The sequence below is a fragment of the Papio anubis genome, chromosome 7, assembly GCF_008728515.1.
Source record: "Papio anubis isolate 15944 chromosome 7, Panubis1.0, whole genome shotgun sequence".
Lineage (NCBI taxonomy): Eukaryota > Metazoa > Chordata > Mammalia > Primates > Cercopithecidae > Papio > Papio anubis.
Genome location: NC_044982.1, coordinates 152,810,352 through 153,683,087, shown reverse-complemented (window position 1 = coordinate 153,683,087; position 872,736 = coordinate 152,810,352). Strand labels below are relative to the sequence as shown.

General features: G+C 41.8%; 6 protein-coding genes, 4 long non-coding RNA genes, 1 other non-coding gene and 1 pseudogene across 26 annotated transcripts; 5 read left to right on the top strand and 7 right to left on the bottom strand.

Moving 5' to 3' along the window:
- Positions 1–30,130: 30,130 nt before the first annotated feature.
- Positions 30,131–34,056, bottom strand: LOC116275968. Its single transcript, XR_004185435.1, has 3 exons — positions 33,530–34,056; positions 31,529–31,713; positions 30,131–30,369 (listed from the first exon to the last, which is right to left on the bottom strand). It is a non-coding gene; the product is annotated as an uncharacterized LOC116275968 (long non-coding RNA).
- A 326-nt stretch (positions 34,057–34,382) lies between these two features.
- On the top strand, positions 34,383–604,117 carry RYR3 (ryanodine receptor 3). 15 transcript variants are annotated; one of them, XR_002523591.2, is made up of 107 exons: positions 34,383–34,527; positions 38,911–39,007; positions 39,658–39,829; positions 207,529–207,648; positions 237,945–238,052; positions 265,496–265,570; positions 268,188–268,266; positions 273,990–274,102; positions 275,458–275,557; positions 278,290–278,383; positions 282,789–282,863; positions 284,807–284,963; positions 297,690–297,863; positions 301,885–302,006; positions 316,448–316,616; positions 317,960–318,095; positions 320,822–320,917; positions 322,428–322,546; positions 338,814–338,947; positions 340,516–340,757; positions 350,659–350,851; positions 361,157–361,373; positions 365,802–365,906; positions 367,289–367,392; positions 368,551–368,634; positions 370,894–371,053; positions 372,536–372,683; positions 373,564–373,769; positions 374,323–374,497; positions 382,018–382,226; positions 384,322–384,497; positions 385,396–385,432; positions 387,054–387,217; positions 390,688–390,853; positions 397,703–397,789; positions 398,178–398,404; positions 400,104–400,899; positions 401,495–401,695; positions 406,436–406,538; positions 407,448–407,585; positions 429,859–430,132; positions 431,537–431,651; positions 433,779–433,908; positions 435,119–435,222; positions 441,044–441,179; positions 457,944–458,124; positions 459,249–459,360; positions 461,229–461,349; positions 463,736–463,905; positions 466,956–467,176; positions 471,937–472,027; positions 474,142–474,282; positions 475,521–475,684; positions 477,706–477,784; positions 481,434–481,523; positions 483,767–483,913; positions 484,120–484,182; positions 485,619–485,694; positions 485,802–485,925; positions 491,279–491,394; positions 492,538–492,605; positions 493,609–493,730; positions 503,651–503,700; positions 504,105–504,165; positions 506,973–507,211; positions 508,589–508,670; positions 517,216–517,346; positions 522,670–522,990; positions 525,575–525,815; positions 537,292–537,379; positions 538,394–538,486; positions 544,100–544,114; positions 547,158–547,328; positions 547,657–547,716; positions 549,220–549,351; positions 549,819–549,931; positions 553,551–553,647; positions 555,305–555,411; positions 556,464–556,515; positions 557,460–557,516; positions 559,144–559,243; positions 559,397–559,476; positions 561,391–561,467; positions 563,924–563,997; positions 564,565–564,582; positions 564,989–565,069; positions 565,518–565,606; positions 569,269–569,397; positions 573,233–573,337; positions 575,146–575,227; positions 575,871–577,198; positions 579,076–579,134; positions 580,137–580,308; positions 581,753–581,839; positions 583,133–583,333; positions 587,201–587,331; positions 591,918–591,960; positions 592,393–592,520; positions 593,254–593,314; positions 593,630–593,776; positions 596,494–596,628; positions 598,324–598,480; positions 599,144–599,208; positions 599,586–599,686; positions 602,297–602,348; positions 602,570–602,740; positions 603,170–603,256. XR_002523591.2 is itself a non-coding variant. In XM_021941701.2 (106 exons), exons 3-106 carry the CDS (start codon positions 39,722–39,724, stop codon positions 603,263–603,265), a joined length of 14,667 nt encoding a protein of 4,888 aa, XP_021797393.2. In that variant the 5' UTR covers positions 34,383–34,527; positions 38,911–39,007; positions 39,658–39,721; the 3' UTR covers positions 603,266–604,117. The 15 variants fall into 15 exon arrangements, 14 of the variants coding, with proteins under 14 accessions (XP_021797393.2, XP_021797392.2, XP_021797391.2 ...); XM_021941701.2 differs by lacking the exon at positions 602,570–602,740 and having other exon boundaries at positions 387,057–387,217; positions 603,170–604,117; XM_021941700.2 differs by lacking the exon at positions 602,570–602,740 and having other exon boundaries at positions 459,252–459,360; positions 603,170–604,117.
- On the top strand, positions 583,736–585,700 carry LOC108586679 (cytochrome c oxidase subunit 7C, mitochondrial-like). The gene has a single exon (XM_017960495.3). The coding sequence runs from the start codon at positions 585,189–585,191 to the stop codon at positions 585,378–585,380; it is 192 nt and encodes a 63-aa protein (XP_017815984.1). The 5' UTR covers positions 583,736–585,188; the 3' UTR covers positions 585,381–585,700.
- Positions 604,118–604,244: 127 nt separating the features above from the next.
- AVEN (apoptosis and caspase activation inhibitor) lies at positions 604,245–789,846 on the bottom strand. The gene is made up of 6 exons (XM_017960494.3): positions 789,444–789,846; positions 753,718–753,895; positions 613,427–613,497; positions 608,606–608,701; positions 605,510–605,870; positions 604,245–604,732 (listed from the first exon to the last, which is right to left on the bottom strand). The coding sequence occupies exons 1-6, from the start codon at positions 789,690–789,692 to the stop codon at positions 604,617–604,619; spliced, it is 1,071 nt and encodes a 356-aa protein (XP_017815983.3). The 5' UTR covers positions 789,693–789,846; the 3' UTR covers positions 604,245–604,616.
- LOC116275969 lies at positions 715,428–719,004 on the top strand. Its single transcript, XR_004185436.1, has 3 exons — positions 715,428–716,329; positions 717,301–717,374; positions 718,243–719,004. It is a non-coding gene; the product is annotated as an uncharacterized LOC116275969 (long non-coding RNA).
- On the bottom strand, positions 770,227–770,330 carry LOC116275996. Its single transcript, XR_004185460.1, has one exon. It is a non-coding gene; the product is annotated as a U6 spliceosomal RNA (small nuclear RNA).
- A 22,485-nt stretch (positions 789,847–812,331) lies between the features above and the next one.
- Positions 812,332–814,876, top strand: CHRM5 (cholinergic receptor muscarinic 5). Its single transcript, XM_021941713.2, has one exon. It carries the CDS (start codon positions 812,409–812,411, stop codon positions 814,005–814,007), a length of 1,599 nt encoding a protein of 532 aa, XP_021797405.1. The 5' UTR covers positions 812,332–812,408; the 3' UTR covers positions 814,008–814,876.
- A 910-nt stretch (positions 814,877–815,786) lies between these two features.
- On the bottom strand, positions 815,787–816,594 carry LOC103885727. Its single transcript, XR_648979.4, has 2 exons — positions 815,972–816,594; positions 815,787–815,892 (listed from the first exon to the last, which is right to left on the bottom strand). It is a non-coding gene; the product is annotated as an uncharacterized LOC103885727 (long non-coding RNA).
- A 9,490-nt stretch (positions 816,595–826,084) lies between these two features.
- On the bottom strand, positions 826,085–831,638 carry LOC108586681. 2 transcript variants are annotated; one of them, XR_001904262.3, is made up of 4 exons: positions 831,592–831,638; positions 829,146–829,186; positions 828,162–828,237; positions 826,085–827,677 (listed from the first exon to the last, which is right to left on the bottom strand). It is a non-coding gene; the product is annotated as an uncharacterized LOC108586681 (long non-coding RNA). The 2 variants fall into 2 exon arrangements; XR_001904260.3 differs by having other exon boundaries at positions 826,085–828,237.
- Positions 831,639–834,696: 3,058 nt separating this feature from the next.
- On the bottom strand, positions 834,697–853,453 carry EMC7 (ER membrane protein complex subunit 7). Its single transcript, XM_003900721.3, has 5 exons — positions 853,114–853,453; positions 847,098–847,217; positions 841,412–841,550; positions 839,163–839,243; positions 834,697–835,159 (listed from the first exon to the last, which is right to left on the bottom strand). The coding sequence occupies exons 1-5, from the start codon at positions 853,437–853,439 to the stop codon at positions 835,007–835,009; spliced, it is 819 nt and encodes a 272-aa protein (XP_003900770.1). The 5' UTR covers positions 853,440–853,453; the 3' UTR covers positions 834,697–835,006.
- Positions 836,280–837,295, bottom strand: LOC110743665 (annotated as a pseudogene).
- A 39-nt stretch (positions 853,454–853,492) lies between the features above and the next one.
- Positions 853,493–855,803, top strand: PGBD4 (piggyBac transposable element derived 4). The gene has a single exon (XM_003900722.4). It carries the CDS (start codon positions 854,034–854,036, stop codon positions 855,789–855,791), a length of 1,758 nt encoding a protein of 585 aa, XP_003900771.2. The 5' UTR covers positions 853,493–854,033; the 3' UTR covers positions 855,792–855,803.
- Positions 855,804–872,736: the final 16,933 nt, after the last annotated feature.

Below are 872,736 nucleotides of genomic sequence, written 5' to 3'. Positions count from 1 at the left end.
TGATCACTTTGAAGAACCAACATTCTAAATATTCCCATTTGCTTTAGTTTGATTAAAATAGCCATTTTCATTCCTTAGGAAAGGTCTCAGTCTTTAAGAAATCATACTTGTCATTCTTATGCAATGCTTTTGTGCCATGATGCTAAGGAATACAACAGTTCTAGAGCTAGAACCAGAAGTATGTCAGCTTGTGGGAAGTCTAACTGGATTCAGACCAAGAGGCAGACAGGCTCAGAAGTGATCTGTTAGATGCAGATGGAACTCCTGCCTCTTGCCATCTCCTCTGAGTAGCAGAGGTAAGGCCGGGCCAATTTTCAAATTTTATTTATGAGACAGTGTTAGACTCTTTTTAGTACATAGAATGGAGATGCAGTCAACGAGTTAAGAAAAATAAAGCAAGTCATAAGGATACATAAGAGCCAGTTCTTGAAGGTCTTCAGGATTTGAGACAAGTCTATAGAGCATGCAGTCTTTGCTTTCACTCTTGGCTGATGGAACCTACCTCTCCCAAGGTCTTGCTTTACTAGACATCTCTATTTCATCTGCTTGTTTCCTTGTTTGTACATTGGGAGAGTAGTTTCTACTGCACAGGGCTGTCATAAGGATTAGTGAATTAATTAGTGCAAAGCACTTAGAGCAAGCCTGGATTTCTTTACCCCATTCATCTCCCTTTCTCCTCCAAGTGCTTCTCTATCTTCAAATGTCCCACCCTGCATGCCCCATCCTTATTCTCAGATGATGATTTGCTTCATATTTCACTGAGAACACAAAGGGATTTTCACAAATTCCTACCACCACCTTAACTCAATGACAAGTGTCTGTGCCCGTGTACTCTGTTTCCCCTCCTGCGACCATGCATGTCCATGTGTCCGCCTAAGGTCCACCTCTCCACTCATGCACTAGGCCCCTTACCCTTTCTACCCTATGAGCACCTCTCACCAGGAGGGTTTCTCTCTTTCGTGTTTCATCATTTTCCCCTTTCGAATGGATCATTCCCATCAGCATATAAACTCCGATTCTTCCTATTAGGAAAAAGTGAAAACAAAAATGCCCTCTCTTGACTCTCATTCCACCTCTGGCTACCACTCCATTTATCTCTTTCCCTTTAAGAGAACAACTTGCAGAAAGACTTGTGTATTCTATTTCCAATTTCTCTTCCTCTTCCCTCACTATCCTGAAACCATTCCCATCAAGCGTTCATCCCCGTCACTCCACCAACACTGCCATTCTTGAGGCCATTGATAATTTCCACAATACCAAATGCATCTGCTCACCCTTGGCCTGTCTGCAGCATTTGACACAGTTGACCATTCTCTTCTCCTTCACTTTGACTTCCCACTCCTGGTTTTCCTCTCACCTTACTGGGTTCTCATGTTCAGTTTCATATCCTGGCTTTTCTTCATCTTTCAAATCTCTAAATAATAGAGTGGCCCAGGGATAATCTTTAGATCCCTTTTCGTGTCTGCCTACTCTTTCCCTGGGTGATCTTCTTCCACTTCACATGCTGGTAATTTTCTTTCTTTCTTTTTGTTTTTGTTTTTGTTTTTGAGACGGAGTCTTGTTCTGTCGCCCAGGCTAGAGTGCAGTGGCACGATCTCAGCTCACTGCAAGCTCCACCTCCCGGGTTCACGCTGTTCTCCTGCCTCAGCCTCCCATGTAGCTGGGACTACAGGTGCCTGACACCACGCTCGGCTAATTTTTTCTATTTTTAGTTGAGACAGGGTTTCACCGTGTTAGCCAGGATGGTCTTGATCTCCTGACCTCGTGATCCGCCCGCCTCGGCCTCCCAAAGTCCTGGGATTACAGGCTTGAGCCACCGCGCCCGGCCACAATTTTCAAACATGCCTGTCCAACAGTTAACTCCACTTTTCTATAAAACAGGCATCCCAAACTTGCAATGTCCAAACTGGACACCTGTTCTTCTTCCCATAACCTGCTTCTCCCTGCAGTTTTCCTTAACGTGGGAAATCGTAAATATATCCTTTAGTTTTTTGGCCAGCCATGACTCCTCTCACTGAGAACATCACTTCCAATCTGTTAGCAGTCCTGAGAGCTTTACTTTCAAAACAGATGCGAACTTGCCAGTCACTTCTCATGACTTCCATCACTACTGCCTTGGTTCAACCCACCATTACCTTTCACCGAGTGTCACAAGAGGATTCCGTCTACCTTAGGCCCCTAGTCTGCACTCAACCCGGTAGCCAGAGGGATCTTATTAAAAAGAAATAGGAATATGTCACGCTTCTACTTCCCACATCCAGGGGTTTCCCATTTCACTTCAGAGTAAAAGTTTAAGTCGTTTGAGTTGAGCCTTGTTTATAAACCAGGACGGACACAAACTGGTCCTTCCCTTCGCCCATTAACTTCTGACCTCATCTCCTCTATTCTCTTCCTTACTCATAGCCACACTGATCCAGCCATTCTGGCTGCTCAGAGCCTTGACACTAGCTGCTTTCTCTGCCCAGAATGACCTTTTTCCATGTTGCCATGTGGCTCATGCCCTGATTGCCTGTGGTGCTTATTAAATGTCATTTTGTACCATAAAGCCTCTCTAACCATAGTGTTTAAACCCTACTCTCTAGCTGGTTCCCTTTTCCTACCTCATACTCTCCATAGCATTTATCACCATCTAATAGACTATTAATTTTACTTGTTTAAAAACTGCCCCCATATGAGAATTAAGTTTCATGAAATCTAGTTTTTAAAAAATTATTGTTATTTATCTATTTATTCTTGTAGAGACAGGGTTTTGCCATGTTGCAGAAGCTGGTCTCAAGCTCCTGGACTCAAGTGATGGATGTGCCCACCTCGGCATCCCAAAGTTCTGGGACTACAGGCATGAGCCACCTTGTCTGGTCAGTATTTTTTTTTTTTAACCTTTATGTCTTCTGTGTGTAGAAGAGTACTTGGAACAAAATACACACTCAAGAACTATTGCAACAGTGATTGACACAGGGTCAATGCTCTATAAGTGCTAGCAATAATTTTCATCTTTCTCTCATCTGATCAGTTCTGCTTTCCTGAGCAGGGGGCAATTCATGGGGAAATTTATTTCCTTTTGAAACCCACTTCATTGAGGTATGATTGACATACAAAAAGTTGTGCATATTTAATAAATACAACTTGATAAATTTAGAAATAAGTATATACTGTGAAATCATCACTGCAATTTAGGCCATAAACTATCCATTATCTCCAAAAGTTTCTTCCCACCCTCTTTATTCACTATTATTATGATCCTTATTGTAGGTGTATGTGTGTTTGTGTGTGATAACAATACTTAGCATAAGATCTACTCTCTTAGTGAATTTTTAAGTGTACAACACAGGATTGTTGTCTATGGTTACAATGCATGGAGGAGATCTCCAGGACTTAGTTTATCTTGCATAATTGAAACCTTGTACTCTTTGACTTATACCTTCCTATATCCCCTGCCCCCACAGCCGCTGGTAACCACCATTCTATTCTCTGCTTCTATGATTCTCTGCTTCTATGAGTCTATTTTAGATTCATCATAAAAATGGTTTTGTGCAGTGTTTGTTCTGCTGTGTCTGGATTGTTTTAATTAACTTAATGTCCTCTAAGTACTCATGTTGTTGCAAACAGCAGAATTTCTTCATTTTTTTTAAGGCTGAATAATATTCCACTGTGGCCGGGCGTGGTGGCTCAAGCTTGTAATCCCAGCACTTTGGGAGGTCGAGGAGGACTGATCATCTGAGGTGGGGAGGTCGAGACCAGCCTGGCCAACACAGGGAAACCCCATCTCTACTGAAAATACAAAAATTAGCTGAGTGTGGTGGTGCATGCCTGTAATCCCAGCTACTTGGGAGACTGAAGCAAGGGAATCACTTGAACCCAGGAGGCAGAGGTTGCAGTGAGCTGAGATGGCGCTACTACACTCCAGCCTGGGAGACAGAGCAAGACTCCGTCTCAAAAAAAAAAAAAAACAAAATAAAATAAATAAATAAATTCCATTGTATGTTTATACCACATTTTCTTTATTCATTCATGTTGACTGACATTTAGGTTACTTCCAAGTCTTGGCTATTGCGAATAATGCTGAAGTGAACATAGGAGTGCAGATATCTCTTCTAGATCCTGATTTTAATTCCTTTGGATATACAACCAGAAGTAGGATTGCACGATCATATGGTGGTTCAATTTTTAACTTTTTGAGGAACCTCCGTACTGTTTTTCATAGAGGCTGCACCAATTTCTGTTCCTACCAACAGTGTACAAAGGTTTCTATTTCTCCACATCCTCACTAACATTTGTTATCTTTTATTTGTTTTGTTTCTGTTTTTATAATACCTGTCCTAACTAGGGTGAGATGATACCTCATGTGGTTTTTCATTTTCTTGATAATTACTGATTTTGAGCACCTTTCTGTATACCTATTAGCCATTTGTATGTCTTCATTGGAGAAATTTCTATTCAGTTCCTTTGTCCATTTTTTAATCACGTTGTTTTTAAATTTTTTATTGTTTTCACTACTGAGTTGTAGGAGTTCCTTATCTATACTGTATATTAACCCTTTATCATACATATGGTTTGCAAATATTTTCTCCAATTCTTTTGGTTGCCTTTTTATTTTGTTCATTGTTTTTGGTTTGATGCAATTCTATTGTCTATTTTGGCTTTTGCTGTCTGTGCTTTTGGTATCATTTTCAAGAAATCATTGCCAAAGCCAATATCATAGAGTTTCTCCCTTTGTTTTCTTCGACGAGTTTTATGGTTTTAGGTCTAACGCTTAATTCTTTAACGAATTTTGAATTAATTTTTCTGTAGAGTGCAAGATAAGGATCAAATTTCATTCTTTTTATTTTTTAAATTTTTAATCTTTGTAGGTACATAGTAAGTATATATATTTATGGGTTATATGAGATGTTTTGATGCAGGCATGCAATGTGAAATAAACACATCATGGAGATTGGGGTATGCATCCCCTCAAGCATTTATCCTTCATGTCACAAAGAATCCAATTACACCCTTCAAGTTATTTAAAAATGTACAGTTAAGTTATTATTGGCTATAGTCACCCTATTGTGCTATGAAATAGTAGGTCTTATTCATTCTTTCTAACTATTTTTTTTTTTTGGTACCCATTAACCATCCCCACCTCCCTGCCAGGCCCGCACTACCATTCTTAACCTCTTTTAACCATCCTTCTACTCTCTATGTCCATGAGTTCCATTGTTTTGACTTTTAGATCCCACAAATAAGTGAGAACACGTGATGTTTGCCTTTCTGTGCCTGGCTTATTTCACTTAACATAATGATCTCCAGTTCCATCCATGTTGTTGCAAATGACTGGATCTCATTCTTTTATATTTTATTTTATTTTATTTTGTTTTATTTTATTTTATTTTATTTTTGAGACGGAGTCTCTCTCTGTTGCCCAGGTTGGAGTGCAATGGCATGATCTCGGCTCATTGCAAACCTCTGCCTCCCGAGTTCAAGTGATTCTCCTGCCTCAGCCTCACCACACGTCCAGCTAATTTTTGTATTTTTAGTAGAGACAGTGTTTCACCATGTTGGCCAGGCTGATCTTGAACTCCTGACCTCAGGTGATCCACCCCCCTCAGCCTATCAAAGTGCTGGGATTACAGGCATGAGCCACTGCGCCTGGCAAGGATCTCAGTCTTTTTTATGGCTGTGTGTAAGTATCACATTTTATTTATTCATTTATCAGTTGATGGATACTTAGGCTGCTTCTAAATCTTAGCTATTGTAAACAGTGTTGTAACAAACAGAAGTGCAGATATCTCTTCAATATACTGATTTCCTTTCTTTGGGGGCTATACCCAGCAGTGGGATTGCTGGATCATAAGGTAGCTGAATTTTTAGTTTTTTGAGGAAACTCCAAACTGTACTCCAAAGTGGTTGTACTAATAGTTTACATTCCCAGCAACAATTTACAAGGGTTCCCTTTTCTCCACATCCTTGCCAGCATTTGTTATTGCTTGTGTTTCAGATATAAGCCATTTTAACTAGGGTAAGATGATATTCATTGTAGTTTTGATTTGCATTTCTCTGATGATCAAATGCAGTTCTAATAGTTTTCTTGTGGAATCTTTAGGCTTTTCCAAATAGAAGATCGTATCATCTTCAAACCAGGATAATTTGACTTCTTCCTTTCCAATTTGGATGCCCTTTATATCTTTCTTTTGTTCTAGCTAGAACTTCCAGTATTATGTTGAATAATAGTGGTGACAGTGTGCATCCTTGGTATGTACAAGATCTTAGAGGAAAGGTTTTCCATTTTTTCCCATTCAGTATGATACTAGCTGTGGGTCTGTCATATATGGTTTAATATGACAGACCCACAGCTAGTATCATACTGAATGGGGGAATTTGTTAATTTCTTTTAGATTTTCCAATTTATAGGTATATATTTCCCATAATAGCCACATATGTCTTGTATGGCTTTTGAGGTATGTTTCTTCTATCTGCAGTTTTTTGAGGGGTTTTATCATGAAAGGATTTTGAATTCTATCAAATGCTTTTTCAGCATAAACTGAAATGATCATATGGTTTTTATCCTTCATTTTGTTGATACGATGTATCATATTGATTGATCTGTGTATGTTGACCATCCTTACATCCCAGGGATAAATCCCACTTGGTCACGATGAAATGATCTTTCTAATGTATTGTTGAATTCAATTTGCTAGTATTTTGTTGAGGATTTTTGTATCAATATTCATCAGAGATCTTGGCCAGTAGTTTTATTTTTTATGTGTCTTTGGTTTTGGTATCAGGGTAACTCTGGTCTCATAGAATGAGTTTGGAAGTATTTCCCTCTCCTCTATTTTTTGAAATAGTTTGAATAGGATTGGTATTAGTTCTTCTTTAAATGCTTGGTAGAATTCAGCAGTGAAGCTGGTAGGTCCCAGGCTTTTCTTTACTGGGAGACTTTTTATTATAACCTCAATCTTGTTACTGTTATTGATCTCATCAGGCTTGAATTTCTTCCTGGTTAAATCCTGGTTAGGTTGCATGTATCTAGGAATTTGTTCGCTTCTTTTAGATTTTCCAATTTATAGACATATAGTTGTTCATAGTAGCCACTAATAATCATTTGAATTTCTGCAATATCAGTTGTAATGTCTCCTTTTTCATTTCTGATTTTATTTATTTGGATCTTCTCTTTTTCTTAGTCTGGCTAAAGGTTTGTCAATTTTGTTTAACTTTTCGAAAAACCAACTTTTTGTTTCATTGATTTTTGTATTGTTTTTTCATTTTAATTTCATTTACTTCTGCTCTGATCTTTATTATTTCTTTTCTTCTACTAATTTTGGGTTTAGTCTGCTCTTGCTTTTCTAGTTCTTTAATATGCATTGTTAGATTGTTTGTTTGAATTTTTCTCTCTTTTTGGATGTAGGCACTTATAACTATAAAATTCCCTCTTAGAACTGCTGGATCCCATAGGTTTTGGTATTTTGTGCTTCTATTATCATTTGTTTCATGAAACTTTTAAATTTCCTTCTTGATTTCTTTATTAACTGGTCGTTCAGGAGCTTATTGTTTAATTTCCATGTTTTTAAAAATAGTTTCCAAAATTCTGCTTGTTACTGATTTCTAGTTCTTCTAGAGAAGAAACTCGATATGATTTCAATTTTTTGAATGTTTTTAAGACTGTCTTGTGACCTCAAATATGGTCTATACTTGAGACTGATCCATGTGTTGAGGAAAAGAATACGTATTCTGCAGCTCTTAGATGAAATGTTCTGTAAATATCTATTAGATCCATTTAGTCTATAGTGCAGATTAAGTCTGATGTTTCTTTGTTGATTTTCTGTCTGGAAAATCTGTCAATGCTGAAAGGGAGGTGTTGAAGTATCCAGCTATTATTGTATTGGGCCCTATCTCTCTCTTTAGCTCTAATAATAGCTCCTTTATGTATCCAGGTGTTCCAGTATTGGGGGTGTGTGTGTGTGTGTGTGTGTATTTATATATATATATATATTTTTTTTTTTTTTTTTTTTTGAGGCAGTCTTGCTCTGTCACCTAGGCTAGAGTGCAAGTGCAGTGGTGCAATCTTGGCTCACTGCAACCTCCACCTCCTGGATTCAAGTGATTCTCCTTTCTCAGCCTCCTGAGCAACTGGGATTACAGGCACACACTGTCACACCAAGCTAATTTTTGTATTTTTGGTAGAGAGGGGTTTTCACCATGTTGGCCACGCTGGTCTTGAACTCCTGATCTCAGGTGATTCACCCACCTCAGTCTCCCAAAGTGTGAGCCTCACAAAGGTGTGAGCCACCGTGCCTGGCCGGGTGCATATGTATTTAAAATTATTATACCCTCTGGATGAATTGATTCCTTTGTCATTATAGAGTGACCTTTGTCTCTTGTTGTTTTTATCTTGAAATCTATTTTGTCTGTTGTAAGTATAGTGACTCCTGCTCTTTTTTGGTTTCCATTGTCATGCAATATCTTTTTCCATCCCTTTCTTTTCAGTCTGTATGTGTCTTCATAGATGAAGTGTGTGTCTTGCAGGCAACAGATCAATGGGTCTTGTTTTTTCATCCATTTAGTTGGTCTATGTGTTTTGATTGGAGAGTTTGGTCCATTTGCATTCAATGTTATTATTGGTAAGTAAGGACTTACTCCTGTCATTTTATTCTTTGTTTTCCAGTTTTGTGGTCTTTTCTTCCTTTTTTCTTTCCCTCCTGTTGTCCTCTAGTGAAGGTGATTTTCTCCCGTGATGTGATTTAGTTTCTTGTTTTTTTTATTTTTTATGTATCCATTGTATGCTTTTTGCTTTGATGTTACCATGAGGCTTGCAAAGATTATATTATAACCTACTGTCTTAATGTGATAACAACTTAGCATTATTTGCATAAGCACACAAACAAGCAAAAAGAAAACTAATAACTACATGTCTTAATTTCATCCCCCACTTTTTAACTTTTTGTTGTTTCTATTTATATCTTATTGTACTATGTCTTGAAAAGTTGTTGTAGATATTATTTTTGACTGGTTCAGTATTTAGTCTTCCTACTTAGGGTAAGAGTAGTTTATACACCACAGATACAGTGTTATAATACTCTGTGTTGTTCTGTGTACTTACTATTGCCAGTGCGTTTTGTACCTTCAGGTGATTATTTATTGCTCAGTAATGTCCTTTTCTTTCTGACGGAAGTATTCCCTTTAGCGTTTCTTGTAGGACAGGTATGGTATTGATGAAATCCCTCAGCTTTTGTTCATTTGGGAAAGTCGTTATTCTCCTTCATGTTCGAAAGATATTTTCACTGGACGTACTATTCTGGAGTCAAAGTGTTTTTTCTCCTTCAGCATATTAAATATGTCATACCATTCTTTCCAGGCCCATAAGGTTTCCACTGAAAAATCTGCTGCCAGATGGATTGGAGCTCTATTGTATGTTATTTGTTTCTTTTCTCTTGCTACTTTTCGGATCCTTTCTTTATCTTTGACCTTTGGGAGTTTACTACTTAAATGCCTTGAAGTAGTCTTTTTTGGGTTAAATCTTCTTGGTTTAAGATGTGTTCCATAACCTTCCTGTACTTGGATATTGATATGTTTCTCTAGGTTTGGGATATTCTCTGTTATTTTCCCTTTGCTTTGTTTGTTTGTTTATTTGTTTCAATGGAGTCTTGCTCCGTCGCCCAGGCTGGAGTGCAGTGGTGCAATCTCAGCTCTCTGCAACTTCCTCCTCCCGGGGTCAAGCGATTCTCATGCCTCAGCCTCCTGAGTAGCTGGTATTACAGGCACACACCACCATGCCCAGCTAATTTTTGTATTTTTAGTAGAGATGGGGTTTCACCATGTTGGCCAGGCTGGTCTTGAACTCCTAACCTCAAGTGATCCACCTGCCTTGGCCTCCCAAAGTGCTGGGATTGCAGGCGTGAGCCACCATGCCCAGCCAGTTATTTTCCCTTTGAATAAACTTTCTACTCCTACCTCTTTATCTATCTTCTTTTTAAGGCCAGTAACTTTTAGATTTGCCTTTTGAGGCTATTTTCTAGATCCTGTAGGTGTGATTCATGGTTTTTTATTCTTTCTTGTGTCTCCTCTGACTGTGTGTTTTCAAATACGCTGCCTTCAAGCTCACTAATTCTTTCTTCTGCTTGATCAGTTCTGCTAAAGGACTCCGACGCAAGTATGCCAATTGCGTTTTTCAGCTCCAGATTTTCTCCTTGATTCTTTTTAATTATTTTAATCTCTTTGTTAAATTTATCTGATTGAACTCTGAATTCCTTCTCTGTGTTATCTTGAATTACTTTGAGTTTCCTCAACACAGCTATTTCGAATTATCTCTTTGAAAGATCACACATCTCTGTTTCTCCAGGATTGGTCCCTGGTGCCTTATTTAGTTCATTTGGTGCGGTCATGTTTTCCTGGATTGTGTTGATACTTGTAGATGTTCTTTGGCATCTGGGAATTGAAGAACTAGTTACTTATTTTGATCTTCACAGTCTGGGCTTATCTGTGCCCATCCTTCTTGGAAAGGTCTTCCAGGTGTTTCAAGGGACTTGACTGTTATGTTCTAAGCTGTAGCTGCTTTAGGGGGAACCCCAAGCTCACTAATGTTGTGATTCTTCCAGACTGATAGAGGTACCACCTTGATGGTCCTGAACAAGATCCAGGATAATTCTCTGGATTACCAGGCAGAGGCTCTTGCTCTCTTCACTAACTTTCTTCCAAACAACGTCTCCCTCTGTGTCCTGAGCCACCTGAAGCTAGGGATGAAGTGACAAAGCACTCCTGTGGCCACCACCACTATGACTGTGCTGCATCATACCTGAAGGCAGCACAGCACTGGGTCTTGCCCAAGTCCTGCTGTAACCACTCCCTGGCTACTGCTTATGTTCACTCAAGGCCCTGGGGTTTTATGATCAACATGTAGCAAAGCCAGCCAGACCTGTGTCCTTCCCTTCAGGGTGGCAAGTTCTCCTAGGCCCTGGGTAGGTCAGCAGATGCTGTCTAATAGCCAGGGACAAGAATCAAAATCATTAGAAGTCCTCCTGGTGTTCTATTGTACTGTGGTTGAGCTGGCACTCAAACCACAAGACACAATCCACTCTTTCCTCCAGTTTCCAAAAGTAGAGGAGCCTTACCCATGGCCCCTGCTACCACCCCACTGAAATACTGTGAGATTACTGGTGATGTTTCCTTAAGGCCCAAGGACTTTTCAGTCAGCTTATGGTGAATGCTGCCTGACCTGGGACTCACCCTTCTGAGCAGCAGGCTCCCCTCTGACCCAGGGCAGGTAAAAGAATGCTTTCCAAGAGCCAAGTCCTAGAATTGAGGATGCCAAGAGCCCACTTTGTGCCCTACGTTCCTATGGCTGAGCTGGTACTTAAGATGCAAGACAAAGTCCCCTTTACTTTTCCCTCTGCTTTTCTCAAATGGAAGGAGTCTTGCTCAGAGTCAGCACATCTGGGAATGTGCTGAGTCTCACCTGAAGCCAGCAAGGCTCAGTATCTTGCCCAAGGTCCTTGACTTAGTAGCTGGGTATTGCTGCTGGTTATCCAGAGCCTAAGAGCTCTTTGTTTAAAAGGTGATGAATGCTGCCAGGACTGGGTTCTTCCCTTCAAGGGAGCAGGTTCCCTTTTGGCCTAAGATGTGTCTAGAACTGTGGATGAGCTAGGACTGAAAAGGGGGCCCTATGCTTCTCACCCATGCCCTATCCTGCTGTGGCTGAACTGATATCCGAGATGCAAGACGAAGTCCTTCCCACTCTTCCTTCTCCTCTCCTCTCCCCGAATGGGTGGAAAGGTAGCAGGTGCCCTCTGGCTTAGGGTGTGTCTAGAAATGTCAATGGGAGCTAGGGCCTGGAATGGGGACCTCATGACTCTGGCCAGTGTTTTATCCTGCTGTAGTTAAGCTGATATCCAAGATGCAAGACAAAGTACTTGCCACTCTTCTCTTTCCTCTCTTCAAGTGGAAGAAGGGGGTCTCTTTTGGAGCCAGAAGCTGTGCAGCTTGGAGTTAGGGGAGGGATGATGCCAGCACTCCTTTAGCGGCCCTGGCTGGTGTCTTAGTATGACACATGCCCCCTCCCAGGCTACTGTTTCTGTGCCTAGTTCAGCACTAGGATTCACCGAAGAGTTGCAGTCCTTATAGCTTAGACTGCGTTTCAAGTTCATTTAGCAATACAGAGCTCTGTAGCACACACTGGCGAGGTTTGCAGGAACTCAAGTTCAGACTGCTGGGATCAGTGATTTCCCCTGGCTGGTGCTGGTGTAAATGCTCCTTTGGTGGGCAGGCATCACCTGAATTCGGTCCAGTTTTCCTTTCTGCTCTAACAGGACAGTACTGAGTTCAATGCCTCACAATTGCTGTGTTCTCCCTCCCCCAGTGCCCAGACACTCTCTCTTCTTTGCACCATTCTGCCACCGCAGGGGGTGGGGAGGGGTTTTGTTGGCAGTTCAGGACTGTTTTTTTCTGTCTTTTCAGTGCCTCTTTCAGCAATATGAAGTTAAAACCAGGTACTATGAGTGTTCACCTGATTTTTCATTCTTATACAGATACTTTTTTCTACATAGATAGTTGTTAAATTGGTGTCCTTGAGGGGGCAGTAATGGATGGAGCCTTCTATTCTGCCATCTTGCTTCATCCTTCTCTCAAATTTTATTCTTTTGCTTTGGGATATTCAGTTTTCCAGTACCATTTATTAAAGAGACTATCGTTTATTCATTGGGTATTCTTAACACCCCCGTCAAAGATTATCTAACCATGTATATATGAGTTCATTTCTGGGCTTTCTATTCTGTTCCATTGGTCTATATGTCTGTTTTCACACCAGAACTATACTGTTTTGATCACTGTAGCTTTGTAAGATATTTTGAAAAAGGGTAGGATGTGTGACACCTCTAGCTTTGCTTTTCTTGCTCAGTATTGCATTGGTTTTGGTGTCTTTTGTGATTCTATACAAATTTTAGGGTTTCTTGTATTTTCTGAAAAATGTCATTGAAATTTTACTACAGATGGCATTGAATCTGTAGATCACTTTGGGTACTATGGGCATCTTAACAATATTGATTCTTCTATCTATGATTATGGGATGGAAATTCATTTATGAGGAAACATGGGCAAAGCAAACTCCCAGAGTGTTTTTCGTGTTCTAGTGGAGCACTCTGCTGGCTGCTCAAACTGCTGCCATGGTCTTTAGCACATGTGAATCATGCCTCTGAGAAGGTGCTGAACTGTATGCGCTGAGTGCCTCCTCTGCCCTTTCCCCAGGCCCTCACCCAGGGCTGGGACCCACACTTGATTGGGGATGGAGATTGGGGTGACTGAGTGCAGAAAAAGTCAGAACGACAATTGATGAAAACAGAAGAGTCTGAAAGAATGCCCAGGATCTTAACTGTGGTTGTTTCTGGGAGGGTATTTTTTATTTTGTTGTATTTTGCTTGTCTAAGTTTTCTGAAAACAAACAAATAGGAGGGAAAGGTTGGAAATGGTTGTTTTAATATATACAGGAAAGAAAAGTTAGATTCAGAGACACTTATGACAGCAGTGTATCTCCAAAATGTTGAGGAGAGAAAGTACCCCGCCCCAGGGGTAGCTGTGTCCCTAGAGGGGCTGCAATGGATCCACCCCAATATCAATGTGCATTAGGATTACCCAACTAGTTCCACTTGCTGTAATGCTGTGCTCGCCAAACAACATTCTGATGATAATTTAGTATCCCAGGAAAATTGTCTTCAGGGAGAAGCTGCACTCACTGAACATGAGCATCCATCCTCCTGTGAGTTACATTTTCTTCATTAAAAATTAATACATTTGCTTTCTGTATTTGGTTTTTGAGATGATGGATTTTTTTCAGATCCCAGCTGAGAACAACAATGCTCTCCCTGTCTAGCTAATGTGTTTGCCCTAGTGTGTCCTGGGGCAGATGCAGGCTCTGCTTTTCCTCTGGTAGTGGGAAGGGAATTTGAATTTCAGTGAACAACTGTAACCAATTATTGGAGTCATTGCAGAAGATCAGAAATTTTATTGAAATGATGTCAGAGAATAGAAAGGTTTAATTAGACAGGGTTATGGACCCCTTTTCATTGAAATCATATTTATTCAAAGATTATCTGTAGCATTTTGAATTTAATTCCTTAATATAACAGTGGAGAGAAATACAAACCTGCAAAACCAATTATAACAGTTCATCAAAGCATCCAAGAAGGATATACAGCTGATCAAAAGGCTTCTATAACCTGTATTTCCTATCTTGGCAATAGGGCTGCACTGTACCCTGTCTAATTGGGTAGGTGGTGGGATAACTCCATGTGTCTCCAGTCATTCCCCGTCATTAATTCTGACCACTGCCCTAATCCTGTTTTTCTGTACTGTGACTAATCAAATAGATTTTTATATATACATAAAATTGTATATTATATAGTTGTGTGTGTATATATATATAAAAGATATAGATAGATGGAGTTGATTTGTTGTCACTTTTTCCTATAATCTAATACTCAGTGATCTCCTACCTCTAAGCAACCTTGAGGCTCATTGTACCACACAAGAAAAAGGTAGTCCTGCCTAAAAAAGTCATTTAAATTTCAATTCTTAAGGGTTTTTGCTCAACCAATTTTGTAAGTTTAAAAGTATTTAAAGGCAAACTTGATGGAGATGGAGATGGTATATCTAAATTCGAAAGCTCTTTTCTTTCACAGATCAGTGCTTAACGGTATTTACCTTAGAGTCTTAGGTGGGAGGAGGCCTGGGAAAAGAGATGGGAAAATGAGAAGCCTAACATTTTCAACACTTTCAAGTTTGTGAAAAGAACAAGGGAACCAAAAGTAAGTTCTAGAGGCTAAGATCTTCATTTTCTTCCCTTCTGAAGCTCAAGCCTTGAGCTAATGGGAGCACAGGAACATAAAACTGAGTCACTATTGAGGCATCCACAACCTTCAGGCTCAGGGCTGCTTTCCCAAGAGAAGCTGGCAGAGGCAGAAAAACCTTGTGGAGCCTGGCACTCTGCTTGGCTCCATGTCCAACATGGCATCAGAGTAATGGAGCAGGGGGAGCTGATGCGACAGGTGAGCCTGGGGCAGTGCTCCTGGCTCCCCCAAAGCCTCAGCCTGCCTGCAAGGATGTCTGTGTGTCCTGTTCAAGTGATGCGAAGTGCTGGGAGAGCCAGAGCACCAGCAGGATGAAGAGGCTCCCATGAGAGGGGTCTTTATAAAGGTGCAGGTAGCTGGGACCCAGACTCCGGAGATGAGTACCAGTGCAAGACCTGAGAAGGTTATAGGGGATGGGCCATAACATAGTGGTTACCGGTGAAGGGCATAGATCAGATGAGCCATCCTATAGCAGCAAGCGCCCAGAGGATACCCACCGCAGGAACACTGTAGGCGCCCGATCCATTTCTTAGGAAGGAGAAAGACAGTAGAGCAGCGCTCTTGAAGGCTGAGGATTTACCCAGAGACTGTGTCATCCAAAATGTATGAATTATGCCAGGCCCCACAGGAAATGGAACTTTGAATAATATGATTGTTTAACAAAAAGGAGACTGTTTAAACCCTAAGAGACAGAAACTTTAATTAGCAAGTTAATTAGCAAGTACCTAGAGGGGGTGGAGGCTTATAGGAAATTAACGATATCTTCTTTGTACATATGAGTATATAGTCTGAGTTATTTGTAACCCTGCTACATTGGCTAAGTAAACACACATGAACCCCAAGGAAAGTTCTTTATTTTAGCTTTGCTTTGATTGCAAAGTGTGCTTGCTTAGTCAGGGAGACAAAGGGCTGGGTGGACCCAGTCTACCCACTTACCCTACCCCATGTCCATGACCTCCGTCACTGTCCACCCTTTCAGATTGTGCCTGTGAATATTCCCTTCCCCCCACAGTGAATCATTCCCCTAGACCTCTTCCTCTTCCCCAACTCACAGTGGCTAAAACAATCAGGAAATGCATTACCTTCCCTAACTGAAAGTCCAGAGGCTTCAGGCTAAATTGATTCAGTGGTTCAGCAATGCTACCAAGGCCCTGATTTTGTTCCGTCTCTCGAGTCTGTTATTATTAGTGCTGTCTCAGCTCTCAGCCTGGTGGAAGTTGGCTGCAGCAGTTCTAAGAGCCGCATGCAGACACCGTCTTAAGGAAGCTAGACCATTTCCTCCTGTGTGTCCCCAAAGCTCTCATCAGACTTCTTCCAAGTCTCATCAGCAGAATTTTGTCACTAGCCTTTTCTAAGCCAAATGCCAGCAAGAGTAATAGGATTATGAAGATAAAATTAAACTCATTATCTTCAATAACATTGGTATTATGACATCAACAAGAAATATCCATTGCCCCTTCCCCATTTTCCTGCTCCAGTAATGGATGATTAATTTATTCCTCCTCCTTGAAGTCTTGGGTTATTCTAGGGGCAGGGAGGGGCAGTGTGTGTGGCATGTTCCTCAACCTCTTTCAGAACCTTTGAGCTGTTAGCATCCTATTCATTCTCCGTGTTGAAGTGACCAGTGCTGAGTGGGGAGGATGGAGGCACTTTAGATACTGTTGAGGGTACAGCAGACCTGCTCATGAGTAGGTCTGAATTTCAGACAGTAGCTCATCATAATTCTCTTTTTCTCTTAATGTCACTTTTTACAACTTTTAAATTTTTATTTATTTATTTGAGACAGGGTCTCGCTCTGTGGCCCAGGCTGGAGTACAGTCGTGCACTCTTGGCTCACTTCAACCTCTGTCCTCCCAGGTTGAAGTGATTCTTCCACCTCAGCCTGCCTGGTAGCTGGGACTACAGGGACACGCCACCCTGCCAGGCTAATTTTTGTATTTTGTTGTTGTTGTTGTTAGAGGTGGGGTTTCACCATGTTGGCCAAGCTGGTCTCGAACTCCTGACCTCAAATGATCTGCCTGCCTTGGCCTCCCAAAGGGCTGAGGTTACATTCGTGAGCTACCATGCCCGGCCTCCCTTTTTTTTTTTTTTTTTTTTTTAATTAAAAAAAGAAACATCTCTGTGTTAGAGCTAACCTTTCACCTAGCTTTTGAAGCTTATTGTGCCAAAACCTTATCTGCCTCCTTATCTGGATTGACAGTACCAAGTTGTCTCCTATGAGCTGCAGTTGCCCTTGCTCAATCTAGTTGTAGGTTTCCATTTTGCCTTACCAGCTTGACTGAAGCTGGCTGATGATAGAATGAAACTGTCCCACTGCTTGTTAAATATTTACAGGAGTGAAAGATGCAAAGGCTTCCACAATGGGCCGGGAAGAAGCAGGATCTGTGTTTGAATGAAGACCACAGAGATGATCTCTCAGAAGGAGGGCGGAGAACAATCCTCTGGCAGTAGCTTGCACAGTTTCATAGTGCCAGACTCAGTGGGGCTTGCCTCTAATTATCACTGGAAGCGGAATTCCAACAATTTGGAATAAAATAGGAAATGACTTGCACTTTATTTGCACGGAGTATAGCTCATTTGATAGCCACCAAGTTCCAATATAGTCCTGAATGGTCAACTATCATTTTAATTCCAATTATGTAGGTATGAAATATTAGCCCTATTAGAATGTACATATATTCATTTAATAATCAGAAGAAAACGTTAACAAGATTTTTTTTTCCAGTTAAAAATGTAAAATCTGTACTTTACTAAAAACTTGTAAGAATAAAATGGTAGTCATTCCAACACCACCATTGAGAATAATTGCTTTGTCTTAGTGTGGTAATTTTTCCATATGTATGAAATGTGTCTATAACACACACATATGCAAACATAGATATACTTTGATTGCAAAATGTGCTTAGTCAGGGAGGCAAAGGGCCTCCCGTATGTTTATGTGCAATTGGTAATACACGGCATACAATTTGTAAATTGCTTTTTGTTTTTCATTTAAAAGTATATCATGAGTACTTTCACATGCCCCTGCATACTCATAGCTTAGTTCCTGTCATTAAGTATTTCTCTATTGACATGTATTTTGGTTTTTTTCTTAAAAACTCTTAATCATCCTTGTGAACATAGCATGCTGGAGGGATCTGGAAGGAGAGCTGGAGGGATGATTAGAGACCCTCTTACTCTCTTCTCTTGCTTGCAGATGAGAAAACAGTGACCCAGGCAGACTTGTAGTCTGCCAAATAATTCGTGAAAAAACCAGTCTAGAACTCGGATCTGTAGGCTCCTAGTTCCCAGTCTAACAGACAGTTATACCAGATACTTCTCATCTCAAATTTTCCGACCTTTTATATGAAATTGGAGCCACTGACCTGTCATATAGCAATGGTTATAAGCAAGTTGCATAAAGCAATGGTTAATTTTGATTGCTCAAAAAATGTCTTTCGATCACAGTTTGAAAGAGAATTCCTCTTTACAAGGCTTTCTTTGAAGGAGCATTTTTTAAATCCCTCTAGGGTTGTAAATTCTGTGGGCCCACAGGCCCCTTTCTGCCCAGTCTCACCCTGTTGCCCCCAGCACTAGATGGGAAGCACCAGTATATATGAAGAGTCCCCCCGTGACCAGTGACATGAGTGAGAAAGACACCTTTGGTAAGCCTGCGGTGAAATCTGTGGGCTTGGGCTAGAATGGAGCTGCATGCTGGAATTTGGCCAAAAACTTGAACTTCACCCTCAAAAGCTGCCAACTCTCTGGCCTAATGTATCTCAGTGTTCCTTCTGTTAGAGTATTTTCATCTTGCTGTCACAGTTGTAATGCAGATTCCCTCCTGTGGAAAGTTACCTGCATGGGAACATTATCCACTTAACGAAAGTATACTGGGAGTTGGCTAGTTGCCAGGAACGAAGGGACCAATGATGCATTCAGTTGATGTGGTACCTGCCTTCGAGGGGTTAGAGGGCAGTGACGGTGCCCATCCCTGGACGGGTGAGTGTAGTAGGCCATGTGGTAGGTGGCAGAGAGAGGGGAGAGGGTACTGTGGCGGTACTAGGGGATACATAACTTCAACTAGGAGGGGGAAGCAGTTGGGGAGAGCTTCCCAGAGGATGTGAATGAGAAAGGATGAGAAGCAGTTGGCCCGTGAAGACCACAGGGTTTGGAGGTGTGAGGAGATTTATTACAAAAGAGGGAATGGCACATGGAAAGTCATGGAAGTTGGTAATAACCCAGGATTTCTCCCTCCTTTTCCTTCCTTCCTTCCTTCCTTCCTTCCTTCCTTCCTTCCTCTTTCTTTCTTTTCTTCTTTCTTTCTCTTTCTTCTTTCTCTCTTCTTTCTCTCCTTTCTTTCTTTCCTTTCTTTCTTTCTTTTCTTTCTTTTCTTTCTTTCTTTCTTTCTTTCTTTCTTTCTTTCTTTCTTTCTTTCTTTCTTTCTTTTCTTCTTTCTTTCTGTTTCTTTCTTCTCTTTCTTTCTTTCTCTCTCTCTCTCTTTCTTTCTTCTTTTTTTTTTTTGAGACAGAGTTTCACTCTTTTGCCCAGGCTGGAGTGAAGCTGTGCGATTTCGGCTCACCACAACCTCCACCTCCTAGGTTCAAGTGATTCTCCTGACTCAGCCTCCCAAGTAGCTGGGATTATAGGCACCTGTCACCATGCCCTGCTAATTTTTGTATTTTTAGTAGAGACAGGGTTTCACCATGTTGGCCAGGCTGGCCTTAAACTCCTGACCTCAAGTGATCCAGCTGCCTCAACCTCCCAAGGTGCTGGGATTACAGGTGTGAACCACCGTACCCAGCCCAGAGTTTCTTTTACTTAATGAAACCACAGAGTATTGCTTGTTGTTTTACAAATGTTTAGAGAGGTACACTGCAGCCTGTCCTGATCCCCACAACTGAAACCCAGAAATAAAATATGTAGCATTTGTCACTTCGAGGGCATGCAATTAAACAGAATTTCATTTCTGATGTTATTAATAGCATTTCTAAAAAGCTCACCTGTACATCGACTTTTAGATATTACTAACTTGAGAGCTTTTTTCCCCATAAGACAATTATATTGAAATAGCTAAATGCTGATTTAAGAAGAAAGTCCCAGCAATTACTTTGATCGATTATACTACAGAGAGGTCCTATTGTATAGGGATATTTACCACTGGGCTTTTTGTTTTCTCTTGTGTGCCATTATAATAGACTTTTTCTCCCCTCTTCCTCTCAGAAAGTCAGCTTCCCCATCTGACTGATACTGGTGTTCCTGACCATAGCACTCCATCTCTTCTCCTCCAATCAGATGTGGGCTTGCAAACTGTATGACCACGTGTGTTAGAAGTGCATATGATACAAAATCCATTGATTTTGAGAGAGGAGCTCTTTTCTGAGTAATACATGTCTGTTCACGGGCATCAACGTTGGGGACCTTCATGATTCTTGCTATTCTCAATCATTTCCCCTTCTTTCTTTTCAGGTGTGTTCTAAAAAGGAAAGCTTTCTGAATAACTGACTTTCACATAGGTCAGGACCTTTACACTCTGAATACAGAATATAAAATTTCATGTCTATTTCCTGTTTTGCAGGCCTGTAAACATTAGTGGGGATGTAAGCAATAGGGTACACCCATGATGGGTCATAGCTGTAGGCAAGGTGACCAGAAACCATATTATTCACAGAGTAAGAGTGGGTTACAAGGGAGACCTTAGGGGCCAGAAAAGCCAAAGTGCAGTTCCAAAGAAGGCTTTATAAGCCTCAGACTCCAGGGGTGAATAAAAACCTGAAAACGAAAACCAAATAGGCAAGAGACTGGTGAATTGTCTTTTGTTGTTGTTGTTGTTGTTGTTGTTGTGATATTATTGTGTAACAAACCACCCCAACATTCAGTGGTTACAACAATGAACATTTATTTCATCATCATATATCCATTAGGTCAGCTGTGGCTCTGCTTGGCTTGGCTGAGATTGGCTGGGCTTGTCTAGACTGGCTCTAGGGGTTGGAGTCACATGGACCCAGCAGAAGGAACAGCCATTACCTAGGATATGTGGCTTTCCGGGCAGAGGACAGGAGGACAATAGTGGAAGCAGCAAGTGATGCTTCTGCTCAGAGCTTGCACCTGCCATTTCCTCTACATGGCCCAGTCTACAGTCAATGGGGTGGGGAAGTATTGGTGAATAAGGGCAGGGAGGGAAAACTGTGAATAAATAGTACATTCCACCCCAATAGCAGATAAGAGAATATGTTTGTTGGAAAAAGCAAAGAGGGTGGAAGGTTAACATTTCAGGATACCAAAATGAAAACAAGGGGACATCAGAAAGCTCTGGTTGGCAGAGGCCTCTTTCATTGGGCCCTTGTCACATGAGTGGTCTGAGAAAGACAGAGCTGGGATGGACACCAGGCTCTAACGAGAGGGGCTGTGTATCTGAGAGTGATGGTCAGTCAGGCCCAGCATCTGCACTCTTTGGAAGGCTTACCTTATAGTGATGTTTTTAATTTTAGATTCAGGGGGTACATGTGCTTGTTTGTTACATAGGTATTAAATGCACAATGGTGGAAGTTGGGCTTCTAGTGTTCTCATCACCTAAGTTTTGAACATTGGGCTTGTTTGTTTTCTGTTTTTTTTTTTTTTCTTTTTAATTTACCTTTTTTTTTTTTTTTTTTTTTGAGACAGAGTCTCATTTGTTGCCCAGGTTGAGTGCAGTGGTGTGATCTCCGGGCCACTGCAAGTTCTCGGGCCTCCTGGGTTCACCATTCTCCTGCCCAGCCTGGGACTGAGGCATCCGCCACCACACCCAGCCAATTTTTGTATTTTTTAGTAGAGACGGGTTTCACCATGTTAGCCAGGGATGGTCTCAATATCCTGACCTCGTGACCTACCCTCCTCAGCCTCCCAAAGTGCTGGGATTACAGGAGCCACTGCGCCCAGCCTAATTTACCTTTTAGCATTCAGCACTCTTTTCATCTCACTGAGGATTGATGTAATTCTTTTCTGGCTGGTTGCACAAATAAAAATTTACCAACTGGACCACAATTATGTTTAATTGAATACTTTAACAACAACAAAATATTCAACTGACCTAGTAAGCGTTCAGTAGTTCTAGCCTTGGCCCGTGTTATTTTGTCACTCCTCTTTCCTAAAATTTTAGGATTTATTTTGAAATCTCATCAGGAATGCTTTAGCATGATCATTAAATAAATGTTCCCAGATGTGAAGGTGATGCCATTCTTGGACACCTTGACTTAAAAATTCCAAGTCGTCTGGAACAGGCTTGGTCCTCCTCTAGGAGTGAACCATACAAGATCTAAAATTGCTTTGAGTTACTTTTCTGAAATCTACCTCTGAAACCTGCTTTTTTATCCTTGTCTGTCCCTTATTGAAGGCATTTCACTTTGGCTCTTAATATTTAACTTGACTTGCTCCTCAGATGATTTGTTTTTAGTTCTCCCTTGCTTTTGGGCCTACCTTCAACTTGGAGTTCGTTTTTCATTTTCTCCTCAGCCTGGGCCCCCAAACCCAGGACAAGGACTGGCCTGTTCACTCGTCTGTCCACATGCCCAGCTTCTGTTCCTGAGACCCAGCAAGGACGAAAGGCATTTCCTCGACTAGCCCTGTCCTGCCCCCTCTATCCTCCCAGCACGCACCGTGCTCTCTTTGGCTAGGATGATGGCTGCAGCAGCAGGGCCTGGGGCTTTAGTCGACTTCAAGTATAAGACAAGCGATCAGCGTGCTATAGCTGCAAGAAAAGCACATGCTTTTGCATAATTCACGAGTAGAGTATAATAAATACCATGAGAGGAAGTGACTCCATTATACTCTAAATAGATAGATCCAATTCAGGCATCACATTTAAGAATAATACAAATTTAGTTCCTCTACAGAAAGCAAACCAGAATGCAGAAAGATTTTCAGGCCCTATTCTGGAAAATGGATAACCCAGGGGTACATGAGTTCAATATAAGAATACCTGTTATAGAAAAAAGGTGTTAGAAATAGCATAGCTTTCTAAGTAGAGATTAAATTAAGTAAAGATTTTTGCTTAGTATCACAGAAATTTCCTCTCAATAAGAACTATTCAAATGCAAATGGACTGTTTTAATAGATTATAGTCCATCATTTTATATGTATATTTAAAAAACATAATATGTAATCATATATAATTTATAATATATACTTTTATATTTATATCATATATTATGTATATGCTATATTTTTTAAGAGTGTTAGGAAAAATTCCTGGATACTAGATATTCTACAGAATATTTATGCACTCTTGAGGGAAATTGGACTACATAACCTCTAAGATCCCTTTAGCTTCTGAAATTCCAATCCTGTGAATGTATAAAGCACCCATGTCAGCCTATTTTCTAAATTTATACATGTCTTATTGGTCCTACTATATTGCAAGCTCCTTTTATACAGAGATATTATATCTAATTCACCTTTGCTACCCTTGTAACAGTACATATATATTATACAGACTTGCTCAATAGGCATCTGATGCATAAATGTATGAATGTATGAATGTATGGATGGATGAATGGATGGATGGATGAATGGATGGATGGATGGATGGATAGATGAATGGATGGATGAATGGATGGATGAATGGATGGATGGATGGATGGATGGATGGATGGATGGATGGATGAATGGATGGATGGATGGATGGATAGATGAATAGATGGATCAAACAAAAACCATGTGGACTTCTCTAAGATATTTTATGTGATCTTGGGAAATCCCTCAATTCCTTTCTCCAGTTAATGAAATGAACATTAACTAAGGATCCTACTACCTGCAGTGTTGGAGGAAATAGTAAATGTGTGAATTTAAAGATGCTGGAAATGTACAAATGTTAGGCAAAAACAGTAAAACAGTATTTTGTTAATGATATTTGTTCCTGTCTCAAATCCTTCTATTAAAATTTAATTTTTTTTTCAAATTGTGGAATTTTGTAGCTGACATTGAAGGCTCAGATGCATTTTTATCTGAGATTAATTTTTTTTACTATGCCATATTCTTTGTAAGAAATCTTTACAGAGCCATAAAATCTTTTTGTGGCATGGGTTAGAATACATTAACTCAATAATATGGCTTTAGTTATACTGCCTAATTACAATGTGAGAAAAATATCTACTTCACTATTAATTATTAACAGTAGCAGAAGTAGCATAAACACATATTTGTCAGGGCTCAAAGCAAGAAACTATTCCATTTTTTTCCCCCTAGGATTGATGAGTTTGTCCTTGCAGTTCACATCTGTTGGGTTACGTGCTCCAGCCTCAAATCCCACCTGATTTACCCTATTCACAGCTACAGTAATACCAGGGTGAGCTCCTGACCAAAGCCAGATCCATCACAGCCAGCCCTTTTCCTCAAAATCTGAGCTTGAGATTAAATATCAGCCTCTCTTCTCATAGCTGTGCCTATTACGTGTTAAATTTGATGCTCACTTTTGCCATGTTTCCCAGTGTATCCCGAATAATTGAGGAAGTCTTCCTGGGTATTCATTGTTTAAATTGCCTTTATAATGTATATGTATATATTACTGGGTCTATGCTGATTGTAGTCTTCTGGGGAGCATTTATTAATTGAGATTCTTTGAGTTACAAGTAACATTTTAGGCAGTTTAAGAAAAAATCACAAATTTAGCTTCAGGCTATTGGTGCATCTGATGGAATCCAAGACCATAGAGCTAGATAGTGACGGTATCAGCACTAGCACCCTGCCTGCTGATTAAGCCTGTTGCTTGCACTATTTTCAAAATTCAATTATTCACTTATTAAATTTTTTTCTCACCTCCTGTATATTTTCAGTGATTGTTGGCCCTTTTTATTTTTCAAGTTCACTTCAAGTAGGTTTATGAAGATTGCCCTGGCTGAGGTCCTCTCTTTATGAGCCAGAGTGTTTTATTTGCCATTAACAGTGAAAGCATATTTATCAAACATGCTATCAATCTCAGTAACACAGAATCCCTATTAATGACATATTTCTGATAGGACAGTACAGTCAATATTACCTAAGTTCTTCAAGATTCCAAATTGCTTCCTGAAGTCTTTACAAGAAATGAAACAGAAACTGTAATTAGGTTTTTATTGTTTCTTCTTTCCATTAAAAAGTGTCAGTTTATATTTGCTACATATGAAAGCATTAACAGAATATTTAATTAGCTCAAATCTAAGGCATTGCATTGCAGAGAATACACAGGCTTTATCAGAAGCTAGATTAGCTCTGTGCCACCAGAGGGCGACCTAACCTAATTATGTGGAAGTGTGAGACTGGAGGGGTTAAAATCTAGTTAGCCCTGAATGGTTGAGGGGCGGGAAGGGAATTACAAACAAAAACATAAACAATGGAAAATTAGAATAAGCACACACAAGCCTACAATTTTCCAAGTCTTCCTAGTCATAGGTCCTTGCTTCCAAAAAACTTGTTTCGTTCATTAAGGACTGTTTGCTACCTGATATTTTAATGACTTGCCTTGGCTATTTTTAATCCTTGCTATTGCCTCATTGCAGGTGGCGGTCATCATTGAAGTGTTTCTTTAGGTTAAATAATTATGTAGAAAGTAACACACTGCAATATTTGCAACTTACTGCTGAAGATGGAAAGGAGGCCCTGAGCCACTCCAAACACACAGGGACTCTCATGAGGCATTGTCCCATTACCATCCCTGTTTGCTTCCCCACTGTTATTATAGCAATTGCTCTCATGGTCTAACCCAAATTCCTAGGAGTAGAGTACAAACCACTTTCTCCCCTTTTGTCTTCAGTAGTGATGGGAACAGCTTGTGACACATACAAAAAGTTTTGTTGTATCTTTTCCTTGGACTTTTCTTCTTCCACTGAAATAATGTGCATTCTTTTTAGCTTATTTTCAGACATTATATGACATTGCTACTTTCCAATTTTCCTGTTATTTTGATGTTCCCTTTTAAAACAATAGAGTTGCTTGTTTTGCAATTATTATAACTAATAACAAAATTAGTTATTCTGGCTGATTTCATTTTTAGTTTTCCTCTTGTGGTGTCAAGCAGGGGTCCATCTGTGTGCCATTCGTGAAATGGTGGTTTGGTTTTAATTCAAACACATACCAGAGCCAGCCATTCAGTCTGAGTTCATGCTGCCTTCTATTCCTTCAGCACGAGAACATGAAAGCAGTCTCCACACCTGTCTCCAGACACACAGCCTATCGCTGCCTGAAATCGGTGCTTTGATTCTCAAATGCAGTTACTGGGCAACTCACAGTCCCCTGTATACTGAAGGCCGTTTCCTAGGCAGACCACTGGCACAGCCCAGACTGCAGGGGCCTGTGCGAGGACGATCCTCTGAAGTTAGGTGGCTGCTGTCCTGAGTGGTGTGCACGTTTCTTACAGCATTCATCCCTAAGAATATCTCATGAAGACAATCTTTCCTGGGACACAAGTCAGGCAGCAGCTGCAATAGGTGTGGCAAGCTTCCAAGCTATGTGTCACACTGCAAACATGTGGGCATTAAGGAATGTGTTTTCCTGGCTCCAGACCTGAAAAGTAACTCTGCCCAAGATAACTAGCTGCCCCAGGACTCAGGGCAAACAAACACACATGCTGCCTGGCCACTGCCGTGTCCTTTCTGCTCTAGTGAGAGACGCTCCTGTTAAAACATAAACACAATCTTGTTGGATGCAGGGGATTGTCGCAAACTCACACACAGCAGGTGGTCCAAATGGAGGCATATTTTCTTCAGTAAATGAATGATTCTTCTCCTCCTTCTATTTTCATTCCTTGGGCTTTTGATGAGGATGAAAAAGAAGCAAGACATGATCTGCTTTTTTCCATTCCCATTCTTACCAAGGGCAGTGGCAAATAACTGGTCTCTCTAGAGCTTAGCATATTAAATATTAACGACCAAATAAGAACAGAAAGTCTCTTTCCAGCCCTATGATTCTGCCTCACACAAAAAAGTACTTAACATTTCTTCAGATCTTTTGCTGTGTCAGGCACCCATGCTAAGTACTTGGTATACATTATATCATTTAATTTTCACCACAACCTTTTCAGGTGGTATTACTGTTATTCCCATTTTACAGATAGGGAAGCTGAGGCTGGTCGAGTATAGGAAATTTGCTCAAGTTCTCACAGCTGGTAAGCTATAGAGATGAGGTTTGAGTCAGCATTTGTAAACGTACTCTAGTCAGGACTTAAAGAGTGTACTAGAATAGAGCACGTATACAGGGAGGACACATTGAGTTCTATGTCAACGGTCGTAAATCTTCACTGAAGAACTTATGTTGTAAAACTAGGTGTCATATCCTGCCAGTTTCTCTAACTGAAGGAAAATACCAGAATCTGATGGGCTTTGTGGCTCTACAGACCAAAGAAAGGCTCCAAGTTGCAGAGAACAGGTTCCAGCTTGAATGGTGCACGGACCTTTCTCCTACCTCTATCCCTCACCCAGTGAACTCACATGGCAGCTGCAATGGCCTGAGGGAGGGTGGGCCTCCCAAACTGCTCAGGTTTTAGCCTTCGAGTGGACATTAATCTTCTTGAGCTGTAAGATAGATGCCCCCTTATTCTAAATTAAAACATTTTGCAAAATTGAAGATTAATAAACATAAATCAATCGATACCTACAGAGTATGTATCCGGCATTCAAAATCTTGCTGGGTTCTGTAGAAGATAAAAAAATACATATATACAACATGGCTTCTGGTGTGAATTTAGCTATTAGCAAGAGGGAGAGGACTCTAGGTTCCATGGCCACTCTAAGCTGTTCCCAGTTCCTTGGACCAGTCACCCCTAAAGGCACATTCTACTTTTTGTTTCAGCAAGACCATAATCAGTGGTCTACAGCAGTGGTTACTCAACAAGCTTTATGCTCTTAGGATTCCTTGGACTCTTAAAAGTTGTTGAGAACCCAAAGAGCTTTTGTTTATGTGGGTTATATCTAATAATATTTACTACCACATTAAAGATTAAAACAGGCCGGGCGCAGTGGCTCACGCCTGTAATCCCAGCACTTTGGGAGGCCGAGGCGGGTGGCTGGGTCACGTTCTGTGGTTTACAGCGTTTGTTTTCCCGCTCTTTGCAATCAATCATGCTGCTGCTCAGTGTTTGGGTCTGCGTTATTTTTATGAGCTGTAACACTCACCACGAAGGTCTGCAGCTTCACTCCCGAAGCCAGTGAGACCACGAACCCACGGGAAGGAAGAAACAACTCCAGACTCGCCACCTTTTAGAGCTGTAACACTCACTGCGAAGGTCTGCGGCTTCACTCTTGGAAGTCAGCAAGACCATGAACCCACCAGAAGGAATAAACTCCGGACACATCTGAAGAAACAAACTCCGGACACACCATGTTTAAGAACTGTAACCACCGCGAGGGTCCACAACTTCATTCTTGAAGTCGGCGAGACCAAGAACCCAGTGGGAGAAACCAACTGCAGACACATTACCAAGGCCTAATTCAGGCCAAACTAGAGGTGGCCAGCGTGGCATGACTTGAGGGATATCTGGAATTCTACTCTGGGGAAAAATAGTATCTTTGAAAACACAAATGAGAAAACTCATTTCAAGTGATTCAATTCTTTTAAAATGAAAATATGCCTCCCCTCTCCCTATTAGTATAAAGACCACTCTCAGAACGATTGGATATTCCTGCCAGCTGTGTCATTCAGGACTCAACAGAATATACACACACATGCACACGCCCACGTGACACACACATCGATTTACTGCGGGAAATTATGTAACAGGGAGGCTAGGCACATACAAATCTGTAGGGCCGGCTGTCAAGAAGGGCAAGCTGGAAACTCCTGGGCAGGAGATGGTATTGCAGCCTTCGGACAAAATATCTGCTTCTGCAGGGAACTCTCAGTTTCAACTAATTAGATCAGGCCCACCCAGATTATCCAGGGCGATCTTCCTTACATTAAATTGACTGTAGATATTAATCACATCTACAAGATGCTTTCACAACAATACCTGGATTAGTGCTTGGTTGAATAACTGGGGACCATGGCTTAGCCAAGTTGACACATAAAACTGACCAGTGCACTACTTTATTGTAAATTTGTCTACTTTTCCCTTCCTAAAAAGTTTTGTAAATTAAAAAAATTCAACACCTAGGAACTGAAAAATGAAAAGAAAAATACAGAGCAGTAAGATAGAGAAAGCTGGTCAAAAGGTGGGGAACAAAAGGAAGATAGACAAAGAAAGCTCAGAAACTGCCACAGAGAGACATGCAAAATTAGAGAGGCGTGAGGACAAGGGACAGGAACACATAGGAAAGGGGTGACTGTTCCGGAGTTTAACTGCTCTTATCACTAACTTTAAATTAGGAATTCGAGAAATAATCATCATTCGTAACCCTTCATTTTCCTTATTCTTGGTGTTGAATGGAATCGCTGTCTGAGTTTGCCAGGCAGGAAAATATAACTCTTGGAGCTCAAGTGACTGGAAACTCATTAACTTGAAACCCTAGCTGGAGCTGGCCTCTGCGATACAACTTCCCCATTCCTGCGCTCTCTGTTGAGGTAGGTTTGGTTGTTGCAAGTTTGCCTAGGGAAAATGTGACCTGTCTCTTCTTTTGGTCAAGGTCTTGGGCTCTGTCGTCAGACCGTGTGGAAGGAATCCTTTAAGATGGTCCCAGTGAACTCCACCTCTTGATATTCATGCCCTTTGTGTTATCTCCTCCCGTTAGTGTGGGCTGAGGCTAGTGATTTGCTTCTTATGAATAGCATATGGCAGAGTGATGTGATGTCACTTCTGCAATTAGGTTACAAAAGATAGGCTTGCATCTCGCTTTCACCCTCTGTCTGTCTGAATCTTCCCACATACTTGTTCTAGTGAAGCAAGCTGCTATGTTCTAAGTCACCTTATGGAGAGGCCCATGTGATAAGGAACTGAGGGTGGTAAGTGACTTGAGTTGTGTGCCTCAGTTAACTCATTCGTAAAACGTGGACAATAATAATAATAATAATACTGATGGCATAGGGACTAAATGACTTAATACATGTAACCAGAATAGTGCCTGGCACACAGGAAATGTTAACTTAATATTACTACTACTACAGGTACTGGTCTACTCTTATCTTTTAAAGTTCAGAGAAAGATCACTATGTATCTCCTTCTAGAGAAAAGCACAATGTTACTGCTGGGGAATTAAGAATAAATGCTGCCTCTTAGGGAGTTAGTCTTAAATTTTCAACATCAGCTTCCCAAGCTTCTGCTAGTTTCATGCAATTCTAATCTTGAGATGGCAATGTCCTTGTCCATAGATGGCTCCTGAGAGCCCAGTGCCTTGCTGAGCCCAGAATATTCAAAAAGATTTCCAAAGTATTTGGAAAATATCCTCCACAGATATCTTTTCCCATTTGTTCTTCTTTTTTTTTTTTAATCACTTTGTGATTTTTACCCACAGATTTTCAGTACCTGGTCAGGGAGTTACCTACTAAAAAAAGTAGAGAGGACGTCTGGCCTCAGAGACGGCGAGGAATCACTTAACTGGAATGCTGAATAGAGACTGCACCTGCCCTGTCAGGGATCTACTCCAGAATCCTGCAGGGCTTTTTCCTCAAGGGATTCTGACTGGGCTGCAGGGAGTGGAGGTGTCTGCAAAAGGGAAAAACCAAACTGAAGGGTCATTATTGGTCATGTCTCTTCCCTTAACTGTACATCAAGGCTAATATTTCACACTCTCTACTTTTATTTATTTATTTTTTTGAGACGGAGTCTCGCTCTGTTGCCCAGGCTGGAGTGCAGTGGCGCAATTTGGGCTCACTGCAAGCTCTGCCTCCCGGGTTCATGCCATTCTCCTGCCTCAGCCTCCTGAGTAGCTGGGACTATAGGCGCCCGCCACCTCACCCGGCTAATTTTTTGTGTTTTTAGTAGAGACGAGGTTTCACCGTGTTAACCAGGATGGTCTCGATCTCCTGACCTTGTGATCTGCCCGTCTCGGCCTCCCAAAGTGCTGGGATTACAGGTGTGAGCCACCGTGACTGGCCCACCCTCTCTACTTTTCTAAGCTGTCTTATTGGGAATGAATGAATGAATGAATGAATGAATGCCTCAATGATATCTTTAACACACCTGTTATAGTGAAAGGAAGCTTCAGGTAACGAATATATTTGATTTTTTAAAAACCTGCCAAAAGGTAACGGATGGAATGTTAAGTAATAGCTAAATAAGCCTTGCAATTTGGCGGAAATGGACCTGAACTCAGATCTCAAGGAATTCTTCTACTTCTAGAGATCCAAGAATGCCATAAATGTACCGTCTGTTGACCAAGGCAGGGAAATCGTCACTCAAGTGGATTTCAATCTATTCTCTTTTGTCCCTTCCCAAACTGCTCTCCATAAGCTTGCAGCAGTTGCTGTGTGGCCTTAGAAGTAGTACCCGTAGCGGTGTTGATAATGAGGAAGAATAAACAACCTCTGAATACAAGTGCTTTGGATCAATCTGTAGGATCTAATTTGACTATCTCAAATCTAAAGTAATTAAGAGTTTTTTTTTCTTCTCTGCTTGAACTGGAGGCATTAAAGCAGTTATTTGGTTTGGCTTTAAAATTAGATAGATTAGGGTTTAAATCCCAGTTTAGCTGAGAACCCTTAGGGAGATTTCTTAACCCTGACCCTCAGTCTCCTCATCTGTAAAATGGCAGTAAAAATGCCTATTTCACGGGGTTGTTGATAGCTATTATGATGACTTGAGAGAGAACATTTAAGATGGAAGGGCAGGGCAGGGGTGGAGAGAGGCTGAAAGCTGGATCTACCTCTGGGAGTGATGATTTCTGAAGAATGGCATCGCCACTCAGTAAAGCACTTTGCGTAGTCCAGTATAACTGAGGGGTTGCGTGAAGCAGCAGTCCGGGCCCCAGGCCTTCCACATGACAACCAGCATCTCAGTCAGGGGAGCTCTCGGGTCCAATCAGTGTATTGTTGCCTCTGTTCTGCCAGTCTGAAAAGAAATCGTCCCATAGGGTTAAGCCTAATCCTATTTCCTCATGGGAGCTGCTTCTGACCACCCCAGCCAGTGGCAGTCTCGCTGGACACTCAACTTCTACTCCACTCCCTGGACACTAAACTTCATTGCTGCTTACCTTACTGTACTATGTTCTTTTTTTTTTTTTTTTTTTTTTTTTTTTTTTTTTTTTTGTGAGACAGAATCTCACTCTGTCGCCCAGGCTGGAGTGCAGTGGGGCGAACTCGGCTCACTGCAAGCTCCGCCTCCGAGGTTCACGCCATTCTCCTGCCTCAGCCTCCCAAGTAGCTGGGACTACAGGCGCCCGCCACTACACCTGGCTAATTTTTTGTATTTTTATTTTTAGTAGAGACGGGGTTTCACCGCGTTGGCCAGGATGGTCTCAATCTCCTGACCTCTCGATCCACCTGCCTCAGCCTCCCAAAGTGCTGGGATTACAGACGTGAGCCACCGCGCCCGGCCTTACTGTACTATGTTCATATTTTGTCTTTGAAACTAAGTTGTAGCTCCTTGAGGGAGAGACGTAGATTTTTATCTCATTTGAATCACTCCCAGTGATAATATACTCATTATCTGAAGCTTCCTCTCCTTATAACAGGTGTGTTAAAGATACCATTTTTATCTTCTTTGAATCACTCCCAGTATTCACAGATGCTAAGAAGTGTGCTCCCCAACTTGGTCTGCGAATCCCTAAGGTTCTGTAGAGCTGACTCAGGTACCTCACCTACGATGAGATCACTGGGCACCCAGTGCCAAATCCTGGGACCACCATCCACATCTCTCCTGCAGCTTCAGCCAGAATAGCCCGTTTTCATAGGTTTTGCCTTTGGATGTCAGTGGTGATGATGGCCATAGCGTATTTGTTGAACACTGGGTTTCCTCCCATTGTTGAGTATTTGGCAGCCCAATTTCCAACCGCCCAAGGGCTTTCTCTGGCAGCTGGAGCCAGCTGAAACTGCCAGAGAATTAACACCCTGGGAGCAGCCTTCACCCAGTGACTGACCAGAGTTAGCGTGTAAATACCCCAGCTTCCTTGTTTTTCTGAGGGTGACTCTGAAGTGCATGTTCCTCACTGGTTCCCAGAGTTCCCCAGTGAACTGGACTCCTCATGCACAGAGGTAACTGGCTTGATAACTTGCTCCTTACTGGCTTCCTTCCCTTTCCTGTCTCACTTTCTCACTCTTACTGGTACTTTCTGGGATCATCTCCCAAATCAGGGTCTGCTTTTGGAGAAACCAGATAGTAAATCAGCATCTGCTCATTGCCAGTCACTGTTCCAAAAACTTTACAGATGGGCCGGGTGCGGTGGTTCACGCCTGTAATCCCAGCACTTTGGGAGGCTGAGGCGGGTGGATCATGAGGTCAGGAGATCGAGACCATCCTGGCCAACGTGGTAAAACCCTGTCTCTACTAAAATACAAAAAATTAGCTGGGTGTGGTGGTACATGTCTGTAGTCCCAGCTACTTGGGAGGCTGAGGCAGGGGAGTCGTTGGAACCCGGGAGGCGGAGCTTGCAGTGAGCTGAGATCGCACCACGGCACTCCAGCCTGGCAACAGAGCGAGACTCTGTCTCAAAAACAAACAAACAAACAAAAAAAAAACAAATAAAAACAACAACAACAAAAAATAAAATAAAAAATAAAAATAAGTAAATAAATAAATTAAAAAACCCCAAAACTTTATAGAGATGTTGACTTTTCAATTCTTCAATCATCCTCTTAAATTTGTTTTTAAATTTTGCTTTCCTTTTTTAAATAAGAAAATTGAGACACGGCAAGGTTAGGTATCTTACTCGGGTTCACAAAGCTAAACAGTGCTGGTGCCAGGATTCAAAGCAAAGGGCTCCAAATTGACGAGACTCTGCAACGTGCTGATCCAGGTAGGTACTCTGCCCATTGGACGAGAATCATAGCTTCTTTGCAGAAGTCCTTGGCAAAGCTCATTTCCTCTCATTAACTCCTGAATCCTGTCTGTGTTGAAGTGTTTCAGGTCTAGATAACCTTTGTCTGTTGTTTGAAGGCATCTCTTTGTTAGAGGTGTCAGTTCTTTTCTTTTTTCTTTTTCCACACACCAAACTCAGTTGTGGAAGCCAGCACAGGGTCAATGCGGCAGGGAGAAGTGTGTGTCCTGATGTCTTGACTGAGTGACTCATTATTTCTGCTGGTTCCCTTGCCAGTGTCAGTTATTGTTCCTCCAAGGATGGTGGTACCAATAACAGAGATAGAAAGGTTGGGAGGAAGGAGAAGCCAGTAGGTCTGGAAAAGGGGAGCTCATGGGGAGGGTCCTTACTTACAGGATAAATTCTGTTTTAGTCATGTTGCATTTGAAGAAATGTGATACACTCAGTTGGAAGTCTCCAACATATAGTTAGAAAAGTAAATCTGTAACTTGGAAGACCTGGCAATAAAGATCTGAGCATAGAGGCTGTGGTGGCTAAAGTCATGAAAGAGGGTAAGATGAGTCTGCAGAAAATGAAGGAGGTTCAGATTTGGAATCTTAGAGAATGTCCATTTCTGATGTCAGAATGAGAAAGAGAGGTCATCAAATGAAATCAAGAAGGAAGAGTCAGAGATGTAGAAGAGTCTGGATAGTGCTAGGACCTGGACCCCAAGGATGGGGAGTAGTTCCAAGAAATAGTAATGAACCAACAGGGCCAAATACTGAAAGGGTTGAGAAGAACAAGAACCATAATTAAAGGGTGCTTAAGGTGTCTCAACGTTTGAGGTCATAGACTATAATGTTGAGGTAGAAACTAAGAAGTGGAAGGATATGAAAATTGTGAAGTGACGTGTAAGTCATTGATAGGGTTTGGCTGTGTCCTCACCTAAATCTCATCTTGAATTGCAACTCCCACAATCCCCACATGTCATGGGAGGAACCTGGTGGGAGGTGACTGAATTATGGGGGCAGGTCTTTCCTGTGCTGGTCTCATGATAGTGAATGAGTCTCATGAGATCTGATGGTTTTAAAAATGAGAATTTCCCTGCACAAGCGCTCTCTCTTTGCCTGTTGCCATCCATGTAAGGCGTGACTTGCCTCTCCTTGCCTTCTGTTATGATTGTGAGGCCTCCCCAGCCTCCTGGAACTGTAAGTCCATTAAATCTTTTTTTTTTTTTTTTTTTTTGTAAATTGCCCAGTCTCAGGTATGTCTTTATCAGCAGTGTGAAAAATGGACTAATACAGTCATGCGATTTAGTAAATTAATATTTTACATTTGTAAAGGGCTATTCTAAAACCGCCTTGACATGAGATTCACCAATCCCAAAACCTCCTCAACACAGTGTTTTACATGTAATAAGTACTTAAGTGAATGAAGTGATTAAGCTCAATCTTAATTTTCTTTTCCTTTTTTTTTTTTTTTTGTTGTCTGTTATTATAGTTTCAAAGAATAGTCAATAATCCCTTAAGGAACAAGCACTCTAGGTGGTCACTAGCAAATTCTCACACATGTGTTAGCCATTTTTAAAAGAATTCGACTACAGCAAATTCACTAAACATTATAACTTTATAGAGGACAATATTTGATGATTAAGAAGACACTCCAGGATCTTGCTCTATGTCTGGGTCATTACACTGAATTTAATTATGAAGAAAGCAGGGAAAATAAATACCAGACAAGGAGCCCAGAGATCTGGGCTTTGGTCCCAGTTTTCATCAATTCAGTTCACAGTTCACCTTAGGGGGCCTTAGTTTCATCATCTGCAAGTAAGGGGTTGACTCTATTGGTGATTCCCAAATTAGTGCTGGTCTTGATGAGGTTTTCATCTCCTTTGCGGGAAAAGGAGAGAGTGAGTGATAAAGAGAGAGAGGCAGAGAAAGAAAGAGATTATGTAGTGAGTTATTCATAAAATCAAATTTATTCTTAATTCTAAGATTTGTCCTTTTTACTGTCTTATGTTAAAAAGTCCTTTCTTTTATACAATGGTAATAGCCATTAATTAGCAGTTTGATTATCAATGTGCTTAAAAGCAACACAAAAATATGGCAACCCCATGATACAGCTGAAAATTGTCTGTAAATTTTTGCTGGTCTATGCACCCATTGAACTTAGACTCTACATTCTCAATTCCAGATTGTATGATAAGGTACAAATGTGGTAGTTTAAGATCTCTGACTTCTGTTTGGACCCCAGATGAGAGCAACAGGAGCCACCCAGCAGCACTGCAGGCCTCCTGAACTCTTAAGAGTCCACAGCATTCTGCCATGCTTGTTGGCGACAACAGCAGCATTCTGACAAGGAATTGCAAAGCAGAGCTCACATCCTAGGACACTGGAGCTCTGAATACTAAGAGAAATTGCGTGTCCTTTAGTGCAGAGAGAACGAAGATTTGCTTTGTTAGATTCGTTGGATTATTTTAAAGGAAATTTCACCAACTCAAAGATACTGGAAATGAGATCTGCTCAGAACAGGGTATAGGGACAAGTTGAACCTGGGAGTTGGCCATATAATTACTACCCTGGAACCAGCACGAAAGTCAATTACCTACATTTTTACCTACTGAAATGTGGGTCTTAGCTTGGCACCTGAAATAAATGACACAAAACTGTGTTCATCTCCTTACCCACTGTGTGCCCACCTATTTCAGCAGGAACTATTAAAACTGCGGCAAATCAGAGCAGATTGTTGCTGGCAGAAGCTTCAATAAATCTGTGCCACTGAATTACAGGAAGAATTAAAATGCAGAAATTAGAAGTCAAAGGCATTGAGTTTAGTGTGAGACTTATCTGATTAAGTGTAGTTTCATAAGCCACTAGATCTCAATCTCATAAAGCCCAAGGGAAAACCTGAGGGGGGTGGAAGGTGACAATTCCACCTTCCAGAGGAAGTCATAAATTTCAATATGCCATAGCAACAGAATACATTTCTCATTAAAGATGCAAACATAATACAGCTCAGAACAAGCTCCCTAGGAAACAAACAGGGAAAACCAGTGTTGGTGTTCATCATTAACTTGCAACACATGAGATCTGCCCAGAATGTTTTGCTTATTGGGGCAGGAAATCATTTGCTGAAATCAGAAACATTGTGTCTTTTTTTGTGAGTAAAGGCCTCAAAAAAAAAAAATCGAATGAGAATAGAACTTTAAGAGAGGCAAGAATACAAACAGACCGGAAAGGCAGGCATTGGAAACCAACACAAAGGAGGAGGACAGGGAGAGATCTGCAAGAAATATCTAGGTGTTTTGTGCTGAGCACTTGTACGAGATATTCTGCTGAACATTCTAATCACCCAGTCATTTAATCTTTAAAATACACCCAAAAGTGGATATTTTCATAAAATGCAAACAGGCTTTGAGAGTTTCAATTATTTGCTCAGAATCATGCAAATGGTAGAGTTTTGCCCAGGACTCAAACTCTTGTGTTTCTAATGTCAAAGCTGTTGCTATACACAATGATTACAGTATAAATGTACTTTTAAACAGAGGCTGACCTGCAGGAAAATGCAAATAAACTACTATAATGCTGGTGGCTTAATCTATTGCTTTAACAACCCTTTCCAACTGGCGACTCCTTGAAGATGAATCAGCTCAATGGATGGAACCTTGCAAGACGATCTGCCTCCTAGGCTTCCGCAAGTGTGCTCAGCGTGCCTCCATCTCTGCAGTGCCTCAGAGGTTGTCCCAACCCTCTGGAACAAAACCCCTTGAGTGATTTAGTTTCCGGAGCCTTTCACCAGAATGGCATATTAACTTTGGCCTCATAATGTAATCCTCCAATCTTAAAATATCAAAAAGAAAAAGAAGGAGAAGGTGAAAAAGAAGGAGTAGAGGAAGGAGAAAAGAGGAAGAAGAAGAAGGGAGGAGGAGGAAGAAGAGGAGGAGGAGGAGAAGGAGGAGGCGGTGGCAAGGACGACATTTCCATGTGTTCAGCTTCAGGAAGGTATCAGTGACTGGATCCTTGCCTGTGTTAAGCAGTTGCGATGTCTGTGGCTTTTATAAGCAAGATAATGCACATATCATCAGAAAAAGAAAAAATTTTTTTTGTACCTGTCCCCTCTCTATTGAAGAAAGGAATATGAATCAAGGATTTTGGTATGGCTTCCAAGTTTTAGGACAAAGGTATATTAGTATACCAATTTAGTAGCTTATTATAAAGATCTTGGAAACTAATGATAATTTTTTCTTAACATTAAAAAATGACTTCTATAAAATGTATATACCGTCATTCCTACTGGCACCAAATCAAAAGCAGGTGTAATCTCAGGAGTTATTTCTTTCTGTTCACAGGCTTCCCTGGCGACAATATCTTCTTGCCTTATCACCAGTAAAAGAGCTTCACAATTTGAACACCTGAACAAAAAGCAGGGAAAAGTGTTTTTTTTTTTTTTCTTTTTGCTAATGAAAAACATACATAAATCTTCAGTCAGTATATAGATAGTACTTGTGTATACGGTGAGATATTTTAAAAGATGGTAGCTAGCAGAGTCAGCTCCCTCAGCTCTACAGTTCTTTCCATCATTTCCTTTTATACTTTCCTTAGGCAAAACCTGAGTCAATGCAGACCGAAGCCATGAATGCAATTAATGGAAGAAATGCATTTTCAGCAAATGGATGATGACTCCTATAGTTAGGAAGTGAGGCTGAAATGGAGAAAGATTTAGTGTTGTGTAGAGTTTAATATATTGCTAATAACATGGGTGAAGGCTATCTTTATCAAGTGTGACCTCTTAGCTTCCGTGTCTCCAAGCATGGGAAGTCCTAGCTAGTTAAAGCTGAAGCCTACCTCCCCTATGGCTAAATGAACGAAGATTTATGAGGCTTTTAACCAGAATGAAGGGGCCAGGGTCTTTGGACAGCAAATAGAGTGGAGCTAACTGGGCTTCCTACAATTGAATCCGTGTCCTTGGCCTCATTGAGACCACCTGGGCAACTGGCTACCATGAATAATATGATATAGCAAATGAGATACTGACTTATATGAGTGTGGACATTTTCATTAGCATTTTAAAACTATAGCAGTATTACTGTTAAGACACAAATAAGAGGCCCTCTTATGTGAGAAAACCCTCAAGACCAATACTTTGAGAACCTGCCAGAGGAGAAAATAATACATGAATTTTATTTCAATAATCAGGCTTCAGATTTTGTCAGGCCTTTAAAATTATGTATGTAAATGGTATAAAAGTGCTATAATGATAAAAATGAAAAATTTCTGGTTTGGCCCCCACTACAGGCTTTCCACCTGCTGTTGATATTGGCCGCACAGTGCCCCAGCATTCAAAAACAGCAGGCTTTGAGGTCTGACTTTGAACCATGCCAGCATTCCAAAGGTACTTCATTTCTCTGTGGTGTGCACCTAATTGAAGTCATAATAATGGCTGATAGCTTTCTCCAGGGCTTTAGAAACCTGGGGCGCTTTGGGTTTTTCTTTAAAAATGTAGTAGCTACAATACCCTCTAAGACCTAAGGTCCAAATCCTCTGGCTCTCTAATAAGAGTAACTGGTTTTGAGAGAGACTCAGTTTAAAATATAGGCTGTGTGGAAGCAAACCCAACATGTATGGGGTATGGGGGGCATGGAGGTGGTGTATGAACCTGATGTTTTCCACTTTGCTATTCTAGAAGCAAGGCAGTATAGTGGAGAAAGTACTGAAACGTATTGAACTTGGAGTCAAACAATCTCCTCTTACTTGGAGAAGGTACTGAAAAGTATTGAGACTGTTTTACCCCAAGTAGGAGGAGATTGTGTGACTCCTTTTACTAGTTGTATGAATTTAGACAAGTAACTTACTATTAGTTTATTCTCTCCCAGTCTTAATGGGTGAACTAGTAGCAAAACAAGTATCAACGCAGTGTCTGAACTACTATTTATCTACACCTATATGACGACAGCATCATTATTGGTGCATCTTTGAGAAATCTTAGAGAATGGAAGAAGTACCAGTAGATTTCGAATAGAAGTAAATGTCCACCTTCCCCAGTTTACAGGCTGAAACAACAATCCGAGACTCTGCATGCTGAACTCCAGAACAATCTTAGATTTTGATGATTAAACAGCTTACTTTTGGGCACTCTAGAGGAACACAAAGACCATCAGGGATCCAAGTGGATGCACCAATGGTGTTACAGAACTCCATTCTTCCTTCTTATGTGGTAGGTTGTTTGACTGATACAGGAAGTGGTGTCCCAGGTTACATATCTGTATTTTAGTAAAGTATGTAAAAAAGGCATTTGTAGTAGCCCCTATGAACAAGAAGAAATTTGGGCTGCAAAGTCATATATTTATGTAGGTTATTTTTAAACTATAACTTTTATTTTAGGTTCAAGGGTATATGTGCAGGTTTGTTACATAAGTAAACTGCATGTCATGGAGGTTTGGTGTACAGATTATTTCATTACCCAGGTCATAAGCATAGTACTCAACGCGTATTATTTTTCTGACTTGGGTAATTTCTTGACCATTAAATAAGCATAATCAAAAGTATGAAAGTTAATCCAAGAGGGCCTCTATTAGTATTCTGAAGGTATGCTATATTGCAGGTTAGTAATAATTAGCACCGTGCATGGCATACTCTAGCTTTAAAAATATCTTAAAGGTTCACATATAGAGACATCAATACATGATTGTGTATTATAATTGGAAGGAATATATATATACACACTGTATATATATACACACACAGTATATATATACACTATATATATACACACACTATATATATATATATATATATATATATATATATTTATTTTGAGATGGAGTCTCACTCATGTTGCCCAGGCTGGAGTACAATGGCGTGATCTCAGCTCACCGCAATCTCCACTTCCCGGGTTGAAGCGATTCGCCTGCCTCAGCCTCCCAAGTAGCTGGGATTACAGGCAAGTGCCAGCACGCCCGGCTAATTTTGTATATATATATATTTTTTTAAAGTAGAGACGGGGTTTCTCCAGGTTGGTCAGGCTGGTCTCGAACTCCCGACCTCAGGCCCACCTTGGCCTCCCAAAGTGTTGGGATTACAGGCTTGAGCCACCGCGCCCACAGGTACTCAAGCACTTGCACATGATCAAGATGGAGAAGAGTTGACTTTTGCAGTTCACGTGGGAGGAAAAAAAAAAAAAGTAAATCTAGAAATTCTAGTTAACTCCAAACACAGTAAGTGTCATTGATTGTCTCCCCAAAAGCCAATCCAATATTAGGCTGCACATAAAGACTGCCCAAAACAAGGATGGAGAGCACAACAATTCAGGAAGAAGATAACCTGCAATGCTTATATGGCCATCAAAGATGACATAGGCTCTGGAAACTATACTACAGGGAAAGTTGGGGGTAAGAAGAACCTTAGCCAGAAGAAAAGAGTGGATGGTGGGCCATAGAGACAAGCATGGCAGATGTCTTCTAAGAGATGAAGGGCTACAATGTAGAGATAGTTTGACTTGTTCTAGGCAGGTTTCAGAAGAGGCACAAGACCCAAGCTGCAGCCTCTGGAAGGTAGCAGTTTGAGTACAATATAAGAAAAAAACATTGTTTTTCTTAGCATTTCTGATGTTCATCAGAGATTGTGGGACCGAAGCTCAGGAAAGAGATCTTAAGGTAGAATCAAGAGAGAGAGGTCGTCCACAAGGAGGCGGTAATATGAAGCTGTGGAATGGCTTGGGGTTTCCAGTGTCTTCCACCACCATCAGCCCAGAATTACCACCTTCCCAGTTGCACTTCCTCCTAAATCTACATCTCCTGTCTGGTGCCTTTTGCCTTGAACAGTCTCTTGCCTCGGAGCTTCTCGGCCATCAAACAGAAGGGGGCACCCTGCACCGTCAGTCTAGACAAGGACCAATCTGACAATCCCCAACCATGGAAAAGGACCTAAGGCTGGGTGGGATGTAGGAGCCTTCCAGGACCTGGAAGGGAACCTCCTGTAACTGTGCTCCTCTCTACCCCCGTTGGAGTCCACAGGGCTGGAACTCTAAAATGCAGAAGAAGGTTAGGGGTGGGCAGACAGGAAGGGTTGTGATGCCACCTGACTTCCAAACTGAGGATGGAACAGGAGCTCCCTGGGGTACAGAGAAAAGTCATAGCAACCCTGGACAATCCAGCGGTTTGGTAAAGTGTACTTACCAATTTTGAAGAGGGCAAGGGGTTCTCTTAATGTGTAGAGAGGACTATCTAGGGAGTTGCAAACTTTGTTATGAGTGGACAATCACCCTGGCTCCTCACTGCACCGTTTTCTCCTTGCCCAACAAGGCACGCGGGTCCCGGCAAGGGATTCGAGTCCAGATCTCTCTCTCTCTCTCTCTCTCTCTCTCTCTCTCTCTCTCTCTCTCTCTCTCTCTCCCCCCCCCCTTCTCTCTCGCTCGCTCTCTCTCTCTCTCACACACACACACACACACACACACACACACGCGCACACGCAAAGTGGGCAAAGCGAGCAAAGCGAAGAGGGTTGGTACCCAGTCTGGGCGCGCTGGAGCTAAGCAACTGGCCTTTGTTTGTGAATCGGAGCAGTTTAGGGGACATCCTCCGGTCGCCGCGGGGCGCGCGCCTCCGCTGAGTGTGCGGTGCGGTGCCCAGCGGTGCGGGGGAGGCTCCACCGCGCCGACCCAGGGCCCCCGCACCGCCCCCGCCGGCTCGACGCGCCCGGCGTTGCGCTCTCCACCGAGCGGGCGGCCGCAGCGCACTTGGCTGGGGCGAGAGGCGAGAGGCGAGAGGGGTGGGCGGACTGCTTGGTTGGCGTTGGCGCTCTGCAGTGCAGTGGAGTGTTAGCCCAGCTCCCTATATGGTCGGGGATTAGCTAGGCGCTGCTGAGGCTGAGGCTGAGCCAGGAGCCGGAGGAGGAGGAGGAGGAGGAGGACGAGGACGAAAAGGAGGAGGAGGAGAAAGAGCGCAGCAGCAGTCAGCGCACGCCGAGCGGCTGCCGCCGGGGGAAGCAGAGGCGCCGGAGGCTGGGGCACCGCCGACGCCTCGGGAGCCATGGCCGAAGGGGGAGAAGGAGGCGAGGACGAGATCCAGTTTCTGAGGACTGTGAGTCTCCGCGGCGGGGGCGAGGCCGTGGGCAGGTGGGGAGGAGCGCGGAGCGCGGCGAGGAGGGGCTGGCTGCGCTGCGCCGCGCCGCGGTGCCGGGTGCCCGGTGCCGGGCGCTTTATCCGCACCCGCGGGCTGCAGAGGCGGACCGGCCACCTACCCGCGGGGCCGCGAGGGGCTCGTGGAAAGGGGCACCATCTCCTGCCTCTCCCTTGTTCCCCTACTGCCACCCCTGCCCCAGACCCTCCACCTAGGACCGCTCGCTCTCCAGGCAACTTGCTACTTGGTCTGAAACCCTTGATGCCCAAACTTCAGCCGGGGTTTGTTCGTGGTTGTCCTGACCCAAAAGATCGGCGTTGGAAGCCCTCGCCCCGGGGTCGGCCCTCTGACACCTCCACACTCCACGCCAGCCCCATTCCTCTTCCAAGGCGCCCCCACGCACCGGGAAACCGTCGGGAAGGAGCCAGCGGGGCAGGGGGGAGCCTGGAGAGCCGAGTCGGAGAAGCGGGCGCAGGCGCTAGGTCCTAGCCCTGGGATCACTCAGAGGGGAATTCACCCAGCGCTGCCCTTCTCGTGTGTAGCCTCACGCGGGCAACTGCTGCTGGAGCCTGACTGACTGCCTGCCGTGGGTTCGAGAGCTGTGGCTTCTGTTCCCCGCTCCCGCGAGCCCCGCAGGACAGGGAAACCCCAGTCAGTGGCTCCGCGTCACTCAGGTCCCCTCCTTGGCACCTGAGGGCGCTGCTCCATCCCAGATTTGGGGGTGAGGGGGTGAAGTCTGTTGCAGCCACACCAGCCTTGCGCTATAGGAGATAATGCAAAGACTTTCAAGGTGGACGGCCACCCGGAGGGGTGGGGGCATTGGGGATGCATCCTGGCGCTGATTTCAGCCAAGTGACCTTGAGCAAGTCGCATAATCCGCCCTACTTAGCCTCAGTTTCCTCGTGTGTAAAATAAAATATAGCCAGCGTTTCAGGGTGATAAGGATTAAATGATATTGTGAATGTCATAATGTTTGGTAAACTGTAAATTGGTCTGTAAATCTTAGATAATTTTATATGCACTGCTTAGCTCTCAGGAATTAGAATGAAATTCTTTCTTTCCCTCTCTCCCTCCCCTATAAGGGTGCCCCGCCCCCACCATGACCTGGTCTTCGAAGATCACAACTTACCTCTTGTCCATCTTTTGAACCACTCTCCTCCTGTCAAAGTGCTTCCTTCCAATTCTTTTCAGTTTCTCTTCCAAACGTGGTTCTTTTGTCAAAGCTAGGACTTGGGTCTTATTTGGGTGGGGGGGCATGGAAGTGCCTGGCACCCTGCTGGTACTACTGAGAGGCTACAGTATTCATCTCTTCATCCTTGGTCTGACCTGCAGACCCAGACTCCATTCTCATCTCTCACACTGCACACAAGATGGCCCCGTAGTTGCAATTCATGACAACCCTATTTTTATAAAGCTGCCTGCTCCCCTCAAAGCCCCATGAAATCCTTTGCTTGTCCCTCTGACAGGTGTCTTTAGTAATGGATGGGTGGCAGCTCAGGTTCTTTCTGCCTTGTGTCCTCCATGATCAGTAATTTCTTCTGCTTATTATTAATGATCTTTTGGGCATTATTGCTTGAAAAAATTATCTTCAGACCGATAGGGTCAATGTTGAATAGATGTCCCAGGGAGTTGAGGCTTACGAAGGTGGTGGTTTTCGTGAGATCCTTATCTCATGCTTTTCTCTTGGCTTCTGAGCCATCTTCCCTGACTTTTCCTCTCCATCTGGCATTGTAAGTGTTTTTGTTTTTGTTTGTTTTTGGTACACCTGTAGCCAAGGTTTATTATAGTAGTGGTTCTTAAGTTTTGTGTGCTGGGCTTCCTGCCCTAGAGATCAGAGCTGGTGGACCTCTTTTAAAGTACACCCATGACAGCCTGTGGGGTTCAAGGACCCAGGTTCAGAACCCCTGTTGCAGAGAACTACATATCACTTATGGCTTAGAGCGAGTGCTGGAGGTAACCATAGGGGCAGTGATTCAAATGTGGCATTATTGATTCTTTTCCTTCTAGTTATCACCTTATGTATTTTTTAAGGTGTGTTCCTCATTTCTTCACCCTATGAGACACCTTAACATCTTAATTTTTAGTTCACTGGGAAGGAAATAGGTGATGAAACTGAAGCACAGAAAATCAAGTGACTTGGCCATAGCTGTTGACAAGTTATTGGTAATTTTCATTATACAATGTTAAATTACATTCCCGCTAGAGCTTGGCATTGAGCGTTACGCCAGATGTTATATATAGTCTTAAGAATATACTTAAGAATATAAGAGGAGTACTGCAGCTTTCTGAGCTTGGCATCCTCCTTCTTCATCCGTGAATTTGACAAAATGATTTATTGGAATCCAATAGCCATAAGCTTTTGATCTCTGCACAGAATTTTGACTTTAGGGTAGTTGGGAACACCAGGCTTGTGCTAGCGGTGGGATTTGTCTCTCCTTTGGATATGTCTGGGTTAGGGAAGTTATTTCACTTTGAACTCATTCAGTTACCTTTGCCTTAGGCTTTCTTTCTCCTCCTCAAACAACACTTTTAAAAGCATTTTGGCAATGTATTAGTTATATATAATGCTTCCTCAGATTGCCATGGTCCTGGATGTAAAGGTGGCTGATACTGGACCACGGAATAGAATAATATCTTTGTAACCATGAACTTTAAAGGATTGCCATCCCAGAGAGCAGAAGCTTTTAACCTACTTACAAAAAAAGACCATACAATAGCATTATGCCAAGGATCCTAATCAAATTGTTAGTGGTTGTAGCGTCATGTTTGTTATAATAGTGCCAAAAATGAAAGCAGCTAGAACTATTGATAGTGTGAAATGAGCCAGAATTACTGCAGTAAGCACTATAGGTGTGTGTGGTGTGGCTTTAAACACTTATTTGTGGTAGTGTTCATTTTGGTTATAGCCTCTGATACGTTTGGAAGCTCACCCTCTCCTAAGTAGAGAACAAGACCTAAACAAGGGCTTTGGAAGCTTAAACACATGCTAACTAGATGCTACTGTACCCCAAGCCTTAAGGAGGCAGTCTAAAACTATATACCCTCTTCTGGCCTTCTGAAATCACTGACAGTCATGTATGCCAGTTAGAATCAGGCAGCTAGACAGATAGAATCTTGAAGGCTAAAATGTTCCCTCCCACTGCTCTTGGCAGTGGCATCCTCCTCTCTTCCGATTGCTCTTGCTGACGTAGCCAGTGTCATTGACGTGGCTCTGAAGCTGCTCTGAAGCAGATAAACCTGCCAGCCGCTGATCTGAAAGCAAGAAGTTATGGTGAGAAGTGACAATTACCCCATCTTCAGACAGTCGGTGGAGCGGCTGGCACCACATTCTGCTTCGAGAGTGCCAGGAGAAAACTTTTCTCTCCTACTTTTCCTCTTAGACTACAGTATCCATTTAAAAAACAAAACACGACAAAACTCTAATCCTTAGCTTATTGTTTTTAAAATGTCACAGTGTTCTCCTTGCCAACTGCCTTTCCCCCACAATGTTAATTGAAACAGAACTCAGAGTGAGATAGACATTTGTTTGCATTAGTTTCAATTAAAGGTTGGTCATAGACAGCCTAATTTAGCCCTCCCCATAGAAAGTTGTCCTCCTTCATCTAAATTTGCAGCTCTCGAGGGATAAGAAAAGGCACTTGGGCTGAAAATCAAGGATTGCTCCCTTATCTTGGGTTCCTGCCTACAGGGTGCCTAGGACAAATTCCTGAATTTGAGCTGTAGCACTCACGTGAGCTTGTGTCTCTCGTCCCTCCCCAGAGCGCGTTGTCTTGGGTTGGAATGACAGTGAACTTGTACCTGGTGGTTTATGGATGCCTGCTTTCTTCTCCCCGCAGAAGGGACCATTTACATAACAGCTGCATGAAGCCTGTGTTTTGGTAGATTTTCCTTAAGGAGATAAGGGAAAGGAGGTGGACACCTTCCTCCAGGCTGTAGGTGCTAGTGAGTAGCAGTGGAGGTAGTGATAAAATGCAGACCTCAGATACCCAGACGTGCGGTGTGAGTTGTTGCAGAGCTGAAATATAAGCTCTCCTGCTGAGTTAGGTTTGAGGGTTAAAATGACACCACTCAGAATATTCCCACACTCTGGGCCTTCCAAGGTCACTTCAGGGCTTCCCATCTTCTCAGTCTCTCCTTCCTTGGCTTCTCAAGCTGATCTGATTAAAGACCCGTATCAGCCGACTGGACACACAATATCCCCCCCTTTCCAGGGAAACGTTCCCGTTGATGTGAGAAGGAGGCTGGATCCTTTTTTCCAAAGCGATGAACTGAAATCAGAAAGGCCGCATCCGCAGTAGGGGGGTGGTGGCACACACCTTCTCTGCTAAGACCAGATTGCCCTGTCCAGGGTTGTCCTAAGGATTTTAAGCTGCTGAGCTCCTGGGGAAGGAGGTGGTGATGACTGCAAACTGGGAAATATTTGGAATGCAGTGTGGCCCACTTTAGAAGGACTGAGGTCAAGGGATAGGTCTGCAGTTGAAGAATGTGTGTCTAACATCTGTGCATGTGTTTTTTTTCTTATGCTACTGTGATTATTAAGCAAGGAATAGTTATTAACTATGTTAAATAACATATTTCATAAGTGTAATCCAGTGAAATATTCACAAGTGAAATATGTTATTTAACAGTCTTTAGTTTCTAATATTGGTTTCTCCAGCTCCTTAGGGTTGATCTGAGGGCAAAAAAAAAAAAAAACGGTGAAAAAGAAAAGAGTGGGAGGAATGTATCTGGAGAGAAAAATACTCTGATGATTATTTTTGAAGGATTTGTATTTAAATAAGGCGTAGCTATCTGTGCTTATTTGCCTCTTTGCTTTGTGTTGTTTTTACACCTTCATGGAAAGGAAACTTTATTTTATAATTTGTCTTTTTCTTTACCTTACTACTTAAAGAATTTTTAATTTAGAAGCCATCAACTCCATCATCTTCTAATTGACTTGGCATTCTTCTGAATATCTTTACCAATCTCAAGTGCAGACCCAGGCGGTCCTAGGTCTTAAGAACCCAGTACTTCAGCTAATTTCCCACAAGTTCATATCAGTATAAACCTTTCTAAATTAGATCCTATGTTCCTGAAGCTACCCTTAATACAAGATTTATCCAGTAGGAGTGGGATGCTGTAATAAAAAAAAAAGAGCTTAGAGGCAAGAATTCGTATTTTTAGGTCTAGATCACTATGACCTTCAACGAGTCATGTAAGAAAATTGAGGTTTCATTTTTCCCACTGTATGGAGATAGAACCTGCATTAACAGAAGTGTTGTGAGAGGAAACAGTCATTCCACTTGAGAGACGTATTACCGCAAATGAGTGAATAGGTTGTGTTTCGTAGGACATTGTCATTGTGTCTCTCCTGTACTAGGAAGTCGACCCTGCTTATCATCAGATCTTGCTGGAAAACCAGCCCAGTCGCCCCCATCTCTAACGTGGTCTTTGTTGCGGATCCTTCCCTCCATCCCAGAGCTGTTGGACAGCCTCCGGTGTTGGGCTCACCCCAGGATCTCTGGGCAATTCCTTCCCTAAAGCCAACTGCAACTGTTCTTAAGGTATTTGATTAAAAGACTTGAGAAGTCAAGTCAGTGGGTGTGATAATCTTCAAAAGGCCAGGTAGGCTCCTGCCAGGGTCCTCGCCACCAAACAGAACATTCAGAGTTGTTTTCGTCATCTCAGAAAATTACCAAAGCTACCGTTTCCCATAGGACCGCCTCTTCTTATTGAATCCCGTAGCTCTTCCTTTCGTAGCTATTCTTCCTATTCCCCCTTCTGTTTCTTTTATGAGCCCATTTTTTTCTTTCACTCAAAGCACTGGGGACCTGCTTTCCTGTAAAACCAGGGCGGCTTTTCCTCCCAGGGATTCTGCTGCTTTAGTCATGTCTACTCAGGGTGTTGGGGCCTTTGAACAGTTCCTTTTGGCTGCACCTGGAGGAAGCAGATGCTTCTGGGGGTGGGGAGCCCAGCCAGTGGTGAGGCTGTAGGGCCACAGTTCTCCCTGGGGAGCCACGCTGGGTCCTCCAGGCCCCAGGCTGGTGTCCTCTCAGCCATCTTCTTGCTTGGAAGCCAGTGGGGGTGTTTTAGGGACAAAGACATTTCCAGTCACTGCAGTTTCCTTTGGTTCAGTGAATTTTGCCATCATAGCACCTCTTCAATTCAGAGAGAGGGAAGAAAAAGTGCTGGCACCTCAGCCCTGATCCTGCTACAGGGATGAGCCTCTTGAGATGCCAAGATTTTTTTTTTTCTCTTTATGTCATTTCTGATTCCCAGTTGTTAGAATTAGAAAACAAAGTTCAGATCATCTCTGAGACTGATGATGCAGTATTCCAGAATAAAAGAGCTATACCTCCTCTCCTCACACGCACTTCTCCCCTCCTCTGGCTTAGAGTACATTGCTGACTCTACAGTCATACACTGGGCTATTGTCCTTTGAGGTGGGACATAGCGTTACAAGGAGGAGGCACTGAGACACCAGGGCCTTCTTTTTTCACCCTCCACACCCTATACAGTAAATTCCCCATTGATTTCAGGTCTCTCTGCTCCTGCACAGGCTTGTCTACTTGAGGAATCCTATTATTATTGGATTCAATGCCCAAGAAGAAGGAAAGCAAACACTCTATCCTAAAATCAGATTACAAAGAGATTCAGAAATTATACTCAACATGAACTCTTCCCTCTGGGGTGACAGCTGCTTGCTGCCGCTTACTTCAGAGTGCAAAGGAGGCAGAGAGAGCTCTGGAGACAGAGCTGCTGCTGTCTGTGCAGAATTGTACAGGCCATCAACAGTTTTTCTACTGAGTTCAGTTTGTAAGTAGTTTTATGCTATAGGAACCAGCCAGTGTGATGAGCAAGGCAGCACACCTGTTGTAAAAGTGTAGGGATGAAAGTCTGGGTCGGTGTCAGTGTCATGGTGACCCATGCAGATACCCAGAAGGGTATCTTTCTCCTTGGTCTGTCTTTGGGATAAAGCAGTGTCTCAAGAAATTCCCCATATTAAAATGCTAAAATGCAAGATTGTTAGCTCAGCAGGTACCATTAATGATTAACATCATTAACAGCTGAGCAGAGCCAGTTCCTGAAGGAACAGGAATTGGATTGGAGAAAGGTGAGAGCACATGGGAGCGTTGCTGAGAGTGGGCAAGCCTGAGTAGGGCTCTGCATTGGTTCTTGGGGAACCCTGAGCAGGAAATATACATCAAAGCACAGGAATCTGGGTTCTGGAGATGGTGGTTCAGACTCCATCTTTATTTAGACCTTTGAGCAGAGGAGAAGAAGCCTTGAGTTACCTGGGAGAGAGTGGCCAACCTTCAGACATTCAGAAGAGCATTATTCACCATCAGGACTGGTGCTAATACATACTTTGTTTTAGATAATTCATAATCAGAGAAAACAGTAAGATAAGGTGACTCTACATCAAAATGAGAACTAAGGTGCCTTCTTCCTGAAGTAGAAAAGTGTTTGAGAGACAAAACCTCATTATCAGTTATTGTATTCATTGACATGTCACTCATACTAATCCCAAGCAAATGCCCCAGAGACCCTGAAACCATTTCAAAGCAATTCCTACAGCAAAAAAGGGAAAGTGCTAAGGGGAGCTGCTTATCCCCTAACAGAGCAAATAGGAAAAGCTCTTACTGGAAGGTACAGGCATTTCACCCCACCAGTGACAGGTACTGGCATCAACTCTGAAAATTTCACGGTTGAATTCTCTAATGGGGCTAGGCAGAGAGAGCTAGTCAGCGGGACTACGGGAAGGAATGGAAAGTTCTCCATCAATGGCACATAAATGTCCGCAGTGGGAGAAGTATTGATTTGAATCATGGTGCTCTATACCATGGACCAGATCCAGACTGTAAATAATACTAGGGCAGAAAGAGAGATCCCATTGGCTAGAACCAGAAGCTGAATCCAAGAGATCAGATCAAAATAGGGCAGCTGGTCCTGGAGTAGCATGAGCCCCTCCTAAGTCCCTTCTCAGTCACCCAGGACACTTGGCTGTTGTTCCAATTTATGTTAGTGGTTCTCGTCCAAGTAATCCTCTCTTCTCTCCAGGCTGGCTAGAAGAGAACAGTTCAAGAATAAACTATAGTGAGGTCTTGAACAGATCTCATCTCTTTGCAAGAGGCATTTTAGGAGAAAAACATAGCAAAGAACATACCAGTCAAATGATGGGTAAAGTCAGAGGTAAAGCATTTGCTTTATTTGGCAGCATTTCTATCGCCAGATGCCTGTGAGATTGCCTGCCCTTCCCAGGTCCTAGTTCAACCATTTGTAAAGGCATGATAATAATGATTATATCTCAGAGATGGCTTAAAGAAACTCCAAGTTTCCTCCAGGAGAACTAGATATGTAAATATGGAGAGAGTAGCTTGGAATAATAGTTGCCCTGTTCCGTGAAAATGTTTCTGTTAGCCTAAAGTATGAGCCATACATTATGAACTCCAGGAACGCAGAGGTCTTACATTTGGTTTATGCCAAGTCCTCAGGTACCTATAGATTGGAAAGTTCACAAATCTAAACACTTTGGGGTCAAGCAGGTAGCTAAATGTGTAAATCGGGCTTTATTTGCAAATAGAGGCAGGTCTGATCTGTACATTCAAATTAAAAAAATTCTCAACACTGCCAGTCAAGCAAAACACATCTGCAGCAGGATTCTGGCTGCCTGCCAGTGGGCAGCTGCGAATGAGCACTCAGAATCTGTCTGAATGAATGCACTCCCTAGAATGCATGAATATTTTCATGATAGGATCAGGCTCACAATACACATCATGGTCCTTGGATAAAAATGTCAACCTTAAAGACAGTGTATCATTGATCACAGAGTGTAAAAGAGAGATTGGCAGGCAGACAGATTAATGGGCTTAATAGATGATAGACTTTATCATCAAAATGAATTCAGATTTTGCTAGTCTTTAAAACACCCTTTAAAGTTGTCATATGGATGTAGACATCATGATATTTAAAGAAAGCAGGGCGTGCATTCAACATGTATTGACCAACTACTCTCCGCCCAGTCTTAAACAAGTTACTGGAAGTTACGTAGATGATCTCCGCCCAGTCTTAAACAAGTTACTGAAGTTATGTCGATGAAAAAGACATCTTAATGTTTGTTGTTTTTGACAGCTCCGGGTCAAGAGGGAGCTGAGACTTCTTTTGAGGTAGCAAGGATATCAGTCACTTCAGATGACTTCATAACAATTAATTTAACCTTTCCATGCTTCTGTGCTATACAAATTTTCCTGTTGAAAGGTTTGACCTTGGGGAAGTTTCCTTACTTCTGTTCTTGTTTCCTCGTGTTAAATGAGGGTAATCATAGTGCCTATCTGAGAGGGTTGTTGCAAGGATTAAATGAGTTAATCCATGTGAGGTACTTGGAACAGTGCTCAACGTATCGTAAATCCTCAATAAATATTATTTATTATTGTCTCAACAAAACAGTGTAAACATTGACATTAGTCACACTAGCTATTCCAAATGTCATTGCACAGTCATTTTATTGTTGGAAAGTACAAAGGGACAATCCCCTGGGATTATTCCATAGTCTTGATGCCTGACATTCTGCTTAACTCTAAATATGAGCGGGCTTTGTGAATGGAAATGAGCCTGCAATGTTCATGGCCTTGGGAGTACAGATTGGCAGGTCAGTTCTGAGTATCTGCTTTGCAAAGCCTCTTGATGCAAATGCTGATTGACTTTTCCCTGGGCAATTTTAAATTACGTCAATAGATGGGCAACATGATTTGGAGAATCCTCAACTACACAAAAATTCATCGTCTTTGGTTTGGGGAGACATTTTTTACAACTTATGTCTTAAGTGTAGAAATTAACCACTCTGGGAATTTACTGTATTTCTAATAACACAAGGTCATCCTGCTGTAAAGATCTGGCTTTTCATATCTAAGGATACAAACCATGGACCTAAAGCAAAGCTTGATCCTTGCTACATACTTCACTGCCCTCTCCCCAAGAGGTCCTGCTGGGGCAGTTGTCCAAGCCTCTGATTCTTACTCTCTCCTCTCTATCAAACCTTATTCCCATCTTTTTTCCCTCTGCTTTCCATGGAATTAAACTGGATCATATTGATTATTTAACCCTATTAAGAATTTTCCTTCCCTGGTTGAGAGTAGATGTGTATTAAGCTAAACTGCTATGCTCCTTAAGTGACAGGTGTGTAGAAAGGCACATGGACAGGCTGATGGCACCTTGTTTTTGATTAGTGTGGATCACCCTAATTGATTCTTCATTTCACTCAGAAATCTGGCCCCAATGACTGAAAGCTTAATTGAACTTAATAGATGGGAAATTTAATAATAATTAAAAAAAACCTAAAGCAAGATTTCTTCAAATAATAGAGAATGGGTGGCCTTTTGATTTCCTTAAAGAAAGGAGACTTCTTCTGGTGCTGAATCTGAGTGTTTCGCTAAGTAGCAATAGTTTAACATTTTAAGTTGTAAATAGAAAAGTGAACCCTATGGATGAATTGTTTCATTAACGCCAGCCTCGGTTTCCTAATCTAAAGAAAGGTGAAAATTGTAACTAATTCACAGAGAAGGGGTCAGGGTGAAATGATCAGACTTGAGATCCTCCAGAACAAGGCTCTATTTTATTACCATTTGCTGCTTCCTTCTCCCCAACGTCTAATTATGCCCAGCACTTGAGACTGCCCTCAGAAAGTACACTTCATAGAGTATAAAATGCTACAAAGATGTCACACATGCTTGTTAGAACTTGGACAACATTGACATCTGATGACATATTATGTTAGGCCATTCTTGGGTTGCCATAAAGAAAGGTATATCTGAGACTGGGCAGTTTATAAAGGAAAGGGTTTAATTGGCACGTGGTTCTGCGGCTGCACAAGCATGACACTGGCATCTGCTCGGCTTCTGGGGAGGCCTCCAGGAGCTTTTAGGCATAGTGAAAAGGAAAGCAAGAGCAAGCGTGTCACATGGCCAGAGTAGGAGCAAGAGAGGGAGCGGCAGGGGGAGGTGCCATATGCTTTTAAACAAGTCACAAGAACCCTCTCTGTCATGAGGACAGCACCAAGGCATGAGAAATCCACACCCATGACCAAACACCTCCCACAAGGGCCCACCTTCAACACTGGGGATTACAGTTCAACATGAGATTTCGCGGGGACATATAATCAAACGATATCCCATATACAGAGAGCCCACTGTTCTAATTAGATACATTTTAGATCAAAGTTGCTCTGACATATTTATTTTTGTACATAAATTTTATTATATTGGCTCATAATTAGGCATGATGGTACACAATTCACAAAAATGACTACAACCTATGTAAGTTTTGTCTATCCAGAACAACTCTTCTTCCATTGAATGTCCTAGTTCTCTCTTACTATTGATCTTAAAGTCGATGGTTTCTCTGGAACCACATCATTTTCAGGTCACCATTGTCACTGCGCTTATTGCAGCTCTACAAACGTAAATGACAAATTCAGAATTCACACTCTTGTCTACCTTACTGGAAGCTCTTAACCACTCTTGTCGAACAATGTATCATCTGTGTCAGCACCACTATCAGGTGCAGTCTCTGACAACAGAGTGGTTAAGAGCTTCCAGTAAGGTAGACAAGAGTGTGAATTCTGAATTTGTCATTTACGTTTGTAGAGCTGCAATAAGCACAGTGCCTGGCTTGTACTAGGTGTATTTTCTCTCCTGTGTTATAATATATGATATGATATTTAATACATCTTTTAATGGCAGAGCCTACTCCCCAGTGGCTGAGGATTCTTCCTGCCAGAGCCCCAGCACCCATGCTCAGACTATACTTTGATGAGCCACCTGGGATCCTGAAGCAGCTGCTCTTCAATGATATGGGGGGGTGGAAGATGTACTTAAACTGTTTATTTACTACAATTTCTAACTCAATTAATTGAGAAAAAAATCTAAATAGCTCTCCCACCTGCACCCTGGAAGCCTTAGCCAAGTGAAAACCTGTGGGTGTGCATGCATTTTTACTTGATTTTCTAAACGTGTAAAGGTTGCAATCCAAGTCATACTTTTAACTCAACCACAGCCTGTGCTTGACTCCCAGCTATCGGGGAGGTGATAACTTTGACTGTCCCCTGGGCTTTGCTCTGGTCTCTGGCTGTGCTAAGTGCATGCCACTTGTTCACATGCTGGTGAGGCCCGTGGAATACACATAAGTGGGCAAATAACTCACAAAGCTGGAAGAGGCTCCCGGATGTAGTCTGAACTGCCCAATTAAATGCAGATTAAAAGGCAGGTTTATTGAGGTTTTGAAGTAAAGGAGAGTTAGGGTTAACCTTCATCTAGCCCACAGGTTAGGTATAATATGTCACTGGGCAGGATATGACCCCTTGCCCAGACTTCTTTATCATCATATGACATGGTACATGGAATTCCTGACATTCAAGATACTCTTTTGGATTAAGGTTTTATCTCCAAGGCAAATATATTGTCTGCGGGTGGGAGGAGTGAATTTAGATGTTGGTATACATCCTCTTGGATTATGACATTATCTTTGATAAAACTTTGGTCTGGTAATGTGGCATTTGGGATATAAAGAATCATTACTAAGGCAATGGCAGATTCTGCTCACCATAAGTTATCCTGTATCTTCTGGGGAAAGGGGGGAAGGAAGGGTACGCTAAAAAAGTGGCATCTTAAGGAGAAGGAGTAGGAGCACAGAATCCAAACATCACTCATGTCACCATTTTTATCCCAATCTGATTTTGTAGATGCTAATACCTTAGATAAAACTCAGTGCTTTCTATCAATAGAGGAGGGTTCTGATGTTAAGTGTTTCTTTCTTTACCGCCTACCTTTCTTCATCCTTGGTGCTTGTCACCATCCAGCAAGCTGTGTATGATACTGATTTATCCTGTTTGTCTGTCTCCTACTTTGCAAGCATTCAGGGGCCAGAATTTTGTTTTTTTTTTTTTTCTTCTTTGCTATGTTCTTTGTACTAAGGATGGTGCTTAGCATGTAGTAGGTCTCTGTAAAGAGTTGTTGAAAGAATTAGTGAATCCTCATCTGCTACTCCTCCAGCCCAGGTGCTCACCTCACTCAGCTCTCTGCTAAGTTCCCCTCTCTGTGCACTCATAGTTGTTGAGACTGAAGTATGTGTTGACACAAAGGTAAAAATCCAACCATATTATGGAATGATCCACTGGGGATCTGGGGACTAATGTCTCAGTTTCTGATCTCAATGACTTACAGGAAGCCAGCTTGCGAAGACTGAGAAATCAGGAAGGCATGGACATCACATATGCATTTGCCTGATTCTCAGGACTAAACACACATATGGGATATTTCTAGATTCTTCTAAAAATGGAAAATAGATATAGGACAATTCTATATTTATGGGACATATGTCTGCTGTACATATTATTGATACCAGTTTGAGGACTGTTCATATTTTTGTATTTCCTTGTGTTTGCAAACTGATGCTTGTTTGAGAAACTGAAGGTTATTTGATGTCAGTGTACCTTGGACAAAATTTCTGTATGCTTTTAAATCCTACAATCTGTACCAGATACAAACCAGTAACCACTCCATAGGACCCCTTTACTCCCATGAGATTCTTGAGCACCACCAACAGCAGATACCAGCCCCCTCCACTGGCATGTGTACTTGCCGATTAGGAGCATAAGCCCAGCCGTCACTCATATCTAAAGATGAAGGGAAGACATTTATTGATAGTTGAAGTTATTGAAAGGTCCAAGATTAATTTTTGTTTGGCTTTGAAATGTACTTTACTACTTTTGTGTTGCTTAGCTTGTTTCTACTTTTGTATTATTCCTGTTTCCTTCTAGTCCTCATCTTCCTTTAGAATCTACAGCTTCTTCTGAGCCTTCTGAGATTTCTCCTGTAGGGTCCTGAATTCCCAGAGGATTATGATGAGGTTCTTTCTTTTCTTTCTTTTCTTTCTTCCTTTCTTTCCTCCTCTCCTCTCCTCTCCTCTCCTCTCCTCTCCTTTCCTTCTTTTTGTTGTTGTTGAGACAGGGTCTCACTCTGTTACCCAGGCTGGAGTGCAGTGGCACAATCATGGCTCATTGCAGCCTCCATCTCCCAATCTCAAGCAATCCTCCCACCTCAGCCTCCCAAGTAGCTAGGACTACAGGCATGTGCCACCATGCCTCGCTAATTTTTGTAGTTTTTGTAGAGATGAGGTTTTGCCATTTTGCCCAGGCTGTTCTTGAACTCTTAAGCTCAAGCAACCTGCTCACCTTGGCCTCCCCAAGCGCTGGGATTATAGGTGTGAGCAATCACGCCCGGCCTATTTCTTACACGAGTCTGTTGAGGTTTTTGGTTTTTTGTTTTTCCCCCAATGTCTACTGAACTGAACCAAAGCTACTATCTTTCTAAAAGAACTATGGGCATTATAGATAGGAAAAGACCCCTGGCAATCATCTCTTAACTATTGTGTTAGGAAAGTGAGATGCTATCCCTTATTCATCCATCCACCCACCCATTCATCCAACAAGCATTTGTTGAGTACTTACTACGTGAAAGGCATGTGCTAAAGATTGGAGAAGATTTAAAAGTGATCAAAATACATAATCCCATTTTCAAGGATCTTAAAGTGTGGTCAGAGAGTTAGACATCTAAGGAACTAACAATAAAGCAGAACAAAAATATGTTAAATAAAGGTAAAAGTTATACATCTTAGAAGGATTAGTTAATTTTGACTAGGGAGTCAGGGAAGATTTGAAAAGAGAGGCAACATTTGAACTGGGGGGTTCTATAGGTTGTTGATAGGTTGCAAATGGGGTGAAAGGGGCATTTCAGACAGAAGATTGATCATAAAGAAATACTCAGTGGTATAAAAGTATGTGACATGTCCAGGGAACTATAAAGCCTGGAGTATAGGGAGGTACATGGAAGACTGACTGTATTGGGAGATAAGGCTGGAAAACTGGGGAGTAAATCAAGACAATCTGGCCTTACTTCTTTAGGTAATGGCGAACTAGCTAACACAAGTGAAATTAAGTCTAAAATATTTTGAACATACTTATGTTAATTTACTACTGCATGGTTTTGATAAGGTAGACTATATAGACATAGATTATGAAGGATGCTTTTTCTATTAGTTTCTTCAACTTATTGTTACATATCTGATGCTAGATCATTTGTGCAATTACAACTGTAAATAGTGTACTTGATAAGCCTTAGGGTTTAATTAAAAAAAAATCTCTGCTGACAGAGAACTGGCCTTGCCCCTTGAATGGAAGTGAAAGACGAGATGCATGTTACATCTATACTTTTCTTCATGGAATGAGAGGTGTTATACAGCTATAGAAGGTGATTCACCTTCTCAGGCCAAAGGATTAAAGGTGACAAAAAAAAAGTAGGTACTTTGAGAACATGTAGAAAACAGATGCTGATGAGCAGTGAAGGGCTATAGTCTTATTAAAGGTGTTACTGAGGACTCTGGTTGTTGAAAGTTGAGCATCAGCAGCATCCCTCATATCTCACACTGTTAAGTGTGTATGGATCCTCCACTTCTGACAGAAAGCCATGAGTTCGTGGGACACAGGGGCTCTCTTAAAGCCACCGGGGATAGTGTGGTGCAGCCCTTGTTTGAATCACATTTATAGACCTTGCTACCCTCGCTCTGATCTTTTGAAGCTACCATTTGGTTACATCTAATAGTGAAGAAAAATTAGAGAATTCAAATCAACACAATCAGATTGTTTAAAATTTTGCTAAAGGTTTAGTAAGGACTATAACTGGAAAGTGATTGTTAATTACTGTTTTCTGAACTAAACAATCGGGTGCTTGATCATATTGTGCAAATTTTACTTCATGTTATGAAAATCTCCTTTCCTCCACTAGACTGAATAGCTCCCTAGAGGGGAAGTTGCCTGCCTGCCTGCTTTCCTTCCTTCCTTCCTTCCTTCCTTCCTTCCTCCCTCCCTCCCTCCCTCCCTCCCCATCTCTATCTGTCTCTCTCTTCCTTTCTTTTCCTTTATCAGCGCTCTTAGTTGTGTATACAGTGACTCAGTGATTACTTGAATGATTTTCCATTAATCATTTCTGCATGACCTCATTGATTAGACTAGATATTCAGCAAGTATTACTTCAGATCCCTCTAAGTGGTATTTTCTTACCTAGTTACTTATGAAAATCCACATTCAGAAATGGCAGGTTATATTCTGAGTTAGGCAATGTGAACCTCTAATGGGAATGACTCTTTTTCAATAAAATTTTAAAAGGGGGTTGTATGTGTGTGTGCCCCTGAGATTAAGTCCAAGACTCTGAGTTTTTGTTGCTGTGTTTTCTAATATAGCCTTAATGGCCAACACAGCATTTCACCCATAGCATGTGCCAAATAAACATATGCAGAACAACCTAATAAAATGAAATGGAGGAAATGGGAAGAAACATAAGTTTATTGAAATCTGACATCTCATGTTCCAACTAAACTCTATATCCATCCTATTTCCACCTATGTAGTATCATGAGTTCCCTGTGTGGGCTGTTACCGCAGCTCTGCCCACACTGTCCTTATCTTTCTGGAGTGCTTTGTCTGTTCCTTTTCAAGCTTCCTATTGTTCCCTTTAAGTGTGCTTAACTAAGTGGGCCACCCATCGTAGCTCCTTTCTTTCACCTAATCTTCCGTTATTCCTTCTCAGGTTCCTTTCTTCAGGTCTAATGTCCCCTGCGACATTTTCAGATGGGCCCCTTCTCTATCACTAATCTATATGGGGTCATTAAAGTGAGTGCCCCATATAATATTCGCTGTGCTTTCATCAAGAGCTTCATTATACTTTTGGGAACATTACATATAAGCAATTATAAGTGCACATATTTCGTGTTCTTCAGTTAAGATCGATTTGTAACCTTCCTTTCCAGATGTTACAGAGGTGTAATTGTTGTCTTAGACTTTGGTTTGTAGATCTAATATGGTCATTTGAATGCCTGAATCATTTTGTAGCCTTTTAATAAACCCAGACTTAGCATTCATTCAAATATGTCTAAACTTGAAGAGTACTTTCTCCTCTTCCTTCTCATGCTTATTCATTCTCGCTTCCTTCTTCCTTTGCTTGCTTTTTCTAGCTTGTGGTTTTATTTTCCTCTTTCTCTCCCTTTTCCCTTGTTTTCAGATGCGTCTCTCCTTCTTTATTTCTTGCTTTCCTTTTTCAGTCTTTCTCTGGAAATATCAGTAAGCACAAGTAAAGTTTAGCTATGGAATACTAATGTAGGCTGAAGTACTCCAGTTAAAGGAAATTTGTGGTTAGAGTAACGGCAGTTACTCCCTGCTTAATGAACTTCTGTAGTTGTCTATCAAGTCTGGTCTGCAAGCGGAGGGACAGTTTCCTGCTTCCTCTTCTTCTCCCATCCCCATTTACAGAAGGTTTCTGGAGGATGCCTCAGGCACATGGACTGGTGATTCTTTCTTCTCTGTTTTACATATGGGTAAGAACTGGTATGTAATGCTAACCTGAGTTTCAATGAGTGGTCAGCATGAAATATTTAATTTTGTCTTCTAAGAAATGAAAATTTTCATGTCTCCAGAGAAGTCACTTACAAGGAACATGAATACTGCTAATAAAACTTATGAAAGATGTATATAAAAACTAGAACTCAGGCTTCAAATTTACCAGGATATACTTGGCTCAAACCGATGATCTGTGTAGGGTTTTAAAGTTCATTAAGTTGTCTGATGAGTGTGGAACTGATGGAGACAAAAAGAAATTGATGTTCCTGAAAGAAGCATCAGGCTCACTCATTTCAGTGTGTAGAGCGATTACACTTTTGTGCATCTTTATCGAAAGAACTGGAACAGAATATGTACCAGAAGCTGGAGCTATGTTGGTAAAAATGCTTACTCACCAGTTCTCAATGTTCTCAATACTCCTTAACATCAAAATCTTTGGCCATCTCAACATTATCTGTTCTTACAATTTGACAAAGGATAGTCTGTTTTTCATTTGATGCCTGTATATAGGACTGGTCTATGCCCAAATGAGCAGCCTACAGATAGTACCCAAATATAGGAGACTCCAGACTTTGTGCGAAGGAGAGATGGTTACTGTTGTATTTGTCTGTGGCAATGTAATGCCAAGGAGATAGTCATCAAAATACAGGAAATGGAGGCAAAAGTTGGGAGTCGGGAAGGCAATATTTGGTAAATCAAGAGGACAGTATGAATGGGTCAAAGGGGATGATCTTGGGTATAAGTACACAAACCCTGAGGTCCTTCAGGGAAGTTTTCTTACCCAGGCTTATGGCACTCTGGGCCAAGAACAGTCATAAGTCAGACTGGACAGTTTTTCCTTGGGTTACATTCTATGGAGGCACCATCCTAACCAATGAATCTCGTGAGTAACTTAGCTCAAAGTGGCGGTGCTTGTAGGCTTCAATTTTAGGGTATATTTTCTTTGTCCCAAAATCATCAGGCTACACCTCTTTATCGGCTTCACTGTCTTCTATTCAGCAACCACTTGTGTTCCTTCTTCGTGTCTTCTGTTTATTCCCAGAACTCATACTAAGTAAAACAAACAGAGGAATTTCTTTGTTTTCTCTGTCTTTGCATCCCCCTCTCCGAAGTAGTCTCTTCATTGCAGCAGTTGCCATGATGCCATTTTTTGCCTCCCAATTTTCCTCAATCAACCATAGCTTTCTACACATATGCCCGGAGGCACTGTCCACAGGCTGGTTCATCCAGGAGGCTCTCTCTCCTGTGCTATAACCCTCCCTACTCTTCCTCTCCTCCAAAGTTTACCTGACTAGTGTTCCTTCATATCGTGATTCTATTTGGTATCTCTACTGCTTTTATGAGTTGATTTGAATTAGGGTATTAAAGATAGAATACGATGTTCCCAGATAGTTCTATTTTAAAATCAGTCTTTGGTGTCCTAATTCATGTAAGTGAGCAATAACTGGAATTCTAGGCATGCTAGGAGCAGGGTGCCATAGGTTGTAGCTGCTACTCAGAGCTACCCTAGTCCCAGGGTTATCAATCCTCTTCGTCAGTCTTACAGATAGAGTGTATAGCATTAAACTTAGGACTTAAAAGCTGTGAAATGTTAGTTTTCACAGGATTCTCTTAAACCCCCCGTTTAGCATTTGTGTTTTAGTATTAGCTCTGCTACTAGCTCTGCAAACTTGGTCTATCATTCATTCATCTCTGAAATGAATGCTCTGTAAATGCAGAGTACCTCACCTTGTAGCTGCTTTCCCCAGGAGCAGTGTGCTCCAATGACAGAGCTTTTTTTGTTTGGTTGGTTGGTTTTTGTTTTGCAATTTTATGAACAGAGTTGAGAGAATATATTTTAAATGCTGGTTTTCAGAACGGAGCCTCTTCATCCTACCATATATTTCTAAACATATTAAAGTTAACTTTTTTCTCGACACATATACTTTGGACCTTCTGAAAGAGTAATCTTTGAAAACTAGTTCATTCTCTTCCAAATACTAATTCTAAAATGTTCTTGATGTCTCAGTACTTTAGGGTGTAGTCACATAGTTAAGAAGGCAAAGAATTTGTTCTTAAATCCGTTCCACCTATTATCTTATAGCTGTTGAATTCACTAATGTTCTTGTAAGGTAGATCGCTAGCTAATTCTACATTTTATAAGTATGCACTGAAGCATAGTTTGGTTTAATTAAGTAATTTTTGGTAGCAAATTAATTGTTTTACTAGAAATAGGCTCTTAGATTTTCTTGCTTCACTTGGTAATGACAATGCCTCTAGCTCTTCTTCTGTGATTAAAAAATATATACATGAAAATATATTTATGCATTAAGTGCTGAGAGAAAACAGAATATTCAGTGAAATTGTCTTCCAAGAATAAAGACTTAAGAAATTTTTCAGAAAAAAACAAACCTAAGAAAGGTTACCACAGACAGAACTTAGCTACGGGATGTATTTCAGGAAGAATAAAAATGATCATAGAAAGAGGGTTTAAGAAGAAAGAAGAAATGGTAAGAAAAACAGAATTAAATTAAAACAAAGTGATAAATAAGTCTATGGGAAACAGTTACAATATGTGTAAATTATGCGGTTAATAAAACCAGTTATGTATCCAAAATTTTGGATAATAATTGCATGTAAATAGCATGAAAAGTGGAAGGTGATTGATGATAAAGAATTCTTAGATCCTTTTATCATTGTAGAAGGGTAAAGACAGTAATTTTAGACTTTAAGTATAATATGGAAATTAAAATTTCTAGACTATCCAGGAAGAAAGGAAGGAAGGAAGGAAGGAAGGAAATAGTACATAACTTTAAAACAAGTATAAGAGTTAAAGTGAGGGAAATTTTAATCAATCTGAAAAAAGCAAAATTAGAAGTACAAAATCAATCAGTCAAATATCCAGATATAGCAATAATGACAATCAACTTAAAGGGCTTATCCTCCAATTAAAGCTAAAGATTCTCAAAATGGATACATAAAGAAATTCATAATTATTAGAGATGAATAGGGACAGTGCTTATCTTTGTAAGTGGTCCAGTTTATCAGGAAGTTATAAAATGTTTAATTGGCATGCATCTGAAAATACAGAGCAAAAATGGTCAGTGCTGCAAGAAGAAATTGTTAAATCCACTGTTTAATGGGAAATTTTAACATTTATCTCAATAATTGATTTGTTAAGCAATCAACAAGGATATAAAAGAGTTGAAAGATACAATTAATAAGACTGCATTTAACAATTATAGAATACATACTATTTTTAAGCACACACACAAAAATAATAAAAAGTAATCATGTACCAGGCCAAGAATAACATTTCTAAAAATTTTAGGTAATCAGTATCATATAAATCATACTCTCTCATTACAGAACAATTTAGATTAGAAATCAATTACAACAAAGATACCTTGAAAAAACCCTGCATTTGGAAATTTAAAAATTACACTTTCTAAATGACCCAAATAACTTCCTTAAGTCAAAGAAATTATATCTGATAGTAGAAATAGCTAAGTTCAGAAGAGTTATGAAAATACCATATAGCAAAATATATGTGTTACAGCTCCGGCAATACTTAGAAAAAAATATCTATTTTTAAAGCGGGGTGGGCAAAATTTTCTGTAGCAGAACAGATAATAAATCTCACTATTTACTGTCAGAACTCTGTTGCAACTACTCAACTTTGCTGTTGTAGCACGAAACCAACCATATCCAATAAATATGAAAGTAAATGAGTCTGTCTGTGTTCTGATAAAACTTTATTTACGAAAAGTCAGTGCCAATAACGATTTCTGAAATTGAGGCAATAATAAATAGCCTATCAACAACAACAACAAAAAGCCCAGGACAAGATGGATTCACAGCTGAATTCTGCCAGATGTACAAAGAAGAGATGGTGCCATTCCTACTGAAACTATTCTGAAAAATGGAAGAGGAGGGACTCTTCCCTAACTCATTCTATGAGGCCATCATCATCTTGGTATCAAAACCTGGCAGAGATACAACAAAAAAGGAAAATTCAGGCCAATATCCTTGATGAACATCAATGTAAAAATCCTCAACAGTATACTGGCAAACCAAATCTAGCAGCACATCAAAAATCAAGTAGGCATCATCTCCAGAATACAAGGTTGGTTTAACAACGCAAATCAATAAATGTGATTCATCACATAAACAGAACTAAAGACAAAAACCACATGATTATCTCAATAGATGTAGAAAAGACTTTAAATAAAATTCAACATCCTTTCATGTTAAAAATTCTCAATAAACTAGGTATTAAAGGAACATACCTCAAAATAATAAGAGCCACATATGACAAACTCACAGCCAACATCATACTGAATGGGCAAAAGCTGGAAGCACATCCTTTGGAAACCAGCACAAGATAAGGAGGCCCTCTGTCACCACTCCTATTCAGCATAGTATTGGAAGTTCTGGCCAGGACAATCAGGCAAGAGAAAGAAATAAAGGGCATTCAAATAGGAAGAGAGGAAGTTAAACTATCCCTGTTTGCAGACAACATGTTCCTATATCTCGGAAACCCCATAATCTCAGCCTAAAAGCTTCTTAAACTGATAAGCAACTTCAGCAAAGTCTCAGGATACAAAAATCAATATGCAAAAATTGCTAATATTCTTATACACTAACAACAGTCTAGCCAAGAGCCAAATCATGAACTCCCATTCACAATTGCCACAACAAGAATAAAATACCTAGGAATACAGCTAACAAGGGAAGTGAAAGATCTCTACAAGGAAAACTATAACCACTGCTTAAATAAATCAGATATGTCACAAACAAGTGGAAAAACTTTCCATGCTCATGGATAGGAAGAATCAATGTTGTTAAAATGGCCATACTGCCCAAAGCAATTTATAGATTCAATGCTAGGCCCATTAAACTACCATTGACATTCTTCACAGAACTAGACAACACTGTTTTAAAATTCATATGGAGCCCAAAAAGAGCCTGAACAGCCAAGGCAATCCTAAGCAAAAGGAACAAAGCTGGAGGCATCATGCTACCCGACTTCAAACTATACTAAAAGGCTACAGTAACCAAAACAGCATGATACTGGTACAAGAACAGACACATAGACCGATGAAACAGAATAAAGAACCCAGAAATGAGACCACACACCTACAACTATTGGATCTTCCACAAACCTGACAAAAATAAGCAATGGGGAAAGGATTCCCTATTCAATAAATGATGCTGGGATAACTAGGTAGTCATACGCAGAAAATTGAAACTGGACTCCTTCCTTACACTTTATACAAAAATTAACTCAAGATGGAATAAATACTTAAATGTAAAACCCCAAAACTATAAAAACCCAGAAGTCAATCTAGGCATTACGATTCAGGAAATAGGCACAGGCAAAGATTTCATAATGAAGGTGCCAGAAGCAATTGCAACAAAAGCAAAAATTGACAAATGGGATCTAATTAAACTAAAGAGCTTCTGCACAGCAAAAGAAACTATCAACAGAGAAAACAGACAACCTACAGAATGGGAGAAAGTTTTTGCAAACTGTGCTTCTGACAAAGGTCTAATATCCAGCCTCTGTAAGGAACTTAAATTGACAAGAAAAAAAAAAAAAAAACCATTAAAAAGTGGGCAAAGGACATCAGAATGGTTATTATTAAAAAGCCAAAAAATAACTTATGTCAGTGAGGTTGCGAAGAAAAAGGAACATTTTTACACTGCTGGTGGGAGTGTACATTAGTTCAACCATTGTGGAAGACAGTGTGGCAATTCTTCAGAGACCTAAAGACAGAAATTCCATTCAACTCAGCAATCCCATTACTGGAATATAAAGGAATATAAATCATTCTATTATAAAGACACATGTATGTGTATGCTCATTGCAGCACTATTCACAATAGCAAAGACATGGAATCAACCTAAATGCCCATCAGTGATAGACTGGATAAAGAAAATGTGGTACATATACACCATGGAATACTATGCAGCCCTAAAAAAGAATGAGATCATGTCCTTTGCAGGGACATGGATGGAGCTAGAGGCCATCATCCTTAGCAAACTAACACAGGAACAGAAAATCAAATACTGCATGTTCTCACTTATAAGTGGGAGCTATATGATGAGAACACGTGGACACATAGAAGGGAACAGCATGCATTGTGGCCTATCAGAGCATGGAGAGTGGGAAGAAGGAGAGGATCAGGAAAAATAACTAATGGATACTAGGCTTAATACCTAGGTGATGAAATAATCTGTACAGCATGAAATAATCTTTACAGCAAACCTCCATGACACATATTACATATGTTACAAACCTGCACTTCCTGCACCTGTACACCTGAGCTTAAAATAAAAGTGAAAAAATAAAGAAAGAATAATTTAAAAAAAAAAAGGTCAGTGGATCAGTTTTGGCCCAAGCTTCTTGGTTTGCCAACCCCTACCTGCTATTTATTTATTTGTTTATTTCATTTAATCATCCTTCATAGAACAAAACTCTTATCTTTTAAAGGCTGGTACTAGAAGAAGAGAAAGGTTGGAATAAATTAACTAATCGTCTAACATAAGATCTTAATTTAAAACCTAAAGAATAAACCTAAAGAAAGGAACAGAAAGGAAATAAATGATAAAACAAGAGCAGCAATAAATAAAAGAAAAAATTTCATAAAACAAAGCCAAATTCTGATTATTTTAAAAGACTTTTTAGCCTGCGTCCTCCAAAAAGTAGAAACTTAGGTATAAAGTTTCTAATGTTTTTATTTAAGAGACATATGTCCAAGGCTATGAAAGTGAGATAAAAAGATCAGCAAAAAGCACTATGAGCCTGTAATCCCAGCACTTTGGGAGGCTGAGGCAGGCAGATCCCTTGAGGTCAGGAGTTTGAGACCAGCCTGGCCATCATGGTAAAACCCTGTCTCTACTAAAAATACAAAAATTACCCAGCCGTGGTGGCACATGCTTGTAATCCCAGTTACTCGGGAGGCTGAGACCGGAGAATCACTTCAACCTGGGAGGCTGCAGCGAGCTGAGATGGTGCCACTGCACTCCAGCCTGGGCGACAGAGCAAGACTCTGTCTCAAAAAGAAAGAAAGAAAGAAAAAAGCACCATGAACTCTCAAGGGCACAACATGTTGCCCAGCAGGGCACATTGGCTCAGCAGCATGATCTTTCATCCACGTGTGAAAGTAGAGGTATGATCCAGCATAGGTGAACTCCGTGCAAAGGAGAAAGAAACTGTACAGGGGAATCTTAAGAATGCCCGTGAGGTTTGTGTTGCAATACGAAGACTAATAAAGTTTCTAAAACTCTGAGGAGACTGATAAGAAAAACAGAAGGCATGAGTAATCAATATTAGGAACAAAAAGAGTACATTACGGATGCAGCAGAGGTTTAAAAGATCAGAGATATTTTGAACTACTTTATGCCAATAATTTTGAAAACTTAGATGTTAGGTCAAATTCCGAGAGGAATATAAATTATCAAAACTGACTCACAAAGAAAAGAAAATTAGAATGCTCCTATAAATTATTAAATAAAATGAAAAATATATTACCAAGAAGTTTTCTCCAAAAACACAGAGCCTAGGTAATTTTATAGGCAAATTCTACAACAACAACAAAAAATCAAGCAACTGATGATTCCAAACTTGCAAAACCTTTTAAAACAGTGGATATGGAAGAAACACTCCCAAATTAATGTATGAGGCCAGTACAAGCTTTAAGCCAAGATCAAAGATTATTTCAGAAAGGAAAATTACAATTCAAGTGTCATTTTTTTTTCGCATGTGTTCACTTTTGAACATAGATGCAAAAGTCCTAAACAAAATAACATCAGACTGAATTTATGAATAGATGAAGAAAAGCTATTTCATCATGACTGTCAACTGGTACAGTCACTTTGGAAAATAACCTGATAACATGGTGAGGTTGAATATGTACATATCCTGTGGCCCAGCAGTTCCTCCAAGTGGAGCCTCTAAACTCATGCCCATGTGCACCAGGTATGTGTTCCAGTGTGTTCAACAACACACATGCCCATCAACAATAGAATGGAGAAGGTGTGTACATTATACATATGTCAGTAGAGGAAAATGATGAGACAAGTCTCAATCATTTTAGGATTTTTTTTTTTTTTTTTTTTTTTTGGAGACGGAGTCTCGCTCTGTCGCCCAGGCTAGGGTGCAGTGACGCGATCTCGGCTCACTGCAAGCTCCACCTCCCCAGTTCACGCCATTCTCCTGCCTCAGCCTCTCGAATAGCTGGGACTACAGGTGCCCACCGCCACACCTGGCTAAGTTTTTTTGTATTTTTAGTAGAGTCAGGGTTTTGCCATGTTAGCCAGGATGGTCTCGATCTCCTGACCTCGTGATCCGCCTCCTCGGCCTCCCAGAGTGCTGGGATTACAGGTGTGAGCCACCGCACCCGGCCCATTTTAGGAGATTTATTTAAGGACACACCTGGGAGACAGGTCTATGACTTTCCCCAAAGATGATTTTGAGGGCTCCAAATTTAAAGGGGAAAGGGCGGGATATTGAGAAGTACATAGTTTTCTTGTAAGTGAATCCGCATTTTTATGTAAGATGACATAAACAAAAGGGGCAGAGGAAGAATGCGGGAAATCTGCATTTTGCATAAGAGAACACAGACAAAACGGGGTAGGGAACAATCAGATGTGCATTTGTGTCTGGTGGGCTGGGTGGCTGCACCTGTAAAGACAAGCGATCAATTTGCATTGCCATGGTGAAATTTTAACAGCTCACTAGGAATTTCCTTGTGGGCAAAATATGAGGGAGGCACGTAGCTTTTCATCTTGTAGCCATCTTATTTAGGAACCAAAAGCGGGCGGCAGGTTTGCGTGACCCAGTTCCCAGCTTGACTTTTCCCTTTGGTTAAATGCATTTCGGGTCCTAAAATTTAATTTCCTTTCACACACATATATTCATATATATTTATAGAAGGAGCAGTGAAATGAAATAGCTAGTTACCTGCAACAATGTGGGCAAATTTCATCAACGTAATGGTGAAAAAAATAAGTCCTTGAAAAATACCAACATTTGTTTTCTCTTAAAAACAAGCAAAACTAAACAATATGTTATTTATGTGTACATACACACTGTAAAACTGTAACGGAGAGCGAGAGACTGACGAAACTGCAGACTAAGGATAGCTGCAGCTTCTGGCGGATGGAAGGGAGGTGGGGGGTCAGAGGGCTTCGGAAGATTGGTCCTATTCTCTTTCTTATATTGGTGGTTGGAACATGAGGACTGTTAATATATCATGGATGACATTTCACACACACAGGAGAAAGCAGACGTTTTCCAGTAGACATTACGACTACTGCACAATCGGGCCCACAGGACTGAAGGCACTTACGTGCTGGGCCGTGGGACTGGAGAGGTGTGGCTGCTACTGGAGCCTGCTGAGGTGGCGGGGCTGTGTCCCCAGGTCAGACTGGAAGGGCTGATGGGCTCATGAGGAGCTCTTTCTGAGATTTATGTTTTGGAAGGAAGACTTCTGCCCATATTTTGGAGAGGATGAAAGAGTCAGGCCAGTGACCAGGGAACGAGTTACGAGACTTTTAAGTTTAGTCCAGGCAAGAGATGACACAAGTGTCTTCCAAGGTTATGGTGGCCAGGATGAAGAAGAGAGGAAGGATTTGAACGATATTTCAGATGAACGGGATCGGGTGCTGCCTAGTGGATATGGAAGATGAGGGAATCACAAAAAGTCAAAGATGGCCTCAGAAGGCAAGGATTTCAGCTGGTGTCCCTAGAAGGTTAAAATTGCCATTACCTGAGTTATGGGACACCAAAGGAGGAATATTTTTGTGCCTTAAAAGAGAAGAAAGGAAGATGATAGATTGAGCTTGAGGTGTATAGGAGTCACTTTTCAAAGGGCGTTTGGCCCCTGCCCGTCCTACAGACCCATCCTGATCCTACTGCCTGCTTCTCCCCCAAGGATAAACGCCATGTACTTTGTGTTAGTCAGTCTTCCTTAGCTTCTTCCAACTTAGTGGCTCCCTTTGAATGCTTTAAGGAAGGACCACAGCTCTCACGTCACCATGGCACGACCATTGCACACGTTGCAGATTAGGAGAACTTACCTTTTGAGCAGGGCCAGACCCGTGCACAGGGTCAGGGGCTCCAGGATGTCCTCTTCTTACTGTCGATCATGTTGACAGTGCAGCCTTCCTAGAGTTGCATTTGTTTCTTTTGATGTTGGAGGCTTGATCCAGATTTCCAAAATCATTTAATTAAAATTTAAAGATTCCTATCCAGAGAATCAGAAGACATAGCGTATTACTCTGCTAGGGATGCCATAATAAAATACCATAGACTGGGTGGCTTAAACAGCAGAAATTTATTTTTCAGAGTTCTGGAGACTGAATGTCCAAGATCAAGGTGTCGGCCGGTTTGGTTTCTCCTGAGGCCTCTCTCTTTGGCTTGCAGATGGTCCCATTCTCACTGTGTCCTCATGTGGCCTTTTCTCTGTGCACACAGGTCCTTGGTGTCCCTCTTCTTATAAGGACACTAGTCCTATTGGATTAGGGCTCCACCCTTATGACCTCATTTGACCTTAATTGTCTCTTTAAAGACCCTATCTCCAAATACAGTCACATTGTGGGTTAGGGGTTTATGAATTTTGTGGGGAGACACAATTCAGTCCATAGCACTTGGAATCTAATCATGGCCCACCCATACCCTAGAGGTTTAGTCTTGGGCAAGTGACTTTTCCTGTACTCCTGTGTTTCTCATCTGAAAATAAAGATCTAGAGACTAGAATGGTGGTTCTCAAATGTTAGCGTGCACTGGAATTACCTATACCTGTAGGGCTTGTTGAACCACACACTGCTAAACCCCATCCCCAGAGTTTCTGATTCAGTGGGCTTTGTTTTGTTTAGTTTTGAGACAAAGTCTCACTCTGTCACTCAGGGTGGAGTGACGTGGTGTGATCTCAGCTCACTGCAACCTCCTCCTCCTGGATTCAAGCGACTCTCCTCCCTCAGCCTCCCGAGTAGCTGGGACTACAGGTGCGTGCCACTGCATCCAGCTAATTTTTGTATTTTTACTAAAGACAGGGCTTTGCCATGTTAGCCAGGCTGGTCTCGAACCGCTGACCTCAAGTGATCCACCCACCCCAGCCTCCCAAAGTGCTGGGATTACAGGCGTGAGCCACTGTGCCTGGTCTGATTCAGTGGACTTTGCATTTGAACAGGTTTTCAGGTGCTGCGGCTGCTGCTGCTGCTGCTCTGGGAACACCACACTTTGAGAACCACTGGAATAGAGTGATCTATGTAGTTCTTTTAAGCCTTATCATTCTAATATGACATTGATTGGAAAGTAATGTCTTGCATCCTTTCTCAACTGGAGTTCCTCATCTGAACCACAACCTGGAAATAGATCTGAGTGACTGTTTTCTGAATTCTCCCAAAAATGGAATATAAATCGTACCATCTACCATCTAGAAGCAGAGGGGGAAGTTCATTCATCATAGAGAGTGGGTGTTGTAGGATGTTAAAGCCTAATTCTCTCGTGGAACCCTTGTTGAAAGAGGCTGATATTAGAGGCTCAGTCAGGAGGAAAGGACTCCAGTTATGAACTTTACGTCCCTCAAAGTGGTGTCCACAGCTTGCAGGAGAGCAGAACCCCTCTCTTAGATGTCCCTTCCTTCTGTCCAAAAAGGTTAAAAAAAAAATTAAAAAATAATTAGAGCTCAAAGAGATTGTAAGTCGTTTCTAGACCAGAAGTATAAATTTTCAGAAGAGGAAACTGAGGCTGGAGGGTGATCTATGCAAAGCCACACAGCAAATTAGTGTCAGGACCTGAACTGGAATTTAGGGTTAGTGATTCACCTGTCCAGACCAGTGCTCCATACCTACTTAGCACGGGGAACGAATGAGTCAGCAAGAGAAGTAAGAGAATGAACATGGAAGTGGGTGGGCAGGATTTCTGCTTTCCACCAGGAGCAGTGAGTCCTGCCCCCACAGCTGTGGTGGGTGTATTACCTCAGCACTTAGGAAGGTGGCAGATGTCACATCAGCACTCCTGCTGGGAACCTTTGCTGACCTCTGGCCCTTGCCATCTGCAAATTTCCATAGCGTGGGGCTTAGAAAACTGATAATTTGTTGCATTGCCTTAATGCTCAGTTTTTACAAATTAGGAATAAAATACAAGATGACAGAAGTTGTACTCATAAAAGAAGTTTATGTCCATTGGAAGTTAAGCCATGTTCATTCTTCTCAAATGATTTGGGATTTAGCGTTATGTTAGTTTCCTGATCACAGCCCTTGATGCCAGTTTTCCTGTATGTATCTGTTTGATGCATTGATGTCTATTGACTAAGTATTGAAAATATATTAATAGGTAGGGTTTCCATAACCTGCAGTAGTATTAAAAATCATTTTCAAGGAAAATGGGTCTCTATTTTCACGTATATGTTATCCAATAATCAATCTACTTTAGTATAATTAAAGCCAATTTGTATTATTCAGTTGTCTTTTTTTTTTTGAGACGGAGTCTCGCTCTGTCGCCCAGGCTGGAGTGCAGTGGCCGGATCTCAACTCACTGCAAGCTCCGCCTCCCGGGTTCAAGCCATTCTCCTGCCTCAGCCTCCAGAGTAGCTGGGACTACAGGCGCCTGCCACCTCGCCCGGCTAGTTTTTTGTATTTTTTTAGTAGAGACGAGGTTTCACCGTGTTAGCCAGGATGGTCTCAATCTCCTGACCTCGTGATCCACCCGTCTCGGCCTCCCAAAATGCTGGGATTACAGGCGTGAGCCACGGCGCCCGGCCTGTATTATTCAGTTTTCTACCTCAAAATCCTTCTCCCTTCCCCTAAATTCAAAAACAGAAGCAAGATGCTTCTCTTCAAAATGGCATGATTTCTGGTCCCCATTGCTCTTGCCATTAGACTGTAAATTTCCCTGCTGTACTCAGATAATCAATCTCAAAACCATTTCCAAAAGAAAAAGACATTTCTTATTAACTCACAGCCCAGAAGTTTTATTCAAACTGTGTGCCCTAGATCCTTCCCAGTGGTGGAGGACAAACTGACATATGACCTGTGAGGTATCTAGACGCCATGGGGGTCTGCAGGGCAGAAGTATAGAGCTTTGAAAAAACTCTATACTCAGAGTTGGTTGTTTTAAATGTTCTGTCTCACTGCAGTTAATTAAGACCGAAATGAACATCCTTAAACAATGCTATTTCTGATAATGGAAATGAGAAAGTGGAATCAGGGAGTACCATTTTCATACCTTCTCACCTCCCCATCATCAAAAAGGAAAAGCAGCCATTGAGCAAAGGCACAGAACTCTCTCTACTAGGAGTACAGTACTTCACAGCATCGTCATGGAATAAGTACAAGAATCTGTTTCTGGGATGGCTGGGTCAAATGGACCATTACTGGGTATATACCCAAAGGATTATAAATCATGCTGCTATAAAGACACATGCACACGTATGTTTATTGTGACACTATTCACAATAGCAAAGACTTGGAACCAACCCAAATGTCCATCAGTGACAGACTGGATTAAGAAAATGTGGCACATATACACCATGGAATACTATGCAGCCATAAAAAAGGATGAGTTCATGTCCTTTGTAGGGACATGGATGCAGCTGGAAACCATCATTCTCAGCAAACTATCGCAAGAACAGAAAACCAAACACCGCATGTTCTCACTCATAGTGGGGAATTGAACAATGACATCACTTGGACACAGGGTGGGGAACATCACACACTGGGGCCTATTGTGGGGAGGTGGGAGGGGGGAGGGATAGCATTAGGAGATACACCTAATGTAAATGACGAGTTAATGGGTGCAGCACACCAACATGGCACATGTATACACATGTAACAAACCTGCACATTGTGCACATGTACCCTAGAACTTAAAGTATAATAATAATAAAAAAAAAGAGTGCTTATTATACAATAACTATAAGGCTGGAAAAAAAAAAAAAGAATCTGTTTCTGCCAGTCCTTTGGAAGTTCTGAGTTCTTTAAAAGCTGAGGGTAGCTCTTTGCCCTTAAACAATCTCCCACTTTGCCTAAGTGGCCCTTCATTGTCAAATGCAAAGTTAAAAGAAAAATAATTTTAAAAAATCCTTTCATCTTCTATTCCCTATCTTTTTTTACAGTCTAACGAACACCTCCCTTTGTGTTTCCCTCTGAACTGTCTTCTTCGTGGCACCTCCTGCTGAATCACACAAGAGAATCTATTTTGGGTTATTTTGTCACTATTTTATGCCTCCTCCCATCCTCCGCAGTTTGACTTCCCAGATGCTCTCGCTTTACTGTCTTTTGAATTTTCCTGCGCTTTCCATCTTCAGAGTGATTTATGATCATCCTTGCCTATTTTTTACTGTGTCAGGAAAAGAGATTGTTGTTATCAGTGGAAAAACACTTCTTTTCCTTTAGCATTATGTCTTGTCTACACATCTTGATCTTTTCAAAATACTTTGCCAGCTCTTCTTATTTTCAGTTCCTATTGTTTTGGTTTCGTTTTTCAGATGAGTTAAGATCAAAGTGGGAGGTGTCCCATCCCAGGAACGGAAGCAGACTTTTGCTTATTTGGCCTATTTATTTGGCCCAGTTGCTGCCAGCTTGAGAAAGATGTCTTGGGCATTTGCATTTTTTCCTATATAGTAGTAATTCTTGGTGTCTTCTGGCTTTGGAGCAGTGATGAGTGGAATGGAGAAAGGTTAAGATTTTGAAAGATGGCAACTTCTAGCAATCTTATTTGAAGATTAAGAAAAAAATCGCTGCCAAAGAAATAGTCCCGAAATGCTGTTGCAAGCTTAAATTCAAAAACGTACATTCACTTGCTGGAATTGTTGTTGTTGCTTTTTACAAAGCAGTATTAATGCAGAGTAATGAGATACAATCTGTCTGTACCAGCCAAAGCAAGTGAAAACTCATTGCCCTGGTTGAAGGTGAGGTTTCAGTTCATCCATGTAAACCTGCACCGAAAATGGAAACTCTCTTGCTGACTTCATTAAGGAGTTGCACCTAATACTGAAATCTGCCTAATGGTTGAACAAATGTGTTTTGCTGACATTGGGTTGAGTCATGAAAAGTAATTTCTTCCTAGACAATATTTGCTAGTACTGTCCATTTGCCAATGTAAAATGAAATTTGGAAAATTAGACCCTGCCATGGGTGTATATACACATTGACAAGTGGTTTTCTTTCTTTCTCTTTTCTTTTCTTTATTTTTTTTTTGAGACAGAGTCTCGCTCTGTCGCCCAGGCTGGAGTGCTGTGGTGTGATCTCCGCTCACTGCAAGCTCCGCTGCCTCCCGGGTTCATGCCATTCTCCTGCCTCAGCCTCCCGAGTAGCTGGGACTACAGGCGCCCACCACCATGCCTGGCTAAGTTTTTTGTATTTTTAGTAGAGTCAGGGTTTCACCGTGTTAGCCAGGATGGTCTCGATCTCCTGACCTTGTGATCTGCCCGCCTCAGCCTCCCAAAGTGCTGGGATTACAGGTGTGAGCCACCGCGCCCCGCCAACAAGTGGTTTTCTAATAAAGTTTTCAGTTCCCCATTTGCTCGTTTTTGTATGTTCATGTTTAGTGGACCATATGTATTTTTTTCCAGAAGACGTTTTGAAATCATCTATTCATATAGAAAAAATGTGTTTATTTTCTCAGAGTGTTTTTTTCTCGGTGGTTCTTAAGACTGCCATGTTCAAAACATTTCTCGAGTGTTTCCACTCGACTTGAATTTCAAAGGCTGGTTCTGGGCATGAAACTCCTGATGAGTATAATGACAGAACCATTGAGAAAACGGTTTCTTGAAACAACCAAGGCCTACTTTCTGGTCATGTAAAAATGAGTTATCACCTCTTCAGCCACTACCAAGCTCAAAGTAGGGGAGGTGACTTAACATAAAAATTAAGAGGCCAAGACTAAGAAGATTATGTTTAATAAATATAATTGAAAAGTCTTGAGCTTACGCATGACAGAGGGATAGCAAAAGTTCAAAATGTTCAGAATGTTGTTGCTGAAATCCACTTTCCCAATTCTCCCACATTTTGCAGGTAGGAAAAAGGCTTGTGTAGATGTGAAATCACTTTCCCAAGTTTGCACAGCTGATAAATAACATAACCAGAATGAGAACTCAGGTTTTCTGGTTTCTAGTCCACTGCTTTTTTTCTTCTCTTCTCTTTTCTTTCATGGCAAGTTCAATATGAAGTAACTGAGATATAGTTGCCAAAATCTGTATTACAAACTCAGGAAAAAGAAGAATAGAACAGAGCATAAGCCTACCTCCTTGTCAGCAATCAACTTAAGCACTAAATAAATATTTATTGAGTAGCCACGATGTGCCAGACATGGAGCTAGGCACAGCGTTACAAAGGACTATATAAGGTATCATCGAACAGCTGTTTTATAATTTTCAGCAGCTATTGTTATTATTATTATTATTGTTGTTGTTTTGAAACAGGGTCTCCCTTTGTCACTCTGGCTGGAGTGCAGTGGTGCGATCACAGCTCACTGCAGCCTTGACCTCCCGGGCTCTTAGGTGGCCTCTTAGGTTCTTTACTGGTCTAAAGGCCCATGGTTCCTGGAAAAGCTTCTATAAATGTTTTCATGATGAAGTTTTATACATAGATTCCGCACAGGAGTAACAGTGTGTATTAGACCAGCCGTAAGACTGAGGAGAGGGTCCCAGACTTTGTACTCTGCCATGCATGGGTCCAGCCTGGGTCCCAGCAGAGCAGAAGCAGAAGGGTGTGCTGCTCCCCACTGAGTTGCCAGCACTTCATTGCACCAGGCTACACAGTGGTAACGAGAAAATACATAGTTTTTAATATGGAAAATTTTCCAAACTGCAAAATGAATATGCTGTGTTTACAAAAGTGTAACCATTACTGAAATCCTTACATGAAAGTGAAAATCCTCCATCATTCCACCCACCCAGTAAAGCGGTTTGGCGTACACTTCTCTAGATGCTTTTTTGAATATATTAACATATGTCATTTCTTAATAAAAATCTAGTTATGTTCTACTTAGTAACTTTGTTTTGTTACTTAATTATCTTAGGCATTTTAGATGTTACTGTATTTATTTGAAAAAGGCTTATACAACATTTCATTGAATGGAAGTATCGTTTTAAACCATCATTATATATATTTTTCCCTTTTTTTTTTTTTTTTGAGGCGGAGTCTTGCTCTGTCACCCAGGCTGGAGTGCAGTGGCGTGATCTCAGCTCACTGTAAACTCTGCCTCCTGGGTTCATGCCATTCTCCTGCCTCAGTCTCCTGAGTAGCTGGGACTGCAGGTGCCCGCCACCACGCCCGGCTAATTTTTTTTGTATTTTTAGTAGAGACGGGGTTTCACCGTGTTAGCCAGGATAGTCTCGATCTCTTGACCTCGTGATCCGCCCGCCTTGGCCTCCCAAAGTGCTGGGAGTACAGGCTTGAGCCACCGCGCCCGGCCATTTTTTCCTATTTTTAAAACAATAATACTATAACAACTTCCAAAGGATATTGACCTTTGTGGTTGCAAAATAAAGGTGACAGGTGACTCTTGGAAATGAGAGAAATACACCACTAGATTTTTAGATGGCTGCATGCGTGTTTGTGTGGGAGACAGAAGGACATAACAGAGGGAGTTGGTCATAAAAATGTATTGAATTTGTAGACTGTAATTTCTCTGCAGAGAACATTGTGACATTTTATTGTGTCTACATACTGACCTCAGTGGTTTCAAAGCAGTGCTACTGAAGTTAATGGAGAAAAAGTCTCCTATTTACCTGAATCCTCCAATACAACTCGCACCCAGAGTGTGGCAGTAACCCAGGGAGCTGCAAGACCAGGAACCCTGGAACCATTTGGAAGGAGAGCACAGTGGTTTATGTATGGCTTCGCCTTTGATTCTGGGCATTATCCAGAGAAATAGTTCAAATATTGATATCCAAATGTAAGAACTGGTATTCTGTATCTACTGTTGAAGTTCAAAATTCTTCAGAATGCCCTGTTGTGCGGGGGGCACCTTGTAGTAATTAGAAATCCTCTTGATATCAGAAAAAATGGTAGGCGAGGTTTTCTCCTGAACTTTGCTTTATAAGTAAGTACATAGGAAAAGGGGGCCTCCAGCATAATTGTGCTTGCTTTATTTGTAAAGGCCCTAAAAGCACATTAGAATACAAACTAATGTTATTGATCTTTTAAATTACTAGACTTTATTTTGGATTTAAAAAAGAATTGAAGGCTTAGGTGGGAGGATTACTTGAGGTCAGGAGTTTGAGACCAGCCGGGGCAACATAGCAAGACCCTGTATCCAGAAAAAATTTTTAAACATTGCTGGGCATGGTGGTGGACAGACATGCGTCTGGTGTTTTTCGTATGATTAGGCTGGGATTATGTGTTTTGGGGAGGAAGATCACAGATGTAAAATGCCATTTTCAGCATGTCATATCATGGGTCCATATTATCAACATGTTGACTGTTGATGCTGACCTTGATCACCCGGTTGACATAGTACTTGTTGGGTTTCTCCACAGTAAAGTTACCCCCGTAATGTCCCTTTCAGAAGGAAGTCGCCATGCACAGCCTATGCTTAAGGAGTAAAGAGCTATGTTCCACTTATTTAAGGGCAGAGAATCTGCATAAATGATTTGGAAGACTCTTGCATGGAGGATATGTCTTTTCTCCTGTTCTATCAATTTATTCAATCATTGATTTATATCATGAATGTAAATAAATGGAATCATGGATATTTATTCTATACCTTGACTTACAGTCCAATATCACTTCATCTTGTTGCTCAGGTTGTGTCAGCTTTGGACATTGGGAGCTCTTTGAATTAACTCCTGTGCCCCTTTGTCATAGCCCATCAATTAAAAAAAATTGTTTTTAGGATTTCTTACTTTCTGACACTAGAAGATATTCCAAGCTCATCTTGCATGTTTTCTTCCCCAGTCCTAGAATCAGCCATTTCTTCCAGGAACCCTAGTTCCTTTCATTGGAGAGTGGTATCAGAAACCAACTTCAGGTACTATGTACCCTTGTTGCTATTGGCATTTTTGGTTTTTTTGGTACTTTTAACTGACAGAGCAAAGAAAGATATGTATATATATTAAGAGTAGTGTATACACATATCTATAAACATTCCTATATGTAACAATCTATGTCTCTAGTAAGCTAAACTTGAGTGCTGATTGATATCTTCAACTCTATGCAGCATCACATGGATTATTCTAGCCTTCTCCCCTTGCTTAGTTATAAATTCTACTCCCACAGTGAGAAACCTGTCTCACACCATCTGCCCTCCATTTACTTAGTTGTTCGGTTCCAGTATACATAGATAGCAGTGTCAACATTGTTAGCCTATAACCCCTGTGGGAAACAACTTAACTGTGTTTACATGCAGTTCCTATAGCCTGTAGTCTTACAGACTGCATTCATTTCCACAGTTACTTAGGTTAGCATCTTTTCCTCTCTCACTTCAGTGACGTTGTTTCATACATGGTAATACAGTTAGATTCTCCTGTCATTGTCTTCATTCTTTCCTGAAGTCTCCTGACCTAAATGATTTTATTTTATGTATTTAATTTTTTTGAGGTGGAGTTTCACTCTTTTTGCCTAGGCTGGAGTGCAATAGCATGATCTTGGCTCACTGCAACCTTTGCCTCCCAGGTTCAAGTGACTCTCCTGCTTCAGCCTCCCGAGTAGCTGGGACTACAGGCGTGTGCCACCATGCCGGGGCTAATTTTGTAGTTTTAGTAGAGACAGGGTTTCAACTCGAGTGATCCACCCACCTCGGCCTCCCAAAGTGCTGGGATTACAGGCATGAGCCACCGCGCCTGGCCTAATTAAAAAAAAAAAAATTGCATGCATTAAGTTTCACTCTGTGCTGTGAAGTTTGGCAAGTTTTGACAGATGTGTAGTGTCATGTATCCGCTATTACAGCATAATACAGAATAGTGTATCACCCTAAAAATCCCCTGTGTTTTATTTTTTTCTCCTCCCCCGACACCCTGGCAGCCACTAATATTTTCATTGCCTCTATAGTTTGCCGTTTCCAAAAGGTCATGTAATTGGAATCATACAGTAGGTAACCTTTACAGACTGGCTTCTTTTGCTTAGCAATGTGCACTTAAGATTCCTCTATATCTTTTTGTGGCTTGATAGCTTGTATCTTTTTTTTTTTTTTTTTGCTAGATAATATTCTACTGGGTGGATGTACCACAGTTTGTTTATCCAGTTACCTACAGAAGTACATTTTAATTGCTTCCAGTTTTGGGCAATTATGACTAAAGCTACTACTAATGATTCACATGCACGTTTTGTGTAGACATAAGGTTTCAGCCTAACTGGGTAAATTCCTAGGAGCATGAATGCTAGATTGTATGGTAAGAGCAGGTTTAGTTTATAAGAAACTGCCAAACTGTCTTCCAAAGAGGCTGCGCCATTTTGAGTTCCCACCAGCAATGAATGGGAGTTCCTGTTGCTTGCCATCCTTACCGGCATTGAATATGTCAGTTTTGTGAATTTAGCCATTCTAATAAATGTTTAGTGGCATCTCATTGTTTTAGTTTGCAATTCCCTAATGACAAATGATGCCAAGCATCTTTTCATATGCTTTTTTCCCCCCATTTGTGTACCTTCTTTAGTGAAGTGACTGTTCAGATCTTTTGCCCATTTTTAAATCAATTTTTTTTTAATTGTTGAGTTTTAGGAGTTTTAAAAAATATTTTCAGTCTTTATCAGATCCTTACATAGATGGTCCTTAGTTACAGGTCCTTTATCAGATATGTGTTTTGCAAATATTTTCCCCTTTCTGTGTCTTATCTTCTCATCCTCTTACCAGCGTCTTTCATGTGTTTTTACATTTTATTGCCATTTTCTTTACTCTCAGAGAGTAGCTGTAGGGTTGAATTCTTCTGGTGGTAGGCAAGATCAATTATTTTGATACAGTCAGTGCTTTCTTCCTCCCCTTTCTATATTGATAACCACTGGTCTAGATTCCCACTGCTGAGCCAAGCCCACCACACTTTGGAGCCTGCCCTTGTTGACTTAACTAGATAGAAGCAATGAAGAGGTGCACAAAATCCTGGGAGACTTGGTGCTTAGTTCTGTCTCTGCTCATTATCAGCTGCATGGCTTTGAAAAGACAGTGGTATTTCTCTGTGCTGCAGTTACTTTGGATCTGATACTCTTTAAACTAACAGTGCATAGAATATGATTCACGAGCATAAGTTTTACTGGCAAAGTATTTGATTACTCTTACTGAGTGTCAAGGTTGACTACTACAAATAGCTTTTAAAACAGATGCCTATGCCCACTTCTGTTTACTCATGGTCATTTAGGGAGCTAAGGTTAAAGCTGTAACTGGGTGATTTCTAGGAAATAGGTTCAAGCAGTTCTAGATATTTCACTTAACACACGAGGATGTTGGGGACCTGTTTGCTCTTCTTTTAATATATCATGTTTACTATGCACTTTGAAATCTACCCCGGACCTAACATGAGCTCTCCTTTGGAAAGTGCTTCCCAAAATGGAGCAACTACTCTATGAAACCTTCTTCTGATATTTATTAAAGTAGAAAGGTTTAGAGCAGCAGTTCTAGTGTTGTTTCATCTTCTTCATTCCTCTTCTCTAATGTATATGAATGCATTTTTTATATTTAGCTTGAATTTCAATTAGAACAGCCTAAGTCAACTGTGGGGAAGATAGTAATATACAGCCAAGTCCGATTTTTGCCTTGGTAAGATATTTCTGTTATTCTATATGCCAAGGAAAGTTACTGAAGAATTTTAAGGAGAATAATGATGTGATTTGATAACTTTTTTGTTTTTTGTTTTTGGAGAGGTCACCCTTGAAGGTGCATATAAAAGGGATTTTAGTTGGACATGAGCAAAAGCAGAAAAACATATTAGGGAGTGATCACAATAGGCAAAGCTACAAAATACCTTGGACCATCTGGTGGCAGTGGAGTTGGGGAGAAGGCATCAGATTTGAAGCTTCTTTGGGAGGTAAAGCTAACCAGATTTGCTGTTAGATTGGATCTGAGTGGAAAATATGACAACGAACCACACTGGTTTGCCCAAGAATGTCTTGATTTAACCACTGAAAGTCCCACATCCTAGAAACCCCATCTGGAATGGATGGTCGCCCTGGTGGAGGAACACCCACACTTCAAAATCAGGGGTTGGATCCACGGATCATAAAGTTTCTTTTCCCTACTTCTCAAGTTCTTTGTTGCTGTGATTCTGTGAAATATTCCTGCAGAGCCATTTTCCCTCAATTAACAGACAGTCTAAGGACGATTGTTTTTTTCAGGTAGGTCTAGGGCAGATATTGCAGAAGAAGGCATCCTGTATAAGAATAACACATCCCATCCTTTGTAACACCTGTGTGAAAGAAAATTCTCTATGGTGGGAGAAATTTAGTTTCCGTAAAAGAAATAATGTTTGAACTCTAGAGTCTGGGGAATGGAAAACTGTGACTCCATCCTTCTGAAAGATCCTTGAAGAGGCCAGGCACGGTGGCTCATGCCTGTAATCCCAGCACTTTGGGAGGCCGAGGTGGGCGGATCATGAGGTCAGGAGATCGAGACCATCCTGGCTCACATGATGAAACCCTGTCTCTACTAAAAATATAAAAAATTACCCGGGTATGGTGGCAGGCTCCTGTAGTCCCAGCTACTTAGGAGGCTAAGGCAGGAGAATGGTGTGAACCCGGGAGGTGGAGCTTGCAGTGAGCCGAGATTGTGCCACTGCACTCCAGCCTGGGCAACAAAGCAAGACTCCATCTCAAAAAAAAAAAAAGATCCTTGAAGAGCAGATTGGACATTCATTTATCTGACATCTGCCCAGAATCAAAGGAAAGCTTGGCATGACTTCTTGGGGTCACTTTTTTGATTTTTTGACAAGTGGTTTGGGTTCTATAGCAAAAGAAGTTGGAATATGCAAAATTTAGTCAGTACTTATTGTTACTGCCCAACATAAATGTTTAACATTCCATTTTCTCAGATACAGGTGGCATCTATGAGAATTTCTTTGAGAGGCAGTCAACCTACAGCTGTTAAATTCAGCCTCTCTGCAGCATCTATCAAGAGACCACTGGTAAAGAAGCATGTAGTAAGATGCCCATTTCTTAGTGTTCCTATCCACTCAGCTTTATTTCTCACGTTGGAATCTGGTCTGCCCTCCCTCATTTCTGGTAGAGCATTGCTTCTTGTTTGCTTTCTTTCTGCAAACTGCACACACAAGTGCAAACATTTTGACTAATGTCACCTATGAAGCCTTGAACCTACCCATGGGGAAATACTCAAAGTCATTTCAAAATCCTGTAAATGAGAGCATCTTTACAAGAAAGAGAAACTGCTAAGTGTCAAGTATCACTTCATAATGCAGCTCTTGACTTGTTATTATTCAAGAATGCCAAGCCTTTCATCTTCTTTGCAAGCCTGCCCTGGAATTGATTTAATCAGCTTTCTGTGCTTGGTGGGAAGTTGTGGTGTGGGAGTAGTTTCTCACCAACTCTCACATATACTCTTTATAAAATAAGTACATCTTTCTTTCAGGAGGTGGTTTATCAAGGTTGATCTGGAAGCTTACTATTTTCCGTGATGCTCCATCTCCTTAGCAATTCACAAGTAAAGTAGTTGGACTGTATTGGCCTGTCTCTGACACGATCACTTGAAAACAACCTTTCGGCGGCATTCATCATGTATTATTCCCACAACCAAAATCATGTATTAGTTGGGGCCAGGTGCGGTGGCCTCATGCCTGTAATCCTAGCACTTTGGGAGGCCAAGGCGGACAGATCACTTGAGGTCAGGAGATTGAGACCAGCCTGGCCAACATGGTGAAACCCTGTATCTACTAAAAATACAAAAATTAGCCGGGCATGGTGGTGCACATCTATAATCCCAGCTACTCAGGAGGCTGAGACAGGAGAATCGCTTAAACCTGGGAGGCGGAGGTTGCAGTGAGCTGAGATTGTGCCATTGCACTCCAGCGTGGGGGACAAGAGCGAAACTCCCTCAAAAAAAAAAAAGAAAAAAAATCATGTATTAGTTGGCTTGAGATCAGGCAAAATTATGATTTCACTATTTAAATGTGAAGGTTTCTAACTTGCAGTTATTATTTAATGGCCAGGAGAATAAGACTCATGCTTATGGTAATTAATATTTATTTAGCATCATATGGTACCTACAGCATCATATAGCAGCCTTCCGAGCAACCCTCTGAGGTGTGTGTTATTATTCCTACTGTACATGTGAGGAAACGGAGGTTGAAAAACTTTGAGGTGTTTGTGAAAGCTGACATCGCTAATAAGCATCAGAAATAGGTTCGCAACTGCTGTGGAAGCCATAAGACAATCAAAGCCATGATTTTATCTTTAGGCTTCTCTTCTGCCATATCTTCTCAGGTAATTTTAAAGAGCCTTTAATCTAGTCATGAGACATCCAGAGTGTCTAAAACCTTCCAGGCTGGTGTTGCTTCCATTGTAGCTGGCTATATGGAGGCCCTTTGTCACTTGGGCCACCAGGAGAAGATGGCTGCTTCTCATCCCAGATCCTCTAGCTGGGTATAACTGGTGCCAGTGATATTCATCTTGGGTGGAGAGGATGAGAACTTAGTATCCCTCTGGTCCCTATACTGCCCAGGTTCCCACCACACAATTCAGCTCAGTTATTGGCTTCTTTCTCCTTTTTCCTTTGAAATATGTCATTTGTCTATTCAAGACTTGTTAAGTCCCTGCTTCATATAGAACCCTGTAGTAGATACTGTGAGAGAAACAAAAGAGTAAGACCTTCAGCTGTAGGACATTCAGGTAGAGATTTCCTGCAGATGGATGACAGGGGGATTCTCCGTTTCAGAGATAGATAAGAACTGTGAGTATGGATTTGTGAATCATGCGTATAATGAGGTTCTATGAATCGAAGTGAAGCAGCAGCATGGTTATTTGGAAAGGAATTTGGAGTGAGAAGGTCTGGGTTAGTCTCATTTCTGACTATTACTAGATACCTCTGGCAATCTTTATAACCTCAACTAAACCTAAGATCCCTTATCTATAATAGTTGTATTATGTATATAGAAATAAGTGTGTATTACACATTGTGGTTTTTATATATATTATATATTTATATAAGTATACATATATATAAATATATATATAATACCAAATATAATATTTTATTTATATATATATATATAAAAAAAACCCAAAGCTCTCCACCAAAGCTCTGGAATCTGGAAGGCAGAAATTTCTTTGTATTTGTGTATCTGTGGTTCCATATATATATATATATGTGTGTGTGTGTGTGTGTGTATATACATATACAGATGCACACAAAGTTCCTTGATTAGTCCCTGGCACATACTAATCACTCAAGAAGTTGGCCTAATTACTATTTAAAAGCAGCCTAGTATTATAGTCAGTAAGCCCTGCCATGTGCTTTGACCAGTTACTCAAGTTTTCTACTCTCTGTTCCCTCATCTGTAGATTTTTTTTGTATGTGTGAGTGTGCCTAACACATAATAATCATCCAATAAATGGTAGGCATTGTTAACATTGTTAACAATTAGTTGATATAAGAGTTAGTGGGTATAGATGAAATTCATGGAAGCTTCATGTTTAGATAGATGGGCCCCAATGGGAATTTCTCATCTGTTTTTTCCATTAGTCGGAATCAATTGTCCAGACTGGTAGGAGAGTCTGCTCCTCACCATTCTGATATTCAACAGAGATAGAGACAGGGACCTAGAAAAGACAGGTGATGGCTGGGCGTGGTGGCTCATGTCTGTAATCATAGCACTTTGGGAGACCAAGAGAGGTGGACCACTTGAGGTCAGGAGTTCAAGACCAGCCTTGGCAACATGGTGAAACCCCATCTCTACTAAAAATACAAAAATTAGCCAGGCATAATGGCACGTGCCTGTAATCCCAACTATTTGGGAGGCTGAGGCAGGAGAATTGCTTGAACTGGGGAGCAGAGGCTGCAGTGAGCTGAGACTGTGCCATTGCACTCCAGCCTGGGTGACAGAGCAAGACTCTGTCTTAAAAAAAAAAAAGACAAGTGAACTGGAATTGCCATAGGTGACCTATTTGGAGATAAAGGTGAGAAACAGAAGTAGAAGCAAAAACTAGCTAAAGTTTCAACACTGTGTAGGGAAAAGGTGAGATCAGTTTATTTTATTAATTTAAAAGAATATAACCAAATAAAATAACAAATTTATAGGCTTACAGATTCATTAACTTCAGTAAGCATCGTAGTTTGGCTGTCAAAATAGCAAAAGCGGCTAGCCCCGTAACAATAATTAGAATGATGGATGGTTCTAGAAAGTCACAGTTCATCAAAAATAATTTCCAAAAGCTGTTGTTATAAGTTTATGTAAGTAGTCTTTAGTTGTACACATTATCTAAGAAGCCCTAATATCTTTGAGGGGGACTATTAGCAGATTGGAGAATGTTTTTATTAAAATCTGGTGATTAGGTGATTTCTGAAATTTAAGTGTGTGAGAAATAGTCAAATGGAATTGAACTGAGTAAATGATAAAAACGTGAAACTCTGTAAGTGTAATCTGTTTGTAAGAGGTATTATCTTAGACTAGATTATCAGCTCTAGCTCATCCTTGACTGAAAGGAGATTCACTTTAAAAATGAATTTAATAATAGCTCCACATGCTTTTTTGGCAATGCCAAGTGCCAACGTCTGTGATTATCTGTCATTACCTACATAGCAGAGCCACCCTCATGGGCAAGCAGGGTCAGGGGCTCCAGGCTCAGCCTTGTTCCTGGGGTCCTGGGCTATAAGGCCGGGGTCAGGCAGGGCTGACCACCAGACATAGATCAAGGTGATATAGGCGATCCTAGGAGTGAAAATCCCAATCAGACAGCCCCTCTGAAGAGGCTCCTAGTGAGGACCAAGAGGCAGGACGGAGGCTGCGAACACAGGTTCACATGAGGAGAGGGTACAAACCTGGATAGGGAATGAAGGAGGAAGTGCTTCTCTGAGTCACTGGGGTAGGGTCTCAAGTACATCTAAGGTGATACTTGCAAGCCTTCACCAAAGCTCTGAAATCTGAAGAGCAGAAGATTTTTTCCCAAACCCTAAGAAAGTGATTTAGTAAGGTACAATTGAGGTTTGCTTTCCGAGAACCAATTTAGCATTTAACTCTCCTCTAACGTGGCATATAGTAAGAATCCAGTAAATCACAGGTAGTAATAGTTATAACATGGAAAAACCGGCCTTTGGGGGCCATAATTGAGCAATGCCATTTATTACTAGGCAATGTATCCTGGATGCTGCTTTGGAAAGGAGTGATTCCTTGTGGCTGGTGACTCATGCTGTGTTCTCTTGGAAGGGTCTTTAGGAAGTGGAAGATGTGGTGTCCCATCCTTCCCTTGTCTGTCCCACCTGCTTGCCCTGCCTGTACGCCACCTCTGACTTTCCTTTCCTACCACGTGGCCTGGTCCTGGACATATGTGGTGTTTGCAGCAAACAGAAGTCTAAACATTTTGAAGGAGGGCCCAGCCCCACTTCGGCCACTTATCAGACCTGAATTATGTGGACACCGCTGGGTTTCTTTAAAATAACTTCAGATCTAGTCTTGAGTGGATCAAGAAAGATTTTCTTAATGAAACAAACAAAAACAGCAATCCCGTCCTTTATGAATTTACTTGTTTTGGAAAACGTAATTTCCACATTGGACAAGAGAAAAGGTGAATTCCAGTAGGTGACAGCACAACCTGGGTATCACTCCCCTCTCTAGTGACACATGGGTCACTCTCTGTCACCCTCATCTGTCAATACCCTTCTACATTTTAGAATTTCTCTGGCATTCAAAACCTTCAAATTTTAAAATCAGAACCTTGTTTTCCGGCTAACCCGTCCAGATTTTCCAACTTCCTGCATTTTTGTCTTATAGGTTATTATACAGTGCCTATTTAAAACAGGCAATACTCTACAGATATCATAGAAAATTTAGAGTTTGATTGCTCTGCCTATGAAGTAGCCATTCTTTATTCCTTTACTTTCTTAATAAACTTACTTTCACTTAAAAAAAGAGACAACTCAGCCTTCATTTATAAGTATTTTAAGAAACAACCTGTTCCTTCATTAATTGGACATTATTGACTATTTTAAAACAAACATACAGGGTGATCTTCCCCCCACACTGCCCCCAGCAATCACCAGCGAGCCTAATCATGTTTTGGCTCTTTTACACAGAAGTATTTTACAAGAATGGCAAACTAACGTTGGATCAGATGGAAAAACTTTCCCAGAAGGAGGGCGGTGTCCAAACTCTTACAGCAGTGTAGCCAGTAAGTGATACTGTCCTTGCAGTTGCCAGGGCAAAAGCATACATCGCTGCCTTTTACCTGAGCAGCATGTGTCAGGGCACGCTCTTAACCTCTAATTACTTCCTTCTAAGATGGCAGACTAGAGTGATGGGAAGCGTATGGAGTCAGGTTGGGTCCAATCCTGGCTGAGTGACCACTGGCAAGTTGTATATCTCCTCAGAGCCTTGCTTTCCTCCTTGGTAAAGTGAGGATAATAATGCTGACTTCATGGACTTATTGTCCAGATTAAGAACAAGCTGCCAGGCCCCCAGAAAGTGCTTAGTGGGGTGCAGGGTCTGCCCTTGTGCTGGCTACTCTACCTACTGGGGCACTGCTACCCATCTGGAATCTCACTCTATCAACAATAAGTGAAACTTGCCTTTCTCCACTGACAAATTCTCTCAGCCTCTATTTGGCTTACTTGAAATTTGACAGTGTATCTGTCTGACCCATAAAGAGAGGAATTTAGACAAGCTTGAAATGCATCATATTAAGTCCTGTCTCCACAAAGAAAACACTTTTTTTTTTTTTCACTTCTGTGAAAAGGCTGCAGAGACTTGGTGACTGGCCATGAGTCAGCCCAGGACTGACTGTGATGTAGCTGTGGTCCTTAATCCCTTCCCCACAAAAGATTTGATTTTAAATGCCTTGTCACACTTGTTGAAATATGGGAAGTGGTATTGTGAGAAAACAAAACAAAACAAAACAGGACTTGGTTTAAACTAATTTTAATACTCTGTTAGATTTTGCTTCTTTTGCAGTACCTAGCACCTTAGCAGTAGTTAAGTTTATAAAAATGAGACTCGCAATCTTTTGGCCAAAATAATGAGCCACTTTCTTCTCCTGAGGGACGATGAGTGCTCTTTTACCAAAGAAGAGTGACAATCCTAGATCACATGGCTGAGGGCTTAACTAGGTGCTAGGCACTATTCTAAGCTCATTTTCTTTCAAATATTCTAAGTACTTTTCTAAGCACTATTTCATGTGCATTGAGTATTTTAAGTATTTTTCAGGTGCTTAGAGCATTCCAGATACTTTTCAGTGTTTCTTCAGAGCCAACCTATGAAGTAGACACTCTTTACTCTCCAAATTTACCCTGATCACATTCTCCACTGTTACACCCTAGTTCAGGCCCCTGGCATCTCTTGCTCCAATGGTGTGATAGTCTCATAACTATTGCTTCCATCTTTACCCACTTCCACCTCTTCTCTTCATAGCAACCAACATGATACTCTTAAAACACAGATAATATCAAAGCATTTTTCTTCTCATTCAGAAAAAACACAACAATAACACAACAAACAGACAAAGGCCTCCACTCACTTTCCAGCGTACTTAAATTCCAAATTCCTCACCGATAGTCTTCCTACAGTCTTTAAAGCCCCTGTGTGTCTGTATTTTCCCGACTCTTCACCTTCCTCCCTTGGCTTCAGCCTCAGCAGCTTCCCTGCTGTTTCTCAACTACACCAGACACCACTCTGCCCCAGGGCCTTTGCACGTCCTGTTGTCAGTACTTGAGATATCTTTCCCCAGATAGCCCTATGACTCAGGTTCTCTCACAGACTTTCACTTCACTGAGGTTTCTGCTCAAACACAGTCTTTTTAGAGAGGCCTTCCCTGACCCCTGATTTAAAAATAGTGCCTATGATACTCTCCATACCCTTACCCTGCTTTGTCTTTTAATGGCATTTATCATTATGAATGGAATCTATTTTTATGCATTGATTATCTGTCTCTTCTCTTTAGACTGTAAGTTTCACAAGGGCAGTGACTTTGTTTTGTTCATATCATATTCCAGCACTTAGAACAGTATTTGACTCGTGGTGGTGCTCCATATAAATAAATTGTGAGATATTATTTGAATGCAAAAATAGTGCCCATTTAAATGAATCATTTGACAAGTAGACCTGTATAATCACTCTTACAGTCGTGAGATAGGACAGTTTCCCCCACCCTTCCACAGTCAGTCCCTGCCCACCTCCCACTCCCAGCCCCAGGCCGTCACTGACCTGCTTTCTATCACTGCAGTTTAGGTTTGTCTTTTCTAGAATTTTGTATACGTGGAATCCTACAGTATGTGCTCTTTTGTGCCTGGCTTCTTTTTCTCAGCATAATGTTTTTGAGATTCATCTATCTTATTGCATGTATCAGAAGTTTATTCCTTTTCATTACTGAGTACCATTACTTTGTATGGATATATCATAGTTTACCAGTTCACCTGCTGATACGAATATTTGGGTTGATTCTGGTCTTTGGATGTGATAAATAAAGCTGTCCTGAATGTTTATACATAGGTCTTCCTGAAGACACACATTTTCATTTCTCTCTACTAAATACCTAGATGTGGCTTAAAATATATTTTGAATGAATTTTGGAAGTGAAGAATTGGAGCCTTAGAGAGGGTCAGTGACATTCCCAAGAACACACAGCCAGTGTGTTGGAGTGGAGTTCCCACCTGGGTGGCTTAACTCCTAAGTGCCTGAGTTTTGCGTCTTTCACTGAAGGTAAATTATTTTCTATAGCCCAGGCAGCGAAGGAGTCTGGCCCATGCTTTAGTGTGGCCAGCCCTCTGCTCCTGGAGACAGGACAGTAGACAGACCTGAGCAGAGGTTGCACACCCACTTCCCCATTGATTCCCTTCTCCCTCTGCCCCAATCCCGCTGCTGTTCCCTGGCTTTCTCCTCTGAGCACAGAGCAGTCATGGCTGTATTGAGGGAAAAGCAGACGTTGCAGCTCCTATTCTGATTGAAGCACATGGTGTGCTCCCCTCTAGCTGGAGGCTTCTCAGCCTGCATACAGGCTTGCTTTCACATCTGGGACTCTCCACTGGGCACTTGCTAAACATGTGATGCAGAATTATTATAAAGGATAGAATCCCTCAGCAGATTACAGCCTAATTGAAAGGATGGCAAACAAATTACATGAATACAGTTTTTATAAAAGGTTGCAGAAATACAACTATCTACCCATGCATGGGCCGTCTCCATTTTAGCAATGTAGAAAGTGGATGGCAGCAGTAAATACTTTATACCAACAGGATAAAGGAAGAGAATGAGGGAGAGTGAATTTCAGGGGTGTTTAGCATTGCACCTTTCAAAGAGTAGTCAGAGTAGAGAAAGGTAAAAGAGACTGCAAGGATTACAGGTACCTGGGCCTCAGGCAGCATCACGAGTGTAAAATAGGGGCTAAATAAGCAGCAGAAAGGACTTCCTTCACTGTAACTTCCTTTACAAGTTCTCCAGCCTTGAAGAGATTCTATTTTATATTGTTCCCTTCTGCACTGGGAGCATCCTGGCTAATATACGGGCCAGTGATACCCAAACCCTAGTGTGTGAGGAGTACCTGGTGGTGTGTTGAAAGCATAGATTCCCACAACCTATTCCCAGCAACTTGAAGCTAATTGATCTGGGATAGGGTTTAGGAATCTGCATGTTTAGCAATTCCTAGATGATTGTGATGTGTGTTGTCAGGAAACCATACTTAGGAGAAAGAGTGATCCAAGCCCAGCATCTTCCTCGGTGAGCAAGGTTCAGTGAGAGCCCAGGAAGGTAACTGACTGGAGGCCAGCTGAGTTGCCTCATTCCCAAGGTGAGCCTCCTGACCAGTGGCCACTCACCCATCGCCAGGCTTGATCTTCATGGAATCCCATAAGAGGTGAATGCAAAAGATTAATGTGTTATTTAGAACACAGCACCCTGTCCCCTGCAGTGTGTTGCTTCTTCCTTTTTGTGCTGAAAGCTCTATAGCTCTTGTAAATAGAATTCCCCATTGGCTTGTGTTATTGCGCTAATTGCTTGGTATTTTTGTCTTCTATTGTCTTTTCCTTTCCTGTGTTCCAAAATGAACAGCCTGATGTTGACCTGTCTCCTCTACATCATAGGGTTGTGGGGAGAATTAAATGAACTGATGTATGTAAAGCATGTAGAATAGGGCCTGGCACACAGCAAGCACTTGGTAAATGTTTGTTGTCATCATCATCATCACCACCACCATTTCATGGGTATAAATCCGCACATTTGTATTAATATAGATCCACACATATGATTAAATCTTCTGTTCAAATGCTTTTATTGGTTCCCAGTGTCCTACTTAAGAGGACCCAGCTTCTAGCCTGGAAGCCACGGTTGGCCTCAGCCTTCCTGGTCAGTCTCAGCTTTTCCTTTCACCTATACAGTGTTTGAATTGAGCTGGATGGCTATCTGTTCCCTCCCATCCTCTTCCACATATTTTCTTCTACTAGACTTCAGGCTTGGAGAGCCCTTCCTTGAAATATCCTACACCACAACTGTCCTTCAGTACCAGAGCAAAACGTAAAAGTCATCCTCTCCCTTAAGGTTTCTCCAACCCTCCCAGATAGTATTAACATTTTCTTTCTGTGAAATCTCAGGGGGTTACCTGTATCCTTTATCTGCACCTCCCTTATAACACCTGACCCGTTGTTCTCCCATGTGATGGAAGCAGTTGAGCTTGGGTCTGTACTCTTCTAGAGAACAACAGGGAAGTGGCTTTTGGACATGGCTGTGTATTATATACTTCTTCATATCCTCACCCTGTCCTGACTGCTGCTTCCCCAACACAGCAACCTTCATCTGGCATCTCCATTGGTTGATGAATAAATAAAATACAATGAACACTGCAAGGGTGCCATGTGTACCAGTCAGTCTTGGGTAGAGGAGAGAAAGCAGAGAACTTATGTAGGTAGGGTGCTATTTTTCTCTCTCTTTTCATCTTTTTGCAGAGGCTCACTTAGCTGGTGTAAACTGTGCTCCAAAATTTCCCTCTTAGCCTCCCTCCCTCACTCCAACTAAAACATCTTGGTTCCTCATGGAATTGTTGGCTTGCTAACATTTGATAACTAATTTTTGTGAGTATGCCAAAGGTTGATAATGGCTTAAGAGCCTTCTCTTCTGTTTTAACCAGTACTGATTTCTAATGCTCAGTTTTGGGACACAGGGGATCCTTTGGCTAAGAGATTCTAACTAGTGGCATGGAAGCTCCTAGGATATGGCAGAAGTTAATACAGTGGTCTTTCAAATCCACATATGTGAATATTAAAAAAACCCTATTTTTAGATATTTATATCAGTATTTTTTTCCAATATATGTAGATGCTGTAATGAGTATGCTGAAATTATTTAAAGGAATTACTGAGTACAAACTTTTTGTCAATTTGCAGGTTGTCAATCATGAGATGTTAATAAAATGACTATTATGTGTTGAGCTCAAGAAATTTTTGTTAACAGATGGGTTCTCACACTCAGAACTTTCTGTGTCTCTAGATTGTGCTGTTCAGTGTGACAGCCACCAGCTGCATGTGGGTCCTGAGCATTCAAAATGTGGCTGATGCAATGGAGGAATGGAATTTAAAATTTTATTCAATTTTAATTAATTTAAATTTAAAAACTGATACTGGATCCAGTTACTGGAAAACTTTTTAAGTACGTTTGAAACTACTTAGATATATGAATCTACTTTTTCAACTCTAAATTTTATGAACTCTAAATACAGATCAAGTATTTCCAATGAAAATTTAGCTTCTGAATTGAGGTGTGCAGTGAGTGTGATAGACCAGGTTTCAAAAACTTATAATATCTCATTAGTAACTTTTTATATTGAATACATTGAAATGACAGATATCTTGGATATATTGGGCTAAGTAAAATGTTATTAAAATTTACTTCACCTGTTTCTTTTTTGTTTTTAAAATGTGGCTAATAGAAAATTTATATTACATAGGTGCCTCATTATATTTCTGTTGGACAGGGCTGCACTAAACCACTTCTCTCCGTGGTTAACTGATTCCTTCCATCACAAACCTGTTCACTCCCCTTTTCTCTGAGTTTTATATGGAACAAAAGGCTTCTATAGTTACTTTAAAATAAGTGGTTATGTTTTGCCGAGGCAGCATGCACACCTCATGAGCAGTCCTTTGCAGGGTCCTTTTGTTCCCCATCTATCCCTTTCCTCTAAATCTTCATTTTACCCAGATCATGGTATTTGCTAGCAGCTTGCAAAACCATAGGCACAAGGCAGGGAGAAATACAAGATAGACTAATGGTGGGAGACTTCAAATATTTGGGCCTGTAGAGGCAGATGCATTCAACTGAAAAGCAGAGTACCAGACAATGCATTGTCTGGCCTTGCTGAAAGAGTCATCTCCTAAGATATAGACGTGACAAGGTAGACAGACTTGTGTCCAACAAGGAAGACCCAGGTTGATGTGCTGGAGAAGAAAGGGATCTGAGAAGAAAGGGTTTCTATCTAACGTTCATCAAAACAAAATTAAAGATGACGAGGCAGAAGACCCTTAGATTTGGGCAAGGCAGGCTTCAGAAACGTTAGCAAAGAGTGGTAGATGTGATTCCATGGCATGAAATTCTAACAGGAAAGAGGGCTCATGAATGTGAAGGAGGTCTCAAAAACTAACTCTGCCACTTGCAAACAATCTCAGGAAGGAAGACAAGAAGATATATAAGAACAGCTTTCTCAGGAACTGAGAGGCAAAAAGGACACATACCGAAGATGGACAGATGGACGTGTAACCAAAAGGAATATGACAGGGTAGCAGCAAAGTGTAGGAGCATTACCCGGAGGGCTGAGGGCTCAGGTCAGCTGATGCCTGTGAAAAATAATGGCCACATTAAGAACTAGTTTAGTTCAGCTGGTGCAGAAAGAGTCAAAATGCAGGACAGTCTGGATAACCCTCCTCCTTGGGGGCTACAGTGTTTATCCATGTCCTGAGATTGGGAGGATAAACATAAATTAATTATGTGGAATTGAGAGCTCATGACTTCTGGACTGGATGAATTCCATTCCATGGGACCAAAAGGCAGTCAGTAAAATCACTGAACTTCTGACAGAATCTTTGAAAGAGTGGAAGGACAAGAACAGTGCTCAGGACTGGGAGGGGCAGAGGAAGGGAGGAGAAGGCGTTTCCAGATTTAAAAGTGAAGTCAGTGGATGGTAACGACTCCAGGATAGTGAGTGCCATAATTCCCAGATAAGACACTAGGACAGATTATGAAGAGTGTAGTTTGTGGACATTAGAAAAAACTCAAAAAAGCCGTCAGTGATTGGTAGGAGCCAGCTTAAGTTCAGCAAAAATAAGTCATTTCATCTACTATACAGCACAGCACCAATAGCTAACAATGCTGTATTGTACACTTAGAATTTTCTAAAAGGATACAGCTCATGTTAAATGTTCTTACTATACAATTAAATAAGTAGTAACAATAATAAAGGGGATAGGAGAAAACTTTGGGAGATGATGGATATGTCTGTGGCCTTGGTGGTGCTGATGGTTTCACTGATGTATACTTAGACCCAAGTCATTGAATTGCATTTATCATATATATACAGCCTTTTACATATCAGTCATGCCTCAGTAAAGTGGCTTTTAAAAAAGTTATCTTTGAGTAGTTTTATTTAAAAAGTTATCTCAGAGTAGTTTTATTTTTCTTAATTCATTAGCTTATTGGACTAGAAGATAAGATTAGTGTTTTACATGTATATCACCAGTTCATAAGGCACTTAATAAGGTCTTTCCTAAAAGTCTTGTAAACCAAATTGAGAAATGTAAACTGAATGATATCAGAATTGTGCTTGGAAACTAATGCCCATAATTAAAGAACACTGATCATTTCTTACTAGAATGCAAATTCTGAGTGAGCAGTCTTTGTTCTGTTTTCTCCTGTTTCTGCAGCACCTGTTTGCTTCACATGTAGTAGGTAATTGGCAAATGTGTTTTACGAATTAATTAACTTGAAAAATATAGGTTGATTATTTTCTATTGATTGTCATAGATTATCCATTTTCTGGTCATGTGTCATTTATTCTCTTCTTGGTCTTGTCTGTTCAACAGTTTTATCAATGAATTAGGTAAAGTTCAAAAAGATATGCTTATCAAGTTGCAGATGTCATAAAGCTTTCAAGAGTAGTTAATATATTGAATGGCATAATAAAAAAAACTATCTGGATAGTTAGAAATAATGGGGCTTATCTAAGACGATAAATTTAAATGAAAGTGTATGTGAGGCCCTGCACTTAATTTAAAAAAGCCAAGAGAACCAGCAGCATTGGTACATCATGAACAAGAATTAAGGGTTTTAAATGGACAGTCAACTCAATATGAGGCAACAAGGTGCTGTGCCTATTGAGGAACTCATGTGCACTTGGGAAACATTGAGATGGACAAAGATAAATCAGAGGAGCGGTTTGCTAGGAAAATGATGGATGGTGAGGAGCCTGAGTGTGCTAGGAGAAACCACTGCGCTCATGGGAGCATGGAGCCTGGAGACACAGTAGATGGCTTTACTCAAAATACAAGAGAATTCTACTACTTACAAGAGACTTGTTATACGTAGTCCAAATGGAGAACAATGAGACCAGTCAATAGAAAATTAGAGGGATTAATTTGAGCCCAACAAAAGGAAGGATTTTCTAACAGCTAGGATGGAATACCACACAGGAGGAAACAAGCTACCCCATTTCTAGAGGAAAACAGGGATGTCTGGATGACATTGGGTGTATCTGATATTAGCACAGTCAATTTAGCCCTGGGATTGTAACATTTTATTCATCTATTTATTTAAATGCTACCAAAGGCATTGCCAGTGATTGAAGAACTATGAAAAACAAATTACAAAGCCTATTTTTATTACTATAAGTAAATTATTTTCAGTAGCCAGAGGCTGTGATACCTCCTAGTGGCTATGTCATCAAATCAGAAAACATGTAGTTTATTACCAGATGTTAAATTCTTTCACATTGCATTTCTGAAAAAAAGTTCAGAAAGTATAAAGAAAATGAGTAACCAAGAAAAGACGATAGCGACCTCAATCTTTATTTCCTCTGAATTATCTCTTTAGTCACTTCCTTCCTTTTTTTCCTTTCTGCCTCCCTGCTCTTGCCGATTTTCTCCTGGATAATCTTTGACTCTGTTGTAGTCTTCAGAGTTTTTAAAATACAGTTGGTTTAGTTTAGGCGATGGAGAAGTCAGACTGAATTAATGAAAACATAAGAACAATGGGGCAGTCTATGTAACCTTCACACAGTTTGTCCAGTCATGAGAATATAAGAGTACCCTGTGGTTAGAAAAAAGAGAAAACAGGGCTCTAGAATCCTGCCCAGGCTTTGTCTAGATGAGAACCATTTCTAAGGAGCACAATTATTGGTTGTATACCAGGTGTGCCGGTAAAGGAGTTCGTTCTAAAGAAGTTAGGCTATGATTTCAAAACAAAACAGCAAGACCCATTTTTGTAGTACAGTGTGACTACAAATTTCTGAGCTGTTCCCATATCGCTGAAACTAATCCTGGTAGTGGTGCTGGTTGATCTAGTGATAACATATTCTCCTAAATTCACAAGGATTGTCAAGAATCCCAAGAGATTGTCAGTCCAGCCTTACTATTTTGCAGATATGAAGATTAAGGCCCACAGAGATAATGTACTTACATGAAGTTGTGGGTCTTCTCTGCAATGAATAATCCTCTCTATTAATCTTCATCTTGCCTCTGTGACAATTATTTTCCATATCTGATGAAGTATTGTTAGCACTGTAAGTGGGAAGGAAGGGAGGAAGCTGGAAGGGAACTCTAGTTTTATTCATATTTTGTTATCCTGTCAATAAATTGCAAAAGCTCTTTAACTTTCCTCACACAATTTAGTCATTCCTTTTTGAAAAACCAGACCGTTTTCAATTCACAAAGGTAAATCACAAAAAGACATAAGGACTCAGTATAAAGAACACCACCACAAAAAATCCCTACTGAGTTGGACTTGGCTCAGCTCATCCAAATATATAACATCGGAGTAGATTCTGCGTCATTGCCTAGTTTTGCAGCTTGAAAACAGGAGTTTTGTTTCTTCATCGTAGCCCTCCTCTCTCTCTCTCTCTCTTTTTTTTTTTTTTTTTAACCATGCTGGTTCCTTATTACAAGGTCTGGATAACTAGTCTGCTTCTCTTCTCTTAGAGTCAGCAGGGCTTTGTGGCTTGGGGAGACACAGGGTTCAGCAGCCCCACATTAGTCTGTGTGGCCCTCATCTAGTGTTGGCTTTGCCTTTGTGATCTTCCCAAGGCTGTTGAAGCTGAGATTTCTGGAAAGTGGTGAGATGGATGGATGAGCCTCCTGGTCCTGTGTAAGTGGTGTTCAATTCAGTGATTATGTTCAACAAAAAATGATTGCACCTTTCCAGGTGAGGCACATGGCTCCCAGAAAAAGTGTAGTGAGCAGTCTCCTTCCCATCCACCTTGTAGGAGTGCCCTGGAACCTCCTCGCCTGCAGTCTCTTCAGCGTTCCACCCAGTCAGCAGGGAGGGTGATGGAGAAGGCCTCTTTCATGGGGTGGGTTCTAGTGCCCTGAGATTGGAGAAATAGCCTCCGAAACTTATAGTAAGGTCCAGGAGAGAGGGTTTCAATCCGAAACAAGACAGTGTCCTGAAAACTTCACCTGCCTCAATCCACCTTAAAATAGTAGGGTTTTTAAGTCATCATTAGGGATGTTTCCCAAGATTAGGGAGGGCCTCAGGGAGCTCTTGCTGTGCACCAGCACTGACAGAAGGACTTTTCCTGGACCAGTCACTCTCTGCTTAATCATGACATATATGACTATATGCCAGATACATCTTAAACATTTGTATTTTAAGACATCACTTTCTGAAACAACTCTATAATCCCCAGTTCGCAAAGAAGGAAACTGAATCACCAAAAAGTGGTCATTTGCCAAAGGCCACACACCTAGAAAGTGGCAGAACCAGGCAGCCTGTCTCCAGGACCAAACCCTAGCCAATGCACTTTGTCGTCCTAACATAGAGCTTGTTCTTCTCTCCTTCAAGCTCTCTTCCTATAGCCTAGCCAAACCCAGCCATTCAGCTGTCCACAAATGCCATTGACACTCCTCCACCAAAGTGCCTTTGTTCGGTCTGTGGTCCTTTGATGCCCTTGGTCCTCTCCCTTTTGTTAAAAGCCTACTCATCATCCATGGCCGAGCTCACATGCTGCCTCCTCCGTGAAGCCTACCCTTCTCCTTCCATCTGTAGTTTCTGTCTCTGTGTTTGAGGAGCTCCTTTACCATAGGATTCTCTCTGTTACCTTCATGGCAGGTGTCAGTTTGTAATTCCTCTATCTATCTATCTCTCTCTCTCTCTCTCTCTCTCTCTCTCTCTCTCTCTCTCTCCCTCTCTCTCCCCATCTATCCATCTGCGTCATTTATCTAATTTATTATCTGTTGCTCAGATCCTTCTCTGCTCTAGACTTTAAAGGAAGATACCATGTCCATTTTTTCTGAATATTAGACACCCAGCACCTATAACAGAGCTTGGACTGAAATATTTTCTGAGTGAATGAGGAAGTAAGTTAATAGATGTGTGTACCTCTCCTGTAGTAGCTGTCACATTCTACCTTATGTGTTGGTCCTCTTTGTGAAATGTCTCTTCCAGACTTGATTATAATCCCCATGGACTCTAAGGCTTAGATCATGGACAGTATCCTATTCATCCAAACAGTCATCCCATACCTAGTGTAATGTGCTAGTGCCTAGCACATGGAAAATGCTCATCAATGTATATTTATTCACTTGAATTTAAGGGACAGTTTCAGCCATCACACTGCCACTTATTTAAATGTTTCTGTGCTACCAACAAGTGTTTGAAAATGCATCTTTTTCCCCCTGTAGGAGCCTTGGTACCATGGCAACCACATTGGTTTGACTTGGAAGTATGTCTTAGGAGCTGAAGGCTTTTCCTTACCTGCTGCTATAACAACCATGCACTGAGACACTTTCCAAAAAAGGCTATTATTTCCGTCTGAGCAGATTTGAGTAGGTAGAGCCCTTTGCTGTACACACTCTGACACGGTTTCCACATGGTCTGCCCCACCTCTACCTCTCAACCTGTTACTGATGAGTTATTTCGAGGTCTGTAATGATCATGTCAGAAAATCAACAGCAGACATTCCCTTGATACTCTTACTGGCTCAGAACACTGAAGTTCCGAGCTCTAAAGCCAGCTGTGCTAAGAAGAGCAGCTGGCAAGCTATGCTGCTTACCGACAGGACCCAGCTGGCCATAAAGAATGCTGACTCCCAGTTCTTGGCTGTGATTCTGATCTTTCATGTAGGTAATCACTTTTGTGGCCCAGATACAAAGTAAACTTTTGGACATATTATAGGTGCCCAGGTTTTCATTTTATAGCCAGGCATTTTAAGAAGATTGTCATGCCAAGATGTTGGCAGCTTTGGTGCAAGACAAGCAAGGCTGTGAGCCAGGGTACAGAAAGTCAAGTAAAGCATCCAGGTGAACCAGAAAGAAACTGGAACCAGGGCGGGGCTCAAGGCAGTCAGCTTCAAAGCAGTTTTAGGCAAGCAGGGAAGACAGACATAAGGAACTGGAAATAAAGATGACTCATATCTAGAGCAGTAGCATTTAGAGATGGGTGCTTCGCCATACTGTCTACTGCCTACCTCCTAGGGAGATATAGACCCAAGAATGGAAATATCACAAAGCAGGGATTTTAGTCTGTTTTGTCCCTTACTTGATCCTCCGCTCCAAGAACAGCAGTTTCTGGCACAAAGAAGATGCTCAGTAAACATTTGGTGACTGAATGAATGGGCACAAGACAAATCATTATTTTTATTTCATATTTATTTTGTAACATATTTAGCAAAAGCATTCACACACAATCTCATGTAAACCTTGTAACAGCTCTTTGAGAGAGAGCCTATTGCCCTGTTTTATGAATGAGAGAACAGGTAAGGAGGAAAAGTGGCTGAGAAACAGGGGGTTGCTCAGCTGGAAACTGGCATCGCAGGGCTTCAGCCTCAAATCTGGAGCTCCTGCTGCTGCTATTTGGAGCAGGTAGAAGGGAAAGCCTTCAGCTCCAAAGCATACTTCCAAGACAAACCAATGCGGTTGCCATGGTATCAAGGCTCCTGCAGGAGGGAAAAAGATGCATTTTCAAACACTTGTTAGTAGCACAGAAACGTTTAAATAAGTGGCGGTGTGATGGCTGAAAGTGTCATGAGACCCTTTAAATTCAAGTGAACAAACACACATTGATAAGCACTTTGTATGTGCTAGGCGCCAGCACGTGATACTAGGTATGGATGAATGTTTAGAGAAATAAGATTCTGTCCATGATCTAAGCTTTATTGTCCATGGGGTTTATAATCAAGTCGGGCAGTAGACATTTTACTAGTCTACTCTCAGCAGACGAGACAGCAGCGAAAAGTTGGAGCTAGGGATAGACAGACACCTAGTGGGAGGATCATATTCATTTTCTGGGAACCAATGACTGATTCTCCAGCTGGGGCAGCACAAGGCTGGAGATTCAGCAACTCCTGATGTCTTGCTGGCTACAACAAGCACATCCTGTATCCTAGATAGCTGCCTACAAGTCTAAGTCCAGGGCCTGCTGTCAGATGGGAGTTCGCAGAGGACGGTGGGCTAAGGCAGCAGTGATGGCTGGTTCTGCTGGAACCCTTATGAGCACCAGCCAACTTGTTTATCTGGCATTTCAGCCAAGACACTGAGGCCTGGAAGGCCTCAGCCGAAGGTTATTCACTCCAGCCAAGTAGGCATACTGCTTTGCCAATAATAGCTGCCACTTGTTGATGCCCTGTGTGCGAGGCATTGTGCTGACAACATGAATTATTCTGTTTAGTCTTCACAGCACTGCTGTGAAGCAGACTGGATTGCTATTCCCAATTTATAGATGAAGAAACAGGTTTTGATATTGTCACTGCCTGGCTCATAAAGCATTTTTCTTTTCTTGAGACAGGGCCTTGCTCTGTTCCCCAGGCTGGAGTGCAATGGCATGATCTCAGCTCACTGCAACCTCCACCCTCCACCTCCCAGGTTCAAGCAATTCTCCTGCCTCAGCCTCCTGAGTAGCTGGGACTCAAGGTGCACTCCGCCATGCCCGGCTAATTTTTTGTATTTTAGTAGAGACGGGGTTTCACCATGTTGCCCAGGCTGGTCTCGAACTCCTGAACTCAGGCAATCCACCTGCCTTGGCCTCCCAAAGTGCCAGCATTACAGGCATAAGCCATCATGCCCTGCCCATAAAGCTTTGACCCTTTAGGGTTTCACTGAAGTTTCAGCTCCTCACCAACCTTCCTGACTGCCTCAGTGTGTGTCAAATTTTGCCTTCTCCAAAGTCATAAGAATTGTAATATGGTGCCCAACAATAGCTAGCCTGGTAGCTAGCCTGGCAGTGCTGAGTGTCTTGGTGTTTAGATTGGCAGCCAATCTAGATTATGCATCCTTTGCAGGCAGGGACACCATCTCATACTTTCCACGTGTCTCTTGCCCATTTCTCCTATCGGTGAATTTGTTGAGTGATCAATTCACTTTGAATTAGGTTTTCCGGAATGGTGGATTCATGCTGATCAAGTCTTCTCCTTCCTGTTCTCTCTTGAATTTACCAACAAGCATCTGTGAATGCTGACCCTGACCAGGGAATCCTAGTTCATCAACTTCTATTTTAGGAATACATCTCCGTGTGGTGTTACAGCCCTTGCTTCCTTCCTCTTCCCTTTTCTACCATCTCTATATAAATGCCAGAAAAGATCCAGATGATGTGATGTATTTATTCCTAATTCACCTACCAGATGACAGACTTTCCACAAGTTACATAGCTTATTTAAATCATACTTCTGTATCTGTAAAATGGGCTAATGCCTATTTCATAAAACTGTTACAAGGTCTAAATGAAATTACGTATGCAAAGGGTCTGGCACAGTAGGTGATCAACCTATGTTTAGAAAAAAATAACTTGTTATTGGAAGACACCACAGAGTGGAACCTCAATATATATTTCTAGACATTTTTCTGATATTGATACAATAGCTACCTCATATTTTGGAGGTTTTTAAAATTAATTGTTTGTTTTGTCCAGGGTACATTTCCAGGAGATAACTTGATTTTTATGTTCTGATGTGTTTTAAATTGTATGTAATCTTAGTGAAAGGCATCACAATGCTTTGTTCTGCTGCAGACCTACAATAATTAAATTGGATGCCCTCAAATAGCTCCAAAATGATTAAATTGAGGGCTATTGGAAGTAGCAGGTATGAATGAGAAAAAGGCAGTTATTTTATAAAAGTATAAGACGGATAAAATGAAAGGTAAATGCATTTTTTTTTTAAGTATGTTGTGGTAGGAATAGAGAAAAAGAGACCAGGAACTATAAAGAGTAATTGAAATGTACAGATAATTAAGAAAAAGAAATCTTATTTTAGGTGATAGTTTAAAATCCCTTCCTCACAATGCCTTTAATCAGAGATGCTGTCAGAAAACAAAATTGGCTGGTTTTAATTTGGCATATTTTTATTTTCCCTGTTAAATCTCTAACAAAGCATCTAAAAAGCAGTGAATTGCTAAAAAAGATAGGCAATTAAGAGGGAGGAAGATGAATAACAAAAATATTTTTTTTAAAGAAAAAAAAAAGCCAACTTTAGACTCTCCATCCTCAGTATCTGAATAATGGAGTATCAACTGTGCCTGCCTCCTCAGGGTGACTGAGATGCGACAGGCTCTAAGCTCATCTCTCATTTAGCCAGTAGCCTCCATAGTATCCTTGTCTCCTTGCTCTCTGTGTCTCTAGCTTTTTTCTTGTACGAGTATATATATATGTGTGTGTGTATATGTGTGTGCATATATATCTCCACCCCTACCCACACACACCCACACACATAGATGTATACGTCAGCCAGATCTCATTTTTCCTCAATTATGGTCAGTGCCAACTATGCCTTCTTTGCTTTGAACAGTCCATAGCAAAGGGAAGTGAAAAATATGCAGAGCTTAATGGTACCAAGAAAATTTCCTCAGCACACCCGATCACACTTGCCCCTTTGGGACAGTTTGAAGTTGTATCTGGAAGCCTGAATTTAATCTCACTGGGGTTTTTAAAAAAATGACAACACATTTGTGCTCTGAATGGTAATGAAATGGTAATGTTATAATTGAGAGCAGATGAATTACATTGCACTAAACATTCAACGAACAGAAATGTAATTGTGAGAGCATGTGTTTGGAGCATTCTGGAAGTCTTCTGGAGCCCCCCAGGACACTCAGCAGCTGTATTCAGCTGCTCCATAGCTGTGGCTCTGGCTAGGCTTTACCCAGGGTAACTCAGAGCTTGCAAATTGGTGCTCCTTGCTTCTAAATTTAAAAGTGCTGTTATTTACTTTAAAGAACTGTCTTGAATATTTATTATAATCACTGCATTATTAATAGTATAGCTATTTTTAAATTCAAGCAAGTGATATTTTATTAAACATACATTGAAAGCAAATAGTGTCTAGTGGAGAGTATCCAGCCTTTGAGACCAGATAGAGTTCAGTTTGAGTCCCGAGTTTTTAAATTATTGCTCTATAATTAAGGATAAATTGCAAAATTTCTCTGTCAGTTTCTTTCTCTGTAAAATTCAGAGGTGAAGCCGACTGAGCTTCTGAGTTGGGTGGGGACTTGGAGAACTTTTCTGTCTAGCTAAAGGATTGTAAATGCACGAATCAGTGCTCTGTGTCTAGCTAAAGGTTTGTAAATGCACCAATCAGCACTCTGTAAAAATGGACCAATCAGTAATCTGTAAAATGGACCAATCAGCGCTCTGTAAAATGGACCAATCAGTGCTCTGTAAAATGGACCAATCAGCAGTATGTGGGTGGGCCCAAATAAGGGAATAAAAGCAGACCACCGGCGTTAGCAGTAGCAACGTTTGCAGTTTGTGGAGTTATTGCAGTGTTCTTTGCTGCTGCTGGCTGTTTGGCTGCGCATTAGAAAATGTTGCTGTTAATTCATTGCGTCTGCGTTACGTTTACTACTTTTATGAGCTGTAGTACTCTTCGCGAGCATTTGCGGCTTCACTGGTGAAGTCAGGGAGACCACAAACCCACCCCGAGGAGCAAACGATTCAGGACTTGCTATCTTTGAGAGCTGTAACACTCACTGCTAAGGTCTGTAGCTTTACCTCTGAAGTCAGTGAGACCATGAACTCCCCAGAAGGAAAAACTCTGGTCAGATCTGAACATCGGATGGAACAAACTCCAGACACACCAGCTTTAAGAGCTGTAACACTCACTGCGAGGATGCGTGGCTTCATTCTTGTAGTCAGATCAAGGACCCACATGCAGGAACCGATTCTCAACACAAAATGAGAGTGGTAATATCTAGGTTAACGGTTTGCCTTAAGTTTTTAAGTGAAATAATACAAAGCGCTTAGGACACTGAGGCGTGGTAAGCGCTCAGAAATAGGAATTATTGCTATTGCTGTTAAGTCCCCGGTGATCTGTGTACGGAGGAGATGATTCTTTAGATGGCAAAATAGCGAGCCTAGTTGTCTGGAATCAGCGGATTGAAAGCGGGGGAGAGATGGGGAAGACACTTGTCACTTCCTTTAAAGATCCGTAAAGCTTCTAAAAGAAGGGAAATCCAGATAAAATAGAGAAGCTGAGTCTGGATAAAGCCAGATAGAAAAATATTTTGAGGTTTGGAACTCAAACATGGGCGTTGTACTATGAACCATTCTTAAAATTCACTGCACCGGGATTGACAGTGGTAGAGATCGCTGTCTACAGATAGGGGCGGTCAGAGCAAACTCAGAAGGCAAACATTTTTTATTGAAGTGTAATTTTTACGCAGTAAAAGGCGCAGATCTCAAATCTACACTTTGCCGAATTTTGATAATTGCGTACATCACTGTGTAACCACCAGTGAGATTAAGATATAGGATATTTCTGGCTGGGCAGGTGGCTCATGCTTGTAATCCCAGAACTTTGGGAGGCTTAGTTGGGTAGATCACGAGGTCAGGAGATCTAAACCACCCTGGCTAACACGGTGAAACCCCGTTTCTACTAAAAATACAAAAAATTAGCCAGGCGTAGTGGCGGGTGCCTGTTGTCCTGGCTACTCAGAGGCTAAGGCAGGAGAATTGCTTGAACCCGGGAGGCAGCGCTTGCAGTGAGCTGAGATCGGGCCACTGCACTCTAGCCTGGGCGGCAGAGAGAGACTCCATCTCAAAAAAAGAAAAGAAACAACATTTCTGTAAACCCAAGTTTCTTGTCCGCTTTCAGGCAACGTTCTCCTCCCTGCCCCAGAGACAACCGCATTCTAATTTCTAGCACCAAAGTTTTATTTGATCTGGTATTTTATATAGATGAATTAATATCATATATACTTGTTTGTGTCTGGTTTATTTGACTCAGCCTAATAATTTGAAGATCATTCGTGATATTGAGTATATCAGTAGTTCCTTTTTATTGTTGAGTAATATTCCTTTGTATGAATATCCAACAACTTGCTTATCCATTCCCCTCCGATGGACATTTGGATTTCCTGTTTATTACTGTCATGACTAAGGCTCCTTCAGACATTCAGGAATAAGTCCTTGTGGACATGTGTTTCATTTCTCATGGGATAATTTTCAAATTTATCTCAAATTGAGGCAAGGGAACAGGGCTATGTATACACAGTTTGACTAGTCGTTGGATGAGGGTTACCCCCTGGGTGAGGCAGATCCGTTTTGCTGAGGGAAATGTTTGAAGAGACACAGCTGTGACCATAACAGTCAGCACTTGCAGCTGTGGGAATGGGGTCTTGGTCTGAAGGGGGAACCTGGGTAGTACTCCACAACATCCCCTTCATCTGTCGAAGGTCATGTTTTTCCCTGTGTTCTCTTCTAGAAGTTTTATGGTTCAAACTTTCACATCCATGTCTGTTAGTCATTTCACATTTATTTTCGCATATGGAACGGGTTCAGTGTTGAAGTGTTTTTGTTTTTACATACAGGTATCCAATTGTTCTAGCACCAGTGGCTGAAAATTTTTCCTATCATTATTGAATTCCTTGGTGCCTTTATTGAAAATCAATTGACCACATATGTGTGGGCCTGTTTTTGGACCCTCTGTTCTGTTTCATTGATCTAATTATCTGTCCTTACAGGAGGCAATGTTCTGAAGGAAATCTGGTAGAAACAATGTAACCCTTTGTGTTCTGGAAGGTAATTTAGTAGCTTAGGGAGGCAAGGCAAGCAGCATATAGCACCATTTAGGCAGATGTAGACAATGGGCCCTAAGAAGTTAATGCCTAAAGGTAATTGGGTATTATAGGCTCTGAATTGGCTAGGCTACGCCATGGTTATAAACCAACCCTGAAATCTCAGTGTCTTAACCCAGTAAAAGTTTGTTGCTTGCTCACGTCACATGAGTTGGGTGGCTCTTCTGGGCAGCTCTTGCTAAACAATGACGCAGACACCCTGGCTGCTTCCATTTGATATCTGTGCCATCTGGAACTTGTGCCTTCTGAGACCACATGGATGGGGAAGAGGACACTGAAGGATGTTTTAAGTGTCTGGCCTAGATATTCTCACATTATGTCCACTCATATCTAACCATCCAGTACTCACATGACTCAACCTAACAGCAAGGAAGGCTGGGAAATGTAGTCTTTGATAAACATGAGCATTCTCCACAGGTGGGATTGGAGCGAGTCTGTCTGATAACTTTCGTATGCGAGGCATTATAGCAGAAGTGTTAAACGCATGAGCTCCAATTTTTGTGTTTTTTTGTAGAGATGGGGTCTCACCATATGGCCCAGGATGGTCTTGAACTGGACTCAAGTGATCCTCCTGCCTTGGCCTCCCAAAGTGCTAGGATTACAGGTGCAAGCCACTGTGCCTGGCCTGCTGTAAGAATTTAAAGAATATAGTATATATATGGCCCTTAGCATAATGCTTGGCATAGAATAGCATTTAATTAGTAGTTATTATTACACCTACACAAGCCCATAGGCATTACTTGGAATTCGGATGTGGGGGAGCCAGTCCAGCCCGCCTTCTTTGCATTCTATTCAGCGCTTTCTTCCACAGATCTTGGGGACTCTTGATGGGACCAGAACATCCGAACTGAAACAGCTCCATGTCCCCTCTGCCTGTCCCAGCCTCTTATCATTTTAAACCTAACAGTGTTGCTTCCTGGGAGAAGTGTTGTCAAGTGGTCAGAGGCTGTACACAGCAGAAACTTTAAAGGGTTCCTCATCCCAGACATCTGGTGGTGTAGGTATTTTGAGGCTTCCTCTTCATCTGTGATGAGGCTAATGTGGTTGGTAATAAGTTGTTTGCAATGACGGCCAACGAAACCCAAGTTGTTTAAATAAGAAGCAAATAAGGAGAGGGGATCTAGTGTTTGTTTATGGAATAACCAGAAAAGTGTTTGTGCCTGAGTGTTTGTTTCACTCATCAGAAGTTATTAGGACAGAAAGCAGATTGAAAATATGTTTTAAGGCCATGTGCAGTGGCTCACACCTGTAATCCCAACATTTTGGGAGGTCAAGGCAGGAAGCTTGCTTGAGGCCAGGAATTCAAGACCAGCCTGGACAATATAGCATAGCAGGAACCCCATCTCTACCAAAAAATTAAAAGATTAGCCAGGCATAGTGGTGTATGCCTGTAATCCTAGCTACTCAGGAGGTTAAGGAGGAGGATTGCTTAAGCCCAGAAGTTCAAGGTTAATGTGAGCTATGATTGTGCTACTGCTCTCCAGCCTGGACAATAAAGTGAGACCTCATCTTAAAAAAAAAAAAAAAAGTATGGTTTAATATTACACTTAGTCCAGGTGAAAATCTTACCTATGTTACCACAAAGGTTCTCTTTTTCTCCTTCTAAGCGACTGTGGATAAACTACCTTATCCTCTGGGTTTTGATCTTTCCACACCCACATAAAATGGGTAAAAGCCAGAAAATTCTGATAGTCTTCTCATCAGGAAAAAAATGAGTACAAGCAGTTCTGGCTACTGGTTTGTAATCATATAAAACTGATTGCCTGTGATGCTGTCACACACTGTGGTTTTAAAGAATTTGAGAGGCTGCTGATGTAATATTCATAAATAAGAATAGATGTGACACTTGACTCTTAGTGACTGGTCATGTGGCTCTTTCTCGTTATGCTCTAGAAGGAGTGGAAGTGAAGGGCCATGCTGGGGATTGGAACAAAATGGACATTGCAGCCAGGCATTTGGTTACAGTTTAATGCCTGTGAAAAAAAAACCTTTTGCCATTGTTCTGTTTGCAAAGTTCATCTGACTTTGACTTGAACTGTCCTGCTACCTTAGATTTCATTACTCTTCAATGTGTCCGTTTTTCACAAATAATGGAATTAATAAGTCAAGAAGAATGGAACTGAGGTTGAATCTGTATTAGGGTTCTAATACAGAACCAATGGGATATATTTGTGTGTGTGTGTGTGTGTGAGAATTTATTAGGGAGAATCGGCTCACACAATGACAAGGCAAAGTTCTACAATAGGCAGTCTGCAAACTGGGGAAGAGAGAAGCCAGTAGTGGCTCAGTCCATGTTTGAAAGCCTCAAAACCAGGGAAGCCGAAAGTGCAGCCTTCAGTCTGTGAACGAAGGCCCCAGAGCCCCTGGAAAGCCCCTGGTGCAATTTCCGGAGTCCAAAGGCTGAAGAACCTGGAGTCTGATGTCCAAGGGCAGGAGGAGCTGAAGGAAGGAGCCAGCATTAGAGAAAGAAGGAAACCAGAAGACTCAGCAAGCAAGGTTATCCCACCTGCTTTGTTCTAGCTGCACTGGCAGCCAACTGGGTGATACCCATCCAGATTGAGGGTGGGTCTCCCTCTCCCAGTTCACTGACTCAGATGTCAATCTCCTCTGGCAACATCCTCACAAAGACACCCAGAAACACTATTTTACCAGCCATCTAGGCATCCTTCAATCCAATCAAGTTGATACCTAATATTAACCATCACAGAATCCTTGAACTCTGTCTAATTTCTAAATTGGTAACTCTAGGGACCTTTATAAAGGGGCTCCCAGTGCCCCAGGCTTAGCGAAGGGAATGGATCAGAGGCCTGTTCTTGGAGGCAGGAGGTGGGACTGGGGATGGGGGATAGTTAGGTAAATGCCTATTACTCACTGCAAGGAAACCCTCATAGTATTCTATTTTAAGACATTTTCTGGCAGGGGACATTTATCTTTGAGTGACTTCTGAAGTTCTTTTAGCCATGGGAAGGCTGAACTAGAGATGGCTGAGCGATTAGCTACTAGGGTGATAAGCACTCTAGAATTTTCAAGGGAGAGGGCTAAAGATAGCAAATTCCACAAGTGGCACTTAGTATCAGAATGCCAAGGGAGACAACTGATGTTACTTGGGTTTCATGCATCTTCCAAAGTACAGCCAGTCACATTTACACATGGTGCTAAGCCATGCCCTGGGTAGTGCTTTTCAGCTGGTATGGGCTGTATGGTATTCCTCTGACAGATGGGACATTCCTTCAGAGCTCACGAATCTGCACACGTATGTACACTTCAGCTGAGCCTTACACAGAGACCCAGAAATGTCTTTACCTTGCAAAGCTCTCCTCAGTTCTCTCTCTTGGTCAGTATCATGGCAATAAAGCCTTTATAGCCAGCTATTTAATAAAACAAATATTTTAAAGAAGGACCTTATTCTTGGTGTATCACATCTGTGCTGTTCACTCATGATTTTGGTCTTAGGATGTATGGCCAAGCCTTCATCACCTCGTAAGGATCAATAATCTCCTCAGTTGTTTCCAATTTCCAGTCTTCTGTCTTCTATCTTTAGTCTATTAGCTCAATCTTCCTAAACCTCTACTTTGAAAGTGTTCCCTGTTAACAGATCCACATAGGCTTCCTACTGCCAAGATGAAGGGGTCCAGGTTCCTCAGCTTGCTATCATCTGGTCCGCCAGTGTTTCCAACGCCTTGCTATTCATCTTAGAACACTGGAGAGAAAAGTGATCTTAGAAATGCCCAAGACCCGTATGTTACGGATAAAGAGGCAGATCCATATCAGTGAGGTGATTTGCTCGAGGTGACACCAGGAATTAGCAGCTGAACCCCTGGAAAGGAAGTGCTACGAGGTCAGGGATTTTTATTTTGCTTACTGCTGTGTCACCAGTGCCCCAAACAGCAGTTGCTCAATAAACGTGTATTGAATTAATTCATGAACCTTGAGCATCTCAGTTCAGCCTTCTTTTTTTTTTTTTTTGATACGGAGTCTCGCTCTGTCGCCCAGGCTGGAGTGCAGTGGCCGGATCTCAGCTCACTGCAAGCTCCGCCTTCCAGGTTTATGCCATTCTCCTGCCTCAGCCTCCCGAGTAGCTGGGACTACAGGCGCCCGCCACCTCGCCCGGCTAGGTTTTTTTGTTGGTATTTTTTTAGTAGAGACGGGGTTTCACCGTGTTAGCCAGGATGGTCTCGATCTCCTGACTTCGTGATCCACCCATCTCGGCCTCCCAAAGTGCTGGGATTACAGGCTTGAGCCACCGCGCCCAGCCCAGTTCAGCCTTCTTTCCATCTCTCTGCTGTCCTCCACTCTCCTCTGCTGTCCCAGCCTGATGGGTCAGCATTCCGTCCTCAGGTGTTTCTTCATAGCCTTCTTCCTACCCTGACCACTCCTCTCAGTTTAATTTTTCCGTCAGGGCTCAGTTCAGTCCTACCACTCCTTGAAATCATTCCTGACAGCCCCAAATCTCAGCTTCCTCTCCTTTCATTGGCCTTTTGTGGTTCTGCAATATGCATGGCTGACTTGCCCTACGCTGCCTTGTATTGATGTTGTACTCCAGGAGCACAGTCTGTTGGTCACCCACTTCAGCGTCCTCTGTCCTGCAGGTGCTCTGTTCATTAGTATGAGCGCGACAGTGCTATGGAGTATGATGTTGATTTTCATTCAGACTCGCCCCATCTTCTTTTCAATCCTGTAAGTCTTTATTATTTCACTTAGTTATATGCCTCCATCTCCTGTTTTGAGTGCAGGGGCAGTGGTAGGTACAACAGTTATTTCCAGAGCCCATGTAGCATAGTGTAGCACAGGAATCAAGGGAGTTCAGAAGAGGGGTGTCAAAATTAGACTAGAATTTTAGTACTTTTAAAAGATGATAATTGGCCAAAGAAAGGCCAAAGAGGGCACTGCAGGCAGATGTAACCTAGAATGATGGTGTTTTGAGGAACTACGAGAAGCTTGGTGGGGCTGGAAGGAAAACTGGATATGGGGAAGTAAAGGAAAATGAAGCAAAGTGTGTAGGCAGCAGCCAGATCATAAGGGACTCATCTGCTGAATTTAGGTGTTAAAACTTGATTGTGCTTTAGTATAGTTACCAATATAAATATCCACAGGATCTGCTAATTTTAAAAGTGGATTTTTTTTTTTTTTTTGAGACAGAGTCTCGCTTTTTTGCCCAGGCTGGAGTGCAGTGGCACAATCTTGGCTCACTGCAACCTCCGCCTCTAGGGTTCAAGCAGTTCTCCTGTCTCAGCCTCTCGAGTAGCTGGGACTACAGGCGCTCGCCACCACACCTGGCTAATTTTCATATTTTTAGTAGAGATGGGGGTTTCACCATATTGGTCAGGCTGGTCTCAAACTCCTGACCTTAGGTGATCCAGCTGCCTTGGCCTCCTGAAGTGCTGGGATTACAGACATGAGCCACCATGCCCACCCCCAAAAATGACATTTTACACTGTAAATATTGCACAAAATAATGAAGTAGATCTATGTACGTTCATATGACATAATATTCAATATGAATTACATAAAATGCATTTGTGTAAAATGTTATGTATGACATATCTGTTAATATAACACATATATATGCATAGAAAAATTCTGTGGTACTGTTAATAGTAGGAGCCCTGGGGGTATGGGTGGGTGAACAACTTACATTTCATGAAAATGATACTTATATTTTAATGACAAGTCATTTCATACCCTTTGGTAATATTTGAAATTTTAAACATGTAGCTGTATTACCATGACTAAAAAAAATTTTTTTTCAGTTAATAAATGAACAAATTTTCATACCTAGAGTGACTTAGCACCTCTGACAGATTTGAAATAAGAAAACAATGTAATCATATTTCAAAAAGACCGTTAGGCCATAGTGAAGAAACAAAGATGGAAGAAGCGCCTTATGGGGGCAGGGAGGTTAGGTGATTGTTGGAGACTGTTACAGGGATCCCAGACAGAAGTGATGGGGGCGGGGGTGGTGGGTAACAGTGAAGATCAAGACCAGGAGGGGATCGAAAAGTGAATGATGAGCATGTCAGAGCGCCAGGATATGCATATGAGAGAGGAGTGAGGAGGCTGGGCGCGGTGGCTCATGCCTGTAATCCCAGCACTCTGGGAGGCTGAGGCGGGTGGATCACGAGGTCAGGAGATCGAGACCATCCTGGCTACCATGGTGAAACCCCGTCTCTACTAAAAATACAAAAAATTAGCCAGGCGTGGTGGCGGGCACCTGTAGTCCCAGCTGCTCGGGAGGCTGAGGCAGGAGAATGGCGTGAACCCAGGAGGTGGAGATTGCAGTGAGCTGAGATTGCACACTGCGCTCCAGCCTGGGCAACAGAGCGAGACTCCGTCTCAAAAAAGAAAGAAAAGAAAGGAGGGAGGATTGTGGCATGACTGCCAGCTTTGTATTGTGGCAACTGGCCATCTAGTGTTGCCGTCATGAGAGGAGAAAATAGAATGCCAAAAAAAAAAAAAAAAATGCAGTTTTGAGATATGTCCCACTTTGGAGATATGTCACATTTGTGGTACCTCTGACTGGTGATCCCTGTTGGTGTCTTCCAGAAATTGCCTTCTGGATTTCATACTCAATAACATGAGTTAATGTCCAGCATTTTCATGGGGTCCACAGTACCTAAGTCTTATCTTTCAAACCACTAGAGTCCACCTTAGTCTCTAGTTGGTGTGACCATTTTTTTAAATTGGGTGTACATTTGCAGGGTTGTTGTGTGGATATATTGCATGATGCTGAGGTTTGGCACACAGATGGTACCAACACCCAGGTGGTGAGCATAGTACCCAGTAGGTAGTATTTTTGGCCCATGCCCCTCTTCTACCCTCCCCCATCTAGCAGTCCCCAGGGGCTACCATTTGACCCAGCAACCCTATTGCTAGATATAGACGCAAAGGAAAATTATTCATTCTGTCAAAGAGATACATACAGTCGTATGTTCACTGCAGCCCTATTCAGTTGTAAAGTCATGGAGTCAACCTAGGTGCCCATCAACAGTTGATGGGATAAAGAAAATTGGGTACATATACACCATGGAATGGTATGCAGCCATACAAAAGCACAAAATTATGTCCTTTGTAGCAACATGGATGCAGATGGAGGCCATTATCTTATGTCAAGATATGTTCTTAATGCAAGAACAGAAAACTAAATACTGCATGCTCTTTACTTGTAAGTGAGAGCTAAACAAAACAATGGCTTTTGTCCTGTGCACTCTGCCCCCATTTGATAGGCAGGTAAGTCCTGTCCCCTAGGTTTAAAGCTAGGTCTCCCTTTGAGAATCTTGCCATTATGAATATGTAAGATACAGCTTTTGGACCCAGTCTGAGGAAAGATGCCTTGACTGTTCCTCTTTTTTAAGCCTTCAGAGAGGATGGCAACCTAAATCTTCTGCCTTCATCAAGGCACATGAAAAGGTAAAGTGGATGAAGGGGCAATTAGTCTACTAAAATAATGCAGGCCAGAGGCATCTGGGTTTTGCCTGAATTATCTGAAAAATTCCTTGACTCCTCTGATTATAATTGAGTTTTGTGGACACAAATTGGGTACTTTGTACTTGTTTTTTGGGTCGTTATTATTTTAATATTGTATATATTTATGGTGTACTATGTATGTATATGTGTATACACACACACACAAACATTGTGGAATGAGTAAAAAAATTACTTAACCTATCGCTTCATATACTTACCATTTTTTTGTGATGAAAATATCTAAACTCTACTCTCTTAGCAATTTCCAATAATACAATTATTGTTGTTAACTGTCATCACCTTGTTGTATAATAGATCCCCTGAACTTATTCTCCTGTCTGCCTGAAATTTTGTGTCCTTTGACCAACACCTCCTTAACATGCCCCCGACCTCAAATTGACTGCATTTGTTTTGACTGATGATTTTCTAAAGGTTGACTGGAGGTAGTGTGGAATTTCCAAGACTATAGCAGAAGCATTTAAAGGATAACAAAGAAGCAGTAAAATATGACCGTAATATTTTAGCCTTGATGTTTTTCCCTTCCACCCTTAGATGTGCCAGCGAGGTATAGGAAAAAGAAAGCTAAACAGTTTCCTGCGAAATTTGATGTGAAATCAGCCACTCACCATAGCTTTTTCCTTATTCCCCATTTTTTCATATACATTAAAGGGTTATTTTCTGGATGTATACAACACTCACCATTTCACTCACGGAAACGAGATGCCGCATGATTAGTTAATAAGTGTTTATTGATTACTTCTGGGCCTCTTGGCAGAATTGAATTAGAGCCAGATATTATCCCCTTGTGCTTAATAGTACTTTTTTTTTCCTTGTAGAAGATGTAGAAATATGTTTTCTTTGCTAACAACAGTGAAAATGGAATTTTTCTTTTTTATCCCTGAAAATGCCGTGATAGTTCGGTTCGACTGATTATTTTTAGCTGAGTAATGGGCATTATGATTCAAGTCATTCTTAGTCCGTAGCTACTTCTACTACTGCTTTTATATAGAGAGCTATGAGACTCCAAAGTTAAAAAGTACTTACCTATTGTCTTACATTAAAAACAAACAAACAAAAACCTCATAGTTTAAAATCTGAATGGTAAAGCTAAATACTCATCCTCATGTTAATACTGACTTTGGACAGTAGTGACTTGGCTCTATATTGAATATTTTCAAGAAATATGCTGACACTTCTGCTCCCTGTTTCCTTTCCTTTCCTTTCCTTTCCTTCCTTCCTTTTCCTTCCTTCCTTCCTTCCTTCCTTCCTTCCTTCCTTCCTTCCTTCCTTCCTTTCTTTCTTTCTCTTTCCTTCTTTCTTCCCTTCCTTCCTTCCTTCCTTCCTTCCTTCCTTCCTTCCTTCCTTCCTTCCTTTCCTTTCCTTTCCTTCCTTTCCTTTCTTTCCCTTTCTTCCTTTCCTTTTCTTCCCTTTCTTTATTTCATTCCTTCCTTCCTTCCTTCCTTCCTTCCTTCCTTCCTTCTTCCTTCCTTCCTTCCTTCCCTCCTCCCTCCTCCTTCCCTCCTCCTTCCTCCTCCCTCCCTCCTCCTTCCTTCCCTCTTCCTTCCTTCCCTCCACCCTCCCTCCCTCCCTCCCTCCCCTCCTGCCCACTCTGACAGGGTCTCCTCTATATGGGCTGAATTGCAGTGGCATTATCATGTTTCACTGCAAACCTCCATCCCATTCAGCAATCTCCATCAAGCCTCCCAAGTAGCTGGGATTACAGGTGTGTGCACCACCAAGCCTGGCTAATTTTTTAAAATGTTAGTAGAAATGAGGTCTCACTATGTTACCTAGGCTGGTCTCAAACTCCTGTGCTGAAGTGATCCTCCTGCCCTGGCCTCCTGCCTTGACTGGGTTAACAGATGTGAGCCACTGTGCCCAACCTCTTTTCTTCTTTAAAAACATGTTACTGTTATAAAATGAAAACAATCCTTCAAGAAAGTAGAATTTATGGATTTAAAAGGCTAAAAAGAAAACCTTTTAACCTTCTATATCAATTTGTCTTAAGGTGGTAGCATTTCATTTGATGCTGAAATTCTTTTCTTTCCAACAGCACCCCTCTTGCTTGCTTTATATATTCCTAGAAAATTTGTACTAAAGATCAGAACTCCTGTGTTCTGAGCAGTTTAACTCATTGCCATTTCATTCCTTGCTGTGTCATAATTAAGACCATTTCCAAATACAGAACAACTCATGTCATTGAGTCCATATCTTGGAGAAAAGTGTTCATACAAAAATGTATGTTGCTAATATTGATTACTTTCCCATCAAAAATTTAAAACATTGCCATGAACTGGTGCACTCACATCAAATTGGAGTCATGCCAGCATGAGCTGAAATTGTCATTTGCTGAGAAGATAATGGGTCATGCCCCAGTGCTTCTGCTACAGCTCCTTGTCAGGTTCTTCTCCTCTTTTTAAAAAATCATCGTAACCATTTTCAGGTGTACCATTCAATATTGCTGAGTATATTCATATCGTTGTGCAACCAACCTCCACAACTTTTTCATCTTGCAAATCTGAAACTCTCTATCCATTAAACAACATCTCCCATTCCCCCTTCCCTCGGCTTCTGGCAACCACCATTCAATTTTCTGTTTCTGTGCATTTGATTACTCTCTAGATATGTTATAGAAGTGAAATTGTACAGTGTTGATGGCTTATTTCACTTAGCACAATGCCTCAACATTCATGTTGTATCATGTGTCAGAATTGTTTTCCTTTTTAGGCTGAGTAATATTCCGTTGTATGTACGTACCATGTTTTGTTTAATCTCCAATCCGTTGATGGACAATTGGGTTGCCTCCACCTTTTGGTTATTGTGAATAGTGCTGCTATGCACATAGGTACACAAATATTTCTTAGGGACTCTGCTTTCAATTCTTTGGGGTAGATACCCGGAAGTGGACTTGCTGGATCACATAGCAATTCTACTTTTCTTTTTTTTTGAGAAACTGCCACACTTTTCCATAGCAGCAGCATCATTTTACATTCCCAGCAACAGGGCACAGGGGTTCCAATTTCTCCGTATCCTCACCAACACTTATTATTTTCTATTTTTTTTTGAGAATAGTCATCTTGATGGGCATAAGGTACCTGTCAGTTTTTTGTTGCTTGATCCTTAAATATATGCAACTGAGGCACCAGGTATTTGAAGAAAATCTGAAAAATGAAGAAAAGAACACAAGATGAATAGGCAGGAAAAATGACCTCACACACCACACACACACACATACACACACACAAAAGCAGAAATAAATCAGAGAAGAGATTAGATTTTTTTCTTATGATTCTCAGAAAAATGTACGCAGGCACTGCATCCATGAAACAAAATGCTCTGAAAAAAGGAACAAGGAACCAAATATTTAATATATGACTGTATAACGTTTTTTAAAACACGGAAAGGGTCGATGATTTTGAGGCAGGTATAATAGAGAAAAGCAGTGATGGAGAATGTGAGAGAAAAGATAAGTTATAGAGAATAAATCTAGGCAGACTATAAAGAGAACAGGGAAAAGACAGAGGAGGAAATTATAAAAAAAATTAATTTCATAGCACTGAAAAACAAGAATGAAGAGATCTACTTAGATCTACTTAATGTCTAGCACAAATAAATAAAACATGATCTACAGAGAAAACACAGTTTCTGAATGTTCTGAACACCTGGGAAAAGACAAACATTTATGAGTTTTTTGAGGAAGAAAACAACAAAACAAAATAAGAAAACATGAAAACAGGCCACCTGTAAAAGATCAGGAACCATAGCAACAAAGGATGTGATAGGTTGATGAAGTAAAACTTCAAGTTTTTGAATGAAAATTATTTTCAATTTAGATTTCTCTTCCCAGCAAAACTATCAGGCAAGTATAAGAATAGAATACAGATACTTCAGATATGTTCTAAGTGGGAGAAAAAAGTAAAAGAGAAGATGGAATAGTGGAAATAATAATTTCAACCCAATAGAGTAAGGAAGGAGAATCCCAGGATGACAGCTGAATTTTACTGACAGTTAGTTATTGTTGGAGCAGGAGACATGATTTCTTTGGGAAGGAGATATCAGAGAGTAGGAATAGGCCAGGAAAAGCGATTCTATAGATACATTACTACCTTTAATTTTCTAGATCATATAAGGAAGCAATACAGACATTGCAAGAAGGAAGACAAGGACAACTATAAATTCCAGAAAAAATAAAATGCTATACAATAAAGGAAATATAGCAACGCTATACCATTTACTTCCACGAGTGAACAGTAGTTATGGAATCATCATTATATAGACACTGTTGATTGATTTCAACTTTTAAAATTCACCTATGGACAAAGTATGGAAGACAGACATGGCTACAGAGCAGCATGTAAGTATTATCCACCTCCATGCTATAAAAGTGTAAACATGAACAACAGAGCTTCAGAGTGAAGTTGGGGAGGAAAAATGAAGGGGAAGATGAGGGCAGTCATCACTCTTCACTCCTATAGAATGGGGAATTAAGAAAATTCCACCCATCATAGATGGAACAAGAAATGAAGGGATAAGTAATTACAAAGGAAACCAATAAAGAAACCAAAGGTAGCAATCAGTAGATCATACCTAAAATCAATACGTTAAGAAATCATAGTATAAGTATGTTTTTTAGTGATGTGGAGATGATCAGTAGAAAATTAAAAATGGACATTCAAATAAAAGCGGTTGCTACTAGGGAATAGCAGCTGGCATGTGACTGTGACTTTTCATTTAAAGTAATTTTTTGACTATTTTGTTTGTAACAATGGGTATTGATTACTTGGATTAAAAATTAAGAATTTAATACACAGATTAAAAGTAAAACTGTCTCCTGCAGCAAGTAATGTAATGGAGTGGTAATTATGACATCTGTGGAGAAATAGGAAAAATATTTGTCCTCTGTTTAAAATCTGAGCATTGATGCACAATATGATCATAAACTTCTAAAATATATATGATCTGGACAGAGTCTGAAAGGTAACATGCAAAATAGGCATTTTGTGTGAAATCGTGAATAATTTTCTCTTTGCAAACTTTTATTTAGTATCTTTTCACTGCTTTTTCAAGGATGCAGTTTAGTATTTATGAGTTATTATTACATGCAGCGATTTCACCTTTCAGTAATATTTATGAAAATGTAATGTGACAGTGAATTACATGAGAAAATAGCATCCTATAAATATGCTACCTTGCCACTAAGAAAGGTCACTTTGGCTATAAAAAGTTACAATGAAGAGGGCCATGTATTTAGGCTATGCTGATTAGTTTCCAATTTCTGTCATTTCAGATATGTAAATTATTGCTGAAAACATGGTTTATGTTTGTGGTAAATGAAATTTATGTCACCGGATGAGTTGGCCTCATTGCTGGAAATCTGAACTGTTATTCCAAGCAGAGTCTTGCTGCTGGGAGACAAGAAATGAAATCTCAGTTTTTAATATGCTTTTCAAATGAAGGCAATCATTAAATATAGCCCATCGATATTGTCTATTTAAAGCTAACAAAGTAAGAGTTCTTTTTTATTGGTTTGGTTTGTTCTTTTAGCCGGGCCCACATGGGCCTCAGTACCAGTATACCTGGGGGGGTCTCTAAATTTCACCTGAGCTATCGAACACTGATATTTCCAAACGGGTATTTGCAGGACCAAGCCACTGCAAAAGAGAATTCCTAGAAAGCCTCCTATGATGTTGCTTCTCTTTATCTGCTGATCTTATGATGCTGAAAATAGGGGAAAGTTCGACGCCTTTTCACAACTTCTTCATGGGGTAAAGTGGAGAGAAGAGTTAACAAAGCAGGCATGAGTTTGCTATGTTTAGAAGGGTCTGTCTGCAAGGGTGGGGGGCTTTAGCTGACACCTGGGAATTGGTACTTGTCCCATTCTCTAAGAAATCAGAATGGTTCACTCTGCTTAAACTGTTCGCACAAACAACGTGATTTATGCCGAACACCTGCTTTCTTCTGGGAATCTAGAAGACTGGTCCTTGCTAGTCAGAGGGTGCCTCTGTGACCATACCCCAGGAAAAACCTTGGATGCTGAGTCCATAATGGGATCCCCAGGCAGAAACATTGCACACGGTACTGTACTTTTAGTTGCTGGAGAAAGGAACATGCTCAGGTGTGCCCCGTCACTGGAGGGAGTGGGTATAAGGAAGCCTGGCATTGATTTCTCTGCCTGTGTCTTTCCCTTATGATCCAGCTGTATATTCTTACTATGTGGCTATAATGAACTCCAGCTTTGAGTTCAACTGTTTGCTGAGTCCCGTGACTCCTTCTAGCAAATCTCCGAAAGTGGGAGTAATCTTTGGGATCCCTGAAACAGTAAGACGTAGAGTAGTCCTGCCTCTTTCCCCTCATCCCTCCAGCCCCACCACTCTGCACACAATCAATGATTTGAGAGTAATTCTCAAACACAGACCTGGTTTTCTAAGAGAGGCCTGGAATTCCAACCGTTCTGAACTGGTGTGCCTCCGTTGAGGCTTCACTCTCATGCAGTCAAGTAATTTTACTTTTGAACAAGTGCAAGATTGCATGTTTTTAAATGGAGTTTAAAAGTAGATAAAATTTGGGCTGGGTGCAGTGGCTCGTGCCTGTAATCCCAGCACTTTGGGAGGTCGAGGGCGGGCGGTTCACAAGGTCAGGAGATGGAGACCATCTTGGCTAACACGGTGAAATCCCATCTCTACTAAAAAAAAAAAAAAAAAATTAGCCGGGCGTGGTGGCGGCGCCTGTAGTCCCAGCTGCTCGGGAGGCTGAGGCAGGAGTATGGCATGAACCAGGGAGGCGGAGCTTGCAATGAGCAGATGGCGCCACTGCACTCCAGCCTGGGCAACAAAGCGAGACTCTATCTCAAAGAAGTAGTTAAAATCTGAAGGGCTGGACCAAATAGGCAGAATTAATAAATCATTAGATAAGTAAAATAATAGTGTTGAGTTTTTAACTCCCAAAAGAAATTGTCTAGTCCTTTCCATTTCTTTAGGGTTCTTTGCCCAATTTGATCATTTAGGGGGGATTGGAAGAGGGTGTAGGACTCTTCCACAATGCTTCGGCCATGTTTTTCTTCTCTCTGCAACACTGTAACCTTATGCCTCAGGGCTTTTATACATGCTGTTTCCTCTGCCTGGGACAATATTCCACCCACTCTACTTGCTTACTCCTACCCATCCTTCAGCCTTTTACTAAAAGCTGCTTCTGAAGGGAAAGCTTTCCTGCAAATGTGGCTAGATGTCCTTATTTTATATTCTGCTTTTATTCCGCACTTTGTCTTCATAGCACCCATCAATTAGATGCTTACTTGCTTAATGTCTGTTTCCCCCATTTGATCATAAATTTGCTGAGAAAAGAATAGTGTCCGTCCTCTTAATTGTTGCATCCCTAGAACCTAGCACAGAGCCAGGCACATGGTAAGCCCTCAAAAAAAATCTAAGTCAAATAAAGGAATGAAGGGACTGTCTGGGTCTCATTGCATGCATCAGCGTCTTAGGGTGAACCTTTCCAAATATACGACTTGTGCTCCAATCAGGTACCCATGATTGTACCTGGAAATAAGGCTGCAGCACAAGTCGTTTATTTGGAAGGATTCCAGGAAGCACCGTAGGGAAGTGGGGAAGTGAGGAAGAGAAGGAAAGGAAGCCAACCTTGGGAGGGTGAGTGGCAGGTCACCCTGTGGGCAGCTGGGACTCGATCCTGCTTCAGGCTCTGAGAGACAATGGAGAATGTGCCTCAGAGTTGTTCTAACTGAGGGATGAGGAATTGGGTATTTATTCACTAAAGCTCTTTTATTTTAGTTGAAGGCTACTCCCTGCGTCATTAACTGTCTGCCACTTCCAGCCTGTGCCACTTGCAGGCCTAACAGGCTCCTGTGGGTAGAGAAGCCCCTTACGCAGAAAGTAGAAAATGCTTGTAATAGTAGGAGATCAGACACTACTGGAATGGCGTTGAGGGGTTATGAGTGGGTCCTCCACAGTATCTACTATGGTCAGAAACCCAACTGGATGAAATCGAAGCAAGGAGAGTATAGTATAATGCCAGTATAATTATAGCACATGTTGGAAAGACAGGAAGAAAATAAAACCTATGCACATATGCAGTTGTAATTATTGTTCAAGTATGTTTTAGGAAGCCTACAAGGGCACGGAATTGCACAAGAAGCTAGCACACTACAGATACATAGCTGTGGCAGGAAGAAAGCTCATGTTGGCCATAGATTTGGAAATTCTGAGAACAGGCTCCTCTAAGAGCCCTGAATGAATGGCTGCTACCACCTCATCTCTGTCACATGGAACCAGTTCTATCAAGAGAGATATTGCCAACAGCATTTGTCTTTGACTCAGTTTTTGTGTAACTGCTTAAACATTTTTCAGGGAACAGTTCTGCAAGGCTGATATTAACAGGTAGAATCTATATAACAGCTGACTTGAGTTAAATGAGGAACTGAAACTTCCCAGGACTGAAAGAAACCTGCTGATTATTGTTGCATAATCATGATTCGCTTTCAGAACTTCCGCATAAAAATCAAGTGAACTGTTTCCGTACCTATTGACCCTCTCCTCAGTGTAGTGGTTATATTTCTGTTTTTCTTTTTCTTTTCTTTTTTTTTTTTTTTTTTTTTTGAGACAGAGTCTCGCTCTGTCACCCAAGCTGGAGTGCAGTGGCGCAGTCTCGGCTTACTGCAAGCTCCGCCTCCTGGGTTCACGCCATTCTCCTGCCTCAGCCTCCCGAGTAGCTGGGACTACAGGTGACCACCACCTCGCCCAGCTAATTGTTTGTATTTTTTTTAGTAGAGACAGGGTTTCACCGTGTTGGCCAGGATGGTCTCGATCTCCTGACGTTGGCCCACCTTGGCCTCCCAGAGTGCTGGGATTACAGGTGTGAGCCACTGCACCTGGGCAGTATAGTGGTTATATTTCTATAGAAAGGTTGTTAGAAAGACCACAGGAACCATGCTGAGAATCTACATAACATGTATGAAAATGCAACATGCTTTAAGCCATTTCTGGGAAGAAAGGGAGCAAGACTCACGTATTTAAAAATAGGGGGAGGAAATAGAAAGAGCTTATTATTTATAGGGAGGGAAGCAGGGTTCTGCAAACTTTGAGAATGAGCCCACTTGAGCCCATTATCGTTGAGAAGGAGCAACTCAAGGGAAATTCGACAACAAAGGGTGATTGTTTGCTAGGACTCAGGACTGGGAACTCCACTGTGTATTTTAGGCTTTGCATGTTGCCAGTTTGGTAAATTATCAGAGCTGCTATTGGATCCTGCTGGTGCAGGATAACAAGCTTGAATTCTAAGCCAGGCAAATTCACAGTCTTGGACCCTTGAACTGCAACGTGGCATTTCCTGTTGGTTTTTCTGATCTACTTCAGGGACAGAAAACAAGCAGCTACTGAGCAAGGACTGTGTGCCAGATACAACGCGAGGCATTCTATGATACGATATCTCAATTAGCACACCCAGCAGCCCTGTGAGATAGATGTTGATATCCCCTTTTCAAATGAGGGCACGGAGACACAGGAGGATCAAACAATTTGCCTATTGTCATCCACCTGGTAAATAACAGAGCCAGGCTCAGTTATGTCAGGCTCCAAAATTTGTGTTCTTTGCACCATCTTGCGTGGCACAGGTTGCCACTCCATTCTCTTGTGACCCTGGGAAGTTGGTTCAAGGGTTACTATCCTCATTTTCCATGTTGGGAAATGTGGAAAGTAAGACATTCAACACTGCATGGCAGTAACTCCTACCCGTAGTAAACTGGTCCTTTGTAGTGGCATGGTGCCAACCCTGTGATGGGCTGAGACAGTAGGGAAGAAAGGAAGTTATTACAGGGTACACAAGCTTTTCGATAGAATTCAACGTTGTTTAAAATATTTTCTGTACAGCCAAAAAGAGAGATCAGAGAATCAGAAAAATCAGAGTATGTAGTAATCTGAGTCCAGTGATCTGAAAGAGAGGGACAATTTACATCTTATGTTCCAACTTTCCACGTGATTTAGATTGGCCCAGACTGTATACCTTTGGTGTTCAGGTGTGGGAGCAAGGGATATGGAACACCCTGTTTTTCCATCAGGTTGAGTCACAAGTTGTCACTTTGGTTGCTAAGCTGATTTTCTCCTTGGTATCTCTTTGAAGTGTTATCCTGTGAAAAGAACTGTAATTTCAGGGGAAGAATTCTTTCCTCCATTCTATGAGATTCTTGGCTGAAGCCACAAACTAATTTGATTCTGAAAGGATGCTGTAGAGAAGAGCTCATCTCTTAATCTCTGAGGCTTTCACCAACCAAACATGTGCTGATTCTGGTTTTCACAAGTCAAACTAATTTCTAAATAATGTAGCAACCAGTTAGGACAATCACAAGAGGGAGAGAAACTGATTTGGAAAGCCAGTTCTGAGAGATGAATGGAAATAAATTTGGAATGTGAAAGGTAAGGAGAGCCAGATGGACATACAGTATAATGCCAGACATGAGGAGTTTCAACAAACGCTGATGCAAAAAAACACCTGCTGATACCCAGGACCCAACCTTAGAGGGTCTGACTAAATTGGTATGGTATGGGGTGCAGTCTTGGCATTGAGGTTTTGTAAGCTCACTGAGGTTTGAGAACCTCTGGGCTAGAAAATACCATGCGCTATTCCAAGGACTGTGAACTTTAGAGGAAAATCAAGAAAATGTGCTCAGTTACACAAAGATGGTGGGTGATTTTAAAATTTGATTGTGAAAAACTAGCACCCACCCTTATAGCTGTCTACACATCAAGGTGTGACTTCTCGTGTCAGTCACAAACATGGGGACATAGGTGGAGCCTGTTCCTTCAGCAGTGGCCTGATCATGGGAAGACATTTCTAATGCAGAGATGATGCCTTACGTTTTATTCTTTCTAACCCGCCGTCCCTGGAGCACTGCTATGTTTGTGATAGTTTCTTAAAACCGAAACTGAAAATGGAACCACTTGGGGTCTTTTATTTTCGTCATCTGCTACATGACGCAAGGCACATACGTACCTCGACACTGGGCATTTCTGAATGTCAGCCTGGACTCTAGGATGACTGACAGGCAGTCCAGAGAGACAGAGCCTAAAATTTGAGCTGGTGATGAATCTCGGCCAGACCCAGTGACTGACAGCCTTCCCGTGACACAGGCAGGCGCTCTGCTAAGTAAGTCCTTCCACTGTGCCTGGAGCCCCATGTTCGTCAGCCATCCTAGAAATCATATCTGGGTGCTCTGTGTGGTGATGAATGTGGACGTGGTTCACTCTGGGGCTTCTCCGTTAAATCCTCTCTGATTAGCTGAGTGATTTATCTTAGGGACTGCTTGCCTTGAAAGTGACTTCATTTAGCCCTCTGTAGTTGAGGAGCATTAGTTCCAGGACTCTCACAGATTCCAAAATCCATGGATGCTCAAGTCCTTTACATAAAATGGCATAGCATAGTTGACCCTCAGTATCCAAGCGTTCTGCCTCTGCAGATTCAACCAACTGCAGATGGAAACCCACGCATACAGAGGGCCGACTGTTTTTATCTGTCCTGCTGTGCCTGCCCACTTTGGATATCTGGCCTGAGTGAGTGGTGAGACTTCATCCACCTGTGCTGTCATTCAGGGACACAGACACTTCGGATTCATGCCGGTGACTTTTCCATAGTGGCTGGAGAGGAGTAGGTGTTGTCTGAGGGATATTACATTCAGGGGCTGGTCCACTTGAGTGATTATGAAAGCTTGACCTATTCTTGTCCAGAATAGCATACTTCATTGAGAGAGTCCTGCACAGGCCTTCTTTACAACTGCCGAATTTAGATTAAGAGCCACAAAATACATCCCGTCTGTGTGAGTGAGGTGAAGCACCTTCCAAACCCGTCAGTGTTTTGTGGTTGACACCCTGCATGTCATCTCCCACCTGTGCCCAACAGTGACAATTGTGGTTGTCACCTGAATGATCTTCTGGCCTCTGCCTGCCCACCCGAGGGACACTTCCTCTGCTCTTCTGTGAAGTAATGAGACTTATCCCAAGTTCTCCAACTCCTAATCTTCTCGACTTTTCTGTGTTTAGGTTAGAGATCTCAAGCCCTGGGGATCCCTTGGCCAGAGAGATATTAGGTTGGTGCAAAGGTAATTGAGGTTTTGCCATTGCTTTCAGTGGCAAGAACTGCAACTGCCTTTGCGCGAATCTAATGCATGGGTGAAACAGACCGGCCTCAGAGACAGTGGGTGTGCTGAAGAGTGTGACGAACGGGAGGGCTGGCGACCCATCTGCAGAGGATACTTGCCACTCAGCTCCAGCCAGTTGGTGGTTACCATCAGTGAGATAACAAGTGACCCAGGTCTCGGGAGGTTTTACCTCTCACTCATAGATATCCTGTGCTACAGGAAAGGAGATTCAGAGAGGGCCGTTTCTCCTTCAACCCCCCCTTTGTAGACTGAAACCCAGAAGAGTTATGCTTACATGACCAAAGAAGACAAGCCAACCTCTTTATTTTTCTGGTAATGAAACAAAGCCCGTTATATTTTATTAATACTACTGTAATAAAGGCAAAAAATAATGTCTGCAGAAAAATGGGAGCTTCTATATGCCAGAGAAGGCAACAATACATTTGATTTTTGTTATATATTGTGAACGGAAAAAATTACAATGTATAAATGTAGAAAAGGAGAAGTAAAGAGAGCAAATTTATTTCTTAGAAAGGGTTACAACCTGTAAGGTGCCCATCCCCCAGGCTGGGAAAACATACCTGCAGCCAAGACCCGAGACAGGAACTTTGAAGGAGGAGGGTAGGGGTAGGACTTTATGCTGAACAGGTTGGCTAAACATACATATTCAGCAGGTTACAAAAGGAGCTATGAATATTCATAAAGGTGATACTGACACAGGCATCTTGAACAAACAAGCATGTTAACATATGACCCATGTTCACTTTGGAGTGGAGCCTTAACATTTAAATGTATTACAACTACGCCCTGTGCATCCAAAGGTCTTTTCAGGACACAAAGACGCACAAGTGCAAAATCTCTGTAAACTGGCCTAGACGGGTGCATGGTCAGGGGTCTCTTTTCAGGAGAAAGTTAGTGAAAGCAGTCTCTTGTCCAGTCAGAGCTGTAGTCATGGCTGGTGGAACAGGGACATCGCCTGTGAGTTGGTCAGCATCTGTGAGCTGGATGAGCTGTCATTGTTCTCATATTGCTTATCTGGAGACCAGTTCTTGTTCTGCTGCCAGAGAAAAAGACAAACCTTTTGGCAGTGAGAATCATAGTTTATTCTTTAGGTGTGTTGACGGGGGAGGCGGGGGTGTGACTTAACCCTTGCCTGGCCTTAGGTCTTGTTTATAACTTGGTAACTTACTGCCACTGAGAGGCTATTCTGTCAGTCTTATGATCTGCATTTTCATATTAATTCTGGCCAGTTGTTGTGTCTAAACCACAGAAGAGAGGGGCTATCTCTTCCCATCTGAGGCCTATCTGACTTCCCATCCCATCATGGCCAGAAATTCAGTTTATCTTTTTTCTGGGCTCCCTTTGTCCACCAGGGGGTCTGTGGCCCATCGGTTGGTGGGAGCTTAGGATTTTAGTTTTAGTTTACAAATATCAAAAGCCTGATATATGAAATATAAAATCTATGTAATAATATATTTCAATTATTTTTCTACAGTCCCAGCGAGATAAAATACTCAACTTGGGGTTTCTTTGAAGAATGATCTGATACAAATTTAAAGTAGCTTTAAATAAAATAATGAACACACAACATTGACAGAAATGAACTGCCTTTTTCCAAGGATTTTTTTCAGAGTTATAAAGATCATGTAAGGTCAATGGTCAAAGCAAAGTTGCTAAGTTTTTATTATTAGAAACCGTCAGGGTGGCCGTCCATCCACAGTGCTGTGGGTATCCGGCGCACCATTCTTAGTGCGGTGAGCAGTGAGAGGAACTCCTGACTTGGTCGCGTCTTTCCTCTAAAGAACATACACAGTGAACTCTGAGCGGGGAAAGGGAATGGTGTTCGGCAACTTTGCAGTCAGAAATAGGAGATCTGAGAGAGACGGGTTAATGATCAGGTCACAGTGAATTTTGGCAGCATTAAAATGGGCTAGTCTGACAGAATGTCTTCAATTAGTCAGTGTGTCTACACTTATTTCACTGTGTGTAAAACAAGACATTTCTCCACACGTGGGATTTCAGGGAGTTTCGTTTTGCAGAGGGATTTTTCCCATGCTCTTCTCTCCCAGGCGGGTGGAGCTTTGGTCTCCTCCTGTGAATGGTGTCATGTGGTTAGGCACACAGCAAAGCAGCGGAGGTGGGAAGGGACCGGAGGTTGGGGGGTGATGGGTGTTGCAGACGACAGTGCAGAGCTGAGTGGCATTCCTGGCTCTGAGGAGAGCGAGGCCCTGGCCTGCAGGGACTCGTTCACACAGCGAGATGAGCACGTCTCTGGCAGCCTGGGTACCTGGGTGCGGGGTGCGACTGCCAGCTGTCATCTCCCAGGGTGTGCCCAGAATGGGCCTCTCAGATGGTGGGGGCATTGCCTGGTTCTCTAGGTTGAATGTTTTGTTTCCCCAAACGGTAGCATTAGATGTTAATCCAGAATCCTGGATTTATACAAGGGCCAGGATTTAGACAGAGGACCAAGACTCCCAATGGCAGAGACACCATGGTAAAGAGAACAGGCTTAAGAATCCGTCACACCTAGGGCCAATTCCTGGCATTACCTTTGACAAGTGACCCTTTTTTTAAGTCTCTGCCTCTTCATTTGTGAAATGGAGCTAAACCGTTGTAAGACTCATATGACATAATTTGTATTTGCCTGCTAGCCAATTTAAAGGATAGCATTTATAGCGCTATTAAGTTCTGCATTGTTACATTTCCATAGACTAGCTGAACCAGAACCAAGCTCTCTTCTCCTAAATTAAAAAAATGAACCCTGAGGCCGGGCGTGTGGTGGCTCATGCCTATACAATCCCAGCACTTTGGGAGGCCGAGGTGGGAGGATCTCAAGGTCAGGAGTTCGAGACCAGCCTGGCCAATATGGTGAAATTGTGTCTCTACTAAAATACAAAAAAATTAGCCAGGTGTGGTGGCCCGTGCCTGTATTCCCAGCTATATGGGGGAGCTGAGGCAGGAGACTCACTTGAACCTGAGAGGCAGAGGTTGCAGTGAGCTGAGATTGTGCCACTGCACTCCAACCTGGGCAAGAGTGAGACTCCGTCTCAAAAAAAAGGAACTCCAGAATTGTTCATGGGCGACAGCTGCTTTACCTGTACCTCCTCAACCCCCCCAGGCAAGAACAATGATACGTTAGCTGATACTAAAATAAGCCTGAAAGAAAGATAGGTCTGTATCTATAGTTATAGCTGTAGCTGTAAATAAATATGTGGAAATATGTGTGTATACATATATGTATATGTATATACATACAATCAAATCCTAAGGCTCCTTTTTAAGAACTTCTAAAATCTAGGTAGGACAGCCATAGAAGTGCACGTGCCACAACAGAGCACCTCAGTGAATTACCACACAGTCCCTACTGCACTCAAGAAATGGAATGTTACTGGAATCACCAAGCCCTTCCATGCCCCTCCCCTCTTCTTCTGACTCCTTTCTCACAAGGAAAACACTGAGCTGACTTCTTATCTCTTGGATAAATTTTGCATGTATTGAAATTTATTTAAATAAAATCATGTATATATCCTTTTGTGTCTGGCTTCTTTCAGCCTTATATTTGTCAGAGTCAAGCATATTAATGCATGTCCTAATACCACGGTCACCGTATGTAAACTGGGACATATTAATGCATGTCCTAACACCATGGTCACCGTATGTAAACTGGGACCATCCCGGTTAATGCTACCATTTTGGCATAATTACTGATGGCACACCTTTTCATTGTTGAAAGTGATGGAGTGATCAACCCTACCTACCACCAAGGAAAAGAGATGGACTCCTTTCCCCCACCACACACACCCTATAGGCTGCTGTTTTCTACCTTTTCCTTTAAGGCCTGTTCCTACTGATGAAGCTAATTGAGGATACCTGAGTCTTTTTGCATTCACATGCTGGGGGAAAAGCAGGTGAGCTCCTGAGTGATTTCCCTATTTAGAGGTCTGTGAAAGCTGCAGAGGGCTGAGTTCTATCACTGATTTGAACTTTCTTCATGGAGACTTTCTTCCTTCGTGGTGAGTTTTATAGAACAAGATAAAGCAATGGGGCAATTTTGTAAGGTACTAGAGTAGGGGTGCTTGCTTTTTTAGAGTCTTAAAAAAAAAAAAACTAGCTTCCGTAGCAAGATGCCTGAGCTGGCTTCCAGTGGGGAGTGGCATTACTAAAGATATTATCATGCTTTCCCTTTCTTCCACCAACTCATAATCCAATGCATTAAAACTATGACTTGAATAAGAAAAACACTCAACCTTCTTTGTAAGTATTTAGTGCCGTTTCTTTACCTGTGCTCTTTGAGCCACTGGGTCAGTCATACTGACCTAAAGTCAAGACAGCCTGGACGGGTAAACAACAGCTTGCCTTAACCACCCACTGTGGTCTGGTCACCCTGAAATGACTGTTGGTTCTGTAACAGATATTTTTTGGTTACTGGAATATGTGAAAGGCATTAGTAGCCCAGGGCCAAATATGAGCGAATGCCCTTCTTCATCTGCAGCATGGGAGGTGTCCGCCTTGAGAGTGTCATTTAGCAGTCCCTTCTGCTCGGCTATTATGAGGTCTTAAAAACAGTACTGCTTTGTTGGGGCAGAGTCATCCTGAAGGGCAAGTGAGCTAAGAAATCCTTGAATGTATCGTCTCCAGATAGCAGCACTGTTTACACTCATAGAGTACTTTTAACTTCTCAGCTCATTTAAAAAATTACTAATTTTATCCTTGCAATAGCCCTGGTCAGGCTAGGTGGTAACCTTGTTGTCTCAGGACTCTGATTTCACAGGTGCACTGTATAATGCATGAATTTAAGTCACCTGGTAAAATCCTGTGCTAAGTCTTCCAAATCTTCCATTCAGCACCATTCCCTTCCTATCACTGCCAGCTGAAAACTGTGTAGCCATTAAGATGATGCTGTAGAAATTCTAGAATTTCTGGCCTGTAGAATAATTTTTTACGTGGAAAAACATTTGTAAAAATTTGCTTGAGGAAACAGATTACAAAACAGTATGTTCAGTGTGATGTCATGTGGAAAAAGGTATGTCATCTTTAAGACGGGGACAGATTTTTCCACCATTTAACAGTTTTGAAATAAGGATACATCTCAAAATGTGAGTGCTCCACCCCTACAAATGTTGTTATATGGATGACAAATCCCATATTTGACAGTATCTTAGAATAAATACCATCTCTCTTTTCCTCACATCTGTACCTATATAAGTAATGTAAAGAATGTCTACCAAAATGTTAACGGTGATTATCTCTGGGTGGGGGCAATGAGTGATTTTGTGTTTTCCAAATCTTTTGTGTTTTCCAAATTTGAGTATGTATTAATTTCAAGAATGGCTTTTTGAAAAGAGAATATACAAGGCCAAGGACCACAAAGTAGTAGACTAAGATGAGGTTCTTCCCATGATTATTATAAAACAATAGATGGAGAAGCCAAACATCTAAAATATTCTGCAAGAATGGTTAAAAGCATCTACAGGTTGATTTGGGGGAAAGGAAATAGAAATTAATTTAAATGTTGTATTTCAACATTTAAATTGGTCACAGATATTTTTGTACAATGTAAGACTATCCGATAGGAAAGAAATTATAAGACACTAATAAATTTATGCCTGCATCTATGGTTGATTCATTTACAAGAGTGTTCCTGATAGAATTGGGAGACTCACAATTTACAGGTTACAGACAAAGAAGAGCCATGAATAACACAGCTGAAGCGGCATGATTAGTAAATGGCAGTGGAATTTGAGTCTCCCAATTTGATCTTCTCTCCCCAAATACTTGAGGCACACAGGAAAAAACAAAAACAAAACAAAACAAAAAAAACCCAGTTGTATCAAATATGGGAAAAGCATGAACCAGGTGCTTGTTGTTTCTGTCACACTTTTCATGTAAATTCACCGTCTGCCTTGGATAAATATTCTTTATTCATCAGCTTAACCTAGAGCACTATTTGGAGCTGATTTACGATGAAAATGTAGACAGGCTGTTTTTGTTAATACTAGGCTGAACTTTACATATTAAACAGCTTGGCTAGATTTAAGCACCAGCTTTGAAGATGATCCATTCAGCATAAATCCTGCACAGACTAAGAGCATGTCAGTGAGAACTGCCCTCAGCAGAGGGGCCCTGGGACGATGATGACTCAAAGGGCTCAGAAGACTCGCTGCTGGGATATCAAATTTGTGTTTTGTCAAGTCTCAGTAGGACTTGGTGCTATTTGTTGTGAGATCAAATGCCTTACAGGGCCAGGACTAATTAGGTTGACCATGGTGTCAGCTGCAGGGATGCAGGCGGTTGGGAATCTGACCACAGATGGATGTGGATGGGCAGTGCCTGCCTCACTGCGTCAGCCACAACTCTGCTATGAGCAACCAAGTCCACCATCAAATGGCTAGAGACATATTTAAGTGAGCATTTAATGGACTTTACTTTGATATTTTATTTTAGTTTGTATCTTTAATAAGAGGCAGTAGAGAAATGAATGGTCAGGAGAGCTGCTTTTGGACATGAGGAATCTTAAAGACTTCATTTCTGAACCAGGACTCTATAAAGAGGTATGAAACTCAGTAACTGAGGAAAGCTCTCTTCAGCATGTTTTAATTATTTTCTTTTTTTCAACCATGTATGGATAGAAAATTAAGGCAATGTGCAATGATGCTCTTTTTCTTTTTAAACTCTGGGCCAATACCTTTAGTGAAATTAACAAAATAGTTGGACTTTGTGAAGAGGAGCAAATCTAGACTCCAAATGATAAGATACATGTTTAAAGCCGTGAAACTAACTTCATAGTATACAGAGAAGTGCTGACTGTGTGGGGGGCAGTGGGTGGGTGGATGTCTGATGTTTTTAGTAATCAGAGATGAATTGAAATACTTTTGAAGTGTTAATAGTACATTTTTCCAGTAATGTGTATGCCCAATACAGATTAAATATAAATATCCTTAATAGGTAAATATATCAGAATCTAAAAATTATTTTCAAATGATAAATTTCACTACAGAATAATCTGTGACAGCTCTTCAGTAAAAATGTATGGTTCATTAAATTAATGTAATTTTAGAAAACATAAAATGAATCAGATTTTTTCCAGTGAAATAGTCATAATTTTGTCTCCCATTTGCTTCATAGCTGATAATTCAAGTATTTCTAAAAACACTGATCCTTAAACGGTTAATAAGTAGACTCTGCGCATGTTCCTTCAGTTCCTTTGAAATATCTTTCCTCTTAGTTGGGTTTGGCTGAGTTTATCCTTTAACTAGATCTTGCATGGTTTTCAAATGGAAGCCACAAGAGAGATTCTTAGCCATAATTTTAGAGGAGTGGTAAAAAAATGCAATTGCCAAAAAGCATATGGAATATCTTGTCAATCTGAAGATAAACAGTTGTTTGTATGGGTACATCTTGCTTATAATAGCAAGCCACATGTTACTGTTCTTTCAGAAGTGTTTTTGCCTCTCCCTTTGAGGGATGAATTTGGTAGTAAAATAACAGTTAGCTTACATCTGGAGTGGTGCCTTTTATTAGCAGAAACGATGACAGGATGTAAAATCAAAATATTGCTTGTGCTGTTGCTTTTTAGCTTTCCCTGATGACTAGAAATGATGAAACATCTTGGTGATGTTTAGAGGGAGAAAAAATTCACTTTTATTGAACGTGTATGTGTTCATGTGCTCATTTAATCTTTACAATGATTCTAAAGGATAAACACATTCATCCCTTTTTACCAACTAAAAAATGGGCCTCAGAGCTGTTAAGTAACTTGGCCAAGGTCACACAGACTGGGGTGGCTGTGACCGTGAGAGCAAGCTTATCTGCCCTCAAAGCTCAGGTTCTTCTATACAGTTCTCTTTAGCCAACTGGTTGTTTATGGCAGAACTACTGTCATTGAAATAGCTAATCCAACTAGCATATCAATAATATAGGGACCTGTTTATAATTTTAAATGAGGAATTACTATTTACTACTGTGTGTGTGTTTTAACTGTTGAAACTGGAAAACACAGGCTTCAGTCACTTTTCAAAGTATACAAGTCAAGAAGCTGAGAAGCATTAACCACTACAACAAAGTCTTAATACAAATGAGAATGGATAAAGTTCATAATAAAAGTATAAACTGGACTGAAATGATTTAATTTGCTTTTTGAAGACTATAAGCTAATTTTTCTTTCAAGACAGAATGTATTCCTTTCATTTGTATACATAACTTTTATTTTAAAAATTTGGCTTTTTGGTATCAGGTGTCAAGTATTTTAGGGGCTGTCTGCTGGAGAAACTTGGAAATATAATGAAAAGAGCATGTATCCTCTAGTCAGATGACCTGAGGTTAAGTCCTGGCTTTGCCACCAATTGGCTGTGTGACCTTGGGGAACTGGTAACCTTGGAAAGCCAGGATTGTCTCATTTGGTAAATTGAAATAATACTTAACTCCCAGGTGCTGTGAAAGCCCCATTGAGATAACATTTATGGAAACATTAGAAATACGTAAAGTATTATTTGAATCAAAGGTGATGGTAATTTTTGTCAAACATATAAAACTTTGGTTTTCTTGCGTGAGTATTTTTAATGCAGAAGTTGGCTTAGTGATCTGATCTAGCAACCATGAGTGGTTTTCATTCCTCGAGGCCATGGTTCTGGCATTGGAGACTGAGGTTATAAGCCACTCTCCTGATTCCCTTCATTAAGAATGTGTCTTGGAGTTTAACTGGGGTAAGATGTGACCTTATAAACTGTCCTGTGTCCCTTCTCTAGGGATTTTCCCTGTGCCTTTTCACTGAGTATGTGGCCAAGATTCTAGGCTGCTAGCACCTGGGACTATGGGAGGTTTTGTCTTGCTTTGATAGTAGAAAGAAAGAGTTGAACAATTCTGGACAACCATGAAACCTCCTTGGCATGCTGATGTATTATTTTAACCCACATGTAGTATCGTGTTCAAGAAATACTTTTTTAAAAATATAAAGTGTAGTAGTTGAGTCACTTGACTGGCTGATGCTTCACTGATACTTACAAGCAAGTGAGGCATGTTGATAGTAATGATGTATATTAACCAAGGCTTATTCAGTTGCAAGTGTCAGAAACCCAACTCAAATGAGCTTGCAAAGAGGGAAACTTACTTGTTAATGTAACTGGGTAGTCCAACTGTTGGTGCTGGCTTCAGACCCAGTTAATCTAAGGATTTAGACAATGTCTCTTGCTTGGCTCTGCTGTCCTCTGCTTCATTCTCAGGCAGCTTCTCTCTGGTGGTGGGGCAAAGAGGCCCACAGTGGCTATAGGCCCATAGCATCCTCACAGGTGTATATCATGGAGAAAAGAATGTGTCACGCCCTTCTCTATAATCCATACTGATTCCTTAAAAGGACTCTCAGTGGCTCTGCTTAGTTTATACGCCTACCCTTGAACCAAGCAGTGTACCCAGAAGGACATGTTATTCTGGAGATCCAGTCTGAGTTACCTGCTAACCCCTGTGGCTGGAAAGGGTGTCTAATGGCAGTAGGGAGGTGGGAGGGAAGGGATATCACAGTAGTTCCATAGAGTACCTTCTGTGCTCTGTCATGGATACATGGAAATTGGAATCCCATTGGATGCCAAGGAGATGCCTTCTTTTACCACCTTCTCTGATTAGACAGGTGATGAGGGGAAAAAAAGTCCCAAGGAGTGGGTCTATTGATGAGAGATGGCTAGCTCCCTTTGACCAAATGTTTGACCCTCACAGTTTTTCATTTCCCATCTCAGGAATCTTTCAACTCTCTCTTCCACATCTCTGGCCTCACTCCACTTCCATAAAATGTGATCTTTCCCCGTCAGCATGACAGTGAAAATATTGACCCATGATATTTAGTTGCCTCTCAAGAACATTTACACTGGAGAATTTTTCGAAGATGACCTTTTAAGAGCTGAGGAATAAAGAATTGCCATGAAACAATGGTCTCTATTTGGGGGTCAGGTTGTCTGCCCTACAAATCCTCAAATAACACAGCAGAGGAAGCCGCTTAGTTGGCTTTGGGATATAGGCTGAAGCCTTGTGTACTGTACAATCGGTTTGAACGTAGCTGAAAGCAGTCAGAGAAGGGCATGTCAGTCAAAGAGTAAATAACTATCCCAGGCCATTTCATTGGTTCTTCTAACAAATGTTTGTTGAATTCTAAATACATGCGAGATCCTAGTCTAGATGCTGAGGATACATCAATGAACAAAGCAAAGTTCCTACCTGAATTGAGTGTTTACTCAAATATATACAAGCAAGGGGGTATCTTAGTGAATTTGTGCTTCTATAACAAAATACCGCAAACTATGCAATTTATAAACAAGAGAAATTGATCTCTCATGGTTTTGGGGCTGGCAAGTCCAGAATCAAGGCACTGGCAGGAATGGTATCTGGTGAAGATTGCTGTCTGCTTCCAAGATGGCAGCGTGTTGTTGGATTCTCTGAAGGGGGGAGGAACACTGTGTCTACATGTGGTGGAAGGGACAGAAGGTCAAGAGGGGTCTAAGCTGGTTTTCCTCAGCCCTTTTATAAAGCACTAATCCATTCATGAGGGCTTTGCCCTCATGGCTTAATCACCACCTTAGAGGCCCACCTCTTAATACCACCACCGTGGGGATTAAGTGTCAACATGAATTTGGAGAGGGCATAATTGTTCAAACTACAGTAGAAGGTGATGAAGAAGTAAATATATCATGTGACAGGAGAGAGGTAAAACAGGGTAACAAGGATAGGGTATAAATGGGGAGCAGAGTAGCCTTACTGGAAGAGACCTGATGGAGATGTGAGAGTAAACCACAGATCTGTGGACAGAGTTCCAGGCAGCAGGAACAGGAAGTCCATGTTCCTGTGGTGGTTCATGCTTGGTGTGACAGAACAGCAGATGAGGCCGTGGGAGCCAGATCACCTGGGGCCTTGGAAGTCACTGTGAGGATGTTGATTTGTACTCTAAGGGAGATGGAAAGGCACTACAGGGGTGATATGCCATTTCATCCAGATACCAAAACCTGAGAGTTGGATAGCTTTGATTTTGTGTCATTGGATGGAGTTGAATGGGATTCACATAGCTTCAAAGTACTGCAGTAGAAACCTTCACCCATGGTAGTGGAAGAGAGTGAGTAAAGAGAAAATAGAGGCATCTCTAGGAAACAGGAGCGTAAAATCTGGAGAAAGACATTTATTCCGGGCATAGACAGTGGATTCCCAGCTAACCATGGGTTGTTAGGGTTAGTTAACATGTGAGCATTTCCTGTGGCATGTATATATTACTTGTTTCCCCTCTACTCACTCAAAAGAGTTAAACCTGATAGTGTTCCTTTGTACAGCATTGCTTGAGGGTAGGGTTGCCTTACTTGGGAAAGGAAAACAAAATGATATCCCAGTTAATCTTGAATTTTTTTTCCAATTTTCATTTTTAGATTCTGGGGGTATGTATGCTGGTTTGTTACCTGGGTGTATTGCATGATGCTGAAGTTGGGGGTGTGAATGATCCTATCATCCAGGTAATGAGCATAGTACCCAATAGATTTTAAGCTCTTCCCACACCCCCTTTGCAGTCTCCAGTTGCTACTGTGGGCATCTTTATGTCCGTGAGTACCTAATGCTTAGCTGACACTTGTAAGTGAGAACATGTATTTGGTTTTCTGCTTCTGTGTTAATTTGCTTAGGATAATGGCCTCCAGATGCATCCATGTTGCAGTAAAGGACACGGTTTTGTTCTTTATTGTGGCTCTGCCATAGTCCATGATGTGTGTTCCACCTCATCTTTATCCAGTCCACCATTGATGGGCACCTAGGTTGATTCCATATCCTTGCTATTGTGAATAGTGCTGTGATAAATATGAGTGATTGTGTCTGTTTATTAGAACAATTTTTCTTTTGGATGTACACCCAGTAATGAGATTGCTGGGTCGAATGGTAGTTCTGTTTTAAGTTCTTTGAGAAATCTTTAAACTGCCTTCCACAGTGGCTGAACTAAGTTACTTTCTCACTAATGGTGTATAAGCATTCCCTTTTCTCCTCAGCCTCACCAGCATCGGTTTTTTGACTTTTTAATAATAGCAATTCTGACTGGTGTGATATGGTATCTCATTGTGACTTTTGATTCAGATATACAAATATTTTTAAAGTATAAATATGTCCCAAATATTGCATGCCATGCTGTATTTTATCTGGCAACCCTGATAGGCAGCAGAGGACATAACATTGTAATATTTTGTGTCTCAACTTCAGTTGCTTCTCCTATAGAATAGAAAAACAAATGGATCTTTAAGATTTATAGTCATCTAGTTACTCAGAGTGATCTATGACTAGAAAACTGCTCCTCACAAACCTGTCAGAGGTGAAGTAACATGAAATCGATTCTCTGTGTATGTGTATTCAGATGAGGAGAAAAACCCTCTAGATCCTAAATACCACTTTCACATAATGTATTAGGGGTTTGCTTTTTGATTGCTAATCAGTGGCCCTTCTGCCAGAGAGTGCTGACAGGCACAGGATTTCTGTAAACTTTCACTATCTAGTTGGCTTGGCCAGTGGCCTGGGTAATTACAACCTAGGTACTCACAGTTAAGAAATAGGCCTTCTCGGCTGGGCACGGTGGCTCACACCTATAATCCCTGCACTTTGGGAGGGCTACGCGAGTGGATCATGAGGGCAGGAGATCGAGACCATCCTGGCTAACATGGTGAAACCCCGTCTCTACTAAAAAAAAAAAAAAAATACAAAAAATTAGCCGGGTACGGTGGCGGGCGCCTGTAGTCCCAGCTACTCGGGAGGCTGAGGCAGGAGAGTGGCGTGAACAACCCAGGAGACGGAACTTGCAGTGAGCCGAGATCTCACCACTGCACTCCAGCCTGGGCGACAGAGTGAGACTCCGTCTCAAAAAAAAAAAAAAAAAAAAAAGAAAAAGGCCTTCTTGTTCTCAGAGACACTACCTAGATTCTGCTCTCTCTGCAGCTGTCTGCTCTGTGATACTCTGTCCCATGAACTCTGGCTGTCTTGGGCTCCCCAGATGCTCAGCTCTATCTCTTCAACTGAGGCTCCACCTGGGTTTCTCCTCCCTGTGCCACAGCCTGGCTCTCACAGACAGAAAGTGGGACAGTGGTTGGGCCCATTGTTCTCCAGTGTCTGGTGTCCAGTGTCTTGGAAAACCATTGTTCCATATCCAGTATTTTGTCCTTTTAAAATTTTCCCTATTGTTTGGAGTGGGAGGGTCAGTCTGATCCTTCTGCTTCATCTTGGCCAGAGGTGGGTTTACGAGAGAGTGTCTTAGGAGCTACCCACTTCTGGAGTTCCAGCTATGTCTGAAAAACAGCTGAATTAAAACTTGTCTCTCAGAGGGAATCAAGAACTTGTCTTGAAGACTAAAAAGGCACAAGATTGTCTAAGGAGTCAGAAAATGCTGGTTCCTGTTCTCTTTCTCCCTTAGACCTGGATTAAAGAAGAATTGTAGTCTGAGGAACTCCTGAAAACACCGGGGCCTGTGATCCAGTGATCCTGGAATTTATTTCCCTTACTTCGAGCAGCCCAAAGCAGGTGTAAAACCCAAAGAATGTAGAAGTCAATTTGAAAGAGACTATTTCTGTTCCCTTATTGTTTGCTTCTGAACATAGAAAAACCATATATTCCACTGTGTAAACATGGCTTGGGGCTGTGTGCACAGTGATAAATGATAGTGGGAAGAACAGTATAACTGGCCCAGCTAATGCTACCACCTGGGGAATATATGCCACAGCACTGATTAAGCAAATCCTTGGGGCTGATCTGCTAGCTCATCACCCTCAGTGGCGTTATTGCTCCTCATGTATTTTTAAATAACTGAACATGAGCCTTTGATTCTTGAACACTTGGTTTGACAGGCCCAGGGCTCCCTAATTTGGAATCATTTGAGTTGAATTGGAATGAACAGGCAGGTAGCCTCCATAGTGGAAACCAATTATTCACTATGTGTCAAGATGTTGAAAATGATTTGTTACAAGTTTAGACAAACTTTTTGTCACTAAAGGTTCATCCTCATTATTCAAACTCAGGACCAGCCATCCATAATAGATTTGAGAAGAAAATTTGTCAGGTGGTGAAAGCCGATGTCTCAGAAAGCAATGAGAAGTCTGTGTGTACTTGATTGCCTTATTTTAATGTAATTGTTGGGGAGAGTTGGAATTGAGGCATAAATGTCTTTTAGAGGATTTTATTCCCCACTGTAAGTTCTTTCAGTCTCAGAATGATATGAGTGGCATGGGCCCCGCACAGCATGGCACTGGGTGGAAGGCCACAAGAGGTACCATGGACACTGTATTACTCTGTTCTCTTGCTCCTAATAAAGATATACCCAAGGCTGGGTAATTTATAAAAGAAAGAGGTTTTATGGACTCACAGTTCCACATGGCGGGGGAGGCCTCACAATCGTGGCAGAAGACAAAGGAGAAGCAAAGGCACATCTTACATGGCAGCAGGCAACAGAGCTTGTGCAGGGGAACTCACATTTATAAAACCATAAGATCTCGTGAGACTTACTCACTACCATGAGAACGGTATGGGGGAAACTCCCCCATGATTCAATTATCTCCACCTGACTCTGCCCTTGACACATGGGGATTATTACAATTCAAGGAGAAATTTGGGTGGGGACACAGACCAACCCTATCAGCTACCCTCTCTCCCTGGCTGAGAAGCTGGCTTCTTGCTGGTGCCCACTTCTAAGTGCCCCCTACCTGGATTTGTCTTGCTCTGGCTGTTTGAAAGTCTGCTTACCTAGGGCTGAAGTTGTCTTGCTGAGCCCCTGAGAAAAGTTATGAGCTATTCACACTAAATTTAAGTAATGTATTTTCCTTGTCTCTACACAACCCTCAGCCATCACTGACATCTTCAGGGTATTAAGTAAGAAGTCTGATGGCAGACATCTGTCATGGCAAATATTGAAGCAAACAAATCTATATGTTCTATTCATATTTACATGGAAGAATTTCTGTGGCCACATGGATATGAGACAGAATGAGATATGAGGATGGTTCAGATGGGAGGCACACGGTGAAGAAATTGTGCCACCTGTTCCTTGGGCATGTGGAATCTTCACAGTCCACCCGCTGACTCTGCTGAAGATTATTATTTCGAGTTATTTACTAATTTGACAAAGCTGCCAAAATCTGAATCACAAATTTACCACCACTTCCACTTCACCTTAGGAGTTAATTTTCCTGACTGCCCACACACAAAAATTCATGAGGGTATCTGAGGTTTGGAGCTTTCTAAGAGGCTGTGTCTTCATATGAAAATCATGGTCCTGTGCTGGTCTCTTCCCTCTGGTTGCACGGTAATGGCTTTTCACATACCTCACTGATGGCCATTCCTCAGCAGCAAGCCTCGAGAAAATAGGGACAGGACTGTCAGACACTTGGCAAGGGTCTAGCCTATCTTTCCTGTGTTTTTGGATGTTCTCTGTAGTAATAATCAGCTCCTTGAAGACATTTTAGGGCCAAGTTAACCCCCAAGAAAGAATTTGTCACAGTTGTCTGTCCAGAAATCTCATATTACTGTGAAGGTAATTTGGGTTCCCAGTGTGTCAGCCACACCTGTTGCTGCCATTCAGTAGGCTACTTTGTGTGTAGTTTCTTAGTTACTTAGAATAACTACTTAGGCGAGTGAGAGATTAGAAATATTATCATTGAAATGAGGCAGGCTTATTTTCTTCTCAGACACAGTTGTGGGCTTGTGGATTCAGTAATTTCTGGTGAAGGCACTCCTTTGGCTTGAGGCTGGGAAGGCCATGGGTTGTTCTTGGCACGGACTTGCTAGTGACCTCTTCCAAGTGCCAAAGGTATGTTCTCAAGCTGAATTTGGGCTTTGAGGCCACTCTTCTCAGTGGGAGACAAACTGACAGCGGAAACCCTGGCTCTATTTAAGGCTCTGGAGAGGCAGCAGGTGGTGATATGTGGATTTCCATCAAATAATTTGGTTGTCACCAGTAGGATCACTTTGAAGCCACCCCGGCCATGTGCGTTGGCAGAAGCCTCCCTGCTCTCTGGGGAAAGGAGAGGAAAACCCCATCGTTTCTCTTCTGGGTCTAGGGTTTGTCACCAGCCCAGAAAGATGGGACTCAGGCCTTTTCCTGCAGCATTGGAGATGGGCTGGTTTGGTTGTAACTCTCGGAGGCTGAGTACTGCGGCTAAATCAAGCTCCCATTCCACTGCTGCCTTTTCAGAACTGTCCTCCGGTTTGCCTGTTTCACACCCTCCCACTTCTACAGCTTCCTGTTTGCAAACAGATTTGCTTGTTAAATGGAGAAAACCAAGTTTGTATGCATTTGTGTCAGGCAAAGGAGGAGGAACACCCGTCTTCCTGGGGGAAGGCAGCTGGGGTTGAGTGGTGATGGTGAGAAAAAAATTCTGTTCAAGAAACTAGCCTATGTACTCCATCTTTCTCTTTCTGTGCTCTTTGAGAATGAGAAATGGTCTACCCATCTCTGGGCCTGAAAGACAAGTGTACCATCCTGATAATTAGGATGGTGTAATTCCAAGGATATTGTTTCATGGATAAAATGACTCTCCTCTTTTGAAGAAATAAAAATGAGATGTTCTTCCAACCTCTGGAATTCTGGCATGTATGCTTCTAGGAGAGGCCTTGTTATGCCCTTTGAGAAAAGGGAGGGAGCTTGCATTTCCTGGAAAACCTAGTAAAAACACATTTGTATTGGCCAATAAGTCTTCTCACTGACTTGGATTCTCAAAAGATTTACGTCTTGGGCAAGAGTTTGTCATATTTGAGAACCTTCTCAAAGACTGAACATTAGAAAGATATGCTATCACAAGTCTGACTTCCAAAAGGGTGTGAAGAACTCTTCAACCAAAGCACAGAAAACAGTCCAATTCCTAGTGGAAGCATCATGTGAGGAAAGGTGGGGAGAGCAAACCAGACAGTCCTGTCATTGCCACTGAGAGCTTTCTGAATGCTTCCGCAGAGCTTTCTCGGCAGGTCAAGGAGATATCACTGTTCTGATTTAGGGACAGGAGGAGTATGGCCAGCAGGGACTGTCATCCTCATGAACGGAGGTGTGTGGTCTGCAGACTGACTTCTGATCTAAAACTGGTCAAAATTGCAAAGTGGGTCAAATGGATTTAAAGGGCCTGTGCACTGAGGCCCTTACCTGGTGAATGGTGCCTCCGTGCTGTGCAGCAGCCCCGTGGTCCTGTTCCCCGCTCAGCTCTGCGCTGTTTCTGGGCCCCTGAGGCATTCTTTGCCACCTTTCCCATCAAAGTTTACCTGTCTTGTTCCCTATGTGTTTGGGATTCATTAACCTATTAACTTTTTACCATGATTGGTAATAGTCTTAATAACTTAGAATATTGTCATATTTATATTTCAAAAAGCTCTTAGTGGCTATTTTTGCAAAGTAAGGAGGGGGAATTCCAAGGACCATGGCCATGGCAGGCTATCAAAGAGGTTTTTTCAGGATTAATGTCATTTAAACATCTCTCAGATACATTTAAAATGAATGCTACTATATTAATAAATTAAAATGTATATCAAATTACCTAATGAATCTTTCTATTTCCACTTGTTATACACTCATACCTTCAGGAGTCCCAGATTCTACTTCACCCCCATGTTAAAAAACAACAGAAATTAATTAGACATACTATAAAATTATAAAAATTTTCTTTGACTTAAAGTATTACGTGATAAAGTTACAAAACTAGTATTAGAAAAGAGTATGTGATTAAAAAGAGGCAAACAACTAGAGACTTCCTGGAAAATAGGGACTTTGAGCTGAGATTTTCAAATGGTTTGGAGAGTGGTATTGTCAGCTAGTGGTAGAAAGTTGTGTTGTATGCTGGGTCCATATAGCTAAAGTTCTGGAGACCAAAGAGAAAAAAAGACTGTGCTGACCCAAAGTATGTAAGATCTGGAGGCCTCCATGGGTATCTTGCTTACAGTTCTAAATATAAACAAAACAACTCTGGCTCCCAGACCAAGAAAGACAGCTTTCTCAACATTTTGGGTATGAGTGAATCTAGGCAATATTTGAATCTTGACTCAGAAGCAGTGACAGGATGTGTCATGCCTGAGAGGCACCTTGAAGTTTTAATAAGTAATTTTTTTTTTTTTTTTTTTTTGAGACAGAGTCTTGCTCTGTCGCCCAGGCTGGAGTGCAGTGGCACAATCTCAGCTCACTGCAAGCTCCGCCTCCTGGGTTCACACCATTCTCCTGCCTCAGCCTCCCAAGTAGCTGGGACTCCAGGCACCTGCCACCACCACCACACCCGGCTAATTTTTTTGTATTTTTAGTAGAGACAGGGTTTCACCGTGTTAGCCAGGATGATCTCAATCTCCTGACCTTGTGATTCGCCCGCCTTGGTCTCCCAAAGTGCTGGGATTACAGGCGTGAGCCACCGTGCCTGGCCTTAATAAGTAATTTTTGTGGTTTATCAATTACCTGCCAATCATCTTTATGCCTGATAACCTCTGGGTTACATATTGGCACCCCCTCAAATATGTGAATGCGTTTGGATTAATAAGCCACTCTGTCCAGTATGGTAGCTGCTGGCCCCCATGTGGCTGTTGAGCACCTAGACTGTGGCCAGTCCAAATTGAGATGTGGTAAATATAAGAGGCACGTTGTGGATTTCAGAGATTTAGTATGAAAAAAGAATGTAAAGTATCCCAAGAATGACAACATCTTATTGATTATAAATTGAAATAATGGTATTTTAGATATATTGAGTTGAGTGAATATGATTGAACTACTAGTCCTTTTTACTTTTTATTAATGTGGCTACTAGAAAAGTTAAAATTACATATGCGTCTAGCAGTGCATTTCTATAGGACAGCACTGGCATGAATATTCATGTGCATATACAGCTGTCAAAATTTTTCAGGTATTTCCGTAGTTTACCTTTTCTCTTTCATTTAATAATTTGCTTGACTATAAGGGACCTGAATTACAAAGGTGAATAAAGATTCCATATGTTCCACATATTCAACAGCTTACCATTTGGTGAAAGAGATACTCTTTTTTTAAAAAAAAATAATTACAGTGCAGTATGTAAGGACTGTAATAGAGAAGTGTACCAGTGCTGTAGGAGAACAGAGGAGGAAGACCGTGAGAACACCGCAAGTCAGAGAGTGAGTGAAGGCTTCTGAGAGGAGTTCACATTTGAACTAGACTTAGTTTTATTTAGTTTTTTACAAGACATAATTTATTTCCTTTTTCAAAAAATTTAGATTTGAGGGTACATGTGCAGGTTTGTTACTTGGGTATATTGTGTGATGCTGAGATTTGGGTCTCGAATCATCCCATCACTCACGTAATGAACACAGTGCCCAATAGGTAGTTTTTCAACCCTTCTCCCCACCTTCCACCTGCCCTCCCTCCTTTTGGAATCCCCGGTGTTCATTGTTCCATCTTTGCGTGTAGCCAATGTTTAGCTCCTACTCGTAAGTGAGAACATCTGGGTTTCTGTTTATGTGTTAATTCACTTAGGATAATGGTCTCCAGCTGCATCCATGTTGCTACAGAGGACATGATTTCATTCCTTTTTATGGCTATGTAGCATTCCATACATACTATATATATATCCCACATTTTCTTTATGTAATCCACCAGTGATGGGCACCCAGGCTGATTTTATATCTTTGCTCTTGTAAATAGTGCTGCAGTGAACATAACGAGTGCATGTGTCTTTTTGGTAGAACGATTTAATTTCCTTTGGATATATATCCAGTAATTGGATTGCTGGGTCAAATGGTAATTCTGTTTTTAGTTATTTAAGAAATCTCCAAGCTGCTTTTCACAGGGGCTGAGCTAATTTGCATCGCTACCAATAGCGTATAAGCATTCTCTTTTCTCCACAACCTTGCCAGTATCTGTTATTTTTTGACGTTTTAATAGTAGCCATTCTGACTGGTGTGAGATGGTATCTCATTGTGGTTTTGATTTGCATTTCTCTAATAATTAGTAATGATGAGCATTTTTCATTATATTTGGCTACTTGTATGTCTTTTGAGAAGTGTCTGTCCTTTGCTTACTTTTTAATGGGTTATTTTATTATTCTGGATTTAGGCTCCTTATAGATTCCAGATGTTAGTCCTTTGTCAGATGCATAGTTTGCAAATATATTTTCTCCTATTCTGTAGGTTCGTTATTTACTCTGTTGTTAGTTTCTTTTGCTGGGCAGAAGCTCTTTAGCTTAATTAGGTCCTAATTGTCAATTTTTATTTCTGTTACATTTGCTTTTGAGAACTTAGTCATAACTTTTTTGCCTAGGCCAATGTCTGGAACAGTATTTCCTACATCTTCTTGTAGGATTTTTATGGTGTGAGGTCATGCATTTAAGTCTTTAATCCATCTTGAGTTAATTTTTATATATGGTGAGAGGTAGGAATCCAGTTTCATTCTTCTGCGTATGGTTAGACAGTTTTCCCAGCACTGTTTATTAAATAGGGTGTCCTTTCCCACTTGTTTGTTTTTGTCGACTTTGTTGAAGATCAGTTGGTTTTAGGTGTGTGGCTTTATTTCAGTAGTCCCTATTCAGTTCTATTCGCCTGTGTGTCTATTTTTGTACCAGTACCATGCTATTTTGGTTACTGTAGCCTTGTAGTATAGTTCGAAGTCAGATAATGTGATGTCTCCGGCTGTTTTCTTTTTGCTTAGGCTTGCCTTGACTATTCAGGGCTTTTTTGGTTTCATATGAATTTTAGAATAGTTTTTTCTAATTTTGTGAAAAGTAATATTGGTAATTTGATAGGAATAGCATTGCATTTGTAGATTGCTCTGGGAAATACGGACATTTTAATGATATTGATTCTTCCTATTCATGAGCATGGAATGTCCTTCCATTTGTTCGTGTTGTTTATTGTCCCTTTCAGCTGTGTTTTATAGTTGTCCTGTAAAGATCTTTCACCTCCTTGATGAGATGTATTCCTAGGTATTCTGTGGTTTTGGTGGCCATTGTAAGTGAGATTGTATTATCTATTTGGTTTTCAGCTTGAACATTATTGGTGTGTAGAAATACTACTGATATTTGTACGCTGATTTTTGTATCCTGAGACTTTGCTAAAGTTATCAGGTCTAGGAATCATTTGGCAGAATCTGTAGGATTTTCTAGGTGTAGAATCATGTCCCCAGTGAAGGGCGATAATTTGACTTCCTCTTTTCCTATTTGGATGCCTTTTATTTATTTCTCTTGACCGATTGCTCTGGCTAGGACTTCTAGTACTATATTGAATGAGAGTGGTGGGAGTGGACATCCTTGTCTTGTTCTGGTTCACAGGGCACTTGCTTTCAGTTTCTGCCCTTTCAGTATGACATTGGCTGTGAGTTCGTAATATCATTTTATCATTTTGAGGTATGTTGCTTTAATGCCTAGTTTGTTGAGGGTTTTTATCATGAAAGGATGTTGGATTTTATTGAACATTTTTTCATCTATTGAGATGATCATATGGTTTTTGTTTTTAATTCTACTTATGTGGTGAATCACATCAATTTGCGTATGTTGAACCATCTTTGCATCCCAGATATAATGCTCACTTGATCATAGTGAATTAACTTTTCAGGGTGCTGCTGGATTCAGTTTGCTAGTATTTTGTTAAGGACTTTTGTGTCTACATTCATGGGGATATTGGCCTACATTCATTAGGGGATAGTTTTCTTTTGTTATGGTTCCTTTGTCAGATTTGGGTATCAGGATGATACTACTTTTATAGAATGAGTTAAAGAGGAGTCCCTCATCCTCACTTTTTTGGAATAGTTTCAGTAGGATTGGTATCAGCTCTTCTTTGTAAGTCTGATAGAATTCGACTGTGAACCCATCTGGTCCGGGGCTTTTTCTCGTTGGTAGTTGTTTTTTTTTTTTTTTTTTTTTACTGATTCATCTTTTATTACTGATTCAATTTCATTACTCATTATTGGTCTTGAACTGGACTTTACATGAGAGTAGAAATAGACCAGGTAGAGAAAATGGCAAGAGCATTTTTCAGGTAGAGAAAAAAGCATAAGGGAAGATGGTGAGAAATGGAAGAGTTGGACAGAGTGGGTTTCAGTAAGAGTTGAAGGTGGCCAGACAGGTAGCAAGTGGAGGAAAGATGACCCTGGAAGGGTAGTTGGAGAAGCTGGACTTTATCTTATAGAATAAGACTAACCTATAGTGTTATGTTGATAAGGTTTTTCAACAAGCAGTGACATCAAATTTGTGTTTTAAGACAACTACCCACTGGAAGCAGTGTAACTAAGGAACTGGGGAAGGCAAAGATAGACACCACAGAAAAACCAAGCCCTAACTTTATACACCGGGAGTAGAGATAGAGCCAAGGGGCACATTCACAAAATATTTAGGTGGTATAGAAGACAGGATTTGGAAGTTGAATTGCTTTGGAGAATCAAGGCAATAAGCTAGCATGAGGACAGGAGAAACCAGAATGCAGTGAGTTAAGCAATTAGTGGAAGTAAGGAAGAGGCAGTATGAGGATAGATGGCTTTATTTCCAGAAGTTTGAAGGTGCAGGCAAACACAGAAAGGTGAGCAGCTTTTGATGGGAGGGCAAGGAGCTGTGGTGTGGTGTACAGTCATCCTGCTTATGTGTTTTTATACATAACTGCTTTATATGCAGTTAAGCCTTTGGGCAGGGGAGCAGGACCAAGTAGAAAGAAAGACATTAGAGAGATAAAAGTGAGGGAATAATGAATGGAAAAAGCTTCCTGAGGAAGCCTGGGCAGGGACTGAGAAGCAAGAATTGTTAGGTAAAGGAGAATCAGGTAAATTTGAAAAAGCCACTGTGAGAAACTATGGTTGGTGAAACCCTCAGTTCTGTCTCTTTTAGTAATAGAGGCCCAGCATATTGAAATTCTTCAAATCATTTTAGAGGTATCGGTCCAGTTCCTGCTTGCCATTGACTTTCTGGAAGGGGTGGGAAATCCATTTCAGGTGGAAAAGTTGGCTTTTAGAGGTGCACTGTGTGCCAGGAAGTAATCGGTCAGATGTTAGATTCTATTGCCTCTAATCATAAACTTTTGGCTCCCGTCCTTCCTTCCTTCCATTTGTCATTCATTTACTTTTCATCTGTATGCTTTCATTTGGAACTTAGTTTGAAAAGATGTAAAGAAAGTACCTTTCTGGTGACAGGCTCTGTCAGACCTAAGGCACAAATAGTACCTTTCATTTGACAGTGTGAACACATACAATTCTCATGCTTTAGGGGCTTCATTTTCTTTATCTCTAAAACTTAGCGTTTGGATTATTGCTGAGGCTCCTTTTAATTCTAAAATTCCATGGTGGTATGGTACCAAGTTGAATTCGTGCCCACTTACAAGATGTGAAACAGAAGGAAAAAGTGATGCAGTGTGTACTCATCAGTGAGGGCGCTGGTGTTGATGTACCACATATGTACAAAATCCCCATGTAACTTTACCAGGCATCTGCAGTACAAGGACATTTTGCCTGCATAAGCAGCGTATGCTTCAGCTCAGAATATATGCCAAGCACACTTGAGAACTTTCGTATTTTGCAGCTGAAGTACAACACAGCTGGCCTCCTAAATGATTTAAAGTCTTCCTCTCCACCAGCAGAATTAAAAACTAAGACTGTTATGATGCCTCTAAGAGAACGGAGATGCAACCTATAATTATGAATTTATCAGACAATAGGTGACTTTTCACAGCAGTTCTTAATGTGTTACCATAATCACACTTTCTCCTTTGGAGAATCAAGCCTTGTTTTGAGAATTTGCATTGCATACAGAGTGGGAGAGGGGAAATGGATGTGTTGTGCATCCAGCAAAGCTTAAAAAGAAAATATAATTGGGTTCCTCCTTATCTGCTGCAAAGCAACCAACAGAAGAATCAGAATGTCAGGGGTTTGAGTGTTTAGCAGGTGACCATGGAGTCTCAAGTCCAGGGCCTGTTTATAAGTCCCACAAAACATAATAACATTTGTTTGTGATGTTACTTGTAAGTTGATTAATATTTTTGTATTGACATAGAAGAGCAAGGTGAATCTACTGGATTTCTTGTAGACCATTCCATTCAGAGTGGAGGTACCTTCATGTCATGTCTTATTTGTTCTTGCAACATCCTGATAAAGTAGAATCTATCATTATTTTGCAGACGAAGTTAAGGCACAAGAAGTCAGTTTCAGCAAAGCAAGTCAGGGACAGATGGAACACTAGAAGCAGATCTCTAAATTTGCAGCATGTTCTTTTCCTTCCATTTAAAAAAAAAACCACAAATTTTAAAAACTGAGCTGCTGTTTGTTTATCTGGTTCTTTGTGTACCTTATAAGAAGCAAAGCCATTGCTTTTGATAAGGCCCCTTGATGAAATATGCTGATATAGAAGTAGGAAAGCAAAAATAATCTAGATCAGAACCTACCGTTGGTAAAATGAAATCCCATCGTGTCCATTACCTACCTGCTGTGATGGTGAGCAGTCATTCTGCAAATATTTTTGAGTACCTGCCCTGTACCATGCAGCGTGCTGGAGACTGAGGAGGTGCTCCTAAATTTTTCTTGGGGGTCTTGCTTCTTTAGGGAAAATTACCTTACAAAGATGACTGAGTCCTGAATGGGTTATCCAGGCCAAAAAGGTCGATTTGGGGAGCCAGGAGAGTAGGGATTTCACTTACTATTCATTCATTCTTTCTGTAATAAAGGCCTGGAATTAGGAAAGATCCTGGCGAATTGGAAGAGAAAAGAAATGAAGCTGAATTTTAGATTTGAAAGGGGTGCATGAGACTAGAGAAAGAGGCAGAGGACAGATATTAGAAGATGTCAGTGGTTGTGTAGAAGATCAGTGGTTGTGTAAGGTATTTAGAAGAATCTCATGCAAGGGAATTATCTAATTAGAGCTGCTTTTGCAATCAGTCTGAGCCTAGAGATAGGTTGAAAGGAGACAAGACTAAAGGCACAGAGGCCAATTTGGAGTTGTTGCATGAATCCAGGTGAAAAACCAAGGCCTGGACTAGGATAATGACATTGAGGATGGAAGTAATCTAATCTGTATGGTTTGGGAAAGATTATTGGGGTTTGGTGATAATTGGATGTGGATAAAAAGGCGAAGGAAGCTTCCAGGATGATGTTTAGGTTTCTGGTTCCCAAACAAAGGTAGATGGTGTGAAATAAGGAATGCTGGCAGAGGAGGGGGTTTCCAAAGATCAGTAGGAGACAGTGAGCTTACTTTTAGACCTCCAACTTCATGAGGAATTCAAAGAAAGATGCCCAAGAGGCAGTGCCTGTTGAGAGATCTAGGCTGGAGATAAAGATCAGAGACTTCAGCAGAGGAGTGAAAGCCTTTGGAGGGGAGAGATTACCAAGGCAAGAAGTGTAAAGAGTGGAATGAACAGAGGACCTGGAAAAGAACCCTAAGGCATGTGTACCGTATTATAGGGGAAGGATAGAGGAACAAAAGCATATGGAGAGGATTGGAAAGGAACTTCAACAGCCAGTCACTGAAGGACAAATACTGTGTGTTTCTGTTTATAAAATGGCCAGAATAGGCAAATCCATAGAGACAAAGTAGATGAGTGGTTGCCAGGGGCTGGTGGTAAGGAGGAATGGGGAATGACTGCTAATGCATATGGTGGTTCTTTTGGGAGTGGTGAAGTGTTTAAAAATCAGATGGTAGTAAAAGCTGCATAACTCTGAACATACTGAAAACCCCTGACTTGTACTCTTTGAAATAATGACTTCCATGAAATGTGAACTCCATCTCAATCTATACTATAAACAAAGATTCGGCCAGGCGCGGTGGCTCACGCCTGTAATCCCAGCACTTTGGGAGGCAGAGGCAGATGGATCACAAGGTCAGGAGATTGAGACGATCCTGGCCAACATGGTGAAACCCCATCTCTACTAAAAATACAAAAAATTAGCCGGGAGTAGTGGCAGGTGCCTGTAGTCCCAGCTACTCGGGAGGCTGGGGCAGGGGAATCGCTTGAACCCGGGAGGTGGAAGTTGCAGTGAGCTGAGATCATGCCACTGCACTCCAGCCTGGAGACAGAGCAAGACTCTGTCTCTTTAAAAAAAAAAAAAAAAAAAGATTCAATCATCAAACACCCTAATGGGGCAGGGTGAGAGGCTAATGTGAAATGGGGGTGAGGGAGTGACAGGGATGTTGTAGAGTGGTCTCAACTTTCACCTGATTTTTCTCTAGGCCCTTCAGGGGTCAGGCTAGGCCATCCTTTCTCTCAGAGTTGCTAGTGCCCAGAGGTTTGTGTTTACAGTTCAACAAATTAAATTAAAAACAACAGACCAATATGAGAGGGACATCTCAGTTCCAAGCCACAGGACTGTGAAAAGTGTTTTTCTTGGTACAATGAGCACAAAGCAGCCACAATGTAAAAGGACTCAGAGGCATCCAAGGCTTTGAATTACCATCATTTCTCACATTACCCCTGAATGAACAGTGTTATCATTTTTATTTTTTATTTAACCGCCAAATAAACAGAGCCTATTTTTGCAAAAATGGCAATTTAAAATCTTCTGATTTTAAGCCAAGAGTGGTTTTTTCCATTATAGCTTCTGTGGGCTTGGCCTCAGCCCTCAATCTTTCCAGGACCCTGCTGAGCTGCCGCCTCCTTACTGCTTCAGTTCCCCCAGAGCTTTCAGAGGGAGTTAAAATGGTTAAGTTAAAATGGAAGGGATGCATGGAGAAGCCAGCCCAGCCAGTAGAGAGAACAGGTATGTGGGCAGCATATTAGAGGGAGCCAGGCTCATGAATCAGTCTCAGTAATTAGTAAAGAACAAGTTTCTGTCCCTCATGTTTGTAATGATCGGTTCTCAGCAGTACTGTCTTTTGGCCAGCTTTTCAGACCTCAGGATTCATATGTGATGCACCCATTAAAGCTGAGAACACAAAGACTCAAAGGGAATGAGTAACAATCCCAGGTTTGTGCATGGGCCTAAGTCGGGGAACAGGAGTTGAGATCCAGGCCTAGGCCCTGCTGCTCACCGCTCTCGCTGTAGCATCAGCTTCAACATAGGTTCAGCCCTCAGGTGTGAGATGAGGAGCATGAGTGAGGACTTACAAATTGGACTTGTTGAAGGGCGTGTGCGAGCCTTCTCTGTCCCTGAGCACTTAGGACGAGGCCAAGCCACGTCCTTCTGAAATGAGCATGTTAAAGCTTCTGTGAGGTTCTGATGACATGTGTCGTAACCTTTAGGTAAACTACTTACTAGGCCATTGGGGACTGCATCACAGCAGAGTTCAGTTTGTTTCTTTTTGGAATGCCTTGAAGACCAGCAAGACACCTGCTGTGGCGTCAGGTTGTGCCTCCATGAGGTCAGATCCAGAACACATGGTCATCTCAAAGTGTCGGGCAGGGCTCCAGGCTGCCCGCTTGGCTTCTTGATAAGCTACCAAAAAGCAGAAGGATGGGGTATTGATATGTGTGTCTAATTGGGTAAGGATCCAGCATGCTGGTAAAAAAGGGTCTTGTTAGCAGTAGCACAGAAATTCAATGGACACATCATGAGTGACTCCCATCCAATCTGGCCAAAGGCAATCCATAGACTCCAACTTAGAAGTGGTCAAAAAGTTTGTTTTCAAGCTGGCTGTTGGGGATGTGCAATGAGTTTTCCAAAAGAAACAATGGTATAAATGGGAGTTATATATAATAAAAATTGAGTGGAGCTCGATAGCTAATGATGGAAGGAGAAATCTAGGGACTATAGCAGCCCTCCAGCCTGTTAGAGGGGAGGAAGAAAGGTGACCGGGACAAAGTCTTGCTTCAGATAACCCTCATGTTAGCCACCAGGAAGAACCGTAAGCCCTGAAAGACATCATTACTCAGGATGTGATTCCCAGTGCCAAAGGACCAAATGCCCCGCTTTTAATTATGTTTGTGTAGTGCTGATGAGGCCGTAATTCATGGTGACCAAACTCACAGGAGTTGATAAATCTGAGTATTAGCTTGTTAATTTTTATTTAGAGGCATTTATTTCCTGATGTCTGGAAAATCCCCTGTTTATATCAGTTCTATCTGTTAGGTGGAGCTTCAGAGTAAGCCAATTATCAGATGTAGAAGCAGAACAAAGAAACAGGGATGGATTTTAAAGGTTTAATGTAGTCCCATAAAATGTGGAAGACCGTCTGCTTGGAAACAGACATATTTAGATAAGAATCGTCAAATTACCCATTTGAGGTTGGTAGTAGTGGGTGATTACTAACAGTTTTACTCTTCACCTTAAGATTTTGCTTCCCATGGCCTGGCGCAGTGGCTCAAGCCTGTAATCCCAGCACTTTGGGAGGCCGAGACGGGCGGATCACGAGGTCAGGAGATCACGAGGTCAGGAGATCAAGACCATCCTGGCTAACACGGTGAAACCTCGTCTCTACTAAAAAAATACAAAAAACTAGCCGGGCGAGGCGGTGGGCGCCTGTAGTCCCAGCTTCTCCTAGGTGAGGCAGAATGCGTAAACCCGGGCCGGAGCTTGCAGTGAGCGAGATCGCGCTGCCTGCACTCCAGCCTGGGCGACACAGCGAACCTCCGTCTCAAAAAGATTTTGCTTCCCTTCACCACAGTGCTACTTCAGTTCATTATTATAATTGAACAGTTCTGTTTCACATGGAGCAATTTTCAATAAACTGCTTCCCACCTGCCTTCTCGGAACTTCCTCAGGTTCCAGGTTGTGTGGATCGCCTCACTGTGCGCGTGATCCTTTGAGGCCTTTCTGACTGATTGTTTTTTTGTGTTTGTTTTTTTACTTGACACCTGGTATTCACACTTAAACTTGGTGTCCATTGAAGGACAATGAGGCAGCAGTGGTGGGTGACTGAATGCAGGTGATCAGAATCTTCACTCTCCAGCTGAGTGCTGGGCTTACTCTTGCTCATTTATTTAAAAACCATTTATGGAATACTAGTCCTTGTAGAGAAACATGGAATGACATAGTTCCTGTTCTTAATAAAGTAACAGTCCAGCAGATTATAGACATGCAGGTGAGGAATTGGAATATTATGATTGCCATCGCGGAGGGATAAATCAAGGTAATGGGCCATGGGTAAAGGAGCTTCAGAAGTGTAGGGAAGGCTTGATCATGGATTCATTAGGCTAGATGATAAGAGTTGGGGTGGGGGGTATGTGAGCCCCTTCTAAGTACACAGAACTGCGTGGACAAGCAGAGAGAGATGAGGGAACCTGGCACGTCCTGGGACTCTTCTGTATTGTGGGGCCATAAATTTACAGATAGCAGAGGCAGTATGGGAGATGAGCTTGGGCTTGGACAGGTAAGTAGGAACCAGATCAGCAGAGGCCTTGTATCCCCTGTAAAATAGTTTAGATATTAGCCTGCAGGAAGCCACTGAATTGTTTTGAATAATATATTTTAAAGGCATCTAGTTCTAAGCATATTTGCATTTGACATAGACCTAAAGACAAGATAGGCTGCATTTATTCCCTCTTGTAGTAGTTGAGGCAACTTTGCACATGAGTGTTTTTATTTTGCTTCAAGGAGGTTTAAATTGTAACATATATATAACATTGAATTTGCCAATTTAACAAGTTTTAATTTTAATGGTTAAAATTCAGTGGTAGTAAGTACTTACACAATGTTTTACAACCATCACCACTAGTTCCAAAACATCTCCATTACCACAAATAGAGACTTTGCAACCAGAGTTAAGCAGTAACTCTCCATCCCTGCCTCCAGCCCCTGGTCATCTCAAATCTACCTTCTGTGTCTATGGATTTACCTATTCTAGAAATTTCATATAATTGAAATTATACAATATTTGTCTTTTTGTGTCTGACTTATTTCCCTTAGCAAAATGTTTCCAGAGTTTATCCATGTTGTAGTATGTATCAGAACTTCATTCCTCTTTTTTTTTTTTTTTTTTGAGATGGAGTCTCGCTCTGTCGCCCAGACTGGAGTGCGGTGGCCGGATCTCAGCTCACTGCAAGCTCCGCCTCCCGGGTTTACGCTATTCTCCTGCCTCAGCCTCCCGAGTAGCTGGGACTACAGGCGCCAGCCACCTCGCCTGGCTAGTTTTTTGTATTTTTTAGTAGAGGCGGGGTTTCACCGCGTTAGCCAGGATGGTCTCGATCTCCTGACCTCGTGATCCGCCTGTCTCGGCCTCCCAAAGTGCTAGGATTACAGGCTTGAGCCACCGCGCCCGGCCCATTCCTTTTTTATAGCTGAATAAAACTCAATTGTATGTATAGGCTGTATTTTGTTTATCCATGTATCTGTTGACAGATACATTGGTTGTTTCCATCTTAGGTGATTGTAAATTGGCTTTTAAGTATCTGTTTGAGTCCCTGCTTTCAGTTCCTTTGGATATATACCTAGAAGTGGAGTTGCTGGGTCACGTGGTAATTCTATGTTTAACTTTCTGAGGATCCACCAAGCTTGTTTTCCACAGAGGCTGTACCATTTTACACTTCCACCAGCAATGCACAAGGATTCTGATGTCTCCACATCTTTATCAACACTTACTATTTTCCAGTTTTTTTTAATATTGTCATAGCCATCCTAGTGGGTGTGAAGTAGAATCTTGTGCTCTTATGCACCCTGGATTTGGAAAATGCAAAAATGTTTTACAGTGAGTAATAAGCTTTGAGAACATTTTTGTTCATGAGGTTTCTTAAGTGTTCCTGTTTTTTGCCATAGAAAATAATTGATTATAGAGTTTTATTTCCAAGTTAAGGCTTGTAAGTTGAAACATTCTTCTACAAATTTTGAAGAACACCCTTTGCTCTGAAATATCCTCCAGTGCACCAGGATCAGCTGCTAAACAGCAGCTCTGAGCCGTGTCAATGTGTCTCGCTAGTCCTCCTGCTGAACTCTCCTTGCCCTGGTTCAGATGTCCCTCCTCGCTGGGCTAGGCTAGTACAGTGGCTTGCACACTGTGCTCTCATTTCCTGGTCTCCTGTTTTTCTCATTCCTCCAAATACTGCAGGCAGTAGAGTATAGTGCTTAAGCGCACAGGCATCAGAGTGAGAACCTGGTCTGAGTCCCAGCTCTGCCACTACGAGCCATGACACTTCAGACAAGTCAGTTAATCTCAGTGAACACCCGTTTCTTTACCTATAAAAGAGGACAACATTGCCTACCCAACAGGGCTATTGTGAAGACGAGGCACGCCAAGCCCTTAGTACATTGCTTGGCACATAGACAAATGGGGTTAGTTGGGGTGCTGTTATACTGCCTGCAGACTTATTTTTCTAAAAATCTGATTATGGAACTTCTCTGCTTGAGCCACTTCAAATTTCCGTTTTCTCAAAACAAACTTCAAACTGTTTGGTACTTTGTAAGAGGCCCTTTGCAGCGCAGGTCGCTAGCCTTGTCTGCTGCCCTCCTAAGCCACTGGTCAGTATAGACCAGACAAGCATGTGACTAATAGCTCAGTGCATGCTCTCCCATCTGCCTGATTGAGCCACATATAAGGAAATTGTCTTTTCTCTGAAGCCTATAAAAAGATTCCTCTCTCTGAAGCCCCGCCTGGCATATTGGACTGGGTCTAGGCTCACTTATCTCTGTTAGAGTGATTATCTGTCATCACATGGGGGTTTTTGTGAACTCTTCTGTGTCTTATTTTCTCATTTATCATATCTTATTTATATGAGGAGCACTGTAGGGCCTCTATCAAGATGCAAAGATGGGAAGCTGGGCATGGCGATGTGTGCCTGTAGCCCCAGCTACTTGGAAGGCTAAGGCAGGAAAATCACTTGAGCCCATGAGTTTGAGTCCAGCCTGGCAACATTTTAAAAAAACAACAAGAAGAAAATGTCAATATGGGAATGACTTTACTTACAGAAATCAGCCCCGTTCGCTTGTTTTCTAGCTTGGCATGGTTAGGATTGTGGGAAGAGTTTCCACATCTTAAAATTTACCTCTCCTTTCATGTGGCCATACAGTCAACAGACTCCTTAAAAGTGCACCATGGATGAATCCTGTGTGCTAGTGTTGATCTCCACCGTGTTTTATTTATTCAGCAACTCCATTGAATACCCAGTTGGTATAAGTCACTTTAATAGCCCCCTAAGGGAGATAAAGAATTGCATAAGATGTTTTTGTTAATGAGGCTTTTCAAGATAAATGTTCTGGCTTGTCCTGTGGCTTTGAGGAATGTAAAATCTAGTTGGAGCAATTGTAGTCTGTCTGTTTTCTGGAGAGGCTGTGGGAAATTCTGACTCCTCCTGTCATGATTATATTGCCAAAACAGTTCAGCCTTCTTGCTTGGCAGATGGGACCACATGTAGTCCTGACTCAGCTTCTGAATTTCTGGTGAAATCTAAAACTATAGAGAGAAGAGAAATCCTGCTGTTTGCAAAGGATTCGAGAGGGAGACCACAATAGGTAGCAATTCAGAAATAAACACCAACTGTGTTGTCTGCTATGGTCTACAGTCTGTTTTTTGACACCATTTGGTCTGAAGCTTCTACTAGGTTGAGACTCACAATTTTGTTGTTTTTTTAATCTTTAAATCTTTAAAGAAAATGTACTGATATGGTCCTACATTGTTTGTAATTGGTATCCCTGACTCTCTGATCTTATGTAAAGATCAAAAATCTTAATTAAAGCTACAAATCAGTAGCATTATTTTGCAGAGGTATTTAATGTGAGAAGGAGGCAGTGTGAGAAGAAAAGTTACAGCAAATACTAAGCATGTACTTAGCATATACTAAGCATTCTTTCTAAAGTAGATGTAAAACTTAGTTATGAGATTCTTGACAGGTGAAGCGAAATAGAAAAATATCAGGAATTGAATTAATACTTTAAAATACTTTGATTTCAATACTTTGAAATTACTGAGTTGAAACATGTTAATTTTTTTTTAAGAAAACGTGGTAAATGTGGGCACCCCCTGTGGTCCTTTGGTGCTCTTCAGCCTGGCTTCCAGATTTCAGATGATGATGGATCCAGGCTCAGAAGTGAGGATGGGCCTTTCTTCCTGAGTTCAAAAGACTGCAGGCTACAGGCACTATTCCCTATTTGTTAGCTAGTTGTTAAAAAAAAAAAAATGTTGCTCCTGGAAGGTAGTACTTTCCCATCCTTTTAGTGGTAAGGGTGTAACTTTTTGTACTAAAGGCAGTTCAGTTAGAAAAAAAACTACACAAGATACATGGTTTATTAAGTGCTTTTATGTACATATAACCCTTTTGGGTATTCTTATCATCTGGATTTAACAAAGATATAACTGAGACTGGTAGTTAAGTATATTACCAGCTGATTAGTGGCAGAACCAAGGTTGGAACTGCGGTCTTATTTGCTGGCATCTTAGTTTATTCTGGCTGCTATAACAAAATACCATAGACTGGGTGGCTTATAAACAACAGAAATTTGTATCTCTCAGTTCTAGAGTCTGGAAGTGTGGGATTGTGGTGCCAGCATGATGAGGTTCTGGTGAGAGCCCCATTCTGGGTTGCAGACTGCTGGCTTCTCTTGTATCCTCACATGATGGGAAAAGAGAGCTCTAGTCTTTCTGTCTACTTATAAGGGCACAAATCCCATTTATAAAGGCCCCACCCTCAGAATCTAAATATCTCCCAAAAGCCCCTCCTCCAAATGCCATCACATGAGGGATTTAGACTTCAACTTATGAATTTGGGGGAAGAGAGAGATGCAAACATTTAGTTCATAACAGCTGGGTTCCATAGTTGCCAGCTAGAGAGGTCTCTGATGCATACAGGGATCCAGGAGGATATGCAGAAAGGCACTGCACAGTGTATAGAAGTGTGTGGGTATGTGAGTCTGTGGGTATGCACTCTAAAAGTACAGTAGTATCAAAATTTAATGTTCTACTCTTTGTTCAATTTGGCCCCAATTTTATTTTACGAATGGATGTTAAGATATTTCTGACTACAGGCCACAATGATTCCAAGCTGGGCACAATGGTGTGCACCTATAGTCCCAGCTACTTGGGAGGCTGAACCTGGAAGATCACATGAGCCCAGGAGTTTTAGGCAACATAGACCTCATCTCTAAAAAACAAATGAAAAATATTCAAACTCTGATTGGTAGTAATAAAGAACTCTGCTCACAATTACATTTTTTGTGTGTGTATGTTGTGGGTATTCTCTTCAGTGCAGATTTATGACTAGTATTCTCTTTTTGAAAAATACTTTTTGGGATGACAATCTCTTTTCAAACTCTTGACTTTATTTTCTGGAACTGGATGTTGTATTACATCACTAGAAGTTTATTCGTGGCTCTCTCTGAAATGAATATTTATGCACCTGTGCAAAGCTCCCCTCACATCTCCGAGCAGAACCAGTCAATGGTAGCACAATGAAAGCCAGAGGTAGAAAGAGCAAGTTGAGATTGATGAATATAAAACACGAAACTGGAGTCTATTAGTCAGACACTAAAGGAGCCTCATGGCTGTATCTCTTTTCCCCCATTTCCGCTGGGCAGTCTTATTTCTGGGTAGAAGCTCTGATCCGAAGAGAATAGCAAAGAGCAGGCCTTAAGTGGACAGTAAATAGTCATGTGGGGACTACTGTCTTGCTGAAGTCTTTCTGAAATCCCTTCTTCTCCCAGAAATGGAGATCTCTCTGACTAACCTCTTTCCCCTTATCCCTATCATGGGTGCCATGCATTGTCTGTTATCTTTGTATTGTAAGCTCCTTGAAGGTAAGGCTTGTGTCTTTGTCTTTGGTTTGTGGTAGTAGAAGGCCACCCCAATACTGAATGATCTAGAATTTCCAGATAAGCTTATTGTTCATCATATAGATAGTGCACATTTCCTTCTTTTTCTACCTGTCCCCATCTCTTGTATTGCATTCGAGTTAATGAGCTAATTCCATATCAAATGGCACAATGATCCTTAACATGTGTACCATTCAGTTATTAGTGATGATAGGTGCTCTCTTGGGTTTAAAAAACTCTGCTCAAAGAAAGGTTTTGCTTTCTCTCTGTTTTATGAAGTCTTCGTGTGCAGGTAGATATTAAGTTTTGTGCTTTGAAGATTTTAATAATCCTCACTCAGATAAACAAAATCCTCTTGTTGAACAAATAATAAAAACAAAATACCTTAGACCTACATTTCTGGGTTTTCTTATATCCATTTAAGGCAACATAAATACCCATGTAGAAACAAAACCTTGATTTTAGCTTATTCAGGATGTTTTTTTCTCTCTCCTCCAAGAGGAAGATGAGCAAAAAAACAAAAACAAAAAAAAACTTTTCAGGTGTGTTTCAATCTAAGCTTACTAGATTCCTTATTTTCTAGCATTCACATCATGAGACCCAATTAACTTAGAGGATTTTTCCCATGACTTCATATTTTTAAAATGAGTAATAAACAGTTATAGTTCAGGGGATACATGTTAATGAAGAAAAGTCAACGTTGTTAGCATAATTCTGTAGGGTACCATGTTAAGTTTTTCACAGAACTTTTCAAATACCTGAGATAACACAACATACCAGGTACCCAAGTGTGACTTGAACATCCCGTGACTTCTGTTTCCTGAAGCTGCTGAGATTCTTCACTGTTAGAGCTTGGGAATTTCAGGAACGGCACTTCCACAAGAACCTACTTGTCAAGTTGCCCAGTGGCTGAGACATCTTGGAGGAAAAATGACACTTTGTTTAGTGGGCGGGCACTGCAGGAGTTTGTTTTCCCTTTTCACATCCTTCGTTTTCTCATACTCCCTTAGAATAATCGTTGAAACACGATGCAGGAGGCCTGGGAGGGATCTTTCAAATGTGTCTAAGCAATTTTAAGAGTTGTTCCACCAGGATCCCCAGAAGACTTACGATTTTATCTCCACTCAGTTATGAGCTGGTAGGGAAATTTGGGAAGAAGCAAAGGAACTTGTTTGCAGCCTGATGAGTACCCTACATTAGCCAAGTATAGGTGTCACTAAGGATTGTCACGTAGCTCAAAGAGATGTATGTTTTTTTTCTTATAGACTACCTTCCTTGTAAAAGTCGGCCTCTTCTGAGAAAGATTTTAAAATCTGAGATAATAGCAGGAACACAGAGCTGCAAGATTCCTCTTTCTTTCTCTGGGCTTCTGAAAGGCAGACGCTGATGATCGGATTTGCGCTTTCAATGGTGCTCTAATTGACTGGTTAAATATGCCATTGCTGTCTCTAATGTTTTCATTGTGCTTTAATGAATCTCTTAGAGGACACACAGCTCAGCACTCTGAATGCATCCACACCAACGGTCCTCTTTATTATCCCCTCCCAAAACACTATTTTGAGGGGACTTCTTCCTTTATACATTTTACTTAAACTTACTTATTGAGAACTCAAGCATGTATAGGAAAATCACAAAAAAATGGAATAAATAATTTAGGAAGCTCATCTAAGTGACTGGGTAGCTCTGACAGTAGGCTTCTGGAAAGGCAGAGCTCTGTTAAATATTGTATAACATAAACAAGATTTCTTTTCAAAAGATGGTTTATTATTAGCGTTTCTTTCGGAAATAGGAATAGCAGCAGTGGGAAAAAAGGCTTTGTTTTGGTTCTCTAGTGTACCTTCAGCCAGCCAGTCGTCTAGGGCCCACAGGGCCTTCTGGCTGGGTGTGCTGGTGGTTGGTCTAAGATGAGGGGGAAGGAGGGCACGTGAATGGGTGCAATTTCCAGCCAACATCAGCAAAAAACAGGAAGAGGAGGTGTACACTATTTGTTTTGAGAGAGATAACTGTTAGTATTATCCCGTCCACTCACCCAGTGCAGCAAAGCCAAACACTTATATCAAGATTGCAGTGAGTAGCCAGGCGCGGTGGCTCACGCTTGTAATCCCAGCACTTTGGGAGGCTGAGGCAGGTGGATCACCTGAGGTCGGGAGTTCAAGACCAGCCTGACCAACATGGAGCAACCCCGTCTCTACTAAAAATACAAAATTAGCCGGGGTGGTGGCACATGCCTGTAATCCCAGCTACTCGGGAGGCTGAGGCAGGAGAATCGCTTGAACCCGGGAGGCGGAGGTTGCGGTGAGCCGAGATTGCGCCATTGCACTCCAGCCTGGGCAAAAAGAGTGAAACTCTGTCTCAAAAGATTGCAGTGAGTAAAAATGAGGCATTTATTGTAGGATGCCAAGCAAGGAGAATTGGGCAGCTAATGCTTAGGACCCAAACTCCCTGATGCCTTATAGATAAGGGTTTTTAAAGGTAGGGAGGCAGAAGTTACAGGCAAAGTGATAAATCGGCACATCAAGGCTACACATTGGTTTGACTTGAAAAGGGAGGGCATCTCAAAGTGGGGACCCACAGATCCATAGACGGATTTGAAGATGTTCTTATTTGCAATTGGTTAAGGAGGGAGAGCTTTATCTAAAAATTTAGGGTCAGCAGAAAAGAATGTTAGCACTGGCTTATGGACGTGACCTCCTCCAGGCCCCTTACAAAGAAATTTAGAACAAAGAACAGTGGTGAGAATTCTGTCCTCAGTTTCCCCCTTATCTGAGGTCGACGTGCCAGAGGATCCATTCGTTGGAGGTGTGGGTTTCCGAAAAACAACTCAGGGACATGGGTTAAGATGTTATCTTCAGTTTCTATAAGGAACAAAACACTCAACTGACTCTACCTTCCTTGGCTACTGTTTTAAGCTACTACTACCTTCTTGCTTCTCATGTTGCTCATTTACTTCTCAAGGCTGGCTAGGTGCCAGGAATTTCCCTTGAAGAAATTTAAGATTTTCCTTTATCTCCATGCTCTGGGGGTGACAGATGTCTGGCAGGCCCCCAAGAATGGGTCCCTGTTCTGTCTCAGTAAACTCTCCAACTGCCGGCAGCCTCAGAAGAGAGAGTGTAAATTGCCTTCTTACCCTTTATTTTTTTTTAGGCCCATCTTACCTATTACTGCCTAGAGGAACAACTAGACTTAGGGGCTCAAAAAAGACTTGTCAAAGTGAATTACTCTAAACGTTGTAATATCAAGAATGGGTGAAAGTGTGGAGTAACTGACACATTGCTGGTGGGATTATAAAGGGTACCACCACTTTAGGAGGTAAGTTAGAAGTATCTATCCAACCCAGCATTTCTACTTCAGTATAACTAGCAGGAGGTAAGCATCAGAATATCTACTGCCACATAACAGAAGCAAAAGTGCTCCCATATCCACGGGAAACCACCTATGGAGCAGCTAAACAGAATGAGTTAGATCTGTATCCAGCTCAACACAGAGGGATCTCTAAGATGCACTGAGTGGGCGGGGAGGAAAAAAGTATCACATACCCTTTATGAGACACCCTATAGTTTCTGTAGCTACATTTATGTACAATCACACATACATATAAGTGTGTGTATATGTATGTATAGATATGTCTGGAAGGAGATAAACTTAATAATTTCTACTTCTGAAAAGGAAGAGAGGGGCTGGGCACAGTGGCTCACACCTATAAACCCAACACTTTGGGAGGCTGAGGTGGGCGGATCGCCTGAGTCCAGGAGTTCTAGACCAGCTTGGGCAACATGGCAAGATTCCCTCTCTGCAAAAAAAAAAAAAAAAAAAAAAAATATATATATATATATATATAAAACAATATATATATATATAAGTATATATGAGTATGTATATGTGTGCATATATATACACACATACACATATATACACATACACATACACACACACACACACACACACACACATATATATATATGAAAAATGTAACCAGGCATGATGGTGTGCACCTGTAGTCCCAGCCACTAAGGAGGCTGAGGTTGGAGGATCGCTTGAGACAAGGAGGTTGAGGCTTCAGTGAGCCGAGCATGCATTACTGCACTCCAGCCTGAAAAAGAAATGAAGAGGGGGACAACGGAGATAGAAGATGGAGGATAATCGTAGAGGATTTATCCTTCTTTGAAATGGTCAGAAAAGTATGTGTTGATGTATTACTGATCTAATTTAAGCCTAAACCAAAAAGTAAGGCATTGCCCCTTTTGTGGTGATACCGGGTAGTTTGTGGGGCCAGAGGACATTTTTGCATCATCAGTTAATCTGTTAACATATTTCAGATAAGAAACAGCAAGACTTACTGGAATAGACAGGAATTATTTCTACTAGTAAGTCACTGGGTTACCCTCACTCATTGCTTACCTTGCCTTACTCCAGATTTGGCTACTTATAAAACGCTGGCTCTTGTTTAACTCACAGATGTCTTACAAATATTAATTGTGCAGTTTTGGATGAGAATAAATACCTGTTCCCTTCATGGCTGAATAGTTTTTTAGAGAAAGCCAAGATAAGCATCACAAGCAGGGGCTTGTGAGGATCATAAAAATCATAGGTGCTGATGTAAAAAGATGTCTACTACAGGAGGGAAAATACCAAGTGTCTGCATTTAGTGAAAAGGAAGAACAGTGTGGTATCTGGGGAACACAAAGGATGTTATTGAACTACATAAATGTAGTTTTCAAAACAGCACACCTATGTTAACCTGCCAGCCCTCACCCTGTAGCCTCATCTGTTTGGGGAAAATTTGCTGTTCCAAGACTTTTTCTTCTCTTAAGATGCTTGCTCCTGAGTTTTGCAACACTGCTGCGTTTAAATCCTGTTTCCAGGTGACTATGAAACTATTCTTGAGATAGTTGACCATGTTTTCCAAATTTTTGACCACAGAGACCCACTTATATTTCATTAGATGTGAAGATTTTTCTTTCTTTTTTATTTTGAGACGGAGTAACTGGGATTACAGGTGCCCACCACCACGCCTAGCTAATTTTGTGTATGTAGGTGTGTTTTTGTTGTTGTTGTTGTTGTTGTTTTTTTTTTTTTTTTTTAGTAGAGATGGGGTTTCACTATGTTGGCCAGGCTGGTCTCAAACTCCTGACCTTGTGATCTGCCTGCCTCGGTCTCCCAAAGTGCTAGGATTACAGGCGTGAGCCACCGTGACTGGCCAAGATGAGAATATTTTTCTAGTCTCAATAATTCCACATCGAATTAGTTTTTCAATGTCTGGCTTATATGAAGTCAGGATAGAAAAATCAATAGAATCCAACTCTTTGGCCTAAATTAATCTAGTCTTACAACCGTGTAAGTAATGTCCATTGTGTTGGCTGAATCAAATTAGTGTATTGATCAATTCTTCAACTGGTCTGTCCATTACCTAAGGCCTATATTGACCTTTTCCTTCATGGATCTTTGACTCATGCAGACACTTTAGAGGAAGATAAAATGGGACTTTCCAAATCATTATTATCTGCTGCATAGAGATGTATTTTATGCTGTATATATTCAGGTATGTATTTTTTGTTAGTGTGTAGTAAGCATACAAACTGCCACCTGGGGTTGGACCCAGGGGTCCCTATACTGCTTCACTTGTCTCCCACAGGAAAGTCGTTGTTACAGAAGAGTATCTTTGTGTGATTTGGCTTTTTCAGGCATTAGTATCAAAAGTTAGGCATGTCCCCCCAGATCCTTTATTTCATTAGCAGACCATTAATGCATGTTTGGATTTGCATCTAAAGCTATTTTGGTCATTCAACATTTTATATAATAAGTACATATTATGTTCACTAAACTTCTTGGGTATTGTGTGCTGGACATATAAGATGAAATAGAACTAATGATACACTCAAAGAAATTAAAGGACAATTAGGGAAGATAGATTAGTAAGTAAATAAATGCAGTCATAGGAGCATGAACAAGGGTAAGAAGTAAAAATATAGAAGTAGCCAATTTATATATTGACTGTGTAGCATCTTTTGAAGTGACAAGTTTCACATGATTAGCCTATACAAATTACCTTTAGTATTAGAAAACTAAACTGGTGTGTGAGAAAGCACCTTACAGGGTAGCTAGTACATTTCAGGCCAATGTATTTGCTTCCCCTTCCTTACCTCAAGCTTTGGGATGCCCCACTCCACAAGCAGGTGTTTACCTCATCCATACCTTTAAGTAAACTGATGCATTTTAGTGGTATTTCCTTTAAAATCCCATTTTCCAGATTGGCAGACTCTCATATTTTAGTGTGACCTCATTGGACACAACTTTATCCACCTAATCATTATACTTAATCTTTTTGCATCTCTTTCAGCTCCATTACATTTTTCTTCAAGTGCCACAACTTGAACTTCACCCAGCATTCCAACTGTGGAAGCACCCTCATTCTCCAAAATCCCAGGATAATATTTTGCACCTTTTCTGATGGTAGCAGACATTTTGTTGGACGTTTTTCTAGGTAACAGCACAGTGGGTCAATGTCTTCAAAAATGGTTTATGATATCATCAAGGTCTCTTTCCTAACTTGTGCCTGAGAGAGAACCCATCAAACCAGTAAATGTAGATTGTATTTTCAGTAAAAACACTGTCCATTTGCCCATGGTGAAATTCACCAGCTGTTTGTTGGTTGTTTGCCAGTTACAGTGTCAGAAGTTTGCTCCGCAAATCCCCTCCGGTGTCTTGGTGGTTCCTGTCCTTATAGTTTGTATTAGCTGCAAGAGTTTTTGTCATTTGCACATTAAGAGATTTCAGAGTGTGTTTACTCCAGAATGTGTTAGAACTCAGTTGAATTCATTGATTCCTCTCCATGTTTCCACATTTCTAAAACTATCTTCTCTCTGTAATATAGAACAGTATTAACCAATTTCATGGCAACTTTTTTGAAAGTAGAGTTTTTGAAGCCTTGGTAACTTTATGAAATATTTTATGCAAGTAAAAATATCTAGTACCCATATGTAAGGTACAAACAATAAAGATAAACTGAACACTCACATACTTGCTATTCAGCTAAAGCAACAGGGCATTACCAACAACTGTGTTCCCCTCCCCAATTGTATTTCTCTCTCTCCTCTTCAGAGATAACCTCTAACGAGAATTTGTCATTCTCTTGCTTCTCTTTAGTGTTTGCTATAGATATTTCTCCCAACACTAATAAAAGTATTTTTTATTCAATTTTTTTTTGTTGTTGTTGTTGTTTTGACACAGAGTCTTGCTCTGTCGCCCAGGCTAGAGTGCAGTGGTGTAATCTTGGCACACTGCAAGCAAGCTCCACCTTCCGGGTTCACACCATTCTCCTGACTCAGCCTCCTGAGTAGCTGGGACTACAGGTGCCTGCCAGCATGCCCGGCTAATTTTTTTTGTATTTTTAGTAGAGATGGGATTTCACTGTTAGCCAGGATGGTCTCAATCTCCTGACCTCGTGATCTGCCTGCCTCGGCCTCCCAAAGTCCTGGGATTACAGACTTGAGCCACCACGTCTGGCCATTTACATTTTTTTAAGTTCAGGGGTACATATGCATGTTTATTATACAGGTAAACTTGTATCATTGTTATACAGATTATTTCGTCACCCAGGTATTAAGCCTAGAACCACCCATTAGTTATTTTTTCTGATTCTCCACTCTGATAATTGTAATTTTTATATAGCTGTGTCACACTCTATATATTTTTCTGGAACTTCTTTTATTAATATTGTCAGTTTCACTTATATGGTTCTCATCAATGTTCAGCTGTTCTGTGGTATTCCCGTGTATGCATCTATCATTATGCTTTTTTCCCTGTCAGTGGATAGTTTGGGGCTTTGAGTGTGTTTGTGTGTGTGCTATTTCATATGCTACTGTAATAAACATTCTTGTGCTGGTGTGAGAATTTCTTCAGGATTTATACTTAGAAATGAAATTTTTGGGTCAAATGGGGTATATGCTTCTTCCTCCATATTGTGTCCGGAATTTATTCCTGCTGGTGGGTTCCTGGTCTGGCTGACTTCAAGAGTGAAGCCAGGGACCTCAGTGTTACAGCTCTTAAAGGTGGCATGCCCGGAGTTGTTTGCTCCTCCCAGTGGGTTTGTGGCCTCACTGACGTGAGGAATGAAGCTGCAGACCCTGGTGGTAAGTGGTACAACTCTTTTTTTTTTTTTTGAGACGGAGTCTCGCTCTGTCGCCCAGGCTGGAGTGCAGTGGAGCGATCTCGGCTCACTGCAAGCTCCGCCTCCCGGGCTTACGCCATTCTCCTGCCTCAGCCTCCCGAGTAGCTGGGACCACAGGCGCCCGCCACCTCGCCCGGCTAGTTTTTTGTATTTTTTAGCAGAGACGGGGTTTCACCGTGTCCGCCAGGATGATCTCGATCTCCTGACCTCGTGATCCGCCCGTCTCAGCCTCCCAAAGTGCTGGGATTACCGGCTTGAACCACCGCGCCCAGCCAAGTGTTACAACTCTTAAAGGTGGTGCGGAACCAGAGTGAGCAGCAGCAAGATTATTATGAAGAGTGAAAGAACAACCCTTCCCCGGCCAGGAACGGGACCCTAGAGAGTTGCCAGTGCTGGCTGGGGTGGTGGTTTTTATTCCCTTATTTGTCCACGCCCACATCCTGCTGATTGGTCCATTTTACAGAGTGCTGATTGGTCCATCTTACAGAGTGCTGATTGGTCCATCTTACAGAGTGCTGATTGGTCCATCTTACAGAGTGCTGATTGTCCATTTTACAGAGTGCTGATTGGTCCATCTTACAGAGTGCTGATTGGTCCATCTTACAGAGTGCTGAGTGGTCCATTTTACAGGTGCTGATTGGTCCATTTTACAGAGTGCTGATTGGTCCATACACAGGTACAGTTGGTCCATCTTACAGAGTGCTGAGTGGTCCATTTTACAGAGTGCTGATTGGTGCATTTACAATCCTCTAGCTAGACAGAAAAGTTCTCCAAGTCCCCGCTGGACCCAGATGCCCAGCTGTTTTCACCTGTCAGTATTATATGTAACAAGCTATATTTCAAGGTTGTGCTCATTTGAGTTGTCATTGCCACCATAAGTATATGAGCCTTCCTTGTTCAGTATCTTTGCCATTACTGATTTTCTTTTATTTCAAATCTGATGGAGTGAAATGGTGTCACACTGTGTCTTTAATTTTACCATTAAGATTGAGTATCTTTTTCATATATTTATTATATATTGGTGGTGGTGTTTTTTTCTTTGAAATACCTGCTTATGGCTTTGGGTTACTTTCTTTTCTAAATAATTCATAGTAGTTCTTTGGACATTGCAACTGTTAACGTGTTGGTTATGTGTTACAAAGATCTTCCAGTTTGTGGCTTATGTGTTACTTTATCTGTCTTTTCATGAAACATATATGTGTAGAGAGCATATATATATATATATATATAGTTTTTTTTTTGAGATGAGGTCGCCTCCAGCACCCAGGCTGGAGTGCAGTGGCCATCTCGGCTAGTGCAACCTCCGGGCCCCGGTTCATGCCGCTCTCCTGCCTCACAGCCTCCCAGGTGCTGGATCATAGGCCTGCCACCTCAGGCCTGGCACTTTTTTTGCATTTAGTAGAGACGAGGTTTCACCATCTTGGCCAGGCTGGTCTTGAACTCCTGACGTTGAGATCCACCTACCTTGGACTCCCAAAGTGCTGGGATTACAAGCATGAGCCACTACGCCCAGCCAAAACCATATTGTTAATTTCAATGCAATTTGAGGTATTAACCTTTATTTATTTTTTGTTTTTTATTTAAGTGGTCCTTATCTACCACAATGTCAAAGATATTCTTATTTTCTTCTAACATTTTCAAAGTTTTTCTTTTTACATTTAAATGTGTAATCCACTGGAATTGGTTGGTGTGTGAGTTGTGAAGTGGGGATTCAGTTTTATTGTTTATGCATGTGCTAACTAGTTGTCTTAGCAGCACTTATTGTAATGATTTATACTTTCAACTCTGTCAGTATCAAGATTCCATGTGTTTGTGTGTGTGTGTGTGAGAGAGAGTGTGTGTGTGTGTGTGTGTTAAAATTCAATTGATTGCAAAAAGTAGAAAAAAAAAAAATAGTGGCCTATTAAGCATGGAGTTTGTCTCATGCAATAAGTGGTCTGTGGCCTGGAGCAGAGTCATTGAGGCTGGCATAGGAGCTCAGCGGTGTCCTCAAGGACCTAGGCTTCTTTTACGTTACATCATTGCCATCCTTAACATTTTCCTCATGGTTACAGCATGGCTGCCATACTCCCAGGTTTTATATTTGTGTTCAAGTCAGGAAGAAGAGAAGTATAAAGGACAAAGGCCTGATCTTGTCATGATTTACCTTTTAGTTTTTCAGGAAGGGAAAATCTTTTTTAAGACCTTATCCCTAAATTTTATTGTATAAAACTGTTTTATATACCACTGTTAGCTGAAAGGAGGCTGGGAATTAAAATAGAGCATTGAATTGAGTAGTTGCCACTGTAGAAGAAAACAAGGAAGAATGGAGTTGGGATAACTGTTGAGTGAGCCAACTTAGTCTCTGCCACAGTGGGCTGTTTCTGGGCTCTGCTTTTCCACTGGTCTGGATATTTATGTCTTCTCCAATACCACGTTATCTTACGATAACTTTATTTTTTATTTTTGAGACAAGGTCTTTCTCAGTGTCCAAGGCTGGGGTGCAGTGACACAGTCATGGCTCAGTACTGCCTCAGTCATCTGGGCTCAAGCAATCCTCTCACCTCAGCTTCCCAAGTAGTTGGGACTACAGACCCATGCCACCCCACCTGGCTATTTTTTTTTAATTTTTGTAGAAACAGGGTCTCGCCATGTTGCCCAGGCTGGCCTTAAAGTCCTGGCCTCAGCACTCCACCTGCTTCAGCCTCCCGAATATCTATTTATTGACAAATGATAAATTGTATATATTTGTTGTGTATTGTTGTATTTTTCTCTCTCCAGAGATAACCTCTAACCAGAATTTGTCTGGTTAGACAGAAACGATGTGATGTTTTTTGACCTAAGAAAATTTACACAGTCATTACTTCACCTACTTTTTTGCAGTGAGAACATTTAAAATCTCTCTTGGCAATTTTCAAGTGTATTATACATTACTGTTAATTATAGTCACCACGATGTATGGTCGATCTCCAGAACTCATTCCCCTTGCCTGACACTGTGTACCTGTAACCAACATCCCCCCATTCCCCCTTCCCTCCCCATGCTCCACCTCCAGGCCCTGGTAACCACCATTCCATTCATTGCTTCTATGAGCTCCTTTTTAAAAAAATTCCATATGTAAGTGAGATTATGCAGTATTTGTCTTTGTGTGTCTGGGCCTGGCCTCTCTCACTAAGCATAACTTTAAAAATGTCTTTTTGTGTGGTGTGGAAAGCCCCCCCAGTCCCAACCCCATTTCCTATTATTCTTTTTTCTTCAACTGTCTCAGCTATTCTTGCTCCTTTTATCTCCCGTATAATTTTTAGGATTAACTTACCAAGTTACACACACATGAGCACCAACACACAGGGTAGTTTCACCACATTGTGTTGAATTTATAGATTAATTTGAGGATAACTGACATATTCACAATATTTTTTTTCCACAATATCTTTTTTATCTTTGAGTGTGGTACATTTATTCAGGTCTTCTTCGATGTCTTTATAAAACTTTCTCCTGAAACTGATAGAGTTAACAACATAATAACTAAAAGAATGGAATCTATTGCACATAATTATTTACATCACAGAAATACACCTGCATGTAAAACAGTAATCTACACTTTACAAGAACTCATACAAACAAAAGGATACGTAAATACATTAGGATGTTTTTCTGTGGTCGCTGTGGAATGGAAATAGGAATGAGAGAATGGGCCGATAAATGACCCAAGAGTCGAGCAGTATTAGTAACTTGAAGTTCAAAATGTTAAAAAAAAAAAAAAAAAGTTCTGTAATCTTTTAATATAGTTGTCTGGTTTCCTTTTTTATTAACTGCTGGTTAAAATTTTTTTTAAATTTTGTTTTATAAACCTTTACTGCTGAGATATAGAAATGCTTTGGCTTTTTAACATATTGATCTTGGAACTAGCCATCTTGTAAAATTCTTAATATTTTATCTTTGGGTTTATTTGGCATTTCTATAAGAGAAATTACACTGTCTTCATATGACAGTTTTTTCCCGTGTTGCACAGTACAATGTTGAATGGAACCAACAAGAGTAAATATACTTGATTTGTTTTAATTTTTAAAGGGGCTCCGTCAAGTGTTTTATCATTGTACACAAGTTGAGCAAGTTCCTGTAAATTCCTGTTTCTTGGTGAGTGGTTGTTCAAATGCTTTTTAAAAGGACTGTATATCTTCTTCGTACTCTATCTGATTCAATTTGCCATCATGTTGGTTTTTTTTAATTGATACTCATAAATGAGAACAGTCTTTTAATTGTCCTTTCCTATATTCTATGTGGTTTTAATCTCATAACATTAGGGAGTATTTCTTATTTCTAATCTTTATTCAAAATTTTTGAAGACTAAATTGATTACAGCCATAAAATAGTTTTGTGATCATGGACAGGTTACTTAATCCTAAATCTTCACTTTCCTTATGAATAAAATTAGAATAATAATACTGATGCTATGGGGTTATTAAGAGGATGAATTGAAATAACCCATATGAAGTACTTAGCTCATTGACAAACATATGGCAAATATCCAAAAAAAAAAATCATAGCTGTGGTAATATTATCTATCATTAGTCTTTTTTCATTCATAAACATATGGGCTTGTTCTTATGGAAAAAACCGCCTTTTTTTATGTGTTGTAGGGATACAAGCATGGATTTTAAAAACCACTGAATGCAGTATGTTTAATTCTAAAGCATTATTAGAATAATCAAGCATCAGAGATCAGGTCTATGGAAACAGGGGCTCCTTGGCTTAAAATTCATTTGTTCTGCTTTGATGTTAGAGCTGCTAGCGACAGGTAGACAGAAACAAATTTGTTTTAAATTCTTTAGTTACAATTTTTCATTTTAAAATTGAATCTAGGCTGGGCATGGTGGCTCATGCCTGTAATCCCAGCACTTTGGGAGGCTGAGTTGGGAGGATCGCTTGAGTCTAGGAGCTCAGGACCAGCCTGAACAACATAGGGAGACCCCGCTTCTATTGAATTTTAAAAATTAATGGGGCATGGCGGTGTGCACCTGTAGTCCCAGCTACTTGAGAGGCTGAGGTGGGAGGATCACTTGAGCCTGGGAAATCAAGGCTGCAGTGAGCTGTGCTCGCACCACTGCACTCTAGCGTGGGCAATAGAGTGAGACCCTGTCTCAAAAAATTAAGTCCAACTTCACATGGACGGCTGAACCAAACCCATTTAAACAAGGAAGTACATAGGTAAGCACTTGAGAACCACATCTTTGAGGCAGTCATCATAGCCTCTGTCCCATGGGTGTTTTAGGATAGACTAGTTCAGTGGCTTCCAACCTAGTGTGATTATGCCCCCAGGGGGCATTAGGTAGTGCCTGGAGATGTTTTTGGTTGTTTCAGCTGGAGTGCTATTGGCATCTAGTGGGTTGAGGCCAAGGATGCTGCTTAACATCATGCAGTGCACAGAGCAGCCTTCGTAACAAAGAATGATCTGATCTAAAATGTCAGTAGCGCTAACTTAAAAAACCTGCATTATCAAAGTGATTCTCCAACGTGTCATTTCTGTGTATGTTGGGGGTTCCTTATTCAAAATTCCACAATTCCAGGCTCTATCCTGGAGGTTAGAGGTTCTGAAATAGAACTGGAGGTTCTATTTCAACTTGGTACAGTCCTAAAACCTGGCTCTTTAAATATGCAGATGAGTTTGATATATATGGTCCAGAAAGTTCATTATAAGACATAATGAAATAAGCAAATAGTGAAAACATGTTAATAAAGGCATTTTCCAAGTACATAGCAACAAGGAAAAGAATTGTCAGCATCAAGAGTATTTGTGCTAAGAGCTGTGGATTTGGGAGCAGTCGGACTCTTCACTGGCTGTTTCTTGTGGTGGTAATGATGATTTCTTGAGTCACTTGTCGTTGTGCGACAGTAGTTTCTTACCCAGTTACATACACAGCCCAGCTGAACGGTTTCTGTCATTATCAAGCACTTTGTGCTCAGCCAGCCACATTTTCAGGGTCACTTCAGTGGTGAGAATCTGCCATCATTCTAAGCAGGCTGAAAACAGAGCTGTGAGTGAAATTCATTTCTTGCAATTCTGGTTGCAGTTAGGGTTAAGAATGCTTAGAGGAAACTGCCTTTCCAAGACAAGGGTAAAACCAAGTCTTATCCTTGATTGCCAAATTGTTCAGTCTGATTTTCTGACCATCCTTTTCAGCCACAGTATTAACTAATGTCACTTTGATTTAAAAAAAAAAAAATTTTAGGGTTAATATTTCTGTAATGGGTGCTTTTTAGTCAGTGCCTGTATAGCACTTATAATTTTCCAGGAATTGTTCTGAGTTCTTTAAATATATTAGATGATTTAATTTTCGTGACAGCCTAATGACATAGCTTCTGTTACTATTCCCAATTTTTAGATGAGGGAAGTTAGGCAGGGAGTTGGGGGAGGCAGATAAGTAATTTTCTCGTGGTCTTACAGCAGGTGGAAGTGGGGACTTAAAGCTATTTATTCTTGTTTCAGGGTCTAGGCTCTCAGCCACTCGAACAAACTCACGTGCTTTCTGAAAACTCTGTGATCTTAACATTAAGTTTGCAAAATGTTCATTCCCTAGAAGTTCATTGTTTAAAAGATCTCAGCTTTTAAGTGAATACCCTACTTTATATATTTGGATAGTTACTTCTACTTTATTTCTGCAAATGTCTTAAGACCTTACTGCTCTTGAACGTGAATTACCTGTCCCAGATCCTTACATAGTTGCCATATTGGATTCCATGAGAGCCTCTTGATGGTGACTGAATTATTTCCTCGAGAGTAGGAAAGAGAAGACACAAGATAAGAAGAGAAAAAACATGTTCATTGTAATTTTTTGGACATATCATTGGAGTGTCATTCAGCAAGTTATCAATCACTTTTTGGATTATCCATAGGAATTTCCAAGTTTCATTTTGTCTACTGTGCAGCTGGGTCATAGTCTGTCACCTATAACATGAAGCCAGAGAGACATCAAACCCAGAAACTGGTGTTAGTGTCAGTGAGTGATTTCTGAGTGTGTGCCAAGCAAATAAAAACAATTTTCAAATTCTCAATTAGGTATTATCTATCCCTTAAATTTGTATGTGAAAGTTGGCTCCAGTGATATATTAATTAACATAATAAATTGCCTTTTTTCTAAGAGAAGAAATATAGCTAAAAGATGGTTGTAAAAACAGTATTTCAGTCAAGCAGTTGAAATTTCCACCATGAATTAATTACATTGTTTTATGCCACCTCACTTTTATATTCTCTGGGAACTACAATTTACCTTTGAACATGTTTGCTTATTTTTATTTTGATTAATATTAGGTAGTTTAAAAATGTAAGTGTATTTAATGCCTCTTTGCTTCTAAAATTTGAAAAGAAACAACTTCAAAGAACTACATTTGAGAATTTCAGTGTGTAATGGTTTTCTGCTTCTAGCAGAATTAAGTAGGGGAGCGAGTTTGCAAAGAAGTGCCGTGTAATAATGGTGATGCTGATAACAAAGACAGTTAAAACCACAGGTTATAGCCACTTGACCATATCAGCAGGTTGCACATGGCCTGAAAATGCCACGTGTTGTTTATATGCCTTTCTCAAGCCAAATAGCCTTTAGATAGAAATTTCAACCATAGCAATACTTCATTTATCTGGAGGTTACTCATCCAGTATCTGTAAACATTCAAAACATAGTTAATAATAATAAGCAAAAGCCTCTGGACAGCCAAAATAGATGCTACAAAGCCAAAACACTAAATCCATGTATTTGTCCACCGCAAGGGGCTATAACAAAGCATGTTTGCTCTTCCAGTAGAATACAGTTGTTCTACTTGTCCTGATAATGGTGATTTCCAGACACATTAGAAGGTAGGAGAAGGAAGGGAGTTACAAACTTCATAACCGAGGCCAGGCACAGTGGCTCACGCCTGTAGCCCCAGCACTTTGGGAGGCTGAGGCGAGTGGATCAGTTAAGGTCAGGAGTTTGAGACCAGCCTGGCCAATATGGTGAAATTCATTTTTCTACTAAAAATACAAAATTAGCCAGGTGTTGTGGCACATGTCTGTACTCCCAGCTACTCTGGAGGCTGAGGTGGGAGAAGTGCTTGAACCTGGGAGGAGGAGGTTGCAGTGAGCTGAGATTGCACCACTGCACTACAGCCTGGGTGAGATAGCGAGACTCCACCTCAATACAAACAAAAAAAACTGCATAAACAAAAGTGTGGCATTTCTAGTTGACAGCTAAAAAATAAACTAAACCTTTGAAGTCAGAAAAATGGAAAGAGCAGTGTGCCCTGGAACTGTTAAGACAGGTTACCAGCAACATTAAGAGCACAACATAATTTGATTATGATGAGCCTACATTGTAAACAATGGCTAAATTTTATTTAATATAGGAAGTTTAGTAAAGCAAAGTTTGCAATGCATTTAAAGAGATATTAAACACTCTTTTCCACGCAAGAAATTGGAAAACAGCCCCTAATGACATGACAATATCCTGTTGTGTGTTGCTTACCTAGGACAGTCAAGACATGGCTCCTCTGACACTGTTCAGAGTAGTAATTACCAGGTTGTCAGGTCTTTTATTGTTTTACAAGACATGGGGCACCTGCGTCTGGAAATGATGGAACAGACACAAAATAAATGGCCCGCTTTGCTCACTCATCAGGAATTCACTGGCTGTGCCTTTGCCGCATGCCCAGGAAGTGGGAAGCTCTTTATCACATTTTCCTTATAACCCTCCTCTTGTTTTCTGCCATCATCCTTAGCTCCTGTTATCATTTTTGGAGATTTCAGCCTCTGTGTTGACAATTCATCTAGGGTTCCCTATGTGACAGCTTGAAAATCTGTTCCATTCCAACACACCATAGATATTGCAGGAGGCAGCCGCCGTGTGAAATCGAGTTACCCACACCCTGTAGGTTATATTGGAATGGTGATTGCAAGGTGTCCAGTGTGCCTGACATGAATTTGAGGGCTTTGTGGTTCAAAGTTAGAAATTTCCAATTCTTTGGAAATTAAATTTTTAGTCAGGAAAACTAAATTGAGACCCATAGTAAAAAAAATTTTGGTGGATTTTTTTTTCTCCATTTAATGGGTTCCTTGTGAGATTCGTATACAAAGCTAGGGCCAAGAGGCTGTCACAGCACTGTTGTAGACAGATGACACTAATTATTCTCTGGGAGCAAAAAGCGTGTTAGAACAGGAAGTTTTCTAAGCAGCCCCCTCAAGTTCAGTCAATTTGCATTTTAATTTGCTTTCTGAAAAATCAAAGGTTTAAGAGATATTTATTTTGCTGACTTCATTTATTGTTTTCAGAGCAACAGGAAAATGTAAGTAGTGCCTTTCCATGTGATAAAACCATAGACCCTACTCCTTGGTTCTGTTTGTTCAGTGGCTGTCAACTGAGCCCTAGCTGTGCACATAGCTTAGCGCTAGACATATGGGGATGAAGGAGCTGGAGCCTCCCTGCCCTCAGGAGTTTCCATACTAGTAGAGAAGTGACAAGTAAGCTCATGAATAAGTAAGGATTGTGGCAGGTGCTCTGATACCTATTAGCAATGGTGTGAGGAAGAATAAGGGCAAAGAGCTGTCTTAGTTGGGGCCATTACATTGGAGGTTTAGACCTGAGCGGTGAGTCAACTAGCCACACAGCAAAGCTGGCAAAAGAGCATTGCAGGTGGAGAGCACAGTAAGTTCAGCAGCCCTGAAAGGGAAAGGCTTGTCACATTCAAGCAGCTGACTAAAAACTGGTGTGAGCCGGCCCTGTGACCTGAAGGGAGAATGCGGATAGCTGAAGTGGAAATGAAGACCATGAGTAGCCTACGTAGGGCCTTGTATGGCACTATAAGGTGTTTGGATTTATCCTAGAAGGACACTATCAAAGGATATTTAGCAGAAGAGTGGTATGATTTCATTTACATTTTGCAAAGATTCCATTCTTGGCCAAGGCAGCAGGCTGGAGGGACCAAGAAGAGAAGCAGGAAGATGAGTTGAGAAGCCACTGCAGTGGTCAGAGCAGAGGTGGTGAGAGCTTGGGCTAGAGACTCACCAGTGAGGGGGATGTGAAGGGGGCAGATGGGATATGTCTTGGAGTTGGCAGTGATAGGAAATGCTGATGGATTGGATACTGAGGAATGAGGATGAGGGAGGAACCAAGAAGGAATCTTAAGTTTGAGGTTTGAACAACTGGGTGAATGATGGTATTTTCAGAGATGGGGGAGACAGGAGACAAAAATGACAAAATCTGCTTTTGACAGACTCATGTTGAAATGCCTGTAAGCAGTCAGCCCGGTAGAGACACATTTCTGATTTTTCCTGATCTAGGTCCTCCCTAGGGAATGTAGCAGAGACTTGGTGTAGACCTTGGATTTAGTAAATGTCATTAAATTCTGGGGAACCTGCACTTCCGTTTTCCAGTCTCAGATGATGAATATAAATTCCTGTCCCTCCTCATCTCATTTTTCTACAAGAATAAATACCACCCTTTCTCCACCAACGCGCACACACACACACACACACACACACACACACACACACACACACGAAAGCCATTTGAGATTCTAGGAAGCAACACAAGGGAATAATTCAATGGGATTTTTTTTTTTTTTTTTAATGAAAGTTAAAAGTCAACTTAGTTCATCCTTATTAGGTACTGGATTTGTACATTTTACAGACAGAAGAAAATCGATATGATTTTTGTACTGTTACAAAGAGCAAAAGAAGCTACTTCACGTTATGTAATAGACGTTCACCTTAAAATCCTGAATGTTCTGGGACCCTGAGGCACCTTAATAGGAAATGTTGTAGACTTGCTTCCTTTAAACCTTTACATGAACTCTCAGGAGTGGCTTAAGTGTGATTGTCCAGATTAGATTAGAGTCCTGAGGATAAGGGAGGCAATTTCTTAAAAGTAATTTCCACATTTAATATTTACTTTATCCATGGTGAGGTGCAGAATGAGAAGTAGGAACTATTTCTGCCACCTGGAGAAAATTCCTTTAATTACCACTGACCTCACTAACTTCTGCTTTTCTGTTTCTCTTGCTCAGATTAGTGTTCTCACAAGGACCAGGCAAGAGATTGAGATTTTCTTTCTAAATTGAAGACTTAGGACAACTGCGCTTTTCCCTGTCAGCTATGGAAGCTTTAGAATAAATACTAATATTTCTTTACATGGCTGAAAGTTGGGTATGAAAATAAGCTTAATGTATTTGCATTTGTTTGCTAGAGCTGCCACAATAAAGTCCATAGACTGAGTGACTTAACAGAAATCTATTTTCCCACAGTTCTAGAGGCTGGAAGTCCAAGATTAAAGTGTCAACAGATTTGGTTTCTTCTGAGGCCTCTCCCCTTGGCTTGTAGATGATGACTGTCTTTTCCCTGTGTCTTCACACGGTCGGCCCTCTGTGTGTGTCCGTGTCCTGATCTCGTCTTCTAAAGACACCAGTGAGATTGGATTAGGGCCCACCATATGACCTGATTTTACCTTAATTACCGTTTATAAAACGCTGTTTCCAAATACGGTCAATTCTGAGGTACTCTGGGTTAGGACTTCAACATACGAATTTTGGAGAAACACAGTTCAGCCCATAATAGTATACGATTCTTAATCAGTTCCACCAGAACACTCTAGTGCAGAAACTTACAACTTCCTTTTAGCACTTTAGTATCATTAACAACAGTTGTTACTCTTCCTTCTCTTACATATGTTGTAGAAGGCAATTTCTCCAATGCCTTGACCACCTTGCTCAGTTGCCTCTTGCTCTCAGAAAACTTTTTTGCTGCTCTTTCCCCAACAAATGGAGTTAATTGCAGACTCTTTTATGCCATTGTATAGTACGTCTCGCCCTGCACCACAGTTCTTTACTTGCATCTGTAGCCCTGATTAGAATGAGAGAAATGAGGTCAAAGGCTGTTTTCAACTTTGCGTTCTATTGTTTAGCCTGGCATAGAATAATTGCTTAGTAAAAGAAAAGGTGGGATGTATATGTGTTAGTATTAGTTTGGAGACAGCTTACATTTCATGTAGTGTCAATAAAGGTAATCTTTTGTTCATTGCTTACAACTTGGTATTCATGATTATAAGTTCCTGTACTCTAATTACCTTTACACAGAGAACCCCCTGACTTCAGTCAGTAGCCATTAGGGTGACTAGTTGTGAAGGGGGATAACTGGGTATGAACTGGGCAGTCTTCAAAGCAACAGGAGAACTGGACATTCTGTTAATGGTAGATCAGAAGCATTCTGTCTTCCTGGAAGGACTTCCTTCCCCACCCCATGCCCACTCACTTTCCTCCAAGCAGTACTGGGATTTTGGACTTCTTAGGAGGTTCGAGATTGTATTTTGCAGTACTCCAGTCAGAGCAGGCATTGGCTTGTGCCCCCTCTGGGAAGGACATGAGATGGCGGGCCTTTTCACAGGTAAGATTGTCCTTGAAAGCTGCATTGTCTAGGATGGAGGCCACTAGCTGCATGTAGCTAGGCAAAGTTAAATTAACTAAAATAAAATAAAAATTCAGTTCCCCAGTGACATCTGACACATTTCAAGGGCTCAATAGCCACAGACGCCTAGTGACCACAGAATATGGACCATTTCCATCATCACTGAAAGTTCTTTTGTTCAGCGTAATTCTAAAGCTCAGCTCATAACTTTGTGTTTACTTCAATAGATGATAAAGTAATAAGTACCATTTAGCATGAACTTACCATGTGTTAAACTCAACTCTCTCTTTGAGGGTGTGGAAATGGAGGCTCAGTGAATTAAGTAATTTGCCCAAGTTGGGTCCCCCAAATGAGAAAGTAGCAGAGACAGGATAATAATAAAAATAAGATATTTTCTAAAATTACCAATGTAAGAGGTATAAAATGGTCCTGTACCGTAATTTCAACTTACATGCCTTTTACAATGAAGTTAAATGAGAGCAAAGCAAGTATCTGAGGTTTTGTTTCAGACCAACCTGGACTCAGTTTCTTCTCTGTCATGTTGGTTCCCAGTGACTTGAGGTGGCTGAGTCTTCCAGCATGGGCCTCCGTGAGGATGAGAAGCCCCTCTCAGGAAAGCAGAAGTCTGGCCAGCTGCTGGCCTCGAGAATATGGAGGCCGTTTGTGTTTCATGACTGCTTTTTGCTCCTCTCCCTTTTCCAGATGAGAGTCATGTTTCAACGGGACTAAGAGTAGGATAATACCTTTTGCCCTGAGGCTACCCAATCTAGCAGTGAACAAGAATAGGGCCCTGAAAGGGTGAAGGAGGCCAGTCATTTGTTCATGTTTCCCTGTGAGTTATAAAACACCCCCATCAGGGGAGACTATCGTAGACTTCTCAGAGAAACGGGCATTTCTGAAGAGAAAAACAAAGGCAAAGGCTTGAGAACGAGATTTGAAGGTGGCCGAATAGTAACAAGAAAATGTGCATAAATAAAAAGTATGCACAGGTTTCCACAGATGGTGACAAAGTAATTGAGGGTCTTTTGCTGCTAGACCAAAGGTGATGTTTATCCAGAAATCAGTTGTAATCTGTATTTTCACTATTTCAGTGCAGTTGGGTTCCTGGAGAGAAAACAATCAGAGTAAGAGAATCACGGTTCTGGGAAGCGGGTTCTGGCCTCATGAGGTGAGGAGTTGGACAGGTGGCAGGACCTTTCTCCTGCGGTCAGCTCCTGAGGGTGAATAGCTCTGTCTCAGTTGCCCATTGCAGTGATTGGAAGTGGCTGCAGCTGCCTGGAGTGTGGGGAGAGCACGTGGTCACTGATTATCCTCATCTTCCACAGGTTTAGAAAGGGAAGTGGTGCCACAAATGTCAGGTATTCGTGTGACGCAAGGGCCTGAGAAGTAGTCCCGGGAAGAGTTTCCCTACTCAAAACTTGTGGCAGAGAGAGTAATTGTCTGTTGCTGAGTGGCAAATTATCCCCAAATTTAGCAACTTCAAGCAACAAATATTTATTATCCCAGTTCCTGTAGTTCTGGAATGTGGATGTGGCTTGGCTGTGTCCTCTGGCTCTGGTTCTCCCACAGGGCTGAATCAAGGCGTCAGTGCGAGCTGTGGTCACCTCAGTGTTCCACTGGGGGGGAGATCTACTTCCAAGCTTACCTGGCTGGGACAGATTCCTGGTCCTCATTGGCTGTTAACCAGAGACATCCATTCCTGACCACATGAGCCCCTCTGTAAGGCAGTGGATTCCACAGTGATCAAGCGAGAGAGAAAGAGGGGTCGTGCAATGTGAAACTCAGTCTCCTTGTAACATAATCTTGGCAATGACATCATGAATCAAACCACTAGGTCCAGCCCATACCCACCGGGCAGGGATTGCACAACAAGGTGAGCCCCAGGAGGCAGGAATCACCAAAGGCTATTCCAGAGGTTTCTACATAACATAGTGTGAATGGGGGGCAGCATATTAAATATATTATAGAAATACATTTGTTTTATTAGTAACATATTTTAAAATGTAACTGTCGTGTGTTGTCCCATGCTGAATATAAAAGTAACACAGATGCCATAATGAAACCTGAAAGAATTCTGATTGTTCCCTGAAGTGTAATCAGATTGCTTTTTGCAATAACGTCAAGAGAACGGAAGTTTCGGCAAGGTGTATAGGGTAGGTCAGTCATTTTCAAGCATGGATCTCTTTGCTTCAAAGATGGTGTTTATGCTGGTGTGAAAGGAAGGTATTTAACCAGAGGGAAGCATAAAGATCCCCCAAATCCTGGGAGGGACTGGGAAGAGGGGGACAAAGGCAGCTGAGGAAGTAGAATAGGGTCTGGAGGAGGTAGAAAATACCCAAAAGGAAATTTAAACCTAGTTTGAATTATTGCTTAGTGGCAACCCTGCCCTTCCCGTCTAGAGGCAAAGTATCCATAAATTATCTCTGTTATCTCAATCCCACTTTTTCTTGTCCTTACTGCGGCTGAAGCATTAATACTTTAAAAAAAAAAAAAAAAAGCCAGTAACAGTGATCATTAGCAGTCCCACTTCTCAAATGGGAGAATTCCAGGGGCATCCACACCCCGCCTGGCTTCACCCAGACACACAGCTTTGTGGTCTCAGATGTCTGACCAAGACTCTGAGTTTCTGTGATGTCCTTAGAGACAGAAATCCTGCTAAATAATTAGTTCTTGAATCTAATGGCTGTACTTTATTTGGGAAAACGAGACTCTGTTGTGAGTTGATAACCATAATGGATTTCTAAGGCTAGAAGGCAGAGAGGGCAGGGACTGGATGCCACCAAGCCCCAGGCTGTACACCCTGTAGCTTTGCAAGCAGCAAGACACTCCTGCCTCCCGCTCTCTTCTCAAGCTTCTCTGAGTCAAAGTTTTCCACACAGCAGTTTACAGAGTCCAGGGGGCTGAGATGAAATTGTTTGGAGCAGAGTGACGTCATGTATTCCTGGGCAGAGCTCCTTGAGCTCCTTGTACCCCCTGCTCTTGAATTTTTTGATTTTTTTTTTTTAATACAGTGTCAGCTTACGGGCTACGTATGCAGCCTTTATTTACACTGCAGACCTTGCAGGATCCTTATTTTGCAGAGCACTGAGTCCTAGCTTCGTGAATTTCATGTCAGGTAAATGGGTTTTAGTCATCCCTAGTTCATGTGCATGTGCCAAGAAAAAAGGGGGGCTTCTGGAACATGTGCTGCAAACCACAGGAAACAGCGCAATCCTGTGTGTCTCCTATTCCACTTCCTTCTCACAGCCCCAAGGTAGGATGCATGTTTGGTGGCTTTCTGGCTTACAAGTTACGGTGCCTACTCCCAGAGGTTTGCTGTGATCACTGAGGGAAGCAGAAATGGAGCATCCTGTGGTCCTTACTGGAGACTCCTTGCAGCACTTGAAACAACCCAGTGTTGGCAGAGGCAAATCTGTGCCAGCAGACCTGGATTCTCATTTCATCTCTACCACTGTGTAGCTTTGGGTAAATGACAGATAGTCTGAGCCTTATTAGTTTTCTCACATGTAAAATGCAAATGAGATCATTGTCAGTGTTTAATAAAGTACTGTTTATGGAGTGCCTGGCACAGAGCTGGTACATGACAGGCACTCCACAAATGATGGCTTCCTTCCCCTTTCCCCCAGTAGATAGCAGTGGCCTGTAGTTCCCTCTATTCAAACAGGCTCCCTGTTCTGCTCCTTTCTCTCTATACCCCTTCCCCACTTATCTTTCAGGATAGTAACAGTTTCCATTAGCTTAGCCTGATAGAGGCTGGACAATATAAAATGAACAGATGGGAGTGACCACTGGCTGCATAGCTCTTATAAATTGTCAAGATTGTCATGGAAAACGAACCTAAATTTTGAAAAAAACAAAAAACTTGGGGAAAAATGTGCTCTCCAATCATGTGAGTGAAGCAGACAAGCAGGTTATGTTAGCTCCAGAATCAATAATGCGTCAGTGACGTCTGCAGCAGCCTGCCAGAATGTGCCAGGGCGGAAAAGAGGCTGGAAGATCTTCAGGTCACATTCAAGTCCAGAGACGAGCCTAGTCCTGTCCAGACAGGAGTCAAGTCCAGAGTGACATAGCAAGGAAGACGGAATCCCGTGCAAATTGAGAGACTAAAAAAGTTGAAGGCTGAAACTTTGAGTTATTAATATTTCTGCTTTATAGTTTATAGGATACATCTTCATGTATGACTTATTTTTACAGTAGTCTTTGACTTGGTCATTATTAACTTCACTTGATAAATCTCATAAAATTAAGTGATTTGCTCAAAGCCATGCAGCCAGTGAATAATCTAATCAGTACTCAAACCAGAGTCTTTGGAATTTCATTCTGGTGTCTTTTTAAAAATTAAATCACAATCACAGACTTAATCAAACTGTCTAAGGTACTGAAGTCTAGTTGAAGGCCAGGAAAGGGCCTCCATGCTCCAACAACTGAATAGACGTCATAGTGGGAGAAGACTCTGGGGCCAGCCCATGTGTGTTTGCCTCTTTCAGAATTTAAATTGGTTCTAACGGCTGCGGTCCAGCCTTTCTTTTAGAGTAAGCTCAGTTAGGGGGTACAAATCAGAGTTGAAAGGGAATATTTCCTGCTGTTGGTTCAGCCCTGGTGATCACCCAGAGTGCTGCCAGTTCATTGCAGGACAGAAACAAGATATTTCTTTTTAACTTCCAACTTTCCAAAGCAGGACTGATATTGTGGCTTTGGATCAGTAATCTATGGAGGATAGTTTATATTGCTTAGATTTAAAGCAGCATCTCAGTTGCCAGAAAAGCAACCGAAGAGAAAAAAATCAGTCCCGTTTCTTCTAAATCATGGCTGCAACTTTGGAAATAATATGTCTATGAAAATCAGACTATTTCTATTGTTATAAGGAGATATAGCCCATTGAGTTATTCTTAAAGGGCTTCTTAAATATAATGATAGTAAGAATATTAACACAATGCCAATATCTATTGAGTACTTGTTAGATACAAGTACTGTTTTGGAGGTTTTATATTTACCAACTCATTTACTCCTCAAACAATGTGCGAATAAATTATTATTTCCATTTCACAGACAAAAAAATTGAGGTGTGAGAGGTTAAAAAAATTGCCAAAAGTCACATGGTGAGGTTCAGGGAGAAGATTCCAACCCAAAAGGTCTGATTTCAGAGCCTGGTAGTTTTCACTAGTCTTCTATAATGTATTTTATATGAAAATTAGCAAAATTAATCAATGAACAAGACAGACTTTAAAAACATAATACTTTATTCCTAATTACAGAAAAACCTACGGCAATCTGTTAGGGTCAATGGAGGCTCACTCTCCAAACGTTTGACTTGTCTGCAAGCAAATCTTCATACCAACATTTGCCAGAAGCTTCCTGGCTCCAACCTTTTTCCTTCCTTGGAAGATTCCAGTGAGGTTTGCTGCACTTGATACTAGGGGTTTTTATTCCTTAGGGGCAGCAGCCTGAACTGCAGGCCAAAGCTCCAAAATGGAATATAGTTAAGCAACAAGTTCTATCTCAAAGCTCAAAATAAACTAAGACCTTTATTAAATCATCCATTTGTTGGCTTAAGAACATTTGAAAGGTTAAGTGCTATATTAAAGTAAGATTTGTAGAAAAAAAATAAACCTTAATTACTATTAAGATGGCTTTTAGGCATTCTGTGTGGATTTACCGCTGATTCTGGCCCAGATGTAGTCGATTTTACCAGCATTTTTCAGCTTTAAAAGTACTTTAGCTGCTTGGGGACTTTTGTATGTTCTAGAGCAATCTCTGCATAACATTCCTACCATTGTATGTGGCTGAAGGAAACATTTGCTTCCATGGTCGCCTGGGTGAGAAAGTCTTATATATTGATTGCTTGTCCACACAAAAAAACAGAAACATAAAATAAGACCTACAACAGTTCTGTAGGTTTGATGCAAAAAGAAACAACTGCTGTAGTTATAGTGATAATTCTCCCTAAGAATGTATATCTGTATACAAATGTGAACTGTCTATTGTGCCACAAATCCTGGTATACTTGGAAAATATGCATGTGGAGTTACATTGTCTTTGTGTTTCTGCAACAGTTGACACACAGTTTCCTGATTTTTCTATGAAAAGAAAAATAAGGATGTTGTTTCTAAAAGAAGGATGAGGGAAATAATACTAACGTCTTCCCGTGTTTTCATATGAAAGAACGTTAATTTACAATCAAGGAACCCAGACTGCACACAAATGATGAACCCTTTGACTCTGTTGGAGAGGAACAGTGAGTCAAACAGCCTTTTCATTGGGTCCTTTCCTAGGGTCCAGTGGGTAAATGATTGACTTGTTTTGAATGAGGAATTATTGAGTTCTTGCCAGGTTGAGGCTTGGAGACTGGTACTGGACCTGAAAATTGGCAATAGCTCAGAACCTAAGCAGACATCAAAAGAATTCTGCCTGAGCCTGGAGGCTGTCCCTCTGGTCTGTTCCTTCAGTGATTTGTGAGGTGGGAGGCTTCCTTGACAAAGTCCTGCGAAGATGCTAGAGTACTGGAAAGCATGGCTCCTGTTGACATGGAGCATCCAGTAAAGAGAGAAATTGAAGGCTAAGAAGGAGTAATGGTTCTCTGGCTGAGTATCCCCAAACTAAAGTAACTGGCCAGAGGAGACAGTTAAGGTGTTTGCTTGTAAAACTGTTAAAACCTGACCGTTATCCCACTGCAGGTAACATTGGCCTTTTCTTTCTACCTACTTTCCCCATACAGTAGCCTGGACTAAAAATAAAAACTAGAAGTTAACCTGTGACTATATTGGTGGTAACATGCTGAGTTTAAACTTAAGATCCTGGCCAAGCTAAACTCAGTCATCCAGTCATTAAGCATTTACTGAACATATCCTCTCTGCTAGGCCTTATCCTCAGCACGGAGATGAGTCAGACACGGTTGCCATCTCCAAGGATCTTATAACCAGGAGAAGGAGGCAGACAAGCGAAACAGCAGTTAAGGTGAAAAGGTAATAAATGTAGTCCCAGAAGTATGCAGGGAACACTATGGATGCACAGTGATGGACCCTCCCAGATTAGATGATGTATATGATGTAAGTCTTAGAAAATGAGGAGTGTGGTAGAGACTTGCATCCTAGGCCAAAAGAACAGCTTATACAAGGGCTCAGAGACAAGAGTAAGTGTGGCACTGCAGCAAGTAGCTCCATACACCGAAGCTGAGCATTTGGGTCAGAGTTGGTGAGGGCGAGTAGGAACTGAGGCTATAGAGAAGGGGACGGGAACCAGATGAGGAGGAACTTGAACTTCAGCTATAAAACCTGAACGTTACTGGCAAACTACAGAAGAGTTTTAAGCAATCTAGTGAGCTGCTGAGATTCATCTATTTAGGATATCACCGTGTCGGGAGCCGAGAAGAGAGAAACAAGGCTGGGCTCAGAAAGGAAGCTACTGTAGAAATCCCAGGTGCCTAAACTGGGGAAACAGCAGCGGGAGCGGAGAGAGGCAAAGGAAATTCTAATTGAATGTGTAACACCGAGCAGCTGTGGATGACTTCCAGGTTTCTCCATGGGTGTGTGGGTGAATGCTGACACCTGTCACCATGTAGGGAGGGCAGAAGAAACACCTGTGGGAAGGAAGGATTATGACATGAGTTTTGGATGAACTGACTTGCAGTGTGTCGGGGCATTCAAAGGAAATGACCGGCAGCCTGCAGTCTAACATAGGGTCTAGAGGTCAGATAAGATGTTTTAGAGTCATAAGAGATTTGAGTTAATTGTCAACTTGGATGAAGTCACTTGGTAAGTAGTGTGAGAAGAGCACGGACTGAGGACAGAGCCTGAGGAATTCCAACTCTGGAGGCACAAGAGGCTGAATGAGAGGATGGAAAGCTTTTCAGGAGAGGGGTATGTGTCTTAGAGGCCAAAAGAAAAGATGGTTTCCAGAAAAATGAAGAGATTCACAGTGTCCCTTGCCACATAGAGAGGTCAAGTAAGACAAGGTCAGAAGATGTCCCTCAGGACAAATTGGAAGTTTCTAGCAATCTAAAGTGAAAGCAGTTGGCTGCAGGGAACAGACAATATCACACATTGTAGAACAAACGGATGCAGCTTTGTCATAGAACAGAGCTCAAGAACCTTGGTCTCTGGATATTGGTCCTAGAAAAAAAAGTATCAGACACGGATGTCTACCTTGTTAAATAAAGAACAGGAAAAATATTTCCTATTTACTGCACATAATCCCACACTAAACATAATGGAGGCAGGCTTAAGTGTACATGCAGCCACGAAGGCCAAGTCCATCAGTACACAAGCATCAATACTCTAAAATTGGATAAATTGACCAAATATAACCTTTTGTTAATGACTATTTCCTTAGATTGTATTCTTACAGAATACTAATTGCAAGACACTTTAAATATCCCGGAGAAGATAGTTCTGTATTCTGTGTGTAAATAACGGTAATCCAATCTTGATAATTTATGGTGGTGTTTAACCCTCACTTTCAGCAAGTCCTTTCTCATATCTCATTTCAATCTCTTCTGCTATATTTTTAGGGCTAGTCTGTCTCATTCTCACTTCCCTTGATAATGGATGGTTACCATCTTCCATATATCAATCCTTCCCATAGTTGCAGATGAATAATAAATTTCTCTTCTGCTTAGAATGCTCCAGGCTTAATAACTTCAATAGAACCCAAAGAATTGATTGTACAGAATGCCCAGAGGATTAACTAGTTAATGGACACAGATGGTAGGCAGAGTGGGTAAGCACATGACAGAGGAACTTTTTAATCAGAAAAAGAGTGGACAAAGTAGCATTACATCTGTTTTTTATAAGCCCTGCTGTGTGACTGGTTGGTTTGTACAGGTTATCTTTTGGTGCTTTGCATGTGAATTTCTTCCCTTGCAAAGGGAGCAGTTTGAACTTCTGTCTTGAATTCCTGAGAGGTTTGGATTCAGTGGCCCCTGGGGTGCTTCACTCCTGAACACTGACTCCACTTCCACGTAGACCAGTTTTCCTTCCCTTATCTTGGTTTGGAGGTTACATTTGCACAAAAGAACTTGATAATGACAAAGCATGAGAAGTGAGGCCATGAGCACCTTCTCAGGGTTTTGCTAGAGATGAGTGTTATTTTTACCTGTTCCTGGTGAAGTCTCTTGCTGTGTTGTTTCAGTGGCTCAATGCTGAATCAGAAATCATCAGAGCAACAATTAGTTACAGTTGTATGATAAAATAGGGGCCATTCTATATCATTAATTTGCTTTAGATAAAAGACGTGACTTAGAGAATTACATTCCAAAGTGATAAAGTCTCTCAATTCCTGAGACGATAAATACTGTATAATGACTAGAATTTTGTTTTTGTTCAACAAATAGGTAGCTACCTGTAGATGAACTATGGTTTTTTAAATGTTTGGAATACATTTACATGTATTATTTGACATTGTATAATTCTATTGTGTAACTATGTTTTCCCCACATTTGGGGAAGAAGATTAAAATTTATTTCCCTATTTTCAAATGGAAAAAAATGTGCCAAAGGAAAAATTAAGATACATACATATTAGCTTTGGAACATTGTTTAGGTATTCTGACTCCTGCTGCTGAGAAGGAAATGTGTTATTGTGGGGAGAGAGACCTTGATTCTTCTTGAAATCAGTATGTCAAAGAGGTATCTGTACTCATATGCAGCACTGTCTACAATAGCCAAGAAATGGAATCAGCTTGTGTCTGTCAGTGGATGAATGGATGAAGAAAATGTAATATATATACACACAACGGAATACTATTCAGCCCTAAAGAATAAAGTCCTGTCATTTGCAGCAGCATAGACGAGCCTGAAGGACATTATGTTAAGTGAAATAAGCCAGGCACAGAAAAACCAGTATCACGCATATGTGAAATGTAAAGAAGTTGATCTCACAGAAGTAGGGTATGGAATAGTGGTTACCAAAGGCTGGGAAGGGGAAGGGGAAAGAGGATAAGAGATTGATCAGTGGGTAAAAAGTTGTAATTAGGAGGAATAAGTTCTCCTGTTCTGTGGCACAGTAGGGTGACTGCGATTCACAATATCGTATACTTTAGCTAGAAGAAAGGATTTTGAATGTTTTCATTGCTGAGAAGTGATACATGTGTGAGGTGGTAGATACGCTAAATACCCTGATTTGATCATCATACAGCATATACATGTGTTGAAACATCACACTCTACCCCCAAACATGTGCAATTATGTGTTCATTTTAAAAGTTAAAATAGTTTTACTTGCTGTCCTTTGAAGCTATCAGAAAGTCATTCACACCTTGTCATGGAGCAGTTTGGGCGTGGATTGGGGAAAGGAAAATAAGGATCGACAAGTTGCCTGTTATCAGTAGTGCCAGGTACATTGAGAACATTCCATAAGTTCTTGCTGGTTGCTTGGCTAGTGTGATGGTTAATTTTATGGTGTCAACTTGACTGGGGTAAGGGATGCCCAGATAGCTGGTAAAACATTATTTCTGGGTGTGTCTGTGAGTGTGTTTCTGGAAGAGATGAGCACTTAAATCGGTAAGCGCAGAGTAAAGAAAGAAGAGTGGTTACCAGGGGCTGGGGAGGGTTAGACAGTGGGATAGGAGGACATCAATTACACTGTGTACTCACCCTCACCAATGGGAGGGGGCATCATCCCATCTGAAGGCCTAGATAGAACCAAAAAGTGGAGGAAGGGCAAATTCTCCCACTCTGTCTGTCTTTGAGCTGGGACGTCTATTTTTGTCTGCCCTTGGACGTTGGTTGGTGCTCCTGGTTCTTGGGACTTTGAACTCCAGGATTACTTGTATCACCAGCTTTCCTGGTTCTCAGTTTGCAGAGGCCACATCATGGGACTTCTCAGCTTCCATAAACACGTGAGCCAGATCTCATAATCTGTGTGTATATTTGTGTGTGTATATCTCCTATTCGTTCTGTTTCTCTGGAGAACCATGACTAATAGAGGTGCTTTTTTTGTTTTAAACATCTCAGTTCATTGTAAGTTCACGATTCCCTAGTTCTGGAAAAGTCTGTAAGGTAATTAGTTTCTCTTGATGATTCACTTAAAGCTGACCTATCATCTTCCTACCTAGTCCCTGTAGCCAGGGGAGAAGTCCTATGAGACAGTATTATAAAGGCCTTGAGAAAAAAGAAACCAGGCTCTGTTTTGGAGTAATGTACCCAGTGAGGGACCTGCAAATGATAGCCTTTGGTGACTGGCATTTTCTGGGGTCAACAGTGGCCTAGCCTTTGGATTCTTGATTGAAAGGAAATGAGGACCCAATACCTGATCTTTCCCACCACTCTCTTCCTTTTGTCACACCCAGAACTCATTTATTTTCCCCTGTAATGTCATGCCTGTGTTAGTATATATCTACCAACCTTCTCTAACTTCCCCAGCTATCACTTCTGACCTGAGTCAGTGGAGGAGTCCTCCGTCCTCACTGGTGTCAGTCGCCTGGGAAGTGCTTCAATACCCAACCCAGCATCCACCCCTCCCCAGAGATTCTCATTCATTTGGATTGGGCGAGGGCCCAGGCATCAGTATATTTTTACAGGTGCTCCAGGTGAGTATGATGCTCACATATGGTTGAGCCCCACGGCTTCACAGCAGAGCTAAGTTTGTTCTTTTCCTGTAGACTCATCAAAAGGAGAAAAATTCTGGTAAAAAAAGTACAGAATAAAAATGAGTTATATCCCCTGTCCCTTCCTCACCCGGACAAGCAGGGATTTGTATCCTGGAGACCTGGGGCTCCTTTTTGCCCTGGGATAGAGCTGATACTTAATTCTCAAAGTCTCTTGGAGATTAAAAAAAAAAAAAAAATTCAGGTGGTATTAGTAAGATGTCCCTGAGGCTTGGACAAGTTGAGACCAAATGGTCAAACCTGGGAAAACTGTGCTTTCTGGTTTAAGGCTGGTGTAAGAGCATACCAGGGCTTAATAGGTGGCAGAAACCTGCAACCCTGACCATCATTCTCTCCAGAAGACATAGGGTCTATGAGGGCCAAGATGCTAGAGACCTGGGCACTGAGCCTGAAGCCACCAAGACTTTGGGCATCATAGTCTGTGGCCGAAAATGGTGATGAAGTGGTAGACACCTGCCATCATATGGACCATGCAGGCTTGGACAATGGGTATCTTGTTGACAGCAATCTGTTAACTGAAGACCAGCTGCCTTGCTTTAAATTTGTATACTATATAATTCTCCTGGAATTATTAAACATCTCTAGGGAGGGGAAAGCTTCCCCAAACATGACTGAGACTGAAATTATTGCAAGTGAGGATTCAAAGCCAGTCATGATTATATTTAGAGGGAAAAAAGCAATATAAGGATATGGAACAAAGTCTAGTCTCGGTTACAAAAGGAATCAAGCAGTCATGCTTAAATAACTCTATCTCATATGCTTCTAATTTTATTGGTTTTTAAACTAGATTTTGGTTTGGCTAAGCACGCTAAGAACTTTGGCTGCAGTACAGGTGCATTTTCTGAGTCCGTTGTTAGAATATGCTCCAGAAGTTTTTATGGCAGGGAATATGGTCAGCAGGTCAGCAGAGTGATTGGACATGGTAGGGGATAGAGAGAATGGCCCCTAGGCTTGAAGCTGTGTTTTCATTAGACTTAAGGTGGAGAAACAATTGGTTGTTCACATTTTATTTCTGAAAGGGAAGCTGCTCCTTTAAAGCATTCCAGCTGCAATGCCCACCACTACAGTATGAGTAAGAAGTTGAAAAAGTAGTATCACTAAGTGGGAGTGGTGAGTGATGGACAGATTGCAACTCTTACATTTGGCATGCAACTGACTGAAATGCTTTCTTCACAAAAGAGCCTTGTGTAAATTGGGAAGAACTTGAAGTTTGGAGTCACACAGAACTGGATTTACACCACTTCTTACTAAATTTGCAGCTTTCTTGTATTCTGAGGACCTACCAGTGCATGGTGTGTAATGGGCACTGAATAAATGCATGATACATTAAGGAATAATTAACAAAAGAAATCGCTGTCTCGCTCTGAGCAATGACTTAATACGCCTGAGCCCAGGCTTAAGTGCCTTTACCTGTAAAATGGGTGTAATGACAACTATCTGAAACAGAATTTTTAGGAGTTTATGAGCTATGAAGTACTCAAAGCAGTACCTGGAGGGGTCTTGGTAAATTTGTTCCTTGCTTGGCCCACCCCATCCCTAAGTGCTGTTTCTTCTGTGATTTGTGATAGGAAGAGCCCCACTGTATCTATCGCAGCCTTCAAGTGTGGGGATTTGTGGCACATAACATCCAACTTTTAACCACAGACTAGACCCTGGGAACTAAACACTGAGTCCCACCACAGGAGAATGACTTGACGAGAATTCTGTTAGCAGAAATGGGCTTCACTCCGGTTTCACGGGTACTTTGTCTCTTCATGAGGCATGTCTTATAACCCTGGACAGTGTCTGGTTTTGATTCTACTTTCGGATACTTTAGGTCCACACCTTTTTCTTCTATTTGACCCACAATTTTTTTAAATTTTTATTTTATTTTATTTATTTATTTATTTATTTGTTATTATTATACTTTAAGTTGTAGGGTACCTGTGCATAATGTGCAGGTTTGTTACATATGTATACTTGTGCCTTGTTGGTGTGCTGCACCCATCAACTCGTCATTTACATCAGGTATAACTCCCAGTGCAATCCCTCCCCCCTTCCCCCTCCCCATGATAGGCCCCGGTGTGTGATGTTCCCCTTCCTGAGTCCAAGTGATCTCATTGTTCAGTTCCCACCTATGAGTGAGAACATGCGGTGTTTGGTTTTCTGTTCTTGTGATAGTTTGCTAAGAATGATGGTTTCCAGCTGCATCCATGTCCCTACAAAGGACACAAACTCATCCTTTTTTATGGCTGCATAGTATTCCATGGTGTATATGTGCCACATTTTCTTAATCCAATCTATCACTGATGGACATTTGGGTTGATTCCAAGTCTTTGCTATTGTGAATAGTGCTGCAATAAACATACGTGTGCATGTGTCTTTATAGCAGCATAATTTATAATCCTTTGGGTATATACCCAGTAATGGGATGGCTGGGTCATATGGTACATCTAGTTCTAGATCCTTGAGGAATCGCCATACTGTTTTCCATAATGGTTGAACTAGTTTGAGACTGAGTCTCGCTGTGTCGCCCAGGCTGGAGTGCAGTGGTGCGATCTCAGCTCACTGCAAGCTCCGCCTCCCGGGTTCACGCCATTCTCCTGCCTCAGCCTCCCGAGTAGCTGGGACTACAGGCGCCCACTACCATGCCCGGCTAATTTTTTGTATTTTTAGTAGAGACGGAGTTTCACCGTGTTAGCCAGGATGGTCTTGATCTCCTGACCTTGTGATCCACCCGCCTTGGCCTCCCAAAGTGATGGGATTACAGGTGTGAGCCACCACGCCCAGCCTATTTTTTTTTTTTTTTTTTTTTTTGAGATGGAGTCTCAGTCTGTCGCCCAGGCTGCAGTGCAGTGGCGCGATCTGAGCTCACTGCAAGCTCCGCCTCCCGGGTTCACACCATTCTCCTGCCTCAACCTCCCGAGTAGCTGGGACTGCAGGTGCCCGCCACTATGTCTGGCTAATTTTTTTGTATTTTTAGTAGAGACGGGGTTTTACCATGTTAGCCAGAATGGTCTCCATCTGCTGACCTCGTGATCAGCCCACCTCGGCCTCCCAAAGTGCTGGGATTACAGGCGTGAACCACCGCGCCTGGCCTGACCCAGAATCCTACTCTATTACTTCTCCTAACCATTGTTTTAATTCAATGAGTACTTTTAACATGTATTCCCTATGGTTGGTATTAGGCATACAAGATAAACAGATGGAGATGGTCAGGATATGATCCTTGCCTTCTAAGCCTAAACGTTCTGGTGAGGGGAATTAAATAAGAAATATAAAAGTTGTAACATAAAGGGATAAGTTTTCCAATGGAAACATTTACTTACAGCAGCCCAACCTAGGGCAGAAAAGTTGTCAGGGAAGAGAAGGAAGTAGCCCAGACATCCCTGTGTTCTTCTTGCTGTCTTACTCAGATTCTTCTGGTCCTGAATTATGTCGTCATCTCTGCAAACCAGTGCAACCCCAAGCCTGTGTCTGAGCTAATGTAAAAGCTGGGCTCTTTATCCACCTGGAATGTGACCTCCATGAAGGTGGATGCCATGTCTGCCTTGTTCACCACCATATCCAATACCATAAAACAAATATTTCTTGAATGAATGCATGATTTAGTTCTGAATGGAGCTGGAAAAAAAAATGGAAGTTTTATGTTTTTTAGTCAGTTTAAGAAACTAGTCCTGGACAGGACAGTTCAGAGGGCTTATATGTATGATTAAATTATGAAAACACTTACTTTGCCTATAGGTGACTTGTTTTCAAAGATTTAACGTTCTAAAAGTCAGCCCATAAATTTCATTAACATCTACTAACTTTATAGAGCATGTTTTTTGAAAAAGTAGTGTTCTCTGGTTATTAGATTTTATATGGAAATTGCTGGATGCTTTGTTCTTGCTTTCAGATTTTATAACATCTGTCAGTAAATTGCAGTAAGTATGGACCTACAGGATATTCAAAGAGTATCCTACATGCCGAGTGTTTTAGTTTTGTTTACTTTTTCTACAAAGTAAAAATCAAAGGGGGAAATTCTAGAAGGCATCCTGTATGAGGCACTACAAGTAGAAAGAATCTCAATAAGTTAGTTATTTCCCAAAAACAAAAGTGGATGTGCTGTGGCCCTCTCCCCTGAGGATAAGTATTGTTAGAAGATCTTGCTAAAAGTAGATGGGTTGTCTTCAGTCAATTGTATGGCTTAGGGAAGGCATTATGTCTTAACTCCGTAGCCGAGGATTCCAGAACCAACGGTAAACAGGAAAATAAGTTGAATTAAAAATAAAGGATATATCTAATGACATACAAATGCAGATACCACAGATTTGATAACACACAAACACAGATACCCTTGCACAATTTGTCACAATTTGTCAGGGTCTCTATGCTACTGCCTTGGTAGCCTCAGACTTAGATGATCTTCTGTCTCTCTGGGGCCACAGTGCTTAGAGTGCATCATATGATGGAGACACAGCCACGAACTCATCAACATTTATGATAGGAATGTGAAAAGTTAAAGTGTCCTGGTCATATGTCCTTTTTCAAATAAGGTTTTGAGGCATGGTGGGTCATGCTTGTAATCCTAGCACTTTGGGAAGCTTGAGCCCAGGAGTATGAGACCAGCCTGGGTAACATGGCAAAACCGCATCTCTACAAAAAAAACACAAAAATTAACCAGGCACTTGCGTGTAGTCTGAGCTACTCAGGAGGCTGAGGTGGGGGGGATTGCTTGAGCCCAGGAGGTCGAGGCTTCAGTGAACTGTATTCACACCACTGCATTCCAGCCTGGGTGACAGAGTGAGACCCTGTCTCCCCACCTCCCCCCAAAAAAGATTCAGAGTAATGTTAGAACCAGAGACAAAAATTTGCCTGCCGTAACTATATGACTGACCCTTGCTACCTCTGAGGTAGAGAGTGAAAATGACGATTTGCTATAGTATTTTAGATTTTTCCCATTCATTCTTCTCCATGGCTGTTGTATCTAAAGAAGAATGAAACCAAAGGAGTGTGTGCGTACATTTGGGTGTGGTCCCTCACCTGCTGTGTTCTGATTGGGTGGGAGAGATGTATCTAGAATATCAGTGTTCGTTTTATAGAAAATCCTTCTGTGGGGCATGAAATTCCCTGGGTAGCAACTAGATCATTGTTTCCTTCCTATGAGAATAGAAAACTTAAACAAATTGATTATTATTTCTGGAGAAAATGTCATAGGTAATAGGTCACTGCGTTCTTCCATGTTACATAGCAGCATGTTCTGCCTGAGAGAGAATTAATTGCATATGTAAACCCTAATGCCTGTATGCTGCTACATCTCCCTCATCAACTCCGGGAAAGGCTTTCTCCTTCGCTCTCCCTTGCAAGTTTTATAAGCGATCAAGCCGTGGGAGGCTGAGTGGATTTTATGGTCAAGCTCCAATCTCTGCCTTCTTGGTAATGGGAAAAGTTGTGAAAGGGAAATACAACATTCCTCCCTGTTGCCGGAGCCCAAAGGATCCTATAAGCTGTGGGTGCCTCTTTTGTCAGTCCCCGTAAGCAAACGATTCCAGCTGAGACCAAAGACTGGACACTTTCAGCAAAAAAAAAATAAAAATAAAAGAATGTAATGAATTCCCAGGTTTTTGTGGGGACACTACTTGATGAGAACTAAAATGACTAATCTTTCATTCAGCGACTACCTAAGTGCCTACCATATGCCAGGCACTGTTTCAGGCATTGAGTGTACCAAGATGAGCACAATCATGTGCATGAAGGTTACATTCTAATGAGGAGGAGAGAGATTAGATATAAATCTATATTCTTAGGAGGTAAACACTAGTTGGAAAAGAATATTAAGCAAGATTGGAAGTGCAACATGAAAATGGAGTTATAATTTTATATGGGGTGATCAAGGAAGGCCTTTCTGACAAGGTGACATTTGAGCAGACACCTAAAGGAAGTGAGGGAGGGAGCCCTGCTGGTATGTGGGGGAAGAACATTGTACATGAAGGGAACAGCAAGTACAAGGTTTTGAGGGAGGATAATGCTTCAAAAACTTGAGCTCTAAGGAGAGGGCCAGTATAGTTAAAACCAAGCAAGCAAAAGAGTTACAGAAGAGAGATTGTAGGGAGGTGGATACATATATATGTATATACACACACATTTATATGTATGTATAATATATAAATATAGATAATATGAATTTAATATATAATGTATATAATGTATTTCCTATATAATATAAATAATATATTTAATTTATATATTTTTATTTAAGGCATCAACTTGATGTTTTGATGTACATTGTGCAGTGATCACCTACAATCAAGCTAATGAATATTTCCATCACCTCACATACTTCCCTTTGTGTGTGTTTGATAACACTTAAGCTCTATCCTCTTAGCAAATCTCAATTATAAGATACAGTATTATCAACTAGAGTCACCATGCTGTACATTACAGCTCCAGAATTTACTTACCTTGTCTAACTGAAACTTTTTACCCTTTGACCAGCATCTTCCCACTGTCCCCATCCCCCCGTCTCTGACAACCACCATTCTACTCTGCGTCTATGAATTTGACTATTTTAGATCCCACAAAAAGTGAGATCATGCAGTATTTGTCTTTCTGCGCATAGCTGATTTCAGCTAGCATAATGCCATATAGGATCCAATAACATCTGTGTTATTGCAAATGACAGGATGCCCTTCTTTTTAAGGCTGAATAATATTTCATTGTGTGTGTGTGCCACATTTTGTTTATCCGTTCATCTGTCTGTGGGCATTTAGGTTGTTTTTGTATCTTGGCTATTGTGAATATGCTGCAGTGAACATGGGAGTTAGATATCTGTTTGATATACTAATCACATTTTCTTTGGAGATATATATATATGTGTGTGTGTGTATATATACATGTGTATATATATGCATATATAAGCATATATAAGCCGTGGGAGGTTGAGTAGATTTTATGGTCAAGCTCCAACCTCTGCCTTCTTGGTAATGGGAAAAGTTGTGAAAAGTTAATACAACAAATGATTGCTATTTAGATCATACAAGTAAGTGACCTTGTCATTAATTCTTGTGAAATAATCTGTGTGTGGTCTTGTCATTCCAAAAAGCCTATTTATTTTTCATTTAAGAAAGGCTTTTGGGTAAAGTCTTAGAATAAGCACACACCCATATCTTTCATATATTTAGAAAGTAGCTTAACTTTATCAGTTCCCTAAAATAGTGCCTGATGTTTAAGATCAGTAGGTAGGAAACATCTTCCCTTTTAAAGCAATACATGGTGATGGATTTTCCTTTGCAGTAATGTCTGCACTTGAACATGAAATCTGCTGGATGACACTCTGTCCCACATGCTCCTGGTCACGAGCTGCTCAGTGCCGGTGATTTGCAGATCTAACTATAGGGCTGTCATCAGCTGCCTGGTGATCTACCTTAAATAGGGCTGTCAGCCATTTTGTTTTGTTCCAGAGAGTTCTTCCCAAGTGACCCATAGAGAACCGGGAGAGCCAAGGAACCCCAGCCATCAGCTCAGAGCCAGCAGAGATGGCTCTCTATTGTTCTGGCCCTCAGACTGCGAGCCAAGGTATAAGAAAGAAAGCTGTAAGGATAAAATAGGCAAGCTCCATCCATTTTCAAGTTCAAAGTTCTTTGGCCAGAGGACGATTGAAAGAACTTGACTTTGTCAGAGATGACCTGTGACAATGTGAAATCTAAGCGAAGAGAGCCGAAGGCTGTATATCCTTGTTCAGGGACAATCACTCAACACCACCACAAGCTGAATCTATGACAGGAATAGCTGGCGTGTGTGAACCACATGGCTTGGAGGGAGGCTGACATATGATATACCTTGGATTTTCATTTTTCTGCCTTTGCAGCGAGTTTTGGGCTGCTGCTTGCCCCTTCCAGTGTTGCAATCATGGGGAATAGAGAAATCTTGTTTTATTTATTTATTTATTTATTTATTTATTTATTTATTTTAGCACTCTGGCTGCTCTCTTTGGCCTTGTGCTCTGTGATGTGGTTATGTTTCAATGTGGTTTGATCATGTGACAGGGCTGGGAGCATCTATTTTTGTCAACGCCATCACCGTGGGCTTTAGAATCAGACAGACATGAATTCATACCTATTGCTAAGGTCAGTCTCTTAAGAGTAAGAGAGCCAGTTTGGCACCATGGTAAAGAGAACCGACTCCTGATTCAAACAGTCCAGGGCTTAAGGTCTAGATCTGTCACTTACAAGCTGTGTGGCACTGGGCAAGTGACTTAACCTTTCTGTGCCTCAACCACTTTATCAAATAGAGAGCATATTAGCACCTACCTTACAGGATGATTGCAAGGATTAAACTGAGATACGATAACATGGTAGCACATAGTGACTGGTCATTAAACATTCACTGTTATTAAATTTACCTAACCCCTCTGAATTTTGGTTTTCTCATTCTGAAAGTGGTTGTGTTGTTGTGAAGCTTAATTTAATCTGGGAGGAAATGTCAGCATAGTGTTTGGCATAGAAGTCCAGAATGAATAGTTGATATCATTATCAATAATAATAATTAAGAAATAGAAGCTATGGAGTCCAAAGCTTCATTGTTTTATTTTAAATGCCAGCATCTGTTCCCTTTTTATTCAATTATTCAGTTCTGACTCATCGATGAAAATGACCCTGTTATATGGTGAACGTAGGGAAATTTCTTGTAATCTGAGTCCATATCCCAATTAATTAACACAGTTTTACAAGACACGTTATGTTTCCAGCTTGGATGAGAAAGCAGGAGTTTTCTGCTCTAATAGAGTTTATAATTAAATAGGGTTACAAGGTAAAAACATACCCATTCTGTAAATTATAATTGGGTACATAATATGCATCAGATGCCACCATGGTGAGTATCATGATAGGCAGAAATGTGAATCAGATGTGGTCCTGCCTTTGAGGGGTACAAAGTCAGCTGGAAGTAGTGGTAGCAAGTGCATCAATATAGACTGCTTGGATTAGATACCAGGCTTTGCCCCCTGCCACCGTGAGACCTGAGGCAAGTTACATAACTGCTGTATACAGGCTTCCTCATTTGTAAAATGGAGACAGCAATAGTGCTTACGTAGTGTTGATGTGAAGCTTAAATGGGTTCTTGTGCGTAAAGCATGGTGCCTGTCACATAGGGATCAGTAAATGTTGGCCATTTAAAAACATATAGTGGGGGAGAAGACATGCACATAAGTAATACTGCAAAAAGTATGGTGATATTGCTATGGAAATTCAGAGACCAGAGAGATTACTTGGGCTTCATAAAAGAATGTGGCATTTAAGCTAAGCTTAGAAGGATAGGTAATATAGGAACATGGAAAACTAGGGCAAATTAGGGCAGCTTTAATATTAGAGATTTCATGACCAAAGGCGTGGAAATAGGGAAACCCAAGGCTACAGGGAAGAAGTTAGGACAATAGTTTGGAAATGTGGAAGCTTCAGATACTAGTTCAAGAAGTTTTTGTCTTGTGAACAGTAGAGAGAGCGCCATTGAGGATTTTCAGCAGGAAAATAAGGTCAGAGCTATGCCTCTGGTAGCAGACTAGGGACGAATGCTTCGGGTCAAATAATAGCCTTGTCTTGGTCTCAAGACCTCCGGTCTCTCCTTCTACTGGCCCATTTGCTGTGATACAGGAAAAGGGGAGGACCCAGAGATATGAGATAATGATGTGTAAGCTGAGGTTGCCCAGAGGTTGGATGTGCTCTTAACAAACTTGGGGAATATAAAAGGATAGGTAGACTGCAAAAGAAGCCTTTTAGTGCACTGGGAGATGTTGGTTTGAAGTATTGGCAAGTCCGCAGATAAAAATAGATGGAGGTTTGGAACCCTAGAGTGCCACCAGGTTGGAGGTACAGACTGAGTAACAGCTCCTCAGAAGTAAAGTAGGAAGCCTGAAGAATGAATGAGATTGCCAGGGGAACATGACAAAGACCAATCATTGAGCAGTCCCTTTTATTTAGGGATGGCAGAAGAAAATAGAGACGGGAAGGATCCATCAGAAAGGTGGGAGCACTAGAAGAATACAGAGATGAATACGGGAATGGAGGGGTTTCAAGAAGGAGCATTTTAGGGAGCCTGGGCATGACTTATTTGGGAGACAGTAAGACAATAGGAATGAAGGAGAGACAAAGCTAGGGGTATCAGGTAGAATTCAACTGTGGGGCACCTTAAATCCAGGCAGAGACATTTTGGCTTATTTGGTATAAAGCAGGAAGCCTTTATGTGATCTTAAAGACATTATTTCCCGGCAACTAGAAAATCATATTCTTTAAGACAGAGGCTGGGTTTGAAAGGTCTTAGTGTCCCCCCAGTCCCCACCACCATTACTTATTATTGCACCCTCTCACTTAGTACTTTCTTCTCTTTATTTTGTTTCTCTTTCTCTTAAAGATGGGAGGTATGGTTATTTTATATTGACAGAGTTGAATCTGCTGTGAAGCCTACAAAAAGGGAACATTTTGTAGTCTTGTTCCAGTGAGATAGAGTTGAAACAAGCTGAAAAGAAGTTACCAGGAAATCATAAATTTATAGTGGCACAAAACCCCAGAGTTGTGTTATTTTCTCTATCAAAAAAAAAAAAAAAATCAACAGTTCTCCTTGAGAAAGAGGAAATAATGGAGATGAGAGCCTTTCTAGGAACTGAAAGTCTTGATAAAGTAGAGCAAATCTAGTAAAAGTAAGGAATGTGAAAGCAAGAGAGAAAATGGGTCTGTAACATTGGATAGTCCAGTTTTGGATTTTAGAAGTGGGATTATTCTAGGTTATGGCATGGAAGGTTCATCATAGTGTGTTACTAAAACAGTAGAAATCATTAGGTCCAGGTGTTCACTTTGAATAGATGTCTGCATAAACCCTAAAGTTACTCGGGATGGCCTTCCAACCCACAATTCCATTATTACAGTATTAATGGGTCTTGTCTTATAAGACCTGTGTGTCTCATAGTATCCCACCTGTCATTGCAAGATGAATAAATAAAAAATAAATGTATATTGAATTAACACAAAATTTTTCAGAGTTTCTGATTGTCAGATAAATGATGGGAAATGATGTGGAAAGTGGCTATCACATACTTCAAAACTGAAGAGTTTTTGTACATGGGAAGAATAGTAAGGTCCAAATTTGGCATCAGGACATGCGAGAAGAAGGCAGGCTTCTGGGGAAAGGAGATAGAAAATGTGGAAGAATTTGCAGCCTTCGGGTAAGGGGGCTTCCTTGGAAATGACATCTTTTAGCAATGCCCAGATCTGATTTAAAGCAAAGTAAGAAAAAAAGAGGGAGGATAATTCTAGAGGAGAAAGTGCAAACCAGTACAGGGATGAAGAAAGGCTTGGGTTCTAATTGGAGAGCTTGTGTTCTGTATTTCACTCAGGAGCAAGAGGAGTAATCAGATGGGTTGAATTAATTCATCTCACAATCCCAAATGGAATTCAGTGCAAAGATTTCAGTGTCAGGCACTCATTGGCTCCAGATGTCTGTCTATTGAAAGTTTATGGAAATAATTGCTACTATATGGAGCAAAGGCAGATGCTGCAGGCTGCCACTCCAGGTGGTGTCTGCAGCCAGGTCAGCATGGTTGAGCAGAAGGTTCCAGACAGAATGTGGGAAAGAGTAGAAATCCTTTGGAGAAGTATCAATTTGGCCCAGAGTCCCATACCCATCTGTGTGTCACCAGAACCCCAACCTAGGAACACATGGGTGCAGGGCTGCTGTTCTACAAATGGCTATTAATTAAATCAGGGCAGGTTATTGCATTAGTTTCTTGGCAGCTTGGGATGTGACTTATGGGATGGGGAAATTTCAGAAGACAAATAGGGAGACCCCAAGGCAGCTAGTGCAAGGTCAAAGCCTTGGTGGTTCAGGCACCTGGGAGATAGAAAGGGAATTGAGATCTTGAAAAGAGAACCTCAGAGGCACACATTGACAGGAAAACTGTCAACTTTCATGCCTTTGTTTAAAAAAAAAAAATCCATAATTCTATGATTTCTGAATGCCTGAGTTTTGTTGTTGCTCTAGTTTTTTGGGGGGTTTTAAGTTTTGTTTCTTTCTTTTTACGTGGTTAACTGTGGGTGGGGGAGATGTATAACTATTTCCCAGTAGGGGGTATTCTTGGTTTAAGTGTGAAAGTTAAGTTTTGAGTATTGCCTCTTGCATTGCTGATGACTTAACTCCCATGGTCCGTGCTTTCCAACACAAGCAGCATGTCTCCGTCGTCTTGGCAATTAAGAGCACCTCACCACCCGCCCTTGTCCCACCCGCCAATGCCATTAGGAAGATCCTAACGCCTTGGCTGATGTGGGATCTAGGGGCACGCTCCACCTGGGGAAAAATTTCATTCTCTTCAGAGATTTCACTAAACCCCCACTTTCAAAGCAGTGATATTCTGGAGTTTTCTTCAGTCTCAAAGAAAATGAAGACCATCAGTTCTGATTTTACTATAAGCAAAGATTCCCAGATTTGTTTCTGACTCACTTAGATAATGAACAGTGACATTTCAGTGCTAGTAAAACTGTGGAGCTATATTTTCCCAGTCTTCTTTCCATACATCTACAGTTTGTGGCTTCTCACATTCCCCTGTAGCCCCTCACCTATCTCTGGGCACAAGCAGACATCTTTGTAGGGGTCTGTTAATAGTGGATTGCTTCACACTCTTACCAGGTAGGACCATTGTATTTTTTCATTTCATAGGCACATTCTAGACACAGTTTAAGAAGAATGACTTCTACTTAATCTGCTTTTCCAACACTCTGGTGACACTTTCCAGCAAGACAGTCTCTGAGACTGAGGGACATGGAGGTGAGATGGGGCAATGGATAGCCAGATGCCCAGAAGCTCCAGCTGGCTCCCCCAGGTCACTTCCGTAACTTAACCACACCTGGAAATCGGTTTGCTGCTTGAAATCCAAAGCCATGTGGTGGTGACTAGGGAGCATGGCCTGACAGATAGTGGGGGCAGGAATGGAAGAATTGGTAAGGAAACTGTTTTCCTCTCCACTTCAGGACTTCAGGGAGGATTGTGCAAGAAGTGAACGTATCAGTATAGATGGAGGACTGCCTCTTTTCCAGGGCCTCTGAAATTTTAGGAGGGCTGCTTTTGAGATTGATATTTAGGAAAGAGGTCTACTCTTTGGGAATTCAGAGCACTTCTTCTAATTGACCTTCAATTCTTTCTCCTTCTACCTGATCTCCAAGGCTGCTTTAATCGTCCTTTTCTGTGAGTCCAAAACCCACCTCATCTTCCTTTACCGTCTCTGGCACATATGTGGCCCACCACATACTCTCCCTTCCTCCAACAGAACACACTTCGCCTCTTCCACAACCTGAAACCCCAACACTTTCCCTCCACTCGTCCCACCTTGCACGATCTCGTCTGCATTCTCTGTTCCCCTCAATCATATCCTATTGTTTTATTCTGTATTTGGAGAGATTATATAAATTTGCTTTCATATTTGCCCAAGTGTTGAAATCATCAGCTCACCTAGACCATATGCTTTGCACAGCTCTCAGAAGTGAGGCCTGCGCTGTATGTGCACTTGCCCCCACTGACCTCACCCCAGGATTAAGTAGAGTTCTGACTCATGGTAGATGCTCAGTGATGTCCTGTGAATAAAAAATCTCCTTCCATAATCAGGTTTAAAAATAAAAACCAAAAGCACGTGGCTGTCAGGGATTGGTGGCTTAACTGACCCAGGTACAGGAAGGTGACTCGGGGCCTAGCTCAGCAGTTTCCCATACTCATGTTTGGGTCTCTCTTCTCGCCGCAGGAGGATGAAGTGGTACTCCAGTGCATCGCCACCATTCACAAGGAGCAGAGGAAGTTCTGCCTGGCAGCCGAGGGACTTGGGAATCGCCTGTGCTTCTTGGAACCCACTTCAGAAGCCAAGGTGAGATTGGTTGTCCACCCTGCACCTTCCTCCAACTTGGCGTCTGACATAGTCATTTAGGGGAGATAAAACTGGGAGATGGTGATGAGGATGACATTTGAAAGGACACATTGATTTTTAAAACAGGAAGCAGATCTGGTTTAAACCGTAACTCTCCGCAAGCCTAGGAATTGTTGACGTAGGAACCCAGAGCACTATGAAGAATTAGAAGTGCTTTGCCTGTCAGTGTTGTCCAGGACCCTGGGGAGGCTTTGAGCTCACCGTCAGCGCTGACCGAGGAGGTCCTCTGAACACTGCCAGAACGCCTTTCTGTTGCTGTTAATTCCTAGAAATCTGAGTGCATGTTCTTTACTCCCTGCTGTCATTTTACTGCTACAGAGACTCACAGATGCCTGAACCTATGTTTCACAGTGAGCACACCCCTTTCACTTCTGACTGCGCTGAGATTGTTGCAACTGTCTGCCCACTGTGACACGAGGGCAGAGAGTAATGTTTGCACTGGTCTCTGCCTGCATGGTGGCAATAATGCTGTGTCTCTTCAGCAGAACTTTTCTGTCTCCGTTTTCAGGCTGTTTCTGCTTTTCAGGATTTGTGTGTCAAGTGGATCTATGTGCTCAGCATTCTTGCAGTGCTTTTCAGTCCTGGGAGAACCTCTGTATCCGTCAGGGTTCTCTAGAGAAACAAAGTCAACTGGTTGGATGGATGGATGGATGGATGGTGGACAGATGGGCAGAGGGGTGGATGGGTGAGTGCATGGGTGGGTAGGTAGGTAAGCAGGTAAGTGTATAGAGATTTCTTTTAAGAAATTAGCTCATGCAGTTGTAGGGTCTAGTGAGACTGAAATCTGTAGTTAACATCAGTAGGCTGGAAACTCAGGCAGGAGTTAATGCTGTAGTCTTAAGGTAGAGTTTCTTCGTTTCCAGGACATCTCACTTGTTCTGAAGGCCTTCATCTGATCGGATGAGGCATACCGAAATCATCAAGGCTAACAGTCTTTATTTAAAGTTAACTGACTGTAGATGTTAATTACATCTACAAAATGCCTTCACATCAAAACCTATAGTGCCATTTGACTGAATAATGGCACTATGGCCTAGCCAAGTTGACGTAAAACCCACCATCACACCCTCTAAGCTCAGGTTTTCTCATAGAACCTTTTTTAAAAAAAAACCAAAAATCAGAAATTGGTAACATTTTCCAAAAGACCCACCTATTGGCATGCCATTTTCCACATAAACGTATACAACAGAGACATACACAGAGAGTTTGGCTAAAACCTGGAACACCAGATGTCCAGGGTGATGGCCACGTCCCCCAGACGCCCCTTTTATACATCACTGCTTCTCCCTCCCCCATGTAGGTCACTGATCCATCCATGAGGATGAGCGAGAGCCAGAGTCCCATTAAAATATATGGGATAGAAGAGAGACAAGGAAGATTTTTATCTTTTTAAAGATCTTTGACTTGATTTTCCTAAGGCCTTTTCTCATTTGCTTTTGTTCTTAGCTAGGTTTTTTTTTTGTTTTGTTTTGATTCCCAGCAGTCTGGGATAACAGGAAGTTCATTAGATTAGAAGTCAAGAAGTTAATTCTCAACCATGAGCTACTCATGTGACCCTGAACAAGTCAAGTCAGTCACTCATGCTTGCAATTTTTCTCATCTGCCAAATGAGACGCAGGACAATCCAATGGGAAGTGTATTGACCTAAATTAGAAAACAAGTGGTATCCTTTCCTAGTCATCCATCCAGTAGGGTATAGGGCAGTGCTTTAGGGGAGCAGTTCCCACCCTTTTTTGGCACCAGGATCCAGTTTTATGGAAGACAGTTTTTCCACGGATGGTGGGAGATGGTTTCAGGATGAAACTGTTCCACCTCAGATCATCAGGCATTAGATTCTCATAAGGAGCGTGCAACCTAGAACTCTTGCTTGCACAGTTCACGTTAAGGTTCATGCTCCTATGAGAATCTCATGCTGCCACTGATCTGACACGAGGCAGAGCTCAGGCAGTAATACTTACTCACCTCCTGCTGTGCAGCCTGGTTCCTAACAGGCCACAAACTCGGTCTGTGGCCCCGGGGGTTGGGGACCCCGCTTTAGGGCACAGGCTCTGAGCCAGACTGTCAGAGTTGGAATCGTGTCTCTACCACTTGCTGGCTAAACCAGGACCTTGGACAAGGTACCTCACTTTTCTGAGCTGAGTTTCCTCATCTGCTTAATGGGAATTTAGTAGTAACTACCTTATAAGATTGCTCTCAGGATCAAATGGGTTAGTAAATTGCCTAGTGCATTGTAAGCTTGATAAAACCATTGGTTATTATGATTTCATATTGCACAAGATATTTAAACTAGGATTTATTTTCTTCTTTAAGGAAAACTAATTATCTTTCAGAAGGACTGTGAAAATAAAGAGAAATAATAATATATATAGCACATAGTACTGAACTAATACAGTGTACTTAATAACTAGAGTTGATAATAATGCTAAGTATAAAGTTATCCCTTTTGACTTGCAAGGTCTGATTTTGTGTAAAAGACAGAAAGATTACGGATCAGCCCCTGAGCTTACTAAATCTTGAGTTTAGAATGAAAGTCTTGGAATTACAAATTCATTTAACTATCAAATTAGATAATTCTATAAACATGGCTCTGGATTTATCGTTGTTTTACCCAAGCTAGATTAGAAACAACTGTGTGTTGTAATCTGAGAATGCTTTGTATCCCTCAGGCCATAGAAATGATAAGTCATACACTCATAGATGAATTGGGGATGAGGAAATGTCTTTCCTAACGTCCACTTAACTAAGTGATTGTTCTTATTTTAATATGTCATTCTAAATTTCAAACAAGCCTGAAGAATTTTAAAAAGAGATATGTCTCATCCATATTTTTACCACTTTGTCGCAACTATTTTCATTTGTTTTTCATTCTAGCCTTTGTCCACGTATACCTGTCTGTTTTCAAAGTTGGACTTATACTGGTTATTCAGACATTCTGTGTTTTGGGTTTTTTTCTTTAGTATTTCAGCCAGTTCCATATTGCTATATGGTCTTCATAAATCGTCAAAAAATGATATGCATATGGTTTTTTGGTTTATTTTGGCTTTCGGGAGTAAATATCCAGGAGTAGAAGCATGAACACTATTAAACTGCTTTCCCAAAATGATACACAAATTGTTTACAGTTGACATACCCACCAGCCTTGCATGAGTGTGCCTATTTTATATGTAGTATGAGGGAAGTGCACCATCAGGGTTCTCACAGAGAAACAGGGTCAAATTCACGGTAAGGACAGAGCAGATATTTAGAATTTCTTGTCACCATTCCTGGGAGCAGCCTGCTAGATGAACCCAGGTTCCGAGAGCTTCATTCTTTCCTGCAGTCATTTGCAACTATGCAAGCCTCTCTTTTGGCTGGCTATCTTCTCCCTTATTACTAAATAGTTGCCCTAATTCTCTACCATCAAATTTCTCAACGAGCTGTACCATTCTTAGGTTCTTGGATCCTAATGTAAGTCATGCAGTGAGGTGAGGAGGTATGTTTCCGAGCTTGGCACTGGGCATGAGGCATAGACATCAAACACCATTCTTCTCAGCTGGCTACAGAGCCTACTGGTGACCTTGGGCATTTCTAGTCAAGGGTATTTTAAGCTGATCGAGACTCAGAGAAAATTGAGATGAATTCTATGGAGAAGAAAGACTTCAGAGAAAAAAGAGATAAAGTGCTCAAAAACTATTCTTAGTGTTTGACCCTGAGAAAAGGAGATCATATGGAAGCAAAGGAGTGAGAGGATAGAAGAATAAGGAGCACGAGTATAAGATAATTAACACTTGCTGTAGACATGAAGACTATTTAGCACTAGGGAACTCTCCCAGGACTTTGATTCCTCTATGCCATGGTCCACCCTTCCTTGAAGGTCTCCTGAAACTGCTATTAATTGATGGAAGCACTATTATTTAGCTCCCTTTCAAACAAGCAAAGGTTTAGGAATTTAAAGGTATCTTGTTTTGTTAAAAACAAAAACAAAAACAAAAAAAGTCTAGGGGCTATAACCAGAGACCCAGAAAAAAGAGAGAGGAAATGTTTCTTGTTCATTTTATCATAGCAAATGTTTATTTCCTTTCCTTTTTATTCAATAGAAAATGTGTTCCTAGGCACTAGGAATTTAATACTATCCCTCTGGTCCTTCATATAATATCTCATCTATTCTGTATCTGCAGTGTCCACTTGAAGGGGTGGGGAGGGTCTTTGGTTCAACTTTACATCCATACTCATAAGACACTCATAGACCACTTGGCATCAGTCTTCTCAGAAGGACATAGGATAGGAACCATGGCTTGCAAGCTTAGATGTGTCAAGCACTGCATTTCGGCAGAAACCCCTATAGCAATTCAGGAGCTGGCTTCTGGATTTCCAATCCCCAGATGACAGCTCAGGTGCAAAGAGATGAGAGGGTCCACATCAAGTATGTGTGAGAGTTACCATGGCTTAAAAGCCTCATAGACCATTGGAGCCAACATATCTGCGATGATTCCATGGGCACAGCTTTTGAGGACTCCACAAAGGCAGCCCCAGCTACAAGAGTCACTGCACTCCAAGGATATGCCTTTCTAAAATACGTATTGATAGTCTTCCCAATCCACATGCAGCTATCAATCAGGGATCATTTTCACCACAAGCAATGTACCCTGGTAACATAATTTACATACAAGTTGTAGCAGGTGACCATGGGAACAAAACTGGAGAGTTAACTGAAGGTCAAATTCTCATGCAAAAGGATACAAAAAAATGTCATAACACTTATCCCCCAGTAATCTTCAATGATGACAATTATTTAACTACTACGGCCTTGTTAGATATACCCAGAACCCCAATACCCTTCCAAATCAATCCCAGCTTTCACCTTTCTTAATAGTAGATCATCATCAAGAAATGGGAGGAATATGGGAACTATTTTTTGTTTAAAATAAGTTTCAGGACAGGCACGGTGGCTCACGCCTGTAATCCTAGCACTTTGGGAGGCCGAGGCGGGCGGATCACGAAGTCAGGAAATCGAGACCATCCTGGCTAACACGGTGAAACCCCGTCTCTACTAAAAAATACAAAAAATTAGCCAGGCGTGGCGGGCACCTGTAGTCCCAACTACTCGGGAGGCTGAGGCAGGAGAATGGCGTGAATCCGAGAGGCGGAGCTTGCAGTGAGCTGAGATCGCCCCACTGCACTGCAGCCTGGGCGACAGACTGAGACTCCGTCTCAAAAAAAAAAAAAAAAAAGTTTCAACAGACCAAGGTTTGTTTCATTGATTTTAAGGAAGCAGAAACTAAAATAGGTGGAGTAAAACAATTTACCTTAGTGCCCTTTAAAAAGCCAGTGGCATGTCTAGAGTCTTGGGGCTCTAGGTATTTAACAGTGAAGTCCCACCTCTTTTTTGAGGAATACTTCTGGTCTTACTGATCATGGCTTGTTCAAACTGAAAAATACAATTTTGAAATCCAATGGAAATTTTCATTTTACTGTTTTCATCTCCTGTTTGGAGAATGAAGGGGGGAATAGTCTACTATTGCTTCTGAGAGTTATGTAGGCTCTCAAGACCCAGGATTAAACATTAGCTGTTGTGCAAACATCATTATGTGGATGACATAAATTAAGATTGCATCTTTGGCTAAAAATAACTTACTTTCTGTTATTTTTAGATTCTTTAGCTGAGAAAGAGATTACTGTTTCCTCCTAAAAAATTAATTCTGTGAAGATTTGCAGAGACAGGCTCATCCTAAGGTTGTACACCCTTCTTTGAACTTCTGATGTATGTTAGTACATAGTATTCTCTATGGACCTGAGATCTTATGAAAGACCAAGCTATTATAAAACTTAGTTTTTTTAAAAAACTCCCTTGTCATGTAATTTGAAGAGATGTATAAGCTGAGATTTTGACTTTTTTTTAACATTTATCAGACATCATGTGCTATGTCCCAAGTAGTGCTGTGGGTGACAACTGCTTTCATTTACTCTTTATGACTCTACAAAGCAAACATTGCCTTCATTTACAAAGAAGAAAGGTATAAGAATTTAAACTGAGTTAAGTGACTTAATGAAGATTGTTCATTCCAAACCTGAATCACTGTCTAATTTCTGTAATATTCAGAAATAAAGAGTATCGTGGATCCAACTTACATAAGGGTAAAGAAGGCATATTACTCCATGTAATTAGACTTCAGAAATGCCTGAGCATATCTCCATACCCCTCCCACAACTTTTCTACATCTGTCCTATGACTGTCTGGCATTCCTAAGTTAGAAATATATATTTTGCTTAAATCAAACAGGAACTAGTAAAATGCAAATGCTCTGAGTGTGTCATAAAGCAGTGTTAAATTTTTTTACAGCTAATATTTTACAATATAAATGAGACTATCATGTATTTTCTTTAAAGTAAGTTTCTAAAGGGATCTAAGGCAGATTACTATGTGCCTCTATATTGTGATAGAGGTACCCAGACATGGTAAGACTGGGGAGGAGGGGTGCAAAACATCTACTGCATTAATTTATGATAGTTTATCTGACTTTTCTTCTGCCTTTCCACCAGTCTGTGAGCACTGAAATCAAGGACTTTGTATAGCTGTGTATAGCACAGTGCTTAATAAACTTGACCCTGGAGTCTGACTACCTGGACTGGTAATTCTGGCTCCAACACTTAGCTGTGTGACCATGGGCAAGTGACTTTATCTCTCTCTGCCTCAGTTTCTTCATCCTTCAAACTATACCCATCTCATAGGATTATTATGAAAATTCAATGACACAGGTTCAGAATAGTAATATGCTTTACAGCAGTTCTTAACACATCAGAAGTGCTATATTTAAGCAGTAGCTTTTAGTATCAGCACAGGGTCATACACATATTAGGTCCTCAGAAAATGTTGATTGGCTTAGTTAAGTTGCCCATGTACTGAATTAACTAATCCAGTTTTTGAAAGCCTAGATGTAAGGATCAGGAGGATATTTGTGACTTTAAAAGTAAAATATTAAGGAGAGTCAGAGGGAGTTAGATAAAAAGTGTTAATCAGTGAGTGGATGTTTTAAACAATGAATTAGTGAGATATCCATTTTAATTGTTACTAATTTTTATTTTAATTCTGATGTGCTCAGAGAACATTCTGTGTATCACTCCAATCTTTTCCAGTTTATGGAGACTTATTTTATGGCGCAGCATATGGTATATGTTGGTGAATGTTTCCGATGTCTTGAAAACATGGTGTGTCCTGTGGTTGTTGGATGTAGGTTTTATGGATGTCAAGATGGTCAATAGCGGCGTTCAAATCTTCTGTGTCCTTACTGAAATGTATCTACTTGTTTTATTAATTACTGAGAGAAAGGTGTTAAAAACTATGATTGAGGATTTGTCTCTGTTTAGTTCTGTCACTTTTGTTTCATGTATTTTAAAGCTCTGTTATTAGGTGCATGTGTATTCAGAATTTCTGTTTTTCTTGATGAATTGATCCTTTTGTCATTAACAAATTGTCCTATTTGTCCTTGGTCTTACAATACACTTTGATACTAGTATAGCCATAAGCTTTCTTATGCTTACTGTTTATATGGTACATCTTTTTCATTAGTTTGTTTTACCTTATGTATTTATATCTTTACATTTAAAATGTATCCCTTATAAACAACATATAGTTAAGTACTGTTTTCCTACCCCATTTTACAGTCTCTGGTGTTTAATTGGAATGTTTTATTCATTTACATTTATTGTAATGATTAGATACTTGGGTTTTAGTCTACCTTCTTGCTATTCTTTTGTCTCCTCTGGATTTTGTTCTTTTTCTACTTTTTTGCCTTTAAAGAAAATAAAGTTATGTCATTTTATCTTCTCTGTTGGCTTTTTAGCTCTACCTCTTAGTATTATTTTTGAATACATTTATTTATTTATTTATTTATTTATTTATTTATTTATTTTGAGACAGAGTCTTTCTCTGTCATCCAGGCTGGAGTGCAATGATGCAATCTCAGCTCACTGCAACCTCTGCCTCCTGGGTTCAAGCAATTTTCCTGCGTCAGCCTCCCAAGTAACTGGGATTACAGGCACCTGCCACCAGGCCCAGCTAATGTTTTGTATATTTAGGAGAGATGGGGTTCCGCCATGTTGGCCAGGCTGGTCTCAAACTCCTGACCTCAGGTGATCCACCTGCCTCAGTCTCCGAAAGTGTTTGGATTACAGGAGTGAGCCACCAGGCCTAGCCTTGAATACTTTTTTTTTCTTTTTCTTTTAGCAATTAAAATATAAATCATTAACTTATCACAGTTTTCCTTGCATTCATATTTATACAAATTTCCTTATATCTTTTGTGCTGCTATTGTCAGGGATTTTATTTCTACCCGTTATAAAATGTGTAACACATTTTTATTTTTGTTTCAAAATGTCAATAGTCTTTTAAAGAAATTAATAAAAGGGAAGAATAGCCTTTTATAATATTAATGTATTTGCCATTTTCAGTGCTCTTTTTTTCTCTCCTCTAGATCCAGATTTCTATCTGGTAGCATTTTCCTTCAGCCTTAAGGATATGCCTTAGTGTTTCTTATACTTCAGGTCTACTGGAGACAAACTGTCCAAGCTTTTTTTTCACTGAGAATGTCTTTATTTTGTCCCTGTTTTTGAAGGATTTATCTCTGGATATAAAATCATTATTTAGTTTTTTTTCTTCTTGCAGCACTTTGAAGATGACATCTTATTGCCCTTTTGCCTCCATTGTTTATGATGGAAAGTTAGCTCTCATTTTTATCATCATTCTTCTGTATGTAACAAACCTTTTCTTCTGGAAAGTTTTAACATTTTTTTCTTTATCTTTGATTTCTAGCAATTTGGTTTCTGTAGTTGTTGTTGTTTGAGATGGAGTTTCACTCTTGTCACCCAGGCTGGAGTGCAATGGCGCAATCTCAGCTCCCTGCAACCTCCACCTCCCAGGTTCAAGCAATTCTCCTGCCTCAGTCTCCTGAGTAGCTGGGATTATAGGCTCAAGCCACCACGCCTCGCTAAATTTTGTATTTTTGTAGACAGGGTTTCACCATGTTGGCCAGGCTGGTCTTGAACTCCTGACCGTAGGTGATCCTCCCACCTCAGTCTCCAAAAGTGCTGGGACTACAGGTGTGAGCCACCATGCCCAGTCAGGTTTCTAGCAATTTGAATGATGCGTTTGAGGGTAGTTTTCTTTAAATTTATCTTGCCTGAATTTTGATGAGCTGAGCTTTATGGATCTCTTGGTTGTTTTCATTAACTATAGAATTTGGGGGACATTATTTCTTAAAATATTTTATCTGCCATGTTTACTCTCTCCTGGGACTCCAACTACTTTGTGTTACATTGTTTTATATCGTTCCACAGGTCACTATGACTCTATCCATTTTTCTTCAAGTATTTTTTTTAATCTATGCATCTGCCTGAATACTTTGCATTAACCTATTTTATATTTATTTCATTTTTTAATGTACATATGCTATTACCTTCCTCCAGTGAATTTATTTCAGGTTTTATTTTTAAATTCTAAAGTTTCCATTTGTTTATTTCTAAGGTTTTTGTTTATTTTCTAAGGTTCTTCTCTCTCCTCTATTATTCTTTCTCCCCTTCCATTATCTCTCTCTTCTCCCATTATTCCTATTTTCTTTTTTTTTTTGGTAAATTCATTAATAAATTTATAATCATTATTTAAATCCTTGACTACTAATTCAACATCTTGAATGTCTATAGGTCTGCTTCTAATGACTGATTTTGCTCTTGGTTATAAGTCACATTTTCCTGTTTCTTTTAATATGTAGTATTTTTAAATTTTATATTGAACATTGTAGATGATATTTTATAGTTATTCTGGTTTCTGTCATCTGCCCCCTGAGGAATATTGTATTTTGTTGTAGCAGGCAGTTAAATTACTAGTGTGCTGCTTTCATCTGGTGCCAGCTTGCTCCATTTTAGTTTTGCCCTTAGTTCTAAGGTGTACTGTTCCTGGTCTCCAGATGTAGTCTTTTGGAGTTTTAATGAAAAGCCTGCAGTATTTCCTAAACCCCTGTAAATAGCCAGACTTGGAAACCAAATTTTGCATTCCAGAAATAAGTAGCTATTGAAACTTTTGCTTATTCTAAGCATTTTAGCTGTTGCTTTCTAGCAACACTGTCTTATATAGCTTATGAGTTGGCAAAGAAATTGAGGGGAATTTGTATACTGATCTTGGGTTTTATTCATCTGTGGTGGTTTCCTCCTTTCTAACATTTCTCCTCTTCTATTTCCAGACATTCTGGTAGCCCCAGACTCAGATCTCTTACTTCCTTCAGGCCTTTTTCTTGACATCTATTCCCCATGGATCCTATGAACAGGAGAGTACCCTTAGAAGAAAATTTAATTAAATGTGTGTAGCACCTGATTGGATTCTCATCTTTAAAAAGTAATACTCCTTTCAGTTCTAGATTGCTCCCTGGTGGTTTCAAACAGTTATTTATTTAAATATTTATCCAGAATGTATAATTGTTATTAGCAGGAGGATTATTTTGCAATAAGTAGTTCCACTGTTACCTGAACCAGAACCTCATCAGTGAGTATTTATTGCTCTTTAAAAGAAGTTGAGTATTTAAATGAAGAAGAGAAAAAAATTGGTGATTGAAGCAGAATTGAAGTTTTATAAAGAAAAAGTTTTGCCAGGCATGGTAGCTCGTGCCTGTAATCCCAGCACTTTGGGAGGCTGAGGCGGGTGGATCACGAGGTCAGGAGATTGAGACCATCCTGGCTAACATGGTGAAACCCTGTCTCTACTAAAAATACAAAAAATTATCCAGGTGTGGTGGTGGGTGCCTGTAGTCCCAGCTACTCGGGAGGCTGAGGCAGGAGAATGGCGTGAACCTGGGAGGCGGAGCTTGCAGTGAGCCGAGATCGTGCCACTGCACTCCAGTCTGGGAGACATAGCGAGACTCTGTCTCCAAAAAAAAAAAAGTTTTAAAGTTGTAAAGCAAAAGTTTTCATAAGAGACACAAGCATGTTTCTATGGAGAGAGGAAAAGGGCCCTGGAAAAGGAGAGAGAAGGTTCCAAAAGATAGAACGATAGGCATATGCAAAAGATAGAACTTTCTTTTGCTTATGCCAAAGCTTCACTCAATTTAATTCCTTCTCTAATAGATGGGCACAACTAGAGAGGGAATTAAATTGTGTATGGCTTTGGCATATGCAAAAGAGAAGATAGGTGATGAGATGTTGAAGTAGCAAGGATGGGAGCTGAACATGTATAGGGACTTACTGCTGAAGGAAAACGTAGACTTGTAATCATTGTATAGATTCCTCATGTGAATAGGCTTGGATTACATTGAATTCAGGTATGGATAACAGAATTCATGGGGTGGCAAAGGGATCAAGGTAGGAGGAGTCAAGTATGATGCTAGAGTTACAGGTTTTAGCTGCCTGTAACTGGCTGGCATATCATTGAGTGAAATGGGGCATATATTGGGGAGGGATAAAGGAAGACAGGAGGAGGTGATGGAATTTATTAACTAAACTTTAGTCATGTGGAATTCAAAAAGTCTGTAAGACATCCAACAGAAAATTTTGGTAGGCATCTGTATATATGGCTTAAGAGTTCAAAAGAGTTCAAAACATTGCATGGAAGTAATGTTCAGGAGTTACTGGCTTAAGTAACTCCTTAGTAAAGGAGTTAGTAAATCACACTATGAGAGTGAATACAGAAAATATGTATTAAAGAGAGAGGAGGGTCTGGGAAATGCCAATAATTAAAAATGAATGGAGAAAGATAAACGATAAGGAACATCCCAAGAGATCAGAAAAGAAATAGGCATGTGTGTCATAGAAGTCACAGAAATCAAGAGAAGAGTGTCAAGAAGGAATATAGTCTTAGGGTAGAATGCCACTCGGAGAAGATGGCATGTCCATTAGATATAGTGACATGGAGGCCAGTGGAAACTTTGGAGGGAGCTCTTTCAATGGCATTTGGTGAGGACAGAAGCCTATTTAGAGAACTTGAGGGATAAGAAGAAACTAAGAAAATAAAGACAACCAGTGAGGCATCTCTGAAAGAGAATGATAGCAGGACAGGGTCTTAGAATGGAAGGATTTTTGTAATAGGAAAGACTTCAGAATGTTTAAATGCTGAGGGGAGAATATATGTAGAAAAGAAGAGAGGGGAGATACAGGAGAGGGGAGAGGTGGTTAGTGTGCAAAATTGCTGATATGGTGGAAAGGCCTGGTGTTAAGAACATAGACAAGCAACTGACTTTCAAATAAATGAGGAACTCACATTCCATTGAAGAAGAAGGAGAATGTCAAGGATGAGGGTGGATCTGTAGGTTTTTGTGCAGAAAGTTTTGGAGTGAGCTGCCTAGAGAAGAGTAATGACATTTCCAAATAGTGTGAGAGCATAGGGTTGAAGACCACTTGAGGATGGTGACCATGAATTTTTAGTGCTACCTGTTTTCTAGATGGTGTCACTCTCTGCAGCAGTCCCAGCACAGGCATGAAGAAAGTGGATAGTTAAATTCAGCCAGGATCAAAGTGTTGCCAGGCAAGTATGATAAACAACAAAGGGGCAAAAGAGTTTAGGAGATTGGACCATGGAATCTTGGAATTTAAGCTGAATGAGGAAAGAACCAAAGATAGGAGTGAAAATGTATAAAGGGATATAAATAGTCGGGAGAGTAGTTTAATGAGTGAGCAAGCAAGTTGGAAGATGAGTAGATGGTTAGACAGTGGCCCGTCTCAATCAGAGGTCTCAGAGTAGAGGAGTTTCATGGAAACAACCCCTACGTGTATGACTATCAGAGGGTGTGACTGACGTGGAGTGTGGAAGATCGTTGATAAAAAGGAAGCCAAATAACTGAGGAGTTGTAAGATGGAATATTCATTCATTAGGAGGTCTACTGTAACAAATTGCTGCAATCTAGATGGCTTAAAACAACAAATTATTCTCTTGCAGTTCTGGAGGCTAGAATTGGAAATCAAGGTGTTATCAGGACCATGCTCCTTCCAAAGTCTCTAGGGCAGGATACTTCCTTGCCCATTCCATTTTCTGGTAGCTTTAGGCATTCTTTGGTTTGTGGAAGCAGAACCCCAATCTCTGTCTCCATCTTTACGTGGCTTTTTTCTCTGTGCATGTCTTTGCCTGTGCATAGCATTTTGTTCTTCATATAAAGGACATCAATCATCTTGGAAGAAGGCCTCCATCTCAACTTCATTATATCTGATAAGGTCATATTCACAGGTACAGGGGGTTAGGAATTCCACATATCTTTTTGGGGGACACAAAACCGTATCAATATGAATGTTCAAATCACTAGGAGCAGAAATGAAGAGAAGACAGATTTCAGTACAAGAATAATAGGTCAAAGTACACAAACATCAAAGAGGAAGGGAGTGGAGGGTGATGTTGCCAGGTGTGTAAATCTTAGAGTTAACAGTTTGTGGAAGAATAATGATCTGAAACCACTGCTGAGCAGGAGAAGAACATAGGCCCCACCTTGTGAGCCTGAGTTATTTGGTGAGAGAATGAGTATCCTGTGATTGGGAAGTCCCCAAGGGAAGCAGGGTCCTTTGGGAGGAGCTGAGTTTCATTTGTTCAGGCTTGGAGTGAGAAGTGGTGCTCAGGGAGAACTTTGGGACAGATGGCTGGGTGCAATGGGTCATGACTGTAATCCCATAACTTTTGAGAGGCTGAGGCATATGGATCACATGAGGCCAGGAGTTCAAGACCGCCCTGGCCAAAATGGCAAAACCCCATCCCTACTAAAAATACAAAAATTAGCCAGGTGTGGTGGTGGGCATCTGTAGTCCCAGCTACTCGGGAAGGCAAGGCATGAGAATTGCTTGAACCCAGGAGGCAGAGGTTGCAGTGAGCTGAGATCACGCCACTGCACTCCAGCCTGGGGGACAGAGCAAGACTCCGTCTCAAAAGAAAAAAAAACAGTGTGGTGTGGATGATGGAGGATGGAGCATATTGATCACGGAGCAGGCATTCCAGCAGGAGGTTTGCAATGGGCAAAAGGCTGAGTCAGGTGAATGGAGGGTGAGGGAATTAAGAAAATGAAAATACAGAAGAGGAAAAATGATACAGCAGAGGATTTAGATAGTGACAGTTGCCGAAAGGAAACAAAACAAGGGCATGAGACTTATAGGTTTAATCCTGCTGTCTTCTGGAGCATGGTGGGCATGTAGTGGCATGTAGGAAATAGAGGCTGGATCGTCATTCTGTTTGACCTGGACATTCTTTTTTATCTTAGCTACCAGAGTGCCTGTTTACAAATTCAAGGCTTGCTGCCCAACATTTTGGGTGAACAGAGTTCACTAAGAATGTTCAGTATTATGCACATATGGTGGGCTGGCCCTGTGGTGAGGTTCTAGGGGGACCACGGTGGGCACTGTGCACTGAGAAACTGGCCTACATCAGGCTGTTGTTCCCGTTGGGCCAGGGATTATTGCTGTCACATGCAGGCAGGGCAGAAAGGCTCATTTCGTATTGGTCCATATGCAACTTCAAGGTGAAGGGTTGGGATGCAATCCTAACTATGTTCAGATTCTGAAAAACATGGCTCCACATTCCAGTTCTTCCTGATCGGCAGCTGAACTGTTTTCTTTCAGGATGTTCTCTTCCCATTTCTACGTCCACATTGCTCCTCATGCTCTGCTATTTCTAACAGTCAAGGAATGGAGAAGGGAAACAGATATCTAAAGAAATAGCATAGAAGTCAAGTGCAACACATGTTAAGTTTATTAATGCATTTGTCATCTGTTGAACCCATAGTAAAAAAGAAAAAAAAATCCACCTTTTAACTCTGAGATCTCTCCTCATCTGTATTGTCCTCCTGCCTACTTGAGTTATTAATGCTGTCTTGATAACTTATCTGCTTGAGGCAATACCAAACCCCTATTCTTATTTAAAGGCAATCTGCACCTCAGTGGTGGGAATCTTCACAAAGAATTTATTCAGTGTGTAAAGTAGCACCGTAGGTCTGCTGTTCATTTGTCATTTACTTGCTCACAGCAGGCCAGTGGCCCCAGGTGAATTATGAACAGGTATTATTCATACACGAGGCACCTCTGCCACGCTTAGTACTTTGCTCTTTAGACCTAATAGCTGCTATTTTGGTCTCGATTAGCAGTATTTTTTTCTTCCTCCACCGACTCCTGAACTTACTAATTAGATCACAACCTTGCCTTTTTTTTCTGTCATTAGAACATCTCTTTTCTAGGTGTTGTTTTTACATGGAAAAAGAAATAAAATGGTATATTGTGTTTGTGTTAGAACTTGACTTTTAAGACCCAAGTCATGGCCGGGCACAGTGGCTGACGCCTATAATCCCAGCACTTGGGAGGCCGAGGCAGGCAGATCACGAGGTCAGAAGATCGAGACCATCCTGGCTAACACAGTGAAACCCCGTCTCTACTAAAAATAAAAAAAAATTAGGGGAGCATGGTAGCACATGCCTGTAGTTCCAGCTACTTGGGAGGCTGAGGCAGGAGAATTGCTTGAACCCAGGAGGTGGTGGTTGCAGTGAGCCAAGATTGCATCACTGCACCCCAGCCTGAGCAACACAGTGAGACTGCATCTCAAAAAAAAAAAAAAACAAAACAAACCCCAAGTCATGTTACATCTATCATGTTGATTCTTCATGGATATTTTAAAACCAGGAGGTAAAACCTAAGTCATGGTTATTGACCTTTTGTGTTGTATTTTGAAGTTATGTGCATGCTCATAATTCACAAATCATACTACTGTTTTGGGTAGTGATTCAAGAGATCTGGCTTTCCTCTCCCTCTAACTTACTGTAAAATATGATGCAAAATGACCTCTCAGGCCTGAGTTTTGCTACCTGTCACACGAGGACCTGTTTTATGAAGGAAATGCCTACAATTTTTTTAGAAATTAAGATTTTCAGACATTTACATAAGCAGCTTTATGTTCCTTATGTTTTTAACTTTTAAGTTCAGGAGTACACTTGAAGGTTTGTTACATAGTTAAACTCATGTCACAGGGGTTTATTGTACAGATCATTCATCATCCAGGTATTAAGCCCAGTGCCCAATAGTTATTTTTTCTGCTCCTCTCCCTACTCCCACCTTTCACCCTCAAGTAGACTCATGTCTGTTGTTTCCTTCTTTGTGCTCATAAGCTCTCATCATTTAGCTCCCACTTTTAAGTGAGAACATCAAGAATGTGATTTTCTGTTCCTGCATTAGTTTACTGAGGATAATAGCCTCCAGCACCATCCATGTTCCCACAAAAGACATAGCATCGCTCATTTTTTATGGCAACATAGTATTCCATGGTGTATGTGTACCACATTTTCTTCATCCAATCTACCATTGGTGGGCATTTAGGTTGACTGCATATCTTTACTCTTGTGAATAGTGCTACAATGAATAGTCATGTGGAATAGAATATTCTAGAATGATTTCTATTCCTCTAGGTATGTACCCAGTAATGGGATTGCTGGGTCAAATGGTGGTTCTGCTTTTAGCTTAGGCATCACCACACTGCTTTCCACAACAGTTGAACTAATTTATACTCCCACCAACAGTGTATAAGTATTCCTTTTTCTCTGCAACCTCACCAGCATCTGTTGTTTTTTAACTTTTTAATAGTGGCCACTCTGACTGAGATGGTGAGATGGTACCTCATTTGCCTCATTCCTTAAAGTTTCATTCTTTTTAAATAATGACCTGACCAAACTCTATGAACTGAAACATTTTGAACCACTTACAAACAAAAAACTTTTTTATTCTTAACTTCCTGACATAGAGCAAATAGTTGATTTTTAAATAATGTATTAACAAACCACTATTGGGAATTTGTTTTTCTTCATCTAAATTATTTCAGGGAATAATTACAAAGTGTTCCTAACTCAGTCATTCCAGGATTTTGCTGCTTTCTCTATAATAATGTCTTCAAATCACTTTTCTTCCATTTAATTGAGCTTTATCCAAAGCTTTTAGAGGATGAGAACAATTGGTACAAGAAAGCTGTTTGTAAGCCTCTCTCAAACAGCTGCCTTTGGGCCACTGAGCAGTTGACAAAATTAAGAAACTCTTGACCTAATGATCTGTTTCTTCTTGGAGCATTTTCATCAAGGATTTTTGCTTTAAGCCCTACTTTAGTACTTCACTGTACATCCCAAGATATTTCCACTTCAAAATAGAACAGAATATCATCTCTTTGGGGTGATTCAGGTGCACTGCTGCCTAATAGCACTGAGGGTGGAATAATTGATCTCAGCCTCACCTCTTCAATTCCAAGAGTAGTCACTTCAGACTTGAAATCTGAATTATTACCCTAATAAGCCATGGCATTTAGGTTCAAACAATTTAACTTCTTTTACCTAAAGGTGAAGAGAGTTTTTAGAATTTAATACAAGCTGTGAAATGGAGTGAACAGAGGAAGGCTTAATATTATCCTTCAGAAACTTTTAAGTAAACAGCTGAAGAGTATTACTCTTTTGTTTAAAAAAAAAAAAAGTCAAGAAAGATGAGAACTTTTTGATGTTTATGAGAATTTTTACAACCTTCTCTGGTCAATTTTTGACTTGAAAAATGAGCCCTGTGGTTTTGCTCACTACTCAATTTCCTTGGCAAATTGTGTCAAGAATGCTTCTCCATAAAGATAAGCCTGGCCAGTATCCATGGGGCTTGGCACGGAGCTCTCTTGGAAGGGTGGTGGCTCTCAATATTGAATGAACATATCCATCAGTTCCCATTTTTGTATTGGATGGGGCCAGAAACTGGCTTTTACTTTTTTAAAATAAACTCCCAACAATTCTTATGCAGGTGGTCTACAGCCTGCACTTTGAGAAATTGTTGACAGGGGTAATTTGTAGTCATTGACCTTATACACCTGTTTTGTCATTTGACTAATATCTTCAGTGACAAAGGAGCTAGCTAGTTAGCCAGGTTAGGTGTGCTGGTGTCATCACAAAATAAAGCAAAGCTATGATCTCGACTTCATTAGCATCACATTCAAACTTACCCACATTCTGTCATAGGTTTCCAGTTGCTATAGTAATACATAGACTTGCTTCCTTTCCAAAATATACAAGTTTAATAGGCAGCCAAACATGGCTTTCATCTGTGTCTAGTTCACTAAGAACATAAGGATGAATGCCACAGGAGAGCAAATGGCTAATTTGAAGCATTTGTCTTCATAGGGTCTGACAGACCTTGCTTGGGTTGCCGTGAGCAAGGACTTTGCTTTTTGAGGTGTGGCATTGCTCCATCAGTTTCTATCAATGCATTCATTCTGCCTAGTGCTGCCAAGTGAACTCAACCATTATGTATTGGAGATAACTCTTAGTTATCCAGGAGGGAAAAAGAAAGGCCATAATTTGTCATGCAACACCCCTTCCCTGTCTTCATTGTTGATGGAGAACCTCAGTAACCCTGGTTGATTACTCAGCAGAGCAGAGGAAGGGAGCTCAAGATGAAAGCCCAGTCATGTGAACTTGGATGGTTGGACAGACGTAGCATTAGATGTGGTATTTCCTGGCCAGTCCCCCCAGATACTGAGTGATGGGTTGGATTCAAGTAGGAGGAGACCGAGTCTCCTAATGCTTTCCCTGTGTTTATCAGACACAGCTCATGCCCTGGGTGAAAGATGTCAATGACTTCAACCGGGAAAGATTTGGGGAGAAGGAGATCCAATAGATCACCACAGTTCAATGAACACTTTCATTTTACCCAGCCTCCATACTTAAAATTCTTCCTGGTAAGGATGACATGATTGAAGAAGATATGGTCTGAGGAGGGGATCGGTCTTTCTATTACCATTCTATTCAAACACTGCTAAGTGAACATTTGATCTCCTGTAGCCTCTGCCACATGCCCAATGTATATATTTTTAAGTGTCTGTGATGAGTGTTATGTGCTTTCTTGCACTGGGGATGTATAGTACAAATCCTTGCAGATGTGAACATCTAGTGGTGGTAGTTCAGCTCAGATAGTATGAGACAGTTGGAGGGGATGGGGTCTAGTTCTCTGTGGAGAAATAAGAGAACTTTTTCCATTTTGGAGAAAAATATTTAGAACATTTATTTCCACAGAGGTTTTTGAAAACTGCACATTTTTGAATATCTGTCCATGTACTGCTGCTAATTATTTTTTAAACCTAGAATTTGGTTTCCAGAGATATTATTTCTCTCAAAGCAAAAAAAAAAAAAAAAAAAAAAAAGAGCCACGTAGGAGCAAAAAATAAAAACTACATGTCCACATTGGAATTTGGATTCAGTTTGAGAGTAGGAAGAAGGCATTGGGGAGAAAACTCAAAACCATTTGGCAGCCAAGCTGTTGTCCTTGCCTTTCGTTGCCCTGAGCTTTATATTCACTTCCCATCCTGGGTCCATGAACCTCACGCAGCTAATACTGCAGTCCAGGCGGGACCCCGTAGACTAGAGTGCTCCGAAGGTGATAAATGATGCTGATGCCGATTGCACCTAAGGAGACAGCTCAACCTCTGGCTACTCAGTGTCTCTGTTCTGTCTGTCAGCCTTCAGTTCCAGTTTGGCATTTCCTCAGCTCTCGTGGGCGCTTAACAATGCTTTTCTCAAGCTTCCGCTTCCTGTTATGCAATGAAAAGGCCAAGAGACACAAATTCTCCCATCCTGCAGCTGCTAGATACCACTGCCTTGGCAATAGAGAAAAGCCTCTCTATGGTTTATAAATTCTGTAGCAACTATATCATCATTCCAGAGGGAGGAGAGTGTAAGTGGGATGGGAAAGGAATACATGGGAGAGGCAATCCTCGTTTGTGTTCTTCCCACCAAAACTACAGTGAAACTAAATTTGAGACAAAAACCTGAACATTAGCTTGAGACTAGACCTTCCTTCTCCCCTCTCCCCTCAACCTTCACCCCATCTCTCTGTGTTTCTGCCGCTCTTACCTCATCTTAGCTGCACCATCGTGTACCCTGCCTTCCTCCCCCAACCGATGCTTACATCCCTAACTTATTGATGGGACACTGTTGTTGATTTTTATCTTCTGTCTGACATTCTGCCTTGTCTCCCTCCTGGCCTCTGCTATTTTTCTGATATGCAAGCTCTTTGGAATAACATCTTCACGGTTTCTCATCACAGCATCCATTAAAAGCTAGAATGCCAGGGATTGTACGTCCTCATTAAGTTTCCACAGCTCATTGTAGTACCTGTGCTGCTCATTAAGTGGTGGTTTATTTATGGCTATATATTTTGATGACCATGGAGAGAGTCAGTGTTTCAGGTATTTCTGTCCATCAACAGTAGGTGTTAGTTGCTGCTCCTCACCACAACTTGTTTTTCCAGGTGCAAGTGTTCCAACTTTTCACCTGTTGGCACCTTAGCTCTGTAACATGCCGACCATGTGCTGTCAGGGAGATGGAAAAACTGGACTTCATTGAGAACTAAACCAACCATCCAACCTGCCACTTACCGCTTTTTCCCAGCAGACAGTTTTGCAAGCCAGCTGTCCAGCATTTTGTCTCTGATTCTTGGCTGCCCCCTCTTCCTAATTTTAAAGACATAAGCTCTATCACACTAATTTTCACCGGGTTCTTGGCAATATTCTTCCTAACTTCCAGAAACAACTTATGCTCGGCAGAATGTAGGTGTCCAGGGCACCACAGCATTGCTTTTGGTTGGGGTCATGTCAAGCAAAATAACAAAAATAAGAATCATGTAGATCTCCGGTTATTGGATTATTTATTTGAAAGAAACTCTTAATGAATGGAATTCCATTCAATCCATTTTAATGAACGGATATAGAGTGAGAATCCCTTATTCTCAGAGTCCCAAATTTGCTTGTTTGGTCTGGTTGTTTGAGTCTCTCTCAAGCAGGTGTCAGAGACCTCCTGTTTAACAATCACCTGAGACAGGCTTTTAATGTACACACCTGGAGAAGGGTTCGAGGAATATGAAATTTTGCCAGTCCTGTCCAGGAGTTTCTTGGGCTCGCCATGTTTCTGCATTAATCCTTCTAGAGCAAGCTTATAGATATGTGTTTTAGCTCTTAGGAGAAATCTCTGAGCACCACCAAAAGAATAATTAGCTGGGCACTGTGGCACATGCTAGTAGTCCAGCTGTTTAAGAGGCTGAGGCTGGAGTCTCTTGAGCCTAGGAATTGGAGTTCAGCTTAGGCAACAGAGAGAGACCTTGTCTCAGAATAAATGATGATGGTGATGATGATGATGATGATGATGATTGATGCAGGCGTTGTTCTCACTTGAGTTAATAAACATTCCCCCAAGAGAGGCTAGACTTTAATGGATCTGTTGATCAGTATTAATTAATAGCTATATATCTGGGCCTTTGAGGAACAGGCAAAGAAACAGTGATTGTGGGTATTTTTTTTTTTAGCTCTTTATCACATTAGGTTGGCATTTCTCAGCAAGTCTTTTGTCAAAGGATATTTGTCCTGCAGTTTGGATTCCCTGCTTCTAGGCAGTGGTGATGCCTCCCTTACATGAGAAATGTTTCAGCAAGCGTTTTTCTTAAGTAAATATTTATTTAAGCTTTCTAGACTGAGCTTTCTATTCTATTCAATAAATAAATTTGATAACCTTCTCCAATTTCCTTGTACATGATCAACTTATTCCATCATTTTCCTTCTGAATATTCCTGTGGTGTTGGAATAAACCTCAGGCCAGCACGGTGCCTAGAAACAGCAATCATTCTGCTCATGGCTGCGAGTGCTTCTGCTTTACAAGTCTCCTGGTGCTGTGGTAGCGTTTTTCCGCCACTGTCAGTCCTCCTGGGGCAGCTCACTCATCCCTAGAATGAAGAAGCACCTAGAGAGAGTCTTTGTGCTGAAAGCATTGCATTTCTGTGGTTTATTCCTCAGACATCAGAAGGGGTTTTCTTTACTTCCTTCTTTTAAAAGATACTGACATCTTCCTCCTCACTTCCCCCACCCCCCAAAAAAGAATATTTTCCAGCAATAAGTATAAATTTTCTGCGTCTTACTGTGTGCATATAATTGCTTTTGTTGGCAGTGTCTAAGCAACATTACAGCTCAAATGTGAATAGCTTCTATAGTCTTCTTCAGAAAAACTTTCCATCTTTTACCATAATTTAAGAAAGGTTTATACGTTTTAACTTTATTTTATAATAACAGCTCTTAATACAAACAGGCAAGCTCTCTTTTCTCAAAATGTTTAAAATCTGAATATATATACATTTAAAATCACACATGTGGTCCATAGTTGAAACTTGAACCATCATGCCCAGAGTTAAATTGTGTTTTGGAAGAAAAAGCTTATATGGTGAGTCAGTCTCAGATTTTTAGAACTGCATAAAATGAAAATAATCCCACCTGCCTAAGTTGATAAAATATAGATTTTGTGAGCTCTTGAGCCCTGATAGTCCCAGTAACTTCAGTCCATAGTCTTTACATTCTCAAAGGTTATTCTAAAATAGAGAATGCTTTCTGAGAGATACACTCAGGAACCTGGTATAAAGTCCTTAACTTTCATTTAAGGCACAAGAGTTGGGAGGTAGGTAGCCTAGTGGGATTGTAATTCGACAACCTTGGGATAGGGATGGGAATGGGAACCCTATCTCCAGAGATACTGATGCAGTATGAGTCAAAAAAAGCTGGGTCTGAAATTTAGGGTTTAAATGTTCATCCCAGCGATGTGATTGTGGGGAAGTGTTTCAGCCTTTCTGAATCTTTCTCACCTGCAAAATGGCTAACACCTCTTCTCTAAAAACACTGGTGTAAGGGATAAATGACATAGTATTTATAAAGCATCTTAGTGCAATGCCTGGTACAATTATATAGTTTCGTAGACACATTTAAAATGTATATATGGATTCTACTTTCTCTACTTGCCCATATAAGTTTTACCAAGTTCCTTTGTATTTCAGTTGACTCAACTCTGATATGGTTATACAACTATTTATTATTTTTGTAGAATTTAATTTGAGGAATTGAGAGAAAAAGTAAAGGGAGGCAAGGACAGAGATTCTGCAAAGCCTGTAATTTTAAAATGCTACTTCAATTAATGAAATTTTAAACAGAAGGGAAGAATGCATACATATAATACAAAAAAATGGAAAGAATAACTCCCCCGTTTGGATCATTCATTAAATGAAAATTTGAGATCTTACTGGGTGCAGGAACTCCTTCTTGCCCATATATGAATAAATCCTCTTCACCCCTCAGGCCAAGCTCCTGCCTGGGTGTACTTGTCTAATCTCATCATCCCTGAGAAAGTTCCTGCACGACTTTATATGCCAGACCTCTCCATTTAGCATTGAATTTCCTTTGTGTGTGTGTGTGTGTTGTTTTATAAAGCCTCATGTACTGTAGATCTGTCTCTTCAAATAGGTAAAAAAAAAAAAATTCTTTGAAGGACAGAAACCGTGCCTTACTTTGTTTCTTTGTCCCCGGAGCAGCTGGCACAGGACTGACTGTGCATTGTTGCTTTCTCTAAGTACTGACTAGCCACATGGCTGATACGGGAAAGGACAGTGAGGTTAATTGGGCTAACTCTGGTTGCCCAGCCTCCACTAATTCTCCTTTTGTGGAGAGTACGCTTTCATTCCCCAGATTCCTCCTCTTCTCCCAGAGGAGCCTACCTCTGCTGACATCTGCAGAGATGCCTATACATCACCACAGAAATTTCTCCACTTTCCCGTCACCTTTCTGTTGGCCCAAATGAGAGGTCCCAGTGGGCCATCTGTCAAGTTTAAACACTGTCTGCATGCTCTTTCTGACACTTGCCATGGCTTGTTCTTGCTGAGTCCTATCCTTTTTGCATTCTGACCCATCCAGTAGAAATCTGCTCATCTCCCACTCTTGCTCTATCATCTCCCATATCCACTTAGTCACCAGGCCTCATCTCTCCTAACTTCTCAAGATTTTAAAAATCCATTCCCTTATCTCTATTCCTGCTGCTGCTACTTTAATTTAGGCCATTGTCACCTCTTACCCAGTTGACTGCAAAACCTCCTAATTTATCTCTCTGCTTCTGCCTGGCCTTCTTTATCTCTCTTTTTTAAATTGGCCCATAAGAATTGTATATATTTATGGAGTACAGTATGATGTGTTGATTCATTTATACAATATGTAAGGATAAAATCATCTGTTGCCTCAAACCTTTATCATTTATTTGTGTTAGAAACATTCAAAATCTGCTTTTGTGGCTATTTAAAAATATACATTAAATTATAGTTAACCATAGTCACCCTAAGTGCTATAGAACACTAGAATTTTATTCTTCCTAGCTAGCTGCAATTTTACATCCATTAACCAACCTCTCTCTCCCCACCCCTTCCCAGATTCTAGTAACCACCATTCTACTCTCTACATCTATGAGATCAACTTCTTTTAATTCCACATGTACATGAGAATATGCAGTATTTTTCTTTTTGTGCCTAGCTTATTTCACTTAACATAATGTCCTCCAGGCTCACCCATGTTGCCACGAATGACAGGATTTTAGTCTTTTTTATGGCTGCATAATACTCCATTGTACATATATAACACATTTTCTTTATCCATTTATTTGTTGATGAACACAAATTGATTCCATATCTTGGCTATGTCATGCAGTAAGCATGGGAGTGCAGATCTCTCTTCAATATACTGATTTCATTTTCTGTTCAGTAGTGGGATTGCTGGATCATACGGCAGTTGTGTTTCAAGGACCCTCCATACTGTTTTGCATAATAACTGTACTAATTTACATTCCCACCAACAGTGTGTAAGAGTTTTCTCTTCTATGCATCCTCACCAGCATTTATTTTTTGTCATCTTGATAGTAGGCATCTCAACTGGACTGCTATCATTGTGGTTTTGATTTGCGTTTTCCTAATTAGTGATATGAGCGTTTTTCAAATACCTGTTGCCCACTTCTATGTCTTCTTTTGAGAAATGTTTATTCAGACCATGTGCTCATTTTGTCGTTGAGTTTCTTTTTGGGAGGGTGGGGAGGGGGCTGTTGAGTTGTTTGAGTTCCTTGTCTATTCTGGATATTAATTCCTTGTCGGATGAATAGTTTGCAAATATTTTCTCCCATCTTGCAGGCTGTCTCTTTACTCTGTTGATTGTTTCCTTTTCTGTGCAAAAGATTTTTTGATATAATCCTATTTATTTTTGTTTTGTTGCCTGTGCTTTTGAGATCTTTCTTACTCATAAAATCTTTGTCCACACCAATGTCCTGAACCATTTTTAGATGTTTTATAATTTTTCAGTTTTATAATTCCAACAGTTTTATAATTTCCAGTCTTGCATTTAAGTCTTTAATCCATTTTGAGTTGATTTTTGTATATGGTGTGTGGGGGGTATTGTTTCATTCTTCAGCATATGCACCTTCAGTTTTCTCAGCACCATTTGTTGAAGAGACTGTTCTTTGCCAGTGTATGCTCTTAATGCCTTTGTCAAAAATCAGTTTAGCCTTCTTAACACTGGACGTGCAATTCTTTCAAAGATGCAAATTTGATTATTTCATTTCCTACATAACTTGCCTAATGGCACCCTATTCTCTGAAAATGAAGCCCAAACTCCTCCTTGGCAAGAGTACTCAAGACCCAGTCTAATACCTACTTCTTCCTCAGCCTCACTTCTAACCTCCCCATGCTTACTCCCCTCCCTCTCTCTCTGTCCCTTTCCTCTCCCTGTCTTCCTCTCTCTCCCTTTCTACCCTTCTTTACCTCTCTTCCCTCTGTTTCCCTCCCTGTCCTCCATCCTTTTCTCCCCATCTCTCCCCTCCCTCCTCCCGCTCTTTCTTCCCCTCTATCTTGCTCTCTCCACTCCAGCCATCCTCAACTCCATGTGCTTCCTCACATGTTTTCTTACCTCTGGGCCTTTTGTCTCATAGTTTGAAAATTATTCATTTGCTTCCCTGACATTCCACTAAATCACACAATCCTGTAAAACAGGGATTTTGCCTTATTCTTACACAAATAAGAACTTCAAAAATACATTAGTGAACATATAAGTGAGTTACTGAGTTTTGATTTCATTGCTCTTTGTTGGATATGCTTGACATTTATTATTTACTGTATACATCAGATCCTATTTTAAGCTCTTTAAATATAAAACCTTAGTTTATTCTAAGAAGTAGGTACTATTATATCTCCATTATACAGATAAGGAAACAAAGGCATGTATAACAGAAACTAAGTTACCTGCATAAGGTCATTCAGCTAGTGAATAGTCGATCAGAGACTTGACTTCAGGTAGTCCTACACTAGAGTGTTCACTCTTCACCAGTATCTCCTATAGTACCTTCAGAGCCATTGACACACCTACAAGGTGTATCACTGAGGCATGACTGTGTAGGAACCAGTCGGATTAACAGTAGTGAAAGGGGCTCATGACACTGGGAGAAGAAAGAAGTGTTGAATAACAGGAAGGAGACTTGAAGAGTCATTGCAGTCTGTCTACAGCCACAGCCATAATCAGCAACACACTCCTGGATGATAGTATTGAAGGACAGTCTGTTCAAGAAGACTTGAGTTGGGTGCTTACTATTCTATGTATTTGGGATACCAACAGTAGAATAAGGCACAGATTCTTTCAGAGGACCCACAGTCTAGTGAAACAGACAAACCTCAGTGCATCAAGAACTATATAAGCCAAAACAGACTGCAGTTAACAGTACAATGGAGAGGTGACCATCTTCCTTTGTGTAATTAACTCCCCACCTCATTTCCCTGAGGGCTTGGCTTGTGTTTGCTAGTACAGTGCAAAGGGCCTGTTGTGGATTGCCAGATAGTGAAATGCTAAATGACTACAAAACTGGGGCAGCAGATTCCTACTAGCCAGGATTCAATAAGCCCCAGAAAAATATGCTATTATGTAGATTTATGGAGCATGGAGGATATATAAACCTTGCCTCCTACTATTTTCCACATAGTGAGGCTAAGTGAATCCTAGTTCCTGGCTTATTCAGGGCCCTGGCATCTCAAGGTTTCCTGTAGGACATTTGGAAATGTAGTGCTTCTCTAGGCTCAGGACAGGTCTTGGGGAGAGTGATGAGGAGCTATTTCAGAACAGATGTCAACAGAGCCCTTCTCTCCGTGCTGAGAATCATCAAACACTTGCCCCATGCCTGTCAGGTAGAGTGACTGAGGCACAGGTTCCACAGCACAGACACAATGAGCTGGTCTCCTAGGGGACTCTCACGGCTGCAAACAAATTAGCTTTGATAGACCAGTGGCCTTTGCTTATTCTTCAGGAGGAGGGGCGTGGGAGTTCAGGCCAGTTTGGAGTTTAATTAAGGATGGCAGCTGGCATAGGTCAGATGGCTCTGTGCTCCATTCATGTCACAAGTTTTTAGTTGTTTTGTTTTTCTCCAGACATTCCAGTTGCTCTGTTCCGTCCCTTACCACTGCCCACACGTTGTTCTGTGTGCTATTGGAGTGGCATGCTCTTATTCCCAAGTACAGAGAGTCCAGGCAGGGACCACACTCCAGAGATACAGAAACTAAGCTGCCGGGAAACTTTGTAAGCCAGTGGCAGGTACAGTGCTCCCATTTGAGAGGCTTCCTCTTCATGCACGCCGTTGTCCTGTTTAAACATACCCATTCAAACCAGTAATGAAATTGTGACCACCTGGGACTTTCAATACCCGGATTGAAAGGACAGCTATAATGATAGCATGGCTAGTGTCCCTATTATCTATTAGTGCTTCTCCTTCAAAATGGTTGATGGCAGAGACAAGGAGAGCTCCTGTCTCCTGTCTGAACAAACCAGACACAGGAAGGAAACCAAGCTGATTTAGAATGACATGATGTCGTGTAAGGGCAGAATCTCGAGCATTTGGAGCTATGAAGGTTTCTGTCTTAAAGAGAATAGACCGAATAGGTTTATTGTAAAAATGGGCATGAATGTTGTGACCATTTAATTTGCCAAAAAACCAACCACAACTGCAGACATTCTTCCATGGGAAATCTCCAAATCATTCATTCTAATGAATTGGAAGAGGAGGAAACAAGCAAACTATGGCTTTTATGCTTCCTATTCTGGGAACATGAAATTCAGGTAGGCAGAGTGATAGAAAAATCTCTCTAAAATCTCCTGAGATAGCATCACCTTTTGGAAGGTGAAGTTGGACAATATATGTTTATGGTAGAAGGTCTTAAGGAAATGCTTTATCATATAAGTGTATGCTACTTGTAATAATGCTGTGTGTACTGTACAAACATCTCCTGGATATGAAGCTCTGCCCTGCATCACCCGCCGCCTGCTTGCTCAAGTCCCATACAAATGAGTTAATTACCTGCTTTGGGAACAGACTTTGAAAACAAAGTGAACAACATAAAATAAAGGCGGTAGTCCTCCTCTGTTACCATCTCTTCTTAGTTAATTGTTTTAATAAAAAGGACTGGGCAAATTCCTGTATTGCCAGAATTCCAAGACTAGGTTTTTAGGATTTCTCAGCATAGAGACTTTGAGTAGAAAAGTATTTAAGTAGAAAAGTACTCACTCAAGGCCGGGTGCGGTGGCTCACGCCTGTAATCCCAGCACTTTGGGAGGCAGAGGCGGGTGGATCACGAGGTCAGGAGATCGAGATCATCCTGGCTAACATGATGAAACCCCATCTCTACCAAAAAATACAAAAAATTAACCGGGCGTTGGTAGCGGGCACCTGTAGTCCTAGCTACTCGGGAGGCTGAGGCAGGAAAATGGAGTGAACCCGGGAGGTGGAGCCTGCAGTGAGCCGAGATCCCGCCACTGCACTCCAGCCTGGGTGACAGAGCCAGACTCCGTCTCAGAAAAAAAAAAAAAAAAAAAAAAAAAAAAAAAAAAAAAAAGAAGAAGTACTCACTCAAATCCTTAGTTGAAAACTACTTGAAAATGTACATTACCCAGAACCAGCAGCCTTTGGAATAGGATTATCCATTCCTGGCTCACAACTTTAATAAAGGAAAATTGTAGGTAGGTCCAGCAGGCTGATTATCTTATTTTTTAGAATATTGCAGTTGGGAGAGGAGGAAGAATAAACAAACACTCGGAAATTAAAGGGAAGTTAAAGATGGTCAATTCCATTATTTTTATTTTAAAACTAAATGCTGAAGTTAGAGAGGTTGTCGGAGCCTTAGCAGCAGACTTGGTTTAGCTTTTAAAGTGGAGCTCCATGGAAACAGCTTTACCTGTTTTGAAGTGTTAGGCATGGCTGTCGGTGACTTCTGGCCCTCATTCCTCATTCCTGTTCTCACGGTATTGATATTCTGCCAATATCATGTAGGAAACACAGGATTGGTACACAGGTGATCACAAACTGTATTCTCAAGGAAAATGGTATGTCATCGAAATGGGATTGTAAACTCCAGAAAGGCCGTGATTTAGCTTTGTATTTCTTTGTATCTTTTCCAATATCAAGCCCTGCATAAATGAAATACTTGAATATTTGCTGATCTAAAATGTTCTCACAGTGAAGAAAAACTTTAATATTTTTATTAGTGGCAGGAACAGTGTAGGGTTAAGTGCATGGACTTTGGAGACAGACTGTCCGGATTTGTATCTGACTCAGCCAAATGTAACACTTGGGCAGGCGACCTAAACTCACTGTGCCTTCGTTTCCTTGGCGAGAAACTGGAATATTAATAGTCCCTATCTTATAAGGTGGTTGTGAAGATTAAATGAGTTAACATATGCAAAGCCCTTAGAACAGTACCTGGCATAAAGTACTCAATGAAGATTAGCTACTGTTAGTATGCAAAGAAGGCTATCTTTAACTGTTAAGAAGTGTCCCAGAATAGGCATGAATGTCATGATGTTAACTGGTCACTGTTAACTGATTCTAATAAATTGGAATTATAGGGATCATCATTTCTTAAAGTTCTGGACATTTCTTTGATTATGCTATATTTATATAGCTCTTAACCCCCTCTATGGCCTCTTTTTATACTATATCCAGGTTTTCTTAACAAATCAATGGATTCTCTATTAGGGTCCCTACTGTCTAGAGCCACATTATGGTCTGTCCACTGCCCTTTTCCAGATTATTGTGGAGGAGATCCCAGTGGCTTGCTTTCTCTGGTCTCACCCAGACATGGCTGTAGATAGATCAGCCTTCCCTTCCTCTCCCTTCTTTGGCAAGGCTATGTCTGTGTTCTTCCATATGTACCTTCCCTCAAGTTGATCCTGACATGTTGGAAACTATTCCCTTGATATATGGGGCTTTTCTTATTCTTTAGAAACCAGCTTAAAACCCATCTTGAATAGGAGAAAGCCACCTTTTTGCATTCCAATTCACCCATCCAACTGTCATTTTGATTCATAGGCTCTTTGCCCTTGGGATGTTGTTGCGTGACTGATATGAGTAGGTATCCTCATTCTGATTTTATTTCCACAGTACATTCCTCCAGATCTCTGCGTCTGCAATTTTGTGCTGGAACAGTCCCTATCTGTCAGAGCCCTGCAGGAAATGCTTGCCAACACAGGTGAAAATGGCGGCGAAGGGGTGAGTACCTGAATTGTGTCCTGGGTTGGGATTGGGATGTACCACATCCCCAAAATACATTCTACATTTCATCCAACTTTGAACTGAAAAATTTAGGACTGTTCAGATGATTCATATGGAGATAGTAAATCTTTCTCCCGGAGTTTAGTTGTTATTCAGCAACCCAACTTCTGCTTCCTTTGAGTTAATAAGCTTCCACCAGAAAATAGACCACCACTAATGCTACCCGAGCAAGCCATAGGACGCTGAGCCTACTCCCCTCTCTTACCCCAGAATTCACCAGCGAATGTGGAGAGACTGAGAGGGTCTTGAGATTGAGGGTGCCTGTGAGCTAGTTTCTTTGTCCTTGGAGAAATCTCACTGGGGAGTTAGGACTGCTCCAATGGAGCACAACCAAGGTCGAACATGATTTCCTGCAGAATTCTGAGTCTTTGACAGGTGTCTAGAACTTGATGGTTTCACTGATGATGAGCAAGTACAGAATTGTCTTGAGTTTCCATTGTCAGTAAAATGATCCTTGTAACTAAGAGACAAGCTCCATATTGCCCATGTCAGAAGGCTTTTGGGCAAGACTTTGCCCAGATATTTCAAAATAATTTTTGACTCTTCCCTTTCCTAATGACTCACATTCGTTTTTATATATTTATCATCAAACACTTTAATTCTACTGCCTGAATATCTCAAATTCAACCATTTCTCTCCACTACCCTTACTCCCCCATACTCCATTAGATGACTATCCTCTACCTTTCGGTTACTGCAACAGCCTATTAATTGCTTTGATTGCTTCTATATTTACCCCCTCTCCCATTTTTCCACTCAGCAGTTCTTCCAAAACGCAAATACAATTATTACAGTTGCCTGTTTTAAAATCCTTTGTCTTCCCATTATTTTGAGATAAATTTCAAATTCCTAAACGTGGCATAGAGTCCTTTAGGAGTTGGTGAGCCCTGTTCACCTTTCCTGCCCCATCTACATCCCACCAAGTACTCAGTGTCCCAGTGACATTGAATTCCTCTGTCTGCCTCAAATATGCCGGTTCTCTCTTGCCTCTGATCCTCCATATCAGCTATTCCCTCCACATGGAACAGCTTTCCTCCTCCTCTCTCACTTCCCTTATGTAATCCCTATGTATCCTTCAAGGAACCAGTTTAGTTATTAGATCAGTTGAGAAGCCTCTGCAGACCCCACAAGTCTGTTGCTGGGACAACATTAGGTACTTTTTCTATCATAGCTCTTACCACTCTGTACTGTCATTGCAAGTCTTTTTTTCTTCTCACTGGAGAGTACACTGTCTGTGGGTAGAAACTGTTCACAGTTACCTAGTAGCACAGTTTGTTCTTACTTGAAGTCGTGCATGATACGGACATGTCTCATTTGTAGTAGAAGAGACAATTGACTGTAGGATCAAGAGAATCGATGTTTACATTTCGGTCATCCTGCAGCCCTTAATTAGATGTACCCAAGGGTACATCTAGTCTCTTGGGGCCACAGTGTTCTGTGAGTTAGATCTCTAAGACCCTTAATACCAAATATTTGTGTTTTTTCACTCTCTTGATTTATAACAGTATGCTGTAGGAAGACAACTGAGAATAGTTTGCTTTGTGCCTTAGATCATTAACACAGGTGAGATTTTTGTTCATTTAATGTTTGCCTCAGTCTGGGTTCACTTCCCCGTTCCTTGCATTGACCTCAGCATCTTATATCTTCCACATACCCTCAAACACTTCCAGTTTAGGGAGACTTTTTTTTTTTTAATTGATCACTCTTTTTCCAAGATGCATCATATACAGAAAGCTTTGATGAGGGAGACCTAGCTGATTTTAAATATCACCACTTTTTCAGTGTCAAAAAAGATCTGCTACACCCAACCTACTCTATGGTCCCAGGTTAGAAATTAAGGAGACAAAGAGATACTCTGTTAATTGGGGAATTATTTCTTGGCTATTCTCTTATCCTGTTTTGTTTTAAAAGTATATTTCAAAGGACTTCTTTTTCTTTATCATTTAGCTTGAGTGGTTCAGAGTCCTATAGATGAGAAAGTAAATTCAAAAGTTCTGGTTCTTCTTTGTTGCAAAGAACTTAAGTCTTAACTTGGTTTGTCTTAAGAGGAATAAGTAATCATTCATGTTCCAAATAGAATGGTAGGACTCACTTTAATAAAACTGAGCTCTTCATTTTAGAATATATGAATAAGACCTACCTTAATTACCAGGCATGTTATAGCAGAAGTTTGTTTAATATAATTATATATTTCAGGAGCCATTTATAAGTTACAACATTTAGAAACTAATACATTCCATCTTATTTGAATAATCTACTCTTCTTTAAAAACTCCACGTTCAAAATAAATGATCCGTGACATTTTTGTTAATATCTATAGAATCATCATCATCGTCATGATGTTGAGTCAGACTCTGAAATTTTCCATATTGCCTTTTGTTCTATTTTTGCCCAAGATAAGAGAGACCTAATAGTTATTTCCCATCTCGACACATTTATCACTATTATTATAAGGAGTAGTATTCACTGGAGATCTCAGAGAAAAGGGATGTGAGAAGAGAGATGGAACACAGATGGGAAGGTACAGTTTTCAAGTCATATTATTTTACTATGCATTGGTGACTCCATGGAATAGTTACCTGAACAGCAGCTTCGGGTACCAGAACCCTCTTGGAACTTTCTCACAATTCCATCTGGGCTCTCAGTCTTTCATATGAAAAACACGAGTTTTATATCATCTCTTGAGTCTGATTATTTTGCTTTTCTGAAGTAATTACTGTGCACATTTACTATTGGTACTTTATTTGGTTTTAGAAGATAATATTCAGCAGGGAAGAAAAAGGAAAAATAAGGAAGTGAGTTAACATGACAGAGCAGAATGATTCTCTGGAGAGCCTGGGGATGTTTGAGTGGGATGAAGCCTTCTTTGCATGCCATTCCATTCTGTTTGGAAATAGCCATTTTCTGCTCTTAAATAGATATTGCTTTCACTAATGATCATGACTGCCACCAAATGGGAGGCTTTGAAGAGTATAATTTTTCCTTCTAGTCAAAAATTGGTCCTGGTGTACTGTGTCTGTTCACTGCTGTGTAGCAACTGGACATTTTTAAAAATGACCAGCTGTTTTTTTACTCACGTGTTGAGTGTACAGAAGTCTTGTTGCAAGGATTTACAATTCTGCAGCAATTTCTCTTGCTAACAAAGAAAACAAAAATGCCCTAATTTAACAGCAAAGAGGTTTCTTTATTGTTTAAATATCCTTAGCTGCAGCCAGTAGTACATGGGAGCCAGCTTTATATTGAGAAGGAGAATCAGTGATGAGGAGGACCTGGAGCAGAGAACATTTTGTGCCTCTCAGAGCCTGCCCTATCTCACCTCCTCCTTGGATCACTTTACCTCTGATCTAATCCGATGTAATTTTATTCTGGGGAAAATTACCAAGGGATAGATGCTTGGCACTGTGGCCAATTTTATGGCTACAGTTTGAAGTAAAATTCCTGCAATCAAATATTATTTTCACATTTTCAATTGATTTAGACCTATAGTGTCTACCAACCTTGGGCCGGACACGGAGCCGAAAGAGATGTCCCCATCTCCCTCTAAGCCCTCAATCTCCGTCATCCTATAGAAATGACTTTAAAGTGAGAGCAAACAGCATTTGTGATGAAAAAAATGCTCAGTCTTCAGTGTCAGGCAGATGTGTTTTTCAGTCCAGCCTATATTGGACCAGATGTCCTCTGGGGCAGATTATTTCTCCTTTCTGTACCTTAATTTCCACATCTTCAAGATGCAGTCTGTCTCATAGAACTGGGTGAGAATTAAATGAGATCACTGCCTACAAGTGCCTGTGAGTTTGAAAAGAAAAGTATTTTTTCCTCTCTTCATCCCTGGTCCACATCCTCCTGTTATATGGATCCTTCAGGAACATTCAAACTGCCTCAAAGGAAGGAGAGTCCTGTGCTACACAACTAGGTGCATGTTAAACTTAACTCCAAATGGGTTCTGACATGAACTGGCATAATGCTTCTAGAAATGAAAGGCCTTGGTTAACACAATTACCAGCTGCACTCCTTCCGATAAGGGCTCCGGTTTTCTCTAAAAGTTGACTTCATCAATGTCAGGTCCTTACAACTACAAAGAGAGATGAAATATAAATATAAAATGAATTATATAAATGATATATATAAATATCAATATTAAACTAATTGTATAGTTGCCACGTGAACGTAACACTTTATCCATGTCCAGAACACATAAGATTATGCCTGACTTTGGATGCTAAAATATCTGGTATGCTGATACACAAGCAGCCTTTTAACCTTGATGGGGCCAGGCGCGGTGGCTCAAGCCTGTAATCCCAGCACTTTGGGAGGCCGAGACGGGCGGATCACGAGGTCAGGAGATCGAGACCATCCTGGCTAACACGGTGAAACCCCATCTCTACTAAAAATACAAAAAAATTAGCCAGGCGTGGTGGCGGGCACCTGTAGTCCCAGCTACTTGGGAGGCTGAGGCAGGAGAATGGCCTGAACCTGCGAGGCAGAGCTTGCAGTGAGCTGAGATCATGCCACCGTACTCCAGCCTGCGCAACAGAGCAAGGCTCCATCTCAAAAAAAACAAAAAAACAAAAAAACAAAAAACCTTGATTGGGAAATGTGACCTGGAAAGATATTATTTCTGCAAGAACCTTTATAACAGATGTCCTCACTGAGAAGTTCTTCATTTCCCTGTATTGTGTGATTTGATAGTCCCGTTACTCTGAAAGGAGATTTTGGCTACTTTGATTTATCCTTGTCTTTACAGTAGAAAATACCACACACAGCATGGTTGCTAGTGAAATGGTGTGGCACATTTGTCATATGTTACTGCTTCCTGAGGATGACATGCCTGTGACTGCTAGAGGCTGTCTCCTGGTATCATGTGACCTTGGAAATGGCCAGTGAAGCGTAAACATACATTATGCTATATTCATATAAAGGTCCTTACAGTGCATGTCATGAGATATATGAGATATTTACCTTGCAACCAAGTTCAGGACATTCATTCATCTCATAAAGTCACAGAAAATTTAGTGACAAGTGGCAACATCATTAAAAAAGAATCAGCTAACAATGCGTCTGCCCTGACACTGCTAGGTGATAAATACAACAAACAATGATGAAGGGAATTATTAGAAACCCCCTTGTTTACAGTCTGAATTGTTGTTGTGCCGAGATTTCGACATGTTGTTGCAAACTCATCTGGAATGAAGAGGCCTAATAGGATCCTTACTTCTTGCTTCCTGGGTTCCTGCGTAACCGCCAACACTTTTATATCATAGAAGAAAAGGGGAGCCACCATCATTTAGATTTAGCATTTCACTCTAAGGTTTTTATCTTCCCTTTATAACTGTTAGAAAACATTAGTAATATAATTTATTTTGTATGTATGTGAGGAGGAAACATGACTGATGGAGGAACTGTGTCCACAACTCTAGACCTCATCCTCATTTACATGTTTTAATATTACAGTTTTAAAAATACATAATTTAATGAGTCAAATCTAACAAGCATTGATTACACTTCAGGAGAGTTCATAAGATTTCCTTTAGAGAAAAAGTACTAAGTCACTCATGCTTATATTGTGATTTAAGTCCGAGGTCTTGCCTGTAGAAGTGTCAAGTCCCTACGGTCAGAATAACCACGCTAAGTGTCGAAAGCCCGAATTTCCTTTGTACTCATGCGTTAAATAAGCCTCTGCCTCAAGCTGTCCACAAATGTCCTTGGTGCCCTCACTCAGGACCTCCCCACCCCAGTGCCGATGCCTTTCAGGCTGCTAACCTTGGGGACACTCCCCCTCCCTACACCTAATTGGTGAGAGCAGGATATCACATCATTAAATTTTTAACTTGCTTGGCTTGACTCTGCTTTTTCTTTGGAGAGGGAGAAAGATAACATTCTGGTTTCAGATGCTGGTCTTTCCTTTTTTTAATCTATGGCTGTCCATCCACACCTGCTACAAAAATAATGTTTTTATACTCGCAAAATAACAAAACGACTTGGCAGAATTGCTCTCACATGCGAAAGCTTGTTGAAACCTACTCTTTAAAAGCTGCCCTGTGTTAGAGTTCATTTTACAGATGTACTCATGGCAGGCAGCCTGTTTCGGTGACAAAGCTGGGAGTTTGGAGGTTTAGATTTGGTCTTAACACTGCCACCAACTGGAAATTTAACTTCAAGTAAATCTCTTACCAACTGGGCTTTAAGTTCCCCATCTCTATATGACATCACTTAGATGCAAAATCCTTTCCCAGGTCTGTAATGGTTGCAATGTACCAAGTTAAAATGGAAAAGTGTCATCACATCACTTCCTCTGGTGTGTCCTATGGGCTGTAGCCCATCACTGAGGAGCTGTGGAAATGTTCACCTTTTTGTATTAACCATTACTTTTGAGACCTTGGCTCCCATTTATTTAGGTAGAATGAATAAATGTGTTTTTCTCTTTTTTTCTTTGCTGTGGACAAGGAGAATTTTACAAAATCCATCCGGGACAGCAACCCTAAAGCACTAAGCATTGACTACATAATTTTATTTTATTTTTTTTGAGACAAGGTTCTCCTGTAAGTTTCCTTGTGGAATTATAGGAGACATATTGTGTATGTTTGACAGGTTTTCTTTCCTCAAAGAGCTAGGAATTATTTTGACAAATTAAATATTATTATAAATGAGAGGCCTTCGAACTAAAGTTTCGATGTGTTTTTTTTCACAGACCAAATTGTCGTTAAACATATGTACATCCTCTTCCCCCTTTCCTTTCCCCTCCTTACTGTTCTTTCTCATGTTATGCTATGATTTTAGGATTTTATGCTGATACAATGGATTTTAATGTTTCCTTCATAAGCTGATATTTATGAAGGTATGTGTAAATAACCCACATTTCATTTTTGGACTGGCCTTTTGATGACGTGGTTTTTAGTTAAAATATGCCATCTGGAAGACCTTACTTCATGGTAAGAAAGCACCTTTCTTGGTCTAAGCAAAATCTGAGTGATTGATTAATTGATGGCAATTCTAAGAGAAATTCCAAATTGCCTGATACAGGTATTGACCATTTTTCTTGGGTGGATTTTCTTATGTAAATGTAGTTATAAAAAGGTGATACAGCTGACTTAGGTGACAGCACATTGCTTGCTTATAGTTTGTTAATGACATCAGCACTGTACTAGAAAAAACAGGAAAAACAAACTTTTACATTTCACGCTCTTGCAAACCTCTAAGATAACAAAATATTTACCACGTAGGAAATCCACCCTCTTTATTCTGTTTTTGTTTGTTTGTTTGTTTTTTAACTCTGTAGTAAGCATCAGTAGACTCCTCAAATAAGTTGAAAGCTTTCGGCAAAACCTGTGCATGCTAAAATATCCATTTACTGTTTTGTTTTTGATTTTGCTAGCTCAGTGATCTCTCGGAATGGGTATGTTATTCATTCCTTCAATATACATGTACTTTGCATGGACAGCTGACTCAAGCTGTATTTGTCATGAACTGGGCCTTTCACTTGTGAGTGTTCAGGGCAGTTTCCATTCTTTGTGTCTGTGCAATTAAAAAAAAAAAAAAAAGAAACCACTAGTGCACCTCACCCTTCAGTGTTGTGAAATTAGAGGTGGCTGCACACTTAGAAATTTGTCGCCAGGCAGTTTGTTTTCCCACTGCTCTCCAATTAGAATGACTTGCCTGTGGACTCATTTTTTTTATTTCTTCAAAACATTCCAAGTTTTTTTTAAAGCCTCTCTTGTTTGCTCTGAATATGGTCTAGACGGCCTGTGATCCTAGGTTTCAGTCTGGTAAGATGACACAAGTGTGCAGCTTTGCCTTCATCTCAGCTTCTCGACGCTTCAGACCTCTTCCAGTGCTATTATGCAACTCCAGCTCTGCTATTCCATAAGGCTGGAATTCATGATAAAAATGGAAAAAGCTAGTTTGATATTTTCTTTCTCCTGCCGTATCTCCAAAGTGAACCAGCAGAAGAATTAAATGTGAACTTCAACAATTAAGAATAACCGTTCAGGTTAACTAGCTTTTTACATTTCTTCATATGCTGAGTAGAAGCCTTTTCAAGTGAAAGAACCCACAGAATGAATTTTTAAAGCTCCAGACTCTCTCAGATCCCCTCATTTATTGAATCTAGTGCTTCAGCTTTACTGTGACTGTCTTTGGTGAAATTGGGCATATTGTGAAGTCGGCACCTCGTGTTTAAGATCAATATATGCCTGTCTGATGTTGGCGGTGTTTTTGCAAATGTGTTAACATTTAGCTTTGCTAATGTTACACAAACTGGAATTCTGTTCATCCTTGCTGTGGACATTGAAATGCTCTGTTGAAATAACCTTGTCATAATGATATCTGTCATCTAGAAAGCCTGAGCTGCTTCTCCGTGGCTGGACTAAAGATATTTGTTGGTGGTGGTGGTTGTTTTTATATTTTAATTGCAAAAAAAAATTAAATATCTTCATTAAAGTTTCTTAGAGGCATGAGGGTGGATTGGGGGTGTCTCAGCTTTCTCCAGGACACAGTCTGTACGTAAATAGTTTATTATTCAGGGAGATGTTTTGATAAGAGATTTTGCTGAGAGTTTTTAGAGAAATAACTGTTTCATGGTGGGGCAGGAGTAGAGTTTTACGAAATTCGTAAAAACGAATTTCAGCTGCATTTCTGGGAACGTGTTTTAATTCTTAATTGTACAATATTTGAATTTTGGGGAAATCTTTTAAAAAACCTGCTTACCTTTTGAAAATAAAGCACATTTGCAATTTTTTAAATCCTAGGAGAATAGAAACTCTTCAGTTTACTTATTAGACTTTTCCTTTGATCATGTACTTCACTTTTTAATAGATACCTGAGTTTAAATGATATATTTGTAGGGAGAATGGAATGAACTAGAGCAAACTCCAATTTATTTCCATTTCATAAAAGTTTAATAAGAGCACCAATCTGGATATTCTGTTAAAGAAAAGTTAACTTGGTGCTAGAGAAACCCTGATCTCAGCTGGCATCTTCATCCTTACTTGAGTAAAAACACTCCAGTCCTATGATGGCCACTATCTGGTGTTAGAATGGAAGGAGCTAAAATGATGACGTGGAATCGGTGGAAAGAAAGTGGGATAAGATCAAATGTATTTAGGTGAAGCATGGTGTAAAAATTGCTTCCGCTCTGCAGAGGGCTGAAATGGTTCCCCACAAAATAAGAGGAAAGCTGAAGGCAGAGTGCTTGTGCTTCCACCTTGAGTTTCCTCCTGTGGGTACTGCACGTACTTGGGCTTGTAGTGAGGTGGGAGAGTGGAAAGTGCTGAGCCGTGATTCTGAGTTCCATGATGTTGCTCTGGTGTGAGGGAGGAAAAGTGCTGGACTAGGCAGGTGGGGTGGACATTCTGGCCTTGGTATTCCCACTGTCTGGTCCTTGCTGTCCCACCTGCAAAACATGGACTCTGAACTAAATGAGTGGCTCCTAAACATCTATCCCAGGATCAATGTCTACCCATGATGAAGGATTCCTAAGTCATCAGGAAAACGGGAAAAACTGTTTTCTAGTACCCTTCCTGTATTGATGATCAGTTTCATTCCTGTGGTTGGAATCGTACTGGTTCTTGAACTTGTTCACTTGTAAGGCCTGTTCTTGCCTACAGCTCATGCATTCCATGTACTAAGTAGTTTTGCCCAAATACCAGATAGGTGTTTTTTGTTTTTTGTTTTTTTTTTTTTTTTAAAAAAAAAAAAAAGCCTTAAAAAAGATTCTTAGTGAAACCTGGAGAGTCAGGTCCCTTGTTGGTTGTGGTTATTCACCTCTTTCTTTGTGGATAACTGCCTCTGTGATAAAAGAGGAAAGGCACTTGATTTTAGAGTTTTTAGGCACCAGTTACCCCTCCTTTTGCTTTTGTCCTCGAGAGAGAAACACGCATTGGCACCAGCACTGGTAAGAATCACCTGGTGCCATCCTATTAAGGATGTGCAGCTGGAGGCTTGGTGCGCCACACCCCATTTCTCTGCTGTTCATCTGCCTCGAAAGGTGGAGGATAGTAGCAGGAGAAGTGGGATGTTCCGAAAGAATGAACTGGGAGCTGACCCAGTGTAAATGAGGCCCGCTCCACAGAGGTTTCTTCTAAGGAACAGCCTTTGCGTGCTTGCTTTTAAAGGCCCTTTTCTCTGCTGACTCCCCTGAGTCCTGCTCTCTGTGTGGGGCCAGAGGTGGCAGTTATTCGTGGTGGAACCATTCCTTAAAATACTCATTTTCATGTCTTTGATGAGCTATTTGAAAGGTAAGTTGAATGCATTACTTTTTTTTTTCTTTATATCTTTATAGTTTAGTTTCTAAAGTTATGACTTGGTTTTAGGAATTTTCAGAATTACTGCTAGGGTATACACATCTCCAGTTATTTTAAACCATTTTTTAATTGATACATAATGTACCTAGTTTCAGAATACATGTGATAATTTAATACACTCATGTAATTTATAAAGACCAAATCAGTGAAAATCTCCAGAATTTATGTTTTTGGTAGGTACAAATAACTGAGTTGTAATTACTGAGGCATCGTTAGTTGATGAAATAGAGCTATGGAGCCGATTCTGTACAACCTCACCTCCACAGTGATACTGTCTAAGCCATAGAAGCCACAATTAATTATCTGACCTCAGGCAGCTGACCCAAGTCACCAGGAGAATGAGCAACTGCTGTTCCCAGGCAACCACTTGGACGGTGCAGGGCAGGTGAAGCAATAGGGATACGCAAATCCGTGCTTTATCAGCTACGCAGATTTCACTGAAAGTCAGTGGGAGAAACCGTAGGTTTGTCTGCAGCTTTCCCAAACTCTCAATAATAGAGTCTCAATCTGTTGTATACGGAACTCCAATTCCTCTTCTCATAACTTCAGTCTTTCCTATGGCACAAATCCCTTCTGAACTTCCTACTATGTCTTTCCCCAAGTGGGGCTACCTAGGCCTCTGCTAACACTATTTATTGCATTTGCAATTTCTTGTGAGATTTTATTAAAATGAGCTGTTCCCAGGGTAACCAGGAACGGTAAGTTCACTGGACTGAACCCCTGGTCCAAACAGATCCAATTCAAACTGGTTTAGTCTTTCACCTTAGGTGTTTTGCTTGCAGGAATGTAAAACATTCTTCAGTTCTGCCAGTCTCTTTCCCCATTTGTCTGTCTATACAAATTCATCAATGTGCACTTTTTACTAAATATATTAACTTCATTTTAGTGCTATTAACAAAACTTAGTATTTTCTGTGTGTGTGCATAATAGGTACCACTTCGCACTTCCTCACATTTACACTTGTCTTTCCAAACATATATCCCTGTATAAAAGGAATTTCTAGGGTGTCTATTTTGGACTTCACTTCTTTTTCCCACATGGTACACCTTGTTACTAAGATAAAATTCTAACAGGAAAAAAAAAGCCTTTATTACTATGATTTTTTGTATTAAACTATATTTAAAAATTGGTTGCTTCGATCCCTTTTTCTGAAGAGTAATGTCCTAGTTGCTGTGTCTTACAAAATATGCCAAAATAATCAAGAGGTTTCTGTATTCCAACTTCTTCCATGTTTTATTCAGTAAAGTCTACTTTAATTTATCCTCAGGTTCTAGCATGAAATAGAGGCATGCCCACTCCCAAATGATCCTGGTATTAACATATGTGTGTATCCCTCTAAACCAAAACACTCATATCTGTAAGACCTGCTTTTTTTTTTTTTTTCCTCCTCCTGAGATGGCATCTTACTCTGTCACCCAGGCTGGTGTGCAGTGGTGCAATCTCTGCTCACTGCAACCTCTGCCTCCTGTATTCAGGTGATTTTCCTGCCTCAGCCTCCTGAGTACCTGGGATTACAGGTGTATCCACCACCATGCCCAGCTAATTTTTGTATTTTTAATAGAGACAGGGTTTCACCATGTTGGCCAAGCTGGTCTTGAACTCCTGACCTCAACTGATCCACCTACCCCGGCCTCCCAAAGTTCTGGGATCACAGGCATGTGCCACCGTTCCCGGCCTACAAGATCTATTTTAAATGCACTCACTTGATCTAGGAAAAGAGTCTCAGGCCAAATCCAGTTTCTTCTTACAAATCTCAGTGGGCTTCAGAGAAAGGGGGATGCTGAGTCAGACAATATGCTGTCCCTAATGTTCCCAAACCTCCCTGGAGCTGGGTCGTGCTGGCCCAGACCATCCAGTTTGTAACCCATGAGACCTTGCACAGCATTCTCTCCCAGATGGAGCTTCTGCAGTTTTTCAGATTGGCTTAAAAAAAAAAAAAAAAAGGAACCAATAAAGAACAACCTGGGTTACCATGTTAACAGAATTGATGGCAAGAGCCAAACACATTATCCAGTGTTCTTCTACCTTTTATTATTTTATTATTATTATTTTTGAGATGGAGTCTCACTCTATTGCCCAGGCTGCTGGTATGCAATGGCACAGTCTTGGCTCACTACAACCTCCTACTCTTGGGTTCAAGCGATTCTCCTGCCTCAGCCTTCCAACTAGCTGGGATTACAGGCATGTGCCACCACATCTGGCTAATTTTTGTATTTTTAGTAGAGACGGGATTTCACCGTGTTAGCTAGGCTGGTCATGAACTCCTGACCTCGTGATCCACCCACCTCGGCCTCCAGAGTGCTGGGATTACAGGCGTGAGCCACCGTGCCCAGCCTCTTCTACCTTTTAAATAACCTTTCTAATTATGTCTTTATAATCCAGTGATTGAAAAATAAACTTCAATATGGGACTATTATAATCAGAACTAAGAATTCACTGCTGTAACGCTACATTGGAAACTCACTGTAATGTAACGTAAATGTACATTACAATGACCATTTCACACAATGTGTCACCAATTCCTGTTTTAGTATCATCTTAACTTCACATCTCTTTTAAAATACCCAACATGTTCCAAAATACAGTTGTCATTTTCTCTCAGATACTGAGATCCTCCTTGCTTGGTCCAAGGGAATACATGTTAACCTTTGCAGCATCATGGCTGGTATCTTTGAGCAAACCCCTGCTTTCTTGCAGCAACAAGGTGGCCCAGTCTCATCTTAATTTTTCTACCCCAGGACATGACATTGTACAACTCTTTAATATCCCTGGTTCTGTTTCATAGCGAATATTAAAGATCAAACTCTGGCTCTAGGGATATATATTTGTTACCCCCACTGTGACCCATCACAAGCTAAGCCAATTGGCCTGAGATTGGAGGAGGTATTAGTATGATACCAGCAGAGAGGTTAAATCACATTCATGACAGCATGATTTAATAATAGAGTGAGACTTTATTATTTTTATGAGGAACATGAATTGAAAGTTCACCATGGTTACTCCAATATACTTCTAGCCTCCTTTTTATTTCCTGCCTTACTTAAATATAAAAACTTTTTGAAATAACTTTTAGGTTCGGGGGTACATGTGTAGGTTTGTTATATAGGTAAACTTGTATCATAGAGATTTGTTGTACAGATTTCATCACCTAGTACTAAGCCTAGTACCCAATAGTTATTTTTTCTAATCCTCTTCTTCCTCCTACCCTCAATCCTCAAGTAGGCCCCAGTATCTGTTGTTTCACCTCTTTGTGTCCGTGTGTTCTCATCATTTAGCTCCTGCTTATAAGTGATAACGTGGTATTTGGTTTTCTGTTCCTACATTAGTTTGCTGAGGATGATGGCTTCCAGCTCCATCTATGTTCCTGCAAAGGACACCTTCTCATTCTTTTTTATGGCTGTGTCATATTCCATGGTGTATATGTACCACATTTTCTTTATCCAGTCTACCATGGATGGGCATTTAGGTTGATTCCATGTCTTTGCTATTGTAAGTAGTACTGCAGTAAGCATATGCATGCATGTGTCTTTACAGTAGAACAGTTCATATTCTTTTGAGTATATACCCAATAATGGGATTGCTGGGTCGAATGGTAGTTCTCTTTTTAGCTCTTTGAGGAATCACCACACTGCTTTCCACAATGGTTGAACTAATTTACACTCCCACCTACAGTGTATAAGCTTTCCCTTTTCTCCACAACCTCACCAACACCTATTTTTTGACTTTTAATAATAGTAGCCATTCTGACTGGTGTGAGGTGGTGTCTCATAGTGGTTTTTATTTGTATTTCTCTAGTGGTCAGTGATGTTGAGATTTTTTTCACATGCTTGTTGGTCACATGTATGTCTTTTTTTGAAAAGTGTTCCTGTCCTTTGCCCGCTTTTTAATGGAGTTTTTTTTTTTTTTTCTTGTAAATATGCTTAAGTTCCTTATAGATGCTGGATATTAGACCTTTGTTAGAAGCATAGTTTGCAAAACTTTTCTCCCATTCTGTAGGTTGTCTGTTTACTCTGTTGATAGTTTATTTTGCTGTGCAGAAGGTCTTAAGTTTTATTACATTCCATTTATCAATTTTTACTTTCGTTCCAATTGCTTTTGGCATATTTTTTCGTGAAATCTTTGCTCATTCCTGTGTCCAGAATGGTATTGCCCAGGTTGTCTTCCAGAGTTTTAGTTGATTTTCATATACAGGGTAAGGAAAGGATCCAGTTCCAATTTTCTGCTATGACTAGCAAGTTATTCCAGCACCAGTGTATTGACTGGGGAGTCCTTTCCCCATTGCTTGTTTTTGTCGGCTTTGTCAAATATCAGATGGTTGTAAGTATGTGGCCTTATTTCTGAGCTCCATAAGAGCTTTTTTTCCCCCACCTTGAGGTAACAGAGTTCCCGTGGCCCATAGCTATATTGTACTATGCTGTCCTTTCTCCATTATTAACATGGCACTTAGGGAACACCTACTGTATGTCCTTTCCATCCTCTGGATTCATGGCACAATTTTCTAGGGTTTCTAAATCATCTTTTGGTTCTTCAAGCTGTGTAAACAGCTGAGGATGTATATTGATGACTGGACAATGATATGGTTTCCAGGGATTTATATAACCTGCCTTGGCTCAAGTCAGTCAGTTAATCTGTCTGTTTCTCTGGCACTTCCTCTCACTGTTGGCCATCACAAACTTCTTATCTTAGATAACATGTTTCCTCCTTCAGGCTTCTGAAGACCATTCCCAGTCAGCAGTGGTCTCTCTTAGTGGAAAGCAGAAATCAGCAGCAATGTTCATTTCAGTACCTAGCTGTCACATTACATTAATGGTAACCACTAACCTTGCTGCCAGTGGATTGAATTATTATTATTTTTTTCATTGGAAGAGGCAAACAACACAACTGATATTAATTTTATTAATTTTGTGGAGTTGTTTTTTTATTTTTTTTTCAATTTGTGAACCATACTTGGTGTTTTGGAGCTGGCCGCTCCTCCTCCTCTCACAGGAGCTCTGCAGGTGCTACTTTTAATATGCCTTCTTTCTTTGCTGCAAAGCCTGCCACAGTGTCTTGCAGCTCACGGGAAGTCAGGTTTTACTGTCAGCCCCGGTAGGTTACCCTCCCATTGTCAGTGTGATAAATTTGCTCCCCGCACAATGGGAGAAAATAGATCAGATGGTGCTCGCTCTGTCCGGGTCCCAGCTTCCATGCATAGATAAGCAAAGGAGCTTTTTTATTTAACTATTATTTTTCCAGTTGACAGAAGAGCTCGTGGATGAGAAGAATGCTTGGACCTAAGCCAGCCTCTGAAAGGTGGGCTTTGGAAAGCAGCCATGCGAAAAGCACTGTCCAAGCGTTAGACAACTCAAAACAACTCTGAGACACACTAGTCCTGCAGATACAGAGAGAAGTGTAGAATGCTGTACTAAGAATGCACAATGAATGCTGAGGCATACCCTTAAGGGCTAGGGGTCTGCAAAGCACAGAAACCGGAGTGAGAACATAAGATCAGAGGTGACTAATTCCAGAGGAAAGTGACCAAGTAGTAAGGGAAGCAGTACTGCGAGTCCCTTTCCCCAGCCTGCTTTGTGCTTTGCCATTAACTGCATCTCTTTCCAGGCCCTGCAGCGTCCACACTGGTGGGGAGGGAGTTCTACAAGGCATGGGAGGCAGTTAAGGAAGTGTCCAGCTGACTTTTGATGTGGTGAAGACAGGTGGATCTGGGGTTGACCATGGTGGGCCTGAAACCCTTTTTCTGAGAAGCTTATCTAGAGTCTTCACTACATGTAGATTTTGTAGTAGAGATTTGTGTCTTTCTATCTATCGTATATATAGAAGCAGAGTGGAGAGAGAAGCAGAGAGAGTCAAACATTAGTCTTAAAGTTAGCAAAGGCAATCAATCATGTTTGTTCTTTGCGTCTTTGGGGTTCTGGAGAAATATTAAAAGGAAAGTCAATCACTGGTCCAAAAGGATGATTCCGAGAACAGAGAAGTGCTTGCTGACTGCATGCATCATACATGAAGGGTCCTGTGTGGCTAAGTCCCAGAGGGGTGACTGTCAAGCCTGACTGTGCATTTGAATTACCTGGGAGCTCAGACTTCACCGTGGGCCCACCAGATTGGAATCTTATGAAAATGACCCAGCTTTTATGTTGTTTATTTTTTTCTTCTTTGTATTTATTTTTAAATCTCCACTAGTTATTCCAGTCTCTAGCTGGGATTAAGGGCCACTTTTCTAAAATGAAATCATGAGAGGTTCAGAAGAATGATGTCACTGCCTTCAGAACAGCACCTGGTCCGTGCACAGGTACTAAGTATTAGGAGCATCTGTTCTGTCTGCCCCCAGGCCCACATACACAGGACCCCAGAGAATCAGCCTCTTCACCCAAGGCCGCTTTGTATACTTTGAGAATAAAGCAAGTTCGCTGTTGGTTTTGCTTGGGAATATAAACTTGCCCCCATGCTCATTATGTGGATATAGAGAAAACAGGATGAATCAATCTCCATCTAGCAAAATCATAGTTGAGACCAGTACAACAAAGATAGAGAGATTTAAAAAAATAAAGGTTGGTTGTTACAGGACATCCAAGGGGAAAAAAAAACCCCATGTAAGTTGAAGGAGTGCAGGAAAGGGAGAGGAGGATCAGATAACAACATAGAATCCAGTTGACTTTCTGCTTTATAGCTTGTGTAGGTAAAGGTGTTACACACAGTAGTAGTCAGCAGGGTTTTATGATAAAAAAAAAAACTTACTCCTATTTTGTTATCTATAAATCCTCAGGATGAACAGCGAAATTTTTATAGAGAAACAGTAGATTAGAAACAGTGTTCAAATTTTCATGTCAAGGTAATCGGACCTTTTGAATGTTAGACTCTTTGTTGGAAATACTCATTATACTACATTTGGTGAATGGAAATAATTGGGCAGAGCTCTTAGTATTGACCCTTTGTGGTCACTGGTCCACCGTTTCATCTGAAGCCTGATGAGGAGGAGGAGTATGGGTGGTTCAAATAGAAACCAGAGCAGTGACTGGAAAACAAATTTGGCTGACAGATTCCTTTTATGCAAAGAATGAACTTGGCAACATCAGATTCTTAATCTATTAGCTACAGGAGAAGGTGGGGGGAATAATTCGGAGAAAAAAAATAATAGCCTCACCTCTTTCCAAAGCATACTTGTCATCAATCTAAATGTCATTAATACCCTGACAAATATCTGGCGATTTGCTCTTTTAAAAGACACCATAATAAGAAACATGTGTTAGGGCTGCCATTTTGGCTCTCTGTTCGCTCCATGACATCTGTGTTCAAAGAAAAGCACAGATGTATCCAGGATGACCCTGCCCAATTTGGAGGCATCCCAGTGACCACCTTTTCCCCCTCAATGGAAAATGCTCATCCGTCTGTTTGAGAAGCAGTGTTTGAAAAGTATCCAGACTAGTGGGAAAGTCATTTAATTTGCTCCTCAAGCATTGTGGATTGGCACAAAAGGGCAGGAAAATGGTAGCAGAAATCTACATCAATTCTCATAGGGCAAAGGCTCTTAGTTTTAAAGTCTTGGAAGACAGGAGGTTCCCCAGTTGTCTTCAGTTGCACATTTGGAGTTTAAGTCTGCACCACCCAGGGGATCTTCCTACAGTTTTAGGTGCCCACAGGAAAGAATCAGCTCTAGGTCACCATAGCACCTCCTTTGCAGTCTCCAACCCATCTGAGCCATCTCGCAGATTATACCTATTCCATGTGCCAAACTTGTGCGAAGCAGAATCTAAGTAGGTGTTTTCCTGGAAGAGACTACTGGGGTACAGGTTCTTGCTGCAAATGATGCCTGTGACTGAGCATTTACAGCTTCTCAAATTGGGCTCTGGCCTTTCATCCTTTTGTTCTGAAATCCTTCCATGTGGCTGTGAAACTAATGACATGAACAAAAAGGAGACTGCACAACCTTCTCATCCAGGAAGAATAATTCTAGGCACTTCCAAGAGAGAGGGTTAGCCGGATTCAGTAAATTATAAACCATGGGAATGGTAAATTTGACATGCAGTGGTGGGCAGAGGGGATGGATTGTTTGATATTGCCTCTGTTTTCCTTGCTTAGTGACAAAGTTTATGTATTTAATAAATCAAAGGATTGCCTGTCTGTGCACTGCTTTTCAAGTATTCTTCTCTTTTGTCCTGTGATATGAGGAGATAGGAAGAAGGCAGTACTGTGGGTGTCGAAGGTGGGGCTCCCTGGAGTCAAGGTCACTCTACAAGAGCACAGCAGCAGACAGAGTGACTGCCATAGGTCCTTCTGCCACCAGAGGCAGCCGACTTTCTTTTCTGGGGTGAGGGCTGTCCTATTGTGCATTGCAGCCTTTCACATTTGGTCCTGTCTTTTTAGTAAGGCAACTGCTAGCTGACCAAGTAAGACTGCCATGATCACTGAATTTGGGGGCAGTAGTGCTATCAGATTCTGTGCCTTCCACCTGTTTTCTGAACTTCATTAAGATTCTATTTCACGGCCAGGTGCAGTAGCTCATGCCTGTAATCCCAGCACTTTGGGAGGCCGAGGTGGGCAGATCACATGAGGTCATGAGTTCGAGACCAGCCTGGCCAATATGGCAAAACCCCATCTCTACTAAAAAAAAAAAAAAAAAAAAAAAAAAAATTAACCGGGTGTGGTGGCGTGAGCCTGTATTCCTAGCTACCCAGGAGGCTGAGGCAGGAGAATCGCTGGAACCCAGGGGACAGAGGCTGCAGTGAGCCGGGATTGTGCCACTGCACTCCAGCCTGGGCAACAGAGCAAGACTCCATCTCAAAAAAATAAAAACCAATTCTGTTTCACAGTTTCAGTTTTCACTGATTGCTCAAGATGCCCATGAAAGATGCCAGGGACGTTGCCGCCTTTCGAGCATGTTTATGTGAAGGACCTGTTCTGCTCTGGCTGAGTTGGTCCAGGCCCACTTGGAAGATTTCTTAGTAGGGGAAAAACCTCTTCACAGAGTGTCCTGAAGTCAGTGGCTCAGGCACCTCTGACTGTCGGCTTTAGATTCATATGAATCACACCATTATGAGTTGAAAATCAAGGTGTCAAAAGAATGACACCTTACACTGTCTAGTGTTTTATACTCCAAGGTTGAGAGCCACAGGAGGTAGGTAGAATCTTTGTTCGGGTCAGGAGAAGGAGGGTTTGGCAGTGAGCCAGTTGAGGATTGAAGTATCTCATCCAAAAAAGGTGGCGAAGAAACAAGTGTCCCACACTGGGCTCTTCGGGGTTTCACACCAGTTTCAGGGAGTTAAGATGCCTACGTGTACTTAGCGAGCTCCTGTTGTCTCATTCTCTGGCTGTGACTCCTCATCACAAGCCATACTCATCTGTGCATGTGCCCCTCCCACCCCTGGGTTATACTGTCTAATTCCTAGTCTACTACCACAAAATCCTTCATTAACTATTAATATCATCAAAGAAGAAAATAAAGTCCCTGTTACCAGATGTTTACAGTTCAAGGCCTGTTTGGAAAATGCCCCATCAGTTCCTTTGGTGTCATTTGAGCTGGAGAGGTGTTGTCTAGCCCTATTGAGAGGTGAAACCAGGTGGGCTTCTGGGTCCAGTGGGGACTTGGAGAACTTTTGTGTCTAGCTAAAGGATTGTAAATGCACCAATCAGTGCTCTGTATCTAGCTAAAGGATTGTAAATGCACCAATCAGCACTCTGTAAATGCACCAATCAGCATTAAGTAAAATGGACCAATCAGCAGGATGTGGGCAGGGACAAATAAGGGAGTAAAAGCTGACCGCCTGAGCCAGCAGGGAGCCAGCAGCAGCCACCCACTGGGGTGGCGTTCCATGCAGTGGAAGCTTTGTTCTTTGGTTTTTCACAATACCTCTTGCTGCTGCTGACTTTGAATCTGCACTACCTTTATGAGCTGCAATGCTCACCAGGAGGGTCTGGGGCTTCATTCCTGAAGTGAGCAAGACCACGAACCCACCGGAAGGAATAAACTCCAGACACCCACCCTTAAGAGCTTTAATACTCACCGCGAAGTCCGCAGCTTCATTCTTGCAGTCAGCGAGAGCAAGAACCCACCAGAAGGAACCAATTCCGGACACACTATCTGTCCACCCCTCCTGGAAGAGCAGTTTGCTTGAGTAGGATCTTTTGGGTTTGAGGAGAAGGGAGTGATCCACTAGCCTGTAGTGGTAGGACAGGGTAGACCTAGAATCTCACAGCTGAGTGAGGCAGCCTTGAGAAACAGGGAATGCACCAAGTCCCCAGAAATAAGGATGGGGTCTAAAGTGAAGAGTCCACAAGGGGCAGTTAGAGGAGCCAATGGCTTTGGGACCTAAACTGCAATGCATCCGTGCAGCAGGAGATGTTTACCATGGAGTCTAGAGCTGAGCCTGAGGGAGCTATGGGGAGAGGCTCAGGTATCTTCAATAAAGACCGCCTCTCTAGCGTTTCCATGTAACACCAAGGGTAAAGAAAGACTGTGGAGTTAGTGTCTTAAAAGCAGTGATGCTAGTTATGTGTCCCCATCTGCCTTTCAGGTAGGTAAAGTCGTTTCCTGAAGATCCTGGCAAAGCAGTCGCACCCACAAGCAACTGAAGGTATAGGGAATAGACAAAATACTTTAAAAATGCCGTGTTTCATTAAGCACATGTACCATGTTGCACTGCCACCCACACGCTCTCTACTTTTGCCCAAAATGATGATACAGTAATAGTGTTAAAGAAAATTTAGAAGAGGAAAAATTCGGTGGTTCTGCAACCAGCCAAATGGTTATTTCATTTTCATAGGTTTCCTTATTCTTGCCTATGTGTAATATTTGAAGGCATTTTATTTTCTGCTTTTCTCGTGGTGGCATATCATAAACGTTCTTCTGTGTTTCCACATAACCTCTATAATTGCCTTTAATAAAGCATAGAACGTCCTGAAGAAGCCTCATAATTTACTAGATAATACTTTTCTTTGGTATATTTAGGTTCTTTCCAGGTTTTTTGTTTTGTTGCACCTATTATAATGCTCTTATCACAGCTGGGTGCACACTTGTCTTTGCTTGTCTTGAATTGCTCCCAGAAGTAGAACTACTAGAGAAAAGGTTATGGACTTCTTTATGGCCCTTTTCATGTATTTCCATATTGCTTTGTAGAAGGGTTGTACTCCGTACCACCTTTCCTGGAATCGCATCGACTAAATTGCAATTCTGACAGCATTAAGTTTTTTTCCCACTGATGCAAATTTTGCAGATGTAAAATGATATATCAAAGTTGCTTTAAGTATCATTCCTTTCACTACTAGAAAAGATAGAATCTCTTCCATATGTTTGAATTTTCTTCTAATATGTGTCATTTATTCATATTCCTTGCCGACTTCTATGAGGCTTAGTTTTTTTCCCTACATTTCACTGAGATAGTAGCCCTTTTGTTACAAAGTCTTTCTGTAGTCTATTAAATGTTGGTGTTTCCATTGTTCTGAATTTCAGTAATTTTGGTACAATCATATCTGTCTTTTATTTCCTTTGTGAGTATATCTGATGCATCAAAGCGTGGATAAGTATTAGGTCTGTAAAGAATGTGGAGTCTTCTGTTGCATGCTAGTTTTAGAATTTAATTTTAAAATGAAATATTTAATTATGTTATCCATCCATAACTTATCTTTTTGTTTCCTGTGGATCTTACTGAAAGCTTTTCTGATTTGCCGTCCACATCTCACAGAGGCTTGTGCTTGATAACCCTGCCTTTCTCCTGTTGTACTGAAATCTGCCTTGTCATACGCTACACTTTCATATAGTCAGACCTATTTACGGACTGTCTGTATTGTGCCACGTTTCTCTCTTTGAATCAGAGTATCAGAGTGAATTAATGAACTTGGCTTCATAACATTTCCTAAACCTTGGTTCTTTTCAGAATAAAAAATCCTTACTGTTTATATTACCAGATTAGTTTTGTAGCAGTTTGTGAAACTGCAAGATATCCTATTGGAATTGTAATTAAAACCATATTAAATCTGTAAGTTAAATTCAGGGGAATAAGCAGTTACAAATATTAACGTTCTCATCCTGTAACAAAGTACACCTCTCCAGTTCATCAAATCAAATCTTATTTTATACAATAAGGTTTTGTAGTTTGATTTTAAAGGTTGCATTCACCTAAGCAGATTTCTAAAAATTTAATATTTTGTGGAAACCATGAGTAGAATCTTTCATTATGCTTTCTAACCGAATATACTAGGTGACTTGCTTTTGTTTATTTCTACTGTTAAGTATTATTGTTTTCTACTTTATAGGACATCATTACTATTTAGTTGTCACTTGTATCAAAGGAAATGCAAACCTCCCAGGCAATGTAAAAGAGCTTCATCCTGTTCAGGAAATATTGTTCTGTGACCTTCCAGAAAGACTTCTTTCTTCTCTAGCCTAAAAGAGGGGAACTGAAGTGAGGTGTGAAAGGAAGAGAAAATTAAAGTGCACACATCCATGTTTGGAAAATGACTTCATCCCGTCTAAGACCTCCTAGGAATATGACCTTCCAAACAAGCTCAGCGAGGAGCCTTCCTGGGGCCTTGGAATATTTCTTATTGCCTAGGACTCCCAAAGTGGAATTTAGGGTTCAAGATGTTAAAGGAAGTTGGTTTGGATCTCTAACAATATTGAAACATTTGTGTGTGGCTGGATAGAAGCATAGTCCCCTCCCCTCCTTAGTTGCCGTATCTGGTTTATCTGACTGGGAAGCAGTATCCTCTGGGAACTACTAGAAGAAATGTCAGTAACGGAAATTAATTCTGCAGTTATGGGCAAGAGGATTGAGTTAATGAGCTAGTGGAACATTTTTCGTCTGGACATGGCATCAGGGCCTTTTACCAGCATTTCCCTAATCCACCTCCATCCTGTGAGATGTCCTTCTGCCAATGACAATAACCAAGGTCACTTGTGGCAGGGACAGGACTGCCATCCTGATAAAGCCTCCCAGTCTTGAGGTCTGGACATCCTTCGTGAACAGACCCACACAATCTTCTATGTAGGATATCACACCTTTCCTGGACTGTTATTCCAGAATTAGTATCAAACAATGAAAAGAGTTAGTAGAATTTGTAGTTAGACCCAAGTTCAAATCCAAACATGTTGCTTACAAGCTCATCACGGGACTATTTCTTAAATTCTCTATGCCTCTTTTTTCCCCATCTGTAAAATGAAACCAAAAGCACCACCTCCCCTAATTACTTACTCATTCAGGAAATATTTAATGCATGCCTCCTATGTGCCGGGCACTGACGTGGGCACGGCAGAGGATACAACATACTCATGGAGCTTATATTCTAGGGGGAGAGAGAATAAATTCATATTAAAAATAATAAATACCACATGAGAAAATAAAACAGAAAATGGGACAGAGTAAGGGTGATTGTTCTTTCAGAAGGGTTGACCAGAGGAGACTTCTCTCATGAGATGATTGAGCACAGAACTGAATGAAGGGTGGAAATTAACCATGAGAATATTGGAAGAGAATTTCAGGCAGAGGGAAACACACATGTGCAGAGGCTTTGTGGTGGGAGCATGCTTTCTGAAAAACAGAGGAAAACCAGTATGATTGGAGCAGAGGATGTGATGGAGAGCATGCTGCTGGTAGGTGAAGTTAGAGAGGTATGAGGGAACCAGGTTGTACAGGGCAGTGATTTGCAAACTACAGCCAACAGGCCAAATCCAGACTATGGCCTGTTTAGGTACAACCCTTTAGGTAAAGGAGGTTTTAAAATTTTTAGAAAAATGTTTTTTAAAAGTTTTTTAAAGGGCAAATTCTTTAAAAAATAAAATAAGGCCAGGCATGGTGGCTCACTCCTGTAATCCCAGCACTTTGGGAGGCCGAGGTGGGTGGATCACCTGAGGTCAGGAGTTCGAGACAGCCTGGCCAACATAGGAAAACCCCATCTCTACCAAAAATACAAAAATTAGCTGGGTGTGGTGGTGCACACCTGTAATCTCAGCTACTCAGGAGGGAGGCTGAGGCAGGAGAATTGCTTGAACCTGGGAGGCAGAGGTTGCAGTGAGCCGAGATTGCACCACTGCACACCAGCCTGGGCAACAGAATGACACAACTGTGTCTCAAAAAAAAAAAAAAAAAAAAAAAGGACAGTATCATATTTGGCCCACAAAGCCTAAAATATTTGCTATCTGCCCTTTTACGAAAAAAAATTGCCTGATGCACGGCCTTAGAGACCACGGTGAGGACTTTGTACTTGTATTTTAAGTATGGTAGGAAGCCCCTGGGGGTTTTTGAGCAAGAAAGTAACGTGACGTAGTTAACAGTTTTTAAAGGATGTCTCTGGCTGCCATGTTAGCTCAGACTGAAAGGAGGAAGGACAGAGCAGGGAGCACAGTTGGAAGGTCAGTCATTAGCACAACCCTGATGAGACCTGGTGGCAATAGAATGGACTAGACTGGCAGGCACAAGGTGCTGAGTAGTGGGATAGAGTATATTTTGGAGGTGGCACCAAAAGATGCTTTGAACTAACTGGGGGATATGAGAAGAAGAAAGGAGGGAAGGATGACACCAAGATTTCTGGTCTACTCACCTTTCGTAATGCTCTCATGGAAACGGAATGAGACAATGATTTTTTTTTCTACCTCTGTGGCTTGATCCTTCCATTTCTTCCACCATTTTGCAGTCAGGGTTTCCATTCTGCGGTACAACTTTGATTGTGACACTGTCCTTTCAAAAATCTACTCCAGTATCCTGTTAGCTGTGGAACAAAGTTCATCCATTGAGCCAGTCAGTCTGAGCCCTCCGTAATCTGGCCACCCCTCACCTACATCCTGTGTCACGTCCTGTCACTCCTGTTCATCCATCCCACCACAAACCAGCAATGGTCTGCGAGTCCCCATATGTGCTTTATTCTTTCCGCGTCTGGGCCTTTGCCCACATGTGCTCCTCTCTCTTACTATGGAGGTGTGTCAACAGTCCTACTAGAATCTTGTGGTCTACTTTTACAATAAGGTCATTACATGATACCTCTTTATCCTCCTAGTCTATTTCAATATTCTTTGCCTTCACCTATTTTAATAGTTATTTCCATTTGTAGCATGATTTTTATACACAAATCTTATCCCCCATCATCAAACTTCAGAAAAGGAGACGGTATAGCACATAGTTAAGTGCCCTCACCTTTGTTAAATCCTGACTGTGAACTTGGAACCTGTATGACTTTGAGCAAGTTACTCAATCTCTGTAAGCCTCAGTAGTGTGTGCCCAATGGTAGTAATCACCATGATGATCATTATCAAAAGCTCTGTAGGAAAACCACTTCTGCCGTTCTAGCACTTGAGGCTTGCTTGTTCCCTGAAAGCAATGGTTCTCAAAACATGACCCCCTTGCCCCGCCCAGCTTTTGGGGATCAGTGACTCTTAATTCTTCTTATGATTACAGAGTTGGTAGGGACAAAGACGAGTTGGAGGAAGGTAGGAAGTATAAGCTGGTCGGTGGATCTGTTGGAGATGTAGGACTGTTTGGGGAGGACACACCCATAGTGTAAGCCACCAGGAGCCGTCAATTAACTTGTAATAATACAAGTGGATAAGATCAATTTTTGTTAGATTGACAAGATGTGAAAATTATTTGGTATGTCTAATTTTAACATAAGGTGTTGACACATTTGTAAATAGAGAAACTAAAGTTAGTGCAAATGATTTCAAGAAATTTTAAAATGTTGTGAAGAGCATTATAATTCCACGCAGTATTAAAACCTGGAGAACACTTAAGTAATCTCTGTAGCTGTGGGAAAAAGCGCAGCCGCATTTATATTTAGTTACCGGCTTTTTTGGAACATGATACCACGTTTATCTTTTTTTCTCTTCTTTAGGTTCATTATGTGACATGTAAAACCATCTCTTTGACAGAGTGATTCTGTTAATCCAAATAGAGTTGAAATAAAATTACTCCGGGCCTTGTCCTCCACACTACCTGATTCCCCTTCCTCCATGTTGCTCACTGGTGTGGTTGCAGGTGGACCTGGGAGAGGGGCAGAGCCTCAAACCAGTCCTTGGGCTGCCAGTCTGTAGCTCTGAATAAAATGGACTGCATAAGAGATGTCCTTGAAGAAAAATGCTAGAATTATCTTCATAATTAATTTTTATCTCAAGCTTTGGATTCTCTTTCTGTGCCTGTTTGGGGAGGGGAGGGCCTATGCTCAAATATTTTCTCCTAGAAGGGGCGTGTGATCAAAAACTTTATTGTTGGTTAGCATGATGATACTTAGGTGAGAAGTTGGAAATGTTGATGCCAAAAAATCCTAGAATTTTCTGTAGATTTCCATTTTCCATGCGACCTACTCACCTCTAACTATAATAAATTACAGTTTTGTCTCCTATCATGTGCTGTTCAGTTCAGCATGTTGACGTGTGAATCAGATTCAGGGAAAGAGTAAGAAACAGACACCATTGGCTTTATGTCGGGCCATCTCTCCCTCTCATGCCTACCTCTCCCACTGTTTGGGCAGCCACTGAGCAAATAGCCAAAGTGGAGCTGCCTGCTGAGGCAGAGAAGATACCTAGATGGTCTCTCAACTGAAGCATCTATTTCTGCATAACTGGTTACCCTTTTAAAGTCCTGGATTTCAGAGCCATCTCGCGTTGGTGAGATCTGTATAAGAAGGACCCATTTAAGGGAGTGGGCAGAAGGCCTAAGTGCCTCGAAGGGAAAAGACTGCATGGCACAGAATGTGACCATGTGCCTGCCTGCCACGCTGCCTTTGTGTTGTTAGGCTATGGCTACATCACATTTGTTTCTCTCTCTCACTCTGAACGCTTCTGAGAAGTTTCAAAGGAAGGTAAGCAGTACCTGTGTCATTTACATGCTTCTCTGGTAGAACAGCTCTGGGTTTCTGCTGATCCTGGGCAGAGGCCATTTCTGGGAATAGATTTGTCCCCACACACCCTCTCCCAAGGATGTTGCATGGCTGTGGTCACACGTCTCTTTCTGCCCGTAGACCGGCCACTTGCTTCTGGAATGAATTCCTTAGGAGCTTTGCAATGGGTCTTTTCCTGGTAGTCTGTCTCCCAGAATTGTTGTGCTGCTTGGCTTCCAGAGAAGCCACAACTGCCCTGTGCTGACCTGATTCTTCCTCATTCCCACAGGCAGCACAAGGAGGTGGCCACAGGACCCTGTTATATGGCCATGCAATTCTCCTGAGGCACTCTTTCAGCGGAATGGTAAGCAGCTCGGGTGTCCACTCTCATCATTCAAAGAGGAGGGAAAACTGAAGAGGGGAGAAGTACAAGAAGCCAGCAATAACAACCTAACAGCAGGAACAATTGGAACATAACTAATTTTAGCACATTATCCTCTTGACATTTCCTTCATATGACCTACCTCAATTTGCAATAATTGCAATTATGTTTTTTGTTTCATCAATGTCTGATACCCCACCTCCAACTCCATGAGGAAGAGGGCCATGTATCTTTTTTATTTTGCTAAACCTATAACCCCACCAAATACAGTGTTTTGATATACTAGATGCTCAATAAATATTTGTTGAATTGACGAATGATCAAATGGCTTATGGAGTAACAGATCTCTTTAGTATACAAGGATAACCAGTATAGAAGAAAAACCAATAAAATGGAAATTTTGTGACAGTTCTCCTCCTTTACCTATCTAAGAGAAATAGAATGATACTCACTGTTTTTTCAGTCCTGGGAGAACTTGCAGGTGTTATGCTAATTCAGAGACAGGAGGAAGACAAGAGGCAAGGTAGTCACAGAAAGCTTGCATGGCTATGACTAATCAGAGATCTAGAGCCAGAACTGACAGAAGGATGGTGCCTCAATGTAACTTGAAAAAAATGCTACATTTTAAATGAATATAAGTTATTTATAATTTACAAAATTATAATTTTACAATATTTAAAAATACAGATATTGTAGTTTTTGCAGGAAGTATTAAGGAGAATATTATTACTCAATCAAGTATAATGTATGCCACACCAATAGTGTATCATCCTCACTGTCTTTCAGTATAAGGAAGCCTTGTTATTTTCCTTTAGCCTTAGTGGAAAACTGATACATTAATTCAAGAGTATTTCCACACATTTACACCAGCAGCATGACGCAAAGTTCATCTCAAGGCTTGAACTATCAAACTGACAACAGGAGCAACAGCTGCCTCTTAAATAATTCATTTGCTGCAGCATTTTTTTTTTTTTTTTTTACTGAGCACTGGTAAGAAGCTGACCTTTTCAGCCTGAACATTCGTCTGCTGTAGTCCTTCATGGCAAAAGACGAAAAACAAAAATGGCCAAACAGAAGTGTGTCCAAGTAGGAGATGGAGACGTTATTGAGAGTAGGGAAACTTTTGAACCCTGATAATATCTGGAATTGACAGGTGATACTATCTTTCAGAATCTGAGATTTATCTATAGGGTAAATGAAACTCCAACATTTTTCTTTATTTAAATGTAATAAACAGAACTTCAAAAGCATACTTCTATGGCTTCACAAACAGGCTAATATCCTGGTAGTGACACAAAGACTTGCATTATTTATCATTAAGTTTACCTCTCCTAAAAAAAAGTTCTACTCACAGTGAACATATACTCTCTACTGGCGAGTTCCTTTGAAGCACAGCTCTGGGAATAAAGCCTGTAGGATACGACTTTGTACATTGCAATGATTTTCCATCTTCCTCTTGCAGAGAACTAGAACTGTGGTTCAGAAAGCACATCCCAAGAGCTTACCTGCCTCTCAGTCTAATTCTAAGATGAGCTGCTGTGCCCATCAGTGAAAGAGGCCATGGGATTCTTTATTAAGTTAGTTTAACGATCATTTTTAAGTTTTACCTGCCCATGTATCTTTATAATGAGAAAAAAAAAACATTATTTTGAGAAGCTTTAAAGCTCCTAGAAAATTTGAAAAACCAAAAATAGAAGTGGGAGAGTCATTCATGGCCCCCGACACTATCCAAAATCAACTTCTGTTTCATTTTTGTGTAATTCCTTTTAGTCTGGTTGCTACACATTTAGATTTTTTGAGTACATGTTAACTCATAAGTGTACTATTTTATATATTACTTTTTAGCTCAATGTACTGTAAACAATGTTCCAGGCTATTAAACACTCTTGATAAATACTCTTAATAACGTAATATTATATAATATAGAAGTATCAAAGGTTATCTAGCTTATTATTGTTGATCATTTATGTTCCATTTGTATTGTTCCTAATTTAAAAGTTTCTCAACATCTTTAATATTTCTAACTCATTTCTGTAACATACAGTTCTATACATTAAACCACTGAGTCATCAGATAAGAGCATCTTTGAGGTTTTATGTGTATCGTAAAAGTATTTTCAGCTGGGCATAAGGTGGTTCACACGTGTAATCTCAACACTTTCGGAGGCCAAGACAGGAGGATCACTTGAAGCCAGGAGTTCAAGACCAGCCTGGGAAACATAGCTAGACCACATCTCCACAAAATTTATTTTAATTAGCTGGGCATGGTGGCACACACCTGTAGTCCTGGCTACTTGGGAGGCTGAAGTAGGAAGATTGCTTGAGCCCAGGAGTTCGAGGCTGCGGTGAGCTAGGATTGTGCCACTGCACTCCAGCCTGGGTAACAGAATGAGACCCTGACTCTAAAAGTAATAAGAAGAATAATTTAAAATGAAAGTATTGTATTAAGGCGTGTACCAATTAACTTTCCAATGAGCAAGATAAATAGAGCTCTCTTCACAGTAGCTCATTGCTGAACTTAACTGGAAGCTAACTAGTGGTAAGATACCAAGACCCAATGGAAGAGTGTGACTTCACTAGTATTCGCTCTTCTTTCACAGTATCTAACATGCTTGACTACATCAAGATCCCAGACAGACAAACTTGCCTTTGATGTAGGTCTACGGGAACATGCCACAGGTGAGTCAACATTCCCAGGTTTATTGAGTTCAGTGGGGTTCTTGGGCTAAGGGCTTTTGAGAGGGACCCTGCATGTGTTCCTCATTTGGGATTCCAAACCAACCTGGTTAAGAAATAGGTCTAACAAGATTGCAGAATAATGGACTAGAGAGAGGATGTGTAATGGAAACACAGAAACTAGGAATGAAGGAGAACGTAATATTTTTACCACAGTCAGCCAGAATCTCAAAGAAAAACAATTAACATTGTTAGATACTGAAAGTAAGCGAACAAGTCATTCTTGATAAGAACCGATGATACTAAATGACTGCCAAAAAATAAAGGTAGCATAATAAAGGCTTAAATAATGAAATATAGTGTCCAGATCAAAGGAGTAGTCCTATTTTGTTCTGCAGTGAACAGGCTATGTCTAAAGTAGTGTTTTCCAAATGTTAGTTGTTGGCATCTATAATTATGATTTTGCCATTCCAGTGTATCCTTTTTAATATCATTTACTTTATGATTTTATTTAAATTTAATTACTTTTGTACTTAAAATTTTTACAGACAAAACTTATTGCCATAAGTATAAACTGTTTTTGCTTGCCAAAAAAGTAAAATAATGAAAAGAAAACCATGTCATTAAGTAATTGAAGAGATGTTGACAAATATAATAACGTGTTAATGATACACTAGTTCTAAATGTAAAACTTCATTTGAAAGCATCAGAAGGCTTAAAAGGGTAGTAAAAATGAAAACAAATTTCTCACTATATTTGTCAATGTCATTTAATTGCCTCCCACCAATGATACACATCATATACTTTGGGAACCACTGGATTATTTTTTTTTAGTATAGTCAAAAATACTGACAGTCAAGAGGTGAGTACTGAAGATGCTGACCAGGATGACACAGGTTCTTACTGGAAACCAGAAATAAAGAACAGAGGACTAAGATAACAATCTACAGATATTCAAAGTTATAGTATCAAACAAGATGCTGACTTGCTGGGGTTCTTCCAAAGGCCAACAGAGCAGTGGGTAGGAGTTGAAAGGAGGCACATTTCACGTCAATTGTGAAAACTACTTTGGAACATCTGCAATTAATGAGTGGAAGAACAGCTGGCCTTGGGATATAGGGTGCACCCTGTGGCTAAAAATATTCATTAACAATCTGACCATCTGTCAAGGGCATTACGTATGGAATTTCTGCTCCATTTAGAGGTTGGACTAGGTACCAAACAGGATTCTTTGTTGCAAACGAGAGAAGTTGATTCAGGTTAACTCAGTAAGAAGACGAACTTACTAGAAGGATGTTGGGTAGAGCCTGCACTAAATCTGGAGCCTCAGGCTTGAAAATTGGTTAGGAACAGAGACCAAGGAAGAGAAAACAGGTTAGAACACACTACAGGAAAAGTCTAATTTGAATACAGTCTATAATATGATGTTCTCCCTTAAATAGGAAGAGGGCTCCAATGTTGAGTAGCCAAAGAAAGACAAAAGTCTATGTTATTATTCTAAAGCTAGGTCAGTTCATAATGAAAGGATCCAGGTTGTCTACTTTTATAGAACTAGAAAAAAAAATCCAGCATCCAAACCTTGTGTACCTGCTGTTTCCATGTCTTGCACAATGGTGTCCTAAGAGTGCCTGAGGGAACCTCTTTCTCTTTTCCTCCTCTTCCTGTTTTTGTACTAAGCAAAAAAGTGACCCTGCCTTTGCCCATTATGGTTTTTTTTTCCTAAAATAAGATTAGATTTGAATTTGATTTAAAGTTTCTTTGTTTTCAGCCAAAGTGTTAGTCTTAAAATATAATTTCCTCTAAGGTGTTGTCAACCTTGCTGAAAATTACAAAGTGAGTGAAGTGCCACACTCTGAATATACACTTCTTTCTAAATATAGACCAGCTGTCAATCCTGAAGAATATAATCAGAAAAGTCAAATATGGTCACTGTATTTAATCAGTAAAATAACTTTATACTATTTGAGATTGGAAAGAAATTGAGAAACACCACTTTCTAGTCAAGTGTTCAGACAATTATTTTAACTGTTAGAGCCTTTAATAAAAATAAAGGGAAACCACAGCAGACAATATTACTCTTTTCAGCAGTTTTTAAAAATTTCTAAAATCAGACTAGGTAAGAATTCTGTTGACAGACGGGGCAAACACATAGAACTAACCCAAGTTCAGGCTAGCTGATGAGAAGCTACCTGTGGCAGAAAACGGAGAAAAGGCTTCAAGTTGGCTGATGAGAAGCTGCCTGTGGCAGAAGACAGGGAAAATAGGCTTGACTAGGTCTTCATGAAAACCTAGAGCCTAAAATAACTTACATTTGTTTTGCCTCTCTCACCCAAATTCATGTGCTATTCTCCTTGAAGAAAGCTAGCTGGGGTTTGTGAGGGTCAAGGAGGATGCACCTCCAACTCAGATGAGGTTCACCTTTACCTGGAGATTCTCCTCACTGCAGGAGGAGGTTCATACGGAATCCCACAGAACGGTACCCTGTTCCTGTCTGGCTAGTTCTTTGAATGCACTTCTGGCTCAGAAACCCCTTCAGAGTTGTAAACAAGGAAACTGCCCAGTAGTGGAATTGAAACTATAGGAGAATATGAGGAGAAAGTTTGGGGGCAGTTTCTTGAACAATTCTGGCATTTTCCCCCAACACATTGAATTGTACATTCTCACACTTAACACAGAATTGATGATCATTTTATCCTTGATTTTGGGTAAAATTACTTAAATGTATTCTGGTCTCCTTTTAAAGTTGTTTAATTGCTTTGTTTTTAGGATTTAGGCATAGCTTTAGAATTTAGACTTAGGAGGAAATACATGTTTAACACATACCCACACTAAAAGTGTTATTTTGTATTTTGGGGCTGTGGACTGGCCCATCCCGTTGCTTCAGGGCCAGCTCCATCCCTGGTTCCAGAGCGTGGGAGAGAGCAGGGAAACAAAATACTCTTTCTGTGTGTTCCTCTTCAGGACCCCCTTCATCCTGGATACCCTTTGGTGGTCCTCAGAGAACATTAAGGATGCATACAGCATTTTCCCCTTCAAATGTAGAGTTCAACCTCTTTGTCATGTCATGTTTAGTTTAATTGAAGTAATACTCACACATAGATTAAAGAGAGAAATAGTGCTCCTGAGCTTATTGTAAACACCACTCTCCTGCCCTCCCTCCTCTGGATGCCTGCCTCTCTGGGGCATCTACTTTCAGCTCTTTTAGTATTGTTTACCACTTGTTTGTAATATACATATTAATACAATGCTTTTTAAAATTATTTCTAGATTATGCATTAACTATTGCCGTCCTGATACTAATTTTGCTTTTATTTCACTCTTCCCTGTCTTTTCTTCCACTCTTCCGTGTCTTGTCTTCCCATCCTTCCAGTAGATTTTCATCTATTTTATTTAATTGTCAAATCAATATTAACTACTTCCACTGCTATAACTGTAACTTTTATTTGCAAATGAGCCACATAATATATTCTGACCAGGTAATTTATTGTATTACTTTGGGGTTTTCCAATAGTTAATAACTGCCTCATTTGTTGGCTGAATTTTTTGCGACCCAATCATTTATTCATTTTCAAACTTTCGTATAGAACTGAAAATCTCTGGCTAGATTCGATCACATGATCTGTTCTCTGTTTCGTCGTCTTAGAAACGTCAGCCATCTAGGGAATTTCTGTTGCCTTGCCCTAGATTCCATGTTTATTAGATCTTATAGGATTGGTTGGTGTTTGTTCGTTTGTTTGCTTGCTTGCCTTCTTGGTTTACCACCTCATTTTGGTGGAGCACATTATCTAGTCACTTTTACAGAAAAGACGCATGTGGATTAAATTTTTGTCTGAAAATTTCCTAATTACAGCTTCACAAGTCATGCACACTTTACTGTGATTCTATATTGGAAATATTTTTTTTCCTCAGCTTCCTGAAGGCTTTCTACTAGCCAATGGTCTGACTGTTGAGAAGTCTACATTCTGATTTCTTATCCTTTGTGTGTGACTTGTTTTTATTTTCTGAAAGCAGCTAAGAGCGTCTCTTTTGCCCTGGTGTCTGAAATTCCACAGCGATGTGTCTTGGTGTGGCCTCTTTCTGTTCTGACATCTCACAGGAATGCACCTTTGAGTGGTTTCTAATCTCTACTGTGTTAGGGACTCTGTAGGTTCTTTCAATCTGGAAAAACTCATTTTTCAGCTTTGAAAAAACTTTAATAATATTTCTTTGTTAATTTCCTCTCTCTGTCTTTTTCAGTTCTTGTTCTCTGGAATTCCTCTAGGTTGGTTTTTTGATACTTCTAATCTGTTTTTTGTCTTTCTTCCTTCTGGAATAATTTTTCAGCTTTATCTTACAACCTTCTTCTTTTTTTTTTTTTTTCTGGGATGAATGAATATTTTTCTTATCCTTGGAAGGGATCCTTCATAGATACTAATATAACTGTTTCATGAATGTTAACTGATCTCTGAGATTATTAATTATAAGATTTTTTAAGTTTTTTTTTTGTTCTCTGTAATCTTCGTTTTCTCCAAGTCCCTTTCTTCCCTTTTCGCTTCATTTTTGTAGTTCCTGTTAGAGACCTTCCTCAGTTGTCAGGTGGTCCTTGGTCTTCATTTGTGTTCTGATCCAGGCAGTAAAAGCTGGCTGGAAGCTGACTGAGGCTTGTCATCTGTTAAGCCTCACTTTTAGGTCATCTGGCAGAGACCTGAGCATTTCACTGGTGACCTCAAACCACAGTATGTTTTATCTTAGCTAGTTTGGCTTCCCTAAAGAGTGATCCTCATATTTGGGTGGAGGGTGGGAGGGAAAGGAGCTGGGGTTTTACTAATCGGGGTATAAAGTTTGAATTCTGTTTTTAGCGAGACTATACTTCTTTGTTTGACAACGTCTGGTATTTCCAAAACCAGACCCTTGGTAGTTTGCCTTTCCATGGATTAAACTTCTAATCTTCTATAGTGTGGAGGAGGACAGGTCTTCTGGCTGTGCAGGGCAGGGAAAGGAATCAGGGATTTGAATATCCTTTTAAAGCTTTCCACCAGTCCTGTTTTCAACCCATTTTCTGCCTTCGTTGGTAGCTGCTACTTCCAATTCCAGGGACGTTCTTGAGATTCTGCAGCAGGAATTGGCTTTTCATTGATGGTTGTTTCTTCTCCATTTTCTTACTCAGAGACCTGGGTTTTAATTTTTTATTGGCGAAAAGCATCCACCTGCTTTCCTTTTTCCAAAATATCAGTTTATCCTCTTTGCTATCAATTGCTCACTTATTGTCTGAGTCCTTGCAGATGTAAGCCTTTTTTAAAAATTCCCTTAGGAAAGGGGGAGACAAAGATGAAAGTGTATAAGTGTTCAGTAGACCAATGAAATCGATTCTTTTTATTTATTTATTTGTTTATTTGTTCTTGGTGCTCTTGATTGGAGTCAATTCTTAAAACAGAAATTTGAAAGACTATAAAAAGCATTTTTCCTATTTGCATTAAAAATAGTCGAAGGCCACTACAGTTTCTGGCCTCCAATACTCTATTCCAAACAGTGCTTTTCTGTCTCTAGGGAAAATGAAAATGACAGACATAGTCAAGAGCAGATGGGGGGCTGTCTGGAACGGTTAGAGACCAATAGAAGTTGAGGTCTGGAGTATGTACTTGTTGTGTGCATGTGTAGGGTTGTCCTAGGAGGAAGGAGAACAAGGGGCAAAATTAGGGACACTAGCTTCTGTGAAGCAATGACTAACTTGCAGAGCCTTCATGTAGGAGAAGCCTGTTGGTGGACTATACATCCTGCTTCCAAACAGAGGTCCGAAGGAGAGAAAGTTAGAATTGGCGATGACCTCATCCTCGTCAGCGTGTCCTCTGAAAGATACCTTGTAAGTACCTCATAATACAAGAGTCTTTTGTTTTCAGAAATTTTTCCTTTAGGAATAGATGTCCATGAAGAACTGAGCCACAGCAGGTTGGATAGAATAAGATGCTCTTACCCCTACAGAGTTGACCCTTAAAGAATGTAGGGGTTAGGGATGCTGACCCCCTGCACAATAAAAAATTAGTGTAGCTTTTGGCTCCTAAAAACTTAACTTTTGACAGGAAATAGCCTACTTTTGATGGGAAATAGCCTAGTTTTGATAGAAAATAGCCTACTTTTGGTGAGAAACCTTACTGATAATGTAAATAGCCTGCTAAAGCATATTTTATATGACATACATATTATGTATTGCATTCTTACAATAAAGTAAGAAAATGTTAAGGAAATCATAAGGAAGAGAAAGTATATATACTATCTATTAGGTAGAAGTGGATCATCCTAAAGATCTTCATCCTTGTCATCTTCACATTGAATAGGAGGAAGAGAAGGAAAAGGAGGGGTTGATCTTGCTGTCTCAGGCGGTAGAGGTGGAAGAAAATCCATGTATAAGTGGACCCGTGTAGTTCAAACCCTTGTTGTTCAATAGTTAACTGTACTTGAGGGATGATTAAATACCCTCCCCTGCCACATGATCATGGTGCCTGGAACTAATCTGTTATTCTTTTAGATTATGGTGCTGTGTCCAGCAAACTGTTAAAATGCTCCAAGCACTGTTTGCACATTAACTCCCATTATTCTGAATTTATTACATTGTTTAGCTCTTGTTTAAGGAAGAACAAGAAAGGTTGGAATCCAGGAAAATAAGTTTATGTTGGAGACAGAAATGTACAGTGTTTCAGGACATGGGGTATCGCAGAGAGTGGAAGATGCTGGTGAGATTTTGCAGCTGGGGATGGGTAATAGAAAAGCACCATTTGTATCAGGCACTTGGCTGGGGGTGGGGATGCCTGAAGATGAGAGAAACGTCAGAGAAGCTTCTCACGGAGCTAACTGAAGTTAAATCTGTGGGCAGATTTTACTTTGCCTAGGCCAAATGTTGGGTAATTTTTCCCATTTGTGAGTTGTCTTATCCTACAAAGAATGGACATTTTATGAGTTGGTGTTGAATCAGCTCCAGCTGAGGGGATGAAGTCAACACATGTCTACCATCTCTGTAGCTGAATAATTCCTCACCCCAGAATAAAGTGTCCCACTTTGAAGCTGCTTCTAGATCAGGTGGAGAAATCTCCCACAGGCTGTATAGGAAGAGCCAGATGACAGTAAGGCTGTTTAATTTAATCCTTGAAGTTCTAGGTGAGCTGTTTCTGTCAGTACTGGACTGGTGATTTAAAAGATGTCTCGTTTCTGTTTCTGCTGCAGCATCTCTCACTATCAAATGGTAACATACAAGTGGATGCCTCCTTTATGCAGACCCTCTGGAATGTACATCCTACGTGCTCAGGAAGTAGCATCGAAGAAGGTGTGCTTCTTTATATGCGTTTAGCCCTGAGCCTGCCTGTCTCTCTTGTGCTGTATATATTGATGTTTTCTGCTACTTCCCAGATCTCACCTGAATGTCTTGGTGCACAGGTAGCCTGATTTTAGCTCACTTGAGTTTCTTTCTCTGAATTCAGTACAGATTATTTTCTATCCTAACTTCCAGTTACATGAGCATCCCTGAACTTAACTTTTTTAATCCCTTGGAGCCCACTATTATTTTAGCACTACATGTATTCAGGACTTGGATATGCACCTTTGCTCTCTCTCTGAGTTTCCACATTTTTATTTTTGCTTAGTAGTCGTAAGTATAAAGACCTCAGCACCTTCAGTTTTAGAAGAGATTATTTGCCAAGAAGGTGACATTGTTTATATTTCTCCCTATGCGTCTCTCCATGCAGGTGGAGCACTTACTCAATCATAAAAGTGTTTGGTCATTTGTTTTTACTTGTATTTATGGAAGGCCATTTTAACGTAAGAGGTGAAATTATTTTTCCCTTGGAAATAAAGTCGTCCAACGTTGTTCAACATATTTTATTTCACAGAATCAGGCAAAGTCAACACACCTTTCAAGTTGTGTAATAAATATACGGGCCTTACCTCACTGATAGGTAATACCACAGCTGAGAAGAATAATCAAATGTCAGTGACCTACGGGCTTTTGTGTTACATTTTGGCACATTATAGCAAGATCAGAATTTTTAAAACTACTCATCACAGGCTTTAGCCCTATTAAAGTCTAGTACTTTCAAACTGGGAATGTCCTTCTATGCTGTGATGTTTGAAAAAAGAGGGAAAACAGAGTTGTCAAGGTGATACCCCAGTTTTGGAATGCATGATAGTTAAACTGAATACTCAGGAAAACACAAATTCTTAACTCTTTTGGCAACAAGTGGAAGGCTTTAAAAGGTAGGATGTGTTTAGCCCTCTTCCTTTGTGCCAAAATTAACCCACCCTCCTAAGTCTATGGTCAGTCAATCCCTTTCTACTAAGAATCAAGAAGCTCTGGGTTTAAGTCTTTCCCAAGACAGTTTTGGCTCAATCTTCTCCATGTTAAATGTTTTATTTTCACCGTAGGAATAAAATTATTTCCTGGTCCCAACAGAGGGCTTGTGGAGATTAATTAAGGCATGTTTGCAAATCATGTCAAAAGGTCCTTATAGAAATGTTGAGTGCCCTTGTAATATAGTCTGGATAACTCATCACTTGAGTCATCTGGCTCTGTAGAAAAATGTCCTTCCAGCATCCACTGGTGAGAAACCCACTTCAGCCCTTAAGAACGTAAGTGATCTTCATCATGATGCTGCTTTCCTGACTATGGCCCTGATAGATTGCAATTAAGAAAAGTCGTGATGCACCAGCACTTGGCAGTGTTCTCTGTGTGAGTAGGATATTGATTTGAAGGAGCCCAAGAACTGTAAAGGATAAACTCCAAATAGGGCATGGCCTCTCCATCATGAGATGAACAAGAGCTTAATCAAGAGCTTTGTCATGGAGGGCTTTAATTTTCTAAATAAATTAGCTATTAAGAATCCCCCTATAATATATCATGAATCATTTTTAATGCAAAGAAGGTTATAACTCAGAATATCAGTACAAGAAGATACAGGAAAGTTGGAAGGAGGCTTCTGAATATTTGAGGGAATTTTAGAAAAACTTGCCTTGTCTAGGTGAGAAAACTGAACTCATATCAGACTGTCACTATACAAAATTCACTAATAATACCCTTTTCTCCTCTGGCATGATTGCTCATTCTTACTGTTTTAATCCAGCACCCAAAATAGTTTAAGACAGCCCCTAAAGTGATCTAATTATGTGATATTTTTTCCTTTAAAAATTCTGACACAGACATTGGGTATATTAAGTTCATATGTTTCCTGAGAACAGACTAGCCTGGAGAATTTTTTAATTCAGAGGAATAACAAATCCCATTTCTTGGTGCTAGGTAAAGCTCGGACTGGAGCCCCTCTCCTGCTACTATGTTCTTTGAATTAAGGCTCAGCATTTATTTTGAAGACAAATGGATCATCATGTCCTTGAAGTTCATTGTTTCCTTTCCATGTCTGAACTCCATGACTATTGCGATTCCTTTCTTATTCTGAAGGCTAAGTATTTGTTGATAAAAGCATCTACACTTGTTCACTCAGGGATGTTAGAGAGTAATTCTGTTTTCCCTTTGTGCTGTAGAAGTAGCAACCAGATTTGATCTGTTTGTTAAATGTATTTGAATGTTGCCTTCTCCTAAAGGGTCTTAAGAATGGTCTGCTACTCCCTTCTCAGCACCTTTCTTTCCCATGATTTGGATCTTTTTGCAAAGTATACACAGTGAGATTGTGGATATTTATCCAGCAATTTGGTATTAGGTATATTTACATCCTAAGTAACTGGAAACTCCTAACATTAGCAACTTAATTTTCCTTTTGATTTTTAATGATATCAATTGGCACCCTATTTTCACCTTACCTTTTGATGTTGGACTGGCTCACCTCTGAAGCCCTGTTTCACTTTCAACATTAGAATTGTTTTGACTTTCCTGTCTTTTCTGCCTGAGGCCTGCATTCATGGAATATGTAGTTATCAAAATGTGTCTCTCTCGGTATTTTCTGTAACTGGTCCAGACCTGTGTGAATTTACCCTTTTTAAATATGCCATTCTCTAATGAAGAGTTTAATGAAAACTTGCCATCATTCACAGTAGAATATAATTCTCTTCCAGGATACCTACTTGGTGGGCACGTAGTGCGTCTTTTCCATGGTCATGATGAGTGTCTGACGATACCATCTACAGACCAGAATGATTCCCAGCACAGGTAAGTCAATAGCTTCATTCTTCCCCTAGCTGTTTCCAGTCTCAAGTGACTCAAACCAAAGAGTTTACATTTGTATTTAGCCACACAGGAACTCTGTACATGTCGGTCAATTGACAAACCTTCCTCCAGCCATGGGTTCCAGTTTGTAAAGCAGGAATGGCGGTTCCGCTTGCTCACGGGAGGAACTCTGTACACATGCTGTACTTAGGCGGTTCTGTAATGCTTCCAGATCCCTTCATTTTCTCTGGCTCTGCACTTAAACAAATTATTCACCAGGCTCTTCAAAGACAGATCATCTCTATTCCCATTTCATGTGCTAAGTAAATAAGGTAGACTTCATTGATTTGGTTTTATCACTAAATAGCATTAGAGAAACTGATGTCCAGCTGGAGCTGGATTTAGCAGGGGGTGGTGCCAAGGGTGCATTAAGAGGGCGCTGTGCTGAGGACAATGTGTTCTTGTCCTCATACTTGACCCCATCATGAATGCTTTTCAGAATTTCAAAACCATGAGATGGAGGATATGAATCCAAGTCTTAAACGCATACTAAAGAGTTTTTTTTTTTTTTTTTTTTTTTGGTATTCTATCATCAAAGGAACAGAACATAAAAAGCTTGGCCTTGTAACTATAGAAATCTGATATTTTAAAAAAATCAAACCTCAGATCCAAACTAGATTGAATTTGGGACAGCAGTGAGTCTGATCCGGTGACAATGTTTTCTTTTCTTTTGTGTAATGCCTACAGGATCCTTGTCAACTGCATTTTTTGCTTCATTAGAAACACAGGCTCACAAGTCTTCACATCTTGGAGACTATGTAGGTCAGGTTCCTGCCACAGATCACACACTGGCTGATTTCAGATGCAAGCGTAGAAGCCAGAGCTGCTGACTCTCCATCAGGGACCATTTCCTGTATTTGATGTATTCAAGGACCACCCCCCCAAAGCAGTGTGCTTGAATTTATTAGTATGCACCTTAGAAAGCACCCATTGGCAATGTGTATCCCTTGTAGTTCTTAGTCTCTTCCTACTTGCTATCTACTCTGAGTACCCCTTCATAGGAACCAGATGTGACCCAGAAGGGTGCCTAGGACACATAAAGCACAGACCTATGTAAAGCGCCTTGCTAAATTCACTTGCTGCCTCCCTGGCACTGGGCCAGCGGTTGACAGTTACCTCTGATAGGGAAGTTAGGTCCCCCTGATTTTCCTTAGAAGTAAGGATTCTCTACCCTGTCATGTGATCCCGTTCACTTGTGGTTTGCCTTTTATTCAATATTGAAACTATACAATAGCCCATTTACTGTCTCTTTGATATCATATTCTGCTGCCTCAAGGGGAAGGTTTGCAGGTGGATGAATAACTGAGATTTTTGTGAGGTTTGCAGGGTTGTCTGTATCTAAGATGGAATACATCAGAACTTTCCTAGTTCATTCTCTCTATTCCTGTTCTACTTTTAAGGATGGAAATTTGGAAAAAGATGAAGTATTTACCGTGTGCATACCCCCACCCACATGCACATACCTGTCATCAAAATTAGAGCCAAATTAGAAACAGCTGGACAGAAATTATGCTACTTAGTCATTTGGTGGGCATTTCGGTCAAGTGATTCAGCAAAATTCTGCTTGCAAGGAAAGGCTCAGCAAGTGTTTGAAAGGATGTGATGGGGAGAGTGAAGTAGCTGGAGAGGAGTTTTCACAATGGGCACACTGGAGCAGACATGCATGCCATCGTTTAAATAAACATGAAGGTGGCCTTTCTTTAGCCCAGGATTTCATTGGCTCTAATTTGTGTTTTGGAAAAAAAAATTCATCCATAAAAATAAGAAGGCTTATTTTATAAGGAAGCCTGAAGGGTTTAAGACTGGGGAAAGTGAGCAGCTGTTCAGCGCAGTGGAACTTGAATTTTTATATCAACTAGTCTCAATCAAAACAGAATGCCTTGGTGTTATTTGATGTCTAGGTGAAGCAAGTGATAAGCCTTGTCTTAGTCTTCTATTGTCAGGTAAATCCTCAGAACTGGCCAACATGGCCAGGAACATCAAAATCGGGGGAGCATGATAGAATAGGAAACAGCACACTAAAAGACTCTTAACAGCTACGGAGGCATGCAGGTGTTCCATTGCAATGGTGCTGACTCTCCAGAAGAAATCGTTTTCCGTCCCTATAAATCCTGAGAGCAGCCAAGCTATGTGGAAAGACTCTGACCCAGAGTGGAAACCCAAGACTCCCAATCTAACATCTTGAGCTCTGATCCTTGGCTTTGCCTCTGGCTTGTCAAACACCCTGGGATAAGTTACTTAACCTATTGAAGCTAAGGCTAAGCTGTCAGCCAAGCTTTCAAAAGCACCTCAGCTTGCCGCCCACTCTACTCTCTTTGGAATTGTTTTAGAGAACAAGAACAAGTTGTTTCAACCTCAGTAACCTTGTGAGATTAAATGGAGCAGGCCGCCCAAATGTCACAGGTGGGAAGAACAAACCTTCACAAATCCTTCAGATGTCAGGGGTAGAGAATCTTCTAGTTCCAGCTCCAGCGCTGTTTCACCTGTGACCTGGGTGAGCCACTTCACCCTCTTCTGAAGGGATCTTTGCAGCTTGCACTAGAGGAGGAGAAGCATCAGTGAGAATCTTAGCAAATGTTCCTAAGTGGCTAGGAGGTTGGTGCAGTATCATTTCTGTTCTAGGCCTCGTACAGACACACCTGGGGTGTAGGAACTCGAAAGCAATATCGGATTTTCTTTCCTAATATTTACTGGGCATTTCCCGATAACATGTACATTAGAGAAAGATTGAGAAATAGCCTTTATATTCCCACCTTCCAGAGGTAACCACTGTTGATGTAATGTTTCATTGATTGCTGTCCAATTAATGTGTCCCTCTATGCATGTTTATAAACATTTATAAAAAACACTTTCTAAACATTTTTTAAAAGCCCTTTAAATTTTCACAACCTTGTTATATAAGTACCCTGATTAGATAAGCAAACGGAGACACAGAGAGTTGAAGGGGCTTGCCCGAGGTCACACAGCTACCAGATTCAAACCCAGGTCTAACTTCCAGGCTCATTTTGAATTGACTCATAATTATGATACTTTTCCAGGAAAAAAAATAAGTATACATTTTCTTTTTACCACTATTGATTAACTCTTGTCTCTAAAATCTAAATCCAGATTCCTCTGGGGTTTGATCAATTCAATTGTGATACATACAAATTCTCTCTGGTGGAGGTAGGATTTTAAGTTAGTGAATGTAAATGCAGTTAAATAATCAGTTTTGATTAAAGGTCACAAGATTCTCAAAAAGTGACTGGATTCAGTATACCAGGTAATCTGGGGACCGCTGTTCTTGAGACATGCTCTTAAACTGTGAATTTTGTACAATGTGGACCAGCCTGCCCCAATCACAGGTTATACAGAATTTATTTAAAATAAAACTTTAAAAACTGAGGCTTTGTTAATCACTGGAAAAAACATCAGGCAAACCCAAGTTGAGACACATTTCACAAAATGCCCAACCAGTACTCCACAAAACTGTCAAAGCCATGAGAAACAAGGCAAGACTGTTTAGAAAGCATAACAGATCAGAAGAAACGGGAGACATGGCAGCTAAATGCAGTGTGGTATCCTGGATTATATCCTGGAACTGGAAAAAAAGTTTGCGGGAAAAATTAAGGTGAAATCCAAATAAAGTCTTGAGTTTAGCTAGTAATGACATACTCATGTCGGTTTCTCAGGTTTGACAAACGTACCTTGGTAATGTAAGATGATAACATTGGGAGAAGCTGAGTGAGATCATGCAGGAACTCTCTGGACTATCTTTAGTAACTATTTTATAAACCTAACATTTTTCTAAAATAAAAATTTTATTTCAAAACACATTAAAAGATGATTCGTAACACAGGAAAGGAAGCAAGAGTACAGTAATAAAATCGTGAACACTGTAACAACTGAGGATAAAGTGCCCTAGAACGATGGAAATGAGTTCACACTGTGTCGAATAGGTGTTTTTAAAGTACAAATACATTTTTTAAAGATATAAAACTACATCAAGGAGCTTGACCTGAAGGAACTGGAGCATTCTGTGTCTGCCGTCATGGTGTAACTGGGCTATCGTGACTCCTGATGTAGAAATGGAGATGTTCTTTTTCCTGCCTTTTCCTTGTGTACCTGATGATGCATAAATGTCCATGATATGGATATGGTGAGCAGTTCCCTCCCCTCTAGCTGCGTTGACCCTTTCTGAGAGAGTGAGACTGTGAAACCATCCTCCTTATTCTGGCTTTGCATTCTGCTGACTCCAAAAGGGCTTAGACAAGCTGGGTGCCTGAACAGCCTCTGCAGGGAGCTGTTCTTCACCCGGGTGCTGATCAGTGTCCTGCAAGTAGGAGCTGATCTCCAACTCTGCTCATAGGAGGATATTCTACGAAGCTGGGGGAGCTGGGACTCGAGCCAGGTCTCTGTGGAGAGTGGAACCACTTCGGATAAGGTAATGGAGGGCCTGGGAGTACCCTTTTCAAGATTGCTTTCTTTTTCAATAATAGGCCGTTCTCTTAAATATTTCATTCATCCCGTATCACCTGGCAAACTCCTTCAAGTCCTTTGTCTAGAGCTAAGTTCTGATATTTCTGTGACTTTGTTTTTAAAGAACACACACACACAGTTTCCAAAGCCACTGTGTTGACTCTGAGGCTGGCAGGCTCTTCTGCCCTTGCAGTAGCTGACTATAAAAGGAAAGCTCAGACAAGGCCACTGAAAGCCATCCAAGTCCTCCCATTTGTTTTCTTAAACAGGTTCTCTGGAACCCAGATAAGTCTTCTCTCTCCTCTTAGTAGCTTTGTTGGCTCCAGTGGACAGGTAGCTTTAAATGGCACACAGACAGGTAGTCACGATGGCATAAGATAAGGAAGATGTAAACGTCACTGGGAATGTAGGTGTGAAGAAAAAGGTACTTACTAGAACTTTTCAGAGACAGTTTTGTCCCTTGGTGGAAGGAACAGGAGGCTGAGACTTTGCAGCCACAAGCTTGAATAACCACGGGTGGTCGCTTAACTTCAAACCACTGAAGGGGGATCACTTTCAATGCAGGACCTTTATATGGGCTGAGAGGGTCTGCAAGTTAGGCTAGAGCTAAACTGCTTGGAGTGAGAGAGGAGGATTAAGTTTCGCCCTCTGATTTTCCTTCTCTGCCTTTGCCTCTAGTTCTTTCTGTTCAATCTCTCCCTGAAAATATGTTCAAAATAAGTCTCTGTCATGCAGGGTATATGCCCCAAGGGGCCCTGAAGATAATCCATTGGCAATCAGAAGGTAATATTAGGACTTCTCTTACACCATACACACACATGCACACATTTTTTTTCTGAGAAATTGGCAGCTGATGGTTTAAGGAATACGAAGGAGCATGCACTTATTAACTGACTTGAGTCATTTACATCCTCTTTCCAAACCCATTAAAAATCTGAGAGTAACATACTCTTGTTCTCAGGATATTAGCCCTTAGTTATTGCTTAATGGACTTTTTAAGAGGTCAAGATAGGTATGTATATGTACTTCTGGTTGTGATTGCTTGCTCATTTCCCCAGAGAACTAAACATGAAGAATTTAAGCCTTTTATCAATGTGATTTGGATTTATTGATGCTTCAAAAAGTTGGACAAAGTGCAGAGTGGTTTTAAAATGTCACACATATATCTCTTAAACCTTATATTCTTAAGAGATAAGTATTTTGCATATGAGCAAATATTTTAAAGAGATAAATTTTGAGTTAGATTATTCAGTGGATAATTTCTCCATAACACTTAATGTAACTTTTGCTGAGTGCTAATCTTTTGAGGAAGGACCACTAAGAGGACAGTATTCAATATGAGTTCTCACTTGTCTTAATCCTTTTATCCTGCTTTACTTATTTTCCACAGAATTTATCTCCTTTTAACATAATTCAGTGTTGACTCATTACGCTTGTTTATTGTCTGTCTGTGGCAAGTCTAAGCTGTGCAGGTATTTTTACTATTTCCCTTGAAGATAGGACTCTTTGTGTAGTAATACGTTTTAGTTCAGATGGCAGGTTTGGAAAGGCTTTTCCAGAAACAAGTTTCCATTCAAAGACAAGCTTCCCATTGATTTGTGATTATTTGCATCAAGACCTTTCAGTGGAGTGAAGGAAAAATTGGAAACCTGGGACTTCCAGTTGAATGAAGCCACTGACCTGCCTTTGAGATCATTCCTTGTTGATGTTATCAAGAGCGAGCACTAGGCTGGGTTGTAGGCAGACATGAAATCCTACAGCAAGCCAGGAACCTGGTGCATTTTTCTCTTAAGGATGGACACCAGAAGGGTTATAAGTCTGCTAGCATGTGTAAGAAAGCGCAGGGTAAATACTGAAAAGGACTTATTTTTGTGTAAATGCAATTTCTTGTCTGTTTCATCTGCCCAGTTGGAGTGGCAGTAACATCAGATGGGGCCAGGCTTTTCGACTCCGGCATCTCACCACAGGCCACTACCTGGCCTTGACAGAAGACCAAGGCCTTATACTACAAGACCGGGCAAAGGCAGACACCAAGTCCACAGCTTTCTCTTTCCGGGCATCAAAGGTAAGGTGTGATAAAGTGGACTTCGACCCTGTTCTAAAAGTGAAAACTCAGACACCTCCAGGTAGAGCTATAACTGGGAAAGAAAGTAGGCTGGAACAAAGCAGAGTTGGAAATTTGACCTAAGATAGATAAACACTTTCTTCTTTTATCTTTTGAATTGAGTTCATGGAGGAATGTGTACCTTGGATGAAGGTTGAAGTCTTGAGCAAAAGGAGAGTGTGGACAGTCCTGGAAAATCCAAGGATCATAGGAATGGACATTGTTGCTCAAAGGCTATTGGAAACTATTGTTGTTTAGTGCATTCTGAGTTGTCTTTAATAACTTCCAAGTTATATTCTTCACTCCTTTAAAGCAATAGAAGCATGGAGACATGAGTTTCAGAGCTACATTTGTTTAAATAAAAAGGTAATTTGTTAAAAAGGTTTAAATTTAAAAAGCATGAGTTTCAGTGCTTTATTTGTTTTAATTTTTTAAAATGATGCAGAGAACACATTCTGGACATGACATCATCTTGCAGTTATTAATATTTATATGATAAAATTTACTACTACCTTCCCCATTCTTTCCCTTAGCTATTCCTACTCCCCAGTCTCTCAGCTCTCTCCTATCCATCCCAAACCTTCATTAAGAATGGATCCTCTGGTAGTTAGGTTAACCTTGAATTAATGGCTTTACCATTTGATGTGTATGTGGACAACTATTCTTTTTTAATGTTCAGCCACCTTTAATGTTCAACTAGGCTTCGACTCTCTCTAACTCAGAGCTGGATCTAGTTGAACGGTCAGAATTGCATGCTGAGCTAACTTCTGACAGACAGTTGGATGGTCTGTCACTTTATGAGTGTTCTGGAAAGATCATCCAAGCATGAGAAAGGCTCTGCACAGATGTGGGCACAGTTATCAGGAAGTCTGTGCTTCCTAAGAGTATAGCTCAATATCTCCTTTGGGAGCTTCACCTTTAGTTTCATTCTTTGCTCTTTTCCAGAAATAAATCTTGATGTGTGTTCTCACCGTGATTTCACTCAAGGGTTGTTGAAGATTCTGCTTGTGTAGGACTAGGGGTGAGGCTGACAGCTGAATTTTCTATGGGGGCATCTCTGCTTCCTAATGCACCTGAAGAAAATAGTCAGCACTGCCCTTCTTTGGTGCAGAGGTTCAGAGTCTGTTTTCCCCCTCATTTTGTGCTCCTATGGTCTTTTTAGGCAGAGAAACTCTTTGGCATGTAGTTTTTTTCTCTTTAATATTGCCCTGTATCAGAATTGGGCTTTTTTCGTATCTTTATTCCAAATATTAAAAGACATGATCTTCCTGTTCATATCTTCCTAACCATCTCTCAGATGTTATCTTCCATCTGCTTCTCTTCCAATGGCTATTGACTCTGGTTTCTGAGCACATCTTCCTCATGTTGCTATCATTTTTCCTTTTTTTCTTAGATTGCCAGCACAAGAGGGATTCTTTAAATTCAAACTGATACCTATTTAGTAAACATTTTTGCCTCCAGGAAGTGATTTAGAGCAGTGCAACTTTCTGAAAGAATCAGTGAAACAAAGCAACAGAAGTCGTAAGAACAGAGACTGGAACGTGGAGTGGGGGCTGAAGGTGGGTGGGAGTAGAAGAGGGAGGTGGAAAACAAGAAATGACTCATCACGGCTAATGACCAAGCAAGTGTTTTTCTAAGAATGCCAGTTTGGCGCTTTCTGTATTTGAGCATTCTCCCCCTTTCTCCTTGACCCACGCGGGGTATGCTGCCAAGGATAGAGCAATGACCTCGGGGTCTTTAGCATTTCAAAAAGGGGCTTTTCTTCCAGCTCAGGATCGGGCGGCCTTCCAGGCAGCTGGCAGGGTCCTGTTCCAAGGGGACTCTTCCATTCTATTCCGTTCTTGGCTCAGCCTTGTGGAGCGTGGCTCAGCACTGTGCCGTGGTCTCTGGGGGAAGCAAGGAAGGCTCAGAGCCCCATAGAGACCTTGTCACACTCCTTCCACTTGGCATCACTTCTGGCCTCTGAATACATTTCCCTTCAAAGGGTGCACTGCTTATCTCCTCAAGTTCCTCCATTTCCATGTATGGGGAGGCAAGCAGCGCATGGCTGGAAAGTTGTCACGGTACCGTGGGGGCCGTCGGCATAGCAGAGCTGGAGGCAAAAGTCACCCGTGAGTCACACTGTCCTGTGCACTTGGCAGTGTGGTGACATTTCACTGGAGTCACTATGCTGGAGATTTTAAATAAGTCTCCATGCAGTGGTATTCAACCCAGCTACCTTCATTTCAATTTGAAAGGAACTGAAATTAAAATGGCCTAGGCTCTATGGCAGGCCGAGATATGGCTGTGTTCCCACTGGATGTCAGGGTTTCTTTGGGACGTTGTGTGGGCAGGGCTTTGGCACCTTAGACTGTGAAGCTGCACAAAAAGAAAGAACATGTGGAGAACACATAACTCTCTCATACACCATCCAAATAACTGTGCAGGGAGAGCACTGGAGAGGCCCTGATTTTCCTGGGCTTCCATGTGCCTGCCTAGTAAGCGTATTCTTGCCTTGCTGGGCACAGGTTTTCCTTAAATGCACTCTCTGTGCTTCCCATCGCCAGCCACCAGTGACAATACCCAGCAGAAAGAGGTTGGGGTTCTGTTTCTCAACAATGTAAGGACATTGAATCTTCTGGCCAGCCCTTGCCTGTGACAGGCATTATGTGACAGAGCAGGCGGCAAACAGTAGCCTGAGATAGCGGTTCAGGATCTATGTGGTGGCACAGGAGTTGGGAAGGCTGAGGGAGAGGTGGAGACAGTCAGCTGTCTCCCATGGGACTGGGGCAGAGGGTGAGGAAGCAGGGTGTTCATCTGATCCTCTCTGTATGTTGGAGAATCTGCAAAAGAGAAAAAAGAGAGTCTTGGGAAGATCACTGCTGGGGCTTTAGTCATGTGTTTTGGGAGGACATCGGGTGTGCTGGGCTGTGAGTCATTTGGTAATGATGAGCTTCCCAGCCCACATTTTCTGTCAGGTTGCATTAGCCTGCGACGGTTATGACTACTAAATTGGGGGCCACTGGACAGCTGCAGGTGCGTGCTAACATCCTTAGCAGCCTGCCATTACCAGGAAGATGGCAGGTGCCCCAGTGCATCTTGTATGTGCATAAGGTGGAGGTGTGATTGAGCCTTGCTGAAAGGTGACCAAGTCCGAGAACCAGCTGTAGTTATCGGCCCGGGCCTGGCTCAAATGGAATCAGACTGAAGACTTGGAGCAAGCTATACAAATCACATAGAATAAAGAGCAGGATGTGATCTTGATCAAGGTCCTCCTTCCCCCACTTCAGCAGATGATGCAACTCAAATTGGAGGGCTAGGATGTAGTATTACTTCCAAAACACAGCATCCCAGCCTTATCCCTTTGATCTGAGAGTGGTGTTGTGTAAGACACAGCCTGGCTTCAAAGTTAGCCTAGATTGGGCCTTGATTCTCATCTGCCCTCTGTGAGACCTGGAACACAATTCTTCATCAATTTGCACCTCATTTGAAGTCTTTCATAAAAGATCATTCAGACCTGACAGCTGCCTGCCCTTCCATTGTGTCTCTTGCCACTTGCCTGAGGCTGCCTTGAGCCCCAGCATACTATTTCAGTCTTGGAACATGCTTGTTTTTTTCTAATCACCACCAGACTTGTGCCTGGAATACCTTTTGCCCCTCTGCAGTCTACCACAGTGAGCACCTTCTCATGCTTTCGGGCAAGTGTTAAGTGCTCTTTGTGAGAGGAAAACCTGCTCATGCGTTCTTAAGGCCGTCACTTCCTTGACTGGGAGGCGCTGGTTGACAAGGACCACACATACCCCACCCTGCTTTATTTTTGCATCCTAGAATCTCTTGTAGTAAGTTTGAAAAATGCTTGCTGAAGGGTTACATCAGGTGGTCATACCTTGAAATAGAGTGAAATCCATTTCATTCTAGCCTCCATTGTCGTCATAGAAACATCCTGCCATCCTTGTGTAATCATTTTGCTACTGTAATCTCTTCCCAGTACACACCCAATGAGAGAGGTTCATTTTATTTTGAACATCTAAGACAAATTTCTATGAACTTGATTTCACATCATTTTTCCATGGTCTTGACATTGCAAGGCCATTCCCACAAGGATTTCAGATAATGTGATTTAATATTTACTCTGGCATGGCAATATTGTCTGTTTAGATGTCATGACTCAATGTCAGTTTACATCATTGAATTTTTTTCAGGGAAGGGTGAATTAATAATGTTAAAGCAGACCTTATGTATAGCCACTTACTGTAAAGCCACTTTAAAAGTGCTTTAAAAAGCCATTTTAAATGACTACACCATACGTCTTGAATGATTGGGCTAGAATCTCGAATGTTGCCTATTTCATAGTGTAAGGGTATAGAGCTATCCCTGTTCCCAATTAGAGGAAATTTTTCCTGACTGTATAAAAACATTAAATTCAGTTTAGTAAACATTTATGAAACATCTGTGTGCTGAGCATGGTGTTCTTAGCCAAATGTGACTTCCCTGCCTACCTTTCACGTGCCGTTTAACCTCGGCAGCCATGGCACCCCTAACCAAGGTGACAGCTGCGCTCATGGTTCACCTGTCTCTGAAACCCTGGTGCAGAAACAGCGCTCTTTTTGCCGGTTCCCTTGCTTGCTCCATTTTCTCACCAAGTTATCCACTGGGGAAAGGGAGGGTATGGAGCAAAGGAGGGAAGGGGAGAGAAGAAAATATGGATAGTAAGATTCAAATGCCTAAAGACAACATCACTTACTGCAGCTTCATTTTCAATAAAATCTACAAAGGATTTTTAAACTTTAAACTGATGTGCTTTCTCTAGAGTTTATTGTTCCAAGTAGACCAAATAGAGAGTCAGTCAAGGAAAACCTGGGGCTTTGAAGTGGAAGAAGCCTGGGTTTGAACCCTGGCTCTGCCATATGCTATTCATATGTTTTGTGAAAAATACAGATTTTTTTTTTTAAAGTGTGTCTTGAAAGATTGCTGTGAAAATTAAATGAGACCAGGAAGATGACCTGGTAGTTTTCTTATCCATAAAATGGAAGTAGTGCTGCTTATCTCAAGGTGGTGGTGCCAAGGGTTAAATGAGAAATACGGAGAAAAGAGCCCAGTACAGTGACTTCTGCTAGAGAAATATGCCTTCCCCAATAAGGCAGATGAATCTGCTTCCCAGCATGTAGTAAACAGAGGAAGGCGTTCCTCCTCTTCCCACACAAAGCTTGGAGTCAGCTAGACTCTTATCAATGTCCTGCAGTGTGTGGTTTTTAAGGGCAATACGAAGATCTCAAATTCTAGATGAGAAAGTCTTAAGGGGGCTATGTTGATATGGAAACAAACCCAAAGGTGGTTCCTCAAGGTTTCTCCAGAGACACCTGGAAATAGTGGGCTAACCAGGAGTTTCTTGAAGGCTCACCCCAGCATCCATGAATGGACGCCGCCTTCCCATATCTACTTTTCCTCTGAAACATTTCTGGGTGTCTACAGTCCTGTATTGTAAAAGGTACTTTCTTGTCATCTGTAAACACAGGTGGCTTAATTATATTAAATAACACATTTCACTCTAATTAATAGGCGTGAATTAGAAGCTACTCCATTCCACGTATCATCCTAGATACTAATGGTGTCACCTACAACTCAGCCATCTCCAGCCATATGTCTTTTCAGCCCATCATTCACATGGATGCCAGAATGGTTATTCTAAGATGGAACTCTGTGTTTCAGTGGCTTTCCATTACCTACACTAGCTTTTCCCAAAAGGTATTCCAAACAATGATAATAGTGGGAGGAAATAAACAAAATGCTGCATTCGAGTTCAATAGGTCATTTTGATTTTTTCATTGATGATGATGTTTCGTTTTTACCATAGGACAAACAAGAGCTTATACAATCACAGTATTCCCTTTGACTCTTAGAAGAAGATTCGGTATTTGTCCACAGTCGTCTTTTTCCCATACGAAGTCTGTTAACAATATGAGCTTCAGAAATATGAACCTGTAGAATAGAGTTCAGAGTCCTTAATTTTTGCTCTCATCTCTTTCTGGATTCCAGCATTCTGCTTGCCGTGGCGTGCCCCTTTACTAGAAAGCCAATCCCTTCCTCATTACCCCTCACTCCTCTCTACCCTGGCTGCACTCATGCCATGTAGAAATTCTTGTATAAAACCATCCCTTACTCCCCTGGTAGAGTTGTTTTTTCTTCCAAACTGCAATTGTACTCTGAATATAGACCATACTTTGTTGTGCTTGTTGATTTATATGTATAACTCTTAAAATCTGTATGAACCTAAAGCCATTTTCTTTTTTTCTTTTTTTTTTTTTTTTTTTGAGACGGAGTCTCTCTCTGTCGCCCAGGCTGAAGTGCAATGGCACCATCTCAGCTCACTGCAAGCTCCGCCTCTCGGGTTCACGCCATTCTCCTGCCTCAGCCTCCCGAGTAGCTGGGACTACAAGCACCCACCACCACGCCTGGCTAATTTTTAATATTTTTTTTAGTAGATATGGGGTTTCACTGTGTTAGTCAGGATGGTTTCGATCTCCTGACCTCGTGATCCACCCATCTCGGCCTCCCACAGTGCTGGGATTACAGGTGTAAGCCACCGTGCCTGGCCTTTAATAGTATATGTTTTCAACTTTTTCTTCATATTAACCTTTAAGCAACTAAACTATTGGTACAATTAATTACTTAACTGTGCTGCTGGTAATGGTAACCATTCAGATAATTCTGTTCAAATGAATTATACCTGGCTTTGGAATTGTACCTGATTTTGGATTATGTTCTATTGCTTACAACTATGTGGCTTTGAGCAAGTTGCTCAAACTCTGCAAGCCTCAGTGTTATCATCTATAAAGTAGGATAATAAAAGCCATAGGGCTATTGAAAGATTTAGAGAAAATGTAAAGTGTCATGTATGATACATACCACTTTGTAAGTCCTTGGTAAATTCACGTGATGGTGTTTTCATTGTAAAGTACTTAGCACAATACCTAGTTTGAACCAGGCACTGGGCAACTATTGGTTCTAGTTTCTTTCTTTATTATTTATTTATTTGTTTGTTTGTTTATTTTGAGACAGAGTCTCACTCTGTTGCCAGGCTGGAGTGCACTGGCACCATCTTCTAGTTTCCTTCCTTCCTTCCTTCTTTCTTTCCTTCTCTCTCTCTCTCTCTCTCTCCCTTTCTCTCTCCCCCTTCCCCCGCCGTCTCTCTCTCTCTCTCTCTCTCTCCCCCCTCCCCTCCCCTCCCCTCTTCTTTTCTTTTCTTTTCTTTTCTTATTTATTTATTTTGAGACGGAGTCTCACTCTGTTGCCAGGCTGGAGTGCAGAGGCACGATCTTGGCTCACCACAACCTCCAACTCTCTGGTTCAAGCAATTCTCCTGTCTCGGCTTCCTGAGTAGCTGGAATTACAGGCATGCACCAACACACCCAGCTAATTTTTGTGTTTTTAGTAGAAACGGGGTTTCACCATGTTGGCCGGGATGATCTTGATCTCCTGACCTCATGATCCACCCACCTCTGCCTCCCAGAGTGCTGGGATTACAGATGTGAGCCACCATACCTGGCCTAGTTCTAGCTCCTTTCTTCATCCTTCCAGGAATATTAAACTAATCTTAGCAACTTGATCATCTCCAGGCAAACATTTAATATTCCAGGAATATTAAACCAATCATAGCAACTTGATCATCTCAGCCAAATACTAATATGACAATTATGATGTGGTCATGAGCATTTCCTTAATAAGGTGTCAGTGGAGGCAGAGGATAATGATTACTGCCCTTCAACACATATTAGGCCAGATAACCTCTTCCTTCTTAGGATCAGCTTATCATCTAACATAAACAAGGTTGATGCAAATAAACAGATATAGATTGAATGTCTGCAGAACAGTAAAACAATAACAAATGATTTGCAACCAGTTTTAAGCAGAGCATTGTATGAAATACAAAGACAAAGAAATCCCAGTTTTACACCTTTGGCATTTTCAATCTGCCAGGGGGCAGCTAATATCCCAACAACAATACCTGTTTTTAAAATGTAGATTTTATTATTCAGGTGTGATGAAGCCAACAAATCAGGAGACAATCAGCATTGGAAAAGAACACTTGTTTGACTCCATTCCCAAGAGGAATGGACACGCCATACCACACAGGGCCACACAGAGAAGCACCATCCTCCAGGAGGAAGAGAGTGAGGGGAAGCTGGGGGAAAGAGCCTTTTCGTGGTTTCCATAGAAAGAGATGGGCTAGGCAGGATAAATAGGCTTAGGGTTGGCTACTTTGAATAATTCAGCAGCCTCTGGAGCATGGGAGTTGCTATTGGTTGTCTGGTACCAGCCCTGGGGAGATTAGGCTACGGGAATGGGGGTCCAGAAGGTAAAGGAGGAGGTTGCCTTTATGGGCTTTGGATTGGTTTGCATATAAAAGGTGTGCTCCCAGATGAGTACTTTACCATTTTTAGGAATTGGCTAGCCCTGGAAGGACAGTCCCTGCAGGGTCCACAAAACCATGAGATCAGAGAATGTGTACAGGTATCCTCCGGCTTTGGCTAAGTAGAGAAGGCTTGATGGATGAGATGTTGTGCTGTGTTCCTTTATGTGATCATCAGTCAGGTGCAGCCGTGTGAGGAGATGCAGGAGAGGCTTAGGAAAACAAAGTTTATTATACTCACAGGTCCTAGCAACAGGAGACGTGCCACGCCACGCAGGGTCACATAGGAAAGCACCAGCTTTGGTCAGGAGGCAGACAAGGGGCATAAGCAAGGTGACAACCTTTGCTACCACTTTTGTTGGGGTTTCCATGGTTAAGGCAAGGCAGGGCTGGGTAAACAGTTTGGGATTTGCTAGTTTGAGTAATTTCAGGGGACTCTAAGCTATAGAGGTGGTCCCTATCTACCTAGTACCTGGCCTTGGGAAGGCAGAGGAATATTGCCTCCTGGAATGTGTGAGCCAGCTAGAGGACGTCTGTTTGTGAATTGATTAGATTGCATATCAAAGGCGTGCAGCTGAGCCCTTTGCTATCTCTAACCAGAAAGGCAGTCTCTCCCCAGCCAGAAAGTTTTAAAAATATCGAAATACCAGTTTAGCAGGTTTTTATAAAGTTAAACATATACTCTCCAGTGACCCAGTAATTCTACTCCTAGACATTTACCCAAGGGGAATGAAAAAGTTATGTTCATAAAAAGCCTGTACCTGAATGTTCATAGCAGCTTTCTTCATAATTACCAAAAAGTGAAAGTAAACCAAATGTCCTCTGTTGAATGGATTAAAAGCCTGTGGTATATCCATGCCATGGAATACCACTGAGTAATAAAACAGAACAGACTACTGGTATACATACTAAATGGATAAATCTTAAATAGATTATGCTAAGTGAAAGAAGTCAGAATCAAAAAGCTGTATATATTATTGTGTTCCTGTGACAGTTTAGAAAAGGCAATGCCACAGGAACAGAAAACAGATCACTGGTTGCCCAGGAGAGAGGAGAGCTGACTTCAAAGGGAGAACCTGGGGGACTCTTTTGGGATGATGAAACTACTCTATATTTGTCTAAAGGGGTTGCAATATGACTTACGCACTTGTCAAAACTGGTAGAACTGTACACCAGTAAAAGCAAATTTTACTGTCTTAATTTTTTAGCAATAAAAAATTAAAAACAAAACAAACAAACAAAAATATATCGAAATACCACAATATACAGAAGATATGAAATATAAACAATACAGATGTAGAGATGCCAAGATGAAGCAGGGGAATTCCAAACAGAAAGTATAATGTCAGTAAAGGCCCAAAGAAGGGGAATATTTGGCACATGAATATAAGTACTCTTAGTCCAATTTGGTTAGAGCATTTGGGGTATAAGAACTTTAGAGATAACAATTGTATTCCATAGAAACCTGGGAGTTATTGAAAGAGAATGATTGGATTAGCTCTATTTTTTAGAACGTTTCCATTTCTAGCAGTAGGGTGGCTGCAGCTGGGGCCATATTCAGGTAAAAACAGAAGGGAGCATTAGTTCATACTCAAGTCAAAAGAAAATCACCAATGTGCTGTCAATAAAATCAAGCCTCTCCATCACCTAGCTCTTTAATTTCCTTTACTGATTTATCATTACTGTTTAAGGTTGAATTGGGTTGTTTTTCATATGGATTTTGTCTCTAGATCTTCGTTTGTTGCCGCCATTCTATTAAATTAGAAGTGGCCACTGCAGCGACTACCATAGAATTTAGAAGCCGATGCTGTTTTGTAAAACAAAGACACAGAAACACTCCTTTCTATACAGAATCATGATTCGTTTATTTCAGTGACTCCAGAAAAACAGATCTTTTTTTTTTTTGGCAAAGCCATGTTTAAGTGAAAGGCAAGAAAGTAATGAAGTTACCATATTCACTGATAGTTGGGTAATATGAATTGTTTTAATCAGGAGCTATTAGAAATCAATGTAATTATTCATATTTAACAGTTGTGGTGTGCATAATTTTAACCCCTGCATTGGCTACGGTTAGAGAGCAGACTAGAGATGAGAATTTTGGCATCTTTTCAGTTCTGTTACTGGCTCGAGTGTCTCTAGAGCTGTGAATATTGCTGCAGTGAAAATCAAGTATCCATTGTTTTATAGAATAAATGCATTCTTGATGAATTGCCTGTAAAGAAAATCCCAATATATCAAATACTATTATCCTATTAGCTAATGTTACAAAATCAGAAATATATTTTTCTGGCAATAATCTTTTTGCAAAAGAAAAATTCATGCTTATCCTTGGATGTTATCTTGCTGCTTGAAAAAGTAAAGAAGTCATATTTAATAATCCAGCCAATGTTTCAACACACACATTTAAAAGAAAAAGAAATTTCTTGTACTAATATTGCTCCAAGTGATCCTTTAACTGTTGTGCGAAATAATGAAAGCTTGAAGGAAAATAAGAGCTGAAATGAAAAATAAACGTAAAAGAAAAAATTGCTCAGCTATATATATTCTCTCAGTATATGTCCATTAAGTAATTGATAGGTGTTGAATTTTCTGTTATAAATCCAAAATTAATTGAAATTTGGCCTGTGCCCTTGATTTTTTTCATAGCCTGACAAAAAGAAAATGTCGTATAAAGAAACACATTTTACATGATGATGTGCTAAGTGCCCAGTAGAGCAGTGAGACTGTGCTGGGGAAGAAGAGCAGGAGAGACTGACTCTGCCTTTACAGAGGTAACCTCTGAGCAGGGTTTTGAAGGGTGAGGAGTAGTTTAGAGTAGGAGAAGAGCGCAGACTCTGGAGCTGGACTTCCTGTCATTACTTCCGGAATGATCTTGGGCAAATTTACCTCCTTCATTTTCTCATCTGTAAAACTGGAATGGCATTTGTAGCTACATCAGAGGCCACTATGGAGAGTTAATACGTGTAAAGAACGTAGAATATTATATTGAGCGTGGTAATGACTCAATACATGTGCTGCTGTTTGTTCCACTATTAAGAAGGAGAAAAATGTGGAGGCCGAGGTGGTGGATTGCTTAAGCCCAGGTGTTCAAGATCAGCCTGGGCAACATGGGGAAACCCTGTCTCTGCAGAAAGCAAAACCATAAATAAATAAATAAATGAACAAACAAAAGATTAGCTAGGTGTAGTGGCCTGCACCTGTAGTCCTAGCTACTCAGGAGGGTAAGGTGGGAGGATCACCTGATCCTGGCGGCAGAGGTTACAGTGAGTCAAGATTGTACCACTGTACTCCAGCCTGGGTGACAGAGTGAGACTCTGGGCTCAAAAAGAAAAAAAAAAGAGAGAGAGAGAGATGGGAGGGAGGGAGGCAGGGAGAGGGAGAGACAGAAAAACGTTTTTGCAAACAGGTAACAGCCATTTTTTATTCTGTAAAAGTTCAAATTGCTTCCTCTTTAATGGCTTTTACAAATGAGCAATTTAATGCAAGATGTAGAAAAGAAATGGAAATAGGGTATAACCATTCAGAATAGAACCGCAGAGGCCCTGATTGATGAGGTGGGGAAGAAGTTACCATGCATCAGAGGGCTACCTCATGACACGCTATTGTGACAGGTACTTCAGATTGTCACTGTGTTGTTACCTGATGCACAGGAAGTCCCTTTTCCACACTGGAGAATAGGCAGTGAAACAGTGACAGCTGAAGAATGAAACCGCTTGACTACAACACACCACTGAGGAGGCCCTAAGAGACTGATACACAAATTACTACATTAGCTTAAGCCATGTTAGTAACCCCTGTCTGCTCAAAGGGTCTCCTTTCTCTGCAGATTTTTATAAGAAATTTTTATATGAAATCAATAGATAGGATGAAAGCCTCTGAGTGAGTGCTTTGTGACAGGTAACCATTACAATTATGGAAGATGTCATTTGCTGGAAATAAGTTAATTGGCTAGTAACGGGTTACTTATTAAGGTATATAAATCAGGATGAGGAAAGTAGAAAATATGGTGAAGAATTACACAAAATCAGAACAAAAGAGAGGGCTTACTAGGTGCCCCCTTTACCCGTGGATTTAAGTAATCACTGAAGTAACCGGAACTCGAAAGCCATTGATTTTACAATTAACAAGAGATAAGGGAAGCAAGTCTTTCTGAAATCCTGGCTTGGACAGGCACATCGTGATTATTTTGGTAACCAGTTGCCTGGCTTACAAATTTCTCACAGGTGATTCGTTTTGTATATTGAGCTTCTAATTTAATCAGTAATGCCTATGTTTGTTTCTGTTTGTGTATGAATTAGGAACTCAAGGAGAAATTAGATTCCAGTCACAAGCGAGACATAGAAGGCATGGGAGTTCCGGAAATCAAGTATGGAGATTCTGTCTGCTTTGTACAGCATATAGCCAGTGGTCTGTGGGTGACCTACAAAGCACAAGATGCCAAAACTTCCCGCCTGGGACCTCTGAAGAGAAAGGTGAGAGTCAGAATGTCTGTCTACAGTTGTTTTACCCTGAGTTGGAAGCAACTAGGCAATAGAACTGATTCTGAGAATCAGGTGGAGGTGATTGTGATTTACTTCTTACTATTCAGAAGAGTTATTTTGTGATAGATTATGCACAGTTTCTTCCATACTTCAGCCTAATGTGGATACTTTGACCCCATATTCAATGGGGGAAAAAACCAAATACACAGAAAATCTGTAAGGAGGAGATGGTGTGCTTAATGCACTCTGAAACCCTATCTAAATGGCTTTTGGTGATTTGCTGTCTTGGGATTATCCACATCATTGCTCCCTTCATTTCAGTGGATAATTGAGTTATTGTGCAGTTTTCATAAAAGACTAAATAGATCTCTACAGAGAAAACGCAGATTGCATAATAACAAGCCCACAGGAACCCACTGGCAGAAAGAAGAGATGTTGTGGAATGACAGTATCCACAGATTGTATCTTGATTTGGGTGGTGCATCACAGCCTGCTCCAGTGAGAAAAACTAGCTTGGGTACATGCAGCATCTTTTCACCAGAAAGTCAATTGCCATAACAGTGTTTCTTTTGGTGGGAACCAAGTAATGGATGTCAAGGATGTGATGCTTTTATCCCTGAAAAACCCTTATAAAATATGGGTTTAAATAGTCAACTAGTCCCAGAATAAGGTGCTAGAAGGTACTGTGCTCTGTAGTTGAGGTTTAGCAGCCTAAGGTAGTCATGATGAAAAGTTTTCCAGAATGCAGGTTATGGTAAGAAAGGATGTTGAGAATGAACATAAGGTAATATCTTAATTTTGTGTAAGGCAACACAGACTAGGAAGATATCTAGAAAACGGGAAATGAAGTGATCAAGAGGGGATAGAAAATACAATAAATAAGAGGCCACATAATCTGGCTTGTATGAGACCAACCCTTCCTCTGAAAACAGCTGCACAGGCTGGATACAGTACCTTCAAAAAAAAATGGAAGGTTTCAATAACCAAGCCAGCCAAAACATACGCACAAAATATTGCACACAGAATGTAAGTGCACTGAGGTGAGCCCACCTTCGTCTTTGTTTTCCCCCTCAGCACATTTGCTGATTTGCAGAACTAGGGAATGGGATCTTGCATTAGCTCAGTTGTGCTAAAGAGTCAGATTAGACATAGGTTCAGCCAAGGCTTCTGGAACTCAAGGGTCCAAGAGTCCAGAGTAGAGAGAACTGCAAAAACATGTGCCTAAAATTCTACATGCGGTTTCCTCTAGAATCCTAAGCTGACCGTGGATGGGGTGTGAAGCCAAAATAGTAAACGCAAAACTGCTGTGATCATGAAGAGCAAAGCAGAGATGTTGACATTATGACAGTACTAGGGATATACAAGTCAGGGTTCAGGGTGTGACAAGTTGGAATGACCCTGGGAAATACAGTAGGCTTTCAGTTGATCTTCAGAAGAGCTACACCCCGGGAATGAGGGCTACACGCTGGAAATAAAAACAAATGGAAAATAAATGCCAAAAACTCATCCTCTACTCTTACCAGCCTATCAGAAGAAAATTCAATCCTCAATCCTCTGTAGAGTACAGTAATACCGTCTAGAGCCTCTGCAGTTTTTGAGACCTACTAAGGCATTGGTAGCATTTAAAGAAAGTAGAATTTGTGGATCTGGGCTGTAACTCTGGGTGGGCAGGGACACACTCCAAGGACTCTGCAAATGTGGAGAGATCTCATTTCGCATTGTTGACTTATTGTACCTGTCCATGCCTTTCTCTTCTAGGACCATAGCCCGCACATTCATTTAACTGTTAGAATGTATGTGTGAATTGGGGAGGTGCTTTTATGAACTCTCCCCAGCTGGTGCGATACTGCTCAGCCCTCGACAGGGCGACGCTGCTTCTTTTCCTAGGAAGCATGTTAAGTGCCCTCTCTAAAAATACAAAGGATGTCTGAATCTGTGCCATGTTTTATGAAATGAACAAAACAGTAATCAACAGAAACCAATCAAGCACAAACACAATGAAACACCTGATGAGTAGCCACTTTAAAGCACCCTCTTTCCTATTCCCACCTTAGGCTTCTTCTCCCTGCTCTTCAGTTGTAAGATTTCTCCGAGAGAAAGAAGGACCTTAGGAACTGGGCTGCTGAGATCAGTAGGGTTCATAATAACAACATTCTAGCAACTGCATCTCCCCCCAGTTCTCATTACTTTCTCATTTGGCTGTCCAGTTTAAAGGTGTTATCTGAACAAGCAAAACCTAAGAATTTTGGTCTTTAAGGACCAGAAATCTGGGACCCAGGCCAAAGTAAACGTAGTGGCAATGTATTACTAAACCCAAATGCAGCATTGCTAACCAGTTGCTGAGGTGTTCTGACAAAGGAATATTTTCTAACAGTTAGTGATTCCAATGGTAACAGTGTCCTTTGCTAATGCGCACACTGCAGTATACAGATGGGATGCAAAGTCTTGTTTCAAAAATGAACAAGCCTGAATTCTAATTCATCATATCAGGAAGTACCTTCAAAATAATAAAAAGCAAGGAAAAGATTTTTCACATGGAAAGGAAAATAAGTTGCTTCTTTAAGCTAAAAATGAGAGAGGCCAACAATCTTTATTCTATAGATACTTTCTAGAGCCACACGTTTTGTCCGTGTTGACATGTAGACTTCCAGGATCTACACATTGTCTGTCTTTGCTTACTTCCGTCAAGAGGAAACCATGTCAAGGAACTTGGATCAGGATTTGACCTCGACTTGAACCAGGATCAAACTGTCTCACTTAACACACTTGATCTTTTTTTTTGTCGTTGTTGTTGCTTTTTTTTTTTTTTTTTTTTTGGAGACGGAGTCTCGCTCTGTCGCCCAGGCTGGAGTGCAGTGGCCGGATCTCAGCTTACTGCAAGCTCCGCCTCCCGGGTTTACACCATTCTCCTGCCTCAGCCTCCCGAGTAGCTGGGACTACAGGCGTGTGCCACCACTCCTGGCTAATTTTTTGTATTTCTTAGTAGAGACGGGGTTTCACCGTGTTAGCCAGGATGGTCTTGATCTCCTGACCTTGTGATCCGCCCGTCTCGGCCTCCCAAAGTGCTGGGATTACAGGCTTGAGCCACCGCGCCTGGCCCACTTGATCGTTTTAAGGGAAAAAGCCAGTGACCTCCACATAAAAAGTGGGTAGCCCCTCCCAAAAAAATTGTGTCATGGTGTCCTTAGTGACAAGTACATATGCTTAGCTTCCAGATAACTGGTCTAACATCAGTACTATACTGCCTCTGATAATAAACACTCATTGAGCACCTATTAGATTCTAGGTACCATGCCAGTTGATGACATGTAAATCATTGAATCCTGCAAACAACCCTCTAAGATAAGTCCGTTTGCAGATGGTGAAATCCAAAGCAAATGGGGGTTAAGTAACTTGCCCAAGGTCACACAGCTGGTAAGTGGCATAGCAGGACTAGACAAAGGTCTGCTGATATCAGAGCCCATGCTTTCAAATTGGCTCTCTATCCTCCAAGAGAAGCCAGCTACCACCTTGAACTGCTTTCCCCAGCCCTACAGTTAACTAACTCAGTGTAGTTGGCCTTCAGTCGAGAAACCAAGCCTGATCCCAGTACAGGGTTTTGCTTTACATTGTCTTTTTCTTCAATTCATCTCTGGAGGAAGAGACTTTGAACACAGTGACTGTTCCCATTTCCAAGGGTAAGATTCCATGTTCATTTTAAGAGAAAAATCGATTATGAGATATGTTGTCACCCTTTCAAATCTAGGCCTGAGGAATGTGTCATAACTCATACCACGGTGGCACATAAAATTTCATTTTCATCAAAGCACTGTGTCTAAGGAATGATGCACATGTCACTAACAGGGCATATGGGTGCAATAACTTTGCTAATGTCCCATTCTCAAAATGGACGCAGGGGAGCTTATTTGGAGACAGGAATAAGAGGGATGAGGGAAATACTGTGGGAAATGTTGACTGCCCATATGTGGAATAATTGTAACCTTAGAGCTTCTGTCCCTTGCCACGTGGGTAGGTCATACTCCATCAGGAAGGCCACATGGATGATGGATTAACACTGCAGAGATGCCAGCGTGAGGAGTCCCAGGCTGCTCGGATCATCCGGAACACTACAGCCTTATTCAGCCAGTTTGTCAGGTATGTTAGCTCCTTTCCTCCTCTACCTGGTGAGTTTGACTCTGTGGCCTTCCAACACCACCACCCACCTCTTTTTGATACTGTGAATGTTTTCAGGAAATAATGATACACCAGCAAAGAGTTTTACCATCAAGAGCTTGAGGCTGAAACAGATTTCCTACACAGGTGAACTCCTACTAGCTTCACCCTTTGCTCAACAAATGCCCAAGCTCCATTAGTTATTCAGATTGGAGGGATGAATATCCAAGATCTTTGCATGACAATTAAGTGAAAAGAGCTGGAGTGCATTGGTCCATTTTATATTTGTGTGTAAAGAGAAAAACAGCAAAGAGGAACTGATACACTCCCCATGTATTATGTAGGAAGGGTTTCTCCATCATTCAGAATTGCTGCTATGGTTTGGATCAAAGTAGCTTTGCACTGGAAGCCTTGGGTTACCCAACTGTGGCTGTGGCTTAAATGAGAAAATTAACTGAACTGCCTGCTTGGATCGTAATCCCTCCAGTCTAAATAATGCTTCCAAAACAGAACTCGGTGGATTGTTTTCACCAATTACCATGAGAAACTGATTCTGTTGTAAACTGTGCAGTGTTCCAAGATCATTCTTCTCTTGTAGGAAAATCTCTCGAAAGCCAAGGGGTGTAAATTACATGTGTGAATTTGCATGAAATGAGAACTTTGTTTTAGATCTTGACTTTTCTTGCTGTTGAAAGACTGCAGTCCAAGGGATGTGTATTAGGAAACAGGCTGGGCTGCCGTTGCAGTTCAGAGTAAGCTTTTACTTCTTGTTTAGGTAATAATATAAAAGTAGGTAGGTGGTTTAAGGAAAATAGGTGGCCTAGCTACTGGGGCTCAAGTTCCTTCCATCTTGCTGTTCTGACATCTCCCAAGATTCTTAAAGTGCATCCCTGGACCAGAGCATCAGCATCACTTGCAAACTGGTTAAAAAATGCAGATTCTCAGGTTTTACCTCAAACCCACTGAATCAGATACCCTCAGAATAAGATCCAGCAACTCATAGTGTTATAGGCCCTCCAGGTGATGCTGATGCATACTAAAGTTTAAACATGACTGCCCTACCATAGAGATCTTAACCTTGGCCACATGCTAGATTTATCTGGGGAGGTTTTAATACCCTGATGCCCAGGCTACATCTTAAACCAATTGCATCAGAATCTGCAGATGTTGGATCCAAATGCCGGTATTTTACTGAAGCTCCCTAGGTGATTCCGACATCAGCCTCAGTTGAGAACTGCTATCCTGGGATGTTTTTCCATTCACATGGTCAAAATGTCCAGAACAGGCCGGGCGCGGTGGCTCAAGCCTGTAATCCCAGCACTTTGGGAGGCCGAGACGGGTGGATCACGAGGTCAGGAGATCGAGACCATCCTGGCTAACACGGTGAAACCCCGTCTCTACTAAGAAATACAAAAAAGTAGCCGGGCGAGGTGGCGGGCGCCTGTAGTCCCAGCTACTCGGGAGGCTGAGGCCGGAGAATGGCGTGAACCCAGGAGGCGGAGCTTGCAGTGAGCTGAGATCCGGCCACTGCACTCTAGCCTGGGCGACAGAGCGAGACTCCGTCTCAAAAAAAAAAAAAAAAAAAAAAAAAAAATGTCCAGAACAGATAAATCTACGAGGAAAAAAGCAGAGGCAGAAGTAGGAAGAGTTACCTTCTTTCTACCTAGAAGTAGAGAGAAGTAGAAAGAGGCAGACGCTGGGGTGTCTTGGGGGAAAGGGAGAGTGATTGCTACTGTGTAAAGCTTTCTGGAGAGCTGATGAAAACGTTCTGAAACTGATCATGGCAAAGGTTGCACAACTCTGAATATTCCCAAAGCTACTGAACCTTTGAATTGTACCCTTTAAATGGGTGATCATATGATATGTGAACTGTATTTCAATTAAGTTGTTATTTTAAAAAGTCAGTGGGAGTTATGTGCCTGACAATGGGGAAATTATTTTTAAACATCTCTATTGAGGTAGAATTTACATATTACAAAATTCATCCTTTTAAATGTACAGTTCCATGAGATTTTGTTTGTTTTTTGTTTGAGATAGGGTCTCACTGCAGCCTTTCCGCCATCTGAGCTCAAGCAATCCTCCCACCTTAGCCTCCTGAGTAGCTGTGACCACGCATAAATACCATCACACCAATATTTTTTTAATTTTTTGTAGAGATGGTGTCTCACTATATTGCCCAGGCTGGTCTCAAATTGCTGGGCACAAGGGATCCTCTCACCTCAGCCTCCCAAAATGTTGGCATTATAGGCATGAGCCAGCATCCCTGGCCAATTCAGTCAGCTTTCATATATTTATTTGCAGAGCCTTACAACTATCACTGCAGTTCAGTTTTAGAACGTTTCCATCCCTCCAAAAATATCTCCTCATTGCAGTTTATTCTAGTTGCCACCTACAGCCCTAGGCAACCACTAATCTGCTTTCTGTCTCAATTTAATACATTAATAAATCATGAAATATGTTGTCTTTTGAATCTGGCCTTTTCACTTGGCATTATATTTTTGAAGCTTATTATTTTGTTTCTTCACTTATTTATTGCTGCAGAGTGTTCTCTCTGTGTGTGTGTGTGTGTGTGTGTGTGTGTGCGTGTGTGTGTGTAGAGGGAGAGTTCTATATAGATAGAGATGCACATATATCACATTTTACTCATTTAGTTGATGAACAGTTGATAGTTTCCATTTTGATTACTAAGAATAATGTTTTTTGGATATTAGTGTAAAAGTTTTCAGATATGGTTTCTGTTTCTCTTGGGTAAATAGGAGTGAAATTGTTGAGTCATATATAAATTTGTATAATGTTTTGATATATTTTTATTGTGGCAAAATATGTATCACATCCACCTTATCATTTTAGCCATTTTTAAGTTTAGTGTCATCACCACTATCCATCTCCACAGTTTTTAATCATCCCAAACTGAAACTCTGTATTTATTAAACGAGACTCCCTATTCTCCTCTCCCTCAGCCCCTTATGACTTCTACTGACTCTTTGCTTCTATGAATTTAGCTATTCTCAGTACCTCATATAAGTGGAGGCACATAGTATTTGTCCTTTTGTGTCTGGCTTATCTCACTTAGCAAAATATCTTCAAGGCTTGTCCATGTTGTAACACGTAACATGATTTCATTCCTTTTTAAGGTTGAATAATATTCCATTGTATATAAATACCATGTTTTATTTATTCAATTGGGTATGTTTAACTTTATAAGAAACTGAAAAATCTGTTTTCCAGACATTTCTCTTAGAAATGTCTGAAGTTTCTTTTCATTACATCTTTTCCTCCATTTGTTACTATCTGACTTTTTGATTGTAGCCATACTAGTAGCTATGATACTAGTAGATATTATCGTGGTGGTTTTAGTTTGAATTTCCAGAATGCATAATGATACTGGACATCTTATCATGTGCTTATTAGCCATTCATGTATCTTCTTTGGTAAAATGTAATTAAGCATTTTGCCTTTTCAAATTGGGTCATTTGTCTTAAAATTAAAATTTGAGAGTTGTTTGTATCTTCTGATTATGAGTTTTCTGCCATATTTATGATTTGCACGTATTTCCTCTTGGTCTTTGGCTTTTCTTCTCATTTTTTTAAAATGGTGTCTTTTGAAGCACAAATGTTTTATTTTTGATTAAGTTCAATTTAACATATTTATGGATTGTGCTTTTGGTGTCATACCTGAGAACTCTCTACTCAAATCATCATGATTTTCTCCTCTGTGTTTTTCTAAAAGTTTCAGAATTTTAGCGTTTACATTTAGGTCTGTGATCCATTTTTAGTCTATTTCTGTGCATAGTATGAGGTAAACGTTTCAATTAATATTTTTGTATGTGGCCATATGGATATCAGATTTCTCCGTGCACGGTTTTCTGGAAAGACAACATTTCCCCATCAAGTTGCCTTGGCACTTTTGTCAAAAGCCAAGTGATCATAAATGTAAGAGTTTCTTTGTGGGCCCTTAGTTCTGTTTCATTGATCTGTATGCCTGTCATTATTCAAAAATAACACTGTCTTAATTAATGTACCTATAGTAAGTATTGAAATAATGTAGAGTGAATGCTCCAATTTTGTACTTCTTTTCAAAATTATTTTGGTGCTTCTGGGTCCTTTGTATTCCCATGTGAATTTAAGGGTGAGTTTATTTTTGTCCGAAAAAATTCTGCTGGAATTCTCATAGGTATTAAATTGAATCTAGAGATCTGTTTTGGAGGACTGTTAGCCTCATAATATTAAGTCTTCCAATCTACAAACATAGTATGTCTATTTATTCTTCTTTAATTATTTTCAGGAAGATACTGTGGTTTTTATTATATAAGTCTTGCACTTCTTTTATGAAATATATTCCTATGTATTTGATTCTTTTTGGTGCTACTACAAAGAGAATCATTTTTTGATTTCATTTCAGATTATTTTCTGCTGGTACATAGAAATTAAGTTTTAGAAATATTGGACTTATGTCACTGACCTAATTGAAATTATTTATTCAGTGGGCTTTTTGGAGAGCAGGTGGATTCTTTAGAATTTTTTACATACAGGATTGTGTCCTCTGTGAATAAAAAGATATTTATTTTTTTCTTTCCAATAGGGATGCCCTTTATTTATTTTTCTTACATGATTGCACTGGCTAGAATATCCACTACAATGTGGAATAAAAGTGATGTGAACAGACATTCTTGTCTTGTTCCTGATCTAAGGTGGGGGTGGGGAGAGGGCAGGAAACATCAGTTTTTCACCATTAAGTGTGGTTTTGACTGTAGGATTTTTGTAGATGCCCTTTATCAGGTAGAGGAAGTTCCCTTCTATTCCTAGTTTGTTGAGAGCTTTTATCTGGAATGAGCATTAGATTTGATCAAAAGCTTTTTCTTGGTCTATCGATATGAACATACAGTTTTGTCCTTTGTTAATATGGTTTATTACATTAACTGGTGGGAAATCGGGTATTGGTGTTTCTGTTACTGTTGAATTGTTATCTTCTACTTCAATTCCATCAGTTTTTGCTTCACATATTTTGGTTTCTGTTAGGTGCTTATATGTTTATAACAGATGTATATTTCTGATAAATTTGCCCTTTTGTAATTTTAAACTCTTTTCTTTTCTTCTCTATGAACATTTTTGTCTTAAGTCTATTTAATAGAGCCATTCTAGGTGTCTTATGTGCAGATAATGTTTTTTGTTTGTATGGCATGTTGTCGTCAGTCCTTGTACTTTTAACCTGTTTGTGTCCTTGAATATAAAGTGTGTCCCTTGTAGACAACATATATTTGATTTTTAAAAATAGTCTGACAATCTCTCCCTTTCATTGGTATGCCTAATCCATTTATAAGTAATGTAATTATTTAGATAACTGGATTTATGTCTGCCACTTTGCTATTTATTTCTTATGTCTCTTTTATTTATTTATTTATTTTTTGGTCCTCTGTTCCTCCCTTACTACCTTTTTTTGTGTTAAATATTCTCCAGTGTAACATTTTAATTATTTTGGGTTTTTAAAAATACTTTTTTGAGGAATTCTTTTCTTTTTTCTTTTTCTTTTTTCTTTTCTTTTTTTTTTTTTTTTTTTTTTTTTGAGACAGAGTCTCGTTCTGTGGCCCAGGCTGGAGTGCAGTGGCGCAATCTCAGCTCACTGCAAGCTCCACCTCCCGAGTTCACGCCATTCTCCTGCCTCAGCCTCCCGAGTAGCTGGAACTACAGGTGCCCGCCACCATGCCTGGCTAATTTTTTGTTTTTTGGTAGAGACGGTGTTTCACCGTGTTAGCCAGGATGGTCTCGATCTCCTGACCTCGTGATCCGCCCACCTTGGCCCCCCAGAGTGGTGCGATTACAGGCGTGAGCCACTGCCCGGCCGAGGAGTTATTTTCTTAGTGGTTGCTCTAGGGAATTTAATATATATTTAACTTGAAATAATGCACTTCAAATTAATACTAACTTAACAAATAAAGCAACTTTGCATTAACATTTTTCCATTCTTTGCCTAATCCTTTGTGATAATATTGCTACTTGTATTACATCTTCATAAGTTATAAGCTCAGCAACATGGTTTTATAATTATTTTATGGAGTTTTTTAAAATCAATTACAGGAACAAAAGAGAAAGATATGTATTTTTATATTGCTTCCAGTATTTACCTGCATAGTTACCTTTACCAGTGTTCTTTATTTCTTTGCGTGAATTCTAGTTACTGTTTGGTGTCATTTTCTTTCAGCCTGAGGGACTTCCCTTAGTATTTCTTACAAGACAAGCCTGTGACCATTTGCTGATGGACCTGTGTGTGTGGCTGGATTTTGTTTTCTGCTTGTGTGGGAAGCAATAGATAGCTAGGGTCCTCTCCAGTTTTTCCTGAGCATGTGTGTGGCCTTGCACATTGCCTACTCTGCCCTATCAGAGCTGTTTCGCCATGAGGCATTGGGGGGAGGGACATGGAAGCATCAACAGGCTGAAACACTGAAATTAAAAAAAAAGAAATTAAAAAAAGAAATTAAAAAAATATATGTATAAATACACACACATACATACACACACACACACACACACACATACATATATAGACACACTGGGCCGGGTGCCGTGGCTCGCTCCTATAATCCCAGCACTTTGGGAGGCCAAGGCACGTGGATCACCTGAGGTCGGGGTTTGGAGACCAGCCTGACCAACATGGAGAAACCCGTCTTTAATAAAGATACAAAAATAGGCCAGGTACAGTGGCTCAGGCTTGTAATCTCAGCACTTTGGGAGGCTGACGGGCGGATCACATGGTTAGGAGATCGAGACCATCTTGGCTAACACGGTGAAACCCAGTCTCTACTAAAAAATTCAAAAAATTAGCCAGGCATGGTGGCGGCACCTGTAGTCCCAGCTACTCAGGAGGCTGAGGCAGGAGAATGGTATGAACCTAGGAGGTGGAGCTCGCAGTGAGCCAAGAGCATGCCACTGCACTCCAGCCTGGGCGACAGAGCAACACTCCATCTCAAAAAAACAAAAAACAAAAATAGCCGGTCATAGTGGCGCATGCCTGTAATCCCAGCTACTCAGGAGGCTGAGGCAGGAGAATCACTTGAACCCAAGAGGTGGAGGTTGCAGTGGGCCAAGATCGCGCCATAGCACTCCAACCTGGGCAACAGTAGTGAAACTCCATCTCAAACAATAAAATAAAAAATAAAAATAAAATAAATATTTGATTTTTTGTATGCCTTTAGTCAATTTCCAGAGTCCAGAGGTTGTTGTTTTGAATGGTTTTGTCCAATTTTATTATTATTTTGTGAGAGAAAGGATTTACTGAGCTCTTTACTCAGCTATTAGGTCCCACCCTCAAGAGGAAAATTCTTGATTCTTCCAGGCACAGGATATTTTAGAAAAAGAGGACTAATGAAAAAATATCAATGCTGAGGGGGTGTGGGCTGCGAAAGTTATAGTATATTTGGATTTTTTAATAGCTAGGCAGTAAAGGAGAAAAAAACATTTTGGAAGTAGATTCTTCTTCCCCATCTCTTTTGAGAAACCAACTTTGTATGCTGTGTGCACACGGAAACCAGGAGGGGAGGGGGTGGTCTTCTGGGAGCACATTAAGGCTAAGGGAATAGGGAAGGAACAAGAAAGAAAAATGAAGAAGAGGTTAAAGTTTCATCATGCTATCTCATCATCCTCTGTAGAGTTGCTGGGAACTGTCCAGTAGAATGAACAGTGTGATCGATTAAGGAGTCTGAAAAACTCTGCCGAGGAAAAGATACTGTCAGCTGTCCTCTAAGTTTAACCTTAGAAGAGAGACAACAAATAAATCATTATGTTATGATAAATATTCAGAATCACCTGGGATCTCACTTGAATTTAATAAAAGAATTCATTGGCAAAGGCCCAAGAATATAGTGGGACAGGCTATAGGGAGTTGAAGAAGGTGGGGAGGGATAGGTGCCAGTTGTAGTTATTTCTGAATTGAGGCTCTGACTTATCTCTGGACATTGGGCTTTTCTCTCTGAGGTTCTTTTAGAGTAGAATATGAACACCATGATGCTTTCCAGAAGTAATGTCTGTTTTCACCATTGCTTCCCATGCCAAGCATGTGATATGTCTTATTTTTTGAGGAAGGAATGAATCTGCCCTAGACTAGTAGAGGACTATAATATTCATGTTTCTTCAAGGGACAAGATGAAGTAGTCCAGCAATGAGAGCCCAACAGACAAAAAATTAGACCTGGCAATCAAAGAATGCACCTTTCCTATTTTCCAGGTGCTAAATAGAAGCATAAGAGGCCTAGCAGCAACCCAAATATCACACTGATAATGGCAGTGGCAAAGCTGAGACCTGAAATGTCCAACTCCCTGTATGGTGCCTATGCTGCCTCAGTGAGCTACAAAAAATGTCTATAAACCTCTTGCTGTCATCTTTTCCAATCATATAAAGAATTATTCTTGACCAGCCTCAGTGTCTCTAGTAAAATGAAAGTGTTTTTTTGCCGGGCGCGGTGGCTCAAGCCTGTAATCCCAGCACTTTGGGAGGCCGAGGCGGGTGGATCACAAGGTCAGGAGATCGAGACTATCCTGGCTAACATGGTGAAACCCCGTCTCTACTAAAAATACAAAAAAACTAGCCGGGCGCGGTAGCGGGCGCCTGTAGTCCCAGCTACTTGGGAGGCTGAGGCGGGAGAATGGCGTGAACCCGGGGGGCGGAGCTTGCAGTGAGCCGAGATCGCGCCACTGCACTCCAGCCTGGGAGACACAGTGAGACTCCGTCTCAAAAAAAAAAAAAAGAAAGTGTTTTTAAAACAAAAAGCAAAAAGCAAGCTCTGGAGCTGGCCCGAAATACTGAGGAAAATGTGTTCATTCCTTCACTGAACGCAGAAGTGGGGAGTCATATTGAATTGAGTTTCATACTGCCAAGGCTTCATCTCATGTACTCATGGCATTGTCTTCCCTCCTATTTTTGTGTCTAATAATATCCCAGGTAGTCATTTGCAAACACTAACTGAGAACTTGCAACATGCCAGGCACTGCCAGGAGTTGAATACACACTGATGTGCCTCCCTGCCTATAATAAGCTTACAGTCCCCCATTATTCCTTCCCCATTGCGTGCATTTGGCATTTTTAATACAAAATTGGAATTATCACCTCACAGCCTGATTGCTTTCAGAATTTTTTGAGTCTTTGTTTGGGCCTAGATGAAAATCTTGCCTTAGCATGTATGCAAATTAATATATAGCAGTTGGTGAATAAGCAAATATACTATAAATGCCTAGGAGAGATCATTAGAAATTGGCCATCAAGAAGCAGCCATGCTAAATGCTCCAGTTAAAAGACACAGAATGGCAAGCTGGGTAAGTAGTCAAGACCCATTCATGAGCTGTATTCAAGAGACCCATCTCACGTCACGTGCAAAGACACACATAAGCTTGAAATAAAGGCCAGAGGAAAATTTACGAAGCAAATGCAAAGCAGAAAAAAGCAGGGGTTACAATCTTGGTTTTTGACAAGACAGACTTTAAACGAACTAAGATCAAAAAAGACAAAGAAGGGCATTACGTAATGATAAAGCATTCAATTCAACAAGAAGAGCTAACTGTCCTAAATATATATGTACCTAATACAGGAGCACCCAGATTTATAGAACAAGTTCTTAGAGACCTACAAAGAGACTTAGACTCACACACAATAATAGTGGGAGACTTTAACACCCACTGTCAATATTAGATCATTGAGATGGAAAGTTAACAAAGATATTCAGGACCTCAATATCAGTTCTGGATCAAGTGGACCTGATAAATGTCTACAGAACTCTCCACCCAAAAACAACAGAATATACATTCTTCTCAGTGCCACATGACACTTACTCTAAAATCGATCACATAATTGCAAGTAAAACACTTCTCAGCAAATGCAAAAGAATTGAAATCATAACAGTCTCTCAGACCACAGCAAAATCAAATTAGAATTCAAGAAACTCACTCAAAATCACACAACTTCATGGGAAGTGAACAGCCTGCTCCTGAGTGACTCCTGGGTAAATAACGAAATTAAGGCAGAAATCAACAAGTTCTTTGAAACCAGTGAGAACAAAGAGACAATGTACCAGAATCTCTGGGATGCAGCTAAAGCAGTATTAAGAAGGAAGTTTATAGCACTAAATGCCCACCTCAAAAAGCTAAAAAGGTCTCAAATTGACATCCTAACATCACAACTAAAAGAACTAGAGAACCAAGAGCACACAAACCCAAAAGCTAGCAAAAGACAAGAAATAACCAAGATCAGGGTTGTGGAACTAAAGGAGACAGAGACACAGAAAGTCCTTCAAAGCATCAACAAATACAGGAGCTGGTTTTTTGAAAAAATTAATAAAATAGACTGCTAGCTAGACTAATGAAAAGAATCAAATAGACACAATAGAAAATGATAAAGGGGATATCAGCATTGACCCCACAGAAATTCAAACAACCATCAGAGAATACGATAAACACCTCTATGCAAATAAACTAGAAAATTTATAAGGAATGGATAAATTCCTGCACATATACACCCTCCCAAGACTGAACCAGGAAGAACTTGAATTCCTGAATAAACCAATGATGAGTTCTGAAATTGAGGCAGCAACAAATAGCCTACCAACCAAAAAAAGCCCAGGACAAGATGGACTTAACAGCTGAATTCTACCAGAATTCTACCAGGTACAAAGAGGAGATGGTACCATTTCTTCTGAAACTGTTCCCAACAATTGAAAAGGAGAGACTCCTCCCTAACTCATTATATGAGGCCAGAATCATCCTGATACCAAAACCTGGCAGAGATGCAACAAAAAAAGAAAACTTGAGGCCAATATCCCTGATGAACATCGATGTGAAAATCTCAATAAAATACTGGCAAACCAAATCCAGCAGCACATCAAAAAGCTTATCCAGCATGATCAAGATGGCTTCATCCCTGGGATGCAAGGCTGGTTCAACATATGCAAATCAATAAACGCAATTCATGACATAAACAGAACCAAAGACAAAAATCACATGATTATCTCCATAGACACAGAAAAGGTTTTTGACAAAATTCACCATTTCTTCATGGCTAAAACTCAATGAACTAGGTATTAATGGGAAATACCTCAAAATAATAATAGCCATTTATGACAAAGCCACAGCCAATATCATACTGAATGGGCAAAAGCTGGAAGCATTCCCCCTTGAAAACCAGCACAAGACAAGGATGCCCTTTCTCCCAGCTCCTATTCAAGATAGTGTTGGAAGTTCAGGCCAGGCCAATCAGGCAAGAGAAAGAAAGAAAGGGTATTGAGACAGGAAGAGAGGAAGTCAAACTGTCTCTGTTTGCAGATGACATGATCCTGTATCTAGAAAACCCCATCGTCTCAATCCAAAAGCTTCTTAAGCTGATAAGCAACTTCCACAAAGTCTCAGGATACAAAATCAATGTGCAAAAATCACAAGCATTCATATACACCAACAGCAGACAAGCAGAGAGTCAAATCATGAATGAATTCCCATTAATACTTGCTACAAAGAGAATAAAATACCTAGGAATACAGCTAACAAGGGAAGTGAAGTCCTTCTTCAAGGAGAACTGAAAATCACTCCTCAAAGAAATTGGAGATGACCCAAACAAATGGAAAACATTCCATGCTCATGGATAGGAAGAATCAATATCGTGAAAATGGCCATATTGCCCAAAGTAGTTAATAGATTCAATGCTCTTCCCATTAAACTACCATTGACATTCTTCACAGAATAAGAAAAAACTACTTTAAAATTCATATGGAACCAAAAAAGAGCCCATATAGCCAAGACAATCCTAAGCAAAAGGAATAAAGCTGGAGGCATCACACTACCCAACTTCAGACTATGTTATAAGACTACAGTAACCAAAACAGCATGATACCGGTACAAAAACAAACACATAGACCAATTTAAGAGAATAAAGAACTCAGAAATAAGACCATACACCTACAACGATCTGATCTTTGACAAACCTGACAAAAACAAGCAATGGGGAAGTGATTCCCTATTTAATAAATGATGCTGGGAGAACTGGCTAGCCATATGCAGCAAATTGAAACTGGACCCCTTCCTTATACCTTATACAAAAATTTACTCAAGATGGATTAAAGACTTTAATGTAAAACCTAAAACGATAAAAACCCTGGAAGAAAATCTAGGCAATACCATTCAGGACATAGGCACAGGCAAAGATTTCATTATAAAAACATCAAAAGCAAATGCAACAAATGCAAAAATTGACAAATGGGATCTAATTAAACTAAAGATCTTCTGCACAGCCAAAGAAATTATCAGAGTGAACAGACAACCTACAGAATGGGAGAAAATTTTTGTAATCTATCCATCTGACAAAGGTCTAATACCTAGAATCTGCAAGGAACTTAAACAAATTTATAAGAAACAAAAACTCATTAAAAAGTGAGCAAAGGATGTGAACAGACAGTTCTCAAAAGAAGACATTTATGTGGCCAATAAACATATGAAGAAAAGCTCAACATCACTGATCACTAGAGAAATGCAAATCAAAACCACAGTGAGATACCATCTCATGCTAGTCAGAGTGGCGAGTATTAAAAAGTCAAACAACAGATGCTGGCGAGGCTGTGGAGAAATAGGAATGCTTTTAAACTATTGGTGGGAATGTAAATTAGTTCAACCATTATAGAAGACAGTGTAGCAATTCCTCAAATACCTAGAACCAGAAATACCACTTGACCCAGCAATCCCATTACTGGGTATGTACCCAAAGGAATATAAATTATTCTATTATAAAGATACAGGTGCACAGGTGTTCACCGAAGCTCTAGGCACAATAGCAAAGACACAGAATCAACCCAAATGCCCATCAGTGATAGACTGGATAAAGAAAATGTGGTACATATACACCATGGAATACTATGCACCCATAAAAAGGAATGAGATTGTGTCCTCTGCAGGGACATGGATGTAGCTGGAAATGATTATCCTCAGCAAACTAATGCAGGAACAGAAAACGAAGCACCACATGTTCTCAGTTATAAGTGGAAGTTGAACAATGAGAACACATGGACCCAGGAAGAGGAACAACACACACTATGGCCTGTCGAGGGGTGAGGGGTAGGAGGAGGCATAGCATCAGGAAAAATAGCTAATACATGCAGGGCTTAATGCTTAGGTAAGGGGCTGATAGGTGCAGCAAACCACCATGGCACATGTCTGTGTAACAAACATGCACATCCTGTACATGTATCCCAGAACTTAGAATAAAATAAGATACAAAAAAAAAAAAAAGTCCTTGTGATGTTACTTGCACATTGAGCCAATTCTCAATCACTCAGGGCCTAATGATGCAAACCCACAAGAGGTGGGTCCATTTCCCCTTCCTCTTCATAGCCTTTGCCCTCTGAGAGGCTCCCAGGTGTACCCCTCAAGGAGATGGGGAAAAGAAGGGTCATTTTGTTATCTGTAATGCTTTGTATTCTCTCTCTGTTGAAGGGGTTTAATTACAAAAATTGGGGAGAGATTAAAACAGAAAAAGAGAGACACTTGCAGAAAAGGAATACAACAGGGACAGAGAGATGGGAGGGCAGGTAACGTGGGGTTGGGGAACACCAAGAAACAAAGAGAGACAGACCTCAAGGCAGAGAAGAAGGATGTTTGAGAGATAGGGGACACTGAGAAAGGAGGGTGATAGAGAGAGAACACAGAGAGAGGAAAGTCAGATGAAAGGACCACAGATCCAGAAAGCAAAGGAACCATCAACAAATGGAGTGAGGGAAAGCAGGCATGTACACAGAAACGTGATGAGAAAAACACATGCAGAGATCTCAGAATACACACAGAGACGTGGACGGGGTGCAAGAGGAGAGACAAAGAGAAAACTAACATGGAGATAGAGGCAAAGACCCAGTGATAGAAATCCTTTCAGCCGTATGATTAATCAATGCCAAGAAGGTGTGATTGTTTAAAAGAATCATGGGTTAAGTTTATTTTTTTAATGTTTTTATTTAAAAGAAAAAAAAAAAGTGTGACAGACAACCAGGGGTAAATGGAAGGGGAAGCATCTGCTGTAGATAGAAGAGTCACTGTCACAGTCACCATTGAAATTACCTCTTTAGATTACAGGGAAATCATGATTACACATTCAGTGAATACCCATTGATGCTATGAGCTGAAATATTATGGTAACATTAACAGGATGAGTTATAAGTTGCTTGAAAATAAATGTGCTAAAAGGAGTCATTTCCCTTTGTTTGTGAAAATAGCTTTAAACTTGAATGTGAATATTTCCTTCTGTTGCTCTGTTAGCTGGGAAGCTTCATTTTGTAGCTGCTGGTACAATGGCCGCCCAAGGAAGCAGCCCATGGTGCACCATGGGGGGCTGTTAGGCGTGGGACCCAGTGGGTGTTCATCAGGGCGCTGCTGCTGGCTGGTGCCTAAACCATGTCAATCTCATGGTTTTTAGCGGAAACAATCGCACAGCTGCCCCCATCACCCTGCCTATAGAAGAAGTCCTGCAGACCCTACAGGACTTGATCGCCTACTTCCAGCCCCCGGAGGAGGAGATGCGACATGAAGACAAGCAGAACAAGCTCCGCTCACTCAAAAACAGACAAAATCTTTTCAAGGAAGAGGTAAGTCAAAAAATGAAAAGTTGAAATTCACTTTGTGTCCAGAGCTAAAATATTCCTATGACTGCAACTTAGCTTTGTCTTTCTGCATGCACGTGTTTATGAGAGAGCCAGAGGACAAGAGAGATTTGGAAGCTGGGAAATTGGAAGCCAACCTTCCCTGTCCGCCAAACCTGGTTACATTAGCAATGGCTGGCACGTTCAAACCAGATTATGTTTTAAAGCTTCAGTGCCACATGTGTATCGAAAATACATTTTCAGTAAATATCAGCTGTGAGAGCATGACATTGGCTGTGATTCCCAAGTTTTGGGGCATGTTAGAATTACCTGGGAAACCTGTTTGAAAAACACAGATGCCTGGATTCTACCACTTTTAGAATACCTGAGAAGCTGGTTTAAAAGACACAGAATATGTTAAGTCTTATGTCAGAATTCAGCATCTGAGTCACTGGGAGTGGGACCTGGCCATGAGGAAAATGCCAGCTGGGGCTTAAGAGACCCAGGGCCTCATTCTGGCTTCATCTCTGGCTGTGTATGACCACAGACAAGTCACAAGCCTTTTCCAAACTCGGAGACGTGATGATTTAGTGCCAACAGGCCATGGTTGTACTTCTGGGCCTGCCATACGTGGGCACAGGGCTTGTCGCTTGGGCATTTCCAAAGTTAGTGGTATGGAATGTAAACCATCCCTGCTCAGTCTTCTGATCTAACCAGACTTTGGTCCCGGGGACATTCTCAATGCCTTAAAGGCTACTGAAATTCCATTTACCATCTCCCTCCTGTGTGCTAAGAACAGCTAGCACAGATTTTTACTGGGTGGCGTAGTATTTCAAATTAGCTAGAAAAGTGGTGATAGTGTTATTGTCTCTAAATCCCACCTTTTTTGGGGGGTGGGGAGGTAGGAAGCAAGCATGGTTGTTTTGTGCATCTGAATGGAACTTGAACTTACTTGATATTTAAGAGAGAAATAGGTACTATATCTAGAGCTGTTTCTGGGTGAGTCAGAACCACTTCACACCAGACCAAAAGCAGGTTTTTGTGAAACTCATTCACCCTCCCTCTTCCTAAGTATGTCCTTGGATTGAGTTAAGCACGTGGGGGCAACCTGTCAGAAGAGGCTGCTGACTCACTCTCCAAATGGATGCTATTTAGGTCTCTCAGGCATAAAAATGCATATTTTGTTTTTAGGAGGGAAAAAAAACAAAACCCAACTGGCATCATGAAGGTTTATTTGCATATTGGCATTATCAGCTTTAAAAGGTGAATGATACAGGAAGGGAAAGAGCAAAAGGGATTCTGCTTTCTTAATCAGTAATGTTTATATTTTCCTCCACTCTCCTTCTCAGGGAATGTTGGCTCTTGTCTTAAATTGCATTGACCGCTTAAATATCTACAATAGCGTAGCACACTTTGCAGGGATTGCAAGGGAAGAGAGTGGCATGGCCTGGAAAGAAATTCTGAACCTCCTCTACAAATTGCTGGGTAAGTACACATACAGTGCCTTCTCCCTGGGACGATTTCCATGTGAAATCCCAAGATTGTCTTTAAGTTGCCATTAACCCTGTGATATTTCGACTGCCTCATTTCTTAGAAGCCTTTTGTTAGCCATTCAGTTTTAACCCAGCTGTTCATTCTGTTAACTAGTAGCAGCCAGTAGAAGCAGATGGTAATCAGTTTCACTGCAACTACCTGGGAAACTCTTGACAGTCACCTACGCTCCATCAACCTCTATTCCTTACCTTTCATGAGGAAACAAGACTAGAGCACATTTACGATGTCTTCCAGTTTTAAACTTCTGCAAAGATATCACCTGCACTTTAAGAATTGTTATTCTCTTAAATCTGTGCCCTCTCACTTGTCCACTTGTTAGTCATGATTCCCACTGCTTTGGCCTGTTATTTATTTCATTTTAGTGAAAAGAAAAAGGTGGGAAGTAAGAATATTCCAGCAACAAGCTTATCTTCTCGCAGTATGGAGTGTGTAGTGATGTTCTGGTGCCTGCTACAACAGGTTCCATCCAGAAGGCCTAGGCCACCTGCCTATGGGTGGGAGGCAGAGAGAAGGCAGTATGAGCCTATGCAAGAAGGTGGCCGCCAGGAGTTACCCAGACACTGTGATAAGCTAGTACTTTAGGGCTTTGCTCTGTGTATGTCCCACTGAGAGGAAATCTATCATAGAAAGTTCACTAGGCCAGAAGGGAGCCCAGAGAAATCAGTCTGGACCTATTCCCCAGCTTAGGGTTCAAGCTGATTGGATAACCACAGTACTGATTGATTGTCACTTTATGACCGTGTAAAGTGTCTTCAAACTCTAATGTTTTGTATTGACCCAGTAAGCATGATTTTAACAATAATACCTAACAATTATTAATCTTTGTGTGAGTGGTGAAATATCTCTTTTGAACCCCAGAACAACACTTTAAGGGTTTGTTACTATTGTCATTTCGCTGATGAAGAAACCGATGTATGTGATGCTCATAACCCAAGGTTACACATCTAGTAACTGATGGAGCTATGGCTTGAGACTCAGCAGTGTAACTCCAGGACTCTTGTGCTTAACTTCCTTGTTGCAACTGACCTGAAAAGGAGGTTAGGAGCTCAGACTTGAATTGTGTCCTCTACTGACTGAAGATACAAAGCTGAGGCCCTGGAGGAGGCCTTTCTTTATCCTAAATTTGCCATGTAGCAGCCTCAGTGAAATTCCAATTCAAACCTATCATGTGAAGGGCAAGCTACTTGGGGGCTAATCAGTTTACATGGACTTCTTCCAGATTTGCATCTACTCTTTTTTTGTCCTGTGGAGAGAAGGTTATTTGGTGTAGATTGGTAAAACTCAATTGACAGCAAATTCTCTCCCTTTCTTTGCAATATCGTCTGCCAGTGGCTTTCAAGTAGGAACAGGCATCAGGATCCGGGGGTGGGCTGGTTACAATACAGATGCCGAGGCCCACCCCCAGAGTTTCTAAATCAGTAAAGCTGGATGAGGCCTGAGAATTTGCATTTTTAACAAATTCTTAGGTGATGCTGATCCAGGGACCATGCCTCAAGAACCACTGTCAAATAAGGATATATTTTAGATATTTTATAGTTACATGCTGCTATTATGCATCCATTAGTGTATAGCCGACCTTTCCAGCTGTGTTCATGGGGTGCCTTCCTTTAGCACTGAAGAATAATAAATCTGTAGCTAAATTTAAGAAAACATTGCAAGAAGTTGAGTTCTTAAGTCAGTAACCAAGCCAGTATTAAATTCTTGCTTATCACAATGAAGTAATTTCATTACTTTATGCATTTATTGTCTCCATTGCCTGCTTGATGCAGGCAGGGAATCTCCCTCCCTTCCCCATTGCTCTAGTCTGAACAACTGGGCAGGTGTTTGGTACATAGCAGGCTCTCTGGAAATACTTGTAAAGTGAGCCAATACTAGATTTTTATTTTTCTAAGTATAGAAAGAGGTGGGGTGTGGTGGTTCACGCCTGTGATTCCAACAGTTTGGGAGGCTGAGGTGAGGAGGATCGATTGAGTCCAAGAGTTCAAGACTAACCTGAGCAACATATTGAGACCCCCATCTCAATTAAAAATATTTACGCCAGGCATGGTAGCTCGCTCCTGTAATCCCAGCACTTTGGGAGGCCAAGGCGGGTGGATCACTTGAGGTCAGGAGTTCGAGACCAACCTGGTCAACATGGTGAAGCACCATCTCTACTAAAAATACAAAAATTAGCTGGGTGTGGTGGCACACGCCTGTAATCCCAGCTACTTGGGAGGCTGAGGCAGGAGAATCACTTGAACCCAGGAGGTGGAGGTTGCAGTGAGCTGAGACTGCACCACTGCACTCCAGCCTGCGCAACAAGAGTGAAAACTACATCTCAAAAAAAAAAAAATTAAAAATTAAAAATTAGCTGGACATGGTGGTGCATGCCTATAGTCTTAGCTACTCTGGAGGCTGAGGCAAGAGGATCACTTAAGCTCAGGAGTTCATGGCTGCAATGAGCCACTGTACTGCAGCCTGGGTGACCGAATGAGACTGTCTCTAAAAAAAAAAAAAAGAAAGAAAAAAGAAACAGAATTGTGTCAGAGGGCTAGGTAGAGTAAGACTGGCATTCAGTTCCTTTTAGTTGCTAAGCGAAGTGTTCAACAGCTTTCCAAGTTCTCATGCCCATCATTATATCCTTTAACCTCTGTGATCAAACATCTCCTTGTTTGCAGCTGCTCTCATTCGTGGAAACAGAAACAATTGCGCTCAATTCTCCAATAACCTTGATTGGCTCATCAGTAAATTGGACAGACTAGAATCTTCCTCAGGTGAGAGTTGACAGGAAACTATAACTAGAAAAGATGAAGGGTTTTTTTTTTTTCTTTCTGTAAAAAAGAAAACAAAGTTGAATCTTTTCCAATGGATTGTAAACAATCCTCAAATCATTACTTCAAAATTAAGAAGAAATAGTCTTCAAGCTTCCTGGCACTTGTACAACTTTATTTAACAACTCTAACCCAGACTTCAACAGTCCGTCCTTTTTAAATTTTTTACTCTGTGCCTTCACTGTTATTCCATGCCTTCATTTTAGTCCTTGGGTCCATTAATAACCCCTCCGCAACCCCACCCACCCACCTAGTGATCCTTGTCTCCTTCTAACTCCTATTATATTCTTATTCTCTGGGGTTTTAAACCCTTTTCAGTATTGTCCAAACTATTTCTTATAGTTCTAAAAGTGGGAGTGAAGAGTGACAGGGATGAGAGGAAAAATGATCCCCACTCACCCCTCTCTCCTGGCTCACCCTTCACATCATATCTATAGTCCTGCCTCATGACTTACGGAGAATCTGAGCCAAGAGTGTGGTCATCATTGGGAAGTGACCATGCTGCAGGGCTTAGCAGTTTGCTTCCTCCGAGATGAGCAAACATGGCAGTTGTAGGCCTCTCATGGGGAAGCTGAAGCTGGAGGGTTTTGATGCTTTTCTCATAGTCTAGACATGACAGGTGTTTTAACAGACCGGCCAAGAGAGGTTTCCCCAAGGATCATCCACCTACACACATCTTCCTAAGCCTCTCTTTTCTTCAGTGCCTCAGTCTCATGGGCTAGATTACATTTCAGGCTAATTTATGAAAACATTGAGTAAAAAACAGAATCAAAAGGAATTTTCTTAATAAAACTGATTAAGCTATTAGCCAACTACTTCCCTTGAATTTCCATCATGATGTTACCATGTATGTGCCAGGCTGTAGAGGCACTCGTTTTTCTTAAGCCTTCACTTACATAACTTATCCAGTGTACCAAAAAAGGGGGGGAAGCCAAATCGACTTTATTGTGTGAGTTTACAATTTGTTTGATACATGAGTAGACCTAAAATAAAAATAATTTCTAAGGTAGTTCCTAGAAAAATTCTTATTTGAGAGAAACTCAGAATATTTTCCAAATTACTTGAATGACCTTTAGAATTTATAGTAAACTGGGTATCATCTTTTATATCTATTTTTAAATGAAGTGTTATTTAGTTTGATCAAATGAAAATTTTTATTTTGTAGCTGCTTCTCTATATTTTAACATACAAAGATCATGTATTTGTCCAGGAAGCAGAAGATAGGGTTTGTGCTGAATTAAAATCACCAGTAAATTACAGCCTGGTTGGCCTCGGGGGGCTCTGAAGTCTGCCGGAAATGAATGCATTTTTTCTGGCTGGAAATATTTGATAGATTCAAAGAATTGATGATATCCTGTCCCCTCAGGAAGGTCTGTTCACACTCAGGTTTCTAAATTATGGTCACTTCTGCAGGGCATTTAATGTCCAAATGATGTTTGTGGCATTCATGTAGGTATCTTGGAAGTTTTGCACTGCATCTTAACTGAAAGTCCGGAAGCCTTAAATCTGATAGCAGAGGGCCACATCAAGTCCATCATCTCCCTGTTGGATAAGCACGGGCGGAATCACAAGGTAGGTGTGGAAAGAACAGTGATTGACTTTGCCTGGTGTTTCCCTTCGTAACGTTCATGACCATTGTGTATTACTGAGAGTATGTTGATTAGTCTCTTTCTTTTTTTTTTCTTAATTTATTTATTTATTATTATTATTATACTTTAAGTTCTAGGGTACATGTGCATAACGTGCAGGTTTGTTACATATGTATACTTGTGCCATGTTGGTGTGCTGCACCCATCAACTTATCAGCACCCATCAACTCGTCATTTACATCAGGTATAACTCCCAATGCAATCCCTCCCCCTCCCCCCTCCCCATGATAGGCCGCGGTGTGTGATGTTCCCCTTCCCGAGTCCAAGTGATCTCATTGTTCAGTTCCCACCTATGAAAACCCACGGAACCATCCAAAGACCAGTGCGGCTGCCCACCTTGGAGTGTGCTTGTATGCAGGGAAAGTCTTTTTCCAATTTCCCAAGATTTTTACCACAGTCAAGAAAGAGACTAGGATTAGAGCTGTATGGAAAAGAGACTAGGATTAGTCTCTTTCTTGACTGTGATAAAAATCTTGGGAAAATGAGCTCCCAACACACTAAGAGTGAGCATGATCTCTTGACCACTCATTATCATTAACCCTTAACACCGGCTCACTGTGGGACACTCAATAGGCCCTGTCTGCACAAGGCCAACCGTACGGGACTGGTTCAGGAACTTAGTAGTGAAACAGCTTATACCAAGCTGTATAGAAAAGATATGAAGACATCAGATTTAAAACAGTGTAGAAAGTCTTAGCAACGTGGTTTGTTATTAAACAAAATCAGATTTACTGTGAGTGAAAACAAATGAAGTAAATGAGTCTGTGCATGTGCAAGCAGGAGAACTGAAGCCACTGGTCCCTCCCTTTTATACAAAGCAGCTATAGGAGTTGGGGCCTCAGTTATGTCATCTGTAAAATGGAGACAGTGGCATCTCACTAAGTGGAATGCTATGTCATTTTTTTGAGATCTCACAGTTCTGACATCTCTATTTTTATGAAGTTATATCTCTAAGACACAGTGATCTATGGGGAAAGTGTACTAAAATACGGAGAGTTTTTTTCCTGACCCTTCAACATCTGCACACACATGGGGGCTACTGTGCTAATTAGTGGACAGATGCAATATTCAACAGCCCAGGAGGTATATTTCAGAGCAGAAAGCATGATGGGACATGTGGGACTGCAGCTGTGCTTCCACAGAGCAGAGAGAAGTAGGCTTGGTCACTGGCAGTCTCTGCTTGTCATCATCGGCGGGGACTGCATATCTGAGACAGCTCAGTGTGTCCGGGAGATCGAGACTCGGCAGCATAGACTGACATGCATCCGCCTTGGGCAGCAGAAAGCCGTGGTCCTTAGCATGTGTGAAATTGTTTGACAAAGAATAAAAAGAAATACGTGGGATCTGAAATTGCTTTTCCAAATGGGGTAAATGAAAGGCAAGCATGAAGCTTCAGCTTCAGTCCAGATGCTCTGCGTTCCAACACGTTCCTTCCTGTCTGGGAAGTATAATGAGAAGGATCGATAAGCACCTGAGCAACGCGTGCTAGGAGCCATGGGCTACGTGCAAATGTCAGAGAAGCCTTTTCACAGGAAAGCTGCTCTCGTCTCATTGCCTCAGAGGTTTCTTTATTATTAGAACACATAGTGTACTTAATAAATAACCAACTTTGTTGTGGCTTCTTTCAGCCAAAAGTCACAAAGCATTTGATGCATGTCACTTGGTGGCAAGTTGATTACTATTCTACCCTTTCCACAGTTAGGAAAATTCAGGCCCACCAAGCTGAAGTGTTTTGCTAGAAATCAATGCCTGATCTGATATGTTATCAGAGTAGCCTTTAATCTTCTAGAACCAAGACATTGTTAGAGAAATTCTGGTAATGTAAAAGTTGAAGCAATGTGATCTTGATACCTAAGAGTCTTTTCAAAGATGTTCCTTTTCCATTTTTGGATAGATTTTTGGGTAAAGGTTTGTCATGAATTCAGGTCCTTCCTTAGGTATTACTCCATTGGATAGCTTTTATTTTCAAAGAGAAAAAACAGGTTCAAATCATCACTAATGTATTTGTGGTCATTTTGCAAAGAATGTGCGGAGTGGAGGCCAGACTTCCATGCAACACTTCATCTTGGCTTGGAAAATGTCAAGGTAACGTTTTTCTGTCTGGGCTGCATTGTTGTCTCCAGTCCTAGAATTTCAGGAGTCTCTGACCAATCCACTTAGTTTTCGGTGAAGACAGTGACTCAAAATATGCAGAATTTTAAAGGCACAAGGGACCTCAGAAGTCCTCTCACAAGAGCAACAACAGTAATGATAACCAACATTTATTTTGCACTTAACAAATGCCAATTATTGTGTGTCTTATTCAGGTCTCATTATGACCTTACAACATAGCATCATTATTATTTGTACATGACAGTTGCAGAAAGAAGGGCGGGGCCTGGGTCCTTGGATGTTAAGTGGTTTCCCAGGGTCACACAGCTAATTAATAATTAATGACACACTAGGAGCAGAAATTGAATATTCTTTCCAGTGTTTTTTTTCAAGCTGCAGCCTGTGAACATGTTCTTCAGAATCCAAATGTTCTGTGAGAATATATTTAATTTTGTGATTTTATTTTTATAATTATCTAAATACAAAACTTCTGCAGTGAAAAATTTACCACTAGAAATCATTTTATTTGCTTTTTTATTTATAAAAAATAAGGGGTACAAGTGCAATTTTGTTACCTGGATATATCACGTAGTGCTGAAGTCTGGGTTTTTATTGTAACCCCAACCCAGATAATGTACATTATACTCATTAAGCAATTTCTCATCATTTACCCCCTTCCACACTTCGAATTTGCCGGTGCCTATCACCCCACTCTCTATGTCCACATCTCCACATTATTTAGCTCCCACTTAATCGTGAGAATATGCAGTATTTGACTTTCTGTATCTGAATTATTTCACTTTAAGATTATGGCTTGCAGTTCTATCTGTGTTGCTGCAAAAACCTGATTTCATTCTTTTTTATGACTGAACAGTATTCCATTGTGTTTGTATATACACCACATTTTCTAATCTTCCCTTGATGGATATGTATGTTCATTCCATGTCTTTGCTATTGTGAGTAGGGCTGTGATAAACATACAAATGCAGATATCTTTTTGATATAGCAATTTATTTTCCTTTGGGTCGATACTCAGTAGTGGGATTGCTGGATCAAATGGTAGATCTATTTTTAGTTCTTTGAGAAATCTTCATACTGTTTTCCATAGGGGTTGTACTAATTTACATTCCCATCAATGTGTATAAGCATTCCCTTTTCTCTGTATCCTCACCAACATTTGTTATTTTTTAATCTTTTTCAATAATGGCCATCCTGACTAGTGTTAAGATGACATCTCATAGTGGTTTTAGTTTGCATTTCTCTGATAATTAGTGATGCTAAGCATTTTTTCATATGCTTTTTGGCCATTCATGTGTCTTCATTTGAAAAATGTCTGTCCATGTCCTTTGCCCACTTTTTAATGGGATTATTTGTTTTGTTGTTGTTGTTGTTGAGTTGTTTGAGTTCCTTGTAAATTCTGGATATTAGTCCTTTGTTGGATGCATAGTTGGCAAATATTTTCTCCTATAGGTTTTCTGTTCACTCTATTGATTATTTATTTTGCTTTGCAGAGCTTTTTCATTTAATTCAGTCCCATTTATCTATTTTTTGTTTTTGTTGCTTGTGCTTCTGAGGTCTTAATCATGAATTCTTTGCCTAGATCAATGTCTGGAAGAATTTTCCCCAGGTTACTTCTAGAATTTTTATAGTTTCAGGTCTTACACTTAAGTCTTTAATTATATCTTGAGTTGATTTTTGTATATAGTGAAAGAGAGGGATCCCATTTTCATTCTTCTGCATATGGCAATCCAAATTTGCCAGCACTATTTGTTGAAAAGGGCGTCCCTTCCCTGGTGTATGTTCTTGTCAACTTTGTCAAAGATCAGTTGGCTGTAGCTCTGTGGCTTTGTTTCTAAGTTCTCTATTCTGTTCCATTGATCCATGTGTCTATTTTTATACCAGTACCATGCTATTTCGCTTACTATAGCCTTGTAGTATAATTTGAGGTCAGGTAATTGTGTCACGCGTGTCTGTGTGAAGAGACCACCAAACAGGCTTTGTGTGAGCAATAAGGCTATTTATTTCATCTGGGTGCAGGCGGGCTGAGTCTGAAAAGAGAGTCAGCAAAGGGAGATGGGGTTGGGGCCATTTTATAGGATTTGGGTGGGTAGTGGAAAATTACAGTCAAAGGGGGTTTGGGTCACAAGGTGCTCAGTTGGGGAGGTTTTGAGCCAGGAGAAGGAATTTCACAAGTTTACTCAGTTAAGGTGGGGCGGGAACAAATCCCAATGGTGGAATGTCATCAGTTAAGGCAAGAACCGGCAATTTTCACTTCTTTTGTGATTCTTCACTTGCTTCAGGCCATCTGGATGTATCTATGTGCAGGTCACAGGGGATATGATGGCTTAGCTTGAGCTCAGAGGCCTGAAAGTAATGTGATGCTTCCAGCTTTGTTCTTTTTGCTCAAGATTGTCTGGGCTACTCAGGTTCTTTTTTGGTTACATAGGAATTTTAGGATTGTTTTTTCTAATTCTGTGACTGACACTGGTATTTTGATAGGGATTGTATTGAATCTATAGATTGCTTTGGGCAGTATGGTCATTTCAAAGATACTCATTCTTCTGATCCATGAGCATGGGATGTTTTTCCATTTCTTTGTGTCATCTGCAATTTCATCAATGTTTCATAGTTTTTTTTAGAGATCTTTCACCTCCTTGGTTAAATATTTTCATAGGGTTTTGTTTTTTGGCAGCTATTGTAAATGGGATTGCCTAGAAGGCATTTTCATATAAGTTAGTGTTTGGCAGACTGGAATTGGAGGGCTCCTATGGGTTCATGAAGGTAGCCTTTAGGGTATGACATTTTTCCTTTAAATATAATCTTACATCTTATGGGTTTGAGATGTTAAAGTTCTTTCTGTACCTTGCCAATTCCAATCATATGCTTAGAATTGAGACTACATATAATGGTAGCAATTATTATACCTTTACTTCTTTGCTGAAATATTCAAGTTGTTAGCTTTGTCCCTTTCATGGAAATAACTGCCACTCATCAAAAGCATGATCAGATTTGAGGTCAAAAAGTTATAGGGAAAGAACACAGTCTTTGGAGTGAAAAGGACAGGAGTGTGTTGCAGTGCTCACTCCATATTTTCTGAATGCACTTAACCCTTTGACCTCTCAGTGATTTCACTCTTGTGGATCCTTCAGCAGCTCCTCACTTCCTACTTTTCCAGGACTCATCAAAGTTCTTCTCTGATCAATTAATAAATAAATAAAAATAAATAAATTATTGTCTGCTCTTTGAAACTTAGTTCAAACGCCACTTCCTTCATGAATCTTTTTCTGATTCCAGTTGGAATTCGTCTCTTCTCTTATGATTTGTTCTCTGCTGTAATGATTGTTCTAATCTGCCTCCTTTTATAGTTATTTTTACATATCTATTTCTCTTACACCTGTAAGTTCCTTTGTGGTAGGGACTGTCTTTGTAATCCTCATAGCACCCAGCTAAGATGTTGTACGTGGCAAACATTCATACATGTTTGTTAAAGGTTTAATAAATGAATAAAAGGAACAAATGAGTGAGCTAGAATCTACTCCTGTTTCACCTTGAACTAATGGAAGCTCACATATATGTACAGGCCTCATCTCATCCCACAGGTGCCTTATCAGTGGCAAGAAACCCACTATGTTAGTAGCACTAATTTTGTTATTTGGTAAAAAGAATGATGAAAATTCTAACAGTCACCCTGTAGTTTTTCCAGAGTAAGATTCTGCTAATATAAATAAAATACGCATTTTCTACTTGCCCCTGAAGCTGCCTTAATCCAAACCTGCTCAAAGTTGTCATAGATAAAGACTTTTTATTATCTTTGTTTTTCAAGGATTTGGGGCTACCTTTGAGAAAAATATATGATAAAATAGTAATATCATTGATTCTCAGAAAGTATCAATCAGGAATCAAAGGTTTAGCCTGGGGGGATCTGAATAGCACTTGTTTCTCAAATATAGGACTTGATATAAAAATCTCAGAATAAATATAGTTAGCATTTGTTTAGTAAGACTGTTTTTACAGATGAAATCTAATGATAAAAATGCAACAGCCAAACAATGTTTCCATAGATATTTATCTTCAAAGTATAATTCCCATATAAGCTTGTGTTTGGGATAGACAGTAATAGAGATAAAAGCAAAATGAGAGGCTCTCGAGTGAAATGTGGTATCAGTGATGAGAATGAATACAACCAGAAACAAATGAACCCCACAAATGGGCCATTGATTAGGGAGGCCTAACTCTGATGACACACAACCCCATATTGTCAGTGGCTTAGCGTAGTCAAAATTTATTTTTGCTCATATGACTCTCCAAGGCCAGTGGGAGGGCTCCAGTGAGTGTGGTTATTGGCTTCACCATCCCCTAAGGGCAGAGCCTCACAGACAATAAGGTGTTTACAAGTTTCCTGGGGATCATGTTAACATGAAGGCTCTGATTCAGTAATTTGGGAGTGGGGCTAGGGCTAAGCATCCGTATTTCTAGAATGGTAGCACTATGGCTGATGATCTAGATGGTACCAGTGCTGCTGTTCTGGGGATCACACTTGAAATAAGGAGATCTTTGGGCTTTGGAATCCCTTGTTGGATATCTGTATCCAGTGGAAGGAAGGTAAGGTTGGTGGGGCCCACTCCTGGGGCCCACCCACTTCCTATTGGCCAGAATTTTGTCAGATGATCCCCTATCCCTGCAAGTGAAGGCTGGGATATAAAGCCTTTGTATGTTCAGAAGGAGAAGAAAATGGAGTCTGGTGAATACTCAGCAGTACCTGCCTCTGCAGTCAGGTATTCCAGAGGTCACCAAGATGCCCCCTGTCTGTCAGAAAGTACAGATGGCCTCTAGCTGCAATGCCTGCATACCCCACCCCCCCCATGGTGAACTGGACCTGTCTGCACTCCCTTTTCTTTTAAAAGAACCTGTGAACCCAGAAAATCTGAGACAGGTCTTAGTTAATTTAGAAAGTTTATTTTGCCAAGGTTGAGGACATGCCCGTGACAGAGCCTCAGGAAGTCCTGACGACATGTGCCGAAGGTGGTCCAGGCACAGCTTGGTTTTATACATTTAGGGAGACGTGAGACGTGAGACATCAATCAGTATATGTAAGAAGTACAATGGTTCAGTCTGGAAAGGCGGGACAACTTGAAGCAAAGGCAGGAAGACTGGAAGCTAAGAAGGAGCTTCCAGGTCACAGATAGGTGATACACAAATGGTTTTATTCTTCTGAGTTTCTTATTAGCCTTTCCAAAGGAGGCAATCAGATAATGCATCTATCTCAGTGAGCGAAGGAGTGACTTTGACTAGAATGGGAGGCAGGTTTGCCCTAAGCAGTTCCCAGCTTGAGTTTTCCTTGGTGATTGTGGGCGCTAAAGACATTTTCCTACACATTTCCCCACTTTTCTTTTTTTTTAATCTTTTGGAGACAGGATTTTACAAGAGAATGAGTCTCTGGTCTCGGGTTTCATCTGGTCTCTCATAGCTAGAAGGGTTTATTCCTAGATGGGTAGGTCCCAAAAGCTCATTTTTAGGAGGTTGTGAAGTCCCACATCCTGTGAAGAGAAAACAGCGGGGAGGAAGGGAGAAAAAAACAACAAACAAAAGAACAATCCTGGAAAAATCCATATAGGCCATGTTACTCCGAAGTCCGTACATTAGTAGGCAGGTATGAAAGTGGCTTATGTACGTAAACAGGTTGCTGTTACTTTCTTCTGAAGTTTATTTAAGTTGTCTGGCTTCAGTACACAGGGTTTTAAGAAAGCACAACTTAGTTTTCAGTGACTCCAAATTAGGAAAAATGGAAAAAAGAAGGAAAAAAATTTGAAAACATTATTTTGAAGACTTGTAACCAGGAAAAATTAGAATTCGGTCCCAAACTGTAGAAAACAATAAAATTGAAAAAAATATCACGCAGACCAGAATCTAACAACAGGTCTACTTGAAACATAATTTTTCTCTCTGCAGTTTCCCATTTTCACTACAGACAAATCATGGTAGGACTGGTTTGCTTTATTATACTTGGACTAATATTTGTATACAGTGCAGCAAGGGTAATTAGTTTTTACATAGACTTTTAAATGGGCTTTGATGGAACTTTGCTGCATAGCAGGAATCTCAGATATGACTTTTTAAAGCTGAGCCCAGCCATGGATTTGTGCCATCAAATACCTATGAGGTGGGTGAATTTCCTCTCCTCTGGAGGGTCCAAGATAAACCTAGGGCTTCTGCACATGTCAGAAAGTGACATTCTTTACTTACCTCAGAAACCCTGTATATGGACTGTGTACACAAAATATGAGGCCATTTGTTCCAAGGGCTTTATTGGCTCCGTAAGTCAAGTTTGATTCCTTAAAGGAAAGCACACCATTCCAGTCAAAGCCTTGGTAAAATAACCAATGTATCTCACTGTGCCCTATTACAAAAGAAAACTGATTTTTACTGCACTTACGCAAATAACTCTATTGCCATAAACTGAGACTACTCACGAATAGGTTCCAAATTCTGGAGAAGTTAGGTAGAGAGAAACAAATATGCTCCAGATTTTGTTCACAGGAGTGTTCTTCACTCAATTGTTAAAAGCCACAAATAGCTTAAAAGTTTTCTTAACTCTCTAAAACAAAACAAAGTATCAGCAACGTTTGAAGCAAAGAGTCAAAAAGATTACTTCAGTTTTTTGTTGCTTCAGTTAATTCAGTTAACTTCTGTTCTGTTTGATAGCCATGAACATTTTAGCTCTCCATGAAAGTTCTGAAAGTTTTCCTTTATTCCAATGTCATAATTTACAAAGTTATCAGAAAACCTGCATTTAAGTGCACCTGTTAGAGTCCTACAGCTGATTATAAACCCACCTTTTAGAGAGGGTTTAAAACAAGATAAAACAAGACAATTGTTTGTGGATGACAAAAAGTTTTAAGGCAGCCATAGTTAAAAGAAATAATTGACAAGGAAATTTGTTACCTCTGTGGCACGCAACAATTTTAACATAACAATTACGATTATTACTGATAATGTACACTAAGGTACATCAGAATTACAAGAGTTTCCCATAATTTTGGAATACATACCACTAACACATTTATACAAATATAGCCCAAAGAAACCAAGTACCATTTCATATTTGACAATGCTTCCTGTATAATTTTTATACCAAATAAGCTAAGTTACATCATTTTTGGACTTTAGGGAACCTAATGTCTTAAAAGATTAATTAGGTTAGAAAAAGGCATAATTTATAATTTGATTTTGGAAAGTTTGTCAAATATAAAAGGTTTAAAACACTTGATATTACAAAATAGGATTACAGGTCATTGTAAAGTCATTCATTTAAGTGATAATTCAAGCATTTCAAAAAGCAAACACCTTCATTCTTTGAGAGAGAAGACTGAATTTTCTAAACAAGAAGCCCTAATAAAAACAGCATGAAGTCAATTACATTTGCTTTTCAAACTTTGGTAAACAATTTATAAAATTTAATCTTGATTATAAAATACAACTTCAGTAAGCCTTTTATAACCTTTATAATCTTTATTAAGAGGTTGGTCAATGCTTCAAGAAAACCTTGTTAATCTGACATAAGGGTCCATATATTGGTTTTACATCAGTGTACCTTTGACATTGATAATTAATTTATAGAGGAACTGAACCTATTTTATCTTTCAAAATTGGCCCTTACAATCTTACATACCCACCTCTTCGGTGACAGTCCCTGGGCCTTGAAGAGTTGAATAGCTTTAATTTCTTGCCCTCTGTCTCAGGAATGCAATTTATTTTGATTGACATCTTCTACAGGGCCTGAAGATAAGCCTTTAATTGCTGTCAATGTTTAAGATTTAGCAGGACTTGGTGTTCTTTTTAGACCCAGGAGTTAGAGCCCTGTAACTCAATGTTACAAGAACTTTAAAAGCACATACAGGAAGATATGTGGATGTAATGAGGTAATGACCTTAATTAATAAAAAAAAAAATTATCTCAGTTAATTTTTTCCTGAGCAAACCAAAACTTAATATGACAACTTGATTGTGTGAATTTTTTTAAATATGTAAATCCTCTTATTGTGACTTACACTGACTGCTCATGACATGGTTGGACTTTCTGATTTCTTGTGAACATCCCTCCTTTTTATAAAAGCAGTTATTTTATTTTAGGACTAAATTTACCATACAAGATTCTTTCTTATATAAAATTATTTCTCTGTAAGTTTTTCACCTCAAAAAAGATAGAATAAAATCTCTTTATTTTTATAACTTTCTTTACATCTTTTTTATTCCTGGTTCCTTTCACCTTGTTCTATACATAACCTTTAAGCTTTGAATTAGACAAAACTTGTTCACTTTTTTTTTAAGGACACGCTTCTTTTTTCTTTAGCAATAATGTTTTCCTACAATGTGTATTTATTGGAAAATACCCAAATAGTGAAATATCTATTATTTAATTTAATATAGCTTTATAGTCTAAATTATGACAAGTTTGTCTGCAAATATTTATGTCATTACATTTACCTAATTGTTTTAATTGTTTACCTAGATTATTCATGAAAACTGTGATAGTCATTATTTAAAGTTATAAAACTGCCATTGCAAACTTATAACTGAGACACTGAAAAGAGATTTGATCTAAGCGACTCAATGTCACTCTTAACCTCCCAGCTGTCCTTGTTCATTCCTGGGCATAGGCTGAACTAACATTGGGAGGAACGTAATTTATAGTTTGGCTTTGAAATAGACAATAACAGTCCTTTCCCAAAACAAACCTCTTATTGCCTGTGGACTAGACTGCCTAAAGCCACTGGATTAGAAGTTACAGTAGTCTTACTACATTCAAGATGCAGCTATTTTCATTAAATCCTTATCAATGTCTTATTTATTACAAATTACAAAAGCAAAGATTATTCTATTTTGGGCTGGGCTTATAGTTTTGTAACCCCTATGCCACATTTTGACACCTTACAGTATTTGGCAGGGATAAGTATGAAATTGCTTGATTAATAAATGCAAACAAAAATGTCTGCTGGGCAATTCTTAAGGCATTTCTAATAGTAGTTTACCAGTAATTTTAAAGCTAGCTTATTTATTAAAGATTTTACTGGCCAGGTGCAGTAGCTCACGCCTGTAATCCCAGCACTTTGGGAGGCCGAGGTGGGCGGATCACAAGGTCAGGAGTTCAAGACCAGCTTGGTCAACATAGTGAAACCCTGTCTGTACTAAAAATACAAAAAATTAGTTGGGTGGTGGGCGCCAGTAATCCTAGCTACTCAGGAGGCTGAGGCAAGAGAATAGCTTGAACCTGGGAGGCGGCGGTTGTGGTGAGCCAAGATTGCACCATTGCACGCCAGCCTGGGCGACAGTGCAGCAATGCGAGACTCTGTCTCAAAAAAAAAAAAAAAGATTTTACTTAAGTTACAGGTACTTTAAAAAGCATTTAATCTTTTCTTATTATATAATTTAAGAGCTTTTATTTTTTGAGCCAATTAATTAGAGCTCTTTTATATATTGTTAGTAGTAAAACATTCTGTACACATCACATGAATACATATAAAAACTTATGAGGCATGCCAATGGAAGTACATTTTATAGATTTATAAAGACTCCCCCCCGCCGCTTTTTTTTCCTGTCTTAGACTTTCAGATTCTTGATAACCTGTTTCACAACCCTAGGCAGTTGTCAGCTAAATAGCCTTATGTTTGCACATTAAGGGAAACAACTCAAGTGAAAATCAAATAGCAAAATTTACATCATAAAGTACAGAGAGAAAAAGTCTGGTGGTGCTAGAGGGAGACACTGTCATTTTTCTTTGAGCCAAATTAAACATAAAATTAAAGTACACTCTTCCTTAAAAACTGAAGAGTAGCCTCTGTTGCAATAATTGTTTTAATTTTAAAAAAATCAGATGAAAACAGAATTCAGTTAACTGAGAAGAAAAAAAACAAATTTTTGCTCCAAAAAAAAAAAAGGACAAGGCCTTAGGAGAGAAAAACAAACAACCAAAACCATGAAGACCTTTCAAATACAAACATGCACACATGCACACACACACCCCCATCTTGGATGTTAGCCTTTTGATTAAGCTGACTTTTAACCATTGAGCTCCTTTAAAAAATTTTTTAATCTCATTACCATATTTCTACTAGGACAAAAATGCTGCTAAAGCAACAATGATCACACAAATTGTACGACTTCTGAGCACTCTAAGTGTAAGCAGAAATTAACACCAGCTGGTTGTTAAATGCTAACTTTAATCGTTTAAAAGGAATTTGCAGGACAGAATCCCAAATCAGTTTCTTACCTAGTAATGGGTCTCAGGCTGTAGACTGCTGTCTGCCAGCCTAGAAGCAGGACCAAAAACAAAAAAAAAAAAACAAAAAAAAACACCTCATCTTCCCTGTTGGAAGCAAGCTCAGACTCCATAAAGGAGTTACCTGTCTTCCGTCATCATGGAAGCAGGAAAACTTGCCTTCCTGTTGGAAGCAAGTAAAACTAAAAAAAAAAAAAAAAAAAAAAAAAGGAGTTGTATAGCAAAATAGACTTTAGAGCTCAACCTAAAGTTCTGGGAGATCAGGGATTCTCTGGAGGGGGTACTCTCAGACCTCAGCAAATTGTCCTATTTGTTTAAGCCATAAGGTTAGCTCATGCTGGTACCAAGCACCGATAGGAGATTTGTCAAAGGTCAGGGGCATCTCCACTCATAATCCCCCCCGTGGTTACCAAAATGTGAACCCAGAAAATGAGACAGGTCTTAGTTAATTTGGAAAGTTTATTTTGCCAAGGTTGAGGACACACTCGTGACACAGCCTCAGGAAGTCCTGCTGACATGTCCCCAGGGTGGTCCGGGCACAGCTTGGTTTTATACATTTAGGGAGATGTGCGACATCACTCAATATATATAAGAAGTACATTGGTTCGGTCTGGAAAGGCGGGACAACTTGAAGTCAAAACAGGAAGACTGGAAGCGGACAGGGAACTTCCGGTCACAGATAGGTGATACACAAATGGTTACATTCTTCTGAGTTTCTGATTAGCCTTTCCAAAGGAGGCAAATGAGAGATGCATCTATCTCGGTGAGCAGAGCAGTGACTGAATAGAACGGGAGGCAGGTTTATCCTAAGCAGTTTCCAGCTTGAGTTTTCCTTAGTGATTTTGGGGGCCCAAGATATTTTCCTTTCACAAACCCATTTGAACTATTTTAGAAAAGGAAGTTTAGTTCCATATGAACTTTAAAGCAGTTTTTTCCAATTCTGTGAAGAAACTCATTGGTAGCTTGATGGGGATGGCATTGAATCTATAAATTACCTTGGGCAGTATGGCCATTTTCACGATATTGATTCTTCCTATCCATGAGCATGGTATGTTCTTCCATTTGTTTGTGTCCTCTTTTTATTTCACTGAGCAGTGGTCATAGTTCCCCTTGAAGAGGTCCTTACATCCCCTGAAGTTGACTCTAGGCATTTGATTCTCTTTGAAGCAATTGTGAATGGAAGTTCATTCATGATTTGGATCTCTGTTTGTCTGTTGCTGGTGTATAAGAATGCTTGTGATTTTGCAATACTAATTTTTGTATCCTGAGATTCTTGCTGAAGCTGCTTATCAGCTTAAGGAGATTTGGGCCTAGACAATGGGGTTTTCTAAATAATATACAATCATGTCATCTGCAAACAGGGACAATTTGATTCTCCTCTTTCTTTCCTAACTGAATACCCCCTTGATTTCTTTCTTGCCTGATTGCCCTAGCCAGAACTTCCAACATTATGCTGAATAGAGTGGTGAGAGGGCATCCCTGTCTTGTGCCAGTTTTCAAAGGGAATTTTTCCAGTTTTTTGCCCATTCAGTATGATATTGGCTGCGGGTTTGTCATGCAAATAGCTCTTATTAGCTCTTTGAGGCACGTTCCATCAATACCGAATTTATTATTGAGCTGCCTTTAGCACGAAGGGCTGTTGAATCCTTTGGCCGCGACCCAGCCATCCCATTACTGGGTATATACCCAAAGGATTATAAATTATGCTGCTATAAAGACATGCACACGTATGTTTATTGCAGCACTAATTCACACAGCAAAGACTTGAATCAACCCAAATGTCCATCAGTGACAGATTGATTAAGAAAATGTGGTACATATACACCATGGAATACTTATGCAGCCATAAAAAGGATGAGTCCTTTGTGGTGTGGACATGGATGCAGCTGGAATCCATCATTCTAGCAAACTATCACAAGAACAGAAAACCAAACAATCAAGATACCTACCTGTGGGTGGGAACTGAACAATGAGATCACTTCTGGACTCCAGGAAGGGGAACATCACACACCGGCCTATCATGAGGGGGAGGGATTGCATTGGGAGTTATACCTGATGTAAATGATTTGTGCTGATGGCGCAGCACACCAACAAGGCACAAGTATACATATGTAACAAACCTGCACGTTATGCACATGTACCTACAACTTGCTGTGCATAATAATAATAAATAAATTAAAAAAAAAAAAAAAGAAAAGGAAGTTTATCCCTGCCCCAGTTTTACCTGAAGGAGTGTTCCTAAAGCAAAACCGAAACAATGTCAACTCTGATTCTTTAAGTGGCATCATTTTTTTACAGATGAGGCACTGCTCTGTTCGGCTGTGTGCTTTTCACAGAGCCTTTTTCTCTTTGCTGTTCTTACCGTATGTGGATTAAGCCCTGCTTTCCCTCTGGCTGTGACAGCAAGTCTCCCGCAGCCATCACTCCAAGGCAAAACAGATGAAATGTGTAATAGGCCGACTGAAAAGTATTTCATTTCCCGGCCATCTATGGCTCTTTTCTTAGGGTGAGAAATTATCCTCTGGATTTCAGGTTTCCACAGTTGAAATCTTTCACAGAGTGCTAATGGTAAGAGTCCCCCACAAAACTGCATTTGGGATTCTTTTCTGCTTGTCCCGTAAATGTGCTTTGTATTTATCTGGAACAAAACTGACATTCAGGGAGTCAGGTAGAAAATTGGTTTGTGAGAATTATGGATACAAATGCCACAAACACCCTGAAGCTATCAAACCCCACTAAGCATTGAGTCTTCAGTGGCCACTTTGAGAGACTGAAGTGAGGCTGCCTGCCTCTCTGTTGGTACAACCTGCCGTATCGTGGCTGTTATTTATCGACTGCTATTTGCACATTCCTCTCTGTGAAGGAGAGCGGGAGGACCAGAGCCTGACTGGCCCAGCACAGTTCGCTTTGCCATGATAGGAACAAAAGGTCTGAATGGAAGAGGATACAGTGCAAGGAGAGGTGAGCGTGCAGGACGAGGCAAACAGAGGCTGTTCCCACTTCCTAGGCAGCTGGAAAACAAGGGGCAGAAGCAGTTTAATGACGGGTCTCTTCGATTCCTGGGCCACGTGGGCTCTTGTCAGTTTGTTCTCCTTCTAGATGGGAGAAGGAGAGCGAGTTAAATATTTAGAATACCAGTTTCCAGGAATTAAAGGGTATCTTCATGAGTTTTGATGGTATCACAGCAACAGACCGAAGAACAGGAGTCTGCCCTACCATCACCCCACCTACACAAAATGCCATTCCCAAGCTTGCTACATGCAACACCTTGGCCAGATGGGAATCTTACGTGCCTTTTTATTAATAAGTAGCCACTGATACTCAGCGCCAAGCACCATCAGGGCTGGGTGAGAGTGTGCTGCTCGAGTTGAAAGTCCATGGAGGGCCTTTTATCCTTCTGCTGTGTGTTTTCAGAGCTGAGACTGTGAGCAGGGCCTAGATTTTGTGCCTTAGATGCCTCACTACACCTTAGTCCTGGCCTGGCTGGGATAATATCTTAGACAGTCTGTCTTGAGAGCACAGCCTCTTACTTACTGTAATAGAACAATGGCTACTGATGTTATGCACAGTTTGGGGGGAAGGGGCATAAGACTAGAGCAGAGGGGCTAGAAAAAAGCCCAGACTCATTTTCCCAAGAAGCAGCAGGCTCTGAGGCATCACTCGTTCCTTCTGGGTAAGAGGCAAAGCGTCCTTGGCTCTGAGCTAGCTCTCCACCCATCACCTAGACCCCACCCTTTATGACTCCTTCCTTCATGCCCTGTGGTGGTCCTGCTCACTGTGCCCTCCTGGTGGTCCTAAAGTTTGGTGGGTGTGTCCTGCTGCAGGTTCTGGATATCCTGTGCTCCCTCTGTCTCTGCAATGGGGTTGCAGTGAGAGCCAACCAGAATCTGATCTGTGACAACCTGCTGCCCCGGAGAAACCTGCTCTTGCAGACACGACTGATTAACGATGTAACCAGGTAAGGCCACCACCGTCATTCCAGATGCCAAGCATAGTTCTGCCTGTCTTGTCTCCAAGCAGGAAAAGAGGGCTGATCTGAACTCCAGCGTTGCCTGCCCATAGTTTCCATGGCGATCAAAGTACATAAGACAAGCCCAAGCAAACATGTACTTCCTATGACTAGGGCCTCCAACCCCTTTAGCACAATTTTTCAAACTTTTCTGTTTAAGTAGCTGAGGACAAAGTATATGTGGCATCTGAGTGCTAAAGAATTTGACCTGAGATGGCGTACCATGTTTTCTTTTCAACATTAATGCAACTCTTATAACTTCATAATATAGTCATATTTATTTTTATATACCAACTTTTTTTTTCTATAATCTTTTTATAGAATGGATGTCCCAAGTGAGACTGTGGCTTCTTGAATCCTCTGGCACATGGCCACGTATCTCACTGCTGTCTGCGAGGATCAGGGTGAAGAGCAGGGGCCCCTGCAGGACCCCTAGCTTGCTAGTCCATACATGTGGCTGCACGTGACTCATGTGAACTCACTGGGCTGGGACTAGGCAGGTTGCGGTTTTCTAGCCACTTTCTACCTAGGCCTACACGCGAATCCACAATGGCAAGAATAGAGTCTTCCCTCTGAAGTGCAGAGTGGCCCAAAGACCTGAGCTGTCACACAGACTTACTTTCTTCATGGTGCCAGCCTGGTTTTTCTTTGCCTACCCAAAATAGGGCACAGCTCCAGCCCAAGAACAGTTCGTCTCTGAGAGTATGATTCCTGACATAAAAACTCTAAGTGGAGTATCTTAAGCTTTTAACCACTTTGCCGGATACATTAAAACCTCTTTTCCTTAACGGGGTTGCCTAGTAATGACTTCTTAATGGTTTAAAGAGACCAGTGTTATTAATAATGCTTTGGTAACAAAGCTGCTGTTCTGAAAATAAGGGTGCTTATACCAATTGACCAGAAAATGGAATTCAAGTAAAAATTTTTTTAACTTAAAGAAACAAAGGTTTGTAATCGTACAAATCTGTATAACATTTTCAACATCGTTGCCCATGGTTGGCACTCAGTAAACGTTGGTTGCCTTGAATGGAATGTTAAAAGGAACATCCTTTATATTTTGTAATGAAAATATTGTCCTGATGTGTCACGCTAAGAACTTGATCCAAATGTTGAGGGTCCTAAGCTTTTTCTAGTCTTTTTTTTTTTTTTTTTTTTTTTGAGACAAGGTCTCACTCTGTTGCCCAGGCTGGAGTGCGGTGGCGTAATCATGGCTCACTGCAGCCTTGAACTCCTAGGCTCAAGCAATTCTCCAACCTCACCCTCACAAGTAGCTTGGACTATAGGTGTGCACCACCATACCCAGCTACTTTTTGTAGAGACGGGGTCTCACTTTGTTACCCAGGCTGATCTCAGACTCCTGGCTTTTAGAGATCCCTCCCATCTTTTGAGCAATATGAAAAACACAGCATTGTTCTTGTCCTCAGTGTAAATGGGCCATTGCCTCCTATGGCCTGGTTCCACTTGCTTTCTCAGTTTTGAAGGGTCTGTAGATGCCACTTGCCCATGTTTAATTTCAGTATCCGGCCAAACATCTTCCTGGGAGTCGCGGAGGGCTCAGCCCAGTACAAGAAGTGGTACTTCGAGCTGATTATCGACCAGGTGGACCCCTTCCTAACAGCAGAGCCCACACATCTGCGGGTGGGCTGGGCCTCTTCCTCAGGCTATGCTCCATACCCAGGCGGTGGAGAAGGATGGGGAGGCAATGGTGTTGGCGATGACCTGTACTCCTATGGCTTTGATGGACTTCACCTTTGGTCAGGTGAGTACCTTGCTAAAGCTTTGGCTCATAATCTCACTGGAAATGATGGAGGCTCAAATTATTCTAGCTGAAATTACCACTTTCAGTTGAAATGATAGAGACTCAAGAGTCTCAACTAATTAAACGGTTAGATGGAAAAGAGTGTCAGGTTAAAATAAGACTCATTTATACCATTACCCAGACAGTTCCCAGCTACACGGTCTAGTGCAGATCACTTCTCTCAAGCTCATTGTATCTGTAGGAGCAATATTTTACGGAATCGTTAGGATTATATGAGCAGAGACTCGGCATGTATTCACTGGGCAGTGAGTTACATACTTTTTGTTCATTTTTCTCTTATTTTATCCTCACAATGACCCCTTAAGGTAGAAAATACTGACCTCACGTGACAAACGTGTGACCAGAAGCATAAAGATGGTTCAGTAATTTATTCAAGGTCACACTAGGAAGGATCTAGACCTGACTACAAGTCCGTAATCTTGTCAACACAGCCTGTTGCTTCATAATACAATTTATAAAATATCTGGATCCGTGCCCAACACACAGTAGGTGCTAACCTCTTTAAACGAATTCAGGGCTTCCTTTTTTTTAGATAAATAATTGATGCTTTTCCCAAGCATGTCCATGGCCCGTGCCTGTGGAGGAATGTCTTGGCTTCCGCCTGGGTGAAAAACGCAAGATTAACTCTCAGGCTTTCGTCGGGAAGAAGAGCCCCACCTCTCCGGTCTGTTGTCCAAAGCATGTATTTTCTGTATCTTTTGCAAAACTGCAATTGGAGACATCGTGTCCTTATAGAAATTCCTTACGTAAGCATGGTGCCACGTGTCCATTACATAAGTAACCATGACACACATTCTTCCTCAAATCCAGTACAAAGGAAAAGTTTATCTCTACAGGACAAACCTCTATATTTTCTTCTGTAACTGGTAACTACGTAACCCATCACATTTTCCTCCTTCCCTTAGCTTTCTAGTTACAACCTAATTGCCTGATACCAATGATTAAGTCAGCTCAGGTCCCAGTGATATGCTTCTTTTAATTGGTCTTTATTTTCAGTTGGTCCATGTGAATTTTTTTGTTGTTGTTATTTTAGGAGCTATGTTGCATTCAGCTTCAACACTTTAAAACTTTTAGGAATAGGCTGTACATATTTATTTGTATACCTATTTATCCTGGATCACTACCATGGGGGGAGAATGTAAAAAAAGCCTTTGTTCATGTTCTGTGTGTCCCAGAGGACAGTGTGGTCCTGACATAACTGGATTCCAAATGGCAGGATGATGGGGTCATGTGAAAGGAAAGTCTTACCTTGTGCTCTCCTCCTCCCAACTGAACCTTCCCTAATTCTTCATGGGAGGTGGAGCTTCCCTTTGTTCTCATAGTGTTATCATGGAGCCACTGAGCCTGTGGCTATGAAGTAGTGACCTTAAGCTTAGGTTATCATCAGGTATCATAAGGTTCTCAGGAAACTGTCTCTGAATAAATGATCTGAGGAGGAAGAATCCTTGTGCTCATGCACCTTTGCAGCTCCTGAGTGTGGCAGGATTAAGTCTGTGAAGGAATTGACAAGACTGACTTGAAAAAATTGTTTCACACTCCTGCTGACTTCTGCCTGTCTCCCGCCCACTTGGCACCGTAGCCCAAGAACATTCTCTGGAGCCCAGCTACACCTGAAGAGGGCTCTGCGTGGAGACTGGCTGAGGAAGTATGAAGCTCACCTAGACCCTGGGGTGAAGCAAACTGGACCCTTGTTTCAAAGAGAGACTAATCACTCTCAAGGGAAAAAATTTACTTAGTCTTTTTCTGACTTCACAGCACTGCGTGGGGCACTTACTTATTCCTGTATCCCTCGGTAGAAATTTGAGGAATGAATACATCAGTGAGTCAGGAGGCATGGAACCCATTCATGGTGCATCCATAGAGGGCTGCTCTGTGCAGTTCAGGACCTGAACATCCTGTCTGATTGTGTATCATTCCAGGAGTGTGCAGTTCCCCACCCTCTCCCTCACCCCTCCTGTCTCCTCCGAAGCCAAGGAAGCTGGGTGCTCCAGGCTCACGCCGAACATCACTAGCAATGGCTCCTATGATTGGCGAAGTGGGAAGAAGTCTGGTGACCCAGCTTTTCAGAAACTGATTGTGACTCTCTGAAATGACCCGCACTTGATGGTGTATTGCTGTGTACATTTAGGTGCACTCCAGGGATTTCATCCCTCAGTCTCCAGCATCTGATGAGATATGGAGAAACCAGTGTCTACAAGTTTTTGTACCTTTCATTCTCACCAAAACCCAAAGCTTTCCTGGGTCTGGGCATCATTCTGACTTCTCCAACCAGCATGCAGGGAACATGTATCTTGCAGAAGGGATTGGAGTATGTCAGGAATATTTCTTCAGCTGAAGAAATAAAGTTTCTGTTAATGACTCCCACCAGGACAGCCGTGAATTTCAGACTATCTGATGAAAGGTAATTGTCTGATGAAGAAATGAAACGGAACTAACACTCCAGCTTACTACAGGAGAGAATGGTGGGTAGATAGGGGGGTATATTAGAAAGTGGTCATGATAACTTATTCTCCTTTTATTTGAGATCTAAATGCCCAGGTCATTACCTTTAAAGTTATTCATGTGCATAAATTAAGCCACTGCCTTGAATTGGTCTTTAACATACTTTTATTAAAGTACAATAGATTTTGCAGTAGTTGGAAAGAATTACAGTGCCTCTAACACTTTGTCATTGGAAAGTCGAGAACAAACAGCATGGCTCTGGAGTTATGCCTGGGTTTGAATCCTAGCTCTGCCACTTACTGTTTCTTTTGTGTTTTGTTTGTTTGTTTGAGACGGAGTCTGGCTCTGTCGCCCAGGCTGGAGTACAGTGGCTCGATCTTGGCTCACTGCAAGCTCCGCCTCCCAGGTTCATGCCATTCTCCTGCCTCAGCCTCCCAAGTAGCTGGGACTGCAGGCGCCCACCACCACGCCCGGCTAATTTTTTTTTGAATTTTTAGTAGAGACGGGGTTTCACCGTGTTAGCCAGGATGGTCTCGACCTCCTGACCTTGTGATCCGCCCACCTCAGCCTCCCAGAGTGCTGGGATTACAGGTCTGAGCCAGCATGCCTGGCCCATGTTTCTTTTTTTACACTGGACAAATTACTTAACCTCTCAGAGACTTAGTTTTCCTCTGATAAAATGAGGATAATATAAGATTCTTATGATATTTAACTGAGAAATACGAAGTTCCTGACACACATTAGATACACAGTAAATATGAGCTACCTTCCCTCGTCATCTGTGAATTCCACTGTAGTTATAAAGACCAAATCCAGAGTCCTTGGTACTTCACTCAAGACCATGAGAATAGCCCAGTTAGAGCTACCCCAGTAATATCTAAGGGAATAAAGAACCCCAGTTCCATGCTGAATGAGAAGAGAATTCTCAGAGTGACATCCTGGAAGTAAGAATGAGCTTTTTCTCTGTGTAGGGGAGAAGACAGCCTTAATAGGTCTTTTTAGCCATGGAAGCCTGGGAAGTCATTTTCAGGCATCAGCTGTGGGAACATCTCCCGCCTCAACTCTGTCTAACCCCTCCCTACAGAGTCCAGGGTCAACTCAGATGCTGTGATCTTCTCTTTGGAGGGATGGCTCTTTTTTGTGATGGTATCACTTTCCCTCTCTGGATGGATCCTCGATGGGGCTTTCAGGACAGCAGTTGGGAGTGAATTCTGCTCGGAGCAGCCTACACAGTATGTTACTGGCTGGGGGAGGTTTCGTAGGAGAAATCATGTCTTCCCTTTAACCACTTTTTCCTCCTCAGAATTGAAATAAGCAAAAGAATTCGCCATCCCAAGAGACGAGTAGTGTGGAAGCGAATGAATGGAGTAAAATTGTGTTTCCTGATTTATTAAGACTCCTCACGATAATTTACCTCTGCAGTCAGATTTGCACAAGGGGACTTCACCTGTCTCCCAGCTAAAATGAGTCCCAGGGTATTTGTTTATAAAACACAACCCATTGTGACTCAGACCTTTCCAACGCCAGTGCCATGTGGACAAGATCCGAGGAGTAGCTGCAGAAGAGCGGCGCTTTTCTGTCTTTGGATCCCCTCTCATTCCAAATGGCTCAATATTTGTGCTTGGATTATAATGCCAAACGCTGCAGTGCCTGGACCTGTGCAAGTGCTGAGCGTCGCTGTTTCCAGTTGCCTCATTACTCATCAGAAGGGACTAAATTCTGCAGTAATACACCCTGAGGTTAACTGAAGATGTGCAGCATCTGATTAAGTGGCCTTTAAAAAAAATCTTATTATCAGGTTTGGAATGGCCTTTCCGAGCTTTCTGGGCCCTTCAGGTGGGCCTGAGCCTCCAAACCAGGGGACAGTTTTTCTTCTTCAGACTGGCAGAGATAAGAACCACTGGGCTTTTGCAGTGGATGGTCTCTAGAATTCCTCAGAGTTCCTAATGTCATAAAAAGCACTTGAGGCTGCTCTTCGAAAAGCGCTTTGAAACAAGTTTGATTTTTCATTCCACAGTGTCACATTTCTGCTGGTTGTTCTAAAAGGGTCAAATACATTAAACATACTTTAAAATGTGCATATTTTTCAGTACTAGCTTTCAATAAAGAGAGTAGGTTTAAAATCACTTTTTAGATTCAGCCCTCAATGCTGTAATTTCCCATATTGTTACTTTTTTCTAGTATTATAAAAGGTATAATATTCCTACAGTGTCCCGGCAAACTTTTCTACTGTTAGCCCAATGATTAAGGTTCCTGGAGTTGAAAAAACACAAACAGTGATAGCATTTGCTATGGGTTACAGTGTGTGAGGCACTCTTCTATTGTGCTATATAGACTAATTGATTTGAAACTCACAGCAGTCTCATGAGGTAGACATTATTCCTGTTTGACAGATTAGGTAACTTGAGTCTACCAAGGTGAGTTACTTGCCCAAGGTCACACAGTAAGTGACAGAACTAGAGGCCAGGCAGTCTGGTTCCAGAAACCCCTTAACCGCTATGATAAACTGCCTCTTAAGTGGTACACAGGACATCATTTATTTGTTTCATTAAAGTCAAAAGGATAATAATGGTACCTTACAAATAAGTCTCTTTACAGCATCCCTGTGGGCACCACTGTGCCCATTTTACAGATGGGGAAGTTGAGCCTCTAGTAAAATCATAGGTCCTGGTTCATGCAGCAGGTAAGGGCTTGGGATTTGAACTCAGTCCTGTGTGACTCCAAGGCACCTCCGACCTCCCTTTGCTGCCTCATTGCAGCTCAGTTGAAAGGATTTGCATCTTGTTTAAATGTGGAGTACAAGACCCTTCCTAAATGATTAGGAAGCCATGAAAGCCCTCACAGGGGTGGAGATTACTTTCTCTGCATGTGAGGAGATTTATAAAACACAGTATGGAAAAGCAGTGCCACCATTCCATCATTTTCCAATTTCAAACTCTTCGTAGTACTCACATTTTAAAGTGAGGTATACTTCATCAGATGACCTTTTACAGTGTGAATATTATATGAAATGGGCTCTCTAATCCAAATAGTCTTCCCATTACATTGCTGTAAGCACTTGCTAAGTATATACTTCATATCCAGTGATTATCAACAGTTACCTTTTCATTTCTAGATAATATTAGTCTCAACTCTGTTCCCTACTGTACAACCTTTAAAAATAGGCCCAGCCTATGAATTCAATTTGTTTATAACTTTTCTTAGCAAGTGTTCCAAAGGAAACTTCTACTTTGAGCCCAGTCTATTAGAAGAAAAGGTGGGAAAAGACAGTGCTTTTACCACGAGGGCATAATTGCTCCTCCTGGTGGTGATTTTCAATGGAAAGAACAAGCCAGACAGGAGAAGTTCTCCCAGCCGTATTTCCTCTGGAGGGCATATGGCAGCTCTGGCTAAATAAAGTTCAGAGCTCAGCTCCTGTTGATATCAAAGCCCTGCTGCGGATGAAGAGCATCACCCACAAAAGCTGCTCTTTGTCTTATAGTGGCCGAGCCTCAGGCCATTGTAGAAGCCAACAGTGAACCCTCAGAGGACGTGAGCGAGGACACCAGAATCACGAATCAACATTTGGCAGTTTTGTCCCAGTTTGTATGATTCTTAGAACATTAAAGAACCTTGGAATTTGTATTTTTATCCAGCAAGGATCTGAATACTTTTAAAGACAATTGTCCAGTGTAGCATTTCAATTATTTCCTGGTCTTCCTCAGTTCACAAATATTCGTTAGAATTTGTTCAAGTAGGCTGGGTGCGGTGGCTCAAACCCGTCATCCCAGCACTTTGGGAGGCCGAGGTGGGAGGATCACTTGAGGCCAGGAGTTCAAGACCAGCCTAGCCAACATGGTGAAATCTTCTCTCTACTAAAAATACAAAAATTATCTGGGCAGTGACGTGAGCCTGTAGTACCAGCTACTTGAGGGGCTGCAGTGAAAGGATCACTCGAACCTAGGAGGTTGGGTTCAAAGGATCACTGCAGAGGTTGCAGTGAGGCGAGATCGTGCTGTTGTACTCCAGCCTGGGTGACAAAGTAAAACTCTGTCTCAAAAAATAAATAAATAAATAAAAATTAAAAAGTATTTGTTCAAGTAACTATAGTGATATTTTCCAGAAGTTAAACTAAAAAAAAAAAAAAAAAGAAAATTATGCAGGAAAGATTGTTTTTAATGGTAAGATAAATCTTAAAGGTGAGACAATTACTGCAAGCTTTGCTGAATTTTAATAGATTTTTTTCATAACAGACTTGAACAGGAGGAAGAAGAGATCCTGGGAGCTGGCTATCTATACTCCACACAATGAGCTAAGGGTACTCAGTGTCCTCAAATGGAGAAATTTGGAAGAGTCAAACCTACACGCTTCAACCTGGGCTCAGTTTTGTTTTGTTTTTAAATAATTTTACCTGTAGGCGCTACGATGAGGAGCTTGTTCCTCTTTCTCAGTGGTGAAGCCAGGTATTAAAGTTATAAAACAGAGTCTAAGGCCACCCCAGACTATTTGCCGATACGCACTGAGTACATTGTGTGGAGCAGCACTCTTGCTGTGCAGGTGGTCCAAGCTCCATGTTCCTGTCCGGCTTTATTGCCTCGTCCTATCTCCCTCATTCAGCCTTCATTAACCCTCACCTTCCAGCCTTACCAAACTCCAGCCATTCTGCAACTATGTTAGACACTTCTCTTGCTTCTTCCTTTCTCATTTATCTAGTGAGCTTTTTATTCTCCAGGTATCAAGTTGTCCCATGCTCCCAGACAGATTCCCAGACGTCTTCCTCTCCTTCTAGAAGGCAACACATACATACCTTCATTCCAATATTTATATTGTATATTTTTTATTTAATGTCCATTTCCCACCAGACTATGGGCTTCTTAGGAGCATGAATTAGGTCTTCTGTCTTTGATCCCCAGCCCCAGGTGTAGTATCTGGCACAGAGGAGAGCCTCGTTACTGCTTGTGGAACAGTGGGAGGGAATGCAATATGGCTTTGTCAATTACCCAAAATAATTAGAGGGATGTACCTAATCTTTTTTATTAATTAAAAAGAGCACAGTGATTTCACCATTTAAAAATTCACCACTTAGTTTAGAATCTATTACAGATTGAGTATCCCTTATTTGAAATTCTTAGGACCAAAAATGTTTCAGGTTTTAGAATTTTTTGGGTTTGGGAATATTTGCATATGCATAATAAGAGACCTTGGGGGTGGGACTCAACTCTGAACACAAAATTCCTTTATGTTTCATAAATACCCGTAAAGCCTGAAGGTAATTTTATACAAAATTTTTAATAATTTTATACAAAATTTTTAATAATCTTATACAAAATTTTTAATAATTTTATACAAAATTTTTAATAATTTTGTGCATGAAACAAAATTTTGACTTTTTTGACTGTGACCCATCACATGAGATTGAGTATGAAGTTTTCCACTTGTGGCATCATGTCAGTGCTCAAAATGTTTCAGATTCTAGAGTATTTTGGATAAAAAGTGGATACCCCAGTTTGAATAAAAAGTGTGTGTGGGGGGCCAGGCGTGGTGGCTCACACCTGTATCCTAGCACCTTGGGAGGCCGAGGCAGGTGGATCACGAAGTCAGGAGATCGAGACCATCCTGGCTAACACAGTGAAACCCTGTCTCTACTAAAAATACAAAAAATTAGCCGGGCGTGGTGGCGGCACCTGTTGTCCCAGCTACTCAGGGGGCTGAGGCGTGAACCCGGGAGGCGGAGCTTGCAGTGAAGCCGAGATGGTGCCACTGCACTCCAGCCTGGGCGACAGAGTGAGACTCTCTCAAAAAAAAAAAAAAAGGTGTGTATATGTTTAACTCCATAAAATACATATAACTCCATCAAACTAGAATGGGTGTGTACATATATATTTGAAAGCATTTTTATGGAGTTATATTTTTTCTTTTGTATTTATTTGAGACAGGGTCTCGTTCTGTCGCTCAGGCTGGAGCGCAGTGGCATGATCTCAGCTCACCTCAGCCTCCACTTACTGGGTTCAAGCTATCTTTCCACCTCAACCCCCTAAGTAGCTAGGACTACAGGTGCATGTCAGCACGCCCAGCTAATTTTTGTATTTTTAGTAGAGACAGAGTTTCACTGTGTTGACCAGGCTGGTCTCAAACTCCTGAGCTCAAGCGATCCACCTGCCTTGGCCCCCCAAAGTGCTGGGATTATGGGCATGAGCACCCAGCCTTTTTGTATACTTTCCTGTATAAGTGGTGACCATTTATAATGAATACATATTACTTCTGTAATCAAGAAACAAGGTATCTTTTTATCTTTTGCTGGAAACCCTATTTTAAAACCTAACTTCCCTTTTGTTGCTCTCTTTCTAGTAGAAATGTAAACCCAATAGGGGAGGGGTGGGTGGTTATAATTATTAATATTTACTTTTAGAATTTCCAGAATAAGATGATGTAAGATAGGAAAGCAGAGAGGTGATTTTCCTCACTCCTTTAAGTCAGGAAATGATAAATCATCTTATGAAAGAGATGTGAAGAAAGGATTTTAATCAATTCAGAATATAACTGGCAATGTGTTTTCCCACTTACCTGAAATAATAAAGTTCTTTAAAACAAATAAGCAAACTGTATAACATAGTTTTTTTTATTTGTTTTTTGAGATGGAGTTTTGCTCTTGTTACCCAGGCTGGAGTGCAATGGCACGGTCTCGGCTCTCCACAACCTCCACCTCCTGGGTTCAAGCGATTCTCCTGCCTTAGCCTGTAGCTGGGATTACAGGCATGTACCACCACACCCGGCTGCTTTTGTATTTTCAGTAGAGATGGGGTTTCTCCATGTTGGTCAGGCTGGTCTCGAACTCCTGACCTCAGGTGATCCACCTGCCTCAGCCTCCCAAAGTACTGGGATTACAGGCGTGAGCCACTGCGGCCAGCCTATGTAGCATAGTTTAATGGCTACTAGCCTTGCCATTCTTCTGTCTGATGGCTTCTCTATTCAACACTAGAGTGACCTAATCTTTTTGAGGAAGTAGAAGACAGAAAGGTCTTTCGGCACTTAAAACTAAACACACACACCCCCCAGCCACCTCTGAAGCGCTACACCAGCAAAAGCATTTTGTCTGCTACTTCGGACACCAGGCCACAGTCTGAACACACATTGAACAGGTTAAGTTTTTGTTCTTTCTCATTCTTAGCACCTTGAGCATTTCCCCTGAGACTCATCTCAAATCGGGCATGGAGTCTGCCCACTCGCCAGCTTAGGAATTCATTTCTCATTGCTCATCTTACACAGGAAAAGCAAAGTTGCATTTCAAATGTAGTAGTACCTCTGGACCTCTTGGGTACCCATCACACCTCCCCATCTCCCCCAGAGGCCTCTGAGCCTTTCTCAGCCTCGCAGGTGCCTCCAGAGTTCCACAGCCTTCTTCCTGTTCTTTCCTCACCAGGCCGGATACCCAGAGCTGTGGCTTCCATCAACCAGCACCTCCTGAGATCAGATGATGTGGTAAGCTGCTGCCTGGACCTCGGGGTGCCCAGCATTTCATTCCGCATCAATGGACAACCTGTGCAGGGGATGTTTGAGAACTTCAACACAGACGGGCTCTTCTTCCCTGTGATGAGCTTTTCAGCAGGTGTTAAGTAAGTGATGGTTGTGATTTCACGGAGAGTAGCAGTTACCCCACCTCCCCACCACCACTCTGAGCTGCGAAGCCAGCAGTCTCCTTCAGCGCTTCAGTCCTGTGAACTAAGTTCCCCAGGACAGTGATGGTGCTAGGGTGAGAGTTCACCACAGTCATTTGCTCCATCTCTAGTGGTAAAACCTCCCCCAGGGGTTGTATTATGTACTCAGATAAACAGTAAGATTAATAGGATAAATCCTGTATGGAAAATTAATAATTATAAAAGTATTACATGCTCATTATAAGAAAAACTTCAAAGACATAGTTATGAACAATACAGTAAAAATCACCTATGATTCCAGTGGTTAGCTATAATCTCTATTAGTACTTTGGCGTATTTTTCAAGTCTTTTGTTCTACAAATATACATCTGTTTTTTAATTGGTATCACACCAGATACGAAGTTTATGTCTTTTATTCAACAATAAATAATGAGCCTTTTCCTGAGTCATTGAGTATTCTCAAAATGATTTCATGGCCATATAATAGCCCTTTATTTGACTGTTTCATAGGGCAGCCATTACTCTGCTGTTACAAGTCTGTGCCAATTTCATTTTTATTGTTGTAAATAAAATTCTTATGAATATCCTGAAGTATAACTCTTTGTATGTTTCTATTTGGTTCCTCCTTGAAATTGGTCAAAATGCATGTACCTTTTAAAGTCTAAATTTATAATTATGTGGCCAAATTGATTTTGAGATTCTATGAACAGTTCAGAATTCCTTATCAACAACTTTAGACTCTAAAAAGCTCTGAAAACCATACATTTGTTCCTAACTCATTTTGTAGTAAAATCTAACCTGAACTCATTTTGTAGCAGAACTGTCATCAGCAGAAATGAGGCTGTTTTCAGTCTTTCATTTATTCTACTTCTTGTGAATATTTGTATGTTCAACTGCAGAAATATTAATGTGTCTGATTATGATGTACTGCCCCTCGCCTGGCTGCAGTTTCTGCTTAATGTACATAACAGGTAACTTTTAAAAAAATTCTAAAGAATTCCAAAGTCTGAAGCACATCTCTAACGATTTCAGATAAAGGACTTGGGCTTGGGATATCATTTAAAGCAACATATGGGAATGTCCAACTGATTGGATCCTTATTCATTTTTACTGTTATTGGTTATTTCAAATCTTTGCTGATTTGGAAAAATTGTACCTTAGAGGATTAATTTTTGATTTTTTATTACTAATGTGGCAAAACATGTTTTATGCTTATTTTTATGTACTTTTTTCTACACAATATTTTTGCTAATTTTGTGTTCTCAGCCTTTCTGATGCTCATTTTTTTGGTAGACATCTTACATATTTTGTATATATTGACTTCATATAGTATATGTAATATATTTACATAGTTACATATATGTCATATATTTACATATTACTTTAGTATATGTAATATATTACATATTTACACATACTTATGTGTAATAATTTATATTTATTAAGGATGTTAAACTGTTTCTTATTGGTTTCAAATATTTCTCCCAGTTTCTGATTTATACTTAAAACTTGGATTTTTTCCTACTGTTTTTTGTTTTTCTATTTCACAAAAGGACTATAAGTCAAAGAAAATACCAGGAACCCATAATAGTACCACCCAGAGATAATCATATTAGCTTTTTATATACACAGTTAAATATTGTTCATTCAATTGGGCTTGTGCTATGCATGCTGCTTTCCTATATACTATTGCTATTTCTCTGCCTCTTTCCTTGTACCTACCAGTTGGATGCTATTTTTAATTATTTTAACCACGTTATACATTTTAATGTCTGTAAGGCAAAACCGCACAATAACCCTTCTTTCCCAAACTTTTCCCAGCCATTCTTCATCCCTGTATTTTAAAGAGATCACAATCAATTGAGCAGGAGACTGGAGTCAATGTAGAATCATCCTAGTGTCCATGGAAGCCCCTGGACAAGGGTCATGGCAGGAGGAGAGTTGTGGGAAGCAGGAACTGAGATCTGGGATCACAAAGAAACCGTTTCAGGGATCCAGGTCCAAGTGAGGGGATTTTTGGGGTGAAACCACTCTAGTAGGCCTCAGCACCTCATGTGGGTTGGTAAACCAAGACATGTTCATACGTTTTCCAAAGGAGGATTTTGGTTCTGTTTCAATTATACAAACTATTTAGAAGTAAAGAATTGTCCTTTGCAAATGGTACTCAACCTTTGGAATTTGAGATGGATGTGCGTGTATGTTTGTATATATACACAAGCATATTTACAAACATATTGATATAAATGGATGTAATATACTAAAGTTACATATTGGCATTGTCTGAGGTTCTTGTAACAAATGGAGAACCAGTAGAATTAAGCTTTACTGAGGCTGAAAATCTTCTCATCACATATTCAAGCCAGGGAATCTTATACTATCTGCGGACACTGTATTCTAAGAGTTGAAAGTTCTTCTGTGCTGAGGATATTTCATCTCAATTCTTTCTTTTTAAATATGTGAGGATACCACATAGAGCTATTATCATTGGTAGCCATAAGAAGTGTGTGGAAAACGAGGAGTGTTGTTGACAAGAGAGGCACTGTAAGCCCAGAAAAAACTGATTGGAGTAAAGGCCTTCTGGAAGAGGGAAAGGACCTTCTAGCCCTATTTTCCATCTTCCCCACTCCACTCTTTAGTGGAGAATGGGTACAAATATAAATACAACACAACAGTGTTGGGGTCTTCCACCCTTTGACTCAGGACCTTCCCTGAAGAACAAGGTTACTCTGAGCAGTCAGTTCCCAGGACTGCATTTGCCTGTGTAGCTGGTGGCCTTGGTCACCCACCATTAATACTCCTCCCACTTTTACTTATTTTGCCCATGTCCCACTCATTGTTTTTTACCAATTTTCAAAGGGAGTATGTCTATTTCACAAGCATGTCATCTGAAAAAACTACTTAGGCAAATTTAGGTCTATGAAGAAGGGATCTTCTCCAGTCTGCTGGCTAATGGACTTTTCCACGTTTTGTGTTTAGAGAACAGTATATCTGTTTTCAAATATTGCGTAATTATTCTTAATCATTACTTCATCCTTCCTGTCTCCCTCAGAACAATGAGATAGGATTTTTGTGTCTGTGATTTTGTAGACGGTAGTGGGAGGATTTTTTTGGAATCCTCTCTTGACAAGAACTGCAGTTAGCAGGTGAAAAAATAGTTGACTCAAAGGTATCCACATGTAGAAGACGTTTCTAGCATCTGGTGTCTAGGTCAGCAGATCACGCAGCCTTCTAAGTGCACAGATAAAAGAGAAGCAAAGTTGCAAGAGAAGAAAAATGAGATGACTAATCATTTAGGAGGCACATCTGCTGAGGAAATTTAAGAAACTGAAGGGTCCAGATGTGTTGACTTGAAGAACCAACAGCTTAGCTCTGAGAGCTTTTTGCTTGTAGCAACTGAACAGGTGGAAGGCTGAAAAGCAGTGCCAGTGGGGTGTGAAGCGGGGCTTGAAGTCACTCAAGCCTCCTGTCTCTCAGGAAACTATCAGCTCTGACATATTCCCGGCTTCGGATCTCACAGCATGTTGTGATTTGAAGAGAGGTGGAATCACAGGGCCTGCATAGTTGGGAAATCCATTTTACTGAAATGCCTCTAGCGCATCACATGATGACCTTGGTCAGGGTCGGTGCAGGACCTGTACTGGGGGCTAGCCAGTTGCTCATAAATCAAAATAAACCAATTGACTATTCTACAACCCAGGTGTTATTCTTACGTCAACCGGTAAAGTATGATTTGGTGCTGAAACCCAGCAGTTCTTCTCTGTACTACTTTAGTTCAGTTGAACAAAGAGCTAGAAAGAGAAACCACAATATGAATTCCAAGTTAATTAAAGTATCTTATTGAAAAGAAATGTGTTTTATAATGAAATTGAAAAGAAGTTATTGTTTCCGCCAATACTGTAGAACACATGCCTGGTTTTATAGCATCTCTCCCAGCAAGATGCAAAGTGTTATGCCGGTCTAGAAAGAGATTCTTTTTCTGCCATCATACAAGTCTTCAGAGTTGTTGCTCGTATTTATTTTTAACTTCTGTATGGCTTCTAAATTAGATTTCTCTTTCACAGGCCTGTTTCCTCCTTTTTAATGGTCTTTACTGAGATCCTTGTCTTGAATTTTTTAAATAATTTTTATACTTACAAACAATGTTGTTAATAATACCTGATTAGGATGTCCCTGCCAGCCATCATTGAAGAGCAAAGCTACATGAAGAGCAAAAATCTTTTTCAATTAGATTTACCCACAGTGAAGTCAAAGTTAGTGTGAGTAATTACTGACAAAACCCACAAATCAATGTCATAGCCTCTTTCCTCTTCATGAGTATTCCTCCGTAGTTTTCTTCTCAGTGTGGTTTGTTTATAGACAGTATTATTAGTGCAGTAGGCCCCCAGTGTAACAACCCTATTCATTATAGAATAGAATTTGGGATGAGGTATATGTACCTTATAGCCCACCGAAAAGGTTGAATTACTTAGATGCCAGGAAGCTCTTACTAAAAGTGATCTTATATCCACCCCACAAATGGCATGAATCAGATAGAGAGCATTATACAGAAAGCCATAGTATATAGTGAAATTTGGGTGCTAATTTTTTTTGCAGAAAATTAATGAGTTAGTTATCATAGTAGAATATATTTTATGGCTATAGTTAAACTCCCCATAAATCTTTTTAATCATCTTACATAACCTTTTTGCCAGCTCTAATTTATAAAAATAACCATATCCAAAGATAGTATTTGTGGTTGCTGTTTGTTTTCTGTTGGTATTCTCCAGACTTGGCTAAAATTCAGGTAACCAACAGCTTAGCTATTTCCAGCTTGCTGTGGTCAATGCTATGGAAATTATTGCTGAGATAAATATACTTCTGCAGAGAACATGATGGGCACTGGCTGGATTGCCCTGAGCTTTCATCAAACACTAGCCAGAAAGAAATATGAATGTGGGAATGTCCATAACTCAGATCGTTCTCCAGTCTTAGCGATATGGGCTAAAGATGCAATTATGAAGCGTGACTTACGAGTTGAATTCAGGTCAGCAAAAGCTGGCGAATTCTTTCTCCTCTTAACCACAGCTTGTATCCTTTACTTCTGTGAAACACTATCGCAGCTCTCTGGGAGGAATTCAATAGCAGATAACAGTAATAAGACATCTAGTAAGACTAAAGTAATTTTACACGTTTGCTAGCAAGCTCTGAATAATAATACGATAGCCCAACGAAAGGAATGTCAGTCACCCCTTTGAGCACAGCACAGCTCTGCCATGATTTTTTCTGTTTTTTTTTTTTTTTTTTTTTTTTAATTACTGGGTCAATCTTTCAAATCTGGGAATTTGTAATAGGTAGTCCCATCTCTCCTGCAAATTAACAAGCAAAAATGCACAAATCTCAAAGACAAAGTTGAAAATGCTGGCAGAGATTTTTCAATATAATTTGTCCTGTGTTTTCAAAATGAGTCAAGTAAATAAACATTTCCTCTACACATCCCAAAACTTCACTACTCCCAGGCAGCTCTTACTGAAGCTGTTGCTCATCTTTGAGGCGAAAGAATCTAAGGACAGAGTCGCTTACTGTAAACACTTTAAGAAGGAAAACATCTTTGAGAGCTGATGGAACATCTGAGTTACAGGAAGAACCCCAGAAAATGACACAAGAGCTGTGGTGGAAAGGATTCAATTGATGAATGAATTTGATTTTTAAAATCCATTAATGTAGAGAAAAATCTGAGGATAAAGAGGAACTAATTGTAATGAAATCCATTCCTAAATTCTCTTTTTTATGTTAAATTTAACATTTCGGGGATGCTGGGTGAGCCCATGGCACTCAAGGAGTCAGGGAGGAAAACATGTAGAGAGGGGAGATTCACACTCTGATTGGACATTTCTCGTTTGTGAATGAGGCAAAGGATTTAAAAGGTAAACATTAAGTGCCAGGTAACCCATTTACTGAGAGAAGTGGACGAGGTAGATTTAACTTTATTGTTTCTTCTACCCTTGTAACTCCGTGCTCTGGACTTCTGGCCCTGGGTAAGTTCGTGGGTAGGTCCTGAAGTTTTTATTGCTACTTTTAGGAACAAGAACAATCTTGTCAGTCATTTGAAAGTTCTGTCTATTTGAATCTAAAATCAAAATCTGTGTCCAGTTTACAGCTTGAGCCCTCCCCCAGCTTGGGCCTGCAGTATGAGGCAGCTACTTCTCCACATTGGTCTGCTCCTCCCTGATTGGCCAGCTCTTATTGCAGACCCCCTTAGAGTTGAGCCGCAGGGAGAGAAGACTGGAGAAGAAGCGTGTCTGATGGAGTCAGTGCTGTTGTCAGGTAGCATTGAGTGTTTGCGTAGCAGTTGTACAGTTGCTGCCTCTTTCTTTTCTGGGACCCGTTTGTAGTTTTCTTAGCCTCAGGCTGGGAACTTCTGACCACAGTTCTTTTGACACAAGCCTTACTGCTTCTGTTGGCTGCTCCCTCTGGCTAACCCTAAACCTCCCTCCAGATCCCCTTTCCCACGTCCCCCAGCCCCTGGGTTTCTGACCTCTACTCAGACGTTTGCCTTTCTGGGAAGTCCCTTTTTAAGATGGCGGACAGTAGGCTCATTCATGGAGTCCTTAAACAGCCTTCTAGGGAGCACAGTCCTTGGCGTCACCCTGAACGGAAGGGCAACTCTTTTCCATGCAGCCCTTTCTCACGCTGTCGGCTCTGTCACCAGGAAAATGTGTCCCTCAGTAAACTCCAGAGGACACTTGTCAAGCTTCTACATGGGTTCTTGAAGCCCTAATCATTTGGCTTCCAAAAAGGGAGGACACTTCACCCTTTCTCCCTGAAAGTTCTCTCCAAAGGAATTGTTTCCTTTATCCGTCTAGAGGTGTGTGATAGGCTGTGGCTGTTAGAATTGGTTTCACAGGTTTGTTTTTTGTTTTTTGTTTTTTTGTATATCCTACATAGTTGACTCAGCACTTCACTTTAGAATGTGAAAATATTTAGCATCCTATGAATTATGGATTCATACCTCTAACTTTGGGACCTGAACCAAAACTCTGAGACAGAGGGGAGCCCACTTTCATATACTCAGATAATTGAAGCGAGTTTCAGATACTTTGTTTCCTTCTTTGGTGGTTCCCTTCAAACCTAAATTTTATATCCCTAGTTATTACCTTTGATCTCATCAATCTGGATCTAGTAGGGCAAGTTATGAGGGGGACCTTCAATATTGGTGGCGGTTTGTTGGATCCCTTCTCACAGACTCTGGGCAGTTTGTTCACAGGCAGTGAGGGGAGGAGCCACAGGTGGTGGGTGTGCCTGGGACCATAGTCTGTTCAGTCTGCCTGCTGAGGGCACAGGGATTCTCATCTGCAGGACTTCTGAAGCAATCCAGGACCTTTTCTTCTACCCACTGAAGTACAGCACGATGATGTTTGAAGACCAAAGCTTCAGTATGCCATAAACACTGATTCCTGCCTGTGTTAATTTATTTTACAGTTTATGTGGCCATTAGAGGACGTAAGATTCAGATTTATAACCAAATGATCAGTCTGCTTTTAATAACTGAATATAAAAACTAAGCATTGTTCTCATTATATACTACCTGAAACTCTACCTTTCTTGATTTGTTATCTTATCCAGCAGATTTTAAAACCTAAGATAAATTTTGAAACTCAACAATTAGCAAGAGAGCTCATGAATAATTAAATTCCTCTAGAAATCCTCCTAAGAGGTGATTTACTTGTTCTTGGAATCCATATGCTAGTGAGTAATGGAATACGCTTACTTGCTGTACAAGCTACTAGGCATTCAGCTCCTCGCAGGAAAGATGCTCAATGAGAAGAGAGAGGCAGAAAATTTCCCACACCAATTCTTTGCCCAGAAAGATCCAATTTTATCCCATGGTTTCCATACGTCAGTAACACAATCTGTTATGTTGCAATTGAATTGGGAAGTTCTCAACAAATAATGTTAAGATTTAGTCATTATTTCCTGAGGTTCACTAAATTAGTAATACTGCAGGCTCATGACTCAATTTTGTTTTAATTTCATTGTTCACATTGTTAATACACATAGATCGTGCCCTATTACATAACACTTAATGTAGGAACATTCACAAGGGACAGTTGTGATTCTAACTCTATATCATTATTATTGAGTACCTTAAAATAGGAAACTGGGAGGTTTTGTATGATTTCTATAATTAATTTTAAAACAGTATTTTGTAAAATGCTTTTCAGATAAAGTGTTCTTATTGGGAAGGAAGAAAACCTTAGCATCTCTTTACTTAAAAGAAGCTTTATTTTCCTGTTTCACAATTAGGTTTCCACTATCACAATTAGGCAGCCAACACTGAGAATATCTTGCAAGGCTGACCTACCAAAACGTTCCAGTGAAAGGAAGTGAGGCCCATTGGAAAGTATCCTGTTGTGAAAGTTTTGCCAAATCATAACTTTTCTCCATATACCTCATCCCCCTCCACTCATACACACAGTCCATGAGCAATTCCGAACAAGCCTAATTCCAAAACAAAACTGGGTATGGCTGCTTGGATCACCTCGGTCCAACCCACCATTATCTCCCTGTGACTGTTTCAGGAGCCTCCCCACTGGTCCACAGATCTATCTGCATAGGGCAACTAGGAGAATCTTATATTTCCTTACATTAAAACCCATCAGCAGCTTTCCACTTGAAATAAAATCCTACCTCCTTGCCAGGGCTCACAGACCCTGCCTGATACAGCCCTACCACTCAGGCTCATGGTGTTCTCGCCCACGCCACCCTCCTTCCTGTTATCTGATCCACCCAAGGTCTTCTCCACCTCAGAGCCTTTGCACTTGTTCCTCTGCCTGAAATGCTCCTCCTCCAGATCTTGAGCTCACTGGTTTTTCCTTACCCCTCAGAGTTAGCTCACATGTCAGAGAGGCCTTCCTTGATGCCAACAGCCAACCCCTTACCTGAGTGAATTCACAGCTCCCTTTTTAAAACCCCATCAGATGTCTCCCAATCAGTACTTATGCCTATTTGTCTGCTAGAATACCTGTTTCGTGACACCAGGGATGCCGTATACCTTGTTCATTGCTGAATCCCAGTAGAAAAGCAAGTGCTAATTGTATGGGCTCAGTAAAGATTTGTTAAATGGAGAAGGGGAGGGGAATGAATGTTGTACGTAAACACTGCATATATATTGACTTTTTTCCAGTGTTCAATTACTGTTGAACCTCCAGAGTGCCATATCTTGCCATGTTTTAATTATGGAAAACTGGTTGTATTTCCTCATCAATTTAATGTGGTTGCAGTTGACTTGTGAAAGCTCTATTTCTGATTATAAACCTGGGATCATATGAAGTAACATTTTAAAATCGCTTACTTTCACCTTTTTCTTTTTGCGTGGGGAACTTTAGGGTCCAATCTAACCCTAACCTAACCCATGTATATGAGGCTGACTTTCAGCCAGAATGCTGAATTACGATATTGAAAGACTTCTGCGCGATGGTAATCAGAGCCTGCCTGCTGTTACTGTCAGACCTTTAGTGTCCTTCCCCACTTTGTTAGGAAGTGCCAGTGAGCACTGCAGGAGGTGGGCCAGGGTGTCAGGATTGGGTACTATCAGGGGGATGATACTAAGAAAGACATTGGCATCCCAGTGAGCAAATGCTTGATGCCCATCTGTCCCTACGCGGCCATGGCTGCCTCCTCACAGCCACCCCGATACGGCTGCTTCAGGGAAATGTGGCCTCCACAGTGTAACATTTTTAAGTAACCTTGCCAGCCATGAACCATTTGTGATTAATACTCTGATGTTACTTAGTCTTTTCCTTGAATATTAAAATAAGATTTTACTACTTTCTCCATATAGTTATATCATGCTTTCTTTAACCAATGTGTGGATAATTTCCCTCAAGAAGAGTTGAAGTTATCATACTGTAATTTCGATATGATCTTTACAGAGAATAATCTCATCATTATCACTGTTATGCTTTTCAATACTGCAGTAATATCTATAGTAATTATTTACCTATTAGAGTACAGATAAACTTGGTTCTAAAAACCTAGTGGTTTACGTATATAAATGTTTAGGGACTTAGCCGTGATAGGTCAGCTGAGGATCATGCCTTGATGCTCACTTACCCCTCTGCTGTTTTGGTACCTACTGGAGGATGTTTGCCGTGGTTAATCTGAAGTCATTCACTTCTCAACAAAATTATGTTGAGGGTGGGAGGCAGGGATTGATCTTTAATTTTCACTTATTTGGGCTGCATTTTTTTTAACCTCTGTATTTCTGCTGTCTTCAAATGACAGAGTACGTTTCCTGATGGGTGGACGTCATGGAGAGTTTAAGTTCCTGCCACCCTCTGGCTATGCCCCTTGCTATGAAGCCTTACTTCCAAAAGAGAAGATGAGATTGGAACCTGTCAAAGAATATAAACGTGATGCTGATGGCGTTAGAGATCTCTTGGGTACCACCCAGTTCCTATCCCAAGCCTCTTTCATCCCATGCCCCATAGACACCAGTCAGGTAGGTTCAAATTGCCAGCAAAAGACAGCGGATACAGATGAAACCATAGAGTTAAATACTTCTTTCTTTCTTGTCTTTGAACCTTACTTAATATACATGTTCCATAATTATTGTGTAATGTGAACAACTATTACTCTCCACATTTTCACCATGTGCGTCAATTGGGTCTTTAAGGATTTCTCAGTCAGTGAATGTTGAACACCTGCTATGTGTGTTATATTCTGTGAAGGATAGACAGAAATATTGATGTATTCTCTGGGAATTCTCAACCAAGTTAAAGATGTAAGAAGCAAATGTATGATTTTTTTAAAAGGCCAAATGTAATAAATGCAAAATGAACAGTATGCACCAGTAAATGCTAGAGAAATCCTTTAGGCTACAATGTTTCTAGAAGTCTGTGTGGTAAGGGTGGAATTCAGTTAGAGCCTTTAATAAGCTTAAATGGGGGAGGGTCTCCAGGGGTGATATAAAAGAAATGGGATAAATAAGGGCCTAGAAGTAAAAACACAAAGTAGAAGTATAGACAGGTGGCAATGCATGTTCTCATATGGCTGAGCTCTTGGAAGAGGGAGGAGCATGTAGGAGAAGAGTTGGAAAATAAAAGGGAGAGAAACAGGGAATGGCATGGAGGGCTTTGAAAGTGCTGATAAATGGATATTTTCTTTCCCTTCCAGGGTCTGTATTTTGAGAGAGACACATCACGTGGTGTTACAAGGGGCATGCGAGAGCTTTTAGCATTTTATATACAGCAGGGCTATTTGAATCACTATTCTAGATGTTATAGAAAATAAATGAAAAGAGACCATGCCTCTAAGGCACTTGGGGTTAATAATTTGCACAATATAGCTCTTTTAGCCTACAGGCTTTCTCTAGCATGCATTTTCCCCGTAATATTCATATGACCCTATTGTATTCATCTATGTGTATATGTTCATGAGTTTGCTTCTTACCTCCTGTGGCTAATGACTATGTATTATTCTATTTTCATACTGCTATAAAGAACTACCTGAGACTGGGTAATTTATAAAGAAAAGAGGTTTAGTTGACTCACAATTCTGCATGGCTGAGGAGGCCTCAGGAAACTTACAGTCATGGCAGAAGGTGAAGGAGAAGCAAGCACCTCTTCACAAGGCAGCAGGAGAGAGAGAGCGAAGCGGGAAGTGCCACAGTTTTAGGCCATCAGATCTTATGAGAACTCTATTACGAGGACAGCAAGGGGGAAGGCTGCCCCTATGATCAGATCACTTCCCACCAGGCCCTTCCCCTGACACGTGGGAATTACAATTCGAGATGAGATTTGGATGGGGTCACAGAGCCAAGCTATATCACTTTCTATAGCATTTCAGTATTTCTCTGCCTGCTTCACAGAGTACCTTGATGGGGAATAAGAATGTTGATAGGAAATTGAGAGGGGGTTGTGAGCTAGAGGTAATTCTAAGAATTAGATCATCTGGGTCCTGTGTATTCTAGATGTCAGGGAGGAAAAGTTTTTCTTCTACCCTCCTAGGTTCTGTTTTTGGGGTCCTGTGAATTAAACTCATATGGACAGATTAGAGAGAAAAAAACATTTTAATCACCTGGTATGGCGTTCACAAAGAAATGTGGCTCAGGGAGGAAGTCAGAATTTGGAGCTTATATACCATCTTAATAGGGAAAGGAGATGGGGAGAAGGGCACTTCTGGGAAAATAAATGTCTTTGGGGAAAGATAAATGATTCCTAAGGAGAACAGATAGGAGATACGATAGTTCTGTGACAGAGTCTGTTTAGGTGTGATGCTGACCTTTCTCTGGTGGTAGGTGGCAATTTCCCCTGGGAAAAAAATTGTTGAATTCTTTTGGGGGGGTTCTTTTTTTAGGCAGATAAGAGGAGTCCAGAAAAAGCCCCATCCTGTGTCATTTGTTTTTCAAAGTCTTCAGCTCAAAATAATCCTTATACCACTGTGGCATTTTCTGGACTCCTTCATAGACAAGAAGCTTGAAGGCCAAGGCCTGAAGGAGCTTCTTCATGGATACAGGGCTGCTGTTGCCCAAGCAGACAGAGAGTAGAAGCATGAGTGTGACTGTCTGGGCTGCCTCTCCTGACTTAAGTAATCAGAAGCATGTGTGTTACTCAGACAGGGCTTTCTAGAAGATGCTGGCCTCAACAAGAGTTCAAAAGAATGAGGTAAAGTTTTGATCGGGGAGACTTGTTGAATGACTTTGACCAAAATGCTGATAGTGATATAGACAATAAGGTCCAGTCTAAGGGGGCCTCAGATGGAGATAGAGGAACTTGTTGGGAACTGTAGTAAAGGTCGCTCCTGCTATGCAAAGAGACTGGCGACATTTTGCCCCAGCCCTAGAGGTCTGTGGAACTTTGAATTTGAGATAGATGATTTAGGGTATCTGGGGGAAGAAATTTCTAAGCAGTGAAGCATTCAAGAAGAAGCAGAGCATAAAAGTTTGAAATATTTGCAGGCTAATGATGCAATAGAAAAGAAAAACCCATTTTCTGGGGGAGAAATTCAAGCCCACTGCAGAAATTTGCATATATAACAAGGAGCTGAATGTTAATCACCAAGACAATAGAGAAAATGTCTCCAGGGCATGGCATTGACCTTTGCAGTAGCCCCTCCCGCAGGCCTGGAAGGAAAAAATGATTTTCTGGGCCAGGCCTAGGGCCCCCTTGCTTTGGGCAGCCCAGGAATTTGGTGCCCTGTGACCCAGCCACTTCACTCCAGCTATGGCTAAAAGGGGCCAAGGTACAGCTCAGGCCATGGCTTCAGATGGTGCAAACCCCAGGCCTTGGTAGCTTCCACATGGTGTTGAGCCTGTGAGTGCACAGAAGTCAAGAATTGAGGTTTGGGAACCTCTGCCTAGATTTCAGAGGATGTCCAAGCAGAAGTTTGCTGCAGGGGTGGGGTCCTCATGGAGAACTTCTACTAGGGTGGTGTGGAAGGGAAATGTGGGGTTGGAGCCCCCACACAGAGTCCCCACTGGGACACTGCCTAGTGGAGCTGCGAGAAGAGGGCCACTATCCTTCAGGTTCTAGAATAATAGATCCATCAACAGCTTGGACCGTTCACCTGGAAAAGCCACAGACACTCAAGCATGCAGGTCCTCCTGAAATGTCAGCTCCAGCTGACAGATGCCAGGCAAAAGTATGGGTCCAGTGCTAGTCATCTTCTAAGTTGTCAAAAGAAACTAGAAATCTGGAATTTTATATGAAATCTCCCATTTCCTAGGGATTGTCAACCAATAAACATGAAAATAATAATAAAAATAATCTGAAAGGAAAAAAAACTTAGGCTCCCAGTTTGTGACCTCTGTGGAGAGATAGGAGCAAAACATCAGGAAAATACAGAGGAACTCTCCCTTTAGGTAATCAGGGGACTCAAAGGTAGCAACATTTGAACTAAATGCGGGGGGAATAAACGTTGAAGGTATTTGCCAGGTGCCAAGGAAGGGTGTGTGGGGGTTGTGTGTGTGTGGTGTGTACAGTGGGGGTATTAATAAAGGTTAAGGTTGCATATGCAAGGACACAGAACTGTGAAACAATGTGGTCTTTTAGGAGAATTTCAAGGAGTTTGAAAAGGATGTGTTTGTAGAGACTGTGATGAGAACTGAAGAACAGCACTGTGTATGTGGTTAATACATCTAGTCTTAGTGTCAAGGAAGACTTGGGTGACACTAAAGAGTTTTGACATGATTTTTTGTTGTAGACTTGTCCCACTGGCTGCAGTGTAGAGGATAGATCAGTGGGGAGCTGGGGAGGCCAACTATAAGGCTCTTGGAATGGTCTACAGAGAAAATAATGAGGTTGAGTAATGGAGAGAAGGGGAATCCTCAGAAGGACACTTAGGAAATGAACATGGTAGGTTTCATGACTGATCAGATGGGGGGAGTAGTGCCAAGGGAAAGATAATGGGATCACTTCCAGGCTTAAAGAGGTAGTGGGGCCATGCAACAAAAAGAGGAAATAAAAACAGGAGGAGAAAAAAGATTTGAAAGGAAAAATATCAAATTCAGCTTTGAGTAACATATTGAGCTCACTTTAATAGAAGAATCCTGTAGGCAGCTGGAACCATGAGTCTAAACTTGAGACCATGGTTAGAAATGGCCTGACTTGGGAGTGATCATCTACTGGGCGAGAGAGCATGGAGAGAGGAAATAAGGTGAGGCAAGCATTCACATGTGAAGAACATACAACATATATACCTATAGAAAAGACAATGGTCAGAGAGGCAGCAAGGAGCAGAGAGGAAGCCAAGAAAGGAAGAGGGAGGAGGGCTGGGAGCATGTGGGTCAAGCAGAGTGAGGTCAGATACTGCAGCTCCTCCTGAGTGATATGCCATTCAAGTGGGGTGCCTGATCCTATAGATTGTGTGATGGGTTTCAATACAATTGATTCTTAGAGTTCTGGCTTTTCACTTGCTCCTTTTCCTTTAGGTTGTTTTGCCACCTCACCTCGAAAAGATCCGAGACAGACTAGCTGAAAACATCCACGAGCTTTGGGGAATGAATAAAATAGAGCTTGGCTGGACTTTCGGCAAGGTATGTGTCTCAGTGGCCAGGCTGGGGTGGAGGATGGGATTGCCTTGTTATCTGGAACCGTTCTTCCTGCTGCATGCCTAGTTTTCATTGCATTCAGTAGTCAGGAACACTGAGGAGACCAGATCTTCGCAGACAGAACCAGAAGTCTGTCCCCTTTCTTACTCCCAAATACTGGTTTATTTTATTTGGGATATATCGTTGTTTCTCAGCACCTGCTTCAGAATACTTACATCTCTCCTTCAGAAAAAAAATTGTCATCTCTGTGTGAATAGTGAAAAGTGGCTGATTCATTGTTTTGAATCAGAACTTGTTTAATATGGTTTTCAGATGTATCACTAAGATTAATGGACACTCAGAGGAGGATAGGAAATCTTTCACTGGAAATCATTTTTCAGAGAGAATGTAAATTGACTGTGTTTCATGATTTGTGTAAGGTCATGTCTGAAGGCAGAAGGACAGGTGAGTTCTGAAGCTTCCTATTACCCCGACACTCTCAGATGACACACATTCTAGCTTAGTTACTGACAAAGTCTCTGCACTCCCACTCTTATGTATTTATATAGCTACCATAAAATATTCTCACCACATGAGGATGGCTTCACGATTGAACTCCTAATATCTAGCTCAGGGTCTGTCATGTAGTACAGGCATTCAACAAATGTTTGTTGAATGAATGAATTACTTAATGTCTAAAACTGTACTGTCTAATACAAAGCCATGAGTCACATGTGGCTACCGAGTATTTGGAAGTGTGACTAGTTTGGATTGACATGTACTAAAAGTGTAAAATAGTCACCAGAGTTTGAAGATTAGTGTGGGGGAAAAAGTAAAATATCTCATAAACAATTTCTTCTGTTGATTACTTGTTAAAGTGATTATTTTGTATTTATTAGGTTAAATAAAACACATGATTAATTTCAACTTTTCTTTTTGATTTTCTAATGTGGCTACTAGAAAATTCGAAATTACAAATATGCTTCACTTTTGTGGCTGACTTTTGGTTCTACTGCACAACACTGGTCCAGATTCTGTAGCCTGTCCTATACTGAAGAATGTTCCTCTTCAGTAACATTATGTGTACATGAATTTTGGAGGAGCAAGAGCATGGCTGCCACATGTAACACTGCTTCTCTGGGAAAGTATGTTTGAAATGCAGATGCTTGTCTAGAAATAAATCCACAGAGCACAAACCACTGGCAACTTGGAGACTGTGTGTCTCGTTTACTGGAGAGATCATCCGTTTGCCTATCAGCAAGTTGCTGTCTTTGTCCTGCCTGATACGGATTGCCTGGGCCATGTTTCAAAGTATGTTCTGTTCTGTTTTCCCATGCAGTGCCAGCTGTCAAAACTTAAATCACATTCTTTCTTATGTCACCACCTAGATACGAGATGACAATAAAAGACAACACCCTTGCCTTGTGGAGTTTTCAAAGCTCCCCGAAACTGAGAAGAATTATAACCTGCAAATGTCGACTGAAACCTTGAAGTGAGTGTTTAATTGAGCTGAAGTTGTACAAACAATGAGTAGATGATTTAATACATTATAACTAAACTGCAAAGATACGTCTCTTGCCTGAAAACATGGCACATTCTAATAAATTAGAGGAGATGATGATGAATCCTGTCACAAGAGGATTTAGCATAACCATCCACCATTATTATTGACTATATTTCTTAAACCATTTGCTATTTGCTAGGGACAGGGAAAAGGTAACAGGCAGAAGAGAAACTTAGAATCAAAAGACCAAGTACCTCCTGCAGTTCACATTAAATAAAGGAAAAAAGATAAAGCATTTCTAAATCCCATTGGGAAACCTGATATGATTCACTAAAATTCAATTTTAAAATAACTTTTGCTTCTATGTTGCTACCCATGGGCCTAATTTAGACCTTAACTTTTCTAGCCCAAATTGGTATCTCCCATTTTGAATTCTTTGGGAACTTGCTACCTGTTCTCTTGTCTTTGCATTTCCCTGTTCTCTAGTTGTCACTGCAGAACATTTTAACTTTGTGGTTTTGTTGGCATAACGATGCTTGGTAAGGTCCCTTGTCCCACAGGCTCACATGGGATACCTTCAATTACACTGGCGCTTCTTGAAGGTACAGCTTCGTACTTCATGGTGTTAAGCACAGTTTATGCACTTACAGGCATCATGCAGTAAATATTTGCTACCTGGGGCTGGGTATTAGAATTCTGTCTGTTCCATGGAATTAGAAGCAGCATATATTTCTCATGCAAATTTATAAAATAGAAAAATGTCTCCAAGACAGGCAATTAACAAATTTCTCTTTTGTAATCTTATGCTTGCTATCATCTAAATTGGGAGTTGGCAAATATGGCACATAGGACAATCAGACCAGCTACCTATGTTTGTAAATAGATTGTTTTTGTAACAGAGTCAGACTCATTGGTTTGCATATTGCCTATGGCTGGCTTTGCTCTGTAATCACAGAGTTGTAGCTGTGACAGAGACGTATGGCTCACAAAGCCTAAGGCATTTACTCTCTGGCTCCTTACAGAAAAAGTCTACTGACCCCTGGTCTAAATGAATGGCTCTTGTCTGTTTTCAACTCAGATGTGAATTAGGGTTCCTTCTGTTCCTGACACTGCAGTTGACCTTGGTCTTCTTCTGTTGTGTCATAGAACCCTCCTGGCCCTGGGGTGCCACATTGCTCATGTTAACCCAGCTGCTGAGGAGGATCTCAAGAAGGTCAAACTGCCCAAAAAGTAAGTGATTTTTTTAATGGTTCAAGATTTTAATGCTTTAACCTGGATTTTTAATCCAGGAGGGTGGTACCAAGACAGACAGCAGCCCACATACTTGCTAGCACCAGCTCAGAAGGGCTCCCCTGTTTCCTAGACGGCACTGAAGTATTTCAGGGTTTTCCCTCTTTCTGCCCCCCTACCTGGACCTCACACTAATGTTGTTAGTTTTGAGCCAGGAGGTGTGGAGACGTCAGATGGATGCTAGTCTTTGGTCTATAAGAATAGCATTCAGCACAAAAGCTTAAAAATGATTCACAGTCATGACAGAGAGTCACTCCTCTGGCACTGGACCAGCCTTATAAGTCCTTTGTGGAAGGGGTATCTCTGCCACCATTCATTTGACCCCCTAGATCTGCCTGTGTCCTACTCTCCCTCTCTCCCGCTACTTTCAGACAGAGGTGCACATTTCTTTTCTTTGCACATTCAAATGCTTGCTCAGTGGCACATCCACTGGCTCCCTTGTTTGCTCGCTCTCATGCATGCCAGCAGATGTGCAAATGGAGTCACACACAGGTGTCATCATCACTTAGGAGCCAAGCAGTGCCAGCTTTAATCAAACATTTATCTTCCCCCTTCTTTCCTCTTAACCTTCCAAGATCCACTCTCACACACGCAACTCCTAGCACCAAGAAAAGCACATCTGACAGGCTGCAGTGGGGGGGACAGGCTGCTGGCCAAAGCTGCTGAGGTCAGGATGCAACAGTCATCCTGAGGTCATCCTGCCTCTGCCCAAGAGCAACGTCCTGAAAAAGTGGATGCAGAATATTATCTTCTACCTACCTACCTACCTACCTACCTACCTACCTACCTACAATAGACCCTGCATCTCATGCCACTCAGAGGTCCTGGATGGATTCAGCCCTGGTCTATGGTTCATCACTGTTGGAGTCTGGCTTTGGCCTAGGCAGTCAGTGGCCCTAGGACCACAGATACCTTTTTCTTTTTTTTTCTTTTTTGAGACAGAGTCTTGCTCTGTCGCCCAGGCTGGAGTGCAGTGGCGCGATCTTGGCTCATTGCAACCTCTGCCTCCCAGGTGCACAACATTCTGCCTCAGCCTCCTGAGTAGCTGGGACTACAGACACCCACCACCATGCCCGGCTAATTTTTTGTATTTTTAGTAGAGATGGGATTTCACCGTGTTAACCAGGATGGTCTCAATCTCCTGACCTCATGATCCGCCTGCCTCAGCCTCCCAAAGTGCTGGGATTACAGTGTGAGCCACCATGCCCGGGTGCCATAGATACATTTAAACTCATATTCCCCCATGGCTGTGACAATCTGCTTTCCTGAGTTTCCCTCCACAGTGTACCCCAGTCTTCTCCATTTACACGATGTGTCTACCTAGAGCTCTTCCACTTCTTCCCGTTATCAGTCAATTTACAGACATTTGAGGCTGTGACTCTTGGACTGGACAGCTAACTGCTAAGATCACTTTAAGTTCAAAAATTCTCTGACATCTTTTTTTTTTTTTGAGACAGAGTCTCGCTCTGTCACCCAGGCTGGAGTGCAGTGGTGCGATCTTGGCTCACTGTAAGCTCCGCCGCCTCCCGGGTTCACGCCATTGTCCTGCCTCAGTCTCCTGAGTAGCTGGGACTACAGGCGCCCGCCAGCCTGCCTGGCTAATTTTTTGTATTTTTAATAGAGATGGGGTTTCACCGTATTAGCCAGGATGGTCTTGATCTCCTGACCTCATGATCCGCCCACCTTGGCCTCCCAAAGTGCTGGGATTACAGGCGTGAGCCACCGCACCGGGCCCTTTTTTTAATTCCAAAAGTAAAAGTTTAGCCTTTACATTTCGACTGAGTGATTATTCTGTGCTGCTTTATAAGAAGACATTTGCTAACAAGACCTTGGTTTTGACTTCTTGTGTTTTTGTAGTAGGATGATGGGCTTCTGGTAATATTGCAGCATACTGAATGTGCCCATTATTTGTAGAGAACAGGGGTAGTTTTCTTAGAAATAAAGATGGTTTGTACTGACCATCTGCTTTTTTCAAGTCTTCTTTGAAATATGTTATGTGTGTTGGGAAGGAGGGTGGTAGATTGGGGGCTTCATCTATAGACTTGAAACAGAGCTGAGCTATTCGTTCAGCCAAAGAGTGGGACCTGTGACCGTAGCCTTATTTGCATAGCATTCTTACCATGTGCTCTTGGTCTAAAATCTGGAATGAGAAACTCATGGAGATCTGTTAAAACTGTGTATTTTTACATTTACTTGTAGCTATATGATGTCCAATGGCTATAAGCCAGCCCCTTTGGATTTGTCTGATGTGAAGCTGTTACCTCCTCAAGAAATTTTAGTGGATAAGCTTGCAGAAAATGCGCACAATGTTTGGGCAAAAGACAGAATAAAACAAGGATGGACCTATGGCATCCAACAGGTAAGAAATGCTGGGTCAGGCATGCTGGCAAAGTTAGAAGATAGGACCATCCATCCACATGCCATTTTGGTTTGGTGTGTGTTAGATCAGAAGGAAGAGGTTGCCTTTGCACTCTGTCCCTCACACCTCAGTGTGTTCATTATTTATGGAATCATGGGGCCGGACAGAATTTGTAATGGTCACATCATAGCTCAGCAGTATTTCTGGGATGGTCCCACGTATCTGCTGGTGAGGATGAAATGGAGGGGAAGCTAGCCCAGCAGAGCAGCAAACCAGCTGCCCAAAAGCTTTTACCTCCTTACTTCAGTCCACTGGGCCAACGATTTCTGGACAGAAGTCTTGGCCTGAGCAGGAGGCAGCTTGAAAGCAAGAGCACAGCAAGAAATTAGATAGAGTTCAGTCCCAAATCACCTGGCACACCTCTTTCCTTGAGGTGGTTTCTCCCATCTTAGTAATCACTAGTGGTAGCGTTAGTATCAGGGAAGTTCAGGAGTGGCTATGTGCACATTAGTGAATTCATACTGGAGCCTCCAAACCTGCACACATCTGGAAGCCAGGAAGGATACAACTGTGGAAACTATGCGGGGAGGAGGAGCAGCAGAGTGAAGAGGTTCAAAACAGCATGTTATACTTATGAGTTTGGATGACTTATCTGTGCAATTGTCCCTATTGTCTTCTTAGTCCCTCCTAAGGAACTGAGAGGGACATTACTACAAATGTGTGTCCTCTGCCATGAAATGAACACACTGTGGCTCTGCCACCTTTTCCGACGTTTCTCCATGCAGGCTTGTTAAGCTGTCATGAGGAGGCTATAGCAACCTAAATCATGACATGATCTTTCATAGGGAAATCATTATACAAATCTCCATCTGCTTTGCCTTGGGAATGGAGGTTTCTAACCAATTCTGTGTCGCTTCATTTTATTCACAGGCTAGTATTATTAAAAGTGTTTTTGTTTTGTTTTGTTTTGTTTAATGAGACTCTCACTCTGTCACCCAGGCTGGAGTGCATGACCCAACTCACTGCAACCTTCATCTCCTGGGTTCGAGTGATTGTCCTGCCTCAGCCTCCCGGGTAGCTGGGATTACAGGCATTCACCACCACACCCAGCTAATTTTTGTATTGTTCGTAGAGATGGGGTTTTACTGTGTTGGCCAGACTGGTCTCGAACTCCTGACCTCAAGTGATCTGCCCACCTCGGCCTCCCAAGGTGCTGGGATTACAGGCATGAGTCACCACGCCTGGCCAAAAGTGTTTTTTGATGCTAGTTTGAGCATTAGTAAAATGTTTCCATTTATAGTCATTTAATCTGGAGAAGAAGTGGCAAGTATGTACATTGGTAAATGTGAAGGCACTGAGGGAAGTGCTCATAGACCTAGAGCCACCAGAAAGCCAGGACTGTTGCTGGGAATATGTGAACAGGGCGAGCTGTGGTGAAAGTGAAATGTTTTCTTGGTACTTTTTTTCTCTGGCTTCACATAGGATTTGAAGAACAAAAGAAATCCCCGTCTGGTGCCATATGCATTACTGGACGAGCGTACCAAGAAGTCAAACAGGGACAGCCTGAGGGAAGCTGTGCGCACTTTTGTTGGTTACGGATATAACATTGAGCCATCAGACCAAGAACTAGGTAATGAGCTGAGAGTGTTTATTCTGGCCCCAGTTTACTAAACAGGTCCTCCTCTTGGGGTGTCCTAACTTCAAATAGGTCTAACTTGTACTATTGGAAATAGTCTTGGGGCTGAAGAGCACTAGATTAAATGGTGTGATTTTTTTATTATTATTATTTGGGAGACCATGTTTGATGTAAATCATCATCCCATTGACAGATTTTCTGCGATGAGCACTTCTATGACTTATTCCCACAAGGAATAGGTTATCTTCTAGGGTAGCTGAGCTTTTCAGAATACCTGATCAAAAACCAAGTCACTGATTTTTGCTCTTATTTTCCAAATGTGTGAATATCAGCTTACTTTTAGATCAGGTAATCACATCTCCAAATTAAAAGCTTGTTCAGATTAAAATCTGAACAACAGCTTAAAATTGATGAGCATGTTATCGTCATCCCGCGCCCCAGGAGGTATCGTAGGCCACATGGGCAGAATTGTAAATCATTAAGGGGATGGTTTTGAAGTCCAATCTGGGTTTATACCTTTGCTCCTCTGTTCATTGGCTCTGTGACACTGAATAAATGATTTTACCTCTTTGAGCCTGAATTTCTTCATCAGTAAAATGAAGACAATATTAGCTACCTCATAGGTTTATTGTGAGGGAAAACTAAGAAATGGTCTCTAAAAGATCTACTATGAAGCAATCCCTCAGTCAATGGTAGCTTGTATGGTGATGATGATGATCTATTATGAACAGAACGCCATATTGGATAGTAGTCGACCTATGGTCAGTCACAGATGTTCTCATCAAATTCTTTTGAATAGTGCTACTGAATTATTAAAGGCCTATGTTTTCTCTTTCCTTTCCACACCATCTGTTCGCCTTCCTTCTCACAATAGCTGACTCGGCTGTGGAGAAAGTCAGCATAGACAAGATCCGATTTTTCCGGGTAGAGCGATCTTACGCAGTGAGATCTGGAAAGTGGTATTTTGAGTTTGAGGTGGTGACTGGAGGAGACATGCGAGTTGGCTGGGCCAGGCCAGGCTGTCGGCCTGATGTGGAACTGGGGGCCGATGACCAAGCCTTTGTGTTTGAAGGCAGCAGGGTGAGTCCATATATCTAGCAAACACACATCCTCAGACCAAGTTTTCCTTCTCCAAACATTTTTCTGCAAGCTCAAATTACTGGATCTCTGACTTCAAAGTGAGTGGCCACCACCACTGGCTAATGTAAACATAGAATGAGCATCGCCTGGTGACTGTTTCTTTGCTCTTCACTCTGTTGAAGGGGAGCACTGTACCCCAAACCCTTTCTACAATCACCTTCATATCTGGTTTTGCACCCAAGCCCATTGACTCCACTCCAGGGGTGACACAGAGATCACTATGCAGCCAGTATGTCAGGAAATCTTACCAGTTTTGCCTAGAGAGAATCCTGATTATTGCCATGACTGTGACTAGAACAAGAGACTTGGGCTACCTTGTGTGTCTTGGTTTCATTTATAACATAGACCACTCCTCCTAGTTGGTTATCCTTGAGTGCCCCCTAGAAATCATGTACCACTACTAGTTAGGAGATAATGCAGATACGGTCATTTATCCAGCTGCAGGGGCCTCTAGAAACTCCATTTCTCTAAGCCCTAGAGTCTTGTTTTCTAGGGCCAGCGTTGGCATCAAGGAAGTGGGTATTTTGGGCGTACGTGGCAGCCAGGAGATGTGGTCGGATGTATGATTAACCTGGATGATGCTTCAATGATCTTCACGCTGAATGGGGAGCTCCTGATCACCAACAAAGGCTCTGAACTTGCCTTCGCTGACTACGAGATTGAGAATGGTAAATCTAACACCCTCTGCCAACCCCAGCTCCATGAGGCTGGAGAAAAATACAGGGAGAGCTGAGCGAACTCCTCTACTTCCTTATTTGGCCTACACTATCCTTTGCACATTTGAAAATCCTAATGGTGAAGACGATCCCTTAGACTAGCAATTTCAAAGAATTAGGGGAGATAATAGTGATAGTTGGTGTGTGCAGCATACATAAAAATTCCGAACTCTCAGATGCGTTAACCAGGAAGCTAATTCCTTGCCCTGTGTCTTGGCTTTTTAAGATTCTCCAGGTTTCCCAGTATTACAAAGAAAATGCTTATTGTATATGACTAATGTCCTTGACAGGAGAGAAAAATCAGTGAATTAAAGAATTATCCTTTTATTCTGATTTGAATTGTCAGCCTGCATGTTTGTTTAATTGAACTTGATGCTTTGAAGAGAACCATTGAAACACGAAAGTTAGACTTAGCTATTTCCTTGAATGAAATAGAATTTATTTTGAAATTCAGACACACTGTGAAACCCAACCAGAGTTGCATTTTTTAATGTCCATGAATAGACCACAGTCAGGGGCATGCTTCCAGCTACACAAAGGAGGAATTGGAGCTTATTATTTCTTGTCTATATAACTACATTATGTACACAGGACTCTTAGTATATAGGGGGAACAGTGTAATGCAAGTCAGTAGACTTGCTCCTAACAAGCTCATTGGCTCCCAAAGCATATTTGTTTGACCTCTCTTGGCTTTACTCTCTTCATCTATATCGGAGAATATAAGGATTGATGAAATAAAATCTAATGTTCTTCACAGATAGAAAATTCAACGGCAGTGACTTAACACCTGCTGTGTGAATGCCCTTATGCCCGGTGCTCTGCCATGCTGTTTCCTCCTCACGGACGAGAAGGGGGCTGTTCTGGGTCAGGAGACCTAGACTCTCACCCTGCCTCTGCTCCTGCCTACCCAGGACATCTTAGTTGACTTTATTTATCCATTTGGGAACTCATTTTCCTCTCTGTAAATGATGAAGGCTCCTTGTAGCCCTAAATTTCTGAGACTTTACAGAAAGAAACATTTCCTACCTAGAGAGCTAAAACGACACAACTGCATAGGAAGAGAGCACAAATACATGAAAGTGTGTATGTAATATACATGCTCTTTCCAGAGCGTTTTTAGCTTTATAAATGACTTTCGCACTTTTTCTCAGACACCTGTTGTCTAAAATATGCATATCCAACTGTACCTTTCAAGGTGTTTCTAAGAGCCAAATATTTGGAGAAATAAAAAGCTTACAAGTCATATTTTCCTAAAAAGATAAATGATGAAAGTCAAATGGGGTCATATTTTAATGCCTTCCGAAGAGGTTTAAAATCAAAGTTTTAAAGAAATAACTCTGTTTTTGAAGACAGGTGAGAATGATGTTGCCAGAGGAAGGAATGGCCTGTGTGCTGGTTCAGAGGCAAAGGAGAGGATTTCTGTGGGTGGACATCAGGACAGTGTACAAGGACCACCAGGTGCTTCCCAAGCACCCCCGTCACGCAGTGCCCTCCTTCTGAGGCCAGGAGGAAAACAGCCTCGGAGATTCAGGCACATCTCCAAGGAAAGTCTTTCACTGGGATAGAAAGAGTCCAAAAATCAGGGCCTTTTCCAGGCTCTACTATTGTGTGAACTGGAAGAGGGTACTTGTCTGTTGAAATCTGAGGAGGAGATAAGAATCTCGTATGTTGTGCAGAGTTACAAGAACTTTGTAAAGTCCAAAGCCTAGATACTCAAGGTATGGTCTGCTTGTTAGCAATGAGGAATCTCAGCCCAACCCCAGACCAGAATCAGAATCTACATTCTGACGTGACACTCTGGTGATTTGCATGCACACTGAAGTGTGAGAGCAGAGTGGTCTAAAGCATATGCAAATGTGGGTAGTAACAGTATTCAGAAACTCATTTGTTAGTTGTAAAAAAGATGATAATGCAGAGCAGTAAGTTATCAATGGCGAGTGACTAATACTGAATGAAAAGTCTATATGAATGGGATTTGAATTGCATGTTAAATAAAGAATACAAGATGTCTGTGTAAGGAGAAGCCTAGTCCTGTCAGGGGATGTAAGAAGAGTAGTTCTGTGGCTCCAGGAAGCTACAGGAAAGGGTAGAAGATTTGTGTTTGGAATGTATGGATGATGACGCTGGAAAGGTAGATAAAGTGCAGATTATAGGCTCAAATACTGAGACTCAGCCTTTTCGTTCAAGAAACTGTTGTGTTCTCTGAGCCAAGCACCCTTGGACTTCACCCTCTAGGAAATGAGGGGCCGTTATGGGGTTTGAGCAGAGGAATACTATAAAGGGGAGGGATATTTGAGCATATCCCTGCTTTTAGAGAGCGTCTGTATTGTAATGGAAGTAATGTTCCATAGGCCTCTTGTGTACAGGGATGTGATTTGACCTTCAGAATAACAAAGTATTATTAGGATGCTGTTTAATAATAGAATTGTACGGTAATGTGTTAGCACATTATACTGTCGTATTACAATGCACTTTAATAACAGAGACAAGATGATTGGAAAGCTCTTTCAGTTCTGCAGTGGCTTGTGAGTTGGCGGAAGGGTAGTTATAAGGGAGTCGACATGCCATTCTTTGATAACAGTAGCCCAAAGGCCTGGAATAACCGCATAGCATCTCTCTTCTCTCTGTGTCAAGTGGAAAGAGGTAGCAATTCTTGCCTTGAGTTGTTAGGAAAAGCATCTGTTGAAAATAAAACATGTTATGCATTGTAGCGCCTACCACCCCCCACCCCATAAAGCAAAATGCCCTGCTTGCTTGTGTTGTTCTGGTCGCCAGCATGTCAGCTTTGATTTCAGCCATTACCCCAGTGGGAGCTGGGCCATGGGAAGCCTTTTGCCTTTCTGGGGAAGCAGTGCGGGCGGATATTGTAGTTCATGGCTGTTTTTACCTCTGGCTTACTTATAAGTTGTCATTTCCATCCTCTTATGGATCATCAATTATATGCCTTTATCTGCTTCATTTGAATTTTCTAATTAATGTTCCCTCCCCTGGCCCTGGACTGGACCATCACAGCTCTCAGTGTTGTCACCTAGAAGTATCTGAGAGCTCAGAAGCCTCCAAGGCAAACCCTTTGCTATCAGCCTTCTCTTTTCCTCTGTTTAAAGGAAAGGCAGATAAAATCCGGAACATCCTGCTAGACCTCAGAATGTGACATCGGGAAGAGGCTTTGGTCTCCTGTGCTGCCTCTCTGCCAGGCACTCCCCCGAGGGACATCCTGCCTCCTGTTACAGCTTTGGTGTCTGCAGGGGCAGCCTCCCAGGCCGTTCCTGCCCACTGACCTGTCGGGTTTAACAGATGCCTCATTTCTGTTGGCAGCTTTTCAATAGGCAGAAAATGAAACTTATCTGCAGGAAGTGTCACTGCCACCTGCGGGCACACACGCTGGTACCCAGGGTCCCCTGTCATTCTCTCTCCAGATGGGTCTTGTGTTTCAGAAAGTGGCTGTGGCAGGGGAGCGTGGCCTATTGTTTCCTTTGTTTTCTGCAAGGCTTGTGACCATCTCCGTGTTGTCCTGTAACTCTGTCTTTGCAAAGCTTAGCAGGAAATGGGAAGGAAGGGGTACAACATGTGTTGCTGGACTGAAACTCCCAGAAACACCCCAGGAACGGTCTGAGCGGTCATCTACCTCCCTGTCTCTAAGATGTCAGCTTTTCCCTTGCTGGTAGCTATTCTCTTTTTTGTGTTCCTTTAGTTTACAATGGTTTGAAAATGGATCTCTCCTTTGGATTTTTGAGAGCGCTGGTTTCTTTGCAATCTCCCGGAATTATAAGATTACCCTCCTGCTCTCCCTTTTCCTAATCGGAAAACCGGTATGAGGCCTTATAATACCGAGTGTATCAGAACTGGGGGTCCTCTACAAAATATAAATGCATATATTCTTGCCATTGCTTTCCTGGGACAAGAACTTCTGTATACAACTTGGCTGAAGACTGTGCCATCTGCAGATTTTCTTCTCAAACCTCTGCGGAGTTGTCAGCATGATTGTATCTATTAGGCTGCATGTAGGGAGGTGGCATTCTTTTCCCTCTTATTTTTTGTCTTCTCCAGTCTCATTTGAGGCTATGGGTTAATGAAGCTGTGTGCAACATGGAAATCCTTCTTTATGACAGTCAGATAGTAATGCCACATGACCTTGCCCAGGGGGTCCTTTTAACCAGGTGAATTCTGGAGTGCCATGTGGTGGGCTGTGTACAGGTAGCCCTTTTCCTCTAAGGGCCCTGGAGCGTGTTGCGGTCATGGGTCTCCATCTGTCTAATCTAGAGACAAACAGGTGAACTATCTGACACGTTGGAAAATCATTTGAAAAGCAATGTAACTGCTACAAAGCAAGTTAGCTTACATGACAATTAGGAAGCAGGCATCCTGGCCTCGGTCCGCATTGCTTGCTGTGGACTCCTGCTCAGGCAGCTTCGTTCACATGCTGACTCTGCAGTCTACCAGGTAGCAGATGTTGAGCAAGTCCACTTTCTAGGTCTCAGTTTCCTCATCTGTAAAATTGGCATAATAATGAGATATATCTGCAGAGCACGAAGCCTGACATTTACAAGGTATTTGGTAAATATTCGCTATTGTGGTTTATCATGCCATGGTTGTTCCCCCTTATCTATCTTTCCTGAGGAGTTATAAAGTTACAAGATTTTTAAATGCCTCAAATAAAGAAGTTTTAGAAATGCAGATATTAGCTAGATCCTCCTTAGCCAGGTGGAGGGAGCTGATTAAATGTATCTAGTTATCGAATCATTTTCTCCAGGGGAAAGCGCTGGTGCTTTATGAGAATTAACCTTTCCTCTCTGTCCTTTCGGATGTTCTCTTTTCTGACTCCAGCCTTAGATTTAGCTTTTCTGCTGCTGTTTTACAGACCTGTCCCAGCCGCGTCCACTTAGCCTCCTGGAGGTCCCCAATACTCTGTGCCTCCCATTGCTCTTGCATCCATGACTTTCGTTACATACTGTCTTTTCCCATGGAGTGTGCAACTCTCCCCGTAGAGAAGGCTTCTGCCCCACAGAAGCAACACTTTACTCCCTAGTGAATGCAGTCCTCTGGCCCCGGTCATAACTACCGTTTAAATCTGGGGCATTCGTCCCCTGAACACTCACTCCCTCTCACACACTGACTAGCAGCTGGCCTATGACTCGAGGATAAAGGATCTCATCCCATTTTGTCACTTGCCCTTCCCGTGATCTTGGTCAAGTCCATTAACTCCTCATGTCCTTAGTTTTAGCCTTATTAAAGTGCTGTCCTCTCTACTGATGCTTAGGAATGAGGAGGAGCTCAACATCCTTAGGAAAAAAAAAGAAGTCTTATGCAGTTATTACCTTTTCCCCCTTACATTGTCAATGGGTCTGTGACTAGGACATTATTTTTATGTCCTGAGATCAAATCCTCATTGTTGCTGCTTCACACTGAGGCTTTCACCCCTGCTGCTCACTTATTGCACCACCCAGGTTCATGGAGAAGAATGGAATAGGGAGGTTTTCTTAAGCTGTCCTATTCTGTGGACATCAAGGCTGGACTGTTTCATGATCTTCATGTTCACGGCTCCAAGATAAACCTATACTGGTGGCTTTCTTGGTTCAGTTACCCCCCTTAGTAGAATAACCAAAATACTGTCTTGAGATTAGGGATGGTTTACAGCAAACACATTCACTGTTTTATATTCCATACCTTGTCCCCACTTCTGTAAGCTCCTTGGGGTTGGGATAGTTTCTTCTTCCTTCACATCTTGTCATGGCACATAGCAAACCATCTTTCCCAATGGGGAGCCTAGAAATTTTACTGGCAAGCAATTCTTATTCTACACTGTAGTCAGATTTCCAAAGGTTCTTTATTTATAAACATGTCTGTCTATAGAAAGGAAATGGTTTCATCCATTGCAGCCCCTGTCACAAAAATACCAGAAGCATAGTGCTCAGGATGTTACATGCACAGGTGTGCAACATCCATTGATTAGCCATTGACTGTCCTGAGAGGTAGGGGTCCTAGTCTGTCCTCTTGGCAGCACTGCGAGGAGGCTTTTTGTACAAACATCACTGCCGGTTTGCTAGGATCACGTTGATATTCTCTCTTCTTTAGACACGGTATTAAACACATCTGTATCCTAAGTGAGTTTATAGTTTCTAAAAGCAACCGCATAGCTTGCAAGAGATTTACATTTCATTTATGTAACTTATTATTTACATAGAAACTTCATGGCTTAGATAATAGTATATAAGCCTCCCATCTAGGAAGAGGGCATCTTGGCCTTGGTGTCTATGAAAGAAAGTTTTTACTGTTAGATGTAAATGCTCCCAAAATTGGCCTTTAAATGTCCCCTGAAATGACCACTCTTATCCTAGGGAGTAACACCGCTTTCTTCTGTAGGGACCTCCAGCCCCTGCCTCATCCAGCAGCCCCAGAACTACTCCTACCCTTCCAGGCACGCTCTGCAGCCTCCAGCTGTCCTCCAGCCGCCTCCGTGCCTCTCACATCCTCCCAAATCCAACATAATTAGCGCTTTTCCCTGTGTTGCTGATTTGTTGGTCCACAATTACGATGTATAAATAGCCCACAAACAAGAACACCAAACAATTTGAACTTCGGCTTCGGTCTGTTTTGAGTGGTAGTTTTTTAACATGATCAGGCTGCAGATGTGAGCTTGGAGAGATGATAGCTGTAGGAAGGAAGAGAAGAGCTTTCTCTGGCTCCTGCTTGAAACTCTGCCTTCCTGAGGAGGCAACGAGGAGGACCGTGGGCTAGGAGACTGGGTGTTTGTAAATTGTATTTTGTTAACAAGCACAATCATAGTGCTAGCATTTAAAACTTCTTAGAATCCTACTCTCAAAATGTGAAGGACCTCTCATGTCACTGGGGAAGATGCTGGGGTCCAGAAAACTTGGGCAACTTGCACCAAGTCATTTTTTTTTTATTTTAAATAAATTTTATTTTGTATATTTAAGGTGAACAATGTGATGTTATGAAATACATAGAGATAGTAAAAAGGCTACTACAGTGCAGCAAAATAACATATTCATCATCTCACATAGTTACCCGTCTTTTTGTTTTTGTGGCAAAAATCTCACCAAGTCATTCTTTAGGCTCACTGCACTGTTTTGGGTAGTATTTAAATTTTCCCAGGGCCTAAGATCAATTTTAACTAAGGGACAGATAAAGAATTTCACTTTTTCTCTTACTGGTTTTGCCTTTCCAGTTGATATTTATTTATATCTTAAGAATATTCTTAACTGGATGATTTTTTTCCCAAATCATTTTGAACCAAGCTCACTTTTCTTTCCCGTGTACCATGGGCAGTGGTGGTCTCCATGTGGCCTCCTGTTGTTGATTTTATGTGCCAGGAAGGAAGAAAGAAAGAAAAAGAGGATTGTGTCCCATCTGTCCTACTGGGAGTCAAAGCCCTTAAGGAAGAACAGATTCAGCTTCCTCACAGTGTCCTGGGCTGGTGCCCTCGGGCTAAAGCAGGGCTCTCTATTCTGCAGGCTTTGTGCCCATCTGCTGTCTGGGGCTGTCTCAGATTGGCCGCATGAATCTCGGGACAGATGCCAGTACCTTCAAGTTTTATACCATGTGCGGTCTCCAAGAGGGCTTTGAGCCTTTTGCTGTCAACATGAACAGAGATGTTGCTATGTGGTTCAGCAAGCGCCTCCCGACGTTTGTCAACGTGCCAAAGGACCATCCACACATAGAGGTAATGTTACACAACGTGTGTGGCCCTGGCAGGTCAGGTGGGCCAAGGCCCGAAGCCCCCCCCCGGGTCTCCTGTCAACAGGCAGCTGCTTACCTAAGTCCATGCCCTGGCCACTTACCAGCCACCTCCCCGCTGGCCCTCAGAGCTGCAGTTGCAGGCACCTTAATTGGGGCCGCCCAGTGGCATCTCACGAGAGACAGCAGCCTTGCACATACAACCCTGCAGATCGACTCTCAACATTTTGGTCCACCGCATTTGCTCTGGATGTTCCTATACTGTATTGTCATAGTAATATAGTATCTGGAGACCTTAAACCTTTTTTTTTTTTAAGTTCAGGCTGGATGTGGTGGCTCACACCTGTAATCCCAGCTTCTTGGGAGGCTGAGGTGGGAGGATCCCTTGAGCCTAGGAGTTTGAGGCTGCAGTGAGCTATGATCACATCACTGTATTGTAGCCTGAGTGACAGAGAGAGACCCTGTCTCTTGAAGCAATTCTTTTATTTAAAAAATTTAGGCCGGGCGCAGTGGCTCACGCCTGTAATCCCAACACTTTGGGAAGCCAAGGCGGGCGAATCACGAGGTCAGGAGATCAAGACCATCCTGGCTAACATGATGAAACCCCATCTCTACTAAAAATACAAAAAATTAGCTGGGTGTGGTGGTGGGCACCTGTAGTCCCGCTACTCGGGAGGCTGAGGCAGGAGAATGGCGTGAACCTGGAAGGTGGAGCGTGCAGTGAGATCACGCCACTGCACTCCAGCCTGGGCGACAGAGCAAGACTCCGTCTCAAAAAAAAAAAAAAATTTAAAAGTTCAGTAGCTATATTCAAGATTATGTGTACTGAACATGTATGTTCTTACCCACCCGTGACTTGATGTCTTGTAGGACCTATTTAATTTTTAGATGGTGTTGCCAAGATTTTAAGCTGACGTGTGATCATTGAGTAATCTATCCCCATCTTCTAGGGGGAGCCTAACTTTGGTTCTGGCCCTACATCGACTTAGACTTGCCTCTGTTTTGGTTCACAGACCATGGTTTTTCCATGGTGGATGGGGGAAGAGTGTTGATTTAAAAAAATGCCAGACAGATCAGGCCCATTTTAGCTGTATTCAAGGTAGATTCAATGGTTTGCTTCAACCTCACTGTAAGTTCCTTCACTCATCCTCCCATCTGAATTCAACAAGCATCAACCTTAATGCCCCACTTCTTCCTCAGTTAAATAGTAGAGACTTTTATTTCTCTGATTCCTCCCTAACCATTACTTTAGAAGAGTGGCTCTTAAACTTTTGGAGGTCATAAACCCCTAGAGGTCCTCTGCTTAGAAAAATATAAAACCATACAAATATGAAGTATTCTCATAGGACCCAGGACACGAACAGCTCTCCAGAGAGCAAAGAGAGGCTCAGATTGTAAGAAAATTATTATTGTAAGCCTCAGTTCATTTCTGCTGTATCCCCGCATTTCCCTCTCCACACACATTGCAAAAATCCATTTCTGACCTTTTCTCCCCCAACTGTGCCCCCTGCAATGCTTGTGCCTAGGAACTGCAGCTTTCTCCAGTATTGGGAGGAGGCTCCAGGAGCCTCAGCCTTCAGACCATGACTGTGGCAGAGATGAGAGCTGGGCTGGGTTGGGAGGGTGCCCTCCTCAGGAGCTGGACATCCTTCCTGAGCTTTGGGATTACTTTCGCCCCTTCCCTTAGATGTTCTCATGCCCAGTGACAAGCACAGCCCTTGGAAAGATTATCTTCTTTAGCCACTTGCCCCCTGCCCTAAAAGTTTAGCCTCTGTGGACACTATGCTGTGTCTGCCAGATGCCGCCCCACTCTGGCGCATTTATTCTCCACCCTTGGCTTTACAGAGAACCCAGTGAGCATGTTTTTAAATCTCTAATTTCCCTAGCCAGGAGCAGATCTGTTTCTTCCTACAGGACAAGGCCCAAGTAATGATGAGAATCATAGTTTGATTATCACTGGACACAACTTACTTCTGTAGTTCACAGAATGCCTTGCCATGTGCACGTCCACGAGGGAAGAAGGGACTGGGTCGAGGTCAGGCCCTTTGGTATGTCAAGGTAAGGACTCGTCCTGTTTCCAGGTCATGAGGATTGATGGCACCATGGACAGCCCTCCGTGTCTCAAGGTGACCCATAAGACATTTGGCACACAGCATAGCAATGCCGACATGATCTACTGCCGCTTGAGCATGCCTGTCGAGTGCCACTCTTCCTTCAGCCACAGCCCCTGTCTGGACAGTGAAGCTTTCCAGAAAAGGTGAGGGTGAGGCCTCCAGTTCTCAGAGGCACTCGTATCTGCTGTAAAGTGGGCTTTCTGCTTTTTACCCTAACTCAGCACACAAACTCCATAGATAGGGTTCCCTCTGCCTTCAGCCAGGTTAAAAAAAAAAAAAAAAAGGGAATGTGTGTGCACACATGTGCATACAAGTACACGTGTGTGTTTGTGCCGTGCATAATTAAGGTGCCAATCATGCTAAACAGATGCATCTGGTGGTAAAGTTTCTGCTCTTCTTGAACTCTGGGCCCCTACCTTCCTTGCTGCCCACAACTCCTGTGTTTTGTGAGGGCATAAGAGGGTGCAATTATTTTTGGTGTTGTGTGTAATTAGAAGTTTCTGGAGGCAGATACTGCCTCCTTTGCATAACTATGGGCATTGTCCAACTCTGCAGCTGTGTGATTCATGGGCAATGTGTCTTCTTTCTTCCTGATAAGGAATATATTCCTTGCTGTCTTTCTTTCCCCTGATGTCTATTTTTAATCATTGATGTATGTCTGCTGCCTGGAGCCGTCTTGTTGGGGTTTCCTCTAGAGTTTTGCTTTCTACCAAGCTTTTAAACAAGCACAGCTGCTTGAGAGAATAGGATAACCTATTCAGAGGTATTCCTGCTTATACTATTGCAGTCTTCCGTCCTCACTCTCAACTTACCATCTAACTTACCATCTGGGCTGAGGGATAAGAGTTGGGAGTTGCATCCCTGCCTTGTGTTAACAGCTTACAAATGAACAGTCCCAAGACTGGTTGCAATCACTTGTGTCTAGGAAGCAGCCACTTTACTAAACTTGCCTTGATCATTAAAGGTAGATCAATTGCCTGTCGGAACTGTGGGATTCTCTATACAGCTGAATAACTAAAACATGGATTATCTTTCCCCCAGGAAACAGATGCAAGAAATACTCTCTCATACAACAACAGTAAGTAAATGTGCTCAATTATGGTTTTAATTATTTGATTCTTCGTTGTGCCTGGTAATATGCCCCTTACAGCAAAGATCTGTCTAGAGATCCTCTTTAATTGCCAATTACTCTGTCTTTTAATATCCATCTTGATGCTTCCAGAACGCATCTATGGCATTTCTCAAGTGGGGAAAAGAAATACAGTTACTCAGTGCAAAGCAAAAGCTCTACCTGGAGCTCCTAACTGGGCATCATTGGGTTCTTGTTGCCCATTTGCCATCAGGAACCCAACACTGCCTTTCTGACTGAAATGAGCATCAGTGGAGGGCGCGCAATTCAATCTTTTGGTTTGCTTTCCTTGTGTAAACTTTTGTGAGTCAGCTCCCCCATGTCTCTGTGCAGTACTAGGAGTGATGTTAAAAGCAATCAAATGAGAAGAAGAGCAAGAAGCCAACGCAGAAGATGGAAGCTACTTTTGGTCCCTAGACAGTAGTCAGAAAGCACCTCCTGATTTTTCTTTCTTTTGCTCATTCTTCTTTAGCATCTGGCAAAAAAAAAAAAAAAAGTTTATGGAAGCAATGCATGTGTGTCAACCCTTCTTTAAAGTTATCCAACAATCCTGAATTTGTAGGTTCACCTTCATCAGAAGTAAGATTCTTGCTGCAGTGAATCACACACTTAGTGTGTGTGGGACACTGTGCTTGGCACATTGTCACCTTCCCATTTAATCTCCATTTAATTCATTTAAAATTAATCAGCAAGCCCTGAAATGGATAATATTATGCATAATATTATGCACAGAGAGGACAAATGGTTTGTCCAAAGTCACTTGATGAATACCTGGCACTGTCAAGATTCAAACCCAGGTTTGTTTAGCTGACCCTTTTTTCTTCCGGTCAAGAAAATTTGACAGACTACAAGAAAGAGCCACTTCATTAAGAATGAATCTGCTCAGTTTCATAAGGAAAATGATGAGGTAGTCACCTGCCTCAGTGCTGTAGCTATTGTTGTAATACAGTGATAACCCCATGAACTGTGTGAGCCCTGCCAAAAACTGCAGTACTTCTCAATACTGCCTGTAGTTGAGTGTGACAGCTACATAAAGCACATTTGGCCATGACATGAACTCTTTCTTAAGCAACCTCTTTCAAGATTTTCCAGAAAAAAGCACTGGACCTCCTTGTAGAAGGAGAAAGTGTAACAGGAACGCTCTGAGCCTTGACCACTCTCTCTCTGAGGGCAGGGACTGTGCCCGCTCTCTCCTGCAGCCCAGATCTGCCCTGGTGCCCAGGGGAGGGTTAGGGCTCTGTGCTGCCATTCTGAGCAGCTGCCACTGCTTCCATCCACAGCATCTCCTGATTTCAGCACCAGCGTCTTCTGGGCAAAGGGTGGTAGATTAGCTTAAGCATTTGCTTTGCCAGATGCTACAGCAAAATAGAAAGGAAAAATTAGGAAGCCAGAATCCCTATTCAGCCTTCCTTCCAGATCTAGCATGTAGCCTACCTCTACTAGTGTGCACTTTTCCAGAAAAAAAAAAAAAAAAAAGGGCCAAGTGAGCTGCTGTGTTATTTCTGCCTCTTGAGCCCCCTCTCCTCAACTGGATGGGGGCCATTGACTCCCATCTGCATTCTCTCCACAGCAGTGCTACTATGCCATCCGCATCTTTGCTGGACAGGATCCATCCTGCGTCTGGGTCGGATGGGTGACTCCAGACTATCACTTGTACAGTGAAAAGTTTGACCTGAATAAAAACTGCACAGTGACTGTCACCCTAGGGGATGAAAGAGGCCGGGTACACGAAAGGTAAGGGGGCTTCCAAGTGGCAGGGTTAGCCATCGGGCTTCTCAGTCCCTCCCCGCAGTCTTTTTCTTCCATCCCACACCCAAAGAAGGAAACATCTCAGCCTCTCTTAAAAGGAGAAAATGAAGTACAGGCTTCAAATAACAAACCAGTACTATGACAGTGAGAAAAAGTGCTAGTGAAAATAGAGAAGAATTTCATCATGTATGTAAACTGTGACCCAGGGATGGAAAATATAGACAGACAATGGGGTACGTGATCTCTCTCCGAGTTTTTTCCAGGACCTCTGGGCAAGTCCCAATTTCTACAACATCAGAACAAGACAGAAAATCTCTGGGTGCTTGAGAGAAGTTGATTCAGAAGAAATAAAAAGATATAGCACATCACACACTAACTGATACACTCAGAATTCCTCCTCCCAAGAGCTTATAATGGTTGAAAGCATAAGGAATCAAAGAGACATTGAGACTTCATGAATAATAACCACCAAATAGAAATTAGGAAACTTTAGGGGCAAGCACATTCTAGGCATACCATACACTCCAACTGGTCTGCTGGTGCTGCCGGAGAAGCGATTGTTGGCCAGATGTGCTCCAGAGGTGACTCAGGAGACTGTGGCTTGTGGTTTCCCTCTGTTCCCCACCTACATGAGGTACAGGAGCATCTTTTCCCTATACAGCCATATGTAGAGATGTCGTAAGTTGTTTTTCAAGCTGGCCTTTGCTCCCTACAAAGACAGGAACGTCTTGCAACCAGTGCCCTTTAGAGAATATTGGCTCACCAAAGACTAGTGGCCAGAGGTGAGTCACAGTCACTGTGTCATGAGGGACCAGCAGCTGGTTAAGAGTGCTGGCTTAGACCGGGCACGGTGGCTTATGCCTGTAATCACAGCACTGTGGGAGGCCAAGGTGGGCAGATCACAAGGTCAGGAGATCGAGACCATCCTGGCCAACATAGTGAAACCCTGTCTCTAGTGAAAATACAAAAATTAGCCGGACGTGGTGGCACATTCCTGTAGTCCCAGCTACTCGGGAGGCTGAGGCAGGAGAATTGGTTGAACCCAGGAGGCGAATGTTGCAGTGAGCCGAGATCGAGCCACTGCACTCCATCCTGGCAACAGAGCAGGACTGTATCCCCCCCAAAAAAAGAGTACTGTCTTTAGAATAAACTGCCTGGGTTTGTAGGGGTATGACATTGGACCAGTCAGTTAATCTCCTTGGGCTTTGATTTCCTCATCTATAAGATGAGGATAATAGTTTCTGTTATCACGGAGTATTGTGAGGATTAAATAAGTTAATTCATAGAAAAATTCTTAGGACAGTGCCTCAACTCAGGCACTCAATAAATTTCAACTACAGTCATCCCTTGGTATCTGAGCTAGAGTTGCCCCAGCATCTTCCACCTATACCAAAATCCACTCATACTCAATGACCGCAGTCAGCACTGAACCCCGGTATAGGAAAAGTCAGCCTTCCCTATACATGAGTTTTGCACCCTGTGAACACTGTATTTCCAATCCATGTGTGCTTGAAAAAAATTCACCTTAAGTGTACCCATGTATAATGGACCCATGCAATTCGAACCCATGTTTTTCAAGGGTATAATTATTATTCCCATTATTGAATGTCCATCATTATGAAAGCCAAAATAGATGCTATGAGCAATATCTGGTTTAGATTGGAAAGGAAAGGATTCTAAAGTAATTGACCAATCCAGGCTTTGTTCTTCAGCCAGAAGAAAAGGCAGAAGTGTCCTCCTCATTTGAGTTTGTAATTCCAGTTTGCTGGCTCTACCATATGAGATCGATTACTTGATTTATCTGAGCCTCCGTGGCCGTACTTACTGTGGAATTTAACTAACATTTTAGCACCTAGGAGAAGACATACTATATGGTACACATTCAATAATTCTTACTTCTTTGTCCTACGTAATAAGAAATAAATACAAAATCCGTTTACAGATGCTTTAGGACATTTTGAATTTAGGTCTTTAATATATGACCAAAGCCAACCACTTCACATTCCCACAGCTTGAATACATTATTAATTGAATTCCGTATTAGTCATCAGTGTGGCTAGCATCTTAATCACTAAAAAGTAGTACTAACATGGCTGCAGTTATGGAACTCTAATAATGCTATAACTCTTTGAAAGAGGCTATTGGCACTGGCCCCTGCCTGAGGGCATTCACAGGAAGTGAGCATGAGGGCTTTCACAGGAAGTGAGCAGACCCATTGTTGCCCCAAAGGAGAGGACAGGAAATTAATGCATGCTTACCAAGGGGGAAAGTGATAGACTTCTACAGGCAGAAGGAACCTTGGGGAATCCTAATTGAACCCTTGGTTTTTCAAATGAGAACATCATCCGGAGAGGTAAAGCAACTCTCAGAATTGACAGAATCTATTCCAGGACCTACCCACCCCACGGTGCCAGATGTACTGTCTCTGCCCCTGTGTGGCTTTGCCCTCCATGCTGAGGACCACAACAGGAAGCCAGGCTGAGTCACATCACACTGACCCTAAGATGTTTAAAGGGGCTGCTCTTGCATCAGGTATAGCGTCACCCTTTGATTTGAGAAAAGTCATGTCATGTCACTTCGAGGGACCAGGTGCCTGAGCTGATGTACACCAGTGTGGGTTTAGAAGGAGAAAGAATCAGTCGTCTCTTGCCCACGGTGGGGAGCTGTGAGAATCACCTCAGCCACTGCACATCTCCACGGCTCACCTGGGATGTGAAATCCTACAATTAAGGAATCAGGCTTTGGAGCCTTAAGGACTTTTTCATTATTACAGTTTGATTTTAAGTGTAAATACCTGTAATGGAGTTTTGTATTCTGGGGGTTGGTAGACAGAAAGCTAAGCAGGGCACCTAAGTTGATGGTTAGCCAGTAGTGCGGGAGGCAGAACTCCAAGGCACTGGGAAGGACAGGGGCATATAAGTCAAGGTAGTGGCAAGGTGTCAGAGAAAAACTACTTCGTAGGGAGCCCAGGCCGGCCATCCTAAGGAGTTTGGGCCTGAGTTTTCAAGTGTTTTACGGCCTTTTGCACTGATTACCAGACTGGGACTCTGAACCCAGACTTTTGTTTCTGCCTCTTATTCCGAATCCCCATGTAAGTTTACCAAAGGTGGTCGTTCACCCCATGCCTCAATTTCCCATCTCTGTGGTGGGATGCTACCATTCCCTGATCTGTTTCACAAAGGTGTGTTGATGTTGAGTCTGGAAACAGTTCTCTGAACATTGTGCTCTTTGGAAGGAGGTAGCCTGAATAGATTGCCACACCCCTACACTGAGTGGTTCATGTCTGAGTAAATGGGGGTGAAGCTAAATAAACTCATTTAAGAAAAAAAAATTATTTGGGGCTGAACAGAAAGCTTCCTAGGAAAGTTTCTGTAGCTATTTTCATTTCATTCCTGAGTCTTGATTACAAACTGCCCCAGTCCAGATTCTCTGCCTTTTCCTGTCTTGGCTCCTAGTGTGAAACGCAGCAACTGCTACATGGTCTGGGGCGGGGACATAGTGGCCAGTTCCCAGAGATCAAATCGGAGTAACGTGGACCTGGAGATCGGCTGTCTTGTGGATCTGGCAATGGGCATGTTGTCCTTCTCAGCCAATGGAAAAGAACTGGGCACCTGCTACCAGGTAAGGGTGGCTTCTGGGGCCAAAATAGGGCCATCCCAGGCCTGGTGTTTGTGACTATGTTCCTTGTTCTCCGTACTCAGCATTCCTGCTGAGTACCACAGTGTGTCAAACTGATGAGCCCTTGTGGGCCATGGACCACTTAGGACAACAAATAAACAAGAACAAAGTTACTTCAATGTGTGCAGAGAAAACAGGGCTGGGCAATCATAGTTACTGGTTGATCCAGTATGCTGGTCATCTTTCTAGAGGATGAAAAGGCTTTTCCTTGGTGTTGAGCTGTAAAAGGTTTTTCATTTATTTCATACATATTTCTTGTGCAGCCTTATCTATTACCTGCACTATACAAGATGCAAGATGTGAAGTGTGAACAGAAATACTTCTCACTTTAAGAAACTTCTGTACTCAAAATAGAAACCTATAAAAATGGATTAATTTGCCAGGAAGTATCCCTTTTGCAAAAAGGTTATCCACATTCCCTATGACTACCTTACAGGACACTTTAAAAATACATTTATAGGCCAGGCATGGTGGCTCACACCTGTAATCTCAGCACTTTGGAAGGCCGAGGCGGGGGGATCATGAGGTCAGGAGATTGAGACCATCCTGGCTAACACAGTGAAACCCTGTCTCTACTAAAAGTGCAAAAAAAACTGCCAAGCGTGGTGACCCGTGCCTGTAGTCCCAGCTACTTGGGAGGCTGAGGCAGGAGAATTGCTTGAACCTGGGAAGTGGAGGTTGCAGTGAGATGAGATCACGCCACTGCACTCCAGCCTGGGCAACAAAGCAAGACTCCCATCTCAAAAAAAAAAAAAAATACATTTATATAAATAATGTGTTTCCTCATTTCCTGGACTGTGAACTTCCATAGAGCTACTCAGGAAAACCACCCGTTATACACATGTAGGTTTACCTGTCATTAACCACAAGCAGCCTGATCTCTTCATTCTTGATGGCCAGGCGAGCTTGGGAAACTGCCACAAATCAAATCCTCTTGAATTTTTGTAATGAAGGTTAGCACACTGAAATATGTGAGAAGTACTTCAGAAAGAAACCTATCTAACCAAGCAATTCTCAAATTATTTGACAAAGAAAAGCACTTTTTTAACTTTAAGAACCAGTAATATTCTGTGAACCTAGAGTTCCACAGAGCATACTGTGGGAGATGGGAAGTTAAGGAATTAATGTCTGTGTTAAACATTCTTGACTCTCCAGGGTAGAATGGAGAGTCACAAGTATTTGTAGACAGAGAACGCTATACGAGTTCAAAAAAGGAAGAGCTCATTCCATCACAAGCAGTCAGGAACATGTTCATTAAAGAGAAATCTTGATTTTTTTTTTTTTAAAGGAAAAAGCATTTGTATAGGTCAGGAGTGGAGGCTCACACCTGTAGTTTCAGTATCTTGGGGAGGCCGAGGCAGACAGATCACTTGAGCTCAGGGGTTTGAGACCAGCCTGGGCAACATGGTGGACCCTCGGCTTTACAAAAACTACAAAAATTAGCTGTGTGTGGTGGCATACACCTGTAGTCCCAGCTACTCAGGAGGCTAAGAGAATCGCTTGAATCTGGGGAGGTCAAGGCTGCAGTGAGCCGTGGTTGTTCCACTACACTCCAGCCTGAGTGACTGAGTGAGAGACCCTGTCTTAAAGAATGAATGAGTTTTCATGGGTAGAAAGAGAAGAGTGTTGAATACATAGCTCAAGAAGCATTATGGAGATAGGGAAGCATGAAGTGTGCTTAAGGATCAGTGGACATCGCATAGGGCTCTTACAGTTATTGGTAAGAAATGTATTTGGAAAACTAGGGAGGTATAGATAGGAAATGGGGAGCCATTGAAGGTTTCTGAGCAGAAGAGCGGCATGCAGTATTTAAGGAATCCAGCAGTTTTTCAGGGTCACTGGTTTACCTAACTATAGCAAATTAAAAACATCCTGCTATGATGTACATGGATACAACTGTTGATTCTTAAGTCAGCCTCAGGTTACAGCCTCAAGGCTGAAAAGCCTCTTGGCAGCCAGTTCTCTGGCCTGTGGTTGGAGAGATGAGGTAAGGTAGAGAGGAGACAGAGTAGCCACCTCCCATCTGAAATGTTCATTGACTAAGAACAGATGGAGCAAACCCTTCCTGGGGGCGGGGAACAGCCTGCTGGCACACAGGCCGCCACCTTGTCTCTCCAGCACCTCCTGCAGCGCATGACCCTCTCGGCACCTCCTCCTCCTCCTGAGAGAAAGTGGAATCATCACCACTTGGCAGGCTTGCTTCAGCCGCTGGGGCACAACCAACTGTTTCCAGAAAGATGCACTCGCAAAGCCAGGCTTTGAGACAGAAAGTGAAGTATTATTCTTCCAGTACTTTTTCATGATTCTATCTCCTCCACCCCCAAATCCCCTGAGAAGTGTTTTAGATACGTTACTGCTGTCCTTCAGAATCCATTATTTTTTTCCCATTAACTTTAGAAACGAGTGTAACTGAAGGGCCCTCCCTGAGCTGCAGAGAACGCTAAAACGTCTCATAACTTTTAAGACTAGCTGATCTTTGGAAGTTCAAAAAAGTTAATTAATTTTTTCACATGGCATTTGCAGCAGCAGTGACTTGTCTGCTTCAGGAAAGAGCCCGTGATGTTGAAGAGGAGGACACTGTGGCAGCTTTAGCCCACCTTTCACCATCCTCCTGGGTGATACAGGCTGGTCAGTTGTCTTCTTTTGGCTGGGTGCTGGTACCTGCCTCCTGGAGAGCCTTCCTCCACCCCGTGCATAGAAATCCTCATCGCCCTGCTCAGCGGTCCCAGTCCTGACTCTTGCCCTAAAGGATGCTGCTACACAGGAGACGGTGTCAGGACTCTGTCCAGAAAGCTGAGAGGCTCACACCCAGCCAGCCCCCTTCTCATTCCAGGCGAGACAGTAACGTGTCCTGCCATGCATCTGGTCCCTGACAGTGGGATCGTTGTTATTCCATAGCTGTAGCCATTTTCATTTTTCAATTATCTCAAGAACAGTCCAGCAATATTTATACCCTGGCTTTCAGATTCAGAAAGGACTCGAAACCAAAATAATGAGAGAAGGAGTCTCTCAAACAATGTTTCTAGACCTCCCCATTAAATAGTGATAAGCAATTTGAACACATTTTTCTGTCCCACTTAATATAATCAGTGGAGAATTTGAGAAAGAAAATCTACCTTCAAGAGATACTTCTCAGTGATTGCCACTCCAGGCACACCAGTCTGAGACAGAGGCAGCTATGTGATCCGGATTTACAAGAGGCGTTAGCTTTCAATTCAGGCCGGTTCCTATGCCATGACCTTCACACATGATTAGAAAAAGGATGTCCATTATTGTAAGGACAAAACAGATCAGCCAGTGATGAAAAGTGCCTCAGATACAAAAGGGAAAGTGTCGGTGGCACACCACAGCAGTGCTAAATCTGGGCTGGTTGCACAATCCATGGGCATGTAAGTTCCTCATTTAGAAGGTAAGCTCCTTGAGGGTAGAGACCCTCTCCCGTGCTCACTGCCACCTCCCCGTGCATGGAACAGTACGTGGCACCTAGTGAATGCTCACCAAGTTTGTGTTGCCAGACTGACCCACGGCTGGGAAATCCCCTTGTAGGCGTTTTTTTATTGCTTCCTGAGAAGTGACCACAAAATTTAGCAACTTCAAACAACACACATTATTTCAGGGTTCTGCAGGCTTGACTGGGTGCTCAGGTTCTCAGAAGGCCAAACAAAGTGTGTCCTGGGCCTGAACCAGGCTCGTCTGGAGGCTCTTAGATGATTCCACTTCTGAGCTCATTCAAGGTGTTGGCAGTTCTTTGAGGTTGTGGGTCTTAGGTCGTAGATTCTGAGGCCCCTGTTTCCTTGCTGGCTCTCAGCCAGGGCCACTCTCAGCTCCCAGTGGATACCCACATTCCTTTACATGTGCCCCCCTCCATTTCAAAGCCAACAAGGACACATTCGGTTTTTCTCTGTGATTTTGCCTTCTTCCTCCAGCAGGAAAACTCCTGCTTTTAGAAGACTCGTGCAATTTGAAAAGGCCAACAAGGTCTCCCTATCTTGAGGGCAATTGGTTAGTACAATTGCATTACATCTGCAGAATGCCTTTTGCCACACAACATAGCATGATCATAAGAGTAACACCAGGGGTCCCGGAGGGCCTTGTAGAATCCTGCTTACCACACCACCAATTACCCATTTTTATCCTCATTATGCCCTCATGAGCACTTGTGTTTCTTCTTTTAGTGACTGAAGAGAAATTTCCTTTGTTTATCATGTGGGAGTGCACTCTGCCTGGTGGAAAATAAACCTAACCCAGGGCATCCTACATGCTCTCAAAGCACCTACTTTCTGCAGGGAGGGTTGAGGAGAGCCCTGGAGTTTGGGCGGTTTATGAAGTTTACAGGAACCTGTCCTGAGGGACCTGAAAATAAAACTCCCTCTTCAAGCTATGGCTCCCTATACTGGTGTGACTTTGCTCAGCCAAGGAAGCCTTCAACTGAATGCATTTCTCTCTCCCTGTTTGCACAGACACATGGGCTTCCTACGGGTTCAGATGAAGTTTTCTCAGCCACAGGAGCTCTGCTCCCTTCAGTTTGCAGTGACTTGAGGGCTACAAGTTGTTCTAGATGTCACATAGTGGACATTTGAGAAATCTGGGAGCCAGCCCAGGGACAACTCCTGCCTTATAGCCAAAGTCAGAACAACATCAAATCATAATTTCCTATTCATGTCTCATTACCGTGAACTCAGGGTCTGGCACAAAGCAAGTATATAATAGATACTACATAATTATCTGTTGACTGTCCTTAACAAGGCTTATTTCAGGCACAGCCAGACAGTACTAGCAGTCTACTCCAACATTTTGGTTTTATTGGCACTTATCTCTTCATATCATCCATGGAACATCCAGTATAAACCAAATATTTTTACCTGAAATGTGAGGCCACTTTTGTACTAGAAGGACCATGTACTGGGTGAAAGTCTGGGGTTTAACCAGTCCAGCCTGTTTCATCATGAACAAATGATAGCACTAAATCATGCAGTCTTCTAAGTCACAGCCATAAAATTGTGTGGTTTTGTAAATCTCATGTCTAAATGCATTGAGGAAGTTCATTATTTAAAGAAAGCCTATGACAATTGCTTTGACAAAAAGAAAACTCACTGTACTCATTCTCTGTTGCCACAGTACAAATTACTACAAATTTGGCGGCTTAAAATAACATACATTTATTATCCCATGATTTCTGTGGATCAGTAGTCTGGCCACAGCGTAGCTGGGTCCTCAGTCCCAGGGTCTCACAAGGATACAGTTAAGGTGTCAGCCAGGCTGCGTTCTTTTCTAGAGCTCAGTATCCTGATCCATGCTTATGTGCTTGTTGGCAGAATTCAGTTGCTTGCATTTGTAGAGCTGAGGTCCTGTTTTCATGCTAGCTGCATCCAGGGGCCACTCTCCCTACCTTCCACCCCCAAGAATTCCTTGTTCCGTGGCTCTCTCATAAGCGTTTTAACAGTATAGCTGCTCACATCTCCAAGGTCATCTGGAGAAGCTGTCTCTCCAGTCCACCAAGATGAAGTTTTAAATAAAATAGTCTAGGAAGTGACAGGTCCTTCACCTTTGCCATTCTATTTGCTGAAAGCGAGACACAAGTTCTAGGGGAATGATGACTCATTGGGGTCACCTTAGAGTATGTCCAGCACACCTGCCATCCCCTCATTTGTAGATGGGAGAGTTGTAAGAATTTTCTAACGGCTATGTTTGCTTCAACCTAAAAGGTTCCAATTGGTGGAATTAAAGTCCCAGTGTGTGAGGAGACTTTATGTAGTCTTCCATCGTCCTCCAGTGACTCTCCCTTGAAAATACTTTAGTAGTAGAGAATTCAGAGGCTGCTCCTCCATCAAAGGGAGCAAATAGTATCTGGAGCTCCTGATGTGGTACATTGATAAATCTAATGCTTCATCTAAGTGGCAGCTGGAGCACAATCGGTGCATCCCAGACCCTTCAGCATAAGAACTGGAATGCTGGAGAGTGAGAAGGGGGTGGAGAGGGTGGAGTTGAGTTCAGGGGAACCCTGGGAGAGTGAGAGATTTGGGAGGGAGACAGTGTCCTTTTGTTATTCCAGTGAGGGACCTCGCAGTCTTTGCCTGTAGAGCAGTGTTTCTCAATCGGGGGTGCTTTTGCCCTTCACAGAACATTTGGCAATGTTGCGAACCTTGTTGGTTGTCATGACAGTGGTGGGGCACAGAGTGCTGCTGATGGGCGGTGGGCAGACGGCAGGGATGCCGCCCATCATCCTACAGTGCACGGGATGGCTCCCGCCACAAAGAGCTACCTGGCCTGAAATGTCGGCAGTGCCAAGGTTGGGAAACCCTACCATGGAATCTCCCTGGGCTTGCTTGACTAATGTCGATTGCCTGAGTCACCACCCTATCCCGGTTATCATCTCCTGTGGGCAGGTGTGGAGAATGATGGTTCTACCCCTGTGCCATGTGTCTCTGGGCTCGATGAAGAGCAGGCACATCACATTGTTCAGTGACCAACAGCAGGTATGCCTTTGGTGGGGAGTTAGCTTCACACCTACCTATCCTGCTGTGCACTGGAGGAAGCTACTGGCTACAGGTATCTGAGAGAAAAAGTGAAAGGACCTGAGATTATTCCGCCCCAAGTAGAGTGTTTAAGGTGTGGAATTGTGACGATCTCTGCTGGTTGACACCCAGTCTCCGTGAATTTCTGAGCAGTGGAGAATGACCAGACAGCTAGCTGTCATTGGAATGAGATTGTTGACCAAAACACCCAGTGGGTGAGCCGGATGTGATGTTTGCCCAGCTCCGGGCAAAGCTTTCGATTTGTTTTGATTTCCAGGTGGAGCCCAACACCAAAGTGTTTCCGGCAGTCTTCCTGCAGCCTACAAGTACTTCCTTGTTTCAGTTCGAACTTGGAAAGCTGAAGGTATTTATTTGTCCTCTCATCTAATGGCCATGACAAGAGAAAGCAGAACTAACCATTGGGGGAAAATCCCAGGCCTCAGAAGACAGGAGAAGCCCGCTCACTTCCCATAAGTCCCCAACCCCCGGGCCCTGCCCTTTCCTGTGGAATTCAGATGATAGAATATGCATTCTTATCTTCGCCTTTTCCCGCCTCTTTTGGGTGCTGAAAGAATCAATTAATGCTCATATAACCCATTATTTGAGGTGCTAATTAATGCTAGTAAAGCCCTTAGAAGTCCCTGGATACATCTGTCCCTCTTTAATTTAACTGACCATAGTGGTTAAAATGTCTGGGTGCGTCATCCAGCAACTGTGTGTTTCTTTTCCAATGCCTTTCCCACGTGCCCCAGAATGCAATGCCCCTGTCGGCGGCCATATTCAAGAGTGAAGAGAAGAACCCAGTCCCACAGTGTCCACCTCGGCTGGACGTCCAAACCATCCAGCCCGTGCTCTGGAGCCGCATGCCCAATAGCTTCCTGAAGGTGGAGAGCGAGCGTGTGAGCGAGCGCCATGGCTGGGTGGTGCAGTGCCTGGAGCCCCTGCAGATGATGGCGCTCCACATCCCCGAGGAGAACAGGTACCAGAGGGGCCCGCGAAGGAAGGGGCAGGCCTGGGGGCAGGCCTGGGGGCAGGTGAGGCAGAGCCAGGCAAGCCCAGAAGGGAACCAGGAGCATCTGTATTGGATCCTGCTTAGTCCCAATATGACTTGATTTCCCCAGTGCCTCAGTTTCTTTTCCTTCCCACTTTCGTTACTCAGAAACAGCAGGAAACACACTACGAGGTGCTGCCACAGGACCTTTGTTGCAGCTCCTAGTGCCTGGGATCAAGGAACAGTGCCATGCCTTTAATTAAAAACCAGTTTACATTGAAATATGCATCATTTATGACAGGAAGGGCAAGAACGAGGCATCCTAGCTTGACTTAGAGAATCAGGAATCAGGTTCCTGGTCCCCCCTTGCTAAGAGGTGCTGTTCATTACGGCTGGGGTTCAATCCCATTGCTCTCTCTCTCTGCTTTCTGGCTATGTGGCCTTGGGTACATTACTTGTGGGCTCTGAACGTTGCTCTCCATCTACACAGTGAGAGAAATGCCCGCCCAAAGGGTTTCTGGGAGGAAAGAAATGAGACTCTATAGGTATAATCTGGTACAGTTTCTGTACGTAGTAAGGAATAAATGTTATAGTTATTGCTGTTCCTTGACCTCTTTGAATAAAAAAGCAGCGTAATGGGAAAGGGTGGAGGTATTTGACACCTGCATAGGTCCCATTTAGATGTCCCACTGGGTCATGGGCAGCAGGGCAGGCCACGGCAGGAAAGGGGCAGAAAAGACCAGGAGCCCAGCCAAGTCAGTCAATTCTGCAGGGTCTTCAAATCCATGATGAGGCATCAGACTAAATGGAAAATCTAAGCAGAGATTAGAGCCCAGGCCCTGGACCCACACAAACAAGGAAGCTCTAAATCAAGGAGAAAGCCAGCTGGATTATGTTAACTGGTTTTAGGTTGGAAGGTGTTTCCTCTCGGGACAAGAGTGCAGGTGTGATTGTTTTCCGGTTGTTGGAGGAACACCCCATGGATAGTGATAGACTGGTTATACAAATGATCCAGATCCGTGGTCCCCAGCCTTTTTGGCACCAGGGACTGGTTTCGTGGAAGACAGTTTTTCCACAGACAGTGGTGTGTGAGACTTGGGGAGGGGGCAGTGGGGATGGTTTCGGGATGAAACTGTTCCACCTCAGACCATCAGGCATTAGATTCTTATAAGGAGCATGCAGCCTAGATCCCTCACATGCACGGTTCACAACAGGGTTTACGCTCCTATGAGAATCTATTGCCTGTCCCGGGCCATGGCCCTGGGACTGGGAACCCCTGATGTAGACGGTAGACTGACCGAAAGCATAATCTACATTTTCTGAGGAGATTTTACACAGGGAAATGCAAGATCTGCTTGATCCTACAAGTAAGACGACCAAGTCATCGCTCTCATATATGTGAATGTTTTGTTTGGGAATTTTGGATTTTTTCCTAATAATGAGGACTTTCACAGTTGGTAAACCAGCGTCTTGCAGGCTTTTGAGAGTCTTATAGTTAAATGTGGTGGAGTACTAGGAACTGGAATATGGACCACAGCTGAGAGAGGCATGATAAGCCATAAGAGAAACTGTGGCAGAGACCCCTCCATCCTTCCACCCACTCTGCCTCCGTTGGGCTGGGTGAAATCGCTGGGTTCTGGTGGGTTCTTCTCCCCTTGGTGTGGCTGATTGCTCATCCTGTCCTCAGGTGTGTGGATATCCTGGAGCTCTGTGAGCAGGAGGACCTGATGCGGTTCCATTACCACACGCTGAGGCTCTACAGTGCGGTGTGCGCCCTGGGAAACAGCCGCGTGGCCTATGCCCTGTGCAGCCACGTGGACCTCTCCCAGCTCTTCTATGCCATTGACAACAAGTACCTCCCTGGCCTCCTTCGAGCTGGCTTCTATGACCTGCTCATCAGCATCCACCTGGCCAACGCCAAGGAGAGGAAGCTGATGATGAAGAACGAGTACATCATCCCCATTACCAGCACCACCAGGAATATCCGCCTCTTCCCGGACGAGTCCAAGAGGCATGGACTGCCTGGGGTGGGCCTGAGAACATGTCTCAAGCCTGGGTTCAGGTTCTCCACCCCTTGCTTTGTCGCGACTGGTGAGGAGCACCAAAAACAGAGCCCTGAGATTCCCTTGGAGAGTCTCAGGACGAAGGCTCTGAGTATGCTGACAGAGGCAGTGCAGTGCAGCGGGGCCCACATCCGAGACCCCGTAGGGGGGTCTGTGGAGTTCCAGTTTGTGCCTGTGCTGAAACTCATTGGAACCCTGCTGGTCATGGGCGTGTTTGATGATGACGATGTTCGGCAGATCCTCCTCCTGATTGATCCCTCTGTGTTTGGGGAGCATAGTGCGGAGACAGAGGAGGGAACAGAAAAGGAGGAAGTGACCCAAGTGGAGGAGAAGGCTGTGGAGGCTGGGGAGAAGGCCGGCAAGGAGGCTCCTGTCAAAGGCTTGTTGCAGACTCGATTACCCGAGTCCGTCAAGCTGCAGGTAAGCTGCAGGTGGTTAAGTGGAGGCAGGTTAATAGATCTTCTGCTTTGATAAAAATATCAGGAACACACTGAGGGTTAAAGGAGATGAGGTATGTCAAGTGCTCGGCATAGTGACTGGCCAAGAGTGCTTGATGATTATGGTGCTTGTTGTTGAAAACGTTCTAACAGTGATAAGCTTGGTAATAATAATAATCCAAAACAACTCATCCCAGAAAAATAGTGCAAAAAACAGTGGAAGATGGAGAGAAGGACAAACATCTCTACTTTCCATCCTCCAGGACTGGAAAATTTCAGGAAGGGAGGCAGCACTCACATGCGTGATCTGGAGCTGGTTTTTCTACTGAGCTTCCTGGGAAATACTTTCTTAGAAATAGCATTTTCTCTCTCCACAGGCAGATTTCCTCTGTCTTTAGTGAGCTGTTTTCTGTTACTGCCTTCACCTTAATGGTGAAGATTTGAGTAACAGTTCTATGACCACTGTGTGGCAATTTACTTTAATTGTCTAAGTCTCAGTGCTACTGTCTGTAAAATGGGGATGCCAGCAGCCTCACCAACGTACACGAAGTGTTATATGTATAATACTTTCACTGCAGATGTGTGAGCTCCTCAGCTATCTCTGCGACTGTGAGCTGCAGCACCGAGTGGAGGCCATTGTGGCATTTGGTGACATTTATGTCTCCAAGCTGCAGGCAAATCAGAAGTTCCGCTACAATGAGCTCATGCAGGCCCTGAACATGTCTGCGGCCTTGACTGCCCGGAAGACCAAGGAGTTCCGCTCACCCCCACAGGAGCAGGTGAGGGTCCCGTCCGGAGCTTCCATCCAGTTCCTATGCAAGAACTTGAGACCTATGGAACAGGGCACACGAAACCTCTATGGTGTCTGGGGCAGCCTCCAGAGCTATGGAAGATGAAAAGACCCACTGCAATAGCAGGAGACAGGCCTAGTCCTGAAAGCTAAGGAATATGTGCCAATTCTCTTGGGTGGGAAAATACCCCTTTCTAAACTGCACATGCGGCAGGGCTTCCTCTCTCCTTTCACCCTCTCCAGTGCCTCCATTACTGATTCAAAGACCAGACCACTGTTGGGATTCAGTTGTCTCCTCAGCAAGGATACACCACTCACAAGGATTTCTGCCAACCCTTCCGGAAGTCACTACCTGTCCATCAGACACCAACAGAATAGGGTCAACCTCCCCCTACTTATGAGAGTTGGCCCCCAGTCTTCTTCGTCCAATGTGTCTAAACCCCCTCGCCAGTGGCACGACTCTCTCACAAAGCCTCCGCAGCTCCACGGAGCCTGGAGAAGGGGACTCAGCGAGTGAGTCACCTTTGTGATTTGTTGTATTCATTCTTCACAGTACCCACCTTGGGGTTAGCCTTACCCCGGTGGGAAGGGCTTCTTTGAGAAGAGTCGAGATCCTGGTGAGAAATTTCTAAATGAGGAAGGCACATCTGTAGAATAAGAGTTTCCGTTTTCCCCACTGCTCAGCAGCTCACTTAGACCCTGTGGGCGGGTTGGCCACTGCTCCCTAAGTGTTCAAAAGAAAAGATAAATCTTTCAGTGAAGAAAGTAGTTTTTGTTTTGAAATCAGATTTTTGGATTATGTATATACATATACATATATATGTATACATCCTGGGAGGGAGATGCAAAATGTAGGTAATTTTTGCATCTCCTTCCCAGGGTTCTTGCAAGGATCCCATGAGATAATTCATTTAGATTGCTTTGCATGACGCCTGTCACAGAGTGAGCATTCTGTAAGTACTAAGCGAGCTACTGTTAGTTTTATTGTTGGAGATACTTGCAGTTGCTTCATCCCAGGCTCTGTGACCTTCCATCAGTGACCCAGTGAGTAGAGCTCAGACATGTTTTCTGGCATCTCTTTCTCCCAGCCAAGCCTGGGGTTACGCACCCAGTACTGTCCTCATGGATATAGCTGCTCATGGTTCTGGCTCGTGGGAAGGACAATGTTTGCTCACATCCTTCCTTTCCCCATTCTGTCTCCATACCTTCTACCGTCTCTTGGGCTGCCATTTAGATCCACTGCCAGTCTAAAAACAGCTCGACAACATTTGTAAAGCCTTCAAGAGTAATTCCTGACAAAACAGCATACCCGTGCATTTGGCACAGTGCAAATAATCTTTTCCAGTCAATCCAAAAGACTTTCTCATTTTACATCTAGCAAAGGGATGATGAGTATGTACCCTCCTTTAGTATTCTAAACAATCCTCTGATCAATCTCTTCAGACTCATTTCAAAGTCTGTAACTCAAGAAATTCTTCACTAATGTATCAGACCAGTGATTCTTGAGCAAGCATCAGAATCATTTAAAAGGCTTAATAAAACACAGTTTGCTTGGTTTCACCCCTAGGGTTTCTTCTTTGAGACAGAGTCTTGCTCTGTCATGCAGGCTGGGGTGCAGTGGCAAGGTCTCAGCTTACTGCAACCTCTACTTCCCAGGTTCAAGTGATTCTCATGCCTCAGCCTCCCAAGTAGCTGAGACTACAGGCATGCGCCACCATGACCAGCTAATTTTTGTATTTTTAGTAGAGATGGGGGTTTTCCCATGTTGGGCAGGCTGGTCTCGAACTCCTGACCTCAAGTGATCCACCTGCCTCAGCTTCCCAAAGTGCTGGGATTACAGGCGTGAGCCACCACGCCCGGGCCTTACTTCTAGGGTTTCTAATATGATGGGTCTAGGGTGAGGCCCGAGCATTTGCATTTTTAGCAAGTTTTCAGGTAATGCTGATACTGCTGGTCTGGGAATAAAAATGAAAGGAGGGGCACTTACCACTATGAGATTCAGCTGTCCTCCTGCCGTCCCCCCCAGAGTATTCACTTCTACAAGGCACCTACCCGTGGAGTTACCAATATCAGGAAGATTTAATGTCATCAAAGGATGTGGTGGATTTAGATCAATTTCAGAGAATAGTCATGCAAAATCACTTAAAAAATAGGATGCCTGAAAATTAGAATTTTAAAACAGTGATATCCTTCTACAACTTTTGAGGAGAAAATAGATTTTTAAGCCTTATATCCAGAGAGTATTCAGGAAGATGGAAAAAATTGGGGGATATGACTAAGTACAAAAGAAGGTAAAACTGAGATTAGTCCAAGGGTTGCTGGCAAGTTAGCCAAGCGTTACCAGCTGCCCTTTCATTTCCAAGAGGGCGTTATTAAAGGGCATGGCCTGCAGCAGAAAATTCAGCTCAGCCCAGCTTTCTGTTGTACGTCCTACAGGCAGGGAAGCCCCTGCTTCCTAAATGTTCTGCCAAAAGAAAGATCTTTTAGTAAAGAAACTAGTTTTCTAACTCAGAAACCAGATCTTCAAATCTTATGTTTAATCAACAACGAATCAGCGTATGTTGTTAATATAATTACCGTAATTTTAGCTCACAGAAAAACCACAAACATGACTTTTCCCACCTGTTTTGTGGATATTTTTTCTTACACACAATACCTCTACCTACTTGCAAAATATGGTTTGCAGTTAGAGCTTTGAGTAGAGTTCCTCCTAACAATGCTACATAAGGTTCATGATTTAATAAGAGATTGTAAATGTGTCTAACCCAGAAATCCTAAACAGAAAGAGTTTGGGTTATCCTGGCTGAGGTAGCAAAATGTTTACCTCTGGTTATTTCTTCTGTCCCTCCAGATGTTCAGTGACCTGGGGTCGTGGCCCTGTGGGCAGAATTCGGAGACCCAGGAACCTGAGTGCAAAATGAATGACAGCTTTATTTTCATTGATCTCTGATAGCATTTCTTTTCTTATCTTAATATGGGCAGCAAAACAAGTAACTGACTTTGTCACCAACCAAAATTGCACCTTTTTTCATATCACATTACAGTGGTTACGGTATCTAGAAAAATCGTTTTCATTCCTTACTACCTCAAGACCACAGTGGATATAAGACCTGCCACTAGATCGTTTTCTCTGAGTTAATAAAGAAGTACATATGTTACTACATCACAAATTTGATTTTTATAGTTTTGATAACTGTATGTCAGTGTAATTATTTCTCTTTGTAGTCCTATGTATTTTATTTTGTGCATTTAAAATATTAATCAGAGAAGCAATCCATGGGTTTCACCAGACTCTCAGAGGGGTCCATAGCACAAAAACTACTAAAAACCCTGAGTCAGGCCGGGTGCGGTGGCTCACACCTGTAATCCCAGCACTTTGGGAGTCCAAAGCGGATGGATCACAAGGTCAGGAGTTCGAGATCAGCCTGGCCAACATGGTGAAACCCCATCTCTACTAAAAATACAAAAAATTAGCCAGGTGTGATGGTGCACACCTGTAATCCCAGCTACTCAGGACCCTGAGGCAGGAGAATCGCTTTAACCCAGCAAGTGGAGGTTGCAGTGAGCTGAGATCATGCCATTGCATTCCAGCCAGGGCAACAGCAAGGCTCTGTCTTGGGAAAAAAAAAAAAAAAACCCCTGAGACAAAAACTAAAAGAAAAGAATGATAGATTGGCACTGAAAAACGTAAACCTACATGACAAAACAAAAACTTGTAGACAAACTTAAAAGCTGACTAAAAACTGGGCAATACATTTAGAGTATAAAAGTATATAAAAGTATATAAAAAGTTAAAAATCTAGAGGTGTGCAAAGCACTCAAGGGCAAATTTTCTTAAGATAATTACCCAGTAGAAAAATGGAGGAAAAATATGGATGGGAAATTTATAAAATACAAAATAAAAATAATTTTTATGTATGAAAAAACAAATTTCAACCTCGCCAATTAAGCATAAATTACAGCAACAGGGATATGACATTTTTCACCCATTCGGTTGAAAATATTTGAAAATGTGTTAACGCTCGTTACTATAATGAAGATGACATAGTAATACACACTTGTATAAATTTGTTAATAATGCAAATTATTGTAAGCTTTCTGAAGGGCAATTTGTAAATTCATATAAAAAAACTATTAAAATATACAAACCTGTTGCTCTAGTCATTTTGCTTCTGGGAGTTTATTCTAAGAAAATAATCAGAGACATGAACAAAAATTATTTTAAAGGAAACTCAAACCAATTTTATTTATAAGGACAAATAATAGAAACAAATATGTCATAACAGTTAATTTTACTAAATTATTCATCCATATAATTACAATGCACCTATTGAAAATTAGATTAAGAAAATAAGAAAATGTTCAAGAAACATTAAGCAGAAAACTCTGATTTTTAAAAGCTGTATCTGGAATGTGATCCATTCTGTGTGTATGCATATATAATGTCAGGAAGACATTAGCTAAAATACTAACAGTAGTTATCTTGGGGTGGTAGAATCATAGTAAATTTTCTTATTTAGATGTTTTCCAAATGTTATGCAATTAATAAGTTACTTTTAGAATCAGAAAAAGGTGGAAGCTACTTTTAAATATTGGCCACTTTTACCAAAAAAAAAAAAAATCACTAAACAAAATAAATTTGCAAAGAATGTGTCTGTCTAAGGCGGGATCTGAGTTCCCTTGGCCAACATTGAGAACCGACTAGCTATTCTTCTCTTGCCCCTCAAAGATCAACATGCTTCTTAACTTTCAACTGGGAGAGAACTGCCCCTGCCCAGAGGAGATTCGGGAGGAGCTGTATGATTTCCATGAGGACCTTCTCCTTCACTGTGGTGAGCTGCCCAGAGAAAGGCTTTGTCCAAGAAAAGTCTGTTTTTAGAAATTAGAAATTTCTAATTCCTTCATTAGAAAGCTAGTGGTGGGTTGGGAAGTTATTTTTGTATTTAAAATTGTAATACTGTCTTTCAAGACGTGACTCTATCCCAACTACTTGTGTCAGAAAAGATACAAGAAGTAACCCTGGCAGAATATACGATCAAAATTCCTTCTACCTGGAAGAGCCTGTGCAGAGAGGAAACAGGGTTGGGTTTCTAGCAAAAGAATGAAGATAACTGATCCTTATATAAACCTCACCTAATTTACTTAAAGTTAGTTGGAACTCTCAGCTTCCAGGTCAGACAAGATTCTGATCCCTTTGCTTTTTAGCTATTAGGTGTGTCTGTGTGTGGGGGGGTGGTGTTTAGTAACTTCTGCCCTTAAGGCTTCTCAGCCAGCAATCTCTACTTGGATACGTACCTACTGGTTTTAAGTGGCTCTCGGCATTTATGTTGCTTGTACATGGGTAAGTTGAATAATACGTGGGTAATTGACAAGTTTTTCATTTGAAATAACTCAATGTTAACTCCTTCTACAGGCTCTAGGGCCACGTCCCCCAAACATGCTTCCAGAGGTTTCAACACTGTAAGAGTGTATGTAATCCCCCATACACTCTTCCGGAGGTTTTGGGGGTACAGATTCAAAACACCCGTTTTAGGATTAAACTTACTTGATATTCTGATAGACAGGAAATCAATAATTTTTTTTCTAAAAGCTGTAAGATAGGTAAATATTTATGAAAGGTTGCCTGTAGTATCTTTAGAAAGTTCCAGAAGGATGGGAAGCAGTTTTTTAAATGTTCTTTCTGATGCCTTGATGGTTTCATGTACTGCTTTGGATTTTCACCCTGTTCTGTGGCTTGGAAGGGGTTCCTTTGGAAGAAGAGGAAGAGGAGGAGGAGGACACCTCCTGGACGGGAAAACTCCGTGCCTTGGTTTACAAAATCAAAGGCCCACCCAAGCCAGAGAAGGAACAGCCAACGGAGGAGGAGGAGAGATGCCCCAGTAAGTGACATGCCTTTAAATGATAGGGTGCTCTTCTAAAACTTAATTAAGGTAACTGTGTTTTTAACAAATACTGTAAGATAGATATGGGCTGCTTAACTTCAAAGAAAGCATCTGGGCAGTATGTTATAATTGCTGGTAGTTCTGTTACGTATTTTGGGTTCTGCCTTTCTTCTGATTGAAGAAACTTACTTTCAGACTGTTCTGAAACCTGAGATGGATTGCTTGGTGTCTGTTCTTGCTGTCTTGTTCTACTTAGAGATGCCTGTAAATACATGCCTGTTCTTCTTTTATGTTTTCGTAGTCTTCCTCTTTTAGCCATTATTGTTTCTTAACGATAATTGTTTCTGTCGCTTCCTTTTGAAAAATTGGAAATTGAAAATTGCCCCAGAGAGGAAATAAAATAATAATAAATGAGAGTTTGTAAAGGAAATAGGATATGAGTTTGGGGGTGTTGTTTTTGGATTTGGGGTATGGTTTTTGAAAATGTAGCATCCTGAGACTTTAACTTTCTATTTTTCAACAATGCCGAGCTTTGTCCAGATTTATCTCTAAAATCCTTATACTATCGATGACTCCTACCATTTTGACCCATGATGAAACAAGATTATAACTTGTTCTGCAGGGCTGTTAGATTGTCTCTAAGACATGAAATTTCAAGAGGAAGATTGTCTTGTCTGAGTGTTATATATAATCAGTCCTCTTGTTGGTACAGATTCAGCAAATTTATCATTTGTCTAAAGAAGAAGGAATTTCTCAGGTTTAATATCGTTGCTTTTTATCTTGTTTCCTATTCCTATCCATCTTAGAACACACTTTCAAATCATAGACTAGAGCAATTGACTGTCAAGATAGGATCGGTTTGTCTGAAAACACTACTTTGGGGTTCATACATCTTACTGCCCTTTATATCGACCTTTCATCTTTGTCAGAATATCTCTGAAGGGAACAAATCTCACTATTCGTCAGCAGAAGTGTTGAAACCTCTGGAATAGTGTATGGGGGACTTGGCACTGGCAACCCTTGATAGGGTAGTTCCATCAGTCACTCTGGAAAGGGTGGGTCTTTTGTGAGGGTGTGCCAGCCGCACTCTAAAGCCCCAAAAACTGAGTTTAGACTCCCTTTGTGGTTGCAACCAAAGGAGAACTGAAAATAGGCTGAGTTACCCATATGTCTCCTATATCACCTGCTGAGAGTCTATTTTGAAAGTGAATGCTTCTTTCCCACCTTCTTTTTCTTTTTATCTCCCCTCCCCCCCAAGACAGGGTCTTGCTCGGTCACCGAGGCTGGAGTGCAGTGGTATGATCTCCGCTCACTGCAACCTCCACCTCATGGGTTCAAGCGATTTTCCTGCCTCAGCCTCCCAAGTAGCTGGGATTACAGGCATGCACTACCATGTCTGGCTCATTTTTGTATTTTTAGTAGAAACAGGGTTTCATCATGTTGGCCAGGCTGGTCTTGAACTTTTGACCTCAAGCAGTCTGTCCTCCTCGGCCTCCCAAAGTGCTAGGATTACAGGTGTGAGCCACTGCGGCTGGCCTTTTCCCACCTTCTTTTTAACAGAGAGTATGTCGTGGCTGGGGATCCCACCAGATGACCATTTCATGTGAGGTAAATGGAGTCAGTCAGATGAAGTCACTGGTCACCGGCCTCTGTGAAGCCTCCCCCAACATCTGTGAATGATGTTCAGGCACCAAGGATTGCAGTCTGCAGCCCCGCTACCTCAGGCCTCAGGCACACAGACCACATTCTGTCTGTCTTGGCACAACGTGCACACTTGAGAGGCCAGCCCAGTATGAGACTGCGTGTCTTCACCTCATGCTTCTTCCCTTCCACAGGAGGAATTATGAGAGGTTCACGCTTCGTGTCATAAGTTCTCTATCCTGGGATCCCAGAAATAGATGAAATGGTCGAGGTGGTCAGGCCTGTTTGGTTTCTCTGCTGAATGTTCTAGACACGATGAATCCCCTCACTCAAGCCTGGCATTTTAAAATAAATTCTGGAGAGTGGTTTAACAACCACTACCCCCATAAATTGTTTTTAATCTGATCAAATGGAGACAAGGTTGCTGACTGCAGAACCAGATGCATTAAAGGGTCAAAATCCTTCAAATTATTGGTAACTTTGTTCATGTTATTGCGTATCTGATTTCTATTACCCTTGCATTTGATGAAATAATAAAAGTGTAGATAGTGTTAGAAACATTCTACAATGAATTGGCAGTTTACTAAATACTTCCACACATATTCATTTACTGCTGTTAGTTTTCTACACTCCTCCATTGTATAGTTGGGGGAAGTAGGACTCAGAAGAATTAAGAGGTACTTGTTTATTCTTTCCACCCTTATCCAGTTCCAGAAAAACGTCTGGTGTCTGATTGTCACCAGCCCAAGGTACCTGAAGTGAGTAAAGCTATGGCTTGAAGGCAGGTCTTCTGACTCTCTGTATTGTACTGTGCTTTTCCACTGTACCATGAGCCTTGCCAAAGAGCTTACCAGCATACATACCACGAGCTGCAAACACATATGGAATGGCTTTTTAAAATCACTCTTTTTATCTTGCCTACTACATCTGTGAGATATCTCACTATTGTGACTCCAAATCTGAACCCAGCGGAATTCAATGTTTTAAGATTTAAAAGTTCAGCAAACCAAAGATCTGAATCGTTTTCAGATACGGTGGTGGTGGGCCCACCCTTCAGTCCCTCCGCTATGAGAAGCTGATGTTGGCCAGATGACCTGCAGAGAAGCCACAACTTTTCTAGGAAAGAGAGAGCGACAGTGTCCTGAAACTCATGTTCTGAAATGTGCTAGCTGGCTCAGTGTTGAAGGGATTTGCCTAAATTAACTCCAAGCCATGTTGTTAATGAAAGCTGTTACAGTATTATCAGAGGATCAAATGATAATGAACAAATGAAAAAATCTAACAGTAGTCACTATACTAAGTCACTTTTTTTTTTTCATATCTCCATCCAGAAAATTCCCTAGAAAATTTTTTGCCTGTTCATTCTGACCAGTACTTCTCCAACGCTGCAGTTTAAGCAGCATTTCCTTGAATGTAAATATATAGGCACTGAATTATTCTTCCAGAAGAGGCTGACCAGATATTTCTGCTAAATTCTAAAATTAACAAAATAAAAATCACGTGTCAAATTTTACCGATTACAATTTGGTACATTCTTGATCTCTGCCATTTGTTGAATGCTTTCCCATGGGAGAAGGAAGCCCCATCCTGGCATCTTATCTCTCTGCTTAGAGTCCTTGAGATGACTCACTGCAATTCAGCTTTGGGTGGCCTCGGTTAAGAACTGAGTTATAGGTGAGCATGGCTGAGTCTGTCTGAAGGAGATGAACATCCCTCTTCTGTCTTTAGCCCTGTGCTGTTTGCCACAGAATGTTACCTCTCACAGAGCTTAGTTGGTACTCTTGGCCTTGAATAGCACCTACTCTCCCCTGCCACTCTTCTTCTAATGAAGACCAGGACTGGAGGTGACCTTGAACCTGTCAAGCCCCAAAGCCCCTACGTGTGTTAGTTCTTGCCTATTCACTGAACAGTCTAGCAGCCCTAAACCAAAATTCTCTGCCAGCTAAATGGTGTAGCATGTTTAGTGCTGAGACGAAGAAAACATCTATACAAAATAAGTCCCAGCACCTCAACACAAATACTCACATGCAAAGTAAGATATCTAAATTCTCTCCAAAGAGCCTCTCCCTAAACACACACACAAACGCCTCCTCCGTGAAGTCTTTCAAACTCATTCTCCTTCCCTCTACCCCTTCCACATTGCGGAATTTCTAATAGTGTATGTATGACTTTCCACCTTGTGTGAGGTGTTTGTATATGTATTTGTTTTCCTCGCTGGGTCTTAATGCAGGGAGCATGTCGTACTTGTTTCCACACTCAGCTCTATGGCACCAATGTTTTTGACCTCCTACTGAATATTGGTCACTTGAGGCTCTTAAAAATGAAGAAAACAGGGAGGCAACTTAAAATAATCATGAGGTTGGATGTATTGCAATAAAAGTAGAGACAAAATACAGTAGGTGGCCAGAGGAGGAGATTGAGAAATTGTCCTTAAAGAGTGTAGATGGATGGAGAAAATAAGAAGGAAAAGGCATTTTTAATGAGGGGAGCGGGGGAAAAAAGCTGCTTCCACAAAGGCCCACGGGGTCAGAATGAAAAACAAAAGTGGTGTTAGAATATAGAACATCTTGAAAAATCCAGCGGCCAAACCTTATGCAGGCTTAGAGTGTTACTCTGTTATACCCATGTGTTTTATAATATTTGGTCTCCCAGTTGTGGGGAGGGAGGGGCTAACATTTATGTGGTACCCACTGTGTCCTGAGCATTGTCTTGAGCACTTCCATAAATATTACCTCATTTCACTCTCATGAGAACAACCTGCAGTACACAATTTTGTTTCTGTTTTGCAATTGAAGAAGCTGAAGTAAAGACAGAGTAACTTGCCAGAATCACACAGAGGTGGCATAAAAATTCAAAGCTTTGTCAACCTGAATTCAATTTCCATCCTTCTCACTTATGTAAGAACATCCTGCCCCCTATAGGCAATGGCTGTGAAAGGTTCTTGAGGACTAAGTCATTCATTTACTTAACAATACTGAGATAGTTACGGGCACAGGGCTCCGGAGTTAGGCTGCCTAGTCTTAAATTCTTAACTTCTCCCAAAATTCACGATATCCAGGAGACTGAGCGTGAGACAGCTTCTCTGTGCCTCAGTTTTCTCATCTATAAAATGGACGTGGCATATACGTACTTACCTCATTGGGTTGACATAAGCATTACATGAGTTAATAGATGCAAATTGCTTAAATGTGTGTCTGGCACATAGTGAGCACTTCATTTTAACTATTTTTTGGCTATTGTTTGTTGATTACCTGCCATATGAGGCACAAATCAAACTGCTTTAGCAAGACAATAGTCTTTTAAGTAATGATTTAGCCCTTACCAGCTTTGCATAGCCCTCCCTACAACAGGGAGACATTGGGAACAGGGGCACCCATTAGGATTTCATCGCAGTGCTCTGGGTGAGAGGTTCTGAGGACTTGAATAAGGATGGTATGGTAGGCAGGATAATGGCCCCCAAAGATGTTCACATCCCAATTCCTAGAACCTGTGGATATGTTAGGTTAAATGGTCAAAAAAAAAATGCAAATGGAATTACGTTTGCTAATCAGGACATCTGGATTATTGGAGTCAACCCAAAGTAATCACAAGGGTTCTTAAGAGTGAGAGAGAGTGACAGAAGAGAGCCAGAGATATGCAACATGAGAAGGGTGTGGCTTAAATTTCCTGAAGCCACGGGTCATGAGCCAACAAATGTATGCTGCCTCTAGGAGGTAAAAAAAAAAAAAAAAAAAAAAAAAGGCGAGGAAATGGATTGTCTCCCAGAGCCTTCAGAAAGGACTGCACCTTGCCACACCTTGATTTCATTCTAGATCTGGGTCAGACTTCTGATCTATAGAATCACAGGACCGGAAATTTCTGTTGTTTTAAGCCACTAAATTTGTGATAATTTGTCACAGCGGCAATAGAAAAGGTAGTGACAACAAAGAGTATTTTCTAGGTGTCAGACGTGTTAGAGGTAGGGTTGCCATATCCTGGCACCCAATTAGAGATGTGAAGAAGAAGAAGGCATTAAAGAGCTTTATAGATTCTTGAGAGATGGACAAGTACACAATAGACATGCAGACGGCGTAAGTGTGGGAATAGGGGCAGAACTTTCCTTTTATTTAGCTCCGTAGAGGTTGCAAGAAGATTTTCTACACAGTCTCATTTGCCTTGATACCCTGCATGGCAAACAAAACAGGCATCATTAGTCCTAGCTTAGAGATGAGGAAACAGGGAATCTGAGGCGTTAAGCAACTTGCCTACCTCACAGATGGCAAAGCAGGCATCAAAACTCCTTGTATTGGACTCCTGGAATGGCGCTTCACAGTAATAGATGCTTAAAAAGTATTCTGTGATCTGTTTAATTAATCAGCGTCAGGCCCTCTCTTTTGGTAGCCTGTGCTTTAGTGATGGGGAAGATAGTTTGGTTCTCACGAGAGAGAAAGTGAAACACTTAATTGAGTACCTACTTTGTGCCCAGTACTGTGCCTGGCACTTCACCTTACCTCATTTGATTTTATCCTCACAAAAAGCAACCAAGTGTAGTGACCTCTAGGCTCCCATTTTATGCACTAGGCAACTAAGCCTGAGGGTAGAAAAATAATCTGGACAAAGTCTTGCAACAAGTAAGAAAAAGGCCAAGATCTGAATTGCATTCCATATGCCGAACCCACAGTCTTTCCAGAGCACTGTGCAGGGATGCCTGGAAGGGGGGCCATGGGGATGGAGAGAGGTGGGTAGGGAAGCACGGATGTTTAGGGTACGTGGCCAGTAGCTTGCCTCATAATCACTTATTCTCCATATTGAAACTAAAAAACAATTCGATTACTTTCCCAGCTGAGTGAAGACAGAGGCCCCAGGTCCCCGAGTCCGCTGTGCTGTCTCTGCCTCATCTTTATTTCAGAGGCATCCCTCCCTAACACATCAGCAGACGCCCTCTGTCCTCACTGTGCTCTTTTCCCCACCGTCATCATCGGTCATTGAATCGCCTACATGTATTGAGAAAGTGATTATGGGGCTGGCTGACAGATTTCAAAAACATGCTAATTATCTTAGTCTGATGGATGAAACCCCTTGGGGCTCTAGAGCAGGACTGGCAGAATCAGGCTGCAAACACAGTCTCACTGGTGGCTTGCAGGGCTGCCGCTGTCAGGTATGGGTATCTACCTGGCTGGGGAAGCAGTTCTGGGAGTGACGCTTTTTGCTTCTACACTTGTCTCCATCCTTAGAGATGTGGAGGCTCTGCCCAAGGTAGAAAACCACAGACGGAGGGAATTTTAGAAACAGATTTAGCAGAAATACACACCTGTCACGAGCCTATCTAGACACAGCCTGTCCTGAGAGCCAAGCTCTTTGGGCCAGTATGACTGGGGCAGTTTTGTGGGATTCACAGCCAATCATGGATAGAGTCAGGAGGCTCCACATCCACTATGCCTTCTCTTGGACGGCACTCACTACCACCTATTTATAGGAACTTAGTTTTGTTTATTCAATTGAAGCGTTGCTTTGCCTAAATAAACCATAAAGTGAGGCTTGGGTTAAGAAGGGCCATCATTGTTGGGGAAATTCAGTCCCTGCCACACCTGTCTTGTCAGTTTTAATTAAGAGTGGGACACCGGAAGCTCTTAGTAAATGTTGGCTATATTATTTGATATGGTCTGGCTCTGTGTCCTCACCCAAATCTCATGTCAAATTGTAATCCGTATGTTTTGAAGGAGGGACCTGGTGGGAGATGATTGAATCATGGGGGCGGGACTTCCCCTGTGCTGTTCTCATAATAGAGTTCCCACAAGATCTGGTTGTTTGAAAGTGTGTAGCACGTCCCCCTTCATACGCGCTCTCTCTCTCCTGCTCTGCCATGATAAGATGTGCTTGCTTCCCCTCCACCTTCCACCACAATTGTAAGTTTTCTGAGGCCTCGCAGCCATGCTTCCTGTACAGCCTGCAGAACTGTGAGTCAAACCTCTCTTCTTCATAAATTACGCAATCTCAGGTAGTTCTTTATAGCAATGTGAGAATGGACTAATACATTATGATAATGAGAGGTAGGATGTTCTAGAAGGCAGTTTGAACTTTTATTCCCAAGGAAGCCAATATAGAAGGATACAAGTGTATATACTCAAAAATGAAATCCAGCCGGGCGCGGTGGCTCAAGCCTGTAATCCCAGCACTTTGGGAGGCCGAGGCGGGTGGATCACAAGGTCAGGAGATCGAGACTATCCTGGCTAACATGGTGAAACCCCGTCTCTACTAAAAATACAAAAAACTAGCCGGGCGCGGTAGCGGGCGCCTGTAGTCCCAGCTACTTGGGAGGCTGAGGCGGGAGAATGGCGTGAACCCGGGGGGCGGAGCTTGCAGTGAGCCGAGATCGCGCCACTGCACTCCAGCCTGGGAGACACAGTGAGACTCCGTCTCAAAAAAAAAAAAAAAAAAAAATGAAATCCAGACCTGGGATGTGTCCTGCTGTTTCCGGTGGAGCCTGGAGCCAGCCCTACACCATCACACGCCCTCGAGGGGTCTGACAGCCAGTGCCTGTTCATGTGCCCTGATAACACGCTGTAAACAGAGCAGTTCTTCTTATCACCCAAGAACAATGCTCCAGATTGTCTTCACAGGTTTTTCCTTTCACTGCAGAGAGCCTTGTAACTTTATTCTGAGTAATCGCAACAACATCCTTGTTCTAGCAAAATGAGACCAAAATGGTACCTACTGCACAACTTGGGCCAGAGAGGCACTGGGGAAGCACAGAGAAATTTGCATGATGAATTCTCCAGAAGTCCTCTTGAAGTCCATGGATTTAACTTTTTCCCTGACCTTCTCTGCTAATAAGTAGTAGATATTTGACGACTTTGTAATTCAGACCAGACTTTTGGCCTGGAGGAAGCTCTAGGGCACAGACCACAGAGGGCATAAGTCCCACCCCCCAACCCCCGTAAATCTTCCCAACTAAATCTAGAGGATGTTATTGCACCACCTGACCCCTGACACAGAAAGCTTCATTTCTCTGCCAGCAATCAGTACAGTCATCAAAAAGGCCATCAAGTTGCCACAGCTCATCTCCTCGATGTAAATGATTAGTGATGTGCAGTGATGCTTTGATAATGGCCACTTTACTTACCATAGTCAGTAACCACTGGAATTTTGAGATTTTATTTCTTCATCCTCAGGTTTTACTGTTAGGAAAAGCAGCTGGGTACCATCAAAATAGGGCAGTAAAACCTGGTGGTAAAATTCTTGATGCTCATTAATTTAACCCAGTGAAGCCAAAGGCTTTCATTTGCCATTTTAGTAAATTGACACAACCCTTTCAAGGGCTCCATGGGTCAGATAGAAATAGAATCATGGAATATTAAGCTACAAGTGACTTGACTGCAAAGAAGTGCATGAGACACAGAGAGGTAGGTGACTTGCCCAAGGTCACACAGCCAGAGCTAAAACAAAAGACTCTTGGCCGGGCGCGGTGGCTCAAGCCTGTAATCCCAGCACTTTGGGAGGCCGAGACGGGCGGATCACGAGGTCAGGAGATCGAGACCATCCTGGCTAACACGGTGAAACCCCGTCTCTACTAAAAAATACAAAAAACTAGCCGGGCGAGGTGGCGGGCGCCTGTAGTCCCAGCTACTCCGGAGGCTGAGGCAGGAGAATGGCGTAAACCCGGGAGGCGGAGCTTGCAGTGAGCCGAGATCGCGCCACTGCCCACCAGCCTGGGCGACAGAGCGAGACTCCGTCTCAAAAAAAAAAAAAAAAAAAAAAAAGACTCTTATTCCCTGCCCAGCACTCTTGTTCCCAGACCACACTTACATTCATTTTCTTCAACATAAATTTTATATTGCTAATTTCATTTTATTGGTGAAGAAATCAAGGCTCTGGGAAAATGAGTAATCTGCCCAGCCTGAGAGTCAGAAAAAGAACTAAAGCTTTATGGTTTGGGGGATTTTATTTCTGAATCCATTTTATGGTTTGTTAAAAGAGCAGCATCTAGACAGTATAACATAAATTTAAAGCATTAATAAAGATAACTATTTTTCTGAGTTTTATGGAGCTATTGGAAGTAAACAGCTCTAAGATGGTCAAGTAGGTGTGCTTAGACTCCAGCAGCGTGGATTGGAACCCAAGCCCTGACATTCACTAACTGAGTGTAATGTTAGGCAAGTTTCTTAACCTCTGTATATTTCAGTTTATCTGTATGAAAAATGAGAATAATAAGAGCTCCTATCCTGGTGGGTGGGGGCTAGGGAATATAAGGATTAAGTAAAATAGTGCTCAGCTTGATGCCCTGGTACTTGGAAGTTTGTGTACCTCAGCTTCTGAAATGAGCACACAAAGCATAGATCATAAGAACTTCCATCTCCACATTTATCTTTTCAGATGCTTTCAGCAAACAAGCAACAGGAAGCCCAACTCAGGTAGAATAGCCATTAATGGATTTCACTGGCTGACACCTGTGAGTTTAGCGATGGAGCCAGCCAAGGACTGAGTTGATCCAGGGGCTCTGCTCACTCTCCGGGCAGTCATGTTGCTTGTTGTTCCAGCTTTGCCCTCGAGCTGGCAGTAAGGTGGTGATTGCGGTTCTGGGCCTCATATCCATGCACTACAGTGTCCGAGGGAAAAGTGAGAAAGTTTATCCTGCCCTGGTATGACAAGCAAGGATCCCGAGATCACTTTTGATTACAAAACCTTGGTCACAGGCCAATCCGTGTACCAGAGTATGACCTAGAAAATAGAACATGCTGGTTGACTTAAGTCAACAGAGTCTATTTTTGAAATAAGTTTGGGTCATTTTACATTCCTGAGGAGCATAGGCTGTAAGTTGGAGAGGCAGAAACCTGTGCAAAAGCAGGGTTCTGTTAAGGAAGAAGAGACAAACGGGTGCTGTGTTTGTGGTCAGTAATATTCATTATGCATGATGGTTATCTTCAGCGTTCTTCATTTATTCAGGCGTTAATATTGACATGCAGCCAGTTCTAGCTCATGATTTTCAGAGGGAGAACAGGGCAAAAAGAAAAGCTGTGTTCTAAAAACTGGAGACTGTGCTGTCTGTAATCTACATATGTTAGCTAATGGTCCACAACAGTTCTGCAGTAGGTGCTTTCTGTGTTTAATGTCAGCTCTGGCTTCTCAAGAGCTCTGAGCCAGATCCAGGCAGACCTCAGTCACATCAATAGCCCTGCAATTTACTCCAGTTGCCTCGACAATCCATAGAGGACTGTATCTCTCTCGGATCCCAGTTTCTGTGGGCACTTTTGTCATGGCTTTCTAACGGAGACTCTCCAGTCTGATTTGTAGCTTCAGAAAAGAGTTAACCATCCTCCACCCAAGACTTTCTTAACAGCTGGAGTACATTAGTTTTCTATTGTTGCTATAACAAACTATCACAAACTTCATGGTACTGCAAACAACACAAATTTATTTCTTATCGTTCTGGACGTCACAAGTCAACAATAGGCTAGTAGGGCTGCATTCCTTTTGGACTCTCTAGGGGAGAATACACATTTCATGCCTTTCCCAGCTTCTTCACATCTGAAAAGTCTCTTTTGTAAGGTAACATATTCATAGGTTCTGGTAATTAGGGCATGGACGTTTGGGGGAGTTGGAGAGGGACATTATTTAGCCTACTACTGGGATAAAGAAAGTAGAGGTCAAAGTACACTCGTTCTTTACACTTCGAAATTATCTACCACCTGTTCATGCCTCCAGGGCATTTATAGCATGCCACAAGCTGATTTTTCAATCACTTAGAATTTAAAAATAAGTGGACATCCTTTAGATGCACATAATTATTTTTCTTTTCCCATTGTAATGGGAGCATTATAAATTGCTTTCTAAGTGTAACCTAAGTACGGTGCAATTTTGTTTGCTCCCTCTTCTCAAAGTGACTGGATGACTTTTTCTTCCAAACTGACCCAGATTTAAGAGCACTCACAAAAATATAACACCAGCATAGGTTTGAGATCTTTAAGCTGCAGGGATTTCCTTTGCCAGTGGCCAACCTTTCCTCTTTGATAACGTACTTCATTGCCTGGTGGCCACTTGGATTGTGATCTAAATTTGGAGGAGGAAATAAAAGATTCTTTACAGACCCCTGCAGCCTAAAAATTTAAACCTGCACCATGAAAATAAGTGACCTTTCCTTTATGGTAGTTGGCATTGCAAAACTGGTAATTTTACCATTTAAAAAGGAGTTACACCAACTTTGGTAGGTGAATCTCTAGAGAATTTCTCATAAGGGTCACACATGGTGGGCTTGGGTTCTAAAGTCAGAGGAGAAAGTTACAAAACGACAAGTGAAAGGGAATAAACAGCTTAACAAGAAGTGATACCTGGGCTCCAAACTGTTGTACTAAGGCTAACTCAAATTTAAAGACACTCTAACTCTTTGTTATTATATAAAAGGTCTGACTAGTCCAAAAATTAGGTAATGAGTAGTTTTGTTGTGTGTTTTTTTTTTTCCTTTTTGAAATATCCCTCAGGCATCAAGTGTCCCTAAACAATACAGTGCCTTGGAAATATTTCCGTTCAGAGTTAGCCTGAATAATCATTTAAAATGCAGCTTATAGATCATATATTTGATATCATTGCCTTAATGTGACTACCCCTAATTACACTAATTGCAAAAGTGAAGTGAATTAGAGTGTTAATAATAATCTCATAAATGAAGCCATTTATAATTATCAAGGAAACCATCTGTACATGACTAGCTTCCCTAAGACATTCTGTTCAAGAGGATTTGCTTTATTTCTCATCAGAAAACAGGTGCTTGGCGACATATTTTTCTTTCTTTTTCCTTTTTGAAAAGAGCACTGTATTATAATCCCATAAACTGAAGCATCAAGTGCACTTGACAAGGCCTTCTTGAAATTCTGCTAAGTCCGTGCATAAAAATCCTAGAGATGCAACAAGGTCTGCTGAGGCATCCTTATTATGTGTGGTGGTTCTGAGTGGGGTAAAGTGGTGTGCACATGCATGTGTGCATGTGTGAAAGAGTAAGACTGGCCATACATTGTGGCAAATGGTAGATTTAACCTCTTCACCTCAATGTCATCTTGCTTCTGGTGGCTGTCCCACTTTGAGAGTCATGTTTCTTCTGAATACTGAAGTGTTTTGTAGTCATTAAAGGGTAGCATTTCCAAAGACGAACTCAGAAAAGCAACAGAAATAAAATCAGTATTTAGTTATAATCCTTCTTAACATCTCTGTTGCTCTTTGTTTATGAAAGAGATTCAAATATATTCACAAGAAATAAGTCCCTCCTTTGCTGTTTGAAAATCCTACCAAAATTGGGGAGTCCGTTCCAAGATGGCTGAATAGGAACAGCTCCAGTCTGCAGCTCTCAGCATGATTGATGCACAAGACGGGTGATTTCTGCATTTCCAACTGATGTACCTGGTTCATCTCATTGGGACTGGTTGGTCAGTGGGTGCAGCCCACGGAGGGCGAGCCAAAGCAGGGTGGGGCATCGCCTCACCCGGGAAGCGCAAGGGGTCAAGGGACTTCCCTTTCCTAGCCAAAGGAAGCTGTGACAGACTGTACCTGGAAAATCGGGAAACTTCTCCCAAATACTGCGCTTTTCCCAAGGTCTTAGCAACTGGCAGATGAGATTCTCTCCTGTGCCTGGCTCGGTGGGTCCCAGGCTCACGGAGCCTTGCTCACTGCTAGCACAGCAGCCTGAGATCAAACTGGCTGGGGGAGGGGCATCTGTCATTGCTGAGGCTTGAGTAGGTAAGCAAAGTGGCTGGGAAGCTCAAATTGGGCAAAGCCCACCACAGCTCAGCAAAGCTTACTGCCTCTATATACTCTACCTCTGTGGGCAGAGCATAGCTGAACAAAAGGCAGCAGACAACTTCTGCAGACTTAAACATCCCTGTCTGACAGCTCTGAAGAGAACAGTGGTTCTCGTAACATGGCGTTCGAGCTCTGAGAATGGACAGACTGCTTCCTCAAGTGGGTCCCTGACCCCTGTGTAGCCTAAATGGGAGACACCTCCCAGTAGGGGGCGACAGACACCTCATACAGGCAGGTGCCCCTCTGGGACAAAGCTTCCAGAGGAAGGATCAGGCAGCAATATTTGCTGTTCTGCAGCCTCCACTGGTGATACCCAGGCAAACAGGGTCTGGAGTGGACCTCCAGCAAACTCCAACAGACCTGTAGCTGAGGGACCTGACTCTTAGAAGGAAAACTAACAAACAGAAAGGAATAGCATCAACATCAACCAAAAGGAAATCCACATCAAAACCCCATCTGTAGGTCACCAGCATCAAAGACCAAAGGTAGACAGAACCACAAAGATAATTACCCAGGAGAACGTCCCCAACCTAGCAAGGCAAGCCAACATTCAAATTCAGGAAATACAGAGAACACTACAAAGGTACTCCTCGAGAAGAACAACCCCAAGACACATAATTGTCAGACTGACTAAGTTTGAAATGAAAGAAAAAATGTTAAGGGCAGCTGGAGAGAAAGGTTGGCTTACCCACAAAGGGAAGCCCATCAGACTAACAGCAGATCTCTCAGCAGAAACCCTACAAGCCAGAAGAGAGTGGGGGCCAATATTCAACATTCTTAAAGAAATTTCAACCCAGAATTTCATATCCAGTCAAACTAAGCTTCATAAGTGAAAGAGAAATAAAATCCTTTACAGACAAGCAAATGCGGAGAGATTTTGTCACCGCCAGGCCTGCCTTAGAAGAGCTCCTGAAGGAAGCACTAAACATGGAAAGGAACAACCAGAACCAGCCATTTCAGAAACATGCCAAATTGTAAAGACCATCAATGCTATGAAGAAACTGTATCAATTAACAGGAAAAATAATCAACTAACATCATAATTATAGGATCAAATTCACACATAATAATATTAACCTTAAATGTAAATGGGCTAATGGCAACGAAAGCCAAAATTGACAAATGGGATCTAATTAAACTAAAGAGCTTCTCCACAGCAAAAGAAACTACCATCAGAGTGAACAGGCAACCTACAGAATGGGAGAAAAATTTTGCAATCTACCCATCTGACAAAGGGCTAATATCTAGAATCTATAAAGAATTCAAACAAATTTACAAGGAAAAAAAAAACATCAAAAAAGGGCAAAGGATATGAACAGACACTTCTCAAAAGAAGACATTCATGCCGCCAACACACACATGAAAAAATGCTCATTATCACTGTCCATCAGAGAAATGCAAATCAAAACCACAATGAGGTGCCATCTCATACCAGTTAGAATGGCAATCATTAAAAAGTCAAGAAACAACAGGTGCTGGAGAGGATCCAGAGAAACAGGAATGCTTTTACACTGTTGGTGGGAGTGTAAATTAGTTGAACCATTGTGGAGGACAGTGTGGCAATTCCTCAAGGATCTAGAACTAGAAATACCATTTGATCCGGCAATCCCATTACTGGGTATATACCTGAAGGATTGTAAATCATGCTGCTATAAAGACACATGCACACGTATGTTTATTGTGGCACTATTCACAATAGCAAAGACTTGGAACTACCCAAAATGTCCATCAATGATAGACTGCATTAAGAAAATGTGGCACATATATACCATGGAATACTATGCAGCCATGAAAAAGGATGAGTTTGTGTCCTTTGTAGGGACATGGATGCAGCTGGAAACCATCATTCTCAGCAAACTATTCACAAAAACAGAAAACCAAACACCACATATTCTCACTCATAGGTGGGAATTGAACAATGAGCTCACTTGGACATGGGAAGGGGAACATCACACACCGGGGCCTGTCAGGGAGTGGGTGGGGGGCTGGGGGAGGGATAGCATTAGGATAGGAGAAATACCTAATGTAAATGATGACTCGATGGGTGCAGCAAACCAACATGGCACGTGTATACCTATGTAACAAACCTGCACATCGTGCACATGTACCCTAGAACTTAGAGTAAAAAAAAAAAAAAAAAAAAAAGGAAAATCCTACCAAAATCATCAGCATTCCCCCATGGATACTTATATATGTGTTCACACACACACACACATACATATACAGGTACTATACGTATGAATCATCTAAGGAACATAGCATTCCAAGATAATCATAACAAAGCATGATGTCTTTTTCATTAGATCATGTAATGGAGTCTCCATGTAATGGAGACTTACTGTAGAAATATAAAACACTTCAGATAAAAAAGCCACTGGAGGGAAAGAAAGGGAGATCTTACTGTTTCTTTCTCTAGTTTCTTTTGAATGTATGTGTTACTTTAGGAGTTATGCCTTCTTATGAATTGTCTTATTTCCTAATTGAGACAACGGTTTTACTCATTATTTTACAATTTATTTTTTATTAAGTGCTTCACATGTATTAGTTTCTCCAGCTAGGCTGTAGTGGATAATAATTGTGTCTTGAAATAGTTTGTTATGAGTACTTCACCTCGGGCATGTAACAGATACCCAGAAAATGCTGGTCAGTTTAAAGCTAACTTAGAAGTAGCGTGCCTGGAGTTAGCTACTCACATGAAGACAGGCAGAAACTTGTGAATTGGGTATGTCCTGAGTCCTGGACACATATCAACTTCAGGGCAAAGCCTTCTGTAGTTGACAGCTTTAGTTTCCAGTATTCATTAGAGCAAAGTCATTGCTGGAGGATCAGCTAATGTTGGGGACAAAGAATTGAGTGCCTCCCCTTCCAGCCTGCAGCCCACATTTCTCTGTGTATGTGCAGAGCAGGCTGAAGAAAGCCACGCAGCCTCAGCGTAATACAAGCCTGGCTCGCTCCTTGCTTAGAAGATGACTGTTCTGAAGCCGAACTTAAGGAAAAGAAAAGCATTAGGAGCCCTTCAGGCTAGCAGGTTGCCCTTTGGTGAAGAATGAGTAATAGCCAGGGCCCTTGACTGCCAGGATTCAATTTTCAAAATAATGATTCTTTAATCTTCACTTTATTTCTCAATGTGAGGTGTCTTACTCTTCTTATATGAGATACTCTTCTTACATGAGATACTCACATTTAATCTCACACATACCCTACTCCCATCCAGAAGTAAACATGGAAAGCTTCCTAATCTGTAGATTTCTAGGTTCAGGTCTCAGCTACTTGATCAGAATCATGCAGCCCTAATAGAACAGATTTCATTTTAGCTGGAGAGAAAGCTTTGGTTTCCAATCACAGCCTCACTTCAGCGTAGGCCTTTTATGTAGGTCAGTGGTTCTCAAACCCTTTGGTCTTGGGACCCTTTTACACTGTGGAAAATTACTGAGAACCCCAAAGGCTTTAGTTTATGTGGATTATATCTATCAGTGTTTACCAAATATAAAATTAAAATTAACATTTAAATATTTATTCATTTAAAAATAAAAACCTTATTACATGTTATATAAAAATACTTTTATGAAAACTAAATGTTTCAGAACAAAAAGTGACATTTCTTTGCGTGATTATAAATCTCTTTAATGTCTGACTTAATTGAAAGCAGCTGGATTCTTATATCTGGTTAAAGAATAGGAAGAAAAATGGCCTTAAATATATGATTGGAAGGGTAGTAGTATTTTTCATAGCCTTTTCCAATAATTGTGAATATTCTTCTGTAATACTGTATCTGAATAAGTAGTAGTTTCTGAAAAGTTAGTTGGCATGTGGAATCAAACTATATTAACTAGATTTTTATGTACTTTGTTACATAAAAATTTGTTGGTCTGTCTCACACATTGAATGGATCTTTTACCTATGAATGTTTTTGTAACATCATTCATTGATCATTGAGAGATTATTGGTTCACTGAGTTAATCAGAACTTCCAAATCTTGACACATTTCATTATAAAATACTTCGTTAACGTAGCTTAATCAGAAAAGTCTTTAAGTGCTGGGAAGCTATTGAGCTCCCAGTGTCAGATAAACATTTTTCAAAATTCTGATTTTCACTTTAAAGCTCAAATTTCATTATTGGCAACAAATACTGTCATTTGAAGTGAAAGGCTTACTTTTTTCATTTTTTTAATTTCATTTTTTTTCAAGTTAACCATAGTTTGTCGTTCTTTAATTAAAAATGGCATTCCATGAAATAAGCAGCTGGTTCAGCTCACAACTCCATCATGCAAGTGCTTTTCCTCCGGAAAAGCCACTGAACTTTGATACATAGCAGAAGTGCTTTACTTCTTTTCTTTCTATGTACCATTCTGTCACACAGGATATTTTAAAGATGTAAACTCAAGAGTTTATGATTAATAAAAATAATTTTTACTGCTTTATTCAAGACATCGTTATGTGAAACTGGGCATTTATCTGAAAGTGTGGCAATAAAAAATATAGTTGGATGCTGCTAACTCGATTCAAGCTAAGGCACAAGCCGTTTTACCCACCATTGCTTTTGTACCATCAGTGCAATTATCAACACAATGAAAAAGGCAAACAGTATCTTAGAATTTTTATGAAAATGCATTTGGACTTAAAGGGTATCTAAAGGGTCTCGGGCCCCAGGGGCTCTGCAGATTACAGTTTTATAACTATTGGTAAAGATGTCAGTAATAGTTCACCTTTATTAAACCTACAGTATGTGCCATCCATGGTTATATGCACTAATTAGTTTAATCGTGAGATATTCAGGTATATGGAGAGCCTAACACAGTCCAGAAAATGTATCCTTTTTAACTTCTGGACTCTGGTACATTTTGGCCGCTCTGCTGCTGATGCATGGGAGCTAATTAAAATCTGAAGAATTTTCAGTAGCATTGCTGCTAGGGGTATAAACCTCCATTTTCTCAGTCCCAAAAGTGTTTAGACCTTGAGAAGTTCATTGACTCTGCCTGGGTTTGCTTGGCGGGTCCTGAGTCTCTAGTACATGTCAGATGGCAAAATATGCTGTGCTTTTCATGGCTCCTGAAAATGTCCCTTTCTGCCCCTCTCCCTCTGAATTTTATTTCTTTTTGTAGTTATTGTTTCTCTCACTTACTGCACCTTGGTTTCACAGTTCAAAACATTGTACAATACACATGGCTTTAAATGTCAGGCCTTCCATGGAATTACATCTGCCTGTCAGCAGCGCCACAGTAGGTCTTGCCTCCTTTTCTGACAGAACCTGGGGGCTCCTTTCTTTTTTTTAAACTGCACTTTAGCTTGGTCACACATAAATATTTATCCCATTCTCTGACACTTACTTTGAAGGCTTGCCTGGACAGAGAATGGAGTGGAGGCTGTTTGCTGCTCCCTGCTTTGAGGCTAAAATGCTGTTTCCTTTCCCATTTGCCCTCTAGTGAGGTGTTTGGCTTTACATGCTCTCTAGGCCATAAATATTTATTTGGATTTTTGAGTCAGTGTGAGGCTAAGAGCTCACCCAAATCCTGAATTAATCTGAAAGCCAGGTTAAGGGAAACTAGTATGTACTTGGTTTTATTATGATTCTGTAAAATTCTCTGTTGAAAAGAAGATGGTCCTTGAACAGATTAGTAATTCCAGCAGATCTGATTATTGCTTTTCAAGTGTGGCAGGGACTGGGATAGCGTGTATTATATCTGCAGAGAATTGTTTTGTTAGTCGTGAGAACTATAACTCTTTCAAGCCAAAGTGTATGTTTTAGAGGAAACTGTACTGACAGGACTAGAAAAACTCAAATTGGGTCCGAGGGTCTACCTTTTTGTCTTGCTTTCATTCTTACTACACAAGTAATAAGAGTGCATCCATACGTATTTGTGGTTGTCTCTGATGCTGCCTCTGTTGTGCTGCATGCCTGGTGCCCTGGGCTCCACAGTTGCTGCCCTCTGCACTACCAAGCCTGCCCCACCGCTCCAGCAGCACCCGGGTCCTGTGCCCGGCCCTTTGTGCTGCTCAGTGTGCATGTGTGTGGCGTCCGCATGGCAGCCTGGCCTCCCGCGGCCTCCTAGGCCCTGTGCCTGTGGCTACAGCGGCTGCGTGCTGTACACCGAAGGAGACAAAACTTCCGTTGAATTCCTGAGTGATGAAATTAAGGAGGAAAGGGAAATCCAGAAGCATAAGAGGCATTCCCTCCCTAAGAGGTCTGGAGGTTGGGAGCTAGAATTTAAATGGAACAGACGCTAAATGAGTATGGCAAGTTGCCAGAGGAAAGATCTCTGTCATTTTAAACATTATCAGTAGCATCTCACCCACATCTGATGGTGAGGAGGAGCCCTCACAAGGGCAGTAGGTTGAAGAACAGGATTCTGAATTAACATCAATTCCCAGTTTCATAGCTGAAGTTATGAAGAATGATAGCAAGAAGGTCCTGGTGCTGACTGGCACTATCAGAGGATGAGTTTGGACAAGAAGAGCAGGTAGAGAGTAACATTTTCTCCATCAAGGAAGTTAGCTTTCAGTCCAATGGCAAGTCTGAATGGAAGGACACTAGTACACACTTGACACAGAGTCGCCGGACTAGGCCTTGTATTATTTCCTTGAGGACCAACGGGTGGACAGCGCTATTGTGGATGGGTTGGTGCAGCTCAGCCCGGTTCCGGAGCACGAGGAGGACGTTACTTTTCTTGAAGATCTCAAAGTTTTGTCAAGAACCAGCAGAGTAGACAGCTACTGAAAGCCTTAGTTTTATGGCAGGCTTTGGCCAACGAACAAATCCTACTGTGAAGCCAGGCACTATCATCCTAATACCATTAAAAAAAGAGCAAATTTAAATTATTTCTTTTGTGCTCTCATTTACTATTCGTTTGTTTTTTTCTGTACAAATCTATTGTTACTAGTTTTTTTTTTGTTTTTGTTTTTGTTTGTTTTTTTTTGAGATGGAGTCTCTCTTTGTCGCCCAGGCTGGAGTACAGTGGCGCGATCTCGGCTCACTGCAAGCTCCGCCTCCCAGGTTCACGCCATTCTCCTGCCTCAGCCTCCCGAGTAGCTGGGACTACAGGTGCCCGCCACCACGCCCAGCTAATTTTTTGTATTTTTGGTGGAGATGGGGTTTCACCGTGTTAGCCAGGATGGTCTCGATCTCCTGACCTCATGATCTGCCCACCTCCGCCTCCCAAAGTGCTAGGATTACAGGCGTGAGCCACTGCGCCCAGCCTAGATTTTTAAAATAATATGACAGACAATAAAATTAGGGTTTCTCCTCCAAAATATATACATGTGAATTAACTAGGAGATGCAGGAACTTTTATATGTGGACTCTGAGGAAACAGGCTTCTGACAAGGAGCCCAGCATAGCCCTTAAATAACTTTGCCCCTAGAGGATACAGATATTATCTAATCTAGCAGGTATTAGTCGGCAGTCCCTGCCTAGTGAGATCTCTTAAGAACGTCTTTTAACTGCGCTTCTCTCTGACTTGGGTGTCCTTTTTTAAGGTTTTCAGTTTATGTCTCCTATCTGAATCTAACACACCCACAGGGTTGATAGACACAGCAGTAAGTTAAATTAATCCTTTACATCTAGGTCTCTTTTAAAGCTTGGTAACTGAGTTCTATTTTTATAACCTTACGATGAGCCAAGACTGTATATAGAGCAGACATCTGCCATCTATAGTGATATGGAGTAGAAACCTCGACTATTAGAGATGGCATGGGCTACCAGATGCACTGATCTGTTTACTCCCCTTTCTTTCATTGATTGACTGAGTGACCTTCATTGTCCCCTTGGCTCTGCCTGGCCTGAATTAAGGATCTTCCTGCCATCCATACCTTGTAGGACTGTGATATGTAGTGCCAGAGTAGGATGCATTTGTGATTTAACAGCAGCATGTCTCACCTCTGTCATCTTCTGGAAGTGTGGATGGTATGGGAAGGGGTGAGCAGTGCTTTCCCAGCCATTCCAGCAGGTCCCCTTCCTCCTTTACCTCCTACGCCAGTGCCAATCAGCAATTTTCAGGGGCTTTTTAGTCTGACCTCTGAAGGTTCCACAGCTGTTCTGAGTCCCAGTTCAGTGATCTTTCCTTTACTTGTATAGACAGTAAAATTTCTGTAAAACTAGTATGAGCCCCAATAAATTCTGAATTCAAAGGCATTGTGGTTTTTATTCTCTTGATGCTTATGAAAGGAGCCCAAGATGCAGTGTCAGCTGACTCTTGCCAAAGATACAGTGCAAAAAAACCTGTTCAGATTCTAGGATGATGGTCAGATGTCCCACTGTAAAGCCTTTAGAGCTGTTCTCTCAGCCCAGCATGGATGCAAATATTGTTTAATCAAAACAGAATGGTTAACACCCTCAACTCATAATTGGGATATTCTTTTATTATTATATAGCCGATTTATTTGTCTTTTCATGATATATTCTACTTCTGTGCATGTCATACCCAACCCCTAAAATACAATTTTTTTTGTTTTTTTGAGACAGAGTCTCACTCTGGTGCCCAGGCTGCAGTGCAGTGATGCAGTCATGGCTTACTGCACCCTCAACCTCCAAGGCTTGAGCAGTCCTCCCACCTCAGCCTCCTAAGCAGCTGACTACAGGCATGTGCAACCACACCCAGCCTTTTTTTTTTTTTTTTTTTTTTAAAAAAGCAACAGGGTCTCCCTTTGTTGCCCAGGCTGGTCTCAAACTCATAGGCTCAAGCAGTCCTTCAGCCTCAGCCTCCCAAATTGCTAGGATTATAGGCATGAGCCACTGCACATTGCCTGTAATAAGAATTTTGTAACCTCATCCAGCGATGTGTCTTCTATTTGCGTGAAGTGGCTGAAACACCCAGCTCTCCCCGAGCCATGACAGCCACAGCCCTGGTCCCTCCTGTTGTCCTTCCAGCAACATTGAAGGAGCTCATCTCACAGACGATGATCTGCTGGGCCCAGGAGGACCAGATCCAGGATGCAGAGCTGGTCCGAATGATGTTCAACCTCCTCCGGAGGCAGTATGACAGCATCGGGGAGCTGCTACAGGCGCTGCGGAAGACCTACACCATCAGCCATGCCTCTGTAAGCGACACCATCAACCTGCTGGCTGCCCTGGGCCAGATCCGCTCCCTCCTCAGTGTCAGGATGGGCAAGGAAGAGGAGTTGCTCATGATCAACGGGCTGGGGTAGGTGGCTCACAGTTCCGTGCCATTCTCTCTAGAGAGCTTTCAGTGGGAAAACTGACTTACCTTGATATACGGATGTAGTGGAATCAAATCATATTAAATCTTTGTGTGACGTGATTCCAGTCTCACTCCTCCTGCGGTCGTAGCCTTTGTAGCCTAAGAGACCCGACGACTCGCAGCGAAAGGCATTGCTGACAGAAGTGTGGAGGAGTCTTGGAGAAAAGCAGTTAACTGGGTTTGAATCTTTTGAAAATAGCCCCAGGGAGCCCATGGAAACATTTGGAGGAAGAGACAGTGTGTTCAACCCAAGACAGAAATTATCTGAGTGCTTGAGTTTCAGAAGCTTTCTAGCTTCTGAAACTTCCCTCTGAAAAACTGCCACCTCATCTCTCCCTTTTCTCAGCACTAGCCTAGAGTCATTTTTGTTAGTTCATTGAGATAACTTTCCCCTTAACGGTAGCTCATGGCTCTCCCTTAGAAGCCATGAAGTCAAACAAATTCATTGCATTTTAGACGTCAAAAGGATTTCCTTTAATTATATACTGTAGCACTTCTATTTTGCAGTTGAGAATACCAAGGTCCAAAAAGATTCACTAACCAGCCTACAGTTTTACTTTATTAGAATCAAGAACCAGACCAACAGACATCCTCCTACCTAACTTTTCATCCTACCGCCCTTGAGCCAGCAAACCAAAGGAGCATCACCAAGGTGCAGGAAAGGGACGTTCAGGATCCGTGGCGGGGAAATGCTTGCATTTATCAAACTCATTTCCAAAGAGAGATCTTATATAAACGAAGAGACTTTTATAGGAATAGAGTACAGTTAGAGAATTATTATCTCCCCCAGCCTTCGTAGTAGACATCGCAGAAGTAAAAACTGGCAGTTGCAGGTGGTGATTCCTGCAACCCTCAAGAGAAGGGGAATGGGCCAGCCAGAAAGTAACCCCCCAGCAAGGGAGTACACAGCAAATTACCAGGCTCTTTCTGTATTTTGACTTGCCTGCAGCTGTACTCTGTGAGTGTATATGGGATGACTTAAAGATATAATTGTTCTTAACATGTTAATGTCGTGAGTTTTTAAAGCCTGTTGTCCAAAAGCTTCATTGGTGTCTAAAATTGTTACAAGAAAAGAAAAACCAGGGATGTTTAATAGGTCATTAGAAAGAAATGTTTCAAAGAGAAAGAGCAAGTACTTAGAAGTAGAGGAGCACAGAATATTTCCATCAGCTAGAATGGCCCTGCACATACATTCCACCTGACCTAGCGCCTTCTTATTATTTGTTTCAGCCTGTCACTTTCATATTACTTCACGCCCTCATGTGTGTGTGTGTGTGTGTTCATCCCTGAATTTTCCTAGCCTATAAATAAACAGGTGCTGAAGACTCTCTTTGATCCTTACCCTAGAGAAATAATGAACAACAAGGTGTTTTACCAGCATCCCAACCTCATGAGAGTCCTGGGCATGCACGAGACGGTGATGGAGGTGATGGTCAACGTGTTGAGTACAGAGAAATCTCAGGTAATGCTAAAAGGAGAACCTAGCCAGAACTTGTCCCTTGAGGCAGGAGCACATGAGGTGACTTGTTCAGAGCCACATGGCTGGTGTCCATTGCCTCAGTTTCTCTTCCAGGGAGAGGGAGGGACATGCACAGTGCCAAGAAGGAGCCAAGCGATGGGATAATGCTGCTGGATGGAATCCCATTGTGTAAGAGCTCTTGAAGCTTGGAGACTCTCTTCATTAATCCCACTGGGCTCTTCAGTTGCTAAGTTTACTTCCCGTGTTCTGCAACCCTGTGCTTTCCAAGATGGAGTAACTCTGACTGCCACTTAGGAGCCTGGTGTGCCTTGTGCTGGGTCAGGAGAAGGCTGTGCTAAAGGAGAACAAGATCTCAGTAGTGATCCTGGCAGTGTCTCCCCAGAAGTGTTTGTGTTTCCTCCGTCAACCGGGCTCCTGAAGAAGCCAGGTTTCCTTGCCAGCTCCCCCATAAGGAGGCTGCATCAGGGGGATCTCCTGTTGGTAAAGGGAGAAGAGCGGGGATAGGACACAATTGGACATTTATCCCAGCCGGGCTGGGGTCCTCCTCACAGTTAAACGGCTTCCGCAGGCAGTAGATAGGGTATGGCTTCAAATGTTGGAAATTCTAGAATGCCAGGGTCCTAGGAAGGGTGATTTCCGGTGCAGTTTCATCAGCGCTGCTGGGGAGGGGGTGGGTGTGTAGAAGGAACAGAAGCCAGGGTCATGTTCCTCATGGGCTTCCTTCTGATTTCTTGGGAAAGGGAAATCTCTCCAGAAGGTCCCTGAGCACATGTCTGGATGCCTTAGCGAGCAGATAGATGATGTTTCTGAATCTTATTTCTTAGAGCATCCTCTGGAACGTTAAAGGAGAAAATCAAGGTCGTCTTAGGATCCTGAGCAAGGTTAACACTGCCACCATTTATTAAGCATTGTAGGATCAAAAATAAGATTTGGCCCAACCTAGAGATACTGGTTACTTTGTTAGGCAGAAAGGCCAAGTACAGTCAACAGGAATGTAAGATGGCATCTTTATGCTAGACTGCATGAATCAAATGGCAAGTGCTATGGAATCCCATAGAAGAGCAATTATCAATGACAGAAGTAGTCAGGGAAGACTCAGAGAGCGATGCCTTTCAGACTTGCACAACGGTAGAGGCCAGCCTTGACCCAGGGCACTTGGGTTTTGATATACTGATGGGCCTTGTGTGTCTACGATCACCTGTGTCTGTCTGTCTGTCTCTCTCCTCTCTCTCTCTCCTCTCTCTTTCTCCTTTGTCTCTCTCTCCTCTCTCTCTCTCTCCTCTCTCTTCTCTCTCTCTCTCTTCTCTCTCTCCTCTCTCTCCTTTGTCTCTCTCCTCTGTCTCTGTCCTCTCTCTCTCCTCTCTCTCTCTCTCCTCTCTGCCTCTCTCTCCTCTCTCTCTCCTCTCTCTCTCCTCTCTCTCTCTCCTCTCTCTCTCCTCTCTCTCTCCTCTCTGCCTCTCTCTCCTCTTTCTCCTGTCTCTCTCTCTCTCTCCTGTCTCTCTCTCTCTCTCCTGTCTCTCTCCTCTCTCTCTCTCCGTCTCTCTCTCTTCTCTGTCTCCTCTCTCTCTCTCCTCTCTCTCTCTCTCCTCTCTTTCCTCTCTTTTCTCTCTCTCTCCTCTCTCTTCTCTCTCTCTGTTCTCTCTCTCCTCTCTCTCTCCTCTCTCTCTCTCCTTTGTCTCTCTCCTTTGTTTCTCTCGTCTCTCTCTCTTCTCTCTCTCTCTCTCCTCTCTCTTTCTCTCCTCTCTTTCTCTCTGAATTCTGTCCACTCCCTTCCTACTTGGAAACAACAATAGCCTGGTAGAAAAAGGTCATGCAATTTCATGTGACTTCCGAGGATGACAGATTCTTGTTTGACATCTGTTTCTCTTGGAGGAAAGATATTTCAGGAACTATAACTATCATTCAGTATTTTTGGGAGCCTCTTCTTGGGTGTCCACTCTCTGTCTCTCCTATGAATCAGTCTTGGGAAAAAAAAAGGAAGGAGAAAGTTCATTTTTCCAAGTGTTCACAGCTTAGGATACTTTACCCATTTAAGACTCTGAGGTCAGAGTTTTCAGAAAGGCTTCATGATAGATTCTTTTCTCTGACACTTTCTACTTCTCCCTACAGATTGCATTTCCAAAGATGGTTGCTAGCTGCTGCCGTTTCCTTTGCTATTTCTGTCGAATTAGCCGGCAAAATCAGAAGGCCATGTTTGAGCACCTGAGTTATCTTCTGGAGAATAGCAGCGTTGGCCTAGGTGCGTAAGTCTTCTTGTAATTTCCACATCCAAACTCGAAGGTTATACTCTGCCTTTGACCACTTAGGAAATACAGGGAAAGAAGCCACATGCATGCTGTGATATTTGTAAATACTAGAAGAGACCCTGCCTGATTTAAAACAACTGAAATAACGATGCCACAACAACTGAAGTAACGATGCCACAACAACTGAAGTAACGATGCCACAACAACTGAAGTAACGATGCCACAACGACGTTCTCCAACATAAGTAGAGATGTTGCTACCAGCCAACATTGGTGACAGATTAGTGTTGGCATAGTCATACAGTTTTACCTCATCTCTCTTGGGACCAGTGCCCCGTGGTTTACAAAATGCCCCTGGGATTGCAGATGTAGTCTGGGGGCACAGCTCTTCCCAGCCCACTCAACTGACCAGGGAGCAGTGCTGATGAGACCAAGGTCATGGATCCGATCTCGTCTTGGCAGGCTGGCTGCAGGCTGCATACCTGTCCATCAGCCTCCCAGCAAATGCTTTCCTTAGCTGGGAGGCAGACTGGCCGACAGCAATTGTGGATAAACAGTGTAAATCCACCACCACCACTAGAAAAACAAGTCAGTGCATATGTCTTACTCGTTGTTCTGGATATAAACGAAATGAATTTGTGGCATACACAAATACTTCCACTTGAAAACTGAAGTTTCAGGGGTTTATATTTCTCAAATGCAACCTCAGGCTACTAACCTTTTTGTAAAATGCCACCTGAAGTTTTTCTTAATTCTAGCCTGAGAACCAAACAAACAAGTCAAAAACAACATTGGTGACCTGGTGAAACTATATGAGCTAATGCTGTTTGATGCTATTTTTAAACTCCAGGTGGTAGCCCCAGAAATACCCAAGTTCCACTGGGCTTTGTTGGTCAAGTGGCATCTGATATGGGGGCCTCAAGAAGTTTTGTGTTAGAAAAGCACTTGGAAATACATGGTCCGGGCTGGTAGTGTGAACCGATTTTCTATTAATTCGTATTCATGGTAATAAATGTGGGGAGGAAGATTAGCTAATAGAGCTGTTCTTAACTCCAGTGCACTGTCCCGTTGGAGAACGGGCGTGTAAACCAGGTTTCAATGTGTTTGCTGCCCTCTCCTGTCCGTTTATGTGCACTGCAGTCTCAGCTCGGTGCCAAGTGTCTTCCTCTGTCCCTTTCTTGCTAATTCTCCCGTCCTCCCTCAGCCTCCCCGTCGATGAGGGGATCCACCCCGCTGGATGTGGCAGCGTCCTCTGTGATGGACAACAACGAGTTAGCGCTGGGCTTGGAGGAACCAGACCTGGAGAAGGTAACTGGCCTTGGGGAGGCAGTGTGGTGCTGCTCTCTTCCGCCTGTAGTGCAGCTGAGCTAAGAATAAACAGATCACGGATGGAGCTTCTGTCACTGTCTCCTCATCTTGGTGGGCTTATAGGGAAAGCGTGGAAGAGTGTGAGTAACCGGTAGCAGCACAACGAGTATGACCAAGGGATCTCCTGTGAGCACAGGTAGCCAAGTTCAGAGACATGGATATGTGGGCACTGCTGTTCGTATGTGGAAGCCCAGCCTCATTGGTCTACATGGAACATCACCAGATGCCTGCGGTTCCTAATAAAGTTCTGTGTAATTTATAAATTTATAAATTTACCTATGGAAGGAAGAGACATGGCAGAATACTGTATAATCAGAGTCCTTTCCATGTGCAAATGAGACAAACTGAGCTGCCCTCCGCTGGGAGGGTGAATGAAGCTCCTGGTGGTGGCGATGGTTGGGGCTGCCTCACTACATCTTTTCCCCATCCCTTTCTTTCAGTGATGTCCTTGACCGGAGGGCTGGCAGGACTCACAGTGCGACTTTCTGAGTGTGGGAAAGAGCAACCTGGGAGTGGGGGGTTGGGAGGCGGTGTAGAGGGGAGGGTCATGGGCAAGTCACAGACAAGTCAAAGGTCATCATTGTGTAGGGGGTTTGGGAGCACGCGGAAAAGGGCACCTGAGCCTGCCTAGTGGATTAGGAAGGTCACTTAGAAACAGTGGTGACCCGAGGGATGAGTAGAAGCTGATCAGCCACGTTGTTGGGCAATCCCAGCATGGCGTGCTGGGGAGTAGGAGACTGGGTATGACTGAAGCGCAGACTGCCTGGGGGATGTGGTCAGAATGAGGCAGAAGCAGTGAGGAATTGAACTTTAAGCTACCGTTTCCATTAGTAAGAGAAATTCATGCCCATACACTCTGCCAGGCTTGATTCTGAAAGCCTCCCGCAGATGAACTCATGTGATCCTCAGATCAAGCCCTTTCATGATTGCCTGCCAGTTACGGGCAAGGAAGTGGAGGCATAAAGAGATTGGGTGGCATCCTCAGCGTCGTGCGGAGAGTCAGTGGCACAGCCAGGCATCGAGAGCGTTGGGCTCCAGAGGCTGTGCTCCTACCCATTGTGTTACAGGAGGTCACTGTAGAGCCAAGAGTGGTGGAAACCACTGGAGCGTGTTAGGCAAAGGGGCAACACGGTACGATTCGTATGTTAGAAAACACCCCAGTTTCAGTAAGAAGAACTGATTGGAACAGAAATCAGTCCTGAGGCAAGGCGGAGAGTTTATGCGGTAATCAAAGCCCAAGACTGTGCTGGCTTCAATTAATATTGATGCAGTGGGTGTGAGAAGTGTTTGAAGCCAGGGGACCTATCTGTCAGAGGACAAATGGCAGCCATGAATTCGATATCAGTTCAGCCCATGTTTTCCTCTAAGGAGTGCAGGAGGTAGAGCAGATCTGAGGAGGCCGGCCATGAGTCTGGGTTCTGTCAAATTTAAGAAGCCCGAGGCTGCCAAATGGCAGTGCCAAGTAGGGAGTTGACTGCGTGGCAGCAAATCTCAGGAGAGCTCTCTGAGCTGCAGAGAGAGTGCACAGAGGGCGGCTGAAGCTCTGGGGGTACATGAGGTGACTCCGGCGGCTGGTCTGGAGCAAGAAGAGAAGCATAGCTAGGCCAGAGCCCTGAGGACCACCAGCATATTTAAGGGAGTCACCGAGGAAAAGGCACCAACAAAAAACGTGAGGAGGAGCAGCCAAGAGGATGAGAAAACCCGGAAAATGTAGTGTCTGAGAAGCTAAGAGGAAACTCTGAGAAATAAATACGTATTTTTTTCTTCCTGTCATGTAGTGAAGGTGAGTTGGCTCAAAGAAGACAGGGTGAGGAACGAGAGAGAGGGGATGTCTTGATGAAACGATTATGGCAGCCAATGGCCTTCCTCTGGCTGAGGCAGCCGCACAGACCACATAGATTTACCGCTCACGAAGATTCTGCTGTTTCAGGCCTTGGCAGAGAATCATTGGCCAAGCTGCAAAACCATGTCTGATCTATTAAGATGAGATGATAATTACCCACCAATAATTCATTGACATTTTTGAGTTAGTAAATTCCATTTCAAATGCATTCAACTGATAATTACCGAGGGCCTATCATGAAGCAGACAGACAAAACGCCCGTGTTTATGCAGCATATTTCTAATGGGAGGAACTTCTGTTGTAGTAAGAGAGGATATTACTTTGCTGGGGCTGCCAGAACAAAGTACCACAGGTTGGGTGACGTAAACATCGGAAATTGATTTTCTCACGGTTCTGGAAGCTCAAAGTCCAAGATCGAGGTGTGGGCAGATTTGGTTTCTTCTGAGGCTTCACTTCCCGGCTTGCAGATGGCCACTGTTTTGCCATGTCCTCACGTGGTCTTTTCTTTGTGTGCACGTATCCTTGGTATCTCTCTCTGTGACCAGATTTCCTCCTCTTTAAGGACATGACCCCAACAACTCAGTTTAACTTGGTCACTTCTTTACAGCTCCTATCTCCACAGAAACATGCTGGGATACTGGAGGTTAGGGCTTCCACATGTGAAATTTGGGGGAGACCATTTAGCCTGTGACAGAGGGGTTTGTCTCTGAGTTGATCACTTTATTTTGTTCTTTAAAGTATTTTGAAATATCAAAGAGACATTTTTAGAATAATATTTTTGAGGTGGCAAATAAATTTAAGTAAAAGTATTTTTATTATTTTGTCAGATTCAGTAAATATTTCCAGTGGACTTATAAATCATTATTTTCCTTATAAATCATTATAAGGAAATGATGAGTCCCTTATAAATCATTAAGTTAAAGGCAGGAATCAAGGAAAGAATCTATTTACTGACCTTATCAAATATGATATTTATCAAACAACCCCATTACATAATAGAAGAACCTTGCTTTTTAATATTCTTTTAAAAGAGGGTAGATGCGGTGGCTCATGCCTGTAATCCCAGCACTTCAGGAGGCCAAGGCAGATGAATCATTTGAGGTCAGGAGTTCAAGACCAGTCTGTCCAACATGGCGAAACCCCATCTCTATTAAAAAGCAAAAATTAGCCAGGAGTGGTGGTGGGTGCCTGTAGTCCCAGCTACTCAGGAGGCTGAGGCAGGAGAATTGTTTGAACCCGGGAGGCAGAGGTTACAGTGAGCTGTGATCGTGCCACTGCACTCCAGCCTGGGAGCCTGGGTGACAGAGCGAGACTCCATCTCAAAAATAAATAAATAAATAAATCTGTTAAAAGAAGTCCCAGTCAATATAAGTTAGGGTTAACTTTAATAAGCCCTCCCAGCTGCAAAAGGAGTAAGTGAAAATGACCAGACCAGAGGGAAATGTTAGGCCCTGTAGACCTGTGTTGTGAAGGATACCATCTACCTCCTACATATGCACACCGAGACTCGAGCACCATGCCACTGTCAGTGCCTTGCATGAGAGCTTCCATCAATGCTGTGTCTATTCATGGGCTCTGGTTCTAGTGGGAGAGACCTCAGCCAAACTCTATTATTCATACATTTAGATGACAGTAAATAGCTCAGTATTTCAGGTGGTGTGATGATAACCCATGCTTGTGTGAAAGCAGCTGAATGCGTCCTCTTTGACAAGGCAATACCACAAGGTTTTGAACTCCCTATTCTGTTCTCAGCCCCAGTTCATCTTTTGAAACAGTGTTGCTCAGCAAAGACATGGAGCCTCCGTTGGAAGAAGTCAGATGTGATGAATGCAGGCTAGCAAGCTGGGAGAGGGGAGAAATGGGCACTTGAGGAAATCTGTAAAAGGGATGAGGTTTGCCACACCATTTTCAAGTAATTGGGGTGGCTTAGCACACTGCCATAGACTTTATTCATCCCAGTGTCAGGAAATTACCCAAGTTTGGTTCACAGGAAAGAACAGCAAAGGACTGCTATGCTGGGATTTCTCCCTTCTATTGATCACGGCAGAAATTAGATCATTCAGGATTGAACAGTAGCCCCACCCCAACACATACACATACATACACATGCAAACACACACACACACACTCACTGTCTCTCTCTCTCTCTCTCTCTCTGGCAATTATAGCAGCCTATGAAATACCTGCACCTGCAATCTTGAAAACTCTGCCCAATTCTGGCCCTTATTGATGCTTCCCTGACATTTTAAAGACAAAATCAAATCTGAACTCTAAACAGCATATTATCTTTACTGGTTTAAGAAGGAAAAAGTGTGGTGACAGATTCTTGTTGAGTTTTGCCTTATTTTTATTATACTTGCAAAATAGAATATTTGACGTCAGTAAATAGCTGATTCATTGAACAAACGTTTATTGAACAGCTACTATGTGCTAGGCCCCAGTGGTTAAAAAAATTCTTAAAAACACCATCCCTGACTTTGAGGATTTTGGAGCACTGTGGATTCTCCTCTTCTCTGTGTATACATAAAATATGAAAGGTGAAATTAGAATAGCAACTGCGTTTTTTAAACAAGGTGTATTTGCCAGGCTTTTTGCCTGATAGCTGCTGAAAAGTAGAGCAGAATCTAAAATCGTCTATAAGATCCTAGCACAGAGATCTCATGATGAGTGTCTAGTAACCTGGAAGCAAAGAGACCACCACCAATCCCAGTCCTTAATGGATGAGGATCTCTTTTTCTGGCCATCCCAACCTTAACATCTTGGCTTTTGACCTTGGACAGCTGTTGTGGATGCAGAACGAGAGTAGACTCCCCTGATTACTCAGGGGCCCACTCTGGGTCAATCAGTGACTGAATATTGTGGCCTTGCAATGCCATGGCCAAATGAACATGGGCGGCCCTCAGTGGCCCTTCTTTTTCTGCACTGTTATCTCCCCAGATGTATGCTAGCTAGGCTTATTTTTAAATGACAGCTCCCTCTCGCCAGGACTGGAAAAACCAGGCACTGATAGTACATGGTGTGTTCCTACATAACAATGATAATCAATCTTGTTAATTACTTGGAAGCAAAAAATGAATTGGAGGCTCTTTCTAGCCTCTAGGGAAATGGAAGCCTTTCAGTTCTTAGAATTTCACAGGCCTCATAGCTATCTAGTTTAAAAAAAAAAAAAAAAAAATTGAGCAGTTCTTTGTTTCTTATATATGTGTAAGATTTATTTTTAAATTTTATTTTGTTAAAATATACAAAATATATATTTTACGATCTTGAAATTTTTTAACTGTATATGTAGTATTCAGTACTTTTGAACTGTCACCACCATCTATCTCCATAACTCTTTCCATCTTGTAAAACTGAAATTCTAGACCCATTTCACAATAACTTTCCATTCTTCCCTTCCCTCCCCCAAAAGTCCCTGGCAACCGCCATTCTACTTTGTCTTTATGGGTTTTACTACTCGAATTACCTCATAAGAATGGAATGATACAGTATTGGTCATTTTGTGACTGGCTTATTTCACTTAGCGTGTGTCCTCAATGTTCATCACATTGTAGCATATATCAAAATTCTGTTCCTGTTTAAGGTTGAATATCCCATTGTACGTATATATCACATTTTGCTTATTCATTCATTCATCCTTCAATGGCCATGTGGGCTGCTTTCATATTTTAACTTCCAATTATTTGGGGGTATATACCCAGAAGTGGAATTGCTGGATCATATATTAATTCTGATTTTAATTTTCTGAGGATCTCTAGTACTGTTTTCCACAGTGGCTGTACCATTTTACATTCTCACCAGCAGTGCACAAGAGTTCCAACTTCTCCACATCGTCAACCATCACTTGTTATTTTTTGAGGTGTGTTTTTTAATAGCCATCCTAATACGTATGAGAGAACACTTTTGTACTATTTCTGGCAGGTGGTGACCTACTTGGCAGGCTGTGGCCTACAGAGCTGCCCCATGCTTCTGGCCAAAGGATACCCTGACGTCGGCTGGAACCCCATCGAAGGGGAACGCTACCTGTCCTTCCTGAGGTTTGCCGTCTTCGTGAACAGTGAGTGCCACAGTTTTCCATACTTTTTATACCCAGAATAGCATGATCATGGATACGTACAAGGAAAAGGATACCCTTTCCATTGCTTCTGATCCAAAAATAGGGGTTTGGTGGCTGGCAAGAGAAATCTCAGAGAATCAGGCCAGTTAAGGATAAAGAGTAGAGTCCAGTGAACAGAGCACTGAGCATTAGTCCCAGATCCAGCAAGAAACTCACTGCCTGAGGTTGGACGTGTCATCTCTCTGCACTGTAAAAGGGGTCCTTATGAATATCATAGTTGATACCTCACCTGTTTCACAGAGCTAAATGCATATGTGCATCTAGATCCCTGGACTGTTCGATGGATGGATGGATGGATGGATGGATGGATGAATAAAATCAAGTATAACTGAGTAGCCGTAAAAGATAAGTAAACTCCCAGGAGAAAAGAATTGCTATAGCAACCCTAAATATTATTCTTCATAATACAATCTACCTCCCATTTATAGTGAATTCCAACACTACCAGAATTCTTTAGTTGCACTGGAATGATATGCTGAATATTATGTAAAGTAAGTGGGGTACTTTCTTGAAAATGAGCCTTGTCTCCTAAGAATTTTTGTTATAATACTAATTCACTTGTATTGACATTATAGTTATAGTCCCTCTGTCATTTCTCAGTTTGGGGTTCCGGGCTAACAAATTGCACTAAGCAGGTTAGGTGATCTCAAAGAGAGATTGCAGCTAACACACAATCATGCCAATTATTCTAAGTATAAGAATTTGTCTCAAAATATGTTGACATAATGTGATCATTATATTCCCATGTGCTTTTCTTATTGTCTCTCTACCCTCCCATTTCACCTGCTTACTTTTCTTCACCATACTATGCTATAGTCTTAATATTTAAATGTTTTCTTTTCTCCTTGTCCTGGTTAGATTTCAGGCCTTGAGGTGGTTGTGTTTTATTCCCCCGGGACCCACCCAGCCAACTTCCTAACCAACTCTCTCTGCTTCTCTCCATGTATTCATCACTGCATCCTTCTGTGTTTATCACCAGCTTTGTTAACCTCCATTTTCTTCTCTCGGGGGCAGTTTTAGAGTAACTTCTAATAGCCTGGTTCACTTTGTATCCAAATTATCACATGTCCAGAATTAATGCAGAGTTAATGTAGGAGTAAAGCAAATTTGTGGGTGTATGAACTGGATATTAATAATTTATACAGCTCACCGAATTACGTAAATAGATTGTTTGCAGACAAATCCGATCAAGGCAGGACCAATTTATTCATCTTGGTCACCTTCACAGTCAAGATCAAGAGCTTTTTGAGTCATTTTATGAGACCATCTACCTGGATTGTGGAGGTAAAGGAATCCACTGGCTCTTGTCCTATCCAGACTGCCTAAATTCTAACACTTGCTTTTGTGGGTTAGGTACACCCATATTGAACTAAACTCCAGACCAAAATGTTTGGTCCACTCCTTTTGTTTTCAGATTATTTTATATCTTTTCAATATATTTTTTGCACTACAATTTTATAATGCAACAAACTCTGGCAAACTGACCCATCAATAGAAACGTTTGTGGGTTTTAGTTTAATGTTTATTTTGTCTCTGTAATAATGTTATATATGTAAAGTTTCAGTGCCGCAAAAGAGATAGCACTTGAATATAAAATTTTCTTTTTAATTCTCAGCAAGGCAAGGTACTTCTATAGAAGGGTGCGCCCTTACAGATGGAGCAATGGTGAGCGCACATTTGGACAAGGGAGGGCAAGGGGTTCATATTCCTGATGCACATGGCGCCTGCTGCTGTGTCATTCCCCTATTGGCTAGGGTTAGACCACACAGGCTAAACTAATTCCCACTGGCTAATTTAAATAGAATGACAGGGTGAGTGCTTTGGTGGGAGTCAGGACAGAGCAGGTAGCAGGTATGAGTTAGGGTGGAGCAGGTGATCAGAATGATTCAGGGTGGAGTAGGTAATAGAAAAAGGTTGCTTTACGAGGAAGTTTAAAAGTAGAAGGAAAAGTATTGAACATACGGACATATTAATTATTTGAAAAGAAATTTAGAACTCATATCTAACAATAGCCATGTCTAGTTTTGGCAAAGGACGTCAGCTTCTCCTTTCAAAGAATTTTCAGTCTTTTAAGGGGAGTAGACATGGACAGAGATTACTACAATAAAAGTAAGTGGAGTAAGGCAGGGAGAGAGCACTGAAGGGGTTCAAGAGGGTAAACTTATTGAGGAGATCAGAAAAGGCCTAATGGAGGAGGTGATGTTAGAGATAAGCTTTGAAAGGTCGAGTTTCCAAATACTTAGATTCAGTTGAGGAGCAGCATGTACAGTGGCTCAAAGGCTAAAGCATGCTGTGCTCAGGAAACCTAGTGCTATTGTTTAAATGTATCCCCTAAAAAGCATGTTTTAGAAACAATCCCGCGAGTTGGGAGATGGGGCCTAATTGGAGGTGTTAGGTCATGAGGACCTAACACCTCATGAATGGATCAATGCCCATTATAAAATGGCTTGAGGCCACAAGTTCAATATCTTGCTTTCTTGTGCACACTCTCTTGCCATGCGATGCCTTCTGCTGTGTTATGATGCAGCAAGAAGGCCCTTAACAGGTGCACCCCCTTGATCTTGGACTTCCCAGCCTCTGGAACCATGAGCCAAATAAACCTCTGTATTTTATAAATTACCTAGTCTTTGATATTCTGCTATAGCCACACAAAACAGACTAAGATACCTAATGATCTGTCAGTCTGGAGGGTAGCTGTGTGGATGGCAGTGGTAAGACATGAGGTTTAAAAGGTAGGTGGTTATAATGGGGAAAACCTAAATGCCAAGTTGAAAATTTAGTATTTATTCCGTGTGTAGAGAACTGCAAAACTTTTTAACAAAAGAGAGACTGATGGGTTGATACCAACTCATGGGTTCTATGCTCAGGTTAGAATAATGAGTTTATAAATTATTAGGGTGTTGGTAAAAGGGACTGGAAGAGATACATTTCAATGAAATTACAGAGGTAGAATTCATAGGACTGTATTAGGCCATTCTTGCATTGCTATAAATAAATACCTGAGACTTGATAATTTATTAAGAAAAGAGGTTTAATTGGCTCACAGTTCTGCAGGCTTTATAGGAAGCATGGTGCTGGTATCTACTAAACTTCTGGTGAAGACTCAGGGAGCTTCTGATCATGGCAGAAGGCAAAGATGGAACAGGCATGTCACGTGGTGAAAGCAGGAAGAAGAGAGAGAGAGTGGAGAGGCTGGAGGTGCCAGACCTTTTTTTTTTTGAAACAGGGTCTTGCTTTGTCACCCAGGCTGGAGTGCAGTGGTGCAATCTCAACTCACTGCAGCCTTGACCTCCCAGGTTCAAGCAATCCTACATCTCAGCCTTCCAAGTAGCTGGGACTATAGGCATGCCAGTGAATCTACCATCCTGGGGTCTGGAGAGTGGTAGCCCCTCCCCACAGCTCCACTAGGAGTACCCCAGGAAGGACTCTGCATGGAGCCTCCAACCCCATATTTCCCCTCGGTACTGCCCTAGTAGAGGTATTCTGTGGGGCTCCACCCCTGCAGCAGGATTCTGCCTGGGGACCCAGGCTTGTCCATACATCCTCTGAAATCTAGGTGGAGGCTGACAAGTGTTCTCCACTGTTACATTTTGCATACCTACAGGCTTAACACTACATGGAAGCTGCCAAGAGTTATGGCTTGCATTCTCCAAAGTGGCAGCCCGAGCTATAGCTGGGCCCATTTGAGCCACAGCCAGAGTTGGAGCAGCCAGGATATATGGGGAGCAATGTTATGAGGCTGCCCTGGGCCTGGCCCACAAATTAATTCTTCCCTCCTAAGCCTCTGGGCCTATGATGGGCGGGGCTGCCGTGAAGGTCTCTGAAATGCCTTTGAGGCCTTTTCCTCATTGTCTTGGATATTAGTGCTTGGCTCCTTTTTAGTCATGCACATACCTCTAGTAAGTAATTGCTCTACATCCCACTTGATTTCCTCTTCTGAAAAAACTTCTTCTCTGCCACATGGCCAGGCGCAAATTTTCCAAACTTTTACACTCTGCTCTTGTTTAAATAAATTTCCAACTTTAAGTCATTTCTTCATTCTCACATCTAAACATAAATTGTTAGAAGCAGCCATGCCACTTCTTGAACCCTTTGCTGCTTGGAAGTTTCTTCCACCAGGATACCCTAGGTCATCACTGTCAAGTTCAAACTTCCACCAATCCCTAAGGCATGAACACAATGCAGCCAAGTTCTTTGCTAATGCATAATATGCATGATCTTTGCTCCAATTCCAAATAAGTTGCTGATTTCCATCTGAAACCTCAGCAGCTTGGACTTCACTGTCAGCATTTTGGTCACAACCATTTAACTAGTCTTCAAGAAGTTCCAAACTTTCTGTCATTTTCTTCTGAGCCCTTCGAACGCTTTCAATCTCTGCTGCCTACTCAGTTCTGAAGCTGCTTCTACATATTCAGGTGTCTTTATAGCAATACCCCACTCTTTGATACAAATTTTCAGTATGACGCCATTCTTGCATTGCTATAAAAAAAGAAAAAAAACCCGAAACTGGGTGATTTATTAATAAAAGAAGTTTAATTGGCTTGTGGTTCTGCAGGCTTTACAGGAAGCATGGTGCTAGCATGTGCTTGGCTTCTGGTGAAGCCTCTGGGAGCTTTCAATTATGGCAGAAGGTGAAGGGGGAATAGGCACATCCTATGGTGAAAGCAGGTGTAAGGCAAGGGGGAGGTGCCACACTTTTAAATGGCCAGATCTCTTAAGAACTTACTATCGTGAAGACAGTACCAAGCCGTGAGGGATCTGCCCCCATGATTCAAACACCTCCCACCAAGCCCCACCTCCAGCATTGGGGATTACAGTTCAACATGAGATTTGGGGAGGGAGAAATATACAAACTATATCAAGAACTGAATGGTGATGATGATGGCTGAGCCTAGGTATGTTAAGAGAAAAGGAACAGAGGTCACATTGAAGCTTAGAGATTTTTGAGGGTAGAGGGAAAGAAATAAAGATGTCAGAAGAAACAAAATGATTTGAGATGGAAGGTAATCAGCTTGGCTTGGGTCACATTGTATTGATTTTTCTGTGTACAATACCCATATAGAGATACCCTTAATTGAATCTATAGGATAGAAATCCGTCAATCAACAGATTAGAACGAAGTAGATTTGCAGTCCATCGGTAGCTCAAATGCTTCACAGTAGGTTGCCACAGGCAAAGGCATGAAAAAAAAATGGAGAGTATGAAAAAGAAAAATGAGAATATTTCTGAATACTTAGGAGGAGGAATAGTGGCTCAATCACAACAGAATGTTACGGAGGAGTTTGGGCTAGAGAATGGAGTATCCTGGGTTCGAATTTGGCTCTATCATTTGCTAGTTGTGTGAATTTAAGCAAGTTAGTCAAAATACCTAACCTCAGTGCTTTTTTATATGTAATAATGTATTATCATCTCTGTTTTACATATAAAATGAAATAATCCCTGGAAAACTCAGATTAGCCCAGTGCCAGAAACCTTATAAACTTGTAGTTATGATCATTGTTGTTCATGATCTTTATGAGAGTGGTAGGGCATTTGAAATGGGAAAACTGTAACTAATAGATTTCTTTGGGATCTCAAAGCCCTTTATAAGTCCTTATGTCTAAAAGGTGATTCAAAAGGACTTTCTGGATACTTTTGTGACCTCTGCTCAGCAATGAAAGACCAAAGTGATATAAGATGATGGGAGCATTCATGGTGGGTGGTGGTAGACGATGGTTGGTGGCAGGGGTGTTCATGGTGGGTAATGGTGAGTGGTAGTGGGAGCTGTGATAGTGGGTGATGAATGGTGATGATGCTAGTGATAGTGGAATATGATAGTCAGTCAGTGGCTATAGTGAGTTGTAGGGTGATTGAGGTGGGTGGTGGTTAGTGAAGGTAGACATGGTGATGGTAGTGGGTAATGATGATGGTGATGATGGGATATGATGGTTGGATGGTGCATGGTCATACAGGGTTGTAAGAGTGAGTGGTGAATGACGGTGAGTGATGATGAGGGTGGCGAAGATTGTGGTGAGGATCATAACAGCTAACACTTATTTACCGGTAATACACAGCATTTACCATGTGCCAGGCACTGTTCAAAACACTTCTGCATATATTAACATAAATCATATGACAATCCAAGGAAGGAAGCATCTTAGTCTGTTCAGGCTGCCGTAATAAAATACCATAGACAAGGTAGCTTATAAACAACATAAATTTATTTCTTACACTTCTGAAAACTGGGAAGTCCAGGATCAAGGTGCTGGCAGATTCAGTGTCTGGTGAGGTTTCTGGTTCATAGATGGTGCCTTCTCATTGTGTTCTCACATGGTGGAAGAGGCAAGGTAGCTCTCTGGGGCCTCTTTTATAATGGCACAAATCCCATTCATGAGGGCTCTGCCCTTATGACTTAATCACCCACCAAAGGCCCTACTGCCTAATATTGTCACCTTGACAGTTAGGATTTCAACATGAATTTTGGAGGGTGGGGAGACGCAAATATTCAGACCACAGCAGGTGGATACAATTATCTTCATCTTATAGATAAAGACCCTGAAGCTTAGATTAAATACCTTGCCCAGTCTCATGGGTAGTAGAAAGTAAAGCCAGAAATTGAATCAAGCAGTTTGACTCCAGAGGCCAAACTTTAGGAACCGTTGTACGCTGTTGTCTTCCTGTCTCCCTAATGAACAAGGAAAAGCAACATTTTCTCCTTTGAGCTTGTCAAAAGTTGTGATATTATTTAATCACTGTTTGGTGCTAATTTAACAAATTTTGAGCCAAATCAAAACTTTTAGTATATCAAAATAATGGAATTAGAAAACTCTTTCTAACATTATTTTACTATTATTTCTTAATGTTTGTAGTAAATCTTCTTAAATATTTGTCTTTAAGAAAATGTTTTAAGGCATATAATTCGCTTCTCTTTATTTTTATTAGCTGTTGAAAATTCTTGGGTTGTGTTTAACTCTGGAAGTAATGAAGTCGATAAGCTTCTATTTTCCTGGCAGTTGCAAACACTGTAGCCAGGCTAAGCACAGATGTGTTTGGGTGTCTGTGATTAATCCCTTCCTATTGTAGATTCTGAGAAGGAAAAGATTTCCTATCCACAAGAAAAAGGGAAAAGTTATTCTGTGTTTTCTTAGCGTCCTTGGAGAGTTACAGCGATATCTTCCCCAGACTACAAACTTAGTTTAAGGAACATAATGTCTCCTAGTTTTGCTGAATCTGCTTTCCTAGGTAGATTTATTATCAGCGGGCATAACTTGGGCATCCATCATGTGACATGTGAAGAGTCTATGAGGGGCTATGAAACATGATGCTCTAGAAGTCCTGCCCAGAAGTCACTTCCTGCAACTCAAAGCAGGAAACAAGTACAGTGATCAGAAACATGTGTGGAATAATTACTAAAAACTTTATAATCAATCACACCTACCTACATAGTGACACATGGGACTGTTGGCATGCCAAAATGATGATGTTTGTTGGAATCTGGTAGAATTAGTCAAGGGATGCGTAAGGAAGAAGGCAAGTGTTGAATAACATCTTGAAATAAATGGATATAGTTTAACAGAGTCCTATAGGGGGAGCATATGGATAGACTGTTGTGCTGGGAGACATACATCTTTTAGGGTTGAGAGTACAAAGTGTCATCTTAGCTTTGAAGGGCGTATGAGGTGTAGACACTTAAGAATCATCTGGTTTATTTCTGCCCTTGTGTTCATGTTTTTAGAGTCAGAAAGGGCCTGTTAACCATTCTTCAGTGTGATTGGTACTAGACTAGGCATGGTTAGGGCTAAATGTGTGAGACATAGTTTTGTTCTCAAGTTTATAAAACAGTTGAAAAGATTCAGCAAACTCTTGAAAAGTTAACCAGTGACAAAAGATTTAAATAACAGTTTAAGACAAATAGGAACAACATTGCAATGTTGTACTCAGGAGACATATGCTAGAGTGGTAAGAAGGTAGAATATAAGGTACATTTGAGATATAGCTAGTTGCAGTTGGATTCTTAACATCTATATTATACCTTTGTACTAACTATAAGGTATCTTAGTCCATTTATACTGCAGTAATGAAATACCTGAGACTGGATAATTTATAAAGACAGAAATTTATTTCTCATAGCTCTGAAGACTGGGAAATTCAAGAACAAGGCACCAGTAGGATTGATGTCTGGGAGGGCTGCTGTCTGCTTCCAAGATAGTACCATGTTGCTGCATCCTCTGGAGAGGAGGAACACTGTGTACTCACATGGCAGAATCAATTGAAGGGCAAGAGAATATCCCTTCAATTTTAAATCCTTGTATAAGTGTACTAATCCCACTCATGCAGGCAGAGATCCTTATAACTTAATCACCTCCCAAAGTCCACACTTCTTTTTTTTTTTTTCTTAAATTATGCTTTAAGTTCTAGGGTACTTGTGCACAAAATGCAGGTTTGTTACATATGTATACATGTGCCATGTTGATGTGCTGCACCCGTCAACTCGTCAACTCGTCGTTTACATTAGGTATTTCTCCTAATGGTATCCCTATCCCCTCCCCTACCCCACAACAGGCCCTGGTGTGTGATGTTTCCCATCCTGTGTCCAAGTGTTCTCATTGCTCAATTCCCACCTATGAGTAAGAATGTGCGGTGTTTGGTTTTCTGTCCTTGTGATAGTTTGCTCAGAATGGTGGTTTCCAGCTGCATCCATGTCCCTACAAAGGACATGAACTCATCCTTTTTCATGGCTGCATACTATTCCATGGTGTATATGTGCCACATTTTCTTAATGCAGTCTATCATTGATGGACATTTGGGTTGGTTCCAAGTCTTTGCTATTGTGAATAGTGTAGCAATAAACATATGTGTGCATGTGTCTTTATAGCAGCATGATTTATAATCCTTTGGGTATATACCCAGTAATGGGATTGCTGGGTCAAATGGTATTTCTGGTTCTAGATCCTTGAGGAATTGCCACACTGTCTTCCACAATGGTTGAACTAGTTTACAGTCCCACCAACAGTGTAAAAGTGTTCCTATTTCTCTACGTCCTCTCCAGCACCTGTTGTTTCCTGACTTTTTAATGATTGCCATTCTAATTGATGTGAGATGGTATCTCATTGTGATTTTAATTTGCACTTCTCTGATGACCAGTAATGATGAGCATTTTTTCATGTGTCTGTTGGCTGCATAAATGTCTTCTTTTGAGAAGTGTCTGTTCATATCCTTTGCCCACTCAAAGGCCACATTTCTTAATACTGTTTAATGTGGTTTGAATGTTGTCACCTCTAAATCTCATGTTGAATTGTCATCCCTAATGTTGGAGGTGGAGCCTGGTGGGAGGTGTTTGGATCACGGGGGCAGATGCCTCTTGGCTTGGTGCTGTCCTCACACTAGTGAGTTCTCATAAGCTCTGGTTGCTTAAGTGTGTGGTACCTTCCTCCCACTCTTTCTTTCCTTCTCTGTATGTGAGACATCTGCTCCCCCTTCACCTTCTGCCATGAGTAAAAGCTTCCCGAGGCCTCACCAGAAACCAAGCGGTTGCTGGCACCATGTTTCCTGTATAGCCTGCAGAAACAGTGAGCCAATTAAACCTCTTTTCTTTTTCTTTTGAGATGGAGTCTCGCTCTGTCGCCTAGGCTGGAGTGCAGTCGTATGATCTCAGCTCACTGGAAGCTCTGCCTCCCGGGTTCACGCCATTCTCCTGCCTCAGCCTCCCGAGTAGCTGGGACTGCAGGCGCCCGCCACCATGCCCAGCTAATGTTTTGTATTTTTAGTAGAGACGGGATTTCACCATGTTAACCAGGATGGTCTCGATCTCCTGACCTCATGATCCACCCACCTCAGTCTCCCAAAGTGCTAGAATTAAAGGCATAAGCCACCACGCCCAGCCTAAACCTCTTTTCTTTATAAATTACTCAGTCTCAGGTATTTCTTTATGGCAATGCAAGAATGGCCTAACACACTGTTGCATTAGGGATTAAGTTTCAACATAAGTTTTGGAGGGGGCACCATCATTCAAGCCATAGTATAAAGCTTGTACAATCTTGCATATACCCCACCTTCTTCATTCTCCCACTGGACTTCCTGGAATCTTTACACCTGAGAAAAGGAAAGGATATCTATCAGATAGGTAAAGGGCTTATAGTGACAGAGGCAAGGAAATGTGCCTCCATCTGTAAAAATTCAAAGTGAAACAGCATCAAAGTCCAGAAATAAGTAGATAGTCAAAACACTACCAGTAATAGAAAATAAATTCCTCAAATAAAGAAGCCAATGGCAAGCCTAGGCCAAGAGCACCAAAATGAGGAAAGTTGGCTGAGGTGAAAGGATGTCAACTACATTCTTTTCACCCTGAGTGAATTTCTCAGCAGCTTGCCTCCAAGCCCCTGGTGGGATTCCAGCAGTAGTGGTAACTGAGTATCTTGGCAGTGGACTCAAAAGTCCAGAGCCTTGTCAATTTAAAAAACATAATTAAAAAAAAGTCCAGAACCTACTTAATATATGTATGTGGGTCTCATCAACCATTTCATGGATAAGAGTAGTAAACGAAGCCTGATACTTCAATAAAACTATGGAATTAAGCTGAATGAAACAAAAACAAATCTGCTTCATCAACATTATTCACACAATGGCAGTATTATGACCCTTGTGCTCATCAGAGGCTGATTTTCATCATCTTGTTGAGAATGCCCGTATTTTGTCAGAGCACACCTCAATTCTGACGCCAGGTTTCTATTGCATTCAAGTTTTATTTGGCATATTTCATGAAAAAGCCACATAGACCCAAACTCTAGACACGTGGGCAAAATTTTAGCACAATTCTGTGATTAAATACTGGTCTTCAGAATATCTGGGCCACTACTGTGCCATCCACCCTGGCATGATTTCATGCAGTCCCTTGGCTTTGAATTCCATGTATACATGGACGATCCCCAAATCTTAAAATGATCTTAAAGCTGAGTATGTAATTACCACCCAAAACCTGTTCTTCCGTGAGGATTCTCCATCTCCTTAACTAGCTCCACCAACTTTTCAGATACTCAGACTAAGTCTAGAGAGCATCCTTAAATCAGCTTTTTTCCTTGTTCCCACATTCAGTCCATCAGCAAGTTCTGTTAATTCGGCATCTAAAAGATACCGGAAATCTATCTTCTCTCCATCTCCACTGGCCAGTTTCTACTCCAAGTTGTTATTATCTTATACCTGGGCCACTCTAAGTTGCATAGGAACTGAATTCCCTCCTTCTACTCTCTTATATCAGCCCGTATCTGCTACATAATAACTTCATAATCTCAAAGGCATAAAATAATAAACATTTATTTCTTACATATCTGCAAGGTGGTGGGAAAGCTCTGCTGCAGGTCCACAGGTCTGCTGGGGTGGTTCTGTTCCACTAGTCTCATTCCGGGGTTCAGGCTTGACTGTCCTGGTCACTACTTGTCTGCTGTCTCTAGATCAGTTACTAGCATGTAGTGTGGACTCAATGGATAGTTGAATTCATTAGTAAATGGGCAAACAATTCCTGGTTTGCTCTCTGTGCTATCACAGTGGTTGATGGACACATATCCAGTTAATCCCTTCCCAGGCTGGAAGGCCCTAAAAAGAAGATGGTACGTCCTTACTATCTGGACATACCATACTTAGTTCATACAAGTTGCCTGGCACCCTATCAAAGATGGCATTTAGCAAAAAGAGGTGTTGGATCCTGGCCATTATCCTGCCCCTCCGATTCTCTAAATTAATTAAATGAGTGTGAGTACATTCATTCATGCTGGAGCCCTGTGTTCTCTCTTACTGAGGTGGGACTTGATTATGTTTCTTTAGGACTAATTGAAATCTGAGGTAGTAGATGATGCAGGCTCTTGTAAACAGAGGCTGATAACTGCGTGGGATAATGCAACAATGGATAGCCACCTTTGGTTTTCCATCCAGTCATTTCAAGTCTCTACCTTGAGTCTCAGTGAAGTCTATTGACTTATTGAAAAAATATCTTCTTTGAATGCCTGTGATATGCCAGATGTTAGCAAGACCCTTGAGCACACGGTGTTAGGTAGTTCAGACACAGGGTCCTGTTCTTATGGCATGTACAGTCTTACGGGGAAAGCAGGCACAAAGGAAGAAGACAGGGTATTTGAGAGGAACAGGTCCTCTGGGGTTCCATGTTTAAGCTCCTCCTGAAGGATAAAATGGAGTTACGTAAGTTGAGGGTTTACACCAAAAGAATGGGAAGAACAGTGTTCCAGACAATGGAACTTTAAAACAGAAACTAGAATTAGAACAGAGAGAGTGAGAAAAGTGATGGGCTGAAGATTAAATAATTGTATCCCTGCTAACTGTCCCTGTGGTGAGTGTGAGTGTTTTACCAGGGTAAAACGGGGAGACTCATTTCCATTTCCATCCAACTGTTCAGGAGTATCGAAAAGAAAATAGTAACATGAAGACAGTGTTGAAGCCTTTGAAGAAAGGCACTGTGAATATTCATGCTGTTATTAAGCTCATTATTCATATTAGAACTCCAGCAAAAAGCATTGTTGCAAGCCCTTAGGCAAAACTAGTTTACCTCAAGTCTCTCTCTTCCCTCTTGAAAAATGCCCTCCAGGTCAGTATCTAGCTCTACCACGCTGGATTTGGTTAGCAGTCAAGCTTGCTGAGCTACAGGTAATTGGGAAGAGACTGTCTCTCCTTCCTAATCATGCCATCCTCCCTGCCTTGGGAAGCCTTTGGAAATTCTTTGCGTTGGTCCCGTGTCTAATTAGCAGCAATGGTTACACTTCAGCTCCTTCCTCTTAGGGTGTGCTCTACATTCTCCGCAGATGTCCATAATTCAGTAATCAAGGGCTGGCTTCCTGGGTCACTTGCAGAACAGACCCAATTAGTTCAGTTCTGAAGGCCTGAGACTCGAATAAAATAAGGCTAATTGGGCAAATGAATTTCAATCGAAAGCTCAATGTAGAACTCAGTCTGATTTTTCAACTTCTGCATATTGTGGTTTTAAAGCCCACCAACTTCATGCCAATCACTATGGGGAAAGCTAAGTTGAATTCAACGTGCTGGTAAAATTGGTGACTGACCAGCAAGCATTTCCACCAGGTAACTGAAAGAATCTAAGTATAGTATTTAAATAAGCTTGATTAACAGAGTTAGGTTTTTTCCCTCCATTTTTTATATTTAAAATTTCAGTGTTTTAGCTTTATTATTCTTGTAGTGAGAAATTACAACTGAGAGGGCTGATGTATGTGCTACCTGATAAGTATTGGAGGCCAAAACCATTCGAAAGTAGTGAACTGTGAGATACATCTATATCTGAAACCACTGGCTTTTAACAATGTAGATTCTCCTGGTACTTTTCTGTAAGTGTCCCTCCTGTGAGTAGACTATATTAGGTATAAATGGTAGGCCCAACTGCTAGGAGAGCATGGGCATAGCACTCAGCACCATACCCTTCTCTGAGGTCTCTACAAACTGTACAGTGTCTCTCAACCTCTCCTTGGTTTCTCTTTTTCCAGAATATGTTGATTCTTTCCACCATCCCGTTATTATGATAATTTTACCCTTTTAGTATCTCCTGAGAATTTTCTTCACATGGATTCTTTAGCAAAAACCGATTGTTTTTTGATGTGTGATACATTGGATAGAGCTCGAAGACAAAGTTCTTTACAAAAATTTTAGACTCTTGAAGGATCGAGCTATAAAACCATGAATGGAAGCTGGTTAACTGTTTAAATTCAGTTTAATAAAATTTTTTCTGGATGGAGCTACACAATTCTAAAACTTAGAGTGGTACATGCTAACAATCTTGGATTTGGCCCACAGTACAAAAGCTTGAGTGATAAAAGAGGATGTCAGCAAGCCAAGCTCTAGGACAGGACTACACCTGTGGTCTGAGGTAGACTCTTCAGGGCTGTGAGACACATTCGCTATGTTCAAGATTGAGTTTAGTTGAAAGGTGAGCCTGAGTTAATTTCAAGCATTCAGACAGCAAGCTCAGCTGCCACCCCACCCCATCCCCATTCCTCTGAGCATAATGGGAGAAATCTCTGCATCTGAGTTAGACTAACAGAGTCACTCTAAAACCAGATGGAGCATGCATAGCTGAACAGGGGAAAGACCCAGTGAGATTGTGCAGTGTGCGTACTCACACAGTGATGAGCTAAAAAGCTGGAACAAGAAGTTAGATTTTTCTGGGTTCTCATTCAGATGCTCTGCCAGGGTGTGGTGGCTCATGCCTGTAATCCCAGCACTTTGGGAGGCCAAGGCAGGAGGATTGCTTGAGTCCAGGAGTTTGAGACCAGCCTGGGCAACATGGTGAAACCCTGTTTTTACAAAAAAATACAACAACAACAACAACAACAGCAATTAGCCAGTTGTGGTAGCATGTGCCTGTAGTCTCAGCTACCCAAGAGGCTCAGATGGGAGGATCATTTGAACCCTAGAGGGTGAGGCTGCACGGAGCTGAGATCATGCCACTGCACTCCAGCCTGGGTGACAGAGCCAGACCCTGTCTTTTAAAAAAAAATGCTTTACTCCCAACACTTCTAAGTTGATTTATAAAATGTTTTATTAAATAGAACTTAAACTGCTAAGATGGTTTCAAAATGTGTCTATACATTCTTTGATACTCTTCCCTCCAAAATACAGAGCCTAATTCTCCCTTTACATGTGAGCTGGACTTAGTGACTCACTTCTCATGAATAGGACATAACAGAGTGACAGTAAGTGACCAGGTTGTTAAAGGCAGCTTGGCTTCTGCTCTACTGTCCTTCTGGATAATTTGCTCTGCGGGAAGCCAGCTGCCACATCATGAGAACACTCAAGCAGCCCTATGGAGAGGTCAACATGATAAGAGACTGAGGCCTCCACCGAACACCCAGTGTGCAACTGAGGCCTCCACGCAACATCCAGTAGGCAACTGAGGCCTCTTGCCAACAGCTGTGTGAGTGAACGTGGAAGCTGATGCTCCAGTCCCAGACAGGCTTTCAGAAGACGGCAGCTGCCACCTCATGGGAGGTTGCAAGGCAGGACCACCTAGCTTAGCCACTTCAAAATCCCTGGCCTATACAAATACTGCGAGATAACATTTATTGTTCTAGCCTGCCAATATTTGAGGTCATATTTTGCACAAGAATAAATAATACAACAGCGTATCACATTGTAACCTCTGTTATCTCTCAGTTCTCCAAGAAATACCCTATGATTCTGTAGAAAAGTTTTTCTTCAAGCTTGCAATACATAACATCAGCAAGTCTTGCCTTTGAGTACTGGGTTCAGGGATAAATTCTCAGACACAAATGAGGTGCCTCTTATGATTCTGTAGAGAAGTTTTTCTTTAGGCTTTAGCTAACACGACATGAAAAAAGTCTCGCCCTTGAGTCTTGGCTCAGAGATGAATTCTCAGATACAAATTAGGATTTCATCTGAGACAGAGGTATGTTTTTTTATTGAGAATAAAATATTTGACAAAGGGCTAATATCCAGAATCGACAAAGAACTTAACAAATTTACAAGAAAAAATCAACCCCATCAAAAAGTGGGAGAAGGATATGAACAGACACTTCTCAAAGAAGACATTTATGCAGCCAACAGACACATGAGCAAACTATCACAAGGACAGAAAACCAAACACTGCATGTTCTCACTCATAGGTGGGAATTAACAATGAGAACACTTGGACACAGGATGGGGAACATCACACACCGGGGTCTGTCGTGGGGTGGGGGGCTGGGGAAGGGATAGCATTAGGAGAAATACCTAATGTAAAGGATGAGTTGATGGGTGCAGCACACCAACATGGCACAGACATACATATGTAACAAACCTATACATTGTGGACATGTACCCTAGAACTTAAAGTATAATTTAAAAAAAAAAAGAATGGCTATCCTTAATCACTTTATCAGGAAATGAGGCTCTATCTTCGTTGTCTGGTTCATCCAAAAACAAATGCCACAGAATACAATTCTCCAACCTCTGCCTTCCCAGAGAGCGAGTTTAGGAATAACCAATAAAACTTGACCAAGCAGATTCTTCATCTGGATACATGATTCCAAAAATGACCTGAAGTCTATCCATACAAACCTGGCTGTCCTAGGGTAAGTGTTAGACTCTGTGAGAGTATGATACAGAATCAGTAACAGAATCAGAAGCTGATATGTCACTTCCCCAAACGTTAATTGAAGCACACCAACTGAGTAACCATCTTACTTCCTTTCAAGGAAGGAAGCAGATTCGCATATGCCCTCGCTGAGGTAATAAAGGTGTAAAGTTCTTCTGTTCGCTAAGTCACTTGTGAATGAATCAGTATTCCAGGGTAGACTCAGTAGTTTATTAACTGCCCTCTGAGGACCTAAATATATGGAAATAATCTCTACAGTACAAACTCCTGAGCTGAAGAGTAAAAACCTGTTCTATAATGGTTGACCCTAATACTTTAAATAAACAGATCCTGACCCAATTTATCAAAGCCACCTTTTTCTCCATCAGTGTCAACTCCTAATCTTAAGAGTAGATGAGGCTGGTTCGAGTGCAGTGAGTGGGGTTTATAACTAACTGACCACAATCAGTTACAGGTGTCTTAGTTCCTTTTCCATTCCCACTGCCCACTGGACTGACCTAAACCAAAAAAACAGTAGGTGATAAGCTGAACGAAATACTGTTCTCCCAGCCTCATCAACTAGAAATCAGTTCTGGGGTTGTCCTTTCCATTGAGAAGGAAACAGTGCCTTTCTCCCTTAGGTGAGAGTGTGGAAGAAAATGCCAGCGTTGTGGTCAAGCTGCTCATCAGACGCCCAGAGTGCTTCGGCCCGGCCCTGCGGGGCGAGGGGGGAAACGGACTGTTGGCGGCCATGCAGGGTGCCATTAAGATCTCTGAGAACCCCGCGCTTGACCTCCCCTCTCAAGGATACAAAAGAGAAGTGTAAGTGAAAGGATTGCCTTCCGGCACGGATACAATTGGTGAGCTCTCAGATATTGTTGGTATATGGATGATTTAGAAGGTAATAGAGAAAGCACATGTTCTTCGCAGTTACAGCTAAAACATGTACACTTCAAGCCCAGTGTTGTCTTGACTCTCCCAGTAAGCCTAGTGATCAGCATCACCTTCACCCCTTCCATTTTCTCTACTCTGCTCAGCGCAGCTGGAAATCACAAAGTGGGCAAACTCTTAGCCTCCCTGTAGCATCACCATGGGGTAGGAGGCAAAGGCCTGGGCCAAGGTTCTACTCCTTGTCTAACTTCAGCATATTTCCTTCAGTATTTTGTCCCACAGTGTCTCATCCCATACCTCATTTGTAAAACCAGATCATGCCTCCACTTCTTCTTCTGAAAGCATGAGAACTAATTAAGAAAGTGTTTTGATTTGACTCCTTAAAAAAAGAAAAAGCAAGCTGCAGAATGTGGAAAGAGCACTATAATATTATTTAAATGTTAAGGATATAGTTGGTAGATTATCTGATTGTCTTACTTTCTCTTTATCAAGTCTCGTGATCATGTCCCTTTCTTCGTCACAGCCTTTAGATTAGACCCTGGAATCTAGAGAGTGGGTATAACCCAGCAGAAACTCTTTAGACGGTTGGCATTTTTCTTTGTCATCAGACCTGGGAGAGCTGGAAAGGACCCTACACATAGGCTTTCCCCATTTCCTCAAGCAACATGAGAAAAAAACTGAGGCCCAAGGTCATATAGCTTATTAGCAACAGAGCCAGGACAGGGACGGAGCCCTCCTGACTCCTGGTCCAGGGTGCTTTCCCTGGATCTTCCCCTCGCAAGGAGGAAAAGGGATTGAAAAGTTGGTAGGAGTTATGGTCTGATGATCAGCTCATGTCGGTACTCATGCCTTAAAATTCATGGGATCCTGGGAATGTCATAGACAAATATTTGGGTTCCTCGAGCTTAATGAATGAAGCCACTTTGTGGACTTCTAGAGGAAGATGAGGCTCCAAGGGAAAGGAGAGCAGTGCTTCCATATCAAGCAACTTGTGTCTCCCAGCATGGCAGTGCCTGCCAGCCTTCCTCACACCTCCCCTCTGTTGGTTCTCTCAGCAGCACGGAGGCCGATGAAGAGGAAGAAGAAATCGTGCATATGGGCAATGCAATTATGTCATTTTATTCTGCCCTTATAGATCTACTGGGCCGCTGTGCTCCTGAAATGCACGTAAGTGACAGAGCTTCCAGAGAACAGCTTTGAGAAACCTGCGCCAAGAACACTATAGATTTCCTGAACCTCATTTCTTCCTCTGTCTCTGGCATTTGCTAACATGCCTTTTTCTAGGTCCCTTTTAGCTCATTTCAAAAGTAGTTTCCACCTCTGGTACCTGACTCTGCTGCTTTCTAGGGAGGGACTCCAGGGCAGATCCCTGTCTTGTGTGATTTCTCTGTGGTACTAGTTGAGCATGTCCCCTGCACAGTTTGTTTCAAAAGCCTCCCAGAATCGTGTTTTGACATGCCTCAATTTGGTCAAAATGGGAGCAACTTGATTCTGGATCATGGCCACAGGACCCTCAACGTGGAAGATCCCGTCCCTGACGACTGTGGCGTTAGGCTTCAGGAAGGCAGACTTCCTGTGGTTGGTGTTTGATTTTCTCCCCCAGAGGTAGAGCTTTGCAGACATCACAAAAGGGTGGTTCTGTTCTATGAGATGTCTTCTCAGACTTCTAGTTTTGAACTAAAAAGTACCTTCTTTTCCTTTCTTTTTTCACCTCTGCTGAGGGCTGAAAGAAGAAGCCTTATTTCATATAAGGTCTGACATCATAAGAGAGGAAATAGCTGCTTTTCATATGAAAAGCAACTCTAAATCTTGATAAGGGAGGCTGATCTGAATTCTTAGGATTCCAATTCCTGCTATGATAAAGGAGCCTTACCCACGTAGGCCTGTTTTTCCACTTCTGTGCCTTTAAGCAAATGCAGGAAACTTGAAAGGGAGCCCAGAAAACACTAGAGTGTTCTACAGTCTTGGCGGGGGTGGGGAGGGTCAGGAAACCCTGTGTGTTCACACTCTAGCTTTCCTGATCACCTCTCATCACATCAGAAAGCACATTATAGTTTGCTGCTTCTCAAGAAGGCGGCATGGGATAGCTCACCAGAGGCCCATCTGGGTGCCCCATTCTTCCTTCCTTACTGCCTCTCTGCTCCAACACCTTACACACACGCACATACACATACGCATGCATACATCCCTTCTCAGGACCCCTTCTGTGGGTCCTGCCCTGTCAGTGGTGAGGGAAGGATGCCATCATCACCAGCCACCTCTTCTTTACCCTTGGGGATAGAGGTGGCACCAGGGTGGGTGGGCAGGCCTTCTGCTTTCCCTGGTGGCACCAAGCATCGTATCTCAGCATACCATCCAGCCCACCTGGGGGCTGTCTGACCCTGAGCTATGACATTCAGTTCCCAGCTGAACGCCTGCTACACCCAGCCAAAGACTGCATGTGCAGGGGGAAAATGCATGCACACCCTTGTGCGTGCTGGTTGGTTCATCAGTGTCAAGGTGGATCAAGCTATTCATGCCCGGATAACGCCCCTGAGCCCCTCTAGTTCTCTCTGACATTCTCTATACCCTTTTTGCCCACTCCTCATCCCCAGCATTAATCAAACTCTTAGAAATTGAAATTCATAACCCATCTCTACGTTTAACAGAATTCTAGAGTCTGGCATTGTGGCCACACTGTCCACACTTCTGTCATGGCCACCAAGAGCTTCCGACAGTGCAGTCACACTGAGAAGCCACCAGCAGGCCGTGTACTTCTTCCTGGGACCTGATACCACCACCTCATGGCCACTTTAATAACAGCAAAGGAATCTAGCAACCTCTTTAGTCAGTTATTTCCTCAGTAGCACCTCTTCTGGAAAATCAAGAGACCGCTCTCCTCTTTCCCTGTGGCCACAAGTGTCTGTAGCAATTAGGGAAACATGGAATGGACCCCTGCCCTTCAGCCATTTTACTACCAGAGGTTTGGAGGTGGGATGGAGCGAGGTGTGGGAACCTCACTTATCTCATGTCATTCTCGACCCTATATCTTCCAGCTCATCCAGACGGGAAAGGGGGAGGCCATCCGCATCAGGTCCATACTGCGCTCCCTGGTCCCCACAGAAGACCTGGTTGGGATCATCAGCATCCCCTTGAAACTGCCCTCCCTTAACAAAGGTAAGGGGAGTGACTGCAGGCTGAAGCGGCAGTCTCCCAGCAGCCACTGGCTCGGGGCAGGACTCTGTCCCCAGCACAACGGCTCCCAGGCCCTGACTCGCAGGGCAGGCTACACAGGGCAAGTGTCTTGCTCTTTTCCTGTGATGAGTTTTCTCCTCTAGGCTCTAGCCAGCTGCTCTCGTCTTCTCCAGAAGCAATCTCAAAACAATAAATCAAGTCCTGATTCCTAGCATTTACCCATTTCCACGGTATAAACTTTCTCACCATGGCCAATTCCAAGTCACCAATGTGATGTCACTGAACACAGAGTTGGAAAGAGATGGACATGGCACATTAGATTGTATTCCCGACACACAAATGCAATTGATGCAAAAAAACCTCAAGAGTATAGTTCATAGTGAAATAATTTGGAAGTAATGACTTAGTCTGCTCTCTCGTCTGTGTCAAGACAGTTGTACCCTGTGTCCCACAGGTACAGACAGACCTCGCTGTCCTCCTGTGAGCATGCCAACCCGGTGAGGGAGGCTGACAGAATGGGACAAGCGAAAGCTCTCCCCACGGCCTCCCTTCTCCTTCTCCCCTAGCTTGTGTAGGCAGTGGGGGCACAGACAGACGGGCTTGTGTAGGCAGTGGGGGCACAGACAGACGGGCCCCCACACAGCCTCTCCAGCCACAGTCACACGCCTCATGGCTGAGGATCATAAACTGTTTTCCCCCAATGCTACCTGTGACATTTGACATCAGTCAGTCTTACCTTTGCAAAACTTACACTCTCCCTGAAGTGTTGTTTCTCTGAGTCACCCCACCCATTATCCAGGCTCATGGAGGAATTGAAAAAGTGTGATTCTAACCGCTGTCATGTTTCCCAGACTGATATTCCACAGAAGGTTTCTGTGGGAGATACTAATAGGTGTACATATTAATAAGGGGCCTGGAGTCAAATAAGTGCAGGAAATGCTGTGGAATACATCACATGGTATAAGCACAGTAAAACGATAACGTCTCTGAGAAAACTTAAGATAAAGCAAATTAGATGTTGAACTCAGTGTTTCCCAAACACAAAACACTAACTAATATCCCACCACACCAGGCATGTGTGAGAGGAAGTCCGCCTCAGCCATTCAGGCCCAGCTCCGCCTGGTACACGGGGCAGGAGAGGCCGCAGCCTGCAGCCTGCAGTCTGGAAGGCCCCTTCTCTCTGGCTCTGCAGCCTGACGCTGATGCCTGGGCAGGACGAGGGTCCGGGGTGGCTCAGACTTCATCTTTGTGCCTCTCAGGGTTCCTTATGAAGCCCACACCTTTCCAGTACAGTGTTTAAATATGCTGTGGCTATAGCGTGCTCATTTGGGGGTCTCTTTCCTAGTTTTTAGTGTAAACAAAACGGGAAGAGGAAGATTGTTTTCTGTCCTCACTCGAAATCCTGTCTTTACTCTCCAGCTCAAGCAGTTTTTATTTTCTTCATAGTATTTCCCCACTTCACCTTCAAACCTCTTGATTAAGATTAGAATTCTTGGATGACCTGATCTACATTTCACCTAAATCAGACGATTATTTCCAAATATTGCAACAAGATATCCTCGAAATTTGTTCAATTTATGATGTAATAACTACAGACATGACATATTAAACTTAATCTGCCTTCATTAATGTTTTCTCCCTCACTTACTTATGTTTCAAATCAACAAAGCAATAAATCAAGGCCTGATCCTAGCATTTGCCCATTTCTGTAGCGTAAGCATTCTCACCATGGCCGATTTCAAGCTGCCAATGTAATGTCACTGAACACAGAGTTGGGAAGAGAATGAACATGGCACACCATTAGATGGTATTTCCAACACGCAAATACGATTGATGCAGAAAACCTCGAGAGTATAGTTCACAGTGAAATAATTAGGAAGTAAGGAGTTCTAGTATTTGTTACCTTTTTTAAATATCTACTTAATTGTAAATTCTAATTTTTAATAATGAGCATTTTAACAACCGGCTGGAATTTTAAACTGGCTTTTCAACGAAGTATAAGCTGCCTTCAGCACAGCACTGTACGGGTTGAGTATTCCTTATCCTAAATGCTTGGGACTAGAAGTGCGTTGGATTTTTTTTGGATTTTGGAATATTTGCACTATACTTACCAGTTGCATATCTCAAATCTGAAAATCCACAATCCTCTGAGAAGGATCTCCACTGAGCATAATGTTGGTGCCCAAAAAGTTTCAGATATTGGTACGTTTCAGGTTTCAGATTTTTGGATTGGAGATGCTCAATCTGTATTTTTCCAAACTTCCTGTCGCTTATAAGGAGAACAAGCTGTAGACAGACAAGCTCTGTGTTACCTTTTGAGACTGTGGAGATAGAAAAAGGGAAATTACATTTTCTGTGTGTCTTTCAGATGGGTCGGTCAGTGAGCCGGATATGGCGGCCAACTTCTGCCCTGACCACAAGGCACCCATGGTGCTGTTCTTGGACCGCGTCTATGGCATTAAGGATCAAACTTTTCTGCTCCACTTGCTGGAGGTTGGATTTTTACCTGACCTGAGAGCTTCTGCCTCTTTAGATACAGTAAGTTGCAAAAATAACAAAAATTATTGTTCCCATCACTGCAAAATTAGTAATGTTGGACTTAGAAGCAAATATTTTCTATTTACTCACCAATTACATTTTAATAGCTTACTTTAATGGGTGAGAAAATAGAGGTATCATGAAATGGAAGATGGTAATTTATTGAGCCGGAGACTTAGATGTAGGTAAATTTGACCCCAAATCCAACTCCCTCAATTGCGGTTTTTTTAACCTTGACGGTAAGTTGTAAGGGGTTATCCTGTTACCCTGTGCATTTTAGAACATTTAGCAACATCCATGGCCTCTACCCGCTATGTATCAGTAGCACCCCAGTTCACCCCGAATCCCTGCCAAAATCAATTTCAGGTATCACCAGATGTCCCCTGGGGGGACAAAAGCACCCCCTGGTGAGACCATGTCTCTATTGCCTTTGAAAAAGGCTGATTGGCAACATTATAGGCTGACGTTATTCTTCCTCCTCTCACTTCATAATTTCATATACTGACCACCAGGATGGATAGGTCTGAAGTGAGGGGTATGACGAAGGTCAGTACATGAGGACAAAGGCAGATATAAGTTTGGAAATCAAGGGTGAGATAGATAAGGTAGTTCACCATCAACAAACATCAAGAGAGGAGGCCCCTAGAGTTACAAAACTCAGATACAAGATGCCACAAGACAGAACTAAGCAGAAAAAGGTACACCAGGAGTCCTAGGTCCAAGGAGAAAAGACAAACTAGATCAGTGTAAGTCTAAAAATCATCTTGCCAGTTTAGGGTTGTTTTCAGTTAGAAGGTTTCTCAAAGGCTCCACCTAGTGTCCAACAGAGATAGAAATCTGAGCTCTGTGATGGGTTGTCAGCGGCAAATACCTTGACTTGGATGGATTCCACCTGCACGGGTTATCCAGAAATGGAAATATATACGAGCCCCAACCTGAGTGGGAGCTGCATGCCCATATGTGGTAGGGAGATGATAAATGGTATATATGACAGTATTAGAGTATACGATCCCTAATACTGAATAACCCAGTCTCACCCAACGTTTTGATATAATAAAACAGTGAATAATTCTTTATTCATAATGAATAATTATGAATAATTATTTTTGAATAACTAAAACAGTGCTTCTGCCACTGCTGTTGTTTTGAACTTTTCTATAAATTATTTGATTTTAAAAATAATTTTCTCAACTCATGGGATCTACCCAGGCTTCCTGATCAAATAATTTAATGATAAACAGCAAATGCTATTCTGGTATCTGGTGTTCAATCACGTGTTTGTCCAAACACCATCTACGACAAAAAGGTGTTATATTCAGTTCATTAACACATAGACATTCATGCATTCTCTTTTGAAAACGTATAATCTACTGAAATCAAAGCTCTGTCCTTTCTCATTTTAACTCTGTATATTAAAGTGATAAATGTGGAAGATTAGCTGTTTCTCCCAGCATGATTACTGAAGTTTCTAGGAGACAAACTTGATAATTTAGATAATTTATAGAAACAATGAGAAATGTATATCATTCAAAGAAAATGGTTTTTCAAATCATAAGTTATACAAAGTGTGTTACAGCTAGAATGACTGCAGTAATCACAGGAAATGGTACTGTTTCATCTCTGTGGATCTCCAAGTTTCTTTTGAAGTTCTACAACTTTCTTTTTTTTTTTTTTTTTTTTTTTTTTTGAGACGGAGTCTTGCTCGGTAGCCCGGGCTGGAGTGCAGTGGCCCGATCTCAGCTCACTGCAAGCTCCGCCTCCCGGGTTTACGCCATTCTCCTGCCTCAGCCTCCCAAGTAGCTGGGACTACAGGCGCCCGCCACCTCGCCCAGCTAGTTTTTTGTATTTTTAGTAGAGACGGGGTTTCACGGTGTTAGCCAGGATGGTCTCGATCTCCTGACCTCGTGATCCGCCCGTCTCGGCCTCCCAAAGTGCTGGGATTACAGGCTTGAGCCACCGCGCCCGGCCAGTTCTACAACTTTCAAAGATGGTGGTAAAATGTACTTTGGTTATTTAGTGTCACTAAATGGGTTTTCCTTGTATTCAACTCGTCCATCTAAATGTACATAAAAGAACATCGTGAGCAAGATTTATGTTAGAGTTGTGTAGAAGGACCCGACTTTCTGTTCCTTTTCCATGTTGCCCATGCAGAGTTAGGTTCCCTTTAGTGGGGTCTACTCTCATGTCAGTATTGATTGTGAATTGCTCACAGTGCTCACCAATTAACTGAAAGGAGTCAGAGTTCCACTTTCTCTTTCACAAAACTGGTGAATTTGAGAAACTGCTTGACCTATAACCATTCACTAATCTTTTTTTTTTTTGAGACGGAGTCTCGCTCTGTCGCCCAGGCTGGAGTGCAGTGGCGCGATCTCGGCTCACTGCAAGCTCCGCCTCCCGGGTTCACGCCATTCTCCTGCCTCAGCCTCCCGAGTAGCTGGGACTACAGGCGCCCACAACCGCGCCCGGCTAATTTTTTGTATTTTTAGTAGAGACGGGGTTTCACCGTGGTCTCGATCTCCTGACCTTGTGATCCGCCCGCCTCGGCCTCCCAAAGTGCTGGGATTACAGGCGTGAGCCACCGCGCCCGGCACCATTCACTAATCTTACAGTCGTAAGATAACAGTGTGTGAGTCCCTGGTAGGTGAGAAAAGAGCGAAAACCAGAATAATAATGTAGTATCCTGGCAACTAGACTTTGCAAGCATCAAAATGTTGGGTTAGACTGGTCATCAGCTGATTTTAATGAGTTCAAAATTATTTTGAAGGGAACAGATATTTATAGGATCATTTGGGGAGACTTAGAGCCAGCTAGCCTTTGTTACTATTTTTTTCTGATTTTTTTGTTTGTTTTCTTTTAACTTGATTTTTTTTTCATTGAAAATGCAAAAAGAAAAATAGAACTGCTAATAAGGTAGAAAGTTGTTCACTGCCTTGCTGTGCAATGTGGACATATATAAGCTCCCACAGCTTGCTACATGGGAACTCAGTGCAGAGCCAGCTTTGCCCTGTCCCTCAGGGTGATTAACCTGTGTCTCAATCTTCTTTCCCTAGGTTTCCCTGAGCACCACAGAGGCTGCGCTTGCACTAAATAGGTATATATGTTCTGCTGTGCTCCCGCTCCTCACAAGATGTGCTCCTCTCTTTGCCGGAACAGACCACTGCACCTCTCTGATTGATTCCACACTGCAGACGATATACAGGCTTTCCAAGGGACGTTCCCTCACCAAAGCACAAAGGGACACTATAGAAGAATGTCTGCTTGCCATTTGCAAGTAAGTACACATCCTATGCTGTGACCCCTGTGTATGCATCCGGGTCAACTGCAATTTACTTTGTAATCTAAAAACTGGTGGGCTAGGCTAAGGAAGCTTCCAGGCCTTTGTCATACACCAGCCCTCCCCTAGACATCTCGTAGGATGTGCTCAGCTCCCCTATTTGCCACAGGCAAAATCTTTCCCTTTGGGGAAGGGAGAGGGCGCAGCTCAGGCTTTACCCACTACGGTTGATGGACCAGAAAACTGTTTCAAGCCTAAAGTGTTCAGATTAAGGGCTGTCTTCATTCTCAAGATAGAGCCAGAAGCAGATGTGTCTGCCCTCTACATGAGCACATCTTACGTGGAAGCCAGACTCTGAGTGTGAATAAAAGCGACCTACCTCTAGGCCTCCCAAGACCAGCAGCAAATCAAAGAAAAAAACCTCCAGTCACCATGGGGAGTTAAAGGCAGTAATTTTTACGACTGCAGATGGGCATCAGAGCCAGCTGAGGACAAAAGGTAAAGTCACCCCAAGAGCCTTGGGTCCTCAGGAATCTAAGTCAAGTCTTGTAGAATCCAAGGAAGATGACCCTTTCAACAGCAGGTCTTAGCAGCACAGGCCAATAGTATGATCTGCCATTTTTCAGCCAGTGTTTTGCCTTCTCAGCTGCATATCAGAAATATCTGCTGAGTTACGGAATAAATATCCCAGTGCCTAGGCCACATCCCAGCCCAAAAAGTCAAAACTGTTAGGGATGAGACCCAAGATTCCAGCTTTTGAAGCCTCCCGGGTGTTTCCAATACGTGGTCAAGATTAGAAACCACTGCCATAGGTCGCTCCGGAGAGAGGATCAACAGGTTTCCCCCGTTAGGGGCCAGCTGAGTATGGTCTTGATTTCTTGTTGAATGAGTTCTTTTCTAATCACAGAAATTACTATGCATTGGGGAGCTAGGGCTACCTAGAAAAAAAAACTCCTCGGTCCCCACATTGATGTGAGTAGAACATCACACCAAAAGGTAATCTCAGCAGTGAGAAAGCACTACACACATATCAGAACGGCCAAAATCCAGAACACTGACACCACCAAAGGCTGGCAAGGATGTGGAACGACAGGAACTCTCCTTCATTGCTGGTGGGAGTGAAAATGGTACAGTCACTTTGGAAGGCAGTTTGTCAGTTTCTTACAAAACCAAACATACTCTTACCACGTGATTCAACTGTCTTACTCCTTGGTTTTTACCCAAGTGAGTTGAAAACTATGTCCACACACAAACCTGTATGCAGATACTTGTAGCAGCTTTATTCGTAATTGCCAAAACTTGGGAGCAATCAAGATGTTTTTGAGTGGGCGAATGGATAAATAAACTGTGGTACATCAGACCATGGACTATATTATTCAGTGCTAAAAAGAAATTAGCTATCAAGCAATGAAAATACATAGAGGATCCTTAAACCGATATTACTAAGTGCAAGAAGCTCATCCGAAAAGGCCACGTGCTGTATGATTCCAACTATATGGCTTTCTGGAAAAGGCAAAGCTAAGGAAACACTGAAAAGATCATTGGTGTCAGGGTTGGGGGAGGGAGAGATGTACAGGCTGAGCACAGAATTTTTAGAGCCGTGGAAAAACAGTATAATGATGGATGTGTGTCATTAAATACTTGTCCAAACCGATAGAATGTACAACAGCAAGAGTGAACCGTAATGTAAATTATGGAATTTGGGTGATAACGATGTTTCAGTATAAGTTTATCAGTTGTCACAAATGCGCCACTGGTGGGGGATAATGATAATGGAGAGAGCTGCGCCTGTATGGGGCCAGAGATAGATGAGAACTCTCACTACCCTTCGCTCAATTTTGCTGTGAACCTAAAACTGCTCTGAAAAAGCCTGTTACAAAAAAGTTTTAAAATGTTTTAAAAAGGATAATCTCTGGCTTATATTTCAAATATAACAATGATCACTATGTTTAAAATACTTTTTAAAATTAATCTATATCTGCTGTCTTTGTATCGTCTAAGGCCTACAGGCTTTGAGTGCTTTATGGGACAGGCTGTGTCATTGCATAGTATTATTTTCTTGGGGTTGGGGGGAGTAAAGGCTGGTTGATGGGAAGGACGCCTCGACCCAGGCCCCAAAAGAGTTTTCTCCCAGAGATCTCCTTCCAAAACCAGGCCCAATATTATGATAGTGCTTCATTCAACACAAGATTTTTATGATAACTGGCAGACAGTTAAGCTAATTAGAATATTTTTGATCTTTCAAGAGAGACAAATTTCAGTGGACACACCAATTAACCTCGCAGAATTAATAAGGTACCTAGGTTTTGCACTTTGCCACTTCAAAAGGAAGATTAATGCCCCATTATTAGTTTTTACGAGCCTCTATTTTCTTAATGGTAGAAAATGGAATAAATAATGAGTTTACACCAAAAGAAATCCTTTCTATCAGCTTTAATTTGTAATTGGCTGGTAATGCATCAATAGCAGCTGCAGATCTTATTCTCGCTTTCACTAGAGCTGAACTCTGGGTGTATTTTAGAAACCACACCAACCAAGGAGTCCTGCCTCCCAACATAAGCTATTTCCTAATAACAAAGTCACATTGGTGAGACTGATTTGAGCTGCAAATACTTTTAAAGAATGAGACTTGGGAGAAATTAGAATTTTTGTGTGTGTGTGTGAGACGGAGTCTCGCTCTGTCGCCCAGGCTGGAGTGCAGTGGCATGATTTCGGCTCACTGCAAGTTCTACCTTCCAGGTTCACGCCATTCTCCTGCCTCAGCCTCCCGAGTAGCTGGGACTACAGGTACCCACCACCACGCCTGGCTAATTTTTTGTATTTTTAGTAGAGACGGGGTTTCACCATGTTAGCCAGGATGGTCTCGATCTCCTGACCTCATGATCCGCCCATCTCGGCCTCCCAAAGTGCTGGGATTACAGGCGTGAGCCACCACGCCCTGCTTTTTTTTTTTTTTTTTTTTTTTTTTTTAGATGGAGTTTTGCTCTTGTTGCCCGGGCTGGAATGCAGTGGCATGATCTCAGCTCAGCACAACCTCTGCCTCCCAGGTTCAAGTGACTCTCCTGCTTCAGCTTCCTGAGTAGCTGGGATTACAGGCCCGCCACCACGCCCAGCTAATTTTTTTGTATGTTTAGTAGAAACGGGGTTTCACCATGTTAGCCAGGCTGATCTCGAACTCCTGACCTCAGGGGATCTGCCCACCTTGGCCTCCCAAAGTGCTGAGATTACAGGCGTGAGCCACCACCCCCCGCCAAGAAACTAGAATTTTACATCAAACAAAAAGTAGAGCTCACAGCCCTATTACTGTACTTTTAGAGCTTTTCTTCTTGCTCACTTAAGCTCCAGATGTAGCAGGCAAACTGATACTTAACTAGGTTTTTTCATTGTTTATTTTAATAAGTCAGGAATTCGCAGAATTGCAGATTTATTGCACTCTTTGCTTGTATTCAAGTTAGTGAATCTTAGGTGATAATTGCTGATTAACTGGATAATAATGTGAAACACTGAGTAATTTTTGCATTCTAACTATTAGATTCTGAGACAAGGCTACTTACTCACTGTATATTTTCACCCCTGTGCTTTTTATCGCAACGCCAGCTCCAGAAACAGCTGTGAAACAGATGACTTTTGTTCTCCATCTGCGTACATTCTTCTTACTGTAGATGCTCCAAGGATTTCTTCCCTGGCATCCTAACATTCCACAAAGGAGTGTTAGCTTTACCTCCATAGCTCCTTAGGCAATAGTGGGAAAAATCCAGGGATTCATGAGCTGAACTTATATATCAAATTGTGTTTGTGTGTGTACACCTTTCTCTGGAGAAAACCATAGGTTCCACTAGGTTTTTTCAAAGTTTGGCAATGTAAAAAAGCAAAATCCGTGTTGCTTACCTCTCCTTTCTCTACCTCAAAATTTATTTGTGCCATGAACTCTGTAATTTGATAGATTATTCTTTAAATAGTTACTGTATTTGCCTATTAATGGAGTTTTTTTTTGAGACGGAGTCTCGCTCTGTTGCCCGGGCTGGAGTGCAGTGGCCGGATCTCAGCTCACTGCAAGCTCCGCCTCCCGGGTTCACGCCATTCTCCGGCCTCAGCCTCCCGAGTAGCTGGGACTATAGGCGCCCGCCACCTCGCCCGGCTAGTTTTTTGTATTTTTTAGTAGAGACAGGGTTTCACCATGTTAGCCAGGATGGTCTCGATCTCCTGACCTCGTGATCCGCCCGTCTCAGCCTCCCAAAGTGCTGGGATTACAAAGCCTTACCCCAAACAAATGATTCCAGTAGTGAGAATTTCATGGACCAGATCCTAAGGCACAGGGCTTTAAAGTTCTCTTCAAATCACACCAGTAGGTGGCCTCAGAGTCCACCTGTGGAGCTGCTCAACTCCAGTTTCTCCCTCTGCAGAGTTCAGGGGGCCTTAGAGATGACTAGAACCTGAGCTGCACCTTCTTTCTGTTCTATTCTTTGCACATAATCAGTGATTATATTTTGAGTATGCATATATCCTAGCACATTTTGTCACATAGCAACTAGAGTTCCACCTTGGGTATCCCAATTCGTTAGCACTCTTTTTCTGAATTTTAACTATACTGTTTTCAAGTGTTTTATCATGTATTCTTGTTTATCTGAGATCTTGTGTATTAGGAGCTGTTTTCTTGGCTGTAATATGCTTATTGTTGAGCATTTCTTTCATTCCTCCTTTATTGTTTTTCTTACGTTTTCATTTTCTTTTTCTATGTTTCTTATTTCCTACTGCAGTCACTTGAGGCCTTCCATGTTACAGCAGCTCCTGCGACGCCTCGTTTTTGATGTGCCCCAACTCAATGAATACTGCAAAATGCCTCTCAAGGTAAACGTCACTATTGTTACAGAAATACAGTCTACTGCACAGGAAACTTGCCTGGTCATATGTGATGTCTTCGCAATTTGGAGGAACAATACATGCTAAATGGGTTTGACTCCCTGAAGTTGATGGTTCGCTAACAAGATACATCCCACAAAACCACGTCCTTTCTTGAATGTCGAGGTTGAAGGAAATTGCTCCAATTTTCTTTAACTGCTTTCCACTGACTGGTTGATATTTAGCTGCACTTAGTACGGGGACTTAGATTTTGTGCTTTCCCGCTGTAATTAGGTTTTCAGAATGTGTTCATCTCAAAAAGCTTTCAAGGCCCTGTGGTTTTTCATTAAATTGATTTAAATGTCCCTTTTCTATTCTATACTGTTTTGTGCTTTTCTTGTTTGTAAGAAATCTTTGTTTTCTACTTTTTTTTTTTTTTTTTTTTTTTAAATGAGTCAGAGTCTTGCTCTGTCACCCAGGCTGAAGTGAAGTGGCGTGATCTCGGCTTACTGCAACCTCCACCTCCCAGGTTCAAGCAATTCTCCTGCCTCAGCCTCCTGAGTAGCTGGGACTACAGGCACATGCTACCATGCCCAGCTAATTTTTGTTTGTTTGTTTGTTTGTTTGTTTTTAGTAGAGACAGGGTTTCACCATGTTGGCCAGGCTGGTCTCGAACTCCTGACCTCAAGTGATCCACCTGCCTCAACCTCCCAAAATGCTGGGATTACAGGCATGAGCCACCGTGCCTGGCTCGCTTTCTTAATAAAAAGACCACAGACCCCTCTCTTTTGTTATTATTTTTTTTGAGACAGGGTCTCACTCTTACCCACACTTGGCACAGCCATGGCTTATTGCAGCCTTGAGCTCCCGAGTTCAAGCAAACCTCCCTCCTCAGTCCCCCAAAGTGCTGGGATTACAGCAGGTGTGAACCGCCATGCCTGGCCTTCCCTTTTTTTATTGTCTTGTTTCTGGTTTTCTCATAAATTACAAATATTTTATCACTGGCGGCATCTGGGCCTGGTGGGAGGGCACCAGAATCAGCCATCCACCCTTGCAGACAGTGTTTTTACCTTTTATCTCTGAGGCACCTGCCATATTCGCATATGCAAAAGTGTTAGCAACAGCTAGCCACACCTGAAAATCCTACCTAATGATTTTAACAGCACTTTTCTTTATCGTCCAAGCAAGCATTTCAGGCAGCATTTTACTGGGCTACCCAGAATTCCCAGAGAGCTTTAATTGAATCCTCTGTCTCCATCCCAGGCAGAAAACAGTTTGTATGTTCTCAGAGATTCCACAGTCCTCTAAGGGCTAATTCTTCTCTCTAGCAGCCACAGTTTTAATCTCAAAAAAAAGAAAATATTTTAACCGAAAACCATAGTGCGCACAGCTTCATTTGGTGTTGCTTCCTCTGCAAGCCTTTGCTGCCAGCTGGATACTGGCTTTGAAGAGGCATTATTGATATCACTCAATAAGCTCACTTTTTACCTCTTATATCAGTGGGATTTTTCTTGGAGGACGTGGATCACACCTGCTGGGATGGAAACATTACCGGTAACTTCTGCCCTCTACTGGCAAGATGTGAAACTGCTGTAAAATCACTGGGGTGTAAGAGAGGGGAGAGGGAGGGAGGGGGCACGGGGAGTGGGGGCAAGGAAACAATGGGTAATTGATGAGAAAATCTTCAGACCCACAACTTGCAGCCCACCATCCTCTCCCCATATCAGCATTCCCCCAAGATCTCCCAGAATTACAAGCAACGGTCCCAGAAGAAATTCTTTCCACCCCTGAGTGGCTAGAACAGCACACGGTGACTACTTTCAGAAGGTAGCACTCTCTGGTTTGAACTAGAAATGGCTCCTCTCCATTTTCCAGTAACTGCTAGGGGCACATTAGGAGGCACAAGAATTAATCAGGCAGATCCGCTCAGGCTCAAGCTCATTAGGCAGAGAGCAGACTGTTCCCAGCGGTGTTTGAAGGGCCTCTTTGTCGACAGCCCAGCTGTTTCACATGTTTCATTCTCATGATCTCTGCTTGCTATTTTATTCTCTCCTGCATGTTTTTGATGCCCGTGGACTTTCGCTACCCCACCCCGCTGGTCTCTCCTGTTCTGAACCTCCCAGCTTCTGACGAATCACTATGAACAGTGCTGGAAATATTACTGCCTGCCTTCAGGATGGGGGAGCTATGGGCTAGCTGTGGAAGAAGAGCTGCACCTAACGGAGAAGCTTTTCTGGGGGATTTTTGACTCTCTCTCCCATAAGGTAATGACAGTACTTTCTGAGCAAAAAGAGAGCATCTCAGTGCCCCAGCACCTACAGATAATAACAGCCATCATCTATTTAGCGTTCTATTTGCCAGAACCTGTGCTAAGTACTTTACAAGCATATTACGCTAATTCTTGCCCCTCTCTCTGAAATGGAAACTCTTAAAATCCTTATTTTACAGGTGAAGCAAAGCCTCGGAGTAGTTGAATAAATTTTCACATTCACAGAGCTGTACATGGGAAAGTGACTACCAGAGTAAACGACACACACATCCTCTGATGTCAGTCTCGATGCCTTACCTCCCCATTCGTTTCCCCCTGATTTGGTGCGGCTCCTGTCTGTCAGCCTTCACTAGGCTCGAGCCAAGAGGAAAAGCCCTGACATCTGCTGTGATGGTGGGACAGGGGATTTCCAGAAGACCTTAAGCCATGCTGGGAGAGGTTCTTCCCAGGCACTCATTTGAGGAGGCGTCGGGTGAGAGCTCAGAGCCTCTGAAACCCAGGCCTTACCGAACGGTGTGATTGAAGTAGAGCTCTGACTCAGACTTTGCTCCACTTCCCCTAACCCAGTTTGTGAGGTCAGCAGCTTTAAAGGTAGAAAGTGAGCAGGTCTGGGTTTCTTAGAGAAATGTAGAACACGCATATAGCTCGTTCACCTGCACTTACATTTTCTTTACCCCTGGATTTCATTGGTCTAGTGTAAGCAGATCAAAAGCTCTTCCCAACCCCATGCTATTTGACTGAAATTCATTTCAGGCTGCGTTCAAGAGAGAATGATGGATATTGAGCAGCCTGCTGCTGATGTCAACATATGACCCATATCAGCTACTACAGAGCTTGGCACAGCTTGCTATGCCCTCTGCAGTTGTAAGTTGGGTCCGTTTCTGTGACCATCCTTAGCAGACAAGTTTATAGTCACTTCTGGCCTAGCGACTAGTCACTTTAACCCTTAGGTGATCTTGAAATTAACCATTTAGGAGATATTGATTTAAACCTGTTTAAGATTTTTCAACTTAAAGCAAATGGTGACTTGAGGGCTTTATAGAGTGTTAGTTCATCCTCCAAGGATACCTTCGTTTCCACCAGAAAATATTTAAGGGGTTACACATTTCTCGCTTTGGTTAACCTGGATAAATGCATGTATTTTATTTCTGTTTTCAGCTGATTGGTGAATGGTTCTGTCTATGGACATGGTTCTGCTTTCTCTGCTAACGTGGCCTTGTTTTTCCCTCACAGAAATATGACCCAGATCTTTTCCGAATGGCCCTGCCTTGTCTCAGTGCTATAGCTGGGGCCTTGCCACCGGATTATTTAGATACCAGAATCACAGCCACTTTGGAGAAACAGATCTCAGTGGATGCAGATGGCAACTTTGATCCCAAACCTATCAACACTGTGAAGTGAGTCCAGAATAATCTCTAAGCTGGTCCTGTATTTTGTCCAGTAACCAATGTTTTCTTCCAGAGGGCAGCAAGAAATGTGAGCTTTACCTCTTTCCCTCCTGCCAACGCTGTTCATCATTTCTCTTGACGAGTCCCATCAGGCACAAGGTTTAATCCATACATATCTGTATTACTATATTCTGGGCTTTTGGTGGGGGAGGAAAGGGTTGGTTTATTTATTACCAGAGATAGATGCTCCCACAAATAAATGTCTCCTGAGGCACTGAGAGAACTACCCTAACAAATTATGCAATTAATTTATTAATGAGCTTTTTGACAAAATCTTTGCTCTTGGTGAATTAGGCTCATATGGTTCTAATAGCATCGTACATCACAACAGCTCCATAAATAACAGTCAGCTGAGTCCTGGCAAGGCTGGGGTGTGATGGCAGAACAGTGTGGGGTCCTCACTGGAAAAGCTGGACCTGCTCTTTGCCATGCCGAGGGATGCTGGAACTTCAGAATAGCCCTACCATTGCACCTTTTAATTTCTCCCTGTAATTTTCCAGAATTTCTCACTGGTGTTGACTAGGCCATGGAGATGCGCTTATCCCTTGGGCAAAATATTGCTAAGTTTTGGTTTGCAGTAGTTATGAATATGTGCTGTAGGGTATACAGTCGGCTCCAGGTGCATTTTAAATGAAGAGCTCTAAAACTGCTTCAGGGTGAGCAGGGAAAGTAAGCCTGAGCCTATATGAGCCCCTTAGACCTGTCTTTCATGGCAGTAGTTCTCAAATGAAAGCCTGAACCCTTCCCAGGGGGACTGTCTGCTTTGATAATGTGTAATCTTTGGGATAATTAAACACACATTCCATTGGAAAGAGCTTTGAGCTGTGGGATGGTGGGACAGAATTGAAACTGCTGTAAGTAAGAGGTAAGGAGCATGGTAAACCATCAAGCTGGGGCCAAAGAAGGCAGGTGCTGACTTCGGAGAACTCTGCCTATAAAAATGTAACAGTGTTAAAGACAAAGCAAATGGCGTAGTAACTTGGATGCTTTTGAAAACATTCTGAGAAAACATTATATTCTAGCAACTGTGTGTTAATGGCAAGTGGCTCTGTGTTATTTTGAGAGTTCAGATTTGTTCACATATACCCATGACATCAGTATAGTTCCTTGAGGAATGGAGATTAACCCTGGCTTACTTCAGGAGAAAAGCACCTTTTGCAAGAATATGGGGTCATTGTCAAAATCCATTGAAAGGCCAGCCTGGCCTTAGCATACATAGTCACCAGGGAAGGACTGGAATCAGGCACTGTGAGGAAATCGACAATCTTCAGATGTCCCCATTGGGTGAATCACCTTGAAGAATTTACTGCCCTAGTTTCACCCAACTCAAGACTTAAATTCCATGGAGAGAAAGTCTGATTTGCCTAGTCATATGCCCATCCTTGGTAACAGTTCATGTAACACTGCATACAATATAAGAAGACTACGCAATGTAAAGGGAATGCAGGTGCCAATACCAACAGAAGGGACCAGAGCTGTTTTCTAGGAAAACAGAAATAGCAGGTGTCTACTGTACTTCCAAAATTCTAGTATTTTACCATGAGCCACCGAGCCCCAAAAAGTAGAAAACCACTATTTCATAACGTACGGCTCTCTGGCTACCCATTTCTACCATTTCCAGATTGTAGCCAGAGGATGACAGGCCATTTACCTTGGATTCTCACTGTCTAACCAAGACAGGTCTGGCCCAGGAGCCAAGAGAACCCAGAGCACATGGCAGAGGCCTGCTCAGCCAAGGCTCCTGCAGAGATGTTCCACGGTTAGACTTGGGTGTGTCCGTGACCTCACCCTGGCTATGCCACTCCTACTCAGGAATGTCACTGTGCCTGGAGTCCAACTTTAGCTTTGGGATTGGCTGGCTGATCACATCCGCCTTCTGACAGCTGATTGATTGGTAGTTCTGACCATCTTCTACTAGGTCTGGCTGAAGTGCTTGGGGAGGTTGTGATATTTTTTTCCTCGTTTCACAGTTTTTCCTTGCCTGAAAAATTGGAATACATCGTCACCAAGTATGCTGAGCATTCACATGATAAATGGGCCTGTGACAAGGTAGGGATTATCTTCCAGCTGACAATTGTCAGGAGGGAAAACCAGCCCAAGAACATTAAAAGGGCCCAGTCCTGGAAATCTGCCTGATTTGTCGAAGTAACAGATTTTCCATGCCGACGGCATTCGTTATTTCTGAGCAGCAATTTCCCAGGGTTGGTGGAGGTCACAGAAATAGGTGACAGCAGCTGCTGGTGTTTCTTTTGTGTTTCTTAAGAAAATGATCAATTCTGGAAGCGTTAACTTCTTTCTTAACATTTCCTTACGGGAATTGTGCCCACACACAGGCTTGTATGTGTTTGATGTAAATGCTTAATGGGAATGGGGAGGCTTCTATCCAATTTTTGTATTTGAATGCAGATTGGAAAAAAAAAAAAAAAAAAAGAAATTGAAAGCCTAACCCTTGCATGCTTCTGGAAGGCTGGATTTTATTCTAGGGAAGACACGCAATCGTCTTCCTATGGCAGGCAGTGGTACAACTCCCAGACACTCCCTTATTAATAAGGCTCTCCATCTGGTGTTTAGAATTCCTCACCACATGAGGTCAGGCTGTTTCATACGTTTCATTGCTGTGTCAGCCCTTTAACCCTGGCAGGCAAAGTGGGAAGACGGTGCCAAAGATATCCAGGATTCCTGTGGGCAGCCAGTTAAGGACTGGGGCCATTTCTCAGCTGCAGCCTACAGTGTGTAACCGTGGACCCATGTCCACAGCAAAGCACAGAAAACCACCTCCACGCAATGTGCCCGCAGAGAAGGAACACCTTGAACCACTAGCTCAGCCTCTGTGTGGATGTAGGCTCAGCTCATCCGTCCATGAGTCTACTGGGGGCTGATGGTAACAGCTATCATTGTAACTATAGAATGGGCTGATACCTCATGATTCTAAAGCAGGAGGTGGCAAATCTGTTCTGTAAAGGGCTGAATGATCAACATTTGAGGCTTCGAGAGCCAGACCAACTCCATTGCAATGACTCCTCCTGGCTGCTGTGGCATAAAAGCAGCCATAGAGAAAACATAAACAAAAGTGGGTGCCTGTATTCCAATCACATTTTATTAATTAAAAAAAAAAGGTGGTCAGCTAGATTTGGCTGAGGGGGCAGAGCCAGCTGGCCCTTGCTCTAGAGCATCTGCCTTTTCTAAGAACTCTTTGCCTATGGCCATTTGGCCAGCCAAGAATTAGGGAGAATAGTCACCTCCAGGAGCCCACAGCATTAGCGAAGCCATCACTCAACCTTGTGGATTTGAACTCCTGAGTCTCTCGTACATCCACATATTTGTCTCTGTTCTGTGACTTCAGTCCAAGCTGCTGTCGTCTTTCACCCAGACGACTGGCATAAGCTCCTGACGGGTCTCCCCACGTGCATTTGCCTAGTCTGTTCTTCATAGTGCAAGCAAGTCAGAGTTTCAGTACACAAATTGAGTCATGCATATTCTACCACTGCTCTTCCTACCCAGCCCTTTCTCCTTGTTAAAATCCTTTCATAATTTCTAACTCTTCTGAAGATAATGGTCAAAATCTTTGGTGTGGCCTGGTAGGCACTGCCTGATCTGACCTCTGCTACCATCTCTAGCCTCATCTCCTCCTCTGCCCTCCAGCCACCTCCCCTTATTTTAGACTCTCTCTCTCTCTCTCTCTCTCTCTCTCTCATATGCACTACATGCGCCAGAGACCCTCCTCAGAGCCTGCCAAATACCCGCCTGTACTTACACACATGCTCGCAGCGTTCACCAACTCATCCTGCAAATATCACTCCAAGCATGAATTCCTAGGATGGCATTTTTCCAGATTTCTCAGTTCTGGGCCCTCTGAGCACCTTGTCCTTCCCTTTCATAGTACTTTCATAGCTCGCTTAGGTATTTGTATTTATAACATTTGTACATCTATACATTTATTCTAATTATCAATTTTACATTTACTAGTATAGTTGATTGATATCTCTTTCTGCCACTAGATGGTAAGCTTCACGAGGGCATAGATACATGCCTGCTCACCAGTGCCAGGCGGCACTGATGATCTTACAATAAAAGAGTGTTTTCCTTGCCCTCAAAAGCCTCATGATCTTGTGGGAGAATCGAAACGAACCAGCCATTGTGGGGCAGGTTGTCCAGGGCTATGATGAGCATGAGCACAGGATTAGAACACATAGGAATCCCTAATCCAGTACTGGGGGTCCAGGGACATCTCCCGGAGTTGGTGACATGTACAGCATGTGCTAAAGGATGAGTGGGAGCCATCTGTCACAAGGAGGTAAGTGCCCTGCAGGTGTTGGGAACAGCAGGTGCAGACCCAGGGAGGCCAGAGACAGTTTGGCTTTAGGGAACCATGGTTCAGTAGAGCTAGGACGTGGAGTAGGATGGGACAGAGGGTGAGAAGTGAGTCTGGAGAGGTCAGCATGATGACTTTTTCAGGTTTACAGGTCATTTGAAAGGACTTGGGTTTTACCAGGATGGCAGCTGGCAGTCAGAAACATTCAGAGTCAGTAGAGTGCCCACAAATGATTGTGATTTTTTAATATCCCCGGACAATAGGGTAGAAAATGAATCCAGGGAGAGGCAGCAAGACTGGAGGCTGGGAGGCTGCTTAAGCAGCTCTTGCAGTAACCCCAGTGAGAGCTAATGGTGGCCTGAGCTAACATACAAGCAGGGAAGTGGGTGAGAGAGACAGACAGACAGACAGACAGACAAATGATGGGAGGGGTACAGGCAGTGGTGTCAAGGAGGACTCCCATGTCATTGGCTTGGAAAGTAAGTGTAAGCTGGGGCTGTTCACTCCACTTCATCCAGGGGACCCGAGAGGAGGAGACATGTAGAGAAGTAATTTGAGGGGTGCCTGTGGAACATGCAAGCATAGCTTAAATAGGTTTGAAACTAGGAGGGAGTTCTGCGCTGGAAGTATTGATTTGATACTAGTCTCTTCTCAGTGGTAACTGAAACCACAGGCCTAAATTAGATCACCTAGGGGAGTATATGTCTCTTGAGAAGGGACAGAAACTTAGCAAATATACACATTTAACAAATGGACAGAAGCAGAGATTAAGAGCAACAGCCAGAAGCCTTGGGGATGTGAACTTATGGAAATCAGGGGCTCTTACTTATCTCTATATCCACTGTGCCTAGGACAGAGTCTGATGTGTACCATAGAAGACATTCACCCAATATTTGTTGAATAACCCTAAAAGTTCTTAAACTTCTGTGACTCTGGGAAGCACACATCACTACGCTTTTGCTCTGGCACTGGCAGGCAAGGATTGCAAGCCAAATGGGCCCCTCCAGGCAGTGGCAATAGGTCCAGTCTTCCCAGGCCTCCCAGTCCTAGCTTCTGTTCTTCCTGCGAAGGGGGTACGCTAACCTGAGAAGCACTGTTCCCAGGGCCTTTTGAAACATCCTGTTTTAAGTGGGCCTGAAATACAAGCGAGAAAGTGGAGAGGACAGCAACTAAAAAACAACAAGGAATAAAAGAGCAGAGTTCAAGATTCGGGAGGCAGAGAGCCTGATGGCCTGAGAGGATCAATTAGGCATTTTTGAAGAGAATTTCTAAGCCCTGTCACTATCCATTATTCCATTTGCTCCATGAGAATAGAAGCAGGGATTTGGGTCACATAGCGGGGTTCTTTGCGTGCCAAGGATATTTGAACTGAGAACATTTCTACAGAGTCAGAGCGGATGGAAATATGGGATTTCCCTGGATGAAAATGTGAAGACCCACCCACTGATAAGGCCTTTCAAGACATTAACGGAGAAGGTAAGAAACAGGGCTCTGGTAACACTGTGTGGCCATGCTGTTTCCTTCCTTGAGTGATTTGATCAGGAGCTCAGAGGAGGTCAGAGCACATTCACTCTCAAGTCCCTAAAACATCATCTAGGACTCAGTAAACTGTTCACAAGCTTGCCAGTGAGCAACTGCCTCAGGACCAGTTTCCAAGAGCCCAGCCTCACTTTCTGTTCTTTGGCTTTCAGAGGCCATTGGTGAAAGAAGCATCATTCAGCACTTTTAGGCTGGGCCGAAATGCATTTGTAGTTCTGCAACTGAACTGAACCAGGAAGGGGTTTGGTTAGGGCAGGGCAGGGCAGGGAGAAGGTGCAGTGAAATTGCTGGGGAAAATTCAGACAAGGCCGGGCATGGTGGCTCACGCCTGTAATCCTAGCACTTTGGGAGGCTGAGGTGGGCGGATCACAAAGTCAAGAGATAGAGACCATCCTGGCCGACATGGTGAAACTCTGTCTCTACTGAAAATATAAAAATTAGCCGGGCAGGAGAACTAGCTGAGGCAGGAGAATTGCTTGAACCGGAGAGGCAGAGGTTGCAGTGAGCCAAGATCATGCCACTGCACTCCAGCCTGGCGACAGAGCAAGACTCCATCTCAAAAAAAAAAAAAGAAAGAAACAAAAAAGACAATAATAATTTTTTTTTTTTTTTTTTGAGGCAGGGTCTCTTACTCTGTCACCCAGTCTGGAGTATAGTGGTGTGATCTCGGCTCACTGCAACCTCTACCTTCCAGGCTCAAGTGATCCTCCTATCTCAGCCTCCCACGTAGCTGGGACTATAGGCATGCACCACCATGCCCAGCTAATTTTTGTAATTTTTTAGTAGAGACAGGGTTTCGCCATGTTGGCCATGCTGGTCTTGAACGCCTGACCTCAAGCAATCCTCCCACCTCGGCCTCCCAAAGTGCTGGAATTACAGGTGTGAACCACCATGCCCAGCCAAAAATGATTTCTAATACATGAAAGATACGGGTAATAGAGAAGAGAATCCTCAAGAAAATAAGGTTTAAAGAACGCATCTCTTGCTTAAAAAAAAATTGATTACTTAACATATTTGGTTTAACTCAACTCTGAATTCTTTTTTTTTTTTTGAGAAGGAGTCTCGCTCTGTCGCCCAGGCTGGAGTGCAGTGGCCGGATCTCAGCTCGCTGCAAGCTCCGCCTCCCAGGTTTACGCCATTCTCCTGCCTCAGCCTCCCGAGTAGCTGGGACTACAGGCGCCCGCCACCTCGCCCGGCTAGTTTTTTTGTACTTTTTAGTAGAGACGGAGTTTCACTGTGTTCGCCAGGATGGTCTCGATCTCCTGACCTCGTGATCCACCCGTCTCAGCCTCCCAAAGTGCTGGGATTACAGGCTTGAGCCACCGCGCCCGGCCAACTCAACTCTGAATTCTTATCTTGCAATCTGTAAGATTCTTTGTAAGCTTTAGTCCTAGGCCTAGTGTCACGTGTGAAGGATGGTGTATGTATCTTTGTATTCATGTTGACTATCTATTGTGCGTAGACCAAAAGAGAATTCTTTTTTTTTTTTTTTTTTTTTTTTTTTTGAGACGGAGTTTCACTGTTGTCACTCAGGCTAGAGTGCAGTGGCACAATCTTGGCTCATTGCAAGCTCCGCCTCCCGGATTCAAGCAATTCTCTGCCTCAGCCTCCCGAGTAGCTGGGACTACAGGCATGCGCCGCTATGCCCGGCTAATTTTTGCATTTTTAGTAGAGATGGGGTTTCACCATGTTGTCCAGGCTGGTGTCAAACTTCTGACCTGAGGTGATCCACCTGCCTTGGCCTCCCAAAGTGCTGGAATTACAGGCGTGAGCCACCGCGCCTGGCCCACAAGAATTCTAAATCTAATAAATTATCTTTCCCAAACTCACAGGAGAGCTTTATGCAGATGCATTTTGACAAGCTCTCATCTTCAGCAACTACTAGAATATGAGGAGTCACCCTCCTGTTCCTGTTCTTTACCTACAGATTGTAGATAATGGCATTACTAATGTCTGGCACATTTCCTCCCAGGGCAGGAGAGACTGTAGGGTCTTATACCTAAAAACACCAGAAAGCCTGCGTTTCGGGTAAGATGCAAAGGATCTTTTGACCTTGTGAGAGAAGGCTGGCGCGAACTAGCACCCCCACCCACAGCGGGGTCCACCTGCCATGCGGAGAAGGGCCAGGGGGAATGCTGGGGTGTGTTGTGCAAAGTGCTTCTGCTCAAATTCTCTTCTAGGAGAAGGAAATTTATCGCTGGCCTGCCCGAGAGTCCCTGAAAACCATGCTAGCTGTGGGCTGGACTGTGGAGAGGACCAAAGAGGGAGAAGCCTTGGTTCAACAGCGGGAAAATGAGAAGCTTCGAAGCGTGTCCCAGGCCAACCAGGTACAACACCACACCCAGAGGCCCACGCTGGGCCGATGGAACCCGTGGAGAACCTGGGGGCGTTCTGCCTGGGGCATCCTAGGTGGGACTGTCTAAGATGAACCCTGGAGATTTTTCGGGACACATCTTTCACAGCTGAAGTTGGGGATGCTGATAAGAACCAGGAAAATAATGGCAACCCAGTGACTCTGTCTTTGCTTTCCTAGGGCAACAGCTACAGCCCTGCTCCCCTCGACCTCTCAAACGTTGTACTCTCCAGAGAGCTCCAGGTCAGTGCCCCAGGTCCAGCATGACTTGCTTTCAAGTGCAGGACGCGTTACCTTCCAAAGAGTTAAAGGGCAAGAAAAGGGAAAGAATCTCTAGAACATATCACCACTAAAATTCAGAGCTGAAGATGGTCACATTGTGCAGAGGCCACAGGGAAGGTCTCCGCAGAGTGAACCAGTCCTCCGAGAAGGGGAGGCTTCGTGCTTCTTCCAAGGACGCCCTGACGGGTGCTGACTCAGTAGGAAGAACCACCAGCGCACTGGAGTCTTTCCTCAGTATCCATGAGGGCTTCACCCTGGGACTTCCCGCAGACACCAACACCCACCAACGCTCAAGTCCCTGATATAAAATGGCATAGTTTTACCTGTAACCTACACACATCTCCCCATATACGTTAAATTAGCTCTAGATTATTTCTAATTCCTGACACAATGTAAATTCTATATAAATAGTTGTTATGCTATATTGTTTAGAGAATAATGACAAGAAAAAAGTCTGTACACATTCAGTACAGACACATTTTTTCCCAAATATTTTCAAGCTACAATTGGTGGAATCCGCAGATGCAGAACTCACGGTTAAGGAAGGCTGACTATACTGTGTCAAAACCCAAAATAAATAAGACAACTAGGACAAAATCTGTGAAACTTAGCGCCTCAGTGGAGGTGCTTGCTGGTATCATTGTAAGGCCTCCAAAACATAAGGACAACCCACACGTCCCATAGTGGGTTTGCTGGAGCGCCCTGTGATGGTGCAGGCAGCCAATCACTGCAGGATAGGGATGTGAGACCAAGGGGTTGAAACTGAAAGCCCATTGCTCCCCTCCTGTACACATTGGTGGCTGTGCCTGCCCTAGCCTGGGGCGCTCACCCCTCTGGAAGTCCATCAGACCAGCCCCTTGGACCTTAGAGAAAGTTTCTTTCCAAAGTACATCCTTCATTCTAAGTCACTGTTTTACAAGCCTTACCAAGATGGATTCTGCTAGAGATTCTACTATTTACAGCACTTTCCTTTAAGACGTGATTATTTTTAGTTTGTTAAGCTACAGGCTTTCAAGGGTTCTAGACTTTTCTTGGCCCGCACTCCCAACTCCCCATCTGAGGTCAGGGGTACAATACTAAGCCGCTGTGAAAAATGATGTGCTGCCAGCATGCAGGTTCAAGCGGAAATGGGTGTTTCTCCTAAAGGCATCAAGCTGCCAGAATAATAAGTTACAAGGGAAGGAGAGAGTTAGAAATTGTTTTCTGTGTGTATGGGAAGATAGGAAGCGAATGAGGTACATCAGCACAGAATCATTAATGATGCGAGGCCCTTGGCTGTGTGCTGTTAGTGTTCAGTGGGGTGCTGTTCCCGAGGCTGCCTGAGATAGCCCAGCAGCTATGAAGCTAGCTTGCCTGCTTACTTTCTCTTTGACTTGGCTCTTCTTGGTGGGACACAGGGAATGGTGGAGGTCGTGGCTGAGAACTATCACAATATCTGGGCCAAGAAGAAGAAGCTGGAGCTGGAGAGCAAAGGTGAGTGAGATTCACGGCATCCCCTAAGGAAGCTGAACCGGGGCGGGTATGGTCTCCCAGAAGTGCAAAGGAAGAGCCAAATGTCACCTCTCACCTTACTGACCCAGGTGGTGGCAGTCACCCTCTTCTGGTACCATATGACACCTTGACTGCCAAAGAAAAGTTCAAGGACCGGGAGAAGGCACAGGACCTGTTTAAGTTCCTCCAAGTGAATGGCGTCATAGTTTCCAGGTAAGTCACCTTCCATGTGATGTTAGTGGGACAGAGCTGTGGGTGTGGCCTCTGCCTCCCCAGGTATTTAATTACCTGCCTACAAAACCCATCCAAGTAAGGAGAACAGTTGAGTCTATTTTTTTTTTTTTGACATAAGCAGAAATGTTAGGTATTAATTTTTAAAGATAAGTGACAAAGAATTATTACAAATTATACCTACATACCTTAAACATTTCATTGTAACTTAAAATATATAAAAATGCATTCGTTCGTAAATCTTGTGCTATGGGCCAAGGCTCTTTCTTCGTATATTCTCTTTATTGGCGTTATAAACGACATCCATAATACAACCTCAAAGTTTTGGAATTTGGGCTTCTTTAAAGAACGGTGGGCCGGGCGCGGTGGCTCAAGCCTGTAATCCCAGCACTTTGGGAGGCCGAGACGGGCGGATCACGAGGTCAGGAGATCGAGACCATCCTGGCGAACACGGTGAAACCCCGTCTCTACTAAAAAAATACAAAAAACTAGCCGGGCGAGGCGGCGGGCGCCTGTAGTCCCAGCTACTCGGGAGGCTGAGGCAGGAGAATGGCGGGAACCCGGGAGGCGGAGCTTGCAGTGAGCTGAGATCTGGCCACTGCACTCCAGCCCGGGTGACAGAGCCAGACTCCGTCTCAAAAAAAAAAAAAAAAAAAAAGAACGGTGATAATTTGCAGCACATGATAACAGTGTACATGCAGTGCCCTAGATTTATTATTATTATTATTCTTTAAGTTCTGGGGTACATATGCAGAATGTGCAGGTTTGTTACATAGGTATACACATGCCATGGTGGTTTGCTACACCCATCAACCTGTCATCTACATTTGGTATTTTTCCTAATGCTATCCTTCCCCTAGCCCCTCACCCGCCAACAGGTCCCAGTGTGTGATGTTCCCCTCCCTGTGTCCATGTGTTCTCATTGATCATCTCCCACTTATGAGTGAGAACATGTTTGGTTTGGGTTTTCTGTTTGGTTTTCAGTTCTTGTGTTAGTTTGCTGAGAATGATGGTTTCCAGCATTATCCATGTCCTTGCAAAGGACATGAAGTCATCCCTTTTTTATGGCTGCATAGTATTCCATGGTGAATATGTGCCACATTTTCTTTATCCATTCTGTCATTGATGGGCATTTGGGTTGGTTCCAAGTCTTTGCTATTGTAACAATAAAGATATGTGTTCATGTGTCTTTATAGTAGAGTAATTTATAATCTTTTGGGTATATACCCAGTAATGGGATTGCTGGATCAAATGGTATTTCTAGTTCTAGATCCTTGAGGAATTGCCACACAGTCTTCCACAATGGTTGAACTAATTTACACTCCCACCAACAGTGTAAAAGCATCCCTGTTTCTCCACATCCTCTCCAGCATCTGTTGTTTCCTGACTTTTTAATTATCACCATTCTAACTGGCGTGAAATGGTATCTCATTGTGGTTTTGATTTGCATTTCTCTAATGACCAGTGATAACAAACTTTTTTTTTGTATGTTTTTTGGCTTCATAAATGTCTTCTTTTGAAAAGTACCTGTTCAAAGCCTTTGCCCGGTTTTTGATGAGGTTGTTTTTTTTCTTGTAAATTTGTTTAAACTCCTTGTATCCTGGATATTAGCCCTTTGTCAGATGGATAGATTGCAAAAATGTTCTCCCATTCTGTAGGTTGCCTGTTCACTCTGATGATAGTTACTTTTGCTCTGCAGAAGTTCTTTGGTTTAATTAGACCTCATTTGTCAATTTTGGCTTTTGTTGCCATTGCTTTTGATATTTTAGTCATGAAGTCTTTGCCCATGCCTATGTCCTGAATGGTATTGCCTAGGTTTTCTTCTAGGGTTTTTATGATTTTAGGTCTTATATTTAAGTCTTTAATCCATCTTGAGTTAATTTCTGCATAAGGTGTAAGGAAGGGGTCCACTTTTAGTTTTCTGCATATGGGTAGCCAGTTTTCTCAACACCATTTATTAAATAGGAAATCCTTTCCCCATTGCTTGTTTTTGTCAGGTTTGTCAAAGATCAGATGGTTGTAGATGTGTGACGTTATTTCTGAGGCCTCTGTTCTGTTCCTTTGGTCTATATATCTGTTTTGGTACCAGTACCGTGCTGTTTTTGTTACTGTAGCCTTGTAGTATAGTTTGAAGTTAGGTAGCATGATGGCTCCAGCTTTGTTCTTTTGGCTTAGGATTGTCTTGGCTATACAGGCTCTTTTTTGGTTTCATATGAAATTTAAAGTAGTTTTTTCTAATTCTGTGAAGAAAGACAATGGTAGCTTGATGGGAATAGCATTAAATCTATAAATTACTTTGGGCAGTATGGCCATTTTCTCAATATCAATTCTTCCTATTTATGAGCATGGAATGTTTTTCCATTTGCTTGTGTCCTCTCTTATTTCGTTGAGCAGTGATTTGTAGTTCTCCTTGAAGAGGTCCTTCACATCCCTTGTAAGTTGTATTCCTAGGTATTTTACTCTCTTTGTAGCTATTGTGAATGGGAATTCACTCGTGATTTGGCTCTCTGTTTGTCTGTTATTGGTGTATAGGAATGCTTGTGATTTTTGCAAATTGATTTTTTATCCTGAGGCTTTGCTGAAGTTATCAACTTAAGGAGATTTTGGGCTGAGTCGATGGGGTTTTCTAAATATACAATCATGTCATCTGCAAACAGACAAATTGACTTCCTCTTTTCCTAATTGAATACCCTTTATTTCTTTCTCTGACCTGATTGCCCTGGCCAGAATTTCCAGTAATACATTGAATAAGAGTGGTGAGAGATGGCATCCTTGTCTTGTGCCTGTTTTCAAAGGGAATGCTTCGCGTTTTTGCCCATCGGCTGTGGGTTTGTCATACATAGCTCTCATTTGATATCTTATTTGATATTGGCTGTGGGTTTGTCATAAATAGCTCTTATTATTTTCAGATACGTTCCATCAATACCTAGTTTATTGAGAGTTTTTAGCATGAAGGGTGTTGAATTTTATTGAAGGTCTTTTCTGCCTCTCTTGAGATAATCATGTGGTTTTGTCATTGGTTCTGTTATGTGGAGGATTATGTAGTACCCTAGATATTTTTCAGATATCCTCCCTTATCTTTGACAGTTGTCTCACCCATACCTAATTCAAAAATTACATATTTGGAAGCTTGCAATTGCAGGTCTTTACAAAATATGCATCTTAGTTTTTATAGAATCAGCAGTTCTCTTCATACTTTTATTTTGTTTTATATGATATCTTATTAAATTACATAGTAATAATAGCAAGCATAACTGACATAAACAGTCTTGGAACGAAGGGAATTGATTCTTATGAAGATACAACTTTACTGGAGAGATTGAATGCATCATGATGTCCTAAGATGTTTTATCTCAAACTTACATAAGTCAAAATCATCTAGATGAATGTTTTATATAGGATGGCGTTGGCTGCTCAAGTCTTAAAGTCAGACTGTTTTCTGCCTGGTCTAATGGTGCTGGTGGGCTGTGCTACATAGGATTATGCTTACTGAGTTCTTTGTCAAATGAAAAGCCAGTGTTTTTATTCCAATATAGCCATTCTTCCTAAAAGAAACATTTGCTGAGCAAGCTGCTGTTTCTTCTAGTTTCCTATAGAATGTTTGCCATTGAATGGCAAAAATAAAAATAAAAATCTATACAGAACAATTCTATTGTGTATCATATGAAAAAAATAACAAGACATATTTGCCATGTTGTCGAGCAGGAAAGGTCAGGCAGCAGGAGATAGCCTCCGGGGAAGCATTCGAGATAGACTCCCGTTGTCATTTTAATCCTGTTCTTAACACCAAGATGAATCTGTGGTGTGATTTGCTGATAAATAGCTTGCTCACAGAAATGAAAATTTCCCATTTACTGTAATGACAAAGGAAGTCAAGGAAATAGGAGGAAATCAAGAAGAAAGATAATTGAATTCAGCAAACATATCCGAACCAGTTGTCTACCACCTGCCAGACCCTGTGGTAGGAATTTGGATGCACAGGTGATCAAGTGAGGTCCCTGTAGCCAAGGAGAAATACTGGCTTCCCCCCTCTCCTGCTCAGACCTGTTCTGTCTTCAGCTTCCCCATCACTCCATGGCAAGCCATTCTTCTACCTTCTCAAGCAAACAACCTTGACTCCTCTTTTTCTCCCAATCTACATCCAATCCTTCAGGAAATCCTGGCAGTTTTACCTTTAAAATATACCCAGAGGCCAGGCGCGCTGGCTCACGCCCGTAATCCCAGCACTTTGGGAGGCCAAGGCAGGTGGATCACGTGAGGTCAGGAGTTCAAGACCAGCCTGGCCAAGATGGTGAAACACCATCTCTACTAAAAATACAAAAAATTAGCCAGGCATGATGGCACGTGCCTGTAATCCCAGCTACTCGGGAGGCTGAGGCAGAGAATTGCTTGAACCCGGGAGACGGGGGTTGCAGTGAGCCGAGATCATGTCACTGCGCTCCAGCCTGGGTGACAGAGTGAGACTGCATCTCAAAAATAAAATACCCAGAATTTGACCACTTCTCACCCACTTCATGCTGTCCTCATCCTCCTGCCTGTGTTCTCTGCTTCTGCACTTGCCTCACCACGATGGTCAATTTTAAACACAGCAACCAGAGCGATCCTGTTATGATGCAAGTCGTATCATGTCACTTCTCTATTCACAACTTCTAATAGCTTCCCTTCTCACTCAGAGCAAAAGCAAAATTCTAAGGATGGCCTATAGGGACGTACGTGATTGTCCCCACTTCCTACCCCATACCCCTCTAACCTTCAACACAACATGCGTTCTCCTGCCTCAGGACCTTTGCACTGTCTCTTCGCCCCGCCTTGAGAACTCTTTCTCCAGATGTCCATATGGCTCACCTCCTCATCTCCTTCAAGCCTTTAATGCAGCATCAGTCTCCAAGTGAGACCAAGCCTGACTACCCTATTTAACACTACAGTCCGTAAACCCTCACTCCCCCAGTTCTGGACTTTTTCATTCTGCTTTAATTTTTCTTTTACTCACGAAATGTGTTAACTTCTAAGATTCCATCTAATTTGTATTTTGTTTTTGTCTGTTTACAGCTAGCATGTAAATTCTTTCCATAAAAGCAGAGATTTTTTGCTTTCCCCTCAGACATCCCCAGCTCAGTACTCATTGTATGCATGATAAAGGTCTTTCTGAAAAATCTGTGCTCACACAGGCAGGTTCCAAGTGACAGGGGAAATCAGTCAAATGATGAGTCATGTCACTACACCAGAATAACCACTAACATTTGGAAATTAAATTTAACACTGGTAGGACTGGTGGTGCACCTGAGTGACATGGTTGTGTCTGTTACTTCCTGGGGTCTGTCCATGTCCAACGCAGGGGTATGAAGGATATGGAGCTGGATGCCTCCTCCATGGAAAAGAGGTTTGCCTATAAGTTCTTGAAGAAGATCCTGAAATACGTTGATTCGGCACAAGAATTTATTGCCCATTTAGGTAAGTATCATCATGAAATATCCCAAAAGAATTCAGTATTCTTTTATCAAGAAATAATCCTTTCAGACTGTAACTTTTTATGATTGATTTAGATGCATGATTTTAGGGGGAAAACAGTGGCTGAGATTTTTCCCCCCCACTTTAAAAAAAATCAATCCAGCCGGGCGCAGTGGCTCACACCTGTAATCCCAGCACTTTGGGAGGCTGAGGCGGTAGGATCACGAGGTCAAAAGATGGAGACCGTCCTGGTCAACATAGTGAAACCCCATCTCTACTAAAAATACCAAAAAATTAGCTGAGCATGGTGGTGTGTGCCTGTAGTCGCAGCTACTCGGGAGGCTGAGGCAGGAGAATCACTTGAACCCAGGAGGCAAAGGTTGCAGTAAGCCAAGATCGCGCCACTGCACTTCAGCCTGGTGACAGAGTAAGATTCTATCTCAAAAAAAAAAGAAAAAAGAAAAAAAAAAACTCCTTAGTCTTTTTAGTGGAGTGATTGAAACTTTTGTCATTTTTTCACTCAACTTATCCTATTTTAACTTTCCTGTTGTCTTGCTTTATGACTGTGGACATATGACTCAACCTCTCTGAAGCTGCTGTCTTTTTTTTTTTTTTTTTTTTTTCCCTGAGATGGAGTTTTGCTCTTGTTGCCCAGCCTGGAGTGCAGTGGCACAGTCTCGGCTCACAGCAACTTCTGCCTCCCGGGTGCAAGCAATTCTTCTGCCTCAGCCTCCCAAGTAGCTGGGATTACAGGTGCCTGCCACCACACCTGCCTGGCTAATTTTTGTATTTTTAGTAGAGATGGGGTTTTACCATGTTGTCCAGGCTGGTGTCGAACTCCTGACCTTAAGTGGTCCACCTGCTTCAGCCTCCCAAAGTGTTGGGATTACAGGTGTGAGCCATCACACCCAGGCTTGAAGCTGCTTTCTGATTGTTAAAGTAGAAAAAAGGGTAGTGAAACAGCTTAAAGAATTGACACAAGAAATAACTAACCAGCACAGTTGTAAAGTACGTTGTAAAATATATTTTGTGAAATCAGATAGCCTTTTTTAATAGCCTTTAGGAAAGCTGTTCTGTTTCTAAAATGTTGTGACCGATTTGTACTTTGTAACTCTGGCCAACTCTGTGTTACCTGTGTCTTTGTAGAAGCCATTGTCAGCAGTGGGAAAACTGAAAAGTCTCCTCATGACCAGGAGATCAAATTCTTTGCCAAAGTAAGTGGCCCTGCACTTAATCAAGTTACTTTCTTCTTAGGATCTCTACTATTTAGGAAACAGATTAAGTGGATCCAATGAAGATATCTAAAACTCCAGTGGCTTCAGTGAGGTGCATGTATATTTCTCTGTTGTTTGACAGTCCCAAGGGAGGCTGGCAGTCCAGAGAGGTATGCAGCCTGCCTAGCCCCACACCATCACCCGGGAATCCAGGTTCTTCCTGTCTTGGCTACTCCACCATCTCTGGAAGTGTGGCCTGTGTGCGTGGTTCAACAGGCTCACCTGCACGGCATCTGTGGGAAAGGGAAAAGGAGAAGGGAAGGCAAGCTGTTGCTTTTTAAAAGTTCTATCCCAATGGCTAGAACTTGTCATCTCTCACCTTACTGACCCCTCGAATGCCAAGGAAAAGTTCAGGGACCAGAAAAAGGCACAGGACCTGTTTAAGTTCCATTCGAGCTTCATCTAGCTGCAAGGGAGACTGGGTGATACATTTTCTGCCTGGGTGGCTCTATACCCAGCTAAAACACGGTGGGATTCTGTTGCCAAAAGGAAGAAGGGGAGAATGAATTTGGGTGCTAGTTAGCAGTCTCTTCCATACAGCCCTACTCAGAGGACTAAAGGCACAGAAGGGCTTGAGTTGCCTTGCTCTGAGAAGCAGACAGAATGCTTGAGGCTAGTGGCACTAAGCCATGCCTCTTGGATGCAGTGCTCAATAAGCCCTATCTGAGTGCACCTGTCCCATAGGACTCCTCTGCAAATGCGCACACATTTCTTTGGGCCCTTAGTCCATGACTGTCTCCTTTTACATACCCCCAAGGACTCTGGTTTGAGGCACAGAAAAGGAAAATGTGATGGAAACTGGGACCAAAGGGGTAGAATTTCCTGGAAATTACAGGATGAGGGTTCAGAGGCTTTTCACTCACTGAAAATAAACGCTTTTAAATGAACCAAATGAAGAGTTATGGATAGCTTCCTAGAAGTTGATTTGTGGTGGGTTTTCCAGGTTCTCCTCCCGCTGGTTGACCAGTACTTCACCAATCATCGCCTCTACTTCTTGTCATCCCCTCTGAAGCCTCTTAGCAGCAGCGGATACGCCTCTCATAAGGAGAAAGAAATGGTGGCCAGGTGAGTCTCCAAGATACAGAGAAGGTTATGGTGCTGATTACAATTTACTTAAAATGCCAGGTTCCTGTGGACTACAAAGTGAGTCTGTTGGAGGAATGAAACAGGCTGATGTCTTGGTTTGTCATCTTGGTTTTGAAAGCAACTGTATTCATACAAATCTGAATTATTTCAGCAACTACATGAGGTATATTATGTGGGAATACCTGTGGGGCTTGGGAAAGATTTATATACTTAAATCAACATTGGGACAGAGTTTAAGATGGCCGAATAGGAACAGCTCTGGTCTGCAGCTCCCAGCGAGACCAGCGCAGAAGGAGAGTGATTTCTGCTTTTCCAACTGAGGTACCCAGTTCATTTCATTGGGACTGGTTAGACAGTGGGTGCAGCCCACTTAAGGCAAGCCGAAGCAGGGTGGGGCGTTGCCTCACCCAGAAAGTGCAGGGGTCAGGGAACTCCCTCCCCTAGCCAAGGGAAGCCATGAGGGACTGTGCCATGAGGGACTGTGCCATGAGGAACGGTGCATTTCGGCCCAGATACTACGCTTTTCCCATGGTCTTTGCAACCTGCAGACCAGGAGATTCCCTCAGGTGCCTACACCACCAGGGCCCTGGGTTTCAAGCACAAAACTGGGCGGTCATTTGGGCAGACACCCAGCTGGCTGCAGTTTTTTTTTCATACCCCAGTGGTGCCTGTAATGCTGATGAGACAGAACTGTTCACTCCCCTGGAAAGGGGGTGAAGCCAGAAAGCCAAGTGGACTTGCTCAGCGGATCCCACACCCACGGAACCCAACAAGCTAAGATCCACTGGCTTGAAATTATTGCTGCCAGCACAACAGTCTGAAGTCGACCTGGGACACTCGAGCTTGACTGGGGGAGAGGCGTCCACCATTACTGAGACTTGAGTAGGCTGTTTTCCCCTCACAGTGTAAACAAAGCCGCCAGGAAGTTCTAACTGGGTGCGGAACACACCACAGCAGGGCAAAGCTGCTGTAGCCAGACTGCCTTTCTAGATTTCTCCTCTCTGGGCAGGGCATCACTGAAAGAAAGGCAGCAACCCCAATCAGGGGTTTATAGATAAAACTCCCACATCCCTGGGACAGAGCACCTGGGGGAAGGGGCAGCTGTGAGTGCAGCCTCAGCAGACTTAAAAGTTCCTGCCTGCTGGCTCTGAACATAGCAGAGGATCTCCCAGCACAGCACTCGAGCTCTGCTAAGGGACAGACTGCCTCCTCAAGTGTGTCCCTGAGCCTCGTGCCCCATGATGGGAGACACCTCCCAGCAGGGGTCAACAGATACCTCATAGAGGAGAGCTCCAGCTGGCATCCATCAGGTGCCCCTATGGGACAAAGCTTCCAGAGGAAGGAGCAGGCCGCAATATTTTCTGTTCTGCAGCCTCTGCTGGTGATACCCAGGCAAACAGAGTCTGGAGTGAACCTCCAGCAAACTCCAGCAGACCTGCAGCAGAGAGGCCTGACTGTTAGAAGGAAAACTAACAAATAGAAAGCAATAGCATCAACATCAACAAAAAGGACATCCATTCATAAGCTCCATCCAAAGGTCACCAACATCAAAGACCAAAGGTAGATAAATCCATGAAGATGAGGAAAAACCAGCACAGAAAAAGCTGAAAATCCCAGAAACCAGAATGCCTCTTCTCCTCCAAAGGATCACAACCCCTCACGAGCAAGTGAACAAAATTGGACAGAGAATGAGTTTGACAAATTGACAGAAGTAGTCTTCAGAGGATGGGTAATAACAAACTCCTCCAGCCTAAAGGAGTATGTTCTAACCCAATGCAAGGAAGCTAAGAACTTGATAAAAAGAGGAATTGCTAACTAGAATAACCAGTTTAGAGAAGAACATAAATGACCTGATGGAGCTGAAAATCACAGCACGAGAACTCAGTGAAGCATACACAAGTATCAATATCTGAATCAATGAAGCCGAAGAAAGGATATCAGAGATTGAAGATCAACTGAATGAAATAAAGCATAAAGACAGGATTGGAGAAAAAAAAAAAGAATGAAAAGGAATGAACAAGGCCTCCAAGAAATATGGGACTATGTGTAAAGACCAAATCTACATTTGATTGGTGTACCTGAAAGTGACAGGGAGAATGGAACCAAGTTGGAAAACACTCTTCAGGATATCATTCAGAACTTCCGCAACCTAGCAAGAAAGGCCAACATTCAAATTCAGGAAGTACAGAGAACACCACAAAGATCCTCCTCGAGAAGAGCAACCCAAGACACATAATCATCAGATTCACCAAGGTTGAAATGAAGGAAAAAATGTTAAGGACAGCCAGAGAGAAAGGTTGGGTTACCCACAAAGGGAAGCCCATCAGACTAATAGCAGATCTCTCTGCAGAAACTGTACAAGCCAGAAGAGGGTGGGGCCAATATTCAACATTCTTAAAAGAATTTTCAACCCAGAATTTCATATCCAGCCCAACTAAGCTTCATAACTAAAGGAGAAATAAAATCTTTCACATACAAGCAAATGCTGAGGTATTTTGTCACCACCAGGCCTGCCTTACAAGAGCTCCTGAAGGAAGCACTAAACATGGAAAGGAAAAACCAGTACCAGCCACTGCAAAAACATACCAAAATATAAAGACCATAGACACCATGAAGAAACTGCATCAACTGATGGGCAAAATAACCAGCTAGCATCATAATGACAGGATCAAATTTATACATAACAATATTAACCTTAAATGTAAATGGGCTAAATGGCCCAATTAAAAGACACAGACTGGCAAATTGGATAAAGAGTCAAGACCCATCAGTGTGCTGTACTCAGGAGACCCATCTCACATGCAAAGACATACATAGGCTCAAAATAAAGGGATGGAGGAATATTTACCAAGCAAATGGAAAGCAAAAAAAAGCAGGGATTGCAATCCTAGTCTCTGATAAAACAGACTTTAAACCAACAAAGATAAAAAAAAAAAAAAAAAAAAAAAAAACAAAAAGGGCATTACATAATGGTAAACAGATCAATGCAACACGAAGAGCTGACTATCTTGAATGCATATGCATCCAATACAGGAGCACCCAGATTCATAAAGTAAGTTCTTAGAGACCTACAAAGAGACTTAGACTTCCACACAATAATAGTGGGAGACTTTAACACCCCACTGTCAATATTAGACCAAGAAGACAGAAAATTAACAAGAACATTCAGGACATGAACTAAACTCTGGATCAAGTGGACTTAATAGACATCTACAGAATGCTCTGTTTGCAGGTAACATGATCCTATACTTAGGAAATGCCATCGACTCAGCCCAAAACCTCCTTAAGCTTGTGAGTAACTTCAGCAAAGTCTCAGGATACAAAATCAATGTGAAAAAATTAAAAGCATTCTTATACACCAATAATAGACAAACAAAGAGCCAAATCATGGGTGAACTCCCATTCACAATTGCATTTATTCTCACAAAGAGAACAAAATACCTAGGAATACAACTTACAAGGGATGTGAAGGACTTCTTCAAGGAGAACTACAAACCACTGCCCAAGAAAATAAAAGAAGACACAAATGAGTGGAAAAAGATTTCATGCTCATGGATAGGAAGAATCAGTATCATGAAGATGGCCATACTGCCCAAAGTAATTTATATATTCAATGCTATTCCCATCAAGCTCCCATTGTCTTCACAGAATTAGAAAAAACTACTTTAAACCTCATATGGAACCAAAAAACAGCCCGTATAGCCAAGACAGTCCTAAGCCAAAAGAACAAAGCTGGAGCCATCAAGCTACCTAACTTCAAACCAGTTTGAGACCAGCCTGGCCAACAGGATAAAACCCCGTCTCCGGCCGGGCGCGGTAGCTCAAGCCTGTAATCCCAGCACTTTGGGAGGCCGAGACGGGCGGATCACGAGGTCAGGAGATCGAGACCATCCTGGCTAACACGGTGAAACCCCGTCTCTACTAAAAAATACAAAAAAATAGCCGGGTGCGGTGGCGGGCGCCTGTAGTCCCAACTACTCGGGAGGCTGAGGCAGGAGAATGGCGTGAACCCGGGAGGCGGAGCTTGCAGTGAGCTGAGATCCGGCCACTGCACTCCAGCCTGGGCGGCAGAGCGAGACTCCGTCTCAAAAAAAAAAAAAAAAAAAAAAAAAACCCCGTCTCTACTAAAAATACAAGGCTACAGTAGCAAAAACAGCATGGTACTGGTACCAAAACAGATATATAGACCAAAGGAACAGAACAGAGACTTCAGAAATAACGCCACACATCTACAACCATCTGATCTTTGACAAACCTGACAAAAACAAGCAATGGGGAAAGGATTCCCTGTTTAATAAATGGTGTTGAGAAAACTGGCTACCCATATGCAGAAAACTTAAAGTGGACCCCTTCCTTACACCTTATGCAGAAATTAACTCAAGATAGATTAAAGACTTAAACATAAGACTTAAAACCATAAAAACCCTAGAAGAAAACCTAGGCAATACCATTCAGGACATAGGCATGGGCAAAGACTTCATGACTAAAATATCAAAAGCAATGGCAACAAAAGCCAAAATTGGCAAATGGGGTCTAAACTAAAGAGCTTCTCCACAGCAAAAGTAACTATCATCAGAGTGAACAGGCAACCTACAGAATGGGAGAACATTTTTGCAATCTATCCATCTGACAAAGGGCTAATATCCAGAATCTACAAGGAACTTAAACAAATTTACAAGAAAAAAACAACCCCATCAAAAAGGGGGTGAAGGATATGAACAGACACTTTTCAAAAGAATGCATTTATGCAGCCAACAAACATATAAAAAAAGCTCATCATCACTGATCATTAGAGGAATGGAAATCAAAGCCACAATGAGATACCATCTCATACCAGTTAGAATGGCAATAATTAAAATGTCAGGAAGCCAGGCACGGTGGCTCATGCCTGTAATCCCAGCACTTTGGGGAGGCCAAGGCAGGCAGATCACGAGGTCAGGATGTTGAGACTATCCTGGCCAACATGATAAAACCCCATCTCTACTAAAGATACAAAAAATTAGCCAGGCATGGTGGCACATGCCTATAATCTCAGCTACTTGGGAGACTGAGGCAGGAAAATCGCTTGAACCTAGGAGGTGGAGGTTGCAGTGAGCCAAGATCGCACCATTGCACTCCAGCCTGAGTGACAGAGCGAGACTCCGTCAAAAAAATAAAAATAAAAAAGAGGAAACAACAGATGCTGGAGAGGATGTGGAAAAATAAGAATGCTTTTACACTGTTGGTGGGAGTATAAATTAGTTCAACCATTGTGGAAGACAGTGTGGTGATTTCTTAAGGATCTAGAACCAGAAATACCATTTGACCCAGCAATCCCATTACTGGGTATATACCCAAAGGATTATAATCATTCTACTATAAAGACACATGCACACGTATGTTTATTGAGGCACTGTTCACAATAGCGAAGACTTGGAACAAACCAAAATGTCCATCAATGATAGACTAGATAAAGAAGATGTGGCACATACACACCATGGAATACTATGCAGCCATAAAAAGAATGAGTTCATGTTCTTTGCAGAGACATGGATGAAGCTGGAAACCATCATTCTCAGCAAACTGTCACAAGATCAGAAAACCAAACACCAGATGTTCTCACTCATAAGTGGGAGTTGAACAATGAGAACACATGGACACAGGGAGGGGAACATCACAAACCGGGGCCTGTCGGGGGGTGGGAGGCAAGTGGAGGGATAGCATTAGGAGAAATACCTAATGTAGATGACAGGTTGATGGGTGCAGCAAACCACCATGGCACGTGTATACCTATGTAACAAACCTGTATCCCAGAACTTAAAGTATAATTCTGCACATGTATCCCAGAACTTAAAGTATAATTTAAAAAAAAACAAAAACAAAAAAAACAACAGCTGTCCTGAGACAACATTGAGAAGAAGGCAAAGATCATTCTGAAGCTTGGGAAAAGTGGACACATAACATTGAGAATAAACAGCTGGACATTGCTTTCAATCCCATGCTTATCGAACTCTATAAGATTAAAACGTTTAAAAAGACTCAGATCGACTGGGCACAGTGGCTCATGCCTGTAATCCCAGCACTTTGGGAGGCCAAGGCAGGTGGATCACAAGATCAGGAGTTCGAGACCAGCCTGACCAACATGGTGAAACCCCGTCTATACTAAAAAATACAAAAATTAGCCTGACGTGGTGCCACATGCCTGTAATCCCAGCTGATCAGGAGTCTAAGGCAGGAGAATTGCTTGAACCTGGGAGACAGAGGTTGCAGCGAGCCAAGATCATGCCACCGCACTCCAGCCTGGGTGACAGAGCGAGACTTTGTCTCAAAAAAAAAAAAAAAAAATCATACAAGTCCTGGTATGGGTGAGATGAAATTTGCAGTCTAAAGCAACATAATTCAGTTTAAATTCCTAATAGGAAAAAAAAATTTTTCATCAAAAGCACCAGCCTTGCTACTCATTCCACTAGGCTAACATGTAGATACATTAACAGAAATAAGAAAAGAGGGCATCTGTCATGATTGGGCTAAAAGATAGATTCTACTATGCCTCAGGTTCTCTCTGTATTTTATTAAAGAAAGACAGGAATGGACTAGACTTTTAAGTAGCAAAAAGCTAAGACCCTAACGAAAACAGTTAGGAGGCCAGACGCAGTGGCTCATGCCTGTAATCCCAGCACTTTGGGAGGCCGAGGCAGGCGGATCACCTGAGGTCAGGAGTTTGAGACCAGCCTGGCCAACATGATAAAACCCCGTCTCTACTAAAAATACAAAAATTAGCCAGGCATGATGGCACACATCTCTAATCCCAGCTACTCAGGAGGCTGAGGCAGGAGAATCACTTGAACCCGGGAGGTGGAGGTTGCAGTGAGCCAAGATGGCACCACTGTGCTCCAGCCTTGCCAATGGAGTGAGACTCCATCTCAAAAAAGAAAAAGAAAAAGAAAATAATCTAAAGATGCTTTCCCTGGCATCCAGTGAACAGTGTACATTATAGGGCCCAGCCTTTAAATATCACCATCTCAGGGAGGATAATTAACTTCGAGATTTAGCTAACTTTTATGAAACACTTAGCATAACTGAACATTGAGTACAGTTTTTCATATAAGAGTTATTGCCCATTTGTATAAAACTCATTGTGAAACGTCACGATGTTTGAAATGCTGAGACGTGCCTGTGTAGTATGATCTCCATTTTCCAGATGAAGAAATTGAAGTTCAGTTGCGTTCACTCCACTGTCCAAAGTGACTCTTCTAAGTTAGGACAAGAATAAAAATGCATTCCTGGCCAGGCGCTGTGGCTCATGCTTGTAATCCCGGCATCTGGGGAGGCTGAGGCAGGTGGATCACTTGAGGTCAGGAGTCTGAGACTAGCCTGGCCAACGTGGCAAAACCCCATCTCTACTAAAAATACAAAAAAATTAGCTGGGTGTGGTGGCGTGCACCTCTAGTCCCAGCTACTCTGGAGGCTGAGGCAGGAGAATCGCTTGAACCCAGGAGGCAGAGGTTGCAGTGAGCCGAGATGGCGCCATTGTACTGCAGCCTGGTCAACAGATGAGTCTCCATCTCAAAAAAAAAAAAAAAAAAAAAAGAAAAAACCAGTCCTCTCTATCACATTAAGTATGATTTATTCTACACCATAATTACTTACTCTAAGACAGGAGAAGCCCCATGCTGTCAACACAACATACTCTTAAAATCAGGTGCTGACTGAAGATGACCTCCTAAACATTTGCAGGATGCAGCAGTGTTTCTTGTAAGAAGCTAGGGAAACAGTGGGTAAAGTGAGATATTCAGATAATCCAACAGAGGGCAGGTGTGTCTGTTTACCTGTTTTTCTTAAATTATTAATTCATGGAAATGTAACATTTGTTCAACCAGGCACCATTTGTCACGGCTGGAATACAACCTGGAGCTGATCAGCCTTGCAAATAGCTCTGAAATCTGTCAGTGGGCTTTCTGCCCTCCCACAGAAGCAGTCGTGTTTGCACTGAATGTGTCTGCATTGCCAGACTCCCCTTTGCAGCCTTCGTCCTTGCCCCACCTCCTCTGCATCTGCAGCCCTTTGCCCATGGGTCTCAGACTCTCCCTGAGATTCCTTTCACTCATTGTCTTCAAACTCTGAGATGGAGGAGGCGCTCTTGGCTAAGGACAGTGCCTCCAGTTAAATCCCGGGCTCCATAGGCAACAAGCAGTAGCCTTTGGAAATTTCAGATCCAGGCCTTGGCATGCCTGAGAAAGCACTTCTGACAATGAGATTAGCCTTGTTAGTATCAAAATCAAACAACTCAAATATCTGCCTTTGTTAGAAAAACGTTGTTTTGTGTTTATACAGAACATGTGTCCACTTGAAGCATTTTTACCAGATATATCTGAGTTTACCTGCCCCTTATTCTGAAACTCAAGTCCTATGATGACTCTCGACAGTGAGAAAGCACACAGAACAGTTAAGGGGCTTCCCCAAAACAGCCCAGCTAATCACAGAGCTGCAGAGCCCACATTCCACAGGGTTAGCCCCTTGCCCCAGCTCCATGAGTTTGTATCAAACAAACTCTGAAAAAAATACCACGTCTCTGAAAAAAACACCATGGGAAAAGCAAAAGAGCAGCCCATATTTAATTTCACCCTAGATGGCTGCCAAATTTCTGGTAACTTATCGTGTGTTCTCTTAAGCTATAGGCCAGGTCTTCCCAACACTTTTCCACTGCAAAACCAAGTAACTAGCCGTGGGAACTTTTGTTGTGATTTTCCGGTAGGCAGCCCAGACAGACTCAGGGCATTTATTGAAAACCATTCAGAGGTGAGCAGGTTTTCATCCCCATCAACTCTCAGGATGCATTCCTTCCCCATTTGAGTTATCCTGTGGAGCTTCTTACCCCATTCTTACCCTGAATGGGGTAAGAAGCTCCGCGACAAGTTATGAATCAGAAACTGGGAATGTGTCACCAGGGGACCCCATGGCCTAGACAGGTGGCTTTTCTCTCTTTCTCTTTTTTCCCTCATTCTATTCCACTGCTTTCTGAAGCAACTGCAAAGTTCTTGTCGAGCCATGCCAGTGTCAGCAATGTCAGTTCTGAGCAATCTTCCCAAGAGCTTCAGCAACAGAGGTCAAAGGATGGCCACAGTGCCCCTAGGTGAGGTCCATTAGCAGCATGTTCAGAAACAGTGACGGGCTCCTTTCTAACATCACGAGGCCCTCGTTAGGCACTGTGGAAAGTCAAACAATGAGGCACAGCTGAAACTTCAGCGGTTCCACGTGCAAAATATGGGTGAAAGCATGAAGGAGAGTCAAAAAACACAAAAATATACAGCATGGCTTTCCTAGTTTCCAAGGGCCCAGTTAGAACAGTGACCTGGTCAGGCCTGGAGACTAACTGGAGATGACAGAGAATATACAGTTCTTAAAATGTTTTTGTTTAACACAATCTCACCTTGTACCTGAACCGTTAACACTTTCCAATCCCAACTTTCTGCCAACCTCCCAACTAAAACTTCACACCCTCAATGGAAGGCTACAAAATGGTTTACAACCCACTGCAACAAGGGGAACATCATGCCTTTTTCCAGAGTCTTCATTTATCCCTGAATGTCATACAAATAAACGTTTCAATACATGGTTGTCTATAGCAAAGGATACTTTGCACTGTGTCACTGCAAAATACTATAAATGTTTCAGAGGGATTGTGTTTAATAAAGATGGAGCTGCCTGCAAGGTACTTTTCATGATTCTCCAAGGCAGTGTGAGCCACACATGTTCCTGAGTGTGGACCAGAGGATTCTTTGCTAGGAACGTAGTGCATCTTCCTAGAATGCCACTCTGTGCCCTCTGTTTCACAGTGTAAGGGACATTGGGGTGGGGGATACAAAGTATGAGTCCTTTCATCTCTGTGACTTTCTGAATTGTTTTCTTTTCTGCTTCAGCCTGTTCTGCAAACTTGCTGCCCTTGTTAGACACAGAATTTCCCTCTTTGGTAAGTGAAGTGTTGCTAAAGGCACCGCTCCTCCCTGTAATCATCCTGAACTTGTACTTTGCCTTTATTTGTGTCTTCCTCAGACCACCCAGGCCTTGGGACTAAGGTGTCACCTAAATTTGCCATAGAAAATTGGTCTGAAGCATGATAAATGACCTCTTTACCCTTTTAACTGCTCAGATTTTCCACACCAGTGAAAATTTTCATCTCTGCCTCTGACATCCATCATAAAGCAAAGGCTGTGTCAGGCTAGAAATTAATGCATTGTCTCTGAGCACAGGCCTAGCACTTTATGTGTTGGTAGTTAATGATGCTGGGCTGTGGTTTGTGCATGTGGAGAAGACTGCATTTGAAAGACAGGCTGAGTGGTTTGGGGGAATCACAGACGATATTTTTTATTCTAGGTAGTGATTCTACTACAATGGTGAGCTGTCTTCACATCTTAGCTCAGACACTTGACACAAGGTAAGTCTGCCCAGTTTTTCCCAATAGTTTCTCATGACTTCCTGTCTGACCCTGTCATCTCACTAATTTTACTGAAGAGAAGACAGATCACTGCTGCCAGGGTTTGGGAAGAGAGAGGAGACAAGGCAAAGACCCTAGAAGTTAGCACTCTCTTTTTCACAGTTCACATAACGAGAGTCACTGCCATGGCAGAGACGAAATGCTAAGGCCTGATCAGTTCTTGTCTTTCCTTCCTAAGAAGTTCATCTTTCAGAAGATAAAATATATAATGTGGCATAGCCCACTGGTGGGTGGTGAATCTACAAATGTTATGGGAAAGATGAACAACAGCCCTCTGAATTCAAAATGGCCAAGGAAGGAAATGCACAGAGATCTGACTTCCAAAGAATCAGAGACAAAGACGATCCCATGGCCTAGGAATTTGGGAAGAAGTGTTAAAAAAAAAAAAAAACATAAGTTCTGGTAATAACACAAATGATGAGACTGAAAAAGAGAGATGCAGGCCGGGCGTGGTGGCTCACACCTGTAATCCCAGCACTTTGGGAGGCTGAGGCAGGCAGATCACCTGAGCTCAACAGTTGAAGACCAGCCTGAGCAACATGGTGAAACATCTTATCTACAGAAAATACGAAAATTAGCTAGGCATGGTGGTGCATGCCTGTAGTCCCAGCTACTTGGGTGGCTGAGGTGGGAGGATGGCTTGAGTCCAGGAGGTGTAGGTTGCAGTGAGCTGAGATAGCGCCACTACACTCCAGCCTAGATGACAGAGCCAGACCCTGTCTGGAAAAAAAAAAAAAAAAAAAGCAGCAGTGGAAAGAACTGACAAGGAGCTTTCTTTAACGTGTCTGTTAAGAAGGGTCCTTGTCAGAGTCGGACACCATAGTTTCTGCCTGTAATCGAAGCTACTCAGGAGGCTAAAGTGGAAGGATTGCTTGAACCTAGGAGTTCAAGACCAGCCTGAAGAATGTAGCGAGACCTAAGTAAGGAAGGAAAGGAGGAAGGGAGGGAGGAAGGGAGGGAGGGAGGGAGGGAGGGAGGGGAAAAGAAAGAAACGTTTTTATCAAAGTTGGGAGGAGGACACACCTCCTAAGACCCTATGCAAAAGAGGTTACCAGCCTAAAGGAGTGGGACACTAAAAGAGTGTCCCAAAGATGAAAATCCTTGATGAATTGAGAATAGCCATGAAAAAGGAGGGGAGTAAGAACTATTAAAGGGATGAGAAATCTTTAAGAAACTTGGGAAAAGTCTTGAGAGAGTCCAGTTTTTGTTTGTTTGTTTGTTTGTTTTGTTTTAAATGACGATGAGTTGCAGGTTGGTGTATTGAGTAATTATTCCTAACAAAACTTGGGACTAGAAAGTTAGGAAGGGCCAGATGCAGTGGCACGTGCCTGTAATCCCAGCACTTTGAGAGGCAGAGGTGGGGGGATCACTTTAGGCCAGGAGTTAAAGACCAGTCTGGGCAACATAGACCCCCATCTCTACAAAAAATTTTAAAAATTAGCCAGACATGGTGGCACATGCCTGTGATCCCAGCTACTCGGGAGGCTGAGGTGAGAGGATCGCTGAGCATGGGAGTCTCCCATGAGAGGTCACTGCACTCCAGCCTGTGCAACAGAGTGAGACCCCATCTCAAAAAAAAAAGTTAGGAAGACAGCTCATGTCTTCCTAACTTATAGGACAAGAACAAGCCTCACTGACTTAATTTCTTTGTTTTTATTGTCTTGGATGAATTGAATAATTATCAGGAGAATGATGTAGATAAAAAGCATCTGTCTTTGAACCAAGTCTTTCATAATCTTCTGAATAAGATACAGAAATATAAAACTTATAGATGACTTGTAAGCTTTGTTCCAATTCTAAATTTTATGAAATACTGTAGTTTTGATGGAAGATTTCAAATGTCCAGAGCTGATCTTCATCCCTGTAGATCACATTTCAATGTTTTGTTTTGTATTTTCCAGAAGTGTGATTAAGCTGTTTACTTTAAAAGGGCTAGGTGTCTCTTTTCTCTTTCCTCATCCAATCTAGGACATTTCCTGCAAACTAACAGAAGTCTAAACTTCTGTTGACTTATTTCTTTGCTCTTTTTCTCTAAGAGGTCTCGCATCAGAAGAGTTTATGTTTCTAGCTAGCCTTTATAAAAGTTATTTAGCCAGGCTGGGTGCAGTGGCTTATGCCTGTAATCCCAGCACTTTGGGAGGCCAAGCCGGGTGGATCACCAGGTCAAGAGATGGAGACCTTCCTGGCCAACACGGTGAAACCCTGTCTCTACTAAAAACACAAAAATTAGCCGGGTGCGGTGGCGGGCGCCTGTAATGCCAGCTACTCGGGAGGCTGAGGCAGAACAATTACTGGAACCCGGGAGGTGGAGGTTGCAGTGAGCTGAGATCACACCACTGCACTCCAGCATGGTGACAGGGTAAAACTCGATGTCTCAAAAAAAAAAAAAAAAAAAAGTTGTTTATCCCACAACTTTTCTTAAAGCTCATTTCCCTGTTCTTTTAACTTTAGCCAGTTGCAACTTACTATAGATAATAGCAGGTGGCTTCATTCTAGATTGTTCTCTGCATTTCGTAAAGAGGTGAGCAGTATTTTCCTCAGATTGTCCAGTGGCTAGCCCCTCTGGGATTGTGTGATTCAGGTTTCTTCGTGGATGTTAACTGCTATCTCCCTTTCTCCTGACACAGTGTCATTGAGTGACAGGAGTGGCAAATGTCTGCCCAGGTGACACTGCCAGCCAGTTTCAAGAAGAGGATTGGCCAAAAGTACAACTTATCCTTCTAGATTTGAACATTGTTTGCTTGCAGGACTGTCATGAAGTCAGGCTCGGAGCTGGTGAAGGCTGGGTTACGAGCATTCTTTGAAAATGCTGCAGAAGACTTGGAGAAGACGTCAGAAAACCTGAAACTTGGGAAGTTCACCCATTCCCGAACGCAGATTAAAGGCGTTTCTCAGAATATTAACTATACTACAGTGGCCCTGCTCCCCATCCTGACGTCCATCTTTGAGCACGTCGCTCAGCATCAGTTTGGAATGGATCTCCTCTGTGAGTTCTACTGGTATTTGTCATGGATTTATGTGTGCATGGCCCCAGATAGGAGGTGCAGGGCCCATTCACTTATGTTGACTTTGAGGGCAGAGCAGAGAGAGAATTATTCCATGACTTTTCCTTCTTAGATTAAAAAAAAAAAAAAAAAAAAAAATGGGGGAAAGTAGTAATAGACTCTTGGAATGGAAAGAAATTCCCTAACTTGAATATATAATATTTATCTTTTTCCACTTTTGTTCTGGACCGGAATTTCCCATCGGCTAGTCTAGCTCTCAGCTATTGTACTCTCGCTTCATTTGAAAGGTTATCTGAGTAATACAGTGGGAGATAGATTTGCTCCTGGGTTTTTGAGGCATCATTTTTCTTATTAAGAAGCCTTAATTTATTCATTGGATACCAGGAGCAAAGGAAAAATGCTAACATTTCATTATCTGAGCTTTCAGAAGACTAAAGTTGGTTGGTTTTATTTTAGTTTGCATTAACACCATGTTTAGTGCCACCATTTCCAGCCCCCTGTGCAGATAATCTGCCACCAAACTTCAGCTTTACACTTTAAATGTTGGGACATGATTTAATTTGACCGGTTGTTGATAGCTAGGACTATGTCTTTTATATCCTTGAACAACTGAAAATCAGTAATTTCTGTTGTGTGGGGGCTGGGAGAACATCCAAACTCATTATTTTGTGTCATAGAAACGATGCAATTCCTTAGCTGGAAAATAAAACATTAAATTATTTCTGAAAGTAGTCCCAGCCTTCGTATGAGCTCCAGACATGGCTAGGGATGTTTAGCCTGCAGATTCACAAGCAAAACATGCCCATCCCCTAGGAAATACGATAAAAATCATGCTATTGGATTGCCTTTTGCAGAACACCCAGCAGAGAACTTGGGATAGGCAGACATGAGGGATTTTGCTCTGTCTCTAAGGAAAGTCTAGCAGTTTGACGTATCTTCCTGGGAAATGAGCAAAAGGCTCATTCAAGCTTCAGATTTTTTGCATTCTTCCTTCCCAAGGAAGGAAATATTGCACTGGATAAAATTTGGCTAAAATGTCTGTCTCTGTTGGAAACAAACCAAATCGCATTATGGAAGGACCCATTGGTCAAGTGATTCCTTTCCCTGTGAAGCAATGTGGTCTTCATGGTAAGCCCCACAGAGGAACTGGGATTGCTCAGTGGAGGATTTTTCCTATCTTTTTTTTTTTCCCCCAGTCCAGCAATTAGCAAACTGGCATCTGGGTAGAAAAGGGATATGTTTGTTGAGAGAGAGAGGTTTTACTCTTGACTGATGCTCATGCATTTTTTTTTCATCTTCATGGATCCTTTCTGTGTTCAGGATTGGTGCAAATCAATGACATTTCTTCTTTGTTTCAGTGGGTGATGTGCAGATTTCCTGCTACCACATACTGTGCAGCCTCTACTCCCTTGGGACAGGAAAGAACATTTATGTTGAAAGGTAATTAATGAACGAAGAGGCTAACACTTTCAGGCGTAGCAAAATGTTACTTACAGTTTTTTAAACACTTAATGATATCATTTCAATGCAGCAAAACCAAAATGCTCACTGTTATAGAGTGGTGGTTTTGAGATTCTTACGGCAATATAAAGAAGTGCAATGATGAGGCTATTGAGATTTATGACTTCTGTGGAGATAGCTGGTGAATGTATGTGGCTGGAGAAGCAATATAGCCAAGCTAAATCATGAGCTTGTAACCAAACTGTGTTGGAGATATGTCTGTTTCTTCAGAATCACAGCTTCTAAATAGCTTTCAGAGTGTCTGAGGTTAAAGTTTGCTGAGAAGCTCAAGGGACATGCGGCAGGTGCTTTAGTGTTTAATGAGTTTCTGTGTGCTACAACCCTGGACCTTTACCGGTCTTGGCTGTCAGATTTGCTATAGTTTTCAACAAGTGCACACTTTGGTATTAGCAATGCTAGTCAATCCTCTTGAGTCTAAGCAAGCTGATTGCAGAAGTGTGTGGGTTCCAGTTGGCCTCTCTAATCTGCCTGTTGCAGCAGAGGCCCTCGGTGACCCCTCGCTTTTCAGCATCAAATACTTTGTGTTCTGTTGTTCTGTTTAATCCGTGGGGAAGATTGGAAGGATAAACAGTATTAACAAAACTCTGGATCTTACTCTTATCCTTGGAAGATTTTTGTTTTCTTTCTTGCCTTTTCAAACAAGCAAACTGGAAAGAATTGAATCTGTGCTTACAATTACTTAATCTAAAATCCTTCGGTATCTGTTTTCCATGATGCTTTTATCAAACAAATCAGCGGTGAACCCTTGTCTCATGTCAAAACTTATATTTATTCAAATTGTAATTTCTCAATAAAGCCAAAAATGAAATAAAAGCCTTCAGCCCCTTCAAGAACTAAGGAACTACTGACTTGAAGTCATGTACTAGAAACCAAAAACTGTTGTAGAAATGTCTGTTTCTTCATAATCACGGCTTCTAAATAGCTTCCAGAATACAAGAAGTTAGTTGAGGAACTAATGACTACATTTGTTTTTATTATGATTTTAAGTCTTTAACAGTTGTCAGGCTTTTCTTACTGTTTTACATAAAATATAGATAAATCTTTTATAATGTAGGATAGGAACTGGGCAGACAAAGTTTTATCCATATTTTATACCAAATCACAGAAAAACCAACAAAAAATTTTCTATTAATGCCAAATTCCACTTAAGGCAGATGTTTTTAGTTTATTTCTCCCACTGAGCATTTGTAAATACGTCCTCAGTATCTTTCTCATTCTCTCGTTATATGTATACATTCACCCGTATGTCTGCATGGTTCTTTGTACAAGTTTTTATAAAGCTTATGCATTCTTCTCTTGAAAAAAAAAGTCAAAGAAAAGTCAACTCTGATATGTCAGACCAGAAAAAGACTGCTTTCCATGTGACTTTCTCTCCTTCATTCATGCATTCATTCCAGGTTGATTGTGTAGCTGCAGCACCGTGAAAATTCTGTCTGTGCTTCGTACTCCCTGTTGGTAGAAGTCAAGGCTTGGAGAAGTCCCTAGGTTAAGGCTGTCCCTATTGCTTTTTTCTGTATTTTTTTTCCTAAATATTTTTCCCCCAAACTATGTTTCTCATCTGTTGGTTGGTTATTAGGTGCACTGCCAGTTCTCGAGAGTGGAGAGGATATGTGTGCTTGTGTGTTTTAAAATGGAGGAGAATGAACAGGAAGAAACAGCAGGCAGCTTCACCTCTGAGAAGCTGGCTCAGGACTAACTCTTTCTCCCTACATCAGCCATGTGTTTAGCCCTAGCAATGTACCAACGCTCAGCCTCTGATGTTCTCCCCCAGCTAAAGTAAGCAACTGGCCCAGGTGAGAGGCTGGTGAAACTCAGTGCACCCTAGAGTCATAGGACTTGTGTTTAGTGATTTAACATAACTGTATCCCCTACTTAGAGAACTCAAGTCAGTGGCCACAAAATTGGCTACTTCTCTCACTCTTCGCTTCACCTGACCTCCACGGTTTCTCTAGGCTAGGAGTCCAGGTCATGAGAATGGCAGGATGGCAGGTATACTTCTCCCTACTCTGTTCCCATCTGCTACTCTGTAATATGCAACATGGCCCCACACACATGCTGCCCGCCAGGTCTCCCGTGGCCTGCTCACACCCTTCATCCTCATTGTTTCAGGCAAAACCTTTTCTTTTGGCCCCCTTAAAACCCCTGTATTTACTTGCAAAGATTTCTATGTCCTCTTCCAGGTCTGGAAAGTGTGTTTCCATTTCGGTGTCCTTACTTGATTTGGTTCGTATTTTATGGGTTCAGAGTTATCGTACATTTTCCAGTTTTAGCATAGATCAAGATGTCTTCCTAGTTTCTTTTCCTCATTTCTTGTGGGTTTCACAGAGCAAAGTACAATGAACCCACCATGTCTCTATCACCTTTTGCTGACATCTCCTAGACTGATGAACGTATGTAAGGGAATCACTACGTCCTTGCTTTCCAGCTCCACCTGGAGTATGCTTTGTAGATAGAAATGATTCAAGACACCTTGGTGATAGGGTTGACTGTGAGGGGAAAAGTCATTGAAACAGAGTACAGACATTTCTTTTGGAATATTTTCTAATTGAGAATGTCATTGACAAATGGAGTTTTCAGACACAAAATTTCAGAGAAGGATAATGGTTTGTGCATTTAATCTTGCAGAATACCTGCTTATTTAACTTGGAGACACTTTGATGAACTTAAAGAACATTTGATAGGGGTTATTCAAGAAAGCAAAGCTTGAAACTTGATAACATTAAACCCTGGGTCTCAGTTTTGCTTCAAATGAAGACTGAGTTTTCTACTTCATGCTTTAAAGCTATTTTGTTTCTTTCACCCTGCCTGGCTCCCTTTGACCAATTATTTCTGATCAGACATTGCACAATGTTCCCTAAACCTCTAAGGTCACCAACACTGCTGTCTAGACCCGTGTCCTGCCCTGTCCCCACTGTGCTTTCTGCTTCTCTGTTGCATGCTATTTCCTGTCTTTAGTACCCTCTGGAATATAAATGAAGGAACTTTCAAAATTGCAAAGCACCATTTACATGGAAGACATTATTACTTTGATGACTTTGTCTTTTCCTGTATCCCTAACAATAGATTTTGAGAGGCAAGATTCAGATCTATGGAAGTAAAATTGAGAGATTGAAAAGGAAAGTGTGACTTGTCAAATTAGGATGTAACAAAAACTGAAATACAAACTGAACACTGTCCAGTCTGTCACCCATTGACCAAGTATGTATTGTGTGAAAAATACCGTACGAGGCAGTAAGAACTGAGACCAGACGAGCCTGGGCAACCTGGCAAGACCCAGTGGCTACAAAAATTTTTTAAATCAGCCCGTCATGGTGGCACATGCTGTAGTCCTAGCTACTCAAGAGGCTGAGGTGAGAGAAGCGCGTGAGCCCAGGCTTTCAAGGCTGCCATAAGCTATGATAGCACCACTGCACTCCAGCCTGGGCTACCAGACAAGAACTTGTCTCTAAATAAAGAGAGTTTCCGTATCCAATGATAAACCCTTGCAATATATCCTCTGGCTATTATGGAGCTGTTTCTGTAGGCTTTTCTCTGCGGAAAGCTTGGCCCGTACCAACACTCCCTGCTGGGGAGCACTGATGACCGGGGAGCCTTATATTAATAACAGCAAGTCTTTGCCTATCTCAATCCCTCCTTGGGCTTTGGGGCCAAAGTCATCCACACTGATATTTCACAGCCAGGAGCATTAATTGGCAGACTTCTGGGTTTGACTTTTACAGACTTCTGGGTTTTACTTTTTTAATTTTTTCCTGGGTTTAACTTTTAACAGCTAGGCCAAGAGAGCTGTTGTTTATTTCTTGGCAAGAAGCTAATTAGCACCATTTTGCGCCCCAGACTAGAAAATGGCCTGTTGTGGAGCTTGTGGAGTGGTCAGGTTTGTCAGTAATTAATACGAGAGGGCAGGGCCAGTCCCCTGAGTCAACACAGCACCAGACAACTGAGACTTAGCAACCGCCTTTTACCCCAAGGACTGCCTTAGTGTCTGACTAACCTTCTAGAAATCCACTTTCAGGAGATCGTGGTTTTAATTTTGATCAAAGAAAGAGGGGAAAAAAAAGAGAGAGAGAAGAAGAATGGATCCATTCAGTACCAAGCCTCCTCAGGACCCATTGTCTCCTAGGTTCATCTCCATGTAAAATTTGCTATCAGGCAAGGCACAGTGGCTCATGCCTATAATCCCAGCACTTTGGGAGGCAGAGGCGGGCGGATCACCTGAGGTCAGGAGTTTGAGACCAGCCTGGCCAACATGGTGACACTTTGTCTCTACCAAAAATACAAAAATTAGTCGGGCGTGGTGGTGCGTGCCTGTAGTCCCAGCTACTCAGGAGGCTAGGGCAGGAGAATCGCTTGAACCCAGGAGGCAGAGTTTGCAGGTGAGCTGAGATCGCACCACTGTACTCCAGCCTGGGTGACACAGTAAGACTCTGTCTCAAAAAAAAAAAAAAAAAAAAAAAAAAATCAGATTTGATCTCTTACCCCTTGTTATTCCTGATTTTCACCCAGGTTTTCTTTCACCAATGCTCTCCCTGTGGCCTTGTCCTTTCACAGTTTATCTCCTTATTTCTTCCTCCAACTCACAAAGCAAGACTGAAGGAGAAAACACCACATTTCTACTCATTGGCCACTGTGGTAAAGATGGCAAAACTCTTAGCTGAAAAAAATTGCCCCTCATGAATGCCTGTATTTGATGTGTAGAGGCGCTCACTGTCCTCAGTTGTCACCAAAGGAACTGGCAACTCAGGTCTGAAGTTAAAATGATGCCCCTCTTCCCACGCCTGGCCACACTTGGAGCTTAGTAATGAAGAGAAATAATCGGGGAAGAGCAGGTGCTGAGAAGGAAAGGCGGGGGAAGAGGCCCGGCCTGGGGCCTGCTCAGAAGTGAAGCTGTCTTGTGAGAGCTTCCCCGAGAGCACCTGCGTCTCAACCGTCTCCGTCTCTGCGCATCATTGATGCACAGGGCGCAGTAGGATTGGTTTGTCCAAGGGCTTCCACTCTCCCTCTGGAGAAGTCCTGGGTGGGGAGGTTGTAGCAGGCAAAGGACAAGACTGAGCCATCAGCTAAGAAGAGATTGCCTGACTGAGGACCTGTCAATCCAGTGTTGCTGACTGGGGCTGATTTTAAAGTTATTGGCTCAAATGCTTCATAGCCAAGCAGGCTATCATCCAAGCCTAAGAAGAAGATAAAACATAAAACCACATATATTCACTTCCTCTTATAGTAATTTAAAAGATCACTTTTTAAAATATGTTTGGTAACTTGAATGAAGACTGGGTGGGTTTTCGAAGGAATACACAGCTTTCTGCCAACTCACTCACCCTTCCCTCCTCCTCCTCTCTAGTTCAGCAGAGTTATCTTATATCTCAAGCAGGACACTTGTGTATACCCCCAGATTTGCCATCTGCAGATTCTATCATAGTCTTGTGCAGTCATTTCTTTCAAGACCAGTTAAGATCACCATTTTTCTTTTCTTTTCTTTTTTTCTTTTTGAGATGGAGTCTCACCCTGTCACCCAGGCTGGAGTGCAGTGGTGCGATCTCGGCTCACTGCAACCTCCACCTCCTGGGTTCAAATGATTCTCCGGCCTCAGCCTCTTGAGTAGCTGGGATTACAGGCATCCACCACCATGCCCAGCTAATTTTTGTATTTTTAGTAGAGACAGGGTTTCACCATGTTGGCCAGGCTGGTCTCGAACTCCTGACCTCATGATCCACCCACCTCGGCTTCCCAAAGTGCTGGAATTACAGATGTGAGCCACTGTACCCGGCCAAGATCATATTTTTAATCCAACTCAAGTATGTCTATTTCTCTGTTAGAGCAAAGCTGCAGGTTGACTCTAATCCTTAAGATTAGTCCATACAGATATGTTATTTGACCACATCGTTGATTTAGAGTTCAATATAGAACACAGGTTCTACATTTGCCCTGCATTTAATGAGAAAGAATCTGGAGGACAAAGGTTAAGGTTAAAACTATCTAGTTTACTTCTCAGTTAAAAAAAAAAAAGGCTCCCCTAACCTCCCCATAATAAATACTTGTTATCCACTTTAAGACAATCTATGCTTTTGGCATTCTAGCGTCTTGGTGCTGCTGGAATTATTGGCTGTTGTCACAGTGAGAGGCAATTAACACATAGTCTTGGGCACAGGTCTCAGTGGGGAGCTGAAGGAAACCCACAAGAATTGGATGCCCTTCTGCTTCCACAGAGTCACAGTAAGGTGGCAAGTGTTGGCTCTTGGCTCTAAGTGCCCTTTCTCAAGCTGGCGATTGTCGTGTGATGATCCTGTAACATTCCCTGAGGTGCAGCCCAGCACCCTCAGTTCCCAGGGATACTGTTCATGAGCTCATATGCACAGCATAGCTCATATGCACAGCATCAGTGCTTGACTTGAGCTGATCAGTCATAGAGGAAGGCATAGCGAGGGCTTGCATATGGTAAGCCCGCCACCTAAGTCTTTTTCTTTTTTTTTTTTTTTTGAGATGGAGTCTTGCTGTCTCACCCAGGCTGGAGTGCAGTGGCGCAATCTCAACTCACTGCAAGCTCCGCCTCCCGGGTTCACACCATTCTCCGGCCTCAGCCTCCCGAGTAGCTGAGACTGCAGGCACCGACCACCACACCCGGCTAATTTTTTGTAGTTTTAGTAGAGACGGGGTTTCACCATGTTAGCCAGGATGGTCTTGATCTCCTGACCTCATGATCCGCCTGCCTCGGCCTCCCAAAGTGCTGGGATTACAGGCATGAGCCACCAAGCCTGGCCCCACTTGAGTGTTAATTATAGACCTGTTTGCATTTTCACCTATTATCTTTGTATCATGATCTAACAAAGGGCTCACATCATTGGTTTGTTTGAAAAAAGTCCCTCATATCTGGGAGCTGATATCACATGAAACTTGCAAGTCAGGTGCATAGTGTCTCTGTGATTAGATATGGGCGAGTGGCTGACAGATGTTGATGGGTGGGAAAGAGATGGCTCTGGTCTCTCATTCATTAGAAAGCAACAGCTGTCAGTCCCTGCACAGGGCCCTCCTAGCCAGCTCTATCACTGTGTTATCTCACTAGCAGTAGATAAGATTCAAACCCAAAGTTAAGCCCAGATCTGGGAGGAAGAAAATGTATTGCAGTTCTGACTCTGCTTTGACCAGCCAAAGGTTAGTTCCCATCCCTTGTGCTTACAGACTTGGTTACCCTGCAGGCAAGTGTAAGTACTCTCAGTTGGAGAACTTGGACTCTGAACAAAGAATCCCAAGCCTTTTGTTTTTGTTTGTTTGCTTGCTTCACAGAAAGACTTAAAAACCAGACCTTAAGATATGGTGGACAGTCAACTATTTGTACAAAAGAGGGACGGGAGTAACAGTTATTTGAGGTCTCTCCTGCAAATCAAGCAGTAGGTTTTAGGACCTATTGTTTCTGTTAAAAGGCAGGTCTTTTATTTTTGTGTCTCGTTGGTGCTTTGGTGTGTTACCTACTGTTCCCACTAGTGGACACCGGCTCCATCCATAGCAGAGAATAGACACAGAGAAATTACACAGATTTCAAAGCTTTTTTGAGAACAGGGGGGAATCCATCTCAATTTGAACAGCAGCAGAACTTGCTCTCACACATGCTGGGAGAGAAGGACAAAGCTGCACAGTGTATTATATCATCTTAACCAATTAAGAACTAGAATCTGGCCGGGCGCAGTGGCTCACGTCTGTAATCCCAGCACTTTGGGAGGCCGAGGCGGGCGGATCACGAGGTCGGGGGATCGAGACCATCCTGGCCAACACAGTGAAACCCTGTCTCTACTAAAAAATAATACAAAAAGAAATTAGCCGGGTGTGGTGGTGGGCGCCTGTAGTTCCAGCTACTCAGGAGGCTGAGGCAGGAGAATAGCGTGAACCTGGGAGGTGGAACTTGCAGTGAGCAGAGATTGTGCCACTGCACTCCAGCCTGGGCGACAGAGTGAGACTCTGTCTCAAAAAAAAAAAAGAGGGCCCGGTACTGTGGCTCAAGCCTGTAATCCCAGCACTTTGGGAGGCCGAGACGGGCGGATCACGAGTTCAGGAGATCGAGACCATCCTGGCTAACACGGTGAAACCCCATCTCTACTAAAACATACAAAAATCTAGCTGGGCGAGGTAGCGGGCGCCTGTAGTCCCAGCTACTCGGGAGGCTGAGGCAGGAGAATGGCGTAAACCCGGGAGGCGGAGCTTGCAGTGAGCTGAGATCCGGCCACTGCACTCCAGTCTGGGCGACAGAGCGAGACTCCGTCTCAAAAAAAAAAAAAGAAAAAAGAGAGCTAGGATCTAAGTAGCGAGGGCATTGGTTAGTGTCCAGAGAAAGATGAGGGGAAGAAGTGCATGCAACCTTGCTGGGCCTAGTGCCTGGGGATGTCCATGGGTTAATCTATGGGGAAGGACTGGTCCGTCAATGCATGGGGCCAGCATGTGGGGGGCAACACTTCTAAATGCACTTCTTTGTTTCCAGGCAACGCCCTGCCCTTGGAGAATGTGTGGCCTCGCTGGCAGCTGCCATACCAGTGGCATTCCTGGAGCCCACCCTCAATCGCTACAATCCTCTCTCGGTCTTCAACACCAAAACCCCCAGGGAGAGGTCTAGTAAGTATCTCCCCACAAAGGTCATCAACCCATTTCATGTGCTGAGAGGAGGGGAGCCACACAGGCCGGGAGCAGCAGTCCTGCAGCACTGTGGCTTTCTTGGTCTGAGAGGAGCCAGGAGGTGAGGTTAGGTAGGGACTAGGTTGCAGGTCTCCATCTTACTGGAGAAAAAAGCTTGGGCAAGGCTTTGTTGTAATTAGGCTTTGATTTCTTCTTCTGTAAAGTGAGGAGTCAGTGTTGCTGATTTTGAAATCCTTTCCATCCTAAGACCTCAGGGTCTCTTGTCTGCTCTGGGTTTCAGTTCCCCATCTGCACCTGGGTATGTGACTCCTTTTTTGCAGTCCCTCTGCGGAGTGGGATCAGAAGGTGCACCTCCACACGAATAACCTAATTATACTCTTCCAGTCCACGGAGAGGCTGTGCTTCTAAAGATGCTGACCACACGTTTTCATCTTCGTGGACGATAAGACATAGAAAAGCACCAGAAGGAAGAGAAATTGTACAAGAAAGAGTATTTCTTAGCAAAAGTATTGACACACTAGGTTCCACAACAGGGTGGCAAACTATGACCACAGGGCCAATCTGGCCCCCTGCCTATTTTTGTAAATAAAGTTTTATTTGAACACAGCCACACCTACTTATTTACATTTGGTCTGTGGCTGCTTTAGCACAGCAATGGCAGAGTTGAGTAGAGGCAGGAAAGTTTGGCCCACAAGGCCTAAAATATTTACTATCTGGCCCTCTACAGAAAAGTTTTCCACCCTGTCTTGTAGAATAATCCTGGAACTAAAATCCAAGGCAGGTTGTAAATCTGGTTCTGGAGGGTCCTTGTATCTGGGTTAATTGTGATCCTGCCTCAGGACAAGGGAATAGGATAGAGGAGCTTCAAGTAGGAGCCTTGAATCAAGCTTGGACTCCAACTAGAAAAAACTGCGATGATTCCATCTATTCTGAAGCAAAAATTACCAAACTATAGGCTAATCAGTATTAAGGGAAAAAAAGCCACAGTAAAATATTTTCAACCAGAACTTTCTCTATTCAGAACCAATGTTTTCTTAAAATATTGCTATACACTACCAGTAGATGGCTGAACGTGGTGGCAATTCCATTTAGTTCAAGCCCCCTTTCTCAAACGGCCGTGAGATTTAAGGAAGAAGCGTTCTGAGCGAGAAAGGGCTCATACCACACTTTTCTTTGCCACCGGTGTTTTTTTCATCTAAAGATGTGAAGTGCTAAGCCGTGGCAGCTTTATTCCCACTTGCTTCTTGTTACTTCAGGTAAGAGGAGCACATTGCCCCCCAGAAATGATCACCAGGACAATTCAGATAAGGCCACTAATAAAAATCTTGCACTGAACTAGAATACAGTGGAGACTAGTGTTCTCAGAGCTAGTCAAGAGAGAAACATTGCCAAGATGCCTCAACTTTCCAAAGTCCCATATGAAATCTGTAAGTTAACCTTTCCTCAACCCTTTCAGCCTCATCTCGCCCTTTCTTCCCTTCGAAACTAGCCAAAAAAAAAGTATTTCCGACCTTTTTTTTTTTTCCTTCCCACTTCTGATTCCAAATGAGTCCTAGCTTTCCACCAAAGTGGAAGCTGAGCAGCAGAGCAGGCTTTGGTGAAGTTGAGAAGGAGCTGTGACATCTCCAGGCAAATGCCAGCCCAGGTGTTGCTCCCTGACTCCAAAGGGACATGGGGCCCAGTCATGACAGTTCTGGATATTTATACATTTATTCTGCTTCAGCTGTGACTTGAGAAATAGTATATCTCTGTCTCTATACCAGCACTGTGTAGAGCTTCACCTGGGAAAAGAGAGAAACTGCCTCTGCTCTTCAGTTCATAAAGGCACAATGAGGATGTTTTGCCCTGCTCCTGTGCCTTTATGAACTGAAGAAGATAGAGGGAAGCCTAGGGTGGCTTTGGAAGGGAGGGGAATTAGTCTCTTGCATTGTGTTCCTTCCCAAGAGCTATTTGAAAAGTGCTCCTTCTCATTCTATACACCTTTGCATTGATTTAATAAGACATATTCATAAATAAAAAATGACTCCCCATCATTGCATACTCCAAAGGAAGAAAAGAAACAAGGTTGTAATTGGAGATGACACAGTCCTTTATCCATTAGTGACACACTATGGGACTCTGTGTCCAGCTCCCCTGAGCCCATGTGTTTGATCACTGGATTCAGTGAAGAGTGAATGCTGACCATGTGTATGGCTCTTAAAAAGTTTACCTAGAGTCAGAGAATGACTGATGGCTTAATGAGCTGTAAGAAGGTAGACTTCATTCATTACAAAGTGGGTGGTCTGAGAAATAAAGGGCGGGGAAGAATGTTTAAGGTGACAGGTGATGTGAGCCTGTGGTTTAGAAATACAATATGAACTGATTTATCATGTCTTCAGCTAATTGGGCATCTCTATTGACACTTGATGCTTTGCCAGCAGAATTACTCAGATTCGTATCTTCGATGCCCTATAACATCCTGGTGCATTTTCTTCCTCATCCAAAAATTATTAAGATATACCTAGAAAAAGTTTAATACTGTTATGTGCCAGTTATTCAAAACTAGTTACATCCTTGGTTATGGGTGGCAGCGATCTATTACTCAGAACACTAGATGGACCAAAGCATCCTATTACCAGTCAGTTTGCTTTTCTTCTGTACCCTATTGGAACTCTTTTCTCTTTGGTTGATTATTCCAATTCTAGTGTAAGCCATCTGTATTGCAAAGAGAAGAGGTGCTAAGGTGAGGCACACAGGACTTTACAATCTAATCCAGTGGTTCTTGAATTCTAACGTGCATCAGAATCACCCAGGAGGCTTGTTCAAGACTGTCGAGCCCCCACCCCTAGGGTATCTAATACGGTAAGTCAGTTTGGAGTGAGGCCCAGGAGTTTGCGTTTTTAGCCGGTCTCCGGGTGATGCTGATGCTGCGGTAGGAGGACCGCACTTTGAGAATCACTGATCTAGAAGATAAAAGGACAATGATTCTAAAGATTCCCCCTCACAGTCTTGTGTCTGATTCTAAGAGGACACAGCTGAGGCTGTTTTTCTAGCAGCTCACTCAGAATTCATTCTGTGGGTTTATGCTGTGGCATTTGAAGTACAAAACACCTGAATCACAAATGTTTGTTCCACTCAAGGATCAATTGCGTATAAATAAGTTTTAAAGGTCATTATAATGGCTCCAGCGCAGCAACCTCAAGCAACTCTGTTTTCCTTAGGCAGCAGGCAAAAAGTGTTCATGATGATGTATTGTCTATGTGACATTTAAACAAACACACCTGAGCCTTATCATTTACAATCCCGCGGCAAATAGTTGTAAATTTCAGTTGCATCTATGGCAATGGCATTGTTCTGTGTGTAGAACCTCAAGGTAGAACGTTTGACTTCCCTGTGTTTACCTCTGTTCTTTGAGAGTGTGTGTGTAAAATTATGTTGTTGTAAGGGTCTCTGCAGACTCCCGTGTTCTTGTGACCCGTGACCATTGTTGTCCTGCTGCGAGATGCAGGACAGGCTCATTCTCTGCAAATGACCGTATCTGACCCATAATTTCCTTCTACAGCAAATCACAAGAGTTCAGAGTTCTTTGGCTTTCATGCTATCAATCCCTTTCAATTGTCTGGGTTTTAAAAGATGTTGGTCCACTCCTGACATCCAAGGAGGAGAGATGTTTAACCTTCTATCTACCAAAAGGCTCTAGTGATAGCAACAAAAGTCATCACTAGGGAAAGGGTAATAGTGCTCCACCGGGCCTATCCCATAGCATAAAGGCTGCTGGGATCCGTTGCTTTGCAACTGCACATCCTGTCCAGGTAGAACCACTTGTCTCAGCTGCAGATTCATTCTCTCCAAGATAGCCAGGATTGTTCTGTATCTCTGCTCCATGCAGTATAACCATGAGAGAAACTCAGACCGTCCCTTTCAATTGACCAGTATTCGTAAAGGCCAAGGAATTTGGTATGGCCTCTCCTATTTATTAATCCTTCAAGTCCAATGGATATAAAACCTGAAAATCTAGAGAAGACAGACCTCGAGCCAACAGTAATCCCAATGGCAAAGGGCCTGCAGGCATAACCCAATTCACGAAACATACATTTGTATTTGCAGTCTTCTGCTTTATCTTTGGAAATGTATGAGAACTTTGCATTTGATTCCAAATATCAAAAATAATTTCCTCAAATCTTCCAGGGAACTGATGTTCTGGGAAAACACACCACATCTTTCCTGGGGCTTCCCAGACTGCCTAGCTCCTTCAGTGCCTGATGGTTTTGCCCCAGTGTGAGAAGTTTGGCCTGAGGATGAAGTAGACACATTCTGTAGGAAGCAGTTAGATCAGTGCGTGTGTGTGCAAAGCTTTGGGCTTGTGGCTCTTACTCAGAATTGTCCGTGTCCCTCCACTCAGAGCCCTTGTTATCTTCTCACCTGTCAGGAACTTCAGGATGCTTCCAGTCTTCCTCCCGTCTTGCAGGAAAGAGTGTCCTTTACCTTACAGGAAGCAGGACAGAGAAGCCCTGGATTTTTCTGTTTACAGTTCTTGCATCTGACAGCCCTGCCTGATTGAATATTGAACTCTGTCTGTTGATCCTTCAGCCCGTGTGTCCTTGTCCAGAGCAGCACCCTCAATCATTCAGGGTGGGGAAAAGATAGCGCTCCCACAATTCCTTACAAATCAGTCCTTGGAAACAAAAAGGATTAAGCAATTGACAGGGAGTCAATCAAGCCACCTCAGGTCATCCATCATTTCTATTGCGCAGCCAGAAATCAGTCCACGTGCGATGCTTTCTCCCCCCATAATTCCAGCTGGATGGGAAGTTGTTGTTTCTGGTCCAGCTGAAGGACTGTTAGATGAGTGGACTTTTATTTTTCCTTTTCTAAGCTGTACAGATGTGATCCAGGCAATGGCACCACAACTTAAAACTAAACACTCATCAGTTGCTTTTCTCCTCTGATTCCTGATTTTCCTGCAGGGGACACACTAAGGCCCAGGCAGTCTGGCCAAGAGGGAGAAGCCAAGAGACTGGCTTCATTACAGGGTAGTCTTAGGAACTAACTATCCCTCATCCTTGTGTCTGCTGTACTCCTTTAACCACAGGTTTGTTTTAACCTCACCTCAACATGACATCTAGGAAGACAATGCAGCCTCTGGAAGCTGCAGTCTGTTCACAGACAGCTGGAGGACAAAAGCCACTCCACATCCAAGCTCACTGCTGTGAAGCTCTGGAAATTTATTTCTAAAGACCAAAGGAAAGGAGGGGCAGAGAGAAAGAAGCTTGCACCCACTGTGCTTTTGAATTTCTGTCCCTTTATTCTTCCTCTCGATCAGTTCTGGGGATACCAGACACGGTGGAAGACATGTGTCCTGACATCCCCCAGCTGGAAGGCCTGATGAAGGAAATCAACGACCTGGCCGAGTCAGGGGCACGGTACACAGAGATGCCGCATGTCATCGAGGTGATCTTACCCATGCTCTGCAACTACCTGTCCTACTGGTGGGAGCGGGGGCCTGAGAACCTGCCCCCCAGCACAGGGCAGTGCTGCACCAAGGTCACCTCTGAACACCTCAGTCTCATCCTGGGCAACATTCTGAAAATCATCAACAACAACCTGGGCATCGATGAAGCCTCCTGGATGAAGCGCATCGCAGGTACCAATGCCTTTTCTCCCCGGTCCCCAGCCCAGGGCACAAGATAACTGGATTCTCTTTTCATCTCTATTATTAATTCCAAGATGGTTTTGCACAAGCTCTATCCAATATTTAAACCTCCCCATCCCCAACCCAGCTGCTTCACAGTAAAAAGAATTGACATATTCCCCTGAAGAGCTTCCTCGAGCCAATGCTCCTGCCCTACTCCCCTACTCATCCAGGCCCCTCAAATCTCCAGGAAGCCCTTCTTAATCAACTCCACTCAAATCCAATGAACATGGCTTTGTTTGATTTTGGTACTCAAGAATCCCATTTGCTCTTACAGTAATAATTGTCCAGAATTTTCCTGGTAAGTAATCCTGTGTGTTTTCCACTTGTATAAAACTCACTCCCATCTGACCTACACTGCAAGTTCCTTACTGTCACTCTGCATTTGCGTTTCACTTGATGCTTTCTAAGACACCCTCATGCAGCCTCACAGTAGGGGCACTTTGGGTTTTTTTCTTTTGTATCCCTCTAAAGTAACTTGCATACAGTCAGCTCTCAATGAATGTTATTAGCCAATTTTCTCTTCCTAAAGCAACTTCAAAAAAAGGACAGGCTTGGAAAATCAATAACTACTTTCCACAGTCAGGAAACCACAAATATTTTGTGTCCTCTGTGTCAAACTACAGTCCAAGGAGATAGAAGCTAAGGCAAAATCACTGCTTTTGATGGACCTGTGATTTAGGTAGTGGAGTCCACCAGTAACATCTTTACCCATATAATCTCCTGGATCATGAATACAATGGCTAGGCTAAAGGGAACCATTAATCCAACACTGGTATTTACTTTCCTGGACCAAGGAATCGCTGTCCTTCTGCAAGACCAAGGAAGAAAAGTTACTGCTTCTTCCTGTCTCACAGATGAACTGAGATCAAAATTATAAATATCAGGCCGGGCGCGGTGGCTCAAGCCTGTAATCCCAGCACTTTGGGAGGCCGAGACGGGCGGATCACGAGGTCAGGAGATCGAGACCATCCTGGCGAACACGGTGAAACCCTGTCTCTACTAAAAAGTACAAAAAAACTAGCTGGGTGAGGTGGCGGGCGCCTGTAGTCCCAGCTACTCGGGAGGCTGAGGCAGGAGAATGGTGTGAACCCGGGAGGTGGAGCTTGCAATGAGCTGAGATTCCGCCACTGCACTCCCGCCTGGGCGACAGAGTGAGACTCCGTCTCAAAAAAAAAAAAAAAAAAAAAAATTATAAATATTTGGGTGCCAATGGCAGCTAGATAATATAAGCCTCTGTGGACATTTGAATAGAGTTGGTGTTCCTCTATTACCCAGTAGCCCTAAAATATTGTTAACCATAAGGTAATTTTTCAATGAGTTTCACTTGGTAAATCTGAATTAAGGGAAGGAAGGGTTTCAAAAAATCTCCTCCCTTACCTTCCTAGAGGTACACAGAGGGAAAGTGTCACAGCATGAGGGCCACTGATGGAAACTGAAGTTTGGCCTGTTATTCCACAGGGTGAATCTAGATTTCATTCAGACAGGCTACTTATTTCTTGGTGACTAAACAAAGTCAATTTTAAGTAGTAACCCCAAATCACCCACCTAAGGTGTCGCCATTCTGATTACATATCCAGAGCAGAGTTGCTCATTGAAGAAGGCTAAGAAGTCACAACTTCTTGGTTAATGTGTCTCATCAGAGAGTGCCATTGACCTTCTCTTTCTAAAAGTATCTTTTTTATAAAAGTAAAATATAAAGTGATATTTTGAAGAAAATGGCTGGAATGCAAGCTGTTTCCAACTGAAATGCCTTAAGCTAAACACACTTTGAAATACACATGTGAATGCACATTGTCAATGGTTCACAACTCTCAGTCACTCATTTTTTTCTTAATTACTCTGATCTTTAAAAAAAAAAAAAAGACCAATGGAATGGCATATTGCTCTTTCTCTGATTGCTTGTTTCTGCTTTTCAACTTCTAGTGACCACCCCAGCCTCTTTTTATATATTTATAATTGATACCAGACTTATATCCCTCCCTCGGAGCCCAGAGGAGTCTCCAGGCAGTAGGTTGGCAGGTTTCAAGTCTTGAGGGCTGAGGATGGTAGTAGGATTAATGTGCTTTTAACAACAGATTGTTCTGTAAAATAACCAGAAAGCATATATTGAGTGTGCGCTCTTAGCACAGTACTTGTTGTTAGTAAAAGGCTTCCTTCAGGAAGTTTACAATCTGCTAGTGAGCCAAAAGCAAAAAGAATGGACTATAAAATAATACAAAATAGTCTTTCATGAAGAGCTAAGGGGTGTGGCATAGGCCACGTGTGCATGAGAGGTTCGGGGGAGGCAGGAGCTCCCCATGGCCTGGAAGAGCAGAGCAGGAATATGGACCTTCTCCCATAGTGGCCTCGGTCCCCCATCCCCTGAGGTGGCTCTATGAGAGGGAAGTACCAAGGGGAAGATTGAGGAAGCGAACAAGGGGCAGGTGCCATCCTGAGTTGATGGGATTCCACAGCCCCACCTTTCAATCATGTCTTTCATTTTCATCAATTGCCATAATACGTGAAATGACGGGGAGGCTCTTTGTAAACCCAGTGTATGCACAGCCCATCATCAGCAAAGCCAGGCCCGACCTGCTGAGAAGCCACTTCATCCCAACTCTGGAGAAGCTGAAGAAAAAGGCTGTCAAGACCGTGCAGGAGGAGGAGCAGTTGAGAGCCGATGGCAAAGGGGACACGCAGGAGGCGGAGCTCCTCATCCTGGACGAATTCGCGGTCCTCTGCCGAGATCTCTATGCCTTCTACCCCATGCTGATCCGCTACGTGGACAACAACAGGTACGGAGGAGACCACTAGGAGCCTGTCTGCCCCTCTGTGGGGCTAGTTTAGGCAACGGAATAAAACGGAAAGATGGTGTTGGGTTGTTGACAGTGAGATAAAGGAGACGATAGCCGCCCCCACCGTTCTCCTTCCCAACACCAATGGTTCCTGCTGTAGGAGCTCTGGGCAGTGCTTTCCTGGAGCAACGATTCTGTGTGGTCTGTGACTTCTGTGACATGGCCATCCCCTCCATCCTTATGGGCTACCGCAGGTCAGAGGAAGTTGGTCAAATAAAGGTAGCAGTGACCCACTTCTGCCCCTCTGCTGTTCACTCATGTATTCCTTCAACCAGTACTGCCTGACTGTGTGTTAAGCGCTCTTCTAGGCTTTAAGTGACAGGAGTGAATAGAACAGACAAGCTCTCTGGCCTAGGGAGATTTCTTTCTGGGGCTGGGAGAGGTGCATAAACAATAAACAACCCATGTAAGTAAATTATATAGAGTGGGGCAAGGGGAACTAGGAGGGTCAGGGTGGGGTGGAGTTGTGTTTTTACATAGGATGTTACTGAGAAATACGCACGTGAGCAAAGACCTGAAGTCAGTAAAGTTTGGAACCAGAAAGATCTGGGGCGAGGATGTTGCAGGAAGAGGAAACGTCTGGTGCAGGCCCCAAGAAAAGAATGTGTTTGGGATGTTCAAGGGAACAAAAGGAGGCCAGTGTAGCTGAAGCAGAGGGAGGGGTGGGGAAGAGCAGTAGAGGATGTCAGAGGGGCAACATGGGGCCGAGAGTCCAGGCCTGGGAGGCCACTGTGAGGACTCTGACTTTTACTCTGAGTGAAAGAACAAGCCCCTGGAGATTTTGAGGGAGTCTGTAATGTGATCTGATTCACTCTTTGAGCACTGTAGCAAGGGGTGGAGGCGGTAGGGAAGGAAGAAGACCGGTGGGAGGCTCTCTATGATCCAGGCAAGAGTGGAATGTGATCCATAGAAAATGAAAATGGATTAGCAGTGTCAGGGGTGGGAGAGAATGATGGGGAGGGACTGCTTTATGCTTTTTCTTAAGGACTGGGGTTTCCTTTTGGGGTAATGAAAACATCCTGGAACTGGATAATGATCATAGTTTCACAGCATTGTGAATGTACTAAACATCACTGATTGCAAATTTTATGTTATATGCATTTTGCCAGGTTTTATTTTATATATATATAATATATAATATATATAAATATATATAAAAAATATATTTTGTTTTGAGATGGAGTCTTGCTCTGTCACCCAGGCTGGCATGCAGTGGCATGATCTTGGCTCACTGTAACCTCCACCTCCTGGGCTCATGCGATTCTCCCGCTTCAGCCTCCTGAGTAGCTGGGATTACAGGTGTGTGCCACCATGCCTGGCTAATTTTTTAGTATTTTAGTAGAAATGGGATTTTACCATGTTGCCCAGGGTGGTTTCGAACTCCTGAGCTCAGGCAGTCTGCCCCCCTCGGCTTCCCCAAAGTGTTGGGATTACAGGCATGAGCCACCACACCTGGCCCTCTTTTTTTTCTTTTCTTTTCTTTTCTTTTTTTTTTAAGTTGATGGTGACTGAGGCCAGGATGGTAGCAGTGAAGGTTGCCAGACGTTATCAGATTCTGGGTCTGTTTTGACGGTACAGCCCTTGGAATTTCCAAATTGGGAATGAGAGAAAAGAGAAGAGTCAAAAATGATTCCAGGAGTTTTGACTGAGTACATGGAAGAATGGCCTTTTCAGCAATTGAGGAAGACTGTGGATACATCAGATTTGGCCAAGGTTGGAGTGAGGTTGTTGAGGGGAGGATCAGGAGATCACTTTCAGACATGTTGAATTTAGTTGCCTATTCAATAGAAAAGTGAAAATGTTGAATGGGTAATTGCATATAAGATCCAGAGTTCAGGGGAGAGGTCTGGTGTAGACATACGCATTTTGGAGTAATCGATACATTTAAGGACTGTGAGACTAGATGAGATAAGTAAAGGATTGAGGAAGAGACAGAAGAGTACCTCAGTACTAAGAGGTCAGGCAGAAGAAGAAGAAGAGCAAATGAGACTGAGAGGGAGAAACCAACAAGACAGTGGGAAAGCCAACAGAATGTTGTATCCTGGGTGCCAACTTCACAAAGAGCTTCCAGAAGGAAAGAATGACCAACTGTTTCGAATGCTCCTGGTAAATAAGATGAGAACTGAGACTGGGCATTATATGAAGCAGCTCATTAGTTATTGGTGACTTTGACAAGAGCAGTGTCTGTGAAAAGTATTGAAGATAAAAAGCCTCTTTGGGATGGGTTAAAGAAATGAGAGAAAAGGACTTGGATCCAGCAATGCAGGCAACTTGTTCAAGTTTTACTCTAAAAGAGAACAGAGAAATGAGACACTAGCTAGAGGCAGAAGGGTGGTCAAGAGAGGAGCTGTTAACATAGGAAACTCGTCAGGTTGTTTCTTCACCAATGGGAAGGATCCAGTAGAGACGGGGGCTATGATCATGTAAGAGAGAGACAATTTCTAAGGCAATGCCCTTGAGCAGGCAAAAGGTCAGCCTTAGGAAGTTCATCCACAGCAACAGACAGGAGGGCAGAGACTGTGGGTGCTGATGCACACACACACACACACACACACACACACACACACACCCCTACATTCAGAGAGAGAGGTCTTTTGGGGTCCTTTTCTGATTGCTTTTATTTTCTCAGTAAAGTAGGAAGCAAGATCATCAGTTGGGGATGAAGATGGGGAAAGGTGCATAGAGGTTTGAAGAGTGAAGAGAAGGTATGAGGTGGTTTCCAGGGAGAGTGGAAGAGTCGATGGACCAGGGAAATGCAAGGTGATTACCAGGCAGCATTAAGAGATCTCTGGTCATGAATTTACAGTAAGACCCATTAGCAGGTTGTCTTTTTCTCCAGCCAAATTCAGCTGTCAGATATCAACCAAGAATAGGAAGTAAGTTGCATTTAATGAGAGGTGAGGTTTTGCAAAGTGAGTATGACAAAAACAGGTTAGGGAGTTAAGGGTGTATGTAAGGGGGTAATTATAAAGATTTACCATGGAATTTAAGCCGGATGATGAGGAGGACAGAACGTAGAAAGCCTAATGTGCATGAACAGACAAAGGATCAAAGCATTTTTGGGGAGTAGGTACTAGATAGGAGGAAGGTGGTGGTCAGAGAAGTGAAATGCATGGATTTAAGATTATGGGGTTAGGGGAGGTTACAGTTATTAGTAATGACCATGGGATTGCATACTGAGGTAGGTGGAGGGCAAGACCCTTAGAGAAGAAATCAACAGACGAAAAGGCCATGGAACTGGAAAATCATAAACACATATATTGAAGTCACTGAGAATGAAGACCGGTGACATGCTGAGATGAATATTAGTGAGATAATGTGCTAAAAGCATGGATAAAGGAAGGAGAATGGCTCGAATTAGTGGCCACCTTGGTATGAGATGAAATTCAAAACTGGAGACTTATGGAGACGCTTCATGGTGCGTGTCTCTGTTCTGACATTTGAGCACCATTTAGAGAGGAGAGGTGGAAAACAGCACAATATAATGAACTTATCCAAACCTGCTGCTCCCTATTCTCAAAGCCTCTTCTCCCAACCTGAGTCCTTCAGGAGGGTCACCCAGAATCCTCATTCTCTCCCTATCCCTTGCCTTCAGCCCTTCACACTGACTCTGTGCACCTTCCCTTCTCTCCCATTAGTCAGTCCCCTGGGGTGGTGGCCATATGCTGTGCTGGACAGGCTGCGTATCCCAGCTCACCATCTTCACTCCTATTTTACAGAACTTCAAAGGTTGAAAGTGTCTAATATCATCATTAGGAAAATTAATTCATGTCATAAGAGAAATTTGTAATGTAAGTCACTCCCCAATGTTCATTTGGTGCACAGAATTTAGCTGAGTCAAAATAAACAAACAACAATTATATGAGAAATGTGAAGGCTTGTGGGAATATAAGTCTGCAAAATCATAAAGCTATTGATAGGGTGAACACAGACATTTTCATTGTATCTTATGGTATGATCCTTACCCTATTTGTGGGTTTTGTTGCTTTTTGCCCTGCAGCCAAATATGTGTCAGTTGTCCAAGTCCATTCTCCAGTTCTCCAGCACCAATTGGGTATCCAACAATCCAATTTAATTCTGACAGTAACTATGCAGAGTTAGTGCAGATCCCACAGGTTAAGGGCTCAGTTCTGCAAGACTGTTCCATTTCAGACACCAGCCACAAATGAGTTGCCCAGGCTACTTACACTTCTGCCCAACGAACTGCAAATCCCATGGTTCTCATGACCTGGTTTGATAATTCACTGAAATCTGATAATTCACTGGAATAGCTTATAGAACTCAGGAAAGCACATTAACAATTACAGGCTTGTTAGAAAAGAATCAACTCAGGAACGTTCAAATGGAAGAGACGCATAGGGAAATGTATGGGCGTAGGGGAGGGCAGAACCTCTGTGTCCACCCTGGCACACACCACCCTCCCAGCCCATCGATGTGTTTACCAACCTGTAGGCTCCCTGCATCTCATCGTACGAGCTTTTATGTAAGTTTCATTGATAAATCATTGGCCATTGGTGATTGAGATTGAACTCAATCTTCAGCACCTCCTCTCTCCCCAGAGGTAGGGAGTGAGGCTGAAAGTTCCAACCCTCTAACCACGTGCTTGGTGTTTCTAGCAACCAGTGCCATCCTGAAGCTACCTAGCCCTTCCCCACTCGAGGGTCACTTCATGAGCATAAACCCAGGCATGGTCAAAGGTGCTCGTTATATATAACAAAAGAAACTCCTATTACTCAGGAAATTCCACAAGTTCTAGTAGCTCTGTGCCAGGAAACAGAGGCAAAGACTAATACATATTTTTATTATACCATACCCTTCTGAAATGTAAAACCCTAAAATACAAATTTGAAAATGTTTAATTTTAAGGTACCCATTATAGATATTGAAGGGATGCAGAAATATTTGGGGGAACATTGGTAACTTTTGAGTGGTAACCCATTCTGCTACAGGCAAGAAATGGGCCTGGATATACTCATTTTAGCATTTATTTTCATTTATTTTATGAGGCAAATTGTACTTACTATTTAAAATAACCTAATTAAGATTACTTATATTTAGCCTTCCAATAGAAACACTTTACAACACCTTACACACACACACACACTCTCTCTCTCTGTCTCTCTCTCTTTCTCTCTCTCTCTCTCTATATATAAAATCTTTTCTTTCCTTACCTATCTATGGGAAATTGTAGTCATTTTCACACAAAAAAAAAACCCTGCTTTTTTGAGGGTCATGTTAGTCATTTCCCCATCATAATAATGTTAGCAGTGTAGAGAAGGAAATTGCCAGAATTTGAAGTGAAAAATAAAAGTAGAGTAAAGTTGCTCCTGGAATAGCTCTTTAATTGCATTTGTCACTACTGATGATCAAGACTCAAGACAGAGTATGTTATACTTATGCAGTGTTTGACAGTTGCTAAAAATGGCAATGTCAGAGAGTCTTTGAGATCATCATTAATTCATTCATCCCCACTTTTCAATCTGTTCTTCCCAGAGCATCACGGTCATATGAGCCATGCTGAGAAATACAGCCTTCCAACATGAGTGCCTTTACTTTCTTCAGGTCCTCTCTTCATCCAAAACATTAGCTGGCTTTGAATTACGGAATTGTGGCCTTGGCAGGGTTGTTAGAGGTCACCTCATCTTACCTCCCAGTGGATGGAGAAATACCCCTTCCTTTTCCCTATCGTGACTTTCTGCCTCTGGTTATTGGGAAAAGTGGAGGGCAAAAGACGAGAAGGACAGCATTGCCATGCATGCAGTCCCATTCTGGTTTCAGACGGTTCAAACCATTTGAGCTCAGAGGATAACTCTTACCTATCAGCTCTAATTTTACTCTCCAGAACCACACAAAATTCCTCTAATCCCTCTTGTGGCAGCTCTTTAAATATGTAACAGAGCCATCTTGGGCTTTCCTCTTCCCTGCTTTTTCTTGTCATATTAAACCTTTGTGCTCCTTTCTGCCCTGCCACAGCAGTGTGTGAAGTTTATTTGGTGTCTGGAATACTCTTCTGAAGAGCGGCTTCTGTTGATCAGTGTCCAACCTAAAGCTGACCCAGAATAAGCAAGAACCAGTTGTGGTGTACTCAGTGGGGGACACATAAGTGCTTTGCTTCCTCATGCCAGGAGATAAAAGTCAAGATGTATTAAACAAATCTCTCTCTTTTTTTTTTTTTTTTTTTTTTTGACAGAGTCTCACTCTATTGCCCAGGCTGGAGTGCAGTGGCATGATCTTGGCTCACTGTAACCTCTGCCTCCCAGGTTCAAGAGATTCTCCTGCTTCAGGCTTCTGAGTAGCTGGGACTATAGGTACACACCACCATGCCTGGCTAATTTTTTTTGTATTTTTAGTAGAGACAGGGTTTCACCATGTTGGTCAGGCTGGTCTTGAACTCCTGACCTCAGGTGATCCGCCTGCCTCTGCCTCCCAAAGTGCTGGGATTACAGGAGTGAGCCACCGCACCTGGCCTAAACAAGTCTCTCTCTCTAAAAGGCAATCATTTTCCTAGGCCCCTTCCTGGGAGTCAGAAATATTTGGAACTTAGCATTGAACTTTAAATAGTGAGATTTTTGGTGAAAACCTCTCTCTCAAACTGTTGAAGGGAGTTAGAGTAAATCCCATGCAGCAGCTATCTCAGGCTTGGTCCTCTGGGGGAGGCTTTGGAACAAAGCTGAAAAAAGCTCTTACCTCCAAAGTAGCCATGCTGACTGTGAACACAGGAGCGTGGCTTTATTTTCTTTCAAACCCTGATCATTTGTCCGTTGTTTTTGTTTTGTTTTGTTTTTGTTTGTTTGGTTTTTTGGGGGCGGGGACAAAGTCTCGCTCTGTCGCCCAGGCGCGATCTCGGCTCACTGCAACCTCCACCTCCCGGGTTCAAGTGATTCTCCTGCCTCAGCCTCCCGAGTAGCTGGGATTACAGGCATGCGTCACTACGCCTGGCTAATTTTGTATTTTTAGTAGAGACGGGGTTTTGCCATGTTGGTCAGGCTGGTCTTGAAGTCCTGACCTCAGGTGATCCACCCGCCTCGGCCTCCCAAAGTGCTGGGATTATAGGCATGAGCCACTGCGCCTGGCCCCATTTGTCTTTTTGAAAATGAAAATCTAAGTCTCCATACTCCTGCCACCATCCAGGATTCTGTTCCTATGTTTCTTATTTTTTTCTGCGACTGTGCTCAGTTATTTCATCCACTTGGGTTGCTGCTGCTGCTTTGGTGGTTGTTATAAAGTTAAGGGGTACAAGTATACTTTTGTTACATAGATACATTGCTTAGTGGCAAAGTCTGGACTTTTAGTGTAACCATCACCCAATACGAAAACCTCTCTGGAAAATAGTATGGAAATTTCTCAAAGAACTAAAAATAGAACTACTGTTCAATCCAGCAGTCTCGCTGCTAGGTATCTACCCAAAGGAAAAGAAATCATTATATCGAGTAGATATTTGCACTCATATGTTTATTGCAGCACTATTCACAACAGCAGAGATATGATATCAACCCAAGCATCCATCAATGGATGCCTGCATTTAAAAAAAAGTGGGATATGCATACACGCACACAGTGGAATACTGTTTAGTGATTAAAAAGAATGAAAGCGTGTCTTTTGTAGTAATGTGGATGGATTGGAGGCCATTATCTTAAATGAGACAACTCAGAAACAAAATCAAATACCACATGTTCTCACTTAGTGGGAGCTGAATAATGTGTCCACATGGACATAGAGTGTAGAATAATAGACACTGGAGATTCAGAAGGGTTGGATGGAGCTGAGGGATGAGAAATTACTTAATGAGGACAATGTACCTTATTCGAGGGATATGGCAGACTCTCTGACGGTTACCTCTAAACCCAGCCTTCAGCCTTGAGTTTTCCAATTGCCTTTTGGCAAGCAGTGCGGATGTTAAAAGAGATCCACAGATCAGCTAGGCATCTACAAGAAAAGCGACTAAATATTGACAGAGATGGTGGATCCCATAGGAGACTGGGATCAAGCAGGAGAAGCACCTTGTTGCATTAATTGGGGGCAGAGAGGGTATGAGTGAATATGAAAAGCTGGGTCAGGATCTTCCGTGCTCCCACAAATACCTTCCTTGACTTGTGTGCCTAGGGGAAACCTTTAATGAGATGTTTTTCATTGCACTTATCACTCTGAACTTGAAGAAAGAATCTCAGTCGAGATAAAGAGCAAATATCTGCCTCTTAGAAGAGGGGTGGCCAAAGAAAAATATGTTCAGCTGAAACTGCATTCTCACACGAAGGCAAGAAGATGAAAATCCTCTTCCTTCTCCCACCAGGAAACCACAGTTACTCAAGAGTTTGTTCCTGATGCTCTTGCTCCTCACAGCCCCTGTGGCTGTGCTTTTCCTTGGCTAGATAGGATATGACCCTCACCTTTTCCCACTGAAGGCGTCTCGAAAACCTATGAAGCTCATTTAAACCAAAACACTAAGGAGTGAACAGCTGGTAGTTCTGATAAAATTTGACATTTGACCCTGAAAAATCAATAGGAAAGAAATCAGAAAGCATTGCCAACTTCAAGCCTCAAGTTTGAATTGCATTTGGCTGCTTATAATGGAGAATTGGCTATAGTGGCTTAAACAAATGAGAAATTTAATCTCACACAGAAAAGAAGTCCAAAGATAGCTCAGCTAGGGCCAATATTGTTCCCCGTTAGAAAGCCTCATTCCTTTGTCTTTCTTTCTTTCTTTCTTTCTTTATTTATTTATTTATTTATTTTTCGAGACCGAGTCTGGCTCTGTGGCCCAGGCTGGAGTGCAATGGCACAATCTCGGTGCTCGCTGCAACCTCTGCCTCCCGGGCTCAAGCGACTCTCCTGCCTCAGCCTCCTGAGTAGCTGGGATTACAGGTGCCCACCACCTTGCCCAGCTAATTTTTGTATTTTTTTTTTTTTTAGTAGAGACAGGGTTTCACCACATTGGCCGGGCTGGTCTGGAACTCCTGACCTCAAGTAATCCACCCGCCTCGGCCTCTCAAAGTGCTGGGATTACAGGTGTGAGCCACCATGCCCAGCCTCATTCCTTTGTCTTTATATCCTCAACATTGCCTTCCATCTTTGAAGTTACTTTATGATATAATAAGCCAATTAGAGTTCCATCCATCATATTTTCATTCCAGACAGGAAGTAGGAAATCAACAGGAGAAAGGCAAAAGGCACCTTCAGCTATCTGATCCCTTCCTAGAGATTTATTTCCAGGAGGCCCATCCAACAATTTCTGCATTCATCGTATTGATCAGAACTTAGTTACACAGCTGTAGCTCAAGGGAAGCTGGGTAATGTGATCTTTAGCAGGGCACAGTGCCACCCTGAACAAAATGGGGTTTGTTACTATGGAAGAAGAGGAGAATGAGTATTGGGCAGACAACCAGCAATGCCAGCTATATAAAGGAGAGGCTGCTTGAATCTAAAAACAAGAGAGATTAGATAAGAATGTCCCTGAGACTGGAACCAAGGGCAGTAAGGAATTCAGGAGATAAGAGAAGGATCCCAAAGTGATCTTGGCCTCATGAGTCTTTATATTTCTTAGCCTGGTGCTCCTCACTAATGGGTAGGAGGTACAGGCTACCCACAATTCAGTCTGATGTCCTAGAGCTTAGGGAACTGGCTTTTGGTAGCTGTTACTCTACATGGGGCAAGAGGCATCAGGTTTTTCAGACCATTTTGAGACGCAAATTTTTTTTACCTTAAGAAAGACAATAGTTTAACTTGTGTCACTCTGATATTGCGATATAATAAATATGTATTTGCTCTTCATCCCTGCTTTCTGGCACAGAGCTCCTAAAACTCATGGAATTTCCTGAGGGAAAGGGGTGAAAGGAGCATCTTCTGTTATTCATAATAAGCCCCTTTCGACCATACCTGAGTTTATTCTAATGAGGTGACTTTTGGAGAATGGAGACTGGCTGCCAGATGTGCCAACTCTGCAGTTAGAGGGTTGGGACTTTGAGCCCCACCACCATTTACCCTCCCCTAACCTCTGGGGAGAGGAGAGGGGCTGCATATTGAGTTTAATAACCAGTGGCCAGTGGTTTCACCAATCATGCCTAGATAATGGAGCCACCACAGAACAAAACCCTAAGCTATGGGGTTTGGAGACGTCCATGTTGCTGAACACACGAAGGTAATGGGAAGGTGGTGTGTCTGGAGAAGGCATGAAAGCTCCCTGCCTCTTCCCCCATACCTTGCCCTATACATTTTTTTCATTCGGCTATTCCTTGGTTGTGTCCTTTATAATAAACTGGTAATAGGAAATCCAGTATTTTCCTGAGTTCTGTGAGCTGCTCTAGCAAATTATTGAACCCAGTGAAGGGGTTGGTTGTAGCCAATTGGTCAGAAGTACAGGTCACAACCTGGGACTTGAGACCGGCATCTGAAGTGAGGGGCAGGCTTGTGGGTCTGAGCCCTTAGCCTGTGGGGTCTGCACTAACTCCAGGTAGTTAGTGTCATATTTGAAGTGTAGGTCATTCAGTCAGTGTCTGAAGAGTTGAAGAATTGTTTTATGTGAGAAAAACCCCACGTTTGATGTCAGAAGTGCTGAGCAGAGAAACAGTGGGGTTTTTTTTGTGTGTTTGTTTCAGTTACTTTCATGTCTCTGTAGACATTTGAAAATGGCAACTTACCCAGCCCTTGGAAGTATAATTTAATTTGAATATGTAAGCTACTTCACTGCAAGACAGCTTATAGAAACGACTGAATTCCTGAAACTGCAGTTCAGCCTTCTTGGTGCTACTGCAAAATATCTTAACTAGTCTATTTTTTTTTTATGAATAATGCTTATTTATAGGGAATCTTCAAACTATTTTAGAGGGCATAGATAAGGATAATTGATCTCTGCTTATACACTTCAAATCACAGTGAAAAACATACTATCTTACAAAATTTCATTGATAAAACGGGCTTTAAAGGAAAAGGGGTGGGACGTGAACTGTTGAGAGTGCTCAGAATTTCAGAGGTTTGACGATGACAAATGTCAAGGACAAGGTTAGATGTCATAGCGACCAAGACTTGCCTACCTTTGCTAGCCTTATATATTAAGGGAAGTATCTCCCAAAACTTAGAGCTTTACCTTAATCTACTAATCAGTTTAAAGAAAAAACATAACCTACTTTTGACCATTTTGAAATGTTGATATCTGACATCAGTTTGCTAAGGTAATTCTTGAATCCTTTGGCAGATGGAAATAATTATCGTAGATCCTTCAAGTAATCTACTGTCATTATGTGCCTATATCTAAATGTTTAAGGAATATATTGCTATTTAGTCTCCCTGATTATTGTTTTCATATGAGAAGGCGGTATGATCTGGATAAATGCTTGTCGCCAGTGTTGGTATAATTTTTAGGGTGTGAATACTTTAATCCCTACTGATTTTCAAATGCCTATTCCTTTACTTTTGGACCCAGATCTAACTGGCTGAAAAGCCCTGATGCTGATTCTGACCAGCTCTTCCGCATGGTGGCAGAAGTCTTCATCCTGTGGTGTAAATCTCACGTAAGAACACATTTGGGCCCTGGGTTTAGAATGGCTGTGAAAGCTGCAGACCTTGGAAAACTGTTGATGATAAAAAGTCAAACGCTGTAAAACATTCGAAGAGATGTATTCTGAGCCATGTGTGAGGACCATGACCCATGACACTGCCTCAGGAGGTCCTGAGAACATGCGCCCAAGGTGGTTGGGTTACAGCTTGACTTTATACACTTCAGCGGGACAGAAGTTACTGACAGAGGTGTAAATCAATAAATGTAAAGTATACCTTGGTTCAGCCCGGAAAGGCAAGACATTTTAACAGGAGTAGGTAGTGGGCGTCCGGGTCATAGGTGGATTCAAAGATTTTCTGATTGACAGTTGTCAATCAGAAAGAGTTATTATCTAAAAACCTGGAATCAATAGAAACAGTATCTGAGTTAAGACAAAAGATTGTGGAGACCAACATTCTTATTATGTAGATGAAGTCTCCTGCGTGGCCATCCATAGAGACAACAGCTGACAAATGTTTCATATTCAGACATTTCCAAGGTGCTAGACTCTCATTTAATCTCTTCAAGATGAGGAAAAGACCTGGAAAGGGAAGGGTATTCTTTATAGAATGTGAATTTTCCCCACAGGAGAGACAGCTATGCAGAGCGTTTTCAAAATATGTCAAATAAATATATTTTGGGGTAAAATATTTTTATTTCCTTCAGGGCCTACTCTCTGTCTTGTGATGCTATACTAGAGTCAGGTTGGAATTTGGTGTCTTATTGCTACCAAGAGTATTCTGTCAGTCTTAAGATCTCTATTTTAATGTTAATGCTGGTCATATGCCTAAACTCTAAAAGGGAGAGGGTATAGTGAGACGTGCCTGACCCCCTCTTCCCATCATGGATGAATTAGTTTTTCAGGTGTCTTTGGAATCACCTTGGCTGAGAGGAGGGGTCTATTCAATTACATGGGGAGCTTAGAATCTTATTTTTGGGTTACAGAACTTTCTTGTAATGTTTGCTTTTTCAATTCTTTCCCACTTAGAACTTCAAGAGGGAAGAGCAAAATTTTGTGATTCAGAATGAAATTAATAATTTGGCATTTTTAACTGGAGACAGCAAAAGCAAGATGTCAAAAGTAAGTCCTTAGAAATCAATTCCAAAAACTCTTCAACCTTAACCTCAGCCATGACTTGGATCTATTTCATATTTTCTGGGGATTAACACTGTACTGCATTTAGGTCAAACTATATAACCAACAGTCTCTGCTGCTGTTTCTTTGAGAACGAGCCAGAAGAAACTGCTCTCAAATAAGCGTGGTCATCACATTTTATGAATAAATAGCTGCTTGTATGTCAAAAAGCTTAAGTTTCACGACTTGCCTAAGGCATTTGAGAGGTCTCCAAAACAAAAGCTGCTGTTAGTGGTTTTAAAATAGAACTACTTCCTGTGTAGTGAGGATACAGAAATACACATGCCTAGAGCCACCTTTTGATAGCTAGGAAAAAATTACCTTGCTTTGTAGATTTTGACAGCACGTACTCTTACATCATGCTTGTTTTCCTCCTATCTGTAATATTCAATACCTGTTGTATTTCAGCTGTGTTGATCTCTTAATGCCTTCTGTTTCTTTTTCATGACAGTTGTACTCAGAAAGCCAAACATTTGTCCATTTCCTTAAGGAAATGTTTGAGAAAGGGCATATCAGACCTCTGTCTGAAGAAGGAGTAACCTAGAGAGAGAGCATAGCAGGAATACAAGCGGCACAACTTAGCCTCCCAGCTCCTCTTACGTCAGCTCTGCACACGGAGGCTTCTTTATTTTGATTTAAGAGACTTCTCAGACATACTCCAAGTGTACATTCAAAATCAAAGCCTACTTAAATGTGATGTTTCTTACCCTTGACTCCATATCCCCGAGAAATGTGCCTCAATGAGGGTTGATTTTATATGTCAAGTATGAGTGACATGTAATACCTGAGATGTGCATCTCTCTCATTGCTGGTACAGTGCTGCCCTTGAGGAACATCAAGGTGGAGTGTGCATGGGGACCCTCAGAAGTAAAAGTCAGCTCTGGAAAGATGAGAATCATGGGTTTGTAACAAAGCCCTTGGGCATCTTTCCAAATAACCATTTGGGATGGAGGTCTCATATATAAGCTGCAGACAAGGGGCTGGTATGACACCGAAAACGAAAACTTTAGCACCTGGAGCTCCAGCAAGCATAGCTAACTCTGGTCAGTTGCAATCATTCTGAGCTTTCTGTTGCCTTTATTTATGTTGGCACATTTCTTCCAACATGCAGAAGTTGACTGTTAGAGTTTATAATATACTCTATACACTTTTAGTATGCATTACTTGATAAAGTTTGACAGACAAAATTACGTACACACAAAATAGAGCAATCATCTTCATGAGGAATCTTTGCTGCATAGGGATCCTTTGTACTTTAGTTTTATTTGATTTTCCAAAATTCATTTTGCATTTGTCTTTTGGTAAACACATCTACTGTCATATGATGTAGATGAGGTTGGGTTTTTTCACATCCACCTTTCTGGGAGAGCTAGCTTATCTTAAGTTGCCTCTGCAGGTCTTCTTACAGGTATCACAGCCTCTTCTTTGACTCACCTACCTACAGAAAGTCAATAAATCCCAGACAGATTCCATACTATCTTTTTTTCTTTTTTTTAATTTTTTGAGATGGAGTCTCACTCTGTTGCCCAACTGGAGTGCAGTGGCATGATCTCAGCTCTCTATGACCTCCGCCTCCCAGGTTCAAGCAATTCTCCTGCCTCAGCCTCCCAAATAGTTGGAGCTACAGGCACATGTCACCACACCCGACTAATTTTTGTATTTTTAGTAGAGATGTGGAGTTTCGCCATGTTGGCCAGGCTGGTGTCGAACTCCTGACCTCAAGTGATCCACCTGCCTTGTCCTCTCAGAGTGCTGGGATTACAGGCATGAGCCACAGCTCCTGGCCCGATCTTCAAATTGGGGTAGATTCAATGGCTCAGGACTGAACCAGATTGTCAGGGAACGATCCTAAAGGAATGGAAATGACTCTGATACCAGGACTTGGATCCTGGATGAGCAGAAATGGCAAAGACATCTCAAACCTCTGGTAATGAATGAATGCTGAAGGTCCTTGGGTTTACATTTGGAAAAAGATGAGGTAACAGAAAAATGGCATTTCAAAACCCACCTACTAACAAACTAACCTGACATTTTGTTCATTCACATCACCGAATGAGGAAAAGGGGGTGTTTGTTTCTTGACAAAGGGTGGTCATTTTCAGAAGGTGGGCCTCTTCCTTGCTGGTCCGGTTAGTCTGTAGAGGCAAAGTCTTTTGTTTCATTTCTATTGTTATCATATGCCAATTATTTCTGAGCCAGATGGGATAGGGTCAAAATTACAATGTAATGAATGGAAGAGAGGACACTCCCTAGATGTTTAATACTATTTGCCATGGTCCTCAGGGTAACAAGTGTTCATGTTGTTCCTGTTGCCTGAGTTGGACACAGTGTAGTGGTAAATACACCAGAACGTGAAAGGAAGCTAAGTCTTCCCCCGGCCCAGCTGTTGGCTGGAGCTACACCTTGCATCATTCACTTAACTCCTCTGGGTCCCAGTTTTCCAATCTGCAGAATGGGGTTGAGCTCACTACCTGACTTCTCCCAGCTCTACTAAGATGTTCTGATTTAAAGTCAGTTTCAACAGTATCTCTAGGATAGAATAATATTTGAGAAATGTAGTACATTATTTCAGACAGAGAGATACCATGCCTCCAATAAGCAGTAACTCATAGCCATTTCTGGTATTTTTTGGATGTCGAACTACATACTGAGGGGTTAGGGGAGGAATATTCTTCCTCATCAGTTGACTCCCTATTGCATCTGCCTTCCCGCAATTAGATGTTCTCTCTACTACCTGATCTGAACAGTGACCTGTATTTGCTTTTATCTCCACTCTTAACTGAATTCTGGTGTTGTAAAAATGAAGTTAGCCTCAGTGCATATGGCAGGCTTTGTGGAGCTATGTGTATGTGAATGCCCTGTGCCACACACACCACATATGCCATTGCGAATGGAAAGGCAGTGGAGAAAATATACAGTGAGCCTCGCTGTTACTACTTGATGAGTCGAAGGTCAGTTCAAAGATAACGTTATTTTTCTGGGGCAGTCAAAGCAGATTTTGCTTGTGAGAGCTCATTGTATATTTTGTGTATATAACACCAGTTTGTGAATGTATGTTAAGCTAAATGTAACTAAGCTGAGCAGGTGTTTTTTGTTTGGTTTTGAAACTTCTTTTGTTTCTGGAAAAATGACAGCAGCTTCCTCAGAAGGGAATGGTAAGTTAGAATGTGTTCAGCCCAAGAAATGCCAATTCCTTGACCAAGGTTATAAACAATAAAATAAAAAAAAGTGTCGTGATGCAGGAAATATTAGAGTGCCTCATAGTTCAGAGCCACTCCACTCTGTGAAGTGTGATTTCAGTGGATCGAAAAAGGGCAGAAAATACTTTAGAAGCTATCTTTGAGTTTTTCAAGGGCATTCACACTTACATGTGTGAGTGAATTTTCTTGCTCATTCTCCCTCTTTCATTTCCTCCCCTACCACTTTTCTCTTTTTTTTTTTTTTTTTTGAGACGGAGTCTCGCTCTGTCGCCCAGGCTGGAGTGCAGTGGCGCCATCTCGGCTCACTGCAAGCTCCGCCTCCCGGGTTCACGCCATTCTCCGGCCTCAGCCTTCCGAGTAGCTGGGACTACAGGCGCCCGCCACCTCGCCCAGCTAATTTTTTGTATTTTTAGTAGAGACGGGGTTTCACCGTGTTAGCCAGGATGGTCTCAATCTCCTGACCTCATGATCTGCCCACCTCGGCCTCCCAAAGTGCTGGGATTACAGGCGTAAGCCACCGCACCCGGCCTTCCCTTTTGTTTTTATTCCCTTTGTTCTTGCACTTCTGTGTACTCACAGGCATGTGTGCATACTCTGTCTCTCTCTCTCATAAACGTGCACACGGGAACACACACTCATCCTCTTCCTCTCCCCTCCCCCCGCCGTTTCAGCCTTCCCCTTTTCTCCCCCCTTCCCCTCCCTTCTCTCCACCTTTGCCTCTTTCCACCATTTCTTCCTTCCCTCCTGCCCTCCTCTCACTCTATCTCTTGCTTCTCATTCTCGGACTGACTGACAGAAAGTCTTCTTTTCCTCTGTCTAATGTTGGGTTGACTTGTCATTGCTTCAGTTACCTTCTCAGTGGGACAAGAGCTTCCCATGGCCCGGGCTTGCCTTTGTTCAGAATTCCGCCTGACACCAGCTCTCCCTGTGCCGTCCCCTTGTGATGTGTCCCCAAAGTCACTTACCCCACAAAAGCCTGTGTCTGTCTTTTAAGTTCTACACACAAAATCAACTGTCTGATTATAAGCTAACTACTGGTGATAGTTTATGATGTAAGCGTGGGGAGATGAAACGATTTTGAAGGTATAGGAATCTGTAAATTCCTATTAAGAAAATAAAACATGGGCCGGTGTAGTGGCTCATACCTGTAATCCCAGTACTTTAGGAAGCTAAGGACGGAGGATCACTTGAGGCCAAGAGTTCAGTAAGAGCCTGGGCAACATAGTGAAACCCTGTCTCTTAAGAAAAAAAAAAGGAAGAAAGTGAAAGAAAATAAAATGTTTCTACCACCAATTTTTTAAAAGCATTTCATTAGAAAATTGCAGTGAGTTAACTAATCTTAGCAATATGTGACAGAACAAATAAAATTAGAATCTGTAGCCCCAACCAAAGGTATGTTTAAAGGTTGTAGCACAAGAAGGGAAATGCTGCATCTTTTAGGTTTTTTGGTGATCATGAATTACTTTGGCTATTCCTGGAGTACTTTGTTAATAAATCTTCCTTTTTCTTTTCTTTTCTTTTTTTTTTTTTTAAAGACACGGTGTCCCTCTGTTGCCCAGTCTGGAGTGCAGTGGTGTGATCGTAGCTCACTGCAACCTCGAACTCTTGAGCTCAAGTGATCCTCCTGCCTCAGCATCCCTAGTAGCTGGGACTATAGCACACACCACCACACCCAGCTGAATTTTTTTTTTTTTTTTTTTTTTTTTTTTTTGGTAAAGACAGTGGCTGTGTTGCCCAGGCTGGTCTCAAATTCCTAGCTTCAAGTGATCTTCCCACCTCGGCCTCCCAAAATTCTGGGATTACAGGCATGAGCTAGTGTGTCTGGCCTACGCTACCTTCTTTTAACATAAGCGAAAGCATTGCCCCTTAGCTCAGTTCTCCCCTCTCTGTAGCCACAGATGTGCTGGACTTGCTAATGTGGTGGGTAGAAGGAAGAAAGAAAATTGGGCTCTTTGGTTACGTGACCGATTGTCTATAGCCCACCCAGCTGAAAGGAGGGAGGTAGAAGGGCAGAGACTTCAGATTTGGCCACCTACAAGAACACTCTAGATCTAAAGACCAGCCTGGGTTGGGTCTGAGTGCCACACACTCTGGAAGGCTGCTTCTGGGTTGACCTTACCTGAGAAGTAGATTGCTTGGTCTGGATGTAAGTCCTTTGACCAAATTAACCTCCATCCTAACCTCCCACTCGCTCTTCATGCCATGCTCAACTGGCTTCCAGAAGCATTGAGTTTCTGTTGTGTTGGCTGAGAAATGGGGGCTGAGAAGCTGTAACTAACATATAGCGCCTTATGTCTTAGAGCCCTGCTTTTACTGACTGACTCTTCTCCTTGTTTCTTTTCTTTTGTCTTTCCACACAGGCCATGCAAGTAAAGGTACAGGTCAAATGCATGACGTGTCTTTTCTGTCCTAGTATTAGAGATGCCAGGCTCTGGCCCCCTCTGCACTGTGATCACCATGGGGGTGGTACAGAATGGATTTTCCCGCCTGGAGGTCCCCCAGGCCTGCTCCAGGGAAGACAACTGCCTGTCAAAGAGTGAATGTAGGCCTACCCACCCTTGGAATGGGGAAGCCTGGGAAGCCAGCCAAGCCTCACCCTAACCGAGGTCTCCTTGCTATCTCTGCTCCCTTCTCCAGCTGCCCTCTCGGCAGCCACCACACTAACAGAGATAGGGATGACTGACAGGGCTTGAGAACCCACGACTCCTCATGGTGCTACCCAGGGTCAGAGTCCTATTTTTTATTAGTGGTCTCAGCCCTTTCACACTGTAGATGTCCTGCCTCCTGTATAAGGCTCCCATGATTCAAAGAGAGTCTTCCAAAGACTACCCTGAGAGAATTTCCCAGTTACAGTTTCAGGTTATAACTGAACATTTTCTCTTCCTCTTAATTAATGTGTGTCAGCTGCCATTCTCCCAAACCCTCCGCTCTACACTAGGCAGTGAAGAAGTGGAGATGCACAGGAACCAGGGCACATGCAGCTCTTAGTTAGGAAAGGAAGATGGAGCCCAGGCGAGATAGACTTGCATCTGCATAGCTCAGAGGCTTGCTGTGTGATCTTGGAAAACTTGCTTAACTTCCCTGAGCAATCCCAGTCTCATTTACAAAACTGGTTAATATTTCAGGGGTTTGGGGAGGATCATAGATGTTTTATGTAGCAGGCACATTGGAGTCATATTGCATATGCAGCATTTATGGTTAGAAGAACATGAGATCGGCCCAATCAAATAGAGAGTGAGCAGGAAATAATTTAGATTGTGTAATCAAATCCACATAGTCACACTTTTGAGCATATTTGTTCGATTGCATACTGTGTATTACCATTTATATTTTACATGTATATATACGTGAGATCACATAGTTTATCTACACGTAACAAGGTTCTATGTTTTATGGATGATTTGAAACATTTTCAAGGGTAATGTAGACTATAAATGAGTTTTGCCCTGAGTCGCAACCTTTAGAATTTGAAACCTGGTGGCAGAATGGTGAGGAGCTCCGCGAGCACTCAGCCAACAATAGTCGGCACATGCACAGTCTGTGTGAGGCAGCTTTCCCTTCCTGCTGTTTTCTGGAACACCAGGAGCCTCCTTCTCTTAACCCCATTTCTTTCCCTCTGTTTATATTTCTTACTGCCCCTCCCACTGCTGTCCAGGGGCTGACTGGTGTTTTGGAGCACTGGACACAACGTACCCCTGCAACCAACAGAATTTTCTGGCAATGTTTGGCCAGACTGGGGTTCTGCTGGCCAGGGATTTTGCTGTGGTTTTGGTGATACTGTGATGCAATCACCTGAAAGTGCAGCCACCACAAGTGCTGAAAGAATTGACACTCTTCTTGAGAGTGTCCATTAATAATTTTGAAACTCTTTTGCCCTTTGGAAAGCAATTTAAAGAGATTAGTCCCAACACAGTGTTAATTCTGACCCTACTCTTCTCTTCCAAAAGCCTTTTCCCATAAAATGAATTCTGCGCAAGCCCGGGAGGACCAGGTCTTGCATGCCAGTTCCAGGGGAGGCATCTGGCGTGCTCCCAGAGCCCTGTATCTGTATGCCATGATAAACCACAGTGCTACCCCCTCATTGCTGCAAGCACTCCATGGCACCTCATAGCACAAAACTTTGGTGAGCACCACTTCCTTCTTTCCTGGAGTCCCTGACTTGCTTCTGGATACCCAGCCCTCCCCACTTCCCGCAGGTGCCCACTGAGGCCCAGTCCTGCAAGCACGTACCACATGAGTGGCTCTGCTTCTCTGGAACCTGGAATCATGAAAACTGAGTCACCGCAGAGCCTTGTCTCCTTGAATCCACCTGGACCCACCATGTGATTTCCCTGTGCTGGAGATGCTGAGGGTTCTCAGTGGGTTGCCTAGGGCTGCTATTGTGGCATAGCCCAGTGCATTGGATTCCTCTCTTTTTTTTTTTTTTTTTCAACGTTTTTTTGTTGTTGTTGTTGAGACTGAGTCTTGCTCTGTTGCCCAGGCTGGAGTGCAATGGCGTGATCGCATCTCACCGCAACCTCCGCCTCCTGGGTTCAAGCGATTCTCCTGCCTCAGCCTCCCGAGTAGCTGGGACTACAGGCATGCACCACCACACCCACTAACTTTTGTATGTTTAGTAGAGATGACATTTTGCCATGTTACCCAGGCTGGTCTCAAACTCCTGACCTCAGTTGATCCACCCACCTCGGCCTCCCAAAGTGCTGGAATTACAGGTGTGAGCCCCCGCACCTGGCCTGGATTCCTCCCTTAAACCCACAACTTCACTGAGTGAACTCTCTCTGAAAAGGATGAGAAGGCATAAGCCAAAGATGGGTACGAGCTTCCATGGATTGAGGAGTTCCTTTCTTTCCTGTCTGCAGTGTTTCTCCTAACTTTCCTTCAGCTGGATTCCAAAGCAGCCCTACTTTTAGATTTTCCTTTTCCTGTAAGAATTTGCATTGGCTCGTGGTGGGGAGGCTACGTGAGGTGCTCCAAAACACCAGCTTCAGCTTTGGAAACACAGAGCAATTATTCTGTGCTGGATGCTCTTTCACATTTTTAGTGATTCCCCAGCATCAGAATTCTCAGAACTGTTCTGGGGCCATTTTTGTCAGTTACCAAATCATTCTTTTTGTAGAACACCAGTTTACTTGTTCAGTCCAGAAGTGAGTGAGCAAAGACCATAGGCATCTGTGATGTGTGTGTAGTTATGTGGTTCTGTGTGCATGCGCAGAAGGAGAAGGCTCAGGGTTATGGCTGGTCTTTTATGGCTACCTAATTCGTCTTTGTTCAACACACTCTTTTCACTGTCCTTTGAAGTGTAGTAAGGCCCAGCCTATATCAACAGGGCCACAAGGAGGCAGGCTGCCTCTGACAGGAGGCCGTTCCTTTGGGAGAATCACTGAGCCCCTCTCTGTTTATTTCAACATCATCTCCTAGTCTGGAGGACAAGACCAGGAGCGGAAGAAGACAAAGCGGCGGGGAGACTTGTATTCCATCCAGACCTCCCTCATCGTGGCTGCACTCAAGAAAATGCTGCCCATTGGTTTGAATATGTGTACTCCAGGCGACCAGGAGCTGATCTCCCTCGCAAAATCGCGATACGGCCATGTAAGCTGCCTGTCTGCCTGGGCTGAATGTGTGATCCAGGTGGTGTCCTGATAGGCGTTCGGCCCCTGAAGGGTTAGTCCTCCTCCTCTGGGGGGGCGGGGAGCAGATGAGCAGAAACTAATGTGTATGGAGGCAACATGCCCTCATCTTTAATACTGGTTTGGAAGTCAGTGTGTGCCCAATGGGACAAATCTCTGTAATGTTTTTCTTTCATTCTTCTAATAAAGATCCCAGCAAAACTGTGCCTTGACTCTCCACACATCCCCGTATGCTACTTGACAGTTCCATGGTGATCTCCAGGAATAAAATGTGACATCTCTTTCCACAGAGGGACACAGATGAAGAGGTCAGAGAACATCTGCGGAACAACTTGCACTTGCAGGAAAAGGTGATGACTCGGGACGGCAGCGAGAACTTACATGGGCTTTCCTTCCGGCTGGAGGCTTCCGGCTTTTCACTTCCTTTACTCATGCTTCTTATATGTTCCAAAAACAGTTTTGGGGTATTTGTGTTTAATTGGTAGGACTAGCTCTCTCTTTTTATAATTATTGTTTTCAAAATTTACTGGTACATAAACCGCCCTTAATTTTGGGGTTGTTTTGCCCTTAATGTTTGCGCTTAGCTATTACAAAGAGGATGCAAAGAGGCGTCCAATGAAGCATCTATTCCAGTTTCCCGTTATGTGAATGTCAGGCCACAGCAGCGGGGTGGAGATTAGGTCTCAGAATTTACTGACCGTAAGTCTTGTTAAACAGTGCAGTGGACACCTGGGGGAAGTTTTAGCACCTCCTGCTCTAAAGAGATTTTGAAACAAAATAAATTTTGTGTCTAGTTGGTACAATAAAAAGATATAACTTTCATTTTAAAGGCTATTTGAGATGTTTTAAAGCCTGTGAATCTGAATTACTCTTTCCTCAAATATATTATGCCCTGAGGTAGAGAACTAAGCCAACACAGAAAGTCTTTCCTTTCTACCCCAAACACATAGGAATGGTGGATAAAATATACTAGAAAAAAAAGAGGCCATAAAAAGAATTCTCAAGGGCCGGAAAAAAAAAATCTTAAGGACTTGGTTTTTTAATAATTGTAAAGGAAGAGGAGTGTGGGACCTAATTACCCTAATTACCCACACTATGCATAAATACAGAACAAGAAACTTCCATAAAGTTAGCCTTGAACCAGTAAAACCCACAGATATTCCACAGAGAAACCCGTTAAACCACTTGGAGAGCCTCCACCTCCAAAAATATAAGCTGAGATGCCAATAGGTAAAATTCCTCCTGAAGACAAGCTCATATTCTTTTTAAATTACAAAGAGCACATCAGGAAATCTATTAGAAAGTCAGCATATGAAACAAAGAGAAGAATTCAACCATACGGAGCTATTGAAAGAGACATCAATGTAAATATAATTAAAACATTTAAAGAGATATAAAGGAAGTAATCGAACCCATAAAGCAATAATTGGATGCTATATTTTTAAAAAGGAGAAGGGGAGATGGGTTTGAAAAAAGACTTTATAGTCATTATAAAAGTAAAAAGTAATCAAAGTAATCATTGAAATTAAAAACCTAATGGTTAAAAATAGGCTACACATAGCTGAAATAATAATTCATAAATTAGAAGAGTGCTTTAAGGAAATCATCCAAAATGCAACACAGAGAGATGACGAGATAGAAAATATGACAGAAGCATTAAGAGACGTAGGAGTTAGAATGAGAAGTCCCTATACAGTATCTATAGTGTTCCAGAAGATAACTGAGAAAATAAAAGTGAAGCCATAATAGAAGGAGAGTCTTGACTCCTACAGAACCATGGTAGGACCAAAAGGCTTCTTCAGTATCAGAGGTACAGGAAATTCCTCATCTTAGGAGTATGCTTCAATTTTCAGTCTGATGACCCAGCTGTAAAATGGCAGCTGAACCTCTACAAAGATGTTCTGAAGAGTGAAGAACCTTTCAATCCAGAAAAGACAGTGGAGCGTGTGCAGAGAATTTCAGCAGCTGTCTTCCACCTGGAACAGGTAAGGAGCATCTGCCCTGAGGAATGGGGAAGCAGAAACACCCTGGACAGTACAAAGCTCCTCTCCACACTCAGCTGTCAGGTACAAGTGCCCTCATAAGACTGAGAAAACAAGGACCAAGGATCATCCCGGATCACCCCCACGTGCCGTCTCGATGCCCTGTGATAGCAGACCTCTCCATTATTTCCCCTGCCAGTGTTTTGTGCATTCTTGCCACTAGCTCAAATGCCCTATTTAAGTCCTCTACCGTTAGTTAAGCTGCTATTAGGCAATAAATGACTAAAACTGGGAGAAAGAGGAACACCTAAGACTTTCGCAACCGAAATATCTGCTCCTGGGTGCATTTTGCTAACTACAGTTGAGAAGCCAAAATTCTTCCAGAATGAAGAAGTCTGGGCTACAGGTGACTAGCTCCTGCCACCAGAAGATCAGCCTAATGTGCACCAACCCATGTGATCTCTTCTCAGGTGGAACAGCCTTTGAGGTCCAAGAAGGCCGTCTGGCACAAACTGCTATCAAAGCAACGGAAACGGGCAGTGGTGGCCTGCTTCAGGATGGCCCCTCTCTACAACCTGCCCAGGCAAGTATTTTGTCTTTTTTTTTTTCCTGGCATGTAAGCCAGTGATGGGAATGGAGGTATCCTCCCACAGCTGTGCTCTCTCACTCTTAATCCAAGGAATAGAAATTGGAATCCTTGGCCTATGGAGCTAGTGCAGTCTGCATAGTATAAGGGCCTGGCTAAGACAATCAAGCGTAAAAACTGAAACCAGATGAGACTCTCTAGAGCCCATTCCTGTCAGGTCCACCATCTGTACCCTGAAGTCAGCCAAGTAAGCATATGGAAGTACACTACTTTTGCTGAGGTGGGATTCTTGGTTAGCATGTAAAGGCTTCTGGGAAAAAAAAAAAACTTTTCAGAAACATTTTACCCCAAATTCCACCAACAGGTCCAATAGTATTTCTCTGCTCAGGCACTTGACACTAAAATCACCATTTCCTCAGCAGGTACAGAAATGTAACTTGAACATCTTTTAGTACAGTGTACTAGCTGTCAAAATATAGAAAGGCTGGAGATGTCTCAAGAGGCTTGCCAGAGGCGCAATGCCTTTGGGTGTTTTAGCTTATACTTTGAAGTAAAATATATTTGGAGCTTTTTCTGAAAAGTTTGGGACATATCCTTGTCAATAGAGGGACTAGTATCAGTGACAGACTGGCCCAGAGTTGACCACCCAGACTGATTCAGTGTCTTTGGTGAGACGGTAACATTCCTGTCCTCAGACTCATTGCAGAGTGGGTGTGGTTGGGTCTTCAGTCAATAAGAAAAGCTAGTAATTGAATATCAGCCTCCGTTTCATTGACTTACCAAATCAGGAGGAATATTCTCACTTGCTCAGGGAGAATAGGCTGACTTAGACAAGTGTATACTCTGAAGCTTATGTGAATCAATGTGTTTCTTTGGAATATCAGATAAAGGGCTATTCCTATGCTTGACATTTTGTTTTCATCAAATTGTGGATCTTGGTCATCATTTGTCCAGAGTAGCCTATAACCTCATCCTGAGCCAACTGACCACCTGGGCTTTCTTAGTTAGGGTCTTTGAAGATAGTTAAGAATGATGGTCTCGGCCGGTCGCAGTGGCTCACTCCTGTAATCCTCACACTTTGGGAGGCTGAGGCGGGCGGATCACTTGAGGTCAGGAGATTGAGACCAGCCTGGCCAACATGGTGAAACCCTGTCTCTACTAAAAATACAAAAAAAACTTAGCCAAGCATGGTGGCGTGCGCCTGTAATCCCAGCTACTTGGGAGGCTGAGGCAGGAGAATCGCTTGAACCCAGGAGGTGGAGCTTGCAGTGAGCCGAGGTCACGCCACTGCATTCCAGTCTGGGCGACAGAGTGAGACTCCATCTCAAAAAAAAAAAAAAAAATTTAAAAAAATCAATCAGGCTTGGTGGTGGCAGCCTGTAATCCCAGCTACTCAGGAGGCCGAAGCGGGAGAATCGCATGAACCTGGGAGACGGAGGTTGCAGTAAACTGAGATAGCGCCATTGCACTCCAGCCCGGGCAACAGAATGAGACTGTCTTCAAAAAAAAAAAAAAAAAGAATCACGGTCTCTGAGACACATACCTGCTCCAACAGATCTCTTTCAAGAAAACAGATTACTATCTTTGGAAGAGAATGAGGCACCACCAAATCAAGTAGAATTCCTGAATGAAAAGCTGAGAAACAAGCTCGAGCAGTCCTGGGCATTAAGGCTGCTGAAGTGCTGACAGAAAAGTGAGATTCATAGCCTGTTAGAAAAAGCAAAAGTGCATAGAATTTGTGTTTGTTTTCTGGAAGTGTCAAAACATCAGAAAGTGTTTCCTTCCCTAGCTGGTTGAGATTTCTACCTGACATTGTGCTGAGGTGGCCTCCAAAAGAGCCCAGCTCTAAAGCACATGTCTCTAGGACCAGAACAGCTAGGCAGAAATTACATCTCTCAAAAACAAGCATTTTTTTCTAAATCCACTGAAGATATTAGTACCATCCTTACGTATCTGGGCTACACTTTCGGTAGTTTTACTCTGTATGGGTAAGAGTCGGTCACATTCACTATGTCCTTCATGAAGCATGAGCGTCCCTAACCCAGTTGTTGTAGAGGAGCTGCTGTGGGTGATCTCTCCAGCATGGAGTGCTGTAAGTAGATTTCATAACAACAGAGAAGCTGGTGATGGAGACAACTTCTCTTCTCCACCTTGTGATCCTCTAACTACGTAGAATCTCCCAAACTAAAGGGCTAAAGGGATTTATTTTATTATGTGGAAACTTTCTCTGATGCTAGTTTTTAAAAGAAAACTTGTATGCTTCTCTCCAGACACAAAATTAATAATTTCTTCCTGAGCACCTTTCAACAAGTTTGGCTGGAAAAGGTTAATGAAAAAACTCAGTATGACAGGCTTATACCCATTTTAATGGTAATGTAACCTGTGGAGAGACCTGCTCATTCTCTGCACACTCCTCCTTTATTGACCATGATTTAACGTTACCATAAAAACACGAATTTGTACAATTTTCAGGAAGAATTCTGATTGGTCAGATTTGAAGAAAGATGGCAAGGGCTGTGTTCTACCAAAAACCATGACCAGGGCTTAATGACTCTGGTGTTGACTTTTGTCTTCCTCTCCTCTCCTTCCCTCCTCACCACTGTCCTCACATTTTGTAAACACTTGGCTGCTTTTGCTTTGCAGTGGCTAATACTCCCAGAAGTCAATCCTGGCTTATCGGGAGTGGCTCGTGCCAGTTATTCAGTGCACCCACATACCAGGGACATAACTCGAATCCATGAGGCACACAGAAAATATGCCAATGACGTAACGTGCTTAAACCTTGCCTTGTTAAGTAGAAGCTGGAGCACCTTACCAGTGTGGTTACTTGGAGAATGAAAAGAAGCCACACTTTGGTATTTTGTTATCTCTAAGATGAAACCACTGATCATCCGTATGACTTAGATTGGATTACCTAGAAGGGTGATCAGCCTAAAGGAATACTGAAATTGCCATAGGAAGCAAATACTTCAGGACTGCTACTTGGCCTCATGATTGATTTCTCACTGAAGAGGAAATGTGATAAAGACCCTTTGAAGGCCGGGCGCGGCGGCTCACGCCTGTAATCCCAGCACTTTGGGAGGCTGAGACGGGCGGATCACAAGGTGAGGAGATCGAGACCATCCTGGCTAACATAGTGAAACCCCGTCTCTACTAAAAAAATACAAAAAAAATTAGCCGGGCGAGGTGGTGGGCGCCTGTAGTCCCAGCTACTGGGGAGGCTGAGGCAGGAGAATGGCATGAACCTGGGAGGTGGAGCTTGCAGTGAGCCAAGATCGCGCCACTGTACTCCAGCCTGGGTGACAGAGCGAGACTCCGTCTCAAAAAAAAAAAAAAAAAAAAAAGACCCTATGAGAACAGAGTAGGATTACCGATAACTGCCATGTCTTGCTAACCACTGTCATTTTCAGAAGATGCTCTAATATTCAAGACTCGTCATGGTAGAGGGTTCTGGTTTCTTTAAAGTGAGCTCTGTGGTATGCCACTGGCTACCCTGACCAATCAGAAGATAAGAATTGTACAAAAGTTTGTCCTGCTTACTAACCATTAACTGCCCAAACTACAAGAACAAGTTCCATGGATCGCTCTTGACCTCCCTCTCACCCCTTCCGCTCAGGCACCGCTCTATTAACCTCTTCCTCCATGGCTATCAGAGATTTTGGATAGAAACAGAGGAGTATTCCTTTGAAGAGAAACTAGTACAGGATTTGGCTGTAAGTACTGACTGCCCTGGGAGCAGATATGGGTGTGGTTGAATTTGATTTCTGAATTCACGGGTGTGGTTGTAACAGTTAAACGTTCACAAGGAATCGTGTGTATACATTTGAAAAGCACTAACTGTGTAAATGCTCAGGGGAGGCCCTGCTAATAGTTGTAGGAGCCAGAGGATGAATAGTCCCTTGGAGGTGCTAATACTATCATCATCATCCTCATCGTCGCTGTTAACAACTAATATTTCTTGAAATGCGCAGCCATGTCATGGGGGGTTCATGCTAAGTGAAGTTTTGAGCACCATTGGTTGCAGGAGGCCACCCCAGCCATAGCCCCACATTCCTACTCAGTAGTTCTGCTTTGGGGAAGGTGCATCTAAATACCCTTCCTGCATCTTAGATTTCTGTATTTGATCTTTCAGAAAATTTGGCATGCCTTGTCTCCAACAGACTTCATGCTCTAAAGTCACTTAAAATGACACACGAGGGGGAAACTTACTGCAGAGGTGCCACAGAGCCTCATTCTGGTTCAGAGAGAAAATAAACCCCCCTTCTCTCTGGCCAGCCTGTGGTTCTTTTTCTCCTTCTCCCACGAACCTTTTTCTCTTATCACTCACTCTCTCCGTTCATCTTGTCCTGTGTTTCTGACAGTCACTCTTTTCTGAATGTCTTTCTATCGTCCCCTGTCACCCTCTGTTTCTTTCCTTCTTTTTTAAAGCCTTTTCCTATTGTTTTCCTTCCCTTTGTCTTTATGTCTTTCATTCTTCTCATATATTCCTGTTGGTGAGAAAGACACTTGTTGTTTTTCTCAGTTTCTTGATGAGTGTGAAGGTGAAAATGAGCGTCATTTCAGCCCTCTACTTCCTCTGAACCACTCATACAACCCATGTAGTTCTCACCAATTTACCGAATACGGTCCACCCTGCTGGCTCTGCCACTGCTAGAAAATTCACTTTTACCTCTGACATTAGCTGCTGTTTCTCTTTCCGTGAAAGGTGATAAAGAAAAGACCTGCTAAAGGGAGAAGGGCAAGGCCTGCCGCTCCAGGATGGCAGCTCTCGGGAGCAACAAGAATTTTAGAAGCAAGAGTTAGGTTAGGAAAGAGAAATGTTTTGCTGGGTTGAATCTAGACGAGTATTAGACCCAAAATGGCCCCACTGCTTTGTAACTCTTGCCCCACCTCCATGTCGAGCCCAGCTCTTCAAACGAAATGTCAGCTGTTGGCCTGAGAGAGCCAGTCTTTGGCCTGAGAGAGCCAGTCTTTGGCCTGAGAGAGCCAGTCTGTCTTTCAGGTGGCTCTGTGGGGTTTTCCTCCTGAACTCAGGTGCCCAGAGCTTGCATGAGAGGTCAGCTGATTGGGATCTGTAGCTATTCCCTTTATGGGCAGCCTTTTGCTTTTTATTTTGTTTTAACCTGAAATTGGAATGTTTCTTTGATTGGCTGTAAAAATAAAAAATACATATACATATATACACATATATCTCAAACCTCGCACCTTTAGGGCTTCTATCCTGAAATAAATAGATGACGTAGTGGTTTTGTTTTGTGCTTTAGTCTGATGCATTCTATGCCTTGCGCTTTACCTTCTCTTTGTTCGCATGCAGTCACGTGGCACGAGATTAAATTCATGCCTAAAACCTATCTGTGTTGGTTTGTGTAGAAATCTCCAAAGGTGGAAGAGGAGGAGGAGGAAGAGACCAAAAAACAACCTGACCCACTGCATCAGATCATTCTCTATTTTAGCCGCAACGCTCTCACGGAGAGGAGGTCAGAACCACCAGATCACCTGCTTCTCCCACGCACCAGGGATACTTGTGTCCACTCCTAACCTTCCCCTCTCAGACGGCAGTGGGTGGAAAGGGGAAGCCGGATTTGAGCAGCCCTCCTTGCTGCCTTATATGTGGCCATCAAGATATGTCTAGGGAGCCAGGCGCGGTGGCTCACGCCTGTAATCCCAGCACTTTAAGAGGCCAAGGCGGGTGGACCGTCTGAGGTCAGGAGTTCGAGGCCAGCCTGACCAACATGGTAAAACATTGTCTCTACTGAAACTACAAAATTAGCCAGGCGTGGTGGTGCACGCCTGTAATCCCAGCTACTCAGGAGGCTGAGGCAGGACAGTCGCTTGAACCCGGGAGTCAGAGGCTGCAGTGAGCGAAGATTGCGCCATTGCATTCCAGCCTGGGCAATAAGAGCGAAACTCCGTCTCCAGAAAAAAAGATATGTCTAGGGAAACTACATCAAGCCACAGCCTGCTCTTCATAATGTCGGACACGGAGCTGAAGATTAAACAGCCTAAAACTGTTTCCATGAATCAGTTAATCTCTGAATTCCATGTTAAGCCAATGCTGGTTCACATTTTCAGAGTAGTTTCTAAGAATCAGAGTGGGGGAAGGGATTTTCTGATTAATTCACCAGTACTTATAATTTGAAATTTATATGACTCTCAGTCTTTCTTGTGAGGTCCAAAGAGTAGCCTGCTAAGACCGGGCACGGTGGCTCATGCCTGTAATTCCAGCACTTTGGGAGGCCAAGGCGGGTGGATCACTTGAAGCAGGAGTTTGAGACCAGCCTGGCCAATATGGTGAAACCCTGTTTGTACTAAAAATACAAAAAAATTAGCTGGGTGTGGTGGCAGGTGCCTGTCCTCCCAGCTACTGGGAAGGTTGAGGCAGGAGAATCACTCAAATCCAGGAGGTGGAGGTTGCAGTGAGCCGAGGTCGCACCATTGCACTCCAGCCTGGGGGACAAGAGCAAAACTGTGTCTCAAAAAAAAAAAAAAAAAAAAGTATCCTGCTAAATATTTCCTCCATTCTTTCCAGCAAATTGGAAGACGACCCTTTGTACACCTCCTATTCCAGCATGATGGCTAAGGTACACCCAGCTTTTCTGCCCATTGTCTCTGTCTGTCTATCTTCCCTTAGACTTCTTTAGATGCATGAAAATTGTCATGTTGCATAGCAGGCCTGGGACTTTGTCATGACGTAGGTTTCAGGCATTGCACAATTCATGTGCATAGAGATGATATTAGTAAACCACTTCACTGTCTTCCTAAGGAAACCTTGAAGCTTTGCAGAAACAATGAGTGCTGGTGGATAGGTTCACACTGACATTTCTAAAGCCAGCTAAATGGGGCTTAGGCATACAGACTACCCTTGTGTTTTCACTCAATGTTCAGAATACATCAGATAGTTCAAACACATCCACAGGTGGTTAGAAACTAGAGAGAGCTCCCGGTGTTCTGAAAGAGGCAGTGTGACCAGAGATGTTCTACGTCACCTAGAAAGATGGTGACCTCTAGAATGCTGAGTGAATAAGGGAAACTTTCCTGTCAGGCAGAAAGAATGTGTTGGGGTATAGGAGCACCTATTCGTTGATCTAGCTGCACCACAGGGCCCCAGTGGGAAGAGGCACTTTAGGATTCACGTCCTAGGTGGTGTGTCTCCAATCTTCTTGCCATGCCCTTGGGGCTGTATCTAGGAAGTGGCAGCTCCCTGCCTTCCTGTCTCCCATTTACACCGGAACTTTACTAAGGAAGGAGGGTTCAAGTCTGTGGTTAAACCAGCTAGGTCGCCATTGATGATGTGAGCTCCGTGTTCTCATTTCTCATTTATGAACTCTATGGTAACTGCAAAGATGGCATTTACGGTAGAAATGTTGCCCAGCAGTGGCCAAAATGTTCCTGGTTTTACACAGTGCTGAGGTCCTGAGGTGCCTGTGAATTACATGCTGTCCCCTGCCCTTGCAGAGTTGTGTTTATTAGATTCACCTTTAATTTGGTTGTCTGTCTTCTCCCTTCCCTGCTCCCTGAAATCCAGAGTTGTCAAAGTGGTGAGGACGAAGAAGAAGATGAAGACAAGGAAAAAACATTCGAAGTAAGTTCTCATGAAGGTTAAAAACAGAGCCACCCTCCAAGGCCAACAGGCCAGGCCTTCAGAGGTGGGGGCTGACGTTAGCGTAAGTGGCTCGCCCACCAGGAGTGTGTGGGTTGGCAGATCTGCCTTAATAAAGCACACCCATTAGCTGTGGTTGTCCTGTCTGTCTGCCCATGAAAAGGTAGCAGGTAGTATGCCAGTCAACAAACCACTAGCTTCGTTCTTGTGGGAAATTTTACTCAATGACTGTAGTAACAGGGGCCATAGAAGGACAAACTGAAACATCTGAAATGAAAAAAAATCAGAAAAATGAAAATCAAGTCAAGCGTAGTGGCTCACACCTGTAATCCCAGCACTTTGGGAGGCCAGGGGAGGGAAGATCACTTGAGCTTAGAAGTTCAAGACCAGCCTGGGCAACACAGGGAGACCTAACTCATCTATACAAAAATTTAAAAGTTAGCTGGGTACGGTAGTGTGCTCCTATAGTCCCAGCTGCTCAGGAGGCTGAGGTGGAAGGATAGCTTGAGCCCAAGTATTTGAGGCTGCAGTGAGTTCTGATTGTACCACTGCACTCCAGGCTGGGCGACAGTAATATCCAGTCTCTCAAATAAATAAATAAATAAATAAATGAGATTAAAAAATCAGAGGAATGGAGATACTTGAATGGTTTTTGCACTATTATTCTATAAATGCAAGTTGATAGTGATTTTTATTTTGAGGCAGTACAGGACCCTGAAATTCTCAAGATTAAGCTATATTAGGTTACTTGTACTCTTTTGTAGACAAAGTACATGACAAAACACAGCAGAAGTAAATGACTATAATTACAGTCTGGAAAGCTTTGACATTCACATAACCCATGTCTGGTAGAAAGTGTGCGGTGGCTCACGCCTGTAATCCTAGCACTTTGGGAGGCCAAGGCGGGTGGATCACCTGATGTCAGGAGTTCAAGACCAGCCTGACACTCCAGCCTGGGGCATGAGCAAAACTCTGTCTCAAAAAATGGCCTGGCCAACATGGCGAAACCCCATCTCTACTAAAAATACAAAATTAGCTGGGTGTGGTGGCACACGACTGTAACCCCAGCTACTGGGGAGGCTAAGGTAGGAGAATCGTTTGAACCCAGGAGGCAGAGTTTGCAGTGAGCTGAGATTACACCACTGCACTCCAGCCTGGGAGACAGAACGAGACTCCGTCTCCAAACCAACAAGAAGATTTGGTGAAAGTGTTAGCTGTGGTCTGAGCATTCCAGATAAGTGAGCATTTCCTGCATTCAGCCAGAAATACTCAAGTTGGCCCCTCAGCAGGTTTCCCTGTGTAACAGAACATTGAAAACAAACACATTTTAATGTCGGGTTGCTTCCCACAATTATGGTATCCAAAAGGAATGAACTGCGTTTTCTATCAGTACAAAAAATGGAAAATATATCATCAAAATAAGAGTGATGGGTAGACAGGTTTAGAAAGCTGGGTAGTGTCTGGAAATGAACTTCAGAGGTCTGCTTTATCCAAGTTGATGTGTGTTGCCTTCCTTAGGTAACTGGGAAATTCTCTCTCACCTCACTATGGGTGAACTCCCTGGTGGTGGGTGGAAACCAGTCTTTCCCTGTGATTTTTTTGCCCCCAGGAGAAGGAGATGGAGAAGCAGAAAACCCTGTATCAGCAAGCTCGGCTGCATGAGCGTGGTGCCGCGGAGATGGTCCTTCAGATGATAAGCGCTAGCAAAGGTGATTTCCCTAGTTTCTGGATGGACCCATGTAACTTCCACAAAGATATCACGCTGTGACATAAAGCCATTATTAAAGAGCCCTGCTAAGGCCCAGTAGGCATGATTTACCATCCGTTTCCTTAGTGATTCAATCGAATCTTCACCATGGCAGGTGAGATGAGCCCCATGGTGGTTGAGACTCTGAAGCTGGGGATCGCCATTCTGAACGGAGGCAATGCTGGTGTGCAACAGGTAATGGGAACTTGCGGCGTCTGGGCAGACTCCCGGGGTGTTCCCATTTGATACCCGTCACGCTTCAGGGAAGAGGAGTTGACTAGGGGTACACCCAGAATCACTTAGCTGGCATTTGTCCTTAGTGGCCAGTTACATCAGAGTAGCTGGGAACACAACCAGGGCTGGGATTCTACAGGCAAATGTGTCTTTAATAAAGAGGTTTTACCCAGGATTAAGTATAAAAAACATTTAGTTTTTCATCAGTAGATAGCTTTCTGCATAAATACTCTCTAGAAAAATGTCCTGAGAGTTAGGTTTTTACTTTAGCCCTTTATTTTCACTTATTAGCTGCCTTTATATGAGCAAGGAGCCTCAGCAGTTAAGTGGAGTTGATAAACTCATAAACCTGTTATTCGGCCAGGCGCGGTGGCTCAAGCCTGTAATCCTAGCACTTTGGGAGGCCGACATGGGCGGATCCCGAGGTCAGGAGATCGAGACCATCCTGGCTAACACGGTGAAACCCCGTCTCTACTAAAAAATACAAAAAACTAGCCGGGCGAGGTGGTGGGCGCCTGTAGTCTCAGCTACTCGGGAGGCTGAGGCAGGAGAATGGCGTAAACCCGGGAGGCGGAGCTTGCAGTGAGCTGAGATCCGGCCACCGTACTCCAGCCTGGGCGACAAAACGAGACTCCGTCTCAAAACAAAAACAAAAACAAAAACAAAAAAACCTGTTATTCATTCATTCATTCATTCATTCATTCATTGAGCAACTCTTTACTGGCTGATGACCATGCCAGGCTCTGCTGCAAAGGCTGAGGGTGTAGCAGTGAGTAATACAAATAAAAACTCCTGCCATCGTGCAGCCTACACTCTAGTGAGCATTAAATGCAACAACACGTAGAAGCATACAACCAAGTACCTGACACATAGTATTCCTTCAACAATCTGAATTGGAACAGGCTGCAGAAGACAGGAACGCACCGGTGTTTCTCAGGCCCTCCGGGTTCTGGTTAAGGGCATCTGTGTGTACAAGGAAGTGAAATTTCTTTTTTGTTGTTGTTGTTTACCTTGACTTAAATTCTGAGTGCCATTTTCTTTTTTTTTTTTTTTTTTTTTTTATTATTATACTTTAAGTTCTAGGGTACATGTGCACAACGTGCAGGTTTGTTACATATATATACATGTGCCATGTTGGTGTGCTGCACCCATTAACTTATCATTTGCATTAGGTATATCTCCTAATGCTATCCCTCCCCAAACAGACCCTTGGCATTCATGAGGGTTATATCCCAGGGCCTGTGAGAGTCTTTACATTCACAACTACCATTGTTGCATATAGCTTTTCCCAGTCTTTAACTCATCCCCCCACAATTTCTCCAATTTTTCATTAAAAACTGTCATTTTCTAAGTTATCCTTCACTTTCTGTTTCTACCACCTACCACTAGCTGTCAGTTGACTTTCTTACAGCGCCTTTTGTTTATTTTTTAAAAAACAAAATTTTTATTATGTCAGACAAAGTTCCTACCTTCCAGTAAGAGAGAACACAGGAAACAAGGCCTCGTTGTGAAAGAAATTCTGAGCTTTCAGCTAGGCTCCTCACTGGCTAAGCTCCTTGCTGCTGTGTGCCAAATTCATAGCATGAGCTATTCAGATTATAACTCAGCTTCATGATACATTACTGTATCACGGCCTTGGTGCTGGCTCCCAAATAGAAGGGACCTCAAACAGTAGGTCTATGAATGTCTTTTCTTCCCTAGAAGAAACGCCAGTGGTCCTTTATAAAATAAACATAATCTACCCCAAGGGACTCTGACTCCCTATGTAGAGGATCCAACTCAGTGTGGCTGCAGATTTCTCCATCAGGATTAGGAGGGTCAGCTCTGTGGCATAGTTGTCATAACTTTTCCCTTTACAACGTGTCTCCCTTGCAGAAAATGCTAGATTACCTAAAGGAGAAAAAGGATGCTGGATTCTTTCAAAGCCTTTCTGGTCTTATGCAGTCTTGCAGGTAAATGCGGGAAAACTACCACAGCATTTAAAAAACTCTTGCCTCTAAGGATAGGTGGCAGGGGAAGGGGAGCACAAAATGTACTGGCCTACCATAGAATTCTGGAGAGAGGAGTCACCTACTTTAGAAAGCTGAGAGAGTGGGTGGTGTTCCTCCAGTCTTCAGGATTACAATTCAACTAGCCTTCAGAGGGGAAAATGGGATTGCCATTAGCCACGTACCCACGCTCCCTCACTGGCGTTGTGTGTAATCTCCTTTCCTTACCTCCATTTTTATGTTGCTCTCCCAGGAGGCTCAGTGTGCACATTAAGTTTCTCCTCAAACATGTATGCCCATAAAAGTCAAACCAGAAAAGAATGGAAAAGCAGGGGGATTCCTGACCATGACTCAAGGCTATGTTTTATTAAAGCCACTAGGTACAAACTTTGTTCATCTTATCTTAACAGTTCTTTGAGCTCGAACGTGTGTTAGGGTGGTATGTATTTTGACACATCCATTTTGACAGGGGTACCTCCTGGCGTGGGACCATTTTGACATAGCCTAAAAAACAAGGCTTTGAACTTTCCATTCATATGATTAAGCTGTTTAAGCCACCCCTCATGGCTGAACGGCTCTGACACATAAATGATATATAACCAAGAGTCATAGGTCATGATACTTGCTCAATTCAGAGATGAGCCAGACTGTATCTAAGAAAAGTGTCAGCCTATTGTCTAAGATTCATATGTATTTGGATAGGCTGCAAATAATTGTAAAAGAAATTAAACTTTTAATTACCTAGCTCATTTACCTCCAATTATGCTTTCCATTTAAAAATTTGGAGGATGGACATCCTTTCTTTTGGTGGACTATATACTTTTGCTAACCATATTTCACTGGATAAAATATCGTAACCCGGACAGTAGGGAGTGTATCTGAGCTGCAGGATAATTCTTTATTCTCAGCTCTGTGGGGCTTCTTCCCCACCAACAGTTTATTCATTTATTATCTCTCTCAGGAAAACAAAACGGAGTATTTCCAGGCCTGACCCTCTGAGGCTAAAATAGTACGTATGAACTCAGAGATGGCAAAAATCAAGGCAGCTCAACTTCATATTGCTCATAAAATTATCCATTTACTTTCTAAGAGTTCTCTCAGTATCCTGTAATCCTTAATATTTCTAAACTCATGTATAATGACAGTTTGGAGAGACAGGTGATACATGCTTAGATGCCAACTGAGTTCTAACAGAAGTTTTAAGATGTCTTACTGCTGGGTTTTGTATGATGATGAAAACAATGTATGTTTTTAAAATATTTAAGCAGTAGGGAAATTAAAACATTCAAAATGGGTATTTAGGAATGGAGTAAGGATCAGAAATGTGTGTTGCACAGATTCACATTCAAAACTGCTGCTTCAGAGCAACTATGTCCAAATGGCTTTTCCCATGTTTTCCTCCCCTGGCAGCTAAACCACAGTAGAAGGATAGCTTTGTGTTGATGAGCAGGCCTTTTTGCCGGCAGAATCTGGGGGAAAAAACAAACAAAAATGGCAATAGAGATTTCACTGTTTACCTAAATCATTTTTACCTAAGTGATGAAATTAGGTAAATGGAATTTACATAAATCACAAAACGTGTGACTCCTTAAAAAGAAAACAGGAACGCCAGATGTTTCTCCATGGCTTTGCCCAGTGGCAGAAGGAAAGCTAAGTTTTGCAGAGTCTTAATGAACTTAGCCATAAACTTTCCTAAGAGCTATATTCTATGTTCTATGAAACCTTTCAGATTGAGGAATAAGTTAGACTCTGTTAGTAAAATGGAATGAGCCCCACTTAGAAAGAAATGATCATATAGTGGATTCATCACCAAGCTTTGTGGTTGCACTAAGGCTTCCTGGCTAAGTAAAATTTGGCAGTGGCTGTGACTGGGAAGGTTGTGGGGAGGAGGGACAAAAAATGAAGGACAACTTGTCATAGGTTCAGGAACATGTGGAGACACCATTGCCTATGGAAAGCGGAACCTCAACTTCTATAGGCTTTTGCATGTTGTAGAATCATAAAAGGGTGTGGCCCTTTGAAATCTGGAAGTTTGTAGCTTGTCCTAAGCTCTGGAAACCACAATTCCATGTGATTCTCAGAGAAAGTAGGTAAAGGTGGGAGGCAAACATGAATCAGCGCAGTTTAGAGTAAACTTTCCCTCGAGAAATCTTCAAAACAAATGATTCCTTCTTTATTTGGAAAACCCTTCTAAACCTTCAAAAGAAAAGACACAAAGTCTGTGAGCTACAAGCACCTAAGACAACGCTGCTCGGCACAAAACCAAGGAATCATTAGACTTTCAACCACCCTGGAATGTGTTAGTTTATTTATGATAACACAGGGGCAGGATATTCTTAGTCAATAGATACACTAACGTTAGAAATCTGCTTTCCCAGTGTGCATAGCCCTGAACTTTGTTTCTTTCTGTCTATTAAAAGTGTCCTTGATTTGAATGCATTTGAGAGGCAGAATAAAGCTGAAGGCCTGGGGATGGTGACTGAAGAAGGAACACGTAAGTAACTAGTAAATGTGAAGGCCATTCTCTTCCTGATTAAAATCTTTTTTTTTTTTTTTTTCCCCAGGCAGAGTTTCGCTCTTGTTGCTCGGGCTGGACTGCAGTGGCGCGATCTCAGCTCACTGCAACCTCTGTCTCCTGGGTTCAGGCAATTCTCCTGCCTCAGCCTCCCGAAGAGCTGGGATTACAGGCATCCGCCACCATACCCAGCGAATTTTTTGTAGTTTTAGTAGAGGTGGCGTTTTATCATGTTGGCCAGGCTGGTCTTGAACTCCTGACCTCAGGTGATCCACCCCACCTTGGCCTCTCATAGTGCTGGAATTACAGGCGTGAGCCCCCGCACCCAGCTGTTTAAAATCTTAATTACCTATTTCTGGTCAGAGCTTATGTCTGCTTAATATGCAGGGACTTGCTCTGTTTCAGCAAAATGTTTCCAAAAGTAGCTTTAATAAAGCTATCATCTAGGATAGATGTGTTCACATAGCCAGTGTTAACTAAAGACAGTTTATCATGATGTTTACAGTTTTCTTACTTTGTATTCTTCAATTTTTCTCTCGTTACCAGTCATTGTTCGTGAACGTGGTAAGTTTCAGTTTCTGGCCTGAGTTCCTACCATGTGTGTGAATCCCTAGGAGATCTCATTTAATTGCCTCAGCACAGAAACATTTTAGGCTTGGTGGTTGCATGTTGAGTTGAACTCAGCAGTTTGGTACTTAATTAAAGAAGTGTCTTCCATCTGTAAAGCATGGGTTATGGACCGTGAGCCATTTACTCTCCTTACCCAGTTGTCTTCATTACAAATGCATTTGTTGAGCATTGTGCTCTGCAGCCTCAGCTCAGTTTAATCGGGCTTTTCACCATTCATCCAGAGTTCCTTTTCCAAACCATTCTGACACAACTCCTTTATCATCTGTGTAGTCACTTGCATTAGAAAGTATTCTCTGTTGAGAAGCCAAACCGATGCTCATCAACATTTTATGTTTTCAAGGTGAAAAAGTACTCCAGAATGACGAGTTCACGCGTGATCTCTTTAGATTCCTACAGTTACTTTGTGAGGGACATAACAGTGGTGAGTGGAACAGATTGATCTGCCAAGGAAACACAGCACTCAGGGACAAAACTAAAATTCCATTCAGTAGGCCCCCATTTGATGCAACTAGTTGTTAACTGCAGGACATCAGTTAATGCATTCCTCAATAAGAAACTATGTGAATATCATGGCTAGTGATATTTAGTGCCACCAAGGCTAAGCTGCTTCCAGAATCTTTAGATGAGAAATCTAAATACCCAGCCCTTTCCATCTAGCCCGTTGGGGCTCATTAAGTCCAGTTTCTGGTGTCGGCAGGTTGGGGGGTGCTCAGAGCAGAGCTCTGCCCTACAGGGTCTGCCATGATCCAAACATGGTATTCTTGTAAGCCTTTTCACATAGACTGTCTTATCTGAGCTCAGCTGAGAGGGCATGCCTGGCCCCCTTGGCATGGCAGGGACAAGCTCTGACCCAGCACTGGTGCTCTCAGACTTTCAGAACTTCCTGCGGACTCAGATGGGTAACACCACCACCGTGAATGTCATCATCAGCACTGTGGACTACCTTCTGCGTCTGCAGGTGAGTGGGAGGGCCTTGGACAATGGGACCTCTCACCTTTGCTGCCAAAAGATAAACAGTTACACAGGGTCAGGGACAGCCCAGAATACAGTCAGACCCCCATAAGGGAGGCGTTGTAATGTATATCCACAGATGCATGGGAAGTCCAGCGTCCAAAGAGTACATTTGAAGGCAGAAGTGGGAGATGTGGTTAAACACCAAATCATCTGTTATAAAATGCTGGTTTACTTTAGTTTTGCCAGTGAAAACCGATCTGTGGTGCTATAAAACAATCAAGAGCTATAAGACAACCAAAAGCTCTGAAATAACCTGTGAATGAGAATAGATTTCACTAGAAAAAAAGACTTACACGAGATGATAGGAATAGGATGAGTTTACAAGTTCGTGTTGAGAAGTCAGACGGTTTGTTTCAAGGGAGTCCAAATTATGTTGAGAAAATCTATACAAACATATTAACAAAAAGATTTTTTTTTTCCTCTTTGCTGATTCCTCATCCTGGTTCTGCCACTTACTGGTTTGTAACCTAGAGCAATCTATTTAACGCGCCTGTGTTCCAGGTTTTTCATCAGTAAAAGGGGTAGCACCTGTGCCATAGGGTGGTACATTTGAATACAGGTATACCTCATTTTATTGCAGTCGATTTGATTGTGCTTCACAGATGCTGTGTGTTTTACAAATCGAAGGTTTGTGGTAACCCTGCATCAAGCAAGTCTATCTGCCGTTTTACCAGCAGCATGTACTGACTTGGTGTCTCTGTCACATTTTGATGATTCTCACAATATTTCAGACTTTACACTATTATACTTGTAAGGTGATCAGTGATCTTCGGTGTTACTATCGTAATTGTTTTGGGGTGCCATGAAATATGCCCATGTAAGACAGCAAACTTAATCAATGTTGCGTGTGTTCTGACCACTCCACCAACTGTTCCCCCTCCTCCTCAGGCCTGTCTGTTCCCTGAGACATAACAGTGTTGAGGTTCGGTCAGTTAATAACCCTACAATGGCCTCTGAGTGTTCGAGTGAAAGGATGAGTCACATGTCTCCCACTTTAAATCAAAAGCTAGAAATGATTAAGCTTAGGAAGGAAGGCATGTTGAAAGCTAAGACAGGCCAAAAGCTAGGCCCCTTGCACTAAACAGCCAAGCTATGCAAAGAAAAAGGACATTAAAAGGGCTGCCTCAGTGAACATATGAATGATAAGATAGCAAAATACCCTTATTACTGAAATGGGGACAGTGCGAGTGGTCTGGATAGAAGGTCAAACCAGCGACAACGTTCTCGTAGGCCAAAATCTAATCTAGAGCAGGGCTTTAACTCTCTTCAATTCTGTGAAGGCTGAGAGAGGTGAGGAAGCTGCCTAAGAACAGTTTAAAGCTAGCAGAGTTTGGTTCATGAGGTTTAGGGAAAGAAGTCATCTCCATAACAAAAGTGTAAGGTAAAGCAGCAAGTGCAGATGTAGAAGCTGCAGCAAGTTATCCAGAAGATCTAGCTAGGATAATTGATGAAGGTGGTCACACTAAACAACAGATTTCCCGCATACATGAAACAGCCTTCTCCTGGAAGAGGGATACCATCTAGGACTTTCATAGTTAGAGAGGACAAGCCAATAGCTCGCTTCAGAGCTTCAAAGGACAAGCTGACTTTCTTATCGGGGCAGTCCAGCTGGTAGCTTTAAGTTGAAGCCACTGCTTGTTTACCATTCCAGAAATTCTAGGGCCCTTAAGAATTATGGTAAATCTACTCTGCCCATGCTCTATGTATGGAAGAACAAAGCTTGGATTGTCATCGTTTACAGCATGGTTTATGATTTTAAGCCCACTCTTGACACCCACTGCTCAGAAAAAAAAAAGATTCCTTTCAAAATATTACCGTTCGTTGACCATGCACCTGGTTCCAAGAGCTCTGATGGAGATATACAAGGAAATGAATCCTGTTTTCATGCCTGCTAATACAACATTTATTCTGCAGCCCATGGATCAAGGAGTAATTTTGACTTGCAAGTCTTATTTTTTAAGAAATGCATTTTGTAAGGCTACAGCTGCTATAGATAGTGATTCCTCTGATGGATCTGGGCAAGGTAAGTTGAAAACCTTCTGGAAAAGATTCAACATTGTAGATGTCATTAAAAAACACTGTGGGTCAGGCACAGTGGCTCACGTCTGTAATCCTAGCACTTTGAGAGGCCGAGGCAGGCGGATCACAAGGTCAGGAGATTGAGACCATCCTGAATAACATGGTGAAACCCCGTCTCTACTAAAAATACAAGAAAAAAATTAGCCGGACGTGGTGGCAGGTGCCTGTAGTCCCAGCTACTCAGGAGGCTGAGGCAGGAGAATGGCATGAACCCGGGAGGTGGAGCTTGCAGTGAGCCAGGATTGTACCACTGCACTCCAGCCTGGGCGACAGAGCAAGACTGCATCTCAAAAAAAAAAAAAAGAAAAAAGAAAAATATTGTGATTCGTGGGAAAAGGTCAAAAGATCAACATTAACAGGAGTTGAAGAAGTTGATTGCAACCCTTGCAGATGATTTGGAGGGGTTCAAGACTTCAGTGGAGGAAATAACTGCAGATGTGTTGGAAATAGCAAGAGAACTGGGATTAGTAGTGGAGCCTGAAGAACATAAACCTGAATTGCTGCAATCTCATGATCAAACTTTGACAAATGAAGAGTTGCCTCTCATGGATGAGCAAAGAAAGTGGTTTCCTGAGATGGAATCTTGCTGGTGAAAACACTCTAAACATTGTTGAAATGCCAAAAGGGATTTAAAATATTACATAAACTTAGTTCATAAAGGAGTGGCAGGATTTGAGAAGATTGGCTCCAATTTTGAAAGAAGTTCTGTGGGTAAAATGCTATCAAACAGTACATGCTACAGAGAAATCTTTCATGAAAGGAAGTCAATTGATGCAGTTAACATTGTCTTATTTTAAGAAATTGCCACAGCCACCTCAACCTTCAGCAGCCACCACCCTGTTCAGTCAGTGGCCAGCAACATCAAGGCAAGGCTGTTCACCAGCAAAAAGATGGTGGAACTTACAACTTGCTGAGAGCTCAGATGATTGTTAGCACTTTTTAGCCATAAGCATTTTTTAATGATGGCATGTACATTGTGTTTTAAAGACATAATGCTGTTGCACACTTAACAGACTACAGCATATTGTAAACATAACTTTCATGTGCACTGAGAAATCAACATTTTGTACAACTCACTTTATTGTAATATTCACTTTACTGTAGTTTATCTGTAATCAAACTCAGATTAGCTCTGAATCTCTGATGTATGCCCATATATGTAATGCACTCAGAACAATGTCTGGCACTTACAATGTTAGCTGTTACGTTGTTGCTGTTATTATGATTATTTGGATAATTACCATGATCTTCACATATTTCACATTGAATAAATTATCCTAGTTCTTAGTCTCCCAGTTCCAGCTGAAGGCAGTCCTCACTCCTATCTGTTCTTTCCTCTGGAGGGATATTTGTGCTTGAAAGATTCTAGAGGTCAAGTATCTCTGCGCGTCTTCACAGGGTCTCTGGCTCCTGTCAGAGCAAAGAGGTCATAGAGATGCGGGATTCTCATGTACCCTTTCCAAACACCGAGTTTAGCTTCACTGACTGAAGTCTGAGAAATACTAAGCTCTACTCATTTGTTTTTAGGAATCAATCAGTGATTTCTACTGGTATTATTCAGGGAAGGACATCATTGATGAATCCGGACAGCACAATTTCTCCAAAGCTCTGGCAGTCACCAAGCAGATTTTCAATTCTCTTACAGAATACATCCAGGTATGTGCTACAGAGTGCATGGCTGAAAGCCAAGAGAACATTGTTGATATGCATATATTCTATATTCCCTACAGAATACTTGATTGTACACAGGGCACTATCCATCCAGCCCTAATGCTGACAATATTTACTTTCTATAAATAGGAAGCAATAGTACGTGCATTCCACAAGAAGCTATAGTTTGGGGTCCCCCAACTAGACCTGTTTATAGTGTTCACACTTTATTTGCATTTATCTAGTTACGTTTTGCTTTCCCTCCTAAACTAAAAATTTTTCATGGAAAGAAAATGTCTTACTCAACTTAAAATTCTTTATATCTAGAACGATGTCTGGCATATATCTGTTCAGTAAGCATGGAGAGTGGAGTGGAGAAATGATTCATAGAATAAAGGAATGAAGGGATAAATGATGTTTTCTTGATGGTATGAGATTAAAAACAGGATCCATGAGATCCTACTGACTTGTCAGAAACTAACTCTGGAAGAAGTAACTTCAGAAGCACACAAACTACATGCAGTGGCGGTCAAATCTGCAAGGGAATTTCATGTTAAATGTCTAGATGTTGCAGCAGTCTTTCTCCATTGGTAGCATTTTCTATTCATTGTCTATGGTGGTCTAGCTATTTTGGAAAAGGAACAGAGGATATATTCAGGCATAATTTGCTATAAAATTAGTAGGCATATCATTACCCTCTGTGATACAAGTTTTTTTTAAAGCAAAAGTAATACTTCATCTTCAGATTACCATAATGAGGAGACTCATGAATAGGGCTTTTATTCATTCATTCAACAAAACGCTCGGCTTGTACTCTGTGCTGTGGTTCATGAAAAGAAGCACAGTATATTGCCTCTACCCATAAAGAGCTTACAATGTAATTGAGAAAATACATATGCACAAGGAAAATTATTCAATATAAGATGATCATACGGCCGGGCGCGGTGGCTCACGCCTGTAATCCTAGCACTTTGGGAGGCTGAGGCGGGTGGATTGTCTGAGCTCAGGAGTTTGAGACCAACCTGGGCAACATGGTGCAACCGTGTCTCTACTAAAATACAAAAAATTAGCTAGGCATGGTGGCATGCGCGTGTAGTCCCCGCTATTCGGGAGCCTGAGGCAGGAGAATCACTTGAACCCAGAAGGCAGGGTTGCAGTGAGCTGAGATCACACGGCTGCACTCCAGCCTGGGCGACAGCAAGACTCAGTCTCAATAAATAAATAAATTAATTAATTAATCATACATGATTTAAAATAATCATACATACTGTGCTTAAGAACCACATATGTGGCCAGGCGCAGTGGCTCACGCAAGTAATCCCAGCTCTTTGGGAGGCCGAGGTGGGCAGATCCCCTGAGGTCAGGAGTTCAAGACCAGCCTGGCCAACATGGTGAAACCCCATCTCTACTAAAAAATACAAAAATTAGCTGGGTGTGGTGGTGGGTGCCTGTAATCCCAGCTACTTGGGAAGCTGAGGCAGGGAGAATTGCTTGAACCCAGGAGGTGGAGCTTGCAGTGAGCCAAGATTGTGCCACTGCACTCCAGCATGGGTGACAGAGCAAGACTCCATCAAAAAAAAACCAAAAACCCACGTGTGTATGAGTTCGGAGGAAAGCAAGCCCCTTAAGAGCCTAGGGACCCAGCTGTGGTGGCTCACTGGGGCCTGTAATCCCAACACTTTGGGAGGTCAAGGTGGGTGGATCACCTGAGGTCAGGAGTTCGAGACCAGCCTGGCCAACATGGTGAAACCCCATCTCTACTAAAAATAAAAATTAGCTGGGCATGGTGGCGGGTGCCTGTAATCCCAGCTATTCAAGAGGCTAAGGCAGGAGAATCACTTGAACCTAGGAGGCAGAGGTTGCAGTGAGCTGAGATGGCACCGTTGCACTCCAGCCTGGACCACAAGAGTGAAACTCTGTCTCAAAAAAAAAAAAAGGCTGAAGGGCTCCAAGTCTCCACAGTACCACGTAGGCTATGGATGGATGCAGATAAGGAAGTACATTCTGTGTCAGTGATTTGGAAAAGTTAGAGATAGGATTATGCATGGTTTTGTAAGAAATAAGGTCAGCAATTATATCCATCTTGCTGAAACAGAAGACATAGGTAAGGAAAGACATGGAAAATGTTTTTTACCTTTTCCCATACATCTTCATTTCTTTCCCAAAGAACATTTTTCTTCCAAGAGTCCAAGAGTTTTTAGTGACTTTTTTTTTTACTGGTGATGTGACTGAGCCAAAACTTGTTCTATGAAAAATGTTAAATTCTCATCAAATAAAGATCCATGTGATGAGCCAGCTGGCACCGTCAGATCATATTTGCTCATTAAAAGAAACACAAAACTAAGACCGTCAACTTGAAAGGGAGGATTTTGAGGGGAGATATATCCTTGTCACTCAAGCATTATAAGGACATGAAGAGATAAACATAAAAACAAGTTACTGAAGTTTCACAAAATGCAGTGTACCTAAGGAGATCATTGAATATATATGATAAGCATCTGATTTGATCTCTGCAAAATCCATCCTCATCTTCAGAACTTCCCATGGAACACGAACCCAAAAGTAAAGGAGAAGCTCATTTTTGGTGACTGTGTTTCTTTCAGCAACCAGCTTTGTTCCAAAAAGAATCTAATGGTTTCTAGGGATCAGTCACTGAATGTACATAAACAGTGATTTTTAACAAACTTATGTGGTTTGGGAATGCAGGCAGTATTTCTCCTGCTCACCTTTTCAACCTTGGGAATCCTGCCAAGACTTTTCTAGAAATTAGGGTAATATATGTGTTTCTTTTAGAACTTTCTTACTAATTCGGAGATTGGTTAAAGGGTAGAAAAAAATAGACTGTAAAGAAAAGGTAAGAAATGTTGGCTCAATAATGATCTTCAAAAATAGTGAGATTATTGACCATGCACTGTGGCTCATGCCTGTAATCCCAGCACTTTGGGAGGCTAAGGCAGGTGGATCACTTGAGACCAGGAGTTTGAGACCAACCTGGCCAATATGACAAAACCCTGTCTCTATTAAAAATACAAAACAAATCAGCCAGGCATGGTGGCACATGCCTGTAATCTCAGCTACTTGGGAGGCTGAGTCACAAGAATCATTTGAACCCAGTGGGCAGAGGTTGCAGTGAGTCGAGATCATGCCACTGCACTCCAGCCTGGGTGACAGAGAGAGACTCTGTCTTAAACACACACACACACAGAGTGAGATTATTAACATGGAAAATGCAAACTAAGTTATTCCTCTACATTTGACTTTCAGAAAAGTTTGTTAGAGATGCTGTTATATCTGAAGTTTAGGTTAATAAGAAAATCCTAGAAGTGGTTGAATGCTTAGATTATTACACAGATTTTTTTTTTTTTTACTTAATTAGATAGCTGTGTGGTTATCAGCATGTGTAACTTTGCCTGGAAACAATAGGCAGATGAGGGCCTGGTTTTCACACTGTGCTTCACAGCACCCTTGAGTTCCTCCAAAGGCCTCTGAGGCCAAGGTGAGGGTGGGGAGCGTGCCCTTCAGCCCTGTGTCAACCACAGCATTTCCCTGTTTTAAATACTGTTCTCCAGTGTAAGCTCTCATTTAAAGAACTCATTCTGAGGCTAAAAGAAAATCTCTGAAAATCGCTGGACTGGGAAATCCCTGGTGGTTTTTCCTAGATATGGCATCCTATAATCAGGAAAAGAAAAAAGTGATATCTTGGGAAAATACCGAGCTGTGAAATACTTGACTTTTGGAAAGTCTGTCTGCTCATATAAGTAGGTATCAGATGCCCTTGCTAGGCGGGTTTCAGCGCAACTTGTGATGCTGAAGTGACATAAGAATGTCCTCTTCTCCACAGGGCCCTTGCATTGGTAATCAGCAGAGCCTGGCTCACAGCAGGCTGTGGGACGCCGTGGTTGGCTTCCTCCATGTCTTTGCTAATATGCAGATGAAACTGTCTCAGGTACTGTGGCCCATTCCCTGCACGTGTCATTGTTGTGAAATGCTAAGTCAGTCCTCACTCCTTGGTGTTCCCATTGTGATGTGGCTGTTTGATCAAAGGCTGGACAAGTCATGCATATTAGGTCTCAGTTTTTTAAACTGAAGGCCAAAATGGGAGACAGAAACGGATGCCTCCCGGGGGTCCCAGACAGGCTTTTGCATGAACGCAGCTTCCTTCTTTGTATCTCACCAACCTACCCTTTTTATGATTGCCTCAACATTTGCTTTCTATGGTGCTAATCCTTTCTGCTTCCTTGTCACTGTTTTGTCAACTTATGAACACTCCCTACCAGCCCCATGCGTCCATCTGTCCCACGTTGCATGTCTCTGTAATCCACATCCCTCTTCTCTCTCACCCCTGCTTCCTTCCTCCCTCCCTCCCTGTCTCTGCCTCTCCTTCTCACTCCCCATCTCTCTGGCAAGATGAATCAGAACCGCTCAGAGCATTTATTATGAACAAATAAATGTAGCATATGTAGCAGTTTATTGCCTCTCTCCATGGCAACACCTGAGGGAGGCCTTCAGGAGGTATTTGAGGCTGATTAGAGTAACATTTGCAGCTTTAACTTTTAAATCATGTGTATCTGAAATTTTCAAGGCTGTCACATCTGCCTCCTCTCTTCTGGAATGTGCTATTTAACCTTTCATTTTTCCCCTTTTGACTCTGGCCTTATGGGAGGAGAGAGTTCCTGGGAGGGCTGCCAATTTGACAGTACGATGTCCATTCCTATGTCAGCTGGGCAGTGTGGTGCAGTCTCGAGACGAGAGCCCTGGCCCTGCCACCTCCTCACCAGTGACTTTTGGAAAGCCACTTTCCCTCTCTGGTTTTGGTTTCATCATCTCTAAAATATTCAAAGTTAGAATAAGTGATCTCTGAGGTTTCTTCCCAGCTCTGATATCCTACACTTCTGTGATATTTTGTAAGTAGCTGTGGTACACACCATAGGTGATGAAGATTCCTTTGAAAGTTGAAGGGCTAGGCAAAGAGTTACGGTTGGGTTTTTGGTTTTGGGGTTTTTATTTTTTTCCTTTTTTCTTTTCTTTTTTTTTTTTTTTTTTTTTTTTTGAGGGGGGTCTGTAAAAGGTATGTGACTCAGAATACATTTTTAATTGAATCTCCAGATTGCCCACCTCAGATCTTCCAAGAATTGTTTTCTACTGTGACATAGGGTATAAAAGCATGGAGTTAGCTTAGCAACGCTCTTCCTGCATTGCTGAAATTAAAACCAAACAGACTAGTATCAAAACCATCCAGAGGAATAGCCTCCATTTTATTGCATTAAAGGGACAAGTGGCACCCAGATCACCACCACCTAGAATTAGGAGACTCTAAATTAATCCAGAAAGAAAGGAGAACCCACTTGGTGATTATAACCTTGACACCTTTACCAGATGTCCAGTGTTCCCATAAAGCTCACTGGTAATTCTCCAGTGTAGAAAATGACAGCATAAGCTACCAGAGATACCTGAAGGCTCTTTGGTGCGTTGGGTTGTTCAGTAGTTTTGGACAACACTTGGTGTATCTGCCACACTGTACTAATGAAAGGAAAAATGTAAAGGAGCTTTGTTGGATGAGTCCTGCTACAGTGAGTCTCCCGGTGCTGCAAACAGTGGACGATAAGGCATCCTCATTGAGAATGAGAAGGAAGCTCTTTCCTGACACTGATGCAGCCTGCACCTAACCTTTCCAGAGCAGGCTCTTCTTGCTCACTGCCCTGTACTTTACCGAGGGATCAGATAGCTCAGGGGTATCTCCTGTTTCTGTTCTAGGATTCCAGTCAGATCGAGCTGCTGAAGGAACTCTTGGATCTCCTTCAGGACATGGTGGTGATGCTTCTGTCCCTCCTGGAAGGTTGGGCTGTTTGGTATAACTAGGCCTTCACACAACTGTAATTGGTCTGAGCACTAACCTTACTGATCATGCAGATTATCCTTCTGGCAGGTCACTGATGCCATATGACATTGGTCAGAAAGCCAAATTTTCAGAAACAAAAAATAAAATGAGGGGCACCTGGTCTGATGGACGAAGCCTGAAATCAATTGATTTTCTATCAGTAGGAAAGCCAGAATGAACTGGGGAAAACCTCCAAGCTTTGCTCTTCCCTATCCTCTCCCTCTCCCCATTGCTTTTCAACACATCTGGCTGCCAGTGTGTATGCCAGCCATCTAGTTGGGCACCCTCCTAGGTCTAAGGGGATCAGAGGGACACCATGTATCCCTATGTGTCCCCAATAATCTGATAATGAAACCACTTCCCAGGCCCCAAGCCATGTTAAAGGCAGTGGTATGGCCACCTCCTTCTTCCCTTTGTTTCTTTCCCCCTTGGCTCCTAGTGGTGTAGTCTTTATGGCTTGCTGCTCCCTCCTACATCATCACGGTCAGAGAAGAGCTGACTAATTGGGCACAAAAGTCTTCTAAAACTAGCTACCTGACAATTTACATGATGGCTTGGGTTTATTTATATATTTGTATGTCTTTTTGAACCTGCCTCACAGGGAATGTGGTAAATGGCACCATTGGCAAGCAGATGGTTGACACACTGGTAGAATCATCTACCAATGTAGAAATGATCTTGAAATTCTTTGACATGTTCTTGAAACTTAAAGACTTAACCAGCTCAGACACCTTCAAAGAATACGACCCAGATGGTAAAGGAATTATCTCCAAAAGAGAATTCCAGAAGGCCATGGAAGGGCAAAAACAGTACACGCAGTCAGAGATTGACTTTCTCCTTTCGTGTGCAGAAGCTGATGAGAATGACATGTTTAATTACATTGATTTTGTAGACCGGTTCCATGAGCCGGCCAAGGACATAGGGTTTAATGTGGCTGTGTTATTGACAAATCTTTCTGAACACATGCCAAACGATTCCCGGCTGAAGTGTCTGTTGGACCCAGCAGAAAGTGTGCTAAATTACTTCGAACCCTACCTAGGACGCATCGAGATCATGGGTGGGGCCAAGAAAATTGAGCGTGTTTATTTTGAAATCAGTGAGTCCAGTCGCACTCAGTGGGAGAAGCCCCAGGTGAAGGAATCTAAGCGACAGTTCATTTTTGATGTTGTCAACGAAGGTGGGGAGCAGGAAAAGATGGAGCTGTTTGTGAACTTCTGTGAGGACACCATCTTTGAAATGCAGTTAGCATCTCAGATCTCTGAATCCGATTCAGCGGACAGGCCAGAAGAGGAGGAAGAAGATGAAGATTCTTCTTACGTGTTAGAAATTGCGGGTGAAGAGGAGGAAGACGGGTCTTTCGAGCCGGCCTCTGCATTTGCAATGGCCTGTGCCTCTGTGAAGAGGAACGTCGCCGACTTTCTGAAGAGGGCAACCCTGAAGAACCTCAGGAAGCAGTACAGGAACGTGAAAAAGATGACTGCGAAGGAGCTGGTGAAGGTGCTCTGCTCCTTTTTCTGGATGCTGTTCCTGGGGCTGTTCCAGATGCTCTTCACCATCCTGGGAGGAATCTTTCAGATCCTCTGGAGCACAGTGTTCGGAGGGGGCCTGGTAGAAGGGGCAAAGAACATCAGAGTGACCAAGATCCTGGGTGACATGCCTGACCCAACCCAATTTGGTATCCATGATGACACTATGGAGGCTGAGAGGGCAGAGGTGATGGAGCCAGGTATCACCACTGAACTAGTACACTTCATAAAGGGGGAGAAGGGAGATACAGATATCATGTCAGACCTCTTTGGACTCCACCCAAAGAAAGAGGGCAGCTTAAAGCATGGGCCTGAAGTGGGTTTGGGTGACCTCTCAGAAATTATTGGCAAGGATGAACCCCCTACGTTAGAGAGTACTGTACAGAAGAAGAGGAAAGCTCAGGTAAGTGTCATCTGTTTCTTTCATCTTCCTTTATCCCCAGCATAAGACTTGTCACCATATCTTGTCATCGGTACTGACACCATTTCCCCAGGAGCCAACACTCTATTAGACAGTGGTTGTGGTGTGATTATGCTGATCTTATAATTCCACCTCTGACATGTCTGCAGAAATCAAGACTTAGATGGTTATCTCAGTGTCTAATCATTGGTTGGTCTTCTAGTTTACATTGTAGAATTCAAACGTGATGGCCTGTAACACTTTGCCTCAGACTTTTATTAGAAGGCTAGTTCTCATGCTGTGCAGATGCATTCAGTGAACTGAAAGCATAGAAAATGAAGAATAACATAAAAGGAGACCTTCCTTTTGAGACCGTGCTTTCTCAGTGTCATAAAAGGTCAAATGATCTCTTATGATTTGGCCTCTCAATGAGTTTGATCATGCTTGGGACATTTTTATCCTTGTGATACACTTACTATTCAGTTAGTACGTCATGTCAGTCAGCAAGATTAAGTGAACAAGATGGCAGGAATTCAGAGCCCCTTGACCATGGAAGGTTCCGGGTGTTCCCCTCTATTGTAGTATCCCATTCACAGTGTCACTCTAGCATCAGAGAGAGTAGAGAAATGTGAAAAGATCCAAGCCCAAAAACATTCATTCACTCATTCATTCCATTCTTATTTATTGAATAGTTAATGTGCATTTGTCACTGTTTTAGGCTCTGGGAATATGGTGGTCAATAAGAAACACACTGTCCCTACCGTTTAGTGGTGAATAAAGGCATTGGAAAAGTCAAGACAAGTACAAAGAATGCTAGGAAGGAGAAATGTCAGGTACTATAGTTCTCTGTAGGAGAGAATGCTGGTTTGAAGATTCAGGGAAGAAAACATCAGAATCAGCATTCCTACAATATTATTCTGTTTTGCTCCCTGATGTAGCCCCATAAACCTAGAACACAGTTTGATACATAACAGGGTCCCATTCCAGGACTGCTGTGTGCCAGCCTGTGTTCTAGGATAGGGGAATACATAGGTTTAAAGCAGAAACAACATTCTTGCTTTCATGAATCTTAACTTCTAGTGGGAGAAGACAACAAATAAGATCATTATTATTTGTGCTGCGTGTTAGAACACGTGAACATGCAATGAGTTACACAGCTAATATAGGCCCATCAGAAACAGGTAGAGGAGGTGTCGGAAAAGGTGTCATCTGAGTCAAGTCCTGACAGGCAGCAGGCACGTGAAAAGCTGGGGCAGGCATACTCCAGGCAGAGGATATGGTTAAGTATCCTCTGGAAGTACGCCTGGAAGGATCGGGAATGTTCCAGGAGGTCTGCGTGTTTGGGTGTGGGACACGAGTCAAATGGTACAAGAAGGGGATGAAGAGAAACACCAGGATCATGCAAGACTTACAGGCTGTGTTGAGGAGCTTGAATTTTACTCCAACTGCAGTGGTCCTCAGCCAGGGGATTGAGATACTGGCAAGAGGATTAAAGACAAGGCAAGAAGCAGCCTATCAGATGGAGGCAGGCTGATCAAACTTGGTTTGATCTATGTCCCATCTCTTTCTGACCCCATGGATCAGTAGAACCACTGTCATGAGGCTCTCACAATGTCCTAACACAAGTTTCCTCTTTGAATTGAGTAAGTAAGAGAAGGGAGGTTGAGTTTTGAAGTTTCAAATCTTTGTCTTGGCATCTCTTCAGAGTCACTTGATATATACAGCAGGACACTTATGTTCGGTGATCCTGAGAGAAGCAGAAACATGAAAAAGAAAAGCCATTGAAATTTGTGACCAAGAAGCAAATGGCCAAGAAAATGTCTCATCATCATGACCTCGCTTCTTTGAGGAAAGCTTGACTGATTGTTGTTTTTGTCTAGGCAGCAGAGATGAAAGCAGCAAATGAAGCAGAAGGAAAAGTAGAATCCGAGAAGGCAGAGTAAGTTCTTGGTAGCATCAACTACTCTAACTGCTATGGTAGATAGTTCTTAGGCCAGGCAGAGTGGCTTACACCTGTAATCCCAGCACTTTGAGAGGCTGAGGCTGGAGGATCACTTGAACCCAGGACTTTGAGACCAGCTTAGGCATCATAATGAGACCCCATCTCTACAAAAAATACAAAAACTGCTGGGCATGGTGGTGTGCACCTGTAGTCCCAGCTACTTGAGAGGCTGAGGTGGGAGGATTGCTTGAGCCCAAGAGGTCGAGGCTGCAGTGAACCAAGATCACATCACTGCACTCCAAGCTGGGCAACAGAGCAAGACCCTGTCTCAAAAACAAAAAAAAAAAAAAAAAAGGAAAAAAGAAAATAAGGATAGTTATTGATAGCATCTGATATTCTGTTGCTATAGTGAATAGAAAACTTGATTTCTATATCAATGCAAGCAATTATTCTGCAAGTCCTGGGTATATTTTCTTTTACCCTAGCTATATAATAAATACATTATATTCATCTTGCTAAGTTTATAATCCCACTAGCAGATCAGAGTTTCACTCTCTGGCCAGATGACTTTGCAACTTCATATATTGACGACAATGATATCTAATGTTTATTAAATACCTATTATTTGTCAGGCCTGTGCTCAGGTCTTTTATACAATATCTTATTAAATCTTGCCAGAAGCTTAGAAGAGTAGGTACTATTGCTTAGAAAATAAAGGGTAACTTCAGAAGGGGAAAAAAAATTGTTAAGTCTAATTTCAGAAGAGTACAAACTTGTATATAGCTGATGTACACCAAGATCATGGTTCCTCCAAGTGGTCGCCACTCATTAAATATAAATTTAATGTCTCTGTGGGTTGATAGAGACCTGAAGTTTCCACCCTCAAGGAATGATTCCACCTCCTGCCCCCTCAACCCAGATTTCTCTTTAATCTCGTCTCCTGTTTTGGGCCAGACCGCCCTCCCTTCTGCCTGCTGAGTGGGTTTCCCATTTCTGCAGCATGGAAGATGGAGAGAAGGAAGACAAAGACAAAGAAGAGGAGCAAGCCGAGCACCTGTGGACAGAAGTGACAAAAAAGAAGAAGCGGCGGTGTGGTCAGAAGGCTGAGAAGCCGGAAGCTTTCACAGCCAATTTCTTTAAAGGGCTGGACATCTATCAGACCAAGTTACTGGTAAGTGCTCCAGCCTTGGCCCTGTCCACGGTACAGGCATTGGCCCAGGCAGATGGCAGAGAGGTGTCGCTGATTTGTTTCACTGCTTGGTCAGTGACACTTCCTTCCCTTTCTCATTCCTACACTTTCTTCTTCCCATGTCTCTACTTGTTCCTTTTCTGTCGGAGGAAAAGAAAAGGGGGAGAGCCTGGAAAGAACCACAGTCCTCCAACAGCTCTGCTATCAGCAGGGTGTCACCTGTTTCCTTACCAGGAGAGCAGGAACACCTCTTTCTACCTAGTCCTTTATGTCTATTATGTGGGGACTTAGCTGATCCTGGTCCAAAAGCTCAGAAGTGGTTTGATCATGTGGGAATCAGAAGGAATGTTCCTGTTATGTTAGCTTCCCACACTAGTCCTCCAAACCTTGACTGTTCTATAGGCAATCAAACCTTAGAACAGCTTGTAATATTCTTTCTCTGATACATTGCCTCCTGAGGTATAGTGGCTGAAGGCCAGGACCACACCTTCCCTAGCACCATTGGTGAGGGCTCCCCACAGAGAGACTGGGAACTTTACCCAGGCAGCTTCCGCTCCAGTCTGTGGATGCCGATTTTTCTGGGGAACAGGGCAGCGAGAATGGGAATGTTGCTTCCAACAAGGGAGGAGACGAGGCTCCTGGAACTGTAACTCGGAAAGGAATGAGGACACATTGCTGCCTGAGGCCACAGAATGGCTACATCCAGGCTGGGAGTTGCCAGGGTCTTCTGCGAGCCTAGATTACTTATAATTTCCTAACAGACTGCTTGCTGTGAATACGCATACACACAGCACTTCAAGGCAAGGCTCGAGTCCTCTGCTGGTGGCGTGTTTAGGCCTTTGGCTCCCTGAGCAATAAGCCAGAGCAGGATTCTTTATAGCAATTCTAAAGCAATTTTTTTTTAAATCAACATTTTGGTTCCACGTTCATGACATGACACAGTCATGCCATGGCTGTGTTAAGAATGCCAAGGTTGGCCCGGTGCAGTGGCTCATGCCTGTAATCCCAGCACTTTGGGAGGCCAAGATGGGTGGTTCATGAGGTCAGGAGATCGAGACCATCCTGGCTAACATGGTGAAACCCCGTCTCTAGTAAAAATACAAAAAAATTAGCCGAGTGTGTTGGTGGGCGCCTGTAGTCCCAGCTACTCGGGAGGCTGAGGCAGGAGAATGGTGTGAACCCGGGAGGCAGAGCTTGCAGTGAGCCAAGATTGCGCCACTGCACTCCAGCCTGGGGGACAGAGGGAGACTCCATCTCAAAAAGAAAAAAAAAAAAAGAATGCCAGGGTTGCCCTAGAAGAGTGGTCATCCAAGAGAAGGACGAGTCATGTGTGAACTTCTAACGAGAATTGACCTTCTGTGTAAAAGTAGGAAGTTCTCTTTTCCTTCCAAAGCTCTTCTACTTCTGCCTGTCCTTTTCTTTGCAGCATTACCTGGCCAGGAATTTCTACAACCTGAGGTTCCTTGCTCTGTTTGTAGCCTTCGCTATCAACTTCATCCTGCTTTTTTATAAGGTGATACTTCATTCAGGGGTTATTTGCTAAATATGCTGTATACTAAGTATACTATGTGTAGAAAAAGAATCATGACAGAACTTGTGTTCTTAATTGTAGCAAACATTCTAATAGGTAGCAAATTTCTAAGACATTGGCTTCTAAAAGGAATACAGTTTCTAGCAGTGGAGAGACCACTGACAAGGGAGCCAGTTAGGGGACTATTTCAATCGTTCATGCTTATTTTAGTTGTTACTTGAATTTAGTCTTCAAATACTTGCTGAGCATCTACCATGAGCTAGACCCTATATTAGGAACCACAAGGTATTTCAAAATGAATAATAAACACAATTCATTCTTTCTTCAAGGAATAAGGTAACCAAGAGGCATTATAGCTAGCCTATTTGTTAGAAGCGTCATAAAGGAAAAATTCACAGGATTTGGAAAGAGAGGGGACTGCTCAAGTTAAACGAAGGTTTTGAACATTGGCAAGTGGGTCTTGCATGCTGTAGGCATGTAATAATTATTAGTGCAATGAATTAATGAAGGGTCCTGAATTCTCAACATAGTCTTTAACTGGCTTTTCTATCTCTTGCCTATCTCCCTTTCTACTTAAAACCACCAATCTAATTTGTATGAAACATTGTTTTATCCACCTCAACTTTCCACTCGACAAACTAATGACCTTCTGTTGCCCATAAAAGAAAAATGGAAGTCTATAGCCAAGAGAGGCAAAGCTTGGTTTTAAACACGTTGAGGTTGAGGTGACTTCAGACAGACAGCCAAGGAGACAAAGCCAGCAAGCAGTTGGAGCTACAGGACAAAGCCTCAGAGACGTAGATTTGAGAGTCATATGTGTAAGAATAGCAGCTGAAGCCATGAATGTAAATGGCATCTCAGAAAGAATGGAAAATACTGAGTCTGGCTGGGTGGCAGTGGTGGGTGGGGCAGCGGGCACACACATGCTTCTGTGTGTGTGTGTCTCAGCCTCCTCTCAGGCCACAGCATGATCAGAGTATTTCCTTCTGTGGCATAAGGATTATAAGCATATGAAGTAAAAGTTTCCTAATTTTAATTTTTTTGCTTTCTTTTCAAGAGATAGGTTTTTATCTCCTTTTTAAAAGTGTATTTGCAATTATTAGAGATACTGGGTGATTCCTAGTCATAAGTTACCTAAAAATCTCATTCATTCAGCAAGTAATGTTGAGTCACTACTATTTGTACAGCATATGCTAACCATATAAAATATTTGAGGAGTGCCCAGTGGCTGAGGTTCTTTTGATGTTTAATAAGTAAGTGTGTGTTTTGGGCCAGGTCACTGAAGAACCTTTAGAAGAAGAGACAGAGGATGTTGCAAACCTATGGAATTCATTTAATGACGAGGAAGAGGAAGAAGCGATGGTGTTCTTTGTCCTTCAGGAGAGCACTGGGTATATGGCACCAACGCTGCGGGCCCTGGCCATCATCCACACCATCATCTCTCTAGTCTGTGTGGTGGGCTACTACTGCCTGAAGGTGAGCTGTTGGCCACTCTGGATCTAATCTGACTCCTTGAGGAAGAAGTGTCCTTTCTGAGCCCAGCCAGCCCTTTGCTCGAAGACTTTGCTATTTGTAAAGGTCTTTGTAAGTTCCGTGGAGTAGCAGCAGCGCATCACCTGGGAGCTGCCTAGACCTGCAGAGTCTCAGGCCTCATCCCAGGTCTTTTTTTTTTGAGATGGAGTTTCGCTCTTGTCTCCCGGGCTGGAGTGCAGTGACAACATCTTGCCTCACTGCAACCTCCGCCTCCCGGGTTCAAGCAATTCTCCTGTCTCAGCCTCCCAAGTAGCTGGGATTACAGGTGTCTGCCACCACGCCCAGCTAATTTTTGTATTTTTTAGTAGAGACGGGGTTTCACCATGTTGGCCAGGCTGGTCCTGAACTCCTGACCTCAGGTAATCCACCTGCCTCGGCCTCCCAAAGTGCTAGGACTACAGGCGTGAGCCACTGCACCCAGCCCCCAAGTCTTTTAACTCAGAATCTACCACTTAGCATGATCATTGGGCAATTTGTACGCACTTTCAAGTTCAAGAAGCCTTGCGCTAGGAGTCTCATTTCAGGTACCTCTTGTTGAATTTCATAGAACTAGAGTCATCAGGCTAAGTCACATGAGAGCTAGTTATGAGAGAGTCTTCTGATCTTTGAATTGATGTCAAAATTTTTATAAAAATACCTTTTCATTAGGCGGTAACCAAGATCTCAGAAGAAAGCTTACTGATGTGTTAGTTTTCAGTTATCTGTTGCTGCATAACAAACCACTCTAAAACTTAGTGGTCTAAAATGACAACTGTTTACCTCTCTGATTCTGTGAGATGACTGGCACATTTGGGCAGTTCCTCTGCTGTATGTAAAGGGGCTACATTTGCAGCCATTTGTGAGCTCAGCTGGGCTGGAATGGCCAAGATGGCACATTCCCATGCCTGGCAGCTCCATGGGGGGACAACTGGAAGGATGGGCTCAGCTGGGGTAGCTGGGCCTCTCTCTCGCTCCCTCTTTCTCTCCGTGTAGATTCAGAGCATCTCCTTCTCCATGTGGCCTTTCCACATGCTCTGTCCAGTGGGGTAGCTAGACTTCTTGCATGATGGCTTGGGTTTCCAAAAAGAGCATGGAGGTGGAAGCTGCTAAGCCTTCCTGAGTCTTAGGCCCAGAACTGGCACAGTGTCATTTCCATTGCATTCTGTGGTTTAAGGCAAGTCACGTGGCCATCCCAGATTCACTGCTGCATGGTAGAGGGAAGAGGCGCTACACAAAGGCATGAATTCCAGGAGGCATGGTTCCTTGGGGCCATATTCAGAACCACTACAGTTATGTCAATCTCCAGTCATTCAATTTTTGGTGTCCCAAGTCCAGTTCCAGTTCTGCTACATCATAATTTTGTTTTTCTCACTGCTTTTCTCATTACATGTTTTTCTTCCTTCTCTTGAGTAGGAAATCTCCTTAAGTACAGCAAGCCATCTTCTTCCTGGGAAGAGTCCAGGAAATATTTTCCTATATTGTGGTCCTTTCTTCCCCCAGTGAACTGTAGTGTCATGTAGGAAGTCCAGCTACCGTGCTGAAGAGACCTTGTGCCCTGGGCCACACTAAGGACTCCATTGCAACTATGAAAGTGCAAATTCTGGAGCCAGGCTGCCTGGGTTGAACTCACAACTCTGCCACTTAAACTCCCAGTCCTCTATCTTCTCATCCGTAAAAATGAGTATTGTTATTTTCCCATCTTTCCTTTTGGTCCTTGAGCACGGAGGGGGGAACAAGGTCATGAAAACAAGGTCTTAGTGAGGTGCCGCCATTTCATCCGTCCTCGGTCTGCGCCTTTCGCAGGGCTTCCAGCAGCGCTATGTTGGGCCAGAGTGTCTGGAGGTTCACAACCTCTGTGGTCTGTAGGAGCCACTCTGAGGAGGGCCCTGGGAAGAATTTGCCATTTTCAGTGGAAAACAAGTGGACGTTACTAGCTAAGATGTGTTTGTACTTTGGATCTGTATTTGCTACACCCTTCCTTCTAGTAAGACACCAACTGCTTAAAACATAAGGATGTTTCAGTTCATCCATGTAACAGATATGAAGAGCATTTTAAGAGATGCAGCCTCTGGAAATGGATCAAACTCTAACTCATATGGCATACTAGATATGTTTGTCAATAAACTTATGACATGAATGCTTAATGCCTCTTTTTTGAAACAGGGAATGTAATAATTGGCCATTTGCCTACTTTATTATTTGGGTAACATTCCAGTATTACTCTGTGAGTTAGCTTATTTAATGGTGTTAAACTGAGGTTATATTAAATTTTTGATTCCCAGGTCAGGATTTTATTGGTTATTTATATAATAAAAGGGAAATACAAATCGATCTTTAAGAAAATGAGTATTGTTGCTAAAGTTGCTGGGGCGATTAAATGTAGTAGTATGTGTAAATGTACTCAGAACACGTAGTAAACCCTCAAGCACGTTCGCTGCTGCTCCTTAGTTTGTGATCCTAGAGTTCAGCTTATTAGATGGAGTACAGATTATACTGTGACCTGGAGAAAACAAAAAAGAAACACTATTTAGCAAGTAAAGAATGTGGAAGTTCTGTTTACGAGAGTATACAAACTTCTAGAAGATTGAAGGGGAATGTTTGGAATCCCAGAGATGAGCACCCCTCTGCAACTTGATATTGCTGCTGTTCTTCAGAGTCACTCAGAGCACAGCAGGCCTCAGTCGGTCGCTGAGCTTTGCCTCACCTCCCACATCATCTGTGCACTAACAGTCATCATCAGGTCCTCACAGTGTGCAGTGGCTGCTAGCCTTGGCCACCTTCCTATCGTGAGTTTTTCAGTTTATCAGTGTTATTTCATTGTTTTAAAGAAAAACAGGGCAAGAGGTAACTCTTTACAAATCACTGTCTGAATTTTGTTCTTTTGTTTTGGACAAAAGCGATGTGGGGTACATGCATATCATGGGTTTGGAGATGAAGGTTTCAAGGATGTCGCCAAGTAGCCAGTGGCATCTCAGCTGAGATGACGAGATGAGATGCCCTAGCTCTGTCTGAATTAAGCTTTTTCTGGCTGGAGGAGCTTTGTCAATTGTGACTTCTCATTTCCTAGGATTTCAGCAATATCCTCTGGCCTCATTAACTGTCCCATGCTTGGAGTGTGTGTGCACTTAGTGATGGCTGGGGCAAGTGGATTATTTTCCAATCCCTTTCTGGGTTCCCCTTTGGCAGTAGGTCCTTATAGCCATATCACTATATCTAGTCTAAAATAAAAGTTCCGATTATAAAAGAATGGAGAGTGATAGTAGGAAACAAGTATGCCACTACCAGGAAGGAGCTCTTTGCAGACAGAATCTCAGGAAGAAAACTTGAATACAGAAAGACTGAATCCTCTCATTCTAACTATGAAACCATGTTTCATGAACTCACCTTCCAAGCCATGAGATAAATATGGCCCTGTACATTGAAGGGAGTTGGAACATTTCATCCTATTCCTGTGGCATCCGTCCCGTAGAATGGTTTATTGTCCTTTCTAAATCTTGGTTCACCTCCAGCCGAGGAGTCTTAGGAGTCCTAACTCATTCAGCCCGGGCATGGCCTGCACACTAGCATCGGTCAGGGAGTCTAGTTTGTATGAATATTAGCTGTCTAACTGAAAACTTAAAGGGCGACCCAAATTAGACCAGGTTTAAAGAGGTAGGGGTATTTAGCCAAAGAGATTCATTGGGCTTTGATCCCACAACTAGGCACCCTAATAATTCCACTATAAGGAGATTGCTGCTCTGAAGTTGGAAGGTTAATTTGTGACAAAGACCTGGGAGCACGTGCTTTAATCACAAAGCCTGCTCTGAGTAACCATTGTCTTCCCACTCGTAGGTGCCTTTGGTGGTATTCAAAAGGGAAAAAGAAATCGCCAGGAAGCTGGAGTTTGATGGCCTATATATCACCGAACAGCCATCTGAAGATGACATCAAGGGGCAATGGGACCGCTTGGTGATCAACACACCGTGAGTGTCCCTCTACCTCAACCTAAAAAGGAGATGGAGTCTCTACTGTAAATAGAGTAACTCTTTCCTCCTGGCCTTAAAACTGGTTAATACAAACTTTCTTTTGGTTTCTGGGACTTTTCTCCCTTGCCTCTTCAATAAAGCCACTTACTGCCTATCAAATACTTGTATAGACTTCTATTAGTTTAACAGGGACAGAAGATATTATCGGAAGGTACTGGTGTATTTGATTTAGACCAGACAGTCCAGTACAATATTGCTTAAACTAGTTTTCCATGTTCGAGTCACACAGTGTTTCCAGGCTTAAGTGGCCAAGGAGTCTAGAGATCCAGTTGATCAGCTTCAGCTTTTCCATAGCCTTCCATGGCACAGCACTGCTATAACTGTGCCATCTCTTAAGTCGTCGTCGTCTTTGTTTTTTTTTTTCTTGAGACGGAGTCTCCCTCTGTCACCCAGGCTGGAGTGCAGTGGCGCGATCTCAGCTCACTGCAAGCTCCGCCTCCCGGGTTTACGCCATTCTCCTGCCTCAGCCTCCCAAGTAGCTGGGACTATAGGCGCCCGCCACTGCGCCCGGCTAATTTTTTTGTATTTTCAGTAGAGACGGGGTTTCACTGTGTTAGCCAGGATGGTCTCGATCTCCTGACCTGGTGATCTACCCACTTCGGCCTCCCAAAGTGCTGGGATTACAGGCGTGAGCCACCACGCCTGGCCTGAAGTCTTCTTAACCAAATAGCCTGCTTGGTAAGAGGCCTCCTCTTAACATAAGATTGAGAGGCACTTACATGGGCAGGTAAATAGAGCTGTCTGGTAGGGATGTGAAGACCTGTGGAGGCAAGCCTGCCTTCTTGTAGGCATGCAGCGCTGTGGTGGGAAGAAGGAAGAGCACTGACTGACAGGCAGGCAACACCAAGGCTCTGAAGCTTACTGGTCTGTGAACTTGCACAAGGTAATCAAGCCTTCTCAGCCTTAGTTTCCTCATCAGTAATAGAGGGATGAGAATATCATCCTACAGAGGATCAATGAATGTATGTGGCAAATGTTTGGCACATGCCTGGCACGTGGTAGGCATTAAGCTGTTGCTCATTCCCTTTCCCCTAACTATCCAAAACACGGCCATCACCATTAGCAAATGTCACGCTCTAATGACAGTTGATTCACAAAGTAAGTGATACTTTCAAGATAAATTAATGTGGTAAAAGAAAAGAAATAGGGTCAAACATGTAAACAAAGGTGACTGTGTTGAAACTCAGGTGTGCCAATTAAGCTAGGCATGTTAAGAAATAGCAACCCTGACTCCAGGGGAAGAAAACTGTGTCCTATCCAAAGATGATCAGGCAAACTGAGAAGCAGCTCTGCAAAGGTCCAACTTCCAGAAAAGGAAGGCTCTTCTCTTAGAAGGGGGAAAATGTGAACGGGCACATCCTTACATCCTAAGTCTGTCCCTGCCTGCGGGTCCCCTGCCAATCTTCTCACACAAGGAAAAGCACTGTTTCTGATGCTTTGTCATTACATTACAGAAGTCTTAGACACTATTAAATCCTTTGGTAAGCTTTGTGCAATCATCAGTAATGCTTATGTCTTGTTATACAAGGGGATATGGCCTAAAAGTCCCAGTAAGAAGGCAGTTCAATTTCAGCCGGGCGCAGTGGTTCACACCTGTAATCCCAGCACTTTGGGAGGCCGAGGCGGGTGGATCACAAGGTCAGGAGTTCAAGACCAGCCTGGCCAACATAGTGAAACCCCGTCTCTACTAAAAATACAAAACAAACAGCTGGGCATGGTGGTGGGTGCCTGTAATCCCAGCTACTTGGGAGTCTGAGGCAAGCAGAATCACTTGAACCTGGGAGGTGGAGGTTGCAGTGGGCTGAGATCACACCACTGCACTCCAGCCTGGGCGACAGAGCGAGACTTCGTCTCAAAAAAAAAAAAAAAGAAGGGCAGTTCAATTTCTAGAAATGTATCCTAAGGAGATAATGAGACAAGTATGCTAAAATGTCCCAACAAAGGTATTTGCCAATATTTTTTACTTAGAGTGGCTTAAACGTCCATGAGTAGGAAATGCATAAATAAATAGCTATTTTTTAAAATTTTAGGTAGACCAGTGTTTAATTTTTTTCACAATGGCATCATAGTACATGTTCATGTTTTGTAACTTGATTTTTTTCAGTTAACTATATGTCATGGGAGCTTTCTTTTTAAAATTTTTACTTTTATATTGTTAAGCACACATAAATAAGAACATATAAAATGTATATGTACATTTTACAGTATAATTATAAACCAAAAAGGTTAAAAAATAGAACATTACTGAGAGCTTAAAAATCCCCTGTATTATCCTCCCTGATCATATCTTCCCAACCCACAGCTATCTACATTTTTGATGTTCATTAGTGGTTAGTAATATTAATTCTTAAATAATTAGCAATCAGTGATATTAGTGATATTCATTCTCCTGCTTTATAGTTTTCCCACTTAGGTATTTGTCCCTAAATATATTTTGACTCTTTTGACTATTTTGAACTTAATATAAATGGAATTATACTATATACATTATACTATCACTTGAATTTTTTTAGCATTATTGTTTGGAAACTCACCCATGTTGATGTATGTAGCTATAGTTTGTTCATTTTCAAACTGTAGTATTTTCCATCATGTATATTATCACATTTGTCTATTTTCCTGACGGTAAATATTTCAACTTGTTTTCTAAAGTTTCTGGCTTTTATAAACAGTGCTACAGTGAACATTCTTATACCTGATACACAAGTCGAAGAATTTCTCTAGAGTATATACCCAGGAGAGAAATTTGCCGAATAGTAGGATATGCAAAATGTTTGTTCCAATTTATACTCCAAACAGTACTATATTAGTTTCTACTTCTCTACTTCTTTGCTGGCACTTATTGGCCAATAATTTTGCTGATCTAGTAGGTGTATAATGGCACCTCGTTGTACATTTCGCTGATTACTAAATGGGTTGAGCATCTGGTACTTCTTCCCTGAACATTCATGTCTAGATGTACTACTTTATTTATCCGCTTTCCTTCTGAAGGTCTGTTCTCTATGGCACACTTTAAGGACTAGTAACAAGTAAAAGTCTGTTTTCTACCTTCAAGGAGTTTGCATACCTAGTCAGGGGACAAGAAATGCAGAATGCTCAGATGAAGGTAAGACCGTATCTATGAAAGGGTCACGCCCAGAGCCTGTGGTCCTTGGCCCTTCAGCATCACTTGTGGAATCTTGTGCTTAGAACAAAATACGACCAGGCTGAGTTGTATGTTACAGACCATTTGTATAAATGATTTAAGAGAAAGGCGGTATCAGTGTGGCAGAGAGAGCATGGCTTGATTTTTATTTGTTTTATTTTCCATTTGAATGCAGTGCATAAAATATCAAGTAGCAATGTACAAGGAAGAAAGTCAAAATAATTATTTTCATCCCCCAGAGATAAAATATTAGCAGTTTACTCTGTAACACCAGCATTTGTTTTTGCTTTCAAGTGGCATTTAAATGTTTAAGACAAAGAAACTGCTTTAACAAACCAAAAACAAGCAAAAAAAAAAAAAAAAAAAAAATTCTGCCACCCTGTTGGGGGAGAGGCGGCTTTTGCTGGGGTTATTCTTCTGAGACGTCAGTGAATAGTGGGAGCTCTTCATTTCCTTATCAACAACTTGGGTGGTCTCTGGAGAACAGGGAACTGTTGTGTTCCAGAACCGAAAAGAATGAATCAAATAAAGGAAAACGACAGTAAGAATGCATGCACCAAAAGCCAGAGGCTCCTAGGCTGCAACCCAGCCTTACAAGGAACTCCCACAGGAAGGCTTCAGTTAAGTCTGGATAGGAACAACATAGTTGCAATGGTTTTTGCCAACATTCCTGAAGATGACAGTTCTTTCTTAACAATAAGAAATATTTGCAGTGGAGCTGGTACAAGCTACAGACAGAAGATAGATCATCTCTCTGGGGATGTTAGGGGATGGTACAGAACCACCTCCAAAAAAGAGAGGGATCCAACTCCCGGAGGAAAGCAGGAGGCCCTGCGGCATTACGTGGAAATAGAAAATAGAGTGGAAAAGCCCTCAGTTTAAAAAACCCAATGTAAATAAACGAAAGGTGATTCCCAGACTGGAAACTCCATGAAGTTAGGGACTTTCCACCACATCCCACATCCCGCATCCCCATTATCTACCCCAGAAGCTGACATAAAGTCGTGACTCATTGAATGGAATGCCTGTGTTTTCTGTAGCATTTTGTTTCTGGTTATACTGGGATTAGGGAAAGGATTTAGAAACATGTATCTGTCTCTAATCCGTCATCACAGTTCTTGGCTCCAAATCATAATTCTGAGGCAGAAACTGCCCCGTGGCCTTCTGAGTGTTTCAGAAGCCAATACAAAGTAGTGAAACCAGATGTGACTCAGTAGACCTGTGATGACTCTGAACTTCAATCAGATCTTGAATTCTTTGGTGAGCAGGACACAAATCAAAAAGATCCCAGATCCAGGCACTCACGCTGAAAAGTTTCTAGATGTGTTTTCCTTGATGTTAAGAATGAAGAACCAACCTTTTTCGTTTTCTTTTTCAGATCTTTTCCTAATAACTACTGGGACAAGTTTGTAAAGAGAAAGGTATGCCTTGTTAGTAGGGGTGAGCTCCGTGCTCACAAAAAACTGTGGTTTATGTTTAAGTTCCCCACATACAAACATGAGTAAATGTGATGCTACTTTTATGATGATATCTCAAGAAGAGTAAGTCACAGAAAGGGTTGGATATGAGCGTATGTAGGTTTTTGGCTTCATTCATACACTCATCTGCCTTAAACAAGTGAACACGATCCTCATGGTTTTCTGCATAGTAGATGTTGTTTTTTACAGTTATCATTTAATTGTCCTTCATTGCTTTTTTCTCCGGGTTTTCTCTTTTTTCTGCGTTTTGAACTGTGTCTTAATCTACCCCTTGGAAGACTGCCCACAGGGCAGCAAAGCTCTGAAGAACCCAGAGCTAGAAAATATTTGGTGGTGGCGTGTGGCCTGAGCTCACCCTGTCATCCTTTGCTTCAGGTGATCAACAAGTATGGAGATCTCTACGGAGCAGAGCGCATTGCTGAACTTCTGGGTTTGGACAAAAATGCTCTTGACTTCAGCCCAGTAGAAGAGACCAAAGCAGAGGCGGCTTCTCTGGTGTCATGGTACAAAAGACTTAGGAGTTCAAATCCAAAGCAGCTAAAATAGCTCCTTTGTTTTTCCACTCCTCTTCAGCTGCTCGAGGGAGAAATCACAACCATGTCTTTGTTCTCTGGGCTCTGGGCTGGCTTAGGTGTTGCTTCTAGGTTCTCACACACTGGGAGAGCACTGCTTTAAACATTTGAAAACCGATACATTTTTGTGCCCTATAGAGCTGAAAGAGAAAGTCTAATTAAAATTTTCAGGTTGGGCTGGCGCAGCGGCTCACATCTGTAATCCCAGCATTTTGGGAGGCTGAGGTGGGCGGATCACGAGGTCAGGAGTTCGAGACCAGCCTGGCCAACTTAGTGAAACCCCTGTCTCTACTAAGAATACAAAAAAAAAATTAGCCGGGCATGGTGATGGGCACCTGTAGTCCCAGCTACTTGGGAGGCTGAGGCAAGAGAATCGCTTGAACCTGGGAGGCGGAGGTTGCAGTGAGCCGAAATCACGCCACTACACTCCAGCCTGGGTGACAAAGCGAGACTCCGTCTCAAAAAGAAAAAAGAAAAAAAAAATTCAGGCTATGTGATTCAACCATTCTCTTGTCTCATGGGGAACACGTACAACTTGATAAAGCTGAGAGCCATATTTAGGTTATTAAACCTGAGAGAAGAAAAAACTTACTTTTTCCCCCTTATTAAGCACTTAACTACCTCTTGACATTTCTAAGTTTTAAAATCGCGTGTTCTTCTCTAGGCTAAGTTCCATAGACATGAAGTACCATATCTGGAAGCTTGGAGTTGTGTTTACTGACAACGTAAGTATTGCACCTGGAGAAACAAAATTCTGTACCCCAGGTTCAGGGATGCCACAGAGAAGCAAGCTATGCAGGATGCTCAGAAAGATTCAGGGATTGCTTATCAAAGACCAAGAGCCTTCTACGTGCTGGGGGAACACTTATACAATGGTTTGAGGTAGATGAGGCCCACTTGACAGTTCTTGGGCCAGCTCACAGCACCTCAGCACCTAAACCCCCTCTATCCTCAGTTTGTCCCCCAAAATCAGAAAAAATGGTTTAATGAGCACATTATGAGGCAAAAATGCTTAAAAAGCTGCTTTCTTCCATTCCCAGTCCTTTCTCTACCTTGCCTGGTATACAACCATGTCAGTCCTGGGCCACTACAATAACTTCTTCTTTGCTGCTCACCTGCTGGATATCGCAATGGGCTTCAAGACACTGAGGACCATTCTGTCATCTGTAACTCACAATGGCAAACAGGTACTGGTTTCTACTGATGCAGAACAGAATGAATCCTATATGCATAGGGAAAAGAAACAGGTAGTATACAGTGTATGACAGGAAGGAATGTGTCATGGTGTATGATGTACTTTCCTTGGCCAAACACTTGAACTAATGGTGATTGTTTTTGCAGAATTGTAGCCAATTGAAAATATAACTGCAACCATCATATAAAAAGCATAAGACCTTGATTCAGTGACCCCTGATATTTAGACCAACCAGGGGAGGGAGGGAGGTGATGGACACATCAGAATAACCTCGGAGATCTTTTTTTTCCTTTCCTTCTTTTTTTTTTTTTTTTTTTGAGACGGAGTCTCACTCTATAGTCCGGGCTGGAATGCAGTGGTGGGATCTCGGCTCACTGCAACCTCCGCCTCCCAGGTCGCAGTTCAAGCAATTCTCCTGTCTCAGCCTCCCAAGTAGCTGGGGTTACAGGTACATGCTACCATGCCCAGCTAATTTTTGTATTTTTAGTTTCACCATGTTGGCCAGGCTGGTCTCGAACTCCTGATCTCAGGTGATCCACCTGCCTCGGCCTCCCGAAGTGCTGGGTTTACAGGTGTGAGCCACCATGCCCGGCCGGAGATCTTTTTAAGGTCTACCCCTTCCTCCATGAATCTGATATATTCCCTGGGGGTTAGCAAGTAGCTGTACACAGAAAACTCCCCAGGTATTTCTGATATCTGCATCCAATTAAGAACCAATGATTTCAGATACACACATATGTATATGGTTGTTTCATACACAGTACACATTTTATATGGGTGTGTATATATATAATATAGTTAATACATATTATATAGCTAATATATAATCAAGGAATTGACTGACAATATATAGAAGATTAGATATTGATGAGACTGGATAGAGCAATGGCTATAACCATGTTAAAATCTTCTAATGGCTCCGCCTTGTGTACAGATTCAAACTGTTGAGCGTTTCATTCCTCATTAAGTACAAGTCAAGATGGAAGTTAAAATGTGCCAAGCTCATGCCCTGTCCCAGTTACGGTGACAGTCGCACAACTACCTGCTAAGGTAGATGTTAGGCTCCCTTTACAGATAAGAGAACTGAGGCTCAGAGAGGCTAAATGTCTCACCCAAGACCACACAGCTGCTAAGTGGCAGAGCTTAGATTCAACCCCTTTTCTTCCCTGATGCAAAGTTCAAGTTCTTTCTTTTTTCCTAAACCAACTGCTTTCTGCGAGGTCTGCTCTCCGAGGTTTGAGCGACTGTTCCTCCCCCGAGTCTGCTGAATACATTTTCTCTGGTGCTATCTTCACACTTGTGCCCACTCCCTTTGGTGTCGCTCCTTGAAGGCAAAGCTCTGATCATGCTGATATTCGTATTTCCCAGCTCAATGCCTAGTCCTTGAGAGAGGTCAGATGTGCAAGTCCCGTGTACCCCTCACTTAAGCCACTGAGTTCGCACTCCTAACGCCTGGAAGTAAGCGTGCCCTAGGACACCGCAAACGGCCTGGGCAGAATTCTCGGTAATAAAAAGTGTGACTCAGCTCCACCATGGTAATTTTTAGAGTGCCTTCAAAGTTGTGATAATTATCCAGTGCATGATTATTTATGAAATAGTATAAGGTAGGGATACCCAGCAGTCCAAAGAACCTTTGGTTTGTTTTTGTTTTGAGACGGAGTCCCGCTCTGCCATCAGGCTGAAGTGCAGTGTAGCGATCTCGGCTCACTGCAACCTCCGACTCCCGGGTTCAAGTGATTCTCCTGCCTCAGCCTCCCGAGTAGCTGGGATTACAGGCACGCACCACCACGCCCAGCTAATTTTTGTATTTTTAGTAGAGATGGGGTGTCGCCATGTTGGCCAGGATGGTCTCGATCTCCTGACCTCATGATCCGCCCACCTCAGCCTCCCAAAGTGCTGGGATTACAGGCGTGAGCCACCGCGCCCGGCCTGGGGTTTTTTAAGAAGCAACATTAGAGTAGAAGCTGCATTGTGAAGCCTCAGGTAAGAGCTAGCTCTGTATGAACAACAACAAAACACATATACCCCTCATAGCACCTTCACTATTCAATACTTAAGTTCCTTTATATTTTACTTATGCCCAATCTAATACCCTATACATTAGTCTGTTTGGCTGCCAGAACGAAGTACTACAGACGGGTATTTTGTTAAACAACAGACATGTCTTTTCCACAGTTCTGGAGGCGGTGAGTCCAGTGTCACAGTGCCAGCAGGGTTGGTCTCCTCGGGGGCCTCCCCGTGGCTGTGGACAGCCACCCTCTCGCTGCTGCTTCCCCCTCACTGTCCCTTCACGTGTGCCTGTGTCTAGCCCCACTCTCTGTGTCCCCAGCTCCTTTTCTTCTAAGGATGCTAGTGAGATTGGCTGCGGGCCCATCTTAACAGCCTCACTCTTTAACTAACTTACTTACCTCTTCGAAGGCTGTATCTCCATCTCCAAATACAGTCCCATTCTGAGGTACTGGAGGCCAGGACTTCTAACACCCCATCATTACTCTTTTCTCCCAGTAAGCCCGCTTCTCGTTACCTGTGGTCCCATCTTTCCTCCTCTGCTCATGGCCTGATGGCTTTCTTAGCCGCCCTCCACCCCTTCCCCATTTCCTCTCCTTGCCGGTCCTCACTGTTCCTCCTTGTTTTCTTAGAGGCTCCTGTGAACCTTTTGAGGTAGAGAAGACCCCACTCCTTTTCCTTTCTCTGTCGTCTCATTCCCAGTTGGTTCTGACGGTTGGTCTCCTGGCCGTGGTGGTGTATCTCTATACTGTGGTGGCTTTCAACTTCTTCCGCAAGTTCTACAACAAAAGTGAAGACGATGACGAGCCTGATATGAAGTGTGACGACATGATGACGGTGAGAGCCCACCCACTGCGGGCCACCCCACCCCCTCACTGGGAAGAAGGGCTGCGTAGGAGTGCTCTGGAGAACTAAGTGAGAGCTGTAGAGTTAGTTACAGATCACAGCGGAGATTAGAGTAGAAGACAGATGTCTCCTCCGAACAGGAGTGTCCTGGGAAGACAGAAGTGATGGAGGTAGGTTTCATTACCACACATCTGAGCCCCGTGGAAAGGGAAGCACCCTGCATAGTGGGGTCATCATTCTTCTGTATTTTTTCTGGGGTAAAGATGAGACATTATTTTTTGAGACACAGTTTCGCTCTTGTTGCCCAGGCTGGACTGCAGTGGCACCATCTTGGCTCATCACAACCTCCGTCTCCCGGGTTCAAGCGATGCTCCTGCCTCAGCCTCCCTCGTAGCTGGGACTACAGGCATGCACCACCACGCTTGGCTAATTTTGTATTTTTTAGTAGAGATGGGGTTTCTCCATGTTGGTCAGGCTGGTCTCGAACTCCCAACCTCAGGTGATCTGCCCACCTCGGCCTCCCAAAGTGCTGGGAGTGCAGGCGTGAGCCACCGTGCCTGGCCAAGATGAGACATTATGATGAATGAAACCTGTGTCTAAATTTCATGGGAGTCGAGCTTTGATCGTTGTCTCAGAACCGAGAGCAAAGTCCCATGGGCCGGGATTGAGCACTTCATTTCTTTCAGCAAGGCAGTCAGGGGTTCCTTCCGGACAGCCACCATCGGCTGAAGAACACGACAGCAGCAGGAGGAGGTTTGGAGTGGGGTGGGGGAGTCCTGTCAGGCCAGAGCTTCGTGAGAAAAAAGGCACCGCCCAGAGTAAGCCAGCTTGGCTGCAGCAGCATCTCCAGTTTATTTTGACCAGATTTCAGAAAAAGAACACGTGTCTCAGGGACAGGGGACAGTGAACTGCCCAGTCTGTGAGCACCTCTGTGAAAGAGGCGATGCTTCTTGACGAAAACCTCTCCATGAGCTTTCTTGGGCCAAGCACCGTCATGAGACAGCAGCACCAGCCCCTAGAGTACTAGTATGACCAGCATGTCTTCAGGCTGCCCCTGGCTTTTGCTTTTCCAGGTTTAAAACAATCTTTTCTCTGTGCATCTAACCCATCCCGTCAGTGGAGAGAAGAGGCTGCCCTGCTCAGTGGCCCTGGGCCTAGATTGGCTCAAACCTGCAGAGCAGGAGGAGCAGAAAGGTCCGTTATATTTGACCTTCCTGCTGCAGGAACCCCTGCCCCACCAGGTGTAAGGGGAACACAGAAGAAGAAGAGGGCGCCTATTTTGCAGTTTAAGGCACAGCCTGAAGGCCAGGCTAACAGTCTTAATGAGGAAAAATTAGTATCTGGCATAGGCGACGCACATCAAGGCTTAAAGATCTTTTAACTTACATCCACCTTAAATGAATTCTGTTCTGTCAAATAGTTCAAAACTGTTTTCTTTTTAGTGGGCCTAAAAATACCTTTTAAAAGCCTAAATGTAACAACAGGCTTTCCATCTTTGTAGATGGCAGACTGTCCAGAGGGTGTAGTGGACAGCAGCTAGCAGCATGAATACTGGTACCTCTGAAGAGTTCCCCTCTCCTGGCTCAGCGCTGCCATAATCTGACCGAATCATATGAATGATCTGACCATCTTGCTAAAAACAGAACTGTGACTTGTGCCTAAATCGCCATTATTTTTCTTCTCTAGTGTTACCTTTTCCACATGTACGTGGGAGTGAGAGCAGGAGGTGGCATTGGTGACGAGATTGAAGACCCTGCTGGTGATCCTTATGAAATGTATCGCATTGTCTTTGACATTACCTTTTTCTTCTTTGTCATTGTCATCTTGCTGGCCATCATTCAAGGTATGATTGCCAATTATGTTGAGTATGAACAGGTTTTAATCTAGTTATTTTTGCCTTCTTACATCTATGACTTAATTGGTTTATGAAGAAGTGTGTGAATTCATTTACTTGTTAATTTAGCAAGAGCTAATTTAGTATCTACTATACCTGAGGCCTTGGCTATATATAAAGCCAAAGACACACCCAGGCACAGTTATAAGCTTCATCCATACAGAGGAACCCCTTCCTTCTGTTCCTCTACTCTGAATTATTTCCTCCTCACTTCTGCTTCTGAGATGTCTCCTGTGGCTAGTCTTGTCCTCTTCATTTTCCTCCCAGAGAGGGAGGGGAGGGTAGGAGCAGAGGAGCTGGACAGTGCAGGGGAGGGGAGGGAGAGAATGGTATTTCAGTCAATAGCTTGTCAAGATTGGAGAAAGATGATGAATTTAAGGGAGAGGCAAGTAGCTAACAGCACTGCATAGTGTCGAAAGGTAGAGTTGGGAGGAACGATGCGAAATTGTTAGAAACACGAGTATTATTTTTCTAATTTTGCTTTCAGTGTTTCAGCTTGATAATTCACTTTAACAGAACAAAGTAGCTTCTTCCAATCCCTCTGTCATTCCTCTACCCCTGAACCATTGAACCACTCCACAGATTGCTTTGTCTTTGTATTTAAAATTCCAGGTCTTATTATTGATGCTTTCGGAGAGCTAAGAGACCAGCAGGAACAAGTGCGAGAAGATATGGAGGTAATGTTCCTCTAACTACTAATCCCAGCTCTATTTTAATATCCCCAGAAGCAAATGGATTTTTTAAACAATAGGTTTTACTATTACTTAGGGCCAGTACTAAGCAAGACCACAGTTTGTTTTCCATGCCCTGTGCTCTGCCCTCTGCCATACCCCTGCCAGGCCTGCCACTCTGCTGCCTTCTTCACTGTCCCATAATCAGAGGGAGCAGTATCCTCAGCTAACCGGGAGCTAAGTGTGTGGTACCACTGAGTGAATGCCTAATAGCCAAAAGCATGAGAAAGTTTTCATTGTCCCTCAATTCGATAGAGTCATGAGTTTTCTCTCCTGCCTATATTATGCCTACAAATGCCTTTTCTGCCTGTTATTTTTCTTAGACCAAATGTTTCATCTGTGGGATTGGCAATGACTACTTTGACACGACCCCTCATGGTTTTGAAACACATACATTACAAGAGCACAACTTAGCCAACTACTTGTGAGTATTCTTGGTTAACAGAACTGATGGGAGTTTCTAGCATAAAGAAAGCCAATTATGTCATATAGTTCAGTCTCTGCTGGAAAAAGAGTAACCAGAACAGAACTTCCAGGAGTCCCCATGAACCTGTACCTTTGTCCGTAGACTCTGCCTCTCCCATGTGTGATAGACGTGTGTTGTGGACAATTCCTGCTCCTAGCAAAAGGCCAGCCCCTCAACCTGTGATTGGATTCCATCCAGGACACATACCTCCAGCAGTTTCTCTTTCTCTACTGGACTTCTTCTATCACCATATAAATACGCTTCTTTAAAATCCTAAACAAAGAAAAATCTGTGGCCCCACTTTTACTTCCAACTATAGCCCTACTTCTTTTTCCCTTTCAGCACCATGGACAGCTGTCCATGCTCACTCACTGTCTTCAGTTTTTCGCTTCTCATTCTCCTGTGAGCCTCCTACTGGCAGGCTTTCCTCCACACCACATCCTAAGACTGGGTCTTATCAAAGGGGCCTGTAACCTGCATGTTTTTAAATTCTGTGGTCAGTTTTCAGGCCTCCTCATGTCTGTCCTTTCTCATTAATAGCTAAGCCCCATGACCTCGGATATTTTTGGGCATGTCTGTTTTCATATTACCTTTTTTTTTTTTTTTTTTGAGACAGTGTCTTGCTCTGTTGCCCAGGTTGGAGTGCAATCTTGGCTCACTGCATCCCCTGCTTCCCGGGTTCAAGCGATTCTCCTGCCTCAGCCTGCTGAGGAGCTGGGATTACAGGCGCCTGCCATCACACCCAGCTCATTTTTACATTTTTGTAGAGATGGGAGTTTCCCCATGTTGGCGAGGCTGGTCTTGAACTCCTGACCTCAGGTGATCCGCCTGCCTCAGCCTCCCAGTGCTAGGATTACAGGCGTGAGCCATCACGCCCGGCCCTTTCATACTGCTTTATCCCAGCACCTAGAACAATGCCTGGCACCCAGTAGGCAACTAATAAATGTTTTACTTCTTCTAAGGTAAAGCATTCACTGAAGAACAAGTTACCTGAACCTACTGGGTACTAGGGACTTCCTATAAAACTTAAAATCTTACAGAAGAGTATATAGATTTTATTACCTGATAACTCAGACCCTATAACTGATCATTTACAAGAAAAAAAATCCTGGGCTCTGCTCCCCAGCCTAGCTCTTCCCCCTTCTCTCTCTATTTTGTAGCTTAGAGAGTCATCTTTCTTTCCTTTCTCTCTTTCTCTTTCGAGATAGGGTCTCACCCTGTTGCCCAGGCTCAAGTGCAGTGGTGTGATCTTGGCTCACTGCAACCTCCACCTCCCAGGCTCAAGCCATCCTCCCGCCTCAGCCTCCTGAGCAGCTGGGACAGACACACCACTCATTTAGCACCAGCTTTTTTTTTGGTATTTTTTGGTAGAGATGGGGTTTTGCCATATTCCCCAGGCTGGTCTCGAACCCCTGAGCCCAAGCAATCCACCCACCCTTGCCTCCCAGAATGCTGGGATTAGAGCTGAGCCCTCATCTTTCGCAGATGACAGACCAGTGGAAGGATGCTGTCATTTGGGTTGGAACCCCTTCTGTGCCTTCCCATGGCCCTGCTACACTGGTCTCTTTCCTGTCTCTATCCCCTCTAGGAGCAAGCTTGAGGGACAAGAACCCAACTTGTTCATATTTGAGCCTCCCACCCAAAATGGTGCTTTGTCAAGTAAATGTGCTAGGCAAGGAATGATGTCCCAAGCCCCTAAGAATCAAACAGGATAAAGAGATTAACCCTGCTTTCTTTCTCAGTAAACAAGAAGGGGAAAGGCAATAAACCTACTTAGAGCTGCTACTGTGGGCCAGGACCTGAAGCTCTAAACACAGTATCACCCTGACAGAACTCCAGATCTGGGGCTCAGGCTCTCCACCCTCAGGACAGAATTTCTACTTTCTCATATCGCCAGCCTCACCATCCTTTTCCTGAAGGGCACGAGCCTGGTTCCTTTGGAAACTGTCTCTGAGATCATGTAATGTGAGCTGAGAGTTCAGCCCCTGCCCCCTGGGATACTTATGTGTCACAGACAAACTCAAACCTAAGACACAGATCACAAAGCAAGTGAAACTGCACTGGCATTCCCCCAGCTATCTATCATAAAAACAAAACTAGACTTCAGGAAGAATCAGAGCAACTCAGCGAGATTAAATACTTTCTAACTTTTCCATGACAGATATTCTTGAGACACACACATCATTTCAATTCTATATTTTTATGAGATGACAAATGGCCTGTTAAATATTCTATGGTAAGAATTTGGGCTACCATTTGTTTTATTAGAATTTTGTTAACAATAAAATGGTGGCCAAAATGCTACCTTGCAAGTGATCTTAGCTCGAGGTTTAGGGATGGCAAAAAGCATCTCTCCTCACGAAGTGGCTAATTTCGAGATTCATGTGTGCTACTATGATGGACACAAATGATGGTGTGCGTCCTTATGCCACAGTTCCCTGATTCTTCAAGTCACTGTAGACAGCATCGGACCAAACAGCCTTTCTGAGCCCTGATTACAGTTAATCCATGCGAATGAACTTGGGTCTTGACCAGAGTATCTAATACTATCTTTTTTCCTCGTTCCAGGTTCTTCCTGATGTATTTGATTAATAAAGATGAAACAGAGCACACGGGTCAGGTGAGAAACAAAATGCCTTCAATTAAGAATCATACACCCGTGTTAGATCTCCCTTTGCTAAACCTTGAGACTGCGTAGGGCATAGGCTATCTGAAATAGATAGATGGCCCCATTAATCCCATGTATGCATTTTTCCATGACCTTTTCATGACTTAGTAAGAAGCCAAGGTCCTCCTGATTATCCTTCCCAACAAACACTGACATTTTCCAAACGCTTATAGCTACTGCTTCAGACTAGAAGAGCTGGAGGTGGGGAGAACATTACAGAGGAAAAAGACAATGAGGAATGGAGTGGGTGGCTGTAACAAAGCAGAAAAATCGGAGTACAACGGAGTGAGAGACAGCCTAAGAAAGATAAGGAGCTCATGTGTGGGTGACACAGGAGCCTGGAGGTGTGCATGTGAGAGGATGTGTCAAATTTTGTGACTAAATGGGAGGAAAACGTCAGTTATCAAATTATTCAAATATCAATACCAAACATATCAAATATCTTTCTTTGGCAGAAGTCGCCGGTTTCCAGATCTGGATTTAGCAATAAACATTCCCTCATGCATTCCTCCGTCTTCCACCAACGGCGTGGAATCAGCTTATTGCTAAATCGTTAAGTAGTTTTAGTGGCAAACATTGATTGGTTTCAGTTTTGTTTGGGGCACAAGGGGATGTTTCTGCTTCCCTGCCAGCGTGTGTCAGGGAGACACGGCTTCTTGCTCCCCAAACAGCAGAATAGAGCAAGAATGAATGTGCAGACATCGGAGGGTAAAAACAAACTGGGTTTTCGCTTACTGTGGTTTAGAAATAAGCACCCGTTGTTCCCATTTCAGGAATCTTATGTCTGGAAGATGTACCAAGAAAGGTGCTGGGATTTCTTCCCAGCCGGTGACTGCTTTCGTAAACAGTATGAAGATCAGCTTGGATAAATCTGAATGAAAGAAGCGCCACAATTCTGGACAGTCAACTTCCCATGAAATAAAGTCCTCCTTTTACAGTTGTGCAACATATCTGAAATGTGACATTTTCTAAATGCCTCCCTTAAAAAAGCTGTTTGCTAAAAATCTGTGCTATTTTGAAACTGATTTGGCTTTTTGTGCCTAATGGACATATACTGTGGGAGAGAACCTGTCGAAATGTTAAGGATGGTGAAGAATCAAGTCATCTCTAGGCAAATGCCTTCAAGTTTTTGTTTGTTGGGATGGGAGCATTAGGGAAAGGGCTAGTGAATTATGAAGTCTCGAATGTGTGTAATACCTGAAATTTTAAACACTTGAATGTCACCATGGTATCCAACTTGTGACTCATAGGGTCTGAACTACAAAAGATAATGTTAACTGCAGTCTAATTAATTTTTTCCCATGGTACTTGCTAGTGACTGTATCCAGAAAAGCTTTAAGCAGTTAAAGAAATAGGAAAAAATCCCGACACTTTGTCGACACTGAAATATCGATTAAGTGCCTTAAAACCTCTTTAGATATAGCTATGCAAGTTTTTTATGTTTGTGTTCCAGAAGGACAGTTCCATTCATTAGTTGTGATCTTCTGTCTTACTTTATGAAACTGCACTTGAAGGCTATTCATACAAGTTTTTTTAGTAACAGCGGTCAACTGCTGTTATTAGAAGAAAAGTACTGTACTGAAACTTCAGAAAAAATCTCAACCTTATGCCAAAATGGAGTAATGCTTTATGGTCCTTGTAAGTAGTGGAGCTGCTATGTTGAGGTGAATCTCCTCAAATACAATGAAGTGCCCACTGCAATAAAGTAATACATACCAACATCTCTATGGTTTGGCCTCTTGGAATGTACCACTTCTGGTTGGTTGATTCTACAGCTCCTCTGTGACTGCTGGGAAAGGGGACATGCGACAAATTGCCCAGGGCCCCACACAAGAAAGAAAGAAAAACTGGACAGACTAGCATTTGTTTATTTTGGCCAAATGCAAGCCTTGTTTGTTTGCATCTATTCTCTTAATCAGCAGCAGCACCTGCTATGCTGTGAACACTGCAAGGAAGGAGGCTAGAAACAAGGGCCAGAGTATATATCCCGCCCTTGAGGGAATCTATTAGATTACTAAGCCAGAAAAACAAATGCAACAAGCTGCTTCAATGTATTCTTTCAGATGTCAAACACAGAGGTAGGCATTTACTGCTGTGAGCACAATGGAACACACTAGCTTGGGGCATGCTTGTAAACTGGCTGTTCCTGAAGGACAGCCTTATGCCCACCTGCCCTTAGAAGGCAACCAAGATTTGCTTCAGGCACTTTTTTTCCCCATTTTAGGAAATCATGCTGTCCAACCAGTCTTCCAGCTCTTCCTCGGTAACATGTCTGGATGTACTTGGTTGCTCAGGTTCCACGTTCTTTTCTTCAGTCACAGATGGTTTTGCACAAACTGGGGAAATAAAAACAATGTTAACACCCTCAGATGCTTCCCTCAGGTTTGTTCCCAGATAGAATCCAGCCCTAATTATTACTTTCCTTACAACAAGGGGAAACATTCTCGTCATTGTTACTCCCTAAGATGATACAGTCACATCCGAACAAAAAAGCTGGGTAGAGGATTCCCTCTTTATTCTGAAGTTGAACTTCACACCTTGCTAGTTGGTTTTGTTTTTTTTTTTTTTTAAAGACCAACAGCTCAGTTTTCTCTTTACTATTATTGTAGCAGTCCTGGAAAATTCAAGGATCTTAAATGCAATACATGGATGTGGCAGTCACCCCGGGCCCCTCTACACCAGATGGGCCACCTCTCACAGGACATGCAGAAATTAGAACGTGACGTTCTTTTGTCAAAATGTAAGATTGAAATAGCAAGAAAAAAGTACGAAGAGGTGGCCTGTCAGTCGAGTAGAAGGTCCACTGCCGAACGGCTGAAGGCTACAGGTATCCCAATGCCTTGTGATAGCGGAAATTCCATTTGCAGCCCCAGGTTTCTACTGCAGTCAGGCAGGTAGCAGCTTTGGAAGCTCGGTGTGTCGAGTGAGAGGAAGGTTGTCAGAAAGGTCAGCTCAGGGTGAAGCAGAGATGTGAGCACAGAAATGGATGTCAGTGGACAACACTGGATCAATGTCAGACACCGAGAGGGATGTGTGCGGATGTGATGCGGGTGGGGCTGTTCTTGAAAAAACACCAGAATCAAGATTCATGGGGAATAAAAGGAAAGCCATACCTTCCTCCTCTTGGACCACCTCCCCATCTTTCTTGGATTTCAGGTCCTGAGATGTCTGATCTGGTAAGATGTGATCTCCCTCTTTTACAGGTGCCTCTAAATTAAGCAACAGATCTAGTTCTTCTTCCAAATGGTCTCCTGCTGACTGCAGTGGGGAAGTGGGTTTCTGAGAATCCGTTGAAGGACCCGGTCTTGGGTTGTCTGTGCCCAGCAACAGAGGGCAGCCAGCAGCCGCAGATTTTAGCTCAGAGATGGGCCCCTTTCCTCCAGGCCCCAAAGGCCCCTTTAACTGCATCCCTAATCCCTTGCCATCATCAGTTCTCTTTGGTTTCACCTGAGGAAGCTCTAAAGGAACTGTGGCCTGAAAGAGAAGTATAAAAAGTGAGTTAAAAATGTGAGTCTTGCCATCTTCGCTTAAGTAAATACATAGGAGGCTAAAGGAAGCCATCAAACTTGGTGACATAGGAAACTCAATTCAGATAGTTCACAAAGTGGCTCCTTTCCAGGCCCTGGCGGGCACCCTTCCTAACATCTGGGGTAAATGTGGGAGACCTCACTGAGACATGCCAGCACTGTGCCTCCCACTCTCCCCACCTCGACCACGTGCTAACTAACTCGGATTTGGAATTAAAAGATCCATGTCTTCCTAGCGCTGGCCTGAAAACTGCCAGAGGACCACAGGTCTATTTGGCTTTAACACTTAAATCTGTAATGAGACATGAACATCTGTAAAATGTCCCCAAGAAGTAATTAGCAAATCAGATCTGTTCATTGTATTTAAGTGCACTAATATAAAGGTACAGGAACAAATTCACCAGGAAGAGTCTCTTACCAACATCGAGTAAAAAATGCCAGACACAAAAGAAAATACACACAATTCGATGATTATATTTGTAAAATGTTCAAAAACAAACCACAGTATTAGAGGCTAGGCGAGTGAGTGCCTTTTGGGGAGACAGTGACTTGGAGTGCGTCTGAACGGTGGCTTCTGGGATGCTGACAATATTCTGAGTCTTTATCCGGATGCTCATTCCATGGTTATACTCACATGTGCATTTTTCTGAATCGATGTGATACTTTAATAAAAGTGACAAACTCCCCCGGTGACTGTAATATAAGGTTACAATCTAAGGCTGAGAATCACTGCTTTCGAGGGAAGGCTCCGGGGACTAGCAAGGCCTCACAGGGGGCAGGTTCAGAAATTCAACCTCCACTGGAGGTCCTGACCCCTTATTTTTACATAAACATCATGAGCAGACATGGAAGACGGTATGGCTTTATATACAAACAGGAATAGATGTCCAGCATAGTCAGCTGTACGGGGCAATGCTGGGACTTAGTCCTCTGTTCTAATCTCAGAGTCATTTAATTGGTCTGGGGTGGGTGTCTGTTTGTTTTTAACTCCCCCGGTGATTCTAATGTGCGGACAAGGTAGAGAATCCTGCGCTGCAGCATGGGGTGGGGAGAAATGTTTTTAAGTGATTTAACCAGGATTTCAAAGTCACGTAATTATTTTATACCTTTACTCTAATGCCTGCCACTGACATTATATCCCTCACTTTCAAACACTCACAACCACCACTTCCTCTCTGTCCTGAGTCCTGAAGCCTTTATCTCAGCCTTTCCCTGGTGAGTTCTGCTAAACATTCCTCATCCTGTGAGATCAAGCCAAGCACTTCGGAACTTTGAACATCACTGGACATCTCACTAGAGCTCTCCCAAACACCCCCAAATGTTTCCAAAGACCCCCCAGGACATTCCCCCATTAGTGGCAAATGCAGTTTTTTCTAGTTCTCTACCCTGTCCCTAACTGTCCTCCATCCCTGTACTCTGCCTGCTGCCCCAAATGTTAGACTAGTAAATGCACTACAGCAAATGGGTGGGTAACCAATTCATTGCTACGCTCAAGCTTAGCATCACATTCAGCCGCAGAAGGAAGTTGATAATTTCAGTTGCTAGGATTCTATTTAAAATAGAATCAGTACGTCCCAGGGTTTCATTTTTTTTTTTTTTAATTGTGCCAGAATTTTGAAGCTCTTCATGGCATAGTCTTCGGGCCTCCCCGTCTCTTAGTTCATCAATTATCACTTCATCCTGTTATCTCCTGAATGTGTATGTCTAGCCCTTAATGCTGAACTTTATAGTTCTATATCCAGTTGACTATTATTTCCACTTGGATATCTCAGAGGCACAAACTCATCAAGTCCAAAACTCACCCTTCCTGATCCTGCCTACCACTGAGTTGCACAATTTGGAAAATCTTGAATTTTTTATTGACCACTCTCTCCCAGTTTCCAACATATCGCCAAATCCTGTTAATTGTACCTTTGAAATACCTCAGTACATCTCTGCCATCTCCACCATCACTACTGTAGTCCAAGCGACAGTACTACCCACCTGCACCTGTGCAGCAGCCTCCCCATGTGCCTCCCTCACCTGCTCTGCGCGTGTGCACCTGCACATGCAGACTCACCCCCACGCATGCACTCCGTCCCCACAGTCTTCTCTACTCGGCAGCAGCGTCGCTTTTGTTAATGCAGAGCTGAGTGGGTCTTTCTCGTTTAAATTCCAGCTCAAATGTCCTTATGCTTTAGACCTCAGCTCATCTATGACTGCTTCAGGAAAGCCATTCCTAACCACACCACACGAGAAACTGACTTACTCTAAAAAAAACACTGTACTTCACACGACGTATTACAGTTTGTATATGTTTGTGTGACTATTTGATTAATATTCATCTTTCCCAATAGATGAAGTTCCAGAAAGGCAGGAACCATGTCTGCCTGTTCACCACTGTGTCCCTAGTGTCGAACACACAGCAGGATGATGCCTAAATATTTTGAGTAAAATAGCCAGACTTTGTATTTTACATTTCACTCAATTCCACTACATTTGATCCTTTAAAATGTTTCAAATATAAAATGTAAAAAAGTAACCTCGAAAACGTTTTGGATTCTCCTTTAAACTTTACCTTGATATGAAACCTTCAGTTTTATAAAGGGAAGCTGACACAGACATCCTGCTGAGGGAAGGGTTTCCCTCTTTTTCTCCTCCTGCCCTAATCCACCCGCTTCGAGAGGGCTTCAGGATTTTTACCTGGACCAGTTCAGCAGCAACGTTGAGTCGGAGGGAGAGAGGCAGCTCTTGAAGGGCTCGAACCAATAACTCACTATCCACGTAAAATGCTGAATTCTATACATAGATTAAAAAGAAAATATCAGGTGACAATTAAGTATGACCTTTTGGAAATAAAAGAAGAAACTGTAAATAAATAATCCACTGGAGGTATCTGGCTAGGAATAAGACACATCATACATCACACTTGATGTGTTAAAAGTTTCTGCATCTCCACATTATGATCAGTAAAACCAAAGCTACCTTCCTGAGCCACAGCTCACACTGTCAGAGCAAACAGGGCAATGATCACCCTCCCATCAAGACTGTCCAGGCTGGGCGCAGTGGCTCATGCCTGGAATCCCAGCACTTCAGGAGGCCAAGGCAGGTGGATTCACCTGAGGTTAGGAGTTTGAGACCATCCTGGCCAACATAGTGAAACCCTATCTCTACTAAAAAATACAAAAAGTTAACCGGGCATGGTGGCTGATGCCTGTAATCCCAGCTGCTCAGGAGGCTGAGGGAGAATTGCTTGAACCTGGGAGGCAGAGGCTGCAGTGAGCCGAGATCGTGACATTGCACAACAGCCTGAGCAACAAGAGTGAAACTCCAGCTCAAAAAAAAAAAAAAAAAAAGAAGCATGCCCAGTAACCTGGAAACTGTGGAGTCTTTTGCAATGACTAATAAGCTGAAAGAAAAGCAAGCATTTAATGAAATCTAACCTGATCCCTTCCCTGAATTCAGACTGCTGGCCTTGGATAGAAGAGGAAAGGGCTATTTAGGCAGTGAAGATGGGGCTGACAGGTGGTGTGAAGATTTCAAAGGAGCTGGTCTCCTCAAAAAACAAAAAATAAAATAAAAAATTTTTAAAGCCACTTTGTAAGAAGGCTTTCTTTTTTGGTCACCAGTTTGCCCCATAAAGGTCTGAAGCTGAAGAAAGCCTTAGATAATAAAGTTAGCTGCAGTGAATTGCTTTTAATGCTAAACTGTGAATTTTTAAAATAGGTTTAATTGGAATAATAATAAATCAGCATTTTCTACATGTTTTAAAGTATTCGGTGCATTATTTTTGCCTGGGTAACCCAGCTCCCATGTCAACCTGGTCAACCCTGGCAGCCACTCGCAGTTGGAGTAGAGGACCTGGCCTACGACATCCGGCCACAGACAGGAGCAGACAACACCCACTAAGGATGCTGTGGCGGGTGGGGTGTAAAGAGAAAGGAGACACGCCAATGCTGGGAGAGGGGAGCCAGTCCTGACTATAGGACAAAGCCTTTCTGTCCCACTTCTCTGCCATCAGTGTGCACAGGACCCTGTCTGTGTCGTAAGAATCTGCAAGCCTGAAGCTTCCTCTCTGGCCAGGAATCTTAGCTCTGAGTCTCAGTATCTGTATAAAGGCACACTCTTTAGTGAGAAAAGAACCTGCTATATACTTCACTTTGCAGCTAAGAAACATAGCCTTTAATCAGACCATTACATCTTCCCCAGAATCTACAGGACTTACTGTCCATATGCGCCTGGGGCCCAGAGACCATGTGTACACGGTATGGTGGAGTAATAAGCTGGGCAGCTTTTTAAGATACAGGTTCACAGGCCTCACCCACAGAAGTGGACTCTCTGGGTGAGGTGGGCGTGGTCGGGGTGGTGGGAGCCAGGAATCTGCCTTTAAAAGCCAGGCCCTCAGGAACGGCGGCATATAACTCAGCCCCCAGCAGTTCGCTCAGCCCCCAGCAGCTGCTCAAAGAAGTCCTACTGGATAAGTCACCATGTCAACAGAAATTTAATCTGGAATTTAAAAACCGAGGTGATTTAAAAAATAAATCTGTTTGTTCACCCAGGGAAATTATCTTCCCACTCATCCCCTCTTTACATGGTGCCCACCCTGTCCAAAGGAAAGCTGTGAGAATCCCACTTGCGGATCTAAGAGACCAACACGCCTGTGGTCATGGAGGCCAACAGCTAGATCAGAGCACCCTGACTGCTGGCCTGTGTCCCTTCACCCTGTGTATCCGCCACAGAGCAATGAACGCCAAGTCCAAGCCATGACACCCGGTCCCTCTCCTACCACGACTCCCTTGAGGATTTTGGACATGTCTCCCTGTCAAACTCCCACTCCCTTTAACCGCAAAGACAAAACGTATTTCTACTTTTCCTTTTTTTTTTTTTTTTTTTTGAGATGGAGTCTCTCTGTTGCCCAGGCTGGAGTGCAGTGGCATGATCTCGGCTCACTGCAATCTCCACCTTCTTGGTTCAAGCAATTCTCCTGCCTCAGCCTCTCAAGTAGCTGCGATTACAGACTTGCACCACTACGCCCAGCTAATTTTTGTATTTTCAGTACAGGCGGGGTTTCACCGTGTTGACCAGGCTGGTCTCAAACTCCTGACCTCAGGGAATCTGCCCACCTCGGCCTCCCATGATCCCTATAATCATGGGATTATAGGCATGAGCCACTGCGCCCCGCCCCTCTCTATTGTCTTGCATCACTGGTCACACTGAGGACATGGGATGGTATAAGGAACAACAACAAATTACATATATATGTGTGTGTACATATATATAATATATAATATATAATGCACTCAACATAGTATCTAATTATATATAGTATGTATTATATATTATATATATCCAGTTTTTTCTCTTACATCAACAAGGAAGAAAATTGAGTGAGGAGTTGAGTCAGACAGGAAATTGTTTTGATGGGGAAATGAATTCAGTTTCAGACATGTCCTACCTCCAACTCGAACTGTTCAAAATCAAACAACTTCTTTCTGCTCTTACTTTGTTCCATTCATAGCACCACCACCCACCTAGTTACTCAAGCTAGAAAGCATAGTGTCACTGCAAATCTTTCTTGTCCTTGTGTCTCACATCTGGCCAGTGACCACAGTGGACCCCATCCTCCACTCAAGTCCTGTCTGTGAGTAACCTGTGTCCCACGCCCACTGGCTGCACGCCCTCGGGCTCTCGCTCTTTCCCATTCGTCCAACACCACATCTTCCTTATCAGTTTCCCCGCCCCTAACCTCTCATCTCATCCGTTCAATCCCTCCCCATCCTTCCCAATGCGGCTGAAGTTAAATCTAACCATTTCCATATTCTTGCTAAACAAAACTTTGTTAACAAATAATATGAGTAATAAAAGAGCTCATTTTGAGTGTTTCATATGCATCAGGAACTGCACTCAAGGGCTTTTTATTTATTATCTAATTTAGTCCTTCTTATTACCTCCATTTTACCGGTGAAGCAACAGAGAAGGAAAAAGTTTACCCAAGTCTTAGATCCAGAATTCACACTCAGGTCTGAGACTGCTGGTACTAACTAGCCCACGCCTGCCACTGAGGCCTCCTCCCCTGGGAATACTACACTCTGGCCACACCCTTCTCTGAGGGTAACCTCATTTTCCTGATCTTACCCATTTTCATGTTGTTTCCTCAGACAGGACCTACCAGAGGCACGCTTGTCCACCAAGACCCATTCAAATGATCTTTTCCCCACGGTACCAATTCCAATCACTTCCAGTGCAAAGTAACTATCTCTCCAAGTACTGTTAATTCATTTATCGCACCCTTTTAGGTTGTATTCTTGTGCACGTATTAGGTAAATATCTGTTGAGCATCTACCATACTACAGGTCAGCCAGTGTGCCCAGGTAAGGGGCCAAGAGCAATGAACAGGCAGGGTCTGTCTCATTCACTTTGAATAAGCTCCATTTAATAAAAACATTTAGTAAACCAGTGCTCTATGTTCTGATAAAGGACGAAGCTTAGAATTATTTGAAACTCTGGAGCTACTTGAAATATTCTTTGGTAATCAATGTGTTCAAAAGGAGATGAAATGCAAATTGTTTGGCTTCTACCATATTCCTCAACAATCTATCTTCGCTGTGTCCTAGAATTCTAACAAGTACCTCAGGCGTAGACCCAGACTTAGCAAAGACAAATGTAATTCTCACCTTTTTCTATGGCACATATAACACGCTCTTTGTAAAGTGCCAGGCAGTCATTTTCCAAGAGACTCCCCTCCTCATAATCTGTATGAGTCAGAGGCCATCCCAAACAAGTGAGCTTAAAACTGGCCCAGAGATCAAACAAGCCACCCACAGCGCATATGCTGATCTGGGAGCAGAACAGGGAGGACACTGCCTATGGGCTTCACATCTGCAGCTTCAGCCTCTCTGAAGCTGGGGGCAGATGCTAATCAGTTTATCAGACAGTATGCTCTAGCCCTAGAGTTGGGGAGCATATCACAAGCCACCACTATGTCCCTATGTGCATCCTAAAAGGGGGAAAATATCTGTCATCTCTTATATGAAAAGAATTAGTGGAAGCTTGATGAAAGACTTCTACAATATTTGCCCTTATTTTATACTTCTATTCTCCTAATTGTAGAAGTGTTATTTAAAGCTATAAGGTTAAGGGTTTTCTCAACCTAACACCAAAAACAGTGAGAGAGAAAACTAATTTCCAACTCTAAAGGGAATCGTCAAAGAGCGGCAGAGGAGGAAGACCAAATGGCAAAGTAATCCACTCTGTCAAAATCACAGCTATCGAGTTTCTACCTCGAGACCCAGTCCATGTGTGCCGCATAATTCACACAGGTGGCCAGGTAGAAAAGTGTACTCTCGCTTCAAGGACTTGTGGAATTTCAGCCCCCTGAAAATGTTCTGAAAAGGTTAGCTGAGAGTACACTATATAAAAATTCTACTCTTTTCTACATGAAGACTCTGTCACAAGAATGTAAAAGGTATTAGCCTTCAGCCTTGAAGAAAAGCCAGTCCACTCTTAAGACAACTCTTATCTTACCTGTTTTGGACAAGAAGCTTCAGTATCCCATTCTTTCTCCTCAGCAAACCGGAACTGTGAGAAGGAGTCCCCTAGGAACAGGGAAAAAAAAAAATTATGCAAAAGCCAAAGGAAACTCTCAGTTCTCTGAATTTCCCTGCTAGAGCAAAAGTGCCATTTCTGAAGTGCTCAAACTCAAAGGGAGAGACAAGGATAAAACTGGAACATACCTCCAACTCCATTTCCAAAATCACAAAACACACAGATGACAACGTTAACATTTGGTAAGATTAATCTTCAGTGCATTTCATCTTACCAAATGGCATAAGGACCAAGAAAAAAAGATAAAATCACTAATCTTAGTCACTGGTAAATAAATTTGATCCCTCAAAAGTTATGGCATAGGCCGGGTGCAGTGGCTCACACCTGTAATCCCAGCACTTCCGCAGGTGGATCACTTGAGGTCAGGAGTTCAAGACCAGCCTGACCAACATGGTGAAACCTTGTCTCTACCAGAAATACAAAAATTAGGCTGGGCATGGTGGCTCATCCCTGTAATCTCAGCACTGTGGGAGGCCGAGGCGGGTGGATCATGAGGTCAGGAGTTCGAGACCAGCCTGGCCAACATGGTAAAACCCCGTCTCTACTAAAAATACAAAAAATAGCCAGGCATGGTGGCACATGCCTGTAATCCCAAGCTACTCTGGAGGCTGAGGCAGGAGAACTGTTTGAACCTAGGAGGCTGAGGAGCCGAGATTGTGCCACTACACTCCAGCCTGGGCATCAGAGCAAGACTCCATCTCGGGGGGAAAAAAAAACAAAATTAGTCAGGGGTGGTAGCGGGCACCTGTGGTCCCAACTACTTAGGATGCTGAGTCAGAAGAATTGCTTGAACCTGGGAGGCGAAGGCTGCAGTGAGCCAGGATTGCACCACTGCACTCCAACCTGGGTGACAGAGCAAGACTCCGTCTCAAAATAAATAAATAAATAAATAAAACAAAATGGAAGAAAATATCTCATTCATAATAGCAATAACATACAAAAAATTCCTAGGAATGAATCGGGAATAAACATTTATTAAAAGAAACTTTAAAAAATAAAACTTAAAAAGGAAGACAAAAAACTTAACAGTATCAAGATACCAGTTTCACCTAATGAGGTCTACAAATTCAGTATTCAATCCCAAAAAGATTTCATTTGTCAAAATTACTCAAATTCATTTTTTAGAATATATGAAACTAAGGTATGCTTTTTTAAAAAGGGTAAAGAAGTTGTCTTATTGATTATAAAAATATATTCAAAAGTCTCAATAAATAAAATGGATAGTCACTGGTGAAAAAAATAAGCACAGAAGAGTGTCTAGAAACAGACCCAGGTATATGGATACTTAGATACCGTAAGAGTGGCAGATGAGATCTGTGGAGAAATCACTTTAACGGTGTTAAAGCAACTGACCAGCCATGTGAGAACTAGGCTAGTTCCCATATCTCATTTCTCAGATGTAAAACATATTTTGCATGAATCAGGTATTTAAATGTTTAGAAAAAAAGGAAATTATAACAAGAAAGCAGGGATGAATTTATTATTATCTAGAAACGGGAGGGCAAATTTTGGCTGCTGAAAAAATTTTAATACATAAAAATAAAATTTTTTGAATTACAGGAATTATAAACAAACTTGAAAGATGACAGGCTGAGAAGTAATATTTGTAGCACATATTATTGGCAAAGAATATGTGGAAGTTCTTTGCATATTAGATACAAAACTTCCACAAATCAATTAGAATAAAGCAACCCAGTAGGAAAATAGGAAAAGGGGAGAATATGTGAAATATGATTGCTAATATGTATGAAGTAAATGACTGATGTATGAATTTAAAATCTAGATTTTTTTTAAAACTGGCCAAATTGCTGAATGCTTTATTGTGTGTTGTTTTTGACATTCTTGAACTTCTATATTAGACATGATCATATGATTTCACAGATTAATATGTAATTGGTACAAGATTCAGTAATGCAAATAAGGTATGCTATGTATACTTATTTTTAATATCTGAATATTCACTTAAAAATATAGGTAAAATTCCAACAATGACTATCTTATTCTACCAGTCTTCTTGCTGAGAATGAGGAACCAGGCACCCCTACCCAAAAAGACCCCAAAAGTCTTATCTGAAGATATCAGAGCTACCAAGGCACTGAGGACTTGGACAAAATTCCTGGAGAGAAGAGAAGCATACAAGGAGGTTAGGCTAACATTTAGGGCTGCTTATCCCCCTAATGCAAGGCTAAAAAACAACCCAGGAGGTCGTAAAGCTGAAGAAAGCTCTGCCAGTCTTACAGCACCAGGTAGACAAAAACTGGAGTTCGGGGCCAATGGATGAGGATGTCTTGGAAAACCAAGGCTTTCAGGCAGGACCCTGATAACTGCATCCTGTAAGGAGGAGTAAACTAGGCATTGACCAGCGCTCACCAATTCTGAGGTCCAGCTGTGAGTCAGCTCAATCTCTGATCCTGCCTACAAGCAAAAGTAAATCATTTTTGGAGGAAAATGACACTATCAATATCCTCCAATGATCTCTACAATTTTTAATTTACAATGTCCAAAATTCATTAAAAATGATCAGGCCTACCAAAAGACGAGATCAAAATAGTAGAAAACTAAGAGAAAAGAAAAAAGAAACAAGAGTTAACTGAAAAAGATCCACAGAGATTAAGATATTGGGGACATGAGACATGGATTTTGTAATTTTGCCATGTCAAAATTTCAAGAACAGGAAAAAGTATAACATCATAAACAATGACATCCATGAAGTCATCTTTGATGCACACAAAATAAAATACACAAAGAATACAAAGAAGAAAATGTTGGAGAAAAATGAGTTACCTAAATATAACACATTTTGTTTTCAGGAATAAAACTTCAAAATATAACACAATTTAAAGAAGGCTTTAAAAAATCCTTACAGATAAAGCATATAGAGGCTTATTTTATTTTAGTAGAGATGGGGTCTCACTCTGTCACCCTGGCTGGAGTGCAGTGGCAAGATCAGAGCTCACTGCAGCCTCAAACTCCTAGACTCAAGTGATTTCCGCCATCTCAGCCTCCCAAGTTTCTGGGACTACAGGTGCACACCACCATGCCCAGCAAAATTATTATATTTTGTAGAGATGGGGTATTGCTATATTGCCCAGGCTGGTCTCAAACTCCTGGCCTCAAACCATCCTACCACCTCAACCTCCCGAAGACCTAGGATTACAGGTATGAGACACTGCATGTGGCCTAGAGGCTAATTTTATTATTATGTTTTAGATAAGGTCTCGCTCTGTCACCGAGACTGGAGTGTAGTGGCACAATCACAGCTCACTGCAGCCATGACCTCTGAGGCTCAACTGGTCTTCCTGGCTAATTTTAAGTAATAAACTTAGTAAAATAACTACTACAGAATACCAACCACTCTGATTCTCGCACCGAAGATGAAAGTGTACAAACCTGTTGAAACTATGAATCCTAGAACTAAAAGTCTTTCTGGAAAACACATTACCAAAATTCTTCTGTGTTACGTTGTTACATACACACAAAGTATGGTGATTTACCAAATGTGCTACTTTTATATCTTATATACCAGACATTTGGACATGCATGGACAATTAGAAACCTACTTTAAGTAAGATAGCATGGGGTATTCACAGCACATTCCATTCTGCTCCAGCTTTATCTGTCTGCCAGAAGAGTTCCTGGTCTCTCACATGCTAAAGACATGGTGAATCTGACTAAGAAGTGTAGAAGAAAACCAGAAAAGAACAGTAACAGCCGACTGTAGTTGACAAGGGAACAAACATGGAGACATGTGTCTTAGGACTCATAAGATTCAACAGCTGTGTGTCCTGAATTAATTGGAGCATAGTGCAAAGAATGGTACTAGAAAGAACTAGGAAGCTCAAAGCAGTGTCTTCCCTCTTCTTCAATTAAAGACTAATTGTATGACTTACAGAAGACTGGAGAACAGACTTGTTGTATACTTATACAATATCCTCAAACAAGATGGAAGAGCAGCTGGTGACTATTACATAGCCTGCTTAAAAAACAATAAAAATCCCATAATATTCTACTACTTTGTAGATAAGAATACCAAAATATTAGGCCCACAAATTCAATGACTGCCTATGATGAAGGCATTTACTGGAATCTGTTTAAAAGGGGGAAGGAGGTAGCAAAACTGATGTACATGAAGAGTTCACATTTTCCTTACGTGATAAAAAGCCTCATCTCATCCTATTCCAGCAACAATGGTGAAGTTGGCATGCTTGCAATCAAAGCTGAGACACAGGAGATATTGAGACAATTCTGTTGTATTTTGAAAGTCAATTACATTCCTCTATTGCCACATTTCTAGAGCCAAAATTAGTAAGAGATTTTTAAATCAAATAATCGTGTGAAGAAGCAAAAATGCTATAAAAAAAAATAGAAATAAGGCTGGATGTACAGTGGCTTAAGCCTGTAATCTCAGCACTTTGGGAGGCTGAGGTGGAAGGATCAGTTGAGGCCAGGAATTCAAGATAAGCCTGGGCAACAAAATGAGAGCTCATCTCTATTAAAAAAAAAAAAAAAAATTACCCAGGCATGGTGGCCCGCGCCTATAGCCTCAGCTACTCTGGAGGCTGAGGTGGGAGATCGCTTGAGCCCAGGAGTTTGGGGCAACAGTGGAGCTGAGACCGTGCCACTGCACTCCAGCCTGAGTGGCAGAACAAGATCCAAGACCCCATCCCCAAAAAAAAAAAGAAGAAGAAAATTAGAAATAAATATAAGAGATAGCAATCTTACATATGCTTCTGCAAACATTCAAAAAGAATGTTTCAAGCAGTATACAATGCTTCAGTTTCTAGGATTGCTTCATGAAACTCATGACCATCAAACAAATCTCCAAGGGTAGGGGTTGATAAGGAGAGAAAGTCTTTACCTAGTCAGTTACTATTTGAGAAGACAAGCGTAGTTGCGGAGGAACAACATTACCATCATCAGTACTCTATTCTGGCAGAGCCAGCCAAACAACATCTTGTTCCTCTAGACACCTCAGTTAAAAGCTAGCAACTTTAGCATTGCAAAGGTGTAGTGTACTGTATGGTGACTACAGGAAGAATCAAATAGCTCACAGTAGTCAGAAATCAGTATGCCCATTTGTCTACATCTGGCTACTAAAATTTTAATATATTCTTTAATTTCCGTTTTTTTCTCGTATCCCAGTAGTCTATTTTACAACAATGATATTTAGCTTTAACTTTAGCCAAATATTGATCATTTAGCCAAAATGTGTTTTGGTGAACCACAATACTCAATCAGTGGCACTCCATTTGGTAGGTCTGTATGTATGGACACAGAAAGATACCCATTATCTCAACTGCTACATGAGAAAAGCAAGGCTTCAGTATAGTATGAATGATACATATAAATATATATATATACACACACACACACTTATATATCTTTATATATATATCACAAAAAATACTAATTCATGTATAGAAATTAGTCCAAATAATTAAAACCTATTTTTAAAATGACTCTCTCAGGTTGTGGGATTGAAGGAGACTTTTGCTTTTGGCACAACACATTTTCCAGTCAAATCATCCTTTGTAAACAACAAGGAGTTTTCCTTTTGGAACTAAACAAAATGGAAGAAAATCTAGAGAAAAGCTGAATTTTCTTGAGGGTAGGGACCTTCTCAGAATGTATTTGAGACAAAACATTCAGAGACTTCAAAAGTTGGAACTGCAGACATCATTCATTCTAACCCTCACTTTACAGAGCTGTGAAGAACCTTAGCTCTAGGAAGGTTCAGTGTTCTAACCAAGACCACACTGCCATTTAATGGCTGGACACCAAGACTCTTGGCTCACAGCATTTGTTATTTTATTTTTTAACTTTGCTTCTCCAAAAGACAACCTGGCATCGCTTTTTCTCAAACTCCTGGGCTCAAGGGATCCTCCCACCTCAGCCTCCCCTCCCCAAGTAGCTAGAAATACAGGTACATGCCACCGAGGCCAGAGAGCATTTATAATAATAAATTATTAAGTAATAAAGCTCTTCTTTCCACTGTTTCTGCTAGGCCTCTTAGCTGTCTTGAGTTCCCCAGAACAAAAGCAACACTCAGTAAATATTTTATGATACTTGACATACTAATATTTTATTTGTTGACATGTTTGAAGATATGGAAGTCCAAACTAAGAAATAAAGAATTCCTCTTTTTAGGAAATCACCTCAGGAACTTCCTAAAATTATGCCTAGAGTATTTTTAAAAATAGTCTGTCTTGGGGCCGGGCGTGGTGGCTCAAGCCTGTAATCCCAGCACTTTGGGAGGCTGAGGCGGGCGGATCACGAGGTCAGGAGATCGAGACCATCCTGGCTAACACGGTGAAACCCCGTCTCTACTAAAAAATACAAAAAAACTAGCCGGGCGAGGTGGTGGGCGCCTGTGGTCCCAGCTACTCGGGAGGCTGAGGCAGGAGAATCGCGTAAACCCGGGAGGCGGAGCTTGCAGTGAGCTGAGATCCGGCCACTGCACTCCAGCCTGGGCAACAGAGCGAGACTCCATCTCAAAAAAAAAAAAAAATGTCTTACAGAACTCTTAAGTATTCTAATAATGATAGTATTAGTGAAATAAAGGTGACACACCAATTCTATCACTGTGTTTATAACATCCAGGATTTTCACGCTGCCTAACTTCCCAAGCTGGTCTGACACATGTCTTATGGTCAGTGTCAAAGTGGACACTAAACTTGCTAGAATTCCTCAGTACTAATATGCTTTTGAAAAGCTTACTATCTAGTCATAGATAATACGGCTGCCAGTTTTAAGCTTATCCTTTCAGCAGCATCAACCAGAAAAAGCTTTCAGTCAAGCAAAAGTACTTAACATAAAGCTGTCCAGTGAGAATTCAGGGATGTTTACAAGGAACAATCTTTACTCAGGCAAAGACTTTCAGAATCAACAGTATGGATCAGGCATATGTGAAGAGTGAATATCAAAGATGGAAAATCTTCCCAAGTCTAACACCCAACTCTGATAATTTGATAGTAGCAATTCCCATAACCCATTCATTCTGGCTCTTTGGATCTTTTAAATCATATAATTGACCTGGATCTTTGTGGTGTCTCCTTTGGGAAACCAATTCTAGAAAGCAGAGGAATGTGTCACCAATTCTGGATAAGTACTTCATTTTAAGCTCCATTTTCCTGGCTCTTGTTCCTCATGATCATCTTCCTTTATTTGTCCCACAGCCCCTGCAGAACATGTCCTCAACCAGGACACCAAGTTACTGAAAAACCACAAATGAACTTTACAGGCCGACAAAGGCTGAGAAGACCCCAGTCTTCACAGAGGAGGAGAGAATGCCCAATAAGTCACCACAACGGCTGCTACAAAAAAACAAAATGTCCTCTTTCATTTCTCTGAACTTCTCTAATCTCATCTATGAAAGACGACACATTTGGAGGGTCCAGGTGGATCCTAAGTCTCCATGCTGACACAGATCAATCCAGGGAAAATCCACAGCTCAGCCTACAGGACATAAAAATTCCTCACCACTTCCAATTTCTAGCTTCCATGATTCAGCTTTTGTAGATGCAGATGTCACGTCCTTAACCTCAATATTTACCCTGAAACAAGCAACACCTAACACTTTGTCTTTGTGAGGAAGACTATGCAAGCCACTACATTGATTATTTTAAAGTTAGGCTAAGCTAAAAGAACAAGAGGAAATAATAAAAATCTCTCCTCCTATTCAGGGATTCAACTTCTTCCTGGTTTCGTCTTGGGAGAGTGTAAGTGTCCAGGAAATTATCCATTTCTTCTAGATTTTCTAGTTTATTTGCGTAGAGGTGTTTATAGTATTCTCTGATGGTAGGTTTGTATTTCTGTGGGGTCGGTGGTGATATCCCCGTTATCATTTTTCATTGCGTCTATTTGATTCTTCTCTCTTCTTTATTAGTCTTGCTAGCGGTCTATCAATTTTGTTGATATTTTCAAAAAACCAACTCCTGGATTCACTGATTTTTTGGAGGGTTTTTTGTGTCTCTATCTCCTTCAGCTCTGCTCTGATCTTAGTTATTTCTTGCCTTCTGCTAGCTTTTGAATGTGTTTGCTCTTGCTTCTCTAGTTCTTTTAATTGTGATGTTAGAGTGTCAATTTTAGATCTTTCCAGCTTTCTCTTGTGGGCATTTAGTGCTATAAATTTCCCTCTACACACTGCTTTAAATGTGTCCCAGAGATTCTGGTATGTTGTATCTTTGTTCTCATTGGTTTCAAAGAACATCTTTATTTCTGCCTTCCTTTCATTATGTACCTAGTAGTCAAATAAAAGAGGACACAAACAAATGGAAGAACATACCATGCTCATGGATAGGAAGAATCAATATCATGAAAATGACCATACTGCCCAAGGTAATTTATAGATTCAATGCCATCCCCATCAAGCTACCAATGACTTTCTTCACAGAATTGGAAAAAACTGCTTTAAAGTTCATATGGAACCAAAAAAGAGCCTGCATTGCCAAGACAATCCTAAGTCAAAAGAACAAAGCTGGAAGCATCACGCTACCTGACTTCAAACTATACTACAAGGCTACAGTAACCAAAACAGCATGGTACTGGTACCAAAACAGAGAGATAGACCAAAGGAACAGAACAGAGGCCTCAGAAATAATACCACACATCTACAGCCAACTGATCTTTGACAAACCTGAGAAAAACAAGAAATGAGGAAAGGATTCCCTATTTAATAAATGGTGCTGGGAAAATTGGCTAGCCATAAGTAGAAAGCTGAAACTGGATCCTTTCCTTACTCCTTATACGAAAATTAATTCAAGATGGATTAGAGACTTAAATGTTAGACCTAATACCATAAAAACCCTAGAAGAAAACCTAGGCAATATCATTCAGGACATAAGCATCAGCAAGGACTTCATGACTAAAACACCAATAGCAATGGCAACAAAAGCTAAAATAGACAAATGGGATCTAATTAAACTAAAGGGCTTCTGCACAGCAAAAGAAACTACCATCAGAGTGAACATGCAACCTACAGAATGGGAGAAAATTTTTGCAATCTATCCATCTGGCAAAGGGCTAATATCCAGAATCTACAAAGAACTTAATTTACAAGAAAAAAACAACCCCAAAAAGTGGGCAAAGGATATAAACAGACACTTCTCAAAAGAAGACATTTATGAAGCCAACAGACACTTGAAAAAATGCTCGTTACTGGTCATCAGAGAAATGCAAATCAAAACCACAATGAGATACCATCTCATGCCAGTTAGAATGGCGATCGTTAAAAAGTCAGGAAACAACAGGTGCTGGAGAGGATGTGGAGAAATAGGAACACTTTTACACTGTTGGTGGGATTGTAAACTAGTTCACCCATTATGGAAAACAGTATGGCAATTCCTCAAGGATCTAGAACTAGAAGTACCATATGACCCAGCCATCCCATTACTAGGTATATACCCATAGGATTATAAATCATGCTGCTATAAAGACACATGCATACATATGTTCATTGCCACACTATTCACAATAGCAAAGACTTGGAATCAACCCAAATGTCCATCAGTGACAGACTGGATTAAGAAAATGTGGCACATATACACCATGGAATACTATGCAGCCATAAAAAAGGATGAGTTTGTATCCTTTGTAGGGACATGGATGCAGCTGGAAACCATCATTCTCAGCAAACTATCACAAGAACAGAAAACCAAACACCGCATGTTCTCACTCATAGGTGGGAACTGAACAATGAGATCACTTGGATTCAGGAAGGGGAACATCACACACCGGCGCCTATTATGGGGGGTGGGGGAGGGATTGCATTGGGAGTTATACCTGATGTAAATGACAAGTTGATGGGTGCTGACGAGTTGATGGGTGCAGCACACCAACATGGCCAAAGTATACATATGTAACAAACCTGCACATTATGCACATGTACCCTAGAACTTAAAGTATAATAATTTAAAAAAATAAAAGTCTCTCATCCTGCTCAACAGTGACTTATAATTAGCTTTCTCACCAAGTGTAGGGCCCAAAAAGCCCCTGAGCATCGAACATCCACACTGAGCACTACATAATACGATGTGCCTGTCTTCCCAACACCATTAAAAAGCTGCTTCCCCATCTGCATGGATTATGTTCAAGAAAATGCCAAATACACTAAGGTACCTTAAAGGGATTCTAGGCTTTATGAGAAAAGGATGATGACATTCTGGAATTTAGAATACAGCTGTTTTCCCCAAAACAGTTGGTGACTATTCTGTTAAGCCTGTAAATTATCACATCAATATTCAGAATAAGGCCAGCATCAAACCCTGACACAGAACTCCAAGATGAGAGTAGATGACTTGACAAGGCTGAATAAATAAGAATACAAAGATCAATCTTTGGATGGACAATGAAGTCGTAAGATCTTAGAACTGATCTGTAGTATAGTATGTCAGGATAAGGTCTGGCTGCATGTAACAAAGACCTGTACCTGTATATCATGGCCCAAACAAGATAAAAGATTCTATCTCTGTTGATATGGTTTGGCCCTGTCCCCACCCAAATCTCATCTTGAATTGTAGTTCCCGTAATCCCCACGTGTCATGAGAGGGACCCAGTGGGAGATAATTGAATCATGGGGGCAGTCTCCCCCATACTATTCTCGTGACAGTAAGTTCTGACAAGATTTGGTGGTTTTTTGTTTGTTTTGAGACAGAGTCTCGCTCTGTCACCCAGACTGGAGTGTAGTGGCGCGATCTCAGTTCACCGCAACCTCCGCCTCCCAGGTTCAAGCGAGTCTCCTGCCTCAGCCTCCTGAATAGCTGGGACTACAGGCGTGTGCCACCACACTCGGCTAATTTTTTTGTATTTTTAGTAGAGATAGAGTTTCACCGTGTTGGCCAGGATGGTCTCAATCTCCTGACCTCGTGATTCGCCCACCTCAGCCTCCCAAAGGAGATTTGATGGTTTTATAAGGGGCTTCCCCCTTCACTCAGCTCTCATTCTTCTCTCTCCTGCCACCTTATGAAGAAGAACATGTCTACTTCCCCTTCCGCCATGACGGTAAGTTTCCTGAGGCCTCTGCAGCTCTGCAGAACTGTGAGTCAATTAAACCTCTTTCCTTTATAAATTACCCAGTCTTGGGTATGTCCTTACAGCAGTGTGAGAATGGACTAATACATTTGTCAACTAAATGAAGTACAGAGTCCAGCAGTCAAAGGCTGGTATAGTGGCCCACGCTCCTCCCATTGCTCTGTCATGCCCGGGGAGGCCCTTCTTGCCACAGTCCAATATGAGAACCTGAGCTCCTGCTGTCCCATCAAAATTCCAGACAGAAAGATAGAAAAATAATTAAAGAAAAAGGGGCAGAATGCATGCAGAGTCTACCTATTGAGATTTTCTAGAAACTACAACAGAATATTTCCACTCATTTCTCTTTTGGACAGAGCTATATCATAAGCATAAGAAATATATCATATTTCTATCAAACCACAAAGTATGTAAGATAATTTTTTTCAGGTGGCCATGGGACCACATAAAAATCAGAGGTTCTATTACCACAGAGAAAAAGGGAAATGAATATAGGGTTAGGAAGCAAACGCTCTCTGTGACAAGTTATGGGACCATCCTACTTGAGAAATAGCTGGTTAATAAGGGTCTGCTTCTAGGGGAGGCACTGTGCTCACTAAAGCATGAGTTGTCTCCCATCATTTTGAAAGCTACTTGTAACATTCAAACTTCTCAAATTGGAATTTTAGACAATGTGCCTTTCAACATTTTTTTCAATTCTAACATAGGGTAATTATGGAGTAAAATTCTAGTTTCCAGCAGAATGTAACAGCTTTTACCAAAATAAATATTGTTTACTACCTTTCTAGGGGGAAATGGGAAAGACTTCAGAAGTAATGATTCTTCTATTTAATTTATTAATTTTCATTTTTCACACATTTTAACACAACTATTTGCCAAACACTATTGTGTGTTAATAACATAAATATAGAAGACACACTCCTGTTTTCCTTATTCTCAGACAGACTCTGAGTTGAACAAGAGAACACGGCATGAAACAGAAAAAATGAAATTTAAAGGAAATCTGAATTCTTTCCTCAAGGACTTAGAGGGGGTCACACTCTCTCCCTTTATTATTTTATACACACAATGATATGCTCGTGGTGCTAATTTACTTAGAAAAGATATGGTCCACCAAGAAGCTTATATGTGTCTCACTAATAACTTGTCTGACACCTAAAATGTTGACTGTTAGTTAACTGGGCTGGTGAAAACCACCATACAAATAATCAAAGCTTCCAGGTCCGGTGCCTGAAGTTGAAAGCCCACCAACTCCATCAGCAATCGTGCAACCACACCTAGTTCACCCCCAGGGAGAACAGAAGAGAAAGAAGAACTAGATCAATAACTTTCCTACATACTACCAATAAACAAGCAGATAATTTTAAGGAGAAAAAAGTAACCCCTCCGTGCCAGCAACAAAACCTTAAGAATGGCTGAGACCTGTATGAAGAAAAACACAAAACTACACAGAAAGATCCTTGATTATTCATTTAACAAAAATCTGTTAAGAGCCAGATACTGTTATTAAGTGCTGAAAATATAAAATTAAATAGATTAATGCCATACCCTAATGAGTTAAGGATCACATAAATAAGCAGTTACAGAACATACAACGACAGACACAAAGTCTTATGGGAGCATTGTGTGTGTGTGGCAGGGGGAAGGGGAGCAGAGTGAATCCAGCTTGGGGCAGAGTCAGTGAGGCTTCCTAGAAGAAGTGAATACTCGATCCGAAGGAAAACAAAGAGCTGACCAGGCAAAAAGCCAGAAGGAGACTAACTAAAGGAAGAGCCAAAATCAGAAAGGAGAAAATGCAGGTACTGTGGGATCTGCAAGCAATTTGCTGTTACTAGAGCATAAAATTTGAGTAAGGGAGTAATCAAAGGTAAGGACAAAGGTATAAATGGAAAAGTGGAACATTCCTGGATGAAACTTTACAACTGTAAAGATGTCAATATTAATATTTAGTCAATACATTGTTTTGAGAGTGACTGTTAATTTGTTGTTCCAATGTTAATGTTTTATATTCAATATGTTTAATATTTATATTCAATGTGATTAATATTAATTTTAAATTGCCTATGGAAAATACTTTTGGAATTTTTTTTTTTTTTTTTTTTGAGATGGAGTCTTGCTCTGTCACCAGACTGGAGTGCAGTGGCGCGATCTCAGCTCACTATAACCTCCAACTCCCTGGTTCAAGCAATTCTCCTGCTTCAGCCTCCCAAGTAGCTAGGACTACAGGCGCGCGCCACCACAGCCAGCTAATTTTTGTATTTTTAGTAGAGATGGGGTTTCACCATGCTGGCCAGGATGGTCTCAATTTCTTGACCTCGTGATCCACCCGCCTCAGCCTCCCAAAGTGCTGGGATTACAGGTGTGAGCCACCACACCCAGCCTGGGATTCTTTTTTGCTATTTTGATATAACTCAGGTGAGATGTACTTCTTACAGATATTTTTAAAATATTAATTTTTATATAGTTGAAAATTATCATTTAATATTTTGAAAATCTTCCAAATTTCTAAATACGAACATGAAAAATCTATTAACAAAATCACAAAAATGAGCATCTTTTTTGACTGCTGTACCACAAAGACTTTAAATGATATACAAATTAAATTCAAAAACTCTAAAACCACATTATTCAAATAATGCTAGTATTTTCATCTATGTCAGTGTAACAAAACATTTTCCCACCAATGCCAAGATCATTTCTTTAAGTATCCAGCAGATTTCTTGCTTTTATTGCTCTCCCCATTGTTGGCTTGTGAGTCTGTTTTGTTTTTGTGCACACTATGAGCTTAGCTGAAAACTCTAAAATAATATTAGACTAATTAGGACGTTCATAATGTCCCTTGAATACACCTGTCTCACACTGCAATGTAAATTTTAAATTTCTGTTTCTCTGCCTCTTCCCTCTCCTATTCAACCCAATGGACATGAAATATGTGTCTGCATACAAAAAAAAAAAATAACGCATCCAACTGGCCTTCTCATCTCATTAGGTTTTATTTTTAGTTTTGAAAAACACTATTCTACTGAGCTGTGATTTCAATGGGCAAATGACATACAGAGTAATTCGAATTTTTAAATTTTTTGTTTAGCCTTCCTGTTAAAAATGAGAGCAAATATGTGCAAACTGTGATTTTTATTCTTTTTCAGGTCATGTCCTTTGAGACTAACGGAGCAGCTGTGGCTTCTTGTCACAGCATACATATTACAGAAAATCAGGCATACAATTAGAGGGGAGACACAAAGTTCAGTCCTGAAAATGATGTGCAAACAAATGTGCTCCCCACCAACGGGGTCAAGGTACGGCAAGGCAGATAGATACAAACCCTACATTCTACCGATTCCAAACTTCACATAAAACCAAGTGGCCACCAGGTGTCAAGGCAAGTTCCCTCTCCGATGTGCCAAAATGATCTTGCTCTGGGGATGTTTGTGCATCACTGATCGTGTCTAGGTTTTTGTTCACTGATGCAAAACGTTTTTTGGTTTTCTGGTTTTTTTACTTCTTCAAGGGGTGTTACACATTATATGTTCAGTAGTTTGAGGTGTATAGTGATCTTATCTTTGTTGGGGCTCCATGCTGCCTTGCTCCACACGAAGCCAACCTTATTTCTGTATGTACACACCTTCAGTAAAGCACTGAAACTGTCAGGGCCCAGTGTTTATTACTACTCCTGTGACTGGTGCGGTGCCTGGCACACAGTAGGCAGTTAGTAAATGTGCATTTAGTAAGGAGGGAAATAAGAATAATGCGTAAATATATGCATGCAAGAATGAGCAAACGAACAAGAATACAAGTCTAAAAAATCAACAAATGAACGAAAGTAGTCTACGTGCCATAAAGGGGATAAGGTAACAGAGAAATAAGGGGGAAAATCATGTTAGTCCCACAAAGCTTGCCAAAAATATAGGGCAAAAATGTAAAATACAGAATTCCGTTTGCAAGCAGAAATTTCTAGTAAATGAAGGAACTCAAAGAAGAACAAGTGGGAAGGAGAAAAAATGGCAGAGATCTTCAATTAGAATTTTCTTAAACCACTCTCAAAAAGGGAGAAAGATGAAAAGGAACTAAGGATGGATCTCAAAATGTAATATTCCAACAATTACCACTATCCAAGACAAGTGAATAGTGCAAACTTACTAGCTGATGAGCTATGAACATGACCATTGCAAAGGTAAAATTGGCCAAGCATGGTGGCTCACAGTTATTATCCCAGCACTCTGGGAGGCTGCGGAGGATCATGTGAGCCCTGAAATTTGAGGCCAGCCTGGGCAATATAGTGAGAACTCATCACTACAAAAAAATTTTAGAAATCAGCCAAGCGTGGTGGTACACATGTGTAGTCCCAGCTGCTCAAGAGGCTGAGACGAGAGGATTCCTTGAGCCTGGGGAACAAAGGTTGCAGTGAGCCAAGATCACATCACTGCACTCCAGCAACAGAGTGAGACCCTGTCTGGAAAAAAAAAAAAAAAAAATCCTAAAAGATATACTAAAATGTCTGGCTTTTAAACATTCCCCTTGTTGTTAATAAGCAAGTTTTAGAAATTTATCCCCACAGAAATTTTTTTTACATTGTATTAACTATTTTTTAACGGTTTACTTATTGTACTTTAAGTTTTAGGGTACATGTGCACAACACGCAGGTTACATAGGCATACACGTGCCATGTTGGTTTGCTACACCCATTAACTCGTCATTTACATTAGGTATCTCTTCTAATGCTATCCCTTCTCCAACCCCCCCACCCCACGACAGGCCCCGGTGTGTGATGGTCCCCGCCCTGTGTCCAAGTGTTCTCATTGTTCAATTCCCACCTATGAGTAAGAACATGCAGTGTTTGGTTTTCTGTCCTTGTGATAGTTTGCTCAGAATGTTGGTTTCCAGCGGCATCCATGTCCCTGCAAAGGACATGAACCCATCCTTTTTATGGCTGCATAGTATTCCATGGTGAATATGTGCCACATTTTCTTAATCCAGTCTGTCATTGCTGGACATTTGGGTTGGTTCCAAGTCTTTGCTATTGTGAACAGTGCTGCAGTAAACATACGTGTAAATGTGTCTTTATAGTAGCATGATTTATAATCCTTTGGGAATATACCCAGTAATGGGATCGCTGGGTCAAACAGTATTTCTAGTTCTGGATCCTAGAGGAATCGCCACACTGTCTTCCACAATGGTTGAACTAGTTTACACTCCCACCAACAGTGTAAAAGCATTCCTATTTCTCCACATCCTCTCCAGCATCTGTTGTTTCCTGACTTTTTAATGATCGCCACTGCTGTGAAATGGTATCTCATTGTGGTTTTGATTTGCATTTCTCTGATGACCAGTAATAATGAGTTTTTCATGTGTCTGTTGGCTGCATAAATGTCTTCCTTTGAGAAGTATCTGTTCATATCCTTTGCCCACTTTTTGATGGGGTTGTTTGATTTTTTTCTTGAAAATTTGTTTAAGTTCTTTGTAGATTCTGGATATTAGCCCTTTGCCAGATGGGTAGATTGCAAAAATTTTCTCCCATTCTGTAGGTTGCATGTTCACTCTGGTGGTAGTTTCTTTTGCTGTGCAGAAGCCCTTTAGTTTAATTAGATCCCATTTGTCTATTTTAGCTTTTGTTACCATGGCTATTGGTGTTTTAGTCATGAAGTCCTTGCCGATGCTTATATCCTGAATGGTATTGCCTAGGTTTTCTTCTAGGGTTTTTATGGTTTTAGGTCTAACATTTAAGTCTTTAATCCATCTTCAATTAATTTTTGTATAAGGTATAAGGAAAGGATCCAGTTTCAGCTTTCTACATATGGCTAGCCAGTTTTCCCAGCACCATTTATTAAATAGGGAATCCTTTCCCCATTTCTTGTTTTTGTCAGGTTTGTCAAAAGATCAGATGGTTGTAGATGTGTGGTGTTATTTCTGAGGCCTCTGTTCTGTTCCGTTGGTCTATCTCTCTGTTTTGGTACCAGTACCATGCTGTTTTGGTTACTGTAGCCTTGTAGTATAGTTTGAAGTCAGGCAGCATGATGCCTCCAGCTTTGTTCTTTTTGCTTAGCATTGTCTTGGCAATGCGGGCTCCTTTTGCTTTCACATGAACTTTAAAGTAGTTTTTCCCAATTCTGTGAAGAAAGTCATTGGAAGCTTGATGCAGATGGCACTGAATCTATAAATTACCTTGGACAGTATGGCCATTTTCATGATATTGATTCTTCCTATCCATGACCATGGAATGTTCTTCCATTTGTTTGTGTCCTCTTTTATTTCGTTGAGCAGGGGTTTGTAGTTCTCCTTGAAGAGGTTCTTCATATCCCCTGTAAGTTGGATTCCTAGGTATTTTATTCTCTTTGTAGCAACTGTGAATGGGAGTTCACTCATGATTTGGCTGTTTGCCTGTTATTGGTGTATAGGAATGCTTGTGATCTTTGCACATTGATTTTGTATCCTGAGACTTTGCTGAAGTTGCTTATCAGCTTAAGGAGACCTTGGGCTGAGATGATGGGGTTTTCTAAATATACAATCATGTCATCTGCAAACACGGACAATTTGACTTCTTCTTTTCATAATCGAATACCCTTTATTTATTTCTCTTGCCTGATTGCCCCGGCCAGAACTTCCAACACTATGTTGAATAGGAGTGAGCGAGGGCATCCTTGTCTTGTGCCAGTTTTCAAAGGGAATGCTTCCAGTTTTTGCCCATTCAGTACGATATTGGCTGTATCCCCACAGAAATTTTAACATGTAGGAAGAAATTCATACAAACACCAGCCTTGCTTATATCAGCAAGTAGTATTTGCAGGGCGTGGTGGCTCGCACCTGTAATCCCTGCTACCTGTGAAGACAGCTTGAGCCCAGGAATTGGGGGTTATAGTGAGGTATGAGCACACCCCAGTTCTCCAGCTTGGGTGGAAAAAAGAAACAAAGAAAGTAGTATTTTCCTGAGGATTCTGTTTTGAAACTATTGTTTGCAATGCATAATGTGAATTCTTTAGAAATTTACTTTTGTTTTTTTGGACTTTCTTTCCTGAATAAAAACTGGCATCACTAACACTAGAAACGTGAGCTCTACCTGAAGCATCTTAAAGTCGGTGACAGGAAAAGCAGAAAGTGGCGTGCAGTCTCTGGGTTCCTCGCCGTGCACGTGCAGCCCCTCTGATTAGCTACTTCTGGCTCAGACCAAATGTGTAATAAATCAAAGCAGTTGGAAGAGAGTGTGGTCACAGTGTTCCATCAATTCATCAGTGACACCAAGTTCCAACTCAAGGCTTTTCAAACAGAAAAGAAGGAGAAGAAGGAACAACCTTGATGCCAAGATTTTTTTTTTTTGAGACAGTGTCTCGCTCTGTTGCCCAGGCTGGAGTGCAGTGGCGTGATCTCGGCTCACTGCAACCTCCACCTCCCAGGCTCAAGTGATTCTCCTGCCTCAGCCTCCCCAGTAGCTGGGACTACAAGTGAGCACCACCACACCCGGCTAATTTTTGTATTTTTAGTAGACATGGGGTTTCACTATGTTGGCCAGGCTGATCTCAAACTCCTGACCTTAGGTGATCTGCCCACTTCGGCCTCCCAAAGTTCTGGGATTAAAGGCATAAGCTACTGCGCCTGGCTGATGCCAAGAATTTTAAATAGCTCTACCAGCACCGAAAGTGCAGAATCAGGAAGGAGCTACTGAACTCTACTGAATCTCCAGAAAGCACCTATGCTGGGTAGTGTGGCTACAAAACAGGAAGGCACTGACAAGCCGTTATTAGGATCTTACTCCTCTTTTCTGGTAAACAAAACTGAAACCATTGACAGCTAATACTATAAATGTAACTAAAAGTTTAACAAAGTAGAAGAACACACGCAGTTGGGGTGATAGGGTTTTTCTCTTAAAAAAAAAAAAAAAAAAAAAATCAGGCCAGGTGCAATGGCTCACGGCTGTAACCCTAGCACTTTGGGAGGCCGAGGCAGATGGACTGCCTGAGCTCAGGAGTTTGAGACCAACCTGGGCAACATGGTGAAACCCCATCTCTACTGAAATACAAAAAATGAGCTGGGCATGGCAGCGTGCGCCTGTAGTCCCAGCTACTTGGGAGGCTGAGGCAGGAGAATTGCTTGAACCTGGGAGGCAGAGGTGGAGTCAGCTGAGATCGTGACACTGCACTCCAGGCTGGGAGACAGAGCGACACTCCGTCTCCCCCCGCCAAAAAAAAAAATCATCAGATCTGTCAAATGCAGCTTTCCCCTACAGGTGGCTCTTCAAGATTCACACTTCAATGTAAAGCTATGGTTTGGGCATATTTTATTCTTGACATATATTCCTAAAATTGGAATTACTTGGTCCAAGGATAAAATTTACTTTGGAACTATTTGTTATGTTACTCTATTGATCTGCTGAAACAACGTGCAAATGCCACTCATAACATGCTCATCCACTTTTACACAAATGTGTGTTAAGTGCCTACTATGTGTCAGACTAGAAGCTAGTGATACAGAATGTTATCCAAAGTCCCTGCTCTCATGGAATTACTGCTACTTAAATGTCTACTAAAGGGAGAAGAAAATTTACATGAATCACCTATTTCCTGAAAGCCCTATCAATAACTTTTGTATTTACGTACACAATTGTATTAAAAGCCTTATTATTAAGTATATTAAGAAGTATAAGCCCTTCTACTTATTAAAATAATAGTATACAGCTGGGCACAGTTGCTCACGCCTGGAATCCTATCACTTTGGGGAGGCCGAGGCGGGCGGATCAGAGGTCAGGAGATCGAGACCATCTTGGCTAACACAGTGAAACTCTGTCTCTACTAAAAATACAAAAAAATTAGCCAGGTGTGGTGGAGGTTGCCTGTAGTCCCAGCTACTCGGGAGGCTGAGGCAGGAGAATGGCGCACAGGAGGCAGAGCTGCACTCCAACCTGGGTGACAGAGCAAGGCTCCATCTCAAAAAAAAAAAAAATTATTAATAATCATAATAGAATGCTGTTTTAATTGCTTTTAAAGCTCTCCCTTTTCCATATAACTTTTTCCTAACTTGTATATCCTTACATGCCAATTGCTGGATGTTATCGATGTGGTTAAAAGGTGCCATCTGGAAATTAAAGTTTACACTATCACATCGATTCTATAGTGAAAGATCTAGAATGTTCTTTTATTGAAAGCATGTTTCCATCTTTAACTTTCGTCTAGTGCTCAGTGTCATAGCTCCTTCATACCCATCTGTAGGTGTCTGGATTCTACCACTGGTGGGCACGTTCTCTGAATTCAAACGAACTTACTCTCTAGTATGACAATGTATTTTTTAAATCAGACTTGGGTTGATTTTTCGATCTTTGAAGCTTAACCTACTATTTTTTTCATTGTTGTTCTGCAATGGTTTATATTTTCTACTTCAGAGATACTTTTTGAACAACTCAGACACCGTTTTCAATGCAACTATATTTTTCCTCCCACTCTGTCACCCAGTATGAAGTATGAAGTGCAGTGGTGCAGTCATAGTTCACTGCAGCCTCAATCTCCCAGGCTCAAGTAATCCTGCCACCTTAGCCTCCTGAATAGCTGGGACTACAGGTATTCACCACCATACCCAGCTAATTTTTTTTATTTTTTGAAGAGATGAGGTCTCCCTATGTTGCCCAGAGTGGTCTCGAATTCCTGGCTCAAGTGATCCTCCCACCTCAGCCTCCCAAAGTGCTGGAATTACAGGCAGGAGCCACCGCACCTGGCCCAGTCATAACTATTTCTTAACTGAATCACTGCAGCTGTATTCTAACTGGTTTACCTACCTCCAATATAGTATTCTGAAGGCCCCACCAACTCCACCAGATAAACAGAACAAGCCATCTCTGTATTATATTCAAAATGATCTTTGAAAAATGCAAATCTGATCCTGCCAGACTCTTAGTTAAACCTCTCTATAATTGCCCTCCACTAATTTTAGATAAGGTATAATAACTTTTATATCCAGCCAAGATGGAGGCCAGGGATCAAATGTGTCCTCCTACCTGAAACAGTCAAAAAGTCTGGCTCCTAATTCATGCCTCCTAATGCATAAGGCATTGGGTAGAGAATTCCTGAGGCAGTGGGTAGAGAGCAAAAGCGTCTTCCTGTAGTAGAGAATCATTAACTCTACACAAAAGATTGCTCTGGTCTCACCTAACAAATATTAAAAGCAAGACCTAAAAACATTAAACTGTTTCCAAGTAACTTAACTGTACCCCATAATAAAAACTACATAGTATTTATAGGAATACAACATTATGACTGCACTCAACAAGGTAAAAGCAATCTCTGATATGCCATCGAAAATTACATGGCATGCACAGAAGCAGGAAAATAATGGCTCCCTAAAGAGGAGAAGGAATGGATTGATTTCAATCTGCATACTATTATTTTAATAAGTAGAAGGGCTTATACTTCTTAATAATAATAAGGCTTTTAATACAATTGTGTACGTAAATACAAAAGTTATTGATAGGGCTTTCAGGAAATAGGTGATTCATGTAAATTTTCTTCTCCCTTTAGTAGACATTTAAGTAGCAGTAATTCCATGAGAGCAGGGACTTTGGATAACATTCTGTATCACTAGCTTCTAGTCTGACACACAGTAGGCACTTAACACACATTTGTGTAAAAGTGGATGAGCATGTTATGAGTGGCATTTGCACGTTGGACCTGTGTTTCAGCAGATCAATAGAGTAACATAACAAATAGTTCCAAAGTAAATTTTATCCTTGGACCAAGTAATTCCAATTTTAGGAATCAATCAAAATAATGCCAGAACTGACACAGATATGAAATTAGCAGAAAAGGACATTACGGCTTGTTAGCATAGCTTACATCACCCAATACAATCTGGCCCCCATCAAATTCTCCAGGCCTCAGTTCTCTCCCTTACACTCTATACTTCAACTCTACCGAATTTTAGTTCTTCAAAAATGCCACGTTCTTTCTTGCATTCATGTTAATTATCTCTCCTGGTTATAATACTTGTCCATCCAGTGGTGTGCAAGAAAACTGTCTGGGGGCTGGGAGACAGTCCTCATTTGGTGTGTTTAACAATATCCATGGTGTAAGCACACCCACCATGGCCAATTTCAATCTATCAAAAATTTAGCCACTAACTTGCAAAGTTCCTGAATTTTTAACAACTCTGAAGCTGGTATAAGCCTGCATCCATCCCTCTCATCATCTGCCCGGAGCCTCATCATTCATCCTCCAGTCTCAAGTTAAACCTCAGTTCCTCTAAGAAGCCTTTTAAGATCCTTCAAATCTGTTCAATGTTCCTCCTCTGTACTCCTATAAAATACACTGTACTCACACCATCATAGCACTTACAATCCTCTATTGTTATTACCTGACATATAAACCCCAAAAGGTAGATATTGTGCCCACCCTATTCATTAATCTATCTGCAGAACATTAGCATAATAGCTAGGATGCAATGACACTCAAAAATCAGCTGAATGAGTAGGAAAAAGGAATAGACTTCCAGTAAGTGCGACAACATAGATGAATCTCCAATGCCTTATGCGACGTGAAAGAAGCCAGACATAAAAGGCTACATACTATAGGGTTTCATTACATAACATTCTGAAAACGACAAAATCCACAAATCTACAGTTGCCAGGAAAGGATTGCCAAGGCACACAGGGAACTTTCTGGGATGATGAAAATGTTCTATGTGTTGGTGGTGGTCACAGGCTGCTTACATTTGTAAAAACTGTATATCTAAAAAGGGTGAATTTTGCTCAACATAAATTATACCTCAATAAACATTATGTATGTATTTATTTATTTAGAGATGGAGTCACGCTCTATCGCCTAGGCAGGAGTGCAGTGGCATGATCTTGGTTCACTGCAACCTCCGCCTCCCAGGTACAAGCAATTCTCCTGCCTCAGCCTCCACCATGCCCAGCTAATTTTTGTATTTTTAGTACAGACAGGGTTTCACCATGTTGGCCAGGCTGGTCTCCAACTCCTGACCTCAGGTGATCCGCCTGCCTTAGCTTCCCAAAGTGCTAGGATTACAGGCATAAACCACCACGCCCGGTCATGAATTTATTTTTTAAACAACAGCTGCCAGGCCTGGTGGCTCATGCCTATAATCCCAGCACTTTGGGAGGTTGAGGCAGGAGGATTGCTTGAGGCCAAAAGTTCAAGACCAGTCTGCGCAACATAAGAAAACCTTATCTCTACCAAAAATTTTAAAAAATATATAAGCAGGCATGATGGTGTGCACCTGTACTCTTAGCTACTTGAAAGGCTGAGATAGGAAGATGGTTTGAGCCAAGGAGTTTTAGGTTAAAGCAAGTTATGATTGTGCCACTGCACTCCAGCCTGGGTGACAGAGACTCTGTCCCTAAAAAAGCAAAACAAAAAAACGGCTGAATGGGCCGGGCGCGGTGGCTCATGCCTGTAATCCTAACACTTTGGGAGGCCGAGGCGGGTGGATCACGAGGTCAGAAGATCGAGATCATTCTGGCTAACACGGTGAAACCTCATTTCTACTAAAAATACAAAAAATTAGCCGGGCATGGTGGCGGGCGCCCGTAGTCCCAGCTACTCGAGAGGCTGAGGCAGGAGAATGGCGTGAACCCAGGAGGTGGAGCTTGCAGTGAGCCGAGATGGTACCACTGCACTCCAGCCTGGGCCACAGTGCCAGACTCCGTCTCAAAAACAAAACAAAAACAAAACAAAACAAAACAAAAAATAGCTGAATGACTCAGTCAATGCTAAGGAGATAATGATGAGTAAAAAAACAGCCTAAGCTCTTAACCAACTTACAATACATTGGCTGGGGAGGACCAGAGATTAGATCAACATACTACATGTGTTTCCTAGGGCAGCCTTTGTAAAGGACCACAAAGTGAGTGGTTTAAAACAATAGAAACTTATTCTCCCAGTTCTGGAGGTTAGAAGTCTGAAATGAACGTGCTGGCAAGGCCATGCTGTCTCTGAAGGCTCTAGGGGAGGAATTTCCTCGCATACTTCCTCGCATCTGGCCTTGCCAGTAATCCCTGACATTCCAGCTTGTAGTTGCATCACTCCAATCTCTGCTTCTGTGGTCCCACGGCCTTCTTCCCTCTGTGTCTCTGTCCAAATTTCTCTCTCCTTTTGACGTCAGTCATTGAATTAAGACACACCCTAATCTTGTGTGACCTCAACTTCACTTGATCACATTTGCCAAGACCATATTTATGAATAATGTCACATTCACAAGGACTGAAGTTTAGGGTTTGAACATATCTTTTAGGAGGGCACAATTCAAACCACAACACACAAAAATAGCTATGAAACAAGACGAAAACATAACAAATACTACAGAAAGACATATAAAGTGCTGGGTTCAGAAGTCCCAGAGGGACTAAGAGAGGAATTCGTGGTATTCAAAAATAGTATTTGAAATGGTCCTGAAGCGGAGTATGATTTGGGTGACAAGATATAAAGGAGAAGAGTAGGACATTTGGAGTAAAGGGGGGAAATGTTATAATGTTATAAGACAGGGGTAGGAAAGGGCGATGATACTAGGAAGGAGTCCAATTTGATAACAGAGTCCAATGAGTTCTAAGCGTGATATACTGGAAAGGTAAGTGGGGACCTGGTAGCAGGTGGTCAAATGCCTAAATAAGGACTCTGTACTTCATTCAGCAGACTTTTGGGGACCGCTGAGGGAATAACTGTGGTAAAACCCACCCCCTTTTCTCACCTCTGCCCCTATGACACAGTGAAGAGGCTCATATAGCATTGACAGGGCACTTTTTTTTTTTTTTTGACACGGAGTTTCATTCTTGTTGCCCAGGCTGGAGTGCAGTGGCATGATCTCGGCTCACCGCAACCGCTGCCTCCCAGGTTCAAGCAATACTCCTGCCTCAGCCTCCCAAGTAGCTGGGATTACAGGCATGCACCACCATGCCTGGCTAATTTTGTATTTTTAGCAGAGACGGGGTTTCTCCATGTTGGGGCTGGTCTCGAACTCCCGACCTCAGGTGATCCACCTGCCTCGGCCTCCAAAAGTGCTGGGATTACAGGCGTGAGCCACCGCGCCCGGCGGCAGGACACTTTCAAGTGCAGTTCTTTGAACTGTTCACATCACCCAGGTAGCAATTACTGATGTTCAAACTGAATTTTCCTCATTGATCCAGCTACTATATGGTAGAACTAGAAATAGCTGGAGGGTCCTCAAAAGATTTTGCTGTTGTGTTTAATCTAGTTTGTTCATCTGCTGAAATAGTTTTCTCTTGAAAATGCTACATTGATTCAAAGTGTTTACATTTATTTGCTTCAGGGAAAGCCCCCCCCCCCTTTTTTTTTTTTTTTTTTTTTTGAGACGGAGTGTTGCTCTGTCACCAGACTGAACTGCAGTGGTGCCATCTCGGCTCACCGCAACCTCCGCCTCCCAGGTTCAAGCAATTCTCCTGCCTCACCCGCCCAAGTAGCTGGAACTTGATAATTTTTGTATTTTTAGTAGATACAGGGTTTCACCATGTTGGCCAGGATGGTCTCAATCTCTTGACCTCGTGATCTGCTGGCCTTGGCCTCCCAAAGTGCTGGGATGACAGGAGTGAGCCACAGCACACGGTCAGGGAAAGGCTTTTCTATCCTTAACTTGCAAGCTAGCATACAAAACTTAGATTTCTGACTAGCAGAAAAACCATTCTCTTAGGTAATTCTTCTTTCCAAAAGTATGTTCCAGAGGTCGTACCAACTCATTCTTTTAGATTAAAAGCTAAGGATCCTCAAATCACAGTTCGGTTATTTTTTTTTACACACAAGTATAAAGACATGTGCAAAGAAGGAAACAGAACAGAGAATCTAACTTACAGCAATTCAATGGAAATTCACAGTAAGAACGCCAAGGTCATAATTATCGCACGTATTCTTGTCCTAGTGTCTACATCTGTATTTATGAATCACCTTTTTTTTTTTTCCTTTTCTTCTCTCTAAGCCCTTCTCTAGGATACTGCAATTATAGTTGTTCTATTGGAAATGAGTCCTTGAAACCCTTTGGAATCTAGAAGGTCACCTCTCTCACAAAGCCACATTATGTCTAAATGTTCTCAGCTGTGTGAGAGTACAGTCACTCTACTTAGTGTGGGAAAGTGGACAAAGTTTTGGGACAACAATTTTTCTTTTTTGAGACAAAGTCATTTTCTGGCACCCAAGTTGGAGTGCGGTGGCATGATCACAGCTTACTGTAGCCTCAACCTCCCAGGCTCAAGCGGTCCTCCCACCTCAGCCTCCCAAACAACTGGGACTATAGGCATGAGCCACCAAGCCCAGCTGATTTTGGTAGTTTTTGTAGAGACATGGTTTTGTCATGTTGCCCAGGCTGGTTCCAACTCCTGGGCTCAAGAACTCTGCCCACCTCAGCCTCCCAAAGTGCTAGGATTATAGAAGTGCTAGGATTATAGGTTTGAGCCACCATGTCTGGCCAATTTCATAATTTTTAAACACACACACACAAAAAAACTGATCGCATAGCAAAATAGGTCAAGTAAAATATCATTGGTGCTGTATTATTTTCAACCACACAGTAATTACCTTCAGTTCTAAAACTTGACATTTATCTATAGGTGACAAGTTTAAATCAAATTTAATTTAAAGTCTTAATTATTCTATTTCATAAATAGCAATACCCAGACAACTATTAACTGCCAATGAACGGTTTTTCGAGTTTTCTTCAGTAGTAACCTTGAGACGTATCTTTTACCTTTCCTTCAGATATTCCTTGGTCTGGGGCTAGAAAGAAGGAAATGTCTATAGAACACCCTTGATGTAAGTAACTCCATCTTAGAAAAAGACTCTACCTTACGTTGGCCGGGCACGGTGGCTCACGCCTATAATCCCAGCACTTTGGGAGGCCGAGGTGGGCAGATCACGAGGTCAGGAGATTGAGACCATCCTGGCTAACATGGTGAAACCCCATCTCTACTAAAAATACAAAAAAATTAGCCAGGAGTGGTGGCAGGCACCTGTAGTCCCAGCTACTCAGGAGGCTAAGGCAGGAGAATGGCATGAACCCGGGAGGTGGAGCTTGCAGTGAGCCGAGACTGCACCACTGCACTCCAGCCTTGGCGATAGAGTGAGACTCCGTCTCAAAAAAATAACAGAAAAGAAAAAGACTACCTTACCTTTCAAAAGGCATCATGCCAACAAGGACTAGATATTCACACACTAGAAGTCCACACACAATGAAATACAGACACGTGCACACACACGCACACAAGTTTCCTTTCTCTGTTTGCCCTTTGATGGACACTCACATTGTCTCCATATCTTGGCTCTTGTGAATAATACTGAAATGAACATAGAGTACAGATATCTTTACAAGATGGCAATTTCAATTTCATGTCCTTTTGGTACATATCCAGAAGAGAGATTACTAGGTCATATGGTAGTTCTATTGTTAGTTTACTTAGGAACCTCCATACTGTTTTCCATAAAGGCTATACCAATCCACATTCCCACCAACAGTGTACCAGGGTTCCCTCTTCTCCACACCTCACCAACATTTACATCTTGTCCTTTTTATAACAGCCATCCTAATGAACATGAGCTGGTATCTCGTAGTGGTTTTGTGTTTCCCCGATGATTGGTGATGTTGAACACCTTTTCATATATCTGTTGACCATTTTTATGTGTTTTTTGGAGAAATGTCTATTCAGGTCCTTTGTCTACTTTTTAAACAGATTTTTTTTCTGCAACTGAGCTGTAATAGTTAAAAACATAACCCCTTATCAGATATGTAGTCTGTGAATATTTTTTCCTAGCCCATAGGTTGCCTTTCCATTTTGTTGGCTGGTTTTTTGTTTTGTTTGTTTTGCTGTGCAGAAGCCTAATTTGATGTAGTTCATGTATTTATCTTTGCTTTTTAGCTTGAACTTTTGGTGTGATATCCAGAAAGTCATTGCCAAGGCCATCTATAAACACAGGGTATTTTCCATTTGTTTGTGTCTTGTTTATTTCAACAATGTTTTACTGTACAAATTTTTCACCTCCTTCAAATTTATTCCTAAGTGTTCTATTTTTGTTGATGCTATCATCAACAGAAATAAAACAGCAAGTGAGATTCATTCCTGGTATACAAGGCTAGTTTAACATACACAAAATCAATGTGACACATCACATTAACAGAAAGATTAAAAACCTTATGATCATCTCAATGGATGCAGACAACGCCTTTGACAAAGTTAAATATCCTTTCTTGAAAAAAAATTTTAACAGTTTAAGCACACAAGCAAAGTTCCTCAACATAATAAAGGTCACTCATGAAAAACATACAACTAACATCATAATCAACAGGAAACAAATGAAAAATATTCCACGAAGATCCAGTAGAAGGCAGGGATGCCCATTTCTATTCAACACAGTACTAGAAGTACCAGCAAAGGCCATCAAACAAGAAATAAAAGGCATCCAGATCAGAAAGGAAGAAGCATAATGATGTCTATCTGGAGACAACATGATTTTATATGTAGAAAACCCCAAAGATTCCACACAAAAATTACCTGTTAGAATAAATGAACTCAGTAAAGTTGCAATATACAAAATCAACACACAAAAATCAGTGCATTCCTATACACAAACAAAACGACCTAGTTGAAAAAGAAATCAAGACAACAATCCCATTTTTGATACCATAAAAAATTCTTAGGAATAAATTCTATAGCTTAATTAAACTAATTAATTTATCCCTTAATCCTATGTGTTTATCTTTAGCAGTCTCTCTGTGGTGTGATGATCAATTTGCCCTCCACCCTTCACAACTGCTAAAGCAAATGCCATCTAATGGAGCACTTATTCTTTTGGCCACCAGGATCTGAATCCCCTTCCTAATCCTTAGCATCCCTCACCTTGTGAAACAGAGCCCTTCTCCTACTATCAAAGCAGAAAATTCTAGATACTTCTTTTCTAGCATCTCTTGCTCTAGACATCGGCACACAAATGAGGCCATGTTGATCAAAAACACTCATCTGCAGTATTTGAATCAAAAACTAGGGATGAGAATGAGGGATTATAGAGAATTCATTCTTAGTGTTAGGTATTGGCAACTACAAACAGTTTATAAAAGGACAGAGGCAGTAGCAGTGTCCACTGCCCAGTGACAGTAACACTGACGTGGATGGCACAAATTGCAGTGTTCATGTGTGTAGCAACAGCAGGTCCTCAGTCAGCTCTGCAATGTGAGGCCCTATACTAGCCTTCTGGTTTTTGAACGCAGTCCCTAGGCACTCCCAGAAAGATTGTGAGCCGCCCAAAATACTTTTAATAAATTCCTTGTCTGCTTAAATTTGCCTAAGTCAGTTTCTGCAGCTTGCAACTAAGACCCTGACTGATACAGCATCTTGGTCTCCTTAGACTAATTTTACATGTTTTGGCATTACATAATCTCATTAACTCCAAGTTTCCTCAAAGCACACATGGGATCCTAGTAAGGAGATGTGTTTAGGAAAAATGTAATAATATTAACACTTTGCATTGTATAGATCTTAACTGACTCTAAAAAGAATAATAGAAAGCATGGTATATATAAAAGAATATGCTTGTTTACATGTGAATATATATTGTATATGTGTATATACAGTCATGCATCACATAACAATGGGGATACACTTTGAGAAATGCATCAGTAGGTGATCTGTCATTGTGCAAACATCAGAGAGTGTACTAACAAACCAAGATGGCATGGCCTACCTAGGCTATCTGGTATAGCCTGTTGTTTCTAGGCTACAAGCCTGCACAGCATGTTACTGTACTGAATCCTGCAGGCAACTGTAACACAATGGTAAGTATGTGTGTTTCCAAACATATCTAAACATAGAACAGGTACAGTAAAACTATGATATTATAAGTTTTTGGGACCACTGTCATATACGTGGTCCATCATTGACCAAAACATCATTATGCAGTGCATGACTGTATATGCATATATATTAATGCATATTTGTAAGTCAGGTGCAGTAGCTCACACCTGCAATCCCAGCACTTTGGGAGGCCAAGGCAGGAGTACTGCTTAAAGCCAGGAATTTGAGACCAACCTGGGCATTGTAGTGATACCCTGTCTCTACAAAATATTTAAAAATTAGCCAGGCATGATAGTACACACTATAGTCCCAACTACTTGGGAGACTGAGGCAGGAGAACCACTTGAGCCCAGGAGTTCAAAACTGCAGTGAGCTATGATCATGCCACTGCACTGAAGCCTAGGCTACAGAGTAAGACTGTTTTTTTGTTGTTTTGTTTTGTTTTGAGATGGAGTTTTGCTCCTGTCACCCAGGCTGGAGTGGAGTGGTGTGATCTTGGCTCACTGCAACCTCTGCCTCCTGGGTTCAAGCGATTCTCCTGCCTCAGCCTCCCAAGTAGCTGGGATGACAGGTACCTGCCACCAAGCCTGGCTAAATTTTTGTATTTTTAGTAGAGACGAGGTTTCTCCATGTTGACCAGGCTGGTCTTGAACTCCTGACCTCAGGTGATCCACCTGCCTTGGCCTCCCAAAATGCTGCAATTACAGGTGTGAGCCACGATGCCCAGCTGAGACTATGTTTCATTCATATATATATATATATATCTATACACACATACACGCACACATGCATATGCACATGCATGCGCACATACACATATATATGTATATCTATTGTTCTTTATAATGAAGTTTGGTTATATTTAATTATATATATATATATATATATATATATATATATATATATATTTTTTTTTTTTTTTTTTTTTTTTTTTTTTGAGACAGAGTCTCGCTCTGTTGCCCAGGCTGGACTGCAGTGGTGTGATCTACGCTCACTGAAAGCTCCACCTCCCGGGTTCACACCATTCTTCTGCCTCAGCCTCCCAAGTAGCTAGGACTACAGGACTACCTACTGTTATGCCTAGACTGTTTGTTCCTTAAAGAAGACCACCAGAGTCCAGAGTCAAAGCCAAGCGGCAAGGATCTTTACTACAAGTTCGAACCTGGTCCTTCCTTTACACAGTATACAAGAGGGCCCCGAACAATGCGAGCGTTTGCTTTTTATAGCCTGAAAGTTGCAGGGGAACAAAGAAATTCTTTTGGCTCCCGTGCTTTCAGTAACCTTGAACGGCTGTCCCCTTATCGGAGACTTTCCAGGTGGTGTTTGTACTGGGCTTAGGGAGTTTGAGAGATATATGGTGGTATGTGGTAGGATGGGAGGATGGGATGTGTTTGTACTAGGCTCAGGGAGTTTCGAGCCCGGGGGCTGAGGAATGTGCCTAGCTCCTTTCACTACCACTACGCCCGGCTAACTTTCTGTATTTTTAGTAGAAACAGGGTTTCACCATGTTATCCAGGATGGTCTCGATCTCCTGACCTCGTGATCCGCCCGCCTTGGTCTCCCAAAGTGCTTGGATTACAGGCTTGAGCCACCGCGCCTGGCCTATTTAATTATATTTTTAAAAATATGTTAAAAGATAACTACTTTTGGCTGGGTGCAGCAGCTCATGCCTGTAATCCCAGCACTTTGGGAGGCCGAGGCTGGTGGATCACCTCAGGTCAGAAGTTCGAGATCAGTCTGGCCAACATGGTGAAACCTTGTCTCTACTAAAAATAAAAAAATTAGCCGGGTGCGGTGGCACACGTCTGTAATCCCAGCTACTCAGGAGGCTGAGGCAGGAGAATCACTTGAGCCTGGGAGATGGAGGTTGCAGTGAGCTGAGATTACGACAGCGAGACTCCATCCCCCCCACCCCCAAAAAAAACCAAAAACTACTTTTGTTTCCAACTAAGTAGGTGTTTAATTAGGTGTCGAAACAAAAAACCAAAACGAAAAATCTACAGGCTTTGGGGTCAGAAAAAACTGAGTTTAAACTGCTGTTCACTACTTACTTGCTGTGAAACCTTGGAGAAGTTTCTTAAATTATCTAAGCTACAATTCTCTCATTGGAAAAATAATAACACCCATTCTATAAGGCTATCTGTAGGGCGAGAGATACTATATATAAAACAGCTCGCCCAGTATCTGACATGTATTAGATGCTCAATCAACTTTGAGAGTCCAGCCCTCACAATCTGCCCATCTCGCAATGCCAAACCAATTTCTCCAGGGATTATTTTCTTCCAAAGGAAGATAAAATTGGCTGGACGCCGGGGTTCACACCTGGAATCCCAGCATTTTGGGAGGCCGAGGCAGGCCTGTTGCTTGAGCTCAGGAGTTTATATCAGCCTGGGAAACATGGCGAAACCCCTTCTCTACAAAAAAATACAAAAAATTAGCCAGGAGTGCTGGCATGCGCCTGTGGTCCCAGAGGGAGGCTGAAGTGGGAGGTTTGCTTGAGCTCCGGAGGTGGAAGTTGCAGTGAGCCAAGACCGTGCCACTGCACTCCAGCCTGGATGAAAAGTGACACCTTCTTTCGGGGGTTAAAAAAAAAAAAAGGTAAAATTCGCTCCCAGACACCCACCCAATTCAACCAAATGCACGGACACTAGTGAAACAGCATGCATCTTATGTTTAGTGCACCTGTTACTGTCTTTCCTATATTTCTAGGATACTATCCTTCTTCTATTTCTAGATTTTCTCAGTACCTACCATACATGAACTGCTGTTCATATAGCCATGAAGGCATACATTAAGTTGTTGAATTGCATTTTATTAACATCATTGCCCTAAAAAAAAAAAAAGGTCAAGCGTAAAGCTACTTGGTTACCTAAGAACAGGTCTATGTGTCTCCCAACTTACTGATCAGAACTGGAGTGAAATGTGTGTACATGTGCTTCTGTGTATGTGGAATGGGTGGAGGGAGGGAGGGGTAGGGAAGGCAGACACCAAAGAGGAAGTGAAACATGCACCAATAGGACCCAGAAGCCCTCCATACCAATGTATTACACAGAAGCCCTCCATACCAATGCATTACACAAAATACTAGAGGGGCTTCAGAGATTAACTGGTTCAACCACCTTGTTTTAGAGATATAAAACATGAGAGGCACCTTTTAAAATACTGAATGATATGCCACTGTACATAGATGCCACAAGTTGTTCATCCATTGATTTATCTATGGACACGAGTTTGCTTTCGCCTTTTGGCTATTGTAAATAACACTGCTATAAAGTTGGATGTACAGATATTTGTTCCAGTCCCTGCTTTCAATTCTTTGGGTTATATAAGTGGAATTCTCCAATTACATAATTCTATGTTTAATTTTTATTGAACTTTGAAGACATTATGCAAAATGAATAAACCAGTCACAAAAACAGACAAATGCGGTATGATTCTGCTTCTATGAATTGCCTACAGTAGTCAGACTCAGAGACAGAAAGTAGGATGGTGATTGCCAGGGGTTGGAGAGAGAAGACAATGGCAAGTTATTGTTTAACAGGTACAGAATTTCAGTTTAGGAACATGAAAAAAACTCTGCATATGGATGATGATGGTTGCAAAGCAGTGTGAATACACCTAATACCACTCAACTGTACACTTAAAGATGATTAAAGTGGTATATATTATGTATACTTTACCACAATGTTAAAAATGTATTTATCAAATTCTTTAAAAAGGGGGGTGGGGGGAAGGGGGTGTACACAAATTGGTTAACAGACTTTCCAATGTCAAACAGTGAGTGGTAGAACAAGGATTACAACCAAGTTCTTCTACTTGATGGCCCACGGCTTTTTCTACCAAACCATGAATGAGAAGAAAAATAATTATAGACTTGGAATGCCTCCTCATATAAGCAACCGGACCGTATCTTGTCTAATATGATAATATCCCAAATATCAGCGGGACAGACCCTGCTCGCCCAACTCCAGTTGTTCTCTAACACCTACTAGGCACCAAGTTAACTGGGCCTCTCGTTACAGACGAGACCTCAAATGATGGCACAGAGAGGCTGTCCCCTTTCCTCCCTCTCGGGCATTGCTATGTCTCAAGGGCAGGAAACTGAGGTCAGCTATGTTTTGCTCTGGGAATTTCAAGGAGTATCTCAGAGGAAAGGCTGCGGTATCAACATCAGTCATTTTGCTTCCACAGGGGATTATGGTTTGTAAATGAGACATTGTTTCTAAGGGACATTGCCAGCCTTCTGTTCCATGTTTTTCACCAGTGTAAAAAATTTTTGTTTCTAAGTCAGCTCATCAGGAAGGAAGGAAATGTAGCTTTATTTTAGGCCAGACTGTTGCAAAGTATTCATAATGTATCACAGCCTTGGAAGCTGGATTTCATGTTGCTGTCTGCCTTTTATTCCCCTCACCTCTCCCTTCTGACAACTGTAGACAAGTTAAAATTCAGCAGTATGTAAGAATCAGAGAACAGAGGTTGTTTCTCTAAAGTCCTAATAAACCTTGAAAACAATAAAGCACTAGAAATACCCCTGCTGTCCTAATCCACAAAACTCCCAGCACTATATAAAAAAAAAAAAAAAAAAAGAAAAAAAACAAAAAACAAAAAAAATCCCTCTGTATGGAGTAAAGATTTAAACACAAAAAAGTTAAAAGTGCTTGAAGAAAAAATGGGTAAAATGTATTATCTTGTATAATCTTGGAGTGAAGAAGACCTTTATAAACACAATACAAAATGCATCTAACTACATAAAAATGTGAAGCATCTCTATGTCCAAAAATTTAGGAAAGTCAAAAGACAAATGACAATGCAGGAGAAATATTTGCAACACATCAGATAAAAGGCTATTTTTCATTTACATTGTATACAGCTCACTTATTTAAAAATTTTTATTGTGATAAAATACATAAAACTTACCATTTTAGTCCCTTTTAAGTATACAGTCCAGTGGCATTAAGTACATTCACATTATTGTGTAAGCATCACCACCATCTGTCCCCAGAACTCATTTATCATCCCAAACTAAAACTCCTTATGCATTACACGTAACTCCCCATTCTCTCTCACCCCGAACCCTGGCAACTACCATTCTATTTTCTGTCTCTGTGAATCTGACCATTCTGGGTGACTTATATACGTCGAATCATACAGTATTTTTCTTTTTTTCCTGACTGGATTATTTGACTCAGCAAGGTTTATCCTTGTTGTCGCCATGTGTCTGAATTTCCTTTCTTAAGTCTGAATAATAATCCACTGCATCACATGTATTCATTATCCATCAATAAACATTTAGGCTGTTTCTACCTCTTTGCTACTGTGTATGAATCAATATTTTAAAAAGACAAATAATTCAGTTCATGGAGAAACTACAGCAGGGCTGGGGCTTGATTCAGGCAGAAGTCTGCAGGGGAAAAGACAAACCAGCGAAGACAGAGCAGTCACGTGGGGTGGTCTAGAGTGACAAAGCTGGAGACCTGAGACCTGGGCAGTTTCCCTCACATGATTTTTGCTGAATTCTGAAGCTGCTTCAGAGACCCACTGAAGTGTTTCTGTACATCTTTAATAACCCCTGTCGTGGCTTTCTACCACTCTGAGCTACCCGCCTGGGCTGTCCCTCAAACATCTCCCCAAGTTGGTTTTTGTTTTGTTTTGGTGCTTGAGGTTGTTAGTGTTCTGGTTACAAAGCGGCATAAACTCTCAATGGCCAGCTTCTACCTTTCTTTTTCCCTTAAGCCTTGTTATTTTAACATGCGATTTTGTAGAACCCCAGGTTTCTCAGGAAAGCAAAAGCACCTTTATTTCCAACACCCAAGTGTGGCACAGGCTGGCAATTCAGAGAAAGAGACAAAAGTAAAATGTGCAGGGAGAAAACACAAAAAACCTAAGCGCTCTCATGGGAAAAACCTATTTGCCCGTTTGTAATTATAGAGTGATTTTATACTCTATAAATGCACCCACAGTGACATGGATTAATACTCAAATGTTACCAGCTCAAGATGTGAACAAAAAAGCAGGAATCTTTTATTCCAGGTAACAACAATGCTTGTAGTAAGGAAGAAAACTGTCGTAACACAAAGGTGATGGCTTCTTAATTGCAGGCACTGTCAACACAATGTTCCTTGGAATTAGCAATTCAGCTTTAGAAGTAAAAGAATCCTGGTAAAATGCTAAAGGTGTCAGCTCCATTCCTACCCCACACCAAGCTACCAGTTAGAAAACCACCTAAGTATCTCACTTTTCAAATGTTTAAAATCAAGACAATTTTGGAATTACTAAAATTATTATAATTTTATAAGGTATAAATTTTATCAGGTATATAAAATTATAACTGCCACAACTTTGCATTTATGTAGCACCTTTTTTAAGCATTAAAAACATTTGCTGACCAGGCACGGTGGCTCATGTCTAATCCCAACACTTTGGGAGGCTGAGGCGGGTGGATCACCTGAAATCAGGAGTTTGAGACCAGCCTGGCCAAATACAAAAAATTACACAAAATACAAATACAAAAAATTAGCTGGGCATGGTGGTGGACACCTGTAATCCCAGCTACTTGGGAGGCTGAGGCAGAAGAATCACTTGAACCTGGGAGGTGGAGGCTGTAGTGAGCTAAGATTGCGCCACTGCACTCTAGCCCCAGCCTGGGTGACAGAGTGAGACTCCGTCTCAAAAACAAAACAAAACAAAACAAACAAGCAAAAAAACAATTTGCTTAGTAAGCAAGGTAGTACTTGTTAAAAATGAGCCTCCTTGGCTTCCCTGTAAGACACATATTCCTTTCATTTCTCTGAGATCTTTCCATGGGGAGCTAAAAGAAGTGTGAAAAAACAAGAGGGGAAGGTGTGAGATGGCTGTGAACTTTGCTGGACAACTAGTAAGATGTCTGCTCAGAAATTACTAACAGAAAAAAGGGAAACACAAATAATACAAAGCAAACAATTTACCATATACTCAATATCTGCACAGCATTGTGCCTGGTGCTGTAAGAACTCAGGCCACAAAGGCAAGAGAGTGTGGAAGAAATTGGGACGTGAAGATCGTTACGCCAGTATCTGTTATGTCTTTAACTGTCCTATAGCCAAAGTGATGCTATATGAGGTCTTCCTCTCTCACAAAGGACTAGTGGGAATTTTTGCTCCAGGAGTTCAAAAAGTGACAGGGAGAAAGAAGGTACCTCATAAAATGCCCAACTCACCCAACAGGCATTACTCATTATGCTAGAAGGAAATCTGTCTAATGGGACACATTGGTGAGGCTGGAATAACAGGAACATTCTGCAGATGGGCCAACGGATACTCTGGTGGGGACTGACCTGAAAAGAAATGGGAGTTTCCTGAGTCTAGCCAAGAGTCATGGCAGCTCCCAACAAAGAGTTAAGGGGCATCCCAGTTCTACTGCCACTGCTGACTAGTTATCACTTCAACTCTCCGTTCATTTTCCCATATACGAAATAAAACAATATCTTAGGAGACATCAAGATCATAAATATTCTCTATTCAAGTGCTTTGGAAGAAAAGCAGTTTTAAACCGATGAATCATTGTGACTCAACATTGGGTTGGGAGAGAAGCTAAAACAGTGAAGACAGTTCTAAAAACTAAACTGCATAGAAGCCAACCCATTAAAATATCCTCTCCAAAATGTTCATCAAAGCAGAATAAATGTTGCTTATTCCTCTCAAGACCAGCTCCGGCATCACCACCCCTTCTCATCGCTCACAGTCTCAAAACCACCGCTGCCAATACCATATTAAGTAGGAGGCAAGCAAAACATACGGTTGAAACTTGTTCTACTGACCAGATACCATGGTGAAGGCAGCAGATCAAAGCTGGTGCTAGACACCCCTTGAGGAACAAAGGAGAAAAATATCCACAGCACGCACAACAAAATCAAGGGCATCACTAGCTATTCTCATCTGTGTTTAGCTTTGCTCCCTGCCCCCTCCCTTTTTTTGCTGACATACATTTGAAGGATAAAATACTTTACATACCCTGTTCACATGGCATTATATACCTTTCTTTCACAGTAACTTAGAAATAATGCAATGCCCGGAAAAAGAGGTATACATCTTATTTAATACAGCACCACCAAATTGGGAAATAACTCTTTGTTAAAAGCACAAATTACATTTGATATGCTGGGCTCTCCCAGGGTCATGATATTTAAATAAGAATTTCTGAGCCACGAACTGAGGCTGTTAAAAAGTAAAATACAATGGTTAATACAGAGCTCTAAACATAAAAGCGTATATTATTTAAGCATTAAAAAGTCATTGTGTATATTTGTCTAACTGGCAATATAAAATAACACAAAAATCTGATTTGTTATAAACTACACAGAAAACGGAAGTAGCAAGTACAACTAGCTGATGACTTACACAGCTCCTTTGCTTCTGATAGAGAGGTGTTAGCATACAGAAGAACTTCAGAGAAAGAAGAAGGTATGAACTGCAAGTCAGTTCACTATTTTTATGTTGGATCTCCCAATAACAGGATTTGAATAAGCAAAGGAGAGAGAGAACCCCAGGCTCCAAGGAAGATGTGTGTCATCTACATATTCCCTGCATTATGTAAATTATCTATGGATCTTCGGCAACAGCGTGAGGTAACAGAAATCAAAGAGAGATGTTTAACTCAGCTTCACAACTTATTACCTCTGTGACCTTAGTAAAGTTAATTAATCTCACTTAACTTTCTCATCCGTAAAATAAGATGTAACACTGTCTACTTCATAGAACTGTTAAGTTTAAGGGCAAGAGCAAACATATGTTCGTTGGAAGAGGCGTAAATATTAGTGCTCCCTACACGTTCTCCCTATTCACTATTTGCAAAGATGACAGATCACAGTTGGAAGGCATCCTATGCAATATGGAGTATCTGCTTAATATTAAACAATTATCAGCTATGGAACATTTAAACATAGAGAAATGTTCTAAGAGGAAAGAGTATGAAATAATCTCAACTATGTAAAATATTTATAGAAAATGTAATTATGTAATTATGGGCATCTAAATGAGGTTTCTCATAAAGTGACTACCTGTAATGTTACAGACGATTCTTGGTCAAAGGGTAAAAGTACAATATTAAACGTCACCAAGCATGGACTGCCATCAATGTGAAACTTAACCCCTCTCAAAGAGGATACTGTAGTTGAGGTTCTGCCCAACTGAAATGCTGAACTGTTCTAATCTTAGCTCTGTATCTTCTCTTTTTAGGGATGAGCTTGTCTTTCACTGCTAATTGAACAAATCAATTGTCACAACAAGACGGTGACATATGACACTCATGCCCACTACACTCCCACTGGTGGCCCAAAGGAAAACCTGAGTGCCTGTAAGCCAGGGACTAAAATCCACATTTGGCTAGACTTTCATTAGTAAAGCTAATTTAACACTTATAAACTGGCTATATTGTTTAAAGAGTATCATGTAAAAGGCATTTTGTGTTTTTTTTTTTTTTTTGAGACAGAGTTTTGCTCTTGTTGCCTAGGCTAGAGTGCAATGGCGCAATCTTCGCTCACCACAACCTCCGCCTCCTGGGTTCAAGTGATTCTCCTGCCTCAGCCTCCCAAGCAGCTGGAATTACAGGCATGCACCATCACACCCTGCTAATTTTGTATTTTTTAGTAGAGACGAGGTTTCTCTATGTTGGTAAGGCTGGTCTTGAACTCCCAACCTCAGGTGACCCGCCCGCCTTGGCCTCCCAAAGTGTGGGGATTACAGCTGTGAGCCACTGTGCCCAGCTGGCATAATTTTTTTAAAAAAAGAATGCAGAGGGGCCGGGCACAGTGGCTCACGCCTGTAATCCCAGAACTTTGGGAGGCCAAGGTGGGTGGATCACGAGGTCAGGAGTTCAAGACCAGCCTGGCCAAGATAGTGAAACCCCGTCTCTACTAAAAATACAAAAAAATTAGCTAGACGTGGTGGCACACACCTGTAATCCCAGCTACTCGAGAGGCTGAGGCAGAGAACTGCTTAAACCTGGAGGGGCAGAGGTTGCAGTGAGCAGAGATCGCGCCACTGCACTTCAGCCTGGGCAACAGAGTGAGACTCTGTCTCAAAAAATAAAAAATAAAAAATAAAGAATACAGAGGAATTGCATTTGCATTCAATTAAGAGGCTTTAACTCAAACCCCGTGGCCATGCCTACGTTCAAACAAGGGCTGAAACCAAATGTTAAACTTTTAAACTAATTGGTATTAAAGGGAGTAGATCTATACATACAGGTCCAAATAATACAAATTCTCAACATTAAAATTCCTCTATTAATGAGGAATATAATAAAGACAACCAAAACATCATTAATTTAGGACTGGGGAGCGCATTACAGAATATAAGGGGGCTTTGAGCAGATTTACATTCCTAATTATGTTTTGCTTCATCTAATATTAAAATTACCTTGCAGTATTTCCTAAGCCCCATAGTGAGGGTGACTAGCATCTGGCTGAGTGTGGCAAGTACAGTGAGCCTAGAATGAGATCTAATGCCAGTAACTCATACAAATTACCTTAAGTCATTCAAGTTCGTACATTTCCTGTAAAACTGAAAACCAGCCCTCTGAGTCATAATCAAATGATAAAGAATATAATTAGTCTTAGGATATTGAGTATTTTTCCCATAAAGTCAAGAGCAAGGTAAGGATGTCCTCTCCCACCACTTCTCATTATGCTAGAACACAAAAGTAGCCTTGAACCAATGAAAAGATAATTCCTTATTCTTGGGTAAGGATATCTCAACAATATCAATGGATATAACCAGGCGGAAACTCAGATCTACAGAAATCAGTGAAAAGGACTGAAAATGGGAAATATGTGGATATAAAATATCATTCTTCTTCCATAATTTCCTTAAAAGACAACTGATCATGTCAGCAAAAATAACAACATTGTAAAGTGAGGTTCGCAGCACACGTAGAAGTTAACAGCAGCACAAAGAGCAGGGAGGAGCAGATGAATAGAATTATACCCATAGAAGGTGCTTACATTTGAGGAGTGGGAGGAGTGGAATGTCAGTGCTCTCTACGTTGACGTATAAATTGAATGTAACCCCTCCCCCCCATAGCAATGAGCTCCTTTACAGTGGTTTTATAGTTTTTCTTTATAAAGTTTGAATGTAAAAATAAACATACAACAGCAGCTAGGAACGCACTGAAAAGGAAGAGCCATGAGAAATACTAAAACACATTAAAAGCCTGTGATTAAAACAGCGTGTAGCACATATATGCACAGATGCCAAAGGAATAAAAGTCCAGAAATAGAGCCATACCTAACATATGATAAAATGACCTTTTTAATAAATAGGATTCATACAACTGTATAACAATTTGGAGAAAGATAAAATTGGATCCATTCCTCACACTACACAGAAGAAGAAACTCCAAATGCCTCCAGGATCTAAATATAAAATATGAAACTCAACAAGTACTAGAAGAAAATATAAGTTCCTTTTTACCAGGCATACGGAAACCATACTAGGTGAGTTATAGGAATGAACACACACGTGAATGCACTGATACTGCTGAGTGCCAAGGTTCTCATCATGAAAGGGACATACAAACATGGAGCAGGAGACGGCAAGAAAGATTCCTGTGGGGATGGATGAGAACTGGAAGTACTAGAATGAACTCATGATTTTTTTAAAAAAATGTATGTAGAGATACATGTATGCATGCATGTAGTGCATATCAGTACATGTACATATATGTACGCATAAATGTATTCCTTAGGTCTCACCATCTAGCAAAGGCATCTCATGTGCTCACACCTAGAACCCGCGTCTTGGTCTTTAAAACCATCTGCACTGAAAGGAACAAGGGCTCCTGATAGAAATGACTGATTTCAGAGTTGGGAAAAAGCAGGGACAAGATGAAAACCAGAAAGGAAGTGCCCTCAAAAAATGATGGGGGACATGTCACAAATACACAGCAGTCGTGAAAAAGGGCTTCCAACTGGCCAAGTCTGGGGCAATTTGATACGTGTTTTAAGCAGAAAATACTTCAGAGGGGAGTTGGGGGAAATGGTAGACAGGAGGCAGGACTAACTTGCAGCTCCATTCAGAGCAGCGTGTGGAGACACATGGTGAGCTTTTGCTCCAAGAACTACCGCAGGAACATATGAAAGCCAAGAGAATCCACTGACCCTTTGAAGGAAGCAAGCGCATTGCTCCTGCAGGCCCCAGGAGACAACCAAAAAACTGTTGTGTGCCCAGAGTGTGAAAGGGGGATCGTCCCCCCTCAAACACACACCCTCACTGGGGAACATGAAGGTCCAGATCACCGGAGAAGAATCTGACTTACCTAGAGCTGAGACAAATTTAGAGAGCCAGGTGAAATACAGGAGTAGAAGCAGCAGCAGGAAGAGCCCTGTGGGCTCTTGGTCCCCAGGAAAGCTATTTCTGACTTTGTCTCACAGAGGTCCTTGGGGAGGGCTGCAGAGGAACTGGGAAAAGACCACAAGGAGAAGGGAACTTCCAGCTGAGTTTCGTAACAATTTCAACAGAACTCAAAAGTTTCCTGGACAGAACTTGGGAGAGGGGATGAATCAAGACTGCAGACACAGCACAGAAGCCACAGCAGTTGGGGAGGCCTGAAACCTGAAAGCCCTGTTTGGTTTCTCAGCCAAGATGCTGGTAGCCTGGGGCAAGTTCTCAGCTCTGCCCACCTGCTGCCTGGAGTTTGCTGTTGGAGGGGCATGGTAGGAGTGAGACCGGCCTTTTGGGCCATGTGGGAGCTGGGTAAGGACTGTAACTGCTTGCTTTACCCCATCTTCCTGGTGACCTGCATGGCACAGCAGAAGCAGCCGTAATCCCCCTGGGAACATAACTCCACTGGCCTCAGAGCCACACCCCCGTCCTCCACAGCAGCCGCAGCAAGCCCCACCCACGGACAGTCTGAGCTCAGACACACCCAACCCTGCTCCCATCTGATGGTCTTTATCTACCTGCCCCGGTAGAGGGCATAATCTCCCGGGAGCTCTAGGACCCCCCTCCCCCACCCACCACCTGATGCTCCCTATACTACCACAGCTGATGCTCTCTTGAAAGCACCACCTCCTGGCAGGAGGCCAACCAACACGAAACTTGTGCAATAAACAAAACTACAACTAAGTACCCTCACAGAGTCCATTTCACTCCCCTGCCACCTCTACTGGAGCAAGTGCTGGTATCTACAGCTTAGAGACCTGAAGACAGATCATGTAACAGGACTCTGTGCAGATACCCCCCAGTACCAGTCCAGAGCCCAGAAACTCCGCTGGATGGCTAGAGTGGGAGGAAATCTTCACAACCTATGCATCTGGCAAAGGACTAATAACCAGAATTTAAAAGAAACTTAAATCAGCACGAAAAAAAAAAAAAAAAAAATCCCATCAAAAAGTGGGTTAAGGACATGAATAGGTGATTTTCAACAGAAGATACACAAATGGCCAAAACACATGAAAAAATGCTCGTCATCACTAATGATCAGCGAAATGCAAATCTAAACCACAATGCAATACTACATTACTCCTGCAAGAATGGCCATAATCAAAAAATATCAAAAAAACAAATGGATGTGGTGAAAAGGGAACACGTTTACACTGCTGGTGGGAATGTAAACTAGTAGAACCATCGTATTAGTCTGTTCTCATGCTGCTATAAAGAACTGCCCGAGACTGGGTAATTTAGAAAAAGAAGAGGTTTAACTGCCTCACAGTTCCACAGAGTTGGGGAGGGCTCAGGAAACTTACAATCAGGTGGAAGGGGAAGCAAACACACCCCTCCTCACATGGCAGCAGCAAGCAGTGGCCAGCAAAAAGGGGAAAGCCCCTGTAACACCATCACATCTCATGAGAACTCACTGTCATGAGAACAGCACGTGGGTAACTGCCCCCACGATGAGCTTACCGCCCACAGGGTCTCTCCCACAACATATGGGGCTTATGGGAACTACAATTCAAGATGAGATTTGGGTGGGGACACAGCCAAACCGTATCAACCACTATGGAAAATAGTGTGGAGATTCCTTAAAGAACTCAAAGCTGAACTACCATTTGATCCAGCAATCCCACTCCTGGGTGTCTACCCAGAGGAAAAGTCACCATACAAAAAAGATACTTGCACATGCATTTATAGCAGCACAATTTGCAATACAAAAATATGGAACCAGCCTAAATGCTCACCAATCAATGGATGGATAATGTGGGGTGTGTGTATATATATGTAGTATTCCATGGTGTGTGTGTGTGTGTGTATATACACACATGAATATACATATATACACACACCATGGAATACTACATATATATACACATGGAATAATACACACACACATATATACACACACACACATACACACCATGGAATACTACTCAGCCATAAAAAGGAATGAAATAATGGCATTCACAGCAACCTGGATGGAATTGGAGATTATTATTCTAAGTGAAGTAACTCAGGAACGGAAAACTAAACATATGTTCTCATAAGTGGTAGCTAAGCTATGAGGATGCAAAGGCATCTGAATGATACAATAGACTTCAGGGACTCAGGGCAAAGCATGGGAGGGGGGTGACGGATAAGACTACACATTGGGTACAGTGTACACTGCTCAGGTGATGGGTGCACCAAAAACTCTGAAATCACCACTGAAGAACTTATTCATGTAACCAAACACCACCTGTTCCCTAAAAATTGAAATTTAAAAAAAACAAAAATATGAGATTTCAAAGATTTGGTACAAAATAAAAGTAATTTTTCTAGGAATTACAGGTTGAAATAATACTTTGGATATATCCAGTTCAATAAAATACATTAGCACCATTAATTTCACTTTTTTCCTTCTACTTTTGGTTTTATAAGAAAATATGCAACAAAAACAAAAATAAGTTGTTTCATTCTAAGCTTTCTGATATAAAAGCAGATTCTCATATGTATCTAAGAAAAGCAAAGCAAGTGCTATTAGCAGGACTGGGAAAAAAAATCAACATTTTAAAACTGCTTGAAGGTTCTTTTAAATAACCATAAATTTTAAGCTCATTTAGCTCCTACTATGTACTTTTTAAATCAAATAAACCTAGCCATCGTTTTCTAAATCTTGCTTATTTAGTTGAACATCGCTATGATTTGTCAAAGAAAGGCATTTTATAAAATTTGATGAAGTATGTTGTGTCTTCCCAGTCTTAAATTACAACTTTTTTTTTTTTTTTTTTTAGACAGAGTCTTGCTCTGTCTCCCAGGTTGGAGCGCAGTGGCGTGATCTCAGCTCACTGCAACCTCCGCCTCCCAGGTTCAAGCGATTCTCCTGCCTCATCCTCACGAGCAGCTGGGATTACAGGTGTCCACCACCACGCCTGGCTAATTTTTTGTATTTTTAGCAGGGATGGGGTTTCTCCATGTTGGCCAGGCTGGTCTTGAACTCCTGACTTCAGGTGATCTGCCCACCTCAGTCTCCCAAAGTGCTGGGATTATAGGTGTGAGCCACCACACCAAGCCTATAGCATCCTTTTTATAATTAAACTTTTTCTTCTAAATTACGTGGTCTTAATTGACTTAACAGAATTTCCTCAATGTGAGGGAAATTAGTCTACCTTTTTAAAGAGAGGTTAATGCTACTGCCATCTCATCATCAAATACATGAAATAGCCCATGCCTCTGCTTCTCCGTTTTTGTTTTTTGAAGTTTTTATTGGGACGGAGTCTTGCACTGTCACCCAGGCTGGGGTGCAGTGGCACAATCTTGGCCCATTGCAACCTCTGCATCCCAGGTTCAAGTGATTCTCCTGCCTCAGCCTCCTGAGTAGCTGGGATTACAGACAGCTGCCACCACGCCTGGCTAATTTTTTGTATTTTAGTAGAGATGGGGTTTCGCCATGTTGGCCAGGCTGGTCTCAAACGCCTGACCTCACGATCCACCCGCCTCAGCTTCCCAAAGTGATGAGGTTACAGATGCTTTTGTGTTTTTAAGAAAAAAAAAAAATCCATACTAATATCTTGCTTACATAAATTTTCTTAGCAAAAGAAAAAATCCCAGAATTTATTTTTCAATACTCCAAATTTCAATAACGTCTAAAAACATTAGGTAATGGTGATGTTATATAGCAAAGGGAAATCTAGCAAGGTAATCCTAACTCTAGAAGGACAAAATTGGTATCTCTCAAACAGCAATCATGCAACTTTGGTGTAAATCAGAATCATCTGAAGAGCTTATTGAACGCAGAAATGCCCAGGTTCTACCCAAAAGCAATTAAATCAAAATCTACAAGGGCAAAGTCAGTATCTGTAATTTTATCCCCAATTCTGAATAGGAATATCAATCCTCCTTAGACATCAAAAAAGGTATAGGAATGAACCATATGAATTCTGTCCACTACTCAGCAAACGCCTCAGAAATGTGTGGCTTAGAATAAGAGAACAGAGGGAAAAGAAGAGCAAGCCAAAAGTATTTTCTGTAGGGCATGCTACTTCCAAATATATGACAATACACCCGCATTCTTTAACTGATAATTTCACTGAGCACATTCCAGGTATTTTAGCCTCATTCCCTAAATTAACACGAAGTACAAATAAAAAAATTAGAACCAACTGTTAAGAAGCTTCCCATCCAACAGATTTCCATTCACAATGAATGTAGATAAGTATCACTTCCACAGAATACACACAAGCTTCTGTTTCCTAGTCTGATTACAATCTCCTATCCCTTTGGTATTTTCCCGATATACCTATCCTTTAAGACCTCTTCCTCACCTCTTATTCCTTCCTACCCATCTCCTCCACCAGAACTAACTACTCACGTGAGCCTACCCTCAACAGTACCCCCTTGTTACCGTATTCTACACTGGCCCGGCAAAACCCTAACCCTGGATTAATGAGATATGTTCTTCAATATGCAACAGCATACTAGAGTCAACCATTCAATGCAGATTTGTCCTACAATCTTAATTACGGTAAAACACACATAACATAAAATGTGCCATCTTAAACATTTTTAAGTGGATGCAGTTCAGTAACATTAAGTATATGCATATTGTCCCGCAAGCGATCTCCAGGACTTTTTCACCTTGCAAAGCTAAACTACACTCATTAAACAACCCATTTCCCCATCTTCCCAACCCCTAGCAACCACCATTCTACTGCTTCTATGAATTTGACTTCTTCAGTACTTCATATACATGGAATCATACAGTATTTGTCTTTTTGAGCCTGGCTTATTTCACTCAATCCCACTACTTGTTGTCAATATCACGGTATTCCTTTTTATAGCAGTCTCGTTCCTAAATCTGACTTATATCTTAACCCCAGTACACTTTTATCTTTCTCCTAAAAGAACATGCTCCTTTTCTGATAACAAAAGTAATCCACGTTCAAAGCAAAATACTTTAAAAACTAAAGAACAAACGTATGTGTCTTGCCATGAGACTGCTCTTGAGGACAAGGGCCACGCCTGGTTCATCTCTGGGTCTCTGGCACAGCGGTAAGTACATAAAAGACACTTACATGTTTGATGATTACTTTTCTAAATATACTTCCTTTTTTTTTTTTTTTTTTGAGATGAAGTCTTGCTCTGTCGCTCAGGCTGGAGTGCAGTGGTGTGATCTCAGCTCACTGCAGCCTCTGCCTCCTGGGTTCAAGCGATCCTCCTGCCTCAGCCCCGCCAAGTAGCTGGGAGCAACAGGTGCACACCACCACACCCAGCTAATTTGTGTATTTTGGGTAGAGATGGGTTTCCACCATGTTGCCCAGGCTAGTTTGGAACACCTGAGCTCAAGTAATCCATCCACCTCAGCCTCCCAAAGTGCTGGGATTACTGGCGTGAGCTACCGCACCTGGCCCTTCCTCGTGTTTCAATAGGTAAATTTACGTGTGCCCTTGATAACTGTGTAATGCTTTTCCACAAAGCGAAATTTCCATTCTCATCACTATTATTAGTTAGTAGTAGCAGTATTCAAGTATTTTAACAACACATGGCTCAAGCTCCTAGTAGATAAAGATTAATCTTCGCAGTACTGCACCTAAGCACCTGAGATAGTGTCCACCCTAAAGGAGCTCACAATCTAATTAAGAAAGGCAAGTTTCAGGTGACAGACACAGACAGTAACTACTAATTCCAAAAAGAGCCCGCTGTAAACTGATAGGGTTTTTCAGATCAGGTGAGATTCAATCTCGAATTGAGAGAACAGGGAGGAGAGAGAGAGAGTGCATTCCTGGAATATGGAACTTCCCAAAAGTCAAAAAATAAGGAAGGCACACTTGAGGTAGAGGCAACAATATATAGTTGGCAAAGAGGACTCTTTAGGAGAATGGAAGCCAAGAAAGTTGGAAAGGTAAGTTGGGAGCAGGCTGTGCATTGCCTTGAGACGGTGGGGTAAGATACTTAAACTACATCCCACAGAGTGGCAACAAGAATATTGAGAAAACAATTACATCATGAGGGTTGAGCATCAGAAAGGCTCATTTGGACACTTCCTTTCCTATTCTGAACAGACCAGAACCATCCTCAAAATGTAAGCACATCCACAGATCTCGAACTTTAAGAGAACAGAAGAAAACTCAGCACAAGTGGTAACTGACCTGACTCTATTATTATTGTCTTGTCTCTGCTCAGGCTGGAGAGAGACTGGGAAAAAAGGGTTGCAGCAAGCCTACAGTTCATTTCTGCTTAGGAGCAGGGAGCGGAGGGCGGGGAGGGGCTATGGAAACACTCCTAGTAAATAAAGAAAGGAGGTAGTGACCCTGGTCAATTCTCCTTGTAAACAGACTAGTGTCAGATCTCTTGACAAACAATCCAATGGTGTTTATTAGTAAGAAAGTCTCCAGAGCTGGATTTTAGCAGGACGTATCTAATCTGTCTAGGATTACTTTTGGTTAACATTTGGACTCTTTCTATGGAGTATAGCCCCTTGGAAAATATGTCACATAAGTTATGCAACCACTGGAGTACAAAATGAAAATGATTCCTAATGGAAACAGCTTCCTAACATACCACAGGCATTGCTTCTAAGCCCCTGTACCTTAAATCTGGGCCACAGCATCCTAGTGCAGCTAGAGAGGACCTGGAGAGTAGGGATGGATGGCCGTCCTGTACCTGAGGACTACGTGTATCCATGAACATTATTAATAAATCTTGATGTAAGCTAAGGGCTGATTCTTGTGAATGTGATTTGACACTTTTTTTTATTTTTTAGAGACAGGGTCTCACTCTGTTGCCCAAGTTGGAATGCAATGGCATGATCACGACTAACTGCAGCCTCAACCCCTGGGCTCAAGAGACACTCCTGCCTCAGCCTCCTGAGCAGCTAGGACTACTGGCATATACCACCACACCCAGCTAATTTTTATTTTTTTTAGAGATGGGGTCTCGCTATGTTGCCCAGGCTGGTCTGGACTCCTGGCTTCAGGAGATCCTCCCACCTCAGCCTCCTGCAATCACAAGTGCTGTGATTACAGGTGTGAGCCACTGGACCCAGTTTCTGACTTGACAACCTAATTCTCTATGTTATCTCGGAGGTCTTCTCTTCTTACGGCTTATTTCATGAAATATGCTTTCTGCTTTACTTGTTATGCTCTTTTTTGGGTGAGGAAGGGTGTCTGTGGCTCAATCCTTAGGACACCCACAATTCCCTGTAAAAAGTTCAATCAAAGTTTTATCAGGAATGAATGAATGAATGCTGAATTTACATCTGTTTTACAGATGTTCTAATCAGTTTCTCATGCATATGTGTATATATACACTTAATGAATATCAAGTTAAAATAATACTTTATGAGTTAACCTGATTTGGAACACATATTTTAAGAATGCAAATTTATACTATAATTAGAAAGTTTTCACAAGATTAAGGCAAACTACATTAAAATAGGATAAGCTAAGAGAGAGAGATAAGCTTGGTAATTACCCTGCTTCTGTTCCATTTCAATAAAACAACCTTATTAGGTAGAAAAAAGAACTAGTCATGTAAGATTTAGCCAAACATTGTTTTACAAATTGTAAAAAGGAGTAAGTGCGTATTCTATCCTTGAAACATATATTTAACTCCTGTAATTTTAATAATCATATGTAACCTTACAATAATAGTCAAGCAGATGCATTAATGAAAAGTAATAAGTTAATTCCTCAAAGCATATTACTTGATTTACTCTGTGACTTCCAAATTACAAGACATGGAATTGTGAGAGCCTGCAGTTACAAATGTAGAGCTGAGAGGGGCAAACTTTCAGCAAATAGTAATTATTTTAAATTTGTGGGTCACACAGTCTCTGTTGTATAACTACTCAACTAGCTGCTATAGTGCAAAGGCAATCAGTCAATAAGTAAATAAATGGGTGTAGCTGCGTTCTAATAAAACTTTATAAAAGTTGGCAATGAGCCATATTTGGTCCTCAAGTGGTAGTTTGCTCACCATGATGTACAGCAGGGGTTCCCAACCCCTAGGGGTTAGGAACCAGGTCACACAGCAGGAGGTGAGTGGCGAGGCAGCGGAGAGTGAGGAGTGAGCAAAGCTTCATCTGTATTTACAGCCACTCCCCATCCCCATTCCCATAGGAGCACAAACTCTATCGTGAACTGCGCCTAAGAGGCTGTGTACTGCTTATGAAAATCTGATGCCTGATGATCTGTCACTGTCTCCCATCACCCCCAGGTGCAACTGTCTAGTTGCAGGAAAAGAAGCTCAGGGCTCCCACTGCTTCTACATCATGGGGAGTTGTACAATTATTTCATCATATATTACAATATAATAATAGAAATAAAGTGCACAATAAATATAATGCGCTTAAATCATCCCTAAACTATCCCCTCCTTTCCGGGTCCATGGAAAAACTGTCTTCCAGGAAACCAGTCTCTGGTGCCAAAAAGGTTGGGGAGCACTAATGCACAGTATCTCTGTCTCCACTATCTGCCGAATGCCTACAGCAAACAAGGCACTCAGAGGACTAGGGGTACACTCTGGCCCCTGGCCTCAAAAAAGTAACAAAAAGCTGCGCAGGAATATAAAGCAGCACATACTGAGCATTGACATATTGAAATAAACGTGGGATTTAGACAAGCGGAGAAGTGAGACACAGTGCTTCGAGGTGGGGGGAAAGATGCGTACAATGTTGAGGAACCACAAATATAGCCAATGTGCTTGAGGAAGAGTAGTGGGTACCTATACTGAATACGAAAAAGAGAAGGCTGGAGACGTTTTAGGAGTCATGTGCAGAGTACAGGTTTCATGCTGAAGATACCTGAGCAGAGGTTTCCATTTACTATACAAAGTTCCCTTTTACTAGAAACGGTAGATAACTCTTATTGAATGTGCTGGAAAATGTGTGTTGTACATTTTGCAAGTGTGTGTGTGTATCACATTGAGTTCATGAAAGTAGAAATTACAGTGCCAGTGCAAGAAGCTAATAAATTAGAGCTAAAGACATTGCGGCAGCTCAGGCTCTAGGGGTGAAAGGAAGCTGAGGAGAGAGTGAAGATGCATGACAAGGAATTACAAAAAAGTGTCAAGGACAGAATTAGCGATACTGAGATTAAGGAGTCAGCCTTAGATACTATGAGACATTTAACTATTTCTAAGAAAGAGGAAACAGCTGAATGGAAATACAGAAAGGTTTTAAAGTGATCATGAGAGTATGACGAAGTTTTCAGAGAAATGCAGAATAGGTGAGGAAGTGAGATAGACGTGGCAAGGTCATTTTCAAAACCCTAGACACCTGAATATAATTACCAGGTAGTCAATAAGAAACGCTGTTAGATTTAACATCACTCTCTAGAGCAGCACTGACCAGAACTTTCTACAATAATGGAAATGTTTTAAATCTGCACTGCCCAGGACCCAGTCAGCACGATTTGGTGGATTTTTTGAGAATTTGTCAATAGCCAAAAAGAGGTACTCAAATATACACACTTACATTAAAACATATCTCAAATTATGCATATCTGGACAGGTGCAGTAGTTCATGCCTGTAATTCCAGCACTTTGGTAGGTCGAGGCAGGCAGATCACCTGAGGTCAGGAGTTCAAAACCAGCCTTGTCAACATGGTGAAACCCCACCTCTACTAAAAATACAAAAATTAGCCAGGTGTGGTGGCACACGCCTGTAGTCCCAGCTACTTGGGAGGTTGAGGCACAAGAATCGCTGGCATCCTGGAGGCAGAGGTTGTAGTGTGCCAAGATCATGCCACTGCACTCCAGCCTAGGTGACAGAGTGACACTCTGTCTCAAAAAATAATAATTTTTTTTTTCCCCGGCATGGTGATGGATGCAGTCTTGACCTCCGAAGCTCAGGTGATCCTCCCACCTCAGCCTCCCAACTACAGGTGTGTGCCACTAAACCCAGCTAAATTTCCTGATTTTTTTGTAGAGACAAGGTTTTGTCATGTTGCCCAGGCAGTCTTGAACACCTGGGCTCAAGCAATCCACGTGCCACAGCCTCTCAAAGTGCTGGGACTATAGGCGTAAGCCACCGCACCTGGCCAGCACATCATTTTAAAATGCTTCACTATGATTGTCTTGTACTATTTTATCAAATATGTTCATGGAGTTTTTCAAAGCATTTTGAAGTATTAAATTATTTGAAGCATCAAGTTATAGAGATGTAAGTTTTCAGAGCACCTTCCTGCTTCAATTGTAGAATATTTCATTATTATCGTGGACCCATAATTGCTGGCAATATTTGAAGAAAGACATAGGTAATAAATAATTGAGAAAATTTGGAAACTACTCTGAATTAAATAGATAATATATGTAATTCATTATATGCATATATTTTAAACTATAAATTATGTTTGCAACTGTGATTGATAAATGCAACTGACTCGTTAAATGTATTTTTAGAACTTGTGCCTTATCTACAAACACCTTTATGTTACAAAATTTCACTTTAGGAAATATTTAATCATTCATATCAAAATTAGAATTTAAACTCATTCTTTATTAAACTCTGTGTTAACTATATTGGTGTTGACATGTCTTCTGGCTTTTATTATAAAGCAACTTCATGATGGCTTCGCACAAGCCCCTGTACCTTCCTCCCTATGATTCCCTAAAGCAATTACAAGAAAAAGTACCACTCTGTCTCAACCTAACATCATTTTTTGCAAAGCCCCAGGGATAAATGATTAATGTTAGCATTAGATGGAGAGACATCTACCCCAACCTCCCTCTGACACCTTCCTTTCTATAAGATAAAACAAGGACTGCTCATGTGATACCCACAGAATTAAGATTAAATTGGTTGTCAAAGAAAGAAGTCTGGCCAAAGGCTTTAGTGAAGACACTTTGGTTGAAGAAATGGGGGGACAAATGGGGCCATTCCATGCCCATGGTTTCCCTGGTGCTCCAGTCACTGCGGTGACAGCAATGCAATGGTACTGGGGCCCTCAGAACCATAGGCAGCACTTTTAAGACGGGTGTGCCGGTTAATGGCTGTTAATTGCATAAGACACTTAAAAGTAATTCCTGCCCATCAGCATGGGTGAGGGCTGATAATACTAACTAGTAAGACTGTAGTGAATGAGGTGCATTATAAAGGTTTTTATCCAACAAGGTACCACAGTAAGGTTAATTTATACGCTGAGACTCTCTTTAGTGGGAGGACGAATTTCAAATCATGGCTAGAAGTCAACTCTGAACCTACCTGAGATGGAAAGTTTTTAGAATTACATTTTATTTGCCTTTAAAGACTGAAATCCTATGCTTCCCTTTTTGGAGCACTGTTCTAACATTATCATCAAGAAAACATTCCTTATGTTTCATCAGACTCTTCCTGTATTATTTAAGCTATTTTCTCTTAATTATGCCTTCTCCGCAAATGAAGGTATTGGGCGATATCCTTGAAGCAACCCTGTATGTGCTGTTTTTCCAAGACGCCATTTTCATTTGTGCTAACAGTTTAAACATAGTTTTTCAGATGGCAGGGGAACATTACCACATCACCTCTCTACATCCATAAAGCATATATGGACTAAAAAAATTTAAAAATGTGAAAAGAAGTATTTCCAGAGTCTGGAAAACACAGTGTAATTAAGTAGTTATTCAAGAACCTGCCCTCTCAATGGCTAACCTGTCTCAATTTTTGTGTTTTCTCCAAAACCCTATTTATGGCTCCCTTCATTCTAGCTTCTCTTCAACAAATATTTTTTTTTTCATAACTCTCCTAAAGTGGGGAAAACAAAATACATCCCTACTAAGCATACTGGAAAGGTCACTGTCCCACCTTGTGAGGACTGGGATCACGGCAGCTCTATGAGGATTTGAGAGGCAGTGCAGGGGACGGTCAGGAAGTGAACTGTGGAGCCTGAGCTTGGATCCCAGCGCTACTATTTATTGACAGGTTATTTAGAATCTCCGTGCCTCAGATTTCTCCTCTTTAAAATGAAAGTAACATTAGGCACAGTGGCTCATGCCTATAATCCCAGCATTTGAGGAGGCTGAGGCAGGAGGATTGCTTGAGGGTAGGAGCTCAAAACCAGTCTAGGCAACATAACAAGACCCTGTCTCTACAAAAAAATTTTAGAAATTATTATAATTTTCAGATGGAGTCTCGCTCTGTCACCCAGGCTAGAGTGCACGATCTCAGCACACTGCAATCTCCACTGCCTGGGTTCAAGCGATTCTCCTGCCTCAGCCTCCTGAGTAGCTGGGATTACAGGCATATGCCAACACATCCAGCTAATTTTTGAATTTTTAGTAAGGACAGGGTTTTGCCATGTTGGCCAGGCTGGTTTCAAACTCCCGATCTCAGGTGGTCCGCCTGCCTCAGCTTCCCAAATTGCTGGGATTACAGGAATGAGCCACCACACCCAGCTAGACATAAAAATAATTTTAAAAAGAAAATAATAGCCTGTAATGTCAGCACTTTGGGAGGCCAAGGCGGGCAGATCATGAGGTCAGGAGATTAAGACCATCCTGGTAAACACGGTGAAACCCCATCTCTACTAAAAATACAAAAAATTAGCCGGGTGTGGTGGCGGGCGCCTGTGGTCCCAGCTACCTGGGAGGCTGAGGCAGAAGAATGGCATGAACCTGGGAGGCGGAGCTTGCAGTGAGCCAAGATCACACCACTGCACTCTAGCCTGGGCGACAGAGCGAGACTCCATCTCAAAAAAATAATAATAATAATAATAATGATTGAATTTCCTAAGACCTAAGTGAGATGATATGTTAAGTGCTCCTAACAGTGCCCGGTGCATGAAAAGTGTCTGCATTGAATCATTGAAATGAATTAATTATCGATAATGATAGTTAATGATAATTATCAATAATAATGATATTTAATTCATCTCAATGATTCTCCAGTGCCAACTATATGTATAAAACACTCTAAAAAGCACTGCTTCTAACCATACTTCGCTATGATGTTCTGATATTTCTCTACAGGAAGACACAGACTGATTGTAAGCGATTTACAACAAGGCTAACGGAACAAGCTTCAGGGCCCCTCACTTGCACAGGCCTCTTCCAAGACCTTGAGAGGCCCAAGGCACATATTCACATGGTCACATGTTTCTGTAGAATTTGGAGGCCCTAGCAATGTATTACGTGGTCGTGTATTTTTCTAGAATGTGCAAAAGTAAGATATTTTAACTGCAATCTGTTAAGAACACTTTCTTTCCATTCAAACTTCACACTTTCCCTCGTGTAGGGTGGCTTTGGTGTGGCCCTGGAATCTTAGGGGGTTTAGATAAGGGGAATTTGAGTTGGGGACATATTTAATGTGGTTTCTGTAGTGCTGGCCCTCTTGGTATAGGAATATTCTGGAATATTCCCACTGCCCACTGTGCCCACTCAGCATCAGGACACAACAGTACAGGCTGGAGAGCTTACTGTGTGTCCTACTATGCCTGGTGATGAAGTAGGTGGGTAGTGGAGAAGAAACAGGTTTGGAATGTATAAAGAAGCTAATCCACGCGAAACTCTTCCAGTCACCACATGGGTAAAACCGTAGGCTAAAGATTCAGTTCTCTTCAACACCTTGTCAAAATGGAAGTCTCTCTGTTGGGTAATGCAGTAAAATACTACTATTAAAGAATGTTACATAAAACTCATAATGAGCCACTACAACAAAGACACAAACAAACTGGTTACTGACTGTTGTAAATTGAAAGATGAGTCCCTGCACAAGAAAACTTGAAATCTCTGAAATCTTACAGTTCATATTATGAAAGAAACTCGAAAAAGGCAATCCTAAATGTGACAACAGAATCCTGTCCACAAGCTAAAAGAAAGCAAGGAATCAATCTATGGCAGAGAGGGCTGTAGGGTTACCAAGAAAGATGGCCCTGGAAGTATCAGAGGTAAGGAGATGCTGTGGACAGCAGACCTAAGGTTGAAGAATACCTTACGAGGACTAATTCATAGTACAAGAGGTTGGGGCTGAGGTTGAGAAACAGTAAACAGGTAGAGTGCTCTCCAAGATGCAACTGAATGGGGGAGAGAGAGAGGAGGAAATAGAGCTCTATGCATCCAAGGGTGGGCAAGGATGTATGGAGTAAGCCATACTGACTTGATAGCTACATGAACCCGGAAGCTGACACAGAAAGGGAGCTCAGCCATCCTTCCCAGAGGGACTGCACAAGCACCAAGAGTCACAGAGAAACTAATGGGGAGGTGCTCCCAGGCAGGAAGGGCCTTTAATGCAGTAGCCCTGGGTCTAAAATCAGTCCAGATGTGCCTTATGGACAAGAATCAACATAATAACAAATAAACCAGAAGTCCTTCCTCCCCTTCCTGATACGTGTTAAATAATACTGTGGAATACTACCTAAGAAGTTCCTACTCCAGAGATGAGACCCTCCGGCAAGGCAGCACCCATCTAATCATAATGGCCTCAAGAAACTCAAAGTGACAGTCATGTGGCACAGAATAAAAATTCTTACTAAGTTCCATAATAGTTATATCTATTGCTTCCTGCTTATAGAAAATTTGTTCTTGATGGGACTTTAGAACCATGGAGATGGAGAATGGGGTGCCTGACCTAGAATATCAAACTGTGTTCAGTATATAAAATGTACGTGTTTCATCACCTTAGCACCTGAATCTCAGTAGTTCTTTGAGGCATTCTGCTTCCCACACGCATCAGATTCCCTCCTTGGTATGTATGTTGACCGTTATTCGCGGAGGCACAGAAATGTTAACCCTGTCACCCAGGAAGGCTAAAGTCATACCTCCTCAAGTTCTGACTTCATATTTTGAGTAACGATTTCAAGTGAGTTGCCCACACTGCATAGCTGTAGACAGTCTTTCGACTGACAGGACTACGGCCAGCCTCTGGGCCAAGGGAAAAAGAGCAAACCACTTTGTAGGACTGATGCTGGTGCCAGCCTTGTGAGCTACCCAAGTAAAGGAGGCTAGTTTACAAGGCTGCTAAATTACAAATGCTTCAAGGATTCATTGGACTTTTAACTGTTTAAATCACAAAACTAAAGCAAGAATTCTCTACCACCATTATAAAATTAGAATGTTTCACCAAGCAACCTAAATTTGCACACAAAATGGGGGAAAAAAATTACTGTGACTAATTATTCTTTACTACCCTTTTCAAAGATAGATCAAAACATCCTTTAACAAATGTCAATTTAATTTTATTACTAAAGAGAAGCAGCAGGTGATAAATGGGAAACACAGTGTCCCTAAATACACATTGAAGCAGATCAGCTTAATCTTCACATAGCTAAGAAATGAAATTAATTCAGAACAAATAGGAGCATAAGGCATTAAACTACTAGGGAACTGAATAAAAAGTCTATGATAACCGGCTGATGAAATACAAGTTTTTTTTTTTGTTTTTTTTTTTTTTTTTTGAGACGAGGTCTCGCTCTGTCGCCCAGGCTGGAGTGCAGTGGCCGGATCTCAGCTCACTGCAAGCTCCGCCTCCCGGGTTCACGCCATTCTCCTGCCTCAGCCTCCCGAGTAGCTGGGACCACAGGCGCCCGCCACCTCACCCGGCTAGTTTTTTGTATTTTTTTAGTAGAGACGGGGTTTCACCGGGTTCGCCAGGATGGGAAATACAAGTTTTATATATATAACTGCTGCTTAAAAAATATTCGTTAAGTGCTACAAATCATTCATCCAGTGAAGAAATACCAAAGGGGTATGAAAAGCACCAGTGTCTTGACGAACAGATTAGGAAACTGTTCTAGCATGCCATGGTAAGTCTCCAAAGCAATAGAAAAAAAATTAGTACTTTCCATCACTTTACACACCTTCTTCTGCCATCTTTCTCCATCCTTCTGGTCTATCATTTCCTACTCTAAGAGTGAGCAGAACCATGTCCCAAGAAGATTTTATTAAGGAAATATAGACCTGATTTGAGATGCCATCTTGACATCCAGTCAGCCAAGATAAGAAGTAAAGCATTACTCTAGTGTTATTTTGAGTCCATCCAGGACAAAAAAAAAAAAAAAATTAAGTAATCCTTAAAGAGAGTTTATTAACGAAATACTAATTTCAGGTTCAGTTTAAGCCAAGTAAACATCAGGTCCTAGACATAAAGAAACATGATACAAAAGAATGTGCACATGCATAAAATACTCATAAATTGTAATCCATAACTACTTTCTCAAAGACTTGGAGCTAAATAATCTCTTCTTTTCACATAAAACGGCCTACATATACTTTCTTACTAAATCTAAAATGCTATGGGAATAGTCACTGTGTACCCAAAATTAAGATGATCATGTTCAATATGAAATTCAGAATGAAAAGTAATCTGTTACAACTTAAGAATTGGCCGGGCGCGGTGGCTCACGCCTGTAATCCCAGCACTTTGGGAGGCCGAGGCGGGCGGATCACGAGGTCAGGAGATCAAGACCATCCTGGTTAACACGGTGAAACCCTGTCTCTACTAAAAATACAAAAAATGAGCTGGGCACGGTGGTGAGTGCCTGTAGTCCCAGCTACTTGGGAGGCTGAGGTGGGAGAATGGCGTGAATCCGGGAGGTGGAGCTTGCAGTGAGCCAAGATCACACCACTGCACTCCAGCCTGGGTGACAGAGCGAGACTCCGTCTCAAAAAAAAAAAAAAACCAAACCAACCAAAAAAACAACTAAGGATTACTAAGGGGTGTGACTGCAGGGTAATAATGATTTCATGATTTCTAAACATTCTCTTCTCTGGGCAGATCCCATATTTTTACCCACTCCTTATAAAAATTAAACTTAGTTACAACTTCCTATAGGTACTTTTCTTTTGTCTTTTAGAATGACTACCAATGATGGATACCATACAATGAGGAAATTATCTGTAGTCTAAATTAGAAACCATGCTTTCTTGTTAAGAAAGGCAGCTTTCAATAACAAATTTAAATATTTAATTCCATTTATAGGATCATTTGTAGAGGCTTGTTTTGTACTTATTTCAGTCAGCACGTAACCATCAAATTAAGGGACCTTTTAAATTTATTTATTTGCCAAAAAGAAACAATGCTGAATATTTTCACTAAACTTTTTAAAGTGTTACAACAAAATCAAGTAATTAATTTAAATTATCTTATTTCACTTTAAAAAAAAATAAAGAGCTTGGTCATTAGAATTCACATAGTAAGCAAAAGGCAAGACCCAATTCATTAGAAAGATCCCTTTCTCATAGCTAGAAGTACAGCTGATTTCCAGTTGGAAAAAAATAACTAATCAGTCAAAACCATACCCCTGATGGAAGAGAGTCAGAGATCAGGGAAAGAATAAAACACCCAGAGTCCTCACATTCATGTGCAAAGGCTTGATTCTAAGATGAGCTTGATCTCCAGGGAAGTAAATCACAATACACAGTATTATCCAGCATTCTATAAGGCTAATGTGAACAGATTTCCAGCATGTAAAAGTCAGAAAATTTAGAAGATCTTATGAGGTCAAGATGCAGACCACTAAGAGCAGCATCGGAAACTACAATCAAACTACAATGCTAAAACAAATGAGCGGAACCTTGAAGAATAAACACACGCTCTGAGAACCTTTGCTCTTTTTTTTGTAACATGCACTAAACAACATATACCAAATTTGGCAAGTTCAGAACTACTATTTCCAAATCAACAAAACAGCAAGAGTCTCCATGTCCACCAGTGATTCACATGTTACCAAGTCATGCAGTGATCTTGTCAGTTCTAAGTATGCACTCAGTGGAGAGTGCCATGAAGACAGATATAGTTCCCAGGACAACTCTATGTACACTGACATTACTAGGTACACGTTTTTGTAAGATTAATTCTATGAGGAAGTTAAACTGTAACAAGAATAATACACAGTTATGAAGAAGAATAAGAAATGGTCTCCTTAAGCCAGCGTTACTTTTAAATTGTAGGTCTGGACCAGGTGCGGTGGCTCACGCCTGTAATCCGAGCACTTTGGGAGGCCGAGGTGTGGGGATCATGAGGTCAGGAGTTCGAGACCAGCCTGGCCAACATGGTGAAACCCAATCTCTACTAAAAATACAAAAATTAGCCAGGTGTGGTAATGGGCGCCTGTAATCCCAGCTACTCAGGAGGCTGAGGCAGGAGAATTGCTTGAACCCTGGAGACAGAAGTTGCAGTGAGCTGAGATCGTGCCATTGCACTCCAGCCTGGGTGACAAGAGTGAAACTCCATCACAAAAAAAATATTGTAGGTCTTGACACATCAGTGGTTTGTTAAATCAATATAGTGGGTGTCAGCATTTTTAGGTGAAATAAATAATAGAACACAACAAACACTGCATGCAGTAAATGCAAGATTTATTTCATGAATCTTTTGTTTCTGGTATATGTGGGACAAGGGGTAGCAACACAAACTGTATTTCTTATTTGGACCCCATTCAAAAATGTTTGAAAGCTACTGGGTCAAGCATTTCCTTTACAGAGAGAATATACTAATCAGAGCTGAAGATGAAGGGCCACCTGAAAGAATGTCCCTCCTCACACGCTGGCAGCTCCAGTATCACAAAGGTTATTATAGGTAGGTCACAACAACCCTGTGTCGTTAGGCAAGAGTGGGATATGTTCAAAAGACAGCCCTTGTCTCTCTCTGTTCTACACAAAGCTGGAGTACAATGGTCTTTCCAAAGCAGTAACAAGGTTGTAAAGCTCTCAGGGAACTTGGTTAGACCTGAGTGATCTGTTCAGCTCCAAATGGAGATGGAGAGAAATGAACATGGATGCTAAACTGGACTAGATGGTATCTCCTCCTCTCTATGGAAACACTCGAATTGAATTAGGCTCAGGAAGTAAGCCAGGCCTGGCCTCCAAAAATCACACACACACACACACACACACACACACACACACACACACACACACACACACAGAGGGAGGAGGGAGAGAGAGAGAGAGGGAGGAGAGAGGAGAGGAGACGAGAGGGGAGAGGAGGGGAGGGGAGGGGAGGAGAGAGGAGGGGAGGGGAGGAGAGAGGAGAGGAAGGGAGGGGAGGGGAGGGGAGGGCGAACTGAGGCATCCTCCACTGGAGCTCCAGTCTCTTCTTCTCTCATACCCAGGGACTATGCTAGGGCCTGTACAAACTGAGTTAGAAAAACAGTCTCAGCTGGGTACAGTGGCACATGCCTGTAATCCCAGCACTTTGGGAGGCTGAGGCAGGCAGATCACCTGAGGCCAGGAGTTCGAGACCAGCCTGGCCAACATGGCAAAACCCTGTCTCTACTAAAAATACAAAAATTAACCAGGAGTGGTGACACACACCTGTAATCCCAGCTACTCAGGAGGCTGAGGCACAAGAATCGCTTGAACTGGGGAGGCAGAGGTTGCAGTGAGCCAAGATTGCACCACTGCACTCTAGTTTGGGTGATGGAATGAAACTCTGTCTCACACACAGACACACACACAAAAGACTGGTTTGAAACAGGAATTTTCTTTGCTCAAGAAATCCCTCTGTTCTCATTGCTGAGGTTCAATCTATTACATACAAAAATTAAGATACTATGATTAAAAAGATCTTTAGGACCAGGTGTGGTGGCTCATGCTTGTAATTCTAGCATTTGGGAAGTCAAGGCAGGAGGATGGCTTGAAGCCAGTAAAAAAACAAAAAAAATTAGCCATACCCACAGCCCCAGCTACTCAGGAGACTGAGGTGGGGGACTCCTTGAGCCCAGGAGTTTGAGGCTGCAGTGAGCTATGAAAGTGCCACTGTACTCCAATCTGAGTGACACAGTGAAACCTAGTCCAAAAAACAAAATCTTCAGCAACTAGAGACCAAGCAATTCTTCTAGGAACCAAAAGAAAAGAATTTGCAAGGGACGGGGGGCATATCACACAAAGTGTTGTGTATCTCCGAGTTATTTTCTCATTTGTTTTGCGTTTTTATTTTTATCTATCTCATCTTGGACAGCTATCCTGAGCCACACGAACACCAGGGCTGGTTTCCTCCACTGCAAACTCTGTCAAGTGGAGTCTCTGCAGCACTCTAACGTCCTGGCTAGGAAGGATGACTAAGTGGTAGATGAGGACTATGTTTAACTCTTGACATCGTGAAAACAAAGCATTACAGGAACAATCCAAATATCATGTATTGACCTGGTATCCTGGTTACGGTCTCTCAGAATTGAAGCAACTGAGTGAAAAGTATATGGGCTACAGAATCAGGGAGATATGGCTCCAAACCTGAGCTCTAGCACTTTCCAGTTGTGTGACCTTGAGGAAGGTGTCTGCCTAAATTCTAACCTGTTTCCTCAACTGTGAATGGTAAATGAGAATTCCTACTTCATGGTTAGGCAAGAATGAAATGAAACAGTGTAATAAAATAAAGCAGATAGCACATTGCCTGGCATATTATAAGTCTCAAGTATTATTTGAAAATCTTCCAGATTTTCAGCTTATTCATCTATGAAAAGAGGGATCGAAACAGATGATCATCACTAAGGCTCTTTCCCGGGGTGGAAGGATCCATCCAAGTGCTACGAGAACGATGTGCAGGCATGACTAATGTATCCCGATGGCTCCACTTTCTCCTACTTTGAACCACAATATACAAACTGAAAATCTTGAGACACTTAATTGAAAACATCTCTTTCCACAGGTTGTCATGAAATGATTTTCAAGACGTGGAAAATTCGAGGCATCTCAGGCCTTTTTCTAGGACTCTATCACACAAAAATGCTAGCACAGGTAGTTGAAGATGTATATACATGTGTATTCACAATTATTGCAATAGTCCAAAACTGGAGAATGTTTGTAATATGGTTTGTAATTCATATAAGGAGTTCTAAGTAGCATTTTTTAAGCTCAGAAAATGTCAATTAAATATTATTGCATTAGAAAATCTGCTATATATATATAGAGAGAGAGAGAGAGAGCGCGCGCACATGATCCCACTTGGGGATGTTTGTAAAGGCTATGTATGTGTATAGACACATTTTTCATTAGTCTACTTTCTTTTTGTATGCTGACTACATGGAAAGTGCAAGAGAAAAAAGGTAGCAGCAATGTGCATGAATTGGTTAAGTAGTAACCTAGCGGAAAGTAGAGATTGAGGGAGCCCTCTATATTTCAAAAGGTATCAACGGAAGAAAACATTTTAAATAGAGTGATTATGACTAATTTTTACTTCTTTTAATGTGCTTTGAGTATTTTCCAAATTTTCTATACTGGATTATAAATGTTTAAGACTGAGAGGACTCCTTTATGATTTTATTTTTTTAAAGTTACCCTCAGTTGTATATATGTTCATTCATTTAGTTTTGTAATAGTGTACTTCAGGTAAGAAATATACCAAAGAATAACCTTTTAATTTCCAGAAAACAATCATAAAATGAATCAATTTCAAGATTGAAAAAAAAAAACAAAAAACGAATAGAGGAGAACTTACTTACTTTCTTTTTTTTTTTTTTTTTTTTTTTATGAGATGGAGTCTCGCTCTCACCCAGGCTGGAGTGCAGTGGCGCAGTCTCAGCTCACTGCAAGCTCCGCCTCCCGGGTTCACGCCATTCTCCTGCCTCAGCCTCCCCAGTAGCTGGGACTACAGGCGCCCGCCACCATGCCCAGCTAATTTTGTTTTCTATTTTTAGTAGAGACGGGGTTTCACCTTGTTAGCCAGGATGGTCTCGATCTCCTGACCTCGTGATCCACCTGCCTCAGCCTCCCAAAATGCTGGGATTGCAGGTGTGAGCCACTGAGCCCGGCTGGGAACTTCTTAAACTGGGAACAGCTACAAAAACCAACAGCAAACATTACATATCATGGTCAGATTTTAGAGGCATTCCCACTAAAGTAAAACAAAAACAAAAACAAACAAACAAAAAAACAAGGATGTCCTCTATCACTGCCTCTATTCAGCATCATGCAAAAGCTAGTGTGATAAGAAAAAGATCAATAGTAGAAAGGAAGAAACAAAACTGACTCTGCATACAAACATGACAGCTGACTACATGGAAAATGCAAAAGCATCTGTAGACAAACTGCAAGGGTTAATATGAGAGTTCACTAAGGTTACTGGGTCAGATGTGTTCCTCTGACGACTAGAAAGCATAACTGATAAGCAATCCTATGCATTATATCAAAAAAACTATAAAGTACCTGAGAATATAATAAAACATGTCAAAGACTCATGGAAACAATAACAACATATTATTCTAGAATATAAAAAACTGAATAAATGGGGAAATTTGCCATGATCATGGCTGAGAAAACACAATATTGTAAAGAAGTGGGTTCTCCCCAAATCATTCATAACAATGTAAATACAAACAAAATCTATACATCTGGGGACTTTTGTCTTGTTTTGTGTGTGTGTGTGTGTGTGTGTGTGTAGTGTGTGAGTGATTTCATCAACTTCTCCTAAAATTCATACGAGAGAAGAAAGGGCCACTAATAACCATGACAATTTTGAAGAATAGCAAATTGGGAATCTTACCATGTCAGACACTAAGATTTATTTTATAACTTTAATAATTAAGACTGTACTATTGGTACAGTTAAACACAAAGCAATGATCAAAATTAAGACGAAAACAGACACTCTATCATTGTAAATCAGTGGGGAAAAGACAGCTGATTCAATTAATGATGCTGGGGCAACTGTTGGCCACATTTTAAAAATTAAATTAGGGCCGGGCGCAGTGGCTCACGCCTGTAATCCCAGCACTTTGGGAGGCAGAGGCGGGCGAATCACGAGGTCAGGAGATCCAGACCATCCTGGCTAACACGGTGAAACCCCTTCTCTACTAAAACTACAAAAAAATTAGCCAGGCATGGTGGCGGGCGCCTGTAATCCCAGCTACTCAGGGGGCTGAGGCAGGAGAATGGTGTGAACCCAGGAGGTGGAGCTTGCAGTGAGCCGAGATCGTGCCACTGCACTCCAGCCTGAGTGACAGAGCGAGACTCTGAGTCAAAAAACAAAAAAAGAAAAATTTTAATCCTTCTACAGACTGAATGGTATTCCCCCAAAATTGATATGTTGAAGCCCTAAATACCCCTAAATACCCCCCAGTGTGATGGTATTTAGCCATGGGGCCTTTGGGAGGTAATCAGATTTAGACGAAGTCATGAGGACAGCGCCCTCACGATGGGGTTAATGGCCTTATAAGAAAAGACATCAGAGAGCTTCGTCACTCTTTCTGCCCTGTGAGCACAGGGAAAAGGTAGCTGTCTGCAAACCAAATAAGAGAGCCCTCACCAGACAACAAAGAAAAGGAAGAGAAAAAGAATTCCAATTAAAGTACTAAATATGAAAATTAAATAATTTAAAATAAAGGAAGAAAGTAAAATATAATCATAATATCTTAGGGGGAAAGAAGGATTTCTTGAACCAACAGGTCTGAAATAATGAAGGGAAATGTGGACAAATATGATTACTATAAAATTTAAAACCTATGTTCAACAACAGACACCATAGACAAAGTAAAAAACAGGCCACTGACTGGGAGAAAAATATTTGCATACATGTAACCAACCAAAAATTAACAACTCGTTCTAGAATACACAAAGAACTACAAATCTAAACTGCTTGCTGGACATTCATCCCGAACTGCTCAGCAGCACTTTATTCATCAACATGCCATACTGTTCAAAATGTTTAAAATACAGAAGGCATTAGTTACGTAACCAGAATAAATAATAGTTATAAATTTAAAAACTCCAGATGTCTAACCACAAACATCATGCTCCCTACCAAACCGACAGCATCAGATACACCTATTTCTTTCTTTCTTTTTTTTTTTTCTGGCGCTGGGGGTGCGGAGTTTCGCTCTTATTGCCCAGGCTGGAGTGTGATGGCGCAATCTTGGCTCACTGCAACCTCTGCCTCCTGGATTCAAGCGATTCTCCTGTCTCAGCCTCCCGAGAAGCAGGGACTACAGGCGCCCGCCACTATGCCTGGCTAATTTTTTGTATTTTCAGTAGAGACAGAGTTTCACCATGTTGGCCACGCTGGTCTCCAACTCCTGACCTCGTGATTCACCCGCCTTGGCCTCCCAAAGTGCTGGGATTACAGGTGTGAGCCACCGCGACCAGCCACACCTATTTCTTTCAATGGCACTGCCATTCTCGCAGTCACTAAAGCCTTGAGACCGCAGGGAGGGAAGAAGAACCTCACGCTTCCCTCTTCCTCACTTCTATACAAATTGTCACTGAATTTACAATGTGGTCAACAGTATTTAAACAAATTTCATTAATTAATTACAATTCATAAATTGCCAGAGCATCAGATGGAACCATTTTAGGGGACATGAGCATAGGCTAGAAATCAGTATCTCTTGTTACTTACAGAGTAACACGTGCAACTGAAGAAAATGCGCTAAAGGCAAAATCCCCTATAGAGGTAAACTCTACAGAAACAACAAAATATATTTACAGAGAGATAGATATAGAGCAACAGAGAGAGACAACTGACTCCCACAGTAGAGGGTTGCAAAGTGCAGTGCAAATGATCAAACTACGAACCAGGAGATCTGGATTCTAATCTAAACCCTGCTTTTAAAATAGCTGCGAATTAAAGAAAGTGACATACTATCCCTAGTGTTTAGCTTTCTCATCTTAAAAATAGGATGATTGCTACAAGTTGCTACAGCTCTAAAATTCTATAAGCCTTCTATTATAGCATTCACAAGAATGCCTGTGTCCCCCCAAAACTCATTTGTTGAGACACTAACCCCCAATGTGATGGTCTTAGGAGATGGGGCCATTGGGAAGCAGTTAGGATTAGAAGAAGTCATGAGGGAGAAGCCCTCATGAATGAAATCAGTATCCCTCTTTTTACTTTGTGGTAGAAAGCATACAATGTTAAATTTACCATCGTAACCATGTGGAAGTTTACAGTTCAGTAGTGTTAGGTATATTTCATTCCTTCTACGAGTCCTGAGAGAGCTTGCTTCCCTTCTCTGCCAGGTGAGGACAGAGCAAAAAGATACTCTCGAGGGACCATGAAGCAGGCCCTCACCAGGAGGACTCTCCCGGTGCCTTCATCTTGAACCTCCCAGCCTGCAGAATGATGAGAAATAAATTTTGTCATTTAAACTTCCCAGCCTGCAGAATGATGAGAAATAAATTTTGTCATTTAAGCCACCCAGTTTAAGTATTTTGTTATAGCAGCCCAAGCTATGATGCATTTTTTGTTAAACAGATGGGGAAAGTGTAATTTGGACTGAACAAGTAATGTAAGTCTGCAGCTCAGTTTCCTTCTAACAATCTTTAAAAACCATTAAGGCAGTTATTAACTTTCCAAAATAAAGTAATGCCAAATATTTCAATAAAACAAATTTGCTTTTTCCTCTTCTCAATCTTTCAGCTCTTCCCTAAGTTGTGAAGTGCAAAATACAATGTTATGAATTACTAATTAGCAGGCCAGCTCATCCCCAGTACTGTGTCCCCAAGTACCTATAAAAGTATGCCAGTCATACCTATAAAACTGGGAAGCAGGTTGCACACATCAAGTCTAGTTGAAATGTCTTTGCAAGATGTGAAATTCCTTTTTTTATTTTTTTTGAGACAGAGTCTCGCTCTGTCACCCAGGCTGGAGTGCAAGGGCACAATCTCAGCTCACTGCAACCTCCACCTCCCAGGTTCAAGCGATTCTCCTGCCTCCGCCTCCCAAGAAGTTGGGATGACAGGCACCTGCCACCACACCCAACTAATTTTTGTATTTTTAGTAGAGATGGGGTTTCACCGTGTTGGCCAGGCTGGTCTCAAACTCTTGACCTCGTGATCCACCCACTTTGGCCTCCCAAAGTGGTGGGATTACAGATGTGAGCCACTGCACCCGGCCACGATGTGAAATTCTTATCACTTAGGCTGAATAGGGATCCAACCTTATCTGAACCATATATACCTCCTGCAACCTCCAACAAACCTCTTGCTCTAAATGCTTCCTAATCCATTGTTCCATGGTTTCTTTATAGAGTATTAGTTCTACAAGGTGCTCTAAGAAAAAAGAATTCTACAAATGTTTCAGAAACACTACAGGTTTTCCCTCATTCCTAATCAATTCACAACGAACAATCAAACATTAAAGGCTTGGAGAAGCCCCAGAGTTAAGAAATCTGATTTCTACTGTTTAATCTACGAAGGTTCCTCAACCCATGTGACTGTCAACACCCTTTCTTCACAGAATGTTTATTACCATCCTATAAAACTGGTATTCCAAGGAACTCACTTTGGAAGGTACTTGCATAAAATCATTTGCTCAAAATGTGTTATTAGACTAAATTCACACACAGCTAAACTGAAACTGTTTTGTTTGTTTGTTTTTGCTTCTGGCACTGTACCATTCAAAGAATCATTTATCCATTTCTAAATATTAATTTTTCAACATCCAACTATTTAAGGTTAAACGAACAGTAAGACTCTCCTCCTGACACACACAACTGAAACCTACCAATCAAAGAATATGGTCACATGTGACAGACACCATCCCCAGCTGTCTGGTCCAAGTATGTAAACTGTTACTATCCTGTCACAGTATAACTTATATTTTGTCTGGTTGTTCTAGTTTTAGCTTGGGAACTGCACGGTTTACATTAAAAACAAAAATAAAATTTTAAACAAAAGGTAATTAAAATACAAAGTGAGAATAATTTAAATTACCAGCAAAATAAGGGAAATAAAAACTGAAGATGGAAAAGCCTTAAGATATATTCTATGAAAGAAGAAAATCTACTAAAAACCAAAAAAAGCATAGAACTTATGGGACAATAGTCTTACACTCCGCATCCATATGGAAAGCATGTCATTGCTTGAAGGTTGACTTAGATTTTGCAGAGGATGGGCAATACTTGTAAGAATAGGACACATTGTTAGCTATTTACACACTTCAGCTTCCCAGCATTTGCTTTCTTGATAGTAAGTGTTCTTTTGTACATGTAGCCATGTCAACAGCAAAGAAAATAAAGGGGCAGCCTACCCTAAATTACAAACATGAAAAGCACTCAATCCTAGGAGGTTAGATAACAAAATGGTGTTTTAGTAAGCTCTGAATCCTTTCCAGGGAGTCGCTGACACAAATCGTTACAGCACTTGAAGACTTATTGTCAAATCTCAATGAAAATCACAAAAAAAAACTGATCTGTCCTCATTAAATAAACTCAGTTACTATTTCCAATTATAGCTATTACTAAATAGAGAAGAAAAAGCATTGAATCTTAGCTCCCACTGTGAAATTCTACGTTTGTATAATTTTAAGATCACATTTCTCTTTATATTAATGCCCACTCCTCTTGCTGTCAATTCACATTTACCATCTCCCTTCAAGCTCCCATTCAAAATGTATCACTTTCAGAAAGTCTTATGTTATTGACATAAGTCGAGACGTCTACTCAACAACCATGGTACTAAGTGTTTAAATGAAGTTGTACTTGGTGACATGCCGCTTTGAGAAGTTTTTTATCTTTATCTATGTGCATGAATTCTTCTCAATTACAATATCCTGAGGATTTCTTTTATCATTCAGGACTTATCAAAAGTTCTCTATTCCTTTCATTAGAGGATCTGCCACAAAAATCAAGATTTATTTGAAGCCTTCTGTTTTACCTTTAATATTCATTCAGAATGTAGATTCGACACCATAACACATTTTTTAACAGAAAAATAAAAGTGACTATTGGCAAGAACATACAGAAAGTACACTGTTACTGGGACTGTAAAATGGTGCAACTGCTATAGAAAACAGTATGGAAGTGCCTCAAAAAATTCAAAATAGAGCTACCATATGATCCAGCAATCCTGCTTCTGGGTATTTATCCAAAGAGTTGAAAGCAGGATCTTAAAGAGGTATTTGCCTACTCATGTTCATTGCAGCACAATTCACAATAGCCAAGAGGTAGAGGCAACCCAAGTGTCTGTTGAATGGATAAACAAAATGTGTTTTCCATACTCACTATGGAACATTATTCAGCCTTCAAAAGGAAGGAAATCCTGTCACATGCTACAATAAGGATGAACCCTGAGGACATTATTACTAAGTGAAATGAGCCAGTCACTAAAAGACAAATACTCTATGATTCCATTTATATGAGGTATCTAAAGTAGTCAAATTCATAAAAACAGAAAGTACAAAATGAAGGCTGTCCAGGGGCTGGGAGGGAGAGCAAACAAGGGAGATATTGTGTAATACAGAGTTTCTGATATGCAAGATGAACAAATTCTAGACTTAACACTATGGAACTGTACAATTAAAAATTGTTACAACAGGCTGGGCACACGCCTGTAATCCCAACACTTTGGAAGGCCGAGGTGGGTAGATCACTTGCGGTCAGGAGTTTGAGACTAGCCTGGCCAACATGGTGAAACCAAAATACAAAAAATTAGCTGGGTGTGGTGGCGCGCCTATAATCCCAGCTACTTGGGAAGCTGAGGCAGAAGAATCGCTTGAACTCAGGAGGCAGAGGTTGCCGCGTGACTTGAGACTGTATACTACTGCACTCCAGCCTGGGCGACACAGCAAGACTCCATCTTTAAAAAAAAAAAAAAAAGTTGTTACCATGGTAAATTCTATGTTGTGTCTTTTTATCACGATTTATTTAATATACCTTTTTATTTTTAGAAACAGGGTCTTGCTATGTTGCCCTGTCTTGTCTCAAACTCCTGGACTCAAGTGATTCTCCCTCATCAGCCTCCCAAAGGGCCAGGATTACAGGCATGAGCCATCACACTTGGCCTAGTTACAATTTTTAAAAATGTTTTTAATTTATTCATTTGTCTCAAATCTTCAAGTAAGACTGGTAGTACTATGTTTACCCAACATCCAAGAGGAACCTACTGAATAAAGTTGCCTAAAAGACCCGCACAGGCCTGAATGTGGTCACTGAACAATGCCTCTACTTCTCTCACATCCACTGCTCAATTCAACAAACATTTATGAAACAAGCAACTATACTGTGGTAACTGAAAAAGAATATAGAAATTAATTAGGCCATGATCCCTGTCCCTGCGCAGATCAGAGAAACCCACAGGACCTAGTTCAGTGCTAGCAACTATAATGTGTCCGGTGGATTGATCAATTTTGCAGTTCTCCTCAATTACCAGCTAAATTGTAGGAGGAAAGTGACTTCTCCAGACTGAAGTTTCTCTGGACAAAGTTTCCATAATGTTAAGCACAAAGAACAATACCTGCATGTGGGATGGAAATCAATATAAATTTTTTTAAAAACATTCAACCAGGCCGGGCACGGTGGCTCACGCCTGTAATCCCAGCACTTTGGGAGGCCGAGGCGGGTGGATCACAAGGTCAGGAGATCGAGACCATCCTGGCTAACACAGTGAAACCCCGACTCTACTAAAAATACAAAAAATTAGCCGGGTGTAGTGGCGGGCACCTGCAGTCCCAGCTACTCGGGAGGCTGAGGCAGAAGAATGGCATGAACCTGGGAGGCGGAGCTTGCAGTGAGCCAAGATCGTGCCACTGCACTCCAGCCTGGGTGACAGAGCAAGACTCAGTCTCAAAATAAATAAATAAAAATTATAAAAACCCACCAAAAGTTCTTCTGTAAAAAGAGAAAACCTTGAAGTAAAAATGATAGAAATACCTTTCCATTAAAGCAGATATATAGAGTCCTTAAAGTACACGTTAGCTTGGCATACCAGGGACAGACTCTCCACAGCAATGAGCACAGGCTATCCAATGAAATAGAAAATTTATGGATGAGATAACTATAAAACATTTATTAGTACAGATTCCAGCACTGCATCCACCAGACCAGATGAATTCAGTTCTGAGCAATGGCTGTAATCACACAGAGCTGTTCCCTGAATGGCAATAACCCAGGCTACTTTCTGGTGGGTCTTTCGGTTTATTGCAATGTCAATCTTGTCATAGATCCTACTACTTTGTCTCTGGGTACAACCACAAGAGACACTTCGTTTATAAGAACAAGCCCACTTCCCTTAATAATGGCTGGTTATGTTACCACAGAAACAGCTTTACCTCCAAGGGAATCTGATAAAATGGGCATGATGGGAAAAGCTGCTTTTCTCCACAAGTGTCTCATCTGAGGCCTTCATCATTTCTGGATTATTACGAAGCTTCCTGCCTAGTATCCCTTCCTCCAGTCTTGCATGCCCTGAACCCATCCTGTTTCTACTCAGAGTTATTTTTTCTCAGTTCCAAAACTTACAGTACTCCCCTGCTTAAAACCTTTAATGGCTCACAGAGCCTTCAGGATCTCTGGCATGGCACAGGAGGCTCTTCACGATTTTGTGGGTCTGCTTGGTACACTCTTAGAAAATGGGGTTTTTTGTTTGTTTTTTCTTTTTTCTTTTTCTGAAACAGAGTCTCGCTCTGTCACCAGGCTGGAGTGTAGTGGTGCAACCTTGGTTCACTGCAACCTCCACCTCCCAGGTTCAAGCGATTCCCCTGCCTCAGCCTCCTGAGTAGCCGGAACTACAGGTGCACACCACCATGCCTGGCTAATTTTTTGTATTTTACTAGAGATGGGGTTTTGCTATGTTGGCTGGGATAGTCTCAATCTCCTGACCTCATGATCCACCTGCCTTGGCCTCCCAAAGTGCTGGGATTACAGGCATGAGTCACCATGCCCGGCCCGAAAATGTTTATTTTTAAATAATTTCAAACTTACAGAAATATTGCAAGAATAAAAAGAACCCCTGATTCTTTTCATCCAAATTTACTGTTTACTAACCTCAATGAGAGCAGGAACTGTATATTTTATTCTTAGTGTCTGGCACATAGTCAGTATTCAATAAATTCATGGAAGAAATTAATCTGTGCGTGAACCGAGGAGGAACTAATGAAGGGCCCAACTTCCGGTTAAACAGAGTGGATGGAATACAAATGTTACCTGTACTTCCTCCTGAATACTCAATTGTTAAAGATATGTATTGGGAAGCATAAATCTATAAGGACAAAGAGAAGATATGACAGTGGCCAAAACTGACTTGGCAGCCGTAGTAATGTGAACCTTACAAAAACAGCCCAAAATAAAGGCTCAGGCAAAGAAGGCATAGGTAGGGCTGAAAAATCTCAGAGCAGTTAGACACTCCCCCTCATCTCCTGCCCAACACAATGAATCACATAACCAACCCTCCTTCCAACAGCAGCAGAAAATCTCTATAGAATTTCATTCACCTGATAATCAGCAAGCAACTCCCAGATGCCAGGCTCAGTTCTAGATGCCCAGAAATCTCCAAGGGAACAAAGCTTAGTGCTGCCCTCACGGAACTTACATTCTTCTGGGGAACCACAAGCAAGAGGGTCTGTGTTAGCTCAGACACTATGACGGCTATGGTGCAAGAGGAAGCAGGCCGGGGGGTAGGAACCGGCGGGCAGTTTTTGCTACAGAGCAAGAGACCTGAAAGGAAGGAGAAGTGAGCGATGCACAGGCCAAGGGAAAGAGCCCTCCAGACAGAGAGCAGCAGGTGCACAGACCTCAGGGTGGACGCATAATTAAAGAGGGTACAGCAAAGTAGCTGTGGTGGGATGTGGGGGTGAGGGGGTGGGTAGGCAAGAGTAAAAGGGCAGCAGAGAATTCACAGATGTAGTGAGGGCTCGGCCACAGGAGGAACAATCTGACCAATGATTCCTCTGCTCAGCTGCACACTGGACTCACCTGGAGAGCTTTAAAACACTCAGAGTCCCACCGGAGTTTCTGACTTGAAGTTTGATTGGCATGAGGTGTGGCTGGTTGTTAGCAGTTTCACAATTTCCCCAGGTGGTTCTCATCTGTAGACAGGTTAGGGCCACGGAATTAGAGGAACTCTGGATGCAGGGACAAGCACACCTGGTGGAAGAGGTGGAGGGGGCTCCACTGGAGACAGGAAGATAAAGTAGAGGGTGACCAAACTCAAGTGCAAGACTCCAGCCTCTCCAAGACTCCTTTCCCATCTAACTCTGGGATACCACGGACAGAAAATGCTGGCTTCCAGGCTCATATGCCTCTGCTGCAGATTGGCGTGGGCAAAAAGCAAATAACGAATGCTCTCAGCATGAGGAAGAGAAAAGCCAAACAGGGTGTTCCTAGTGTTTTAATTCCTTGAAAACTGAGAGGTAAACCCCAACCAATGAATAGGAAAAGTGAAAAACCATCATGAGAGATTGAGAGAAAAAGATAAGGAAAATAGAAACATCTGCAATAGGTAGATGCATCTGGGGACCACATACAGTCATCCCACCGTATGGGAGGTAGGGGGCTGGGGAGGGACAGATTGGTTCCAGAACCCCTGAGGATAACAAAATCTGTGGATGCTCAAGTCCCTGATATAAAATGGCGAAGTATTTGGATATAACCTACAACACCCTCCTGTACACTTCAAATCACCTCTAGATTACTTATAATACCTAATACAATGTAAATGATATGTAAATAGTTTTACTATATTTTTCATATTATTTTTATCTTTTGAGTTTTTAAAAATATTTTTAATCTGCTGTTGGTTGAATCGGTGGGTGCAGAACCCTCAGATACAGAGGGTCAACTTTAATTAAACAAGCAATTTAACCGAGTGGCATAATCCCTCAGACTCCCTTTGAAATAGTCATTTGAAACAAAAATGATAGCTATGCCATGTCTGTAATGGATGGAAAGTATTACAGCAATAGATTTGTACTAGGTAGAAAATACACGAACAATTCTGCTTTAAAGGTTTTTCATTTTCAAGAATGGCATTAAAAATCTTTCAAACTGTAAGTGTAAACACACTCAAGTATATATACAATTAGATCTTCATCTGAGACCACATGCTGTCTCTAAAAACATCCAACATATTTATAAGAATATCACACAATGTCTATTATTGCCTATATCAGCTGTCCTAGTTGCTATACAAACTGATATTAAGAACCAAACATCACTGAGCTAAATTTATTTTTTATATTTTAAAAGTAAATTTTAAATATCTAAATGTCTAAAGAGCATCAGTGTTTTAAAGATGCAAGGAAGCATAAAAATAAAGTAACAATACTTTTTGAGTAACAGTGTTAGTACCTTCTAATAAAGATCTCAATATTTAGACACCTAAATAAAGACACTAAAAATGTAAGACAAAGAAGTCATCCCTGTGTGACTCACAAAGACTACGGCAGGAGTCTGAGAACCCAAGGATGCATAGGACAAAGGATAAAATAAGGTATGGCTTTTGAAGGTGTTTGCTTGCTTGCTGGCTTGCTTTTAAGACAGTCTCACTCTGTCACCCAGGCTGCAGTGCACTGGTGCAATCTCGCTTCACTGTAACCTCCGCCTCCTGGGTTCAAGCGATTCTCCTGCCCAGCCTCCCAAGTAGCTGGGATTACAGGTGCCCGCCACCACGTCCAGCTAATTTTTGTATTTTTAGTAGAGACAGGGATTCATCATGTTGGCCAGGCTGGTCTCGAACTCCTGACCCCCTGAAGGGATCCGCCCACCTTGGCCTCCCAAAGTGCTGGGATTACATGAGCCACCATGCCCGACCGACTTCTGAAGGTTCTTAAATGTGACAATTCAATTTAACTCATTTCAACAAACAGTTCTTTTTTTTTTTTTTTTGAGACAGAGTTTTGCTCTTGTTGCCCAGGCGACAGTGCAATGGCGCGATCTTAGCTCACTGCAACCTCCGCTTCCCAGGTTCAAGTGACTCTCCTGCCTCAGCCTCCCAAGTAGCTGGGACTACAGGTGCCCGCCACTGCACCCATTTCTTTTTGTTTGTTTGTTTTTGTATTTTTAGTAGAGATAGGGTTTCACCATCTTGGCCAGGCTGGTCTTGAACTCCTGGGATCCTGAAGGGATCCGCCCACCTTGGCCTCCCAAAGTGCTGGGATTACATGAGCCACCATGCCCGACCGACCTCTGAAGGTTTTTAAATGTGCAAGCTCAGTGCTGAGTATCCTGCTAAGTGCTGGGATGACCTCAAAAACGAAAGGCACTCCCCCTGCAACTGGGGAGTTCAAGAATCCTAAGAGACCAACATCTCAACAAGCTATTAAAATCCTTGTAAGAACATGAGTCCATGGTAGAGAGATAGTACACAGAAAGGAAGGGTTGACTGGCTGAAATGGGCACCAGGAAAAGTCTCAGGGAAAAAATGAGGATTGATGAGATTCTTAAAGGAAAAAGGAAAAGCTGATTGGGGGAAAGCAGATAAAATGACTGGTCAAAAGGGAAAGAGCCATGAAAGAGGCTCAGGAAAGTCTAAGTAGTTTGGTATTATTAAAGTAGGATCAGATGACATCAAGCTAAAAAGCTTCACACAGCAAAGGAAACAACAGAGTGAAGAGACAACCTAAAGAATGAGAGAAAATATTTGTAAACTGTACATCTGACAAGGGACTAGTAGCCACAATATATAAGGAACCCAACACCAAAAATAAATAAATTATCCAATTATGACCCAGGCAAATTACCTGAATATCATTTCTCAAAAGAAGACACACTAATGGCCAACAGGTACATGAAAAAAAAAATAGTCAACATCTCTAATCATCAGGGAAATGCAAATCAAAACCACAATGAGATATTGTCTCGCCTCAGTTAAAATGACTTTTATCAAAAAATAAATAACAGATGCTGGGAAGAATGTGGAGAAAGGGAATCTCTGGTGTACTATTGAGGACTTCGGGCCTGTCAATGCAGATTAACTGCAGCCACTAGGGAAAATAGTATGGAGGGTCCTCAAAAAAAAACTAAAAATAGACCTACCATATGATCCAGCAATCCCAGTGCTGGGATTATATCCAAAGGAAAGGAAAGACTTTGGGTTCCAAAATGGTGGCATAAAAGCAAGCTGGCTTCACTGCCCGCAACAAGACCAAAAAAAAAAAAAAGAAATCAGAGCTATCTGCACTCCCATGTTTCCTGTGGCACTATTCACAATAGCCAAAATATGAAATCAGTTTAAGTGTCCACCAACAGATGAATGAATAAAGAAAATGTGGCACAGATACAGAGTGGAATATTATTCAGCCATCAAAAGAATGAAATCCTGTCATTTGCAGCAACATGGATAGGACTGGGTGTCATGACGCTAAGTAAAATAAGCCAGGTACAGAAAGACGAATATCACATGTTCTCAAACTCATGTGTGGGAGCTAAATGTTGATCTCATGAAGGGAGATAATAGAATGATGATTATCAGCGGCTGGGAAGGATGGCAGGGAGAGGAAGATAAAGAGAGGTCAGAGAAGCCACCAGACAAAACATACAGCAGTATGGTTAGAATAAAGTCTTAATATCTTCTGCAGTTTTGGTTATTGTTGTTGTTTTCTTTTTTTTTGGAGATGGAGTCTTCCGCCTGTCACCAGGCTGGAGTACAGTGGCCGACCGTGCCTCACTGCAAGCTCCTCGGCCTGGAGCCACGCCATTCTCCTCGGGCCGGCCTCCTAATAGCGACTACAGGCTCCCGCCACCTCACCCGCTAAGTTTTGTATTTTTTAGTAGAGACGGGGTTTCACCGTGTTAGCCAGGATGGTCTCGATCTCCTGACCTTGTGATCCGCCTGTCTCGGCCTCCCAAAGTGCTGGGATTACAGGCTTGAGCCACCGCACCCGGCCATTGTTGTTTTTAAGATAGAGTCTTGCTCTGTTGCCCAGGCGGGAGTGCAATGGGGCAATCTCGGCTGACTGCAAGCTCCGCCTTCTGGGTTCATGCCCTTCTCCTGCCTCAGCCTCCCACGTAGCTGGGACTACAGGCGCCCACCACCACGCCCGGCTAATTTTTTGTATTTTTTTTAGTAGAGATGGGGTTTCACCATGTTAGCCAGGATGGTCTCGATCTCCTGACCTCGTGATCCGCCTGTCTCGGCCTCCCAAAGTGCTGGGATTACAGGTGTGAGCCACCACATCCGGCCAAGTAAGTCTAATGTTCAACAGCACAGTAGGGGGTCTATAGTTGTCATTAATTTATGCTATATTTCAAAATATCTAGAAGATTTGGGATGTTCTCTACACAAAGAAGTTGTTAATGTTTGAGGTGATGGATATCCTAATTATCCTGATTTGATCATTATTCATTGTATGCATCAAAATATCAAGTATATGCAACAAATATGTATAATTATTCTGTATAATTTTTTAAGTGGATTAGTGGTTGCCTGAGGCTGGGTCTGGGAAGGGGAAGTGACTGCAAATGGACACGAGGTTTCTTTTCTGGGTGATGGAAACATTCTAAAATAAGACTGGGGAGATGTTACATGATTTTCTGAATTTACGAAGAAATCATTGAATTATACTCTTAAAATGAATAAATTTAATGATATGTAAATTATATCTCAATAAAGCTGTTTTTAAAAATAAGCCAAAAGATAATTGGTACAGCTATTATGGGAAACAGATGGAGGTTCCTCAAAATATTAAAACTGGGACTACCATATGATCCAGCGATCCCACTTCTGGGTATATATGAAATCAGTATCCCAAAAAGATGCCTGCACTCCCATGTTCACTGCAGCACTATTCACAACAGCCAAGATATGGAATCAGCCTAAGTGTCTATCAAGGAATGAATGGATAAAGAAAATGTGATATACATACACAATGGAATATTATTTGGCCATAAAAAAGGAGGAAAGCCTGCCATTTGCAACAATGTGGATGAACCTGGAGGACATTATACTAAGTGAAATAAGCCAGGCACAGCAAGACAAACACTGTATGATCTCACTCATATGTGGACTGAGGGTCAAACCCATAGAAGCAGAGAGTAGAACAGTGGTTGCCAGAGGCTGGAGTGTGAGGGAAATGGGGAGATGCTGATCAAAGGGTACAAACTTTCAGTTACGAGTAAGTTCTGGAGATCTAATAAACAGCATAGTGACTATAGTTAATATTATTCTATTAAAATGTTCTAAGAGTTGATCTTACTATTCTCACCACACACATACAGGGCAACCACGTGTAGTGAAGGGTGTGTTAATTTGATTGGTGATCATTACACTAGGTATATACAAATATCAAATCATTACATTGTACACCTTAAAAAGACACAATTTTTATTTGTCAATTATACCTCAATAAGCTGAGAGGAAAAAAAGAAAGACATCAAGGAAAAAACCCTCAAGGGTGAACTGCTGAGAGGTGGAAGGAAACTAAAGCCAAAGTAAGATCTTGAAGAGCCTGTGTGGCGTTCCTACCCACAGCACCAAAGCCTTTATAAAGGCCTGCATGTGGGAGGGAGGTAAATAAATTTTGGTCTCCTAGGCTCCACTTGCTTCAACACATTCTTCGAAGTATTTCTAAAGTAATTTCTGGCTGGGCTCAGTGACTCACACCTGTAATCTCTGTGCTTTGGGAGGCCAAGGCGGGAGAACAGCTTGAGGCCAGCGGTTCAAGGTCAGTCTGGGCAACGTAACGAGACTCTGTCTCTAGAGAAAATAGTAACAATTAGCAAGGCATGGTGGCTCACACTTGTAGTCCCAGGTACTCGCGAGGCTGAGGCAGGAGGATCACTTGAGCCTAGGAGCTCTGAGGCTGCACTGAGCTATGATTGCACCACTGCACTGCAGCCTGGGCAACAGAGTGATACCCTGTCAAGAAAGAAAGAAAAGAAAGGAGAAGGAAGGAAAGAAAGGGAGAGAGGGTGGGAGGAAGGGGAGAGGAGGGAAGAGGGGAGTGGGGGGAGGAAGAAAACAAATCCACAAGGGTGAACTTGTGAGAGGTGGCAGGAGACTTCAGCCAAGGCCAGATCTTGAAGAGCCTGTGCGTGGGAGGGAGGGTAAGTATTCTTTAGTCTCTCGGGCTACACTTCCTTCAAAACGTTCCTCACAGTATTTCTAAAGTAATTTATTAACTATTAATAGTTTGATCATGTCAATTTAGTACTTCTAGACATTATTCCCAACCAAAAAGTCTAAATCAGCCTTCAAAACTTCCTTCATTTCCCACACTGGGGCCTGTCGTGGGGTGGGGGATGGGGGAGGGACAGCATTAGGAGAAATACCTAATGTAAATGACGAGTTAATGGGTGGGCACATGTATACCTATGTAACAAACCTGCACGTTGTGCACATGTACCCTAGGACTTAAAGTATAATAATAAAAAAAAGATGCAATTTGTTTGCCACCCAAAAAAAAAAAAAATCCTTTTTTCATTCCCCTTTCCCTCCTGTAACAAATCCCATTATACCTTAGCCCACACTCTTCCATTCTCATTAAACCTGTCTCCTTGAAGGCAGGAGACATTCTGCCCAATTGGTTCCACAAAGACATGAAGCAAATGTCCTTCCCAATCTACCTAATTACACACAAATTCTCAAACTGCAGCTTTACATCCATCTCCGTCAGTGTATTTTCTCTCTAAAACCCCCAAAATTATCTAACTTCTATGCACAGTTTCTAGCTCATTCTCTTTCTGAATGCACCTTTCTTATACTGAATGTAACAGGGGACCTTTGTCAGGAATTACGCTACTGATGTCATCTTTGCTGCTTCTCTGGTTTGGCGTAAGCATAACATTGTTCTTTAGGGTTCCAGCAGAATCAAGATTTAAGATATAAATAAAACAAAATGGCCTAAGGCATTAATTATTTGCACCCTACATCCTCTCCTACTTCCTTTCAGACCCTGGTCCATGGATTCAATCTCTTTTTCTTTAATCTTCAATTTCACCTCCTGTGGCTTCCTCTCCTCCATCCACCAGGAAGCTCAAGTCTCCTAAGTCTTCATAGGTTTTCAGTATTTCACACGTCCATGTGCACCCTTTCCTTGAACTTGTCTCTCCCTCAAAGCCCCTCTGCCCCTTCTCTAACAAACTTCTTAAAACAACTAGCTGTGCCTACTCTCCCCCATTTTCTGCTCATTTATTCTCCAGACCTCTACACTCTGGCTTCTGTGCCCATTACTCCACTGGAACTGCCCTCACCAAAGAGTGTCCTGTGCTAAAACAGCTGATGAATTTTAACATCTTCATCCTCCTTTTCTTTGTGTTGATCACTTCCTCCTTGAAATCTTTGCCTTTTTCCTTTCCACCATACTCTTCACCAAGTCTCTCCCTCTGCCTCCCTCTCCTGCCCCTGCTCCTCTGCTCATTACGTAAATATTGACACTCCTCAGAACTTAGCTCTGTACAAATTTCCCTGAAATGAACCCTCACTTCCTCTTTCATTCTCATATGCATTCTATGTAAGTAAGTACCTCTGTCAGACGTTGGTCAGTTACTTACACATACTCACCACTCCACTAGCCTGAAATCTCCTCAAAGGCAGTGTGATGGTTAATATTAAGTATCAACTTGATTGGATCGAAGGATGCAAAGTAGTATTCCTGGGTTTGCCTGTGAGGGTGTTGCTAGAGGAGATTAACATTTGATTCAGTGGACTGGGAAAGGCAGACCCACCCTTAATCTGGGTGGGCACCATCCCCTTGGCTGCCAGAGCAGCTAGAAAAAGCAGGCAGAAGAAGGTGGAAAGAGCAGACTAGCTGAGTCTTCCGGCCTTCATCTTTCTTCCATGCTGGATACTTCCTGCCCCCGGACATCTGACTCCAAGTTCTTTGTCTTTGGACTCTTGAACTTACACCAGTGGTTTGCCAGGGGCTCTCAGGCCTTTGGCCACAGACTGAAGGCTGCACTTTGCACTTCTTTACCTTTGAAGCTTTGGGACTCAGACTGATCCACCACTGGCTTCCTTGCTCCCCAACTTGCAGAGAGCCTATCATAGGACTTACCTTGTGATCATGTGAATCAGTTCTCCTTAATAAACTCCCTTTCACATACACATATATCCTATCAGTTCTGTCCCTCTAGAGAACCCTAATACAGGCGGGAACCATGTTATCTTCCTCTTTGTACCCTCAGCAATATTCCCAGGCTCCTAGCACAGTGCCCAAGCCAATGTTCTTCAATAAACAGTTTTAGAATGAACAATAAGTCAGTAACCAAAAGTTCACATAAACTGTTTGTATTTTTAAGATATACACAGGCCGAGTGCGGTGGCTCACACCTGTGATCCTAACATTTTGGGAGGCTGAGGCAGGAGGACTGCCTGAGCCCGAGTTTAAGACCAGCCTGGGCAACACAGCAAAACCCCATCTTTACCAAAATGAAATAAAATAAAATGAAAATTAGCTGGGCTTGGTTGTGTGCACTTGACCCAGCTACTTACGAGGCTGAGGTGCAAGGATCACCTGGGCCTAGAAGACTGAGGCTGCAGTGAGCTGTGATGGTGCCACTGCATTTCAGCCTGGGCAACAGAGGGAGACCTTGGCTTAAAAAAAATTTAAAAACTGTGGGTGTGTCTGTGTGTGTGTGTGTATAAAATCTTTATTATATAATATATAACATATAATATATAATATATAACATAATATGACATTATATAATATATATTATATCTTATAGAATATATAATGTTATATTATATATTATCTATTACATAACATCATATATTCTATAAGATAATATAACATTATATAATATATAATATTCACTTCCATTTTCATCATTCACTTCCATTTTCATCAAACCTGTCTCCTTGAAGGATATCTATTATATAATATGTTATTAATATATATTTCTAGTTCTAGATATATAAGATATAATTTGTTATATTATATACTATTTATATATTATATCATATATGATATATGGGAATAATACATATTATATAATAATTATATAATATATAATGTTATATAATATATTAATATAACATTGTATATTAATATATAATTATATGTATTATATAAGTATATATTAATGTACTATATATGTGTACATGCAGCCATAATACACATAATACATAATATAAAACCATATAATTATATATAATATAATTATATATTAATATGTTATATATAATTTTACATATATATATCTCTAGAACTAGAAATACTGTTTGACCCAGTGATCCCATTACTGGGTATATACCCAAAGGATTATAAATCATGCTGCTATAAAAACACATGTACATGTATGTTTATTACAGCACTATTCACAATAGCAAAGACTTAGAACCAACCCAAATGTCTATCAATGATAGACTGGATTAAGAAAATAAATGTATTTATATAATTGTATTATATATCATATAACACAGTATATATTATATGTATTATATATAATATATATTATATAATATATAAAATATATAAAAATTAATATATAGTATACAAAATTATTATATAATATCTATCGTAATATAACATATACAATTATATAATAATTAAATGATATTAATATTTTTAATATTATATGTAATATTAAACATTATATATGTAATATTAAAGATATTAAAGATATATAATATTTAATATTCATTAAAGATATATATGCAATATTAAAGATATTTTTGCTTTTTTCCTATAAATGAATTTTATTTTATATATTTTACCAAGTAATAAAAATTATAATGTTCAGTTGTTCACAGTAATTCTAGTTACCTGTACATCACACAGTTCATCAGGTCTCAGAAGCTATAAAGAAGTATGAGGTACTCCTTTAGCCCAAAGAACCAAGGCAACCTTACATGCTACATCCGGCTGGGCACAGGGGCTCACTCCTATAATTCCAGCACTTTGGGAGGCAAGAGATGGGCGGAACACTTGAGGCCAGGAATTCAAGACCAGTCTGGCCAACATGGTGAAACCCTGTCTCTACTGAAAAAGAAATATAGAAATTAGCTGGGCATGGTGGTGCACGCCTGTAATCCCAGCTACTTGGGAGACTGAGGCAGGAGAATCACTTGAACCCGGGAGGCAGAGGTTGCAGTAATCCGAGACAACACCACTACACTCCAGCCTGGGTGACAGAGCAAGACAAAAAGAAAGAAAAAGTTACATCTACTTCATGCCATATGACAAGCACTGCCCCAGCCTCCATATAAGAATAAGGAAAATATTATTTGGCTGCTCCCACGTAGGAGGAAAAAAGTACCTACCTAATCAGGATCACTTGAAAAGAAGCCAAGCAAACAAATCAGGTAGAAGATGGAGGTAAAGGCTACTTTCCAAGTTACAGAACCACGTCTATTAACACAATATCATACATACAATGAATATAAAATCATGATAAGAAGACATTGTTTAGGAAAGACCATATTAGCACAGAGGAAAGTTTGATAAATAGACTCAAAGTAAAAATGTATCTTTACTGAGAAGGATGCTTCTATTTCTCAGAGAAATCACTCTCAACTCCATCTGGAAAGCTGGATAAGACCAAGGCCAAACATTAATTTCCTAAATACTTACCACACACAATGCACCATCCACACCCAAGTAAGCAGAGCTCTAGAGCTCAAAATCCATTTGATTTCAATAGCAAGATGTATAGATTATTCAGGGTTTATGTATATTTTAGAACAAAATTCTGTCTGGTCTAGCTTTAGAAATAAATCTGCGCCAAGGTGGATATATAGATAACAGCAGCTCACAAACGGGTGGAAATGATATTATCTTCAACAGCAAGATAAATCAGTCTGTCTTCCACATCAAAAAGGGAGAAAAAAAAAAATCACTGCAGGTTCAAAGGTACAGATAGAGGGACTTGTTGGAGGCAAAGCATTAGCAAAGAGAGCAATATACCTTGCAACCTATTCCTCAAACTATTAGAAGATGACTCCTAAATCTATCCTACTTTATCTGTCTAGATATATGCTCGTCCGTAATTGGTACACCTGTAGTAACTTGGTTAGCAGGAAATGAGAAATTAAGTCTCATCCACTGCGATTTCAGTATTTCTTCCCTTTCTGAGACAGATACCAACATACTCAATGGCAAAAAAAAAATTACAATGATTCTCCAAAAAGATAGGAAACTGCATAAATAATGAAACAATATTACATCTTTTTTAAAAACTGGCTCCCAAAACAGCATAAATGAAAAAAATAGAGATTAAATATGCATTTTTTGTAATAACTACACAATTTTACCTAATCTTCTGAGATTGTTGAACTAGATGTGGAACTGAAACTATCCAACTGAGGAAAACAGCAAGGATGAGAATTTATCAATCAACCAATAAGTATATTTGAATGCCTAATAGGGCACTATAGGAAGACACCTACATATGCCCAGAACACCAAGTGAGACAGGTCATACACCCTTGTCCATAAGGGACTAAAGGGGAAAAAAAAAAAAACCAATTCATTTCAACAACACAGAGATCCCTAAGCATCCCAACATTTATATTAGAAAATAAGACTTTTTGTCTCAGCATACAAAATCAATCTGCAAAAATCACAAGCATTCCTATACACCAATAACAGGCAAACAGAAAGCAAAATCATGAGTGAACTTCCATTCACAATTGCTACAAAGAGAATAAAATACCTAGGAATACAATTTACAAGGGATGTGAAGGACCTCTTAAAGGAGAACTACAAACTACTGCTCAACGAAATAAAAGAGGACACAAACAAGTGGAATAACATTCCATGCTCATGGATAGGAAAAATCAATATCATGAAAATGACCATACTGCCCAAGGTAATTTATAGATTCAATGCCATCCCCATCAAGCTACTAATGACTTTCTTCACAGAAGTAAAAAAAAAACTACTTTAAAGTTCATATGGAACCAAAAAAGAGCCCACATTGCCACGACAATTCTACGCAAAAAGAACAAAGCTGGAGGCATCACACTACCTAACTTCAAACTATACTACAAGGCTACAGTAACCAAAACAGCATGGTACTGGTACCAAAACAGAGAGATAGACCAACAGAACAGAACAGAGACCTCAGAAATAACACCACACATCTACAACCATCTGATCTTTGACACACCTGACAAAAACAAGAAATGGGGAAAGGATTCCCTATTTAATAAATGGTGCTGGGAAAACTGGCTAGCCATATGTAGAAAGCTGAAACTGGATCCCTTCCTTACACCTTATACAAAAATTAATTGAAGATGGATTAAAGACTTAAATGTTAGACCTAAAACCATAAAAACCCTAGAAGAAAACCTAGGCAATACCATTCAGGACATAAGCATCGGCAAGGACTTCATGACTAAAACACCAATAGCAATGGCAACAAAAGCTAAAATAGACAAATGGGATCTAATTAAACTAAAGGGCTTCTGCACAGCAAAAGAAACTACCATCAGAGTGAACATGCAACCTACAGAATGGGAGAAAATTTTTGCAATCTACCCATCTGGCAAAGGGCTAATATCCAGAATCTACAAAGGACTTAAACAAATTTTCAAGAAAAAATCAAACAACCCCATCAAAAAGTGGACAAAGGATATGAACAGACACTTCTCAAAAGAAGACATTTGTGCAGCCGACAGACACATGAAAAAATGCTCATTATCACTGGTCATCAGAAAAATGCAAATCAAAACCACAATGAGATACCATTTCACACCAGTTAGAGTGGCGATCATTAAAAAGTCAGGAAACAACAGATGCTGGAGAGGATGTGGAGAAATAGGAATGCTTTTACACTGCTGGTGGGAGTGTAAACTGGTTCAACCATTGTGGAAGACAGTGTGGCGATTCCTCCAGGATCCAGAACTAGAAATACTGTTTGACCCAGCAATCCCATTACTGGGTATATTCCCAAAGGATTATAAATCATGCTACTATAAAGACACATGCACACGTATGTTTATTGCAGCACTGTTCACAATAGCAAAGACTTGGAACCAACCCAAATGTCCATCAATGATAGACTGGATTAAGAAAATGTGGCACATATTCACCATGGAATACTATGCAGCCATAAAAAAGGATGGGTTCATGTCCTTTGCAAGGACATGGATGAAGCTGAAAACCAACATTCTGAGCAAACTGTCACAAGGACAGAAAACCAAACACCACATGTTCTCATTCATAGGAAGGAACTGAACAATGACAACACTTGGACATAGGGAGGGGAACATCACACCCTGGGGTCTGTCAGGAGGTGGGGGCCTGGGGGAGGGATAGCATTAGGAGAAATATCCACCGTAAATGATGAGTTAATGGGTGCAGCAAACCAACATGGCACATGTATACCTATGTAACCCACACGTTATGCACATGTGCCCTGGAACTTAAAGTATAATATAAAAAAAAAAGACTTTTCAGTCTGCATCTACTCCCACAAACTCAACTCTTCTTAACTAAGATAAATAATATCCGAGTTATCAATATCAACGTTTTCTCAATCATTAGATTTTCTACCCAGAAAAGTCCCTGAAAGGGCCACCGAAAGGTACCAAATGGTTATCTTCGTACAGCTTTGCACTGGAGTGAGTACAAGACATTTTGGATAATGCCCATCTACACAAGAATTCAATATAAAATAAGCTTGCTTTTCAGATACCATAAAGAATACTATCTATCTGACACCACAGTATTGTCTTTTTTAATTTTTTAAAAATGTAATCTATAACCTTAACTGTCAGAAAACACTATACAATCTTTGCTGGTCAGTATTCAAAGTATTCTATTAGGTATACTTTTTCCCCTTAATCTTTTGCCTTAGTGACTCAAGGAACTATTGAAATACATCTGGGCATAGGATTAATAAAAAAAATCTAGATAGCAACCAAATTGTGAGTGAGAAGGAAAATGTAAATCAAGTTAACTTGTTGATTTGAACATGTAATTACTACTTCTTTAGGAATGTAAGCAATCAAGAATATCATTAAATATGTGGTACTCTATTTGCCTCTAATACATATAAATCTTCAGGCATAATCCACAATGTACAATGCTTAAAATTATAATGTACCACACAGAATTATAACATCCTAGACCAAAAGGTATCTCAAGCAGTTACCTATTAACCTCCAATATTAAACTAGTCGGGAAAAATTATAGTAACTTCATTTTAAGGAGCATTATGAATTTTAGAATTCTGAAAGTAAAATGAGTGATGAGGCAGAAGTTATAGGAAGATAAGAAATGTTAGGGGATGGGAATTAAGAAGAAAAGCACCATTCTGTTAAATTACATGCATTACTTGCTTTTCCAAAATTAAACACTAATAGTTAATCTCTCTCCTAATCAGTTACTTACGCTACCTATACCTTTGCAACCAAAGGGAGACACAGGCATGGCTGCACATTTTTGTCCTAAACATTCAGTGATGTAACGTAATTCACCGTAAGAGAAACTACGAACCACAATAAGCAGCTAAACCAGTAGAGATGTATTTCATTTATTTAGCATCTTCAAATACATTCTCCAAAAATTAAATTTGAGATAACTGAAGAATACATCTTTAAATTATAATTTGTTAAGAGTGTTAAATTTTCATTTCATTAAAAATTCTATTTTAATGCTTTCTTAAATGGAAAATGCTGGGACTAATGTAACTTTTTGGGGTAAGTGACTCCCTTGGGCTGTTATCTGTAGGGCCATCTGCCTCTGCAGTGACCAGCATTTGTAGTTATTGAGTGTAGCTATCTAGTTTCCCTGCTTCTCCCATGACACTACAGCGCCAGCTGTCACTCCTTGCTGAAGTCAACACGCCTGCCCCTACATTAGCTCACCTGTCCTGCACTAATGTGCTGGCCCTACCTTTCCCATTTCCATCTCCCTGCTCCTCCAATTCCCCTCAACTTGAAATGCCCTTCTTCTCCAACACCGTGCATCCTCACCCTTGCCAGTGCAAAGTCTAATCAAACGTTCTGATCTCTGTCAATCTGATAACTGAACATATGTATTTCAGTTTAATTAATTTGCATTTCTCCTATGAGTGCATTGAGCATCTTTTCACATGTTTAAAAGCCATTTGCATTTCATTTTCTGTGAACAGTCTGCTCATAGCCTTTGCCCAGTTTTAATAGGGTTGTTAAAACACATTATATATATTGGAAACTCGTTCTCTGTAATGAGTCACCATTCTATCTCCCCTACCCACACACAAAATCATTTATCTTTTGGCCTTGGTTATGGTGGGTTGTGCCGTGCAGAAATTCGTCATTTTTACATAATCAGATTTAACAGCCTTGTATTTCTGGATTTTGCCCAATATTTTAAAACACCTTTGCTAGTCTGACATTAGAAAAGAGTATGTTGTGATTTGTCCTAATATTTTTATTACATTTTTTGTTTTACATTAAACTTTTTGGCACACGTTGACATCATCCTGATATGAGGTTTGAATCCCAATTTTTTCCCAGATGGTGAACTCCACTTGGACCAACACCATTTTACTGACAAATCCATCCTTTTCCCCAGTGATGGGAAATGTTCTGGAGGTTTTTTTTGGGTTTTTTGGTTTATGTCCTCATTGTCTGATAGTTAGAATTTCTGGAAAAATAACATTCAGATAAACTAGGACTAAGATAAACTTCGATTTAAGGCACTGCCTTGCCCCTTGTTAAAGTATAATAATTTGTTTTAGCTGTGAGCTCCTCAGGACCAGTACTGGGAGCTATGTGCCCTTCTATGGCTAATATATGGTAAGTGCTTATTAACTGTTCTTTGAAGGAATAATGAACTACACTTTTTAAATCTAAACATAGATTTCAATTCTCTTAGGATCTGGAAGAGTTCCATGGTCACTGTTGATTAGCCACATGTATATCCCAAAGGGTAACACTGCCAAGCTTCCTTGTCCACTATAGACCTTTCTTCTTTGACAAAATGTCCTTCAATCTACTCAATGTCTAGGAGCTTCACCAGAGTCAATAAAAATTTAATCACAATTTGACTACATTACAACCACTATGGAAAACTATTTTGGCAGTTTCTTATAAAATTAAGCACACATTTACCCTAGGACCCAGCAATTCTACTCCTAAGTATTTACCCAAGAGAAATGAAAACATACAACCACAAAAAGACTTGCATATTAATGTTCACGGAAGTTTTATTCATAATACCCCAAAATTGAAACTAAATCAAATGTCTGTCAATAGGAGAACTGATAAACAAATTATGATAGTAGTCACACGACGGAATGCTAGTCAGCAGGTAAAAAGGAATAAACCCCATGCAACAACATAGGTGAATCTCAAAATCATTATATTGTATGGAAAAAGAAAAAAGCCAGACATAAGCGAATACTGAATAATTCCATTTGTGCAGTCCAGGAATAGGCAAACTAATCACAGTGCTAGAAATCAGAACTGTGATTGCCTGGGAAGAGAGGCACAAAGGGAGAAGAGGGCCTATCTGGAGTGACAATGGTACTTTATATCAGCAGTTTCCAAAGTGTGGTCCCTGAACCCAGTGGCACTTGGGAATTGTTAGAAAGCTGAATTCTCAGTCCTCACCCCAGATCTACTAAATCTGAAACTCTGAGTGGGCGAAGCAATTTATGGTCCATCAAGACATCCAGGTGTTTCTGATGCACACTCAATATTGAGAACCACGATTCCATAATTTGTTTGTAGAGGTGGTTACATAGGTGTACATAAATTGTCAAAGCTTATCAAACTGTTAAGATGTGAGCATTTTATATGTAAATTATACCTCAAATTTTAAAACGTGGATGAACTTTTCAAACTACTATCTTTAACCAAATCTGTCTTCTCCTCCTGTTTTCCTTACCTTGATAAATTGCAAAATAATTCACCTAGAAGCTTGAACAAGAAAACTCCTTCTCGCCATGTGCTGTGGCTCACGCCTGTAGTCCAAGCCCTTTGGGAGGCAGAGGTGGGTGGAGCGCTTAAGGCCAGGAGTTCAAGACCGGCCTGGCCAACATGGCGAAACCTCATCTCTACTAAAAATACAAAAAAAAAAAAAAATCAGTCAGGCATGGTGGTGCACATCTGTAATCCCAGCTACTCAGGTGGCTGAGGGAGGAGAATCGCTTGAACTCAGGAGGCAGAGGTTGCAGTGAGCCCAGATCATGCCACTACACTCTAGCCTGGGCAAGAGAGCGAGACCCTATATCAAAAAAGAAAAAAAAAAGAAAACGAAACTTCTTTTTACACTTTTCCGCACACAGTCAATCACATCGGCTAAATTAACCTTTGAAACATGCCTCTTCTTCATTCCTCATCCTCCATTTATACTCTTTCTAATCCCACCATCCTAGTTCAACAGGTACCTTTGTTTTTACCTGGCCTGGTAGAATAGCATTCAACTCTCATTTTCCAGTTCATCCTCTAAACTGCTAGAGGTATTTCTCTATGCCATAGGTCTGCTCGTGTCTTTTAGCTGCTTTTTTAAAGCTCACAGCTCCCCTCTATCTAGAGCATAAAGTCTTCACTCCATGGTGGAGCACCAAAAACCTTTGGTGACCTGCTTTCAGCCCATCCTATCCCGTCTCCTCTCAAGCCACTGGTCTCCTCAGACCTGGCACATCAACATCAGCAGGGTCAAGATTTTCCCAGTATGCCTCTGATTCTTCACTCGAGCTGCTTCTCACATCTAAAATCCCATCTTCCCAACTTCCCTGCATGGTGCAATCCCAGCTACCCTTAATATCCAGTTGAAACATCACCTCATTTGTGAAAGCTTCCTATCATCATATCCAAGGCAGAATTAATTACTCTCTCCTCCGACCTTACATTTTCCTACTAAATAGAATGATTACCTATTTATGCCATACTTTTTAAAATACACATTTCTGTCTTCAAGGGCCTGAATGTGCAGCAGTTTTAGGTGATCTCTTCATATCCCTTCCCTGCTTATGACCTTTCAATTGGTCCTTCTTGCCTAAAAAACAAAGTTCAGATTCCTCAGCAGGAAGTCCAATCCAAGTCTACCTTCAGGCCCCTTAAGGCCCCTTTAACCTCTCTCACTACTCCCTACACTTCAGTCACAGCCACGGCCCTCCAAGCACCACACTCTTGAACCCCGAGACTCTACCTAGGGGCAGAGGGAGGCCCCCTCCTCTCTCCACACCAGTGCCCACTCCCCAACCCCTCTAAAGACAGGTCATTAGGTTCAAGCACTAAGAATAAGCAACACGGAAGGTCAGACACCAGGTGAACTGGAATGAGAATGAGGAAGAAGAAGAGGCAGAGCTGGTCCTTCTCAGCAAATGCTGGAGACATTATAAGGAGTAAAGCATGGTGTCTACCCTGGAAAAATGTTTAGTGGAGATCAGAAAGACATATAAACCAATTTCTACAACATATAAACCAATTTCTACAACACAGAATGTGACAACAGAATGAATCCTATTATAGAAGAAAGGATATATATCAAATACACAAAGAGACACATATGCAAAAAAATGAAAGGCATGTCATGGCAAGATTTAACCAAAAATCAAAAAGATCACTAAGCAGAAAATGCCACAGAACTCCAACATCTGTGCAGTAGTGTATAACTAGTAATTTCATGTCGGATGACTTGCCTCAGGGTGAAAAGGCAAGGCAAGGGTCTTGTCAGATGACCCTACAGAGCCTCAACTTCCTCTTTATAAAATAAGGGACCATGATCAGATATGGAGGTTTCTTTTAGAAATAAAATACAAATTAACAAAAGCAGAATCCTACAAACCAGATACATCAACCTCTCTCAACACAGTGGGAGAGGAGAATGACTTTTGGAGATTTAAGTATGAGGCAAAATCAAATTAATAAATAGACGGAACTGTATATGTCACATCTGTGAATGTGACATTGAATTTTAGGATCCTGAAAATTGCAGCTTATAATGGAACTGCTGACACAACCTCAACCATAGCAGCAAATGCACTACCACAATCAGGTTGTTATGGCAACTAGAATACTTAGGTTAAAATGAGGAAGACAGTCTGTGTCTCGTGTGTGTGTGTGTGTGTGCGTGCATGCGTGCGTGTGCGTGCATGTGCGCGTGCGTGTGTGTGTGTGCGTGTGCGTGCGTGAGAAAGACAAGAGATTTTGTTGCCACTTCCACTAGAAATATTTTTTAAATGTTTTATATATAATCTCAGAACTACATTCATCACTTAGCACATAAGTATCTTATTAATGCTTTGGGATTTAAAAAAAAATAAAATGAGCTTCTTAAAAAATAAAAATAAAATGAACTCTGAAGGGGTTCAAAGAGCACCGAACCAATGTCTACAGCTCACACAGCTTAACATAGCTCCCTGACATCTCCAGATTAAACTAGCTAGTTCCTCCTTCACGTGAGCCCCATTTTATCTTCTGTTCTACAGCTACTTGAGTATGACATAAAGATAACATTATTCCTTGACATGCTTGCCTTCCCCAGTCCATGTCAGCTGCTTGGGAGCAGAGTTTATCCCTTAGTCATGCTCATATATCCAGTGTCTAGAACGATGCACATGTTTGAGGTGCTAAACTGTTTGGTCAACTGAGGACTAAAGTATCAATCTTATTACATTTTAAATATGAAGTCTTTACAGAAATAATGTAACTATTTTTACCTTATCAAATATATATCTGGTAAAAATATTTCTTTTCCTTTTTTTTTTTTTCTTTTGAGACGACAGGGTCTTGCTCTGTTGTCCAGGCTGCAGTGCAGTGGTGAGAACATGGCTCACTGAAGCCTCGACCTCCTGGGTTCAAGCAATCCTCCTGCCTCAGCCTTCTGAGTAGCTGGGATTACAGGTACACACCACCATGCCTGGCCAATTTTTTTATATTTTATAGAGACAGAGTCTCACTATGTTGCCCAGGCTGGTCTCGAACTCCTGGGCTCAAGCAATTCTCCTGCCTCAGCCTCCTAAATCTCACACCTGCTGCGATTACAGGCGTGAGCCACCATGCCCAGCCATAAAACATATTTCATTTCTCATTACGCATAAGAATTTATCTTATTAGAGAAACTGATAAGTAAATGGTATGTCTCATAGGAGGAATTATTGGCTAGAGTTTTGATTCTTAGGGTTCTACTGTTCTAACATATCGTCTGTTAACTAGTTGACAAGATCTGCATCCTTGGGTGCAGTTGGGGTGAATGGCAACCTCTGAGGTGCTCAGCATTCTCATCTGGAAAATGAAGTGTCTGATCATCTGAGGAGAGTGTGTTCCTATGAACCAGTATAACCAAGAAATCTTTTTAGAAAATTAAAGAAATGTTCCACATCAAAAATCATTCATAGGTGATTTTAAAGAAACGATTTTCAACCAGGTTTGGGGGGCAGAGTACAGCATATTTATTCCTAGAGTGGCTATTTCCAACCACACGCCATACAGAAAGATTGATTCATTAATTCTTTTCCTGTCTCACTGGAATACTTGCATGGAGAGAAGTTATGATTGGTAAGTGTTACGTGTAAGTGTCAGGGACAGGAAAAAACAAAGTAAGGTTAAAAACCATCATGAAAAACAAAGGAATGGGGGAAAAAAAAAGACCTATTTACAAAAATAACATGTAACAGTATATTGCTTCTTACATATGACGATTGTAAAGTATTCCTTCACATGCCTCACGTATTTCAGAAGGTAAGAGTTACCAGATCCACAGCTCATCTTGTTCAATATTCTCTCTCCTGATTTCCCTTTTCCCAAACCTGTTCCTCAGCCAGCTTCCCCAATTTCAGCATATTGCAGCTCCAGCCACAGTTACTCAAGCCAGAGTTCTCGGGGTCATTCTCAACGCTTCTCTCACCATCATACCTAGATACCTAATTCATCAGCAAACTATCATTTATACCTCCGTATACTCCTGTAATCTGTCCCCTTCTTTCCAACTATGTTAGTCTGAGGAATCATATTTTGCCTGGATCATCATCATAACCTCCTCCTAATTTCTAAATTTTTTAACACGCCACATCAGACTTCAATCCTTTAAAAACATAACAAATCACTGAATTCCCCAGCATAAAATCTGTCTATAATTCCCCCCTTATCTTCTGCATATCATATAATTATGATCAAGATCATTTTCATTTATTCATGTTCCCACTAAAATGTGTATGTAGCCAGGCAAGAAGGCCCACGCCTGTAGTCCCAGCTACTCAGGAGGCCGAAGCGGGAGGTTCGCTGGAGCCCAGAAGTTTGAGGTTACACTGCACTCCAGTCTGGGCAACAGAATGAGACCCTGTCTCCAAACAAAACAAAACACATAAAAGAAAAAAAAAAACACCTAAACTAAAATGCAACTACCATTTCTTACTCAGAGTTCTACCCTAGAAATTATCCCTAATGGCTTTATGTATGAAAAATCTTGGGGCTTTTTCTCTTACTACTGTCTTTCAAGTAATTTATTTATAAAACTGTTAAATGAGAATTACCTCAACTCTCAGAAGATCCCCAAAGTTCCTGCATTCCAAGAACTAATGATTAGTCCTGTCACTGTCTTGCTGGCTCAGACAAATGGCCATTCACTTGAAGGTCCCCAAGGTTATTTACATATTTTAGCTCCTTATTAAAGTTTTTAAACCAGACTTTAAGGTACTATTAACTTTGTCAAAATATTTTTTGAATCTGAAGTATAATCCATTTATTTCTATCTGCCCATATATTTATTTCTAAAACCAAGCTACCCATTCTTCAGTATTGTTCACTAACCATTCAAGATTATTTGTACTTGTTCAGAAATATAAATAATGCTAGTTAGCATCCTTTCAAAAACAGCATGGCACAGGGGTTAAGAGCACAGAATGCTTAGTTTGGATCCTGGTTCTGTCACTTGCCAGCTCTCTACGCCTTGTGCTAATTACTTGACTTCCATGTGCCTTCAAGAATTCTACACTTTTAAAAACAGGTCCACCATCCAGAAAGTCATTCATCTATAGCTTTCAGAATTTCCTCTAGAACATGTATACAGATGAGAGACTAACAAGCTGCCAGGCTTTCTAGAGTATCACTGTGGATGTTGAAATGCTTACTGCTTTCCCAGTGTCATGCTGAAATGCTCTTAAAACTGACAATTGCCATTTAGCTCCAAATGCTTATCCACATAAAAATCCTCATATGGAAGTATCATCATTAAGCGGATGACTAAATCAAAATTGTGGCCTTCCCAACATGGGATAACTGAAGAGAACAACTCCTAACAGTTAGATGCCCGTATGAGAAGGAAAAGAGCACTGAAATTTACTGTGTAAAATGGGTGGCAGGACTAAATTATCTCTACAGTCCCTTCCGGCAGTAAAATTCAATTAAATTCCATAATAATAATGACAACTGTTGACATCTACTGGGCATCTGCCCTCTCTGTGCCAGGCACTGTGCCAGGCGCTTTGCGTGGCTTACTCAGAACACGTCCCTAAGACTGTTACTGTGAGATACCTGTTTATATAAACACCGCTAACAGACAAGAGATCCAAGTAGAAGACAGATCCTTTCTTTAAAATTTCTCTGGTATAAAGTAAAATGGAAATGGAAGGTCTAAAATCTCTGTGGGATCTACCTTGTTCACTGAGACAGGTAGCGGCTGGCTTTTGTATGAAGTGCTTCCCTAAAGATCAGATGCCAGAGCTGCTGAGAAGGGTATCAGAAAGTAAAAAACCAGAACCCAGCCGGGCCCGGTGGCTCACGCCTATAATCCTAGCACTTTGGGAGGCCGAGGCAGGCGGATCACTTGAGGTCAGGAGTTTGAGACCAGTCTGGCCAACATGGTGAAACCCCATCTCTATGAAAAGTACAAAAATTAGCCAGGCATGGTGGCGGGCGCCTATAATTCCAGCTACTCAGGAGGCTGAAGCAGGAGAATTGCCTGAACCCAGGAGACAGAGGTTGCAGTGAGCCGAGATCGCAGCACTGCACTCCTGGGTGACTGCCCAGCCTGGGCAACAGAGGGAGACGAAAGAAAAGAAAGAAAGAAAAGAAAGAAAAGAAAGAAAGGAAGGAAGGAAGAAAGGAAGACAGGAGGGAGGGAGGGAGGGAGGGAGGGAGGGGAGAGGGAGGAAAGAAGGAAGGAAAGAAGGAAAGAAAGAAGAAAAGAAAGAAGGAAAGAGAGAGAGAAAGAGAGAGAGAGAAAGAGAGAGAAAAAAGAGAGAGAGAAAGAGAGAAAGGAAAGAAAGAGAAAAGAAAGGAGGAAAGGAAGGAAGGAAAGAAAGAACAAACAAACAAAACCCAGAGCCCATTCAAATAATCCTATTTGCCCCCAGAGAATGGCTCCTTGCCAGATTGATGAAGATGCAATGTCAGGGCTCATCAAGAAAGCAGGAGTGGCCGGGCGCAGTGGCTCACGCCTGTAATCCCAGCACTTTGGGAGGCCGAGGCAGGTGGATCACGAGGTCAGGAGATCGAGACCATCCTGGCTAACATGGTGAAACCCCATCTGTACTAAAAATACAAAAAAAAAAAAATTAGCCGGGCGTGGTGTCAGGCGCCTGTAGTCCCAGCTACTCGGGAGGCTGAGGCAGGAGAATGGCGTGAACCCGGGAGGCGGAGCTTGCAGTGAGCCGAGATCGCGCCACTGCACTCCAGCCTGGGCGACAGAGCGAGACTCCATCTCAAAAAAAAAAAAAAAAAAAAAAGGAAAGCAGGAGTGATCTCGCTACAGAGTATTAGTGGGGCATTCACAGACTTAGAAATCTAAAGGACTCCAGTCATTAGGATGTAAAAGGATGTGATGTGGGTGTGCCTAACATGACATCTTCTGACCACATGTTCAAATGTTAGTGTCCCCACTAGCCTACAGGGTTCTTCGGGTCTAAGACCTTACTTTAAAAAAAAGAAAAACTCTACTCCCAAGAATACAGCATAGTTCTAGAACCTGGCATCTAAGAAGCAGTTCACAAATACTTAATGAGGAATATCAGTGCCCAGTCTGCCCGGGAACATAACTGTTCCACTTACTAGGGTATGGTTGTAAAATCAGAGCTTTCTAAAGCGTGGTCTGGAGACCTCTAGTGGTTGTCTGCAGTTCAGTATAAGGTCAAAATCTTAAGGATGACAAATTAGGAAAGAACCAAATATCAGACAACAGGTTAAGGCCTGACCGGAGTGAAAAAAGTGGGTGCAATGGTAGAGGAATCGACTAAAGAAGTTTAAAAATGAAAGATTTGTTTAAAGTGTCTAAATCAGAAAATAAAAATGCAATCTTTTTTCCCCAAAAAACTGATGCCAAAAGAAAAATAATGCAATCATTTTACCCGAATGTGATACCTATGAAGACGGCAACTGTTTCCTAATAATCAACTGTATTGCAAAGTACAACAAATCCAGTTCATATCCCCCCTTATAACTCTTAGTTTTTTTAAAAAAATTTAATAGAACATAAATGACTAGTATTTTAAAACACATTGCTGTTTGAGAGGCCATAATACAATTTTGGAAAGAAAAAAAAAATCACCCCTTTATAAATTCAAGACACAGAAAACAGGAAGAAAACATTCCCTGTATGTGAAAGACAGTCAACTGTCCAGGCCATCTGAGATCTCCGAGAAACTGCAGATCTCGTTTTTGCAGAATATTAGTTATGCTGTAGAGATGCCACTCTTTCAACATTATACCGGAAGTCTCACGCTGAAGTGGAATGATTGTTAGCAGCCAAGCTTCCTGGACTTTAAAACCGCCTAGGCTGAGCTCATACCACAGTTCAACATTTTAATAACAGGGTAAACTTGAACAAGCTACTTAACCTTTGTGTACCTCAGTTTCCTTCTTTAGAGAAGATGCATGATAACAGTCTGCCTCAGAGCTGTTAAAAGTAAATGCATTATAAATCCAAAGAACCAAGTGCAGTGGTCTTGTACCTAGTAAGGAGTCAATAAATGTTTGTTACTACAATTAATGTGCTAAAAATGATCTGGCATGACTCATGTAAGTCAACAAAGATTTTATTTCTTCAACCAGAATTTAAAAGCATATTTATTTTAGAAACAGCTTGCATGACTCCACAAGACTCTCTTAAAAAGCAACTTTTTCTCTTTGTTTATTAACTGAAAAATAATCACACTCAATTGAGATTATAAATATTGAAATACTCTAAAAGTAAGTCGTTGCTACGGAAGAAATCATTAACCACAAATCCTACTCATCTAAACACTGGAGAGCATAAAGGAGAGACTTTTCTTCTTTATAAAAGTATTTATAATTTTGTAAACAGCTATGAGCATAACTCTAGGTATGGACCAAATGTTCTAGCAAAAAAGGACCTTGTAAAATAAAAAATCATTTATCTCATTATACATAAATTCATTTGAAAATCTATGATGCTTCTGAAGTTGTTTAGCCAAATTTACAGTGGGTGATGGGAGAGTTCACTTTAAATATGAGAATACGTAGAGTTGCAAAAGGGGAGATGCGAGTTGAGACATCTGAACAAAACAAAAATGTGCTTTATTATATGTATCAAAGAAAACCTAAAAGTCCAAATCGCTAAGACTTTCCTCCTTCTCCTCATATTTAGGGTGGAAAAGCAAGCCATCCACCCAACTAGCTACTCAACCTGTTAGATCTCTGAACAATAGAATTCATGTAGACAACTCCTTGCTTCAAAGCAGAGAGTTCATCCTGGAGAAAGTAAAAATAAATACAGCTTTTTATTTAAAAAAGAACAACATCAGGAATACCAAGAGCAAAGTCTTGGCGAAAATTACTTTCCACAATGGCTGAAGTGTAACTATCTTTTATTTGGAACTCTATAGGTCAGTACTTGAGTCAATGTTTTTCTATTAATTCAGTTTATAGCTAAAGTACTGAGAGATAATGATCTGAAATATTTGCACCCAAAATGCACTCATAATCTATTATCCCAGTTCCCTCTATAACCACTTTTTCACCCACCTTACAAAGTTCTCCAGCAGAATCTGCATATTTGCAAAGTGTTCTCCTGATGTTGACATTGCATTACAAATGATTGAGAAAAATTTCAGAGACAGCTTGGAAAGAGAACGGAAGCATCTTTCCTCACCTTTTCCCATTCAGCTTATCTATATTAAATGGTGATAATCAGTAACTATTTACTAAGCTTTCAAAAAGTGATTGGCACACGTAGTCCTTGTTCAGCAAGATTTAAAGGACAAGGCATAATTTGAGAACATAAAGTGTAACACAAAGCTCACGAACGTTCATGCCATAACATGACATATGACCAGAGGTACTCAAGAGTGAGCACCTTGGGAGAGAAGTATTCTATTGCCCTCCATAAAAACTGGGGGCACGGTCCTCAGCAGTGGCTTTGAGCTTAGATGGAAATAGAAAATTATAATTTCCATCTACACCCCTTTAAGGGCTCCCCATATTCACCACTCCCATTCTCTTTCATCTAGCTAATGTGAAAGATGAGATGACATAAGAGTAAGAAGAGAGAAAGAATCTGAATGAGAATGAATTTCGACAGGTGAAGGTGCAGCATACAAGTTATTTTCAGGACCTCACGCTATTGTATTCTTGGAAAAGTTAAGTGAACAGTCAAATGTTATGCTTTATCAGAAAAGAGCCATGAGTTCAAACTTCATAGAAAAATTAAAATTCATTGGGAAAAAACCTTGACATTAATGAAAAACGTGTATAATATTATAGACATCAATCCTCATAAACACAATGGCCCAATTTGATAAAGATTTCTACTTCTCTCATTTTGGATCTCCACTGAACTCTAAGTCACATTCAATCGTTGAAATGGCTTAATAATCAGTGGCTTAAAACTTGGGCGATTTATTATAGAAGTGACCAGTATATAATGACCAATCATTACCATATGAAATTACAATCCTTTTCAGTATCATGCAATGTTCAGTGGGAAAAGTTCAAGAAAATATTCTAAAGATATATTCTCTTGCATAAAAATGCCTATTACCAATGTGTGTCAAGCACCACTATAAAACTAAAATTTACTTCTTTCTCATACATGTTCGTCTAAGTCAGTGTTTAAAATTCTATTGGCTAACAATGAAAGTGTATACTTTGTCTGGATTCTCACTCAGAAAAAACCTACGTAACGACATAGTTTCTGAGACAAAGGAATTTAAAATGAACTGGATATTATATGACTCCAGAGGATTATAGCCAATGTGTTAGGTGTGATAATGCACAGGGTTATGCGAAAAAGTGTCCATACTTTAAAAATATACATACTAAAGTACGAATAGGTGAAATGAGATATGCTTTAAAATATTTTAGCAAAGAATTGAATCTGACAATTATTGAATCTGGATAATGAGTTTCTGGAGGTTCGTGTATTATTTTTCAGTTTTGTGTAAGTTTGAAATGTTGCATAATAATTTTTTAAATATTTAAAAACATATTGTCTAGATACACTCAAAGAACTCAGGTAGGGAAAAAATGTTTAAATTTAAAATTTAAATTTTAAACTGAAGTGCAATTTTTAAAAATTTGAATTTTAAATATAAAAACTGAAGTGCAAATATTATGAAATTGACATTTAAAAATCTATTCTTTTATATCGCTAATCTGGATTTCATCTAACTTAAGAAAAAGCTTTAATGAAGACCCTGTTAAAAGTATGTATCAAATGAGCTTATAATGCTTTACTCCAAAGCAACAAAACGCAGATGCCCAAAAGATGTATAAAAACAGGCGTGCAATGCCGGGCGTGGTGGCTCACGCCTGTAATCCCAGCACTTTGGGAGGCCGAGGCAGGCGGATCACGAGGTCAGAAGATCGAGACCATCCTGGCTAACACGGTGAAACCCCGTCTCTACTAAAAATACAAAAAAATTAGCTGGGCGTGGTGGCGGGTGCCTGTAGTCCCAGCTACTCGGGAGGCTGAGGCAGGAGAATGGCGTGAGCCCGGGAGGCGGAGCTTGCAGTGAGCTGAGATCGTGCCACTGCACTCCAGTCTGGACTCCATCTCAAAAAAAAAAAAAAAAAAAAAAAAACAGGCGTGCATTTGGAAAAAAAAAAAGCAGTCTTTTCTTGGCTACAAATGTTTAAAACTCACAGTATACTCTTTCTATCTCAAAGACTTTTAAAAATTACTTTCCATCTTTAGGGAAAACCGAAAGATGAAAAAACAACTCAGCAACATGTCTGTGAATAATGCCTAGCAAAGCTTTAAAAAAAAAAAAAAAAAGCTTCTAGCCAAAAAGACTAACAGGAAAAAATTAACATTTTCAAAAGCATTTTGGAACCTTATTCCAGCTACCTCTGTGCTAAGCCCTCTTTTTCCTCCCAAAATACGTCACTTAACTGTCTGTCAAATAACTCTTGCCCATTCTACCTGATCACACTCTGAAGCTGCAGCTTTTCCTGGATTCGCTTCTCAATGACAAGCTGTTCAAACAGAGAACACCTATCAAAACGAATATCATCATCTGCTCCTTTCTTTCTTCCTTTCAGGATATACTGCTGTCCAGCAGGGGAAGTAATTAATCAGTTTTTTATGTATGGAAGCGTCATCCCATCAGTTTGCTGTCTGGTTTGAATAGCTCCTATCAGCTCTTCATTCATGCCAAGTACGCTCACCGTCCAGAGACATGATAAAGCCGTACTTCCTTTTGGATTTTTACCTCACTATTCAAAAAACAGTGTACCAGGAGCATGGGTTACAAAAGCATGAGGAGGACAGAAGAAATGCCTTCATCCTCTACAGAAAGGAAGCTGATGGACTGAAAAGTTGGTATGGAGAAAGGAAAGCAAGAGAGTACAAGAACATCCATGCTTCTAGTCCAGATAATGTTTTTTAAAGCAGCTTGATTTGGAAGCGTGTGTAATTCTGAAATACGAACAAGCAGAACTTTTCCAGGGGGTAAAATGCATATAGGAACAATCAGGATTTCTCATTGCTGAAGCATTCAATGAATCTTTAATAAGTTCTGAACACTCAAATTGTTTGTGGTCAGATCAACTGCTGTTATCAGATAAAGGCAAAACTCACCCTTCTGGTTCTATAATCCTAGCCCAATGGAGTCTTCATCTACCGCACACTATCCTAACTAATGCTACAGGATTATCAGGAATACAGATATAAAGACACTGCAAGAAATAAAACACTGGCAAAATAAAACATGAAAGGAAAGTAGAGAAGGCATTTCGGGTCTCGAAGCTTACTATTTCCAGCCAGAGTTCAAATTACTGAGCTTCAAACAAACCACTGCCAGGTAAGAATTAATTTTATAACCTTAATTTATATCTTGTCTACTGAAATTAAATCTGCTCGTGCTGTGAATGAGATAGTGGATTTGAATTTCTTGCAACCCTTCCCTAAGCTTTTGCAGATTTAAGCTGAGGTAAACACTTGTTTTTACTTATGGTGCATAAACAAGTCACTCATAACTAGATAATAAAGCATCCAAAACTCTCATTCATTTTTCATTGAATTTGTCTCATCTTTGTCTTTATTTTTATCCCAATTTTATTTAATAGCTTGAAAAAAATGCAAGAAGAGAGCCCTGAACGGTGCATAAGAGCCATTCACAGACAATGTTTACCAACAATATTCAAATGAACTTTGTTTCCCAGAGTACTTGATAAAACAAAGAAAAATTAATAAGCATTTTAAATATTTCTATTCATATAAAGGAACAAAAGCTCAATGACTGATTTCTATTGTTAGCAAGAAAAAAAAGCTGTGATGTCATTTCATTCATACTGAAGAAAAATAATCTCTACTAAATCGAGGTATAACATTCTTGTAGGATGGGGCTAATTTATCCTAAAGATACTAGACATTTTTATAACAGACATTTACGAAGACATTTTTCTGATTTCACAAGAGGATAAAAAGATGAAAGATGTCTGGTAGCTTAAAACCTCAAAAACTCAGGTCAGTGGTCCAAACTGTAAACTGCAAAGCACTAGTGAAGCCATCAAAGAATTTTAAAAGACACAGTGCCTTTTAGAAATTCCCTAGAAATCACTGCATAATGAGACTTCTAGAGAGACAATCTTAAGCAAAAACAACAAATCAGAATCATCTGATCTTCTTCATCTGATATTTTAATTTCCTACATAGACTTTTAGCAGAAATCCCAAGCACATTGGTTTTCATGTAAGTTTCATTGGAAAACTTAGGTCCAAAGCACCTTATCATAAAGAAGTCCTACAACAATTAATATTTCTATTATCTTAGAAGAGAGGAGACAGGGAAACAAGAGCAAATCACACCTAACTACGGAGATCTTGTGATAATACACGTAATCAGAAGTAAGTATTCAGTACTTGTCTAAAAGTAGTCAAATTAGAAATTCTCTTCCATTTCACTGAATTCTTTCCTTTTTTCAAATTTTAGTTAAAGGAGTAAATTATATGATTCCTTCATGCTTTTCAAGACAGTCTATAAATAACCTTAAATATCATAAGTCTTTTGCATGAAGTCATTACAGAAACTTACCTATCACTTTCCAGTACCAAAGGAAAGCAGCAATTTAATACAAGTAATGATTATCTAATATACCAATTTGTTTCAGAGAAAAAACGGTTTATTTAGAAATCTCAAAATACTTCTTATAGTTAAGAGTGGTATTGTTGTTGTTTACCTACACTTAAGGGTTCTTTTCATCTGTTTCCTCTTTATTATGGTATTACAGTTTGTAAACAGACATGATTCAAAAATATGCAGACATTTTAAATGAAGAATATTAATCAATATTTTAAATTATAATTAAAGATGTTTTAACTAACTTGGACAAAAGTATGAAATTTGTGTTATGCTCAAACAATCTGCTTCCAATAAATAGAATTAAAGGGGGCAGATAACAATATTCCTTAAGCGTTCTGGATTTTATTTACTCATTGTAATGTAAACAGAAACTCACGTCCCACTAATTTGGGGGCGTTGTTTCTATAACTCACCTTCTAATGACAATGGATGGGCAAATGAATACTACCTTGCTCCACCCCAATTTGGTCCTTGTTAGTATCAATCCCAGTGAATTTTCACTTTCTTACCTATCCAAATCAATGCTTTGCTCTACAATAACCCATTCAGAAAAGTGATTATTGAAGTTTCAGTAACAGCTTTCAAAAAAATACCCTACAGCAATTTGGAATAATCTGTATTTTCTTCATGTAGGGTGAAAAAGAAACTGAAAACTGCTTCAAGTTTACATCTCATGGGTACAAATGGATGAGGGATTTTATGCTAGTACCTGAAGATTTGGTTTATTTATAAGAATTTTTCCCTGGTATTGACAGATTTAACAATTAAAGAGATTCTGAACAGTCTTGGGATGTAGTCAATGATCTGCCTCCTTGTTTGTGCAATTTAGGATGTATTTCATTCACACATATTATACAGAAGCATTATATTGTAAAAGTAATGTGATTGTGTATTATTAGTTCCTTTCATAGAAATGGAGCAAATATTCTGGCTGCCATATTCTTATAATAATACCTATTGCTGTATCTTTAAATTCTGGTCATTTTAAATTATCCAAAAGCTATAAGCTTTTTATTTAAACCATGATAAAATAAAAGCAGGCATCTAGGTCAAAATGAACACATCCATTTCGTGTCTGTTGACATAACAATCTTAAAAAGTAATTTTCGTCTGAAATACCAAGCAACATAATTTTGTATATAAAATTAGAAACATACCTAAAATACATTTTTGTGTGTTAGCATTTAACTTAAAGGGACTAACATTGCATAATATTTTAAAAGCATTAAATATATATTTACTTATGTCTTCATTATTATAACTTTAAGTTTTCATAAGGAATTTTTTTCATTCCATTATAATGGCACAGTGTTTCAAGCATAATTCAACCGGGCATTTCAACTAGCCAATACATTGGTTCCTCATTATGGTGAATTTTCTTTATGAAGTGACCAAATTTGAATAAGGATGTGGTTCACCATGAACATTCATCTCCTCTCCAGCTTCTTCCTGCTGAGAGAGAACAATCTTTGGTTTGTGACATCACAATCTGTGACTGGGAAGTGGCTCTGATATCAAACAGATGATTACATGCTTTCAGTGTGAACTAGCTGAAAGAGAGATGTAAGCACTATTATTTCAAGTCATATCACCAAGACACTAAAGAGATGCATGACAGGAACTGAATTAGAGAAAGATGCTTTTATTGCATTTGTCACTTTTTCAGCATCAACTATTAAGACAAAAGTACCATCTCACAGTTTTCTTCATTAATAATTCAAAAGTGGGAGTAAACATCATGTTGGTTAAATTCACAGACCATGATAAAATGGGAGTAAGGAAACTACCAGTAAGCAAGCAGGCAGTCATGAAAGAGGCCCCTAGAGAACTGAGGAATAGATGCAAAATTTCACCTTGGTTCAAGGAGAAATACTGATGCTACTCAGAAAACTGAAAAATTACCAAAACACCCAAAATGGAAAAGACAGTGTCTCTGAATGAGAAAGAGATCCCTAAATATAGATTATAAAGTGATCCCATGACATAGATTAATTAGTATCTGACACATGGACTAGTATGAGGGCAGGGAGGGGGCTGGTTAACACCTTTCTTAAAAAGCATGGATTTAAAAAAAAAAAAAAAACAGAAAAAATAAACAAAAAAACAAAGGACTCTCTTTAGCAAAACTACTGTGTGTACAAATATTTGTAAAAAATAAATTCAGGAGTTGGGGTTCAATAAATGAAACAAAAATGAAAGCTCCTTTTACAAACACATAGGCATATACAGACCTCTTTTTGTAATCTTTGTTTGCAACAGTAGCCAAAGGACAAAGCTGACCAACTAATCCTTCCACACTGAACACATGTGCAGTCTGTCTTTTGATTAGTGGCAATACCCTGATTCACAGTATCAGTCATTTGTGACTGACCCTCCTAGACTCAGAGCCTATACAAAGATGATGTGTAAAAAATACAGTAACAACTCCACGCATAATTACAAGTCAGGCTGAAGTCTCATTATCTACAGTTACACAGATTGCTTGATCCAGTGGTGTGCAGAGAATTCATAAAGCATTTATTCAGTCCTATGTACTGGTTCACTACAACCAATGGATTATTCAACAGTTGTTTAAGGATCTGACATTCTCTGTTTTTCATATTGAAATTATTAGTGAAATAACTCAAGAATCTGGGCCAATCAGAAAACACTGCCACTTTTGTAGACATTGTTTGACGTCACACTGTTGTCATCACCAGATTATGTGGGCCTTCTTATTTCCTGATTATCACTATAGAAATGTAGCACTGAATAATGTATTCTTTAAGAAGCGAAAGCCAGAGATGATTTCCAGTTCAGTTATCAACTAAAAATCCAAAGCTATTTATAGAATTTTTTGGTACAGTAACCTAGAAAGCTGTTGGTGTAAATCTATCAGGCTCGGTGTATAACACGGTACAACTCTTAACACTTAATATTTCATCAACTTCCCTTCATTTGTGTTGCAAAGACAGTCCGCTACATGCAGTAACTTCTGGGTAACTTCTGGTAATACCTACAGAGGAGCTTCTCATGCCTAGGAACTTCCACAACACTTTGAGGATATTTCTTTTATAACACCTTGTCAGACTACATTGAAAACCTATTTATGGCCAAGTGCAATGACTCACACCTGTAATCCCAGTACTCTGAGAGGCCAAAGCAGGAGGATCGCTTGAGGCCAGGAGTTCGAGACCCGCCTAGGCAATATAGCAAGACTCCATCTCTATAAAAAATTTAAAAGTTAAAAAAATAAGAAAATCTATTTATATAGTTGTCTCACATATGAAATTGCATTTTTCATGGTTGAGGGCCTTAAGAATAAAGACCACATCTGATTTATCTGTCTATTCCCAAGGTAAGCTCAGGACTAGTTAATCAATAGATGTGTTAAATGAATGTGAAAATGTATCTTAATGCATCTTAATGCATTATTCATGTACCCTGAGCATCTATGCTCACCCCAACACACATGTTGATGAATTCTAGACTGATGCTGGCCTATCTTAATGCATTCTCAGGTACAATCTCAAACAGGCAGAAGAATAGTGATCCTAAAATATACCTCAGCTACGTTTCACTGATAATGGGCAAGTAGGTAACTGCAGAAAAGTGTAATGAAGGAGCCTTTTGAAGTAGTTTATAATGAAATAATAGCTATAACAAGATAATATCTGTTAGGGATATTATATGATATTATGAGGTATGCAAATACAGAATAACAAATTTATCCCTTATCCTTTTGCTCTATTTGACATATGGAAATCATGTTTGCTATACTACACTGTGATCAAGAATTTCATCGATAATCCAAAAGGATCTAAATTGGTCGTGCTATTAAAAAGTGACTTCAGGGGAATTTGAATAAGTAGTTTGCAAATGAAATTGAAGAGATACTACAATCATCTTTCTGCTCAAAGACAAGTGGAGAAAGTGACACACTTAAAATCTTACATTTATTCTACTGGATGCTCTCCCTGCCCCCTCTCCCTGTTTCACTCTCTGTGAGGAATGAATCTTTACAAGTTACCTATGTTATATCTCCCCAAGTCATCTCTTCTCCTAATGAGAACAATACAATATACCAACAATGGTGATTTCTTTAACAGCAGGGACAAAGGCTAAAGGACTATGCTGTGCCTCAACCCCTATGATAGAAATTAAAGTAGCAGAGTGTTAAAGTAGGCCAGCATCACTCTAGAATTCATCAACATGTGTGTTGGGGTAAGGGCAGCTATAGTCTGAAGATGCTCAGGGTACATGAATAATGCATACATACGTCCTGACAGAAATCTGTGATTTGACGTTGGTGTGCACAACTTAAGATTTTGAGCTTTGGGCCGGGCACGGTGGCTCATGCCTGTAATCCCAGCACTTTGGGAGGCCGAGGCTGGCCAACATGGTGAAACCCCATTTCTAATAAAAATACAAAAATTAGCCAGGTGTGGTAGTGCACGCCTGTAATACCAGCTTACTTGGAAGTGGAGGCCAGAGAATTGCTTGAACCCAGGAGATGGAGGTTGCAGTGAGCTAAGATTGCACCATTACACTCCATCCTGGACAACAAGAGCGAAACTGTCCCGAAAGAAAAAAAAAACAACAACAGATTTTGAGCTTTGACATCCTATCATGTTTTTAGCCATGTTCCTTCTTTCAAACAACATCTTAGATAAAATGTCAAGTTATAAGACATATAAGAGCAGATCTGCCCTGGTTGGGTTGAGACAGAAAGCTTAGAGCCCGCAGGTCCCCGTCTCACCCCATCTTTCGTACGCTCTCTCCTCCACACACTTCTTGGACACCTTGTAAGATGTATTTATTGTAATTGTTCTGCCATCTAGAGGATTCACAAAGGTATTCTTCTCCATTTTAATGCATGTTTTTGATTCTGTATAGACACTGCCAAATACTCTAATGTAAAATTCCTGGTATATGTCAAGCAATAGTATTTTCTAGACCAAGAAGGCACAGGTTGCAAAATAGTGCTACTTAGCTATGCAGAATGCTACTCAGTTATTCTGTTGCCTAAACATTGATCAACCAACCAAGACCTAGGATTCGGATAAATTATAAATTGATTTTAAAAAGGACCAAACATCTATAATGTGGGTTGGAATATTCCAGAAGTAACTAAAATTAACAAAATCTCAGAAAATTATCATTTGCAATCAAGAAAGCATAGAAACAAAAAGTGAGAATTTGTTATAATAGAACTCAGAATTCAGTGTGAGAAAACAACAGAATTTGTTAGCATGGTGGCTCACGCCTATAATCCCAGCACTCTGGGAGGCCGAGGCAGGTGAATCACGAGGTCAGGAGTTTGAGACCAGCCTGACCAACATGGTGAAACCCCGACTCTACTGAAAATACAAAAATTAGCCGGGCGTGGTGGCGCGTGCCTGTAATCCCAGTTACTTGGGAGGCTGAGGCAGAAGAATCACTTGAACCCAGGCAGCGGAGATTGTGCCACTGCACTCCAGCCTGGGTGACGGAGTGACTCTGTCTCAAAAAAAAAAAAATAAAGAAAGAAAGAAATACCAGGTCCCTTGTGTAATATTCTAATATTCTTTCACCTAACATTATGCCAAACACTAGAGTTGTCTTGAGTTGTTCCCAGGTTTGTGAACTCTGCAATTTACTCGCCTTTGCAAGTGAGATGGGGCTCAAGTATTTAAGCTTCAACCTCCATATATAACTAAATATTATAACCAGCAGAATATATTGGGTAAAATCAACTTTTAAAAGAGGAAATATGATCTTCCATCTAAAAAAGCCATGTTTCAATTATTATGACATAGTATTTATATTACAATTTATTCATTCACATTCAGTGATCACCTCCAGCACTGTCCTATTCACTAAGGAATTCTCACAACTATTCATCCAGAATCTCAAATGATTCCTGCTTTGAGGCCAATCTCCTAAGTGAGCAATGTCATTTTTCTCTAAAATACTTTAAAATATTTTCAAATATATTCTTGAGATTCAATTTTAAGTACTGAGTTATTTTAAACCAACAACCAATACTCATGTACTTATTACACAGCTTTAACAAATATAAATTTCAGACATTCCTGCATCAGATTTTTTATGGCCTCTCTGTAAATGGATCTGGGAAGAAAAACTCCAGTAGACAACACACCTTTATTCTATAAGTGTATTAGGAACGGGTTAAAATTTATATATCTTTATTTAGGCTTCTTAAGTATCAGGAATAGGACCTTCTGTAGGCATAATTGTACATTTCCATTAAAAATATTTTAAATAAATGTAAACAGCAAGACAGAAACGAAAAAATTTTTAACATGAATTTCTTGTACCTTTCCTGTCTCAGACGCCCAGGTGAACTTCTGAAACAAACATCCTAGGCATAGAAACATAAGCTACTTTATTTTTCTATGCCCTCTCTTCCCACCCCTGAGTCAACCAGCCTCTTGTGGGATAGTGACATCCTGGATAGAAGTAAAATAATCAAAATTACAGGGTCCCTTGGGAAGGAGACCAATTCCCAGCAGTGATTCCTTATATAGAAAAGAGATAGCTAAACTCATGGTCAACACGGCATGAACTAGGTATGGCAAGGTTAATACCTTGTATAGAAAAAGAATTTTTAGCTTAAATTGGTACCAAGGAGATAGGAAAGTTGAAAGGCTCTCTGTCTCCTAACAAAATCCACACTACCTTTTTTTTAGCAACAAAATAAACAAAAACCACAAAAAAACACATTTCAAGGGAACACAAAAAGCTGGAGTTCTTACATGAGACAGGCAAGCTGGCCTTCAGGATAACAAGAACGAGCTCCACTACTCTTACTCTAAGACACTGTTTCTCATATACTGGCAGGATAGAAAGATCATCTGATTAGCACTTCAACAAAGCAGAAGATGAGACAGATTCAAACAAATCCTCCCTTTATCATCTCTTCCTACACTCTCTTACCTTGATTTACAAGTACATAAAATACTGCGTATTACAATGAATTCCGGTTTCATACCTTGACGTTCTCTTGTGTTAGGAGGCTATGACGGCGTGCTTTGATTCAGGCTGTTGTATCCTAGCCTCGTGGCCTCACTGAGCACCATTCTTATGCTTGCTCTCCTCCAAGGACACTTTGGAAGAAAGGATGGTACATACATATTTTCCTTCTCATTACAGCCCTATGTCTGTGTCTGCGAAATTTTGAACCTTGAAATTCTTTGACTATTTCTACAAGTGAAGAATCAAAGGTTCTCTGTTATACTCTAAGTTTCCAATAATATGGTCTCAGAGCAAGTAAGCCCTCCCTCGTAAAAACAGCCAGGTTTGAATTAGAAAGGACTATTTCAGGCCAGGTGTGGTAGCTCACCCCTGTAATTCTAACACTTTCGGAGGCCAAGGCAGGAGGATCACTTGAGCCCAGGAGGTCAAGGCTGTAGCAAGCTGTGATCACACCACTGCGCTCCAGCCTGGGTGACAGAATGAGCCCTGTCAAAACAGAAAAAAAAAAAAGAAAAGGAAAAAGAGAAAAGGAAAAAGAAAGGAAGAAAAGGAAGAGAGGGAGGGAGGAAGGGAGGAATGGAAGATGGAGGGAGGAAGACAGGGAGGAAGGGAGGGAGGGAGGTAAGGAGGGAGAAAGGGAGGGAGGGAGGACCAATTCAAAAGTCACTATGCCTATATAAAACTATTTTAAAAACATAGAAATTCAACCAGAAAACCTTAGTGATCCAAGTACATGAAGAAAGAGGAAATTTCTCTCTAGGCAGAACCAATGCAGACAGGCTGTTCTGAACAAAGTGACACTTATGTATTACTTATATTTCCTGAGCACCCTCTGAACATGTGTCGTACTAAACTATGGCAAACCCACTGTAGACACAGGAAGTCTCTTGAGTGAGAAAAAAAAAGAGCGGGGGAGTACATTTAATTGGAAATAAAACACCAAATGAAAATTAAAGTGTACAGGCCGGGTACGGTGGCTCACGCCTGTAATCCCAGCACTTTAGGAGGCTGAGGGAGGATCACCTGAGGTCAGGAGTTCAAGACCAGCCTGACCAACATGGTGAACCCAGTCTCTACTAAAAATACAAAAATTAGCCAGCACGGTGGCAGGCACCTGTAATCCCAGCTACTCGGGAGGCTGAGACAGGAGAATGACTTGAACCCGGGAGGCGGAGGTTGCAGTTAGCTGAGATCACGCCACTGCGTGCCAGCCTAGGTGACAGAGCGAGACTCCATCAAAAGGAAGGAAGAAAGGAGGGAAGGAAGGAAGGAAGGGAGGAAGGAAGGAAGGAAGGAAGGAAGGTTGGTTAAAGTGTACAAATTCTTCCCCAAGAGTTTGAGAAAAATAGAATTCGGCGTTACTTTTTCCCTTTCCCATGGTTCCTACACCCAAAAAATATTAGAAGGATATATTAATAAATCACAAACTTAGAAGAAACCAGAGAGTAATGTTCACTTTCACCCTGAGGTCCCAAGTCTAACAAGAACAAACATGTGAAAAATGGACAGAGGAAAGAGATGTCTGTCCATGCCAGGCAAGAGTAAGGAGTAGGGGAAACAGAACAAGATAAATCAAAAAACAGACAATAAATGGGACTTACTGGCTCATATAATGCTCCAGGTTTCTTTCTCATCCTGTTTAGAAAGGTTTATGTACTTGAGAATATTCCACATTTTAAGTCTATTCTAACAAAGAACCCTCTACTTCCTCTCTGCATATCAATTTGATTACAGCTTACCCCAAAGGACACAACCACAGAGGAGTCACCTCGTAAACCCCTCTTCAAAATAAAAATTGGAATTTAAATGGGTATCTAGGCTATTATTTAAAGACTGCACTGTTGGCCAGGCACGGTGTCCCATGCCTGCAATCCCAGCACTTTGGGACGCTAAGGCGGAAGGATTGCTTGAGCCCAAGAGTTTGAGACCAGCCTGGGCAATATGACAAAACCCTGTCTCTATAAAAAAAATACAAAAATTAGCCAGGCATGCTAGGGTGTGCTGTAGTCCCAGCTACTCAGGAGGCTGAGGTGGAAGGATCACGTGAGCCCAGGAGGTCGAGGCTGCACTCCAGCCTGGGCAACAAAGCCAGACCCTGTCTCAAAAACAAACAAATAAAACTGCACTATTTATGAACCTACAGAAAACACTCTTATCTGAGCAATTCATCTCCAACAAATACTTGTGTGGCCTTAAGTTAAACCTCAACCTTTATGAGCCTCGGTTTCCTCATGTAAAAAATAAAAGATTTGGACCAAATGTTATCTAATACTGTTTTCAGAATGAACATTCTATGATGTTCCTGAAGAGTGAGAAAAAAGACACGAATGGTTCATAACATATCAACTTTATTCAACTGAGAGAAGTTGGTTTGGCATCCTCAGGAATCTTAAAGGACACATGTAGAGAAACACAAAGGAGCTCCAGTGGTCAAGAAAAATGTAATGCATATATGCCTATATATTTTTCTTGTATTGACTGCTGGTTAATTAGAATAGCATGAGCAATCCAAGAGATTCAAGATCGGTATTACAGAAAATTATTCACATGAACACTAACTTGTTTTAGCTATGAATTTGTTAAATCTCCATTTTCTGGGTTTTAAAAAATAATCAGCTCACTTTTTCACTATGATTTTAAAGGAAAAAAAAAAAAGAATGAGGACAAGGGAGAAGATTTAAGACATCCTGGTTGAATCCATGATATTGTTTAACATTATCTCACAGTAAACTAATACGGTTCAGAGCAACTAGGCACAAAAGAAATAGGTACAAGGAAACCAAACGTGTAAAGCTGAAGACACACTGAAGTTGTAAGTATGTCAGGAGCAGCAAGTTCTTATTTAGGAATGATACTATATAGCTGATAGACATGCGCACTCCCACACAGACAAGATTTAACAACATCATTCTGTTAGCAGCACACCTTTCAAGAATCATTGCACTGGTAATGTCTTAACTTGAGAAGACCTCAGTGTGACAGCCTGCTCTAAAATGATTCCACCTTACCTGTTGCATTACTTACACAAGGCTGTTCTATACTGTCCCACACATGAACACTCCCAATGTGCTGCCTCCCAGGCAACACTTCCTCTGATTTCCCTTGTTGTGGGCTGATGACCATATATGACATGAGCACAAACTACGAAAAAGATACATGTATGGGTATCCTGGAAGAGCAGGCAAGGCATAAATGAGTATATTAAAGCCTTGGGCATTACAACAGGTAGTCAGGTACCCACATAGGAAAGAAAAGGGAGTGACACACAGAAAAGAGAAGCAAGGGGTCTAAAGATAAACCTGCTCCACAACTTGGCCCATTTATCATTATCTGTACACAGAGAACCCCAAATTACTTCTTGCTCTAAGTAGAGTGTAGGCAAGTACCTTAACTAGTTCCCAAATCCCATGTATACCATATGCAAAACATTATCAACAAGAGTATGAAAAGTACTAACTTGCAATACTGTTCAGATTTCAAAATATAATGGAAAAGAATATAGCTAAATGTAGCCTATCCTAAAAATCATATCACTAGAGCCTCCAATCAGAACTCAAAAAAAGATTAACATAGGATTCAGAAACACTCTGCAAGTAAAAACTTTCTCACTTTAAAACAGAGATCATCAAATTGAAAAAATGCTGTGACGTACTGAGGTCACACTGAGCTTTTATATAAATATACAATCACAACTTGGTTCCAAGACTTGCCCAGTTTTGGGCAGCAACCCCTCTTAATTTTTTCTCAAAATTGTGGAGAGAAAATATCTGAATTAAGAAATCCAAAAGGTAATGTGAAAAATATTAACAACAATGATGCCTTATCAATTTTCCTAAAAAATATGAAGCAGATGAATTTCATTTTACTTTCAGCATGCACGGCTTGTAACACATAATTATCTTTTTGCTTAATTATTAGCAGTCAAGAAAAACTCATTTCCATGTTAGCACTCCTGCGTACTAATACATTTTTTCCAGATTTTTCAGTTTAAATGAAACAAGTAGCAAGTATAAGAGTATCGCTCCCATTGTCATGACCAGATCAAAAGGCACCAAACTAAACAACATAACTAAGTTTTTTTAAGTAGCCAACAGCTTTCTTCTTTTAACAGATACTAAAAATGGGGGGAAGGGGAGGAAACGCAAATATTCCCAAACAATGAAATGGCTCATTTTCTATATAATATACCAAAAGGGCCTACTGCTGCACAGCCAACTGTATGCATACCACAGAGGACGAGAGTGCAATATAAAGAAGAATTACGGGTTTTGGAATCAGATTGAAAGGAATTCACACTGCAGTTCCATTACATACTAGTTATGTGATCTTAAATTACCTAACTTCCTTGAGCTTAATTTAACTCATCCACAAAACTGTCTAATACTAACACTGAAGGGCTAACTTGAATTTAAATAAAATGTATACAAAATACCAAATATCTAGCCAGGTACTCCATAAATAAGAGTTTTGGTTTTTGTTTGTTTGTTTTTGAAACGGAGTCTCGCTCTGTTGCCCAGGCTAGAGTGCAGTGGCACGATCTTGGCTCACTCCAACCTTGGCTCACTGCAACCTCCACCTCCTGGGTTCAAGCAATCCTCCTGCCTCAGCCTCCCTAGTAGCTGGGACTACAGGTGCATGCCACCATGCCCTGCTAATTTTTTTTTTTTCTTTTTTTTTAAGTAGAGACAAGGTTTCACCACATTGGCCAGACTGGTCTTGAACTCCTGACCTCAGATGATCCGCCCGCCTTGGCCTCCCAAAGTGCTGGGATTACAGGCATGAGCCACCACACCCAGCACTAAATAAGAGTTATTTTAACACATTTGTTAACACCTACATCTCTTCTGCCCTCTGCCCCCAACAAATTAAGTCAACCTAATTCAGAGGTTGGCCGTAATGCATTTTTCAGCAGTGCTGCCTTCTCAATTTCAAATTCCTATAAGATCACACCCTCTCCCACCCCAAACCAAACCCTAGCAATGACCCCAAGAATTACCAAATGCTATGCTCTGCCAAAAATAAAAATTAAAAAAGGAAAAAGTAAATGGAAGCATTTCTGACAATACTACTAAAATATTTTCTGGAGCAAAGCAATAATATATGGTTAAGAGGCCAAATCTCAGTCCCAATGGTCAAATTCAATTTGATTGACTGCTATTAACTCAGCACTGCCAAATCTTGATCGTTTTTAAGATTTTACAATTTTTTTAAATGCTACAAGTGTGTACCCATATCTAGCACTGCACCTAATACTACCACTTCTGAGTCAAAATTTTTGAATTTAGTAATGGAAACAAGAATTTGCTACGTTATGGCATTTCCAAGAACAGCAGTAAGGAATGTAGTTATGTTGTACATCCAAACACCATGATGTTTTTTTCCCCTTATGAATCTAAAAACACATTAACCACATTCTCTCTCTGGACCAGGCCATCTGGACACCACCCCCAAGGCAACAAAGGCTACCTTAGAATTATCCCAACTTCTGAGGGAGATCAGCCAAATGGTTAGCATGTCCTGGGATGACTGTTGGGTCACCGGGACATGCCTACTTCCTACCCATCAACTCCTGTTGGGATAATTTTTGAAAGACTGCACCTCTTAACTGCATGGACCATGACTGTCTCTTGCACAAGAAGCACAACATTAAGGCAGGTTTTTCTAAGCAATGGATTTTAGACATGGATATATAAATCACTTGGGATATAGCTAACCATATACATATATGTCCATACTGTGTGTGTGTGTATGTATGTGTGTGTGTGTGTGTGTGTGTGTGTGTGTGTATGTATGTATGTATGTATATATATGGCTTCTTACTTGGTAAGCAACAAATGACAAAAGATAAAATAAGCTTTTTGTAACTGATTAATGAGAAAGAAATTAAAATCAATTATTGATGTTTCACCTTGTTTTACAAATGTACCCTCATTAACCCCATTCAGTTAATATAAATGCTTCCACTCTTCAAAGAAATTGATAGAAGGTTCAATGACACAAGAATAGCACCATTTATAATACAGATAGCTCTGCAGTAAAGCATAAATAAAAAGGTCAAGTATTTAGTCATTATAACTTGACTTCTTGTCCAAGGCAATCTCGGCTTCATTCAGAGAGAACTAGTTCCGCTGAACTTCTAAGGAAAAACAGTATCTTTGCATAGCCTCAAAATATTATTTACTGTCATTGTATTTAACACATGCCCAGAAATTCCTCCTTCCATGGATGAAGCTTACTCCCATCGTCTTGAGTGCGAGCAGGACTTAGTGACTCGCTGCTAGTGAACAATAAATGGAAAGGGAAAAACAGGAAGTTTACAGGAAGAAACCTGACAGAGGTTTGTAAGTGGTAACTAAGAGGTAACTACGTGATCAGAGTTAACATCATCAGCAGTAAGTCCTATAAATATTTTGTGTCCACTGACATGATCCAACAAGAAAGGTACATCGTCTTAGGGTATTCTCCCCCAGAATCCATAAACTCAGCCTCATCATGAAAAATAAAAATAAAAATAAGAAAAACCCAAATTAAGGGACATTCTACAATATGGTCTACTCTTCAAAAGTGTCAAGTTCAGAAAAGACTGAGAAACTGTCACAAATAAGAAGAGACTAAGGAAATACAAAGAATAAATGCAATGGGGTATCCCGAGTTAGAAGAGAAAAAGGACATGAGTGGAAAAAACTGGAGAAATGCAAATAAAGTCTGTGGTATACCAATGTTAATTTCTTCATTTTGATAAAGATATCATGGCTATATAAAATAATAATATTAGGGGAAGCTGGGTAGAAGGTACATGGAAACTCGCTGTATTATCTTTGTAACTCTTCTGAAAAATCTAAAAAGTATTAGAAAATAAAAAGTTCACAAAATAAGTAATTGGACCATAATGTCATTTAGTATTAAGTTAATCTACATACAAGATATTCTGCAAACTCAACCACTTTCCTCACCTGTTAGAATAGATTCATGGTAGGTTTTTTGTTTGTTTTTCGTTTTTTGGATTTTTTTTCTTTTTTTGAGACGGAGTTTCACTCTTGTTGCCCAGGCTGGAGTGCAATGGCAAGATCTCCGCTCACTGCAACCTCCACCTCCCTGGTTCAAGTGATTCTCCTGCCTCAGCTTCCCAAGTAGCTGGGATTACAGGCATGCTCCACCACAGCTGGCTAATTTTGTATTTTCGGTAGAGACAGGGTTTCTCCCTGTTGGTCAGGCTGGTCTCGAACTCCTGACCTCAGGTGATCCACCCGTCTTGGCCTCCCAAAGTGCTGGGATTACCGGTATGAGCCACCGCGCCCGGCCTATTCATGGTAGGTTTCTACATGAGTTGCTTTTCATTGAAAAACAAGCATGTTCCCAGGACTTTGGTCTTTAAAAATGAGACAAACTTTAATAGCAAACATAAGGAATCTTTGATGCAGTAAATCACACCCAATAACCACAAATAACAGTTCACTCACTCATTCAGCAAGCTCTCTCATCACGAACCATGTGACATGTCCTGTGTCATACACTAACAATGAAAAGATCTCCCCTCAATAGATGAACCCACCAATATCTTCACCTCGAGAGCAGTGGAATCAGAAAAGCCTCCTGACCTTGACCAGCTGAACTGGGTACCTTCCCTGGGTTACCCCACAGCACTCTGTACCTGCCACGCTGAACTGTATTTGTTGGTTTCCTCACATCTAAATCACCTCACAAGAGATATTTGCCAATAACTATGCAGGGTCTGAGATTCCACCCTATCTGTAAGCTGACAGGTTAGCCTGTTACTGTTTCATGGGTGCTAGCAGAAGACATGAGACACCTGGGCCAGAGACAAAGGTGTCTCTGGCAAAAGCAATAGTCAAACCTCATGTTAATTTTTGTTGGTTCCTCATCGCCCCCGTCTCAGAGTGGTAATTCAAAGAGTCCTGTACATGCTGTGGGCTTTGTCACAGGGAAGGAACACTGAGCTGAGTGTTCCTTTATGATCTGAGAGGAAAACTGAGCTGAGTGCACGCCCTCAGCTCAGCGTTCCTTTCAGTAAGTGAGTAAGTTCCTTGAGCAAGTGGAAGCAGCCTGGGGGAGATATTACGTCATCCCTCAGGGTTGCTTGCTGAAAACACAACTGTGAGAAATACAGAGAAGGAGCAGTCAGAGCCTTGCATTCTTGACATACCCACCAGGGGCAGCTCACTGCACTCAGCCTCCAACACACTCAGAAAGACAAGGGCCGGGCGCGGTGGCTCAAGCCTGTAATCCCAGCACTTTTGGGAGCTGGAGGCGGTGGGATCACGAGGTCAGAGATCGAGACCATCCTGGCTAACATGGTGAAACCCTGTCTCTACTAAAAAAATACAAAAAAAACTAGCCGGCAAGCAGGTGGTGGGAGCCTGTAGTCCCAGCTACTCCGGAGGCTGAGGCAGGGAGAATGGCATAAACCGGGAGGCGGAGCTTGCAGTGAGCCGAGATGGTGCCACTGCACCTGTGCCTGGCGACAGAGCAGACTCCGCCTCCCAAAAAAAAAAAAAAAAAGAAAGACGGGCAGTGTGTGACAGGCATTTCTGTACCCTCGGCACTTGGCATGGTGCATGATACACCTGATTCCTTACTGTTTGGTAAATAAGTACCTATAAGCTAGAAATCTTAAGTTTGAAGCCAAAGACTACTGTTCCCAATTCTGTGACCATGTACACAGTCACTTAATCTTTTTAAGCTTCATTCTATTAATTTCTAGGAAATGTTCAAAAATAGAAGTTCAAGAAATGTTCAGTGAAAGAATTATCTCTGAGGATTCTTCTCTAATACTGAAAGGTTCGTGATTCTCTCAACAGCAGAATGCCAGAAATTCCAGGTGCCTGATATCACTCTGACAAATCTGACTCACACAGCATTCCCCCATGGAGGGAGAAATTCATGACGACATAACACATTTAGGATTCTATTAAGTTGATTTTTGTTTCTCGGGGTTATTCATGAAAACCCCACAGTTCACTGGAAATTTTTATAAACTCTTTACAAACACAAGGCAGAAGACTCCACAACTACAGAATTTTAAAGGTAAATATAAAACCACATTAAGTATCTGCTTAGCTAGAAAGTAAGAGGTGAAGAAAGCAAGCTTTCTGAAACTTCATGATTTCAAAAAACCAGCAGTACCATTATTAAAGACAATATTTCCCTTCATGTGCAATACACAGGATATAACAGATCATGACCATAAGGCTCTAGATCAGGTTCGTTTTTTTGTTGTTGTTGTTTTGTTTTTGAGATGGAGTCTCGCTTTGTCGCCCAGGCTGGAGTGCAGTGGCACAATCTTGGCTCACTGCAACCTCCGCCCCCCAGGTTCAAGCGATTCTCCTGCCTCAACCTCCCGAGTAGCTGGGACTACAGGCACCCACCACCACGCCCAGCTAATTTTTGTGTTTTTAGTAGAGACAGGGTTTCACCGTGTTAGCCAGGATGGTCTCAATCTCCTGACCTTGTGATCTGCCCACCTTGGCCTCCCGAAGTGCTGGGATTACAGGTGTGAGCCACTGCGCCCAGCCCAGGTTCTTTTCAAGTGCTAAATAAACAGATAAAATATAGATTTACTTTTCCAAGAGGAATTCTCACCACAGGTTATGAAAAGCAGTATGTTGACATCCTCACCACTCAATGCCACTAAATTAAACAGTATATATTCATAATTCATTAGCATTAATTCCATTCTCAAGTCACTGAAAATTCTGAGACCAATGTAGTATTCTCACAACAAATCATGTGAGGATATTCTTTCCATCCCACTCCACACATGACAATGACTAAGAATGTACAATGCAGTATCCCACATGTGCTTTATTCTTTTGCACATGTCACCTTTCAGTTGGAAAAGGTACATTTGAAGGTTTTTTCGTTTGATAAACTAAGATCAAATTCATTTATTATGCTGGCTTGCTTTTTATTTAACAAAAGGGGAAGAGAAAGGGGAAAGGCAAGGAAAAGAAAAGAGAAAAACAATGGACAGCCACCAGGCAGTGTCTTGCCTCCACAGTGTTAGGATGGAATAAACCCACAGACTCAGAGTCTTCCCCTACTCCAGTCTCTGATTACGCTCCACTCTCTTCTCCAGCCGCAGCCTCTGGGACCATCTCCTTGCCTATCCCCTTCTTCTCAGACCAGCTAACAATGGTTTTTATCTCCAACCAACATGAGTTCCGAAATCTACCAGAATTATTCTACTGAGGTCAAGGCTGCTGCCAGCTGCTTGGTCCACCGGTATCTGTGGGCCTCCTCTACTTCTCTCTTTCTCTCTTTGGGCTTTTGTTTCAACTGCAACAGTGTGGCCCCAGAAGGCAGGAACCACTTCTGCTACAAGCTGGCAAACTAGCATGCCAAGCATGCCTACAAAATTCATAATCAGCGCTGCATGCAGAAGCTGCCCCAAGATGGGTGGGGTCACACCCTGGATGCCCAGGAAGCTGTCCTGGCCCCAGGGAAAACCCTAACCATGGGTCTGCATGCCCTGCGTTACAGCCACACAGACCCGCATTCTCTGTGATTGTCTACACAAGGAGGTGAAATGCATCAAGAAGGAAAACCACTGGACCAACTTCCATAGGCCAAAAGACTCACCCTCCCACACGACTGGGAGCCTCGCAGTGCAGTGCCCTGAGGCCTGGCTGCAGCTCCCAAGCCTTGGGGCTTCTGTCCAGGTGTCTGCCTCCAGCCCAAAGGCAGCTTCTTAACCAACCACAAACCCTCCCTGAAGCTGCAGACCAAGTGTAAACAACACAGCTTCTTTTTTTGCAGAAACGAACAAAAAATGTGTATCTTAGACAGTGATATATAAAAACATAGATTTTTTTTTTTAGTTTCAGATGATCAACTATATATATTTCAATTTTAATGAATAGTATCAAGTGCAAAAAATTCCAACTTTGAAGTCAGGCATACTTAAAATCGAATCCTGATTCTGCTACCTAAGAGATATGAGAATTTTGTACAAATTGTTGAACTTTATTTCTAAGGCTTAGTTTCAACATGTATAGAAGAGAGATAATGAAATCTACCCTATTAGGTTAAAGCTAGGATTTAATGAAATGGAGAAAGTGCCCATGTAACACATCTCACACAGAGCCTACACCTGGTAGGTTTCAGGAAATGACAGCACTGACGACCACCATCAGCTTGTTAGCTTAAGGTCACCTGCGGCTGCAGCGTCACTAGTGGCCACAGGGCTCATTTACACACACACACTGTGCCTATTAAGCCTAACCCTTCTGAGGACACTGAGTGTGCTCGTTTAACACACAGGTAAAAAACACTGTAGAATTATTGCAAAATTAAAAGCCAAGAGAACAGAATTACAGGGTTGAAAAAACTCCTTAATAAATAACCTTACTCTATCCCATGCAGCAAGAAGGACCATTGTTGAACCCATTTCCATTAAATGAAACCAAACCCATTTTGAATGTTTTTCAGTAAAGGTGATTTCCCAACTCTCCCTTGGATGCCCAGTTAACACTCATAACACAAATGGCTAATCTAAATCCCCTGCATTTTAGTTTAAGTAGATTTGATTTTTTTTTCCTTTGTCTTTATAGCTTAGAAAACACAAATTATTAAACCATTTATCAGACTTATTTTGCTTAGCATCCTAAACCTTTCATCATACATCCTGTTTTTCTTATTTTTAATCATCTTTCAGGTTCCCTGTATCACCTCTATAGTTGCAGAAGTTAAAATAGTTGAACAAATCACATACACACAAAAAAAAAGCTAAATAAAAGAGAAAATGAGTTAATGGTTATTTGTTTTATTTTTCTAATTACATATATATGTTAGTACGATGCTTGGATATTTTAATGACAGCCTCATGTTAATGACCTAATTTTAAATGTGACCCACAGTATATTCGAACCCAACAATTTGCTTCTCTTCAAGTAAAAAGTAATTCGTAGCTTTTGTATAGAAGTTTATAATTTGTAAAACAATTCCACATGATCTTCACAACTATCCCTAGAGGGAAGCAAGGAGATATTATTTCTAACAGTTGGTTTTGTTTGGAGTTTAAAAAGGTTCTAAGACAACCAAAACCAAAACTAAGATCCCCTGACACCCACCAAGTGTTCCTTCTGTTCTACTACCTAAACCTAAACACATACGCTACACCTTAGGTACACTACTGAAAAGATGCCTTTCCTACCACAATACTAATGCTACAGCTGTCCCTTTTCATAGTCTCTGAACTCATGTTTCACGTGTTTTTAGAAGAGGTTCTACCCTGATTTTAAGGACTTTATCAAAAATAACCTTTTATTATCTTTCTAGAGCGAGTAAAGAGAATTCGTCAACTCCAATTAAATATGACATTGATCAGAAGCACTTATTTGCTCTCCTTCCCAAAACCCACCTAAAATAATCTTAATTTTTTTAAGGAGAGTTATGAGTCCATAAGATAATCATACACCATCAATGACAGACTGGATTAAGAAAATGTAGCACATATATACCATGGAATACTATGCAGCCATAAAAAAGGATGAGTTCATGTCCTTTGTAGGGACATGGATGCAGCTGGAAACCATCATTCTCAGCAAACTATCGCAAGAACAGAAAACCAAACACCGCATGCTCTCACTCATAGGTGGGAATTGAACAATGAGATCACTTGGACACGGGAAGGGGAACATCACACTCTGGGGCCTGTTGTGGGGTGGGGGGAGGGGGGAGGGATAGCATTAGGAGATATACCTAATGTAAATGATGAGTTAATGGGTGCAGCATACCAACATGACACATGTATACATATGTAACAAAGCTGCACGTTGTGCACATGTACCCTAGAACTTAAAGTATAATAAAAAAGAAAAAAGATAATCATACAAAAAAGAGACAATAGCACTTGAGAGGGATACACTAGATGCTATTAGAACGTGGTACCCAGATGAGGCCAGGCGCAGTGGCTCACACCTCTAATCCCAGCACTTTGGGAGGCCAAAGAAGGAGGATCACTTGAGGTCAGGAGTTGAGACCAGCCTGGCCAACATGGTGAAACCCCGTCTCTACTAAAAATACACAAAATTAGCCAGGCGTGGTGGTGGGCGCCTGTAATCCCAGCTACTCGGGAGGCTGAGGCAGGAGAATCACTTGAACCCGGAGGGCAGAGGGTTGCAGTGAGCCGAGACTGCACCATTACAATCCAGCCTGGGCAACAGGGTGAGAATCCGTCTCAAAAAACAAAAAAAAACAAAACAAAAATTAGCCGGGCATTGTGGTGCGTGCCTATAGTCCCAGCTACTCAGGAGGCTAAGGCAAAAGAATTGCTTGAACCTGGGAGGCGGAGGTGGCAGTGAGCCGCCAAGATCATGCCACTGCCCTCCAGCATGGGCGACAGAGTGAGACCCTGTCTGAAAAAAAAAAAAGAAAAGAAACAATGTAGTACCCAGATGATCTGATGATGCAGCCAGTTGTCTAACTGAAGAGTAACTGGAATACAAGTCATTTGGTAACCAGAAGAGTATCTGGAATACAAGTTAAACTCAAAAAAGAGTCACTAATGTTCTCTCATTAAGCTATGTCCAGTATAACTAGTTTAAATTATCTAATAATAAAAGTAAACATTCAGTCCTTCATGTGAACTTGAGAGTACAGTCTCTGCTAGCGATCCTATGGCTCGGCTCTGGGGGCCTGGGACCAGAAAGATAACCACAGCAGCCAAAAATGGTGATAGTGAAAACAATGGCTGCTTTGGGGACTGAAACCTACCACCATCAAATCAAGTATTATGTTGATGACTTTTATTTGCCATAAGACAAATTTTTTAGAGGAACAGACTAAATTGGATGAAAGCTGGATACCTCTGGAAATAACAAAATTCAACAGGTTAAATTACCTAACAACAAATTTTAATATAACACAAGCACTGAACAAATCAAAGGCAGAACTAATGAAAATACAGATAAAACTAAAATTGGAAGATTTCCAAACAAACCTCCCTCTGATTAGTACAAAATGTCTCTCTGGCAACTGATAAGTATAGAAAAAAATGATGTAAAACCAGATCCATTCATATGAAAGGCTTCCCAATGGATGCAACCCCTGATGACATAATTCTTTTATGTCTAATCTTTTAAAGATTAGAAGATAAAGGTCAAGCACTAAATATTCAAATGAGAAAAACATTACACAAAGCATTTAGGCAATCAACATTTGCAGTGTCTGACACTATTAAATTCAACAAAAAGTTTATAGAGACCCCGGCCCTGAACCCTGGTATAAAAACACAGACTTTCTAATACTTTTCAAGGAGGATTATTTTGCAAAAAAAGAATGAAGCAAAACAAAGTATACACTAAATTCAGAGCGAAGCAAGAGCAAGAAGAAAAATGGAAGTGCTGCAAAGGATAAAATGCCTGAGAGGATGGATACCCCATTTACCATGATGTGATTATTACGCATTGCACACCTGTACCAAAATATCCCATATATCCAGTAAATACATATACCTACTATGGACCCACAAAAATAAACTTAAAAAAAAAAAAAAAAGTGCTGAGGATGCTCAAATGAAATGTCTAGATTGGATGTTTGCTGAAATTTTGGGGTGACTTAGGTAATCTGACCTGTAGAAAGCACCCACATATCCCTTTCTCAAATCATGGGGAAATAAAATGGATACACTTTAGTAGTAGAGCAAAAGAGAGATTAATTCTATTTAAGAAAAAAGCTAAAGAAATACTAAATAAAGCAGAAGCAGCCAGTAATTGTAACCTATGACTAAGAGACAAGGAAGCGATGTGGAAAGTACTAGACGGAAAGGTAGAAAAAGAAACACTGAAAAAAACTCATGTAAAATCACCAAGAATCCCTAAACAAATGAGACTCAAAAGGTCATAGATTTAAAGGAAAAGGAAACGGAAATAAAGCTGCCTAGGCTGGATCTGCTAAAGGAAATATACAACTTCAGGGCAGGAAAATGAAAGTTCAGGATGATGAAAATGATGCAGCTGGAGCAGTAAAAACAAAGAATTGTCTCAAAACAACAGAAAACACAAAATGGTGCTGGAGACTAGCAGTTTAGCACACAAATTCTGCTTGTATCTTTTGAAGGTTTTTAAAAAGAAAATCAAATTAGGCCCAATATTCAACATTCAGCTATAAGGAAAGGTTTTTTTGTCGTTGGAGTTTTCCTTTTTTCCTTTTTTTTTTTTTTTTTTTTGGTTATCCAGTTGAAAATTTTTTTAGCCTTGTTAGCCAAAACAAACAAAAAAATGGTTTAATGTATAGTTCTGCTTGTGTTATTTCAGATGTTTTAAAATATCAAAGGGAAGAATCTTCTACTATATTGCCGTTGTAATATGAGACTATATTAGTACAAACTATATACCATACAAGAAGAGGGGGAAAAGGAACTGCATCAATGAGGACACGTAAAACTGTCTTGTTGCCTCATGGAAAGAAAAAATTTGAGGTTTAATTTAAAACTACAAGCTGCTAGAGTAATATCCTTTCTTTTCCCTTCAGTCTAATTGTTGACACAAGGATACAGAGGAGGGAAGAAATTCAAATGTCATTACAATTAAAATTTCCTACCCAAAACAGCTTTTCATCAAATTAAATTGAAGAAAATATAGAATAGTTTTAAGCAAAAATATGCAGAGTCAACAACTATACTGACCAAACTGCAGTCTGGTTATTTTGTTTGTATTTGTATCTCTAAAAATAGTGTTTATAGACTTGCACATAATATTTTTCCCCCTGTTTATCTTGAATATTGATCCAGTGCATTCTGGTCACGCTGTTAAACATTTTTCTAACTCTGGCTATCTGTGACATCTTGAAAGGAATAGACAATGCATATGGCATGAATTCAATGATTCGACTTTTGGGGAAAAAAAGTGAAGGGCAGAAGAAATTTCTCATAGATCTGACTTTTTACGTTTGAAGGTAAGAATACGGTGCCATTTTCAAAGCTCTTGAAATGTAACTTAGAACTGCAAGAATATTGCTCAAAAAGAAAAGCCAAAGGCATGATTATCTCTTTCAGAGACTTACAGAAAGAGTTCTACAAAGATACCTAAAGACTCACAGTCCTACCAGAAAAAGTATGACTTTGAACAACTGTCCCCTTTCCCATATCCACCACTAATAAAAATGAGGGTGTCACTGTCCATGGCCAGAAACAAACAGAGCAGGCAGTGCCTGTGTGGCACAAGTGGAAGGAAGCAGGCTGGAAAGGGCTGCCTTTCCAAAAATGGTTCCCACCTCTATGGTGGTAACAGAAATTTTACCATTAGAAATTTGCTTTTAAAGATTTTTATTTCTTTTATAAAGAGATCAGGCCGGGCACGGTGGCTCAAGCCTGTAATCCCAGCACTTTGGGAGGCCGAGACGGGCAGATCACGAGGTCTGGAGATCGAGACCATCCTGGCTAACCCGGTGAAACCCCGTCTCTACTAAAAAAATACAAAAAACTAGCCGGGCGAGGTGGCGGGTGCCTGTAGTCCCAGCTACTCGGGAGACTGAGGCAGGAGAATGGCGTAAACCTGGGAGGTGGAGTTTGCAGTGAGCTGAGATCCGGCCACTGCAGCCAAGCCAGCAGGAGAGAGAAAGAAACCCCCCAGAAAAAAAAAAAAAAAAAAAAAAGAGATCTGTAAAATAAAAAAAAACTGATAATACATATGAGCTTAAAGAATAATTATTAAACGAACATAAATGATCATCATCCAGGACAGGAAATAGAATACTGCCACCACCACACCTGCTATCTGGCCCTCCTCATCTCCCCACTAGAGGTGACCGCAATCCTGATATCTGGAATAATCATTTCCTTGATTGTCACTTTAATATTTAAATACACATCCCTAAAAAATTGGGTTTTTTTCTTGTGTTTGAACTTTACATAAATAGAATCATACTAAAGAATTCTGTGGGCATGTTTCTTTTACTTCATGCTATGTTGAAAAGATTCATCCACTTATTTAAGTATTCATTCCACTGTTAATGAATATTTGTATTGCTTCCATCTGAGGCACTTCTGAACATACAGCTGTGAATATTCGTGCTAGAGTTTCTCTAGAGCAGGGGGTCCCCATCCCCCAGACCATGGATCAGTACCGATCTGTGGCCTGTTAGGAACCGGGCTGCATAGCAGGAGGCGAGTGGTGGGCAAGTGAGCGAAGATTCTTCTCTATTTACAGCCACCCCCCACTGCTTGCGAGTGGTGGGCAAGTGAGCGAAGATTCTTCTCTATTTACAGCCACCCCCCACTGCTTGCATTACGGCCTGAGCTCCGCCTCCTGTCAGATCAGCAGCAGCATTAGATTCTCATAGGACCCAAACCCTATTGTGAACTGTGCATGCGAGGGATCCAGGTTGCACGCAAGCTCCTTATGAGAATCTAATGCCTGATCATTTGTCACTGTCTCCCATCATTCCCAGATGGGACCGTCCAGTTGCAAGAAAACAAGCTTAGGACTCCCATTGATTCTACATTATGGTGAGTTGTATAATTATTTCACCATATATCACAATGTAATAATAATAGAAAGAAAGCACACAATAAATGTAACGTGCTTGAATCACCCTGAAACCATCATCCCCACCCCAGTCTGTGGAAAAACTGTCTTCTACAAAACCGGTCCCTGGTGCCAAAAAGGTTGGGGACCTCTGCTCTAGAGTATCCTGTAAGGGTGAAAGTGCTAGATCTTCAGTTTTATCAGAAAATGGCAAACTATCTTCCAAAGTGAGCATCAACATATACATACACTGTGTGTGAAACAGAAATTCACTTTTTAATTACCAGTCTTCAAACGTTCACTGTTACAATGGAAATCTACTTAGAGAATATATGTTAAGCTGTATTCGCTACTCTTAGATAAAGGTCTATATTCTCTACTCTTAGATAAAGGCCTATCTTCCAAATAACATCTAAGAATTGGACCAGAGGTCCAGCTAATTTGGGAAGAAAAAATAACATACAGGCAACCCCACTTATTGGTGGACTTAACCAACCACAGATCAAAAATATTTTTAAAAAATAAAAAATAACAATACTGGACAGGCACAGTGGTTCACACCTGTAATCTCAGCACTTTCGGAGGCCAAAGTGGGAGGATCACTTGAGACCAGCAGTTCAAGACCAGCCTAAGCAACATAGCAAGCTCCTGTCTCTATAAAAAAATGAAGAAATCAGCCAGGCGTGGGCGGCACACATCTGTAGTCCTAACTACTAAGGAGGCTGGGGCAGGAGGATCGCTTGAGCCCAGGAGGTCGAGGCTGCAGCGAGCTATGATCATGCCATTGCACTCCAGCCTGGGTGACAGAGGAAGACCCTGTCTCTCTAAAAATAAATGAATAAAGAAAATTATATTAAAATAACAATACAACAATAAAAATACAAATAAAAAATAATACAGTATAACTTTACATAGCACTTACATTGCATTAGATATTACAAGTGATTTAAAGATGATTTAAAGTATATAAAGGAAGGTATCTATACTTTTTGCATAGGTTATATTAAAATATTGTGCCATTTTATATCAGAGACTTGAGTATTCCTAGATTTTGGTATCCACAGGCATCCTGAAACCATCCCTCTTGGATACCAAGGGAAAACTTTTGAGTCCTTAAGTCCTCAAAAGTGATTGCAACAAAACCAAAAATTGACAGGTGAGACTTAATTAAACTAAAGAGTTTCTGCTCAGCAAAAAACAAAACAAAACAAAAAAAACTATCAACAGTATAAACAGACAATCTATAGAATGAGAGAAAATATTAGAAAACTATGTAATCTGACAAAGGTCTAATAATGTATAAGGAACTTCAACAGCTGAACAAGTAAAAAACAACCCCATTTTTTTTTTTTTTTTTTTTTTTTTGAGACGGAGTCTCACTCTGTCGCCCAGGCTGGAGTGCAGTGGCCGGATCTCAGCTCACTGCAAGCTCCGCCTCCCGGGTTTACGTCATTCTCCTGCCTCAGCCTCCCGAGTAGCTGGGACTACAGGCGCCCGCCACCTCGCCCGGCTAGTTTTTTGTATTTTTTAGTAGAGACGGGGTTTCACCGTGTTAGCCAGGATGGTCTCGATCTCCTGACCTCGTGATCCACCCGTCTCGGCCTCCCAAAGTGCTGGGATTACAGGCTTGAGCCACCGCGCCCAGCCTAAAACAACCCCATTTTAAAATGGGCAAAAGACATGAAGAAACACTTCTCAAAAGATGACATACAAGTAGCCAACTAACATATGAAAAAATGCCCAATATCACTAATCATCAGAGAAATGCAAATCAAAACCACAATGAGATATCATGTCACATCACGCAGAATGGCTATTACTAAAATGTCAAAAAAAAAAAAAAAAGAAAGAAAGAAAAAAACAGATGCTGATGAGGCTGTGGAGAAAAGGGAATGTTTACATACTGTTGGTAGGAATGGAAATTAGTTCAGCCACTGTAGAAAGCTGTTTGGAGGTTTCTCAAAGAACTGAAAACAGAACTACCATTCGACCTAGCAATCCCATTACCGGGTATATATCCAAAAGAAAAGAAATCTTTCTACCAAGAAGACATATGCAAGTGTATGTTCATTGCAGCACTTTTCACAAGAGCAAAGACATGGAATCAACCTAGGTGCCCATCAGTAGTGCACTGGATACAGAAAATGTGGTACATACACATCTCGGAATACTATGTGGCGATAATCATATCCTTTGCAGCAACATGGATGCAGCTGGAGGCCATTAGCCTAAGCAAACTAACACCAGAACAGAAAACTAAAGACTGCACCTTCTCACTTATAAGTGGAAGCGAAACACTGGGTACTATGGACATAAAGATGGCAACAATAAACACTGAGAACTACTAGAGAGGGGAGAGAGAGTGGGCAAGGGTTGAAAAACTATTAAGTACTATGCTCAGTACCTGGGTGACAGGATCCATTGTATCCCAAACCTCTGCATCAGCATCATGCAATATACCCAGGTAACAAACCTGAACATGTACTCCCTGAATCCAGAATAAAAACTGAAATTATTTTTTTAAAAAGATGAATACAGAAAGAAAGAGAGAAAGAGAGAGAGAGAAAGAAAGAGAGAGAGAGAGAAAAAGAAAGAAAGAAAGGAAGAAAGGAAGGAAGGAAGGAAGGAAGGAAGGAAGGAAGGAAGGAAGGAAGGAAGGAAGGAAGGAAGGAAGGAAGGAAAGAAAAGCATAGAAGCCTTTGTCTGAGAAACCAAATCTGGATTACATCTCACTGTGATGACAGTGGCCATCCTTCAGGGCACGTGGCAAACAAACACTGAGACAGAAGAGAAAAACAGATGAACAATGATAGATGGGAACAACTACAAGTAAGAGAAAGGGGGGAAACACTTATTTTTATTACTTAACCTAAGACCACTGACTTTTAAATTCTTTGAGACTCAGAACCACACTTGCATTCAATAAACAACTCAACAATCAAGGATATTATACCCAAGAACTTTTAATTTCTCAGAAAAATATAAATAAATTCTGTTAACAACCAATGCTATTTATGTCTAGCATTCAAGGAACAAAGAAATTTGACTTCACTGAATACAGATAACTAAGGTTCTATTAGCAAAAAAATTCAATAAATACTAAAAGTAGGCACCATGTTTACATATTAAGCAGAACTAAAATCCGTGGTAAATTTAAGATAAGATGCTGGCATCATCAAATCAAGCACGGTTACTTCTATTCTTGCTCTTCCTACATGGAGAAACAGGATTGCCCAAGGGTAGACAGAGTCATGACAGAAGTAGATTCAAATCCACATTTCTTTGAGTTGGTGGCCTGTATTCCTTACACTAAACCACATTGTCAAAAGAAAACTATCACATCACAGGCCAAACTTCAATGTTCAGTATCAAAATCAAAATTTTAAAGGTTGATAAATTGCTCCTAATTTCACTACTTTGGTACATAATAGAGAAATTATATACTCATAAAGAAACACAGAAAATGGAAACCAAAAGGGTATATACTGTTTAGAAGACTGAAGTACACGGTAATTATATTACCTCTCTCCACCAATCTAAAATGGTTGCAAAAGACTGTATGACGGGCGCAGTGGCTCACGCCTGTAATCCCAGCACTTTGGGAGGCCAAGGCGGGCGGATCACAAGGTCAGGAGATTGAGACCACGGTGAAACCCCGTCTCTACTAAAAATACAAAAAAAAAAAATTAGCCGGGCACGATGGTGGGCACCTGTAGTCCCAGCTACTCAGGAGGCTGAGGCAGGAGAATGGCGTGAACCCGGGAGGCGGAGCTTGCAGTGAGCCGAGATTGCGCCACTGCACCCCAGCCTGGGCGACAGAGTGAGACTCCATCTCAAAAAAAAAAAAAAAAAAGAATGTAGCAAACGATTTTGTGACCCAGCTCCTGCTCAGTCCCATCGCTGTCCCCGGTCTCTCCAGGGAGTAAGGGATTCCCCGTCTGTGAACTGTGCAGAGCGTGTGAAGAAACTCACCATCTCAAGACATTTTTTCGAAGTTACTGAAATGATTAAATGAATCAGATACTTCAGAACACTCCAAATTGCAGGTCATAAGCCATTAGTAGGTCATTATATCATTTAGGTTTTTAAAATGCTGCTGCAGCTCCCAGCATGACTGACACAGAAGATGGTGATTTCTGCATTCCCAACTGAGGTACCTAGTTCATCTCACTGGGACTGCTTGGACAGTGGGTGCACCCCACGGAGGGCAAGCTGAAGCAGGTCGAGGCATCAACTCACGCCGGAAGTGCAAGGGGTCAGCGGATTTCCCTTTCCTAGCCAAGGGAAGCCGTGACAGACTATACCTGGAAAATCGGGATGCTCCCAACCAAATACTGCACTCTTCCAACAGTCTTAGCAAATGGCACACCAGGAGATTACATCCTGCGCCTGGTTCGGTGGGTCCCACGCCCATGGAGCCTTGCTTACTGCCAGTGCAGCAGTCTGAGACAGACCTGCGAGGCAGCAGTCTGGCAGGGGGAGGGGCGTCTGCCATTGCTGAGGCTTGAGTAGGTAAACATGGTGGCTGGGGAAGTTCATATTGGGCGGAGGCCACCACAGCTCTGAAAGGCTTCCTGCCTCTGTAGACCCCACCCCTGGGGGCAGGGCATAGCTGAACAAACAGCAGCAGAAACTTCTGCAGACTTAAACGTCCCTGTCTGACAGCTCTGAAGAGAAGTGTGGTTCTCCAAGCATGGTGTTTGAGCTCTGAGAATGGACAGACTGCCTCCTCAAGTGGGTCCCTGACCCCCGTGTAGCCTGACTGTGAGAAACCTCCCAGTAGGGGCCGACAGACACTTCATACAGGCGGGTGCCCCTCTGAGATGAAGCTTTCAGAGGAAGAATCAGGCAGCAATATTTGCTGTTCTGCAGCCTCCGCTGGTGATAACCCAGGCAAACATGGTCTGGAGTGGACCTCCAACAAACTCCAACAGACCTGCAGCTGAGCAGCTGAGGGACCTCTTAGAAGGAAAACTAACAAACAGAAAGGACTAGCATCAACATCAACAAAAAGGACATCCACACCAAAATCCCATCTGTACATCACCAACATCAAAGACCAAAGGCAGATAAAACCACAAAGATGGGGAGAAACCAGAGCAGAAAAGCTGAAAATTCTAAGAACCATAGCGCCCCTTCTCCTTCAAAGGATCGCAGCTCCTTGCCAGCAACGGAACAAAGGTGGACAGAGAATGACTTTGACGAGCTGACAGAAGTAGGCTTTGGAAGGCTGGTAATAACAAACTTCTCTGAGCTAAAGGAGGATGTTTGAACCCATCACAAGGAAGCTAAAAAGCTTGAAAAAAGATTAGACGAATGGCTAACTAGAATAAACAGCATAGAGAAGACCTTAAATTACCCAACGGAGCTGAAAACCATGGCAGGAGAATGTAGCAAACAATAAAATGTAACACTCTTCAGGAAAAAAAAAAAGCTAAATTAGAACTTTTATAAGAAAATATAGGAGAACATCTTTAACCTTGGAGAAAAGATGGATTTCTCAAGGCCATAAAACACCATGAACAGTAGGCTAGAAAATTGATAAATCCAACTAAAATTTAAAACAATGCACTGAAAGACACCATTATAGAAGTGAACCTCATATCAGGAGACACCTGCAAACACAAATATCAAAAGATAAGTGTCAAGATTACATCTTTTTTAACCCACAAATCAATAAGAAACAAAATAGCCAAATGGTCAAAGAATGTGAGCAAGCAGTTCACAAAGAAAGCAGGCACCACAAATACAAAGATGTTCAACGTCAGCAACAACTAAGGAAATGTAAACTAAAACCTCCAAGGATGAGGTCTCCACACCACCTCACAGCCAGGCACGCCCATATTTTTATATAAGACTCTATCATTACCATCATCTGCAACCCCCTGCCCCACCAAATCTCAACGTGAAACATTCTAATCTACAGCCACCACTTCCCACCTCTCCAACTCACACTTCCTCAAGAAGGTCAATAATCCTTCTGCCCAGAAGAATCTGGAGTCCTGTGATCCCACGATCTTTTTACTGCCCCTCATCTTCCCCCATATCTTCACTTATTTCCTTATCCCACTTAAATTCATGTCAATCATTCTAATCATCTCCTTTTCCCTCTCTCATTTCATTGCATTTGCTCTGCTAAACTATAATCATGATTAAGTCCTACCCTTCTGTCCGGTCTTTCTGGGCCTGCACCCATACAGCACAATATGAGTCAGGGAAAAGTATACCTGTTCTCACCTTAAATTTATGAATACCAAATTCATGTGGGCCCCTATTGTCACCCAACATCTATACCGCATTTTCCTATTTGGAAAATAGGAAACTATACTTTCTCACTTCCCCAACAACTATTTCTTACCTTCTACTTCCAGTACCTCCTCCACAACACTTATCCATGGTTTTCTTCGACCGCTTCCTCAAGCCCCTGTGACATCTACCCATCTACACATATCTATGCCCATATATTCTGCCTGTCCTCCAATTACAGTTGGAAAACTGCCCAAGCCCCAGCAATGGGCCATCCCTCCACCTACACAATAGATCCTATCAAGCTCATAATCTACTAAAGAACATAGATCCAGGAATACTCACCCCTCCCCATATTATTTTCGTCCTCTTTTCTGGATCTATCATCAAGTAAACATGTAGTTATTTCTCCCACCTTTAAAAAATGTCTTAACTGGCCAAGCACAGTGGCTGACATCTGTAATCCCAGGACTTTGGGAGGCCAAGGCAGGATTGTTTGAGCCCAGGAATTCGAGACCAGCCTAAGCAACATAATAAGACCCTGTCGCTACAAAAGAAATGCCAAAAAAAGAAAAAATTAGAAAGTGTTAACCCACTTCTCCCACCAGCCCATTATTCTCCTTTCCTTTATAACAAAACTCCTTAAAATTAAGTCATTTATACCTGCTGTCTCAAACGTCTCCTCCCACATTCTTTTTAAAGGCAAGAAAATTTATCCCACCACTCCCACAAAACTGCACTTGTGAAGATCACCAATAACCTTCCTGTTGTTAAATTTAACAGTCAATTCTTCATTGTCATCAACTGCATTTGATACAGATCTCTCCTCCTGCTTCAAAACACTTAAAGACACTACACTCTCCTGGTTCTTTCTTCTACCACTCATGCTCAGTCTCCTTTGCTGTTTTCTTCTCTTTACCCTAAACTGTAGACACTGTGGTCCCTGGGAATCAGTACTTCTCTAGGTAATAACTCCCCTGGTCATCTCATACATTCTCATGACTTCAAATATCATCTATAGGCTGGCATCACCCAAATGTATTATTGCCAGCCCAAGCCTGGATCCTGAAGCCCCACATTCCTCTATCCAGCAGCCTGCTCCATGCCGCCTATTAGATGTTGTGCCGGGTCTCTTCCATGTGCCAATGCAGATTTATCCCCCACCCTTCTCCATCCTGTTCTGCCCTAGAAGGTTGACCAGTATGGACTACAACTTCCCTTGTCTTCTGGCTTCCAGTAGGTTAGGCTTATGGAAGCCTTGGCAGAGACAGGAAGAGAATGTTTATTCCTCTGACTCTCTCAGTGTGGGGTCATCTTCACTGGCTGAGTCCCCTCACTGAAGGTGATTCCTCCCAAGGCCAACTCTCTCTGACTCTCTTCAAATTTCCAGTAACTAGGGTGGTACCATCTCTGCTGCTACTTGCCCTCTCAACTCAGCACTACCTCAGTGCTTTCATTATACTCTACATATACCTTTGTAAATAATTCCTTTGTCAAAATGTTCAACTGGCCGGGTGCGGTGGCTCACACCTGTAATCCCAGCACTTTGGGAGGCCGAGACGGGCGGATCACAAGGTCAGGAGATCGAGACCATCCTGGCTAACAAGGTGAAACCCCGTCTCTACTAAAAATACAAAAATTAGCCAGGTGCGGTGGCGGGCGCTTGTAGTCCCAGCTACTCGGGAGGCTGAGGCAGGAGAATGGCGTAAACCCGGGAGGCGGAGCTTGCAGTGAGCTGAGATCCAGCCACTGCACTCCAGCCTAGGCGACAGAGCAAGACTCTGTCTCAAAAAAAAAGAAAAAAAATATTCAATTATATTGAGTGTGCCAGCCATTTCTTAAGGAATTCTGACTGCAACAGGTATCTAAGTGACATCTCAATTTTAATACATGCAACACTGAGTACCTCCTATAACTTACACACCTCAGTTAAGGGCAACTCCCTTCTTCTCACTGTTCAGACCAAAAACCTAGTGTCATCCTTACATATCTTTTTATCTCATACCCAATATTTGCAAGTGTTCTCTGCTCTTCCCTCTACACAGATCTAAAACCCAGGCACTTTTCACCACCTCCACTGCTCTCCTCTGGACCCAGCAACCACTACCACTGCTCACCTGGATTATTATTAGTGGCTTCCTAACTAGTCTATCTGCTATCAGTAGTAGCAGTGGCTTCCTAACTAGTCTACCTGCTCCCCTCTTGCCAGTCTTCAGTTCCTTCCAACACAGCAAAATGATCCTGTTAACACAGGAGTAAAATTATATCACTCTTCTCTTCAAACCCTCCACTGGTTTTTCATCTCACTCAGAACAAAAGAAAACATCTTTACAATGACCTACAATACTATGCGATCTGGCTGGATAATGCCTTTCCAACCCCATCGCATACTTGCTCACTTTGCTTCGGCCACACTGGCCTTCCTTGCGATTCCCTGTCCTCCTAATCTCAAAGCCTTTGAGCTTGCTATTCCCTTTGCCTGGGACACTTTTCCCACAGATATCCTCACTTGCTCCCTCACCCTCCTCAGATCTTTGCTTAAATGTTATCTTCTCAGTAAGACCCCAGGCTACTTCTAAAACTAGTAACAGCCCTTCCTCATTTTATTTCTATTCTAAGCAATTACAGCATTTAACATTTTATATATTCTTCTTGTTTGTCTCTACCCTGTAGAAAGTCAACTCTGTGAGGCAGGCGTTTATATCTGTTCTGTTCACCACTCTATGCCCAGCCTCTAAGCCAATAGCTGAAACAATGGGTACTTAAATATCTATTGAATTAACTATGCTAGATACCATTCAGTCAACTGGTCACAATTTAAAAGTCCAACAGTACTATGTATTTGCAGAGATACTGAACACTAGGAACTCTAGCTCATCTTTACTGTGGAAAGCAATTTGGCAATATCTAGAAAAGTTTATGACTGCACACCTAAGGAACCAGCAATATTTTTTCTCAGTTGTATATTTATTTATACCAACAAGGATAGTACACTAGGAAGCAGAATCGTTTCAAGGAGTATGGTCAGCTTACCTAGAGAACACTACATACTGCAGAATTTTTATTATCAGAGAATGAAGTTGAGCTCTCGAAAGTAAACCAATATAGCACCAAAACACTGAGTGTGAAAAAAGCATGGAAGCTCTTCTCAGTCTTATGCTATCATGAGAAGAAACTGATAAATCAGCAACAGAGTGGGAAAGAAACGTAGGCACATATCAAAAGACGGAGTTTTTTGGCAATCACCAAAAAAACCAATCACAGATAAACAAGCTACTTCAGAAGAAATCAGTAAGCAAAGACACTACAAGAAAAATACATGGGAGACTCAATCCATGCCAGGTTTTCAATTATGAATAAAATGCTAAAATAAATAACCAAAATCATAAACCAGAGGACAGGCCTGCTAGGTTGGACAAAAAAAAATTTTTTTTTTTTGAGATGGAGTTTTGCTCTTGTTGCCCAGGCTGGAGTGCAGTGGTGCGGTCTCGGCTCACTATAACCTCCTCGGTTGAAGCAATTCTCCTGCCTCAGCATCCCTAGTCGCTGGAATTACAGGCGCCTGCCACCACCGCCAGCTAATTTTGTGTATTTTTAGTAGAGACGAGGGTTTCACTATGTTGGCCAGGATGGTCTCGAACTTCTGACCTCAGGCGATCCACCTGCCTCGGCCTCCCAAAGTACTGGGATTACAGATATGAGCCACCGCGCCCAGCCTGGACTAGAATTTTTAACTGCCTTCCAACATTTATGAAGTATCTCTTTTTGACAGATACTAGTAACTGACTACACACTGATTGAATTAAATCTACTTTAGTCTACAAGTTAATTTCATTGCATTACTTCAATTTTCTCTCCCTACATCTTTTGGCAGAACGGCTGATGAGAATTAAAACTAACCAGCTCATATTTTACCTTCATTCCCCTTCTACCACCTTGAAGAAAAATGCTTATAAACCCGTAATTGGCCAAAATATAGGTACCAAGAGGGAAGCACTCATTTGACAGGAAAAATTATTTAGTCCTTGAACAGTCAATGAGTTGAGAAAAATCCACAAACCTAAAGAAGTTATGCTATTTGAATCATCTATGGTAATGACAAACTGAATCCTGTGCTTCTGACTCACAATTTTATGATGTACTTCTTTCCTGCTCAGAAAAGCATCTTCTATTAAGTTAGAAGAGAATGCATCACTTTATGGTTCTTAGTCTCGTGCAGGCATTCAAAAATACAGGTGGATAAAGAAGAAAGGTAGAACTAAACAGCAACATCAAAGTCATGCGGAAGAAAAAATTCAAAACAGTCCCAAAGTATTATTTTTGTTTTACTTCTCTGCTTCTCACATCTGCATCCTCTGTATCTTTTTAACCTGGCAATAATTATTTATTAAGGTAATTTCAGATTCACACATAGTTGTAAAGAAATAATACAGAGAGATCTCTTGTACACATTGCCCAGTTTCCCCCAATAACATTTTGCAAAACCATAATATAATATCACAACCAGGAGAGTGACACTGAAACTGATACAATCTGCCAATCTTATTCAAATTTATTCATACTCATTTGTGCACATGTGTGTATATTAAGTTCTATACAGTTTTATCACCTGTGTAGGTTCGTGTAGCTGCCACCACAGTCAAGATACTGAACAGTATCAGCACCCCAGGGATCTGTCATGCTGCCCCTTTATAACCACATCCGCCTCCCACCCTCCCATCCCCAACACCTGGAAATCACTCGTCTATCTTCCACTTATTCTTTAAATTCTTACGCCACACCTTAGTAGGGACCCTGCAGCCATCTGTACACCCAGCACTCCCCCATTATTCCCTGTTACTGCTCTACAGCATCACATCACTGAAGGTGCAATCGATCTTAGATTACAGCTGATCACGGATAGACTGGGTCTTCACTGTATTGACAGAGAAGACTATCCAAAAGCACAATCAAAAACTTGGTGCTCAGTGCATCTGGCTCCAATAAGTGCATATCCAATACTATGCATATGCCCGGCTACTTAAAAAAAAAGGAAGAAAAAAGAGAACGTATATTCTAGAAACTTTATCATGCTTCCTATAAATATAAGTAATGTTTCCTCCAATATCAAAGAAAACATTTATTTTTCTCAGACTATCAAATTTACAGCGGCATGGCTCAGCTTTTTCCACTTCTAGGAAGGCTTTTATCTATCGCAAAGACTTTAGTCTTTCTACATCAGTACATGGAAACCCTTACTTCCACTTAACATCATTTTTTTCCCTTACAAGCCATTAGCAACACCGTCCTTTACTTGAATTTAAAATCCAAAGAACAAAGGATACATTGCTAGTTATAAAAGTGGGATTTAAAAATATAAATGCAATGTCTGTGCAAGTTTTAGAGCACTAAGCAGTAGGCATGCAACTGGAATTCTTACCTGCAGAGCTGAGGAGGACACTGAAATCTGTTCCCCTCTGGGACTCTCCACTTTCATTATTGACCTCTTTTTCAATATCTTGATATCGATCCCAGTTAGAGACAATCTTTCTTTTAGAATAATTTCCCTGTTCATCATTCTCTTCTCCATAGGTCTCTGCATCGCTGTCGTCTTCAATCTGCAACCATTAGAGATAAATCAATAAGTAGGCAGTGGAAATCCTGACCTTAGTAGACTTCCTGTAAAATAAAACAAAAAAGTACATGGGCATATCAATAAAAAGCAATACACCAAGCTGTCTGAAGATATTAAATAGTAAGAGAATCACACTATACCAGAGTGTTCTTTCAGGGTGAACTTTTCAGTAATCGTTGAAAAGGAAATCTAGCAAGCAGCTGCCTAAACATTTGTGTAGCTGATGTCTAAAACCTATCCCTGTGTATCCTACAGGGAATTCAGTTTCATCCAGTTAAAAGAATCAAGGCTGTAAGTACCTTAAACTCAAAGGACTTAAGGATGGAAATCAATTCTCCCTTTCAATTTATGGATTTTACAAACGCATTCCATAAATATGTTTATAAGATTTAACTTTTTAGAGCCATTAAAGTATGACATGATTTAAAACTATTTAACTTAAACACACACTCGTAGGAAAATACTATTACATATAGTGAGGGACAATGACTTGTGAAATGGTGTATGAATTTACATGGTACCACATTTACACCTATGATTCCATACTCTAGAATAATGAAAACCATTGCGCATCTAAATTTGTTTTAGTACTTCTTATTAACAACTTGAGTTTGGAATAAATACATGTTATAAACAGAACTATCCAGATAGGGGATTAATGAATGTTCTGAGGTTATATATTGACACAAATCTACTTTTAAATATTGAGAGGAGACAAATTACTGACAAAGTCAAGGCCACTTCTTTTGCCCTTGATAGCCTTCTGTGAGCGCCCTCTCAGGTGTCCTCTTAGCACTCTCCAGGCTCAATGTCTCCAACTTGCCTGTGTCATTTTTCAGGTAGTGTCTGTGTGAGCAACTAGTTGTATACATGTGGACACACACACACACACACAATGCTCCTAGTAAAAAGGTTGCACAAAATCTTAATTCAATAGAGAAGAAAGTGCTTGGGTATACAAAAGTTCCCTGTATTACAACTGACTATGTTGTATAGATTTCTACAAGCTTTAAATAGCAACCCTGCTCAGACGCATTCTAGAGAACAGTTTCCAGTGTTGGGCACTGAAAGGTTAAGACAGCATGCAGAAAGATACACAATGTGAACAATTCTAGAAGATAAGGAGCCCAGTTTCTTCAATAAATAAACTGCAGGGGAAAAAAATGGTAGCAGAGGATGGAGACACCTATAAACCAAATAACTTAAGGCATAACCAGCTGTAATGTAGGGAACTTATTTGTACTCATTTGAACAATCTAGAGGAAATAATGACTATGAGACACCTGGGAAAAAGTAAATAATGACTGGATATTTGATTACATTAAGGAAATACCACTAATTTATTGTTTGTTTGTTGTAATACTGGTATTGTATTTTTTTTAGTGTTGTTAACTTTTAGATATAAACACTGAACTCTTTATGGATGAAAAGGTAGGACATGTGAGATTTGCTCCAAAATAGTGGGTGGAGAGGAATGGTGGATAGACATGAAATACACTATACTTAATTGGTAATTGCTGAAGCTGGATGATGGGTACATGGAAAATCATATTATTATTCTATCTACTTTTGCATGTATTTAAATTTTTTCATAATAGAATATTAAATTTTTAAAAGAGAGAGAGATGCACATAGAATCTTGTGTCCCAAACATTACAAAATCCTTATCAAGAAAAAAATGAGTAAAATATATTAAAACAACTCATCTGTATAGGATGGGTTGGACTTAAAAAAAATAGTGTGGACTTAAAAAAAAAACAAGCTTTTATTAACACAGAAACAGGACATATGTATTGGAGAAAATTAGGAGGAAAAGACAAGCAAAACTAAAATAAATAAAAACCCCAGATTCCATCACCCACAGAGTACCACTAACCCCTTAGTACACAAATTTCCAGATCTTTTTCTATGTATATATTTATATATACTTCTTTTTGGTCACCAGATTTTTAAAAAATATTCATCTCTCCATTTAATAAATTTCATTTCATGTAACACCCAGGCTATTTCCAAATTTCCCTAACCCAAAAAATGTCCTATACAGCTGTTTTTTCCCAGACAGTATCCAATCTAGGACCAGGAACTGTATCTAATTGTTTATTCCTTAAGTCTCTTTGAATCTAGCACAGTCCCTATTTTTATGACACTGACTTATTGACAAGGCCAGGCCAGGTCTGGCTGCTTCCTCATGGTATTATTTATAGATTTTTTTTTATCTCCAATATTATCTATAAACTAATCTTAAAAATTTAAGTGCTCAATGGAGCCAAGCTAAATATTTTTGGCTAAAATACATCACAGATGGTGCTTTGAACCCTTTGTTACATCACATAAGATGGCTGAACAAACATAAGCACTATATATAATAACTAAGACGGGTCACAGGGTTTGGATAATGAAGTCTGATCCATTCACCCACTGTACAGATATGTCTTCCCTCCTTCATATAGGAAACTGTGCAGTGTTATTCGATCCACTGTAAATTTCTAGTTCTCCGACCATTCACTTAACAAATTTAACACTAGTCAATAATCCTCACCTGAATCAACTTTCATACACTTTCATGAAATAATAGACTAAGTGGCCTTTCAAGATCACTTGCAGCCCTCAAATATCATCATAAGCCTCCCTGTCAAAACAAAAAGATGGCATTCTACATTATGATCTAGGGACTGCAAAGACTGCCTGAAAACTAGAGCATTCCTGCAAGTTTCTGAGAACCAAAAGATGCTGGCAGATGAAAGGTATACAATAGAATCTGCTATGTAAATAACAAATACCAGGAGCATTCTGCAGAAAATAGCCTTGGCCGGGCGCGGTGGCTCACGCCTGTAATCCCAGCACTTTGGGAGGCTGAGACGGGCGGATCACGAGGTCAGTAGATCAAGACCATCCTGGCTAACACAGTGAAACCCCGCCTCTACCAAAACTACAAAAAATTAGCCGGGTGTGGTGGTGGGTGCCTGTACTACCAGCTACTCGGGAGGCTGAGGCAGGAGAATGACATGAACCTGGGAGGCGGAGCTTGCAGTGAGCTGAGATCATGCCATTGCACTCCAGCCTGGGCGACAGAGCGAGACTCCATCTCAAAAAAAAAAAAATTAAATAAAAAAAAAATAGCCTTGTAACTGATGAGAATTTGCAGGACAGAACTAGACCTGAAAACACCGGCAGGGTTCTGTCTGGGAAAATTCAATATTCTTTTGTTGGCCCATTGGGTGAACAGAGTTGAGAGAGGCTTCTCCAGTTAATGTAAAACCTATAAAACCTCTAAACATAGCTATAACACATGGCAAAAATGTAAACCTGGGCAAAATAAGTACCTTGATCTAAAAGAGGATTATGATCTGAAACACCTAAGGAACTATTAATGCAGTGAAACAAGCACCGAAATGGCAAGTGGGAGACCTAGACCAAATTAATGGTCCTGCCAAATGTTTATAATAGGCTGATCCTTGTGCATATGAATGACTCACCAGTCCCCAAATTAGAAGAACTACTGAACAAGGATCTCATTACCCGGACCCAAATGCAGAGACAAACAGAGCTGTCATTAGCCTTCATTCACAAGAGAGTAGTAAGAAGGAATAATAATAAAAAAGTTTAGAAGACATTTGATGTAACTGAAAGATGTATCGCAAAAACTAGAGATTTTATAGGTTCATTGTGCAAAGATCTGAGACAAAATAAAAATATGCAAAGCCTCAATATGGAGAAAAAGAAGAGAGCAAATAAAATACTGATCAGAAAACGAGGTGAAAACTGTAAAGATAAAGGCATCATTTTCATATAAATATCGTTACAAAATCAGTCTGGTGGTTTTCGCTGTAGTATTTCATACCTGGACAATGGTCACTGGTTGCATTGTTCAGAGATTAACAGGAATCCAATTAGATTAATAAGCTGAAGACCTATTATATAATCAAACCACTGCCGAGCTATTATCTTGTCCAATGACACACACAGACACACAAATCCATTTAAAACAAATTGAGATTCCCAACTAGAAAGAGTAGCTTAATGTTTTGCAGCTTTTCCAATAGGCAAGGGTTGTTTTCACTTCACCTGCTCTGCAGAATGAAAATGAAAAAATGAGATAAAAAAATGAATCAACTTCCTAATAATAAGAATTGTCATGATAACTCTATGTCATTCTCCAAACAGGAGAGCCGACGGCCCCTTACACACACATATGAGCACTGTACAATAGAACATAATTCAGCCAAATTCTCTGCCACTTTCAAACAAGGCATGCTTTCCTTCTAGTGTCCAGTAACATGTTCCTCATTTCCATCTGAGACCTACCCGGAGTCTCCTTTAATGTCCATATTTCTACCAACAGTATCCTCAGGACAACCCAGGCTGCTTCTATCATGCACCTTAAAATTCTTCCAGCTTCTACTCACGACACAATTCCAAAGCCACTTCCACACTTTTAGGTATTTGTTAGAGCAGCACCCCATTTCCCAGTCCCAAGATCTGTATTACTTTCCTACAGCTGTCATAACGAAGTATCACAAATTAGATGGCTTAAAACCACAGAAACGTTTTTCTCTCTCAGTTCTGGAGGCTAGAGGTCTGAAATCTGGGTATTGGTAGAGTTGGCTCTTTCTGGAAGTTCTGAGGGAGAATCTGTTCCATGATGTTCTCCAGCTTCTTAGCGGTTGCTGGCATCCTTAGCATTCCTTCTTTTGCTGTTTTCAAGTGGCATTTTCTCCTCTACGGGTGCGTATCTTCTCCATTCTTATAAGGACATGAGTTATACTGGATTAGGGCCCACCTTAATCCAGTAAGACCTTGTTTTATCTTTGATTACCTCTGCAAAGAACCTATTTCCAAGTAAGATCACACTCACAGATACTGCAGATTAGAATTTAAACATATCAAAATTTTTGGAAGACAAAAATCACCTATCACAGGAAAATAAAATAGTCGAAAATAATGGGTGGGCCTGGCACCATGGCTCACTTCTATAATCCCAGCACTTTAGGAAGCCAAGGCAGAAGGACTGCTTGAGGCCAGGAGTTCGAGACCAGCCTAGGCAACATAGCAAGACCCTATCTCCATGAAAAAGATAAAAATTAGCCAGGTATGGTAGTGTACATCTGTTGTCCCAGCTACTCAGGAGGCTGAGGTGAGAGGATCAGCTGACCCAGGAGTTTGAGGCTGCAGTGAGCTATGATTGCGCCACTGCACTGAAGCCTGGGAGACAGAGCAAGATCCTGTCCCTTAAAAAGAAAAAGTTGATGAAAAATCTTTTTTTTTTTTTTTTGAGAGACACAGTCTTGCTCTGTCCCCCAGGCTGGAGTGCAGTGGCGCAATCTCAGCTCACTGCAACCTCCACCTCCCAGGTTCTCCTGCCTCAGCCTCCCAAGCAGCTGGGACCACAGGCGTGTGCCACCATGCCCAGATAATTTTTTGTATTTTTAGTAGAGACGGGGTTTCACCGTGTTAGCCAGGATGGTCTTGATCTCCTGACCTCGTGATCTGCCCGCCTTGGCCTCCCAAAGTGCTGGGATTACAGGTATGAGCCACCGCACCTAGCCAATGAAAAACCTTTATACATCCAAGAAGCTCAACGAACTTCTAGTATACATGCAAAGAGAGTCACAGATACATAATTAAAATGCTAAAAGCCCAAAACAAGGATTCTGCAGACCCACTCCGTTTTGTTAAAAATAAAATTAAAACACATACACACACTCATGGAGAAAATACTGAAAATCAAGATAAAAGAAAAAAACAACTCATCACAAGGCAACCCAAAGAAAATTAATGGCTAACTTCTCATCAGAATCAACAGAAGCCAGAAGGCAATAATATAACATATTCAAAGTGTTCCTAGGAAGAAAACTGTCAGCCAAGAATCCTACATACGGAAAAGTTATCTTTCAGAAATGAGGATAAAAAAAGACATTCCCAGATAAACAAAAAGTAAGAAAATTTGCGATAACAGGCCCACCTTACAAGATACACTAACATAAAGTTCTTCAAGCTAAAACAAGTGGTCCTAAACAGCAATTCAAATCCACGTGAAAAAAACAAAGAGCACCCGTAATTATGTAACTATAAAATATCACATAAATGCCTATTTCTTCTCCTCTCTTCCCTTTACTGATTTTAAAAGCAATTGTATAAAACAACATGTGTATAACTGTATTGCTGGGCCTATAACATATAGATTTTTTTAAAAACCAATATCCAACTATAGCTGTCTACAGAAAATTCACTTTAGAATTCAAAGATACAAGTAGCAGTAAAAGAAAGAAAAAGGATTTAAAAAATTCTATGCAAATAGTAAAGAGCTAGCATGACTACACAAATATCAGACAAAATAGACTTTAAAACAAAAATCATTATAAAGACCAAGAAGGCTGTTACATAATAATAAAAAGGTCAATTAAAAAGATATAACAATTGGGCTGGGTACAGTGGTTCATGCCTGTAATCCCAATGCTTTAGGAGGCTGAGGTAGGGAGGATCACTTGAGGCCAGAGAGTTTGAGATCAGCCTGGGCAACATAGAGAGCATTGCTACAAAAATAAAAATAAAAAATTAGCTGGGCGTAGTGGCATGAACCTGTAGTCCTAGCACTTGAGCCCAAGAGTTTGAAGTTACAGTGAGCTATGGAGTACAGTACACTGTACTCCAGCCTGGGCAATGGAGTGAAACCCTGTCTCTTAAGAGAAAAAAAAGAAACATAACGATTATGAACATATAAACATATGCTCCTAGGAACAAAGCTCCACAATGTATGAAGCAAAAACTGACAGAATTGAAGGGAGAATAGAAAGTTTAACAATAATAGTTAGAAACTTCATGACCCTACCTTTAACAATGGATTAGACCAACTAGACAAAAGAACTATATGCTTAACAAAAGTAATAAAAAGATTTACTTACTGAAGCGGCCATCCTATTTAACTTACAATCAAGAAACAGTAATTTACATTAATTCATAATCTGCTTCATTTAACTGGCCCACCTATGAACAGTGTATTTGGGCAACCTTATTCATTAAATATCCTCCTACCTTTTCTTACCAAAAATACATACATAAATAAAAGAGGTTGCCAAGAGAATATTTAAAGATTATCTCTATCACCAAGAGCCTTCAGATAAGCCAGTAAAACTTCAGAAGTTATTAACACTAATAACATATAACAACCAGACAACAGAGCTTATTTAAAGCCTTTTACGTATAAGAACCTAGTTTTTGCAGGTCCCTGGTTCTACTTTCTTCTGGAGCAAAAAGGTCTAGAAAAGGCTTTCCTGTTTTGAGGCTAATAAGGAGTTCAAAAACATTCACACGTTTTTCACCCACCTCCTATGTTCCTCACAAAAGGTAAATTATATCATAGAAGGGAACAGGTAGAACAGAAAGAAATGAGAAAGAATACATTTAAGGAAACCCTCCAACAGAAAGTCACCAAAAACTAATTGCAGTGATTAATAACGTCAAATATGCTCAATTAAAATTTTACAATGTGTATAATTGAAAAATAATATTAATTCAGCCTATTTCAAAATGTTTAATGTTATTGAGCTTTAAAATATATCACTGATTAATAGTTAATTGCCAGCTTTTATATTTGTAACCCTATTAAGGTCATTTTTATCTTATATAATCATTTGGCCCATAGGCAATAACTTAACACTGCTTTTTTCACTATTAAAAAACATTATCTTTTTAACAACAGAAAAATTCATAAACCATCATAATTAAAGAATTCAATGACAGTTTTCGATATTTGAAAAGTGTGCTAGGGCCAGGCATTGTGGCTCATCCCTATAATCCCCACACTTCGGGAGGCCTAAGCCGGAGGATTACTTGAGCCCAAGAGCTCAAGGCTGCCATGAGCTGTGATCACGCCACTGCACTCCAGCCTGGGTGACAGAGCAAGACTCTGTCTCAAAAAAACTTTGTTTACTAGCCCTATATGAAAAAGGGAAAAAAGGCAGGGGGAACTACGATAGCAAAAACAGTTCTTTCAAGAAGTGAAATTTCAATAAAAGACTGAATTAAAAAGGATATGGATATACAAAAAAAAGGACGTTTCCATTTGTCTTTGCGTATTAAATAAAATATACATTGTATATTAAATAAGATATACATCATATTTGAAAAAATGAATAAATGCAGTATATGGCATATATATGAATTTCTTGATCCCAGAACAATGCACCTAATAATAAATATTTGGGCTCCAAAACACTGTGGCCATTAAGAATGGGAATAAAATGATACACATGATAGTCAAATTCAACTGTTTCTCTAGCAAGAGAAGTATATAGAGCTGTCCTTCCTTGTGGTCAGTACAAGGAAAAAGCAGAGAGGAAGGGAGGAGAGGCATCCCAGGACCAAGAAAATGGGAACCCAACCCTCAGTGCAGCCGTCCAATGACTCGTCTCATTCCATCTCTCTCGTTCCCCAAGTCCTTATATCTTTCTCACATGTGTCATGTTGCTTCAAAGCTGGCTAAAACTGGAAGGCACAGGAAGGTAATTAGCATCTGCAGGCAGCCCACACCAGGGACAGACTACGAGATTTCTTAAAATCAAGACCTTGTGAGTTCTATGCTTCAGTGACTTAAGGATAATTTGGGAAATTAGACTGGAGTAACTTTTATTGGACTAATTAGTGATTTTAAACTACACTTTGGGGAGGTCCTTTTAGGGAGGACCTAAGAAAGGAAGGGGGAAATGGCAATAGAATCAGTTTCATTTTATCTGCTTTAAAAAATGAGCTGCTTATAAGAATGTGGGACTTCTTCAGCTTTTTAACAAGGTTTGGTAACTACCAAATGAAGCCATTTTGGAAGTCCCAACTCCCAGGTAAAGTCTATGAGCTAGATTACCATCAACAGCTTTTCTAGTAAAGAAAGCATTAAATGGTCCTATACAAAGACAATGTGCTTCTTGGCATGGTTATAATCTTAGAGAAAAGATACGTTTTTGCTTTGCCAATCTATTTAATCCACAGACACACACAATAAGTAGTGACACAACTAGAAGGCCTATCGGTAAAAAATGTCCTTCGTTAAATCATATGATTAAAGCTCATCTTTATAAAAAATGTCTTTATATAAAGACCCTGAGCATTTCTGGGTGGCCTTAGTGTGCAAAATGTATTCACCTCAACCATTGCCACTGACCATTTACTGTTTTTCTGAAGGGGGAAAGGGATGCTTCAGGTACATCTGCCTCTCTGTTCCATTTTTGCTGGGATTTCACTGCATATGCTTAATGCTGCAAATGGCCAGATTTTCTTTTGTCTCTGTCTCAGTTAAATTTTCAACTCTCGTATCTACCAGCGCAAGTCTGGTTTCCTTAGTTACTCAGGTTTTAATGTCATCACATATCACTTTCCAGAAAAATCAGACCATTAAATAGCTGTCTTCTGGCCCACTTGAAGATATTTCCAAACCCTCAAGTCACCAGAGGAAGAGAACTTAATTAACAAGTAAAGCATTGCTGAACTAGAAGGAACCTAGAGAGGTCAAGCCTCTGCCCTCAAGCAAGAACATGCAGAAATCACAGTGCACCAGCCTGTCCTATGGCTAGGTTCTGGGGTTATGTTTACTCTTCACCTGAGTTAACCATTGGTTTTTCCTGTATAAGCACAAATTTCCAATTTCTTAATCATTGTCATGGTCTGTTTTAAATTTCCTAAATTCCCCACCACCTTTTTAATGGTTATAATTAAATGGTTATAATCGAAATAAATGTAGCATACTAAGGACTTGACCAGTGACTCCTCCTCTCTACCACAACTTTTTTTTTTTTTTTTTGAGACAGAGTCTCACTCTGTTGCCCTGGCTAGAGTGCAATGGAGCAATCTCGGCTGACTGCAACCTCCGCCTCCTGAGTTCAAGCGATTCTCATGTCTCAGCCTCCTGAGTAGCTGGGATTACAGGCACCCACCACCACGCCCAGTAATATTTGTATTTTTAGTAGAGGTGGGGTTTTGCCATGTTGGCCAGGCTGGTCTCAAACTCCTGACCTCAAGTGATCCATCTGCCTTGACCTCCCCAAGTGCTAGGATTACAAGTGTGAGCCACTGTGCCTGGCCAACTTTTTTAAATAAAATGAAAATAAAAATAGTATAGTTCCTTCCCAGGACAAACTCATTTCTTTAAGTACGACTCTAAGTGGCTCTTATTTTTACATTTGTCTGTCCTGCAATGTGTCCACAGAGAGCTACTTTTGCTCTTTGCACCACTAACTTGCCGACATTCATTTAACAATGTTTCCTGAGTAGTCACTGAGTCCCAGCACTGGATCAGGCATTGGGAACACAAAGACCAGTAAGCCAAGGGCCCCAGCCTCAAGAACTCACAGTGCTGTGGGAAACATGCAGAAGTAAACATATATAGTGTGATATCAGCTACTATAAAACATTCACAAGATGTTACGGAAGCACAGGAAAACCACCACCAATGGGGGAGAAGGGGGGATGGGGGACATCTTCAGGACCAGGCTTGTGAGCCAGTGGGAAGCAGGAGGATGACATCACGGGCTGAGGGAACAGTATGTACGAGGACCCCGGAGCGACAAACAGTCCTGCTCTAGATGGAGACTCACGGCCTGAGATGCGCCTACTGAAGGAACGGCTGCTATCTTCCGCCTGCTGGCGGAACAGAGTATCCCCTGCCTTGGTATTAGCAAAGAACGTGCTTCTAACCAAGAGCAACAGCTGTTCAAAACAAAACCCAGGGAAATCAACAATGGGAAATTTTGAAAAAAGAAAAACACACTTAGCTGGGCACGGTGGCTCATGCCTGTAATCCCAGCACTCTGGGAGGCCGACACGGGCAGATCACCTGAGATCAGGAGTTTGAGATCAGCCTGGCCAACATGGCGAAACCCCATCTCTACTAAAAGCATGAAAAAGTAGCCGGGCGTGGTGGTTCACACCTGAAATCCCAGCTACTTGGGAGGCTGAGGCAGGAGAATTGCTTGAACCCGGGAGGCAGAGATTACAGTGAATCAAAATCGTGCCGTTGCACTCCAGCTTAAGCAACAAGAGTGAAACTCCGTCTCAAAAAGAAAAAAAAGAAAGAAAAAAAAAAAGAATGCGTTTGAAGATTCTGGGAAGATGGCAGCAGCAGCAGTATGGCTTTCTCAGTTCCCCTGATAAAAAATACACAGAGCAACTAGGATAGCAAAATGAAAAACCCACAGGAAACAGCCACAAAAGCCTAGGTGACAAAGTATTTCCATAAAGTCCCAAATATGAGCAGGTACAAATCACCAACAGTCATAAGACCTGCAAAGCAGGTACCAGTGTCTGTGAGAGGAAGCAGACGGGATCAGTGCAGCATCTGGCAGACCTGGGCATCCCCAAACAACAGGCACTCAACTGGAAAGTTCAGCGGGCCCATCTGGGAACAGCGGCTAAGTCTGTCGGGTCTACTCCAATAGCTGGTGACTTCGAGGAATTTGCAGCTAAGGCTGAAGGAGCTGAGAATGTGGCCTCTTCACCTCTCAAAACTAACTGGCCAAAGCTCTTTTGCCAGACAAAACTCCACTCTGAAGAGAAACTCCTGGAGGCGGAATTCAAATTGAGCAGAAGAGGAAAAATAGAAGATAAAGGGAAAGGAAGGGTCAGATAGAGCAGGTGAGGGGCGCTGGATCTGAGAAGCAGGGACCATCTTTTTAAACACTCCCAGACAACAGAAGCCTTCTGGTACTCTCGAGTCCTGGCGTCTGAAAAGCTGCCCTTAGCAGGTGTCTCCCTTCTAAAAGTTGGGAAAACTGACTTTCCACGAAGACGAGCAACAACAAAGGATCACAGTCAAATCCCACTCAAAGCTGTTAGCGTGCGGAAAAAGATAACAAAGGAGCACCTTTCTAAAAATTCCACAAAATATCCAAAAATGTTTTATTATAATACAATCTCACTGTTTAAGGATAATGGGGGAAATTAACTAAAAATTCCACCCTTGGTCTTTAGGAATAAAGAATAAAAAAGTAACAGTTGTCAACTCTCAATCTTGCTCAGAAAGGGCAATATACGAGGGAAAAAAAGTGGGTAGAGAGACTCTGACAGAGAAAAAGGTAAACCAACCCACAAAGCTAATGCTCAGTGACACGTCTCAAAGGGATCTTCACTCTATCCCTTTCCTTCTCCCGGCCCTTATATCTTTCTCATAGGTGTTATTTTATTTCAGAGATAAAATGATAAAAATGAGCAGCATGAAAGAGTAATTACCATTCGTTAGCAGAATCAAGAATTGGAGACAGTACATTCCTGGCTCCTTAGATGCACTCTAACTTTCCTTCAAACAATACACCCTCAGATCTGAACGGTAACCATCATGTGGACATAAAACTGGAAAGCGGCTGGGCGCGGTGGCTCATGCCTGTAATCCCAGCACTTTGGGATGCCAAGGCAGGCGGATAGCCCGAGGTCGGGAGTTCAAGACCAGCCTGGCCAACATGGAGAAACCCCATCTCTATTAAAAATACAAAATTAGCCGGCCATGGTGGTGCGTGCCTATAATTCTAGCTAGTCGGAACCCAGGAGGCAGAGGTTGCGGTGAGCCGAGATTGTGCCATTGCACTCCAGCCTGGGCAACAAGAGCAAAACTCCATCTCAAAAAACAAAAACAAAACAAACAAAACTGGAAAGCAATTTCTGTCTCCTACGTCCTGCATTAAAATGAAGTACACAGTACTATCAGATCAACAAAACCACAGACTTTAAAAAATCTTATTATGTAGTAAACTTACAATACTAATAGACACCGAGTTAGGCTCGCATCGGTACTGACCTCTCCATCTCACCTGGTCAATTATCTACTTCCTGGTACTTGATACTCTGCATGTGGCCACACGACTCTTCATTCTTACAAATTTCCCCCTTTCCCTTCATGCCACACTTCAGTCAAAAGTATCTCAGCAATATGTATCTCCTGGGCTACAAAATGTAACCCAAATCTTTTTAAAATATTACCAACAGGAATTTTTGATCCAGTCAACAAACTTTTCTCTACTAACTAAACCCAAGTGTCTCTACCTGCTTGTATGCTATGGAGTATGTAATCAGAAACATATTAAATACTCAGAGAATTCCCTTCTCCAGTATGTGGTCCATTTTAAACCAGCGTAACTGTTTTGTCAAAAACAAAAGGTTTGTTTCCTCTTCACATTCAGAGTTCCAGACCACTACCTTCTAAATAACTCGGGTTCACCAAAATATCATTTACCAACCACGTGTGGTGGCGCACACCTGTAATTGCAGCACTTTGGGAGGCCAAGGTGGGTGGATTACTAGAGCCCAGGAATTCAAGATCAGCCCGGGCAACATGGCAAAACCCCATCTCTACAAAAAAGTACCAAAAATTAGCCGGGCGTGGTGGCACATCCCTGTAGTCCAAGGTACTCAGGAGGCTGAGGTGGGAGGATCACCTCAGCCCAAGGTGGTCGAGGCTGTAATGAGCTGTGATTGTGCCACTGCATTCCTGGATGACAGAATGAGACGCTGTCTCAAGGGGAAAAAAAGAAAAAAGAAAAAAAGGTATCATTTGACAAAGCTTCTCACCTACAATGAACCCAACCACCTGTCTCAAATCCACTCACTCTGTTTACCTATTAACAATTCATCCAAAAGCCTAGAACTGAGCTCTCATACAAAATGAAACAAAGCAAAGCAACCACCACACCATTTTAAACAGCATGGAGACCTCATCCTCATTCCAATAAAGTTAAGCAGATTCCCCTAAGAATAACATTTCAAGAGAGAAGATATCAACCACTTAAGATTTTTCAGGTAATGTCCCTATCACCATGTAACTATCAATTCTCGTAAGATGCCAATTAACCGAGATAAGTGATTTCAGTAAGGTTTTTTGTTTTTTGGGGTTTTTTTGAGACAGGGTCTTGCTACTTCATCCAGGCTGGAGTACAGTAGTGCGATCAGCTTATTGCAACCTCCATTTCCCAGTTCAAGCAATTCTCCTGCCTCAGTCTCTCGAGTAGCTGAGACTACAGGTGTATGCTACCACACCCAGCAAATTTTTGTATTCTTAGAAGAGACAGCGTTTCACCATGTTGGCCAGGCAGGTCTCGAACTCCTGACCTCAAGTGATCCACCCACCTCAGCCTCCCAAAGTGCTGGGATTACACGCGTGAGCCACTGCGCCCGGCCAGTAAGCCTAAGGTTCTAAAATGATTAAAAACTCCATTGTCTAGCAACTAAATAATGCACCACATACCATTTTGGTCAACAATGGACCACATTTACAACAGTGGTCCCATAAGGTCATAATGAAGTTGAAAATAATGTCATAGTGCAAGGCATTATTCACATGTTTGTGGCAATACTGGTGTAAACAAACCTACTGCATTACCAGTCATATAAAAGTCTAGCACATACAATTATGTACAGTACATACTTGATAATGATACTAAATGGTTACTGATTTATTTACTATATTGTACTTCTTACCATTATTTTAGAGTATAGTCATTCTACTTACTTTTTAAAAAGCTAATTGTAAGCTTCAAGCAGGTCCTTCAGGAGGTATTCCAAAAGAAGGCATTGTTACATAGGAGATGACAGCTCCAGGCATTTTGCTGGCCCTAATGACCTTCCAGTGGTACAAGATGTAGAGGTGGAAGACAGTGATATTGTGTCCGGAATTTATTAAGCTAAGTGTTATTACAAGAGTCAAAAACGTAAAAATATTTAAAAGTTTATAAAGTAAGAACACTACAATAAACTAGGGCTAATTATTAAAAAAAAATTTATAAGTTTAGTGTAGCCTAAGTATACAGTGTTTATAAAGTCTACAGTAGTGTACAGTAATGTCCTAGGCCTTCATATTCACTCACCACTTACTCACTCACTCACTCACTCAGAGCAACTTTCAGTCCTGCAAGCTCCATTCATGGAAAGCACCCTATACAGGTGTACCATTTCTCATCCTATACACAGTAAGTTTACTGTACCTTTTCTATGTTTAGACACACAATACTCACCATTGTGTTACAACGGTCTACAGTACCCAGTACCGTAACATGCTGCACAGGTTTGTAGCCTAGGACAACAGGTTATACCATACAGCCTGGGTATACACTAGGCTACATCATCTAGGTTTATGTAAGTACCCTCTATGGTATTGCACAATGACAAATCACCTAACGACATATTTCTCAGACTATATCCCCATTAAGCAATACATGACTATTTATTGTAGCAAAACTTAGAAAAATAGAATTGCAAAGTCTTAAGCAGTTCTTTTGTCTGCAATTACACTTTAATGCATACAACAAGTTCAAAAACGTCTTGATTTTTTAAACACCTTTTCCATGCCTCGAAATAGAGGTTTTAAAAGTGTAGTGTTCTTTTCAGCTTTTAGAACTTTCTTACTGATGCCTTTACAAGTTTGCTCCACAACATAAATCCAAGGAGACAAATTAGAAATTTGGTGGAAACAATACTATTTCTCTTAAAGCATGTAGATCATCTGGTTTAAGCCTCTAGGCATCCTTGTTAACTAAAGGGCTACTGCCATCATCTGGCAGAGAACATCCCCTCTTCTCACACCACCTCACAACTCAAATGCATTTCAGTTCTCACTGCTCTTTCATGAGTACTTGCTCTGAGTACTAATGATGGGCAGCTGGAACTTCATAACGCTGTGGATACCTTCATAAAAGCGCCTCATATCACATCATTCAAGCCCCTTGACTAAATTACGACCTTACTCTCCTTGTCATGAAAAGCTGTAAGTTTCACGAATTAGGCCAAATTTCATAAGGCACAAGATATAACCTTCACATAACTTTTTACTTGTTTTTTTAGAAAAGGGCCAAACTCCAGCCCTAACCAGTAAAAGCTATTTGATTTGCCATTTTGTATTAAAAAACAAATGGACCTACCAAAATTCTTTTCCTTTTAAGCACCTACCCTGTGTGGAGACAGTCTATATGCACACACTGACCAAATGGTGAGGAATAATCACTGGCCCAATCATCTGAAAAGTCTTTTTCTGCATATACATTTTACCCGACAGAAAATGATTTCACATATGCTCCTCCAGCTTTCCAGCACCTGAAGCTCCTTTATGATTATTATACTTTAAGTTCCAGGGTACATGTACACAACGTGCAGGTTTGTTACATATGTAAACATGTGCCATGTTGGTGTGCTGCACCCATTAACTTGTCATTTACATTAGGTATATCTCCTAATGCTATCCCTCCCCCAGCCCCCCACCCCATGACAGGCCCCAGTGTGTGATGTTCCCCTTCCCGTGTCCAAGTGCTCTCATTGTTCAATTCCCACCTATGAGTGAGAACATGCGGAAAAAATATGGAACACTTCACGAATTTGCATGTCATCCTTGCGAAGGCGCCATGCTAATCTCTGTATCGTTCCAATTTTATTATACATGCTGCCAAAGTGAGCACTGAAGCTCCTCTTTTGAATTTATTCTCCTCTTCAGTTCTTCCCTGATGACGAGTCTATAAAATGCCTATCTTTTCTCATTTCTGGCCTGGGTGAATTTTTCTATTAAAAAATTGCATCTTTTTCTTTTTCTAGAGATGGAGCCCTGCCTTAGCCTATCAAGTAGCTGAGACTACAGGCACAGACCACCACATTCAGATAAAAAATATTTTCTGTATCTTTTTGTTTCTTTTTTTTTTTTTTTTTGAGACGGAGTTTCGCTCTTGTTGCCCAGGCTGGAGTGCAGTGGCGCCATCTCGGCTCACTGCAACCTCCCCTTCCCAGGTTCAAGCAATTCTCCTGCCTCAGCCTTCGAAATAGCTGGGATTACAGGAATGCATCACCACACCTAGCTAATTTTGTATTTTTAGTAGATACGGGGTTTCTCCGTGTTGGTCAGGCTGGTCTGGAACTCCCAACCTCAGGTGAACCACTGCGCCTGGCTTATTTTCTGTATATTTAAGAGCACTTACACATGGCCGGGTAAGGTGGTTCATGCCTGTAATCCCAGCACTTTGGGAGGCCAAGGCGGGCAGATCATTTGAGGTCAGGTGTTCGAGACCAGCCTGGCCAAAATGGTAAAACCCTGTATCTACTAAAAATACAAAACTTAACTGGACATGGTGGCAGGTGCCTGTAATCCCAGCTACTGGGGAGGCTGAGGCAGGAGAATCACTTGAACCCAGGAGGTGGAGGTTGCAGTGAGCCGAGGTTGCGCCACTGCACTCCAGCCTGGGTGGACAGAGCAAGACTCCATCTCAAAAATAAATATAAAATAAAATAAGAGCACTTCCACATGACAACATTAACATGAAAAAGCAGTGAGCACGCACAGCACTTGTGTAAGCAGCATTCCTAAAGTCCATAGAAAGTAAATGACAACTACTGCAAAATTTGTACTTAAAGAATTCAAGTGCAAATATTTTGTAGATGGAATAAGACAGCATTGTTTGCAATAAAGACAAGTGCATGCATTATACTTAAAACCTACTCCACACAATGCATGACATTTGAAAGGTGTTTGGCTGGCATGCCCTCTAGCTGAACTGCTTTCTGTTGCTCCTCAGCTATCAAATAAATGGCATCATGGCCACATGTCAGCAAAAATTCCTTCCTTCCAATCCCAACAATTTTAACTAGACTGGAGAAACAAGAAAAAACATTTTTCAGAGGCAGAACGATTCACAATTTCCCCCATGACAAGACAGAATACTACTATAATCTGCATCTCCCTTCTGCAGCTCTTTTCAATTGTGACCTTTAGGAAGCTCTCCCAACATTAGGGAGGAAAAAATATTTAATTAAAAGAAAGGGCAGCAAAGGCGCCTGCAGAAGGGAGAAAGGTTTTACCTTGTATTAGAGAAAGGTGGATTTTCTCAAAGCTCCCCATCCATCAGAACAAAATGCAAATCCCAGGATCAGGATTATGCAGCAGGAAGGGTACACAAACTCTGAGGCTGGGCCACAGCCAGACATGCAAAGCCTGAACATCTGCATGCTGGTAAAATTCCCTTGGAGTTAGCAGTGCTAACATTATGGGTGCCTTACACCTTTTGCATAAGTATGAGATTATTTCTCTGCTGCACAGAAATTTAAAGACTCCAAGGATTCTGCCCACTGTGATTCAAAAAGGAAGGCATCCCCCGCCCCCCACTCTCCAGCTTACATTTTCCTGATCTTCTGGCCAGAAGGATGAGATTTCTCTTGGATTTTTGCTACCCCTGTACCACCACTGCAGCTCTTCTGAAAGCTTGCCTTTGGCTCAAAGCCAGATAGAAAAGAGCAATGAGGCCGGGCAGGTGGCTCATGCCAGCACTTCGGGAGGCCAAGGCGGGTGGATCATGAGGTCAGGAGTTCAAGACCAGCCTGGCCAACATGGTGAAACCCTGTCTCTACTAAATATACAAAAATTAGACTGGCGTGGTGGCGTGCGCCTGTAATCCCAGCTTCTCAGGAGGATGAGGCAGAATTGCTTGAATCCAGGAGGAGGTTGCAGTGAACCGAGGTCGCGCCACTGCACTCCAGCCTGGCGACAGAGCGAGACCCAGTCTCAAAAAAAAAAAAAAAAAAAAGGAAAAGAACAATGAGAAACTTACCCCTCTCATCCCCCACTCAGGTTGCTTCTCCAGGCTTCCACTTCACAATCTGCCAGCTTTTCTTTACTTTTCTGAGTCCTCAGGTAATCTGCCCACTGAGTTTGGTTGCCATCAGCAAGAGAAATAGGCTGCAGTGGACTAACCTCATCTTGGCCAAGTCCTCCCTAGTAATCTTAGTAATAGTTGTTGCAGCAGCATCTCTCTTGGCCGCATCACATAATGATAGCCGATACACACCAGAGTTCAGGCCCAGCCCCCCTCTCACCTTCCTCTCGATGATGCTGTCAGGGTAGAGAGAGCCTAGTCATTCATTCTTGTGAAACCTGAGATTTGGTGCACAATTTCTTAACCTCCTCTTAGGTGTCACCATTTATTTCAGACTCTAACAAAAGCTGGAAGAAAACAAAAAAGCTCTCTGACCTCTGGAACACTGTCCTGTTCTTGCCCCTCCTCTGTAAGGCTCTGTCGCTTGCCATCCCTTCAATCACGCCAGGCTTCAAAGGCCAGGTGGGCAGTTAAATATTAAGTGTAAACAGCTGCTTACTGTGTGCTGCTAGCAACTAAAAAGACCTAATCTATACACCTTCAGGCTGTGAAGGGCATCAAAGAAAGAAAACACATGTTAGAAATCCTGACAGATGCCACTTTTTTGGCCAGGGAAATTTAAACTCATTCTGGCTTTTTTTTTTATTGATGGCAAAATAGAGGACTCTAACCAGAGACGAGCCCAGAGAGTGGATTTGATTTCAGATGAAGCTAAACCCCTTTTCCCTTCACTGGTTTTAATTGTAACAGGAAAAGCATAAAACCTGCTACCAGAAAATCAATGTGAATGTTTCCAGAATATTGGAAGTAATCCCTTGCTTAAACACAAAATCCATTATTCCATTACATAGCAAATATCTACGGAGAGCTGACACTAGGCCAGGCATCAGTCAATGTGCATGGAATATAGCAGTGAACGAGACCGAGTCCAAGCAGCCATGAAGTTTGCATTTCACCAGAGGAGTCAAACAACAAAAAATGAATACTTTATAATGCTAGTATAAATACATAAGACACAATAACTTCAGGTAGTGATAAATGGTATCAAAATAAAGTAGGTGTGAGATGAAGAGCGATGGGGGCAACCTCTGCAAGGAAACCTCTGAAGGCCGGGTGCGGTGGCTTACACCTATAATCCCAGCATTTTGAGAGGCCGAGGCGGGCAGATCTCCCGAGCTCAGCAGCCTGGGCAACAAGGCCAAACCCCGTCTCTACAAAAACACAAAACAATTAGCCAGGAGGGCTGGTGCGCACCTGTGGTCCCAGCCGCTCGGGAGGCTGAGGTGGGAGGATCGCTTCAGCCTGGGAGGCAGAGGTTACAGTGAGCTGAGATCACTCCAGGCTGGGTGACAGAGCAAGACCCCCTCTCAAAAAAAAAAAAAAGAAAGAAAGGAAAAGAAAACAGAAAAGAAACCTCTGCCAACTAATATTTCAGCAGAGAACTAGAAGGAATAAGGAAGCAAGCCATGCCAAGATCTAGGGGTAGAAACGCAGAACATTCCGGGCAGCAGGTTCTCAGACCCTCAGGAGGGAACAATCCTGCCGCACTGAAGGGTCAGAAACAAAGCCGGTATTATGGATACACTGCTCTGAAGGAGGAGGAAAGAGAGAAGTCATGAGGTCTAAGAGATAAGCAGGACTCAGATCATGAAGGGCCTTATACGGCCTGGTAAGGAATTTGGGTTTTATTCTAAATGTGATGGGAAGACAGATCTACAGAGACACAAAACAGGCAAGGTTTAATCTGACCATCTTCCTCATCCTCGATCTCAACCAAAAAAAAAAAATGACTTTCAAATTCAGAGCAAAGCCTAATGTTGAAATCTACTTCATCCTCAGTTCTAACAGATCAAAGAGAAATCAATACAAAGTGAAATCACAAATGTATGCATGCATTTATTTATCTTAGAGACAGGATCTTGCTCTGTCACCCAGGCTGGAGTACAGTGGCACAGTCATCTCTCACTGCAGCCTCACACTCCTGGGCTCAAGCAATCCTCCTGCCTCAGCCTCCCAGGTAGCTAGGATTACAGGCATGCACCACCATGCCCAGCTAATCTTATTTTTATGCATGTCCTCATACCTCTCCAAACACACACACACACACACTTTAATGAAGGTATGTCAAAGGAGCACAGGAGCCAACTGAAGGTGCTCCCAATGGCCAAAACTGGAATGAACTAGAGCAACAACAAAAAGTAGTATTGGGTTGGAGCACACAGCATGAAATAAATATCCATGAGTCCATACTAGTAAAAATGATCGAGTAAATACATAAATGAGGTAGACAAATCTCCCATATAGAATTCCAAATAATTTATATATAGACACTCCACCCTCAAGGAAGGTGCTACCCAGTGACTTCCTTCCAAAGGGTGCCATGTAGAAAGCGGGGCAGGGTGCAGGCAACAAGTAACTTTACAGTGCAGAAACCTGACAAATAACTACTTCATGCAGGTGATCAAGGTTTACATCAACAGGAATAACGCATGTTGACAGTGTGTGGATGGAGGCGCATCCTACAATATACCTGACCAGTACTCCTCAAAACATCAAGGTCACCAAAAACAAGGAAAGTCTGAGAGACGTGACAACTACATATAATGTAGTATACTTTGATCCTGAAAGAGAGAAACGATGGACGTTAGGTAAAGTCCAAGGAAACCTGAATAAAGTATGGACTTTATTTAATAATCATATATCGATATTGGTTCATTAATTGTAACACATGTGGCATACTAATGTGAGATGCTAATAACAAGAAAAACTGGGTACAGAGTAATTGGGAACTTTCTAGACTAGTCTCTCAATTTTTTTGTCAATCTAAAAATGTTCTTAAAAGTCTGTAAAGCTTAATAAATACATATATTTTATATATATGCAGAGAGTGAGTGTGTGTGCCCTGCGGCATACATGCTCTGAAACCACAGACCTTATAAAGTCAATCATCTTATCCTATTGCTATGAGTTGCTTCAGCTGTTACAACAATGAGACAAAAATTAGCTTCTAGTCAAGTACACAATTGAGATGCTGGGCCTTTTACTTTTGCTGAACGAGCACCAGCTGCACTCTACCTAACTCTTAAGTATATGGGGACATCCAGAAAACATTTTTGCCTCTTTAAATAAGTTCACAATAACAATATCAATAATCACTATTATGGGGGAAGTGGGTTTGGTGATAAAAAATAAAGCAAATATTACACAGATTTTAAGTCTGAATAAAAGTGTGAATGCTATATCCCAGAGCTTAAAAGAATCCGTAAGTCAAAAATGATGGTCCAGTTGTAGGCTAAATACAGGTGTGATAAACCTTATTTAGTTCAGACACTTGGGCGGAGGGTTAGGGGGGCTGTTCATGTGAATATTTTAGGGGGGGAAATGAATATGTTTATTATTGACCCATAGAATGCAATTCTTGTTTTTCAAAAGAAGACATGGGTTTAAAAGGTTGAGAAACACAGGGCATGACTCCTCCAGAAAAACACAGGCTAAAAGATAAGAACTCCAAAAATTTTCAAACCGAAGTTCACTTGTATCTTTTTTACTGCTTTATTAAAGATATCAACTTCTACCTGTGATAGGCAGAATTCCAGGTGCCTCAAAGATGTCCATGTCCTCATCCCCCGAATATGAATATGTGAGACTGCAGAGCAAATTGGAATTAAAATTGCAGCTAGGAATCAAGGTTGCTAATCAGCTGACATTAAAATAGGGAGAATATGCGGGGTTATACAGGTGGGCCCAGGGAATCACAAGAGTCCTTAAAAGCGAAAGAGGGAGGCAGAAGAGGAGAGAAAGGGAAAGAGATGTGACCAAAGAAGTAAGGTCCGAGGCATGCTATGTTTCTGGCTTTGAAGGCGGAGGAAGGGGCCAAGAGCCAAGGAATTGGGCAGCCTCTAGAAGCTGAAAAGGAAAGGAGGCAGATGCTCGCAGGGTCCTCCAGAAAGGAACTCAGCCCGGCAGACGCCTTGATTTTAGCCCGGTGAGACCCGTTTTGGACTCTTAAACTCCAGAACTGTAATAAACTTGTATGTTTTAAGCCACTACATTTGTGGTAATTTATCACAGCAGCAATAAAAACTAATACACTGCCTATAGAACTCCCCTGCTTTTAGGAGGCAAGTCCTTTTACCCCAACATCAAAGTGATATTTTTTTTTTTTTTTTTTTTTTTGAGACGGAGTCTCGCGCTGTGTCACCCAGGCTGGAGTGCAGTGGCGCGTTCTCGGCTCACTGCAAGCTCCGCCTCCCAGGTTCAGGCCGTTCTCCTGCCTCAGCCTCCGAGTAGCTGGGACTACAGGCGCCCGCCACCACGCCCGGCTAGTTTTTTTGTATTTTTAGTAGAGACGGGGTTTCACCATGTTAGCCAGGATGGTCTCGATCTCCTGACCTCGTGATCCGCCCGCCTCGGCCTCCCAAAGTGCTGGGATTACAGGCTTGAGCCACCGCGCCCGGCCAAAGTGATATTTTTACCACATGCAAATTAAAGGAAAGGAAAGAAGTTATCAATAAGTGTGAAGTAAACAAGAGGATCAAGAGATCAGGAACTACAAGAATTATAAGTAAACTACAGCAGAGAGCAGGCTAATCAAGTCACTCCAGGGATGGTCAGGTGATCTTAGTTAGCCACAAAGTTCATTTGAAATCTTCACACTAACCACTGTAAGAAAAAACCCAAAAACCTATTTTCTTGTGGTTAGAGAGACAGCAATCAATATTATTTGTGTCAGAAAACTAAAAAGGGACCAGGTACAGGGGCTCACACCTGTAATCCCAACACTTTGGGAGGCTGAAGCAGGAGGGTTAGGCCCAGGAGTCTGAGACCAGCCTGGGCAACATAGGGAGACTCTGTCTCTACACACACAAAAAAAGATCAGGGCATGGTAGCACACACCTGTGGTCCCAGCTACTCACGAGGCTGAAGTGGGCAGATCACTTGAGCTCAGGGATTCAAGACCAACCTGGGCAACATGGCAAAACCTTGTCTCCACAAAAAATACAAAAATTAGCCAGATGTGGTGGCATGTGCCTGTAATCCCAGCTACTCAGGTGGCTGAAGCACGAGAATCGCTTGAACCCAGGAGGTAGAGGTTGCAATGAGTCCCTGTCTCAAAAAAAAAAAAAGAAGCACTTTGCCCACAGAATATTCATTAAAAGAAAACTATCAAATTAAAACTATAAATTACTGTAAATAAAAAGGAAGGCCAAGGCACAGTGGCTCACACCTGTAATCCCAGCACTTTGGGAGGCCGAGGCGGGCAGATCATGAGGTCAGGAGTTCAAGACCAGCCTGACCAACATGGTGAAACCCCGTCTCTACTAAAAAAAAAAAAAAAAAAATACAAAAATTAGCCAGGCGTGGTGGCGGGTGCCTGTAATCCCAGCTACTTGGGAGGCTGAGGCAGGAGAATCGCTTGAACCCAGGAGGTAGAGGTTGCAATGAGTCGAGATTGTGCCACTGCACTCCAGTCTGGGCAACAGAGTGAGACTCCAGCTCAAAAAAAAAAAAAAGGTGGTGAGGCTGCGCGCTGTGGCTCATACCTGTAATCCTAGCACTTTGGGAGGCCGAGGCAGGTGGATTACCTGAGGTCAGGATTTTGAGGCCAGTCCAGCCAACGTGGTGAAACCCCGTCTCTACTAAAAATACAAAAATTACCTGGGCTTGGTGGTAGGAGCCTGTAATCCAGCTACTTGGGAGGCTGAGGTAGGAGAATCGTTCGAGCCCGGGAGGCAGAGGATGCAATGAGCAGAGATCGCACCACTGCACTCCAGCCTGGGTGACGGAGTGAGACTCCGTCTCAAAACAAAAAAGGGTGGCATTTGAGGTGAGCATGTGAAAATGAATAAGATTCTGAAATATGAAGTGTGGGAGGGAAATGTAATTTACTACAGTTTTGGTTGCAAACTATAGAAACCAACTCTGGCTAATTTAGGTAGAAAAGGAATTTACTAAAAGAATTTCTAGTAGCTTATAAAATCGACAAGAAGTTTAGAGAAATAGGCTGAATAAAACAAGCAGGAAGCAGGCAGCTGAGAAGCCAGCCACAGGAACAATCAGAGAAGTAGATTAGAGTGGTTAGGATGCCACGGTAACTGCCACAGTGAAGACTCTCTTAAGTGTCCTTTCATCTATACGTCATTGCTCAAGATTCGAAGCCTAATAAAGGACGTTATTGGGTCATCTGGTGAAACCTCTGTAAGGTTAAATAGAATTGTAGCAAGGTTAATGTCCTGATTTTGATAATTGTGCAATGGTTATAAAAGATTTCTTTGCTTTTAGGAAATACACATTGAAGTATTTAGGGGTAAAGGGGTATCATATCCACCACTCAAAGGTTCAGAAGGAAAAAAAAAATTGTATGTGTGTGTTTTTTTGGTTTGGTTTGGTTTTGTGTGTGTGTGTGTGCGCGCGTGGAAAGCGGAGGAAGGAGAAAAAGACAGGCAGTGAACCTGTCCAAACTCGAGTGATCATCTTGCCCCACAAAGCCCGCGTTGACACTTACCACACATGACACCACATAATCTCACCACCCAGAGATAATCCCGACGGTTTTTATGTGCATTGTCTTGCCTACTGTCTTCCCTACTTTTATAATAACAATATGTTTGTAGAATCATCTTTTCAAATTGGAATATGTCTATGCTTCCGATAATACACGACAGTAAAAAATATGAATGAAGGAAAGACAAAGTTCTATATAATCCCTATATTTTCCCTACTCCAAACACAGATTAACAGTTTGATATTATTCTTCTACCCTTTTGAGAGTTTTAAATGCATACATACACCTTATAATTTTCACATACTGTCATTTTTTTTTTTTTACTTAAAAGTCTTATGACATCTTCCCAGTTTTATGAGAAAAGAATCTACATCAAATGTTAAGGGGAAAATTAAATTTTTTTTTAAAAAACTGTTTTAGGAACTGGGCATGGTGGTTCACGTCTGTAATCCCAGCACTTTGGCAGGCTGAGGCAGGGGGATCACTTGAGTCCAGGAGTTCAAGACCAGCCTGGGCAACATAGGCAGACCCTGTTTCTACAAAAAAAAAAAAAATTGAAAAGGAAATGATTTTTAAACTTTAGGAGTTGTTTACATATTCATAGTATTACTGAGTTTAAATAGAAAAGAAGCAGCAAAACAAAACACAATACTTGGGAATGGAGTGAAGAACACTAAGGGAAAATAGGAAGCCAAGCTTTGTCTTTAGAACAATACTCATTTTTTCAACAAGGTTTGCTCCCAGAAAAATCATAACTTCCTTGGAAGGACTTGAAGTGTAATGTATCTGTAACAGGGATTAAGACTTCTTCAATAACATAAGACTAATCTTTAATTAGCCCAAATATTGAACAGAGACACTCTATTTTATTATCAACCTTGTAGTAAAAGGAAAAAATGATGTTGAAACATTCTAGTCCTCAATATCATGAAGCCAGCTCACAAGAATGTGAACTCTAGATTCACAATAGAACTATAAATTCCAAACTGGGCATGGTGGCTCACACCTGTAATCCCAGCACTTTGGGAGGCCAAGGCAGGCAGATCACTTGAGGTCAGAAGTTCGAGACCAGCCTGGCCAACATGGTACAACCCCATCTCTACTAAAAATACAAAAATTAGCCAGGCATGGTGGCACATGTCTGTAATCCCAGCTACTCGGGAGGCTGAGGCAGGAGAATCTCTTGAACCCAGAAGGCAGAGGTTGCAGGGAGCTGAGATCATGCCACTGCCCTCCAGCCTGGGTGACAGAGTGAGACAGAGTGAGACTTCATCTCAAAAAAAGAACTATGAATTCCAAATCCACTATGTAAATAAAATTCACATTGCATGAAACTCTTTGAGAATACTAGGTTTGGGGGGGTTTTCTTCTTTCGTTTTGTTTTGTTTTGTTTGAGACAGAGTCTCGCTCTGTCACCCAGGCTGGAGTGCAGTGGCGTGATCTCGCCTCACTGCAAGCTCCGCCTCCGGGGTTCACATCATTCTCCTGCCTCAGCCTCCCAAGCTGGGACTACAGGTGCCCGCCACCTCTCCCGGCTAATTTTTTTGTATTTTTAGTAGAGATGAGGTTTCACCGTGTTAGGCTGACCTCGTGATCCGCCTGCCTCAGCCTCCCAAAATGCTGCGATTACAGGCATGAGCCACCACGCCCGGCCTGGTTTGGGGGGTTTTGTTGAGACACAGTCTCAGCTGTCACCCAGGCTAGAGAGCAGTGGTGTGATCATAGCTCACTGCAACCTCCAATTCCTGGGTTAAAAATCTTCCTGCTTCGGCCTCCTGAGTAGGTGGGAATACAGGCGTGCACCACCGTGCCTGGCTAAATTTTTTGTTGTTGTTGTTGACAGGGATCTTGCTTTGTTGCCCAGGCTGGTCTTGAAATCCTGGCCTTAAGCAATCCTCCCACCTCACCCTCCCAAAGTGCTGGGATTACAGGTATGAGCCACTATACCTGGCCTAAATATTTTTTAATTTTCCCCAAATGTAACTGTGAATGGTCCTTTCAAGCCAGAAATTATAGAAATCCAAAATAGATGACTGTATTTGTTTCACAGAATATACATCTATTGGCCGGGCGCGGTGGCTCACGCCTGTAATCCCAGCACTTTGGGAGGCCGAGACGGGCGGATCACGAGGTCAGGAGATCGAGACCATCCTGGCGAACACGGTGAAACCCCGTCTCTACTAAAAAATACAAAGAAAAAAAAAAAACTAGCCGGGCGAGGTGGCGGGCGCCTGTAGTCCCAGCTACTCGGGAGGCTGAGGCGGGACAATGGCGTAAACCCGGGAGGCGGAGCTTGCAGTGAGCTGAGATCCGGCCACTGCACTCCGGCCTGGGCGACAGAGCCAGACTCCATCTCAAAAAAAAAAAAAGAAAAGAAAAGAAAAGAATATACATCTATTAACAAACTCTCGATGTCAGTAACTTGACACAGTTACATACAGAAATAGAAGAATCACAACACTGATAATGATAATCCAAAAGAATACATATGAGATTTTTTGTAACAGCCTATTATCCCAATTATGCTTTGCTTAGGTTAATTTGTCTTTTTGAGACAGAGTTTTGCTCTTGTTGCCCAGGCTGGAGTGCAATGGTGCGATCTCGGCTCACTGCAACCTCCACCTTCCGGGTTCAAGCGATTCTCCTGTCTCAGCCTCCCGAGTAGCTGGGATTACAGGCACATGCCACCAGGCCTGGCTAATTTTTGTATTTCTAATAGTGACAGGGTTTCATCATATTGGTGAGGCTGGTCTCGAACTCCTGACCTCAGGTGATCCGCCCGCCTCGGTCTCCCAAAGTACTGGGATTATGGGCATGAGCCACTGCACCCAGCCTGCTTAGATTAATATTAAAATGTTTGCTATACCTCAATGTAAGTTTGACTTGGTACTAAAGATATATGGATGAGACAGATTTGTATCAGTCCTTAATGGCAGGAGGACTCAAAGGTAGAATTAAGTTTTTACAACAGGGAATGCATTCTATCAATCTCCTATATATTTTTTGATTGTTGCTCTGTTTGCACACACACCAATGATGTGATATGGGTGGTAGGAAACAGCATCCTTGGCAGTGTTGTTTTCACAGGAATTGTCTTTTAAGCAATTTAAGGCTTACAAAATCAGGCTGGTCAAATTATAACAACAGCATCCTAGCAGCATCAAGGTAAAACACACACATCAATTAGTATTTCTTTTCAGCATCCTTTGACAAAACCCACTCAAAAGTGAAATATTGTCCATAACCATTATCCATGCACTGCCCCATGACACCTTTATAGAAAATTTTCAGACTAACAAAGCTGTTAATTATTTCCATCCAAGAGAAAAACTATTAAAGTATTTATTCCTGGCACCTCAACACACACATACACACACACACGGCTTCTAACAAAAGAAAAAAAATAATTCAAAGAGAACTAATCCAGTGCCGTAATAAGTTAGTCAGTAGCTTCTATAAAATAGAAATTATGATGTGTCACTATGGTCTTTATTGCTCCCTTTGATACTTCAAAGTGCATCAGGAAATAGTGACATCTGAATAGAAAACACCTTTGCAACCACTTAATTTCTAGAAAAAGGCTAGTTAAGTCATGCTATGGTGTGGTTAGGATCAAATGACCTACGTAACCTCTCTCGAGCTCACTTGCCCAGTGCTGTAAAAAGTAATCACTACTTTTTCTGAAAAAAAAAAATGAGAAAACCAACAATGACTTAGTACTACTCTTCCAGAAAACACACGCCAGTGGTATTGATTCATGAGCGAGCTATTTCCATCCTAGCAGTGGTTTAAAACAAACGCAGTAACACTATTAAGAAGGACAAAAGTGGCCGGGCGCGGTGGCTCACGCCTGTAATCCCAGCACTTTGGGAGGCTGAGGCGGGCGGATCACAAAGTCAGGAGATCCAGACCATCCTGGCTAACATGGTAAAACCCCGTCTCTACTAAAAATACAAAAACAACGAGCCGGATGCGGTGGCGGGCACCTGTAGTCCCAGCTACTCGGGAGGCTGAGGCAGGAGAACGGCGTGAGCCTGGGAGGCGGAGCTTGCAGTGAGCCGAGATCGCGCCACTGCACTCCAGCCTGGACGACAGAGGGAGACTGTCTCAAAAAAAAAAAAAAAAAAAAAAGAAAGAAAGAAAGAAAAAGAAAAGAACGACAAAACCTGGAAACCATATTCTGCAAATGATGGATAGCCAGAAAACAAAAAAGCTCTGAATGAATTCATGCAATGAACCATCTTACCTTATAAGAAACAAAGGTGCTATGATCTTATCTGTCCTCAAAACGAGTGTGCACATACCTAGGGGTTCAGAAAGATTTTCCAAGGAGTATATGAGCAGCATGTTTTTCAAGGAATCAACTTCCAGATATTCAAGATCCCCGGTCTTTCCCAAAAGCAGTCTACCCTAGAACACACCTGAAGACAGCACAACTCCTTCTCAGCCATTCTCAACCTGGCTGTATTCCCCAAGCCCCAACAATAGGACAATTTTAAATATAGATGTTAAGGAAGTGTAATTCTAAAGAAGATGTAAAATGTACTCTGCAAATCAGGTAGTTCCAATTCTTTGCTTTCAACCCAAGTGATGGAGAACCTAATATAGTGATCACTTGACAGATTCTTAAAATACTCTAAAAATAATTTTTTGGTATATAAGTAGAGATATTTAATGAACTGAGTGACACTGATATGGCAAAACTCCAACATTCCCATCTACCTATTGATGTGACCAATGTTTCTCAATCCTTACATCTATAAAATCAAAAATTGAGAAAAGAATTGACACTGAATCCTATCTCATGCAGGTAATAAGTAATGTTCATCCATGGATACTCAAACTCATTAGGGAAAATGAGACTTGTTTACAATGAAGTTTTACCTTTATGTTTAACAACTGCAAGGCTGGGCATGGTGGCTCACGCCTGTAATCCTAGCACTTCACAAGGCAGAGGCAGGCGGACTGCCTGAGCTCAGGAGTTCAAAACCAGCCTGAGCAACACGGTGAAACCCCATCTCTACTAAAATACAAAAAATTAGCCAGGCGAGGCAGCGTGCACCTGCAGTCCCAGCTACTCAGGAGGCTGAGGCAGGAGAATTGCTTGAACCCAGGAGGCGGAGATTGCAGTGAGCCGAGATCATGCCACTGCACTCCAGCCTGGGTGACAGAGCGAGACTCCGTCTCAAAAAAAAATTTGCAAATCAAAATAACTGTATATATTAATCAATGTAATCTAATTCAGTCTAAAAGAAAAAATAGCACCCAAGCCTGTAGAGTTACATAACATTTTTAAGTCAACATTTATTACAGGAAAACATGAAATGGTAACCACTAAAAGATTTTCAAGTATGAAAATATATTCTGTTGAATAAGGTTCTGTGGGGAGATGGGGAATTAAAATACAAGTAAAATAGAATAAGAAACGATGGAAATCTTCACACTACTAAAGAGTTGGGTTTTGTTTTTTGTTTTGAGACAGAGTCTCACTGTCTCCAGGGTAGAGTGCAGTGGCGTGATCTCGGCTCACTGCAATCTCCACCTCCCAGGTTCAAGCGATTCTCCCACCTCAGCCTCCCAAGTAGCTGGAACTACAGGCGCGTGCCACCACGCCCAGCTAACTTTTGTATTTTTAGTAGAGACAGGGTTTCACCATGTTGGCCAGGATGTTCTCCATCTCTTGACCTCATGATCCACACACCACGGCCTCCCAAAGTGCTGGGATTACAGGCGTGAGCCACCACACCCAGCCTAAAGAGTTTATTAATGTGATTTCTAAATGGATAAAGGCAAATATCAAATCACTCTAGTATTTAAAATCCATCCATAGCCAAGTGTGGTGACTCACATCTGTAACCCCAGCACTTTGGGTGGCTGAGGCGGGAGGACTCCTTGGGCCCAGGAGTTTAAGACCAACCTGGACAAGACAGCGAGACCATCTCTACAAAATACAAAAATATTAGTTGGGTGTTATGGTTCACGCCTGTACTCCCACCTACTCAGGAGGCTGAGGTGGGAGGATCCCTTGAGTACAGCAGCTGAAGGCAGCAGTGAGCTTTGTTCACACTACTGCACTCCAGTCTGAGCAACAAAGAGAGACCCAGTTTCTTTAAAAAAAAAAAAAAAAAAAAAAAAAATCAATTTATAAAAATTGTGTGAGTTTTATTTAAAATGTCAAATATATAATATTTTGGAAATTTTATATTTTGAAATTCTCTGATCCATTGATAAAAATGTGTTAGATATAAACTTTAAAGTACATTGTACATGGTTTCCCAAAAATTTTTTAGGCAGAATACAAGCAAAAAATTCACTTGTCTGTGTTGATCTTGAAAATATGTAAGTGAAATAGTGGTCAGTGAGAAAAGCAACTTAAAAACAGAGTATGTTAACAAGGATACGGATGCCAAAATAATTACAGTGTGTGAGCAATGGTTTGCAGCAAGAGGAGAGGTCAATTTCAGGGATTACCAAGAGCTAATCTTAAAGCAATCTTCTGTTGGGACACTTAAGCACAGTTCAGTTTCTAACCAAATTTGCTCCAGGCTTTCCGGAAAAAAAGGAAAATAAAGTCTAGAGGCTGTCATTTCAGTTTGAGCTTTAACAGGCTCTCAGTCTCTAGCTGGCTGACACGTTGCTGGTGGCTACTCTGAGCAACAATGAAGGAGCAAGGCCTTAGACACCTGCCTGTAACTGACCTGACACCATTTCTTCCCTCCAGGTTCACACAAAACTTGAATAGAAAATTACAGATTTCCCTTTTACCAAGTGAAATGAAAACGTCAAAGGCATCTGGTATTAATCACTACTCAGGCTTTATTTATAAAGCAAAAGTTTGATCAGAATCAAATGCCTCCAGATTCTACTTTTTAGTACAACTATAAACAGCTGTCTCATCTTTTATTGAATGTAAGTCATTTTAAAAGGAATATGAAAAGCTGCAATATAAATATGGAGCAAGAAAGAAAAGGTCTGCTAACACCCACAATAACTGAAGATGGTACCAATATTACCTTAAAACCTTATAACCATATTAAAACATCAGTTTAAAAAAAAAAAATCAGGCATGTGAAAGATTACTCAACAGTCCTCCACACACCCCTTTTTCAAATCTCAAAGTCATTCCAGGAGCAGTTTAGAGCAGCCGTCGAAAGAACAGGCTCTGGAGTGAAAATGCTGGGGTGGAATCCAGGCTCAGCAATTTTCTGGTTGAGCGATATTAAAAAGTTATTTCACCTCTCCTAACCGTGACTTATTTAACGGTGCCTCAGCTGTCTCATCTCACATTAAGTACTCAACAAATGTGAATTACTGTTATTACTACAGGAAGGAAAAAGGAAAAAAAATTCCAAAGACTGCCAACAGGCCTTGTCTTCTCTCTGCTAACAACCCATCACAAAGCTAAATACTAAACAATTCTAGTACTGGCAGAAGTGATGGGGGGCATTATTTATTCATTTAGTTAGCCAGTTAGTTGAGATGGAGTCTCACTCTATTGCCCAGGCTGGAGTGCAGTGGCACGATCACAGCTCACCGCAGCCTCCACCTCCAGGACTCAAACAATCCTGCTGCTTCAGCCTCCCTTGCAGCAGGGACTACAGACGCACTCCACCATGCTCGGCAGTTTTTGTATCTTTTTTATAGAGACAGGGGTATCGTTATGTTGCCCAGTCTGGTCTTGAACTCCCAGGCTCAAGTGACCTACCCACCTCAGCCTTCCAAAGTGCTGGGATTACAAGCGTGAGCCACCACACCCAGCTAGTTTTTTTTTTGTTTTTTTTTTTTTTTCCCATAATCATTGTATCTAGTACAATAATGCTTCTAGTGAGTATTCTGCGAAGAGAATTATGCTCACTCATAATCGGTGAGCTTAGAGCTCAGACCATTTACAGAAGGAATGACTTAGGAGCAAGAGACTAAGAGATGTACTCAACTTAGTACTCAACTAAGTTATCTTGGAGTATTACATAGCTATCTAGAAGTTGGTTAGTTTGATTTTGTTTTCCATTTATACGCAGTGGTCCAAAATAGAAAGCAAAGGTGTACACAAATTGGTTTCTGAAGGTGGACAACTGGTCTTCATATGGCTGGGAGTCTATTACGATTTTTTTTTCTTTTGATCATTTCAGTTACTCTCTCCTTGGGGCACAAATGCACCATGGGATATGAGAACAAGAAGGCTGCAGCAAAGTCAATCAATCTTGTCTCATGTAATCGTTAAGCACCGAAAATGGTGTCCTAGCAAGACTAAATACAAACGGTACTTCAGAATCTGAGAAATGGAAGGAACTTAGAGATGACCAATCCAAACCAAAATTAAGAAACAATTTGCCCAACATCCCTTCCTCCAGCTTTGGCTGAAAACATGATGATGAAGGGATAAGACCAACTCAACAAAAGAAAAAGCCTAAAATTTTAACAGAATGTGTTACAATACTAGCTTACATTTTTTAAAGTCTTGGATTATTCTTTCTCTTTAATGATATACCATCATGGCCAGGCGCAGTGGGTCATGCCTGTAATCCCAGCACCTTGGGAGGCAGAGGCAGGTGGATCACCTGAGGTCAGGAGTTCAAGACCAGCCTGACCAACATGGTGAAACCCCATCTCTACTAAAAATACAAAATTAGCCGGGCAAGGTGGCTCATGCCTGTAATCCCAGCTACTCAGGAGGCTGGAGCAGGAGAATTGCTTGAACCCAGGAGGCGGAGGTTGCAGTGAGCCAAGATCATGCCATTGCACTCCCGCCTGGGTGACAAGAGTGAAACTCCGTCTCAAAAAAAAAAAAAAAAGTATACCATCATTTCACCCAATTTAATTCAACAGAGATTAACAAAACAGAAGCACCTTCACTCACTCAATTCAACTTAAAGACGCTTATTAGTAAAGTCCTGTGCGCCAGACACCATAGTTAATACCAAAGGTACCATTACTACAATTGCTCTTAAAGCACGATCTCTGCAGCCAAGGAAATGTCTACTTTGTTCTCAGTAAAGTGGTGATTGGTTCACAAAAAAGTAAGAGATAAAATAGAGTTGACTCAACGGCAGCTTGATATAAATCCCAGCTCTGCCACTAGCTGTGAAACATTAGGCAAGTCAATTAACCTGTAAAAATAAAGATTACTCTCTCTATATATATATATGTATATATAAATAACATTGTATTTAATATATAATTACATACTATTATATAACATAATTCTACATTACATATATATTACATATATATAATATAGTTATAAGAACAAAATGTGATATATAGTGGCCACTAGGTTGGTCTTAGTTTCTGTCATTTCCTTAGTTTCTGTCAGTTTACACCAGGTAAACTGACCCTAAAAATGTTTTTATATCTCATTCAAGTTTTGCCTATTACCTACCTTAATCCTAACAAGATTTAAGTTTGTTACATTTAAATTTAAGTTTTATAATTTTTTTTCAGCTCTGTATTGCTGTATACAACCACTCTCTTTAGGGATATCTTACCTGCTATGCCCCTAAGATACTGTAAATACGTCAGTAAGAGCAAATTTTGCCTCATTCAGAAAAGAATTTTTTAAATCTGTGTGCATAAGAATGCAGAATATTAAGATGGTCTTGTCCTACAGATGTTAAGGAAACAGAACAACTCATAAAAAGACAGTCCTTAACTCCCTTACCTATGATTAATGCCCCCATATATATCATCCCCTGCTCCAATCTCCGAAAACTTTCCTTCTATGACTGTGTCAATAAGACCGATGATATTGCTATTAAAACTCAGAACTTGACTGCTCATTTATAAATTGAAAATTCAAAACGACAAAGGCCAGTGCTCCCTGATTTCTACACATATAGGTATGATAAAAGAGAACTACGCTATTACAAAGAACTATGCATCTGGTCCCGCCCCTAAATACTAGAGTCCAGTCGTAGGGGTCATTCTTTCATTCAACAAACTTTTTATTATGCACCTACTGTGTACTAGGCATTGCACAGATAGTGAACAAAACAGACCAAAAAATCCCTTCTCTCCTAATAACAGGAGCGTGCCCATAGAGTAAAGGCTGCCGAGGGATCGCGTCCTGGCCGCGCCTCCGTCCCACAGAGGTAATGTACACACACCCCAGCCGGCCACGGGCCGCCGAGACCTGCAGCCCCGACACGCGGCCTTGTCCTCTGGGTTCCCAATCCGGACCCTGGGGCAGGCTGGGAAACCCTCCCATCCCACCGTCTCGCGCCAGCGGGCCCGGAAGCCACGAGGGGAGGCAAGAGCACACCGAGGCGCGCCCCCGCCACCATCCGCCTGTCCCGCGCAGGCGCCGCCGCCGCCGCCGCAGGCGCCCGTCTGGCGCGCGCCTGGCACGCTCTCTTGCGGCTCTTGACTGGCGGCCTCGGCCCCAGTTGCCCCAGTTACATGCGGTCCCAGCCCCACCAGCCGTCGCCTCTTACCGGCGCGCTGGTCCCTGCGCCCCGGCCTCCCGGCTCCCGGCGGCTGCCTCGCGGGGCGCCTCCTCTTCCTCGGCCTCCGCGAGCGCCGCGGAAGCCCCGGCCACGGCCCCGGCGTCCGCCTCCGTCCCCGCCGCCGCCTCTGGCTACCGCTGCTGCCGCCCCGGGCCGCTCGCTGTGGCGGTCTCCGCCAGGCCGCCCGCGGCCGGGCCGCCGCCCGCGGCCTCCCCGAGCTCCTCGCTCCGCCTCCATCTGGCCGCCGCCGGCGGTGCTGAGCGCGCGGGAGCCGAGCCGCGGCGGAGACGCCCTGGCCCCACCGGAAGCGGGCCGCACGGAGGAGCCGTGAGCGAACGGCGCCCGGTAGCAGCGAGCCGCGGGGTGCGGGGCCAGGGATCGAGGCCGGCCGCGGCGGGGCGGGGCGGCCGGGGTCCCGCAGGTGGGGCCGGAACCGGGATCGCGGGAAGGCCGGACCGATGGGAGCTGGAAGTGGTGGGGGTCTGCAGCGGGGCAGGGGGGTTCTCAAGGCAGCAGAGATACTTGGAGGGGAGGGACGGTGTTAAGTGCAAGGACGACTCATAAAATAAAATTTGTATAATGTGAACTTTCGGATAAAAAAGATTAAATGTGTGTATTTGCATAAGAAAAGGTCTATACAAATATATACTAAAATGTTAGTGGTTAACTGCTCAGATTTCCAGTGAGTTAATTTTTTTCCTCCGTTTAATCTAATTTTCAGGAATGAATGTGTATCATTTTAAAACTATACCGAAGTCAGGGTTCAGGAGGTGTGGATGTAAAGACAGTTGGTGTCTGGTGAGAGGTGGACTACAGCACGTGGGAGAAGGAACAGTGCGAAACTGGGAGATGGCTAGAAGGGCGTCAAGGTCCTCAGCAGAATATCTGTAGAAATGACTACTATAGCTGACGTTTATTGAGCACATGAGTATTTCATTTTCGTAACAGCTCTATGAGGTAGGGATGACTGTTATCCTTATTCTGCAGTGAGGTAACAGTCTTGGAAAGGTTAAAATAACTTGCCTAAAGTGAACAACTAGGTAGTGGTGGAACTGGCATTCTAAGGCGGTCTCACTCCAGTCCCTTCTTTCAACCAAGGAAAAAAAAAATGAAGGGGAACAGTTGGTTACACAGATGCATGGAAGCAGTTTTTAACTTGGGACTGAAACCACATGAAAATAATGAAAGCAAGGGCTAAAATGTCAGCCTACTAGAACAAGTGTTTTCTTCCCTCTCAGTACTTTCTGGTTCTTTCCTATATACATACATAGTTAATACTTCTTTTTTTTCTTTTTTTTTTTTTTTTTTTTTTTTGAGACAGAGTCTCGCTCTGTCGCCCAGGCTGGAAGGCAGTGGCGCCATCTAGGCTTACTGCAAGCTCCGCCTCCCGGGTTCGCTCCATTCTCCTGCCTCAGCCTCCTGAGTAGCTGGAGCTGGGACTACAGGTGCACGCCACCGCGCCCTGCTAATTTTTTGTATTTTTGGTAGAGAAAGGGTTTCACCATGTTAGCCAGGATGGTCTCAATCTCCTGACCTTGTGATCCGCCCGCCTTGGCCTTCCAAAGTGCTGGGATTACAGGCGTGAGCCACCGTGCCCAGCCTTCATTGCTTCTAATTGCCTACTCTGCATCAGGCACAGTGCTATGTCCTGAAATTAAAAACAAAAACAAACAAAAAAAACCTTGCCCCTGCCCTCAGGTAGCTCACTGCCCACAAGGAAGATAATCTAGTTCTGTGAGCAGATGATTACAGTACAGTGCAGTGTTGCTGAGTGCAGTGAGAGATTCAAGGTCAAGGCCCAAAGAAGCAAAGTTGAATTATGTTTAAACGGGTTATCCAAGGCTTCATGAGAAATAGACCCCGGACTAAGCCTAATGGTTGAGTGGGAGTTTGCCTGGTTGGTAAATGGGAGTAGGGGAGCCTTCCAGACAGAGGGAACTATTGAAGGATTGTCAACTCCAGAGAAACAGTCTTAAAAATGATAACACTTGTAGAGCACTTATATGCACCAAACACTATTCTACATGCTTCTCATATCACTTCATTTGAGACTAATAGCTGCCCTACAAGGTAAGCTAGTGTTGTCCCCATTTTACAGATCAGGGATCTAAGACACACGTTAAGTAACTTCCAAGATTACAGTTACAGGCCAGGTGCATGGCTCATGCCTGTAATCCCAGCATTTGGGGAGGCTGTGGCAGGTGGATTGCCTGAGCCATGAGTTCGAGACCAGCCTGGGCAACATGGTAAAACCCCATTTCTACAAAAATTAGCTGGGCATGGTGGTGTACGCCTATAGTTCCACTACTTGGGAGGCTGAGATAGAGAATCATTTGAGCCCAGGAGGTTGAGGCTGTAGTGAGCTATGATCATGCATGGGCAACAGAACAAGACTATCTCAAAAAAAAAAAAGATTTCAACATATGAATTTTGAGGGAGATGAACATTTAGACCATAGCAGTGGGGAAGGGGCATGGCACAATGTGGTTAAATATCTACCGGCACATCACTGGTGTGGGGTCTTACCAAGTTGGAGATTCACACATTAATCTCAAACTAGATATTTGCACAAATCGGACTTTCTCAATGTTGGCACATTTAGGGCTGGATAAAATTTTGTGGTGGTAGCTTATCCTGTGCATTGTACAATATTTAACAGCATCCCTGGCCTCTACCCACTAGATGCCAGTATCAACCCCTCTCCCCCTTATTAAGACAACCAAAAACATCTCCAGACATTGCCAAATGTTCCCCGAGATGCAGTCACCTTGGATGAAAACCACTAGCACAGACAGATGGGTGCAAAAGGTACATTTTAATATCTAAGGACCTACCGATGTAATTTATCCAAAAATTTATCCAGCCCGAAATTTGCCAACATTGAGAAACCCTGATGTGGGCAAATGTCTGGTATGAGATTAATATGTGCATCTCCAATGTGGTGAGAGACGAGACCAGTGGGAAATAGGGCTTGAAGGAACTATATAAATATCCCTTAAGAAGCCTCCAAAATTGGCCGGGCGCGGTGGCTCAAGCCTGTAATCCCAGCACTTTGGGAGGCCGAGACGGGCGGATCACGAGGTCAGGAGATCGAGACCATCCTGGCTAACACGATGAAACCCCGTCTCTACTAAAAGATACAAAAAACTAGCCGGGCGTGGTGGCGGGCGCCTGTAGTCCCAGCTACTCCGGAGGCTGAGGCAGGAGAATGGCGTGAACCCGGGAGGCGGAGCTTGCAGTGGCCCGATCTCGGGCCACTGCAACCTCAGCGGGGGCGACAGAGCGAGACTCCGTCAAAAAAAAAAAAAAAAAAAAGAAGCCTCCAAAATTATGAGGTAGAAAAGATCAGTGGCTTTCAGATTAAGCCAGTATATTAGGGCACGTTCACTATGCTTGATACTTTCAACTGGCCAGTGTTAAGACTCAGTAACACTTCTGAAAGGTATGCCGTTTTAGAGAGAGATTTGTTTGTGGATGGTGCTAAGATTTTTTTAACATTTATTTTGCACCTGATACTATTCTAAGCACTTTCCACATGCTAACTCATTAAATCTTCAAAATATTCCTATGAAATAAACACTATTATTATTCGATTTTACAGATAAGAAAACTGAGTTGCAAAAAAGTTAAATAATTTGTTCAAGCTAATAAGTAACAGAACTGGGATTTATACCAGTACAATCTAGTTCTAGAATCCATGCCTGTGAATCTATTCTGCAGATGCCCTAAGAAGTCCGGGAGCTATGTTACACTCCATCTGTTCTTTCAAGGCTTATTCTGTTTTTCTCAATTCAACCAAGAGTGTTTAGGATATGGAAAATTCTGAGATTCCCCCTTCTAGCACTTCCTAATTAGCAGACACAACTAGCCAAAGTTCTTTCAACAAGGATATGGTATATACTGTCCTCGTGTGATTCTGGTCCAAAAATGTGTTATTAAGGTTTAAAAATACCACACAAGTACCTCCTGCATTTTGAGCAACCAGAGACCTTTGGATTGCATAAATAACAAAGGGAAGGAATATTTTCTGGTATTGCTTTTACTTGATAGTCCTGATTTTAAACATATGCCATTGCATGAATAAAAAATTCAGTTTTCCCTTAGGTAGGACTCATGAGAATTCATGAGTATCAAAAACAAAGTACTGAATTATATAGGTAGCTCCTTAGAAACAAAACTGTACTTTTTGCATACTTTTAATACATATACGACCTGAGTTGTTTTTTGTTTTTGGCTTTTTTTTTTTTTTTTTAGATGGAGTTTCGCACTCATTGCCCAGGCCGGAGTACAATGGCGCAATCTTGGCTCACCACAACCTCCGCCTCCCGGGTTCAAGCTATTCTCCTGCCTCAGCTTCCCAAGTAGCTGGGATTACAGGCATGCACCACCACGCCTGGCTAATTTTTTTGTATTTTTAGTAGGGACGGGGTTTCTGCATGTTGGACAGGCTGGTCTCAAACTCCCGACCTCAAGTGATCCACCCACCTCAGCCTCCCAAAGTGCTGGGATTACAGGCGGGAGCCACTGCACCCGGCGACCTAAGTTATTTTTTAAATAAAATGGTAGCCAATTCCTTAAGGTAGTTGTTCTCAAAATGTGGGCCAGAAACAGCATCACCTGGGAACTTGTTAGAAATGCAAATTTAGAATTAGAACTCTGGGGATGAGGCCCAGCAATCTGTGTTTTAATAAACCTGCCAAGTGATTCTGATGCATCCTCAACTACTGTGTCAAGGTAGCATCTGAGCCTTCAAACATCACAAGAAACTCAGTAATTCCTAGTCTAAGACTATGGATCAGCCGGGCATGGTGGCTCACGCCTGTAATCCCAGCACTTGGGAGGCCGAGGTGGGTGGATCACCAGGTCAGGAGATCAAGACCATCCTGGCTCTAACATGGTGAAATCCTGTCTCTACTAAAAATACAAAAAAAAAAAAAAAAAAATTAGCTGGGCATGGTGGCGGATGCCTGTAGTTCCAGCTACTCGGGAGGCTGAGGCAGGAGAATAGCGTGAACCCAGGAGGCGGCGCTTGCAGTGAGCCGAGATGGCGCCACTGCACTACAACCTGGGCGACGGTGTAAGACTCCATCTCAAAAAGAAAAAAAAAAAAAAGACTATGGATTTTGTAGGCTCTCACTGATTGATGAAAAGTAGATGTTATGATAGGACTTAGAAAAAAATGTGCTGTCCTCTTGCAAATATAAAGTTTGTGGAAAAAGTACATCTTCCTGATTCTTCTCTTCATAGGCAAGCAGATTTTCTATAGTTTAACTAGTTTCTCACGCTTAATATATAAACAATGTACACTGGAAAACACATAAGTTTCTCAGAGGGATGTCTTCATTTCCTATGTTGTTTTGAACAGCTCCATCTACTACTGAGGGTGCTCACCAGCTACCGTTGGGGAGGGACTCTGGCATGAGCTATTCTTTCAGCCCAGAATCCACAGCCTGTACTCTGGTGGAGAAAGGGAAAGTGAAGGGCTTACCAGGTCATAAAGGTACTTTGACTTGAAGGGCTGGAGTCATGATTAGAGAACTCCTGGAAATGAATGGAGCAAACTCCTAAAATACGGAATACATGACAATAGCTTCTCCTCTCTCCTTCCACCCGCACTCTCAGCTGCTGACTTTGCTTTCTCTTTCATGAAGAAATGGGAGCAACCAGAAAAGGATTTCCAGTGTTGCCATTACTACCACTCCCAGCCTACCTGTATCTGTACGTATATGCTCTGCTGCCTTCCTTCCCGTTAGTACAGAGGGGTCTCTGCCCCAGTCCAAGGCCAAGGCTTCTATTACTGCACTAGATCTTATCCGTGCTCACCTACCTGGGGACATCTTTCCAGCAAATGCTCCCACTCTCCCCTGCACATCAGTTTTTACCTTCTAATGAGTCATTCACATTAGCATACAAGCATGCTATATTTTCGCCCTTTAAAAAAAAAAAGAGAAAAAAAAAAACTTGTTGGCCTTACACCCTAATCCATTTGCTGCATCATTTCTCTACTCCCTTTTGTAGCAAAGTTCCTCAGAAGAGTCATCTATAGCACTATCTCCAATTCTCCTTTTCCCATTCGCTATTTCATCCACTCCTCAAACCTTTTGTGCCCACCACTTCACCAAAACAACTTAGCAAGTTTCACTGTGATCTCCATGTCACTAAATCCAATGGTCAGGTCACCGGCCTAATCTTACTTGGTTTATCAGTCTCATTTGATACAGTTGATTACTCCTTCCTCCTTGAAACATTTTATTGTTGTTGTTTCCAGAACAATACACTACCCTTAGGATTTCAAAGATATATATAATCCTTGCCCTAGGTTTGTGGGAAGACTTGGGCAACAGTCAAGGGCTTCTGTACCTCCAGAGTCTCACATAACTTTGTTTATGGCAGTACTTGGCATACATAGAAAATGGTAATATTTGCCCAGTACTCTGGAATAACAGGACAATAATGCTCCCAACAGAAGGGGACCCACCTAGCCAACCCCATAGCCTGTGGCAGGAGTGGACAGTGTATGCATTAAATGGGTCCAGTTTATGCCTTCATGTAAAGCAATTCCACCTGTTTTCCTGTCCTATAACAATACAGTAATTCAGCCGGGCACAGTGGCTTACACCTGTAATCCCAGCACTTTGGGAGGATGAGGCAGGCAGATCACGAGGTCAGGAGATCAAGACCATCCTGGCTAACACGGTGAAACTCCGTCTCTGCTAAAAATACAAACAATTAGCTGGGCGTGATGGCAGGTACCTGTAGTCCCAGCTACTCAGGAAGCTGAGGCAGGGGAATGGCGTGAACCCGGGAGGTGGAGCTTGCAGTGAGCCGAGATCGCGCCACTGCACTCCAGCCTGGGCGACAGAGCGAGACTCCGTCTCAAAAAATAATAATAATAATAATAATAAATAAAGAAATTTAATGACTTCAGTAACAGACCTCTCTGTCACCTGAATTTGGTCTAAAAGCTCAACTTTATTCTTACATTCTCTTTTTCTTAGAGCTATAAAGATGAATTCTTTCAGTTCAAGGACTATTGTATATCCCTTTTATATGACCCACAGCAGCTAGCACACTAGTGAACACAAAGTATGTTCTAAAGAACATGTCACACTGAAATCCTGCTCTGGATATTATTGCTTCAGAGATATTAAGAAGTCATTTCTTAATCACCACCTTATCTTCAGTCAGCAATTTGATTCTACCAATCAAAAGAAGTTAGATATATCTTACTTTAAAGTATTCACCACAAAAATGCAAAACCTCCCTCATTCATTCACACATTCCTGTACTGCAAGTCCTTCCTCATATTTAACACAGTGGTACCCCATGTGTTTTAAGCCTACTTTGTCTTGATTTGTCCTTGAAACGGAAGGAGGGAAAGAGTCACTCATCAATACTCTACGTAACAATATGAGCTGATTATCATGATGTCCCAATATCATTGGATTGTAGATGCCATTAAAGTTTTCCACTGTAGTTGCTATAGAAACAATGAAGAGTAGCAAGGGCAGGTTCAGGCATAATGCTTCTCGGAGAAAAAAAAAGGTGTTTCAGAAAACAAAGGCCTAACCTCACCTTAGGAAAAGCCTCAAAAGTTGGCAAGGCCACTCGACAAGAAAAGGAATTCATTTGGTACATGGGGTTACCTTCTTTGATTCTTATGTTGCTTTGCTTCATTTGTAATGTATTGACAGCAAAGAACAAGAAACAATCGGCCAAGGTTGGAAACACAGAGGCTTTTATTACTGTGGGAGTCTTTATCTTATGTAGTGGTAGAAAATAAACCTGGGATGATTACTGCTCTCTCTTAATGCTGGTACCCTAAAAATAAACATACTCTAGATGATGGGATGAAAAATGGGAACTTTTAAAGTTTGAGTAATCAGGGAAGAGCTCAAAAGGATCTACACTCCCAGATAACCACTTACATTTCATTTGCCTCTGCAACTTTCCTCAAAAATAAGCTACCCCTTCATACACACAAGCAATGATTGAAGAAGTTTATTGTGGAAAACATTCGGGCTGGAAACTCAGTTTTCATACTCAACTATCATCCAAAAAAAGAAATCAATCCATCAGCCATGGAACCCACCTTATGTCCCAAATCCCTTTGTGGAAAGATCTGTCCGGCAGCCTAGGAATCAGGAAAAGTCATTCCCCCAAAAAGTGAGGCAGGAAAAAAAAATGGGAAAAAGAGAAGGCAGAAATCTCTAAAGGCTAGTTGTATTAATTTCAAACAGGAGAAAAAAAGATTTGTTTAACTCAAGTGATTCTGGAAGGCAGAGTGGGATTCAAATGTTACTGCACATTGCATTGGAAAATTCCAATCTAACAGTCCCTTTGTGAGCGATCATTCCCCTCTTCTAGGAACTTACGAAATCATTCTCAGCCTTGCAACTTAAAATATGGTAGGTGGATCAGTAGCATCAAGAATACTCAGGAGCTTTTCAGAAATGTGCAATTTCTGAAAAAGATGGCGGATTAGAAGCAGCAGCCGTCTGCAGCACTCATGGAAATGAGTGAAAGGTGTGAGTGAATACAACACCTTCAACTGAAATATCCAGGTTCTCCCTTTAGGACTAATTAGGCAAACAACTTGACCCACAGAAAACAAAGAAAAGCAGAGTGGGGCGACTGCCCACCTGGGAGCAGCACAGAGCCGAATGAACCCCCACCTCCAGCGGTGAGGAATTGGGCAACCGCAGCCGGGAAACCACGTTTCTGCACAGGTCTTTGCAACCCATGGACAGGAGATCCCCTTGTGAGCCCATGCCACCGGAGCCTTCGGTCCAACACACAGCGCTGTGCGGAGTCTTAGCAGAGCAGCCACTCAGGCACACACAGAGACCCAGCAGTTTGTTTCTTTGCTCGTTTGTTTGTTTTCGAGACGGAGTCTCGCTCTGTCATCCAGGCTGGAGTACAGTGGCGCGATCTCGGCTCACTGCAAGCTCCGCCTCCCGGGTTCCCGCCATTCTCCTGACTCAGCCTCCCAAGTAGCTGGGACTATAGGTGCCCGCCACCACGCCTGGCTAATTTTTGTATTTTTAATAGAGAAGAGGTTTCACCGTGTTAGCCAGGATGGGCTGGATCTCCTGACCTCATGATCCGCCCGTGTCGGCCTCCCTAAGTGCTGGGATTACAGGCGTGAGCCACCGCGCCCGGCAGAGAACTGGCAGTTTTACATACTCCAACCCTGCGATCCCTGGCAAGGCGGGAGGTCCATCTGCACATACCCCTAGGAAGAGAGCTGAAACCAGGGAGCCAAGCAGCATCTTTCTGCAGGCCCCACTTCCCCGGCACCTCACAAGGTAAGACCCACTGACTTGGAATTCCAGCCAGCCAACAGTAAAAGCTGGAGTCCGCCTGAGATAGAATCGAGCTCCCAGCGGGAGCATGACTATTATCTCTGTGGTTCAGTTGACTTAGCTATTCTAGCTTGCGGCTTTGGAGAGTCCAAATAGTCCAGACAAGGAAAGGTCCCTCCCAGCGCAGCACAGCTGCTTTGTCAGATGGTGGCCAGACTGCTTGTTTGTCTTGTTTGGTTTTGTTTTTGGAGATAGAGTCTCACTTTGTCACCCAGGCTGTAGTGTAATGGTGCAATCTCGGCTCACTGCAACCTCTGCCTCCTAAGCTCCAGTAATCCTCCCACCTCAGCCTCCCACACCCTGTTTCCCAGGATGAGGCGCTCTCCACACCAGATCCAGGAAATAAGAGATCAAAGGGTGCGTGGGAGAAGGGATGGGGTCAAACAATAGGACCAAGTGAGTGGAGTAGCTGGGACTACAGATACACATCACCATGCCCAGCTTGTGTGTGTGTGTGTGTGTGTGTGTGTGTGTGTGTGTGTGAGAGAGACAGGGTTTCACCCTGTTGCCCAGGCTGGTCTCAAACTCCTGAGCTCAAGCAATCCACTAGCCTCAGCTTTCCAAAGTGCTAGGATTACAGGCGTGAGCCACCACGCCCGGCCAGACTGCGTCTTTAAGCAGGACCTGGATTCATTCCTCCTCACTGGGTGGGATCTCCCTGTGGGAGCTTCAACTGCTGCAGCCAGAGTTATATGGACAGAGCTCTGATCTTTCCCTGCGATGGAGCTCCCAGAGGGAGGGGCAGCCGCCATCTCTGTGGTTTGGTTGACTCAGTTGTTCCAGCCTGCTGGCTTTGGAGAGTCCAAATGGTCCTGACAAGGAAGGGTGCCCCCCAACAGAGCACAGCTGCTTTGCCAGATCATGGCCAGGCTGCTTCTTTAAGCGGGACCTAGATCCATTCCTCCTCACTGGGCAGGACCTCCCTGCGGGGATTTCAGCCACTGTAGCCAGGGTTATACAGACAGAGCTCTGATTTCTCCCTGGGATGGAGCTCCCAGGAGGAGGGGCAGCTGCCATCTCTACAGTTTGGTTGACTCAGCCATTCCAGCATGCTGGCTTTGGAGAGTCCAGTCTGGACAAGGAACAGTCCTCCCACAATGCAGCACACCTGCTCTACCAAAAGGCAGCCAGACTGCTTCTTTAAGCAGGTCCCTGATCCCATTCCTCCTGATTGAGACCTCCCAACAGGGGTCTGCAGCCTAGGTGTGTCTGGGCCAGCAACAGGTCAGTATCCCCCTGGGATGGAGCCTCCAGAGGAGGGAGCAGGCTGCCACCTTTGCTATTTTGCATACCTGGTGGTATGTTTTGGAGCATACCACTAGGTATGAGAAAAACCAAGGTGACTAGGGTCTGGAGTGGACCCACAGCAAACTGCAGCAACCCTATGGAAGAGTTGTCTGACTGTTAAAAGAAAAACAAACAAACAGAAAACAACAACAACATCAACAAAAAAGACCCCACAGAAACCTATTTCAAGGTCAGCAACCTCAAAGATCAAAGGTAGATAAGCCCATAAAGATGAGACAGATTGAACACAAAAATGCTGAAAACTCAAAAAGACAGAGTGCTTCTCCTCCTCCAAATGACTGCACACCTCTCCAGCAAGGGCACAAAACTGGGCTGAGGCTAGGATGGCTGAATTCACAGAACTAGGCTTCTGAAAGTCGGTAATAACAAATTTTGCTGAGCTAAAGGACCATGTTGTAACCCAATGCAAGGAAGCTATGAATCATGGTAAAACAATGCAGGAGCTGACAGCCAGAGTAGCCAGTTTAGAGAGGAACATAGCAGACCTGATGGAGCTGAAAAACACACTATGAGAACTTTACAATGCAATCACAAGTATCAATAGCAGAATAGACCAGTGGAGAAAAGAATCTCAGAGTTTGAAGACTATCTTTCTGAAGTAAGACAGGCATACAAGAATAGAGGGAAAAAGAATGAAAAGGAATGAGCAAACCTCTGAGAAATATGGGATTATGTAAAGCCAAAGCTATGGCTGATTGGGGTACCTGAAAGAGATGGGGAGAATAGAACCGAGCTGGAAAACATACTTCAGGATATCATTCAGGAGAATTTCCCCAGCCTAGCAAGGTAGACCAAAGTTGAAATTGAAAAAATGCAGAGAACTCCAGTAAGATACTCCACAAGAAGACCAACCCCAAAACACACATCAGATTCTCCAAGGTTGAAATGAAAGAAAAAATGTTAAGGGCAGCCAGAGAGAAGGGCCAGGTCACCTACAAAAGGAACCCCACGAGACTAACAGTAGGCCTCTCAGTGGAAATCCTACAAACCAGAAGAGATTGGGATGAATAATCAACATTCTTTTTTTTTTTTTTTTTTTTTTTTTTTTTTGGAGACAGGGTCTCTCCATCTTGAGCTGGAGTGCAGTGGCGCGATATAGCTCCTTTGGCCTCACCTCCTGGGGTTTCATAATTTTTCTCTCTCAGCCTCCCGAGTAGCTGGGACTACAGGGCTACAGGCACCTGCCATCACACCCAGCTAATTTTTGTATTTTTAGTAGAGATGGAGTTTCACCTTGTTGGTCAGGTTTGTCTTGAACTCCTGACCTCAGGTGATCTAACCACCTCGGCCTCCCAAAGTGCTGGGATTACAGGTGTGAGCCACTGTGCCTGGCCTCAACATTCTTAAAGAAAAGAATGTCCAGACCAGAATTTCAGATCCAGCCAAAGTAAGCTTTATAAGTGAAGGAGAAATAAGATCCTTTGCAGACAAGCAAATGCTGAGGGAATTTGTCACCATCAGACCTGCCTTGCAAGAGCTCCTGAAGCTTCCATATTAACCACTAAATATGGAAATATGGAAAGGAAAACCAGACACTACAAAAACACACTGAAGTACACAGACCAATGACATTATGAAGCAACCACATAAAAATGTCTGCAAAATAACTAGCTAGCATCATGATGACAGGATCAAATTCACACATAACCACACTAACCTTAAACATAAATAGGCTAAATGCCCCAATTAAAAGACACAGAATGACAAGCTGGATAAAGTGCCAAGACCCATCAGTATGCTGTCTTCAAGAGACTCATCTCATATGTGAAGACACATATAGGCTCAAAATAAAGGGATGGAGAAAATTTTACCAAACAAATGGAAAACAGAAAAAAGTAGGGGTTGCCATCCTAGTTTCTGACAAAACAGACTTTAAACCAACAAGATCAAAAACAAGAAAGAAGGGCATTACATAATGGTAAAGTGTTCAGTTCAACAAGAAGAGCTAACTATCCTAAATATATATGCACCCAAAACAGGAGCACCCAGATTCATAAAACAAGTTCTTAGAGACCTACAAAGAGACTTAGATTCCCAAACAATAATAGTGGGAGACTTTAACACCCCACCAACTATATTAGACAGATCATTGAGAGAGAAAATTAACAATGATATTCAGGACCTGAACTCAGTTCTGAATGAAGTGGACCTGATAGATATTTACAGAACTCTCCACCCCAAAACAACAGAATAAACATTCTTCTCATCACCCACAGAACTTACTCTAAAACTGATTACATAATCAGAAGTAAAACACTCCTCAACAAATACAAAAGAACTGAAATAATAACAGTCTCTCAGACCACAGTGCAATCAAATTAAAACTCAAGATTAAGAAATTCAGTCACAACCACACAACTACATGGAAACTGAACAACCTACTCCTGAATGACTCTTAGGCAAATAATGAAATTAAGACAGAAATCAAGAAGTTCTTTGAAACTGAAACAAAGGGACAAAGTACAAGAATTTCTGGGATGCAGCTAAAGCTTTGTTAAGAGGGAAATGTACAGCACTAAATGCTCATATTGAAAAGCTAGAGAGATCTCAAGTTAAAAACCTAACATCACAACAAAAAGAACTAGAGAATCTAGAGCAAACAAACTCCAAAGCTAGAAGATGACAAGAAATAACTAAGATCAGAGTTGAACTGAGGGAGACAGAGATGAGAAAAACACTTTTAAAAACCAACAAATCTAGGAGCTGGTTTTTGAAAATAGATAAAATAGATAAACCACTAGCTAGACTAACAAAGAAGAAAAGAGAGAAGAATCAAATAAACACAATCAGAAATGATAAGGGAGAAATCACCATTCACCCCACAGAAATCCAAACAATCATCAGAGAATACTACAAACACTTCTATGCACGTAAACTAGAAAATCTAGACAAAATTGATAAATTCCTGAATGCATACACCCTCCCAAGACTAAATCAAGAAGAAACTGAATCCCTGAATAGACCAATAATGAGTTCTGAAATTGAGGCACTAATAAATAGCCTACCAACCAAAAAAAAAAAAAAAAAACCCAGGACCAGACAGATTTACAACAGAATTCTACCAGAGGTACAAAAAGCTGGTACCACTCCTACTGAAACTATCTGAAAAAATTGAAAAGGAGGGACTCCTCCCTGACTCATTCTATGAAGCCAGCATCATCCTGATACCAAAGCCTGGCAGAGATACAACAAAAAAGAAAACTTCAGGCCAACATCTTTGATGAACATTGATGCAAAAATCCTCAATAAAATACTGGCAAATGAAATCCAGCAGCACATCAAAAAGTTTATCCACCACAATCAAGTTGGCTTCATCCCTGGGATGCAAGGTTGGTTCAACATATGCAAATCAATAAATGCACATCATCACATAAACAGAACTAAAGACAAAAACCACATGGCTATCTCCACAGATGCAGAAAAGCCTTTGATAAAACTTAAATCGCTTCATATAAAAAACTCTGAATAAGCTAGGTATTGAAAAAACATACCACAAAATAATAAAAGCCATCTGTGACAGACTCACAGCCAATATCACACCAAATGGACAAAAGCTGGAAGCATTCCCCATGAAAACCAGTACAAGACAAGAATACCCTCTCTCACCACTCCTATTCAACATAGTATTCAAAGTTCTAGCCAGGGCAATCAGGCAAGAGAAAGAAATGAAGGTATTCAAATAGGAAGAGAGGACATCAAATCATCTTTGTTTGCAGATAATATAATTCTATGTCCAGAAAGCCCCATCATTTCACTCTAAAAGCTTCTTAAGCTGATAAGCAATTTCAGCAGTCTCAGGATGCAAAATCAATGTGCAAAAATTGCTAGCATTCCTGTACATCAACAAAAGGAAAGCACAGAGCCAAATCATGAATGAATTCCCATTCACAATTGCTACAAAGAGAATAAAATACCTAGGAATACAGCTAACAAGGGAAGTGAAAGACCTCTTCAAGGAGAACTGCAAACCAATGCTCAAGGAAATCAGAGAGGACACAAACAAATGGGAAAACATCCCATGTTCATGGATAGGAAGTATCAATATCCTGAAAATAGTCATACTGCCCAAAGTAGTTTATAGATTCAATGCTAATCTCATTAAACTACTATTGACATTCTTCACAAAATTAGAAAAAACTACTTAAAAATTCATATGGAACCAGGCCAGGTGCAGTGGCTCAAACCTGTAATCCCAGCACTTTGGGAGGCTGAGGTGGGCAGATCACTTGAGATCAGGAGTTCAAGACCAGCCTGGCCAACATGGCAAAATCCCATCTCTACTAAAAATACAAAAATTAGCCACGCATGGTGGTGGGCGCCTGCAATCCCAGCTACTCAGGAGGCTGAGGCAGGAGAATTGCTTGAACCCAGGAGGCGGAGGTTGCAGTGAGCCAAGATCACTGTTCCTGTGTTAGTTTGCTGAGGATAACAGCTTTCAACTCCATCTATGTCCCTGCAGAGGACATAATCTCATTCCTTTTTATGGCTGCATAGTATTCCATGGTGTATACATACCACATTTTTTTATCCAGTCTAATGTTGATGGGCATTTAGGTTGATTCCATGTCTTTGCTATTGTGGATAGAGCTGCATTGAACATACACGTGCATGTATCTTTATAACAGAATGATTTATATTCCCTTGGGTATATACCCAGTAATGAGATTACTAGGTCAAATGGTTTGTCTGCCTCTAGGTCTTTGAGGAATTGCCACACAGTATTCTACAGCGGTTGAACTAATTTACACTCCCACCAGCAGTGTAAAAGTGTTCCTTTTTCTCCACAACCTTGCCAGCATCTGTTGTTTTCTCGAGTTTTAATAATAGCCATTCTCACTGGCATGAGATGGGATCTCATTGTGTTTTTGATTTGCATTTCTCTAATGATCAGTGATGTCGAGTTTTTTTTCATATGTTTTTTGGTCGCATGTATGTCTATTTTTCAGGAGTGTTTGTTCATACAGGTTCTTTGCCCACTTTTTGATGGGGTTGTTTTTTTCTTGTAAATTTGCTTATGTTCCTTGTAGATTCTGGATATTAGCCCTTTGTCAGAAGCATAGTTTGCAAAAATTTTCTCCCATTCTGTAGGTTGCCTGTTCACTCTGATGATAGTTTCTTTGGCTGTGCAGAAGCTCTTTAGTTTAATTAGATCCTATTTGTCAAATTTTGCTTTTGTTGCAATTGCTTTTCATGTTTTCATCATGAAATCTTTGCCTTTGCCTAGGTCCTGAATGGTATTGCCTAGATTTTCTCCTAGAGTTTTTATAGTTTCAGGTTTTACATTGAAATCTTTAATTCATCTTGAGTTAATTTTTGTATAAGGTATAATAAGGAAGGGGTCCAGTTTCAATTTTCTGCATATGGCTAGCCAGTTCTCCCAGCACCATATATTAAATAGGGAATCCTTTCCCCACTGCTTGTTTTTGTTAGGTTTGTCAAAGATTAGATGTTTGTGGATGTGTGGTTTTCTTTCTGAATTATCTATTATGTTCCATTGGCCTATGTGTCTATTTTTGTACCGGTACCATGCTGTTTTGGTTACTGTAGCCTTGTAGCTGGGCTACAAGCTACAGGTAGTCCCAGCTACTCGGGAGGCTGAGGCAGGAGAATGGTGTGAACCCGGGAGGCGGAGCTTGCAGTGAGCCGAGATCGCGCCACTGCACTCCAGCCTGGGCGACAGAGTGAGACTCCGTCTCAAGAAAATAAATAAATAAATAAATAAATATAAATAAATAAATTGTGGAAATGCAAGCCCCATCCTTCTACAATTTAACGAGATTATCCAGGTAATTCGTATGCATACTAAATTTTGAGACACACTGATTATAAAATCCTGGTGACCTCAGGTGATCTGCCCACCTCAGCCTCCCAAAGTGCTGAGATTACATGTGTGAGCCACCACACCCAGCCTAAGCAGGTATTGTTATACGTGTTTAACAGATGAGAAAGCCAAGAATTCAAAATATGTTGAGGGCTGTTTTCACTACACTAACTCCAAGGCAACTCATAACTGCCATTTGCCTAATTAAGAATAGAGGAAAGTTGACAGCTAAAATTAATACCGTTTCCAATGTTTTCTACTGTGAGCCTATAAGAGCCTGAAAGCATTTTAAAGGATAAACCATTAATTCCAGTCTCTTAATTCCATATATGGAAAAACTGGGGCCCAGAGAGAATACATGGCTTGTCTCAAATCACAAGATTTTAGCGAAATTAGAACTCCTACTCCATACTCCTAGTTCATTGTGTTTACTAAAATGCATTTCCCAAATGTGATTCATGGATTCCACAGGATATTAGCAGACATTCCTCTGAGAAAGGTTAGATAAGCTAAGCCACCTCTGTGTTAAGCCAAATTAAGTAATGTTCTCTACTGCAGAACCTCCCAGCTTTCACTAGGCTAATGTGTCTTCTGAATCTCTAAGTGCTCTACATACTACATTCTCAATCTATCAGATCATGAAACCTTTTCAATCAAGCATTTGAAGTAGTCCTAGACTTTGAGCAGACTCTGAGGAAGACTGTGTTAGCCTTGGCTCTCCTCAAGGTTGTTCTGCTTGAATAACTAGGAGCAGTTTGTTATGCCCCTAGAGGTAGAGCACCAACTAAAAAAACTAAAGAGGAAGGGCCAGGTGAGGTATAATCCCAGCATTTTGGAAGGTCAAGGCAGGCAGATCACTTGAGGCCAGGAGTTCGAGGCCAGGAGTTCAAGGCCAGCCTGAGCAACACGGAGAGACCCTATCTCAAAGCAAAATGAAACCAGAAAAAAATTAGCTGGGGATTGTGGCACACACCTGTAGTCCCAGTCACTCAGGAGACTAAGGCAGGAGGATCCCTTGAGCCCAAGAGGTTGAGGTTGCAATGAACTATGATCACACCACTGCAATGCAGCGTTAGCACCATGAAGCATCTAAAAGAGCCAGTTTGTGGTCATGAAAATATTGCCTTATTAATGAAAATATTGCCTCATTATTTTACCCTGTCCCTTAATAACCATGCCTCAGGCTCATTCCCACCAGGAGAAGAGTCTTTTTTTTTTTTTTCAGATGGAGTCTTGCTCTGTTGCCAGGCTGGATTGCAGTGGTATGATCGCGACTCACTGCAACCTCTGCTTCCCAGGTTCAAGCGATTCTCCTGCCTCAGCATCCCGAGCAGCTGGAACTATAGGCACACGCCACCATGCCCAGCTAATTTTTTTTTTTTTTTTTTGTAGTAGAGACGGGGTTTCACCATGTTGGCCAGGATGGTCTTGATCTCTTGACCTCGTGATCCACCCACCTCGGCCTCCCAAAGTGCTGGGATTACAGGTGTGAGCCACCGCGCCCAGCCGGAATAGTCATTTTGATGCTCTTGTTGCTGGATTGCTACTTTGTAGTGAACATTCCCCTGTGTCAGTCACTGGTTAAATACAAAATGGATTATCTCATTTAATACTTAAAACAATCCTATGAGGTAAGGACTCTTTTTATCCCCACCTCAAAGTTTAAAATCTGAGACTCAGGTTAAGTCATGTGTCCAAAGTCACACAGTAAGTTGGAGCCATATGTTGTGGCCCACACCTGTAGTCCCAGCTACATGGGAGGCTGAGGCAGGAGGATAGCTTGAGGCCAGGGGTTCCAGCTTCAGTGAGCTATGATGGTGACACTGTTCTCCAGCCTGAGTGATAGAGCAAGACCTTGTTTCTAATTAATTAATTAATGTCATAGAGTAAGTAATGGAACTAGGCTTTTAATCTGAAGCTGACCAATGCCAAATTGTTATATGATGGTGAGGTGATGTTACCACTGTAAATTATTTTCTTTTCCCTTTTAGCAAAGAGCCTATTCCATTTATCAGAGAGAGAGAGAGATTTATTTTTATTTTAAAGGATTGGGTGACATGATCGTAGGGGCTAGCAAGTATGAAATCTGTAGGCAAGTTGGAAAATCCAACATGAATTGATGTGGCTGTCTTGAGTTCTAAGGCAGTTTGGTGACAGAATTCCTTGCTCTTTTCATTCGGCACCTCGGTCTTCCCTTAAGGCCTTCAAATGATCGGATGAGGCCTACCCGCATTATGGTGGGTAATCTTCTTTACTTAAATTCCACTGATTTCAGTATTGATCATAACTGTGAAGGTATTTTCAACCTTCACAGCAATATCTAGACTGGTGTTTGACAAAACAACTGGGTACTGTAGCCCAGCCAAGTGGACACATAAAATTAACCATCACACGATTGATAAATAAAAAATTATAGGAGGTCATTGTTTTGGACTAAGCTCTTGAACTAGGCTCGAACAACCCAGAATAAAAATCAAAATGGAGCCACCCAGGCAAACCTAAACTAAGTTGTTATTTGACCTGAGAAATCAGGAGAGAGAGAGAGAGTGAATTTCCCAAACAGGCCACTGCAGATCTTCAATCAGCATGATAAGGAAGTTCTCTCTGCTTTAATTCTAACACACACACACACACACACACACACACACACACACACACGTAGCCTGAAGTAACCTGATATTAACTAACCAGTTATTTTCTGTCGTTCTGTCTGGAAGTAACTAATACACTCCTCTTTCTTCGCTTCTGCTTTCTTCAGGCCTTCTCTGCCTATAAAGCCAAATTCTTCTGGTCAGCTCATCAGAACATTTATTTCACAAAATGAAGAATTGCCTGATTCTGGAATCACAAACAAGGCCAATTGAGATCTTTACATTTGTTTCAATTTTGTTTTTTGACACAATATAATATACAAAGTCATAGAAATGTAGGTATGTTAGTTTCTATAGTCCAATTTCCTTTTTTCTTAATTTTTTTCTTTTGAAAAGGAGTCTCACTCTGTCGCCCAGGCTGGAGTGCACTGGCAAGATCTTGGCTCACAGCAACCTCCACCTCCCAAGTTCAAGTGATTCTCCTGCCTCAGCCTCCCGAGTAGCTAAGATTACAGGCACGCACCACCATGCCCAGCTAACTTTTGCATTTTTAGTAGAGACAGGGCTTCACCATGTTGGCCAGGCTGGTCTCGAATTCCTGACCTCAGGTGATCCATCTGCCTCGACCACCCAAAGTGTTGGGATCACAGGCGTGAGCCACCGTGCCCGGCCTCCTTATTTTTTTTAATGAGTAAACAGAAGAAAAAGAAGTACCCAGGTTATACATGTGTCCAAAGGAGTACGTGCCCATCCAAATTCCCAGAACCTTCCGTAAATTGCTTGCCACCTGATAATAAAATTAAATGGAAAAATTAAATCCTTCCAAAACACTATGTATTCCTATTTTGAAGAATTGATTAGAGAAATTCAGCAAGCGGTCACATCATTTTACTACTTCTCTCCAGACTAATGCTCCTCAACACCTGGATGTTGGGACTACCTTCAGAGTAGATGGGGAGTCTGCAAAGAGCTGACACAGCTCTCCCAGAAAACTGACTTTTCTCTCAGGTCCTCTCCTGCCCCTCCTTCTCCTGCCAGCCTCTCCAGTTTCACCTTTCACTTCTCAGGTTTCTTTGGCTCCAGCTACCTTGTTTCTTTCCATTCCTCCTCTTTTGCCTCTGGGCTTACAAACAAGCTCCTCCCTTCCCTGTCTGCAACATTCTGGCACTACCATCCCCAGCCTCCACCCACCGTTTGTCTAGCTATTGGTGATTCATTATTCAAGTCTGGTCTCTCAGGTCTCTTCCTCAGGAAGTGCTTCCCATGTCCACTCAACGAGGTTGGAGATCCTTCACAGGTGTGCCTATGGCCTGCTGCACGCCTGCGATTTCTATCTGCTTATTTATCCACATTCCCAACTAGTGTCTTAAGAGCAGAGACACTGGCCTGTTCCGTGGTATCGCCAGCATTAGAGTCTGTCCCACAATAAACATTCAGATATGAGGGGGTCAGGAAAGGAAGGAAGAAAAGAAAGAATAAAGGAGAAAGGGACTTCCACGGGCCCTTTTTGGCACTGTGTGGCTTAGATCTGACCATTGGAAGACCATCTGTGAAGGCATTTGCCCAGAGAATTGTAGAGTGTAGAGTAACTTTGGTTTTTTCAGATGCCAGGGAATCTCTACCTAATGACCTGGCAACCTTAGAATTTGCTTTAACAGCTTGAAGAATGTTGACAACACCAAGGTGTTAGAGGTAGAAGGTAGCAGATGGAGCATCAGGAATGGAGAGAGACCAAAAAGAGGGGCCTTCGTGGGTCAGTGAGACTGTATGTGTTTGGGAGGTGAAGAAGCATGCAAGATTGGGAAGATGGGAGAAGCTGGTTTCTGGTGCAAGACAATATCATCAACTCGATTCCATATTGAATTTGAGGTGTTACGAAAACACCCAAAATTACAGCTGGAAATATAAAGCAAAGCCAAGAAAACTGTAGCCCTTCACAAATTTGTCATTTTTATGTCAGTTACTGTTATGAAAAAAGTGTCAAGACTTTTGGTAGAGCAGAAATACCCCTTAAACAAAATTGTCCACATGGGGTATTTTAAGGGTCAACAAAAAGATTTTCACTGGGCACGGTGGCTTACGCCTATAATCCCAGAACTTTGGGAGGCTGAGGCGGGCGGATCACCTGAGGTCGGGAGTTCGAGACCAGCCTGGCCAACATGGTGAAACCTCATCTCTACTACAAAGTACAAAAATTAGCCGGGCGTGGTGGCGGGCACCTGTAATCCCAGCTACTCAGGAGGCTGAGGCAGGAGAATTGCTTGAACCCGAGGGGTGGAGGTTGCAGTGAGCCGAGATGGCACCACTACACTTCAGCCTGGGCGACAAGAGCAAGACTCAGCCGGGCATGGTGGTGGGCGCCTGTAGTCCCAGCTACTCTGGAGGCTGAGGCAAGAGAATGGCGTGAACTCGGGAGGCAGAGCTTGCAGTGAGCCAAGATAGCGCCACTGTACTCCAGCCTGGGCAACAGAGCGAGACTCCATCCTCCCTCCGAAAAAAAAAAAAAAAAAGATTTATGTTTTCCTTTTACCGCCCATTATCATGTCAAGGTGGTATTTGTTATATATCATCAAATATACGTTGTATGCACATGTATCTCTAGAAGGAAAAATAAATGGTAGCAGTGGTTACCTCTGAAAAGGGGGGCTTGCAAGCTTGGAGGTCAGAGGTGGGAGGGAGACCTAATTCCTGCCATTTATCCTTTGGTACCCACTGAAATCTTTATCATGTACATAGATTTTTTTAATCTACAAAAGGAAAATTTCCTTTTAGTTTTAAAAGTTAAAACTGTCAACAGAGAGTTAATTAAATATAGTACATCCATTAAGTGGAATAATGTACAGTCATTACAATGAAAGTGATAGCTCTCGATGTACTGATACAAAAGCGGTCCGTGATAATTCATTTGTTAAGTTAAAAACAAAATTCAAATTGTAAATGGTAAAAGTATTAGTATATGCATAGGGGCAATTGTATTTAAATATTTATTTATTAGTATATGCATATGGGAAAATGCCAAAATATACACTAAACTGTTAGCATTGATTACCTCTGCAAGACGGAATTAGAAGAGACTTTTGCTTTCTAAGATTTATATTTTGACATTGTTCAAACTTTTATGAGGAATATATTACTCTACAATCAGAAAAATGATAACCTAAAACAATTCTATGATATTGCAAATAGTCCAGGAACAGAGAGAAGGTCCTTATCTTCAGCAGCTGGGGCAAATGTCAAATCCCCTAGACGAAAACCAGGTATGCACTTGGAGTTTGTGCATTAGGGCAAAAAGAAGTGGTATAATATGGTCTTGGCTCACAACAGCACCTCAGTAATGTTTAATAATGGAGACTGGGACTATAGAATAGATACCACTTTTTCCCCAGTGCATGACAATTTAGGTATTTATCACCAGAATCTTAAAAAAAAATAAGGTTTCTGCCCTTACAGCCACTGCAATCTAAGGTGATTTAACATCCCTGCTTTCCCCTCTTTACTGCTTCTCAACAATCCTTTTTTTTTTTTTCCCTTTCCCTTCACCCTCCTCGTCTTCCCAGCCCTTTTTAAAATTGCCACAAGAGGGCAGCAGCCTCACACAGAAGAAGGGCACTAGGCCATTGGCAGCAAAAGCAAAAGGATGCCATTAAAAATAGGTGATCAAACTTTAGAGATGTCAGCATCTTGCTCTGAATATGTGTGCAGCCACGTTTAATATTGTTAGAAACTATAAACAATGAATGGACAAGAAAGTCATGCTGCTGTGCAGAGCTCATGTGTTTCCCTCTCTTCCAGATGCTGGCCAACAAGAGCTGAAATTGAGAACAGCCTAGAACCTAAGACTATTCTAATATAAAACTTTTGCACCAGGATGGAAGGGGACTCTTACCACAATGCAACCACCGTCAATGGCACCCCAGTAAATCACCAGCCTTTGGAACGCCACAGGTTGTGGGAAGTCATCAGCATTGCAGCGGTGACTGCTGTGGTAAGCCTGATCACTATTGTGGGCAATGTCTTGGTCATGATCTCCTTCAAAGTCAACAGCCAGCTCAAGACAGTTAACAACTATTACCTGCTCAGCTTAGCCTGTGCAGATCTCATCATTGGGATCTTCTCCATGAACCTCTACACCACCTACATCCTCATGGGACGCTGGGCTCTTGGGAGTCTGGCTTGTGACCTTTGGCTTGCACTGGACTACGTGGCCAGCAACGCTTCTGTCATGAACCTTCTGGTGATCAGTTTTGACCGTTACTTTTCCATCACAAGACCCTTGACGTATCGGGCCAAGCGTACTCCGAAAAGGGCTGGCATCATGATTGGCTTGGCCTGGCTGATCTCCTTCATCCTCTGGGCCCCAGCAATCCTCTGCTGGCAGTACTTGGTTGGGAAGCGGACAGTTCCACTGGATGAGTGCCAGATCCAGTTTCTCTCAGAGCCCACCATCACTTTTGGCACTGCCATTGCTGCTTTCTACATCCCTGTTTCTGTCATGACCATCCTCTACTGTCGAATCTACCGGGAAACAGAGAAGCGAACCAAGGACCTGGCTGACCTCCAGGGTTCTGACTCTGTGACCGAAGCTGAGAAGAGAAAGCCAGCTCATAGGGCTCTGTTCAGATCTTGCTTGCGCTGTCCTCGACCCACCCTGGCCCAGAGGGAAAGGAACCAGACCTCCTGGTCATCCTCCCGCAGGAGCGCCTCCACCAGTGGGAAGCCATCCCAAGCCACTGACCCAAGCACCAACCAGGCCAAAGCTGAGCAGCTCACCACCTGTAGCAGTTACCCCTCCTCAGAGGATGAGGACAAGCCCACCACTGACCCTGTCCTCCAAGTGGTCTACAAGAGTCGGGGTAAGGAAAGCCCAGGGGAAGAATTCAGTGCTGAAGACGCTGAGGAAACTTTCATGAAAGCTCAAACTGAAAAACATGACTCTGACACCCCAAACTACTTTCTGTCTCCAGCAGCTGCTCATAGACCCAAGAGTCAGAAATGTGTGGCCTATAAGTTCCGATTGGTGGTAAAAGCTGACGGGACCCAGGAGAACAACAACGGCTGTCACAAGGTGAAAATCATGCCCTGCTCCTTCCCAGTGGCCAAGGAGCCTTCAACGAAAGGCCTCAATCCCAACCCCAGCCATCAAATGACCAAACGAAAGAGAATGGTCCTAGTCAAAGAGAGGAAAGCAGCCCAGACACTGAGTGCCATTCTCCTGGCCTTCATCATCACATGGACCCCGTATAACATCATGGTCCTGGTTTCTACCTTCTGTGACAAGTGTGTCCCAGTCACCCTGTGGCACTTGGGCTACTGGTTGTGCTATGTCAATAGCACGGTCAACCCCATCTGCTATGCCCTCTGCAACAGAACCTTCAGGAAGACCTTTAAGATGCTGCTTCTCTGCCGATGGAAAAAGAAAAAAGTGGAAGAGAAGTTGTACTGGCAGGGGAACAGCAAGCTACCCTGAAAAGTTAACGACTCCTCTCAAAAGAACAGTGACCACAGTCAACATCCTCTGAGGAAGAGCAAGCTGGTTCTGGTTTGTATATTTTCAAAAAGAAGACATCTCATTTTGAGTCCTTGAAGATATTTGTAAAGGCTCAAGGTCTGTTGCCAAATGGAAGGGGTCACAGCTGCAGCAATTGCTGTCGTATTAAATGACTCTTGCCTATGACCAAGGCCATTTGATGCCACTGGAGTTTGCCAATGAAGTAAAGAGATAGGCTCATGGCCCTTCACAGGAGGAAGCACACTGGGTACCAGTGAACAGTGACTCAGGGAACTTTTGTCCCTTCTGTAGGAAACAGCAGAGACCAGGTGGAAACCTTTTCCTGTGGAAACCTGTCATAGAATTTTGTGCAATATGTATGTGTCTATGAAGCTGTCTTGTGCCAGTGAGAACCAGGAGAATGTACATCAGTGTCACTTGTTAACAAGACTGGCTTCTAAGAATATGTATCGTCATAAACTGATCACTATCTATAATGCAGCTATTATGTGGTCTATACTGTGGTTTGTTTTCCTGTCCCTACATCTGAGTGAAGGTCTTGCTCTTCCCTTTCATATCCAATGCCAATTCCTCGTACTCACTGAACCCATGCTGATCTCCAGGGAACCATCCTTCCTCTCAGAATCCAGCGTCTGGAAGGACTGAAACCTGGTCATACCCAGTCCTTTAAAGGGGCCTCTATTCTGCTAATAAAGTCTCCATAGTCAGTTATTCTAGTTTTTGCCAGTGGAAATTTTTTCTTTTATCTAAAAAAAAATATTTTGCATTCTATTTTGTGCCCATTGATTTTTGGCCGGGCGCGGTGGCTCAAGCCTGTAATCCCAGCACTTTGGGAGGCCGAGGCGGGTGGATCACGAGGTCAGGAGATCGAGACCATCCTGGCTAACATGGTGAAACCCCGTCTCTACTAAAAATACAAAAAACTAGCCGGGCGTGGTGGCGGGCGCCTGTAGTCCCAGCTACTCGGAGGCTGAGGCAGGAGAATGGCGTGAACCTGGGAGGCGGAGCTTGCAGTGAGCCGAGATCGCCACTGCACTCCAGCCTGGGCGACAGAGCGCGAGATTCCGTCTCAAAAAAAAAAAAAAAAAAAAAAAAAGAAACCATTGATTTATGCTCTGTTCTTAGGAAGACTAATTGTGTAAGAGCCCTTCACTGGCTGAAGATTTTCTCCAGGCTATTGAATTAAGGTTCTTATATTGTTTTCAGAGATCTTGCTTTCTAATCTCCACAGGGCAAATCTGAGCAAAATGTGGAAAACAAATTTGCTTTTGAACTTCTTCCAGAGCCCTTTTGCAGCCTCCAGTTTCCCTTGTTCAGATCCCCAATTCACACCAAGACACAAGCAGGTCAACTGGCTGCCTCCAAGCAGGGGGCTGCGGGGTGGGGTGGGGGTGGAAAGACTTTCTTTTTTGATAGGTCCTTCAAATCAGGGCCTAAAAATGACTTCTTCATTCCTCTCCAAATTCAATCAAAAACGAGAAGGCCAGAAAAGCACACTTGAGGGTGCGACGAAGCTGAAAATGATCTGAAAGCTTCATTTTTAAAAACAAAGTGTAGGTCATAGTAATGCATAAAAATAAAAGTTAACATGCATGACAGCATGAGGATTATTAAAAACCACATTTAATTGAAATCTCTGAGTGTGTATCAACAAACTGAATCAAAGGACCTTTGTGGACAAAAGTCCACAAAGAAGCAGTAGTGTGGTGCACAACAAGGATTTTAAAGACGAAGCACTCCTGTCAGACATTATTTAACTTGTTGGTTACATCTGCAGCTGGATTTAAAAATCGCCAGACTTCATGCGTCTTCGTGTAGGCCAGGTCCTTTTCAGTGTCATTTGCTACGAGGATGGAAAAATAGCTGGTTTAGTTGTCCTGGGAATTAGAAATGTACCTGAGTATGGGAGAGCTTCAGCCTACCACTGAAGAGGATAATCAGTCTCTCACAGGATGTCCCAGGGAGGCTTCAGGGTAGTAAAATCTCGGGCAGGATGGGACTGGTCCCCTATAAAGATTACGCTGACATGAAACATCTTGTAAGCAGTGCATCTGCTGAGACTTTGTAAAGGGCAGGTTGACACCTGCCAGGAATTGGGTGGGAATAGTAATTGGCTCAGTTCTCCAGCACAGAGGCTTTCAGGCCTCTGTGATGCCAACTGGGTGTGACTTTATGAGCAAACCTGCTCTACCAGCTCCAGATAAACAGTTGAGTCTTCGTTTAAGGCTTTGATTCCTGACAAAGATGAAAATCCCTTCATGAGAATAGGCTCTTAAGCCCATGTTGGGCGTTCACCATTCGCAGTTGAGAGTGAAACAAGCTAATTTAAACAAAAGAACACAAATCGGGAAGGGATGCCACTGAGGGTACTCTTCACACGCTCTGCACTTGCTTAGGACTTGGCCCTTTTTGTTCATCTTTTGTGAAATTGATTAAGAAGTGTATTGCTGGGTGTGGTGGTTCACACCTGTAATCCCAGCCCTTTGGGAGGCTGAGGCAAGAGGACTGCTTCAGCCTAGGGGCTCAAGACCAGCCTGGCAACATAGGGAGACCCCGTCTCTATGAAAAAATTTTTTAAATACCTGGGCATTAGCAGGGCATGGTAGTATGTGCCTGTAGACCCAGCTACTTCAGAGGCTGAAGCAGGAGGATTGCAGGAGTTAGAGGTTGCAGTGAGCTACGATCACACCACTGCACTCCAGCTTGGGTGACAGAGCAAGACCCTGCCTTAAAAAAAAAAAAAAAAAAAAGAGAGAGAGAGAGAGAGAGGTTGATGCTTCTTTCTTTATCATTGGCTTTGGAAAGCAGCCAGTTTTGCAGACTACCAATGCCTCTTGACATAGACAAAAAATATCCCAAACTACTAGGGACATCTAGACTTCTATAGAATAGGGGCTTTAGTGGGGTCCTCAGAATGAACAGACCCAATTGTAAACTACAGGGACCTGGTGGGTGGGTGGGAAGCGCATGGCCTGACTTGAGATCTTAGGCCTTCTATGCCCCCAGTCTTCAGTCTTTGTCTATAGTAAACTGTGTATGACTTTGGCTAGTTACCTACTGGATGCTGTTACTTTGCTATCATTGTAACTTGTTTCCCCGCAACTCTGAATTTGATGGCTTGTCAGGGAATCTGTTTTCCATTCAATTTTTGGTTAAACAACGCATTTTGTCAATATTCTCAGCCTTTGCTTTGCTCCTTTGGTGAATGTCCTCTGAAGACAATACTGACGCCAGCTCTTTGTAATTGCGAAATCTGTACCCCAACCTCTGGATTAGAATCTCCAGTTGTCTACTGTAAATACTGGAATTACAGCAAAGGATATGGGGACTGGGCTGCTTTTCTGTGTTGTACTAGCACTATTGTAGATATTAAAGACATTTAACCACTATGTGCAGAGCATTTAACGAAGAAAATTGTTTCAGAGTAACTCATTAGATCCATCTATATTGGGGTCCCACACACCTTCGCGTGGCCTGGCCTTTCAAGAAAGTTGGGATTGATACACAGTATGGATACATGTCCTTCTTGCTACCTTTTGTGATTCCTCCTTTCCTCTAAGTTACCAATGACCAAACTAAGATTAAATAATGATAACAAGAGATCTGTGAGTAAAATGCTTTCCCTTCCCTCTGGGACAAGGGAGGTGGGGCAGACCTCAAACCACAGTCCTTTACCGAGTGGAGACTGCACCAAAAGGGGCAGCAGCATTTCCTCTTCAACTGCATAAAGAGTTGGTGCCCCAATCACTTCATTCCCATTGTAAATGATACTAATTTCCATCTTCCTCATATCGTTTTACTGGTAAAGTTCAAGATAATGTAAACTCTTGCCCAATAAGGACCCCAGATAGAGAGTGTGAGGAAGAAGTGAAGTAAGTTTAATGGTCAAAGAAGAAGCTAGAAGCAATTAAAAACAAAACAAAACTTTTTTGAAATCATTTAAAATGTACAGAAAACTTGCAAGAGTAATAAGAAGACTCCTAATGTCCTTCACCCACATTCCTCATTTAACATTTTGCCACATCTGTGCCTGCTCTCTCTGTATGTGTGTGTGTGCGCACACATTTTTTCTCAACCATTTGAGAGTAAGTTGCAGACATCTTGCCAGTTTACCACTAAATACTTCTTGAGTATGTATTCCTTTCTTCATTCTTTTTTTTTTTTTTTTTTTCAAGACAGGGTCTCACTCTGTCACCCAGGCTGGAGTGGCAGCTTCGACCTCCCAGACTCAAGTGATCCCACCTCAGCAGCTGGGATTACAGACGCACGCCAGCATGCCTAGCTAATTTTTTTTCTACTTTTTGTAGAGACAGGGTTTCACCATGATGCTCAATCTAGTCTTGAACTCCTGGGCTCAGGCAATCCCCCAGTTCGGCCTCGCAGAGTGCTGGGATTGCAGGCATGAACCACCGCATCTGACCTTAGAGTGTGTATTTCTTAAGAAGAAGATGATTTTACATAACCTCAATACAAATATAAATATCAGGAAATTTGATATTGTTACAATGTTATTATGTAATCTACAGTCCACACTCAAATTTTCCTAGTTTTTCTATTTGAAAACTAGTAAATGTTCATTATAAAAATTTATTTTCCAGCTCAATATCTAATCCAGGATCACACATTGCATTTAGTTGTCATGTCATGTTTAGACTTATTTAATCTGTCTACAACTTTTCTGTCTTTCATGATATAGTCATTTTTAAAGAGCACCTACAGTCCAATTTTTAAAAATAATTTCAGCTGGGCGCGATGGTTCACTCCTGTAATCCCAACACTTTGGGAGGCCAAGGAGGGTGAATCATGAGGTCAGGAGCTTGAGACCAGCCTGGCCAATATGGTGAAACCCCGTCTCTACTAAAAATACAAAAATTAGCCGGCCATGGTGGTGTATGCCTGTAATTCCAGCTGCTTGGGAGGCTGAGGCAGGAAAATTGCTTGAACCTGGGAGGCGGAGGTTGCAGTGAGCTGAGATCATGCCACTGCACTCCAGCCTGGGCAACAGAGCAAGACTTCACCTCGAAAAATAAGTAAATAAAAATAATTTCATCAGTTTGAGGCTATCTGATATTTCCTCATTAGATTCAGTTTAATTGTTTTTGGGGGGCCAAGAGTATCACAATGCATTATTATGTTCTCAGTGCATCACATTGGGAGGCATATGATGTTCTATCTCATTACTGGTGATGTTAATATTGATCAATGTTTTAAGTACACTAACCTTTTAAGTAAAGTTCCAAGATTTGTTTATAATTTTTTAATCTTCAGATTGAAGGGATATACTCAAATTACTATGCTCAATAATTGCTTTTGTTAATTTTTTTCATTCAGTGTGGTTATATTTTTCATTTGAAATCAATTGGGTTTGCTCCTATTTATATTGAATTTTAGAGTCTTCTTCCATAACTGTTTATTTAATTTCATTTTCTTGAATAAGTAAAATATTAATATTGTTGAAAATCAAAATGATATGAGAAGATATACTCAGAGACGTGTCACTCTATCCTTTATCCCTTCCATCCCATTCCCACGTGTGTTAGTCTGTTCTTACACTGCCATGAAGAAATACCCAAGACTGGGTAATTTATAAAGAAAAGAGTTTTCATTGACTCATACAGTTCTGCATGGCTGGGGAGGCCTCAGAAAACTTACAATCATGGCCGAAGTCACGTCTTCATAGGGCAGCAGGAAAGAAAATGAGTGCCAGCAGGGAAGATGCCAGATGCTTATAAAACCATCAGATCTCGTGAGAACTTACTCACTATCACGAGAACAGCATGGGGGAAAAGCGCCCCCAGGATTCAATTACCTCCCACCAGGTCCCTCCCACAAGACATGGGGATTATGGAATTACAATTCAAGATGAGATTTGGATGGGGACACAAAGTCAAATCACCCTGTCCTGTAGATAACAAATTTTCTTCAGTCTCCAGTTTATCCCTTCTTTGTTTCTTTTTTTTTTTTTAATCGAACTCTTTTAGCCATTTTTGTATCCATATTTTAAAATATCCATGTAGTTTTATTTTAATGTTTTTAGTTTAACAAAATATCTACTGACTTTCTACCAAGAAAAATAAAGGTTTGATTCTTACATAGTGATGACTACTTCCCAAACAGCCACTCCTCTGGCCCTCAGTTTACAAAGCTATGCATAAATGGGTACCTCTATGAAGTGATCACTTGGATACAGGGTGCTAGAGCTCTCCATCGAGCTAAGGATGTGGGTCCTACAAAAGAAGACACAGTCTAAGTCTTGGAGCATCTACTAATACTGAGAGCTATGAATACACCAAGTAGAACAAGTTGAACAACTCTGGAGACACTAATAACAGGCAAAAGACTGACACTGTTAAATATTCACATTATACTCAAAGAGGGCACAGACAGTATTATTCTGCAATAAATGTCACTGTCCCCTATCTCCCCTGATGAATTACTGTGCATGAGGTGGGACAGACTGGAGTTAAAACCTTAAATTTATCTGTGATCTGTGATTAGGCAGAGAAAGCCAAGGCCTAACTCTGCTCACTGGGCTTGACTACCACCCTGTGTTAGTGTGCTTCGTGTCAATGCATCTGTCCAAAAAGTCCTGACTTTTAATTTCATATGGCTCTTGAACAAACCTCATCCCACCCACCGGATGCCTCCAATGACGCCTTCATGCTCCTGCTAAGAATAGTTCTCCAAAGGGTGTTACTTTCCCAGTCCCTGGCAATGATTTTCTGACAAGGGTTATCTTGCATGAATGGATCTTTAGTGGTGTCCTAGTAAAGGAATGGGCACCCTTACCTTCAACAAAGAATGGCTCGTACTCAACTCACTTACCCCAATATTACTAGTTGGTGCTTAATTTTAATTTTATTTTGAGACAGGGTCTCGCTCTGTCACCCAGGCTGGAGTGCAATGGCATGGTAGCCTCCATCTTCCAGGCTCGAGTGATCCTTCCGCCTCAGCCTCCCAAGTAGCTGGGACTACAGGTGCATGCCACCATATCAAGCAAAAGTTTTTTGTTTGTTTGTTTTGGTTTGGTTTGGTTTTTAGTAGAGATGTGGTCTCTCTATGTTGCCCGGGATGGTCTCGAACTCCTGAGCTCAAGTGATCCTCCTGCCTCAGCCTCCCAAAGTGCTGGGATTACAGGTGTGAGGCACCGTGTCCAGCCAGGTGTTTATTTTTAGTAGTTCCATGTGTATCCAAACACGGGTTTGTAGTCCAGCCACTTTCAATCAAAATCCATAAAGCTATTGATCACGATGTACTAACTACAGCTCAGTCTCCCTAGTATACTATACAGTGCACTGCAGTGGAAAACACCGGGCTGGAAGACAGCAAAGAAGAAAAAGTGATACAAATTTAAACTGGTATTTGGAGGACTACTCTTTCTCCCTAAGAAGCTAGACTTCCATGAATAAAAAATCCTTTGACAGGTCCTTTCATACCCAAAAGACAGGGCTTATCAATAAGAGTCAGAAACAAAATGAAGTCTTTAACTCAGAAAACTAGACTAGGTTATCTTTTATATTCACTATATGTTATAATATAGTCATTAATATATTAATACATATTTTCTGGCCAGGCACAGAGGCTCACGCCTGTAATTCCAGCACTTTGGGAGGCTAAGGCAGGAGGATCACTTGAGGCCAGGAGTCTGAGATCAGCCTGGCCAACATAGCAAGACCTTATCTCTACCAAAAAAATGTTTTTAATTAGCTAGGCATGGTGACACCCGCCTGTAGTCCTAGCTGCTCAAGAGGCTGAGGCGGGAGGAACTTTTGAGCCCAGCAGTTTAAGGTTACAGTGACCTATGATGGCACCATCTCTCTCCAGCCTGGGTGACAGAGTGAGACCCTGTCTTTAAAAAAATAATAATAATACATATATTCTGAGAAAACAAATAAGCAAATAAAAAATTACCTTGGCCCGGCACGGTGGTTCAAGCCTGTAATCCTAGCACTTTTGGAGGCCGAGGAGGGCAGATCACGAGGTAAGGAGTTCGAGACCAGACTGACCAACATGGTGAAACCCCGCCTCTAGTAAAAATACAAAAATATTAGCTGGGTGTGGCAGTGTGCTGTAATCCCAGCTACTCAGGAGGCTGAGGCAGGAGAATCATTTGAACCCAGGAGGTGGAGGCTGCAGTGAGCCAAGATCACGCCACTGCACTCCTGGCTGGGTGACAGAGCAAGACTCCGTCTCAAAAAAAAAAAAAAAAATTACCTGTAATTTTATTTCATTTTATTTTTTGTTTTATTACTTTATTTTTTTGAGACAGAATCTTGCTCTGTTGCCCAGGCTCTGGAGTGCAGTGGCCAGATCTCGGCTCACTGCAAGCTCCGCCTCCCGGGTTCAGGCCATTCTCCTGCCTCAGCCTCCCAAGTAGCTGGGACTACAGGCATCCGACACTACGCCCGGCTAATTTTTTGTATTTTTAGCAGAGGCGGGGTTTCACCGTGTTAGCCAGGGTGGTCTCAATCTCCTGACCTCATGATCCACCCGCCTCAGCCTCCCAAAGTGCTGGGATTATAGGTGTGAGCCACCGCACCCAGCCTGTACAGACACTTTTTAAAACAAACAGAGCTGCTAAATACTGTTTAGCAATCCTCATGCTCATATCTTGCAGAAAATACCTGGCCATTCAAACTCTGCAAAAGCAGAAAATCATAAGGCTTCAAGTAACGTAAGGAGCTCTTTTTTCTTTTTTTGAGACGGAGTTTCGCTCTTGTTGTCCAGGCTGGAGCGCAATGGCACGATCTTGGCTTACTGCAATCTCTGCCTCCCGGGTTCAGGCGATTCTCCTGCCTCAGCCTCCCGAGTAGCTAGGATTACAGGTGCCTACCACCACACCCAGCTAATTTTGGTATTTCTAGTAGAGACGGGGTCTTGCCATGTTGGCCAGGCTGGTCTTGAACTCCTGACATTGGGTGATCCACCTGCCTCAGCCTCCCAAAGTGCTGGGATTACAGGCATGAGTCACCACACCTGGCCAGGGAGCTCTTATCCATAACTAAACATAGATTAGAAAGAGATTACTTCTGTCCTTTTCCATGTCTGTTACATAAACCCAGTACAGCTTAGTCTGCAGGAACTATTTCTAGTGGGAATTCTTGAGAAAAAACAATTACCATTTGTAGGAACTTTCTTTCTTTCTTTCTTTCTTTCTTTCTTTTTTTTTTTTGGACAGAGTCCCGTTCTGTCATCCAGGCTGGAGTACAGTGTCACAATTTTGGCTCACTGCAGTCTCTGCCTCCCCAGTTCAAGCGATTCTCATGCCTCAGCCTTCTGAGTAGCTGGGACCACAGGTGCACACCACCACACCCGGCTAATTTTTGTATTTTTAGTAGAGATGGGGTTTGACTATGTTGGCCAGGCTGGTCTCGAACTCCTAACCTCAAGTGATCCACCCACCTCAGCCTCCTAAAGTGCTGGGATTACAGGCATGAGCCACTGCACCTGGTCTACAGAGGAACTTTAAAAAAACAAAAACAGAAACAAAAACAAAAAGACAACAACAACAACCACAAAAAACCAAAAACAAAAACATATATTTAAATTTTAGAATAACTGTGTTAGTTTCCTAGGGGTCCAGTAACACAGTTCCACAAACTGGGTGGTTTAGAACCATAAAAATTTACTCTTTCACAGTTCTGGAGGCCAGAAGTCTGAAATCAAGGTGTCAGCAGGGCCATGATCCCTCTGAAGGAACTGAGGAAGGATCTGTTCCAGGCCTCTCTCCCAGCTTCTGGTAGTCTCACGTTCCTCAGCTGTTAAATGTCCATCTTCTCCCTGTGTCTCCTCATATCATCTTCTCTCTTTGGTGTCGGTCTCTGTGTCTCAGTTTCCCCCTTTGGGGATATCAGTCACATTGGATTAGGGTCCACCCTAATGACTTCATCTTACCCGTATTACCTCCTAAACACACTGTTTCCAAATACAGTCACATTGTGAAGTACTGGGAGTTAGGACTCCAACGTATCTGTTTGTTGGGGGGACACAATTCAATCCATAATAACAACCAAACAAGAAACACACTTTCCTTTTTTATAGTTGAACAAACTGCAGACCAGTGATGGGTAGTATTGAATGGAAAGGATTGCCCAGGTGCGGTGGCTCATGCTTGTAATCCCAGCACTTTCGGAGGCTGAGGCAGGCGGATCACAAGGTCAGGAGATTGAGACCATCCTGGCTAACACGGTGAAACCCCGCCTCTGCTAAAAATACAAAAAATTAGCCGGGCGTAGTGTCGGATGCCTGTAGTCCCAGCTACTTGGGAAACCCTGTCTCTACTAAAAATACAAAAAAGTAGCTGAGCTTGGTGGCGGGCACTTGTAATCCCAGCCATTTGGGAGGCTGAGGCAGGAGAATGGCGTGAACCCAGGAGGCGGAGCTCACAGTGAGCCAAGATGGCACCATTGCACTCCAGCCTGGGCGACAGAGTAAGACTCCATCTCAAATGAATGAATGAATGAATGAATGAATGAATGAATGAATGAAAAGGATTTCAGAAACACCACTGCAGAGATATGCAGTGGCCTTAACTACATTACAGAGACCTGGCAGGACAAGGCAGTCTCTACCAGCATAGGACAGTTACCTAGTATATTTCAAATACATGTTTGCCTCTGCTCTCCTCACATGAAAAAATACAGAAAACTAGAAGTATGGAGCCAAATTTTCAAACTCCTTCTATGTGCACAAGGAGCACCTCTGGAGTCTTCAGTTCTGCACATCTTGAGCCTAGATGAAGGTATATATGCGGAGAGTCCAACTCAAAAATTCTTCAAAAAATATTGTTTTCCCTAATTCCCACCATCACCTTTCTGGAGCCATAAGGGTTTAGATCTCAAAATAAGCCATAATAAAGACCTTAGGTTCCTTCCAGATACATAAAGGTAGGGGGAAAAAAGGACCTTAGGCTATTTATTTTTATAACCTGGATGAATGAATCACTTGATCCTGACAAATTTCTTAAAGGTGCTAATAAAAGTGCTAGGGTTTTTATCCCCACAGTGAATATGTTTCATTCAAAATCAGTAACTCTTGTTTTATTTTTACCCACAATCATTTGTTCTTTCTCTATTTCTCACTGGTGCCACCTTCTGCAAATGCCTCAACCTTTCTGTCCTTTTTTCTTCACTGTATTAGTCTGTTCTCAAGCTGCTATAAAGAACTGCCTGGCCAGGCACAGTAGCTCACGCCTGTAATCCCAGCACTTTAGGAGGCCAAATCACGAGGTCAGGAGTTCGAGATCAGCCTGGCCAACATGGTGAAACCCCGTCTCTACTAAAAATACAAAAATAAGCTGGACATGGTGGCATGCGCCTGTAATCCCAGGTACTCTGGAGGCTGGGACAGGAAAATTGCTTGAATCTGGGAGACAGACGTTGCAGTGAGCCAAGACTGTGCCACTGCACTCCAGCCTACGTGGCACAGTGAGACTGTCTCAGAAAAAAAAAAAAAAAAAGAACTGCTTGCAGCCAGGCGTGGTGGCTCACGCCTGTAATCCCAGCACTTTGGGAGGCCGAAGCGGGCAGATCACGAGGTCAGGAGATCAAGACCATCCTGGCTAACACGGTGAAACCCTGTCTCTACTAAAAATACAAAAATTAGCTGGGCATGGTGGCACATGCCTGTAGTCCCAGCTACTCAGGAGGCTGAGGCAGGAGAATCAGCTGAACCCAGGAGGTGAAGGTTGCAGTGAGCCAAGCCAAGATCACACCATTGCACTCCAGCCTGGGCGAAAAAGCAAGACACCGTCTCAAAAAAAAAAAAAAAAAAAAAAGAAAGAAAGAACTACCTGAAACTGGGTAATTTATAAAGGAAAGAAGTTTAATTGACTCACAGTTGCACATGGCTTGGGAGGCCTCAGGAAACTTACAATCATGGTGGAAGGGGAAGTAAACACGTCCTTCTTCACATGGCAGCAGGAGAGAGAAATGCAGAGTAAAGAGAGGGAAAACCCTTTATAAAACCATCAGATTTCATGAGAACTCACTATCACAAGAACAGCATGGGGGGGACTGCCCCCATGATCAAATCACCTCCCACGAGGTCCCTCCCTCAACATGTAGGGATTACAATTTGGATTACAATTCAAGATGAGATTTGGGTGGGGACACAGAGCCAGACCGTATCATTCACCATCTTTTTATATCCAAGAATCACCAGCTAGGCAATCTAGTTACTCCTTTGTTTGGTTACTCATTTGTTCAGCAAATAGTTATTGATCTATTTGGAAAGCTTGGGGATGTGGAAGGGAATAAGACACTGTCCCTGTCCTCTAGGGACATAGACTAACAGAATGCTGGATGGAACAACTATAGCAACTACAAAGAAAATTGCCCCAGTGGTGGCTGAAGGCCATGCTCCTCCCCAAGATCAAGCATTTTCCTTCTTCAGGCCTCTTATTCTTTGCTCTTTGGCACAGAAGGAAAACTAGCACTGAAGCCTAAACATATAGGCTTGAAGAGGAAGGGTGACTGAGGAATGACAAGATGAATGTGGATAACATCCAACATTCCACTCACAGGATCTCACAAGCACAGGCCTCTGATCTTTTTTCTTTTTTTTTTTTTCCAGTTTGGTTCCCAGTTCCTGGACTATGTGCCAAGGTACTGTGCTTTTCAGAAAGAAGACTTGCCCGGTCTAGATATACCCTAAACTTCTTATTCCATAATCCAACTCCTTCTCAAGGGAGGAGCAGAGGTCAGGTAGAAATACAAAGAAATTAGAGTTTTCCATAGAATTCTCCAAATTTTCAAAATCAAATACATACAATCACACACATTACAGCACAGCTTAAAGCAGTGAAGACAGAGTCTCAAGGCGGGAGCAGCTGGTTCACAGTAGGAGTGCTGAGGGCCTACGAGGAATGAGGAGAGCTCTGAGAGGCTTTGGAAAAGAGCAGAAACCTCCCTTCCAACCAGTTCCCACCAGCTCCAAAGAGAATGGAGGGAGAGAAACCATCTTTATGCCACCGGCCTCTGCTGGGCCACATCATTTAAATTTAAAGATTTGAGGTTGGGCCAGAGGTAGGTAGAGAACAAAGAAGGAGGGAAGACAAGGTTTATTTTTCCTCCAACTAACATATTCTCTCAAAGTTTCTGGGACTCTGAGATTTCTACTAAAGATTCTAGGCTTTCTTGGCAATGATTTTCATATACTAGTTTGCTCAGAGACCTGTTATCAGTATATCATGACCAGATGATCACAGCCAGTCACAGCCAGCTTCAGGTCTCCTTAAGAGGGAGTCCCTCCACAATTGCATGATTTGCCTGTGTCAATCACATCTATTTTAGGTGCCTTAAGGGGTACTATTTAAAGGATGCTTATAGTGAATCCTTTGGTAAAGTGAATAATTACCTCTAGGCTTCAACTAGAAGTGATTGGAAGTGACAGGAGTCATTGAAAGGAGCCTTATGACTTCAGCACTTTACTTATTATTAATGATCATTAGCCACAGTCACTACCATGTTACTCACAAGATTCAAACCCAAGCTGGCCTGGCTCCCAGTCTGTGTTCAGTTCCATCTCATCATCTCAAGCACACTGAACACCATACACAGGGCTTTCCCTCACGATTTTTCCAGAGAGAATCAAGGTATTGTCCTCCAGAAGATAAGGTGAGTTCAGGCCTGCAATGCAACCAGGCGATGTCTGCCTACCTTTTTTGCCTCTCTTCTCTCCAGCTGTACTGTTCTTTCAGTTCCTTCAAGAGCCAAGCTCCAGGCCCACTCCCACTTCAGCTCAGACTAGGAAGCACCTCATTCTTATCCCCCTCTTCTCAGCCTCAGCCTGAGTAATTCCTAGTCTTTCAATCTTACCTATGAGTCACTTTTTAATGGAAGTGCTCTTACATTTGCCCTCTACCCACCCATTCCGGTTCCCCATTTATGAGCTTATAAATGACTTTTTCTTGGTAGCATCTATCAAGGTTTTCATTTGATACTTGTGTGTGTTTGGTTGATTCAGTGTCTGTGTCTCCCTCTAAATGCTCAGCTCTGAAGTCAGAGTTCATGCTTATTGTGCTCATGATCATGTCCCCTCACCTAATAGCCCTTGGCACATATGTGGCATAGGTACTTCACAATGTATTCTGTACTAAATAAGTATGCTTACCTGAGAAAGGAGATGGTTACAAGGCAAGGTTCCTGGTTTTTGTTTCTTCCTGTATTCTTAGTATCTTTGTGATTCCCTGAAAAGTACAAACTTAATTCACCATGGGTCTCTGATGTCTGTCCTTGTCTAATGATTTGAGTTAGGATCCCAACACTATGATAGAGCTGTATGTATGGCAGCCACCCCAGAACTATTTTAGAGGAGAGATTAATATTCTTCCTACCCTTCCTTGAGGATAGGACTGTTGTACTACTGGTGCTTTATAGTCCAAGGAGCTTAGGGTCCAGGTAGGGAGGTCAGAGAAGTAGACAAGTACTCTCAGAAAATGAAGTGGTATCTATATAATAAGATAAGCGCAGGCATGAAGGGGGACAAAGAGGCTCTTATCTGATCCTCATGAGCATCTGGAAGATTTCTGTAGAAAGTCCTAAAAAAGATGTTAGAGGTTGATAAGGGAAAAGAATAGGCATGGGGTAGAGAGCTAAGGTGAAGAGATACTCAAAAAGGTTCAGAGGTGAGAGAGCATGGAGTTTTCAGAGGGGAACTGTGAATAATTTAAGATATATAGGGAAGTGGCAAGAAGTGAGTCTGAAGGAACTGTGTTCAGGGGCCAAAGATGTTTGTCTTGAAGTCCAAGAGAGTCAACACAGGGTTTAATTGATGAGTGACCCCATCAGATTTGCCTTTTAGAAACATCTTTAAGATTAGTGTCTAAAGCTCCAGTTACCAGAAACTAGGACAACAACTACTTTCTCTTGGAAGTCAATTTCTCTTGACTACACCACTGCTTTCTCTCTAAGAAGAGTTTTGAAGGAGAGAGACCAGTCCCTAGATCATGCCAATAGAGGTAGGAGGAGGGTGGACAGGTTGGAAGAGATGTATACCATGTGTTGACTATGGGTATATTAATGTTTTTCAGTTTAGCATGTGAGAGCAGTACTATAGAAAGTAGTTAACAGTTTTCTCCAGATTAAGACCACTTACCCACTGATGAGTTTGGGAAATTGTTTAACCTGTTTCCTCATCTGAAAAGTAAGAATATTAATCATTATAAACTCGAGAACTTATATGCCTTATCTCGCTTATATGTGGAATCTAAAAAAATTAAACTCATGGAAGCAGAGAATTAAATGGTGGGTTGAGGGGTAGGAGAAATGGGAAGATACTGGACAAAGGGTACAAACTCTCAATTATAGGATGAACAAGTTTCAGGGATCTTAACTACATCATGAGTGATGACGGATGTGTTAATTAATTTGATCATGGTAGTCATAATACAATCTATATCAAATAATCACATTGTATACTCTAAATATAATCAATCTCTATATATTATTTTTAAATATTTTTAAAAGGGAATGAAATAAATTTACATTCATATATATGAAAATTTTGATTTAAAATTTATCTAGGCCAGGCACGGTGGCTCAAGCCTGTAATCCCAGCACTTTGGGAGGCCCAGACGGGCGGATCACGAGGTCAGGAGATCAAGACCATCCTGGCTAACATGGTGAAACCCCATCTCTACTAAAAAATACAAAAATCTAGCCAGGCAAGGTGGCGGGCGCCTGTAGTCCCAGCTACTCGGGAGGCTGAGGCAGGAGAATGGCGTAAACCCGGGAGGCAGAGCTTGCAGTGAGCTGAGATCCGGCCACTGCACTCCAGCCTGGGCGACAGAGCGAGACTCCGTCTCAAAAAATAAATAAATAAAATAAAATAAAATTTATCTAAAAGAGGTACAAATATGAATCAATAGATTATTAAATTTCAGTGGAATTAAATGCCTTGTCAACAGTTTTCTGTGGAAATGCTGTGTATAGCTGGTTTTGACAGTTCCACTCATTCCTCCAGTTTACTGTTTGACCTTAATTTACTCCTTCTTCTTCTCAGGGTTGCTTGCCTGGCTGGCTCAGTCCTACCAGACAGAAGCCACTGTGGAAAGCTTCAGTTCCCCTAGGCGCCCATACTAAGGTCGTGTTACCATGAACAAAAGAGATAAGCTAATATTTGGAGCTATTTGGGGAGCATTTTAAAATTTTAAATACTTAATCTTTTACCAAGAATATAAAAACAATATCCATAATTTACAGACACCATTTGAATTTTACCAAAGCTACCTTCAAGTTCTCCTGAATAAAAGAAACATTTAAACCAAATGGATATTCTCACCAGCTTTATAAATTTTTTGGAAAACTCTAAATAATGAAAACAATCACACCTAAATTGCAGAAGAGCTCAGTACAACTGGCCCTGTCTCAACATACTCCTTGAACTGAATTAAAGGACTCGCTCACTAGCTTCTATTGTGTTACCTGAAATTGGTGCTTAGCAGAATTTTTCCTGGGTTTAAATACAAAATGGTACACACATGATTGCAACCATGCAAATGTATGTCTATATGTGATCTGAAAGGCAACAAGCAAAAATGAAAATAGTGGTTTAAAATATTTAATAAAAATGTTTTCAGTAACAGTTTTTAAACAGAAGGTACTCTAGTTGAGCACTTAAAAAAAAAAGAAACAAGCCGGGTGTGGTGGCTCACACCTGTAATCCCAGCACTTTGGGAAGCCGAGGTGGGTGGATCACAAGGTCAGGAGATCGAGACCATCCTGGCTAAAACAGTGAAACCCCATCTCTACTAAAAATACGAAAAATTAGCCGGGCGTAGTGGCTGGCACCTGTAGTCCCAGCTACTTGGGAGGCTGAGGCAGGAGAATGGCATGAACCCGGGAGGCAGAGGTTGCAGTGAGCTGAGATAGCTTCACTGCACTCCAGCCTGGACGACAGAGTGAGACTCTGTCTCAAAAAAAAAAAAAAAAAAAGAAACAAAAAACACTCAAAACTTCCTGAAAGTCTGAGTGACTACTTAAATGAAAAGCTCTCCTTTATCTTTATGGACATTGCTTATCAGGCCCTTCAAACCCTTCCAACTACTGAGAAGTATGCTGTATGATAGTATCTGCCCTCCTCTCCGAGAAATCATAAGGGAAAAATGGTAAGATGGTTTTCTACTCAGGGCAGGTTAGGTAAAATCCTGTATCTTTTCAAAATGTTAACCAGATCTGGGTGAAATCCTGAGGTTTTGGCTCCTAAAAAACGGTTTGAAACTTGGGAGCAAGAGATGTCCTAGAGAAATCATCCTGGACACTCAGGACTTTTTGGCAATAATGGACAGCAAAATTTGTTTTGCACAAAGTCACTATTCAGATTTAATTCAGTAGATGTGAAAAACTGTAAAACATAAATTTTACATTTAAAAGAAGATACATAGTGACCAGGCATGGTGGCTCATGCCTGTAATCCCAGCACTTTGGGAGGCCAAGGCAGGCGGATCACTTGAGGTCAGGAGTTTGGGGCCAGCCTGGCCAACATGGTGAAACTCGATCTCTACTAAAAATACAAAAAATTAGCCAGGGGTGGTGGCACTCACCTGTTATCCCAACTACTCGGGAGGTTGAGGCAGGAGAATCGCTTGAACCTGAGAGGCGAAGGCTGCAGTGAACCAAGATGACGTTACTGCATTCCAACCTGGGTGACAGTGAAACTCCGTCTCAAAGAAAAATAAATTTTATATATATATAATAATTTTTTTAAAATAAATAAACAAAAGGAGATACCTATAAACCAAATCTAACAAAGGCTCTAAAGAAGAGCAAAACAATACTTTGTTCCAAATGGGAAATAGCAGAAAGAACCCAATGAAGTAAAATAAGGAAGCCAGCAGTGATCATATGGTTCTTAAGGGTAGGAAATACTAGGACTGGGTTAAAAGTATAACAGAATTTGAGATTTCAAATTTGAAATTTCAAAAAGAAATTTACAGGTCTAATCCAAATCCTTCCATGTATAGATGAGGAAACTTAAGGTCCATTTATTATTCATCCAACAAATGTTTATTGGTGTGCCTATATGCTAGATGCTAGAGATATAACAAAGACCAAGACAAGACATGGTCCAGGAAAGTGACTTGCTCAAAGTGACAAAGCAAGTTAGCAGCTAACCAGGGGCTCTGCACTAAACCCCATACTGTCTAATAATATACAGTCATTTCTGTGCCTGTAAGCACCTTAAGCATTTGATGATGGTTCTATGAATATATAAGATTTTCATACACAACTGATATAACATTTCATTGGGGTATATATTATATTCAGAGGTAATATGATAAGGGGTATATATAATGTATAAGGGATATATATTATATTCAGATGCTGTTAGAATCCACGTAAAATAACCACAGTTTCTTATGTAGCATATGAAATGGTAATTTCCTTCAAAGTGCTTCCTAATTTCTTAGTCATTAGGTGTTCCATGTGCAAATATTGACAATCTAAATTATCAAATTTTTATTTATTTTTTGAGGGTACATGTGAAGGTTTGTTACACAGATAAACACATGTCACAGGGTACATTATGACATTTTAAAACATTATTTCTGGTCATATGACTCTTACTATGTCTCCTTTGAATACAAAGGAGAATGTCTTTTTTTAAACTTAATGTTAAAGTGAAAATTAGAACACTAATTTTTTTTTTTTTTTTTTGAGACAGAGTCTCGCTCTGCCATTAGATTGGATTTCAGTGGCGCGACCTTAGCTCACTGCAACCTCCACCTCCTGGGTTCAAGCAATTCTCCTGCCTCCACCTCCCAAGTAGCTGGGACTACAGGCACGTGCCACCACGCCCAGCTAATTTTTTTATTTTTAGTAGAGACGGGGTTTCACCACGTTGGCCAGGATGGTCTTAATCTCTTGACCTTGTGATCTGCCTGCCTGGGCCTCCCAAAGTACTGGGATTACAGGCGTGAGCCACCGCACCCAGCCTAAAACACTAATTTTAAGTGAAAATTAGAATACTAGTTGAATGAATGACATTTAGCTAGTGTTCTAACACTTTATTTTCAATAAATGATTCGATTTTAAAAGACCTATTTCTATCATTGACCTGTTTACCCGTATAATCATTCAGAGCTTAACCAGTTTGGTAACAGTGTATATAATATAAATAGAGACACTTAATGTTCTGCATCAGAACTTTTTTTTTTTTTGAGACAGAGTCTCAGTCTTGTCACCCAGGCTGGAGTGCAGTGGCGTGACGGCTCACTGCAACCTCCACCCCCCCGAGGTTCAAGCAATTCTCCTGCGTCAGCCTCCCCAGCAGCTGGGATTACAGGCGCCTGCCATCAAGCCCAGCTAATTTTTTGTATTTTTAGTAGAGATAGGGTTTTACCATGTTAGTAAGGCTGGTCTCAAACTCCTGACCTCAGGTGATCCACCCGCCTTGGCCTCCCAAAGTACTGGGATTACTTACAGATGCGAGCCACCATGCCCAACCCAGAACTTATTTCTTTAAAAGAAAACACGTACCTCATTTTTAAATGAACAATAGCACCTAATACAAAAGAGAAAATTGAGTTTGGAACCTACTCTGGTTTTTTTCACTGATTTAATAACAGTACAGGAGTTCTTTAGTATGGGAGAGAATAGGAGCCCTTGACTAGAAGCAATACTGTGGCCTGAGAGTTAATTAAAATAACCCAAAAGGAAAAGGTGTGAAAATGTAACTTATTGAAATAAAAAACTTTTGAGATACTCCTGATTGGAAAGTAGTTATTTGGCCGGGCGCAGTGGCTCACGGCTGTAATCCCAGCACTTTGGGAAGACAAGGCAGGCGGATCACCAGAGGTCAGGAGTCCGAGACTAGCTTGGCCAACGTGGTGAAACCCTGTCTCTATTAAAAATACATTAGCTGGGCGTGGTGGCACACGCCTGTAATCCCAGCTACTTGGGAGGCTGAGGCAGGAAAATCGCTTGAACCCGGGAGGCGAAGGTTGCAGTGAGCCAAGATCGTGCCCTTGCACTCCAGCCTGGGCGACAAGAGTGAAACTCTGTCTCAAAAAAAAAAAAAAAGAAAGTAGTAATTTCTCTTCTAACACCTCTGAGAAGCTATGATCAGAAAGATGAGGGGTTTGAAAAGCTACCTGTGTTATATATCTCTATTACAATATGGAGCTCTAAGGTGGATTCCCCATCCTTAGGCTCTAGAAGGCTCTCCTACTGTTGTACTTCTTTCCCCTGGCCATTCATTCTCTGTTATTATTTGTCCTCCCTCCCTACATAATAAGTTCTACAAGGAGCACTTGGATATTATCCATATCTGTACTCTACCTTGCATCACAGCACATAGCTGGTACTCAATAATTGTAAAACGAATACCATAGATGGCAACCAGAATAAAAAAGTTGATAAGATCTATTGTGATTCATATGTCCACACTCTGAAACTAACTGTAATAATAAGAAATTGAAACTACATCAGCAACATATGGTTCCACCTCAGATTATCAGGGAATTCAATGGCACAGTAGAACTGAAAATTTTGAAAGCTGTGGCCGCATAAAAAACCATGTGCATGCTGTCTAAAAATAACAACCACTCCCTTTCAAAGAGGAAAGGTCAATTTCAAGCCTCAGATAATTGAAGAAAATTGTCAGAAAAAAAGAAACATTAAGTGAAAAAAAAAAGAAAGATGATTTCATCTCTGGATTAAGATGTTTTAATATACATAATGTATAGTAGTTCATATAATTTATTAATGGCATTTTCTATAGGACACTGTAATTAATTCAGTGACATCAATATTGACCTCATACAGACAAAAGATGAAAGCTGGGTTTTCTCGTGTACCAAGTACAAAACATGTGCTAAAAAGTTAACATATACAGTTGTAAGAGATCAACGTTCGCGATGACTCAAGTTTACAGTAGTTGTTTCACACGGTTTGCCAAGACTTGGATGCCACCCAGTGTTGCTGTGTTTGTGCAAATGCCAGCTCTGGACGGCCTGACTACCTCCTTTTGCCAGCCCCACTTTTGCCTGTTTTACTGCTGCCGCTGCTGGATTTGCCAGATGATTTTGAAGAGAAGAGTCTTGTCATGAACTCAGAAACATCAGGCAACTCATGGTTGGAATTCAGCATATTCATTGACTGCTCCATTTCCTGCAAGAAGACAAGGCACAATGATATGTAGGATCCTTCGAGTCTTTTAACTCCTAACACTTCCTATTAAAGAAAAAGTAAAGGAGTAGAACAAGTGAAAGGTACTGGTTCTGGGAATGATGCAACATCATACTCAATAGTACTTCACCTATGTATCATTAGTAACTATTTTCCATACCTCCTTTATACCACTAAACATTCTGACTCCTAGTGAATGTCCAATAAATGATTGCCTAAGGTTTGATTCTACTTGTCTTAATAAAGAACATTTTTTTCTGATAATGAATATATTTGATTCTATTCCTATCTTATGTTTTCTGATTAAAGTGCTTTCTTATTGTTTTAATGAGTACATTTTTAAGTTCATGCTTTCTTTAGATGCATATAACCAGAATATTAATTTTTAACTATATATCGAGGTATCAGTAAAGTTTGGAAAATAAGTTCTGTATTTCTACGAGTTCATTTATAAGCCTCATAAATCTATGAATGCTGTATGGCTCGGGTGACTTCGATTAGGCTCTAAAGCAAGCATCACACTGTTACAAACAAGTCATTGGCAAAACAGGATAGGACTTGGCACTTTTGAGTATTTGTCGTCCCCCTTAATTGACCAAAAATCTATAAAGTACTGTTTGATAGTTATATAATATTAATGTAACATCTGCTTCATTTAAATTTTAAGTGACATTCTAAAAGTGAACTTAAAATTGACTTTAGTCCATTCACACATGAAAAAGATAGCAAGTACTGCATTATCTACCATTTCTTTTCTTTTCTTTTTTTTTTTTTTTTAAGAGAGAGTGCTCAGGTGATCCTCCTGCCTCAGCTTCCTGGGCAGCTGGGACTATAGGCACACAACATAACACTAGGATTTCATTTCAAATTGAACACTGTTAGGATATTAGCTTGAGCTTTTCCCACAAAGGTAGAATTTATTCCTAAGTTTTAAAGGAGAAGGTGCTTTTACAAATAAGGCTAGGAAAAGAAATATTGTAAACATAAATCAAATATGTTAACATGCCCCAATAATTAAGAAATAAATGTATATGGTAACAGCTCTTGAGTCCCTGCAAACATATCAACTCTATTTTTCAATCTGTTCAATTCTTAAGCTCTATTTTTTTTTTTTTCAGTTTTTGTGGTTTTATTTAAACACAAATAAAACATGCACATGAGCCACTGATTCCTTCTCCTCACTGTGCAGCCTGGCACTGGGACTAGTGACTCTGATGGCCAGCTGGGCTCCTCTTTCCAGATGGCTTTGTGGTTCTTGGAGGAAACACCCTGAGTAATCTCAGCACGGTAAGATTTGTTGCAGATCAGCAGTACTTCCAGTTCCTTTATGTTGTAGATCAGGAACTTCCAGAAGCCACTGGGTAGTAAGTACTTTGTTTTTTTGCTCTTTTGGGTTTATTTTTTATTTTTATTTTATTATTATACTTTAAGTTCTAGGGTACATGTGCACAACGTACAGGTTTGTTACATATGTATACTTGTGCCATGTTGGTGTGCTGCACCCATCAACTCATCAGCACCCATCAACTCGTCATTTATATCAGGTATAACTTCCAATGCAATCCCTCCCCCCTCCCCACTCCCCATGATAGGCCCCGGTGTGTGATGTTCCCCTTCCCGAGTCCAAGTGATCTCATTGTTCAATTCCCACCTATGAGTGAGAACATGCGGTGTTTGGTTTTCTGTTCTTGCGATAGTTTGCTGGTAAGTACTTTGTTTCTTTGCTGCTCCCATAACCAATGCTGGGCATCAAGATCTGGCCCTTGAATCTTCTACGAACACTGTTGTCAGTGCCTCTAGGTTTCTGCCAGTTAAGCTTAATTTTGACATATTGGTCTGACTGGTACCAGATAAACCTCTTGGCTCTCTTTTTGATGATCTTGGGCTTCACAAAGGATCTGAGGGCAGCCATGATGTCAAGTAGGAGATGATGCCACCTCTGCAGGCAGTGCCAAGGAAGAGAGCTTCTGAAGCTCTTGAATCAACTTTTTACGATGCTTACGATGTGCAAAGCACTTTACAAGGAATGAACTTTTTTTTTTTAAACAGAGTTTTGCTCTTCTTGCCCAGGCTGGAGTGCAATGGCGCAATCTTGGCTCACTGCAACCTCCGCCTCCCAGGTTCAAGCGATTATCCTGTCTCAGCCTCCCAAGTAGCTCGGATTACACGTGCCACCGCGCCCAGCTAATTTTTTGGTATTTAGTAGAGACGGGGTTTCACCATGTTAGTAAGGTTGGTCGCGAATTCTTGACCTCAGGTGATGCACTGCCTTGGCCTCCCAAAGTGCTGGGATTACAGGCCTGCGCCACTGTGCCCGGCCAGAATGAACTTAAATCAAATGTGACTTCTGATGCTTCCCTCTACTGATGTCACAGTTAATTGGCTTAACATATACAAGGAATGCATAGGATGTATTACTTTCAGTCTAACACTGAAACAAAAATGCAAACATTTACCAATAAGACATTTTGAAATATCAAAAATCTTTCTTTTCCTATGAATATTTTTCTGCCATTCCTGCTTGGAATAGACACCTTATTACCTTCCACAGAATGTAATCACCTACTATCTTAGCAAACATTTTTATTTACCTTATTTCTTTAAGAAATAAGATAGGCCGGGCGTGGTGGCTCAAGCCTGTAATCCCAGCACTTTGGGAGGCCGAGACGGGCGGATCACGAGGTCAGGAGATCGAGACCATCCTGGCTAACACGGTGAAACCCCGTCTCTACTAAAAAGTACAAAAAAACTAGCCGGGCGAGGTGGCGGGCGCCTGTAGTCCCAGCTACTCGGGAGACTGAGGCAGGAGAATGGCGTCAACCCGGGAGGCGGAGCTTGCAGTGAGCTGAGATCCGGCCACTGCACTCCAGCCTGGGCGACAGAGCGAGACTCCGTCTCAAAAAAAAAAAAAAAAAAAAAAAAAAAAGAAATAAGATAAATTTCTATTAAGAAAAAAGAAAAGAAATAGTCACAAAATCCCCTGATAGCAAGAAGACTATTTGATAAATCCATTCTATTTTCTACATTTAACTGGACTGAGCCTACTGATGACAGGAATGGCCTATAATTCATTTCTGTATCTCAGTATCGAGACCCTAGAAATTGATTCATAAATGTTTACTCAGGAATGAATAAAATGTCAACACATCAATATACTAAATAAAATGGGGAACTTTGAAACTCAGAGGATACTTGTTGATGGTTGAATGGAAAAATGCACAATTGTTTTTTGAAAAAAATGAAGAGTTCAAATGGCAGCCAATATTCAAAGAGAAAATGTGGTGGCACTAAATTGCAAGCATCCTACTTAGCAGATCCTCTCCCTCTGCTCAACCACTATGGCTTCGTGGTACAGAATTCAAAGGTCACTCCTCTACTTATCCATCCCCCTTAGTCTATCTGAATTTCTTTTGTGTGTCTGAACACATAAACTGAGTATGTACTCTGAAGAGAGTTTTGTAAAGTAAAGGCAGATCATAGGAGCAATCATTTTGTAAAATATTTAGATTAAGTATACCAGAATTATTACACATTTCAGCTATTTAAAAAGTAAGGCACACAAAGAGGCTAGGATCCAGTAAGATGTTTTAGCTACACGAAGAGATCCAGGCCTTTAAATCAGGCAGAACTAACAATTTATCTAGTCTAATGGAAGCAGCTAATTAAATGCCAGGAACATGATACTGTGTTAATACAACCTCTAGATTAATTTGGCTTGGGAACTAGAATAAAATTGAGAAAAACCAAGCCACCCAGCTACGATGGGATAGAGCAAACATCACAATATGGTTCAAAGACCCACAGATGGGGCCAGGCATGGTGTCTCAGACCTATAATTCCAGCGCTTTGGGAGGCTGAGGCAGGTAGATAGCTTGAGCCCAGGATGAGGCCACTCAGACTGACTGTGCCACTGCACTCCAGCTTGAGCAACAGAGACTCTGTCTCTTAAAAAAAAAAAAAATCCATAGCTGGACAATCATCTTACCCGTCTCATGTCAGGATCACTTGTGTTGACCACTTTAGGCAGAAGCACAAATATCAATAAAGGAAGAACCATCATCATAACCTGCAGAAAAAAAAAAAATCCAGAAAATATTTTTCCCCCACTTTACAGTTAATAGAACAAAAAATGCACTTAACAACCAATGGTGAAATTAAAGATTTAAATGTTGTCTATACAATAACACTAGTAGCAACCATCTCAATTCTACTGAACCGGTTCTGATGACAGCAAGGTGCTGTCTGTCTGACAATGGTGGACTATTATAGAATGTAAAAGTTTTCTGTATGTATGTTCAGACTTTAGACACTTCATAGCTGTGCCTCCCACCTATCTTTTTGCAGAGTTTACTGTGTTATTTAACACAAATAGTTTGCAAATGGAACTATCTATTCGCTTTTTTTTAATGTATAGTCTGGCAATGGGATTGGTGATCCAATGGCAAGCTAACAGCTCTTTTCAGATGACTGTGGTTCTTGGAAAACTGACCTACTTTAGCAGACCAGTTTTGAAAAATGACCTAGAAGCATCACGCACTGGAGCACTAGATACACTTCCACAGAATTTCAGAGATGAGAACATGGAAGATGAATAAGCTCTGGAGTTTCACTGCTGACTTCTTCCATCCAGTCTCCCTCCTGCCTCTTCATCTCTGACAACAGAGTCTAGGTACGAATTTATTCCTCTCTAGGGGATATACAGCCTCCGAATATAGATCATGTGTGATCTAAATAGCTATCAGCAAGGAATATGAACAAAACTTAGATGAATTCTTTTATTTTTATTTTTTGAGACACAGTCTCACTCTGTTCCCCAGGCTGGAGTGTGGTGGCACAATCTCGGCTCACTGCAACCTCCACCCTCCCTGGTTCAAGCAATTCTCCTGTCTCAGCCTCCCGAGTAGCTGGGATTACAGGTGCCCACCACCACATCCGGCTAACTTTTTATATTTTTGGTAGAGACGAGGTTTCACCATGTTGGCCAGGCTGGTCTCGAACTGCTGACCTCGTGATCCGCCCACCTCAGCCTCCCAAAGTGCTAGGATTACAGGTATGAGCCACCACGCCTGGCCTACTTAGATAAATTCTAAGACAGCAATTCAATTTTTAAAAACAGCAAAAGAAAAGGCCAATTTGTTTCTAAAAACTGCTTTCTTGATGATAGTCAACAATAATTTATTGTATATTTTAAAATAACAACCAAAGAGTGGAATTGGTATGCTCCTAACACTTACAAAAACATGATAAATGCTTAAGGTGAGGAATAACCCAATTACCCTGATGTGATTAATACACATCATATGCCTGTATCAACACATCACATGTGCCTCATAAATGTACATTATTAGGTACCTACAATAATTAAAAACAAAAACAAATGTTTAAAGAATGCATGCTATTAGTGTTTCATTATTAGTGAGTATCATAACATCGGTTTCATAATGCCAACTACTTAAATTACCATAGAATAACTTTTTTCTTCACTACACATGTTAAAAAAAGAGAAAGAAATCCTTACTTGTGCTATCAATAGGGGCTGGTTAATAAATGATGGCACATTCATCAATGGACCAATAATATGCAGGTAGTACGGCCAGGCGCAGTGGCTCACGCCTGTAATCCCAGCACTTTAGGAGGCCAAGGCAGGCAGATCACCTGAGGTCAGGAGTTCAAGACCAGCCTGGCCAAGATGGAGAAACTCCATCTCTACTAAAAATACAAAATTAGCTGGGCGTGGTGGCGCATGCCTGTAATCCCAGATACTTGGGAGGCTGAGGCAGGAGAATCGCTTGAACCCAGGAGGCAGAGGTTGCAGAGAGCTGAGATTGCTCCATTGCACTCCAGCCCGGGCAACAAGAGCAAAACTCCGTCTAAAAAAAGTCAAAAAAAAAAACCCAAAAAATATGCAGGTAGTATGAAGAATGAGACAGCTCCAAGTATGACTGACTTACTGAATATTCTTATTCTATTTGAAATGTAAAATATGTTATCATAAGCATTTATCCAATTCCTATTACACATTTCAATAATCAAATCTACAGTGCAATTCTCATTATATTTTCTTCATTACATATTCCCAAAGCCACTGTTCTTCTGAAATCTGCAAACTACTCACAATTATCCTTTCTTCCACCAATCTGACCTCAGCTTTCTATCTCACAGGGGTCTGAAGTTGCCACTGCCTAGAAGCAAATTAGGTATTAGTAAAGTGCTTTATTTTAGCCTGATACATACCATCGGGTTCATTAGAAAGTCTGTCCAGCCCCACGATTCCCTTTTAATAAAGTAAGAAGGTGGACCTGAAGATTTCATTTGGAGAGGATAGGGCAGTCTGACAACCTCTGATGTTTTGATGTAATTCACATATCTTGCTCTGATAAAGCAACATGGGGAAAGCAACAGTAATTCCATTAAAAACATTACTGGTTAAAAGAACTGCTTATATTATATTAGCAATGCCTTATACACACCTTTGGCTTTTTCCAAAATGCTTTAAAATCTAAACTTTTGATCTTGAAAATCTGACCAAAATAGCTTTATCTACATGTCTAAAATATGCAGCAAAACACAGAGAAAAAAATGCTAGACTTGGAAACTTCTAGCTGTAGCTCTGTCATTACCTAGGCCTGTGGGATTAATGAGTTCCCTAACTTCTATTTATGTCAAAAATTATTTTAGAATCCTTCTGGTGCTAAAGTTATTTGATTATATTTAGTAATGAGTTTACTTCATTATACGATACAAAAATACTGGATTTTATTTTTTTGATGGTCTAAGAAATGCATTATTGGATGTAACCAATTTTTAAGGCTATATTGCCAGAAAATTTTATAATGCAAGAAAGCACTGCAACAGTGCTATAGGTAACACTACATTTTTCACCAAAAATGCACTAATTTTAATCAAAATTTTCATCCATGTTTACATATGATTCATTTTACTTTTTGAAAACTGCCTCTCCTATTTCACTGTCACTGCTGTGTTGAATTCTGGGAAATTTCTTTTCTGATCTATCTCTCACTTCTTCTAACTTCTGCTCAGTTTCTTAATGCATCCATTTAGTTGTACATTTCAATGCCTATATTCATTGTAGAAGTTCTATTTTATTCTTTTTTCAAATATCTATAGCCTATTTTGGTATATCATTTCTATGGAAGTCTTTTATTTCCTTAAGTACTTTAAATATATATTAAATTATTTTACAGTCTATATCTAATAATCCTACTATTTAAAGTTCTTGGAGGTCTGATTTATTTGCTGACTCAATGTAGACTGTTTTCTTGGGTTCTTTGTAAGTTTAGTAGACTTAATTTACCTTTATTTAAGTAAAAAGATACAAAGGGTATCTCCTTGCAGAGAGATTATGCATTTGTTTCTGCCAGGAATTTGGGAATTATAACCAGAAACTATTTTGTTCACTGCTCAGCTTGGAAGTTCCTGGATTATGCAGAAAGTAATAAATTCATACCCCAGATTGTAATGAGTATAGGAGCATAACTATCAGTTTTCAGGCGAGACTTTTTCCCCCAAAGGCCAGGGCCAGACTTTTACCTCTGAAAATCCAGGGCCTTCTGCATTTTAGTACCAGAGGTCAAAGGGAGGACCAAATTTTAGATCTAATTCTGACTCCAAGCAAGCCCATGGCTTGCCTCCTCCCTGCACACTGCTAATTAAATCTAAGCCTTCTGGGTTAGAGAATATCAAAATCTCCAGATGGTGAAGTGGTTTATAGTTTATCCCCTAGGGATTTCCTTTGTTTTGGAGGGAGCTAAGCATTTATTAATAAAAGAAAATGTTTGTCATATTTTTATCCAGCATTTCTCTGCCAAAATGTCAGAAGTGAAAATCCCACATATATTCAAAACTAATTTATCATTCATGCTGCATGCTTATAAAATATTGGTCAAGGCTGGGCACAGTAGCTAATGTCTGTAATCTCAGCACTTTGGGAGGCCGAGGTGGGTGGATCATTTGAGGTCAGGAGTTTGAGACTAGCCTGGCCAACATGGTGAAACCCTGTCTCCACTGAAAATACAAAAATTAGCCAGCCTCGGTGGCATGTGCCTGTAATCCCAGCTACTTGGCAGGCTGAGGCAGGAGAAACACTTGAACCCAGGAAACGGAGATCGTAGTGAGCTGAGGGTACGCCACTGCATTCCAGTCTGGGTGACAGAGTAAGACTCCATCACAAAAAAAAAAAAAAAAAAAAAAGAATTAGGATCTTAGATGAATCCCACTTTGTTCTGTACTCTGTCCCACCCCCAATTATGTTTTATTTTTATTTTTTTGAGACGAAATATCGCTCTGTAGCCCAGGCTGGAGTGCAGTGGCGCAATCTTGGCTCACTGCAAACTTTGCCTCCCAGGTTCAAGCCATTCTCCTGCATCAGCCTCTGAGTCATCAGAGTACATCTTTATGTAATCATATTAGGGGCTTTAAAATAAATTTTAAACCTGAGCAAGAAGCTCAACTTTACAATTTTTTCTACCTTAAAAGTGGTCAGAATACTTACTTACATTAGCCAACAGGTGGCAAAATCACCTAACACAAAGCTCATTCTATAATAAGAAACTTATTGAATTCATGTAACTTACTAAATTCTGACCTAAACGCAAAAAAAGAATGGTTGTTATGGGTACTTAAAGTATGGTTTCTACTGTGTATCGCTTTCGCACCATAGTAAAGTCAAAAAATTCTAAGTTGAGGGCCAGGCACCGTGGTTCACACCTATAACCCCAGCACTTTGGGAGGCTGAAGCAGGCGGATCACAATGTCGAGAGATCAAAATTATCCTGGCCAACATGGTGAGACCCTGCCTCTATTAAAAATACAAAATTAATTGGGCATGGTGGCATGCGCCTGTAGTCCCAGCTACTCAGGAGGCTGAGGCACGAGAATTGCTTGAACCCAGGAGGCGGACGTTGCAGTGAGCCACGATCACGCCACTGCACTCCTGCCTGGCGACTCTGTCTCAAATTAAAAATAATAATAATAATAATAATTCTAAGTTGAACCATTGTAAGCTGGGGACCGTCTATATTTAAAACAATATTCCTATTTGCTGAGACTACTTTATTCAAAATTTAACCAGAGTAAAAAGGATTAAAAAAAAATACAAGTATTCTCTTTTGTGTAACAGCTCTCATTCCCTCCAATATTGTTTTCAATATAAAAAAATGTTTAAAGCAGTATATATAACATATACTGTAGTCCACGTACCCCCCCATTTCCAAGCTTACAATTCTAAAATATATAAAAAGTCATGAATAAGTCCTTTAAGGAACAGATTTAACATAAAAGAATTTTACATATACATACACACACACACACACATATATATATATATATATATTTTTTTTTTTTGAGACAGGATCTTGCTCTGTTGCCCAGGCTAGAGTGCAATGGTACAGTCATGGCTCACTGCTGCAGCCTCAACCTCCCAGGCTCAAGCAATTCTCCTACCTCAGCCTACTAGGTAGCTGGGATCACAAGCATGTGCCATCATGTCCAGCTAAGTTTTTAACCTTTTTTTTTTGGTAGAGACAGGGTCTTCACTATGCTGCCCAGGCTGGTCTCAAACTCCTGGGCTCAAGTGATATAACTGCCTCAGCCTCCCACAGTGCTGGGATTATAGGCGTGAGCCACCACACCTGGCCTATATATACATTTTTAAAAATCTTCATGTTTCCAAAAAGACATGAGAAAGTCAATACTTTAAAAAATTCATCTACTTCAAAACAATCTATTCCATCAAAATATATTTATAAACATATATGCAAGGTACTACCTTCTAACTGAAGCTTTGCCCTTACCCCAAATAGCCAAAAGCAAGAAATGTCATCAGAATTTGGACAAAAAAATATTCTAAGACAATAATTTAACTTCAAAAATAAGGAAGAAGCTGGATACGATGTGTGCCTATAATCCCAGCTACTTAGGAGGCTGAGGTGGGAAGATTGCTAAAGGTCAGTGTGAGGCTGTAGCGGGCTATGTGATTGCACCTGAGAATAACCACTACACTCCAACTTACGCGACATAGCAAGACCTTGTCTCTCTAAAAAGTAGGGGGTAAAAGTAATTTGTTTTTAAGAATATACTTATTAGTGGCACTAGAGTATTACTTTACTGATAATATCAAGAATATTCTCTTGGACAGGCACAGTGGCTCACATCTGTAATCCCAGCACTTTGGGAGGCCAAGGTGGGCAGATCACTCGAGGTCAGGAGTTTGAGAACAGCCTGGCCAACATAGCGAAACCCCATCTCTACTAAAAATACAAAAATCAGGCCAGGCGCGGTGGCTCACACCTGTAATCCCAGCACTTTTGGAGGCCGAGGCGGGTGGATCACAAGGTCAGGAGTTGGAGACCAGCCTGGCCAATATGGTGAAATCCTGTCTCTACTAAAAATACAAAAATTAGCCGGGCGTGGTGGTAGGTGCCTGTAGTCCCAGCTACTTGGGAGGCTGAGGCAGAAGAATCACTTGAACCAGGAGGTGGAGGTTGCAGTGAGCCAAGATCATGCCACTGCATTTCAGCCTGGGTGACAGAGCGAGACTCCGTCTCAAAAAAAAAAAAATCAGACGGGCCTGGTGGCGTGCAGCTGTAAGCCCAACTATTTGGGAGGCTGAGGTATGAGAATCCCTTGAACCTGGGAAGCAGAGGTTGCAGTGAGCCAAGATTGTGCCACCGCACTCCAGCCTGGGCAACAGAGCAAGACTTTGTCTCAAAAAAAAAAAAAAAAAGAATATTCTCTTGATAACTGTCTCTGTTTAGTATACATGCTAAAGGAAGAGAAAGAAATCATGACTTGTCTATCAATAGCAGCTGGTTATATAAATGATGGCAAATCCATCAATGGACTAACATGCAGCTAAGGTAAAAGATGGGACAGCTCCGTATGTGACTCATTCTATTTGAATTATGGCATATTTACATATTACATTTTTAAAACTTTCAATGTCAAAGAAAGCAAAGAAAGAAGAAAAAATGTTAGGAGTAAACACTAATTCAGATGTAAATACTATGGTGCTAACTGAACATGCGTCAGCTCAATTTTGAGTCTCTACAAATCAGTCTAAATATGCTGGGCAGACACCAAAAAGATCAGCAGTACAATTATTTATTAGTCCTCCACCTCCAGAAATGGTTTTTGCCTTTGCATTACCTGTGCCTTATTACTGCAACATAGAGTCATATTTGATAGCTTAAAGAAGAGACATTACCACTTAAAAGTTGCTTCATATATTTCCTGGTCAGATTTGACCAAAGAGGATGCTATTGCCATGAGACAAAATAAATAAATAAATTTGTTCTATTATAATGGGAAGCTGACTCTGAAGACTACAGATATCTACACAAATGTTTCAACTTCAAATAGGTTTTGCTATTTCACACTTGCAATCTAAATTAGACTATAGTTCTTTTCACCTCCATTGTTTTCCCCAGAAATACTACATTTCCATTGAACATAAAAGATTCCATAAAGAAAGGACTACAGAAATTTCTAGATCAATGAAGTATCAAATAGGTAATAAGAGGTATTATCAAAATATCCCAGCGAAAAACAGGTCATGAATAGTATTTCTAATTTAGAAAAGTTAGATTATTTCCAACTTAATAATCATATTTCAATTATAACTTTCATAGTGCTTTAGCTCCTATAGTAAGTAATCTTACCTTTTCTTTATGTAATCATATTAGGAGCTTTAAAATAAATTTTAAGCCTGAGCAAGAAGCTCAACTTTACAATTTTTTCAATGTTCAGATTAAATAAACATAAGGATATTTTAAATGTTTTAAGGAATAGTGGTAGTTTAAATAAAAAGAATTTTCCATCTAAACTATTAATTCTAAAAGGAATATATGCTAAGGTATTCAGTAGCCTCGCTTTTGGCAAAAATTAAATCAGGTGCCCTCACCTCATTTTTCCTTTCGAAGTGATATCCACTCGAACGGGATCAAATCTGTAAGCTGGAGATACAACTTCCACTACATAAGATCCAGAAGGTATATCATGAACCACAAAACTCCCATCTGTCCTGGAAAAATGAAAATCATGTTTAGAAAACCAGCTTAGTCTTTACTTATTTGCCAACTCCCAAATCAACTCTCCTGAAAAATGACATTAAAAGCGACTGGCAAACAAACAAAACCTTGGCAAAAGTTGTCCTGTGCTTCAGTTTCTTTTCTTTTTTCTTTTGAGACAGAATCTCTATGCAACACTCAGGGTAGAGTGCAATGGCATGATCTCAGCTCACTGCAACCTCCACCTCCTGGGTTCAAGTGATTCTCCTGCCTCAGCCTCCTGAGTAGCTGGGATTACAGGCATGTCCCATCATGCCCGGCTAAGTTTTGTATTTTTAGTAGAGACAGGGTTTCACCATGTTGGCCAGGCTGGTCTCGAACTCCTGACCTCGGGTGATCCACCCGCCTCAGCCTCCCAAATTGCCGGGATTACAGACGTGAGCCACCGTGCTCGGCCTTCAGTTTCTGTAATTACACTGAACAGGTTCTGAAAATCCCTAAGACCACTCCAGGGTAGCAAAGAAGCCTGACATAGAAAGTAATTATTTTCCTTCTATGGGTAGAGATGACAGGTGACAGACACACAATTCCCATTCTAAAGCCATGTCTTCATTGAATATACATTATTATTACAATATTACGGTTCCAATTTTGCCAATCACCCCCAACAATTTCTTTCTTTTTTTTTTTTTTTCTGAGACGGAGTCTCGCTCTGTCGCCCAGGCTGGAGTGCAGTGGCGCCATCTCGGCTCACTGCAAGCTCCGCCTCCCGGGTTCACGCCATTCTCCTGCCTCAGCCTCCAGAGCAGCTGGGACTACAGGTGCCGCCACCACGCCCAGCTAATTTTTTGTAGTTTTAGTAAAGACGGGGTTTCACCGTGTTAGCCAGGATGGTCTCGATCTCCTGACCTCGTGATCCGCCCGCCTTGGCCTCCCAAAGTGCTGGGATTACAGGCATGAGCCACCACGCCTGGCAAACAATTTCCTACTATTAAAAATGGCAGGCCGGGCGCGGTGGCTCACACCTGTAATCCCGGCACTTTGGAAGGCCGAGGCAGACGGATCACCTAAGGTCAGGAGTTAGAGACCAGCCTGACCAACATGGAGAAACTCCGTCTCTACTAAAACTACAAAATTAGCCAGGTGTAGGTGGCGCATGCCTGTAATCCTAGCTACTCAGGAGGCTGAGGCAGGAGAATCACTTTAATCTGGGAGGCAGAGGTTGCAGTGAGCCATCCAGCCTGGGCAACCAGAGCGAAAACTGTCTCAAAAAAAAAAAAGGCATTTTGTTCTAGTTTTAATCTGCAATTTTTGGTTTTCTGTTCTTTTTAACAAATAATAAAAGGTATTTAAGTATCATTTGTTCTATTTGCTATAAATAATTCCCATTTACTTTGGTTACTAGAAGCTTAAAATGTTTATGTAGTTAAAAACATCCATCTTTTCCTTACGGATTTCTTCTAAACTTCCTAGACTTAGAAAACCATTCTATCAAGAGCTGGTAATTTCATTTCACAGATCAAAATTAATTTGTTTGAAAAATGAGAAACTACTATTTTGAGAAAAAAGTTTCTGTTTCAGGAAAACAAATGGTTCTAAAATGATCAACTGTATCAGAGAATTCCAAATATTATAATAATATATTAAAATAATGCTTCTTAAATCTTCACAGGCTCTTTCATAGTTAAAGGAATAACTAATACTGATGATATCCACAATAGTTACTAAAAAGTAAGATGACAAGACCATCCTGCCTAATACCGTAAAACCTCATCTCTACTAAAAATACAAAAATTAGCCGGGTGTGGTGGCACGCGCCTGTAGTCCAGCTATTCGGGAGTCTGGGCAGGAGAATCACTTGAACCTGGGAGGCGGAAGTTGCAGTGAGTCAAGATTGAGCCACCGCACTCCAGCTTGGGTGACAGATAGAGACTCCGTCTCAAAAAAAAAAAAGTAAGATGAAAAAATGTTACTCCAAAGCACACACTAAACTAAGCCAGAATTGAAATGTAAACAAGTTAACGTATGCCTGGGCTGGACATCTTCCATTTGCCCTTTAGATCCACTCTCTGCCTTTCTCCTCTTTGCAGACTGGAGGAAGGAAAGAAAATGAGCTTAGTGTATTTCCCCCCAGCTCTCTCACTGACAGGCCACCTCTGACTGGCTGTGTCAAGGGACTGGCTTGTGTCTTTCAATGCAGGCTTTCTTCCCTTCAAGGTTCTAGTAACCTCTACTCTCCTTTTCCTCCAGGATTAGAGATGGTGATAATAACCTTGAGGTTGTAAGCTCCAGGGTACTGCACAGTCTGGCTGTTTCCCCGCACCATTACTACACTGTTTGGTCCCTTCATTAAATTCTCCTTGAATTACTCTAATTTGAGTGTATCTTCTATTTCTTAATGAGACCCTGACTGAACCAATTTCTTTCTTCATTTCTTTCCTTTCCTTTCTTTTTCCTTTCTACTTCCTTCCTTTCTCCTTCCCTCCCTCCCTCCCTTCTCTCTCTCTCTCTCTTTCTTTTTGAGACAGAGTCTTGCTCTGTCACCCAGGATGGAGTGCAATGGGGTGATCTCTGCTCACTGCAACCTCTACCTCCCGGGTTTAAGTATTCTCCTGCCTCAGCCTCCCTAGCAGCTGGGATTACAGACTACCGCCACTACACCTGGCTGATTTTTTTTTGTATTTTTATTAGAGACAGGGTTTTACCATGTTGGCCAGGCTGATCTTGAACTCCTGACCTCTGGAGTTCCTGACCACACCCAGCCCTGACTCAACCAATTTTAAAACATTTTTTTAGATCCAGAAAAAACAAACTGATGATGGTGGAACACAAATAATATCAGAAATAATTTTTTAAAAAGCAAATATATTTATCATCCTAAGGTAAACATTTTACTTAAGAAAAGTAACATAAAGTTTGCAATACAAAATTTAAAATTTGTGACCAGGCACAGTGGCTCACGCCTGTAATCCCAGCACTTTGGGAGGCCGAGGCGGGCGGATCACAAGGTCAGAAGATCGAGACCATCCTGGCTAACACGTTGAAACCCCATCTCTACTAAAAACACAAAAAATTAGCCAGGCATGATGGTGGGCGCCTGTAGTCCCAGCTACTCGGGAGGCTGAAGCAGGAGAATGCCATGAACCTGGGAGGCAGAGCTTGCAGCGGGCTGAGATCGTGCCACTGCACTCCAGCCTGGGCAACAGAGCAAGACTCTGTCTCAAAAAAAAAAAAAAAAAAGAAAAAGAAAATTTAAATTTGTCCTTAAAAATGTACTCTACAAAATGTAGGTAGGCCTTGTTGGATCCTGATTTGAAAGAACAATTATATAAAAAACATTTTTGAGATAACTGAGGAAACATAAAAATGGGACTACTAGATGATATTAATGCATGATTATTTTGTTGAATCAATAATGGTAATGTGGTTTTTGTTTAAGTCCTTATTTTTTGGAGATACATAATAATGCTTTTACAAGTAAAATCACATTATGCTTAGAACCATTTAAAAATATTTCAGAAAAAAATTAATGAAGGTACACAAAAGACATGAAACAAAACAGTAGAATGCCATTCTATTTTATGCATGTCTGAAAATTTCTATAATAAAAAGTTCAAAAAAGTATAGAATATAATATTACTATGTTAAAAAAAAACACAAAACCTGAAAACCACCTGTCCAAAAACAGAGGACTGTTTAAATAAATTATGGCTTATATATATTGTGATGATAGCAAGAAATGGCATGAGGAATCTTCAGGCCCAATTCCCTTTACCTCCACTAACCAAGTCCTAAGCCACCTCCAATAAGCACAAACGTAAGTCAAAACCCTGTGCTAGTCATGCAAAACAGCTACAATACAAATTACCTACCCCTTTTCCAATAAGATTATCACCATAACCTCCTCATATTAATTCTCCATCAACCTTTCTTTTTTTCCTGAGAGACAGGGTTTTGCTCTGTAGCCCAGGCTGGAGTGCAATGGCACCATCACAGTTCACTACAGCCTCAACTGCCTCAGCTCAAGCAATCCTCCCACCTCAGCCTCCCAAAAGTGCTAAGATTACAGGTGTGAGCCACCGTGCCTGGCAATTCTCCATCAACCTTTCTACATACAAATGAAAGAACATGAAATGGTATCAAAAGGTGTTCAAGAACATTAAGTGAAAAAGGCAGGTTACAAACTACTATATATTATATTTTACTAGTAAAAACATAAGTCATATGATTCCAAATGAAGCCGGAAAAATGGCAGGCACCATGGCTCACGCCTGTAATCCCAAAAATGTGACAGGCTGAGGCAGAAGTATCACTTGAGGCCAGGAGTTTGAGACGACACTGCGCAACACAGCAAGACCCTGTCTCTACAAAAAAAATTTAAAAATTAGCTGGACATGGTGGCGTCCGCCTGTAGTCCTAGCTACTCAGGAGGCTGAGACAGGAGGATCGCTTGAGTACAGAAGTTCGAGGCTGCCATGAACTATCATATCACCACTGCACTCCAGGTTGAATGACAGAACAAGACCTTGTCGCCAAAAAAAAAAGATACAATGAAACATTAAGGGTTGTTTCCCTACTTTGTTTCTAATATACTATTTTCAAACAGCTACAATACAAATTACCTACCCCTTTTCCAATAAGATTATCATCATAAACTCCTCACATTAATTCTCCATCAACTTTTCTTTTTTTCCTGAGACACGGTTTTGCTCTGTAGCTTTCTAAAAGCTCTGCTTTTTAAAAGAACTGTATACAGCAGAAGAGTGGCCAAATGGTCAATTAAGGCTCATTCCTAAAGCTTTATGAGAACTGTATCATTAAAACATCATTAATTAGGGTAAACTCTAAAGAATGTCCTAATGCCAGATTCTTAATGACAGATGGCAGTAAAATACGGGTTGTAAATTTGTCACTATTTATTAATCTGAGGTTGAAATTACCACTCAAGGGCACTTAGATGATCTGAACAAATATGTAAATCAGATTTGGATTTAAATGTCCACATTTAAGTTGTCTGATGTTCAGATACCATTTGCTGGTGTACGAACCCACCAAAGGAAACACTTCCTAATTATTTTCTTTCAGTTTACAGTTTCACCTACTAAGTAAGGGTGGAAAGATTTAAAACAACGTAGTTGTGCCTAGACATTTCCAAAGCAGGCTGCTGCAAAACTAGTGCTAACAAATTCGTCCTGTCTTTTAATATAGACAGAAATCCCACTTCCACTAATAGCACGAAAGGACAGAAGAAAGCAATGTAGAGAAATCCTACTTTCACATAAATGACAAGTGTGATATACAGCAAATCCCTCGATGAATTCAAGTGTAAAAAAGAACAACAATCGCACCCCCAAGCCAAAACAACAAAACAAAGTGCTTTGATTAGGGATTTCAGGGCCTGTTAATTTTAGAAGCAGTAACATTAGCCTCCCAGTCTATGTCATCACTAGAAGCCCTTTGGGTTTTGAGAATTCCCACCTGTGTCGCATCTTTCTACATAATATCAAGCTACCAAAAGACTGAAGTGAATGCAAGAAACGACTAGGTTCTCGGGAAACCAGATGAGATATAAAAGAAAGAATCCAACAAGAGACTAATAAAGGTCCACTTGTCCCCAGGGCCCAGGAATGATCGTCCCCACATGGGGTCAAAACAAGGTTGACAATAACTGACTCCATGCTCTGACCATGGCAGGGGGTGAGCGCCTGCCATGCTCATTCCAGAGGTACAGGACCGGGAAAGGGAAAGCATCCGACTGCCTCCCAAGGTCTCCCGGCATAGACCGTTAGCGGCACCCTCCCCTTCAGTCTGAGACAGCGACGTTGTCCCGCCCTGACACTTAACTCTCCTGGTGGGGTCCCTGTCCGGCCTCCATCCCAGCCTTTTTCCCGCTGCCCTCAGGATGCTCACTTAAGGAAACCGACGTGCTCTTCTCCGTCTACGAGCACTCGGGCCGCCGAGATCCAGTCCTGAGGTTTCACCCCTGGAACAACTGCACGCCCCTCAATCTTGAAGCGATCTCCTATGCCGACCCCACTCCCTCCCGATCCCTCGGCAGCAGCCCCGGGCACCTCCGAGCTCTGGACATCCCCTGATAGCAGCAGCAGCAGCAGCACGGGAAAGAAGCCCCACAGAGCGGCCGCCATGACAGCAGCTCTACACTCAGGCCGGCAGCCCCGGAAGCCCTCCCAGTCTCCCGGCCGCCACCGCCGCCGCCGGCGGCTTGATGTTGTCATCACTGGGCGCCCGTTTCTGTCATAAGCTGTGGGATCCAACCAGAGGGAAGAAATCATGGCCGATCGACTAGCGAGGCGGAAGTAAGGCGGAAGTACTGCCCTAAACTCCCGGCACTCTGGATTGGAAGGCGGCGCACAGAGCGTGTGTCAAGTGCCCATGAAGGGGACTGCCCATGAGGTGAAAGTCAAGTGTGTGTTGCTGTGGCAGCCACGGAGGCCAAGGACCTCACGGGAGTAAAAGATGACGAGACTGGCTTCGGGAGAAACACCATCCGGAAGAGACCTTTCAAAAAACTTCTAGAGACTCCCCAAGACGTATGAGATGAAAGGCTTCTATGTGCGTTTAACCCATTTCTCCTTAGCCCCTTGATTACGCGCTGCTGTGCGGCGACTGCAGCGCTTACGCCGAGATAACTCGTGTATTACAGTCACAACCTTACTCCCAAAGTTTGCCACGAAATATCTCGCTTCTGTTATTTTCGCATGGTTCTGGTATATTGACTTTTGAAACAAAAGACATCATTCTGTTTATAGCATTCTGTTTTTAGTAGTGGTATTTCCATTTACAAAATATAGTGATTCTCAATCGCCGAAATGTCAAATCCTAGAAAACGTACCATTCCTATGCGTGATGGTAATACCGGTCTCGAACAGTTGCTGGCCGAAGATTCATTTGATGAATCTGATTTTTCGGAAATAGACGATTCCGATACTTTTTCGGATAGTGCTTTAGAAGACGATAAGATCAGGCCTCTGTCCCATTTAGAATCTGATGGAAAGAGCCCTACATCATCTGACTCAGGGCGCCCTATGAAATGGTCAGCTCGTGCTATGATTCCACGTCAAAGGTATGACTTTACCGGCACACCTGGCAGAAAAGTCGATGTCAGTGATATCACTGACCCATTGCAGTATTTTGAACTGTTCTTTACTGAGGAATTAGTTTCAAAAATTACTAGAGAAACAAATGCCCAAGCTGCCTTGTTGGCTTCAAAGCCACCGGGTCCGAAAGGATTTTCGCGAATGGATAAATGGAAAGACACTGACAATGACGAGCTCAAAGTCTTTTTTGCAGTAATGTTACTGCAAGGTATTGTGCAGAAACCTGAGCTGGAGATGTTTTGGTCAACAAGGCCTCTTTTGGATACACCTTATCTCAGGCAAATTATGACTGGTGAAAGATTTTTACTTTTGTTTCGGTGCCTGCATTTTGTCAACAGTTCTTCTATATCTGCTGGTCAATCAAAGGCCCATATTTCATTGCAGAAGATCAAACCTGTGTTCGACTTTCTTGTAAATAAATTTTCAACTGTATATACTCCAAACAGAAACATTGCAGTTGATGAATCACTGATGCTGTTCAAGGGGCCGTTAGCTATGAAGCAGTACATCCCGACAAAACGAGTACGATTTGGTCTGAAGCTATATGTACTTTGTGAAAGTCAATCTGGTTACGTGTGGAATGCGCTTGTTCACACAGGGCCTGGTATGAATTTGAAAGATTCAGCCGATGGCCTGAAATCATCGCGCATTGTTCTTACCTTGGTCAATGACCTTCTTGGCCAAGGGTATTGTGTCTTCCTCGATAACTTTAATATATCTCCCATGCTTTTCAGAGAATTACATCAAAATAGGACTGATGCAGTTGGGACCGCTCGTTTGAACAGAAAACAGATTCCAAATGATCTGAAAAAAAGGATTGCAAAGGGGACGACTGTAGCCAGATTCTGTGGTGAACTGATGGCACTGAAATGGTGTGACGGGAAGGAGGTGACAATGTTGTCAACATTCCACAATGATACTGTGATTGAAGTAAACAACAGAAATGGAAAGAAAACTAAAAAGCCACGTGTCATTGTGGATTATAATGAGAATATGGGAGCGGTGGACTCGGCTGATCAGATGCTTACTTCTTATCCATCTGAGCGCAAAAGACACAAGGTTTGGTATAAGAAATTCTTTCACCACCTTCTACACATTACAGTGCTGAACTCCTACATCCTGTTCAAGAAGGACAATCCTGAGCACACTATGAGCCATATAAACTTCAGACTGGCATTGATTGAAAGAATGCTGGAAGAGCATCACAAGCCAGGGCAGCAACACCTTCGAGGTCGTCCGTGCTCTGATGATGTCACACCTCTTCGTCTGTCTGGAAGACATTTCCCCAAGAGCATACCACCAACGTCAGGGAAACAGAATCCAACTGGTCGCTGCAAAATTTGCTGCTCCCAATACGACAAGGATGGCAAAAGGATCCGGAAAGAAACACGCTATTTTTGTGCTGAATGTGATGTTCCGCTTTGTGTTGTTCCGTGCTTTGAAATTTACCACACGAAAAAAAATTATTAAATACCGATCATCATATACATCTGTTCCATTAGGATTAGAGACAAGTGCTGTTTAGAAATAACTCCAAGACTGGGAGGCCGACCTGGATGGATCACCTGAGATCAGGAGTTCAAGACCAGCCTGGCTAACATGGTGAAACCCTGTCTCTACTAAAAATACAAAAATTAGCTGGGTGTGGTGGTGCATGCCTGTAATCCAAGCTACTTGGGAGGCTGAGGAAGGAGAATTGCTTGAATCCGTGAGGCAGAGGTTGCAGTGAACTGAGATCACACCACTGCACTCCAGCCTGGGTGACACGAGACTCAATCTCAAAAAAAAAAAAAAAAGAAATAACTCCAAGAACAGTTTTGTTGTCATTGTTTGTTTCTTTCATTTTTTTTTTTTTTTTGTTTGAGACGGAGTTTCAGTCTTGTTGCCCAGGCTGGAGTGCGATGGCATGATCTCAGCTCACTGTAACCTCCACCTCCCAGGTTCAAGCGATTCTCCTGCCTCAGCCTCCCTAGTAACTAGGATTACAGGCATGCGCCACCACATCCACCTAATTTTGCATTTTTAGTAGAGACTGGGTTTATCCATGTTGGTCAGGCTAGTCTTGATCTCCGACCTCAGGTGATCTGCCCGTCTGGGCCTCACAAAGTCCTGGGATTATAGGTGTGAGCCACCACGCCTAGCCCCAAGAACAGTTTTTATATTTTATTTTCACATTGAAAATCAGTCAGATTTGCTTCAGCCTCAAAGAGGGTATTTATGTAAAATTAAATGAGTGCAGGCAGCGAGCTACGCTTTTTTTTTTCCTAAATAGGAAATGGGAAGGAGATACTGTCTCTGAACAAAAATAGCTGGAGAAACATGTAACTGTTAACTAAGGGTTGCCTCTAGTGAAAACGGTTGGAAGACAATTTATATGATGCTACACTATTCTTCCTGTTGTGATTGCTTTACTGTGAACATAACAAGGTTGTACTGGGGAGGAGAGCAGGGGTTGATTGCTGTCAATGTTGATTGCCAAGATTTCAGACATATTTGCTCCAGTCCTTTCGTTTTCTTTATGGTGGAAAGTGAAGTGACTTGCCCAAGATCTTTGTCGGCCCTAAACATCGCTGTCTTTACTACAGATTCCTATTGAGGGCAATGCATGTTTTAGCCTTGTGCTCTCTTAGAGTTAGCATCCTGGGAAAGAGTAACAGCAATTGAAAAAAGAGATTCAAGAGCCAAGTACTCAGCCCTGGCAGGGGATGGGGACGTGGTGCCCAGAGCCACCCCTATACTCCAGTCTCCCTGGCATCAGCTACTGCAGCCCTGGGGTACTTGCCCTCATCTTTTTGCTGAAGATAGTTATTTCTTCATATTTGATCGCTGGAAGGAGCAGTACTGCTCAGAAACAAAGACAAAAAAAAAACACACATTTGACTTTCTTGTCTGCCAAATACATCTCTTATTTGCTAGGGAAGTGGTAATTCAGGCTCAAGAAGTGTATGGAGAAGATTTATTTTCAATCTTTTTACTTTAAAATATGCCTTAGTTTTTGAATAGATAAGACATTCCAGTTTAAGAAAGTAAAAAAGTCAGTTCAGAAGGGAGAAAGGAAAGATAGTGTTGATTTTAATCAGACTGTGATGTACCTACTAGACACAGACAGGGCCAGTGGCAAGGCCATCAGAAAACTTTTTCCCAAGGCCACACCACACCTGCAAAACACCTAACAACCTTCTTCTTTTCAGTGATTACCGCTTCCTTACCAATGACTTCGCTTTGTTCCTCGTGCCTCCAAACAGATTGCTGAGATACCCAATCCAGAGCCAATCTTGGCTTCCCTAGACTCTCCTCAATCATTCAACAGAAGCCCAAATCTTGTAAAAGTTCCTTTCTGGGCCAGGCGCGGTGGCTCACGCCTGTAATCCCAGTACTTTGGGAGGCTGAGGCGGGCGAATCACGAGGTCAGGAGTTTGAGATCAGCCTGGCCAACATGGTGAAACCCTGTCTCTACTAAAAATACAAAAAAAAAAAAAAAAAAATTGGCAGGTGCCTGTAATCCCAGCTACTCAGGAGGCTGAGGCAGGAGAATTGCTTGCACCTGGGATGTGGAGGTTGCAGTGAGCCGAGATCGCACCACTGCACTCCAGCCCTGGCAACAGAGTGAGGCTCCTTCTCAAAAAATAAAAAAGTTTCTTTCTGTTCCCTCTTACTGTTATATCTTTGGTTTCTCTGGTGTGGAGTCTTCCTTACAGCAGCAAGCTCATAAACTTAACTTGACTGCAGGTGTGTTCCTTGGTGGTCTTTATCTGATAGACTTTGTCACATGGTACAATATTCAAAAGGTATGAGTATAAAAAAAAAAAACTCCCACCTACTTCTCTCCCTGGTCACCTAATTCTCAAGAGGCAATCAGGGTTGCCATTTTCCTGAGTATTCTTCCACAGATAGTCAACTGTCTACAGAAAAATATATACGTTAAAAATAAGGCCAGGCACAGCAGCATGCCTGTATTCCCAGCTACTCAGGAGGTTGAGGCAGGAGGATCAGTTGAGGCCAGGAAAGCCAGGAATGTGAAGCTGTAGTGTGCTATGATAGCAGGCCTGTGAATAGCCATTGCAATCCATACTGGGCAACAGGACCTGTCTCTTTAAAAAAAAAAAAAAAAAAGACAAAAAAATACTTGTAGTTTTTTTTGTTAAAAAACAAATCCATACATGCATATATATGTATATACATAGTATGCTACCAGTTGTGTGGAAAAAAGGGGCAAAATATATATTTATTTAACTTATATACAAATAACATTCTAGAAATAAAATTATTGTTTAATATAAAATACACTAATATATAATAATGTATTACCTAACATGATTATATATAACTATAATGTGTACTGTGTTTTACATATATATTTCCACAGCATGCTATAAATGCAATCCTGCACTTTGCTCTTTTTACTTAATATATCTTGGAAATCATCCTTTATTAGTACATAAAGAGCTTCATAATTCCTTTTTACGGCTGTAAAATGTCCCAGCTTATGGATGGACTGGTTCTCTATCAAGCAACATTAAGATTGTGGCCTATTTTACTATTCCTGATTTTGCTGAAGTGAATTTCTTTTGCCATGTGATTTCCACAGGTGTATATATGTAGCATAATTCGTACTAGTAGAAAGTAGAATTGCTAGATCAAAGAGTACGTGCCTTTGTAACTTTGATGATATTGTGAAATCTTTTTCCACAGAAGTTGTTGCAACTTTCACTCTCACCAGCAATGTGTAAGATAACTTGCTCCTCCATACCCTCACCAATAATGAGCTATCAAATGTTATTTTTGCCAAGCAAATAAATTAAAAGTGATATCTCAGTTTTTGTTTGTTTGTTTTTTGAGACAGAGTTTCACTCTTTGTTGCCCAGGCTGGAGTGCAGTGGTGTGATCTCGGCTCACTGTAACTTCCGCCTCCCTGATTCAAGCGATTCTCCTGCCTCAGCCTCCCGAGTAGCCTGAATTACAGGCACCCGCCACCACACCCAGTTAATTTTTGTATTTTTAGTAGAGATGGGGTTTCACTATGTTGGGCAGGCTGATCTCGAACTCCTGACCTCAGGTGAGCCACCTGCCTTGGCCTCCCAAAGTGCTGGGATTACAGGCGTGAGCCACCATGCCTGGCCCTTCTTGTTTGTTTTGAGACAGAGTCTCGCTCTGTCAGCCAGGCTGAAATGCAGTGGCACCATCTTGGCTCACTGCAACCTCTGTCTCCCGGGCTCAAGCAATTCTCCTGCCTCAGCTTCCCAGGTAGCTAGGATTACAGAGGTGTGCCACCACACCCGGCTAATTTTTGTACTTTTAGTAGAGATGGGGTTTAACCATGTTGGCCAGGCTGGTCTCAAACTCCTGACCTCAGGTAATCTGCCTGCCTTGACCTTCCAAAGTGCTGGGATTACAGGTGTGAGCCACCAGGCCCGGCCTCTTCTTGGTTTTTTAATCCCTCTTCAGCCATATGGTGAATTAAATCTAAGTTGTATTGTAGGATTAATGGAGAGCAGCTAAAGAGGAATAAAGCCATGTGTTCAGCCAATGATAGTTATCATGAAGGATAAAAGGCTCAAAATCCTGATTTTAAAATTCCAAATGCTGATTTTAAAATCAGTACATGTTGAGCTGAGCCCTGAGACAGGCCTTTGTTTCAGTCCCAACCACAGCAGAAGTAAGCATTTTTGGAACCATAGGAAAAAGATTATTTGAGAAATAATGGAATGGGACAAAAGATTATAATGTGCTACGGCTCTCTGATCATTACACTTTCTTTTTTTTTTTTTTTTTTTTTTTTTTTTGAGACGGAGTCTTGCTCTGTGCCCCAGGCTGGAGTGCAGTGGCGCGATCTCGGCTCACTGCAAGCTCCGCCCCCCCGGGTTCACGCCATTCTCCTGCCTCAGCCTCCCAAGTAGCTGGGACTACAGGCGCCCACCACCTCGCCCGGCTAATTTTCTTGTATTTTTAGTAGAGATGGGATTTCACCATGTTGGCCAGGATGGTCTCAATCTCTTGACCTTGTGATCTGCCTGCCTCAGCCTCCCAGAGTGCTGGGATTACAGGTGTGAGCCACGGCACCCGGCCCAGCCAAATCACTTTCTACTCTTACCCTGCTTTGTGACCTGGAAGGGTGGACCTTTAAGGGCTGCAAAAATTCAGTTCCATTTCCTTCTGGCTTCCTATTGGGTTCAGCCAGTGGGAGCTATCAGTAACACATCCCTTGCAGTTTCTCTTAAGGCTCCCAGTACTTCAACAATTTTAATAAAGGGATAGTTGACAATCGCCCCTTTTGAGTGTTCCCTTTCTTTCTTGCCAAGACCCTGACCCATATGTATTTCAAGTAGAACTACATATGTTTATTATTGCAAATAGCGTTAAAGTAAGAAGTGATCAGTTTACTATCCAAGCCGTTCACTTTTCTGCCTCTTCTTTTTTTGCTGCCTAGCTCTTGACTTCATATCATGGCCACAAGGGGGTGAACAAAGATAGGGACAGAAACAAATCTCAAAACCCATGCTTTAGGAATTTTTATAAATGTTCGATTACACCAACAGAAGTTAACTGGGGTTTACAGGTAATATTTCTTTTTTATTCAGTGTTCTTTTTAAGTTTCTGTCTTTGGCAACATTTTTATAGTCAGGGAATTATAAAGCTATTTTTCAAAATAAAAGGGGAAGTAAACTTGCTAAAAATATATAATAGAATTTACTTTGAACTCTTAAAGTTGGAATCTGTGAAAAACCAGTTATCATCTTTATCTGGACTTTTCATGATCACTTAAAGCAACATCTTCAGGGACTGTCTCGGCCTTTCCCCCCCTCTTTCAGTATTCTGCTTGTTGGCACTGATGTAACGGTGCTTTTTAAACTATTCTGCACACACTGGCTATCTATTTACATGGAAGAGTTAGTCAGTTATAAGGTATGACTACAAAGTAACGAGGATTATACCTTTAGCCACTTCTCTTTTATATTTAAATCAATGGGTTTGTGGTTTTTTTTTTTAAAATAGAGTAACACTAGCAGAATGCTTGGGAAACTTCAGCTGTGCTAATCTCCAGATACCCCATTTACTTTAAGTGATTTTTGAGCTTTAAGTTTTCAAATCTCATTTCCTTCAAGTAGACTAGCTAATCTTTTTCACTCCAGTAAACTGGAGCCAATTCCCATAATATTTTTAAATGCTTGTCATCCACTAGAACTGTGGATGTGGCTTTCTGAAGTTCCCTATGAAGTCCTCTGAAATCGGATGGGTCATCCATCATTTTCAGAGGGAGTTCAAGATGAATCCTAACTTGCCTCAGTGTCCTGCAAAAATAAATTATAATGGAAGGATTTCACTTTCCTCATTTTACTCTAAGTTCTCATCCCTTCCACCAAAATTCAGTGAAAAACATAAGTAAAATAAATTGTGAAAGTGTGAAGATATGCTAAATAACTTATAAACATGAAGAGGAGGTAATCATCTTTGATATTAAGAAATGTTATAAAATTATAAACATCCCAAGATATTCTAAAGTGCTTTGTAAATGCTAAACTGTAAATATTGTTAGTTACTGTAATTGAACAAGAGTAACTAAGAAGTGAAAGTGTTAGGGGGAAGGAGTTATATTGCACTGACTATGCTTTGTGCTTTTAGGCTCTGCTGGCCTGGTGAACCCCGCTTCTCAAATGGCCTGTGGTACAGGTATGGAGATGTTCAATGCACTATGAGGGACACAGGCTAAAGGACTGGCTCTAAGACCAGTCACAGAACTTAAGCACAGTAAACTCCAGTTCCACACACGACATCCTAAGCCCCCCTTATGTAGTCTCTGTTGCTGCCTCACATGCCAGCCCTTATAAAGCGTTAGTGCTCTGTTTATATCTCTACATAATAAATGCAAAAGCTGGATCTCCTTCATGCCTCTATTAGGGTTTTACTTAAAAAAAACAAAAACAAAAAAACAAAAAAACAAAAAACTGTGGGCTGGGCACAGTGGCTCACACCCGTAATCCCAGCACTTTCGGAGGCCCAGGCAGGTGGATTGCCTGAGCTCAGGAGTTCGAGACTAGCCTGGCCAACATGGTGAAACCCTGTCTCCACTGAAAATACAAAAATTAGCCGGGCATGGTGGCACACCACTGTAATCCCAGCTACATGCGAGGCTGAGGCAGGAGAATCACTTGAACTCAGGAGGCAGAGGTTGTAGTGAGCTAAGGTGCGCCATCGCCCTCCAGCTGGGCAACAGAGCAAGACCTTATCTCAAAAAAATAAATAAAAATGTACTATCATCAATGTGCAAATGGGTGGATGATAAAATTTAACCATCTCAACTATTTTTTATTTATCGGGGGTTGGGGGATAGTGTCTCACTCTGTTGCCCAGGCTGGAGTTCAGTGGCGCCATCTCAGCTCACTGCAAGCTCCGCCTCCCGGGTTCACGCCATTCTCCTGCCTCAGCCTCCCAAGTAGCTGGGACTACAGGTGCCCGCCACCACGCCTGGCTAATTTTTTGTATTTTTTAGTAGAGACGGGGTGTCACTGTGTTAGCCAGGATGGTCTGGATCTCCTGATCTCGTGATCTGCCCGCCTCGGCCTCCCAGAGTGCTAGGATTACAGGCATGAGCCACTGCGCCTGGCCCATCTCAACTATTTTTAAGTGTACATTTTAAGTGTACATTTCAGTAGTGTTAAGTATGTCACTGTTGTAAGTATTAAGTTATCGTTGTTGTAAAACTAATCTCCAGAACTTTTTCATCTTGCAAAACTGAAACTTTACCCGTTAAGCTCCCCATTTCCCGACAGCCTCTGGCAGCCACCATTCTTTCTGCTTCTGTAAATTTGACTACCTTTTTGTTTTGCTTTGTTTTGAGATGGAGTCTTGCTCTGTCACCCAGGCTGGAGTGCAGTAGCATGATCTTGGCTCCCTGCAACCTCTGCCTCCCAGGTTCAAGCGATTCTTCTGCCTCAGCCTCCTGAGTAGCTGGGACTACATGTACACGGCCACCACTCCTGGATAATTTTTATATTTTTAGTACAGATGGGGTTTCACAATATTGGCCGGGCTGGTCTGGAACTCCTAACCTTGTGATCCACCCGACTCGGCCTCCCAAAGTGCTGGGATTACAGGTGTGAGCCACCACACCCGTTGAATTGGACTACTTTAACTCATACAAGTGGAATCATACAGCAGGTGTCTTTTCGTGAATAGCTTATTTCACTCAGGATAATGACCTCAAGGTTTATTCATGTTCTGGTATGTGTCTGAATGTTTTTCTTTTTAAAGACTGAATAAACTACATTGAATGTATGTACGATTTTTGTTTATCCATTCATCTGTCGATGGACAGATGGGTTGCTCCCACCTTTTGGCCATTGTGAATGATGCTGCTAAGAACATAGGTATACAAATATCTGTTCAAGTGCTTTCCTTCACTTCTTTTAGGTATATACCTAGAAGTGGGATTGCTGGATAATATAGTAATTCTATTTTCAGACTGTTTTCCATAGTGGCTGCCCCATTTTACACTCCCACCAACAGTACACAAGTTTCTCCACATCCTTGCTGACACTTATTATTTTCTGTTGTGTTTCTTTCTTTTTCTTTTTGAGACAGGGTTTTGCTCACTTTCCCGGGCTGGAGTGCAATGGCATAATCATGGCTCACTATAGCCTCAATCTCCTGGGCTCAAGCAATCCACCCACCTCGTCCTCCCAAGTAGCTGGGACTACACGCATGCACCAATTCACCTGGCTAATTGTTTATTTTCTGTAGAGACAGAAAAAAAACATGTTGCTCATGCTAGTCTCAAATCTGAGCTCAAGCAATCCTCCTGACTCAGCCTCCCAAACTGGTGGAATTACAGGTGTGAGCTACCATGCCTAGCCTTTAGCCTATTTTTAAATAGGATGTTTTTGTTTTTGAATTGTAGGAGTATTGTATATATTTTGAATATTAACTTCATATAGAATGTATGATTTGCAAATATTTTTTTCCATCTGCAGGTTGCTTTTTCACTCTTGATTGTGCTATTTAATGCACAGAAGTTTCTAATTTTGATGTAATTCATGTTGTTTTTATTTTATTTTGGTTATCTGTGCTCTTCTTGGTGTGTCATGTCTAAGAAATAATTTCTTTTTTTTTTTTTTGTCGTTGTTGTTGTTGTTGAGATGGAGTCTCGTTCTGTCTCCCAGGCTGGAGTGCAGTGGGACAGTCTCAGCTCACTGCAACCTCCACCTCCCGGGTTCAAGCGATTCTCCTGCCTCAGCCTTTGAGTAGCTACGATTACAGTCACGGGCCACAACGCCTGGCTAATTTTTGTATTTTTAGTAGAGGTGGGGTTTCATCATGTTGGCCAGGCTGGTCTTGAACTCCTGAGCTCAAGTGATCTGCCTGCCTCAGCCTCCCAAAGTGCTGCGATTACAGGTATGGGCCACCACACCTGGCATGAAATCATTTCTAAATTCATTGTCATGAAGCTTTCCCCATATGTTTTCTTCTAAGAATTTTGTAGTTTTCTTATTGTCTTTTTACGACTACCTTTTCTGCATTTGTTGGGAGATTTCTCTGCTTCTTGTGGGATCTAGACTACTCATGTCCTGTGGGTAGAGTTGTTGGTCAAGGATGTGTTTGTTTACTCAATCATGCTGATAGAGGCAGGAGGCAGATAAACTCTAGGCAGATAGGGGCCGGTCCCTGGCAAAATCCCACTTTTGAGCTCAAAAGCCTAAAACCCATGGCCCAAAGTGAGAACCTCCATCCCTGTGTGCCTGCTCTCTCTCAGTTGGTTCTTTCTGAATAATGTCTTTTTTTTTTTTTTTTTTTTTTGGAGACGGAGTCTCGCTCTGTCGCCCAGGCTGGAGTGCAGTGGCCGGATCTCAGTTCACTGCAAGCTCCGCCTCCTGGGTTTACGCCATTCTCCTGCCTCAGCCTCCCGAGTAGCTGGGACTACAGGTGCCCGCCACCTCGCCCGGCTAGTTTTTTTGTATTTTTTAGTAGAGATGGGGTTTCACCGTGTTAGCCAGGATGGTCTCGATCTCCTGACCTCGTGATCCGCCCGTCTCGGCCTCCCAAAGTGCTGGGATTACAGGCTTGAGCCACCGCGCCCGGCCTGAATAATGTCTTTTTACTAATTTAATGCTGCCTTTTCCAAAACCACCTACTACCCGTCCCACACGCTATCCTGTGCCTGTAAAGATCCCAGACTCAGCCAGTAGAGAAGAGAAGCAGCTGATGTCAGGGAGAGGTAACCTGACTTCAAAGATGACAGCTGGATGTTGGAAAGAGGAAACTTGACTTCGGAAGAGAGAGGTAGAGAGATCACTTGGCTTTAGGGGAGAGCAACCTGCCCTTCCCATCCCTCTCCAGCTCTCCTCTTTGCTCAGAGCTGCTTTTGTTGCTCAATGAAATTCTCTGCATTTGCCATCCTTCAGTTCTTCTGTGTGACCTCATTCCCCCTGGGCACTGGACAAGAATTCAGGATGCACCAAGTGCGGGTAGCTGAAAAGGCTGTCACACTGGCCCTTTGCCCTCGCTGGTGAAGGGCAGCCACCCCACTCAATGAGGCAAAATGCCCACTGAGCTGATAACACACTGCTGTTTGTGGATGGCAGAGCTAAGCGAGCATTGTAACCTGCCTCTAAGGCCTTGGGGTCACAGGCACTCCCACCCGGCTACTGCCGTGGGGCCTGCAAGGAGTTCACTTCTGCCAGCACTAAAGCAGTGTGCTGGCTCCCGCACTCACTCTCCTGTGCACTCCCTCCAGCAAGGGATGGAGCATGGCTGCAGACAGAGTTTGCTCCTGCTGGTGCTGAAGTGACCGGCCGATTCCCACACTCCTTTGCTCATGTGCTACTTCCAGCAAGGGCCTGAGCAGAGTGGGCTGAGTAAATGGGGGACCCCTGTCATGAGTTCTACAAAGGCGTCAAGAAAATCTATTGTATCGATATTGCTTTTGGAGCAGTCCTCTCCTTTATTTAATTTTATTTTTATTATTATTTTTTTGAGATGGAGTCTTGCTCTTTTACCCAGGCTGGAGTGCAGTGGTGTGATCTTGGCTCACTGCAACCTCTGCCTCCCGGGTTCAAGTGATTCTCCTGCCTCAGCCTCCCTAGTAGCTGGGATTACAGGCACACATCACCATGCCCTGCTAATTTTTGTATTTTTAGTAGAGACAGAGTTTCACTATGTTGGCCAGGCTGGTCTTGCACTCCTAACATTAGGTGATCCACCTGCCTTGGCCTCCCAAAGTGCTGGGATTACAGACGTAAGCCACTGTGCCTGGCCAGTCCTCTCTTTTAGAATGGAGAATATTTTCCTAGGTATAGATTCTTCTAAAACTGACAGCACCTCTCAGTTTTCACATACATACATATCACCTGCGAATGTTGTAAAAAATGTACACTTTAATTAGGAAGGCCTGGGTAGGGCCCGAGGTTCTTAATTTTTTTTTTTTTTTTTTTTTTTGAGACAGAGTTTCACTCTTGTCGCCCGGGGCAGAGTACAATGGTGTGATCTCAGCTCACTGCAACTTCTGCCTCCTGGGTTCAAGCTATTCTCCTGCCTCAGTCTCCAGAGTAGCTGGGATTACAGGCATATGTCACCACGCCTGGCTAATTTTTGTATTTTTAGTAGAGACAGGGTTTCACCACATTGGCCAGGTTAGTCTCAAACTCCTGACCTCAGGTGATCCGCCTGTCTTGGCCTCCCAAAGTGCTGGGACTACAGGCATGAGCCACCGCACCCGGCCCAACAGGTTCTGCATTTCTAAGAAGCTCCTTCATGCTACTAGTGGTTGGACCCACTTTAAGTAGGAAAGGAGGAGACCTGAGATTATGTACGGCCTTTTGTTCCTGGGTGGGCTATGAGGAGCCTCCAGTTCAGATGCTAAAATATCAATTATTTTTCAGTTTTTATCATATGACAAGCAGCTCCATGAAGTTTCACATAGCACTACAGGATCTCATCCTTTTTATTCTCACAACAATGCTGTATCTTATGACTTACTACGGATGTCAATTTGGTATTCATGAGCTAAATTAGCAGGGTATGAGAGTTTACCACAGGGCTAGTCACCATTTCGGGGGGTCCTAAGGACTTTTGCCTTTGTAGATCACTTTCCTCCATAAAAAAATTAAAAATTATATTTTATTACTGCACTGAGATAAGGATACAGGCAGATTCATTATTGTATATTCACTATTATTTATTTCTTATTTTAAAAGGAATTAAGACATTTTTGTGGAGCCCTGAAAGTATGATTGGCGCTAGGCCCTGTATCTCCTGTGCCTAATGGGAAAGCTGGCCTCGGTTTGTTGAAGACTCTAATTCAGAATTCTACGGGTGAGACTGGCAGCCATACAATACTTGGCAGATTGCTGAGCTCCCACAGTTAATGGGCAGAGGCAGATAGCTGGAATTCCTGTGATTTTCAGACAGGATGCTGTCTGAAACTGGATCAGCAGTGTTGTTGTGAGTTGGTCATAATTTTCCATTGCTGCTTTTGTTTGTTTGCTTGTTTGTTTGCTTGCTTGTTTGTTTGTTTGCTTGTTTTTCTGAAACAGAGTTTTGCTCCCTTGCCCAGGTTGGAGTGCAGTGGCATGAGCTAGGCTCACTGCAACCTGCACCCCCAGGTTCAAGCGATTCTCCTGCCTCAGCCTCCAGAGTAGCTGGGATTACAAGCACGCGCCACCACGCCCAGCTAATTTTGTGTATTTTTAGTAGAAATGCGGTTTCACCATGTTGGCCAGGCTGGTCTCGAACTCCTGACCTCAAGTGATCCGCCCGCCTTGGCCTCCAAAGTGCTGGGATTACAGGCGTGAGCCACCACATCCTGCCTCTTCTTGTTTTTTAATTATAAAAACGGTGTACTCTGTTAGTTTGTGGGGTCTTAACCCTAGAAAGTTTAATGATACAAATGGATACATTTTTGTCTATAATTTCCCAAAAGTCAGACTTTAACACCGGTACTATTGCAGTTCAAGTATCAATCATTCAGTCCCGTGTTGCTAAAGCAGATGTATACATATATAACTTCCCACAGGGGACTTTTTTAGTTGTCAGCACATAAGTTCATAGTCTTCTCTTACAAATACAAGTGACTTTCTGCACTTTGTTTTAAACCTGAAGAATCAACTTGAATCTAGATGTCATCAATGAGGGTAGGAGACTAGCTAGAACCAGATGCTAAAGAAGGGGTGGCAAAATATCTAGGATAGATGGGCTGAGAGTGACAAAAACAGATCACTACAGTTTCAGAAAAGAAGATTCAGGACAGGACCAAATCTGGAAGCCTCAAGGGAAACAGGAAAATCCTGGCCTCTCATTCTACCTCAGGACAAAGGATATTGGAGAAGGGACTGTCTCCTGGGTGCATATCTCGTAACTTTCATCATAAGTTATAATCAAACTGCAAATTCTCTTCATGCTAGTATATCACGGCATTTCCATCTGTGATTAGTGTTCTCAGTGCTCAACCTGGCTGGTCTATCTGAATGGTCATAGTAGGGTCTGGCTTTTCCTCTAATATTCAGACTTATACCCAAATATACTTACAGCAAGGAAGGCCTACCAGGAAAATGCCCCTTCCCAATACTCCCCTGACTTGTTATCTTAGTTGCTGCCTGCATTTGATTCTAACTGAATGCAGAGCTTTGAAGGGTAAATGGCAATCATTTGGGCTGCTGGTTAGCAATGCATTTTCCCTTCTTTTCCTGGGCTCTAAGTCAAGTTCTGGTAAGGTGGTGAAAAAAAGTGTATATACCTCGAGGAACGAGTGTGAGGAGTTCTCGGGTAATGAGGACCCAAATGTTCTTTTTCTTTTCTTTCCTTTTCTTTCTTTCTTTCTTTTTTTTTTTTTTTGGAGATAGAGTCTCTCCCTGTGGCCCAGGCTGGAGTGTAGTGGTGTGATCTCAGCTCACGGCAACCTCCGCCTCCCGGGTTCAATCGATTCTCCTGCCTCAGCCTCCTGAGTAGCTGCGACTACAGGCGCACACCGCCACGCTCGGCCAATTTTTCAGTAGAGATAGGGTTTCATGGTGTTTCCCAGGCTGGTCTCGAACTCCTGAGCTCAGGCAATCTGCCCACCTTGGCCTCCCAAGGTGAGAGCCACTGTGCTGGGCCCAAATGTTCTTTTTCTTTCTAGCTTCAAAGGAGCAAGTGAATCACAGGAACCAGATGTACAATATATTTTTCATTTAGAAGATACCTGTTAACAACCACAGGGTTTTTAGAAAGTTCTGAACAACTCATAAACAAAGCAAATGACTTCTTAAACTTTAAATCTGGTCACTACATGCTAATTATAATATAAATGGAACACTTAGAGTGCTTTGACAGAATATAAGATCACATTCCTTTTTCTGTCATTTGAGCCTCTATATTTAAACACTCAAGAAAAAAATGTTCCTATAAAGAATTACTAAAACTTATAAAGAAACAATAAGAATCCCGGGCCGGGCGCGGTGGCTCAAGCCTGTAATCCCAGCACTTTGGGAGGCCGAGGCGGGTGGATCACGAGGTCAGGAGATCGAGACCATCCTGGCTAACATGGTGAAACCCCGTCTCTACTAAAAATACAAAAAAACTAGCCGGGCGTGGTGGCGGGCGCCTGTAGTCCCAGCTACTCGGAGGCTGAGGCAGGAGAATGGCGTGAACCTGGGAGGCGGAGCTTGCAGTGAGCCGAGATCGCGCCACTGCACTCCAGCCTGGGTGACACAGCGCGAGACTCCGTCTCAAAAAAAAAAAAAAAAAAAAAAAGAAAAGAAACAATAAGAATCATGAATTTAGTTTAAGTGCTATAATTTTTATTTTTTGAGATGGAGTCTGGCTCTGTCACCCAGGCTGGAGTGCAGTGGGTGATCTCATCTCACTGCAACCTCCGCCTTCGTGTTCAAGCGATTCTCCTGCTTCAGCCTGCCAAGTAGCTGCGACTACAGGCGTGCGCCCCCATGCCTGGCTACTTTTTGTATTTTTAGTAGAGACAGGTTTCACCATGTTGGCCAGGCTGGTCTTGAACTCCTGACCTCAAGTAATCCGCCTGCCTCAGCCTCCCAAAGTGCTGGGATTATAGGTGTGAGCCACTGCACCCAGCCTAAGTCCTATAATTACATGTGCAACTGTACAGAAAATAGCCTGACAGATGACCTGGCCATGGAATAAACATAGCTTACATCAGATAGTGAGGGCATCCTGTGAACTTCCAGAAAACTGCAGTCGAGTCGTCATCTTGAGTAAAGGTTTTGGCTGATTTGATAAGAAGTTCTGATAAGAAGGTTTAAAAAAGGACTAATGTATGGAAGCTCTAGAGAAAGAGATTAAATCTTATTATACGGAAGAACTAAGTCAGACAGAATAGATCATTCCCAGGGGATGGCCAGGAATTTCTAGCAGGAATAAGCCACTCAGCCACTTGGTGGAGATGCTGTAAAACAGAATTCAAGTAACATATGGCTGTGCATGATCACTTTAATCTTGGGATTTTGTGGTTCTTTATTTGGAGTCTGAACAGTTGTTGTTTTAAACTGACTGAGAGTTTATTAATAGTGGTTACAGAAAAACCACCATCATTTCTCACATGCCAAGTGAAAAAGATGAAACACATACAAAACAGAGTGCTAGCTGTTATCACTAATACACAATCTTTAAAAAAAAAGTTTATTTTTAATTTTTGTGGGTACATAGTAGGTATATATATTTATGGGTTATATGAGATATTTTGATCCAGGCATGCAATGCATAATAATCACATCATGAAAAATGGGGTATCCATTCCTTTAAGCATTATCTTTGTGTTACAAACATTCCAATTATACTCTCTGGTTTGTTTGTTTGTTTTTTTGAGACTGAGTCTTGCTCTGTCACCCAGGCTGGAGTGCAGTGGTGATCTCAGCTCACTGCAACCTTTGCCTCCTGGATTCAAGCGATTCTCCTGCCTCAGCCTCCTGAGTAGCTGGGATTACAAGGCGCCCACCGCCACACCTGGCTACTTTTTTTTGTATTTTTAGTAGAGATGGGGTTTCACCATGTTGGCCAGGCTGGTCTCGAACTCCTGACCTCAGGTGATCCATCTGCCTCAGCCTCCCAAAGTGTTGGGATTACAGGCGTGAGCCACTGCGCACGGCCACTCTTTTTTTTTGTTTGTTTGTTTTGAGACGGAGTCTCGCTCTGTCGCCCAGGCTGGAGTGCAGTGGCGCGATCTCGGCTCACTGCAAGCTCCACCTCCCAGGTTCACGCCATTCTCCTGCCTCAGCCTCCCTAGTAGCTGGGACTACAGGTGCCCGCCACCACACCCAGCTAATTTTTTCTATTTTTAGTAGAGACGGGGTTTCACCGTGTTAGCCAGGATGGTCTCGATCTCCTGACCTCGTGATCCGCCCACCAGCCTCCCAAAGTCTTTATTTTTAAACGTTAAATTGAATTATTGATTATAGTCTCCGTTTCGTCCTATCAAATACTATGTCTTATTCACTATTTCTATTTTTTTTTTTTTGGTACCCATTAAACATTCCCACCACCCCCACAGTCCCTCACTGCCCTTCCCAGTCTCTAGTAACCACCCTTCTTTTCTCCATGTCCATGAGTTCAATCGTGTTGATTTTTAGATCCCACAAGTAAGTGAGAACATGTGATGTTTGTCTTTCTGTGCCTGGCGTATTTCACTTAACACAATGACCCCCAGTTACATCCATGTTGTTGCAAATGACAGGACTCTTTTTGTGGCTGAATAGTACTCCATTGTGTGTAAGTACCACATTTTCTTTATCCATTCATCTGTTGCTGCACACTTAGGTTGCTTCCAAATCTTGGTTATGATGAATAGAGCTGCAATAAACATGGGAGTGCAGGTATCTCCTCAATATACTGATTTCCTTTCTTTGGGGTATACACCTAGTGGTGGGATTGCTGGATCATATGGTAGCTCTATTTTTAATTTTTTGAGGAACTTCCAAACTGTCCTCCATAGTGGTTGTACTAATTTACATTTCCACCAACAGTTAGAAGAGCTCCCTTTTCTCTACATACTCGCCAGCATGTGTTATTGCCTTTTAGATAAAAGCCATTTTAACTGGGGTGAGATTATTTCTCATTGTAGTTTTGATTTGCATTTCTGTCATCATCAGTGATGTTGAGCACTTTTTCATATGCCTGTTTGCCATTTGTATGTCTTCTTTTGAGAAATGTCTATTAAAATATTTTGCCCAATCAGATTATTAAATTTTTCCCCCCATAGAGTTGTTTGAGCTCCTTATATACTCTGGTTATTAATCCCTTTTCAGATGGGTAATTTGCAAATATTTTCTCCCAATCTCTGGATTGTCTGTTCACTTTACTGATTGTTTCCTTCGCTGTGCAGAAGCTTTTTAACTTGATGTGATCCCATTTGTCCATTCCATTTTTTGCTTTGGTTGCCAGTGCTTGCAGGGTATTACTAAAGAAATTTTTGCCCAGACCA

Bases quoted from the DNA above. Each gene is read 5' to 3' on its own strand.
- LOC108586679 (XM_017960495.3), top strand. From the start codon at position 585,189: ATGTTGGGCCAGAGTGTCTGGAGGTTCACAACCTCTGTGGTCTGTAGG.
- AVEN (XM_017960494.3), bottom strand. From the start codon at position 789,692: ATGGAGGCGGAGCGAGGAGCTCGGGGAGGCCGCGGGCGGCGGCCCGGC. The intron at 608,702-613,426 runs GTAAGATAAGAG...ATCTATGTATAG, and splicing joins AAGCTTCTTGTCCAAAACAG to AATTCAGCATTTTACGTGGA. The intron at 604,733-605,509 runs GTATGGCTTTCC...TTATTTCCCCAG, and splicing joins GGTGGTCCAAGAGGAGGAAG to TTTGTGCAAAACCATCTGTG.
- PGBD4 (XM_003900722.4), top strand. From the start codon at position 854,034: ATGTCAAATCCTAGAAAACGTACCATTCCTATGCGTGATGGTAATACC.
- RYR3 (XM_021941699.2), top strand. From the start codon at position 39,722: ATGATTAAACAGCTTACTTTTGGGCACTCTAGAGGAACACAAAGACCA. The intron at 559,244-559,396 runs GTGATTTCCCTA...TCACCATGGCAG, and splicing joins GATGATAAGCGCTAGCAAAG to GTGAGATGAGCCCCATGGTG. The intron at 598,481-599,143 runs GTATGATTGCCA...TTAAAATTCCAG, and splicing joins CTTGCTGGCCATCATTCAAG to GTCTTATTATTGATGCTTTC.
- CHRM5 (XM_021941713.2), top strand. From the start codon at position 812,409: ATGGAAGGGGACTCTTACCACAATGCAACCACCGTCAATGGCACCCCA.
- EMC7 (XM_003900721.3), bottom strand. From the start codon at position 853,439: ATGACAACATCAAGCCGCCGGCGGCGGCGGTGGCGGCCGGGAGACTGG. The intron at 841,551-847,097 runs GTGAGGGCACCT...TTGCTTTATCAG, and splicing joins ACTTCGAAAGGAAAAATGAG to AGCAAGATATGTGAATTACA. The intron at 839,244-841,411 runs GTATGTATCAGG...TTTTTTCTGCAG, and splicing joins ACTTTCTAATGAACCCGATG to GTTATGATGATGGTTCTTCC.